This window comes from Lissotriton vulgaris, unplaced genomic scaffold, assembly GCF_964263255.1.
Source record: "Lissotriton vulgaris unplaced genomic scaffold, aLisVul1.2 SCAFFOLD_911, whole genome shotgun sequence".
In the NCBI taxonomy this organism is placed as follows: domain Eukaryota; kingdom Metazoa; phylum Chordata; class Amphibia; order Caudata; family Salamandridae; genus Lissotriton; species Lissotriton vulgaris.
In genome coordinates, this window is record NW_028247209.1 from 1 (window position 1) to 853,762 (window position 853,762).

An 853,762-nucleotide genomic window follows, 5' to 3' on the forward strand; every position below is an offset into this window, starting at 1 on the left:
TCCTCGTGGTCATCCTCTAGGGTCGGATGTGTTCTGTTTCACTACATCTGTTTTTAGAGGGGAAAGGCCAGTCTTTTCTTTATTTCCCACAGTGGACTGTTGTTCTTTCTGTGTTTCCTTCTTACTGGATGGCACAGTTCACACATGGCACTATCAGTCTATTTCTGTCGGTTTTAATGTTCTTCTCTTGTACACGGGAAAGGGCCTCCGCTTGGGCCTGCGGGGCTATTTCTCACAGCCTCCACTTATATGTATGGGCGGTGTCTATTCTGTCTTTAGGATGGTGTCTTCCACCATCCCCCTTCTTTATTCACAGAATTTTCCATTCCTCGCACACTGTTCCCATACTTTCACAGTTTTAGTTGGTGGCTCCGCGTTGTGCCGCGGAAAGGTTTCTCCGAAGAAAACTGACCTCAGCGCGCCGGGTGGGACTTATATACCCTTGCTGACGTCACATACGAGGACGACATTAGGGCGGGGTCGTGTGGCGCCGTCCCCCGGCACGCAGAGTTTCTGCTGCACAAAGTTTCCGGATCCAGTCTCACGCCTGGGGATATTCTAAGTTAAGGAATCTGCGGCTGGACGTCTCTACCAGATACATAGTTACCGAACGTAAGTAACTCATACATTAGCATTATTGTAAGTGTACGTGTTTAATGCATCAACGTTATTAATATTGTTCACTATTATTATAACCAATATTTATATTATTATATTACCTACTATGACATAATATTAGTAATATTAATATAATCATCATACATATATAACCTCAAAAGTAAAATAGTAATAATTCAGAGTATCAATATTGATAATAGTGGTGCTATTTCTACAACAAATATTCAAGCGGATTTGTTAGCACAGTAAATGTTCTTATTGATCTCTTACCAAATTGCTTCTAATAATAATTTTCATATTTTTACAATATTATTACATGTAACTTCTGAATAGGAAGCATGCTTGCATAACACAGGCTCACAATCCTTTAGCTCATCTCCACTCATCCCCCTCAACTCTCCATTCAGACTTTCATCATAGCTGCAAATGTGATTCCCATTATGTATCACTTCTGTCTCCGAAGTCATTTCATTTTGCCTGCCTCTTTAAGACTGGTTACTCCATTTATTTTGAATGCCATTTATTTTTCAGTGTTACCAGTTGGCTGATTGCGTACGGGAAATATTCTTCACTCCATATTTGTGGCATTTGGAGGATATACTGCTGCTATTCACTTACAGATTCTGATCCCTATACAAGTGTTTTTTGCAGTCAGTATCAATCATTGGCTTATTTGAGGCAGTTTCTTGTATTAGTCGCAAAAGCAAGCATTCCATTCCTTTTGCTTTGGTGCTTTATTCAATAGTTTTCTGTTCCAGCACGCTTCAAGTCATCTTGCAGGTGCACAATATTTAAATCCGATTGGGAGTACTGACAAATTCTGTACATCTCCCACATCAAGCTAAGAAATTGTTTGTGAAAGTACTCTTAAATTCTTCCATCAGGAGAATTTTTCCAGTTTTGATGTTTTCACTTTGTTTTCCAACATGTACGAAGGGACCCCCTCAAAAGGTAAATTTGGCCCAGGAACAGAGGGGAGCATAAACACTGCAATGTGAGGACGTTCCTGCAATGGCCTTATATTTTAATTTGTACAATTACTTCTATACATTTTCTATTTGGGTGATAAATACAAACATACTAAATAGGTTCAAAACATTACAAAATTTTATTTTTTAAGTTTTTCAATTCATTTAAATACTAATTTTCATCACAAAAATCACAAAGGAAAAAATTACAATTCATATCAAAACCCTGACAAAAAACAGAGGAATCATCAATATATACAACACAATTAATATATAAAAATTATAACCCCTTGGTAACAAACATATCTCTCAACATCCTCACATGCTAACAATCATACCACACTCAACCTCATATTCAAATGGAGAAGGAACTGAATAGATAATAGGCAGAATAACAATGCTAAAATATTGGCCCCCAGATGTACTATTGGGCCATCGCAGCAGGTCTACGCGCGTTTCGGCAGCACTCGGCCGCCTTCATCAGGACCTTTTCCTCGTGATACAATCAATACCAAGGGATCTGAAAAATATATATACAACAAATCACCATTTTGTTACCACCCAAGAAAGTAAGATCTTATAACAGGATTAATTAATTCACTGTGTTACATGAACCAGAAGCTCATCAACTCGACCACAAACTAAGACATCATATAATGAAACATATAGTACATATGATCAATAAGAAAGGACAAATTTAATCTAAGTTATCTAAGCAAGGGGCTACACGGGTGCATAAGTCAGACTTACATAATCGTGTGGCAATAAAACATGTACCCAATGGTTACGAATTAAGTTAGGGCCATACCCGGGTAATCCCGTTTTTCAGATACCTCTGTCAGTGAGCTTACCAATTAGCACCAACGGCAGTAGAGTCAGGGAGGACCGGCTCTCACAATATTCATAGGGCAGGATGTCCTGTTTGTCCTTGAAGTGGCTATAAGCAGAGAATTACATATTTTAGCCAAACAGACCTCTTAGTGTGCAGCTAATTCGAGAAAAGACCAAGAGAGAGGCCCGTATTTATTGGACATCCATTACGTCCTTAAAGGAGTATACCTTTAATGGTAGTTGGAGACCCGGTGTGGCAGATGGTTCCTAGATTTTCGAATTCATGGAGTGGTTTAAGACAAAGACGGTCAGCGGGATGTCAGTTAAAATTCCTACCGTAATCTATAATGAACAAAAAAAAGGGATGAAGAATCCGATTAAGTTAGCGAGCACGTGCTACTAGGGTGTGCGTTTGAAAAGGGGCTGCCGGGTGAGTTCTTACTTCAATTTATTATAAAGGACACATATGGTAGAAAGGCACATTCGTGAGTGTGCTCGCCGTCATCTGTGATGATAAAAGAATAAAAAAACCGAATAAATGAACATCCACATGTTGCTAAAGTCAATGTTTGAAGCAAGGCATACACAATAAGTCCTTACTTCAATTTGATTAGAGAAACTTATTCATGAAGACAGCACCCTCGTGGGTAAAGTTGCTCCGTAGTCTGCGTCCCTAGAGTGTGGGGTAGGAATATGGTATATTATATGCGGATGGCTAGCATAAAACAACTCATAATCCACTCGACATGTCAAGATCATTCAGTAATGCTCCCGAGTTTAATGCGGTCGAGAAACCCCCCGAAAAAAGAAAGGGGGTGCTTTGAAATGGATAATTCTCACACCTTGCGTTCTTATAATAAAAAAAGGAAAGGCGATAGGGTTCATTAACACGCTATCGTGAACAGGGTGTCTATATTCTCTTACGAGTAAAGTTAATGGCAAGTGTGAAAGCCAGCCGTAAACAAACAATTCGGTGCATTGCAGGGTCGGCACTCGGTATTAGCGAGCTCGCACTACTCTAGTCCGCTTACCTTGCAACTATACTTGTAGCATCGTGTCTCCGCACCGTCTGTCTCAACTGTCAACAAACGACTAAACTGGGAAGTCTTCCCTGTTTTAAATGCGGTCGGCGAATCCCAGTGTCACATGGCGAGTCGCTTTCAGATAATGTCAGACCGGCGTCCTACATCATAAGCATAGAAAGTGGACTACCTTTCCAGACGCCATCATGCTGTAAGGCGCAAGCATCCCCACGCTTAGACATCAATAAGGGACTCAACTCCGTTTGTAAACACCAACAAGGGACTATGACATACCTCCGTCTGCCCATGCTCGTGCCAGATATAATCTCTAATAAGCCTAAACTTGGTGATGATAAAAACGGGCATACTAAGATTGCCGCGTCTAACAAGAAACAGGTATCTGAAAATTATTATCTAAAATAATGTTAACTAACCGGGAGGTCAAAACTTTTTTATGAAGGGTTTTGTCAACCAACTGCACAATAAAAGTTAAAGACGCCCATATTATTTGAACAAGCATCTTACAGATGTCAGATACACCTAAAGGGACAGTATTGGTGGCGGGAAGGCATCAGCGACAAGCCGCCTGATGTGAGTTCAGAAACAAATATTATCTGATGGATAATATGTCGCAAGTGGGGTTTTAGAATTCTGTTCACTTGGTTACATACCAGGATAACTCTTCATTCAGACCACGTTTCACGGTGTCCAAATGGAAAATCCAAAAGGTCTCTCGTTTCTTCCGTGTAATCTCATTTACTTGGCCCGGTTTAGGTGTCACTTTTTCCAAAATGCACCATTTGATCTCATTTTCTTTGTGAGATTTCTCCAAGCAATGCTGAACCAGTGGGGCTGTCAGCTTTTTAGTCCTGATGGCAGACTTGTGTTCACTGAAGCGGACACGAAACTCACGGCCTGTCTCACCAACATAAGCCAATCCACAGTCACAGAACATGATATACACAATGTTACTACTGCGACAGTTAGTCAAAAATCGCAGTTTGATGTGTCTTTCATTATAAGTAATTGTATCCGAAGTAATGGCTGAGTCACAGGCGTGGCAAGAACCACACCTGTGATTGCCTGTCACTGCTGGAAGGCCTGTAATGGAAGGCTGATTGGAAAACGGGCTCTTTGCCAGTGATCTCGAGTGGACTAGCATGTCTCGTAAATTCTTGTTCCTCCTGTATGCGAGCATAGGTAGTGGGAGCACAGGAACATTGTCATCTATGTTAAGAATTCTCCAATTTTTATTTATGATGTTCCGGATCTTAAAGTTCAGAGTTGAATGATCGATCACACATGTGATCCGCTCTTGTTTGACCCGTTTGTTACCCTGAAGGAGTGCCGACCTGTCGTAATATTTGGCTCGTTTGTAAGCATGTCGCACAAGGCGACGTGGATAGCCTCTCTTGAGTAGTCTTTCCCTGAGTGCGTCTCCATGTAAATGAAAGGAGGAAATATCTGTACAATTTCTGCGAATTCGTAAGAATTCCCCGAAAGGTACAGAGTCCTTCTGACAGTTCGGGTGGTAGCTGTTATATTCTAGGATAGTATTTTTAGCTGTACTTTTCCTGTATAGACTTACTGTCAGGCATCCATTGGTCCCTTCAATGCTAATGTCAAGGAAGTCTACTTTACTTGTGCTAAAGTTCATGGTAAACTTCAGGTTGGTATCACTTGCATTGAGCCAAAGAAAAAATGTTTGCAAAAGTTCTTCCGGTCCACTCCAAATAAAAAAAATGTCATCAATAAAACGCTTCCAAACAAAGATATTTTCAAAAAACGGGGCCAGTTCGTTATGAATGTTCCTGAGCTCCCACTCTCCCATGAATGCATTGGCCACAGATGGAGCACAGGAAGCCCCCATTGATGTACCCTTAATTTGTTTGAAGAGTTTACCGTCGTATTCAAAGAAATTATTCATCAGTACAATCTCCAGACATTGAAGAATGAAGGCATCAGGGCGATCCGATGGGTATCTCTTGAGGAGATCGGACACTGATCGTAACGCCCGACATTGAGGGATGTTGGTGTACAATGCCTCAATGTCGAGCGTCACAAGAATGTCCGTCTCTGGGTTGAAAGGGAGGCCCTCTATTTTATTAATAATGTCCCCTGTGTCACGAATGTAGGATTTGTACTTTTGGATTAAGGGGCTCAAGAACTTATCTACATACTTCGACAACGGCTCTGTATTAGAGCCAATGGTTGAAATGATAGGACGCATAGGAGGATCACTTTCCGACTTATGTGTCTTCGGGAGACCATATAGCACAGAGGTGACAGGGGTTGTTTTGTTGAGGAAATCGTATTCATCCTCACAAATGAAACCCTCTGTGAATGCCCCCTGAGTCAATTCCTGGATGTGTCTGTTCAGTCTTTCCAGTTCCCTACGTTGTGCTGGTCTATAATGTTCAGTCACAGCCAGCATCTCCAACATTTTGGCGTCATAGTTTCCTTTGTCAAAGACAGCAATGCCCCCACCCTTATCGCAGGGTTTAATGACAATTGATGAATTAGTTTTTAATTCATTCAAGGAGGTATTTTCTATGGCAGAGAGATTGGTTGTTGGTTTGTAGGGATTTCTTATAACTCGTGCTATGTCTTGGAGGACATTCTTTTCAAAAATCCCAACTTCAGTTCCCACCATGTCTAGTGTGGGTGTGAAGGTCGATGGAGGTTTACATCCTGACAAGTTGTTATCATCCTCTATCCGGGGACGGTTAGTGAAGAATTTGTTAAGTCTAATTTTGCGAAAAAAGGCAAAGAGGTCCTGGTGTAATTTAAATTTATTCAGGTGGATACTCGGTACAAATGAAAGTCCCCTACTTAATACTTTCACATCCTCCGGTTTGAGATCCACACTGGACAAATTATAAATAGGTAAGTCATGGGTCAGTCTGGGGTTACACTCTCCCGGTACCTCTACCACCAATACTGTTGATTGCGAGTTCGCATGTATTGCTGTGGAGGTTGAGGGCTCATCTGGGCATGGGTTGCCTGGTCTTGCCACCGAACATTCCTCCCCCTGAATTGGCCCCGGGGTAAAAAACCCCTTCCATGAAATGGGCGTTGGTTGGATCTGCCTCTAAATGGGCCAGGGTTTGGGTGACTGTAATTGGTGTCCTGATAGTTTTCCCCTTCCGAGCCGGAGGACCCCGAGTCGGAGAAGTTGGTATATCTTCTTCCCGAGTACCCATTAGAATTGGTGTTAGGATTACTTTGTGGTGTCTCCTGGTAGTAATTAGACGTTAAGTAGGGGTAAACTTTCTCTCTCGTGAACCATCTGATATCCTTCTTTAACTTCTCCATCTTTTTGTTGGTAAGGTAGGTTTCAAAGTCTGTCATTTCAGTTTTTATTTTTTCAAGACAGTCTTTGCCTTCCTCCACCGCCGTTGATGCACTAAGTTTTGCCTCAAGATCATTGATCTCCTGTAAAAGAGTGGATGCCACATCTTTTGCTGTTTCAATAATCAACATCATCCAGTCCCTGGAGCAGCGGTTGGAAATTAATGACCACCGCTCCAGGAACTTTTTGACGTCGATAAAGAGAGCGGGGGCGTTTCGGACTCTCAGGCCTGAAGGAATGACACCTGCTTTAAGATATTCAAACATATAGAATGCGTGTGATTCTATACGTTTTAATCTTTTGCGCATGTTAAGGAGATTATGCCATTCACTATTACCTATTTGGTGGGAAGGTACTGGGCCACTGTCTCCTGCTAGTTTTCCCATAAGTGTATTGAAGTCCTCATCGGTAAACCCAAAGGTCTGGAAGTTATCCATGATGGATTCTGACTCCCCTCTCCTTCCTCCCAAGTGCAGTCCTGTCGAGACAAGAACTGCCTAAAATACCCGGTAAGTCAAATGTAAGGAAGAAACTTAGAAGTTTAATTAACTGTCCTAAAAAGTGGTCACGTGAGAACAAACTGAAACCTGCAGCACAGTGAAACAATACAAAAAAGCAATAAATGACAAAGATTTAATATAAGAAATCCCACGGTTCAAAAACCGCGAAAGTAACCAACATGTACGAAGGGACCCCCTCAAAAGGTAAATTTGGCCCAGGAACAGAGGGGAGCATAAACACTGCAATGTGAGGACGTTCCTGCAATGGCCTTATATTTTAATTTGTACAATTACTTCTATACATTTTCTATTTGGGTGATAAATACAAACATACTAAATAGGTTCAAAACATTACAAAATTTTATTTTTTAAGTTTTTCAATTCATTTAAATACTAATTTTCATCACAAAAATCACAAAGGAAAAAATTACAATTCATATCAAAACCCTGACAAAAAACAGAGGAATCATCAATATATACAACACAATTAATATATAAAAATTATAACCCCTTGGTAACAAACATATCTCTCAACATCCTCACATGCTAACAATCATACCACACTCAACCTCATATTCAAATGGAGAAGGAACTGAATAGATAATAGGCAGAATAACAATGCTAAAATATTGGCCCCCAGATGTACTATTGGGCCATCGCAGCAGGTCTACGCGCGTTTCGGCAGCACTCGGCCGCCTTCATCAGGACCTTTTCCTCGTGATACAATCAATACCAAGGGATCTGAAAAATATATATACAACAAATCACCATTTTGTTACCACCCAAGAAAGTAAGATCTTATAACAGGATTAATTAATTCACTGTGTTACATGAACCAGAAGCTCATCAACTCGACCACAAACTAAGACATCATATAATGAAACATATAGTACATATGATCAATAAGAAAGGACAAATTTAATCTAAGTTATCTAAGCAAGGGGCTACACGGGTGCATAAGTCAGACTTACATAATCGTGTGGCAATAAAACATGTACCCAATGGTTACGAATTAAGTTAGGGCCATACCCGGGTAATCCCGTTTTTCAGATACCTCTGTCAGTGAGCTTACCAATTAGCACCAACGGCAGTAGAGTCAGGGAGGACCGGCTCTCACAATATTCATAGGGCAGGATGTCCTGTTTGTCCTTGAAGTGGCTATAAGCAGAGAATTACATATTTTAGCCAAACAGACCTCTTAGTGTGCAGCTAATTCGAGAAAAGACCAAGAGAGAGGCCCGTATTTATTGGACATCCATTACGTCCTTAAAGGAGTATACCTTTAATGGTAGTTGGAGACCCGGTGTGGCAGATGGTTCCTAGATTTTCGAATTCATGGAGTGGTTTAAGACAAAGACGGTCAGCGGGATGTCAGTTAAAATTCCTACCGTAATCTATAATGAACAAAAAAAAGGGATGAAGAATCCGATTAAGTTAGCGAGCACGTGCTACTAGGGTGTGCGTTTGAAAAGGGGCTGCCGGGTGAGTTCTTACTTCAATTTATTATAAAGGACACATATGGTAGAAAGGCACATTCGTGAGTGTGCTCGCCGTCATCTGTGATGATAAAAGAATAAAAAAACCGAATAAATGAACATCCACATGTTGCTAAAGTCAATGTTTGAAGCAAGGCATACACAATAAGTCCTTACTTCAATTTGATTAGAGAAACTTATTCATGAAGACAGCACCCTCGTGGGTAAAGTTGCTCCGTAGTCTGCGTCCCTAGAGTGTGGGGTAGGAATATGGTATATTATATGCGGATGGCTAGCATAAAACAACTCATAATCCACTCGACATGTCAAGATCATTCAGTAATGCTCCCGAGTTTAATGCGGTCGAGAAACCCCCCGAAAAAAGAAAGGGGGTGCTTTGAAATGGATAATTCTCACACCTTGCGTTCTTATAATAAAAAAAGGAAAGGCGATAGGGTTCATTAACACGCTATCGTGAACAGGGTGTCTATATTCTCTTACGAGTAAAGTTAATGGCAAGTGTGAAAGCCAGCCGTAAACAAACAATTCGGTGCATTGCAGGGTCGGCACTCGGTATTAGCGAGCTCGCACTACTCTAGTCCGCTTACCTTGCAACTATACTTGTAGCATCGTGTCTCCGCACCGTCTGTCTCAACTGTCAACAAACGACTAAACTGGGAAGTCTTCCCTGTTTTAAATGCGGTCGGCGAATCCCAGTGTCACATGGCGAGTCGCTTTCAGATAATGTCAGACCGGCGTCCTACATCATAAGCATAGAAAGTGGACTACCTTTCCAGACGCCATCATGCTGTAAGGCGCAAGCATCCCCACGCTTAGACATCAATAAGGGACTCAACTCCGTTTGTAAACACCAACAAGGGACTATGACATACCTCCGTCTGCCCATGCTCGTGCCAGATATAATCTCTAATAAGCCTAAACTTGGTGATGATAAAAACGGGCATACTAAGATTGCCGCGTCTAACAAGAAACAGGTATCTGAAAATTATTATCTAAAATAATGTTAACTAACCGGGAGGTCAAAACTTTTTTATGAAGGGTTTTGTCAACCAACTGCACAATAAAAGTTAAAGACGCCCATATTATTTGAACAAGCATCTTACAGATGTCAGATACACCTAAAGGGACAGTATTGGTGGCGGGAAGGCATCAGCGACAAGCCGCCTGATGTGAGTTCAGAAACAAATATTATCTGATGGATAATATGTCGCAAGTGGGGTTTTAGAATTCTGTTCACTTGGTTACATACCAGGATAACTCTTCATTCAGACCACGTTTCACGGTGTCCAAATGGAAAATCCAAAAGGTCTCTCGTTTCTTCCGTGTAATCTCATTTACTTGGCCCGGTTTAGGTGTCACTTTTTCCAAAATGCACCATTTGATCTCATTTTCTTTGTGAGATTTCTCCAAGCAATGCTGAACCAGTGGGGCTGTCAGCTTTTTAGTCCTGATGGCAGACTTGTGTTCACTGAAGCGGACACGAAACTCACGGCCTGTCTCACCAACATAAGCCAATCCACAGTCACAGAACATGATATACACAATGTTACTACTGCGACAGTTAGTCAAAAATCGCAGTTTGATGTGTCTTTCATTATAAGTAATTGTATCCGAAGTAATGGCTGAGTCACAGGCGTGGCAAGAACCACACCTGTGATTGCCTGTCACTGCTGGAAGGCCTGTAATGGAAGGCTGATTGGAAAACGGGCTCTTTGCCAGTGATCTCGAGTGGACTAGCATGTCTCGTAAATTCTTGTTCCTCCTGTATGCGAGCATAGGTAGTGGGAGCACAGGAACATTGTCATCTATGTTAAGAATTCTCCAATTTTTATTTATGATGTTCCGGATCTTAAAGTTCAGAGTTGAATGATCGATCACACATGTGATCCGCTCTTGTTTGACCCGTTTGTTACCCTGAAGGAGTGCCGACCTGTCGTAATATTTGGCTCGTTTGTAAGCATGTCGCACAAGGCGACGTGGATAGCCTCTCTTGAGTAGTCTTTCCCTGAGTGCGTCTCCATGTAAATGAAAGGAGGAAATATCTGTACAATTTCTGCGAATTCGTAAGAATTCCCCGAAAGGTACAGAGTCCTTCTGACAGTTCGGGTGGTAGCTGTTATATTCTAGGATAGTATTTTTAGCTGTACTTTTCCTGTATAGACTTACTGTCAGGCATCCATTGGTCCCTTCAATGCTAATGTCAAGGAAGTCTACTTTACTTGTGCTAAAGTTCATGGTAAACTTCAGGTTGGTATCACTTGCATTGAGCCAAAGAAAAAATGTTTGCAAAAGTTCTTCCGGTCCACTCCAAATAAAAAAAATGTCATCAATAAAACGCTTCCAAACAAAGATATTTTCAAAAAACGGGGCCAGTTCGTTATGAATGTTCCTGAGCTCCCACTCTCCCATGAATGCATTGGCCACAGATGGAGCACAGGAAGCCCCCATTGATGTACCCTTAATTTGTTTGAAGAGTTTACCGTCGTATTCAAAGAAATTATTCATCAGTACAATCTCCAGACATTGAAGAATGAAGGCATCAGGGCGATCCGATGGGTATCTCTTGAGGAGATCGGACACTGATCGTAACGCCCGACATTGAGGGATGTTGGTGTACAATGCCTCAATGTCGAGCGTCACAAGAATGTCCGTCTCTGGGTTGAAAGGGAGGCCCTCTATTTTATTAATAATGTCCCCTGTGTCACGAATGTAGGATTTGTACTTTTGGATTAAGGGGCTCAAGAACTTATCTACATACTTCGACAACGGCTCTGTATTAGAGCCAATGGTTGAAATGATAGGACGCATAGGAGGATCACTTTCCGATTTATGTGTCTTCGGGAGACCATATAGCACAGAGGTGACAGGGGTTGTTTTGTTGAGGAAATCGTATTCATCCTCACAAATGAAACCCTCTGTGAATGCCCCCTGAGTCAATTCCTGGATGTGTCTGTTCAGTCTTTCCAGTTCCCTACGTTGTGCTGGTCTATAATGTTCAGTCACAGCCAGCATCTCCAACATTTTGGCGTCATAGTTTCCTTTGTCAAAGACAGCAATGCCCCCACCCTTATCGCAGGGTTTAATGACAATTGATGAATTAGTTTTTAATTCATTCAAGGAGGTAGTTTCTATGGCAGAGAGATTGGTTGTTGGTTTGTAGGGATTTCTTATAACTCGTGCTATGTCTTGGAGGACATTCTTTTCAAAAATCCCAACTTCAGTTCCCACCATGTCTAGTGTGGGTGTGAAGGTCGATGGAGGTTTACATCCTGACAAGTTGTTATCATCCTCTATCCGGGGACGGTTAGTGAAGAATTTGTTAAGTCTAATTTTGCGAAAAAAGGCAAAGAGGTCCTGGTGTAATTTAAATTTATTCAGGTGGATACTCGGTACAAATGAAAGTCCCCTACTTAATACTTTCACATCCTCCGGTTTGAGATCCACACTGGACAAATTATAAATAGGTAAGTCATGGGTCAGTCTGGGGTTACACTCTCCCGGTACCTCTACCACCAATACTGTTGATTGCGAGTTCGCATGTATTGCTGTGGAGGTTGAGGGCTCATCTGGGCATGGGTTGCCTGGTCTTGCCACCGAACATTCCTCCCCCTGAATTGGCCCCGGGGTAAAAAACCCCTTCCATGAAATGGGCGTTGGTTGGATCTGCCTCTAAATGGGCCAGGGTTTGGGTGACTGTAATTGGTGTCCTGATAGTTTTCCCCTTCCGAGCCGGAGGACCCCGAGTCGGAGAAGTTGGTATATCTTCTTCCCGAGTACCCATTAGAATTGGTGTTAGGATTACTTTGTGGTGTCTCCTGGTAGTAATTAGACGTTAAGTAGGGGTAAACTTTCTCTCTCGTGAACCATCTGATATCCTTCTTTAACTTCTCCATCTTTTTGTTGGTAAGGTAGGTTTCAAAGTCTGTCATTTCAGTTTTTATTTTTTCAAGACAGTCTTTGCCTTCCTCCACCGCCGTTGATGCACTAAGTTTTGCCTCAAGATCATTGATCTCCTGTAAAAGAGTGGATGCCACATCTTTTGCTGTTTCAATAATCAACATCATCCAGTCCCTGGAGCAGCGGTTGGAAATTAATGACCACCGCTCCAGGAACTTTTTGACGTCGATAAAGAGAGCGGGGGCGTTTCGGACTCTCAGGCCTGAAGGAATGACACCTGCTTTAAGATATTCAAACATATAGAATGCGTGTGATTCTATACGTTTTAATCTTTTGCGCATGTTAAGGAGATTATGCCATTCACTATTACCTATTTGGTGGGAAGGTACTGGGCCACTGTCTCCTGCTAGTTTTCCCATAAGTGTATTGAAGTCCTCATCGGTAAACCCAAAGGTCTGGAAGTTATCCATGATGGATTCTGACTCCCCTCTCCTTCCTCCCAAGTGCAGTCCTGTCGAGACAAGAACTGCCTAAAATACCCGGTAAGTCAAATGTAAGGAAGAAACTTAGACGTTTAATTAACTGTCCTAAAAAGTGGTCACGTGAGAACAAACTGAAACCTGCAGCACAGTGAAACAATACAAAAAAGCAATAAATGACAAAGATTTAATATAAGAAATCCCACGGTTCAAAAACCGCGAAAGTAACCAACATGTACGAAGGGACCCCCTCAAAAGGTAAATTTGGCCCAGGAACAGAGGGGAGCATAAACACTGCAATGTGAGGACGTTCCTGCAATGGCCTTATATTTTAATTTGTACAATTACTTCTATACATTTTCTATTTGGGTGATAAATACAAACATACTAAATAGGTTCAAAACATTACAAAATTTTATTTTTTAAGTTTTTCAATTCATTTAAATACTAATTTTCATCACAAAAATCACAAAGGAAAAAATTACAATTCATATCAAAACCCTGACAAAAAACAGAGGAATCATCAATATATACAACACAATTAATATATAAAAATTATAACCCCTTGGTAACAAACATATCTCTCAACATCCTCACATGCTAACAATCATACCACACTCAACCTCATATTCAAATGGAGAAGGAACTGAATAGATAATAGGCAGAATAACAATGCTAAAATATTGGCCCCCAGATGTACTATTGGGCCATCGCAGCAGGTCTACGCGCGTTTCGGCAGCACTCGGCCGCCTTCATCAGGACCTTTTCCTCGTGATACAATCAATACCAAGGGATCTGAAAAATATATATACAACAAATCACCATTTTGTTACCACCCAAGAAAGTAAGATCTTATAACAGGATTAATTAATTCACTGTGTTACATGAACCAGAAGCTCATCAACTCGACCACAAACTAAGACATCATATAATGAAACATATAGTACATATGATCAATAAGAAAGGACAAATTTAATCTAAGTTATCTAAGCAAGGGGCTACACGGGTGCATAAGTCAGACTTACATAATCGTGTGGCAATAAAACATGTACCCAATGGTTACGAATTAAGTTAGGGCCATACCCGGGTAATCCCGTTTTTCAGATACCTCTGTCAGTGAGCTTACCAATTAGCACCAACGGCAGTAGAGTCAGGGAGGACCGGCTCTCACAATATTCATAGGGCAGGATGTCCTGTTTGTCCTTGAAGTGGCTATAAGCAGAGAATTACATATTTTAGCCAAACAGACCTCTTAGTGTGCAGCTAATTCGAGAAAAGACCAAGAGAGAGGCCCGTATTTATTGGACATCCATTACGTCCTTAAAGGAGTATACCTTTAATGGTAGTTGGAGACCCGGTGTGGCAGATGGTTCCTAGATTTTCGAATTCATGGAGTGGTTTAAGACAAAGACGGTCAGCGGGATGTCAGTTAAAATTCCTACCGTAATCTATAATGAACAAAAAAAAGGGATGAAGAATCCGATTAAGTTAGCGAGCACGTGCTACTAGGGTGTGCGTTTGAAAAGGGGCTGCCGGGTGAGTTCTTACTTCAATTTATTATAAAGGACACATATGGTAGAAAGGCACATTCGTGAGTGTGCTCGCCGTCATCTGTGATGATAAAAGAATAAAAAAACCGAATAAATGAACATCCACATGTTGCTAAAGTCAATGTTTGAAGCAAGGCATACTTTGTTTTCCTCCATACCCCTCCTCCCCCCAACTGACTAGAGTAATATTTTTGGGAATATTTTTGGTTATTATACTGATTATTAAACTTGATCATTCCTAAAATCCAAGCCTTTAAACCATTGTCCCGTATGGCAAGGCTTCTATATGCATTTTTCGCATTGTACAGTATACAAGCCTGGTTTAATGTGAACATGATTATCTGAAAGAGACTATTAGTTATAGATTCCTTACCTTAGAAATCCCCCTAGGCATCAGACTGGACCCGGAGAATTTTTCTTAAGCAGTACCCCTGCACGTCGGTAGGGGTGGCATCGGTCGACTCTGTGTTTGTTATTGGTGTCGGGCTCGCCGGAATGACATTGCGGTATCTACTTAGACGCCGCCCCTGCACGCTGACGTCACTTCTTTCTTTTTCCACGCCAGCCAGCGCAGATCCGGAGAGAGCGGTACCTTTAGTCACTTTTTGACTAGCACTTTTTTGACTTTTGTTGACCTCTTTTTCGAGTTGTTCGACTCCTGGTGCACGTAGGTATGTCCCATCGTCGGACCGGCTTCAAACCCTGTGACTCCGGTCACAAGTTAATGTCGGTCACAGACTCACACTTCTTGTGCCTCTGGTGCCTGGCGTGCGACCACGACCCGAAGTCCTGCGCCGACTGTCGGTCTATGAACCCAAAGTCTTTGAGGGAGCGGTCCTAAAAGCTTCTGTAGGCCCGGCAGTCAGCTCCGTTCCGATCGAGGTCCCGGTCAAGATGGAGGTCGCGGGACCGGTCACCGAGTCACCATCATCACTCCTCATTGAAGTCTTCGTGTAAGTCAAAGCACAAGAAGAAGGCTAAGCAGCACCGTTGCTCTTCGCCTTCTCCCTGTCTGTTGGCTGACAGGACACAGAAGGTAGTTGTTCTTCAACTTCACCGGTGGAACCTGATGGGACGGCTCCGACCTTCCCGGGAGCCGGAGCGTCCCCTGCACTGCTTCTTGCATTTCATGAAGCTCTCCACTCCATCTTTGGGCAGCCCGATTCGGGCCCCGCAGACTCGGCTGGGGGTTCTAGACCTCCGATGCAGGCGGCTCTGGCACCGCAGGGTCCCCAGGGATCTAGGTCTGGATCCGAATCGATGCCGGTCAACCTCTTGACACCTTCTCGGGCACCGAGACCTCTGATGACTCCTCCGCCACCTCTGATGCCGGTTGTGTCCCTGCCGGCATCAACCCCGGCCTCCCCCTTGGGGACCGAGTGGCAGCCAGAGGAGGGTGAGGAGGACTGGGAGTGGTCTGTTGACTCTTTGGCAGACCAGCTTCAGGAGCCGGACTGGAGAGAGGAGTTGTGTGAGGCCAGTGGTCTGGATACCTCCCCAGAACTTGGCATGCTATCTCCCCCTACGGTGGACACAGAGGAAGGAGCCTCCTACGCTGTGGTTTTGTGTAGGGCAGCTGAGGCATTGGGCCTTGAGCTTTCTACGCTGGCAGTCAGGACTAAACTCCTGACTGAGGTGCTTCATCGGACAGCAGCCTCTTCAGAGCCCCTGCTGCCGTTCAAGGAGGCCCTTACAGACTTCTTCTGGGCACTTCGTCCAGGCCCAGCACAGGGGCTCCTGTGGATAGGATAATTGCCAGATGCCACCGCCTGGCCCCGGGTGACCCAATTTTCCTCTCCCAACACCCTTTCTCCGAGAGCTTGGTGGTCCAAGCCTCAACGTCTAAAAGCGTGTTCCCTTCTGCCCCCCATATAGGGAGATCAAGGAGTTAGACCATATTGGGAAGAAGATGTTTTCTTCCGCCAGCTTAGGACTGCGGTCGGTGAACACCGCATGTCTTTTGGGCCATTACACCCACTCTATGTGGGACACGGTTGCGCAGGTGCTGCCACAGTGCCCGGAGGAGGCCCGGGACACACACTCTGTGCTGTCGCAGAGGGGAGAGACTCCATCCGATGTGGGCTGGACGCCACTGACTCGCTGGGTAGAACGATTTCTATGTTAGCAGTCCGAAGGTGCCACGCCTGGTTGAGATCCACTCGCTTTTCTGGGGATGTCCAATCGACTCTTTCATGCCTTTTGATGGGCGTCGCCTGTTTGGCAACAAGGCAGACAGTGCGCTAGAGCGCTTTAAGGATTTCAGAGCTACAGCTCGATCCTTGGGCCACCTCTCATCCTGTGCAGTCTGCCTTTCACCCCTTTTGTGGCTATGGAAGGGGTGCCCCACCACGTGCCACAGGTCGTTGCAAGCTACCCAGCCGGGGATGTGGGATCCAACGCCATGGGTCTGGGGGCCAGTGGGTGGGCCAGTCCACCAGTGCCTCCTCTGCAGCAGCCTTTAAGCCTTCCTTGTCTGAAGTTTCAGGGCCACCAGTTGCCAGTGGGTGGTAGGTTCTGCCATCACCTCCCCCACTGGCACAATATCCCGTTGGACAGGTGGGGTTTGCAGATAGTCCAAAGGGGCTACTCCATCCCCTTCGAGACTACCCCTCCCTCCATGCCACCTACACTCCATCGCATGTCAGAGGATCTCATTTCTCTTCTCCGTCAGGAAGTTACAGCTCTCTTGGCCAGGGGAGCTTTTGAGCGAGTCCCCGTACCAGAAGTAAGTTGTGGTTGTTACCCTCACTACTTCCTGGTGCCCAAAAAAGACAAAAGCTGAGTCCTATCTTGGAACCCAGGGACGTCAACTGCTTCCTCCGGAAGGAGAAGGTCAAAATGTTGATATTGGCTCAGGTCCTGTCTGCCCTCGACCATGGAGACTGGATGGTAGCGTGGGACTTGCAATACGCTTATTTCCACATTCTCGTCCTGCCAGCCCACAGGCGTTGCCTATGGTTCACAGGAGGCAACAAACATTTTCAGTTCACTGTGCAACCCTCGGGTGTTCATGAAACTGATGGTGGTGGTCACAGCTCACCTGTGCAGATCAGAGGTTCCAGTATTCCCCCTATCTCAACGACTGGCTGTTGAAGGCAGGTTCGGCCCAGGCTGTCGTCTCCCACCTCCAGACTACAGCGGACCTCCTTCATTTGCTGGGGTTCACTATCAACAAGCCGAAGTCGCATCTGATTCCCTCTCAGAAGCTCATATTTATCCCAAGCAGCGAGTCTGGGATATTTGTGCTATGAGACTGATGTTCAGCCTCTATCCCGGGTTTCAGTGAGTTTGAACGCGAGGCTGCTGGGCCTGATGGCCTCCTGCATCTTGCTGGTGGATCAAGCCAGGTGGCATATGTGGGCTCTGCAGTGGGACCTGAAGTTCCAGTGGGCACAGCATTAGGGGAATCTTTCCGATGTTGTCCAGATCGCAGAGGACACTGCACACCTATTGCAGTGGCGGCTAACTAACCAGGATTGGGTCATCAGCAGATCCCTCTCCCTTCCCCAACCAGACTTCACAGTGGTGACAGATATGTCACTTCTGGCATGGGGCGACCATATGGGAGAGGCGGAGATCTGAGGCCTCTAGTCTCCGGCGGAGTCCGGTCTCCACATCAACCTGTTGGAGCTCCAGGTGATTCTTCTTGCACTGAAAACATTCCTTTCTTCTGTCAAAGGAAGAGTAGTGCCGGTGTTCACAGACAACACCATCGCCATGTGGTACTGCAACAACAGGGCGGGTGGGGTCATGGACCCTATGTCAAGAGGCTCTCCGCCTCTGGATGTGGCTGGAATATCAGGGCATGTTGATACACAAATGCCGAGTTACTAAAAATAGAAGTCCATACTGTTTAAAAGGCAATAACCATATTAGTAATCACAAAAAGGCCATTCCACTCTTTTCTTTTTCTTTACTGATTTCCTTCTTCTTGACAAACAAAATATCTGGAAGACAGACCTGCAGGTCTCGACATAATAGGCCGGTGCTTTCAACGAATAACGGGCTCCGTATGCAAAGAGCTCACAAAGAATCTGTCTGCGTTCATCAGAATGTCAGGTCATGTCCCAGGTGGTTCATCACCTGCCAGGTTCCCTGAACGTCCGGGTGGACAAATTCAGCTGCCGGTGCATGATGGATCATCAATGGTGCCTTCACTCAAAGGTGGTGCAAGGTCTCTTTCAGCAGTGGGGAGAGCCATGGTTAGATCTCTTCACCACCGAAGAGAATGCGCAGTGTCAGAAGTTCTGCGCGTTGAAATTTCCAAGGCGGCACTAGCTCGGCGACATTTTTCATCGCAAGTGGAATTGCGGTCTTCTATGCGCCTTTCCGCCTATACGACTTCTGCCCAGAGTGCTGAAGAAGATCAACCGCGACTGGGCCCAACTCATTCTTGTGCGCTCTGGACTGGGCACGAAGAGTCTGGTATCCCGAGCCCCTGAAAATGGCCAACGATCCTCCGATCAGACTGCCTCTTCGGGAGGATCTTCTGTCACAGGAACCGGGGACTGTCCACTACCCAAACCTGTCCAGCCTCCACCTCCTTGCGTGGAATTTGATTTGGCGACAGTTGAAAGCTTTTGACCTTCCTCCCGAAGTTTGTGATGTCATCTTGGCAGCCAGGCGCCCCTCCACTAAAACGGTGTACGCCTGTAGGTGGAACACATTTGTGGCATGGTGTGCAGCAAAGGCTATAGAGCCCCTTTCTGGCTCTATTTCAGAGGTTCTTCTCTTCAGTCTTTCTTTGGCCCAGCAGGGCTTCTCTCTGGGCAGCCTTAAAGGCCATCTGTCGGCCATTTCGGCCTTTCTTCGCCCTTCCGATCAGCCTTCTCTATTCATGTCCCCTATTGTAAATATATTTCTTAAGGGCATTACTTTCCTCCTTCCTCCTGTTCCTTTCTTAATTCCCCAGTGGGACTTGAATCTGGTATTAACTTACCTTTGGTGTCCTCCTTTCGAGCCGTTACATAATTGTCCTCTCAGACTCTGGACTTTAAAGACTGCTTTTCTGGTTTCCATCACATCCGCTCGCAGGGTGAGTGAGCTTCAGGCTCTTTCATCTAAACCTCCTTTCCTTTCTGTTCATCTGGGCAAGGTTGTCCTTCGAACTAGCCCTTCTTTTCTTCCCATAGTGGTTACCTCTTTTCACACAGGACAGACCATCACTGACCCCACCTTCTTTCCACGCCGCATCCTTCTAAGGAGGAGGAGAGACTACTGTCTGGATCCAAAACGGGTTTATCATTTGATCTGAATCGCACAAATCAATTCTGGGTGGATGATAAACTCTTTGATGGCTATGTGAGTGCCAAGGGTAGGTCGGGCCGTGCAAAAACTTACCATCTCTCGATGGGTCGCCCTTTGCATCAAGATCTATTACTCCTTAGCGAAAAAGGAGCCTCCGCTAGGACTGCACGCCCATTCTACCAGGGAGATGGCGGCCACTACTGCTTTTGAGACATGGAGTCCCTCTCGGCGACATCTGCCAGGCAGCCATGTGGGCCACTTTGGACATGTGGGTTTTGCAGGTATCTGCACGCGTTCATTAAGCATTACTGCCTGGATAGTCAAGTCAGGAGAGACGGCTTCTTTGGCCGCTCAGTTCTCCAGGACTTTCTGGTGTGAACTTGGTTGGTATTGATGGGGTATCTATTCTAGGGTAAGGAATCTGTAACTAATAGTCTTTTAGATTAACAAGTTACTTATCTTTGGTAACAATATATCTGTAAGAGACATATTAGTTATAGATTTCTTACTCCCTTTCAGGGCCCTAGTTTTGTGCACCAGTGGTCCGTATCTTGCATGTCTGTGCTTCTGACGTGGAATGTCGTGTAAAGAACTGACATCACCGCGCAGGGGGGGCGTCTAAATAGATACCACAACGTCATTCCAGCGTCATACCAGCGACATTCCAGCGATCGCGATGCCAGTGACGAACGTGGAGGTGACCGACACCACATATTGACGCGCAGGGTACTGCTGAAGAGAAATTCTCTGGATCCAGTCTGACGCCCGGGGTAATTCTAAGGTAAGGAATCTGTAACTAGTATGTCTCTTACAGTGATATCATTACCGAAGGTAAGTAACTTGTTCGTTTTTGTGTATAAAATGGATCAAGTGTGTAGTGCAAATACGTGACCTAGAACACAGACTAACTTCTTTTCGTGCATATTTTCAAATTCACACTAACAAAAATAGAGTTTGAAAATGTCCACTCTATAATGTACACACTGCTCATAAGTGTGGCAAGTGAAATATGGGTACTAAAGGAGATGATTTGATATGCTCTGTCTCATAGGGAGTAGTAGCAGTGAGCTTTCACATATGTTCATTTTTTTAAAGAAGCATTGTTCAAATATCCTGTGTAATGATACAGGATCTGAACATGAGACAGTCAAAGCAGTGCTCCTGCGCACTGGTCGGTAGCGCAATGCAACTCCTCATTAAAGCCGGTCCACTCTGGAAGTGACCAACCTAGCCACAAAAAAGTGCCACCCATGTTAGCTGAAGGCATTTCTTTCCTTCTGTGCCTTCAGATGCAAATCAGGAGCTCCGTTCCTTCTGTCTTCACTCCATGTAGAGATTTCTTGAAAAAATCTTCTGTGTGCAAGAGACGAGTCTCCACCTAAAATGGCAGGGTTTAAACCTCGTAAGAACTATTGCTAGTTGATGTCTGTGACCGACTTCACTTGGTGTGCCTCTGGTTCTTGGGTTAGACGCCCAACTCCAAGGCCTGCACTTACTGCACCCAAAGTAATCCAAAAGCCACCTGTGAATGTAAAGCGAAGCTCTATATCGATAGAGAGTTACCATCTTGGAAGTGGGGATAAGTAGTTATTCCCACTACTTCCTTGTGCCGAAGAAGGACTGAGGCCTCTGCCCTGTCCTAGATCTTCATCCTATCAACACCTTCAAATTCAAAATACTCACCCTGGTCCAAGTTTTTTATTAACTGGATCTTGGAGATTTGATGGTGGCACTGGGCCTGCAAGATAGGTATGTGAAAAGAAGCACCCTAGAAAAAACCTGTTGTTCAAGTTGGGCTACGAGCACTTTCAGTTTACCATGCTCCCCTTCTGCCTCACTAATGCCCCTTGGATGTGTACAAAGACAAGGGTGATTGCTGCCCATCCTTCGGAGGTTGAGAGATACCTGCCTTCCCCATCTTCCATGACTGGCTGTTAAAGATGAGTTCACCACAGTCTGTGGCAGATCACCTCCAGACAACGGCGAACCTCTTGACATCGTTGGGAATTTCAATGAACCGAAGTGACACCTAAATTCTTCGTGTAGGTTTCCCTTTACTGGAACCACCCTGGATAGAGTGTTCGTCTGAGCCTTTACTCCAGGCCAACAAGTCCAGGACATTCAGGCTATGATCCTAATGTTTCATCATCTGTCTTGGGTCTCAGTGAGGATGGTTCTGAGACTTCTTGGTCTGCTAGCTTCCAGCATCCTCCCCAACGACAATATCAAATGGCCTATGCGGCTCTGCAGTGGGATCTGAAGTCTCAGTAGGCCCAACACAAGATGAACCTGCCAGATTCCATCCAGGTGGCTGAGGAGGTTGCATACGATCTGCACTGGTGGCTGACCCCTCTCCCTACCCAACGCAGATATGACTGTGTTAACATTCTTCACTACTTGGTAGGGTATGTCATTCTGGGAGGGATTGGGTCATTGGTCATTGGTCCTGTGCCAATAGTTCTTGCACCTCCAGAGTTAGCTGAATTTTCAAGGTAATTCCCTGATGGTACATCACCTGGTGGGATCTTTAGTCGCCACAGTGGACAAACTCAGCTGGCAGCATCTAGTGGATGATGAATGGTACCAACACCCAGAGATGGCACCGGGCATCTTCCAACAAAGTGGAGAACCCTAACTCAGTCTCTTAGCCACCTTCAAGAACTTTCAGTGTCAACACTTTTGCACACTGGAGTTTCCACAAAGGCTTTCCCTCGAGGGCCATTCAACCTTGAGTGGAGACTTTCTCTCAGAGACGCTATCTTCCCTGCCATGAGTTCTGATGAAGATCAGGAATGACTGGTCGCATATAATCTTAGTAGCTGTGGGCTGGACCAGATTGGTGTGGTATCTGGAACTTATGGGCTTGAGCAACTGTCCTCTGATCAGGCTGCCTCATTCTGCAGCAGCAGGGCATGCGCCGAGCCATGAAAACCTGCACCTATGTGCCTGGAGATTGAGTAGTAACGGTTGATCTCCTTACATCTTCCTCTTGAGGTTGTTAATGTCATCTTGGCAGCCAAGCACCCTTCCACGAAATCTGTGCATGCAGGTTGCTAGGACAAGTCTGAGGCTTGGGTGCAGTACCTGCAATTTGGACCCATGGCTAGTAGAACTGTTCTGTTTTTTGTGCCTGTCTGCACTCTCTTACTTTCTGTTTTTGAGATAACTTGAGCTTGAGGCTCTTTTGGTCAGGCCTCCCTATACCACCTTTTTTGTGGGGAACCTGATGTGACTTGAGCTGCATTCCTATCTGAAAATTGGCATGCTTTGTCATGTTGGATAAATCGTCTCCCTCCTGACCTTCTTTGCTATGCCATATTCCTCAAAAGAATAAGAGAGACTCCATCGTTTGGACCCCCACAATTGAACTCTGCATTTAAATCAATTGTACCAAAGAATATTGGGTGGATGATCAGCTGTTTGTGGGTTTCATTGGGTGAAGGGCAAGGCGGTACGAAATGGACTATCTGTCGATGGATAGCCTCAGCAGTAAGATCTGCTGAGCATTGGCTTAGACTCTGCTCCATGAAGGTCTAAAGGCTCTTCCACTAGAGGTAAAGCTGCTACCACTGTGTGGGCACACATAGTGTCTGTCTTAGTGATATGTCAGGCAGCTGTGCATGCATCAATGTACACATTCATTAAGCACTAGTGTCTCAACAGTAAAGTCTGTTGATATTGGCATATTGCCCGCTCAGTCCTGTAGGACTTTTAAGTTGGAGCCATTCCACTGACCTGCCAACTTGGGAGGTACTGCTTTGGTATGTACCTTCTGTAATGTATTTTTGGTGGATATGCTAAACGCATGTTTCCTTACTGTCCCCATGCATCCTCTTTCTGTGGTATGGTTTCTTCCATCTAAAAAGATCCCAACTCTGGAATCTGCACAGTGTTTTTCCAATTTTCCTATGAGCATCGTGCCTGAATCTTATGTCAGCGCATATGGGTGACGCTTATATGTGGCTTTGTTAGTCACTGCTGATGCGGAACAGCATTGACGCAGAGTCACTTGGCACTTACTACCAGCATGCTGGAGCACTGCTTTAGAGTTTTCTGGATCCAGTCTGGCACCTGAAGATGGTCACTAGGTAAGTAGTCTACTGTTGAATAAGAGGATCCAGCGTAAGTTGCATTACTATGATAAGTAACTTGTTCTGTGAGATACGAAACAGCGATCTGTATATATCACCTGGCTAAGTGATAGTCTCTGACAATACAATTTTGTCTGACACCTAATACTTCCACTAACCGAGCAGAACTCTGCAAGAGAGGAGAAAAGTTGGTTACCTTTTTGGCTTTACGGATATCTACTGGTTGTGACCTCAGTAATTTGGTGGTAAAACAAAATTGGAATTGGAAGTCCAGCTCTGTGATGACTATAAACCTGCTGGGTAGAAAAGAAAACACCACCTTAACCTCGGTTAATCTTGCATCATTGCCAATAAACTATTCAGATATTAGACACTGTGAAGTTCCAGCTATTGTGTCAGTACCGTAAACCTCCTAGGTAGCACTTGACATTGTTGACTTTAAAATTCAGGAATTGCACCACACTTATTCTGAGTGTACCCCTTACTCAAGTAGTTGTTATGTTCAGCACTTACCAAATTAATTAGAATTGAATCCAAGGCCTCTAGAATTAGAATTTAGAAAAAGGGCCACCAGTGAATACCTGGGGATTTAAGCCTTGTGTTCAGATTATAAATTCAGTCAAAGCTAAAAGCACCACCTGCCCACAATTGATGAAACAAGGTACGCATGCTGCTAAGTAAAAGGGCAGCCATCTGGATAAAATCTCATTTTTTTTAACTCTTAGCGCTATTCATTTAATACCTCATTGCTCACATATAAAACTATTATTGTGTCCTTTATCTCAGTCTGAGACCCCTTTGCTCATAGAACCACAACTTTAAAGCATGCATTCTTATGCAAAAGCTCTATGCCTAGGATCAGCAGTTGCTATTGCCCCAGGTGCATGTGAACTAAACCTTTGATACCCTTGTAGAAGAATTTGTGAAATGTAGCCTCTTTATACAATACGTAGCATATCATGAGACACTAAAATACAGATATTCATCACACAGTAAAAAGTTAACACATGGCTCCTTGCCTGTATATTTCTTCTTAACTCTGTAGCAAATGTATGCCTTCCAAAAGTAGAAGTTCTGACAATTCTCGAGATTGTTGAGACAAAAGCATATGGCACTACAGTATCCAAAACAATTACAAGCCCTCTGAAAGTATGGGTGAGCATTCACACCAAAACAAAATGGCTTTTCTTTGTAAGCTGGTCATCATACCACAAACAACTCTCCATGGCTCACAGCTTAAATTTACTGTATCCATAGAAATGAATGCTAGCCATAAATCGAATTCCTCACCACAGTAGTGCACACTATATCCATTGATTCCATCTCTTATTCCTCATACTAAATGGGGAGTATGTTTATTATTATACAGTGCTGTACATGTATATTTTTGGTCAGAAACGTACCAGATAGAAATCTTAGGACTCATCAACTCATCATTTACAATCATAGGCCAACTAGTGAAACACAAGTGTGCTCAAAACCCATTTTATATAATACACGTTTCTAAATCACTAAAACAGTGTCCTTAAGTCTATCCCATCCAGAGCATTTGGAATGCAGTGTAGGCAGAACTGTCGAGACATAGACCCATCTCGTGCCATGGAAGAGTTTCGAAATGTATTGACCTTAAACTAGTAGGGGGAAACGTGCTATGCATTGATTGGCTGTAGAGGTTTCCATATTCCCAAAATAGGTGAAAAATGTTTGACTTGAAAAGAAGGAAGTGGAGCATGTGCAAAAAATCACTTCTTCTGCTATGGATAAACTGTTTTACCAGTAGATTTTAGGTGTTGATAGTTTTTTTGTCTTTTCCGGTCCTGAAGAATCGCGAGTAAATTCATGTTACTCGAGAAACATGTAGACCTATATTTTCTAATGAAAGACACTCTTGACACGAGACATTACACTCGGCTGAATGCCCTGCTCACTGTTTTTAAACTTGGATAGGAGACCCCCAGAAGAAATTGATCTTTGCCAGGTACTCCCAATCCTATTTTTAACTCGCCACTGCACATCTACACTATTCTGGCCCCACAGCCGCACTTCACCATACGGATGTTGGATAAAAGATCTCTGATAATGTGCCCCTTTTTACGGAGCCCGTTGGACAATGCACCCCCGGTCCAACGAGGAGCAGCCCATATGATGAAGCATGACACCCGAGAGGGTGTGTGAGGGCATTACAATCCAACAAATGGATTTCCAACTGTAGACCCTAAGTGGGCGTTGCTGGATCCAACCTTTCGTTGTCTCTTTGACTCTGCCACTAGAGGAACAGCATAATACCACTTTTTTGATAGGACCAATGTCTGCCTCTTAAATATAAAAAGGGAATGTTAAATTGATTAACAGCCGTCCTCCTTGATTGATAATGTACTTAGTTAGTGTCTCGCGTGTATTATCACACCAACATATAGGCTTTGTAGAGTGTAACAAGAGGGTTACCAGCAGGTACACCTATTAAACATAGGAATAGGGTATTAGGACAAAAGTACATTGAAACTCCTACATTAGCAAACAATAAGAGAGAGAGGGATTCCATCAACACAATCATTAACATTTTGACACATTGAATTATCATAGATTTCACATTGTAATTACAAACAGGCGCAGCAACCTCATCATCATCAGCAAGTCCGTTATATGCAATCCAGCTCCCCGATTCTTTTAACGAAATTTACATAGGCACCTTCTGCTTTTATACATTATTCTTTCTGCTCTGCCATAAATAAATCTATGCCCTTCTTCCATTCAGCTATGTTGAGTACTTCAGGAGCTCCCCAGCGCCTGACCAGGTCCCATTTGGCCACCACCAAACCCAGATTACTAGGCAGCAGTTTCTCCCATGGTCATCCATGTGTTTGGGTTTCCCTGGGGGTCATAGTTAGGGTCTTAAGGCAATTGCACCCCTAGTATAGTGTTGAGTTCCGACAATACTCGGCGCCAGTATAGTTGTAGGGCCGAACAGGTCCATAATGTGTGTATGAATTGCCCTGATTCCTTCCATAGTGCAGACAGTCTGGTGAAGGTACTCTGCCTATTTTATTGAGGTGAGCTCTCTCATAATATATTCTATGTAGGCATTTGAATTGGATGAGTGGTAACCGGGCTCTAATTGCTACTTGTCTTGGGAACATCAATGCTTCCTCCAATCTAGGTCTTCAAATGCGTCAATATCGGGGTCCCACCCAGCCCTCAATTTTAGGAGGGTGTCAGGCATGTAATTAGTATTCAGGGAGGTCCGAAAGGATATTTTCAGCTTTCCATGCATGTGAGAGCTGTAGGTATTTATCGCACTGTCATACATGTTTTTGAAATTCCCTCTGGAGGGAAAAAAAGGGCATCAAGTTTCCCTCTTCGACCAATTCACCACCTTCAGAAAGGCCTATCCTGCATTCCAATTTGTGATCAATTTATATATCCAAAACCAAATTGTTTTGTAGAAATAAAGACCCACAGAGCTTTTTTAAGTTTTGTTACACATTAAGATATTGTTCACATTAACTGTGTACTATATAAAATATTGAGATAATCTAAAATTTCACTCAGAAAGCAGTTACCTTAAATCTTGTTGTTTTCAAATGTTTAGTTACATGAGAGACAAAAGCATATTGTCTATAACCTATTGAGAGGCACACTTTTGTTAAGTCTCTTACCACATGGAGTTGGTTTACCAGTGATGTGAGAATTGGCTGCCATTTTAAACCCCTTAGGCAGGGTACTATTTAGATCATTCTTCACCTAAGGCACTTGCACTTCTAGCTCAAATTCTGATATAGACTTCTACCTTCATGCTTCTCCTCACTTGGTAAAGTTCCCTAGGTGCGAGACTCGAGCCAAACATTTTGAAGCAATTTTCTTACTCTTCGACAGGTGGCATCATGCAGCCCTGAGTTGGATCTTTCTACTCCGAGTATGATATTTGGCCCCCATATGTGCACAAGCTTTGTGTGCTGACATCTGTTCCTTTCTTTCTGTGCCTTCCGACGAGGGTCTAAAATTGGAGTGCTGTCTTCGGAGTTACTTTACCCTCCGGAAAACTTTTTCCTTCTAAACGTTTCACAGTGTGTAGGATATGGGCCTTAAAATGACCGGTATAAGCCATGACTGCCACCGACAAATGTCTGCCTCTGGTGCCTCGGCACCTTACATGACTCAGAGTGGTATCCTTGGTTGGTGAAGATAAATCACTAAGCCTGCTGTGGAGCCTAGTTAGCCATCCCCAAATTCTCTAAGAAGCAGTCTGAGTCGAGGGCACCGATGCATATCATTCCCGAAACCATTTGCATGAAGATTCCAAATCGAAGTCACTGAACTCGGGTAATTCGGAGAGATCCCATTAACAGCCTCAGAAGTCAAAACCTGGGTCTCTGATGTCCACCACTCACACCATTCAAAGTTGTGCTGCAACCCAGGTACCTCCAGGGCTGCTGAGCTGTTCCACGGAATGCACTCCAGCAGTGTTCCCGCCCCCATTTCTCTTTGAGCAGTTTGCTACAGTGAATGAACTCTGCCAGCTCACAGAGACTGCAAAGACATTCTTTGGTAATCCACCGGATCTTGTTGGAACGCCATTAGCTCCAAGGATATGAAGTGGCTGCTTGTAGGGACCACGTTGGTGCATCTGTTCTTGACGCCGACCGTGCCACTGTACCGCCACCCTTAGTCAGCCTCAGCCTTGGTGCAACATTGGACGACACTGCCCATGTCACTGGACCAAGCCTCTATGCCTTTACTGAAAGTCAATGATGCCGGACATGTATCAAATAGTTTTTGGGGATTCCAAAACTCTTCCTCTACCCGCTGGACCACAACAGTATGCTCGTTCAAACCCAGACATGATGACAGTGATGGTAATTATGGGGATGATGTTTTAGAAGGGAAACATATTTGAGGACCTTCAGGATGCTAGTAGTTTGGACACCTCACCAGACATTGGATTATCCTCCCCAAATCCAGCCAAGGTCACAGAATACCCCGATTTAATTGCCACGGTGATCGAGAATGTTAAGTCCTCAACCTCAATCTACCCATGCCAGAAGTAAAAAACAAATGTCCTCACTCTGGTTCGTACTTAAGCTAGGATCAACTTAAAACTCTATTGCAGGGGTCTCCAAACCGGTCCTGGAGGGCCGGATCCATGACAGATTTTTTGGATATCCCCATTGAGATACATGTAGTTATTTTAAAAATCTGGCATGGATCCGGCCCTCAAGGACCAGTTTGGAGACCCCTGCTCTATTGCCTTTACATGAGGCACACATTGACATCCAAGTGAGCCCTGGGCAAAATATGGATCTACTCCCCTCTGATTCCACCCCAACCCCCCACCCCCCCAACCCCTCCACCCCCTTCAGAATAGTCAAGTGGCAAGATGACACAGACCTGCTTCCGGAGACACCAGATTTTCTCCTCCAGCACCCCACCCTGTAGAACTTAGTGGTACAGGCACCATCAGCCTCAGCCCCTTCCATGCTCATGACGGAACGGTTCCGTCATGAGCGTCGGTTGGCCTGTGCTTATGACGGAACCGTTCCGCCATGGTTCTATTGGTTCTTTAGAACCTTCAGCACCGCAGCGGAATTCGCGCAGCTCTAAAGGGGTTAAAGATAATCTAAACAAATAGTAAACATTCGCGAAACACCTGTTTTCAGGTGCCATTATTGACCTTGCGTCTGTCAACACCTCAAACCACCTAGGTAGGTACTTGCGCATGTTGTGGAACAGTGTAGCGGACATCTTGCTAGCTGTCTTAGAAGACATCAGACCAACCTTAAACAGTCTTATTTCTGGTGGACAAGATTCAGCGAAGTACACAATTCATTCAGGACTGGACTCTACTGAGAGTAGGACAGTTGGAGCCAGTGTTGTGCTGCAGAGCCAATCATGGATTCTCTGCACAGTATTTTCTTCTGACGTCCACAGTCCCTAATTGACCTGGCCTTTGATGCCTTCAGACTAGTTCGAGTGAAGGCTTACACAACCTTGAAAAGATTTAAAGAGAGTAAGGCCACCACCCGCATTCTAGGCCTAGCTCATCATGCTTGGCAGTTGACAGCACCCCTTTCGAGGCTTTAGTAAGGGTTTACAGCAGAGGCAACCTCAATGTATGCCTCACTCCCTTCGGGGACAAGGCCTTGAAGCAAGTGTCTGCCCCCAGGGGCACTAACCATCCAGCTGGCATAAAACCACTTTAATTTGTCCTTTGGGGCACACGATCTCCTGGTGGGAGGTTGACTCATCTTTTACCTCCCAGATTGGGATGCATTATGTTGGACCAATGGGTGATCCAGATCATCGAACAGGGATGCTAGCTACCCTTCGTAGCCAATCCTCCGGACATACTACCCACACTGCAACAACTCCCAGAGGCCTACCTGTCCATTGTCTGTGGGACATTTGGGCTCTGTTGGCCAAGGGAGCAATAGAGATGGTGCTGGCTTCAGAGATCGGGACTGGTTGCTCCTCCCTTTTCTAGTGATGAAAATAGAGGCCTTTGCCCTATCCTGGAACTTCACCTGCTGAACTTCTTCCTCCAGTAGGAAAGGCTTAAAATGCTTCCCTTGGCCCAAATTCTGCCTGCCCTCTATCTAGGAGACTGGATGTTAATGCTGGACTTCATTTTCACACCCCCATCCTACAGTCCCACAGGCAATACCTGCAGTTTCAGGTAGGCCACAAGCACTTTCAGTTTTCTGTGTTACCCTTTGGCCTTACTAGTGCACCGTGAGTGCTCTCCAAAGTGGCTGAGGCAGCAGCCCATCTGAGGAAGTTGGTAATTCCAGTCTTCCCATACCTTGACGACTGACTGCTGAAGGGGGGCTCGCTACAAGCAGTCGTAGGCCACCACCAGGCGCCAGCCAGCTTATTAACATTGTTGGGCTTTTCTATCAATGTGCTGAAATCATACCTAGATCCTTCACAATGGCTTCCTTTCATCAGAGCCATCCTGGATACAAGTCTCTTTTGAGCCATCTCTCCTCAATGAGTCTAGGACGTTCAGTCTGTGATCACTATGTTTCAACCCTTGATCGATCTATCAGAGAGAGCTACTCTGAGCTCCTGGTCCTCTTGACCTCCTGCATCCTGCTCTTGGACCACACCAGCTGGCACATGTGGTCTCTGCAGTGGGATCTGAAGCCTCAATGGGCTAGCATCAAGGCAGTCTATCAAATGCCTTTCAGGTGTCGGAGGAGAATGCAAAAGATGTATAGTGTTGGCTGCTTAACTGCGATTACACCGGCGGGAGACCCCTCTCCCTACCCCACACAGAGCTTACAGTCATGATGGATACATCATTGCTGTGTTGTGGAGGTCATCTGATAGAGGTGTAGATAAGAGCACTCTGGTTTCTGGGAAGAACTTACCTCCATATTAACTTGCTGGTGTTGCGATCAATTCACATGGCACAGAAGGAGTTCCTAATGTCAATCACAAAGATACTGTTTTGTAAAAAAAGACTTATAAGAAGAAGAAAGGACAAATCTGAAGCTGTTCCTCCTGACTTTCAAGTGGGAGGTGGTGTAGATTCTCAAGCACTACAAGACTGCCATGTGGTATTGCAACAAACGGGGGTGTATGGGGTCATGGGTTCTATGCCAGAAGGCGTTAGATCTCTGGAAGTGGCTGAATGTTCAGGCCATCTCCCTGACTATACAGATCCTGGCAGGATCTTTAAACTCTAGAGCGGATTAACTCAGCCTATGTTGTTCAGGATGAATGTCTAGAATGAATGCCGGCCACACTCGGAGGTGGCACATGGCACCTTCTGGCAATGGGCAGATCCCTGGTTCGAGCTATTCAGCACCACAGACAATGTGCAGTGTTAGAAAGTTTGAGCATTGGAGTTTCCAAGGCAGTCCTCCCTCAAAGATGCCTTCCACCTATACGGGGTTCAGGACTCTTGGACACCTTTCTGCTTCATCTTTCCTGGCCAGCATACTGAAAAAGATCAATATAGACTAGGCCCAAGTCATCCCCATGGATCAAGACTGGGCAAGGAGAGTATGGTATCCAAAACTTCTGTCCGTAAGCACATGTTCACCAATCTAGCTGCTCCGTCGAGAGAACCTCCTGTTGCAGCAGCAGGACTGAGTTTTGCACCCAAGCCTGCACAACTTTGGCCTATGTGCATGGAGTTTTAGTTCTAACACCTGATGGCTTTCAGTCTTTCTCACTAGGTAGTTGGTGTGATCTTGGCAGCTCAGCATCTAGCCAGTAAATCTGTTTATGGAGGACGCTGGGAGAAGTTTGTTCCTTGGTGTTCTTCCAAACCCATCCAACCTCTTAAATACAGTTATCGGATGTTCTCTTGTTTTGTTTGTTTCTAGTCCCGCATGCCCTTGATGTGGTAACAGTTAATGTATACCTTTCGACCCACCATTTTATTTACTGAATCAGCCGTCCGTTTTCAAATCACCTGTTGTGATGCATTTTTAGGGGAAAAACTGGCCCATATGTTTCCACCAACAGCATGTGTGAAGCTGCAGTGGGACCCTAATTTGGTTCTCACTTATCTTAAGTGCACTTCAGTCGAACCGATGCGCACTTGTCTTTGCGTTTTAACTAAGACAGCATTTCTCATCAGCATAACAACGGCCGGGCGAGTGAGCGAACTCCAGACTTCGTCTGAAGTTCCACTGTATACATCTTTCTTCCTGAACAAACTAGTCCTCCTAACAAAAGCATATTTCCTTCCTGTGTTAATTACGCCTTTCCACATAGGGCTATCCACCACATAGCCAGCTTTGTATGCACTGCCTCACCTGTCCAAAGGACTCCACCAGAGTGAAGGCTACTACTACTTCCCTGAAGAGCAGTGTCCTAGTTGTGGACATTTTTGAGGCTGTGTTATGGACATCTCTCCACATGTTAACAAAGCATCTGGCCTGAATAGCCAGGTCCGACAGGACATGCACTTTATCCTCCAAGGCTTCATGGTCTGAGCAATTCCACAGACTCACCACCAATAAAGGCGTACTGCTTTGGAATCTATTCAGAAGATGAGGAATATGCAGTTAGAAGTCGATGCCAGAACAGTTTACTTACTTTTAGTAATGCCTTTTCTGGTAGAGATTCTAACTGCAGATTTCTGTTCGACCCTCCCTCCTCCCAGGTCTGTGGAATAGACTCGTCCTGTCCATTAATAAGATGAAAAATCTGAACCTCGGCACTACCTGATTTCCACGGTTCCACGTCCGACGATGCAGACAGAGACTAGAAAGAAAAATTGACGTTCACATGCATGATAGTGAATATATGCAGGGCTTTGAGTGGGATGAAAAAACTGGGGGGGTCTCTCAAAGGGGAGTGGCCATTGTAATTAAGGGCGTGGCTTAAAAACACATAAGCTAAAAATCTGTGCTTAGCATAGTGTGCAGCCCGAATTGTATTTTGCGGTTTGTCATTGCATCCAGATATGATACAATAAGTAACATCATAACTACAACAAGGCAGGACTATTGGCTTTGTCAATGGTTGTTAGTTGCTTAAGACAAATAAGCAGCAACTATGGCTTGTTGTATATAATATTGAAAAAGCTCCAACTTAAAGCCCTGGTGACAACACAACAATCTTGCGGCTCCTGAGTTTCAAAAAGAGATGGAAAATCCAGAGAGAAAATGACTTTCTTTCAAGGATTTCCCTTCCCCTACAACTCTCACCTGACAAGACGTCATGCCGTAACTTTTCTACTAGCGAGAAGTGAGTAGTGTGAGCACGCACACATCCATATGCCTGCTGTCAGTGCAGTCTGGAAAAGAACAGACGCCTGTGCCAGGGCACAAAACAGAGCCCAATAGAGACCAGTTTCGAGGCCCCCTTTAAAAAAACTGCCAGTGCTCAGACCCAGTGAGACTGGGCCACTTAAGCCCTGAATATATGGATTCCGATGTCCTATAGAGAGTAGACAGATCTGATGTGGAGCCGCAAGATGCCACTTGTCGACGCACAAGGTAATTGCTGAAAAGATTCTGGATCCAGCCAGTTGAATGGTGAAATTCAGAAGGCAAGGAATCTTTGGTCTAATAGTATACCAGAATATGCGTTACCGAAGGAAAGGTGCATGTTCTTTTTGCACATTTGTTGGGAAGGTTTGCCACAGTGACATTTGTTGCGCAATCTATTTCTGCCTCTACTACTCTGATCTTTGCTCCTCCCGATGACTGGTAATATGAAGTTTGTTCATCGAAGTAATAAATTGTACAATAGTCTACCTTTTGAAAAGTTAGTTCAATAGCTGTATGTAAAATGGTTGTTGAGTAGCGAATAGGAACCATGTTTTAATCGGTCTGGAAGAGGAGATATTCTGAATGGAAAATATGCTGTAATAGAGTCAACACCTGAGACTTAATGTTTTTATGGAATCTTTTGGTATATACCCTAACCAATCCTAGGATTGTACCTTTCCAAGCAGTGTCATTTTGTTTCTGTTTCTGTAGGAGTCTCTTGTATGGAGACTGATTATAAGCTCTGGTCACCTTCAGATGAGCGAGGAAATGATTGTTTGTTGGGACGCAAAACAGTTTTCAAGAGAAGAACTCCCCATGCTACATGTTTTAATGGTGAAGATTTTGATCGACCAATAATGACATCCAACTGCTCTTGCACAAGAGAAGACTATGAATGGTAACTGTAACCTGTTGCATCTCATATCATATCTATCATATTTTAAATTTCTCAATGTATCTTGACTTTGTGTGTACCATATTTTTGTTTTTTATTTTTAGTGACTTTGGATTTAAGCTAAGTAAAGACTTGTTGTCTGAGATTTGTATCCCTGATCCTGAATTTGCTGGAAAACGTTCTGCGCCACCTGTTCCGTGCCCTGTCGGCAGCACTTACAAAAAAACTAGAGGGTGAGGGTGCTCTAAGTGTTTGTTCTGTTAATTTGTTTGTGCGTTGTGTGGGGTTTGTTATAGCATGTAACCATTTTTGAATTCCTGGGTAAAATTAGTTAATTTTAGGTAACTGCTTTCCCTCACTTCCCTTTTTGGACCTTGTCTTCTTAAGGGTAATGTGCTGCTTTTTTGTCTGACGATTAGCACACATTTGATGTGGCTGATGCAATCATCACCTTTGTCCAGTTCTCCATGTCTAAACTGAAGCCTGGCTCACTGATAACTCTGAGAAAATTACAGCTCTCCTTCTATGGCCCTCTGTATTGCATTGTTGGATGTGACTGTGAAGGTAGGCATGGCAGAGGAACTGTAGTTATTCACTCACATTTGATTCAATGCTAAAAACTTCATCAGAATCCCTGGTTTCAGTGCCTGATCCAGGAAATAGCTACAACCAAAGCTCTCACAATCACACTAAATGTCATTTATTATCCCACCCCCACCCATGGACAAATGCTGGAATATTTCACAGAACCGTTTTTGGTCTCAAACTCTGTTTCTGTCTGTGATTTGACTCTCCAATGGGGTGAAAACAAGGGTGCTACAGGTATGTTCTCATCACTCCTTCAGGAAAACCTCCCCAATATTATTCCAAACCCACACACATTACAAAGTGCCATGGTTGACTTTGTTTTCTACATGGACTCCTTAATGAATGCTAATGACCCCATTCAAGTACATTGCTCTGATCATCTATTGAACCTTTAGCAATACAAATGACCCATTGTTTGGTCAGGAAATTTGGTTCTGGGACACTCAAAAAAAAAGAATGCTATTGATTTCATGGCCACTAAGCCAAAGAACACCCTTCCATCCATATGCATTACCAGTATAGCAGGTTTTCAGCAGTCAATTGCATTCACCAAATTAAAGACCTCTGTGATGAATTAGCACCTCTTAAATAGACATAAATAGGAGATTCTCTCAAGACATTTGTGGAAGGAAACTCTCTGAGAGTGATAGAGAATAGATGGTGGCAATCTTAATCTGGCTACAGCGTATTGCAGCATAAATGTAGCAATGCTTCCACACCTTACGTTTTGCTCCACAGCTCTAGCAGTCATTCAAAACTTTTGTTTAGAGTTGTGAAACTTTCCAACAATTTTTCACTAACTCTAACCATCATGAACCAAAATCGAAATATGAAGAGTTCTTCCACTTATTTGATAAAGTTAAAGCTATTGAGTGTTATTTACCTACAAAATCTGATAAAAATGATGCCTGCCAACTGAACGGCAAAGCCAACTTGAGCTGCTGCCAATTTTTCCGAAGTCATTAAAAGTTATGTTCTTGGTATTATAAGAAGCATTGGTCCCAGACATGGGATGAACATTGTCTCCATTGTAACGAGGAAATTGAACACATCTCCCATTTTCTGTTTTGTTGTCCACTGTATTTGGCCCCCAGACGTAAGTGGTTAAAACCGGTGTGCTTAAAGTTGGGAACCCGAAGCCAATCCGAAGCCCTCAGGATACTTGAATCAGACTGTTCAACATTATATGTGGTTGGTGTAGCAAAATATCTGGCATGGTCGTGGTTAATTCGTACCCGATCATTATTGGCTACTGTATCATAATGAAATCATGTATATCCATAAATTGTCTTTTTGCGACAAACAGTATGTTTTTTAACCTATGAAATGTGTTTTTTAAAGTGTAATAATGTGTTGTAATTTTATGACCTTTTACTATGTATTATTCGACATCTAATGTTTAATATGTATTTTTAGAAGTATTTTTATATGTAGTATTTATTGTATAGGGCTAGGTGAATGCTTTTATGACAAAATGTCGAATAAAGCTTATAAATTGATTGGTATTATTGTCAATGTGAAAACTATAAACCCCTTTACTGATAGAGTGCCTGCAACATTGAAAAGGAGTTCTCTTAAGGACATCTTTAGTCCATTCCTCTCTCTTTGCAAGTTCCTGACTTCAAAATTGGCCTTGCACCCTCCGCAAGAGGCCACCCTGTGCCACTTACAACCTTTGGCCATGTGCGGCCTAGGTTAGCATCGGGTCCAACCGCCTGTGCGCAGCCGGCCCACCGAAGACACTAACACCCCACCCCGAAGGGGTGGGAGGGGGGAATTAGGGTCCGTGGCATCAACGTATCTTACCCTTGTACCCTATTTTGCTTTTCTTTTTTTCCATTTTCAGGACACGGGACAGAATCCCTGTATCCAGTAATGGCGGTCTAAACATTTCTCTTCATGTTGTGTGGCTAGCGAATCAGAGCACGAACTCCCTTGGGAGCAAATCCGCTTCTTTTGTTATTTGAAGTTGTGAGTCCGCGGGACTCCTACTAGAGTCCAGAGAACCCAGCTGTCCAGATATCAATACATTTTTCACTTTAATCTCTCAAAAAGTACTGAAAAGTTTACCCAGTAGACAAAAATCACACTTCACTTTCTGGGTAAAGACCTAGTTTTCTGCCTTCCTTAGTTACCGCTTCCAAGCAGTACGGCATACTAATTTCTCGTCTAACAAGAGGGAACTGACTTGGGGGGGTTCCCAGGGTTCCTCCCTCTCTACACTCCTCTTTAATTTGTATCTTCTCCCTCTAATTCGATCTTTGAGAGAAAGAAGGATTGGGACGTTTAACTATGCTGATGATCTCCAATTGGTGTTTGACATCAACTCATCAGCATCCTCAGTTTTCCACTTTCAAACTACTATGATCTTTATAAGTGACTGGATGAATAACAACCAACTCAAGTTGAACCCTGACAAAACTGAGCTGATTCTCACAGGTGGCTCTGCCAATCCTTGGCATTCCAACTCCTGGCCATCCACTTTGGGCAACTCTCCAGTGCCTGCAAGCTTTTTTAACACTGTGTAATATTATATTGCGCTGGGGACCTCTGCTCCCCAGGGTCGGCTCCTGCTTTGTCCCGGGGTGCCCACCCGAGACATTGCTGTTTGCTGTGGCTTGGTGGGAGCTTTACCACTCCCTCAAAGTCACAGCATATACTCAGTTCCAATAAGCGAGAGCTGACAAAATGCTCTTGATTGCTGGAAGAGGGTAGCATTTGTATGTTTCTATTCCCACTGTCAATGAAGCAGGGAAACAGACTAATTGCTTTCAAACACAGGGAGCTGCCTGTGCCTGAAAGCAATGCTGGCTCCCGCAGAAGGCTGGAGCCGGCTAGGACCACAGAGGCATTCAGGCTCCCACCGTAGTCCCCAACGGACGTCACTGGGTGCCCTGCGTGGCACTGCCCATGCTGTGAGTGATGTAATATGTGAGGTGGTAATAAGCAGTATATTGTGGGTGTGTAAGTTAATAGTTAGCTCACGTAACTAAAACTGTAGAATTTCAATATTCTGTATGAGTGAAAATGCCCGCAAACTATAACGTTTCTATAACCTTTGGTTTATACATGAATTGCCACTGATGAAGGGACAAATGGGACTCCTGAAACGCGTTTGGCACACATCATTGCTGCATGTCATTTCGAAGGTTGCCTGCTTGCAAGATTTTCATTAAAAATCATCGTGAACCACGTACCTTCTTGCGGTCTTCTCCTTGGGGCTAACCTGTTCGTCTGTGTATATAAATCGGCTGTTGCCCAGCCGCGGAGTTAAGACCCACTGCCTGAAAGCAGGTTCGAGTTGGCGCCATGCCGGTGTTGCAACTTACGGAAAGAAGGAGTTGGCGCTTTTACAGGACGAGTGCCAGCTGACGTTCACTTGGACTTCTGCAAAGCAGAGCAGGCATACCGGCGAGTGAGTGCACAAACCCACATGGGTAAAACTTTTGTTTGAACTGCATGAGCGATACGAGCATACCCACACGGGATCACCTCAGCGCACTACATTAACCAGCAGGCCTTGAAAAGGCCACGCCCATTAAGGCAGGTGATTTGAAATATAAGGTGCGCAAGAAACATTGCTCCCATTCGCCATGAATTGCCACTGATGAAGGGACAAATGGGACTCCTGAAACGCGTTTGGCACACATCATTGCTGTATGTCATTTGAAGGTTGCCTGCTTGCAAGATTTTCATTAAAAATCATCGTGAACCACGTACCTTCTTGCGGTCTTCTCCTTGGGGCTAACCTGTTTGTATATATATATATATATATATGTATATGTATATGTATATGTATATGTATATGTATGTATATGTATGTATATGTATGTATGGTTTTCTCCCTCGAAAGAAAGAACAGGAACCCAGGGGCCAGTTTGGAGAAACTTTATTGTACAGACTTCAACTTCGGTGGCGGCGAATGCATTTCGGGCCTTCCCTTCTTCAGCGCCCAACACCGGACCCATGTGACACCGCCACAGTTCATCCTGCTGCCTTTTAAGTTGTTAGATTGGGTCCGCTCCTCCCCCATTAACGATCGCGCTCACCTGTTGCAGCCCGTCCATGTCCTTGGACTGCAGCACCCAGAATGCTGTGTGGCAGCAAAGCAGGTTGGTGGAAGATACGGGGATGGACGGTAGCTTGCGGCACCCCTATAGGCTAGCAGGCACAATGACACACTTCGCTGCAGATCTGCACGACAAGTCTCTCCTCGAGTCCCTATACTGCCACAGCCACTGCCGTCAGGATTCAATGTGCAGGGGCGTAACGCGGTCCCAATTAGCCCAGGAGAGGTAAGATACCTCAGCTGCTCAATTCCTCCTTCCATCAGGGTGGATAACAGACAATGTTCGTAGCCGAACCAAAGGATATGCCGTGAGGCGTGCCAGTTGTGGTCTGGATCCAAGAGCGTGGCAGGGAAATCCTGAACTGCGCTGCTGGCCAACGTAGAAATGTCTGTATGGTTTTCTCCCTCGAAAGAAAGAACAGGAACCCAGGGGTCAGTTTGGAGAAACTTTATTGTACAGACTTCAACTTCGGTGGCGGCGAATGAATTTCGGGCCTTCCCTTCTTCATCGCCCAACACCGTACCCATGTGACACCGTCACAGTTCATCCTGCTGCATTTTAAGTTGTTAGAGTGGGTCCGCTCCTCCCCTTTGAAATTCACTGAAAAAAACCATAGGTTTCAGGCCTTATACAGTTAGGAATTTGCATTTAAAAAACCATTGAAATTGCTCCTATATATTAGTTGTACTAACTATATTTCGCGCACCCGCAATCCACTGCTGATGATGTCACATATTACATCATTCATGACATGGTCAGTGACATCACTGATGACATCTCAAATGACATCAATGATGACATCACAATCATGGGGTACGAAGTACGATACTCTGTAGGCCTGCTCAGGGGGTCCCACAAGGACCCCCAGGCCCAAAAATATATTTTTTTTCTGGTTTTCCCCGTGGTACACTCAGGGTACGCGTACCTGTAAGCGTACATGGGAACGCACCCAGCGCTTACCCTGCCGAAATTAAAAAAAATAGTATTTTTGCACCACAGGGTCCTTCTAGGCCCTTCTCAGAAAACCTAGGGGGTCAGGGGGTGTCTACCCTGCCCCCTTATAATCATTCTCCCCTTTTTTATTTTCACCTCTTGTGTCTGGAATTCTACCGAGACACAAGATGGCGGACTCTCCGGACTGTTTAGAATGTTGACAGACACCCGACAGCCAATCAGCTTTCTGCTCGTGCACTCACGTAGCGCGCCGGGTGTGCTCCCCGGTACGCGTACCGGTGAGCGCTCGGAGTGCGCCTATAGATATATATGTGTTTTTTAAGTTAATTTTCGAAAACAACACTGGAGCAATTTTCACCAAATATAGCAAAGGCACATCTGCGTACCAGTCCCTACAATTTTGCAAAGTTTGGTGTAATTCCGTTCATCGGTTCGGGCTGTAGCCTTGTCAATTCGTCCTATGAAAATTTACATGGGGAAAACCCGTTTTGGGACCCCCCTTTTTTCTCGGCCCCGCATGACGAATCCCCCCGAAACTCCCAGGGAAGGAGCGGAGCGGAGCTGGCCTAAATTTTGGAAAATTACACGCAAATTCCTCAACCGGTGCCAAAGTTATTCCCAATAGAATGTTGCGGATTTTCTATGGTAGCTAGGTCCTAACTATATATACCTACTGGCTATCGCCAGTAGGTATTTTATACATATATGTATATATACATATATATGTATGTGTGTGTGTATATATATATATATATATATATATATATATATATATATATATATATATATGTGTGTCTGTATAGAATTGTGAGTCAGTGATCAAAATATCTTGTCAATGTTTCAAGCTGTTTTTCAGAAACAGCAGTGCAAAATTGATCATGTTATGAAACTTAATTGTGTCTGTTTGAAGTGTGCTCACTTGAAAAACTCAGCGCTCTTTTTGACTTTTGTCGATGTTTGAATTCTGTGGACAGAGCAGTTCTTTGGCAGAGCCTGCAGGATCTATGCTCCTGTGAAAAACTCTTAGATGCTGTTAAACCGCTCCATCTCAGCTGTGAGATTTGGCACTAGAGGAGAACGTACCCTAAGCTTTGAGATGAGGGCTTTTATTAGGCAAGTATGCGGCCTAGCTTTGCTGCTATTTTGTCTTTTTATCAATGATGTTGGGTATCAACTCCTATCCTTCAATCTGGATATTCCATCTATAGGAGGGCAAAAGACACTCTAGGTAAAACTACATACTGCGTTTTGCACATTTTAATGTTGTGTCCGTTCAATATAAATTATACTTTAATGTTGGACATGTGGCTGTATCTAGTTTATTTTGCACTTTAATAAAAACTTTATTTCACTCCTCATTAACAAAAAATAGAAATCTGCACTTGAAATGATATCCACTGGGCCTATAGAAGGCTCGGGAGTGGGGCTGCTCACTCCCTCCCACAAAAATAAACATCAGCCCAAGGGAATGGGATCCTCGGGCCTATAGAATGCTTGTGGAGGGGGCCGTAATCTTTTGTTTTAAAAAAGTGAATGTGAAATGAGCAGAGTAGCTGCTCATTCCACTTTCACAGCTCCAGTTTGGGAGCGCCCCATAATGCCCTGCAAGGCTTTTTAAAAAATAAAATATTCTAAGAGTTGGTGGTGTCTCAAAAGGGACAAAGGCACCACCAAGTAGTTTTTAATGTTGGTAAAGACCTGAAGGGAGTGCATCAGCCCCCTAGCAACATTTAAAAAAATACATTGAGTCTCCTAGGTCATTCAAAACAAGACCACAGGAGGGCTTACCATATTGTTTAACCCGTTAACCGCGGCGGTAATTCAGCCGCAGTGCTGCACGTTTGGCCATTGGCCGACGGCAGCAGGGAAAGGGTTAAAAGCACTGGAGCTGGAGCTGTATGCTTTTCAGCCGAAGCATAGGGACCTCTTGTCGCTGGTTCTATGGCTGCATTTTGTGGCTTGAGAATAAAAAAAAAAAACTGCTGTTAATATTTTACAAAAAAGCCTTTATTGAAAATATTTTATGACAACTACTTTCATTAAAAATTGCTATGTGTTTTTACGTTATTATTATGGTTATCGGTGACTATTTCACACAGACAAGTTTTACATAGGTTGATGTGCTGAACCCCTGATAAAGCCAATAGGCCCACTTCCAATATTTTAGTGTTCTACCTTACTTAAAGTGACACCCTTTATATTGGTACATTATATATTTATCTGTGTGCGTGGCCAAGCCCTCCACCCGGCACTTCTCCGCGCATGGCGATGGACACCTTACTTTATAGTAATAAAAACATAGAAATTCGCTGGAAAAAATAGAGGTTAAATGGACTTCATATTTATCTGTAAATGTGAGTTAAAACATACCATTTTGAATTACCAAAACGTCTGAAATTCACCTGATATAATTGTTTCAAGTAACTTGTGCCCTAAATCAACTAAAGTCACATTAACTCACACCCAAGCAATGCACTAATTACCTCACAAATTAACTTACTCATGGTACATTCTATGATATTGATACTATCATTGTAACATCTGAAATTATATTATTGATAACATTGTGCATGGAGGCGGCGGCGCGAGTTATACGTACTTGAGATACCTATAGTACTTGAATTTCAGTGGTTTTGTTTTTTCGCTTAACGTTCAAGGTTTTTTCAAATGTAACTTATTACATTTCCTAACTAGAACATCTTATAAACCATATATATATATATATATATATATATATATATATATATATATATATATATATATATATGCATTTGTATGTATATGTATATATACACACACCTATGTATGTATGTACATATACATATGCATGTGCATATGTTTGTGTGTGTGTATATACGGCCAGACCCTGGTCGGGAGGAGAAGCTCACCGCTTTAAAAAAGCGGGTCAGCGGCGGCCCCACCTGGTGCTGCAGCATATGGAACGAAGGGGAACCGTCGCCTTTGCAGGGAGCTGCCTGTTCCAAAGCTCTACGTGACAGCTACAAAGCGGGGCAGGTCTCGTCTTGAACTTTTGCAATTTTAATGAGAAGCCAATTTTGAGACTGTTTAGCAATGCAACCACAGGGTTTAACAGAATGCACTAAATCACCCTTAACACCACGAGGCTGATAACGCCCACTAGGGCAGGTGTTGGATCATTAATTGTGCACTCTGTGCAGCGCTTCCAGTCGTACTGAAACGCCACTGAAGAAAGGTACAATCCTGAAACGCGTCTGGCGTGCACTGTTGTATGCTGTTTCCTGACGTTAACCTGCTGGCAGGCTGTCATGTGAATAAAGTTGAGCTGAATCATACCTTCGTGGCATCTCTTCAAATTGGGTTTCCTGCTCGTGTGGATATGTGTATATATATATATATATATATATATATATATATATATATATATATATATATATATATATATATATATATATATATATATATATATATATATGTATGTATATGTATATATGTATATATATATGTGTGTATATATGTATATATATGTATGTATATGTATATGTATATATATATATATATATATGTATATATATATATATGTGTATATATATATATATATATATATATATATGTGTGTGTGTGTGTGTGTGTGTATTTTGGTGGCTTTTTTGTACCATGTTTTTTAAATTCATGTTTAGGTAATATAAATCACTTTTCATTCAAATATTAATCGAGAAGAGTTGTGAAATGTCCTAGATGGAATTTCTTCCTGTATTTTATACTAAGGCTATTACATACTTTTATTTCACTGAAGTTACCGTAAGGTCTCTGGAGATACCTGCAGTGGTGGGGATGTGGAGACCAGACTGGATGGGGAGGACGTGCCATGCCCGGTTACTGGTAAGCTTGATTAGCTCTGTAGTTCCTTCATATTTTTTGCTAAGCACAGCACAAAACTCTATATCACATATTAGTCCTAAATCCCTTACATGTGTAGCCTTATTATATTAATATTGCATAAGTCTGATTCAAACTCTAAACGTGGAGAACCTTAGGCAGCGCAGAGGTTAGATCCCAGTACACCAATCTGTGGATGTAGTGGAAAAGAGGAGATGTCTCTCTGGTGTATGAAGTGCAGTGTAACATACAGTGTATTCTCAGGCATGATTCTTCATTGATAGCAATTAGCACTTGGATATCTCCACCAATATGTGGCACTCCAACTCACCTTTTATGAAGAATGTTGCTGTGTCCGGAACGTCGTCTGTCACTCTGAGGCAACATTAACACTTTTAAGTGTTTTATTTATACGCTTTTTTTTTTTTAAAGGAATCCATATTTGAATAAAATGATCCCTAAATGTAAACAAGTAGCTTCTGACACTCCCTGGACAAAAAGAAAACTAGAGTAGAGAGTCAGGCTGCTTATTGTGGACGTAACAGACTACACATTTATACATTGCACTGCAGTGTTAGACAGTCCTTCCTGTCTAGTCTAAACATTTAGATGAGAGTTAGTAAGGAATGGTAGTTATGCACTTAAATTGCACAATTGGCAAGGTCCCTTATATTAGCCCAGAGGATTAAAGAAAACATCAGATGTACATAACTGTCCAATGCACATGCCCTAGTAAGCTCTATTGACCCCGATGTTATCATGTTTTTCAACACTAGTAATGGTAAAATTAGGCTGAGTGTGGTAGAAGAGTACTGGTGTTCTCATTAGACAATAGAATCATCTTAATTGTAACAATTCTCGCAGTAGTTGCTTGAATGGGAGAAGACGTCTTATTTCCTTTTTGTGAATTTTAAGCAGACATTTCTGAGTGAATTATTTTGTATTTAACATCTGATGTTTTAAGTATGGCACACTGTCATGGGTATTGACTCGGCATAACCATTTCAAATTACACCCAACAAGGATATAATATGCAACTCATCCACCCTTTACTAACTTCTTATTGCTGTGTTTTTTTGAGACGTACATAGACAGTCTCAGCTTATTTTCAGAAATGTCACTAAATGTATAAACATGTAATAAGTTTAATTACATTTAAATGGTCTTTTGATAATGTATTTCATTCATATTTAGAATAGTCAATTTTTCCTAAAACTTAAAATTTTGAATGTTCAAGTTTCTTGTCCCTGCCTTTACAACAGAATTTTGATGGGTTTGTTCGGAAGCGTTGATTAAATACATTAAATCACCCTTTCATAAAACTAGTTTGTTTCCTTTTTGATTAGATATTGGTTCTACCTTAGAAAAAAGCCTCTTAAATGAATTGCCATGTATATTGCAAATGTCCACAGTTGACTTTTACTGTTAATGGGTTTCCTTGAGATACTGTAAAGCATTACTTATTACGTCCCTTTACCCAGCTTTGATCAAACGTAACTATTTAATACATTTTTCATGTACAGAGGAGAACGAGTTTATTCTGTATGCCATGAGAGATTCAATCTTCCGCTATGACTTGTCTACTGGGCAAAACGAGAAACTCCCTTTAGCCGGATTGAGAAGAGCTGTGGCACTGGACTTTGACTATGAGCAGAACTGTGTGTACTGGGCCGATGTTTCTCTTGATAGTATCCAGGTAAGACCATATCTTTGTTTTAGTTCTTTTTGTTGTAGACCAAATAAAGGAAACTTGGTTCTAGTTAAGTTTTATGTATCTGTTTATTCCGAAAATCACTTTCTGTAAAACTCTAATATACACATTTACAGTTGATTTCAACATATGAAATATTTGTGAAAAATCACAATATTTCATTATATAAATGACTTAAAATATTCACCTTGTTACAAATTGATATAGCATAATCTTCCTATATTAAGTTAATAGGCAGCAATCCATTTCTTACGTAAGCTCCAGGCATGATGCCATTAGAAATTGATTTTATCAGGATTACTGTAGATGTCCTCTAGATCAAAACTTTAAAATTTACTTTGCGCCGAATCTTCTACTGCCTGCCGTGAGGGGAACGGCCTTCCTTAACCCTCCACACCGCACCCACCTTGCTCTCCCTGGGGTCAACTGCACTGCCGCGCCGCACTGCCGTGAGGGGAACAGCCAGGCGGTGGCAGCCTACGATAATTAGAAGGCCTTGTGTGGCGCAGGGTGAGGACGTCATCAGAGGGCGCCAGAGGCCCTCTTAACCAGCGCGGCCCTCCCGAGTTGCCCGGTCCCGTCTGTGCCCATCGGAGCCTGGAGGAGGCTGGGCTGGGCCACCCCTCATTCAACTGAGACTCAAAATAGACTAAGGTGAGCCTAAATTTGCTATTTTTGTTTAAGATCGAAGGCATTCCTGAATCTAGTCATGAGCAAACGCACTGGGATGGCATGCTCCAACTCACGGACTACGTCAAGTATTGACAGCATGCTGGAAAGGGCAGCCAATATAAATGCAAAGAAATAGAACTAACTGAGAGCCGTTTGTCATCGGGTTTGGTGCCTCCACAATGCTGCTTAACTACTGGGGAAGTTACGGAAGACACTGCTGGTTATGTTTCAGTACTCACCACACAGTCTACAACTTTTTGTACCCAGCCACTAAACAGATCCAATAACCATAGCGAGTATAACAATGAGGCACCAAGTAATGGCATTTCGAACGGGATTGCCTTACCAATTGAATCGCGACCGGGGCAAAAAGGAAAAGGAAAGTAACTAAACCGACCGCCTCAAAGAGGAAATAACCACCCGTGTATCCCACCCCCGTACTGCCATTAGTACATGGGTCCAGGGCTGTGCAAATCCTGCCAGTGACATCGTTAGCGACATTGCCCTTAAAAAAATTATGGAAACAAACAAGGCTATAACTTGTTCTATCTGTACACAAACTCACGCTGCTATGGCTTGCCCTCAGGGCAGTGGATTGGGAAAGACCCTAATCGACTCTATCATGGAAACTGGATATGATCGCTTTAAAGATATTATGGATAAGAACTTCCTTACTCTTTGGCAACGTTTAGATAATCTTGAAATGCTTGTAAATAAATTAAATTCACTGTTACCTGTTCCACAAGTCAGCCCACAGAACAGGGTGAATCTTATTCCTGCTGGGATAACTACCGCTAGTCAGGATCCACAGGTGTCCGTAATCACAGCTAATGTACCATCAGAAACCTGTGAGACATGTTACAAGGTTAAGGAATTGATTTTTAGTTAAACCTATTGTTAGTAATGGAACCCAACACAGTACTGGGCGAATGAATCGCACACCTGCTATTTCACAACATGGTCCTTCGGTTGTAAATAATGTCACATGGAGCACTGTAGTACGAACAAATTTGGGAAGTCTGGGGAGCAGCTCACATAGCGAGCTTAACACACAAAGCGGTGGAGTGCCCAATCCCTTGAGCATGGACACGATAGAGGGCAGTAGGGAGGTCCTTAGTCTCCCCTCAGCTGCTTGCCCATATGTGTTGGTTTTAGCGAGAGCGACCCCCACTTAGAAATGATCAAACAGAATCCTGGTCGCAGCTGCGAAATAAATGCGCTAACTGGCTTGGGAAACACAAAGGGATGCGGGCAGAACATTTCAATGATATAATTATGGTACGGAGGGTTGGCTGGGTGGGTACCTCCCAAAAGAATATCAAGGGCGATTGTATAGTTCTTCATTTAAAAAAAAAACTTTTGGGTAAAAAGATTATCAACCATGGAGGAGAACAATACAGCGCACCCCACTCTCATTTTTTCACTCCCATTGGGGTATTTCTATAAGCCTGCTTTAAATATGCCAAACAGGGCATCCCAGGAGGCAGCCCAAATTACCACACATAATAGGTTTTCTACCCTGTCCGGTCTTGATGACCAGGATTGACTGGATGTTTCCCCTCTACCTGATGCTATCATTTTGCCTCTAGTTGGGCCCATATGTCCAGGCACGGCTTATCAAACTATTGTCGAAACCGCTGAAAGAGATCCCAATTTAAACATCCTGAGCTGGAACATTGCCGGTTTGGCTTCTAAAATTGAATTAGATGAATGGGTAAATACAGCCCAAAGATATGACATCTTAATATTGCAAGAAACCTGGGCAACACAGGTATTATACCAAGAAGGGTTTGAATGTTTTAACAAAATTGTCCCTATTCCCAAGCAAGGTCGCCCGTCAGGTGGGCTTTCAATTTGGATTAATCTTTCTGCAGACGATAGTGCCAAAGTGCTACCAACTGATAATGACAATTTTCAGGCGTTGATTTATACTAGGGGTGTATCCATTTGTTTTATTAATTTTTATAATAATGATTTTCTCACTGTCCTGAATGCAAATTTTATTAATTTGTTTAATTTTATCTCGAATTTACAAAGACAAAAGCTGTTCGATAAATTAGCTGGCATATGTTTAGGTGGTGATTTTAACATTAAGATTTCAAATAATGACATGTTAGACAAGGATCTGCAGATAAATATCCGTGCAATAGGGGGGGCCGAATTGTTGGCCCACCTGTGTAATTTCAATCTAACAAATATAATGGAAATTGCGGCGTTACCCCACAAAGACCAACACATTGTACCAACATATAGATGGCAGGATGGGCCTCCACAATCGATTATCTGTTTATTTCCCCTTTATTGGTAGACTGCCTGGTGAAAGCTGAGGTTATACAAACGTTTTTATGTGACCATAACCCCATTGCTACCATCTTAAAAGTTTCTCCCAGGCCAAACTTTGTAAAAGAATGTGGGTCTAGTAATTTAGTGCCTACAACTGATAATTTAAGAGTGGTCTGGAGAGGTGTTAATAGCAATGATCTATTTTTCAGAATGATAAAAACACACCTAATACTTATCGATAGATGTCGGACTCCAGGCGATCATAACCCTGAGGTAGTTAACTCATTTGTCTAACTGTGGGGGGGCATCAAACAAATGTTATCAAAATCAACAATCGAGTGCAATCGGGGCCCTCGCTGGTTTGATCCTGCTTGTTCTAGAGCCAATAGAGATCTTCAAAAGGCTCTTGTGATGGAACCAAGGGATCAGACGCTTATAAAATTATTGAGGTACCAATATAAGCTTAACACAAAACAACGGAAATACGTTATTTTGAAAGAGAGATGTGATAACCTTGCATGTGCTGCCAAACTCAACAATGGAAATGGCTTTTGGCTAGCAGTGAAGGACATGAGATCAGCGGGTCTCACATTAACTTCTATAAGCTGTACAATATCTAGTGAAGCATGGGCATCCCATTTCTCCAAGCTACAACAGGGAATGAGGATCCACATGACTATCAAAGACCATCTAAGATTGAGATAACTGTATCTGAAGTTGAGAAAGCAGAGTCTGGGTAATAAAGCACTCGGTCCCGACGGGCTACCAATAGACCTTCTAAAACATGAACCAAAATTCTGGGCAACCCTTTTACTTAACGTTTTTAATAACCTAACTGCTGCTTCAATTCCTTGCACATGGTCTACTAGTATTATAGTCCCTATTTTTATAAAAAGGTGACCATACCAACCCGAGTTGTTATAGACCAATCTCTCTGATTTATTATGCACTAAAAACCCTTGGGAGAATCCTGTTTAATAGGATTAGGACCTGGGCTGAGGACGAACATATCCTAAATTCCTGCCAACTAGGTTTCAGAAGTAAATTAGGCACTGTTGAACAGTGCCTAAACCTCAATTTAATTATTGGTCAATATAGTGTGGCATGGAAACTTCCAATTTATTTGGTGTTCATGTATTTAACATCTGCCTTTGATTTTGTAAACAGGTCACATCTTTGGTCTATTCTTTTAAAATACGGGTTGGATGAAGTTTTAGTTCACTTTTTAGCGTATCTACACAGGGACTTAAAGGCCCGGGTGCGGATTGGTAAAAACGGGAAGGTGTCAGATGACATTATTATTGGCAGAGGGGTCAGACAGGGGTGCGTATTGGCCCCATTGTTATTTATTCTACACATCAATGATTTGCACAATTCCCTGTCCAAGCTCGCCAATGATGTCCCTATTATTATTGGTAGCATTCTCTCCGCTCTATCATATGCAGATGACACGGTCCTAATGGGCCGCACCCCAAATGCATTACGCACTTTAAGCTCAGCTCGTCATCAGCCACGGTGGTCGTGTGCGGATGACGAGCTGAGCTGTAACGCGGCTTTTAGAAAAAAGCCGCACAGCGCAAAAATAACCGCCGCACGCATGTGGTTAAATCATTTGCCATAGGAAATGAACGTTTACAAAGCACCTGCACTTTTCCATACTTGGGTTTGGTATTTGCACCTAACGGTCTGTGGACGAGCAGAGGTAAATTCGCTAAAGCTATTAACTAAGTATTGTCACTACCCCAACCTAAAAAAGTCGAGGCAGTGCTACCCATCACAACATTTTTTAAACTACAATGCATCCCGGTTGCAACCTATGGGGCAGAGGTTTGGGGTTATTCAGGCTCCAAGGGTATCCAAAGTGAGGAAAATAGATTCTACAGGAAATTGCTGGGCGCCCTGATCAAGTACATCTGTCATGGGGAGCTAAATTTGACATATATTGAGGATTTTATCAGAGCCCAGCCAGGCATTTTTTGGATTAAAGTATGGCAGAACCCAGCCGCAACACTAACAAAGTATAATTTCTGATTGCCTCAATTGCGATAAGGGGATAGATATGCCATGGGTTCGAGGCATGTGGGCTGCTGAATTCATATCTGTGCATAGATCGCCGCCTAGTGTTGGGTCCGGATGATTGCACATTGTTGTCCTGGAAGAGTCTTCGAAGTATCACGAGATAGGTGGCTCCTCCCCTGGTTACAGTGCGCATGGGCATCGACTCCATCATTGTTTTTTTCTGCCATTGGGTTCGGATGTCTTTAATTTCCTCTTGTCGGAATCGATAGAAAAAACTTCTTGAGACCAAAAGGTCTTTAGTCTATACGTCGGTATTGTATTGCGTTCAGCTTTACTTCTTCGAGCTGGGCTCCGTGCCGGTTTCTGTACTTCCGCGTGTTCTCGGCGCGGAAGGCCTAGTCGACGCTCCTAACTTAACGACCATCCATCATGGACCGAAGTCCATTCAAGAGATGTCCGGTCTGTAACTCGAAGTACCCACACATCGACGTCCACCCGGTGTGCAACAAGTGTCTGTCGCCGGACCACGATGAGGCCAAGTGTATGGCCTGTTCACGATTCAGGTCCAAGAAGACACTCAAGCTCCGAAGAGCTGCGCGCCTGGAGGCCCAGCAATCTGCTCCGGCGCCTATGGACATTTTCGATGCTGGGGATGTCGAGGAAGAATAGATCCAGGACGTTTCGGAATCAAACCCCGCGTCGGACGTCGAAGAAGACTACGACGCTGATGCGGAGGTGTTCGAAAGCGAAGAAGTCGTCGAGGAGGTAGGAGACGACGACGGTGCCCTCGGGGCCATGGAGGATAGCTCGGATGAGGAGCTCCCTCAAACTGACTCTGGGGCCGTGCCTATCTATAAGGCCCAGGTCGAGGGATCGCCTTCGGGCCTTACCCAAGACCTCGATATGGGTTCCACGGCCCCGCCTTCGGGCCCGGCCACGGACATTGTTACAGAGCCGCTCCCGGGCAAAACGAAACCAAAAGTAAAACCTACAGTCTCGACTCCAGATACTGCGCAGGTGCTGGTATCGAAACCGAAAGTGCGCATCGCATTAGTCGGATCGAAAACTTCTGAGGCCTCGGCGCCGAAGAAGCCGAAGATGGCGGTCGAGCCGAAAGGCCAAGTCAAGGGCGTTGAGACGAAGTCCGCCGCGCCGAAGACTAAGGTGAAGGTGGTCGATGCCGGCGCGTCTGCGCCGAGGACGGCTGATGCCGGCAAGGGCCTTGTCGACCCGAAGAAGGCTGTCGACGACCCGAAGAAAACTCTCGGTGACCTGAAGAAGCGACTCGACGACCCGAAGGTCCTCTCTGTCCCGCGTCCACACGACAAGGCCAGGGGCGCTGCGCCCCGTGAGTCGACTCCGAAAGTGGCCTCGAAGGACTCGACTCCAAAGGTGGCCTCAAAGGACTCCCTGCAGCGCATCAGGGAGGGCACCGCGGCTGCCGAACCGAAGGACCCTCTGCCTGCGAAGCCTGTGGAGAAACCAGTTAAGGCGTCCACGCCGATCCTCTTTACCTTGCCGCCTAAAACGGCGCCGAAGGCTTTCGCTCCTAAGGCAGTGGCTGGCGTACCCGAAAAGGTCTCCTCGGCGCCAAAGGCGTCGCCGGTGGTCCACGGCCCGCGACCTCGACAACATGCGGAAGATGAGCGTCTGGAGCACTTCATCGACGCCGAAACGGGCAGGCTTTCCCTTCTGAAGCGGAAAATCACCCCAGAACCCCATCTGGAGTCTTACAAGATCCCTCTCAAAAAGAAGACGGACTCTGCTTGCTCTCCTGTCATGGTGGAACCCCTTTCACCACAGACTCATGATGTGTCGCCCACTTACTCATATGTGGACGCTGGTGAGGGTGATGAAGAGGATGAATTCAGTTATCCAGTCTATACAGACCCTGAGGATACAAATGAGCCCTAGGCAGCTGGTGGTGACCATGGCGATCCACATTCAGGTACAAGACCCTCAACTCTTTTCTGCAAAGACGTCACCTACAGAAGACTCTGCTGCCTTCAATGCCCTCATTGAACGGGCTGCTAACAATCACAATGTCCAGCTGCATGCTGACCCTGTGGATGTGGATTTCCTCTTTGACACTTTTTCAGTATCGGAAAAGACTGTAAAGACTCTGCCTATGCTAAAAGGTGTTTTAAAGCATGCTCCTGAGATCTTTAAATAACCTACCAGGGCGAGGGTGATAAACCCTAGGATTGACAAGAAATACAAGGCGGCACCTACTGATCCTACATACATTAAAGGACAGTTGCCTCTAGACTCCCTTGTCGTCTCGAATGCCCGGAAGAGGGCCAATTCTCAGACTACGGGTGATGCTGCGCCTCCCCCAGACAAAGAATCCAAGGTCTTTGAGGCTTCGGAGAAGAGGGTAGCAGCACAGGCAGCCAACATATGGCGCATCTCTAACACACAGGCGCTTCTAGCGCGCTATGACAGGGCGCACTACGATACACTAGAGACCCTGTTGCAACACCTGCCTGATCAATATAAAGAAGGGGCTGAGATGCTGATTCAAGAGGAGAAGCTAATCTCCAACGCTTCCATCAAGTGTGCTCTGGACGCAGCCGATACCGCTGCCAGAGCTATAAACACCAGTGTTATGCTTCGGAGACATGCCTGGCTGAGAATCTCAGGATTTAAGCCAGACATCCAAACCACCATCCTCAACCAAACGGTTAACCCAGATCACCTGTTTGGCCCAGACGTTGACACCACCCTAGAAAAAATGAAAAAGGACACTGACACTGCAAAATCCATGGGTGCCTTACAGCCCCAGCAGTTTCGGGGTGGGTCCTTTCGTCGCTCCAACACTAGAGGCGTCTCCAGGGGTCAGCTTTCCCAATCCATTCAATACTACAAGGGCAACACCCAGACTACTTATACCAACAAGAGTCGAGGTGGATATCGCGGCAACAGCGCCAAGGGCAGAGGACGTGGCAACAACAACTCCAGGTCCTCTACCACCAGTAAACAGTGACGCCTTGTCACTGCCCCCCGACCACACAACATCGGTCGGGGGAGACTCCAGCAGTTCCTGCCCGTCTGGAAGTCCATCACCACGGACAGGTGGGTCAGAAAACTTATCCAATACGGTTACTGTCTGGAGTTAACATCCACTCCGCCCAACATGCCCCCAAGACACCGTCCCATGTCGGACGAGCACTTGCACTTATTGCAGCAGGAGGTCGCAGTCATGCTGCAAAAAGGGGCAATAGAGCTCGTGCCTATGCAAGAAAGAGGCACAGGGGTCTACTTCCTAATACCAAAGAAGGACGGGTCCCTCAGACCCATCCTGGACCTCAGGCCACTCAACTTCTACATCCTGTCGGAGCACTTCCATATGCTGACCCTGCAGCAAGTGCTCCCGTTGCTCAGGCAGGTGGATTTTCTCGCAACGTTAGACTTAAAGTATGCGTACTTTCACATTCCACTGCACCCTTCACACAGGAAATATCTCAGGTTCACCATCCAAAACCAGCACTACCAATTCAAGGTTTTGCCATTTGGTGTCACCACGGCACCCAGAGTGTTCACGAAGTGCCTGGCGACAGTGGCGGCACATCTCAGGAGACGAAACATCCACGTCTACCCCTATCTGGACGACTGGCTCATCCAAGTGAAGTCAGCCCAGCAGTGTGCCGCCCACATGTCCCACACCATTCAACTCCTGCACGATCTGGGATTCTCACTGAATTACCCAAAATCCCACCTCCAGCCCGCCCACATACGGCAGTATCTGGGTGCGACCATAGATACTCTGGCGGCCACAGCACAGCCGAATTCACTGAGAGTCAGCAGCATTCAATCGCTGATCCAAAAATTCAGACCTCAACACTCGTTTCCAGCAAGAGTGTTCATGCAGTTGATAGGCATGATGGCCTCCTGCATCTCCATAGTCCCACACGCGAGACTACATATGCGCCCGCTTCAGGAGTGCTTAGCACGTCAGTGGACTCAGGCTCACGGGCAGTTGAAAGACCTAGTGTTGGTGAGTGGTCGGGCATACAACTCTCTGCATTGGTGGAATCCACGAAACCTTTGCAAGGGCCAACCGTTCCAAGAGCCTGTGCCACAGATCATCCTGACGACGGACGCTTCTCTTCAGGGATGGGGAGCGCATGTACTCCATTACACTGTGCAGGGACTATGGACGCAACAGCAGAGGAAGATGCACATCAATGTTCTGGAACTGATGGCGATCTTCATGGCACTGAAAGCCTTCAAAGTACATCTGTGCAACAAGGTCGTGTTGATCCGGACGGACAACATGACGGCAATGTGCTACATTCAAAAGCATGGAGGAACACACTCTCCGCAGCTGTCTCATCTGGCTCAGAGCATGTGGAAGTGGGCCATTCAGAGGAACATCTTCCTCATGGCAGAGCACCTCCCGGGCAAGGACAACCAGATGGCGGACCTGCTAAGCAGGCACAGCCACCAAATGCACGAGTGGGAGATACATCCATCAGTTCTCCAACCGTACTTCCGAAGGTGGGGTCATCCAAAGATCGACCTCTTCGCCACAAGGGAGAATGCAAAATGCCAATGCTTCGCCGCCAGGTTCCCACACTCACAGTCGCAGGGCAATGCGATATGGATGAACTGGTGAGGCAAATTTGCGTACGCTTTTCCCCCAGCACCTCTGATACTGCTGGTGGCACGCAAACTCAGGCAGCCCTCGATGACTCTCATCCTGGTTGCTCCAACGTGGGCTCGCCAACCATGGTACACCACGTTTGTACAACTGTCCGTGGTACCGCATCAGAGGCTACTTCTCACACCCAGCCTTCTGACGCAGAGCCATGGCGACATTCAGCATCCAGATCCGCAACAGCTCAACCTGGCGATCTGGCTCCTGAAGTCCTAGAGTTTGGCTACCTACACTTACCTTCTGACTGTATGGACATCATTTGGGAGGCAAGGAAGCCCACCACTAGAGCATGCTATGCGGCAAAATGGAAGCGGTTTGTCATTTATTGTGCAGACCACAATATTAACCCGCTAGATGCTTCTATTCAGAATATCATATGTTACCTTTTCCATCTGTACAAATGTTATCTGGCTTATGCTTCCATTCGCATTCATCTATCTGCAATGGCCGCTTATCTACAGAATAGACAGCACCTCTCCCTCTTCAGGGTGCCTGCCATTAAGGCTTTTCTGGAAGGACTCAAACGAGTCATTCCTCTGCGGACTCCACCAGCTCCGGAATGGAACCTCAATGTGGTCCTCACCAGGCTGATGGGTCCTCCCTTTGAACCACTGCATTCCTGCGAGATTCAGTTCTTGACGTGGAAAGTGGCTTTCCTCATAGCAAATACATCGCTACGGAGGGTTAGTGAATTACAAGCCCTAACTATCCAAGAGCCGTTTATTCAAATTCATTCCAACAGGGTATTGCTTCGCACTAACCCTAAATTTCTTCCCAAGGTTGTGTCTCAATTCCATATCAACCAGACTATTGAATTACCTGTTTTCTTTCAAAATCCCGAGTCATTGGCGGAGCGGATGCTCCACACCCTTGACGTCAAAAGGGCCCTGATGTATTACATCGATAGGACCAAGGATTTTAGGAAAACTAAGCAACTCTTTGTCGCCTTTGCACCACACCACAAAGGTAACCCTATTTCCAAGGCTGGTATTGCTAGGTGGATCGTTAAATGTATCCAGATCTGCTATCTGAAAGCAAAACGTACTCTTATCATTCCACCAAGAGCCCACTCCACCAGAAAGTTGGGGGCCTCTATGGCATTCCTTGGAAACATTCCTTTGGAAGACATATGTAGAGCAGCCACATGGTCTACCACACACACATTTACAAAGCATTACTGTGTTTATGTGCACTCCAAACAGCAGGCAGCTGTAGGGCAGGCTGTTCTCAAAACACTTTTCCAAACTGCTGCAGCTGGCACGGGCGGCCGCCGCTAATGGAGGGACTGCTATGTATTCTATGCACAGATATGAATTCAGCAGCCCACATGCCTCAAACCGAATATGCTACTTACCAGTATGCATCTGTTCTTGGCATGTAGGGCTGCTGACATTCATATCGCCCGCCCTCCTCCCCGGCGCCTGTAGCAGCTGCAGAATTCACATATACTGATAGCATGGTCATCATTCACTGAGTTTCACTCCATCTTGGCCTCAATGGCTAAAAACAATCTGAGGATGGAGTCGATGCCCATGCGCACTGTAGTCCAGGGGAGGAGCCACCTATCTCGTGATACTTCGAAGACTCTTCCAGGACAACAATGTGCAATCATCCGGACCCAACACTAGGCGGCGATCTATGCACAGATATGAATGTCAGCAGCCCTACATGCCAAGAACAGATGCATACTGGTAAGTAGCATATTCGCTTATGCTGTACGAGAAAGTCTGTCTAGTGTAAATCTCGAACACCTCTTTTTAAAGCCAAGTGATTTGGGTAGTGTAACTAAAAAATCGCTTCAGGGGATGTAGTATGAAATGTATAATACATTAAGACATGATGAAGAGTTGTCTACATCGTCAGTAGCAAGGTATATGTCAATAGAGAATATGCCATTCAACTTGCTATCAGGTTATCTCTTGAAGAATATTGATCAATAGGAAAGAGGATTATTGTTTCGCCTAAGAGCAGACACTATGAAATATATGAATCATTCAAAAAGGGATGGAAGGGGGAAGAAAGGCTATATAGGGCATCCCCCCACTCAGCAAACATGAAACAAAGAGCCCTATTCAGCCTGCATGGTTAAATTCTCAAACTCTGTAACTAATGGGGCCACACCTCATATTGGCTCACCAGAAAAAAAAAAAAAAAAAAAAAAAAAAAAAAAAAAAAAAAAAATTAATTAAATTCTGACCGCTGCTGTGTTACAGGTCGGACATGCCATGAAATATGAAAGTAGATGTGTACAGACTCACCCACATAGAGAAAATATGTGAGAAGGCAAGGAAAGTACCTCACGGACGTAACAAACCGGGAACCCCCTCGGGTGTTACGTCCGTGAGGTACTTTCCTTGCCTTCTCACATATTTTCTCTATGTGGGTGAGTCTGTACACATCTACTTTCATATTTCATGGCATGTCCGACCTGTAACACAGCAGCGGTCAGAATTTAATTAATTTTTTTTTTTTTTTTTTCTGGTGAGCCAATATGAGGTGTGGCCCCATTAGTTACAGAGTTTGAGAATTTAACCATGCAGGCTGAATAGGGCTCTTTGTACTATGAAATATATGCTCTGTTTTCCGTTAGGTTATAATACTAAACTTGATCAAATGACGTGCCCATGTGAGGACCATAGTAAACAAACTATGGCACACTTTTTATTCTTTTGTAATTTTTACCAAATGTACACGAAACAGTTTTTAATTCTGTTTTTTAAGGAAACTGCCAATCTTGACCATAAAATAGTTAAAACTAAAATTCTTAGATTAGAAGAAGATGCTTTGGTCATTCGAGTAAGTTCCTTTTTGAAAGCAGCTGTTCGCGCACGCATTTCCATGGGCGAAGAATGATGGTTGAATTTTAGCAAATTTCCACAAACATGGTTATAATTGAGTGGCAATAATTAATTTATGTGCATATTCCACATGTAATTTTCCTTCCTTTTTTATACGTATTGTATTTTTATGTATTTTATAGACACTAAAGCATTTTGTACAATTGATTTACTTGACCTGTGCTTTTATGGATACAATGTATGAATCCGAATAAAGATCAATTGAATTGAATTGAAAATTTACTTCAAATATTTTTTTGATAACCAGTATTTGAGCTGCCTTTGCGTGGAAGGACATCTTTTTTAGGCTTCCCTATAGGAAATGTCATCAACATTGTTCTATGCTCCCACCCAATTAAGTCTTTAGACAACGTGAATATTTAGCACCAACCCAGAAGCGTCTTGGAAAGGGTTGACCCATGTAAAAAGTACATGCCGAGTCTAAGATAAAACGGACAACACCCCCTCTCAAAAAATCGCTGCTTGATTTTCGGCCTCCAGATAAAACATGCCGAATACCAGAGTCTGGTCCTGCGATTGCTTTATTCCATGTAAGAGCTAAAACTGACGCAAGGCACAGGTTTTGTATTATAGTCAATGGCTTCCTTGAATAACAAGTAAACTAAACTGTCAGTATTGCCAGCCTGTATTACCCCCGTACTGTGCCCACTCCCAACTGACATGCACCATTACTTTTAAATACATACAATGAATTGCCAACACACAATGTCTCTTCTTATTTTGTGTTCATTGTTGGCCGCAATTTTTTATTAGCATGACTTGTTTAAAGCAACTCTTATAGTACAGTGCCCTTGTCATCATGCTATGACCCTGGCCATAAATCTCGCTCACGGACTGTCCCCAATTCTGCCATAAATCATTTTGCTCATCTTACAGGTCCATAAATCATCCTGTGACAGTTCGCTACTTTGCTGATTTTGTAGTCCTAAATCATCCCTCCCTGGTTTTGGGGTCATACATTGTTCTGTTGATTTTCACGCTGATTGCATGTGGGGGGTAGCCTTTCTCTGGAGTTGGGCCCCAACTCACTACCTTCTTCATTCGATTTTGTGCCCTACAATCTGGCGGGTCTGGGCTGCGAGTGCCGTCTCAGATTGTTACCCCCTTTTCCGGCCTACACACCCCGCCGTAAGGCATCCCCAAAAGAGTGCCCCTCCTCCTACACACTGCCCTGCCGGTGTGACTCCATAACCAACCAATGTACCCCTTCTTATCCGCCACTCCGTAAGGGAGGCTTCTGTTGCCCAGTGGTTCCCCCCTGCTCTTTGCCCCACTTTTATTTTTTTATGTGCAACCTGCTAACACCATCGCTCGCCACAGGTTGGCCCAAAACACCTGCATCCCTCCTTCAGACAGATGCACCTCAACGTGTGCATAGAGCTCTGGTCGCCACAGGTTGATCAGACCGTGCCTGATGCTCCCTAGTCCATTAATCCTGCAAAATGTGCTCACTGCTATGTTCAGTTTCCTCCTTGAGTTCTCCACTGCTTTGTTCGACTCAGCTCCTTGCCAAGCCTGCCTGGTGATCAACTCGGTGTCACAAACAAAGTGGGTTGACTAACCTTGAAAAGCCGGGTACAGCAGAAGCGATGCTAGTTCTCTCCTTCCCTATATGTGGTACCTCCTGTGAGCTATATATATATATAAACTCTGCAGATAGGACCTCACAAGGGGAAGGGGAAAAATGGATAAATAAAATATAACGGACTGGCATCCAGAAACCATCTACCGCCTGTGTTCAGAGAGAGTAGAGGAAGACACTCTAGGTCTGCATTCAGTTTCCTGCAGCAAAGACACAAGGACATGTATGAGAATTCCCCCTACCCCTAGAGGCAAAGTGTATTATATAATGCATATAAATACCCACTCAATGTTATGGCTGTCACAATCATCCTGAATTTCAAAGGCACAAAAGTAAAAAAGAAATCAAAGAAAAAAGAAAAAGAAAGAATAGTTCTGGTAATGCGGGTCTGGATAGCTCTTGCTTTGACTATCAGACATTCAGAAAGGTTTATGGCAGGAAGCTACTTATCTGCTGATGTCTTCTCATCGCATCCGAGAAGCATATTTTGCCGGATATCCAACAGAAAAATACTGTCTCCAAATTAGTCTTGCCAATACTCCTACAAAAGTAATCCGAGCCTCTCAACGGCTCCTTAACAAATGACCAAAAAATCCACGGGTGCTCCTCTTCCGAATCTGTACAGGCGAGCACGCCGAAAATGCTTAAACGATAATGCGCACACTAGTTGAAGTCACCAGTGTGCCATAAACAGTGAATGCAGAGTTCGGTAAAAAATAATAAACGAACACGGAATGAACCGCGTCCACTCACACAGTGCTCCGCGTGTTTCACGCTGTTCTGTCTCAAGGAAAGGAGACGGAAACACTCCTGCGCGTGTCGAGTAATTCCAGAAGCGGCAGCAACATCGGAAGTTTACCGCGGTCTCTGCCAAGGCCAGCGATCATAAGTTTCACTCCAGGAAGTAAAAAACAGGGGGGGTGCAGGAAAAGGCTGAAATACAGCTTCTCCTCTCATCCACTGGGGCTGCATCAATTCACAGGTGACAATCACCGAACTACTCTAAGGGAGGAGCATAAGTAGGAAGTGAAAAACAGCAAGTGGAGAGCGAGATAGAAGACAGACCATTCTGCAGGCATTCTGGGGTACGTAGTCATGTATCCTTGCCTGTTTGGATGGCAGAGGTCTCTCCTCCCTAGTGGCGCAAGGTTGTTTCCTCCCAGATGAATTATCACGACGTTTGGGTTCCATGCGGCAGCCGCCTGTAGTTTCTTTAGGGCAACCCCACCACCGGACGCACGTGTTGACTGGCCTGCCATTTTATTTATGCCTGCCGTGCCACCATCATATGTGCATCTGGGAGACCTACAAATGGCCAACCACCCATACCAAGAGGAGCGCAACCCTGCTGAGATAACAATAACCATGTCAGATGTCCCAGTCCTGCGACATCTTCTCCTCCCCCCTTTTCATTGTATTCTTTTACAATATCTGTGGCTGCACGTATGTCTTATAGGCGTTAGACCTCACCTGCCCACCGACACGATCCCGGCTTCACACAACCCTTGTTGCACCGCTGTGGTGGCCGCCCCAATCCTAAATGTGTGATTCAAATTCCAACATTGGAGCCCTGCCTTCGCTAAGGCCTGGCGCAAAACCGCTGTGAGCTGAAATGTACTCAGGAGCTCCCCGTTTCTGTGCTTGAATAGCGGGCCTTCTCCTGTGGGGCATATCGACATGTAGACCAAAAAGCAGCAGACCAGACAATATCTGGGATCCTCCATGTAGTCCAGCTGTACCCGTGTCCCTCTACCTGCCTGATCTGTTATTGACCATCTCAAATGCAGGTCTATCTTTGCTATTCCAGGTTTGACGCCGGCTGCCTGCAAGCATCCTACTGCCGGGCCATTTTTTGTTGGGGCCATGATTTCTCTGACCCTGAATGCCTCAAAGAATGCCGTTGTGAAGGCTGCTTTGGACAGTGTCACCTCAAATTTGTCTCTAGCCACCTCCCCCAAGACTGTCCATGATCAGGGTATTTCTTAAAGTCTATGGGTCACCGAGGGTCAGGTTTCTTTTATTCTGTGCGCTTCCATCCTTTCATTGCTGCCCTGATGTAATGGGTGGCCGTGGGGTCTTGCCCTATGTTTATCTTAGAAAAAAGCACTATTGCAGACAGGTGGGCCTGCGCCCATGATTTGGACCTTTTGCCTGTGTATGCCCACTGTGTAAACCCCTCCACCTCCCTGATTTTCTCCCAGCGGCTTAAGCGCCCCCAACCTGCATCACAGTTCCTGCATATGTTTTTGTACTGTTTAGCCGCTTCTGGGGTGAGAGCCTGGTTGACTAGCCCTGACAAGTCTGTCCTGCCAGGGCCCACAAGTATTCTGGGAAGGGAGTCATTTTTCTGTCTGCCCCCAGGGCCAATACCCTGAATTTGCCCATCTGTGCACATTTGAGCACATTTAATGATGTGTTATGTCGTGGAGCGAGTAAATTCAACATCAAGATGGCAGTTCCCCAAGTAGCAACGTCAGTCATCTTTGAAACCCTGCATCACAAGACGACTGGCAGGCCTCTTCTGCCGTTAGTGCCCGGGTTGATAGAACCAGCAATGAGAACATTCCTAACTCCGGCCACGGTGGGTTCAGGTCCTTCTAGGATTGCGAAGAAGTACAAGGCTCCAGAAGAAGATCCAATGTTTTTGCGTTCTGACCCACCACCAGACTCTCTGATTGTAGCAGCAGTCAGAAAGGCACATTCTGCAGCATCTACCTCTTCTGCTCCACCTGAAAAGGATAGTAAGAGTATGGATTCCTTGGGGCGAAGAATGTGCAATACCTCAGGGTCGTTCATGCGAGTGGCCAGTGCGGCAGCCCTATTGGGCCGCTATGACCGTCTGTTCTGGGACTCAGTGGCTCGTTTTGCAGATAAACTCCCTAAGGAGGATCAGAAAGAAGGAGGATTGGTGGCTAACCAGAGCATTAGCGCGGCTGCTGATAGGCGGACTTGTCAGCTCATGGTTATGCACACGGTGTTTGCGCAAGACGTACAGATTGGCTTCGCCTTACGGGGCTAAAGCCGGAGGCTCAGAGGAAAATGGTAAATTTACCGTTTAATGGGTCGACTCTGTTTGGATCTCACGCAGACGACGAGATGCCTAAAATGTAGGTGGAGTTGGACACTCTTAAGGCTGTAGGCCTTGAGAAGAAGAAAGAATTTAAACGTCGGGGTAATTTTCGTCCCTATGACAAGAGATCTTTTCAGCAGAGGAGCCAACAGACGAATTGGTCTTCGCAAAATCAAGGCCAGAATCAACAGAGGTCGCAATTTTAACAGCGATGGCCTGGACGAGGCAGAGGCAATGGGAATAGGCAGCAATCATCTATTACCAAGCAGCCTCAAAAACAATGAACGGAGGCTTCCTCTACAACCGTGCCCCACTCTGGTTGGAGGAAGTATTGTGTGTTATCTGGACGAGTGGAAACAGATCACAAAGGACAGATGGGTGCTGGGTATCATTCAGAGCGGGTACCTTTTGAGATTCAAGAAGCCACCCCCTGTCATGCGTCCTCTAAAGATGGTACAGTGGAATATAAAGCGCTTACAACAGGAAGCGAACATCCTTCTGAAGAAGAAGGCCATAGAACCATTTCCTTTTCAGCAGAGAGGTCAAGACCTGTACTCTCGATTCTTTCTCGTAAACAAAAAAGGTCCAGTTACAGAGTTCAGACCCATTCTGGATCTGAGACGGTTGAACAAATTCATTTGGAAGGAAAGGTTTTGAATGCTGGCTCTTCACCAGATCTTCCCTCAATTACACTAGGGGGATTGGATGTGCTCCATCGATCTGAAAGACGCTTATTTTCATATTCCGGTATCCAGAAAACCTCGCAAATTTCTCAGGTTTCAAGTAGCGGCTCGTCATTATCAGTACGCAGTGCTTCCTTTTGGCCCGAGATCAGCTCCTAGAACATTTTCAAAATGTATGGCGGTAGTGGCGGCTTGTCTTCGAAAGAGGCGGATTTTCATATATCCGTACTTAGACGACTGGCTTCTGAAGAGTTCCTCCCCATCGCTTCTAGAAGAACATCTGTCGATGTGCCTCCAACTCATGTGCAAGTTGGGTCTGCAAGTCAATAATGAACCCCACCCAGAAGATCCACTACCTGGGTGCTCAGTTGGACACGGAAGAAGAAAACGTGTGCCCTTCGGAGGAGAGGTGGTTATCCATCAAGGCGAAGTGTTTGCTTCTCCTTCAGTCTGCACGTCCGACAGTTCGGCAAGTGTCCTCTCTCCTGGGGTCCATGGCGTCGTGCATTTTCATCGTGCCAAATGCACGTTTGCAGATGCGTCCTCTACAACAGTGTCTGGAAGATCAGTGGAAACAGAGGACGGGATGGTGGGAAGACCAAATTCATCTCCAACAGTCTGCAAGAGATTCCATCCGGTGGTGGATGAAGAAGGTGAACGTGATGAAGGGAGTTCCTTTTCATCAGGACCCACCAACGCAGACTCTGATAACAGATGCTTCTCTCCAAGGCTGGGGGGCGCATATGGGCCCTCTTCAGGTACAAGGGCTATGGTCAGACTTCGAGAAAGGATATCACATCAATCTACTCGAACTCAGAGCGGTCCATCTTGCTCTCAAGTCCCTGGCGCCATCGCTACAAGCTCGGTCCCTCCTGGTGCAAACAGACAATACAACTACAATGTATTACTTAAACAAGCAGGGGGGTACCAGATCCAGGACTCTTTCCATAGAAGCCCAGACCATCTGGCATTGGTTACTTGCACGAGACCTGTCCATAACAGCAACTCACCTACCGGGGAGTCTCAACTCACAGGCGGACGACCTCAGCAGAGACTTTGTCGAAGCGCACAACTGGGTTCTCAACGAAGACATCGCACACAGCATTTTCCAGGATTGGGGAACACCAGACATCGATCTGTTCGCAGACGCGGCAAATGCAAAATGCCCAGTCTTCGCGTCCAGGTTCTACCAGAAAGGGTCTCAAGGGAATACCCTTTTGATAGACTGGTGTCAAAACTTGCTGTACGCTTTTCCACCGACACCGTTGATACCAGCAGTGATCAATCGGCTGTACCAGAATGGCCACGCCAGTGGTGGTTCCCAGATCTCCTCCAGTTGTCAATAATACCACACAGGAGATTGCCATGTCGCCCGGATCTTCTGTTCAAACAGGAGGGGCGTGTGTTTCATCCCAATCTGCCCTCCCTGCGCTTGGCAGCATGGCTCCTGAAGTCAACCAGTACGGACACTTACAGCTGAATCCGGAGTGTATGAACATCCTTAAGGAGGCAAAGCGGCCTTTTACAAGACAATCCTACGGATTTAAGTGGAAACACTTTTACCTTTGGTGTCAGAGTAAGGGTCTTGACCCTATTCATGGTCAAGAACAGGTGGTCTTGCCTTATCTTCTTTACCTTGCTGAATCTGGTTTGCAGTTTAGTTCCATCAAAGTCCATCTTGCTGCAATAACTGCTTATAGAAAATCGCCAACACAGATATCTTTCTTTCGGATGCCTGTGGTGAAGGATTTTCTGGAAGGGTTAAGGAAGGTGTATCCTCCAGTCAGGTCTCCTTCTCCACCTTGGGAGCTTAATGTGGTGTTGACTAAGTTAATGGGTCCCCCATTTGAGCCCATACATAAAGCGTCTTTGCAACACCTATCTTGGAAAGTAGCGTTCCTGGTGGCCATCACTTCTGCTCCTAGGGTGAGCGAAATCCAGGCTTTGTGTTGCAATGAACCGTACACAGTTTTTCATGGAAACAGAGTGGTGCTCAGGACTCATCCTGCTTTCCTACCTAAGGTGGTGTCGGATTTTCATATTAACCAATCCATAACATTGCCTACTTTCTTTCCGAACCCTTAGAGTCCGGCAGAACGGACTTTACATTCATTAGATCTGAAAAGGGTTTTGAAATTTTACTTCGATAAAACAAAGTCTTTGAGACACACGGACCGTCTGTTTGTGAACTATGGTCCTACAAATACTGGTTTGGCAGCATCCAAGAGATCCATTTCTAAATGGATAGTGTCATGTATCTTACTGGCCTATCAGCTAGCCCACAAGTCTTTATCAGGTAGACCTAGGGCTCATTCTACGAAGGGAAAAGCTTCTACCACAGCTCTCCTTAGGAATGTGGCTATGTCAGAGATATGTAAAGCAGCTACTTGGGGTTCAGTGCTCAGTTCAAAGTAACTTTATTCGATTGAATTTACAATCATAAAAGTAAATCGTACAATACATATACAGTTATTTACAACATTTTGGTTTTCATATAGTAGTTAGCTGCTATGTACAATAATATGTCAGTTTTGGCATAAAATCAATTTTCTTTATATTAATATAAAAAGTAACAACAGTATAAAAATAATATTTACTGTGCAGACGCCGCAAGGTTAGACCGAATTTTGATACAAGCTTTTAAATAATAGGCAACTGTTTTTGCAACGTAAGGAGAGTCTAAGCATTGTAGTGCCAGGAGGGCAGGTCTGCATCTTCTCTGTCCTAGTGATCTAAGCAAAGGGACCAACCAACGTTTGCGGGGAATTTCATAAAAAGAACAAAATAGAGTTGCATGTAACATAGACTGAGGGGTACAGTCATCGCAAGGACATTTGACCAATTCGCGTGACCTGGGGTTCAGTGCATACGTTTACACGCCATTACTGTTTGGATTCTGATGCACAGACTGATGCACAAGTGGGACAAGCATCACTCAGAAATTTGTTTGCTAATTCTAGTTAAACACTGTGATTTTAAAGTGTGGCTATGCTTTTATCTGTTCGCCCGCTTCTGGTGGGTATGAGCTTGCTATTCTATTCAGTGCTTATGACTATAAATGAGTATCCCCTTGAAGAGAAGGATTAGTTACTTACCTGTAATCCTAGTTCTCTTCCAGGGGTATACTCATTAAAGTCATAAGCACCCTCCCGCCTCCCCGGGTGAGCAGTAGCATTGAGGTTTATCGTTTTCAATATGTGTTATGAAGGTTTTAAGTGCAGATTCCTGCTAAAGTTTACTGTACCGTACAAAAGAACTGACTTAACTGTCACCTGTGGTGCATGATCGGAACAGAGTTCTCCTGGAGGCCTTAAAGGCAAAGTGTGCAGATTCTCTGGGGCCTTAAAGGCAGGGTGCCAGTCTGATTTTCTGTACACAGACATTTTTTCATATGCAGCCTTTTTAGGCTAATAACTGTTTACAACAGGTTCTTTGAAAATAAAAGGTTTTTCATGGTTATGAAATGCATTTTAGGCTCATGCCTGTTTATTGCATTTATATACAGCATATTTTCATGTTTCAGAACGTGTGTAAGGTTTGGTTTGATTAGCCTATGTATTAATGTTAGGCTGCATATTATGGTTATTATACATGTATATGTGTATAATTACTTAGTACCATGTACTTTTGGTTATATTTACACATATATATGTATATTGTTTATGTGTTCCGGGTCCCCGCTCATGGGCGGAGATAATTCAGTGCTTATGACTTTAATGAGTATACCCCTGGAAGAGAACTAGGATTACAGGTAAGTAACTAATCCTTCTCTACCCTAGCCTGTGTGTAAAACAGGCCCAGGCTCCCATTCCCTGTCTGAGCGCCAAACCACAGTGCTCAGACCAATCACAATGCTGCATTTTTAGCGTTGTGATTGGCTTAGGGGAGCCTGGGTTCTTCCTGCTTTCAGAGAAGCCAGGAAGAGGATGAAGGAGAGGTGGCGGCCAGTCGCATCCAGGTAAGTGTTTTTTGAAAATGTATTTTAAATTCTTTCCCACCACCGCTCACCCTGCACCCCCAACACGCCTGTTTGGTAGCAGCCGCTACTGCATAAATAGTTGACTGTACTGTGTACGATTCTAGCATTCAAATGTTTGTATGTCTTTTAAAAAGAAGCTATAAAGTAATATAAAAGAAACCATTCACGTATCAATTAACTATCAGCTTTCGAACTAAGCATTTGACTTGAAAGTCACAGGACGCAATGTATGTTTTCCTCATGTAATTAGTGACCGCTCTGTGGCAAAAGTACCCACCCACTTCCTCTCTGCAATTAGTTTTAGCACCAAGGGAGGGCTAGACATAGGAGGAGGAAGGAAAGCCTTTGAGTTAAAAGCGGAAAAATAAAATGATAACCGAACATTATCATTTTATTTAAATGTACTGGCTTAGATGGGGGTGGGGTGAAGTGGCGCGGGCTGGGCTGGGCTGTTTAGAGGCTGGGGGAGGAGTGATAGGCACCTCCTAAGTGTGCATGCCATTTTGGCCGGCCTTCTAGGGCCAAGCAGAATGTAATGCACACTTTGCCTGTTCTCTACCCCAGCCTGTGTGTAAAACAGGCCCAGGCTCCCATTCCCTGTCTGAGCACCAAACCACGGCGCTCAGACCAATCACAATACTGCATTTTTAGCGTTGTGATTTGCTTAGGGGAGCCTGGGTTCTTCCTGCTTCCAGAGAAGCCAGGCAGAGGATGAAGGAGAGGTGGCGGACAGTCGCATCAAGGTAAGTGTTTTTTAAAAATGTATTTTAAATTCTTTCCCTCCACCTCTCACCCTGCGCCCCCCCCCCACGCCTGTTTGGTAGCAGCCGCTACTGCATAAATAGTTGGCTGTACTGTGTACGATTGTAGCATTCAAATGTTTGTATGCCTATTAAAAAATAAGCTATAAAGTAATATAAAAGAAGCCTTTCACGTATCAATTAACTATCCGCTTTCTAACTAAGCATTTGACTTGAAAGTCACAGGACGTAATGTATGTTTTCCTCATGTAATTAGTGACCCCTCTGTGGCAAAAGTTCCCACCCACTCCCTCTCTGCAATTAGTTTTACCACCAAGGGAGGGCTAGACATAGGAGGAGGATGGAAAGCCATTGTGTTCAAAGCAAGAAAATGAGTGTGGGCTCTAAGTCCACTGTACATTTTTGGTAAAGTCCACAACAATAGGTTTTTGCGAACCAGACAATTAAGAGATGTCTGGATGGCGAGACCTAAAAATGGGCAGTGGTGAGTTCAGTGGATTTATGCGTTTCTTTGGATGCATAATTTACTGCATAATTATGGATTTACCGTATTTGCTAAAAAATTGTAAATGTTGCCACTTTTCACCAAACATATTGTCTAGCTTAAATGGATGAAAATAATACTGGCAGAGAATGTGCCTCATAACTTAATTTTTTTTTGCAGAATAATTCATATAATTTGTCACATCATTTGTTCCTCCATACCACATAATCTGGGTAGATGCAAACATGCTGAAGCTCTGCAGAGTGGTTTGGGGGCGGTCCATATAAAAATGAAATCCGTATTTCACAGGCAATCAAGAATTATTTTCCATATTTAATGGCTCTCTGTGATGAGTTTAATAATACACGTAAAAAAGGAAATTATACTTATTTGTTTGTAATATAAGAAATGTTTACATTAAATAGATACGTTTTAAACCTGTTTAATTCTAGTTAAATAATGTTATTCTAAGTTGTTGGTTTATTTTTTTATGGTTAAACATGTAATATTTGCAAATTGAATATATTTAAAAATATATATGGTTTAATACACCTTTAATTTGAGGAGGTAATATGTGGTAATTTTTTCAGTTTTAGTTCCAAGATAAGTCATTATTTTACATTAATTACATGTATATTTTCAGATATCAAATTTAAATATTCTTTTACATAAATACACTTTATTAGTTTCCTTTGACTTCCATTAGGGATAGCGCCACTCATAAATTAATTACATTTGTGTATTTTAACTGATTTATTTCTTGTCTCTCAGATGTTGATGCTACTGAAATACTTTCAGCAGCTTTTTGTGAGAGAAGACAGTCACTTGAAAAACAACTAACCAGGATAATCTCACTATTGCACATTTAACTTTTTAAGTTCTTAGTAACCCACATCTCATTCTGAAGACTGGTGGCACTTATCTCCTTAGCTAGCAATATAGTTTCTTCCAAGCATTAATCTAGCAATATGGTGTAATATGCAAGGCCTTCTAGTACAATTCCCCTGTGACCGGTTTAGCTGTTGCTAAATTTATTTACCTTTTTAGGCAATTTATTTGCGTCAAAGATATATATATATATATATATATATATATATATATATATATATATATATATATATATATATATATATATATATATATATATATATATATATATATATATATATATATATATATATATATATATATATATATATATATATATATATATATATATATATATATATATATATATATATATATATATATATATATATATATATATATATATATATATATATATATATATATATATATATATATATATTCAGCTCCAAAGGTGTCCCTCAGTTTAAGCAGCACTCAAGACACCACTCAGCTTGAAAGCTTCTTTATTGGTACGGAAAGGAACGTCAGTTGGTTAATTAAACAGCTGAATTCTCGGTAGCCTGACGCGTTTCAAAGTTTCCTTCTTCCTCAGAGGCTGGCGATTTCAGGTGAGTGCAGGGCGGGCTCCGCTCCCGTATTTTATGCATATGGCACGCCCATAAATTGGGGCACTCGTATGAGACAGTGCATAGCATGCTGGGAGTTAGAGTCCGAGTTTCAGTCCACAGATGGCTGTACTCACAATGTCTGTGCAAAAGCCCACAACGGGCCCCAGCCGACGTTTCCTTCCTCAATCCATGTGGTGTGCTCCACATATGAAACTCGTGTTTGCCAAGTTCCGTGTATGGGCGTGCCATATGCATAAAATACGGGAGCGGAGCCCGCCCTGCACTCACCTGAAATCGCCAGCCTCTGAGGAAGAAGGAAACTTTGAAACGCGTCAGGCTACCGAGAATTCAGCTCTTTAATTAACCAACTGACGTTCCTTTCCGTACCAATAAAGAAGCTTTTTGCAAGGTGACTCTTAATCCCTGTTATTGAACAGCTACCCTGGTGCTAACAGGACTTTGTTTTACTTTCATATTAAGAAACTAGATTAAAACACTTTCTAAAAAATATATATATTGCATGCATAATTGCAGTTAGATATATATCTTTGATTAGTTGTCAAAAATATGCCCAATGTATGATTGCTTTCACTACGCAAGTAGATTTGCAAAATGTAATGTTTCACTGGGTAAATGGCATCTTTTGACTCGTTTTGTAATTTGCATAGCTATTGCAAAACCCTATATTTCCACTGAGAAAATGCAAAAATATATCTACTGGGCATGATGATAGCAAAGTCATGTTGTTGATGGACTGGGGGAACAGCAGCCTCAATGACTGCTCAGTGATGGTTATACCATTTCCCATCAGGTTTGCATCATCCCTTAGTTGGGCTCCAGATACTGATTTGTACCCACAGGGCTCTGCATTGGGGATCACTAGGCATGTGAAGATAACAGATTGGCTCCTTTATTAGGATCTAATCTTATCTAAGATATTTAAATCTGAATAGATTGTGGATTTTGATCCTTTATCCTTTAAACCTCTGTTGTCTTGTCTACTTATAGCGTCTGTGTCTCAATGGAAGCTCAGGCCAAGAAGTGATCATTGGAAGTGGCCTGCTAACTGTTGAAGCTTTGGCTTTTGAGCCAATAAGCAAGCTACTTTACTGGGTGGATGCTGGCTTGAGACAAATTGAGGTATGTTACAAATCTCTTTACGTGGACTGAAAATATCTTAATATTGAGACTTATCTAAGATGTCTTTCCTGTCTCCTATTTAATTTGAAGTCTAAGTTACACTACTCTGCTTTCACAACCCCATATGTTTTCTATAACCCCCCCAATCTGCAGGTGAACTGTTAGCACACAAATCCACTCCTGAAGTTCCTTCACAGGTGGAAATTGTTCCAAACCCAGTTCTCAGTGCCCTGTATCCTCTATCAAAGCTTTATAATGCGTTAAAACAGTCCTTTTCATAACTACATTACCATTCTCCTTCACCTGCGGTAATATGATATTCTGCTGTGTGAAGCAAATTTCCTGTAAACCTGAATAGCTTGAGGTGATGTATCTGTCCTGCGGTTCTATGGAATAAATAGAAGGAAAACAACATAGCTATAATCTTAGGGAAACCCTGACAGGCATGCTATCCAATTTAACTTTCAGGCATTCTTTAGGCCCATGACTCTGTCTCTTCATCCCATCTATTGTATAACAAGCATGTTCCTCTTCTTCTATCATTTCAATGTCTCTGGGAGTGCTTTTCTAGAGCAAGTCAGTGATTGAATGCATACCTTGTTGTGGAACTACTACTTGCCAACATACAAAGTGGTATTAATGTGTATTGGGGAGATAGTCACTGTAATGTTATCAGCTCTTCGCCACCTGCCAACCACATAAAATCCCCAATAGTTGCTCAATCTCTAGCCTCTAGGAAACACTGTGTGTAACTGCTTACCACTCCCAACATTTCAGTACCTTCTGAAGGAGTTTACTAACCAACTTTGCAATCTTTTTCACTGGTTCACTCGTAACTAAACACTGCACAGGCGGCACAAATCCCAGAATTGATCTAAACTACCTCTGAAACCTTTTGGTTCACTAATTTCCAGCTCCACCACAGTTAGACTGGTCATCCTTAAGTTGGTATTTCCTCAGATGTTTTAACTCTTCTTTTTGCTGATTCTTTTTGTTGTCCTTAGGACTCTAGTACTGGTTAGCAGTGTTATAATGCTCAAAGTGCATGTGCTTCTACCCTAAACATGATGACATTGATATATACTTAAATGGGATATTTGCTGTACTGATACGTCCCTTATAAAGTGGTATACTATATACCTAGAGCCTATCCTTCATATGCTACTAGTGGGCCTTCAGCACTAATTGTACCACCCACCCAAGTACCCTTTCAAACCTGTCTCTGGCCTGCCACTGCAGTGCCTGTGCATGCAGCTTACTGCCACTAGACTTGGCATTTAAAACTACTTGCCAAGCCTTAAACTCCTCTTTTATTACATACAAGCCACTCCTGAGGTAATCCATAAGTACCCCTGTTTCCAAGGCACTGTGTTCAGCGGGCCCAAGTGAATCCCTGTAGCGGTCCCACGCTCCATCGTGGTCAGCCTGAACTTGGGACTTTGTCCTGGTGTGGAGTGACCAGATAAGCCCCATTGGCGCCTATTGCTTCTTCTTTATTTAATATTTTTTTATTTTATAGCAACAAGCATAAACACGTTACATCCAGAAAGAAGAAAACATTTAAAAACAAAATGTCTATGATCATTAGCTGAGCACATAAGAGCACAAGGAACAAAACAAAGTTATGGACATATCCATTTACAAGCACCACAACTATAAAATAAAAGAAGACCGTTATGAAAGTACAAATTGTATGATATTTAATGTTTTTTATCCTGTTTTTTAACATATTAGAGTAGTATTTATTCTGTTTAGCTTAGGGATACATGCTTTTATGACAATGTTGTCGAATAAAGTATTTAAACTTGACTTGAAAGTAATACCGTAAATTCTTAATCCCATTAAAGACTAGGCCATTCCCTTTTAAATTTTAACCAGGACTGGGGACTTCTAGCTTTGGCTAACGCTATCTCCATTTCATAAATTTCCCTTAGTAAGACCCAAAAAATTCATTAATATTTGGGCTCACACTTTGAATCCAAGATTGAGCGATACATAAGCGGACGCAGGCCCAAATGATTGATGCAAAAGGTTTCGTGAGACAGCCCAGCTCTGAAAATACTCCCAATACCATCTCGTTCTCTGAAACCGGATAGTCATAGCCAACCCATATTGCAAGGGCAAGTGTTATATTGGACCAAAATGCTTTCAGCATTGTACAGGTAATAAACATATGGCGTAAATCTGCAGCATATTCTTTCCACTTTATTTGGCAGCTGTTTGATTATTGGTCCATTTAGAAATTCGCTCTGGGGTGTAATAAAGCATGAATATAGTTCTATATTGCTGAAGTTTCAAGTTACCTGAAGTTAAAGCAGAGTCTATAATTTCCAGAGATTCCTGTACCTACTCTTTAGTTGTTACAATTGAAAATCCGACTTAGTTTAGCCGCTATTTGTATACAGTCATCACTGACAGCTGCTATAAGTTTTGCCTATAGTTCCTCGACCTGTAGTTCGAAAAAAATACAGACAAACCCTCAGAGGGATTAGATAAGTCTAATAGACCCCGGCCACAAATGAAGTAATCCCTTACTTGCAAATACTTATAAAAATGAGTCCCTAACAGCCCAAATTCTTCTTTCAGAGATAAAAAAATCAGAATTCCTGTCCATCATATAAATGACCGAGCTGTGCCACACCCTTACATTGCCATTCTTTCCCAACGCGGTTGTGAAATATATTAGGCAGCATGGGAGTTCCCCATAATGCAGTATAAACATGTAAGTCTTGTAGTGTGTATACCTTACAGATTTTATGCCATATCCTGGTGATGTCCCTGACTACCTTGAATCGAACCCGCTTATAATAATTGGGCTCTGATGTTTTATACAATAAAAACCCGGTGCTAGGTCCATAAGCCTACTGGTATGAAAGCCAATTAGTGCTAGTTTCAGGTCCTTTAAGTAAGCTCTGTATTCTACCAGTAAATGCAGCCCAAAAATGCAGTTTAAAATCTGGGAGTTTAAAACCGCCTTGCTTGTAAGATAATTTTATACCCCGAATAGCTCTCCTTGCACGCCGGTAACCCCAGATAAAGCTGCCAATAGCACCATCTAAACGCCTTTAAAAAGTCGGAGGTACCCTTAATGGAATCGTACAAAAAAAATACAAAAACTTCGGGAGAACATTAATTTCAACAACATTACACCTCCCATATATACTGAGAGGAAGCCGGTGCCAACAGCACAGTTTTGCCACCACCTTCTTCAGCAGTGGTTTATAGTTTAGTGTGAGAACATAGTCAACTTGGTTACAGAGGCAGACTCCCAAATAAATTGCCATTCTTGTAACCCCTAATGATGCTGGAGGCATTTCAAGTTGAAAATTCAAAATCGTCTGGGTCTTGTTTAGGTTTAATTGATAGCCGGAAAAAGAACCAGATCGCTGAGCCTCTTGTGTAATTGCAATTAAAGCTGTTGATGGATTAATGGAAAAAATAGCGATATCGTCTCCGTATGCGGTTAGTTTTGAATCCAGCCCATTAAAGATATCTGCATTAAACAGCAATTGCTTAATAAAAGGCTCAATATAAAGAGAAAACAATAAAGGGGATAGCGGACAACCCTTTGTCCCGTTCTGGATTGACCGGATAACCCCCATTGGCGCTTATTGCTTCTAAGTGCTAGAACTTTTTATTATTTATAAATTCATATCTTGACTTCTACTCATTGGATTTTTGTAATGTTGGTCTTGTTTTGTTCAGAATATAATAATATACTTTTCTAATCCAGCTTGGAGTTTTGTAGTGTATTCATTGTGTTACTGTGTGTGTTGTACAGATACTTAATACATTGCCACTTTAGATAAGCCTGACTGCTCTTTGCCAAGCTACCAGAGGGTGAGCACAGATATCTCCTAGTGTGTAACCAGCTAACCCTGACTAGAGTGGTGGCTCCTGCTTGTACAGGGTGCATACTCTTGACAGCTAAAAATGCAATTTTGATCAACAGCTGACCACTATGGCATATAAGATGTCACTTTAAAAATTCATTTGCTGTAAAATGGCATTATAAATAGAGGCCAGTGCACACCTGAATTTTAAAACTGTCCAATATAAAGCTTATTCACATTTTTATTGGAGAAATGAACATATTCGATAATGAATGTGTTGAATGGAAAGTTGTAATTTCATTCATATTCAGCATTTTTGGCTTCCCCTATAAATGGGCAAGTGGTCCAGTCAGAATGCCCAATTGAGACACTTGAGAAAGCAAATGAAAACATCTCCCAACGAGTTACTGGATTTTTTTTAGAATCTGTATATTGAAGTCCAAATACTTTCAACACCGGTCTTCTTCCTTTACCTGAAACTCTGCGAGATGTCAAATTTATGATTGGATCTGAACACAAAAAAATGAATCTTGATTCTCCTCTTTGGATGGTGATTTAGGAAAAGTTATGTTAACAATTATAACAATGATTTGTTAGTAAGCTAAATCACTACTAAAACACTTGAAAAACCTTAAGATGTCAGTTAATTGACTGCTTGACCATGTTACAGATGTTGATTATTTTACTAAACCCTATTCTTTTTTCACTTTTGCGGTACTTCTTTTTGAATAGCCTTTGCCATGGCTGACATTTCTCTGTGCCTTTTCCAGTTTTGTAATCATCTTTGTTTGGAATTTCTGTGCTTTTCTGATTTGTCACTTTTAGCAAGCCTGACTTTAAGTGGCAAGTAGTTTTAAATTGCTATGGTGTGTGTTCTCTACTGCCTGTTACAGGGACACTTTTTTGAGTTAGAACCCAAGAAATGGCCATCATCAAACATAAAAAAAAATGCTTAAAAGAGGGACGCTACCCCAAATAGTATGTAGGTAATAAATTATTTTCTAATAGCCACTTTTTAAAAATAAAATAGCAAAGATTATATTTTGCTCAAATGCAACAGGTTGAGTGTAAAATAGCAGCTGTCCTCTCTAAGTAACCCCCACTTAATCTTCCCTTATTATGGGTATCTTGGGGAATGTGCTTGATTGGGAAAAAAAAAGTATCCAAGTGAAATACAAAAAGACGAGGCTATAAAGAACATCCCACTCTTAAAGTTGTATTGGCTTTAACATATTTGTTCTATAATAAATGAATGAGGCATATTTCTTTTTTTTTAACTTTTATAAAACTGATGGAAAGATAGGTATCTGCCATAATTTTTCTCAGTGATCCAGTCAGTCCTTCAGCCTTTTAGACATATTGTTGTGGGCATTAACTTTCCCACAAGGCAACCATGGGATAAACAATAATATAATTGCAAATATATTCAAACTTAGATGCAAAAACCATTTTAGAAAATCCTCCTAAAAGGGCCTACTAAGTATTACCACATTGTAAATCTTCTGTCCCCATGATTGTTTGAGTAGGTCACAAGCACCAAAACCCTTGTCTCCTATGATAATCTGAGTCCTTTTAACAAAATGCCTGCTTACAGGTTTTAACCACAGTGTAATAACAATGCATTGTAAAAAGCCTATTCTGGCTTTCTCTCAAATTTTCATAATAAATCAAACCTATGAAATCTGGCATATTCGCAATGAACCAATAAGGCCCATATTCTTTACTATTGGCTTGACACCATAACCATCAGACATACCGTTAAAAAATTTGAAAGTATGTACAGAATTACATTTGGCAAAACAATATATAACACCTCTCTATCAAAAGAACCTGCTAAGGATTATCAAAATGAAACTCTATACTCCCAGGGTTTGTCACAGGGGATGATGAACACCAAAACCCTTGCTTACTATGGTAACTTGTAAGATTTCTTGTATGAAAATACACTCTTTCTGCTGATAACCCAGGATGATAACCGTATTGGCTATAAAAAAGTACTTTTCAAAATAAATATGCTATGCCTACTGCCTTTGTTATAAAGTGTCCTAGCCAAGAGATCATTCATATTGCTTCAGACAAAATTATTACATGTGACCCAGTCAGACCTGTACTCTTTATGACTAGCTTGTCACCATAACCAACGCATGCCCCATTGGGTATGACCAACATTAAAATCCTTGCCTACAATAGGAAACTGAGAGGTTACTTCTGTTAAAATACCTTTTCTGCAGACTTAGAGTAATAACAATCCACCCTTAAATGCCTATTGACTTTAACGTATCATTTTTTACAATAAATGCGTTAGGCCCACTGACTGTATTATAAAGTTTCATAATAAACTGATGTAGCTCATTGACTTGGTCATTGTCTTGCTACCACAACCAGGAAAGCCCTGCTGTATTGTACGTACACTTTCACACATGGCAGCCAGAGAAGAATAGACAAAAATTACCTACCTGTTCAGGAAAGGTTGCTTAATACTACCACAGTGGCATTTGTTTGCCCTTAAAGCAGCAGCTCCATCCATTACAGTGGCATGTGTGTGACCGAAAGGTCGAACACAATAGGTTTGCTTGAAAAAGTGCCTGGTTCAAGCAGCTGGATCAACAGATGATCACAACTGTTTGGAGGATAAGGACTCATTCTTTAGAGTCTCACAGCTTTAAATAAATCAAACTGTACTCCAATGAACCAGCATCAGGACAAAACCACGGTCGCTCTATGTAGTACTCCTGAAAGCTCTTTTGTTTGATCACAATACGTTTGACGACAGACAGCTGCACTGTCAAGCCCAATATAAAACATTGTTAATGCACCAAAAGATGCACAGAGGATACGGCATCCAAACTGAGGAAAATGCAAATTATATAACTAATACCTCTGTATTGCCCAAGGGACATGAATGAGAGCAAAAAATGTATTTTTATAAATCCTTAAATAACATACTTAGCTTAGCACTTGAATTATCAGTGTGGTGTGAACTGAATTAGAGAACACATGCTTCATCTAACATTAAACTGGATGGAAGAAAAATAATTCAGCAAGTACAAACATATAAAAGAGTAAAGCAGTTAGTTTGCTTTCAAAATGGCCCCTTGGTGCGATAACGGTGAGAAAGAGGCTGGTTGGAGGATAGACTAGAGAGGAAAGCAATTGAGGGCATGTAAGCGTTGATGTAGATCGTAAGAATGGGGAAGGAATGGTTAGGGAGGTCAGGATAATTTGTAAGGCATAAAGTAAAGAAGTAGGCACAGCAATTTTAGTAGAGGTAACTGAAAAGTGGAAAGACTGAAGGCATGTGAAAGCAAAAGTCACTCAAAGGAAAAACATTTTGTGGAGATTCTATTATGTTTTGGCAAATGAGGATGATTGGTTTAGGTGTTTTTCAAAGAGGAAAGCTTTTAAACGTTTACATAAAAATTGGTAGATATTCAGAATAATAAAGTTTCACTGGTGTGGTGGGCCAAGGTCGCTGGATGCTACTGCAAAGTTGTGAGAGGAGCACGGACCACGGCCACACTGGCCCCACTTAACCAGACGCCCTTATCCTAGTAGGTGACCACCACAGAGAAGCCTTGCGTCTGGGGCCTGACGAAAGCATCCCAGCAGCCCCATGGGATCACTGCAGACGGCAAAGCGAAAACCCACATCAGATCCATCTTAGGCCTGCCAAATGATGCCTGCTTCCCCCTGTTCAGACTTCATTTGCCCAGACTGGAGCAGGCCAGAGTTGGTGGAGGTGAAAGAGGGACAGGGGGGGGTTAGTTATGCGGCGAGCACCAAGATCCCAGGGATCGCCATTGGGTGCGAAGGGATTAGCCGTAAGCCAATAAGGTTAGCCTGAACCCCTTCTGCTGAGACAGTACTGGAATGTCCACGTGAGAATAGGTGATAGAGAGCCACAGGGCTTGCAGAGGACCCTGGAAATTACTGTGGAAAGTCTGCTTGGCGACATTGGGCCCCTGCATAGCTGATAGACTTGCGGCGCTAGACTGAAGCTCTCCCCCTCCTCCTTGCCCGCCTTCCTGGGGACCCTGAGGTTGGGGGTCCACACCTGCAGAAGGAGACACCCTGCCTGGGAAAAAATCCAGATCAGGAGTGCACCTTTGAGTGGCAAAGGGGGGACTACGCTGCTTGGTGAATTGTAATTGCATTTATTTAGAGCTTACAACCCCTGACGATAGTGGAGCTCCTGAAAAGGGATCACGTGCTACACAAGAGGCAGTCTCTGACGACTCCGAAGACAGCAATTTCCAAGATCCTATCACGATTGACTGGGTGGAATGGGGCCCTGGTTGTCTTTAGGTGTCCTGCGGTCCCGCTACGGTGCTTTAAGCATATTGTCTCCTACAGAAGCCTGAGTGCAGCAAACATCCCTGATGGACGGGGCCACATAAGGAGAGATCTCTTATGAAGATACTGACCAAACTGATGAGGGGCCCGTTCGGGAAGCAGCCTCTACCCTTGCAGCCGGTGCAGCCGACAGACAGAGAAGACCATGTGAGACCAGTGAGTTGTTTGTTTCCGGATGCCCTGTTTGCCTTCCTCCGAGAAGATCTCCAGACAGTTAAGAGACCTGTCCCAGGACTTAATGGCGGTATGTCACGACCTGACGGAGGTGGGGGGACCGAATCTCCACCCTTGAGGACCAGGAGTCCAGCCAAGAAGATGAAATTGAGCAACTCCATCAGGAAGTAATCTGCCTCGGAGACCAACAGATGAATTTGCAGGCAGAGGATCTGAGAAGTGTTCAAGACTGAATTGCATCCACCCCAGGAGGGCGCCAACCAAAGCATAAGGCGCAGGCATTGGGGCTTATGTGAGGGCCTTTTTCCAACAGATTCTGGAAGCTCAACCGGGCAGGGAGATACACCTCAACAGGGTCCACAGGGTGGCTCCCATGAGACCAGAGAATGCCCGCCGGGCCAACATCTTGGCATGTGTCCATGATTTCCAACTCAAATAAACCATACTGCGCAAAACCAGGGACCTTCATTATTGGCGATTCCGGGGGCAATTCCGAGGGCATATGCTGGCACTCTGTCAAGATCTACTGGCACTCACCCTGCAGAAATGAAGAGACTTTTGCCAGGTGGCCACCTTTCTCCGGGATAAATGCAACGCCTATGCCTGAGGCCACACATTTTGCATAGTTTTTTGCTGGAAAGGGAAGCTACATCAACTCCGATCCCTGTCTGAGGCCTATCCGATGCTGAGCAAAGACTGCAGGCCTGCCCCTGGGGTTGGAGGGCCAAGTAATGCCTTTGGTGGTACCGGGGCTTGGCCTCCCCTAAGGGACTGCACCCGAATCCAGTAACCAAAGCCATGGAGCGACGAGCAGTGTTTGATTCACTGCCTGGCAAGCCCGACCAGCTGGAGACGACCTGTGCAAGTCAAGGCCTCCAGTTCTGATTCATTAGTAATGGGGGCTAGCGGGGTTGAGGCGTGGGTGCGGAGGGACTAGACTTCTCTGAGAGATGTTTGAGATTCCCTAAAGGATCCCTACATCTGGGATCCCTTTGGGACATTCCTGGCCGCTGTCAGTGCCTCATGTTCTAATGGGACTGTTTGTGAATCAGATACAGTTTGTGTTTTTGTTGGGAGAGTACTCACATTACACAGGGTTGCACTACACTCTAGATCGCCATATGCATGAGGACTGCCTGGGTTCGTGCCAGCTAAACGAGGGGGGGGGGGAGAACGCTTACTACCTTGGATGACAGCTGGCACACTTTCTTCCCTTCCCCTCCACACACTATAAACTAAATGTTGTCACCCTCGGTGTGAAGGGGCTCAACAACCTGACCAAGTGCAGAACAGTGCTCCCTTATTTGGAACAGACTGTGGGTGACTTGTGTCTTCTGCAGGAGATCCATCTGGTCTTTGGAGACTTGCACAGGCTTAGGTCACGCGCCTTCCTGCAACAGTTCTTCTCTTCTTTCAACTCAACAGGAGTGGCCATTTTGTTCTCCTACCCTTTTTGAGGCTGGGTTGGCTCTAAACTAGCAGACATTAAAGGGAGGCTGCTGACCTATAATGTGAGCATGGGTGACTGCCCCATCACATTGGCTTCCTCTACGCCCCTAATGATGGCCAGGAACAATTTGCCTAACAGTTTGTGGTGGAGATGATGTCCTACTAAGTTAGGATGGCGCTGTTAGGGGGGGATTTCTATCTAGTCTTCAATAACGACTTGGACCAGTCGGTGCCCCGCTATGGTCACACTGGAGCCCTCTTCCAGGAGGGAGCCCTCTGGCTGCTGGCGATGGGCTTGAGTGTCATTTGGCTGGACCGGCATCCCCAAGTGTCGGACTACCCATCTTTTACTCACATGTACATAAGACATATGTGTGCCATGACTACTTCCTGGGAATGAAAGAGATCCAAACCTTGGTTATGACAATAGAGATAGAGCTGCAATCCTTATCACATCACTCTGCTGTATCTCTTACCCTGGCCATGCCCCCAGTGCAGCACGTTCCCCAACCTTGGAGAATGAGGGAGAGCCTACTCCATAGGCCTGACTTGGTGAAGAGGGTTACCCAAGCAATAGCAATCTTTCTCGCCATTACTGATACCACTGACATTTCCATCAATATCCTCTGGGAGAACCTTATGGTTGTTGTCCGGGGGTGGAACTTATTGCTATATCGGCGGCGGATAACAAAATCCACTGCAACAAGAGGGAACACTTCCACAAGAAAATACAGGAGCTGGAACGTATCCAGAAACGCACTGGAGCTCTGAGGGTCTGGCAGCGCTCATGCAGTTTATTAGGACTGGATAAACTTGGTTGCTTATGGACGGGGCAGTAGCTAGGTCACATTTGTGGAAAGTCCTGTTTCTGCAACAAACACAGAGAGCTTGGGGACTTTACTCCTCTCTTGTCACTAAAGCCACTCTTGTGGTAAGGGACCGGGCATCGATGCTTAAAACCCTGTCATCGTTTCCTTCCCCGCTCACTCCGATTGTGGACAATGCAGATTTTACACTGGGGCTTAACCAAGCTGCGTTCCAGCCGTTGCAACTAGCAGGGTGCTGCTCTATAAGCTACCTCTTTAATGAGGAGGGCCCTTTTCCCTTTGAGCACCTATGTAAAGATTATACACTGCCAGAATTGGATAGAATGCACTACATTCAAGTCCATAATTGGCTCACCCACCGAATGTCTAAGCTGGGGCACAGCAACCCCCCCCCCCCCACACTCCCTTTGAGAAGTGGCTGGTGACGAAGACTAATGATAGCCGCCTTACCACGGAACTACATGATATTCTCCAACATGCTACCCAATAACCAAGACTTTAGGGCAGAAGTGGTTGGATCTTTAATTAAGGATGACGCTGACGCACAAATAATGGGACGAAATTTACTATAGGGCGCAACACACTGCCAGCATTTAGACCACTACTAACATGGTTACATATTGGTATCTTACCTCAGTGCGCCTATATAGGGGGCAATCCTGCACATATCTCGGATTGCTGGAGGGGATCAGAGGCTCCTAGGATGCTGCTCCACTTGCTCTGGATCTGTCCCAAACTTGCATAGTATTGGGACATGATATTAACTGACGTAGATACCCACTTCAACACACAGCTGCCCACTTCCCTGCTTACACCATTTTAGGGTTCCCGAACTCTCTCACTTTTCCACTTTGATCTTGCATTGGGGGCAGCCCTCCAAAACACCTCTTCCATTGGGTCACTGATAAGTTCCTGACACTCAACGGATGGTAGCATCGCTTATGGCTCATATGAGGTAAGGAGAAACTAACCCTTACGCTAACCAATCAGAGCGACTCATACGGAGAGGTCTGGCGACCTTACATTGCTCTCCTATCCACGGAATTTCGGGAGTTGACTTACCCTAGATACCTGCTTTTGCTGTGCCTGGCAGGCGCTGAGACACTTGCACAGACTGGGGAGGCTGCCTAGGGGGAAATCCATGGACGGCGAATAGTGCGTTACTAAGATGATGTTAGGTTGGTCTTATATAGCGCACGGCTACTCCGGAGGAGTGTCCCAGCGCTTTGATATGTGACCGGAAAAGAAATACATCAACAATAAACAGCAAAGTACCTGCGAAGAGTGAAAAGCTCTAACACTAGGGGGAAAACCCCTGTCGGGCAAAGAGCCATGTTTTAAGGCCCTTCCTGAAGGCCAAAAGATTAGGTGTGCTACGCAGTGACAGTGGAAGCGAATTCCAGAGCTGCGGAGCCCTCAGCCCGAAAGAACGGCCACCCATGCGCACCTTTTTTACTCGGGGAACCTCAGCTAAAAACAGAGACTCAGACCTCAGAGAGCGGGCCGGATGGTAAAAGGCAAGTCTCCTTTGGAGATACTGAGCTCTCTTAGCGTGCAGGGCCTTATGGGCCAAAGTCAAGGCCTTAAACTCTATCCGCTTCCGGATAGGCAGCCAGTGGAGCGACTGCAATAGACTGGATACTCTAGCACGTCTATGGAGGCCAAAAATAGCCCGTGCGGCCGCGTTCTGCACCACCTGCAGGAGTTGCAGGAGATACTCCGGCAGGCCAAGATAAAGAATGTTGGAATAATCCAATCTAGAGCCAATTAATGCCTGGACCGTAGTCTTCCTATGCTCTTCCGAAAGCAGGGGGAAGAACTTCCTGAGCATTTTGAGGAGACCAAAGCAGGTTCCCGAGAGAGCCAGAACCTGGGACTTTAATGTCAGCCCATTATCGATCTTCACTCCCAGATTCTTAGCTAACTGAGATGAGTGTGCTGGAGGGAACATATCCGCAGGCCACCATTCATGCCATTCTGGGTCAGAGATACAACCGAAGAAGAGTATCTCCGATTTATCTGAGTTGCACTTGAGGCTGTTTAGCTGGAACCATTTAAAAACAGCCCCAAGGCACTCACGGATACTCTCTCCGTCGAAATCTTCTCCTTTCTGACATGAAAAGAGGAGCTGGGTATCGTCGGCGTAAGACACGATCTGGGCCCCAAAAGACTCCACCAATGTCGCCAAAGGGGTCATAAAGATGTTAGAGAGTCGGACTCCGCACGGAGCCCTGAGGGACTCCGACTCCCAATGGCGGCATCTGGGCGGAGCTCGAAGAGGCCCAGACCGTTTGTCGGCGGTCAGCTAAGAAAGATCTAAACCAGCTGAGCACCGTCCCCCTCAGACCGATATCGTAAAGTCAGGCGAGGAGACCCTCATGGGGGACGGTGTCAAAAGCCACCGACAGATCAAGCATGACAAGCATGACTTTGCCTCCCGAATCCACCGACTCCTTAATAACCTCGGACACCTCCAGCAACGCTGTCTCAGTGCTTAAATTAGGGCGAAAGCCAGATTGGGAGGGATGTAGAAGATCTTGGGACTCCAAGTAATTGGAGAGCACACAATGGACATGTTTCTCCAGGATCTTGGCCAGTGCGGGAAAAAGGGAAATAGGCCTATAATTGGCCAGCTCCGCTAGAGGGAGGCCGGGCTTTTTGAGAAGAGGAATGACCATTGCCTGCTTCCACACCTGAGGGGACCACCCCTTGACTCAAAGATAGATTCAGGAGCGGATTTGCCAAAGGTTTTATAATCTCCGACATTTTCGCCAGGAATTTAGCAGGGCAGGGGTCCCGAGGTGATCCGGATTTGAGATTGGCCATGAGCGCCAAAGACGCAGGAAGCGAAAGTGACAGGAACACCATCAAGACTGGACCGGTGGGGATCGGTAGAGCTGACCTATCCATCGGGCTAAGAGGCGCATCAATCTGCCTCAAGGGGAAGGAGTCCTGAATCAACTTTATCTTGCTAGTGAAAAAGTTGGCAAGGGCAGACACCCATGACTGAGAGGGGTCGATCTGAGTCGAGTTGGACCTAGAGGTCGTAAATTCTCTAACAATAGAGAAGATCTCTTTGCAGGAGTTGGCTGCTGCCTCTATTCTCCTGGCAAAATAGCCCTTTTTTTCCTGGAGGATTTCCCGATGGTAGGCTTTAACCGTTGTTCTGTAGATAAGTCTAGCATCGGCGTCATACTGAGAACGCCAAGCCCTTTCGGCCACTTTGCACTGCCTACAGGAGTGCGACAGTGCTTCAGTGAACCAAGGGGCAGAGGCCCGTTTAGATGTTAATCGGGAGGGGAGTAACAGGGGCTAGATCGTTAAGCCTATCCATCAGCCACTGCTGCAACAAGTCTAAATCCTTTTCCAGACTGCCCGTAACAGGGAAAGGATGATCCAGAGAGGCCTGAGCCAGCATCTCTGGAGTCACCCGATGATATGCCCTGGATACTGGTCCCTGGTGTTTCAGGACAGTGCTAGGAGATTTTTTAATGCACTGAACATAAAATTTGGCCAGATAATGATCTGACCACAGTACCGGCAGCAGGGCCGACACTTCGATGGAAGACGTAGAGATCTGATCCAGAGTATGGCCCCTGTCGTGGGTCGGTCCAGAAAGAAAAGGGGTAACTAACAAGGCCACATTGGATGTGAGGACACTGGGGGAAGGGGTGGGGAGTGGAGTCTTTGTTGGGTTTTATTTTGTATTCCATTTGTTTTCATTTTGAAACAATGTCTCGTCCACTGTTCGCTGGTTTGTCTTTAATGAAATGCAATAAAAAGATTTGAACCATGAATAATTTTTTCGCTAGTATATCAGATATTCCTCTCTAGCTTCCAGTCTTCCAATTTCAGATTTATGTTACTGCCGTATCGAAGTATGATATCTTTTTGGCCAGCAGGAAGACTAGATAAATCAGGAGTTTCTTGTAGGAAGTTGCATCGGCTTCTCTCCAGATTCCTAGCAATACCAGGGGTGCCTGTGTCACTATATGTATTCCTTTGGCACCTTCCAACATTTTTGTGACTCTTTTCCAGAATGTTTGGAGTTTGTGGCATTCCCATAGTCTATGGAAGAAATTACCCCTCTGTCCACATGTGCAAGGGCACTTTTCCTTGTTCTACCCTTTTTACACAGTTGGACTCTGGTATAATATACTTTGTGCAGTATTTTCAGTTGGATCAGGCTGGATTGTGCTTTTATCGCCACTTCTCTGGGGCATTGCAGTGCATCACTACAGTTGTCCTCATATAAAGTTCTCATCCCTATAGATCCAGAGTCCCAGAGATGTAACGTGTTGATTTGCTACCATTAATGGCATGGGGAGATTGCCATTTGCTGCTCATCAGAAATATCAGGGCCTTCACCCCTGAATACTTTCCATATATTGCAAAGATTTCACCTGTTCTGGCTAATGATTCCTCATGCTCAGCTAGATAAAGCAGGATATCCTCTGCATACAGGGATAACCGTTCTTCCCTAGTGTTTTCCCATCACCATCTCCAAACTGGGTATCTACTCATACCAACTCTGCAGTGACCTCCATCGCCAGCGCAAATAGCATGGGCGACATTGGGCATTCCTGTTTTGCTCTTCTCTGTATCAGGAATTCCCTTGAGAGAATCCCGTTGGCTTAGAGTTGCGCCCTATGGTTCGTGCATAGTAATTTGATCCATGACAGGACTTTAGGCCCAAATGCCATTTTACCAAGAATTGCAAATAAAAATGGATATTCCACCTAATCTAATGCTAGGGATTCTACTGCTGGTGGTACGGTCGCTCTCTTAGCTGCTGCTATATTACTATACAATCAGCTGACATTAATTTAGTTGATCTGCGAGGCATAAACTCTTTGTGGTCTGGGTAGACTAGGTCCTGGATCACACTCCCCCAGCAGTCAGTTTGTCAAAGCCTTGTCTAGAATTTAGGTGTCCAAGTCAAGTAGTGAGATTGGTCAGTGAGAGTTCCGTCGATCTACTAGTTTCCCTCCCTTGGGTATAGCGATCACTGTCGCATTCCAGTGGTCTCTGGGGAACTCATCTTTTTGGTGTTACACAAGGTATAGCCATTGTAAGGGCCTGACTCTCTTGCATGACAATTTTCTTCATTAATTCTATTGTATGGCGTTTGGGCCCGAGGTTTCGCAGATTGTAACTGTGGGAGTGTGCGTTGTATTTCTCCGCTGTCACGTCTGCTTCTAATTCCAGAGCCATGTGTCTCTCTAATCTTTAGCAGGGGCATTCTCGAACAAAGTTTTGTAGGTCTGGCTCATGAATAAGTGGTCTCCCTGTATAGAATTCTTGCATGTAGTCTGCCATACTGCGGCGATTGCCTCACTCCCTGGAATGTTTCCTCCAGTTGGGCCTAAAACTTCCCTTATGTGGTTCCTGCCTGATTTCCTATTACTGAGCCTTGCCAGAAGTTTGCCCACCTTATCTCCTACTTCACATAGTCTCCTTTGTTGGACTCAGTGCATCGGTTTAACTTCATTAGTCACTAAAGAATGATATTTTCACATCTTTAGGATTATATGTGCTTTACTAGCCTCAATCGGTGTTTGAGTATATGCTGTCTCTACTTTAAGGAATTTCCTTTCTACTTCTGAGCAAGTTTGCTCCCTTTTTTGTTTGTTCTCCATCTCTCCCAAGATGATGTCCCCCTCCCACAAACGGTGGATTTTTAGACCTCCAATAGGGTAGTCACTTCTTATACAGTGTCTGTATTTTTTGCAAAGTAATGGTCTGTGGCTTTATTATGTAAATGTTCCACTTCCAAATAGTTTGTTAATCACCTTACAGCCATTCTCCTTTCCCCCTTGGGTGTGGGGTTTCTGGTGTCCTACTTGGTGGGGAGTGATCAGAGATTCCCTTGCTGTATAGTCTTCCTCTGTAAATCTAGGGAGTGTGTTTCATGGAGTGAAACCGTAATCTATACGGCAGTGTATGTTGTGTGCTGCGGGGTATAAGGAATATCCTCTACATGTACCATGTATTGTTCTCCTGATGTCTCCACTCCCCTCTTCATGGATGAAGCAGTCTAGTTTCCCAGTGTATGATTGGTGTGTCTGTTTGATCTGGGCTCTATCTAATTGCGTGTTTCGTGCCATATTGCAGTTTCCTCCCAGTATAGTTGTGGCCTGTGGAAGTTCCGTTAGGACTCGTTCCAGGCATTGCAATGTATCTGTTTGTAAGGGGCATAAGCATTGATAAGTGCCAACTTCTCCCCCTCTTCCAGCACTGCTGTTTATCTTCCCATGGTGTCGGTCCATAATTTGGCGAGATGAAATGTCAGAGTCTAATTTACTCGAATTGCTACTCCTCTGGAGACTGTAGTGTGCCCTGAATGACCGACTACCATGTATTTCCCCCTACCCAGTAACGTTCTATTGGTACCTTGCATTTTCATGTGTGTTTCTTGTAGATACACCTCTTCTGCATACCTACCAACTTGAAGACATCACACCATGTGAGGAGGGGCAGAGGCCTGGAGGCCTGGAAGTGGCTGGCCTCATGCCTAGAAGTATCTACGAGGCATTTTTGGACCCCACCCCACCCCCCAAGCCCTCTCCTCTCTGAACAAAACCCAAAAAGCTGGCGGATGCTGGTTCCGATGTACTGGGGGTATTCACACCCCTTGTGATGTCGGCAGTTCAAAATCTCGGAAAACGTGCTGGAAAACCACTATTTACAGTGGTTTTCTGCTCGTTTTCCCTGCCACAATATGATATCTGCTCCTCATCTTGACACTGTATGATGGGAGCCGATTTTCTTTGTCCCATGGTGGCACCATGTGAGTTGGTAGGTATGCATCTGCCTAGTATCTCACCATGGCCTTAGCCAGTAGTCCATTTGTGTCCTCCAGCCCATCGATGTTCCATGGTATTAACTTAAGCATGTGAACTGCTATTGTTGGTTATGTCTGACCGCGTTCCCATGTACGCCATCCTCTTCAGTGTAACTTTATAACATTAGTAGTTGAAAACTGCTCCCCAGCTCCCATTCCACCCTACCTTACAGTGCCCACAGTCTTTGAACTGACTGCCACCTCAATTCACGGTATGTCAGTCGCCCAGTTATTTTGAATTGCGCATATACAACCATCTTTATACAATGTTGTAGTCTGCCTGCTATCTAAGTCGGACCCGCAGAGAGTGTAACAGACTTTCTGCAGTTCGCATTTGTGGCCATCTTTTCAGACAGCTTGGTATTTCCTGGGACGTACTGCAATGTTCCTTGATGACATACTGGTATCTCAAATAATTTCCTCTAAAGCCTTTGGTGTGAATATCGGCAGGGTTACCCCGTCTCCATTATGTCCCAAATCCGAGGTCTCCTCACCTCATTGTTCAGTGCCCCTCAATAGGATTTCCCATCTGTTAATCGTCTCCAGGGATTGATCTCTTTGAATTGCTGCAACTACCCTCACCATTTCAGATTCTGCCTGGCTTTTCGAAGGAGCAACTTGTGCACGTCTCTGGGATGTGCAGCATCTTTTATGTTCGTGCCATCTCAGTGCTTGAACTGTTTCCCTATCTTTGAGTGGAGGGTATCTGTGTAATTCTAGCCCTTCCAACAAATCTCCAACCTCTGTGAACAAGTGTGATTCACCCTGCAAAGTTAATTTCAGTTTGGCAGGGAGAAATGGGATGTATCTGATGATCACCATCTCAACTAGCGGTACATCCACCGCCCCCAAGTCCCATTCCCCTCCACTGCCATTTCTCTTCCTAACTTGTGTTTATACTCTGATATTTTTTTTTTATTCAATTGAGCTATACTGATTTTATGAGTAATCTGTTACGAAAATGTACTAATGTAAAGTACTCTGATACCCTTGGGTCTTGCCAACACTATCTAAAACACTTAAGTAATAGGAACTGAGGTGGGGGAACAGCCTTCTGCGTCCTCTATTTTCCCTTTGAGTGCGGCCACCTCTTGTTCCACTATCTGTAGGCAGGCGGAGTATCAAGCACTGTTGGTCTGATGTGTGCGAGGCTGGATCCTGTTTCTGTTACTCTATCCACCATTTTTCTGTGGTCGACCCAAAGTAGGATCATCCCATGCGTGGTGCGATAAATATCTTACACTCCTCTGTGTTAAGCCTAAGGCTCCTCAACCACACTACCACAAATAGAGGACTTTGGGTTTGCATTGAACCCTGTACACTTTTGGGAACCTCCTGGACTATGTGCATGATATTGCCACCTAGTGGTAATATCATATACAGAGCCAGCTTCCTACAGGAGGCGCCATGACTGATACACCTAGAGGCGCTCTTGCATTAACTGTACAGTGGTGTAAGCCAATGAATTGCTTATGAGAAGTCGGCCACATGAGCTTGTGCGTCACTTGCAACTTGCTTTTTTATTTCTGTGACCCTTTGCTATTACAATAGGCTTTATTTTCTGCATGCAAAGCACACGTAGCAGCTTTTGGTATCTGTCCCGATTGTGAGCAATCGTACAGCGGGTCCATTGGCAAACAAACTTGAGGGTACCTTTTTTATGTAGAGGTTGATTAAAGGGTCCAACTCTGGATTACTCATATTCCTCGTGGGGCCTCTTGCTTGCCCTTTACATAAGTGCCTCTGGTGAACATCAACACGTGTGTGCTGATAATCTGCCTGAGCACTGACGTTCTGAAATATGTTAAACGGGCTAGTTACATGGTAACAGAAGTAAAGGAAAAGCACAGGTGTCCTGCACCACCTATCTTTGAGGAATAGCTTCATATTACACATGGTAGACAAACATGTAAAAATAGGATAGCTGCCATGTGTGGCCTAGTTTTCTATACGTATGTTGCTTGAACATGAAATAACTTGAAAAAACTGGAGGCGAGGTTTTTGGCAAAACAGGAACAATTTGTTTAATTAAACAGTTCAACCATGAAAGCAGTTACAGACATACAGCCACTAACTGGAAGTTAATGTGCAGCATATGGAAGTCGGGGCAACATCAGTGCGTACGGTAAGTAAGCTACTTAGGTTCTGTATCTCTTACACAAGTAACTACAACTGTGCGAGCCACATTGTTAAACGGACGTTGCTAAATTTCAGTCCTTGCCCTTGATTCTACTACAAAGTGCCAGCACATTATCACACCCCTCAAATTAATTTCATATTTCTCTATACTAATTCCCCACTAATCCTGTTTGGGTTTCCGAGTAGTGTGCTACCTGCCAAAAAAGCACTTGAACACCTCATCAGAGGTAGCAAGCACTATATAAATGCATACCCTTCCCTCTTCTATCCCTCCACTATCCTTTTCAATCTAAATAACATACTAACATGTCCACAGCTCAAATTAAGCTCAAATTAAATTCATATATCCTTAGACTAATTCACTGGTAATCCTTTCGGTTCCGGAGTAGTGTACTGCTTACCGAAAAGCACTTCCAACACCTAATCCGGGGTAGAAAGCACTATATAAATGCAAATCTTTCCCTCTTCTATCCCTCCACTATCCTTCCTAATCCAAATACCAGACTAAGATATCCACCATTAAAATTAATTTCATATTTCACTATACTAATTCACTTGTAATCCTATTGGTTCCGGAGTAGTATGCTACTTACCAAAAAAACGCTTTGACACCTTGTCGGGGGTAGTAAGCGCTATATGGCGCTATAAAAAACTTTATAAATTAAATAAATAAATGCAATTACAATACAAATCAATGTTTCAATGTCATGTTTGAAAACTGTCACTGCTAATAAATGCCTCTCAATGCAGTGGTCTCACCTACTAAGGTAAAACGCTCATTCAGGTTAATAAAATACACTTTTTTGAAGCATGCAGAGAATTTATCATGTTTTTACATGTTTAGTGCAAAGTGCATTTAAAACTAAATGTATTCCTAAAGATATGTTCAACTGTTTTTTACCATTTCTATAGTTAATTTGCAAATAAAGTATACCTGTTTGTTTGATAGCTTTCTGAAAGTTCTTACCCTGTCAGGCAAACAGCAGCCCAGTACTGCTGTTGAACAGGGGGCCTCAATTAAAGGTCACAAGGGCCGCATCTCGCGCCGGGCCGTACTTAGAGTATCCCTGCCCTAGAGTCTTGTTCCGCTTCTCCAGCTGTTATACGGTTCCTTCGAATTTAGTGGGACTGCATATATTAGGTCAGCAAAACTTCATAATACAGAAACGTAGTCTTCTCATGTCATCAGTAAGTGTTGGTCCGGCTAGCTCACAGTAATGCGTCTAAACTCCTAAACTTTCAGAGTTGTAGATAGTATCGGCAACATCGCACACAACTTCCCAAGGAATTTGTGGAAACAACTCTATCCCTTTTGTTTGTCACTTTAGCATGCCCAAAATTTTACAGACAGAAGAGACAATAATACATTTCTAAATGTTTATTAAAAAGATCTAATCCTTGCAAGTTAAACATAAAGTGATAATTAGACAGGTGAGACACATCATTGTTCTAAGCATTGTTGGAATGGTGAAAAACACAAACAATTCAACAATGTTAATTGTTTCTCATATTACTCCTACACTAGTGAGAGCGTTGTAGATGAATCCTTCTGCCAGACCCTGTTGGAATGATCTAGCCCCATATCTTAGTGTAATGTCTCAGGAAGCCAGCCTCCGTGCATTAACAAATGCACCCTGTCTCAGTGTGCGAGCCTGCACATCTCTCTGCTTGTGCAGCTATCTTCCTTCTTCAGGATGAATGCCAGGGCCTCCAAAGCTGTCTTTCATTCACAGATCTCTGTATGATTTTTCCAGTTTGAAGTGCCTGTCACCAAATTCAAAATGGATGTTGTTTAAATAATAAAACACCTGCCTTATCCTGTTCTGCTAGAGCCGAAGATAACAACCTTTACTTAGCCTGGAGAAAGCCTCTTCTCCTATGAGCACATAACAAAGGAAAGTTATCGAGTTTTCATATATATGTCTTCCTGGAACTAACAGTGCACACTGCAGAACAACAAGGTCTAGCAAAAATAGCTGTGTGCATGGCATGTTCTTGTGTTAGTGAAAAACACGTTTAATCACCATCTTAAAAAGATGCTAAGTTAAAAGGAAATCTGAAATGAAGACTAAATACAACCTTCATAACACAACTCCTGCGGACTTGGGAGTGAAGGGGACACAATTACCCTTTCACGGGTCTTGGGTGCCAGACCTCGGCGATTACACAACTGGCTTCATGCTTCCTTGTCCACACCCCAAATTGTGTATTTCTGAGAGAAGATCTCATCTAAAAATAAATTACATAACATTGCAGCCTGCAAACATTTACTGAAGAAATCTCAAGCTGAGATCCTCACGGACAATAAGACAGCATTGTTCTACCTTAAAACAAGCGCTTCCTGTGCTGCTCAGAGCCGGACACCATGGCGGCCACCGAGATCGCGCGGCAGATGGTTCTTTCTTGTGGAAGCCACTCGTGGAGCTGACTTTTCTGCCACAGATTACCAGAAGCCCTGTACCTGCTGTCCCTGCTACAGGAGTAGCTTAGAACATCGTCCAAGTGCTGTTGGGAGACTCTGACCACCGCGAGGCCGCAGAGGAGGACGAGGCGCCGGCCCCGGGACTGCGAGGACCAGCATACACCATCTCCAGCTGGTCCTCTTCCCGTGAGAGCCGCGCCCCCTTCCAGTGCCCCGCCCCCAGCGAAGCGCTACAACTTCTCGCGGCACTCGCTTCGCGGGTGCCACTCGTGGAGCTGACTTTTCTGCCACAGATTACCAGAAGCCCTGTACCTGCTGTCCCTGCTACAGGAGTAGCTTAGAACATCGTCCAAGTGATGTTGGGAGACTCTGACCACCGCGAGGCCGCAGAGGAGGACGAGGCGCCGGCCCCGGGACTGCGAGGACCAGCATACACCATCTCCAGCTGGTCCTCTTCCCGTGAGAGCCGCGCCCCCTTCCAGTGCCCCGCCCCCAGCGAAGCGCTACAACTTCTCGCGGCACCCGCTTCGCGGGTGCCACTCGTGGAGCTGACTTTTCTGCCACAGATTACCAGAAGCCCTGTACCTGCTGTCCCTGCTACAGGAGTAGCTTAGAACATCGTCCAAGTGCTGTTGGGAGACTCTGACCACCGCGAGGCCGCAGAGGAGGACGAGGCGCCGGCCCCGGGACTGCGAGGACCAGCATACACCATCTCCAGCTGGTCCTCTTCCCGTGAGAGCCGCGCCCCCTTCCAGTGCCCCGCCCCTACAACTTCTCACTCCCTAAAAGCGCTACCTGGACCGCGCATCGCGGGACGCGCGCGGGACGAAGCCCGGGGCGAAGACCGGGCAAAGAGCGGGCCGTTTGAGGCCGTTCGAGAACGTGAGAGTCCGGTCCGGCCCACCCCCCTAAGAACTACACCCTGGTCAACTCAATTCAGGTATTCGTCATCTTCCTGACCTCTTCCATAACCGGACAGGTAATATAGAAAGCTCTCAACGTAAATATCCATTGCAAAATGAACACGAGATCCACCAAGCAGAAAAAATCAAAAAAGAATGGAATAGGAGAAAAATTATTAGGTCCAATGGATGACTTCTTGGCCAAAGCAAATACATTCATTGATCAGAGCATAAGTCTAATCGAGGGCAGAGTTTCTACCGAACTTGCAATTGCACGTCGATCCTCAATGGGATTACTTGCAACTGCAAGAACTCCTGAACTACAGTCAGCCCCAACCCAAACGGCAGTGATCGCAAATAGACTTAGCCTGCCAAATAATGTCGACCTCTCAGCATCCCAACTATCCGTAACCTTCACAGAAAGTGACCTTGAAAAAACCCCTGATATCTTTCCTGATCCCACACCCGAAGAAATAAGGCAAATGAGAGGGAGGCGGGAGGGAGCTATAAAGAAACGGAATGCAAAGAAAAACCCAGACCATACTGCAAATTCCACAGCGACCGAGCACCCAATTTTGGTAAGCGACACAAACTCGGCAGCGCTATCCAACCACCCTGTTCCCCTAACTAATAATGTGGTAACAATACATCACCCACCACACGACCTTCAAGAATTCTCAATCCCAGACCCCCCAAGCCCACAACACTCAGGTAGACAAAGAGAATCAGCAAGGCTAGTTAAGGAGATAGCCTCCCTTTTAAATTCCTACATTCGACCGCTAGAATCCAGACTCAGTAACATAGAGAATCAACTAACAAAAATTACTGGCTCTCTCAAACCTATACCCCCACAACCCCATACCAAACCACCTTCAAATTCATCAACCACCCTTCCAGTACTTAAGAAACCTGTAATCTTACCTCCTTCGCAGCCTAAAAAACAAACTACAGTAACACTCCCAACAAATCCTCCTACTGCACAAAAGCCAACTCCTAAATCCCTGGTTATTCCCCCGCAAACCAGCTCCCAATCGACATCAACAGTAAATACTCCAACCATAAATACACCTGCTACTAAAACCCCTCTCACAACAAACACAAATCCACCAAAAACAAAAGGTGCCCCAAGAGGGACAACTGAACAAAGACCTACCTTAAATTTGCCACCCGAGGCTTCTCCTTACGTGGTAGTTATGACGGGGGTCCCCGAACTTACAGGCGAGGGGACGGAACCCAACTGGTCATTAAAGAACAAAGTCCAGTATTGGCTGAATACAAACCGCCCCGTCCCGCCACCCTGGAAAAGCAAAATAGCATCAGTATCCCGGACCCCGTGGGTAGGCTATAAGAAAAAATCCATCCGGGGAGACTGCATAGTAATTACGTTTGAGGACCCCAGCATAGCTGAATATATCTGCTCCTGGGAATATAACAACTCCTCAGGGGGGATTGCAACAAGACCTCTGTCTTACTTCTACCCAAAGAGGTATAATAACAACAATTATACACGCAACACCGATAACATCTGGCGGAAACCAATTCCGCAGCCGTGGGAGTTAGATGTTGCTGGCCCAAATCTATCAATGCGATACAGTGACCCCGACAATTCCTGGTGGCCAGCAAATCAGAAACACCAGCAGAGAGAAGTACCATGGCAGATTATGGGCCCACAAAATAGATTCAGAAACTGGGAGCAGTGGGAGAGACCATCCCACCAACCATTCGGACCCAACTATGGAGATACCATCAATGGGCAAAACTGGTTAGGCATCCCGACCATGAACCGGTTTAGCGGCCTGGAAACGGTCGATTGACCAATAATTAAATCACCGGAACCCTCACCAATAACCTCGGCACCTTTCTTTTCTACTTCACCCCCCTCACAAACGAACAATATAGTTTTAGAACACGCATCCATCCAGCTTTCCGTGATCTTTTGGAATGTGGCCGGCCTCCGAAACAAAATTGAGGATGGCTCTGCAGCCGCATTCTTGAAGGACTTTCAAATCATCTGCCTACAAGAAACCTGGGCAACAACACCCCTTCACCTTGTGGGGTACAGGATATTCACATCTCCCGCCCTCCCCAGTATTTCAGGTAGACCTAAAGGGGGTTTGGCAATTTACCTGGCCAACACAATTGCTGACATAAAGATCTTCAAGGTAGACCTTTCATCGAACTTTCAGATCCTTACTCTCATAATAGGAAAAAAACTCTTTATTACAATAGTTAACATATACAACAATCTGGAGGTTGACAACTTTGTGAGTGTTCTTTCTCTAATTCAGGATAAAATAACTGAACACTCTCACTCCAAACAGAAAACGGCTAATGCCCATGTAATTTGGGGAGGTGATTTTAATCTACATCCTTGCCCCAACAATGATACCTGTGGAATGGTGGACGAACATGACAACTCCTTAATCCACTTTACCCACTCAGGAGTGGGGCCAGTTATGAACAAAATACTCTCCGATCTGGACTTGCAAATTATAAACCCCATCCAACAGTCAACCAATAAATTAGAACCTACTTACAGAGGTAGGGGCCACGAGACCACTGTGGATTATGTAATAGTTACAGAAGGCTTGAAACCTCAAATCAGCAGTATCAAAATCTTGGAAAATCATCTCACTGATCACTCTGCATTAAGTCTAACTCTCCAAACAAACCAACCAAAATCTCTGATGGCAAACATAGCAAACACGCTAACACAGAACAGGCTTGAACTGGGTAAAAGTAACGGATTTACAATCAAATGGGAAAAAGTAGATCCCAATATCCTTACAAAAAGGTTAGTTACTTCTGCATACAAGAACATATTGATTTGCCTTGATCCTCATGCGGAGCCGAACCAAATTTTGGAAAATTTTAACGTAATAATAGAACAGGTTAAAAACCTCCTAACCAGAACTTCTAACCAAAATAAGAAAAATACCACAGGCTGGTTTAACCGAGATTGTACTAAAGCACAGACAAATCTGAGGAAAGCTCTCGGAAAACCAAACAGAGACGAAACAAATATCCAAGATCTTCGACGGGAGTACAACACTGCTAGAAAAACAAGGAAAAAAGAATTAAAATTATCCTTGTGGAACGCCTTGCACGAGAGCGCTCTCTTGAAAGACAGCCAGACATTCTGGAAAATAGTTAAATCCTCTTTGCTAATTGACTCCAGCGGTCCAAAAATAGACGTGGCTATTGATGAGACTACATGGGTGAACCATTTTTCGAAAATCTTCCAACTGACACCCAACAGTGAACCACATCAGTCTAATAATAATCCAGTCGTCTTTCCCATATCTCTGGAAGTTTATCTACAGGACTTTGAAATGGCGCTATCTTCAAGTAAGTCTGGGAAAGCCCCCGGCCCTGACGGGGTCCCAGTCGACCTTATCAAATTTCTTCCTGACCTTTGGGTTCCAATAATCACAAGAGTTTGTATAGCAACAATGAAACTCGGTCTGTTAGATTCATGGTCATCATCTATAATGGTCCCAATTTTCAAGAAGGGGGATCGGCAAGACGTCAAGTGCTACCGACCAATCTCGCTTCTCGACTCCCTGGGCAAAGTGGTTGGCAGAGTCCTCCTTGGAAAGCTGCAACAATGGGTAGCAGACAAAAACATCCTTTCGGACCTACAGTTCGGCTTCAGGGAGGGCTTTGGAACCATCGAACAGGCACTAAATCTAAGTCTGCTAACATCTAAATATACCCACGCTAAAACTGGCACCATTTATATGACATACGTGGATTTGTCCTCCGCATTCGACTGTGTCTCTCATGCCAAGCTTTGGTCGCTGCTGAGTGTAATGGGGGTAGATCCTCCTCTTTTGGACTTCCTAAGGGAGCTCTACAGTGAAGCCACGGCGAGAGTGAGGTATGGGACAAGAGGAGAATTAACGGCACCATTTAGAGTAGAGCGGGGAGTGAGGCAAGGCTGTGTCCTGGCCCCCTTTCTCTTCTCACTCTATACCAACGGTCTTGAAGAGTATATGCTGAGAGGGGGGAGGGACCTCCCAAGAGTAAAGGACCGCCTGATCCCCGCACTGCTCTATGCGGACGACACAGTCATTTTAGCTCGAACCCCGATTGAACTGCAGAAATCACTATCTAAATATGCAGATTTTATGGCTGCCTTGGACTTGCATATAAATGTTAAAAAAACTTTTGTCATGGTGGTCGGCGGAACAAGAAAAGCTATTAAGTCCATCTTTCTGAAAGACCAAAAAATCGAAAAAACCTCACAATACCCCTATTTAGGTATTATGATAGACGACGCCCTAAACTGGAAAGTGGCGGTAGAGGCTAGGAGACATCTTTTTAAACGAGCGATCATGGCGCTGATGAAATTTTCAAATAAACTTGGAAAAAAACCTCCAGTGGAACTGCTACAGATTTATGCTGCGAAATGCCAAACAATCGCACTATACGGCGCAGGGATCTGGGGACATACATCTACTGGCTCCATACAAAAAGAGGAAAATATCTTCATGAGATTCCTCCTATCAACCCCACGAGGCACTTCCACCTACGCCTCACACATAGAACTGGGAATCTCATATATTGAAGATCTAATTAAAATCCAATCTCTCATGCTTTGGAGGAGAGTCTGGCTGTCGGAAAAAAATAGCCTGACAAAAAGCATCTTACAGGATACCATGGAGTTGGACCATGCCAATAAAATAGCTTGGCTCTCCTATGTAAGACATTTCTTTTGTGATCTGGGTCTTCAACAATATTACTACAAACCAGAAAAACTAAAAGAAATATCCAAAAAAGAACTAAAGCAAACTGCATTGAGCCACTTGGAATCCCTGAGACTATCTTCGTCGATTGCAAAAATATCTGCTATGCACGCAATCATCATACAGCAGTTTCCGAAAATTCAGCTATATCTGACCCTAGAGATCACCACCTATGAAAAGATGCTCCTAACAAGGTTCAGAATGAACCTATTTTTCAGACTAGTGACTTTTCCGGAAAAAAATAACTGGAACACTCGGATGGACCTGTGTCCTTGTGACGATCACTCTTAACAGTCCACCATGCATACAATACTTTTTTGTAAGTTTTTTCACACCCATCGAAAGATATGGCTTATCCCTTTATTAAAAAAAATGGGGCTATAGACAATGTCGTCCAGCTATGTTGGCACTCCAATCTTTGGACTCGGAATCCACTGTGTACCATGTACTAAATTTTCTAAAGTGTATTATAAGGCACAGAAACAATTTGTAAATCAAAGTACTAACTCATATCCTGTGTAAATTGCTGGCAACTTGACTTTTTAATTGTATACTCAATTGTATCTTTTTAATGAATGTTTATATAACTATGTCATCTTTTATGGTTTTGCAAATGCTAAAAAACTGAATAAAGATTATTATTATTATTATTACCTGAAAACAAGCACTGCAGCTTAGGTCTGAATCAGCTAGAAAATGCAAAAGTTGATTTTCTTATCAGGATGATCTCATCCGTCCATGCGTGTAAAGTGCTGCTGTTGTCCCAGTTGTTATGCCTTTGATAGGTACTGACTTTAGACCTCTTTGCAAGGGAGGAGAACACAAAAGTTCAATCTGTTTAGTTTGAGGACTTTCTCCATTCTGCAATGGCCATTCTGGTTATGTAAATTTCCTTTCGCCCCTGTCTGGACAAGAGATGTCTCGGTCCGTCCCTTCCTCTGGCGGATTGTGGTGCCTTTGCTTCCCCTTGTTAATGCTCCCTTCCAGAGCTTAACAGGTATGGTGCCAGCCACACTGGCATGGCTGTTCCAACCGTGTTTTGGTCAATGTTATTAATGGATGAGTTCTCTTTGGAACTTGGTAGTTTTAGTCACAGACCCTCCTCCAATGGGGTATAGCTTTGGTATCTATTCTAAGTTCAGGAATCTGCGGCTAGATGTCTCTATCAGATGAACGAGTAATGATGTATCTGGTAGAGACACTGTCTAGCCGCAGATTCCTTAACGCCCACTCATCTTCCCCGCTATGCGAGGGCTTTTTTCTGGGTGGGTTCTACCCACTGGCAATCCTTACAGGTAGCCTTTGTCTTCCTGCAGGATGGTATGCTTCACCTCCTTCCGGGGTAGGGTGTCTCAAGCTGTTTTAACTGTTGCTTCTCCACTAATTCCTGTCATTGGGTGGTGGGTTCAATGTCCTTCAATGTTTCTCCTCCCTGGTTCCTCCAGTGTGGGGTTTGATCATGTTCTTATACCCTCCCTTTCACCCTCTTCTATTTTTTTACCACTACTTGGGGTTCATTGACTGTGTTGCAGTCACTTGCTTTAGGATCTATTTCACTGTGCTACAGTGAATAGGTCATTTATGGGGTGTATGATTGTTCATTCCCTGTTGTTGCAGAACTTTGGTCAATGACCATGAGTTATGTTGTTCCAGTGTTGTTGCCCGTTCCAGTTACATTCTTTGTTGCAGGCTGCCTATCGTTTGCCATGTCATTCATCTCCAATGCTGCTTTGCCTCATATAAGGGCATGGCTCTTCGCTTCTGAAACACTGTTTCTAGGGACGAGTGCTCTGCTCCCCCCATTCTGTCCTGTACAGTATAAAGTACTCTTTCATTGATATACATGGTGATGTTTCTCATCATTCTATGATTTTTTGTCATTGTTGTTTCAAAGACTTTCGATGTTTTTTAGCACACTGATCTCACACTCTAACGGTTTTGGTAGCGGCTCCGCATTGTAGCGCGGAAAAGCTTCTCAGTAGAAAACTAACGTCTGCGGGCCGGGAGGGATTATATGGCTCCATTGATGTCATATCCGTGGATGACGTCAGGACGGAGCCATGCAGTGTCGTCCCCCGGTGCACAGAGGAACTGCTGAAGATTCTCCGGATCAAGTCTGATGCCTGGGGATATTCTAAGTTAAGGAATCTGCGAGTAGACTGCGTCTCTACCAGATACATCGTTACCAAAGGTAAGTAACTTGTTCGTTAAGGTGGGTATTCCCCATTAGTCGTCCTCGTAATTAGCAAGATCAGATTGCAAACCACGAAGTTCAAAACAATAAAGTTTCCAGCAGCTATTGCATAATTAGTGAGGAAAAAGTCAAAAATATTACCTAAAAGGCGAAGAATGGGAGCTTCCTATTTCTAGCTGTTTCCTGATAATTTATCAAAACAAGAGATCAATCACGCGAAGGGTCAATTAGCAAACCTAATATGTCAGACGAGCCTTTAATATTCTATTTGTATGTTTAAATGTGTTTATTAGCAGTGTAAAAAAAATAGAAACAATACCAAGGCATAGAGCACACAATGCGATAGAGGGCGCCAGTCGCGCACAGTCCGCACACAGAAATAAACATTTTGTCTGCACTGGAAGTGCACTGATAAGTCTATCATACAGCAGGAAACGCGTGGCACCCACAATAGTTCTGCCTTCATAACAAACCAAATTCTCAAACCTCCTTCCGGCAGTCTCCATTGCACCTTAATCAGGTCCCACTCCTGCGTGTGATGCAGCACTTGCAAACAATAAGAAATTATGCATGGTCTGTCCATAAGTTTGAGAGACGCAACACTCAGGTATTTGGGCTGGGTGATTTAATTAAATTCCGACGAAAGCAGTGTTAGAAATGGACTCCAAACCTTCTGGAATGAATAGTATTGTTCAGGGTTAGCCGAGATCCGTTCCATTCTCAGGATATGCCAGAGTCTATGCAGCCAGCCCATGTGTGTAGGCGAAGTGGTGGTGCCCCAGTGAGACAGTATATTTTGCAACGCTGCGCCCAGTGCTAACCCCATTTGGTGGTCTCTCCTGCTTGTAAGTGGGTACATGATTGGATTGGGTAGGCCTAGGATAACATAGTGAGGAAGTCTAGGAATCCGTGTGTATAATAGCTCGTCTATCTCGTCTAGGATTCTGGTCCAGTATTGAGACAGCCGTGGACAATCCCACAAAATATGAAGCAATGGCCCTTCATTGTCGCAACCCAGCCAGCATTAGGGACTTCGCTGTGGATTACCCCTATGGAGACGCGCTGGTGTGAGATACCAATAAGTAGCTATTTTCATAGCAGTTTCTATACTGGCGACATTGCGAGCTGTAAGTTTTGCCCTATAATAAATGCCCCCCAGTCCTTCTGCATAAGCTCCCCACCCAGTTCTCTCCTCCACCTCCGTTGGCTTGGTGTGGCCTGTGTTTGTGGGGTATGTCAAATCATGTCATACATGTCAGATATGAGTCTTTTATCTGTGAGTTTGGTAATTAGCCATTTTTCATATGTGGTCAGCTGACGGGACCCCTGTTTTCTCACCCCCTTCTGAAGTACCCAGTGTTGTAGTTGCATATATCTCAACCGCTCGGACTCGGGGATACCGTACTCAAGCTTCATTTGTGAACTCCAGAGAGGTCAAACAGGTGGCCTATCGATCCTCAAGAGGTGTCCCGCTCTGCCGGAAAAGCTTTATCTGACAAGCCAGTTGTAAATTCACTATTACCGAACAGGGGAGTTAATGCAGAAGAGAAGGTAGTGAGATTCTTTGTTGTCTCCACCCCCTGCCAGACCTTCACAATGGATTTGGTGATGGGCATACCCATCAATCCGCTGTGGCATTGAGCCTTCTTTAAAGGGGACCTTCCAGAGCGGGATCCCTGCCAACGCTCTATTCTGAAAGAGCCATTGTTTTTCCGATTCCGGCCGTGCCCATTCAACTAAATACCACAGTTGTGCCGCTTTGTAGTAGCTAAGGAGGTCCGGTGTCCCCAAACCGCCAGCTTCATCCTTCATATAAATCGCCTTAGGTAAAAGGGCATTTTAACCCCTGCGATTCTCCCCAGTAGCGACAGGTGTGGTTTACTCCAAGCACCCATATCTTTCTTCCCGTGCCTGGCTAGCCTGGCATAGTTCAGATGGGTCGTCTGGCACACTGTCGCCACTAGTTCTAATCCCAAGTATAGGATACGATCCACCACTTGAATACCAGACAACCAGCTCTCCCCAGCGCTAATAGTGGCAGCTGCTAGGCCTAAAGTCAAGATTTGCGGTTTCCCGACGGGAAATCGCAAATCTTGACTTTAGGCATGTTTACCCGGAAGCCAGAGACTCGTCAGAATTGGTCCAATTCTTCGAGAAAGGTGGGAAGTGACACCTTCGGGTCTTTCAACGCCGCAATCACATCATCCGCATAAAGGCTAATCGGATGTGGTTCCCACCTCGAATAGAATCCCCCGTATGCTAGGATTCTCTGATTTTTTGTGCCAGAGGCTCAATATAGAGGGCAAACAGCAGGGGGGAATGAATCTATTTTTAGTACGATCAATTGATGTCCTAACCCAAACGATTAGGACACTTGAGGCCCTTCCAGATTTAGAATTGTGAGCCTCATCAAAGTAAGTCTTGAACCCCATCCAGTGACTGTTGAAGTATGCAGAGTTTCCTGAAATAGGCAGAAGATACGTTTTTCCAAGGAAAAGTGGATATACCGTATTTCACAGGGGCACTAGTATAGATCATTGCATTAGTTGTGCTAGAGGTGTACCAGTGTTAAGGATTTGTCAGGTATCTATCTGTTACTCTATGCACTCTTCTTTGTTTTTGTTTGTAGTTCACTATAGCACGAAGGTATTGGAGTGCTTTACATGAGCACCAGTTACATTAATTAACCACACATTAATTATTATGACATTGACTTAACTGCACATCGTGGCCAGACAATTATGTGAGCATCACTGCAGAGGGGCTTTGGCTCCGTCCACATATTGGGAGCCAGGAATACATGTTTTGATTTGGCTGATTTTGTGTATTTCCAAAAACATTGTGCTGGCCCTCCATGCAGTTTGCGATCATTTTGTTTATTTAACCAGCTGCCTAAGCTTGAACTTTCGGGGCAGACACATTACACTGGGATGAGATGGGAGGAGGGCAGTCAATATTCAACCTAGATATTTAGCTCTGGCTTTACAGTGCAGCCCTCACCTTGACCTTTTATTTAGACCAATGTTATTCTATAGTTCTTTGGTTTTAGAAAATGCATGTCTATTCCTATGCCATTTAATTGTAGTGCTTCACGTTATAATACAGCATTCCTTTAAAGTCAGACCTATTGGGATTGCCAGCGCTTGTTTGATTTTTCTGCACAGGATATTAAGAGATTTGGCCAGAATCGCCGAGAGTTAAGCCAACGCCGAGATTCGAATCTGGAACCTCAGTTCCAAGTAGGCCCTCTGGCCGTTATGCCACTCCTCTCCCTAGTTCCTTAAGCTCTATTGCTCGAAGATAGATTAGTCTGAGCAAGCTTACTTTTCTCTGATCTGTCCTTGTGTCTTTAATGTTTTAGAATACTGTAAAACCTATTCTCAACCCTCCCTTTCTGGCAGTGGTTCACTGAAGAAATCTGTGGTAGCAAGCATCAATTATAGGAGCAAGTTTACCCCTCTGGTAATATTGTTTTTGTCCTCCTCTCCTGCCTTTAATTTTGAGGATCAGCAGTTTGGAGTTTGTTCTAAAAAATTATACGTTTTATACTTCCACTCATTGTTTCCTAGCTTCGGAGGGCATTGAATGAAAGGATGTAACTGATGTCGCTGGCACCATGATGTCTTGAATGCCTAGACGAATGTGAGTTCGTGTCCTCCTGGCATCACGTTGAACCATGTTTTTAGTTGAATGGTTGTGCCTTTAACAAATGAAAGTGTAATTGATGTACTTTAATGGCTAGATTCACATATTTGGTTGTAATTGCATAATTTGCAGGGATGGAAAGGCCCAGTGTGCCAACGTGTGTAGATTGTGTCAAAGTAGTGAACTGAACTCACAGATTAACAGTGCTCCGTATGAGTGGTATAATCTGGTTCTTGCACGTATGGGCCACGACTCATTGTAATATGCTGTAGAAAACGTCATTAATACAATCTATCTTGTGTTGCTAACATTAATATAACTCCAGTTTACTAATATCTGAAGCACCCATTCTTTTCATTATCAAGTACTTATAACATCACCTAAAAGCTAAAGTTTCCATACATCCTTCATTAAACCAATGTAGTTCCATCCCTGCATTTTGTGTTTACAAATTTAGGTCGCCAAACCTGATGGAGACTTTCGACTTACTGTATTAAATTCCAGTGTGCTGGACCGTCCAAGAGCTTTGGCTTTAGTTCCTAATGATGGGTAAGTAGTGGCAGTTGAAAACAAATGCAATTTTTCCAATAGTTTTTATTTTGTTTCTCACAAAAAGGGTGTTGTTAAAAGCAACTTAATTATGGGATGTTTGCATTGCTGACTGTGTAGAAATGTTTAAAATACATTTAATGTGGGCTATTACATGAAAAGTTCTCATTTAGAAATGTTCTTATGTGTCGGACTGGATGCCTGAGCGCTTCCAACTATTTAGTGCTAGGTGGCGATAGTAGGGTGCGAATCACAGATGTTCTGTGGTGAGCCAAACATCACTTAGCTTGTTCTTAAAGGCGTCAGCTTTAATAATAGCCATTTCACACACCATGGATGAGATCTGAAGTGCTGCTTGGAGTGTTCTCATCCCATGATGCTTCGTCATTGGGTCGCATCCTGGTCATTATAAAGCATGGGTTAATCCTTGGTGGATGGAGCACTTTGAATATTTATGTATATGAGTGGGAAGGAAGACATATAAAAAACACTGTCGGCCACAAACCAGGATGCCAAAAACAAGGTAGTATAATGACAAGACACACTTAATAAATGTGAGACTAAAGGGGCATGTCACAGTTGTTTTCCGATGAGTATGATAAGAGAACAGGCCACTACTAAGTGGTTCAAATCCTCATGGCTAGTACTAATATGTGCTGCAAATCCTCAAAGCTAGTACTAATAGGTGCTGCAAATAATAATAATAATAATTACGCACTTGTATAGCGCACGACTACCCGGAGGCATCTCGGCGCTTGTACGAATACCACCGAGGAACCCTTCCTGGCCTTTCCCTGTGAGGAGCCCACTCCTGGGCACCCCCAAGGTGAAGTCAGGCATCCTCAGCGTTGTTGGGGCCGTTGTAGAGATTAAGCAAGCTATTGCCCAGTAGTGCAGATTGGGGCTCATGATCAGAATAGGTACCCAGGCGAGAATTATCAGGTCCGAGGAAATTGAGCCCAAGACCCGCCGAGGCGGGAATTGAACCCTGGTCCCGGCCAGACTACTGTATCAGTGTCTGCCGTTCTAACCATTGAGCCACACTTCTCTCATGGCTAGTGCTAATAGGTTTCTGAAAATCCTCATGGCTAGTACTAATAGGTGCTGAAAATCCTCATGGCTAGTACTAATAGGTTTCTGCAAATCCTCATGGCTAGTACTAATAGGTGCTGCAATTCCTCATGGCTTATAAGCATGTATGTGTGAGTATATGTATTCTGACTGAATATACTAGACTGGTAGAGATAGGAAATGACTTTTCCAGTACTAAGTGTTACCTCTTGTCCTGACGAAAGCAAGGACTCTTAAAGGCCAGATGTAAGGCTGGGACATGTTGATGAATATCCGGATGCATGGACAATAGTATCTAAATGCATTCAGCTAGATTTCTTTGATCATGCCTGGGGCACCCAACATAAAGGAAAACCGGGGTTGCCCTCAGGAATTTTTATTTTTTGATCATGCCCTAAAAATAAATATTCAAAGTGCTCCCTTCATCAAGGTTGAACACAACCTGGATATTTGGAACCAGTCTGAGACCCAATGATAAATCATGCCACAAATAGTGGGTGAGGGCCTTTGAAAACCAAAAATAAATTTACACCGGAGAATAATTTTGCCAAATCAGTTTTTATTTCCTGATACTGAAGCTGCAAATAGCAGTTTTGCTCTAGTTTGAATGAGTAGTGCTTTGCACTCTTAGAAAAACTAATTAGCAAGACTCAGATGCTCTTGGATTCCCTAAGCTGTAAGTTGAAAGGACAAGGATGAAGATGGCTGGATGGACCACGTCTTACTGACATCTCATTTGGACACGTTTCCTACTGAATATTCAGAATGCCTATTGAATCAACACTTCCCCATGGTGGTAATTCTAGTTCATATGGTTCTTCCTTTGGAGAGAGCAATCTTCTTAAAGAGTATTAAGGAGTAACAAGAACTACAGCAGATGCCCTCAATATGATGAATTTGTATTAACCGTTGAATGGAAAAGAAACATACAATTATTTTTAGATCTTCTATGCAGGCTATCTAACCACGGGCCCACTTCTTTCAACAAAACCCTTAAGGATTCAATCAGAGCCAAGTAGCAGACCCTTTCCTCAACTACCACACTGAACAGATTGCCAATCCACAAAATTAGTGTTGACCTTTGTTCTCCGAGTATCCTTTCAGCTCATCCTGTGGTTGAAAATCTGGTAGTTCATGGCAATGCTGTTCAATAAATCCTGGAGGCTTTCCCAAACTTTCCCATGGACAATGAATTTGACTGTATTGGTATGCTCAGTACTAATGCTGGATTGATGGCAAAACAATAATGATGAAATGCCTTGCATTCATATCATCCACTTATAATCGCTCAGGGTCAGATTCCATTCCATCAATTCTCAAACCTTTTGCAATTTCAGATCGGGATCACTGATCTGCAAGTTGGTCTTGGCTCCATCCAGCGAGGGATGATCCAGATCAAACTTCGGCCAGAACCCCTTTGACTAGTAACACAAGTAACCTGAGGCCTGTTTCAACCTTCTTGCGTTTGTGTAGGTTTGTGCAACCGTACCATGAAAAAAAATTGGTATGAGGACCGCCAGGATACCAGTGGTATTAACACCTCTCCAGACAGTAGCCTACTCTCACCCCCTGGCCCTACAACTGTGGAAAGTGCTTCCTTCATGATGGTAATGCTGAGGACAGGCAAAGTTCTCAACCGCCAGCTCCCCACCTTGGAGGTAAAACCCAATGTATTGACCAAACCTTTCCAACCACGGCAAACCAATAGTGGGCCCCTGTTGCGTTTTAATGACACCCTTACCAACACCCTCTCAGGGGCCTGGCCCAAATCCTGCCCTTGGTCCACTGTAAAACATCAAATTGTACTGCACCATTACCCTGCCGACCCTGCTTTATTTACTCTGCACACCTGAGACCTTGGTGGTGCAAGCCCCCACCAGTCAGACAAACCAGAGTGCCATCTTAAACGCTCCCCTTTGTAGCGAACCTCAAAGATTGGAGACCTTTGGTAAGCAGGTCTTTTGTTTCACAAGTTTGACTTTTCTATCAGTCATTGCAAGTTTCCTTTTGGGCTGTTATTCTCACACTCTCTACGATTCTGTGGCTGAAGATCTCTCAGGTGGGCCAGAATACCTTTCTCCTGTAGTAACACAGGCATACAAAATTGCTGAGATGCTCCTAAATTTACCATCCATTGTGTCCTGGCTAGTTCTGATTCCATTGGGTGAGTCATGGCACTAGCGTTGCTATCCATTGTCCTGCCTGGCTGATATGGAGGGGCTTTTCAGGGGTGTCCCGTTGTCCCTTATGGATTTGCCCTTTGTTGGAGCTCGCCATTTTGGTAATAAAGCACTCTGCCCTTGAGCGCTTCAAAGACAGTAGGACCACAGCGCTTTCCCTGGGCTTGACTGCTATGCATTGGCAGCCGCATCAGCCCTTTCAATGCTTCTGGGGTTCTGGCAGGGTTACCCCATACAGACCGCTACCTCAGCAGGGCGTGGCACACACCGACCCTGCAGTCAGTGCCAGTGTGTCAGTCAGTCCACCACCCCTCCTGCAGCTCCACCTGCCAAAACCCATTTAGTGTGTATTTATTGGAGCACAGCCACCCCGATGGAGGCAGAATTCAACAATTTCTACCAGGTTGGAAGGCCAGAACATTGGACAGGTGCATCTGAAAGAAACAGGTTAGTATTAGATTCCTTACCTTAGAATATCCCCAGGCGTCAGACTGGATCTGGAAACTTTTGCGTAGCAGTACGCCTGCGCGTCGGTAGGCATTGTCTGCGGCTTCGTGTCCGTCGTCGGCATCGTTTGCGCCGGGATGACGTCGCCGGAGTACTTAGACGCTGCCCTCGTGCGCTGACGTCAGTTCTTCTTTTTTCTGCGCCAGCTAAGGGCAGATCCGGAGAAGTAGTACCCTTTTAGTCATTTTTTGACTAAAACTTTGATCTTTTTGATCTGTTTTTCGAGTCGATTGACTCCGACGGTGCCGGTAGGGATGCCCGGGTTCAAACCCTGCTCCAAGTGCAGCCGACTGATGTCGGTTACCGACCCCCATTGCCGGTGTCTTCAGTATCTAGGCCTTGACCACCACGACCAATCCTGCTCCGGCTGCTGGGCCCTGACGTCTAAGGCTAGGCGGGAGCGGTTGGCAACGACGGTGGCAATTCGTCGCCACGCCTGGTTGAGGTCAGCCAACTTTTCGGCCGATGTCCAGAACACTCTTATGGACATGCCGTTCGATGACCGTCGCCTTTTCGGCGACAAGGCAGACCATGCGCTTGAGCGCTTTAAGGACTCCAGGGCAACGGCCAAGTCCTTGGGCCTCTTTGCCCACGCCAGCAAACGGGTGCCTTTCGCTCCTTACGTGGCCAAGGAAGGGGCCCTCCCACACGTGCTGCCAGCCTGGCACAGCAGACTTACATCCAACGCGGTGGTGGCCGTGGAAACCGCTGTGGCGGCAGTCAGGGACAACGGCGAGGCCAGTCCACACCTTCCCCCGTAGCACCCGCCTCTAAAGCCTCCTAGTTCGTGCTTTCAGGCCCATGTGACGCCAGTGGGGGCAGGGTTCGCCATCACCACTTCCACTGGCGCACTGTCACTTCGGACAGGTGGGTGTTGCAAATCATCCGAAGGGGCTACTCCCTCCCCTTCGAGACAAACCCTCCAGCCATTCCACCACAATACACCGCGTATAGGGGGACCACTTGCAACTTAAGTTACGGCCCTCTTGGCCAAGGGGGCCATCAAGCGCGTCCCTGAGCCGGAAGTAGGGTGTGGTTGTTACTCCCACTACTTTCTGGTACCTAAGATGCACAAAGGGGGCCTACGCCCTATCTTCGACCTACGGAACGTCAACGGCTTCCTCCGGAAAGAGAAGTTCAAGATGCTGACACTGGCTCAGGTCTTAACTGCCCTGGACCCAGGGTACTGGAAGGTAGCGTTGGACTTGCAGGACGCTTATTTCCACATTCCCGTCCTGCCGGCCCACCGACGCTACCTGCGGTTCACGGTAGGCCACGAGCACTTTCAGTTTACCGTGCTCCCCTTCGGCCTTACCAGCGCCCCACGGGTGTTCACGAAGGTGATGGCGGTGGTCGCACCTCATCTGCGCAGGTTAGGCGTTTCAGTCTTCCCCTACCTTGACGACTGGTTGTTGAAGGCGGGCTCGCCCCAGACAGTCGTCAGCCACCTCCAGACTCCTGCACCAGCTGGGGTTTTCCATCAATGTTCCGAAGTCACACCTGTGCCCCTCTCAGAAGCTCCTCTTAATCGGAGCGGTTCTCGACTCGGCGCAGTTTCGGGTTTATCCTCCCGAACAGCGGGTTCGGGATATTCAGGCTCTGATTCCAATCTTTCAGCCTTTATCCCGGGTCTCAGTCAGGTTGACGCTGCGGCTTATGGGGCTGATGGCCTCCTGCATCCTTCTGGTGCATCACGCCAGGTGGCGGATGCGGGCTCTGCAGTGGGACCTTAAGTTTCAGTGGGCCCAGCATCAGGGCAACCTGTCCGACCATGTCCTGATCTCGGAGGGCACTGCGAGACAGCTGCAGTGGTGGCTCACGGACCGCGATTGGGTCAGCGGCAGGTCCCTCTCCTTACCTCAACCGGAGCACGTAGTTGTGACGGACGCGTCCCTCCTAGGTTGGGGAGGCCACATGGTAGAGGCAGAGATCAGAGGCCTCTGGTCTCCGGCGGAGACCCGGCTCCATATCAACCTTCTGGAGCTGAGGGCGATTCATCTAGTACTGAAGGCATTCCTCCCCTGTGTCCGGGGGAGCATAGTGCAGGTGTTCACGGACAACGCCATGTGGTACTCCAACAAACAGGGCCGGGTGGGGTCATGGACCCTCTGCCAGGAGGCTCTGCGCCTCTGGCAGTGGCTGGAACATCAGGGCGTGACCCTGGTGGTTCAACACCTGGCAGGTTCTCTGAACGACAGGGCGGACGAACTCAGCCGGCGGTGCATGATGGATCACGAATGGCGTCCGATCTCTGATGTTGCGCAAGGCCTCTTTCTGCAGTGGGGAGAGCCTTGGTTAGATCTATTCGCCACAGAAGAGAACGCGCAATGTCATCAGTTCTGCGCGTTGGAATTTCCCAGGCGGCACTCGCTCGGAGACGCTTTTCGTCGCAAGTGGAGTTGCGGTCTGTTGTACGCCTTTCCGCCTATACCACTTCTGCCCAGAGTGCTGAAGAAGATCAAGCGCTACCGGGCCCAAGTTATCCTTGTGGCTCCGGACTGGGCACGAAGGTACTGGTATCCCGAGCTACTCAGTATGTCTGTCGGTCCCCCGGTTCGTCTGCCTCTTCAGGAGGACCTTCTGTCGCAGCAGCAAGGGACGGTCCTCCACCCAAACCTGTCCAGTCTCCACCTACATGCTTGGAGATTAAGCAGCGACAGTTGAGGCCATTTGACTTGCCTCCTGAAGTCTGTACTGTGATTCTGGCAGCCAGGCGTCCCTCCACAAAGTCGGTATACGCCTGCAGGTGGAACAGATTTGTGGCATGGTGCACAGCAAAGGCTGTGGATCCTCTCTTTGCCCCTCTTCCTGAGGTTCTTCTCTTCCTTCTTTCTCCTGCCCAGCAGGGCTCTGCTCTGGGCACTCTCAAGGGCTACCTTTCTGCCCTTTCAGCCTTTTTAAGGCTACCTGATCAGCCATCTTTGTTCAAGTCCCCGATTGTAAATAGGTTTTTGAAGGGCATCACACACGTTTCCCCCTGGTCCATTTGTGATGCCCCAGTGGGACTTGAACCTTGTTTTTACCTATCTGATGTGCGCTCCCTTTGAGCCACTTCATAACTGTCCTCTTTGCCTTCTTACTCTGAAGACTGCTTTCCTGGTTGCCATCACCTCTGCCAGGAGAGTGAGTGAGCTCCAGGCTCTTTCTTCCAAACCTCCTTTCCTTTCTGTCCATCCAGACAAGGTTGTGTTGCGGACAAGACCCTCTTTCCTGCCCAAGGTTGTCACAGCCTTCCACATCGGGCAGTCCATCACCTTGCCCACCTTCTTTCTGCCTCCGCATCCCTCAAAGGAGGAAGAGCGGCTCCACCGTCTGGACCCAAAACGTGCGCTCTCGTTTTATCTGGATCGCACACGCCAGTTCCGGGTGGATGACCAACTCTTTGTTGGTTACGTGGCGGCTAAGAAGGGACGGGCGGTACACAAGCGGACCATCTCTCGGCGGGTCATGTTGTGTATCAAGGCATGCTACTCCTTGGCTAAGAAGCAACCTCCTGTTGGGCTGAAGGCCCATTCCATTCGGGCCACGGCGGCTACTACTGCCCTGGGTCGGGGAGTCCCCTTGCGGGACATTTGTCAGGCAGCTACGTGGGCCTTGCTGCACACGTTTGCAAGACACTACTTCCTGGACAGTCAAGTCCGGAGTGGTGGCTTCTTTGGCCATTCCGTCCTCCAAGACTTTCTGGTGTGATTATTGGTTCGCAGACCCACCACTGGGATTGGTATTACTGGGGTATCTATTCTAAGGTAAGGAATCTAATACTAACCTGTTTCTTTCAGATGAACAAGTTACTTACCTTCGGTAACGATATATCTGGAAGAAACAGTAGTTAGTATTAGATTCCTTACCGACCCACCCATCCTCCCCGTTCTGCAAACAGATAGCTAGGGTTAAGGTCATCCCCTTTCAGGGCCCTGGTTTCATGGCACCAGTGTTGGTTTTTATCATGGCTCTTCGTTTCTGGTGTGGAAAAGCTGTGTATAAGAACTGACGTCAGCGCGCGAGGGCGGCGTCTAAGTACTCCGGCAACGTCATCCCGGCGCAAACGATGCCGACAACGGACGCAGAGCTGCAGACGACGCCTACCGACGCGCAGGGGTACTGCTACGCAAAAGTTTCCGGATCCAGTCTGACGCCTGGGGATATTCTAAGGTAAGGAATCTAATACTAACTACTGTCTCTTCCAGATATATTGTTACCGAAGGTAAGTAACTTGTTCGTCCTGCAAATAGTCCAGAAGGGGTAGGCCTTACGGTACTGGCCGCCCAGGTACTCCTTCCACCATCTTCGGAATGCCTGACTGAAGATCATCTATCCATCATATGGCAGGAAGTACAAGCCCTTTTGGCCAAAAATGCAATAGAGAGGGTGCCTGCACTGGAACTAGGTTGTAGTTGTTACTCTTGCTACTTCCTGGTGCCCAACATGGACGGAGGCCTCCATCCTATTATATATAGACATGTGCCCTCACAATGCCTTCCTCCAGAAGGAAAATTCAAGATGCTCACCCTGGCCCAGGCCTTGTCGGCCCTCGACCCTGGAGACAGGGTTGTTGCGTTTAACCTGCATGATTCTTATTTTTACATCCCTGTCCTGGGGGCCCACTTGCGCTATCTGCGGTTCATGATGGGACAAAAGCAGTTTCAGTTCACTGTGCTCTCCTTTAGTCTCACCAGCGCTATGCGGTTGTTCACGAAAGTGATGACGGAAGCACATCTTTAGAGGTCAGGGGTCCCAGTCTTTCCTGACCTCGACGGCTGGCTGCTGAAGGCAGGCTTGCCAAAAGCAGTTGTGACCCACCTCCAGGCTTCAGAGAGCATCCTAACATCTTTGAGGCTCAGAGTCACCGTGCCACAGTCATACCAGACTCTTTCTGAGAGGCTCCCTTTTATCTGAGCCATTCTGGACATGGTCCACTGGTTTGTGCTTTCTCTCTGTAAAGGAAAATCCAGAACATTCAGGCTGTGATCCAGATATTTCAGCCTTTATTATCCTGCTGGACTGATGGCCTCCTGTATACTGATGAAGAATATCAGGTAGCCTATGCTGGTTCTGCAGTTGGATCTGAAGTCTGTGGGCCAACATCAAGGGGACCTCTCCTATTGTGTCCAAATTTTGAAAGAAAATGCATAAGCCTTGCAGTGGAAGTTGCTTGATCGTGAGTCGATCAGCGGCAGACCCCTCTCCCTACCTCACCCAAAGCTGACAGTGGTGACCTATGGCTAACTTATGGGTTGATGTTACATATAAAGGGGTCCCAGTTGAGACAATGTTAAGAGAACAAAAGCACAATTCACATAAGATAGATAGATATATAAAGAACTTTCTGGAAAAATTACTCTGAGAGAGATGTTATTTTAATACACATCCTCAATTGCAGATCAGTTGCATGTACATTTATCAAACAAAGTAATTAACTTTTTCTTATTGCCCAAAGAGGGAAGGGCGTGGGAAAGAAAGACAGGTGAGGGAAGGGGAGTGTAATCAGGGTAGTGCAAAATATAGAAAAGTTTCAAAAGAAATCACACGTGGTCTTATGTACATTTAGAACTTGGTACCACAAAGACATATTTGCATTGCCATTCAAGTATTTCATACAATTGAATATTCCTATCCCATTACAATCTAACACAGCCAAAAATGATCTGTTGTTGGTGTGTAGGAATGGAAGAGGGCGTGTTGACGTTTCGACCCCAGAGGCGTAGGCTGATTCATGCCCTACTGCGGGCTCTTCATCACGACAAGTGGGGGCAGGATGCCAGGGAGGTGAAGGAGGGCACCTATCAGTAAAAGCATACTATTCAGGATGGGGAATATTACATACAATTACTTAAATAGGCTATAACATTTGCAAAATATTACCTAAAAAGCCACACCGAGTCACGTGGCACCGTCTAGGACATGTAGTGGGCCAGGAGGCTCCGGATGTGAGAGAGAGCGTGAACCTAAAAGAATTAGGATTTGATCAGAGTTGTGGGCAGTAATGAACTGAGTCCCACACCAACGAAATGTACTTTTTATCAAAATGTGCTTTAGTGAAAAAGCATCAAAGATTACCCAGCCGGGTTAAAAACAGGGGAATTATCATACATTAGAAGACACAACCAGGGCACATCAGGATAAACCCAAATCGTCATGTCCTATTAACGATCTGCATTATTATAAGATCTCTGTCGTTTTTTTAAGATCAAAAATGAAGGCAAGCTATCAGCTTGTTAACGAGAGTGAAATCCACCTCCTGAGTTACTTAAGCACTGAAACAAGCAAATAAAACGGCTTGCAATACTCAAATATATAGTTACCCAAAAGTCACAGAATAAAGCAGAACTTCATATGTCGAAATTAACGGACATTCATTTCCGTAGCGTATTTCAGTTTTGGTTAGCGATCTGAATAGGAAGGAAAACAGGGGGGAATTGGTTTTAGTTTAATGGCTCTGAGACCTAACCGTATGTCCAGCTTGTCTTCTGTCTTTGCTGGAGCACTCTAATCGTATGGTCATGACTCACCGCAAACGTGGCGATGATATTTCCTGCCAGATCCGAGCTTCAATCTAGAATAAATCACAAGTCGGATACATGGCCATATGGTACTGCAACAAACAGGGTAGCGTGGGGTCGTGGACTCTGTGCAGGGAGGTGTTGTACCTCTTGAAATGACTGGATCATTAAGGAATCTTTCTGGTTGTTAACCACCTGGTGGGATCTTTGAAAGCCAGTGGCCTAACTAGGCCGTCAATGCTTAGTGAATCATGAGTGTCAGTTAAACCCGCTGGTGATGCAAGGCCTCTTCCACGCATGAGGAGAGCCTTCGTAGGATATCTACGCCACAGTCGAAAATACACAATGTCAGCAGTTCTGCCTGTTGGAGTTTCCAAGGCATCTCTTGGAGAAGCGCTCTGCCTATGTGGGACTTTGGGACTTCTGTGTGCCTTCTTGTTGATACCACTTCTTCCCAGTGTTCTGCAGATCAGGAATGATCGGGCCCAAGTCATCCTAGTGGGCCTGGATTGGTCACGGAGAGTATGGTATCCAAAGCTCCGGGGCAAAAGCATTTGTCGTCAGATCAGGCTGCCTCTTCGGAAGGATCTGTTGTCACAGCAGCAGGGCAGGATCTTGCACCTGGGCCTCCGTATCTCCACCTTCATGCTTGTAGATTGTACGTTGCCACCTGAACACCTTTGACCTTCCTCTGGAGATGATTGATGTCATCTTTGCAGTCAAGGATTTGGTCATCCTTACTTCCAAATGAAGTGATGCCGCTCCATGTCTGCCAACCATCAACTTAACCTGCATTTTATGCTCCGCCTCACCCCTCTAAGGAGAAGAAGAGACTCCATCCCCTCAATTTTAAGAATGCTGAGCTTTTATATTGATTGTACCAGAGAACATGGAGTGGTAAATCAGCTCTTTGTGGGGTTTGCAGGAACAAGAAAGGGTAAAGCCATTGTCTTGCTCCGCCTTTCAGAGTTTGCATCGATTATGTATGCATAATTGAGTGGATAGTTTACGGGTAGTGCTGCACAGTCGCCTTTTACGGTCGTTTTTACTGCCAGCATGGTTTCCCCGTCTATATACTTATCTGTACGCTTTTTTGTGGCTACGGAAGCCGGGTTAGTTGCTTCCGTGGTGGCTGTATTAGCCAATGAATTCCCTGCAACGTGAACGCCATCACGTTGAAGACTCTGTGCGTGAATCACGTGAGTCTTTTGTAGTTCTTTGTGTAAAAGAGCTACCTCGTTCCAGAGCTTTTTATGCTTTATTGTGGCACCTGTGTCATCTTTGTAGTCGTTTTCGATCCAACTCTGCAGTTTGTTATTGAAAGAATTGACGCAAAAATGAGAATCGCACACTATAAGTGTGGGGAATTCGCGTTCTGCATTTTCGAGCGCCATCTTTAAACATCTGATTTCAGTTCTTTGAGCCGAACAGTACTTAACTGATTCAGTTTTTGTTATTTTCGGTTTGATTTTACCGCACAGCCAACGACATTTAATGATCGCACATGCTGCATCGTAGGATTTTCTCTCTACGTTGAAATGCTGTACAAAGCTATCTGTATAGATTATACAGGCATATAATGGGAGAGGCAGAATTTCGATTGGCAGAGGATATTCTTCTTCATACTCTAAATCATTCAGTTCTTCGTATTGAGGGGCAAAATAGTATTTCACGTCTTCCGCTCCTAGAGAATCTATGCACTGTATCCATTTTGGATCCAGTGACACTGTAGGCAGGTTTACTGGGCTGAATAGCGCCTCGAAGGCGGATTCCGCTGTGAGGATATTAATCCGTTTGCCGTGTGCTAGTTCTCTTTCATTTGCTAATGCGATTTGCACTGCGTTCACAGTTCTTTCTGTGCGACTGAATGTTTTTTCTGCTTGTGTGTACAAGTGAGATTTAATTGAAATTGGTACCTTTTCTTCCTCATTAGAGGTTAGGTACGTGAATCCGCATCTTCCTGGGATGACTCGGATTACAAGATCACGTGTGTTGTCACGTGTATCTAATTTTGTTTTTGCTAACATGTCTGTTTGCAGTGATCTCAAAATTTCTGTGTGTTTTTGAGTCCAATTGATTTGTTTTAAATCAGGTTTTATTAGTTGGTAGAGAGGTTTAACCCTCTCTGCGTAATTTAGGATGTAAGTTCTTCCGAAATTCAGAAAACCTAGTATAGATTGTAAATTCTTCAGCGTTTTTGGAGCTTGGAGTACAGCGCACTTCTCTAAGAAGTTGTCCGCTAGGCTTTTCCCTTCACTTGATAATTCGTACCCTAAAAACAGTACTGTCAGATGGGCAATTCGGGACTTTTTAAAGTTGAATTTGTAACCCTCTGCTGCGAACCCAAGTATAATGGTGTTCACTCTTTTCAAGTGAGTATCCAAGTCGTTGTCTGTGAGATAGATATCATCTACGTAAGATAATGCTTCATCATCATAGATTTGTAGTAACTCTGTTACCCTAGCTGAGAATAGTCCTGGGCTGTTCTTGAACCCCTGTGGGAGTCGACAGAATTTTTTCTGCGACCCAAATGCGGAGAAAGCGGTCAAGTATCTGCTTTCTGGTGCAATGTTTTGACAAAAGAAACCATTAGAAATGTCTAATGTCGTTTTGTATTTTTTCCTAACTATGTTATTCATTAGGGCTGCACTATGCGAGTTTTGTACTGCAAAGGTTTTGCAACATGTATTAAGATGTCTGTAGTCCAAAACTAGACGATATGAATTATCTGGCTTGGAGACAGGAAACAAAGGATTGTTCATTTGAGAGGTGCATGTTTCAATCACCCCCTGGTACTCAAGTTGATCTAAGATCTCCCTGACCTGTTTTTTAGCTTCTTGCTTTATGGGATACTGCCGTTGGGCAGTTGGTTCACTTTTTAGTTGGATTTTGTGAGGCGGTGAATCCTCATCCCATCCTACATGATTTTTATACAATGCAGGTGCCTGGGCTACTGCCCATTTCCTTGCATATGTGTATTTTTTATGAATCTGTATGTGATTCGAGAAGGCAGGCATAATCACTTCTTCGCCACGAGGGCACTCCCTGACAAACTCTGGGGGCCAATCTTTTTCAGCTAACAGAATATCATAGCCTTTTGAGAGTTTATCCCAAAACAGACCCTTAATTTTCCTAGTCTTATCACCCTCCATACGCAATGTTATTTCGTATATTTTATGGGGCTCGCTAAGTCTGGCGTCGGCAGTTTCAACCTGAATGTATTCATTCGTGTCCACTGTCTCCAGATGACTCATCAAGTTCTTGCGCGCTATACTGATTTCTGCTGCACTGTCCAACATTGTCAATGCCCACTCCCCGTTTTTCAACTGTGTCCTCAGTATTCTCGGCATGGTTGATTACTCTAATACTGGCTACCTTCTTTTTAGGAAATTGAGATTTCTTATTTTGAGCAGGTTCCTTGTCTTTGGACTTGGTGTGCTCTCCTGGGTCTGACCGTCCTCTTCTTTCCGAATTCTGTGGAAAAGATCGAGAGGGACGTGTATCAATACTTTGATATCTATCAGGTTTTTTTATATTATCCCTATTTCTAAGGTTATATCTTTTCTCAGAGGACTCCCTCTGGGGAGACTGGCGTTCTCGAGTCGGAGTTCTTTCCCTCCGTCGAGGAGACCTTCCTCTGGACTGGAAAACTTTTTCCTTGGGAGTGGATTGTTTATTTCCATCCCAGCTCTTTTTAGGAGTGTTTAAATTATTTTTAATAAATAATTTTTCAGGATTTTCGAGCAGTTGGGGCTTAACTGGTTTTCCACCCAAGCTGTCTCTACCTAATTCTTCATAGCATTTTTCTATGATTTTTGCAAGCTCAACAGGATCTTTTATATCTGTTTCCCTCAACTTCTGGCGAATCGCCACAGATGCTGCTTCTCCCTTTACATTAGCTAATAATATAGCTGTGACCTGCTTGAAATCTTTCAGTAATTTCATACCCAGATTTAAAGCGGGCTCTGGACCGAATTCATTTTGAATCTGTTTTAGCACTTCTGGTATTACCGCCATAGACGGAACACCGTGTGTTTTTGTGTAAATGGAAGCAAAGACTGTACCCCAAGTGTCGCAGTCCTCCACGTGTGGTGCGATTCCCATAGGAAGGCAGATGGTCAAGATTCTGTGTTTCTCAATAGGGGTAGTATCAGGAAATACTGCCTCTATTTGAGTGATTTTCTGGGCTAACCAGAAAGGAATTTGTTCCCGTTTTACGGGTGTTTTACCAAGACATGACTGTATGTTCTGTGGTGTAATTTTATTTGTGTTCCCCTGATGAGGGGTCAGCTGGTGTGTATTAACAGCTGGCTGGACTGTTGCAGTCCGTATTACATATTGGACTAATTGCCTATGTATTTTTATTAATGTGTTTAGCTGTGCTAACAGCTCTTCCTGGGACATTTTTGCAATGTCAGGATGTGGTGTGTAGCTGGCTAGAACCGGCCACGTGGCTCCTGGTCTACCTAGTGGACCGAGCCTGGTAATGTGATCATTGTGTTTTAGGGCGCCATTAAACCAGAGCAGGTGCTCTTGAAATTTAAGTGGAATTTCAACCTCCTCGAAAGGGGCGTACTCATCCGGAGGTTCCTCTATTTTGTAATAGTGAAACTCTTGTGTTATAGCGTTTACCGCTGGAAAGTTTATCCATGAATAGAATACCTCTGTCTGCCGATACTCGTGAGCCTCTATCACGAAAATTACTGTACCACCTTGAGGTGGCAGTCCGTTATCTATAAGTTTTAAAGTTATAGATCTTCTTAAGTGAACCGGGATGATAATAGCATCCGGGTCTGTCTGTAGGAGACTTGTGTCTTCCTCTATTAGTATGGAAGCCAGCCTAGCTGCTTCTTCATTGTATGACATTTTAAAAATGCAGTTTTTGCAGAGTAGGTCTCCAAGGAGACAAAGATTAGATGCACAATATTTTGGAACACTGTATCCTTCAACGTTGAATAAACCGGAGCTTTACATAGGAATCTCTTCCTACTAAGGTCGGGCGGATTTTAACCTTTCACCCACTCCAGACGTCTATTGGAGTATTTACGGGAGAAAGGGGTGTGAAATATGCACGACTGAGTTACTCTACAAGTCTTACGTTAGTTTATCGCCTTACCAAACGTTAGGGCGCCATGTAGTGTAGTTCCTAGTTCCCCACTAGGCCCTGCGCATTGGAATAACATAAACAGTAGTATCGACGTGGAACTGCGGATATTCCAGGCCTCCACTGACTATGCTAAACTTAATTGGGTTGTGTTACCAACTAGCTCAGAGGTCACTGGAAACTTTCTTCTCTGCATAGGAAGTGATCAGCTTCCTTGGCACAGACAAGAAGGGATTCAGTTTTCCAACAACCGTGCAACATGACAACTTTGCTCCTCAGATCAAGAGTCGATCTCTAGGGTCGTGTGAAACAATAGACATAGATTTCACTCAGTCAGTCTAGTGCAGTTTACTTTCACGGTATGTAGAGAATAGAGAGACGGGCGTTTATCAATAAAGGGTTAACATTTATTGAACAGTCTTTCTTCTCGTACAAGAGAAATGAATTGCCACAATTGCAATAACTGTTATTATAAAAAGTACGTACAGTAAGATAAGAATTGCGAAATAGAACTGTAAAAGCATTGATATGGTTTCTTAGCCATACAATGGTTTAAAAGTAATAAAACATATATACAGTCATATATACATTAGGCTAACATACTCAACTGGTGCTTCTAACTAAGCCTACCCCGGTGTGCCTGACCTAAGCCTAACACGTGAAAAGGGGAGTAAGTAAGTAGCTTAAGTTAAGTTGGTTTTGCCAAGGTTTGTTTCAAGAATTCTCTTCTAAGGGTTTAGTCAACACCATACCTCTGAATAGAATGATGGAGGATTGGTATCTCCTTCAGGGGTCTCTCTCGATATCCCAGTCACCTGCGAGGGTAAACCGGAAGCGCCGGGACTGGATTTCTCTGCACGAGAAAGGCAGCGGCTTCTCTCAGCGCGTCGAGGAAGGAGGGGTGACAGCGTCCGCGGGCAGCTGGGCTGGATGTCTTCGCAGAGGACGGCTGCACGGCTCCTCAAGCGTACTGAACCACAGTTCGCGCTGTAGCGGCGATAATGGTAATCAGTAGCTTCACCACCACAGGATAGCAGGCTGCAGCGACAGAGTGCTAGTTGTTACCAATACGGGGTCATGCAGGCAGCTGGCATCAGCAACAGTAGCTCGCTCAACAGCAGCTAGCTTCCCCTTGCTTAAGGCAACGTTGGTAATATTTATACCTGACAGGTGCCGGGTTTGACGCAAGTTTGCTGGACATAAGACGTCAATTAAAGATGTCACTAGGAAGTGACAGTTATCAGTTGCTCATTAGAGTTCCATTACTAATCAAAACATAGCAAGCGGGGATTTCCAGGTTTGCTAAGTTTTTATCTTGTTGAAGAACTCGGAGTGTTATCTAGGAATATCAGATAGTGACTGCTGCTCTGTCATTGCACTAATTGGTCGCAAAGGAAGTAGCAGAGAGTCATGCTGGAATGTGGCTCTGTGGCTCTGCTCGTGTGAGGCCAGAGATGACTTTTCAGAAAATCGCACTTGAACGGTTATGCCAATATAGGGAATAAATGGCTTTATAGCCGAATAGGGGCATAAGGTCATAGTATCGATCAGGAACCTAGATAAACACATGACACAAGCTCACAATAGGTGACGCGCGACCTATTGTGAGCTTGTGTCAAGTACCCATGATTATGGTCAAATTCTTTTCATGCGGAGTGTAGTGTATATTAGATTCTATATTTTACACTGTCGAAATAATCTAATTGCTACAAATATTCTCGGTAGCAATATTTAATAAATTTCAAACATGACGCCCAACCAATCGTGAGCATGTATCCGGTACCCATGATTATGGCCACAATGCTTAAAACTTTTTTCAAGTGGAATTATTATATTTCACATTGTCATCTAATAATCCTTTGAGTTACTAGTAACCATAAAGCTTTGACCTAATACTTATGATTATGGCCGCAATGGTTTTAATTCTTTTCATGCGGAGTGTAAATTAATCATTTTTATATTCTACAACGTCATCGAACACAACTCTTTGAGTTACCAGTAATCCCAAAGTTGTGAATTGCGTTTTTATTTCCTTATATATTGCTGTGGGCTTAATTTCAGCCGGTTCTAAACCGTATCGGAGTAGTCTTTCTTCCAAACTAAGCCTTGATCGCCATTGGCCAAGTAAACAGCAGTCATCGAGCTGCTGCAAGCACACGCGAACGCTATCTTCCGCCTTTAAATAACAATGGTTGTTTGCACTCGCTGTCACTCGAGTTGAGATGTGTGCGAGAGGGAACAGACACGTCTTCCGTAGTAAGTGTAATACGGCGTTTAGAATCAGTGCGGTCATTTTCTGTGAACAGATGAAAGTTATGGACATTACACTAAGTATCCGACTTGTGATTTATTCTAGATTGAAACTCGGATCTGGCAGGAAATATCACTGCCACGTTTGCGGTGAGTCATGACTATACGATTAGAGTGCTTCAGCAAAGACAGTAGACAAGCTGGACATACGGTTAGGTCTCAGGGCCATTAAACTAAAACCAATTCCCCCCTGTTTTCCTTCCTATTCAGATCGCTAACCAAAACTGAAATACGCTACGGAAATGAATGTCCGTTAATTTCGACATATGAAGTTCTGCTTTATTCTGTGACTTTTGGGTAACTATATATTTGAGTATTGCAAGCCGTTTTATTTGCTTGTTTCAGTGCTTAAGTAACTCATGAGGTGGATTTCACTCTCGTTAACAAGCTGATACCTTGCCTTCATTTTTGATCTTAAAAAAACGACCGAGATCTTATAATAATGCAGATTGTTAATAGGACATGAAGATTTGGGTTTATCCTGATGTGCCCTGGTTGTTTTGTCCTCTAGTGTATGATAATTCCCATGTTTTTAACCCGGCTGGGTAATCTTTGATGCTTTTTCATTAAAGCACATTTTGATAAAAAGTAAATTTCGTTGGTGTGGGACTCACTTTATTACTGCCCACAACTCTGATCAAAGCCTAATTCTTTTAGGTTCACGCTCTCTCACATCCGGAGCCTCCTGGCCCACTACGTGTCCTAGACCTTGCCCCGTGACTCGGTGTGGCTTTTTAGGTAATATTTTGCGAATGTTATAGCCTCTTTAAGTAATTGTATGTCATATTCCCCATCCTGAATAGTATGCTTTTACTCATAGATGCCCTCCTTCACCTCCCTGGCATCCTGCCTCCACTTGTCCTGATGAAGACCCCGCAGTAGGGCATGAATCAGCCTACGCATCTGGGGTCGAAACGTCGACACGCCCTCTTCCATTCCTACCCACCAACAACAGATCATTTTTGGCTGTGTTAGATTGTAATGGGATAGGAATATTCAATTGTATAAAATACTTAAATGGCAATGTGAATATGTCCTTGTGGTACCAAATTCTAAATGTACATGAGACCACGTGTGATTTCTTTTGAAACTTTTCTATATTTTGCACTACCCTGATTACACTCCCCTTCCCTCACCTGTCCTTCTTTCCCACGCCCTCCCTCTTTGGGCAATAAGAAAAAGTTTATTACTTTGTTTGATAAATGTACATGCAACTGATCTGCAATTGAGGATGTGTATTAAAATAACACCTCTCTGAGTCATTTTTCCAGAAAGTTCTTTATATATCTATCTATCTTATGTGAATTGTGCTTTTGTTCTCTTATCATTGTCTCAACTGGGACCCCTTTATATGTAACATTGACTACCCAGGTCCCAGTACCGTTGGGTCAACCCTTACTCTATAACATAGCTTTTGGGTTGAGGCGGCCATCTGGAAAAGTTGGAAATCAGAGGCCTCTGGTCTACGGCAAAGTCCCAGCTCCACATCAACCTTTTGGAGTCGTGAGCCATCCTCTTGGCGTTGAAAGCCTTCCTACCATCTATTAAAGGAAGGCTGGTGCAACTGCTTTAGGCAAGACCATGGCCATATGGTACTGCAACAAACAGGGTAGCGTGGGGTCGTGGACTCTGTGCAGGGAGGTGTTGTACCTCTTGAAATGACTGGATCATTAAGGAATCTTTCTGGTTGTTAACCACCTGGTGGGATCTTTGAAAGCCAGAGTGGCCTAACTAGGCCGTCAATGCTTAGTGAATCATGAGTGTCAGTTAAACCCGCTGGTGATGCAAGGCCTCTTCCACGCATGAGGAGAGCCTTCGTAGGATATCTACGCCACAGTCGAAAATACACAATGTCAGCAGTTCTGCCTGTTGGAGTTTCCAAGGCATCTCTTGGAGAAGCGCTCTGCCTATGTGGGACTTTGGGACTTCTGTGTGCCTTCTTGCCGATACCACTTCTTCCCAGTGTTCTGCAGATCAGGAATGATCGGGCCCAAGTCATCCTAGTGGGCCTGGATTGGTCACGGAGAGTATGGTATCCAAAGCTCCGGGGCAAAAGCATTTGTCGTCAGATCAGGCTGCCTCTTCGGAAGGATCTGTTGTCACAGCAGCAGGGCAGGATCTTGCACCTGGGCCTCCGTATCTCCACCTTCATGCTTGTAGATTGTACGTTGCCACCTGAACACCTTTGACCTTCCTCTGGAGATGATTGATGTCATCTTTGCAGTCAAGGATTTGGTCATCCTTACTTCCAAATGAAGTGATGCCGCTCCATGTCTGCCAACCATCAACTTAACCTGCATTTTATGCTCCGCCTCACCCCTCTAAGGAGAAGAAGAGACTCCATCCCCTCAATTTTAAGAATGCTGAGCTTTTATATTGATTGTACCAGAGAACATGGAGTGGTAAATCAGCTCTTTGTGGGGTTTGCAGGAACAAGAAAGGGTAAAGCCATTGTCTTGCTCCGCCTTTCAGATAATACTGAATCTCCCACATAGTGGCTCAAAACGGCGAAGCAAAACATAAAACACAACATCATCTAAAAAGGGGTTTACTTTACAAAATGCAAGGACTCTCTTTTTAGAATAAAGCTTGGGGTTTCATTTATGCAATGCTCTCTAACAAAAAGGCCTTCCCAGATGTCAAAGGAACCATATTCAAATGTATATAGAGATATATTTATATGCAAGCAATAATAAAACAATTGGTAAATGCAACTGTTAAATGCATGGATAATAAAATGAAACGCAAGCAGCAAATAATATGAGATAAAACTCAAGCAACTATTACTGGATGTCCTGCAAGAGATCAGAAAGATGCATATACACTAAATACATCAAATGATTACTTTGGATGTGCACTCTGAGTCACTCACACATCACAAAGAAAACACCTCAAATGAGCACAGCCACTGGAACCATGCATCACAATGGCACTGGTCAGAAACAAATCACCTCACCCGATCGTTCACTCAACATCCTTGCCAACTCAAGCTGGAGGAGCGCGTTACAGCCAGGCAATGGACTCTCGATCAGGACTCCAATCCAGATTCTTGTGACAATACGTCTATTCCACAAGTGACCTCCCAAGCTGACTGTTAACAACCCTCAGCTTTATAGGCCCAAAACACACTAGAAGGTTGGAGAGTCTTCCCCTCTGCGCCAAGGAAACTTACTTGACCTGGCCGGCTTCCAGGCAAGCATTCCATTGCAAGAAGGAGTTCCCACGTTCCCTCTACATATTCATGTGCCAGCCTTTATCTTGACGAAGCTGATGAATGCCTTCCATGGTACATTAAACAATCTCTCACAAAACAATCCTTGAACGTGATTAACCCAAGCAAATTGTAAAAACTCTGGGGGCCTGTCTGTGCACGCAGAAAAGCTCAAGCAAGGCAGAGTCAGAATTCAGGATGACATGAGGCCATGTCAGATCCAATAGTCAGAAATTCATAATGCTAGCCAGTGTACAACACAATGCACATTTGTGCAGCACTGCCTATAGCATCACATACTTGATCGCTCAATGTACAACATAATGCACATTTGTGCACCACTGCTTACAGCATCACATACTTCATCTCTTAATGTACAACACTGTTCACATTTGTGCACCACTGCTTATAACACTGCACTTCAAGACCAAAAAGTACATTCCACACTCCATTCTCTCATGCTTTCAAATGTTCATCCCCCACGTTCTTGGCAAGCTGTTCTACTCTGTGACAGCTCCTACTGTAAGACTGCAAGATTACAAGAATGAAACCTTCAAGAGAAACAAGGCATATGCAGGACGTCATACATTCAGGCTAGGGTCAAAAACACACCAAAACCAATTAAAATGATGGTAGTCAAAGGTCATCACGTGGTGTCAGACCGCAAGAGTGCCTCTAGCACTACAGGCATTCAGAAACAAACCACCACTCACTGGATCATGCTCTGTATTAAGATATGTTACACATTGGCCAAGCAGCAGCCCCCAGAAGGGTTAAGGCTCTTCCATCAAGACCAGGCTGCTACCTCTGCGTTGGCATGCAGAGTTCTTGAGTTGGACATTTGTCAGGCTGCTGCTACTGTGCGGATGACCAAATCGCTGAGAGGGGTATTTCGCCTGCTCAGTCCTACAGGACTTTTGGGTTTGAGCCAATTCCACAGACCCACCTCCAAATTGGTATTGCTTTGGTATAGATTTAAAAGGTGAATAATTGCAATTTGAAGAAGTCTTTCTCATAAGAACAAGTTACTCTCTTTTTGGTAGACATGCTATCTAACTGCAGACTCCTCGCCTACTTTCCCATCCTCCCCATTCTGTGAATTGGACTCTGTCCATTAAAAAGATCCCAAGTCTAGGAAGTTGCACGCAGATCAACCCAATTTGCTATTGTGGCTCGGGACTTGAGGGCACTGACACCTTCGAAAGCGATTGATGTCAGTGTGCAGGAGTAGTGCCTAGACTGGCCCTGCACGTCATTCCTGGAGTGGAACAGCGTCTGTTGGAGATGCGCAGTGCCACCTGGTGGCATGCAGAGTTACTCAAAGGTTTTCGGATCTAGTTCGAAGCCTGAGGAATTAACAAAAAGGTGAGGAACTTGCAATGAGAGAGCCTCTACCAGAAAGAGTATAATTGAAGACTAGTAACTTGATGTTGAAAATGAAGTTAGACCACTGACATTTTGAGACACATCCGATGGCCTACAGACTTAAACATAAGCCTCTTGGGTGATTTAGCTTCAGGTCTTTTAAAAAAGGTAGTGTTCTTGTTGTTTGGTAATATGCTGCAGATCACTTATGTCCAGGCTGATATTCTAGTTAGTGGGTTGTCTAAAGCTGGGGGTGACGAACACTATGGATTAAGAAAGAAACTGAAGAGTGGAGGGGCTGGCAACTAGAAAATAAAATCCAGAACGGACTATTATATATCTTATGGGCAGATTATTGCAAAGGAATGTTATATTGTGAAAACTGATATAAAAAAGTAAAGTATTTGCCAATCGGGTTGGTATCCTTAAGAAAGATGCAAGTGTTTCACTGTTTATTCAGGCTTTGATATTGAGACGAAAAGTAACCATGGATGCCAGTTATCTGGCTAGTGTGTAGTTCATGCGACAAGTTCATCATTATGAACCGCTAGTTTTGTTTGTCATCAGTGGCACTTCTGGCTTCAGAAAGCAAGTCCTGTATTATAGAGAGAGGGTTGCCTGACAGAAATGACAATGCCAAAAATCTGACATACTTTTGGGGCTTTGAGTGTAAAATAATTAAATTAGTTATAAATCAGGGATACCTTTACCATGGAGTCCAGGTTGGCATCATAGCCTAATGCAGATTTTCGGGTGGAGGTGCACAGTACAATGTTAGTGTGGAATTTATGTGATGCATATGGAACAATGGGGAAGATTTTCTTTATGGGTAAGAGCTGATTAAGTAAATGTAGGCAAAAATTTGTGTTGCTAAACTGCATTAGTTGCTATGAAAAAATAGACTAATTTGACTGGAACCACAGAGGGGAAGAATGGTTGAGAGTCATGGCTAGGATAAAAGATGTTAGATGTTTGAAACGTCCTTTAAGAATAGGCTTGCCAAGGTAAGAAAGGCGGTTTCCAGACTAAATTATAGTTTACCATGAGGTGTAGGTTAGCAGGCTGTGAGGAATGAAGAGATTAATTTGGTCCATCCCTGGTTGTGGCACATGATCAAAGTTTGAAAAAAAGGGCCATAGGGAGATATTTTCACAACCACTGTTTTTTGTTTGAGTATGAAGTAGTCATGAATGATCTACAGCTTTTTTGTAAGTAACAAATTGAGACACATCTACAACTGAGCAGTGTTGGATTATTTTGCATTGTATGTAATGGGTGCAGTTGGGAGTATTGGAAACAGTGTTGTATGCTATGTTTTGGTGAAGTGATACTTTTAGTGGTTTTGATAACCCTAATTTAGAAGACAGTTCCTTGATTTTTGTTGGGGGTGGATATTTTTCCAGGGTGGAGATCTTTTTGAGTGGTCCTAAAACATTATTTGCCTTTTATTGGGCCTACCAATGCTTGTAAGTACTGTTTTGTTGGGTGTTTTATGTTCTAGAGACGACTGAAGAAGGTCCAATTCAAGATAATAGAAAATCACTGGTATGGTAGTCTTTCTCCATTTTACAGTCTGCAAATCTTTGTCACACTTTTTATAGATCTCATTGTGTGCATGGTATATACAATTGAAAAGTGATTTCTTTTACTTTTGGTATTTGTTAAACTGCAGCTTAGCATCCTATCTCACGTCAACAGTTTACAGTACTTCACAGTTGCTAAGCGAAACTAAACCATAGAAATCTGTGCTAGATAAGTATGTATATTCTTAATTGTTATCATAATCTCCAATTTCATTCTAATACCTTGTTAATTGACACAATTAGCATTATGTTCTGGACTGATTGGGGAGATTCCAAGCGTGGCATTTACCGAAGTGACATGGATGGTTCATCTGTGAATCGAATTGTATCAGAAGGAGTCACATGGCCCAATGGAATTTCTGTGGACGACAAATGGATTTATTGGACAGAAGCACACATGGACAGAATTGAACGTACTGACTACAGCGGCCAGCAGAGATCGGTCATTCTTGACAGTCTTCCTCACCCATATGCTATAGCCGTGTTTAAGGTAGGTTCTGAAGGTGTTGTCATTGTATGTTTTTTTTCATTCACCTGCCGGTACAATTTACCTGAAAAAATGTGGTGAGGCATTATTGAAAACATACTTCTTGCAGATCCATTGTTTCTTTGCTGCCTGAGGAATAGAAAATCTGTGCCCAACTAGTTAATCAAGGGAGAGTGGGGGAATACTACATCTCTCAGGCTATACCTAAGCCTCTTGTCAAGTTGACTGTTCAAGAGATGGGCATGGGAAGTGGAAGAGAGTGGGGTGGGGGACATGTTGAGGGATCAAGACCACACTGATTCATGTTAGAACGTGGTTCTCTTGGTTTTAGCCAGTCGAAGTAGAAACAAGGCCATAGGCAGAGGTAGAGGAAAGCGAGGTTGTCGTGAGGCTTCCTCGAGCAATGGCAGGGAAGAGTTAGACATACATAATGGGTGAGAGAAAATGCACCGTGCTGATGTGGAACGTAAACGGATTGGGGAACTAAGTTAAGAGGGGACTGGTCACCAGATATTTCAAGAGACTCAAGCCTAACATCATTCTTCTCCAGGAAACCCATCTGATAGTTACACACTGCGCTTTCCTAGGAAGAGGGCCTACACCACACTAGCACATGCAGGATTCTCCTCAAGAGCTAGGGGGAGCCCTCATATTAATTGAAAAGACTCCTCCCTTACACGTAACCAAGACATGGACAGACCCAAATGGTACGTTTGTCGTGTTCCAAGGAAATTGGGGCCAGAGAGAATTTACCTTGATTAGCGTCTATGCTCTGCCACGGCTTCAAAGCCAAACATTAGACGCTGTGGCTGAAGTACTTTTGGAGTCTGGCCCCTCCATACACATAATTGGCATCAATTTCAACAATGTGATAGACCCACAAATTGACCGAACACACCCAAATACAGGGACATGCATACCCACTCCATTGGCCTTCTTCATAAACTCTCTTGGTCTGTTGGACCTCTGGCGCTGACATCACCCAACCAACCGCACATACTCATACTTCTCAGGGGCTCATAGGGTCTTCTCCAGGCTTGACTATCTCTTTACCCCGGCTAGAGATACAGACAGTGGAGAAGGTGGAATACCTGGTGCAGGGGATATCTGACCACTCACCTCTCTGGTTGGCGGTGGGAAGGGGAGAGTGCAGATCACGGCAGGACTGTAGACTGAACGCCTGGGACTTACAGGACAAAACGATTACTAGCGAGATCCGAATAGATACCGAATATACGTCTGAGAAAACGGGCTCAGTATCCTCAGCAACCACTTCATGGGAGGCATATATGATGGTACTACAGGACAGAGCACAAAACATAATAGCTCGTAAGAGACACAGGAGACCCGCCAAGCTTTAATCTTAGGCATCAGGCCTATTGGTTAGATACCATGAAAAATAGGATCCCTACATGTGCTTCTTTCCCTGGACGCAGAGAAAGCTTTTAACGCTGTCCAATGGGCGTACATGCAGCAGGTCTTAAGAATGCTTGAGTTCAGCCCTGTCTTCATGACATGGGTAGAACTGTTGTACACTAAGCTGAGAGTTAGAATTCGAGTAAACCGGGCGATGTCAGTGGACTTCTCAGTTTGAAGAGGTACTGGACATGGCTGCCCCATGTCCCCTTTATTATTTGCCCTGGTACTAGAGCCCTTGGCATGCTTAGTGAGAATGCATCCCGCACTGAGTGGCTTTAGGGACGAAATAGGACTCCTGAGAGATGAACGGATCTCGTTATACGCTGACGACATCCTACTGTATATCACTAACCCTGACACAACAAATCAAGTCTTTACTCAGTGGGGGGAACCATAGATGCACATGAACTACCCGGACATCTTCATATAGTCCAAGAAGGATTCTGCTACCTAGGACTCTACATCTCCTCCAATGAAGTGGCATGACTAAACTGCAACTTCAAGCGGGCCCTTGCGGACTTCAGCGAAGATGTGGGACGGTGGAAGAGGCTTCCTCTCAAACTGTTGGGTAGAGCCGCCATGTATACAATTATTTCACTACCCAACTACTCTAGATATTGCAAAACACATACTGCAAGATTCCGGAGGCAATTTTCCAAAATTATAAGTGAGGAACTACGCTCACTCCTATGGAATGGGGGTCACTCGAGAGTAGCACTACAGACGCTACCAAGTAATCCATATAATGGGGGCATTGCTCTGCCCGATATACTGTCCTATTACATGGCAGCACACCTGGTAATCATCAACAAATAGGGTCAAGCACCAGGAGATCACCCTGCTTATGCCTGATGAGAGGCTCCAATTTCAGAAACACACCTATCTCCATTACATCTATGGAGGAAGGTGAACCCGTAATTTGCTGCCCGCCACAGAGAGGACAATTGAAGCCTGGAAGGGGCAGAAAGACAAATGAAATGGGACAATAGACTGACGAGGGAAACCCCTCTAGGGGAAGGCATGAAACAGCCAGAAATGAATGGGCTTCAGGGTTACCGTCACTGGGATATGGTTGGGATCTCCAGACTGAGAAATATTCTAAAAGAAAGCGACCTGATCTCCTTTACCACACTTGAAACCGATTTATCGACTAAACAATACTGAAAGATACAAATATCTACAACTGGAACACGCCTGGAGAGAGCAGACAATAGACACCTCTGACATCCCCGAGTATGCACCATTAGAAGGGAGACTATTGCAAGAAGAGATACCCAATAAAGCGGTCTCATGGACGTACAAAACCCTAAACAATAATATTCCAGATAAACTGAAATCCTTAGGTCCAAATGTGAAGACCCCACAGGACAGTTAGAAGACATTGACTGGGAAGCAGCCTTGATGCACCCAAGGGAGGTGGCAATTAAGGTGAGACTAAGCCTTATATAGTTTAAAATCCTTCACAGGGTATATTATGATGGGGCACGATTACATGCCATGGGGAGAGCGGAGACACCGACCTGTCTACACTGCAAAATAGAATGTGTACATATATGCACACACTTTGGGAATGCCAGCATGTTAAAATCTACTGGTCCCGGATACTAAGATAACTGAACGGGGCACAGCTCTCCATGGATCCTAACTACATACTACTAGGAATCCCCACGAAAATAGATCTGCCCTATCACAAACTCATACTATGCAACCTAGGATTAATAGTCGCCAAAAGGGAAATAGCCAAATACTGGGGAGCACCCACCATACCCACGCTAGCAGAATAGAGAGCAAGCATGGACATATATATGATTGTAGAAAAGGTGACCTATAAAGCAAGAGGATGCTCCAAAAGTTTGTTAAAATCTGGAATCTCTGGTTGAATTACTACAATCTCGAAGTAGAAGAGGAGGCGATGGGTTAAACCCACCCCATATACAAGTTTAGAAAGCAGAAGTCTCTAAGGATCGCTGACACTCCCGTTATTTCATGTTATCGTTGACCGGGGGTCTGGCGTTGAACGCCAACGAGAGAGGGAGGTTGGGATTGTGATGCGTCTTCACATTACTCTTTCCCTGTAAAATTGTCTTTGGATTTCACAATGTAAACCATTTTGAGTGTAAGGCTAACCTGCTACAGCACTAGCTAATTTAATGTTAACAAAAACAGTTTAAAAAGGAAAAAAAGAAACTCTGTACCTAGGTCAGTGGTTCTTAACCTTTTGACTTCTGTGGATCCCCGAATTATTACTGGAATCTAAGAATCCCTACATAGTCATTACTGGAAGCCAGGGACTCCCACCTAAGCATTTTTTTATGCTTTGAACCTCTAAATAATGCACAAAAATACACACACAAGTATACACGAAGCAAGTGCTCAAATATTGAAACATTTTGTATAATTATCAATCCGATATGGAAAATGTTCTCACATTTTCAGGTTTACTTTCTTTATTAGTATATACCTTATTAATTTTAATGTATTCATTTTAATATTATTACATTTTGTAAACCAGTCACGGACCCTCTGAGCATGTCTTGTGCCTCCTCAAGGGTCCTCGGACCACAGATTAAGAACCTCTGCCTAGGTAATTCATCATTTTACATATCCTTTTCTGGTGAAATGTCAGTGTGATGAGTTAGAAGGCATAGTGGAATTGAGAGAACTGTGTATTTCATAATGTTTTGGAAATTAAACTTAATTACAAACTTGTGTGATCTTTTTCTGATCAGAATCAATTGTTGTACTAAATAAGTGATGCACTTTATTTTATAGAACTACTAGGCAGAACTGCATCCTTTCATGATTGAAGAACATTGAACTTCTCTGCTTATGCTTGACAGGATTCTAGAGCAGTTTTGTAAATTATTGTTTCACTTTTTTGTTAAGTTGTCTTGTTTTGTTTTAGATGTTCAAGTATTTTAACAATGTTTATCGGTTGCATTTGGATTGGTCATAGTCTGGATCAGAATGATGTTATTCGTCTCCATTTCTGATGTAATTTGATGTTACAATTTTTCTGTTACAGAATGAAATCTATTGGGATGACTGGTCACAGCTTAGCATTTTCAGAGCTTCAAAGTACACTGGGGCACAAAAAGAGGTTTTAGTGAGTCAATTAACTGGAGTTATGGATATGAAGATTTTTTTTAGAGGAAAAACAACAGGTATTGATATTTGTTTTCCAATGACAAAACTGAAACTCTGTCCTAATACTAATTATGTGCATTTTAAGTTACTTTAGAAGCTACTCAAGACAAATTATAACATGTTTGTTATTTAGAAGTCAGTCAAGTTAGTATGGTTGAATTAGTAGGTGTGCATTCATTAGTTTGTGAGGTTGCTCAGTGGACTATTGGTCTTAGTTCTCACATGTAAAGGTAGGCAGATTAAGTGTATCATCTTTCTGAAGGTGATGAAATAACAACCACTGACCACCTACATAACAACAATTAAAAGCATAGAGTGCAAAACTGCATTTGTGGTCTAAGGTATATGTATTAACTTGCACCTAGACATTCATGAACGTTTTTGCTAATGTTGCTGTCAAAACATTAGGAAATTCACTTCACATCCAGTGCAATGTTCACTTCCATTTATATTTTTCTGTTAGTTGTGTTGACCTCACGTTACGCCTCGAACCATGATCTGACCAAAGCCACTGTAGTTGTGCTTTTGGTGGACCACCCAAGTAATACAGTTAGGGGTATCCACCACTGAAGATCCGTGGAGTTTATGGGCCCCACTCCATCAACAGAAGTTGCCAACATCTCTCCAGTACAATTGGAAGCTCATATTAAGAACTTATTTAATAATCCAGCACAATCATCTTTGACCACAAACGTCCGCAAGGAAGCAAGTGAGCAAACGCTAAAAGGAACCACAACTCAAGTAGAAAAGGTGATTGGCTCCTTCAGTCAGTCAATCGGGCGTTTGTAAAGCACAGCTACTCACCCGCGAGGCTCTCAAGGCGCTGGGGGGAGTGGGACCTCTCTGAGTGCTGGAGTCATCCGAAGAGCCAGGTCTTGAGGTTCTTCCTGAACTGGAGCAGTGTAGGGACTTGTCGAAAGTGGAGGGGAGGTCGTTCCAGGCCTTATCTGCGAGGTAGGAGAAGGACTTTCCTCCCGTTCTGGTCTTGTAGATGCATGGAATGGTGGCCAGAGAGAGGTCAGCTGATTGAAGGGGTCTCTTGGATGCGCTGAAGGAGAGCTGGATTAGTTATGCTAGTCCGATGTTGTGGAAGGCCTAGTGTATGTGAGTGAGGAGCTTGAAGGTTATTATTCTTTCGATGGTGAGCCAGTGGAGATCGCAGAGGTGTTAGGTGATGTGGTTGTGATGGAGTTTGCGGTGTACTTTCTTGCTGACTCTGTCATAGAGGACATTGCTGTAGTCCAGTCTGCTACTAATGAGGGCGTGCATGAATGTTTTTATGGATTTCGATGGGATCCATTTGAATGTTTTACGGAGTTTGCGGAGGGTGTTGAAGCAGGCCGAGGATATGGCGTTGATCTGGTGGTTCATCGTGAGCAATGAGTCAAATATGATGCAGAGGTTTCGTGCGTGCTCTATTGGGGTGGAGGTGTTTGCGAGGGGCCACAAGGTGTCATCCCATGCGGAGGGGGTGGAGCCGAGAAGGAGGACTTCTGTTTGCTCATAGTTAAGTTTAAGGCAGCTCTTCATCCAGGTTTCAACAGCTTTCATCCCGTCTTGGAAGTTGTCTGGTGATGTTGGGTTCTTTGGTGAGGGAGAGGATGAGCTGGGTGTCTTCGGTGTAGGAGACTATGTTGAGCCTGTGGTTTTTCACAATGGTTGCGAGAGGAGCCATGCAGATGTTGAAGAGGGTAGGTCTGAGGGAGGATCCCTGGGGCACTCCACATCTGGTCTCCGTTGGTTCCGAGATCAAGGGCGGGAAGCTGACTCGCTGAGTTCTGCCTGAAAGATATGATGGATAACCAGTCATGGGCCTTTCCGCGGATATCGGCTTTGGGGAGTTTGGTAGCTAGTGTGCAGTGGGAGACTGTGTCAAAGGCAGCTGAAAGGTCCAGGAGAATGAGGGCTGCTGTTTGGCCCTGGTCCTGGAGGGAGCAGATGTTTTCGGTGGAGGAGGGTAGGGCAGTCTTGGTGCTTTTGGTTGCTGCAGAATACGGAGTGGGAGATGTCAAGGACGTTGTTGGCTTCAGTGAAGTTTGCTAGCTGGATGTTGACTGCCTTTTTGATGACCTTGGCTGCGAATGGAAGCAGGAAAATGGGCTAGAAGTTCTTGAGGTCCCTCAGGTTTGTGGAGGGTTTCTTCAGGAGGGAGTTTACTTCGGTGTGTTTCTAGTCATCGGGGAATATGGCTGTTTTGAGGGAGCAGTTGATCGTTTGGTGTAGTTCGTGTGCTATGGCCGTAGCGGCTCTGTTGAAGATGCGGGGTTGGCAGGAGTCTGAGGGTGCTCCGTAGTGGATGTGCTTCATGGTCTTTAGGGTGTCTTCTGTCGTGAGCAGGGTCTGTTGGGTGGCATTGCTGGGGGTGGGATCTGGAGCACTGCGCAGGGCTTGATTGTCGAGGTTTTCGTAGATCATCTTAATCTTGAGGTGAAAAAAGGTGCTCAGTCTGTTGCAGAGGTCCTGGGAGGGTGGGACGTCTGTTTCGCTGGTGGGTTTGGCAAATTCTTTGATGATGGAGAAGAGTTCTTTGGTGTTCTGGGCATTGGTGAGGATTCTGTCTTGGGGAAATTCTTCTTTGTGGATTTGATCAGTTTGTGGTGTGCTGTGGTGGCTGCTTTGTAGGTGTGTGTGTTTCTGGGATTCTGTTCATGTCTTTTAGAGTCGATGGCAGGAGCTCTTGGATTCTTTGAGTGCTGGGGTGAACCAGCTTACTTTCTTGATGTAGCGTCCTATGTCTTTTAAAGGAGAGCAAGTCTGTCTGCGCAGTTAGTGATCCACCGGTGGAGGTTGTGTGCCACGGTGTTAGTGTCTTGTGTTGGTGGGGTGCTGATCAGGACAGAGGTGAGCTGGTCTTCGGTGACTTTATTGCAGCTACTGCTGGGGAGGCTGTGGGCGTGCTTGTGTATGGTGGGTTTTCTGAAGGAGAAGTGGATGCTGTGGTGGTCTGTCCAGAGAAGTTCTGTGGTGTGATTGTACAAGACGCTGTTTCCTTCTGCAAAGACTGGTTTAAGTGGGTGTCCCGCTGTGGGTGTGGAGGCGGTGACCAGTTGCACCTGGCCCCAATGGCATTCCAGCAGCCATAATAAAATGGGCCCCCAAACACTGAGCAGAGATAATATCTCCTATCTTCTAAAATTACCTCCTCAGAGTATCAAACGCAGAAAATTGAAGAGGTTCAATTTTAGTGCTAATGTACAGAAAAGGAGATGGTATAAACCCAGAGAACTATAGGTCAATTGCACTACTGGACATAGTGGGAAAATGCTACACAAATATTCTAAACGGGGACCTGGAAAAATGGGCTGAAGAAATAAAAGCTGATTTCCCCCACTCCAAAAACAGTTTTTAGAAAAGGCTGCCATATCGAGGACGACCTGGTCTGGATTTCCCATCTGCTAGAAGAAGCCATGTGGGGGAAAAAATAACCTTTCTACCTCAACTTAGTTGACTTCGCTGAAGCCTTCAACAGCGTCTCACAGGGCAAGCTCTGGGCCAATCAGAATAAATGGGGTATTCTATCTCCTTTACTTATTTCATTATGTACAGGCACATGGGCAAAAGTGAAAATTTCCCCCGGCTGGGCTACATCCACAAAGGTGGAAACATACACTAGCACCTTGTACTGTTCATTCTGTAGTTGGCCTGCCTTAAAGATTAACTAGAAGAAGGTAGAGCATTTCCCAAGAAAATACCTCCTCACAAAATACAGCTGTTGCAGTACGCTGACGACATTGTGCAGTTAGATCAGACACAAATTGGGCTTCAGAGACTGTTTGACATCATGGCCAAATACTGTGAAGACAACAAACTGCAGATTGATACAGCATAACAGAAGTTATGATTGCTAGATGCAAGTTAATCACGAGTGGAGCATGGTTCTTCCAAGGGGCCAGTGAGAAGGTGGTCTCATATAAATACTTTGTCGTACTGCTGGAAAGTTGGAGTGACGCAGAACACACATACTTTCCCAGCAAGCAGCCGCCAACTCCTTAACCTGGGTTTTTGTAAACTAAAATAGTTAATCCAGAGCCGACATTCACAAGTGCTCCTAAAGGTAGTGGCTAGCAAACTGCTCCCCACTATCTGTTATGATGCCATTACGTTCTGAGGTATATTAGCCAAATGGCTACACCGAGCTAAAGTCATCAGTTATAGTAAACGTTATGCCCTTCCAAATTGCACAATTGATGCCCAAGTACTCTTAGAATTCAATTTAACCTGCCAACAACTAGCACTAAATGCAAGGTTTCCGCTTGTTGTATGAAAGCAGAGCAAGACCCCTCATTAAAATGTGTTCTGTGGCCAGTGATAAGCTGGACAGAATCAAATTGGAGTCTGTACAATCAATCAATCAATCATAACACTTGTATAGCGCACTACTCACCCGGAAGGGTCTCAAGGCGCTTGGGGGAAGGGGTCCGCTACTGCTCGAACAGCCAGGTCTTGAGTTGTCTCCTGAAGGCGAGATGGTCCTCGGTCAGCCGAAGGTGGATGGGGAGGGAGTTCCATGTCTTGGCCGCCAGGTAGGAGAAGGATCTGCCTACGGCGGTGGCTCTTCGGATGCGTGGTACGGCGGCGAGGGCGAGGCTAGTAGACCGTAGCTGGCGAGTGGGCGTGCAGAAGGTCAGGCGGTCGTTGAGGTACTTGGGGCCCAGGTCGTGGAGAGTACATGACTAGTTTGCTGATAGATTTAGAAGCACACAATATATGGGCTCCAGACCACCCTGCAAAACCAATAGTAAAACTGCTGTTGAAGCAAGCAAAGCTAATATCTCTGGACTAAGGCATGAAAGCACTGAAAGAAGAGGCCCACTGTAGGGCGGGCGGTGGGAAGCTTACTGATATTGATTGAAACTGAATATGCATGTACCCATTAATTGTTGAACATCAATTGTCCTGATTTCAAGGGGCTACTGCTTACATTTCCAACCGGGCTTAATCTGGTATTATTGAATGTTTATGCCAGTTCCATGGCCAACAGTAGTGATTCACTGATTAGATCTCTACTGGATGACCTAATCGCTCAGTATCAACCGAAGGCAAAAGTAGTCGTAGCTGTTGATTTTAAACTCCTCGTTTGAACCCTCACAATATGCTCGTATGATAACAGAGAAGGAGGATGAGCAATAGGGTGATGCAAAGCTGCAGCACTATTTCCCAATGTGACCTTACAAATTGCATCTGTGGTGGTAGGGCGGAGCTTGCGAGTATGTAATTTAGAACTTGATCTGACTCAAAGAGAGCAGCCACGTTTAAGGGGGAGAGTGGAGGTTAGACTTTGCCTGCAGCTTAATGAGATGTTGTTTCAGATACGGACATGCAGTGACCACAACCCCTGATTATCGCACTCTTTCGGGATAACTTCAGGAGATAATCTTCCACTTACTGCACTGTGGTCCCCGAGCCCACTGTGGGCAATAACAGCAGAACAGTCTCTTGGTCCAAGGTTAAGACTAATGTGAATCGCCATGCTGAGATATACTAGAGGCGTATACATTTTTTTATCTAATTATGAGAATTCCCAGCTTGAGGCTATACCAATTTTAGATACTCATGGTTGTCTTTTTAACAGATTACAGAGTATTTTTTTTATAAATAGTCCCGCTGTAAATTATCATCCCTTTCTGATATCCAAAATGGTATTCTCTTGAATGCGAACTTGCCAAACAAACACTAAAAAGTGCTATTATGGGCTGCAATCGATCTGAAATTTGCGTGGCACGCCAGAAATACAAGTCTACAATTGACCTGGCTAAGTGAGTATGGCAGGATACTAATTGGCAAGATATGTTCCAGGCCCTTGAAGCAAATGATGGCCGGTCATCTTGGCATATCATTGCACATAGTTCAATTGGAAGTATTAACCCTAGAAGAAATAACATCCCACCAGAAAGATAGGAAGAACATGTCACCAAATTATACGCACAGGACTGCTTTATAAAACAGTCACTTAATGTGGTAATGAGTGACCTAAGGCGATACTCTAAAATTGGGAGACGGGCAGACTGATGAGATCTTTTTAGTTTAGACGACACCCATTCTGCATTAATAGTTTAAAGGCGATAAAGACCCCCGGTCCTGATCGCATAAGGGGAGATTTATATAAATCAGAACCCTGGTTGTGGGCTATTTATGTGAATCTTCTATCCAATGCAATAGCTAAGAAGGAGAGATCCTGGATACCTGGGGGGGGGGAAATAATTCTGATCTTTAAAGAAGGCAATGCTGAATGCCTGTCAAACTACAGGCCTATAAGTTTATTAGATTATCTTCAAAAGATATTTTGTAGGCAGGTTTTAAACAAATTGCAAGACTGGATGGATGAAAATAAGATATTATCCCGCTTCCAGGCAGGATTATGTGCTAAAATTAGAACATTAGATCAAGGTTTTATTTTCTACCTCCTTTTTTTGTGGAAATATTCCCAATTGAGTAGTCAAAAACTTTGTGACATTTGTCAATTTTGCGTGCCATATTCAATCTGATTCCTTGGGAGAACCTCTGTAGAGTACTAGCAAGTATGGGGATTTCCAGGGGTTTCATTCAGTTATTAGCCAGACTGCATGAAAAAAATTATGCGCAGGTTAGGTGGGGTGATAGAGGGAACTTAACAAAGCACATCCCTATTGCAAGTGGGGTTCGACAGGGGTGCATTTTGGCGCCCACCCTATGAACCCTATATATCAACTATGTGGTCAGGAAATTAACAAAGTGTGCTAATGACTCTCCCATTCTGAACAGGTAAAAAACACAGATACTTTTGTTGCAGGTGATTCCTTATTCATTTCTAAAACTCCGAGGGGTCTACAAAATCTGCTAAATACATTTCTAGAATTCTGCAGTGACAGGGGTCTGGAATTAAATGCTGCAAAAAGTTTATGATCCTCAGTAAGAGAATTAACAATAGCTGCTATGTAATGGCACCTCAGTGCGGCCTTCGACACTGTGGACCATCCCACCCTAATCCAACGACTGGGAGAAATCGGAGTAAGGGGTACGGCCTTGAAGTGGCTTAAATCCTTTCTAACAGACCGTTCCTTCCAAGTTTGGGAGAACGACAGCCACTCACCCGTCATCCCCCTCCGTTGTGGAGTACCGCAGGGCTCATCCTTGAGCCCTACGTTATTCAACGTATACATGGCCCCACTAGAGAAAAGGGTCAGTCCGTTCGGCGTCTCAATTATCAACTACGCCGACGACACCCAGCTGGTGGTAACCCTCTCACACCCCCATCACTCCCCCTCCGATCTCCACAGTTGTCTCACCGAAGTCCACCGATGGATGAACCTCTCCTCACTGAAGCTAAACGGTTCAAAGACCGAGATACTCATGCTTGGTCACAAAGGGCCCTCCCTACCGCCTCACCTCTGGCCTAGCTGCTTGGGTGATCCCCCCGCTCCCAAGGACGAGGTAAAAAGCCTGGGCGTTTGGATTGAAAACGACCTGAGCTTTAGAACACAGGCCAAAAAGATGGCAGGAACATGCTTCGGTCTCCTCAGAGCCTGCAGAAAGATCTTCCCCGCGAACGCCAAGAAACTCCTGATCCAGGGCCTCATCCTGTCGAGATTGGACTACTGCAATGCAATCTACCTGGGAGCCCCCGAAGCTACCCTCAACTCATTGCAGAAAGTTCAAAATGCCGCCGCCCGCCTACTGACTGGCACATTCTATTCTATTCTATTCTATAGTTTTGGTAGAGCGCGAACAGCTGCCCCAGCAATGAGGCGTCCCGGCGCTAAGAACCAAGAACCTGGCCTAAGCGGAAGAAGGATAAAAAGGGACATTACGGGAGAGGGAATAGATAGTTTTTTACTGCTTTCCGGAACGCCGGTAGGCTTTCTATGGAGCGGATGTGTTGCGGCAGATCATTCCAAAGTTTGGCTCCAAGAAACCTGAAGGAGCGGCCGCCCATGCGGCAAAGTTTTATGCGCGGGACGCATAGAAGGTTTTGATTAGAAGATCTTAGGTTCCGTGACAGCGCATAGGGGGTAAGAAGTGGTCGAAGCAGAGGGGGGGTATTGAGTTTGAGGATTTTGAAGGTCATGATGAGTCTTGAATTTGATTCTGGAATCAACGGGTAGCCAGTGTAGTTTTTTGATGGTCGCTCTGGCTGAGCACCTACGGGGGAGGCCGACCAGAGTTCATCTGCAAGATCTTCTGCCAAGCCAGCCCTCAAGTCCCTACACTGGCTCCCAGTCAGAGAAAGGGTCGCCTTCAAGGCTCTTTGTCTGGCCCACAAAACCCTTAACAACAACGGCCCCCCGCTTCTCAGGGAATCCATCATCCCCTACAAAGCGGAAAGGGACCTCCGATCCAGCGGAGAAAATCTCATTCAAGTCCCCAGAGTTAAAAAAGCCAGGACAGGTGGCCGCCGCTTCTCAGTCAACACTGCCAAACTCTGGAACAACCTCCCACGAAGACTGAGGACAGAACCTAATCTCCTCCATTTTAGGAAATCACTAAAGACCTTCCTCTTCCCTCACCCATAATTCCCTCCAATGCCGAAACCCTCGGAGACTCTGGTTTAGCGCTGGGATGCTCTAGGGTTACTACGCGCTCTACAAAACCTTTAAATTAAATTAAATTAATGGCTGGAACAGACCGATTGGAACGGGTGTTTAGTTTTGACTATTTGGGTGTGACCTTGTCTGACAAATTCAAGTGGGGGACAAAATTATTAAATGATCGCTTTTAATATCGCTCAGATCAAAAGCTATCATCGTTACAGAAGAACACATGTACGCATTCCATTTCTCCTGCCCTGGAATCCTACTGTGCAAAGGCCCACAGTGCTGCTTTGGTGCAGAAGTATGAAGCTACACGGATACTTACTTATAAGCTCGCAGTAGCTGAGAAGAACAACTTTATTAGATCATTGATTTGTGTTCCAGCAAACACTCCCCTTTTACCACTCCCCTTTTACCACTCTATTTTGATATTGGTATGAAACGAGCATCTGACCTGGGAAACTGAAACAGTAATTTTTTTTGTTTCAAATCTTCAAGATCACTCAGTTAGCTGAATACAGACACTCCCTTAGAGATGTTTAGGAATTGGAACATGCCTTGAAGGTTCCTTGGCTAAGAAGTATTTACATATGGTGCAAAAAATTTAGCTTACTTAAGCTATGGAACTCGCCTGAGCTCATTGTAAGGTGGATAAAGTGGTTTTAAAATCGACTTATTGGTCTTCTGTGAGCGAAGAGCAAATTTACAGGGGTACCTTGGGGCAATTGTCTGAGCAGTGTCTGGGATTCAAGCCCACCCCATCTTTTGAAAGTTATATGGATATCATAACACCACCTCTGGCTAATATTTTATAGATAAGATTTAGAATAGGCTGCTTGCCCTTCCGATCATTCAGCAGGAACTGCAGCAATGACCATGCCTCTGATATATGCCCAGCTTGTGACATGAATCCTGAGACTACAAACCATATTATGTTTGTGTGCCCTGAATAACGTGGCACGCTCAAAAGGTGGCTCATGCTGGTCTGTTTGTCTGTAGGGTAATTCTGAAACAATCTTAATTTGCACTAGTACGATATAAAGTGCGCTTATCCCATATTGATATAATCACAAACACTAGTGCACTATGTATTTTGTTTTTTCTACCTCTATTTATTACTGAGGGATATAATCATAAGTGTTAGTGTATTGCAGGGAGAAGTGTATGTATGCAAGTTAAATAACTATCGGGCCACTTTTTATGATAACTTTTTTTGCACTCTGCACAATTTTATGCTATGGTATAGATGTTTACGTAGCAACTTGGCCATCCACAAATTGCTCAGGTTTTTAAAATTTTGCATCTTGGGATTTTCTTAATGATTTAACTTATGGACTGTGTATAGAAAAATGTTTTTGACTTGTGGGATTACCCGTATATTTATTGACCCATAACAATTGCAAGGAAACTTAAGTTGCTTTTATCCATGTAGTCTGTAGCAGGAAAGTTTTATGATTTTCAAGGCTTTTAACATATTTAAGATGAAAGGACGTGGATTGATGTTATATGTTTTATTATATCATATGCATGTTTTATACCTTTGATGGTCAAGTAAGTGAATACGTTTTTCTTGATGGTGACGAACCTAAGGATCCAATATCTCTGTTAAATTCTGAGCACTAATGGGCTTAGGGCTAATAAAAGCGATCCAGCAGAACAAGGCACTTTTTTCTAGCAAGGAGAGGATTACACCTGATTTGCAGTTACACCGCTCATAATAGGCTAACAGAAATACAAACAAATAAAAGGCTCTTTACAGTTATCCCCTGAGATCTAAGACCAGCAGGTTTCATGGCTATAGATTCGGGATCAGCAGCACAAAGCACTTTGTTGTATGGCGAGGACAATAGCACACTATGGCTCCTTACGGGGATCACCCAAGGGTACTTGTACAAGGGTAGGCTCTGCTCAATATCAAGGCATAGAGGGGGGACATTGCAGGTATCTTAGCCAACTATAAACGTTTGCCACATACCTCTGCCGAATGCTTATTAACTACATCGATTGAATAAATTTGTAATTATTTAAAATAATTGGACAACAAATTCTTTGAATATGAATGTGTCTCAGCACCAAGATCTGACTAAAGCCGCTATGGTTGGGCCTCAGTTTCATGGAAATTGTGAAAGTTTAGGGAAAGATAGCCCATCTGAGGTTAGTTTCAAGATTTGTGTCCAGTGTAAGAGAGTATAAAGACTGGAAAAATTACAAGTTTGGGAAATAGTTAGGTGTGTCACTTTGGAACAATTTTGTAATCCATGCTTTTATATTTTTTAATGTCTTTTATGCAATTGTATCTTCCAAAGTCTGGTTTTATTTCTTTTTGGAAGTTTAATTGAGTTGATAAACTAAACAAACATGAGATGCTACCATTGAACAGATAATGATGTTGATTACGGTTTAATTTTATTACCTTATGGTGCCGACCAAATTTGTAAGTTTGAACTGTTATTTTTTTTTTGCAGTTGTTTTGTTACTGTATTTTTTAATAATATTAAAGAAGTTGAAGGATTGAACTAAAGTGTTTTTTTTAATTTTTCGATGCTTATATGCATTTATTGGCACACCATGTTATGTTTTTCAGTGAAACTAGTTTTGGGGGGTGTCGATAAGAGGTGTGCACATATTTATCAAAGCATTCGACATCTGGATATTTATCAGTGGTGGATGTATGGTTTTATTCAAAACAGGACAGAATGCATGCGTTTCAACGCCTTGCAGCTTATTGTGTTTGCCAAAATCCAACAACAGCAGGACTTGCAGATGTCCAGATGACGTGCCCAGTAAGATTTTGCAGTCTGGGGAGCTACAGTGTGATTGCCCACCAGGGTATCAAATGAAGAACAACAGTTGTGCAAAAGAAGGTAGGTGTTTTACCAAATACTTCACATGAATCACAATAGTATGTTTGTGATATGGATAAAGTAGAAAATAAAAAATCAAAGCTACTCCTGATCCTTCGCTATAGACCTATTTAGAGCACCTGTATCTTAAAATAGCCTATTTCTAATTATGTTTACACTGGCATAAAGTAACTTACTGGGGCTTGCACCCTTTTATATAGTGGATGGGAGAGTTAGAACGTGTCTCTTCCTTTAAAATTAAAGAACGTGATATACAACTCCTTTGTATGGGGTGGAGGAGATCCCGTTTGTTCAAGCACACTACACTGCAGGGTTGTCTGGGTTGCCAGATTTACACTGATAATAAGAGGTGTCCCAGGTTAGTTACATCATAAAATGGGTCCTAGAGGACACTGACAAACAGTTGGCTGGCTGCGCTAGTACTCGGAGTCCTTTAAACATTGGTGCCAGAAATTATATCTCACCAGTGACCAGGGTAGCACCTGACACTAGGGATGGCTTAACACAGTGGCATAAGATAAAACCTACCCTTCCCCTCTCAGCCCCCCATCATTGGGAGCACAGGCTACACACCAAGGTTAAATAAAAGTAATTTCAACTGCCGTAGAGCCCAGGGATGCTTTGGATTGCAAGATGTTTATTTCAAAGGGGAGCCTTGCACATTTTCAATATCAAGTCAATAGACGGCATCCAATAAGGAGTAAAACTATGCTTTTTTAATATTAGGCATGGGGTTTTGTAGGCTTCTGTATGGAAGGTTCTACGATCTTTGAGAGGATCCTCCAAAGCCTAGTATCTCATATTTATGTATTACTGAGTTCAAAACTGCCCCAAATGAACTTTGCATACCAAGAACAATGGGGAAAGAGCTAAAACCGCCTCTCACCTTCAAACAGTGGGATGATATCTTTACACACCCAAACAGTTTTGCCCATCAAGCCCAAGGGCGAGAGACTTTATACCAAACGTGTACCGATGGCACTACACAGAGGCACGCATGCACATGATAGGAAATACACAATTGATACATTGCTGGTGGAATTGTTGGGAGGAGGAGACAATTCTCTATTTACTTTGGGCATGCCCGAAACACGAAGAGTTTAGGGGTGATGTATTATGCATCATGTTGAAAATTAAGGGGGAATCAAACTAACATCTATTATCTTAGGTACCACACCCACCTACCCTTTACACTCTACCATAGGGAAACTTATTTTCCAGTTGCTTCTGGCAGCTAAAAAAACATTACTGGGCCATTGAGGTAACCAAATAGCAGCAATAGCAGAACTATGGATCCTGCACATATTGGCACATGAGAACGTGGCATATGAACTCAAAGGCTAGGCGCTCAGATTTAAAGTGTGGGACCTAGTGCTGGAGTACCTCAATGAAGACAACAGAGGCCTCTACAGCCCAATCGTATTACGAGCATTGGACTTTTAGATAATCAGAAATATGCTCTAGCTAAGCTATAACCATAAGCAGCATGGGGAAGGGAACCAAATAGACTTGTGCAATAAAGACAGTCACTGCAGAAAATATGGGGGGTTGGGAATTCTAGGGGAGGGCTCTGGTTGTACTTTGGGGGAAATTGTTGAGTAAATTGTTGGGGAAATTGTTGAGTAAGTGTTTAGGTTTAAATGCTTGTCTGAAGCTATCTAAATAAATATGTGATTTGTATTTTGATTTCGTAATAAATACATATTCCTAGCATGTGTTGGCCGTAGATACATATGCTTAGCATACCCCTGACACCTAGTGCTGGGCTCCGATGTTTGCAACTTTTTCGAGTCCCAAGATATGGTGACTCCTCCTATAGTCTGTATTGCGCATGGTCATCAGTTCCTTTGTTAGATTGTTTATTTTTGCCATCGGGTTCGGACGTCCACCTCAGAACTCTGTGACCGAATCTTCGATTCCTGCTTTGAGGCCTTACCAGCAACCCCGTTCATCAACCTTCAATGGAAGATTTAGCAGCAACAAATACCTACTTGTTTCCTTTAACTCTTTTGAACTGCCCGCCTGAGCACCGGCCCTGTTCGACTTCAGTTTCCATTTCTGCCACCGCCTTCTTCCACTCGATGACTCAGAAGGATGGGAAAAGGCGGCTTTCAGTATCTGCCCCATGTGCCACGCCAAGTAGTCCAGGCCTAATCAGCACTCGTTCTGCAATCTCTGCTTATCCCCGGAGCATGCCTGGCCTTTCAATCCAAGAAGACGCTTCAGCAACAGAGCAAATACACTGGACCTACTCCACCATAAAGGCGCACTAAACCTGGAAGCAGTCCATAGAGCTGGATGATAAATTTGAGGATGCAGAGGCAAAGGATCTGTGCCTATGGACATACCCTTACTGCCTGCCAGTAGCAGCGACTGCTCTGAATCTAACCCTGATCCTTCGACCTCAGAAGGGCATGTCAGCTGGCCGGCGAAAACCGTACAGACCCCTACTGGCTTACGGAACCCCACTGCCCTGGTCATAGTTGTTTCTGAAAGCAAGCAAAGGAGCAGACTTGCGTTCCTCACTTAGAAAACCTTCCACATGTGTTAAAAAAAGGCAAATGTATCAAAAGTTGCCTTGGTGCCGGTGTCACGAAAGCCAGCTTCCACACCGGGAATGCACCACAAGGCATCAAAACCTAAAATATCCTCATCCGATGACACCCACTGTGCCCAAACTCAATCTGATGCAGAAAAACCTATTGAAAATCTTGCCTGCGACGAAAACGGCAACATCCTCAGAGCCCAAACATTGGCATGTGGAGCAGATTCTTGAGAACCTCCAAGACAGGCTTGATAGGAAACAAAAGACTTTGTTATCAATCCAGACACGAGCAGGGTAGTGACAAAATCACTCCTCCCATCAAAGGACTCACTTCCTGAAAAGAAGAAAACTTTTGATGAAGAGATCATGGGGCCAAATCCACCCAAGGCTCCAAATAAAAAGTGTAAAGACAGGGACACTAGCCCTATTCTTTTTCCTCCAACTCCACCACCTACTTCAATACATATATCTTCTACTCCTCCACCTGTCCTTCCTATATTACCACCGCCTGCAATATCACCAGTTAATATGCAATCACCTGAACACCTTCCTTCAGAACAACCACACACATCACCCGCACGATCATCAGCTGGTGACAGTGACACAGGGGATGATATTCAACTATATCATACTCCGTTCTTTCCAGACCTACAGGGGGACCCATAGTCTATCCACGTCCCATGGGATCAATATGACATAGAACCTGTGGATGACACTGAACCCGACCTGTACATCTTTAAACCCTCACCGCCAGATGATACAACAACCTACCATGAGGTCCTTAGTAGGGCTGCACATTATGTTAAGGTATCATAAGGTGGATCACCACGCGTTACAGATTGAAGATGACTTTTCACTGGAAACGGTAAATAAGTCTCATAGACAAGTGCAATTCTTTCCCATGCTAAAAGGAATGCTTAAGTCCACAGGGGAAATATTTAAGCAACCAGTCAAGTACATAGTAATAAAACGAAGGCTGGACAATAAATACAAGCCATGTCTCTCTGATCCTATCTACACCTAAGGTCACGTTCCCCCTGATTCTTTGGTGGTTTACACTTTAAGAAAAAGGGCCAATCTCATGCACTAGAGATGCTTCTCCAATGGATAAAGAGAGCAAAAATAATTATGCAGCAGGAAAACGTGTTGCCGCACAAGCAGCCAACCACCTCCCTATAGCCAATTCTGTAGGCTTACTTTTCCGCTATTTTAGAGCGCTACTCCAGCATTCCCCAGAACAATATCAGCAGAAAGGGGCTCAGCTATTGGAGGAAGTTAAAATTATTTCTAGTGCCACAATATAATGCGCACTACGTTCAGCTGATACAAGTGCTGGGTAGGTGAATACAAGCATCATTATTAGGCACTAATCATGGCTTAGAGTCTAGTGTTTAAGCATGATGTCAAACAACATTTTCTTAATCTACCTTTCGATGGTGAGCATTTATTTAGACCACACATTTAGATGAAATGTTGGAAAAATTCAAAAAGGACACGGACACCGCCAAAGCCATGGGTGCACTACAGATTTTTCAACAAAGGGGCTCCTTTCGGGGAGGATAATATTGAGGTGAATCAGAACCCGGCACACCTACAGACACAGGCAATGTTTAAAAGCAGCAAGCAGTCCCAATGCACCAGAGGGACGTACTATAGGTCACCAAACATAATAGACCGGAATCATCGATCTGCCTCTAAAAGCATGACTTCAACTAAATAGTGACACACTGAGCCTCCTCCCTCAACATTTAACACCAGTAGGGGGACAGCTGCTACAATTCCACCAACACTGTCCACAAATTACTACAGATCAGTGGGTCTGTTCCATCAAAAGGATTGTTACTGCCTAGAACTTATAGCTACTCCATCCACAATACCACCACAATCACAAATTATGACACACTAGAACACCTTACACTCCTCCAAGAGGAAATCCAAGCTCCGCTTCAAAAAGTGGCTTTAGAACTCTTCTCAAAACAACACCAGTAACATGGGTTGCACTCCCGATACCCCTGATTCTCAAAAAGGATGTGAGTTTGATGTCTATTCTAGACATCAAACCACTCAACAAATACATCCTATTCGAACAATTTCATATGGTGACGATACAGAAAGTGATAGCATTGCTACAACAAGGAGATTTTACGATAGCCATAGACTTCAAGGACACCTTCTTCCACATTCCAATACACCCAGTACACCGCCACTAACTCAGTTTCCAAGTAAATGGACTGAACTATCAGTTCAAGGTGTTACCATTCAGACTAACTACTTCACCAAGAGTATTCAATCAATCAATCAATACTTTATTTCACATTTAAAAACAAATGCATAAAAAGTTCAGATAAAAATATACAAACATATCAATAAGTGATTATAAAAAGGCTAAAAATGTATCCTAAAACCCTTAAAAACAGCATATACATCACCTCACTAGTTCATCTGCATCTTAATACATTTAGATTTGTTCGAGCTGTGCATATTATACAGGTTTTAACATTTGATCACGTTTGCTAATCTGCAAGTTTTTAGTGCTGTACATAAAAACGAGGCCACCGTCGGGCAACCATATGGAGTTTCTAATTGTAACAGAACAGACAGTGCTATAATTTACGCAAACAAAAATTCTTCTGAATTGGGATGATAAATCTTTTCCTTTCTGTTACATAAAAAATGGCAGAAAAACAGTATGTGTATAGTTGATTGTTTTGATTGGGAGTCACACGGACATCATCCCAGGTGTGTCTCAGAGAAAAACATTTGCTGGGAAACCCAGAATTAAAGTTACATACCCCAACCGAAACCTTATTAAAATGAAACGATGGCAATTATTGGTCACACAAGCAAGGTACAAGGATAGACCATACAGCATAGGGGATCTCTTAATATATGCAATTACTGTGGCTTTATCTTTATTTCTCTCCTCTCTTTCTTGTGCACCTTTCTCTTAAAAAAATAATTTATTAGTTTTGCCTTTGAAAAGGATTTACATTGCACGGGGTCGTCATAAAGGGCCACCAACCCCAGAAAGTCCAGAATGCACCTTGTATAATTTAGCCTTGTTGTTTTATACCCATAAGCCAATTTCATGACATCCTTTATAATACATCGATTTATCTGTACTGCCTCCGGTTTCCAAATTGCCAACCAAAGTAGCAACGGAGCCAGTTCGATTGTATCGGAAATATAGGGTAAGCCTAGTTTTTAGGTCGAGCTGGTGTAGCAATGCGAAGCATTGCGTCCAGCGAAGTATCTACTGTTGGCCACTTCCTGGGAATCTGAGACAGGAGATGTGCACGCGCAGGAGATTCATCGCTCTCTGCAGTGGTGGAAAAGTAACAATCTGTTGCAGAGTTGGCCCTTCAAAGCCCCAATTCTACACATCCCCATTAACACAGATCCATCCCTACAGGGTTGGGGGGCAAATATGCAGGACTCCACAGTATCTGGCCTCCAGTCACCAGCTCAGAAATGCTTTCACATCAGTCGTCTAAAAAACCTTGCCATTTAATTACATCTAAAAGCTTTTGGAACATCTTCACAACAAAGTAGTTCTGATCCGTACTGACAACATGACCGCAATGTATCACATAAATTAACGGGGCACGCGCGCTATACAGCTCTCCCACGTTGCAGAGCAAATATGGCACTGGGCCATCCATCAAATTGTCCTCCTCCTAGCAGAATACCTACCAGTGGTGGACAACGTCTTTGCAGATATGCTCTGCAGAATGCATCAGCAAGTTCACAAGTAAGAAAGTGACACAGCACTTCTCCACTCATGGCTCCAACTGTGGTGAACCTCCGAGATCGACCTCTTACCAACCCAGCAGAATGCAAAATGCCAAAACTTTGCCTTCAGGTTTCTTCACCCACAACCCAAAGGCAATGCCCTATGGATCAGCTGGACATGGATATTTGCTTGCGGTTTTCCCCCTCTTCCACTCGCTCCTTATGGGGTTCAAAAGTTAACACAAACATCCCTCACACTAATCCTAATTGCCCCAACAAGGGCACGACAGGCATGGTTCACAACCCTCTACAACTATCGGTAGTGCCACATGAGAAGCTGCCTCTCTGGCCACATCTTGTAACTGAGGATCCTCGGAAGGTAATACAGCCAAATCCCATACAGCTCAATTTGATGATTTAGCAACTGAGGTCTTAGAATTTGGACACCTCAATCCGCCACAGGAATGCATAGACATCCTAAAACAAGCATGTAGATCATTTACTCAAGCATGCTATGCGACTAAATGGAAAAGATTTGTACGTTACTGTTTAGCCAAATAAATCCAACCACTTTCGCCGACAGTGGAAGACCTCATTTGTTATCTTTCTCATTTGCATCAAGCAGGCCTTGCATATACCTCAGTTAGATTACACTTAAAGCATGTATGGAAGGACTAAAAAGAGTCATTCCACCTTCCACCCCCTAGAATCAGTCTGGAACCTGACTTTTCTTCTCACTAGGCTCATTGGATCACCCTTTGAACCACTTCATTTCTGTGATATACAGTTCCTCACATGGAACGTAACTTTTTTTGTTGCTATCACATCTCATAGGTGAATAAGTCAACTTTTATGTAGCATTTTAATGAAGCGCGACAGCTACCCCAGCAGAGAGGCATCTCGGAGCTAACAGCAGTAAAATGGACGAGGCAGAGGGCAACAGGCCTACGGCTGTGGGAAGAGGTGTGTCTTGATGGCCTTCCTGAATTCTAGCATGTTGTTGAGGCTACAGATCTGTACAGGCAGATAGTTCCAGAGTGTTGCCGCCATGGTACGAAAAGAACGTCCCTACGTACGCACCCTCCTACCCCAGGGCACCACAACTAGGTGTTGCCCCAAGGAGTGGAGATGGCGCATAGGTTCATAAGGCAGCAGCAAGTTAGCCAGGATTCCTGGGGAGGCATATTTCAGGATCTTGAAGGCTATACAGAGAACCTTAAACTCTATCCACCTGGCCAATGGCAACTAATGGAATTGGTGAATGGCATCTGTTACAGGGCAGGCTCTGCGGGGACCCTGGAGGGTTCTAGCAGCCGCAATTTGGACCCTCTGCAGTCTCAGAATTTCTGCTTTGTAGGTCCCCAGATACAAGGTCTGGATGATGACCTACCTAGTAGATGCATCAAAAAAGCCCAGCAAAGGTCTAAACCCCTGCAGCAGCCCCAAACAGGTCCCTGCCACCTTTTTAGTTTGAACTTGGAAGATGAGTGGTGAATCCACCCATACCCCCAGATTCTTCACCACCTGCTTGGGCGAGGTTGGGGAGGAAGGGGCGTTTCGGGCCTTTAGTGCTCACTCCACAGCCCATGGCCTCTTTCCACCAATAACACCTCAGACTTGGTGGCATTAAGTTAGAGACAGTTAGTAGTCATCCACTTGTGATGGCCGCAGGATCGTTCCGGAACTTTGGGGCGTCTCGCGCGGGGTTGTCCGAGAGTGCCACCACAAGCTGAGTGTTGTCATTGTAGGAGACCATAGTCAATCCTCTGTTTTTTGGCTACAATCGCTAGAGGTTGGACGTACAGGTTGAACAGCAACAGGCTCAAAGAAGAGCCCTGTGCCACCCCTTGATGGATAGTATGAATACCAGAAGTGAAGGGGGGGGGGGCAGTTACCTGGAATGCCCTTCCTGCGAGAAAGGAAGAAAGCCAACCAAGGGCAACTTCAAGCTCTTACCTTGGAAGGACCTTTTTTTCCAAATCTATCCATCTAAATTGGTAGTTTGTATTAATCTAAAGTTTCTTCCTAAAGTAGTTTCCGCATTCCCTTGCAAATCAAACAAGAGAGCTACCAGTATTCTTCACTAAACCAGATTCAGTTGCAGAAAGAGCTCTACTCACGTTCAGTGTTAAAAGAGCCTTAATGTATTACATCGAGAGAACTAAACCTTTTCGTAAAACACAACAACTTAATATTGCATTTTCAAATTCCTAAAAAGGTTCTCCTATTTCCAAAGCTGAAATAGCAAGATGGATAGTCTGATGTATTCAAACTTGCTACCGCAAAACAATCACTACCTTCTGTTGGAATGGGTGAATACGATGTCAACGAATGTCATGATACGTGCAGGCCCAACAAACGGCAATGTCAGTAAATGCAATGTGAACGTATGCCACCGAGTGTACCCGCACAATGCCCATCAATGCAATGTCAATGTATACTCTAACTTGTGCCCGCACAGCAGCGCAGACATAATCAATAATTATACCAATGTATTCCATGATTTATGCTCATACGATATTATAGTTGCGAATAAGAACAATGCCAACGTACGCTCAGACCAGAGCAAGCATAACCTTGTTAACACCAGTACAAACTATATCAATGTACAAAATGACAACTTTATGCGTAATAATGATCAACTGTATGTGTAATGATGATCATGTTGATAAAAACGATACCAGTGGCTGCCATATTATTTTTAGGAGTTCCGATGAACTCACATCATTGCTGTTTGATTCACCAAAGGTGACCTTTCTGTCAACCCCGAGTCAGAGATACGTGGTCAGGCAGGTCCTGCGACCCATGTCCATGCCTATCGAGTAACAGGTCGAGTCCCCTATAAACCAAAGACAAATACGCATCCTGGAAAAACCATGATCGATTCCACAGGTAGATAGTTGCACCACAAACAAGCCCAAGAAAATTTGCCTCAATAAAACCCATTTGGCCAAAGGCTAGCGTTCTCCATAAATGCCACAAAACTAAATACCACATATAGATAGGCACTCTCGACCAATCGGGACACGACAGGCAAACAGCACGTAGTCATCACAAGCTCCTCATTCCAGACATAAGAACACGTACACACTGGCCCACGCTAGCTCTCCCTGAGGTCGAGAGCCATCTATGTCCTTATCAGATGCCCGCCTTTGTTGATTTACAACTGAGATGCTTTTTTGGAATGTAGAAAAGTGTTTCATTGTACCTCATTAACTGTACAAATGGACAGCCAAACTATGTACATCAAGATATTTTGATCAGAATCGTTATGTCCAGGCTCTCTCGGTTTGCAGCATTTAATTAAAGAACTTCTTCCTGTTTTGCCAAACTCCTCTTGTCTTTTTATTTATTTACGGTAAATACCTATCTTAGCAACACCTGTAACGCCAGTAGCTCACTCCACTCGCAAAAAAGGAGCTTCTAGGAAATATCCCATTAGCTTAAATCTGTACAGCAGCTACATGGAATAACCCACATACATTCACAGAACACTATTGTGTTGATGTCCTAGCTAATCAATCAAGCTGTATTACAAACACTTTTTCTAACATCTACATCACCAACTAGCTAACCACTGCTTTTGGGGAGCACTTTACATTATATGCTAAGCATATGTATCCACGGCCAATACATGCTACTAATGGAATATATTACTTACCCTGTAAGCATTTATTCATAGCTTGTTGTGTGGCAGAATCATATGGCTGGTGTATTTGCTTCTTTACAAAAACACTTTACTTTATCTTTACTTGCATGTTAATCTTTTCTGTACTATACTGCTCCTATCCTAACCTCACCCAATGTGCTAAAAACTAGCAAAGTAACTGATGTCCATGTGCAATACAGACTATAGGAGGAGTCACCATACCTTGTGAGTCAAAAGACTTCTTTGATGAAAAGCAATTTGCAACCATCCGAGCCCAACACTAGATGGCAGTAGTATGCTAGGCATATAATCTTCTGCACTACTCGCTACGAATAGATGCTTACAGTTTAGGTAACGTATTCCATATGCCACATTCTTCACAAAGCCATTCATTTGTTTGCCAAACTGTTAATGCAATGTTTCTTTTATCAGAGAATGCCTGTATGCCCAACCAATATAGATGTCCAAATGGAAAATGCATTACCAGTATGTGGCAGTGCGACTCAGACAATGACTGTGGAGATGGAAGTGATGAAGAGAACTGTCGTACGTATCTGTAAAGTATTCCAAGTGTATGATATCTTATATGCATTTAGAACAACCAATGAAATACTTTCACTTATCACCTGCACTTAACAAATAACAATACTGAATTCAGGTTGTATCTGAACATATACAGTTTAAGAACCTATGAAATATACAGCTCTGCAATTCTTTTTAGATGAAGTAGACTCCCAAATCAATCAAAAGAAATAAACTCCTTCCTTAAATAGTAGGCACATAAAAGTCTTGCTACTTAGCACACACTAGTATATGTGTTTGCTGTTTCCCATCAGTACACTTCTAATAGATACTTCTTTGCAGTGCTCCCTGATTTCAAAGTCTAACCAGACATCCTGCTGGATGGAGCACATTTCCAGCAATTTTCGCATCTCTTGTGTATGATAGTAAAGGCCACAACAGAGGGAATTTCCTTTATGGGGAACATTCTGCTTTGTTTTGATTGTTTGTGACTCCTATTATCTGGGTTTGTCATTGCCCTGAATAGAATCCTTTTTTAATCATCCTTTTTATTTTCATTTTTTAATTTCACATCATAAGGTACAGTGCACCAATGTGGTAGTTGAAACAGTTCAGTACAGTAGGTAACGTTCTGGTCGATATAATGCAGAATATGCAATCTTTACAGAAGATAACAAATACTACCTACCATACATAAATACTAAGTGGTCATAAAAATCAGAGCAGGTTACATTGATAGTGTACTTACAAAGTAGCAAAACTATTCCTAGCCTTTAATAGTTCCTTAACAAATTCCAGTGTTGTGTCCCTTATACAGGGCTGTATAACTATTTGAGATGAATTAGAACGGGAAATAAAAGAAAGAACATGGAACAATAATGAAAAGGCCCCAAAGGGGGAAAAGGGAATTCCTTGTCATAGGATGTGCCAGTATCATTGGAATGGCCAGGGTTGTCTGCTAGTGATCAGGAAAACTACCACTCAGTTTTCTAAATGAAGGCTGTTCGGAAACAAGGAAAGCAGTAAGTGGTCCGTGTATTGAGGTTAGAGTTAATAAAGCGATATATCCATATGCTTAAAGGGGGGAGGGGTTGATCTAGAGGGCCATTTAAGGAAGAGGCAGGAGGTAAATCAGCGTTAGGTTCTCCACTCGGTCGTAGGCATTTTGAGGGGCAGCCATAATGCCTCCCATTTACCTGCAATGGGTTTTTTCTTAGGTCCCAGTTTTCTTCTTTGCAGAGGTCTGTGCCCTCCACTTTGGCCCAGTGTAGCAAGTCCTGACATAAGTGGTCTAGGGAAGGGGACTGAGTTGACCTCCATCTGCTAATGATGGCTCTCTTTGCTAAGATAAGCACCAAATCAAGGAAGCACTGCACTACTTTTGCTTTTTTATGTCACCTGAAAAGGCCAAGCATGCAGGACTCTCATGACTCAAGCTTCAGAAGCCCAGTTAGGCCAGCAAGTTGAAGTGAGACCCATGACCAAAAGGACATTAGTGTAGAGCAGCTCCATAGCATGTGATAAAAATCTGTCTTGTCAGTCTTGCAGTGATTGCAAGACGTACTGACTGCAAGAAATAGTTGATTAAGTTTAGGTGGGGAAAGATAGGCTCCATGGAGAATGTAGAACACAATCAATCAATCAATCAATCAAAGCATTTGTATAGCGCACTACTCACCCGGAGGGTCTCAAGGCGCTAGGGGAGGGGGGGTCCGCTACTGCTCAAACAGCCAGGTCTTGAGCTGCTTCCTGAAGGCGAGGTGGTCCTGGGTCAGGCGGAGGTGGGTCGGGACGGCGTTCCAAGTCTTGGCGGCGAGGTAGGAGAAGGATCTTCCCCCTGTGGTTGCTCTTCGGACGCGGGGGACGGTGGCGAGGGCGTGGCCGGTCGATCGAAGCTGGCGTTTGGGAGCGTAGAAGTTGAGGCGGCTGTTGAGGTATCCTGGGCCTTGGTTGTGCAGGGCTTTGTGTGCGTGGGTGAGGAGACGGAAGGTGATTCTCTTGTTGACCGGGAGCCAGTGCAGGTCTCTCAGGTGTCCGCAGATGTGGTTGCGACGGGGGATGTCCAGGATGAGTCGTTCTGAGGCGTTCTGGATCCGCTGGAGTCTCTTCTGGAGTTTGGCGGTGGTTCCGGCGTAGAGGGAGTTGCCGTAGTCCAGTCGGCTGGTGACGAGGGCCTGGGTCACCGTCTTCCTGGTCTCGGTGGGGATCCACCGGAAGATCTTGCGTAGCATGCGTAGGATGTTGAAGCACGACGAGGAGACGGCGTTGACTTGTCTGGTCATGGAGAGGGAGGAGTCCAGGATGAAGCCCAGGTTGCGTGCGTGGTCTGCTGGTTTGGGTGCGCTGCCTAGGGCGGGGGGCCACCAGGAGTCGTCCCAGGCGGAGGGTGAGGATCCCAGGATGAGGACTTCCGTCTTGTCCGAGTTCAGTTTCAGGCGGCTGTTCTTCATCCATTCGGCTACCTCTTTCATCCCTTCGTGTAGGTTGGCTCTGGCGGTGGCGGGGTCGTTGGTGAGGGAGAGGATCAGCTGGGTGTCGTCGGCGTAGGAGATGATGTTGAGGTGAGCTTACAGCGAGCATTGTTAAACACTTTGTGTACTCTAGGGCTCTTCCCTATTCTTGTGCAGGTGTCTGAGAAATTCAAGTTCCCAGGTGTACTGCAAAAGTAGTAGCAATGTTAGTGTGTCAGCCAATATAGCGTAATATAGCCAGCTGCCTGTACTGTGCCCATTTCCCAAAGTACATAAAGACTGGATAATAGAATGGGTCTCCGGTTTGAAGTTTGTGATCGTACAGGTAACCTGAAGGGTATGAGCTAAAGAGCTGTATGTCGGAAGTTGATCATTTTTGCAACTCATACTGCTTGCTGAGGGAAGGGGAGAGGTTGTTGATCAGAAGATAGGTCACGCAAACCAGTGGTACTCGCCTTTTCCCAGTATCAATTCTCCAGATTTATAGGCCGCTTCTGGAATGGCAGGAGATCCTGCAATGGTATCATGGGGGCATATGAGCTAACCTAATTAGTGAGATGAAAGCTTCCTATACAACACAATAAGAACCAAGTCCTGTGCACACATTCGTATAGTAATAGGTCCTGATGTCAGAACTCAACAATAAAGCCAGTGTTCAATCAAATGAATGGATCTCAAAATCCAGTTTCGTGTGTAGAAAAGATTTATAGGTCAATCTTGATCAGTACATTTAAACAATAGCCAGCCGACACGTGTTTCGTCACACCGTGCGGAAGATGTGACTCATCAGGGCTGGGAAGGATGTAAAGGGAAAGAGAGAAAAAATAAAACTGGGGCAAACTAAGAGAATCATTCTGTAAACAAATAAGTGAAAAGGTGAGATGGCAGATCACCTATTAGCAAATGGAGACCCTATGGTGTGTAAAGACATTTAAATGTGACAACCAAATCATGTCAGAAGAGACCAGGCTGTAATGGTGGGTGAAATAGTGGTATCGAAAGAAGTTTAAAATCTCCAGGCAAAGGAAGCTTACGATATTGAGTAACTGATATGTTAGTAGTTGAGTGGTATCCGTCCTAAGAGAAGACAAAAAATTCTATGCACATAACTTGTGACTAGAGTGTCAATGGTGGATTGGTTGTGAGGTACTTCATGCAAAAATGTTCACACATTAATAGATTATCAGAAACAATCTGCACAGGTGAGAAGATGCAACATTACTGTGGCGAAAGCATCAAGTGCAACGTGACACGTTACAGAGAAAAACTTATTACGAGTAAAATTGAATTGGTCCACATGATAGCTAGCGATAGAAAATTAAAAGCATCTTCTACCGGTGAGTATATAAAAAGTGTGAGCCATTACTGCTGAACAATAGGGAAAGAGATATCACGTCACAGGTACATTATTATATAGCGACATCCAGATATTTTGCATATCATGTCAAACGTATGGCATATTGCTGGATAACAGTGGAACATAAGTAGTGAAAGGATTAAAGTCGGAAACAAAAGGAAGAACCTACTCATGCTTAGTTTGACTTGGTGACATATTATAGAAACTTGTGCAATTCTGGTATTGACGATTGATAGGATCCAGGCAGTTTAACTGGCTGCATGGTCGGAGAACACGGCCTGTACATTATTATCCATAGGGAAAGAAACATCAAGTCTAAGGTACAAAATAATATAGCCGCATCAAGGATTGTTGGATATTATGTCTAACGTTTGGCATATTATCGGATAACAGTTGAACATCAGTGGTGAGAGAATGACTTAAATTAAAAAGGTGGAAAGCATAATCATGCTTAATGGTGCTAGGTGACATAGTACAGACACTTGTGCATTACTAGATTTAAAGATCTATACGATTCAGGCAGGTAAAAACGGGTTCAAGGCTTGAGAGAGCGGCCTGAAAGCCCTTTATAGCGTTATTCATAAGGTTCTTCCTTGCAGTGTGAATGTTTAAAAGGCACAACAAGTTTCAAAATGGAACGACAGTGCGTATACATGGTGGTACATGTTAAAGATGATAATGAGCAGTATTCAGGATTAGTATTTAGAGTGTAGGAAATAGCGAAGAGAGGGGAAGCGAGAGTAGTAAAGAAGCCGAAAGTACCTAGTACCTGCGATTGTATGTTGTATTGGTGATCTGTGAAAAAGAAAGGAAAAGGGGGCCTGGGTCAGGAAGGCATACGGTATTGAAGGCGGGTGCCAAACAAACGAAGGGGGTGGCCATGGGCTCCAAATTCTCCCCATCGTTCACAAACCTGTACATGGGCGCCCTAGAAACCGAATGCCTATGGGTCTCCAAAGGAGCGGAATGGACAGAGTACATCATCTACTGTGGAAGATATATCGACGACTGCCTTCTACTCTGGTCTGGTTCCCAAGACAAACTCGAAGCCTTTTGCTTATATCTCAACGACATGGACATGCAATTCACCTGCCATTCCAGTCCCTCACGCATCTCATTCCTAGACGTCGAATTATACGTCACAAACAACATCCTTCATAGCAGACTATTCCGTAAGGAAACGTCATGCAACGCATTACTCCATGCCGACAGCTCGCATCCTCTCCACCAGATACAGACGATCCCTTATGGTGAATTCACCCGGGGCGAGACGCAATTGCAGCGAAGACACCGAATTCCGCAAATGCCTTACAGACATGAAGAAAAGATTTGTTAAACGTGGTTACAAACCGGCCACGATAGAAAAAGCAGCAGTAAGAATTGGAGGAGTCAAAAGGGAGAACACGCTCATTTTCGGGACCAAAGCCACCTCCAACAAACAACAAGTGAGGTTGATCACGGACTACAACGAGACAAATGTGATCATGAGACAAAGTTTCATTAAACATTGGATAACACTGATAACACACTCAAGAAACACATCGGCACAAAACCACAGTTCACGTTCAGAAGAGGAAGACCCTTGAGAAACAGACTCGGTCCCACTGTTCCGCACAATACCACTACTCCCTCCTGGCTCAATACCCATTCTATCGGATTCCATAAATGCGGATGCTGTGGAGCATGTAAGTGGGCACGCAATGGCATCAAAGAGTTCACAGATTGGATGAACCGTGAGTTCCGAATCACCAGAAACATTAACTGTAACACCAAGTATGTCATCTACATAGTAAAATGCACATGTAAGAAATACTATGTGGGCAGCACCATCAGAGCCCTGAAAGAACGAATCATTGAGCATGTGCGGGCAATGCTAAATGGAGACGCCAGATACCCAATGGCCTCACACATTAACACCTTTGCCTCACAAGGTCCTAACAAAAGTCTAAGCTACTACAGGATTGATGTCATGGAACCTAGTGCAAGAGGGGGCAACCGTGAACTCAAACTAAGAAGATTGGAAGCCACTTGGATAATGCGCCTACAAGCAGTGAAGCACAGGCTCAACATTGACCACGAGCTACAATACTTTCTAGGCTCTTAATATCTCTCTCAAATCCTCTACTGTCTGTACTCTGTTCAAATCCTTGTTAACATACAATGCTGTATATATATTCAACGTTACTAACCTTGTATGATAATGCATAACACATGTACCAATTGCCACCCTCTACCTGCCTCCCTGACACTCTCCTGTATCACACCTATTCTGTCACCACCACTTCACAATCTGCATCTCCTCTTTTACGAGATTTTGCTATCTAGATCTTTGATCTATTCACCTTTCACTCCATCTCTGCTCACATTCTTAACTATACCATCCCTTCTTTATCCTTTCCGCTATGTCCCTTTGCACATCTGACACGTTCCGATTATCCCCTGGAACATGGGCTTTGTGGGAGGACACATCTTGAGTCAGCCGCCAACAATCTTACCAGTTCTCTTTTGGACCGACCGTCAGACACTTTTCTCCATGAGATGTGCTGTCCGACCCAGACATATACACAGATTAGCATTTCTTGTGGTATGGCCAAACCCTTTGTAATCATGCATTCGGTTTTTATACCCACACCCTGTTATTTATTTCTTAGTTCAACTTTGCAAATTGTGCATCTATGATCATCCATTTTAGCGTGGCCCGTTATTTGCTTTTTTACGCAATCTGCCATACTGGCGGTCCTATGTGCCAAACCACTACACTAGGTTGTCGTTCTAGCATTTATGGCGCTGCCGGGTTATAGACTCCGCCCACGACTCCACGCTCTGCGCTACGGAGTTCTTAACACACGAGCACGCCAGGACACAGTGTTCCGCTACCTGGAGCCTCACCTGGACACTCGCCGCACAGATCCGTGCGGTCCTCAGTTCAGACCTAAGGTAAGCCCTGGCCCCTTTCTCCCCACAGCCGGACCACATCGCATCATGACGAGCTCTTTACTCATCCTCGTGTGCATTTCCCGTTTTAGATCCCTGCCTCCGATTTCGGACATACCCGTCCTGATCATCCCATGTGTGATTTCCCGCCGAGCAAGGTACGGTCATTCCATCGTTTCGACCACACTTGCAACCGGTTTTCTGAAAACACGGTCTCTGCAGTAAGCCTTGCGTCCCTTTAGCTCCCTTTGACACCCACCTTCAGTACAGTATTCCTTCCTGACCCAGGACCCCTTTTCCTTTCTTTTTCACCAATACAACAGACAATCGCAGGTACTGGGTACTTTTGGCTACTTTACTAATCTCGCCTCCCCTCTCTTCGCTATTTCCTACACTCTAAATACTAATCCTGAATACTGCTCATTATCATTTTTAGGTCGAGTTTACTCGAACCTAATGTTGTCAACCCAAAAAATTCCTTTCCTAACAGGCTTCGGCGGATTTTGGACAGTGCACGAGAGAGTCACGTGACTCCTTGTGGACGAGCATGCACAGCCCTCCCACTGCCAGCAGCATTTCTCCACGGCAGCCAGGCCACATCAAAGGCTTCCCCAGCACTGCCCCGCCCATCAATCACCCTCCCACTGCCAGCAGCTTTTCTCCACGGCCGCCAGGCCACATCAAAGGCTTCCCCAGCACTGCCCCGCCCATCAATCACCCTCCCACGCCAGCAGCTCTTCCCGCTCCGACCCCTGCTCTCCGCCCCCTGTTTTTTTTTTTACTTTCTGCCGAGCGCAAGCCTCTCTACAGTTCGTCTCGGTCCCTCATGTTTTCCCTCCGTCCACGCACCACTTAAAATGACAACCATCACCCACCCCGACAATTCCCAGCCCATGGCCCTTGTTTTATCTGTCTCAGTGTGACTGTGTGTGCGCTAGGGCCTGGCCAGTGATTTATGCCATCGTTAGAGAAATTACATTTGTTGGCATTCTGTTTGCCCTATTTTCTCCATACTAGCACAGTAGCAATATTTGTGGCTTGTTTTTTATGTCTCTCCCCAACCTCCCTCCGAGATCGCTGTTTATTTTGTATTAATTATTTAATGCAGCCCACACCGAGGCTCGAACCCTGTTGTCCAAAGTCAGCAGCTCCAGCAGCGCGCACAGCGGCCATCTGTTGTGGGTCAGGTTACAAGGCTGTGTACCTTGTTTGCTGTGAACAATGACGTACTTCGTGCATACCTTCACTCCTCATCTCATTTTCATTCGAACCATTTCCGACACCCCCCTTAAAGCACACTACTCCGTCTGTCCTCACCCATGTCCAAATCGAGACCAGTTTGCACACCTTGCTGGAAAACTGACTTTAAGTGTTTGCTATGGAGAGGTACAGCTTAGCGCCCCCCAAAACTAATTTCATAGAAAGCCACCGGAAGTCAGTGCCTATTACGACACCACGGGCACTTCAGCCCCTGTGATCAATTAGAGGCCTTACTTCATCTAAAATGTGCGCAGTTGCTGATTTTAAACCCGCTCTTACGCTCCTTCACAGCGAGGAACTATCCACTTTCGCTGACCCAGGGCGGAGGCAGACGGACGGCCTGCCTGCGCGTGTTGCTCCCCGGGGCCCAAGCTCTTGGGCTGTATCTATTTCTAACACTCTGAGGTGTTTCGTGTCAGTGACAGCAGGTTTTCGTTTCTTCGTATTTCACCCCAGCCTCCGGTTGCCCCTTTTGACTGCATGCAAGTTCTCACTTTTCCTTGTAAATTAGTAAAGCGTTCTCCACTTGTGAAGAGATCAGGTCTGTGACTAACGCCTCAAGGGTAGGCCTCAGAACGTGGCGCTAATTGGTACAAACCTGTTTTTTTGGCTTTTGAACTTGCGTGCCTTTTCTTCCTAAGGCTTATGCAGCTCAGCAAGTCTTACGAACTACATACGTTGTCTCAATTATAGGGTGGCTCAACGGTAGTGTTACATTACAGCTTCACCGCATGAATCACAAGACTTTTATTTTGTCTGACAGAAGGTGATCGGGTACAAGTCGGACATGCACCCTATTCAATAAGGCCGCAGCTGAACCCAAAGTTTTAAAAACGGTTCTTTGTATCTAGCCGCAGGAAAAAGCAGTCACACAAAGTGGTGAAATCGCTAACGTTGTCCATAAAATGGCTATTCATTGTTATGTTTAAAATCAGCAACTGTGCCTACAAAAATCCATCAGGAATTAAAAGTTTATTTGGTTTTTACTGAGAGGTTTCTTTCTTTTTTTCCTTTCTTAAACTCTGAGTTGATTTATGCTGTTTTTTGTGTATTAGTGTTCTGCTACCATCCCAGGCCTTGCTCATGCTGTATAACACTGTAAAAGCAATGGGCCCAAAGGTGCATGTTATTTACGTTCATAGATTGCATTAGACCATTCAATGGTGAACAGGGAATATAATTCCTACCAGCCTGTACTCGGCCCACCCCCCTCCCTCTCCATATGGTGCGCTCTGCCTCAGGCAGCATCTCTCCTCCCATAATTATTCACTCTCGTCAGTCACCCTTCCTCCCAGTCCGTGGGCATTTCTCCTTCCCCCTCCCCACAGCAATGCCAAGACGAGCTTGCCCGAGCCTTCCAGCAGCATTTCTCCTCCCCTTACCATTTGCTCTTGCCTCCGAGAGCTTCAAAGGGATCTGCTTCACACTTCACGGCGTTTATAGGACACTTTCGGTGAATCTTATAAACATACTCTGCCTTTGCCTTTCCTTTGTTGTTGCGCCTCTCACAACAGTCTCCTCTCCTTGTATTGATAGGAAACATAACCGTATACTTGGAAGGTATTTCTACTCAAATGAGTTTGGAATTCGCAGGCTTTTGTGTGACAACACGTGGAGGGCGCAACTGTAAACTCGAAGACTCAATTCGAGGTTAAAGTCGAATATGAAGTGCCGGCGCGCTGTGAAGTCAGCTCGCCCAAGGCTTCTCGGCGGTGCACTGATGCTGACCTAGTCATGGGTATATTTTACGTGCCTCAGACATATTGGGAGCTAGATGGGGGCATCATACACGTGAAGCACACGTCATACCCGGATACCGAATGCGCTTCGATGCCTTGCCAGGCGCTACTTACGGGTAATACATATAGAAATAACAGCCAGATGCCCACTCTGTCGTCAGTCCACTCTGTGCTGACGGTGTCCAGTTGCGCCCTCTGCCGGTGTCCCAGCGACAAGCCGGGCATCGGTTCTCGGAGCGACCCCGCAGCTACCCGTGTTGCCCACTGGCATGCTCCTCTTCCTCTCGGACAGACCCCTCTCCCGTGGTTTACAAACTATGCGCCCGGTCGCCGTGGGTTCACTTATGGATGCGGTGGCAAAGTTAAAGCTGGGCTCGCGCTTCCTTTAAGCTTTTATTTTTTTATCTGTTTAGGATCACAGCTTCCCAAAGACTAATGAAACGATATTTACATTGCACTTTCACAAACGCTCTTCATAAAAAGTTAAAAATAATTCCAATAGCAACAAAAACCAGCGTGTTAAAGTGTGCGCACAATTTACCATAAAGCAAAGGAACATAATACATCATTTTGTATTTACCCGATTCGTCTTCTCATCTGCCCCTGCTGGCCTCGTGCGTGGCTTAAGATGGCCTTGTTTGCCATCCCAGTCGTGTATAACTCAATATAGCCTCGTAATGCCATATTTACTTATTTATGGTACATACATTCGCGATACTTCCATCGGACACGTTAGCCCCCTCCCTAGGTAGGAGTGGTTCACGCGTTCGGCGTTCCCTACCTACAAGCCTATTATTACATGGCTTTTAATTATGCTCGCGTCTTCCCCCTCTGGCCTTCTTGGGTGTGACGTAATATGGCCTTGTCATACCATATTTGCACATTTACGTGGAACATGCATTCGTGGCCGCTCTAGCCGCCATGCTCGCCTCCTCCATTGGTAGGAGGGGTTCACTACTTACATGCGTATTTTTAGTTGCAATCCTATTGATTATGCTTTCTGCTGCCTCCTTTCAGCAACTCTTATATTGGGCGGTGTGCATATAAACTTCTAATTATTGCATTCTGCGCACTGTCCTTTCCCTTGCTCCCGTCGTTCACTCCCCTCCAGGGATATGGGTATATACTGTGGAAATACCACGCGGGTTAGATCGTGAACGTATTTACATTTCCTTGCACCTTCCCCTCTCTGATTGCTTCATACTTTTGTGTTAGGGTTATGTATATGTGGTCAATAGCTTCACGCGACCCAGACTTTTTTGCAATAGCGCGACAGGCACAAAAACACCAAAGCGCCTTACATGAGCACCAAACTACATTACAACAGGTCAGGTTATTTTTTTTAGGTTTTCTCCTATCCCAGTGTATGTATTGTTTAATATTGTTTGCTAAACATTTAATTAGCATGCAACGTTTTTCCATGAAACAAAGCTTAGCATAGCATAACAAAACATAGCATAACAAAACATAGCATAACAGAGCATAGCATAACAAAGCATAGCATAACAAAGCATAGGATAGCAAAACTAAACATAGCATAGCATAACAAAACAAAGCATAGGATAACAAAACATAGCATAGCATAACAAAACATAGCATAACATAACAAAACATAGCATAACATAACAAAACATAGCATAACAAAACACAACAAAACAGCATAGCTTAACAAAACAAAACATAGCATGGCTGAACAAAACATAACAGCATAGCAAAACACAGCATAGCATACCAACACAACAAAACATAGCATAGCATAGCTAAACAAAGCAAAGCATAATAAAACACAACAAAACATAGCATAGCATGACAAAGCAGAGCAAAACATAGCATAGCATAACATAGCATAGCAAAACATAGCATAGCGTAGCAAAACATAGCATAGCATAACAAAACAGCATAGCATATCATAACAAAACATAGAATAGCATACAGCATCACTCAGCACCACCACAGCATCACTCAGTGGCACCACAACATCACTGAGCTCCACCACAGCATCAATCTGTGCAACCATTCAACAACTGGTTCAAATATGTTATCTCAATGTTTCAAGCTTTATTGCAAATTTAACAAAAAGATGTTAATATTTGACATATGTTCTTGGATTTTCGTCACAATAAAATACACTGAACATAATCTTCACAAATGTTATTTACAAAAGTTTAAGCTATTGCCATTATAAATTACAATAACTTTTATTTAAGTATTAATTATTAAAAAAAAATAAAAAACATTGTTATTTGTAATATCAATACATGTAAGTCACGTAAATACAACACATATAGCATTACAAATGCTATAGGTGTCACATTTGCGAGAGTTATAACTATTGGCATTGTAAATGACAAAGCTATTAATTTCGCTGTTTTAAAAAAAAAAACCTAAATAAAAAATGTGTCATTAACAATACCAATAGCTCTAACTTTCCTAATACGAGACCTATTGCATTGCAAATGCTTGTTTACATGTACCACCATGTATACGGACTGTCCTTCCATTTTGAAACTTGTTGTGCCTTTTAAACATTCACGTTGCAAGGAAGAACCTTATGAATAACGCTAAACAGGGCTTTCAGGCCGCTCTCTCAGGCCTTGAACCCGTTTTTACCTGCCTGAATCGTATAGATCTTTAAATCTAGTAATGCACAAGTGTCTGTACTATGTCACCTAGCACCACTAAGCATGATTATGCTTTCCTCCTTTTGAATTTGTCATTCTCTCACCACTGATGTTCTACTGTTATCCGATAATATGCCAAATGTTAGACATAATATCCAACAATCCTTGATGCGGCTATATTATTTTGTACCTTAGACTTGATGTTTCTTTCCCTATGGATAATAATGTACAGGCCGTGTTCTCCGACCATGTAGCCAGTTAAACTGCCTGGATCCTATCAATCGTCAATACCAGAATTGCACAAGTTTCTATAATATGTCACCAAGTCAAACTAAGCATGAGTAGGTTCTTCCTTTTGTTTCCGATTTTAATCCTTTCACTACTTATGTTCCACTGTTATCCCGCAATATGCCATACGTTTGACATGATATCCAAAATATCTGGAAGTCGCCATATAATAATGTGCCTGTGACGTGATATCTCTTTCCCTCTTGTTCAGCAGTAATGGCTCACTTTTTTTATATGCTCACCGGTAGAGGATGCCTTTAATTTTCTATCGCTAGCTATCATGTGGACCATTTCAATTTTGCTCGTAACAAGTTTTCTCTGTAACTTGTCTCGTTCGCCACAGTAATGTCGCATCGTCTCACGTGTGCAGATTGTTTCTGATAATCTATTAATGTGTGAACATTTTTGCATGAAGTACCTCACAACTGGTCCACCATCGACACTCTAGTCACAAGTTATGTGCGTAAAATTTTTTGTCTTCTCTTAGGACGGATACCACTCTCAACTACCAACATATCAGTTACTCAATACCATACGCTTCCTTTGCCTGGAGATTTTAAACTTCTTTCGATACCACTATTTCACCCACCAATACAGCCTGGTCTCTTCTGACATGTTTTGGTTATCACATTTAAATGTCTTTACACACCATAGGGTCTCCACTTGCTAATAGGTGATCTCCCATCTCACTCTTTCACTTTTTTGTTTACAGATTTATTCTCTGTTTGCCCCCGTTTTATTTTTTTGTCTCTTCTTTTTATGTCCTTCCCAGCCCTGATGAGTCACATCTTCCACACGGTGTGATGAAACACGTGTCGGCTGGCTATTGTTTAAATGTACTGAACAAGATTGACCTATAAATCTTTTCTACGCACAAAATTGTATTTTGAGATTCATTCATTTGATTGAACACTGGCTTTAATGTTGAGTTCTGACATCAGGACCTATTACTGTACGAACGTGTGCACAGGACTTGGTTCTTACCTATTTGGTATAGGCCTCCCCATACCAGTGCAGGGGTTGTTTGTTGTCTCGGTTCGTTTCCCCTGACCTGTTTGCACTGCGAACTATAAAATCAAAATACTCATTCAAAATCAGACGCACATGAGCTCCACATTTTCCTGTCCATTAATCTAAACCCATTCTCCCTCTCCACAAAATTCCTATACAACACTATGAATTGAATTATGGTGATATTCAATATAATGCAGAGAGACACGAAGGTAGATGAACCCCTGTTTCCTTCCGATGTGGACATAGACCTGTTAGTGGACTTGAAGAAAGTGTGCACACATGACCCTCGCCCACAGGGGCAGTTCCACTTGTACCAGACTTTCAGGGGCATACATCTTTCATTTTCTTAGTGAAGTAAGCTGCAGAAACCTTGAAACTTACTATTTCTAATATGGATACTATATGTAACCTCTTCAAAAAAAAATCTTTTGACAAGAAACCAAAATTCTAAGCCCCAATTACCATTTAACAAGGCACTCATGGATTCTTCCCATGGTCTGGGAATAGTCCATTCAGAGCCTCTAGGTAACTAGCATTATTGCTCCATTCAACCTTGCTATTATGCACTCTGTCCTCTCAAAAGCAAAACCTTTGCCACAGCCTGGACTCAGTACATGGAGGGCCCAAATTCATGGAGGAGACGTGACTGAATTATTTTTTTACTGGTGATTTGCAGGCCTGGCATACTGACATGCCATTTAAGTGAGTGACATATAAGGATTAAAAATGGACCGCTCACTAGAGATGTTCAAGCAAAACAGGACCTCAGACTGCTTGCTGGGGTCCGAGCTAAACATCATCTCCAAAATTACAAATGTTTGTTTGTTTGGATGCTGATTTTACAACAGAACTAGGTAATCTCTGCATCCACAACAGCAGTGCTTTAGGTTTTCTATGAACAGTAGCCAGTTAGAAGTTGACAGCAGAGTCGGTTCTCAGAACTGGCAAATCAATAAGCATTTTCGCTGAATTGATCAGCAAGGCACATTATCCACATATGGCACCTATTGGTGTCAGATTTCTTGTTGAGATTGAGGAAGACTACCTCACGCAAGTGGATCCTTCAACATACACCTTTGAGGTGCATGTATTAATTTACCAGAGTGCTTCCACTAGTACACCTCCCATCCCACACATCAACAAGATAATGCTATTTCCGAGGAATGTGACATGTACCCTGTCTTTATTCTATTCCAAGAATCCCAAAAATCATCAACCAGTTTCAACACTCAGATTTCTCAACATGTTTCTCAAGTTGGTGCAGGTTTTTCGAACAGTGAAGCCTTTGGATTAGCTGATGCATTTTTCCAAATAGGCAATTCCATCCACCCATTCACAAACGCCATATCTGTGCGATACCACGATTAGTGATAAGGCAGTCCAGGCTAATCAATGTGCAAGCATTCCTCAGTGAAGGTTAGCAGCTCATATCCCAACATCAAATACTGATAATGCACATTTAGAGAAGGATTTCATGGGCTGTTGTCTACCCCACAGAAGGCCCCTCTCTTCCGATTTGAACTTGTTGAACTAGAATTTTGTTTGACGTGAGTCATTTTGCAGGACATTCAGCTACATGAGCAAAATCATCAGTTTAAATGGGGCATTACTTCCCACTATTCAAAGGGATAACTGGGCCAATTTTTTAAGGTTTGCTCAAATCCTAGTGAGCACAGGAACCTTGTTGAGACCCCAGCGCTTCAGGGAATAGGGATAATGTGTATACCCAAGTATGTAAAGTGCCCAGAGAGCACAGGGAGTCTGAATACTGATGTCTGCCTGTCCGCGCCTTCCACGAGTGGGACCAGTGCCTATTTATGCTGATTAACAACCAGACATGATGCTTCAAGAAACACCCAAAAGATGTACAGTAACCTGTTATAAGTGTTGACGGCGTCTTGCATGAAGATAAGATCATCACCTGCATATAAAGATATGTGGGCATCAATATATCTACGCCATTGAAATTCTCTCAGGAGTGCCAGTTCAACCTGCAGCTCTATCACCAAGGCAAGGATAACAATGGGCATTCCCTTGTATCCTGCTCAGTATTGAAGCACCTAGACAGCATTTAGTCAATCCTAACCTGTGCCCATTTGACATTGTAAGGCATTCTGATGCATGTGATAAAGTAGGGCCCAAAGTTCTTGCCTATTACTTGGAACAAGATCCTTCAACTCACAGAATCACTTGCCTTTCTGATATCTTTAGAAGCCAATGCTTGTCACCTCAATAGATCTCCACTTCAAGTACCATTGACAAGTGCAGGTGTCTAAGACTATGTCTTGTCCCCAACCAGGCATAAAGCCACTTCCGTCAGAATGTAGTAAATGTGCAATGACCATAATATCGCGATTTGTCCGTATTTTGCCCAAACTGTTTGCCTCCGAATTAATGAGGGAGATCGGCCAGTAAGACAGTGGGAGCTCAGGAGGGTTGCCTTGTTTGGGGATGACCCTTGTGTATAGCATCATTTTTTAACATTGACTGAAGAAAAGGGTGGGTGAGAGAAGCAAATTATTTAAAGAATTCCATTTGATTCCATTTCGCCTAGGAGTTTTGACTGACTGTATTGACTGTTATGGATTCTGATCGATCTTCAACTGTATTCAGGGGTCCAGCTCCTCTCGAGCAACAGTACCAAGGGCCTAGACTAATAGACGCTCGATTGAGGGTCTGAGATGCTCAGCCTTCGACATGTGGCAAAAAGCGTATGAAGAGCTATATCAGCAAATGCATTAGCGATGTTCCTGGCCTTTTACACAAGGGCCCCTTGCTCGGTGCAGAGATTTGGAATTATTCTCTTGATTTACCAACGAGTACATAAACCTTCCAGACTTCTCCCCTGAGTCGCATATTCAGCTGCGAGTGGCCATTCAGAGGTATTTAGCTGTGTTCAGTGACAAGTCTCTTTTCTGCCATTGGGTGGAAATTTACTGCGTTTGAAGTGCCTCACTGAAGTCGCAGCTGTTTCTTCACTGTAGTCTTCACAGTGAAATATTGTGCTGGCCGTCAATTGTTGCTAGAGTGATATGGTTTAAGGCCCTGCTTTTGATCACTGCTTTGAACGCTTGCCGTAGGGTCTTGGGTGATGCTGCTGAGGGCTGCGGTGATATGTCATATCTGATTAAGGATGCAAAATTGTCTTTCAGGAGCCACCAAGGGCTATGGTGCCAATATCCACCTCTGGAACCGCCCAGCCAGGTGTAATACAACAAGTCAATGATCTGTTATTCCCAGCGGGAGCCTCACTACAAGGACATCGGTTGTTGGTATACAAAATAGTTAAATTTTAACAGTGGTATGGGCTTTTGAGAGGAAGAAACATCCCTGAATCGTAGGGTGCCAGACATGCCACATGTCCATGAAACCCAATGATGTTTGCCAGTGTGACTGCTTCTGTGTATGGTCAGTGTCTAGTCACCCAGAGTGCCACGTGTCTAGGTGTTTATGCAATTCTGCATTAAAGTCCCTGCCAATGAGAAGTGTGCCAGCAGTCGTCAAAGTCTTAGCGTTTCAGTCAGGAGGGTATAGGGAACTTCAATGTTAGCTGGAATCCAATTCAGCTGGCCAGACATTATGTCCCAGTGTTTCTCTGCTGCTGTTCACACAATTTAAGGGGAAGGACTTTTTTGAATGGAAAACTTAGGCGTAACCATACCATCCTGAGCGGCAGCAGTTAGTGCCCAAGAGGTGAGTGTCCTACGGTAGGAGCGTGTGTAGTGACTGGAGTTACATGTATTGCATTACTGCTCTGCATTTGTTCCTATTGTTTAGCCTATTTAAGTTCCATGTCCGTGTCCTATATGTGTGAGCTATGCCGTGATCGCTATCAAGGTCTATGTCTTGCCATGGATGAAGTCGCCTCTGGGGCCTAGTCGGACAGTATCAAATTGAACAAAAGAAAAGAAAGGAAACAGAAACAGAACTAGAACAGAGTCCCAACCCCACCCCCAGCCTGCCATCACCCCTCCTCCCCCATACTTCAATTCTTGGAGCACCTGTCGCCCATTTCAAGAAGATTGAAAGAAAAAATGAACAAATCAAAGTTGGGCAAAAGCAAACTAGTTTATGATCACACTTCCCCCATGCCGGACATCTGGACATGTTATCTACTTGTCGCATTGTGTCCATGCAGGGTCGAGGCCCACCTGGATGTTTCATTTAACATTATATATGGCCCCAAAGACAGCAGTCTGCATTCCTTTCCAAAACAAAAGACTGGTGGAACCAATTCATTACACCCACTGAAATGTATAAAATTATATGTTAGAAAGATTGTAAATTGAGACAGTCCTTAATCCCATGCTCTTGTTTTTCCCAAGGTATTTCATGTTCAAGCAGCACTATGACTCCCTGGATAGGATTGAGGTGTTCAGGAAAAACCATGTACTCTTTCACTAGCCTGACATTTAGGCCAGTCATTGCAGTTTGTTTATTGAGCTTGTATACACGTGCTCTCTGGAGCAAGGTCAGTAATATCTAGCTGGCGGTCCTAGAAGCCTTTGGATTTTAATGGTTCAACAGTATAAAAAACTCCGGATGAGGCCAAACACATGGTTCATGCTGGCCATGTTACTGCGGATTGACTATGATGGGCTGTTGGCACTCGTGTAGTGTTTTGTCGCCATGTGTGGATGCATTCCACAAGCGTATCTGGAGACATGCATGCTTCTCCTATGGATACGCCTTTTGGTGGCTCAGACCTGTTCGATGAGAAAGCTGATTCTACCTTGAAACGGTTCAAGGTAAGCACAGATTTGAAATGCTTTCTTTGCCTTTTGACTCTTGCCAGTTTCTTCACCTGTATAGGAAATTTCGAGGCTACTCAATTGGTCAGCACATGGGCAACGCCAATCTGTCCAGCCCATGTCACTGTCAGCCGAGTCCTTTTGAGGCTAGAGACTTGAATCTGGTAGGCAAAGTGCAGGCTGCCAATGGCACCAGTCCTCCCTGTCCCCTTTGCCTGATGGAACAGCCTCCAAGCTGATTTACCTTGCTGTTCTCAATGCAAAAGTATCCCATGGGAGGCAGCATCCAAAACTTTCTTCCAGGGTGGTGATCCATCACATCCAACAGAGGGTCCCTCTAAATCTCTCCGCATCAATATGCCCTACCCTTTCTTTCTGCCCTGCCACACTTTTCTCCCACACCAGAGCGACTCTTGAAGGAGTACCTGTCCATTCTAATTCAAGAGGAGTGAGCCACTGAGAGGGTGCTAGACTCCTAAATAGTGATGGGGTGTTATTCTCACTATTTCCTTGCCCTTGCAGAAGGATAGAGGCCTTCTGCCAATATTAGATGTTTGCCCTCGAAATGCCTTCCTGCGCAAGGACAAGTTCAGAATACTCGTGCTAGCTCAGATTCTGTTTGCCCTTGACCCGGGTAACTGGATGATATCCTTGCACCTGCAGGATACCTATTTTCATACACCCATCCTACAGTCCCACAGATGTTACCTGCCGTTCAAGGTAAGTCAGGAGGATTTTCAATTTACCATGACCCTTTTCATCCTCACCAGTGTCCCTCGGATGGTCACGAAAGTGATATTGGTGGTCACTGCCCATGTTCAGGTGTTGGAGATTCCAGTCTTTCTCTACATTTATGACTGACTGCTAAAGGCAGGCTTGCCACTGTCAGTGTAGTCCACCTCCAAACAACTGTGAAGCTCCTGACATTGTTGGGCTTGTCGATCAATGAGCCAAAACCACATCTGACTCCTTCACAGAGGCTTAACTTCATAGGCTCTTTCTTGCATACAGTTCAGTTCAGGCCCTTCCTCTGTTAAAAGTTCAGGACATTTGTACTATGATCATGATGTTTCAGCCTTGATCTTGCATCATGGTGAGAGCAGCTCTGAAGCATGTTGGTCCTTTAGCCCCCTGCATCATCCTTTTCAACTATGTCGGGTGGTATATACGGGTTCTGCAATGTATACTCAAGTTCCAGTGGGGCCCAACACTAATGAAACTTGCATATGATATTAAGATTTTGGAGGAAATGGTACACGATCTGCTGTGGTGGCTTATCGACCGCAATTGGACCAGCCGCAGGCCGCACTCAGTTTCCCTTCCAAAGCTGAAGTTAAATATGGATGCTTCGCTGCTGGGTTGGGGGGGCCATTTGGGAGAGGTGGCGGTTAAAGGGATCAGAGATCCAGCAGAAATCTGCCTCCATATCAGTCTGTTGGGGTTGCGGGCTATTTGTCCAGCATTCAAGGCCTTCCTGGGGTGTATCAAAGGGACGCTGGTGCAGGTTTTTGTGGATAACACCACCGCCTTGTGTTATTGCACCAAGTGGGGCTAAAGGGGTGCGGTGCGAGGAGGCTTTGCTCTTCCAGTGTTGGCTGCAACATCTGGACATTTCCTTGGTTGCAAATCACCTGGCAGGATTCTTGAATGCCTCTGTGTACACGCTCAGCCATCGGCATCTGGCAGATGCCAAATGGTGTCTGCATCCCAAGGTGACACAGGGCATCTCCTAGCGGTAGGGCAAACCATGGCTAGATCTTTTTACCACCGTCAAGAATATGCAGTGTCAAAAACGTTTTTACTGTGGAATTTCCACAGAGGTGCATTTCAACTGGAATAGAGCATCGGGTCTCATGTATGCCTTCCCACACTTGCCTCTCCTGCCACAAGTTCTGACAAAAAATTAACAATGGCTGGGCCGAAGTCATCTTAGCTGTATGGATCAGGAGAGTATGGAGCTTCTGAACATAAGCACCTGCCCTCTTTTTAGTTTACCAGTACAGAAGAATCGTCTTTCGCAGCAGCAGGGCAGGGTTCTTGACCCGAACCTGTGGAATTTACACCTCCGTGTGTGAAAGTTGAGCACCAGCCGTTGACTTTAATTGATCTGCCACCTGAAGATGTGGATGTCATCCTTGCTGCTAAGCAACCTTCCATGAAGTTCATTTATGCTGAGCACTGGGACAGATTTATGGCCTGGTTTGGAGTACGCAAGAGAGACCCTTCACAAGCCAAACTATTGAATGCATTATTTTTGTTGTCTTTGGCCCAGGAAAGCGGTGTCTATTAAAGTTTGTCAGCCCTTTCCGCCATTTTGTCTGACCAGATCAACCATTCGTGTTGAAAGACCAGTTGGAATGCATTTATTAAGGGTTTGACCCACATAGTCCCTCTCAATCCGTTTGGTATTCCACAGTGGGACCTTAACTTGGCCTTTTCATTCCTCATGTGTATGTTCTTTTCAAGCTGATGCACAGCTTATCTTTGCATCTTCTGACTGTAAAGACTTTGTTCTTTATTCTAATCACTTCAGTTTATTGTGTGAGTGAACTTCAGGCACTGCTAGAACAACCACCCATGCCACTTTTTTTCCTGGAAAGACTGGTGCTCAGGTCTCGGCAGCCTTCTTGCCAAAAGGTGTGACTCCTTTCCAAATTGGGCAATCCATCACTCTCCCAGTGTTCTTTGACCCTCCCTACCCCTTGAAAAACTGACAAAATCCATCAGCTGGACTCCAAATGAGCTTTAAGCTTTTACATTGATTGGACCAAGGACAGTCCGATAGATGATTAGCTTTTTGTGGGGTTCTTCAGGTCGAAGAAAGGGAAAGCTGTGCAGAAGAGACCTCCGTAGAGGGGGCTAGCCCTCTGCATTAAGATTTGCTATGCATTCGCCAGCAAGTAGCCTCCAGAAGAAACGAGAAACTATTCCATCAAGGCTAAGGCTGCAACTGCGTTGGCATGTGGGTTGCGTGTTCTTGACATCTGCCAATCTAGGACGCAGGTGTTGGTGGACGCTACTGCCATGACGCCCAGCTTTGGTAGGAAGGACATTTTGCCTTTTCAATCCTGCAAGACTTTTTGTTCTAATTCCAATCCACAGACCCCCACCTTTAGGATGTACTGCTTTATTATCTACTTTAAAGGTGAAGAATCTGTGGTTAGAAATATCTATCAGAAGAACAGGTTACTTAACTTTAGTAACACTCTTTCTGGTAGATACTCTAACTTCAGATTCCTCACTGCCCTCCAGCCTCCCTGTTTCGTGCCTCTTTTTGACATTTAAAAAGATCCTAAGTTAGAGATCCGAACACTGGAGCTGACAATTGAGTTCTAATCTGCATGTTAACGTGCAGAAAGAGTGCAGCAAGAAAGTGACCTGGGGTGCACAGGTCGCACATTTGAGGTGGTACAGAACCAGAGTGGAGCTGTGTGGCATGCTGGTTATTGTCCTGAAAAGCTTCCGGATTCTGCAGGTGAGGAATCTGCAGTTAGAGTAGCATTCAGAAAATGTGTTTCCTTAGGTAAGTAATTTGTTCATTTGACTATGTAGAGAAAAAAGCCCCTCTTATTTTTGTGTATTTTAAATCTATTATTCCCGATAATATCTTTTTGAATTTTTGAAGCTAAATAGTAATTTTTGGGTGGAACTTTCTTTCCTGTTCTTTAGCAACAACAACCTGTAATGGTGATAGTCTGTTCAGGTGTGTGGATTCGGGGGCATGTGTCCCAATGTCGTACCGATGTGATCTTGAAGATGATTGTGGCGACGGTAGCGATGAACATCAGTGCGGTAAGTTCATTGAGTATGAAATTGAATCAGTTTGCATTTTTTCTTTGTTTCTGACACTGCAGTCTTGACTCGTAAATGGGGTTTTGGATTTTTATGTGAGCAAGAGCTGTACTACATGCTTTTTAGATACAGACCGAAATTACACCATTTCCAGACATTCAAAGTCTTTATGGTTCCATTTTACACTTTATAGCACCAGGTGGAGCATGTGTATCATGACTATCCCCAGCGATAAAGCATTGAGTCATATATTATTATACAGTGTAGAGCTGTATAATTTTGGCTGCTCAAAACAAATAACAAAATTACACCTGATCTATACATTAACAGCCCTCCCAGCAACAACGTTCACATTTTTCTGTACCTGGGTTCATTTAATAAAGTCCTGTGACTTTTCTAAGTACTCGGGCATACTCTAGTTCCAAGCTTTGCAGAGTTGATTCTAACCACACAGTGAACTGCAGAGCGAAAGGAGTTGCCCAAGTGCGATTTTAAGTTGAGTGCTTACTATGTAAACACTTTCACTCAAACCCTCTACACCTTGCTCAGTTTGCAGCAGCACTCTGTTCAAAATTAGGAACCTCAAATATTTTAGAGTGAGAGACATTTTTCTGACAGTTGTTGTCTATAGAGGCCCCACCGAGAAGGTTCATCTTAGAATTGATGTCTTTTACTTATGGTGATTGTGGTAGGCTCAATTTTTGGGTCCTAAAATTTAGAATGACCTGCCACTGGCTATACATAGCTTTCCAAGCCACCTCTCATTCAAAAAGTTCTTTAAAACTTCTAATCAATCAAATTGTGAGTCTTGTTTCATTACATTATACATGTCTCCTTTTTCACATCTATTTTTGACGTACAACTGCAATGACAATGGATAAAATATTGCTGTAGGGTGTGGCTTGGGTAGCGATGGAGTTAGACACATTTTTCCGTGTCTCTGAACCCCCACTAGTCTTTCAAGCTGAAATACAGCACTGGAGTGAATCTACTCAGCTCCTAAGGGAGTCTCTATTCCCCAGCACCTTCTGGCATTAGGAGGAAGAGATCGACTCTTGCTACTGGGCCCCCGGGCAGAGGCTGCACCTCTATGCCGGACCTCGCGGTGCCAGATTCGTCACAACACTCCCTTTCCCGCTGATATGGTGCCCTGGCTCCCATGTTGCCTGGAGGCCTCAGAATTGATTGTGCAGCACACAGACAAATAGAACGCTGCCCAGCTAATGACGCTGTACAAACCTGTGAGCCACCATAGCGCCTCTATGCCGGACCTCGCGGTGCCAGATCCGTCACAACACTCCCTTCCCCTCTGATATGGTGCCCTGGCTCCCATGTTGCCTGGAGGCCTCAGAATTGATTGTGCAGCACACAGACAAATAGAACGCTGCCCAGCTAATGACGCTGTACAAACCTGTGAGCCACCATACATTGCACTGTGGGGCCCTTGATGCTCAGCTGCATAACCTTGTGGATCGGGGTGGGTCATTGGATAGAAGATGGTCCTCTGACTCCGGCCCTTCTACCTCTTCCTTCCCACCACATTGTCCGGTGCTGACTGGATCTATTCGTGTGACGCCTCTCTCGCCTGGAGTTGATCCTCCGGCAGCGGCTTCCCACACCATAGTGCTCCTTCCCCAGCTGCAGTGCCCCAACCCACCCTGTCATGCCATTGGTTAAATCTGTGAAAGACCCATCCAGTGGGCAACCCAGGGACAACCCGATAATCTCCTTGTGGCAGCAAACTTCTGAGACAACAATGGACTCCTCTTATACCCCCAGGGATACTTCTGGGGACGCTTCTTCTACGCCTATCACTCAGGCTTACATGGACAACTTTCTACAGGAGCTTAGGTCTGAAACTGGCTCCCTTAAATCTGAGGTTAAGACCTGCGTTCATGAGCTTAAGCATGAAGTTGGTGAACTGGACGGGCGAGTGGATGATTTGGAGAATACTGTTGACGCTCGCTCAGACTATCAAGAAGCTCTATTACTCTGGGTTACAACTCTGGAGGAGCAACAGATGGCATTGCAACTGAAACAGGAGGACTTTGAAAACAGGAACAGCAGGAATAACTTCCCCATCATATAGAGACCTCGAGTGACGGAGGGCATGGATATTATAGCCTTCACTACCGACCTCCTGTCGCTGGAAGGATAGGCTGGTGTGAAGGAGCGTGCTTACTGAGTGAAGAGCCATGTTTTGAGTCCTCTTCTGAATTATACACCTCCCCAATCTGGAGAGAGCCTCCTCACCAGCCCCTTCGACCTCTGGCTCAGTTTAGACACAGTAACCAGGAGGGAGGCGGAGTGCGGCACCCTCTGAGACTTATTTGAGGAAAAATTATTAAGACCTTTGCCCAATGCAAATAGGATTTTCATGTTCCCTAATCGGCCAGACTACAATACTACAAATGGCAACACTGATTGACTGACAGGATACTGACTTGCTAACTCGGGACCAGATCGAGCGAGAGCAGAGAGCGGAGCGTGCAGTGTGAGCAGAGCTGCGTCGTAGTGCTTAGGGGTGGTGCCTCAGACAGCAGCACCAGCAGCAGCGGTCCGGCCGGTTGCAGCTGATGGTGGTGCAGGTGGTGATCACAGTCTGCAGCGGCTGTGGCGCTACAAGATGTGAAGGAGTAGAGGTGGAATAATGCGAAGTAGAGACGCGGCGGGAGCATCACGGGGCCCCTGTTGATTCCTGTGGGCGAAGCCTGCCGAGGTTAGTCTTGACCCTCGGATCATCTAGTAACTCCCTCTTCCGCAGGCATAGTCCCCCGCCGCTCCCCTGTTGGTCTATGGTGTTTCCAACTCCTACTCCCTAGCTCAACACCACCCTCCTCCTTTCACCCTCACCCGTTTGTGCTATAGTGCTACAGTGCTATAGTGCATGTTGTTCCTGTTTCCTCTTGACTGTGTTGCTCACACTGAATGGTCTGAGGTTAGTCTTGGCTGCACTAGCTTGTATTGAATTACCGAATTGCTGAACTGCAGCTGCTGTACTTGCTAGCCTAGTTGGCTCCAGCACTAGTTACCCTAGTTCAGCTCTGCTCTGCTGTAATGTCGACCTGCCCTGCCCGGTTTTGTTCCCTCCAGCACCATCACCCCACCGTTATCCCTGCAAACACTTTTACACTGACCATACTGACCTCTTGTTGAGGCCCTTGCATATACCTCACGCAGTATACCATACTCTGCCCCTGCTCCACTGTAGACCTGGTTAAGGTGGCAGGGTCACAAGGTTCATAAGGCAGGTTATTGTGGGCAGGGAGGAAAAGGGGGAAAGAACAGGGGGTGTCCAAGCCTGTAGTTAACAGTGTGAATCCAGTGTGAATCAAGGATTCAGCAGAAGCAGAACAGTTCCTTATTTGCAACGCAGCCTAACATGCAGAGTGATGAGATATGGGAGAACAAGAAAGGCGTTTGCGTCACTGAAGCAAAAAAAAACTAAAGCGCCTGGCACTAGTGGTATAAGGAGCTGCAGCGAATATTACCAAACAATTGGTTCCTGCATCCCTGCCGCACTCAGTCCTCCTCTCCATGGACCAGACCCTGACAGTAACAGGGATCGCCCTCTTTTGTCGAGCCTTAACCTTTTTGATGCTCATGACGAGCTGAGCTCGTAATAACTGCTGTGGAACGCCCACACTGGGCTAATTCCCCTCCTGTGCGGGGCGTTCCATTGAGTGGGCGGAGTCATGATGAGCTCAGCTCGCCACGCGCATCGAGCGCTGTGCGCGGCCCCTCTCTCTCCCCCCCCCCCCCCCCACACCGGGGGGGAATTAGCCCCGCAGCACAGGGGTTATGACTTCGCAATCACTCTCTATCTTGAACTACTTCAAGAAAGTACCTTGAAGGGTTAAGCACTCCCCTCTTATTCAAGTTTTGGAGGCGCCTACGGCCAGCAATTTCCAACAAATAATAGAGGCAACTGTCCACATGCCGCCAATTAATTAAACTATATCACCATTGGTCATCCCCAGTGTAAGATCATCTGTGGACGATCAGAAAATGCCTCTGTTGCACCCCTCGGGGGCCCTCTCGTCTATCCAGCATTCTCTATTTTGTTAGCCATCTCCCCCCCCCCTCCCCCAGGAATGTCACATACTGCGCTTCTCAAACAATCACTCTTGGACCCAAACCATCTGGCCAAAACTTAATGTTTTGTCACAACAAACCGACATCCCTATGACCACATTACCACAACATTCGTCTCCAAGTGCTTTACTTACACAAAAAAATCAAACACCAAGCTTTGACGTGTTTAGCCCTCTTGCAGCTCAATGGTATAGACCACTGAAGGGGAACATTAAACCGCTTCTGCCTCAAATGCCTTACAGTAACAGCTACCGCTCTCACAAAGCACCAAAAAGAAACTGACCTAAATGACCAATCTTTACTGGATCTATCTTTCTTTTCAAAGACTCAGACAAACTACCTAATCTGAAATCAGAACCCGACTCACTGGTCGACCCCCCCACCTTTATGTTGAATATTTGGCCACAACTGCTGCAAACCTTTCAAACTACAGTCACGCATTAAACTACCATTCAGACAAAGTGGACATGCAAGTCGACCTTTTGAACACCTTAGCTCGGTTTACAGCAGGTATCGACAACAAGTTAGGGAATCTAAATAACCTAATAAGGGCTCAATCATCTTCAAACCTGGTCCAGTCAGTTTGCTGTTGTTTACCCATCATTGACAGCCTCTCCGCACTTCCAGCTTTCTTAAACTGTGTCTTAGATGAAGACAAACAACTGTCAGGAGGTAGTGTCATCAAGCGCCAGGGCCACTTAAAGTGTACAGATTCAAGTCCCGTCAAAATAACCGACAACACTCCAACGTAGTGGTCGACGGGTTTCCAGAGAGAATAGAGGCAAAACCTTCTGTAGCATCAAATTTGCATCATAAGGATCAAGGGTTGACACCGCCAGCCAAGCCTATACCACCCCTGCCGTTGAGCCTCCAAATTGTGGCTCAACCACTTCAGTCGACCGTGCTTATGAAGAGTTGGAACCTAAGCCACCCACACCGGCCCTACCTTACTCAAAGACAAACCCTCAACCACTCCATCCTCTCAGTAAGAGAGGGAGAAAACGCCAACGTAAACAAAGAAACAAGCTAACAATAAAATGTACAGCTGAACCCCTTAAATTGTTCCCATTGTCTAAAACCTTGGATAATAAACACGTTTCAAGTTTTACTATGCTAAAACAGGATCAACAGACCATCACTGCTCTCCCAATATCAAATGTGCAGCAGCCTACTCCTGTACAGCACCAGGTTCAATATGCTTTTCCCTCTTGTTTAAGAGGGCCCCAACTAAATCGTCACGAAGTCGCGGCTGCTGAAAAAGCAATAGTCTTTAATTGGCATGGACAAAGCAACTGGTCAATTACAAGTAGGGAAAACAAACTTGGCAACAGAAATGACTACTCACACTGGATCTGAACTTTAAAAGGACAGATTATTACACCACTCTGAGGCCCTTAATGTTCTGAGTAAGATTGTGGCAGACACCAGAATTGGATGATTATAGGAAAGGGTTACAAGAAATAATGGGCTTAGACTCAGTGAATTCTATTCCCTGGCTTAAACATATTAAAACATGATTTTCTATCTTAGGCCTCCAACAGTTATGGGAGTATCCCGAAAGGCTACCACATAATATAAAAATCATGGTGAAAAATGTTTTTTGGTCCTTCATAAATAACCAATTAGTCAATGGGAACAGATGTGGGACTCTAGTGAACAACTTTTTAACTTTTAAGGACGAACCCCTTTTTGAGGTCTTCCTCGACGAAGTTGAGCCCCCCCCTAGCAAAAACCCTATTTTTGAAGTTTAGGTATGGTAACCTTATGACCAACTACATTAAGGAATATTGGTCTAGGAAAAAAATGATGAAACCCCTGTAGCAAGTAGAAATTGCTTAATGTGTGAAGGAAATTACAAGGAGGATGAGGTTCACATATTGTTTTTTTGTCAAGCATATTCCAAAGCCAGGAAAAAATTGATCAAACCCTTATGTAACATTCTGGGAATTAGGTCATGTAATCTGGCATATAGAATAATTAAGTCCGATACTTCTCAGATCATTGTTTTTAGTGTCAGCAGATTCCTTCATTCTGTTTATTTTGCCAGGATCAAAATAGGTCTAAAACTGTAATTACAAATGCATTACCACCTACTCGCACGATCCAATGGTAGCATATCCAACCATGCAGGCATGTGTTATTTATCCTATTCACTGTGTCAAATTTTAAATCATTGTACTTTAGTAAAACTGGCATGTTTTCTTTTTTATTATGTATATATTTGTGCAATCTTTTATGGCAATTGCCGAAATAAAGAAATAATGAAATGAAATGACTACTCACACTCAATCTTATCCTCATTCTTACCTTCAGACTGTTCCATCAAGCCCCAGAGATAACCACTCAAAATTAACCTTCAAGCACACACAAAAGCCACCTGAGGACTCCTTGATAAGTCTGCAAGAGTTCCGAGATGATCCTTTGCCTAAATTAGGAATAGTTCCTGGCTTCTTAACCAAAATTTTTTTTTTACCTGACTCGGGTCCTCATCAACAAAGTGCCGCCAGTGATCTCAAGTACTCCAAAATTCTTCTTGCTCCTGAATATAAATCAAAAGGCCATCATGACGTCCTTAACAGAGCAAATATCATCAAACTACTGAAAGGAGTAAAGGGACTTGATACACAGGCATCTGAAGACATCGAAGACATCGAATACATCGAATTTCTCCCGCCAAGAGGGTCGCAACCCTCTGAAGAAACTTTGATGGCATTTAAATCTACTACCTGGGCTCGAGCCTTCCTAGCCTGTAAAGATATTTTTCTGTCATGGGGAATCAAATTCTACCCACACCTTAATCCAGGCTACCCTACAGCACTAGCCAAGCAATCAGCTACTCATACAAGTGTTCGTCGGACCCTGAATGGTGATAGAAACAAACCATACTTAATCTTAAAAAATGCAGTAGGTGACGCATCTTTAACAGAAAGCTCATGGACTACACCTTCGAATCTCCATGAAGTTCAAAACTGGGGGTGGCTGCCAGCCGGTTTGTCCCGTAAAAACTCAGTCTGACCACCTGGCCAACACCCCCCAAAATGTAATCCACTGGAGGCTGTCAAACCTAGCGTTCCTCAGCTCCAACCTACAAACCTCCAGCTGCAGTTTATCGTCTATCTCTGTGTTTGTGGAACATTAGTGGTCTTCATCATAAAATGATCTCATTGGAGACCCGACATTTTATTTTTAGTCATGACCTAATCGCCCTCCAGGAAACATGGGCCACCCACAGCTGCCCCATTGTAGGATTAATCGAATATTGGAAACCTGCTGTTAGAGATTGTAATTATGGACGCCCCAAGGGGGGCTTGTCCATCTACATCTCATGCAGTCTAAATGGCCCAACAGAGTTATTAAACTTCGAGGAGCACTGGTTGCTTGGAGTTAAAATCAGCTTGTGGAGACAACAGTGATCCCTTCTGCTTCTTAATGTTTATAATAATCCAAGTGCACGAATAAAAAGGGCTCACTTAAACCGTCTGCTTAAAACTCTGTGTGACTTGGCTGTGGACATTCCTCTTGCTGACTGCCTGCTCACCGGGGACTTCAACACCAATCTTTTTCAGGGAAATCCATCAGATTTTGGAGGTCTTCTACCACGGCCATCGCTGGCATTGAGGTTTAGTTTAAACTCCCAAATCAGTCACATTGCGACTTAGGAGAGCTCTGTGTGTTGCAACATTACAGCGCTAGTTTCTTCGTAATGAACGGTAGTTTCACACAGGACATTCCCCCATTTGTGGACAAATGGTCGAAAGTCCTCTTACTTAGACTATATCATCTGCAACTTAGCCCTATTCTCATACTTGGAAGTATATAGTATCATAGCTCAATCAGAGAGCGACCACCGCCCACAAGTCGTCACTGTCAACATAATCCCAGCTTATCACAATTCTGCTCCAATAACCTACAAGGGAGTTCACTCTGAAAACTTGAAACATTTAAGATGGAATGACGACATCAGCATTAACATCATGAAGGAATGTTTGTCCCTTACACTAGGTGGCCCCCCTTTGACAGCCTCTCCCATTGTTGATTAGTCAAATTTCTGTTCTCATTTGTTAAATCTTTTTCCAACTCACTCGCCCTCTCATACGGTTTCTCGCAGCACCCAGTTTCCCATTTCAAGACAAACCATGGTACTAAAGAAGATCAGAAATACCGCCCTACAGGCAATTAGGAAGCACCCAGGTTCTAATAATCGACTGAATGACTATAAAATTGCTCAGGCACACCAAAAGGATAAACAATCTCACCTTGACCAATTTTGGTGTAAACTTCTCTGGGAAAAGTAAAAATCGTGACTCAAGAAAATTTTGGGCATTAATGAATAGACAAATCAACGGACCAACTAGTCAGGGGAGTGCAAACATTGCAGAGGCAGATTGGGTCACATTTCTGACTGACCATTTTAGGGCCAATGGAGGAGCAGATCCTACAGCAATAAACAACCCTACACTGATCAAAGATGGTCCTACGGAGTGCCAGGACTGTTCTCACGAGCTGACGAAACCTCACTGCGAGACATTCGCCATTACTCAAGCAAGGCTGACTAAAATATTATCAAAAGCAAGACCAGAAGGAGCGTCAGGTCCAAACGGCCTGCCACAAGTCCTGTTTAAAACAAATATCCCCCTCTGGTCTCAACAACTAGCAACCCTCTTCAATGTCACACTGAGTAGTTCAATTATACTGGACTCCTGGCGAGGTGCAATAATCCACCCAATCTACAAGTCTGGCTCCCACTCGTCCCCAAATAACTACAGGTTGATAGCCCTACTGGAAAATGAGGCAAAGTACTTTGCGAGTATCTTACTCAAAGAACTGCGCTCCTGGGCAGACCAGAAAGGCCTGATCCCCAAAAAAATCAAACCGACTTCACTGCAAACTCGGGCACTATGTCTAACTTAATGGCATTATCAATACTTATCGATAAAGCACTTATCTCATCCAAGGTGTTTTTGTGTTGCTTTGTTGATTTTAAAGCTGCTTTTGACCGGGTCCCTAGGACAGCACTGTGGGCGAAGCTAATGAAATGGGGAATCCCGGTCAGACTAGGGGCCATTGTCCAATTTCATACTAACACCTGGATACAAGTTAAGCTTGGCACCGGCTGACATCTGTCTCAAAAAATCACAACGACAAGAGGAGTGAAACAGGGGTGTGTGCTAGCTCTTTTGCTCTTTAACTTGTTCATCCCCGACCTTTCAGCAGAATTAGATACGATAAACAGCCATCCACCTAAGATTGGTGGTGTCCAGTTAAGCAACCTTCTGTACGCCGATGATCTTATCCTTTTCATTCTCACTTGAGTAGGGCTGCAAGGACTGTTAACTAAACTACATAGTTATACTGTTACGAACAACCAACAGGTTAACTTGACCCCTTGCAGGCTCATGACGGCCGGGGGTCATCATGAGTCACTGTGGGCGTGTGCTCACGACGGCTGGGGGCCGTCTGAATCCCTCCCACTATGTAAATCCCCTGCACAGCCCGTAAATTTGCCACGCATGCAAGGGGTTAAAGAAAACCCAAGTAGTCATATTTGGCAGAAAACACTACGAAGGTGGTGGCTGGACGTATAACCACTCTGGACTGGTAGTAGGAAAATTCTGCAAATACCTGGGAATTCATTTTGATTCCAGGGGCACCCATGCCAAACATCGCAGCAACATATCAATAAAAGCCATGGCTCTCCAAGTGAATCTTTCAAAACTATCTAAAAAATTGACGGACCGAGCCTAACTCCAATGTTGAAAGTCATTAAAGCCAAAATTGGCCCCACATTGTCATATGCATTGAAATTTCTCGGAGTAAACTGAGTACAACATTAAATCAACAAGTGACTAGGATCTATAAAAGAGTTTTTCATATGCCAAAATCCGCTTCTGCCGCACAGATACGATTAGAATTTGGCCTTTTATACTTCGAAATCTTAAGCGCAGGTGCTTATTGAAATCTGTGCCATAAGTTAAGGCAGGCTGGAGCTGGGTCCCTTGAATCACTGTTGTGGTCAGACATTAGCCTTAATAACCCAGGTGGGTCCTATAGTCAGTTCTTCCATGAATGCGTTCAGCAACTATCAGCAAGCGATCTCTGGAATCTTAACCCTAGTAACATAGTTTTTAAAACGAGTATCAAGAAGTGCATCCGTATGTGGATTCATAATACCGACAAAGCTCTTTTTGCCAAACGCAAGCATACATGGGCAGTAAGCAACTGTTACCAGCTGGCTTCTCTTCCGTCATACCTGCCCTGCACATATCCCCTGCACTTAAAATTGTGGTTTATGACACTTAGATTGGGGGAATGGCATTTTCTGAAACATTTACCTCTTTGGCGTCGTACATCAGTGTAGGGGCTGTGAGGACCTGGTGGAGTCCCTGGAGCATGTTGTATGCCTCTGCCCTGCATTGCTGACCCAGCGCAGACTAAAACCGAGGCCAGAGTGGAACAGATTGGGAGTCCGGTCCTGTAGGCAGGCAGTTATCATGGCATTGAACCCAGAGAACACAGCTTTAAACATAAACCTCACAATCTTTATTCACCGTGCATACCGCAAACTCAACCAGCAAACTGCAGGCCCGGCAACAATCTCGAGGAAGTGCACAGGTGACTAAAACAATAGCACACCCATGAAGCTCTATTTTCTTATAACCTGTGTTCACTGCCCCTGTAATACTATGGAACGCGATCCCGAATACTCGATACTGACTATCTACAGCTGTCAGCTGCTTCACTGAACTGTTCTTATCTTTTGGGTCTCTCTGCAACTCAGTGTCTTACTTGTAGTTTTTAGCAGCAACATTCACTCTTTTTAGGGCTCGCCTGGCGTTGCAGCGCGAAGCGCTGCTGCCAGCGAGCCTTATTGTCGTTGTCTTCCCTGCCGAAGTGGCGCAGACCGGTGCACGTGCAGACACCGGTCTGTGAGCGTGCGAGCCGCAGGGAACGCCAACGTGCAAGTTCATGGCATCACGCTCCTGCCCTCCCGCGTCTCTTCCAAGGCGCGCTCCAGGCCGACTTGTTTGGGTTGTAGTCGTCAGAGAAGGATGAAAGCACGGGCGCGAAGCGGGCCGTCAGACGCCGCACGTCCCGCACCGTGGTCATGGAGAGTAAGGGCGGGCTCCACTGCAGGCTCCAGAGCGACGTCAGTTAGGTTGTATTTCACCCTTGTTAGTCGTGCAGTGCTTTTATATGATGGTTCTTTTTGTTTTTGTTAGGCATGGGGAGATTAAGTGATTTGCTCAGAATCACAGGACGTTGAGCGTTGGTGCCGAGACTGGAACCTGGTTCCCCCAGATTTAAAGTCAACTGCCTTCCAACATTTCGACACACCGACTACATCTTTGTTCCCGTGACGTAGGAGGGTGTGGTTCTACTTGTTTAGTTAGGAACGTTTATGTGTAGCGGTTAGGTACATCAGCATTGCGTAGTGATCTGCACGAAAGGTACACAGGTGAAAACTTGACAGTCATGGATGGCATCGTTGTACATGGCATGTCTTCAGTGTGCTGTTGTCAACTGCATTAACGTTGGCGCAGATGAAGCAATTTAAAACTGATTTTGGCCGTGTTTTAGAAGCTGCAATACTTCTGAAATCACTGTTTGATGAGTGCTCGAATGTGGTTGTTTTAGCCAAAGGGATCAAATGCTAAAGTTCGTCTTTTGAAGGGTTCATCCTAATAGTTAACTAATGACGTGCTTTCAGATAGATGAATGCGTTACATCTACGACACAGGCCACTGTCTGGACTGTGGTGGAGCGAGCTTCTGCGTGCCATCTCCTGAACTGCTTGCATTGTCTGTGCGCCCCCATGGCCCTCCCGGCCAGGCACGTTCTACTTCTTGTCCTCAGAGGGGCCACTGCCCCCTCCACCTCCAGAGACGGGGAGGCTGCCCGGTATCTGAGTCGGGCTCCGGGGACAATTTCCTCCTGCTCGTCACCCCGGCCTTTCCTTTCATCCTGCCAGGGACTTCACACCTCAGTCTGGGGCATTGTCCGGGCGTAAGCAGGAACTGACGGGGGCCGAGACAAAGCGCCTGCCATAAAATGCTAAAGGCAGCTCTTCCTGCGTCTCTTTCTTCCTGTCTGTCACCATCCTGTTCTTTCTTCTATCTTCACTTTTCCTAAGTTTGCTTTTCAATCTTTATTTTTCGTCCTTTCTTATACATGTACTTTATCTTTATATATTTCTGTGGTTCTTTCTTTCCAATATTCTTTATGTATTTATCTTTCTTTGTTGTTACTTTTCTCTCTTATGCCATATTTCCCTACATTGTTCCTCTTCACCCCTTCCTTGTTCCATTTCTTTCTTGCTATATCCACTCCCACCCTTCCCCTTTTCCTCTTTCTCACCTCTTCTCTCTTTGTTCGCCTCTTTCGTCATTCTTCCTATAATCCTCAGGTTTACTACCTTCTCATTTCATCTTCTTTTTCCCTGTTTGCTCTCTGTTTCGTTGTGATCTTTAAAAAAAAATACCACTCTCATACACACTTCCTTGCATCTCTTTTGTGTCTCAGACTCGAAGTTGAAAGCATCATTCATCTTGTTGCCATTGGCTTGTGTCAGTCCGTCTGAAATAGTCTCCCTAGTAAAGCCGCATCTTCATTTATCACCTCCCAATGCGACTGGCCCCTATACTTTGTTTGTTAAAGGCTGCGTGTTATTTAGACTGTGAGCACTATTTTCTTCACTTTCTTTTCCTGCATGCAGGTCGTGCTTTGGTGCCTGGTGCCCCTCCTCCCGTTGTCCATGCCTTTAGCCAACCCCAGCCCGCTGGCGTCAGTGCCTTGCATTTGCAATGCAATAGGTCTCACATCTAAGCCAGTTTGAGCTAATGGCATTGTAAATGACAATGCCTTTTATTGAAGTTTTGGCTTTTAAAATATAAATAAATTGCATTGTCATATCCAATGCCAATAGCTTAAACTCGCGTTAAGGCGAGACCTATTGCATTGCAAATGCTTGTTTTTACATTATTAATTGTTCTAATGATATTCTGCTGCTATCTGTCATTAAAACACGTAGTCTTATTACATTTTGGTAATTTTAATTTCTCAGTTTTGTATATGTATGGTATGCATGTCTTGCTTTTATGATTATACTTTTAATCAAATAAAGGACTCTCTTTGGGAACTTCAAATGGCAACACCTCGTTCCCTTTTCTGAGAGGGCTGATCTCTCACACCTATCAGACAATCCAGCATCCAATGAACCCCTGTCTGCCCGCACGCATACCAATTGATGTGGCATTCTGACACCGCAGAGGGAATTTCCCAGAAGCAATTGGAACAGCTGTAGCGTGAGATCCCCAAGCAGTATAGAAGAATTCCACAGTGCAAGCAGGCCTATAAACTGATGACAAGGTGGTACTATATCCCGCTTACATAATATTTACCCCTCTGCATCACCTTAGTGATGGCGCTGCAGTTCATCACCCTGTGACTTCCTCCATATCTGGTGGTCTTGTCATCTAATAGCCACGTACTGGAAGGAAGTCCTGAATCACAATAAGGGTGTTTTGTGCTTCCCTCTCCTGAACGTTTATATCACAGTGATACATAGCAATCACCCCCTGGGATTGGCAGCAATGGCACATGCTAATTGTTGCTTAATAGCGCATATGTTAAGTGTAGTCAAACAACTTATTGCACTACACTGGAAGAAGTCAACTATCCTGCTGCTTGCCAAATGGTTTACATGACTTTGGCAAATCGTTGCCATGGAACTTTTGTCCCATAGGGTGGCCCACACGGATAATAGGTTTACCCACATCTGGTAACCCTTCATAAACTACTTTAGCCGATTGGAACATACCAGCTTCACACCACCCAGACTCAAGGCTCTCCATTTATTTGATTAATGTTTCCCCTAGATGTGGAGTTTGCATCTGCAGGGGAGGGGCGCTCTTTGCATATAACAAAATCACTCACATCACACACCTTTGAGCTTATCCATGCCCATACAAGTCCCCGGAATGATATTACCTTCCATAGCCTTAACTTCGACCTTTGCTATTTTGCCGTTTGATGTTTGTTATATATAAACTATTATGTGGAATCAGCATTTGCGAAACTTCAATACAGGGCTCTACTCCCAGTTTGGACTGAGTTAACCCTGTGCCTTTGATCCCACTTGATTTCTTTGCCCAGATACTATGCCAGACTGCAAAAGTTGGATAGCCTTATATGTTGTCTGAGGCTATGTTAAATGTCATGTTGTTTAGAAAACCAGTCAATAAAAATATTTCTAGAGAGAAAAAAAAGAAAGAAGCCTGAAATATTGCTGTAATGCATAAAATGTAGGTTGTCCGACTGATGGAATTGAAACTACATTTTAAACTTGTATTCCCTTTGCAAGTCATACCAGTTTTATCCTCCATGACATGGTGAGACTATGGTCCCAGCTGACCTGGAGAATCTGAGTTTACTCTATTCTCTTATTTTATTCTTTCCTCCCACTTTTACATCACAATAGAAATGCTGCTGTTTCCTGGAACACTGTTTGCATATTCCTGCAAATCTTTGTCCTGACTCGCTGAGACACTGCTTGACTTTGTGAAAGACAATCATGTTTTCCATGCAGTTCACATGGTCAGCCATTGATTAGCATTCACAATTGCTCATTTGTTTGGTGTACTGCTACCCCTATTCTTTCCATCTACAGGCTCAGGATACAACCACTTGCCTGCAATGAACTTGGCATAATATTTAAATTAAATATTTTAATTTTCTCTAATAATGAAAATGTTTGACATTCTACTCTTGTGAAATAAAATTGAGCATATAATACTGTTATTGGGCATCCTGGTAAAACTCCTGCTTGTGAATAATCACAGTTCTTGCTTTGGATCCTGACTTGGGGGAGGAGCCAGTATTGCAACTATGGTACAGGTAGTGTGCCAACTCTATTCCCGCACTATCACACTATTAGCATTATAGCCTTGTGTAAACGCTCCATACAATTTTTGAGAAATCTGTTTTTGATGATAAATGTGCGTAAAAAGTTTTTGACCTTTAAGTCCCTCTGTGGGTGGCTTTTTGGTATCAAAATTAAGACACTTTCGCCATACCTATCATGCTAATGTCTTTCTTGACGTTAACGGTAAGGTGTGATGAGGCTAGATGATGGTGTCTTCACATTTGAGGTGGATTCTCTTAAAGAATAGATTGGATTCCAGGGTCATGCTTAGGTCCTGTCAGGAGGAGTGCTGCTCTGCCAATATGAATGCCTGCGTTGAAATGTCTTTTTCCTCCTGGCAAGCTTTCTCAACTCCCAGTATCTTAAGTATCCTAGCTTTGCAGAGATGGTCTTCGTTAAGAGTGTTTTACTTTCTATGAAATGATTGACTCATTTTGGGTACAACACTGTGCTCAAAGCGTACATCCTTGATGTGAACTCTGGAATTCTACGGTCCAATTGTGACTTTTAGGAGCTGTTGGTGAAAATGGTATTGCCGCTTGAACTTTACTAGAAGTTTCACTGTGCCCTTTTGCACCGGCTGATACCAATCTGGTGTATATTTGGACAGCACCTGAAGGAGGTATTTGTGTAGTCCTTCTCTGATTCAGTGAAAACTGACCCTTCCAATGCTTTGATCAGGAACAAAGGATAGTCTTGGTCAATGAACTCCCAAAAACTCAAGCCATTACTTATGGATATTTAGAGTTTGTTGCATTCAGACCGATTATGGTAGACGCATTTTCAGTTGAACCACTAAACATTCAGAGTCTGCCGATCCCCTTGTGTGGGCAGACACTCCTCCTGTATGCTATCCAATAGTGTGTAATGAAATGCCATGGATTTCAAATATGCAAATAGAATTCATGGAGTTTTTAAAATCCATAGAAACGCCTGTTAAAGATATGTAAAATCGTTGTTCTGCTTCAACTTCTCTGATTACAGCACTTTATAAATCAGTGGCATTGATTAGTTATTTCGTACTTCAAAGGGGGTGTGCTGTAAAGAGCAAACCCACTAGCAAATCACAGAAAATGTATGCTAAAGGGTCCCACACAACATGCTTGTCAAGTACATACAATTCACACCCTAATTGAAACCTTAAATGGATGAAAGAAATAATACTCTACATTGATTATCCTCCAACTGAACAAACCATGTTCAGTTCTTAACTACAATCCCACAGAAACTCATATACAGGATTCCATGACTGGGAGCTGCATGGGTGTGACTGGGAGTGGTAGACCCGCTGAATTATGATGTACTCATTCTTTTCACAGCAAAGTGTGTAATTGGCATCTCAAAATTCCAATAATGGCAATAATCTAAAATACGGGTGAAATAATCAGAGCCTTCATAATGGGAAAACGTGTTTTATACACGCTGCACAATTAATCGCTGATTGTCTAGATATACATATTTAAAATGTATAGAATTATAGATGGTTAATTGTGAATAACCGGGATATTTTTTGTGACTGCCTCCCAGTGACATCAAATAGATAAGAAGAGTTACGATTGAGTTGTCTACGATGGTATGGAGAACCCCCTACTTATATTTTTATGTGAAATATGGGCTCTCTATTTCAACCCACCCCTACTCATTAGCTGTGCACGTGGGAGATCAATGGATGCATGGAGATGCTATACACGTCATGGCCTCACCTGTTTCTATCCATTACCCCACGTAAAACCTGGTGTCCTGTCATCCTTCCTTATTACCACCCAATATTTAAAAAGCATACCTGGCAACCTGTCATACTCACACACCAACCTCCACGTCTTGAACATTTAACGAAAAAAAGTGCCTGATGTCCCGCCACCCTCCCCCACAACTTTCTATATTTGCCCACAAAGAAAATAAAAAATCCTGCTGTCCTGATAACTGTACTTTGTCTGAAGTCCGGAGAGAGGATGGAGAAGGTGGAAAAGAACGCCAGCTGTCTGTACCTGGAGACAAGCGAGGCGGGGTGACCCAGGGGAGGTGAGCAGTTCCCTAATGAGATAGCAGCAATTGTTTTTGCTATGTCATAGGAACGAATAACTGTTTTCAGAGTTCAGTATTAACGCTTTCGGCTCTGATAACATTACATAACATACATGTTAAAAGCACTCTCTCACTTGACTGATATTCACTACATATCAAGTTTTCGCCAAAATTACTGCAAGATGGTATCGAATTGAATTGATAAGAGTAGCACGTCAAATGAAAGGGTAACCTCCCCCTGTAGTGGAGACATTTTTACACAATCTCAGACAAATTAAACATTCACATACTTGAACATCTGTTAACAGTGCTCAGAAGCGGCAGCAAATGAAATAACTCTTAAAAAAACAACAAAAAACCTGTTACTACTATTTCTTAAGCATTATGGTTGCTTTAACTTTAGAAACCTTTACTTTCTGGATTGCAAGCAATGCTGAACTAATGGACCTAATTAGGCGGCATTTGAAAAGACATGGAAAAACCTAGAATACAAAAACATAGACTCGAAAATGTGAGACAATCAAAAATGTGACCACACAAAAAGAGCTTCCATACAAAACGGCAGACTTGCATCTAGCCACAGTATCCAAAACTTGCCCTCCAAAACTTGCCCTCAACCATGCTAGGACTGCTTAGAAGAACAAATCAATCCAGCTGTATTGTAGGCGGGAAGTGAATTAGGCTGGATTTAGGAATGTACAGTTTACTGAAATGTTTGTAGGTAGATATTTTGGCGACTATTTTTTTTTCAAAGAAACGTTTTGTATTGTGTGTTTCAGATAGAAGCCCGAGTTTATCATGACTGCTGTAATTTGGTGGGTTTAAAGATTCGTATCAGGAGAGTAACATTTTTAAAGGTGTCTTCAAAACCTGCATTAGCTGTAGTCAGTGAACTCAGTGGTAAAGCTGGAGACCATATGTGTTTAGTTTGTGGTGAATATAAAACCACATCTTGAATCCTAACATTGCTTTGCTTTGCATGCAGAAACTCACCGGTGTGGAAAAGATGAATTTAACTGCACCTCAGGAATGTGCATCCGTTCATCCTGGGTATGCGATGGAGACAACGACTGCCGAGACTGGTCTGACGAGGCGAACTGCACAGGTATGAAGCTCATTGAATCAATAGGCTTGCGCTGCCTTTTTAACTGGTGGGAAGTAACAATTCTTAGTGCAACTCCCATGGGCTTAGGATGTGTGGGGGACCCGGGATATACCCCCCCCCCCCCCGGTTTTAGAATTACGGTCGAGGGGGGTAAAACAAATCTTCCAAGCACCTCCTGTTTTTTAATTGCTCTTTATTCACATTTTATAATCTTTCCATTATCCAGCACAATTTATACACATTTCATCAGTTTTTATTTCATTAACAGTCAAAGGCACCTATTTGTAGGCCAGCATCCTTTCTGCCAGCTAAGGCACACCTTGCATTACTCCCATCCACTGCTTGGGGGTGAATTGTAGATTTCCTCAAGTAGTCTGGTGATGATCCAAACAATATTCCTAATCATCCAAGCGCATAACTTATTTAGTAATCAAGTCGAACATGACAGAGCTGCCCACTTCCCCTTCACCAGTCATCACTTGTAACCATTGTGTAACACATTCCTTCTGATTCTAAGTGTGGATGAAGCACATAACAGGAAAATCATCTAATGTCTCATACTGCCCTACCCAGTGTGAACTACCATTGTACTCTGTCCGCCCACTTCGGTCCAGACAGTGTCCATTCAGATAGTTTGTTGAGTTGCTCTCAAGAGCTGCTGCTGTTGCTGGTACGCAGTTAGCCATTGAGGAGTGGAGTGAGCTGGGAGCCAGGAGCAGTCCTTGAGTCACTGAGTCTTACAGAGTTTTACCGCACTGCACCGAAGCTCTTCTGCAGTGCAAGCTTTGAGGTCACGGGGCCTGCCGTGACCCGCAGAATTACAGCCACCTCACCTCGTCCTCGTTCCACTGCTCAGCTTTTTAGCCGTCAAGACACCGAACCAAGGCAGGATATCAGAGGAGCATGGAAACCATGAACGGGTGAGCGTGGTCTCGCCAGAAGACGCTATCGGAGGAGCCGGCCCCACCTTAAAATAGCAGTGGAGAGTTAGTAGCCAGCCTGCTCTAGCCCACTCCACCGCCAGTCACCCTGCCTGGTTTACTGCACACTGCTGAACCAGCCCACCACACCGTCCTTGAGACTCATCCTGAAAGTCCAGGCGTTGGGAAAACGTAGAGCACTAGGAAAAGACTGGACAACAAGGCTAATCTACACAGCAGGAAAGCCCGTTGGAGGTGGCCGGTGACAGCGGAGGCGGCCTAGCCAGGACTTGGTCCTGCCTGCAGCCCCTGCACCCTCCAGGACAGACCGTCAAAATTCTCTTGGTCTCACCCTTACTGACAGGGCTTGCGTGCTCGTGCCCCCTGGGCTACAGGCCAGCAATAAAGGGTGAGGCAGCGCACACATATTCAGCAGGGCTATCAAAATCGCCACAGAGGTTCAACAGTCAAGAGCGTAACAGGTACAAGATGTGCGTGCATGCATGCTTGTGTTCCCCAAGGCTACAGGTCAGCCACAAGGTGTGAGGCGGTGCACAAAGGGAGTCATCCGGACAATTGACAACGCCTGACTGCAGAGAGCACAGAGGTGCAGCAGTCAAGAACAAAACAGGCCTAGCCATCACATAATTGACCTGTGGATAGCCGAGAGACGCACGCGCACCAGTCATCAGATGCCAGGCAGTTCACCCGTCAGCTGTTGGGGACCCGCTAGCCAGTGGATGGCTTGCTGTCTTCACTTCTGCGCCTTCTCTGATTGACTGAATCAAACAGTACAGCCGCACTATAGTCACATCTTTCCATTACCAAGTAGGGCACAGGATCTTATAGAGCCCAGAACTCAGTCATACTCCGGTCATGAAGTCAGGAAAGGAGAGAGTGCTAACCTCCATTGCAACCAGTAAAAAGAAAGGAAGTCGAGAGAGAACTAATGCTTCTAACGAATAAAAGCCCATAAGGGCGCTGATCCATCCCCTAGTGGAGACTATTCAGGAGCCGGAGGCACAAAGAAGAATAGGCGCAACTAGTGCAGAAGGGGGTACGTCAAGGGCAATGACATATAGTCATCAACCAAAAATATACACAAAGTTTACTTTCTTAAAGGATGCTTGCACAGTGTTCTATTCCAGTAAAGATGGGATCATAGGGCTCCCATCTCCACTGCAGCCTTAGGTGATAGATTTAAAGCTGGAGGGGAACTCAGGCTGCTCACCCCGCTCTACACCAGCGGGTCTTCTGAATTTATAGAGGTCAGCGAAACAGTGGAAACCAAGTTAGCAATGGAACACACCATAGCCCACAATAAGTGAATGGCAGAAGTATCAGTTGAGGCAGTAGGAACAAGAGTGTGGGGGCATCGAGGCTCTTCCAACGCAGCTCTCTTCCACAACACTGAGTGGCATTGAAGACATGGGGGCAACAGCTCTTGGCCGAAACCCCTCTTGGGCAAGCAGTCTGGAAAGCCCTAAAGGCCAAGCAACAGCTATGGGGAACCCCCAGACATAGCAAGCTAACAGCACCAGGAGGGAGGACCTATCCACGTTGCTTTCAGGGGCTGCCAATCACATTGCCAGTCAAATCGAACCTCCAGAGTCCAGTCCTGCAGGCAGAATTTGTAACCTTCAATGAACGGAAGAGCCTCAAGATTACATCTATGACATCTCATACTTGGCGACTTCAGAATGGGAAGAACTAGCAGCATCCTACATACAGAACCCCTGTGCAAATAATAGGGCCTCTCAAAATTGATCTCAAAAACAATCTTAAACTGATCTCAAACTGGAAAAAGAACAACAGACCAACACTATCTAGTCATCACTCTTAAACACCATGCAGCTCTCAGTGAATACCCTTCAGTACCAGTACGATAGGATGGACAACCAGTTATCACTCCTCAACTCTAGCAGTTTTAGTTTCTGGTATAGATGGAAAGCTTGATGAGCTTGAATATCTTGATTAAGCGATCCGAAACTGACACTCAGCAGATGCAAGTAGGCTGCTCTATCGTCTGTGGCCGAGTACTGGAAATACTCACTACACTACCCACCATGATGGGCAAATTAATAATGAATCTAAAACAGTCTACAAGCTTTGAAAAGGTCACTAGCATTGGTCAGCAAAGCCCACCTCGTGGTCCTTCAGACCCAGGCTCTGCTCCAGATTAACCGGAGGTCCATGGGACAAAGAGCAGGACCAATTTAATCCAAGATATAACTGAGTCAAACAAATCTATCAGTGAACAAACTTGTATTTAACAGTCTCTTTGGCAGTCAAGCAGGTGATATCAAAAAGCAACCCTGAGCTCAACCAGGAAAGGGAGACACCGCAAAAATGAGCAGCGGAACAATTCTCTCTGCAGTTGCAAGCAAAGAAGGAAAGGCACAAATAAAAACAGTGGAATTACAGAGTATTTTTGAGCCCATTCTACATCCAGGACCTCCCTAAGGGAGCCGCAAGAAGACATTGTAATAGACATGTGCACAGGGTCCGCAGGAGAGGGGCCAATCAACAGAATTTCCATCGGGAAATGTAAATGTAAATCCGTATTTGTAAAGCGCGAACTACTCACCCTTACGGGTCTCAAGGCGCTGGGGGCCGTTGTGAAATTTAAGTGAGCTATTGCCCAGCCAACGGTGCTGAGCTGAGCTTCCGCCAGAGCCGAGAATCAAACAGTGAACCCTGTGCTCTGAAGTCAGCTGCCCTGTCCGCTGCACCACACCTCTTCACCCGAGAGGTATGAGGAGGCAACTAAGCCACATGGGCAACTGCAGAGATAGCCAAAAAGATTTTGAAAGAGCAGGCACAATGTAAAAACTGGAGGATAACCCTGGCCCCTGGCTATCTGCAAAATCTGCTAGTCATGAAGCAGCCCATGCAGGGCCCGCAAATACCTAAAACTACCTTTTTGGTTCTTAAAGGGGCGAGGAGGGCTTCCCCCGCAGGCAGAGCAAAGCAAAATTCTCAACATAGTTCCAACATAAAAATGTCACCTCTGCGCAAGGCTGAAGCCGGTTATCATATACAGTAAACGTTGTAAACAACACCTCATAACAAAGCTCACAGGCAATGAAACGTCTGTTGATCAAATCAAGCTCACCACATACTTGTTGCTAGAACATTAATGACCTAAGAAACAAACATAACAACAGATGGACATGTATTACTCCATTTATAAGCATTTGATGTTATCCTATTGCAGGAAACGTGGCTTGAAAAGCCGTTTTTACATGGAGGGCTTTGCGAGATACCATGTCCTGGCCCGCAAAGGTGCCAGATTTGGCCATTTGAAGGGAGACATCTACACTTCAATAACAAGCATCAGTACAGTCAAGGAACTGAAGGAGAAGTCGTGGCAAAAATCGAACTAAAGACAATCAGATTAATGGTTGACTGTGAAGAACCAGAACTAAAGATACTGATTATAAACGCATATTTGCATCCCATAGCCAGGGCAAATGGTTCTGTGCTATTAGTTCGGGAAATCAAAAGGCTGCTGGGAGAAGAAAAAACTCCTAATTTTATCCTTTCAGGAGATTTCAATGTACATCTACTGGGCACACCAGGGGATGAAGAACTCATAGTTGCCCAATCGTCTCAATGGGATATTCCACAGCAGGGAACGAATATAACTTGAAAGCAAAACAAAATAGGCAAGCAATTACTAAGAGAGCTAGAGTATCTCAGCTTTTCGGGCAGTAAATGTTCGCTTCCCGGAGAATATTTCTCCCCCCCCCCCGCAGAATGGCTTAATACACATCAGACAACCACTAAATGGGGAGATTCCGATCAGATATGTACAGGAGGAAACTCAAAATTACATAAGTATTACTGTTGAAGTTAAGCAGAATGATATCAAAGACCAGTAACAATAAAGACTCAAGTCTATGAAATATAGGTGCAAAGTTAACTGAGAGACCACCCAAGTCGCCCACAGAAAAGACTGTGAAAACTTATGTAATTTTGAGTTTCCTCCTGTACATATCTGATCAGAATCTCCCCATTTAGTGGTTGTCTGATGTGTATTAAGCCATATCGCATTTCATTAGATGTGAGTTGTACTTTCTTTTCTTTTTAGATTGCCCCTGAGGAAGGGACGACACTGTCCCGAAATGCATCGGCTGTTGGCAAGAATTTGATCATTGTCTTACCTTAATGTTTCATCATCTGCAATGTTCATGATGTAATGATCATACATTGTAATATTCTAGCTAATTATATGACGTTATTGCAATCATTCCATATATTACTATGATGGTTGATATAATGCATTATTGATGAATACCATAATTTTGCAATTCACGAAGTATTTTTTTATGAGCTGTTATTGACTGCTGAATACTGTTTTATAACCCTTGTAAGTCCCTAGGGACATCAGTGCACAGTGTTTGCTACCGCTTCTGGCAGCATGTTCTTTATTTGTCTAACCCACACTTGTAAGACAGCAAGTGTTACACTGTAGCACCATTGTAATACATATTTCTATAGATTTAGATCACGTGATAATTTTTTTACTAGAGGTGTTCTCTCCCACCCCCCCCTTTTTTTTGCATCTATTGTTCTGTCTATGAGGAAGTAGCAACCCACCTTGACGATGTCGTTTGATTCAATCACTAATATAACCGAAAACAGAGCCAGTATAAAGTCGTATGCATCTGATGAGACTAGTGACATCTATGCCCTTATACAAGAGGTTAAAACCTCAGACACCCATGGGGGATCCATAACGCAGCAATTGCGCCAATTAGAATTTCTAACAAGACGTCAACTAAACCAGAAACTTCATGCGTCAACCCTAGTACAGTATCATAGGGCCAAACGTATACCTAGGGGCCTTCGTGTAGCAATTAAACCACTCTTGTTTCGTTTATATTTAAATTCTGCTTTTATGGACAAATGGTATTTTATTTTGAATAAATGTTCTTTGGATTTAATTTTACTTATTATTGAGGAACTGTCCAAAACTATTAAAGATCTAGAGGAAGAGATCTACTCACTCAAAAGTGAACTTGAAATTCGTCTCGAGTCCAATGCTTGGCAACTTCAATTAGAGGTCCTTAACCAAAAATTTGAAAAATATGTCTAACCCACACTTGTAAGACAGCAAGTGTTACACTGTAGCACCATTGTATTACATATTTCTATAGATTTAGATCACGTGATAATTTTTTTACTAGAGGTGTGCTCTCCCACCCCTCCTTTTTCTGGTGCTAATAAACCACACCCTGGTCGGTCTGCAGCGTCTTCTTGATGCCATCCATGTCTTTTTCGATGGCTTATAATGAACTTCGATAAAGCAAAAGCCTTGTCAGTGAACAGTACTAAAGGATAAATATGAAACTGGTGCATTGACTCTCAACGTTTAGAGTTTGTGTCTGAATATAAATATTTAGGAATCATTATTGATAAAAAGGGGTCATTCAAACCGCAGAATGCCCCTAGCCTTGTCAATAAAGAATCTACAGAGGTAAGAATCCGGCCCTAATCTAACTCCACGACTCCGGGTAATTCAAGCAAAATTGATCCCTACAGTAACTTACAGGAGTGAGCCGCTACGTGGAAGGGATGCATCAACGTTGGATGGGATTATGTCCAGGATCCACAGAATGATCTTTGGCCTGCCCAAATACACTTTCCCAGCTCAGATATGGCTAGAGTGTGGTCTTCAGAAATAATCCCTCACCAGGAGAGGTGCTTATATCAACTGCTGGCACCAAATTAAGAACACTTAAGCAAATAAACATAATTCACACTCATAGCGGGAACTGACAACTAGAAGCAAGTCGCCTGTCCAGGCCTACCTTTATGAATCTATAACTCAACTTGGACTACAAGATCTCTGGGTGTCATCTCAAGCCCACGCTAGCTTCAAAAAGGTAGTAAACAAAGCCATCAAACTTGTCTCTCCAATGAACAATGCAGCGGTAGAGGGTAGAGCCCACGGTTGGCTTGTGTTGCATAGCTATGACCATGCTATCCCACAACACTACTTCCATACAGGTTTTCCAAACTTAATAAAAGAAAAAATCCTGAGATATTGACTGGACATTGTACCTTCACTCCTACACCAACCTCCTTGGAAATACAACTCAACCACGACTTACTGCTGGTTATGTGGTAAAGGGAAAGACGATCTGGGGCCCTTGGTATGCCCTTGCAAGCAGTTATTGATAGAGAGAAAAGTAATGTTATGCCCACTTTTCAACAAAAGAGGAATTAGATCATGTAAGCGGCAACACATGGCAGTGATATACAGGACAAGGAAGAAATTGCTGCATACCAGTAGAAATAAAACTTGAAATGATGAAAAGCCTGCCTATAAGGAACAGGGAGAAAAAACAAAAGCCTAATTACACTTGCATAAATCAACTCAAGTGTCTTTCCATTCCCTTAATCCATTCTATCTTGTCTGGAAAATCTACTATTTTGCACACAAGTAATTTTAATCCATTCTGTAATGCCATTGTCATTTTGTGTTTGTTCGGATCACTAAACTGTGGATCTGTGATTAGTTTGTACATACGAATCCTTTTTTAATCTATTTTTTAATGACATACTTAAATTGTATCACTTGTCAATTGAACTGCAGAATTTTTATATGTTGGTGTAATGCTGTAATGCTGTGGTTTAATGTGTTTTTTTTTTAAACAAATTTTATTCATTTGCAATAGTACAGTGAAAACAGCCACCAGGGCTTTGCGGAAGGCATGATGACCATCTCAATATTCAACATGTTGGGATACAAAAGTGCAAGAGAATCCTTCAGTGTCAAGTGCCAGTCCACCTGTAGAGAAAATATAGAAAGCATATCTCAGGCCAATGCCCTCCCTCAGCTCGGGATCCTGTAGTGCTTGTTAGTGCACTCTATGCGCCCTAAATTCCACTTAGTGTTGCTATGCAAATAACATCCTATATACCCCCCTCCCATCCTCCCAACTCCCTCCAAACCTCTCCCTCCCCACTCCCTCCAAACCCCTCCCTCCCCACCCCCCAAGCATGTCGCTGATATTTCAAAGTATCTGTACTCAGGCAGTGATCAATGCAGTCCGGTATTAGGGGCGCTAATTCCTAACCCTTTGGCAAGTGGCACTACCGGAAGGGATGGGCACCACGCCAATCCAACCCAGAGATGCCCGCAAGACAACAAGATAATCTCTGGATCATTCCCCCACTATAAGACCCACCTCCCTGGATCGTCTGCAGCATCGTCAGTCGGGTTTTTCAACAGGTCCACCAATGCCACCCATCCCGTGCCATCTCCAGGGCTCTCTCATTCCCAGTGTGGTTGGCCATCTGCAGTCTGAAGGTTTCCTCGCAGTCCGCCCACTTCACCATCTCCCTGCACCAGTGTGTCACACTTGGGCCTTTTTTAGTTTTTCCAGTGACAAGTGAGTTCCCTTTTAGCCAACACCAACCCCAGGTCTATGAACTTACTGGTAACTTTATTCCTAGCATTGTGGGGGAACCAGTGCAGCAAGCAACAACCTGGTGTTAATGCTACATCTCTCTCTGTCACGGCCCTCAGTCCAGTTGTCACCACCCTCCAGAACTCACCCAGATGTGGACAATCCCAGAACATATGGAGGAACCCATACCCTCTAAATTACATCCCGGGCACACAGCCCGGGCCCCGAAGTATTCATTAATCTTGCCCAGAGTGAGGTACGCCCTGTGCAGGACATAGAAGCAAATTAACTGGAAGCGTGCATTTCTAGAGCTCGTCCAGGCCCTTTCCACGAGTTCCCCCCATGGTTTCTCATCAATAGCCTCACCTAGGTCCTTCTTCATATTTGAATGCAGTGCCTTTAGTGGCCAATCCATTCCCTGTGTGATATGCCTGTAGAGGCAAGTGTCCGCCTTGATAGCACCAGCCGCCATCACCACATATTGCAGGCCAGGGAGGTCTGGGGTTTCGCCATTCCCTCCCGCCAGTGTTTCCGGATAGCTGTCGTCAGAGAGGCATGGAGGAGGAAATCTCTGGGGGGGTCATGCCACTCCAGTAGATCATTAAAAGGGTCAAGGTTTTGTCTTCAAATAAATCTCGTCCATGGAGATTCCGGCCTCACTCCATAATCACAACTTGCTCTAGTCTCCTCCATGGGGCAATGCCTCACAAACAACCAACAGAATCTCAGGTGCATACGGGGTCCGCACCTGTGCTCTCCTAGCTGGTCGGTTCCAACACTGGTGCACCGTTTGTAAGTCCGGGGGAACCACCCCCATCCCCAAGTGCAGATGCGGCAGCACCCGGGATAGAAGGTTCAGGCTTGGGTCCAGACCACCAAGGTCACCTGTATTTTTTAGGCATCCTGCCACCCATTTCATGTACCACTGTAGCTGTGCGGCATGGTAATAGGCCTAAAAATGAGCAGCGCAAAACCCGCCTCCACCCTGGGCCTCATCATAGTGGTGAGATCCACTCTCCGCCTCCCAGTGCCCCAAAGGAAACCTGTGAGCATTGTGTTGAGTTGAGAAAGATCTTAGGTAGGATCCAGATTGGAAGCGTCCTGAAGAAATAGAGAAGCCTGGGTAACATATCCATTTTCACCAATGCCACCCTTCCCGCCACAGATAGCGGGAGGGTCCCCCAGAAGTCAAAGTTGCCTTTTGTGCTACGTACCACACGCCCTATGTTACCCTCTAGAAGATCTACAGGTTTGTGGTAAATTCGATTGCCCAGGTAAGGGAGACATCTAGTTTCCCAAGGTACTCCCTTTGCTTCCGTCAATCCATCCCTACCCAACGTGGTGGGAAAAAGACACGACTTGGCCCAGTTCACCCTAAGCCCAGCAACTCTCCCCAGGACACCCAGCAGCTCCTTGGCTCCTCGTAGGGCCTCTCCCGAGTTGGCCGGAAACAGTAGGAGGTACCCGCATATAACGCAATGTGCTGTAACTGTCCCTCTACTTCCAACCCCTGATAATAAAGGCCTGACCTGGCGTACACAGCCATGGGTTTCATCTCCAGGGCGAACAATAAGGGTAACAACGGACAGCCCTGTCTCGTACTCTGTCCACCACACAGGCCTCCAAAATCGACCCCCCGCCCGTCTGTACTCAGGCAGTGGAATTTTTGTACAAGAGCGCCGTCCATTCCACAAAGCGGTCTCCCAGGACAAATGCTCTCAGAACCCTAAAGAGATACGGCCACTCTAGGCTGTCAAAAGCCTTCTTGATGTCGACCATAAAAAATGCATGCTTCCTCCTTGCAATAGGTGTCTGCCCCCAGTATGCGCAGCAGTCTGCGGACATTCATCACCGTATTTCTGGATGGGATAAAACCTGCCTGATCCACATGGATAAGCGTTGGCATATGGGCTAAGAGCCGGCTTGCCAATATGCAGCTTAATATTTTATAGTTCAAGTCAAGCATGGCGAGAGGCCGATACGACGTTCAGTCCTCAGGCGGTTTACCAGGTTTTAAGAGTGGGACAATTACTGCTTCCCTCGTTGAAGCAGAAGGCAACCTTCCTGTTTCGCCTTGTTATACAGTGCCGCTGGCCGCGGGGCCAATACATCTATGTATGCAGAGTAAAACTCCACCGGGAGCCCATCCGTCCCCGGGGTTTTATTCCGAGCCATATGTTTGATGGCACTACGAACTTCCTCCAACTCTCTGCCAAGACCCTCCGCCACCTCAGCATCAACCTTAGGAAGCGCCACACCAGCCAAGAAATATATCTCGTCTTCAGCCCATAATCACGCCTACTCTGGTAGAGGGAAGCGTAATACTCCAAAAAATTTGCATTGATATCTCGTTGACTGTAGAATTCCTCGTCCCCCTGTCCCCTCAATTTCAAGATCAACCTTCCTCTATGTGCTGGATTGGCCAGCCAAGCCAACAGTGCCCAAGATTTATCCTGTTCCGTATGGGCCAGAGTAATGTATGTCTTATAATCAAAGCAGCGCAGCTTTTCTACTTGCGTAGCTAGGACCTCTCGGGCTGCGGAAGATCAGCCTCCCTATCTATTCGCTCCGGTCTCTCCTTCTCCAGCTCCCGGAGCCTACGCTCCACAGTTTGCACTTCCCTTAGCAGCACCCTCTGCACTCCAACCACCTCTCCAATGCAACATCCCTAATGACTGTTTTAAAGGCGTCCCATTCAATAAGTGTTTTGTGAACGTATCTAGGACCCTAATTAAATATTCCAGATTCATGCCCTTATGTGGTTATAACAAATCATATCCTTATAAAGGCATAAGAATCATATCCATATTTAGTCACAGCCAATGCAGTCCAAATACGGCAAGGCTACTTCCCTAGATTCCTAGAAAGTACCACGTGTTCTTTAAACAAACCAAGCCTCCAGCAGCCCGGGAATTCCCCCTGCTTCTGTTTTGATTTGTCCTAGAACTCCTGAGAGTCCTGAAAGAACTGAAAGTTCTTAGTGACGTCTTATGTCCAACCTTACGTCAAACTCTGCACCTTCCAGGTAGAAATATACCAGCAATTTGCCTTAAGCAAACACACAGTGGTTTGGAGCAGAGCGGCTATCTACTTACCCAAAGCCCAGCTGATGCGAGTGCCGAAGGAAGCCGACCCTCCTATTTGACGCACTGAGAGAGACGCTGTCTTTTTTCCTGCTGAGAAGTCCAGCTCCAGTGTTTCCAGTCACTCTTGCGGGTTGCTGGGAGATAGAGTCCTGAGAAAGAGATACAAGACCTCCTTCATTCTAAAACCAAGGTACGGAGCTGATTAAATCCTTAGAGAATTCTTTATTCAGATTCTTGGCAAAACTAACTTAACCTAAACTACAGCTCACTTACTCCTTCCCACGTACTAGGCTTAGGTTAGGTACACCGGGGTAGGCGCATTTTTGAAGCACCAGTTGAGTACGTTTAGTCAACTTTTATCATTGTATGTATTGTATATATTTTATCTGTTTTAAGTATCATATGGCTCAGAAACCATATAAATGCTTTTACAGTTTTATTTCATAATACTCTTTTTACTGTACGCACTTTACTTTATGACAAGTATTGCAATTGTGGCAATTCACTTCTCTTGCATGAGAAAGAAGACTGCTCAATAAATAACTACTTTTATTGAAAACGCCCGTCTCTCTATTTCTCTGCACTCTGGTGAAACTAAGCATTCATGATTGACTGAGTGAAATAGCTATCTATTGTTTTCACACGACTCTGGAGATATACTCCTTATTCTGGAGGGAGCAAAGTTGTCATGTTTATGCAGTTGTCAGAAACTAATCCCTTCTTGTCTATTCAGGAAAGTTAACTCCTTCCTGTTCACTCAAGAAAGTTTCTAGTGACCTCTGAGCTAGCTGGCATTCATAATTAAGTCTAACATATTCAATAGAGACCTAGTCGACCTCAGTCCTACGTCTAAACTATCGTTTATGTTATTCCAATGCGCAGAGCCTATTGGAAATATAGGAACTACACTACATGGCGTTTGGTAAGGCGATAATCTAACGCAAGATACTAGAGTAACTCATTCGTGCTTTTCACACAGACCCCTTTTCCCGTAAAAACTCCAATAGACGTCTGGAGTGGGTAAAAGGTTAATATCCGCCAAAACTTAGTAGGAAGAGATTCCTATGTATTAGTTTTTGGTTTAGTCAACGTTAAAGGATACAGTGTTCCAAAATATTGTGCACCTAATCTTTGTTTGAAACTTGCTCTGCAAACTTTCATTAAACAATGTCAACTAACGGCGACAACGAAACCGGTGGAGCTGCAGTAGATGCGAATCCACCGGGTTCAGACGTTACAGGGTTTAATGAAGACTACCAGAATGCGATAATCAGCCCGGTCAAAATAAGAAAAACAATAACTATGAAACTTATAAAAAATGGAGTATCATCAAGAGGTGGTACGGTCATATTTGTGGTAGAGGCCGATGAATATCGGCAGACAGAGGTATTCTATTCCTGGATACATTTTCCAGCAGCACACGCTGTGACACGCGAGTTCCACTACTACAAAATAGAGGAATCTCCAGAGGAATACGCCCCTTTCGAGGACATTGAAATTCCACTAACATACCAAGAGCACCAGCTCTGGTTTAATGGCGCCCTAAAACATCAAAATCACAATACCAGGCTCGGTCCACTAGGTAGACTAGGAGCCACATGGCCGGTTCTAGCCAGCTATACACCACATCCCGACATTCAAAAAATGTCAAGCAAAGAACTCTTAGTTAAAATAAAAGAATTAACAAAAGCATATAGAGATTTAGTTCAATTAACAGTTGACGGTTCAACCTACTGCCTAAATACACTAACTGAAAATCCTGAAAAGACTTTCATTAAAAATAATTTAATTACTCAAAAGAAGAAGTAGTAGGGTAATAAACAAACCTCTCCCAGAGAAAAACAGTTTCAGTCCAGAGGAAGGTCTCCTCAACAAAGGGATAGATCTCCAGAAGGAGGAGGTAAGTCACCCCAAAGGGAGCCCTCTGAAAAAAGATACAACCTTAGAAATAGGGACAACTTGAGAAAACTTGACAGATATCAATATATTGATACACGTCCCTCTCGATCTTTTCAGACTTCCTCACAGAAATTGGAAAGAAGAGGACTCTCAGAACATAAAGAAGAGCACGTCAAGTCCAAAGACAAGGAACCTGCTCAGCAAAGTAAAAAATTTCAATTTCCCAGAAAGAAGGTAGCCAGTATTAAAGTAAAACATGCCGAGAATTCTGAGGACACAACTGAAAAACGGAGAGTGGGCCCAGACAATGCTAGACAGCGCAGCAGAAGTGACCATAGCTCGCAAGATCCTGATGAATCCTCTGGAGACAGTGGATACAAATGAATATATTCAAGTGGAAACTGCAGACACCAGAGTTAGCGTGCCCCATAAACTATATGAAATTACATTGCGTATAGAGGGGGACAAAACTAGGAAAATAAGAGGTCTCTTTTGGGAGAATCTATCTAAAGGCTATGATATCCTTCTAGCCGAGAAAGACTGGCCACCAGTGTTTGTGAGGGAGTGCCCACATGGCGAAGAAATGATTATGCCAGCCTTCTCAAATCACATTCCAATTCATAAAAAATACACATTTGCTAGGAAATGGGCAGTGGCCCAAGGATCTGCATTATATAAAAATCATGTAGGATGGGATGAGGATTCTTCTCACCATAAAATCCAGTTAAAAAATCAAACTACTGCACAGAGTCCGTATCCTGTTAAACAAGAAGCTAAAAAACAAGTCAGAGAAATCTTAGATCAACTTGAATATCAGGGGGTGATTGAAACATGCACCTCACAAATGAACAATCCTTTGTTTCCGGTCTCCAAGCCAGACGATTCATATCGTCTAGTATTGGACTACAGTCACCTAAACTCTTGTTGCAAAACATTTGCAGTTCAAAACTCACATAGTGCAGCACTAATGAATAACATTGTGCGCAAGAAATATAAAACAACATTAAATATTTCAAATGGTTTCTTCTGTCAAAACATAGCACCTGAAAGCAGATATTTGACCGCTTTCTCCAGCATGGAGACCCAAAAACAATTTTGTCGTCTCCCACAGGGATTCAAGAATAGCCCAGGATTATTTTCAGCCAGGGTAACAAAGTTACTACAGATATATGATGATGAGGCATTATCTTATGTCAACGACCTCTATCTTACAGACGATGACCTGAAGATACACTTGAAAAGAATGAACACCATCATACTTGGGTTCGCATCTGAAGGGTACAAATTTAACTTTAAAAAGTCACGAATTGCTCACCACACTGTCCTATTTTTAGGATATGAATTATCAAGTGAGGGCAAAAGCCTAGCAGACAGCTTCTTAGAAAAGTGTGCAGTACTCCAAGCTCCAAAAACGCTGAAAAACTTGCAATCAATTCTAGGTTTTCAGAATTTCGGTAGAACATACATTCTAAATTATGCAGAGAGGGTTAAACCTCTCTACGAACTAATAAAACCTGATTTTAAACCAATTAATTGGACTCAGAAACACACAGAAATTTTACGATCGTTACAAACAGACATGTTAACTAAAACAAAACTGCAAACACGCGCAAACGAACGCAACCTTGTAATCCGAGTCATCCCAGGAAGATGCGGATTCACATACCTGACCTCTAATGAGGGAGAAACGGTACCAATAGCTTATAAATCACACTTGTACAAGCTGAAATGAAATTCAGTTCTTCTGAAAAAATTCTGACTGCGGTTCAAACTGCTGTAGCAAAAGAAGAAGCCCTAGCCCAAGGGAAGAGCATATCTGTACTAACAGCATTATCAGCCCTTGAGGCAGTAACAAGATCAGGCGTTCTAAATGCTAAAGCTCTAGATCCAAAATGGATACAATGGGAAAATTCTCTTGCAACAGAAGACGTGAAACACGAATTTGAACCAAAAATGAAAAAACTAGAATATCTGAATATGAAAATGAATGTCCTCTGTCAATCGAAATTCTGCCTCTCGAACAGTACACCTGTGTTATCTACACGGACAGATTTGCACAACACTACAGTGTAGAAAAACAAATTTACAAGGCTGCGTGCGTGATTGTTTCATTGGCTAACAAAGCCTCGGTGGCAGCTGTTCAATTGGCTTCCGTAGCTACAAAAAAGCGTACGAAAAAAGAAATAGGCGGTGAAACGCTGCTAGCAGTAAAAGCCTCATTGAAAGGCCACTATGCAACATTACCTCTAAATTATCCACTCGGAAATACATACATAATTGATGCGAACTCCGTTCCTTTTGCTCAAATCCCTGGAGTGGGGGATAGAGTAATTCCAAACACGAACCGGAGAGTCTTCTTGATTCAAGAAGCACACATGGGATTGGGTCTGAGGCATCAAGAGATCCTGAAATCTCTGATAGAATTACAATCACGATACTGGGGGCCGGGAATGAGCGTGGAAGTTTATAACTTTGCAATGGAGTGTCAGGACTGCAATAGAGATCGCAGTTATGAACCGGACCAGATATCTGACTCTAACACAGTAAGACCAGCCCAGACACCTTTATTAGACAGCATTAGACTATCTACACGCAGGCGTCCGACCGGACAAATGCGGTCCCATAAGTATTAAGACGAGATTCATTTGGATGTGGCCCCAGCGCTCGGCTGACGCCAGAACTGTTATAAAAGATTTGCGAGTCTTTATCGGCACATACGCAATTGGCATGCTACATTCTGACCAGGGTCCTGCGTTTAGCTCTCAGGCTTACAAGGAGGCAATGGCCAGCATGGGCATTGCATTGCGGTATTCTAGTCCATTCCATCCCGAGGGAAATGCGGTAGTGGAGAGAAAAAACCGTGACATAAAGCAATCTATAACAGCCAGGGTATTAGGTTCGGGTGACGGGTGGGTCAAACATCTAATAAGTGTCCAACGTAGTCTTAATAATCTGCCAAAAATTCTCTAGGAGGTATCACTCCGTACAAACTTTTGTTTGGTACAAGAATGATCATTCATGATCTCGATTGTCACACTTCAGTGGTGAAACAAAAAACCTTTGATATCAAAGATCGTTTGGCTGTTTTACAGGACTTGAATGAAACAAGAAGGAGCCTAAGTAACACAAATCTAGAGCCAAAGACCACTGAAGAAAAATCACCTGTCCCAGCAAGACCTGTCTGGATTCCAAAGATTGGGGATCTGGTCAGAGAAAAGATCGCGGTGAAGAAGGAATATGGGCCTTCTTACAGAAAAGCAGTACCTGTCTTAGCTGTCAAAGGAACAAGATCAGTAGTACTACCGGCCCTTGCTGGAAAAAGGAGAACCGAGTTGTATTAATCGACCTGGTGAAACCACAATCATGTGGCCAATCATAAGTAGTAGGCCCAGTGGACTCCCAATAAATAGCAGAAGACCAAATCCTTCTACAATCCAAGAGGTTCAAACTGAAAGACTAATCACTTTTGATAAACCTGCAGTGAATAAAAAAGGACTATGCAACAAAGCCATGGAACTTGTACCTCTTGAAACCCAAATTGCAACAGTTCATCAAGACACACCTGTCTACAATGATGTAGCCTCGGACTATGCTAATATGAAAAGGAAGAAGCAACTACAAAGATTAATAACAATCCTGATGCCATCCAAACAATTGACAGAACTGCATCTGGCTACTTCATCAATTTAGATGACTTTTCTGATGATCCAAGTGAACATGGAGACAAGCCAGCAAACAAAACTTTCAAAAAGAAAATTACAGAGCTCTTTCATCAACTCAGAGAAACAGATCTGATTTCACCATGGATTGAATTATGGATTGTGTTAGGCGTACTTTTCCTCCTTCTATGGCTCATCTTGGTTTTAGGTTTGGGTAGATTTATGGACAGAAAATATAGTACAATGGACACAGCAAGTCAGAACATCAACTTGGTCCTGAAACCACACAGATCTTCTCACATCGAAAAAAGAGAACTATCATCAGTGAACATCACAGCAAATCCTATACCTGGTGGTATAGCATGGAACAAAACTGATTACGAAATCTATGCCCGGTTTAACTCTTGAAATATCCACATCAATTCAAGATCTCTTTAAGTGACTTTGTATCACCTAGTACTTTCTCTGATGATTGGGACTTTGAAAATATTAATAATATGATGTCAGCTTTAGAAATGTCAGCACAATGTACAGAACATGATTATTTACAGGGTTCTTCGAATTATGAAGAAATGTATTGCTTCAATCACTTTGGGCATCATTACCTGCATAAATCTGCTAATCCTAGAAATGTTTTCAGTTATAATCAGTGGGAACATTGTCCAACTCCGCCAAAAGGCAGTTCAAAAAATTTTATGAAAAATTCCCATACTTCTCAGGGTTTAATTTCACTAATCCAGAAACGTTTTATTTCAAAATGTTAAATAAGACAGGAATGAAAAACATGTTGACAAATACTAAACTGATTTATTCTGAAAAATTTTATGAAAAAATGTCTACATTTGGTTTTGAATTTTGGAAAAATAACATTGAGACAAAAACCATCTGGGGTACAAAAGAGTGGCAGGTACAAGGTTTAGAATCATTATTTAGAGCCTGCATGATCCCAGAACAAATAATGTTCCTGAATGACACCATTCAACAGACAATCTGTCTTGGCCTAGCCAAGGTAAAAGATTTAAACAACCCGTCTATACCAAAGCCTATGCCTGATAAAAATAAAACTACAGATGAGGGGTTAGACGTGTCCAATATTGTACAACAAAACAGAACTATTCCTGATTGGAACAAATGGTTGATCTGCCCCTCAGACACTGATAACTGTCAAGATAGACTCCTGAACAGAACACATGGGTTCAAACAGAACAGGCCAGACCCAAGATATTCCCAGAGACAACATCCATGGATAATTACAACATATAGTGTAGGAAAACTATGCTTCGAATGGCTACAGAAATCCACACTACCCGAAATTAAGCAACACTTAACTTTACTTAAAGAAGGTGCTGACTTGCGAGATTTCATAATGGGACCTCGCAAACAGCGTCAAAAACGTTTCATATACGCCGGTATATACGCAGCTTACAATGAAGCTTGGAAAATAACACAAATTGAAACTGCAGAAAAAATATGAGAAATTGATCGTATACATTTGGAAAAATCACTTTCTGTAGTGGACAATGGGTTAACGACTCTGTCCTCCAGAATTTATTCACTGGACAGCATTGTATCATCTGCTATTGATATAATAGAACAGGATATGCTAATGTTACAACATGGTCAATCCCAATTGCGTTCTATTGTACAGCTAGGCTGGACGTTACAAAACCTCCGTTCAGGCTACGTGCCATGGCGTCCAATCAACACAACGTCATTATTTTCTATCTTTAACCTTAATGATAGACAAATCTCGTTGGCACAAAAAGGAGCAGACTATACGGTGCTGAGCATTGAAAAACTAGAAAAATTACCATTGACAATGTCAGAACGACCGGTCATTGAATGGATAATACATGGCACCATTACAATCCCGATAACAACTTTTCAGTTTCGTGGATCCGGATCAGAAGGGCTTCATCCGGATCAGAAGGGCTTCATAAAAGTACGACAAATACATGAGATAACTCACGAATTGTTTGCAGCAGTGGATGTTGCCACTAGCGAAAAACTACCCCTAACTATAATTACCTATGACGCGGCCAAGGCGTTTGATCGAGTCAACTGGCATTCCTAAACAAAATTATTGAGAAAAACAAACTAGGGGAAAGCTTTGGCATATGGTTAGGGAAGTATATAACAACCCAAGAGCAAAAATAATAGTCAATGGGAATTTGACTGGCAACATCAAAATACAAAGGGGCACCAGGCAAGGCTGCCCACTGTCGCCACTACTTTTCAACCTGTATATTGAGCCACTGGCCTGCTCGATCAGAAACCATCCTTTAATAACACCCTTCACACATCAAAACTGGTCAAAAAAAGTGGCACTATACGCAGATGACCTAATGGTGTTTACAGATAACTATGAAAACTCCAACCAACCAATAGAAGATATGATGAACAAGTTTGGTAAAGTCTCAGGATATTTAACAAATAAGGATAAAACCGAGTCGATGAGCTGGAACATGAGCCCTAACGCCCCATTCAGTAAGGATAAAATAAAATATCTGGGAATTACACTGGTAAAAGATCTCGAAAACATCCCTCAATGAATCTCAATATAGTAGCTAAAGAAATGAGAAGACTTCTTAAAGTCTGGTCAGGAATTCCACTAAGTTTTTCGGGAAGATCCAATGCAGTAAAAATGACCGTTGTTCCTAAATTTACGTACCTTTTTAACACTATCCCGTTAGAATTTAGAAAAGAAACCCTGAAAAAGATCCAAGGAGAAATATCTAGCTTCATCTGGGCATCAAAAAGTACAAGGATAGCTTGGAATAAACTCAGAAGAAGGAAAGAGCAAGGCGGAATAGCAAGCCCTGATATACATGAGTATTACAGATCGTTTCAATTTAAGAATTTCAGATCCCTTCTAAGAAAACATCAATTATACCCAAATTTCTTACAGATTATGACAAATGGAATAGACCATTATCAATTCAAGTTTGGACACCCAAAATATTTTTAAAAAGTAAAGCTAAAGATCCTACATGATGCCGCAAAACTCTGGAGCCAAATCAGAAACATAGTAAACATACCGTATTATAGCAACATAGCCCCAATATGCGACTCTCCTGGAACTCCAGACTGCCTGAAAGACTCTTTGGCGATACCGCTCAAAAAAGCAGGAGTTGAAAGATGGGGACAACTGCTGGTAGCAAATGCTCTAATTTCGTGGAATGATTTATTCACGATTACCGAAGGCAAACTATCAAAATTCAAATTCTACCAACTGAGTAGCTGGGCTAACTCCCTACCAAAAGGAAAAAACGACAACGAAGACCTTGAACTTGAAATGACAAAAATAACACCAATAAAGAAAGAAATATCAAAATGGTACTGGACCTTTATCGAATCAGGAGAAAAAAACTTCTTAATACCGGAATCAATATGGAGAAGATATATGCCTGATCAAGATCTAGACTTACAATTTATCTGGAGGAAATCTACGGAAAAATGTTGGTCCTGTGTAAAACCAGCCTTTCTAAAAAGGAATCACTTATTTTCACTACAGCATATTGGACCCCAAAAAGACTGTCTAAATGTAAAGATACAAATATAAAATCATGTCCCAATTGTGGAGAGGCAAAATCAGATGACATCCACATGTTCCAGAAATGCCCAGCACTCTTTCCCTACTGGATGGAGATTGGTAAGACACTAACCATGCTAATGGGAACCCGTATAACTGTAAGTACCCCTCTTATTATTTTTGCGATATATAACAACAGTGAAACTGTCATGGGTAATTTAAGCAAAAATCAGGAAAATTTGATGTTTGTTAATTTTGCTAGCACGAAGGGAGATCTGCATTAACTGGGTTAAACCAGCACCGCCTACACATAATAATTGGTTAAACTCGATAATAAAATTTCACAAACTTGACAGGAAAGGGAAAAACTCCAAGAAAACAAGATTCTGGGAAATTTGGGAACAGCATTTCCAGACAAATCATTAACTCCTTTTAAGACATCGGAATAAAAAATCCAATGATTAATGCGGAGACAATACTTTCTAGGCAGGAATGATTCTTGCTGAGTAGCCTATCAGGCTAGCTCCTCCCCCAAACTCCGAAATTATTGAGTACGATAAAGGGTAAGAGGAGTAACTGATTGGTCATAACAAACAAGGGTATACTCCCCAAGTACAACCGATAACAGCGGGGCAGTGAAGGTCTAGAACGAAGAACCATCAGACTCCCGAAACCTCCTTATCTAATAATCCGCAAAATGAGGAATAAAAGAAAACAAAAAAACTTTTCAGTTTCAATACTGCCAAAAGTATATACCGATGGTATGAACAAACAATTTTTCCGAGACCTATATCTTTCTGAAAGAACAATGAATCAGAACTTATCCAGTTAGAGAGCATATATTATTTAAAGCAGCTCTACTCAATTAATGATCAACCTAAAGAACGGCAACAGCAACAAGGTCCAAGTTATATGCAATATTTTAATCTATTGTCATATTCAAAATTTGAAACACAAATCACAATTTTTATATATATTTTTTCATATATGTTTTAAATTTTATATTTTATTGCCCCGTATAGAGCGTGCAGTATAGCAAAGGGTGTAAAAGATAGTGAAAATGATAAGGATGAAAGGAAAAGGAATCACACAAAATTTGTAAAAACAATTTCAATAGCTTCGAACAAAACCAGCCAATGAATGCTGGACCGAGAACCTGACCACTTCAAATAGTCCAAGGGGACTCTCTAATATTGTTTTCAGACATAGAATGTAATAATTGTCTGCACTATATCACAAGGAGAGGGATATAGATGGTGGTCCAGGTATTAGATAAGTGTCGACGTTTCGACTCGTCTTGCGGCCTTGCGGTCGATTATGCCTGGGCCATGCGAGTCTTCTTCAGGACATATTAGACGGGTCAACACAGGGCTTTTTGGTGACCCCTTCTCGGGGAGTGGTGGGCGTTATTTCATTCCAACTAGGCTCAGTTCATGTAATTCAAGGAGTCCTATTCTATAAACTGATACAATGACCAGGTTTCTCCACTATGAATCGGGTAGTTATGTGCTTGCAGGTTGATGTCTTGTCAACAGGAAGCGTTTGTCAGAATCCAGAGCCCAATCTTGAATTTAAATTATACAGCTACACGATTTGTGGGATAAATCCTCACACTTGCTCCATGAATTCTCTGCTCATTAACTATATTCCAAAACAAAATGATGGTCGGAAGCCAGTAGTGATCACAATGTTGAATGACGTTTTGGTAACGGGGACTCCATATCTAATCACGCGTCTCCAAAGGTTAATGAGGCAACTGCTCTCACGGGAGGTGGCGTCTGCCGAGGCGCCACGGAAATACACACGCCGGTAAAGTTCCCAGTCATGTATATACCAGCAGGCCTGTATGAAAGGTTGGGTAAAGGATACATCAAGTCAACCTGGAATTTGCCTTATACACATAGATGTTATAGTGAGGGGAAAAAAGAGGTATTTCTTAGTGGTAACAATTATAAAAAATCACTAAGCTGTACACTTCTGTGTCGAGGAATTAACGTGCATGGAGCCTGCGAAGCTTCATCAAACAACCTTTCATCTCATCTGCACGGCACCCCTGCTACACAGATAGAGCCCTTTTTCAGACAACTTTCCAACGGTAGCTACGTTATAATAAGTGATCACAGCTGTTGTGGCATGATGCCACGAAAAGCCTATCTTGTGAGCGTTACTTCCAGGGTCATTTGTTGTATGCAAGTATTGTATCCAAACAGTAATCCAGACATGGAGGCAGCAATATGGCCTTCTGTGAATATCTCTTCTATTCGAATTGATACTTTAAGCAGAATGAAGTCTATTCTTTTACAGACAACTGTGCCTTTAACCTCGTCCAGAGAGACGTATGATCTGCAAGTTGCAAGGACAGCTGCAGAGATACATACCCTATTATCGACAAATTGTCCCATGCATTTCGTAGAAATGTTAAGCCAAATCTTAAACATGTCAGATATCAGTGGCATCGCACATGTATTTAAGACAATTTTTTCGGGACTGTTAGCACCCTTTGAAACAGTTCTGGGCATCTGGGCATCTTAAATTTTGTGCATTCTTTATTTGGTGGCCTGCCTCTTATTTTGGGACTCGTAGCAGGTATTTTATTTTTGTTCCTCCTGCTCCTGCTCCGATATGGCAAGCTAAGTCACAGACAAAACTCAGGCTACGATTGAAGAAACGATCCTAGCAATACGATACCGAGAACGGATCACTAAAGTCCTCGGATTGGCCTGGCTAAGAGATCTGAATACTACCTGGTTTCTTTCGTTCAGAACAATCTGGCAAGATTGCATCTTACCTGTGCTTCGATGTCTGCTATGCGTAGATGAATGCGTGTTGGACGTCTGTCTTACACTACCATCAGAAGTACCAATGGATATCGATGCTTTGCTTGGTTCGGTAACGGCTCATGCAACGGGTTGTCCCCAGCGGCTACCTATTCTGATGACGGCATTCATTGAGACTTCACCATTACGATTAGGTGACGGTGAAGTACGATATGAAAACGGCACCACACTGGTACAACCTTCTGTGACCATTGCTGATCTAAACACAGATGATGGCAATGCATCGCATGTATGCACTATTTCCACTTTTTCGGAGTTGGCCCAACTTTCACCTACTGTTGTAGACAAATTTTTTGCCGGCCTATCTGATGTAATGTTCTCTCCTAACAATGGGAATAATATTTGAAATAGCGAGCGCACAGCGTCCCCTGAACTTGAATTCTGCCTTCAGTTTTGATAAACAGAACTTCTAAAAAACATTGGGACTATTTTCTTCCCGAAAGCGAAATTATTTTTCTCCAGTTCCCAAAATATTTACCTTTTTTTTGGCACATGATACTCTGCTTAAAGTAGAACTATTCTTAGAGAACAGAACTTCTATTTTTAGAGACTCTAGAGACAATATTTTGAATCAGCCTCTAGCACATGTACAATCTTTTATAAATATGTGATGAAATGGTCTTGACCTTCTCTTCTGTATTAAGAGCCATTTCATAAATGTAACTTTCGTGATTCATTCAATGAAGATTATAATGCACTACAAAAAATATTATCTGAATGATACCACTGCTTGAAAAACGTACAGTATAATTTTTCGTGTATCTATACCATTTCAAATGCATTTTATGTATTTTGGGGTGGGCTGGAAAACACATGCATACTTATATGTTTATATATTGCTTAGTATTTAGTAATGATGGACATTATACGTGGAGTGGGTGTTGTGAACGTATCTAGGACCCTAATTAAATATTCCCGATTTATGCCCTTATGTGGTTATAACAAATCATATCCTTATAAATGCATGAGAATCATATCCATATTTAGTCATAGCCAATGCAGTCCAAATACGGCAAGGCTACTTCCCTAAACTCCTAGAAAGTACAACGCGTTCTTTAAACAAACCAAGCCTCCAGCAGCCTGGGAATTCCCCCAGCTTCTGTTTTGATTTGTCCTAGAACTCCTGAGAGTCCTGAAAGAACTGAAAGTTCTTAGTGATATCTTATGTCCAACCTTACGTCAAACTCAGCACCTTCCAGGTATAAATATACCAGCATTTGCCTTAAGCAAACACACTGTGGTTTGGAGCAGAGCGGCTATCTACTTACCCAAAGCCCAGCTGATGCAAGTGCCGAAGGAAGCCGACCCTCCCATTTGACGCACTGAGAGAGACGCTGTCTTTTCTCCTGCCGAGAAATCCAGCTCCAGTGTTTCCAGTCACCCTTGCGGGTTGCTGGGAGATAGAGTCCTGAGAAAGAGATACAAGACCTCCTTCATTCTAAAACCAAGGTACGGAGCTGATTAAATCCTTAGAGAATTCTTGATTCAGATTCTTGGCAAAACTAACTTAACCTAAACTACAGCTCACTTACTCCTTCCCACGTACTATGCTTAGGTACACCAGGGTAGGCGTATTTTTGAAGCACCAGTTGAGTACTTTTAGTCCACTTTTATCATTGTATGCATTGTATATATTTTATCTGTTTTAAGTATCATATGGCTCAGAAACCATATAAATGCTTTTACAATATTATTTCATAATACTCCTTTTACTGTATGCACTTTACTTTATGACAAGTATTGCAATTGTGGCAATTCACTTCTCTTGCATGAGAAAGAAGACTGCTCAATAATTAACAACTTTTATTGAAAACGCATGTCTATCTATTTCTCTGCACTCTGGTGAAACTAAGCATGCAAGATTGACTGAGTGAAATAGCTATCTATTGTTTTCACACAACTCTGGAGATATACTCCTTATTCTGGAGGGAGCAAAGTTGTCATGTTTATGCAGTTGTCAGAAACTAATCCCTTCTTGTCTATTCAGGAAAATTAACTCATTCCTGTTCACTCGAGAAAGTTTCTAGTGACATCTTAGCTAGCTGGCATTCATAATTAAGTCTAACGTATTCAATAGAGACCTAGTCGACCTCAGTCCTACGTCTAAACTATTGTTTGTTATTCCAATGCGCAGAGCCTATTGGGAATATAGGAACTACACTACAAGTGAACTCTTTTCTGTTCTGGCATTATCTAAAAAATAGTCAACAATAATTGAACCTATTGTGGCCCAAAACACTGAGTCTTCCAGTGTCTCCGGACGCAGGCCTCAACTAGGTGTAGTAGGACAGAGCCGCAGCCAGTTTAAGGAAAACAACAACTGGTTATGATCAGAGATCGTTCTAGCCAAATATTCACTGAGTGTGACCCCACCATGCACGTCTGGGGAACATAGGATCGAGTCCAACCGAATATGTAGTTTGTGCAATGCAGAATAGTAGGAATACTCCCTTTTGTATGGGTGATGAGCCCTCCAGGTGTCCGTCAACCCCCAGTGGCGCTGCCAGTCATGTCTGATCGCTGCAAGTCTATGTATGGAAGCATCCAGGAGTGGAGGGTGAGAGCGATCCAGGTCAACGTCAGTAATACTGTTAATGTCCCCCCCCCCCCCCGACAGTACTGACCCTGTCAGCATGGTCGCCAGTGTCCCCGAGAGGTGTGCAAAGAATGTAGGTTGGTCCACATTGGCGGCATAAAGGCTGCCTATCCACTATATCCCCTTCCTCTCGCTCCGGGATCCCCACAATATGCAGATTGTTCTGGCGGGAGCGCCCTTCGCTGTCCTCTGCTCTCACTTAGAGCACTTTGATATTGGCTTCCACTATTTTCAGTGAATGCTGTAGTGCAGTGACTGCTTCTAGGACCTCCTCCAAGGCCGTCTCGTTAAGCTTCACACGCTCCTTATGCTTACGATGGTTTCCTTCAACAGATTGAGGTCCGCCCCTATAGAATCCATCTTTGACTCCAGAGCTTCTCTCAAAGAAGTGATGGCCTGCATGATGTCTACCAGAGTGGGGCCCTGCGGGGCGGCATCCTTCTTCCTCACCGCCCCCTCGTCCTCTTCATCTGTGTGCGGTCCTGTGTCCTCCACTTGCAACACAGCGAACCCCTTCTTTCTGGAGACCCTCCCCGTTGTTAGAGGTTATGTAGGTTCGCAGGGGTCTCCAGAGCAGCAACAGCAGGACACTCCAAGCGCAGGCACCACGTTTGGCAGCAGGGTGGGCCATTCTGCACCGTCTGACCACAGGACTTCTGGTCGGAGCTCTCGACCATTCTCGCAGACTGCCAGCGTTGAGTTCTGCTCCCGGGGGCCCCTCAGTGCACACCGGCCGCCGCTGCGGCACACCAGTGCTGGGAGTCACAACGATGCAGCACCTTCCTGCTGGGCTGGAGTTCCCTCGCACCTCTCAGTCAGCTCCCAAGTAGGCCCAATGAGCTCACACCTTCCCGGTGTCAGCTGCTCTTCATCGAGCTAAGTTCCGAGCAGGGGCCTCTTCGGCACAGCGCTGCCCACTTCTTCCACAGCACTTCAGCTCAGTGCCCATGGTTGCCCCCCCCGGCTCTTCTTAGGCTGGGAAATGCAGGCGGGTCGCCCTCAGATGCCACCACCACGCCGCAGCCCCACAGGTCACCTCTCAATGTTGCAGTCACCAGGGCTTGGCATTGCCGTCTTCTGCTGCCATTTTCTGGGGTGTCTCTTCTTCCCTGTCCAGGGTGCACTCTCGGCTCTCCGCAGGCAGCGGGGTACCACTCTCCCCAATTACCCAATTGTGTCCCAATTACCGAGGTGCGCTATAACTTAATCAGTACTCACTGCGAGCCTGGAATCACTCCGTCCATGCACAGTGAAAGCTGCCGAATCGGCCCCCAGCCGCAATCTTGATTCCTTGGCCCCGAGCTCTCTGGAAGAAAATCTGCGTTTTCGCCACCAGCAAATCACTGCCGCCTCTCTGCAGCTGTTCACCGCCGGCAACGGTGTGTCCGCCACAGGTTCCGCGGCAAGGGGCACCTCTATATCGTCAGGACAGTACGAGCAAGGGGAAGCTACGGACGGAGCTCCGGAGTCCGCTTCCCCTCACTTCAGCGCCTAGCTACGCCTCTGCTGTTGTTTAATTGACCATATAAATAAAAGTGAAAAAATCCATTGGTTCAGTCAACCTCCTTCATATGTGTGGGTTGATAATAATGCATCCTATGGTGGTACTAGCCGCACTGCACTGCTCAAGGCAGCCTTGTGTTGTCTGTAGACGGCTTTGGAAGGACAGTTCTAAGCATGTTGCTCATATAGCCTGATAAATGTCCCAGGCGGTTAACATCTTTGGACTTGGCCTCCAGGGCCAATAAGTATATGTCCCATATACCTCCCTCTGATCAATCCCCTTTACTTCTTTGTAACTGCGCCAAGGTGTCCCCTTCACCAGTCGCTCTTTGTCTCAAATCTCTGGCCATGTTTGTACATCCATGGGGGGTGGAGGTGGTAGCTTCCACAACATGTATGCTCCCCTTTGAAGAAACACCAGTGCCTGAACAAAAAAAAAGTTAGAAATTTGGTCTGCTTAGACTTAGGCATTATAACTAGGAGACATACCATGGGATCTGGTTTCTGCATCCTTATGATGATGTCCACAAGATCATATAGTGCTGCCTTCCAGACTTGCCCAATTGTAGGGCATTTCCACACCATGCAGTAAAAACCTGCTTCATCCACATGAGATCGCGGGCACATAGATGCCACCTGCAAACATGAGTGCTATGCACATTTCTATCAAATAAGTCAGGTGGGGGTTATTACTTTTTGTATATTTTAATCTGCCATTATGAGACGCCTGTTTCACTGGCTCCAAGGCTGTTGACTAGTGTTTATTTATTATTAGACTACCAGTGCATCCTTTCCACTTTTCTTGAGTACCAATGTGTACAGTAGAATATTGAGCTTGCACTGCAGCATTTAGTGCTGTTACTGCTTTTCTCCCCACACCATGAGTTGGTAGCCGCCATGACATGTCCACAGTATCCAGTCAGTTCAATCTGTTGGCTTTAACATCTCAAAGAAATAGGTTAGTGTTAGATTCCTTACCTTAGAATATCCCCAGGCGTCAGGCTGGATCCTGCAAGTTTTCGTCAGCAGTACCCTGGCGCGTCGGTAGGCGTCGTCTGCGGCTCCGCGTCAGTCGTCAGTGTCGTGATCGCTGAGATGACGTCTTCGGAGTACTTAAACGCCACCCTCGTGCGCTGACGTCCGTTCTTCTTTTTTCCGCGCCAGCAAGCGCAGATCCGGGAAGAACAGTACTCTAGTCATTTTATGACTAACTTTTTTGATCTCTTTTGATAACTTTTCGAGTCGATTTTGACTCACGGTGCCATTAGGGATGCCTGGTTTTGAACCTTGCGACGCCTGTCGCCGCCTGATGTCGGTGACCGATCCCAATCATCGGTGCCTTTACTGCCTCAGGGACGGCAAAGATGACAAGTCGTGCCCCGACTGCCGGGCCTTGACCTCGAAGGCTAGACGGGAGTGGTCCTGTAAGCTGCTCGAGCTCCGGCAGTCGGCTCCGCGCCGCTCGAGGTACCGGTCAAGGAGGAAGTCGAGGGACCGGTCGCGGAGCCGCAGTCATCGCCGCTCGTCGAGTCACCACTACTCATCGGGCTCCAAGTCCTCCGGTAAGTCGAGGCATTCGAAAAAGAAGTTAAAGAGGCCTCATCGCTCTTCCGACTCCCCCTGACGCTCGCGCGACGCGGCTGAGGGTTCGGGCGACACCCCCCTCGCGCCGCGTCCAACTCCATACCCGCCGGTCCCTGGACTGCACGCGACACCAGAGGAGATTAGTGCTTTCCTCGTGGCCATGAGGACTCACCTCCGTCAGAACCTGTCGAGGTGCCTTCGGGCCCCGCGGGTCCTACTGGGAGCCGCAGCGGGCCGGCGACTCCGGTCCCGACGCCTCAGGGCCCCGCAGGGTCCAGGCCTGGATCCGGTTTGTCGCCAGTCAACCTCAAAACTCATCTGCTGGCGCCGACCCCGAGGGTGTCGCTCCCGGTTCCGTCTCCGGATGACACCGTCCCCGGTTTCAGCCCCGGTCTGGGTGCGACGCCAGAGCGGCGCCGCTCGTTGCCGTCTCCGACGCCGATGGGTGAAGCATTTCACCTACGACCCGGCTTCATCATTTTTGCCTAGTTTCCAGGGCATGGATGACCAGGAGGACTGGGAGGGGTCTGAGGACCCTCTGGCACAGCAATGCCAGTGGATCCAGGACTGGGCAGATGAGCTGGGGGAGACCAGTGGTCTAGACACTTCGCCTGACACTGGATTCATCTCTCCTCCCTCCGTGGCTTCGGAGGAGGGGGCTACTTATAGCGTGGTGTTGAACAGGGCGGCCAAGGCCTTGGCTCTTGAGCTCCTTGTTGCGGCCTTGAGGACTAACCTCCTCACTGAGGTGCTCAACCCGCAGGCAAGCTCCTCGGAGCCTCTACTGCCATTTAACGAAGCCCTCACCAACGTTCTGATGGGCACCTGGTCCGAGCCCTCTACAGGCCTCCCTGTGGATCGGAACATGGCCCGACGCCACCGCCCGGCTCCAGGCGACCCCTGCTTTCTGTCCATTCACCCCACCCCGAGAGCCTGGTGATTCAGGCCTCTACGTCCCAGACCGCATTCCCGCCCGCTCCGCCGGATCAGGAATCCAAAAGGTATGATCAGTTGGGGAAGAAACTGTTCTCCTCTCTGAGTTTGGGGTTGCGGTCTGTCAACACCGCCTGCGTTTTGGGCCGGTACACCCACTCTCTGTGGTATACAGTTGCGGCGGTGCTGCCACAGTGTCCGGAGGAGGCCCGGACACGGCTCGCTCAAGCCCTGGCGGAGGGGCGGGTTGCAGCACTGTACTCGATTAGATGTGGACTTGACACCACTGACTCGCTGGGCAGAGCAAATTCAACAACGGTGGCGATTCATCGCCACGCCTGGCTGCAGTCTGCCAACTTCTCGGGGGATGTCCAGGCCACGCTCATGGACATGACCTCCGATGGCCGTCGCCTCTTTGCCGACAAAGCGCATAGTGCGCTAGAGCGTTTTAAGGACTCCAGGGCTACAGCCAAGTCCTTGTGCCTGGGCCAGCGCCAGCAAACTTCCGCTTTTCGCCCCTTTCTTGGCCAAGGAAGGGGCGCGCCCCCACACATCCAGCCAGCCACAGGTCCCAGAACCAGTCTCAACGTGGACGTGGTTACCGCTGTGGCAGTGCCGGGGGACAACGGCAGGGTCAGTCCACATCCGCCACCACAGCACCTGCCTCTAAGCCTTCCTAGTCTGGCATTTCAGGCTCATTCAACGCCAGTGGGGGGCAGGGTTCGCCATCACCTCCCCCTTGCGTACCATCAAGTCGGACAGGTGGGTGCTGCAAATCGTCCGAAGGGGCTACTCCCTCCCCTTCGAGGCAACACCTCCAGCCATGCCACCGCAATACCACTGCATGTCGGGGGATCACTTGCAACTTCTTCAAGAGGAAGTTACGGCCCTCTTGGCCAAGGGGGCCATCAAGCGCGCTCCTGGGCCAGAAGTAGGGTGTGGTTGTTATTCCCACTACTTTCTGGTTCCCACGGAGGGAAAAGGAGGCCTACGCCCTATCTTGGACCTCGGGAATTTCAACGCAACGGCTTCCTCCGGAAGGAGAAGTTCAAGATGCTAACATTGGCTCAGGTCTAAGCTACCCTGGAGACTGGATGGTGGTGTTGGACTTGCAGGACGATTATTTCCACATCCCCGTCCTGCCGGCCCACCGGCGCTACCTGCGGTACACGGTAAGCCTCGAGCACTTTCAGTTTACTGTGCTCCCCTTCAGCCTTACCAGCACCTACCCCAACCGGAGCATGTCCTAGTGACGGATGCATCCCTCCTGGGATGGGTGGGGGCCACATGGGAGAGGGGGAGATCAGATGCCTCTGGTCTCCGGCAGAGTCCCGGCTCCATATCAACCTTCTGGAGCTGCGGGCGATCCGGCTTGCACTGAAGGCATTCCTTCCCTCTGTCCGGGGAAGTGTAGTGTAAGTGTTCACGGACAACACCACCGCCATGTGGTACTGCAACAAACAGGGCGGGGTGGGGTCGTGGACCCTTTGTCAGGAGGCTCTGCACCTCTGGATATGGCTGGAATGCCAGAGCATCACCCTGGTGGTTCAACACCTGGCATGTTCTCTGAACGCCAGGGCGGAGGAACTCCGCCGTCGGTGCATGATGGATCATGAATGACGTCTGAACTCTGACATGGCGTAAAGTCTCTTTCAGCAGTGGGGAGAGCCTTGGTTAGATCTATTTGCCACCGAAGAGATTGCGCAATGTCATCCGTTCTGCGCATTGGAATTTCCAAGGCAACACTCGCTCAGAGACGCTTTTCGTTGCGAGTGGAGCTGCGGTCTGTTGTACGCCTTTCCGCCTATACCACTTCTGCCCAGAGTGCTGAAGAAGATCAGGCGAGACCGGGCCCAAGTCATCCCTGTGGCTCCGGACTGGGCACGAATATAATGGTATCCCGAGCTACTCAGCATGTCAGTCGATCCCCCGATTCGTCTGCACTTCAGGAGGACCTTCTGTCGCAGAAGCAGGGGACGGTCCTGAACCCGAACCTGTCCAGTCTCCCCCTACATGCGTGGAGATTGAGCGGCGACAGTTGAGGCCATTTGACTTGCCTCCTGAAGTCTGTGATGTGATTCTGGCAGCCAGGCGTCCCTCCACAAAATCGGTATACGCTTTCAGAGGTCTCTTATTTCTTCTTTCTCTTGCCCAGCAGGGCTCTGCTCTGGGCACTATCAAGGGCTACCTCTCGGCCATTTCAGCCTTCTTGAGGCTTTCTGATCAGCCTTCTCTTTTCAAGTCCCCTTTTGTAAATAGATTCTTGAAAGGCATCACACACCTGTTTCCTCCTGTTCCTTTCGTGATGCCTCAGTGGGACTTAAAACTTGTACTGACTTATCTGATGTACGCTCCCTTTTAGCCACTTCATAACTGTCCAATAAGGCGTCTGACTCTTAAAACTGCATTCCTGGTTGCCATCACCTCTGCCAGGAGAGTGAGTGAGCTCCAGGCTCTATCTTCTAAACCTCCTTTCCTCTCTGTCCATCGGGACAAGGTTGTTTTGAGGACTCGTCCTTCTTTCCTGCCTAAGGTGGTTACAGCCTTTCACATCGGGCACTCCATCACCTTGCCAACCTTCTTTCCGCCTCTGCATCCCTCGAAAGAGGAAGAGAGTCTCCACCGTCTGGACCCAAAACGTGCGCTCTCTTTCTATTTAGACCGCACACGCCAGTTCCGGATGAATGGCCAGCTTTTTGTTGGTTACGTGGGCGCTAAGAAGGGAAGGGCGGTGCGGTGCACAAGTGGACCATCTCTCGTGGATCGTTTTGTGCATCAAGGTTTGCTACTCCTTGGCAAAAAAGGAGCCTCCTGTGGGGCTAAGCGCACATTCCACTCGGGCCACGGCGGCTACTACTGCCCTGGGTCGGGGAGTCCCCTTTCAGGACATCTGTCAGGCAGCTACGAGGGCCTCGCTGCACACGTTTGCAAAGCATAACTGCCTGGACAGCCAAGTCCGGAGAGGTGGCTTTTTCGGCTGTTCCGTTCTCCGGGACTTTCTGGGGTGATCTTGGTTCGTAGATCCACCACCGGGGCTGGTATTGCTGGGGTATCTATTCTAAGGTAAGGAATCTAACACTAACCTGTTTCTTTCAGATGCACAAGCTACTTACCTTCTGTAACAATATATCTGTAAGAAACAGTAGTTAGTGTTAGATTCCCTACCGCCCCACACATCGTCCCCGTTCTGCAAACCGATATCTAGGGTTAAGGACATCCATTTCAGGGCCCTAGTTTTATGGCACCAGTGTTGGTTTCTATCATGGCTCTGCATTCCTGGCGCTGATAGCTATGTACAGAACTGACGTCACTCGCTTTAGGGATCAGTGGTGTTAGGGGTCAATCAGGTCACACAACACTCCCATGCTAGTGCCACTGCGCGCGTACCAGGCACTAGGGGTTGGTGTTTCCTGTTCCTTGGGTCTCACCAAATCTTCTGATCCTTGAAAATCCTAATGCTCCACCCTCAAGTCTGAGAAGACACTCAACTGATGCCAAGCTCAGGATATTTCTCTTTAGCTTAAATACAAACTTTCTAAAACGAGAAGGGTTATTTAATGCAAACACGTTTGCACTATTTTCATTTGAATTATAACAGAATTTGGTAAAACGTTGAGGCTATATCAAATTGAAAAAAAGGCCATATGTTATTTATTTTTTTAGTTCCATATTGTCAAAGGCACTTTTTATGTATCCTCGTGCCTCTCTCCACCACCTTCCATTCTGTCTTGTAGGCCCATAAGTCCTAGTTTTATAATGTGCTCTTAGTTCTGTTTTCTGCATTCATAGATGCACAACTACAAGTCCCACAGTTCAACCAGACTTAATGTAGAGGTTGGCAAGCCACTGAAAGCTTGAGCAAGGCTCAAGCAAGGTGACTTGCTCTGGCTCAGCTTGAGGTCCTCATGCAACCTAGAGTCCAAAATGCGCCAAACATGTGCAGGAGGCAATGTGACCTCACAGCTACAACTGACGTCCATGTAACATGGGGAAATTGGTTTGAATCCTGGCCTTGGCTCTGCAACTTGTGAATTCCGGCAAATCTCCCTTTGCCGAAAAAAAGTGTTATGTAGGCAGTCTCTTGTGAAGAGCTCTTATCTCTTTGTCAGAAGTAAATACCCATCTAGTGGCTGAATTCCACAGTAACCTGGAAAATCTGGCATCAAACCCACCTTCTATGCTTGTGATCCCATGCCTTTTATGGCTGCAGAACTCAAATTCTAATTGGCATTGGAAAGTTGCCTGACATTGCGCAAAGTAGTCTACTTTGGGGCAAGGGGATATTCCATGGGTTGTACATGGGCATTCCCATGTAACCACACACGGTTTTCAATGCAGTGCACTTACTGAAAAAAGTAGACCAGATTTCGTGCCAAAAACCTACACCTCCTCGAGGCAGATATAAAGTTTGAGAAATATTTCTTTTCTATCAACTTTTCAAACTTTGCATGTGACCACTTTACAGCATACCCACCAAGCAGTAATTGTATACATCACATCACACGTCCACCCATGTATTATTGCAGAATATAAATAAAAGTAAAGCTTACTTACTGTAACTGCTTGTCTTCCTTTCCATTTCACTTCAGAACTATGCAATGTATATGTTTATCAGAGCCTGCGGCTCGCTGACCATAGGTACTTTGTATAGTGTCATAAGTTGGCGCCAGACTATTTTGAGGCATTGGCATCAGAATGCTTTCATGATTCCATGATCATGAAGACTATTTCCAAAATATTCTCGTTGTGCATCACGCCACTTTTTGACCACTTAAAAGCATCCTGCGTACAAAGAGTTAGAATTAAATAATGTTTTTAGTTGGATTATAATGTGTTACTGTTGGTATAGCCCAGATATTGTACTGGCTGTGATTGATGTTCATCCAACAGTTGTTTGTAGCCTGGTCTACTGTTGTATTGATGTTCGTTAGTAATGGAGGTATGTTGTCTGTGTATATGTGTTTGTCTGTTGAGGGGACTTCAGTATTCTGTGATTTTTGGCTGCATGCGACAGTGCTAAGGGCGCATCTAATGTTATCTTTGCTGTTTCATAGGCGTTTTGTACCTCACTCTTGCAAAATTCTTACATAGTTAGTAGCTCAGCTGTACATTATCCGTGATGGCAAAGTCTCAGATTACCTAAAATCACTCTAATAAAATGAATATTTTTGAACCACTAATTAAACTAGATTTCATGAGTCAATTTTTATGTATTTTTTTTGTTTACTGTCACACACTGATCAATTTGTTGTTAATTCGTTGGTAGTGGCCAGTAAAAACACTTCTAGTTTAGATCATATTTTGTTTTTTTACTACACGTATCATCTTGATTTCCAGATTGATGGAACGTTTTGGTAGCACTGTGTCCTTCACCTAGTCTTTATTTTTAATAAACCTCTGTTTTTGTGCTCTCAGTTTTAGGGACTAGCTGCCTCCTTATATTTAGTTAATTACATTGGCTAATATGTTCCATCTAAAAAAGCCAAAAGCTAAAGAGTCAGCGATGAGAGTGGCTGTAGAGTTAAAAACTGTTTTCTTTCTTTTAGCACACTATCATACATGTGATGAATTTAGCTTCCGTTGCCATGACAACCACTGTGTTCCACAAAGATGGGTGTGTGATGGCGACTCAGACTGTCAGGATGGGTCAGACGAGGATCACATTTTGTGTGGTGAGATACCCTTTGATCACAATTAAAGTCATAATCTGTTGTAGTATAAGTTGTGTGTTCTCTTAAATCACTTTTTGGCTTCACAGTGTCAACAGTTGCTGGTAGATTATTTTGACAAATGTTAATTCTAATCCATTTGCTTTGAAAATGTATTTTGAATGCAGTTGATTAATATTTTATGTGCTGGTTTTAAAAATACTGTCTTTAGTAAGGCCTAAAAGTAATAGGTTTTCCCCATTGCGACACCTTCCGGAGGAAGGAGATTGGATTATTAGTCCCACCTTACTCTAGAATGAGGAGTCCTCTCAAAATCTAGAAATCCTAAATTGGAATATCCATTGGTTTGAACGCTTGAGGAACAGCGGCGAATTGGAAGAAAGTTTGAAACCCTTTCATCTGGTATTCCTTCAGGAGTCTTGGCTAAAAGAGGACCAGTCAGTTGAAGGCTTTATGACCCTGAATAGCAAAGGTCATTTCCGGGCTACGGGGAGAGCATCTGCTGCTCTACTATCATTAATATCGACCAAGGTGATTAAGAGGCCATTGGAGGTCATAAACGTTTCAAGTGGTCTGCAGTTATCTGTTGTGGAAATGGTTGTGGGTAAAAATGTCCAAAGTTATTTTTTGCTTATAAATGTTTATATTCATAAAGAAGACCATCGCCAAATGAATCACTGGCTGGAATTATTTGAATCCCCTTTCCAGCATTTGGTGGCAAAATATCCGGAAGCAGTGATAATAATGGCGGGGGATGTAAATGCTCGTTTATTTCTTGTACAGCTAGACCAACATTGGAGAAAGTGTTGGATTCCTACAACATTCCCTTAGCACACTTTCCTGCATGTACGTTCAAAAAAGAAGCCAAAGTGCTGAGTGGAAGGTTGGCAAGTCATGGTCTGATTTACTTAAATGGACGTTTTAAAAAGGATTCACCAGCAATAGCAACATTTTGGCAGGGCCATTCTCTCTGCCCTATTAATTATATATTTGCGTCCCTTTGGAACTTTGGCCACTTTGAGAGCTTTGAGGTGGCAAAATATGAGGGCAGTGACCACTGGGCAACCACAGCAGTTCTTGATTTGTGTGAGCCCCTATCCCCTGAAAGAGTGTTTCCCTTAGAGAGGACCTACCCGCGCAGGCTCACAACACGTTTAGACACTATGCATCTTCAACAATTAGCAACCCTTCAGTTAGAGGAGACGGTTCCTATCCTCCCTACTCATGCTGATGATGTAATTGTGTGGTATAATAATATTGTGCAACAAGTTTTGGGCTGCATTTTAGTGAAAATAAGTGGAAAGGGTGGCCAGACAAAATCCCGCCCAAAGGGTGTCCTGGGCTGGTTCGATCAGGACTGCCAAAAGTTGAAACAACTGGTGAGACGGAAAGCAAGGAGTGCTAGGTGTCGTTTCATTCCCCTAGCCACCCAAGAGCTGGTCAAACTTAAACGCCAATATAAATCCCTTGTGCAGTCAAAAAAGGTAGCTTTTTATCATAGGAAGTGGGAGGAGATGCAGACGATTATAGTATTAAATGATCAGCAAACATTCTGGACAAAGGTCAAAGAGTTTAATGGCCAAAGTAGAGAGATTCTGACCTTATGATACCGGAAGCACAGTGGGCCACTCACCTGACGGAGTTATACAGGGGACCTTTAGGTTTAGGTGGCCCTCAGCACATCTACCGGCAAACCCTCCCAGCCAACTGGTTCTCAGTGAAGGAAGTTAAAGCAGTTATTGAGAGAATAAAACTCACTTGGGCCGCTGGTCCTGAAAATGTCCCAGTGGTAATAATTAAAACAAACGGTGTTTGGTGGGCTACAATAACTCTACCTTGTTTAGTTGGGTTGCAGGGTCTGGTCTTTACCCCTTTACCGGAAGGGGTCTATTGTGCAAACCAATTTAAAAAAAAGGGAGCGGTACAGACCCAATGCATTATAGGCTTATAAGCCTCTTTGATACTTCTTTAAAGATATTCTCCAAGATTATTTTAGCCAAACTGGAAGAATGGGCAACTGAAATTAAGATAATCCCTTTAGAACAGTGGGGCTTTCGGGAGGGTCATTCAACCATAGACCACTGCTTTGCTTTGTGGGCTATTACTCGAAAGGCAGTGGAGGAAAATCAAAGACTGTGCAGTTGTTTTGTAGATTTCCAGACAGCCTTTGATTCTGTTGACGGGGATATTTTATGGGGAAAACTTGCAGCTTGGAAATTACCACTATCCCTTCTTGGGGCTATTCAATCCCTGCACTCTGGCAATTGGGCTCAGGTGGAGTTAGACAAGTCAGGACGGTTGTCCCAAAGAATATCTATCGACAATGGGCTGCGTCATGGGTGCGTTTTAGCACCCCTTCTTTTTTGTCTATTTTTGGCCGACCTCCCAACAGCTATTTCCCAGTCAAAGTCTTTTTCACCTAATATTGGGGATCAGCATATTGCTTGTCTGCGCTATGCAGATGATTTAGTATTAATGGACTACACTCCAATTGGTCTGCAGACAAAAATTATGATTTTTGGGAAAAAAGTGAAGAATTTTTCCTGGTATCTTGATTCTCAGGTGACGGAACAAGTGGATCAGTATAAATACCTGGGTTTAACTTTTAGGAAAAATCTGAATTGGGGCGCGCATTGGGATGCCACTAGGCAGAAGGCCCTTTTGCAGGCAAGCTGTTTATCTGGATTCAATGGTAGATTTGGGGGCCTATCCCATATCCCATTGTTAAAGGCCTATGAAGGGAAGATTCCACCGATAGGCCTGTATGGAGGAGAAATATTTTGTCTTGATCCAACCTATGAATGGGACAGACTGGAAGGGGTAGTGCTTAAAAGACTTCTATCACTCCCACAAGGTACCATGGTCCAGGCCATAAGGAGAGAGTTCAGTCTGGTATCTTGGAACATGGCGGCCGCCACTCGGGCTCCAAGATACTTTAACACCCTGCTGGAGAATGATGAGGTGGCTAAAGTATCTAGATTGTGCTGGGAAGAGAGCCAAAGCAGTGAAAGGATATGGGCAAAGGCTGTTAGAACCAGAATGACTGCAATGAAGAATCTCCATTTAAATAGTGGAACAGTCACATCTTGGCTAACTTTTCCAGGCAAACGAGAATTGAGAGAATCTGCTGCTATGGTGTCACAACAATGTGATCTATTATATTTAAAGAAGAGATCATCTATTAGCTTCTCGTTAGCTTCACTTGGCCAGGATTGTGTTTCCCCTTACTTATCACAGTTACCAGATCCAGGTTTGAGAAAAGAAATCCTAAGGGTTCGGTGGGATGTAATCCAATCTATTCATCCCACCCATATAAGACAGGGGTGCAAAATAATAGTGGTCTTAGTCCCTGCCCTTTGAAAGCCAAATGCACTACTACGCATATTCTTATGAACTGCGCTTTTTATCTTGCAAATCGGATCAAGTTTTTAAGACCTTTGTTTTTTAAATATGATGCTCTTCATAGGAACAAGGCGGTGGAGTTACTGTCTAAGATGCGATATTTAGATGTGGCAGTTGGGATTGCTCGGTTCTTACGATCTGTTAAACAATTTTAAAAAATGAAATGTAATGGGGATAGGGCGGTGAGGAGGGGGGTTCACTTAAACGTTTTAATTAATGTGTTCTTTTTTTTAGATGGTTTTATGGACAATTGTCTAAATAAACTTGTTTTTGAACCTTAACCTGTCTTTAAAAAAATAGTTTAGACTTATTGACCATTTGTTGATTGTCAAGCTAACTGCATGATTCTTCCATCGCTAACATTGCAGTCCTCTTCATCCATCCACTTTGAAATACATCTTGTGAGATGCATTTACTTGTTTTTTTATTTAATCATACAAATGGGGACACCAATCTATTGAACCTACGGAGGCGGCGCAGCACAGGCGAACTCACAGGCGTACCTGCACAAGGCAACTTACTCCACTTCTTGCCGCACCCGCTCCGCGGGTGCCGCTTCGCCCAGGAGTGTGTGGGTTATCGCTTCTTCATTCAAGGAGGAGGATCAGCAAGGCAGTCAGGGCGAGGGGCTCGGCGGGGCTGCGAGCGTGCGGGGACTTCATCAACCAGGAGTCCCTGCGAGACCAGGGATACCAGCATCCGGTCCGCTCTCCCTGCTGGCCCGCCCCCTGCCCAGCTGAAGCTTGTTAAGGCTTCCACCACCTTTCCTCACTGGGACACCAATCTATTGAACCTACGGAGGCGGCGCAGCACAGTCGAACTCACAGGCGTACCTGCACAAGGCAACTTACTCCACTTCTTGCGGCACCCGCTCCGCGGGTGCCGCTTCGCCCAGGAGTGTGCGGGGTATCGCTTCTTCATTCAAGGAGGGGGATCAGCAAGGCAGTCAGGGCGAGGGGCTCGGCAGGGCTGCGAGCGTGCGGGGACTCCATCAACCAGGAGTCCCTGCGAGACCAGGGATACCAGCATCGGGTCCGCTCTCCCTGCTGGCCCGCCCCCTGCCCAGCTGAAGCTTGTTATGGCTTCCACCACCTTTCCTCACTGGGAAACCAATCTATTGAACCTACGGAGGCGGCGCAGCACAGGCGAACTCACATGCGTACCTGCACAAGGCAACTTACTCCACTTCTTGCCGCACCCGCTCCGCAGGTGCCGCTTCGCCCAGGAGTGTGTGGGGTATCGCTTCTTCATTCAAGGAGGAGGATCAGCAAGGCAGTCAGGGCGAGGGGTTCGGCGGGGCTGCGAGCGTGCGTGGACTCCATCAACCAGGAGTCCCTGCGAGACCAGGGATACCAGCATCCGGTCCGCTCTCCCTGCTGGCCCGCCCCCTGCCCATCACGGCCCTATAATATAGCCTCTAACTCCCGCAGCGCGGGACACAGCTCGGGGCGAAGACCGGGCTAAGAGCGGGCCGTTTGAGGCCGTTCGGGGACTGAGCGGACTGGACTGGGCCACCCTCTTTCGCCATTTTTTCTCGATTACCCTCTACTGAGCCTAAATAGGTAAACTTTTCTTATTATCCCATTTCCACTGCTAGATTGGCGATTGCCCTCTTGTACTAAAGTTATGTGTACCAGGTTAACCCGGAGTAAGGCTGCCAATGGTGGCCCACCAATCAGTGGCCCCATGGATGACTTCATTACCCGTACCAATCTAGCTATAGACCAAGAAATTCTAAACTCCAAACTCGGGTCTCCCTAGAATTGGTAGCTGCTAGAAGACTGTCCCAGGTCATTGCAATTTCTAAAAAATCCTCCCTAGGCCACATAGCCATTGCGGTTACCCCGGAGCGTCCTGCCATTCCCCATTGTGTAGTCACGCAGGTTGATGTTCACCAGACCCCGATTCACTCCCTCCTTTCCCCGCCCTTAGAGCAACTATCCAAAACAGATGAAGCGAACCTACTAGCCACTTCTCGCATTCAGGATGCTAGTTTTAACCCACCCACCCCGGCATTTTCTAACGCGACTAGTGGCAAACAACCTAAAAGAAAACGCCATTCCCGCTCTGCCTTCTCTCGCAAGAAGGCAAAAATTGCGGTCTCACAACATCTGGCATTGACTAGTGTCCCGGTATCTAACGCAAAAGGAGAGCGTACCCCTAGGAAACAGCCACTAAGGGAGGGAGGGGGAGAGGGGACAGCCACTGCTCCATCCACCACCACTCTAGAGGATGAGGGCTTACAGGTAGAGGGGTTGGGAAAGAATGAAGGGGAATTTATAGGGTTAGTTTGGGAAACCCTCAAAAAACTTCTTTCCCCCCTCGACCTTAGACTCTCACGGATTGAAAACAACTTGCTTGAGATGGAAAAGAGCATTATTGCTCTGGCCACTCTCGGCCTGAGAAGTCTTGAAAATCAGGGTCTCCCTGTAGCTGATCCAACACCATTAGCTCCTACATCTCAAGCTCAGCAACCTCCCCCCCCCCAGTACCAGCCTCTGTACGGCCGGTTCCCAAACCGAGGACCGTGGCTGTGGAACAAACTTCTGCTGTCACCAAACCTAAGGCTCCCAAGCGTGCTTTCCCGCACCAATCAGTAAACCCTAATCCCGGAGTCCCTTCTAGACCCCCTCCTAGTGAAGTGGCTTATCAGCCTGTTCAGGGCCCTCCTGTTAAGAACAATTTTAGAGGGGGCTACATTGATCTTCCTCCAGAGGCCAATGATTATGTGGTTGTGTTGACAGGCGTCCCCCAGATTGGTAATGGTCAACACGAGAACCACTGGTCTCTGAAGAATAAGATAATGCATTGGCTTAATGTGAACAGACCAATCCCCAATGGCCGGAGAAGTAGAGTCCTGATGGTTCGTAGAACTCCCTGGGTGGGCCCCTCAAAGAAAACCAGTCCTGGGGACTGTATAGTGGTGACTTTTGAGGATCCACACACGGTACAGCACATCTGTTCTTGGCCCAGCAGTGAAGGGTCTTTTGTCATACCTAGGCCGCTGTCCTTCTTTTATCCACCACGCCCCAGACATATCCAGGTGGATGACTGGTCAGTGGTACATCACCACTCATGGAAGAGTCATCCTAACAACCAAAAGGATTTCCTCTCACATTGGAACGGCCTCCCAACCTCAAATAGGTTTGGTGGCCTGGAGGAGGTAGATTGACTCGCTAGGCAACCTGTTCATCAATTAATGGGAAAAGCACCTCCACCACAGGTCCTAGGGCTCGTAGAATCTCCCCGTTTGTTAATTGAACCTTTAGTTCTTGACCCTCCAGTAGGTCTAGTAGGAACACCACATAGTTTGTTTATTGAGGGGGGGTTGATTGCTCCAAGCATTTTAGATCTTCATGTCATGGAAGAACGGCTGGATTCACCCTGTATGATTCCCCTGTCACCCATTCAGACTGCATTAATAGATAGTAAGCTGTCCGGTGTAGTTATGGCTCCTAATTACCACCAGATTGACCCACCACCAAGGCCATCTAGAGCGGCTGTGACCAATCCGCCTACACCTATCTATCTTCCTAAGCAGACTACCCCAGGTGAATCTTTGCTAAAGGTTCTAAGCTGGAATGTGGCAGGGCTTGCCCGTAACTTTGAAATCCCTGAATGGAACGCTTTCTTAGAACCCTATAACATCTGCCTCCTACAGGAAACCTGGTGCCAAGAACCCAGGCACAGAGTAGGCTTTTTAACCTACTTTGTCCCAGCTTCTCAACAACATGGATGCAAAGGTCGCCCGTCTGGCGGCCTTCTTATATGGGTCAGCATTGGACTAGGTTTAAGTGTAAGTCAAAGGACCACTCAATCTCCTGACCTCCATTGGATAACTATACACTCCCAAGGGGGAAGGAAGTTAGAAGTCTTTAATCTTTATTTGAGGGGCGCCAGGGGCGGGGCATCATGTCTAACCTCAACACGACTAAGCAGCGATCTAGCTGCTTGCAACATCGATTCTTATGTTCTTCTTGCTGGCGACTTCAACTGCTGTTTTGAGCCATTGGCTAGGGAAGACATTTTGGACACCTTTGAAGAGGATACAAGGAGAGGTATCCCTATACTATCCCTAGACCCGATTCCCAAATGGACGCAAAGTGCGATAGACATCAATGCTCTTTGCATGGAACACAACCTGAGACCAACAAATGGTCGATCCAAATCGGATTCTATGGGTGCGCATACGTATAACAGGACGGGTCACACCTCCAAAATTGACTACATCATGCTGAATTATAATCTTTGGTCATTCCATCAAGACATGGAGGTCATTGTGTCTTGTGATAGTGACCACAATCCTCTTTCCTTAACCCTTACTCCTCCTTGGCAGGTTGGGAACCAAGACAAGACTGCCCACAAGTGGAAATCATCCCATGAACTTGTTCCCTCAAACTGTGGCAGGCGCTTAAAGTGGGCAAAAGCAGCAGCGGACGAAGCAAGGATGGCGCAAGCCGGGACCATCTTGTCAGTGGTGGAGCCACGGCTTGACGCCTTAAGTCCCAGTAAAAAGGTCTTACCAATATTCACAGAGACTATAGTGGCACTGAGCGAATTGTTTATCATACCCCAATCCAGTGTGAGGGTTGTACCGAAAGGTGTTTCTAAGGCTAGGGACAAGTGGTATTCCTCTAAATGTCGAGCTGCTAAGGGGGAACTTATCTCTGCAGTAAAAAACAAGGTCCCAGTTAATATTAGAATCGCGAGGAAACTCTATAAAAAAACTGTGGCCGAGGCAAAGGAGGCTCACGAATTCAAATTTTGGTGGGAGCTAGTAGAGGCAAGTACTAGGAAAGATTCCAAGGGGTTTTGGGATTTGCTGAGAGCTAGGGACAAGCCTCTTGATCAACAGATAACTTGTAATATCCCCGGTGACGTCTGGTTTGCCTACTTCTCCAAGCTATATTCTGCTCCACTGGGGGCACCTGATCTAAGTCTAAGTCTGGGTCCTTTGCCCAGTCCCACAGTTGACTTTCCAATTATCGACGGCCCCTTCACCAGTCAGGAAGTAGAAAGGGCAATCAGGTGTATCGTACCCAATAAGGCTGCAGGCCCTGATGGGATTCCGGGTGACTTGCTGAAGAACTACCCTTTATTGTGGAGCAGATTAATTGCTTCACTCTTAAATGAGGCCTTGCTGGGAGGTCCTCTCCCTGACTCATGGAGGGGCGCTGAAGTCGTCCCTATTTTTAAGAAAGGCTGTAGGGACGACCCAGCCAACTATCGCCCTATCAGTCTGCTGGACTCAACTCAAAAGGTTGCGGGCAAAGTGGTACTAGGTAGGATTTTGCAGTGGGCTGAAGAAAACCAGATCCTGTCAGATTTTCAAGTAGGTTTTAGAACAGGGACAGGCACCATCGAGCAGACATTTCGCCTTCTAATGATATATTGGAAAGTGGTGGTGCTGGGAGGGGGCAGTTTGTATCTAGTCTTTATAGACTTGCGAACATCCTTCGACCTGGTCCCACGAGCCCTATTGTGGAATGTCCTCGATGGGATAGGTTTACCCCCTTACTTGCTGGCTTTGCTTATAAAATTCCATGAAAGCAATTTTGCCCAGATTAGATGGGGTGTCCAGGGGGAAAAAACATCTCGTATCCCTGTAGACAGGGGCGTCCGCCAGGGGTGTGTGCTCGCCCCCACTCTGTTCTCTCTTTACGTTAACGGAGTGGTGGAGCATCTCCTTCAACATCCATCAGATGCACCTTCCCTGGCTGGAAGGAAAGTTCCGACTCTCCTATTTGCGGACGACACCCTTCTAATCTCAAAATCACCAGCAGGCATCCAAAAGTTGCTTTCTAGTTTCAAGGCTTTTTGTGAGACTAAGGGCCTGGCTATAAATATAGGCAAGACCAAATTCCTTGTCCTTAACCCCCCCAAGAAATCTGTTGCCCCTCCTGCTCTAGACTCTGTTCCACTTGAAAGAGTCAAAGAATTCGACTACCTGGGCATACGTCTCTGCGACACTATGAGTTGGAAGGCACACCACCAAAAGGTGTTTCTGACTCATAAGAGGGTTGCAGGTGCCCTGCTCAAAGAACAACGTGCCTCATCTATAAAACCTATTGGGGCACTATTAGACATTTACAGGGCAAGGGTCGTGAGTGCAGCACTGTACGGCGCAGAACTGTGGGGTATTCAGAGAGTTGACACCTTGGCCCACCTCGAAAATAACTTTCACAAAGATCTTATGAGGCTACCCCACAGCACCCCTACAATCCCCCTCTTGCTAGATGCAGACACTCGCCCAAAATGTGAGCAAGCAAAACTACGTCCCCTTTTATTATGGGCCAGGATATGGAATGTCCCTGAACTGTGTAGTTACGCAGATGCCCTAAGTGAACTTTTGTCCCTCTCGGGCTGTTATAAGGTAACCTGGCTCAGGGAGGTTAAGCGGCTTCTCTATGAGTTGGGGTTAGGAGACGCTTGGGTCAATAAATCATCACCGTCAAAACAACTGCTAAAGAAGGCTTATTGGTCATGGGTGGACAACGAGAGAATGTGCAATCCAAAGCATTGTAAATCTGTTGCCCAGTTTCTGTTAGTTAAGGAGCTCACCTATAGGGAACCCTATCTGGATTTAATCCATAACTCGGGCGACAGATCACTGTACTTCAAATTCAGGGTGGGGGTACTCCCCTTAGCGCTGCTAACTTCCACCTGGAAACCACCACTACAAACTGTACCATATTGTCCCTTCTGTGACTCAAGGGTTGAGTCCGTTGCCCATCTGTTGTTTGAGTGCACAGCTTATGCGGTGCCTAGATCGAGATGGTTAAAGCCTTTATGTAGGAGCTTGGGAACGAGATCACATTTGGAAGCCTTACGCATATTGCGTACAGATGCCCGACCCTTTTTTGCCTGCTGTATGGCAAAATACCTAGGCTGGGCTTGGCGAATAAGATCTGCAAAGAAGTTGTTGATCCAGTAATGTGCTCTCTGCCTGTATTGTCTTTTATAAAATTGCCAAATAATGCATTCTTTTAAATCTCATTGTTGATCCTCTAGGACATTTTATATTGTGTATTATTAAATTGTTTTTTACTGATGTAATGTACTGCTTTTATGATATGTTTTATATCGAAATAAAGCTTCAATACAATACAAATGGTTCTCCACATTGGATCTTTCAAAGATTCACATGACTAATAATTCTCTCTTTTGAAGGTAGGAGTGCTGATAGTTTTAAACAGCACTGAACACGATTTGCATGCCAGGAGATAAACTGTGATTGTTCATTGGTCACTAATCATTTAATCTTATTGTAAAGGGCTCACACTTAAGCCAGTGAGGTGAGTATCCTATGGATGCCAGTCCCCACATCTTAGATTTCCAGCACTGTTGAGTGTGTGAGTGTGTAAGGAGTCCGATCAAAGCTATGCTGTTTGTTGTATTTTCCATTTCATTTCATTTGCTTTATTCGATTTTGATTTAAAAATCATAAAAGCTTACAGTTAAAAACAATCATAAAAACATACATGCATTAGCACCATATCTATAAGTTAAAAAACATACACCAAGCCTGTGTGGGTAATTTCCTTCTTAGTTACACGTATTTCAAAAGATTAGCATTCATAGTTCTATCGTTACAAAAATTGTCCCATAATATAAGCAAATTAATAGCACTTTCCACGCTTGTAACTGTTGTACAGTGGTTCTGGCCTATTGAAAGTGGAAGGGCTACTACCATTCCATACACAGGCGCTTCTACCCATCAGATAGTTGTACCTTGCATTTGGTCTTGAAGGGGAGATGTATTGCGCACTAGGGTAAAAGTCATGTAAGTCCCAGGTGGATATGGGACCGTCTCCTTCTTGGGGCTGCCAAGTTTGTAAGTATGGGACAATGTGTCTGTTCCTAATTTTACTAACACTAGGTCACCGGGAATATCTTTTGGGGAGGAGCCTAACCAGCCCACCCTTCTAGCACTCAATATTCGACCATCAAGGTCGGGTGGCAGGGGTCTATTATTTGCTAGCCAAAATGTAGCCTTGTTAAGTAAGTCTTGCTGTCTTTCGGGTTTACCATATGGGAGTACTGGTACTCCCGCCAGGACAGACACAAATGGGGCAGCCTCCGGGGGTAGGTGTATATGGGGTACCTTTGTAATCTCTGTTCTAGCAAGGTTGTGCTGCGTTGATACGGGTTTGGAAGCGACCCTTGGAGCTTTTGAGACTATTGTATCAGAGGCTTAGCAACTGAATTTGAGCACTTTTGCTTAATGTAGGAGGCGTAGTCTCTTTAAAGGCAGCAGATGGCTGAGAGCGGTTAGATGTTTTGATAATTTTGGTGGGTGGGAAGCTATCCTTAATCCTTTCTTCTATTCCCGTCAGCCTATCCCCTAGAGTGTTAATTTTTTCCAACAAAGGTGATAAGAGGGATTTGACCAGTAGTTCAATCTGGGACAGTAAAGCCTGCTGGGAAGGAGGTACTGTCTGGTCAAACTTTGCTGCTGTTTCTGTGGTTAAAGGGGAGTTATTAGAAGACAATGATGACAAAGAGGGGCTTAGGCACAGTTTTTGTAGCTTTGGGTGGTTCTCATTTTGTTTAATCCCATCGTGCTTCCTTTTAACACAAGAGATCTGTGGGAGTACTGTGTTTTGAGTGTTAACTTTTTTAGGTGAGAGGGGGGGTTCCTGCGGGCAGTCATTAATAGGTAATGTACAGCCACTAATTAAGGTGCAGGATGGTGCATTGTTTTGTTCGTTTAACGGTTCCAATAGAACGTACCTGGATTTACACAGATTATTTAATTCCTCCGACAGTGTGAGGCATTGTGCAGAGCCAGCTGTTTGCGAAGAAGATTGTATGCTGGGAGTGGTGGGTGTGCTAACTATGGACTGGCGGGAATCATTTTCTTCTGTTTCCTCAGGAGTAAGCACTGTTGAACTATTAAAGTGATAGTCTAGTGTCCCTTTGCACGATCCCCTCTGTGAGGTAGCTTTAGTGGTGACCCCTTTCTGAGTCATATTGTAATTTAGTAATGACTTAGATGTATATAGGGAATACGGCGTAATAACACAGTCTGAGTATTTATACAAGGAAGTTCAGGTCCGTTGATAAGATCAATGGGTGGGTATAGAAAATATAAGTGTATAAAACAATCTACCTCCTCAATGTTGCGAGCAAAGGGGGGTGGCCCGTCCCGGCCTCCTCGGCCTCTGAGGGCCTGAGAGGGCCCGCCCTTATCCCGGGCTTCGCCCGGGCGCGCGTCCGCGCGCGTTCCGTGCTGCGGATACAACAATCACAGAAATAGGGCCAGTGGGCGTGACTCCGGCACAGGTGTGTTGCAGCACCGGCTCCTGGGAGTTGGAGTCCTGTGCTGGCGTGCTCCTCCTGCCCTCAGTGACGAAAAAAGAAATGCGCTGATCCCCGGTCCGCTCTCGTCTTCAGAGCCCCTCTGGTCAAACAAACGGCCTCAGCAGACCCTCCACTGCGGGGCTGTTTGTTGTAAAGAATCCAGGTTCTCAATATCAGGTTCCAGTTGTAGATTTATTTCCAATGAAGATAAGACAGCTTAACAACCACTTAGGACTGGCAACAAGCGCAGTCAGACTTCAACTGATTCCCCACAGAACCTAAGACATGGAACTATATAACATTCTAAGTTCTACAGCTTACTTCTACAGCTTACATAAATAAATAGGAATACCACACACCTCCCCCCATTTGAGAGAAAAAAAACAACAAAAAAAACTAACATAATCTTTCATTTTTACAGGTGGATGCGTAACACGTGAACTTCTTCTTGCAATACTTTCTAAAATTCTTTGTTCAGAATTTTCTCTTCTACCTTCATCATTATTGACATTTCCTGTAACAACACATGAATCATTTACCTCTTCAGTATTAACACTTGTGTTAACTACAACATTTTGAGTGTCTTGCAAAGCATCAAAGTTATCCATAACATTTTGAACATCCTCCTCATCATACACATGAGAATCCAATCTCTTTGTATTAAAAATTGACTTGTCAGATCTAACAATGGATACTCGTCTAAAATTCCAAATTTTCCCTCCTTCAACTCTCACAGCTTTGCTAAAAACTTCTGTTACTCTTACAGGATCAGACCATTTTGCTCATCTTTTTGAAGAAGAATCTCCAAATTTAACACGTACAAAATCACCAATACTAACTTTATGATCAAGTATCTTCCTGTTGGAATTTTTACACATTTTCTCTTGATACCTTTTAACACGTTCTCTCACCTTGTTAATATCCAAACCAGAGGAAGTCCTAATTTGTCAATTAAATTATAGTGGCAAATGAATATATAGAACACTTTTCATACTGTATACCCAAATGTTATGAAATAAACAAATCCACCAAAGATATAAGAAATATATATAAAAAACACAGTTTATTATAATACCTCCCTTAAGGGTTACAATCTAAATTATTAAAATGCATTAAAATAAGTTTTCCACATAGTGAAAAATATGTGATTAAAAAAGTCAAAAGAAAGAGTCAACGCGGCGTTTCGGTGTTCGTTTACAATAGTCACACCTTCATCAGGACATTTTGAGATTTCCCCGGAGGACTCGAACACGGAGGAGCAGGGAGGCCGAATCTAATTACAAAGGATTAAGAAAAACACGAAGCGTTTTTTAAAATTCAAGGCACCAGACAAGTGATCAATTAATCACATCGGCCGCATAAAAACGAATACATAAACTCGTGATTCCGAATTGACGAAGGGATCCTGAGCCCTTTTGAAACTGACCCGAGAGTAAATTACGGTGGCTCCTCCGTGTCTAACTACTTTACGTAGTTGCCTTATCACAGGTACCACATGATCATAAGAAACAGATGTATACAAATTTCCAGTTGTTCTAGAAGTCTTTTAAATTTAAATAAAAGCTTCAAAAATTCAGATTACAAATCAAATGTCAAAATGTCCTGATGAAGGTGTGACTATTGTAAACGAACACCAAAACGCTGCGCCGACTCTTTCTTTGGACTTTTTTTATCACAGATTTTTCACTATGTGGAAAACTTATTTTAATGCATTTTAATAATTTAGATTGTAACCCTTAAGGGAGGTATTGTAATAAACTGTGTTTTTTCTATATATTTCTTATATCTTTGGTGGATTTGTTTATTTTATAACATTTGGGTATACAGTATGAAAAGTGTTCTATGTATTCATTTGCCACTATAATTTAATTGACAAATTAGGACTTCCTACAGACCAACTCGCCCCCACACGTCTTGTTTTAGTTAGTATTTCTGACCTCATTTAGTAATAACAAACCACAGGGTCTCTTATTTGGCACTGTTCTCCCCCTCCCTGTGAAAACAACCAGGGGAACCTTCCAATAAATTTGTTGTAATAACCACGATGGCAATAACTTAGAACCGGCTTTCCTCCCTCTTAATAACTGAAATGGAGAACATCCAGTCACAGAATTTGGTGAAATGCGATAAGTGAGCAATGTGGCACGTAATGCTTTCCTCCAGTCCAAACTACTCTTTATTGCTAATTAAATCGATTCTTTGACAACTCTATTGAAGCGCTCAACTTGGCCGTTTGCTTGTGGAATATAATTAGAAACTCTCTTGTGAATAATGCCTTGTTCTATGAAAAACAGTTCAATTTCTTTACTTATAATTTGTGTACCATTGTCAGAAATTATTTCAGAAGGTAAACCCTCACGACTGAACACATTATTCAGAAAATCTATAACTTGATTAGAAGTGATCTTTTCTACAATTTTAATCCCAGGCCATTTTGAGAAATAGTCAATTAAAACCAAACCATAAACTTCTTTACTAACAGAAATGCTTAAAGTCCCAATTATGTTGATTCCCTATCTTCTCCACGGACCTTGTGAATATTCAATAGGAGCATGGTTTGACAGTTTTATCACTACTTGAACATGGAACACATTCCCTGACCCATCTATCAACAATAGCATCCATTGAAGGCCACCAATAATGTTCCCGTAAACGCCCCTTAGTAGTTGACATCCCCATATGACCTTCATGAGCAATTTTAATTAGATCTTCCCTGACATAGAATGGAGGAACAATTTTGTCAACTCTAGTAATTATGTTATGTGAACACATAAGTTCATCCTTGACTTTAAAAAATGAACTTATAATACCTGACAATTTCCTTTCCTCTGGCCAGACATTTTTTAAATAGTTTTCAAGAGAACATTGAATATTATCTTCTGACATAGCTTTTATCCACAGATCTTCTAAAACCACGTCAACATCATTTCCATTTATAGCTTTCATGGTATATGCTACATCACATTCCTCAAAGTGCTCATTATCCTGGTGAGGTAAAGCTAACCTAGACATACAATCTGCATGTACATTAAGTCTACCTGGAATATACTCCACAGTGCACTGATACTCTTGTAATTTAGTTGCCAATGTAGCCAATCGAGCAGTTAGAACTTTGCCACCTCCAGCAGCTAACATATTCACTAGAGGTTTATGGTCAGTTCTGAGCAAGAATTTAGTGCCCCACAAAAACTGACGAAAATGTTGAGCAGCACAAGTACATGCCAATAATTCTTTTTCTATCGTCGAATAATTATATTCAGCACCTTTTAAAGTTCTTGATGCATAAGACAATGTTTTCTTCACCAGCACTTTTTGTAAGAGAACAGCCCCTAAACCAGTGTTACTGGCATCAACAGCTACAATACATTCTTTACCGATAGTAAAAGGTTTAAAAAAATGGAACGTTCTACAGCTTACTTCGACAGCTTACATACATAAATAGGAATACCACACTTTTCTACTACAAATGAGTTATGTTTACACATCAACTAAATAAAAAATGGTTTTTCTCTGGGGGTGTCTTACCTACACAATTAAAGTTTCTCTTCTTGAGTGCTCTTTCACACAATCTTTTGGCTAGGAAAATGTGTTTCAGTTGCTCAGTCCACCAAAGATAAGGCAGCTGTGGCATTGTGCTCTGTGGCCCGAAAAATATATATTTAGATCATCATCATACAGAGTGTTTGTTCTGCCTCTAGCTGCATCATAAGATTAAGAACTGCAAAATCTGAAGGGTGTCCTCTTTGAAAGAACTGGATGACAGGAAGAGATGACTAATGTACTCTTTAGGGATGTCCCATCAAAGTATGCCACTTCTTTGGGGAAGAATCTATGGAAAGTATCCATTCCTTATCCCACAAAATGCACTGAAATAATGAATCCTGAATTGGTTTTCTCTAAATCTACTAGGCCTGAAATAGCTGCCTCATCAGAGGAACTGTCCTCCTGTGCTAAGAATTCATCCCAGGAAGTGACAAAACAATTCCTATTCAGACAAAAGGCTTACGTTTCCACCAAAATTGTAATCAATAACATGATCTTTAACCACCAAGGCTAAATCATCCTTTATATTGCAGATGACAATGACTTTAGTGTTGCAAGCTTCAGTGACCCTCCTCATGCTTCTCCTTCTATAACTGTGTGTATTTCTGCTCCGTTTGTCGACACTTTCTGTCGTTGTCCTTTTGATGTGCCTGACCCATGAGGACTGTCCTGTCAAGTATTGGGATACTGTCTTAAACCTGTTGGTTGCCCAGCTGCCTCCTCCATCCTTTTTGTTTATCTAGCATTTGATGACTACTCCGTTGAGGCAAACCTTTTCATTGGCAGCCCTTTCTAAAACCTCCACAAAAAAACCTGCAAGTGACTTCCTTAGCTCTTACCACTACTACTGGAGTGTCTGTCACTAAACATGTGTAGACTAGTAATGTGAGCATTGAGCTACCTCCCCAGATTCCAAAAGTGGAGAAAGGCACTAGTTGTACTTTGTATATGAAGATACTGGTAGCCAGGTTGTAAGTTTCTTGATGTCTTCTTTATTAATCCATGTCTAGTAATATCAAACAGGGATCAGCCATGTACAGCTCTTAATCCAGCTCTAATAACTCCTATGCCAGCCTCACCAGGAGCAGCCTGCCTAGCTGATTTACATATGAATGCAAACCTTAGAATATAACAGTACTCCTATAGCACTGCAGATTGTGATGTCACAGCACTGACAACTCTAGATCTTCTTCCATAGGCCAAGGATGAAGGCATCCAATAATATAATGATGGTGAAGTGCTGTTTCCAGTCTTACATAGCGGCAAGAGTTTAAATGTCACGTAAACACATAGCTGAAATGTACTTATGATGACGGGAAAGCATATTAACGATAGCAGTCAATTGTTTAGGTCTGGGTGGAGTGTTTTGCCTAGCTATGGCGTTTAAAGCAAGTTTCTGTAATCTGCCCCAGCCACTACAGTGTCAATGACATACCCTCTCCTCTTTGCCATCCCATCCGTCCCCTCAGTGGTCATCTTTTAAAGCAGGGGCAGATGCTTTTGAGGAGGAAGTAGAATGAGAGGAGGGAGGAAGGTGAAATCACCTACACTGTTTATGATGAATTTCATGAGGTGAGTTAACACCTTCATATTTCAGTTTGAATCCAAGTTATAGAGCTATTCTCTGTTTTACTAAAGTGGGGCGTGGAAGAAAGGACTGTTTCATACACTGTTTCAGTGTACAATCAACAAGTTAATCAATGCCTTACTCATCATGTACCAGATCTGGGAAAAGGGTAAGAAGAGTATACAAGCTCTGACCACTTTAGGAGTGGTTCTCTCTCAACTGGAGCAAAAAAATGTGAAACAGCTGAAAATATTCCAGCCTCTCAACAGGATACTTTAAAGCTGTCATATGTCAACCACAAGGATATAAGATGTACACATTTGGATAGCGAGTGAGTGGTATGGCTGCAACCTCTGGCTGTACTACTTGCTATGGTAGGCAGATGCATCCTGACATTGCTTCTTTTAAGGACATCCTGCCTGTAGAAAAAAATAAGCACAAGAAGAGTTATTCTTAGCATTTGAAATATCTGTTTTGAGCAGGAGCAGCATTGTTGAGACAGCAAGGACATCTCAGGAGCAACTCTTTCTGGTAAAAGGTGAGGATCAGAGTACTTGACATGACTTTCACTGGCAAGTCGTTATTTGGCCAGCAAGTCACTGTTGCTCTATGGCAAATAAAGGTAGAGATGGAGTATGCTAGGTCACTGTGAACTCTTATTTTTTGGAGACCGCAACCTTTTTGTGGTGCCACTTGGCAAGAGTATTCGGCCATTCATTTGGGCAGTTTTCCATTTTCATCTGTTCCTGTTTCATAAACACCATGGGCGGTATTACAGAACTCGCTGCAGGACCGCAACAGGCGTTTGGGCCCGCTTTGCAAGCCCCTGCATCACTTTGGTATTATAGAAGGGGAAGCAGACACTTGTGGGTCCCCTTCTATAATACCAATAGCGCTGGCACACTTAAGCACCAGCGCTTAGGGCGTTCCCTCATTTGCATAGGGGCGTGCCCTATGAAAATGAGGAAATTCCTTTGGCTCTGCGCCCGCGCCATATTGCAGACGTGGGTGCAGAGTCAAAGCATCCCTTAGGAGGCGCAGTGACAGTGCTTCATTTAAAAGGTGGTGCACAGTCAGTGCGCCTCCTGACAGCTGCCCTCTGCAGTGGGTAAAGGGGGTCGCATGGACCCACAGATATCCCCTTGCAGGCGGGTGCTGTCAATGACTGCACCCGCCTGCAAATGGGGTCTCTAATCCCCTTTGAAAGTGAAGGCGAATGCCGCCTGCACTGTGAAAACACAAAGCTGCTGCTTGGTGTTTTTACATAAATACGCTCCCCTGGGGGCAGCGCAGTCACCATAATGGGGGGGCATTGGCATTGTTTGCGCACATTTTCAAAGGTGCGTCGGGCACAAACAATGCCAATATGCAATATGGCCCCAGTAGTGCTAAGGATAGCCATATCCTCAACAGGTATCAACAGTACTGTCTCCGACGTAAAACCTTCTTTTCCTTGGGGGACTTCCTCCATGTCTATTTTGACAGAGCATTACCGTTGCAGAAGTGAGTTTAAACAATCTTTGCACAGTTATAAACACCTTTAATGGATTAGCACAATATGGTACACTAGTACAAGTCTCTTCTCTCGATCATATATCTCAGTGATTCTGTTTTGTGAACTTAAGAAGTTGACCCCTCAAGAAGACCAAGAGGCAATGTAGATTCAAGTTGGAGTTTCCTAGGACAACACATACAGCACAGCGCAGTTTCTGAAAAAAGCTCTTGTGTGGTAGAAGGATCAAAACATCACCTCCGATTGCCTCATATTCAAGGATTTCCCCCCAGCCCCCATAGTCATCATGACCACCAAAGTGGAGGCTTACATGCATATTTTATTTTTGGTCAGCAACATACAGAGGTTGTCACTTCAAAACTTTCTTGCTCCAAACTGATATATCTACGGCTCAAGCCATTTCTGCAAAGAGTCAGAAACTCGTGCTTGCGAAACAAAACTAGCAGTTCCATCTTTGTTAACTTTATTAATGAGAAGTGGGGCACAAGATAAACCATCCTGTTGGAGGATGTGTAAACACAGTTTTGTTAGGCAATATACTATGTTACATATATAACTATAACCTTTACTAGACGTGAGCAAATCCATGGCGGGATGCTATCTTTACAACACCAGCCTAACTATAACTTGGGCCCCAGCCGTGCACTTCTTATTACCGCACATATTACATCACTCATAACATGTTCTATGACATCATTTATGGCATCACCAGTGACATCTCAAATGATTTCACTGATGACATCACTGAGGTTCTAAGGTTTTTTTAAACAAATGCAGATCATTTATCGCATCCAACTGTAATGTCACTATATAAGCTTTAGTTTTTCCAGTGAATTTCTACTTTTTTTAACGTAAAGCAATATTTTATACATAAGCCAACCGCCCGCTCTCTGCTGCCCTTGGCCATGCGCGGGGGATTAGTGTATTATTTAAACTCATATTTTTGGAATGAGTTTCCAGAAAAATTGTCTTCAAAGCATATTGTCTGCTTTCCCGGTGAAACCAGGTGTCACAATGACAATGGTTGTCACAAAGAGCACGTGTTAATTACAAAGTGTAAAACATATATATAGACAGATTCTAAAGTATGTTTGACAGTAGAGGTGCGTTTGTGGCAAGTAGAAACACAAACTGACTTTTGACATGTCTCTGAAAGCAGAGCAAATGTGACAAGATAGCAAGACTTATAGACCTCTTTATTGCTCCCAAAGTGAGCGAGAAATAAAATTGCCTTTAAATCTTGTAGAGTTTTTAAGTTACTAGAACTGCAGGTCTAGTAACAATTTTATGATTTTTCGAGCCCTACGTACTTATTTAGCTTAAAACTAGAGTAATCAATTTTCCTAATTTTGCGGCAACTCTTCATAATCGTGACAATCGCATGTTTTTGAAAAGTGTAAAAATGTATATGCACATATTTTAGAGTAAGTGTGACAGTAGGTACTTATAAACCAGAGCTTTAAAGTTATGCTCTTGTATTTACGTTACTCAAACCTAGATTTATAATCCATTTCCGGTGTTCTTGATTACGTACGTAGTCGTGAAGATCATGTGACCTGAAAAGAAAGTGATATGATGGGATTAAACAGCTTTAAACTATATTAATAGGAAGTCCCCACACAAATCTTTTTTCTTGAATGTTCCATTCATTGTGGAATCATTCTAAGCAGGTGTGTCTGCACTGCAGCACTCTGATTCGAGCTTGGCTGTTTTTTGAATTTTCAAATATAAAATGGCAACAGGAGGTGCAGAGGATAACCAGCTGCAACAGGAGGCAGAGCAGGACATTGAGGAGGTGGAGGGAGAAGATCTAATAGATGAAGAACCTCAACAGAAGAAAGCCAGAATTGCACTAGAGTTCTTCAGTATACCGTCTGGAGAGTCTAATTCGGTTGTGAGGTTTGTAAAGTACTCTCTGTGCAAGAAAACATTAACAAGAAAAACTCCTGTGGTACAACTTCTATGTTGTATGATCTTAAAACGTACCATAATAATGCTCTGAAAAGGGCAAAGTAAGACAGAGAAGCTGAGGACCATCATCATCTTCAGCTGCAGCACCTGTAACGGGGGAAAAAAGTCCCATCTGAAATTGAGAACTGTCATGTAGACCTGGTTCCAGAATTCCATCGTATGGCATTGTACTGCATGGACTGTATCACCATAGTCACTGCAGGAGAGCAGGCAATTGTAGCTTTGACAGATTCAGCAAAGCAGCACAAATGTAATTTTTTTATTTTTCAATCCTTACTTTGTGCAGCTTGTTTCTGCTGCTTCCTTTAATTTTTCCTACCTTGTTTGCGGTTTTTTTCTACAAAGAACACCCCAAAAAATAAAAAATCTGCAAAAAACACAAAAAAATAAAAAAAATATACAAAAAAGGTTCTTATTAGAACTGCCTTGTATGGTTAAAAGAAGTTAAAGTATGCTGTATGGTTGAATGATGGGAGTAGCTGTGTGAATATATAAATAAATGAGTTTTTGAGAGGTGCATGGATGTTGGAATGAGTGCATGAGTAGCACATGGATAAGTAAATGAATGAGTGCTTGAGTGATGCATGTATGATTAAATGACTGCAGGAACAATGTATGGGTGATTGAACGACTACGTGAGCACTGCATATGTGATTGAATTAGGGCATGAGTGGTGCATGGATGATTAAATGAGTGAATGAATGTTGCATGGATGGTTGAATGACTGCATGAATGGTCAATGGTTGATTGAATGCGTGCATGAGTGGTTTATGGATGATTGAATGAGTTCATCATTTGCATTTGTATTTGATATTTATTAAGCGCCTATATCACTCATAGGTCTCATAGCGCTAACTAATACTCAGACAGAGAAATCAAGCAGAACATGTGGACTGTGCTAAAATAGCCAAGTTTTGAGGGATCTGTGAAATTTCTTGTGATCGGTTTCTAAGTGGAGAAGTAGAGGCAGTTTGTTCCAGGTTTCCGGTGCAATTTTGGAAAAGGAACTGCCAGTGTTTCTAATAGTGCGGACTTTAGGTACTGTTAGGAGGTGTTTGCTAGAGGATCAAAGGGTTCTTACGGGTAAGTGCATTGTTTGATTTTTGGCTAGGTATTGCGGTCCTTATGTACCAGACAGCAGAGTTTGAACTGTATCCTCTTTTTGACTGGGAGCCAATGTAGGGCCTTTAGACTGGGCACTGAGGGAGATCGCGAGGGCAGGTTCAAGACCAGTCTGGCTGCAGTCTTCTGCAGGACCTGGAGCTTGGATTAGTGCATGAGAGGTGCATGGATGATTGAATTTGTGATTGAGTGCTACCTGGAGGTTAGAATAAGTGCATCACCAGTGCATGGGTAATTAAATGAGTGCATCAAAGGTGTATGAATGTTGGAATAAATGCATGAGTGGTGCATGGGTTATTGAATGAGTGCATGAGTGCTACATGGATGTTGGAATGAGTGCACGAGTGGTACATCGATGATTAAGTCTCGAATGAATGTTAGAATGCGTGCATCAGAGTTGCATGGATGATTGAATGAGTGCATCATTCATCAGAGGTGCATGGATGATTGAATGAGTGCATCAGAGGTGCATGGATGATTGAATGAGTGCATGAGTGGTGCATGGATGATAGTAGTGCATGAGTGGTGCATGGATGTTAGTATGAGTGCTATATGGATGTTAGAATGACTGCATGAGTGGTACATAATGATTTAAGAAGTGCATGAGATGTGCATGGGTGTTAGAATGAGTGCATCAGAGGCAGCTGAATGTTTGAAAGAGTGGTGCATGGATGATTGAATGTGTGCTACTTGGATATTAGTATGAGTGCATGCGTTGTGCATAGATGTTAGAATGAATGCATTACAGGTGCATGGATGTTAAAATGGGTGCATGAAAGGGGCATGGAGGATTGAATGAGTGCATCAGAAGTGCATGAATATTTGAATATTAGTATGAGTGCATGATTGGTGCAGAGATGTTAGAATGAGTGCATGAGAAACGATAACCGCATATACAATTTTAACTGCCTTTTAATTCTACCAACTGCCTCATTCTGCTGCAGCTTCTTCTCCTGTCTGCTACTGCTGCTTTCATTTTAAAAAGCTTAATGTGCGGATTGTGGGCCACAGCTATGTCTATTCGGCTGCTGAGGCTGCAAGAAAGAAGTATTAACAGTGACTTGAGTTTGGCTAATGTGGACATTACTTGGATTGGGCACAGAAGATTAAAGTTTTATCAATTACTACCTTTGGTTAAAACCCTTGTGGACTCATCAGCCCCGGACCTCTTGATTGTGCACTGTGGTGGCAAGGACCTAGGCACATTAACTGGAGTAGGGCTGGAAATCCTAATGAAGGATACCTTTGCTAAATTGATGTTTTTCCCTCACACTGTCTTGGTGTACTCCTAACATATGCCAAAGACAGAAATGGAAGTGACCTAATCAATTTTATCCAGAGATTGACAAAGCCAGGAAACATGTTTATAAAATTGTTTCTGCTTTCCTCAGAGACCATAACATGGGCTCTAGCTACAACAACAATACCTGTGTTTTAACGTGCATGGAATCTATAGAAGTGATGGAGTTTAATTTACAGAATACAGGGTGTTTCTAAGCAACCTGAAACTCTGAGTACAGTCTTATCTGTAGCTGTCTTATGCACACTCTCAACACAAAGGCTCATGTCAGAGCCATCCAAAAGCCCAAAATGTTTTTCATTTTCTTATTAAATATATATTTTTAGAATGTTTGAAATGCACAGTAACATTGTGGTCACGTTGCGAAATCGCAAAACAAAAGCAGACATTCAACTACCAACACCACATTAAAAAATGTTAACTTAAAGCATTCATTCCAAGTATTACAATACAGACATTACTAACTACATCACTGCTTAAAAAACCTATTCAGTAAGCTTTTTAAGAAACTGCGTTTCAACCCTACTTTCCATTGTTGCTATTACTCTGAGAGTCGCGATGACTTCAGTAACCGCGACGATCGCGCCTTTTTTTTATAAAGCGCAAAACACATATATACATACATTTAACAGTATTTTAGACACTAATGGTTTATTACTGCTCTGTTTATAATATTTTTTTCTTGGTAGTTTTGCATGAAATTCATCTTTAAAATGATTTTCCGTTTTCGCAGTGGTTGAGAATGCATACATGTGTGACAGTGACCAGTGAGTATGTAAAAAAAAATATATTTTTTGTATTTCCACCAATATTCACGGTGTCGCCTGGATATTCGCGACGACCCTGCGACAGTAAACAGGTAGGCACGTTGGCGGTTGTGGCATTGTCACGAATATCGCGGGTGTTCAAAAACAAAATTAATTTTGGACACATAACTTGTGTCACTAACACCCCCATTTTACAAACATGGGGTCAGAGTACCTCCACCCTGACCACTTATGTTCGCTTTCACTAAAATTTGCTGCTGCGGTAACCATTCCTGATCAGTAAAATGGTGGCTGCAACTTTCTGTAAAGGTTGCTTCCAGCCAATCAGAGCATTCCCTATGGTAATTAACATTACAAATGCACCCTTATTTTGCCCCCCTATTTCTCGGTCCCACTGCGCAGATAACCCCAAACTTTCCATGACACACAGAACCTACTTTGACACTTTTTGTGGAACATTTCATGAAGATTGGTCAAACGATGCCCAAGTCATAGCCTATTAAAAAAATACTATTGATACTAGGTCTTTAACTACCTACGTGCGACCGGCAGATGGATATATATCTATCTATATATATATATCTTGTGAACAAGCTCCCTTGTGGAGCGAAACGCGTCATGGACGACACCATGTCTTTTTATTTCATCTTTGTGAAATAAATATTCACTTCTATGGATGATATCGTTGCTGCCTCTTCTTTGATTAAATAAAGAACTAGCACTTCAAGAGGTCCTAACCTGGTTTGTTTTTCACCACGGATTGGTGAAACAGGAACATTGTTATATATATATATATATATATTCCAAGGAAAATCCGTCTGCAAGGCAGGCTCAGCTCGTCCTGAAAACACGGACACAGACCCAAGTTTTGTGCAGGTTGGTTTATTCGGTGTTAGTGCTCCCAGCCATCATGACGCGTTTCGCGCTACACAGAGCGCTTGATCACATGACACAGGTAAGTTTTTGGCATTGGTTTAAATACATTGCTGACGTTACAGGTATTGGCCTACAGGTTACATGAACATAGAAGAAATCCTGGTTTGTGAACTACAAAATCTTTTTCTTTTATCAGTTCATTTTAAATACCAAAGATGCTGTGTACGTAAGTTTTGCCACTAAAAATAAATGCAAACCTGTGTACTAGTATAAAAACATACAATGCCTCATTTTCGTGAAGGTGAGAAAGTAAATAAAAGTGAATAAAATAAATAAATTCATTATTGTTAAATCTCAGTGCGGCTTGAATCCTGATGTTTGTACTAAATCAATAGACTTAGAATATAGCAGCATGTTTTCCTTAAATCCCTGGGTGTATTTTTGGGTGGATCAGTATGGAGCCCCATACGCTTGAAATGTCCAATAATTACAGGTCCCAAAGGGATGGAGATAAAGTGCAAATGGGCATAAGAGTTAATCGCCGAAAGAGCCACTTGTATTGGGAAAGGATGTAGTGCCATTGAAATACCATAGTGGTAAAAGACTGGCCACAATTTATGTGCAAAACAACGCATATCATATATGGATCTAGAAATTCATATCTATAAATGAATTTCAATCTGTACATTGTCAACCATCAACAGCAAAATATACACAAGCAAATCAATTAATTATTACACCTATAAAAACCTTAAATGGTATATAAAGGCTAAAATTGATTTATAATTTAAGTATATCTAAAATGACTATCACAGTAAATTTCATTGCTAAAAGATGGCATTACAAAACAGATTTAAAAAATCTTCATCAGAATAAATATGTATCTAAAATCCATAAAATATGCTAATTGATAGTGCAAATGAAGTAAATCCTATGCCATTAGTGCCTCAGGTTTACCCACTATAAACATGTGTAAAGATCTTCGGTAATGTTAAGACCTGAAGGATGCTTAGTATTAAGCGCAAGTATATAATGAGTCTCAAGGCGGCGAAGTTTGGCCTCTCGGTTGCCACCTCGTCTACTTGCTGGTACGCAGTCTATTGCATAGTACCTGAGTTTGTTGCTCTTAGAGTCATGCTTGGCTTTAAAATGTCTCGCGACAGGATAGGTATTGTCTTGATTGTCAATTGCTCTTAGATGTTGAAGGATTCTTTTATGTACGGGATGTTTGGTACTCCCGACATAGAGCAGTTCACAAGGACATATCAAGACATAGACGGCGTATTCGGTTTTACAAGTCAACACCTTGTCTATTTTGTGTTCCCTCCTGTCAAATGGCGAGAGGTAGCAGGATTTGTTGACTGCTTGTTGGCAAGCCTTGCATACCTTACAATTAAAAAAGCCTGTATGTGTTTGATACCATACTGTTGACTCTAAGACTTCTGGGCTGGTTTTTACTAGCTCGTCCCTCATAGACTGCCCCCTGCTGTAAGTAATAGAAGGTCTTTTTGGGAGATCACTCCCTATCACTGGGTCACTGACGACTAGTGGCCAATTCTTGCTGATGATAGATTGGATTTGTTTAAATTGTGCGCTGTACTGCACAATTATCCTGAATTCAGGTGGCCTGGTGACTATGGCTTCCCCTTCAAGCGGTAACTTGGTGTGTCCTGACAACAGTTCGGATCTGTCTCTTTGTGCAGTTTTTTGTATAACTGCATCTATGATTTTATTAGAATACCCTCTCTGTAAAAATCTGTTTTTGCTCTCTCTTTGGGCGTCTTTCAGGTCACTCTCCCTACTATGGATCCTCTTAAGCCTTAGCATCTCCCCATATGGGATGCTGTTCACTAGGTGTTTGATATGTGAACTACTGGCGTGTAAGGTAGAGTTCCCGGCGGTGGATTTGCGGTGCAATCTGGTCTCTAGTTTGTTGTGTTCAACAAAGACTTCTGTGTCTAAAAATGTAATGGATGTATCGCTTATAGTGGCAGTAAATTGGAGGTTCAAGTTGTTGTTATTGATATTTGTTATAAATGTTTCTGCTGATATTGTATCACCCCTCCACACAATAAACAGGTCATCAATAAAGCGCAACCAGGTTACCACCCTGTTTTGCACTGTCTCTGCGTGTTCCACCATGAGGACTAGCTCCTCCCAATAGCCCATGTGCAAGCACGCGTAGCTAGGAGAGAAGCTGGCCCCCATGGCAACACCCTGTAGCTGCCTATACATCATATTGTTGAACATAAAAACATTGCTGTTTAGAAAAAACTTCGCCATGTCCACCAACATATTGTTGTGCTCTGTCATGTTTGGTTGTGCTCTCTGCAGGTAGAAGTTCATTGCATTTAGGCCGTCTGAATGTATGATACTTGTGTATAATGAACACACATCCAGTGCAATTAATAGGTAGTCTTGTTTCCATGTTAGGTTTTGGATTTTTAACAAAAAATCACTAGTATCACTTATGTATGACGGCAGCTTCTTTACTTCCTCCTTCAGGAAAAAATCCACATATTGTGACATGTGCTCAGTGCAACTGTTTCTGGCTGAAATAATCGGACGCCCAGGAGGGTTTAGAGGGTCCTTATGTAGTTTGGGCAAAAAGTACATTGTTGGCACAATGGGATGGTCATTTTTAAGGAATTTATGCTCAGATTTGGTGATTAGGCCTTTCAATTTCCATTTGGACAATTTTTTATGACAGTCCGTGTATACAGCTTTCAGCTCTAATCCTGTGAATTTAGTATAACAGGTTCTGTCATTAAGCTGCAATAGGGCTTCCTTTAGATACATTTCTCTGTGCATCAGCACAATGTTTCCTCCTTTGTCAGAAGCGCGGATTATAAGATTATGATTCTTTTGCAGCTTGACCATCAAAGCTCTATACTCCGCCATCTGTTTGTTATATTTGTGCTTGCCCCTGTGGATTTTAATGTTTAGATCCTTCAACTGATTGGTTACTTTGTCATGAAACAAGTCTATTGAGTCTTTGAGCATGACTGGATTGAAAGTTGACTTGGCTTTGAATTTGGTAGGAGGTTTTCTGAGCCCTGCCGGGTAGACGGTGAGCCCCGAGGTTCCTGCTACAGATTGTATATTCACTTCCCCACTCTCGTTGTATGAGCCCGATTGCCACATTTCATCAAGCTCCTCCATTAAGTCAGCTGTTATTTGCGAACAAGCTGTATTTCCAACAGTGGTGTCACTGGGTAGTGTAGTTCGTGTGTCTTCCTGTTTATTGAGAACAACGTATTTTTTCAACTTCAGTTTTCTTGTGCTCTTGAAGACATCCAGTCTGGTGTTGACGTAGTTAAAATCCCTTCTCGGGCAAAATGATAGACCCAGGCTCAGTATTTCCTTTTCCCTCTGACTCAACTCAATATTTGCCAGGTTTACCACAGTCTTATCCAGGTCGATGGGAATTATTTGTTCTTGTTCCAGCCTCCTCTCTTTTTGCGAGTTCCCCCTATGTTTGTTGGCCTTCCTCCGCTCTCTGCGCTTCCGGTTCTTTGAGCGGTGTAGTTCTGTTGTTTTGTCCGAGGCCTTAGCGTTTGCCTTCTGTCCTCGCAAAAAATCTCCAGCTCCTCATCCAGTGTGTTCTTTGGGCCTGTCGCTCTTGCGTTGTCTGCCCTTTCTTGATCGCTGTCTGGTTCAGAGCTGTTCTCGGAGTTGGTTGAAACAGTTTCCTCATTTATCGGTCTGGTTGTTGTTAGTTTCACTATGGGCTGTTTTTTGGCCTGCCTGGATTTCCTTATCGCTTCATATTTCCTAGAAAAGGTAAAAATCTGCCCAGTTTCAAAATCGGTTTTGTCACGAAAGAATTTGTATGTTTTTCTATTTTTAATGATTTCCTCCTCCTTTTTAAGCCTCATACACATTTCTTTCCGGAGTTTATTTGCTTCATCTTCTTCCTTTAATGCATCTATTTCCTCATTGATTTTATTTATTTCTTCAAGTAATTCAGTTCTGTCAAGTTCGGCATGTTTTATGAGTATGTGCATTAGCTTCTTGGAAGACTCTAGATTACAGTCAGCCCATTCACGCATTAGAGCAGGGTTTGGTTTCTCATAGCTGGGCGCCAGGAGAATGCGGAGTCCACGAGGGACCCTATCCACGTCTAAATACATTTTTAAAGACCTGGCCTCCCACCATTTGCTCTGCTCGGCGCGACTCTTCTTCTCTAAGATTTTAAATTTATCCTTCAATGTAGTGTTAGGTTCATTTATTTTGCCGGTTGCACTGGTCTCCTTAATTGGTGCTGTTTTCTTTTCGTCAAACATCAGCAGCGCCGCACTCTCCCTTTCCTGAACTGTGTCCGATGACATTTTTAAGGGATACACAAATAATTACACCATGCCATGGTCAGTGACATCAATGATGTCATCAGTGTTGTCACTAACCATGTCATGAGTGATTTAATGCCCCAGCCCCCCGTAATCATTTCAGAATAAGTCCCGGGAAGGTGGTGGTCCCCATGGCTGGGAGGGTCAGATAGAACCTCCCATGTAAAAGAATAGACCCCAGGGAGGTGATGGTTCTCCGGAAAAATACCCCCGGGACCAAGCCCACCCAGGGGCCGATAATGAATGAGGTGATGGACCCACACTTTGTTTTTTAATTTTTTAATTTTTACCTCCAATTTGCGAATTTGTCACAACCTTACTGGAAAAAAACAACCATAAAATGTTTGTTTTTCTACCCTTCCCTCTTTTATAAATTTTCACTTTTTATTTCGGAACTTGGTGAAGCCGAGTCCCAAGATGGCTGCCAGCACTTCCTGGTTGAAGTGTTGGAACCCAGTAAGAGCTGTGCATTTCCATGCACGAGCTAATCTTTTTACACAAAGGCTTCGCGGCCAGAGATATCATTAACTTTTTCTTCTTAAATTTTACAAAAACTTCTGAATGGATTTGCACCAAGTAACAATAAGCAAAATCTGCGTAACATCTACCTTTCTGCCAAACTTGTTATAATTTGGATTGTAGGTTCGACCCTTGTCCTATGGGAATATAAATAGGAAAATACCCTTTTTTTGGTCCTCCTTTTTCTCGGCCGCCGCTTAACTGATCACCCAGAAGCTTCCAATGCACAACAAGATGTACTCTTTGACACTTTTCTTTAATCGCACATGTTTAGGGAAATTTTGCGAAGGTTCGCCAAGCGGCGCCAAAGATATAGGCAAGTCAAAAAACGCTTGTCCTATGGAAACTAGGACCTAACTATAGCTACCTACTGGCGCCCGCCAGTAAGATATATATCATTCTAGTCATAGTTCAATGAGTTAACTATAATTTGAGCCCCGTCATGTGCTTCTTACAACCTCATATATGACTCATGACATGGTAGATGACAACGTACAAACATGTTGATATTTTCCGTTAGGGTTTGTGGACTTGCAATAGTTCAACATGCTACACCCGAGGACAATTTTCTATTCACCTTAGTGGGATTATCCTCCTAAAGACATCAGCTGACCCCCAATTTTAAGAAAAGAGGTTGAGAGGTATCCATTTGTCACTGTAGAGGGCATCTGCTCTCAGGCCGTATGGACAACACTCCACTGTTTAGTAAAATACACTAAACACATTCCTCAGACAGACATAATGGCATTCAACTTAGATCCATGCTTACTACACCAACATGAGATAATCCGCCTTTAAGTGGGACACCTTCCTTTTTTCATGCACCCAGTTGACAGATCACCTCAAAGTTTACAGGAAAGTCCTGAAGTGGATAAACTTTTCTTGGTAAGTTTCTTGAAAATTTCTTGAAGATTCACCAAACGGCACCGAAGTTAATAGTAAAGCAAAAAATCAATTTCTTATGGTAACATGATTAACTATAACTGACACACACATACACACACGTCCATAGTAAAGACAGTTCGGACCTAAAGACCTGTGATGTAACGACTGACGTTCACCCTCCGCATATCCAACAGCAACCTTCATAAATGGTAGAGCCTCTCCAATCACCTCTATAGTTGATTCCAAATATGGAGAAATCTGCAGTCTCATTTATTCGCAGCCAGAGACAACTAAAAAGTACAGGTTCTTTGTTTGCGCACATTGACAACCAGGGAAGCGTTGATCCGTTTTTGAGGAACAAGACACTTGTGTAACCCTGCTATTAGCCTTCATCCTTAAGATGTTCCTTATTGGTTTTTCAGAACTGTGCAAGCTTATCTTGATAACTCAAGCGTGGCTCGGGCAGTACTGGTTCAGGAATCTCTTTCACCTGTTTGAATAACAGCCCTCACAACTCCCAGTTTGGGAATGTTCTGTCCAGGTAAGGAGGGACAAAAGTTAGATTCCAACTCCGCAACCCTCAGTGTGTTGCATGAGCATTTGCAACAACTAGCAAAGAAATGTCTGCCCTATGTTCTTTAATTAAAGGCTCATAGAGAGTCCAAGGATTTCACTCGACACAACTTTGAGCATACCACAATTCAAGGCCGCATCACATGATTCATCAGTCAGGAGATGGAAAAATATATCATTTTCTTTTCTTTTTTAGGATATATATATTTCAGAAGATATACAAAAGCATCAATACATGAACAAATAACAATAGTTCAATCGCATAGACATAAATAAATCGCCCAACAACACCCATTCATCTTTCATTCATCTTCACAAAATCGCTCCTCTTGCATAGCCTCACACATTCCATCAATCACATCCAGCTAAGACCAATTCATACAACAACCTCAGTACTCATCGTACACTAATACACTGAGGGTGTCCTCTCAGCAAATTGCCGGGGAGCTAAGATGATAGTAGCAGGACGAGAAATAACCACGCCAACGCGCGTTTCGGTGCCAGGCCCGATCTACGGCCGCAACGTCATCAGGGCAGGTATACGAAGGGAAACAAGGGGGCAACACAGTATCAGGACAGCGGCCACTCTGTGATAGACAGAAAACATATCTTTAGAATCCTTCATTTCTAGTAGTTCTTACAGATTAAAAAATGTTAATGGGTGGTAGTACATTCTATACATAATTACATTCAAACAGTGTCCACAATGTGGGGTTCATAAATTCGTCTTTTTATAGTCAACATAGTTCAATATATGATTCAGAGAATATGCAGTGAGCTCAAAGAAGGTAAAAACAGGATAGCACTAATCTTTACAACAACAAAAATACTAACCCAGCAGAGCTGGTGCACAAAGGAATCCCTTGCGATCAAATGCTTGATTCATTCATCCACGCATCCGTTAGGTCAAAGAACACACATACAGCATTCGGAGGGAAGAGTTAGGTTCTAGGGTACATCTAGTATGCTGTGACTGCAGTTTTAATCTAGGCAAGTGTACCATTAGTACTCAAAACGTAGAGATACTAGGCTCACCGCTAAAACAACCCACTAGATATTTACCTAATATAAGGGAGGCACGTGTGTCTATCTGACGCACTTCTTAAATCGATATTATATGAGTCGCGTTTTTTCAACGGGGACACACCTATTAGCAGAAACACACCCGGTCATCTCCAAGTGTGTAAGAATCCTGCAGTAGAGAAAAGTATGTATGTCAAAGGGCCACCGTCCCAGCAGTGTTAAAGTCAAAGGGTCAAACAAGAAGAAAGCATACACCACTCATCAACGGGGACTTACTTCATGAACGGTGAATGTAAGCTAACTCTTCACTTCGAATTTGGGCTGGAACCAGCTTCCTTAGTACAAGCTCGGAGCAAGGACTGGATTCCGAGATCGGCCTGAAAGCAAGAACACATAGTGGGCGAGCGCTAAACCTGAATTCTGGGTTCAATTACCCGTTCGTTTCAAGGAGTCTAGGTTTTTGGCGGGTACAGCTGTGATCGCTCACTAATTACCTACTGTATCGGCAGCAAGCGGTAAACGCCGCTCCGAATAAGCTCATTCATGGCTTCGAGCGGATTAAACCGATATCCGCAGACATCATAGGTTCGGGCGCTAGAAGGCTCTGAGGAACACAGAGAAAACAACGTACTTAAAGATGACTAGCACTGGCTAAATTGATAATTACTACACAGGGGCTCCAATTTCGTACTACTTCTAGGGCCACCCCCACTAGGCTATTATCTAGGGCATGGCGGCGATCACAAATAGGTCATGATCCAATCCCATAGCTCAGGTTCGCTACAAAGCCCAGAGCTGCATTTACCAGGCTCATGGGGGGCCGATCTCAGCTACTGATAAAGTATCCCCGAAATGCGGGTGTTAACCCAGGGCGGCATTCCGCTTACCTCGAAACCCAAGGGGCTCCTATCAGGGCTTCTCTGCTATACGTCCGGGCGCGAACACGGGTGTGCAGCTGCTAGCAGAACTAGGGCTCGAGCTCCCGCGATTTAAAAAGGGGTAGGACAAACCCACTCGCCCAATAGGAACTGGGCCGGATTCACGGCCGGCAGAAGAAAAAGCTGGTATGGACACACCCGCTCGCCCAATAGGACCGAGAACGGACTCACATCCGGCAAAGGTAAAGCCCGGCATGGCCAAAAACACACCGGGAAGGAAGGGCGAAAAAACACCAGATGTCTTATCTAAGAGGAGAAGCACAGGGTCGACTCTAATAAAACGTGAGCCTAGATAATTTCTGCCGGGGATACTCACCCCTAGAACAAGGATCTCTTTTAGCAGTGTGCACAACGGGTGCTAAAAACGGGGAGGAAGAGATAAGGGACATGTACAGTATAATGCAATCAGTCTCTTTAGGCAGGACGATTTACACTATGGATACAAAGATCTAAAAAGTGTAATCGAGCAGAGTGGATGGGCGCAACACGGGTCATATAGCGGAAATGCACCTACAGGCTTATAATCAGTTCTCAATCCTGGTCAAGCCGAGGTATCTTTATAGGATCGCATTCTCCCATGGGCATATGCCATTCAGTCCTGAGTTCACAGCTTCCAAGAGGAAAATCCAATAGACCTCCCTCTTTTTCCTCATAGAGGTAGCATCCTTGCCTGGGACACTGCGGACCTTTTCCAGGATAGACCACTTCACATCCGTCTCAGATTGCTTGGCCATCATCCAATGTGACACAAGTGGGGCCCCACTTTTTTGGTTGCGGGTGTTCGATTTGTGTTCGCCGATTCGAATTCGTCACTCTCGCCCCGTTTCACCAACGTAGGGTAGCCCACAAGGGCATATGATGACATAAACTATGTTGGTGGTGCAGCAGTTACTCATGTTCTTCAGTTGGACATTGTGATTACCGATAGTCAGGGTGTTGCCCGTAAGGGCATGCGGACATGCTTGGCATGTGCCACAGCGATGATTGCCTTCTATAGGGGGCAGTCCAAATACTCCAATCTGCTTGGGTTCTCCTAAGTTCTGCACAATCCCCTGCACCAAATGGTTGCGGAGATTTTTGTTATGGCGAAAGGCAAAGATAGGTTTGGTTATTTGGTTTCCAGAGTCGTTGGTGTTCAGGATGTGCCAGTGGGAATTGAACAATTGTCGCAGCTTGTTATCAATCATAGAGTGCTTGGTAATACAAACCAAACGCTCCTGTTTATCATTGTTTTGCTCCTGAAACATGCTGTCTCTATTGAAGTACCTCGCACGTTTGAAAGAGTCTCGAATGAGACGCTGCGGGTATCCTCGTTGGGCCAGTTTCTCTTTCAGAATGTCTGCTTGTAAGAGAAAGTCTCTCGTTTGAGAGCAGTTTCTCCTTAATCTAAGGAATTGGCTGAAGGGGATCGAGTCACGCTGACTCAGCGGATGAAAGCTCCCGTATTCCAGCAGTGTGTTCTTGGTGGTGGGCTTGGTATAGAGAGACACATATAGTTGTCTCTCAAAGTGTCTAACCCACACGTCCAGGAACTCAACTTTTACATTGCTGGAATTAGCGGTAAAGCGGATGTTCACATCGGCTGAGTTGATCCAACTAATGAATTCGTCCAGCGATGCCTGGTCGCCGCACCAGATGAAGAAAATATCATCAATGAAACCAGGCTCGCACGTTCTCGTAAAATCGGGCCATCTCATTATGGAAATTCCTCTCCTCAAAATGGCCCATGTACAGACAGGCCACGCTGGGGGCACAAGAGGCCCCCATGCTTACACCCTTGACCTGATGAAAATACTGGTTTAAATTCAAAGTAGTTCTCACCCAACACGATTTTAAGAAAGTCAAGGATCACAGAAGCATTGGGGAGGTTCGCCTGTGGGGTCAAGATTTTCTCAAGGACAAGTAGAGCCCCTTCCTAAGGGATATTGGAATACAAAGATTCCACTTCCATAGTGACCAGGAGTTCAGAATTAGAGTCAAATGGCAACTTTTCGATCTTTGAGATAAAGTCGCCCGTGTCCCTGACGTAGTACCTGAGCTTGCATACCAGAGGTTTCAAAAATTGGTCGATTTACTTCGATACAGGTTCCGTAGCTGACCCAATGGTGGAAACAATAGGGCGCATGGGCGGGTCAGCTCGGTCTTAATGGACTTTGGGAAGACCATATATAATGGGCATCCTAGTAAAGGTGGGGGTGAGATATTCTGCTTCTTTAGCACAAATGAAGCCACCCTCTACCGCCTCTGTCACTTGAAGGAGGATACGTCTTTTCAGGGCTTTCTCTGGGCATCTCATGATGCGATTGTAATGAGTGTCCGAGGACAGGAGATTATTCATCTTTTCTACATACGTGGTAGTTTTGAATACAACAATTCCCCCGCCTTTATCGCAAGGCTTAATGGTAAGTTCGGGGTTGTCGCGCGGTTGTTTAAGGGCCAGATTCTCTTCCATAGGCAGATTATAACCTGGGGAGGGAACAAACTTCAGTAATTTATCTAATTTGTTTATCACTGCCTTCTCAAACACCCCAACCTCGGGTCCGAGGACATCAAGGCTCGGGGTGAAATCAGAGGGAGGTTTCAGGCCGAGGCATTTTCAGAATCAGCCAAGGCTGGTCTGGAGAGAAAAAACTTCTTCAGGCAAATCTTCCTGAAGAAAGCATGAATATCTTTGACAAATTCAAACCGATCTAATCTAGTGGAGGGAACAAACGAGAGGCCATGGGATAAAAGGGCCAAGGACTCGTTGAGGATACTAGAGTCAGATAGGTTAAACACTGGAATAATCTTTACCTCCTCCAATATTGCGTGCTCCGAGTCTGAATATATCTCTGAGGACGGCCTGGGCCTTGCAGGAACTGCGGCACTTGAGGTGTCAGATTTCTTGGTCTGGGATTGCCTCTGCGGTTGGATAAAAAATGATCTTGGCCATTAGGTCTATCGAATGACTCTAGACGCTGTGGGAAACCAGTGTTATAGTTAGGATCATGGTTAGGGCCATTATCCCCATCTGAATCAGTTGTGTCAGAAAAGGTTTGCACTCTTCTGTTGCCACCTCTCAGATTTCCTTGGTAGCGGCTTCCTCCCTCCACATTAGTGTAAAATTGGGGGGTCAGGTAGGGATATGCCTTTTCCTGCGAGAAGAGTCTTACATCCTTCCTGAATTTCTCCATTTTCCTTTTTATGAGATTTTCAGCAAAGGAGTCGACCTCTAAGCTAATCTCCTCTAGTTTCTTTAGGCCAAGATCAACCGGGTTTTCTTTCTTAAGTTTATCCTCCAGCTCCTCAATTTCCTTAGCCAGGGTAGCCAGGACTTGAAGTGCCGTTTCTACAATGAGCATCATGTAGTCTCTTGAATACCTATTAGATATAAGTGCCCATTTTTCTAGAAAATGGCGCAGTTCAATAAATAACCCAGGTATGTTCCTAAATCTAAGACCGATAGGAATTGTTCCAGCCTTTAAATAGTCCAGCATAAATTTGGCCTGAGCCTCTGAGATTTATTTCTTAGGTTAGGCAGCTTATCCCACTCCTCTTCGATCCTTTTGGACAGGGTAAAGGAACTGCCTGTTCCCTCAGTCGCGCCAATCATCCGTGCAAAATCTTCATCCGTAAAACCGAAGGTTGTAATACTCTCCATGTTCACAGAGTCCCTCACAAATGATCAATCAGTCAAATCTCCAAGGAAGAAGATAAATATTCAAGGTTCCAAAATCCAAGATCAATCCGCTCATGCAGTGTAGATATCCAAGACCCAACGTCACACACACTTCAACAATTTAGCTCAGGTGCACAATCAAGGGTTCCTAACACACTCGGACATGCACACCCCGCAGCACAGGGCTGGGAAAGGTAACTAATACAAGTAGGGGCCCCGTGAGACGAATACAGGGCAGACCAGCAGGGCAGAGAGACCAACAACTAGCAAAGAAATGTCTGCCCTATGTACTTTAATTAAAGGCTCATAGAGATTCCAAGGATTTCACTCAACACAACTTTGAGCTCACCACATTTCAAGGCCACATCACATGATTCATCAGTCAGGAGATGGAAAAATATATAATTTTCTTTTCTTTTTTAGGATATATATTTCAGAAGATATACAAAAGCATCACTACATGAACAAATAACAATAGTTCAATCACATAGACATAGATAAAACGCCCCACAACACCCATTTATCTTTTATTCATCATCACAAAATCGCTCCTCTTGCATATCCTCACACATTACATCAATCGCATCCAGCTAAGACCAATTCATACAACAACCTCAGTACACATCGTACACTAATACACTGAGGGCGTCCTGCGGTGTCCTCTCAGCAAATTGCCGGGGAGCTAAGATGATAGTAGCAGGACGGGAAGTAACCACGCCAACATGCGTTTCGGTGCCAGGCCCGATCTACGGCAGCACCTTCATCAGGGCAGGTATACGATGGGAAACAAGGGGGCAACACAGTATCAGGACAGCGGCCACTCTGTGATAGACCGAAAACATAACTTTAGAATCATACATTTCTAGTAGTTCTTACAGATTAAAAAATGTTAATGGGTGGTAGTACATTCTATACATAATTACATTCAAACAGTGTCCACAATGTGGGGTTCATAAATTCGAATTTTTATAGTCAACATAGTTCAATATATGATTCAGAGAATATGCAGTGAGCTCAAAGAAGGTAAAAACAGGATAGCACTAATCTTTACAACAACAAAAATACTAACCCAGCAGAGCTGTTGCTGGAGCACTCTTGAACAAAGAGAAACAAGGGAACATAAAAGAGCCTCAGAATGTGCAGCTACCACACGGGTTAACATTTGCTTTCATTACAACCCTTTCAATGTTCACCATATATTTTGTATCTCCAAGAATGGGGCTTATATTGCACTTTAAGGAAACAACTTCCCTGGTATATCACACTTAAGGTGACCTTCAGACAATTGCTTTCTGTTTTTCTGGAGCATAATGAAAGTATTTAAGTGAGGTCTATTTAGATTGTTTCCCTGGTGCGACACACTGCTGTAGCCTGGGAATGCAACATTCACAGCTAATGAACCCTCTGTTAGAGCCAATTCATGGAGCCAACACCATGTTCTTATATTGCAAAGTGGCCGTTCAGTTAATACTGACATCATATAAGCGAGTTAGTGAAATCCAAGCTTTTGCACTAATAGAGCATACATGTATTTCGGCAAGGACAACGCTATTGTTCACATAAATTCTAGGTGTATTTTGAAGGTCCTTCTGTAGGTCCATATCAATCAACTTGTGTTCCTTCCATCTTTTGTTCAGAATCTGAACACATCAGCTGAAATTTTTAATTTTAGATGTTCATTGTCGCTTTACGGTGTACTTCAAAAACATTCAGAATTTCAGGTTGGCTCTTTATCACTTGTAAAAGCCAGGAAAAATGTATCTGAAAGAGATACATTAGTGATAGATTCCTTATCTTAGAATATCCCCAGGCGTCAGACTGGATCCGGAATTTTTTGCGTAGCAGTACCCATGCACGTCATCCGCGGCTCCGCGTCCGTCGTGGGCGCTGTGATGACTTCGTCGGAGTACTTGGACGCCGCCTCCGCGAGCTGACATCAGTTCTTCTTTTTTCCGCGCCAGCAAGCGCAGATCCGTAAAAAGTTGTAACCTAGTCAGTTTTTAACTAACTTTTTACGATCCTTTTGATCGGCTTTCGAAGTCTCGACTCCGGCGGTGCCGGTAGGGATGCCCGGGTTCAAGCCCTGCGCCGACTGCAACCGACTGATGTCGGTTACCGACCCCCATCGCCGGTGCCTGCACTGTCTAGGCCCGGACCACGACGACAAATCCTGCTCCGACTGTCAGGCCCTGAAGTCTAAAGCTAGATTGGAGCGGTCCCGTAAGCGACTCGAGCTTCGGCAGTCCGCCCCGTGCCGCTCGAGGTCCCGGTCCGAAAGGAGATCGAGGGACCGGTCGCGGGGCCGGAGTCACCACAGTTCCGAGAGTCATCATCGGTCTTTGGGCTCGAATTCCTCAGGTAAGAGGCACAAGAAGTCGAAGAGGCACCATCGCTCTGAGGTCCGCCAACTTCTCGGCTGATGTCCAAAACACACTTATGGACATGGCATTAGATGGCCGTCGCCTCTTTGGCAACAAGGCAGACCATGCACTTGAGCGCTTTAAGGACTCCAGGGCTACGGCCAAGTCCTTGGGCCTCTCGGCCCCGCGCCAGCAAACGGCTGCCTTTCGCTCCTTTCGTGGCCAAGGAAGGGGCGCCCCCACATGCCCTGCCAGCCACGGGCCGCAGACTACCGTCCAGCGCGGTGGTGGACGTGGAAATCGCCGTGGCAGCGGTCGGGGAAAACGGCGAGGCCAGTCCACACCTGCCCCTGCAGCATCTGCCTAAAAACCTTCCTAGTCAGAGCTTTCAGGCCCATGTGACGCCAGTGGGGGCCAGGGTTCGCCATCACCACTTCCACTGGAGGACTGTCACATCGGACAGGTGGGTGCTGCAAATCGTCCGAAGGGGCTACTCCCTCCCCTTCGAGGCGACCCCTCCAGCCATGCCACCACAGTGCCACCGCGTGTCGGGGATCACTTGAAACTACTACAAGAGGAAGTTACAGCCCTCTTGGCCAAGGGGACAATCGAGCGCAATCCTAGGCCAGATGTAGGGTGTGGTTGCTACTCCCACTACTTTCTGGTACCCAAGAAGGGCAAAGGGGGCCTACGCCCTATCTTGGACCTCCGGAACATCAACGGCTTCCTCCGGAAGGAGAAGTTCAAGATGCTGACATTGGCTCAGGTCTTAGCTGCCCTAGACCCTGGAGACTGGATGGTAGCGTTGGACTTGCAGGACGCTTATTTTCACATCCCCGACCTGCCGGCCCACCGGCGTTACCTGTGGTTCACGGTAGGCCACAAGCACTTTCAGTTTACCGTGCTCCCCTTCGGCCTTACCAGCGCCCCACGGGTGTTCACGAAAGTGATGGCGGTGGTCGCAGCTCATCTGCGCAGGCTAGGGGTTTCAGTCTTCTCCTACCTCGACTACTCGTTGTTGAAGGCAGGCTCGTCCCAGACAGTCATCAGCCACCTCCAGACTACGGCCGACCTCCTGCACCTGCTGGGGTTCTCCATCATCCACCATAGCGTATGACCTCGGACGTGGCGCAAGGCCTCTTTCAACAATGGGGAGAGCCTTGGCTAGATCTATTCGCCACAGAAGAGAACGTGCAATGTCATCAGTTCTGCATGTTGGAATTTTCAAGGCAGCACTCGCTCGTAGACCATTTCGTCACGAGTGGAGTTGCGGTCTGTTGTACGCCTTTCCGCCTATACCACTTCTACCCAGAGTGCTGAAGAAGATCAGGCGCGACCGGGCCCAGGTTATCCTTGTGGCTCCGGACTGGGCACGAAGATATTGGTATCCAGAGCTACTCAGCATGTCTGTCGATCCCCCGATTCGTCTGCCTCTTCAGGAGGATCTTCTGTCGCAGCAGCAGGGGACGGTCCTCCACCCGAACCTGTCCACCCTCCACCTCTATGCGTGGAGATTGAGCGGCGACAGTTGACAGCTTTCGATCTTCCTCCCGAAGTCTATATCATTCTGGCTGCCAGGCGTCCCTCCACTAAGACGGTATATGCCTGCAGGTGGAACAAATTTGTGGCATGGTGCACAGCAAAGGCTGTGGATCCCTTCTCTGCACCTCTTTCTGAGGATTCTCTGTTCTTTCCATCCTTGGCCCAGCAGGGCTCTGCTCTGGGCACTATCAAAGGTTAGCTTTCGGCCATCTCCGCCTTTCTACAGCTTCCAGATCAACCTTCTCTTTTTAAGTCCCCAGTTATTAACCGTTCTCTCAAAGGCATTACACAGACGTTTCCTCCCATGCCTTTCATAATGCCTCAGTGGGACTTAAAACTGGTCTTGACTTATCTGATGTGCGCTCCCTTTGAGCCCCTTCATAATTGTCCTTTACGACTTCTCGCCCTTAAGATGGCTTTCCTGGTAGCTATCACCTCTGCCAGAAGAGTGTGTGAGCTCCAGGCTCTTTCTGCTAAACCTCCTTTCCTTTCTGTTCATCTGGAGAAGGTGTTTTTGAGGACCTGTCCTTCTTTTCTGCCAAAGGTTGTCACGCCCTTCCACATCGGGCAGACCATCACTTTGCCCACTTTCTTTCCACCTCCGCACCCTTCAAAAGAGGAAGAGAGGCTCCACCACCTGTACCCAAAACGTGCGCTCTCGTTCTATCTGAAGCCCACACAACAGATCCGCGGGGAATGATCAACTCTTTGTTGGCTACGTGGGCGCCAAGAAAGGTCGGGCTGTGCACAAGCGAACCATCCCTCGGCGGGTCGTTCTGTGTATTAAAGCCTGTTAATCGTTGGCTAAAAAGGAGCCTCCTGTGGGGCTGCGTGCCCATTCTACTCTGGCAACAGCAGCCTCTACTGCTCTGGGACGAGGAGTCCCTTTGCAGGATATCTGTCAGGCAGCTACGTGGTCCACGCTGCATACCTTTACCAAGCATTATTGCCTTGACAGCCAAGTCCGGAGCGATGGTTTCTTTGGCCGTTCTGTTCGCCGTGATTTTATGGTGTGATCTTAGTTTGCAGACCCACCACCGGGGTTGATATTGCTTGAGTATCTATTCTAAGGTAAGGAATCTAACACTAACGTGTTTCTTTCAGATGAACAAGTTACTTACCTTCAGTAACAATATATCTGTAAGAAATATTAGTCAGCGTTAAATTCCTTACCGCCCCACCCATCCTCCCTGTTCTGCGAACTGATTTCTAGGGTTAAGGCCATCCCTTTTAGGGCCCTAGTTTTATGCACCAGTGGTCAGTGTCTTGCATGGCTCTGCGTTCCTGGTGCGGAAAGTCGTGTACAGAACTGATGTCAGCGCTCATGGGTGGTGCCTAAGTAGGTAGTCTCCGTAATGTCAACTCAGCGCATACGACGCCAGCGACGGACACGGAGCCGCACAACGACACCTACTGACGCTCAGAGGTACTGCTAGTGAAAACTTTCTGGATCCAGACTGACCCCTGGGGATATTCTAAGGTAAGGAATCTAACACGAACTAATGTTTCTTACAGATACATTGTTACGTAAGGTAAGTAACTTGTTCATTTAGTTTTATCTGACTTGTATAGCTGTGACTGCAATTATAATGTAATTATTGCTTTCCAGAAACCCAGTGCAATGGATTCCAGTGTTCCAATAAAACCTGCATCCCTTCTTTGAAGCATTGTGATGGTATAAAGGATTGTCTTGATGGAACTGATGAGCAGAATTGCGGTAAGTCTAATTAGCAAAAAGACTATCTTCTCTGATGGGGACATTGAATTCCTCGATATATAAAGACAACTCACAGTTTTTGATTTGTGATTGAATGTTATATATATTAGTAAGTTGTACATAATAGAACTTTAAAATTTACTTTAAAGATTACGGTGCCAAATTCTAAAAGCACCCCAACTATATAGGTATTAAAGTCTCTTTATTAGTACGAGATTGCAACTTTGTTCATTGTGATGCCAGTATTGAGGCTTTGTGATGCCAGCATTGAGGCTAGAAAATATTGCTGCAGTTCCACCTCTTCTGTATTCATGTAAGCCTTTCAAAATGATTGTGGAAAATGAGAGAAACTTACTACATACAGAGATTGAAAGCAAGGGAATTCAAGGAGATGTTGGTTGACCATGCATTAATTTAAATTAGTGGAGCTGACAAGATGGGAGGGGAAGAAGAGGGTAATGGTTCAATCTCCAAGCTTACAGAATTCTATTGTGTCTGTGGAGAGGTAAACAGATGTGGGGGGAAAAAACAAAGCAAGGAGATAACTTATTCTCTGAAATTTTTGGACACATGTGCAAGTATGATTGAAAAATTTGTTTCCCCTCCGCGTTCATATGTTATGTACCATTTTATAAATCATGCCTTCTCGCTGGTTACTTTCACCTTGTTATGTGCCTCACATGCTCTGTTCACTTTTTTTATCCCGAGCACTATGTGTGCTGTTTGTTGCTGATTACGCTTACATAGAAAGAATATTGCTATTGCTGTCTGAAATTTATTTTTGTACCCATGATTGTATATAGACCTCAATAGTCCGCTTTGGTGTGTCTTGCATTTCTCTTTGTTCATTTGTATTTTATTTTACTGTGTTACAATTTGCCTTCAGAATATTACCTGTTGAGACTTTGTTGTATGTTATTATTATTCATATGACATGCCTGAGAAGGTTGTTGATTGAGAGGGTTCTGTGGACCCTTATGGATACCAGCCCTTAGAAGATCCAGAAGACAACTGGTGTGAGGATCTGACGGTTTCCAATGTACTGGACCCTCCCCAGACATTGGACTGGTCTCTCCCCCGACATTGGACTGGTCTCTCCCCCTACTGTGGCTACAGAAGAGTGTGTCTCATTCACTGTGGTTGTGCGGAGGGCTGCTGAGACCCTGGACCTTAAGCTATCCCCTGTGGCAGTCAAGACGAACATCTTGACCGGAGGTGTTTAAGCTTTAAGTTGCTGCATCGAGCTCTTACTTCCATTCAGTAAAGCCCCTACCGATTTGCTGTTTATGGCCCGGTCGAAGCCCTGCACGGGGTTCCTGTGCATAGCACAATTGCCCACCGCCATTGCCCCACCCCAGAAAATGACAGTTTCCTCACCCAGCACCCCAACCCAGAGAGCTTAGTGTTCCAGGCCTCCACCTCCCAAGTTAACATGGTGCATTCCCTACCAGTCCAATGGGTAGGGAATCCAAAAGGCTGGCTACATTGAGAAGAGGATGTTCTGAAAGACACTGCGCTCTGGGAACACCTAGTGTCTTGTAAGCTTATTCTTCCATAAGATTCAGTTGCGTAAGTATTGCCTATGGTCTTGGTGGTGACCTGAGCTATACTCTCAAGCAATTGTTGATGAAAAGGATTCAGCCAGGTTCACCATACTATGTGGACTGGACATGACAGACTCTCTGGGCAGAGCAATTTAATCGTCAATTGAGAACCACTGGCTTTTCGATGGATGTCCAATCGTCACTCATCAACATGCCCTTTGAGGGCTCTCGAATGTTTGCAGAGAAGGCGGACTCCGGGCTAGAGCACTTTAAGGACAATAGAGCTAGGGCCAGGTCCATGGGTCTTTCCATGGCCCCTCGGAAACCCCAGCCCTCCTACAGCACCTTTCGGGTCCAACTCTTGACATGCCGGGACAAAAAAAACGCATACTTTTTTCGGGGGGCCAAGAATTTGGTTCCAACTGACCAGGTGTAACTTGCAGCCAGAGGTCGAGCCAGTCCACTAGCCCCACAGGAGCCACTATCGCCAAACCCTTTTAGCGTGCCCTTTGACCATCATGGACATCCAGTGATGGGTAGGATACAGTGCATTATGCTCCATTGGAGGTCAAAAACATCCAATCATTGGGTTTTGCAATTCGTTCATTGGAGATAATGCCTACCCTTTGTGGCTACCCCCACTCATGCCACTTAACTATGACAAGCTAACAGAGGAGTGCCTCTCCGAACCCTGTCAGGTGGTGTTAGCTCTTTTTGCCAACGAAGCTATAGAGTAGGTGCTGGCATCAGAAGTAAGTCATGGTTGCTCTTCCTGCTACTTTCTGGTGCCCGAGAAGGACGGAGGCCTCCGTCCTATTGTAGACCTTCATCTTCTAAATCAATTCCTGAAATAGGGGAAATTCAGAATGCTCACTCTCTTGCAAGTCCTGTCTGCAGTAGACGCAAGAGACTGGATGATATCGCTGGACTTAGACACACATTTTCACATCCCCGTCCTGCCTACCTATAGGTGTTTTCTGCAGTTCACAGTCGGGTCAAGAACACTTTCAGCTTGCCGTTCTCTCCTTTGGCCTTACCAGTGCCCCTCAGCTGTTCCTTGAAGTGATGGCAGTGGTCACAGTTAATGTGCAAAGGTTAGGGTTTCCAGTCTTTTCCTACCTCGATGATTGGCTGTTGGCAGGCTTAACCCAGTCAGTTGTCTCCCAACTTCAGACTACTGTGAGCCTTCTGCACTTGCCAAGGGTTCACTATCAACGTGCCGAAGTCACACCTAACTCTACTCAGATGCTCCCTTTCTTAGGAGCTGTTCTGGACACAGTGCAGTTTCAGGCCTATCCTCCAGCAGGAGAGTCAAAGATATTCAGGCTATGATACCGCTATTTTGGCCTCTATCCTTGATTTCGGTGAGACTGACTCTGAGGCTGCTGGGTCTCATGGCCTCCTGCATCCTTCTTGTGACACATGCCTATTGTCATATGCAGGCTGGGCAGTGGGACCTGAAGTTCCAGTGGGCACAGCATCAGGAGAATCTCTCTGACAAGGTCCAGATCTCAGCGGGACCTGCAGGGGTGGCAAACGAAACACGATTGGGTCAGTGACAGAACCCTCTCCCTTCCCCAACCAGAGCTGACTGTGGTGATAACTGCATCACTTCTGGGCTAGGGCGCCTGTTCTAGGAGAGGTGGAGGTCAGAGGACTCTAGTCTCTGGCGGAATCTGTACTCCACATCAACCTGGTGAAGCTTTGAGCAATCCGGTTAGCATTGAAGGCCTTTCTTCCTTCATTCAGGGATAGGCTGGTACAGGTGTTCAGACACACCACTAGTATGTGGTATTGCGGCAAACATGGTAGGGTGTGGTTGTTAACTCTTTGTCAAAAGGTACTCTGCCTCTAGACATAGCTGGAACACCAAGGCATATTTCTGTTGGTTCTCAACACCTGGAGGGATCTCTGAATGCCATAGCAGACTAACTCAGCCATCGATGCTTAGCAAATCGTGAACTGCTTCTCCATCCAAAGGTGGATCAAGGTCTTTTCCAAGAATGGGGAGAACCTTGGTTAGATATGTTTGCCTCTGTCGAGAATGAGCAATTTCAACTATTTTGTGTGCTGGAGTTTCCAAGGTTTCTCTCACTTGGAGACGCTTTTCATCTTGACTTGAGCTCAAGCCTCTTGTACGCCATTCTGCTAATACCACTCCTGGCCTGAGTTCTCAAGAAGATCAAGAATGACCGGGCCCAAGTCATTTGTGTGGCTCTGGATTGGGCATGGAGAGTCTGGTATCCCAAGCTGCCCAGCATAAGAATGGGTCCTCCGATCAGGCTTCCACTTCCAGACGATCTTTTGTCGCAGAAGCAGGGCAGTGTTCTGCACCCAAACCTGAAAAGGCTTTGCATTCCTGCGTGTAGATTGAGCGGCAACAGTTGACAGCTTTCGACCTTTCGCGCCAAGTCTGCAATGCTTTCTTAGTAATACAGGCAGCCCTCTACCAAAATGGTATATGCCTGCTGTTGGTGCAAGTTGGTGGCACAGTGTAAAGACAGACACGTTGACCCTCTTTCTACACCCCTTACCCAGGTTCTACTGCTCATTCTTACCGTAGCCCAGCAGGGCTTTGCTTTGAGCACATTAAAAGGTTATCTCTCTGCAATTTTTGCGGCTGACAGATCAGCCATCCCTGTTCAAATCTCCTAGTATACAAAGGTTTATGAAAGGTCTTCAACTCATGTTCCCATCTGCACCCTTCATTATGCCACAGTGGGACCTTAATTTGGTTCTTATACCTTTACATTTTTGATGTGTGGTCCTTCTGAGCCTTTGCATAACTGCCCACTCAGGCTTCTCACAATATAAACAGACGTGCTAGTAGTAATAACATTTTCCCGGAGGGTCAGTGAGCTACAGGCACTGTCAGCACATCCTCCGTACATTACCATCTAACCAGACAAACTGGTCCTTGTCTCTAGAGCATCTGAAGGTTGTAACTCGCTTTCACGTAGGCCAGTCAATCACTTTGGCTACATTTTACACTCTGCCTCGCTCCTCTAAAGAAGATGAGAGACTCCACCCGCCTGACCCAAAAAGAGCGCTGTCAATCTACCTTGACCACACAAAAGAGTTCCAGGTGGATGATTAAGTCTTTGTGGGGTAAGTCAGAGCCAAGAAAGGAATGGTGGTCCAGAAATGGACTGTTCCACAATAGATAGTTCCCTGCATCAAGATCTGCTATGCAATAGCCAAATAGCAACCTTCTGAAGGTGACGAGCTCATTGTACAAGAGCCAAGGCAGCGACCACAGCATTAGTTTGCGGAGATTGTGTCCTGGGTCTCAGTCAGGCAGCAATATGGGCTCCTCTGAACATTTTTACAGAGCACTAATGCCTGGACAGTCGGGTCCAGCGAGACGGTCACTATGCCTGTTCAGGCCTACAGGATTTCTAGTCTAATCCGTATCGCAGCCCCACCTCCGGGGAGGTACTGCTAGGGTATTTACTCCAAGGTAAGGATCTACAGCTAGAAATCTCGATCAGATAAGCAAGATATTTACCTTTGGTAACGCCTTTTCTGGTAGAACTCTTGCTGCAGATTCCTTATCGATCTACCTATCCTCCCAGCCAAGCAAATGGATTTCAGAGCAAAGGGTTGTTTCCCTTCTAAGGGTCCTAGTTTATCACACCAGTAATCCCTGTTCTACATGGCTCCACCCTTCAGGGGTGGAAAGTCGCGAAAAGAAACTGATGTCCGCACGCTGGGCTGGTGCCTATATAGGCACTGCCACCTGTTGGCACGCAGGGGTACTGCTCACCAAAAATTTCAGAGTCCAGTCTAATGCCCAAGGAATATTCTAAAGTAAGGTTTTTACAAATTAGTCAACAGTTGACTAGTAAACTGGTTTTAATCTTTTGTTTCAACAAGAACGCATTTTGTAATTTGGACTCATTCAGTTACTCTTTTTACCTCTTAAGTTGCAATATTTATAAGGTGGTATTACCCCACCTGTACAGCCTTTGCATGGAAATTCTGAGTATGATAGTACAAAAAAAGTTCTCTGTATGCTGATGACACTATGCTATATCTCAAACTATCCAACTCCTCAGACATCCCAGCTCTGAAAATCTTCCAAAACTAATGAAATGGATGTCCGCTTCTCCCCTAAACTGAAAGCCGAAAAGTTTGTTTCTATTTTCAAACAGCTTCTACCGAACATTTCAAAGATGGCTTGACTCATTACAGTTCACCAAATCCCTTTGATTTCTCATCAACTCCAACCTAAACCTGATATAGATTACACCAATAAAATTCCTCAAACAGCTTCATTTTTACAGGGCCTCTTAAAAAAAATCCAAACCATAGTCCCTCCAGAAGGCTTTAGGGTTGCTATCCAGTTGCTATTATTCTACCATCTGGATGTAGGAAATGCCATCTTAGCCAGTCTGCCCAAAATTACTTTTGTGCCTCTTAAGGCAGCACTGCGTGCAGTTGCCCATCTAGTCTTCAATGCAAGAAAGAGTCAGACCACATCACTGCAATCCAACTGCACTGTCTTCTTTAAGAAGCTCACATCAACTTCCAAGATAACTTCATAACCCACCAGGCCATCCATACCAGTCTTCCTTCCCATCTGAAAGATAAACTTCATAATACTAGAAGTGAAAAGATGACTTGGAAAAATCAACCTTCTCCCTGAAATCCCTTAATCCAAGAAGAGCAAAACAACAAATGAAGTTTCCTCCTGCCGGGCTCCACACTCTGGATCTTTCTCCTTGAAGCTATCGGATTAAAACATTCTGTCCTTTGGGAAAAGCTTCACAAATTGTCTATTCAAACTTAATTTCCTGGATGACTATACTACCTCCATCTTTCCATCTCAGTCATTAAGATGTTTGCTTTCTCAGACATATCATGCACCCGGCCCCCATTCCACCCCCCCTTGAAAAATAATAGTCTGCTTACCATGGTCTCTTTGCTATTTCTTCCTTTTACCTCATGTTGGTTTGTTGCACGTTATTTGCTTCTTGGCCTTGTTTTATGTAAAGCAGTCAATAGCCGCTCAGTCAGTTCCCTACTATATAAACTCCCTTATAAATAAATACAACTATGTAAATGGTAACAACCCAGACAAGTATTCGACTCAGCTTTAACCCAGTCTGGTTTTCACTATGCTTCAAATATTCAAAAAAGAATCATTAACACTGATGTCACACAGAAGGTCAATTTTAAAGAGTGATCTTGGAATCTATCTTTTTTCATTCTATGGGCCTAATTACGATGGCGGTTAGACGAGTATCACCATCGCAACGGATTGAAAACAGATCAACATGTAGTCGGCCGTTCCACACGCCTAATTAAGATTCGAATGCCATGTAGGCGGTCTGAAACATCCCCTTTTCCATTGCAGCTTGTGCTGTGGCCCGGAAAAGGTGTATAAAGCAACCAGAACCTGGGCCTATACATTATAAACAACAATTGGTTCTGTAGGGTCAAACAATTACTTTGTAGTATTAAACATTTGAATACACATAACCATTCAACACACACAAAAGAAAAACCAAATAGGTTTATCATGAAAAAGGTAATACTTTACTTTGTATTTTCAGTTTGTTTAAGAAAAGGTCAAGAATTACCAAGGCAAACAAGAAAGGTTGTCCGATAATTGAATTGATAAAGTGGCACATGTGAGCGTGATTAAAGTGACATGGTGAGCGTGGTGACAAAGTGACAAAATGTGTGTATTAAACACAAAGGTGACACAATACTGCACAGGTATTTACAATAAAAACTTTTTTGAGAAACCGCTCCAATTTCAAATTTTGGAAAACCATGATGCTAGCTCGATAATTGAATTATATGGATTTGCGTGCTAGTGGGCCTGTTGGATCATGAAGGGAAAAAACAACCGTCGACGTTTCGACCCTGACAAACCGCTTAAGTTAAGGATGTCAAAGACGGTTCTTCAGGACAGGATAGTGGGGTGGACATCCTGGAGAAGAAATGCTGGGTAAGTGTGTTCATAACGTAAGTGGAAACATGTTGTTGTATGGACATTGTATGGTTCACTCACCGAGTCTTCGAAAATTGGTGAAAGCAAATAGGCCAAACCCATGGGGCCTTGGGGTGGCCACGTCCGGGATGTGATCCAACTAAACGCCAACAGTAGCCTGTATCTGGTATCTAAAATGGTGGAGGGGGGATGGTGTTAATAGTTTCAAATCCCCATTGATTGCACTTCAACAGAGTTGGATCGGCGGATCAAACATACCTGAAACTGAGATTGATCCAGTCATTCAGCGTGATTATGGTAATTTCAAATAGTGAAACTGGACAGTTCTGGAGCATCAGACTATACAGGGCATAAAACTGCAAGATGACAAAATGAATCCTGAGTTTGCGCTTTTTTTTTCTCTAAAAGGGGACAATATTTGCCAAACATAAATTCGAACTATGGTCAAAGATTACCTGGAGGGCCATTCTTGATTTGATGAGACACGTTGGAAGGGGCAATTAATGCCATCTGGGGTGTGTCTACAGGGATTTCAGGGCATCATTTTAGCTCTGCAGCGTGAGACAAGAAAAAGAGAGAGGACCCCAATCAAAGTTCAGGAGTCGGAAAAGACATGGGAATGCAGCCGAGTAAGCTTACTCGTATGCTCATACGCTCATACAGGGATTTCAGGGCATCATTTTAGCTCTGCAGCGTTAGACAAGAAAAAGAGAGAGGACCCCAATCAAAGTTTAGGAGTCAGAAAAGACATGGGAATGCAGCTGAGTAAGCTTACTCGTACGCTCATACATGTTGAAATCTCGTCCACCGACAGTATTCAGTGCTTAGTGCCTGAAAACGCGGAGCCGCTTGTGACTAAATAGAGCGCTGCACAGTCAAACACTGCCCGGCGTGCAGCGGCTCAAACCGGCAGTCGACCGGATGAGAAAAGGAAAAATGACTTACCTGTTTTGGGATGAAAATTAAAACGGAATGTGTGATGTCATGGTGTAGTAGTTATATCCTATGGGGATGTAAATTCCAATGTTGGATAAACAATTTTTGTAATTGCTACGCGTGCAAATGGCAAATGTATCTGAATTATTTAACGGGCATTAATGACTGCATCCGCGGATTGTTGGTAAATACAAATACATATTGGTACAGTTTATGGAGACAATATTAAGACTATATACGGGTATAAAATTGTACAAACAAATAAATAAAAACTGTTTCAAACAATGGTTGATGTTTTAGAATTAATCACGCTAATTTGTCTATCAAGACCCATTTGCTGGCATAAAGAAGTCACATAAATTACACAAGTAACATCAAAAGTGACTATTTACAATAGAAGGAAGGCATTTCATGCATAAAGTAAACTAACCAGCCTAGGTTCATGTACGTCAGAGTACAGACCATCAGTGAAGGAGTTACATACCTCTCAAGAATGTTTCTATGTGCGATGAAGCTCTGGATGATGAACTGCAGGAACCTGTCTGTGTAGGGGACTGACTCGTGTTATGTTATGTTATGTTATGTTATTTATTCTTTTATATAGCGCTCGGCTACTCAAAAAGAGTGTCCCGGCGCTTTATTGGAGAAAGGAAAAACTGCGACAGAATAACATAACACCAAATAAAAGAATAAACGGAGTGCCAAACAAAAACTCACAGTAAAAGGCTACTGAGTAAACAGCCAAGTTTTAAGGCCTTTTCTAAAAGCCAGCAGGCTAGTGGCTCCCCGCAGAGCAAGCGGCAAAGAGTTCCACAACTGTGGTGCCAGCAATCCAAAAGAGCGGCCTCCGAGGCGCGCTTTCTTTACACGTGGAACCACTGCCAAGTACAGGGATTCCGACCTCAGAGACCTGGTCGGTTGATAAAAGACCAATCTCTTTTGGAGGTACTTAGCTCCGCCTTTGTGAAGAGCTTTATAGGCCAGAGTCAGAGCCTTAAAGGCGATCCGCTTGCGGATGGGAAGCCAGTGCAAAGTTTTCAACAGGCCCGAGGCACTGGAACGCCTATTAAGACCATAAATTGCCCTTGCAGCGGCGTTCTGCACCACTTGAAGCCGCTGCAGCAAGTACTCTGGGAGGCCCAGGTAAAGAATGTTGGAATAATCCAACCTGGACCCAATCAGAGCCTGGACTGTCAGTGTCCTGTGTTCCTCGGAAAGCAGGGGAAGAAACCTCCGCAGCATCCTAAGGATGCCGAAGCAAGTGCCCGACACCCCCAGGATCTGGGATTTCAAGGTTAGCCTGTTATCCATCTTGACCCCCAGATTCTTGGCAACCTGGGAGGAACAAGACGGAGGGAACATATTCATTGGCCACCAGGCCTGCCAGTCTGGCTCTGTGTCACACCCAAAGAAAAGTACCTCGGACTTATCGGAATTGCACTTGAGGCTGTTCAGATGGAACCATTGAAAAACAGCCCCAAGGCAATCCCGAATACTCTCCCCATCAAAGTCACCTCCTCTCTTACAAGAGAAGAGGAGCTGGGTGTCATCCGCGTAGGATACGATCTGGGCGCCATGCGACTCCACCAACGCCGCCAACGGGGTCATAATGATGTTGAAGAGGGTCGGGCTCAAGATAGAGCCCTGTGGGACCCCGACTCCCAGAGGCGGCATCACGGCGGAATCAGGCGGAGCCCAGATCGTTTGCCGGCGGCCGGCTAGAAAGGAGGAAAACCAGTCGAACACCGTCCCCCGCAGACCTATCTCAGAGAGTCTGGCAAGAAGACCATCATGGGGAACGGTGTCGAACGCCGCCGACAAATCTAACATCACCAGCATGACTTTGCCCCCAGAGTCCAGAACCCCTTTAATGGTTTCTGAGACCTCAAGGAGCGCAGTCTCTGTGCTAAGATGGGGACGAAAGCCCGATTGGGTGGCATGCAGGATCTCGTTGGTTTCAAGAAAATTGGAAAGCACACCTTGAACGTGTTTTTCCAAAATCTTCGTGAGAGCCGGCAACAGAGAGATGGGCCTATAATTAACTGGGGCCTTCGGATCTAGGCCTGGCTTTTTAAGCAAGGGAATCACCATCGCCTGTTTCCAAGCTTGTGGGACCACTCCATGCCTCAGCGAAAGATTTAACAGCGGGTTAGCCAGTGGGTTAATCACCTCCGCAACTTTCGCTAGAAATTTAGCAGGGCATGGGTCAAGGGGTGAACCCGATTTTAAATTGCCCATTAGAGCTAAGGAGTCAGGATCAGAAATCGGTGGAAACACACTCAGCGTCACACCTGGCCAGGCCTGCGGCGATATGGTGATGTCAGGTTCAGTCTGGACCGTGGACACTGGTGCCCGGAATGACTCCTGAATGCGTTGGATCTTGCTCGTAAAGAAATCAGCAAGGTCCGTAGCCCAGGTACCTAATGACTTTTCGTCCGAGGTGTTAGACCGTGGGGAAGTGAATTCTCTCACAATGGAGAAAATCTCCTTGCAGGAGTTCGAAGCAGCTTCTATTCTCCTGGCTAGATATGCTTTTTTTTCCAGGCGAATGTCCCGGTGATAAGCCTTAACCACCGTTTTGTAGGTCAGCTTGGCAACAGTATCATATTGTGCCCGCCAGGCTCTTTCGGGTACCTTGCACTGCTGCCGCGTAGCCGACAGTGCAGCGGTGAACCAAGGCGCAGAGACCCGTTTCGGTGTCTATGTAATATACCCCATTTTGCTGAATTATTTGGGTAGTTGGAGGTTTAGACTCAATTGAACTGCAGTTGAGGCCTCTCTTCCTTGTAAACCCATGTCAAGGGGACGATAGTTGACCCATCTGTTTGTTCGTCTCCTCAATTTCGTTTAAGCCAAGGGACACAGTGTTCAATAGATGGATTCACTTGCATTCTTTGAGATTTTGAGAAGATCTCAGATCACCTCCCCATGGATGAATTTGTAGTTTCTCAAGGACAGTCCATCTAAGGCTTTTGGGGTGATGTGCGAAATTGACAAAGTGGTCGACTAGGGGCGCCCCTGAGGTACGACATCTGATCCTGCTGATGTGTTGTAGGATCCTGCATTTTATCTTTGATCTCATTTGTCCCACGTATAATTTATCGCAGGGACATTTGATGACATAAATCAAGCTGTTGCTGTTACAGTTGGTAAAATGTAGCTTGGTGTATGTGTGGTTGTCATGCGAAAAACTGTTCCCTTAAATGGTAAGAAAGCAAGACTTACAATGGCCACATTTGTAATGGCCTGTCACTCAGGGTAAGTTGAGTTACGTACATAGGTCAGGTCTAGATATGCATAGACAGTAAAAGAAAAGCGAGGGACCCCTTAACACCTTCCATGCTCATGACGAGCTCAGCTCGTCATGATGCACGGTTGAGCTGTGCTGATGACTAGCTGAGCTCGTCATAAAAAAATACTGTGTCTTGATAAAGATGGTGTGTATTGATTGGAACCATCGAAACGCGTCAACGCCGTTGATAAAGCATAATTTAAGGACTGGCACGAATAAGCATAATATTGATTGTATCAATTTAGCAATTGTGTGTCCTTGAGTCCAATTAAATGTGCAACTGTAATTGACAAGGGCTAGGTCTTACATTTGTCTGTCTCTTTTATGCAGGTCATAATGCATACATACGATTTTTGTGAACTGTTATGTATGTGTTGTTTTTTAACATGAAGTAAAGATTGATTTTAATGTCTATTCGTTTTCATGTAATTTTATATTTTGTACAATGGATTGTGAACTTAAATCTTTTTTAATAATAAAAAAAACTGTAACAAAGTTTTGGATATATTATTCAATAGTTGTCATCTATAATCAGTGTATTTTGAAAAATTGGGTCAAGGAAATCCTTCCTTTTGTTAGATATGCATAGACTACAGAGTTTCTGATATTTCTTCCATGTTTAAAGGCAAATAGTGAATCTTCTGTGATACCAATTTCTGTTGCCACCAAATTCCAATATTTTTTGATTATTCGTTTGATTTTGTGGCTCTTGGGATTGTAAGGTGTGACACAGACTATCTTGTCTATTTGGTTGTTTTGGGGTTTGACTTCCAGCAATGCCTCGTGGGCAATACCAAGCCCTTTTCTTGGCACATTTCAGGAGGCCCAGCGGGTAACTCATGTCCTAGAGCTGTTGTGTCAATATCTCCGATACTTTGAAATTATCCCATCTGAGAGAGCAGTTCCGGCGCAGATGTAAAAATTGTCCGTAAGGTAGATTATCTCGGAGACTCAGGGATGGTTGAAATTATATTTGAGCAAGGTATTTCTCTCTGTGGGCTTTCTGTATAAATTGGTGAAAACCAAACTATTTTCAACTGGTAAGGTAAGATCTAGGAAGTCGATACTGTCCCTGCTGGATGACATAGTGAACTGAATGTCTCCGGATCTGTCATTAAGCCAAATGCAAAAGTTGTTCAATGTGGCTTCATTGCCTGCCCAAATCATAAAAACGTTTTCGATATACCTCTTCCACATACTACCTGCAGCTATGGGGGCGGGCTTTGCTCCAAGCCTAGCCAACATGTTTATGGAAGCCTATGAGGTGAAGCATCTTCACAGTATTGATAACCCCTACATAGATAACATCAGTATGTGGAAGAGGTATATCGACAACGTTTTTATGATTTGGGCAGGCAATGAACCCACATTGAACAACTTTTGCATTTGACTTAATAACAATCCCAAGAGCCACAAAATTGGAATTTGATGGCAACAGAAATTAGGATCACAGAAGATCCACTATTTGCCTATGTAGTCAGTGCATATCTAGACACTTCCAAGCAACCTGACCTACGTATGCAACTCAACTTACCCCGAGTGACAGGCCATCACAAATGCAGCCATTTTAAATCTTGCTCTCTTACCATCGAAGGGAACAGTTTCTCACATGAGAACGACATATACACCAAGCTACATTTTAGCAACTGTAACAGCAGCAACTTGATTTATGGCATCAAATGTCCCGGCAATAAATTATATGTGGGACAAACGGCAGAAAAGATAAAATGCAGGATCCTAAAACACATCAGCAGGTTTAGAAGTCATACCTCAGGGGCGCCCCTAGTCGACCACTTTGTCAATTTCGCACATCACCCAGAAAGCCTTCGATGGACTGTCCTTGAGAAAGTACAAATGCATCCCAGGGAAGGTGATCTGACACCTTCTCTGAATCTCAAAGAATGCAAGTGGATCCATCTATTGACAACTGTGTCCCTAGGCTTAAACGAAATTGAGGAGATGCACAAACAGATGGGCCAACTCACGACCCCTTGACATGGGTTTACAAGGTAGACAGGCCTGAACTGCAGTTCAATTGGGTCTAAACCTCCAACTACCAAAATAATTCTGCACAATGGGGTATATTAAATCGACACAAGTCAGTCCCCTACACAGACAGGTTCCTGCAGGTCATCATCCAGAGCTTATCCCGCACATAGAAACATTCTTGAGAGGCATATAACTCATTCACTGATGGTTTGTAATCTTACGTACATGAACCTAGACTGGTTAGTTTACTTCATACATGAAATACATTCCTTGTATTGCAAATAGTCGCTTTTGATGTTACTTGTGTTATTTATGTGACTTCTTTATGCCCTCAAATGTGTGCCTTGACAGACGAATTAGCGTGATTAATTCTAAAACATCAACCATTGTTTGACACTGTTTTTATTTATTTGTTTGTACAATTTTATACCCGTATAATGTCTTAATATTATCCCCATAAACTGTACCTATATGTATTTGTATTTACCAACAATGCGCGCATGCAGTCATTAATGCCCGTTAAATAATTCAGATAAAATTGCCAATTGCACACGTTGCAATTACAAAAATTGTTTATCCAACATTGGAATTTACATCCACATAGGATATCACCACTACACCATGACATCACATATTCCGATTGCATTTTCATCCCAAAACCGGGAAGCCTTTTTTTCCTTTTCTCATCCGGTCGACTGCCGGTTTGAGCTGCTGCACGCCACGCGTGCATGTCTGTTTGCCTGCTCAGCGCTCGGTTTAGTCATGAGCATCTCCGCGTTCTCTGGCACATATCACCAAATCCTTTCGGCGGACGAGATTTCAGCAGGTATGTGCGTACGAGTACGCTTATTCTGCTGCATTCCAATGTCTTTGCTGACTCCTGATCTTTGATTTGGGTCCTCTCTCAAAATGCATGTGTTTTTAGAGTTTTTCCAAAAATTGTGTTTACTTTGTTGCCGCTATGATATGATCCTGAGCAATCATGCGTATTGTGGTCATTTTGGTTTTTGATTTATGTGGTTTGTCAAATCAAGAAAGGGTGTCCGCTTTCGTATTTGCAGTATCATGTTGGAATGTTATAGTAAAATCGAATTTGGCAAAAAAGAGTCCAGCGCAATTCATGCGGAGTGAGAGGTTTAGCACATCGCAAGAATTGTAAATTTTGATGGTCAGTATACACAGTTATTGGGAATTTCGCGCCCCAGTAGGTAGTGACGCCACTTCTTAATGGCTGAACGGATATCTAATAGTTCTTTCTCTGCCACTGTATAATTAAGTTCTGTTGGGAGAATTTTTGAGAGGTATGCTACAGGTGGTAGTTCTTGTGAATGCGAATCTCTTTGAGAAAAAACTGCTCCTATTCCAGTTTCAGAGGCATCCGCTTCTACGATGAATGGCTGCTCAGTATTTGGATGTTGTAAAACTGGAGCTGTTGTGAACGCTTTTTTGAGTTCAGAAAATGCTTGTTGCGCCTCGGTTGTCCAATGAACAATAACTTTAAAAAAAAACATTTTATTAATGGACTTGCCTTGGTAGAGAAGTGATTAATGAATCATCTATAGAAATTGGCGAATCCTAAAATAGTTGGACATCTTTCACTGATGTTGGAGTAGGCCAATCTTGTATTACTTATACTTTACGCTCAGCCATTATTATACCACGTTGTGATAGAAGGAAACTCAGAAACTCCACTTTTGAAGTGTGATATTCACATTTCGACAATTTGCTAAATAAGTCGTTGGTACGTAATGTCTGCAGGATTGTTTTTACATCATCTTCATGTTTTGTTTGTGTGTTTGAATAAATCAAAATATGATCAATATATACGATCGTGAATCGGTCTAAGTAATCCTTGAGGGCATAATTTACAGAGAATTCAAATGCTGCAGGGGTGTTGTAAAGCCCAAATGGCATAACACAATGCTCATACAATCCATAACGAGTGCGAAATGCTGTTTTCCACTCATTGCCAACTCTAATACCCACCAGATGTTATGCCCCTCAGGTCTAATTTAGTTTATATGGTGGCGGTACGCACTTGATCGAAAAGGACTGATATAAGTGGTTAGGGGTAACTATTTTTTACTATGATGTTATTCAGTGCTTGATAGTCCATGCAAGAACGTAACTCACCATTACTTTTGGGTACGAAGAAGAGGGGAGATGCAGCTTGCGACTTGGTGGGTCAGATGATGCAGTTTTTAGGTCTCTCCTACGCAGCGGCAAAAAGACCTTTGGCTATCGCTTCGGCTTTTCATCCATAAATGTGCACACGTTCCATTGCCTTCAATGGCAACGCGTCCACATCTGGGGATTCCCTTGTGGTAGCGAGCTATGGCAACATATGTTTGCTAGCTACCACTTGCAACATATGTTTTCTCGCTCCCGCAAGGGAAGCGCATGCCCCCTGCTTCCTCCTTTCAGTGCGAGGCGCCAGCGCTTGTTTTCCGTGTCACGCGCATTGTGCTTCATTTCACTCCTCTACTGCCCCACCCCTTTCGCTCCTGACACACCTGTGTGATCCTAGAAAGGGTGCGTGTTGCCTGGAGGATGGTCTCCTTGGGAGTCGATAATGTTTGAGCTCACTGAAACGCCGTTGCTGGGGGCCGTCTTCCGCTTGGTAAATGTTGCTCAATCTCCTGCTTCTTTACCAATGTGGCAGGTGGGCTGCTGGAAGCAAGGGGTTTACTGGTTGCAAAGGAGCGGAGGTCGGGTATTTTATCAGATAATGACTCATGGAAATGGTGAGACGTTGAGTAGAAAATCTCAAGCTCGCGCCATGATTAGTTTGCTTGACATTTGCAGTACGGGGCACCCACTGACTTGGTGCCCTTTGATATTTGCAGAGATTATCTGTTTATCAGTCTTTCATTCTTGTTGCAGCAAGGCAGCTTTAACTGGTTCCCTATTTTGACGAAACCGTGTGCCTGCTAAAAATGGTGGTTGTACGCCTAGGCACCACACCAACCCTAGTGACCGTTGACACCTTACCCATATGGCTTGCTTGTCACAGCTCTCTGGCCTTCCACTCCACACGCAGACGTTCATCATATCCCATATAACCAATGCGGTTAACGATGCAGTTAACGATGCGGTTAATGATGCGGTTAAAGAACCGAGGGCCTCTTAAATACAATAACGGCGTCAATAATTGAGAGCAAAAAATATTTTGTTAAAAATAATTCATAATAGCGAGCATGTTAATTTAAAGATATTTTCAGGAAGTTATAACTAATTTTCGTAAAACGAGTCTGTTTGAAAATCTTTCCAAATTAATGTTTCTTTGAATTTATGGGCTTGCAAGTATACATAACGTGCAATGCCTTTTGACCACACAGCTGGTGGGATTTTTTAAGAGTTGACATTTGCTTAGGTGGAAATTTATCCAGTCAGTTGTGAATGTGGTTTCAGCTGTGATTGTTTACCAGATAAAATCTGTCGTGGTAGCGTCTTACGTGGAAGAGATATGGATTTAAGGTCATAAGACCATAACATTGTAAAGGCACTGCTTTAACGTGGCTGCTACTCCTTTAATCCCCTCATAATTGGAGTTTGTCCTAAACTTGAGAGCGCCCTGCCAGCCACCCTTGTTAGGTCGAAGCCTGCTAGACAGCACAGCTGTCTGGTTTGCTAACAAGATCTTGGAGACATTCAGAAAGCTTCCTTGGGAATGCAGGGCCCACTGTGTGCCTTTTGACTACCACCACCTATTCCCAGCCAGGACACTCAGAACAAGCATTGGCATAGCCAATAGGTCTTGCCTTTGGGACCTGCTGCATAACTAAATACTTATAAGGTCCTAAAGGCGAGACCTTTTGGCTATGCCAATGCTTGTTTAAATAGTTATCTAAATATTCACGTAAATGTTGATTCTCGTGCTCAGTGAGAGCATATATCCGATTGCAAGGTGTTTTAGCCCCCGGGACTAAGTCTATTTCACAGTCGTACGTGTGATGTGGGGTAGATGTTCAGCCTGACTTTTGCTGAACACATCTCGAAATGATTCGTACAAAGGTGGTAATTCAGTGTCTTGTTCGGCAGCAGCAGCTATGATCTGCGTGGTACCTACAGATTTCTGATCTCCTAACATGTCCAGACACTGAGATCCAGAGACTTGTTGTGATGGTTTATCAGATAAACATTCTTGTTGACACCAATCAGAGTTAAACATGACGTTCTTTTAGCCCAATCAATGTAGGGGTTATGCAGTAGTAGTGTCAAGGTGATTAATTCTTCACAGGACTTAAGTTGTGGGTCAATAGGTGCTATTAAATCCTTATCCTTAAGCTTATCCCGCAGACCTTGATAATAAATTGCAGCCCTTTTTTCCTCAGGTCAATTGGTCTCTGCAATAAGGCGATTGAATTGTGTTAAATAGTGTATCAAATCTTTGTTGCTCTGCCGTAATTCAAGCAATTCACGGTCAGCCGACCCTATGATTATTCTTCTATCAAATATTCGTTAAACTCTGCTTTGAAGGTGCGCCAATCATATAAGAGAGTATCATCAGTGTTTACTAATGGAACAGCCCATATAGTAACGTCCCCATTTAAGTAGCAAATTAGAAAGGCAATACGAAATTGGGTATCTGGAAAAGCATTTGGTCTGACCATAAAGTGCAACTCTACCTGTGTTAAAAATGTCTGGAATTTAGTAGGGTCCCCAGCGAACCGTTCTGGAGACGCCAATGGAACTGTCTGAGGGACTGTCACGGAAACTGAAGGGGTGGGATTCTGAACACTGATGGTTTGAGACAGTGGTGGTAGAGTACGCTGTCCATGTGTTTGTAATTGAGCTACCTGACTTGCCAAGGCTGCAGTTTCTAATCGTGTAGCGGCAACCTCTTTTTGCATGTCTCCTAACATTCTACTAAGGTATTCCAAGGTTGCCATCTTTGCTGCACTGCTCAGGAGGAACTAATCCGTGGGTGGATTATTCTGTCAGGAGTATCGTAGGTTCCTCAGGAGCAGTACCCTTAAGAGGCCAACAATTTGGCAGCTCTGACTCTGATTTAAATGAACAGAGGTTCAGAATGGCCAGACGAGGAGAAGGGAACTTAGGGATGGTACTGCGGGAAGGGAGACCTGGAAAAGAGAACCCAGCACATTTAAATGGTAATTCAATAACTCGAGATAAACATCATCATACAGTATAAATACTCAAGTATGGATTTTCTAATTTACCTGTAAAATAAAGTTTGCTGAAAACCCAATTCTTGGTTGTATGAATGATCAATGAATTATATCGTGAAGTTTAACATAGATTAATGTCAGCTGGTCACCTGTGTTGTTGACACAAATTCCAGAATTTATGGCCAATTCACACTGGTGGAATTTTGCGCCACTCTTGCGTAGTTCTGATCAATACAATTGTTTCATTACACACTTAGTCAGTTTTGAATTCCCAAATGTCATCTCATATTGGAATAGTCTTGTTGTTCATCATTTGTAAGAGTTCTCTAGTAATACTAAGTGATATGCCCTCTGAAGTTCGCATTCCTTAAACAATTGTTTGTCAATATGATAAAAGTAAAAAAGGAGCGACACAATGCAAAGGAACCTCCCATTGTGAGCACCTGGAGACAACTTTGTATTGCCCGCAAATGTAGCTGGATGGGCATGGCCTCTTTAATAGCCGCGAGACGTCTGTACGGTGGCCATGTAGGCACATGTTTAAAACATTGTATGCTAAAACCAAACGGACTTAAAAGAAACCATTACGAAGGGGTTTAAAATAAACAGAAGGCTGAAGAAACACAGAACGGAATACACAGCATGCAAAATACAACAGACAGTCGTGAGTCCTAATTTCCTCAATCAGTACTTAAGACTAATTGCTCATGTGTGTATGAAATACAGTGTGTTCTTTTTCTTGACTTTGATGAACCTGACACGGATCATAATACAGGTGACTACCAGGAACCCATGATCATATATTTAAACTAATATAGTACTAATAGGAATCCATGACATGGTGTTGGAATTAAAATCCACCAACTTACCTACTGATGCGCAGACTGTAGTTGGAATAGTAAATTAAACTATTCCAATATCTGCCCCCCCCCCACCTCCCAAAATGACTTCGTGCAGAACAAATGCGTGCTAAAGACTCATTTGTTCAAATGACAGAGTTCCTTAGGCATGCGTGAAAAAGGCATGAGTAATTCCGTCATACATTCATCCATGTGATCTATTCTGCTTGATTTACACTGTAGCTTTCAAATGGGTGAGAACTATTAAATTAAACTGACGGTTATTGTAGCATACACCTTTACTAATTAGTAATTATTTTCAGGTCCCGTTATTAACAGCAGAACCCCTCAAGAACAGATTTCAGAGTCAAAAATCCACAGTGACCCTCAGCAAATTATTTTACAATAATGCATTCATTGCAGTTTAGAGAGAGGGGCCTGGAACTTGCACTCCTGGTGAGACAGACCGTAGCTACTGTAATTGGACTGCATAGGATTCTGTCTTGAGCGCACTCAATCAAACAAGAGACTGTTCATCACAAAGTAAAATGTCTGTGTATAAGAGAAAATGAGCCAAAAAAGAAACGAGGGACAGAAAATGAGTGAGGCGGAAAGAGAAAATACAGTTTTGTAAATGAGGGAGAGTAGAGAAAATGAATGAAGGACCGATTGAATTTTAATGGTTTAAAAAATGAATAAGGCTGAGAGGAAGTAAGTGGGGGAGACACACTGTAAATTACAGAACAATAGAAAGAAAATGACAGGGAAAATTAGAGTGATGAGAGAACATTGGAGAATGGACCAAGTTCGTAAGATACTCAAAATCAGGCATGGAGCTTGAAAAAAATGAGAGGCAGAGTGAGGAACTGGGAGCCAGAAAATGAGAGGACATATAAGATGAAAGTGGAAGAGAATGTTTATTTTTGAAGTGCTTTTGTTTCAGATGTTGTGCAGAATAAAATCTGTGGTTTATTAGAGCAGAAAGTAGATTTTTCAGGAGCCGGGAGTTTGCCTGGCATAAACTAGTTTTGTTAACTATCATAACCACCAAAGAACAAGCAATTTATATGTGTTTATGGATTTAAGTGCAAACTTATTTATTTGTCTTTCTGAATGTTTTCTTTACTGATGGATGCCAAACATCACATTCTTATGTGTGAAGACCCTTTGTGTGCCCGCTATATGGACTTTATGTGCAAGAACCGTCAGCAGTGTCTATTCCGCTCCATGGTGTGTGACGGCGTGAAACAATGTCGCGATGGCTCGGATGAAGACCCAACCTATGCAGGATGCTGTAAGTCTGCAAATGTACAAATTATCCCAGTGTGTTAATTTAAAAAAAGGGTTGGAGATTATGGTTGTGAATGTGTGTTGGCAAGTAGGTCACTTCTCATTTTGCTTGCCGCATGTATTGGGAATCAGTTATGAGCTGTAGTCCATACATGTCATTATCTAACAAAATCCCTTTATGGACCACAGGAGTAAACGATTTAATGGACATTGCACAATAGTCCTGTTTTGAGGCTGCATTTTTTGCATCATTTAATCTTGTGATGAAGAAAGGTATATACATTCTCCCAATTGCCTTCAATGTGCACTGGTGAATTAAAACATGGCATTAAATCCTTTTGCTTTAAAATAAATCCCTTTTGTTATCTGTTACAAATCTGCAAGTAAATACCACTACTGTGCATTCTAGTGCAATCGAACAAAATCGTCTGTTAAGCTTGGATCCAAGAAAACCAGGCTATTAAAACATACATCAGTGAACTGCACTTAGACTCTAACCAATATGAATATCAGTAAGAAAATGGAAGTTAATTCGCAATTTTTAGTCATTAAGTGGGTACTTCGTTATTGGTGTTGGAGTGTCTATGGTTTTGAGAATGGCAGCCTGTAATTTAGGGTGGGTGTATCAAAGGTTATATTAGGGTGTGAGAAAATGCATTAAATGGATGATGTCATCGGTGATGTCATTTGAGATGTCATCAGTGATGTCACTGACCATGTCAAGAGTGATGTAATATGCTGGTAAACATGCAGATCGAGAGTTTGGTAACCACCAAGCCTTGGAGCTGAGGAGGCCGCATGGTGGAACGCGACAATGGGACAGCGGTGGCGTTTTTGTTCCCCTTCCAAACCACTTGGATTTAAATACAGAATACTTGGGATAAACGCCGGCACCCACTTGGGAAATACTACCAAGACCAGCATGCTTCGGGGCATGAGCCCTCAGAGGCGGGACTTGCGAACAGTAAAATAAAGCATGCCGGGTTTTAACTCACCTGTTTTACCCGTGAACAAGAGCAGCGAGATGCTCGAAACGCGTTGGGAATTGGACTGATGTGAAGAGGTTGCATCACTGCCACGCTGTTGTTCGCCATTAAAGGCTGTTAAACTCCTCAACGTGCGGCGTCTCCTTATGGGCAACCATGATGTGTGTGATGTGTATATATATATGTGTATATATATGTATATATATATATATATGTGTGTGTATATATATATGTGTGTGTGTATATATATATGTGTGTGTATATATATATATGTGTGTGTATATATATATGTGTGTATATATATATATGTGTGTATATGTATATATATGTGTGTATATGTATATATATGTGTGTATATGTATATATATGTGTGTATATGTATATATATGTGTGTATATGTATATATATGTGTGTATATGTATATATATGTGTGTATATGTATATATATATGTGTATATGTATGTGTATATGTATATATATATGTGTATATGTATGTGTATATGTATATATATGTGTATATGTATGTGTATATGTGTATATGTATGTGTATATGTATATATATATGTGTATATGTATATATATATGTGTATATGTGTATATGTATATGTATATGTATATATATATGTGTATATGTGTATATGTATGTGTATATGTGTATATGTATGTGTATATGTATATATATGTGTATATGTATATATATATATGTGTAGATGTGTATATATATATATATGTGTAGATGTATATATATATATATGTGTAGATGTGTATATATATATGTGTATATATATATTCACTGAAAAAACCATAGGTTATAGACCATATATAGTTAGGGATTAGCATTTAAAAAACCTTATTTTATTTGCACAAAACCATTGAAATTCCATATATAGTTAGTTGCACTAACTATATATCGCGGACCCGCAATCCACTGCTAATGATGTCACATATTACATCATTCATGACATGGTCAGTGACATCACTGATGACATCACTGATGACATCTCAAATGACATCACTGATGACATCACTGATGACATCTCAAATGACATCACTGATGACATCACTGATGACATCACTGATGACATCTCAAATGACATCACTGATGACATCACTGATGACATCTCAAATGACATCACTGATGACATCACTGACATCTCATTTGACATTACTGATTACATCACTGATGATATCATTTATGTGATAATACATCTTCAGACTCTAATATAACCTTAGATACACTCAGTGTAAACAGGCACTCACAGACTGTCACACATCTATGGAGTTACTCACACACCTAGTCAGTCATGCAAAGAATCAATCACACCTCCATTTCCTCAACTATACAGTTATACACACCTTACTTATTCAAACATATACTAACACATATTTACTCTCTTATACAATCCTTGATACAAGTTCACAATGATTCATACAGCCACTCTCACATTCACTGGCTCTTATGTTCAGTTTTTTATATATGTCAACTCTCACATGGAGTGTGTTTTACATATGTACTTACTTTGACATGTAGAACTGAGATATCCATTCACTCACCAATACACTCATGCACACAGTCAACTGTCCATACAGCTGTTTCTACATGCACTTTTGAACCCATACACCTAGGGAATCAACTGCTCACACATCTATGCACAGAGTTATACACCTCCCAGCCACCCACACACATACTCAGTCTCCCATACAAATACTTGGGCAACCATTCAATAACCCATATAGTTACTGATATAGCTACTGATTTAAACATGCAGCAGTTTACAGAAGAACATAAATAATGATTGCCAAATTAAGACACTTTAATCACTAACCCATGCACTCAGTGAGACACATTTAATCATTCTCTCATACAGTCAGTCATGCACCTACTAAATCCTTCATCCAGACACTTATACATCCACTCATTCTTCAATATGTAAGACATATTTTAACTTTACAGAAACATACAGTCACTGGGTGTTGTCATCAGTGATGTCATCAGTGATGTCACTGACCATGTCATGAATGATGTAATATGTGACATCATTAGCAGTGGATTGCGGGTCCGCGATATACAGTTAGTGCAACTAACTATATATGGAATTTCAATGGTTTTGTGCAAATAAAATAAGGTTTTTTAAATGCTAATCCCTAACTATATATGGTCTATAACCTATGGTTTTTTCAGTGAATTTTCAAGGTTTTGTAAATGCAAATTCCTAACTATATATGGTCTATAACCTATGGTTTTTTCTGTGAATTTCATTGGTTTTTTAAAAGCTAATATCTATAGCTGTAAAATATATTCTTTATTAAGTGACGTATCACGTAGCCCGTGAGACGCCTCATGATGCATCGCATAACCGTGACGTATCGTCTCTGCAGCGCAAACCAAACCCAAAACGTAAGCGCGCCAGAACACGCTTAAAGATATATATATATTTTTTTAACCTTAATGAGACAAAATCCACACGTGCACATATCACAAACGTTACATAATGTAACTAAAGTCCTAAAACCCTCTATTAACTACAATGCTTTTTAATGAGGTGCTATCATGTATATTGGTCCCAAGATGGCTGCCAACACTTCTTGGATGAAGTGCTGACAGCCAATCAGATCAGATGTGTGGTTAGGCTCCGCCCAGATATATATCTTTTTTTGAACCTAAATTACTCAAAATCCACGGGAGCACATATATTGAGACCTAGCAAAGGCACATCGGGCTAACAGTCCCTACAATTTTGCCAAGTTTCGTGCAAATCCATTCAGCCGTTTGAGCTAAAAGTGAGGCCAACCGCCCTATGGAAAAATGAATGGGAAAAACGCGTTTTGGGACCCTCCTTTTTTCTCGGCCCCCCCTTGACGACCCCCCCCCCAAATTTTCAGGGGCTGCTCAGAAACAAAATGTGCCATTTTCCTGAAAATTTCAGCCAATTCCGTCCACAAACGCCAAAGTTATTAGACATAGAATTTTCAAAAGTTCCATAGAGAAAAAATCCTAACTATATAGAGACAAGATGGCGGCCGCTCCGGACTGTTTACAATGTTGACAGCCAATCAGCTACTCCTCAGACTCCCGTTACACTGCCGGTTAGCTTCCCGGTTAGCTGCCCGGTTAGCTGCCCGGTTCGCGTACCGGGACGCGTCTCTACGGCGAAAAAATCGGAATTTTTTTTTTTTTTTTTTTGGGCCCCGCGTGACCCTATAATATCCCCCTCATCAATCCTAGGGGGTCAGAAGGGGTCTACCTCGCCCCCTTTCCTTCATTTCCCCCTTTGTTTTGGCCTCCTCTTGTCTCTCGATCCTACCGAGAGACAAGATGGCGGCCGCTCCGGACTGTTTAGAATGTTGACAGACACCGGAGAGCCAATCAGCTTCGCTTCGCAAAGTTCCGATACGCGAAAAGTACGCGAACCGGAGCGCTGCCCGGAGCGCTGTTACAGATATATATCTTGTTTTAAACGTTAATTTCTCAAAATCCACTGAAGCACATATATTGAGACCTAGCAAAGGCACATCGGGCTAACAGTCCCTACAATTTTGCCAAGTTTCGTGGAAATCCATTCAGCCGTTCGGGCTAAAAGTGAGTCCAACCGCCCTATGGAAATTAACATGGGAAAAACGCGTTTTGGGACCCCCCTTTTTTCTCGGCCCCCCCTTGACGAACTCCCCCCAAATTTCCAGGAGCTGCTCAGAAACAAAATGTGCCATTTTCCTGAAAATTTCAGCCGATTCCGTCCACAAACGCCAAAGTTATTAGACATAGAATTTTCAGAAATCCCATAGGGAAAAAATCCTAACTATATATACCTACTGGCTATCGCCAGTAGGTAATATGTGTGTATGTATATATATATATATGTGTGTATATGTATTAGTGTATATATGTATATATATATATATATATATATATATATATATATGTGTATATATGTGAATATATATATATATATATATATATATATATGTGTATATATGTATGTGTATATATGTATATATATGTGTATATGTGTATATATGTATATGTGTATATATATATATGTGTATATGTATATATAGGTGTATGTGTATATATATATATATATATATATATATGTATATTACCTACTGGCGATAGCCAGTAGGTATATATAGTTAGGATTTTTTTCCTATGGGATTTTTGAAAATTCTATGTCGAATAACTTTGGCGTTTAAGGACAGAATTGGCTGAAATTTTCAGGAAAATGGAACATTTTGTTTCTGAGCAGCCCCTGAAAATTTGGGGGGGTTTCGTCAAGGGGGGGCCGAGAAAAAAGGGGGGTCCCAAAACGTGTTTTTCCCATGCAATTTTCCATAGGGCGGTTGGCCTCACTTTTAGCCTGAACGGCTGAATGGATTTACACCAAACTTGGCAAAATTGTAGGGACTGGTAGCCCGATGTGCCTTTGCTATGTCTCAAGATATAGGCTCCAGTGGTTTTTACAAAAATTAACTTTGAAAAATATATATTGGGCTACATTGGGCTATATATATGTTGGAGCCCAAATGTAGCCCAATGTAGCCCAATGTAGCCCAATGTAGCCCAAAGATGGCCACCAGAGACAAAAAAAACAAATGTAGCCCAAATATCAGCCAGATGTAGCCCAACTATAGCCCAATGACAGAATGTCCCAGAGTGTTCTAAAGAACAACTAGAGTGCTAACAGTCCTACTTATTACAAAGGTATGGCACACCTGAAGCCATCTTGATTGGAATAAAGTGGTAACTCTTAAAACATTTAATTTAAAAAGGAACAAAATGAGGGGGTTCATTTTGCCATAGAAAGTATGATTAGCGAATATATGACGAAATCCTGCATGTACTATTAGGCCGCAAATTAAAATGACGAAAACTTTTAGAACGAATATGCCTTTAGCATACACTAAACAACTAAACTACCCTAAACCCTAAAACACTACCCCCAGCATGACCCTACACTACACAAACAGTACAACACTACCCTAAACCCTAAAACACTACCCCCAGCATGACCCTACACTACACAAACACTACAACACTACCCTAAACCCTAAAACACTACCCCCAGCATGACCCTACACTACGCAAACACTACAACACTACCCAAAACCCTAAAACACTACACCCCAGCATGACCCTACACTACGCAAACACTACAACACTACCCTAAACCCTAAAACCCTACCCCCAGCATGACCCTACACTACACAAACACTACAACACAACCCTAAACCCTAAAACACTACCCCCAGCATGACCCTACACTACGCAAACACTACAACACAACCCTAAACCCTAAAACACTACCCCCAGCATGACCCTACACTACGCAAACACTACAACACTACCGTAAACCCTAAAACACTACCCCCAGCATGACCCTACGCTACGCAAACACTACAACACTACCCAAAACCCTAAAACACTACACCCCAGCATGACCCTACACTACGCAAACACTACAACACTACCCTAAACCCTAAAACACTACCCCCAGCATGACCCTACGCTACGCAAACACTACAACACTACCCTAAACCCTAAAACACTACCCCCAGCATGACCCTACACTACGCAAACACTACAACACTACCCTAAACCCTAAAACACTACCCCCAGCATGACCCTACACTACGCAAACACTACAACACTACCCAAAACCCTAAAACACTACCCCCAGCATGACCCTACACTACGCAAACACTACAACACTACCCAAAACCCTAAAACACTACCCCCAGCATGACCCTACACTACGCAAACACTACAACACTACCCAAAACCCTAAAACACTACCCCCCAGCATGACCCTACACTACGCAAACACTACAACACTACCCAAAACCCTGAAACACTACCCCCAGCATGACCCTACACTACGCAAACACTACAACACTACCCAAAACCCTAAAACACTACCCCCAGCATGACCCTACACTACGCAAACACTACAACACTACCCAAAACCCTAAAACACTACACCCCAGCATGACCCTACACTATGCAAACACTACAACACTACCCAAAACCCTAAAACACTACCCCCAGCATGACCCTACACTACGCAAACACTACAACACTACCCAAAACCCTAAAACACTACCCCCAGCATGACCCTACACTACGCAAACACTACAACACTACCCTAAACCCTAAAATACTACACTCCAGCATGACCCTACACTACGCAAACACTACAACACTACCCAAAACCCTAAAACACTACCCCCAGCATGACCCTACACTACGCAAACACTACAACACTATCCTAAACCCTAAAACACTACGCCCAGCATGACCCTACACTACGCAAACACTACAACACTACCCTAAACCCTAAAACACTAGCCCCAGCATGACCCTACACTACGCAAACACTACAACACAACCCTAAACCCTAAAACACTACCCCCAGCATGACCCTACACTACGCAAACACTACAACACTACCCTAAACCCTAAAACACTACCCCCAGCATGACCCTACACTACGCAAACACTACAACACTACCCTAAACCCTAAAACACTACCCCCAGCATGACCCTACACTACGCAAACACTACAACACAACCCTAAACCCTAAAACACTACCCCCAGCATGACCCTACACTAAACAACCACCACAACTCTACACTACACTAACACAACACTACACTACACAACACTACACTACACTACACAATCACTAACCCACGAAAAAATTAACACAAACCCACTTACCTCTCTCGTCATCGTGGTTTTCACAACGCAAATGCATTTACCATACATGCCTTTAAAACATAATTCTTTGTAAAGGCATGCGCGATAAATGCACATGCGTTTTGAAACAATGCGGGATAATGGTATGCGAGGTCAATGACCTTGCGGGATAATGGTATGCGGACTGAAAGTCTGCGGGATAAAAAATGCGAGAAAATGGCTGGAAACCATGATTAGCAGCAGACTTCCCTGGTGAGCACTAGCTTTACTACAGTGATCTAATGAGCAACTAGAGTGCTAACATTCAGAATGTATGGCAAATGTGTGACACATCTGAATGCCTTCTTGGTAGACCAAAGTAAACAAGCATTGAAAATGCAATAGATCTCGCCCTCGTTTAAGTTAAAGCCATTCTGTTTGTAATGAGGTGGCTTTTTAGCTTTGCTTTTATTAGTGTTTTTAAAACTTTCATGTAAATAACATGCATATGTATGCATATATGTATATGTATGCATGCATTTATATTTATATAGATATGCAGATTATATATGTTTATATATGTATATTACCTACTGGCGATAGCCAGTGGGTATATATAGTTAGGATTTTTTCTCTATGGGATTTCTGAAAATTCTATGTCTAATAACTTTGGCGTTTGTGGACGGAATTGGCTGAAATTTTCAGGAAAATGGCACATTTTGTTTCTGAGCAGCCCCTGAAAATTTGGGGGGGGTTCGTCAAGGGGGGCCGAGAAAAAAGGGGGGTCCCAAAACGCGTTTTTCCCATTCATTTTTCCATAGGGCGGTTGGACTCACTTTTAGCTCGAACGGCTGAATAGATTTACATGAAACTTGGCAAAATTGTAGATATGGTTTGCCCGACGTGCCTTTGCTATGTCTCAATATATGTGCTCCAGTGGATTTTGAGAAATGAACGTTTAAAAAAATATATATATCTGTGACAGCGGTCCGGTTAGCGCCCCGGTTCGCGTACCTGACGCGTAACGGAACTTCGCGAAGCGAAGCTGATTGGCTCTCCGGTGTCTGTCAACATTCTAAACAGTCCGGAGCGGCCGCCATCTTGTCTCTCGGTACGATCGAGAGACAAGATGTGGTGAAAAACGAAGGGGGAAATGAAGGAAAGGGGGCAAGGTAGACCACTCCTGACCCGCGGGGCAAAAAATATATATATTTTTTTTTTTGCGATTTTACGCCGTAGAGGCGCGTCCCGGTACGCGAACCGGGCAGCTCACCGGGCAGCTCACCGGGCAGCTCACCGGGCAGCTAACCGGGCAGCTAACCGGCAGCGTAGCTGTCAACATTGTAAACAGTCCGGAGCGGCCGCCATTTTGTCTCTCGGTAGGTTCGAGAGACAAGATGTGGTGAAAAAAGAAGGGGGAGATGAAGGAAAGGGGGCAAGGTAAACCCCTCCTGACCCCCTAGGATTGATGAGGGGGATATTAAAGTCCCCCGCGATTTTTCGCGGTAGAGGCGCTTCCCGGTACGCGAACCGGGCAGCTAACCGGCAGCGTAACGGGAGTCCGCCATCTTGTGTTTTTGGAGCGTCCGGTTCGCGTACCGGGTAGCGTCCCGGTAAGCGTAACAAGGGGAAAACCAAGAGAAACAGTAAAAAAAAAATTAAGGGAATAGATTTCCAGCAAACTTGGCAAAATTGTAGGGACTGTTTGTTTGATGTGCCTTTGCAAGGCCTCAAGATATGTGCACGTGTGGATTTTGTCTAATTAAGGTTAAAAAATATATATATATCTGTAAGCGTGCTCCGGCACGCTTACGTTACGGGTTTTGTTTGCGCTGCAGAGCCGATACGTCACGGTTATGCGACGCGCCATGAGGCGTCTCACGTGGCTACGTGATACGTCACGTAATAAAGAATATATTTTACAGCTATAGATATTAGCTTTTAAAAAACCAATGAAATTCACTGAAAAAACCATAGGTTATAGACCATATATAGTTAGGAATTTGCATTTACAAAACCTTGAAAATTCACTGAAAAAACCATAGGTTAGAGACCATATATAGTTAGCTGGACATTTTATTGACATAAAACCAATGAAATTCCATATATAGTTAGTTGCACTAACTATATATCGCGCACCCGCAATCCACTGCTGATGATGTCACATATTACATCATTCATGACATGGTCAGTGACATCACTGATGACATCACTGATGACATCTCAAATGACATCACTGATGACATCACTGATGACATCTCAAATGACATCACTGATGACATCATGACACACCAATACCAGTTACTACATACGCACTCACTGATTCCTACGTCTACACACACATTCACTCATTCACCCATACAATCACTCATACATACAGTCACTCATTATTACAACACTATCATATGCACTCATACACCTATGCAGACACTCACACACTGCCACTCATCCATGGAGTTACTCACACACCTAGTCAGTCCTGTAAAGAATCAATCACACTTCCATTTCCTCATCTATACAGTTAAACACAGAACACCATACTTCAGTGACATCACTGATGACATCACTGATGACATCTCAAATGACATCACTGATGACATCTCAAATGACATCACTGATGACATCATGACACACCAATACCAGTTACTACATACGCACTCACTGATTCCTACGTCTACACACACATTCACTCATTCACCCATACAATCACTCATACATACAGTCACTCATTATTACAACACTATCATATGCACTCATACACCTAGTCAGTCCTGTGAAGAATCAATCACACTTCGATTTCCTCATCTATACAGTTAAACACAGAACACCATACTTTTCACACATATACTAACACATACTTACTCTCTTATACAATCACTGATACAAGTACACATTGATATGCACAGAGTCACACACCTCCCAGCCAGCCACACACACACTCAGTCTTCCATACATCCACTCATTCTTCAATATGTAAAACATATTTAAACTTTACAAAAACACACAGACACTAGATGATGTCATTTGAGATGTCATCAGTGATGTCATCAGTGATGTCATTTGAGATGTCATCAGTGATGTCATCAGTGATGTCACTGACCATGTCATGAATGATGTAATATGTGACATCATCAGCAGTGGATTGCGGGTGCGCGATATATAGTTAGTGCAACTAACTATATATGGAATTTCATTGGTTTTATGTCAATAAAATGTCCAGCTAACTATATATGGTCTCTAACCTATGGTTTTTTCAGTGAATTTTCAAGGTTTTGTAAATGCAAATTCCTAACTATATATGGTCTATAACCTATGGTTTTTTCAGTGAATATATATATATATATATTTGTGTATGTATATATATATGTGTGTATATGTATTAGTGTATATATGTATATATATATATATGTGTATATATATGTATATGTGTATATATGTGTATATGTATATATATAGGTATATGTGTATATATGTATATGTGTGTATGTGTATATATGTATGTATATATATGTGTATATATATATATATATATGTATGTATATATATGTGTATATATATATATATATATGTATGTATATATGCAAAAAAGGAGAGAACTCTGGGTAGTTCTCAAGTTTAGGTGAAAAACAGCTCCTGTTAGAGCACTCTCAACACCAGCGACACTCTAGATCTGCTCACCTCAAATGTCTGTTTTTCTATCAAAGTTTTTAAGCATAGGATTAGCACAGTGCTATCCACGCCGAGATAGAAAATGACAAAAGCCATTGATCACTCCAGGCACAATATTACAGCTGAATTGAATTGGTAAATTACCAACTCAAGCCAACCTGAAATGAGTAAAAGCAACACCTGACACAGTGTTTAGCTCTAATTAGAGCTCTTCAGAGAGGTATAGCTTTGTCCAGACACAAGGGTCCCCAGTTTAGGTGGAAAGCAGCTCCTGTTAGAGCACTCTCAGCACCAGCGACACTCTAGATCTGCTCACCTCAAATGTCTGTTTTTCTATCAAAGTTTTTAAGCATAGGATTAGCACAGTGCTATCCACGCCGAGGTTGATTTGCGTGGCAATTTGGATGGATTTACTTGAAGTTGAACCTGACCTGCTTGCCCCTGTGTTTATGGAGTGTGGCGAGTTTGGGAGCAGAAGGATGTATATCCAAGATTGCAGGCTGGTGCTGCTTTAAATCAAGTGAGTGGAACATTATTATTACGAACTGTGCAATGAAGCTGACATTATTTTTGCGCATTGGAAAAGGCATGAAAAAAAGAAAGTTTGGAGCGCACAATGCTCTTTTCATTTAAAGTCCCAAAAAGGAAAATTTGGAGCGCACAATGCTCTTTCTATTTAAAGCCTCAAAAGTTTTCCTTTGCGCACTCTGAGAGAGAATAAGGTCCGCGCTGTTAAAAGCAAACCACGTGGGTGAAATTCAAAATACAGAGACTGCCTCCCGTGATCAAGGCTCTCACGAGCAGAAACGTTGGGACAAGGAAGCCTCTTGCCTTCGTGTTGTTTTTACCAAATAAATGATTTATTGCAACCCAGCCAGTGCCGGTGTGCCTCTTTGAAAGGAAAGGAGGATTGGACTTTATATATGTGTGTATATATATATAGACACATATATATATAGACACATATATATATATATATATATATATATATATATATATATATATATATATATATATATATATATATATATATATATATATATATATATATATATATATATATATATATATATATATATATATATATATATATATATATATATATATATATATATATATTACCTACTGGCGATAGCCAGTAGGTATATATAGTTAGGATTTTTTTCCTATGGGATTTTTGAAAATTCTATGTCGAATAACTTTGGCTTATGAGGACAGAATTGGCTGAAATTTTCAGGAAAATGGAACATTTTGTTTCTGAGCAGCCCCTGAAAATTTGGGGGGTTTTCGTCAAGGGGGGGCCGAGAAAAAAGGGGGGTCCCAAAACGTGTTTTTCCCATGCAATTTTCCATAGGGCGGTTGGCCTCACTTTTAGCCTGAACGGCTGAATGGATTTACACCAAACTTGGCAAAATTGTAGGGACTGGTAGCCCGATGTGCCTTTGCTATGTCTCAAGATATAGGCTCCAGTGGTTTTTACGAAAATTAACTTTGAAAAATATAAATTGGGCTACATTGGGCTATATATATGTTGGAGCCCAAATGTAGCCCAATGTAGCCCAATGTAGCCCAATGTAGCCCAAAGATGGCCACCAGAGACAAAAAACCAAATGTAGCCCAAATATCAGCCAGATGTAGCCCAACTATAGCCCAATGACAGATTGTCCCAGAGTGTTCTAAAGAACAACTAGAGTGCTAACAGTCCTACTTATTACGAAGGTATGGCACACCTGAAGCCATCTTGATTGGAATAAAGTGGTAACTCTTAAAACATTTAATTTAAAAAGGAACAAAATGAGGGGGTTCATTTTGCCATAGAAAGTATGATTAGCGAATATATGACGAAATCCCGCATACCATCAGTCCGCAAAAAAAATCCTGCATGTACTATTAGGCCGCAAATTAAAATAACGAAAACTTTTAGAACGAATATGCCTTTAGCATACACTAAACAACTAAACTACCCTAAACCCTAAAACACTACCCCCAGCATGACCCTACACTACACAAACAGTACAACACTACCCTAAACCCTAAAACACTACCCCCAGCATGACCCTACACTACACAAACACTACAACACTACCCTAAACCCTAAAACACTACCCCCAGCATGACCCTACACTACACAAACACTACAACACTACCCTAAACCCTAAAACACTACCCCCAGCATGACCCTACACTACACAAACACTACAACACTACCCTAAACCCTAAAACACTACCCCCAGCATGACCCTACACTACGCAAACACTACAACACTACCCAAAACCCTAAAACACTACACCCCAGCATGACCCTACACTACGCAAACACTACAACACTACCCTAAACCCTAAAACACTACCCCCAGCATGACCCTACACTACACAAACACTACAACACAACCCTAAACCCTAAAACACTACCCCCAGCATGACCCTACACTACACAAACACTACAACACAACCCTAAACCCTAAAACACTACCCCCAGCATGACCCTACACTACGCAAACACTACAACACTAACCTAAATCCTAAAACACTACCCCCAGCATGACCCTACACTACGCAAACACTACAACACTAACCTAAATCCTAAAACACTACCCCCAGCATGACCCTACACTACGCAAACACTACAACACTACCCAAAACCCTACAACACTACACCCCAGCATGACCCTACACTACGCAAACACTACAACACTACCCAAAACCCTAAAACACTACCCCCAGCATGACCCTACACTACGCAAACACTACAACACTACCCTAAACCCTAAAACACTACCCCCAGCATGATCCTACACTACGCAAACACTACAACACTACCCTAAACCCTAAAACACTACCCCCAGCATGACCCTACACTACGCAAACACTACAACACTACCCTAAACCCTAAAACACTACCCCCAGCATGACCCTACACTACGCAAACACTACAACACTACCCTAAACCCTAAAACACTACCCCCAGCATGACCCTACACTACGCAAACACTACAACACTACCCTAAACCCTAAAACACTACCCTCAGCATGACCCTACACTACGCAAACACTACAACACTACCCAAAACCCTAAAACACTACCCCCCAGCATGACCCTACACTACGCAAACACTACAACACTACCCAAAACCCTAAAACACTACCCCCAGCATGACCCTACACTACGCAAACACTACAACACTACCCTAAATCCTAAAACACTACCCCCAGCATGACCCTACACTACGCAAACACTACAACACTACCCAAAACCCTAAAACACTACACCCCAGCATGACCCTACACTACGCAAACACTACAACACTACCCTAAACCCTAAAACACTACCCCCAGCATGACCCTACACTACGCAAACACTACAACACTACCCAAAACCCTAAAACACTACACCCCAGCATGACCCTACACTACGCAAACACTACAACACTACCCTAAACCCTAAAACACTACCCCCAGCATGACCCTACACTACGCAAACACTACAACACTACCCTAAACCCTAAAACACTACCCCCAGCATGACCCTACACTACGCAAACACTACAACACTACCCTAAACCCTAAAACACTACCCCCAGCATGACCCTACACTACGCAAACACTACAACACTACCCTAAACCCTAAAACACTACCCCCAGCATGACCCCACACTACGCAAACACTACAACACTACCCTAAACCCTAAAACACTACCCTCAGCATGACCCCACACTACGCAAACACTACAACACTACCCAAAACCCTAAAACACTACCCCCAGCATGACCCTACACTACGCAAACACTACAACACTACCCTAAACCCTAAAACACTACCCCCAGCATGACCCCACACTACGCAAACACTACAACACTACCCTAAACCCTAAAACACTACCCTCAGCATGACCCCACACTACGCAAACACTACAACACTACCCAAAACCCTAAAACACTACCCCCAGCATGACCCTACACTACGCAAACACTACAACACTACCCAAAACCCTAAAACACTACACCCCAGCATGACCCTACACTACGCAAACACTACAACACTACCCAAAACCCTAAAACACTACACCCCAGCATGACCCTACACTACGCAAACACTACAACACTACCCAAAACCCTAAAACACTACCCCCAGCATGACCCTACACTACGCAAACACTACAACACTACCCAAAACCCTAAAACACTACACCCAGCATGACCCTACACTACGCAAACACTACAACACTACCCTAAACCTTAAAATACTACACCCCAGCATGAGCCTACACTACGCAAACACTACAACACTACCCAAAACCCTAAAACACTACACCCCAGCATGAGCCTACACTACGCAAACACTACAACACTACCCAAAACCCTAAAACACTACCCCCAGCATGACCCTACACTACGCAAACACTACAACACTACCCAAAACCCTAAAACACTACCCCCAGCATGACCCTACACTACGCAAACACTACAACACTACCCTAAACCCTAAAACACTACCCCCAGCATGACCCTACACTACGCAAACACTACAACACTATCCTAAACCCTAAAACACTACGCCCAGCATGACCCTACACTAAACAACCACCACAACTCTACACTACACTAACACAACACTACACTACACAACACTACACTACACTACACAATCACTAACCCACGAAAAAATTAACACAAACCCACTTACCTCTCTCGTCATCGTGGTTTTCACAACGCAAATGCATTTACCATACATGCCTTTAAAACGTAATTCTTTGTAAAGGCATGCGCGATAAATGCACATGCGTTTTGAAAAAATGCGGGATAATGGTATGCGAGCTCAATGACCTTGCGGGATAATGGTATGCGGACTGAAAGTCTGCGGGATAAAAAATGCGGGAAAATGGCTGCAAACCATGATTAGCAGCAGACTTCCCTGGTGAGCACTAGCTTTACTACAGTGATCTAATGAGCAACTAGAGTGCTAACATTCAGAATTTATGGCAAATGTGTGACACATCTGAATGCCTTCTTGATAGAACCAAAGTAAACAAGCATTGAAAATGCAATAGATCTCGCCCTCGTTTAAGTTAAAGCCATTCTGTTTGTAATGAGGTGGCTTTTTAGCTTTGCTTTTATTAGTGTTTTTAAAACTTTCATGTAAATAACATGCATATGTATGCATATATGTATATGTATGCATGCATTTATATTTATATAGATATGCAGATTACATATGTTTATAAATGTATATTACCTACTGGCGATAGCCAGTGGGTATATATAGTTAGGATTTTTTCTCTATGGGATTTCTGAAAATTCTATGTCTAATAACTTTGGCGTTTGTGGACAGAATTGGCTGAAATTTTCAGGAAAATGGCACATTTTTTTTCTGAGCAGCCCCTGAAAATTTGGTGGGGTTTCGTCAAGGTGGGGCCGAGAACAAAGGGGGGTCCCAAAACGCGTTTTTCCCATTCATTTTTCCATAGGGCGGTTGGACTCACTTTTAGCTCGAACGGCTGAATAGATTTACATGAAACTTGGCAAAATTGTAGATATGGTTTGCCCGACGTGCCTTTGCTATGTCTCAATATATGTGCTCCAGTGGATTTTGAGAAATTAACGTTTAAAAAAATATATATATCTGTGACAGCGCTCCGGTTAGCGCTCCGGTTAGCGCCCCGGTTCGCGTACCTGACGCGTAACGGAACTTCGCGAAGCGAATCTGATTGGCTCTCCGGTGTCTGTCAACATTCTAAACAAACCGGAGCGGCCGCCATCTTGTCTCTCGGTACGATCGAGAGACAAGATGTGGTGAAAAACGAAGGGGGAAATGAAGGAAAGGGGTCAAGGTAGACCACTCCTGACCCCCTAGGATTGATGAGGGGGATATTAAAGTGCCCCGCGGGGCAAAACATTTTGCGATTTTACGCCGTAGAGGCACGTCCCGGTACGCGAACCGGGCAGCTCACCGGGCAGCTAACCGGGCAGCTAACCGGGCAGCTAACCGGCAGCGTAGCTGTCAACATTGTAAACAGTCCGGAGCGGCCGCCATCTTGTCTCTCGGTAGGTTCGAGAGACAAGATGTGGTGAAAAAAGAAGGGGGAAATGAAGGAAAGGGGGCAAGGTAAACCCCTCCTGACCCCCTAGGATTTATGAGGGGGATATTAAAGTCCCCGCGATTTTTCGCGGTAGAGGCGCTTCCCGGTACGCGAACCGGGCAGCTAACCGGCAGCGTAACGGGAGTCCGCCATCTTGTGTTTTTGGAGCGTCCGGTTCGCGTACCGGGTAGCGTCCCGGTAAGCGTAACAAGGGGAAAACCAAGAGAAACAGTAAAAAAAAAATTAAGGGAATAGATTTCCAGCAAACTTGGCAAAATTGTAGGGACTGTTTGTTTGATGTGCCTTTGCAAGGCCTCAAGATATGTGCACGTGTGGATTTTGTCTAATTAAGGTTAAAAAAAATATATATATCTGTAAGCGTGCTCCGGCACGCTTAAGTTACGGGTTTTGTTTGCGCTGCAGAACCGATACGTCACGGTTATGCGACGCGTCATGAGGCGTCTCACGTGGCTACGTGATACGTCACGTAATAAAGAATATATTTTACAGCTATAGATATTAGCTTTTAAAAAACCAATGAAATTCACTGAAAAAACCATAGGTTATAGACCATATATAGTTAGGAATTTGCATTTACAAAACCTTGAAAATTCACTGAAAAAACCATAGGTTAGAGACCATATATAGTTAGCTGGACATTTTATTGACAAAAAACCAATGAAATTCCATATATAGTTAGTTGCACTAACTATATATCGCGCACCCGCAATCCACTGCTGATGATGTCACATATTACATCATTCATGACATGGTCAGTGACATCACTGATGACATCACTGATGACATCTCAAATGACATCACTGATGACATCACTGATGACATCTCAAATGACATCAGTGATGACATCATGACACACCAATACCAGTTACTACATACGCACTCACTGATTCCTACGTCTACACACACATTCACTCATTCACCCATACAATCACTCATACATACAGTCACTCATTATTACACTATCATATGCACTCATACACCTATGCAGACACTCACACACTGCCACTCATCCATGGAGTTACTCACACACCTAGTCAGTCCTGTAAAGAATCAATCACACTTCCATTTCCTCATCTATACAGTTAAACACAGAACACCATACTTCAGTGACATCACTGATGACATCACTGATGACATCTCAAATGACATCACTGATGACATCTCAAATGACATCACTGATGACATCATGACACACCAATACCAGTTACTACATACGCACTCACTGATTCCTACGTCTACACACACATTCACTCATTCACCCATACAATCACTCATACATACAGTCACTCATTATTACAACACTATCATATGCACTCATACACCTAGTCAGTCCTGTGAAGAATCAATCACACTTCGATTTCCTCATCTATACAGTTAAACACAGAACACCATACTTTTCACACATATACTAACACATACTTACTCTCTTATACAATCACTGATACAAGTACACATTGATATGCACAGAGTCACACACCTCCCAGCCAGCCACACACACACTCAGTCTTCCATACATCCACTCATTCTTCAATATGTAAAACATATTTAAACTTTACAAAAACACACAGACACTAGATGATGTCATCAGTGATGTCATTTGAGATGTCATCAGTGATGTCATCAGTGATGTCATTTGAGATGTCATCAGTGATGTCATCAGTGATGTCACTGACCATGTCATGAATGATGTAATATGTGACATCATCAGCAGTGGATTGCGGGTGCGCGATATATAGTTAGTGCAACTAACTATATATGGAATTTCATTGGTTTTTTGTCAATAAAATGTCCAGCTAACTATATATGGTCTCTAACCTATGGTTTTTTCAGTGAATTTTCAAGGTTTTGTAAATGCAAATTCCTAACTATATATGGTCTATAACCTATGGTTTTTTCAGTGAATATATATATATATATATATACCCTCTCAAAAGCACCACTGCCCCGAACTTCAAACACCATCATGCAGCATTCCAAATGTACCTATCAGAAGGTCAACCCACTGAAGAAAAGGAAGTAGAAAGCGGAGCAGGGACTCAATCTGCAGCGCACCTTTGAGAAAGTTGGATGTTCCAACGAAACGCGTCAGGTCTGCAAAAGAAGAAAATCAAATTAAAACGCACGTGAGCAAATGTGTTGTGCGACTCCAAATTTCTTCATTGTTTGGAGAGTTGGCTACATATTGAAACGGCGTGGTTCTGCCGGAGGAGTAACGCACAGTTAACAAGAGCGCCATACCTTCCCGAAAGGAACCAAAGTGTTGTCTCGCCAAAACGAAGATGGGAAGCAGTTGCCACCGGAGACCGGCTCCGGTATAACTCTTGTATCAGCCTCGAAAATGGGCTGAAACATGGCACTTGAACTCAAAAGCACCCCTGCACCGAACTTCTAAAACCATCATGCAGCATTCCAAATGTACCTATCAGAAGGTCAACCCACTGAAGAAAAGGAAGTAGAAAGCGAAGCAGGGACTCAATCTGCAACGCACCTTTGAGAAAGTTGGATGTTCCAACGAAACGCATCAGGTCTGCAAAAGAAGAAAATTAAATTAAAACGCACGAGAGCAAATGTGTTTTGCGACTCCAAATTTCTTCATTGTTTGGAGAGTTGGATATATATATATATATATATATATGTGTTCTCACCAAACGCCCTTGCGCTCAAGAGGGGCACTCGACGCTGCCCTCACAGTGTTCGCCTCTTGCAGCCTGCTTTCTGTCAGCCCAGAATTCCATCCATGCTCGACGCGTTTCGAGGCATCACGCCTCATAGTCATGAGCTTGTAACATCACCTGTTTCATACTTAATTTATTTTCAAGAACTGCCTTTAGTGGGTGTGTGCTTCTTTGCAATAAACTTTTGCTGGGATGATCTGTGAGACGGTCCGAGGTTAAAGACCAAGTTCATTGGGAAACAAAAGTTTCCAGGCATACCTCGGACTCTTGCGAGCGGGTCCTTCCACGCGTGACTGGCTTGCGCGTTAAAGCTACTTCCAATAGGTAACTCCTCTTCAAGAAACCCAGAAGGACACAGCGGGGATTGAAGGGAAAATCGCTTTATTGCTGATTAAATGCGGCATAATGCATTTCGACGTGAGTCTTCATCAGATGCCTTCGCAGATGGAAACGAGGCAGCACCTTAATTTAAACCTTCATGGCTCCTCCCAAAGCATTGGAGTACAGCTGGCCCCAATTAACAACACAGAGTTTCTGTTGCGTAGTCCGATGTCAGAGACTACCAATCCCAGAAGACATCAGATTGAGAACTGTCTTCTGTGGAGCTCTTTAGCATGTTCGCGCTGTCAGTGCCATTTTAGAGGTAAAATGTGCTGCCAAATTAATGTCCTTGTTTAAAAAGTCGGTCTCCCTTGTGTCCTCTGACGCTCAGCCTCAAAGTGCTTTCACCAGCAGGGTCACGGAACAGCAGATCAGTGTCCGTGCTCCCCCGACAAATCCGGGTTGCTTCTTTGCAATAACCTTTTGCTGGGATGATCTGTGAGACGGTCCGAGGTTAAAGACCAAGTTCATTGGGAAACAAAAGTTGCCAGGCATACCTCGGACTCTTGCGAGCGGGTCCTTCCACTCGTGACTGGCTTGCGCGTTAAAGCTACTTCCAATAGGTAACTCCTCTTCAAGAAACCCAGAAGGACACATCTCTATATATATATATAAATATATATATATATATATACCTCACCGCCGGTAACACGGAGCAAGAGGGGGTTCAACAAACGGAAGTGACGGAGGAAGAGAGTCACACCATTGTTAACCTGACTAACAAAATCTTGTCTGAAACTGAGGAATCAGTTTTGAAGTTAGGTTTGAACTTTTGCCCGCGCAGACATATGGAATTTGCACAGACCGGATTGACCTTTATAAGTTCACCCGCAAGCTCAAATTGCACAAGTTCTTCAAAACGAAGGTGCAATTCACGACACAAAAGAGAAAAATAAGGAGACCTTTAGAGACCGATAACCTCATCATCATAGACCTTGGTGCGATTATGGTACTGGAGGACCTGTATGATGGGAGAGAGATGGAGAACCACACTGCTCTGAGTGGGTCACAACAAGTTTCCATTACAGGAGTGGTACAAGAAGGTGAAACCACTCCATTTAAACCTGTTTCCACCTTTAACCCACAATTGGCATATTGATGTGTTTTCAGATGCCGTTATAAAAGACTTGACAGCATTTCGTAAGAAACAACATTTCACAAAGAGAGAGCAGGATGGTAATTTCTCTAATGCACAGAACCTGGCCCTCAAATCCCTGTGTAAAGATAAGAACACAGTGTACAAACCTGCGGACAAAGGCGGGAATATTGTGCTACAAACAAAGGAGAATTACAACAAGGAGGCAGAAAGACAACTGGGCTGCAAATCTACGTACCTGACGATCACAGAGAGAGAATATCAGAAAAGTGTCAATGACTATCATGTACTTATCACTAAATGGCATAACGAAGGTCTCCTTGAAATGGATGAATATATGTTCCTGAGACGCCTTAATCCCATCATCCCCACATTTTATCATCTCCCGAAGGTGCATAAGAACCCCACTTCACCCCCAGGGAGACCAATTGTTGCGTCGCAGGGGAGTCTTACAGAACACCTATCTATGTTTGTGGATCACTTTTTGTTACCTTTTGTTCTGACTTTGAAGTCACATATCCGTGACACAACAGATTTTCTAGAAAAACTGAGTAAGATCGAGTGGAAGGAAGGCTATACCTTGATGGTGTTGGACATCACCATCCTCTACACCGCTATTGATCATGGTGATGGTCTGTTGGCCATAAAGTACTATCTAGACCAGAGGCCTTTGAAATTTATGAGGCATAGTCAAATGTTGATGGAATTTGTCCAATTCTGTCTGACCAATAACATTTTCCTTTTCCAGACAGAACTGTTTCGTCAGTTGTCAGGGACTGCGATGGGCACCTGCTTCGCCCCCAGCTACGTGAACTTGTTCGTAGGCTGGTGGGAGGAGCAGGTGGCCTGGGGGGCAGACAACGCATCATGGACCCGCGATCTTATTAGTTGGTATCCTTTCATAGACTATTTATTTATCGCCTGGAACGGCACAACTGAGAGTGCTAAACAGTACATGGGGAGACTGAATGAGAATAGTGTGAACCTGGAATTCTCAGGTTAGGTGAGTCAAACCACTGGTTATTACCTCGATGTGACGATCTATGTAGAGGGAGGAACACTCAAAAGTAAACTTTTCGGCAAACCAACAGTGGGAAATAGTGTCCTGAGAGCTACCAGCAGTCACCCTGTCAGTCTTGTCAAGAGTATCCCCTATGGGGAATTACTCCGGATAAAGCGTAATTGCACGGATGATGATGAATTCCAAATGGCAGCCAGCCAATGCATAGAACTCTTCAAGACTAGAGGGTATGGGGGGGGAACTCCTCAATGATGCTTACAAAAGAGCCAACTCCACACACAGGGAAGATCTGTTTAAAAGCAAAGGCAAGAAAACATCAGCTAATAGTGGGGGCAAATTCAGGCTTATAACCACCTTCTCCCAGGATGCCGCTTTTTTGAATAAAACTTTGAAGAAAAGCTGGCATATTTTACAGACAGATCACCTACTTAAGGATGATTTACCAACCAATCCCCAGATCATGTATCGGAAGGCACGTTCTATTAAGAATGATTTGGTGCAGAGCCATTTGATCGAGTCCCCAAAGACTAACGCTTTTGGTGAAATCTGTGGTTTTTCCCCCTGTGGGAAGTGTAAGGCGTGCAAGTTTAGCTAAAGAATACGATCTTACACAATCCCTAATACGGGGATACAACGTAGGATCAACACATTTATAACTTGCTCTACCCCTTATTGCGTGTACTGCCTCACATGCCCTTGCGGGTTGCGGTATATCGGCAGCACAGTTACTCCACTGAAGATGCGAGTTTTAGAGCACATGCGCGCCATTGCCAATTTCGATGAGGCGTACCCGGTGGCACGCCACTTCGATCAAGCGCATAAGCGTAACAGGGATCTGTTAAGCTTCTTTGGCCTGGACCATGTACCACTGAACCCGAGAGGAGGAGACAGGCTTGTCCGACTCCGTAGACTCGAGTCCAGGTACATAATTGATCTGCAAACCAAAATGCCATTGGGTATGAATATACATGAAGAATTGTCATCTCATCTGGGGGAGTAGATTCCATCAGTTCACCTGTAGATATGCATTTCATAGGTACCAATGCTGATTATGAACTTGTAGCTGTATGTGTATCTGACCTGGTATCCCTTCAGGTATATTTTGGTGATGACCTGGATTGTTGTTCTATTATGTTTCTAACTATATATTTTGCTTTTGCTACATATTATCTATAATTTTATTTTTGTTCTACGTTCACTATTTATGAATTTAGGCACATGAACTTGAAGTCTTTTAGCTTCATGTATAGGAGCTCTACTTGGATATGACATTCTTCTTGCTGCATATACTATTGATTATGATGTCAGGTTTTGCGATTGTTGCTTTTGTCTTTGTTTTGATTTATTTAATTAATTGATCAGAATGCATAGGTCCTCCGTTTTGGGGCACTATATGCATAGGAGTGAGGGTCCTCCTTGGTTCACGAGTTGAATCATTCGTTACTTAGCCCATCCAGGGCTTGATTGCAACACGAGTATTTTTACTTGGTTTTTCAGGGGGGAAAGGTAAAAGCACGTGAACTTTCAGTTTTATTGTACATTTGTACCTTGACCATATTAATTGTTTTGGGGGTGCGCAGGACATTTGTGTTTCATTATATTGATTATGCTTTGTCTGATTGAATTGCCCATCCAGGGCGTAATCATGATGTTGAAGTTTAGGCACTGACTGTGATATTCAGACACTCCAATATGGCGCTCATGCTCCTTTCCCTTCCCAGAAGGCATGTCCTATGTTGATTTCTATGACCCTGATGCTTTAAAATGTCGACGCCTCTGCCGGTTCTGTAAACTTAGAGAAAGGTTCCAACCGAAACGCGCCTGTTTGCTGTGATAAAATATACTTGTGAAACATACCTCAGAGAGTGCCTCCTTTCTTCCTGCGGGAGATTTTCGCTACTGGGAGGTGGAGCAGAATTGGGTTTGCGAGTGCACCCTCGCAACGGAGGCACCCGTCTGGGAGTGCGGCGCTCTGGTGCTTCTTGAGCTTATATATATATATATATATATATATCCCTGAACGAACGTTCTCCTTGTGGTCTCCCTCAATCTGAGTGCCTGTATTTGTGTGGATTTTTAGCGTCTGGCTTCGGTCGCGAGGTGAGGCCCGCCGCAAAAGAGCGGATCCTGTCCTTGTGCCGTTAGGTGTTTGGAGACACAGGAAAGGAGAGTAAGCTGGTGGTTGTTGCAGGACGACAACGCTCACCAGGATGGCAACTATAAGCGGGGCACAGGGTGTCAGTAAGCTTCCCCCTCTACCCACTGGGCAATAAACTTTGATTGACTTTAAACTGTTTGCACACCCATCGGGGTGAAGTAAATGCGCACTACACTATCCAGGATGCTTTGCGATCCAGCCACGCCAGGGAGGCAGGCGTTATAAGAGGTGCGCAGAGACATTACGTGTAAGCAGTTGCTTTCATTATACGCCGCAGATGAAGGGAAAGGTCCCGAAGCGCGTCCGGCATTCACGATATTGGAGAGGTGCTTCTGAATTACCGTGTGCTTGCAAGCTGCCATTAAACCCCTGAACGAACGTTCTCCTTGTGGTCTACCTCAATCTGAGTGCCTTCATTTGTGTGGATATATATATATATATGTACGTATATGTATATTTGTGGCATTTGTCACTGTAGATGCACATGCTTTGGATACTCATGCAGTCTAGTTTTGGGCTTGGATGTGTGCAAGTTTTTTGTCTTGCTGGGAGTCTTTCGAGTTACCAGGACTTCTACTATGACAGATAATGCACATGGGCATTGACTCCATTGTTAGATTGCTTTATTTCCTCCGTCTGGTGTGCATGTGCCCCTAATCGAGCACTAGATCAATGCCTTGTGCTGTGTGCCATCTAGAATTCTTTGGTTTATCCTCTTCTGCTGGTACATAAAACACCTTCTATGTTCAGTTTTTTCTGATCTCGCTGCCTGGTTACTGACTACTGAGTTTCTCTCAGTGTCCCTCACGGGGGCCCTGCCTCTCATAGGGTTTTACCCCTCTTTGTCAGTTCTTCTTGTCGTCAATGATCAGACAGTGGTGGAAACGCCTCCTTTCCAATTCGGCCATCAGTGTAACTCTAAGTGTCCTCTGACTCACCAATACCAGGTCTGCAACCTTTGTCTCTCGAACACGATGAGGGTACCTGACCAGCCTTCCTCGCCTTCTGTTCGAAAAGGCTCTCCGGTATCAATATGATTGGAGACTTGCATGCAAAAAATGCCTCACTAGGAGGATGGCATCCTTGACATCTTCATGGAGCAGGACATTGAGGAACAGTCGAAGAGCGACCAATACACAGCCAACCCTATGTAGCCTAACGGCTAGAGCAGTCGACTTTGAACCTGGGGAACCGGGGTCGAATCTCGCCAGCGACTCTCAACATAATGGTATTCTGGGCAAATCACTTAATCTCCCCAGCCTAACAAAAATGATTATGTTCACCTGTAACAAAACTGGTGCTCATGTAAAGTGCTCTGATATCCGATTTCTTGGGTCTAGTTCGCACTATATAAAACTCTTTTAAAAACAAAAAGAAAAACCTCAGCAGGTTAGCCTCAAACAAAGCTCCCAGTCATAGTCAGAGGAACAGTGCATCCGGAGCCACAGCAAGCCTCAAAGTCTTCAACTGTGAGTGCTGCTTCTCAATCTCATAAGTGCACATTGACACCATGCACAGGCCAAGCACCCCCACAAAGGGAGTTGGGCGACCAGCCTACTGACCCCCCTCCGCAGGTCTCCCTTCCACCATTGCCTGCTGGGCCATGGTCAGCACAGATAAACTCTTGGAGTCAATACCAGTTCCGCTATCGGTAACAACCTTGCCTCACAAGCCACAACCGCCCTCAGCGCCGACAACTTTGCAGACACCAGCACTGAAAACCGCTTTGGCTACAAAGCATCATCTAGCTCTAAAACAAAACACTGTGCCAAAAAGCCTGTAAAGTCCTTCAACGTCGAGTCATTCAATGCCAAATCTGTCATCGACGACAAGCTCTGAGGATTCAAAGCAGCCCCTACTTCAGCATCTTCAAGAGGAGCTTGACACATGGCAAAAGAGGCTGTCCATTCACCCACAGACTGGGAAAATCCTGACAAAGTTGCCAAATGGCCACACCCGCAGAGCAGTGACTTTCCCGTTCTTTCGCCCACAACGATCACACTACACCTGTCGGGGGAAGATTCCCTGTGGCCAGTGGGTCCTCTCCATCATACAGCAGGGATACTGTCTAGAGCTCACTGCATCTCCACTAAATGTCTCACTCCACAGACATACACTCTCCACAGAACATCAGCGCCTCCTTCAAGAAGAGGTACAGACACTCCTCTCCTTCAAATGAGTGATAGAGCCTGTGCCGCTTCACCACTGTGGCAAATGGGTGTTTTTTTTCTATGCTTCATTATACCCAAGAAAGAGGGGACATGCATGCCTCTACTCCACCTCAGACCTTTGAACAAGTACATTCTCAACCAGCAGGGCAGCCTTTAGGGCACAAAGTCGGGCTTCTGGCAGAAGGGCAGGCATCTTGGTGCTCTCGGGCACTCCTCTGAAGTACTCAGCAGGCCACAGGCAGCAGGGCAGTCCTCTGAGAGTCCTTCAGCAGGCCCAGAAGTGAACTGAAGAGTGGGCCTGAGAGCCCTATTTTTATACGTGGTGCCCCCTTTGATGTGAGAGACGCTTCTGGAGTTTTTCCTCCACAGACACAATAGGCTTGTGTCAAGTTCTGTGTGTGTGAGCTGAGGCGGTGTCTTTGAGGTGCAGGCAGAGCTGTGCACAGTTCTTCCCCCCATCCTGCCTTAGATGACCCTGTCTGCCAACACCTAGTCTCTATTGTGTGGTTGTCTGGAAGGAATACACAAAGGCCAACCAAACCTTGTCATGTGACTCAGGAAACAGGCTGCTGGCACCAAATGGTTAGGCAACGAAATGCCAACTGTCTAAAAGTGGCATTCCCAAAACTGTGACTTAAATCCGACTTTACCATTAAAGAGGGTTTTAAATGACAATTCCTTCGATGCCAAACATGACATTTTTACCTTCTCCCAAACAAAAATGATCACTTATTAAATAGTAATAAGGTAACCCAATGCTATTCTATGGGAGAGGTAGGCCCAACAGTAGTAATAAAACAAATTTGTGAATGTTAACCTACCAGGACTTTTAAAACCTAAAAGTACATGGCCAATTTTATAATTATAGTGCACCCTGGTCTATGGTCTGTCTAGAGTCTACCTTAGGGTTAACTTATAGGTAACAAAAATGGAGATTTAGGCACGCCCAAAAACAATTTTTCCGAATTGAATTTGCAGTTTAAAATTGCATACAAGGTGAAATGCCAGGCATGAGACACATTTTAAGGGGGCTACTTAAGTGAGTGCCACAATAAGTGTTTCAAGCCAACTAGTAGCATTTATTTACATGCCTTGGGTATATGCAGTACCACTCTGCTAGAAACGTACAAGTAAATTAAATGTGTCAATTGGGTGTAAGCCAATTTTAATATGTTTTAGGGAGTGAGCGGTAGCACTTTAGCACTGGTAACGTTCACAGAGTCTTAAGGCCAACAAAAAACAATTTCAACAAAACAGGAGGGGAGATTTCAAAACGTTTTGGGGAGACCCTGCAGAGAGGTCCAAGTCCAACAACCTGTATCCAACTGACCTTAGAAAGTGAACAAGATACTTTGAGAACTGTTTTTCCTCTTGTTCAATCCCACAACAGCAAAAATAAAGCTGTTGATGAAATACAACTACGACACAGATCACCATTGTTATTATTTCAGAGAGGGTTGTGGAAGGGTGCTCGTTGTCACTTTTAATACCCTGGGCATTCTGTTGTAAAGATGTCCATCGTTAGCACAAATGCTGTGAATGTAACTTAGATGGAGAGTCCTTCAACCAAGGCAGTTACAGGGGACAGGACTCCATAGAAGGATTTACAATCCATCTGTCCTCAATAAATATGTATCACCTATTCTTGCTGCTTGCAGTGATCTGGTATTGCGTTTAGAAAAGAGATGCATTTGACCTAGACTGTATAAATCCATCCAGTTAGAAAAAGTGGGCCACTTTACTTATTGAAACACAAAGCGGCATGCTGGTGATGAGGAATTGGAGCCAGGGATTGCCCAGTTTAAACCCTGAGAGATAGATGTATTTTCGGTTGCCTTGCTTTTCCAAGTCTCAAGCTAGAAGAGCTAAATAGGAGAGCGAGTTTCGCTGCAGCACAAGACTTGAATTCCTCCTTTTATCATTGATGTGAATGGCTTGACTATGGGTTTCATCACGATACTGTTATATGGGCTTTAGATCTAAGGCGATAGAGGCCATCACAACAAAGAATTGTCATATTTCCTTTAATGTAATGAGTTTGTTTGCGCATGAGAGTTCTTCACAGAAACCTGATTACAACTAAAGCGATCAAGACATGTATTGGTTACATTCCACTAGTTTGAGTGAATGTGGCACCTTTTTGTCATTAATGTGCACTCACTTTCATGTATAATACTATGTCTAGAATGGCTATAACAGCCTGCAGATTTTGTTATTTCTTCCAAAATACTGTTGAGTGATATTCTATGCCAGTATATGCAGCATTTTGATCACAAATGAAATATTATGAATTATGTTGGTGTTTAGCCGATGGCAAGGAGTTCCAAAGAACCTGTGATGCGCTGAGCTTTCAGTGCCAGAATGGAGTTTGCATCAGCTTGGTCTGGAAATGCGATGGCACAGATGATTGTGGAGATTATTCTGATGAAGCAAATTGCGGTGAGTTTTATTGGAACTGAAAAACCTGGGTCAGTCACATATCATGTTCTATGTTTCTCGTGCATAAGCCTGTAATACGTTTTGGATGAAAATGCATTCTGTAAAAAATGTATCTAATTCTATAGATGTTGGTTTTAGACCTTGCAAATGCATTTTTATTTCTTAGAGCTAATACTAATACGATTATCTAACCTTAGTTTTGCTTCTCCACACCCTGAATCTTCTCATATCGTTGTTGGGAAGAATATTGTCTTGCAGAGATATCTAAAGTGCATAGCTGGCATTGTTATGATCCCATAATGCAGTGGGCCTTTTAAAATATACACATCTACAGGGTTTGGGAATTTTCTCATAGAGCAGTCTCTCTATTGCAGTATATTGTTGTGTGTTGTGAATGTTACTTTGTATGTTGGTTATGTGGCTAAGGACTGGCTTGTGTTCCCATGCATGCAGTTCATTAAACGTGAAGACTCGTGATTTGATGGAAGACCTATACGTGAATTTGTTAAGTCTTGGCTCAGTTTGCTCTATTTTGTGACACAGACGTATGTTTCACTTAATGACAGTTAATACTTTTTTAGTTGACTTCTTGAGTCATAATGGAGGCTTCAGTCTGAGCATCTTCCGTTGTCAAACGTGGCTGATGGCCTCCTATGCTCTTCTTGTAAACTAAATCCTTAACTCTTTATAGAGAGCTGGAGAGACTGGAAATGGTTACCTCTGTACATGTTCTCCCAGGTTTTCGTGCACAATTTAGTCCACCTTTCCCTTTTGAACCTAAAACTGTGCAGGGACATTGTTTGGAGCCAATTATTCATAATTAAATATAGTACGATCCACCCTTTGACCAGCTACCCCTTCCATTTTCAGATACAAGCAGTAGCTTTTAAGGGAAGCAGCTCTAAGACTGGGCAGTGTAGCTGTGTTGAATGGTTTTCTAGAAAGAGGTGCCTAAACAAGAAGAGCTTAAAAGGATATAATTTGCACACAAAGAAAGTATGCCAGCAAAACAACCACATAATAACGCAAAGAGGCCTTTCCATTGGATAAAATAAACAACTAAAAAGCCATAGTATGAAGGGATGGGAATGGTTCTGCAGAAATAAATAATCAGGTTAGCATACTGTAGTAGCCCATGACTTCTCCTTGGTAGAAGTAAATTCAACTTTGTGTTTTTTAAATTTTATTATATTTTAATTGAGAGTTCCTGAAAATTACAAAACTACAGAACTGTCAAGTAAAGTGCATATTGCGAAATAATCAGAATACTCTAGTTGCTTTACCAGTAGACAATATACAAAGAAAAAATACAGCATGTATATCAGAAATAAATACCATATAAAGTGTGAAGTGCTAAACATTAAGGCGTAAACATATCTCATCAATCTTTCACATTGCCCTGTTGCAGAAAAATAGATACCGTATAAACTGAAAAGTACTAAACGTTTAGGCGTAGACATAACCCAACAATCTTTCCAATCGCCCTGTTGCAGAAAAAGACAGATCAGTCATGTAAAATATTTACAGATCACATTTGGATAAAGTGCAGAGTGCAAAGTGCTAAGTATTCGGAATGAATATACGTTCTTTCAATAACCCTATTGTAACCAAGAAAAAAAAGGGGGCCGTCATATAGTATAAGATAGAGGATGTATAAAGTGCCTGGGAACGTACGCTAGGGTAAGAGTAAGTTTGGGAGCTGACCTTGTGGACTAGGATTAGCTATTCGAATTGCAACCTTGCCTTCTCCTCACTGATAATGAACATTCAGATAAAAGGCAGTTTTCCTTATCTCTAACCTATATCCCCAGTAAACTCCAACGTTTCTCGTACTTTTTTATTGAGTCTGATCTTATTCTTTGATTTTGCTTAATTTCGCTCTCCATGCTTAAAAAGAAGGTACCTTATCGGATCGCCCGTATTGTAGAATTAGGGATCTTGCTACCAATGCTGCGATGTATAAGCATTCTTCTTGTGTAGTAATATCGGGGTAGCAACCCAGAACTGCAATAGATGCATCAATAGAAATGGAAGGGTCTAAGGTGGATCTGAGATAAATTTCCAATTACCTCCCACAAACTACTAATTTTTGGACATTCCCAAACAATGTGTGACCAGGTGTCACCACCCTCTTTTGTGCAGCGGAAACACCTGTCCTCGATATGTGGGTATATCTTATGAAGAAAAGCAGGGGTCCTATAGATCAACCATTTTGAGTAGAATTGCATACGCTTATAATTTGCGCCTCTGAGTGTTGATGCATTCATTTTGTTGATTATATTCCAGGTTGATTTTGAGACCTGCATCCCTTCCCTTTTTCACCATCTATCACCGATTTTTTTATACTGCAAGAGTTTTGTTTTCGTCAAACATTTTAACCAAGGCACTGATCCTCCGTTGTGTCGGGGAATCAAAGGCTTCACTGATACTTGCTCTAGCGGATACATTTTTTATATCGAACTTTTCCAACAGGGGTTTTATTCTAATAAATGACCATTTTAGGTTGTTTTAGAGTGTGAGAACCCCATTTCGATCTCTGGCCATGACCTCCAACAATTGCCTATAATAAAATCCCGAATCTGTACATACCCATTTTGTTCCCTTTTTTTTTTATACTAGTCTCTAAAAAACATCTTTCCCCCATATAAAAATAGGACAGCCTAGTTGAGCTATTAAATCTTGGAATACTATAAAATGTTAAAAATTGAGACTTTTGCTTAAGTACCCATTGGAGAGTCTTATAACGCACTTTCTTAGGGTACTTAGTTATTCTTGTGGGGTCAACAATATTATATTCCTTTAAGATCTTTTCCATAAATAAGTTGTCTGCCTTCTGATGGTCCAAAAAGAAAAATCTGAAGCTATAGTGTGCAAAGGTCGCATGATAGTGTTATTGGAAGGGACAGCCCCCCTTCTGCAACAGGGTAGCTATGAATGCTAAGTGCCAGTCTCAGTATCTTATTAGACCATAAAAAAAGAATAAAACATGCTATCTATCTCTGTAAAAAAGATGCTTGTAGTGCTCACGGAGCGGGGCTAAAAAGGAAATTAAAGAGTGTAAGAAAAGACATACAAATTTGTGCCACTCGACCAAATAATAGTGGGAGCTGGTTCATCGTGCTAACAGGCGTTTCACTTTTTTCAGCAACAGGGTTTAGTTTAAGTCGAATAGATCTTCTACTTTCTCCATCACAAAGATCCCTCAGTATCTCTTTGGGTGAGTGTTATATACAGACCTGAATTCTAACAATAGAGAGTCGATAGAACAATTGAACAATATGATCTCTGTTTTGGACTTGTTTATTTTATAGCTCCATATTGCTTGGAAATTGAGAAAATCCTAATGATTTCCTCCTGGGTGTCTGTATTTGAATTTAAAAAAAGGACAACGTCGTCGGCATAAAGTTTTACATTTGTCATCCCTTGAACAGGGACCCTGTTCACTTTTTTCTGTCTAATTGCTTTTGCTAGGGGCTCTATAAATAGCGCAAATAAAATCCAAGAGAGAGGGCACCGTTGTCTAGTGCCTCTGTTTATTTGGCATGTGCCTATATTCACAAAATCGATTACAATTTGTGCCTGCGAGTTTGTATAGAGCTGTCTTATTAAATGTATAAACTTGTTTGGGAAGCCAAATTTTTCCAAAATCAAAAACAGACAGTCCCATGAGACTAGGTCGAACGCTTTTTCGGCGTCTAAAAACCAGACCTGAGCCTCAGTCTTTTTTATGTAAAAAAAATCTAGTGTTTCTAATAAAAAAATGTGTATTTGTATGGAGCGGTCTCCCAGCTACAAAGCCACACTGATCCATCCCAATAAGTGAAGCTACCTTTTTATTTAGCCAATTAGTGAGGAGCTTTGGATAAAAGAAACAACTAAAAAGCCATAGTACGAAGGAATGGAAATGGTTCTGCAGAAATAATAATCAGGTTAGCATACTGTAGTAGCCCATACCTTCTCCTTGGTAGAAGTAAATTCAACCTTGTGTTGTTCCTTAACTTGGTTTGCACGTTATGAATAACAACTCTAAAATATATTGTAATGCAACTGAACATGCAAAGGGTAGTACCGTACCTAAATGTTGTCATAACCATATTTGAGAGGCGCTCGAATGGAGGAAGCACCTAGGAACCAAGTAGTATACACCTTGTGTTACAATTAAGGTTTTATTTCCTGAAACTAAATTTTTTTCTATTGGACCCTATGTAATATTGATGTTGCCCTCTTCTCCTAGGGACAGGTGTAATCTCTCCTCAAAGCAGCACACTGTAATGCATCATCCCTGCTGACATGGAATCTTGAATATTCAACGCCGGAACAGCTTATCCCTGTACTTATATTCAAGCTGCCAGAAAGTTTTCTGCACCACTCTGTCCCTATCCTTACAGAAACCTTTTGTAAGGCCATAATACAAATCTTTATTCATGGACTTTTATTATATGACATCAATTACACTTTTGGCAGATGTTGTGGCTTCTGGCGTTATCTGCAGAACCAAGACCTAATAAGATAAAGTCTGTGGTAGAACCAGATTCTGCTGTGGTCTAACCGAGCTACTTGCTTCTGAGACGCATTAAGTGTTTGTGGTGCCTGAATTTGCTGTCACCAGCTGAGTTTATGATAAAGTGAGGAGCTTTCTTTAAAACGTCTCCTTAAAGCAGAGAAGGAGAACCTATGCTTTCTATTAAGAGTATCCTTCCACAAAGATCATTGATGGTGAACAGTGCCTTGAGGGAGGTAATGCGCATTTCAGGGACATTCGTTTCTCTAATCATTGTCTTTTTCAGTTAAACATGTGTAATCAGACTACTTTATGTAGCTGTTCTAACCTAGGTTATTTTTTACCCTTTACCAGTTTACCTAACTGCTCTTGCCCAAGATTGTTGAATGGTGAATTATTCAATGTTTTTATTGGCGTTAAGTACCTCCATATAGAAGGTGCATGCGATCAAATTCTTGAATATGCCCATTTATACATTGTCAGATACTCCAACTGAAGCCCCAAGCTGCAGTCGCCACTACCAATACCTGTGCGGGAACGGACGTTGCATCCCTGCAAGATGGAAATGTGATGGAGAAGATGACTGTGGTGATTGGTCTGATGAAAAGGATTGTGGGGGTAAGAAATGCAGTTCATTATTTGTAAATGTAAGTTATTCTCATCAAGAACAAGATATGGCCCAATGGCCTAAATTCTGACTTTTGGAACTAGGGAACCTGGTTTGAGTACCAGCATCAGTTGAACAGCCATTGATTCTCAGCAAATGATTTAATCTCCCAGTCCTTAAAAAAAAAGAATCTGACATAGTGTAATTTGATGCTCATGTAAAGTACATCAACTCCCTTAGGCTGAGTTCATGCCATATAAAAGTACGAACAATATATATATTTTTTGTGATGCGGTTGTCTTTTTCTGTGCCCATTTATTTAACCTGTTTATTTTTAAATTATACTTATACCTTTGTGTCTAGTATAACCTTAGATCTTTAATAGATTTACATGCTTAAGCTCTCTACTCACACTTGAGGGGACCATAAATCAGATTTCCACTATATGTTGTGAGTGTGGGACGGAGCTTTGCCCTTTGCTTCTAAAAAAAACTTTTTGACTAGTTTCTGAACATCTACATCTTCCCTGAACTACAGCTAGCCCTAGCTTCAGTTTGACTGAACTGAGTTTTTGTTTCTGGGAATTTCCTATGTCTATTGTGGTCCAAGGGCAGGCACTTTAACAACTACCATTGAAGACCAGGAGAACCAGTCTCTCTTTTAAATCTGTTTTGCTGCTGTGGCCAAAGATATTTATTTTCAGATGACTTGTGAACAGTAGATGTATTGCCTTTATCCATACCATAATGCTTTACACTGCAACATTTGTAAGACATTTCCTTTCAGGACATTGAAATAGGAAAAGGTGACTGGCCTCATAATTTCTGGAGAAAAGGAGGATTTACCCTTCATATTGCAATGCTCCTTCATCAGGGGACTGTTCTTTGGACAGGGTCTACCAGGTCAGCATGACTGGAAGAATCAAATGAATTGCGTATGTTTAAATAGGAGTGCTTTGGGAAAGCAAATTGAGGGCCCAACCAGTTTCCAACAGAAAACCATTGTAGATGGCCGCATCCAACCATTGTGTAAGTTGTCATTGCCAACTGAACAGACAGTGACAGCATCATTGATAGTGAAACCACCGATCCCAAACATCCCATCTGCAGTGAACCTATAAATGGCACCACAGCTATACACAGATCCAGCAAAGGTACTGTTGATGATCCCATCTACTAGAGTGGATGTCTTTTTTTTTGCTGCATTGGAAGCCCTCAATGTCTTCTGCACACTCGTTGCTGAAGGTGTCAACACACACACAAATCTATATCCTAGATTAGGAGGTGATTGGGGACTTCATTGATCAATAAAAGTTTCTAACACTTCTTAGAGCCCTCCCCAACTGGACATCTAATACATTTCAGAGGATGATCAGAATCTGGAAGATCACCATGCAACAAAGACATTGGAGATCATTTCCACAACCCAAAAGGTTAGGACGATTACACCCAGATGGCTTTCTGCTAGGAGGTCATAGAAAAGAATGTGATCTCCCTTATAAACATAGGTATCATACAGAGGTCCACTCATGATGCAACCCTCTCTCACTTTCTTAATTACCCTGCAATGGATACTGGAGACATTCCAGAAAATAGTTCTGTGGTCAATGCTGCTTCTGCCCCCAACAAGCGCTACAGCAGCAGCCTAAACATCCACTTCTACCTCCTCAACAGCCACCTGTATCACCACAGGCACTGTGCACTTTCTCTCCTATTCTAGAGGACATGGGAGAGGATGACCATCAGGATATTGAAATTTAAACTGATCCAGAAGAGGAGGAAGATGGCAAAGCTGAGGACAATGAATCTTAGGTAGACAAAGGTGTAGTTCTGCTCCTTTTAATGGGGATAGTAGACACATTCTTAATCTGTACAGTAGGGTCAGCACCATGGCATCACCCTCATTAAAAGCAGCTTGTGTGGCCTTCAAATAGGACATGTTATCTTGCCACTGCTTTACTTGATTGGTGTGGCCAGGTGAGATAACGCTGAAGTCTTGGACAAGAAAAGCCACAGCACATCTTCAATCTTCCTTGACGCTGCCTTGGATAGCAGTCATTCGGTGAATGGCAGGACCTGCAGTGCTTAGGAGACAGGGATGGCTTAATTTCATCCCCTTCCTTCATGAGGTATATGTCAAGATCTTTAACATGTCCTTTGATGGGCGAATCAGTATTTGGAAAGCATGTGGATGATGCTTTGCAGACCATCAAGATTGATGTCTATGCTCCCTAGACACCCCTAGGAATAGATAAGCCCCTCTGACCTCATTTCACGGTTCAAGGCAAACACAGACATACCGAGGTTCCTACAACCAATATGGAGGACAAAACTGTCAGTACTATCTATACCAGGAGTCTCCAACCAGTTGCTCAGGAGCTACTGGTAGCTCACCAGCACCCTCAAAGTAGCTCTCAGAGGTGAAGTCAAGTCACGCCAATCTCAGAGATTCTGTGTATATTAAAGAAGGCAGCACTGCTCGTTTCATTACCCATAAGAGTTACAGACTGCCAAACCAATGGCAGGGCCTCTTGATAACACTCAAACCCACATTGTGTTGGCCTATCAATCGGGGATTTATAGATCACTCTACTCACCCGTGAGGATCTCAAGGTGCTGTGGGGGTGGAGGATTTGGGCAGCTCCGGTCATTCGAAAAGCCAGGTCTTGAGGCTCCTACTGAATGCTTGCAGTGTGGGGCTTCATCTGATGCTGAGGGGAAGTTTGTTCTAGGTCTTTGCCGCAAAGTAGGAGAGGAATCTGGCTCCTGTTCTGGCTCTGTGGATGCGGGGGATTTTGGCCAAGGCCTGGTCAGCGGAGCGGAAGGTTTCTTTTGGGGACGTAGAAGTAGATTCTTTTGTTGAGGTTTTGGGGTCCGGTGTTGTGGAGGGCTTTGTAGGTGTGTGTGAGCAGCTTGAAGTTAACTCTTTTTTCGACGGGAGCCATAGGTGCTGGGGATGTGGTCTTGTCGTGGAATGCTGAGGACGAGTCTGACTGCAGTGTTCTGGACGGTCTGGAGTTTGTGGAGTAGAGATTTGTAGATTCCAGGGTAGAGGGCGTTCCCATAGTCCAGCCTGCTGGTGATGAATGTGTGGGTGACGGCCTTCCTGAATACTGGGGGGGGGGGTCCATTTGAAGGTTTTGCGGAGGGTGTTGAAGCATGTGGAGGCTACGGCGTCACATGAACCATCTTTATCCACCTTGAATCTACCTAAGAAGTAGATTGTCCATGTTATACGCCCTGCTCTATCAGTCGCACTGTGTGCGACATCAAAGAATAGTAGCAGCAGTAACCAGGGCTTACCCAGCAAAGTGTGTGACTGCAAGAACTAGTGTGAAAATGTGTTAGTTGGGAGCATGATCAACCAAAGAGCTGAGGAGGAGAGAGTATGCATCCAGGGCAGAGAAAGTTAGAAGCCTCACATTAAATTTTGTGTGGGTGTGTGACATTGTGTCCTTCCCTAATAAACAGTGTTGGTTCCTTAACCCCTTCACTGCGGCGGCTATTCCGCCGCAGTGCTAAGGGGGCGGGGCGGCCGCATGCTGGTGACGGAACCGCTCCGTCACCAGCGTCGATTGACCTGTGCTTGTGACGGAGCGGTTCCGTCATGGCCCGCCCCGCTCAATAGAACGTCAGCGCAGGTGCGAAATTCGCGCCGCGCAGGCGTGCCGAGCGGGCCGTGACGGAACCGCTCAGTCATCAGCACAGCTCACCCGTAGCTGATGACGGAGCGGTTCCGTCATCAGCATTTAAGGGGTTAAAGCTATTCCTAGTGTCAAGGACTGCCAAATATGTATGCTGGTCCCCATCATAAGAGTATTATCTATGACCCAATTGAGCCCGATCATTGTATAATTGTGCCATAGCCATAAAATGTTCATCCTTGACTATTTTGTGCATACAAGTCTGGTAATTGCATACCTGAGGCCATCACTGACATATAAAGAGCTTGACTGGCCTGCTTTTAGCCCTTCCTGACAGAGTGGCAACCGCTTCTCTCATAATAATGGCCATAACTAATATATGTTGGGCATCCAGCTGTGGCACAGTAGTAGCCCTGGTTTAATGATGGGCATTACTAGCATAACAGAGGCATTTGTAGTGTTATGGTGAGCAGGCATGACCTATGATTCCAATACCTGGGTATTTGAAGCAGAATTTGGGCGAGGGGCATTTTTACATGGCGGTAGTCGATGAAAACGAAAAGCTGATGTTTAGCAACTGTTTATTTTCTGACAAGAAAAACTGATTTGATTTTTAAAGGAAAAAATTGTTTTTTCAGAAAGGTTTTTCTTCTGGAAAATTGAGTTTGATTGCTCAAAGTGGAAAGTGATTTTGATAAAAAAATATGTGTATTTTCAGAAATTAATATACTAATGAAAACAAAATATTGCAATTCTAAAGCACATTTAAAGTTGTTAGCTGAATGATAATTCAATTTGAGTTGGGGAGACTTACTACTGTGGTAATAACCTTTGTGGCACACAGCATGTGATGATTTGAATTTTACTTGATTACAAGCATTTAATATTGATAAACGTTTCCCTAGCATTCTGCTGATAACTTCACCTGAAATGTTTGGGTGGTTACTACGGATAATCGGGCTTAGGGTGGTCACAGTGTAATGGTAATACAAATCATCAGCATTTTACAGTGAAAAATATGCTAGTAGATCGGCAGGACTTTCCTTGAGCAGAATTAGCTCTCACTACAGAAAAGGTTGGAGACCCCTGATCTATACAATCAGGATTTGACTAAAGTTGTTCCAGGAGCAAGAACCAAGGCTTCCAAAATTAACTTAGACCGGCAAGCAAAAAATGGGGTGCATCTTGGCTCTGCTCCTGTGATAACAAGTGTACAGGACTTCCTCCTGCTGCCCTCCTTACTAACCCTCCCCACCCCCCTTATAGGCTTTTGGTAGCGGTGATTATCTGCCTTTGCTCACAAGCAATACCAACCATTGGGCACTCCACATTCTGCAGTCGGGCACACTATCTAATGCCTAATCAAACCTCCCCATCTTTTAACCAGAAAGGAATGCCACCGACTTCTAAGGCAACTCCAGCAGGAGAAATGGAGAAGGTGCCGAGGCCCAACAACACATCCGCTTCTGCTCAAGATGTTTCCTAATGCAAAGTAAGATCAAAAGTTGGAGCCTGATCTTGGATTTTCAAGACTTAAAACGTTTTTTAAAGAAGCAATTCTTTCAGATGTCACCCTGCAGGAGTTCTTTCTGTTTCAGGAAGGTGAGTTCCTCACCACCCTGGATCTACAGAATGCCTTCTTCTGCCTCCGCATGCACCCATATTACAGGCGGTACCTGCTGTATTTTATGGTCTTTTCTCCCTCCCCCTCTTCCTCACTTCGCTTCCTAACCTCACTCAGACCATACGGCCAGATTCATCAACGTAAAATCGGCTCGCAAAGGGCCGGATTCTGAGAATCTGGCCCTTTGCAAGCGCAATTTTTGCATTTGGGATTCATCATCCCAAATGCAAAAATCTCTATTATAGAATTCGCAATTTTGCGAGGAATTGCATTTAAGGAATCTCTATTTGATATTCCTTAAATGCAATTCATGAAACATTTAAAAATTGCTAATTTGCAATTTTGGGCCACTATTTACCGCGAAGTCAAACCTCGTGGTAAATAGCGAAAACTTAGAAAAATGCACTTAAGTGCATTTTTCTAAGTTGTATGTTACACACACACATGTCCTTGGGACATGTGTGTGCGTAACACCAGCGTCCAATATAATTTCAGGGGTGCAACAGGGTGTCCTTTGGACACCCCTGCACCCTTGAAATCGCAAACTCAAAATGCGAATCGCTAATAGCGATTCGCACATTGATATGTCTTCCCATTCATTCCTATGGGCCCATAGGAATGAATGGGGAGTTATTACTTATTTGCGATTAGCAATTAGCTAATCGCAAATAAGGAAGCAGTAGGAATCGCTAAGCAAATTGCGATGTGTGCATGAATCCCGTTTTGCGAGTCTGTAATAGGGATTCCTTAATAATCGCTATTACTGACTCGCAAAACAGGACTTTGATGAATCTAGGGGTGAGTCCCTTCTAGGCCTGACCTCCAACCATAGGATTAATTTATTTCCACTGACAACAAATGAGACTGATTAAACAGGAACTAAAACTGGAGTTGATGCCGTTGACTAGGTCAGGGGACAACACAGTGGCAGTACCATGGTGCCTCAGGCAAACTCTGCTATGTTGGAGCTCTCTGGTCCTCCCCTTCCAGCCTGCAATGAACAGTCTCATCTTGGCAACAGCTTCCATACAAGAGTGTGGAACTCACAAGCAGCTCAGGTCTCCCATTGGTGCAGAAGAAATCCCTTTCCATATATATCTTTGAGCTGTGGGCCATCAGACTGAGCTTCCAGGCATTGGCACCGTGCCTAGCATGCCAAAGTGACCTGATCAGAACAGGTAGTGCTACCTCAATGTATTTTATTGCCAAACAAGGAGATACAAGGTTACACTGCCTGTCAGACAAGTCACCCCAACCATGGATTTGGGCCTTCGCGAAACAAGCAGCCATCTTCCTGGCACATCTACCATGGGGCCAGAACAAGCAAGCAGAAGCTGTTACCAGCTCTGTCAATCAGCCATGAGTGGGTGCTCCATCGGGATCAACTGTGTCAAAGCTTCTGAAAATTGGACCATCTCAAATCAAACCTTTTTGCCACTGTGCAGATCAAAAATGGCTCTACTATGCAAGCAGGTATTGCCAATCCAATCCACTTCCAGGGGGAGTCTCTTCTGGATCACTTGGTCAAATGTCTTTGCCTACACCAAGGTACCCTTGGATGTTCCTCTAACATGTCATTCTTTACATTTTCGTTATATAACCTACCTACATCGTCAAAAAGAGCTTTACAACTGTTGGCTGTCCAAGGTTGCATCAGGTTTCGCTAAAATAGAACAAAAGACATACCATCTGCAGACCAGATATTTATCACTTTTGGTTATTCAGGTAGTGGCCACCCCATTTCTAAGCAGGGCATGGTCTACTGGCAGTCAGCCTGTAGTACTCTGCAACAGCAAAGCAAAGTGCCCATTACTGGACAGGGTGAAGGTGCATTCCACAGGAAGCATGTTAGTGACAGCTGCGCTTTATACATGAGTGTCACTCCTGAATATCTGTTGTACAGCTACTTGGAAAAGCAGAAACACTTTCACCAATCAGTTGTGCACTGATTTGAATGCAGAAGCCAACTCTAAAGTTGGACTAGCAGTTCTAACCACTCTTTTTTCAGTGAAGGTGAACCCATTTCCTGACTATTTGGAATTTGATGTACGGCTTGTTATTCTGATTCAGGCTTGTGAATCTATGAAAGCTCCAGCGCTGAAGAAGAAATTAGTTACTTAACTGTAACTAAGGTTCTTCAGCGCTAGTATCTTAAAACGCAACTCACTTTTCTTCCCTATCAGAGACTCACTGAAACACACTTGTGCTTTGAAATCCGATTGCTGCGAGGGGCAGTAGAGAGCTGAAGCATATTATGAATCTATGAAATATGCCAGCGCTGAACAACTGGAATTACAGGCAGTTAACTCATTTCTTGGTGGAAATAATGTTTATAACATGATACAATTCCAATTTCTTGGTCTTTCATGTAGCTCCAATTTTTTTTGGGCACGTGCAGTCCTGGTATATAACTTTTGAGGTCCTATTAATGAATCCAGCAAAGTAGAAACTTTTTTGTTCATCGCTAGGTCACTCATTCTAAAGTATTACCTCAATATTTGTTTATCAGGGCGCCGACTCGCTGTCATTATCTCATCTGCTAGATCCTATACCGAGTTCTATGGGGTAACATAGTTTTCCAAAACATATATTGTTTTTGTTTTTTTTACAAAAGTCACTTCTGAAAAGACATGTTTTACTGTTACGTTATTTTTCTGTGATGTATTTTGACTAAAGCATATTTTCATAGTTTTCAACTTTCCCCTTAGTATCTTTTTATTTAAGTTTTCTTTTTCTATTTACATACCACATATATACCTAAATTGTATTGCTATTACCCAGTGCAGTTGCCACTGAATAGTTATAGTTAGGATTGTGTTTCAATAGGAAATTGTTTTTTTGTGTTGTTAATAACTTCGACTGCAAAACAACAGTTGATCGACAGAATGCAGAACAATGTCATACATTCACCCCAGTGCAGAGATCTGGGCCTAAATCCATCGTTTTTTTGCACTCCACACCACCCCAGTTCAGACATGGCCATATGCAAATCAGCCTTGACCCTGTGCCTCATGGGCACAGTCCAGCCCGAACTGCCAAGCCATGTCTTTCCTGGACCGGAATCAAGCATCCTAGGTCCGGTTTCTGGCTATCAGCCGTCTTCAGCCAGGATAGCTTGACTCCAGTGGAGGTGGAGATATGTAACTTACACAGTTTACACTCGGAATTTGTGAATGCCAAGAGTTTTAAACTTACTGCAAAGTGTAAACTTACTAAAAAGTGTAACTTATCTTTATGAGTTTGTTCCTATAGCTTTTAGGCAGTGTGTCAGTAATGTACCCCCGTGTGCCTCTAACTTTCTTTCTATATGTTTGAGTTTAGGCTGCGTGTTCTTTGTGCCTGTCATATTCATGGTATGAGACAGTCGTGTTGTGCAATGGTTTTTGTAGGTAGGACTCTGAATATAATAATGTAATTCTGCCATAGCGTATCTGTATTTAAGTAAGTGTTGCACTGCTACTTTGTGTTCCCGTGTGTGTCTCTGAGGAAGTGTCTAAGCTCACGTGTCTCTGAGACAGTGTCACTCTGCAAATGCTATTTATTTGTTTTAGATCCGTTTTTTGCTAATGTATATGTGTATATGCTTTTTTGTTTAAACACAGCGATATCACTAGTTAAGTCATGAGTGATGCTGTTAGACTTAGCATCTTTTGGCGAGTTTCCCCTGAGTTTTTGCTTTCTGCCCTCCCAGTTTTACTCTGTTTTTGCTGGCGTATGGTTTCTGTGCAGTTTCCACATTTCTGATTAGTGGTAAAGTGCAAGTGCTCCTGTGGTAAAGTATATTCTGGATTAGTGTTTCCCCGATTGGCTCTTTGGTTTTCCTGCCAGCCCCTAGTAAAGTGCACTAAGTGTGCCAGGGCCTGGGAATCAAATGCTATGCGTGGACCTGCAGCACGGATTGTGCCACCCTCGTGAGTGCCCAGAAAATGTACCTCAGACCTGCCATTTCACAGTTTGTAACTGTCATGTCGACTTGGCCTGTGCACACACTGCCAGTCCCTAACCGCCCCTTTTCTTACATGTCGGGCACCCCTAAGGTAGGCCCAAAGCACCCCTGTGGGCAGGGTGCAGTGTATGTGAAAGGTAGGACATGCCCTGGTGTGTGTGTGGCATGTCCTGATGGTGAACTATAGCCCATTTCGTTTTTCACTATTGCAAGGCTACCTGTTCCTCCCTCATTGAACAGAATGGGAAGTTTGTATATAACATCTTATAAACATAACTGGCCCTGGGAACTAGATGGGAAAATAAAATTTAGTATGCCTGAACTCAGAATCTAATGATGCATCTTTTAGTAAAGGTGATTTTTACACTCGGTTTTTGAAAATACCACTTTTAGGAAGTACGTATTTTCTTGCTCAGTCATCCTGTGTGCCTCTGCTGGAATGTGGATTGTCTGTCTGGGTTTTGGACAACAGATGGCTAGGAAGTAAGGATGGCTCCCGATAGTCTAGGTAGGTCAGGAAAGGGCTGAATAAACCTGGGCTGCGATGGGGGAAGAGGAAGGAGATTTCCTTGCACCTCAAAGGGCTTGGTCTGTCTCGGACAATGCTGGCTCCACCCCCTGCTGGGAAATCACACTAGAGAAGGCAGAATTGGTTCTGGCTGGGCACAGACACCCTCTGCCTAGAGGATCAAAGGATTTTTGGATTCAAATACTGGTGCCCAGACCCCTGAACTTTAGAACTCATCTGGATCAAGAAGACTGACAAGAAAAAGACCAGGCAAAGCTGTAAGGAGGAACTACCGCTTTGCTGAGTGCTTTGCTGGTCTGACCTGCAGTTTCTGCTTCTGTCTTGGGCAGTGAAAGGCCTGGACTGGACTTTCTGCAACCTAGTTTGTGAGTCTCTCCAAGGGCTTGAGTTAGAGCTTGCCCTCTGTTCACGAAGTCTCAGGAACCGAAAAGACTTCAAGCTCTTCTGCCCGCAGCACTGGGGTCTGTGTGTTTTGTGTTGCAACAGAGGAAAAGTAACTCAACAACATCTATGGCACCGCTGGCGGCTCCATGCCCTGATGGCACCACAGAGGGCACCTCCACACCGCGACCCTGGTCTCATCGACTACGCCTGCTGTCGCCGCCACTGAGCCGCTGCTTGCTCCGCGACCCGTGGACACTGCACTCTGCGCCGCTTAATTTCACGCAGAAACCTGGGCACCGCAGAGAGCACCGCCGCACCGCAACCCTGGTCTCACCGACGCCGCCTGCTGATGCCGCCACCAAGCCGTTGCTCGCACCGCAACCTATGGGCACTGCACTCTGCACCACCCGCTTCACAACGACGCCTTGGCCTCCCGGACGACGCTGCTCCATGCCGAAATCGATGCCCCTGCTTGCACCGTGGTTCGAGTACACCGCTCGTAAAGTTACACGATGCACCACCCTCATCCCGCACCGCAACCTTGGCCTACCGACGCCGGCACCATCGACACCCGTTCGTCGGTTGATGACAGCGCTTCAGCAACGACGCTGCTTGCACCATTACTAGCTTGGCCTTCGCCTCGAACTGTAACCCTGGTCTCACCGTTGACGCCATCTGACGCCGCCACCGAGCCACTGCTTGTACCGCAACCTGAGGGCACCGCACCACACTGCTTCACTTTGCACCGCAGCACCCGACGCCAGCGCTCCTGATCCCAACAGAAAGGAGCTCGACCTGCATCGCAAGTGACTTCAAGGGCCTTGGTGCCCTGCAGGTACTGTTTGCAGGACTTTCTGACACCGTAGCTGGTCCGCGACACTGCGACCAGCCTGAAATGTTTAGATTTGTTTGTTCACGACGCCGTGATAGCCCCGAACATAGCTATCGATATCAAGGAACTGTTTTTTTTTTTTAAAAACTTTATTTTTGTCGCAGACAATGATAGTATATAACAGTTGCGCCGACAGTTACAAAAAATCAACGACATTATGGCCAATAACATACTGCTGTGTACACGGCCCTTCAGCCCACAACCCGAAGGCCGGGCGGCGATAGGTGGTAACAAGGGAGCCAGGTCTTGGACCTAGCCATGTAACTGCGCGGCAGGATATTCTAATCCGCTTTTATTTTTTCTTTTATACAGATTAGCCCCCAACTCCCCAATGGAACCCTCCCCCCAAAACTTCGGCATTCGTGACTAAAACATGTGTACACAGGTCGTTCACTAGGAACTGTTTTTAAAGTGTATTTTGATAACTGTATATTTTTATGTACTGTACTGTGGATTCTTATCGTTTTTAGTCTTGTACATAAAAATATTGGCAATTTTTTTTTAAACTGGCGTGGTGTCCTTTTGTAGTGCTGACACTGTATTACTGTCTGTTATGTGCAAGTGCAAATGCTTTACACACTGCTTCTAAGATAAGCCGGACTGCTCGTGCCAAGCAACCATAGGGGTGAGCAGGGGTTATTTTAGGAGTGTAACTCCCTCATCCTGACTAGGAAGAAGGGTCCCTACTTGGACAAAGGTGCTAGCCCTTGCCAACAAGAGACCCCCATTTCTAACAGATGCCATTTATGATGTCATGTGTCATAAGCAGGTCAAGGGGGTTACACAGGTTATGGTTCAAGCAAACATTCAATAGTGATGTCATAACTGATATAATGAACATAATTTAATGATGTGTGTGATGACATTCGTTACTCAAGTAGGAGATCATATTTAAGGTTTGCACTATGAACCACAACTGGCGACTTACAGAGATTTAACAATTTTGAGCTTGAACCAGAACTCGGATTTTAAACTCCGCCCCCCCCCCAGTAAATTTCAGTCATTTTTTAAAGAGTTTTGGCTTCAAAATAAGGATTAGCTTTTTATTTTTCACTTGTGATAGATAACACATATTTCAAAATCGGCAGTTTCTTACCTGCTTGAAAATCAGTTGATCTTATTTTCTTATTGTAACCTTCAACCACAATGTAACTGTACCTGCTAGTTGGAAAAAGAGGTAACCTGCTAGCTTTTTTTGAATTTCTTGGTATCTCAGTGAGTGTCAGTATTTGTGGTCTTGAATCTATTTTGGGCACTCACTGGCCCTTATTTCCAATCTGAGTCCTCAATTATCTGTGATTACTCCTGAGTGTGTACCCTGAGTGAGTGATGTTGTTTGTACTCTTGATTCTTTGTTTGACAACCAATGACTGGCAATGCCATTTCTTCCTTCTGAGTGGTAATTTTCCAGGCAGTATTCCTGAGTGTGTATCAGCCTGAATGCAAGTGTTTGTGGCCCTTAGTGCTGATGTCAGTGAGAGCGATGCATATGTAGAGCTGCATTGAATACCCTCTGCCTCACGCTACTTTTGTTGACACTGAAACTCTCCCGCAAATCCCTCTTTTGTGGGCGCTGAGTGCTAACATTGGTGAGTAGTGCACGTTCTGACAGCTGGATCTGATTGGACACCATCCTACACACTTGATGTAGCTCCTCCGAGTATGTGTGTGTGTTTATTTTCTTAACAGCAGCTTAGAAAATGCTATGCGGAGGTATTTGGGGCTCTAGCATCGGGGCTCTGGGGACAGTCTTCCCTAATTGTGTGAAGCCAGTAACCAAAGAGATTATAGCATCCTTCAATAATGGTATAAAAGTGTGCGCCTGTAGTTAGTGAGGGTTGTGGGACTACTGAGATACGCTCCATTTTTACTATGCTTGGATTAAACTGTTCATTTGCTCACCACCCTACATTTGAAATATTTACTTTCTATACTAGTGCTGATTTTACACTGGCAGAAAAACTCCATCTAGAATGTTTCAGTGATGTGCACTTACCCTTATCCATCACAAAACCCAATAATTATTTAATCTTTGCATGTAAATCTAGCACTTCTTACTAGTACACTGTACATGATCTTTTTAACCAGCTCATGCCTTGTGTGGTACCATAGAAGTCCATACTTCTGGTGGCAGTCTTGCAGATCTGTGGCCTGAGTTCTGTTGTGACTGTAATATACTCAAAGAGGCTAACTCATTGTTTTTGTTTTAGAGTCCCAGCCGAACCCTACTACAGCAGCTGCTCCATGTCTTCCTAATCACTTTCGTTGTAATAATGGTGCTTGTATCATGAACATGTGGGTTTGCGATGGCTATAAGGATTGCATTTATGGCTCTGATGAGGAAGGATGTCCTACATCAAGTAAGTTGTTCTAATTATTTTGCATTAAGTTTGCATTAGTGTACAGTCTACAACCATTTCCTCAGAAAAATTTCTGTTTTGTGGATATTTTGACAATGCGCACTGGTTCAGTTGTTTGTTGATTTTTGTTGAATAATGAGTATGTTGCAAAAAAGAAACCTCATTACCCAATTTTTGTGACTGAAGGTACATTGTGCAGACAGTGCAAGCACGTTTGTTTGTTTTTGTGTGCATATCCCAGTACTTGTGTTTTGTGGTTAAAACATAGTACAATATCACATGAGTGTCATCTGGAAGACTGCAGTTTTTTAGGTCTCGCGACCTATCGATGCGCGCAAGCGCATCGAGCGTAGCGAGAATTCATGTCGGCGAAAACATCTTCAAACCAAAGGGCTTTCAGCCCCGCGGTTTTCATGCAGTGCCCGTGTACATGCACGCGCACTCCTCCCACACCAGCAACTCCCCCTCCCACACCAGCACCTCCCCTCTCTTTCCACGCAATCACAGCCTCCCCCTCCCACACCAGCACCTCCCCCCTCCCACACCAGCACCTCCCCTCTCTCTCCATGCAATCACAGCCTCCCCCTCCCACACCAGCACCTCCCCTCTCTCTCCACGCAATCACAGCCTCCCCCTCCCACACCAGCACCTCCCCTCTCTCTCCACGCAATCACAGCCATGCACTTCAGTTCCGCCTCCCCCTCCCACACCAGCACCTCCCCTCTCTCTCCACGCAATCACAGCCATGCACTTCAGTTCCGCCCTGAGAGCATGGTATGGCAACATTCGTCGTAGCAGAAGGGCAGTGACAGAGACCTCGCAGCTTGTGGCGGTCCGTCCCTGGTTCAATTTTTCCTCAGTCTTCCCCACTTTTTCTTCTCTCGTGATGTCTGTTGTTTTCTTCGTCGTGCTCTCCTCCCTCCTTTTCTCCAATCATGTATTTGTTCTTCCGGTATCTCTCAGCCTCCCCGCGCGCCCTCCCTCCCTACCTCCGAACAGCAGGCTTCAGTCACAGAGGGCAGACCTCACTTTCTCACCCATGCACGTTCACAGAACATTCAATTATGGCTTTTTCCCCACAGCCTCACACCTCTTCCCACATACCTAACCCGGGCATCGCCGTCTCCTTCCCTCCCAGCGACTGCAAGAGGCTGGGCGGCCCCACAGCTTCCGGGCGGGAAACCTCAGCGGGGGATCTCGAGGGTGCGAGGGTGGAGGACTGGGACATCATCACCTCCACCTCGCGATCACAGGCACCATCACAACACAAACCGCCAACCCAGTCACCATCAGCCCAACCCAGCCACCATAACCACCCAAATCCCAGCAATTCATCCCATCAGTCACCATCATCACTTCCCCATACCACCACAGCCACCGTTCTCCAGCAAATCCACCAACCGTCACCATCATCAACCCAGCCCAGCCACCATCAACCCAACCACCATAACCACCCAAATCCTAACAATTCATCCCATCAGTCACCATAATCACGTCCACATACCACAACAGCCATAGTTCTCCTGCAAATCCACCAACCGTCACCATCATCAACCCAGCCCAGCCACCATCAACCCAACCCAACCACCATAACCACCCCAATCCTAACAATTCATCCCATCAGTCACCATCATCACTTCCCCATACCACAACAGCCATCGTTCTCCTGCAAATCCACCAACCGTCACCATCATCAACCCAGCCCAGCCCAGCCACCATCAACCCAACCACCCCAATCCTAACAATTCATCCCATCAGTCACCATAATCACTTCCACATACCACTACAGCCATAATTCTCCTGCAAATCCACCAACCGTCACCATCATCAACCCAGCCCAGCCACCATCAACCCAACCACCATAACCACCCCAATCCTAACAATTCATCCCATCAGTCACCATCATCACTTCCCCATACCTCATGTGGCATATGTTGCAAATCCTTAAATATGCAAACAAGCACTGGCGTTGCCAATAGGTCTCGCAGCAGGAAAGTTGGAGCTATTACAATTGCAAATAACAATGCCTTTTATTTTTGTTTTCATTTTAAAAACATAAAGGGCTTTGTCATTTACAAAACCAATAGCTCCAACTTTCCTACTGCGAGACCTATTGGCAACGCCAGTGCTTGTTTTGTAGTGGGGGGTATACTATGCTGTCTAGTGCTTGCAGTGTTTGGTAGTAGAACATGTGGCAAACTTCTTTCATGTTCCCTTACTATCCTGTTTTTCTTCAAGTGCACAACTCCACTGTTACAACAAACGTCCGTGGTCGATGCCAGGTGCACGAATTTGAATGTCAGCAAAAGACAGAATGTATTCCAAACTGGAAGAAGTGTGATGGGCACAGAGACTGTCTTGATGGAACAGATGAAATCCACTGCTGTGAGTGCTTCATTCCTCTTAAGGGGTTGTGGAGATTTCTATGATTTGGTGTGAAAAATAGTCATGCTGTTTTAAGACCACAGATTAAGGTATGTAATTTACATTTGGTACTCAAACCTAAATCTGCCATAATTTCAAATTCTCAATAGGTGTTGTCACATACAATATCATGGTATATTATTCATGTATTCTTTACATGTCTCCAGCAACAGTTCAGCCCGATGCCTTTCTTCTGACTTGTGCTCCCTCCTTAAAGATGTGGTTTGGCAGTGAGAAGGAAATGTTAAGACGCTACCCCTGGAGCCCATGGCTGAAAACATTGATTATTCATAGGTATCAAGGACCCCCTGAGAATTAAATATAATAATTCCTAGGTCAGGGATAAAAGCAACACATGAGATTTAACAACTTAGGCAATTAATTCCTAATAATCATAAAATAAGTGACATAAGAGAGGAATTCTTTAAACAGAGGTTCAGTAGCTAGGGTTTTATTAACTCAGTAAATAAAAAAACTATAAAAACTGGTTCTCAAGTACAAATAATCAAATCACATCAGTAATAATTAAATCAGCATTACAAAATATAATAGCCAAAAATACATATTAAAATTTCAAAAGTGGCACAAAATAATTCTCGACGCACGTTTCGGCGACCAGCGCCTTCTTCTGGAGTAGCCACGTACTACCTACGAAGAAAGATAATAACATAAAATAGATACTATTTGCCAAAACTATTGATTAGGTGGTTCTGTCTTAGCTAGAACATGTTAATAATGTAATCAATAATTTTGTCAAATAGTATCTATTTTGTTATTATTTTTCATTGTTTTTATTGTTTTTTATTTACTGTGTTGATAAAACCCTAGCTACTGAACCTTTGTTTAAAGAATTCCTCTCTTATGTCACTTATTTTATGATTATTAGGAATTAATTGCCTATGTTGTTAAATCTCATGTGTGAACAACATTGATAGCAGTAGAGAATGATATTTGCCAGATTGTCAAACTCCCCATCCACCTTAGCCCTGATGACCATCGCAGGCAAATCAAAGCAACCTTGTTAAATGGCTGTGGCAATTAATATAGGCAGGATTCTGTGTGAAAGGATCAGAGCTTACCTGGTTTGAATATGGATAAGGGCACAGAACAACGGAAGGAGTGCAACAAAGAGTGATGATGATAGGGTATTCCATGAGTAAATAAAGATGGGGGAATGATTGGGGCAAAGGCAGTGCTGGTACCTCATGAACTCTAAATTTGCTCAGCTACATTATCTATGGAATGGGACTTCTACTCGATCCTTCTTACCACAGATTCATCATTTTTGAATATCCTACAGCTGCCAGACGGCATCCAGAAACCTTTTCCCCGCAGCTGCACCCCATCACTACCAGATGATGCATCAGTAGCTCCAGTCAATGCTCTGCTGCATCAATTGACAAGAATGACAGAGCCCCCAAATAAGGTGTCATCCTCTGTTCTGACATTTGTTCTTTTTTCACCCTACACCCTTCAGATATATACCCATAGCTCACTCAATGGGAATGTTTTCGTCTTTTCTAAATTATTAAAGCTAAATATATTGCATTGTATCTGTGTCAGATATTTCCATGATCCATTGTCAAAAACGGTTGCTCTCCAAGCGTTGCTAATCATGTAAAAAGCATATGTTGACTCTGGTTCCCCTAGCCAGCGTAAATGATGCATATGGCTCCGGGACAAAGCAAATGTTAATAATAATCCCAATTTTACACGGAGATAATGAGGCAGAGAGACCTAACTGTGTCTTGCCAAGGCCTGTTGTGCTTAACCTTCTCACTTCCAGCTCATAATTCTAAAAAGCGAGTATAATCACATCCTTAAAACATAAAGAAATACAAAGAAAGGTAGGCTCTTCCTCCTCCTTCCAGGTAGAAATCTCCTTCTATGGACCATTACAAAAGATGGGGAGCCATTTCAGGCTCTGTTAAGCCAGCCATGCTTGTGGTATTTTAGACTGTATTGCATCACATTCTGCCAAGTCAACACCTGCAAGCTTTGACTATGGCTCCTAATTTGGGGTCAGTCAGCCTCCTATGGAACCAAACCTATAAGTATTTAATTGGCTTAAGTGAAGTGCAAGTCTGTTTTCCTTCTTAACTGATGTCTTTTTGTCGGTTCCCATGCTGGTGCCATTGTGTGCAAATCTGAAGCTGTCACCTTTGGAGATTCTGCAGTGCCCTTTCCTGACCAAACCGAGCATAGCCAGGCAGCATGATTTTGCAAAAGGCACATAAACATGTTTACTTGCCTGCTTTTCTCATGCCTGGTAGGACGTGTATTATCTGTCGACTGTCTGCTTGCTGGATCATGAGAAGGCCTTGTTCTTGCACCTGGTAAAGGATGAGACCAAACAGATGTGCTGCAGGATGCTAGAAGGTCCGTTACATGGAAATAGATGTCATTATCAGAAGACATATGCGTTCTACTGACTTTGCTGCTCATGATAAGTTCAACTTGATGGACTTGCACCATAACTGTACAACACAAATGCGCCATACCAGATTTGGTTTTGGTTTACTTTGAAGAAAACAGGGCCTCTATGCTTTTATCTACTGGATAGTCAGTTTCACCAATAGTTCTTCATGTTTTGCATATATCCCATGGCCTAGAGCCCATTTCCCAGTTAGGTGCCATTGAGGTTCTATAACCTCCTTCCAATATATTCACAAGGTGTATCATCCATTTTACTGGATTGCCCACTGCCCCACCCATTCTGTTGTTCCTGGTCGATAATGTTCAGATTCTGAGACTAAGGATTCTTGCTCTCTGTTGGGGTTTCTGTACATTCTCTGGGCATCTGGAGGTTCCATGCGTCGAGAGAATGCATAGGTTGTGCATAGCAGGGTTTGAGATCGGGGACATTTACGTTTGGAGGGCGTTTGTGAAGAGTTGTTTTAGTGTTGGGGTCGTCCTCCTAAATACTAATAAAGCTTAAACTCACTGGAATCCGTGCTTCCTTACACTGGTGACGAGTTGCCAGTCATCAGGACTTCGATGCGTGCAAAGATTACTGCATTCAGCCACACTGCGACTAATCCGCTTTCCGGTCTTCACAGCAGATTCTGAATCCTCTTGTGACCGCCGCCTCCAGGGTAACAGTGCGGCCATGGGCACCACCAAAAGGTACTGTACATAATTAATTGATTTTTCGGGAATTGTTGTGGCTCTTGCTTGAGTGAGCCATTCCCAACGTTGCTGCTCATGTCATCATCCTTGACGACGCTTAGTTACTGCAAGTGTCCCAATGTCTACTCTTCTGTACGGCTTACGGTGATGCACACACCAGCACCGTGTTATGTCACCACGCATGCGTGGAAAGCGTGGCGGCTGTTGTGTCAGGTGCAAGGGCAGCACCGACACTTCGGAGTTACACTTCAGGGCAGCTACAGGTAAGTTAATTTATAATAACGACAGGAGCCAGGGATATAGGTTAACTGGTGAGCTTCCTCTCCATCGCCTGACTGGCGTGGCGTACGGTTACGTGCCCTTTACTTTTATTGAACCCTAGGCACGTGACCAGCACGTCTATCGCACAGTCGTGACGTCACCCCGTCACTACATTACATTCCTCCCCAACAATAAGCAAAACAACAAAGTAACAAAACTGTCACACAATGATGGAATGAAAAATCAGCAGTGTCTAACTTAGAATCACCCTAGCATTCTCAATTAGCCATAAAGGTATCTGGAACAGTCTTACGTGCAATACTTCTTCAGCCGGCACGATGGCTCAGGGTTTCTCCGCAGTAGATACTGGGACTGGCTTCGCCCCGAGGGGAAGCCCGCTCCATCCCCAGAGGTGTCTTCACAGGAACTTCTTCCACCGGAGAAGGAGACACTTCCAGTTCCGCATGGCAGGGGTTGACAGGCCAGGAGTCATCCGAGCCGCTGCAGTCACCATCACAACTCAGGGGGACCCCTTCCATGGAACCACCGCGACTGTCCTCATTCTCCGGTTGAGTAGAAGGTGATGCAGCAGACTCAGGGTGATATTTCCAGCAGTCCTCGGGTGGCAATGTCCCGCTCCCGGCGCATGTGTGGCCTGCACTCCGGTGCGCTTGTCTCCCGACGAGAGTGCTGCCACGTGGGGGCGAGGTGTGTGCCGCAGTGAAGAGCTCGAGGTCAGCCGGGTGTTAAGCCACGCCCACCGGGACGCCAATGACGGCAGGAGAAGGCCACGCTGCAAGTTGCCCTGGCATCTCACCGAGAAGGGGATGCCCGTTTATGTATTCCAAAAGAATGTGTCATCATAGTCGACGGTGAAGGCGATAGTGTAAAAGACCAGTATGCTACAGCCATCAAGGCTCTCAATACTTGTTTCAAGGCTTGCAAAAATATAACAAGGTCCCCTTCACAGCAGCATCTTTACCCTGAAGAAAACGATCTTGTTGGTGTGGAAATGTTTGCATTTTTCCCCACTGACTGGACTGGACACATATGGTCCGGACTCCAGCAATGGGAAAGTACTCATAGTAGGTATTTTTTCAGGTGTCATACATATGTGTACATTTAATCCCAAATGTACAAATACATCTGTAAGATTCATGTATTTCTCTCATTTCAAAATAACATTCGCATATTGTTTTCATTTTTACTGTCAATAAATACACTTATCTTTTCACTGATGGTTCATTTTTAGATGCCTGGCTCTAATATTCAGTATATTTTACAGCTACTCAGAGCCCGTTATCATGTGTCAATGGATCCATGTGCGAAGATGGAGAGATGTGCATTTCGTTGCCAGACCGATGTGATGGGTTCCTGGATTGCTCTGATGGCAGCGATGAACGGAATTGCACAGGTGAGTATCAGAGTTGTGCTTTTACTTCCACGTGGATTTAAGGGGATTTACATGTCCTCTGCGAATCACAAGGGCAATGTCTAGGACCGTAATAGAGCATCATAATGGGCGTAGGCACATTTTGCAACGCTCAAATGCTTAAAAAGGATTTGGCATAGGCCTAGGTCCAGGTAAACTTGTAAAGGTGAACTCAAGTTAGATAGTCCCAATGAACTTAACCCCAGCTCACATGTTTTTTTCCAAGCTTTGTGGGGGAGGAAACTCATGTAGAGTACAATTTGCTTTTTTGTACATCGGGCGCTTGCTGCAGTTCCCATTCCCATCCCCCTCCTCCCAATGCCACAAGCAACATCCCTACTTTATATTATTATTTATTTTGTAGCTTCACAAGCTGCACTGTGTCCCTTTTGATTCCTTTATGGCATAACACTGCATACCTTTTCAGTACTATATTTGTCTCCTAGTTTAATTCCAAAGTAACTAAGCATTTCTATCTGCCTAGATGATATTGTTTTTTACAAAGTTCAGAATCTCCAGTGGACCGCAGATTTCTCAGGAAATATAACATTGTCATGGACTCGTCCTAAAAGAATCCCTTTGGCGTCATGTGTGTATCTACTGTATTACAGGTAATTTGTTACATATCTGCTTCTGGTTTTTTTACTTATTCACTTGTCAATTATATGCAACCCCACAGTTATATAGGGAGTAATTTTGAATTGCGCATTAAATAGACGTTTACTTTACCTGAAATGAACATTTTCTATGTTTTACTTGTCATTTTCTGTTATTATTGTCCGTGACAAGTGTTTTTTTTTTTATTTTGGAGCTTGATATGGAAATGCTAGTTATATCAACCTTGTGAGAATAGCTAGCAGTCCCACTTTTAGAGGCCTATTTATGAGCTGGTTTGCTTCGCTCTTGCACCATGCAACTTGGTGCAAGTGTGACGCAAACCTTACATGCGATTTATGAAATGACGCAAGGCCACTTTGCATGGCCCTGAGTGGCTCCATAAATCTGGAGTACGGCAACACAGCCAAATTGCTGTGTTGCCTTACGCTCTCCATGGAAGGCATTCCATGGACATTGCGTGGGTGTTCCCATATAACTCTAATGGTTTTTGATGCAATCTCAAATGCAAACTGGTAGTCCTGGGAATGCACCAAAAGATGCGTCTTCTCAGGTGAGGCGAAGCGAGGAAAAATATCTTTATTCCGCCATGTTACTTCTGCTCTCTATGTCTGTTGCGTTCTGCAGAATGAGGCCTGCATTGCGTTGAGGAGTATGCCTCTCAGGATTGTTTTTTATGCATGAAGGCATCCCTTCTTGCACAAAAACAATCTTGCATGCAACGCAGGACTCATTGTGCAAAGGTTCCTGCATTGGCGCTAAGCTGCCAAAAGAGTGACCGCGTAGGGCAAAAGGCAGGAATACACTGTATTGCTTTAAGTACGGATCATTCCTGCCCTTTCCTTGTCAGGCAGTGCAGCAAGATTACTTGACGCACTGCATGACATTCTCGTAAATGGGTCCCTTAATTTTATTTTGTGCGGACATAATATGAATAGTATTGAAGAATTAAATATTGAATAATGATTATCTACTGCTAAAATCAAGTACATGATAGTTAATTGTAGAGTTTATTTGTTTGCAATGAATGTTTTATGCTGACATCATTACCTGCAATTGCTTGGTTACGCTGTCTAGATATCATGCAAGAGAAAGCGTCTATTAGCTGAAAAAAATTATGATAACAGTGCTAAGAGAGAGTTTGAGACTCTCTTCCTTTCTGCCAAAGAGATGGGTAATCTGTGTTCATTTTATGTCTTTCTTACAGAAAACTTTAGTTGTGATGCGACCTAATGTCTGACATTTATTCTCGCGCTCTTCTATCCCCACCTCACATATGATTCAGCTTGGGTTCTGTCCTGCGGGACACGTTCTAGTGGTCCGATAATTGCACTATGTCACCAGCCACTCCCAGAGGGCTGGCCTCAACACTCACCCCACAACCATCAAACAGAGGCGTTACCGGTCAGGTGACCCTGTCAATCAAAGGGGCTGAGCGCATGTGCCCTGGGCCAGCTATAGATACCATAACTATGCCTCTGTGTTGTTCTTCGAGGTACACACGGGCCTAGGGGCCAAGTCTCCACAATGGCGATGAGCGGGTCTGCCCTGCGTCCTCGGGGGGAGAGTAGCATAAGCTTATGGCGCTAGTGCTGCCAGCATGATGGCCACCCGCTAGGTCAGCATCCATCCAGCTTCTATGCCATGCAGTCACCTGCCTGCCTTGAGTCTTCTGCGACCCCTGTGAAGCAGTAGCAAACCTAGAACATTGTTCAATGACCCGCCGGGCATTAGGTGAGACAGGTATGCAGCAGGCGAAGAAGAGAAATCCGCGTATGTATCACGGTCAGCACCATGTCTGAGACGCTTGCATGCTGCCGACTGGCACCATGAGAGAGGGCCACGTCCACTAAAGACGAACCTATCAGCAGTGCATGCCCCCTCGCATCTGTATGAAAAGCTCCCACAAGGAAGGTCACGCCCGCAGCAATAAGAAGGCTGCTGTGGCCCGTTTTTGAAGTAGCAGCACCAAGCCGCATCGACCGGGAGAACAACAGATGAAAGACAAGCCGCCCTGCCACATCAGCACTGACGGAAGCCAGCACTGATATTGCAGTCCTCCCCCCCCCCCCCTGAGAATTCAGGGAGGACTGTCACTGCCTCATGCAGCAGCACCACATAGTGGTTGCTTGTGACACCATAACTGGCCAAGTAAGTGACTTGAGGCTTTGCAATAATAAAGCTGCCCTGCTGCCCGACGTGATAAAGAAATAGCCTGCATTGCCCCTACTTAACTCCTCGGAATGCCAGCAGCAGCGAGGGTAGCCTCCCCTCCCTGCAAGTGAGACTGACCACTCAGAGACCATCCGTTAGACCCTGCGTGAACGTTAGTCCTTTCTAAAGAAAGCACACTTGACCATTATATCATCCGCCCTTGGGGTTGCCCAAGCAATTTGAACATGGGCCTGTTGGGAGTTCTGCAGCGACCCCTTTGCATGGCCTAAGTGAGGACCATGCTGATGTAAATAATTAATTTACTCTCTTAATTTCTATGCAGGTAAGTACTTCATCAATAATAACTCAATCGGAATGAAGGAAAACAGAGTCCGTGGTGCAAGAGTTTCTAAGGGTTTTATTCCTCATAAAGGAATCAGGATATCATGTTCTGACCACCACACAGGGTGTCAGAAGGGATAGATGAGCGCGCCGGCGTTTATTGACAATACATAGCTTATATACTTGATTTACATCATAATGTTCAATGGAAGAGGCGTAACAGCTGAGAGAGGACAAGATAACAGTATACACGTGGTGCTAGTACATCATCAAGAGGCGTAAACTAGGCGTGAACTAGGGTGTGTGCTAGAAAACGTCACTGATAGGTGACGCAAGTGGGTGGCACCAAGGGGTGGTGCTAACAGAATGTTGCAATGTCAGCAGAAATCGGAAGCTTGGATGCGCGCGCAGCTGCATGACGTGTGATAGACGGGGTGCAGGGGACTTGACATTTACACTGACGGAAAGAGACAGAAGTCTGGCATGTCAGATCAACTTGTGCTTCTATCATATCTGATATCTGATGTTTAGGAACTAAGTTATCTGGGCAGAAAGGTCTCTAGAGCAGAAGCTATTCTATACTTGCTGTGAGTGCGTGTATAAGCGCCTGAGTGTCTACATGAGATGCGTGGGGCATGGGGCCTTCCATGGAGGCATGGCAACAGAGGCTATGAATTACTTGCATAAAGACAGGTCGGCCCTTTAGCCCTGTAGCTGAGGAAGGATGTTTACTGAAGCTAGCAGGCTGGAATGTATCTTCGGGGAGGAAAACAGATAACTCGAAGGTTATAGTCAATCTTGGCAGGCAGCAGGCTGAGCTGAGCACGGAGGGCCGCGCTAGAAGTAAGTCAGAGTTCACGGGAACGGGGGCTGCTTGGGCAGAGGCCCTCGCAGTCAGAAGCCAGAAAAGAGGCTCGGTGGCAGAGATTCAGGGCCTACTTTCAGCCAGGCTGAAAAACGTAGGAGTACACTCGAAAAAGACGTTGGCATAGCATACTTAGGAACGGATCATCAAACCCATTCATGGTGGGTCTGAAAGAGGACAAGTTAACGTTGGACGCAAATGTATTTGCGTCTTCATAGCTGGTACAGGAGGGAAGTTACATGCACTTTTAACTCGTACATGGAGTCGGTGGGGTACTCGCTAGGGAACAAAACATGACCATAAAATTTATATTACCTCATTCCCTCCTTGTTCCCTACGGACCCTTCATGATATATCGATCCTCATAAATCGATCGGTTTGTTCTTGTAACATTATATGTTCGTCTTTCTTTCTTTGACTGTTTGAGAGGCAACTGGAATGCTCAATGCAGGATGTGGCACACAGTCCACATATCGCTGGCCCACACTGCAGGCATAGGCAACAACTGAATACTATAACGAGACCAATGCCTAGGAAGGATAAGATCTTCCATCCCCAAGCTGTTAACGTAGTCCAGAACCAACCGGACCAAGTCCAGGTGCCTGGATTCTGATGTATCTGATTTGCAATTTTATGTAAACGGGTAATAGCTTGATAGACAGATGGTGCATTTTGTGGAATGAAAACACAGCAACTTGACCCGATGACCTTACAAGCTCCACCTCTATCTGCCAAGATGACGTCAATCACAAGACGATTTTGAAGGACAACAGTCCGTATAGCAGACTGCTCCTCTGTTAAGTTACCTAGAGCGGAGGCAGTTTCGTTCACTACCGCTTCGAGTGTTCTTGTTAATCTGCGTATTAATTTACTGTTTTGGACAGGTCCTAGGAAGAAAAAGAATCCTTTATTGAAATCAGTGTACTGTTCCCATGCCGTTTCTGTGTAGTCGACAAGGGGAATATCTCTTTTGGGTCTATTCGGTGCTAGATTCGTATTTCTATGGTAATCAGGGGGAGCTAGAAAAACAGGTGGCAGAAGGAAAGCAATGTAACAGGTACCATCCCAGTCTGGAGGCAAACGTATGTATGCGGTATGACCACAAACAAAATAGGAATGACTGGTAGCTTTAAAGGACGATTTACCATGGTCACTGAACTCGACCACAGTAGTGCATTTACTATGACCTACGTGTACTGAACCTTTCTTGCTAACACATAATTCACCTGTGACTGGTAACACTAACATATGGGGCAGAACTGGAGCAGTTTCAGATTCAACAGTGAGGATCATAAGGCTAATTGTGTAATTACCTAATCCATATACTTCATTTTCTAGATCAGTTCCTATTCGAGTGGGAAGTCCCTCTTTATCAGGATAACAGACGTTGAGCAGGACTAAGTTCAAGTTTCCCCAAACCCAGCCCCCATCGAAAACAGCAATATCAGGATCTAAAGAATTAATTATTTTAAACCATGCTCCACAGGAGCCATTGTGAGTGAATGGGTACGGAAAGAGAGGCAGAGCTCCCTTGTAATTCTGGTAGGGGGGGAGTCGGCCACATATCCAACAGTCTGTAGCATTATTTGTCTGATGGGAATGGTGTAACATACTAATGAATGTATTGTTGCGCAGCGCAAGTCTGTAAGAGAGTTCATGTGCAGGAAGTTCACTAAAAGTGTGCTCAGCAGAAACATTGTAAGCAGATTGTTCACGCCTGAAAATAGGCCAGTACATAGGAAGCAAAATGCTGGCAATAATAATTAGAATACTCAGAATAAACATGATTATTAGTGTCACTATGCAGTGACTACGAAGTGATTTGCAATATGTTCTTCTCTTTTCCTCTCTCTCTCTAACTCGATCTAGGGGATACATGTCAGAAACTATTTAACCGATTCACCTAGGGGAGGACTTAAACAATTAAACTGTCTGACTTGCTAGATCGAAGCTTCATACGGAAAAGTTCTTGAGGAGTCTTTTCTCTTTTAGGCACAGTAACGTCTTGTGCTTCAACACAGTCTTTGGTGGGGGTGGACGAGTCAGAGTCCTGTTTCAGTCCGTTTTTTTTAGTTCATTGCATAGCTTGATGTGACTCGTGTGGACCCACCCCTTTCTCCCCTCGATTTTCACTGCAGTCCTGGTGGTAAGCAGAACGGTCTTCGGAGACTTCCAGCGGGGCTCCAGCGGACTTTTCCGATCGAAGTTCCTGACGAGTACCAGGTCCCCCGGACGGACCTCATGCGCCCTCACGTCGGTGTTGTCAGGGAAGGCTGCGGCAACCTGTGAACGACATGATTGGAGTGCAGACATCAAGGAGGCAAGGTAATCTGTCAACATGTTACAGTCAATATCAGTGATCTTTTTCGGAACGGGCGTCCCCCACATATTCGGTGGTCTGCCAAAGACCACTTCGTACGGGGATAGCCCTGATCTTGAGTGGGCGACCATTCTCATATAGAATAGTGCCACGGGCAGGGCGACTATCCAGTCGACCCCTTTTTCCTGACAGATCTTGGCAAGACGGATTTTTAGTGTCTGATTATGCCTTTCTACAAGGCCAGCTGCTTCGGGATGTCGGACACAGTGGAACCTCCACTGATATCCTAGCAAGAGGGAAACTTGTTTCATCAACTCGGATGAGAACGGTTGTCCGTTATCTGAATACACGACACGGGGCAAACCGTACCGTGGGAAGAATTCACGAACCAACCGTCTGGCAGTGGTCGGAGCAGTGTAGTCTGGGACTGGGTATGCTTCGGTCCAGCGGGACAGAGCACAAACAATTACAAGGACATACTTAAATCCTCTACAGCTATTCATCTGGATATAATCCATCTGGAGGACTTCAAAAGGGTGATCGGGAGGATGGAATCCACCTTGCTCAACAGGGACGCTTTTACCTGGATTGAACTGACAACAGATCATGCAAGTACGCACTTTCTGTTTTGCTGCTGCTCGTAAGTGTTTGTTGTACCAGAGATTCTGTAAACTGTCTAACATGGCTTTCTCTCCAAGATGGGCAGGACTATGTGCTGTATTTATCATGACTTGAACCATTGAGTCGGGGAGAAACCATATGGATTTTCCCTTCGTCACCCAACCTTGATCTGTCTGAATCCCTCCTAGTTCAGTCCATTTCTTTATTTCCTCTGGGGTAGCATGTGTCTGGATATCAATTACATCTAGGGTGGGATCTCTAACTGCCATACACTGGGTCTGGACTATTGTCTTTGTCACATCAGTAGTCTGGGTGTGAGTCAGTGCTGTATGTTTTGCTGTCTGGTCTGCCAGGTCGTTACCCTGGGAAACAGAATCTGTGACTTTAGTATGTGCCTTACACTTCATGACTGATATGCCCGAGGGCAAATGTATTGCTTCTAACAGTGCTTGAATGAGGGGGCCATGTTGGATCTTGGCCCCGTGGGAAGTCAGAAAACCTCGTTCTTGCCAGAGGACTCCGAAGTCGTGCACAACTCCGAAGGCATAGCGGGAATCTGTGTATATGTTAACGTTCCTGTTCTTGGCTAGAATACAGGCTCGAGTCAGAGCGATGAGCTCTGCTGCTTGAGCAGACAGTGTGTCAATACGATGTGTTTCTTTAATTTCAGTTTCAGTGGTCACGGCGTACGCGGCCACTAATTCTCCTGTACTTGTTCTCATGCATGAACCATCCACATAAAGTGTCAGGTCTGGATTTGTCAATGGGACATCTGTTAAGTCTCGTCTAGGCTTAGTTACTGCATTAATTATTTCTATACAATCATGCGGAGCTGGATCTGTCATAACTGTAGGTAACAGTGTTGCTGGGTTCAGGATGCTGCAACGTCTGATTTCTATGTGTGGCTGGAATAGTGTTAATTCATAACCTGTCAGTCGTGCTATAGTTAAGTGTTGAGTCTGGGTTCTGTTTAACAAAACCTCTACAGAATGTGGTACTTGAACTGTTAACTGATGACCTAAAACAATTGAATCACTTTGTCTTATTGCTAACGCTGTTGCTGCTACTGACTTTAAGCACGCAGGGAGTGCCTGAGCTACTGAATCCAATGTACTAGAAAAATAAGCACAAGGCTTATGTGAACCTGCTTGGTCTTGAGTGAGGACAGACAACGCTGTGCCATCACGTTCTGTAACAAAAAGTGTAAACGGTTTGCTGTAACATGGTGTCGCTAAAACTGGTGCTTGGCATAAAACTTTCTTTAATTCTTCAAAAGCTTGTGTGTGTTCCTGAGTCCAAGGGAGGACAGTCGAAGTCGCTGCCTCCTGTGTCGTTAACTGGATGAGTGGTTTAGCTAGGAATGCGTACTGGGGAATCCATTGTCTGCAGTACGAGGTGAGGCCTATGAAGGCCCGCACTTCCTTTTGTGTCTTGGGTTGCGGCATGTTCACAATTAACTGAATGCGATCGGGAGTGAGCTGTCTCCCCACTTTGGACAGTAAGTGACCCAAGTACACAACTTGCTGAGCACAGAATTGTAGCTTCGAAGGAGACACCTTGTGTCCCTTGTCAGCCAGGAAATGTAAAACTGTCAGTGATGCTTTTTCACATTCGGGCTCACTTCGTGCGGTGATCAGCAGATCATCGACGTATTGTAGTAAAGCGGTGTTAACTGGCATTTGAATACAATCTAGTTGTCTTTTCAGTGCTTGACTATAGATGCTGGGGCTTTCTGTGAATCCTTGAGGTGCGCGCGAAAATTTGAAACTGCGTCCATTTAAACAGAATCCGAAGAGATATTGGCTCTCTGGATCAATAGGCACGCTGAAGAAGGCGTTCTTGAGATCAATTACAGTAAAGAACGTTGCTTCTGAATCAATAGCAGTCAATAGAGATGATATATCGGGGACCACAGGATACTGTGGGATAATGCATTTATTCAATTCTCGAAGATCAATCACCAGCCGATATACTGGCGGTGCATTGGGATCAGTACGTTTAAGAATCGGAATTATGGGTGAATTACAGATATTGGAGTCGGTTTCGACGACCACTCCTTGGGCAATGAGCTCTTCAATGATTTTCAGTAAAGCCGCTACAGCATCGGGTGGTAACTTGTATTGTCTGATTCTGGGTAATACAACACCTGCCTTGAGGGTAACGCGGTATGGTGTAATGTGCATACATCCTACATCAGTTGGGCCTTTTGCCCACAAGTAATCAGGTACATTTTTCAATCTGACGTCAAACTCACGAAGAACGTAATGACCCTTGAAATCCCGTAGAAAGAGTCTAACCCCCTCCGGGGAGCAACATATTATAGCTCCTAGAGCCTTCAGTGTTTTAATTCCTAACAGATTTTCCGGACATGATTTTGTTAGTAATAGGTCTGTAACGCGTGATAATGGACCCACAGCCAGGGGAACTGGTTCTGATACTTCATTTACAATAGGCTGTCCTGAAAACCCAAGGGAAACATTTTGTGAGCCTGAGAGGGGTGCCCCTGGAACTTCGTCATGACTTATTGTAGTGCGACTTGCCCCTGTGTCAATTAAAAACTTTCTATCTTTCCCCAATACTTGACTGTGTACATAAGGACCTTCTTGATCTACAGGAATCTCGATAAGAGGCAAGCCACCTTCCCTCTCTAGGCTGTTTCATGTATATCGGGAATATTCGGGGTAAGCAGACTGGGCATACTGGTACATCTGTTGTGAGACTTGTTGAGTTGCAGCAATGGGCTGTGGCTGTGGTACTGCTACGGTCTGTGCTGTCTGTGCAGATGCATGCATGGGCTGTGTATTCTGTGTAGACTGATGCTGGTTATGGTCTTGTCTAGGCGGATGCGGTCTCTCTTTAGTTTTACCTGTCGCTATGTTATGTTTCAAAACTGCACATTCGTGTACGTAGTGACCTGGCTGCTTGCAATAATTGCATGTCCCTTTAACAGGAGCTGCAGCGTGACTTGTCTGGTTCGTACCTTTCCTGTGATTGTCGGATGGGACCGTCTGGGCTACTAACATTTTCATTTTCGTGTCTTTCATGCGCTTCTGTTCCTGATCTTGTTCTTCCCTAATTCTATTCTGGTGATATTGTAACATTTGTAACATCTGGGATGGCGTATTTGCTTGCCATGTACTCTCGACTTTATACACTCTATTTTTAACTAACGGTAGGGAATTCTCGACCAATTTTGATACAAAAAGATGTGGGTACGACTCGCTACTTGGCTGGAGGCCACTATTGATAATAAAACATTTCTCGAATCTTGAATAAAAGTCGCTAGTATCTTCATCGTGTTTCTGTTTACAGGACGAGATTGCGTCCCAATCCTCCTTTCTAGTTGTCAATAATCTGGGCAGGACCTGTACTATTAAACCTGGTAATGCTTTAGTTTTGTCCCCAAGGCCTAACCCTGGAACCCGTTTCTTCTCTTCGTCTTCTATTTCTGCCCAGGCAATCTTTGCGTCTCCCACCTCCCAGTCCTTTTCCTTTAATTTCTCGAATATACCCGTAGGCAATAATACTTTCAACATTTTCATGATATCATCATATGTGTAGTCCCCCATCAGTAACATGTCTTTGAGCTCTCTATGAAAACCTGCAGGGTCTTTATCATGGCACGGTACTAATTTCTTCATTTCTAACAGTTCTAATTTAGTCAGAGGCGTGTGTACATACACGCGTTTCAATGTTTTATCCTCACCCATAACAGGGTGCACTTCTCGCAAGGGGTTCTGACTTTCAATACCACTCCCGCACTGCATATGGTACATTTTCCTTTCTGGAGGTGGGGCGGGGACATATTCAGGACTTACAAAAGTATCATATCTGCGTCGTTGTTCTAGAATTATTTGAACTAATTTAGTGCTTAGGCCTCTCCATCTATCCATCAGTAGTGCTTCTAGTGTCTCATGTAAGGGACCTGGATCGGAATAATCTTTTCTGTATTTGATGAGAAGGTGCTGAATCATATATACCCCTGCTAATTTCTGTTCGTCGGGGGAGAGGTTCAGAAATGTCTGTGCTACGGTGTCATCATTATATATGTCTGCATTTTCGGCCCATGATACCGCTGATCGGGCTAATTCTTGTTCATCCATAGAATTGAGTACATGGTACCCAACTCGATCTCGAAGCCGTTTATCAGTTTCCTGGAACTGATGCTCAGCAGAATTCGGATTCGTTAAGGCAGAGAAGAAAACTCTCTTGCTTTCCGGACGGACACCCTTCCTAAGGTAGTTTCCCCTACCTACATATGCTATAGTACTTGTAGTTGGTTCTGGTTCTTCAGATTCTTCTTCCTCCTCGGAGGGAGCCTTTTCTTTCTCTTTCTCGTGTACTGCTATCACTGCTTTCTTAATCTTTTTATACATGGCCTCTATGCAATTTTGTCTGTCATGTTTTCCATCGGCTATATTTTGACCCCACTTGTTCAATGCATCTAATTCACTCTGCTCTGTTCCGGGCCTGTCTCGTTCTCTTATTAGACAATTTATGCAAAATCGTAGTATCAGTCCTTGTATGGTAACTTTCTGTTTCTCCAGGGCATCCTTAATACTGTCGGGGTCCTTTCCCGTTTGAACGAACTCATATATTCTATCTAGACGCTCCTTCATTCCTGCATAACATAACAAACTATCAGTAGCAGATCTTAACCGTAGAGACGCTAATACCATTAAGTCGTCCTGTCCAGGTTCTGGATCGTATCTACAAACTGACATATTTTCTTTTAGTGCATCAAGACGGGATGAATTAGAAGAACGGGGGGATCTGTACGTAAGAGGACTCTGCATACCTCTGAGATTTAATCTGTGAGTCGGTGGCGGGGTTTGGAGACCCGCGGTCGCACCTTCTGCAGCGGAAGCTTGGGCATTATCTCTGTGTGTAGTCAGTATCTGAATTTGTCCTTTAGTAGGATCTGATTGAAGTGGTTTCGGTAACTCAGTTTTAGGTGAGGGAAGTGGCGGAGCTGGCGGAACAGAACTAGTCTTTTTCGGTGTCGGCTGAGAGTGATCTTGGGGGGCAGTACCACCCCCGGCCCCGTCAGTAGGCAGGGCACGAACAGGCAGATTGGTGTAGGCTGGCGCTACATCTTCGAGGTATGAATTTAGGAATATGTCTTTAGTAGTCTTATGCATTACTTTAGTTGGAACTAATGGTGACGGCAAATTTTTCGGTATTTCTGAAATGGCGTCAGGGGTACCATCGGCCAAAAGATACATGTTGTTCACTTTGCCATGTTGGATACGATCTATTTGCTCTACTTTTACTCGAATTCCCTCAGTAACTAGTTCGTTTTCTTGGGCTTTTTCTGATTCTTTTAACCTGTCTTCTCTACGGAGTACTCTATCAGCACGCTTACGTGATTCCTTACGCCAAAATTCTATGGCGTCTTTCTGAGATTGTCTAGCTTTCTTTTTCCGTAATATTTCCTCTACCTTTATGATGCATTCGGCATCCCATGTTCCGTTAACTGGCCATCGGTATCTTTCCTCTAAGTGCTTGGTATAATCGGTCCATAACTCTAGATACAGGATGGCGTCTATGCCATGTTTATTGTACATAAAATTTCCTGGAGTGTCCCTAGGGGGGATTGGAATCTCTTCCTCTAACATCCCTTTCCTAGTTCCTATCTGCTTTAATTTGTTGAAAAACGGCATTGTGCCTACTTGATACTGGAATGCTTGATCCTTGATACTTAATGTCAACTGTAACTATTTATACAAAAACACAATAATGCACAAAAACAATCACATTCATACCACGACATTAATCACATGAAACATTTAAAGACATAGCTAACTTCCCCCCTACTCTGAATGTACCGCTCAACGATACAGATACACTGCTGTAACAGTGCAGAAATTCGGAATACTATATATACTGCTAAACAGTACAGATACACTGCCTAAAAACAGTGCAGACCGGACTTGCGTACCCAAACCCGTCTAGATACGACCCAGCAATGGTACTCACCGGGAAGCACGGAAAACAGAAGGCCTCGGAAACTCGACTGGACTCGACTCGGAACTTCGGAAAACTTCGAAAAACTTCGGAAAACTTCGGAAAACTTCGGAAAACTTCGGAAAACTGGTGGGCCTCTTCACACCTCGGACCTTGCTTCCTTCGGCTGGGCTCTGGTCGGGATCCTCCGCACTCCTCACCGCCTCGTCTGGGCACTGATCGCAGTCTTCGTCACCTCCGTGTGTCAGAGGGGGATGCAGGAAATCCTGCCAGTACACGTGTTGTCCGTCTAACTGATGGCAGGGGACACGGACTGCAACGCACCTTCCGGCGCGTGAGGTGGGGGAGGGGTCCCTGTTCGGGCGCCAAAATGATGTAAATAATTAATTTACTCTCTTAATTTCTATGCAGGTAAGTACTTCATCAATAATAACTCAATCGGAATGAAGGAAAACAGAGTCCGTGGTGCAAGAGTTTCTAAGGGTTTTATTCCTCATAAAGGAATCAGGATATCATGTTCTGACCACCACACAGGGTGTCAGAAGGGATAGATGAGCGCGCCGGCGTTTATTGACAATACATAGCTTATATACTTGATTTACATCATAATGTTCAATGGAAGAGGCGTAACAGCTGAGAGAGGACAAGATAACAGTATACACGTGGTGCTAGTACATCATCAAGAGGCGTAAACTAGGCGTGAACTAGGGTGTGTGCTAGAAAACGTCACTGATAGGTGACGCAAGTGGGTGGCACCAAGGGGTGGTGCTAACAGAATGTTGCAATGTCAGCAGAAATCGGAAGCTTGGATGCGCGCGCAGCTGCATGACGTGTGATAGACGGGGTGCAGGGGACTTGACATTTACACTGACGGAAAGAGACAGAAGTCTGGCATGTCAGATCAACTTGTGCTTCTATCATATCTGATATCTGATGTTTAGGAACTAAGTTATCTGGGCAGAAAGGTCTCTAGAGCAGAAGCTATTCTATACTTGCTGTGAGTGCGTGTATAAGCGCCTGAGTGTCTACATGAGATGCGTGGGGCATGGGGCCTTCCATGGAGGCATGGCAACAGAGGCTATGAATTACTTGCATAAAGACAGGTCGGCCCTTTAGCCCTGTAGCTGAGGAAGGATGTTTACTGAAGCTAGCAGGCTGGAATGTATCTTCGGGGAGGAAAACAGATAACTCGAAGGTTATAGTCAATCTTGGCAGGCAGCAGGCTGAGCTGAGCACGGAGGGCCGCGCTAGAAGTAAGTCAGAGTTCACGGGAACGGGGGCTGCTTGGGCAGAGGCCCTCGCAGTCAGAAGCCAGAAAAGAGGCTCGGTGGCAGAGATTCAGGGCCTACTTTCAGCCAGGCTGAAAAACGTAGGAGTACACTCGAAAAAGACGTTGGCATAGCATACTTAGGAACGGATCATCAAACCCATTCATGGTGGGTCTGAAAGAGGACAAGTTAACGTTGGACGCAAATGTATTTGCGTCTTCATAGCTGGTACAGGAGGGAAGTTACATGCACTTTTAACTCGTACATGGAGTCGGTGGGGTACTCGCTAGGGAACAAAACATGACCATAAAATTTATATTACCTCAATGCAGTCCCGTGGCAACCCAGGGACAAGGGCCTCAAGGGTCACCCAAAGACTATCTGTTGGACCCCATGCACCTGAATCCTGCTGTCAAGAGCACACAGACAATGAGGCAACCACTCTTTGCGGCTCAACAATAGGCTTGGACTTGGCCCTGTTGACTGTTCCTCTGCGACCCCTTCGTGCGGCTTATAAGAGGCCCTGCACAGTCAAGGCAGTCCAGCGAAAAGAGCCTCAAGGAAATTCCTGTGTGTGGGAATTCAGGTAAGAAAGAGAAGTGAGAAAACCAAACTCCATCCACGTCTCATTTGTGCCCAGAGTCACCTTGTGAAACCCTGGGTGCATGCCATGATGCTGGGTGCTCCCAGCTGCACTTATTTGCCGATCCTGTACTTTCCCGAGGACTGCCTGAAAAGACTCAGTGGTGTTTTGTTGTTTATTCACTCCCACAGGTTGGACTTGTTTGTTTCTTTTGAATACATTTTGGAGCGGTGTAGTGTCCGGCACAGCGCACAAGTCCTGTAAAAACAAAGATGGGGGACTAACCTAGTAGGCAGTATGCAAGTGTGATCAGGATGCGTACCATCACAGCGTGTGACATTACACGTGGCATCACAGGAAGTGACATCACAAGAAGTGACATCAGATATTAAGACCTCACACATGTTTATCAGGCATATCATGAGTGAGCGCATAAGGAAATTTAACAAATGAGCTCTGGCATTGCGGCTGTGCCAAAAAAGTGGCGCAATCCAAATGCAAACTCTGGGCCTCAACTATTACATTGGTTTTTTTTTTAACCCTGCCACAAAGAAACTGGCAACAAGGAGAAGCATGGTAGTAGATCTGTTCTGCTTAATTGTTTGCAAAGTCTGGATTTTAAAATATTTTATGGGGTTAAGGCATCTGCTGCAGAGGTGCCCAATAAATCTCACGGAATAATAATAATGCATTTGTTAGAGGAATCTGTGTTTTGTGTAGTTCCATTTTAGAATCAAAGTAGTAGAGAAGGTTAAGGCGTCTTCTGCAAAACACATAATGTTACAAAAAAAAGAAAAAAACTGTGCTATTTAAATTATTAGTGTAAATACTTGGGCAGACCAACATAGACGATAAGATATTATGACTGTGCTTGCATGTATATACACGGACTGAACATAGTCAAAAGTGTGCCTATCAGATACTTGTGAAGAGACAAGCTTTGTGCATTTGTGTCAGTTGTATTTGCATTTAAGTGTGAGGGTCCAGGACGCCTTCTGTCAGGATACGTGATCCAAAGGCGTCTGATGGCCACTTAAATTCTGTCTTTATCTTTGGCTCAGCTGGACGTGAAAGAAAGCCCCCATCGCTGCCTGCGTGTGTTGCTGCTGGGAATGGATAGCAGACACGTACATGCACTGCTGAACATGTCCCGGTCTCTGAAAATTACACTGGGACAAGTTCTATATATCTCTGTGCGGCCCAAACTCTTGGAAGAGTGGATGGCGTCCACCCTGGCTCCAACCTGTGAAAATAGTGGGTGGACAGGATTTACCTGCGTGTACCACCAACTCGTGCCCTGGTCCTGCGGGACACGTTCTAGTGTTCCAATAAATGCACTATGTCACCAGCCACTCCTCAAGGGTTGGCATCTACATTCACCCTACACCAGAGGTCTTCAAACATTTTGATGCCGAGACCCCCCCCCTGTCAAAACATTTTTAGCGTAAGGACCTCCTCCTGACAAAAATTTCTAGAACTTGGTCCTCCTCCTCATCATTGCCAGCTATCGACAACCATAAACACCCCCAATCCCCACAGCAAATCTTTTTACATTGGGGATATAAATTAAACCGTGTTTAGCAAACCAAAGGTCAGTGAGCGTTGGGGCGTGGTCATGTGGCTAAAAGAAAAGGCCTCATTTATGGGAATTGATGTAGGGCAGCACCGCAAGTCTTCTTGCTGCGCTGCCCCAGGCCAATTTGAAAGGGCAGGAATGCACCTTATTTACGAAATATAGAGCATTCTTGTCCTTTCCCCCTGTATTGGTGCACAAATTGCTGCCTAACGCCAACATAGGCAGGATTGTTTTTATGCAGGAAGGGGCACCTTCCTGCAAAAAAAGAACCCTGAGAGGAGTTTTATTCTTTCTATGTGTGTTGCAAAATGCAGCCCACTATGCAAGAGGAACACAAATTGAAAGAGGAAAAACAAGGAGAAATTAAAACATCTCTCCTTGTTACACTTGCTGTGGGGAGACATATTGTTTTGGCGCTGCCCCAGGTTTACATGGTTTTACAAATCTGGGGCAACGTCAAAATCCATGGGTGTTGCGTGGGAACACCCACTGCAATGCCTATGGAATGCCTACTTGACATAGTGTAAGGCAACGCAGCGACCTGCGCTGCTTTGTCATACTCCATATCTATGAGGCCATGCAAGGTAACTTTGCGTCTCCTCATAGATATGATTGTGATGCTTGTGCCGCCAAAGCTTCAAAAAAAGTGTTGCTCCGGCAGCACAAGCCTCTCATAAATCAACCCCAAAATATTTTGTTCGTTTTTTAGGTCTTTCACCATCAGGTAACTACATATAAAAATAATGGGTAGCTTAAAGGAAAAATAAATGTACTCAATGGGCAATGCACTGTAGTACATTATGAAACCTCTATTATTTAATGCCCTGCAGAGGGCTGTGTGTAACCAAATAGACACAGAATTAAATTTGATTGGCACAGTGGAGAGTCAGGATTTGTGTATTTTTAGAGCTATAAGGTCACAGCCTGTGACAGAAAGCACAGTTAATGTGTAAGTCATTATTTTATACTTGCATTACTCACATTATAATATAGACTGCTGCAAACAGTGAAAATAGTTTTAGGATAAAATTAAGCTTCCAAAATGTAGATTTGAGTACTATAAGACCATAAGTAATGCTTTTTTTTGTACACCTGTCCCTTCAACACCTTCCCAGGGTTACTAAGCACTGTGTAAATACAGATCTGAAAGAGACACGTTAGTGATAGATTCCTTACCTTAGAATATCCCCAGGCGTCAGACTGGATCCGGAAAGTTTTGCGTAGCAGTACCCTTGCGCGTCGGCAGGCGTCGTCTGCGGCTCCGCGTCCGTCGTGGGCGCCGTGATGACGTCGTCGGAGTACTTAGACGCCGCCTCCGCGTGCTGACGTCAGTTCTTCTTTTTTCCGCGCCAGCCAGCGCAGATCTAGAAAAAGAAGTTCCCTAGTCATTTTTTGACTAACTTTTTGGATCTTTTGATCTATTTCGAAGTCTTCACGACTCCGACTGTGCCGTTAGGGATGCCCGGCTTCAAGCACTGCGGCGAGTGCGAACGCCTCATGTCGGTTACAGACCCGCACCGCCTGTGCCTGACGTGTTTGGGCGTCGACCATGACGACGAGGCCTGCCCCGACTGTCGGGCCCTCTCGAGGAAGGCCAGGCGGGAGCGGTCCCGCAGGCAACTCGAGATCCGCCAGTCGGCCCCGCGCCGTGTGAGGTCCCGGTCCCGGTCCCACGGGAGGTCGAGGGACAGGTCGCGGGGGCGGAGCCGTCACAGCTCCGGGAGTCGGCGCCACTCCTCCGGGTCCAAGTCGTCAGGTAAGAAGCATAAGAAGTCGAAGAGACATCATCGCTCTTCCGACTCCCCCCGACACTCGTGCGATGCGGCCGGGGGTTCGGGTGACACCGCCCACGCGGCTCCTCAGGAGTCGCGGGTGCCACGTTCGGCTCCATACCCCCCGGTCCCTGGGCTGAACGCGACGCCGGAGGAGATAGAGCGCTTCCTTATGGCCATGAGGTCCCTTTCTTCTCCGACGGGTTCCGCGGCGCCTTCGGGCCCAGCGAACCCGTCTGGGGGCCCTAGTGGGTCGGGGGCTGCGACCCCGACGCCGTCGGGTGCTTCGGCCTCGACGCCGCCGGTGTCTTCGGCGCCGCAGGGCCTCACGATCCCGACGCCGCCGCTGCCCTCGGGCTCGGCGCCGCAGGGTTCAGCGGTCCCGGCGTCGTCGGTGCCTTCGGGCCCGACGCCGCAGGGTGCCGTTCGGCCCTCGTCGGGCGCTGGAACGTCCCCGGTGGACCTTACGACCCCCCCGGGGTCGGTCCGTGTGGTGTCCCCTCTGGCCTCGGCCGACGCCGTCCCCAATGCCTCCTCTCTATGGGTTCCGGCGTCGGGACGGCGCCTGTTGGCGCCGATCTCGACGCCGTTCGGGGATTTCCATCCCTATGAACCATCCTCATTCACTTACGACCCTGAGTCTCAGGAGATGGGGGAAGAGGAGGATTGGGAGGGGTCTGAGGACCCTCTGACAAGGGAATGTCAGTCTAACATGGACTGGACAGGAGACCTTGGGGAGGCCAGTGGCCTGGACACCTCTCCAGACACTGGATTCGTCTCTCCTCCTTCCGTGGCTTCGGAGGAGGGCGCGACATATAGTGTGGTGTTAATGAGGGCTGCTAAGGCATTGGGCCTTGAGCTCCCTGTCGCGGCCGTGAGGACTAACCTCCTCACTGAGGTCCTTAAGCCGCAGTCATGCTCCATGGAGCCTATGCTGCCGTTTAATGAGGCCTTGTTGGACGTTCTTTTGGGCACTTGGTCCAGGCCCGCTACAGGTTCGCCTGTAGATAGGAACGTGGCCAGACGCCACCGCCCGGCCCCGGGCGACCCATGTTTCCTGTCCACCCACCCCACCCCCGAGAGTCTGGTTATCCAGGCCTCTAACTCCCAGACCGCCTTCCCGTCGGCTCCCCCTGATCGGGAATCCAAGAGGTACGAGGCCTTTGGCAAAAAGGTATTCTCGTCCCTTAGCTTAGGACTGCGGTCTTCCAACACAGCATGCCTCTTGGGCCGTTACACCCATTCTATATGGGAAACGGTGGCGGAATTGCTGCCAGCGTGTCCGTTGGAGGTACGGGCCAAACTCGGCCAAACCCTAGTGGAGGGCCGGGACGCAGCAAAGTATTCGATCAGGTGCGGACTGGATACAACTGACTCGCTGGGCAGAGCGATGGCTACGACGGTGGCGATTCGACGCCACGCCTGGCTCAGATCCGCCAACTTCTCGGCTGATGTCCAGAATACCCTCATGGACATGCCGTTCGATGGCCGTCGCCTCTTTGGCGACAAGGCAGACCACGCGCTTGAGCGCTTTAAGGACTCCAGGGCTACGGCCAAGTCCTTGGGCCTCTCGGCCCCGCGCCAGCATGTGGGTGCCTTTCGCTCCTTTCGTGGCCAAGGAAGGGGCGTCCCCACGCGTGACGCCAGCCACTCGCCGCAAACTGTCGTCCAGCGCGGCGGCGGCCGTGGAAACCGCCGTGGAGGCGGTCGGGGAGGCAAGCGGAGCCAGTCCACACCTGCCCCCGCAGCATCCGCCTCTAAACCCTCCTAGTCCGTGCTTTTCGGCCCATGTGACGCCAGTGGGGGGCAGGGTTCGCCATCACCACTCTCACTGGCGCACAGTCACTTCGGACAGGTGGGTGCTGCAGATCGTCCGAAGGGGCTACTCCCTCCCCTTCGAGACGACCCCTCAAGCCATGCCACCGCAACACCACCGCGTATCGGGGGATCATTTGCGGCTCCTGCAGGAGGAAGTTTCGGCCCTCTTGGCCAAGGGGGCCATCGAGCGCGTTCCTGGGCCAGAAGTAGGTCGTGGTTGCTACTCCCACTACTTCCTGGTACCCAAGAAGGGCAAAGGGGGCCTACGCCCTATCTTGGATCTGAGGAACGTCAACGGCTTCCTCCGGAAGGAGAAGTTCAAAATGCTGACCTTGGCTCAGGTCTTGGCTGCCCTAGACCCAGGAGACTGGATGGTAGCGTTGGACTTGCAGGACGCATATTTCCACATCCCCGTCCTGCCGGCCCACCGGCGTTACCTGCGGTTCACGGTAGGCCACGAGCACTTTCAGTTTACCGTGCTCCCCTTCTGCCTTACCAGCGCCCCACGGGTGTTCACGAAAGTGATGGCGGTGGTCGCAGCTCACCTGCGCAGGTTAGGGGTGTCAGTCTTCCCCTACCTAGACGACTGGTTGTTGAAGGCAGGCTCGCCCCAGGCAGTCGTCAGCCACCTCCAGACTGCGGCGGATCTCCTGCACCAGCTAGGATTTTCCATCAATGTGCCGAAGTCACACCTGTGCCCCTCTCAGAAGCTCCTTTTCATCGGAGCGGTTCTCGACTCGGCGCAGTTTCGGGTTTACCCGCCCGAACAGCGGGTCCGGGATATACAGGCTCTGATTCCGGTCTTTCGGCCGTTATCCCGGGTTTCGGTCAGGTTGACGCTGCGGCTTCTGGGGCTGATGGCCTCCTGCATCCTTCTGGTGCATCACGCACGGTGGCGGATGCGGGCTCTGCAGTGGGACCTGAAGTTTCAGTGGGCCCAGCACCGGGGCAACCTGTCCGATCATGTCCTGATCTCGGAGGGCACTGCGAGACAGCTGCAGTGGTGGCTCACGGACCGCGATTGGGTCAACGGCAGATCCCTCTCCCTTCCCCAACCGGAGCACGTAGTTGTGACGGACGCGTCCCTCCAAGGCTGGGGAGGCCACTTGGGAGAGGCAGAGATCAGAGGACTCTGGTCTCCGGCGGAGTCCCGGCTCCATATCAACCTGTTGGAGCTGCGGGCGATTCGTCTGGCACTGAGAGCATTCCTCCCGTCTGTTCGAGGGAGCGCAGTGCAAGTGTTCACCGACAACACTACCGCCATGTGGTACTGCAACCAACAGGGCGGAGTGGGGTCGTGGACCCTTTGCCAGGAGGCTCTGCGTCTCTGGCAATGGCTGGAACATCAGGGCGTGACTCTGGTGGTTCAACACCTGGCCGGTTCTCTGAACGCCAGGGCGGACGAACTCAGCCGTCGGTGCTCGATGGATCACGAATGGCGTCTGAACTCGGACGTGGCGCAAGGCCTCTTTCGGCAATGGGGAGAGCCTTGGTTAGATCTATTCGCCACCGAAGAGAACGCGCAATGTCATCAGTTCTGTGCGTTGGAGTTTCCAAGGCGGCACTCGCTCGGAGACGCTTTTCGTCGCGAGTGGAGCTGCGGTCTGTTGTACGCCTTTCCGCCTATACCACTTCTGCCCAGAGTGCTGAAGATCAAGCGCGACTGGGCACAAGTCATCCTTGTGGCTCCGGACTGGGCTCGAAGGTACTGGTATCCCGAGCTACTCAGCATGTCAGTCGATCCCCCGATTCGTCTGCCTCTTCAGGAGGACCTTCTGTCGCAGCAGCAGGGGACGGTCCTTCACCCGAACCTGTCCAGTCTCCACCTCCATGCTTGGAGATTGAGCGGCGACAGTTGAGGCCATTTGACTTGCCTCCTGAAGTTTGCAACATCATTCTGGCAGCCAGGCGTCCCTCCACAAAGACGGTATACGCCTGTAGGTGGAACAGATTTGTGGCATGGTGCACAGCAAAGGCTGTGGATCCCCTCAATGCCCCTCTCTCCGAGGTTCTTCTCTTCCTTCTTTCTCTTGCCCAGCAGGGCTCTGCTCTGGGCACTCTCAAGGGCTATCTTTCGGCTCTTTCAGCCTTTCTGAGGCTGCCTGACCAACCTTCTTTGTTCAAGTCCCCTATTGTTAACAGGTTCCTGAAAGGCATCACTCATACCTTTCCTCCTGTTCCTTTCGTGATGCCTCAGTGGGACTTGAACCTGGTTCTCACCTTTCTGATGTGCGCTCCCTTTGAGCCACTTCATAATGTAATGTAAGCATTTATTTGTACCGCGCAACTATCGCTCCAAAGAGCATCTTGGCGCCCACTTGTGTAGCTGATAAGATAGAAATCTTACACTAGGGATCTGGCAGTAGTGTCCGGAAGGGTAAAGATCCAGGTTTTTAGTTGTTTCCTGAATTCAGTTTCTCTGTCCAGCGCTCTTATGCGGGGAGGAAGGGTGTTCCATGCTTTTGCACCTAATACCGCAAAGGACTTGCCTCCACGAGTCTTAAGCCTGAATGGTTGAACTGCCAGAAGATTGGCATTGGACGAGCGTAGAATTCGAGTTGGATGATATCTGGTGAATTTTTTCCGCAGATACAGTGGTCCACGTTGATGAAATGCTCTGAAGGTGATGAGCAATATTTTGAATAGAATTCTTTTAATAATAGGTAGCCAGTGTAGAGTTTTAAGGGCTTCTGTCGCTGATGATCTTCTGGGCCACTTTAATATGAGTTTAGCCGCCGAATTCTGGACCATTTGGAGCCTGTGGGTGACCTCCTTATTGGTGCCTGCATATAGTCCGTTACAGTAATCTAGATGAGATGTAACCAGTGCGACCACCACTGTTTTCCTGGCTTCCAAGGGAAGGAGATCGAAGAACTTTCTCAGACTCTTTATAACACCAAAGCAAGTACCTGCCACTTTCAGTGCCTGCTGTTTAAAGGACAGATTTCTATCAAAAGTCACTCCCAGGTTGCGGGCCGTGATGGCAGTATTGGGTGGAATTTCTGCTTTCTCAGGCCACCACAGTCTGGGTATGAATTCATTGTTTGGGCCCATCGGTATTATCTCCGTCTTCCCGGTGTTACATTTCAAATGATTAGTTCGCATCCAGTCAAAGGTCGCCGTAAGGCAGCCTTTGAGCTTCTCTTCCCAGTCTTGGTTGTCTTTGTCCATGGTCAGGATCAGTTGCGTGTCGTCGGCATAGGCTATGGCTTCTATGCCAAACGAAGCAATCAGGCTAATTAGGGGTGCGGTGTAGACATTAAACAATGTCGGGCTAAGGCTAGAGCCCTGAGGTACTCCTGTCGTGAGTCTTCTCTCCCCAGATTGAAATTCTCCTAGCGTCACTACTTGTCTCCTTCCACTCAGGAAGTTCTTGAGCCATTCAAGCGCCACGCCAGTGATGCCAAAGGATTTCAGACGGTCTATCAGAATGATATGTGAGACCGTATCGAAGGCCGCCGATAGGTCTAGTAAAATCAGGACGGCCTTCTTCCCTTGGTCTAGGGCTGTGCGGATGGTATCTGCAGTATACAAGAGGGCAGACTCCGTTGAATGCTGTGCTCTAAAACCTGCCTGGTTAGGATGCCATGCTTCACTCTCTTCTAAGAATCTGGTCAGTTGTTGATTGACCATGGATTCAGTGATTTTGCAAAGAGCAGGAAGTAAAGAAATGGGACGCAAATTAGATAATGTGGTAGGGTCAGGGAGCTGTTTCTTTTGAAGGGGTCTCACTGCCGCTATTTTCCACTCTGAGGGGACATTGGCTGTGGCCAGGGAACTGTTTACAATGTCGTTAATGACAGGGTTGGCAACCTCCACAATAAGGTGCAGAAGTTTAATAGGGCAGGGATCAAATGGAGAACCAGATTTGGTGCGGAGAATAGTCTGTAGAGATTCCTCTAAGCTGACAGGTTGGAAGCTCGTCAATTGTTTCTCTACCAATCTCTTCTTTCCATTAGCTTCATCACTAGTCAGGTTAGGGATTACGAAATCCCTGGTCAGGCCCTGTACTTTAGCTTCGAAGTAGTCGGCGATGGCCTCGCACAGAGTCTCTGAAGGCGGGATTTCTTGTCTTGTGTTCCACGTGGGGCTATCAGTTGCCATGCCCACATGCTATGCTACTCTACACCCTTCTAAAGAGGAGGTGTGACTCCCCCATCTGGATCCAAAAAGAGCGTTGTCGTTCTACCTTGACCATACTAGAGTTCTGGATCGATGACCAACTGTTCATTGGGGTACGTTGGATCAAAGAAAGGTTATGTGGTCCAGAAGAGGACTATTACGCGATGGGTCGACCTCTTCATCAAAATTTGCTACTACTCTCTGGCCAAGAAACAGCCTCCTGAGGGCTTAAGAGCTCATTCCACCAGAGCTAAGGCTGCGACCACAGCTTTGCAACGTGGTGTTCCAGTCCTTGACATTTTTCAGGTGTCAACATGGGCATCACTGCACACGTTCACTAAGCACTGCTGCCTGGACAGTTGAGTCAGCAGGGAGGACCTTTTTGGCTGCTCTGTCTTGGAGGACTTCCTGGTCTAAACTTGCCTGCAGTCCCTCCTCCGGGGATGGTATTGCTAGGGTATCTATTTTAAGGTTCGGAATATGCGGATAGATATCTATATAAATTACTTACCTTTGGTAACGCCTGTTCTAGTAGAGGCATAATCTAGCCACAGATTCCCTACCGACCTACCCATCCTCACCGCACTACAGACCGGTTTTTAGGGCCAGGGCTGTTCCCATTGAGGGCCTTAGTTTTTCTAAATACACCACTGTCAGTGCACTTCATGGCTCTGTGCTCTGGGTGTGGAAATAAAAAATAACAATTCCCAACAGGTTTAAATTTGAGACAGTTAAGTAATGTATGCAGTCTGCATTACATAAACAAGAAACAAGGAGGCTCGTGTGGTTTAAAAGCTTGTTATTCACCAAATCAAAGGAGGGTGTTTCACATGGAAATACAGTTAAGCAGCACTGTACAGAGATAATCATGTGACAACCCGAGGGCACATGGTGAGTGAAGAATTCATACAATTAGTGAAAAGTGAAGACGCAAGTGCTGAAAGTGAACAGCGTGAACGGCGCAAGGTGACAAGAAAGTAATGCAGTGAGGGCTCTGCCAGATTAAGTTAAAATCACTTAAATCATGGAACAAACAGTTTTACAGGAGCACAAAACGTAAAATGCGCCCTAGAATTGCGCTGTGAAGTCGACGGCGTTTCGATCCCCGTGAGTCGGGATCGTCATCAGGACAGGGTTGTCGATGTCAGGCAGTGTAGATCACGTCGTGTAGATCCCGTGATTGACTGGACGCCCAGGCAATGTCTGTAAATGCGGCGTCTGGATATGATGTGCGCAGTCGAGAGCAGGGCCGACTGGGCCGACTGTATTTCCATGTGAAACACCCTCCTTTGATTTGGTGAATAACAAGCTTTTAAACCACACGAGCCTCCTTGTTTCTTGTTTATGTAATGCAGACTGCATACATTACTTAACTGTCTCAAATTTAAACCTGTTGGGAATTGTTATTTTTCATACTCCACACCCATCCCGACGTGGTCTATGGGTTTACTCCTGTTGCTCTTACACACACTGGGTGTGGAAAGCCATGAAAAGTAAATGACGTCAGCGTGCCAAAATGGCGCATATATTTGTGAACCACACAACACTTGCTGACCGATGCCACCTACCGGCGTGCACAAGGGTATTGCTTGAGTCAAAGTCTTCCGTATCCAGCCTGGGAAATTCTAAGGTAAGGAAGCTGCAGCTAAATTATGTCTCTACCTGATAAGTGTTACCAAAGGTAAGTAACTTGTCCGGGTGACCGAGTGACACTGAGTTACAAAACACAGAGGAGCTTTTAAAGAATGATATTAACGGAGACCCTCACATTCTGAGATATAGTTTGACACACATAGATGCCCCAGTAGGGTCATAAGCGCAGACTGCCACTAGTATATAGGCCATACGTAGACAGCACACAAATTAACGCCGTAGTATACACGCACACACAGAGTGCACACACATTTAGAGTGCGCACATGCACAACTCCTTAATATTCAAGCAGAGTAGAGATCAGAATCATGCATAGAGCGCGTGCAGACAGCTATGACAGCGAGCGATCTGTGTGACGGAGAAGGGTGGGGTTGAGAGAGGAGAGAGCAGAGCAAGGACACTGGTCAAACCCGGGATACTGAGCATACAGGCTGGCAGGGACAAAGGTCCTTTGTCTGCCTACTGCCAGGAGCAGTAAACCTAGGATGCAACTTCTACAGCCCTCTAAGAGAGCACCATGGACCGCCAAGGTGCCCACCATGGAGGTGTTTCAAATCTGCTCCATATCACATCACTATGGGCATGGAGAGGAGCTATTGTTTCGGGAAGAATTGCTAAGAGCTTCAAGGAGAGATCTGGTCCTCCTGTTTAAAATTCCCAGCGGGGCTCACCACAGAAAATGCTGACCCTCTACCACAAAGAGCGAGATTCCTCACACGGGTGCTCGGAAAATGGGAGTGCTCGCACCTCACAACAAAGGTAGACTCATTGTTGTAGCACGGGGATCCAACGCTGCGCTCATTCTGCTCGTGTCGAGATGGTTGTGACTGAAATGGTGTTGGATTGGGAGCAACATGAGGGATGGAGATGAACTGTACAGAGCCATGCACTTGACAGAAAGTAAAAAGCAAGCACAGGGCAAGCGCTGTGCAGGCAAAAGCTTAAATAAAACAAAGTCCTACAAAGCATATTAAAACAGTATTTGGGCTATGAGAGACTGGTAAGACAAAGACACAAGTAAGAACAGGAAATAGTATGCTATAGCCAATGGACACAGATAAAAAGTAGCAATCACATGACCCAATGAAAACAAAGGGGGCAGGATGTAAGCCCCTTTTAAGATTTATATTAACAGTTTTCACAAGCACAGCGCAAGCGAAACCTAAAAATCATGTCCTTTTTAGATACTGGGCTGGTAGCTGAGCAAGGGGCTAGGTGTAAGGCTGGTGGTTGGATTACATTATCCGTTCAGTTTGCGCCTGACTTTCACCATAAACATGCAATACCTTTTTCTCACATCTTCTGAACACCCCAGCCTCCAATACAGCTTCTGTTTTATCGTTGCTGGAAAGAGTAAAGTGACAGAGGTGTTCTTTGAGAACTGCAATAGTTGCTAATTGCCATCAGCGACTAGCAACCGGAGGGTAGAGTTGAAAGGCATCAGCAATAAAATGAATAAAGACAGGTCCTATGTTGTCTCACTGTGGGTTCAACAATATGTAACCTCGTTGAAGTTTGTTAGAGATTAACCCTGCACCTCAACAAGTGTTACACCACATGATTTCCTCTGAGTAAAAGTGATGCCCAATCATGCAGCCAATTAACACATAAATCAGGTTTAAACGTACAATGATGTTATAATTTCACACTTGTTAATCACAGCAACCACCCTTGCTGCATGTTGTGGGTGAACAATTTCTGTCTCTAATTTGTGGCCGAGGGATAATGAAAACCTATAAGGGCAGGTGTTTTTAGCTTCACTCTCTGTGTGGCTAGCAGGTGTACACTAGGATGGTCTGCCTGTGATGTGATTCATGCCCCATAATGCTTTTGTCTCGATTATCCGTCCGTCCCCAATGCGGGACTGGACTTGGAAACAGCTGTGACCTTACTCATACTCCTTTCCCCTTCCTGTGAGCTGCCACCCAAATTGGGTCCCTGCTAGAGATGGCTGAAAGCCATCTTTTAGCTGGAAGTTGTCAAAGACACATTGATTTGAGATAGAAATGGTATTTTTGAGGCTGCCCTCTGCTTATCATTGCTTAGCTTTATTTTCAATTTAATGTACTTCCTACTTCTTTCGTAGCTTTCTTTCTTATTTTTGTCCCTCCCCTGGAGCGTAGCAGCATTTGACTAGATGTGTTTTTTCCCTTCCTATACTTATAACCAGAGAACTACTTTTTTCTTTTTCTCGAAGTGCTCCAAATGAGTGCATGTTTTTTCTTTAACTTTTTGTGCACACTTTGTTCCACATTTTTACCCTGGACATCTTTCTACTGTACCTGTTGCTCCACCCACATCTCTTCTGTTGTTCTCCCTTCCCTGCTTTGTTTTTTCTTCAATTTATTTCTATTTTTTCCTTGTGACACATACTGATGCTTGGCCGCTCTCTTTCTGTCCTTCACTCTGTTCCTCCTTCACACGCTATATAAAATAATTGTATTTTACATGTTTTGCAAGGTTCTTGCAGCTGCATGCTGCTACTGGTCTACTTGGCTTGTTATATGTAGCTCCCCATGTCGCTTTTAAATATTTTTTTCTGCAGTGATCTGGCAGCTGCAAACTGCTCCCTGGCCAAGAGCTTCTTAGTTTTCATTCATGCATGCACACCCATAGGTGGCCATCTTGAATTGTATTTACTTCATATGAAAGCCCATTCCACAGTGGTTGTCTAATCAGCCATTTCTGTTGTTATGCACTAATGTCCTTTTTTTGGCTTTGCCAGTGCTTATTTTTGTTTCTAATGTATTGATTTCCACAAATCCATCACAAAAAACTTGGAACCTAGTGTGCATAAAGGTCCAGTATACATGCTCCACTGTTAGTTGTCAAAAGAAAAAGGTATACTATTCCTTAAAGGGACAAAAGACAAAGGAGAGTGGGTCAGGGAAAAGGATCCACTACAAGTGGAGGAGTTCCTTATTGGAAATGGGGTCCACACACACCCCTGCGGGTGTCCTGCTTCATCATCGGGTTTGCTTCTCATTGGGCCAGCGCTGCAGTGCCTGATGGGCATCCTCAAGGGGACTCTTTATCCAAGATCTTACTCCAAAGGTGTGATGTGAAGTGGAAGTTAAGGGCCCTTTTTAGATGTCGATGTAGTGATTAGTGACTTAAAAAATGCTAGGCAAGTCTGAAATCAAATTTTACTCCATGAGTATGCCTGACAATAAAAACGTAATGTCACCAGTGGGGACAATGATCCTAGTAACTTATAAGGTCAACAATTTTCAGGACCGTAACATTTATAACTAATCTACACAGTGTCTGGGACCAAGGATGCAACAAGTAGTGTCCAAACACTAAGTACGCTATAAGTGTAACTGCAGAATGTAAAATCAATATAAGGGTGATGTTATCACTACCCCTAGAGAAACACTGAGATAAACTCTAAAAATGCTAGCGTGGTCCTCCATTAGAGAACTTCACCAACGACATACCCCTTCTCGTGTGCCTCACTTTCTCATTGGAATAGTGATTTTACATTCTGCAGGTACACTTATAGGGTGCTTTATGTTTGGACACTACTTATTGCATCCTTGGTCCCAGACACTGTGTAAATTAGTTATAAAGGTTGCTGTCCTGAAGAAATGCCCTAGATCACACCTTGACTAAGTGACGGCATGAAACATGTTGACCTTATAAGTCACCAGGGATCATTTTCCCCACTGGCGACATCATCTTTTTAACAAGTCAGGCATACTCATGGATTAACATTGGATATGAGACGTTCCTATGCTTTTTTAAGTCACTAATCACTACATCGACACTTATGTTTCCTCAATCTACACAGAGGGCCCTTAACTTGCACTTCACAGCACGGATTCGAAAAAAGATCTCCGATAAAGTGCCCCCTTGAGGCTGCCCATCAGGCATTGCTGTATAACAATAACGAGCCTGACTCTGATCAGTAAGGCTGAGTCAACTAAACTAAAAAACAACCAAGATGCCAGTACTGATGAAAATTTCAAACAGTTAAATGAATGGTGCAAGGATATCCAAACCAAGCAGCCATAAGCTCATTAGTAGCCTTTATTTTCAAATATTCAAAAATTTCTTCAATAGAGAAACACATACAGGGAACATATTCATACATATAATACAAAAACTATGTAATAAATACCTTCCACACACTACAATTTTCAATCGCTACCATCACTATTACAAACACACTGTCACATTCATTCTATCTACAATCAAACACTTACCGCACACCACAAAGTCCTTTTTGGGCCAATATGACTTATTCAACTTAAACGAAGGCCCTTACACCCACCAAACAAAGCAATAATAGGTTCTGATTTGACTGCATACAAAGCATCATGACATATAATAGTCACCAAACAGTTTCTAAGTTACTAAATATCTACAATTTATCTTCAGTGTGCACCAAACCCTAATCACAAAATGCTAAATACAATTGTTTGGTAGTGTAAATAAGGAGGTCTACGCGTTTCAAACCCCGATCAATACTGGGGTTCTCATCAGGACCAAGAAACACTGTGGAGGCAGAAAACAAAAAAGACAAAAATGTCAAAACCTTGCTTTCACTAAATTTGCCCAACGCTGCTCAACAAAGACCACCAACAGCCACTACTTACCAAATTTAAAGAAAAGCCACAGCCGTGGACTTCCTTCGTTTTCTAACTAGCTGAAAGATTCTAAGAAAGAAACAAATAAAACTTCCTTTTGTCAAGCTTGTCAAGAAGTGTATGCCCAATTGGACCAAAATTGACACTTTCACTTACTTCGTATAAAAATGCCCAGTAGATAATGTTAGATGCAGCGTTTTCAAAACTCCCTACGTGCCAAATGCGTGGGCACCTATTTTGAAAGGAAGGAGTATATTAATTGATGCCTGATTCCCTCATTTTGTGTTTGTACAATGGTCAAAAGTTACACTTTTCAATCAATACGAGGCATACCTTCTCAGTACGGTGCCTCCGCGTGGGATCGCATTAGGTTACACTTCCCCTTGCCGTAATCACTTGCAAAAGCTTGTTCGCTGTAAATAAGAGACTGTAATTACTGCCCGCTCCTTCGCTTAAAACGGCATTTCATTGAGCCGATTACCGAATTGTCATGGCTTACCGTCTTAACGGCTGCTGTCTCAATCTGCCATCTGTGCAGACAGTTGTTCTCTGGTGGAGCAGGTATTTTGCCCGCCGGAAGATAATTCCTTCTGTGGCATGTCGGGAACTGTAGTTCATTGCCGGTGGAGCACGTGATAATTGCACGATATATCAGGAAATGTAGTCTCTCCACAAATACGGCCGGGGCTACAGTCACCAGTGCCGGAGAGTTACGTGGCAAACCGGGAGAAGCAGTTTGAATCCGGACTGCGTTCATATTTGCACAATTGCTCAGAACGTGTAAAGTTTTTATGTGGAAAGCATTAAATTAAACAAGTAGGACTATGTTGCATATTGAATAATAAAGTGTAACTAGAATGGTCACATGGACTATTATATGGCTGATATTAACCCAAAGGGAGGGAGTGTGACAAACGTATGGCTGCTTAGTGTTATCTTTGATGAGATACCTACATGCTGATTGGGCTTGGAGAAGAAAGATGATGCCTGCAAGGATGTATATTACAATTTATATAATTTGGAAGTTTCATTAAAACCTGACACGGCCGTGTCCAATTTTAGTATCAGCATGGCTTCTTTTTGCGATAGCTTCAAATCAATGTCTCCACCTCTAGGATCACGTTTTACTTTAAAAATTACAGTCCACCGAACATCACCTTCCATGTGGGACTTTTTTATCCAATGGTTAACCAAAGGAGCTGTTAAAACAGCGTTCCTAATGCGGGATTTGTGCTGAGAGATTCGTTGGCGTATCTCTTGATTAGTTTTACCAATGTATAGCAATCCACATGGGCATACAATCTCGTAAACCACGTATCTCGTTTTACAATTGGTGAATGAGTTGTGTTTCCAGTGGACATTTCTGTGTAAAAATAGATATCCCTCTATAGTTTGGTCACAACAGACACAGGTACCAAATCTATGGTGTCCTGTTATTGGTTGGAGACCCATTAGGTCCCTTAGCGTTTGTTTAGGCTGTTTTTTCATTGCTGCTCTCACAATGTAGTTGGAAATGCTCCTTTCTTTCTTGAAGGCAAACAAAGGGACAGACGAGAAGTCTTGATCCAGGTTTCTTATTAGATGCCAATTTTGAAGGATTACCTTTTTCAGATTATTAGAATTCGGACAAAAAGGTGATACGCAAACTTCACGTTCCAAGGATGATTTTCCACGTCTTTCGAGCAGTGTTTCCCTCAGGGTACACCATGCGCGTTTCATAGTTGTTTTGACTAATTTGTTGGGGTACCCACGGTCCCATAGGTTCCCTGCTAAAATTTTTGCATTTGTAGTGTAGTCATCTCTGTAAAAACAATTCCTACGAATTCTTAAAAATTGCCCGTAGGGCAAGTTTTCCTTCAAACTCATCGGATGGTTGCTGGAAAAAAGGAGTGCATTATTCCTGTCTGTTTTCTTCTTAAATAAAGTTGTTATCAAACCGCCTCCTGCTGGATGTACTTCCACATCAAGAAATGATATTTTATGTACAGAATGAGAGATGCTGAATTTGATATCCCTTGTCCTCTGGTTAAGCCAATCAAAAAATGCCATAAGATGTATCTCATTCCCAGTCCAGACAAAAAAAAACGTCATCAATAAAACATAGCCAGGTGGTTATGTTGGGAGAGAAAGGATTATTATTGTAAACAAAAGTGTCTTCATACATTGACATGAATAAAACTGCCAACTCAGGAGCAAAAGGACAACCCATCGCGACTCCCTTAGTTTGAAAAAAGAAGTCGTCGCCAAAGGTACAGTAATTTTTCTTTAATGCAAATGAAGCCAATTTGGTTATGAATTCAGTGGGGACTCTAACCGGTTTTTCACGTTTTTCCAAGAAGTGGAAGAGCACTTCTACAGCTTTATCTTGTGGTATTTGCGTATACAATGAAGTCACGTCTAGGGTTGCTAATATATCAGTCTCACTGTTAAATGGTATGGTCTCCAATTTATTAATGAAATCTGTGGTGTCTTTCAGATAATATTTTACATGTCCCATAAATTCCTTCAAAAAGTAGTCAAAATATTTGGATACCATTTCTATCAGAGAACTGCAACCAGAAACAATTGGCCTTCCAGGAGGGTTTTTTCACTGTGATGGATTTTTGGTAAAACATAGAACACTGGGGTTCTTGGATGTTTATTTTATAAAAAATTATACTCTTTTGGGCCTAATAATCCCTGCTCAAGACCATTCTTCAAGATAGACAAGAGTTCTCCTTGTAATGCAGGAGTTGGATCTTTTGAGACTCTTCTATAGCATTCTCGGACATTCAATTGTTTTGAAACCTCAGTCACGTAATTATCAGTTTCCCAAACAACAATTGCACCTCCTTTGTCCGCCTGTTTAATAGTGACGGCGGGATAATTTTTTTAAGAGAATAATGCTTTGCGTTGTTCCTTCGAAATATTATGTTTTACATAATTTGTTTTTTTCTCCTTCTCTGATATACCTGATAATACCGTTTTTTAAAAATTAGTATTTCTTTTGGTATTTTATTACCAGGAGGACAAAACGATGACTTTTTTGCGGAGGCCAGTAACTTCTGTGGTGTCTGGTGTATAATTACCTAGGAAGAACATTTTAAGTCGTAGTTTACGACAGAATTCAATGAATTCTGTTTTCATTTTTAGAAAGTCATCCTTTGCGTTAGAACGAACATGAGGCCTTTGGTCAAAATGCATTTCTCTGCTTCCGTTAGCTTTTTTATTGATAAAAATGGAGGAACCATCTCATTTTTGTCGTTGTCATCTCCCATGGCTGGTTGTTGTATCTGGTTAGTCCCCTTGGTCTCTGTTGACCTTGCCCTAAAAAAGACGAAGAACCCTGTTGTTGCCGTCCATTCCATTTATTATTTCTATTGGGGTGACCTTCCCCACTATCCGTATCCCCTCCCGATGAACATGAAGTATCCGAGAAGGAGATACATTGTTTCTTTGATCTTCCCTGGTTATCTGTTAGAAACCTTCGTGAGTCCACTTTAGAGTAAAAATCAGCTTGTAAGTATGGATACACGATGTCTAAAGAGAAGTTCCTTTTATCTTTTTCAAACTGATTTGTTTTTTGATTGATAGTATAATCTTTGAACTCTAAAATATCCTTATCAACTTTATCTAGTAAGGCCTTCTAATCTGTAATTGTCTGATTATTTTTTATATCTGAAAGAGACACGTTAGTGATAGATTCCTTACCTTAGAATATCCCCAGGCGTCAGACTGGATCCGTAAATTTTTGCGTAGCAATACCCCTGCGCGTTGGTAGGCATCATCTGCGGCTCTGCGGCCGTCGTCGGCAGCGCCAGAATGACGTCGTCGGAGTACTTAGACGCCGCCCATGCGGGCTGACGTCAGTTCTTCTTCTTTTTTCCGCGCCAGCTATCGCAGATCCGGAGAAGCTCTACCCCTAGTCATTCTTTGACTGAACTTTGATCTTTTTGATCATTTCTTTCTTCGAGTCTTCGAATCTATCGATGCCGGTAGGGATGCCCGGGTTAAAACCCTGCTCGAAGTGCGACCGACTGATGTCGGTTACGGACCCCCATCGTCGGTGCCTGAAGTGCTTAGGCCTCGACCACGACAACCGCACCTGCTCCGACTGCCGGGCCCCGACGTCGAAGGCTAGGCGGGAGCGGTCCCGCAAGCGGCTCGAGCTCCAGCAGTCGGCCCCGCGCCACTCCAGGTCCCGGTCCCACGGGAGGTCGAGGGACAGGTCGCGGGGTCGGAGTCATCGCAGCTCCGGGAGTGGACACCGGTCGTCAGGCTCCAAGTCCTTAGGTAAGAGGCATGAGAGGTCGGAGAGAAGTCATCGTTCCTCCAACCCACCCCGACACTTGCACGATGCGGCCGGGGGCTCGGGCGACACCGCCCACGCTGCTCCGCGGGAGTCGCAAGTGTCGCTGCCTGCCCCACACCTTCGGGTCCTTGGGCACGGCGCGATGCCGGAGGAGATCGAGCGGTACCTCATGGCCATGAGGACCCTCCCTCCTCAGTCGGGTTCCGTGGCGCCTCCGGGCCCAACTATCCTGACTGGAGGCCCTAGCGGGTCGGGTGCTTCAGCCCGGACACCATTGGGTGCTTCAGCCCAGACGCCGCCAGCGACTTCGGTCCCGGCGCCGCAGGACCTCACTGGATCCGCTTCCGGATCTGGGTCATCGCCGGTCGACCTCACGACCTCACCAGCGCCGGCCCCACGGGTGTCGCCCCCGGCGCCCACTGTGGACGCCATCCCCAATGTTCCCTACGGTCCGACTCAGGTGCCGGAATGGCGCCGCTGGGCGCCGCTTCAGACGGCCTTTGGAGATTTTAATTTCCATGAGGAGGCCCCGTCTACTAATCCTGTTTTACAGGAAACGGGTGACGAGGAAGATTGGGAGGGGTCTGAGGACCCTCTGGCACTGAAGTGCCAGTCTCAACAGGACTGGACATATGTGCTTGGGGAGGCCAGTGGTATTGACACTTCGCCAGACACTGGATGTGTCTTTCCTCCGACCGTGGCTTCGGAGGAGGGGTCTACATATAGTGTAGTGTTGACGAGGGCGGCCAAGGCCTTAAACCTTGAGCTCTCCGTCGCGGTCGTGAGGACTAACCTCCTCACTGAGGTCCTCAAACCGCAGTCAAGCTCCAGCGAGCCTCTGCTGCCGTTCAATGAGGCCTTGTGTGACGTTCTTGTGGGCACTTGGTCCAAGCACGCCACAGGTCCGTCCGCCTGTGGATAGGAACGTGGCCAGACGCTACCGCCCAGCCCCGGGCGACCCTTGCTTTTTGTCCACCCATCCCACCCCGAGAGCCTGGTGATCCAGGCCTCCAATTCCCAGACCGCGTTCCCGTCGGCCCCGCCCGACCGGGAATCCAAGAGATATGAACAGTTCGGGAAGAAGGTGTTCTCGTCCCTAAGCTTAGGGCTGCGGTCTGTCAATACCGCCTGTCTCTTGGGCCGCTACACCCACACTCTGTGGGACGCGATTGCGGACGTGCTGCCACAGTGTCCGGAGGAGGTCCGAGCTAAACTCGCCCAAACCCTTGCGGAGGGCCGAGATGCAGTGCGATATTCCATCCGGTGTGGGCTGGATACCACGGACTCACTGGGCAGGGAAATGGAAACGACGGTGGCGGTTCGACGCCACGCCTGGTTGAGGTCTGCCAACTTTTCGGCCGATGTCCAGGCCACACTTCTGGACATGCCGTTCGATGGCCGTCGCCTCTTCGGCGACAAGGCAGACCATGCGCTGGAACGATTTAAGGACTCCAGGGCTACAGCCAAGTCATTGGGCCTCTCGGCCCCACACCAGCAATCGGGTGCCTTTCGCTCCTTTCGTGGCCACGGAAGGGGCGCCCCCACACGTGCTGCCAGCCACGCGCCGCAGAATGTTCAACAGCACGGTGGCGGCCGTGGAAACCACCGTGGCGGCGGTCGGGGACAACGGCGAGGCCAGTCCACACCTCCCTCCACAGCACCCGCCTCAAAACCTTCCTCCGAGTTTTCAGGCCCATTTGACGCCTGTGGGAGGCAGGGTTCGCCATCACCTCTCCCACTGGCGCACTATCACGTCGGACAGGTGGGTGCTGCAGATCGCGCAAAGGGGCCACTCCCTCCCCTTTGAGGTGACCCCTCCATCCATACCACCGCAATGCCACCGCGTGTCGAGGGATCACTTGCAACTTCTGCAAGAGGAAGTCACAGCCCTCTTGGCCAAGGGGGCCATTGAGCTTGTTCCTGGGCCAGAAGTAGGGTTTGGATGTTACTCCCACTACTTTCTGGTACCCAAGAAGGGCAAAGGGGGCCTACGCCCTATCTTGGACCTGCGGAACGTCAACGGCTTCCTCCGGAAGGAGAAGTTCAAGATGCTGACTTTGGCTCAGGTCCTAGCTGCCCTCGACCCAGAAGACTGGCTGGTAGCGTTGGACTTGCAGGACGCTTATTTCCACATCCCCGTCCTGCCGGCCCACCGGCGTTACCTGCGGTTCACGGTAGGCCAAGAGCTCTTTCAGTTTACCGTACTCCCCTTCGGCCTTACCAGCGCCCCACGGGTGTTCACGAAGGTGATGGCGGTGGTCGCAGCTCATCTGAGCAGGTTGGGGGTGTCAGTCTTCCCCTACCTAGACGACTGGTTGTTGAAGGCGGGCTCGCCCCAGACAGTCGTCAGCCACCTCCAGACTTCGGCCGACCTCCTGCATTTGCTGGGGTTCCCCATCAATGTGCCTAAGTCGCACCTGTGTCCCTCTCATTAGCTCCTCTTCATCGGAGCGGTTCTTGACTCGGCGCAGTTTCGGGTTTACCCTTCCGAACAGCGGGTTCGGGATATACAGGCTCTGATTCCCATCTTTCAGCCTTTATCCCGAGTCTCGGTCAGGTTGACTCTGCGGCTTCTGGGGCTGATGGCCTCCTCCATCCTTCTGGTGCATCACGCCCGGTGGCGGATCCGGGCTCTGCAGTGGGACCTGAAGTTTCAGTGGGCCCAGCATCAAGGCAACCTGTCCGATCATGTCTTGATCTCGGAGGGCACTGCGAGACAACTGCAGTGGTGGCTCACGGACCGCAATTGGGTCAGTGGCAGATCCCTCTCCCTACCCCACCCAGAGCACGTGGTTTTGACAGACGCGTCCCTCCAGAGCTGGGGAGGCCACATGGGCGAGGCAGAGATCAGAGGCCTCTGGTCTTCCGCGGAGTCCCGGCTCCATATCAACCTTTCGGAGCTGCAGGCGATTCGTCTAGCACTGAAGGCATTCCTCCCCTCTGTCCGGGGGAGTGTAGTGCAGTTGTTCACGGTCAACACCACCACCATGTGGTACTGCAACAAACAAGGCGGGGTGGGGTCGTGGACCCCATGCCAGGAGGCTCTGCGCCTCTGGCAGTGGCTGGAATATCAGGGCGTGACCCTGGTGGTTCAACACCTGGCAGGCTCTCTGAATGCCAGGGCGGACAAACTCAGCCGTCGGTGCATGATGGATCACGAATGGCGTCTGAACTCGGACGTGGCGCAAGGCCTCTTTCAGCAATGGGGAGAGCCTTGGTTAGATCTTTTCGCCTCAGAAGAGAACGCGCAATGTCATCAGTTCTGCACGTTGGAATTTCCAAGGCGGCACTCGCTCGGAGACGCTTTTCGTTGCGAGTGTAGTTGCGGTCTATTGTACGCCTGGCCGCCTATACCACTTTTGCACAGAGTGCTGAAGATCAGGCGCGACCGGGCCCAGGTTTTCCTTGTGGCTCCGGACTGGGCACGAAGATACTGGTATCCCGAGCTACTCAGCATGTCAGTCGATCCCCCGATTCGTCTGCCTCTTCGGGAGGACCTTCTGTCGCAGCAGCAGGGGACGGTCCTGCACCCGAACCTGTCCAGTCTCCACCTACAAGCTTGGAGATTGAGCGGTGGCAATTGAGCTCATTTGACTTGCCTCCCGAAGTCTGTGATATCATTCTGGCAGCCAGGCTTCCCTCCACAAAGTCGGTATACGCCTGCAGGTGGAACAGATTTGTGGCATGGTGCACAGCAAAGGCTGTGGACCCTCTCTCTGCACCCCTTTCTGAAGTTCTACTCTTCCTTCTTTCCCTTGCCCAGCAGGGCTCTGCTCTGGGCACTCTTAAGGGGTACCTTTCTGCTCTTTCCGCCTTCTTACGGCTACCTGATCAGCCTTCCTTATTCAAGACCCCATTGTAAATAGATTTCTGAAGGGCATCACACACATGTTCCCTCCTGTTCCCTTCGTGATGCCCCAGTGGGACTTGAATCTTGTACTCACTTATCTAATGTCTTCTCCCTTTGAGCCGCTCCATAAATGTCCTCTCCGTCTTCTTACCCTGAAGACTGCTTTCCTGGTTGCCATCACCTCTGCTAGGAGAGTGAGTGAGCTCCAGGCTCTTTCTTTTACTCCACCTTTCCTCTCTGTTCATCCGGACAAGGTTGTGTTGCGGACAAGACCTTCCTTTCTGCCCAAGGTTGTCACGGCCTTCCACATCGGGCAGTCCATTACCTTGCCCACCTTCTTTCCGCCTCCGCATACCTCGAAAGAGGAAGAGAGGCTCCACCGTCTGGACCCAAAACGTGCGCTCTCTTATTACCTAGATCGCACACGCCAGTTCCGGGTGGATGACCAACTCTTTGTTGGTTATGTGGGCGCGAAGAAGGGAAAGGCGGTATACAAGAGGACCATTTCGCGGTGGATCATCATGTGTATTCAGGCATGTTACTCCATGGCCAAAAAGGAGCCCCCTGCTGGATTGCGGGCTCATTCCACTCGAGCCACGGCAACAACAACTGCCTTGGGCCGAGGAGTCCCCTTACAGGACATTTGCCAGGCAGCTACGTGGGCCTCGTTGCACACGTTCGCAAGACACTACTGCCTGGACAGTCAAGTCCACAGGGTTGGCTTCTTTGGTCGTTACGTCCCCAAGGACTTTCTGGTGTGATTATTGGTTCGCAGACCCACCACTGGGGTTGGTATTGCTGGGGTATCTATTCTAAGGTAAGGAATCTATCACTAACGTGTCTCTTTCAGATGCACAAGTTACTACTTGTGTAACGATATATCTGTAAGAGACATTAGTTAGTGATAGATTCCTTACTGACCCACCCATCCTCCCCGTTCTGCGAACCGATATCTAGGGTTAAGGTCATCCCCTTTCAGGGCCCTAGTTTCATGGCACCAGTGTTGGTTCTGTCATGGGTCTCCGTATCTGGCGCAGAAAAGCTGTGTATCAGAACTGACGTCAGCGCGCATGGGCGGTGTCTAAGTACTCCGACGACGTCATTCCGGCGCTAACGACGCTGACGACGGACGCGGAGCCGCAGACGACGTATTGCTACGCAAAAATTTCCGGATCCAGTCTGACGCCTGGGGATATTCTAAGGTAAGGAATCTATCACTAACTAATGTCTCTTACAGATATATTGTTACACAAGTAATAACTTGTGCTTCCGTTTCCAATAGAAATATTTCATCCAATTCCTTTTGAAAGTTTCTGAGAACTGTTTCTACAGTAAGGACCATAAGGTCCCTACTGCATTTTATTTTCTATCAGACTAAACTTCTTCTAATAGATAGGGTCATCTGTAAACACCACTGGAATATTCCGAATTTGCAGGCCTGCAGGTATTGTACCTTCCCTTAGATGTTATAATAAGAAGTGTCCGTGTAAGTCTGTTCTTATTTGCTTCTTTTTAAGATGTAGCAATTTGTCCGATTCGTTCTGAGTTTTTGCTGTCAAACTTAGAGTAGCCGAGGCGAACAAAGGTGGAGCGCTCAAATGTTTTTTGATATGGTCTTCACTATAAGCAAATGTGTCGGCTTCAGTCATAGTCACAGAAAAAAAAAAAAACTAAGTAAAGTGCACCCTTGTCACCTACACTCTATCAAACATAAATTGCAAACTGTTCCACACTTGTGATTAAACACACTAAGCCTCACTGTATAACAATAACGGGCCTGACTCTGATCAGTAAGGCTGAGTCAACTAAACCAAAAAACAACCAAGATGCCAGTACTGATGAAAATTTCAAACAGTTAAATGAATAGTGCAAGGATATCCAAACCAAGCAGCCATAAGCTCAATAGTAGCCTTTATTTTCAAATATTCAAAAATGTCTTCAATAGAGAAACACATACAGGGAACATATTCGTACATATAATCCAAAAAAATGTAATAAATACCTTCTACACACTACAATTTTCAATCGCTACCATCACTATTACAAACACACTGTCACATTCATTCTATCTACAATCAAACACTTACCACACTCACCGTACACCACAAAGTCCTTTTTGGGCCAATATGACTTATTCAACTTAAATGAAGGCCCTTATACCCACCAAACAAAGCAATAATAAGTTCTGATTAGACTGCATACAAAGCATCATGACATATAATAGTCACCAAACAGTTTCTAAGTTACTAAAGATCTACAATTTATCTTCAGTGTGCACCAAACCCTAATCACAAAATGCTAAATGCTATTGTTTGGTAGTGTAAATAAAGAGGTCTACGCATTTCAAACCCTGATCAATACTGGGGTTCTCATCAGGATCAAGAAACACTGTGGAGACAGAAAATAGAAAAGACAAAAATGTCAAAACCTTGCTTTCACTAAATTTGCCCAACGCTCCTCAACCAAGACCACCAACAGCCGCTACTTACCAAACTTAAAGAAAAGCCACAGCCGTGGACTTCCTTCGTTTTTAACTTGCTGAAAGATTCTAAGAAAGAAACAAATAAAACGTCTTTTTGTCAAGCTTGTCAAGAAGCGTATGCCCAATTGGACCAAAGTTGGCACTTCCACTTACTTCGTATAAAAATGCCCAGTAGATAATGTTAGATGCCGCGTTTTCAAAACTCCCTGCGTGCCAAATGCGTGGGCACCTAATTTGAAAGGAAGGAGTATATTAAGGCATTGCATTGCAGCACCGGCCCGATGAGCAGCAAGCCCGATGATAAAGCATGACACCTGCGAGGGTGTGTGAGGGCCCTATTTCCAAAAATGAAATATTCTTTTTGTAGTGGCTCCTTTTCTCTGACCTACTCCCCTTTGTCATTTGTCCCATTTAGGTACAGCATACCTTTTTCTTTTGTTGATTTCCACAGAGACAAGGTGGTAAAATCCTTCTCTATTACCCCCCTATCAATTCAGTTTTCATTAAATTGGAGTACTACCACTTTCTGGATTCTCCTATGCTACTCACTTAAGATTCAAACACAATTAGAATGTAAGAGATATACTGAAATATTACATTCACAAAAACACAGTGCTGCACTAATATTTGTGTTTATTTAATTTTCTTGCAGGTTAATTGGGGAAAGTGCTTGGAAAGTCTTAGAAACGCACAGCAACAAAACAAGTACTACTGTCAAACTTCTTCAGCCCGACACAACATATCAAGTCAAAGTGCAAGTTCAGTGCCTAAGAAAGGTTTACAATACCAATGATATTATTACTCTGAGAACCCCAGAAGGATGTAAGTGAAAAATATATAAACATATATAGAATACATACACAATTCTTTTTTCATTTTAAAAATTGTTGAGATCATAGGTATTTATTTCTACTACATTTCTGATGCATTACCAATGTTTCTCCGGTATTTTAATTTTGATAGATATACATGCTTGAATCTTCCCTGTTGTTGAGTCACCACATCCTATGAAGGGAGTCTCCCTGAGCTCTGCTCAGTTCTTTGTGAAGCTTTTACTTTAAACTTTTCCTGACCGCCAACTACCAAGTTACATTGGAGCTGTGATTGCCCTGACAATTTTACAACCTTGCAGATGGGTCTATAAAGGAATTATTCAAACCATGTAAGACGTGGTTAACTGAGGCTTTTATCAAAGGATCTTAAAAAAGTATGTCTGTATTGCCTACACCCTACTCACATGGATAAGGACTGCAAGTGTTGCAGAACATTTTCAGCAAAATCCATAAAGGGGTCTTCTGTGGCTACAGAAGAAGAAATTGGCAAGGACTCAAGGCTCTAGAGGAGGAGGAGCCAGAAACACCAACACCAACAGCAACCAAGAAAAAGAGAGAAAGGTATGAAGCAGAATCCTATGAGCAGCCACCTAAAAAGGTGGGTAAATTGAAAGAAAAATAGACAACAGTAGAAATCCACAACACATATCTAGCCATCTATCATCATTTCTGGGTCTTCCAAAATGAGGAAAACAACATTGTGTTAACGTCGTCAACGGCCGCTTTGTCTATGAGACAGTCCACAACTACTACGTCATCGACTCCATCTAAGACCACTTTCTAATGAAACTGTTGACAGCTGTGATATCTGACATTTCATCATTGGTCACACGATGGTGGTCCCAGTGACCTTGATGAAGGCTATGCAGCAGAAGTCGACACCAGTTCATACAAGGCAAGCACCGTCGATGGGCACGTAGACAATCATGTCTGAAACCCTAAAACCATGCCAGACGTCACCAAGCATAGTTTCTTCTTTGCCGACTGTCTGTCTTGTTGAGTTAGGAGGTTGAGATGAAGATAACAATGAAGATACAGCATTTGGGGCTGTGAGTAGCCCGTCACAATTGCATGTTAAATGCTAATATCAGGACAGAACAAGCTCTATTAAAGAATTTTAAGAACAATCTCATGATACCTTCAAAGAGCAGTCATATCAAGAGCCAATGATGTAGGTTCCTGTGGCTCTGGTATCAGATCTTTTCCAGATGCTTAATGACTGTTACAAAGGATTTCTGGTATTCTGAAATCCGAAACAGTAACAGCAGTATGCACCAAAACCTTCTGCTGGTATTTCTGCATAGTCTCCTAGGCTTCTATGGCAAGAGAGAATCCCAGCTATGCTGCTACTTGTTGTGCCTCACTCACAGCCACAGGACCCCATTACTATCATGATGATTATAATTAATAAGGAGATGACGATGATTGTGGTGACGAGCCTGAGGAGGGCAAAATACTGAATGATCCTGATACTACCACTGTTTCTGAATGGGACGAATATATTGCACCTCTGTCCGGGCCTCCAACACCTCCAGCTCCCAATTCCCCACCTGATGACATTGGGGTTTCCCAGGCACTGTTAAAGAGCAGCAAAAGGTTTTGGCTTACCGGTGCAAGTGAGACGAATGGATTGCTTTTGCTATGATTTCAGGGAAACTGCAAGTAAGCAAAGTCTATACCCATAAAAGATGATGAAGAAAAAAAATTAATAAAGCGCACTCTTACCAGAAGGCATCTGGTGCAAGAGCCATTAGATCCAACTAAGCTAGGGACTGAGACATCACCTTGAAGGACCTAAGGAGCCCTAGATCGATATGAAATGAAAAGCCAGGTTTTACGAAACTTTCTGAAGCTCATGTGATTTTCACAGCTTAGCTGTGGCCACTGAGAATGTATCTGCCTCCCCATCTCACCTTTTGGAATTTCAGGTCACCACCAGATTGTTTGGCAGAACGATGATGCCTGGCCGTTAAGTACCAATTGACCTTAGATTTAATAGCCTGGGGCCCTCACATGTGTAAGGCCTTTTGCGAAATGCAAAGGGCTTTTAAAATTATTCACTTCTTAACAAGAAGCCAGTGAAGCTTAACAAGCTCAGCTGAAATTGAGTGATAATTAGGAATATCTAAGATAAACCTCGCTACTGCATTCTGGACAGGTTGATTTTTTAATTTATTTTAGAATAAACGTATTGATGTTTAAGTGCAAGGCATTACAGTAATCGGTGCCTGAGGAGATCGAGGCCAGAACCACTGACTTTCGTGATGTTAAAGAGATGAAAGAAAAAGCTTTCTAAAGTATCCTAATAATATTAAAACAGGTTCATACCGTTCAATTCACCTGTGCAACAAAGGAGAGATGTTGGTCCAAAATGACACCAAGATATTTTGCCGGTTTAGTCTGTAAGGGCAGGTTTTCCAGTGCATCTGGTCACCAATTGCTGTTCCAAGATGAATGCTGACCTCCAAAGGTAATAACCTCTGTTTTGTCTGCATTCAATGTCAGACAGATACCCTTCATCCAGACAAAAATTGCCTTCATGCAGTCATTGAAATTGACGGCCATGGAATGTTTGTCATCTGTAATGGATACAATCATCTGTGTGTCATCAGCATAGGAGAGGCACAGCAATTGTGCTAGCCACTAGATGAATAGTTTTAGACAAACTGGGTGTGGAAGGGTTCCCTGGCTTTTAACTAAGAAGATAAGTCTCAGTCTACTCCTTTGAAATTTGCAAAAAAAGAGAACAGCATGAGATTGCATACTGACTCCTCTTCGCTCACCCTCATGTCTGGATTCTCCTGGGAAACTTGTCATGTAGAGTTGTATTTCCTCATTAGTTGTATCAAATTCCGAATAAATGGTCAGGATTTTGGACTGAAAATTGTGTGCCAGGTTATCACAGAACTCCTGAGTCACCTCCAAATTGTTCGAGCTCTTATGAGAAAACCTAAGATCTATAATCTTAAACAATTCCCTAGAATAATTTGGAGCATTACCAATTTAGCCCATGTAGAATTTAGTTTTTTCTCAGCAGTTGCTACTTTGTAGTCCCTGATCAGAGCTCAAGATTTTTTTTTCTGGGGTTCATATTTTTAGTGCTAGACCTGTTATTGCCTACAACAGGCTTGTCTTAGATTTCTAAACCAGTCCGAGAACCACAGAGCTGTGAGTTATTCCTTATGGCACTGAGTTGCCTTAAAAGGGGCAACCGTGTCCCAAGCTGAGTACCCCTGCAGAGGCTTCCGAGCCAGAGACCAACCAACTTCATGGTGATCTTTTTTTTTTCTTTTTTTTTTTTTGTCCTCATATATGCCACCAGAATTTGTATGCTCTAGATGGGTCTCACTGTTGCCTCTTATACTGTTGTTTTCGAGTCCGCCCTGGAGACAGTATCATAGCAGACAGAGATGTCCCAGAGGTAGGCTGCTTTCCTTATCCTACTCCTCCAAGCCTATTTTGGGCACCCTAGGCCTGGTGGAGGACAGGACCGACACAACCTCTGGCATAATCACAGGACCGCTCACCTATTTATCCAGACCACCAATTTAGACCAGACATTCTCAGTATTCTCATTACGACCAACCAAGTCCATTTTACATACTTCCATTATATACTTCAGACATACTGCGAATCTAGGAGGAGATGCTGACTTCCACTCCATCCAAATTTGTCTCCTCGCAATGACTACTATATAAAAAATTAACTGAGTATCCAAACTGTTAATATTATAATCTTTCAATAAACCAAAGAAGACAAGTCTGCGTGAACAAGTAATAGTTATTGAAAGTACATCACCCAAAAAGTCCATTATCGCTTTCCAGTAGTCTTGAATAGCTGGACAGTCCAAGAAGATGTGAATATCATCAGCTGCATAATGGTTACATCGGGGACAATAATAGTTATTTCGTGTAATCTTGTACAATTTGGCTGGAGTCCAATAAACTCTATAGGGCGTAAACAGATGGTTGCGTCTTAAGTTGGCTGGTTTAATTAGCCTCTGAGAAAGAAAAAAGGAGTCTAACCATACTTTGCTGACTTCATGGTGATCTGACCTAAGCGAAGTAAAAAAAGTATGAAGCCTGAGCTTGTAGATGTTCAGAATGCCTGTGCGTGTGAATTAACTGGTTGCGTAATAATTTTTCAATTGCAAAGTCATTGCAACAAGTAAAAAGATCATGCCTATTGTAAAATGCATTCCAGAGTATTAAGCAAGAAACCACCTTTTTTGTATTTTGCAGTTTTATACTGCACAAACTCGACCCGAGTGTATCGGAGCGCTGTACATGAGCACCAGTTGCATTTATTCATTTTTAGGAACAGAGAAGGTGATTAGCCCAGAATCACAGGATGTTGAGACGATGCCGAGACTCGAACATAGTTCCCCAGCCACAGAAGTAGTTATGCCGGTGTTTATAAAAGTAACAGTAAAGATGTAGGCTTTTAACAAATTAGAAGGCAATAGCTTTTCCATTTCACACGTAGAGTGAAAATAAATACTGGCGGTGACATGCAGCAAACATTGCAGGTATAAAATAAGCCAGGATTTGCCCAGAGTCGCAGGATGTTGACTGGAACCCGCTTCCTCGGCTATCAAGCAGGTACGCCACATCCTCCCCCAGTGCTTATAAAAAGAAGCATAGAGAAACAATAAAGAGGAAAGCTTTTAACAAACTAGGAGGCAAGCTTTTCCACTGCACACACTTATAAAAAAAATCCTATCAACAAAACATGTCGTTTTGTAATCTTTGGTGGAAGTTTAAATTGTTGATGCGATCGTGCCTTGCCCATGAATCACACTTAAAGAGCATTTATTGAAATCTGATTTGTGTGGCAGAGTTGCAGTGCCATCATGGTCCTTTCACATGTGCAGCTCTTATCAAGGTGGACAAGCAAGTCAATGAAGTAGTAAAGCACGCTGTATAGTTAGAACGGTAAAGGCAGCAACTGGATATCACGGAACCAACATTCCAGTGGCGTGCTCAATCATAAATAAAACGAGCAAGTCAAGCGAGCAGTAAAGCATGGCGTTCAGTTGGAACAGTATTTGGGGGCGTGAGGTCGGGTGGGAGGAGGCAGAGCTGTGTACAGTGCTGAAAAACAAAGAAAGAAGTAGGTCCTAATAACGAAAGCGGTGGACACACAAGTACTTGGTTCATGATCTGGGGGAAGGGCTTAACACAAGAATAGGCATAACCATGCATGCCATGGACAAATGGTGACAAAGAATATGAGACGGATGATGAAGCGAACACATGGGAATCCTGTGGGCGGGGTGAAGCCCATAGATTAAACACAAGTCTCTTCGAGACTGTATATGTGCTGTCGAGCCTAGACCTAAACAGGCTGTCTATCATAAGCAAAACATGGTGGGAGGCCAGTAATGGCAAGCGTTGTGTGTGGCCCATTATAGGTGCCACTGTTGGTTTTATCTGTGTCTCCGTCCCAGAAAAATACTTTATGAATACACCACCAGCATCAGATTTTTTTAATTCAGTGGCAGAGGTAAATTAATATGTGAAGCCTTTTCAGTGTTTACTATAATCTTCAGAGTTAATTATCTAAACTTAATACTGCTAGAAAACCAGACACAGTCCCTAGTAGAAATGATGTTAACAAGGTAGTGTTTAAAAAGTATTCTCTTATGTACATACTGCTCCAACACGCTTCTAAAATAAGCAGTGATAGTTTTTAAAATTATTAAAAACTTGCTGGTGATTTATATAATCAGGAGTATTAATTGGTGGATAGCAGTACTATTGAGATGACTTGGTAAAACGGAGGACATTTTTTCAAGATAGGCTGAATTTTAGTTTGAGTATCAGTAAGCAGACATTATTGAAATGTATGCCTTTGTAATTTACATCTTTGACCAGAAAGTAATGATTGTATGTTAATGCCTAGCTTTGCAACATATAAGTGCCATATCCACTAACTTAATTATATTCTTATTTCTTTAGTGCCCGATGCCCCTCAGAAACTCCTCCTGTCCCTAAATAAAGAAGCGGATGTGTCTGTTACTGCTAGATGGGTTGCTCCGTCAAGAGCTCATGGTTCGATACGGGAGTACATTGCAAGTATTTTTTGTACAAATACCTAAATAATCAACCACTGTCAAACTTCTGTGATCTTTGTTTCGCAGAGTGATCTAGATATTAAGCATTTGTAATTAGTCTTTCGACATTGGTTCAGTGAAAAACCTTTTCTCATTCGATCAAGTATATTTTTTCATGCAAAGGTCTACTTAGTACAAATAAAAGCATCCTAAAAGTTCAACAATACAGAAATAATTATATAGCAAGTGTAACCAACTATAAGAGTTGATGAGAAAGCCCAGAGTTCCACAAATCCTTCTGCTTTCTTAACCTGAAAACTCCTTCACCCTCTTAATACCCCAGAAGCGCGTACCTACCATGGCTAAAAAATAGTGAGGTGAAAAATGTACGTTGACCACTCTCATTTACAGTATACCCTTGATTTCCATTTTCACTGCTCACGACGATATAATGAAGCTTTTTGTCATAGATCGGTTGTTTCTTTTTGAGGAAGGGTACACTGCGATCATACCCTGTAGTGGACTGTGCGAGAGGAAAAATAGCAAAGCCAAACACGTGGCAGTAAGCAAATGCATAAGCTCGCAACTCACTAATGTTTCATGTTGAGAAAAAATCAAGTTAAGAAAAAAGTAGGGAAAGAAAAGGTAGGTAAAAGCAAGTACCTGCCTTCAGATAAGTGAGTAGCTGCACCAATGCTAAACCTAGTCTACAACTCCCCCCTTCTTTCATAAGTAATGTATAATGTCTTATGACCATGGTGTCATTCATCTCTGCTGGTTAATCAGGTCCGACTCAGCCCTGAAGTGCACTTAAATACAAATGATGCTCTTTTCAGGAGGTAGAGTACAGTCAAGATCAAACTGTGTACATTGTAGGGATGTTTAGAAGTTAACACCAAAGATTCAAGAAAAAACTGGCTCCCATTAACTGAATTATTTACACATGCGTAATGCCTGAGACAGTTCTGTTTTTAGAGAGGCTCTCAGAAGTTCTAATGTCTGTATTTTTTTTTTTTAAGTATGTACAGGAAGGGAAAAAGTATTTTTAATCTGTATTTGTGTAAAGATCAACAAAATGAGATAGCTGGGATCCCTATTTATAATGTAATTAGTCTATTTTTTTTATGAACAGATTTTATTGAATTTTGATGTAGTAGCACAAAGCAACAACAGCACCCTCATTCCTAAGCAGGACCCTAGATTAATTGACCAAACCTTTCCCCCCCATTCTCTACCATGCTTTAGGGGACAACCCCGGGCTTCATAGACCTGTCTATCCTGTTGTGCACACCAGTCATCTCCCCGCCACTGCAAGTGTGTAGAGGGGGAGGGATTTTTCCTGAAGGATGCTGCAGCAATGCGGACCGCTCGTTGCTGGGTCTACTAGATAAAGGACATAATCCTCAAATAATGCTATGTAGTCTCTGTGACAATCACTCCATTTCCATCCACGCAATTGAGCATAACTACGAATGAGGTTCGCCAGCAGTTTGATCGACATCATGTAGAGAAGTGGGGACAGAGGGCATCCCTGTCTAGTACCTCATGAAATGGGCACTGGAGCGAACACCAGTGATCTGGACATGTGCTGTGAGGTTGGAATACAAGGCCTTGACCAGTCTACAAAAACTGGGCCCCTTCTGAGCACACAGCAGTACTAGTGTCAGGTATCCCCAGTCCACTGTATCAAGTGCCTTTTCAAAGTCGATAAGAAATAAGGCTAAGGTGGGTGGAATGAGATGACGCTGGGCCAGGGCCACATGGAGGCGCCGGAGGCAATGTCTCGCACTACAGGCCGTCATAAATCTGCATTGTTCTGGATGTATTCAGGTATGGATGACCTAGTGAGATTGTTCGCCAGCAGTGTTGCAAAGATCTTGACCTTACCATTGATGAGGGATATGGGATGGTAATCGGCGCATGCCGTTGAGAGCGGCTGTATTTTCGGGATCACCACAATCCTAGCAGTGTCGATCACCAGGGGAAAGGTGCCTCTCTGTGCTACGTCCTTATAAAGAGCCAGAAGTTAGGGGCTTAGAATGTCACAAAACGCTGCAAAGCACTCTGCTGGGAGTCTTATCGAGCTGGTAGTTTTCTCAGAGGCCACCACGGACCGGGCCGCACTGATCTCCTTAGCTGTGAAAGGATCATCTAACATCAGGGCTTCGGCCTGTGGTAAGCGAAGAAGGAGCTTGTCATTAAGGAACTGGGAGGGAGAGTCAGGGTCCTCTTGGAAGGAAGTTGTATATAGGCAATGGTGGTAGTGGGCAAAGGTTTATGCAGGAAGTGTTACCATGCTCATCAGTGATTTCTGGCACAATTTGGTTCACCTGCTGATGTGAGGCTAACCAGTACAGCAGCCTACCATTTTGATCCCCCTACCCATACACTCTGGTTATTGTGGCATGCCATAGATGTTTGGAGCCTTCAAGGGATTGGAGACATATTTCCTCATGCAAGAGGCCCAGCCGTTGGGAGAGGTCACCATGTGGGTCTGCCGCAAGGTTTCCCCTGTAGGCGGAGGGTGCGGGCTTTTAGTCGAGTGATGTGGAGAAAGTGGGCGCACTTCTGTGCACAAATTCGCCCCTAGGCAAACCCCCTCATGGTCGCCTTACTGGATTCAAGCAAGTCGTCTCTGTACTGGGGTGAATGTATGACATTGTTCTGCATTCTGTCCATCATCTGTGGTTTTTGCATTCGCCTTACTGGCGCGACAGAGGGTTCCAACAGCAGCAACTGATCCTTTGTTACTGTAGAAATATGCCTGCAGTTCGGTGCCAAGGGCCTGAACATAGGATGTGTCCAGAAGGTACCTTTGTCACCACATGGAACATGGGCCATCCCTAGGCGAGCCAAATGGAGGAGGAAAGGAGCGTGGTCAGATATCGGGGGAGAATCTGGGCATGAGATGGCGCAGTAGTCCAGGACAGGCACAAAGAAAAGGTCCATGTGCGAGAAGGAGTGATGCGCGGCTGAAGTATGTGTGAATTAACGGTGCTGTGAGTTCCAAAACCTCCATGCATCACAGAGGCCAAGTGTGGTGACCCAATCGAAGAGATGACGAGCCCCAGTGCGTCTAGATACAGAAAGGGATCAGTGGTATTGGCCTTCAGGACAGGAGCTGCATTAAAGTCACTGCCTATTAAGGTTAACCCCTGTAGGAAGTCTAGGAGGATCTTGGAAAGTTCACGGAGAAAGGTTCTGAGAGCCACTGGGGCAGCATAAATTCTTATTATGTTGATTGTTTGGCCCTCAAGCATTCCAGTGATTGCAAGAAGGCGGCCCTGGGGGGGGGGGGGCTCTAGCGCAGCAGGAGGCAGTCATAGAGAACAAGTGACGCAATAAGATTGTCCCCCTACAGGGCCCACGAGTGTAACCGGAGTGAAAGTCTCTGTCATAGCCTTTGCATGCCAAAAAGCGCCTGTGGTTACCCACGAGGTGGGTCTCCGGGAGCAGTAGGACCCCAGGAAGGTGTCCGTGTGTAAATCGGAGGACTGCTTTGCACTTCATGTTCCAGGACAGAACTCTTAAAGACGCCATAACTGGGGTAAATGAGTTTGTATGTAGGCGTGACGTGGGAGAGCAGTTCACTCCGTCGCGCCAGGGGGCCAAAGTGTGTACCTGTAATGCATGATAGGGAGCCGTGCCTTGGGTCATGCTGCATGAAGTAAATTGTAGATGTGTGTCTGAGTGCAGGTAAACAGAAACAAGCCTACAAACAAATCAGAATTATCAACACAATTAACATCTCATGAATCCCCCCCACAACTCCCCCACCCCATACTTCCACCAAAGAAACATCTCACCCTGAAAAGAAAACTGAGGTACAAATCAATTTGTAAAACGGGAATGGAGTGATGAACCCCTCGTTCATCAAGGATAACTGACAGCCATCGCAACATAATTGTCAAGTTTCAAGTAAGGATGCCTTGGTGCCCCAAAAACTGAATAGCGAAGGAGTCAAAGGACGGGACTCTGAGAATGGTCAGTGTCTGCATGGTGATCAGTATGAAGCGCCAACTCTATGTCCAGGGAGTTTCCCAATCCATCTTACGCTCCGCTGCTTTGGAGATCTAAAGAGATTGTGCTGGGGATCAAGCTTAACTCCGTGCTTGGGAAGACCGTGAGGGGGATTTGAAGTGATTGTTGTGGTGCCTTTTTGTGAGCAAGTACGGTATTGCCTTGGTTTGGGTGTTAATGTTGTCCCAGCTTGCTTGATAGGTCTTCTCCCCATCGGTAGGGTAATTAGTCCCATTATCCCTGTATAGCTTTCAGGTTTTTTACATTTATACCCCATAAAATAAACCGAGTTCAACTCCTGCAGTGTACAGCAGTAGGCCCACATGCCCAGAAATTCTCTTCAGAGCCCATTGGCAGCTTGCATGCAGAAACACAAGTTTGGCACCAGTATTTTGCTCTCTACTTTTTTGGGAAATATCCCCTATGAGACATTAACTACTCTTTAAAAGAAAATTGATTGTGCAAATAAACATTTAGCTTTATTTTTGCCAACACAAGGTCTATGTCATGTGGCTGGAACATATTACACACAATCCAATTAACATCTTTCCAGTTAAGTCATGCACGTCTGTGGGCAAAGTAGACTTTTACCTTTAAATGTTGAATGCTCAGTGTTGCTTTTCTTAATGAGAATCCCTTTAATTCTAGGTGGAATACAGTACAAATGGCAATAAGGAGTGGTCCTCATTGCGTGCAGCTGACAACTCTATAGTTCTAAAGAATCTTCAAGCAGATACATTATACACTGTTAGGGTGAGTAAAAAAGGCCTCTTGTTTAGTCCAGTATTATTATTTGATTTGGATATTCTTCACCAAAACTGATGTATATAAGCAGGTGTTGCAGCAAAATTCTTCAGTGTGTCCAGAACTAAAGCTGACATTTGCTATTGGTTATTTTTGGTGAGTGGTGCAAATGTAGCCCTGCTTTCTTGAAATCACAAACAGGAAATTTCCACCTGCGTGCGGGCATCCCTCAACATTTCTTTTCCAATTATAGCATATGCATTTAAATGAATTTAAATGTAGTTAAAAGCTGTAAAACCTTCATAGCAGTATAACAAGCATTTTTTAAATGTTTGTTCCAAATAATATAAAACAAAATTGCAGCATGAAACCTCCATTATCCACTTCCAGATCAGCACACCACTAGTCAGCTCACCCATCACCATACCGAGCCACAGCTGAGGCAAAATCTCAGAAGCAGACTGGCTTCACGCCCTCAGCAGGAATCAACTTAATCCGACAGACAACCTCAATGAGGACATCACAAACTTCAACAACCGGATCAGACAGTGAGGACTCCCTCGCACCCATGAAATCCAACAAGTAGGCCAGCTCGGACACAGAGGGCCTTCAGGACACCGAACAGCGTAGAAAGAAAATGGAGAGCTAATGCCGAAACCACAGATAGAACCATCTGCAAGCTGCTCTCAGGCTCCCCCACCAGCAACTTAGAGACGCTAAGAAAAGAGCACTAGCTGAATGCATGAAGGGAGCTGAATGCATGAAGGGAGCTGAATGCATGAAGGGAGCTCCAACAGCTGCATGGAGATCTTCTCAATCATCAAGGACATTACTACACCCCCAACCAACATCATCACCCCCTCCCAAGAACTCTGCGACAACCTACCAAACTTATTCCACAGCAAAGTCACAAACATCTACAGCAATTTTGCACACCAACCTGACCCTAGCGTCCTTGTCTGCCTACCGATCACCAACCAAGACAGCCACCTGGTCAAATTAAAAACCCTCACCAAAGAAGACACAGCGGCAATCAAGCTAACTATCATCCACACAGGAGCCCCAACGGATCCTTGATTCCACCCCTTCCACAACCGGGGAACATCACTTATCAGCACCAACCTCACCTGCATCCTCAACACATCCATGACATCCGCCTAATTTCCGGACTTTTGCAAACCTGGAGAGATCAATGCCCCCCTCAAGAAACCATGACGTGAACCAACTGAGCAACGTCCGCCCTATTGCCACGCTCCCTCACCCAGGCAAAAGTGATTAAGAAGGCCATTAACAAGCAACTCACATCCCACCTTGAGTTACACCACCTGCTGGACAGCACTCAGTCAAGTTCAGAAAGAACCACAGCACCGAAATTGCAATAATCGTAGCCACCAACAATATCCAGACCATCCTGGACCAAGGAGAAACAGCGGCCTTCATCCTGCTCGACCTCTCCATGACCTTCGATACAGTCTCCCACAACACTCGCATCGTAAGACTCCAAGACATTGACATTCAAGGACCTTCACTCAACTGGTTTGGCTCCTGCCTCACAGGAAGAAACCAGAGTCAGACTGCCTCTTTTTGCATCGGAGACCAAGAAACTAATCTGCTGAGCCCCCTCGGGATCATCCCTCAATCCCACTCAATGTCTACATGAGACGTCTCGTCAACATCATCCAATCCCAAGGCATCACCATAGTATCCTACTCCGACGATTTCCAACTCATCCTGTCACTGATATACAAGGCATTCACCACTAGAATCAACTACACCAACTGCATGACCATGGTAGGAGATTGAATGAGAACCAACTGCTTGAAGCTCAACTCTGGCAAGGCAGAAGTACTGATCTTTGGAAGTAAAACCTCCCCATTGGACAGCACCTGGTGGCTGTCGGAGCTTGGACCAACACCCACGACCATGTAAGAAATCTGGGGATCATCGTAGTCTAGAAGCTCAACATGACAACACATCGATACAGTGAACACTTCCTGCTTCTACATCCTATGAATGCTACAAAAGATCTTCACATGACTGCTACATAACTCCTGATGGACTGTCACCCAAGCATTCATCGCAAGCAGGCCCAACTGCGGCTAAACACTCTACGCTGGAATCGCCAAGCAATACCTATAGAGACTTGAGACCATCAACCATCAAGAACACCACCGCAAGACTCGCACTTGACTGCCCACGCAACACTGACATCCGACATCACACCCCACCTCAGGGAGCACCCGTGACTCCTTCATCCTTAAGCACAGCTAGTTCAGGATCCTCACCCACACATACAAAGCCTTACACAACACTAGACCAGCATACCTGAACAGCTGCATACACTTTCACCAGCCTGCAAGACACCTACGCTCAGCCTCACTCACTCTCCCCGTATTCACAAAAGCAGAGCAGGTTGTCACTCATTCTCCTACATCACACCCAAAACATTGTACGATCTCCCACAACACATCAGAGCCTTCTCCTCCTCACTGCTTGAGTTCTGCAAGTGGCTTAATATGTGGCTCTTCCAATTACTCTGCGGGGAGAACACGCCTACACACCTGCTGAAGCATCTGGATTCCCTTGCAGGTCAGTAGTGTGCTCTACAAATCTACATAGCAAACCTCAAACATGCTGCTAAAAAGAAAAGAAAAAACTTTAACAAAATTGTAAGGGGAAGATACCATGAAGGAAAAGGTAACTTAATAGGCTAACTACACAGAGAAGTGAAAATATCCACTGTTCCTTCAAAGACACAGCAGTTTTAATATCCCAGCATGCCTTGTGTTAACAGTTGCTTCATAGGCTCAGTTAATCTTTTTCAGACTTATGTTGAGAGCATCTTCCAAGGATGTGCTCCCTCTTATGACATCGCCTCATGAGCTCCTGATACCAAAATCATCTTAAATAATCTTTGGTTATACCATCCCAAGTATGGTAACCCATTGTTGTGCTATATATATCTTCTCCAGTCTTTTAAACCTCATTTCGTACCATAAAAACTCAGTCAAATAATACTCCTGACATCATAGTTCACCAGAGTTCTGCCTGGAGGCGTCAGTTTTTTCACATTCTTTGTCCCTTTTAATAATTCTGAGTAATCATCTTCATCCATGCCCTTGAATCCACTAATAAATATATAATTTTACCCTCAATCTCAAGTATTCACAAATGGGCCTATAAAATGTATAGTTTCATCCATGTCATCCAGCTCCGTTCCCTGATTCCATTAAGTTGTTTTTTCACTTCGGAGTCTTTCACCCCACTTTAATTTGTCTACTGTGCAACTTGGCAGAGTGACCTACCTTACCTCAAATCCTATAAGGAACACTTTTTGCTGAACAAGGTCACCCTCTCCCACAATTAGTTTGCTTTGAAACAAAATCTGATGCAGGTATCCTCTGTTTGAAAAATACATTTTACTACACTTCTCTCCAGGTACACCCCCTTTAGTCTCTGGTAATCTAGACTCTCCCTTGTACCCAATATTTTTCTAAAGTATTTTTTTTATCCTAACGAACCTTCACTGTCTGATCTCTAGTCAGTTGTTGAGTACGTTTTCAACTGACACTTGCATGTCTCATAGATTTTCTTGTTTGCTTGTTGGATTCTAAATAAATGTTCAGAGATTGCTCTCACTTCAACTTCAGTGCAGTGTATTAAACTTGTTCTCTTAACACTGTATCTGAAATCCCTTTGTTTCCTGAGAATACGTTTTTAAAGCTGAAAATATGGCCTCAATTTGACAAGTTGTACTTCAGGTCCAACAAGAAAAGTAGTGGCAAATTCACTCTCTGCATTTAAAACAAGTTTAAAAGAAGTTGAGAAAAACATAGAAAAAAGAAATAGCTACTTAATAGATCGTCTTTTGTGTTCATGGAGAGAGCAGAAACTCCTGGACTTTTTACAAACTGAATTCTGATCCACTGGTTACCCAAATTTAGCAAGGTTAAATGTGTGTGTGCTGTACTTATCATTAGGCTCACATATAAAACTGTTCCAATACTTCTTGATTAAAAAAATGCTTGTTTATGTTGTTAGGAGCTGGTGAGAGTGTGAAATAAATGACAGTTGAATTCTCTGATCAAATTACAATCTTAAAATAATAAATATGCTTTCTGCCCAAGATGTATTCTTGCCCCAAATGCCTTGGGAGCAACAAAGACGGCAATGTGGCACCTAAAATCCTTAAATATGGACACGTAATTCTACTTTGAGGATGTATGAACATTCTGAGGGAGACAAAGAGACCATCAATGAGGCTGTCATTCTAATATTCATGACTCTGTGTCCTGCTAAGAGTATGTGAACATTTAAAAGATTCTGCTTCTGGCCCAGTCATATACCTCCCCACCCCTCCGCCACGTACATTTGTTGGCTACTATAGCCTGCTGGAAAGGTCCTGTTTCTGGATTGTTCCTTATGATCCCTGTCATAGAGGAGATTTTGGAGGATTATACATCACTTACCCTCATAAATAGCAGCACATTAAGAGAGCTAACTTAAGTCTGCCTGCAATGGTTCCTTACACTGTTTTCACTAAAACTGGGTTCTTATGAGAATACATCCTTCTTCCTTACTGTGAGTAGACCCCGATGTCCACTTAAATTATAATATATCTTAGCGAGTTTTCTTTAATAATCCCACCACTCCTACAGAATGGTCTCTTCAGTCATCACATTTTGGCGAGTCTTGAGATTTTGTTTAGACAGAACAAAATTTATAAATAATTCCAACCACCTCATTAATGTCTACAGGGCACTTAAAACTGGTTTGGCTACTTCCAGGTCATCCATTTCCTGATGGATAGGTTATTGTATTTTTTTGTGCCATCCTTTAGCTAACAAGCGTCTTCCTGATTAAATGAAAGATCTGAAAGAAACACGTAGTATCTGAAAGAGACACGTTAGTGATCGATTCCTTACCTTAGAATATCCCCAGGCGTCAGACTGGATCTGGAAATTTTTGCATAGCAATACCCCTGCGCGTCGGTAGGCGTCCTCTGCGGCTCCGCGTCCGTCGTCGGCAGCGCCGGAATGACGTCGTCGGAGTACTTAGACGCCGCCCATGCGCGCTGACGTCAGTTCTTCTTTTTTCCGCGGTCCGCGCCAGCTAGCACAGATCCGGAGAAGCTCTACCCCTAGTCATTGTTTGACTAAACTTTTGATCTTTTTGATCATTCTTTTTCTTCGAGACTTCGACTCTATCAGTGCCGGTAGGGATACCCGGGTTCAAACCCTGCTCGAAGTGCGACCGACTAATGTCGGTCACGGACCCCCATCGCCGGTGCCTGAAGTGCCTAGGCCTCGATCACGACGACCGTACCTGCTCCGACTGCCGGGCCCTGACGTCGAAGGCTAGGCGGGAGCGGTCCCGCAAGCGGCTCGAGCTCCGGCAGTCGCCCCCCCGCCACTCCAGGTCCCGGTCCCGGTCCCACAGGAGGTCGAGGGACAGGTCGCGAGGTCGGAGTCATCGCAGCTCCGGGAGTGGAAACCGGTCGTCAGTCTCAAAGTCCTCAGGTAAGAGGCATGAAAGGTCGGAGAGACGTCATTGTTCCTCCGACCCACCACGACGCGGCCGGGGGCTCGGGCGACACCACCCATGCGGCTCCGCGGGAGTCGCAAGCATCGCCGCCTGCCCCACACCTTCGGGTCCCTGGGCACGGCGCGACGCCGGAGGAGATCGAGCAGTACCTCATGGCCATGAGGTCCCTCCCGCCTCAGTCGGGTTCCATGGCGCCTTCGGGCCCAACGGTCCCGACTGGAGGCCCTAGCGGGTGCTTCGGCCCCGGCACCGCCGGCGACTTCGGTCCCGGCGCCGCAGGACCTCACTGGATCCGCTTCCGGATCCGGGTCGTCGCCGGTGGACCTCACCGGCGCCGGCCCCACAGGTGTCGCCCCCGGCGCCCGCTGTGGACGCCGTCCCCAATGTTCCCTACGGTCCGACTCTGGCGCCGGAACGGCGCCGCTTCTGACGGCCTATGGAGATTTTTATTTCCACAAGGAGTGCCCTGTCTACTAATCCTGTTTTACAGGTAACAGGTGACAAGGAGGATTGGGAGGGGTCTGAGGACCCTCTGGCACTGGAGTGCCAGTCTCAACAGGACTGGACATATGAGCTTGGGGAGGCCAGTGGTCTTGACACATCGCCAGACACTGGATTTTCCTCCCTTCCGACTGTGGCTTCGGGGGAGGGGTCTACATATAGTGAAGTGTTGACGAAGGCAGCCAAGGCCTTACACCTTGAGCTCCCCATCGCGGCCGTGAGGACTAACCTCCTCACTGAGGTCCTCAAACTGCAGTCAAGCTCCAGTGAGCCTGTGCTGCCGTTCAATGAGGCCTTATGTGACGTTCTTGTGGGCACTTGGTCCAAGCCCGCCACAGGTCCGCCTGTGGATAGGAACGTGGCCAGACGCTACCGCCCGGCCCCGGGGGACCCATGGTTTTTGTCCACCCATCCCACCCCCGAGAGCCTGGTCATCCAGGCCTCCAATTCCCAGACCGCATTCCCGTCGGCCCCGCCCGACCGGGAATCCAAGAGATACGAACAGTTCGGGAAGAAGGTGTTCTCGTCTGTAAGCTTAGGGCTGCAGTATGTAAATACCGCCTGTCTCTTGGGCCGCTACACCCACACTCTGTGGGACACGGTTGCGGAGGTGCTGCCACAATGCCCGGAGGAGGTCCGGGCTAAACTCGCCCAAACCCTTGCGGAGGGCCAAGATGCAGCGCGTTATTTCATCCGGTGTGGGCTGGATACAACAGACTCACTGGGCAGGGCAATGGCAACGACGGTGGCAGTTCGACGCCACGCCTAGTTGAGGTCCGCCAACTTCTCGGCCGATGTCCAGGCCACACTTCTGGACATGCCGTTCAATGGCCGTCGCCTATTCGGCGACAAGGCAGACCATGCGCTGGAACGTTTTAAGGACTCCAGGGCTATGGCCAAGACCTTTGGCCTCTTGGCCCCACGCCAGCAAACGGGTGCCTTTCGTGGCAACGGAAGGGGCGCCCCACACGTGCTGCCAGCCACGCGCCGCAAAATGTTCAACAGCGCGGTGGCGGCCATGGAAACCGCCGTGGCGGCGGTCGGGGACAACGGTGAGGCCAGTACACACCTCCCTCCACAGCACCCGCCTCAAAACCTTCCTAGTCCGAGTTTTCAGGGCCATGTGACGCCTGTGGGAGGCAGAGTTTGCCATCACCTCTCCCACTGGCGCACTATCACGTCGGACAGGTGGGTGCTGCAGATCGTCCGAAGGGGCTACTCGCTCCCCTTCGAGGCGACCCCTCCATCCATGCCACTTCAATGCCACCGCGTGTCGGGGGATCACTTGCAACTTCTGCAAGAGGAAGTCACGGCCCTCTTGGCAAGGGGCCATCGAGCGCGTTCCTGGGCCAGAAGTAGGGTGTGGATGTTACTCCCACTACTTTCTGGTACCCAAGAAGGGCAAAGGGGGCCTACGCCCTATCTTGGACCTGCGGAACGTCAACGGCTTCCTCCGGAAGGAGAAGTTCAAGATGCTGACTTTGGCTCAGGTCCTAGCTGCCCTGGACCCGGAAGACTGGCTGGTAGCGTTGGACTTGCAGGACGCTTATTTCCACATCCCCGTCCTGCAAGCCCACCGGCGTTACCTGCTTTTCACGGTAGGCCAAGAGCACTTTCAGTTTACCGTGCTCCCCTTCGGTCTTACCAGCGCCCCACGGGTGTTCACAAAGGTGATGGCGGTGGTCGCAGCTCATCTGCGCAGGTTAGGGGTGTCAGTCTTCCCCTACCTAGACGACTGGTTGTTGAAGGCGGGCTCGCCCCAGACAGTCGTCAGCCACCTCCAGACTACGGCCGACCTCCTGCATTTGCTGGGGTTCTCCATCAATGTGCCGAAGTCGCACCTGTGTCCCTCTCAGAAGCTCCTCTTCATCGGAGCGGTTCTCGATTCGGCGCAATTTCGGGTTTACCCTCCCGAACAGCGGGTTTGGGATATTCAGGCTTTGATTCCCATCTTTCAGCCGTTATCCCAGATCCCTCTCCCTACCGCACCCGGAGCATGTGGTTGTGAAGGACGCGTCCCTCCAGGGCTGGGGAGGCCACATAGGAGAGGCGGAGATCAGAGGCCTCTGGTCTCCGGCGGAGGATCGGCTCCATATCAACCTGTTGGAGCTGCGGGCGATTCGTCTAGCACTGAAGGCATTCCTCTCCTCTGTCTGGGGGAGTGTAGTGCAGGTGTTCACGGACAACACCACCGCCGTGTGGGACTGCAACAAACAAGGTGGGGTGGGGTCGTAGACCCTTTGCCAGGAGGCTCTGCGCCTCTGGCAGTGGCTGGAACATCAGGGCGTGACCCTGATGGTTCAACACCTGGCAGGCTCTCTGAATGCCAGGGCGGACGAACTCAGCCGTCGGTGCATAATGGATCACGAATGGCGTCTGAACTCGGACGTGGCGCAAGGCCTCTTTCAGCAACGGGGAGAGCCTTGGTTAGATCTATTCGCCACAGAAGAGAACGCGCAATGTCATCAGTTCTGCGCGATGGAATTTCCAAGGCGGCACTCGCTCGGCGACGCTTTTCGTCGCGACTGGAGTTGCGGTCTATTGTACGCCTTTCTGCCTATACATCTTCTGCCCAGAGTGCTGAAGAAGATCAGGCGCGACCGGGCCCAGGTTATCCTAGTGGCTCCTGACTGGGCACGAAGATAATGGTATCCCGAGCTACTCAGCATGTCAGTTGATCCCCCAATTCGTCTGCCTCTTCGGGAGGACCTTCTGTCGCAGCAGCAGGGGACAGTCCTGCACCCGAACCTGTCTAGTCTCCACCTACAAGCTTGGAGATTGAGTGGCGGCAGTTGAGGCCATTTGACTTGCCTCCCGAAGTCTGTGATATCATTCTGGCAGCCAGGCTTCCCTCCACAAAGTCGGTATACGCCTGCAGGTGGAACAGATTTGTAGCATGGTGCACAGCAAAGGCTGTGGACCCTCTCTCTGCACCCCTTTCTGAAGTACTACTCTTCCTTCTTTCCCTTGCCCAGCAGGGCTCTGCTCTGGGCACTCTTAAGGGGTACCTTTCTGCTCTTTCCGCCTTCTTACGGTTACCTGATCAGCCTTCCTTATTCAAGTCCCTCATTGTAAATAGATTTCTGAAGGGCATCACACACACATGTTCCCTCCTGTTCCCTTCGTGATGCCCCAGTGTGACTTGAATTTTGTACTCACTTATCTAATGTGTGCTCCCTTTGAGCTGCTCCATAACTGTCCTCTCCGTCTTCTTACTCTGAAGACTGCTTTCCTGGTTGCCATCACCTCTGCCAGGAGAGTGAGTAAGCTCCAGGCTCTTTCTTCTACTCCACCTTTCCTCTCTGTTCATCCGGACAAGGTTGTGTGGCGGACAAGACCTTCCTTTCTGCCCAAGGTTGTCACGACCTTCCACATTGGGCAGTCCATTACCTTGCCCACCTTCTTTCCGCCTCCGCATCCCTCGAAAGAGGAAGAGAGGCTCCACCGTCTGGACCCAAAACGTGTGCTCTCTTATTACCTAGATCGCACACGCCAGTTCCGGGTGGATGACCAACTCTTTGTTGGTTACGTGGGCGCGAAGAAGGAAAAGGCGGTACACAAGAAGACCATTTCGCGGTGGATCATCTTGTGTATTCAGGCATGTTACTTCATGCCAAAAAGGAGCCCCCTGCTGGATTGCGGGCTCATTCCACTCGAGCCACGGCAACAACAACTGCCTTGGGCAGAGGAATCCCCTTACAGGACATTTGCCAGACAGCTACGTGGGTCTCGCTGCACACGTTCGCAAGACACTACTGCCTGGACAGTCAAGTCCGGAGGGATGGCTTCTTTGGCCGTTCCGTCCTCCAGGACTTTCTGGTGTGAATATTGGTTCGCAGACCCACCACCGGGGTTGGTATTGCTGGGGTATCTATTCTAAGGTAAGGAATCTATCTCTAACGTGTCTCTTTCAGATGCACAAGTTACTACTTGTGTAACGATATATCTGTAAGAGACATTAGTTAGTGATAGATTCCTTACCGACCCACCCATCCTCCCCGTTCTGCGAACCGATATCTAGGGTTAAGGTCATCCCCTTTCCGGGCCCTAGTTTCATGGCACCAGTGTTGGTTTTATCATGGCTCTGCGTATCTGGCGCGGAAAAGCTGTGTATCAGAACTGAAGTCAGCGCGCATGGGCGGCGTCTAAGTACTCCGACGACGTCATTCCGGCGGTAACGACGCCGACGACGGACGCGGAGCTACAGACGACGCCTACCGACGCGCAGGGGTATTGCTACGCAAAAATTTCCGGATCCAGTCTGACGCCTGGGGATATTCGAAGGTAAGGAATCTATCATTAACTAATGTCTCTTACAGATATATCGTTACACAAGTAGTAACTTGTGCGATAGATTCCTTGCCTTAGAGGAAATGGGGTGGTAGACTGGAGGCGACATCGCAGGCTCTGACGGAGCCGCGGGAGTGGTACCGCCCGCACCCTCAGCTGCGTCGCGCAACGGGAAGTCGAAGAGCGACGATGCTTGTTCGACTTCTTCTTGGAATGTTTCCACTTACCTGACCCCGAGTGCGAAGACTTAAATGCAGAAGAATGGTGATGACGACTCAACCTCCCACGGGACTGGGACCTCGAGCAGCGCGGAGCCAACTGCCAGACTTCAAGCAACTTTCGGGACCGCTCCTGCAAAGTCTTCGGCACCATGGCCCGGCAGTCGATGCACGACTTGGGGTCGTGGTCACGCGCCAGGCAGAAGAGACACACGCGGTGGGGGTCTGTCACCAACATCATGCAATGACAGTCCCCACAGTTCTTGAAACCAGGCATCCCTACGATACCTGGAGGCAAAAAGATGAGGTAAAAGGCCTCGAAAAACTCAGTCAAAAAGTGACTGGGGGTACTAACTCTTCCCAGATCTGTACTTGCTGGCGCAGAAAAAGAAAGAACTGACGTCAGTGCGCGTGTCTAAGTAGCTCCGACGACGTCCCCTCGGCGCCAACGATGCACACAGAGCTGCACCGCGCCGCCTACTTACGCGCAGGGGTACTGCTGACGATAAAACTTGCCAGATCTAGTCTGACGCCTGGGGGTAATTCTAAGGTAAAGAATCTATCACTGCTAATGTTTCTGACAGATATATCGTTACCAAAGGTAAGTAACTTGTGCTTCACTCCACAGTGGCTATGAGGGTTGGTTAAGAAATTTCCCAGTGATAGGTATTTATAGAGCAACTAGTTGGAAGCCTGCTCGTACTTGTACCTTAACTACCATCTAGATGCAGACTCTAGAGCAGGTAAAGCGTTTGGGCCAGAGCTCTAAGTAATTTCTTTCTTTGAGGTCCTTCTTATTAAGTAAAGTTTTCTTGATTTCCTTGCCCTTTGGAACTGGTGTTAAGATTGTTCACGTGTGGTTGATAGTCTGTTCTATGTTCATGACTTTCAAAGAAGATCAAACGATGCAGTATGAAATGTTACTTGTAGTGTCTGTTCTTCATCGCTGGTATCTTCACTTAAGTCCTAAACAACCCCAGGCTTCCTGGCTTTCTCTAAAATAACTAAACTTGTGAAGCAACCGTCAGTACGAGGCTTCCTGGCTTGTGAAAGCTGCTGCTGCCGCCTTTATGGCTCATGGTGGAGAAGTGTGGCTCACTGGTTAGAGGCGGCAGACCCGTACGCAGAGGACGGCCCGGGACCAGGTTTCGATTCCCGACGCGGCAGGGTCGTGGACCAGGGTCAGCGGACTCGATAATTCTCGCCTCGGTGCCTACTCTAGTCAGAGACCACACTCGGCAACTCTGGGCATCAGCTTGCCTCATCTTCACAACGGCCCCCCCAGACCGCCGGGGATGCTTGGTCGCACCTTAGAGATACCCATCAGGGACCATCTCTCAGGGTGAGCCAGGACAGGTTCCCCAGCGGTCGAAGCGTGGAGATACTCCTCTGGGAGTCGATTCCTAGCGCTATATAAACCCGCAATTAATTAATTAATTAATTAATTAATTACTGGTATGTTTTCACATCTCCATATTTAGCCTATCGGGCTAATATTTCTTTTATGTGCTTTCTTTTGTGAATTTAGAGAGTTTTCTGCGTGCCAGCGTGTTTGAAGTTTCATTTTGCAATGTTGCCTTATGTTTATTTAGAAAGAAATAAGAGTTCAGAACAAAGTTTGCCTTTTAAGGCTTAGAGGATTTTGCTGTGTTTGGTAAATTACAGATGCACACAATTACCTATGCTAAATTAGGAAATTAAGTGCTCTGCAATCCCTTTACATAGGTGAGCACAGTCTACTTTTATGACCTGTGATGCAGAACTAGGATTATAGGTATTGACTACTCAGGCAGCTATGTTTAAAAAACAAAACAAAAATGTTGGGAGGGTAGCACTTTCTGACAGTTAGGTCCTCATGTCCCGCCACCCTCCTTTGCCTTGTTCTGCATCAGAGAAACATGAAAGCATATTTTATGGTTCTAAAGCACTGTCAGTGTTGTGTTTTTATTTTTTACTATTAATTTTTTTAATCATGTCTCCCCTGAGACTATCCAAGTTTGCCATAGGTAACTCAGTTGCATGTGCTAGGTGTGGGATGGTGGCAGCATCCAACACTCACATGTTTTATGAATGTCCCTGGTTAGGCACTTTCTGGGAAGCAATTGGTATCACCCTTTCAACATCATTGGGTTTCACAGTTACAATTGACCTGTCTCTTGTGATTTTTGGGATCCTAGCAGGAACACAGAACGCAGCCAGAAGCCTAGTGTTTTATACTATTCTTTTAGCAATGAGGGAGATTTGTAGGAAGTGGAAGGATCCCTTACCTCCTTCCCTTGGTGACTGGCTGGCATCTATTCTGCATACGTCTCGAATGGACATCGCTAGGCCGGGGAATCAGAGCAAAAGAGCTTTTTGGCATATGTTTGTATGGACATAATAAAACATCCAGGTTTTTTTTTTCCCCCGGGTCCAATGATTACACTACTATGGTGCCCTTCTGGTGTGCACCATGGGCACAGCAATTATCCGGTTGTAGCCCGGTCCATACTTGGCTGTCATTATCCCCAATGGTTGCCAAGTATGAGGCTAAGCCCGAAACAGCTGAGGGATGGTTGGTCCCCCCACTATGTTTGCTCCCTCCCAGTTTTATTACTGAGACAGCTGATTTAAGGCGTGTTCTATACAGCATTTTTATACCATGGTGGAAATGAGGACAAAAAATAATCATGGTGATCCCCTGTTGTCAGGCTGCTCAGAAATTAAAACTCTGTATGCTTGGCAGCTCCCGTCATACTGCCCACTTAAAGCCCTGCTGCTGCTGGATTTCAGTGCACTGCCACCTCCTGTCATCCTTCTGCTGAGCCTGCTATGCTTCCGTGTGCTTGGTGACTTTGTCATATACCACTGGGTTATGGATGATTTCATAGCTTCCTGCTGTTTGTGTGGGTTTGTCTTCAGGCTGCTTCTATCTTTCAACAAATCTGGTAGCTTCCATTCATCTTTTACCAGGATGCTACTTGCATTGGCAAAGATTATAAGTTTGGAGTATGACTTAATATTCAAGCCAAACCTATTGGCCGTGCCAAGTCATTGTTTTTTAGAGGTGGGCTGGAGGTGCACAGAAAATAAACATCTTTGTGGTCACAATGGTGCATTGTTTACTATTGTATGTTTATCATGTCAATAATTAATTCTGTGTTTTATAAATACATTTTCAGTAAGACCAGATTTAACCAACAAAAATAGCCACAATCAATGGACACTTGCTCTGGGACTTTTTCAGGGTTGTGGAATTATGAAAGTGAATGTCACTTCTTAAAGGTTTACTGCATAAAGAATCGTGATTTTATAAAAAATAAGACTCTTCTCTTAAACTTTACTTCAAAGAAACAATTTAAACTGCCAGCCACACTTATAAATTATCTTCCCTTCCCCTCCGCTCAATTTTATATACGGGAAGGGAGGGTGGGATAATATAGCCTCCTTTTCTTATATAGAATTGTGATTCTTTACGTAGTAAAATGTTAAGAATCAACATTTTATGGCAAGACAGGAGGCTAGTATTGTAAATGTTTAAAGTCTTTTAAAACACAGCTTGAAACATATTCTGTAGGTCTAAAATAAAACCTAGACATATCCGCATTAGACCAATCTGTGCTTTCAATATCTCCTCCTAACATAAAACTTTACTTGCCATAGCACCCCTGACAGAATGTGCCTTACATAAAGATACATATACGCCTGCTTCCCTGATTTCAGACTGCACCCATTTTGCAGTGGTAGAATTAGAGACTCCATTAAATGACTTTACATAAGAAATCAACAGCTTAATCACTTCAGCACACCTTTTCTCCATCATCCTAGCCTCATATTTCCTTATACATCTCAGCACGAACAATTTTGGATAATTATCAAACGTAGGGTAAATCACAGAACCAGACATAGCCTTAGTCATTCTCCAAATTGCAAATATAACCCCATTAGGTTGGACAAATGTTTTGGTCACTTCCAGTGCTCTTACATCTGACTTGCATGTTAATTCTCTTACTCCGAAAAATTGATTACTTGGTCATGTTTCAAACAACTTCAAATTCAAACCACTTCCCAAAGCGACTCATACTTGGCGGTCTCTTTAAGCGAATTCTATTCATTAATCTACAAATCACTGTACTCCTACCAATTGCCATGCCCTGTATTAAAGAATGTCCTGCTTCAACAGCCAGTCTAGAGCAATTTACTGTTCTTTAGGACAATCCTTTCTTAAATATTTCTGCTAAAAATGTTGCCACCTCTAATGAATCGGCCTCCACGGGATCCAAGTCCCTTGCCTTGCACCAATGTAACCATACTCCCCATTCGCATCTATATCTTTTCCTAGTGCTGAAGCCCATGTTTCATTGAGCAACTATGAAACTGTTCCCGAAATTTCTGAGAATCTTTCTGAGTGCCTTAATTTTTCCAAACTAGAAGGTTGAGCAAACCGACTCTCTCAAAGGATGCTCTTCCTTTTCCACTCCTCTTGATAGACCCTTGCATGACTTGATCAAATAAGGAATTTGCCTAACCATCTCCATAACTGTTGGAAACCAAGCTTGAGTTCCCCAAAACTAAATAATCAACACTATTTGACACTTCTGTCTCCTCACCTGAATTAGTACCCTCTGAATCATAAAACAAGGTGGAAATCCATAGCTATTCATCACTCTCCAATACTGCATGAATGCATCTACCGCTATATCACCTGGATCTGGTCTCCACTGGATGTAATGGTCAACTTGGTTGTCAACCGGTATGCAATGAGATCCACCCCAAGATGTGCCTTACATTCCTGAATGTTCTGGAAATATTCCTCCTTTAATTTCCATTTGCTGAAATCCGTAACATTCTTTAAATTTCAATCCGCTACCACATTGTGAAACCCAGGTGAATATTCAGCCTGCAAACCAATTTTGTGCTTCAAGCAAATTCCCACATTTCCTTCACTAATCCTTGACCTGCTTCCTCCCAACTCCTTTATATATTTCACTGCTGTTACATTGTTCTTGTTCAACAAAACTGAATTTCCTTGAAACTGACATTGAAACCTCTCAGGGCAAACGATCCTGCTTTCATCTCTAGACAATATATATGCTCCTCTCTTTTCAAGACATCTTAAACTCATCCTGTCTCCTACCCTGAACACATTGCACCCCATCCTGATTTGCATGCATCTGTTTGCAGAACATTCTTTTTTTTGTCGTAATTTTTTTTATTGACAGAATTATACAACAATTGCAATGCATGGTACAGAAGTCTAAAGGCACATCATCTGGTTTTAATCCAAATATTGCCAGACTGTTCCATGCGTCCTAATTCTCCATCCACCTTTTCCACTCTTTCCCTTGTCTCGGTATGACAAATATTTTGAAAGCCCGATGTTCAAGATGTTGTAAGGCCCTGTAGTGGAAGCGTCCTGGAAATAGAGCCTGTATTGAAGAGAATATCAGACTGATCACATGCGCCAACTCCCTCAATTTCACTTCCTCCTTTCTCAACCTATTCCTTACCTTACCTTTTTTTTCCGGTATCTGAAATTGACTCTTCAGAGTCCACCACAAATCCTAGAAACTCCAACCTCTGAGACGAAACCAGAACTGATGTTTCCAAATTGATTATAAAACCCAGTGATTCCAGATAAACAATCCGTTGTATACCCTTTTCTTTAGAAAATCCCACTACTGGTCTTAAAACCTATGTAAAACACCAGGGAGCTGCAAACAAGCTGAAAAGGAGAAATGGAAACTGGTATTAATGACCCTTCCATCTGAATTGTAAGTAGCACTGACTTGCTAAAGCTATTGGAATAGTGAAATGAACTTCTTAGAGATCCATTTACACCATCCAATCCAATTCTTGTAGCATGTCCCTGAAGAGATGAATCTCTCCCATCTTAAAATGTCTGTAGGTCACAAACTTATTTAAGATCCTCAAATTTATCATTGGTCTCCAACACTTGTCCTTTTTTTCCCCACTAAAAACAGGATACTTCAATATCGGACCAGGTCTTCATCCACCTTCACTATGGCATCTTTTGCGTCTGATCCACCTCCTCTATTACAATAACCTCCACATAAAAAAAACACTCTTTGGTTTTTTTGTTTGACGAGGCTCTGTGTCAAATTCTATTTGAACCCTTTACCGTTGCCAGTACCCTTGGAACTTTTGTTATCTTTCTCCATTGCTCTGATGCATTTCCAATATGCCTTCACTTGCCACCTGGACCTGTATTAACTCTATCTTCTCCTGAAATTGTGAAATATTCTTTCTCATCCACGTTTATCAAATTTCTTTAATTTCTGAGTACTTTTTTAACTCGCTCTTAACCTGCCTCATGCAGTTCTTGAAATAGAAATGTTCTTGGCCTGTCTCACCAGACTCCTGCTCTGCCATCGGTAAAAAAAAATTGTACCCAAACTTTGTATTTAATGTTATGTACATTTCTTCAGCTTTCCACTGATTATAGTTTTTTTTTTTTTGTCCACCTCAAATTTCCTCTAACTGCCTTGTCTCAGGTTCCTGCAACCATCGCAGACAAAATGCGTGTTGCTGGGATACCTGCCTCATATGCCAAATTCTTTCAGAAACAAGCCTGCTTGTTTGAAAGAAAGGTCTAATTCCTTCAAAACAACACGTTCTGACTTGAAACGTCAGATGCGAAACATGCTCTCAATAATATTGCAGTATCTGATAGAGACTACTAGCCGCAGATTCCTTAACGTAGAATTATCCCAGGCGTGAGACTGGATCCGGAAACTTTTTTTGCCCAGCCTCTCCCCTTTCGGGGGGACGGCACCACGCGGCTACGCCCAGGTGTCGCCCGCTTATGTGACATCCGCGAGGTCACATAAGTCCCACCCCGGCGCACCTACGTCAGTTTTTTCCTTATCCACGTGTAACGCGGATCCGATTCATGCTCCAGGCCTGTTTATGCCTTTCCCTTCTATTCTAGTGTTGTGGGAGCAGTGTGCGGATGCCTTCGGGCTTCAAGACTTGTTCGTCTTGTGGGCGCTTGATGTCGGCGACGGACCCTCACCTAATTTCCATGTGGTGCTTGGGGGAAGATCACGGCTCCACTGATTGCAAGGCGTGCCAGCGGTTGAAGCCAAGTCGCGGCGGGAACGCCGAATGAAACTTCTTTCGGCTCGCATGTCCAGGTCGGCTTCGTCGCCTCGCTCAGCCTCTGCGGAAGGTTTTTGGAGCGACCGCCATAGTCATCATCCTCATCCCTCACCTGTGCCTCAAGAGCGTCGCTCTCCTGTGGGTAAGTGTTGCAGTTTGTCCCAGAGGACTGGTTTCCAGCCTGTTGGGGCGTGGGCTTTCCGCGGGTGATGGGGCCCCGCATAACGTCTCCCTATCGACCGTTTCCCGGGGAGGGGCGTCGAGAGCCCAGATGGAGGGATATGCGGCAGCTTTGCAGGCTTCGCTGGTTCCTCCTCTTCCCCTCCTGGGACGTCAGCGGATTCCTTGTGCAGTGCGAGGCCTTCCTCAGCATCGCCGGCAGCCCCAGCGTCGACTGGTTCGGATCCAGGCTTGGAGGATGTGGTGCCATTGGGGTGCAGCCCTTCGGGGGTCCCTCCCTCGGACCACGGCGCCCCGGCTTCGCCGCAAACTCCTACTGGAGTCCCTGTGGTGTCACGGAAGGTCGCAGGGCTCCGGTCACATCCCCGAGCCTCTCTCGGCCCTTTGACAAGGTGATCCTGTCTACGGTCGAGGTGACGCCGCTACAGCGCCGGCAGCTGCTGGCCCTGGCGACGCCACAGTGGTCGGTGCACCCCCCTCATCCTGTCATGGGTCGAGGCTGGCGAGGGACCCCTCGTCCCTCCCCCGGGCCCTTCTCGTTCCTCCACACGAGTCGAGGCCGGCGGCGCCACAGGGTCGGAGGGCCCCTCTCGTCCCCTTGTGGGTCGAGGCTGGCGGGGGACTCCTGGTTGGTCCCGGGTACCTCCGCGCAGGTGGATGTCTCGCCGGAGGTCGAGTCAGCCTTGGCGCCGCTGTGGGGCTCGGTCCTCTCTCGTTCTCTCATGGGTTGAGGTTGGCGGGGAATCGCTTGTCGCTTCCCGGTAGCTTCTCGTTCCTCCACGCAGGTGGCTGCCTCGTTGGAGGTCGAGCAGGCGCCGCCCCTTGGCCACCTCGGCTCCATCCCAGCCCACGCGCCGTGTGAAGAGGTGAAGGCCTGTCCGGCGTCTCCTGTGGTGTTGGGTGACGACGCACTGCTCCAGGTGGCCTATTCTACAGCACCGGACGGGCGTCAGATCGCGGATTCTTTCTCGGACGTCCCCTCTTCTCCAGAGGTTACGCACCTGCTGGGGTCCTCCTCACCGGAGACGGGCTGCCGGGTCGAGACTTTCTCCCCGGAGTCATCGAAGGACAGCTCCTTGCGGCGGTTTTTACCAGTGGAACCACAAGTCCCCCACTCTTCAGCGCCTCTTTCTCCCTGTCAGGCCTGCCCCCTGCCCACTCCAGCTGGCTTCGGGGACGGCTGCCTTAGTTTGCAGCCGTCGCCCACGGAGGAGCTTCTTTTTCCACCGCGGGCCCTACGGAAGCGGGTGCGATCTTCACACTTGCTGTTTCCACGGCTGTGAGAATTCTGCGTATGGGAGATCTGGCAGCCCATTTCCTCGCTGATCATCTTTTGGAGATTTGTGGGAAGTTGGCCTGGTATATGATGCTCACTAGTTCTAGTGATCACCTTGTATCAGTCCAAAAAACCCTTATGGTGATTGGTTGTAAGTCAACCTTGTAGACCATCTAGCCTAATGGTAGCATGGACAAAGCAGTCTTAGGCTAAACTCTTTTGGCATGTGAAGCCAGCTGTTTTACCACATATAACCCCTTGAATACCAGATGATAGGACACCACACAGGTTGTTATGAAAATAAACAATATATGTATTACTAACAAACACCTCTGAACTCTTTATGAGATCAGAGGGCTAAGCACATGACAATACTCTTCAGAAAAATACAATAAGTCGCACGAATTACAATGGTGCCCTAGGGGCACGGCAAACCATATACTAAGTAAATAGTATAAGTAGAACGATAGAAGAAATGAGGATGCCCAGAGGCTGTAGAATCGCTGGGGCTACACTACCCTCAGGTAAGGAGCAGGAGGCCCACGGGACGCGTGTGCAGTGTTAGAACACACACGCGGATTTCAATGCAAAGTCAATGGGCATGAACAAATTACAAAATAGGTAAGTAAAGACAGTTCCGACTGGTTGAGACTGTACTACAGGATACCTGGACACTAGGAGAGTCAATCTACCTATGAGCACCAAAATGCTCTTGTTACCTCACCCACGGGCTGCGGGTGCATAGGTGTGAAAGTGTGTCGGGTTTCCGCGTTGAAATCAATGGAGCCTTGGAGAAAGATGCTACAGGCGACCAGGAGGAAGAATGTCCGGAGAGATCAACGGGCGGATTGATAAAGATGGAGACCTGAAAGCAGAGGGGACAATGTTCACAGTCACTAGCCAGTGACCGGAGTGGAACCAGGAAGGAACCAGATGATACCGTCGCGATCAGGTGAAGAAGTGACGCTTGACTCTGCAGCCACGTGAACCAGGAGGTGTCTTCGACGACCAGGTTGGAGGCACGAGCTGTCCCACGCAGGCTCTCGCTGTCGGAGGTGTCTGTTCCGAGATCGGAGTAAACAGGCCTTGGCAAAAGTGAGTGAAGATGGCGTCTGGTGCGGACCAGGAGGGTCCGGGGTACTTCTCTTTTGGAAGGAAGCAAGGGCCAGTCTGGAGCAACTAGACCGGCAGTGTAGTTTTCAAAGTTCGTCGTCTAGGAAGCCACAAGCCAGCCGGCAAGTGACCAGACAACGCGTCGAGCAGCAACCAGACAGAAGGGCCCCACGCAGATCTCGTGGAGGCTGGAGGGCTGGTCTTCGGTGCAGGAGCTGCTCGGGGCTGGGGCTTCTCAATCCCCAAAGCACTTTCTCGAGGGTGCCTCAGAGGTCGTGCTGGAAGCGAAGTGCAGTTTCTTCAAGATGGCCGGTCCCACGTGTCTCGTCGCACCCACGGATCTCAGCTGTGCTGCAGATGTGAGTTGAGGTCGGAGAGGTCTGGAAGTCCGGATCTCGTCGGGCTCTGAAATCTGGTTCCACCAGGAAGGACAACAAAGTGAACCGCTAGGACGCTTGATGGTGCCTGTAGATGCAGGGTGGTCACTCCTTGGCCACAAGGGAGATTTCTTCAGTCTTCTGTGGAGCAGAACGTCGAAGTCCAGAGTTTCTTCTTTGTAGAGTTGTTCAGGATAATCTAATTTGGAATGGGAACAGCTCCTACCTTTATTCTACCAAAGGGCGCTGTACTTGTGACTAAGTCCTTCCCATGGGTGGTTACAACCCTGTCCAGGGGTGAGAGAGGTCTCGGGGACAGGGGTGGCGTCTTCTACCCTAACCGATACTCTTGTAGGCTGTTCAACGGAAGGAGAGGCAGAGAACTTGAATATACTTTTTAAGGATGGTTTTATTTTCGTGTAAGTCTTTCTCTGTCTGCTGGTTAGGCGTTCTCTGGCGAACGCGGCTGGATCGTAGGCCGGGGGACGGGGAGGATCCAGGATGCCTCGGTCTCGGGTCCGGTCTTCCAGGGAACCAGGGATCGCCGTATGCAACAAGAGACAAAGGAAGTATTAGGACCACGCAGGTACTATAGTTTGAAGGACCGGGGGTGAGGGAAACCAGTGCTCTGGTGTATTTACAAAAGGGCGGTCGTGAGGGGGTTGAGTGCACGTGAACCAGGGTATCAGGGGTAGCTGTACACGGGTCTATACAGTTACTCTACGGGAGGTGGATTCCGGTGTCCCATCCAACCCGCCACATGACCCCGTACCTGTTGGAGCCACACTCCTCCCGTGGGAGCGTGGCGGGGCGGCTTGTTGTTCCGTTGGCCTCCTGGCTTCTCCGAATCCTCTCCGGGTATCGAGATGTTCTCCTCGGCTTCGCGGCAACTGCTCACTCGCTCCTCGAATTCGCTCCTCTCCTCCTCCTGGGAAACGCTGTCCGTAGCTTCCTGTTTCCTGTCCACATTTGACGCTGGCGCGTCCTTCCATAGGGGCGGGGCTGTCAGTGCGGGCTCCAAGTTCTTAAAGGTACAGGGTTTTATCCCTTCCTTAACTGTCGGCCACCGGTACTCCGGGTATCCGGATTTCCAGTCCTCCTCCTCGGGGTTGTCAGGCTGCTGCAGGGAGGGAACGGAGGTACGTGAAACATTGGTGGCGGACCACCAGTCCATAGGCTGATCCCCCTCTAGGGGTGCAAGGGAACCCACCCCGTCACAACCCCCTATCCTTTGTCCGGTTTCGCTCCAGAGCTGGGGCTGGAGTGCCCCAGCAACTGGTTTGAACCAGGGTATGCACAGGGACACCTTGTGTGCCCCAGGCATGGCTCATTCCTTTCAGCCCTGCCTATCTGGATACACAAAGTCCTGTCTGGGGTGGTGCTAGCACCTCCCCAGGCAGGAAATCCTTTGTCCAGGCCTCCGTTGCTGGAAGGACTCCCAGCAGCAGGAGGTCAGACTTGTGTCTGTGGCAGCAGCATCCATTTTGTGATGCTGAGGCTTGGGTTAACTTTAACCAGGGTTACAGTTACATACATGTCTTATCCCTCTAGAAGGGTGGAATGCTACCCCCGTCGCCAGAACTGGCGCGGGGGTAGTATTCCAAAGCGTATGACACCTTACACGACATGTTTTGATAATGCTATGCCAAAGTTAGCAATAACCGCGAGGAGTATAATGCACTTAAGAGTATATGGTATAGCGTTATCATGGAACAGCTATAAGGACTTGGTTCCGAAAGCTGCAGACAGGCTCAGCTCATGCTAGAGCACCATCTCACATAATTCCAAGCACTCTGCCTTCAGGATTGATAAGGCCTGCCATAGGAGTGACTTATAAGAGTATATGTGTCAATCAATCAATCAATCAAAGACATTTATAGAGCGCACTACCTACCTGTAGGGTCTCAAGGCGCTTAGGGGGGGGGGGGGGGTGCCGTTACTGCTCGAACAGCCAGGTCTTGAGCTTCTTCCTGAAGGCGAGGTGGTCTTGGGTCAGGCGCAGGTCGGCCGGGAGGGAGTTCCAGGTCTTGGCGGCCAGGTAGGAGAAGGACCTTCCTCCTGTTGTCACTCTACAGATGCGTGGGACGGCGGCGAGGGCGTGGCTGGCTGATCGGAGGTGGCGTTTGGGAGCGAAGAAGTTGATTCGATTGTTGAGGTAGCTCGGGCCTTGATCGTGTAGGGCTTTGTGTGCGTGGGTGAGGAGCCGGAAGGTGATTCTTTTGTTGACGGGGAGCCAGTGCAGGTCTCTCAGGTGTCCGGAGATGTGGCTGTTTCGTGGGATGTCGAGGATGAGTCTGGCTGAGGTGTTCTGGATCCGCTGGAGTCTCTTCTGGAGCTTGGCGGTGGTTCCGGCGTAGAGGGCGTTGCCGTAGTCCAGTCGGCTGGTGACGAGGGCCTGGGTGACGGTCTTCCTGGTCTCCGTGGGGATCCACCAGAAGATCTTCCGAAGCATGCGCAGGATGTTGAAGCACGACGAGGAGACGGCGTTGACTTGCCTGGTCATGGAGAGGGAGGAGTCCAGGATGAAGCCCAGGTTGCGTGCGTGGTTCGTCGGTTTAGGTGCGGTGCCCAGGGCGGGGGGCCACCAGGAGTCGTCCCAGGCGGAGGGCGAGGAGCCCAGGATGAGGACCTCCGTCTTGTCTGAGTTCAGTTTCAGGCGGCTGGTCGTCATCCACTTGGCTACCTCTTTCATCCCTTCGTGCAGGTTGGCTCTGGTGGCGGCGGGGTCGTTGGTCAGGGAGAGGATCAGCTGGGTGTCGTCGGAGATTATGTTGAGGTTGTGTTGGCGTGCGATGGCCGCGAGGGGGCTCATGTAGACGTTGAAGAGGGTAGGGCTCCGCGAGGATCCTTGAGGGACGCCACAGATGACTTCGGTGGCCTCTGACTTGTACGGTGGTAGGCGGACTCTCTGCGTTCTTCCGTCGAGGAAGGAGACGATCCATTCCAGTGCCTTCTCCTGGATTCCGACGTTGCTGAGGCGCTGCACTAGGGTGCGGTGGCAGACCGTGTCGAAAGCTGCGGAGAGGTCTAGGAGGATGAGGGCCGCTGTTTCTCCGTTGTCCATCAGGGCTCGGATGTCGTCGGTGGCGGCGATGAGGGCGGTCTCGATGCTGTGGTTGGCTCGGAAGCCGGACTGTGAGGGGTCGAGTGATCCGTTCGTCTCGAGGAAGGCGGCCAGCTGTTTGTTGACGGTCTTCTCGATGACTTTGGCTGGAAACGAGAGTAGCGAGATGGGGCGGTAATTCTTGAGTTCGGTGGGGTCTGCTGTGGGTTTCTTGAGTAGAGCGCTGAGTTCGGCGTGCTTCCAGCTCTCGGGGAAGGTGGCGGTGTCGAAGGAGGTGTTGATAATGTCCCGCAGGTGGGGTGCGATGATAGCGTCGGCTTTGTTGAAGACGTGGTGAGGGCAGGGGTCGGTCGGAGATCCGGAGTGGACGGAGTTCATCATGTGGACGGTGTCTTCTGTGCTGATCGGAGTCCAGGCTCGGAGGTTGGTGGTGGGCGGCGTTGCTGTGGTTGTGGCGTGGGTCGGTTGAGTGCTGAAGCTGTTGTGTATGTCCGCGATCTTGTTGTGGAAGTAGGAGGCGAGGGAGTTGCAGAGGTCTTGCGATGGGGTGATGTCGTTGTTTCCGGCGTTGGGGTTGGAGAGCTCTTTCACGATGTTGAAGAGTTCCTTGCAGTTGTGTGCGTTGTTGTCCAGTCGGTTCTTGAAAGCCGTTTTCTTGGCGGCGCGGATCAGTTGGTGGTGCTTCCGGGTGGCGAGCTTGAGGGTGGTCCTGTTGTCCGGTGTGGGCTCCTTTCTCCAGACTTTCTCGAGGGCTCTGCAGTTCTTCTTGGAGCTCTTGAGTTCGTCAGTAAACCATGGGGCTTTCTTGCTGCCGGGTCTGCTGGGCGGGGTCTTCATAGGGGCGAGTTCGTCCGCGCAGTTGCTGATCCACTTCGCGAGGTTGTCGGCGGCCTGGCTGGGGTTCGCTGAGCTGGCCGGAGGGTGCTGGCTCAGGGAGGCGGCGAGCTGGTCGGCTGTGATCTTGTTCCAGCTTCTACGGGCAACCTGTTGCTGGTGGTGGTGGGTCGTCGTTCTTTCGAAGGTGAAGTGGACACAGCTGTGGTCCGTCCAGTGGAGTTCTGTGGCATGGCTGAAGGCGATGTCTTTGCTGGATGAGAAGACGGCGTCGAGTGTGTGTCAGGCGAGGTGGGTGGGGGTGCTCACCAGTTGCTTGAGTCCAAGGTTGGCGAGGTTGTCGAGCAGGGTGCTGGTATTGCGGTCGTTGTTGTTCTCCAGGTGGAAGTTGAGGTCCCCCAGGAGGATGTAGTCAGCGGAGGGGAGGGGGTGCGGGCTGATGAATTCGGCGATGTCCTTGCTGAATTGAGTGCGTGGCCCCGGGGGTCCGTAGATCAGGGTGCCTCTGAGGGTGGTCTTCGGGTCGGTGTGGATCTGGAAATGCAGGTGTTCGGCGGTGGTTAGGGTGTTGTCGGTGCTGGTCGTGATACGGATGGTGTTCCTGTGGATGATGGCGATGCCTCCTCCCACCTGGTTGGCGGTGCGGTCCCTCCGGGTGATCTTGTAGCCCTCTGGGATGGCGATGGCGATGTCGGGTGCTGAAGAGGCGTTCATCCAGGTCTCCGTGAGGAAGGCGACGTCAGGGGCTGTGGTGTCTAGGAGGTTCCAGAGTTCGATGGCGTGTCTGTGAACGGAGCGGGTGTTGAGCAGGATGCACTTGAGGTGGTTGCTGCTGGTGTTCGGCTTGGCAGGTGCTGGTGCAGGGCAGGTCCGGATGCAGGTGAACTTGCAGGCGTGACAGCTGAAGGGTCCGTGGGAGCGACGTGGGGTGGCTCGGTAGCATCCTGGGATTCGGCCGGTGTTGAGTGCATTGAGGGTGGCGGCGGTGTACGTCAGGCGGGTGGGCGGGGGTCCTCGTGGGCCAGGGGTCCTGGCACTGGGCGCGGTCCAGGCGCGGACGGGCGCAGACGGGCTTACCTTTGGCGCGCCTTCGGCGCACAATCGGCGCGCCCGCTGCGCGTGACCGCTGCGCGTTCGCACGGTCGCCATATATGGCGAAGTGCGCGGGTGGGCGGAGCAGCTGGGAGGCGGGAGCGGGGAGGGTACAGAAAGAAAAGGGGCGGGGTTAGCGGTGATGGCGGGAAGCGGGGAGCGGGGAGGGATGCGACGGGGGCGGCAGAAAGGAAGGCAAAAAATGCACAAATGGGGCAAAAAATACAATTCAACAGAAAAACCTACAAATCAAATTGACATAAACAGAGACAGGGACACAGGGCAGGAAGCTAGCACAGACCACGCCGCTCGATGGCAGGGGGCGTGGTCACGCGGCGGAGCCGGGGCAGCGAGGCAGAAGGAGAGGAGGCACACGCAGCAGCTGGTGGCCGTGCGGCGCGGGGGTGTCCTAGAACTAGGTCACACTCACCTGCGTCGCACAGTCGCCATATATGGCCAAGTGCGCGGGTGGGCGGAGCAGCTGGGAGGCGGGAGCGGGGAGGGTACAGAAAGAAAAGGGGCGGGGTTAGCGGTGATGGCGGGAAGCGGGGAGCGGGGAGGGATGCGACGGGGCGGCAGAAAGGAAGGCAAAAAAGGCACAAATGGGGCAAAAAATACAATTCAACAGAAAAACTTACAAATCAAATTGACATAAACAGAGACAGGGACACAGGGCAGGAAGCTAGCACAGACCACGCCGCTCGATGGCAGGGGGCGTGGTCACGCGGCGGAGCCGGGGCAGCGAGGCAGAAGGAGAGGAGGCACACGCAGCAGCTGGTGGCCGTGCGGCGCGGGGGTGTCCTAGAACTAGGTCACCATTTTGGGGTTAGATATAGGTATACTATAACAGCAAACAGTGATTACACCACCTTGCCCCAGCTGTGTTACCAGCCAGTTGTGTCTGTTTAGATGGCCAGCCAGGGGTGGCATAATACACGCTGCAGCCCCTGGTAGGCCTTGGGTACACTTATGCCCTGGGTACCTATGGTACACTGTACAAGGACTTGCAAGAGTGACCCAATACCAATTGGTAAATGCACCTAAAGTACATGTGTGTCAATTTAGAGAGAGAACAGCTAGGCTGTGGGTCTGATTAGCAGGCCCACAGCCAGGGAAAGTCGTAAACCAGTGAAAATCTGGGGTAACTGTAGGGGAGTGGGGTCTGCAATCCTATGGTCACCCCAGATTTTTGCTTTTTGCTTCACTGGTTTACGACTTTCCCTGGCTGTGGGCCTGCTAGTCAGACCCACAGCCTAGCTGTTCTCTCTCTAAATTGGCAAGCATGTACCTTAGGTGCATTTACCAATTGGTACTGGGTCACCTTATCAGTCCCTGTACAGCATACCTTAGGTATCCAGGGCATAGGTGTACCCAGGGCCTACCAGGGGCTGAAGCATGTATTATGCCACCCCTGGCTGGCCAGCTAAACAGACACAACTGGCTGCACGACAGCTCGGGCAAGGTGGTGTAATCACCCTTTGCTTTAGATATAGTATCCCTATATCTAACCCTAAAATGGACACATATATTCCCATCAGTCACTCCTATGGCAGGTCTTATCAATCCTGAAGGCAGAGTGCTTGGAATTATGTGAGATGGTGCTCTGGCATGAGCTGAGCCCGGTTGCAGCTTGCGGAACCAAGTCCTAATAGCTGTTCCATGATAACGCTATACGATATACTCTTAAGTGCATTATGAACCTCGCAGTCAAATGCTAACTTTGGTATAGCATTATCAAAACATGTCGAGTAAGGTGTCATACGAATTGGAATACTACCCCCTCGCCAATTCTGGCGACGGGGGTAGCATTTCACCCTTCTAGAGGGACACAACATGTATGTAACTGTGAACCCCGGTAAAAGTTAACTCGAGCCTCAGCATCACAAAATGGATGCTGCCACCACAGACACCAGTCTGACCTCCTGCTGCTGGGAGTCCTTCCAGCGAGGGAGGCTCGGACAAAGGGTTTCCTGCCTTGGGAGGTGCTAGTACTACCCCAGACAGGATTTTGTGTATTAGGTAGGCCAGGGCTGAAAGGAATGAGACATGCCTGGGGCACACAAGGTGTCCCTGTGCATATGCCGGTCTAAACCAGTTCCTGGGGCACTCCAGCCCCAGAGCTGGCGCAAGACCGGACGAAGGAAAGGGGGTGTAACCACCCCCCTTCCTGGTCCCACCCAGAGGAGGGACCTAGTCGTAGTGCAGCCCCCTTTAGCTGAATAAAGGTAGGAGCTGGTCCCATTCAAAATTAATTATCCTGATCAACTTCACAAGAAGAAACTCTGGACTTCGACGTTCTGCTCCACAGAAGACGGAAGAAATCTCCCTTGTGGGCAAGGAGTGTCCACCCTGCACCAGCAGGCACCATCAGCGTCCAGCGGCTTCCCTTTGTCGTCTTCCTGCAAGGATCCAGACTTCAGAGCCCGACGAGACCCGGATTCCCAGACCTCTCCGACCTCAACCCACATCTGCAGCAGAGCTGAGACCCGTGGGTGCGACGAGACACGTGGGACCGGCCATCTTGAAAGAAGCAGCACTTCGTTCCAGCACGACTTTAGAGGCATCCTCGTCCAAGTGCTTTGGGGACTGAGAAGCCTCGACCCCAAGCAGCTCCTGCACCGAAGACCAGCCCTCCAGCATCCACGAGATCTGCGTGGGGACCTTCTGCCTGTTTGCTGCTCGACGCGTTGTCTGGTCACTTGCCGGCTGGCTAGTGACCTCCTAGACGACGAACTCTGACAACTTTGCTGCTGGTCTGGTTGCTCCAGACTGGCCCTTGCTCCCTTCCAAAGAGGAGCACCCCGGACCCTCCTGGTCCACTCCAGACGCCGTTTCCACTCTCCGCGTGGGTTGCCTTTGCCAAGGCCTGTTGAACCCGAATCCAGAGACAACACCCCGACAGCGAGAGCCTGCGTGGGACAGCTCGTGCCTCCATCCTGGTCGTCGAAGACACCGCCTGGTCCACGTGGCTGCAGAGACAAGCGTCCACCTTCATCTGATCGCGACGACGACATCTGGTCCCACTCCTGGTTCCACTCCAGTCACTGGCTAGTGACTTTGAACATTGTCCCCTCTGCTTTCAGGTTCCTCACTTCACCAATCCACCCTTGGATTGCACCGGACATCTTCCTCCTGGTCGCCTGCAGCATCTTTCTTCAAGGCTCCATAGACTTCGACGCGGAAATCCGGCACGACTTCGCACCTATGCACCCGCGGCCTGTGGGTGAGGTAACACGAGCATTTCGGTGCTCAAGGGTAGCTTGACTCTCCTAGTGTCCAGTTCCATTGTCGTTTTCGTCCTATCTAGTCAGGAACGTCCGTACTCACCTTTTCTTTAAACTGTACTGTCCATAGACGTTTGTACGCATCTCACGTGTGAGTTCACACTCTGCACACGCGCTCCGTGGGCCTCCTATTACCTACCTCAAGTTAGTATAGCGTGGTCCCAGCGATCCTACAACCTCTGGACAGCTCAATTCCTTTACTTGACTTTCACATTCCACTTACTTAGTATATGGTCTGTCGTGCCCCTAGGGCACCATTGTAATTCGTGCAACTTAAAAGCATTTTTCCTAAGAGTTTGTCATGTGCTTAGCCCTCTGACCTCATAAAGAGTTCAGAGGTGTATGTTAGTTAATAAATAACTGTTTATTTTCATAACAACCTGTGTGGTGTCCTTTTCATTTGGTATCCAAAGGTTATATGTGGTAAAACAGCTGGCTTCACATGCCATTCAGAGTTTAGCCTAAAGACTGCTTTTGTCCACGCTACTAGGATAGCTGGTCTATAAGGTTGACATACAACCAATCACCATAAGGGTTGTTTGGACTGATACAAGGTGATCACTAGAACTAGTGAGTATCATATATCAGGCCAACTTCTCACAGTAACCATAGGATTGCAGACCCTACTCTCCTACATAACCCCCCCCCCCCCAAAAAAAACTAAGGGACATTAAACTAACCTTGACCAGGTGAGTCTTCCTGTTCTAAGTGGAAATACCTGGAAGGCCCATCTGCATTGCCATGGTCAGTACCAGGTCTGTGTTCCACTGTAAAGTCCTTCCCCTGTAGGGAAATGGACCACCTAAGAAGTTTGGGGTTTTCACCCTTCATGTGATTTAGCCACAAGAGGGGCTTATGGTCTGTCTGGATCTTGAAGTGAGTTCCAAACAAGTATGGCCTCAACGTCTTCAGGACCCAAACCACAGCAAAGGCCTCCCTCTCAATAGCTGACCAACGTTTCTCTCTAGGGGTCAGCCTTCTACTTATAAAAGCAATGGGCTGGTCATGACCATCATTATTCAGCTGAGATAGAACAGCTCCCAAACCCAACTCTCTGTTTGGACAATGAAGGTTTTGGAGTAGTCTGGACTCTTGAGAATAGGTGCAGTACACATGGCCTGCTTCAGGTCATCAAATGCCTTTTGACAGCTAACTGTCCACTGAAATTTCTTTGGCATTTTCTTGCTTGTCAGGTCATTGAGTGGGGTCCCAATGGTCCCATAATTTCTGACAAATTTCCTATAGTACCCAGGCGGGCCCAAGAAAGCTCTGACCTGTGTCTTGGTGGTTGGAGGAGCCCAGTCCTTTATGGCCTGTATCTTCCTCTCCAATGGTTGAACCTGGCCTCCACCTACAAGGCGACCCAGGTACAAGACCTGACTCTGCCCTATCTGGCACTTGGTGGCCTTGATAGTGAGGCCTGCCTTCTGCAGGGCCTCTCAAAACGTTCCTCCGGTGGATCAGGTGATCCTCCCAGGTGGAGCTGAAGACAGCAATATCATCTAGATATGCTGCACAAAAGTCATCCAAACCAGTGAGAACTTGGTTCACCAACCTTTGAAAAGTGGCAGGTGCATTTTTCAAACCAAAGGGCATCACCACAAATTGGTAATGACCTCCTGGGGTAGAAAATGGTGCTTTGGCCTTGGCTTCCTCAGCTAACCTGATTTGCCAATAACCAGCTGTCAGGTCAAATGTACTCAAGAATTTGCCAGAAGCCAATTTATCTATGAGTTCATCTGCCCTAGGTATTGGATGGGCATCTGTTTTAGTAACAGCATTGAGACCCCTGTAGTCTACGCAAAACCTCATCTCTCTCTTACCATCCTGGGTGTGAGGCTTTAGCACTAGAACTACAGGACTAGCCCAAGGGCTTTCTGAGGGTTCAATGACTCCCAATTCCAACATCTTCTGTACTTCTTTCTTTATGCAGTCCCTGACGTGGTCAGGTTGCCTGTAGATTTTACTCTTTATAGGCAGACTGTCACCAGTGTCCACCTCATGGGTGCACCAGTTTGTCTGACTTGGGGACATAGAAAACATATGTCTGAAGGATTGAAGAACCTGTTTGCAATCCTTCTGTTGATGTTCAGAGAGGCTGTCAGAAAAGACTACACCATCTACTGACCCATCATCAGCGTTCTGAGTGAGCAGGTCTGGGAGAGGGTCCCTCTCTTCCTCCTGTCCCTCATCTGTGGCCATGAGCAAGCCCATGTCCGCCCTGTTAACATATGCCTTGAGCCTGTTAACATGAAGCACCATGTGGGGGCTCCTGGGAGTTCCAAGGTCCACCAGGTAGGTGACCTCTCTCTTTTGCTCAATGATGGTGTGGGGTCCAGACCATTTGTCTTGGAGAGCTGCTGGGACCACTGGCTCCAACACCCACACCAAGCTTTTTGAAGTTCTTGGCTGGCCTCAAGGTTTTTGGTTGCCTTCTCCATGTACTCTGCCATCCTGGAGCGGAGACCAAGTACATAGTCCACTATGTCAAGCTTAGGCTTTTTGAGAGGTAACTCCCATCCTTCCTTCACAAGACATAGAGGTCCTCTTACAGGATGCCCAAATAGATGCTCAAAAGGGCTGTAGCCAACCCCCTTCTGTGGGACCTCTCTGTAAGCAAACAGAAGGCAGGGTAAAAGGATGTCCCATCTTCGCCTAAGCTTTTCAGGTAACCCTTTTATCATCCCTCTTAGGGTCTTGTTGAATCTCCCCACCAGCCCATTGTACTGTGGGTGATAGGGTGGGGTAAATTAGTAATTTACACCACACTCCTTCCACATTGCAGTCAAGTATCCTGACATGAGGTTTGCACCTCTGTCCGAGACAACCTCCTTAGGAAACTCCACTCTGGAGAAAACTCCAAGTAGGGCCCTGGACACAACAGGAGCTGTAGTGGTCCTAAGGGGAATAGCTTCTGGATACCTGGTGGCATGGTCCACTACCACCAGTATACATCTGTGCCCAGATGCTGTTTGGGGGGTCCATTGGTCCAACAATGTCAATCCCCACTCTTTCAAAGGGTACCCCCACCACAGGTAGTGGTATAAGGGGGGCCTTTGTTGTGCCACCTGATTTGCCACTGGCTTGACAGGTGACACATGAGCGACAACACTCTTTTGTGTCCTCAGACATGTGTGGCCTGTGAAAGTGAGGGACAAGCCTGTCCCAAGTCTTCTTCTGGCATAAGTGTCCTGCAAGGGTAATCTCATGGGCTAAGGTAAGAAGGAAACCTCTAAGAGACAAGGGGATGACCAGCCTCCTGGTAGCACCAGGCTTGGGGTCTCTTGCATCAGAGTATAGCAGTCCTTCATCCCAGTACACCTTGTGGGTACCTGTAGCATTCCCTGCAGCCTCAGCAGCAGCTTGCTGTCTGAGGGGTTCAAGGGAGGAGCAGTCTAACTGTGCCTGCCTCAAGTCTGCCCTGGAAGGCCCCCCTGTCCCAAGAAACTCAACCTGTTCAGGTTCAAGTTCTTCTAGGACAGTTCCTTCTGGGGTCTTTGGGTCAGCCTCCTGAGAGGGCTGATCCTCAACCGGAGGCATGGGGGAAGGCACTGCCTTAACCCTACTGCTCTTCCTCTTGGGTAGTGTCTGATCCATTGTTCCAGGATCCCGCACTGGTTCAGCTGGGCATTTTCTGGCCTATGACCTGGTCACAGCAAGGACATGTGCTGACAAACCTAACATTTCCACATGAGTCCTATACTCCACTTCTGACCATAAAGAGGATTCCAAATCATTACCCAAAAGACATTCCACTTGGAGGTCTGAACTAACTACATCCTTTTTGAGGCCAGTTACCCCTCCCCAGGAGAAGTTAACAACTGCCATACTGTGATTGGTAGTAACGTTGCTAGCATTGGTCACTAGGTAGTCTGAACCTAGTATGATCTGATCAGGGTCCACAAAGGCTGGTGTCACCATAGTGACTGGGTGTCTCTGAACATCAACCTGTACTGTTCAGTTGTTAGGCCAAACCCATCAATCAGTGCATTTTTCAGGACTTGGTAGTCATTAGCATCCTCATCTCTAACAGTGAGGAGCTTATCTCTGCCTTTACCTTTAAAGGGGAGCCACAATATAGCTGCCCACTGACCCTGGGGTAACTGCTGTACTTTGCAGGCCCTCTCCAGAGCAGTCATCCATTTGTGGATGTCATCCACCGCCTTATAGGGGGGCACTATTCTACTCAGGTGTCTATTATCAAAACTCCTGTCTTTATCCCTAGGGATACTGCTGCCACCAGTGGGTTCTATCCCACTCAATTTCTGTTCTCTGGCAAAAGCACGTTTCTCCTTGGCAAGGGCAAGTTCTTCCCTTTGGATCCTCAGATTAATGTCCTTCATCTTTGCCTCGTGTTCTCTCCTCTGAGGGGAAGTCATCCCCCTCTGAGCAGATACATGAGAGACATGGGAGTGAATAGATTTGTTACAGTCTCTGGACTGAGACCTACTTCTTCTATTCCCAAGGTTAGGCCTTCTTGTGGCTAGGTCTGGGGCTCCCCCAAACCCATCCCCATGTAGGCTTAAGTTGGCCCTTGTAAGTCTGCTAACTAAAGCTTGGCCATTGTCTACCTCTCCATCAGAGGAGTTCCCATCTTTCCTACCATCTACATCTTCTGTTTCAGGGAGGTTAGAGTCAGGGTCACTTCTAAGAGGGGCATGCTTCCATCTGCTGGGTCTGACGGGCCTGGGTTAGAGGCCCTTCTGGCATCATAGGTCTCTAAGAGTCCTAACAGAAAAAGAAGGATCGGGTTGGAACCCTGTTTCAGTTTCCTGGAGGTACACAATTGTCTCATCTCCTGGAAGCTGGGTGCTGCATATCTGGAAAGGAACTGTGGAGGATCACTAATCACAAGGGGAGTCACTGTGGCATCTCCCATGATAGACATGCTTTCTAGTTTAGGGGTGGTGTGTGCACCTACCTACACTATGGGTTTTCCTACTGATCCCTTGCTAAGAGTTGTAGTCTGGGTGTGCTAGGCCCTTTCTACTACAACAGCTGGTTCAGTAGAACTCAGAGTATTTCTAAGCTTGTTATATGTACCTATGGTACCTTATGTGATATTTCAAATGATATCTCAAGATTATATTTGGTAAAAACAACAGCAAGCTCAAATCCCAACTGCTGCACACCAATGTGAGAAGTTGGCCTGATATATGATGCTCACTAGTTCTAGTGATCACTTTGTATCAGTCCAAACAACCCTTATGGGGATTGGTTGTAAGTCAACCTTCTAGACCAGCTATTCTAATGGTTAATGGTAGCATGGACAAAGCAGTCTTAGGCTAAACTCTTTTGCCATGTGAAGCCAGCTGTTTTACCACATATAACCCCTTGAATACCAGATGAAAGGACACCACACAGGTTGTTATGAAAATAAACAATATATTTATTACTAACAAACACCTCTGAACTCTTTATGAGATCAGAGGGCTAAGCACATGACAATGCTCTTCAGAAAAATACAATAAGTTGCACAAATTACAATGGTGTCCTAGGGGCTCGGCAAACCATATACTAAGTAAATGGTATAAGTAGAATGATAGAAGAAATGAGGATGCCCAGAGGCTGTAGAATCGCTGGGGCTACACTACCCTAACCTCAGGTAAGGAGCAAGAGGCCCACGGGACGCATGTGCAGTGTTAGAACACACACGCGGATTTCAATGCAAAGTCAATGGGCATGAACAAATTACGAAATAGGTAAGTAAAGACAGTTCCGACTGGTTGAGACAAACTGCAGGATACCTGGAAACTAGGAGAGTCAATCTACCTATGAGCACCGAAATGCTCTCGTTACCTCACCCATGGGCTGCGGGTGCATAGGTGTGAAAGTGTGTTGGGTTTCCGCGTTGAAGTCAATGGAGCCTTGGAGAAAGATGCTGCAGGCGACCAGGAGGAAGATGTCCGGAGTGATCCAAGGGCGGATTGAGGAAGATGGAGACCTGAAAGCAGAGGGGACAATGTTCACAGTCACTAGCCAGTGACCGGAGTGGAACCAGGAAGGATCCAGATGATGTTGTCGCGATCAGGTGAAGAGGTGACGCTTGACTCTGCAGCCGCGTGAACCAGGAGGTGTCTTCGACGACCAGAATGGAGGCACGAGCTGTCCCACGCAGGCTCTCGCTGTCGGTGGTGTCTGTTCCGAGATCGGAGTCAACAGGCCTTGGCAAAGGCAACCCACGCGGTGAGTGAAGATGGCGTCTGGGGCGGACCAGGAGGGTCCGTGGTACTTCTCTTTTGGAAGAAAGCAAGGGCCAGTCTGGAGCAACCAGACCAGCGGTGTAGTTTTCAAAGTTCGTCGTCTAGGAGGCCACAAGCCAGCCGGCAAGTGACCAGACAACACGTCGAGCAGCAACCAGGCAGAAGGGCCCCACGCAGATCTCGTGGAGGCTGGAGGGCTGGTCTTTGGTGCAGGAGCTGCTCGGGGCTGGGGCTTCTCAATCCCCAAGCACTTTCTCGAGGGTGCCTCAGAGGTCGTGCTGGAAGCGAAGTGCAGTTTCTTCAAGATGGCCCGTCCCACGTGTCTCGTCGCACCCACGGATCTCAGCTGTGCTGCAGATGTGAGTTGAGGTCGGAGAGGTCTGGAAGTCCGTGTCTCGTCGGGCTCTCAAGTCTGGTTCCACCAGGAAGGACAACAAAGTGAACCGCTAGGACGCTTGATGGTGCCTCCAGATGCAGGGTGGTCACTCCTTGGCCACAAGGGAGATTTCTTCAGTCTTCTGTGGAGAAGAACGTCGAAGTCCAGAGTTTCTTCTTTGTAGAGTTGTTCAGGATAATCTAATTTGGAATGGGACCAGCTCCTAACTTTATTCTGCTAAAGGGGGCTGTACTAGTGACTAGGTCTCTCCCATGGGTGGGACCAGGAAGGGGGGTGGTTACACCCCCTATCCTTTGTCCGGTTTCGTGCCAGAGCTGGGGCTGGAGTGCCCCAGCAACTGGTTTGAACCGGGATATGCACAGGGACACCTTGTGTGCCCCAGGCATGTCTCATTCCTTTCAGCCCTGCCTATCTGGATACACAAAGTCCTGTCTGGGGTGGTGCTAGCACCTCCCCAGGCAGGAAATCCATTGTCCAGGCCTCCGTTGCTGGAAGGACTCCCAGCAGCAGGAGGTCAGACTTGTCTGTGGCAGCAGCATCCATTTTGTGATGCTGAGGCTCAAGTTAACTTTAACCGGGGTTACAGTTACATACATGTCTTATCCCTCTAGAAGGGTGGAATGTTACCCCCGTCACCAGAACTGGCAAGGGGGTAGTATTCCAAAGCGTATGACACCTTACACGACATGTTTTGATAATGCTATGCCAAAGTTAGCAATAACCGCGAGAATTATAATGCACTTAAGAGTATATGGTATAGCGTTATCATGGAACAGCTATAAGGACTTGGTTCTGAAAGCTGCAGACAGGCTCAGCTCATGCTGGAGCACCATCTCACATAATTCCAAGCACTCTGCCTTCTGGATTGATCAGGCCTGCCATAGGAGTGACTTAAAGAGTATATGTGTCCATTTTGGGGTTAGATATAGGTATACTATATCTACAGCAAAGGGTGATTACACCACCTTGCCCCAGCTGTGTTACCAGCCAGTTGTGTCTGTTTAGATGGCCAGCCAGGCCAGCTAGGCTGTGAGTCTGATTAGCAGGACTACACAGCCAGGGAAAGTCGTAAACCAGTGAAGCAAAAAGCTAAAATCTGGGGTGACCATAGGATTGCAGACCCTACTCTCCACCAGGGCTCTGGTGGAAGGGAGCTGCTGCTCCCCTTTGAAGGTCCACTCTATTCTTCTCTGACTGGGACTTGGGGTCACCCTGCCACGGGGGATCCGGTGCCCCAACACCTTCTCCATCGACACCTTCTGGCGCCACGTGACCCGGCGTGTCTTTTCCACCATCCCTCTGCCATTGCGCCCCTGTTGCGGACCGCCTTACCTTCCCTACTGTTGCTGTTGGCTCCACTATCCCGGGAGGCCCGCTGGCTAGACTCTTGCAGCCGCAATATGTTTGCTTCGACCAGTGCGACTCTGCGGACCCTTAACACTTTGTGTGTTGGCTAGGGCCACCTCTTGTTTGTGGGACTCTGCGGATTCCCTTGGATCTGCAGCTTCTAATGAGGGTGCTGGTGTGGATTTGCGGCACCATGCGTTAGATGGCTGGGAGCTGGCGGCTTTCATTTTGTGCTCTGCTCTAGACATCTCGCAGGGCTGGTGGATCTTCCCTTTGATGGCACCATTCTGTTCCACACCCCGGAGGACTCAGCCATCCGGATGTTCTTGGCGGGCCATCGGCCTCCTCCTCCTCCTCCTCCTCCTCCTCCTCCTCCTCCTCCTCTTCCTGCTCTTCCTCCTCTTCCTCTTCCTCATCTTCCTTCTCCCCCCTTCCCCCCCCCCCCTCAGTGACCGGTGAGTTGGGCTAGCTCTTGATGATGCTCTCCTTCTTTTTGGGCGAGTCGCCCTCGTTGTTGTAGTTCTGTGTGTATTATGGCCACTCACCCCTCCTTGTTGCGGCTGTAGTTCTGTTGGCTGCTGGATGGCCCTTCTTTGCTGTGTGTGTTTTTGCTTTACCTGCCCCAGATTGGCCCTGAGATTAGGCCTTCTGTTTTTTCTCTTGGGCTGCTTGTTAAGCCTTCTGCGGGGGTCTTTTTACATGCGATTTTTTTTCTGTTGTCCTCTGCTGTGGATGTTCTTCCAAAGAGGGTTTCCATGTCTTGGGACTTAACTTACCCTCTGTGGGGTAGTGGTAGCTGTTATTTAGCTTATGCTGTGCTGGCGGGGTTGTGGTCGCCTTCGGGCTTCTGCTCTCCATGGCGTTAATGTATTTTGCAGGTGCAATTTCCCCTTGCTGGATTATACTGTCTTGGTGGTGACCCGGGCTGTCTTCCTCGGGGTCGCTGCACTGTGTGCTAGGCCTGACCTGCCGTTCTGCGACCTAGCATCGTGGCTCTGTTTCTGCTTCTTGCATCGTGTGCTCGGACTCCTCGCTGCGGTGTGTCCAGACCTTTTTTCAACTTTATGTTCTCTATCTTGGAGGCTGAGATGTTGTGTTCCTCCTCCTTCTTCTTCTTACTGGTTTAGCCTGGCCAGTCTTCCGGAAGGGGGGCAGGGGGGGGGGGGGGCGCGGGCTGTTCTTTCTGCTTCCGACTGTGCTCTTGCTGTCGGCGCTGTTCTGTCTGGTCCGTTCCCTTCCAACTGTGGTGGGCTCGCCTTCTTTTCCCTCATTTGCTTGGGCACTCTAGGTTATTCTTTTCCTCGTTCTAGCCCTGGTATTGGTTGGAAGTTCTGTGGCCTTGTAGGGGCTTAGGGTGCTTCGGCCTCCCCTGGCTTGTCCTTGGTTCCTCTATTGAGGTGAACGGGCTTCCTTTCTTCTTTTTCTTTCTTCTTCCCACGCCCCCCTTGGGGTCGGTAGTGTTCTGCTTGTGGGGGCTCTTCCTTGCCTGGGTGGGGGCGAGGCTCTTCGCCTGTCTGTTTGACTAGTCCCATGTGGGACACTCTGTTCTGTACAGGCTGGTGAGGTCCTTTCGCAGACCCTCCTTCCCCGGGGGTATGGCTAGGGTATCTATTCTACGTTAAGTAATCTGCGGCTAGTAGTCTCTATCAGATGTACGAGTTATTTACCTTCAGTAATGATGTATCTGGTAGAGATGATTCTAGCTGCAGATTCCTTCACGGCCTGCCCTTCCTCCCCGTTCTCCGAGGACCTTTTGCGCTCTCCTCCCGGAGGTTGGCTATGTCTCTGGTGGGTGTATTCCTTGTTCTTTTGACAGGCTGTTTTGTCCTGTTTCTTTTTCCTTCCACCTCTATTGGCGCCTAGGAGGATGGATCTGGGGGTACTCATGTGCCCTTCTGTTCTGGCTGTTCCAGGTTAGAGGCTTGCCTCTCTCATTCCCTCCCTTCCTCCCTCTTTGTTACTAAGGGTCCCCGGGCCTCTGCTAACCTCTGAGTTGGGGTCCCAATCGTGCCTTGCACTTTGCCCTTTGGGGGTCTGTCCCACTCTGTGCTGAGGTTGCCTTGGAGGTTGTTGTTCCCTGTTTGTCTTGGAACTGGTGCTCCATCGTTATTCTTGGTTGGGGTTGTGGCCCTGCTACATGTTGGTATGACATTTAGCTTATGTTCCTTGTCTCAAGGGGGGTGGGGCTGTCTGCATGCTGGCAGGGTGGCTTCTCAGGGCTGTGCTCTGCTCTTTCTTCTTTCCCTGCCTTTGGGTACAGCACTGTTGACACTGCTCCTTATGGTGTTGTTTGTCACCATTCCTTTTTCTGCTCTTTCGCACACTTTTCCTATACTCCCACAGTTTTTGTCTGATTGTTCCTCGTTGGTGCACAGACAAGTTCTCAGAAGAAAAGGGACGTAGGCGCAACGGGGTGGGACTTATGTGACCTTGCTGACGTCATGTATGCGGGCGACGCCTGGGCTTAGCCGCGTGGTGCCGTCCCCCCGGCGCGCAGAGATGCTGGGCAAAAAAAGTGTCCGGATCCAGTCTCACGCCTGGTGATAATTCTACGTTAAGGAATCTGCGGCTAGAATCGTCTCTACCAGATACATCATTACTGAAGGTAAGTAACTTGTACTATATGTCTATTTCCCAAATGAAACCAAATCCATATATACGTCATTTAAAGAATGACCGGGCATCCGCAAGGCGTCTCTCTGTATCAATCTTAAGTTTTGGGGGGAAAATATTAGATCTGTTGAAACTATTGGTTTGCACCGTTACGCTACCTCTAAACTGACATCACCCATTATTCTGAAATGTGCTCTCCTTTTAATTTCAGACTTTATTTTATATTTTATTATTATGCGATATAATTCAAACTTATCAAATTCTATTTGTTTGTTAAAACTTGATTCCACCCAAAAATGTGGTAATCCATACACACTAAATGCATGTAAACAACCATAATATATACAATACTAAACCAAATCTGCTAAGAGACAGCAAAAAAAGGGGAAGCTAATGGAAGACAAGGACATTTTATTGGATTGCAGGACTCTGTTTGTTGGTGAAGTGGTTCTGTGCTCTGATTCCTGGAACTTTTAAGGGTTGCTGCTCAGAAGAGTGAATAAAAGATTAATGCTAGCCTCATGTCCTGGCATAAAATGGTGTAATTTTGTGATAACCTTTTAAGTGTTTGTTATACTAATGTGCATTTCTCTTTTTTGAAGGTTGCTGCGGTCACTAGTCGAGGAGTAGGAGAATGGAGTGACTTAATGTCCATTACCACCACAAAAGAGAAAGGTATGTTTTTTAAAATTCTTCAGCATTGATATTGCTTAAATTTCCTAATTTCTCCTCACAAGGAATACCCTTTTCCCCATGTATTTTAATCTTAACTTCTAAAGAAACCTTGTTATATAGTAGCTCTCTACAGTTCAATATTTTAGTATTTTTAACTGTGCCGCTAGCCTTCTTTGGACAATGTCTTAGTTTTGGCAAAGCAGATTTCAGTTAAACAATCATCCCTTTAGTTAAACAGCTTAGATTTCAAATTGCAATTGTTCCTCACTAATAGTTAAGATATGAGCTATTGGTGGTGTTTACGTATTTTCTACCTGCACACTGCAAAAGTTGTATTTTAGGAATGGATCCACAAAGGGTGTTTTAGTACCCCTGCACTTAGCATTTCTGTCTTTCCAACCACTAGGAACTGATCATGTGTTGGGGCCATCAAATATTCTGTTCTGAAAGATGTGTAATCGACCAGCATACTAGTTACACTGTCTTTATGCCCAAAGGTATTGACTGTGTTTCGACCCATAGAACAAACTTATAGAGTCATCATCAGGACGAACATCATTTGCAAATTCAGAGCATACAGGTAGATCCCAAGTAAATAAAACATATATTTGGATGTTTATTAACCAAAAAATGGGTGCTATTAAAAAAATTAGATCTGTTGTCTCCTGAAATATATATATAGTTATCCAATTGAATTGAGGAAAGATGTCCCTGTAGAGCAAAAAAATGAAAAAAATATAATATCTGGTAAAACGGGCCAAAATCCAATCGGAGAGGGAAAACCAAAACGTAAAGAGTCCAGTTACACATTGTTGACAGAAGTGTCTTAAATACCCAAAGCAAATGAAGAAGTGACCCACATCAGTGTTCAGCATTAATTAGTATTGTCTCTCACTAGGTGGCTACAAAGAAAATTAGCAAAATAAAGTGCAACAGGTCATCTGGAGATGGAAGGGTCTAAATATCCAGAAAGAGGCAATACAATATATGGGCTCAATTGAGCATGTATGTCACTCACTAGAGGGGAAAAGTACAGTTCCTTAGGCTGCCTTGAATTCCAAGTCCCACTTATGGCCATCACGCATTTGCAGCAGTGGAACGCAGAAACCTGCTTGTTCAAATGGATTAAACGGGAGCTGTGTGTGCTTCAATTCGGAAGTGATTGAAGGAACACCAAAAAAGGACCAACTAAATGAGAAATGTGGCGCGATCTTGGAGAAAATTACTTGTATTATAACTAAAGGTATGAAACATGAGGAAGCAACACCCTCATGTTGACATCACCCAAAAGCCACTTGTTCTTTTGCTAATCAATGTGGCACAAGTATTTGCTCCCACAAACAAGTCCAAGAAGAGCTAACAATTTAAGAAAAAAACTCTGCCATCTTGAAAGGACCAAAAAGTCCCCAAGGTTTGAGGAAGTGCACACAATAGAAATTTTAAAAAGTAATGTCCAAATTTGTTTGGAACAAAAAGTCCCAGCGTCCACAGAAATAGATTGTTCCAATCAATATGAAGTAGACTATAAAAGATTGTGTAAATAGCTGTATCTGAATAAAACAGTAATTGACTAACAAAAATAATATTTTGTACGAGTAACTTTCATAAATATAACAACAATTAAAAATGTTCATTTAAAACCTTTGTATAAATGCTGTAAGACAGAGGTGCCTTTAAATACTAAGGATGGCAAGAGTAACATAAAATGTGTCAAAAAGCTAAGGATACATGTACAATCAAATTAACAAATGCCATCCTTCCAATGTATTGAGGCCAGAAATAGTTGCTGCGCATTTAATGATCCATTTTTCATTCCCACCTGTGAAAGGATGGCTGCTTATCGCTTCTACTTGGTGGGAGCTTTACTTGGTCAATAACTTGCTAGGTGAATGAGTTTTCTGAATGGGACATAGTCATGAAATGTGTTACCATGGGTACATTGTGAACTTGACATTTGATTCTGCTTTTATGTTGGAAGATGCCATCTTTAACTTTCTGTGTAGTTGGTCTGATGTAAACCCTATTACAAGGACATATGATAGCATAAACTAAATTTGTAGGGTTACATCTTTAGAATTCTGGACGTGTGTGTTATGTTGCCATGTTTAACACTTTTTGTGTCAAGGGTTTGGGTACAAACTGAACAGATAAGCTATTTTGAAGAACCCATAACACATGGTAGGCATATTAGGCGAGCAGTGGTGTATTGTGTGGGTTACCAAGACATTGCTTGTAGCAGATTGAATCTTCTAATTTTATAACAATTAAAATACAAGAGTGATGGTTCCTCAAATAAAACTGTTTCCATCAGAACATTCCAATGTTTTTTTCATGACTGTGGTCATTTTGTTATATACTGGGCTATAGGTGCTATCAAGGACTGTGTGGTTAGGAGAGTGTCTGGTATCCGGTGTAAGTAATGTTTCTCTAGGCCAATACCATGCCTGTTTGAGGGCACATGATAATAAGCGTCTAGGATAGCCTCTTTCTTCTATTTTTTTCAGATAGTATGACAGCTTCCCTAAAATTTTCATAGGTCCATTTACAGTTTCTTGAGGTGCAAATAAATTGGATGTATGCAAGATTATGTTGGAGGCCCCTGGGATGAAAACTGTCGTAGGGAAGAAGAGTACTTCTTTCTGTAGATTTTCTGTAGAGATCTGTACAGGTTTTTCATAAGAGTCCCTCATGACACGGTGTGGGCTCAGTTTTTGTTCCCAATGGATAGTCAAAATGTTCGGGCCTTCGTTTTGAGGGATATTAGTATACAATGATTTGATATCTAACACAACCAGAAGATCCTGTTAAGGATCAGATTCCAGGTCTTCGGTCTGATTGATCAAATCCATACTGTCTCAGATATAGGTCTGTGTGAGAGGGACAAAGTCTTTTATAAAAAAAGATCCAGGTATTTTCCTAAAAGGCCTAAAAAAGAGCCACAAACGGAGACAATAGGTCTCCCTGGAAGGTTAGTAGAGGTCATGTATTTTGGGAAGGATATAAAATACTGGTACCCCGGGAGCATTATTGTTTAGAAAAAGAAACTCATTATGGCTTAGAAATTTTTTCTTCACCAGTTTTGTTGAGTGATAGTACGGTATTTTGGATTTGTTTGATTAGGTTACCTCTCAGTAATACATAATGTTCTGTATTAGACAATTGGCATAAGATTTCTTTCCTGTATTTGTCGAAGTCCATAATGACAATGCCGCTGCCTTCATCAGCGTTCTTGATGATTATGTTGTCATTATTTTTGAGGGAGTTCAGGGTCAGACGTTCCTCCTTTGTGATATTATAAGATACATACTCAATTGAGTTTCATAATGTCTGTTGGTACCCTTTTCTCAAATATCAAAACTTTTTTAGGCATTGAGATACTGGGAGGACTAAAGATGGATTTAGGGTGTAAAGCTGTGCTGTCTCTCTAGGTATTTGCTGGGTTGTCTTGGACGAAGACCTTAAGTCTAATTGCATGTCAAAACAATCTTACTAGGTCTTAATGTAATTGTAAGGAGTCACTTTTTCAGTGCCAAAAAAGGTCAAGCCACTACGCAAGAGGCTCCTTTCTTCAGCAGTTAGTGTATATCTTGAAATATAAATAATTTGGATGGTTTACTTGTAGTCTTATATCCCATTGGATTCCCCTACTGCATTTATTTTGAAAGTCCCTATTGGTAATATTTCCGTTTTGTTCTTCGTTCCCCTGGGTACTCTTAGTATTGATGACCTTGGCTACCTCCCCTCTCCTGACCACTGCAGCAGCTGTTCTAATAAAAAAAAGAAATCTGTTTGTTGCTTGTGTTGGCTCAATGAAGGCCTTCTAGGGCATCCTCTGAAGAGCTGTTATAGGAGACTGAAAAGGCAACTGATTTCTGGTTCTTCCTTCTCCCCCATGGTCTTTGCTGGGTGCTGAGAGGTGGTTGTTTGTAAAATGTGTCAGATTAATATAGGTAGACATTTTCTCTGCTGTACCTTTCTATATTTTGTTATTTTTGTGGTGTTTAAATAAAGTTCCTGATTTATTTTTCTCTTAATTTATCCATTGCTCGTTTTGCATCACCTAGGGCATCTGTTTCTCTGATAAGCTTTTCTAATTCCACTATTTCTTCAAGTTCTTTCTTGTTTTGCTCTAAAGTTGTGTCAATGCCTAGCACCATCTTGTGGCCTGAACACTTTGCAGCCAGATTTCTAAAACCAGTGCGATCTATGAGGTCATTTACAAAAATTGCCGGTGGGTTCCGGATTTGCAGACCAAGTGCAAGTACTCCTGCTTTGAGATGATCCGTTAACATGCATGCATGCAATAAAGTTCTCGAAAGGTCCTTCAGTTTCTGTAATTTTTCAAGATTTGTGTAGTGGTAAGTGGTATGGATTGGGTTGGGTTTTTGGCCAACCCCAACAGGTATGGCCCAGCATGTATTTTGTTAACATGCTCTTCTTTATAAGTAAGAGTTTAATCAGAACTCCTGTCTACCTCCACTGTTTGTAAATATGAACCCATTAGTTAATTTGGATTAACCTATACATTACAAAAAGTTTTCTCTGTCACAGAACTAAACTGACTTTTTGTAAAAAACCTCAGAAGTGACCCATAAGCCTAAAGAAGGACGGGGTGCTTAGGGACAAACGTTCTTCTAGGTTTTATTTGATGCCAAATCATTTTTCAATTGAGAATAGTTCAACAATACCAATCATAAATCCACAAGTAAATATAAACATAAATGTAAGGAGACTTCAGCTTATTTCATTCCTTTATATATATATATATATATATATATATATATATATATATATATATATATATATTCAATGAAAAAACCATAGGTTATAGACCATATATAGTTAGGAATTCGCATTTACAAAACCTTATTTTACTCGCATAAAACCATTGAAATTCCATATATAGTTAGTTGCGCTAACTATATATCGCGCACCCGCAATCCACTGCTGATGATGTCACATATTACATCATTCATGACATGGTCAGTGACATCACTGATGACATCACTGATGACATCTCAAATGACATCACTGATGACATCACTGATGACATCTCAAATGACATCACTGATGACATCACTGATGACATTTCATTTGACATTAATGATCACATCACTGATGATATCATTTATGTGATAAAACAATGAACCTCTTCAGACTCTAATATAACCTTAGATACAATCAGTGTAAACAGACACTTACAGACTGTCACTCATCCATGGAGTTACTCACACACCTAGTCAGTCATGCCAAGAATCAATCACACCTCCATTTCCTCAACTATACAGTTATACAAACTTTACTTATTCAAACATATACTAACACATATTTACTCTCTTATACAATCCCTGATACAAGTTCACAATGATCCATACAGCCACTCACACATTCACTGGCTCTTATGCACAGTTATTTATATATGTCAACTCTCACATGTACTGTGTTTTACATATGTACTTACTTTGACATGTAGCACTGAGATATCCATTCACTCACCAATACACTCATGCACACAGTCAACCGCCCATACAGCTGTTTCCACATGCACTTTTGAAACCATACATCTAGTGAATCAACTGCTCACACATCTATGCACAGAGTCATACACATCCCAGCCACCCACACACACACTCAGTCTCCCATACAAATACTTGGGCAACCAATCAATAACCCATATAGTTACTCATATAGCTACTTATCAACACATGCAACAGTTTACAGAACAACAGACATAATGATGCACAAATTAAGACAGTTTAGTCACTAACCCATGCACTCAGTGAGACACATTTAATCACTCACTCATACAGTCAGTCATGCACCTACTAAATCCTTCATCCAGACACTTATACATCCACTCATTCTTCAATATGTAAGACATATTTTAACTTCACAGAAACATACAGTCACTGGATGTTGTCATCAGTGATGTCATTTGAGATGTCATCAGTGATGTCATCAGTGATGTCACTGACCATGTCATGAATGATGTAATATGTGACATCATCAGCAGTGGATTGCGGGTGCGCGATATATAGTTAGCGCAACTAACTATATATGGAATTTCAATGGTTTTATGCGAGTAAAATAAGGTTTTGTAAATGCGAATTCCTAACTATATATGGTCTATAACCTATGGTTTTTTCATTGAATTTCAATGGTTTTTTAAATGCAAATTTCTAACTATATATGGTCTATAACCTATGGTTTTTTCAGTGAATTTCATTGGTTTTTTAAAAGCTAACATCTGTAGCTGTAAAATGTATTATTCTTTAAATCCCAAAATATATTTAGATGTTTATTGATAATTTTTTTTTTAATATTTTTTTTCTTCGCTTCTAGTTCGCGAACCGGGAAGCTTTCCGTTAGCTCATCTTGATGCCGCGATCTAGTCCGCGAACCGGTCAACGTTACGTTAGCGGAACAGTGACGCGCCGCGGAAGCGCGACGTATCACGTTATCGCGTAATGCGTCTAATGACGCGCCGCGTTAGCGCTCCCGGAAGTGCTCCGGACCGCGAACCGGAAGCGATCTGGGACGCGGCGCGCGCCGCGTAACGTAAGCGGAACAGGTCATGTGACTTGTTTATCAAACTTCTCATTGGTTCATTTCACTTTTGGTTTCCAAATGATGTATGACTAGGTCATGTGACCTAAAAATAACACTTTTCATTGGCTCAGAACTTTTGTTTTCCCCAAATCAAGTAAACCCCTCCTTATTTCCTCACTCTGACTTTCATCTTGGTGAGAGAAAGACCATTTATCTGAAGATCCACAATGGCTTCCATTGTTGCTGCAGCTGGTGCACCCCCACCACCACCTCCACCTCCCCATAAGAAGAGAGGACCACCCAGTCAAATTATGACTAACAGAGAGGAGGAAGATGAGGAAGAAGAAGAAGAGGAAAGAGAGGGACAACAATTTGTTGATGAGTTGCCCCGGGTTTCTAAACGAAAAACCAGTTTCATCTGGCAGTTTTTCACCATCCCTCCTGGAACCAAGAAAGTGAATGCAAAATATGCCACCTGCCTCATCTGTGACCACAGATTGTCGAGAGGCACAGAAAAGAAGTACAGTATGGGGAACTATACAATGCACCGTCACATGAGCAGGTGGCATCCCTTGAACTACAGCCGGGCTGAGTTGAGGGATCTTGTAGACAATCCGACGGCAACTCCTGTGGCAAGATCTACATCCACATTGTCTTTGACGGGAAGAGAGGCACAAGAGACTGTGCCAAACATCCAACGTAACTTCCAGCACATGAAGGTGTCTTGTATTTACTGTGGTGCTATGTTGTCATATGGCAACATGAGTGTCAACCTCATGAACATTGCATATGAAAATCATAAGTGCCCTAATGCACCCAAAAAGTAATTTTCTTTTTTTTTGCTCCAGTTGAGCCGTTTTGAAAGCCTGTTTTTTGTTGTCTCCCCTCCTTAAAAAACACAAAAAAAACATAAAACAGTTCTAAAAATACAAAAAAATCAAAAAATGTTCAAAAAATTACAAAAAAAACATAAAACAACAAAAACAAAAAAAAACAGTTCTTTTCAGAACTACCTCCCCTTTCAAACAAAATTGCTAGAATGTTTATCACTCTGGCAAGCTCTATTTCTTTTGGTTCGCTTCAAGTTCGCTGACCGGTTCGCGAACTTTAAGCGAACTAAAAAAAATATTTTTTTAAAAAAAAAGAAGAGTTAGTATAAGGGAAGTAAACAGAGAATAATGTAAAAAGAAAGACAGCTAGAGAGAGTAAATGAGAGATACTGTCAATGACATCATCAGCAGTGCATTGCGGGTAAAAAGAGTGGAAAACATTTACCTTATAATTCTTGTTACCTTTTTTAAATATTTTTTCATACTTTCAATCTGTAAAACAAAGAACAAACATTTCAAAAAATATTAAAACATGTATTTAAAAATTAGAAAAGACAAGGGAAAAGGTTCAAAAACAAACAGTTTTTCAACAACTTTGACATTTACAGAAGTCTCTGCTTCTCTACGTTCCCTACACAATCCTAAAGATATATATTCGAAAGAAACTGTATCTTGATATTGCTGAACTGAGGCCTATTTTGAAACATGATGTTTTTCTTGCACTGCTAATGTCTCACAATAGTGATGCAATAGCAGCGCAAAAAAGATGTAAAGTCATAATAAAATTGTGTCTAACATTGTAAATGATTGTTTTAGGATGCAAATAAGATGTGTGCTTTCAAGAGCTTTCTTTGAGGTGAGGCCTCTTTTTTTTATAAAAAAAAAACACTACCCAGAAGTACAGCACTCTAAGCATTAAAATTGATATTTACAGAACTCACCTTACCCATATGTACCACACATTTCTAAATGTATATCATAAGGACAAAAAGCATAACATTAATTATACATGTTAAATGGTTTATTTTTGCTGTTCTCAGAATGTATCAAATTTCACTTAAATCAGTGACTTGAAGGTATTCATCATGTAACAGCGGGGAAAAAAAAACACAATCAAAATGACTGTGTTTAAAAAACCCATACAACCTAAGAAATCTGATTTCAAAACTTCTTAAAATTAACTTACTTTCAATGACGTCGAAGGATCTCCTATAAACAGCATGCACTCTGTTGTGCTTTAAATATTTTCAGCCCGCCACTTTCTGAAAGAAAACCTCCATCGATACGTGAAATATGTTACATAGAAAAAAAACTTCTCTCATTATATCACATGTTTCCACTAGGCCAAATCATGTTGCCGCGATTCGCAAATCTTGTAATTCTTCCAATCAAATCCCGACATTTTCTATTTTCGCAACTTTCAAAAATAAAATATTTGAGATTATTTTCACAATCCTGGACTACTAATATCTTACTCTTCTTTGTCAGTCATGTTCTCCTTTTCCTATGACACTGATACTGCTTACTATGAAGCAGACTTACTTGCATTAGGTTTATATAGTTGAATTTTTAATCGAGACAGCATTGCAGACTTACATTCCCTCTACTTAAAATTTTGGTTTTAAAAACACCAGGTAAGAATTTTTAAGGTCAAACGGCAATTTTTTTTTGAACGTTACAACAGAATCATTACAGAATGACCAGCCGTTTCCAGACTTTAAGTAAGCTGTATAATGTCCTGATGTTGTTGATGGACCATCGTGATAGATAATTGCTACAGTAACAAAAGTCCTCCCTGATATTGACAGCTGAGAAGCCACAAAATTTTTTATTAAAGTTGACAATTTTGTTCCATCAGGCCTACATCGTTGCATCATTAAAATGACATACTGGCCATATCTACGTATAAATAATGTTGACATCATATCACATTTACATTGGCTACACTCCATGTTGTGATCCGCTGCATTTACTAGCTTATTAAAGGAGACTGATTTACTGTCTGGCAAAGTTAAATATATAAATCTTTCTGAGTCTACACTAGTAGTACTTGATACCATACAGTTCTCGCAGTCATGCTGCCATTGATAAGAAAGCCCAAACAGGTGATCTACATCTACACCCTCAACTTGCAATATATCAAGCATATACATTAAAAACTCCTGACAATCTTGCTGATTATTTTCAGAGAAGTCTGTTTGACCTGAACATTCATCTAACAGATAACGAACTTCAGACACACTTTCTACTTTTGTTCGATCACTGCTACATTTCTCGAAAACAGAATTCAACAAACAGCATAAAATTTGTTCAGAATTCAACAGAATCTGTTCTTTTAAACTCTCTAGTGAAAAGAGAACATTAACCACTACATTTGCATAGCAGTTGACACCAGAACTGTTTTCAAATTGAAAACCGACAACATCTTCAACAGAATCCACTTTCTTTCTGCTAACAATTTTCGGTTCATTGACTTTTAGTCTTTTTGCAACAACCTCCCTACTATTACTGCTATTTCTACGTTTGCGGCCTACCACACGTTTCTCAAACAAAGGATATTGAGGCAAATGTGGCGCATACTCTCTTCTTAACCTATTGTATTCCTTAACACAATCTAGATCCGCACAAATGTTTGTGACATCACAGTCAATCAAGTACAATCCCGATAAAGTTCTAACTCGTGACAATGCCACATATGCCATACCCTCCTTGAACACAGAACTGCCAATATTCACCAATGCACAGTCTACACTTAAACCTTGCGATTTATGGATTGTCACCGCATATGCCAAGCAAACAGGAAACTGTTTACGGCGAACATATAAATCTTTAACAAGCAAAAACCTAGCAGAACAACGACCAATTTGCTGTACTTCCTCAATGCCATCAAATTTAATTTTTAAAAATTCTATTCCATCTCTATTTCTGTATTTCTCAAAATCAACAACATTACCCATTGATCCATTTACCAGACCTCTTTCTACATGTAAATTCCTTCTCAAAATAATTCGGCAATTTAAACACACATTCAAAGTCTTTTCAAAACCCGCTGTTTTAGATATAGTCTTCTCTAATGAATCCAATTTTGATTTCAAATTGTCTGACAAAATAATTGTTGATCCCATATGCTCTAATTTGTCGATAGCTTCAAGTTTCACAATCTCTTGCTTTTCTAAATTCAACATTTTGTTGTTGAAGATGGCACATTCTGCAAGAGTTGGCATGAGACATATCCCGGATTTCTTCTCAGTAATTTTATGAAAAATATTCTCAGGCACAATATCTTGTTTGGGATACAAATTTGACAGTAACCGTGCATTTAAAGCTTCTTTCCCATGCTCGGTCACTTTTCCAATTCTAATATCTTGTAGAATATTCTTGTAATCTTCATCCTTTGCCTGACGCATATTTTGATGCAGTTCTGCATAATTGAAGTTTAACCATATATTGACGTTGCCAATGCTCCCTAGGCACTTCCTGGTATCTTCATGCGTGAGTATTTTGAACACAGGTTGACCTTTTACTGGTGTCAGCTGTAGAAGATCTCCGAAAACAATAATGTGTTTCCCACCAAATAAGACATCATATTCAGTTTTAAGTACTTCTTGCATTCTCAAATGCACAAAGGCAAGCATGACATTGGAAACCATGCTTACTTCGTCAATGATAAGTAGTTTCATTTTCCTCAAAACTCTTGAAACTTCACAGCAAGCATCTCCAGATAACTTGTTGTATTGTAATTTGTTGTCATGCTCCACCGGCAGCATCAATAGACGATGCAAAGTAATACCTTTAATATTATGTGCTGCCAGTCCAGTAGGAGCGGTGACAACACAAGACAGCGATGACTCAGTCCTTTCCTGCAAATAACAAGAGATTGCTTTAATGAGGAAACTTTTTCCAGTTCCCGCTTCTCCACTCACGTACAGTCGGACAGGCTTCAACGACGTACACGAGCACTCTTTCTTCTCATGACTTAATCCGTGCTCAATTTCCTTGGTAACTTCATCATATATTTTCCTCTGCTCAACGTTGAGTTGTTTTTCCAAGTCTTGTAAGTTAACTGAATCCTCCTGAGCATGTGCCATGGCTCTTTCTACTTCATTCATAGCAGTGGCAGCTTCATTTTCGATAATAGGTCCTCCAAGTGGATCTTGACTCAATGAAACAGAACTCTGACTGTCCTGAGAACTGTCTCTGGCAATCTCGGCTGCAATCGTTGCTTCCTGCTCAATTTCCAAAGTTAGCATTTCTTGATATTTAGAAAAAGCAGGACATTCTATGGACTCCTTGGCTGCATTGAAAGAGTCTTCGTAACAGAGGAAATCTCCAAGCAGTTCCTCTTCTGCACGCCAAGGCTTGAAAAGTTGCAAAAGTGCTAAATAGAAAAACTCCTTTTTTTCTGGAGATTCGCCACTTAATTTTCGATGGTTTACTAATTGGCATTTTCTTTGCTTGACCAGGCATCCCTCACTTCCAATTACAGCATACACTCCTTTCTCAATATCTTCTTTGATGTTCCTCTTGAATATATAATTTTGGAGAACCTCATATAGACAAATATTCTCAAGGTGACTGCTTCGATTTGGATAATATGTATCCAACATGTTGGTCTTCAAAATGTCGGTACTGTTTGGTTCCTTTTCTGCCAAATACTCAATTTCCCGAACAGGTTTTAGAACTCGATTTCGCGTTGCAGCAAGACCAAGACTCGCCCAAACGAGACTCCTGGATTTGGCATAGAGACTTGCTGAAGACAATCGATCAGAACATTCGTAAGCTCCGATTTCTCGATGCGACAACATCTTCAGACTGAAACTGTACAACTTCTTGCTGAGGCTCTTTTCATGGGAAATGTCCTCCCACATATCCTTCAGTTCGGTCTTTTCTTTTTTGGTGATGTAAGATGTCACATACCGAGCCACAGCCATACAGTTGTCAGCCACAAACTGTATATCCATGTTGGCATTCCACATGGACAAAATCACTGGGTTGTAGTCATTGATGTACTTGGACTCTTCGTTCCTTTTCAAATTGTATGTATTCTTGGGTGATTTCCTCGTCACATTATGTCGCAGCGAAGACATCAAACTGTTCACTCTTCCTTTAGAAATCACCGGTCGTGGAAAGTTGAAACGACATTTGGTGTAGAACTTGTCCTTGTTTCTGAATTTACGACGACAGTACTTTCCACAACGATGGCTTTGGAAACGTAGAACTTGTTCTCTTAGACTTTTCTTCTCCGTTGCGTTTGGAACAGCACACGTAGAATACTGTTCGATGAAATTCATCACTAAGTCATCCGGATCTGTTCCAAATTTAGGTGCATCCTTGATCCACAGCAACATATGTATATGAGGGGCACCTCTTGCTTGGTACTCCTTTCTCCAGAAGAAATCCAACACCTCTCCAAGAGGTGGATTCTTTTTATTTGTGATGAAAGACATCATAGCTTCAAATCTATGATTGAAGTACCTGCATACATTCACAGGATCCAAAGAACACAGTTCTCCAGGTGTCTTGAATTCAATGTTTTCAATATTTCCATTTGCCTCTCGTAGAAATTCAAGTAAGTCATCCCAGCCATACTCGGCACAGCTCAGAGTGAGGAACCATGTCGGAGTTCCTAAGTTCCTCAGCATACATTTTAAGTCACCATGACGACGGTACCAGTACTCATTAGTACCACGCTGACACGCCATGAGATTAATTAAGTGAGAATCCAAAATACTGTCTTGGACATTGACTTTATGCATAAAGTCACTTGCCGAGATGTTTCGCATCTGTATACCACTTTTTAAGATGTGGTTCACTGCATATGACAGTCCAGACAGATCGCTTTCAAACAGGAGATGAAACAAATAGGGAATGCATTGCCGAAACCTAGGATCTTCTGCATACAATCGTAAAGTCCGGTATTCAGACGCAGGAATTTCACGAGGTCGCTCATCATATCTTCCTCCTTGACCTGTGGGAAATAGCTGTGGGAAACACCGAGCTTCCAAACTTTCCTCCCAAACACTAATGGGACTCCCTTTGGCTTGTTTCATTTGAAACAACTCAATAGCATTCCCCATCACTTCCTTGGAATGCAAAGGATGAACACTATAATGTTCATATATTTCTTCACTTTTAGAGGCCTCTACTTTCTCAATTTGGCCAGCACACAAATCGCTATCCTCTTCATCACTTACTTCCTCTTCTGCAACATATACATTCTTATAGTACTTATTATTTTTCTTCAAATACACTGTTGCCTTTTTGACTTTCCTAACATCCACTAAATCTTGCCATATTTTCTTATTCTTTGTCGGAACCCCATTAACCAAGATAACCAGAGGTTCCTCTTCCACTTTTTCTATTCCAATTGTGTTAATGTTTTTGTTCAAATCTAGAGGCAAATAAACAACTCTTCCCTTTAATCCTCTCTGTAAATCTGCTGGAGGCAATTTCCCTGTCTTTGGCTCCATTCTTACAATAGCCTGAAAGGGATGGATACTTTGAATCAAAATAGATTCATAAGTATTTAAATCCTTCAATTCAGAAGGAATCTCAACCAATTCCAGATTATTATGAACTGCCCTAGCAGGCATCTGGTTTTGGTTTAATTTATTACAACAATAAGTACACACACGTTGATCCGATCCCAAATCAAAATAATTTTCTACCATCAAGTATGTGGCTAAATCCTTCCATTCACTATTATTTTCCCTTTCACTTTTTGCATATAAATCCACTACCTTAGTCTGATTCTTATAATAAGTGCGTCGACAACATACACAAGTGAAATTAGGCCTCTCACTTGATTTCATCTGAAACGTGGCAATTTCCTTCTGAAAATTATCTGTACTGGAAACCTGTACATTATCTTCCACATTACCCTCTACTTCAGGGTCAATTTGAACATTCTCATCTTTACTACCAAAGTAACAAAACTCAATTTCTTCACAAAGATTCTTCACATCTATTTCAGAACCATGCAAAAGAGCAGCACATAACTGTTTAAGCATAATTGCTGGACTCTTAGCATAATACAACATTCTCACTAATTTTCTCACTTTATTATGATGCACTGCTAGCATCCTGAAATGATGAAAAACACTCTGGCATACTCTCCTGGAAAGACAAGCCAGTGAATGACCACGCAAACCTGTCATTTGTCTCACTCTGCAAGGATCTAAATCTTGCAACAACTTCATTTTCTGCTTCAAACTTTTCTTATTAAATGTCCGTATAAAATCACATAGCAAATTGATGGAAACCTGTCGCACACTGCAAATAGAACTACACTTCCAAATGTACACAGGACCCTTAGGACGTCTTCCTAAAACCTCATCACTTAGCGCCTCTTCTGTCTCTGTTGTCACAAGTAGTTCTTTTTCAACTGGACAACCATCCTTCACTTCATAAGCTCGACCACTGATGTCAACTGCATGCACCAAATCATTATCCTGAAAATAAGTCTCCTCATTAAAAAATGCCTCAGAACTTGAACTATGCATCCATTCTCCAGAAAAAACTTCACAAAAGTTAGTACGATTTACTACTCTCTTCCATCTACTTTTTGTTTTGAAATCAGAAATTACCTTGCTTAGTTTCCTAATTCTATTGATTACCAAAATAAACAACTTTCGCTTGATTTCAAAAGCATGATCAATAATTTTCTCTACATTTTTCTTCTTCCTATAAAATGCCGCTTTCTGTTGGCCTTTCTTTTTAATATTTTTCAATAAATTAACTAATATCCTATTACGGAACATTCGTTGTCGAATGTCCCTAAACTGTTGTTTCCTTCTACTATCATGCACAGAGTTATCTCTTCCTCTACCAGTAACATTTGTGATGGGTCTCTCCTTTCCATTTAAATTACTTCTCTTTTTGTTAAGAGACACATTTTTTTGAGCAAAATTTTTTTTACTACAAATATTTCTTAAGAATGATTTCGTGCTCTTACCCGGACCTTTCTTGGTGTTTTGACAAGTATTTGGGGAAGAGGACTGCTGCAATAAAACATCATCCTGCTGTCTTTGACGTTTTCTAGCCTTTCGTATTCGACTTCTGGAAGGCATTTTCCAAACTATGAAAGAATCTGCAGTTGAATCTGTGAAAAAATATAATATAAAATGTTATTAACCACTATTACCAAACAGTAAATAAATAACAGTCATCTAAAACTTAATGCTGTACTAATTATTTAACATAGCAAATATTTTCCACCAGCACTGCATCACAAAAATGACACTCAATGGTACAAAACAGGCATACAACACTCATAAATCACTCCCTAATATTTTAAATCATTAATTCAGGATGACGATAAGATGTAGCCTATCTAAAGGTTTGTTTAGGCCCAGATCTTTGGACTGGGGTGAATGTGTGTCATTGATCCACATTCAGTCCATCACCTGTTTTGTTTATTTGAGGTGAGGCCAACACATGGTTGCAGATAAGATTTTCACTGAAAAAAAACCAAGGTAAAAAAACATGTGAAGGCCTACCAATGAAGTAAATCATTAAATGAAAACCAATACATTTCTGGAAATATGCACTACTAGTGCTTCATAAGATGTTTTGGATCATATTTATAAGTTATTTGAGTATCTAGTATGCTATTTTACATTCTTCATGGTGCAAATTTATTGTAAATACGCTCCCACCTGCGGTTGGCAAATTTAGATTTTGATTATGGGAGTTAGATAGGCATGTTAATAATTTCCCAAAAATGGTATATAACCCCAAACAACCTTTGAAGCAAATGCTCTTAGCCATGTTATCCACCTCCCATTGGATAACATGGCTAAGAAATGCTTGCAAATGTGATAAAAAAAGGCCTGCAATGCATGAATAACGCAGAAAAATCAGCGATATTCATGCATTTTCCAACAAATGCTCTTAGCCATGTTATCCACTTCCTATTAAATAACATGGCTAAGAACTGCTCAGGGCACCATGAGGAACGCTTTCCATTTAAAAAGGGAAAAATAACATCAAAGACACTAAAATGCCTTCTAAATATGAACCCAAACAACCTATGAAGCAATGTGAAAAAAAACTGCCGCAATGCATGAATATAGCAGAAAAATCAGCGATATTCATGCATTTTCCAGCAAATGCTCTTAGCCATGTTATCCACTTCCTATTAAATAACATGGCTAAGAACTGCTCAGGGCACCATGAGGAACGCTTTCCATTTAAAAAGGGAAAAATAACATCAAAGACACTAAAATACCTTCTAAATATGAACCCAAACAACCTATGAAGCAATGTGAAAAAAACGGCCACAATGCATGAATATAGCAGAAAAATCAGCGATATTCATGCATTTTCCAACAAATGCTCTTAGCCATGTTATCCACTTCCTATTAAATAACATGGCTAAGAACTGCTCAGGGCACCATGAGGAACGCTTTCCATTTAAAAAGGGAAAAATAACATCAAAGACACTAAAATGCCTTCTAAATATGAACCCAAACAACCTATGAAGCAATGTGAAAAAAAACTGCCGCAATGCATGAATATAGCAGAAAAATCAGCAATATTCATGCATTTTCCAGCAAATGCTCTTAGCCATGTTATCCACTTCCAATTAAATAACATGGCTAAGAACTGCTCAGGGCCCCATGAGGAACGCTTTCCATTTAAAAAGGGAAAAATAACATCAAAGACACTAAAATACCTTCTAAATATGAACCCAAACAACCTATGAAGCAATGTGAAAAAAACGGCCACAATGCATGAATATAGCAGAAAAATCAGCGATATTCATGCATTTTCCAGCAAATGCTCTTAGCCATGTGATCCACTTCCTATTAAATAACATGGCTAAGAACTGCTCAGGGCCCCATGAGGAACGCTTTCCATTTAAAAAGGGAAAAATAACATCAAAGACACTAAAATGCCTTCTAAATATGAACCCAAACAACCTATGAAGCAATGTGAAAAAAACGGCCACAATGCATGAATATAGCAGAAAAATCAGCGATATTCATGCATTTTCCAGCAAATGCTCTTAGCCATGTGATCCACTTCCTATTAAATAACATGGCTAAGAACTGCTCAGGGCCCCATGAGGAACGCTTTCCATTTAAAAAGGGAAAAATAACATCAAAGACACTAAAATGCCTTCTAAATATGACCCCAAACAACCTATGAAGCTCTAACAGTACATATCCTGAAATTTAATTCATTTCAAAATTCGTTTTTAAACACAGCATATAAATCAATTGTATACCTGCATTCATGAAGAAATGACTAAAAATGTCCTTGAGACACATGAAAGTGTTTTCTGGAATGCCCTAGCACCATTTTTGGGACACTATTAACATGGCTAGGTAACTCCCATAATCAAAATCTAAATTTGCCAAGCACAAGTGGGAGCGTATTTACAAGACACTTGTCCCATGAGGAACACTTTACATTTTAAAAGGCGAACACAACATCTTAGACACTCAAATACCTTATAAATATGGCCCAAAACAACCTATGAAGCTCTAGCAGTACATATCTAGAAATGTAATTGATTTCTTAAATCGTTTTTAAAAGCAACATATCTGTTTCAGCTTACATAACAGACCATGAAATGGCCTCCATGTATTACAATATCTTGTGTAACTGCATGCCAGAATGTTACACCAAATATGCAATTATAATTTCTCTTTGAAACTAATTCTATTAGTATATCACTAGAGACAAAACCACATTTTAAAAACACAGCTTTCTTCATCATTTTCTCCTTAAATCATACTATTCTCTATCTAAATTAAATAAATCTTTTCTCACCTTAGCAAATATTTTTTGAGTTTTGAAAACAGTCTCAGAAATACACCAAATTGTCTTCAGCAGAAGAAAAAGGATGCACTCCAAAGGCTGCAGCTATTGAAAGCACAGAAATACAGATATTCTTTTCACATATCTCTCATATTAGCCAATCATACCTCTTCCCTCACTTTTTTCAAATCAAAACCCTTCCCCCCTCTGCCCTGTCTGCCTTGTTTCCATAGCAACCACCTCCTGGAAGACCTCTCATGTTTGCAAATTCACACAACAATGTTTCAATTGAACTCTGAACTCTCAGTGCACCTGCGTATCCAGTGCAATCTTTCATTAAATGTTTCTTCCTTGACCATTCAAATTACATCTTTCAAAGAACACATCCATGCACCCTAACTTTCTGTTTTCAGAAATGGAAATGCACCAATCACTGCTAATGAATCATTAGCATTGTAAATCCACAGTTTTTTTTCTTTAGAAACTCCTACTGTTTCAACTGCCCTTTCATTACCACACTTCATCTGACTGCAGAACAACCTTCTTCCACCATGTTTAACGTCTGGATTGTTGGACATAGTTACATCCACTGGGCTCAAAGGTATGCTGAGAGCAGAAATTTACACAACCTCAATTTACAAGATGTGGAAATTAAGTGGTTGGGCCAAAGAGGATTAAAATGTCACCAATTGATACCATTGGTGAAAACCTTTATGCATTTGCCAAAACCTGACCTGTTAATAGTGCACTGTGGAGGTAATGATTTGGGCACTTTGACAGGGGTAGGTCTGGAAATGCTTTTAAAGGACACCTTGGAGCAATTAATGGCACTTTTTCCTCAAACTGCCTTGGTATATTCCAATATATGCCAAAGACAGAAATGGAGGTGGTCCAACCAATTTTGTCCACAAATTGAGAAAGCGAGGAAGCATGTAAACAAATCTGTTTCAGCTTACATGAGAGACCATGGAATGGGCTCTCTGTACAACAATAACTTGCGTTACTACATGCAAGATATCTACAGAGGAGATGGAGTTCACTTCTCAGATGAGGGCAACAGAATTTTCATTCTGAATTTAAGACTCTGCATTGGTACCTACTTATAAGTACCTAAATGTACCATAAACCCAAAAGCTCTTCTCAGAGCTACCCTACATCTGATCACTCACAATTATTATTTTTCTCTAACTTTTTTCACTAATTTTCCACAAAATTCGCTCCCCGGAGCGCTACCCGGTTCGCTAACCGAAAGCTAACCTCGCGGAATTTTTTTAAAAAAAAATTTTTTTCCGCACATATAAGCCTCCTCAGCCACGCTCAGAAAACCTAGGGGGTCAAGATAAGTCTACCATGACCCCTTCTACCCATTCTAAACATTATTTGCCCTCCATCTTGTATCTTAATGCGAACGAAACACAAAATGGTGGACTCCCGTGACGCTTAAGGTTCGCTAACCGGACAGCTTCCCGGAAAGCGGTCCTAAAAAAAGGCGGGAAAGTAATTTACAGAATAACGACTAGAAACACTCTCACCAAATATAGATTAGCTCATACTACATAACAATCCCTTCCATTCTCACAAATTTCATTGAAATTCCATTTAGCCATTTAGCCTGTAGACCTCTCCAAGTACCGTGAGGTAAATTACTTCACAAAACACATCTGAATTGTTGGAATTGACAACCAATGAAAATGTTACTTTCATTTTCTACTTTTATTACCTGACATTTGATTGGTTATATACCTGTATATATATAAAGGGAGAGAAGGAAACACAGCCATTTTGACTACTACTTCTTGTTGTACCTCCTATTTCAAAAGCTTCAAAAAACTTCAACTTCTTTGTGAAGGTAAGTTATAATTTAATATATTGTGCACTATGACTTAATATAGTAGACTTTTTCTGCTACATATACACTATCCCTCTGTAGTAGTAGTGTCTTGGTTAAATCACATACACTTTTTTTTAGTCCTATTTCCACTCTCATACTATACACTGCCAAAAGATAAATTCACTGATAAAAACTGCCTATCTAAAATTAATCCCAACAGTGCCCTATCTCTACTAATATATATTTTTTTAATCCAAATTTCAGGCAAAATGGAAGGCGAGCAGCAAGTTTCATTTTCGATTGAACTGAAGGAGAGCAGCCAAGACAAACTTGATGACTTTATGGATGACAGTAGAGACCACGAACTTCTACAATGTGTTGAAGCAGTAGACAACTTGCTTCAAAATGAAAAACAATTACACCCTATAATAAATTATGACATTTCTGACAATGAAATGTTAGAAAATTTAATAAAGTATGAAACACAATCATAATAAAAAAAATAAATAAATAAAGAAAACAAAAAAAAACAAGAAAAACAACAAACAATTAACATACAGTATTAGAAAAGTCTTTCATTCTTTTATCCATAAAGTTCGCTGCCCAGAAAGCTATCCGGTTCGCGAACTTGGCGCTTACCACGCAAAAAAAAATTTTTTTTTTTGGACCCTCCTAGGCCCTTTTAAAACCTCCACATAAAACCTAGGGGGTCAACGAGGATCTACTATGCCCCCTTATGGTAATTTCCCCCTTTGTTTTGGCCTCCTCTTGTCTCTCGATCCTACCGAGAGACAAGATGGCGGCCGCTCCGGACTGTTTAGAATGTTGACAGACACCGGAGGGCCAATCAGCTTCTCATCGCAAAGTTCCGATACGCGAAAGGTTCGCTAACCGGATCGCTGCCCGGAGCGCTGTTACAGATATATATCTTGATTTAAACGTTAATTTCTCAAAATCCACTGAAGCACATATATTGAGACCTAGCAAAGGCACATCGGGCTAACAGTCCCTACAATTTTGCCAAGTTTCGTGAAAATCCATTCAGCCGTTCGGGCTAAAAGTGAGTCCAACCGCCCTATGGAAATTAACATGGGAAAAAGGCGTTTTGGGACCCCCCTTTTTTCTCGGCCCCCCCTCCACAAACCCCCCCCAAATTTTCAAGGGCTGCTCAGAAACAAAATGTGCCATTTTCCTGAAAATTTCAGCCAATTCCGTCCACAAACGCAAAAGTTATTAGGCATAGAATTTTCAGAAATCCCATAGGGAAAAAATCCTAACTATATATACCTACTGGCGACCGCCAGTAGGTAATATATATATATATATATATATATATATATATATATATATATATGAAAATTATGCATAAAGATTTGCATTAGATGGTGCTCTGTGAACTGGTGATCAGAGTGCAAGTGGATGCAAAAGTACAGAAACAGTGACCTTATCTTAAAAAAGGATAGACAATGAGGAGGTCAGTTATAGAGCATATACATAAATATGTTTGGCATATGCATATATAAGTTTGTTCCATGGGACAAAACTCAGTCGACACCTTTGGACATAAAGACAGTGCAACTAGGATGTTGGTCGATTGGAAGCTAAAAAATTAATTGAAAAGTAACTTATCATTCAGTAATTCTCATATGTATATATCATTAAGGGAACCGCACTACATATGTTTTTTAGTGTCTTTGCTCTGAGCACAGCTCCAGGTTTGGCATTGAGTGTGCCCTCTGGCACTCACAACCGATCCAGGACAGGGAAGCAAAGCTGTACTTCGTTAAACATCAAAAGTCGTCAGACTTTGCATAAGTGGTGCTCTGAGTTGAGGTTGCTTGTCCACTTTCACTCTCTAGGTTTGTCCAGGAACAGGCCTCCTTCACATTGAAAACTCCTCGGGTAAGTCGAAGCTCAAGTCAAAGAGGAAACTAAGCTAGACTAACCCCAATTCGCCACTCTAGTGAATGAGAAGTCGCAAGGGTGTCAAGGTGTCATTCGGTCTTGCTCTAGATGAGCCCCGAGTTTCACATGGCATTGGTGACACAGCAGCAAGTCAAGGTTGTTAGTAGGCCATGCTGCATATTTTTGGCACTCTTATGGCTCCCTTAGGTGCACCTTCTGACTCCAAGGATCTGCAGGTACCTCCAGTTGAATTCATCTGAGCCCCTAGAATCCACATCTGGTACCATACCTATTCTGGTGCCGACTTCATTCTGGCTCCGAGACCTACACTGGTCCCCATTTCATTGACGCTGATACAGATATCACCAACACCAGAGGGGGATCTGATGTTTGATTCCAAATCGAAACCATCTCGACCCCAACTGAAGCCGTGCTCCAACTCCACTCCAGGAAGCACTTGGGCTTGATACTTTCCCTGATACATGGTTGTTGTTCAGCATTGGACCCTCAACAGAAGAGAGTGCTTCCTTTCCTTTGATAATTCCACCTGCTGCTGAGGTCTAGGACCTACAACTGCCTTCTGTTGAGGTTAAAAATGAATGTCCTTGGGGGCACGGCTTGGACGGCAGGGGAAATGGCCGCCTGAACCAGGAGCTCCGTGGATCGGGAGAGCGACTCCGTTGGTTATCCCTATTTCCCCGCTGTAACACGAACCAAACTCAAGGACCCTGCGCCTGAACTCAGGAGGAGCCCTCCGGCGGGTTGACAGCCGCCTGATACTACCGCTTTCAGTATTTCTCGGACTTAGGTTACGAGCGCGCTCCGACCCAGGCTGTATCCAAAATGGCGGCGCCCGGTCGTGTCTCCACTGCCTGACGCCGAGCAATAAAAAGACTCTTCTACAGCCTTCAGCCGCCCACCACACGCTGGGAAAGTGAAACGGTCAATGGACAGCGATCCTTAAAGACACCACGGGGGAAAAGATGCCCTGCAGACGACTCGACAGCTGAAAATCGGCACATCATGCCTGAACCCAAAATGGCGGCGCTGATTCTATCATAAACACACTGTCTGGCCATAAGGTGAACTTCTGCTTCATTTTCAATGCCAATCCTTCCGATCTAGAGGGTCTCTACTGCACCAGAACGGCTCCACCTTGCCTTGTCATGCATAGAAACGACTGCTCTTGTCCAGTGTTGCCTGCCACGTGGCCTTTCATGTTTCTGCCTCACTACTGAGTGTCTCCTCATGGTCGATGACACACAGACCACAGCCTAATGTACCACGGAGTCCGCCTTCGCTGTAGCGTTCGCAGGTTATACGGACCACTCTCGAAGCCAAACTCAGCAGAGGGTCAGCAACCCTGCCCTACTGGCGTAGGTGACCAGCATCAGCACTACACGGGGTCTTCTTACCGACTTTACAGGAGCACACCCTGCTTCCTACAGCAGTTAACCTACTATAAACTGCGATGGCTAACAGAGAGGACAGAAACACCTCCAAAAAGGTGAAGCCAGACCCACTTATCTCGGACTCCCCCATTAAAAGCGAATCAGACATGGCTGCCACGATGGAAATGATTCTCAGGAAACTGGCTGACCTCCACGAACTTTCTAAATCTACCAAATCTAATACCGACTCTATGCAGCTAGAACTCACAGCGATCAGAGCCGATATGAATACAATAAACACAGGTTTGGGGGCAGCCAAACAACGTATAAGCGATGTGGAGGACCTGGCTCGACAATCCGCTTCCAAAATCCAACGCCTAGAAATCACCACGGACGAACTCAAACGCCACAACGCGGAGTTGGAAGATAGGAACAGGAGAGGAAACATCAGAATTTTTGGCGTTCCGGAGAACTCCGAAAAAGATGCGGATTCCTGCGTGACCTTCCTCGAATCGTGGATTCCTATGATCACCAACATTGAATTCCCACACGGCCTTGAACTAGATAGGGCACACAGGATCCCTACCTTCGCTACCAGGAACTCCAAAGGCTCCAGACCATTGATATGCAAACCACTCAAATTTCAACATGTAGAGATGATCCTCCAATTCGCAAGGAAAAATCATTCCGTCACATGGGAAGGTCATAGAATCATCGTTACGCAGGACTTCTCAAAAGACACGGTGGCGATCCGTAAAGGTTTCCTGGAACTCAGAGACAAGCTTAGATCCAAAAACATTGCATTCTCCTTTGCCGGCCCGGCGAAATTCAGAATTGTAGTGAATGGACACCCAAGATTCTTCACGGACCCCAGAGCCCTTGCAGACCTACTAGAAGATCGCCGCGAACAAGAAATGGATCTATCGTCCGGCCTCTCGAACAAAAGGAAAACATGAACTCATCCACCTCATAAGTCACCATATTGTTTGCTGATACTCTATGCCAACAAGCCCCTGCCTGGTCCTTAACAGGCTTGTTATGGTTCTAGCGCCATGCTCTGTATTCGTATAACATCCGCTTCAACACTGAAGTCCTTCATCTCACATGTTCACTCTCCTGTATCGTGAGTTACTGTTCTTATAGTTGTCATTTGTTTCCTATACAGTTTGCAACTCTGCGATTGCAGGTCTATACCACTTTTTTACATGCAGGCCTTGTGCTTCAGCACAATGTCACACTATTGTTATTCACCAATGTTATTCAATACTGTTAGTCACTAATGCTATTCGTTAACTCATTATTGCCTTAGCGTGAACTGCTTATGCTCTCACGCCACTACCAATGTTTACTGCTATATTTAATGGTACTTTTTCAGCCGCAAAATCTGCTTGACGGGTAAGACAAGTTTCAGGTTGATTGATAATATGCTAAATTCGATGTTTAGGGAATTTACAAGCTACCAGTTTAGTACTCCTGCTTCCACCTAGCACGGTACTGCCGTCGTACTCCCTATGTACGTATTTTTGGGGGAGGGGAAGGAGGGAGGGGTGGGGGGGGTTGGAGGGTAGTTCTGACAGGGGGGGGGGAGAAAATGGAGCTAAAAGAGTTCAAAGAATTTCAGTTTTTCTTTCTGTATTGTACTGTCTCTTGCTTATGTTCACTTATTATAGGTATGGCACACGTCTCTCACTGCATTCCAAAACCCTATTTCAATGCTGTATCTTATGCCCTGTCCTTAGAGTTGTATCTCCACACACTGACCCACACTGTGTCCAGCACACGGCACTATACACAGGTATCTTTCGATTACCACGCAGCTTCTCAGCGATGATACCTCACTCCAATGTCTAATACAAAATCATTAGTCGATGACCTCACGAAAAGTTTTTGAATATCTCACCAAATCAAGGGGGGACATTATATTACTCCAGGAAACCGAATTATCTGAGGATGACCTACGGTTCCTGAACATCCATTGGGCGTTATACATATTGAACTCACCAGCGACTCATAAAAAAGGAGGGGTAATCACCTTACTAGCGAAAAAAGCTAATCTAACACTAGTCTCGCACTCTCATGATGAAGAAGGAAGACTTTCCGTTACACACTTTCTAAGGGAGGATGACCCCATTCATGTAATAAATATCTACGGCCCAAATGCTGACGACCCGGAATTCTGGGACTCGGTTTCTCGCTCATTAGAACCCATCCCTCCAGACGACCTGATGATAGTGGGAGGCGACTTCAATCTCCCCCTTGACCCGATTCTAGACAGACAATCCAAATGTTCCTTCCACCCATCCCGCTCGCACAACGCCCTCCTACGCCTCTGCGATAGATATTGTCTGAAAGATTCCTGGCGCCTCCAAAATCCAGACAGTAGGGACTATACTGTTTACTCCGCCCCACACAAGTCATATTCACGCATCGACTTCATCCTGATCTCAAGCCCCTTCACACACCTGATAGAGGAAACTGAAATAGCCCCTAAATTGGTCTCTGACCACGCCTGTATTCGCACCAAGCTGGCTAGCTCCAAATCGATTCTTCCACCCAAGAGATGGCGCTTCAATGATGAAACCCTATCAGATCCCGCAAAGAAACCCTATCAGATCCCGCAAACAAATTAATAATAGCTAATGCCATTGATGAATACCTAACCTTAAAAGACACCGACGACACTACACTTAACACCTTGTGGGATGCTCTGAAAGCCACAATCCGAGGGGTCATCATCAACATCAGAGCCAAGACGAACAAGACGCTAAATAAAGAGCTAGAATCTTTAGAACAACAGATTGGAGCACTAGAATCCCAACATAAGTCCAACCCTCTGGACACTAAATCACTAGAAACACTAACCAAAACAAAATACGAATACAACACCATTACCAGCAAACGAGCGGGGGTATGGATCAACCGTTTCAAGGCCCTAAAACTCTGACTCTGCGAGGGCAACAAAGCAGGGAAACTGCTAGCCTCCTATCTCAAACATAAACAGAAATTGTCCACCATAACGTCCATTAAAGACTCTAGACACAACACTCATAATAAACAATCTAATATCCTCGACACGTTCAAATCATTTTACGAAGACTTATACAAAAACGACAAATCACTAGATGAATCAGCCTGCACTGACTACCTTGAATCACTTCACCTCCCCAAACTCTCAGAAACGGAAATGACTCACCTAGGTTCCCCAGTCACTAGCGCAGAGATAAGGGCAGCAAATACCACACTAAAGAATAATAAGGCCCCGGACCAGACGGCTTCACGGCGTCATTCTATAAGGCCTTCACAGATCAACTTAGCCCTCCGCTCCTTAACCTTTTTAACTCTACAGCGTCCAGTGGCAGTGTTTCCCCATCAATGAGTGAAGCGACGATCATAGTAATACCCAAAGAAGGGAAAGACCCCCTCCTCACTAAAAATTACCGCCCCATCTCTCTGATAAACCTTGATTGTAAAATATATGCAAAAATATTGGCGACCAGACTAAATTCCGTCCTCCACAAACTAATTAGCCCCTCGCAGGTTGGCTTCCTAAAACACCGGATGTCAAACGACAACACAAGACTGCTGTGCCACCTTCTGGAGAAAGCAAAGTCCTCTTCCTCCCCAACGGTAGCGATAACCTTGGACGCGGAAAAGGCCTTTGACAAGGTCTCATGGTCCTTCCTCCGGCATTGCATGCACTCATTCAACCTCGGCGACTCCTTTTCCAAAATGGTGATGGCCCTATACTCTGCCCCATCTGCCAGGATAGCTATAAACGGCACCCTATCCGACCCGTTCCGACTTCACCAGGGAACCAGACAAGGCTGCCCTCTCTCCCCAGCTCTTTTCCTCCTAGCCCTTGAACCCCTCCTTACAGACATCAAAAATAATAAAGACATTGAGGGTGTTTCCTTCGGGGACACACGAGTTAAGTTAGCAGCGTATGCAGATGACATCCTAATTACAACGGAAGACCCTACTAACTCCATCGCTGGGCTTATGTCCTTGATTGACAAATACTCCTCCCTATCCGGCTACAAATTAAATAGAGATAAATCCAAGGTAAAACCTCTAAATGTCCACACCTCTAGAGAAGTGTTAGGCGACTCTGGCCTAACTTGGCAAACTAACATGATTAAATACTTGGGGATAGAATTTACCGATGACCTTCTAAGTACCCTTAAACATAATGAGACCACGACCCTGGCCAAAATCAAACGACTGCTTGACGGTTGGTCCCCCCGGTTCATCACTTGGTGGGGTCGTATAGAAACCATAAAAATGATGATATCCCCCTTAGTCAACTACCTTATCACAATGCTTCCACTTATGCTTTCCAAAGAATTCCACAGTAAATTAGACAAACTGATCTCTTCCTTTCTATGGCAGTGCAAGAAAGCCAGAATTAGTTTAAAGAAATTACGATTAGATAAAAGCTTAGGGGGAGTCAACTTGGCGGACTTCAAGCTATATCAAATTGCCTTTTTGGCAAAACAAGGATCGTACTGGCTACCCTCACAGACTGAGTATACCCCGGTGTGGCTCTCTGTAGAAAGGTCCATATTACAAGGTCTCAACCCCTGCGCCCTGCTCACCATTAAACTCATATCAAAAGCCCTACATAGCACCCTCCCAAGGGAATTCTCAGCGCTCGTCTTCGGATTCGCCAAAGCCGCCACACTCCATGATAATGACAAAGCCCTACTCGACCTATTGCTGACGGCTGCGGTTAAAATCATACTCAATAATTGGAAAAGCACAAATAAAGCTTCATTCCCCCCATTGGCTTAACTGGGTCACCAACTTAAGAGGAGCTGACAACATAGCACTCGCCTCAACCCAGTGGCGTCCGCCACTCCGAAAACTCTGGGCCTCGCTAGATGAATACTTTGATCTACACAAGCCTCCTTGATACATGTCAGTCTTGCGACCATCCCGTACTTCCACCTTCCTAATTAGCATGCTGTAGTGGTAATATTATCACTCTGACTCTGTATGCCTACCGTCATGTAACAATAGATGCAACTCTCCCTATGTATACTTGTACGTTCAATGTAATGTATAACTTATGATTTTCTTAATTTACTGTAAAAATCCGGACACAACTCATGTGTATTTTCCATATACCAGCTTTTATTATTGTTTTGTTTACCCTATATGTGTGTATCCTTTATTCTGTTAATATCTTTTGTTCAGCTGTATATCTTCTATGCTCCGAATAAAAACTTTTGAACACAAAATAAAAAATGAATGTCCTTAAGTAAGTCAGTAGCCTCAGCTGTCTGCCTCTGAGTCCTTACTCCCATTCAAAGAAGCCCTTACTGATACTCTGATGGGCACCTTGTCTTACCCACTGGTGGACAGGCAGTTGGCCAAACTCCACAGACCAGCGCCAGGTGACTACTTTTCTGATGCAGCATCCTACTCTAGTGTGTCCTGTGGTTCAGGCTTCCACCAGTCAGGTGAACCCCAATTCTTTCCCAGTGACCCTGCCAGAGAGGGTGTCACAGAAAATTGAGGCATTCAGGAAACAAATGTACTATTCGGCCAGCCTCGCTTTAAGGTTGGTCAACGCAGTTTGCCTAATAAGGCAATATATGCTGGGTAATCAACTTTCTTTAGGTCTTTTCACCAGTTCCAGATCGTTTTTTCACTAGTTTCAGTGTTACCAAGGTTACTAAAAGGGGTTGGTAAGCACCACGCATCTCCCCAAGGGCACCAGTCCTCCCAGTTCCTTTCCCCTGTGGTATCATATGCCAAGTTACCTTAGTTTGTGCTTAGCAGCCCATAATCATCCTACAGGAGGCAAGATACTTACAGGGTGGAAATCCATCACATCCGATGGACGGGTCCTCCAGATAATTCAATTGGGCTGTGCCTTTTCATTCCTTTTTGACCCACTGCAGATTCTTCCCATGTCTTGGTGGCTCTCAGCGGAGCACCTTTCCATCTTGCTGCAAGAGGTTTGAACTCTACTTTTCAAGCAGGTCATCGAGAGAGTTACGGACTCAGAGATAGAAATGAGCTGTTACTCCTGCTGTATCCTCATGCCAAAGAAGGTTGGGTGCCTCCGCCTTATTGTAGATATTTGCCCTCTGAAAACCTCCCTGCAGAAGGAAATATTATAGTTGTTCTGAATCTGGGTGACTGGATGGTGGCCTTGGACCTACAGGACGCATATTTTCATAATCCTCTACTGCAGTTCCACAGACATTACCTGTGTTTCAAAGTAGCCCAGGAGCAATATTAATTTGCTGTTCTCCTATTCGGCTTTACTAGTGCACTTTGAGTGTTTACAGAAGTGATGAAGCCCACCTTTGGATGTTTTAGGTACTAGTTTTCCCCTAACTTCACGACTGATTGTTGAAGGCAGGTTCTCCGTACTCAGTTTGTACCCACACCTAGGATGACTGAGAACCTCCCAACATTGTTGGGGTTCTTGATAAACATGATCAGATTGCACGTTACTCTGTTGCAAGCACTTCCTTTCATAGGAGCAGCATTAGGTACCATGCAGTTCAGGGCCTTCCCTCTGTCCCAACAAGTCCAGGACATTTGGGCTATGATCCAGATATTTCAGCCTCGTACCTGGGTCTTGGTGAGAGTGGTTCTGAGGCCTCCTGGCCTATTACCCTCCTGAATCCCGATTGTCAACTACGCAAGTGGCATATGTGGCTTTGCATTGGAATCTGATGTCTAAGTGGGCCCAGTACTATCTAATTCCATTCAGTTTTCGAGGGAGACTGCATTAGATCTGCAGTGGTGGCTGCTTAACTGCTATCGCACTAGGGTCAGACCCCTCTCCCTGCACCTCCGGGGCAGACAGTGGTAAGAAATGTGTCACTCCTGGGTTCGGGAGGTCATCTGGGGGCGATAGCGATTAGAGGTCTCTAGTCTCGAGCAGAATCCTGGCTCCATATAAATCTGTTGGAGTTGCAGGCCATGTGCCTGCATCTGAAGGCCGTTCTGCCGTACATCAAAGGGAGGCTGGTTCATGGTCTCACAGACAGCAAAACCACTGTATGATACTGCAACAAGCAGAGCAGAGCAGAGAGGGGACCTGAGTCCTCTGTCAACAAGCTCTGCACCTCTAGAGTTGGCTGAGACATCACAACATCTCCCTGAAAACTAACTTCCATTGATTTGAACATTTCAATTGTATTTCTAATTTCTTTCTGTTATTAACAAACCACATAATGTTATTGTTAATTGGCATTTGTATTACTGTGTAGCCAGAGCAGATTGCTTTACTAGATTGGCGATTCAGTGTTTGGTGATATTTTTACAATAATATATTTTTTTCTTAGTGGTACCAGCCCCCAATATTCATATAGATGGCTGCTCTGAAGATTCCATAAACCTTACTCTGACCATGGATTCAGACATAATGGTAACTTTCTTGATGTGCCTTTTTCTCTTCATGAAATGTTAAAATGTTTTCATAGTTGTTGCTTTTTGTTTCCAATAGATTTGGGTCATCTGCACCAATTTGAAAGATCTGGCCAAGGTAGAAATGTTTCATTCATGGATTGTGATTGCCAGTCAAATCATACCTGGCCAATGACAGTGATCCAGTACTTCCTGCAAATTATTCTAAAAGGCTGGCTAGTCAAAAGACAATACAAAACAGTGTTTAAATTTCCTCTTCATACCTGAAAGCTGTATGCCACTCAGATGTCCTTCCTTTTCTCATGGAAAAGTAGTCAACACATCCTTAAAGCTTGTTTCTTGGTGTAGAGGAAACAGGTTTTTGTTTGTGTCGTTGAAACTGGCGTGGAAGATTACCATAGCCTGCCTGGCTTTTTCCTTACGCTGATCACTAATATTCCTTCAGCCATTACGAAGAGGAGTTTATTTTTTACAAGCCCGTGAGCAGGCACATGGGTTGACCTGAATTGTGCTCTTGTGATTTGTGAACATTTACTTGCAATACTTCGTGGCATATATTGAAAATACATCATTCATGCTGCTAAAAGCTATAGTTAACATTTTTTAAATGTTACTTTTTAATAATTAAACATGATATTTTCTTTTACGTTTTTATTCCACACAAATTGCAATCCTCCTTTGAAAAATTGCAAAATGAAAATACTTTTCACCTTTAATTCATCTCGGGGTGATGGGATGTTGATAACATTTAATAGCAACAGGCGCTGAAACAAGTAAAAGGTGGAAGGCGCATTTTAGAAATTGCTCGCTGAAAGAGGAAATTGAGAAAATGGAGAATGGAAATAGTAGTTTAGTGATCACAGGGGCCATGCAAGGTTTTTGATGCAAATTGCAGTTTTTAGAGTTTTTTCACTACCAAACTGGTCTTGAATGGCCTCACCAACATCAAGTTGTAATGGTCCATGCCTCACTCTACCTCTGCATTTTCATATTTGACCTGTCTATCCATATTGACGGATGTTACTCCATTTTTTTGTCAGATCCTTGCGTATGTTCACTGTGTCCTTTATATTCCAGCACATTCCGTTTTTGTGTAGAACTGACAAACCTTATAAGAACACTTTATGCTCAGCTCATAATCTCACTTTCAATCCTCCTTTCCCACCATCACACTAGTAACCTGTTCAGCAGGCTCTGCTCACTCTTTGAAGAGAAATCTTGAAGTAAATAGGAGCTTGAATGATAAATCCTGATAGACATACCCACTATCCAGATGTCTTTTTGGTGTGATTATCTTCACAGGTTGACAGTTACGTTGTGAATATAGTCTGGGAATTTGACACACATGTCCAAGAGAAGAGAACACTACTTCTCGGTGGAGGAAAATCATCACAGACCGGTAAATATGCTTTTATGATTTTCCTTATTTTTTTGTCATCCAGCTGTTGCTGAATTGAGAGCCTTATCTGGCCTTTAAAAAACATTTTAGAAGTGAGAAACATAAAAGACCCAATCTTCTAACAATTGAGATGCATGGTCAGGAATGGAATAAAGAAAATTTAGTCTGCCATTATTTCACGTTTTCTCATTTGACTGAAACTGTTTCCATCCTTTAAAGGTGAAGTACTCAAACGTAGCTTTCTCCAAAAATACTGTAACATTTTTCTTCGATACTTCTAAATTAGACAGACTTCTCAGACAAGTAACATATTTTACAGTACCTAATGATTGTTTTGCCACGTTCCATCGTTATTCTGAAGTGCGCCTACAATAGAATGTAAATGTCTGTATTGCTGTCGTATAATATGTGAAATGTAAATACATTGTGCTATTTAGCAATGCAAAGCTCTACTTGATGTATCGTCTCCCACCACCCCCATAGTGTTAGTGTACACTTCTCCATTGCTCCCCATCTACTTTTGTGTTGTATGAATGCCAGTCTGCTTCCTGAGTTATTGCGGATCACATGCTCTGCACTTTCATGCCATCTACTATTTGGTCTGGAATATTACACTTTGTTTTTCTTCGGAGACTGTCTTTCGATTTTGAATTTGCCTCAGCTTGCTCCTAATCAGGCTCTCAAAACCCAAAATGCACTGACACACATAGTTCTCCTTGGGTTTCTTTTTTCTCCTTAGTGCTCAGTGTTTTGAAAAGCCTCATCTTTATATTGTGGGCTATGAGAACATTTGTCACCAACAAACGATACTGACACAGCAGTAATCATTCAACATATACAGGAAACGCAACTCGGCATCAAACTGATAGTAAAAATCAAGAGGAGACAGGTCATGTGAAAAAGACTAATTTTGAGGGTGCTCATGGAAAAAAATCCAAAATATTCTGCGGCAATTGCAGTGCACACTTACCTTCCTGAGATCCATGTTGCACCTGTAACTTACACTTGCTGACACACCATGCTGAATGTAAATGCTCATCTTGTAGAAGTTTATGGTTCAAAATAACTGTTCGGCATCTCATAAATTTTTAGCACACTATTTTGATTTTCTTTTTTTTAATTCAAGTCAACGGAGACCAGTGAAGAGAATAAAATGAAAAAGAAAATTAAAAAACAATATAAATGGGTCCGACTCAAAATAATACATAGAAGTTGGTTGATACATACAAGTTTGAATACTCAAGTAGCTGTTGGTAACATCCAGTGTCAACATGATAGTAGCAAATGCGGATACAGCAGTGTACAAAGCTAATTATTACAAACGGCCATGCTTACAAGTAGTGTGGTTAAATTCGGAACAGTGAAGTTACCATGGAGTTACATACATTACTGTAAGAGGAGTTCACGGGGATCAAATGAGAATGAAGAGGCGTCTAAGGACTTCCAAAGTTTCTTGTGAGATATACGCCATGGAGAAGTGTGCAGAGCCGGATTGCCTGCTCGTCTTAGGAAAGATAGCCACTCCTGGCAAATACTAAAGAACACATCTTTAGCATTATTCCACTTACACAATATGACTTTGCAAGCGAAGGTGAGCAAGAGGTCCTACAGCCGACGGTCATTATCGTTAGCTAGTATTGGGTCTAGGACGCCTAAGATGATGTATGAGAATTCTCTAGGGGGTTTGAAATAAAAAATGTGTTCTATACATTTATACATTTTTTCCCAATATAGCTGCAAGGAGGAGCAAGGGAAAAGCATGTGAGCAAGATCTCAGATAGCTGAGTTACAGTTCCAGCATGTCGGATTCTCTCGTAAACGAAGTTTAAAAAGTTTTTCCGGAGTCCAGTATGATCTATTGAGTAACATATATTTGGTTTGAGACAGGATAGGTGAAATTTTATTCGAGAAGGCTGTGTTATATATTCTGTCCCAGTCGAACATGAGGTTGGTAGAGTTGGGTTCCGCTGCCCACTTGTACTCATTTTGTTTGTGCGATATTCTAGGAAGGGGTAGAAGAAGTTTATATATTTTTGAAACAATGTGGCCTGCTTTCAAGATTCCTGATATCTGAAGCGTGAGCCATGGTCCATAGGGTTTAATGGTGCGTGCTGAGAGGAGAGCTTTCAACTTCAGGAAATCGTAAAAATCCATAGGCGTTAAATTGTATTGGGCCTGAAGCGTTGAGAAAGGTAAAGGATGGGGACCTTCATAGAGGTCTTTTACTAAGTTTATGCCTTTACGAGACCAGAGTTCCCAGTAGAGCATGTTTCCTTCCAATTTCAGTGAGGTATTCCGCCACAAAGAGACTATATTAGACTTATTGAGTCTTAATTTCGATTTCTGTATCTGCTCTAGTCTCCCGAGGGCACGTCTAGCGTTGAGGAGAATGTATCGAGAGTGAGGCAGATGGGAAAGATCCATAGTGAGCAGGGCAGGACAAGGAACGTTGTTGATGAGGGATTTCTCTATGTCTAACCAGACCGTTGTCTAATCCGGATTTACAGTCGGCCAGCTCGCTCCTTGTTTGCATAAAAATGCTGTCTGATTATTCCTGAAGGTAGGGAGACCCAGACCGCCTTTTTCCTTAGATAGCTGCAGCTTAGTCAGAGATATTCTGGGCTTCTTCCCCTGCCAAAGGAAAGTATTAAAGAGCTTATCAATCTTGTTCAGGAAGTCAGGGGAGAAAGTCATCAGCAACATGCTCACAAGGTAATTCACTAGGGAGTCACCATCATTTTCACTATTTCCGCCCTACCCCTCCATGAGAGATATTTAGGTGACTACCCCTCCAGTAGATTGGAGATTTTTTTAAAGATTAGATTTTCGTTAGTGTGAAGGGTAGAGATTAAATCTTTGTCAAAATCCAGCCCCAGATATTTAAAGTATTTTGGTTGCCAAGTCAGACCGGAGTCACCCAAGACCTCCTTGTTGCCTAAATTATTCAGGAGTTTTACTTCAGTTTTATCTTTGTTTAGTATGTACCCTGACACATTGGAAAAGTTTTCAATTGAGGACATGAGAGCAGGGATGGCCTCCTCAGCCTCTTCAGAGACTACTATAACGTTGTCCGCATAAACAGTAATTTTCACTGTGCATTAGTTGAAGAGGACTCCTGAGATACGGTCATTGTTCCTTATGTGGAATAAGAATGGTTCAAAAGCGAGTAAAAATAATGAGGGGGAGAGGGGACACCCCTGCCTAGTTCCTTGTTGTAGCTGGAAGGATGAAGAGAACGAACCTCCCACTCTGACCCTAGCCAAAGGACTGAAATATAGCAACATTACCTTCTTTGTGAAGTTTCTTCCCAGCCCAAACCCATTCAGCACTGCTTCTAGGTACATCCAATCGACGTTATCAAAGGCCTTTTCAGCATCAAGCGTTATCGCTACCGTGGGAGATCTGGTAAGTTTAGCCTTTTCCAACACACGAGCTAAGATCCTGGTGTTGTCGCTGGAAAGTCTGTTCTTTAAGAAACCAACCTGAGAGGGATGAATCAGTTTGGGCAGGACCTTTTGAAGACGATTAGCCAGGATCATTGCAAAGAGCTTACAATCTATATTAATAAGGGAAATTGGCCTGTAATTTTTGGGGAGTGTTGGGTTTTTCCCTTCCTTAGGCAGCACTGCAATGATGGCTGCAGACAGTGTACCTGTGATTTTACGTCTCATTGAATTCGTTAAACTGGTGTAATAGTGGTGAAGATAAGAGAGGGGGGAAACATTTATAGAATTTTGCGCTGAACCCATCAGGCCCAGGAGCCTTTCCACATTTTAGAGATTTGATTGACTTTTCAATTTCCAGGGTGCTTATTGGGCTATTAAGTTGTATTTGTTCCGTGATTGAGTGGGTCGGTAAGTCACATTTGTTAAGATAGTCCTGAATTTTAGCGTTATCTACGTCCTTGTTTTTGGAGTATAAGGTGTTATCTGGGTCAGACAATGTCACGCCAGTGTGGTCTTTTATACTATTAATCGTGTTCTTTTGCACTTTAAATTTTAAGTATGCAGCTAGACTCTTACCCGCCTTGTTCGATTCACATAGCTTGAACCTCTTTTGTCTGTTTAACCAAACCCCTGCTCTATTGCTTATTATTTTATTATATTCATATTTTTTATTAGCCAGTTTATTCAGTGTTAAATCATCTCTAGATGCCAGGTGCTTGCTTTCTAGGGCTGAGATCTCCTTTTCTAATTCGTCAAGGACTGTTATGCTCCTTGTTTACAGCTGATCTGATTTTAATGATTACACCCCTAATAGTACTCTTCAGAGCTTCCCAGCCAGTTAGGTCAGAAGTGTAATCCCTCTTATTATGCTCTAGGTAAGATTGGATTGCATTCTCTATGATATCCCTATGCTGTTCCTTATCCAACACCTCATCATTTAGTCACCATATGGACTGATGGCTGGTCGGTTTTACGTTGGAGATGCAGGAATGGTCCGATATTACCCTGGGCTCTATTGATGTCTCTTCGATTCTAGAGATGTCGTTACTTGTGTGTGACGAGGAGGACCCGGACTCGGGCCCTCCTGGCTTACCTTTACCTGTGTCCCCTCTTTTTGCACAGCACACCGATACATGGAAAACGGCTGGCGACTGGTTCAACCCCTCACAGGACCCGGAGGAGCTGTGTTACTTTAACTGGGCGGAGTTGGACTATGACCCCGCCCACCAGCTGGAGGTAAAGGAATGCCCGAAACGGACTCAGGTGTGTATTACACCCAGAGGTAGTGGAGAGTGGTGGCGTGAGAAAGGAGCTGAGTGGAGGAGGACGGAGGACGGAGGACGGAGAAAGGAAGATCGCGATCGAGGAGGAGGCGGGAGAGCAGTGGAGGAGGTCGGGAGAGGAGACGAGCGTGGAACATCGGAAAGCGGAGGCGGGAGAGGAACAGCGGAGGACGGAGGCAGGATTCGAGGGAGGCAGCGGATCACGGACCTACGAAGCTGAGGGGCGAAAGAACAGAGACGACTGCGACAAGCCGGGAGGCCAACGGGAAGGCGCAGCGCCCAGCCACACTTCACACGAAGTGTGGCTAGAGCAGGTACGGTCACGGTTCACGGGGTGGGCGGGCCGTAAGTGGGGTAAACCTCCGTGACACCATCAAAGCGACCCTCTGTGCACAGATTCCCCACCCTTCACCTAATCGGCACCCTAAACTTTGAGAGCACGTGTGGTCCCTCACTTCCCTACCCTAATCAAGCAACACAACCGTTGCCTAATATTGGTTTCTTTCTTTCTCGGCGGCATTCCTGACGGGAGTCGAAAACGGCGGAAGCAAGGCCTACAACATTCAGGAGGCACCGGGAGTTTTGGCGGCTGGTAACGGCGAAACAAGCGGCAGAGGACGCCGAAAACCCGTTACCATTCTATAGAGTGCCAGTACAGAAGAGAAGGCAATACAAAACAATAAAACCATCGTTGCCTAGAACTCCTTTGTCAGTGAGTTTATTTGATAACCCGGCCAGAAGCCCACATTGTGATAAGTAGATAGTCAATGCGAGTGTGCGAGTCGTGGGGTGGTGAATAAAATGTGTACTCCCTACCCGTGGGGTTTTTTAACCTCCAGGAGTCTACCAAATTGAAGCGAGCGCAGAGGTTAGTAAAGGCTTTGTGGGATTTGTTACTACGATAAGCGCACCTTGAATCACTGTCAAGAATCGGGTCTAAGGGTAGATTAAAGTCTCCTGCCAGGATATGCACGGCCGAATCAGGAATAGTTTCAATCTGTTTAGTAAGGTTGTTCCAGAAGTTTAGCTCGCTTGTGTTAGGAGCATGGACATTCGTGATATAAATCCTGTGTTGTGTAGTCGTGACCTACCTCCCATTAGTGTCGTCTGTGTATGATTCCAATTCAATGTTTGATTATTTTGCTAGCAGCGTCGGGACACCGTTTTTCTTGCCAACTGCTTCAGAACCTACCACCTCACTGTAAAATCTATTCCTAATTGTATTGAATTGTTTTGTGTCGATCTTTGTTTCTTGTAAAAGAACGACATCCCCTTTTTGCCTTCGGAGATAGTCCAGGATCTTTTGCCGCTTAACCAGTTGGTTAAGACCTTTGACATTAAGCGAAATAATTTTCTGGTAGTCCACCCTAGAGGTTCCTAGTGGTGTGTTAATTGTAGTGTGTGACATCATGAAAACATTAGAAGATTAAACCAAGCTAGATCAACGACACTACCGTTGATGACGACCGTGGATGGTCGTCTCCTACTGGGTGACAGTACGAACAGGATGCATGTAGATGTATAAAGTTGTAAGGTATGAGATGCAGAGTTGTATTGAGCCATATCAGATAACTTTGAGTATCCTATTAACCCTGTTTGCCACATGGACTGCATGTACCAAAGGAGCCATATCCTTCGGGCCGACCAGGTGTGTTTCGGAGTATATTGAAACGTCTTAGAAGGCAAATGAAAGTCAGGGCAACCTTTCGACATAAGACAAGTGCTACTGGTTATACAGTGCATATCGGAACTTGAGCAGTGAAAATAATGACATACGGACCAAAGTAAGCAAAAAGTAATGATGACACACAAGAAAAACCAAATTAAAGTCGGACCCATACCCCCCCCCCCCCCCCCCAAACCAACCCTCCTCCCATCCCTTCCCTTCCCACCCTGATAGAAAGTAGTAGGCATGGTGACAAGGGGAAACAGCTTCCCTCCCATGGCGATGAACAAAAACCATGGTGAAGTATGAAAACTAGACCAACATTTAGAACAATGGGTGCTTAATGTGTAAACAGCCATAGCAATAAACTAGTATAGCCTAAATGGGAATTAGATCGTAACATAGATAAGGCGATGGCCAGTGCATCCTTCTCAGATCACATGTTGTTAAACATACCAAATATAAAGTATATAGCACTGACAGTCGCCAAAACGCAGGAACTTTGAGACATTCAAGTGTACAAAGAGAACATTATCTGCAGAAATACTACAAGCAGTATTGTGACAGCTTCAACCCACCATAACATAGCAGAAAGCCTCACCCCTATAACAAAATAGATTCACATAAAGAGGCACACTGGGTAGCAAGACGCATCTGAAAAATGTGAGGTGGGTCAAGCAACAGTGACTAGTAGCAGTGATACTGCCGTACCAAACATGTAGCTGTGAGACAGCCATAACAAACAGTGTTAAGAGTACAAAAGTGAAGAAGTAAAATCACATTCTTTTAAACCATGAACCAGAACAATTGAAAGGATACTCATGTACTAGCTGCGGAAGGGCCCGGTGTTGTCGTGTCCATAAAGAGTTCATCCGGACCATCAAGGAATCTTTTGAGTTTGTGAGGGTCCATGAAAACTTGGGGAGTTCCTTGGATGACCACTCGGAACCTTGCTGTGCCCGCAAACCCAAATTGGTAGCCTAGTCAGCCCAGCCTTGGTCGTAGAGCAAGGAAGCCTTTTCTTATATCAACCATCTCCTTTCTGTAGTCCTGGGAAATAAAGATCTTACTGGATTTCCATAGGATGTGGTAGTTTTTAGGCATAAAGGATAAGATCTGTTCGACGTGTTGGTAATGCAGGGGCTTGCATACGATTGGTCATGGGCCTTTTTGGGTCGGAGTGACTTTAGTGGGAACTCTGTGAGCCCTGTCAAATTCAAGTGGTTGATGAAAGGTTAGATTAGTTGCTTGTGGGAACCACTCCGCTAAGGAGGACATACATGAGCTGAAGGCTTCCTCCGAACCTTCCGGTATGCCAAAGATGCGTAAGTTCCCTTCTTTGATTTCTGTCCTCAAGCTCAGACAGCCTCCTTGTCATGGAATCTGAAGCGAGTGATACATTCTTGAGGGATTTGCAGACTTTCGTCTCAGAGTCTTCTAGACAGCTTATCCTTGCTTTTGTCTCAGTTAGCCTGGAGTTGGTATCTCTGATGTCCTGTCTAATTGCTGTAATTTCTTCTTTCGTGGATTTCGCCAAGTCGTGTACTTCCGCTAATTCATTCAGTATTGTGTCCATTGTAGCATTGATGTCTTTTTTACCCTTTGTAGGTGAATCAGCGCCCATGATGCTCCAGCTGTGTGATCCGGATATTTTGCACTCACGTTGTTACCAGAATAGTATTTTGTTGGTAATTGAGAGATGAGCAGCAACTCAGTAAGGACAGATTTTGAAATTGATGATCGGCAAGGGGAACACCACCAGGAGGAGCACAATGCTAGCAAGAGATCTTTCATCCAGAAAGCCATCTTAGGATCAGGCAAGGACAATGATAATGTTAGATAAATTTAGATGGCGGCCATTTTAGGATCCGGCATCATAAGAGAGAGGTGTAAATAACATCAGATACCATGCAAGGCAAGAAAGGGCATCAGTAATTAACGTAGCACAACCTGCACTAAATTGCTTTTTAGCAAATCTACTTGGCCGGATCCCAGGATTACAGACCAAAGTCACAAACATGTATTAATATACTCATGATCAGCATTAACTTTGATATGGTCTCACAAAATGTGGCAGATGGCATGAGAAGCGCACGGATGGCATGAGAAGCTCCTGTATGGTCTAATAATCTAGTGCCAGAGCTCCCAGAACTCCCACAAGGCCACTTGCTGTATTGAGAACCAGACCTCCATATCAGACCTCTGTGTCTAGTACGTGCGCCATTTTGTCTTCCTCTGTAGTCTCGTGGAGCTCAGAACATCATGAAGAGCCACTATGCACTATCTCAAACTTGCCGCAACACACATAAGGTAAACATCATTCAGTGTTGGATAGCACGAGTAGCGCTTCTATAGGTGCTTCTGTAGCGCTTCTTATGGTAGCCTTAGTGTGGTAACCTCTGCTGCACAAAATATAAAATATATCGTGAACAGGGAGGCCTCACTATTATTGGAGCAAGGAGCTTACATATTTTACTGTCTCCGGGGTATGTTTGTTTACTGACTTTAGGGAGTGCTTGAGAGTGCTTGTATTAAAGTCTGAAATTTTTGTGTGTTTGCACAGCCCCCGTGAACCAATACCACAGAATGTCAGCGTTATGCTGTGGGCGCCGATGTGTGAATATAGGCCATTTTGTGTTTGTATAAAGCTATAAACATTGCCTCCGGGGAACCTCCGTTAAGCGCCGACTGCGCCCGCCATTTTCTCTCAGCGCCCTCGTCCAAACTATATCCAGCGTTTCAAATGAACATGAGGTGCCGGGGTTCAGGTGCAAAGTATTTAGTTGGTGAAATCTTTGTTTAGTGCCACTGATATTCACACAGGTGACGGCAGACCACAGCGGACTGCCTCTCCATTAGGCGCCGATTGCGCCCGCCATTTTACAAAAGTTCTCGCGTTGCTTGGTATGGTCGTTAGACCTGGTTATCTGCGCACTGTGAGCCCACTTACCGCTTGAAGGCTCCGCAGGTTCTCTATACTTCAAGTTGCCTCTGAGTGTTTCAAGCTGCCTCGAAGCTGCAGCCGCAACGTTACCCCCAATGTCCTTTCTTGTGGATGGCAGACTCTGGAGCTCAGCAGGGTATCGGGTTGTGTCGCGTCTGAGTCCGTCGTGGTCTCGGGACTCACTGGAACATCACCAAAAACAGGTATGAGGCAGTCCTCACATTCCAACTGTGAGATTTGGTGCCAGCATCGATTTTGCCACGGGTTATACTACCAAAATATAAAAAGAAAGTGGCGCCACGGGAGGAGGTAAAGACTTACGCCACCATTTTGTCCGGCGTCCAAACCACGCTCCGTTGAGCACACTATTTTAATTGAACAGCAGGACTCCATTGAGTAACCTCAGATGCTTTTGAGGATTTGATGTCGACAAAGTTGAAAACACTGACCCGCTTGGCATCATGGCTGTCAACAAATAGGAGCACAGCAAAGTCTCTTCCCAAAAAGAGATAATACTTAAGATAAGGTAAATCTTCAGGGCACCTGCTAAGATCTACAGGACTGATGCTGCATAGAGAGCGTAAAGGAACGCACTTAAAGAAAAAGCTATTCGTTTGCTTCACAAGTTGGAGTTCACAACCAATATGAATTAGTCTCATAACAAAAGAAAATAGAACAATTCACCGGGACACACTAAATTTTGTGGAAGGAAATGTGTATGAGAAAATGGAAAAGAGTTGTTGTTCCAGGAGTTGTTCCTCTTTAACAAGACATTGCATCTTCTAACAAGAAGGTGATGAAGTCCCTGGGAATGATGGCCTTACATGTTGTGTGGTTTCCAAATCCACATCTCCAAAAGCATCTGTTAGATGATTGCCTGGCTCATCAACATTGAAAGTAAATGGTGTAATGGAAGATTTAGCAATATTGGATAGTGTTATCAGAGCCCATGAGTACAGAACAATTTTCAGTGGTGGAACAAAATAAATCTGCTCCCAGGCAGATAATTTCTAGTTACAGCGCCTTGAATTCTGATAGAGATTTCTAGCTGCATGTTCCTCTTTTTATATATATATACATATATATATTTCCCAAGCATCAGACTGGATCCAGAAACCTTTCAGCAGTACCTCTGCATTTCGGTAGGTGGCACGATGCAGCTCCCCACTGATGAAGTTCTGCTCCCTAAATGACGTGCAGAGCCTATATATGTGCCACTTCTGTACACTGACATCAGTTCCGTCCCTTTTTTTCCGCGCCACCAGACGTGGTTCTGGAGCTACCTCTGAGCCCACTTTTTAGCTACACAAATTGTGAAAACAGTGTGCAAGGAATATGTCACCTTTCAAAATGACAAGTTTTAAACCATTTAGGAACTGTTGCAAACCAAATCTCTGTGACAGACATTCATCATATTTACCTTTGGTGCCTTGGGTCAAGGCATGACTCAAAGTCCTGCAGTGATTGTGCCTCGATAAACCCAAAGATTATTTGAGACCTAGAGCCAAAACTCTACATCGCCAAGCACCTGCAGACTCCAGGACAGAGATACTCCAGGCCAAAATTTCAATCCCGGTCCAGTTCCACGCTATATGAATTATTCCTGGGGTAGATCTTAGTCTCGATCAAAGTCCTCGGGTATGTCAAAGAAAAAACACAAATCTAAGTGTGACTCAGCCCTTTCCTGACACTATCGCACTTCTGAGATGGGGCAGGGTTTGCGCCATATCTTTCGATCTCTCTCTAGAAGTCAATCAACATTAGTGCTTATCCTGCAACTTTTTCCTGCACAACCTGACTTTCCTAAACATTCCTAAACTGATCAAAGAGTCCCATGAGGCAGTGTTACGACTCTTCGTAACTTAGCCAACTCCCTCTGGTATGCCTTTAGACCCCATTGAACAGAGATGTACTCCATCTAGAATTCTACCAGAGGTTTGATCTCAGTGCCGGTTGGCCCCACTGAGCCCACCAATGGGCCTCTTCTGGCTTCAGTCCTGACTCCACGTCTTGATCCAAAGTTCACACCAGTTCTCAGAACTTTGATGCCGATGCTGACTACATTGATGCCAGAACAATGAGTTACATCTTGTCTTCTCTGACTCTGAGCTGGCTTCACCTCGACCGAAGCCACATCTGGCAGCTGTTGAGGCGTCACTTCCACCACCCGAACCTGTGGCACAGATTCAGACAGTGATTACAATGTCGGTGGGAAGATTGGCGGGCCATACCACAAAGACATTGATATCTTCCCTGAGTCAGGGCTCATCTAACACCCTGGCCCTGTAGAGTGCTTCCTATGCCATGGCAATGCCTAGGGCAGCTGAAGTACTTGACCTTCAGCTCCCCACCTTGGAGATCAAGACCACTGTTCTTACGAAAGTCCTTTAGCCACGGAAAACATTTTAATGATGTCCTTACGGATATTTTTTTGGAGGCTTAGATAAGCCCTGATCTGTACCCCCGGTCAATAGCCTGATTATACAATGCCATCACCCGGCCCTGAGCAACCCTGCATTTTAATCTCTTGCTTGAAAGCTTGGTTGTGCAGTCTTCTGCAAGTAAGACTAACTGCAGCTCATTCCCAAGTACTATCTACGATCTGGAGTGAAAATAGGTGGAGAATTTGGAAAGTTTGTCTTCTTGTCCACCATCTCGGCACTTCAATATGTAAACTCCAGCTGCCTGCTGGGGCGCTGTCCCTCTGCTTTTTGGATTTGGTTGCTCAATTCCTACCCGGCGTTCCTGAAGATCTCAGACCTGTTCTTACCCAGGCTATACAGGATGGTCGTGATACTACCAAATTCATAATTCCTTGTGGCTTGGACATCACTGATTCCACCAGGTAGGCCATTGGCACCAGTGTCGCCATGTTTTTAGGAGACCAATCCTGAAAATGTCATTTAACGAGACTTGCCAATTTGGGGAGAAGGCCAATTCCGCTCTTGATTGGTTCAAGGAGAGCAGGGTCACTGCATGTTCCCTGGGCTTGTATGCCCCTCCTCCTCAGCTGAATCAGCACTACTACTTCTTTCGAGGCTTCAGCAGGGGGGCCGCCTACCGCCAGCCAGTCCAACCTCCAAAAGCTTCCACCAGTTTTGCGGTCATAATCAAGGCCAACAGCCTGCCCAGTCCACTACTAACCCTGCAGCCCCACCTGCCAAACTCCTTTAGCATGCACTTAACAGATCACAGCCGCCTGGTGGGAGGCAGGCTCCCACTATTCTTACTGGATCATGAGACCATAACATGGAACAAGTGAGTCGTGCAAATTATTCTACAGTGATATGGAATATGCCCTACCTTACATTCTCGCGCCATTGCACCTTCTACCTTCTCCTCCCCCCTCCCAGCGACTGACTGAGGACCATCAGCCCATTTTGTGGCAGGAAGTGCAAGCCCTTTAGACCAATGGGGCTATTGAGAGGATACATGTGCCAGAAGTAGGACATGGTTGTTTTTTCTTCTATTTTATGGTGCACATGAAGACTGAAGGCCTTCATCCCATTTTAGACCTGCGCCCTCTCAATGCCTTCCTCCGGAAGGAGAAAAACAAAATGCTCACACTGGCCCAGGTTTTGTCTGCCGTTGACCCTGGAGACTGGATGGTGGTCTTGGACCTGAAGGACCATCGCGCTACCTGCGGTTCATGGTGGGGCAGGAGCATTTTTAGTTTGCATTGCTTCCCATTGGTCTCACCAGTGCTGAGTGTTCACAAAAGTGATGGTAGTGGTGGTAGCACACCTTCAGAGTTTTCCTCTATCTCAGCGACTGGCTGGTAAAGACAGGCTCACCCCAGGCAGTCATCAACCATCTCAAAACTATGGCAAATTTACTGTAATCTTTGGAATTCACTTTCAATATACCAAAGTCACGTCTGACTCCTTTTCAGATGTGCACAGTCATCGCAGCCATGCTAGACACAATTTGGTTTTATGCCGGTCTCCTTGTAAAGGGAGTCCAGGACATTCAAGCTGTGGTTAAAATCTTTTGGCCTGAATTTTAGTGAGGTCGACTCTGAGGCAGCTGGGATTGATGGTCTCCTTCATTCTGCAGGATACGCAACCCAGGTGGTATATTGCCGGGTCTGCTGTGGGATCTGAAGTCTCAGTGGACCCAACATAAAGGACTCCTCTTTGACCATGTTCAGATTTCGAAGGAGACTGTTAAAGATCAGCAGTGGTGGTTGCTGGTCCACAATGGGGTCAGTGTTAGTTCACTCTCCCTTCCCTGTCCAAAGCTGACAGTGGTAACCGATGCACTGCTTCTGGGATGGGATGGTTGTGTGGATGAGGTAGGGATCAGAGGCCTCTGGTCACCGGCGGAGTCCCAGATCCACATTGTCTTTCCATCCACTTGGTGTTGAAAGCCTTCCATCTATCCTTAAAGTGGAGGCTGGTACAGGGGCTCACGGACAACACCACCGCCCTTTGGTATGGTGAATGTAACTAAGGCTGTACCAACTGTCTGAATTATTGAATGCCAGGCCAACAAGCTCAGCAATTGTGCCTAGGGGATCACGAGTGGCAATTGCACCTGGAAGTGGCTCAAGGTCTCTTTCGCGAATGGGGAGAACCGTGGCTCGATCTTTTTACCCCTACAGTGAAAAGGCAATGTCCGTGCATTAGAGTTTCCAAGCGTCTCTTGCTCAGAGATGCGTTCCTCATCAAGTGGAACTTGGGACTCCTGTGTGCCTTTCAGCCAATACCACTCCTGCCCAAGTTCTCAAGAAGATCAGGACCAACTGGCCTGAAGTCATCCTAGTGGCCCCAGATTGGGCACCTAGAGTATGATATCCAGATCTCCTGTGCTTGAGCATCCATCCTCCGATCAGGCTCAGGAACGATCTGCTGTCACAGCAGCAGGGCAGGATTCTCCCCCTGGGCCTTCGCAATCTCCACCTCAGGCTTGGAGACTGAGCGGTGACAGCTGTACTTCTTCAATCTCAATCCGGAGGTAGTTGATGTAATCTCGGCAGCCAGGTGTCCCTAGACAATTACTTTATACTACTGTCATGGGGACAAATTTGTGGCTTGAGGTAGTACTCTGCAGATAGGCCCTGTCCTGGTAAAGTTGTCTGACATTTTATTATTTGTTTTACCTCTGGTCTTGCAAGCTTTTGTTCTTGGCACAGTTAAAGGGTAGTGGAGAAGTGTGGCTCAATGGTTAGAGCGGCAGACTCTGAAGCAGAGATCAGGCCCGGGACCAGGTTTCAAGTCCCAACGCGGCAGAGTCTTGGGCTCAATGTCCGCCGACTCGATAATTCTCGCCTCGGCGCCTACTCTAATCATGTGTCCCACGCTGCAACTCTGGGCAATAGCTTGCTTAATCTCCACATCGGCCCCAACAACACTGGGATGCCTGACTTCACCTTGGGGGTGCCCAGGAGGGGCATCTCACAGCGTTATACAGCGCCGGGACGCCCCGTTGCTGGGGCAGCTGTGCGCTTTACAAGTATACTACATTTACATTTACCTTTTGGCTATTTCAGCTTTTTGGACAGTTAAAAGATCAGCCCTCAGTGTTTAAGTCCATAGTTGCTTTTTGAAAGGTTTACATTTACTTAACTCAGTCCTTATGTTTCTGATGTGCACTTAGTTCGAGACAGCCACTTCACAGCTGCTCCTTACTGCTTTTCACCCTCATGACCGTGTTTTTCTATGCCATGGCATCAACCCTGCATGTGAGTGAGCTTCAAGCTTTTGGTATCAACCTGATGTATACGACTTTCTTCCCTTACAAGCTTCTTTTTGGCGGACACTGGCAACCTTCCAGCCTAAGTTTGTGATGCCATTCCATGCTCTTTCTCACTCCTCTAAGGAAGAGGAGAGACTCATTACTTAGTTCCCTAGAGAGCGCTGAGCTTTTACTTAGATCATACTAGAGCACATTGTGTGGACAATCAGCTCTTTGTCGTGTTCTCTGGAGCAAAAAAAAAGGCAAAGCTGTGCAGAAAAGAACGCTCCCCTGCTGGATCGTGCTCTGCATTAAAATCTTCCATGCATTGGCAATAACCTCTACCCCGAGTGTCAGTGAGCTTTAATTTCTAATTTCTAATTTAAAACATTTATAAAGCGCAGCGTGCACCGAACGGTTTCTTGGCGCTAGTGGAGGGGATTGGCTACAGAGACGAAGGGGAGCCCGGGATTGGGCCGGGGAAGGAGGTTTACACAGGGAATGTCTGATTAAAAAGAAACGTTTTTAGATCCTTACGGAAGGATACATAGTGGATAGACGCACGGAGGTGGTCTGAAAGGGAGTTCCAGAAAGTGGGGGCCAAGGTGGAAAAGTTGGACCCACCCCACTTTTTGCGTCTGAAGCGTGGGATTTGGAGGAGGAGCGAAGTTGTCTAGAGGGAACGTATTCTTTTATTAGTGAGGAGATGAAAGCAGGTGCGGTGCCTTGACGAGCCTGAAAAACCATGCAGGCGGTTTTGAACAGAGAACGTTCCTTGATCGGGAGCCAATGAAGCTCCCTGAGGAGGGGTGTGGAGTGGTGGTAGCGTGGGAGACCAAAAACCAGCCGGGCGGCTTGGTTTTGGACCACCTGTAGCCTCCTTAGACTGTATGCTGGTATGCCGTTGTAGAGGGCGTTGGCGTAATCCAGTCGTGATATGACTAAAGCGGCCATGATCATTTTGAGTGCCTGGGGGGAGAAGAAGCGAGCGACAGTGCGGATAGTTCGGAGGGTGAGGAAGCAGGAGGAGACTACGGAGCTGATTTGAGAGTGGAGGGTGAGCTGATTATTCATTTTAACCCCCAGAGTTTTGACCGTAGTAGAAGGAGTGGGGGCGGGACCAAGGGTGGGGGGCCAGAAGAGAGAGTTCCAGGGACTGGAGGGACCTCCGGTAAGAACCAACTCGGTTTTGTCCGGATTCGACTTGAGATGGTTGTGGTTCATCCAGTCCCTGATAAATGTCATGGTGTGCTGGAAGCTGGAAACAGAGAGGGGAGAAGAGGATAGATCGAATATGAGCTGGAGGTCGTCTGCGTAGTTAAACACGGTGACCTCCAGCTGTTGAAGAGCGAAGATGAGGGGGAAGATGTAAAGATTGAATAGTAGGGGGGACAAGGAAGAACCCTGGGGGACACCACACGTGACGGGGAGTGGGATGGTTGTAAAATCTCCGAACCGGACCGCCTGAGTGCGGTCCCTCAGGAAGGAGGAAAGCCACACCAGGGCTGATCCCTCAATTCCAGCCGCCTTGACACGGGACAGTAAGATGGTATGGTCTACCGTGTCAAATGCGGCCGAGAGATCGAGGAGTACCAGGGCCTGGTGTTTGTTATGATCCATGCCCTTCCTGAGGTTGTCCAGGACTGATACCACGACTGATTCCGTCGAGTGCCTAGGTCGAAAGCCAGCCTGGCGGGAAGCCAATCCCCCATTGGCCTCTACATGGGTGCTGAGTACCGTGGTGACATAGCGTTCCAGCACCCTGCCCAAGTAGGGCAGCAGGGAGATGGGGCGGTAGTTGGCTGAGATGGATGGGTCAGCGCCAGGCTTTTTTAGGATGGGCACTATGGTGGCTGATTTAAGCGTAGGGGTCACTACTCCCTGCGCTAGGGAGCTGTTAAGAAAGGTAATGGGGGGTTCAGGACAAGAGGAGTAGATTCGTTGGAGAATTCGCGCCGGACAGATGTCTGCCGGAGAATCTGACTTTACTTTGGGGAGTAAGTCCAGGAATACCTCTTCAGTGATGGGGGGGATGGAGGTGAGAAGGTTTTGAACAGTAGGAGGAGAAGGGTCGACATAGGCTGATGAGGGGGGGGGGATGTTGGCTTTAATGGTAGCGATCTTATCGAGGAAGTAAGTGTTTAGTTGATTACAAAGAGGCTGGGATGGGGGGATTTGAGGTGAAGCCCTGTCGGAGTAAGCCAAGTCCTGCACTATGCCGAAGATCTCCCTAGGTTTGTTTTCGGCAGACATTATTTTTGTTGAGAAATAAGAAGTTTTGGCGGCAAGGATTGCGATCTTGTAGTCGGCGAGTGATTTCAGATAAAGGGATTTGAGTGAGGGACAGTAATTTTTCCTCCAGTGCCTTTCTGCCTGTCGAGCGGACAGCTTTAGTTCTTTTAGGTGGTCATTAAACCACCTGTTAGATTCCTTTGGTCGCCGAACAGAGATGCGACGCAGGGGGGCCACTGAGTCACAGCCTCTAGCCAACCAGGTGTTGATAGTGTTGGCTTGGGAGTCGGACGAGAGACCAGAGAGAGACGGGGTAGAATTCTGAAGGTGAGACATGAGAGTGGGAAAGTCAACTCTATTCCAGTTCCGCGCCCAGGTGTTTTTAGCGTGGGGGACTTTGGATATCGGGTTGAGAGAGACGGAGAAAGAAATAAGGACATGGTCGGACCAGGGACAGGGGGAGACCGTCACCGGGGAAACTGGAAGATTAAGAGACCAAACCTGGTCAAGAGTGTGACCACGAGAGTGAGTGGGGACAGAGATGTGTGGTATGAAATTTAAAGATGTGAGAGTCTCTGTGAATTCTTTCGAGGCTGTACACTCAGAAGGGTCCGAGGGCCAGTAGTTGAAATCCCCTAATACCAAGACCGAGGCATAATTGACCACCATGTTGTCCAATAGGTCTTGAAAAGCCGGCAAGAACAGAGGCAAAGACTGGGGAGGACGGTACATTAGGAGACAGGTGATAGGAGGGGAGAGGGCGAGGGAGAGAACAGTGAGGAATTCAGTGGAGGGGATGGGGGGAGAGGGGATGGGTTGAAAATTTAGTTCCGACCGAACAATAATCGCCACTCCACCGCCAACCCTACCTGCTGGACGGTCAGCGCGTAAGGCCACATAGGAGGGGGGGAGGGTAGCCAAGAGAACGGGCAGGGAAGAGTCACAGAACCAGGTTTCGGTCAAGAGCAGTAAGTCAGGCTTCTCAGAATCAAGCAAGACAAAGAGCTCATGATGGTGCTTGACCGCAGACCTGGTGTTAAGCAAGAGGATGGATAGTGACGGAGTAGGAGGGGAAGGGCCGGGTGGGAGAGGGCATTGCGGGGAACAGACGGGCAGAGAGAGCGGCAGAGTAGGAGTGGGAGAGGGTGCAATCCCTAGTGTCATCAAAGCCTTCTTCTCTTAACATCTACCCAGACAAACTCGTACTTCGTACAAGAGCTTAATTTCTTCAGAAGGGCGTCACTCCGTTTCACTTAGGGCAAACCATTACTCTGCCTACTTTGTACGCTCCGCCTCATCCCTCCACTGAAGAATAGCTACTTCACTATCTGAAAGAAACACATAGTGATAGATTCCTTACTTTAGAATTACCCCCAGACGTCAGACTGGATCCGGAAAGTTTTCGTCAACAGTACCCCTGCGCGTCGGAATGTGGCGTTGTGCGGCTCTGCGTCCATCGTGGTCGCCGAGATGACGTCGCATCAGCTACTTAGACGCCGCCCTCGTGTGCTGACGTAATTTCTTTCTTTTTTCGCGCCAACAAGCGCAGATCCGGAGAGAGCGGTACCCCCAGTCACTTTTTGACTGAGTTTTTGAGGCCTTTTTGTCTTTGTTTCTCGAGTCGATCGACTCCACATGCCAGAGGGATGCCCGGTTTCAAGTCCTGCGGGGAGTGTCATCCCATGATGTCGGTGCCTTTACTGCCTGGGGCGCGACCACAACCTCAAGTAGTGCCCCGACTGCCTAGCCATGGCGCTTAAGACTTTGCGGGAGCGGTCCTGAAAGTTGCTTGAAGTACGGCAGTCGGCTCTGTACCGTTCATGATCCCGGTCCCGTAGGAGGTCGAGGGACCGGTCCCGGTGCCATCACCATCATTCGTCGATATCAAAGTTTTCGCACTGGGGGTCAGGTAAGACAAAGCATCACAAAAAGTCGAAGAAGCACCATCGCTCTCCGGCTTCCCCTCACCCGTCACGTGATGCGACTGAGGGTGCTGTGGTGCCCCCCTGTGGCTCCGGCGTAGCCTAGGCAGTCGATCTTGGCCTACCCGCCCTTCCCCTGTCCGTTGACGACTCCGGCCCAGCTGCAGGATTTTCTGTCAGCCATTGCTCGCCTCTTTGGGCCATCAGGCCCCGCCAGCGCACCTTTGGGCCCCACGGTCCTGACTGGAGGTCCTCGCTCTGCATTGTCGGCAGCTTCGGTATCGTTGGCGGCTCTGGCCCTGGGGTCGCAGGGCCCCAGAGGATCCAAGCCTGGATCCCGGTCGACGCCAGTTGACCTCGGGACACCTCCACCGACGTCGACCCCACCGGCACCACTTCCGACGTCACCCGTGTCCCTGGACGACATCGCCCCCGGTTTCAGCCCTGATGTGGACACACCGCCGGAACGGCGTCGCTCGACTCCGATTCCGACACCAATGGGGCCTTTCTACCCCTTTGTCCAGCCTCCTTATTTTTGGCCTGTACAACAGCCTTCGGAGGAAGGGGAGGACTAGGAGGGGTCTGAGGACCCTCTCACAACGCAGTGTGAGTTTGACCCAGACTGGGCAGAGGAATTGGGGAATGCCAGTGGTTTTGACACATCTCCTGACCTTGGCATGCTATCTCCTTCTACTGTGGCTACGGAGGAGGGTACAAGCTACGCTGTGGTGTTGCGACGGGCGGCAGAGGCTCTCCACCGCCAACTCCCTACAGTGGCCATCAGGACTAATCTCCTGACAGCAGTGCTTCAGCAGGCAGCTTCCTCTGCGGAGCCAAGGCTGCCTTTTAATGATGCACTTTCAGGCGTTCTTTTGGGCACCTGGTCCAGGCCCAACACAGTGCTCCTGTGGATAGGAACGTGGCCCGACGCCATCGGCCGACTCTGGGGGACCCCATTTTCCTCTCTCAACACCCCACCCCTGAGAGCTAGGTTGTCCAAACCTCTACCTCCGAGAGCGCATTCCCTACCGCACTCCCAAACAGGGAATCCCAGAACCTGGAGAAGTTCGGTAAGATGATATTTTATTCCGCCACTTCAGGGCTGCAGGCTGTGAACACTGCATGCCTCTTGGGCCGCTATTCCCACTCTGTGTGGGATACTGTTATTCTCTGGCTAAAAAGGAGCCGATGGTGGGGCTGTGCGCCCATTCCACCAGGGCACTACATCATTGGGGAGTAGTGTCCCCCTGCAAGACATCTGTCAAGCAGCTACGTGGGCCTCGCTGCACACTTTTACTAAACATTACTACCTGGACAGCCAAGTCCGGAGAGACGGCTTCTTTGGCCGATCTATTCTCCAAGACTTCCTGGTGTGATCTCGGTTCGCAGACCCACCACCGGGGTTGGTATTGCTGAGGTATCTATTCTAAGGTAAGAAATCTATCACTAGGTGTTTCTTTCAGATAAACAAGTTACTTACCTTCGGTAACGAAATATGTGTAAGAAATATTAGTTGGTGATAGATTTCTTACCGCCCCACCCATCCTCCCCTTTCTGCGAACTGATTTCTAGGGTTAAGGCCATCCCTTTCAGGGCCCTAGTTTCAATGCACCAGTGGTCAGTATCTTGCATGGCTCTGCGTTCCTGGCGCGGAAAGACGTGTACAGATCTGACGTCAGCGCATGAGGGTCACGTCCAAGTAGCTGCTGTGATGTCATCTGGGCGACCACTGCGCCAACGTCGGACGCAGAGCTGTACGACACCACCTTCCGATGCGCTGGGGTACTGCTGACGAAAACTTCCCGGATCCAGTCTGATGCCTGGGGGTAATTCTAAGGAAAGGAATCTATCGCTGACTAATGTTTCTTACAGATAAATCATTACCGAAGGTAAGTAACTTGTTCGTCTGGACCCAAAAAGAACGTTGTCGTTCTACCTTGATCGCACACGAGAGTTCAGGATGGGCAACAAACTCTTTGTAGGGTATGTTGGAGTGAAGAAAGTACTGTTTGTACGTAAGAGGACCATTTCACAATGAATCATTCTCTGTATCAAAATCTGATGAGCACTGGCTAAGAAGCAACTTCCTGATGGTTTGTGTGTTCATTTCATCATAGATAAAACTGCCACAACTGTTTTAGCTAGCGGAGTTCCGGTTCTGTACATCTGCCAGACGGCAATATGGGCTTCCCTACCTACATTTATGAAATAATACTGTCTAGACAGTTAGGTCTGTAAGAATGGGCACTTTACCGTTCAGTTCTGCAGGACTTCCTCGTGTGAAATTGGTCCGTAGTAGTGCCTTCGGGAGGTATTTCTTGGGTATCTATTCTAAGGTAAGGAATCTCCAGCTAGAAGTCTCTATCAGATGAACAAGTTACTTTCTTCCCGTAATGCCTTATCTGATAGACTCTGTCTAGCTGCGGATTACTGACCGACCTATCCAACCTCCACAGCTCTGGGAACTGATTTCTAGGGAGAAGGCTTTTCTCTTTCAGAGCCCTACTTTTCCCCGTAACGGTCCGTGTACTTCTTGGCTCCAGGCTTCTACTGTAAAAAGTAACTGACGTCAGCGCACCGAAGGGGCACCTACATTGGCACCGAAAACGTGACTTCTGGTGCAGATGACACCAGCGACTCCACGCAGAGCTGAATGACACCACCTACCTGTGAGCAATGGTACCAAAAAAATCCGGATCCAGTCTGACGGCTGGGGATTATTCTAAGGTATGGAATCTGCAGCTAGTTAGTTTCTACCAGAAAAGTTGTTACCGAAAGTAGGAAACTTGTACATTACGTAAACTAGTTTCTGCAAGCCACTGCTTTAAAAGAGGAGGGTACTGCTTTACAGTCTAGGTACAGCATGTGAGCTTCAACAACAAATGCTGCAAACAAAAACATAACTTAGCTGTAACAATCATTTTTCAGCTTTTTATTCAGATGTTTGTAAGACTATTAACAGTAGAGCAAAAGCAGCAGACCCTGTAGACTGCACCAGAACTGTATTCCAAAAATGTAAGTCAAAACAAGTGTATACCAATGTGTGCACAAGCTACAAGCACCTGCTCCTGTGGTGCATAAATCAAGATAGGTTCCAAATGACAATATGGTGGGTAGAACTCACCACAACAACAACCCAAACAACAAGGCTTATTGGCCTCTCCCCCTTTTTGTTGCAACGTGCATCTGATTTTAGACCAGGACGACAAAGACACACATTTCCTGCATGTCACGAAACGGAATGATTGATGAAGGATATTATCATGGGGTTTCTCACTTTGAACCCACACCTTGACACCTCGAATTGGCTGAATACCTCCTATAATTATATTTGCCCTGAATAAGTCCATTGTTATGGACAAAAAACGTTGCCTGTCTTCACTGCATATATGTGATGCTTTTTACAGAAAAGAAAATAAAGACAATAATTACATTCCTGTTTTGGATATTGTTGTGGTGCACCTCTACGCTTCATATTGTCATCTAAGACTATCTTGCCACAGGAAAGTAGTTGTGTTGTTTAACTAATGCTTCAGTGCTACTTGTAAAGCACTTCTACACATATTTCTAATTAGAGCATACATTGTGATCTAGTTACAAACAATGTTTAAACAAAGAGTTAAATCAGGAAAAGTTTATACTGGATAAACAGAAACACACTAACTCAGGGTGGAACTCTGAGACCAACGTTCTAACTCATGGTCCATAAAGAGGCTAGAACTCAATAGCCTGAAGGTTCAGTTTGTAGGAAGAGAACTAGACTAAGAGCTCAACAGAGCACATGTTCAACGCATAATATTACAAAAAATAAACTTGGAAACTTAAGACCTAATGAACATAAAAGAATAAACAAATAGAAAACATATGAAGGAACACAAAAATGGGTACAGTACATGAAGAACTGCAAAAGGATTGAGAGAAACTTTCCAGCACACCAGTGGCCTCAGTGTGAAGTACTAGGAGGATTTACTCTGTCACACTTCAGGACTCTATTTTTGAACAAAAGCCATTATTCTTGCTTTTGCCAGTGCTCATTTACCCCTTCACTTCTTATCCTTTGTTGCGGCTGTCCATTTACAAAGAGCTACTTGATCTTCCTCAAAACATCCTCCTCCTCGTTTGCTACTTTCCATTCTTCATCTGACTCCTCTTTCACCCAACTTACTAGAACCACTTCTGACTCCATTGACTTTGGATTCAGTATCCATCTGCAATGGAGGAACCTGAAAATCATACTCCATCAATCCTGTCATCTCTCCTAGTCTTGGTTGTTGCCTTTAGAGAATAGTTTTTTGAACACCTGTATGAGTCGTTTATGGTCACCTCTGACAATAAAAAGCAAACCCCATGAAAACAAATATATAAAATGCAAAATTGCACAGTCATGGGTGTATTCTTCTCCCTTCATTGCTCAATAGTTGGCCTGCTGCTGCCTTCTAGGCCTGTGATGCAAAGCCAAAAGCAATCTCTTGTCCAGCTGCTGCCCCAAATGCATTCTCGCTCTCATCCGTGGTGAGAATTGTTTTCCTCTTATTTTTAAAAAGGTCCAAGAAAGTGTATTTTCCCTATATTTTCATGATCTTTTTAAGTGCACTGTTGCATTAATCTGTCCATGCAAAATTGTCATTGTGCACCACCACATATTAAAAAAAAGTTTCAGTTTTTCCTTGTTCTTGAGTGTGGCTTTTCTCTTCTGCTTCCATCAGTTTAATCTTGGGCTTGGTTCCCTCAACCAATATAATGTGACTGAGATCATTTGCATTGCTCACTCCAAAACTGAAATTCTCTTTTAACTGCCACCCCATTCTTTAATCTATCCAAAACCCTCACCAATATTCCATCATGTTCTTCTATAACCTTTGCTCACACCCCTCAAAACATTCCGAATAACTAACTGAAAAATTGTAGCCAAACCAGAGGAGAGGGCATAGTCTTAAGCGTAAAGGCCCCTAACAGCATCACAAATGAGGGTAAATGGTTAGAGCTTTAGTGCAGCTGCACCCAATGATACATCAGTAAGGGGTCTATCACACTAACAACGTTGGCATCTTGTAGCAGGTTAAGGTTGTCTGAAATATTTGGCATCAAATTCCGGTCTACCAGATCTTCTTTTTGAAGGAGCTAAGATCTACAACATTCTAACTACAACATTCTAAACCCATTTCCACTTCTTTGGCCACCAAAAACACAGGCTCCAACCATTGCAAGTATTACGTATTTTCTGTGACACAGCTGTCAACCAAATTCTGCACCTTAGCTCTTAATGCTTACTTCCCCAGATTTGCCACAGACCTAGACTTGAATGTCCTTGTCACCGCCCCAGCTTCTTTATAAGATAATGTGTAAGATATGATGTTTAAAACCCTTTTAAAGGGTGAGTTTGTCTTTGAGCAGCTCACGAAATTTCCACTGCATTCCCATCATTGATGGATCAACAAGCATGCATGACCTATTTACTTGCATTACGGGCCTGGGTATTTTTCAAAACACGCTTGAGATATCCTGTTCAGTGTACTGAAGATGGTATGTGGGATGGGGGTTGGAATGTAGAACATGGAATGTTGCGCACAGCCAAGGAGCTAGGCAGTTGTTCCGGCAGGTGCTCCTAGATCCTGACTGGTGAGGTGGCTTAATAAGTACCTGTTATCTTCACTAACCTTATAACCAGAAGCTCTGTGAGGTTATTATCTCGTTACACTGGCGACGAGCGAGGGATGTCATGGAGTGACGGAACCTGTGGGAAACGAAGTGAAGGCACTTCAATGTGTGGAAGTTCTGATTGAGAATGTTTGCTGGAGACCGGTGATGCTGGTAGTGAAAACCCAGTGGCATGTAGAGGAACGCGCATCAGAGGTGTGAATAGGAGCAGGCCATTGTAGTGAGACGGGTGCACTGTGGTGATTAGTCTGTGTAAATTGACAGTAGTGCGTTGGATCTGCGAGGTCCGTGCAGTTTGACTGGAAGTTAGGAACTGATGAAATAATCAGAAGGCAGGAAAACAAGGGTAATTGTTATAACAGTGCGGAAGCTGACTGAGTGACTCAATTTTGATTTGTGGGTCTGTGACCGCTGCAAAGGAAACATGGTGATATGGTAGTCTTCGGAGGCAAAACACAGGAGATTTCATATAGAGAGCACATAAGTTGTAATACGTGCTGCCATTTTCCGTGTTTGGGCTTTCTCACATTGTCAGTAAGTGAAATCAATGGTACTGTATGAACATAACTGGAGTGCGTGCCACAATCTTAGGTTGAGTGTTGACCTAGCTTCAGAGGTGGACTGCATGGTAGATATCACAGCATTAAATTGGAGAAGTGGGTGTGTTACTCAACACAGTTACAAGCATGCCTCATTTTAGTACGAGGAGCACACTTGAGCAACTTAGTGCTTAGCTTGTTGCGGTGAAAGGCACACCTCCAGGAGTGAAAGAGGTTGGAATAGGTATTTGGTGGCAAAAATAGCATATGGAGAAAAAAGCGTGCATAACCTGTTGCGGTGACAGGCACACCATTATATGACCAGTGTATGTTGTTTCTGTCTAATAATAGAAAAGAGGAAAGGAAAAAGTGTGTGTGACACATAGATTTGCTTTGCCTTTTGTGGTGACAAGCACATCAGTTGAAAACCAGGAACTAATTTGAATGACAGTAAAAATACCGGGTGAAGGAAAGGTTACATTAAAAGATTTATAAGGGGCTTCGTAATTAGGCAAGTTAGCGAGTTGTAAAAAAAAAAGTGTTGAGCAGGTTAGGCTACAAAAGTTTTCTAAGCCCTTAGTTCAAGGGGTTAGTTGCTATTTAGACATATAGTGCATTTTAGGAGAAAGACATCAACATGTAAATTTGGGCGGTCCACAGAAGAAAGAATTAAGGACCAGCTCGTCTTAAGGTTACAGAAGTGACAAAATCAGAGAAGATCTTTGGTTCAAGGATGAACCATCTCTAGAAAAAGGCTTATTGAAGGTTAAGAGCATTAAGCACATTATAAGATGTGTTGCAGAACTAAAGGTTGAAAATGGCAAAGTTGCAGAATTAGTAGAATCAGAGAAGGAAAAAAGGGCAAAGTTGCAGAATCATTGCAACCAGAGAAGATTAATGAAATAGTATGCGAGGTGAAAAACAAATTAGGGGTAAAAGATCGTAAGGCTAGAGTGAAATTTGCGGGGGAATATTAGCATTGTGGCAGGAGTGGCCACAAAGCATATGCTAGGAGTTGTCCAGTGACAAATGTGGTATGCCATAGCTGTGGGAAAAGAGGTAATTTAAATAAATCTTGTAGGTCAAAGTTCAAGAAAGACCTAGGAAAAGAAGTAAAGACTACCACACCAGCGGTGGTATTCCAGATTAAAGTTGATGCTGAGAAGGAACATCCGTGTGGAATTGTGAAAAATGGTGGTGTTAATGTGAATATGAAGTGAGATTCTTGTTCACACTTAACCATTATTTCTAACAGAATATGCAAACAATGGTTTGAAGGGAAAAGCGAGTTACAGTCCATGGATATGAGACCAGGTGGATATGGTGGGCAACCTATTAGTATGTGTGGCTATTTTAATGCTTGCATCGAACTGAAGGACAGGTATGTTTTGGGGAAAGTATATGTATCAAAGAAAGAGAATACTTTAATTGGGTGGTCATCAGCGACTGCTTAAGGTGACACTCAATCCCAATTCAGAGCCACAAATGCAGGAAGTGGAATTAAATTCTGATGATTTTGTTTCAGAGTTTGCGCAACTGTTTAGAGAAGATCTAGGATGTTAAAAGGGATACAAACATCAATTAAGGGTGATAGAAGAGGATGTGCTGACTGTAGCTAAGGTGAGACGCATTTCTGTAACATAACAAGTAAAGGTTAATAGGTACTTAAGCATTTGATTGACCTGGGAATAATTACACCAGTTGAGGTAAAAGAATGGTTGGCACCAATTGTGATAGCAAAGAAGAGTAACGGGGACATCAGACTTTGAGAGCACTAAACAAGGAGGTCATAGTTGACAAATATCCTTTACCAAATATTGACGAGATTGTGTCTATATTAGCTGGGGCAAGATACTTTACAACACTGTATCTTACCTCAGTGTATCATCAGGTGGAATTGGTGGTGGAATCACAGGTACTTCGGTCCTCACACATATGGGTGCATTTAAAGCTGAATGCATGCATTTTAGACTGGTGTCCGCAGCTTCTGTTTTTCAGAGTGTGATGGCAACCCAGTCCTTATAGAAATAAAGGATGTGAAGTGTTACCAGGATGACCCGTTGGTGTATGGTAACTCTGTTCCTGAAAACAATACCAGGGTGAGACAGGTGTTACAGAGACTTCTTCAGGCTTTGTTAATTTTACAACCAGAAAAGTGCAGGTTTTGGATGAAAGAAGTAAATTTTTTGGGACATCTGATCTCAGGGGACAGAGTAGCACCTACAAATTAGTTGGTGGACACAATTGTTGATTTGGCACGTCCTATTTCAAGAGAAGATGTTGTATCTTTTCGTGGAATGGTTGAGCACCATAGAAAATTCACACAGAAAATGGCTCAGAACTTGTCTCATTTAAGAGGTCTGGTTGTGAAGAATAAGCAATTTGTTTGGAAACCTGAATGCCAAAATTAATTTGACAATTTGAAGGATGAATTGAAGACCAAATCCAGTTCACAAGCATTTACTCCAGGAGAGGAAACATAGTCACTAATCTGAGCTCCAAGCTTCTGGGTGCAATTTTGAAACAAACGAAAGATGGGAAGGAATGGCTGATTGCATGAGCATCGAAATTTTTACATGGCGCAGAATTTAACAATTCTGTAATAGAGAGGAAGACATTGGTCATTTTCTGTGCATTAAACAAGTTTCAGAATTTTGTTTTGGGCACGAGATTGAGTTTGCACAGATCATAAGCCATTAAGGACATTTTTCAGAAGAAAGGTTTAGATTTCATATCATCTCGTATAAGACGTTTGATGATCGTGTTGCATGATTTTGAGTTTAACCTAGAACACATACCTGGGTTTAATAATTTATCCGCTGATTGCTTATCAAGGCTGGTGTCCACACAGGAACAACATGATCAAAAAGAGTGTTAATATATGTGAAATGACACTAGGGGTATTGGCTGAGGAGACGTGGAGAGAGGAACTAGGAAAAGATAGTGAGCACACGGAAATAATAATGGCAGTTCACTCGGGGAAGTGTAGAGGTTTAGTTAAACATTGTTCATCCATAAAGGATGAGTTGACAGTAGATAGAGGGTTACTTTTGAGGGGAAGCAGACTGGATCCTCTGTTGAACCTAAGAAAAAGTATTATTATAAGCACACCATGGTCATTTAGGTCTTGTGAAAACCAGAGAGAGATTAAAGGCAAATTTTTAGTGGCCAGGTCTGGATCTGTGTTGAACGAACAGTAAGAGATTGTGTGGATTGTAAGTATAGTGACAAACTACTTGAATCATGACAGATGCCATTGGTGTGTCATGAATTACCCACTTATTCATTGCAGGAAGTGGCAATTGATATTGTAGGTCCATTGAAGGGAGAACAGGGTACACCTTACCTTATTGTGTTAATGAGTTTGTACTCCTGCTGGGTGGAGGTCATGGGGATGCGAGAAGTAACCTCCAGTGTAGATATTCGATTTCTAAGAGAAATATTCAAAAGGGAAAGTTATCCTGTTTAATTTCTCTCTGATAAAGGCCGTCAGTTCGTTTAAAAAAACATGGAGGAGTTTAGGCAGACATGTGGTATTGCACGTAAGAAATACTTATTATCCTGAGGCAACTAGTGCTTTGGAAAGGTTCAACAAAGTTATCAAGGAAAATATTAAATTGTCATAGTAAGTAGTCTTAATTGGAAGGAGGAGTTACAGAAGTGTATAACAGCACATAGAATGACACCACATACCACTACAGGGAAGTCGCACTTTGAGTTATTTAAGGGTAGGGCTCCTAATACTGCTCTGTATCCAGGGGGGTGGATTGGAACACATGGATAAAAAGTAATGAAGTAGGTGATTGGAGAGAATAAGAATTGAGATTGCAGAATAAATTAAAACTGTATTTTGATAAGAAAGCTGTTAAAAAAGAATACGGTACAAGTAGGAGACTGGGTAAGAATAAAGAGCGCCTGTGGGTTGTATGCTTTGAAAAAAAAATACCAGACCAGTTTGTGTGATTAAATGTTTTAATAAAGCGATTAAAACAGAAGATGGCAGGGTGTGGAACAAAAGTTGGGGGGTGGCATTTGGAAATAGTGTGAACTTGGAGGAAGAGAAAAGGACGGTAGACAATGAATTAAAACAAAAAGAGAATATAGAGCAAGGCAGTAAAACCTTTTCAGGAGGGAAAGATAATGAACAAAAGGAAAAGTGTTTGTTAATGCCAAGTTATCTGAGAGAGTATGTTCAGTAATGCGTTACTGTCTTTGTTTTCAGGTAGTCTGCTGTTTATGTTGTTTTAGGGCATAGCTGATCTGAGAATATAATCTACTATGTGGTTTTATTCTGTGCTTTAAATATGTTCATCATAGGTGTTGTTGCAATCATAATTTGTCATCTGTTATATAAGGTAATGGTTATTGTTAGAAATGGGATTTCTGGTTGGCTAAGGCGTGCACCAAAGCCAGGCAGAAACCACCACTCTAGTCAGGGCTTGGCAGTTATACGCCAAAGATAACCCCTGCTCACCCCCTTGGTAGCTTGGCACGAGCAGTCAGGCTTATCCCAGAGGCAATGTGTAAAGCATTTGCGCACGTACACAACAGCAACAACATCCCAGGCAGCCTACAAAAGGAACTCCACACAAGGTTATATCAAAAATAGCCTTTGTATTCTCAAAACACATTAGAACCGTAAACACATAATGTACACTGTGCCAACTGGCACTGGGCAATATTTACAAGGGATTATGTACACTTGACAGGGCCACATGGACCACTGTCAGAACCATCACAAAGCGAACTTGGTAAAAGTAAAATAGATCATAAACGGACAACCAGTAAACACTGGTAATCACTGTACTTAGCATCAGTCTGTGACATAAACTACATTATGCAGAGTCCCATCAGGCGTAAATTACATTCTGCGCCAACCTCACCAGCATAAACACATTATGCAATCATCTCTCAAGTCTAAACACATTAGATCTTAACCTCCTAAGTATACCTCACATTAGGGGCGTACATCACACTGTGAAACATAATCTCACTAGCATAAACACATTCTATGCAAAACAACCTCATAATCATAAATCATAAACCATATTTAGAGGTATCAAACAGGGTGCGTAAAACATACTAAATGCATTACCTTTCCTAGCACCACATCACATTAGCACATAAATCACATTAGGGCCTGGCGCCCTATAACTCTACCAGTCCCCCTGGCCATCTCCAAAAAAGGGGGTCTCAAATGCCCTGTGTCCAGAATGTCTGGGTTGCTGCCTAGGCAGCAAAAAGTCAAGGATGCGCCACTGCGCAAACCTAAACGTAGCAGCTGCCCACTACTTGCTGGGCAGCTGGGAAAGTGTGGGGCAAAGGAGTGCATCTCACTCCTGACTTCGCAAGATTTGCCCCCAAAAGAACTGTGCGCCTAAACTGTGCAGCTGGTACTAATTGCTGCACAGCTGGGAACAATGGGGAAAGCCTGGCACCTCTTTGCCCCTTCTGTCCCTCTCAGGGACTTTCTCAAGATTGGCGCCACACATTGAGGCTGCCCACGCTGGTGCAGCGCAACTGCGGAGAGAACAAATGGGCCCTGGCACAACTGTGCCCTCTGTGCCTGGCTGGGGCTCTTTAAAACAACATTTCCCCTGCTGGAGCCATGTACGGGCTCTAGAATTAGATATGCGGGACGTTGGAGCCATCTAGGCTCTAAAAACAATCATGTGCCCCCTCAGAAAATGGCCACCAAACGTTGCAAGAGTGGCCCTGCGAAAGTGGGACAACTGGAGAAAAATGCCCAATATGGGCGGCACGGACCCACGGGGGCCCCCTAAGCACACATGGCCACGTTGGCGCCCTCTAGGCTCTCGAGATAATGGGGCAAAACGTTAGACCGGCCCGGTTCCAGACGGGGCCACTCTGAGTCTGCCTCTCCCCCCCGGACTCCCTTGTAAACTCACCGGCTGGGGGCGGAGGCAGGACTCTAGTCCTTTTCAGCGCGGCACCTGCGGGGCTCTCCCTTCACCTCGGGGGCCCCACCAATCAGGCACAGCACTTCTCTCTTCCTGCTGGCGGCCCCTGGGCTCTCTACCGCTCACAGGAGCCCCGGGCAGCCGGAGGCCATCACTCTGCCTGCTTCTCTTCTGTGTGGGTGTGCGCGGGCTTCCTCCAATAACAGCGTGGCGCCGCCTGTGACGTCTCGGGGGTGTCCCTGAGGTTCCCAGGCCAGTGGCGAGACGCGGGTGGGGACTCGCTCTACTTTTAAATGAAAACACAGGCAAAGTCGCGGGGTGGGCACTCGCACACCTTTAAATAACACAAGCTGTCATAATGCAGGGTGGGCACCTGCTCTCAAACTACAAACAAATCAGCGGGGTGGGCACCCACTCGATCACGGCATCCCGGGGGAATCCCCAAGGTGGGAGCCTCTCTCCAGGGCAAAGTGCAGCATTGCATGGCGCAGCCCACGCTCCTCCTCAGCTGGGCCATTAAAAGATAGCGCTTCCAGCAGCGCTGGATGAAGCCAAAGTCTTGGGACAAAGGGAATAAAGCCCGTTTTCCCCGAAATCCTTAGATAAGGAAATAAAGCAAAAAGGGTCCCGGGCATAGCTGGGCCCAGGGGAGGCAGCTCTCCTGGCAAGTCCTCCCGGGTCCCAGCAGCAGCACGCCCTGCAGCAATCAGGATCACAAAGCAGAACATCTACATGGGGTCACAGCCCCTTCTTTTATACAGTATGTTCCCTTTGTGCTAACAGTGTAGGGCATGGGAGAACCAGATACAACTGGTTCAGGGGAGCTCCTGAGCACTTTGTTTTGCTCAGCTCCTCTCTCCCTTTCACAGGACAGACCAGGGACATCAGACGCACCACAGGGGGTGGAGCCAGCATTGTGGAGGGAAGGCACCACCCTATTCAGGTCCCAGGGGCAACTCCTCCCTCCCATCTACATGCAGAGCTTCCTATTCACCACCGGGCAGACCCATCCTGGCTCCTGGAGCCAGCCACTCCATCCAGCACCTGTCACTCACAAGCCAGACAGGCAATTCACATCAGGCAGGCAGACACACTGCACACAGAAATGCCAACTTCTAAAAGTGGCACTTCTCCACTAGTCACAATAAATCTGTGCACACCATTGTGCAGTATTTATTCTCACAAGTTCGCACTTACTAAACTCGCCCCTGCATACCTCTCATACCAGGAACTACCAGGGACACACATCTCCCCCATGCAATCCTATGGGAGAGCAGGCCAGTCTCACCACACATACACATAGAGCGCACACACTTTACACTGGACCACAGTGCTAAAGTGAGCAGAGGCCTAAAATCGCCATTACCAGGTTACAGAAACAGGCTAGGAGAACGCAAAAAGTTTTGGGGTGAACCTGCCAAAAGGGCCAAGTCCAACAGTTATTAGTTGCATTTTCCTATTTTTCATCTTTTAATATGTTTTTGGTAATGAGGGAACAAGTGTGATACTCTGTTCAATGTACTTAAGATGGTATGTGGAATGCGGGTTGGAATGTAGAACATGGAATGTGCACAGCCAGGGAGCTTTGCGACAGTTGCTCCTGCAATTGCTCCTAGAATCCTGATGGATGAGGTTCCTTAATAAATACCTCTTACTGTCACTCGCCTTATAGCCAGTAGCTCTGTGTGGTTATTACATTGTTACAATGCTGATACCCCCATCCCATTTCGCACCTTACCCCTTTGCTATAGTGTTCCTGTCCCGAAGCCAATCTACATGCACAGCATCACTATGTCAGTCTACTTCCCATACTCTACCGCGTAATTCCAACTTATCAAGTTACATCTGTGAAATTGCCTGTGAAGTGAATCCTCTTAACAGGGTGTATAATGACCATGAGTCTGCAAAACTGTTACGTCTTCTCCTTCTATCTACAGACTCAACATTGTGTCATAGGCAGACGACACCCAACTCATCCTCTCCCTATCCAACAAACCCAACACCGCCAGACACAATTTTCGAGAAGACATGGAAGCTGTCGCCAAATGGATGAAAAACAGCTGCCTTCAACCAAACACCAACAAAACAGAAGTACTCATCATGGGCCTACACCCCGACGCCTGGAACGACACCTGGTGGCCCCCTCCGCCCTCGGAGTTCCGCCCACCCCCACGGACCACGCACCCAACCTGGGAATCATCCTATACTCCGAACTCAAAATGGACCGCCAGATCAATGCCGTTTCATCCTCCTGCTTCCACACCCTCCGCCTCCTAAGGAAGACCTTCAAATGGATCCCCCTCGAACACAGAAAGACCGTCACTCATGCCCTGGTCACCAGCAGACTTGACTACGGCAAAGCACTCTACGCCAGAATAAACAAAAACCTCACACGCAAGCTACAGAACATTCAGAACGCCGCCGCAAGACTGATCCTCAACCTGCCAAGACACTGCCACATCTCCCAGCATCTGTGCACACTCCACTGGCTCGCCATCGAAGCTAGAGTCACCTTCAAGATGCTCACCCACGCTCACAAGGCCCTGGACGACACCCGACCAGCATACCTGAACAGCCGACTCAAATTCCACGCACCCCAAAGGACCCTACGATCAGCCCAGCTCTCCTACGCGATGGCCCCGCGCACCAGAAAGACCAGATCAAGCGGCTGCTCCTTCTCTTTCCTTGCGGCCAGAGCCTGGCACTACCTCTCCACCTCAGACAGACAACATCTCTCCCCATCTTCACAAGAAACCTCAAAACCTGGCTCTTCGACAGACCCCCTCCTTGATGGACTGGAACCTGCGAAACCCCCCTCCCCCAGCGCCTTGAGACCCTCACGGGTGAGTAGTAGCGCTTAACAAACACGTGATTGATTGGTTGATTATCTCTATTTGGTACTCTTGCATAATCAAGTTATCTTCCAACTTATCAACCTACCCTACTTGCAACTCTGCTTTGTTAGTCTCTAGAGTCTCCTCCGATCTCTTTTCCCCCATGAGCATCTTAACTCCTATCACACTCATGCTTATTTACTATGCGCAGCACACTTTGGCCTTAGAACATCCCTTGCATAACATTTTTGACTGTTTGCTAAATGATTAGACCTTCCACATTTAAAGCATTTCGATCTATACTCAGCATTCCATTTCTTTTTGTCTCCCACACTAATTCGTTGATCCCTTTCAGTTTTCTTGACTTTCAACACACAAACCTCTTTGGTATGTTTACTCTCTCCCTCCTGATCTCTTTAAAACAAAATGCAGCATATTCACATTTCCACAGCTGCTTTGTGGTCTAAACACGAGGTCAAGTCACTTTTAGATTGTTTGTGCAGTGTACAATTTGAGTTTGTGTAAATGAGTCCGCTAGTTCCCTAAATTCACCTTAATAAAATTCTCAAACTTGCCACAATTCCAATTATGTTCCATCTGCTCTTGACCTCCAGAGCATAAATTGTTGCTCTAGAAAATGATTTATTTTTTGTTCCAAAATGTTGCGGCCGCATTCATAGCGACATCTCATACACTCCTCTGGCCTTACCATCACACCTTTTCCTGAACTCTGTCATATATGTTCTTCCTTTCCATCCCAGGTTCATGTAACAACACAATTTGTTTCCACAGAAGTGAACTTCTCTCTCCGCCTGTTAAAAATGGCTGTCCTATATGTTCTTCCTCTGTCTCCATGGCAGTATGGGCTCTCTGGCTTCAGACAAAAACAGTTGAGGATTACCTATACTAATAAACCCTTAACACACAAACTAATATACCAATATACCAAACAAATGTGATAGACCAAAATAAGTAGCTAAAAAACTAACCAAAATTGCTTCCATATCTTGTCCAATCAACTTTTTATAAAGTAAGATTTGATTTCCTTCCTTTTCCCCCTTCTGAAGAAAACACAGTCTTGTCAATTCATTTTCACAAACATATTCCCGGAAGGCACCTCTGCTTGTCCCCAAAATAGCTGTCACTATAGAGGGACTCAAAGCTTGTGTTGCTTCTGATGAATACTTCTATCCCTAGATTCTTCACCATAGACTACTCCCCAGCTAACAGTCTGGATCTGATGCTTTTTTTCAGCGGTGCTCCCACGATCTGCTAGGTGGTGCCATGCGGCTCCATGCAGCTCCACACCCTACTAGAAGTGAAGTGGACTTGAAAATAAGCACCACATCTTATAGAGGCATCTAGCTGTACATTCCTTACCTTTAAATGTCCAGGCGTCCGGGTGGATCTGGAAGATTTATGATTGCAGTACTCCTGCATGCCGATAGATGGCATCAGGCGACTCTGAGTGACATTGTAGGATTCATCGTGACGTTTGTGTCATCTATATAGGCGCCACACCGGCGCCTGACATCCGTACCTTTCACGACTTTCCACGCTGGAAGCACGGAGCCATGAAGTGACTGACCATGGTTTGTCAAAAACAACTAGGGCCATGAAGGAAAACAGCCTTGACACCAACACTAATCCGCAGTGCGGCCTTCCCTGCGAACCGGCGAGTACAGACAGTAGTGTCTGTTGAACTTGTGCAGAGATGCCCCTGTGGCCTCTTGTCAGATGTCCTAAGTCCTTCAGGAGGTTGTTTCTTTACCAAGGCGTAACAGTTTTATGCAGAGAATGACCCAGTGTGAGCGCGCCCATTCATCGCTCCCACGTACCATACAAAGAGTTGGTCATCCACCCGGAACTCTTTTGTACAATCAAGGTGGAATGATAATGCTCTTATTTTGGGTCCAGACTGTGAAGATGCTCCTCTTCCTTGGAAGGGTGCTGTGGTACATAGAAGGTGGGCAGGGTAACGGACTGTCCCAGATTGAAAGGTGTTACCACCTTAGGCAGAAACCATGCCCTAGTGCGAAGCATTACTTTAGACAGAAAGATGGTCGGGTAAGGAGGCTGAGATGACCGTGCCTACAGTTTGTTCACCTACTGGCAAAAGTTATTGCCACTAAAAGGCTGTTTTGATAGTGAGCACCTGAAGAGGACAGTTTTGCTGCGGCTCAAACGGTGCACACATCAAAAAAGTAAGGTCCAAATTAAGGTTCCACTGGGGCATAATAAATGGAGAAGAAGGAAACAGATGGGTTAACCCCTTCAAAAATCTCTGTACAAGACAAAAATCTCTGTACAAGAGGAGATTTTAAAAAAGTGGCTGATCTGTTAGACAAAGAAAAGCAGACCCAAAAAGAAGCACTTCAGAGTGCCCAGAGCAGAGGACTGCTGGGCCAAAGAGAGAATAAACAGAAGAACATCTGATAGAGAGGCAGACAAGGGATCAAATGGACATTCTTTACAGTATTGGCAAAATGTTTGCCATCGGCATGAGGAAACCGACTTTGTGGAGGGACGCCTGGCTGAAGGTAAATAGCTTGTCCTATAAAACCATGCCACAACTGCAGAAAACAGATGTTTGTCATGGACCTGCACAAGGTGTGTCTCTGGTGTCTGGGCTTGGGCTTTAAGTCTAAGTCATTTGGTAAATGTGTTATCATGCACTCAAAGCTGATCTAGAAACGGGAGGAGCAGCTGCATGTCCCCTCACACAAGAAGTGCTCATGACCTTCAAGTAAGTCCCACTTCTGCTCCAGTCACCGGCACTGTCTTAATCTCGCTCTTGGTGCCATTTCGGCGAGCAGTCAACTATGTGCTGGAAGTTCTATGATAATTCAAAATGTACTTTTAGGCATAAAGATAAAAGCGAAGCAGAATTTGACCCCCATAACACCACTCTAATCCTAAAGAGAAGGTGGGAGGAGTCACCATGTCAGTAGTTCACCTTTGAGATCTTCTGTCGCAGAGCTGATTCCTCAACGGATCCCTGTGTGCCAGTGGTTCTTCTCCCATCAACGACACTGCAGCATGATATTCCAGAGAGCTGGAGTATATGCAGAGCCACTGTCCCCAACCAGTACAGTGCAGGGTCCAGCAGGGGCAACAGTACCCTGTTCCTTTCCCCCTGCTGCAACAGCTACCAAAATACGTTAGTTTGCGCTTAGTGACACATGCCCATAAACTGGGGGTGGGAGAGCAGAGTCCATCATTTCCTCCCAGGGCTGCGATCAATCATGTCCGACAGACGAATCTTGTAAATTGTACAACATGGCTATGCTCAGCACTTTCTTTTTGCCCCTCCAAAAATTTCCCCCACTTCACTTTTCCATTCTCCAAGAGGTGCAGGCGTTAAACTCCAAGGATGCCATTTAGAGGGTGCCAGTCTTAGAAAAAGGACAGGGTTGCTATTTTTACACTTTCCTGGTTCCTAAGTAAGACAGGGACTCGGGTCTAGTTTGTACCTTCAGCACCTGCATGCCTTCAAAATGCTCATGCCGGCACAAATCCTGTCTGCCCTGGACTCTGCTGACTGTATGGTTTGCTTGAGCCTGCAGGACACTTAGTTTCATATCCGGCAGTCCCACAGACTGTATCTGCGGTTCAAGGTAGAGCAGGAGCATTTTCCGTTCACAGTACTCCATTTCAGCCTCGCCAGTGCCTCTCTGGTATGCCGAGTGTATGCAACTCTGCTCCGTCACTTCTAGGACTTTACAAAGCCAGTGGAGAGCTGCATGGTGCAAGCTAGCGGTGCGTTGCAGCACTGCTGAAAAAAAGTTTTTGGATCAACTCTGGTTCCTGAGGAGTTTTCTAAGAGGAGCAATCTGCAATTATAATATCCACCAGAAAAGCATTACTTGTTCTTCTCATGGCTATGCTCACCATATTCCTTTTATAAGATGATTCAAAGAAACCGCACACACTGATGAGCTTGGCCAGCCTGCCGCTGTTTATTCATTCAGTGCTAGGCAACTGATTACATAAAATGACTCCCACACAGCGCAGATACCTTTCATACCGTCCATTGCCTGTCCCAACAAGCTTTGTGTTTACTTCCACTCCAAGTTCTTGCAGTTCTACTGCTTTTATGGTGATAGTTTTGCAGTGGCTCGCAATGACTGCTGGTCTCTGGCACACAAATGACTTTGGACTTTGGCAAACATGCTATTAGCCAGACTTAGGCAAAGGTTATAGAATGCCTTTTCCACTTCCTTGGGTGCTAACAGTAAGCATGCAACATTTAACATTAGTCAGCAATTGTATGACTATCTCCCATAATAGTAAAACTAGTACCCCTCCAATAATCATATGTCCTGCAGCTAAAGCACCAATGTGCTTTCTGACCTCCTTTCACTGCATCCTCCCATACCGGGTATACAATTCAAGGGTTAGTAACTACTGGGTGCTGTCCCCTGTATCGAATAAAAACATTTTGCCAAATTCCTTGGTTGTGACCAAGCTCCAGAAAGATGACTCTACACAAATAACTGTGCCTGGCAAGGGTTATTCCAGATGAACAGAATCCCAACTGTTTGGTCTCATGGATGTCTGTAATTTTGTGTTGGGGAACATTGAGATGGTGACGATACCTGGTGCTGCAGTTGCTTTCCAGGGACGTTGGTGTTAATAGCTGAATAAAGGTCTCTCTAACCTACCTGATGCTTGGCTTTTTTCAGTGGCGACTAGGCTGGGAAAAGTACTTCGAGCCTCCGTGCTGGAGGTTGAACAAAGAATGGATGGTTAGGAAAGTGTTGGATGTTGCCAAAGTTGAGCATGTAATAGGTGTACGTTTGGTGGTGCAAGGAAAGTACAGCACTGTAGGTAAATCATGCAGAGTATTTCCAGTTGAGGTTAGAGGCTGGGTTTGGATAAAAGGCCTTGTTATGTGATAAAAGGTTCTCCAAGATTGTCTGCACTGATGAGGGTAAAAGAAGTCAGGGATCATGTAGTGGTATTGGAGAATGACAGAGCGTGGAATGAAAGCATGGTGGTGATAGTTCCGAACTCCAAGTCTGGTCGGGTGCAAAAGAGCTTGAACGTGGAGGAAGTCCCTGTGCCTGAAGGTGAAAAACCTGTGCAATCGAAGTCACTTCCTGTTTAAATGTAAGCATTATACTATGTAGTATGTAATATATTCCAAGATTTGTGGTGTTAGGTTTTAGTGCTAAATTTGATGATAAATGTTAATTTTCCACCATTGATGTTTGTCCAGCGAAACTGGACTGTAATATTATTTTCTTCATTTGGTACAGATTTCATTTCCATTGTGACATTGTGGTGTTTTGTTTTTTCTTTTAAAGAAGGGAGGCATATCTGATATAGACTACTAGCCGCAGATTCCTTCACGTAGACTTATCCCCAGGCGTGAGACTGGATCCGGAAAATTTTTGCCACAGCATCCCTGCGCGCCGGGGGAGGGACAGCACCACGCGACTCCGCCCCTGCGTCGTCCGCGCATGTGACGTCAGCGAGGTCTAACAAGTCCCGCCCCAGCGCGCCTACGTCAGTTTTTTCCTTTTCCGCGTGCAACGCGGATCCGGATCGTGATCTGGACCTGTTTAGGCCTTTTTTCCCTTTACGCTATTGTGTGTGTGTGTGGGGACAGTGTGCGAATGGCTGCGGGCTTTAAGACGATCTCGTCTTGTGGACGCCTGATGTCGGCGACGGACCCTCACCCCATCTTCATGTGGTGTTTGGGGGAACACCACAACTCCACCGATTGTGAGGCGTGACAGCAGATGAAACCGAAGTCCCGGCGGGAGCGCTGGATAAAACTTCTTTCGACTGCATGTCCAGGTTGGCGTCATCACCCCACTTGACCCCTGCGGAGGGTTCCTGAACCCGCTACTTCCCTCGTCGACATCGTCCCTCTCCGAAGTCATAGGAGAGTCGCTCACCTGTCGGTAAGTGTCGCAGTTTGTCCCCAAGGGTCGGTTCCAGCCCTGTTGGGGGCACAGGTTCTCTGCGGGTGGTGCGGCCTGGCATGTCGTCCCCCTATCTACCGTTTCCCATGTGGGGGCGACTAGAGCCCAGATGGAGACATATGCTGCAGCTTTGCGGGCCTCTCTGGCTTCTCCACCTCCTCCTTCCCATCCTGGGACGTCAGCGGATCCCTTGCAGTTAGCGGGGCCCTCCGTGGCGTCGCCGGCAGCTCCGGTGCCGACTGGCTCGGATCCAGGTTCGGATGATGTGGTGCCGTCGGGATGCGGCCCTTCGGGGGTCCCTCCTTCGGACCACGGCGCTTCTGCTACGACGTAAAACTCTGGCTGGAGTCCCTGTGGTGTCGCGGGAGGTCACCGGGGCTCGTGTCGCACCCCGAGCCCTTCTCAGTCCTCTTGACAGGCGGCAATCTTGTCTGACGCTGAGGTGATGCCGCTTCGGCACCGGCGGCTCCTGGTCCTGGCACGCGCTAAAGGGGTCGGCGGAGGGCCCCTCTCGTCCTGTGTTGAGGCTGGCTGGGGACTCCTCGTCCCTCCCCGGGTCCCTCTCATTCCTCCACGCAGGTGGCTGCCTCGACGGAGGTCAGACCGGTACCTGTCCTGTGCCGCTCCTTTGTCGCCCTGGCTCCAGCCCAGCCCCGGTCTCCTGCACCGTGAGCTGTGGCGGAGGTCATTCCGGCATCTCCACTGGCGTCGGATAACGAACTCCTGCCTCAGATTGCGGACTCTACGGCGCCAGGACGGCGTTGGGTCATTGATTCGTCCCCGGAAGCCTCTGCTCCAGAGGTTCGACGCTTGTTGGTGTTATCCTCCCCGGAAACAGGCCGACGCGTCGTGGCTTTTTCCCCGGCGTCTTCTAAAGGCGGCTCCTAACGCCCTCCCGTCTCCCACTTGCCAAATGAGCCGCAGGTCCCCGCCCTCTTCCTTCTTTCCGACCATGCCCTCTTCCTACTCCTGCCCTGCTTCCTACCTCGGTTGGCTTGGGGTATGGCCGCCTTGGCTTGCTGCCGTCGCCTACAGAGGAGCTGCTTTCCCCTCCGCGGAGCCCTACGAAGGCGGCTGCGGCCCTTCGCCCGTGCTGTTCCACGTTGTGGGAGTTTTGCGCATGGGTGAGATCCAGCTTCCCATTTCCCCCTGATTATCTTTTGGAGGTTCTCCATCAGGGCTCTGGTGGTAGGGAGCTGCTGCTCCCTCGCTACGAGGTTCTTCTCTTGACTGGGGGACCATCCCGCCACGGGGGACCCGGGCCAACACCTCTGCACCCAACACTTCTGCCAACTGGCGCCGCATGTCTTTCCCCTCCACCCCTCTACCAGAGGCCCCCTTTTGCAGAATGCACTTCCCTCTGTCGTGTTGTCCCCTCCCCCCCGTCACGGGATGCCCGCTGGCTGGACTCCTGGGGGCGCAATATGTTCGCCTCAACCAGTGCTGCTCTGAGGGCGTTTAACACGCTGTGTGTTTTGGCTAGGGCCACTTCTTGTTTGTGGGACTCGGCGGAGTCCCTTATGTCTGCCGCTTCTCAGCAGGGTGCTTGTGTTGATTTGAGGCACCATGTGTTGAATGGCCGGGAGCTGGCGGCGTTTATTCTTCGCTCCGCTCTGGACATCTCGGAGGTGCTGGGTCTTGCCATGGCTTCTTCGGTTGCCCTTCGTCGCCATGCCTGGCTTCAAGACAGTGTTCCTGGAGAACATTCGGGAACGGCTGGTGAACCTTCCTTTCGATGGTGCTCTTTTGTTCCATGCCCCTGCGGACTCGGCCATTCAGAGATTCTTAGCGGGGCTTCTCCCTCCTCCTCCTCCTCCTTCCCCCCCTTAGTGACCTGTGGGTTGATCTGGTTCTTGGAGGTGTTCGTCCATTGGGGCAGGTCGCCCTAGTTGTGTGTTCTGTGTGCTTCATGGCCAGTCGGTCCTCCTTGTTGGGACTGTGGTTCTGTTGGCTGCTGGCCGGCCCTTCTTCTCCACTGTTTGTTTTTGCTTTGGGTTTTATACACCATGCTGGCCCTGAGACTAGGCCTGCTGTTTTTTCTCTTTGGCTGCTTGACAAGCCTTCTTTGGGTTTTTCTTCAGGTATTTTCTGTTGTCCTCTGCTGCAGACGTTTGTTCCCAAGAGGTTCCCATGTTTTGGGATGTAACATGCCCTATGTGGGGCAATGGTAGCTGTTATATAGCTCTGTGATGCGCTGGGGAGTTGTGATCACCTTCGGGCCTCTGTTCTCCGTGGCGTTAAGGTATGTTGCAGGTGCAATCCTCTTGCTGATGGCTGGGCTGGCTTGACTTGTGGTTGTCCTTCTCCAGGGTCACTGCGCTGTTGTCTGGTCTGGCCTGCTGTCTGCGACCCGGCGTTTTGGCCCTGCCTGGTTCCACTTCTTTTTGAGCTGTGGGTGCGGACACCTCCCTGGAGCGTGTCCGGACCCTTCTCTCCTTCTTGCTCTCGGTCTTCGGCTGACGTTTGGCTTGCCCTGAGCGCATCCTTCTGCCGTGCTTTCGGCGTCTGGCTGCACTTGCTGGTGCTGACCTGCTGTTTTTCTGCACAATTGTGCCTTTTTGGCGATTTGGTGGGACAGTCATCCTTGCCTTGTCTGCTCCTTCCAGTGGGCCTTGCACTCAGTTCTACCTCTCCTCCCTGTGGGTTGAGATGGTCCCTGAGTTCCTGTACCCTTTCGGGTGCAGTCTGTCCCTGTGGGGTGCTGGGCGGTTCTTCCTGGGTGACCTTGGGCTGCCCCTTTTCGGCTTCCGCCTGCTTATTGCGGACGGCGCCGTTCTGTCTTGTCTTTGCCTTCTGGCTGAGTTAGGCTTGGTGGCCCTCTTCACTGGGTGTGTGTCTGGTGGGAGGAGGCTTGCCTTCGCTCTGCCTCTTCTCCTTGGAGTCTCTAGGTTGCACTTCTCCTTTGGTGCTCCTCTTCCTTGCCTTGCCCTTGGGCGGAGGTTTTGTTGCCTTGGGTGGCCGTTGGGTGCTTTGGCCTCCTTTCGCCTTGCCTTGCGGGGGTTCCCCTTGTCTGGGGTCGGGGCTCCTCGTCCTGTCTTTGGGACTCGGCCCCTGTGGGACCCTCTGTTGTGACCTGGCTAGGGTATCTATTCTATGTGAAGAAATCTGCGGCTAGTAGTCTCTATCAGATGTACGAGTTACTTACCTTCGGTAACGATGTATCTGGTGGAGACGATTCTAGCCGCAGATTCCTTTACGGCCTGCTCTTCCTCCCTGTTCTGCGAGGACCCTTTGGTTCGGTCTTCTGCATCCGCCTCCCTGTGGGTGGCTATGTCTTCAGTGCGGGCATTCTGTCGCTCTTTGCTGGCAGGATGTTCGTCCTGTTTATTTGTTTCTTCCTCCCCTTTTGGCACTTGAGAGGGTCGGTTTGTAGGTACTTCTGTGCCTTTGTGTTCTAGTTGCCCCAGGTTGGGGCCTATTCCTCCTTCTCTTGCCCCTGCCCCCTTTCATTGCTAGGAGTCCTGCCCCCTCTGCTATTCTCTAGGTGGGGTGGTCTTTTGGTTGGGCCTTTTCCCTTGTTCCATACAAGGGTTGTTGCATTCTGTGTTGGGGGCTGTCTGGGAGTCTTGTCGTGCCTTGTTTGTCCCACACTGGTTCCCCTTCATTGTAATTGGTTGGGGTTGTGGTCCTATCATATGTTTTCATGACAATTTTAATGTGTTCTTGACTTTGTGGGGGGGAGGGAAGGGGCGGCGGCTACCTTTGTGCTGGCAGGGTTGCTGTTCAGTTCTATGCCTGCTTGAGGTACTGCAGTGTTGTTCCCCATCATTCCTTTTTGCACACTGTTGCTATACTCTCACAGTTTTGTCTGATGGCTCCACATTGTGGAGCGGAAAAGTTCCCCAGAAGAAAACTGACGTAGGCGCGCCGGGGCGGGACTTGTGTGACCTCCCTGACGTCACTTGCACAGACGACGCAGGGGCGGAGTCACGTGGTGCCCTTCCCCCCCAGCGCGCAGGGATGCTGTGGCAAAAAATTTCCGGATCCAGTCTCACGCCTGGTATAATTCTACGTGAAGGAATCTGCGGCTAGAATCATCTCTACCAGATACATCGTTACCGAAGGTAAGTAACTCGGTACGTTGGGTCTCGTTGGTGTCTAGAATGTTGGGTTGGGGAACGTGAGATGGTGAAGTCTCGTGGTGCGGCATGTCATGCCCGGGAATGTTGACGTTGACAGCTAAATAAAGGTCTCTTCAACCTACATGGTGTCTGGCCTTTTCACCCCCCCCCCCCCCCCCCCTCAATTCGTTCTAGCACGGGAGGGGGGATGAAGCACTAGGAAAGCAACATTTAATACATGGTTTAAATGAGAATAGAACCCAAATCCTCATGGTTCTACTCTGGAGGACGATTAGTAGACTTGGGTTCTCATGATAGCATACTAACACACAGAATACCTTTGTTAGGGGGAAAGATAGCAACATCTAATGTGGCGTCTGTTATTTGAACTGTGAGTTTCGGAGATACGATCAGGGTTCATTCAGTGATTGCCCGATACTGTAATGTTTGGATCTCGAAATTAGATGTATGCACTGGAAATGCTGACAGCACTACAAACTGCAAACTAATTGTAAGTAAAGTTTTCCATGCGTTTCCTTTTCTGCCATGAAACTCCGGTGTGGTGGGTGCTTAGTCCGACGTTTTCCCATTGTTTTGACCAGAATATATTGGCCAGAGGAATTAGTCATCTACAGATCTTCTTTCACTGTTGTAAGGCTCTATTGATTGTTTTGTATCTCTTAGTAAAATATCCAACAGCAGCCCTAATACCTAAACATAGTGAGTAAACGAAAATGCATCCTTTTTTCTCTTCGATTTACCATTTTAGTCCACTGTTGAGGGCTGTAGCAGTCGTGAAATGGTCACTCCCTGGAAGTGGACAGCCACGTGACCAGCAGTGGAGAAGGGATAAAATGCAAGGATGCCATCATACTTCTTTTATGCAAAGGTGTACATCTTGCAAAATGAGTAGCTATTGCGTTCTATTCCCCACATAACGCATCATACAGAGCAATCTAATAAGGAAAACCTGCAATGTTAAAGAGACACATGTAAAACACAACAGAATCTCGATGTATCAGTGCAAAGCTGTTATATTGTTCAATACCCTGCTTTGATCACTGTTTCCTATTAGCTGGTGTACATTTTGTTAAATGACTGGCTCATTTTGTCTTCTATAGTGCGTAATCTAACAGCGCAAACAGCGTATGAAATTTCTGCCTGGGCCAAAACTGCTTTTGGTGACAGTCCTATATCTTTTGAACATGTTGTGACCTTGGGTACAAGACCAGCAGTTCCGAGCCTGAAAGTTAAAGCGGTTAACCAGACAGTGGTGGAGTGTATCTGGACAGGACCAAGCAACGTGGTACGCCTCTTCATCATTTCTCAGTATTTTGTGCACTATGTCTGCTAAAACTGCAATAATCATTTTATAAATCTGTTTGTGAAATGTATAACTAGAACAAATTGCATGAAGTATCTGGAACCACGGAAAGGCCTTGCACCTAACTACAAGGTAAAGAAAGTGCACTCAATTGTGTCATTGCTCATCAGAGGACATCATGTATTGCCATAATAACGAAACAAGAACAGATATAAGGAGCTATTTGGAGAACTAATGGAAAACATGGTTTACACAAGCTAACTTTCCAGATTTCGTCACAGGAAGTTAGACGCTTAATTAAAGCAGAATTACACGACTAGTGTTTATAACTGGAGGTAATGCTGATGAGCTGGGGCATGCTAGTTAAAAAGCTCCGAAGCATGTCAGCTCTTTGAATTACTGAGAGACAGAGACCCACTCATTCTATTAATTTGGAAGTTTAGCGAGTGAAACTTACGCTTCCTGATGAAGGGCTTTTGGATCTACAAAATGTAAAGAGCTCAAGTGTTGACTTTGTTTGCACAAGTTCACTTTAAAGTGAAATCCATATGATTGCACAATCTGACCCTTAGGAAACAAAAACATCTAATTCACTTTGTATATTTAATTTAATTGGTCAGGGAAGGCAGCTGTTGGACACATTGTCTTGATAACAGAAACTGGGAGATGATCTGTAATAGCAGTGGCACATGAGGCATGCCAAGGGTTATTTCAACCTATTGGGTGCTATTGTGGTGTTCTGTTGTCATTTTGTGAATTGTAGTCTGTACCCTTTTGTAATATAACTTTTTATGTAAAGTTTATCTTTTTGAAGTATACACCCTTGTATCATTTTTTTCTTAACTGAATACATTTCATCTTGATGAGTGACTCGTAGAATAATGGACTAATTCACTTCTAACATTTGTTTGTATTAAGTCACCATTGGGGGTTAAAGTTTTTTATTTTGTTAAATTTTGTCCTGACATTGATTCCAAAAAAGAATCCCTTCCTTTGAAGGCCTCATTACGTGAACTTTTAGAAAGTGGGCATTTCTCAGTGCTTTTAACTCTTTGGTCTTTGCAGCCTGTCTCCAATACACATCTGGGCTAGGTGACAGCTACATTGTGTGCATTCTGTCTAGCCACAATATTGGAAGGGCTGGGTGCGACAAGAGATACAAATGCATTAACCCCTTGCATGCTGATGACGAGCTGGGCTCGTCATGGCGTAGCCCGCTCGCACGCTGATGACGAGCCCAGCTCGTCACGTAACATGCGATTTAGAAAATCTCAGCGTGCGAGCGGAATTCCGCCCGCACGCATGCGGTTAATCTAAATATGGATAGTCTTCCTGGAGAGGGAGAGGTGGTCCACACTATATCTGAATAGGTTGAGTCCTGCCCTCACACAAAGGGCTAATTTACACCGTACTGGTTGTCTGGAGCCAGGGCTGTGCTGAAGGGATCTTTGTGAGGGTTCTTTTGAAGTCTCCCCTTCATCAAAGGCACTTGTGAGTATAAGTATTTGGTCTCTGAGCCCATGTTTTTAGCACTGCATGGGACTTGTAACCAGACGTTGCTAGCTCTACATCTGCACATTGTTAGGAGTACAGCTGTGCTGCCTGGAGAAACAGCCATTCTTGTTAACTCCTTTGCTGTTTGCTTGGCTGCAGGAGGTACTGCCGCGTTGCAGCTTATTTGGATGAGCTGGCCTGTTACCTGCTTTTGTGCTCCCAAGAGTTCACCATGGACTTGTTGGCTTGCCCTCTGTTCAAGAGGTCTCAGGATCAGCACAGACCGCCATCTCTTTGTGGCCATGAAACTCTTGTTGTTCATGAGTCCAGCAGTTAAGGTGTTAAGGATCAGAACAGCCTCTGATCATTGGTGCTAAGAGAACATGCACTTTGCTTCAGTCTAAAGTGCTGTGTTAGGGCAAATAGCTGCACCAACTGAGAGAAATGATGGAATGCTGAGGTGGTGTCCTGAATCAGCGCTTCCCCTTTTGCCTCAAGCTGCATGTGTGGATTTGAAAGTCAGCTGTGATAGAGAGACGCTGGGACACCTCTCAGCACGGCCCTACCATAACGCATTGCCCAGCAACCAGGGGCGGGCCAGGCACACAAGCTCCGCTATCAGAGCAGTGTTGTGTGTGAATAGCCAGGGAAGGCTGGAATTTGAAGATGCTGGTTCTCTACCCGACGGCCCACTGACATTCGTGCAGGTATCATCCCCCCAGCGTCGTTCAGAGGGTTTCCTGTAACCTGTTATTCCCCCAAGTCGGACACGTCCCCACAATGGGTACAGTGGGTGATAGGGTCCCAGGGAGCCATGAAGGTAACCTGCACTATTTAGCTTGCTGTTCTGCTCACAGGAAGTATTGGCAGTTCGGGAGCCCCAGATGGTTGTAGATACGCAGCAGGATGGCCAGAAAATGTAGGTCCGTTGACCTGCGTGGCCCCACAGCCGACTTGCGTGAACCTAAAATGTACCTAGACCTGTTTCCCCTGCGGATTTTGGCCACGAGACTGGAACGAGGGTCGTACCCTCTTAGTTGAGTGTGACCTACTGTAGGAACTCAAGCAAGGGGGAATTAGAACACTCAGTCTATGGTGCATGAGTAACATAGGAATATTTTTGCGATTCTTATGGTAATGATAAAGTGTTCTTCCAAACAAAGAGTATCATGGTTATATTACTGCAAAACCCTTGATTGTCTTTAAAAGTCTGCATTACTTGCAAAGTATTTATCTGATTCATGTCGTTTTGGTCATCTTATGCTGTTATGACTAAGGTAGTAATCTACTTTCATGTAATACTGTATGGAGTCTCTTTTGTGGTGTATTCATTGTGTTGCTGTGTGCATTGCACTACATTTTAACACATTGCCTTTGTAGATAAGTCTGCCTGCTCTGCGCCAATTTACTAGAGGGTGAGCACATGTTATCTTCGGTGTGTAGCAGATTTACCCTAAATGGTGTGGTGGGTTTTGCATGGGTGGTGTGCATACCGTAGCCAACCAGAAACCCTATTACTAGCAGAGAATATATGCCAGACTCTAACATAAATTAAAGAAAGGCAAGATGAGATTCAGGTCGAGTTCCTAGATAGTTTGTGGGACATTATCTGGCAAAGAACTTTACTGCCCTCAATCTGCATGAGATAGAAAAAGAATGCATATAAATTGATATTATATCACCATAGCACCCAGTAAGCCTAAAGGTAGTGTTCAGTGAGTCTGACCAATGCTGGAGGGTATGTGATGAGATGGGGATCATACTTACACGTGTTATTGTAAGGAAGTCCTGGCTTTTATGAAAGATTTACACATATTCAATGACCTCAAAATCAAATCCTAGTTATACTAGTGGATATTGACGAGGTTGATCTATACATTATATCCTCAATGAGAATTAGACTGGTCTTGCAAGCACTCTATTAATGGTTTATTAATGGAGAATTCCTGACCTCTCAACAATGGGTTTGTCATGGACTAACATTTGGCAGATCAGTGTAATGGAAAAAATTACAATAACTATGAGATTGGCTGGGCCAATGTGATCAATTATGGACTTGGTCCCCTACAACTGTCAAAAGATAATACTGAACGTTGTGCTTGCACCCTCCTCTGCAATGTAGCAGTATATCCTTCTCTTTAATTATGAAGTAGATCTGAAGCCAAGAGTCGAAGTAAAACCAGGATGCTACTTACGTGACTGTGTGACTTCATTTTCCATGGGAACCTAGGGACCTTTCAAGTACGTAGACAAGAATACTTACTTTCGTGTGTATGTCATTTTTCACATGATGGTCAATCACATAACTGTTATGAGGACATTTGTGAAATGTTAATCCTTATGGTATGAAAATATTGAAGTTGTTAAAAATAATAGATAATTTCTGTAAGGTTTTTAGGCCCCCCCCAGCAGTTTACCAAGCATTTGTACTACGGAACAGTGAAGTCAGAACCATGGTATTACATTGCAGGAGCACCGAATAGTATATGCACCTTTGTTGCTTAGGACTCAAACCAATGGGATAAAAGGTGGCCACCCTCTGGAATTGTTTTGTGCATTATGCTAAATATCTATGAAGCATTAACATGTATGGAGTATGTCTTCCAAATGTTTTATGCCTTCAGTTCTCGAGCTGAAAATAATTAAGGAGCTTGTTTTATCTTATTACTTTATTGGTTAGTACAACTTACTGTAGATACTTATTTGAACCCTAGTCACAAGGGTGTAATTAGGCCCCAAATTCTGAAATCCCACAATGAGAGATACGATGTTGAAACATGCTCTCTTTGAAGGATAAAACAGAACGCTGAAAGGTCAAATAGCAAACAATTGATAGTTAGGATCCACATTCGCCGCAGATTGAGTAACTGTTCTTGGATTTCAAAGCATCTGTGTGGAAAAAAACTAGGAAACAGGAGTTAGACAATAAAAAAGACGCCACCAGTCAATACAGCTATAGTCATTGAGAGAAAGTGCACATATCTCAGAGCATCTAGAGGTTTGCTCCTATTTGCTTAACTAGTCAGGAAACTTTGTCTTGAGACCTTCTAAATTTTGAGGCAGGCAGGCCCTCTAGATTCAACGACCGAGAAAGAAAGAAGGGAATATATTAAGATGAGAATCAGTACAGCCTGTGTTGAAATAAAACATTTTTATTAGACCAAAGCAATCTTTAAAAAGGTGCTATGATGAAGTAATTAAAATTGCCAATGATTATTTTTGTGAACCCAGTTGAGACTGATATCTTATCTGGGATTCCTCTCTATCTTGGACGTTGCTGCCACATTCTCCAGAGCGTTTCCTTTTATTTCAACTCAACCCACATCTTGCGGTACCCGCTCCGCGGGTCCCGCTGCGAGGAAGGCGGACTGAAAGCTCTAACGAGGGAAAGTGAGAGAAGCAGGGCTGCGAGCTGTTGCTGGCGCAGGACTACCTGTCCCAGGAGCGCCAGCAACCTCCCCAAATTGCAATCAGCTGGGGCGCTCTCCCTGCCGGCTCCTCCCTCGCTCCAGCAGTGCAGATAAGCCTCTTTCCTTCTGCTCTCCAGTGGATTCCTCTCTATCTTGGACGTTGCTGCCACATTCTCCAGAGCGTTTCCTTTTATTTCAACTCAACCCACATCTTGCGGTACCCGCTCCGCGGGTCCCGCTGCGAGGAAGGCGGACTGAAAGCTCTAACGAGGGAAAGTGAGAGAAGCAGGGCTGCGAGCTGTTGCTGGCGCAGGACTACCTGTCCCAGGAGCGCCAGCAACCTCCCCAAATTGCAATCAGCTGGGGCGCTCTCCCTGCCGGCTCCTCCCTCGCTCCAGCAGTGCAGATAAGCCTCTTTCCTTCTGCTCTCCAGTGGATTCCTCTCTATCTTGGACGTTGCTGCCACATTCTCCAGAGCGTTTCCTTTTATTTCAACTCAACCCACATCTTGCGGTACCCGCTCCGCGGGTCCCGCTGCGAGGAAGGCGGACTGAAAGCTCTAACGAGGGAAAGTGAGAGAAGCAGGGCTGCGAGCTGTTGCTGGCGCAGGACTACCTGTCCCAGGAGCGCCAGCAACCTCCCCAAATTGCAATCAGCTGGGGCGCTCTCCCTGCCGGCTCCTCCCTCGCTCCAGCAGTGCAGATAAGCCTCTTTCCTTCTGCTCTCCAGTGGATTCCTCTCTATCTTGGACGTTGCTGCCACATTCTCCAGAGCGTTTCCTTTTATTTCAACTCAACCCACATCTTGCGGTACCCGCTCCGCGGGTCCCGCTGCGAGGAAGGCGGACTGAAAGCTCTAACGAGGGAAAGTGAGAGAAGCAGGGCTGCGAGCTGTTGCTGGCGCAGGACTACCTGTCCCAGGAGCGCCAGCAACCTCCCCAAATTGCAATCAGCTGGGGCGCTCTCCCTGCCGGCTCCTCCCCCCATAGCTCTAATAGTTCATTAGCAGTCGAAGAGACCCGCTGCGCGGGAGCGCGCGGGAGGGCGCCGGGAGAAGCCCGGGAGAAGGGCGGGACCGACTGTGACCGACAGAGACTGATAGAGGCTGGGCTGGGACACATCCCTTTTATCCTTCATTTAGGTTAATACTGGTAACATTTTCAACCATTTTTTTCCATCTTCACTGTTCAATTTTATATTATTGATATTTATAGGATTGTATTGTGTCCCACATTTGCCCTCGTCTTTTATATACAAGATGACTACCAAGAAACTAAGATCCGGGCGAGTGCTAGTTGGTAGAGCTTGTTCTAAAACCAAATCTAATCCTTTGCGAAATAGAAACGGGCCAGCGGTACAAGTAAAAAGCACATGCCAGCTATATTCATTATGGGATAAGGGTAAAGACAAAGCGGATCGAGAAGAAGTCAACTCTGATAATACTATCATTAGTGCTAAAGATCAGGTACAAGACTTCTGCATGAATAAGATAGTTAGTAATTCGCCAGATATTACAGCCCCATCCCACACTGAAGTGTTAACCTATAAGAATCAAGAACAAGATATAGTTCCCCCTCCAGAAACCCAAAACTTGGTAACTAAAGAGGTAAATCAAGGTTCCCCATTATTAATTATAGCTCATAATCCTTCTCCCTTTTTAAATAATGATCAAAATATATGCCCTGGTTCATCATCCCCGCTGCATATTCCTCCAGAGGACTACACCCTTCCTGATATTAATCTTGAGTCCCAGAAAGTTCTAATTCAGAATCTTACCCCAAGACAGGATATTATGGCTACTCCTATGTTGCATCTATACAGCAGCACACCCTCTCATAAATCAGATTTTTCTACCCCAGAAATGAATCTATTTGTTAGTCCCTCTCACGACCAAAATCAAGATAATGATCGGCATAATTCATATGTACGAGAAAATAATGTAATCTCCGATTCCTTATCTACTCTAGAGCGACTAATTTCTTCTATCTTAATACTCTTGGAAAAATTAGTAAATGGATCAGATAATGTCTTTGACACAGTAACTCTGATCCTAAAGGCACTATTGAGTAATCATACAGGACTGGAAGATATCATCTACCCAAAAATATCAAATTCCCCTCAAAATTTAGGTGAGGAACAACAATATGAAACAAAGGATAAAATAGTAACTGACCTGCCTACTGCGTCTGATTTTCCGGGTAAGACTAATACAGATCTTATAGTTCCGATCCACTCTCCCATCCAAAGGAATGGGAATTTAATTAAAAATAATTGTGCCGCTCTTATTGGACAAGAGATTAAGACATCTCCGCTTTTGGAGATTAAAGAGAGTAATACCTTACCTCCTATCTTTCCTATTTTTGTCCCCCAAACAAATAAAGAAACCCTAAATTCATTGGCCATAGTGGATAAAGTGCCTCCCTCAGATGAGAATAAATTCGAAATAAAGGTATCTAAAAAACAAAAAGGGAAAAAAAGAAAACTAAATCGTAGATTCTATAAAAAGAGACAACGGAAAATTATTTTCGAAAATGTTAAAGATTCTCTAATAAACAACTCCAATCTGGTCGATTCGGATCCTAATTCATCAAATGAACTAGTGTCAAGTCCAAAGGTAACTCTTTCAGTAGTACAACAAGAACCAATAAGCCACACAAATCAGCAATACGCTGATGTTCAACGTACTATTGTAAATGATTTAAATCTAACTCCTGCTTCTGATTCAGTTTCAAGAGCAATTCTAAATCCTTTGGCTATTCCTTTCTCACAAGTTGTTGTACCTGAAATTACATGTAAGACAGCCCCTAAGACTAGAGAATACGTAGATACTCTCTTTCTTGATTTTATTCCCATCTTTGATCCAGACCTGATTTTAAATAGATCCGTATTAGTTAATTGTTTTCAGGAAATAGAGAGCCTAAAATTAATCCACTCGGCAGATATAGATGTTGTAAATCTAATAACTTCGAATAATGGAAAGATAGCTCGTGTGAAATTTTACTCCAAACTGGTATTAAACCACATTCTCCAGTGGGCAGAAGAATTTCAAATAAGAGGAATTGATGTTGATACTCACATACCGGCCAAATTAGTCGGCCAAAACTGTAAAGGATTGTTAACCTATCAGGGGTTGAAAGCCTGTTCTTCGGATAACCTTCCTGTAAAGAATGAAGAGTTGAAAATACGGATACAAAAAAATAAGCGACAAGTGATAGTTAATAATCCACTCTCGTTAAAACAGACTAGGGTAAAAGATGCTGATTTTGAGTGGAGTTGGTTACCCTCTATCCTGTCGAATAAATCGGGTCCTTCATTCGGAGTCAATCCTAATCTTTAGCGATAACTCAAAAATAATTTCATGGAACGTTGCTGGTTTAACCCAGAGTTCCGATAAATTGTTATTTTTAAACTCTTTAGATGCAGATATAATCTGCTTGCAGGAAACCTGGCTAATAGGGCACTTTCCAGTCATGAAAGATTATTATGTGCTAGAGAGCAGCGCCACTCCCTCTATCAGAGGCCGAGCCAAAGGTGGGCTAGCTTGTTTGCTATCTAACAAAATAACATGGAATTATACCCACTTTGTAGATTCGAATAAATTATTCCAGGCGATCACATTAATAAATTTCCTGAATGATGGCTCGAACAAATCGGTCATAATAATAAATGCTTACTTACCTCCTGATTTAAAATATAACTGTGGTATTAAGACGATTTCCTCCTTCATCCTTAACCTACAGGAATCCTGTCCCCCTCCACACATTATACTGGTGGGTGATTTAAATGCAAAAATATCAAATGGAGCTTTAGGGTTATTTAGAAACAAAACAAAGGAGGAAATGTTCCAGATACCAAAAGCCATATTCCCAAAGAATATTAAAACAAATAAAAGAGGGAAATTAATCTTAGAGAGCTTAACCGAAGCAGACTGTATTATAGCCAATGGGAGGTTTCCCTCTGACAGTCCTGCTCATTTAACACATAAATCAGGAAATGGTGGTTCAATTTTGGATTATGTGATTGTCGATAGCACATTTTTTAATTTTTTGAAGGACCTGGTAGTGTTAGCCACCGATCTTAGTGATCATAATGTCTTGATGCTGAAGTTGAATGTATCATCTCCCAAAAATCACTGGAAAATTGGGGATGATTTATTGAACTTTAATACTAAAAGCAGGAAGTGCTATTGGAACCCCGGGACTATTAAAAATCTGTCCAACTTACTGGAATATACAGTAGATAATTTAGCTTTATGGGAAGGCAGAGAACTAGACTGCTTTACGTCATTTTTACAAATTTTAAAATTAAAAGCTCAAAAGCAACTAACAGCTAAGGTAATGCATAAAATTCCCTCTGATCTCCTTAATTTAAATAAGGAAATAAATAAGCTGGTAAGGGCCCAATACCTTTCTCCCTCTCCAGACCGTAGACAAAGAATTTCACTCTTGAAGAGGAGAAGAAACAGGCTGAAGGTCAGATTAAAACGTCAGAAGGAAGACGCTCTTTGGTGTAAATTACGGGAAGCCGCCAAGAATGGTCGGACTAAGACCTTTTGGTCACTAATTGGGGAGGGTTGTGGGGTGAGAGCCAGACCCTCTCCGATATCAATAAATGAGCAGACTTGGGTACATTTTGTTCAGGGTCTATATAGTAGTAATGGCGAGGAGTTTGATCGCAATAAATTGCAGGAAGATTTATGTCCTTATGATCCTCCTTCCGAATTAGAAATTGAAACTGCAATTAAAGCTCTCCGCTCGTCCGGTGCCCTCGGCCCAGATGAAATTCCAATTTCTGTATTGAAAACTCATAGTGCCTTATGGGGAAAAATTCTATACCCCGTCTTTAAAGCCTGTTATAATAATGGCATTGTTCCACATTCTTGGAAAGGGAGCTTGCTAATTCCTATCTACAAAAAGGGCGCCAGGGATTCTCCTGAAAATTATAGACAAATAGCTCTCCTAGACGCTATAGGCAAGGTTTTCACCAAGTGTCTATTGAATTCTATAAATGACTGGGTGACCATGTCTGCAATTCTTCCACTAGAGCAGACCGGATTTAGAAAACACCACGGTACCTTAGATAACTCTACTGCTCTTCAAATTTTAATTGAAAAATATGTCACAGTCCGTAGAGGAGGTCTTTATGGAGCATTTATTGACTTCTCTACGGCCTTTGACAAGGTGGAAAGAGCTCTGCTTTGGAGTAAGCTAATAAAATTAGGAATGCCCCCGAGCCTATTGAAACTAGTTATTGAACTCCATACAGACACCTGGTGCAGAGTTTTAATGGGTGGTGATAGAGGACTCTCCAGGATAATATCTACCAATAATGGGCTTAAACAGGGCTGCCTCCTGGCCCCACTGTTATTTTCCTTATACATTGCGGATTTACCTAAAGCCATGTTAGCCACGAGTAATGGTATTGCCCCTGTATTAGGGGGATTATCCATCGCATGCTTAATGTATGCTGACGATATTATAATTCTAGACCTCACCCCAAAGGGTCTGAATAATCGTTTAAAAAGTCTGTACTCCTACTCCGTGGCCCACTTTTTAAAAATTAACACCTCAAAAAGTAAAATAATGTGCTTCTGTGGAAGGAGAAAACCTAAATACAGCGATTATTTCTGGTCTGTCGGGGGGGAAAGATTAGAAGTAGTTAAATCCTACCCCTTCCTTGGGAAGATCGTCACGAGTAATCTCTCAGAAAAAACCCATACAGAGAAGAATGGTAGGAAAGCTCTCGCTCAAGGGAGGAGTCTTATCTCCTTATACAAAGCGACAGGTCGGAGGCATTTTTCTATATTGCTCGAAGTCTATCAGGCAAAAATCCCCGCATCTCTAATCTTCGGACTAGAAATAGTGGACATGGCATGCTGGAAATTCCTGGATTCTATTGAGGGAAGAATTCTTCGTAATCTAGCCTCTGTAAATACTGCAAGCTCTACGTCATCGTTGCGACAAGAGTTTGGTCTACGTAGTGCACGGTCCCAGGCAGTGGCGAGTGTTGTGAGATGGGTTTTTTATATTGCTGAAGGAAAACCTGGCACCCTGAGGTTTCAAATAAAAAAAGAACTGCTGGGTTCCTATAATGTTTACTCCTCTATAGTAAAAAACTTCAGACAGGCAATTTCTCTATTACAGATTGATGAACAAAGTCTTTTTACACTATCAACTCCCCAATTAAAATTATCTTTAAAAACCTCATCTTGGGAGTTGAGTTTTAGAGCTGATAGTACGATCCGAAAGTTTAAGAGAGGAATGTTCACCCTCGGTAACTCTTGTGAAATTAAAAAATGTCAACCATATTTAGGTTGGAATCTTCCTCATGCAGTTAGGCGATTTATCTTACTGTTAAGATATGATTTACTCCCATTGAATTGTTTATTGTCTAAATGGCATGGTGGTACAGATATCTGTGACCTCTGTAAACTCTATCCCCAGGATTTATACCATGTAGTTTTTGTTTGCCCAGCCCTTATGGTACACAGACGAAAATGGGTAAAACCTCTGTGTTTTCAGCTGGGTATTTTTACTGCTTATGATTTCATTGTAGCTATGTTTAATCCTCCTAACGAAATGTTTTGCTTTAAATTGTTTTCCTTCTTTAAATGTTTTTTAACACTGTATTGACATTTCTATTTAAATATGTATTGAAAATTGTTTCTTTTCTTTTTTTACTTTATTGCTAAACTGTTATGTGGATCTCGACAGAGTTCCGTTATCATAAAAATAAAAAACTTGAAACTTGAAACTTGAAACTTATCTGCAAATCCAAGTACATTTACTGCTGCTCAGAAATATTCTCATTGCTGACATAGAGTGGGGAGTTACACTACTCCAAGGTTGTGGGTGATAGCAAGCCAGGCTTCATGATAAGGAGAAGCATGGAAGTACCTATCGTAAATGAATAAATGAGGTCAAAAGCAATGCAAAGTGAGTGAAATCCTCCTCATAGCATATTCAGCCACTTCTATGATTCTGAGTGGCAACTTAACTTTGGAATCAGAAAGAGACACGTTAGTGATAGATTCCTTACCTTAGAATATCCCCAGGCGTCAGACTGGAATTCCGAAAGTTTTACTAGAAGTACCCCTGCGCGTCAGTAGGTGGCGTCCTGTGGCTCCGCGTCCTTCGCTGGCGTCGTATGCGCAGAGCTGATGTCGCAGAGACTACTTAGGCGCCACCCATGCGCGCTGACGTCAGTTCTGTTATTTATTTTTCCGCGCCAGTCAGTGCAGATCCGGTTAGAGCACGTACCTCAGTCATTTTATTACCATCTTTTTGAGACTTTTGTCTCGTGTTGGTTTCTCTGGTGCGAGTAGGGATGCCTGGTTTCAAGTCCTGCAGGACCTGCCGTCGCAATATGTCGGTGGAGCACCCTCACGATGTCAGTCTCTACCGCCTGGAGCGCGACCATGACTACCGGTCCTGTCTGGACTGTAGGGCTATGGTCCCGAAAGCCTTGAGGGAGCACCGCCGGAAGTTGTTTGAGGTTTGGCATTCGTCCCCGCACCGTTCGGTTTTGGAGCCTGGGTTTTGGAGCCTGGGAGTCCTGCGACCTACCCACCTTACCCGGATCCGTCGGCGACTCCCGAACAAATGCAAGAATTTCTTGCTGGATTGGACCGCCTGTTTAGGCCTTGGGCTCCTGCCGGTGCGCCTTCGGGCCCAGCGGTCCCGTGTCAGGATCCTGCTGATCCGTCAGCTCCTCTGGCGGATCCAGCCCCGGCGCGGACAGTGGCTCCAGCCCCGGCGCCGCAGGATCCTGCGCCCCTGGCTCCGGCGCCAAGAGGTCCCATGCTGCCGGCGCTGCAGTGGATACCGCTGGTGGAGGATGATTGGGACGGGTCCGAGGACCCTCTTGCTTGTCAGTGTGATTCTGAGCAGGACTAGGTGGACGATTTGGAGGAGGCCGCCGGCCTTGACGTCTCCTCTGATCCGGGGTTAGCCTCTCCCCCGCCCGCCCACTATGGAGGATGGTGTCTCTTATACGGTGGTGCTCCGTTGGACAGCTGAGGCCCTTAACCTCGAGCTCCCCACGGTGACCTTTAAGACTAATCTCCTCACTTAGGTGCTTCAGTCGGTGTCCACTTCATCGGTGCCACTGCTGCCCTTTAATGAAGCCCTTAGTTGTTGGGCACTTGGTCGTGGCCAGCCACAGGGGCCCCTGTTGATAAGAACGTCGCCAGGCGCCATCGCCCGGCGCCGGGTGACCGCAGTATTTCTTACCACCCATTCCACACCTGCGAGTCTGGTCATTCAAGCTTCGACGTCCCAGAGTGCTTTTCCCAAGGCTCTGCCGGATAAGGAACACCGTCAGTGAACACCCTGTGCCTTTTGGGCCTTATTTCCAACGCGCTGTGGGATACCGTTGCTGAGGTGTTGCTTGGAGGAAGTCCAGACTGTGCTGTCTTAGGCTGTGGCTGAGGCTGAGGGTAAGGACGCGGCTAGGTTCGCCATTCGTTGTGGCTTGGATAACGAGGACTCTCTCGGTAGGGCAGTTTTCACGACCGTGGCCATCCGTCTCCACGCCTGGTTGAGGTCCACCGGATTTTCCCTGGACGTCCAGAGCTCGCTCATGGACATGCCTTTTGACGGCAATTGCCTGTTTGGCGATAAAGCCGACACTGCACTGGAGCGTTTTAAGGACTCTCGAGCTATGGCCAAGTTCTTGGGACTTTCTGCCACGCACCCGGCCACGTCTGCTTTTCATTCCTTTCATGGCCACAGCAGAGGCACCCCTGCCTGTTCGTTCAGTCAAAAGTCTGCGCAGAACCAAACTCAGCGTACCCAAGGGCATGGAGGCCGCCGGGCTGGCTCCGAGGGCTGGCGTGAGGGTCAGTCCACCTTCGCCCCCGCGACGTCAACCTCGAAGCCTTCCTAGTCTGAGCTTCAGGTCGTACCCCAAGCCGGTGGGTGGCAGGATTCGTCATCACCTTCTCCATTGGCATTCTGTCACTTCCAACAAGTGAGTGCTGCAACTCATCAGGAGGTGCTATTCCCGCCCCTTCGAGTCTACTTCCCCGGCCTTGCCACCTCTGTTCCACCGCATGTTGGGGGATCAATTTGCACTTCTTCAGCAGGAAGTTATGGCCCTCTTGGCCAAGGGAAAAGACACACAATTGATGGACAGAATGCAGAACAAATCAAAACATTCACCCCTAGTCAAGCTATCTGGGTTAAATCCATCATTTTTTTGCTCACTATTCCACCCCAGTTTAGACCTGGCCATATGCAAATCAGTCTTGACCCTGTGCCTCATGGGAACAGTCCAGCCGAACTACCAAGCCAGGTCCTCCCTGGACCGGAAACAAGCATCCTGGGACTGGTTTCGGGGTTTGCAGAACAAATCAAAACAGTCAAGAGATCTGGGTTAAATGCATCATTCTTTTGCTCACCATGCCCAAGGAGGACCTGGCTTGGCAGTTCGGGCTGGACTGTTCCCTTGAGCCACAGGGTCAAGACTGATTTGCATATGGCCATGCCTAAACTGGGGTGGCATGGTGAGCAAAAGAATTATGGATTTGACGCGGCTTCAGGTTTATCCTCCCGAGCGGCGGTTTGAGGTTTAACCTCCCGAGCAGCGAGTCCGGATATTCAGGCTATGATTCCGATCTTTCAGCCTCTATCCCAGCTACAGTCAGGATGATCATCCGGCTCCTGGGCCTGATGGCCTTCTAGGGCAACATGCCAGATGGCATATGAGGGCTCTGTAGTGGGACCTGAAGTTCCAGTGGGCGCAGCATCAGGGCAGCCTGTCCTATCACGTCCAGATCTCGGAGGGCACTGTACAACACTTGCAGTGGTGGCTCACGAATCGCGATTGGGTCAATGGCAGATCCCTCTCCCCTCCCCAACCGGAGCACACAGTGGTGACGGATGCGTCCCTCCTGGGATGGGGAGGCCACTTGGGAGAGGCGGAGATCAGAGGTCTCTGGTCTCCGGCGGAGTCCTGGCTCCATATCAAACTTTTGGAACTTCGTGCGATCCGGCTTGCACTGAAGGCATTCCTTCCCTCTGTCCGGGGAAGTGTGGTGCAGGTGTTCACGGACAACACAACCGCTATGTGGTATTGCAACAAGCAGGGCGGGGTGGGGTCCTGGACCCTTTGTCAGGAGGCTCTGTGTCTCTTTCTGCAGTGGGGAGATCCTTGGTTAGATCTATTCGCCACTGAAGAGAAATCGCAATGTCATCAATTCTGCACGTTGGAATTTCCAAGGCGGCACTCACTCGGGGACGCCTTTCATCGAGAGTGGAGCTGCGGTCTGTTGTACGCCTTTCTGCCTATACCACTTCTGCCCAGGGTGCTGAATGAGATCAAGCGCGACCGGGCCCAAGTCATCCCTGTGGCTCCGAATTGGGCACGAAGATACTGGTATCTCGAGCTACTCAACATGGCGATCGATCCCCTGATCCTACTGCCTCTTCGGGAGGATCTTCTGTCACAGCAGCAGGGGACCATTCTCCACCCGAACCTGTCCAGCCTCCACCTCCATGCGTGGAGATTGAACAGCAACAGTTGACAGCTTTCGATCTTCCTCCTGAAGTCAGTGATGTCATTCTGGCAGCCAGGCATCCCTCCACTAAGACGGTATACGCCTGCAGGTGGAACAAATTTGTGGCATGGTGCACAGCAAAGGCTGTGGATCCCCTTTGTGCCCCTTGTTCTGAGGTCCTGCTGTTCCTTCTATCCATGTCCCAGCAGGGCTCTGCTCTGGGCACTATCAAAGGTTATCTTTCGGCCATCTCCACCTTTCTACGGCTTCCAGATCAGCCTTCTCTTTGTAAGTTCCCGGTTGTTAAAGGTTTTCTTTAAGGCATTACACAGATGTTTCCTTCTGTGCCGTTCATAATGCCTCAATGGGATTTAAACCTTGTCTTGACATATCTGATGCGCGCTCCCTTCAAGCCCCTTAATAACTGTCCTTTGCGTCTTCTCACTTTCAAGATGGCTTTCCTGGTAGCTATCACCTCTGCCAGAAGAGTGAGTGAGCTCCAGACTCTTTTTTCCAAATCTCCTTTCCTTTCTGTTCATCCGGACAAGGTGGTTTTAAGGACCCGTCCTGTCTTGTCAAAGGTTGTCACGCCCTTCCACATCGGACAGACCATCACTTTGCCCACCTTCTTTCCGCCTCCGCATCTTTCAAAAGAAGAAGAAAGGCTCCACCGTCTGGACCCAAAACATGCGCTCTCGTTCTATCTGAAGCACACACAACAGTTCCCGGTGGATGACCAGCTCTTTGTTGGCTACGTGGGCTCAAAAAAAGGTTGGGCCGTTTACAAACGGACCATCTCTCGGTGGGTCGTTCTGTGAATCAAAGCTTGTTACTTATTGGCTAAGAAGGAGCCTACTGTGGGGCTGCATGCCCATACTACCAGGGCGACTGCAGCCACTACTGCCTTGGGACGCCACATTCCCTTGCAGGACATTTGTCAGGCAGCTATGTGAGCCTCGCTGCACACGTTTACCAAGCATTACTGCCTTGACCGTCAAGTCCGGAGAGACGGCTTCTTTAGCCATTCTGTTCTCCGTGACTTCCTGGTGTAATCTTGTTGGCAGATCCACCACCTGGGTTGGTATTGCGGGGGTATCTATTCTAAGGTAAGGAATGCATCACTAACATGTCTCTTTCAGATGCACAAGTTACTACTTGTGTAACGATATATCTGTAAGAGACATTAGTTAGTGATAGATTCCTTACCGCCCCTCCCATCCTCCCCGTTCTGCGAACTGATTACTAGGGTTAAGGTCATCCCTTTCAAGGCCCTAGTTTCAATGCACCAGTGGTCAGTGTCTTGCATGGCTCTGCATTCCTGATGCGGAAAGTCGTGTACAGAACTGACGTCAGCTCGCATGGGTGGAGCCTAAGTAGACTTTGTGATGTCATCTCGACACATACGACGCAAGCGACAGACGCGGAGCCGCAGGACGCCACCTGACACGCAGAGGTACTGCTAGTAAAACTTTCCGAATCCAGTCTGACGCCTGGGGATATTCTAAGTTAAGGAATCTATCATTAACCAATCTCTCTTAAAGATATATCGTTACACAAGTAGTAACTTGTGCATTGTGCGCAAACTGTGTGTGAGCCCGATCACAAATCGCCAGTTTCATGCAGATTGCTTTCCGTTGTGGAGTAACTGCTCCAAATTCTACTTTAAAACCTAGAGCAATTTGCATGGGGAGAACAATGTGGAATGGTTTACAGTGTCGTAAAAACTATCGCAAAACGAAGAAAATTTTCAGGAGTCCTAGGCGGTGGTTCCTGGGCTCAGATTTGAACAGTCATAGCCTTATAGCACTTGACCCTCCGTGTAGCGTAAATGAGTTTGCCTCAAAAATTGAAAGGAGAGGAGAATTATCCTCTAGTTGACAAATATTTTGTTTGCGTCACCAGTAGATGGGGTTAAAAAGCAAAAGGTCCTGTAAATATTTTCACTTTGCTAGGAGGTTGACCAATTAACCCACATTAGGGGCTAGGTACTAATAAATCAGATGATAATTGGATGACACGAAAAATAAAGATCAGTTTTGTTTCTGTAGCTTCGGTTTCTCAGGTGTTTGTATTAACCTTTTAATACAATCACCTTGATGTTTGTAAGGAGTGTGCATGCCCAATCTGTGCACCATATGAACACCAGTTCTTTTGGCTTTATCAGTTTTTGTGTTTTTTACCGTTCTGAGAAAATGTACAGTAGGTCGGGCTTGAAATGTCAACTGAGCGTCAAAATAATTTGTTTTTGTTATTAACACATTTAATTTGGCCTGGGCAGAATTCCGGTATGCAGAACTCCGCGAAGTGACCGAAAAACTCAGTGCGATGCGGAGTTCCGCAAGCAGTGGAGTGCGTTAACTCGCACGATTCGCACTGATTTTTTAGCACTCGGTATTTGTCCCACACTGGAAAATCAACACGAATGACACCAGTCGCACCACAAGAGGACGCTTCTTCTTTTTGCACTGTAAGTGGATTTTCTCAACGTGAGCGGTCACGACCATCCGTGACAACCCATGTTGCGAAATCTCCCTGGGAGGTGTGGAGTGAGGAAAAACCGCTGCTCCCCTTTGCAGAACTCCATGTGCTTGGCGTAGTACGGAAAACTCCACGAACGGACCGGAGTTCACCTCCCAGGCCTACATTTTATAGGCTAGGGTTCTGGATGTTATTCTTGGCTCGTAACCAAGTAAATAAAGAAAAATATATATTCATCCTATTAACTGCTTATAAATGATGTTTTTAGTGTATGATATGCTAATATATTTGTATTTCGTATAGATTCTAATATTGGAAAAACTAGCTTTAATAAAATGAATGTGCTTTTTTGTAGGTTTATGCAGTTTGCTATGCCACCTCATTTCTGGATCTACACAGAAACCCAAGCAACGTAACCACAAATCTTCATAATATTACAATCAACGTGAACAGGGATGAACAGTATTTATTTTTGGTGAGGAGATTGCAATAATAAAGCAGTGTTTGATGGAGCATTATTTTTTTGGGCAAGCCTTTTCACAAGAATACTGGTGCTGCGTTCTTTTAAAAAGTTGGTGTTATTATTGGATATAAACTGGTAGCAATTATAAGCCGAATAGCAGACGTCCATGAGCTGTATTACGCTGTGTTCCCCGGTCCCACAACCACCATGTGAACCTGCTGGCTGCACCCCTAGGGCATTTTGGTATTACAGAACAGGATGCAAATTTTTGTGTAGTCCCTCTGTTTTAAAGATGGTGTCTGTGCTACATTTGTGCCAGTGCAACTAAAGGGGGCAATCCTGCATTTGCATGGAGCACAGCCTATTGCAAATGAGGAAACACTTTGCTGCTGCTTCTGTGCTATTCTACAGAAAATGCCACACACAGAAAAGAGCAGTGAGGAGGTGCATTGGGTGTCTTGCATAAAAGAGTGTTGTCAATTAGTGTGCCTTCTGAAAGCACCCCTTAAAAGGGGGTAGTGTGCGGCAGGGCCCCGCAAGACATTCTTCAGCAGGCAGGTGTTGTTACTTGCAGCACCCAACTGCAGTAGATCTCTGCTTACCTTTCAAATGCAAGCAGATTGACAGTTGGACTAGTGGCATCAAACAGCAAATCGGCCTTTCACTATTGCACAGGTGCCAGGGCAGGTACGTGTTTACAGCTGCACTGGGGACAGCGCATATACCATAAGACACATCACTATCTCGGTATATGGCTGGCACACCCAGGTAAAGGTGCACCATGGTGCAAAGTGGGACAATGCACCTGCTACATAATCCAGCCCTTGGATCTCTCCATATTGAAGCGTGAAACTATATGTATGTTTTCTATAATGTAGGGCAAACATGAATGTACTCTGTTTGCCCTCTCCTACTAAGTGGTCACAAAACTGTGAGCCCTGTAGCCAAAGTCGTTGCAGGTTGTTAAAGTCTGATAAAGTTACCCTAATGTAAAATTGCTTTATTTGCTTCAGAGAGCAGGGGGTGGGGAGTCTCTTCACATTGTCTCATAGACATGCTTCCAAACTTAGCCTGTTCCCATAGAGCACAAGCATAAACGACACACAGGCACACACACACACCACCACCCACCGTCCTACTAGCAGTCATCAGTGGTAGTTATAGTTTTACCTAATTTCCATAGAAAATCTTTTTTTGACTTCCTTATAACTTTGGTGCCGTTTGACGAATCTTCATGACATGTTCCAAACAAAGTGGCACAGTATGTCTAGTTCTACATGGAACGTTTTGGAGTAATCTGTCCATGCTAGGACCGAGGGAAAAAGGGGGAGGGGGTCCAAAAGTGTGATTTTCCTGTGCAATTTCCCATAGGGATTTTGAACACGACTATAGGCCGAACTACTCAACGGAATTACACCAAATTTGGCGGAGAGGTAGCTCTTTGTCCAGAAAGAGCCCTTTTTGTGATTTGGTGTAAATCATTAAGTAGATGCAGAGTTACTAAAGGAGTAACACAATTGTATATTTAGGAACACCAATCCTCTGCGGTTCTGCGGCAGTGGATCTGCAACATCACGCGCCACCAGCAACGCCATGATTAGCTGACCACAACTTGAACGGAAGGTTGTAGCCACCATTTTAAGTATTAGGGAGCAGCCATGGGGACTAATAACGTTTCTGTAAAATGATTAACTACTTCGATGCTGATGACGGAACCGCTCCGTCATCAGCTGCGGTTGGGCTGTGCTGATGACGGAACGGTTCCATCGTGGCCCGGCCGCCGCTCCTGCGCGGCGCTGATTTCGCGCCTGCGCGGCGCGTTCTCTTAGGCGGGCGGGGCCATGACGGAACCGCTCCGTCACGAGCACAGCCCAACCGCGGCTGGTGACGGAGCGGTTCTGTCACCAGCATGCGACGGCCGTGCGGCCGCCCCGCCCTTTTAGCGCTGCGGCGGAATAGCCGCAGCATCGATGTGGTTAAAGGGGTCATGGGTCACCCCATTGGTAGGTCAGAGGAGTGAAGGAGGGACCTATGTTGGGTGCGAAATTGAGGTATAGCGGGTTTTTCCTACTTTGTGAATCTGCGGCTCCCCAACGAGGCTCAGCACGGCCCTTCATGTAAATATGCGTACTTGATGCACTTTGAAAGAAAAAAACACTTTCAGACACCCACACAGGTGTTCACACACCCATTTACAGACTCGCCCAGACAGACACACACCCAATTACATAGCCATGCAGGCACTCTCACACCCACTCACAGGCCTACAAAGGCACTAACACACATGTGCAGGCACTCTTACACCCATGCAGGCACTCTTACACCCATGCAGGCACTCTTACACCCATGCAGGCACTCTTACACCCATGCAGGCACTCTTACACACATGCAGGCACTCTTACACCCATGCAGGCACTCTTACACCCATGCAGACACTCTTACACCCATGCAGGCACTCTTACACCCATGCAGACACTCATACACCCATCATACACCCACTCACAGAGCCACACACTCACACACCCAGTCACAGACACACCTACTCACAGACCTAAGCAGGCATTGACACACCTACTCACAGACCTATGCAGGCATTGACACACCCACGTACAGACCATGCATGCACTCACATCCCCATGCAGGCACTCAGAAAGCCAATCAAAGATCAACATAGGTACTCACACACCCAGCCACAGACCCACACACATATTCACACACCTACTCACAGACCCACGCAGACACTCACATACCTATGTCATGAGTGATGTAGTATGTGAGATCATAAACAGTGCATTGCAGGGGCATAGGTTATAGTTAGCTCAGGTAACTATAACTACTGAATTTCTATGTTGTTGTACATGTAAATATGAGCCTAACTATAACATCTCTCTAACCTTTGTTTTTTTCACTGAATTTCGATTTTCAAAAAAATTCTATTTCCTATCTAAACCTTCCTTTTAACCTTATTTTTTTTCAGTGAATTTATACACATATTCATTTTTCTGTCCCATGAACCCCATCCTTCTGGCCAAGTCACATTTTTAGGGGAGTAGGCACAGTGTCCTCCTCCCTGGGCCATGTTAGGCCTTGAGGACCCCATCAATATTAATTAATTCCTTTTTGTAAAGCGCAAACATATTACCCCCCTTAAGGGTTTCAAGGCGCTAGGTCCATTGGGGAGATTAAGTGAGCTGTTGCCCAGAGTCACATGATGCTGAGCTGAGCTACTGCCGAGGATCGAGCCGTGAACCCCTTAACTCCAAAGTCAGCCTATCTAGCCGCTGCATCACACCTCTCCCTCTCACTTGTGAGGCACACGCTTTTTAAAATGTTGTTATTTTTCCACGGATTTATGTATGCTCCATTTGCTATGAACATTTTTTCTAAAAAGTTACGCCCCAGTTGGGATCCCTGTGAGACCCCGCCCCTAGGCATAAGGGGTCAGGGTATTCCTACTCTAGCCCTAGTCTTATTTATTTTTTTTAATGTTTTTTCTTGGGACTTGGCCGAGCCAAATTCCCAAAATGGCTGCCAACACTCTCTATTCGAAATATTGAAGTTCTAGCAGCCAATCGGATCTCATTTTGTCCCTAGATATACATAAATCTTTTTGATTTAATAACTGCAAAACTACTGAATGGATTTGCTCCAAATTAGAAAACGTATTCTTTCTGGACCAAGATCTGGCTTTCTGCCAAATTTGGTGTAATTTGGTTCATCTGTTCAGGCTGTAGTTGTGTGTAAAATTCCTATGGAAAATTGCATTGGGAAAACGCAAACTGGGAATCCCTCCTTTTTCTCGGCCCCCACTTGACGAATCACCCCAAAAATGGCCATATTGCAGCTGAATTGAGAGGCATAATAGGTTTTAAAATGTTGTGAAGGTTCGTCAAATGGTGCCAAAGTAGATAGCAAAAGAAAAAGACACTTTTCCAATGGAAAGTAGGTTCTAACTATAACTACCTACTGGCGAAATCTGCACTGTTGCAAACCATCTGGATTATAGAATAAGCCATAAACGTGCCTCTTGTAAAGCAAGGTATAATATTCCCTACCACGGGCCTTTAGTTTGCTTGTATTGGCATGTTGTATGAGATCTTGCTACATAATAAATTAATATTTAATTTGTCCCCAAATACATTATCTGTATTTATCCATTTTTTTACATGAATCGAAAGGTGTACAGTTCCTATGGAGATGATTAAGATGGTCAAAGGGGAACGGGGTTCCAGGTAAGAGAAGGAAGAAGGGGAAGGGGGAGCCCCAATAAGGAGCAAGGTCCCTCACACACCCGAGAGGTGTCATTCTTCATCATAGGGCAGCTCCTCGTTGACCCGGGGCTGCAATGCCCGACGGACTCCGCAGGGGGGCTCTTTGCCGGAGGTCTTCTGTGCTGTTAGCCAGGAGGCCCTTGACAATGAGGTAGTGGGGCAAGCGTAGAGTGGGTGCCAAAAGTGTGTTAAAAAAAGCTATGGGTGTCCTAAGAACCTTTATTTGCTGGGCACTGATAGTATGGTGAAAAGCTAACTCAGTGAGTCGTGGCTGGCAAGGGAAATTAAACCTGCAGCAGACCTATATGTGGGGTGAGAAGTGAAAGTGGGTCAATAAGTCGACATGTTTCATGCCTTGATTCTCCTAATGGATGAGCAGCATTTCATCAGGACAGGAAGAACAAGAATCCTAATCTACTCTGAAGTGTCAGAGACGGTCAAAAAGAGTGTCCTAAGGAGTCCCATCCCTATGTCATGGATAGAAAAGTCATCCAGAAAGGGAGAAAAGGGTGCAGGTAAAATCTTCCTTCCGGCAAAAACCTAGAAGGGAATGAGGACAGGCCTCACCCTGGACGTCCGGATTCACCCGTGCACTGGCGGGAGTGAACCACTGCAAGGTATGGATTCCTACTCGTGGGTCCTGTCCACGTCCGGACGCCTGGGAATATTTAATTTGTGTCCTAATGCATTATCTGTATTTATCCATGTTTTACAAGGATTTAACTTGTTTTGTTTAAATGTTCCTTAAGGTCCGGGTGGTTGCTCCATATGAAGGCCCACCTTCCGAATATGTTGGATTGAAGATGATTCCTGATAATCGGTTACCACCTCGTCACTTGCATTCAGTGCAGGTTTCCAAAACTTCAGCAGTCATCAAATGGGAATCTCCTTATGACTTTCCAAATGAAGACTTGGTGAGCAGTGTTTAAGTTCCATGAATTTTATCTACAAAGAGGAATGTCTGCTTTGACCATCTCAACAATTTTCACTGGGTTTTGAATTTCTTTTATTGCTGTAAATCTGTGCATAACGAAACGTAATTGTAAGTGGCAGTGTGGAATAATTTGGGTGCTCCCAATGTGTTTTAAATTCTAGGTTCGAAAAAATTAGAGCTTTCCCATGTCCTTTTACTCTTTCTGAATATGTTTCAGTTCAGTTTGCATTCCTATTCCAACAACAGACGTAGGCTAACTCATTTTAATAATCAAAGCTTCTGCTCCCAGCTAGGAGATAAAGATCTCAGCAAATGGGTTACTCCGTCAAAACAGTGACGGAAATCCCATCCGCTGAAATATAAATCCCATAGGATAGCATCAGATTTATATTTCAGCAAATGGAATACATGTCACTGTTGTGATGGAGTAACGTGTCCTCCAAGATCTAAATCAGGCCCTTTGTCCATCAATGTCTTACTCATAGTGCACAGGCCCTCTCTTGAGCAGCGCAGATGCTTAATATTTAATAATTTAACATCTATCAGTATCAATATTACAGTTGTTACCAGTGTTACTAAAAAAAAGCATTTACAATGCAATAGGTCTCACATTTACGCGAGTTTAAGCTATTGGCATTGTAAATGACAATGCGTTTTATTTATGTTTTAAAAACAGAAATCTAAATAAAAGGCATTGTCATTTACAATGCTTTTAGCTCAAACGCACGTAAATGCGAGGCCTATTTCATTGCAAATGGTAGGCATCACGGACAACCGGAGGTGAGAGTGGGCGGGGGGGGGCGGGGAGATAAGGCACGGACTGGAGAGAGGGCTGGGGGTAGAGAAGGCACGGACCGCTGGAGGGAGGGTGGCATTGTAAAGAAGGCTCCAAAGCACGTCGTACCTGCAGCAAGAGAAACTGGATAGAGAAAATTGTGCTTAAAGACTAAATAACAGGTACTGTGTAACAACTGAAGTAAAAGGGCCAGTCCCCATGGGAGGTGACATATGAAGAGGAGGCGGTACTAAGGAGAAACCAACAAGCCAGCATTTAAGACCGACAATGGCACAAGGCAATGGCAAATATGGGCAGAGTGTGGGCGTGGCTTCTTTTCCCTACTCCACTACAAGTCTTGCAAAGCAGTGCATGAGCGTTGGCTCTAGACTCGACCTAAAAACCTACCAGAATCCTATAAACAAAGCGATATCATTTGTATTAATGTTGGAGGGATTGTGCTGCTTGTGTCATAATTAACACGCACATAAATTAAAGTTGGTTCCTTTATGTTGAAACTACTTTTAAGGGTTTAAAGAGGCTTCTTTCCCTAAAGTTTACCTTACATAGGCTCGCTTTCCTAAATGTAACCTTAGATCAAATTACATTTCTATTGGGCAACAGCAGTTACTTAATCGTTTCCAGACCTCGGTTTGGAAGGGATGGGAGGCTTCGGGCCTCTGTCTTTTTAGGACAGCAAATGCGTCCAATAGTGTCTGTGAGTCGTAATCCGATTCTTCATAGGAATCCTAAAATTGGTAGATTTCAGGCCTTGTTTTATTCAGGTAAATTTTTCACACTGGCGCTGGCTGCTATGGTCTTTTGGCAGGTGCATCATACAGGTCCTTGACAGGGTGTTATTGTTTAGCTTTCTTCCTGCATTGTATTTTTCCTGAGAATTTTACTGTTTGCCGGGTCCCCTTTTAAATATATTAACCCCTTCGCTGTTGATGACGAGCTCAGCTCGTCATCAGCCACGGTGGTCGTGTGCGGATGACGAGCTGAGCTCGTCATCTAACGCGGCTTTTCGAAAAAAGCCGCACAGCGGAAAAATAACCGCCGCCGCGATGCGGTTAAAGTCATTATTTAGGAAAAACGCCACCTCACAAGGTGTAATATGCTAATGTGTCACCAAGACCACTTTAAAGGGGGATCTGGACAGTCTACTTAGGGGGTCACTGGCTTCTTTGCACAGCTGTGCCTTCAGTGCCTCTTTGAGGGCTCATTGGAGAATGGTAAGGTATTCTAAAAAAAAAAAGTGACTGAACTTTCACAGTTTTCTTCCTGTTCTTCTTTCTCCTTCATTTTGGAATTCTGGTCAGACTGAAGTTTGAGTCAATTTACGAAGGATTTGTATACAGCTCACAGCACTTTAGCACGTTGAATTGAATTATTTTTTCATTTGGGAGCCAGCGAGCACTTTCAGGAGAAGCTGTTAGTTTATTTCTTCATGGTTATGACATTACCCATTAGTTGATATTGGATTTACCCAAGCCGCTCCCAGTGCCCTTTGAAACCCTTTTTTCGGTTTGAGGACTTTTTACTGTGTGACAAGTATATGTTGTACGGTTGCTTCCACGTATCACCACCACTACTTGTTTGTTTACATGGGAGGTGCCACTTCTTTTGCCCAGCATTGTTTACCCCACCTACTGCTTGCTGTTTTACAGCAGTGTAGTGTAGTGTAGGCAGGGAACTGTCTCCCTTTCCCCTACATTGCTGTGAATCATAATATACAACATAGTATGCTTGACAACATAGCATGCTTGAAATGGATAGCAACATGACAAGCTACACTGTTAGCAGATGCTATTCAGTCTCCGTGTCCACTATTTTCTGAAAATTATTAGTGAGGGTTTGCTTCTTCAAGTGCTTTTTAAAAAATATTTTTTAATCCGCACCCAGATCAAAATGTCTGAAAACTTGACCTTTGATAGTAGATACCACCAACAACCAGAAGGAAGAGCCATAATTGAAGAGGTATTTTGAGTCCAAGTATATGCTTATGAAATCCAGAAAGTAATCAAACAGTGATGCGAGTTCCTTTCTAGCAAAAAAGTTCATATTCCAAGCCCTCTTAGGGAAGGAATACCTTGGAACTAGGTCTGGGAAAAATGTGAGTTGCGCCTGATTAATTTGTGTAATATTGGAAATTTCACTTATTTTGCTTTATGAAATTAACGAAATTGCATTCAATGAAAATAATGGTGGAGAGATGCACACCTTATTTCTCTCATGTTTGTCCAACATTCCTTTTTGCTACCATTTGGCTCGTTGTCGGCGTGCTCGCTCTCCGTGCTCCGCCCACCTGCACTGCAAATGAATGAAAGAACGTAAAGGAGACACAGCTTTGTCTCCATCTAGCTGCACAACCTATTTTAATGAATTTAATTAATTAAATTCGTAATCCATAAGTTTATACATTCCAAATTTTCACCATTTTATTCATCTATTTCTTTACTCTGTTTTATCTTCAATCCATTATATCCATCTCTTCAATCCTTAAGCTTTTGCAAAAAACACAGGAGAATCCTTGTTTCCTTATGCCACGTTTTATTTTCAGTCACCCAATGCATTTCGGGAAAATTCCCTTCTTTGAGGGTTTCGTGGCACTGTTTATTTCAATCGTGTGACTACATCTAGGCTGTGTATTAGTCCCACAGCTACACTGTCTTCAGGCCCCTGTGAAAAGCTTTCACTGGGAACTGAAGACGTCACCGCCTGCCCCACACCTTCGGGTCCCTGGGCACGGCGCGAAGTCGGAGAAGATCGAGCGGCCATGAGGTCCCTTCCTCCTCAGTCGGGTTCCGTGGCGCCTCCGGTCCTAGCGGGTCGGGTGCGTCGGCACCAACGCCATCGGGTGCTTCGGCCCCGGCGCCGCAGGACCACACTGGATCCGGTTCCGGGTCGTCGCCGGTCGACCTCACGACCACACCGGCGCCGGCCCCACGGGTGTCGCCCACTGTGGACGCCGTCCCCAATGTTTCCTGCGGTCCGACTCTGGCGCCGATTCCGTCGGCCTTTGGGGATTTTTATCTCCATGAGGAGGCCCTGTCTACTAACCCTGTTTTACAGGACACAGGTGACGAGGAAGATTGAGAGGGGTCCGAGGACCCTCTGGCACGGGAGTGCCAGTCTCAACAGGACTGGACATACGAGCTTGGGGAGGCCAGTGGTCTTGACACATCGCCAGACACTGGATTTGTCTCCCCTCCGACTGTGGCTTCGGAGGAGGGGTCTAGATATAGCGTAGTGTTGACGAAGGCAGCCAATGCCTTAAACCTTGAGCTCCACGTCGCAGCCGTGAGGACTAACCTCCTCACCGAGGTCCTCAAACCGCAGGCAAGCTCCAGCGAGCCTCTGCCAATGAGGCCTTGTGTGACGTTCTTGTGGGCACTTGGTCCAAGCCCGCCACAGGTCTGCCTGTGGATAGGAACGTGGCCAGATGCTACCGCCCGGCCCCGGGCGACCCATGCTTTTTGTCCACCCACCCCACCCCCGAGAGCCTGGTCATCCAGGCCTCAAATTCCCAGACCGCATTCCCATCGGCCCCGCCCGACAGGGAATCCAAGAGATACGAACAGTTCGGGAAGAAGGTGTTCTCGTCTGTGAGCTTAGGGCTGCGGTCTGCTAATACCGCCTGTCTCTTAGGCCGCTACACCCACACTCTGTGGGACGCGGTTGCGGACGTGCTGCCACAATGTCCGGAGGAGGTCCGGGCTAAACTCGCCCAAACCCTTTCGGAGGGGCGAGATGCTGCGCGTTATTCTATCCGGTGTGGGCTGCATACAACAGACTCACTGGGCAGGGCGATAGCGACGACGGTGGCGGTTCGCCGCCACGCCTGGTTGAGGTCCGCCAACTTCTCGGCTGATGTCCAGGCTACACTCCTGGACATGCCGTTCGATGGCAGTCGCCTCTTCGGCGACAAGGCAGACCATGCGCTGGAACGTTTTAAGGACTCCAGGGCAACGGCCAAGTCCTTGGGCCTCTCAGCCCCACGCCAGCAATCGGGTGCCTTTCGCTCTTTTCGTGGCCACGGAAGGGGCGCCCCACACGTGCTGCCAGCCACGCGCCGCAGAATGTACAACAGCGCGGTGGCGGCCGTGGAAACCGCCGTAGCGGCGGTCTGGGACAACTGCGAGGCCAGTCCACACCTCCCTCCACAGCACCCGCCTCAAAACCTTCCGAGTTTTCAGACCCATGTGACGCCAGTGGGGACAGGGTTCGCCATCACCACTCCCACTGGCGCACTATCACATCGGACAGGTGGGTGCTGCAGATCGTCCGAAGGGGCTACTCCCTCCCCTTCGAGGCGACCCCTCCATCCATGCCACCGCAATGCCACCGCGTGTCGGGGGATCACTTGCAACTTCTGCAAGAGGAAGTCACGGCCCTCTTGGCCAAGGGGGCCATCGAGCGCGTTCCTGGGCCAGAAGTAGGGTGTGGATGTTACTCCCACTACTTTTTGGTACCAAAGAAGGGCAACGGGGGCCTACGCCCTATCTTGGACCTGCGGAACGTCAATGGCTTCCTCCGGAAGGAGAAGTTCAAGATGCTGACTTTGGCTCAGGTCCTAGCTGGCCTGGACCCAGAAGACTGGCTGGTAGTGTTGGACTTGCAGGACGCTTATTTTCACATCCCCGTCCTGCCGGCCCACCATCGTTACCTGCGGTTCACGGTAGGCCAAGAGCACTTTCAGTTTACCGTGCTCCCCTTCGACCTTACCAGCGCCCCAGGGGTGTTCACGAAGGTGATGGCGGTGGTCGCAGCTCATCTGCGCAGGTTAGGGGTATCAGTCTTCCCCTACCTAGACGACTGGTTGTTGAAGGTGGGCTCGCCCCATACAGTCATCCGCCACCTCCAGACTACGGCCGACCTCCTGCATTTGCTGGGGTTCTCCATCAATGTGCAGAAGTCGCACCTGCGTCCCTCTCAGAAGCTCCTCTTCATCGGAGCAGTTCTCGACTTGGCGCAGTTTCGGGTTTTCCCACCCGAACAGCGGGTTTGGGATATACAGGCTCTGATTCCCATCTTTCAGCCTTTATCCCGAGTCTCGGTCAGGTTGACGCTGCGGCTTTTGGGGCTGATGGCCTCCTGCATCCTTCTGGTGCATCACGCCCGGTGGTGGATGCGGGCTCTGCAGTGGGACCTGAAGTTTCAGTGGGCCCAGCATCAGGGCAACCTGTCCGACCACGTCTTGATCTCGGAGGGCACTGCGAGACAACTGCAGTGGTGGCTCAGGGACCGCGATTGGGTCAATGGCAGATCCCTCTCCCTACCCCACCCGGAGCACGTGGTTGTGACGGACGCGTCCCTCCAGGGCTGGGGAGGCCACATGGGAGAGGCAGAGATCAGAGGCCTCTGGTCTCCGGCGGAGTCCCGGCTCCACATCAACCTTTTGGAGCTGCAGGTGATTCGTCTAGCACTGAAGGCATTCCTCCCCTCTGTCCGGGGGAGTGTAGTGCAGGTGTTCACGGACAACACCACCGCCATGTGGTACTGCAACAAACAGGGCGGGGTGGGGTCGTGGACCCTTTGCCAGGAGGCTCTGCGCCTCTGGCAGTGGCTGGAACGTCAGGGCGTGACCCTGGTGGTTCAACACCTGGCAGGCTCTCTGAATGCCAGGGCGGACGAACTCAGCCGTCGGTGCATGATGGATCACGAATGGCGTCTGAACTCAGACGTGGCGCAAGGCCTCTTTCAGCAATGGGGAGAGCCTTCGTTAGATCTATTCGCCACAGAAGAGAACGCGCAATGTCATCTGTTCTGCACGTTGGAATTTCCAAGGCGGCACTCGCTCGGAGACGCTTTTCGTCGCGAGTGGAGTTGCGGTCTATTGTACGCCTTTGCGCCTATACCACTTCTGCCCAGAGTGCTGAAGTAGATCAGGCGCGACCGGGCCCAGGTTATCCTTGTGGCTCCGGACTGGGCAAGAAGATACTGGTATCCCGAGCTACTCAGCATGTCAGTCGATCCCCTGATTCGTCTGCCTCTTCGGGAGGACCTTCTGTCGCAGCAGCAGCAGCAGGGGACGGTCCTGCACCCGAACCTGTCCAGTCTCCACCTACAAGCTTGGAGATTGAGCGGCGGCAGTTGAGGCCATTTCACTTGCCTCCCGAAGTCTGCGATATCATTCTGGCAGCCAGGCGTCCCTCCACAAAGTCGGTATACGCCTGCAGGTGGAACAGATTTGTGGCATGATGCACAGCAAAGGCTGTGGACCCTCTCTCTGCACCCCTTTCTGAAGTTCTACTCTTCCTTCTTTCCCTTGCCCGGCAGGGCTCTGCTCTAGGCACTCTTAAGGGGTACCTTTCTGCTCTTTCCGCCTTCTTAAGGCTTTCTGATCAGCTTTCCTTATTCAAGTCCCCTATTGTAAATAGATTTCTGAAGGGCATCACACACATGTCCCCTCCTGTTCCCTTTGTGATGCCCCAGTGGGACTTGAATCTTGTACTCACTTATCTAATGTGTGCTCCCTTTGAGCTGCTCCATAACTGTCCTCTCCGTCTTCCCACCCTGAAAACTGCTTTCCTGGTTGCCATCACCTTTGCCAGGAGCGTGAGTGAGCTCCAGGCTCTTTCTTCTACTCCACCTTTCCTCTCTGTTCATCCGCACAAGGTGGTGTTGCGTACATGACCTTCCTTTCTGCCCAAGGTTGTCACGGCCTTCCACATCGGGCAATCCATTACCTTGCCCACCTTTTTTCCGCTTTCGCATCCCTCGAAAGAAGTAGAGAGGCTCCACCGTCTGGACCCAAAACGTGCGCTCTCCTATTACCTAGACCGCACACGCCAGTTCCGGGTGGATGACCAACTCTTTGTTGGTTACATGGGCGCGAAGAAGGGAAAGGCAGTACACAAGAGGACCATTTCACGGTGGATCATCTTGTGTATTCAGGCATGTTACTCCATGGCCAAAAAGGAGTCCCTTGCTGGATTACTTGCTCATTCCACTCGAGCCACGGCAACAACAACTGCCTTGGGCTGAGGAGTCCCCTTACAGGACATTTGCCAGGCAGCTATGTGGGCCTCGCTGCACACGTTCGCAAGAAACTACTGCCTGGACAGTCAAGTCCGGAGGGAGGGCTTCTTTGGCCGTTCCGTCCTCCAGGACTTTCTGGTGTGATATTGGTTCGCAGACCCACCACCGGGGTTGGTATTGCTGGGGTATCTATTCTAAGGTAAGGAATCTATCACTAACGTGTCTCTTTCAGATGCACAAGTTACTACTTGTGTAACGATATAGCTGTAAGAAACATTAGTTAGTGATAGATTCCTTACCGACCCACCCATCCTCCCCGTTCTGCGAACCGATATCTAGGGTTAAGGTCATCCCCTTTAAGGCCCTAGTTTCATGGCACCATTGTTGGTTCTATTATGGCTCTGCGTATCTGGCGCGGAATAGCTGTGTTTCAGAACTGACGTCAGCGCGCATGGGCGGCGTCTAAGTACTCCGACGTCATTCCGGCGCTAACGACGCCGACGACTGACACGGAGCCGCAGATGACGCCTACTGACGCGCAGGGGTATTGCTACGCAAAAATTTGCGGATCCAGTCTGACGCCTGGGGATATTCTAAGGTAAGGAATCTATCACTAACTAATGTCTCTTACAGATATATCGTTACACAAGTAGTAACTTGTGCATTAGTGCAGGTTTGTCTGTTAGGATTGTTTTTTCTATCCAGTGCTAATGTTCCCCGTTGTCCACGAAACGCTGCTGTCCATCTAGCCCGCTTTACTGTTGTTCACCTATACCTTCGTGCCAGTGCCAAATTTAGGACAAGTTCAAAATGGAGCTGTGCTATGCCTTTTTCTACAGCCCGTGGGCTACATTCTACAGCCTTTCAAACTCTGCATTGCACCTAGCCAGGCACAATGGATGGTCTTTAAGACCACGTCCTTTAGATAGACGTTTGACTTTGCAGCACTTTTGTATTAGTTTAAATGGTGGATTATTCCTAATTGCAGATCTTCCTGTCAGCCAAGAAACTATTCCTGACAAGTCTTAATGCTTTCAACATAATTTTGGAAACTGGTACTGCCTAATTGGATCTTGAATCTATCATGTTTTAGGCTCTTCCAAGAGCAAACTCCTGCAGCTTAATTTACAGAAAGTCTTATATGCACTGCAGCTTCTGAACACATTGATTTCCTCGCTATTTCATGTTTTTTATTTCTTTTTCTGTACCTCAGTGAGGCTTGTTGTCACTATACTATTTTCCACAAACTGTTATTGTTTTTGACTTTCTAAGCCAGCAAATTTCAGATTTGCCGCCTTATTTGTAAGTCAATAAGCAAACGTTGCTGTTCTAACACAGTTACAGACGTTTCTCAAGAGGCGTAATGATGGATACTTTTTTCGAGTGAAAATAATGCGTATTAACATATATTAACCTATTAATATTTTAAATGATTTCAGATCTACATTCTTACAGTAAAAGATTTGATAAGAAAGACTGATAAAAATTTCAAGGTGATCACGCGCAATGGTACTGTGGAATATGCCATTGGAAAGCTTGAACCTGGCGGAAAATATAGTGTAACTGTCCAACTAAAGAACATGAGCAAGGAATCCTCTATAAAGATCACCACTGGTAAGGGTAAAATTGGACAGTCAAATTCCAAATTTGATGAGAACTTATTTTGTCTGTTTTTTGTTTTGTTTTATTTACAGTAGATAAATACAGCACTTTGATTCCATTTGGCTTTATCAGAAGGACTAAATATATGGAGCTAAAAGTGAGCATGGGTAGAGAAAATACAAAGTGGGACAATGCATAGGTATCAAAAGATAAAGTACAGAAAGGAACAGTGAAACTGGCCACAGTCCAACTATTAATTTGAAGGAACAAAACACATTCATAATAAATTATTGCAAGACAACACAAAAAATGATTGGGAAATGTTGAAGCAGTCTCAGCTACTGGTAGGCACAATGGGTCACTTTCCAGTCACTAGATGTTAGTTTGCCTGCACCATATTTTTGACCCTGTCCCTCCTGGTAATGGTATGGCCATGCACACTACATAATTCAGCCATTGCAGCCCAGGCACCCTTACTAAAATACTGCACCATGAACTCTTCTTTGGAGACGCCAGCAACTATCCGTTTGCTCATAGTGGATGAATGGTATATGCCTGAACAGCAGAGATCAGTTTGCACTATTGAACTGTGAGTTCGAGTCTTGCTGGAAATGCGATTTAGAATTTGTTTTTGTCGAGAGGTGTACATAATTGCCTTTTGCCATCCAGGTCAAATTGCAAGATAGATATGTATACAGATTTTCTCCACAATTAGATTTTTATAGCCATTTTTCTTAATAACGTGGTGTTTCTTGATTCAGTATTATTGTGATTAATGTCAATTAGTGTTTTTCTTTCTGTGAAAAGCCTCCATCAGATTATATGAATCTGATAGAGGCTTCTAGCTACAGATTTCTTACCTTTGAATTTACCAGTCATCAGACTGGATCCGTAAACATTTTGCGTGAGCAGTATACCTGTTCATCATCAGGTGGCTGTCGGGCTCCATGTGATGTTGCAGGCATTGTTGGCGTTGGTTGTGACATTGCAGTCACCTAAATTGGCGCCACCCAGACAGGCAGCATCAGTTTTTTCTTTCCGCACCAGTTACCCCTCTGTCTTTTTTTGACAGGCTTTTTTCGAAGTTTTGGTAAGAGATTTTTTTCTTGTGTGTCGAGGGATGAACAGAGACAGGTAGGTTTCAAGCCATGTGCGCCTGTCACTGTGCCATGTCAGTAACCAACTCCTATGTGGTCTGTTTGTGGGGTCTTAAGCTCAACCACATCTCAGCGTTGTGCTCGACTGTCGTGCCATGGCTCCGAATGCCTTGCGGGAGCAATCCATGAAGCTCCTTGTGGCCCGGCAGTCAACATCCAGCTTAACTCCTCAGAGGTCCTGGTCCCGTTTGAAGAAGAAAGGGTCGCGGGACTGCTCCAGCTGCCACAAGTCCAGTTCTTCGCACTTGAGGTCCGCTGGACACTCAGAATTGGCATACGAATAAATCCAAATGGGCTGTTGTCAGTTGACAAGATAGGTAAGGAGCATCAACGCTCTAAGCAAAGTTCTGCAGAATGTTTGCTGGGTACGACTCTGAGCCTCCTCCCATTTCCGGGAGCCTGACCGACCCCCGCTCAGATGAAAGAATTCTATAAGGCCATGCGCCACATATTTGAGTGCGCCCACCCCTCTGGTGTGCCTTCAGTACCCCCGGGGTTGGAAGAGGTCCCACCAGGCTCCCCGGCGCCGGCTCCGGCCCCAGCACTGGTGGAGGTCTCATCGATCAGATTTCGGGTCAGCGCCGGCTGTGCCAACGCAACCTTCCCCGGCGCCAGCCCCATCGTTGATGCCATCGGCTCCAAATCGATTCTGATACCTGACAACTCGAATCAACGTCAGTGGACGTTGGGTCTGGCACCAACGGAGCCCAGAGGTTCTACGTTGTTGCCTGCTCATTTTGAAGAGGTTTCAGGCATTGGAGAAGAATGGGAGGGGGGTCTCTGGACCCTTTGGAACACAAGTTGGGTGCTCCTTGTGAGCAATTGGACTAGTATGAGGAGCTTAGAGAGGCTAGTGGACTGGACACATCTCCAATACTGGTTGCTCTCTCCACCTAGTGTGGGTAAAGAGGAAGGGGTGTCTTATGCTATGGTGGTGAGGAGGGCAGCAGAGATCCTGGACCTGGAGTGCCCACAGTGCAGGTCAAGACTAATATCTTGACTAAAGTGCTTTAACCTGGGTCTTCCTTGTCCGAACCCCTTTTGCCCCAAATGAAGCACTGACAGATGTCCTTCTAAGCATGCGGTCCAACCCTAGCACAGGGGCTCCTATGAACAGGACAATAGCTTACCGCCGTCGCCCTGAGCTGGGTGATCGAAGTTTCCTCAGCCTGCACCTCACCTCTGAGAGCTTGGTGGTTCAGGCTACAACATCCCATAATACGTTCCTTTCCGCACTTACGGATAGGGAATCCAGGAGACTAGAGGCACTTGAGAAAAATATGTTTTCTTCCACCTGCTTTGTATTTCAGTTGGTCAACACTGCATGCTTATTGGGCCATTTCTCACGCACCTTATGGGAAATGGTTGCGCAATTGCTGCCACAAGTCCTGGAGGAAGCCCCGGCCGTGCTCTCACATGCAGTGGAAGGTGAGAGAGATGTAGCAAAGTTCACCATTAGGTGTGGCTTAGTTACGACTGACTCGCTGGATAGAGCTGTTTCGTCAACGGCGGCCTTACAGCTCTACGCCTGGCTGTGAACATCTGGCTTCTCGGGTGATGACCAGGCTAGCCTCTTGGACGTGCCCTTTGACAGGACTCTTCTCTTTGATGAGAAAGCAAACTCTGGTTTGGAGTGCTTCAAGGAATCTCGTGCTATGGTCAGATTCATGGGCCTCTCTGTTACACCTAGTGACCAGTCTACCTTTTGCGCCTTTTGTGGCAACGGAAGGGGTGATCACCCACGTCAGCCATATCCCAGCCAGGGTCCTGTACAGACTCCCCAAGTTAAGTGAGGACGTGTACAAGGTACATTTTGACTTTGTGGGAATGGTAGCCAAAAGACGTCTGCCACTTAGCCCCCGGCAGATGCAGCCTCCAAACATTCCTAGTTTGGATCTACAAGACCATGTCACTCCAGTTGGAGGGAGAATTCAACATCATCTCCTGTGCTAGAGGTCCATTTACTTGGACAAAGGGGTCTAGCTGACCATTCGGGCTGGCTTTTCCATTTCTTTCTTTTCCTTCTCCTTTACCGCCAACTCAAGAATGGGTGGCGGAGGATCATCTGTTATTACTCAGTGAAGAAGTTGCAACTCTCCTGGCCAAGGGAGCTATAGAAAAGGTTACATTTTCAGAAGTAGGCAGTGATTGTTACTCCCGCTACTTTTTGATACCGAAAAAGATCAAAGGTCTACGGGCTATTTTGGACCCCCGGACCATCAATCTCTTCCTCAAAACGGAAAAATTGAGATACTCATGTTAGTGAAGGTCTTGTCTGCCCTAGACCAGGCAGACTGGTTGGTCGTATTGGACTTGCAGGATGCGTATTTTCACATTTCCATCCGGCCAGCCCACAGGTGTTAACTGCGGTTCAAGGTAGACAATGAGCACTTTCAGTTAACTATGCTGCCTTTTGGCATTACCAGCACCCTTCGGGGTTTTTTTCCAAGGTGATAGCGGAGGTCACAGCTCATCTATGCAGGTTAGGGGTGTCGGTCTTCCCCCTACCTCAATGATTGGTTGTTGAAGGCGTCCTCGCCCCAGGCTGTCTTCTCCCACCTCAAGACAACTGCAGACCTTCTGCTTTTCCTGGGGTTCTCTATAAACATGCTGAAGCTGTACCAGACTCCTTCTCAGATGCTCCCTTTCATTGGAGCTGTTCTGGACACAGTGTAGTTTAGGGTTTAACCTCCCAAGCAGCTAATCCAGGATATTCAGGTTATGATACTAATGTTTCGGGCTCTATCCTGGATTTTGGTGTGAATGACTCTGACGCTGCTGGGATTCATGGCTTCCTGCATGCAGTTGGTAAATCACTCCAGATGGCGTATGTGGGCTCTGCAGTGAGACCTGAAGTTCCAGTGCGCGGCATCAGGGGAATCTCTCTGATGCGGTCCAGATCTCTGCTGGAACTGCAAAAGACCTGCAGTGGTGGTTAACGAACTGCGATTATGTTAGAGGCAGACCCTCTTTGTTCAGCAACCAGATCTCACAGTAGTGACAAATGCATCATTCCTGGGATGGGGCGATTATCTGGGAGAGGTGCAGATCAGGGGATACAGGTCTCCGGTGGAGTCGGGGCTCCACATTAACTTGTTGGAGCTTCGGGCGATCTGGCTAGCATTGAAAGAATTTCTTCCCCCTTTGAAGGGGAAGTTGCTGCATGTGATCACAGACATGATCGCCATGTAGTACTGCACCAAGCAGGGCGTGGTGGAGTCCTGGAGTCTTTGTCAAAAGGCCTTAAACCTCTGCACGTGGCTGAAATAGCAGGTCATGACCCTGGTGGTTCAACGCCTGACAGGGTCTCTAAACGCCAGAGCAGGCGAACTCAGCCGTCGATGCTTGGCAAATCACAAATGGCGTCTCCAGTCTGAGGTGGCGTAAGGTCTCTTTCAGCAGTGGGAAGAGCCTTGTTTAGATCTGTTCGCCTCTGAAGAGAACAGCCAATGTGAGCAGTTTTGTGCGCAGGAGTTTTCAAGCTGGCTATCGCTCACCAATGCTTTTCGTCACAAGTGCAGCTCATGCCTCCTGTATGCCTTCCGACCTATACCACTTCTGCCCAGAATTCTAAAGAAGATCAAGAACAACAGGTACCAATTCATTCTTGTCGCTCCCGACTGGATATAGAGAGTCTGGTATCAAGAGCTTCTTCGAATGAGCCTCAATACTTAGATTTGGCTGCCTCTTCAGGAGGATCTTCAGTCGCAGCAGCAGGGGAGTGTCCTCCACCCGAACCTTTCGACTCTCTGCCTCTTTGCGTGAAGATTTAATGGTGACAGTTGATAGCTTTCGTATGTCATGTAATCTTGGCAGCCTGGCGGCTCTTCACTAAGACTGTACACGCCTGCCGTTAGCAAACAATTGACAATTATTGTACAGAAAGGTTTATTGATCCTTTTTCTGCTTCTTTGTCTGATATGTTTCTTTCTATTCTTACCCTTGCCCAGCAGTGCACTGCTTTGGGTACTCTTAAGGGTTATCTTTCTGCTCTGAATGCTTTCTCACAGCTGCTGGACCAACCCTCTTTCTTGAAATCCCCTATGGTAAATAGGTTCTTAAAAGGGCTTTTACATATGTTTCCACCTACGCCCTTTATGATGCCACAGTAGGATCTCAATCTGTTTCTCACATATCTCATATGTGCTCTCTTTGAGCCTTTACACAAATGACCCCTCCTGCTGCTTACTATCAAGACAGCCTTTCTAGTGGTGATAACATCTGCCTGAAAGGTGAATGAAATGCAGGCTTTGTCATCCAAACCTCATTACCATATGACATTCTTCGATAAGGTGGTGCTTCGCACCTGTGCCATATTTCTTCCAAAAGTGGTGACTCCATTCCACCTGGGTCAATCGGTCACGCTGGCTGTTGGACTTGGCCTTTTTGGCAGGTTCACCCCAAAACTTTTTTCATTTTCCTAGCCTGATTCTGTAACCTGGTGTTGGTGATTTTAGGCCTCTGCGCACTATTTCACTGAAAGTGAAAAGTGCATGCGCTCTCTGTGTATGTGTGGTGAGAGCGGCCTGCTCTCCCATAGGAATGCAGGGGGATATGTGTGTCCATAGTAGTTCCTAATGTGTGGGGAGTGCAGGGTCGAGTTTGGTATGTGCGAACTCGGGCAATTAATTGCTGCGCGATTATGTGTCCAGATTGATTGTGTCCAGTTGAGAAGTGCCACTTGTAGAAGTTGGCATGTCTGGGCAGTAAATGTAAATTGACTGTCTGGCTTGTGATTGGCTGGAGCTGGCTAGTGTGCCTGGCTCCAGTAGTCCGGATGGGTCTGCCCGGTGGTGAATGTGGAGATCTCCATGTTGATGGCAGGGAGGAGTTGCACCTGGGACCTGAATATGGCTAGGCCTTCCCTCCACAATGCTGGCTCCACACCCTGTGGTGTGTCTGATGTCCCTGGCATGTCCTGTGAATAGGGAGAGGGTCTGAGCAAAACAAAGTGCTCCAGAACAAGTTGCATCTGGTTCACCCCTTGCCTGCAACTTTGGAGACAAATTATTTCTATGTATAAAAAGGGGCTGTGACCCCATGAAAAAATGTTCTTGTTCCTGACTCGAATCTACCAGGGGCGTGCTTGCCTCCCTGGACCCTGCCCAGCCCCTGGATGCCTTGGAGATCTTGTTCCTCTGGGACCCCTCTGCCTTGCCTGGGGGACTGGAGGACTTCCCTGTGCTGAGGAGCTGGTTGCTCCATTTCTTTGCCAATGACCTTGCTGCATCTTTTAGCACCCTGGGAGCCTTCTGCTAGTCCTGTTTTTTGATCCTTGAAGAGGGAATCCCCTGTGATATCTGCCTGGCGGGTGCCACCCGCATATTTTGATATTACCTTGCAGGTGCGCACCCTGCATCATGGCCACTTGCCTTTTATTCAAAGGAGCAAGTGCCCACCCTGCGTTCGCATTTTTTTCATCTAGTGCGCGGGTGACCACCCCGCGACTTTGGCCTTAATCACAGTGGGTGCCCACCCTGCTGTTTATTTTTCGTCTCGAGGGAGCCTACCCCTCTCATTGCCCGGGAAAAAGATCACCGCCGCGGCCCGTCCCCAAAACAGGAAGTCAGGCAATATGGCGCCTGACGCTGAGTGGGACTTCCACCTTGGCGAGGAAGCCCAGCCCAGCATCCCAGGAAGTTGGAAGGAGGAGGCAGCGCAGAGCCTTGCTGGCTCGTTCCCGAAGTCCTGGTCCCGGTCCCTGAGACGAGGGACCGGGTGAAGACTGGTGCAGGGAGGGAGCGGGGCTCGCATCAGGAGTGAGAGCCCCGCAAGTGCCGCCGCACTCGAGGCAGAGCAGAGTTCCCCTCTGAGAAGAGCCGTGAGTAAAAGCCTGCTTGGGGGAGGGACATCGAGGCACCCTGCCAGTGCCTCTACCCAGAGCTGCCACGCGTCTACCGAGGGCTCATCCGACATTTGGCCCCAAGTGTTTGCTCGAGCCCAGAGGGGCCCATACTTAGAATATCCCCAGGCGTCAGACTGGATCCGGAAAATTTTGCGTAGCAGTACCCTTGCGCGTTGGTAGGCGTCATCTGCGGCTCCGCGTCCGTCGTGGGCGCCGTGATGACGTCGTCGGAGTACTTAGACGCCGCCTCCACGTGCTGATGTCAGTTCTTCTTCTTTCTGCGACAAAACTTTTTACGATCCCTTTTGATAATTTTTCGAGTCTTCGACTCCGAACGGTGCCGGTAGGGATGCCAGGTTTTAAACCCTGTGAGGACTGCGACCGACTTGTGTCGGTCACCGACCCTCACCACCGGTGCCTCCACTGTTTCGGCGTCGTTCACGACGACAAGGCCCGCTCCGACTGCCGGGCCCTGACTTCGAAAGCTAGGCGGGAGCGGTCCAGCAAGCGGCTCAAACTCCGGCAGTCGGCACCACGCCGCGAGTGGTCCCGGTACGGACGGAGGTTGAGGGACAGGTCGTGGGGTCGGAGCCATCATAGCTCCGGGAGTCGCCATCACTCCTCTGGCTCGAAGTCGTCATTTAAGCACAAGAAGTCGAAGAGACGTCATTGCTTTTCAGACTCCCCCCGACGCTCGCGCGACGTGGCCGGGGGTTCGGGTGACACCGACAACGCGGCTCCGTCGGAGTTGCGGGCGTCGCAACCTGCCCCATACCCTCCGGTCGCTGGGCAGCAAGCAACGCCGGAGGAGATCGAACGCTTCCTCATGGCCATGAGGTCCTTCACTCCTCTGGCGGGCTCCGCGGCGCCTTCAGGCTCAGCGGACCCGTCTGGGGGCCCTAGCGGGTCGGTTGCTTCAGCCCCGACGCCGGCGGCGCCTTCGGGCCCTGCACTGCAGGGCCCTACTGGATCCGGTTCTGGATCCGGATTGTCGCCGGTTGACCTGACGACCTCACCAGCCCCGGTCCCTCGGGTGTCACCTCCGGCGCCGTCCTCGGGCGGCGCCGTCTCCGATACCTCCTTCGACCCGGTTCCGGCGCCGCTGGGCGCCGCCACTTAAGGAGTTTTACTTCGATGAACCGGCCCCATCATTTGACAACCCTGATTATCAGGAGATGGGTGAAGAGGAGTATTGTGAGGGGTCTGAGGACCCTCTGACACGTGAGTGTCAGTCCCAGGAGGACTGGACAGGTGGACTTTGGGATGCCAATGGTCTAGACACTTCGCCAGACACTGGTTTTGTCTCACCTCCTACCGTGGCTACGGAGGAGGGGGCAACCTTCAGTGTGGTGTTGACCCGGGCGGCCAAGGCCTTGTGCTCTCCGTCGCGGCCGTGACGACTAACCTCCTCACTGAGGTCCTTAAACCGCAGTCCAGCTCGGCTGAGCCTCTGCTGCCGTTTAATGAGGCCTTAACTGACGTTCTTTTGGGCACTTAGTCCAGGCCCACAACAGGTCAGCCTGTAGATAGGAACGTGGCCAGATGCCACCGACCCCGGGCGACCCTTGTTTCATGTCCACCCAGCCCACCCGAGAGCCTGGTAATGCAGGCCTCAAACTCCCAGACCGGATTCCCGTCTGCTCTGCCTGATGGGGAATTCAAGAGGTATGAGAATTACGGAAAGAAGATATTCTCCTCCCTTAGTCTGGGACTGAGGTCTTCCAACACCGCATGCCTCTTGGGCCGCTACACCCACTCCCAGTGGGACACGGTCGCGGACGTGCTGCCACAATGCCCAGCGGAGGTCAAGGCTAAACTCGCCCAAGCCCTTGCGGAGGGTCAAGATGCGGCACGTTCTTCCATCCAGTGTGGGCTGGATACCACAGACTCACTGGGCAGAGCGATGGCAACGACGGTGGCAATTCGTCGCCATGCCTGGTTGAGGTCTGCCAACTTTTCAGCGGATGTCCAGAATACCCTCATGAACATGCCGTTTGATGGCCGTCGCCTTTTTGGCGACAAGGTAGGCCATGCGCTTGAGCGCTTTAAGGACTCCAGTGCTACGGCCAAGTCCTTGGGCCTCTCGACCCCGTGCCAGCAAAGGGGTGCCTTTCGCTCCTTTCGTGGCCAAAGAAGGGGCACCCCACACGTGCTGCCAGCCACGCACCGCAGACTAACACAACGCGGTGGCGGCCGTGGAAACCGCTGTGGAGGCGGTCGGGGACAACGGCGAGGCCAGTCCACACCTTCCCCCGCAGCAACCGCCACAAAACCTTCCTAGTCCGTGCCTTCAGTCCCATGTGATGCCATGGGGGGCAGGGTTTCGCCATCACCACTCCCACTGGCGCACTGTCACATCGAACAGGTGGGTGCTGTAAATCGTCCGAAGGGGCTACTCCCTCCCCTTCGAGACGACCCCTCCAGCCATGCCACCGCAATACCACCGCGTATCGGGGGATCATTTGCGGCTTCTGCAGGAGGAAGTTACGGCCCTCTTGGCCAAGGGGGCCATTGAGCGCGTTTCTGGGCCCGAAGTAGGGTGTGGTTGCTACTCCCACTACTTTCTGGTGCCAAAGAAGGGCAAAGGGGGCCTACGCCCTATCTTGGACCTACGGAACGTCAGCGGCTTCCTCCGGAAGGAGAAGTTCAAAATACTGACACTGGCTCAGGTCTTATCTGCCCTGGACCCAGGAGACTGGATGGTAGCGTTGGACTTGCTGGACGCTTATTTCCACATCCCCGTCCTGCCGGCCCACCGGCGCTACCTGCGGTTCACGGTAGGCCACGAGCACTTTCAGTTTACCGTGCTCCCCTTGGGTCTTACCAGCGCCCCACGGGTGTTCACAAAAGGGATATGGCGGTAGTCGTAGCTCATCTGCGCAGGTTAAGGGTTTCAGTTTTCCCCTACCTCGACGACTGGTTGTTGAAAGCGGGCTCGCCCCAGACAGTCGTCGTCCACCTCCAGATGACAGCGGACCACCTGCACCTGCTGGGGTTCTCCATCAATGTGCCGAAGTCACACCTGTGTCCCTCTCAAAAGCTCCTCTTCATCGGAGCGGTTCTCGACTCTCCGCAGTTTCGGGTTTATCCCCCAGAGCAGCGGGTTCGGGATATTCAGGCTCTGATTCCGATCTTTCAGCCTTTATCCCGAGTCTCGGTCAGGTTGACGCTGCAGCTTCTGGGGCTGATGGCTTCCTGCATCCTTCTGGTGCATCACGCCCGATGGCGGATGCGGGCTCTGCAGTGGGTCCAGCATCAGGGCAACCTGTCCGACCATGTCCTGATCTCGGAGGGCACTGCAAGACAGCTGCAGTGGTGGCTCACGGACCGCGATTGGGTCAGCGGCAGATCCCACTCCCTTCCCCAACCGGAGCACGTAGTTGTGACGGACGTGTCCCTCCAGGGCAGGGGAGGCCACATGAGAGAGGCGGAGATCAGAGGCCTCTGGTCTCCGGCGGAGTTCCGGCTCCATATCAACCTTTTGGAGCTGTGGGCGATTCGTCTTGCACTGATGGCATTCCTCCCTTCTGTCCAGGGGAGTGTAGTGCAGGTGTTCACGGACAACGCCACCGCCATGTGGTACTGCAACAAACAGGGTGGGGTGGGGTCGTGGACCCTCTGCCAGGAGGCTCTGCGCCTCTGGCAGTGGCTGGAACATCAGGGCGTGACCCTGGTGGTTCAACACCTGGCAGGTTCTCTGAACACCAGGGCGGATGAACTCAGCCGCCGGTGCATGATGGATCACGAATGGCTTCTGAACTCTGACGTGGCGCAAGGTCTCTTTCTGCAGTGGGGAGAGCCGTGGTTAGATCTATTCGCCACCGAAGAGAACGCGCAATGTCATCAGTTCTGCGCGTTGGAATTTCTAAGGCAGCACTCACTCGGAGACGCTTTTCGTCGCGAGCGGAGTTGCGGTCTGTTGTACGCCTTTCCGCCTATACCACTTCTGCCCTGCTGAAGAAGATCAAACGCGACTGGGCCCAAGTCATCCTTGTGGCTCCTTGTGGCTCCGGACTGGGCACAAAGGTACTGGTATCCCGAGCTACTCAGTATGTCAGTCGATCCCCTGGTTCGTCTGCCTCTTCAGGAGGACCTTCTGTCGCAGCAGGGGACGGTCCTCCACCCGAGCCTGTCCAGTCTCCACCTCCATGCTTAGAAATTGAACGACGACAGTTGAGGCCATTTGACTTGCTTCCTGAAGTCTGTAATATCATTCTGGCAGCCAGGCGTCCCTCCACAAAATCGGTATACAGCTGCAGGTGGAACAGATTTGTGGCATGGTGCACAGTAAAGGCTGTGGATCCTCTCTCTGCCCCTCTTTCTGAGGTTCTTCTCTTCCTTCTTTCTCTTGCCCAGTCAGGCTATGCTCTGGGCACTATCAAGGGCTACCTTTCCGCCCTTTCGGCCTTTCTAAGGCTGCCTGATCAACCATCTTTGTTCAGGTCCCCTCTTGTAACTCGTTTTCTGAAAGGCATCACACACACGTTTCCACCTGTTCCATTCGTGATGCCTCAGTGGGACTTGAACCTGATTCTTACTTATCTGATGTGTCCTCCGTTTGAGCCACTTCATAACTGTCCTCTTTGCCTTCTTACTCTGAAGACTGCTTTCCTGGTTGCCATCACCTCTGCCAGGAGAGTGAGTGAGCTCCAGGCTCTTTCATCCAAACCTCCTTTCCTTTCTGTCCATCCGGACAAGGTTGTGTTGCGGACTAGACCCTCTTTCCTGCCCAAGGTTGTCACGGCCTTCCACATCGGGCAGTTTATCACCTTGCCCTCCTTCTTTCCGCCTCCGCATACCTCGAAAGAGGAAGAGCGGCTCCACCGTCTGGACCCAAAACGTGCGCTCTCATTCTATCTGGATCGTACACGCCAGTTCCGGGTGGATGACCAACTCTTTGTTGGTTACGTGGGCGCTAAGAAGGGACGGGCGGTACACAAGCGGACCATCTCTCGGTGGGTCGTCTTGTGTATCAAGGCTTGTTACTCCTTGGCAAAGAAGGAGCCTCCTGTTGGGCTGAGGGCCCATTCCACTCGGGCCACGGCGGCTACCACTGCCCTGGGCAGGGGTGTCCCCTTACTGGAAATCTGTCAGGCAGCTACTTGGTCATCGTTGAACACATTTGCGAGACACTACTGCCTGGACAGCCAAGTCCGGAGGGATGGCTTCTTTGCTGTTCCGTCCTCCAGGACTTTCTGGTGTGATTGTTGGTTCGCAGACCCACCACCGGGGTTGGTATTGCTGGGGTATCTATTCTAAGGTGAGTAATCTAATACTAACCTGTTTCTTTCAGATGAACAAGTTACTTACCTTTGGTAACGATATATCCGTAAGAAACAGTAGTTCGTATTAGATTCCTTACCGCCCCACCCATCCTCCCCGTTCTGCGAACCGATATCTAGGGTTAAGGTCATCCCCTTTCAGGGCCCTAGTTTCAATGGCACCAGTGTTGTTTTTTTTTTTCTTTTTAAAAAACCTTTATTGTACCTTCAAAGTTACACAGCCGAAGGCCTACAACCCGTTGGGCTGGCCGCTATATCAATCTATTAGCATCTTGCAGCAACACGAAGCCATTGTTAAAATATCAGTCCTTGTAAACATTAATATAACTGCATCGATGGAAAGGTACATTATAGTCAGCATAATTCAAGACAGTAGTGGTTTTTGATTTTCTATTTTTACAAAAACAACAACAAAACAAAAGAAATTCTAGGAATCACAATGTGGTCGTATGTTGATCGGTATCGGTTGTATGTGACTATTTTGTGAAATAGTCCCCCGCAGTGCTCCCCCCGTTTCATCTAGCACTACCTGAAATGTACGTTAGAGCATGTGCGTATGTCCCGCTGAACTATATTCCCTTGTGGCCTCACCCATTTGATCCTGTGTAATATCATAGAAAACCGGTAATTCCCGTGGCCCATGGCGGTCACCCCATCTCATTCTATAAGTACTATTAGTCCTCCTCCCCTACCTCATCCGATACATCCTGGTCTTCTTCCGGTAAGGGATCACAAATCTCCCCTCTGTACACATTCCATTTCGTCCAGATTTTGTTCCACTTCCCCGGACAGGCCTCGGTTAGAGTACACCGCCCTTTCCGTTACCATCACCCTGTCCTTGTTCAGGCACCATTGTGTCTTGGTTGGCACTTCTGCCACTCCCCAGCGTTGTGCGATGTCACGTTTTGCTACCATCAATCCCACCGTGACCCAAAGTTGACCATATCTAGAGAGATCTGTAGGTTCCCATACATTTAAGAAGCACCTCTTTGGTTCAGGCAGTAATGAAATCTCCCGTGTTTGCGAGATTGTTCGTAGTTTTTGCCTCCAGAACTCCTGCACCCGGGGAAACTCCCATATGGTGTGAAAAAATGTGCCCTCCTCCCCGCACCCACGAAGGCAATAAGGGTGTTGTGCTCTGTGAATGCGGTGTAGCATGGTCCTCGTGTAGTACACCCTACGTAACACTTTCAACTGTACGAGTCTAAGGCGTGCGGAGATGCCGACTTCCTTAGGCGACGCTATCGCCTCATTCCATTCATGTTCGTCCATTTCACAGGTGTCTCCCTCCCATTTCACCTATAAGGAGGTTGTCGGGTCCGCCAAGTTGTTAAGCAGTTTGCGGTATGTGAGTGATGTTGCGCGTTCAATCATAAAGTCAGTGAGGAGGCGGTCTTCTAGTGGAGACGACTCTGGCAGATCTGTGTCCGGGGGTAGTGCAGTGAGCAATGCATGTTTTATCTGAATGTATCTGTACAGCTCTTTCACTCATGTCGTATAGCTCTCTCAATCTATCGAAAGGTATTACCCCTCCCCTCTCCCAGAGATCTCCCACTGTGGATATCCCTATGGCGTCCCAGTGTGAGAACCCCCTGCTGTTCCTCATGTTACCCAGGGCTCGAGAGTCCCATAGTGGGGTAAGCTTGGTTATTTTCCCTTTCCATCCCAGAGCTGCTGTCGCCGTATGCCATAGCGTCACCGTTAGTCTGGTGGGCCCCACCAATTTGCGCATTTTACGTAAGTCATATAATGGAGCCAGTAGATTGTTAGTACCCAATTGTGCCCTGTCGGCCTGAAATGCTGGCTCGGTTTGTGGAGTGTGTAGCCATTGCTTGATGGGTTTAAGATGTGCCTCCCAATAATACAGTTTTAGATTAGGCAACGCAATTCCACCATCATACCACCCTCTATTTAATTTAGGTTGAGCGATGCGCGCCGGGAGGTTCCCCCACAGGAGATTGGACACTAGTGGCGCAACTTTCTGAAAAAATCTCTGGGCCACCGGATATGGTGTGTTTTCAAGTACGTACCGAAATCGGGGCAGGGCCATCATTTTGTACAGTGCTGCCCTTCCTAATAGCGTTAGTGGTAGCCCTGACCAGAATTTAACGTCCTGCTTGAGCCGTTCTAAGTGGGGCCCCAGATTTTTGTCCATAAACTCCGAGGGGTCACTAGTAACCTGGATACCTAAGTACTTAAATGACGACCCTGCTATCTGCAGCGGGCACTCTGCACTCAGAGCCGGGATCTGTCCCTTCAGAACATACAGTTCCGATTTGTTCCAGTTTAACTTCTATCCAGATACCCTCCCGTGACTATCGCAGAGATGCAACCGAGCCGGTACCCCGCTTTCAGGATTTGTTAAATATACGAGCATGTCATCAGCATAGAGTGACAGCCGGTCCTCCCAGCCCTCCGTCCAGCATATGCCCTTCAAGAGGGGCGAGGTCCGTATTAAAGTGACAAGGGGTTCCAATGAGATCGCAAACAGTAATGGCGAGAGGGGGCATCCTTGTCTCGTGCCCCTCCCCAGTGGGAACGGTCGTGAAATATGTCCATTTGCCACTACCTGAGCTACTGGGTCAGTGTACAACAGTCTTACCCACGCGATAAAGCGGGGGCCAAATCCCAAACGCGACAGTACCTCAAATAAGTAGTTCCATTCTACAAGGTCAAATGCCATCTTGGCAACAAGGGCCAATATCACTGCTGGTGTTGTGATCGATCCTGCCCTAGCCAGTACTCCGTGCAGCCTACGCAAGTTCAACGCCGTATTTCTGTGAGGCATAAATCCGGGCTGGTCCGGGTGTATGAGGGACGGCAGATGTGGCAAGATCCTGGTCGCCAGGAGTTTGGCGAGAATTTTAGCTTCTGCATTAAGCAGCGAAATGGGGCGGTATGAGGAGCAGTCTTCAGGCGGCTTCCCTGGCTTGGAGATGGCCACTATAGTCGCCAGTCTCTGGTCCTGCGGAAGTATGCCTTTTTCTAAACATTCCTTAAACATCCCTAGTAGATGTTTGCTGAGGCTCTCAGGCGTCGCTTGATACCATTTTATAGGTATGCCATTAGGGCCCATCGCCTTACCCGGGTTCAATGCATTAATGGCCATTTGGATTTCGTCAGCGGTGATGTCCGCTTCCAACTCACTCGCCACCTCCGACGACAACGTTCGGACCTCTATCGGCTCCAATGCTTCTCTGACCATCTCAGGTGTAATTACGTGTTCAGGGGTGTAGACCCCTTCGAAGTGGGTCGCGAGCTGTTCAACTATCTGTTCTGGGTTCGTGTGCACCCTCCCCAAATTATCCTTGACTCGTTGGATTCCCCTGGTGCTTCCTCCCCGTTTGTCAAGCCATGCCAGCATTCTTCCTGCCTTGTCGCCCACTTCGTAAATCCTATTCTGAGTGTCGGTTAGTTGCCCCTTTACTTGGAAGCGTAAGTGATCACTGTATAACTGCTGTTGGATGTTGAGTGCGTGTAGGGTGTCCGGAGTGGGGGGGTGTTCATGTGTCGTTGTCAATTCCCTCAATGTTAATTCCAATTTGACTAGTTCCTGAGTCTGTTCCCTTTTGTAGCCCGTGATTGTGTTTATGGCTTGTCCCCTTAAGACCGTCTTGTATGCCTCCCATTCTACTTCGGAGGAGCGCACCGAATTCACATTCTCATTGAAATACTGTATCGTTGCTTTTTTGAGAGCCTTGCGAACCTGGGGAATCTTAAGATATGTAGCGTGTATGGGGTAGATGCATTTGCGTGACTTCTCCTGAGTGGAGATCGTAAGGGTGAGTGGGGAGTGGTCCGAGATACCTCGAGGATACATTTCTACTTTGTCTATATGCTGGAGACCATCACTCAGGGTCAGGAAGTGGTCGATCCTTGACATGCTTCGTGCACAGCGGAGTGGAAGGTGTATTGCCTCGCATTGGGGTGGGTGTACCTCCAAACATAAGTGAGACCCATGGCTGTCAGGAACCGTAGAAGGTGGGGGGGGTCTTACCGTGGGAACCGGTGTTGGAAACCTGTCTAGTTGTGCATCTAATATAGCGTTGAAGTCCCCCCCCAAGAATCACCTCCCCCTCGGGAAGAGTCAGTATAAAGTCTCCCAGTTTCAGGAGTTGCACCGAGTGAAGTGCCGGTGGGATATACACGGAGACTACGTTGAGAAGCCTACCCTCCCACTGACCCTGTAGGGCTGCGAAGCAACCTTGATCATCAGTCTTAGTTTGTAGTGGGATAAACCGTGAGGCTTTCTGGATCAGTATACCAGTCCCCCTGGAACCCGACGTGAAGTCCGAGTGGACCATCATCTTGTAGCCTCTTCTATCCATGGCCTTGGTTGCTCCCCCCGTCAAATGTGTCTCCTGTAGTAGTGCTATGGTGGGTTTCTGTCTCTTAAGTGCGGTTAATACCAGTCCTCGTTTTACCTTGTCCCCCAGCCCTCTCACATTCCAAGTCAGTAATCGTAGGGACGAGCCCTGTGACTCTGTGTCTACTCTCCCCATTCTGGGAACTGGGTCATCAGCCATTTGGAATTATGGGGTCCATGGTGTATCCGACATGGGTTGTGTCGTGAGTGTTGGCTGCGTATCTGTTTAGTAAATTGCTGAAGGTCCCCATGGAAGAGCTAGACATGTGGTGCCCATACCAACCTTTCGTCAAATCGTGTGGAAACATAGCATGTGCCGTTGACCTTACACGTGTATTCCCAACTGTGTTAGAACAAACCCCCCCCCTTCCCCCCCCCCCTCCCTGCCTGACGGACTTTCAACTGCCCGCCCCCTCAACTGAGCAGAGTGCTTAAACCATCCCCCAACCAGAGTACTTGCGTGTAAGGGGGAGAGCGTCTCCCCGTGCAGGTGGCATCCCTGCGTACGTCCGGGGTTAACCATGCCAGCGTCCATATGCAGCTTTAAACCAGTATGTCAAAGATCAAAGACAGCAGTCCTCATAGTTTTACGGTTCAGGTCATTCTTCTCCGCCGGCACCTGCAAATCCTCGAGATGGGGAGCTTTCCGCTCCTCCAAGACCTGACGTTTGCGATCCTGCCCGGCTATCTTCCCTGCGTCCGTGGTTTGACCTATGCGTTCTCCGCGGCTGGTCCGTGGTGCGCCAACCCTCAAGCCAGTCCCTGGCCGCATCTGGGGAGTCGAAAAACCATACCTTTTTGTCCGCAACCACTCGCAGCCGGGCTGAAAGAGCATCGAGTAGGGCAATTCTTTTTCTCTCAATGTATTTTTCACCTAGAGAAACGTTCTTCTCTTCCTTGAGACCTCCGCCGTATAATCTGGGGAAAAAGGCTATCCTCGAGTTCTGAATTTGGATGGAAGGCGCTACTCTTGCCGCTTGTAAGATGGCGTTGCGATCCCTGAAGTTGAAGAGCCTTGCTAGTATTGGCCTTGGCGGACCTCCTGTCTTAGGTTTACCCCCCGGCACCCTGTGTGCCCTTTTCACCGAAAAGAAATTTGAGAGTCCTTTAGTCTGGAGCCTGGTTTTGATCATTTCCTCCACATAGAGGTCCATTGCTCCCGTATCTTCCGATTCCGGCACGCCTAAAATTCGGACGTTGTTGCGTCGGGAGCGCCCTGCCTGATCATCTAGCTTTTCTCTGAGTATCTTGTTGTCTGTTTGCAGTTTCTCCATTTCCGTTTGCAGTTCGGACACATCCTCGATTAAGGATTTGGTCACCACCTCAACCTGTTTAACCCTCTCATTCATCTTCTGGAGGTCTGCACGTATCAAGGTGACCTCAGTAGCTGTAGCTCCCACCGTCGCCTGCACCTGTGCTAGTGCCGCCAAAACGTCCTCCAGCGTGGCCTTCTTTGTCCCTTCGGTGTCCGTCATTTTCCCTGTGGGCTTGCGTTGTTCTTGGGGGGAGTCTGCCTCTCATAGGCGAATTTGTCAAGCTTAGCCTGCGTGATGCTGTGTTTGGGGCCTCTGTTTGCCATGGTCCGCCCCCGAAAAGCGTTTTAGTCTCCCACAGTGGCTCGGTATTCGGGCAAAGAGAGGACTGATCACGTACCCCCCGGTTGCTGTCTGCATGGTGGGTGCGATGTTTTTCTCCGCAGTGCGTGAAGCCAGCTTCACCCAGTGGGTCCTCGTTCCTAGAATCTTTCTTTTAGTGGCGATGCGGGTTCGGGCAGTGTCCCGCGCGAGTGAGAAGCAATTTGGGGTGGCCCCCCGTCTCCCCTCAGGTGCTAAGGATTCCACACTTTCTGTTCATGCCACCGAACAGCGTCTCAGCTCAGGCAACTGACTGTGCCTGCAAGAATGCACTGTGCTGTGATCAGTTCCTCCGGGGTTTGGTGTGTGTGATTGTGCTCTGCCCCGTGTTCCTTTGAGTCACTAACCCGGAGTCCCCTCTCCCTAATGCAGGCGCTCTGCCTTTATTACGCCTGGTGTCATTCGTGGCCCTACACCAGTGTTGGTTTTTAACATGGCTCTGCGTTTCTGGTGCGGAAAAGCTGTGTCTAAGAACTGACGTCAGCACGCGGAGGCGGCGTCTAAGTACTCCGATGTCATCACGACGCCGGCGACGGAAGCGAAGCCGCAGACGACACCTACCGACGCGCAATGGTCCTGCGGCGCAAAAATTTCCGGATCCAGTCTGACGCCTGGGGATATAATCTAAGGTGAGGAATCTAATACTAACTACTGTTTCTTACAGATATATCGTTACCGAAGGTAAGTAACTTGTTTGTTAATGCTGGTGAGGTTGGCGCAGAATGTTATTCGCGCCTGAGGTGACTGTGCATAATGTAGTTTGTTACAGGTTGAGGTGGAGTACAGTGATTACCAGTGGGGTACTGCTTGGATGTTTATGACCTATGTTACTTTTACCAATTTCTTCTAAGTGCTGATCCTGACAGTGGCCCACGTGGCCCTGTCATGTGTAAATAATCCCTTGTGAATATTGCCCGTGCCAGTTGGCATAGTATGTTATGTATTTACTATTCTAATGTGTTATAAGAATACAAAGGCTATTTTTATATAACCTTGGGTGGAGTTCTTTTTGTAGTGTGCCTGGGATGTTGTTGCTGTGAGCATGCGCATATGCTTTAAACATTGCCTCCGGGATAAGCCTGACTGCTTTTGCCAAGCTACCAAGGGGGTGAGCAGGGCTTATCTTTGGCGTGTAACTCCCTTGCCCTGACTAGAGTGGTGGTTTCTGCCTGGCTTTAGCACAAGCCTTAGCCAACCAGAAGTCCCATTTCTAACACTGGCCATCTTTTTTGCTCCCCTACATCCCTCTAAGGAAGAGGAGCATCTCCATCGCCTGGACCCAAAAAGAGCATTGCGCTCTTCCTTGACCGCACTAAAGAGTCCTAGGTGTACAAAAAACTATTTGTGGTTTATATGGGAGCTAAAAAAGGTCAGGCAGTGCAGAAGCAAACCTTTTTACGCTGGGTTGTTATCTGCATTTAAATCTGCTACACCCTGGCTTAGAAGCAAGCCCATTCTACCAGGGGGAAGGCTGTGACCACATTGTTGTATCGTGGAGTACCAGTCCTGGACATCTGCCAGGCGGCAACATGGGCTTCATTGTACACAATTGCGAAACACTAATGCCTGGACAGTTCGGTCTGTAGGGACGGGCATTTCACCCGTTCGGTCCTGCAGGACTTTTTAGTCTAGAAAATCTGTCTGCAGCACACCACCAGGTTGTATGGCTCAGGTATTTTTTCAAAGGTAAGGAATGTGCAGCTTTAAGTCTCTCTCAGATGAACAAGTTACTTAGCTTCAATAATGCATTATCTGATGGAGACAATATCTAGCTGCAGATTTCTTACAGACCCACCCATGCCTGCCCACTCTGCGGACTCATTTATAGGGCAAGGATTGCTCCCTTTGCAGAGCCCTAGTTATGACAACCAATAGTCAGTTCACTGCATGGCTCTGCGCTTCTGTCGTGGAAAAATTGAAAAGAAGAAACTGACGCAGCAAGCCTGGGTGTTGCCTATGTATGTGACCACAGCGTCATACCTGATGTCAATGGCGATGTCAAGCGGAGCCGCACAAAGCCACCCAACGGCACGCAGTGGTACTGCTCTCGCAAAAAGTTTCCAGATTTAGTCCGGCACCTGGGAAATTAAAAGGAATGCAATCTGCAGCTAGATATTGTCTCTACCAGATAATGCATTACCGAAGGTAATTAACTTGTTATTTATTTAGGGTGAATATGCTGCCTCAATTACTGGTTATTACACTTCAGTTTTAAAGTGCTGAATACTGGCATTCAGGGAAAGCAATTCACTAACATTGGCAGTGAGTGTTGATTTGAAGAGTTGTACACCATTGTGCGAACAGTAGTGTTTTTCTGCAGCACCCAATGACAACTGAATTGTGACCTAGCAGAAGTGGACAAAAAAAGTCAATATTAGAAATTGAGTTTGAAAAACAGAAAATGTGTAAAAAGCCTAGGAAGCCATCAAAATCAGAAATTGAGTTTGCTAAAACAAAGTGTAACAAGCAGACTGACTTAGCTCAGAGGCGGTCTTTAAGCTTCACAGAGTAAGTTTATGTCAAAAAGTAAAAGAGAAAAGTCTCATTGAGGACAATCATGAGTGAAGGAGCAGAAGTATATGCAGGAACACTATTGTTATTTGACATATCACACAGCATTTAGTGCAAATAGTAAGCCCTGTTACCTACATCCAAAACACCTTGGCAATTGAAAAACAGACTACAATCCAATCTAGTTTTAATAATGTGCACGTTGAAATATAAGAAGTCCAATAGCTGTCTTTCCCTCAGTTTGGGACGGGAAATGCTCAGTAAACTGAACATGCATTTAAAAAAAATTACTCTGTTTATCTTTTCTTTAAAACATGTAGTAGATGTGCATAATTCAGACAAAGCGAAAAACCAAAACTCAAATGTTTCTCAAGAATATTTGCTTAATGGGTGAATTGGGGGGGGAATGTGGCAACAATAGGTAAATACTTTATGTAGATGTTTAAGTCCATTAAAATGCATATCAACATAGTGTTCAAACTTTTTTAGTTAAAAAGTTATTACAATTAGATCATGATAAAAACACATGGTGTAAAACGCTTAAACACAAGAGCTGCAGATTAAATTCTGCACATACAATCTTAAATACAAACTTCAATAGAAATCAATCTGAGCTGCTCCTAACATACCAGATAAAGGGCAAGTAACATTTAGCTTGAGAGTGCCTCATGGGTGCAACCCGAGGTGTAACTCTAAATGTGTTATTCCAGAGTGGTGGTGAAGTAAACTTATTGCAAACAGAGTTTCTGTTTAGAACCCGATAGTGCAACCCAAAAAGATGTACATTACAAACGTACATGTGAAACAAACATTGATAGCTACTGTTTCTAAAGCCTCATTTTTAATAAAACAATATAAAGAGGCTGCAATTCTCACGATTCTAGTTTAACTGACGCTAGTTTTAAACTTTTTGTGAGATTAGTATTTAAGGCAGAGTCTATTATCTTGAGATAAGCAATTACTGCTTGCCTACATGTACGTAGGTCACATTGGTTGAAAAGAGTTCTGCTACTTCTTTCAAGTAGCAGACCAGGACACAGGCACGTTAGGTGAAGGATGTCCTCCTCCCGGTCTTACACAATCTGCATCTAATGTTGTTGATGGTATCATGCAAAGGCACATTGTGGATAAGATCTGGGAGAGAACCATAGCGGTGTCTGATAAAAGCTCTAACTGATAGAAGCATCCAGATGCAGTTTCCTTAACTTTTTAATTCTCTCCAGCTGCAGGTCTGGATCTGGAAATTTTTCAACAGTACCTCTGCACGCTGGGGACGGTGTCGTACGGCTCAGGATGACATAAACTCTGGCCATGATATCAGTGGAGCCATATAAGTCCCCTCTGGTGCGCGGATTGTGGGTCCTGCCAGAAACGAAAACCCAGGTTGTTAAAGGAGCGGCGTTTGAAGTTGATGGCGTGTGTATCATGATCTTCGGAAGCTTCCTAGCTTCGCTCTTCATCGTCTCGGGAAGAGCAATTGCAGGGTCGACCTAGGAGCCAAAGCTGTTCTGGAGGAGGCCGTTCTCCGGGAAGTCAAAAGGTAAGCAGGTGAAGATGGAGCATTCTCGGACTTCACCTCGTGAGCACTCCCTCTCCCATGGCTCCTCCTGTTCTATGGATGAGGAGGCTGTACTGCAACTTCGCACCGCGTCTTCCCATGTTTCTGGGAGCCGGGGCATTGATGGCTCAGATGAAGGAATATTATAATTCCTTGCACCTCATCTTTGCTAGCCCATCTCCCTCTGAAGCACCTTTAGGCCCTCAGTGACGGTTGAACGGTTGGAGTCAAGGGGTCGGAGCCAGTCGGCACCGGTTGACATTGGCTGGTGCAGCTTTGGCGCAGGTCTACAGTCCTTCAGGATCTCGACCTATGACGCCGGACTTCGATCATCCGATACCGACACTGACCGCGGCGGCGGTCTAAGTTGCTTCTCCTCCTCCATGTAGCATTGTACGTCGTCAGATGCAGAGTCAACTATTCAGATTGAAGGGAATATGCAGTTTTTTATACCATCTCAGAGAGAGGTTGTGGAAAGACTGCCTGTGTCGATTGAGGCAGGGCCTTTCAACCCATTTCCGACATTAATGTGCTTCAGAAGGTGAAGATCTGGTTGTCTGCTCTAGGAGAGGTTACTGGCCTGGATTCTTCACCAGTTTTAGGGTTGCTTTCTCCCTATGGCCTTGCTCTGGAGGCAAGTTCCTCCTTTACAAACATGCTAAGGAAAGTGGCTACTGTTTTAAACTGGTCACTTCCTACGGTGCAAAGGTCCACAGACTCTTTGATTGAGGTCCTTTTTCAGGAACAGGCAGGAGACAAACCGGTTCTATTTTGGGAGGTCCCTTTTGATATTTAATTAGGTACTTGGGCCAAGCCTGAGTCGGGGCATCAGTGGATCGGGATACTGCACGTAGACACATGCCTGTGCCTGGGGACCTGGTTTATCTTCATAGACATCCTTCCAGACATAGCTTTTTGGCTCAGGTTTTGACTTCTTCACAGCATGTAGATTCTACACCTAAGACTCCAGTTTGTGTTAAGGAGACTAGTAGTTGTGATGTATGTGGTAAGCACATCTTTGTTTCTGCAAGCTCAACCTTGAGATCCAGAAATACAGCTTGTGTGCTGGGGCGATATTCCCATGCTTTATGGGATTCATATTATGTTGACATCTCTTCCGCATAACCTCCGCTTGGAGATTGGTGATTTGATTAGGGTTGGTCAGGCTGCTAGGCTTACCATAAGGTGCGGTATGGACAGTACAGACTCAGTAGGTCGCGCTATGGCATCAGCAGTGGCATTAAGGCGTTGTGCTTGTTTGGCAACTTTGAGTTTCTCTGAGGCTGTCCAGTCAACTTTGGTCGACATGTCATTTGATGGTGCCCATCTTTTTGAGATTCAAGCTGATGCAGCATTAAGATGCTTCCATGAAAGACAGTGGTCTTCAGAGTCTTAGCTTTTCAGTTTTTGCTACTGGTGTAACTTGTCTTAATTCTTGAGGTGCAGGGTATTTCTTTATAAGCTAGTAAGCTTTGTTTAGGGCATTTTACATGTCTGTTGTTCATTTGATCACTTGGTGCCCTGCAAGAGCAGATGTTTTCTTCTCAGTGCAATATTTCCCTTTTCTATGTTGGTATTGATTTAGATGACCGCGCGAGGTTTCCCTTTTTCCCTTGGCTCTGAGGATGACCTTTGTGCACAAGACGTTTTTGTCAAGAGACGCGTCTTCTTGTATAAAAGAATTTTTGACGCAAGTTTCTTTGAAGCAGTTCAGTATGCTAAAATGTGCATGGTTTCGACCTTTCGTTGTCTCTCATAGGGATATGTTGAAATGCCAGTGGTAAGTCTAGTATATAGGGACACTCTGGTCTTTTCTTCTCAGAGTAATCAGTGTTGTATGTCCTCACTACTCTTCATCCTTCATTAAAGTCCTCTTGGACTTATTTTTTTTTTGGTGCAGGTTGTTTTCTCTTTCTGAGTTGACAGCATAGCTACATTTTTATATGAGCTTGAAAATTGTTAAGAGTGAACTCAGAGTGTATGGGGTTTTCTTTGGCAGACAGGAGTTAGTGGCCTTCTCCTCTGTAGGAGTGTAGGAGGGGATTGGTAATTCATTTGTTCATTACTAGAGCATGATGAGCTGAACTCAAACGCTGAGTGATAGGTAGTGCTGGAAACAATATGATGGAGACTTCTAGCTGCAGTTTCCTTACCTGTTTTCGGTCATACAGTTTATGGCTTTATAGTAAGCTCTTCGTGTTATTCTTCCACAATGCTTTTTGCATCTGTCTGGAGGTTATATATTTTCTATTTTTTGGGTATGTATCTATTTTCTCTCTGTTTCACAAGTCGTTGGGAAATCATGGCTGTTACTTTTTGAGGCGGACTTGTGATCAAATTGTGGTTCGTATAACAAGTCTTGCTGCATGCACTTGTTGCTTACAAGGATTCGTTTTATATATTATTTCCTATTAATGTTTCATTTCTTCCTTAGTTGATGTTTTGATACTGCACTAATAGGTGTGTTCCCTTTTCTTCTTTCACTTGCTTTGGTATTCTAAGCGTGCCCACGGCTCAGAATCATGCTAAGACGTGAGGACCATGACAGTAAAAGTCATGCAAGCGCAGGCTTTGTAGATAGTGAGGTCCTGCAGTAAATGTGGGCCAACGAATCTTTGAGCTATCAGACCTCTTGGAGTCTATTGTGACACAAATATATATATATATATATATATATCCAACGAGAAGTTTTGCTTGCAAATGAGGGAGCCCACACAGGTGAGTGGTTCTTGCCTTCGTTTTATTGAAGAAATGCAATTCGAACAGCTTGGTGCTTCAGCACAAATTAAAGTCTTGCCTGCCTGACGCGTTTCGTGTCATGGACACTTTCTCAAAGGCTCCTGGCTCCACCAGCATACTGTCACGGGCTGAATTCCGGCATTACATTTAAGTGTCAATAGTCCCCGCCCATGTGGGCGTAGCCACCCCTGTGGCCTGATGGATACTGTAGTGCCCGTCTTCTCCAATGAGTAATTCGCCCCGCAGTTGTCTTTGCCAATGACTCCCAAGTGGGTTGCTGTAAACACAGTCGCTGTTTAAATTGCCGTTTATCTTCCCTCAATGGCATCACGCTGTTCCAAACTCCTCCGCCCGGTGGCAAAGCAGTCGGACTGCACCGACGTGCAGCAGGGCTCCTCTCGCGACCCAAGCACGGCCGCCAAACATCCAACGAGAAGTTTTGCTTGCAAATGAGGGAGCCCACACAGGTGAGTGGTTCTTGCCTTCGTTTTATTGAAGAAATGCAATTCGAACAGCTTGGTGCTTCAGCACAAATTAAAGTCTTGCCTGCCTGACGCGTTTCGTGTCATGGACACTTTCTCAAAGGCTCCTGGCTCCACCAGCATACTGTCACGGGCTGAATTCCGGCATTACATTTAAGTGTCAATAGTCCCCGCCCATGTGGGCGTAGCCACCCCTGTGGCCTGATGGATACTGTAGTGCCCGTCTTCTCCAATGAGTAATTCGCCCCGCAGTTGTCTTTGCCAATGACTCCCAAGTGGGTTGCTGTAAACACAGTCGCTGTTTAAATTGCCGTTTATCTTCCCTCAATGGCATCACGCTGTTCCAAACTCCTCCGCCCGGTGGCAAAGCAGTCGGACTGCACCGACGTGCAGCAGGGCTCCTCTCGCGACCCAAGCACGGCCGCCAAACATCCAACGAGAAGTTTTGCTTGCAAATGAGGGAGCCCACACAGGTGAGTGGTTCTTGCCTTCGTTTTATTGAAGAAATGCAATTCGAACAGCTTGGTGCTTCAGCACAAATTAAAGTCTTGCCTGCCTGACGCGTTTCGTGTCATGGACACTTTCTCAAAGGCTCCTGGCTCCACCAGCATACTGTCACGGGCTGAATTCCGGCATTACATTTAAGTGTCAATAGTCCCCGCCCATGTGGGCGTAGCCACCCCTGTGGCCTGATGGATACTGTAGTGCCCGTCTTCTCCAATGAGTAATTCGCCCCGCAGTTGTCTTTGCCAATGACTCCCAAGTGGGTTGCTGTAAACACAGTCGCTGTTTAAATTGCCGTTTATCTTCCCTCAATGGCATCACGCTGTTCCAAACTCCTCCGCCCGGTGGCAAAGCAGTCGGACTGCACCGACGTGCAGCAGGGCTCCTCTCGCGACCCAAGCACGGCCGCCAAACATCCAACGAGAAGTTTTGCTTGCAAATGAGGGAGCCCACACAGGTGAGTGGTTCTTGCCTTCGTTTTATTGAAGAAATGCAATTCGAACAGCTTGGTGCTTCAGCACAAATTAAAGTCTTGCCTGCCTGACGCGTTTCGTGTCATGGACACTTTCTCAAAGGCTCCTGGCTCCACCAGCATACTGTCACGGGCTGAATTCCGGCATTACATTTAAGTGTCAATAGTCCCCGCCCATGTGGGCGTAGCCACCCCTGTGGCCTGATGGATACTGTAGTGCCCGTCTTCTCCAATGAGTAATTCGCCCCGCAGTTGTCTTTGCCAATGACTCCCAAGTGGGTTGCTGTAAACACAGTCGCTGTTTAAATTGCCGTTTATCTTCCCTCAATGGCATCACGCTGTTCCAAACTCCTCCGCCCGGTGGCAAAGCAGTCGGACTGCACCGACGTGCAGCAGGGCTCCTCTCGCGACCCAAGCACGGCCGCCAAACATCCAACGAGAAGTTTTGCTTGCAAATGAGGGAGCCCACACAGGTGAGTGGTTCTTGCCTTCGTTTTATTGAAGAAATGCAATTCGAACAGCTTGGTGCTTCAGCACAAATTAAAGTCTTGCCTGCCTGACGCGTTTCGTGTCATGGACACTTTCTCAAAGGCTCCTGGCTCCACCAGCATACTGTCACGGGCTGAATTCCGGCATTACATTTAAGTGTCAATAGTCCCCGCCCATGTGGGCGTAGCCACCCCTGTGGCCTGATGGATACTGTAGTGCCCGTCTTCTCCAATGAGTAATTCGCCCCGCAGTTGTCTTTGCCAATGACTCCCAAGTGGGTTGCTGTAAACACAGTCGCTGTTTAAATTGCCGTTTATCTTCCCTCAATGGCATCACGCTGTTCCAAACTCCTCCGCCCGGTGGCAAAGCAGTCGGACTGCACCGACGTGCAGCAGGGCTCCTCTCGCGACCCAAGCACGGCCGCCAAACATCCAACGAGAAGTTTTGCTTGCAAATGAGGGAGCCCACACAGGTGAGTGGTTCTTGCCTTCGTTTTATTGAAGAAATGCAATTCGAACAGCTTGGTGCTTCAGCACAAATTAAAGTCTTGCCTGCCTGACGCGTTTCGTGTCATGGACACTTTCTCAAAGGCTCCTGGCTCCACCAGCATACTGTCACGGGCTGAATTCCGGCATTACATTTAAGTGTCAATAGTCCCCGCCCATGTGGGCGTAGCCACCCCTGTGGCCTGATGGATACTGTAGTGCCCGTCTTCTCCAATGAGTAATTCGCCCCGCAGTTGTCTTTGCCAATGACTCCCAAGTGGGTTGCTGTAAACACAGTCGCTGTTTAAATTGCCGTTTATCTTCCCTCAATGGCATCACGCTGTTCCAAACTCCTCCGCCCGGTGGCAAAGCAGTCGGACTGCACCGACGTGCAGCAGGGCTCCTCTCGCGACCCAAGCACGGCCGCCAAACATCCAACGAGAAGTTTTGCTTGCAAATGAGGGAGCCCACACAGGTGAGTGGTTCTTGCCTTCGTTTTATTGAAGAAATGCAATTCGAACAGCTTGGTGCTTCAGCACAAATTAAAGTCTTGCCTGCCTGACGCGTTTCGTGTCATGGACACTTTCTCAAAGGCTCCTGGCTCCACCAGCATACTGTCACGGGCTGAATTCCGGCATTACATTTAAGTGTCAATAGTCCCCGCCCATGTGGGCGTAGCCACCCCTGTGGCCTGATGGATACTGTAGTGCCCGTCTTCTCCAATGAGTAATTCGCCCCGCAGTTGTCTTTGCCAATGACTCCCAAGTGGGTTGCTGTAAACACAGTCGCTGTTTAAATTGCCGTTTATCTTCCCTCAATGGCATCACGCTGTTCCAAACTCCTCCGCCCGGTGGCAAAGCAGTCGGACTGCACCGACGTGCAGCAGGGCTCCTCTCGCGACCCAAGCACGGCCGCCAAACATCCAACGAGAAGTTTTGCTTGCAAATGAGGGAGCCCACACAGGTGAGTGGTTCTTGCCTTCGTTTTATTGAAGAAATGCAATTCGAACAGCTTGGTGCTTCAGCACAAATTAAAGTCTTGCCTGCCTGACGCGTTTCGTGTCATGGACACTTTCTCAAAGGCTCCTGGCTCCACCAGCATACTGTCACGGGCTGAATTCCGGCATTACATTTAAGTGTCAATAGTCCCCGCCCATGTGGGCGTAGCCACCCCTGTGGCCTGATGGATACTGTAGTGCCCGTCTTCTCCAATGAGTAATTCGCCCCGCAGTTGTCTTTGCCAATGACTCCCAAGTGGGTTGCTGTAAACACAGTCGCTGTTTAAATTGCCGTTTATCTTCCCTCAATGGCATCACGCTGTTCCAAACTCCTCCGCCCGGTGGCAAAGCAGTCGGACTGCACCGACGTGCAGCAGGGCTCCTCTCGCGACCCACGAAGGCAAGAACCACTCACCTGTGTGGGCTCCCTCATTTGCAAGCAAAACTTTTCGTTGGATGTTTGGCGGCCGTGCTTGGGTCGCGAGAGGAGCCCTGCTGCACGTCGGTGCAGTCCGACTGCTTTGCCACCGGGCGGAGGAGTTTGGAACAGCGTGATGCCATTGAGGGAAGATAAACGGCAATTTAAACAGCGACTGTGTTTACAGCAACCCACTTGGGAGTCATTGGCAAAGACAACTGCGGGGCGAATTACTCATTTGAGAAGACGGGCACTACAGTATCCATCAGGCCACAGGGGTGGCTACGCCCACATGGGCGGGGACTATTGACACTTAAATGTAATGCCGGAATTCAGCCCGTGACAGTATGCTGGTGGAGCCAGGAGCCTTTGAGAAAGTGTCCATGACACGAAACGCGTCAGGCAGGCAAGACTTTAATTTGTGCTGAAGCACCAAGCTGTTCGAATTGCATTTCTTCAATAAAACGAAGGCAAGAACCACTCACCTGTGTGGGCTCCCTCATTTGCAAGCAAAACTTTTCGTTGGATGTTTGGCGGCCGTGCTTGGGTCGCGAGAGGAGCCCTGCTGCACGTCGGTGCAGTCCGACTGCTTTGCCACCGGGCGGAGGAGTTTGGAACAGCGTGATGCCATTGAGGGAAGATAAACGGCAATTTAAACAGCGACTGTGTTTACAGCAACCCACTTGGGAGTCATTGGCAAAGACAACTGCGGGGCGAATTACTCATTTGAGAAGACGGGCACTACAGTATCCATCAGGCCACAGGGGTGGCTACGCCCACATGGGCGGGGACTATTGACACTTAAATGTAATGCCGGAATTCAGCCCGTGACAGTATGCTGGTGGAGCCAGGAGCCTTTGAGAAAGTGTCCATGACACGAAACGCGTCAGGCAGGCAAGACTTTAATTTGTGCTGAAGCACCAAGCTGTTCGAATTGCATTTCTTCAATAAAACGAAGGCAAGAACCACTCACCTGTGTGGGCTCCCTCATTTGCAAGCAAAACTTTTCGTTGGATGTTTGGCGGCCGTGCTTGGGTCGCGAGAGGAGCCCTGCTGCACGTCGGTGCAGTCCGACTGCTTTGCCACCGGGCGGAGGAGTTTGGAACAGCGTGATGCCATTGAGGGAAGATAAACGGCAATTTAAACAGCGACTGTGTTTACAGCAACCCACTTGGGAGTCATTGGCAAAGACAACTGCGGGGCGAATTACTCATTTGAGAAGACGGGCACTACAGTATCCATCAGGCCACAGGGGTGGCTACGCCCACATGGGCGGGGACTATTGACACTTAAATGTAATGCCGGAATTCAGCCCGTGACAGTATGCTGGTGGAGCCAGGAGCCTTTGAGAAAGTGTCCATGACACGAAACGCGTCAGGCAGGCAAGACTTTAATTTGTGCTGAAGCACCAAGCTGTTCGAATTGCATTTCTTCAATAAAACGAAGGCAAGAACCACTCACCTGTGTGGGCTCCCTCATTTGCAAGCAAAACTTTTCGTTGGATGTTTGGCGGCCGTGCTTGGGTCGCGAGAGGAGCCCTGCTGCACGTCGGTGCAGTCCGACTGCTTTGCCACCGGGCGGAGGAGTTTGGAACAGCGTGATGCCATTGAGGGAAGATAAACGGCAATTTAAACAGCGACTGTGTTTACAGCAACCCACTTGGGAGTCATTGGCAAAGACAACTGCGGGGCGAATTACTCATTTGAGAAGACGGGCACTACAGTATCCATCAGGCCACAGGGGTGGCTACGCCCACATGGGCGGGGACTATTGACACTTAAATGTAATGCCGGAATTCAGCCCGTGACAGTATGCTGGTGGAGCCAGGAGCCTTTGAGAAAGTGTCCATGACACGAAACGCGTCAGGCAGGCAAGACTTTAATTTGTGCTGAAGCACCAAGCTGTTCGAATTGCATTTCTTCAATAAAACGAAGGCAAGAACCACTCACCTGTGTGGGCTCCCTCATTTGCAAGCAAAACTTTTCGTTGGATGTTTGGCGGCCGTGCTTGGGTCGCGAGAGGAGCCCTGCTGCACGTCGGTGCAGTCCGACTGCTTTGCCACCGGGCGGAGGAGTTTGGAACAGCGTGATGCCATTGAGGGAAGATAAACGGCAATTTAAACAGCGACTGTGTTTACAGCAACCCACTTGGGAGTCATTGGCAAAGACAACTGCGGGGCGAATTACTCATTTGAGAAGACGGGCACTACAGTATCCATCAGGCCACAGGGGTGGCTACGCCCACATGGGCGGGGACTATTGACACTTAAATGTAATGCCGGAATTCAGCCCGTGACAGTATGCTGGTGGAGCCAGGAGCCTTTGAGAAAGTGTCCATGACACGAAACGCGTCAGGCAGGCAAGACTTTAATTTGTGCTGAAGCACCAAGCTGTTCGAATTGCATTTCTTCAATAAAACGAAGGCAAGAACCACTCACCTGTGTGGGCTCCCTCATTTGCAAGCAAAACTTTTCGTTGGATGTTTGGCGGCCGTGCTTGGGTCGCGAGAGGAGCCCTGCTGCACGTCGGTGCAGTCCGACTGCTTTGCCACCGGGCGGAGGAGTTTGGAACAGCGTGATGCCATTGAGGGAAGATAAACGGCAATTTAAACAGCGACTGTGTTTACAGCAACCCACTTGGGAGTCATTGGCAAAGACAACTGCGGGGCGAATTACTCATTTGAGAAGACGGGCACTACAGTATCCATCAGGCCACAGGGGTGGCTACGCCCACATGGGCGGGGACTATTGACACTTAAATGTAATGCCGGAATTCAGCCCGTGACAGTATGCTGGTGGAGCCAGGAGCCTTTGAGAAAGTGTCCATGACACGAAACGCGTCAGGCAGGCAAGACTTTAATTTGTGCTGAAGCACCAAGCTGTTCGAATTGCATTTCTTCAATAAAACGAAGGCAAGAACCACTCACCTGTGTGGGCTCCCTCATTTGCAAGCAAAACTTTTCGTTGGATGTTTGGCGGCCGTGCTTGGGTCGCGAGAGGAGCCCTGCTGCACGTCGGTGCAGTCCGACTGCTTTGCCACCGGGCGGAGGAGTTTGGAACAGCGTGATGCCATTGAGGGAAGATAAACGGCAATTTAAACAGCGACTGTGTTTACAGCAACCCACTTGGGAGTCATTGGCAAAGACAACTGCGGGGCGAATTACTCATTTGAGAAGACGGGCACTACAGTATCCATCAGGCCACAGGGGTGGCTACGCCCACATGGGCGGGGACTATTGACACTTAAATGTAATGCCGGAATTCAGCCCGTGACAGTATGCTGGTGGAGCCAGGAGCCTTTGAGAAAGTGTCCATGACACGAAACGCGTCAGGCAGGCAAGACTTTAATTTGTGCTGAAGCACCAAGCTGTTCGAATTGCATTTCTTCAATAAAACGAAGGCAAGAACCACTCACCTGTGTGGGCTCCCTCATTTGCAAGCAAAACTTTTCGTTGGATGTTTGGCGGCCGTGCTTGGGTCGCGAGAGGAGCCCTGCTGCACGTCGGTGCAGTCCGACTGCTTTGCCACCGGGCGGAGGAGTTTGGAACAGCGTGATGCCATTGAGGGAAGATAAACGGCAATTTAAACAGCGACTGTGTTTACAGCAACCCACTTGGGAGTCATTGGCAAAGACAACTGCGGGGCGAATTACTCATTTGAGAAGACGGGCACTACAGTATCCATCAGGCCACAGGGGTGGCTACGCCCACATGGGCGGGGACTATTGACACTTAAATGTAATGCCGGAATTCAGCCCGTGACAGTATGCTGGTGGAGCCAGGAGCCTTTGAGAAAGTGTCCATGACACGAAACGCGTCAGGCAGGCAAGACTTTAATTTGTGCTGAAGCACCAAGCTGTTCGAATTGCATTTCTTCAATAAAACGAAGGCAAGAACCACTCACCTGTGTGGGCTCCCTCATTTGCAAGCAAAACTTTTCGTTGGATGTTTGGCGGCCGTGCTTGGGTCGCGAGAGGAGCCCTGCTGCACGTCGGTGCAGTCCGACTGCTTTGCCACCGGGCGGAGGAGTTTGGAACAGCGTGATGCCATTGAGGGAAGATAAACGGCAATTTAAACAGCGACTGTGTTTACAGCAACCCACTTGGGAGTCATTGGCAAAGACAACTGCGGGGCGAATTACTCATTTGAGAAGACGGGCACTACAGTATCCATCAGGCCACAGGGGTGGCTACGCCCACATGGGCGGGGACTATTGACACTTAAATGTAATGCCGGAATTCAGCCCGTGACAGTATGCTGGTGGAGCCAGGAGCCTTTGAGAAAGTGTCCATGACACGAAACGCGTCAGGCAGGCAAGACTTTAATTTGTGCTGAAGCACCAAGCTGTTCGAATTGCATTTCTTCAATAAAACGAAGGCAAGAACCACTCACCTGTGTGGGCTCCCTCATTTGCAAGCAAAACTTTTCGTTGGATATATATATATATATATATATATATATATATATATATATATATATATATATATATATATGTATATATATATGCTACAAATATCCAAGCATTTACTGCCTCCGCCTTAACGAGAGTTGCGTCGTCACCATGGAACTCCTTGGACTGAGTTCCGCTCGCAATCCATGACAAAACGACCACGCCGTGTGAGATTGTTCAGGTTATGTTTATTCTGCCGCTGCCATACGCGTTTCGACTACACAGTAGCCTTGGTCACTGGTTACGGTTTGAAAGCGCGCGGCATTTACTTAAAGAAAAAACAATTCATGCAACGTCATCAACACTGCCTGCCAATCGACAGGGAAGACAGACTTTCTGATTCATTTACTCGTAAAATGTCATTCTACACATTTTGACTCAACATAAATAAATACATTTTAACCAAATGCATAAAATCGGTCACTTCATTATTCGCAGCATAACTGTGTGTTTGTTAAATTCTTTGGTGTATATGTTAAAGCTGTCAACTCGAAATGTCAACAAAACTTTATCGACATGGACAAGCAACTGTAAAGCTGCAAAGTGAACACCCTTCTGTTAAACTTTCTATTCAGCCATGACAAAAAACAACAACAAATTTCGCCCTAGTGGGCTTGCCAACTGAGGTCATTACTCCATCCTAGTACGGACCATGATATTTCCAACAATTAGGGTCTAATAATCCCTGTTAACAGATAACTATATTGGCATGCACAAAAGGAATTTGTCGTTGATGTTGTGCACTGAATTGTTGTAAACATATAACACCAATTCCACTTTTCAAGTGAATGCAATAAAGCTCCAGTGAGCAAATACACCAGTTATGACTTATATAAATAATCTTAACATTATACACATTTTTGGACCATCGTTGACTGCCAAGTGTAATACACATTTCCGGAAGTACTGCCCACAAAATTTTTTCTTAATCCAGATAAATACCAATTATATTTTCAGCAACTGCTACTCGTTATTACCGACTGACTAATTTCATAGATGTCTGTGTAAATCTTCTTCAACATTCAGACCGTTAGGTTGCTTGGTGTTTAACTTGATTATATAACGTGATTCAAGTTTCCTTAACTTATTGAGTCTATTGCCCCCTCTTTGACTAGCTGGAATCGAGTCAATTACACAGTATGTCAGGCCTTTTGCGTCTTTATTGTGTACTGTTTCAAAATGCCTGGCTACAGGATAAGCTCTGTCTGCATTTTTTATTGCTCGCAGGTGTTGTAATATCCTTTTGTATGCTTCGTTGATTGTGCTGCCCACATATCGGAGCCCACAAGGGCACTCCAATATGTAGATGGCATAGTCGGTTTTGCATGTATATTTATTCTTTATCTTTCCATTCTGTTGGAAAGGCCTAATCTGTAGTTACTGCAGTTTATGCCATGAGTACATGCCTTGCACTTAGTGCATTTTACGAAGCCGTTTTTATCAAGCCAAGTCTTTTTCGGTTGGGGTTTCTTTAAGGTGTTGCTCACTAAACAGTCTTTGAAGGATTTCGCTTTTTTGAAAGTGATTTGAGGTCTCTTGGGGACTTCTTTCCCCAGCACAGGGTCATTCTTAATGATGTGCCAATGCTTGTTGAGTATTCTCCTCACCTCAACATGTTGGTTATTAAAACCTGTTATAAATCTGCATTGGTTTTCATCATTATTAACTTTTGTCTTGCCGAAGAGGATTTGTTCTCTCTTCAGTTTTGAGGCTTTGTTGATTCCATCAGTTATCCAAGTTGCGGGGTAACCCCGTTCTTTAAATCTCGTACTAAGTATTTCTAGTTCTTTTTTAGTTTCCTCTGTAGTGCTACAATTTCTCATGACTCTGAGACTCTCCCCATAGGGTATACTGCTCTTGAGGGCCTTAGGATGAAAACTCTTAGCATGCAACAAAGTGTTGCCACTTGTGGGCTTTCTGTACAATTTAGTTTGGATCCTCCCATTTTCAACGTACACTGTTAGATCTAGGAAGTTGACACTGTGTTTGCTAATGGTACTAGTAAAGGATAAGTTTAGCTCATTCTTTTGAAGATTAGAAATAAATGTGCTAGCTTCAAGTTCAGTACCCCTCCAGACCAAAAATAAATCGTCAATAAAACGACTCCAGTGGACAATATTCTCTTCCCACTCTTTTTGGTACTGCGTCCGGACCACCTGCTCCTCCCACCAGCCCATATGCAAATTAGCATAACTGGGGGCGAAGCAGGTGCCCATAGCAGTGCCACAAATTTGATGGAATAACTGACCATAGAATAGGAAGAAATTGCTAGTTAAACATTTGTCCACCATATTCAATAGCATTTGCGTGTGTGACCACAAGCTGATAGCTCTCGTACCCAAAAAATGTTTGACAGCACGAATTCCATCTGCGTGTCTAATACTGGTGTACAAACTGGCCACATCGATAGTAACCAACAGATAGTCATCTTCCCATGGTGTATCATAAATTTTTTTCAGAAAGTCTCCAGTGTCCAGCAAAAACGAAGGAAGTGTTTTTGCCAAAGGATTCAAAAACGAGTCAACAAATTTGGAAGTGTGTTCTAGTGCGCTGCCTATTGCTGAAATTATTGGGCGTCCTGGGGGGTTTAATGGATCTTTATGCACCTTTGGGATTAAATAAAATACAGGGGTAGTGGGGAAATCAATCTTGAGATACATGTACTCATCGTGTGTCAAGAGTGAAGAATCATACCATTGCTTAAGCTGTACATTATATTTATCATGACTCTTAATCATCATTTTCTCTTCAATACGCATGTAGAATTTTTTGTTGTTCAATTGCTGGTATGCTTCAGATAAGTATTTCTCTCTATCCCAAAGGACTACATTGCCCCCCTTGTCAGCATTGCGCACTATGCAGTTGTTACACTCAGACAATTTTCTAATTAAAGCATAATACTCTTGTTGCTGCTTAGTATTTGCTTTATTAGGATTCGTGTCCTTTCCCAACTTTTTTAGTTCATTAAGGACCAATTCGTTGTAAACATCAACAGTGTCTTTGGCTGGTGATGGTGTAAAACGCGATTTTGGTCTGAACGGTGTTGGGGCATCTTGGTAGATATTAATGTCTTCTTCTTGGGCAATCCTACCCGCAATGTCTTCAGGTTCCACGTTTAGAACTTCCATGTTTGTTGCTCTTAACTCCCTCATTAAATCCATATCATCCTCCACCAGGTTATCCTCAACAGCAGTCATAGCTACGGGGGTCACAGTTGACTTGCGGCTTGGATTGACAAGGAAATGCTTTTTAAGTTTAAGAAGTCGTATAAAATTAAAAAATTCAATACGAGTTTGCACAAAGTCCATGTCCGCCTCAGGACAAAAGGATAAGCCTAGTTCCAAAATCCTCTGTTCCCCATGTGACAGTTGAATATCTGTTAAATTTATGATGGTCATTTGGTTGGTGGAGTTCTCTATTGTTTCGTCGTTTTTTTCTTCTGCTTCTGATATCCGCTCCCGGCGTTTCGCCCCCTTGCGCCGGTTGCCCTCTGCCTCTTCCTCCTGGTGGATCTGGGTTTGCATTCTGTATTGGTGGCCTTTGACGCAGATTGTAGAGTCGCTCCACGTTTAAATAACCCAGTTCATCTACTACAGAAGGTATTGCGCCTGGTACTGGTCTATTGGTTTCTCCTTCTGTGTCGTAATCAGAACTCACAACACTGCTTGAATCAGATGCAGGCTCGGTCCCCGTTTTAGATAGATTTGCCGATTGTACTTGCTTTTGTTGTCTTATAGCGTCGAACTTTTTTGCAAAGGTGTATATTTGGCCACGATCGTAATCTTGCTTGTCCCGCTGGAATTTGTGGGTTTTACGATCTTTGATTGACAATTCCAATTTTTTTATCCTTTCTTTGCTTTCAGCTTTAAACTTGGAGATAGTAGTTTGATCTTCTTCTTTACTTAAATCGTTCATGATTTTTTCTATTTCCTCCAAGATCTTCTTCCTATCAATGTCGGCATATTTGATCAAAATGCCCAACATTCTTCGTGAAGAATCATTGTTGTTCGCTGCCCATTCCTTCAGCATTTCAGGGTTTGGGTCTTCATAGCTCGGCGCTACCATTACACGGAGACCTCGGGGTATGCGCTGTACTTCTAGGTACCTTTGCAGAGACTTGGACTCCCACCATTTTGAAACTTCGGATCTTTGGAGCTTCTCAAGCCTCCTTAACTTTGTCATAAGTTCATTTTGAACATTCCCACTTGTGCCCGGTACTCCGCCGTCACCCAAGGGACAGCTCTCGTCGGTAAACACTTGTAGCGCTGCTTGCTCGCGCTCGTTGACCTCAGCGGCATCCATATTCAAAATCAATAATGCACAGCGATGTGTGTATATATATATATATATATATCTATATATATATATCCACAGCCTTGGCTTCAAAGTCGTAGTCCAATGGCGCTCTTGTCACCGGTGCCGACTACAAAGCAGAGCCCCGCTTTCATGTAATCTCCAAAAGCTATCTGCCGATATGCCGATAGCGCCAGTCAGCACTCAACAAAGGATATGTTTCCCAATTTGTCACGATTTATTTTCAGAAAGCAGCATTCATCGCACAACACCAACGCGTTTCGCAACCCACTGTTGCTTGATATATATATATCCAAAAATCACAGTTGCCTGCTGAAGAAGATAACGGCATCACTGGTAGAAATCTGCCACACTTGGTTTATTTCAAAGAAACAGCAGCAAAAAACCATGAGGCAGTCCACTTGAAATCGAGGTCCATCCCGACGCGTTTCGTTCTCACTTCATCAGGGGAGTAGGACTTGAAAGAATCACAGCTCGGCAATGTTGGGCGGCACAATTTAAGTTCCAGAAACCCGCCCCAGTGGGAGTGGCCCACACCGTGGCCCCTTGGTTAATGTAGTCCCTTGCCAGTACTCTTGAGTGAGTTTCCTTCTGTGTGCTTCAAAATAAAATACAAAATAACATCCCAGTGGATCGTGGCTCAAGCTGTCATGTCCTGCCACTGTCTGTGTACCTCTGAAAAAATGGCACCAGCGCCAAACGTGATCCCGGGTTTGCGGAATCACTGGAATGCAGAGAGCATCGGGTTATCTTCAGCGGCTCAGGCGGGCCGCTAGAAATCCAAAAATCACAGTTGCCTGCTGAAGAAGATAACGGCACCACTGGTAGAAATCTGCCACAATTGGTTTATTTCAAAGAAACAGCAGCAAAAACCATGAGGCAGTCCACTTGAAATCGAGGTCCATCCCGACGCGTTTCGTTCTCACTTCATCAGGGGAGTAGGACTTGAAAGCATCACAGCTGGGCAATGTTGGGCGGCACAATTTAAGTTCCAGAAACCCGCCCCAGTGGGCGTCGCCCACACCGTGGCCCCTTGGTTAATGTAGTCTCTTGCCAGTACTCTCGAGTGAGTTGCCTTCTGTGTGCCTCAAAATAAAATACAAAATAACATCCCAGTGGATCGTGGCTCAGGCTGTCATGTCCTGCCACTGTCTGTGTACCTCTGGAAAAACGGCACCTGCGCCAAACGTGATCCCGGGTTTGCGGAATCACTGGAATGCAGAGAGCATCGGGTTATCTTCAGCGGCTCAGGCGGGCCGCTAGAAATCCAAAAATCACAGTTGCCTGCTGAAGAAGATAACGGCACCACTGGTAGAAATCTGCCACACTTGGTTTATTTCAAAGAAACAGCAGCAAAAACCATGAGGCAGTCCACTTGAAATCGAGGTCCATCCCGACGCGTTTCGTTCTCACTTCATCAGGGGAGTAGGACTTGAAAGCATCACAGCTGGGCAATGTTGGGCGGCACAATTTAAGTTCCAGAAACCCGCCCCAGTGGGCGTGGCCCACACCGTGGCCCCTTGGTTAATGTAGTCCCTTGCCAGTACTCTCGAGTGAGTTGCCTTCTGTGTGCTTCAAAATAATGCCGTTATCTTCTTCAGCAGGCAACTGTGATTTTTGTATATATATATATATATATATATATATATATATATAATGTATATGTCCAGGTGATGCGCCTTTGTGGCCAAAATGTTTACTACTTGCTTAATTGATGAATATCAATATTAAATTCAAAACTATTAGTGTTATTTCAGTCTCTTTATAGTGCATCATATAAACTATGCCATGGCGGTATTATCGTTTATCTTTCTTTTGATTTTGATTGATATTGGTTTAATGGAATGAGTTCTGAGAGTCTTTCTTTGAATTTTATCTGGAAATGATATTTCTTTATTTTTTTTAAAGATGGCAGATTTCATGACTTTTGTTTGACACACTGGCCTTTTAGCCATCGAGTTCTCTATCCTTTTTGGGATACAGGATCATGTCTGATAACTGGCAAATAGTTCTTTAAGAGGTTTTTTCCCACTTCTCCTTCAAGGGCTGATTCTCTGGGGCCTGTAGAGTTGCTTTTCATGTATATGTTCTGTGACCGTGATCATGGATTCTATCAAACGCCAAACTCGAGTTCTGCTATTCCTACGTACATTTGGTTGGTTGTTAGTTATGAACGGCTGGTTCCCTTTGAGAGCTTTTGCAGGATTAGTTCGTAGACCCTCCTCCAGGGGTGTATAGCTATGGTAATTAATTCAAAAGTTAAGAGATCTACAGCTAGATGTCTCTATCAGATGTAAAAGTTACTTACCATTGGTAATGTAATATCTGGTAGAGACACAGTCTAGCCGCACATTCATTAACTTGCTGCCCATCCTCCCCACTCTGTGACTGACCTATGAAGTAAGGGTTATACCCTTTTTCAGTACTGGTTTTATATACCGGTAATCACTATTTCAACTTATGTTGGGACTCAACAAACCACTTAGCCTTGCCACATAGGTTTTGTTTCGAAGTTGGTATACCATCCATTTTCAAGTGTGTGTGGTTGGTGTGGGGGGTGTCCTCAGTCACACTGGATTTTACAACAGTGATCTAGATTGATCTATTTGTTCTTTCTTTGAAAGTATCTGCTTGGTATCTTCATACACTGTAATGGGCCTTTGAATACGTCACATATTGTTGTGATTCAACAAACAACTTGGTTGTGTTATGATAGGTTTTGATTTGCTATTACCATGCCATTCAGTACCTTTGATAAATGGACTATACAGTGTAAAGTTTTCTTCCCTTACATGAGGGTTATTCACCATGGCACATGGTTTCACGTTATTGGGTATTAACATACCTTTTAATGTTTCTTCTTTATTAATGTTTCTAACTTTTTGATCTTTCTGGCACACTGCTTCCACAATGTTTCGTAGAAGAAACTGACATCAGTGTGCCAGAGGGGACTTATATGGCTCCACTGACGTCATGACCGGAGTCAACGTCATCTCTGAGCCGTACGACTCCATTCCCCAGCGCGCAGAGGTACTGCTGAATAATTTCTGTATCCAGACTGGCATCTGGGGAGAATTCAAAAGTTCATGAATCAGCGGCTCGACTGTGTATCTACCAAATATTACGTTACCGAAGGTAAGTAACTTTTACTTTACTTGCAGTGGCCGTCCATCTACTAAGTAAGGCTGAGGTTTAAGGGACTTGTAGGATCATCCATGAGTGTGATCTAGCTGCATGGGCCTCTTTATCTTTTAGCATAGATGTTTTTTCCAGGACAGCATTAACTACTTTTTTTAATGATTCTGGAGGCAAAGTGCTTTCCCACAACAAACGAACTGCCAGTTCATTGAACGCCTGGTCCAAGTACTGCCAGGAAGGTGAGTTTTTTTATTTGTTAGTACTTCATGCTAGAGATCCTGGCATAGTTGGTTATCCGACAGTGAATTAATTCTCTTCCATACTTTGAAGTAGGCTCCTTTTCTTGCAGTTGTTTGGGTAAATAGACCAAACACTAGTCTTATATTGCGCAAGAGTCGAAAGAGGGATCAGAATATTTTTGAGATGATTGAGTTTGAAGTAGCCGCGTCTCTGCCTCATAGGGCCTCTCACCCGTAGGAGATGCACGGTTGAAGTTTTGCTGCTGTTACTTTAGCAGCTGCAAGTTATTAAGGCCTCCTAAGGCTCTCTGTAAAATGTAGAATGCAAGGAGTAGGTTGTTGTCCTTCCTCTGCTGGTCCTACCTGTGTTGAAGGAAGGAGGCCCGTCATCAAATAATACCCTCTGGTATCTGTAGGTTTTAACCAACTCCAATTGACGTCCTTGCAGGCAGGTACCAGTTGTGAGGTTTTCGCTTTCTTGTGCTCACTTCCATCATCCTGTTTTTTTCTCATTTACGGACAGCCCATTGGCAGATGAGTAATGGGATAGCTTATTGATAAGTCGATGAAGGCTAATTTTTGCTTAACGTAATAATATCACGTCGTCTGCATATAGAAGGTTCGAGATGTGCATGGCTCCTGGTCTTGGGGGGTGTGTGTTTACTTCATTCAGAACTACGGTCAGGTCGGCGAGGAAGAGATTAACCAGGTACAGGTTGCCAACATACATCTTAGTTTTAAGCCCTAGGTGGTGTCAATTTTCCTGGACAGGAAGGAACCATCACCTATTCTCACTCTTGCCTAGATTCCAGAGTATAGCAATTGTATTGCTTTCAAGAGGCGTGCGGGGATATCCCAGAGGGGCAGTTGTGCCAGACAACATTGTGCTGCACACAGTCAAATGCCGATTTAAGATCTACAAAGCAAAGATAAGTTGGTTGTTTAGCTTCTGTTTGTCTATAATGACTGATGATAAGAGTTTGGTTGCTGTGACTGCTTCTTCTACAAACCTGGATTGATTAGGCGGAATAATGTGGTGGTGTTGGGGGCAAAAAATTGGACCATGCTACAAAAGTATGTATATTTTAAGCATGATTGTAATCAAAATCCATTTGTTGCAATTATATAATCTCAGATTTTAATTGTGTTTGTAGTTCCTTTGTCTGCACCTGATGCCTTGAAAGTCATAAGTGAAAACAACCACATCCTCCTGTTTTGGAAGAGCTTAGCTCTGAAAGAAAGGAATTTTAATGAAAGTCGGGTAGGTAATATTGTAACTTCAACTAATTTTATTTCTTATAATTGTCTAGTAATGGTGTGAAACCTAGGGGAGGAATTGAATATGACTGAGTGCTGTGATTAAGAAAACTATCACCTTTTCTCAAGAAATTAGAGTGTGGGGGTGTTTAGCTGGACCCTGAGAAAGGCTGGTGGTGGGGAATCATTCTTTCCTGGAGGGAAAAATAGATCGAGGACTCTGCGTAAACATACTGCAAGCCCGCCTAGTGATGACGAGAAAAACATGAATGAGTTGATGACTGAAGTCAGTAGGGCAGATAGCTTTATCATCAAATTATGCTTGGAGTAATCTGCTCAAAGCATGGCAGGGGGAGACGTGTGAATTTCAGAATCGTAAACTGCAGCCCGGCCTGTGTAAATTTAATCGGGTATATAAAGCTCTATGTAGGTGCAATGGCGATCAATGAGATGTAAATGTATAAGTTCGAGGCATGTGGGCTGCTGAATTCATATCTGTGCATAGATCGCCGCCTAGTGTTGGGTCCGGATGATTGCACATTGTTGTCCTGGAAGAGTCATCGAAGTATCACGAGATAGGTGGCTCCTCCCCTGGACTACAGTGCGCATGGGCATCGCCTCCATCCCCAGATTGTTTTTTTTCCGCCATTGGGTTCGGATGTGTTTCGGTTCCCTCTGTCGGAATCGATAGTTGTTTAACTTTTCTAACTTGAGACCAAAAGGTCTTTAGGACTTGCGTCGGTATTGTCCATCGTTCGGGTTTGTTATTTCATCAGCTCCGAACTCTTGCTGCCCCTCCGCGTGCTGTCGGCGCGGACGGGCCTACACGACGCTCCAGACTACTACCATGGAACGAACTCCGTTTAAGAGGTGCCCGGTGTGCACCTCAAAGTATTCACACCTCGACGTACACCCAGTGTGCAACAAATGTCTGTCGCCGGACCATGACGAGGCCAGGTGTATGGCCTGCTCAAAGTTCCGGTGCAAGAAGACTCTCAAGCTTCGTCGGGCCGCTAGACTCCAGGCCCACTTATCAGCGCCCCCGCCGGACGACATCTTCGAGGAAGACGTTGGCGACGACACCTTCCTACAAGTTTCGGACTCCAGCCCAGCGTCGGAAGATGAAAACTACGACGCGGGGGACGAGGAGTTTGATGAAGGCGTCGGAGAGGTAGGGGACGACGACGGGGCCATTGCCACCGTGGGGGATAGCTCAGAGGAGGAGCACCCTCAGACTGACTCCGGGGTCAATCCCCATGATACGGCCCAGGTCGAGGGATCGCCTTCAGGCCTTACCCAAGACCTTACTACTCGTCCCACGGCTCCGCCTACGGGCCCGGCCACGGACATTGGTGAGGCGCCACTCCCGGTAAAGAAACTGAAAGTGAAACCACCGGGGACCACGCCAACGGTATCGAAACCGAAAGTGAAAGTATCCCTGTCGGGACTTGAGGCTCCAAAAAAGCCCAAAATGGCCGCCAACATCAAAAGCCAAGCCAAGATGGCCGACCCAAAGTCCCTGGTGTCGAAGCCGAAGGCAGACGACCGACGCGGCCGCGTCGGCGCCGAAGATGGTCGAGGTCGACGACCCGAAAAGACCCTCGAAGAAGCGTCAAGACGACCCCAAGGCTCTGGCTGCGCCGATTCCGGCCGTCAAGGGAAAGGGTGGTGACGTGTCGGCTCCGAAGACCGTGCCTTCACTCGCCGACCCGACTCCGGCCTCGGAGGAATCGCTCGAGCCGGTCCAGCCCTCACCGTCCTTAACGAAGAAGGTCACGGAGTCCCTTCAACGGATTCGGAAAGATGCAGCGGCCCCGGAACCGAAGAGTGTGGTGCCGAAGCCTGCACAGCAAACGGCCAAGGCGCAGACGCCGATCCGCTTCATGCCGAAGAAGACGCCGAAGGCCTTCGCTCCAAAGCATGGGGACCAGGTGCCTTTGAAGCCGGTGTCGATGCCCAAAGCGTCATTGGTAGTGTTGAAGCTTCGGCTACAGCCACTCGCAGAAGATGAGCGTCGAGAGGTTGTCATCGACGCCGACACAGGCAAACTCTCTCTCCTTAAGAGGAAAATCACCACGGAGCCGGTGTTGGAACCTTTTCGTATTCCACTCAAAAAGAAGTTGGACTCAGCGGGTACTTCTGCCCCTAGGGAGCCTGCATCTCCACAAAATCTAGAACTCTCACCAACCCATTCTAACACTGGGGAAGGTGACGGAGATGAGGAGGACGAGTACAATTATCCAGCGTACTCGGATCCGGAGGAGGTCAACGAACCTTGGTCTGCTGGAGGCGACCCGGTGGACCCTCAGTCGGGTCACGAACCGCTGCTTTTTGCAGCAAAAACTTCTCCAACAGAGGACTCTGCAGCCTTCAATGCTCTGATTGAGAGGGCTGCAGCAAACCATGATGTCGAACTCCATGCGGACCCTGTGGATGAAGATTTTCTGTTAGACACTTTCTCAGTGGCTGAAAAGTCGGTCAAAACATTGCCTATACTCAAGGGAGTGCTGAAGCACGCGCCAGAGGTCTTCAAGGAGCCCACTCGGGCGCGAGTCATCAATCCTCGTATTGACAAAAAATACAAGGCAGCGCCCACTGATCCAACATACATCAAGGGACACTTGCCACTGGATTCGTTGGTGGTATCCAATGCACGCAAACGGGCGAACTCGCAGACCACGGGTGATGCTCCTCTCCCAGACAAAGAATCCAAGATCTTTGAAGCCTCAGGCAAACGTATTGCTGCGCAGGCAGCTAATATTTGGCGCATTTCAAACACGCAGGCCCTACTTGCACGCTACGATAGGGCGCACTATGACACCCTTGAAACACTTCTGCAACACTTACCTGACCAGTACAAAGAGGCAGCTGAAATGTTGATTCAGGAGGGGAAGCTCATCACCAATGCTTCCATTAAATGTGCATTGGATGTGGCTGATACCGCCTCCAGGGCTGTAAACACCAGCGTGTTACTGCGTAGGCATGCCTGGCTTAGAATATCAGGCTTCAAACCAGACATACAGACAACCATCTTAAATCAAACAGTTAATCCAGACCACCTGTTTGGCCCTGAAGTGGACGCAACCCTTGAGGAAATGAAGAAAGATACGGACACTGCTAAGTCTATGGGAGCCCTCCAGTCACAGCAGTTTCGGGGTGGTTCTTTTCGCCGCTCCAGTAACAGAGGCACCTCAAGGGGTCAGGCATCGCAATCCACGCAGTATTACAAAAGCAACACCCAGACCTCATACACCAACAAGGGTAGAGGCGGTTACAGGGGCAACAACGTCAAAGGCAGGGGACGTGGAAACAACAGCTCCAGGTCCTCCACCACCAACAAACAGTGACGCCTTGTCACTGCCCCCCGACCACACAACACCGGTCGGGGGGAGACTCCAGCAGTTCCTGCCCGTGTGGAAATCCATCACCACGGACAGGTGGGTCAGATCTCTTATTCAGTACGGTTACTGTCTAGAACTCACGTCCACACCACCAAACATACCTCCAAGAAGCCGTCCTATGTCCGGCGAGCACTTGCTCTTGTTGCAGCAGGAGGTCACAGTCATGCTGCAAAAAGGAGCGATAGAGCTCGTGCCACTGCAAGAAAGGGGAGCAGGAGTTTACTCTCTGTACTTTCTAATCCCCAAAAAGGACGGATCCCTCAGGCCCATTCTGGACCTCAGGCCCCTCAACCGGTACATTCTGTCGGAGCATTTCCATATGCTCATGTTGCAGCAGGTTCTCCCTCTGCTTCAGCAGGGGGACTTCCTGGCAACGTTAGATCTCAAGGATGCATACTTTCACATTCCCCTGCATCCTTCACACAGGAAGTACCTCAGGTTCACAATCCAAGACCAGCACTATCAGTTCAGGGTTCTGCCTTTCGGAGTCACCACAGCGCCAAGAGTTTTTACAAAGTGCCTGGCGACTGTGGCGGCGCACCTACGACGCCAGAACGTCCACGTCTATCCGTATCTGGACGACTGGCTCATTCAGGCACGTTCGGAACAGCAGTGCGCAAACCACGTGTCCCGCACCATTCATCTCCTGCACGATCTGGGATTCTCACTGAATTACCCAAAATCACATCTCCAACCCGCCCATGTACGGCAGTATCTGGGCGCGACAATAGACACTCTGGCAGCCACTGCGCAGCCAAACTCAGTGAGAATCGCCAGTATCCAGACGCTGATCCAACGATTCAGACCACAGCACTCGCTTCCAGCGAGGGTGTTCATGCAGTTGATAGGCATGATGGCCTCCTGCATCTCCATCGTCCCGCACGCGAGGTTACATTTGCGTCCGCTCCAGGAGTGCCTAGCACGTCAGTGGACTCAGGCTCATGGGCAACTAACAGACCTAGTGTTGGTGAGCGGTCGGGCATACAACTCTCTGCATTGGTGGAATCCACAAAACCTTTGCAAAGGCCGACCGTTTCAAGAGCCAGTGCCACAGATTATCCTGACAACGGACGCCTCTCTCCAGGGTTGGGGAGCGCATGTACTCCACTACACAGTGCAGGGACTATGGACATCACAGCAGAAGAAGATGCACATCAATGTGTTGGAACTGATGGCAATCTTCATGGCCCTGAAGGCGTTCAAAGTACACCTGTGCAACAAGGTCGTGTTGATCCGGACGGACAACATGACGGCCATGTACTACGTTCAGAAGCAGGGAGGAACACACTCTCCGCAGCTGTCTCATCTGGCTCAGAGCATGTGGAAGTGGGCCATTCAGAGGAACATCTTCCTCATGGCGGAGCACCTCCCAGGCAAGGACAATCAGATGGCGGACCTGCTCAGCAGGCACAGCCATCAAATGCACGAGTGGGAGATACATCCATCAGTACTCCAACCGTACTTCCAAAAGTGGGGTCATCCAGAGATAGACCTGTTCGCCACAAGGGAGAACGCAAAATGCCAAAGCTTCGCCGCCAGGTTCCCACATCCGCAATCGCAGGGCAATGCGATGTGGATGAACTGGTCAGGCAGATTTGCGTACGCTTTTCCCCCAGCACCTCTGATTCCGCTGGTGGCACGCAAGCTCAGGCAACACTCGATGACTCTCATCCTGGTTGCTCCAACGTGGGCTCGCCAACCATGGTACACCACGTTTCTGGAACTTTCCGTGGTACAGCATCAAAGGCTTCACCTCACTCCCAGCCTTCTGACGCAGAGCCATGGCGACATTCAGCACCCAGATCCGCAACAGCTCAACCTGGCGATCTGGCTCCTGAAGTCCTAGAGTTTGGCTACCTCAATCTTCCCCCCGATTGCATGGACATCATTCGGGAGGCAAGGAAGCCCACTACTAGAGCATGTTATGCGGCTAAATGGAAGCGGTTCGTCATTTATTGTGCGAACCACAACATTGACCCGCTGGATGCTTCCATTCAGAACATCATTTGTTACCTGTTCCATCTATACCAATGCAATTTAGCGTATTCTTCCATCCGCATTCACCTGTCTGCAATGGCCGCATACCTCCAGAATAGGCGGCACCTATCACTTTTCAAGGTTCCTGCTATTAAGGCTTTTCTGGAAGGGCTCAAAAGGGTCATTCCACCACAGACGCCACCAGCTCCAGAATGGAACCTCAACGTGGTTCTTACAAGGCTGATGGGTCCTCCTTTTGAGCCGCTGCACTCTTGTGAGCTTCAGTTTCTAACTTGGAAGGTGGCTTTCTTGGTAGCAATTACATCGCTACGGAGGGTTAGTGAGTTGCAGGCCCTCACCATCCAAGAGCCCTTTTTCCAAGTCCATGCCAACAGGGTGGTGCTCCGCACTAACCCTAAATTTTTGCCTAAGGTGGTATCTCAATTCCACTTAAACCAGACAATCGAGTTGCCAGTGTTTTTTCAAAACCCCGAGTCACTGGCGGAGCGGATGCTCCACACTCTTGACGTTAAAAGAGCCTTAATGTACTACGTTGACAGGACAAAGGATTTTCGAAAGACCAAGCAACTTTTCGTTGCATTTGCCTCACACCACAAGGGTAACGCTATTTCCAAAGCTGGTATTGCTAGGTGGATCGTGAAATGCATTCAGATCTGTTACGCTAAAGCTAAACGTACTCTCACAATTCCACCAAGAGCCCACTCCACCAGAAAGTTGGGGGCCTCTATGGCCTTCCTTGGGAACATTCCTTTGGAAGATATTTGTAGGGCAGCCACGTGGTCTACCACACATACTTTTACTAAACATTACTGCGTAGACGTACACTCCAAACAGCAGGCAGCTGTTGGACAGGCTGTTCTCAAGACACTTTTTCAAACTGCTGCAGCTGGCACGGGCGGCCGCCAATGAGGGGAGCACTGCTATGTATTCTATGCACAGATATGAATTCAGCAGCCCACATGCCTCGAACTGCAAATGCTACTTACCAGTATGCATCTGTTCTTGGCATGTAGGGCTGCTGACATTCATATCGCCCGCCCTCCTCCCCGGCGCCTGTAGCAGCTGCAGTATTTTCTTATATACGCGCATTGCATGGTCATCACTCACATAGTTCACTCCATCTCTGCCAATGGCTAAAAACAATCTGGGGATGGAGGCGATGCCCATGCGCACTGTAGTCCAGGGGAGGAGCCACCTATCTCGTGATACTTCGAAGACTCTTCCAGGACAACAATGTGCAATCATCCGGACCCAACACTAGGCGGCGATCTATGCACAGATAGGAATGTCAGCAGCCCTACATGCCAAGAACAGATGCATACTGGTAAGTAGCATTTGCAACATCAATGTAAGGACTAATCTACTGTTAGCACATTCCACCTTTTGAGAGCAGTGTACTCTAAGTTAAAAGAGAAAGTGTGATATGTTAAGGAATGAAAGTGTTGTATACTTGTAGACTGCCAGGTTCCTGTGTAACCCATATGAGCCCTCTTTCAAAGTATGGGCATCTTGAGTTGCTGATTGTTTCTCTCCTGCTGCAGGGCTATGAGATATATATGTATGACAGTGTGACCAACACTTCCCTGTTTCTTGGAAACACAACCGAAAACGTCTTCAAAATTTCCAATCTCAAGATGGGTCACAACTACACCTTCACTGTGAAGGCTAGGTGCCTGGTCAATGGACAGATCTGCGGTGAGGCGGCAGCGCTGCTGTATGATGATCTAGGAAATGGTATGTACCCTCAGAGCATGGTAGAGGAATTTAAAACATAATTCTTATTTATGCCTGAAAAGTTTATCTGTTGGAATATTTGTACGTAATACACTGTAGAGCTACAGGTGATATCATATAATACCTATGGCTTTCGACAAACTTTCCAGTCCTAAAATGGTCCTGGATTTTTTAAAGACTTAATACTGAATCAACTTTTTTAAAATTTATTTTACACTTATTTTAGGACTTTTTTCCAACTAATTCTATTTAGTTTTGAACATTTAAATCATGAGCGAATTACAAGACATGTACATTTTCATACAGCACCATAGGGATTAAGAAACACAGTGTATTTCTTTTTTTTAGATGGTTTTAAAAGTGTGCCCTTCAGATGGCTGCACCCTCTTATGCCAACAGTTCACAACCCACCCTATGGGGTCCAACTTTTCCTCTGTCTCCTACAACTCCTGTGTAGGTCTGGGCCTCATGGCCAAATCTATTAATTGTCGGAATCCTGGCGCCCAGGAGTCTCAATATGCCCATAGTAGAATCCATACAATTCTTTCCATTGTCACCATACTTTCTCAAATTTGGAGAATGGCTCTGTTTTACAGGTGAGAGGATTCTTAAGCTCTTTCCCCATTGTTCTTAGTACGCAAATTCCTTTGGGGCAGTTTTGAAATGAATAATGCATAAATACGAGTTACTAGGTGTTTTGTGGATGTGGGGCTTTGTAGGAATCTCTTGAAGATCGTAAGTGATCTCATGTCTTCTTCCCTTAAATGCGGCTGCAGAACCCAATGCTTTATTTGAAAGTAGTGAAATATTTCCCCTCCTGGGAATGCTGTGTGTTGACGTTATGTTTTCAGATTTGCAGGGCTCACCTTCGTGATAAGTCTTGCAACCTAAAGCAGCATTGGGTTCTCCTGCACCTGCAGTGGTTTCTATGTAACCCAAGTGTGTAGTCAATGTTCTAGATGATGGGGTTAGAGAGGAAGGGTATGTGGCTAGCTTGTGAGACTTTTCCCAGGTGTCCAGTGTTATCCGAGTCACCACAAGGCATATAAATTCCAGGAGCACAGTTTTTTAGGAACCCAGATTACCTTCCTCTGTGGTGGGTAAGCTCTTAGTTTCTGGTCTAAAAAGTTCAAAATGTTTTCAGTTTCCCTGCGTAGTCATTTTATGGTGTCACCCTCTTGGGCTGCTTCATGGTATCAGCGTAAATCTGGTAATCCCAGGTCACCCTGGTGAGGTGTAATTTGCTTGTGACATCAGGGTTTCCTCCCTACCCATACACAGACGTGTTGCATAGCTCCTGTAGTTAAGCGAGTCCCCATTTAGAGATAAGGATAGGAATAGCGGAAATATATAACAAATTCTGGATAGAAAGGACATTTTGAGCGCAGCAATTATTCTCAGCCAAGTCTGGGCATGGGTACTTTCAGGAGCCTAAGAATGCTTTTAATCCTTTCGTCTTTTTGCTTCATATTGCTTCTAGCTCCCTCATGTAGACCTAGCGTCAAGTAGATGACCATATACATCAATACTTGCTGTGTCTTTCTAAAAGGAGTCTCACTTTGTAATGTTTGGACAAAGGCCTGGCCTCCTGCCAGAATCAGCCGTTCTGACTTCTGTAAGTTAAATTGGAGACCTGCAAAATCTCTGTACTCCTCAAGCAGTAGCACTACCTCCTACAGAGATTACCGTGACCCAGTGAGGGATAGCAGAATGTCATTCACAAAAGCTGAAACCATGAAGAAATCTTGGTGTAAGTATCTTCAAGTAATGCGTGGGTGCTCTCTTATTCTTTTTAAAAGAGGTTCTAAGTATAGGGCATCAGAGAGAGTTGGCAGTCCTGCCACCTGCCTCTATATTTTGCCTCCAGTTGAGAAGTCGTACCATTCCTGCCCTGCGCAGTGCCACCACCATCCTACTTGAGACTTCCCTGTCAAATGCTTTCTCCTTCGTCTATCAATAGTAGTACCGCTTATTGTGCTGCTTTCGGGTAAGGTCTAGTAGGTGTAGTGCTTTTTTGTGCTGTTGCTAATTGACCTTGAGGGGATAACTCCCATCTGGTCGGAGTGTATGAACTTGGGCAGTACTGCCTCTAGGCAATTTGCTAGTACACGCACAAACATTTTGGCATCTACGTTCAACAGGGAAATTAAACAATACGATGAGCGCTGAGCAGAGTCCCTCGGGGGTTTAACTAAGAGCGAGATAGTTATATCACCCATTGAGTGTGTGAGGTCACTCCTATGGTCCAAGGTGTTATCGCTCCGTTAGCATCAGTGTTGGTTGGAGTCTCTGCATAGAGCTTTTACAAAATGTATGAAAGGCCTGTAGTTTACTTTCATCTAACTCTTACATTTCCTGTATCTAATTTCTGACTTTAGTGATGTAAGTCTATGCCCTCTTCGCTCAGAGTTTGTTAGCTGGGAGGGGGCTTGCCTTATTACTTCTCTCATAAAAGCGCACACCTACCCGTGCTAAGATGTAGTTGGCCTTATTGCATTCTACTGTGCGACTATGCCCCCGACCAAGGTTCCGAGACCTGTTTTGCAGTCAAGTTGGCATTGAGGGAATTGGACCCCTCTTGTACAGAGGAACACGGACCCTGTGTCGTCTTTAAACAATATCCTGCTGCCTTCATTCACCACTGTCCCGAAGCCGTATATTTCTATACAGACGGAATTCAGTGCAAGCACGTAATTAAATGGAATAGCGAGTGCCTCCTTTTTGGCCTTGTAATTGTTGATTAGTGATAAGAAGCAACAGTAAGCCTTGGAGTAGAGCGCCAAAAACTTTTTCGTCAACTATTAGCTGCCGGTCCTGATGAGGCCTTTAATGCAACAAATCTTATATGGTGGGGAAGTGCATAATTTGGCACTAAAAAGAAGCTACCTGTTGACTACTCAGGCTACCTCGCAGTGGATTATAAACTCTTTTGTAGGACTATTATCATCACCAAATATTTTTTCAAAAAGGTGTGTTCAAGATAGGCCAAGATTGACCACAAGCTGTGTTTTTGTTGTGAAATTTTGTATGTACATATTTGTGATGTTTGTCAATGTGTATATTTTGTAAAAAAGTATTTTTTCTGTACTTAATTTTGATGCACATGAATGCATTAATATACAAAAAACAAAAGTGAAAATAAATAACACCAACGATCAGCCATAAAGATAATTGGTTGAATTTATTTTTTATTCAGCTTGTCATAATTAAATTAGTTGGCTTACCAAACAAGTTTTATTTCTTTGGTCCATTTTGAGAATTTCGTTTATTGCGTTCCCTGCACTCACCCATCCTTTATGGTTACCCCGACCAAGCTTGGCTGCTTCACAAACTTCTAGGAGGAATTTGCTTTGTGGCTGCATTCAAGGGTTTGTAGCTCCTATTGCATTCATCCTTATTCCACTTTCCTCATATGTTTTAGGCAGGATGCTTCTTGAATGAGCACATGCCTCAGTACTGTCTTTAGTGCATCCCGCACCACCCACTAGTGAAAATCCCCTGTGTTTGAAAGATATTTCTGAATTGCTTCAATGAGCTCATGCTGGGTAACATCATCCTGCTCAAGAAAATCATTCATGTGCCAAGTGTCTCCCTGTGTTTGGCCCCGTCTAGCAAGTCTAGCACCAAGAGGATCACCGAGAAATGCGAATAATCTATCAGGAGTGGGTGCCTATAGCACCATCGGTCAATTAAGCCCAAGTCGCTGAGTGTGATTTTGCCCGCCGCTGATAGAGTTGATATCCCTCCTGTGCGTTGTTGTGATTTGTCTTACATTGGCACATCACACAGTTAAAATCCCCTCTGTTGACGACGGAATTGGCAGATGTTGGCATGATGTAAGTTTTGGGTACTAGAATCTTTACCAATCCCACACTTGTAACATACAGAGTGGCTACCATGAGTGGATGGACCTCCCACTGAAGTTAACCAACAATCCACCTTGTCCGCTTTGATGTCCCTCAATCAGAAACTATGCTTGTTTCGAATAAGTATGGCTACTCCTGTTCACTTTGTAAAAGCGGAGGTGTGAAACTGTATAGGAAAGTACCTAAAGCATAAGCTGTGTTGATCTGATTTGAGAATGTGTTTCTTGTAACAGACTATGTTAGTATTCGTAACTGTGGTGGTACTCATTGGGGAGAGTGGGGGGGTCCTATGAGGGTGACCTATGCTGACGCCTGGATGTCATCCTTAGGGTCCTTTTTGTCACTGCTTGTCCCTCATTGCTTTGCCTGGGCCAGCAAGTCTTTAAGGGAAGTTTGTTTTTTATTCCTTATGCCATGGCTGGGCCGAGTTCCTCCGATGAGTGGGTTTGTAACCTTGCATGGCTTGGGAAAATACATTGTGGTGGAGGTTTTCCTTGTTATAGCCATGCAAGCCACTGTCAACTAGGACAAAGGTGATGGCATCAGGTGTCCTGTGCATGGCCTTTTCCCTTTTTGTTCGCCACCCTGCCATGGTAGTTCTCCTTACGGTATAGGGCTGCCTCCTGGCTTTTCTTCGTTGCCTGCTAGAGCATTCTGGTTGGTGAGGTTCCAGGTCTGTGGTAGGGTGGCTGCTCCGCTCAGGCTTCTCAGAATAAACAGGGGATATTGCTTCCGCTCTGTCAACTCTTAGCTCGCTTGTTAGTTGAATCATCGTTGGTAGGCCCTGTTTTGGAGTCCTAGCACCTCGTGATTTCCCCAGGAGGGGCCTGTCTCAATACTTCCTTCTGTTTGCTTGCACCTGAACGGCACCTTCAGTGTTTTTGTGTTCTAATAGCATGGCCGTTGAATGCCTGAGCAAATGAGGTTGTCTGAGTATCCAGCCCTCTCACCACGTGGCCTCTGCTACTCCAGAGCTTCCAAATTCCTAGGGTGCTTCCATGGGGATCTCTACAGGCGACGGTTTTGATGCTCACTGGAAGCTGACAGGACCTCCTGATGTTGAGTCCTAGGGGTCTGAGCCGTGTCTCCTCTCCCAGTAGATGTCAAGAGGACCCCGTTTGTTAGGTGAACTGGAAGGCAATCGGGCCCATAACAAAAGTCTTGCAGCCATGCGTCTGCCATCTTTGGCGCCTGGCCACGCCCCAAAAAGTTATTTTTATAGGTCACACTGCAGCATTCAGGCTACACAATGTAATGTTTGTACTGCCACTATACGGGGTAGCACAGTAGGTGTTGCAATCCACAAGTGGTGTTTAACTTCCTGGTCTAGTGTGCACATTCTGCACCATATACTAAGGACTTACAGACAAGGTAAAACGCGCCAGTTGGGAATTAGCTAATTTGAACATGATTAAAAGGGAGAGCCTGCACTCTACTGTTGGTTGGCAGGTGTAAAGTAACCCTGGGCGTAGTTCGCGCAGTAGCGCTACACGTAGCTACGCGAAGTGCACTTCGCAATAGGCGAACTACGCGTAGAACTACGCGAACTGCGTAGTACCCTGTTCGCACTGTGCAAGATGCGTTTTCAATGATCGCACAGTTCGGACAAGCATCCGGCACTGTGCAATTCTTGAAAACGACATCTTGCACAGTGCAAGCTGTAGTTTTCTGCCGCTCGAGGAGATTTTTACTCGAACAGCAGCTTTCTCAACGCGGACTGGTAGTTTCTCATTACGAGCGGTCGCGAACATACGCGACCACTCACAATGAGAAACCTGACCTCCAGCGTTGAGAATCTCGCCAGGAGGTTTATTTTCCACACTCGCGATCGGCATCTTGATGTTGCTGATCGCGAACGAGGAAAAAGTCTCGCCTGGATGTCATTTTGCTTGCTCGCGTTCGCCATCTTAACGTTGAGGACCACGGGCAAGCAAAAAATGACCGCTACGCTACGTGTGTTCGCACTGTGCTACGTGCAGTTCGCATAGTGTGAAGTTGCGCAAACTTCTCAAAATACGCGAGCGTAGCGTAATTGATTTGCCCAGGCCTAGTGTAAAGTGCCCAGATTTCTAAAGTCAGCAAAAATTAGGGTTCAGCAGAAGGCGAAAAATCGAGCGTGACCATGAAGGAACATATCTTTGTTGAGAAGCCCACGTTAATAGAAGCCTAAATCCTGGGCCCTTACACTTTTGCCGTACACACTGATTGATTCAGTGCACGAACAGCATGCCAGTTGTGCAGATCCGTGCCTGGAGAAAAAAGTTAAGGGTGGGGTTGTGGAAAAAGATGGTTTCCCATTTTAGCTCCCATAGGAATTTTGCTTATGCCTTTAGCCAAAACTGCTCAACAGATTTATACTAAACATGGCATGAAAGTAACACTTAATTCAGAGCATGCTTTTGTTCGTTCAGATAGAAAAAAGCTTAAAAATAGTTTCCGGGTAGTCTTGAAAGGGTTAACACTTTGTATAGTTGTGCTGCTTACAATCATGAATCATAACACCTATTAGTCGCATTTTTGGTCAAATGTGATTGCCTGATGAAGAACTCTCAAAATGCTTTATTTTTCCGCTATCGCAAAAATGTGGAAATAATTTCCACAGCCATCGGGTGCCAGCCTCACATGTGTCCAACTTGAGGAGAGTGGTGATGGCTGTCCAGAGGCTCTAGTCTCAAAGATACAAAAACATAAAAAACAAAGAAAGACTCACAAATCAAAAAGTGATTGTGATCCCTCAAGTAGTCAGATAACCTGCCTCCAAGGCCAATAAACAGATGCTGTTGGATGACAGCAGGGTGTTGGGAGGGCCTGTGCAAAACCACCAAGCTGAACTCATGCTGCTCACGGCTAAATGCTGTGTGGAGGCGATTTTACTTCCAGCAGTGGGGTGGGTGCAGGGCCTGACGTGGCCCGCGTCCAACCCCAGCTGCTGACTGCTTACTCTCGCCCGGTTTACCTCTTGCTTCAATACCTTTTTTCGAGTGCCATTTGCAAATGGGTGTTTTTTGCATGGCAGGCATCGTTTTTGGTGGTGTGCATAGTGTGTCACATCCTGTAACTGGGAATTTCAGTGTGCTTTTGAGCCAGAACAATACATTTGTTTTGAACTGTTTATTTTTTCCTCTTTGCCATTGTAGTTAGGTCAGAGATTTCCTAGCTGGTGCCTTTTGTCGAACCTTCACAGAAACCTTTCCCAATAAAGTTTATCCACTTCAGCCAGCTCCTTCTGGAAAGTTTTGGAGGGGTCCGTTAATCATGGATCAAGAAACGGGGGTTCCCACAACATTGATTTCCCAGGTTAATTCCCATAGGAAATTCTTTGAAGCGATACAGAAAAAAGGGCTGAACGGAATTGCACCCAATTTGTCAAAATAAGAGCTTTACTGAGAACGGGTGCTTTTTGTATTTTTGTGTAAATCAGTTCAGCCGTTTAAAAAAACTTTTGTTTACAGAAGTACTCTCGAATGTCAACAAGGGATTAAAAAATAGGTACATCTTAACTGTTGCTGTCCAGATATGCTCTGGTTAGCCAGTTTAAAAGTGATTAGTCAATTCTGACTCCCCTCAGTGCCTTGGGACCCTCACGGGTAAGAACGCGCTTAGGGTAACCAACTGGCATGGGTGCAAATTCAGGACGGTCAGCTTAAAAATTCAGGCCAAAGGGTCAAAATTCAGGACAAAAATTCAGGACAGAAGGTCAAAATTCAGGACAAAAATTTGGTACAAAACATACGTTTTACAGACATATCAGAGGAGGTGGCACAATCATATATATAAGTAAATAGACAACCAAAATAAATACAAGTCAAAATAAGTTTATATAAGGTTGCGCCAATCGTGCACTTATCAGTTTTTCAGTATGCGTGCAGTTTTGCAAAGCGACATCGGGCCCTTTCTGCAATCAAGATTTGTGCTAGTAACAATAAACATTAATAAATAGTATTTTTGTATTTGTATAGTTGAAATCTGTCTTTTAAATGTACAGTGATAACGCTGTTAGTTTTTCTATTTGTATTTTCTCCAGCAAAGGGGCCAAAACAAAAGCAGAATGCTTTGCACTAGTCCCATGCAGGAGAAGGCACCCCACATGCTGTCACTACAATTGGGCCCATTGTCATTCTAATCAGCTGCAGTCTCAGAATGACAATGGGCAGTCCACAGTCTGCGCCAGGTCCAGGAGGGCGGCTGCAGGCTGCCTCTAGTCTACAGATTAAAACATAAGAGCGAGAGGCCCGAGTGAAATCTTTTAAACTCACGGGGCTTCTCGCACTTGAAACCGCATTCCTTACTGAAATTTCGTATTTCGATTTTAGTATGATGCCTGTAAGGCGTCCGTAATTTGAGATCGCCAAATTACGGACGCCTTACAGACCTCATACTAAAATGACGGACGGTCCGTGAAATTTACGGACGGTTGGTCACCCTAAGGCCTAAGCGTGCTGTACAAGTACTCGGATTGATTGATTGAGTGGGTGGCCCCAACCTGAATATAATGTGGCACTGTTACCGGGCTCAGTGACCTGATCCATGAGTTCTGCAAATAATAATATATTTTTTTAAATGATATAATGGGGCAGCGTGGGCACACCCTGGCCCTAAGAGGAATGGGGGCGGGGGGGTCACAAAGGGACCCCTGCCCTTAATTGAATGGCCACACTTGGACAGCATGTTGTGGCAGCCATTACAGAACTCGTTGTAGTGAATGCCAGATTTTGAGGGTTACAAAAAGAGCACAAATAGATTGTGATAACAGAATTTAGTTACAACATAAATTTTACCCAGTGAAAGTTGCTGATCCTCTGCTGAGATTTGATGAACCATGTTACTTTCATGATTTTCTCATGAAGGTTATGGAAGCTGCTCCAGAAACTAAAATGAGCCCACATTTTCTATAAATTCATACTACCTTACTCAGCCATGTAATAAAACGTCTGATAATGTCAGTGAAATATGTATTTTCAATATCAGAAGCAGCCCGTTAACTTCCTAGTATGCTATTACGGCTTCCCACAGTGCTCTAATAAAACATTTGAGCGCTAACATTTGTATTTATGACAAAAGTGTGGCACACCTGACGCCATCTTGATGGAATCAAAGCTGTAAAGCTTGAATCATTTGCTTTAGAAATTAACTTCACAAGGGGCTTTGTCTTGTATAAAGGGGTGTTAGAATATTATACAGCTTAAATGAGGATACACATGTGGAAGGGATAGTGGCAGCACAATGGACTACAATGGGCATGAGGGAGAGAGCAGGGGTAAGCACTGAGGGCAGGGGGCAGTGGGGCAGTAGATGCACGCTGGCCAGGGAAAACATTGACAGCGGAAGCACAATGTATGACTGAGGGAAAGGTACAAGGACATGCACATGGACAACAGTGGGGAAGAGGGCAGAGGTAAGGACAGCAAGCAGGTCAGGCAGCAGAAGCAGCACAACAGACCGCACAAAGCAGGAAAGCTGGGCATGGGCAGCAAGCTGACTAGGCTGGGAAGGGGCAGTGGCAACATAACGAACTGCAGAGGGGTGGTGGGATGGGGTGAGGGCACACACACGGGCAGAGGCAGACCAGACCCAGCACAACTGACTGCATAGAGCAGGAGGTATGGGGCAGGGTGATGCACATGGACAACAGAGAGCTCAGGGAGGGGCAAGGGCAGCAAACGACCCAGACCAGGCTGTCGGCATGGGCAGCAGAACGGAGAGCAAATGGCAGGAAGGCAGGGGCACATGCATGGACAATGGAGGGCATTTGGCATCAAATCACAAAAATCATATAATTTTTGAACTTCTGCATCAAATAATCTGTAAACGCTATTGGGCCCCAGGACCTCATGCAGGTGTGAGGAAAAAGTCTGTTCTTCCCCCCCCCCCCCAACCCAATAAATGAACTATTGGCACGGTGGACTGTTTATCACGGTCCTCAAGTAGGCTCAAGGTAGAAACACATGCACCTCTCCCCTATAAAATTGATTGTGCTGCTCCCCCAAGGTTTTCTGTCAAGCGGGAGCTGATAGTTTCATTTTTGCAAATTGCATAATGACTGTAAAAAGTAATTAAACCAGCAGAACGTGTGGAGTGAATGTGCCTGTTAAATGTGAATACAATTCTTATCAATTAGCACGTTCCGTTTGACTGATTACTATTTTTATGGGACTTTCAGCTCATCTTGTACTTCAGAGACTGAATCTCTTCTCAGTGGTTAAAGATTGGCTACAAGTGATTACATTTTGCCCTAAAAGGAAAATGTGCTATTGTGGTTTGTAAATGCCTCTGAATGCAACCTTTCCGATAAATTCTAAAGGCCACAGTCCCATATTTAAAGCGTATTTCTAATACATTTTTGGCTATGTCAAACGCTTTGCCTAACTTGAATTTCCATCTGCTCAGATTAAGAGGTACTGCTTATAGGTATTATCTGTGTGCCAAACTCCCTAGAATGCTTTGAGTTTGGTGGGCTCCACCTCTGACCTGTTCTTTAGGGGTCTTCTTATAAACCTGTTTGGGACTGCAAGACTTGATTAACCATGTGATCGCCATCAACATGTGTTTTGGTCCTTTAATCATTGGTACTTGGAATTTAACACCCTCTTTCACCCATTTTATTATTACCTTGACAGCCAAGCAGTGCTGCCTCTTCCGGGTGATCTTTTTTTAACAATAACTATTTTCTGAAAATTGATTTTTTCACTTTAAAATTGTAAAAACCTTTTGAGTAAAGCATTGTTTTGAAATTCTTACTATGTCCACGGTATAACAGTTGCTATCTTTATTGTTGGTTGTTTATGATTTTTCAGACATCCCTGACCCCTACTTTTCTTGGCTTTGGTACGGTTTGAACTATATATTCTTAGTGTGTTCTAGTACAGTTCATACATGGCTTATGGTATATTAGCTCCAGGGCCATTCTGTGACATCAGTGTTATCAAAATCCTAATATTACTTTCAGGGCCATATTTGGGGAACTTTGTGACCAGCCTGTCTTTTTGTACATAATCCATTGATTTAAAGCCTGTTGACATGCAGCATGTCATTTCCTTTTGTCCTCTGTATTTGACCCTATGCATCCAGAATTGTGAGAAGCTTAATGCAATTCTGTGATATGATCTGATGGACCATGTAGCATTTTGCTTCTCTGTAAGAACAACCCATTTTATATTCAGTATTTGTCACCTGCAAGAACCACTAGTATAACTGTAATATATTATACTGAGTGTGCTTCTTTATTTAACTTTGGTAACTCTCAGGCCTTTCTTTTTTTGTTTTTGTTTCAGATGCCGAGTCTTCGATGTCCACATCCGAGAAATCCACTGACATAGCATCAGTAGTAGTACCAGTGCTTTTCTTTTTACTTATGGCGACTGGTTTGGGCTTCGCAATCTTGTATATGCGACACAGAAGATTGCAGACCAGTTTCACTGCCTTCGCAAACAGTCATTACAGCTCTCGACTTGGATCTGCCATCTTTTCGTCAGGAGAAGATTTAGGTAACTATTTTCAACCTCATAAGCTTTATTTAATAAAACAAGTTGTATATTACTACAGTTTAATTCACATATTCTTACAGATTCTAACAAGGTATTCTGCTCTGGAAAAATCCAAAAAAGGGATCGAAACATTATCCACAATAAGATCCATGTTTATGCTAGTGCTTAGTATTAGTTAACTTCACAAAGCTTCAATGTAGGCATGCTCTGTCTGAGATGGTTGATTTTCAAACATATTATCGAGGATGTATTTTTGTTCCTCATGCACTAATGTTGGATTTTCTGCAGATCAGGGCATAATGCATATAGCTACTGGTGGTTTCTGTGTGACCAAAGGAATGGACATAAGGAGGAGTGTAGGACTGGTTGTGAATGACACAAAGTCTTTTCTTGTGCCTTGCTCTGTCCCACCGAGAATGTTTGAGCTTATTTCTGCTTATACGTACCCATGGTTATGTATTTTAGACATTCAAAGAGATCAGCTAGCATTTGCATTGCATGATTGGCATTTCAGCATACTGTACTACTTGCTCTTTTGTTTGAAATAATAATAGTGTCATACCGTTGGGGCTATGGCCATTTATTACTGACAGTATATTTATTCATCAAATAAATTGTCCTTATTTAAAATCCCTTTTGACCAACCGAATTGTCACATACAACTATCTGCTGTTTGGTATTTGATAGTGGGAAAATGAAAAATACTCTTGAAGTTTCAGGGTATGTGTAGTGAATGCAAGAGAATTATGAATAAATTACAATTTTGCCTTAATGTTGCATGGTGTGGAAAAAATAAGAAAATACTGAAAAGTAATGATGATTTTTATTTTGTTTTTTTAGGTGATGATGATGACGATCCTTTGATAACCGGGTTCTCTGATGATGTCCCAATGGTCATAGCATGAAGAACAATTCTCATTGTTAACCAAATGGTGTAAATATTTTATTTGATAAAAATAGTGGATTGTTTTTATTTTTAAAATGCACTTTGAGTTGCAAGACATTATTTTTATATGGGCCAAAAATACCCTTTGTAGTACTCAACTGTGAATTACAAAACATTTGGATGATTGCTACATGATTAGGAAACCTTTTAATTTACATTTTAGTTTAGTCTTGCAAAGCTTTGCTTGCTGGGCATGCTTTTAAGCTTGTAAGAGATCACCATCAACAAAAACACAAAAACATGCTTTGTAGTTTTCAAAGACTGTGTACTTGGATTTGTAAAAAGGAATAATGTAATTTAGTTCCCAAACCTGTGTTTTTATTTTGAAATTGATGTGTCAAGCACGTCAAGCACTTTTAAAGGTTACTTGCGAATAAATGTTTTCTTTGCCTTGTTTTCACAAAGTGGGACCTTGCCTGTTTTGTTTGCATCATATCATTTTAATTGCTTGACCTTCTAATCATTCCATGGCTTAAGTCTTTGATACAACCCTGTTTCTGTTCAGCTTTGTTGTACATCTTATCTCTTAATTTTCAGTTTTGTGTATCTGGTACAGACTCTTTTCATATAGGTTTATGTGTGTACAGACTTGTGCTTTAAGAAATTTGGAAATGAAAAATGGACTATGTTTTTCTGTTCTTCATGGAGACATGCAAGTGTAGTCATGATTGTCCAACACCTATGTGTGTCTGTATTGTACAAAACTGCATTTTTTATGGATAGGAAATGTATGTAATTCACCTTAATGTACCATATAATGCATGTTTGATTGGCACAATGATGTTCATTTGTCCAAGGCACTTTTTCTTTATAATAGCATAAACTAATGCAAAGTACCATCTATAGAATGGGTTTGTGGACTGTGAATTTGTACTGTAAAAAATATAAATACATTTAGTTTGTACATTTTATTAAATATCATTTTTTTGTATTTGCTAAATTTCAGGCTAGACTGCCATCAAACACATGCGCAATTAGTTTACTACGTGCCACATTATTTTTTATCAAGCAGTACCTTTATTTTGAAAAAATATTTCTTCAGGAACTGCTGGATTCATTACAAATGCAGCACTTTTTTAAATTAGAAAACCGCTGCATCATACTAATTTGTTGTTCTATTTTAGTGATACGCAAAGCTATCACTATAAAATATGTTGTCTAGAAATATTATTAATTGATTGACACTGTTCAGTAACTTATTGTGACTTGACCATAAACTGTTGTCCTGGTTGTAAAATTTGTCCTGAAACATTTGGAGAGTCAATTTCTGCGTTGTAGAAATACACTTTTTAAAGGCTTCCAGGAACAGCTACCATATACTATTAAAACAATCTCATTGTGCCTATTATGTGCATTTCAGTTCACCCTTGGATCTCTGTTTTCTTTGACCGGCAGAGTTTTAGGCAATCTAGATCAAAAATACAAACCAATAAAAAAAATTACGCAGTTTTGTTTTAGTTCATTACATTCACTTTTTAATTCAAATAGTGTGTGTATAATATATATATATACACAAACACACACATATATTTACAACCTAAGGCATTTGGTTATGTTCACGCCAGTGGTTGGAGCACACGTTGTTACTGCCAATTAGCTAATCTAAAGTTTCACACCAGTTTCTGTGATTGCGCCGGATATTCTAAAAAATAACATATGGTCATCTTTCATTAATAAATACACATATATGCAATGATTATTACATTTCTTCTCCAGGAAATTCAGTATTGCTATGCAATGCATTGACATCCATAGATTTTACAACACTTGCATTTTTTATGGAGGGAAAACATAAATGTATATTTCACAAGTAGTTACATTATAAAATGTATATGACAACCATTTTTTTTTCAACTTTCATCCAACTGAGTTGCAGTGAACTTATCTGTCCAGGTTAAAAAAGAGGTAGACTATGATTTTAATGCATATATACTTTTAGATTAACCTGGGACTTGAGACTTTTGGGTTGATGAGAGAAGATAATGTATGCTGTATTGTTTGTCAAGCATCCAATTCACATTATTTGCATAGCAGTCAGAATGAGTTAGATATTCTTCGAAAAATTAAGTGGCAGGAAAGGTTTTTGCATTGTGTGTAATGTGTTTTTGCACAGGGAAATGTAAATAGCCAGACATCTGGACATATAAGAAAAGGAAAATCTGGTGTTGGCCAAAGTATGAATGATCTAGCAAAGTAATCATTTATTTGCTTTTTTTAAATTTTGGGAAGAAAATCTGGTCTGGCTTTATCTGAGATTCTTTTCAAGTTTTTAATAACTTTATGGTTTCTCCATTCCCTAAGTTTACAGTTTCTCTCAAAATGAGTTTACAGGAGAATGTTGTGTGACTGATTTTGTGCGTTTTTTTCTTCAAAAACCATTTTATTGAATATGACCATTGTCTAGTAAATATGATCTCCTCTTTTGTGCCAAATAAGATAAACAGTGAGAGAACAGCGTACATTTGTAAACTTTTGGCTGCCCATGTTCTAATTAAAAAGATATTGAAACTCGGGCTAGAATGCATGTCATGAATGCAAAAGTGAAAATGTAAAATAGATTTTAGTTATGTGTAATAGCATAGAATACCTAATTTCAAGTTAAACTTCAGTGCCATTCTATTAGAGCCATTATGGAATGAGTGTAAAATGATGTTGTCACTTACATGCATTCTGCAGTTTACACCAATTTTCCTCTCTGACACCTTGCCACTTAATAATTTTCTTTAAGAAGTGAAGTGCCGTCTTGCTGTTTATAAAGATTGACAGATCTTTTTATATGAATTGAGAAAATAATGCTATAACATGAACGGTATGATGCCTTTGTCAGTCAAAAGTATATATTTTTATGAAGTTTTAAAGCACAGAATATGTTAACATAAATAACTGTGGGATTTTGTTGTATGTACAGTATGTGTTTTGTTTATAGTTGTGCTACTCTTAAATGTACAATTAATTATTGCCAGTACTTGACCTTGAGGGGTCACATGATATGTTTCTCATCTTGAGCCAAAGGAATTTTCTTCTTACTTAGAGATTTTTGTTTCATGTATATATTGTCATAATTGCAGTTAATTATTCTGGATCCAGCAGACTTGCCACCACCATATAATAAGCAAAATTTGCACATTGCAAGTTAATGTAAACTTACAATTACCAATGACTGTTAGCCCAGACTCGCTCATATGCAGTACACATCATGCAACATTCACAATCACTTTGCTTCAGCCATTACCACTTTTGGAAATTCCACTATACTGCAATAAATTGTGGGAATCTGTAGCTATATATTTTGTAAATCAGCATTACCGGTTGCTACAGATGTTATGTTCACTGGTCAGGCAAAGCTGCTTTTACAACAGTCACAAAAGCTAAATATTATTGTAAATATTGAGGAAGCTTAGGATTCACCTTTTACGGCATCCTATTCTGTTAGAACTGGCATTGTGATCGTTCAATCTCATCTGATATTATAGGGTTATTTTGAAAAATCAAAAGCTGGTGTTCACAAAAGAGCAGACTATCCAATTAAATTCTTCCCATGTACGTAATTCCAATTCATTAAGGTGCTTTTAGTTCATTTCCTTTGTGGATTCATACATTTTTTTTAAAGCAAATGGTAATGTTATACTTTTTCAGCTTCTTCAAAAAGGATATGCTTTTTGCTTAATTGTTCTTTTAACTTTTAGTTTTTGTTCAACATGTTACATGACCTCGAACATCTTGGTTTTGTTTCTGTAATTGTGTAACACAATAGAATGTAATGTCTTTTTCTGTAGAAGAAATACAAAAAAAACAGTTTAATTAGTTTCCTATTTTTATCCACACTGTGAGTGCTATTATGAAGTTCTCTCATTTTTTAGGGTGTATTGAGCAACTGCAAATAGGTTAATTGTTTAAGGAGTTCATGTTATATAAAACTCAGAACAATGTATGTACAATTATTTAACCACAACGTCCGAACAATTTTACATGGTATCATTATTCTTATAATTACTTTAGCATATGACACTTAAAAACTGGAGTTGTCTGCGGCTTTTAAAGATTGTAGCTATAAGTTCTAATCACACTCTTGTTGATGCAGTACCAGGTACATTACAAGAATTATTAATAATAATGCATATGTAAATATTTGGCCTTTGAAGATTTAGGTACAGGGAGAAAGAAGAATTCATGAATGCTCTTGTAGAAGTGACTCTGAGACAGATCACATTAGTTTCCGTGATGGCCAAAAAAAAGAGTGAAGAAGCATAATAATTTTATAAAAATGTGAGTGCACTGGAGCGAGGCACGAGGAGGAATGAGCATTTAAGAGTGTAGTTGGTATTGTAAACTGCAACTTGATTTATTTTCTTTGTCACATTACTGTGTACCTTTATCATGGCCAGAACAAAAGTACTGCTGAACAGATTTCACATTCGTTTTTTCACCTTTGAGTAAAATATTGAACACCCATATCACACATATTGGCTCTTTAATGTCATTGTAAAGTTAATTTCTCATTGTTTATCACTTCTAAAAGCAACATGTAAAATATTTTTTCAATTAAAATAAATCAAACTATTTATTTACTTGTATAAGACGACTGTAACTAGATTTAACTTTCTCATTATAAATGGGTCTGTTTGGGGAGCCTTTCAAAACATTTGTCGAAGATTTACCATTGATTGCTTCTGTGTTTTAAATTACACAAGTTTGTTGATAATTTTAAGGTGTTGCGCATCCTTAACAATGTGTCCGTATTTCACTGTCAATGTTTTTCACTGAATAAAATGTAATTTAATTGATAAAATGTTTCATTTTGTTTTATGAACGTAATTTTTATCTGTGTTTAGTTTATTTAGAAGATGGTATTTGAGTATGTGTTTTATTTCTCTGCTATTTATTTGGCTTAATCATTCCTGTCAGTTCAAACTGCAATTTTATTCTTCTTCTATTTATTTCTTACCCTTACTTTCCAAACTTGGATGAAATGATATAGTGGATAAAATGTGAAAGTATTAGAATGAACATCCCAGGCTGATGAACAAATTACTTATCTTCAGAATTCCTTTTCTGTAGAGATTGTATCTAACCGGAGTTTCCTCAACTTATGTATTTCCCCAGGTGCCAAGCTGAATCCCAATACTTTTCAGCAATTCCCTCACTGACTGACGTCAGTCAAAACAAAAAACGTTACTTTGGTTACACGAGAAACCATAAAATGCATCAAAATCACATAATTGATATACTCCTAACAATCCATTGTACAAAATATGACATATAAAAATACCGGAAGCAAATATATAGTAAGGGCTCAGTAACCGACAAGATATAAAAAACCTCTTGGGTCAGTTGTCATATCTGGCTTAAATCAAGGCCAATCCTTCTCAAATCCTTCCTTCTTCCAAATAGTGTAATAAGAAATAAAGTACAAGGAACGAGAGCCAATGACTTTAGATGTGAGTGAGTTAAGCTGTATTGTTCAATTACTTAAAATCGTTACAATATACTATTATTATAATAATCTAAATGAGAAAAGAGTTAAAATCCCACACAACTTGCTACGAACTATGGGAGAGTTTAAACCATTAAAAACTGTTTATCCAAACTGGCAGTAAAGTGTAAGTGCATAAAAGTATTGTCAGAGTCTCGCTTGCTTGATGGCCAGCTGGTTTCTTTTTTGTGAATCAGTTTTCTGTGACAGGGCTGCCCGGATTGATTCTGTAATTGTCCCTAGCCGCGCAGCTGTTTGAGCTTTTTTGGCAGAGAAACACAGGTCTGAGGCTTCTCTGCATCGTACAAGGCTGTGGGACCTGCAAATGGGAAGAACCAGCCGGTGCCTCTTGCTGGCCAGCTTTGGGCAGCAGCACTGCAGTTGGAGCCAGGATTCACAATGATAACTTCGAAGACGACATGCAGCTGAATTATCCTTCCTGTCCCAGGCTTCGTTAAAATCCGCAATAGGCAGTGAGAGAAGTCTCATATAGGTGATTTTTTTCCGGGCCGGGACTGTCAGTGCTTACTCAAAATATGGCTGTGGTTTGCCCACTGTGAAGGAAGTGTCCAGTGCTGAGAGATTGGGATGATGGTGTAAGCTTTCCAGATCTCTTTCGTAGGATATTTTCTTAACCTGTGTGTTCACTGTTCTTTTCCATGCGGTTACTGGAATATTTAAACTGTGCAAATTTTGAGCATCTATTTCTAGCAATTCTATGGCTTCTACCAGCTGAACCTGCCATGGAGATCGACCTTCTACAAAGATTGTTTTAATTGCCTTTTCAGGGAGGTTACTGGAGCACGCAGTGTGCTGATGTAGTGTTTTTGAATATCCCCTAAGCAGTTGATATCTGGACGGGTGAGACTCCGCTCCAACCTTACTCTTGCATTCCTGGCCTGTCGTGGAAGTTCTAGATCCGTCTTATAGGCAGAAATGTGGTGGTTTATGAGAAACTTGGTGAAGGCTCCTTGGAAGGCTAGGTGGCCGTAGTTAAGAGGGGACTCATTTTGCTTTTCAAACTATCAAGATGGGTTCGGCCGTCGGACTCTGTAGATGTCTATTGAGATTTCTCAGGCTATATATGATGCTGGCATCCTTGCTCCTTAGTAGTTTCAGAGGGGCTGTGGGTTTGGCCCCGTCCGATAACCTGAGACCCAAATACTTATAACTTCTGCATGTTCTAATTTGCAGGTCTCCTTTGCGCCATTGTGCTGTTTTCTTTCGGTGGTTCACCAAGAGATTGTTCTTTTGGTTAAACCTATGCAAAGCTTCTAAGGCTTTCTGTAGGCCTGTCCTGGTGTGATCCATTATGACAATATCGTCTGCGTATTGGAGGATTTGGAGTCGCTCATTCCCCAACCTCGGTGTTAGTAGGTTTGCCCCCTCCAGGGCTTTGCAGAGGTCGGCTGTATAAAGATTAAAAAGTAGAGGGGCGAGAACACATCCTTGTTTGAGACCATTATTATTTGGAACCTTAGTTGTTACAGACGATTAACTGTTTTTGATACAAACCCAGGTCCCCTCATGAAGGGCGATTTATTGCTCTTAACAGTTTTTGAGAAACGCCTTAGGAGTCCAGTTTTTCCCACAGCTTCCCGCGGTCAACTTGGTCGAAGGCTGCACTGTAATCGACAAAATAGGGGTAATTGTGATGGCTGGATCGTACAGAGTAACAGGTGTCCCAGTGCTAAGATGTTAGCTATAGTAGAGCTTTGAGGCCTGAAACCGGATTGTAAAAAGGGGAGGATGTTGTTATCCTTTACCCAGGTTTCTAGCTCTTTCAACAGAATTCTGGCATATGCCTTCGCTTCTATGTCCAATAGGGCAACAAGCCGGTAGTTTTCAGGTTTCGTGCGGTCCCCTTTTTTATGAATGGGAACAAGTATTGAGCCTTTCCATGACAAAGGAACGATGAAAGTGGCAAGTGCATACTTGAAAAATGATGTTAATTGTTCTTCCCAGAATCTTTAAGCGGCTTTGAACACTACTACAGGGACTCCGTTGGGGCCTGGGGCACCATCTGGTCTAATTTCTTTAATTAGGTTGATTATCTCGACCTTAGTGATGACAAGAGTCTTCACGCCTTTTTGTGTTTCTAAGGTAGTTTGTTGTGTTTGGGTATAAGACCTGTTCTGATGTGTTGTGTATAGTTGCTTTGCATATTTGACTCACTCCGAGGCTGCCACCCCATTTTCCTTGATCTGACCGCTATGGCTGTGTTGCTGAATGTATCTCCAAAGTTGGATGTGTTCCTTTTCTTTGAGAAGATTAAATATTTTCAGCCACTCAGCCTCGATTTTCTTTAGTCGTATTTCCCATACTTTCTTTCTGTGCTCCCTGCGAACCGCTGTTATTACTGATGTTTGTGAATTTGGGACTCATTTTCTTCCTGCCTTCAAGGCCTTTGAGAGATTGTGCTTGATCTGAAGTAAGACCCTTGGTTTTATTTTTGCTCGTAGGCATTGGGGATAGGAGGCTTGTGCTTTAGGGGTTCCAGTATGTTCCGCAAGAATGGATTTTAATTCATCTAAGAGTGTTTTCCAACTCTCCAAGGGGGATTCGATAGTGTAGTTCCTATATGCCCAATAGGCTCTGCGCATTGGAATTATATATCCTATAGGTTATACGTAGGACTGAGGTCTACTAGGTCTCTATCGGATATATTAGAATTAAATTGTGAATGCCAGCTAGCTCCGAGGTCACTAGAAACTTTCTCGAATAAACAAGAAGGGATTAGTTTCTGACAACCGCATAAACATGACAACTTTGTTTCCCCAAGATAAAACTGATCTTCAGAGTCGTGGAAACAATAGATAGATATTTCACTCTGTCAATCGTGCATGCTTCGTTTCACCAGAGGTGCAGAGAAATAGACGGGCATTTTCAATAAAAGTGTTTTATTGAACAGTCTTCTTTCTCATGCGGAAGAAATGCACTGCTACAATCGTAAAACTGGTTGCAAAATATAATGCATACAGTAGAAAGAGTCGAATAAAATAATACTGTAAGAGCATTGTATGGTTCCTAAACCATAGATAAATACATACATCAATAACAGAGGCTAAAAGTACTCAACTGGTGCTTCTAAAATACGCCTACCCCGATGTACCTAACCTAAGCTTAGTACGAGGGGAGAAGTAAGTGAGATGTAGCATAAATGTAGTATTCTTTTGCCAAGAATCTGTCCAAGATTTCTCTTATGGTCTAATCAGCTCCGTACCTTGATCTGGAATGAAGGTCAGGCTCAGGACTCGATTTCCCAACACCCCATAAGGGGAGCTTGGAAACACTGGAGCTGAATTTCTCGGCAGGAGAAAAGTGTCTCTCTCAGTGCGTCTGCTGGAGGGTCGGCTTCCTTCGGCACTTGCTGTAGCAGGATGTGTCGGGCAAGTAGATAGTCGAACTGCTCCAACCCACCATGTGTTTGCTAAGGCAAGTGTTGGAATATTTATACCTTGAAGTTTTCAGAGTTTGACGTAAAGGTGGACATAATAACGTCATTAAAGAGTCTTTTTGAAAACTCCTTGTGTTCTTGGACAAGTCAGTCCTCGAGCAAGGGAAAATCCCTAGCTGCTGAAGCAGTTTTCCAAGAAATCGTTGCAGATTTTCTAAACTAATGGAAGTAGCCCTGCTCTATTTGGACTGCATGAGCTATTACTAAATATGGTTATGATTCTTATGCCTATATAAGGAAATAGTGATTTATACCTATATAAGGGTATGAATCGGAAAATTTACAATAGTTTCCTAAAATGGTTCACATCACCCACTCCACGTTATCATGTTCATCTAAGATTAAGTACTAAACATAAAAGCTAGAGCATGTGTTTTTACAATCCCACCCTAAAAATACATGTAATGTATTAAATAAATGGTCGTACACAAAATGAGCATTTGTACAATATGCCTCTAAGGGCAATGATTTCATTGTAAGCATATGATATGATATTAGCAATGCTAACCAAATGAATCACGAAATTTACATTTATGAAATGGCTCTGGATACAGAAAAAAGGTCGAGACCATCCCATAGCAGAACATACAAGCTAGTTCGATTTGTGCATTAGGTCAATATTGTTTCTAGGAAGTAGTCAAAGAATTCTTGTTCTCTAAGAATAGTTCTACTTTAAGCAGATTGGTTTGTGCCAAAGTACAGTCTGTTTTGGAAAAGCCAAATTAAATTGTAGTGAAATAGAGTTCCAAACTTGGAAGCTTTTGTTTTGAAAAAAAGTGAAGGTCGAATTTCAGAGTTCGAAAGAACGCTGTGTGCTGGTAAGGCCGAAGAGGAGCACGGTTAACTGAAAGTGCTCGTGGCCTACAGATAGCGCCGGTGGGCCGGCAGGACGGGAATGTGGAAATAAACGTCCTGCAAGTCCAAGGCTACCATCCAGTCTTCTGGGTCCAGGGCAGCTAAGACCTGAGCCAGTGTCAGCATCCTGAACTTCTCTTTCCGGAGGAAGCCGTTGACGTTCTGTAGGTCCAAGATAGGGCGTAGGCCCCCTTTGCCCTTCTTGGGTACAAGAAAGTAGTGGGAGTAACAACTGCACCCTACTTCCGGCCCAGGAATGCGCTCGATGGCCCCGTTGGCCAAGAGGGCCGTAACTTCCTCTTGCAGTAGTTGCAAGGGGTCCCCGACACTCTTTCCTGCCCAAGGTTGTCAAAGCCTTCCACATCGGGCAGTCCATCACCTTGCCCACCTTCTTTCCGCCTCCGCATCCATCAAAGGAGGAAGAGCGGCTCCACCGGCTGGACCCAAAACGTGCGCTCTCGTTTTATCTGGATCGCACACGCCAGTTCCGGGTGGATGACCATCTCTTTGTTGGTTACGTGGGCGCTAAGAAGGGACGGGCGGTACACAAGCGTACCATCTCTCGGTGTGTCGAGTTGTGTATCAAGGCATGCTACTCCTTGACTAAGAAGGAACCTCCTGTTGGGCTGAGGGCCCATTCCACTCGGGCCACGGCGGCTACTGCTGCCCTGGGTCAGGGAGTCCCCTTGCAGGACATCTGTCAGGCAGCTATGTGGGCCTCGCTGCACATGTTTGCAAGACACTACTGCCTGGACAGTCAAGTCCGGAAGGATGGCTTCTTTGGCCGTTCCGTCCTCCAGGACTTTCTGGTGTGATTATTGGTTCGCAGACCCTCCACCGGGGTTGGTATTGCTGGGGTATCTATTCTAAGGTAAGGAATCTAATACTAACCTGTTTCTTTCAGATGAACAAGTTACTTACCTTCGGTAACGATATATCTGGAAGAAACAACAGTTAGTATTAGATTCCTTACCGCCCCGCCCATCCTCCCCGTTCTGCGAGCCGATATCTAGGGTTAAGGTTTTTCCCCCTTTCAGGGCCTAGTTTCTTGGCACCAGTGTTGGTTTTTATCATGGTTCTGCGTTTCTGGCGCGGAGAAGCTGTGTTTAAGACCTGACGTCAGCGTGCGAGGGCGGCGTCTAAGTACTCCGGCGATGTCATCCCGGAGCCAACGACCCCGACGACGGACAAGGAGCCAGACTACGCCTACCGACGCGCAAGTGTACTGCTACGCAAAAGTTTCCGGATCCAGTCTGACGCCTGGGGATATTCTAAGGTAAGGAATGTAATACTAACTACTGTTTCTTACAGATATATCGTTACCGAAGGTAAGTAACTTGTGCATTAGTCCTAACCTGTGTCCCATGTTTGGGATTGCTCTATCCCCCACTCCAGGGATTCGAGCAAACGGAACATTATTTGCATCAGTTATATATGAGTACTTGAGTGGATAGCTTTTTGGTAGTGTTTTACCACTGTCTTTTATTGAAGCAGTGACTGCTTCATTATTTCGCTGTCTATTTTTGTTTTCGAACGAGTAGTTGCAGCTACGGAAGCCGTTTGCACAGCTGCCTTCGCGGCTTCATCAGCCAATGAATTCCCTTCAACGTGAACACCATCACTCTGATGACTCAGTATATGGATCACGCAAGTCTTTTGTAGTTCTTTCTGCAAAAGAACTACTTGTTCCCAAAGCACCTTATGCTTGATTGTGCCACCTTTTGCGTCTTTAAAACCATTTTGGGGGGCTTGGCTAGCGGCCGGACAAGATGGCCGCACATCAGCAGAGCTCTGTGACAATAGAGCCCATCCCTTCAAAATCTGTCTACTAATCCGGTACAAAATTGGAGCTGTGCCTACGTATCAGAAGAGGACGAACCTCCGATCCATGCTGCACTAATTTGCTCGTCTCTACCCCTGGGTTCCGCGAAGTTAGACGGCGACGAAGACTGAGGCCTAATCACCACGCCGGAGCTAGGGACTAAATTGCACCAGCTGCCAGACGGTGTGGAGCCCCGAACGGGGGGGGCGAACACTGGGTGCCGAGTTGGGGTGCCGAGACCTACCCTACGAAGCACCGACGGGGGACTGACAGGAAAACCCCCCATCGGCGGCATAGCTAGGAATACTGCATACTACAACTGTGCACTGGGACGCGGCCGGAGCCCTGCGGCGGGAATCTTCGTGCCAAGGTAACCGAGAGGCGGCCTTCACTCCGCAGAGGCAGCGCCGTCAGGTACGGGTTGGGGGCCCCGTTCTACAGACATAAAGGACACCTAAAGAGTGTGTGAACCCCCAGAGGGCCACAGACACTATAGCCACAACCGGACATACCCGCAGGGGAGGCAGTGTATCGCAACGCTCACCGTGGGACAGTGAATGCTGGTGAGTGCTCCGTAACTGAAATAAACCGGCCATCGCGACGTGTCCGTGCCGAGCACTAAGAGCCGTGGGGTAGGGCCTAGTATTACGTGGTCCTCTGCAGCAACTGCCTATCCAATCCACAACAGGAAGGCTTAGACATCCCAGAAAGGGCCCCGGAACAACCGTAAGTCATTTGTGAGCCAGACAAGAACGCCCTACAGGGTAACAACCAGAGCCCTAGACAATGAGCGGCAGAGGGTCCAGCGGGCAACCCCCGAGGTTAGAGAAATACGCATACACCAAAGGCAACCCAGACCTGTCGCGGGAGGACACACCGCGCACCTCGCCCCAGAAGCCCTGGCCCGACACCCAGGCTGCGGGCACAACGGGCACAGATCAGATCACCCTCCACGATGTCATGGCTGCATTGAAAACAATGCAAACTTCAATGGGCTCCATCTCCACAGATGTCTCCCTAATCAGTGCGGACTTCGCTTAATTGATGTAGAAAAGACGACGTCATGACTTACGGGTGACACTGCCGAACTTAAACAAAGAATGCAGCAGTTGGAGGATGACAACGTCTCCTGAAAGCCAAACTCGATGACAAAGAAGGCCATTCCCAGCTCAACAACATGCGCCTAGTAGGTGTGCCGGAATCCTCTGGCGGCCCAGCACTAGACCTTTACGTGGAAGGCCTCATCCAAAACCAACTTCAACCGAAAGGACTGTCCAATTACTTCTCGGTGGAGCGTGCCCACCGAGTGCCTGGAGGAAAACCACGCCCGGGAGCACCGCCGCGTCTGATATTGGCGAGGATATTTAATTTCCGAGACCGTGACACCATTTTGCAGGCCGCACGAGTTGCCCCACCGCTGAAAATTGATAATTCAGAAGTTACTTTCTATCCCAATTACACAGCGGCAGTGGCGCAGCAACGGCGCAGTTTCACAGAAATCAGAAAGGAACTCAGAGCCCGGGAGCTGAAATATTTGATGATCTTCCCAGCGAAGCTATGCATCGAATCGGAGGGGAAAGTATCGTTCTTCGAATCCCCCGGGGACGCACAAGACTGGCTGTAAGGATGGAGACCAGCGGGAGGACCCAAGAATCGCGACGCGAAGCGACACAACCGATGAAGGGGCGACCAGTGGCCAAAACAGACGGACTTCACGACAGAACCTTGCACCGAGATCACAGACAGTTTTAAGTTTGGAACTGACCGGCATGTAATGTGTAATCACGCTAAGACGCTACTATCTGGACATGGCCCGGGGATTATTGTTGACAGGCGGGAGGCGGTCTTGATTGCACTGCGGGTGTGTCGCCCTGAGGCGAGATGTTGGACTCAAACCGAAGACTGCAGCACTACCGCAGGTAGGACCTACGATATTGGCACAGCACCACATGAACACTGTAAGGGGACAAGGGTCTCTTTAAAGTCTCAGAAGTCTCACCCTCCAGAATGTTGCAGTTGTCTCGGGGTAGCAAGCACTCTGCTCAGTTGGGTTGGTGGACAGTTTGGGGTCAGCCGGGCAGGGAGGCAGGGTGGGGGGTTGGGGGTTTAGTTGTTGGTGGCTTAATTTAGCATTACTATAGGTTATTTACTCTACAATCACTCCATGAATGCTTACAAATATGTACGTGGACATTGAGCACACACACAGATATCTGGTGCATAAAATCGAACTATATGAGCACGTACATCCAACACTTTGGCCACGCAGTTCAGAGAAATATTTGTCACATTAGGGCTTTAAATAATACACGCGATGTCACACTCTGATGAAGGGGTCTCTGGCTCCCAGGCTACGAAAATGTCATACCCGACACTGTCATTGCTATCCTGGAACATGAATGGTCTGGGGCACATGATAAAACGGGGTCTAGTTCTACAATACCTGAAGCGGAAGGGCCCCACAGTTGCACTGCTTCAGGAAACACACTTAACTGGAGGGGCCTGCAATGCCCTAGACCGGTGGGGATTCAAAATGGTCACCCACGCTGAATGTACATCAGGATCTCGCGGGGTTGGTATACTAGTCCACAAAAGTTTCCCACTAGTGATACGAAACACCTGCTCTGATGACCAGGGACGCTTCACCGCCATGGCATGTCAATGGGAAGGACGTAGGTACAATATGGTCTCGGTGTACATACCCCCGGCGCTGCACCAAACCGCCTTCAGAGACCTGGGTAAATTCCTGTTAGACCTGCTGGAGAGAGGACTGATCATAGGGGGCGATTTTAACGCTGTGGTAGACGCCTCCGTAGATCGCAAGCCTCCAAATGTAAATGTAAATTGATACTTGTATAGCGCACTACTCACCCACAAGGGTCTCAAGGCGCTTGTACGAATACCGCTGTGGAACCCATCCTGGCTTTCCCTGTGAGGCGTCCACTCCTGGGCACCCCCAAGGTGGAGGCCAGGCATCCTTAGCATTGTGGGGGCCGTTGTGGAGATTAAGCAAGCTATTGCCCAGAGTTGCAGAGTGGAACTCCATGATTGGAATGGGCACCGAGGCGAGAATTATCAGGTCCGTGGAATTTTGAGCCCAAGACCCGCCGAGGCGGGGAATTGAACCCTGGTCCCGGGCTAGACCTCTGCATCAGGGTCTGCCGCTCTAATCATTGAGCCACATTTCTCCAAGAGACACTCACGGACACAACCATACCCTAAGGGACTTCTTGGGACTGACTGATATATGGCGACTTAAGCACCCTACAGATTGCCAATATTCCTTCCACTCAGGGGCACACAATAGTCTGTCGCGGATAGATTATCTCCTGACCCTAGCAGCCCCCTCCCTCCCCCCCCCGAAAAAGTGAGTGTAGTAGAGCATCTGTCACATGGCATCTCAGACCACTCCCCGATACACCTCACCTACACAACGCATGTGCCTGGTCGGCGACGGATCTACCCACTATACCCAGGATATCTCCAAACCCCCAGCATAGCTAAGGCCCTAAAGAAATCCACTGAACAGTACTTTGTAGAAAACACACACTCTGTAGAATCGTCAACCATATTATGGGAGGCCTACAAGACAGTGATCCGAGGACACGCCATTTCCACCATTACCCGACACACTCGAGAACGTAGGGAACACTTAGATAAACTGGAAACGGTGTTACAGAGGGCGGAAGTGGCGCACGTAGAAACACTCACTGACGCAACAGCACAAACCCTAGCACTGGCAACCCAGGAATATAGGGCTTGCACATGGGAACAAGCAAAAACTAGGCACATAAACACGTTACACAGAGTATACAAGCTAGGGGACAAGACTGGGAAGATGCTGGCTTGGTTGGAGAAAATGGAGAAAGCAAATAGATGCATCGCACAGCTGTCACTAAGAGACGGCACCGTCTACACTGACCCCCAGCTTATTGTAGAGGAGTTAGCGACTCATTATGAACGGGTATATACGCCAAAAGCCATGGCCACAGTGGACGGCATCATAAACTTTTTACAACATATAGACTTACCGTCGCTGCCACTGGAAGATACGCAGACGTTGGAAGCAGACCTCAAGGCGGAGGAATTGGGATTAGCACTGGCGGCCCGCCACACGGGAAAGGCCATGGGACCCAATGGTTTGCCAGTAGAACTTTACAAAAAGATGGCAGGCACAGTCACCCCTCACTTGCTCGCCATGTATAATGATTGCCGGGAGCAGGGAATCCTGCCCAAAGACCAGAGACTAGCGACGATTGTGGCAATTCATAAACCAGGCAAACCTGCGACACGGCCGTCATCCTACCGCCCGATCTCACTGCTAAATGCAGTGGCTAAAACATTGGCGAAGGCGCTTGCGCTTCGGCTGCAGCCATACCTTACCACCCTGGTCCACCCGGACCAGTCTGGTTTCATGCCCGGCTGCAACACCGCCCTCAAATTACGGCGCCTGAATGGTGTGATGGCCCGCATACCCCTGATAAAAGAAGAGGCAGCCATCCTCTCACTAGACGCACAATGGCACTCGACTTGGTCGAATGGCCGTTTCTGTTTGCAGTACTTCGGAAATTGGGATTTGGTCCCAAGTTCTGTGGATGGATTGAATTGCTATATACGGCACCGCTGGCACAGGTGGTGGCGAATGGACATATTTCGCGGGAATTCCAGTTGGGGAGAAGAACGCGGCAAGGTTGCCCGCTATCCCCTCTCCTCTTTGCCCTCGTGCTGGAACCTCTGGTCGCATGGTTGAGACAGGAGCCTCGAATTCGAGGGATACGATGGGAGGCAGATTGGGAAGACCGTATCTCCCTATATGCTGACAATGCACTAATATACCTAACATCCCCGGCAGAATCCCTGAGGGCCCTAATGGTCATTCTCACGCAATACGGGACTGTGTCCGGGTATACCATCAATTGGTCGAAATCACTACTGTATGTGCTACATGGGCCTACACCCGAACTACCTCCGGGATGTACACTCCAAATCGCGAGTAACGGGTTTAAGTATCTGGGGATATATGTCACCCCGCAGGACGATGTGTTTATGACAGAAAACCTAATAAAACCCCTTACTCGGCTCAAGGCAGACGTCGGACATTGGCGGACCCTGCCGTTGACACTGCTGGGGAGGGCGGCATTATTTAAAATGTTGGCTCTGCCCAGGTTCCTCAACGCCCTCTAAAACACCCCTTTCCTGGTCCCTCTTTCTTATTTTAAGGCCATTGAAGCGAAAGTCACTTCGCTGTTGTGGGACGGTCGATACCCCCGTATTGCGCAACGAAAACTAGTACAAAGCTGGTGTGACGGTGGCATTGCCCTACCAGATGTGAAACTTTACTACTGGGCCTCGCAATTGGCGATCATAAATCAGTGGCTGCATGTCTCCATGAAGAACCAGCATTCCGGCTGGACAGGGCCATCCTTCCTGCACAAAACCTGATGAAAGCTCTATACACTAATAAAAGAAAACATACTCACAGGTCCCACCGCACATACAATTAAAATATGGCACACTGCACAGAGGGCGCTGGGGTGGGAAGGAGTATTAACACTCGCCACGCCCCTTTGGGAGACTCAACGTCTCGGCACCCTAGTGAACACCAAGGGGTTCAGACAACGGGACCTCATCGGTATTTCAAAGATAGGCGACCTCTAGGTGTGAGGAGAAATCCTCACTTTCGCGACACTACAAGCCAAGTATAACATGGGTGACACAGAACATTATCGATACTTACAAATTAGGCACGCCCTTCAGGGCGCAATCTCCCAGGGTACCACACTGGCTGATTCCTCACCCCTTGAGGATAGAATTCTAACAGAATACATGGACAAAAAAAGCTATTTCGCAAATTTATAGGAAATTGGTTAATAATCAACCAAACCACACACTGATTCAACTGGCCAAAGGGGAAGCAGACCTGGGAGAGATTGACGACACCGACCGGTTGGGTGCATTGGCATCGGCCCGTGAGGCAGCAATCCCGTCACGACTCAAGCTGATACAGCTCAAGGTACTACACCGGGTGTACTACTCCCGTACCCTCTTACATAGGCTAGGGCACGCGCAAGACTCTTTCTGCCTTAGAGGTTGTGGGTAAGTTGGGACGTTCTATCATGTCATATGGGACTGCCCCCAAGTATAATCATACTGGGACCAAGTTACGACAGAAATATCGGAGATGGGGGGCTGAGGTCCGGCGGGAACCCCGGTGTTGCCTCTTAAACATCTGGCTGCCCACTGACCTAAACCTAGCGCTACAGAATTGGGTAACACTAGGCATGACCATCGCCAAACGGAACAGTGCCATGCACAGGGGCTCAGGGTCACCGCTAACCTGTCTTCGTAACTGCCTCTAAGGCAGGTACAGGTGTAACGACTTTAATGCGTTTACCCTGTGCCAGGGCTCTCCTTTGCTACCGCAGTTTGAACCGCTGACAGAATTTTTTCTGTTGAAGTGAATTTTATTTCAGCTTGTGTGTACAAGTGTGACTTGTAAGCTATTGGTACCTTTTCACCTTCATTTTAAAGGTTGGGTATGTGAATCCGCATCTCCCTGGGATGTTTCGGATTACAAGGTTGCGTACATTGTCGCGTGTTTATAAGTGTGTTGTTGCCAACATGTCTGTCTGTACTGAGCGCAACATTTCTGTGTGTTTTTGAGACCAATTAGGCTTTTTGAAATCAGGTTTAATTAGTTCGTAGAGAGGTTTAACCCTTTCTGCGTAATTCAGAATGTAAGTTCTTCCGAAGTTTAGGAATTCTAGAATTGACTAAGTTTTTCAGCGTTTTTAGAGGTTGGAGCAGCGCACATTTTTCGAAAAAGTTGGCTGCTAGGCTTTTGCCTTCACTTGAAAGGTTGTATCCCAAGAATAGGACATTGAGGTGGGCAATTCTTGATTTTTTTAAAGTTGAATTTATACACTTCAGATGCGAATCCAAGTATTATGGTGTTCACCCTGTTCAAGTGCCTGTCCAAATCATCATCTGTAAGATAGATGTCATCGACATAAGATAATGTCTCATCATCATACGTTTATAGTAACTCTGTTATTCTGGCTGAAAATAACCCTAAACTATACTTGAATCCTGACGGCAAAATTGACGCTGTGTCCCCATTATTGAGAAAGCGGTCAAATACCTGCTTTCTGGTGCGATATTTTGACAGAAGAAACAGTTTGAAATGTCTAATGTCGTTTTGTATTTTTTGCGCACAATGTTATTCATCAGTGCTGCACTGTGCATTTTGTACTGCAAAGGTTTTGCTACAATAGTTTAAATGTCTGTAATCCAAAACTAGACGATATGATTAGTCTGGTTTGGAGACAGGAAACAAAGGATTGTTCATGGACGAGGTGCATGTTTGAATCACCCCCTGGTATTCAAGTTGATCTAAGATCTCCCTGACTTGTTTTTAGCTTCCTTCTTTACTGGGTACTGCCTCTGAGCAGTAGGTTGATTTTTTTAACTGTATTTTATGGTGAGGAGATTCCTCATCCCATCCCACTTGATTTTTATATAATGCTGGAGCCTGGGCCACAGCCCATTTTCTGGCATAGGTGTATTTTTTATGAATAGGAATATGGTTTTAGAAGGCTAACATAATTATTTCTTCGACATGCGCGCACTCCCTGACAAATTCAGGTGGTCGGTCTTTTTCAGCCAGAAGGATGTCATAACCTTTAGATCATTTTTCCCAAAAGAGTGCTTTTATTTTCTAGTTATGTCCCCCTCCATCCGGAGTGTTACTTCATATAACTTATGGGGTACACTAACCCTGGTGTCTGCAGTTTCAACCTGAATACATTCATTCAGATCCACTGTCTCCAGATGATCTTTCAGGATCCTGCGAGCTATGGTGGCCTCTGCTGCGCTGTCCAGCATTGTCTGGGCCCACTCCCCGTTCTTGAGTGGTGTCCTCAAGTTCCTCGGCATGTCTGATTTTAATACTTGCTACCTTCTTTTTGGAGAATTTAGTTTTCTTATTTTTTTAGAACGTGTTGATCGTCTTTGGACTTCACGCGTTATTTTTGTGTTCTGATCGTCCTCTTCTTTCGTATTTCTGCGAGGAAGTCTGAAAGGTACGAGAGGATTGTGTATCAGTATCTTGATATCTATCAGGTTGTCCTAAATTATCCCTATTTCTGAGGTTATACCTCTTCATAGTGCTCCTTTGGAGGAGATCTACCTCTGGACTAAGAGCGCTTCTCTTTAGGAAGTGACTGTCTACTATTATCCCATTTCTTTTTAGGAGTATGATTGTTTTTGATAAACTTTTTCAGGATTTTTTGTTAATTCGGTCTTTACAGGTTTCCCTCCCAAACTATCTCTTCCTAGTTCTTCATAGGATTTTTCAATAGTTCTGAAAAGTTCATACGGTTGCTCAGTAATATCGAGTTCTTTTAATTTTTGGCGGTCTGCCACGGATGCTGCTTCAACTTTAATGTTAGCTAATAAAATAGCTGAGACTTGTTTGAAATCTTTCAGTAATTTCATACCAAGATTCAAAGCTGGTTCTGGACCGTATTCATTTTGAATCTGTCTCAGAACGTCAGGTATCACCGTCATAGACGGGACACCATGTGTTTTTGTGTAAATTGAAGCAAAGACTGTACCCCAAGTGTCACAGTCCTCCACGTGTGGTGCAATCCCCATTGGTAAACAGATTGTTAGAATCCTGCGTTTCTCATGAGGTGTACTATTGGGAAATACTGCCTCTATTTGAGTAATTTTCTGGGCTAACCAGAGTTGAATTTGTTCCCTTTTTGCGGGCAACTTACCGATGACTGACTGTATAGTCTGAGGTGTGATTTTGTTTGTGTTCCCCTGATGAGAGGTGTGCTGTGGAATTCTTATAGCAGGTTGGACTGTTAAAGTCCGCATGACATATTTTACCAATTGTCTATGTATTTTAATTGTTTTAGCTGAGCTAACAGTTCTGGACCTGTCATTTGTTCTATGGCAGGATGTGGTGTATAGCTGGCTAGTACCAGGCATGTTGCTCCTGGTCTTCCTAGTGGAACGAGCCTGGTAATGTGATTTTGATGTTGTAGGGTACCTTTAAACCAGAGCTGATGCTCTTGGTAAGTTAGTGGAATTCCAATGTCCTCGAAAGGAACGTATTCCGCTGGATGTTCCTCTATCTCTTAGAAGTGGAACACATGTGTTGGTCGGTTTTGCTTGTAGAAAGATAATCCATGAATAGAATACCTCTGTCTGCCGATATTCATGTGCCTCTATGACAAATATGACTCTGCCACCTCTTGCTGATAGGCCATTTTCTATAAGCTTTATAGCTATGGTTTTCCTTACGTTTTCCAGGATGTTTATAGCATCTGCATTGTCATGTCGGAAACCTGTAGTGTCAAACCCTGGTTGGTTTGCATTTACTGCAGTTCCACTGCCCCCAGGATTGTCTTCGTCTGACCGTCCTGACACTTGCAGAAGGAGGTCGCTCCCTTCGCCCTCAGCTCCTGCTTGGTATCGTTATCTGCGCTCTTGCACAATTTGTAATCGCATTACTGCTGCCTCCTACACAGCATAGCGCTGTAGTGCGTGTGCCTTTGTAAAACATCTAAGACATTTGTAGCGCTTTTGGGGTAATTTAACACGGCGCTTTAAGTCGCGCTTTCATAGCTGTAGCGCTATTTGTACCGCTTGGTTGACTGTGCATTGCCTGCTTTAGACTAGATTAATGCCACGCTAGCAAGACACATTGGAGCAGCCATTGTTGATTGTCTGTGCCCCAGCCTACCTCCAGTTTCGTTTTATTTCGCTGCCGCCATTTTACTTATTGTTGTGGTGCCTCAGAGCCCGTCCCCCACAGCCCGCCCCGCCTCCCAGATGACCCTCCCTCCCACGGACTGCATAGCCCGCTCCCACACCCGTAAGCGCTGTGACCGTGCTGACGCTTGCAGAAGGCGGTCGCTCCCTTCGGCCCCAGCTCCTGCTTGGTATCGTTATCTGCGCTCTTGCTCAATTTGTAATCGCATTACTGCTGCCTCCTACACAGCATAGCGCTATAGTGCGAGTGCCTTTGTAAAACATCTAAGACATTTGTAGCGCTTTTGGGGTAATTTAACACGGCGCTTTAAGTCGCGCTTTCATAGCTGTAGCGCTATTTGTACCGCTTGGTTGACTGTGCATTGCCTGCTTTAGACTAGATTAATGCCACGCTAGCAAGAGACATTGGAGCAGCCATTGTTGATTGTCTGTGCCCCAGCCTACCTCCAGTTTCGTTTTATTCCGCTGCTGCCATTTTACTTATTGTTGTGGTGCCTCAGAGCCCGTCGCCCGCCCCGCCTCCCAGCTGACCCTCCCTCCAACGGACTGCATAGCCCGCTCCCACACCCGTAAGCGCTGTGACCGTCCTGACGCTTGCAGAAGGCGGTCGCTCCCTTCGCTCCCAGCTCCTGCTTGGTATCGTTATCTGCGCTCTTGCACAATTTGTAATCGCATTACTGCTGCCTCCTACACAGCAAAGCGCTGTAGTGCGAGTGCCTTTGTAAAACATCTAAGACATTTGTAGCGCTTTTGGGGTAATTTAACACGGCGCTTTAAGTCGCGCTTTCATAGCTGTAGCGCTATTTGTGCCGCTTGGTTGACTGTGCATTGCCTGCTTTAGACTAGATTAATGCTACGCTAGCAAGACACATTGTCTGTGCACCAGCCTACCTCCAGTTCCGTTTTATTTCGCTGCTGCCATTTTACTTATTGTTGTGGTGCCTCAGAGCCCAACCCCCACAGCCCGCCCGCCTCCCAGCTGACGCTCCCTCGCCCCTCCCCTTCCACTATCCATATATGACAGATGCTTTTGCGCGCAGCGTTCACGCGCAGCGGTCGCGCCCCATGCGCGCCGAAGGTGCGCCAAAGGTAAGCCCGTTTGCGCCCGTCCGTGCCTGGACCGCGCCCAGCGCCAGACCCCCTGGCCCCCGCAACCCGCACATCATATGACGCACCCACCCTCTTAGCCCTTAACCCCGGACGCACACCACAATGCTACGAAGCTGCCCCAGGACGTACCCACGGCCCATTCGCCTGCCACTCCTGCAAGTTCGCCTGCATCAAGACCCACACCAAATCCTCCTCCTCCAATCACAGCTCCGACTCTAACCACCTGAAATGCATCCTGCTGAACACCCGCTCGGTCCACAGACACGCCACTGAACTCTGGGACCTACTCGACACTGCGTCACCGGACATCGCCTTCCGTTCAGAAACCTGGATGAACGCATCATCAGCACCCGACATCGCCATAGCCATCCCGGACGCTTACAAGATCATCCGGAAAGATCGCACCAATCAAACAGGAGGAGGCTTCGCCATCGTCCATAAGAACACCATCAAAATCACGACCAGCTCAGACGACAACCTTGCAACCGCCGAACACCTCCACTTCCAGATCCACACCGACCCTAGGACCACACTTAGAGGCACCCTCATCTACAGGCCTCCAGGAACCAGTAAACAATTCAGAGATGACATCACTGACTTCATCAGCCCACATGCCCTCGCCTCTGAGAACTACATTCTACTAGGAGACCTCAACTTCCACCTGGAAAACAAAAACAACAGCAACACCACCACCCTTCTGGACAACCTGGCCAATCTCGGACTCAAACAACTAGTTGACTCCCCCACCCATGTAGCCGGACACACGCTTGACCCTATCTTCACCTCCAGAAAACACATTTCCTTCGATCGCACCACAGCTCTCCACTGGACGGACCACAGTTGTGTTCACTTCAGCTACAAAACCACCTCTACCTACAACCCCCCACAACCTATTCCTCGAAGAAACTGGAACAAAATCACCACCGACCAACTCCTCACATCACTCAACCAAAACCCTCCCACCCTCTCATTGGACCCAAACCAAGCTGCGACCAAACTCAAGCAATGGATCACTCACAGCGCTGAAGACTTAGCACCCCTGAAAAACCACCAGATCAAATCAGGTAACAAAAAGGCTCCCTGGTTCAATGATGACCTCAAGAAATCCAAGAAGCTATGCCGTACCCTAGAGAAAACATGGAGAAAAAACCCAACCACCGACATGACCACCCTCAAGGCAGCCACCCGCAAACACCACCAACTGATTCGATCCACCAAGAAATCAGCATTCAAGGATCGACTCAACAACAACGCCCACAACAGCAAGGAACTTTTCAACATCGTCAAAGAATTCACCAACCCCACCGCAGCCTCTAACGACATTACTCCCTCCCAAGACCTCTGCGATGCGTTATCTTCCTTCTTCCACAACAAAATCGCCGACATTCACAACAGCTTCGAGAACATTCCCTACGAGCAATCCTCCCTACCCCCCTCAGAACCTACACCGCCATCTAACAACCTCAGCGCCTGGAACCCAATAAACACTGAAGACACCATCCACCTAATGAACTCAATCCACTCTGGCTCGCCAACCGACCCCTGTCCCCACCACATCTTCAACAAAGCAGACTCCATCATCGCACCCCATCTCCGTGATGTCATCAACTGCTCATTCAACTCTGCCACCTTCCCAGAAAGCTGGAAACACGCAGAACTCAGCGCCCTCCTGAAGAAACCCACAGCAGAACCCTCTGAACTCAAAAACTACCGCCCCATATCCCTCCTCCCATTCCCTGCCAAAGTCATTGAGAAAGCCGTCAACAGCCAGCTCGCCGCCTTCCTTGAATCCAACAACTCCCTCGATCCCTCTCAGTCCGGATTTCGAGCCAAACACAGCACCGAAACCGCCCTCATTGCAGCGACAGACGACATCCGAACACTACTGGATAACGAAGAAACAGTGGCCCTCATTCTACTCGACCTCTCTGCCGCCCTCGACACAGTCTGTCACGGCACCCTTATACAACGCCTCAGCAACATCGGCATTCAAGGAAAAGCCTTGGACTGGATCATCTCGTTCCTCGCTGGGAGAACTCAAACAGTCCGACTTCCCCCTTTCAAATCAGAGGCCACTGAAGTCATCTGCGGCGTACCACAAGGTTCATCACTCAGTCCCACCCTCTTCAACGTTTACATGAGCCCACTCGCATCCATCGCGCGCCAACACAACCTTAACATCATCTCCTACGCTGACGACACCCAGTTAATCCTTTCCCTCACCAAAGACCCTAACACCGCCAAAACCAATCTTCACGAAGGCATGAAAGAAGTAGCCGAATGGATGAAACACAGCCGCCTAAAACTTAACTCGGACAAAACGGAGGTGCTCATCCTAGGATCTTCCCCCTCGGCCTGGGACTACTCTTGGTGGCCTTCTGCTCTGGGCACAGCACCCATACCCACAGACCACGCACGTAACCTTGGCTTCATCCTAGACTCCTCACTCTCGATGTCCAGACAAGTCAACACAGTCTCATCCTCCTGCTTCAACGTACTTCGTATGCTCAAAAAAATCTTCCGCTGGATCCCCCCGAGACAAGAAAGACGGTCACCCACGCTCTGGTCACGAGTCGACTGGACTATGGAAACACACTATACGCCGGAATCACAGCCAAATTACAGAAAAAACTCCCAACGCATCCAAAACGCATCAGCGAGACTCATTTTAGACATCCCTCGCCAAGATCACATTACCGGACACCTAAAAGACCTCCACTGGCTTCCTGTCAACAAGAGAATAACGTTCCGTCTCCTCACCCACGCACACAAAGCCCTTTACAAACTAGGACCCGAATGCCTCAACACTCGACTGTCCTTCTACACACCCACCCGCCAACTAAGATCCTCCAACCAAGCCCTCGCCGCTGTCCCGCGGATCCGAAGATCCACCATGGGTGGCAGATCCTTCTCCTTCCGGGCGGCCAAGAACTGGAACTCACTCCCCACTCACCTCCGCCTTACACAGAACCACATCTCCTTCAGAAAAGAACTTAAAACCTGGCTATTCAACAAAAAATGAACCCCCCCGCCCCAAGCGCCTTGAGACCCTCTGGGTGAGTAGTGCGCTATATAAATCCTCGAACTTGAACTTGAACATTTTGTTTAGGAAGTTTGCAGAGCAAGTTTCAATGAAATAAAGATAAGGTGCACAATATTTTGGAACACTGTATACTTCAACGTTGAAAAAACCAAAACTAATACATAGGATTTTTCGTCCTACTCAGTTTATGGCAGATATTTTATCCTTTAACCCACTCCAGACGTCTATTGGAGTTTTAACGGGATAAAGGGGTCTTTGTGAAAAGCACGACTGAGTTAATCTAGTATCTAGCGTTAAATTAGTGCCTTACCAAACGTTGGGCGCCATGTAGTGTAGTTCCTATATTCCCAATAGGCTCTGCGCATTGGAATAATATATCCTATAGGTTAGACGTAGGACTGAGGTTTACTAGGTTTCTATTGAATATATTAGACTTAAAGTGTGAGTGCCAGCTAGCTCAGAGAGAAAATTACAAAAAACAATTTGATGGACAGAATGTAGATCAATGTCTTACATTCACCCCAGTACAAGGATCTGGGCCTAAATCCATCGTTTTTTGCACTCCACACCACCCTGGGTCAGATAATGGCTTTATGCAAATCAGCTCTGACCCTGTGCCCCATGGGAACAGTCCAGTCCGAACTACAACAGCCATATCTTTCCCAGACCGGAATCAAGCATCCGAGGACCGGACCGGTTTCGAGGTAACACCTCTCATCAGCCCGGCTAGCTTGACTCCAGTGGTGTGGAGGCTCTGGGACCCACGTCTGAGCTACCCCAGTACAATCAGGGAGAAAATTACAAAAAACAATTTGATGGACAGAATGTAGATCAATGTCTTACATTCACCCCAGTACAAGGATCTGGGCCTAAATCCATCGTTTTTTGCACTCCACACCACCCTGGGTCAGATAATGGCTTTATGCAAATCAGCTCTGACCCTGTGCCCCATGGGAACAGTCCAGTCCGAACTACAACAGCCATATCTTTCCCAGACCGGAATCAAGCATCCGAGGACCGGACCGGTTTCGAGGTAACACCTCTCATCAGCCCGGCTAGCTTGACTCCAGTGGTGTGGAGGCTCTGGGACCCACGTCTGAGCTACCCCAGTACAATCAGGGAGAAAATTACAAAAAACAATTTGATGGACAGAATGTAGATCAATGTCTTACATTCACCCCAGTACAAGGATCTTGGCCTAAATCCATCGTTTTTTGCACTCCACACCACCCTGGGTCAGATAATGGCTTTATGCAAATCAGCTCTGACCCTGTGCCCCATGGGAACAGTCCAGTCCGAACTACAACAGCCATATCTTTCCCAGACCGGAATCAAGCATCCGAGGACCGGACCGGTTTCGAGGTAACACCTCTCATCAGCCCGGCTAGCTTGACTCCAGTGGTGTGGAGGCTCTGGGACCCACGTCTGAGCTACCCCAGTACAATCAGGGAGAAAATTACAAAAAACAATTTGATGGACAGAATGTAGATCAATGTCTTACATTCACCCCAGTACAAGGATCTGGGCCTAAATCCATCGTTTTTTGCACTCCACACCACCCTGGGTCAGATAATGGCTTTATGCAAATCAGCTCTGACCCTGTGCCCCATGGGAACAGTCCAGTCCGAACTACAACAGCCATATCTTTCCCAGACCGGAATCAAGCATCCGAGGACCGGACCGGTTTCGAGGTAACACCTCTCATCAGCCCGGCTAGCTTGACTCCAGTGGTGTGGAGGCTCTGGGACCCACGTCTGAGCTACCCCAGTACAATCAGGGAGAAAATTACAAAAAACAATTTGATGGACAGAATGTAGATCAATGTCTTACATTCACCCCAGTACAAGGATCTGGGCCTAAATCCATCGTTTTTTGCACTCCACACCACCCTGGGTCAGATAATGGCTTTATGCAAATCAGCTCTGACCCTGTGCCCCATGGGAACAGTCCAGTCCGAACTACAACAGCCATATCTTTCCCAGACCGGAATCAAGCATCCGAGGACCGGACCGGTTTCGAGGTAACACCTCTCATCAGCCCGGCTAGCTTGACTCCAGTGGTGTGGAGGCTCTGGGACCCACGTCTGAGCTACCCCAGTACAATCAGGGAGAAAATTACAAAAAACAATTTGATGGACAGAATGTAGATCAATGTCTTACATTCACCCCAGTACAAGGATCTGGGCCTAAATCCATCGTTTTTTGCACTCCACACCACCCTGGGTCAGATAATGGCTTTATGCAAATCAGCTCTGACCCTGTGCCCCATGGGAACAGTCCAGTCCGAACTACAACAGCCATATCTTTCCCAGACCGGAATCAAGCATCCGAGGACCGGACCGGTTTCGAGGTAACACCTCTCATCAGCCCGGCTAGCTTGACTCCAGTGGTGTGGAGGCTCTGGGACCCACGTCTGAGCTACCCCAGTACAATCAGGGAGAAAATTACAAAAAACAATTTGATGGACAGAATGTAGATCAATGTCTTACATTCACCCCAGTACAAGGATCTGGGCCTAAATCCATCGTTTTTTGCACTCCACACCACCCTGGGTCAGATAATGGCTTTATGCAAATCAGCTCTGACCCTGTGCCCCATGGGAACAGTCCAGTCCGAACTACAACAGCCATATCTTTCCCAGACCGGAATCAAGCATCCGAGGACCGGACCGGTTTCGAGGTAACACCTCATCAGCCCGGCTAGCTTGACTCCAGTGGTGTGGAGGCTCTGGGACCCACGTCTGAGCTACCCCAGTACAATCAGGGAGAAAATTACAAAAAACAATTTGATGGACAGAATGTAGATCAATGTCTTACATTCACCCCAGTACAAGGATCTGGGCCTAAATCCATCGTTTTTTGCACTCCACACCACCCTGGGTCAGATAATGGCTTTATGCAAATCAGCTCTGACCCTGTGCCCCATGGGAACAGTCCAGTCCGAACTACAACAGCCATATCTTTCCCAGACCGGAATCAAGCATCCGAGGACCAGACGGGTTTCGAGGTAACACCTCTCATCAGCCCGGCTAGCTTGACTCCAGTGGTGTGGAGGCTCTGGGACCCACGTCTGAGCTACCCCAGTACAATCAGGGAGAAAATTACAAAAAACAATTTGATGGACAGAATGTAGATCAATGTCTTACATTCACCCCAGTACAAGGATCTGGGCCTAAATCCATCGCCAGTCGGACTGGACTGTTCCCATGGGGCACAGGGTCAGAGCTGATTTGCATATCGCCATTGTCTAACCCAGGGTGGTGTGGAGTGCAAAAAAACGATGGATTTGGGCCCAGATCCTTGGACTGGGTTGAGTGTGTGACATTGATCCACATTCGGTCCATCACCTGTTGTGTTTGCATATTCCGCCCTAAGTGCGCTGGGGATGCCCAGACGTGGGTCCCAGGCACTCCACACCACTGGAGTTAAGCTAGCCGGGCTGATGAGAGGTGTTACCTCGAAACCGGTCCGGTCCTCGGATGCTTGATTCCGTTCTGGGAAGGACATGGCTTTTGTAGTTCGGACTGGACTGTTCCCATGGGGCACAGGGTCAGAGCTGATTTGCATATCGCCATTGTCTAACCCAGGGTGGTGTGGAGTGCAAAAAAACGATGGATTTGGGCCCAGATCCTTGGACTGGGTTGAGTGTGTGACATTGATCCACATTCGGTCCATCACCTGTTGTGTTTGCATATTCCGCCCTAAGTGCGCTGGGGATGCCCAGACGTGGGTCCCAGGCACTCCACACCACTGGAGTTAAGCTAGCCGGGCTGATGAGAGGTGTTACCTCGAAACCGGTCCGGTCCTCGGATGCTTGATTCCGTTCTGGGAAGGACATGGCTTTTGTAGTTCGGACTGGACTGTTCCCATGGGGCACAGGGTCAGAGCTGATTTGCATATCGCTATTGTCTAACCCAGGGTGGTGTGGAGTGCAAAAAAACGATGGATTTGGGCCCAGATCCTTGGACTGGGTTGAGTGTGTGACATTGATCCACATTCGGTCCATCACCTGTTGTGTTTGCAGCTAGCTCAGAGGTCACTAGAAACTTTCTCGAATAAACAAGAAGGGATTTGTTTCTGACAACCGCATAAACATGACAACTTTGTTTCCCCAAGATAAAAGTGATCTTCAGTGTCGTGGAAACATTAGATAGATATTTCACTCAGTCAATCGTGCATACTTCGTTTCATCAGAGGAGCAGATAAATAGAGATAAAATAAAAGTATTTTATTGAACAGGCTTCTTTCTCATGCATAAGAAATTAACTGCTACAATCGTTAAACTGGTTGCAAAATATAATGCATACGGTAGAAAGAGTAGAATAAAATAATACTGTAAGAGCATTGTATGGTTGTTGCAATTAAAAAAACACAATAAACTGTTAACAATCACAATGAGATCAAATTCATATACCATAAAATCTTATACTACATACAGATGAAAAAAAACATGTTTCCCTGAAGGGGTGATTACAAGAGTGTGTGTACCTGTTTTAAATACAATTTGAATTAAAAACCATATATCTAAATTGTATGTACCAACAAACATTTAACAGAGAGACAAATACAGACAGTACATTTTGTCATTTAGTAACACATCCGGATTTAACAATTTAATTGCTAATCCTAGATACAATCTATTGTTCTTATCTATAGGATAAGCTATTTCCCCGGATTGTGCTGGGTGCAGCGTTGATGCGTTTTCGATGGTTCTATTAATGTTCCATCTTTATATAATGTAAGATTTTATGGTATATGAATTTGATCTCATTGTGATTGTAAACCGTTTTATTGTGTTTTAATATCAACAATTGTCTATTTAAATACAAATATTTTTCAATATATACTTCACATTTTGCATGGTTGTATTTAGAATTGCGTATGATCTAACATATGGACTATAACTTCTTTTGCTGGGAACCTTGAGACCCAGTATCAGCATAACTTTCCACCTAGGGAAATGTACTTCTATCTGTCAGTAGCACACTGTTCCCCTGGTCTGGCATAAGGGGTCCCTCTCATTTTTTAAAACATTTTAAAAAAGGAGCAAATGTTTACACAGATGAAGAGTTAAGTTTATGCAAATAAACCAGGCCTGCACCACAGCTTTTGACTCCCCATTCCCTAATGATTAAAATTAAAAACCTTTCAGTAAAAACAGAATACAATTGACAGAAGGTAAAATGAAGCAGACTCTGTGGAGAGGTCAAATGGAAAATCAAGGTACCATCTCAGAAACCCTAGCCTGAATCAGGTTAAAAGCATTTTATCCCAGGTGCTATCTACCCACTCTAGATATGGCACCAGGGCTTGAGTGATTTGGAGCACAGCATGCTTCCTTACAGAAATTTTTGGGGTTTCAATTTCCTCCCTTTGACAACACATTATCGCCTTAAAAGTGTTTTCACCCAAACTATATCAGATTTTGTCACTGCAGTGGGATTAGAAAAGAGGGTCGGTTTCCCCAGGTTTGTCAATTCCGTATAGATATATATGAACCCAGAGATTCGCATGATAGACAATCAATAATGTTCTCCCTGTTAAATAAGGCATGTGGGTTCTCCCAGGTTGAGCACCACAAGATCAGGGGGGACCATTTTAATAATGTCATCCACATATTCGACCCCAAGCCCTTGGTGCGTGATAAAGGCTGAACATACAGGTGGAACCTCAGGAGCAACCTGAGCATCCTTTTTTGTTCTCCCTTGAGGGACTTGATATTGGAGGCACCCCACATACCAGACCCATGGGTGAGAATGGGGAGACACTTTCTTCGGTACACCCAATAAAGGAGCCACTGTTTTTGTCCCTGTGCAGGAGGATAAATAAAAAAATGTACCGTGCCAAATTCACAAATGTCAGGAGTACAAATTTCGTGAGTAAACGAGACCGGGTCACCTTGTAAATGTACTCCTCACTTCTTGTGGTTCTTAAGAACACAATCCATAATAAAAGTTTTGGTCTGGTTGGTGACCAGGCCAAGTGATCCCAGTAAGATGACAAAATCCTGGAACAACATATTTAGAGGTTCTGGAAAGTATTATCGCGTCTTCCGCATATAATAAGACTGGAACCTCTTTATTTCCAATTAAGGAGGCATCCAAAACTTTATCAGACAAGGCTTTGCCTAAATTACTGATAAGCAGAACAGACAGCCCTGTTTCACTCCTCTCCCTAGCTTCAAACTAGCTGAACACTCAACTAATAGGCTGTACCTTACAGAGGCTGATAATTCCTGGTTAAGTGCCTGCACAAACTCTACTTGGCCTCCATCAACTCCTAGGTTAATTAGGATCTACCACAATTTTCATCTTACCATGCTGTTAAGGCGCAGGACAGGTCCATGAACGCCGGGCAGATGGACCCCTCCTTAGCGATGGTATATTTGCTAATCAACAAATACAAATTCATGCATTGCTCCACTGTGCCAAGCCCCTCGCTAAACCAGTACCGCACTTCCGACAGCGTGTCTGTATCCCTGACTCAAGTTAAGAGGTGCTCCAAAACAACTCCCCATGCCAGCTTTACTGCTGAATCCAACTGGGCTATCTATTTATAACACCTGGAGAATGAAGGTTTCCCTTTTTAAAGATTGGTACAGTGGTGGCAGTGTGCTAAGACTCTGAGAGTCCCAATTTAGAGACGCCATTGAAACAATTACACAACAAAGGTACCCACAGTTCCAAGAGGGCTTTATATAAGTCCATGAGTGCCTTGTTTGATTGGCCCTTAACGACAGCCTCCATGATTTCATCAATGGTGATTCCAATTAGAGGGGAAATGGCACCTACTCCTCATCGTGCTGATTGGAAGTTGACTAACCTATAGACTTTAAAATGACTGACCCAGCCTTCAAGGCTAATAGTGGTGATAACATAATTCGCTTTTACACTCACACATTTGATATTATAGGCCACTGCCCAGAAAGCCCTGGAGTCTTTCATTCTGCATGTCATACCCTGCTTCCCCCAAGATATATTTTGTATTTCTTTACCCCTATTCCGTTGGCCTGCCTTAAGCTGCACTCGTCAACATTGGATTTTCCTAATATCCCTAGGTTTTTCCTTCAGCACCTCATGTAGATTCACCAACGCCTTCTTGCAGGGTTGATCAAAACATTTAACCTCACTGCTAAGCTCAACTGGGCAAAGTAGTCGCCCACAACCCAATGGTCATCGTTAGAAGTAAGGCAACACTATGGGGAGATGCTTCAAAAATAGTTTTGATGTTATGGCTTTTGGGACAGCGTTTCTCCATGCTAGGCGGAGACCTTGAATCTTTGCAATTAAAGATTGTAAATGCGCTCCCTCTCCTTAAAATATGTAATGTAACACTTAAAGTATTATGCTTTGCGGTATATAATTTCTATAATTCCCCCGAGGAAATCCTAGCCAACAAGTCTCTGGTGACAAAAATGTAATCAATGACTAAGCAGCACTCTCCCTTTTCAAAGGTGACCTAAATAGAACTGGTCAAAGAGTTCAGACATTGGTAAGACCAAATGGTTTAGTAAGTTTAAAAAGAGCATTGCTCCTCTGGTCACTGAGCTGGCTTTCGCACACTATACTGATGCTATCAAACATAGTGCATTCACTTTCCAACTGTCTTGACTCAAGTTTAGCATTACATTTCCCACCTAAAATAATTTGGTACCCTTTGTGCAAGGAAGCAAGTTTGATTTCAAGACCTAAGATAAAATCAAGTAACGTATTCAAATTAGCATTAAAATTGTATTCAAAATACCTGTTGTAGAAATAGTTTAGTACAATATTTAGGCCATTAGACCACATAGATAAAAATGCTTGAATTCAATCTCTACTTGTAGGGACTGAGCTTATTTTGCACTCCAAGGTTACTTCGAACCAGGCCACCAGTCCCACCCTTTCTCTACCAGACGGAGATGAGACCACTGGGATCATATGGGAGATGTAGCCGTTCAGGCTGATCACTTTTAGGTAGCCAGATCTCTTGGATAAAGATGATATATTTGCGTATAAAATCAGATTAATTCTCGCTAAACCCTTTACTTGCAAGGCCTGCGATATTGCAAAAGAATATGTTAACCTCTTGGACAGCGTAAACTGGATTGGCTACATTTGCAGCACCTTTTACTAAAGTACATTCTTTAGATTTAGCAGTGGTTAGGCACCTGCTGTTTTGCTGAATCATGAGGTGGGTTGGGCCAGACAGCAGTGTAGCCTACTCTGCAACTGACATCCTGGACAAGTGTCCCCTAAGTCATCTGGCAAACTCTGACCTAAAAGAATAAAGTGATTCTGGGTGGAAATATTGTAAGGGAGTGACTGAGCAGACATTGACAATTGGAAAACAAATCTCTATAGAAATATCCAAGGGCCAGTATCTTTATGTTACCAAGCTTCTTCTGACCTTGGTAGAAGGCCTGAAAAAGGTCACTTGCAATCCAGATGCTTCTAAAGGGGACAGTAACACAATCCCCTATAAATTATTTGTGCGTATTCTCAAACCACTCTTCTCACCATAAAGACTTTAGTGAATATTTTGTCCTAACACTTTATGTTTCCATAATTCTATTGAGTAGCTTTATTAATTAACTCCACTGTAGTTTGTTACTCTGGGGCATAGGTTTAGGACTTTTGCCATTACTGTTACATAAGGGCAGGCTCCCATCGGGAGGTCACATATGGAGCCGTGCCAGCCAATTCCACCTTCTTAAAGGGTATTTAGCAGAGGCTGCCCCCGAATGGGATCTCAAGGGCCGGTGCCTTAACGGCCGCCTGAGCCACAAGGAACAAATCTGGTTAGCTCCACAAGGAATTGCCGCGGCGCGAAAAGCTCCCAAGGCCCTCTCCCCTCCCCAAAAACAAAGGGAAGAAGGAAGGGGGAGGGGGATATAAGGCGACGTTCCCTCTGGGCAGCTCACCTTTTTCATCAGGGAGCTGGCTCCACCCTCATGCGATGAGACCGTAAAGAGAGCGCAAATCCAACCAAAAGGGGCGGAAACAAAAGGTGTATTGGTTTGGTTATGGAAACACAACAACAGGGTGGTGTGTAGAAGGAGGGCCACTCACTCTAGGATGCCTCAAGACTGGGTGAGTACGCCTGACGAAAAATCAGGGTAGCAAACGGAGACGGCACTCGCAGCCCAGCCCCCGCCAGGCGGCAGGGTGCAGGAGAGACTAGCAAGGTAGCGAGTTGGGCCTGGCTCCGGGAAAAGGCTACCCCACATGCAAAGGGGCGTGGAAAATAACAAAGAACCATCTACAAGCTGTCAGGGTGATTTACGACCCTAGGATATGCAAATGAGCGAAAGACAAACCAGTGATTTATGGTCAGCCGATGATTTATGGCTGATGATTTATGATGCCCATGCAGAATGATTTGTGATAACATCATGATGACAGATTTGTGGCCAAATGATTTAGGACTGCCCGATGATTTATGACCATGATTTATGGTGGCTGATTTATGATGATCAGGCAGAGCGATTTATGACAACAAGATGATGACCGATTTGTGACAGAATGATTTATGATACCCGATGATTTATGACCCACGAGTTATGATGTCTAAATAACACTGAGCGATAACCAATAGGGATAATGTATGATAATGATTTATGACCCCGGTCTGAGAAGGTACCCAGGGGAGTTGTACAAATACGATTTATGTCATGAGTAATAAAACTGCGGCCAACAACCACCACAAAAAACAATGTTGGTTGGCTGTGTGTAGTAATACATGTACACAGGTATGGTCCGGTTCCGGGAATGGGCGCAGTGCGGCCATTATGGGTGTTTTCGTAGGGCACCCAGCTAGTAATCTGGGCTCCTCAGAATCCCTCAGAAAGCTGAACGTGGTTGAACTAGCCATGGGGACTCAACCTAATGCACAAACTGGCAGCTACCTTCTCCTCCCCCACCCAGGGGATGTGGCTCCTGGACGCACCTTTGTCCTATTGTGGTGCCTCTACTTCATGCTATCGCTTGAGCCAACCTTAGGTCCAGTTCACTTACTTTCTCCTCAATGCACCCCAAATGTTCACACAACCCCTATAGCCTGGAATCCGGAAGATACGCAACATCTTTGTTAAACTGAGCGAGCATATCCCCAATGGTTTCTTAATTAGAACTGTGAGCATCAGACTTTAGGTTCCCTGGGAATTTGGGCTTGCTTAAATTGACTGTTTGTTGGAGGTTTGCCCCCGTGTCTGTTTGGTGCTAGTTGACATAACTGACTTAATGACCTGCACACTAGTGGTAGAGACGAGTTTGTCATGGGATGGGTGGGCTTACCTGTTCATTCCTGACCGAGCATATAGTAACTCATGGTTCTCCTCTCACATATTAGAGTTATCAGCCTTCTCGCTCATGGGTATCGGCTGTGAAATAAGGGAAGCTCCACTATCATTGGGCAAAGTGATGATTGATAACCACCTTTCTTCAATAAGATTTCTTTATTGATGGGACCCTCAGCCTTTTAAATATACCCATCTAGCGTACTGATTATTTTTTTATGCAGCTACCCCCTCAATTTTAGGACCTTGCTTTCACTTAACCATCCTACTATACTTTTAGGCAAACAGGGAGGTCGGTTGTACGCAACAAAATGGGATTTAGCAGACCTTACAGTCACAGGTGACACTTAAAAAATATCTTACATTTGAAGTTAACAGTACCTGTAGGAGCAAAATCAGGGGGGTGGCCCAGCCTCCGACGGGCGTGGACAGGCCGGCGCTGTGGGAGTGTGATGCACGTTTTGAAGCATGAGGCTGTGAGGGCATGCCCTTCTGCCCATTAGGCATCTGGGGCTTGAAGAGCCCCAATACACTGCCAGGTGCTGCCAAGATGCTGGTGAGTCCTGCGCTGTTGAAATATGAGGCATGTTATGAATCTCGAGGCATTAGAAGCATGTCCTCGAACCCTGAAGTGGGAGCTTGGACTGTCCCTAAATACACTCTACGGGAATATTTGGCACGTTTTAAATCGTGAGGCAGTGGGGGCATGTCCTCGAGCTCCTAAGTACCCTGTGGTTTGGTTTGCCTTTAAATATACTCCCAGGTGCTGGGCAGCCCCCTTTCTAGTTGGCGGATGGCGTTGTGCGGCTCTGTATCTGATCAGTCCACTCCTGATAACATGACAGGACTCCCACATATGTGCCTCCTCCATGTGCTGACGTCAGTTTGTTTCAAATCTCTCTCCACACTGGCAGGCAGGGAGCTATGGGAATCAGATGCTTCAATATGCGAATGTATGATGTTACTTAGCATACCGTTACTCCGCAGGTATTTACTTCGAAGTTTTTACTTCGCAAATACCATTACTGTACATGATTTTAGTGAGCATACTTTTACTTCGTAAATATATACAAATACATTAAAAATGCTTTTACTTCGCAGTTAATTACGCATACCGTTACAACGCATCATTGGTACTTTAAAACAAAAAATTACTTGTAATAGTAACCTATCCACTGGCACACACCCTGAACCCTACAAATACCCCCTACACCCCAAAACCCTCTCACCCCAACCCCTAAAAAATATCCCAGTACCCCATAACCTAAGCACACCCGAACCCTAAAATTACTCCTACACCCCAAAACCCTAACCCATCCTGACCCCTTAAATTACCCCAGGCCCCCAAACCATAAATGCACCCTGAACCCTAAAATTACCCCATGCACCCCAAAACCCTAATCCACCCTGACCCCTAAAAGTACCCCAAAAGCTATACACACCCTGAACCCTCAAATTACCCCCTACACCACAAACCCTAACAACCCTGACCCCTAAAATTACCCCAGCACCCCAAAACCTAAACTCACCCTGAACCCCAAAAATACCCCAGCACCCCAAAACCTTAAATGCACCTGAACCCTAAAAATACCACTTACCCCCTACACCCCAAAACTCTCACTCCTAAAAATATCCAAGTACCCCAAACCTAAACGCACCCTGATCCCTAAAATTGCCTCCTACACCCCAAAACCCTAACCCACCCTGACCACTAAAAATACCCCAGTACCCCAAAACCTACATGCACCCTGAACACTAAAATTACTCCCTACACCCCAAAGCCCTAACCAACCCTGACCCCTAACATGATCCCAGCCCCCAAACCTAAACGCACCCTGAATCCCAAAAATACCCCAGCACCCCAAAACCATAAACACACCCTAAACCCTAAAAATACCCGCTACACCCTAAACCCACTCTCACCCCTAAAAATACCCCTGTACCACAAAACCTAAAAGCACCCTGAACCCCAAAAATACCCCAGTATCCTAAAACCTTAAACTCACCCTGAACCCTCAAAATACCCCATGCATCCCAAAATCCTAACCCACCTGACACCTAAAAATATCCCAGTACCTCAAAACCTAAATGCGCCCTGAACTCTAAAATTACCCCAACACCTAAATGCACCCTGAACCCCAAAAATAACCCAGCACCCTAAAACCTTAAATGCACCCTGAACCCTAAAAATACCTCCTACACCCCAAAACCCTAACCCACCCTGTCCCCTAAAAATACCCCTGGAACCCAAAACTTTAATTTGCACAGTAACTTCATTATACGTAATAAGTGCATGCTAGCTAATGGAACATACCTAGTGAATGCATGCTAAGTAATGGCATCTCCGAACTAAAATATGCATAGTAATGGTAATACGAAGTAATGACCGCGTAGTAAAGGTGGAATACCCAATATGCAGATCTTTAGATTTGGCATCTTGTTTTTTGGAGAGTATGAGTTCATTCCACAGAACGGGGAGGCAGGAGGGTAGGTGAGGAATATGTGGTTAGATAGATTTACCAGAACGGGCATTACCGAATGTAAGGAACTTGTTCTTCTGAAAGCGACTTCTAAGAGCAGAATCCTCGCCTTAGGAATAGTTACTAAAGCAGTTCACCTCCTCTGGTGGGGAGTATGTGAAATGGCTCAGATCAGGAAATCTTGTAGGGCAGATCGTATGAGGTCCCACCAGAGCTGGCTATCCAGGCAGTAATGCTGTGCAACCTTGTGGAGAGATGCCAATGTTGCAGCCTTTTCAAATGTTCAAAACTACCACCACTCGCCTGCGTAGTGGTAGCAGCCTTAACTCTGGTGAAATTAGACTTCTGGGGCTGCTTCTTGGCTAGCGCATAGCAGATCTTGATGCATGACACAATCCATCTAGATATGAGCTTCTTTTGCACCGCTTTGTCTTTCTTAGCCCCAGAGAAACTGAGGAAAAGTTGGTCATCCAGTCGGAAGTCTCTGGTTCAGTCTACATAGAATCAATCAATCAATCATTTGTAAAGCACACCACATACCCGCGAGGGTCTCAAGGCGCTGAGGGAGGGGGCGCTTCTGATCGAACAGCCAGGTCTTGAGTATCCTCCTGAAGGTCAGCAGGTCTTGGGTCTGTCGTAGGCTCAGTGGGAGGGTGTTCCATGTCTTGGTGGCAAGGTGAGAGAAGGATCTCCCACCAGTGGTTGTTCTTCGGATGCGTGGGACGGTGGCAAGTGAGAGGTCGACGGAGTGGAGCTGGCGGTTGAGGATGTAGAAGGAGAGCCGTCTGTTGAGGTGGGCTGGGCCGGTCTTGTGGAGTTCCTTGTGTGCGTGGGTGAGGAGCTTGAAGGATATCCTCTTGTTGATGGGGAGCCAGTGCAGGTTTCTCAGGTGGGGGTGATGTGGACGAGGCGTGGTACGTCGATGATCAGTTGTGCCGAGGCGTTTTGGATGCGTTGTAGTCATTTGATGAGCTTGGTTGGGGCTCCCGCATAGAGGGTGTTTCCGTAGTCGAGTCTGCTGCTAACGAGGGCCTGGGTGACTGTCTTTCTTGTATCTGTCGGGATCCATCTGTAGATCTTTCGGAGCATGCGGAGGGTGTTGAAGCAGGAAGAGGAGACAGCGATACCTTGTTTGGTCATTGAGAGCATTGAGTCGAGGATGATTCCCAGGTTGCGTGCGTGGTCGGTGGGTGTCTGAGCTTCCCCCAGTGCCGTCGGCCACCGGGAGTCATCCCAGGCTGCTGAAGGGTTGGAGCCGAGGATGAGGACCTCCGTCTTGTCAGAGTTCAGCTTCAGACGGCTGGTCTTTATCCAGTTGGCGATGGCATTCATTCCTTTGTGGAGGTTTGCTTTGGCTGTGATGGGATCAGCTGAGTGTCGTCTGCTTAGGAGATTATGTTGAGGTAGTGCTGTCGGGTTACATGTGCGAGCGGGGCCATGTAAATATTGAACAGCGTCGGGTTGAGGAGGATCCCTGGGGTACGCCGCAGATGATCTTGGAGGCTTTAAAATCGAATGGGGGAGGCGGACGCTCTGGGTTCTGCCGGAGAGGAAGGAGGTGGTCCAATCCAGAGCCTTGTCTCGGATCCCTGCGGCGTGGAGGTGTGCGCGTAGTGTGTGGTGGCAGACGGTGTTGAAGGCGGCAGAGAGGTCTAGGAGGATGAGTGCTGCGGTCTCGCCGTTGTCCAGCAGGGTCTTGATGTCGTCAGTGGTGATGATGAGGGTAGTCTCGGTGCCTGGGTTGCTGCAGAACCCTGACTGGGAAGGGTCCAGGATTCTGTTTTCTTCGAGGTATCAGGTTAGCTGTCTGACGGTTTTCTCGATGACCTTGGCCGAGAAGGGGAGCAGAGAGACGGCCCGGAAGTTCTTGAGGTCTCTTGGGTCTGCCTTAGGTTTTTTGAGTAGGGCGTTGATCTCAGCGTGTTTCCAGATCTCTGGGAAGGTCGCGGTCTTGAGGGAGAGATTGATGACGTTGCGCAGGTGGGGTGCGATGGACCTGCTTGCTCTGTTGAAGACGTGGTGCAGGAAGGGGTCTGACGGATAGCCGGAGTGGATTTTGTGCGTGTTCTTGATGGTGTCATCGATGCTCACGCTGGCCCAGGCTTACAAGGGGTCATGGTCGATGGTGTGCGTAGGGTCTGTTGGGGCTGTCTGGGTGTTGATGCTGTCGTGGATGTCTGCTATCTTGCGGTGGAAGAAGGTGGCGAGGGAGTCACACAGGGCTTGCGACGGCGGGATGTTGTTGTTGTAGCTGGGGTTAGAGAGTTCCTTCACGATGTTGAAGAGCTCCTTGCTATTGTGTGCATTGTTGTCGAGGCTGTCTTTGAAGGAGGTCCTCTTGGCCACCCTGATGAGGTGGTGGTGGTTGTGGATGGCGTGGCTGTCCAGAGTTTGATCACTGTGCCATTTCTTCTCTGGTTTCCGTCAGGCTTGCTTGGAGGCTATTAGTTCTGGGGTGAACCAGCTGGCCCACTTATTGGTGTCTCTGTGGGAGGGTTTCTTCAGCGGGGCAAGGGTGTTGGCGCAGTCCTCGATCCAGCATCGTCAGTGTTGGAGGGTTCGATGGGTGGGCTGAGAGCGAGGTTTGCGAGTAGTTGGTTTCGGTGATTTTGCTCCAGCAGCAGTGGGGGATCTGTTGGGTGCGGTGGGGTGTGGTGGTCGGTCTATAGGAGTTCGGTGGTGTGGCTAACTGAGACGTGCAGGCTTGAGGAGAAGACGGGGTCAAGCGTGTGGCCGGCGGAGTGGGTGGGCTTTGTGACGAGTTGCTTTAGTCCGAGGTTGGCAAGGTTATCGATCAGGGTTGCGGAGTTGTTGTTCTCAAGGTGAAAGTTCAGGTCTCCGAGGCAGATGTAGTCAGTGGAGGTCAGGGCGTGAATGCTGATCAAGTTGGAGATGAAGTCGCTGAACTGGGGGCTGGGTCCAGGGTAGACGAGGGTGCCTCTGAGGGTGGAGTTAGGGTCTGTGTGGACTTGCAAATTCATGTGTTCAGCAGTGCTGAGCGCGTATGTGCTAGTCGAGACCCTGATGCTGTTCTTGTGGACGATGGCGATCCCTCCTCCGACTCCAATGGTGCAGTCTCTGCGGGGGATCTTGTAGCTGTCTGGGATGGCTATGGTGATGTCGGGTGCGGAGGAGTAGTTAAACCAGGTCTCTGATAGGAAGGCGACTTCCGGGGATGTTGTCGAGCAGGTCCCAGAGCTCGACAGCATGCTTGTGTGCGGAGCGGGTGTTCAGTAGTATGCATCGGAGGTGGTTGCGGTCTTTCTTGGCAGGTGGTTCGTCGGCTCTGAGGCTAGTGTAGCTGCAGTTCCGGCAGGTGAAGGGGCCGTGTGTCCGTTTCGGGCGGCCATGAAGCAGGTGTGGCTCCGTCCGGAGTTGAGAGCGTGCAGAGTGCTGGCGTCGTAGTGGCGACAGTCATCGTGGCGGGGCCAGGGGTTCTGGCGCTGGGAGCGGTCCAAGCGCGGACGGTCGCAGACGGGCTTGCCTTAGGCGCACCTACGGCAAGCGGACGCTGCGTGGGCATGCAGCAGCTGGCATATATGAGGAGGTGGGATAGAGGAGAAGCTAGGAGGCGGAAGGCAGGGGCAGCGAATGGGCAGTGGGCAGTCAGGGGGACGGGGCCGCAGGGGACGCAGCGGTGAGGGACAACGAAGGTAACAGAAGGAAAAAGGGGCACAGAAACGAGAGAAAACGAGTGGCACAGAGGGCAGAAGGGCACAAAAAACGAGTGAAACAGAGGGCAGAATGGCACAAAAACCGAGTGGAACAGAGGGCAGAAGGGCACAAAAACGAGTGGAACAGGGGACAGAGGGCACAAAAAAAGAGGGAACAGAAGGCAAAAGTGGCACAAAAACAAGGGGAAAACGAGTGGAACAGGGCAAAGGGCACAAGAAACGAGTGGAACATAAGGGCACAAAAAACAAGGGGAAAAACGAGTGACACAGAGGGCAGAAGGGGACAAAAAAACGAGTGGAACAGGGCAGAAGGGCACAAAAAATGAGTGGAACAGAAGGCGAAAAGGGCACAGAAATACCGGAAAAACGTGTGGTACAGAGGCAGAATACAGAAATACAGGGGCAGCTAAGAACCGAAGGTAGAACGGGCAGATAGGCACTGTGGCAGCGAGGGGTACAGAAGGAAAGACCGGGCAGAGTCACGGGGGCAGCGAGGGGTACAGAAGGAAAGACCGGGCAGAGAGAGGACGGTGACAGCGAGGGGAACAGAGGGAAGAAAAAGGAGCACGGACCACTGTCAGGCAGCGGGGGAAGACAGACAACAGCAGTCACAGACACACAATGAAAATACAGGCAATAAAATAAAAGCAATAAAACGGAGGATGAACGAATCTACCTTCGGCCTATCACTGGCCACCAGGGATGAGGCACAGGTGGTAGAGGGTCTCGAACTTCCTCAGCAACAGCAGCTGGGGCAGGAAGACACAGGCGGTGCTGTGCGAAGGGGGAGCGACCTACCTGGTGGGCTCAAGGGTCGCTCCCTGTTAGGATGGGGCTGTTCTTCCTCCACGGAGTCGTTAGGCAGTGCACAGAAATGTAATGGATCGCCCTATATAGAGGGTGTGACTACTTTGGATAGGAAATTTTTTGTCAGAAGGTCAAATTTTTCCTGAAATATGTGGAAGGAAGCACCACAGACAGAGCATGGAGTTTGCTTACTTGCTTAGCCAATGTTATGACAATGAGAACTGACGTCTTAATAATTAGAAGGCAAAGAGGTCAACTGTGCATGGGTTTGAATAGAGTGCATATCAAACAAGTGAGAACCAAATAACAGTCCCCTAAAGCTTTACAGTGTTGGCAGGAATATATGGGTCAGCTCCTTTAATAAAACGCATCACAATAGGTCATTTGAAAGGGAATGGCTGATTCTGTAAACATAGGAAGGCTGAAAGGTTAACCCTTAACTGTTGCCACAACAAGGCCTTGCTGAGCTCGGGAGTAACGAAACAGGAGAAGATCAGGAAACTGAATGTTTATTGGTTAGATATGTCAGGAGGAACTTCTCCCACCATCCTGGAAAGACTGATTTATTGGATGGGTGCGTGGCTGCCAAGATGACATCAACCACCTTGGTAGGAAAATTGAAAGCCATCAGTTGTCACTGTTCAAGCACAAAGGTGTAGGTTGCGCATACTCTGATGCGAAACTCAGACCTACTTCCGCAACAGGGTGTCCTCCCAAAGGGGCAGCCAGATTAGGGAACATATGCTAATGGCTAGAAGTTCCAAATACCACACTCTCCTCACAGAGCTAGGGTCACTAGAATGACTTGAGCCCAGTCTTTCTTGATCTTTTTTAGTACTCTGAGAAGGAGAGGTAGGAGCGGAGAGGAGTACAACAGTCGCCAACTCCAGTGCAGGTTGAAGGCATCTCCAAGAGAGGACAGCCTTGGAAACTCCAACACGCAAACGTTTGGACACTGTGTTCTCTACTGCAGTGAATGTATAAAGCCAGGGTTCTCCTTTTTGGTGGAAGATCTCCAGTGCTACCTCAGATAGTAACTGCCATTTGTGATCCACTAGTCAACGCCTGCTAAGTTCATCCATCCTGGCTTTTAACGACCCTGCTAGGGGTTGTGCAGGCACGGCGATGCCTTGAGCAGTCAGCCACGTGAGGAGATGGGGGCCCTGGTGGCACAGAACTCATGACTCCTTGCCACCCTGTTTTTTGCAATGCCACATGGTAGTCATTTTATTCGTGAGAATCTGCATCCGTTCTCCCTTTATGTTTGTTAGAATCTTCTTCAGTGCCAAGCAAATTACTTTCCTCAAAAACAATTGGATATGGAGGTGAATTTCCATTAAAGACTAGAGAACCTTATCTCCCCCTCTTCCAGATGACCTCCCTACCCAGCAACGATACATCAGTTGTGACCATTGGCTCTGAATGGGGAAGGGAGAGCCCCCTCACAGTCTAACAGCTACCACTGCAGATCTTTCACATTCTCCTCCGACACCTTGTAGACTTTGATAGGTCGCCTTGGTGCTGAGACTTCAGATCCCATGGCAGAGCTCGCATGTGCCAGGTGGTGTTGTCCACAAGCAGAATGCATAAGGCCCAGAAACCTCAGAGTAGCTCTCACTGAGACCTAGTTCAGGAGGTGAAAACATCTTGCTCATAGCCGAATGTCCTAGACACTTTGAAGCTGAGGAATGTCTCAAAAGCGACTGCATCCAGTCAGTTGAGATGGAGCTGTTTTGATGGAGTCCGGTGTGATTTCGGCTCCTTGATGGAAAAGCTCAAGGGCGTAAATACGTTTTTCTGTTGTCTGGAGGTGGCCTATGACTACTTGAGGTTAGCCCTTCTTCAGTTGCCAATCATCGAGGTTATGGTAGACTGGAATTTCCAACCTCCCCAGATGAGTTGCAACTACCATTGTTGCTTATGTGAACAACCGAGGTGCACTGGTAAGACCAAAGGGAAGTACAGAGAACTGAAAGTGCCAGGCCTCCCTGGAACCGCAAGCAATGCATATGGGATTGTAGGATGGGGATGTGAAAATGTGTCCTGCAAGTCCAGCTCTATGAGTCGTCCAGGACAGAGAGGGCCCTGTTCTGCAGGCTGCCTTTCCATCTTTGCCCTTGGTGTTGCTCCCCCTGTCACGAGAAGCCTGTTGGTTAGATTCTTGGGGGCGCAATGTTTTTGCATCCTCGAGTGCCGCTCTGCGTGCGCTCAACACGCTCTGTGTTTTGGCAAGGACTTTCAGTGGACGGCGCTGTGGTGGGCTTGCAGAGCCATGTGCTCGATGGTCGGGAATTGGCATTGTTTATTCTGGCCTCCGCTCTGGATGTCGCGGACTCCCTCGCCCGTGCTATGGCGTGTTCAGTTGCCCTCCGCCGCCATGCCAGGTTGCGGGATGGTGTCTTCCCAGAAAATATACGGGAACGCTTGGTTGTTTTGCCCTTTGACGGAGTCCTGCTCTTAACACTCATGCGGATTCTGCGATTCAGCGGTTCCTTGCGGGACTCCGTCCTCCTCCCCCGTGAGTTTCGTGGTCAGTTCTTGTGTGTTTTTAGGGTGGCATTTTTCCTGTTGCTCCGTTGGAGCTCTGTCTTTCGTTGTCATCTGGTTTTGGTTGAAATCTGCCTTGGTGGCCTTTTATTGGCCCTTCTGCGCTTTGGTTGCTGGTACGGCCCTTCAGCCTTGTGGTTTTATTTTTGCCTCCTGAGGTTCTTGTGGCTCCTCTGGGTCACTGTTGTGTATGGGTTTTGGTTGGAGTGTGCCCTCGAGGTCTTGCTGTTGCTCTCGTTTTGCCTTTGGCTGCTGGTTTAGCCCTTCACCTTCTTGGCACATCTTCCTTTGGCTGCTTGGTAAACCGCCTGTGGTGCTGTCTATGGGCCCCTCCCCCTTTTTTTCGTTCTTCCTCTGCTGCTGGGTTTTTCCCCTAAGAGGTGTCTTCCCTGGTTTTATTGGGGCTGTGTCATACCCCAGGTGGGGTACTGGTTGACTATTGTGTAGTCCGGTTTTTAGTCAGACGGCTGCAATAGCCTTCTGGGGTTCCATTCGTTCCCTGGTGACCCTGTATGCCGCCTGGGGAGGCCCCTTTCTTCTTTTTCTCTCTCAGTTTCATGCTCTTGGGCGGCCTTCGGCCTTCTTTGTTGGAGTTGTGTCTGTGGTTCCGCCTCGATTCTTAATGTGTTGGGTTGCTCTCTGCTTGCGTTGGCGCAGCTGGCCCTCCTTCTGGTGCTCGATTCTGGGTTGTTCCCCTTGGGTTGTTGCCCCGGTTCCTCCGGGGTTCTGCCGCTGGGGTCGGTTCTTCCCATGACCTCTTCTCGAGTTCTCTTACTTCGGCTTTTGCCTTGCTCTCCGTTGGTCTGTGCCCCCTTCCGGTTAGGACTGGTTCTGCGTCACTGGGGGTTGTGTCCCTTCTCAGTAGGCCGTGCTGTGTCTCAGTTGACTCTTCTTCTTTTCTGCTGGGGTCTTGCACGCCTGTGCCTCCTTCGCACATCTCTGTCTCATGGCTCTGTGCCGTTCCTGTCTTGTCTTCTGCCATGCGGCGCCTCTCTGCCCTGCCGTCCTTTCGCTGGAGGTGGGGGTGACGTTCTCCTTTGGGGGACTTTCCCCTTCTTTTACTTCTGCCTCTTCGTTTTTTGCTGGGGAGGGTGCCTTTGCCCTCTTGGGTGCCCTGTTTGCTTCTTCCTGGTGGAGGTGCACTCTGGTTGGTCTTTTGGGGTGGATTCTTGTATCCTTCAGTGTCCCCTGCTTCTGGGGCATTCTCCTCCCTCGCCGTCTTCTTGGTTGGAGTTCTGCGGTCTGTGGCTCGGTCCCTGGCCCTTGCGGGGTCGGGGTGTGCCTTGAAGGGATTGTCTAGGGTTGTTGTGGTACCTCTTCTGCTTTAGGTATCTTCCCCTTTATTGTTTCTGGATATGGCTGCAGTCTTCCTTCATCTGCTTGCCCTTCCTGTAGATCTTTTGGGTTTATCTGTCCCCTGGGTGGGTGTCTCCCTCTCCTTGTAGGGCTGTCCTTTCAGGCTGCTGTTGAAGTCTTTTCTGTCATGGTGTCCTGCTCTGCAGTGCAGGCACTGACTTTGTGGTACTGTTTGGTCACCGTGGATTGCTTTCTGTGCTTTTCTTTTTACTACTTTATTGCACACTGTTCTCATACTCTTACAGTTTTGTTTGCACTGGCTCCTCGTGGTGGCACGGAAAAGTTCTCCGAAGCAAACTGATGCCAGCACTCCGGGTGGGGCTTATGTGGCCTCGCTGACGTCACGCCCACCGACGACGTCAGGGTGGGGTCCTGTAGTGCCACCCCCGGCGCGCAGAGTTGCTCGGGCAAGAAAAAGGTTTTCCGGATCCAGTCTCACGCCTGGGGATAATTCTACGTTAAGGAATCTGCGGTTAGAATCGTCTCTATCAGATACACCACTATCGAAGGTAAGTAACTGGTACGTCTTGTGAGGTGTCCAGACTACTAGCATCTTGAAGGTCCTCAAATTTGTTTAACTCCTCATTTGTCATCCCTATAATCATATTGGTGAAATATGGCGGAGTTTGAATGGGCATACTGTAGTGATTGGGAGGTTAAGGTCAGACCTTCGGAATACAATAAAATTACTCTACCAGTGTCGGTGGCATCTGTACCGATGTAGAGGCTGGGGCCAGTGGCATCGGTCACGGCTCCAAGAGCAGCATCAAACACTATGCCAAGTCTGAAGCTGGTGGGGAGGTGGCTGAGGATGGGGCTGACCTCGGGCAGAGTAAGAGTGGCGCAGTCAGGGACAGATCTGGCAAAACTGTCCCCACACGCAGCCACCTAGGATCCTTGGAGCCAGCAGTCAGGGACAGATCTGGCAAAACTGTCCCCACACACAGCCACCTAGGATCCTTGGAGCCAGAAGGCACTCTAGCAGAATCCTGTGTGGTACCAGATATTTTGTCTGCACCCTCTCTGTGCTAGAAAACTTTGTCCACTGTCAATTCAAGGGGAAGTGAGAGGGGAAATATTGCTAGAGTCTGTTCCACAGAACCGCTCTGCGGCATGACGGTACCTGGATTGTTTTGGTTTTTTTTTTCCGGAGTTTTATATAGCGCAAACTTGACTCGAGCGTATCAGAGCGCTTTACATTAGCACCATTTGCTTTACACAAGGACACATTATTATTTTTTTGGGTTAGGCAAAGGGAGATTAAGTGATTTGCCCAGAATCACAGGATGTTGAGCATCATTGCCGTGACTCGAGCCCGGTTCCCCAGATTTGAGGTCGACCGCCCTAGCCGTTAGACCACATCCTCTCCCCAGAGAGGGAGAGGATTGTTGCTCATTTCCAAATGGTGCAAGTATTCATGTCTTGTGCAGCTGAGGCTGCGGGTCCTCATCATTATAATTGCATTACCCTTAAGTGGGGTGCTAAGATTGGAGAGTATTAAAGTCTATACATTCCTCACGCGTCCACGTGGTGCGCCCGTCTAGTACCCACAGTGTACCTTTATTGTTGTAATGGTCACCAATCTTGGACTGGCTTCTGATGAAGCCGAGATACAGTCCATTTTGATGGACAATCCCAGCATCTTAGATATGATGCCGACAACATCTGTGGGCAATGATGATGGGTGGGCTAAGATCTTGATACTCAAGAAAAGCCATTCCGGAACATGCATACATGGTATCACGATGGCTGAGTACCTACGGGGTAATTGTGCTCCAAGTGGTCTTATTGTCACCAATGCCCCAAGATTGTTTCTTGATGATAAGGACTTTTTGAAGGATTGGTCGTTGATTGCTTGGAGATGCACTCGAGATTGGCTCGTGCTCATAATCAAAACAGTGAAGAAAGTGGCCGATAAGATCATGGTCGAAATTCAAGTACTGGAGGGCCAGATTAAAGCCACCATGTCAGGCAAGCTTTTTTCCAAAGGTCAGGATGAAAACAACAAAAACAATAAAGATTTTAAAGACTCGCTCCTCTTCTCAAAATTGGAGAAATTTAAAAAATATCTGGCTAAGTTTGCATCTGAGAAAGTATACCCATATACTAGTGACACCTATGTTCCGGTAGCATTCAACAGAAACAGACGAAAGGGTGGGTCTACTTATGGCACATCAAGCTCTGAGTATGGGTCAAGTGACTCAGACACTTCTATTCCTGACGCCCCAAGCACGACATAATGAGGGAGGGGTTATCGGAGAAACTGGAGAGGAACAAATTACAACTACAACCATCAACAGTTTCCTCCTTAGTGGCAGCCTAATCCTTGGGCGCAAGGGCCACCACCATTCTCTCAACATGCAGGTCCTTTTGGCCCACAACAATTATACCCCGATAGACAGCCTTTTTTAGGGTTTGGCAGGGGGAGACCAAGGGGCAAACGGCGCACACAGCAACAGGGTCAGGTTCTTTGGAACTTACCAGAGCCCTCAATGGACTTGAGGAGCGGGAGGAAAATCCCTCAAGAACAGGCAGGGTCGTCATCAGGGATAGCCTCGTGATGAACCTAAGTAGCCGCACATTAACCGACATCAAAGAGAAAGTATTGAATAGGGGTCTGGGGTTTGTGGCTTCAAATACCGGTGATCCTTTTTTCACTCGGGTCGAGATGGGTAAATTCTTTAGGAAGGTTCGTCGGCACTTCCTTTTCAAAAGAACCAATGAAGACGATCTGGATCTGACTTCTTTTGATAACAACACGGGACTCAAGAGACCATCTTCCTTTAATCCATCGTTGATTGGCCTTCCGGCTAAGGTTCAAGCTTTTGAGGAAGCTGTGGAGAGTGACATTCAGAAACTTTACAGACTGAATCATAAACCGTTTGGCAATTTTCCTAAAAAAGAGCAAGATGTGCTTAAAGGATTAACAAGGGATGACTCTCTAACAATAAAACCTGTTGACACGGGTGGGGCCATCGTTGTGATGGACACTGGCACCTATCGAGAAGAATGCCTGAGACAATTGAACGACACTAGATCGTATGTACCACTCACTGCAGATCCCACAGAGGGCCTTTCCACCATCATAGGCCATATTGTGGAGGAAGCCCTATCGGAGGGTTGGATTACTACCAACGAGGCCCAATACCTATGTGCCGTATTTTTATGTCCTCCCTAAAGTGCACAAGGCTCTTCGACCACCACCAGGACGCCCCATAATATCAGGCATAGGCTCACTCTTAGTACCGTTGTCCACCTTTGTGGATTTCTTTTTGAGACCAATGGTCGCAGAGATGCCTACGTTCTTGCACGACACGAGGGATGTCCTCAGACTCTTGCCTGACATTGAATTCGACACGGATTGGCTGGTGTCTTTTGATGCAGAATCCCTATACACATCGATCCCTCAAGATGAGACCCTGGAGGTGATAGAGAATCTCCTTCTTGCTCGAGATCTGAATTCCATCACACCTGTATCGTTGATCATGAACCTTGCAGCCTTAGCGATGAAAGAAATTTTTTTTCGTTTTGAAGATAAGATTTTTTTGCAGACGTCCGGTACCAGTATGGGCAGCGTTTTTGCACCAAGCTTGGCGAACTTATATGTCCATAAATTCGAACAAGACCACGTCCTGACTGCAACCAACCCATACTACAACTGTCTACATCTCTGGAAACGTTATATCAATGACGTTATAGTAGTATGGCGAGGGACGGAAGAAGCACTTTTGGAGTTTCATGAGTGGCTTAATGGCAGGAACTCCTTTCTACGATTTACGGTGGAATATGACAAGCACCAGCTAGCTTTCTTAGACCTTTTAATCTCAGCTACACCTTCAAGTCTGCAATCGGAGCTGTACCGCAAACCCATGGTCCGCAACTCATTACTGAGTTATGAGAGTTGCCATCCAAAGGCGCTAAGAGACAATTTACCCTACGGACAGTTTCTTAGGATACAACGGAATTGTTCTACTAAGGAAGCTTTTCAAGATCATGTCAAAGCCCTAAAGAAACAGCTGTTAGTCAGAAAATTTCCCAAGCGACTAAAACGTCAGTCCATGAAAAGAGCATCTAACAGCAACCGTGAAGGGCTTTTGGAGCCCTCTTATCCGAAAGAGAAACAGAACCGGATCACATGCGTCAACACCTTCTGTACCCTCTCTAATAACATACAGAAGATTATCAGAAAGCACTGGGCCATCCTTAACACTGGCTTGGACACTTTACCAATGCCTTTATTTGCCTTTAAAAGGGGCCACAATCTTAAAGACCATGTGGTACATACGAGACCGAAGGCTACCATCCCACGATCAGTAGGCACCCTGTGGGAGATGCCCGCGGTAGCGGGACATCATCCTTGTGGAAATTGCGCAGCCTGTCCACAAACTTTTAAATCCATCACCATTGATATAGGCAGCGGTCGACCTTGGCAGCAAAAACGTTTCACAAACTGCAACAGCCACAATCTGATTTATTTAATAACCTGTCCTTGTCAGCTCAGATATGTGGGCATGACGACCAGAAAAATTAAAACCCGCATTTCTGAGCACAAGAGCACTATCAGATGTTGCAAACAAGCAACGCGTTTGTCAAATCATTTTTTGGAAGTAGGTCATGCTCCGACTGACTTTGTCTGGACTGTGATTGAGCAGCCGCACATTCCAACACAAGTGACGGATGTGAGCAAGTTTTTGTTAAAAAAAGAACAAAAATGGGTCTATAGACTAAATCCAGACAAAGGGGGTCTTAACGAAGATATCCTGTGGATGTCCTTGTAAATAACACCCGTGTATATTCCACACATTGGAGAGAGACACTACACTAATTGTGGGATAGGGTATTACCACGAAATAGCTGCATTCGCCATCTCCAGTCAATGAATGACCACTCTGGGCTAAAGTGATCACCATGCTGTTGGCACCGCCTGGGTAGTAGGTTCTGAGATGTATGTGTATAATCATGAGAATTATTATCCTCATGTAAGCTCTGTACCCAAGTGCTCTGTGGATTTTTTAAAGGTACTACCACTCCCAGGACAGGCAGCAGTATTGTGTATCCACTAATTGGTTGTGAAATAACACCACATGCGCTAGCCATATGATAAAGATTTATACATCCACGTTAATGTTGACCATTAACGATGACTGAGGCCAACGAGGCGTCCCCATTCAGTATTAAACAGACTAGATGTCCGGAGATCTCGTGTTGTCCTCCTAAGGAGGGCACGGCAATCTCCATCACATTGAGCAGGATCTTGTATTAACTGAGAGGCTTTGTTAACACTCCTGCCCTGCTCGCTGGATACGATTCTGATGAGAATCATATCCTCATAAATATATGATATCGATTTGGGCTGCACATATTATGAGAATCAAGCACGGGCGCCTTTCGAGCACTTGGGACTACATCCCCCATGATTCCCGGGATGGCGCGATGACGTTTCTCTTCAGCGCCTTACCCGGAACATAACAGACGTCCACTCGATGCCCCGTTACCTCCCCGAGACGGCCCAGAGTGATGCCCGGAGTACCGACTGGACCATAAGCAGAAAGCCCTTGGTTTCCAAGTGTAGGTCCGCTGTAAATGAATCTGAATCAGTGCGCGAAGGTACGCATAGTACAAGCAGTGAGATCGTGATTTTTGGGTAAACCTCAAATAATCATGGAGTTGTTTACGCTAGGATTAGCAAACGTGCTTTAGTTATTTCTACAAGATTACCACATGTTGGGAATTGGTATTTTCAAAGAATGGGCTGTGAGTCCGAGGTTGCGGCCACTCCCTGATGCCCGCATAACTGATTAAATAACCCCGCAAGTAGCGTGACAAGAGGTGCACAAGGCGATACTTCCGCATCCTTAGACGAGGGGTCTCTTTTCAAAAACATTGTGAGCGAGACTATGGTAGTCAGCGCCAAGTTGGATACAGCAGCGTTTAAATCCGCTTATGGACGCACACATTGGGCAACTGAGTCTGTGAAGTTGGTCTATGATCGACATGTCTTTTAAACACTCCATTTCTTATTTATTTTCCCTACTAGAGCGGTGCTCTATTTACCTGAGCCGCGGACAGGTGAGGTGGAGGTTTTCTCTCCTGCAAAAATAGGTAAGCAGGAATGATACACCCTCAGGTGGGGTGAGTGTAAATATTATTGACACTGAGAGGAATACAATAATGGTTTTTGTGTCTCAACTCTGGCTAAAAAGAAGGAAACCTTTGCCTATAAACTAATATATATGTTTTTGTGTTTTGTTCGTCTCTCTATGTACCTGCATATGACTCTTTCTGTATTTCCCGGTTCATCGATGATCAACCAGAAGAATGAATACACCTAGGAAACCCAGGTGAAATTCGTCTTTTTATTGTTTTTCTTTATCACTTCTCAAGCAGTTGCGAAAATCGGTCCTGAAGAATGCAGCATATACCTACTGGGATCATTAGACTGCAGAAACATGTTGACCTATTTAGAGTTATAGTAGCTATTTGGTAAAACTACTATTCTCACTGGTTTTTTATTGACTTAGAAGTAGAGAGGTAACGATTAAAATTATTTTCCTCTGTGCTCTCTAATTTTATCTTATGTCTTATCACACTATCACTTCACTATTTTCACGCACTGCTTTATAGTTGTCACCACTGTGAGAAGTTGGCCTGGTATATAATGCGCACTAATTCTAGTGATCACTTTGTACCATGCCAAGCAACCCTTATGATGATTGGTTGTAAGTCAACCTTATAAACCAGTTATCCTAGTGGTAACGTGGACAAAGCAGTCTTAGGCTAAACTCTGAAAGGCATGTGAAGCCAGCTGTATTACCATACACAACCCCCTTGAATACCAAATAAAAGGACACCACACAGATATATATTGAAAATATATATGGATTTATTAACTAAAAGTATCCCCTGGACTCTTTATGAGCACAGAAGCACAAGCGTTAAACACAAGACAGTTTAAATTACACAAAAGATGCACAATATGGATGAGCCCTAGGGGCCACCTAAACCATATACTAAGAAAGTGGTATAAGAGATACCAATCTGAAAGGAAACAGGCCTAGAGCCTTGGGAATCGCTGGAGCTGTTCGGGACTAGCAGTGACTAAGTCGGGAAAGGCCCGCGGGACTCGGGTGCAGTGTTTAAAGTGCATGCACTCACCAATGCAAAGTCTATGGTGCGTAACAAGTACAAAGTTAGTTACTTCGGAACCTTCCGAGTGACCTAGAAAGCTGAAACTTGAGACACAGGCCCTAGAGATGTGTACCAGTGTAGGAACACTGGCGGAGCTGAGTTACCTCACCCACAGGAAGCGGGTGCATAGGGTCGAAGTAGTGTCGGGTTTCGTCACGCTGGTCGATGGTGCTTGGAGCTGAAGATGCTGCAGGCGGCTCGATGTGAAGAGTTACAGTGGATCCAAGGGTGGATCTGAAGTTGTGAAGACCTGAAAGCAGAGGGGACAATGTTCAAAGTCACTAGCCAGTGACTAACGTGGAACCAGATTGGAACCAGGCGATGTCGGGTGCAAACAGGCTTTGAGGTGTTGCTTCTCTCTGCAGCCACGTGGACACCGGGGGATGAGGACGTCCAGGAGTCGGTCACGAGCTGTCCCACATAGGCTTCTCGCTGTTGGCGGTGTCGGCAACTTTATCAGAGCAAACAGGCCTTGGCTAATGCAAGCCACGCAGGAGTCAAAAAAGGCTTAGCACTCGGACCAGCAAGGTCAGAGCGGGTGCTCCTTTTCACAGGAGCTAGGGCAAGTCTGAAGCAACCAGACCCGCAGTGTAGTTCTTCGGTTTCGTTGCCAAGATGGCCGCTGACCACGTGGCTAGTGGCCGGGATGGCGCGTATAGTGGCACAATGCAAAAGAGCCTCACGCAGATCGTGGAGATGCTGGGGGGCTGATCTTCGGTGCAAGGGCTGCTCGGTGGTGGGGGTTCTCAGTCCCCAAAGCACAACATTGAGGATGCCTCTGATGCTGCGCAGTCAACTCTTCGGGTGTCTTCCAAGATGTCCGGTCCCACGTCTCTCGGTGCCTCCACGGGTCCCTTCTTTGCAGGGACTGTGGATCATGCTGTGAGAAGTCTGGGAGTCTGGGTCTTGTCAGGCTCTGGGCTCCGGCTCCGGCGGGAGGCGGCGGCAAAGCAGACGTCGATTCGCTGGTTGGTACCTGTGTTCACACACACGGTGGCCACTCCTAGGCCACAAGGGAGATTCTCTTCAGTTTTCTGTGCAGCAGAATGTCGAAGTCCAGTCTTCTTCTTTGTTTAAAGTTGATTTCAGGATGATCTGCTGTGCAATGGCACTGCTCCCACTCTTATTCCCAATCTGAGGGGTGGATCACCTACTAGGTCCCTCCTCTGGGTGGGACCAGGAAGGGGGGCGGTTACACCCCCTTTCCTTTGTCCAGCTCCTCGCCAGGCCTGGGTCTGGAAAGTCCCAGGACCGGTTTGGACTGGCTTATGCACGGGGGCACCTTGTGTGCCCCGGGCATGTCTCAATCTATTCAGCCCTGTCCTACCCAATACACATAACCCTGTCTGGGGTGGTGCTCGCACCTCCCAAGGCAGGAAACCCTTTGTACAAGCCTCCCTCGCTGGAAGGACTCCCAGCAGCAGGAGGTCAGACTTGTGTCTGTGGTGGCAGCATCCATTTTGTGATGCTGAGGCTCTGGTTAACTTTAACCGGGGTTAAGGCTACACACATGTCGTGTCCCTCTAGAAGAGTGGAATGCTATCCCCGTCGACAGAACTGTCGAGGGGATAGTATTCCAATTCGTATGACACCTTACTCGACATGTTTTGATAAAGCCAAACCAAAGTTAGCAAATAACCGCGAGGATTATAATGCACTTAAGAGTATATGGTATGGCAATATCCCGGAACAGCTTAGGGAGTGGTTCCGGACAGCTGCAGACAGGCTCAGCTCATGCTAGAGCACCATCTCACATATTTCCAAGCACTCTGCCTCCAGGATTGATGAGGCCTTCCATAGGAGTGGCTGATAGGAACATATGTGTCCAGTTTAAGGTTAGATATAGGGATACTATACCTAAGTAAGAGGTGATTACACCAACTTACCCCAGCTGAGTGATCAGCCAGTTGTGTCAAATATGGAGGCCAGGCCAGGGGTGGCACAATACATGCTGCAGCCCCTGGTAGGCCTTGGAAACACCTATGCCCTGGGTACCTAGGGTACACTGTTACAGGGGCCAATAAGGTGAACCAGTTCCAATTGTGTTATGCACCTAAGGTGCATGGAGTCCATTTTAAGGAGAGAGCAATCAGCCTGGGGCCCTGAATAGCAGGATCCCAGGCCAACTAAGTCAAAAACCAGCTAAACACCAGGCAAAAAGTTTGGGGGTAACCTTAGTCAGATATCCACCTTCCTACATAATCCCCCCCCCGCCCCCCAAACTAAAGGAGATAAGGCTATCCTTGACCAGGTAAGCCTATATTGCCTAAGTGGCCATATAAGGACGTACCAGCTCTGGCTTGGTAACCCCCTATCTCATGGTCCACTAAGCAATCCCTCACCCTAAGGGTACCTGAGGGTCTCCACCATAGGGAATCTCTACCTGTGGTGTGTCTTTGCAAAGTCAAAGGCTGGTGTTGAGTTGGAGTACTGAAATGAGATTCCTCTGTAGGACTCAGCTTCCTCCAACCCCTCTCCACCATGTGTGCCTTTCTTTCTTTGACTGAGTTGCACTGTGCTCTCAGGGTCAACTCTGGCTACCTAAAGCTGGAGGCTGAGTCCCTCTGTTTGGCTTACTGGAGGGACAGTTCAGGTTTGGGCCCTTCGGGTCCCAGGTTTGGCTGTGCCCAACAATATCCATCTGGGGGAGGTCCCTAACTACTTTTAAGGGGGATCCCTCAGGAGTTTTTAAAGTTTGCACCTCACTAGGGCTACTAGTTCTGGTGCCCCTAATCTGTTGATGGGGGTACTTTATTTGACAGGGGGCCCTTTGGGTCTCACTGTCCTTCTTGTCCTCTGCAGCCCTTGGCTGAGTAAGGCAAGGTAGAGAGGGGCAGGTTACCTGCTCCAGACTGGGTCCCACCTGAGAAGGGTCCACTGCCATCAGAGGCTCTGTCAGGCCAGGCCTAACAACCTCTGGGAAAGTTCCTTCATCATGGGTAAGATCAGTTCCCTGAGGAGGCTGATCCTTTCCTAATGTCTGGTGAGGGGGAGATTTCTCTTCCTCCTCCATGCTCTCAGTTTGGGTGGAGTGATCCATCATTTCAGGCTTCACTATTCATGTATCAGTTTGAGTTTGGGCTGTGGCCATCACGGCCCCACCAACCTTTTCAGGAGGAAACTCAGTTTGGGCATGGGCTGTTACTAGTACAGCCCTGCTACTCTTTTCAGGAGGGAAGTTATCTAAAGATGGGCCTGAGGTTTGCTCAGCCCTACCAACCTTTTCAGGAAGGACATCTTGGATTGGGGCTGTAGCCATCACAGCCCCACTAACCTTTCCATGGAGATTTACCATTCTAGAATGGGTTTGCTGTTCAACCTCAGCCCAGGCTGAGATTTCCAAATCATTACCCAGTAGGCAATCTACAGGCAAGTTTGCTGACACAGCCACTCTCTTTGGGCCAGTGACACCTCCCCAGCTAAGATTGACTACTGCCATGGGATGATTGGTTTCTATGCCATCAATGTTTGTCACCTGATATCTGGCATCAGGTAAAAGTTGCCTTGAGGGGACTAGACATTCAGCCACCATGGTGATGCTAGCCCCTGTGTCTCTGAAGGCCTCAATTTTCAAGCCATTGATGAGGGGCTCCTGTCTATACTTGCTCAAAGTGTTTGGGCAAGCAGTGAAATTGGCAAACCCCATGCCAGTCTCATAGACAAGAGAATCTGAGTTAGGGGGACCTGGATAGGCCAGAATCCACATGTCCTCCAAAGGTCAACCCACCCAAATTCTTGAGGGTGCTCCCACCACCTGGGGGACCACTGCTAACAGTGACAGGAGGTGTTGGAGCCTTACCTGGAGGTATATTCTCCTTATTGCCATTCTTGGGACAACAGCTGTCTGTTTTGTAATGCCCAACCTGTTTACAGGTATAACAATAAGGCTTTTTCTGGGTTGAAGAAGTGTCTTGGGACCCACCCCCATTCTTGGAGTTTTGGGCCCTGGGGAAGTCTTTTCCTTACTTTTATCCCCACCCTTCTCTTGAGGCTTGGTAGTCTTTTTCTTTTGGTCACCACCCTGGTTCTTAGGCCTGATCCTGGTTCTGACCCATTTGTCTGCCCTCCTACCCAATTCTTGTGGGGAGGTCAGATCAGAGTCAACCAGGTGCTGATGTAGAAGCTGATTTTGACAATTACTTAAGATTTGCTCTCTCATAATTAAATTATACAATCCTGTATAGTCAGTACCCTTACTTCCCAGCAACCAGCCCTCCGGAGCCTTAGTGGCACATTCAACAAATTCAGACAAGTCCTGAGTCTGTGTCTTCTGGGTGACTCTGAACATTAACCTGTACTGTTCAGTGGTTAAGCCTAACCCATCAATCAGAGCACTCTTCAGGACCATGTAGTTTCTAGAATCCCCATCACTAACTGTGAGGAGTCTGTCTCTGCCTCTACCTTCAAAGGAGAGCCACAAGATTGCTGCCCACTGCTCCTGAGGGATCTGCTGTACCATGCAGGCTCTCTCAAGTGCAGTCATCCATTTGTGGATGTCATCCCCAGCTTTGTAGGGGGGCACAATCTTACTCAGGTTTCTTGTATCAAAAGACCTGTCTTTATCCTTAGGGATAGTGCTGCCACCAGTGGATCCTAATCCACTCTCTCTAGGCTGTCTTGCTCTAGCAAGTTTCTCTTGGGCCAGGGCAACCTCTAACTCTTGTCTCTGGATCCTCAATTCTGCCTCTCTCATTTTGGCCTCATGTTCCCTTCTCTGAGGGCTAGTCATCTCCCTTCTGGAGTGACCATGAGAACCTCTAGAAGCATGGGAGTTGTTAGAGTCACCTGAGTGAGTCCTTCTCCTCCTAGGCTTCTGGTTAAGTCCACCTGGGGGTCTGAATGGGTTGTTTCCAGATTCAGTCCCAAATAGGCTTAAGTTAGCCTGGTTCAGTCTACTGACCAGCACCTGACTATCTCTGTCATCATCAGACTCACTGCTCCCCCCTTCTGTCTCTTCTTCCTCTTCCTCCTCCTCATCTACCTGAGGAGCTCCAGTGATGGGGGCTTTCTCATCTATCAGGACTATAGGGACAGGGGCTTCTGCAGTGTCATCCTCAGAAGGAGAGCCTCCTTCAGCATTCTCTGTGGGGTCTGCCTTAGAGGTCTTTAGAGTCTCAGACTGGTCTAAGATCTCTCTAAGGTGGTCTGTAGTAGGGGAAGGCCCTGTCTTCAGACCCCTTAAGACACAAAGCTGTCATAATTCCTTAAAGGAAAAAATAGCAAATTTGGATGGTTCCCTTGGAGGGTCACTCTCAACAGAGACATTCCCAGTGGAACCCTCTGCTCCAGACATTGCTCTAGTGTGGGTGTATATGTTGCAATCTACCTACACTGGTGTTTACCTACTAAACCTATCTAGTAGTTGTAGTTAGGGTGTGCTACTCCCTTTCCTCTACAACACTAAGTTCAGTAGAACTTAAGTATACTAGTCTTGTTTTATATGTACCTAGCAGGTACCTGTATGATCTTTCAAATGATAATCTCAAAGATTGTAATGGTAAAAACAATAGCAAGCTCATATCCCAATCCGCTTTGCCACCAATGTGAGAAGTTGGCCTGGTATATAATGCTCACTAATTCTAGTGATCACTTTGTACCATGCCAAGCAACGCTTATGATGATTGGTTGTAAGTCAACCTTATAGACCAGTTATCCTAGTGGTAACGTGGACAAAGCAGTCTTAGGCTAAACTCTGAAAGGCATGTGAAGCCAGCTGTATTACCATACACATCCCCCTTGAATACCAAATGAAAGGACACCACACAGATATATATTGAAAATATATATGGATTTATTAACTAAAAGTATCCCCTGGACTCTTTACGAGCACATAAGCACAAGCGTTAAACACAAGACAGTTTAAAATACACAAAAGTTGCACAATATGGATGAGCCCTAGGGGCCACCTAAACCATATACTAAGAAAGTGGTATAAGAGATACCAATCTGAAAGGAAACAGGCCTAGGGCCTTGGGAATCGCTGGAACTGTTCGGGACTAGCAGTGACTAAGTCGGGAAAGGCCCGCGGGACTCGGGTGCAGTGTTTAAAGTGCACGCACTCACCAATGCAAAGTCTATGGTGCGTAAAAAGTACAAAGTTAGTTAGTTCGGAACCTTCCCAGTGACCTAGAAAGCTGAAACTTGAGACACAGGCCCTAGAGATGTGTACCAGTGTAGGAACACCGGCGGAGCTGAGTTACCTCACCCACAGGAAGCGGGTGCATAGGGTCGAAGTAGTGTAGGGTTTCATCACGCTGGTCGATGGTGCTTGGAGCTGAAGATGCTGCAGGCGGCTCGATGTGAAGAGTTCCGGTGGATCCAAGGGTGGATCTGAAGTTGTGAAGACCTGAAAGCAGAGGGGACAATGTTCAAAGTCACTAGCCAGTGACTACCATGGAACCAGATTGGAACCAGGCGATGTCGGGTGCAAACAGGCGTTGAGGTGTAGCTTCTCTCTGCAGCCACGTGGACACCGGGGGTCGAGGACGTCCAGGAGTCGGTCATGAGCTGTCCCACGTAGGCTTCTCGCTGTTGGCGGTGTCGGCAACTTGATCGAAGCAAACAGGCCTTGGCTAATGCAAGCCACGCAGGAGTCAAGGCTTATCACTTGGACCAGCAAGGTCAGAGCGGGTGCTCCTTTTCACAGAAGCTAGGGCAAGTCTGGAGCAACCAGACCCGCAGTGTAGTTTTTCGGTTTTGTCCCCAAGATGGCCGCTGACCACGTGGCTAGTGGCCGGGATGGCGCGTCGAGTGGCACAATGCAAAAGAGCCCCACGCAGATCGTGGAGAGGCTGTGGGGCTGATCTTCGGTGCAAGGGCTGCTCGGTGGTGGGGGTTCTCAGTCCCCAAAGCACAACATTGAGGATACCTCTGATGCTGCGCAGTCAGCTCTTCGGGTGTCTTCCAAGATGTCCGGTCCCACGTCTCTCGGTGCCTCCACGGGTCCCTCCTTTGCAGGGACTGTGGATCGGGATGTGAGAAGTCTGGGAGTCTGGGTCTTGTCAGGGTCTAGGCTCGGGCTCCGGTGGGAGGCGGCGGCAAAGCAGACGTCTATTCGCTGGTTGGTACCTGTGTTCACAGGGTGGCCACTCCTAGGCCACAAGGGAGATTCTCTTCAGTCTTCTGTGCAGCAGAATGTCGAAGTCCAGTCTTCTTCTTTGTTTAAAGTTGATTTCAGGATGATCTGCTGTGCAATGGCACTGCTCCCACTCTTATTCCCAATCTGAGGGGTGGATCACCTACTAGGTCCCTCCTCTGGGTGGGACCAGGAAGGGGGGCGGTTACACCCCCTTTCCTTTGTCCAGCTCCTCGCCAGGCCTGGGTCTGGAAAGTCCCAGGACCGGGTTGGACTGGCTTATGCACGGGGACACCTTGTGTGCCCCAGGCATGTCTCAATCTATTCAGCCCTGTCCTACCCAATACACAAAACCCTGTCTGGGGTGGTGCTCGCACCTCCCAAGGCAGGAAACCCTTTGTCCAAGCCTCCCTCGCTGGAAGGACTCCCAGCACCAGGAGGTCAGACTTGTGTCTGTGGTGTCAGCATCCATTTTGTGATGCTGAGGCTCTGGTTAACTTTAACCGGGGTTAAGGCTACACACATGTCGTGTCCCTCTAGAAGGGTGGAATGCTATCCCCGTCGACAGAACTGTCGAGGGGATAGTATTAGAATTCGTATGACACCTTACTCGACATGTTTTGATAAAGCCAAACCAAAGTTAGCAAATAACCGCGAGGATTATAATGCACTTAAGAGTATATGGTATGGCAATATCCCGGAACAGCTTAGGGAGTGGTTCCGGACAGCTGCAGACAGGCTCAGCTCATGCTAGAGCACCATCTCACATATTTCCAAGCACTCTGCCTCCAGGATTGATGAGGCCTTCCATAGGAGTGGCTGATAGGAACATATGTGTCCAGTTTAAGGTTAGATATAGGGATACTATACCTAAGTAAGAGGTGATTACACCAACTTACCCCAGCTGAGTGATCAGCCAGTTGTGTCAAATATGGAGGCCAGGCCAGGGGTGGCACAATACATGCTGCAGCCCCTGGTAGGCCTTGGAAACACCTATGCCCTGGGTACCTAGGGTACACTGTTACAGGGGCCAATAAGGTGAACCAGTTCCAATTGTGTTATGCACCTAAGGTGCATGGAGTCCATTTTAAGGAGAGAGCAATCAGCCTGGGGCCCTGAATAGCAGGATCCCAGACCAACTAAGTCAAAAACCAGCTAAACACCAGGCAAAAAGTTTGGGGGTAACCATAGTCAGATATCCACCTTCCTACAACCACAGTCCACATCCTTCTAGGATACACCGCTTACAAACATTGTCCAACCCGTAGTTAAATCACTTCAGTTACCGGTGTAACATCTCTCTTCCGGTGTGAAGGATCCCAAATGATGACAAGGGCGGTATCGGTCGACAACTGATGGGTATTTTTTCAGCATCTGAAGATACCTTTTTGTACAGGAGTTAGATTGTATTTCACAAATCATCTTCACATTTCTGTGTATGATTTTTTCACTTGAGTTGTCAGTCAGGTACTTAGTTAGCATTAATTTCCCATGTGTCTTGACCCACAGCTATTTTTTGTTTTTGTAGACTGTCTTCTCTGGGTGTTATAGCTGTGTAAGGTCGATAAACATCCCCTTGGACCCTCCCACCACCGTATTGTTCATGTGCAAGTGGCAGCACACCAGAAACCCATGCTATGACTACATATGAGATGTCTTTGAGTTTTTTTTTTCCAATACATTTTATTGATTTTTATAATGAAAAGCAGTACAGAGAAAGTGAGGAGGGAGAAGAAAAAGATTCAATCTCCGACATCCACATTTGCTTAAGGTATACAATAATATGGCACTTACGGATACAGATGATAAAGGCATGAAATAGCAATAGACATGAATCCAGCAGCTAAGAAGGTGCAGAAGCAGTTGGTACCTGGTTATGTGGATCAAATAGGCCTGGGTGAAATGAACTAGGTGGAACTGTCAGATGTATGCCTTCCACGAATGTACCAATGATGCAATAAACGAAAAAGATAGAAAGAAGGAAAGAGAGGTGAGTGGGGCAGTAGGAGGGCAGGAAGTAGAGGGGGAGTCATGTGAAACTATGTGCATGGAAGCTCCGAAAGTCAGATATGTTAAGAAGAGTAAGAATTACTGGGCAGTATGTGATTGCAAGATTTCCCTTTCGGTGGAGGGGTCACAAATAAAAAGGTCAAGTGTATTCCAAATGCCCTGAGAGGGAGCTGGGCAAACTCTTGTATGAGATTGATATGTGTACTGCACAGATATGTTACCCAAGCTCGCCAGGTATGATGGGATACATTTTTAGAGGATGTCCAGTCAATTAGTATAACTTTAATAAAGTTGGTGAGGAAAAGATCACAGAGTGATAGGACCTTGGCAGGAAGATCAATTGGTGGATCTGACATCTTGGGTACTTGGAGGATGATCGGAAGGAATAGTGGGATAGGTATTTTAAAAGTTTTATGAAGCTGTGAAGACACCACCCACCAGTAAGATTGTAGAGGAGTGCAGTGGAAGAACATTTGTTCCTCATCGCCGGGGGACGAGTCGGTGGCCCATCATATATTGGCGTCCTTCAACTTTAACCGAACGGTTTTGCCGGGGTCTAATACATGCAGTGCCCTGTAAAGAGTCTGGTCTGGGTTAGTGATGGGATCAGTTTATGTTAGAGTAGTTGTGAGTCTACCCTGGGCCACGCTTCCACATCTTGCGGAACATTGATGTTGGAGAAAAAATAAGAGGACCATTTCTGTTCTAGAGGTGGATCCTGAGTAAATCAGTCGCATATAGAAATTTGAGGTGGTGTGTAATTTTCGAATAAGTTGAGAGTTAGAGAGAGGAACCATTTTAGTGATCTTTGCTTTAATTTAGAGAAAGTCATAAAAGTCTAGTTTAGACAGGTTATATTTGTTGTAACAACGAGAAAGGTAACGGACCAGAGTTATCGTAGAAGTTGGAAATCGTTGTAATCTCTTCAGCTGCCCAAAAATGAGTAAGCTCACGAGAGTTGGGAATTAATAGTTTCTTATTATGCCATAGGGATGCCATAGTTGAGGTACAGATGCTAGCTTTTAATATCGAGTCTGTGGAGAGCCATGCGTGTTCAAACTACGCAAGCATAACAATGCTTGCCTTAACCACGCATATGCCTTAACCATGCATATGCGTGGTAAAGGCAGTGCGCAGACTAAATGCTGCAGCTGCTGGGCGGACCTCGTAAGCAGGAAGACCTTGGACCTTGGCAGATGATGTGGTGAGGTAAGGGGTGCTGGGTTTGGGGGGTAGTTTGTATGGTTTTGGGGGGTAGTTATAGGGCTGGGATAGGCAGGTTAGTTTTCAGTGCTGGGAAGAGGGTTGTTTTAAGGGCTAGGGAGGAGGTTGTTTTCAGGGCTGGTGAGGGGGTCATTTTCAGGGCTGGGGTGTCAGGGTAGTAGTCAGGGCTGGGGAGGGGGAGCGGGGTGGAAGTGGGTCAGTGTAGTGTTAGCTAAGGGTCAGAGTTTTGGGCCTTGTGGCAGGGGGATGGGAAGTTTTTTTAATTAGGAGTTAGGGTGTTAGGCTTAAGGGCAGTGGTAGGAGTTGGGGTAGTCTTAGTGACAGCGCGGGTGGGAGCGGGTCGGTGTAGTGTTAGCTGAGGGTCAGGGTTTTAGGCCTTAGGGCAGGGGGAATACGTAGAGTGGGCAGTTTTTAGGGCATATGGGATGGCAGGATAGTTTTTGGGGTTCAGGAGGGTTGAGTAGTTTTCAAAAATAGGGCTTATGGTTTCAGGCTTCAGGGCAGTTGAAGGGGTTGGGGTAGTTTTGGGGACAGCGCAGGGTGTGAGGGGGTCGGTAGTGTAAGTTGAGGGTTAGGGACAGCATGAGGGGTGTGGGACCAAGTAAGCCATTTGATAAGTGGCCCAATCTGGGAACATGCAACCTCCAGCTTTCTTGGGCATTCTAAAATTCTTGAGGCTAATGAGATCCATGAGATCTCTGACTTATCAGAGCTCCACTGCTTCTCACATCAAGTGCGCAACTCTGAGTCGTGTACAGAGCACTGACACCAGAGGCAAAAATTGTGGGTGTCCATCACCAACATCAGTTAGGGGTAAGCCTGGGCGGAGTGCAAAAAAACCTCTGCCACACTATACGGAGCTCCGCGAGCGGTGAAGTTTCTTTAGATAAATGCAGTTCGCTGTGATTTTCAGTACCAGGTGCTTGTCTGCACCGTGCAGTCATAGCGACCGGCATCATGCACAGCACAAGCAGACGCTGCTTTCTTTCTGCCGCTCGAGTAGAGGTTTCTCGATGCGAGCGCACAGTTTCTCATTGCGATGAGAAATCTGACCACCTGCGTTTAGAAATCTCGCAGGGAGCTTGGTTTTCTGCGCTCGCCAACTTGATGTTCACGATCGCGAATGAGGAAAAATCTCGCCCGGACGTGGATTTTCCTTACTCACGCTCGCCAACTTGACATTGATGAACGGGAGCGAGGAAGGAGTGCAGAAAACTCAGCGAGCAGAGCGGAGTTCACTGCCCAGACTTAGGCAGTGGCAGTCACAGCACAGATTAAAATTTGTTGTTTTAGGCCCCCATATTTTGCACACTATGAAGTGTTTAGAAAGGAAAGAATTTCCTGAGGGGAAAAAAAGTCTATCGGGATCCGCGTTGAAAGGGGTGGAAGAAAGGAACGGCAATCGGCGTGTGGAGGCGGCACATAATGGGAGCCGTAACACCATATCTGGAGTTGACGCGGAAACACACAAGGCTTCCTGCAAACGTGAGAGAAATGTTGAAAGGTTTCCATATCCAGTCTGGCCCCTGTTGAAAATTCACATGGTGAGGAATGTATTTAGAAGTCTCTACCAGAAAAGAAAATACTTATTATTATTACTGTTATGACCTCCCTTAAGAGCTCGATGACTGCTCGCTAGTCCTGCCCCGCATAGGTTCCTGCCTCTCATATTGGAGAGTGATTTCTTGTTGTTGACAGGAAGATTCAGATTCTATTATAGGACCGGAGGCTTCGTATTATGCTTCTCTTTCATTTTAATGCCACACACAGCAGCCAATAAAATCTTTGTAAATCAAAACAAAACAACATTTCCCATTATGCAAACACTACATCACTTCCTGCAACAGTACATAAGAACCAGGCAATACCGGATATCCTTCTCTTTCTTTGCTGCTCACGCAGCCAGTTAAGTGCCTTTTGCTTACTTGTTATATGCTAATGCATTTCATGTGTCACGCTTGAGCGCTAACTCGCGCATTGCCACGCTGTTCATTTAATGTGCTTGCACTGTGTTTCCTATTGTTGTCACTGTTTTCTACTTGCAAGTTTATTGGCACTTTCGGCCGAACGCGCCACTCCGCTGTCATCGGGGGTTTGCCCGCGTCTTGCCAGTGCGTCCCTGTGCAGCCCGAAGTGTGTCCACAGCGCGAGCCTCGCACGGAGATTCCCGACGCGTCTCCCTCGTTAGACGGGAGGGGACCGTCTTGATCTATAGGCGGCAGGGATGTTGGTTTTACCCGCGCGGCGGGCTCCTTAGTTGCAACGATCGCTGCTGGGCTGATTTAGGCAACATTCTCACCAGTACCGACCCGACTAAGGTGGGTACATATATAATTGAATTTTAAAGCTTGAAGGCCCCCCTCATTGGCCGGATGACGCTCGGAGCTTGCACTTTCCAGTAAGTTTCTATGTGCGTAGCCCAATTGGGCTTGTTTTTGGTAGGATTGGGCTATGCACATCTCTACTGCCCGATTTTCATAGGGTTTTCTGCCATTTCACTCCGGATTCCTTGCTGAGCAGATCCCTTATGCTTGGCAAGCTGCAAAAACGCTGGGCCTGGAGGGTGCACACCTCTTGTGTATTCTTTTTCTGCTCTTTGCTCCAGTTTACGCCCTGAGGGCTGCAAGAACCTGACTACAGCCTTTGGCTGAGGAGCTCGGTACCTGGTGATTGTTTTTTGTGCTGTGGGTTAGCTCCCCCCTGACTCCTCTCAAGCTTTACTATACTTACCTTTATGAGCAAGTCCATCTATAAATTTGGCATCACCATGGATGATTGGGTTACCTATGAGGGGGATGATGTTTATGTAGCGAAGTGGCTAATCCTTCCATTGAAGATATTATTGTTGAGGCCCTGGACGCCTCGGTCCAGGATTCCGTCAACAAGGCCCTGGAGAAGGCAGTTCCAGGAACTGTTCAACCGCCTTGGCAACTGCGTTAAAGCCTATCACTAAGCAGTTGGACAAATTTGCCAAGTGCCATGAGTTTACTTCCCCTACAAATCCCAAGAAAGATGGTGCGTCTTCTGGTTCGCAAACTCAATCCTGGCCACATTCCTATTCCTTGCCCTCGCTGCCTGTCCCTGATCCCAGTGGGTCCAAGCTTCCGGACACGGATACTGACACTGACACTACAGCCACTGACACCCCTGACGTGTCCCCTCACAGGAAAAAAGCTAAGAAATCCAATAATGTGGAAACCTATCAGCCGGTGTCCACCCCCTTAACCTTCAACCCTGCAGACCTTGTTCATCCCAGGTCATCCGAATGGCTTCCGGCGCCGGAGGTACCTGTCTACATTTATGACAATCTACGAAAGAGTTTTGACAAGGAGGCCAGGAATAGACTCAGGTCTGAGTGCTCTAGGCCGGACATTGCTGATAAAGTCGCGTAAACTCCTGACATAGACTCTAGCATGTTAACCTTTTTGAAAAAGTTAGCGAAGGACCCTAAGTAGGGCATTGATCACGCATGGAGGGGATGCCAGGATAAGATCCTGGATGTTGTGGGGCCCCTGGCCAAAATATTGGAGATGGCCTTGAATGCAACAGAATCAGGTACAGCAATAGACCCATACGTTCTGGCTGGCTGGACCCAGAGGGCGATATGCCTCTTGGGCAACGCTAATTGCGTTATATCAACGGAGCGCCGTAAGTCCCTCCTCATGAGGATGATCTCCAATCTCACCGAGCTTGCAGCGGCGGAACCAGGGCCCCTGGCGGATGGCAATTTATTCGGTGAGCGTTTTGTGAAGGATGTGGCTAAAAATGTGGGTACCTTCACGACCCTCGATAAAGCCTAGTCAGGAATAAAGAGAGCCCTTCAGGCTGGTGTTTTTAACAGGGCCGGACGAGGCCGGGTCGCTCGTTTGATTCAGAAAAGGGGGTGGTGATGAACAGAGTGTCTGAATTAAGCAGACCACTCTTACCGAGTCCAAAGATCAGGGCTTGATCCAACACCGTTTTTTTAGCTCACTGCACCATTCCAGCTCAGAACTCGGCTATATGCAAATTAGTCTGACCCTGGCCCAGTGCATCATGGGAACAGGGCAGACCAAACTACCAAGCCAATTCTTATACTGGGAAGGAAACAAGCTACCGGGGACCGGTTTCTGGCATTTCATCCGTCTTCGGCCCGGCTTGCTTGAATCCTGATGGTGCAATGAGCAAGGGACTCACATCTGAGTATACCCTTCCATGCTTATGGTGGACAAAAATGATTCAGAAAAGGGGGTGGTGATGAAAAGAGTGTCTGAATTAAGCAGACCACTCTTACCCAGTCCAAAGATCAGGGCTTGATCCATCACCTTTTTTTAGCTCACTGCACCATCCCAGCTCAGAACTCGGCTATATGCAAATTAGTCTGGCCCTGGCCCAGTGCATCATGGGAACAGGGCAGACCAAACTACCAAGCCAATTCTCGAGGGTCGCTCGTTTGGCCGCCAGTCTTTCCAAGGCCCCCAGAGAGGTGAGTTTGGCCGAGGTAGAGGCGATTGGGATTCCATCTGTAAGGGAAAGTTCTACCCTACCAGGCAGCACTTCAATAAGCGGCGGTTCAACACAGGAGCCTACCGTGGTGACTTCCAGGCTACAGAATCTTCAGGTGAGTGCTCCAGATACTTCCCCACTCCCTCTGGGGGTCGTATTAGTTATTTCTTTCAAAATTGGGTTCAATTGTCTCAGGATGCTTGGATTTTAGAAACTTTTCAGGGTTTTCCTCTAGATTTTTTCAGATCCCTGTTCAGGACAGGCGTCCCAGGCAGCTGTCTTTTTCCCAAACAGAATGCGTTTTTATAGATTCAGAAATAGGAGATTTGCTGCAGAAACATGCGATAGCACGCTGCGACGAGGGCCCTCACTGTTTCTGCAGCAACATTTTTCTGGTTCAGAAGAAAGGTGGCGGTTACAGGTTGGTACTCAATTAGAAGGATTTCAATAGTTACATGGTTTACAAACATTTCAAGATGGAGGGCATCCATCTTTTGGCGGATCTTCTGAAGCAAGGGAACTGGATGGTCAATCTGGATCTGAAGGACGCCTATCTATCTGTGCCGATTTTTCCTCCACATCGGAGGTTTTTGCAATTCCAGTGGAGAGACCGGTGGTATGAATATTTGATCCTTCCTTTCGGTCTCTCATCTGCTCCATGGTGCTTCACTAAGGTGTTGAAACCGGTGGTAGCCTATCTCAGAGAGCAAGGGCTTCGCATGATTGTGTATCTAGATGATCTACTGATCATGGCACAGACGCAGGACATGGCGATGCATCATCTGCGCATGACCATTGCTATGCTGCAAAATCTCGGGTTTGTGGTCAACGAGACCAAATCAGTTCTGTGTCCAACCCAAAAGATAGATTTTCTATGTTTTGTGATAGACTCTCACGCGGCTCAGTTGAGCCTTCTCCGGTCAGAAGGAACTACGCGCTCTGTTGTCCAAACATGCAGTCTCATTGAGGGCTGTGGCCAGGATAGTGGGTCTCCTGGCGTCATCTATTCAGGCAATCTTCCTGGGCCCCCTTCATTATCAGGCCCTTCAGAGATTGAAGATTCAGCACCTACAGAAGGGTCTCTCCTACACGGACCTGGTTCCTCTGTCCTTGGAGGTTCGCCAGGAGCTTCAGTGGTGGCTAGGCCACGTGGAGGCATGGAACGGTTGGGCCAATTTTGGCTCCGTTCCAGAGGCCGTCATAGAGTCCAACGCCAGCTGTTGGAGCTGGGGTACGCATTGCGGAAATATTTCCACGGGAGGGTGGTGATCCCTACAGGAATTAGATCTCCAAATAAATTGCCTAGAGCGGCTCGACGGCTCATTCACGATCAAGACTCTGTCACCCAAGAAAGTGTCATGTTGCATCCTATTAAGGATGGACAACTTCTCAGCAGTTCGCTACATCAACAAACTGGGAGGCACAAGATCCTCCATGTTAGTAGAGATAGCGAAGGACTTCTGGCACTACTGCCTAAGTCATCAGATATCTGTTATAGCCGAGTAAATTCCAGGTCAGTCGAATGTGGTGGCAGACTGGCACTCACTCCACCTCAAGGACTACAGCAATTGGCAGCTTCAGCTGCAGGTAGTTTATTGGTTACAAATGATTTAGGGGTCTTGCCAGATCGACCTTTTTGCTTCCAGGTTGATTCGGCAGATGTCTCTGTTCTTCTGTTGGAGACCAGATCCATTAGCACTGGCGACGGATGCCTTCACTCAGGACTGGTCCAAGTCCCTGAATTACGCGTTTCCCCCCGTTCATTTTGATCCCTCGAGTGTATTCACGGATAGTGCGACAGAGGGCGGAGGTGATCTTAGTGACTCCCCTCTGGAAGTCGCAACCTTGGTTTCCGAGTCTCCTGGAGGGGAGTTGCGATCTTCCCAGGAGGATTCCAGAGTCCCCGATGATGCTCTAGGGCCCTTATGGAGAAATGCACCCGATGGTAGTGTCAGGGCATCTGTCTCTGATGGCCTGGAGACTTTCCGGCAACATTGGCAAATGCCAGAATTTTCGGAGCATGCTTCAATCTTTATCGACCAAGCTTGGGCTCCTTCCACTTGAAAGAGATACACTTCAGCCTGGAAGGACTGGGTTCATTGGTGCGTGGAACAACACGTGGATCCCGTGGGGGCAGGATTACCCTGCATTGTGAACTTCCTTTCCCTGAAAGCGTTGGAAGGTTTAGCATATTGTTCAGTTAACAATTTCCATTCCGCGATCTCGGTGGGTCACTCTCAGCTTGACGGTAAACCTGTGGGTATGCATCCGCTTGTTTACAAACTTCTGAAAGGTATTAGGGGCGCGAATCCGCCCAAACCCAAATATACAATCAATAGTTGGTCCGAAAATGATTTCAGCCAAGTTGGCTATGCTGTTATGTCTTACGGCATGTAGACGGTCATCTGACGTCAAGGCCTTGGACATTACAGGTAGAGTATTCACTCCAGAGGGAGTCTCTTTTAATATTACTGCCAGGATTAAGACAATGTCTAGAAGTGTTGATTCTCATGCTTTTCCAAGTAATGTTAAACTTTGTGTGGTGCAAAGCCTTAAAGCCTTTGAGAAGTGTACGAGGTCTATTCGGCCTACAGATGTAACGCAATTATGGATTGCTTTGCAGAAACCTTTCAAACCTGTTACTGCGGCTACTATAGACAGGTGGTTGAAATATGTTATGCAAGAGGCGGGTATTGATAACCATGTTTTTGGGCCGCATTCTGTTCGTGGCGCCATGGCCTCTAAGAGTTTTATGTTAGGATCTACTGTTCAGGACATTATGCATTCAGCTGATTGGTCCTCAGAATCTACTTTTAAGCAGGTTTATTATAAACCGGTGGGTGATATTTCCTCTGTAGTGTTTCAAGAGCGTTAAGCTAGCATAATACGAAGCCTCCGGTCCTGTAATAGAATAAAGAATTAGCTAGCTATCGCGCCAAGAATGTTCAATTCTATTAAGGACACGGAGGCGAGGATTATCCCACCCGGTTGTATTACATGTATTGTACTATTTTGCCCACCCATGATTTATACTCTGTTTTCGCAGATTTTACGGGCACTCTTTCTCATTCTTCCAGGTTCTGAGAAGAAGATGGACTGAATATGTTTCCGGTTAAAGGAACTTTTTCCAGTTGGCTGTTCTTCCACGTTGGAGGATGTCTATGTTGGACTTCAGTTTTTTATGGACTTATGTTCGAAGCAAAGAAAGAGGAGGATATCCGGTATTGCCTGGTTCTTATGGACTGTTGCAGGAAGTGATGTAGTTTTTGCATCATGGGAAATGTAGTTTTGTTTTGATTTACAAAGATTTCATTGGCTGCTGTGTGTGGCATTAAAATAAAAGAGAAGCATGATCCTCGCCTCCGTGTTCTTAATAGAATTGAAAATTCTTGGCGCGATAGCTAGCTAATTTTTTTATTCTATTGGCTAATTTACCCGCGAGTGACTCAATGCAGCAATGGAAAACACTTCCCACATTTGATCAAAACAAAGACAACATCCTTCAAACCACAAACCCTACACGATTTAGCGAACTTCCCACGTAGGCAAGCGCTTTAACGCCCCAGATATGGGTAGACAGCGCTGTATTGTTACTGCAATACAATACAAAAGAGATGAATAACAACCAGTGAGCCCCAACTGCCAGTATTTTATTATTTGTTTACCCTTTTTATATGTGACCGTTTACGTTCTGTCTCTACAGTGTAGCGTTTTCTCCCACCTCTTCTTTCCGATGACGGAAATACATTTGACTCTGGAAAATGGCAGCCTTTGCTCTCGTGGCTTCCCTAGCAAACAACCTGCAAGGAAAGGTTTCTTGTAAAAATGGCAACGCAGACAATTCATGTTCGAGCAGAGGAAATGCCTTGTCATTGCCTCTTTGTACGCTAGATGACAGCAAAGGCTATGTTGTACCTCCCAAGAATTAACTGTGGAAAGGTTTCTGTAAAACTATTTTCTTGAGCTCAGCACATACTGATTGGTTCAAGGTGACTGCTGCAGTCTCAATATTATATTTAACCCCCGGCATCTTCATTTGAGACCCTTTCATCATGTAAACATGACACTTCTATTTTAGTGTCACCTCTATAATAAACAAATTATTGTACGCAACCTTACTAAATTTGCAGGAAAATGACTGCCATTTGAATTATTTCTGGCAAAAAAATAAATGCTTTTCTAGACAATTGTTTCATTGTATTAGCAGGGACTATTCTTGAAAGGAAGTTGTAGAGAAGTCACAAACTACTGAGGTCAGCCTCTGGTAGATCATTTATCTCCAACACTGGAGGTTAAAATGGAAACGTATTAAATCATTGGCAACCTGATTTCAATGGAAAGCAATTTTACCAGTCGCATGTAAACAGATTGCCTGTGGTTTGAGCTATGGTAAAAGCATTTAGCTTTATTAAATAGGAGAACGCCATTTCATTGCAGTGTTTTTTTACGCTGAATTCTGTGGGGGCATGTGTTATATGCAATACGCTCTTCTATGGCTCCCCGTGGAGAAAAGAGTCACCTTCAAAATCCTCACCCACGCTATCAAATGCCTACATAACACCGGACCTGAATACCTCAACAACAGCATAAACTTCCACGTACCCAAAAGGAACCGCCGATCTTTAAAACTCTCACTGGCACAAACCCTGTGCATCCACAGAGCCAGATGAGGTGGAAGATCCTTCTCCCACATCGCGGCCAAAACTTGAAACGAGCTCCCGGCAGACATCAGACACGCCCTCTCCCTGAACACCTTCAGGAAGACTCTCAAGACCTGGCTCTTTGGCTAATCAGATCTGCTACCCCCCCCCCCCCCCGCGCCCTGAGACCCTCACTGGTGAGTATCGTGCTCTTACAATACCCTGATTGATTGAATAATTTTCTGTCGGTGGAGGGTTTTCCGATGAAGACTACCCCCGCCTCACAACCAAAGAGCAAGCGCGATAAACCAAATGTTAACATGCTGCTAGTGCTTAATGAAGATGCCGGCCCCTCATTGAGCGATCCACTGGTCAGATGCTGTTAGAAATAGGGGTCTCTAGTTGGCTGTGGCTTGCACCCTGTCCAAGTAGGGCCCCTTCTCTCTAGTAGGGATAAGGGAGTTACACACACAGATAACTCATGCTCACCCCCTTGGTAGCTCGGCCGAGCAGTCAAGCTTATCTAAGAGGCAATGTGTAACGTATTTGTACATAACAGACACAGTAACACAGTGAAAACACTACAGTTGGACACCACACTAGTTTAGAAAAATAAAGTATCTTTATCTAAACCAAACAAGACCAAACTACAAACATCCAATGTACATAACTCAAGATATCACTTTCAAAAATGTACAGTAAAAATATAGCTCTTAGAAGACTATAGCTCCAACTGGGGCTATCTCAAAGTTGTGACCGGTACAAATCTAAACTACGGTGCCGACCGTGAGGTGCGCGGGCCGGCCACGGAGACACCTGACCCCCAAAACAGTATCCTGGAAAATGAACTTGTCAAAAGACATTGCACAGTGTCACAGAGGTGAGGTGTAGATGTCCCGAGGCTGCGTCAGTTTATTGCTGCCACAGGGGAAGCAGGCGTTGAGTCGTGGCTGTGCAGGGGAGGTAGGCAGTGTTACGATGAGTCGTCTGTTACATACAACAGTGTGGTGGCGATGAGTTCGGAAGTCACCCATGCTGGTTATCGGCTCTGAGATGTTGCGAGGAAGGTGCTGGTGTCAATAGGTGGTGCTTTGTGCACTCCACAAGCAGTGCCCTTGGTCCGGTGTCAGCAGCAGCCTCGGTGATGATATCAGAGTCGTTACAGGGCCGTTGTCGTCGAGGTTGGTGCTGTGCTCACCTAGTGAGCATGGACCACAGCATCTGTGCAGGCAGCATCAATGGTGATGGTTGAGGTTCGCAGCCCAGCAAACCCCTCCAGTGGCCCTGAACAGGCGTTGACACCACTTGGCAGGTCAGAAGTCTCAGCAGTGGAGTTCAGGAATGCTGCAGGTAAAGTCTTTGACTGCCTGAGACTTCTAACAGGAGGCAAGCACATACAAACCCTTGGAGAAACTTCACATGCAGGATACAAAGCAAGGTCCAGTCATTTTCCTCTCCAAAGCAGAAGCAGCACCTGTAGGCCAACTCAGCAACGCAACACACAGCAAAGGAGCAGCACTCCTCCTCACAGCTCTACACTTCTCCTTGGTAGAGGTTTCTTCTTGATACTGAAGTGTTCTAAAAATCTGGGGTTTTAGGTCCAATACTTATACCCCTTTTGGCCTTTGAAGTAGGGATGCTTCAAAGGATTTTCTTTGTAGTGCACCAGTCGTTGTCCTGCATGTTCATGGCTCCAGACAAACTCCAGGGGAGTGGAGACAGTATTGTGAAAGGCCAGACACAGCCCTGTTCAGGTGCAGGTGACAGCTCCTCCCACCACTCTAGGCCAGGAAAGCCGATCAGCTTGGTGATGGGCCTTCAAGATGGGCACACCTCAACTCCCTTTGAGTGACTGTCTAGAGTGAATCCACAAACAAGTCCTTGACAGTCTAAACCAGACATAGATTCCAAAGGCAGGCACAGGATGCTTAAACACGAAATGCCCACTCTCTAAAAGTGGCATATTCAACCACACAAGTTAAAAACCACCTTCCCTCAAAGGTGTGTTTTAAATTCTGAGCTCAGAGAGCACAAACCTCAAATCTCTAGCTGTTCCCAATTGAAAGTTACACTAGTAAAATGTTACTAGACAGCTCCAATGATAGCCTATGGGAGAGCTAGTCCTTGCAATAGTGAAAAACTAAATTGGCAGTATTTCACTATCCGGACATGTAAAACACACCAGTATATGTCCTACCCTTCACATTTCTGCACCCTGTCCATGGGGGAACCTTGGGCCTACCTTAGGGATGCCTTACATGTAGTAAAAGGGAAGGTTTGGACCCGGCATGTGGTTGCCCTTGCCTGACGACATGGCAGTTTAAAACTGCCATGTTTACTGCGTTTACAGGGCTACTCATGTGGGTGGCACAATCAGTGCCGCAGTCCCATTAGTGATTAAAGAAAAAATGGTTCTGTCGGGTGGTTTAGCGAATTACTTTAAGTAAAGGCTATGTTAGCTCTTAAGATATTGACAAGAATGATAATCAATTACATTCAATTACACCTCTCTGAGAACAGATTTAGTTCAAGGTTTTTATGTATGAAAAAGTCACAATAGTAATACACTGGAATTTCTTCATTCCATTTCCAATTCAATAACTGTTAAAACATGTGAAGAGTGACTGTTGGTGAACACAGTGAATAGTGAAATAAATTCAGTGACACTTATTTACAAATTTATACATTATTGTACATGGGGGGGGATGCAAAGTTTTTTGGTTTTGGCGGTCAGAGTTCTGAATGAATATTCCAAGGACACAGATGGTTATTGCGCCTGTTCCCGGAGGTTTCTTGACCAATGTTGTGCGTCCCATTAGTAGCATTTGATTTACAGGCCTTTGGCACACACAGTAAACTTTACTAGGGACTTACCAGTCAATCAAATATGCCAATCATGGAGAACCAATCATAATCGCAATTGACACAGAGAGCAGTGGTAAAGTGTCTGTAGTCCTAAAGCCAAAAATGAGGGTCAGAAAAATAGGCGACAAAAGGCAAAAACTTGGGATAAAACTGCAAAAAGGGCCAGGTCCAACAGATGCCATGGGCAACACCCATAGTGGTGGTGCCTATGAAGGATAGTGGAAGAGCTGTGCGAATCTGCATTGTAATGCGCTAAGCTAAGAAGGCGATTGACAGAGAACGACATCCAGGACTGAATATTGCTGACATGATTACGCAGCTGAATGGAGCCTTGATTTGAACACTGGGTATCACAAACTCAAACTGGAAGAAAATTACAGGTACATTACTACCTTTTCGACTCTTGTTGGTTGATTTTGATATGAAAGACTACGCTCAGAGGCACCCTCCTCTACAGGCCACCAGGACCCCGTGCACAATTCAGTGAAGACATCACAGACTTTATCACCCCACACGCCCTCCCCTCCGAGGACTACATTCTATTGGGAGACCTCAATTTTCACCTGAAAAAGAGCATCAACTGCAACACCACCACCCTTCTGGACAATCTCGCCAACCTCGGACTCAAACAACTTGTTAACACCCCCACCCACGTTGCAGGGCACACACTCGACCCCATCTTCACCTCCAGCAAACATATCTCCTTCAGTCACCCCACTGCTCTCCATTGGACGGACCACAGCTGCATTCACTTTGTCTACAAAAAGACCACAACCTACAACCACCCCCAAACCACTCTGCGAAGAAACTGGAACAAAATCACCATCGGCCAGATCTCATCGCTTCTTCAAAACCCCCCTGCCCACTCTTCGAACGCCAACCAAGCTGCCATTAACCTCACTCAATGGCTAACCAACAGCGCCGACATCCTAGCACCCCTGAAAAAACGTCAAATCAAACTTTGCTACAAAAACGCCCCTTGGTTCAACGAGGATCTTAAGAAATCCAAGAAACTCTGTCGCTCCCTTGAGAAGGCCTGGAAAAAAGACCCAAACACCAGCACCAGGGATGCCTTCAAAAACGCCACCCGCATACACCACCAACTGATCCGGAATGCCAAGAAAGCCGCCTTCAAAGACCGACTTGACAACAACGCACACAACAGCAAGGAATTATTCAACATCGTCAAAGAGTTTACCAACCCCACTGCCAACTCCAACAACATCACTCCCTCTCAAGCCCTTTGCGACTCCCTAGCTTCGTTCTTCCACGACAAAATCGCAGACATCCACAACAGCTTCGACAACCAACCCGGAGACCAACCCACCCAACCCTCTGCTGTACCCTCACCCCCCTTGAACATCCTTAATGACTGGAACCCAATCTCCACTGAGGACGCCATCCGCCTGATGAACTCCATCCACTCAGGATCCCCCACAGATCCATGCCCTCACCACATCTTCAACAAAGCAGACTCCATCATAGCACCACACCTCCGAGACGTCATCAACTGCTCCCTCAACTCCGCCACCTTCCCGGAAAGCTGGAAACACGCCGAACTCAGCACCCTTCTGAAAAAACCCACAGCGGACCCCACCGAACTCAAAAACTACCGCCCCATCTCGCTCCTTCCATTCCCGGCCAAAGTCATCGAGAAAGCTGTCAACAACCAGCTCGCCGCCTTCCTCAAAACCAACAAATCCTCGACTCATCACAGTCCGGCTTCCGAGCTAAACACAGCACTGAGACTGCACTCATCGCAGCAACAGACGACATTCAAACTCTACTGGACAATGGAGACACAGTCGCCCTCATCCTCCTAGACCTCTCCGCAGCCTTCGACACAGTCTGTCATAACACCCTGTTACAACGCCTCAGAAACATCGGAATCCAAGGAAAAGCACTGGAATGGATCACCTTGTTTCTTGCCGGAAGAACCCAGAGAGTCCGCCTCCCACCATTCAAGTCAGAGGCCACTGAAGACATTTGCGGCGTGCCACAAGGATCCTCACTCAGTCCCACCCTCTTTAACGTATACATGAGCCCCCTCGCGGCCATCGCACGCCAACACAACCTCAACATCATCTCCTATGCTGATGATACCCAACTGATCCTCTCACTCACCAAAGACCCTAACACCGCCAAAACCAACCTGCATGAAGGAATGAAAGCAGTAGCCGAGTGGATGAAGCAAAGCCGTCTGAAACTGAATTCCGACAAAACAGAAGTCCTTATCTTAGGCACCTCCCCCTCTGCCTGGACGACTCTTGGTGGCCAGAGTCCCTCGGAAAAGCACCCATCCCAACGGACCACGCACGGACCTGGGCGTCATTCTGGACTCCTCACTCTCGATGACCTGACAAGTCAATGCCGTTTCATCTTCTTGCTTCAACATTCTTCGCATGCTCAAAAAAACATTTCGCTGGATCCCCACCGAAACCAGAAAAACGGTCACCCACGCACTGGTCACAAGCCGACTGGACTACGGAAACACCCTATACGCCGGTACCACCGCAAAACTTCAGAAAAAACTCCAACACATCCAGAACGCTTAAGCCAGACTCATACTAGACACCCCGCGCAATGACCACATTTCTGGTCACCTGAAACACCTCCACTGGCTCCCCGTCAATAAGAGGATAACATTCCGCCTCCTATCCCACGCACAAAAAGCACTTTACGAACTTGGACCTGAATGCCTCAACACACGACTTTCCTTCTACACCCCCCTTCCGCCAGCTACGCTCCTCCAACCAAGCCCTGGCTGCTGTACCTCGCAGCAACAAAACCACCATGGGAGGAAGATCCTTCTCCTACCTGGCGGCTAAAACCTGGAACTCACTTCCCATCCACCTTCGCCTTACTCAAAACCATCTAGCATTCAGAAAGCAACTTAAAACCTGGATATTCGACAAATAACTCCCCACCCCTACCTAAGCGCCTTGAGACCCTCTGGGTATGTAGCGCGCTATATACATTTCTGAATTGAATCATCAGCAACAGAACTCTTTCAGGATGTAATTTGTCATGTAAAACAACCCGTCACAAATGCTTTCAATTACAGTGATGACATACTGGGTTGTGGGACCACACGAAAGGAAATTGATAAAGCTCTTACACAAGTTGATGCAGGTCTCACTTTATTTATGTATTTATTTATTTATTTTTAAATTCTATCAATCACTTGCATAGAAAGATACATCACAAGGGCCACACGCAGGAGGCGTGTCGGGTGCCTTGCCGAATTGAGAATGCGGGGCATACCCACCCATTAACACAGACCTGTGCCGCCTGGAGCCTCATATAAGAGATGTATCCACATATAAGAGATGTATCCACTTCAAGAAAAAAGGGGTAGCCCCATTCTGAGTATCACAGTGAACATAAACTCCCATTGCAGGGAGTCAAATGAATTTGCTGCATCAAGTAACACAGCAACTGCCTGAAAATCGGCCTCAAAGTAATGCAGGGTGGAGAAGACCGTGCGCAAATTGTGTGCCGTAGAGCGGGCTGGGACAAACCCTGACTGATCCGGGAAGACCAGGTTAGGATTGAGGGGCTAAAGCCGAGTGACAATCATTTTTGCCAAGATTTTGGTGTCAATATTAATGATTGATAGCTGGCAGTAGGAATCGCACGGATTAGTGGGCTTGTCCGGCTTAAGGAGCATGACCAGAAGAGCCTCCTTGAGTGAAGGAGGGAGGGTGCCACTATCGTATGCTTTTGCAAAACCATCCAAGAGCCTGGGTGCCAGATCGTCTGCATAGGCCTTGTAGAATTCGCTGGGGAGCCCATCGAGGCCAGCAGCCTTACTTGTGGGCAGCGACTTAATAGCGTGATGTATTTGCGTTGGTTAATGGAAAGCCAGCCTAACGTGACATCATCCAAGTAATAGTGGATGTCAGCAGCAGGCATATGCCTCCGCTCCCCATAAAGGTTAGAATAGAAATCCAGCATCACCTCACTGACTTCAGAGGAGGTGTGGTGCGCAGTTCCCTCAATGTCCAGCATTTCCTTGATGTGATCCGGAGTCCGTGGCGCAGCCAGCTTTTGAGCTAGTGAGCTTCTGGGGCATCCCCCCTTGCAATAATAACATGCATTAAAGCACTGTGACCTATGCGCTAGCTCCTGATCCGCTGTGTCATATTCTGTAACCAGTTCTCGTATGTTAGCTGGTATAGATGAAGCTAGGTTTTGAATATATTAACGCTCCAAAGTAAAAATATTGTCTGCTATTTTTCGCATTCGATGCCGCAGGTCTTTCCGAACCCTGGCCTGTGCACTTATGCAGACACCCCTGATAGTAACTTTGAATGCCTCCCACAGAGTCCAGGACAGTCCACTGAGCCAGAGTTTTCTTTAAAAATATTGCTGAAGGCTGTGCCCACTGTACATCTGAACACATGGTCCATAGGGAAGAGGGCTGCAGACGCCATTGAAACTGTGTGAGCTCATAGTTCTAGGAGCACAGGAGAGTGGTCCACAGTGTTTTGGCTAGGTGGCGAACATCTACAACCCATGTGCATGCAGGCTCAGGAAGGATCCAATAGTCCAGGCGGGACCAAGTGCAATATCCGTAGAAGTGAAATTACTTTCGCATATACCCGGGTGCCTAATGCGCCAAACGTCCTGCAGAGCCCCGCATCCAAGAAACCTCGCAACGCCTCAGAGGCCTGGTTGTGCCTCGGTACCCCCACGCCCTGCCTATCCAACTGTCCGCCCAAGCAGACATTAAAGTCTCTGCCCCAAAACTATTTAGCTGAAGAGTACTTGGAGATGCTGTGCCAAACATCTGCGAAAATGGAGGGATCCTCAATGTTTGGGCCGTAGATATTCACTAAGCGGACCCCCACATCTCCAAGCAACCCATGTGCCAGCGCCATCCTGCCCTGTGTATCTGTTTTGGCATGGAGCAGTGTGAAGCGGACCCCTTTTTTTTACCAGGATCATTACTCCCCGAGCATAGGAGTAGTAAGACGAGGCAACCCTTTGCCCGGCCCAACTAGTGCCAACAGTCTTTTCCGATTGCTGTGTGAGATGGGTTCCCTGCAAAAATGCCACCTGAATATCCCGTCTATGTAACTGCGCTAACACTGACAGTATCTTCTTGGGGTTATTTAGGCTGCGCAAATTCCAGGTAAGGAACTTTGTTACTAACCATGGCATGTCTGATTCGGATGTACATGGTGTTGTGAGAGAACCTGCTGGGATCTGACCACTGAGGTAAGTAGCAGTATAAGAGAAGAGTGTCCATAAAAACCCCTTAGACCACCCCCCACCCCAGCCCTCCCCTCAAATCCCCCCACCCACTTCAGCGATCCAAACTTGCCAAAGCCATCCCTTCCCGAAATAACTAATTCCAGTATGGAGAACAAGTTGAGAATAACTTTTGATGGAGAACACCCATGGGGGTAACACCAGAGTTCTACTATCCTCCCACTAAGTAGGGGGTGGCTGATCTAGGATGGAGACATGTGTGAGGCTATACCAACAGCGACTTAAGGCACTGCAGCCAAGCTATTTAGAGCAGTAGTGGCCACAGTACCTACAGATCAGTAATTTAGAGGAGGGGGGATTGCAGTGAGCCCCCACAATGTATACCCCGGAGAGGAAAGCGATCATGTAGCGTGCTTCATTCCTGCATCAAGTACCTATCACCTGAGTGCCGGCAGCTGGTGAGCCTCCAGAAGACAGCAGTAGCCGCCCAACCACCCCGCCATGATCTGCATCAAATAGGAAGGGCAACGACACATTGCAGTAAGTGTGGACTAGGCACATCCAGAAACTTGAAGTCCAGGGCATGACCTGGATCCCCCAACACATTCAGAGCCTGCAATAAAGTTGGATAAACATAAAAATACTAACTGAGTAGCAAAAATCAGCAGACAGTAATTAGTGGGAATACACCAGACAGCAATATTGGCTCCAGGGCTCCGCTAGAAGTCAGAGCGCAGCATGATGGCCCCAGGGGTGCCCACAGTCTCACAGCAAGTACAGGCACCCCGTCACAGCTCCCCTTCGTCCTGTTCCGCAGACGCCTCGGATCTTCTCCGCTTCAGCTTCTCAACATGATCCATTACCGCCTTAAGGGAGTTGAAGATTTTGCAATCCCCGTCTGGGCCAATCTGTAGACGGGGTGGGTACAGCATGGCGTATGGAATGGGTTCTGTCTGCAGGAATTTTTTAACTGCGCCAATTTCCCATCTTGCTGACTGGACTGCCACTGTGAAGTCCGGGAAAAAAGCCAGAGTGTTTCCCTGGTGATTACATGTGCCCGTTTCTCTTGCGCGCTCAGGATGACGTCACTGTCTCGGTAGTTCAGTAGACGGGCAATTATCGGGCGAGGCGGGGCACCAGGGGCAGATCACCAGGGGCAGGTCAAGCAGCCAGCGACCGATGAGCACGCTCCAGTATAAACCTTGGAGAGAGATTTTCAGGGCCGAAGACGTCTTTAACCTGTGTCTCAATGAAAAACTCCATCCTGCCATTGTTGGTGGATTCTGGTAGGCCCGTGATGCGGATGTTTTTGCAACTGGACCTGGCCTCCAAATCTTCGTTTTTTTCTTGGATATGCGCTACGACCTTTTCCATATGGAGCGCCTTGTCTGTCACCTCTCCAAGGTCATCTTTGTTAGCGGAGACGCACTGCTCTAATTCCCCCATCCTCGTGTTTTTTTTCTCCTGCTCAGAAGACATGTGATCCAGCATATGATTCACCGCAGCCATGGACCCCTCGATGGATTGGAGACTCTTTTGCATGGCGAACAGCGTTTCCTCCAATGTGGGGGGGCCCTCTCCCTGGACATCCGCCTCCGAGGCCGCCCTGTGCTGTGATTTAGTTGATTTTCGTGCCTCAATCATTAGGTGGGGCTGTGTCTTGTCTGTTCTGCCCATTGCCGACGCCAAGTACAAGTCCCCTGGTGCCGCAACCAGGCCCCCGAAACGTAAGCAACACAGCTTCCAGTCTCAGTCGTAGCGTACAGCCGATCTCCTCACCACAAGTGGCACAACTACCCCCTGGACTCCGCAGTCATTTCTGGTACTAGTGAAATCAGCAGCCACAAGGTTCAGAGGTTGCCAGACACCATAGGTGAGACACTGAGGTCAATCTGCCACTAATCCACAATGCCACTGACAGGGTGCAGTCACTGTATAATCACACCAAATGTTGCCATAGCAGAAACAATGCGGCACACCAATGGCGCATGGGACCGTCCGGCATTTATGATGAAGGGGGGCATTGTCAAGAGAACCTTCATGCGCTCATGAAGGCTAGGCCTGTGAGGGGATTGCTGCTGATGGGCTGCACTAGTCACCAGTTTGAGCTTCACAGTGGCGGGAAACATGGGACGGCGACCGCCGATGCAAATAATATTGTGTGGATTAAGTCCAGAGTCTGGAGCCGGGGAGGTCACGGTGGCAGTTAGCTGCAGATCACGCACTGTCCCTGGCTTAGTCCGCTCATATTAACAAGGCGATAGTGGATCAATCTTTCCCAGAGCGAAGACCCTGGGATCTCTGTGCCCCGGCTGAGCGCGCAGGGGCATGCAGTCACAAAAAGCTCATCAGCCACTCTCACCAGCCGCTGTGAGCAGAGCCCAGCCACCCACTCCCGCTCCCACCCACCATCGCAGCTGAAGGCTAGGAGCCAGGCTGCATCCTTCACACCACCACCAGCCGTCGGTGACGTCCGCTTCCTGCTCCTCAGGTGCGAATTCAGCAGGCTCGCCTCTTCCTCTGCAATCGACCAGTCGAGCTTGTACCAATATGTACAGCGAGGTGGGTCCCAGCGTTCCAGACCCCTTGGAACACCGCCACCGGGCCTCCACGTGGAAAGACTATGTCGCCCCGACTCCGTTAGTAGTCCCCACCGTCGCAGCGCTCACATGGGGCGAGCGCTGCCAGCCCTTGCGTCTCGTTACAGGCCCAAGTTCAGCCGCACAATGCAGGAAAGTGAGTGGACTCCTCCTACGCTCTCAAAACTACCCAGCGGATGGTCCAGTGCCCTCGAATCAGCAGGATTATCACCGGTGGGTCCACACATGCCGGCAGCCTGCCGCTCCAGCGGGAAGGGTCCTGGTCAGATCACGGCAGTCGCCATCTTGCCGCCCGCCTGGGAATATTCAACTGGCAAAATAAAGTCCCCGCTCTGCCAGTATACGGCCACAGATTCCCTCAGCTGCTGCAGGGTGCGAACGCGATGCCGGTCAGCCGTTTGCAGGCGTCGATGCATAGATATTAGGCAGATTAATGACGAATTGGAAGATCAGCCAGGTCAAAGAAGCCAAGAAAGGAGCCATCACCACCAGCATCGACTCCACTGCCAGCCACACAAAGGAACTGTTCAAAATAGTCAAAGAATTCTCCAACCTGACATCCAAAGAGAAACCATCCATCCATCCATCCATCCATCCATCCATCCATCCATCCATCCATCCATCCATCCATCCATCATATTTTAAACTCAAACTCAAACTCAAACTCATCCAACCTTCCATCCCAAGAACTATGCAACCCCCTCTCAGACTACTTCCACAGCAAGATCACCAACATTTAAAACAATTTCAACCTCCAACCCACATCCCTCAATCCCAACGTCCTCAATCAGCCAGCAAACATCAGGCAAATCATTACCACCTGGTCTCCGCTCACCTACTTAACGCCCCACTGGAACAAAACCGGCTACTGGACGACTACCAAATCAGGATTCCGTGCCAACCACAGCACTGAGACCCGGCTGATCATCACCACAGATGACATCTGAACACCCCTCGACCATTGAGAAACAGTGGCCCTGATCCTCGTTGACCTCTCTGCACCGTTCAACACCATCTCCCACAGCTCCCTCATCAACAGAATCTACACTATAGACATACAGCAAGACTCCTTCAAGTGGATTGCCGCCTTCCTTACAGGATGCACTCTGTCCAACTGCCTCCCTTCACCTCCACACCCAAAGAAATCATATGATGCGTACCACAAGGATGATCCCTCAGCCTCACCATCTACATGACCCCCATCACAGACTTTGTCAGATCCCACAGACTCAACATAATCTCCTATGCAGATGACACTCAACTGATCTTCTCGCTCACTGAGGACCCCATCAACACCAAAACCAACTTCCATGATGCCATGATCAACATAGTCAAATGAATGAGATACAACTGCCTCCAACTCAACTCCTACAAAACTGAAGTACTGCTCTTCAGGAAGAACACTTCCTCATTGGACCACTGCTAGTGGCCAGCAGAACTTGGACCTACACCGACTGCCCATGCATGCAAACTCAGCATCATCCTCAACCTTAAACTGATCATGAAATGATACTTCAATGCAGTCACCTCTCCTGCTTCTACACACTTTGCATGCTTGGCAGAATCTTCAGATGGATCCCACCCAACACCTGAAAGACTGTCACTCAGGCCCTCATCACCAGCTGCATTGACTATGGCAATGTCCTTTACGCCAGCATCTCCACTCAGCTCCTCAGTAGACTGCAGCCACACTCACCCTGGACCTCACCAAATGAACCCACATCCCCCACCTGAGAGACCTCCACTGGCTCCCCATCCAGAAGAGATGCCAGTTCCTGGCATCACACACGCCTACAAAGCCTTCCATGACCTTCGACCTGCCTACATCAACCATCGACTCAACTTTCACCAACCCTCTAGACACCTGCACTCCTCTTCCCTCACCCTCGCTCATACCCCCTGCAACCAGCAGATCGCAGCAGTGGCCACTCCTTCTACATCGCAGCAAATACCTGAGCGACCTATCCCTCCAGCTTTGTACAGCCCCCTTGCGGGCAGACTTCAGGAAGAGACTCAAGACCTGGCTCTTCAACGGAGACACAGCGCCCAGATAACCACTAGGGTTGACAGTGTTGTGCTTTACAAATGCTGTCTGATTGCTTTATTGGTCATATCTTTTCTAAGGGGAGAATGACTCCCGATCCAAATAAATTACAAGCTTGGTCATCCGCTTCTCTCCCACAAGATGTAACTATGCTGTGATCCTTTCTTGGTATGGCCAGTTTCTGTTCAAGGCACATAAGTGACTTTGGCACTGTAAGTGCCCCATTGAGGCACTTAAAAAAATGAAATGTTCCATTTCTTTGGTCATGTGAATGTGAACAAAGCTTCAAGAAAATCAATCAATCAATTAATCAGTATACTTATAAAGTGCACTACTCACCTGTTAGGGTCTCAAGGCGCTGGGGAGAGGGGATGCTACTGGTCGAAGAGCCATGTTTTGAGGCGTTTCCTGAAAGTTAGGAGGTCCTGGGTCTGGTGTAGCTGGAGTGGTAGAGAGTTCCAGGTTTTGGCGGTGAGGTGTGAGAAGGATCTTTCTCCGGCGGTGATGCGGCAGATGCGGGGGATGGTGGCAAGAGCATGGTTGGCGGAGCGGAGAGGGCGTGTGGGAGCGTGGAAGGAAAGTCTGTCGTTGAGGAAGGCTGGACCGGTGTTGTAGAGAGCCTTGTGTGCGTGGGTCAGGAGCTTGAAGGTGATCCTTTTCGGTACGGGTAGCAAGTTAAAGTCTCTGAGGTGGGGGAAGATGTGGTTGCGGCATGGGACGTCAAGGATGAGGCAGGCAGATGCGTTCTGGATACGTTGTAGCTTGGCCGTTGTTCCTGCATATAGGGCAGTGCCGTAATCCAATCTGCTGCTGACCAGGGCGTGGGTGACGGTTTTCCTGGTCTCGACGGGATCCACTTGAAGATCTTGCGGAGCATGCGGAGAATATTGTAGCAGGAGGAGGAGATTGCGTTGACCTGCTGAGTCATGCTAAGAGTGGAGTCCAAGATGAAGCCTAGGTTGCGAGCGTGGGTGGTGGGTGAGGGTGCGGTGCCTAGGGAGTTGGGCCACCAGGAGTCGTTCCATGCTGAGGGGTTAAAGCCAAAGATGACGATCTCTGTTTTATCGGTGTTTAGCTTGAGGCGGCTTGATTCCATCCAGTTGGAGATGGCGTGTAGTCCGTTGTGTAGGTTGTTTTTGGCAGTAGTGGGGTCTTTCGTGAGGGGGAGGATTAGCTGGGTGTAGTCTGCGTATGATACTATGTTGATGTGGTGTGTCCGAGCGATGTTGGCGAGAGGAGCCATGTAGACATTGAAGAGCGTTGGGCTGAGGGAGGTTCCTTCAGGGAAGCCACAGATGATCTTGGAGGCCTCAGACAGGAATGGCGGAAGGCGAACTCTCTGAGTTCTGCCGGTGAGAAATGATGAGATCCAGTTGAGAGCCTTTTTGCGGATTCCGGCGTTGTGGAGTCTTCTGCGGAGGGTGTGATGGCATACCGTGTTGAATGCGGCAGAGAGGTCCAGCAGGATGAGTGCTGCGGTTTCTACTTTGTCGAGCATGATCCTTATGTCATCTGTGGCAGCGGTGAGTGCGGTCTCGGTGCTGTGATTTTTTCAGAATCCGGATTGGGAGGTGTCGAGCACCTTTCTGTCTTCTAGGAAGGGGAAGAGCTGGGTGTTGGCGACTTTTTCAATGACCTTGGCCGGGAAGGGGTGGAGGGAGATCGGCCAGTAGTTCTTTGGGTCGTCTGTCTGGGTCCGCCATGGGCTTCTTCAGTAGTGCGTTGACTTCTGCGTGTTTCCAGATTTCCAGGAAGGTGGCTGACTCGAAGGAGCTGTTGATGGTGTTGCAGAGGTGGGGAGCGATGATGTTGCTAGCTTTATTGAAAATGTGGTGAGGGCAGGGGTCCGATGGGGATTCGGAGTGGATGGAGGCCATGGTGTGAGTGACGTCTTTTTCGTGGACGAGGGCCATGTGTGGAGGAGGTTGGTGTTCCTCAGGGTGTCGGGTTCGTGGGTGTCTGCGGTCTGTTTGGGGCTGAAGCTGTTGTGAATTTCTTCTATCTTGCGGTAGAAGTGGGTGGCGATGGAGTTGCAGAGTTCTTGTGACGGAGGGGGTTCGTTGGAGCAGGTCCTGGGGTTTGAGAGTTCTTTGACGTTGCCGAAGAGTTCTTTACTGTTGTGGGCGTTGTTGTCTAGGCGGTTTTTGAAGTGGGTTCTTTAGGGGGTGTGGATCAGTTGGTGATGCTTGCGGATGGACTCTTTGAGTGAGATGTGGTTGGGTTCGGTAGGATCCATGCGCCAGGCCTTCTCTCTTTTGCGGTGTTCTCATTTGGAGTTCTGTAGATCAGGGGTGAACCAGCTGGCCTTGGTGCTGTGTAGTGTTTGAGGACTTTTTGAGCGGCGCAAGGTTGTTGGTGCAGTCTGCTAACTAGCGTTGCAGGTCGGTGGCGCCTGTGTCAGAGTCCGAGGTTCCTGGCGGTGAGGTTTGGGAGAGGGTGAAGATCAGTTGTTCTGTTGAGACTTTGCTCCAGTTGCGTTGGGGGGGTTGTGTGCGGTGGTGCTGAGCAGGTGGTTTCCGGTAGGAGGAGTGGATGCAGTGATGGTCTGTCCAGTCGAGTTCGGTGGTGTGGCTGAAGGAGATGTGGCTGTTGGCAGCGAAGATGGGGTTGAGTGTGTGGTCTGCGGTGTGAGTGGGCGAAGTGACGAGTTGTTTGAAACCGAGGTTAGCGAGGTTGTCCAGCAGGTGGTTGGTGTTGACGTCGTTGTTGTTTTCTAGGTGGAAGTTCAGATCGCCGAGGAGGATGTAATCCGCTGAGGCAAGGGCCTGGGCGCTGACGATGTCGGCGATGGTGTCGCAGAATTGTGCTCAGGGGCCTGGGGGTCTGTAGATCAGTGTTCCTTTGATCTGAAACTACAAACTGTGATCATTGTTGATCTCAGCCCAGTTGGATTAGGTGCCATACTTGACCACCAGTACAATGAACATCCTAATGTATCAAGATTCAATGTGGCTTATACTAGCAGGAGTTTGTCACTGATGGAATATGCTTATTCGCAACCAGAAAAAGAAAACATCACTGTGGTGTGGGCTTGTGAGCATTTCATGTGTTCCAGTATGGAAATCACTTCACGGTTGACACAGAGCACCAAGCATTGCTCACCATTTTCATCAATCCTAAAGCCAAGATACCCCCTCGCATTGAGAGGTAGGGGTTGCAAAGGCAAGAGTATGATTATATGATTATGCATTGTCTACTGAAAGATCAAAACCCTGCTGGCTACTTCTCACACATACCAATACTGTGTCATGGTGCTGATGATTATGTTAACTTAATCTTAAAATCCAGTACCCCAGATACCATAGCAATTAAACAAATCATTGCTGCCACAAACACTGACAGAGATTTGATAATACTTAAAGACATTATTACACATCAATCTTGGAGAAAACATACTTGACCTTGATTACCAGAAATTCAAAGGTGTACAGGAAGAACTTTCAGTTACTCCAGAAGGCATTATATTACGAGGGTTGAGAATTGTTATACCCGAGAGCCAAAGACAACTAGTTATTGAACTGGTACACGAGTGACACTGTGGAGTTGTTGCTACTAAACGAGACCTATCGGACCAAGTGTGTCTTCCTTGTCTTGATAAAAGAGTTGAAAAGGGATTAAGGGCATGATTTTTTTGGACCACTTGACAATGGATATTATTTACTAGTAATTGTTGATGAACTCTCCTGTTTTCCCCTTGTGGAAGATCTGTTTTCAATAAATTATGACAGAGTCATACAGAGATTAGAAAGTACTTTTGCAACATGGGGTGTTTCTTTGATTTTGAATTCAAATAGTGAAGAATTTAAAAATGTTCTCACTCACCTAAATTTCAAGCATCAGAAAAGGGCATCTCTCTGGCTCCAGGCAAATGGTGTTGAGTGATTTATGAGCACCTTCAAGAAGGCCGTTCAGCATGCTGCACTGGAAATACTTGAACTCTAACCAGTTCTTCACTCTACTCTTCGTGCATATAGGTCGACTCCCTATTCTACCACAAATGAAAGCCCTGCCACCTTAATGTTTGGGAGAGACATTGGAACCAACTTGCCACAATGGACCACTGAAAGAACTATTAACATTGATAAACTTCACTCTACTGATTCTTCCAACAAACGCAAAATGAAGGCCTATGTGGATAGTCACTGCTGTACTCAGAGTACTATGTTCAAAAGAAACCAAGCCATTGTCCGGCTGAAATGGAAACACAAGTCTGATGTTCCTTTTGATGCTGACTCACTGAGGGTTGTGGTTAGCAAAGGACACATGATGACTGCTTATCATCCTAGTAAGTCCATCACAAGAGATGTTTCTTATTTCAAACTCCTTCCTTGAGGTTCGTTGATTCCAGACGTTCAGAGTGAGACCCTTCCATGTGGGAGTCAGGAGAGCCCAAAGACTGCACCTGTATCTGTGTCACCTGTGCCTGCCACGGATGCCTCTTCTATGTCCCCTCAACCTCATGCAATGAGATCTGGAAGATAGATTCGAGCCCCTCGATGACTCCTTGAGGAATTGTGATGTATATATGCATTTTTGTGTTATTTTAATTTAACAAGGGGGAGATTGAGTTTTTTGTGTGTTTGAGATAGAAGGGACCACTTTGGTTCCTGACAGGCTCCATAGAATAGTGACGTAAATGATTGGGCGTGGTTAAGAAAATTCATGACGTAGCATCGGTAGTTAATGGTTACCGTGACGAATATAGATGTGTAATACCAAGCTCCCTGTGTGGTGTGATCATTTACATGTTCCTGGGCTGGGAAGAGTGCTACAGCTGTGTCCAGTGATGAGCCTGAGTGCAATGATTGCTCAGTTATTCTGAGGTGACGGTTAGAGATCATCTCTGTGATTTGAGTTTAGAGAGACATTTCTTAAGGAAAATTGTCAGGGCAAGCAGGAACCACCCCAGAATTGATTGGTTAACACCCCTAGTTGCCGGTTCAATTTCCCTGAGGGTGTTTCTTGAAAAGCTGGGCGTACAAGTACTGCATGTACATTTTAATCTATAGTGGAAATAGGGTCCTAGCTTCAGAGCTTCTGGTGACTGAGCTAGACTAGATTTATGGTGATCGTGTCGTAACAAGGTAACAAGGCTTCTCGGGTGAGCCTTCCATTGCCGTGGCATCCAATGCATAGTGTCTTAAGGACGATGGGTGCCTGTGAGTGTGACTTGGGTCAGGTACTTTAGGTGCCTTTTTGCATGGGTCTACACAGTTGGTCTTTCCTGTTAGGGATTGACATTGTGTCACGCCTTAGTCAGGCAGTGCCGTAGTCCATGGATCTGCTAGGAGCTCAGCTACGATCATCTAATTGCCGGGCCTAGGGGTAGGTTGGTAGCTACATATCAGAATTTTATCCCACAACCGTTGGGAGGTACGAAGGCACGTGGGTATGTTTTTTTTTGTGGTTCCCTCAGAACCTGCAAAAGGTCGGTCAACTGAAAATTGGGTGTTGTTTATCCAGAGAAATTTTGAGGAGGAGTGCATGGTTTAACCCAGATCTGACCAGTGTACTGAGCGTTTCATTGAGATAACTCATGAGTATGTTAGGGATGCTGGGGTCTGTACTACATGATGCGAGTCCATCCTGTGCATAATACAACTCGGCCATCTTAATTGTGGGAAAGACACAGTTGTAACGTTTATCACATCTTCTTAGTTTTGTATATTTTATTGACCATTTTGGGAACTTCTGGTGCAGCAGGTCCGATGCTTCAGAGTGTGCATGTCGAAGCGAGAAAAGGAATGAAGTGAGACCAATAAAAACGTGCTTACTAGGAGTTAACGTTAAGAAGAAGGGGTCCCAGTGGGAAATGCTATTAGTAAAGAACAATCTGAACAAACTCAATGAAACCAAAATTACCAGCTATAATGTTTAATTCACATTATAGGGGAAAGTAATCAATAACACAAATTACAGTTGTAACAGTGCCCCTAGGGGTAAGGGGGACGTGCAGTCGTGAGGGTAGTGTAGGAAGGGATAGTGACAGTAAAAACGCGTATTATTCACACATATATATGAATTCACATGTCAAAAGATAGACAATAGGGAGAAAATAAATCAACTCAAAGTTCATAATACACATGCCCCATTTCGTCCTGATGAAGACCCACTTGCAAGGACTTCACTAATTCCTGCTCTACCTGGGTCGAAACGTCGACTACCCCACATCAATACACAGCTCCGATCTACCTATATTCTTCCATTGTATAGACTATGGGGCATGTGTATTATGAACTTTGAGTTGATTTATTTTCTCCCTATTGTCTATCTTTTGACGTGTGAATTCATATATATGCCCCATAGTCTATACAATGGAAGAATATAGGTAGATCGGAGCTGTGTATTGATGTGGGGTAGTCGACGTTTCGACCCAGGTAGAGCAGGAATTAGTGAAGTCCTTGCAAGTGGGTCTTCATCAGGACGAAATGGGGCATGTGTATTATGAACTTTGAGTTGATTTATTTTCTCCCTATTGTCTATCTTTTGACATGTGAATTCATATATATGTGTGAATAATACGCGTTTTTACTGTCACTATCCCTTCCTACACTACCCTCACGACTGCACGTCCCCCTTACCCCCAGGGGCACTGTTACAACTGTAATTTGTGTTATTGATTACTTTCCCCTATAATGTGAATTAAACATTATAGCTGGTAATTTTGGTTTCATTGAGTTTGTTCAGATTGTTCTTTACTAATAGCATTTCCCACTGGGACCCCTTCTTCTTAACGCTATACACCCAGGTCCCAGTGACTTTATTGGGTTAACCCTCTCCTTTTGTACCATACTTCGTGCAGACGCTGTTTGCGAGGTTTTCTTTATTGAATTTAATTCCACATCTTAGGGTATTTTATATCATGGTCGACCGTGAACTATTGTCCTACTCTGAGGATTATATTGATAAGCTCCTCGAGAATCCAGACCATAACTTTCTAGCGAATGATTTACCTACTATTGACTTTAGTTTGAAGGACAAAATTCAACGACTTGAACGTCTAGAAAAGAAACTGATCCGCACCCGCTGGCACGGACACCTACTCACGAAATACCTTAAAGAGAACATTATTCCTAAAGGCTTACAGATAAAGATTGAACCAGCGATATTTGTGGAAGTCCCTAAGTTCAGGGAAGGGTTTAGCCATATATCCAACAACTGCTCCCGCCACTGGATGGTGCTTGGGATAGAGACAGCTGCCCAACAAATCCAGATACTGACCAGCGAAATCAAATCCCTGAGAGCTGAGATTGCTGCGGATGCCAACCTAGCAGGCGCTAAAGAAACCCTCAATAACTTGGAAGCCACCCTTAAAGACTTCGACCTCACCACTCAAAAACGGAAATTAGAAAAACTTGCGAGGGATATCAGACTTTATGACAAGAAGAAAACCTACCCATATCTCCAGGAAGATTATTACAAACAAGATCAGCAAGGCAGATTCACCAACAGAGGCAGAGGAAATTTTCGGGGCAGAAGAAACTATACTACTTTTTCGGATTCCTCCTACAGCTCCGAAGGGGAACAGGAATTTGCCGGTCCAAGTCGCCCATACAACTACCCGGACTACGGTTACCAATCACCTCAATACGTACCTTTTTTAGGACCACGACCCGCACCATGGCGCCCCCGAGAGGGAGAGGGAACTATTCCAACAGAGGCCAGACACGGGGACAGAACCAGAACAACACCAACTGGGACACCGGGCGTGGCCAAGCACCCAAACAGGTTCACTTCCAACAGGAACAACATGGAGAACGAACCACACGGAACAAGACCTACCATTGGTAAGGGATTCCCCCACCGCCAATCCTATTGTGAATATCTCACAGTATACATTGAATGAACATGAAGTACGTGCACTGAGTAGAGGACTATCATATGTCCCGACCAGTACACCTGACCCTTTCACAGTCCGTACGGAATTGTTTAAATTCTTCAGAAAGGTCAGACTAAAATATTTCTTTAGAAATACGGGACCGTATAAGAATCCTTCACACACCGGCTTGAGGATCCCTTCTACGTTTGTGCCCCCATCCTGCACAATGACTAGTAAAATCTTAGCATATGAGGCAGTTGTATGGAGAGACGTCAACTCAACTCTACTCAATCGTACCTTCACCAAATACAACACCAGTAGAACTGAAAAAAACGCCCTTCAATCACTGGCAAACAACAACGAGGTTGTGATCAAACCTGCCGATAAGGGCGGAGCTATTGTGATCCAGGACGTCAAAAAGTACGAGTCTGAAATCCAACGACAATTAACAGATGGGATGAGCTATCAGAAATTGCGTTCTGACCCCTCTCAAGCAATAGTCCGTGAAATACTGGAAATAACCCAGTTAGGATTTGACCTAGGCTTTCTTTCCAAAACCGAATTTGAATTTCTTAATCAGCAACATCCCCGTTTGGCAACCATCTACACTCTGCCCAAAATCCATAAGGATATGACTGATCCACCTGGACGTCCTATTGTTTCAGGATGCGGCTCTATATTAGAACCACTTGGACGATATATCGACTTTTTCATAAAACCTCTGGCAGAGTCCACACGAACATACTTAAGGGATACTCTCCAAACTATCAATCTGGTTGAAAATCTTCCTTTTAATCCATCTACACAACTGCTGGCCACCTGTGATGTGGTATCTCTGTATACTTGCATACCCCAAGAAGAAGCACTAGCAGTCATCACCAGATACCTGGACTCAAGACCGGCACCCATGCAAGTCCCCACGGAATTTCTTATAGCATTACTCCGAATTGCTATGACAAAAAATTTCTTCATATTTAACAATGAATTTTACCTACAAACCAAAGGGGTGGCAATGGGGGCTCCATTTGCCCCGGATGTAGCCATTCTGTACATGGCTGCCTTCGAAGTCAATAACGTACTGAATATTCAGAACCCCTTTCAAGACCATCTCAACATTTGGGTCCGATATATAGACGACATCCTGATAATCTGGAATGGCGATCTGACTACACTCACTGAGTTTTATGACTGGTTAAACCTTCAATCGCCTCATCTGAAATTTACGATTCAATCGGACAATCATCATATTGACTTCCTTGATATTACCATTTATCATCAACAAGGCCAACTCCTAACTACTCTCTACAGAAAACCATCCGAGAGGAACTCCCTACTACAGTACAGCAGTCACCATCCCCGGGCATTGAAGGATAATCTGCCCTTCGGGCAGTTCCTGCGTATTCGCAGAAATTGTTCCACTAAGGAGCACTACTTCCTACAATCGGAAGATCTATCGGACCGCCTGAAAGCACGTGGATACCCCAAGAGATTGGTTACCAGGGCCCGTAAAAGAGCCTGGTTTTACCCCAGAGAAGAACTTCTGAAAGGGAAGGACTCTACTGATAACTCTATGGATCGCATTGTATGCGTCACCACCTTCTCCACTAAGAGTAATCAAATTAAGAAAATTATTAACCGTCATTGGCAACTGGTCGCAGATGACATTGATCAACCAGACAACCCCCTTCATGCTTTCAAAAAATCCAAAAGTGTCAAAGACTATGTTGTAAGATCTCTCCTCCCTATGAAGACGGAACCTACTGTGAGGACACTTTGGAATCTTCAACCAGTGATAGGCCACTTCAAATGCGGCCAATGCAAAGCATGCAGCAGCACAATGCAAACCAAAGAGTTCCAACATGAACAAAAAAAGATCCAACTAAAGACTCTAACAAACTGTAACACCTCAATGGTGATATATGCTATTGTTTGCCCATGCAACCTTATTTATGTCGGACAAACTCAACAGAAGATCAAACAACGTATCCTACAGCATATGAGCAGAATAAGATGTGAAGTGGCGGGAGCCCCCCTTGTAGACCACTTCAGATCAGCCGCACATCCACCAGACAGCTTCAAATGGATTGTGATTGAGAAAGCCAACTTGGGCCCCAGGGGTGGCAATATTTCTACCATATTAAATGTCAGAGAACTTAAATGGATGTTCTTTTTTAACTCCATCCAGTCGGGGTTAAATGAACATGATAGCTCATTCTCCCAGCTTGCTACCTTACCCTGAATGCTGATGATCTATCTCTGCATCGATAATCCACTACTTTCCTAGGTTTGTTTGTCAGCTATTGAACCAATACTGCCTTTACCATCATGCGATAGGTACGCAGTTGTACTCAACAACTATCGTATGTATATATATACAGGACTGGAACGTTTGAATGTAAGATTACATTTCACCTGTTTTGATATACTATGTTTTTATGCTCATACAATGTTGTTGCTAATACTTTTGTGCGATATCTTACACACGTTATTATTAGTATGATGACTCCTTGGACACTGCCTTAACCATCATGGGATAGGTTCGCAGTGGTTTTTGCTTCTATCTCTGCCCATGTTACCATTGCCGAGCACCTATTGGTTATTTAGCCAACTCAAACGCATATCCGATTCTTCATACTGACCATGTTAATCATCTGGATACAATCACACCTCTAGCCATGAAATAATAAGACCTTAATTCTCTGTCGAGAGGTTGTTCCACTTTTTTATCATTTTCCAAGCCCTATTTGAATAATGATGTTGGTCCGTTTCGATCGATGCACTTTTGCATCACCACCTTATCGATGAATTATAATAAGGCCCCTATTTCCCATCTCGAGGCTACTCCACTTTTTAACTATTCCCAAGCATGATTATGCATTTGCTCAATTCTGATTTGGATGCATAGCGCACAAGAGTCTTTCTTCATTCTTCATCGCCATGTGACCTCCTGTTGCCATATCAACCGCAACAACAGGAAGCTCGGCGTTCTCCTCGAGGATGCCGAGAGAGACGCCGAGCATGCACTAAGCCGCAGTTTACCGGTAAGCCTGACCGCCCCGCACTGCAGCCCCTGACATTACTAATTTTTCAATCCTTTTACTGGACCACGAGCCAATTATGACGCCCTCTCGTGTCCTCTTCCCTAACAGGATACGGATCCTGAATAATACGGACGGTATTCCTTTCCTGACACTGGGGACGAGACACATTTTACCAAAGAATCGGTAAGCTCTACCCACCATTGCCGTTTCGTGTTTTATCCTTAGCTATCTGTAATTCTGCCGAATTCCATCCTAATAATGTTCCCTTTATTCGTAATCACAGAGTGGTCCCCCCCCAGTCCAGCACCCGGATCGTTTCGCCATACCCCCCTCGGGGATATTGGACTTTATTTTCCAAGTAAGTCATGAATTCTCTTGTCCCTCATCTCGTGACATGAAAAATAGTTTAATATTCATATTTTATTAGGCTTCTTATTGATTTTCCCGCAGAATTAACAATCCCTTTATCTTTGATATGAGCACTATCCAACACTGATACATATCAGGTATGTTTCTATAAAGTACAGTATACCCTTATACGAATTGTGATTCGGTCAGTCTTGAACATGACAAACTGACTGATTATATTTATCTAATTCAGGTTGTCCGCCCCTTATCCCCACTTTCGTCCTGATGAAGACCCACTTGCAAGGACTTCACTAATTCCTGCTCTACCTGGGTCGAAACGTCGACTACCCCACATCAATACACAGCTCCGATCTACCTATATTCTTCCATTGTATGGACTATGGGGCATGTGTATTATGAACTTTGAGTTGATTTATTTTCTCCCTATTGTCTATCTTTTGACATGTGAATTCATATATATGTGTGAATAATACGCGTTTTTACTGTCACTATCCCTTCCTACACTACCCTCACGACTGCACGTCCCCCTTACCCCCAGGGGCACTGTTACAACTGTAATTTGTGTTATTGATTACTTTCCCCTATAATGTGAATTAAACATTATAGCTGGTAATTTTGGTTTCATTGAGCTTGTTCAGATTGTTCTTTACTAATAGCTTTTCCCACTGGGACCCCTTCTTCTTAACGCTATACACCCAGGTCCCAGTGACTTTATTGGGTTAACCCTCTCCTTTTGTACCATACTAGGAGTTAAGTCCACCTGCTTTGCATAAGAGGTGCTTCTTCAAGCTTTTGAAGTACTGCCTGAAGTCTGCTTGAGGTCAAGAAGCGAAAGTAAGCAGTCTAGAAGTGCAGAACTCCTCCCTGATGCGACACCATTCTAACCTGGAAGAGGTTCGATTGGGACAGTTCAGGGAAGCCAGCAGTGGGCATGTGGGCAAGTGTTGCAGGAACACCAGCTTGGGCGGGAAGAGTTTCTTGAGTTCAACTTTCATGTGAACAAGTAGCCAACAGAGCAACGTTCTGAGCAGATGTGATGTGGTCAGCTTTTGTAGACCCAAAAGGTGCTACTAAAAATAAAAAGCACTATATTATCCCCACTATACCTTGTTTTAATAAACCGGTGTTTGTTATTATTGGTGAATACCCATTAACCAGAGGTGGTGGTAATGGGGGTGATGAACTCTTACTTTACATGGGACTTGCCATTGAGTGTAAAAGGGAAACATGGCCAACATAAACACAGGGCAGTAATTCCCAACTCTGTTATAGGCCCCCAGTTAACTCACTTGATGTAACGAGCGGAAATGAGAAAAGTACTCTGGTGACCTGTGAAGAAACCTCTGTGAGCTGGGCGCAGCTGGTAGATCTTAGTTTTAACAGTGGTAACAGGTGCTATATCTGAAAGGAAGGGCCAGTGGGCGTTCGCAGACATTTTTCCAGGGGGGGGGGGCAAAATGTTAACGTCATCACCATCCTCCGACATGATGTGTGCCAGGTGGGGCACAAGAAACACTGGGGCACAGAACTAGGATAGACTCAATTAAATGCCAGGAATCCAGGACATGTGACTGACCCTGCCACAGGCCAACAAACACCACCTGTAGGGAAAACGCTAAACTTTCTGTTTCTGACAAGGTGCTTTATCTCTGTCTGCAAGGTGTGTAGACTTCCGGGTCCTCGATCCAACACCAATCAAGGCTGTCTTCAGCACGATTCTATTTTTATCAGAATACTTTAAAACAGCCTATGATTAAAGCACCAGATTAAATATACTGTATGCACAGTGTATGTTAGGGGTTATTTGTAGCGCACATATTTACCAATATTGCTTCTTGGTGCTAGAATTCATGATAACTTTTATCCAAAGTTAAAGCACAACTTCAAAGTTAGTAATAAATAATGCAGCAATCACACACGCTAGTGGTTTACCAATGGGTGCTCCCTTTACTAGAATTCCCCAGGCATTGCTAAATTTTACACACATTCAATTAATTTATACAAAATAAAATGTATAGGTCCAAATGTTAGCTATATTTTTTAAAAGAAACTTAGAGTCCCTCTACGTGTAGTCAATGTCAAACTGACAACGTGCGCACGCTTAGGGATACAATAATGGCCAGCTCCTTTATGCGGAAGCCCGGAACAGTGGGCGGAGAATCAGAGGGCGGGAATAACCCACAAATTGGATCTGTGGGTGGAGCCAGAGGTGTGGCCAGAATGCGCAGACATCCCAATTTTTAGTATATGTTTGGCATTTCACTGCCCAGTTTAATCAACCAATGGATACACATGATTATTTAAGGTTATAATGAGTTATTGACATTAAAATATATTCACAAAGTGGGATATGCTTCTAATCACAGAATGTACCAAATACAATAAAATGTGGAAACACAAGCCATTTGTCTCCGAGGCATTGAGTTTCTGTCATCAGCACTTCTCCCTTTTTCCACAACAGCAGTTCAAACATGAATGGCAACGGGGGACATAACGCTCTAATTTATACCTTGCAGTTTGTGTGCAGCTCTTAGATGACAGTTAATAGCTCACTGTTCTAAGTTAGGATTTTAACTTATAAACTGCAAGTAACAAAAGGATCTCTCTGACAAATGCAGTAGCACACTGACCTGTTTATATTATGTGCACTTAGTGATCTGCATGGCGCATGTTCTTTGCAGCCGGTACATTAACCCTCTAAGCTACCTTTCCATGAGTCAACACTTCCACTAGACAAAATTCTGATCTCTCTTTAGGAAGAACATTAATCACCAGAGTCATCATGACATTTGTATTGTTGCCGAAAATTGCTGGAGGCCAGTAAGGAGGAAGCAAGCATTTTTTAAACCATAATATACTTGCAAACATGATGCCTCCTCCTAAAGTCGGCACCCGGTGCGGTCACACTGGTTGCACCGCCCTAGCTGGCCCTTCTCAAGGGTCATGTGACCTCAGTGACTGTTGTTCTAGGGTGTGCTGCTTCATAGGCCTGCCCGCAAGACTGGAAGTGAACTTCAGTATGGATAGTGGTGGACAAGCCTTGAAGGTTAACCTACACTTGTCATGCTAGGGTCTACCTGCTGGTGCGAACACACCAGGACTTCTAAGGTGTTGCGAAGCCTTCTAAGGTCTAGCATGTGATTCTTCTATCTCAAGAGAGTGGTCTCGTGGACTGGTTATTAAGGCTGAACCAGGTTCCCAGTTCGAAATTCAGCAGCTCCGACTATAGTGCCACATCCTCTCCCCCACCGAACACTGTACTCCCCCACTCAGAAAAACTCCCACTGTCTTCAACTACAACCCAATTGTTACCCGCTATAAAAACCTGGATGCGGCTCAATTTAAATTACACACTAGACAAGAGCAATATGAGGCCTACAAAAAAAAAAGTAACAACATCCTGGAAAAAGCAAACACTTATAGGGAATGCAAAATTTAGGAAACCATGGGAAATGTAAGCAGGAACAACAAGGTTGCCTTAATGCTTTTACACTCACTATTCAGAAATCAGTGAGTGCTTTTGCCTGAAAAGTTAAGGACACGACTACAGGGCCCTGAATGGACTCATTTCAATGGCCATTGTTATATCCTTACAAAACGTAAGCAGTATGGTAAAAAGACCACATCCTTGGACGCAGAGCCGCAGCACACATTTTGTTTTCCAATCCACACATTGCAGTACCTCCAAGATTGGTACACTAGTTCCATGTCCAGGGAAAATAAAGACAAGAAAACAAAAATAGCGCTTCACTGGCAAACTCTGTAAAAGTGGCGCTAATGTGTTTTGGTATTAATAAAATCAGTTTGGCCAGTTTGCTACCACTCTGTCTTACTTTATTTAGTTATTTATCTATTTTTCATATTTTTAGCCTTTTATTCCCAATGCTGCACTTTGGAATTAAAATGTCAGAAAATACGACATTTCCAGCAAAAGAGTCTTTCTTTTTTGGATCCATTTCACAGGGAAGCAAATAAAAGAAAGGAGAGGAAAGAGAGTGAGAACCCCGTCTTGAAGTCACGGTTTTCATGGGCATCCGCAGGGGGGGCAAGGAGGGTCGCTACAGGGGGGGGGGGGGGGAAGCGCCCCGCCTCCCCCCCCCCGCGACGCCCATGAGGGCCACGCGCCCATTGTGTACCAAATAGACCATTCTGACCAGGCACGGAAAACCTAGTCTCCCCGCGAGCATTATTACATGGAGCAGAGTTTGCAACTCATTGAACTCAAACCTCGGGGTAGAACCAAACGACATCCTTTTCAGAAAAGTAAAATGGGTGACAATATTTACAATGAGAGTTTACTCCAAACAAAGCAGCAACATGAATGAACTCCTCTGCGTGACCCAATGTGCGATCCTCATTTTTCTGCCTTTGTACCAGATGTTGCTTGACCACGATCAATAGCAACCAGGTTACTTTGCTTAACCTCCCTCTAAGCTCACATTTCTTCTTTGTATGTGCAATGTGTTTGCACCTCGTCAAAATACATGTACTGCAGTTTTCCGAGATGTTTATTTTTGACAGTACAGTTTGCTTTATTTACTTTATTTTTTATTTTATTTAATGCGATTTTATATAGCGCGAACTTTGCCCAAAGGTGTCGGAACGCTTTACAAAAGAACCAGTTACATTACATAAGGACTTCGGAGAACACGAGTTACATAAAAGTTACAAACAGAAAAACTCTAAATTCCCCTAAAAATGGTAGTAAGTACAAAAGTCTACTACTGATACTAGTGGTCATAGTTACATATTTACAAGTTGCAAATTCACTCAAGGAAAAGATACATACAGAGAAACTCTAAATTTACATAGGAATGGTAGTAAGTACATACATCTACTACAGATACTAGTGGTTAGAGTTACATATGTACAAGTTGCAGATTCACTCATGATTACATTATAAAATCTATTAGGGTTGGATAATTATATATTAAGTATTTACGGAGCATGACATTCTTGCGCGCGTTCAGCCAGGTGTTCAGGTGGTGTTGCACTTACAGGCGGTGGTCTTGGGTCTGTAGGGATCCCCGAGCTGGAGATGGCCGTAGAGGTAGAAGGGCGAGGTGGTTGTGGGCGGAAGAAGCATGCTGGATCCCCGGGCTGATCTTGAGCTCGCACTGGGCCCCATCTTGTGGAAGGAGGAGGACGCTTAGGGCAGGCGGATCTGTGCCACAAAGTCAGGTCTCCCGCTATTTCCAATGAAGTGCATCATATCCACTATCAAGAAGAAGAGAGAGGGTTTTTGGGGTAGTGGCACAACCTCCGCGGTTATTGATCAGAGTAGGTAAAATCAAACTATAGAGTTTAGATATTAACACTAAATAGGGTGTACCAGTGAGCAATTTTGTTTAATCTGCTCAAGAGACTCACCTAGGAGGTGGCATGCTTCATCGCTGCGTCAGCTCCTCACCTGTGCAAAAAGGCACATTTTTACAGTTAGGTGAACTACTATATAAGTGCGTTTTGCAACAGATGGTTTCCTTTTTGTTAATACATACAATACTATCCCAATTACAGCGTCATTTATTGAGAGAAAGAATGAAACCCCAATACAGCTAAAATGACAAAATGGTAAACACCAAATCATTTTATTATTATCTCCTATGCTATAAATGAAATGGGTTGAGGATAAAGATGGTATCAATTTTATGACAAGACCGGAGGCTCCTATTATGCATTCTAATCTTGCATTTATTACAATAGCAGCCAAATAAGTGAATAAACTACAGTTCCCAGAGGGCCAGGCGACAACTGGGCCATGGGAACGAGAAAAAACGATAATACAGTAACCAATCAGTACCAAGTAAATAGATAAGAGGCCATACTGACTGCGCAGCTTCCTCTTTTCTTGCTGCTCGCAGTCAGATAAGTGCTCTTATCCTTTGCTCTCAGTATTTTATATTGTTTATATTATTGCTTCATTATTATATTGTTGTTACTAGTATTTATTGTATTTGGTTCCCCGACTTCGCGCTGTGGCGCGCTCGTATTTCGCGCTTCACGCGCTTCTATTTTCAGCTCCATACAGCCTGTCAGCTGTTCTTCCCCCCCCCCACCCCTCTGCATGCCGGTGGTTTCGCCCGGCTTTGCCCGTCGCGCGCTCGCGCTCCTTCTCACCCTGTTACCTGAATCTTCTCAGCGCTTCTCGAAGCCTCTGTCTTCACCGTTTTCTTTCAGAGCTGCACCGGACTGCCTCTCTCTCTCTTCAGTCCCGCCCTTTACACGCCCACAGAGCTGCTTGGCTCATTAACCCTTTCCTGCCACACTTTGCTGTTTGTAGATTTTCAATGGAACGTGACAGTTCTTCTGATGATGTGCCCTCCAAGGAGGACAGTGGCTCTTTCAAACAAGATTTGAGCAAGTTTATAAATAATTCTGTGGAACATGCAGTGGACTTATCCATGAAACGCATGTCTAAGACAATGGAAAACTCGATGCTCAGCATTATGTCCAAGGTTTTGGCCCATTCTGCGGGGGAAAGCAGAAAGCGTAAGGTGGACCACTCTGCTCCTGTGCTTACTTCCAAAAAATCGTCATTGTTGATGGGCGAGTCTTTCTCGTATTTGACTGAGGACTTAGTGCCTCCCAGGCCTCCTGCTAAGGAGGGGTTTGTCGGTACCGAGGGCAAGAAGAAACAAAAGTCAAAGCACGCAGAGTCACCAGTCAAAAAACTGGTAATTTCCACCGTCTTGGACACTGACGATGATATGGCTGATGCAGACAATTTATTTGATGTTTTTGATGTGGCTGACCCTCCTTTACCCCCTGAAAAAATTCCCAAATCTGATTATTTCACATTTGAACCGGTCTTTGACTCTGATGGTCTCCCCATGTTTGACCCTGCTTCCATCCGTCACCCGAATTCCACGGAATGGCTCCCCTCCCACCATGTGGGCGAATATATTTCGGCCCGTCTACGCCTTCCTCTGGAGACCGCAGTGCGGTCGAGACTCAAATCCGAATGCCCAAAACCCTCTTTACCTGAAAAAATTGCTCAAGTTCCCACAATTGATCAGCCCCTTCTCACATTTTTCTCCAAATTTGGCAAAGACCCACGCAAGGGAGTTGATAAGGTATGGTCCTCATGTCAGGACAAGGTTTTGGATGTGGTTGCTCCTCTGGCCCGTATTCTTGACATGGCAGAATATGCCCGGCTTGAGGGTGCTGACCTCTCTGCCAAGGACATTTCTATGTGGGCTCAACGTGCTTTTTGTCTATTAGGCAACGCCAACTCTGCCATTACCCACCAACGTCGCAAAGGACTTTTAATTAAGTTGGATCCCAAACTTGCCAATCTCGCCCCCATGGATCCTGGTCCCAAGGCCAATGGCATTATTTTTGGCGACAACTTGGTCCGTGACCTCAGCAGGTTTGTCTCTACCTTTGCCTCCTTGGACAAGGCACAACAATCCATTAAAAAAGTTTTTGCTCCACGTGTTTTTGGACGGGCCGGACGAGGCAGGGGTCGCTCTTCCGGCCGTCCCTACAACCAAGGCTCCAGAGGCTCCTACAATACCTCCCAGGACTACAAGCCCCAATTCTACCCACAACGGGGACGTGGCTTCTGTGGTAGAGGACAGAAAACCTATTGCAATTCCAACTCCAACCAACAAGGTAAGCCCTTCTTTTTCCCCTCCTGTCGGAGGCTGTCTAAAATTTTTTCTGTCAAAATGGCACACCATACGCTCAGACCCCAGGGTTCTCAACACTGTTCAGGGCTACCTCATAGAGTTCTCCTCTCCTCCTCTCCAAACTTCTTTTCCCCCTCCTCTAGTTTTCTCCACCCTTATGGCCAATCTAATCTCGAACGAGATTCAATCTCTTCTCCAGAAACAGGCCATTCAGATTTTTCCCTTCGACTCTTCAGGCATTCTAAGCTCCATTTTTCTACTTCAAAAGAAAAACAAAAAACTGCGTCCTGTCATCAACCTCAAATGGTTCAACCAGTTTGTGATTTATTGTCACTTCAAAATGGAGACTATCCTCCATTTGTGAGACACTCTTCTCCCAAAAGATTGGATGGTGCGTCTAGATCTTCAAGACGCTTACCTCTCTGTGCCTTTCCATCAGTCTCACTGGAAGTTTCTTCAATTCCAATGATCAGGTGTGACCTATTGTTTTACCTCTCTCCCCTTTGGTCTCTCTTCCGCTCCATGGTGCTTCACAAAGCTCCTGAAGCCAGTGGTCGCCTTCCTCCATTCTCTCGGAATACGTCTTATCATTTACCTGGACGATGTTCTGATTCTCAATTCCGACAGACTCTCTCTTCTGTCCGATCTTCAGACCTCTCAGTCTTTTCTACTGGACTTGGGTTTCCATATCAACCCGGAGAAGTCCTCTTTGATTCCATCTCAGAATACAGAGTTCTTGGGGTTCCTCGTGGACTCAGTGGCCGCTTCTCTCCGCCTACCCCTCTCCAAAGTTTCCAGAATCAAAGCGGAGATTGCCTCTGTCCTTCAGTCTTCCCTTCTGTCCCTCCGGTCCTTGGCCAGGATCGTCGGCCTCCTTTCCTCCTCTATCCAAGCCATCTTCCCAGGCCCTCTCCACTATTGCGCTCTTCAGCGCCTAAAAATCAGACATCTTCGTCAAGGCCTTGCCTACGCAGACCTCGTCGCCTTAGACTCAGAGTCCCGCACAGAGCTTCAATGGTGGATAGATCATTTAGATGCGTGGAACGGGCGTACAATCTTCGCCACTGCCCTAGATCTTGTATTAGAATCCGATGCAAGCCTGACGGGTTGGGGCGCCCGCTGTGGACCAATCTCGACTGGAGGTACATGGTCGTCCGAGGAGTCCAAGTTGCACATCAACTGTTTAGAGATGCTTGCAGGTTCCTTTGCGATTCAAAGCCTTTCCAAAGACAGATTCAAATGTTCCATCCTTCTCCGCATGGACAATGTTTCTGCGGTTCGCTATATCAATCATCTTGGCGGGACCAGGTCCAAGCCTCTGGCGGATCTAGCGAAAAGCCTGTGGGAATTTTGCCTCTCTCATCATCATTCCTTGACAGCGGAATACCTTCCCGGAAATCTCAACTCCGTGGCGGACTGGCACTTCAGGTTTCTTCACGATTCCAGCGATTGGAAGCTTTGTCCCTCCGTTTTCAGTTCTCTTTCTCTCATTTGGGGTCCCTTCTCCATAGATCTCTTTGCTTCCCGCCTCAATTGTCAATTGCCCCAGTTCTTCAGTTGGCGGCCGGATCCTCTGGCCCTAGCTACGGATGCATTCCTCCAGGATTGGTCTCTTCACCTCAACTATGCTTTTCCCCCTTTTCTTATGATCAACAGAGTTTTGTCTCCAGTTCGTCGCCAGTCCACTTCTCTGGTACTGATCGCTCCTTTCTCGCAAGCTCAAATTTGGTTCCCCTCCTTGTTGGAGATGGCAATAGACTTCCCAATCCTTCTCCCATCTTTCAACGACCTTCTCATCAATCCCCAGGGCCTTCGTCACAGCCTCATTCTGGACAACTCCTTGACTCTGTCGGCCTGGAAAGTTTCCGGCCTTCCCCTTCTGACATCCTCATTTCGCAAGAGGCTGCTCTCTTCATTAACCAGGCCTGGGCCCCAGGGACGTCTAAAGCATACAAATCCGCCTTGTCTCTTTGGGCAAGCTGGTGTTGGGAAAGGTCTATCGATCCCCTTTCAGCCCCTCTGAATTTTTTAATAAATGTTCTGGCCTCTGAGGCCAGCTCAGGTAAAGCCTATCGTACCATCAACCTTTATCGCTCTGTGATTTCCCTCAACTATTCTCAGATCGATGGCAAACCGGTTGGCGCTCATCCTCTGATCTGTCGCCTCCTCAAGGGTGTTCGATGTGCTAAACCTCCGTTGGCTAAGTATAACTTTTTATGGGATGTTTCAGTGGTTCTTAAACTGTTCATGAATTGGCCTGCTAACTCTGCCTTATATCTCAAAATGTTATCTGCCAAGTTGACAATGTTACTTTGTTTGATCTCTATCAAAAGAATTTCTGATGTTAGAGCTTTAGATGTTTCTTCTCGTCAATTTTCCCCCACAGGTGTTCTGTTTCAGATTCGCAGAAAAACTAAAACTAATTTGGATTCAGTGTTTTACCCTTATTTTCCTGACCAACCACAACTTTGTGTGGGACAATGCTTGAAAGTGTATGAGCAAAAGACCGCTAATCTCAGAGAGTCCTCTTGTTCCCAACTTTTTATTTCCTTCCGCAAACCCCACCTTCCCGTTTCTTCCCCTACCCTCGCCAGGTGGGTTCGTTGGGTCATGTCTCTTGCCGGTATTGACGTCTCCGTCTTCGGAGCGCATTCGGCCAGGGGAGCCATGGCCTCTAAGGCCTTTTGGCCTGGCTCCCGTCTGGAGGACATTCTGAGATCAGCTGATTGGTCCAATGGCAGTGTTTTTCGCATGTTCTATTGTAAACCTATTCATTCTTTTGCCTCTGATGTTGTTAATATGCTTTGAACAAGCATAATAGGAGCCTCCGGTCTGGTCATAAAATGTAGATTTTCCTAGTTATTATGACGGAAAGTCTTAATTTTATTAAAGACACGGAGGCGAGTATTATCCCGCCTCTACACTGCTAACTTGTGTTCTCCCTCCCTACAGCGAATCCGGCCTTGCCACCTGCTTCATCCTAAGAGGTCTTCCCTCCATCGTCTTCGTGCTTCACCCTTGTGGTCTCCTTCAGCTCTCTCAGTTCCTCCTCCGGATGCTCAAGTTGGACTTTGGCCTTTACTCTCCGTGGTTCAAGATGTCTGCTCATGGATTTTGGCTGTTTCTATTGTTATGACTATTTTTCCTTTGTTCAATTTTATCTGATCTGCTCGTCAGCGAAAAGAGGAAGCTGCGCAATCAGTATGGCCTCTTATCTATATACTTGGTACTAATTGGTTACTGTATTATCGTTTTTTCTCGTTCCCATGGCCCAGTTGTCGCCTGGCCCTCTGGGAACTGTAGTTTATTCACTTATTTGGCTGCTATTGTAATAAATGCAAGATTAGAATGCATAATACTCGCCTCCGTGTCTTTAATAAAATTAAGACTTTCCGTCATAATAACTAGGAAAATCTACATTATCCTTCGTATCCAGGTAAGAAGGTTTCAGGCAATATTTTTTAAAGCTAACCTGGACAGCGAAAGGCTTAGTTGGCACTGACAGGACCCATACAGACCTAAGTGCAGCTCTAATCGGGTAGTGGAGTTTGGTGAAGTACACCCCTACTCAGTTTTACAAACAATATAACAAATCTCAGTTAAATCCTAAAGTCAGGTAGCAGGTATTTCTTCACGCACCCCACCCACAGCTGTCAATAAAGCAGGTTCGTCCAGTTATATTAGACTACTTCTCATTTGAACCGATTCACAAGAACTCAGGAAGGCTCCATGCCCCTGAGATAAATACTGTAGACTTCACTCACAAATAGTCCACACTAAACAAAAGCTCTCATCCGAGCCTAGGCTGGCCTCAGTGAAGCTTCTCCGCGAATGGATCATTGTGACCTCTCAACCATTCTTCTTCATGATGCATATTTATTTATTTATTTTATTTAATGCGATTTTCTATAGCGAGAACATTACCCGAAGGTATCAGCGCTTTACAAAAGAATTAGTTGCGATACATAAGGACTTAGGATTACATGAGTTACATAAAAGATATAAACAGGAAAAAAAATGCAAATATATAAGTTGTAAAGTCACACAGGGAAGAGATATAAATAGAAAAAATTGCAAATGTACAAGTTATAAGTTGCATAGCCACGAGTGAGCCTGAATACCTGGACCTGGAGAAGGCACCAAGATGGCATCTGTCAGAGAGCGAAGCATGGTGGCCAGAACTGGCCGCCCTCTTGTGTCTCCCCAACCCAGGCTCCAATGAGCTCCAAAGACCAGGCACAGCCAGGTTCTTAGACAACTACACCCAGGTGGCACAGTGTGGTGACTTAGAAACCACACCCAAGACATAGTGGAACCTTAATGTCCAGACCCAAGAGCCACCTCCCCACAAGATCTCCTTAAAGAGGGGAGTGTGTCATAGTGTGTGCATTGGTAGTATGCTTTGTTTGGTCCAGTGGCGGCTGGTATGGCTTATGGGTGGTGAAGTGAGGGGGCGCACAATATAAAAATAAATAAAAGCACTTACCTTGCTGCTGGATCTTGCCTCTCTGCTCCTGCTCTCCTTATCGAACCCGAGGAACAGGAAGCAAAGCCAGGCCCCACTAACTAATCACAATACTACAATTCAGCGTTGTGATTGGTCTGAGGGGCTCAGCCTGGGAATGGGGGCCTGGGTATGTTCTCCACGAAGGCTGTTAGGTAGCCTGCATGGAGAACAGGAAAAGTGTACATAACTGTTTTGGGCGGCCTGAGAGTGTTGGCCAAACAGTCATGTGCACTTAGGAGTGGGCAAACCACTCCTCCCCTGCCCTGCTCCGGTAGCAGGACAGCATCGCCCGCAGAGCACCACGAAGCATAACATGATAATAACTCAAAGTAATTATCATTTTATGTTTCTACTTCGCACTGCTAAAAAGCTGTGGGGCGACCACTAGTTTGGTCTGAATATTTGAGGAGGCGGGTACATTTTGTAGTTTGGTTTGGAGAGAGTTTTGAAAACCTCTTTTTTAGGCTTTCTTTTTCAGTGAGTCGATGCTTGAGACTTATGCTGGTGCCTTGATACACTAGGGTTTGGACACCTTCCAGATGGTTTGACCCACACAGCTTCCTCCTAGAACACATAATAATAGACAAGATGGCTTCCCTCCTTCAACCCAAAGGCAACCAAACAGGAGCACACTCAGAGACCCAAAGGCAGAAGAGAGTGATACTAGAAACCTACTGAACAAAATTCTAGAAACATCCAACGAATTTTGAAGATCCCCCCATATCACGCCACCCTCTCTTCAGCAATCCGTCATGCTATAGAGTCCTCATGAAAAGTCGTCCAAACTCATAACCTTATTTGTTATATACACTTTCAGTCCCTCATAAGATATGTTAAAGTGTTGAAGCAGCTATTAGCAAAGCTAGTTTGAGATGCTGAGATCACTTGTGTGGTATACTAGACCTTGGTCTCTTCGACCCAAATTTTCAGTGGCACTACTGAGCCAAAAAATTGTAGCTAATCACCATCCATTCACACCCCCTCCCACATGCACTATGTTGCTTTGCAGTCTGACCGTCTCGATTTTAGGATACAGACCGCGCCCAAGATGGCAGGTGCAGCTACTCCCGTTCAACACCTCATGCTTATGCGCATTGACATTTACCAAAGCATGTTTGTCGTATCTCTTTGAAATTCACACAAATCAATGAACACCAAGCATATAAATAACCCCCATCCTATATTATATCAACCATGCAGGAATCTAATGCAAACGAGAGTGGTCCGTGGCTCTGTCAGTGTTTTATAGTAGATCATTAATATAATATATAATGCACTAGTATAATATTACTGCTATGTAATGGATGCTGAAGTGCCTACCTACAGGGGCAATACGACACACCATGTGGAGTTTGTGTCCCACAATACATTATGGTACAGTTGAATAAACCATTAACTGCAGAATATAGAAGTTGGAAAGCTATTCCAGGAGTATAAATGATTATTAATATTCCTGACGATTCCATTACTTTTTTTTGTGGTGATCTGCTTCTCTACATGATGTCAGCCAGCCATGGACGTCAACACGCCCAGAGTTTTAACCCCTTCAGTGCTGATGACAAAGCCAGCTCATCATGGGCGTTACCTGAGCTACGTGCATGACGAGCTGGCTTTGTCACGTAACGCGCAATTTTTGAATCTTCAGCGCGCAGCGGGAAAACCCGCTAGCGCGCATGCGGTTAAAGCATGAAAAGGAGAGTTTGGCATCTCAACATCACACCTGCAGGACACAAACTAGATTTTATCAGTAGGGAATATGTATTCTATGCATGGTCAATGTAGGTTTTTTTTTTACCTTACCTTTTTATGGACCGTAATTTTTTGCTGATATTACTGTTATTAATCTGTGCACAGTGACACTGCGATTTGCTATCAGGAGTTTGGGGTGTGTGTGTTTTGGGGGAGGGGGATCAGAAATAGTACCACAGAGGTGGAAGTTAAATGTCAAATGTGGTCTACCATGCGTATGCACAGAACCCACATCAATGATTTAAAAAAATGTATGGCTCTAGTGAGTACTGAAGTGACACGTGGCAAGGAAAAATGTATTTGGCATGCAGGAAAACCAATTTTTATAAATTAGTTAAGTCACCCCCATAGTGTCCCCTGAACGCTCAGAGGGCTGGATGCTTCATGTATAAAAGAAGGCATTATAGATATTGGGAAAAGTATTCACTCAGAATTACAAAAAGTTGTTTACACTGTGCAGGTAAAGCTGGATTTTCCGCAGTTTGAATAGTCACTCTGAGTAAAACTAGGTTAGGAATGGTCGGAAAGCAATACAGCATATTTTAATGAGTATCAGAATCGCCTCGATAAATGTCTGCGGCCTCAATGATGGCAGTAAAAGGCAGCGAGTGGCAGAGCGCTTCTAAGATCAATGGGTTTAGACATAGTATGTAACACAACTGGATGAGAAAGGGTCCTAGGGGTAGTAATATTTATAGACCACTAACAGCCTAAACCCCCAGTTCAAACCGTTATCAATAAGAAAGGCTGTATAGGGTCAGTGTAGCGGACTGAACTTCTCAGAATGGTGAGAATGAAGAAAATGAGAGAAGGTGGAATAAGAGTTAGACATGAAGGTGCAGAAAAGTGGAAATGAATCCCATAGTATGTCTGCAAGAAACCCACATTGAGGGGAATAAAAGCCACCTTTTGGAGCAACTAGGGTTTTCAGTACTGGCATCCACAAAGCAGGGAACTAAAACCCAGGGGTGGCTGTACTCGCCAAAAGGGGGGGGCCACTGACGTTAAGAGGAAGAAGGAGGATTTGTGGGGGAGGTGGATGCTTCTTGACTGTAGTACTAAGGGCGAGACATTTACACTAGTATCAGTCTACGGGTCCACGGAGGACGATCCTGACATATTTGAGTTTTTGGACACTGAGCTTCCCCTATGGCCAGAACCAATTATTTGTTGTGGCGATTCCAATATCAATGGGCTGTCTGGTTTAGGCATAGAACCCGGGCAGGTCTACACTGGCCGCAAGAAGAGGACATGCTAAGCAATAGTCAACTTGTCATATCATAACTCATTAGCAGATTTATGGGCTCAGGTTAATCCTGGGGGCTCTGGCAGTACGTTTTATTCAGCGCCCCACAGGATTTCTATAAGATTGGATTACTTCTTGATCTCAAACGCATTAGTCACAAGAGCACGGATAGAAAAACAACCTAGGATAATATCTGACCACAATCCTTTAGTACTCACGCTCAAACTGGGGAAAGTCATGACTAAAGAAAATAACTGGACTTTTGAGAGGGCTCTACTGAAAGACAAGGAATACATTAAATGTATGCACACATGGATTAGTATCTTCTGGGAAGCAAATAGAGGGAGTGCCTCCCCGGGGGTTGTCTGGGATGCTTTTAAAGCCGGCATCAGAGGGGAGACATTAAGCTACACATTACACAAAAAAGCTAGACAAGGACAGAATAGAAAGAATCACAGGGAAGTTATCGGAAATAGAGGAGGAGTTGAATGTAGCTATTGAAAGGAAGGCGCCCCTGGAGGATATCCTCCTTAGGATGACACTAAGCAAGGCAGAGGCAAGTGAGCGTATTTCAAGTAATGCGGCTGCTAGCTATTTGATTAAAAGAGAGTGTTGTTATGAACTTAGCGAGAGAGTAGGGCATATCCTTGCGATCCGGACAAGGTAGAAATTGGCGGCTGGGGAAATTAAGGAGATCACGGATGGCAAAAGAGGGGTAGCTACAGATTCCGAAAAAATAAGGGAGGTCTTTAGACTTTTTTACGCGATTCTCCACGACCAGAATCAGACAACAGAACCAGCTAATATTCAGGAGTATCTTGAGGGTATTCCGCATCCGGCTCTCTTTGAAACGGAAAAAGTGGTGCTGAACCTCCCAATAACGCTACAGGAGACAGTCACAGCATTAGAAAATCTCCCCTGAGGGAAAGCGGCAGGCTCGGACTAGATCCCTGACGAATTTTATAAAGCCTTCAGTGGGTCGCTTAGTAAATATACACACTCCACTATGGTACAAGCAAAACACGGGATATCGGTTGCCATCATTACGCCAGCCCCAAACGATGCTATTAAGGAGGTTGAGATAGAGGCCAGCGGCTTAGTGGTAGTTTCAGGGTACGCGATCAATAGGGTTAAAACCCAGATAATTTAGAATGTCTTCACAGATTGCGAGGACAACAGAGTGGTCCCAGCAGCTGTATACTTAGGGATTAGGATTTCTTCTGATTTAAGCAGCTGAGTAGAGCAGAACATGGAGCCCCTAACAAATAAAGTCCTAACCGCACTCAATGTCCAACCCACCATCGTGGAATCAGCAAAATCTTTAGGCATAACACTCAACACCAATCTCAACATGCAGCAACATATCAGCAAGGCAACAAAGGGAGCGAACTTCCAAATCAACACTCTGAGGAAACTTAAACCCTTCCTCCCAGCCAAAGACTTCCAAACCGCAGTACAAGCACTAGTCATCTCTCGAATAGAATACGGCAGCACCGCCCTCTGCGGACTTCCCATAACTACAACCGCACCCCTAAGAGCTTCTCTAAACGCTGCAGCGAGACTCATCACTGGGTCAAAAAAGCACTCCCATATTACCCCTGACTTGAAATCCCTGAACTGGCTGCCCTTTGAAGCCAGAATACATCTGAAAATCGCCTGCATGACACACAAGGCGGTTCACCTAAACTCACCCGGCTACCTCGCTCAGAAGCTGACAATCTCTGGCGGAGCTAGAAACACCAGAGGCACAAACAATCTTCTGCTGAAACCTCGAAGATTCCGGAAGGAAAAAACATATAAGCGCTCCTTCTCAGGAATGGCGCCTAGGTTCTGGAATTCACTCCCTCCCGAAACCAGGCTTATCTCTTCCACTACTCTCTTTAAAAATGAAGTAAAAGCTATCCTCATGGCTAAATACACTTGAACTATTATCTTGAACTCTGTTAATACTCTGCATCGACCTATACTAGATGTTGGTCCCCTCTGATTATTTGTATTATTGTTTTTGTTACTCACATGACTGGCTTTGCAGCCACTTATTTGTACTGTTTGATCTATGGATTTATCTGTCTGACTACACTACCTCATGTACCCATTCTATGTAAAGCGCTCTGATATCTGCAAAGATCTTGTTCGCGCTATGTAAAACTTTCAAATAAATAAATAAATAAATAAAAGGGATCTTGAAAGGTTACACAATCTACATCTAACACTAGTGGGCCGCACAAACGTCATAAAAATGATAATTCTGCCTAAGTTTCTTTACTTGTTCAGGGCGATCCCGTTCTTCTTTGAGCCCAAACGGTTTCTCATGCTAGAAAACTTATTGAATAGGTTTATCTGGGAAAATGGAAAGACAAGGAGAGCCTACCTTACATCACCCTGCCTAGGGAGAGAGGGGGCTGGAGGGCCCCTGATTTCAGAATGTACTATTGGGCTTCGGTACTTCAATACATGCAGGGGTTAATAGGAGGTGCAGGGATAGGAGCAGGGGGTCCGGGTGGTAGGCACAGGAACACCAATTTATACTCTATTTTATTGGAGAGTGACCCCAGGGAATTGCTTTTTAAACTGCATTGACTTCAGTTACTATAAGCACACTAAGTTTAAGACACTACAAGTGGCGTATAAAGTCTGGATAGCTTTCTCTAAGAAGTTTGGCCTTTGGAGGTTCAATAGTTATACTTGTATGTTAAACAATGCCTCTTTGCCAGAAGAAATATTCAGGGACCCAGTGATGCTGGACTCGGGGGAGCACGGTATTCAGAAAATAGGAGATCTTCTGGGCCCTAGTGGAGTACTTCAGTTTTCAGAATTACAATCTAAGTATGGTATTGATAGCAGGAGTTTCTTTAAGTATCTGCAGGTTCAGAGATTTATCTCGAGTAAGCACGGAGGACCTCTAGGGTTCAGCCACAATAGTATTTTAGATGCAATTGAAGGCAAAGCGAACTGCACGATACGTTGGTTCTATGCAGAACTTATTGCAGGTAAACCGGACGATCTTGAGAAATATGCTACAAAATGGGCAGAGAAATTAGGCATCTCTCAAGAGGGGGTTCAGGTTTCCTTGGATCTGGGACGAACCATACTTTGCTCGGTCTCATTACAAGCACAACACTGCAAGACAGTGTATTCCTTGTATTATACACCTGCAAGGATAGCCCAGTGAGGGTGCACTTCTGGCATTACCTGCCCACGTTGCGACTCCACTGAGGTGGACATAATCCACATCTTCGCTACTTGTCCACAGTTACATACACTTCTTAGGGCAATTGAGAACTTTATGGACTCTACATTGGGGCTGAAGGTTACCCTTTCAGCGGAGTTAATTATCCTGGGGTTATGGCAGAAGCAGGGGGCCTACACGTAGATTTCCTTTTCATGGCTATGGCAGTGCTGCGCATATGCATAGCCAAGTCTTGGCTAGATAAAGTGCCTCCTACGCTGCATCTTTGGATAGGCAGGTTGTTGGCAGCCTATAATTTAGAAAACGCAATTTACGCAAGGAAAGGTCGAAGGGGCAGAAAACGTGGGGAAAAAATCTGGTACCCCATTGCGTACTGGAAAAGGGGCATGGGCAATATTTCGGAGTTGGGATGGTTTTGTACCAGGTGGATATTCTGTGTGAGCTATTTTGTTTGCTTTTGCTCTCCCCATATCCTATGCGGGGACATTTTGTGTTATTTTAGCTTACTTTATTCTACTTTATTTTCCCTCTTCAGTTGTACTCGGTAAGAAACTGTAATGATTTGTTGTAATTATGGGTAAATTATGTAAATGATGGTGATACCATGTATGCATTCTAAAGTATTTTGCTGTGTGGTGTGTTGTTACTCCGGGTACAATAATTATTTAAATTGTTTTTTTTTTTAAAAAGCTGGATTTTCCATGAACTGACCTAGTTTGGAAAGAGTAACAGTATTCCTATCTTAGTTTCAGAAAATGGTAGACCGGCCAATACAAGTCCTTTTTCACTTGGTTATAAAATCTATTTCAATGGCCAGACTAATAACTTTAGAGAAAAAATAACTTTATAAAAGTGTACTTAGTGCTGCCTTAGAGGAAACTGGCTTAGACATGGTTTATCTCATATTTAATTTTCATAAGACTGAATGCACATCCCTGACTGTTAACAACTCTTCTCTTGCCCTGGTCTCTGACAGCTGGAAGATATGATAGGATGTGGCCCAACGGCAAGAGCGGTCAACCTCCAAGCTGGGTAACCAGGTTTGAGTCTCGGCAGCGATACTCAACATCCTCTGATTCTGGGTAAATCACTTAAATGCCCTGTGCCTACCAAAAAATGAATATGTCCGTCTGTAACGCAACTTGTGCTCATCTAAAGCGCTCTGCTACCTTCGGGTCAAGTTTGCGCTGTGTAAAACTCTGGGGGAAAAAAAAGCAATAATGAGCGTTGTTACAACAGTAGCCCCTTTACAGGCATTTATCCATCTGAGAGGGGGACAAGACCAGCTACCAACATAAAGAGATGCTTTAGTTTCGCAGCTCTTTCTTTGAAATGGAATTCCGAAATGGGGTTGTCAAGCACCTCAACCATTGATTTCAACAGCCACCCTAGATTTTGTGTTGCCAAAATGAGGGAAAACCAGTTCTACCACTGACCAACCGGAGGGAACCCCTTTTCCATAAAGAAGTGGCTAGAAGGAGGTACTAAGCTCCTGGAGCTGGAAGAAGGCAAGAGCCCTTTTGGTTGAGGGTTTCTCAGAAGGTTTGCATTAAACTGAGAAAGAAAGTCCTGAAAAGGTGTTGCAATAAAATGAGAAAGTAGTCTGATTTGGGTTTTAGGAATTCTCTAATCTCTGACTAGTGTCCAAAACAAAAGTAAGACCTCATCACTACATATTTAAAACGTTCTTGGACCTGGGAAGAAAGATGTTAAAGACCGAAGACTTTATGAAAGTTGGTAGTGAAAAAAATCCTAAAACTCTGGATTCCTTGCTGGCACCAAGGGACCAAACCTGCTCTTTAAGAGTCGAGTGGTTGGCCTTTTGTACTTGCTACGGCGACACAAGTTGAAAGACTTTGACTCTAAGAAGGACCAGTTGACTACTGAGGGCTGGACCCTGCAGGTGCCCTGGCTGTAGAGAGACGTAATGCCTAGAAATATGCCCTCAGGACGTCAGGGCGGCAACAGTGTATTTTCCAGAAGCAAGAACAGAAAGTGACTTTTTCCACCTCTTGACGACCACGCGCCAAGTTTTCACCAGCTAGGCACACCCTAGGTGGGCAGGATATCAAAATGTGCCATACTTTGAGATTTTGATTAAGAAGATAACGGTGTCATTGGAATTATCACCCTTGTGGAGTGCTTTCTGGCTATAGCTTCCATCCTTACCTTACAGGCAGACTTCAAGCACCAAAAATGTGTCTAAGCCCCAAAGGTTTAAACTTTGGATCAGAGTGAGGCTGCAAATCTACCTGAGAAGCAAAGCAAATTCTGTGACCACGGAATCCTGGTTTGTGTGTTCTGAGCTTTTGCTCTCAAAACCAAAGTCATTGAGGGAAGGTCTGTAATAATCTACCAAACTTTGATGGACACTTGCCGGCTTCAGCTTTCTTTTCTTTTATGTTTTTTACTTTTGCCTGGCTGGAGGATAAGTAGACCTAATTAATAGGTACAAATTTTGACAGGTGTGACCCATGTAAACTACCTGGTTCTGCTCCATCATGGTTGGCCTAAAATTGTGTCGAGGTCATGGTCAACCATCAATAGACTTCTAATTGGCACACTCTGTTTTTTTTTGTTACTTTTTGTCTCAAATTTTAAAAATACATAACTACGGTTCTCCTTATGCGATTTTAATGATGCGTTTCTTTGCTCATTACATTTTTCCTATTTTGTCTACAAGTGACTTGCACTTTTTCGGTTCTTTTATTGGCTTTACCAATGTTTGGTACTGCTTGAAATTAATGTACTTTCTCTGGAGAATTGTCTACTTCTCCTTCCATTGCAACTTGTGGTCGAACAGAGAACCTCCTAGACTATGTTTGGACCTAGCCAGTGTATGTTTATTAAACTAGTAGGGCACCCTCTTCTCAAATTAATAAGCTATTTTCTGACATTACATTTCCTGAAGCTGGAACATAAATTGAGCGTGCTATTAGCACCACCTGATTGGTCTCGTCAGACGTTCCACCAGAGATCACAAATAATTCCAGTAGGCCAAGCAAGGTACAGGGCCTAAGCATGGCCTACCAGAGAAAGCTTTCATAGTATTGCCTAGATGTATCAAGCCTTTTGCGATTCGTTAAGGCCGAAATTCGCAGAATTTCGGCCTTAACGAATCGCAAACGGACATTTTGCATCTTTTGGGATGTATGAGAAATTAGCAAAATAAGGAATCGCAAAAAATTGCGATTCCTTATTTTGCTTAAGCATTTAAAGAATCGCAATTTTGCGATTCCTTAAATGCCATGTATGAAGCAATTTCAATTTGCGAATTCAGGTTAAGAAATCGCAAATTAACACCAATTTGAGGTTGGTGTTAATTTGCGAATTCCTTTCAAAATTCACAATTAAGCAATTTTGAAGGTGGCATGTGACACACATACATGCCCGTAGGGCATGTATGTGCGCCATATGCACACACATGTAAGTTTCAGGGGTGCAGCAGGGTGTCCATGAGACACCCCTGCACCCTTGCAATAATTCTCAAATTGCGATTAGCAAATTGCGAATTCGCAATTTGAGAATTATTTCGCAATCATTCCTATGGGCCCCCTGGCCCATAGGAATGAATGGGAAATTATTCCTTATTTGCGAATTCGCAACTTGCAAATTCGCAAATTAGGAATAATAAGGAATCGCAAAAAAATACGATTTTAAACATACATCCCACTATGCGATTTCTTAATAGCGATTCAGTAAAAATCGCTATTAAGAAATCGCAAATAGGAACGATGATACATCTAGGCCATATAACTAAATTTGACATTTGCAGCACTGTACCTGGTAGGGATTAAAACAAGTGGTAGAGAGATCTAGGCTAGGACGTAGCAGACATAGCAGGCATGATAAAGAAATACTTTCCAATCCAGGCCTCATAGGATACTACATTATTATTTTCAACATCTTCAGTACCTTATTCAGTGTTGCATAAACTGATACAATTATTTAAACCGACCATCCTTCTATTTCCTATTAGCTGCTACTTTCTTCCACTGGGGCATTGCAGCAGAAGTGGGCGGTGCAGGCAAGCTTTATGGAGGGGCCGGGGAAGGGGGAGTGGGGGGGGGGGAGTCGATAGACGACGGAGTAGGTTTTATTTATTTATTTAATTTTACCTATTCTGTGTTTTGTCTAACTGGCTCGTCCCACCGGTCTTACGTGCGCTAGCCGCAGCTGGATTTTACGGTCCCAAAGATACAAACCACTGATTCAGGTCCACTTGACACTTGAATTCAGCAAAATTCATGCAATAGCTCCTCTTTAATCCTGACCCTGTATCTACAAATACCTGAGTATTCTGCCATCAAGGGGCATTTTTACTGCTAATTCTAAACCTGTTAGTTAACAGTACCATGCATGCATGTGTAGGTATGTGTGACCATTCTAGTTCTCTCTTTTTCTACCAAACAGGGATGATAGAAACCTGCTTCTGTGCCAACGCTTGTTTGTTATAAGACTGCTGATGCTTACGTATGAGTGTACTGTGAGCAGAAGGAGACATTTCAATTAAGTTCATTATGATCGATAAACTTTGTTTTACGCAGGTTTCACGTTCTTCTCTAATATCAATTTAAAACTCTTTATTTTCAATGGCATACTGATACCCAAAAGTAATCCCCTCTGCTAATAATAAATCCCGCTTGAGATTCATCACCTGCTAATATTTATTTATTTTATTTGATGCGTTTTTATATAGTGCTGACTTTATCCGAAGGTGTCAGAGCTCTTCACAATAGGAACAGTATTGATACATGAGGATAAGATTACAAGTGAATTAATTACAAAAGCAAACGTTAAGTTACATGAAGCAAAAGTGACAATTGTGGGCAAACAAAATACCAGAGGCAGCAAACTGTACATTACAGGAGGAAAAGGTGACATGTGTGCAGGTTACAAAAGCGTACAAAGTACAAGTAGAGGTATAGTACTGCAATAAATGGCAGACACTCAAACACAAGAACAAACGTTACATAGGCAATGGTGGCACTTGTGCAAGTATCTAAAGCAAACAAAAAATATAAGAGGTAGCAAACAATGTGTTACAAGAGAAAAGTGACGTGTGCATGTTACAATAGAGTACCAAACACAGGTAGAAGGATAATACTGCAATAAATGGCAGACACTCAAACCACAAGAACATACTGGGAAGGCACTTCCATAGTCATTGAGAATAGAATTTTCTATATTGGAAGGTCTTTCTTCAGATAATAGAGAGGGCGTGAATTAAATTAGGAAGTGTCTTTGAAGGAGTAGAACTTCGAGGTCAGTTTTAAAGGCCTGGGAGGAGGTGGTGGTCCTGAGCTGAGGCAGAAGTGAGTTCCAGATTCTCACCGCGTTGCCTGAAAAGGATTGGGCCATCGATTTTCTCTTCTTGAAAGTGGGAGGTTCAAGCAGTACATTTTCGGCATTACGTGATGGTCTAGAACCTCCAGAGGGTTTGTTTATTCACCAGGTAGCGAGGAGATGAGGAGTGCAAGGTTTTGTGGGTGATACAGGCAGTCTTGTAGATAGATCTTGCCTCGATGGGAAGCCAGCGGAGGGTGGATAACATGGGTGTGATGTGGTCGCTTCTTTTGGTCCCATAAATGAAACGAGCTGCTGAATGGAGAACAGATTTAAGGGGGGACAGGTGGAATTTGTGGAGGCCAGTAAGAAGAGAATTGCAGTAGTCCAGTCTGGAGAGGACCAGCGATTGGATCAGGGTTTTAAAGTCTTGCTCCATGAAGAAACGTCAAATTCTCCAAAGAAGGCGCAGTTGGTATCGAGCAGACTTTGCAATGTAATTGATGTGGGAGATTAGGTTGAGCTTTTTGTCGAGTATGACACCAAGGGATTTTGCGCTGTCGACAATGATGGGTTTATTGTTAAGTAGATTCATCTGATCCATCCATGATTGAACCGGGGGAGGAGAGGAGGAGGGATTCAGTTTTGGAGGGATATATGTCGGTACCACACGTACTTTTACAACGTGTACCGTTACAACGCTACTTTTACCACGCAAGTCGTTACAACAACTTGCGTGGAGGGGCGCTGGATAGTAAATTTTTTAATTTACTATTCCAACTCCAGTCCCCGTGGACTCTAGGGAAGGAGTTGGATAGTAAATTAAACTATTTACTACCCTGGAGCGCCCTCCAGCGCAAGTCGTTGTAACGACTTGCCTGGTAAAAGTAGCGTGGTGACAGCACCGCGTTGTAAAAAATGCGTGCTAACCGATGTGTACCGTTTTGGAGGGATTCAGAATTAGTTGATGAGTTGACATCCAGTTTTGAATGGAGTCAAGAGTAGAGCTTAGGATGGAGAGATCGTGAGTGGAGGCAATCTTGAGGTAGATTTGAGTGTCGTCTACATAGAGATGATAGTGGATCCCGGATTTACTTAGTAGATTTCCTAGTGGTTCTAAATAGATATTGAACAATGTGGGTGCAAGTATAGAGACTTGAGGAACACCTTGACCTACAGCCAAAATAGATGAAAGACTGTTAGCTATTTTGATCATTTGGGATCTATCAGAGAGGAAGAAAGCAAACCATTTAAGCACAGTGCCCTCCATGCCCATTCTCTGTTGAAGAGTGTTGCAGGGAGTGTTGTGATTGACAGTGTCATAGGCTGCAGAAAGGTCAAGGAGAATTAGAAGACAAGACCCCCCCCGAATTGAGTATCCGCAGCGCGCCGTCAATCACCTGCAGCAGGGCTGTTTCAGTGCTGCAGTTTTGGATGAAGCCGGACTGAAAATTGTCAAGAAGATCATTGTCCTTGATATGACGAGAGAGTTGTTTCGCTACACATCTTTCTGTGATCTTCGCAAGAAAGGGTAGGTTAGTGATGGGGCAGAAGTTGTTGAGGACATTCACATCAGCAGTGGGTTTTTTAAGCAGCGGGGTGACCTGCCCAGTTTTGAAGGAGACAGGAAGGGAGCCTTGACAGAGGGAGAGGTTGATCAGAGTGGTCCAATAGGAAAGAGAATGGGTATAGAAGTCAGTGGCAATGGCACTAGGGATGGAGTCAAGAGAATGTTTGGAGGACTTTGTTTCGAGGATGCAATTGAGGAGGGCATCTTCAGAGATGGGGTCAAAGTTCTGCCAAATGGGAGCACCAGGACAGTATGATATCGGGGAAGCTGAAGAAAGCAAAGTCAAAAGCACCGGTGTGGGCCATCTTGTGATACTAAACACAGGGACAACACAATGTGTAAGTGTGTGATATGCCATGATTCCATATTAAATATGAGATCATGGGTTAAATTGCTTTACCATACGTTTTTCTTGAATTTGCCATGTTACCACGTATGCTTTTCCCCCGCATGCAATTACAACGCGTCATTACAATGACCGTGTTGTAACAATGCATGCCATTACTTCGTAAGTCCGAACAACAACTTGCTCTGGGGGGGCGCTGGATGTTGGAATAGTATAATTTATTATTCCAACTCCAGTCTGTGCAACAGTAGGGAAGGTGTTGGATTTTAAATCCAACACCTTCTGACCCCTAGAGCAAGACGTTGTTCTGACTTGCGGAGTAATGGCATGCGTTGTAACAACACAGTTGTTGTAACAATTGCGTTGTAATTGCACATGGTGTTCTGGATTCGGGGTAAACGATGTTTACAATTTTTCTTCCTACGTGGGTCTGAATTTAAAGACAAACATGGGAACTCCATTCCCAGTTGTTCTTCTTTCTGAACAAATGAAGTCAAAGCCATGGAAAACTCTTCTATGGGTGTTAAAAAAATAAACCACTTTTGAAAAGAAACATAACCTGAGAAGGGAAAATAACAAAGAATGACCAAGCTGCAAAAGAAGAGATGATAACGAGTAATGGACTCCCTGGAGCTATGAGTAATCCACACGCTCAAGGAGATTTGTAAAAAAAACGTTTTCATGTTATGTGTTTTTTTTGTAAAGTTGTGCTCCTCACACTGCCGTAATCATAGAGGACTTTGGGTGGGAACATAAACGGAAGATTGTGATAAGCAAAGTTGAACTTATGACAGAACCAGTGTTAGAGGGCCAATTTGGTCATCTAACAGAGATGGGCAATTCTTAGCGATAACTAGCCATTGTCGCATATACCTGCAGCATGAAAACAAAGTAGAAGAGGAGAAAGTCCTGAAAGCCTGGGTGAGGAAGACAAAGCCAGTTTTTGGCATCTTACCAGCTAATTCTTTGGGATCTAACAGGGAAGGGTGTTGCAAGGGAAACATGATTAACCAAATGCCAGATTGAAGGTTGAGCCTTTAATGATCTTCTGAATCTGAAATAGTCATTTCCCATTCCAAGTGGTCAAGATGGTAAGCTCCTCTGGGAGGAGTCCAGGATGCGGTGAGATAAGTCCCATAACAGTTCATATCTTAACAGACTGGTCAATAGTAGGCACCGATTGGCTGGCCAGAGGTTTCTTGTTGATTAGTAGGGGAGAAATCCTTTTTCAGTAAAGTTATGTGAGTGCCTAAGTGTTAGCCAATATAGGGTTTTCAGGGCAGGTGTGATGTAATTATGATGTTTTAGATCAAACAACAAGTGAACTTGAATAGTTCTTAAGTTTCCAGAGTTTTGAGAAAGGGATTCTAGTGAGTGTACTCAGTTACAACAGTACACACGTGGCATGACCATGGTGAGGATTAGGACGGTTCCTGACAGCAGTGAAATAGTAGTTGTAAAGAACATAGATGAGAGGAATTATTGCTGGTTAAATGCAAGCTGGGTCTGCAATCAAGTTAGCTGAAACTTCAAAAATGCTGAGACTTCAGAAAATAAAATTAGCTTGATTAGAGATAGTGGATTTGGACTTTAGGATTTTCAGATTTATATAATTCTAGAGAGCAGACCCATTGTCACACCTGAGGACACCCAAAGTTTTTCAATCAAATAAACAGGTTATTTAACCCCTTCCATGCTGATGACAGAACGGTTCCGTCATCAGCTACGGGGGAGCTGTGCTGATGACGGAACCGTTCCATCATGACCACACCCAATTCTGAAAATGCAGCACAAGAGGAAAATATCCTTAGCAGCGATGAGGTTAAGAACAATGCAAACACAATAAGATGATGAACGGAGTGCTGAAACGTTTCAGACAATCACCTCCAGTATTAGATCTGGATTGAATCCATCATCGTTCTTTTGCTCACTTTGCCACCCCAGTTCAAACCCAGCCAAATGCAAATCAGTCTTGACCATGTTCCTCATGAGAACAGTCTGCCTGAACTGCAAGTCAGGTCTTTCATGGACCGTAAACAAACATAATGGGAACCGTTGCAGGGTAACACTCCTCATCAGCCAGTCTACCTTGAATCCAGTAGCAAAGTGAGCAAGGGACCCAGGTCTGGGCATATCCTGCCAGCTTAGGGCAAAATAAGCAAACACAACAAGATGATGGTCAGAGTGCTGACATTTTCAGACACTCGCCCCCAGTCACTATTAGATCTGGTTTTAATCCATTGTTATTTTGCTCACTTCGACAACCCAGTTCAGACCCAGCCAAATGCAAATCAGTCTTGAGCACCACCAGATTCAAGTTAGACTGACTGATGAGGGGTAACACCCCGAAACTGGTCCCAGGGTGCTTGTTTCTGGTCCAAGGAGGACCTGGCCTGGCAGTTCGGGCTGGACTGTTCCCATATGGAGCAGGGTTTAGACAGATTTGCATATGGTTGGGTCTAAATTGGAATGGCGTGGCATGCATAAAAAAACTATGAATTTAAACCAGATCTGTGACTGAGGGTGAATGTTCAATTGGTTCAACATTCCATCCATCATCTGTTCTTTTTGCATTTATTTAAGAACAATGACTGCTTAAAGCAGTGAAGGGCTGTCCAGTGAAAATCAAAAAACTGTGGGTGGTCGTATTTGAATTTCTATGTTAGCAGAGTAATGACTGCACAATGTTTGTCTTAGATTCACCCCTTCACTGTCACTGCTCTGTCAAGCTGAACTAGTAAATTTATATTTCAAAAGGCACTGACTGGAACCATATCGCTTTGAGAGACATGTGTTCCACAAGGTCTTCTGAAAAATCAAGGACTGCTGCATTCATCCAAGGACCATACATTTTGTTTATGCCTCCAGCTGCATCTGAGTTTTCATCTTCAAGATTTTCCCTGCAAAACCCAGTTGAGCAGATCCCAAGACATGATTACTTTCTCAGGGGGCCTCAATGCCAAGATTGGATGTGACAACACTGGGTACGAATAATTCATGGGCAGCCATGGTCTTGGCGGCATGAACGAGAATGGTGAAAAACTTGCAAATCTCTGCATCCTTAACAGTCTTGTGGTAGGCAGTAGTGTATTCCCACACAAAAGAATACACAAGGCAATGTGGGTTTCACCCGTCCATGCCACAGAGAATCCGATCAATAATCTCTGATTTGGTAAGTTGTTCCAGAGGTCCCTGAGGGATATGAGAGTGATGAGAGGGGTGTATGTGGCATCAGACTATCACCTTGTCATGGTAAGCTTAAGAATACTCAGTCACCCTCAGTAACATGTTTCAAGTTCTGCAGGAACTAGAGGACAACAGAGACCCATTAGGAAGCCAGGAGGTACTGGGTCCCAAGAAACACCAGCATAAAGAATCAATATCCACCTAGACTCCAAAATCCAAGAGAGAAAGAAGAAGAAAGCTGTAGTCAACACCAGCCAAACAAGAGCAGAAAAAGCAACGCCTCAAGGTGAATACACCAAAACCAACGAGGAAGCAAACAGAAACTTAAGAGCAGACAGAAGAAGATTAATCAATGTATCAATGGTCTTGCCACAGAAGCCCAGGAAGAAGCAAGCCATGGAAACTTGAAAGAACTCCATGATATACCTAGGAAACTCTCTGGCAAATACAGCAAGCCAGAAATACCTGGTAAAGACAAAGTTGGGAAGGCAATCATGGGTAATGAAGGCCAACAACGAAGATGGGTGGATCACTTTGAAGAACTACTGAACTAACCCATGCCGTAGTCTCAAGCAGACATATAGCCAGCTGATAAGGACTTGCCAATTGACTGCAGCAGACCAACCAAGGAATAAATACAGCAATCCACCAAACATCTGAGAAATTAGATGGCAGTAGGACCTGCCAACATTCCTGTAGCGGCACTGAAGGCAGACATTGACACATCGTAGACATCCTGTAATGTGGTCACATTAGGTTTGGGCATGAACACCACCATTTTACATGCTCACGTTTTAAAGCTGACATCTTTATACAGGCCAATTTGAATATCACCAGGATCTGCTTTGGAGGGGGGAGGAATGCACCGTTAGCCTTTATGCTGATGATGTAATAGTGGCACTAGACAACCCTGTTGAGGCCTAGGAGAGATCAAGGCTTTTAACAGCGCTGCCAGATTTAGTATTAATGTCCAGAAGTCGCAGGCTCTCAACCTCTTAGCTCCTCCCGTGACACAGACAAAGAGAGAAAGCCTTTATTCCTCTCCGGTCACTAAAGTCACTCTTGAGGTATGGGATCAGATGGCGACACGTAAGGGCCTATCTTCGTTTTGCTTCCTGCTAACCCCGATGGTTGGCAACAGCAGCTTTCTACCAGGACTTGACAATGCCACGTTCCAGCCGTTGCAACTAGCAGGGTGCCAATCCATCTGCCACTTTTCCAATGAGGAGGGCCCTCTCCCCTTTGAGTAGCTGCATAAAGATTATGCGCTGTCAGAATCACAGAGAATGCCCTACCTCCAGGTGCAATATTGGATTACACACCTGACTGTATAAACTGGGCCAAAGCACCAACTTACTTCCTTTTAGAGGTGGTTAGTGACTAATACCTCAGATAGCCTTCTTATCACAGAACTACATGATGTTATGCAACAAGCTGCCCTGACAACTAAGTCTTCGGGGCAGAAGCAATGGGAGCTAACTGGGAAGGATGCTGACGCAGAAAGAATTGAATGATGTTTACTATAGAGTGCACCACACAGCACATAACACAGCCAGCATCAGAACCATTACTAAAATAGTTACATATTGGTATTTTACTCCAGTGCGCCTTCATAGGCGTAACCTTGCACATAGTGTGGACTGCTGGAGAAGCTACGCGTCTCCTGGGACAATGCTCCACCTGCTATGGGACTGCCCCAAACTTATCCAGTACTGGGACACAATACTAACTGACATAGATACCCATTTTGACACACACATACTGTGTTTCCCCACAAACATTATCCAGGGGCTCCCTAATGCTCTCACCTTTCTGCTTAAACCCCGCAGTGGGCGGCACATTGGTCTGGCATTAGGATCAGCCCTACAGAACATCCTCACACATAGGGACACTGACAAACTCCTGATGCACCTCGGATGGTTACATCGCTTATGGCACATATTGGGGTTGGAGAAACAAACCCTTGCATTCACCACCCACAGCAACTCCTGCAGAGAGCTCTGGCGACCACACATTTCTCTCTTCGCCACGGAATTTCAAGATTTGACTTGCCCTAGATATTTGCGCTTACTGCACCTGGCAGATGCTGAAACCCTAGCACGGACAGGAAAGGGTCAACAAGGGGGAACCCACAATGGCGTACCCGGTGGGGGAGGGTCCGCCCCGGACGACACAAGTTTTTTTAACTGCGTTTGTCTCGGAGCGGCTGCCGATGAAATCGCCAATCCCCTGCTCTTATACTAGGCTGAGGGGGGGCAAATTCAGAGGCTGCCACTGGATGCCATAGGTCTAGCTACGCCACTGAACCCACAGACAGTAAATAGTGTGTTAGTAATCTGAAGACATTGGCTGAGATTACTACAGGGGAGGGCAAGGGTGGGGGGTTGCGGATTTCTTGGAACTTGTTTTGGAATTTGATTTGATTGTTTTGACCTATGGAGCGATGCCTTGCTCGCTGTTGATTGGTTGTCTTTACTGAAATGCAATAAAAAGATTTGACCCATGACATCTTTCTTGAATGTTGACATTTGGCACACATTTGCTTGCATGCCTGTATTGAATAGTATTCTCCAAAATGACTTTGCTTAGATTTACACTTCTTCGAAGGCACATTATCAGCGCCTTGAACATTCTGTAGGAGAGCTAAGTTCACTTTGCAAAATGTTGTTGTTATTGTCCGCTCTGCGACAGTTTTGCAAGGATAGAATCAATAATGGGTGCCCCACAGGGTTCTTCTGGGCAATAGTGAAAAACAGCACTTCAGTAAGGTGGTGAGTTTTGGTGCACATTTCGGTTTGAACTAGGGGTTGGTGAATGAAATTCACCAACGTAAGCGACGCACTGGGAACTAACTCCTGTTCCCCTTCAGGAGAGATTTGTTTTTGAATATACAAACTTGTTTCGGAAACTTGTAATGAACCTTGAACAGATCAGTTACAGCTTTTGATTCAGGAATATCAAGCACTTTGTGTTATTTAACATAAGGAATTCTAATTCTGGACTTTCTTCTTTTAATGGAAACAACTAACATTTTCTTGTGAGAATCGTAAATCCAATTCTTTGTGAATGTACTACTAAGAATTGTTGATTGACCTTTTCCTTTCCAGGTCCCATTCCCTGCAGTGCCAACCCTAATCCCTGTGTTTAGCCACATCGATACTCTGGTGAAATATAAAACTCAGGGGCATATTATCAAGGGGGTTTATCTCCGCTTTTTTGGCTTTAAAAGCCAAGAAAGCGGAGATAAAATTATCTCCCTATCACCAAGCTGTCGCTAACACCAGTTAGTGACAACTAATAGGAGATAGCGACCATCTTGGGCCCCGCTTTGCATGTCAGTGATATTTATCACTAATGACATGCAAAGTGGGCGTGCCAAGATGTTAGCGACTGGAAACAGTCCCTAACATCGCTATCTCCTATTACCAACTTTTGGAGATATTCGCGCTAAGCGCGAATATCTCCAAAAGCTAACACCTGCCCTGAGCAGTTCTTAGCCATGTTATCCAATGGGAGGTGGATAACATGGCTAAGAGCATTTGCTCGATAATGCATGAATATCGCTGACTTTTCAGCGATATTCATGCATTGCGGCGGTTTTTTATCGCATTTGCGATAAACCTTGCTAATAGCAAGGTTTATCTGCGATAAAAATCGCCGATGTGCGGCGATAATTTTTGTCTCTAAACAAGTTAGAGACAAAAATTATCGCTAGTTGTTGGTAATATGCCCCTCAGAGTCTGTACTGCCAAAGGCAGGGCATCTTGAGAGCATCATTTCCAAGGAACCGGGCCTGACAAGTTAGTGGCATTAAGTTGAGCCGCTTGTTGTCGCAATTAGGACAGGTGCAGACAACACAGGGCTCAGGCACTGAGTCCGAAGGGTTGGGGGTCTTGCTCGGGGGAGCCTTGGCACATGGAGCACATGGTAATAATGCGGAGGTCAGGTGTGAAAGGATGATGAATGAAAGGAAGGGGGTAGTGCTGAATGTTTTTTGTTTCTGTGGGGGTGAGGGGTTCATGCTGGGTGGGGTGTTAGCATACTTGCCAATGGACCCGATTCAGGTGGGAGACTTCTGATTTTTAAGTCAAAAATGGCTTTATATTAGGTGCTTCCCACCTAAAATTGCTTCCGTTACAATATAAGCCTACGAGGAAAATGCATTCCCATTATATTTTTACCCTCAAAATCTCTCTCTTACCAGTTTGCAAATGTTGTTATATATGGGGAAAGATCGCTCAATGTATTAGTGAGGTGAAATTTTTCTTGAGGTAATGTTAAAAAGGTTCCACTCCATGCCTGGCCTAATAAAGCAGCCTTATACTCTATTTCAGGCAGCAGCGGCTGCTATGGGACGATGGTGGTTGGTCGGAGGGAGTGTGTAAAAAAATTAAAAAGAAAGAAAATTGCAGTGGTTCGCTGCTCAGATGGGGATGGGCCTCCTGTGCATGTTCTCCACCCAGGCTGTAACACAGTCTGGGTGAAGAACATGCAAAGTGCGCATGACGACTGGCCAAATCGTCATGCACACTTAAGTGCACATACTACTACTCTCCCTGGTGGATGACAGCCCAGTCCTGCCCCTTAAACAAAACTGGGCCAGTGCCATAAAAATAAATGATTATATATTGCTATCTTTTTATTTTCGAATGCGGCAACGCTTCTCCGCCGTAGCGGACGAGCCGCCGCTGATTACAGGTCGTGATATCATGTTCCATCTTGGCCAAATCACCTAAGGTGGGGCAATTAATGTAAACCACTATTGGAATTAAAAGGCAACTGGTGCTGTGAGATGATTTCACATATCCATCTCGCAAAATACTCAAATTAAGCTTTCTAATTGGTTTTGCCAGAAATTGAAACTGGAGATGTCTGAATCCACATTTTGCTGGTAGATTACAATGCTTTGTTCCAAACCTGCTTACCCTACTCTGTACGTCAACAATGCAGGCCCTATATAAATGGTTTTACTACTATTGCATATTTTGTAGTAGTTCTGCATCAGGGAATCCCCCTAGATCCGCTATAGCGAGACTGAGACAAAAGTGTTTTCCAGCTCACACAGGCTTGACACTGCGAACACTTTAACTGTCTCAGTTGGCCAGTTCCTGCTCCTCGCACCAGATTGGAGAACACTGCGTGCCTGGAGAGCCAATTAGAGAAGCCTTTGCTTTTCATGTCCTAGCAACAAGCTCTGCGCCAGTGTCTTTCTTGCAAACTGACACCTGAAACATGACATCAGGAATAACGGCAGCTCCACCAGGGCCAGGGAGTTTTTTTCCTTTGCTCTGTAGCTGGTTCATTTAAGGTGTACGAGTCCAGCGCCTTAAAGCTGCAGCTGTACACTTCTCAGTTTACTTGACAAATGTGATAGTGTTTTGGTGCTTCTTCTTATGCAGGCGCAGCAGCCACCATGCGAGGGGGAGCAGCGCCATTTGCAATGCAGTTGCTAACAAAAAAACTTGAGTTTATATCGCGAGTGCTTAAAGGAGGAAGGCATTTTTCTTTCTTTATGCTTTGCTTAAGGATATTCGTGGACATCTTATATCATGGGGGAAGGACTATAGTTTAGCTGCTTCTAACAATGAATTTGTAAATTATGTAATATAACCCTGTAAAAGGGGGTTTAAATATTAAAGCATAAGGAACTTTACTTAATAAAGCAAACCATAGCCCTAGTGGGTTGTGCATATGACAGGATTTATAGTCACCTACATGTACTTTCTCAACTTGTGTGTTTTACAGGTTAATCCTTTGTTATTGGAACAAATACTGAAACCGTCATTTTTAGGATCTGGTTACAGACACCGTCCCATTTTAACGTGATTTTGGTCAGGGGCGCAACACGCCACTTCCCATGTGATGCATCAATCAATCAATCAATGACACTTGTAAAGCGCGCTACATACCCGTAGGGTCTCAAGGCGCATGGGGGAGGGGATCCCGATGGTCCCTTCATCCACCTGTCATCTTTACTCAAGCCAATTTGGGTGTGAAGAGGCCTCTTCACCTAAACCTATAAAGTCACCTGGAATTTGCGGCTGTCATCTACATTCAATGCTAAACACACCCAGATGTGCACTCTCACTCGCATTCTGATGGAGTTGCACTTGAAGGGCCCCAGTCTGAAAAATGTATTTGTTTTAGAAAATCATTGGGCCCATTGTGTTAATCCACGAAGTGGTATTAGTGACAGTCCGCCACTAGATGGCACCAACACCCGGTTTATGTATGTACAGGGCGTGTGACTCTTTCCTTGACCTGTTCTCTGCTTAAAAAGATGCTTGGCACCTTGGCACACAAGAGTGTGCAGCAGCAGGTAGTGCCCAAAGAAGGGGAAGAGCATCATCCCTCCCTGCTGGAGCTGGGCCCTCTGAGTCCCTGTAGTACTTGGGCCTGCAGAGCAAGCTAAAGAGCAGCCACACCACAGTATTCCACTTCACCACGTTTCATGTGACGTATCTATGCATGTTTGAATGTCGGGGAAGTGCGTTAGAGACAAAAAGCTTTGTACTAGTGCCTCATACGTTTTTATCAGTGCTGTACTTTTTTGTATTTTAAAGCAGCCTGATACTGCCTTTGCCACATTTGTTATCTATTCATCAGAGGTGTGTGCGCTTTTTTTAACGTCCTATTTATGTAAGCGTGTGTTACTTTTGAACGTGCTGCGCCACTCCTGTGTGTGAGAGAAGCTTGCCCAGCTTCTACCCTGCCAGTACAAATGCGTTTGTCTGACGGAAGGATGCAATAATGATGGGCGAGCTACATGCCCACGATCATCGGAATAATGTGGCAGGAGAGCACCAAATTATGTGGCGGTGTTGGCTAAATTATGCAGTAGCAAAAGTCAAATTATGCGGTATAATGCGGCACATTTTCTGATCGTAATACTTCATTATTTTGACATTTTTGTTCATGTTAATACTAACTGGGCAAAAGTTTCTCCTCCTAGGTACTTGTTTAGCACCCAAATAAAGCAATACGCAATAGAAAGGTGACCTGCCAGCCTTTGTGAAGGTCCTTCCACTGATCTACAACACACGAACACAAACTGCCTTTTTTTAGAAACCTTTAATCCACTTGAGGTAGAACCACATTATTGTGTGGAAGTATGCAGATTTTGCAGCAGATGATGGATTATGTGGCAAATGCGGAAAACCCATAATTCTATAGAAAACTCAGCTGCAGCATAATCACATCATCCCAATGACCCTGTATATGCGTCATGTATTTATAAAGAATGATGGCATTACTAGTAACGTATACTCCTTCTGCTTGGATGCATCTTTTTGGCATGTGAGGGAGGCTTGCACTGCCGGCAAATGACGTATTGCTCCAAGCAAAGGATCTGCTGTTACTGCCTGTATTCTGTTTTGTGTTTATGTTTTTTGAATGTGTGTGGAAGGGTAGGGAAGCTTGCACTGCCCCTGCATTGCAGGGTCTCTTGATGTAAGGAACGTTAGCACTACTGCCAAGTATGCTATGGTTTCTATGCATGCGGGAAGCTTGCTGTGCATTTGCCTATGCTACATGGTATCAATTGCTTGTGTAAGAGATAGTTGGCCTGTACTCCCCTTCCCAGTGTCTTCTGTGTGTGTGAACGAGGCCAGTACTGCTGCTTCATTTTTGTGCCTTTAAATCTCGACTACCTTGGCTGCTTCGAGTATCTCTTACTGTCTAAGGAGATCTCTGATAAAAAAAGAAGCAGTAGCAGTAGATTGAATTTGATCAGATATATTTACTATCGGAAATTCGACTTTATTTTCCATGGACTTATTTGCTCATGGACATATCTATACTATCTGCTAGGCCCTTCACTATGTGAGGCGTTGTAGTTATTTAGATTTGATCAAAGTCGGTGTGGCATGCTCCACAGGTTCACAGAATGTATCCCTACTTGCAAAGTTATCGAAAAGATAACACCTGTAGGATGGGAGTTTTGGGATAGTGTGGTGTCAACTAGAATACATTATTGTTACATTAAAAATGGCATTCCTGCTTTAGTTCAAATTGTGAGGGTCATGGATTGCTTCAGCCGCCACTGTACCTATTAGTGTAAGGGGAGCTTGCACCTCTGCTCCGAGCGGGTTTGTATGCGTGCATGTCTGTGGTCCTGTGTACATGTTAGTGGGATTTTTGTGTAATCTGAGGGTGTGCTTACTGAGGCATTGTGCACACTATCAGTGTGGGTATACTGGGCATTGTGGAATGTGGAAGAGTGTTTTTAGTCCTTTGTAATGCCCTAGTCTCCCATAAATGGGTATTATTATAGCTAGAGGTGCATTTTTTACAGGGGCATTGAGGAAAGTCTCAATGTGTGTTTCAAGGATGTGGTTCAAAATAAAATGGGCGACATGCATTATATGACCATCATGTGTTCACTATGTCACTGTTTGAAACTGGGAAAAGCATGCAAGTTTTGTTTGGGCTATGTGGAATTTGACAGTGCCTGCATAATGAAAGATTTGGGGCACCTAGCAATGTGCACTGGCTAGCATAATGTGGGTCAGGCACTACTGTGCTGATATTTGGCAGTTGTCCTGTGATATAATATGGCATTGGAGCTTTATGCTGCTTGCCGGATACACTGACCCTAAATATGAAGAACCCTGATTGTTTCCTGGAGGTGGACCACCGGTACATATGTGTGTTAGTCTTTCACGTGTCCCTCGTTACATCATGCCGTCCTCTGCGTCTGATACACTGGTTGATGGTTTTAAAATAAGTCTTTAGAGAACAAATTCCAATATTTAAGGTGTATTCTACTTTCATTGTGCAATTTTGCCTATGATGCATTTACAGTATATCAATATATCTGAATGCCCATAATAGATATTCCTTTCTCTGTTTATTTTTCATTGGGCAGGATTTGAGAAAACATAGAGATATCAGTCAATAAAAATTAATCATAAATTGATAATCAAACAATATTAGCAAATGCAATTGACATCAGCAGCAAATTTGTCATTGCTCCTTCATATTAGTTAGACAGTAAAGACTATACGATATTTAAGTGCAATGTCGCTTTGTTACAAACAGAGAGACTAAGGGGCTTATTTACAATCCCCTTGCGCTACCAGTACATCACTGTTTCCCATATTAAAAATGATGCACTGGAGGCGCAGGGGGTTTGTAAATAACTCCCTAAATTCTGAGAGTTACAAAAAAAGCATAATCAAATGCACATTTGTGACATTAAATGACTTGTGATGCTTCTTCAAAAAAATATATAAAATCATCACTTCCCATCAAAATCCCCCCCCCCCCATACGAAATTAACTAGCAGTGGATAAACAAATACTTAAAACATATTACTTGGAGCAATAAACCTGAATTGACTATATCCTGAGCAGAAGTGCATACGTGCCAAGTGCATATAATTTTAATGCTTATTATAGACACGTGTAATATCAAATCCCAGGTACCCACCATTATAAATTTCAATACCCAAAGGTCAAATTAGCTAGTAGCCTGCAAACTAATATTAATCATGGTTGAATTGCGGGACATCATAAATTGGCAGAATAAAAAAAAAAGGCTAAATGAAATGCACTAATGGTATGTTGCATCATCAGTACCTTCGATTCTGCTATCTTAAAAAATCATAATTTAACGGGTCTAATCTTATAAACTCTTCATACAAGTTTAACATACAACGAATACATTAATACAATGTGCAATATAGCTAACCAAATACACAAAAATGAATTAGCTCCAGACTAAAGTGCATACATGCCTAGTGCAAATTATTCTACTACTGATTGAGAACTTGCATAGAATCAGACTTATTATCAGGCTGTCCCTTTGGATAATATAGTATGACTGTTTAGCGGCAGAAGCATTTGATAGCTTTTTATTAATCCATATGGTCAATGAGTCTGCCATTGACTTACCAGTCTTCCTAAAGACAGCAAAGCTCGCCAAAAAGACTAGGTGTAACTTTCTCAAGGCATTCACATTTCGCATAAAGACATTTTATAATGCCTGGCGGGTCCCAGCATGTCACACGTTCACCACACTGTAGGATTGTCAGCTCATAGGTATTGCTTTATCCAAATCAGGCATTTGAGTTGTGTTGAAAAGAGCAATATAAATTAGGATGTATTTATTAAGTGCAAACATAGCACATTGTCATAGAATCCCAAATCTCCCATAGGTGAAAATGAGTCTAATCCTATGTAGGTTTCACTAGTACCGGACAAATGCACAATAAAACACAACATTTTTCTGGACTGCAGGGCACAGCCTTCTGTACTGTAATGTCAAAGTTTGTAACAATCTTAGATTTTTAACATACCAACGTTGTTTGTGTCAGACTTGTTAACATAAACTGCCCTCTTATCCACCCTTGCTGGTGCATATACATGATGAGTAGCCTATATTTCCATACACCAATATATTCAGCAAATGTGTTTCAAAATTCATCATTTGATTCCGTTTTAAAAACCACTGCTTTAAAATAAAGTTGCTTGTGAAGCTATAGATAGTGATACTGACCTGGTGTGCTTTAAAAGGTACTGTTTACCACTGCATTTACTATACGTTTCTGCAGAGGGAGGGAGAATCCACTAAACCCCTGCTCAGTGGTATTTAGCCCATGACAATTCAGACTAGCTTGTCCAAAGTACTTCAACATGGCACATTTCTCAGAAAAAGAGAGTTCTTGATGGAGGTCTTCAAGCTCCTCTTCTAAACTCATCTGAGTGACTAAATGTAAATGTAGTATACTTGTGAAGCGCACAGCTGCCCCAGCAACGGGCGTCCCAGCGCTGTATAACGCTGTGGAACCCTTCCTGGCTCTTCCCGTGAGATGCCCCTACTGGACACCCCCAAGGTGAAGCCAGGCATCCCAGTGTTGTGGGGCTGTTGTGGAGATTAAGCAAGCTATTGCCCAGAGTTACATCGTGGGACCCATGATTAGAATAGGCTTCGAGAATTATCGAGTCCGCGGACATTGAGCCCAAGACCCTGCCGCGTCGGGACTTGAACCCTGGTCCCGGGCCTGATCTCTGCTTCAGAGTCTGCCGCTCTAACCAGTGAGCCACACTTCTCCACTAAAGTCATCGTCATTCTGCTTTAGATTGCACATGTTCTCAATAGAAATTATCCCTGGGACGAGCACTCCTGTCTACCTTGTAAAGTGGTCTATAATCAATTCTCACCAATATTATTGGTCAGTTGTGACTCAAACGGCACCAATGATGTCTGCCTTTGGAACAACTAATAATCATTGAAACATCCACCAGCACCTCCATAACCTGCACAAGGAGTTAGCAACAGTGCACAAATATCACCCTCCTTTTTGTCTTGACAAGTTGACAGGTGCTTCGTTAAACACTGGCATTTTGGTACGCTTGCACATTCACATGACACCGTACACTATGCACAAATATCACCCCTTTGAAGGTTTTTGTATACACTGATATCAGTGGTCAAAGTGGCGAAGATCTGAGGGGCACCATGTGCCCATACTTTTTTAAAATATAAGAATAACTTCTTCCATACTTTTTGTGAAAAGACAACCTTCCCAGGATGGTTAATTGTGATAGTTGAAATACTCCAGCTGAAGTGTAAGGCAGGGAGACTCCTGTGGTGTAAAACCGAGGGTGGGGCAGACAGCTAAACAAGCTTTCAGGGGGCCTGCTGCCTGAAAGAAATGTAAATGTGCTTAACTGTTTAATCTGCAAATGTAAAAGGTGTCCCGAAACCAGTATTGGCTTTAAATGATGGAAGCATGTGAAGCTTCCTGGTGACACAGATGCATTCTTTTTGAGTGGTGTTGCAAGGGAGTTAACAGCTGAGCTGTGAAGTGTGCTTTTAAAGGACAGTTATGACAAAATTGCACTATGTACAGCCTGGGTATCGCTAAAATCAATATTATTTGAAGAAATATGTATCTTCAAACATTTTACCTCATTTTGCAGCAGCCTATCTTATATTGTGTGTAATGCAAGTTTAAACTGATGACTTTTTATTCACAGTGCTTTTGGTCACAGGCTGGGACCTCTTACCACTAAACATACTCCAACCACTATTCTCCACGGCACCAACCAGGATTCAATACTGTTGTCCTCTGGTTACAGACACTGACCTCTGCACTGCATCAACTAATACAGGTTTCATAATGTACACTGGTGCATTTCCAAATGATTAATTTAACTTGCATTTATTTTCCATTTAAGCTCTGCGTTATTTTATATGTAGTTACCTGAAGGCGAAAGACTGAAAGAAGTTACAGAATATTTTGTGTTTTTAGCCATGCCTTTGATCCTGGTTCAACACTCACTGTCCCCACCCCCATGTCCACAGCAACACAGATCCCATACTTCTTAGGTCTTGGCTAGACAGCGCATGCACTCTCTCTTCAACACATGTTATTTATTGTTAGGGAGCTATATCCCACTCTCAGTCTCACCATTTGTTCGCTTACACATCGCTCTCATATCCTTCGTTCCAGTTTGTCATGGCATGCGTGCGTAATGCCCCTCCTTGAGTTTGGCCCTCCTCCAGAGATTGGGCCAAGTACTTGTGTCCATCCACTGCTCCTGTTTTTCAGAGTTATTTTTGTAGCTGTGTTTAAACAATCGATATGTGTGCTTATAGTTTCACTCGCTCCATAAACCGTTCCTGCTGCTTCTTTCACTTTCCCACCAGCCCCCATCCCTGTTATTTTTTGCCCCCTTCCACCCACCCCCATTCCTGTTGCATCGTGGACAAACTTAGAGTAAACTTCTGTAACTGCAGACCCTTACCCTGCCAACCCTACACCTCCAAATTCCTTGAAACCGAGTCCAAACGATCCTTTCTACCTCCCGCTATTCAGTGGGAGCCGCCATGTTAGATGATGGAGCCGCCATGTTAGATGATGGGTCCCCATAGCACATGCGCAACAGCCCACTGCCACATGTAGTCATCATCTTGGGAGGAGAGAATTTTAGAGACATATGAACATTAAAAATATGCTCCACTTCTCTGAAAATAAATGTCACAGCCTTATTACGGATAGAGATTTTTTGAATTGAGTACACTTTTTATATGAGAATTGAATATGTAGATTTGAAATAAAAAGTGTAAATCACCCTTTTAAAATAAACAGTACCCACAGACCACACAGCATTTGAAAAATGTTTGTATTTGTGCTGGTTAGAATCCTTTGTTGGCAGTCACACCTTCTTTCAGATGAATGGAAAATCCTGCCAGTCAGTTACGTTCAGTAATAGCTCTGGGAACTTCTGTGAAGTGCCTTCCAAGCCCACATCTAAGCTTGCCTCACAAACCTTACAGACTTCTACAGGAAACCACCTAAAAGACATTCACAGTGACAACTCCAATAGCTCGGGCATTGCCGCGACATAGTCTCTTTGCCAATGCTTGTTTTAATGCGCTTCGACCACCGACTGACATAAATCATCACCGACTTTTCCACGAATGTGTGGCGAGATGTTCTTTTATTTATTTATTTATTTATTTATTTGTGCAATTTTATATAGCGCAAACTTTACCCGAAGGTGTCAGAGCGCTTTACATAGGATCCAGTTGAAAACATAAGGACTGACGGATACATGCGTAAAAAGATTGCAAATTTTTGCATTACATGAGAACCAGTTGAAAGCATACAGACTTAGGATTACATGTGTTTCAAAAAAGGTACAAACAAAAAAAAATTGCAAATGTACAAGAGATAAAATCACACAAGGAGGAGATACAAATGGATATACTCTAGGCCTATACTAGTGATATCTCTATCAACATAGGGAGGGGATACACATGGATATACTCTAAAAGTCACATAGGAGGCTAGACGTTAGAGTTATCTCTATATACATAGGGAAGGGATACACATGGATATACTCTAAGAGTCACATAGGAGACTAGTCGTAGGAGTTATCTCTATAAACATAGGGAAGGGATACACATGGATATACTCTAAGAGTCACCTAGGAGACTAGTCGTTAGAGTTTTCTCTATATACATAGGGAAGGGATACACATGGATATACTCTAACAGTCACATAGGAGACTAGTCGTTCGAGTTATCTCTATATCCATAGGGAAGGGATATGACTGGCTATACTCTAAGATTCACATAGGAATGGTGGAGAGCACAACGGTCTACAGCATATACTAGTGATTAGAGTTATCTCTATATACATAGGGTGAGGATACACATGGATATACTCTAAGAGTCACATAGGAATGGTAGAGAGTAGAAAGGTCTACTGCATATACCAGTGATTAGAGTTATCTCTATATACATAGGGAAGGGATATGACTGGATATACTCTAAGAGTCACATAGGAATGGTGGAGAGCACAACGGTCTACAGCATATACTAGTGATTAGAGTTATCTCTATATACATAGGGAAGGGATAAACATGGATATACTCTAAGAGTCACATAGGCTACAGCATATACTAGTGATTAGAGTTATCTCTATATACATAGGGTGAGGATACACATGGATATACTCTAAGAGTCACATAGGAATGGTAGAGAGTAGAAAGGTCTAATGCATATACCAGTGATTAGAGTTATCTCTATATACATAGGGAAGGGATAGGACTGGATATACTCTAAGAGTCACAGAGAAGGGCAGGCACGTGAGATAAACGAGAGAGGGAAGCATATAGTGGTGAATAAGACAGTGAGGAGTGTGTCAGAGGCAACAGGAGAGACAGTAGGAAAGTCGAAAGGACAGAGGGGGAGGTGAGAGATCGCTAAAATGGCGGAGGAGAAAGGTAGAAGAAGAGGCGAGTCATACAGAGAAAATGGCGGGGAGCACAAAGGTCCAAGTCCGAAAGTCCAGGAAGAGGGCTGACATAGCCAGCAGGTCCAGAGGGAGAAGGGCAGTCCGCAGCAAAGTCGCATCCTCATCGTTCAAGAGGAGCTGGGGCAGAGGAGATCAATCCGGAGACCAGAAGGTCAGGGGAGAAAGACCACAGGCGCCCATTCTCTTATATCGGGTCCTCTCCTTCATGGTTGTTTGCCAGGTATAAACTGTTAAGGTCTCAAATGCACCAAGATATCTGTTGGTGCGTAAACCCACCGAGTTATCTTTCCATGCTAGCTCCAGGCACGAAACAACCGTTCATACCTACAAGAGAGACGAACATGACTCTTGGACAATTACATTATTTTTTCCGAAAGCTTCGAACTGGTGCTTAAAAATGAGTCGAATGAAAAACCACACCAAAACAGGACGACGAATGGCAGACAACCTGGCGTACTTTAGAGAAGAAAAATGTTTTCTTTTAATTGAAAGCTCTAATTTCCGTCAAAATGCTGGAAAATGTGAAAAGTGCTTGACTGTATGATTCAAACCCCGACTAACATATACAAAGTATCCAGAACGTGATTTCGACATCTCCACTCATCAACAATCCGTTAAGCCGAGAAAAAAAAGGGAATGAAAGTGAATGCGGTCAACACAAAAGAACGAATAAAAAGACCCCGCCGCCGCATGATGTAATCGTCGTGATCGCCACAAAGAAATCTATAGTGAGGCCTGCAGTAGACAAGGCTGCAGTCCCGCGACTGACCTGCTGGGGGACTCGTGTCTTACCGAGAACAGTTTTGTGCCTTCCGCATTCTCTTTCGTTCCCCTTCCAAGGACAAAGGTTATGTCGGATAACTGACATGTAATTCCAGTTAGCTAGTAACAATTGGTTTGTACTGGACTCACCTGAAGCCTATCGAGTCTTTGGGCTTCTAGTCAAAGGCTAAGGAGAATGCGTTATTTGCCTGGTTAATGACGTCAGGCACGTTTCTGTAGTGGGCAGAGAGCATGAAAAAGACGTTACAATACTAATAAGAACGGTGAACATTTTAGGAAGAAGGTATTTTAAATCAATGGGAAGTTACACTTTTAGGGTCTAAAAATAAATGTAATAGGTACTTTTAGAGTTAATGCGTTCATGTAATGTTAAGGGTAGACATTTGCTATTTTTCAATTTTACAAAATAGTAGGAGGAACGTTGCACTGGAAAAGGGTGCCCTGATACTCGGACAGAAAAATAGACACTGCGCTGTCCTAATCTCTACGGATTTTGTCGGAAGCCTGCTTGAACCGACCCTAAACGTGCTTCCAATTTAGGACTAAATACACAATTCTACTGTGTTTATTTCTTCTTTTAAAAGCAGCTGACCAATTGAAATGTCCGCAGACTTTCACTGTGGTGCTCGTGGAACAATTCTGTTTTTCTGCAATGAATGTTCTGCAAACCCTCTTGAAACCGCTGTAACTACTGCACTAAGAAGGAGGTCACCCCAGGTAAGTACCGAGCTACATCACAAAAGGAGTTTGGATGTGAGTTGGTTAGACACTGGGGTAGAGAGGCGAGATACAGGGTAGATACTTGGGCAGGGAGGTTCGTAAATGACAGAGGGGAACGCAAACCTCAAAGAAACACAGACTGATAACCACACATGCCGTGAATGATCCCTTTGTACACATGTTCCTCGGATATGAATTTACCTTGAAAAATGAAAAGATGAGGCGTTTAGTAAAATAGGGACAAGGTGGTTTAATTAAATGTAGCGTCCGGGAGCATATCGACCGAGTAGCGTCTGAAGAAAATCTCTCACTGTACAGAAGTTTTGGCTTACCATTTATACCATTTGTGAGGCACAATAAACCGATCAGGCATTCTTGGCCTGGTCATAAAGAGCAAGAACAATAATCTGATGAGGGGGGACACAGGTGACTGTCGGCCTCAGAAGAGCTGGTGTGGGCCAGTGTGTTTGTGTCCAGATGACCGCCGTGATCAACACGTAATCACTACGTGTGGTGTGTATGCTGTGTCCTGATTGGCGGAGTGTTCCCAACTTTATGTGCCATCTATCTTTGTGGTATTTTGGGAACGCTTGCCTTTGGCCAAACGTTTTTTTATTGAGGCCAATTTCCTTGGACCTGTTTGTGGTGTAAATGCCTATCTGTGGGATCAATCAGGGTTTCTCCTGGGTGCGCGTTTGTCTATGGGCTAAGTGAAACACCACCTGTCACCTGTGAATCGGTAGGCTCGGGTTTGAGTCACAGGGCATGTCTGACCACGTATCGCTGACTCGGGGTTAATGGGAAGGTCAGCTTGGGCGAATCTGACAGCAATGATATGAGTTTGTTGAAATGTTTACAATTAACATGCCGGTCATTGATATATTTCTTACTGACATCCTCAGTATTGCGCTTGCAGTTGTCATAGGGTACATCAATATTGTCTTTACTGATATTGACATTGTTATGCATGCATAGATTGCGGCATACATTGACATTGTTTCTACTGGTATCAACATTGCTGACCCCAGGACACCCCCCATGCCGCACGGCTCGCCAGCTGTAGCGCGTCTCTGCCCCGGCGCCACAGGCTCGTCCCTGGCATCGGTGCCCCTCGCTGCCCACCGCTGCTCCCTTGTGGCCCGCCCTCTTTTTTCTTCTGGAACTCCATTGGCCGCCCCGCTCCCGCCTCCCAGCTGCTCCTCCCTCCCACTTCACCTCATATGGAGCACGCGCATACGCGCAGCTTTCACGCGCAGCGGGCGCGCCGATTGTGCGTCGAAGGCGCCCCAAAGGCAAGCCCGTCTATGCCCGTCCGCGCCTGGGCCGCGCCCATTGCCGGAACCCCTGGTCCTTGACGCTGCCAGCGCACCCGACGAACTTACGACAACGCCACCCTCCACGAACTCAACACCGGCCGGAACCCCGCCTGCCACCGAGCCACCCCGAAATGCACCCACGGACCCTTCACCTGCCAAGCCTGCCCATTCACCTGCCTCCGAACCAGCATCGCACCCGCAAAGCCGAGCACTAGCAACAACTACCTCAAGTGCATCCTGCTCAACACCCGCTCCGTCCACAGGTACGCCATCGAACTCTGGAACCTCCTCCACACAACATCACCAGATGTCGCCTTCCTCACAGAAACCTGGATGAACGCCTCCTCAGCCCCCGACATCTCCATAGCCTTCCTGGACAGCTACAAGATCACCCGGAGGGACCGCGTCAACCAAACCGGAGGAGGCATCGCCATCGTCCACAGAAACACCATCCGCATCACAACCAACTCCAACGACACCCTCACCGCCGCTGAGCACCTTCACTTCCAGATACACACCGACCCCAAGACCACCCTCAGAGGCACTCTCATCTACAGACCCCCCCGGACCACGCACACAATTCAGCGAAGCCATTGCAGACTTTGTCAGTCCGCACGCCCTCACCTCCACAGACTACATCCTCCTAGGGGACCTCAAATCCACCTGGAGAACAACAAGGACTGCAACACGCCACCCTGCTGGACAACCTCGCCAACCTCAGACTCAAGCAGCTGGTAAACACCCCCACCCACTACGCCGGCCACACGCTTGACCCCATCTTCTCCTCCAGCAAGCACATCGCCTTCAGCCACTCCACCGGACTTCACTGGACAGATCACAGCTGCGTCCACTTCAACTTCAGAAGAACCACGACCCACCACCACCCGCAACAGGTTCCCCGCAGAAGCTGGAGCAAGATCACCGCTGACCAACTCACCACCACCCTCAGCCAGAACCCGCCCACCAACACAACGGACCCCAGCGAAGCAGCCCACAACCTCACACAGTGGCTCACCAACTGCGCCGACAAACTCGCACCACTGAAGAATCCTCCCAGCAGACCCGGAGGCAGGAAAGCCTCGTGGTTTACCAACGACCTCAAAAATTCCAAGAAAACCTACCGCACCTTCGAGAAAGCCTGGCGCCACGACGAGACAGCAGAACACACTCGCACCACTGAAGAATCCTCCCAGCAGACCCGGTGGCAGGAAAGCCTTGTGGTTTACCAACAACCTCAAAAATTCCAAGAAAACCTGCCGCACCTTCGAGAAAGCCTGGCACCACGACGAGACAGCAGAACATATGACAGCCCTCCAGAACGCCACCCGCAAACACCACCGGCTGATCCGCAACACCAAGAAGACAACATTAAAAGAACGACTGGACAACAACACCCACAACAGCAAGGAACTCTTCAGCACCGTTAAAGAGCTCTCCAACCCCAGTGCCTGCAACAACGACATCACACCCTCGCAATACCTCTGCGACTCACTCGCCTCGTTCTTTCACTGCAAGATCGCCGACATACACAACAGCTTCGGCACACAAACCACACTCCCAACCACCGAACCAGTGCCCCCCACCACCACCCTTTGCACCTGGACCCCTGTCAGCATCGAAGACACCACCCGCCTAATGAACACCATCCACTCCGGCTCCCCTACCGACCCCTGCCCACACCACATCTTAAACAAAGCCGACTCCATCATCGCACCCCAGCTCCGGAACATCATCAACAGCTCCTTCGCATCCGCCACCTTCCCGGAGAGCTGGAAACATGCCGAGCTGAGCTCCCTCCTGAAGAAACCCACCGTGGACCCCACGGACCTCAAGAACTTCTGCCCCATCTCGCTCCTCCCCTTTCCAACCAAAGTCATCGAGAAGAGCGTCAACAGACAACTCTCTGCCTTCCTCGAGACTAAGTATGGGCGGAAAATCCGTTACGCTCGCGGATTTTGCGGATTTTCGGTAAATTTGCAATCCGCGAGATTTGCGAATTTCCCGCAACATCCGCAAATTCGCACGCAGCGGATTTTTTTTTCTTGGTGATACAATTTTGCGGCGCGCGGCGTTGGTGATACAATTTGGCGGCGCGCGGCGTTTATCATCGTTTGCCGAGTTGTTTTTCTCGATATTTTGCGAGTGCCATTTTGGATCTTGCTGCGGAATCCCGCGGGAATTTGGCGAGCGCGATTACGTCATCGCGGCTTGCCAACTTGCACAGCGAGAGTTTGTCAACGCGAGTACGGCGAGATCACGTCTCGCGGTACTTCGCAATTGCGAGATTTGAGATGCGGCGAGCAGCAACAATCTCGCACAAGCGAAAATATAAAATTTGCAATTCTGCACAAGAAATCCACCAGCAAGCAGCATAAACCTTCTTGAAATGATGATTTTTATCTGAATAACTCCTTAGGTTGATATTTTCCTGCACTTTTTTAGCGAGGAGCCCATTTTGGGGAGGGGGAGAGGGGGTGGGAGGAAGGAAGTGCCCCACAGTCTTCAACTTCCTGTTCCTGTCCAGCAGGCTCCTCCCAGTGCTTTGTCCATCTCATGGTCACTTTTCATTTGGATCTGGAGCTGGAAGGATTACTTTTTGTGGATGCTGCTGGATATTTGGATTTGAGGCCTTTTTGACTTTCTTTGGATCACTGTTGGATTAGAAATTTTACAAGTACGTTTGTCTGGGGCATTACAGTTGCTGCAACTACAATTTTGGAATTTTCGATTTTTGGGCTGTTTTGGGGCCTTTTGCCCAGGGGTACTCAGTGGTGGGTGGACTGAGTCTTTCTGTGGGGTGTCTTGAACTTAAACATCATGGAGGGCATGGATGGATTGGGATTGTGCTGATTTTTCAGTGATTTTCGTTTTTGGGGCTGTACTTGTGGCCTTTTCACCAGGGGTATTTGAGTCTAGCATGGGCCTAGTCTTTCTGGGGGGTGTCTTGAACTTAAACATCATGGAGGGCATGGATGGAATGGGATTGTGCTGATTTTTCAGTTATTTTCGTTTTTTGTGGCTGTACTCGTGACCTTTTCACTAGGGGTATTTGAGTCTAGCATGGGCCTAGTCTTTTTGTGGGGTGTCTTGAACTTAAACATCATGGAGGGCATGGATGGAATGGGATTGTGCTGATTTTTCAGTGTTTTTCGATTTTTGGGGGTGTTCATGGGGAGGGACAGGCCATGTGGCTGGGGGCCATTTTGAGTGCTGCTACAGGCCCTGGCCATGTGCTGGGAGGCAAGTGGCCATTTTGAATGCAGGCATTGTTGTTAGGCCTGCAACCATTTTGCCTACTTTTCAACCTTTATGCCCAGGGGTAGTGAGTCTTGCATGGGCCTAGTCTTTCTGTGGGGTGTCTTGAATTTAAACATCATGGAGGGCATGGATGGTATGGGATTGTGTAGATTTTTCAGTGATTTTCGTTTTTGGGGCTCTACTTGTGGCCTTTTCACTAGGGGTATTTGAGTCTAGCATGGGCCTAGTCTTTCTGTGGGGTGTCTTGAACTTAAACATCATGGAGGGCATGGATGGAATGGGATTGTGCTGATTTTTCAGTGATTTTCGTTTTTGGGGCTGTACTTGTGGCCTTTTCACCGGGGGTATTGAGTCTTGCATGGGCCTAGTCTTTCTGTGGGGTGTCTTGAACTTAAACACCATGGAGGGCATGGATGGAATGGGATTGTGCTGATTTTTCAGTGATTTTCGATTTTTGGGGGTGTTCATGGGGAGGGACAGGCCATGTGGCTGGGGGCCATTTTGAGTGCTGCTACAGGGCCTGGCCATGTGCTGGGAGGCAAGTGGCCATTTTGAATGCAGGCATTGTTGTTAGGCCTGCAACCATTTTGCCTACTTTTCAACCTTTATGCCCAGGGGTAGTGAGTCTTGCATGGGCCTAGTCTTTCTGTGGGGTGTCTTGAATTTAAACATCATGGAGGGCATGGATGGAATGGGATTGTGTAGATTTTTCAGTGATTTTCGTTTTTGGGGGCTGTACTTGTGGCCTTTTCACTAGGGGTATTTGAGTCTAGCATGGGCCTAGTCTTTCTGTGGGGTGTCTTGAACTTAAACATCATGGAGGGCATGGATGGAATGGGATTGTGCTGATTTTTCAGTGATTTTCGTTTTTTGGGGCTGTACTTGTGGCCTTTTCACCAGGGGTATTGAGTCTTGCATGGGCCTAGTCTTTCTGTGGGGTGTCTTGAACTTAAACATCATGGAGGGCATGGATGGAATGGGATTGTGCTGATTTTTCAGTGTTTTTCGATTTTTGGGGGTGTTCATGGGGAGGGACAGGCCATGTGGCTGGGGGCCATTTTGAGTGCTGCTACAGGCCCTGGCCATGTGCTGGGAGGCAAGTGGCCATTTTGAATGCAGGCATTGTTGTTAGGCCTGCAACCATTTTGCCTACTTTTCAACCTTTATGCCCAGGGGTAGTGAGTCTTGCATGGGCCTAGTCTTTCTGTGGGGTGTCTTGAATTTAAACATCATGGAGGGCATGGATGGAATGGGATTGTGTAGATTTTTCAGTGATTTTCGTTTTGGGGGCTGTACTTGTGGCCTTTTCACTAGGGGTATTTGAGTCTAGCATGGGCCTAGTCTTTCTGTGGGGTGTCTTGAACTTAAACATCATGGAGGGCATGGATGGAATGGGATTGTGCTGATTTTTTAGTTATTTTCGTTTTTTGGGGCTGTACTTGTGGCCTTTTCACCAGGGGTATTTGAGTCTAGCATGGGCCTAGTCTTTTTGTGGGGTGTCTTGAACTTAAACATCATGGAGGGCATGGATGGAATGGGATTGTGCTGATTTTTCAGTGTTTTTCGATTTTTGGGGGTGTTCATGGGGAGGGACAGGCCATGTGGCTGGGGGCCATTTTGAGTGCTGCTACAGGGCCTGGCCATGTGCTGGGAGGCAAGTGGCCATTTTGAATGCAGGCATTGTTGTTAGGCCTGCAACCATTTTGCCTACTTTTCAACCTTTATGCCCAGGGGTAGTGAGTCTTGCATGGGCCTAGTCTTTCTGTGGGGTGTCTTGAATTTAAACATCATGGAGGGCATGGATGGAATGGGATTGTGCAGATTTTTCTGTGATTTTCGTTTTTGGGGGCTGTACTTGTGGCCTTTTCACTAGGGGTATTTGAGTCTAGCATGGGCCTAGTCTTTCTGTGGGTTGTCTTGAATTTAAACATCATGGAGGGCATGGATGGAATGGGATTGTGCTGATTTTTCAGTGATTTTCGTTTTTGGGGGCTGTACTTGTGGCCTTTTCACTAGGGATATTTGAGTCTAGCATGGGCCTAGTCTTTCTGTGGGGTGTCTTGAACTTAAACATCATGGAGGGCATGGATGGAATGGGATTGTGCTGATTTTTCTGGGTTTTTTTCTCGATTTTTTTGGGGTGTATAACTGAACTGATGTTCCTCTGTCTTCCATTGTTTTTAGGTGCACAAGACTCAAGAGAACCACCAGTGCCAGGAAGAAGTCTTGCAGCGGTGTGTGTGTGCAGCATAACGTCACGCGACGTCACGTCTGGCCTCAGACAACTCTACAATTCGTGCAACTGCGGCCTGCTGTCTGACCTGCTCTGAAGAAGATGGCCCCAAAAAAAGGTCTCCGTAGCTCCTCTAGCAAGAAAGTTGCTAGTAAGGAGCAGAAGAAGCAAGCTACCAAGGAGGCTGGTGTGCCAACCGCCACGTTTTTTGGGAGCAAAAAAAAAAGTACGCCTGCAGCAGCAGGATCTGCTGGGGACCAAGCTGGGAGCAGCACCCCCGCTCCATTGGGTTCAGTGCCTCCACCACCACGCCAACTTAAGTCAAAGCCCTTGAGTGCTTCAGAGGCAGTCAGTGTACTTCTCCAATCACCATCGACCAGTGATGTTGGCTCATCGCAAGAAAGTAGCAGCAATGTCCCTGAATCAACACAGGTTGTTGTAACTCATCCGACAAGTGTTGAACAACCACAGCCGCAACAACATGTGCAAGTAGTACAAGCCCAAGTACATGTGCAAGGAGAGGCAGCGCAAGGAGATGCGCAAGCAGAGGTGCATGGAGGGTCACAAGTGCCCACAATAGTTGTTCCTCCCGAAGTAGGGGCACATCAGGAAATTGACAATCAGACCGAGGTATCATTTGAGGAAGCCACACCTCCTGATGATCATTCATTGTCTTCCACATCCCTAGCAAGGAAAAGATCAAGGGGGGTGTCTACATCTTCTTCAAGCTCACCTCCTACTGATGATCTGGATGACGAATGGGTACCACCACGGCAGCCTGAGAGTGAGGCACACCATGATCTGACAAAGATACCTAAGCGTAAAAGGAGGTCGTCGAAAAACTCATAGCTATGGAGTGTGATGAGGCTCAACAAGAAGTGACGCATACTACTGCTGATGAAGCCTCTCACGACGACGAGCCAGTCATCATAAAGGTCACTGCAGCCCCAGCGGGCATGCAGCAAAGAGACATTTTGACCCTATCCCGAGAAGCTGCTGAGCATGATGATGATGTCGACGAGGAGTCAATGGAAACACAACAATCATTGGATTTGGAGTTAACTAGTACACCAACACCTACCGCTTCCATATTTCTTCCTCGCAAGAAGGGACTTCCATCCACCTCGACCTCAATTAGTGGTGGTGAAAGTACAAAACGTACTGAAGTTCGGCAATCCACATCCTCCACTTCATCTGGCATTAGCAGCAGGACCACCACCACCAGTATCGCCGCCTCCTCCGGCCCCCAAAGACATTTCAAGTCTCCAGTTTGGGACTTCTTTAGTGTTTGCCCAAGAATGGAAAACATAGCCATTTGTAGCATGTGTAAGTTTCGAGTTAGTCGTGGTAAGTTTGGTACCAACTATGGTACCGGAGGCCAGAGAGGTCATCTTAGGAGAGCGCACCCTGTCCAATGGTTTGCGCACCTAGAGGCGGTCAAGGAAGCCCGAATTGCACGTAATGAAAACGTTGATTTTTCATCTGATGATGACGAGGAGGAAGAAGACAATTCAAACACTTCACTTACACCCAGTACCCCTGTCAGCAGCACACCCCATGTGAGCCACACTAAGAGTGTGGGAGAGAGTGAGACATCAAGGCGGAAAAGTTCATCAGCGAGCGTAACTGGGTCGAAGATATCATCATCATCCCGTAAATCCTTGGTCCAGGGCAACATTAAAAAGATGTTCTTTACAGAAGCGCAATATGAACGCAACCACCCACTGACGCGTCTGTATAGCACTAAGCTGGCTAAAATGCTAGCTCTGGACCTTCTCCCTTTTTCTTTTGTAGAAGGGGTTGGTTTTCTAGAATTAGTGGCAGCGCTCTGCCCTAAATGGAAGGTTCCTAGCCGGTTCTATTTTGCCCGAGTTGCGGTTCCAGCACTACATGAAGATGTTCTGGAGGTGATTGGGGCAGCTTTGCAGAAGAGTGCTGTTCACACTATACATCTGACAACAGACATGTGGACCAGTGGCGCAGGCGCTGATTACATGTGCATCACTGCACACTGGGTCTCTTTTTCAGGGGCTAAAGCAAAGCTAAACACAGGTGTTGACCCGGACATTGTTTTTAAAGCTGCTCGGAAACATGCAACACTAGCCATGTTTGGTTTGGAGAAACGTCACACAGCAGAAAACATTTTGGATGTCTTTAACACAAAGGTCCTTAACTGGCTGTCCCCAAAAAAACGCCAGGTTGGTTATGTTTCCACGGACAATGGCGCCAATATAGTTAAGGCCATGAAGCTGGGTCACTATTTCAGAGTGCCGTGTTTGGCGCACTGTATAAACCTGGTTGTCCAAAAATTCTTGGGTAATAAAGGCAGTGCAGCGAGTATTGGACACCTGCCGAAAAATGTGCAACCATTTCAGCCATTCTTTTAAGGCCCGGAAGCATCTGAGGAGCCTGCTATATCAACGTCAAATGCCAGTGAAAGCACTCATCCAGGAGGTGGTAACACGTTGGAACTCAACCTTCTACATGCTTGAGCGTCTGTATGAGCAGTATACGGTACTCGATCAATATTTCTTAACAGAGGGTACAGCTCAGGAGGACCTGAGGATGGGTGCGGCGCAATGGAACATAGTTCAAAGCCTGACACGCATGCTTCGTCCTTTTGAGTTCTTCACGCGTGCAGTCAGCAAGGAGGACTGTAATTTGGGAAAAGCTATCCCATTGTTGTACATGCTGGAGCACCAACTGAAGGAGGTGTGTTCTGTGTTTGAAAATGATGTAAAAAACCAAGACTCATTTGTTCTGGCTGAGAAATTATTAGAGCTCCTACAAGGTGATGAACGTCTTAAAATGATCCACTCAGAAGAGCATTACATTTGTGCTACTATTCTGGATCCACGCTACAAAAAGGCGCTGGCAGGCCAAGCATTCTTTCCTTTTGATGATGAACATGTTCCAAAGTACAAACGTTGGCTAGCCTTGTCAGCCAAGAGGTTTGAAAGAGAACGGCAGAAAATTTAAGGAAATGGCAGTACATCAGCAGGCCATCCCCAGTCAAAACAATCCACTTCTGCACCTGTGGCTGTGGCACAAGTGACCTCTCAGCCGTTAAAGACACCGGCAACCGGATCATCTGCACCATACACAACAGAAACATTGGAGGCTGAAGAGGATTGGCTAGCTCTGCGTGGGTTTGGTTCTCAAAAGGTCAGAGGCACAGCAACAGCTAAGCAAAGTGGAGGAACCTTGGATGAGGACCTTGAGTCGATGGTGAAGGACTATCTGAATGACTCAACAGAGGTCTATGTTTATTCTGACCCATTGGCGTATTGGCATGGGAAAAAAGAATTGTGGCCACAGCTCACCAACCTGGCTTTAAACTACTTGTCTTGCCCACTCGTAAGCGTGTCTTCTGAACGTGTTTTCAGTGCTGCTGGTGGCATTGTAACTCCCAAACGGAGCCGCCTCTCGCCCAAAAATGTGGAGAGGTTAACAATGATCAAGATGAATCAGCACCTCATACCACCAGATTTCAGAGTACGAGAAAGCGCGCCGGATGAAGACGAGGTGGCCAGAAACATAGATGAGGGAATTTCTACTCTGTCAGGTGACACTGAGATCACCCTGCCTGAATTCGCAGAGTATGATGACGAAGCCTTATTCTCATTCCTGGACCGTGATACCGAGCCCTGAAAATGAGACAACGAATCAATACTTTCTTTTTCGTCCTTATTCACTTTTATTCCTGTGTGTCTGTCTTTCTTTGTTGTGCACAGTTAATATATTTCAAACTTTAATCAGATAATCACAAAAACAAGCCCATCAGCAGAACTGTCTTCACTGGTTTGCTAATTGATTTGAAGTTGCCGCAGTCTGCATTCCTCAGGTTCACAAGTTCAGAAGAACATGCTCCTCTATCCTCCTCCTCCAGACTCCTATTTCCATCAAACCAGAGGGCTGGTTTACGCCCAATGAAGAAAGACTCAGCACTTGTGGGGGTGTTGTTCTACCTCTTTGCAGGTGAGTTGACGGCTCTGGGACCATTGTTGGGAAGCTCTAATACCGGATAAAAGTGGTTTGGACCAAATCCGAGGCGCAAATTTTTTAGTGTTTTTGCTGACTTGCTTGCCTTTGAGGTGCTCTTAGGGGGGGTTCCGTCTGTTTGTGGGTGAGTTTCGGGGTCTGGGAGCACTGCTGGGACACTCTAATCTTGATTGCATTTGCTTTTCAGGAAATCCGTGGTGGCAACCCCGACTTATGGCCTAGCTACGCAGCGCGTTTGGACCGAAGGCCGAGAAATATTGCAAGTATGAGATTTTGCTTTTGGCCTGTTTGGGGGTGTTATGCTTCTTGGCGGGTGGGTTGGCGGGTCTTGGGGCATTCCTGGGAAGGTCTAATACCGGGTAGAAGTGGTTGGGACAAAATCCAGGCCGATTTTTTTTGTTGCTATTTCTGACATTTTGCTCAATGTAGCGTTTTCGGGGGCCTGTTTGGGGGGCTTCCTGGTGTTTGTGGGTGAGTTTTGGGGTCTGGGAGCACTTCTGGGACACTCTAATCTTGATTGCATTTGCTTTTCAGGAAATCCGTGGTGGCAACCCCGACTTATGGCCTAGCTACGCAGCGCGTTTGGACCGAAGGCCGAGAAATATTGCAAGTATGAGATTTTGCTTTTGGCCTGTTTGGGGGTGTTATGCTTCTTGGCAGGTGGGTTGGCGGGTCTTGGGGCATTCCTGGGAAGGTCTAATACCGGGTAGAAGTGGTTGGGACAAAATCCAGGCCGATTTTTTTTGTTGCTATTTCTGACATTTTGCTCAATGTAGCGTTTTTGGGGGCCTGTTTGGGGGGCTTCCTGGTGTTTGTGGGTGAGTTTCGGGGTCTGGGAGCACTGCCGGGACACTCTAATCTTGATTGCATTTGCTTTTCAGGAAATCCGTGGTGGCAACCCCAACTTATGGCCTAGCTACGCAGCGCGTTTGGACCGAAGGCCGAGAAATATTGCAAGTATGAGATTTTGCTTTTGGCCTGTTTGGGGGTGTTATGCTTCTTGGCGGGTGGGTTGGCGGGTCTTGGGGCATTCCTGGGAAGGTCTAATACCGGGTAGAAATGGTTGGGACAAAATCCAGGCCGATTTTTTTTGTTGCTATTTCTGACATTTTGCTCAATGTAGCGTTTTCGGGGGCCTGTTTGGGGGGCTTCCTGGTGTTTGTGGGTGGGTTTCGGGGTCTGGGCGCACTGCTGGCTATATATACTTTACTTTGCAAGAGGTTTGAAGCAAATCCATGGTGGCAGAGGGGAGTTAGGGCCTAGCTGCAAAGTGCGCGCTGAGTGATTTGGGAAATTTGGAAAAAAATGACAAAGTCCCCATTTTTGTACTTTTGCTCTTTGGCTGTTTGGGGGTCTTCTACTCGTTTTCTCCTGGGTTGACGGCTCTGGGGCCATGGCTGGGAAGCTCTAATACCGGATAAAAGTGGTTGGGACAAAATCCACGTCTATTTTTTTTGTTGCTATTTCTGACATTTTGCTCAATGTAGCGTTTTCGGGGGCCTGTTTGGGGGGCTTCCTGGTGTTTGTGGGTGAGTTTTGGGGTCTGGGAGCACTGCTGGGACACTCTAATCTTGATTGCATTTGCTTTTCAGGAAATCCGTGGTGGCAACCCCGACTTATGGCCTAGCTACGCAGCGCGTTTGGACCGAAGGCCGAGAAATATTGCAAGTATGAGATTTTGCTTTTGGCCTGTTTGGGGGTGTTATGCTTCTTGGCGGGTGGGTTGGCGGGTCTTGGGGCATTCCTGGGAAGGTCTAATACCGGGTAGAAGTGGTTGGGACAAAATCCTCGCGGAAAAGCCTTTTGGCACTTTTTGTAACTTAGGGTTCGTTAGGGTTAGCCCTAGCAGCAGGATTGCATGTGTTTCGGGGTGTTCTAGATTTTTGCAACTGAGTTCTGGGGTCTTAGAGCACTCGTGAGAATGTGTAATTTTGGTTGCAAGTCATTTGAAGAAAATCCATGGTGGGAAAGGGGGGATTTGGCATAGTTAAAGAAAGCCTTTGCCACTATTCTTAACTTAGGGTTCGTTAGGGTTAGCAGTGTTTCTATTGCATGTGTTTGGGTGGGGGGGTTTTCGAGTCTTGGAGCGATGCTGGCTATGGATACTTTTGCTTGGTTGCTTGCAAGTGGTTTGAATGCAATCCACGGTGGGTAAGGGGGTACTTGGGCCTACTTTTACTTTCAAAGTACGTTTTGTCACCAGTTTTCTGCTAGGCCTAGTTTTCTGAGATTTGATTGGGGGTCTTCTACATTTTTGCGACTGGCTTTAGTAAGGGTCTGGGTGGGAGCACTGCTGGGAAGATCTAATTTTGTTCTAAAACACAGTTTACAGGACACCTAGCTTGAGGGGAAAGATCCGCTACATTAATTTGCCCATACTTATTTATCCTTCAAAAGGTGACTCTGACAGAGTACGCACTTTCAAAAATATTGTACTGTCTACTAGGAAAATCAAAGTGTGACTTTTTGCACTCCACAGCCTACATACCTTATATTTATTTATCAGTGGTGTTGTAATATTATATCACTTCCTGTTTTTCGTTGAATAATTACAGGCCGGGTTTCAGTCTGTGCAATGGGGAAAAAAGGATGGAGTTAGGCTTCACATTAGCGAGCCACAATTCAGCATCAGAGGGGTCCCCAACAGGTGTGGAGTAAGTGAAGAGCATGGAAATTCAAGAAATTTTTGGAAAAATCAAAAAAAGAATCAAAACTGTTCTAGAAATGCAGTGTTTTATTCACCATGCATTCATGTCATCATAGTTAAGTTGTTTTTAAAAACATCAAAATATACAGATGATTATCATTTGTTCGTGTGCCCAAAGAAGGAAGGAGAAGGAAGGGGGGAACGAAGTAAAGTTTAACAAAAAGATTGTGACTCACTTTACATTCAATTACGACATAGAACATACATTGAAATTCATGTATAAATTCTAAATGATCCCCATCAATCGGGGTCACATACAGTGTACAAAAGTTTTGGAATTTTATTGGGTAGTCAAACTCCTATGAAGCCGTATAAATCACGCTGGTGGTAGGAGTTGAAAAGGGTAGATAACAGTCTACGTTTCGACCCAAGGTGTTGTAGGATAGTTGATCCTTACAGTGCGGGTCTTCTTCAGGACATATGGGGGTGGGGGGTGGGCAAACCTCGTAGGGTTGAAGAAAAATTAAAAGTCAAAACTACTTATTCATCGAGGGCTGCGAGTCCCTATCAAAACCGTAGCGGAAAGTGCCGCCCTGGAACAACGTTAAAAACACTGAGGGCTGACCATGACAACATAATATCTGCAAAGGTGCAACATATTTACCTGCTGTAAATTACAGGTCGGAGGGTGACAGGAGTGATCAAAAATGACTGCGGATTATAATCTGAGGGGATCAAAAGATCGTGAGGGAAAGGTCAGAATCGTTATGTGGAAACAATTCAATGGCTACCAGAGGGTCGGAAAAGGAAAAGATACGGATTTTACCTTATTTTCAAAGAACGGCTGGGCTAGTTCAACAGTCCGTATCTAAGAAAGGGAATGAAGGACCAATGAGTTGTCCGTCCCCTATTCATTAATGGACAAGTGAAAATTGGATAAAGAGTTCGCAGACAAGCTTACCCGTAGGCACAAGTCTTGCCGTGTCGACAGGGAAGTCTCGAGGTTGATGGCGTCTCCCGTAACCAGGAAGTAAGACGGGAGGGGGCGTGGTAATCCTTAAGTATGCTACTAATCGAGATGGAAAAAAGACTACACAGCGGTTGCCAGGTTACCATCCTGGTGTAAGGAGTCATCGAGTTGTTGTGTTTATGCATGTCAGCAAAAGGCCACCCTATATCCTGGTGCTTGGCCGCATGAACCTACCGACATGGTGGTTAAATGCATCCAAACTGGAATGAAGTGAAAAAGATTCTATGGAATGATTTTGGGACGGAGTGGGACCTTTCCGGGTAATACATTGCATTTTGACAAAGATACTTTCTTGCATGAACCAGCCGGACATGGCGGTTTAGATGCGTAACCCATTCCGAATATGAAACAGTCAAAGATATATCTCTAGATTGCCTATCTGCATTAGTCTACCAACAATGTGATTGAAAATGCACGTTATACTGTAATCCAAATGTTAAAGTCAAAAATAGAATAGAGATAAAAAGTTTCACTTGTCCGCATGAACCTGCCAACAGGGCGGTTAGATGCATGACAGCTACACAGAATAAAGTCAAGGCTCGAAGACAGATTTCTGATGATAGATTGAAAGTTAGAGATTAGCCAGTTGAGCAAAGGTGTTTTCAGATTCATTTAACCCATTTTTTAGAGAGTCGAAAAAATTGATCCATTTCAGTTCCCTGACATTCAGAACAAGGGCTATATTACCACCCCTTGGGCCGAGTTTCACCTGCTCTAGTATGACCCACCTCAGGCTTTCCGGTAAGTGGTTTTCTTTGATACAATGTTCTACCATGGGAGCTCCTTGTACCTTACACTTGACCCTGCTGCAGTGTTGAAGAAACCTCCCTTTGGCACGTTGCTGTGTCTGTCCAACATAGGGTAAATCACATGGACATATAATGCAGTATACCACGTTGGTGGTGTTGCAGTTAGTGTGTGACTTGAGTGTTACTCGTAGCTGTTTGTGAATAAATTCCTTAGTCTGTATGGTCGCAGGGCATGCCTTGCAGCATCCACATCTAAAGTGACCAACAATGGGTGGGAGATTCCACATTGAGGTGATAGTGGGTTCATTCACGGTATCAAGGAGTGAGCAGACTACGTGGTCACGAATGTTTTTAGCCTTTTTGAAGGAGTGTAGTGGTAGGTCTTTGCTATCAAGGTCCTCTGAAATTAGATTCCAATGTTTATTGATGGCTTTCTTTATTGAGTTGCTCTGAGTCGAGAAAGTTGTTACACAGATCAGGCACTTTTCAATATTTCGTTTTTGCTCATTAGGCTGTAGCAAGACTTCCCGGGGATTGAACCATGCTCTCTTCATGGCTTTTCTGATCAGGCGCTCCGGATAGCCACGTTCTATCAGTCGTGCCATAAGGTTTTCAGATTGTTCCATATAGTCCTCTTTCTTGCTGATATTGCGATGGATTCGCAGGAATTGCCCAAAAGGCAGATTATCCCTCAGACCTCGTGGATGATGGCTGGAGTATTGGAGTAATGAATTTCTCTCTGTCGGCTTCCTGAATAGGGTTGTATGTAATACATCCTCCTCGGCGATGATGGAGATATCCAAAAAATTGATAGATTTTTTATCAAATTGAATGGTAAATTGGATATCTTGTGACCTCCTATTAAGCCAGATGAAGAAATCATTAATTTCCGTCTCTGTTCCCGTCCAGATTAAGAGAATATCATCTATATTGGGTCTAAAGGGATTGATATCATTCAACACGAATGTTTCTTCATAGGTTGACATGAAAATTATGGCTAGGTCCGGCGCAAATGCTGCCCCCATAGCCACCCCCTTGGTCTGAAGGTAGAAAAAATTCTGAAACATGAAAAAAATTTTCATCATGGCAATTTTAAGGAGTGAAATGATGAATGAAGTAGGAACCTGGACAGGTGCCACTCTTTTGTTCAGCGCGAGTGTGGCCACAACAAGTGCTTCTTCTTGGGGTATGCTAGTATAGAGCGACACAATGTCACATGTCGCAAGTAGTTCTTGTTTTGAGTCAAAAGGGCATCCGTCTATTAAGTTGATAGTATGTGTTGTATCCCGGATGTAGGTTGCAGTGTCTTCGGCCAGTGGTTTAAGAAAAAAGTCTATATATTTACATAGGGGTTCCAGTATAAAGCCGCAGCCGGAGACGATTGGTCGTCCCGGTGGTTGGTTTAGATCTTTGTGCACCTTCGGCAAGGTGTAAATTGTTGGTATCCGTGGGTCTTTTTGGTTTAGAAATCGAAACTCTTGGTCGGATAGAAAACCTTGATCCAAGCCCTCTAGTGTTGTTCTAAGTATCTCCCCTGCCAATTCTTTCGACGGATCACCGGGCAGTCTCCTATAGCTGATTCCATCTCCTAGTTGCCTCAGGATCTCGTTTTTGTAGTTATCCACGTCCTGAACCACAATTGCACCGCCTTTGTCGGCGGGTTTCACGACCACAGTCTTGTTATCTTTCAAGGTTATTAGAGCAAGTTTTTCTGCTTTGCTGATATTGTATTTGATGAATTTCCTTTCATCTAGGATCCTCTTTACATCACGTAAAACAAGGCTTTCATAGGCCAGGATGCGTTGGGTCATGGCGTAGGTAGGGGAACAAAGGTTGATAGAATTCTAAGGCCAGTAGTGGAGGAGAGTCGTTGGATTGGTCTATCTTTGAAAAAGTATCTGAGTCTAATTTTTCTGAAAAAATTGTGAAGTTCAGCCAAGGTGGTAAAGACGTTCGGTATGGCGGTAGGTACAAATGATAAACCGCGCTGAGCACTCTCATTTCTTCCTCCTTAGGAGTATATTTAGAGATGTTAATCACAGGAGACGAAGTAGGCCTCACCATCTGTAATTCTTTCTGCGGGTCGATCTCTCCCCGTGTTCTTCCTGGGGGGGGGAAATTCACCTGTTTCGTGCCTCTTCCCCTGCCGGAATCCCATTCTTCTCTCAGATTCTGTTGTCCCCTGCCAGAGCCTCTGTTCCAGTTGTTGCCTCTGCCCCGGGGGGGTCTCCATCCACCCTGTCCTAAAAAAGAATTAGGTTGGTAGGAAGGGCCGTATGCTTCCTGGTATCTGTAGGATCCACTGGGGCCGGCTTTTTCGGAGTCCTCTCCGGAACTGTAGGACGAGTCCGAGAAGGTGGTGAAGTTCTTTATGGTAGTTGTTTCGAAGTCTTGGAGTGTCTCCACACTCCAAGACTTCGAAGCAACTACCATAAAGAAAAAGTTGGAGAAACTTGCCCGAGATCTGAAACTGTACGATAAGAAAAAGACGTACCCCTACCTCCAGGAGGAATACTACCGGCAAGATCCGCAAGGTAGATTCACTAACCGGGGACGAGGTGCCTATAGAGGTGCCTATAGAGGGAGAAGAAACTTCACCACCTAATTCTTTTTTAGGACAGGGTGGATGGAGACCCCCCCGGGGCAGAGGCAACAACTGGAACAGAGGCTCTGGCAGGGGACAACAGAATCTGAGAGAAGAATGGGATTCCGGCAGGGGAAGAGGCACGAAACAGGTGAATTTCCCCCCCCAGGAAGAACACGGGGAGAGATCGACCCGCAGAAAGAATTACAGATGGTGAGGCCTACTTCGTCTCCTGTGATTAACATCTCTAAATATACTCTTAAGGAGAAAGAAATGAGAGTGCTCAGTCGCGGTTTATCATTTGTACCTACCGCCATACCCAACGTCTTTACCACCTTGGCTGAACTTCACAATTTTTTCAGAAAAATTAGACTCAGATACTTTTTCAAAGATAGACCAATCCAACGACTCTCCTCCACTACTGGCCTTAGAATTCCATCAACCTTTGTTCCCCCCACCTACGCCATGACCCAACGCATCCTGGCCTATGAAAGCCTTGTTTTATGTGATGTAAAGAGGATCCTAGATGAAAGGAAATTCATCAAATACAATATCAGCAAAGCAGAAAAACTTGCTCTAATAACCTTGAAAGATAACAAGACTGTGGTCGTGAAACCCGCCGACAAAGGCGGTGCAATTGTGGTTCAGGACGTGGATAACTACAAAAACGAGATCCTGAGGCAACTAGGAGATGGAATCAGCTATAGGAGACTGCCCGGTGATCCGTCGAAAGAATTGGCAGGGGAGATACTTAGAACAACACTAGAGGGCTTGGATCAAGGTTTTCTATCCGACAAAGAGTTTCGATTTCTAAACCAAAAAGACCCACGGATACCAACAATTTACACCTTGCCGAAGGTGCACAAAGATCTAAACCAACCACCGGGACGACCAATCGTCTCCGGCTGCGGCTCCATACTGGAACCCCTATGTAAATATATAGACTTTTTTCTTAAACCACTGGCCGAAGACACTGCAACCTACATCCGGGATACAACACATACAATCAACTTAATAGACGGATGCCCTTTTGACTCAAGACAAGAACTACTTGCGACATGTGACATTGTGTCGCTCTATACTAGCATACCCCAAGAAGAAGCACTTGTTGTGGCCACACTTGCGCTGAACAAAAGAGTGGCACCTGTCCAGGTTCCTACTTCATTCATCATTTCACTCCTTAAAATTGCCATGATGAAATTTTTTTTCATGTTTCAGAATTTTTTCTACCTTCAGACCAAAGGGGTGGCTATGGGGGCAGCATTTGCGCCGGACCTAGCCATAATTTTCATGTCAACCTATGAAGAAACATTCGTGTTGAATGATATCAATCCCTTTAGACCCAACATACGTATGTGGATGAGATATATAGATGATATTCTCTTAATCTGGACGGGAACAGAGACGGAAATTAATGATTTCTTCATCTGGCTTAATAGGAGGTCACAAGATATCCAATTGACCATTCAATTTGATAAAAAATCTATCAATTTTTTGGATATCTCCATCATCGCCGAGGAGGATGTATTACATACAACCCTATTCAGGAAGCCGACAGAGAGAAATTCATTACTCCAATACTCCAGCCATCATCCACGAGGTCTGAGGGATAATCTGCCTTTTGGGCAATTCCTGCGAATCCATCGCAATTGCAGCAAGAAAGAGGACTATATGGAACAATCTGAAAACCTTATGGCACGATTGATAGAACGTGGCTATCCGGAGCGCCTGATCAGAAAAGCCAGGAAGAGAGCATGGTTCAATCCCCGGGAAGTCTTGCTACAGCCTAATGAGCAAAAACGAAATATTGAAAAGCGCCTGATCTGTGTAACAACTTTCTCGACTCAGAGCAACTCAATAAAGAAAGCCATCAATAAACATTGGAATCTAATTTCAGAGGACCTTGATAGCAAAGACCTACCACTACACTCCTTCAAAAAGGCTAAAAACATTCGTGACCACGTAGTCTGCTCACTCCTTGATACCGTGAATGAACCCACTATCACCTCAATGTGGAATCTCCCACCCATTGTTGGTCACTTTAGATGTGGATGCTGCAAGGCATGCCCTGCGACCATACAGACTAAGGAATTTATTCACAAACAGCTACGAGTAACACTCAAGTCACACACTAACTGCAACACCACCAACGTGGTATACTGCATTATATGTCCATGTGATTTACCCTATGTTGGACAGACACAGCAACGTGCCAAAGTGAGGTTTCTCCAACACTGCAGCAGGGTCAAGTGTAAGGTACAAGGAGCTCCCATGGTAGAACATTATATCAAAGAAAACCACTTACCGGAAAGCCTGAGGTGGGTCATACTAGAGCAGGTGAAACTCGGCCCAAGGGGTGGTAATATAGCCCTTGTTCTGAATGTCAGGGAACTGAAATGGATCAATTTTTTCGACTCTGTAAAAAATGGGTTAAATGAATCTGAAAACACCTTTGCTCAACTGGCTAATCTCTAACTTTCAATCTATCATCAGAAATCTGTCTTCGAGCCTTGACTTTATTCTGTGTAGCTGTCATGCATCTAACCGCCCTGTTGGCAGGTTCATGCGGACAAGTGAAACTTTTTATCTCTATTCTATTTTTGACTTTAACATTTGGATTACAGTAAAACGTGCATTTTCAATCACATTGTTGGTAGACTAATGCAGATAGGCGATCTAGAGATATATCTTTGACTGTTTCATATTCGGAATGGGTTACGCATCTAAACCGCCATGTCCGGCTGGTTCATGCAAGAAAGTATCTTTGTCAAAATGCAATGTATTACCCGGAAAGGTCCCACTCCATCCCAAAATCATTCCATAGAATCTTTTTCACTTCATTCCAGTTTGGATGCATTTAACCACCATGTCGGTAGGTTCATGCGGCCAAGCACCAGGATATAGGGTGGCCTTTTGCTGACATGCATAAACACAACAACTCGATGACTCCTTATACCAGGATGGTAACCTGGCAACCGCTGTGTAGTCTTTTTTCCATCTCCATTAGTAGCATACTTAAGGATTACCACGCCCCCTCCCGTCTTACTTCCTGGTTACGGGAGACGCCATCGACCTCGAGACTTCCCTGTCGACACGGCAAGACTTGTGCCTACGGGTAAGTTTGTCTGCGAACTCTTTATCCAATTTTCACTTGTCCATTAATGAATACGGGACGGACAACTCATTGGTCCTTCATTCCCTTTCTTAGATACGGACTGTTGAACTAGCCCAGCCGTTCTTTGAAAATAAGGTAAAATCCGTATCTTTTCCCTTTCCGACCCTCTGGTAGCCATTGAATTGTTTCCACATAACGATTCTGACCTTTCCCTCACGATCTTTTGATCCCCTCAGATTATAATCCGCAGTCATTTTTGATCACTCCTGTCACCCTCCGACCTGTAATTTACAGCAGGTAAATATGTTGCACCTTTGCAGATACTATGTTGTCATGGTCAGCCCTCAGTGTTTTTAACGTTGGTCCCGGGCGGCACTTTCCGCTATGGTTTTGATAGGGACTCGCAGCCCTCGATGAATAAGTAGTTTTGACTTTTAATTTTTCTTCAACCCTACGAGGTTTGCCCACCCCCCACCCCCATATGTCCTGAAGAAGACCCGCACTGTAAGGATCAACTATCCTACAACACCTTGGGTCGAAACGTAGACTGCTATCTACCCTTTTCAACTCCTACCACTAGCATGATTTATACGGCTTTATAGGAGTTTGACTATACGATAAAATTCCAAAACTTTTGTACACTGTATGTGACCCCGATTGATGGGGATCATTTAGAATTTATACATGAATTTCAATGTATGTTCTATGTCGTAATTGAATGTAAAGTGAGTCACAATCTTTTTGTTAAACTTTACTTCGTTCCCCCCTTCCTTCTCCTTCCTTCTTTGGGCACACGAACAAATGATAATCATCTGTATATTTTGATGTTTTTAAAAACAACTTAACTATGATGACATGAATGCATGGTGAATAAAACACTGCATTTCTAGAACAGTTTTGATTCTTTTTTTTGATTTTTCCAAAATTTCTTGAATTTCCATGCTCTTCACCTACTCCACACCTGTTGGGGACCCCTCTGTCTATAACAATTGAATGCCCAGGTCCCTTTGACTATTTGGGTTCAACCCTGTTGTTTGCAATATACAATTCAGCATCAGGCAGGCAGTGGACAGGGTGTCTTCTGGTCACCAACATCGATGGACGAAGCGTCAGCTGCAATGGAGGAGTGCCGCTAATAAGAGGATTTTTTTTTCTGCAGGCAACTTACTTACCAAATTCAACAGGACAACTACAACAACATACAGATACAGTATCCTTTGTCTTTTTCTCTGACTGTGACTGCATTTCTTGGATCTCTCTCTGCTTCTAAATTGATCCCTTAACACATCACTTAGTCCACTCCACTATCACATCTGCACCACACATAGTCATTTGTAAGTGCTCCTACGTAATTCGCAAGTCGCAGCACGCCCCAGCCCGTAGAGGACTGGGATGGCCCCAATGATGAAGCATGTCACCAAGGGGCAACCCTGGTGAGTGAGGGGACACCTAGAAAAAGAGCAATTTCTCCTTTTCTATCTACTATACCTTCCAGACCAACCCCATTGAGTGTTGTGAATGGATTTATAGTGACCAGCAAGGCTCTCAGGTATCTGGCAACAGAGACCTTATGTTGAATATAGTTATCAATAATTCCACACACGCCCTGTACTGTTGCATTCTTTCTTCCACAGTTGTCGAAAGTACTACTTACTTTTCACTGACATGCATGCAGTAGTGCATGCACTTTCAAAGATTGATGGATAGGTTTGTACCCAAAGATTTGTTTATGTTCACAATTGTTTGTCCATGCTGTGCTATTTTTTCTTGTCTCCCAAAACCTTTCCCAAAAACCCCCATACCCATCCATTTTTCAAACCCTAACCCTCTTCCCCCGGGCTGTGTGGTTTTCATTGATGTGTGACTAAATTACAGCAATAAATCCCCACACTTGCTGGGGAGGATAAGGTGATAGCAACAGGCTGGTGAAGAAATCCGAGGATATATTCTTACTCTGCTTGACAAATACCCATGGCTAATGTCAAAGAACTTCAACCGAATTAGTTATACTTTAACATTTGTTAGGCTACAATGTGGCACTGTTCTAGTGTACTTCTGTCACCTGCTATATTCTCTATTGTACCGTTGTATTGCTCAGGAGGACAAACCAGATTTCATTTTCTTTTTTTTCATAGGCATGCAACTGCCACTGTGTCACACCACTAGTACCACCGCTATGAGGAAATTTTATCCGCCCAGGATTGCCAACCTTATTCGCTGTTTCCCGTGGAGCCAGCCCTGGGCCTAGCCCTACTTGCAAACAGAAATTACAGGTAAGATAGGCGTTTGGTTGGAGGTAGTATAATGGAGTATTAGGAGAGACGAGAGATTGGATTGACGGTAGTACTACTAAAGTTCTAGGACTATTCAGGAAAACAAACTTACTGTTAAACCCCCACCCACCAGACTCAAAAGCAGTAAAAAACAGGTATGGTCAGATAAAGTTTCAAAAAGTATATTTTTATAGCCCTAACAAAAGAATCTCCCGCAAGACCCTCCCTAACCCCAACGATTGTCCTTCAAAAGTCCCCAAAAATCCCAACTCCCAATTCCCACCCCCCAAAAGTCTCTAAGAAAGGGGCAAGGGACACTATGGCAGGGTGCTGTTGGAATTAGCAGCCAGGGCATCATGCTCCTTGCGGAGGGTGGCAAGTTCGAAGCGGAGGCCCTCCACCAAGTTCTTATAGTTATGGACCTCCTGTTCCAGGTAGGACAGTCTGAGGGAAAAGCGGCGCTGGTGTGCCTTGCAAATCCTGTGAGGGGCAGCTGCTTTCTTTGCTGCTTGGCGGTGGGGTTTGGCTTTGGTAGCCCGGCTCCGTACCGCTGGAGCACTGCGCTGGCTGGCAGCCCGCACGGAGGAGGATGCAGCTGTCCCAGTGGACATTGTTGTTGTACCAGACTGCGTCTCCTCCTCCTCCAGGGCCACCAGCCGCCGATATTCAGCGACAGTGGCATCCAGCCTCCGTTGCCGGGCCATTCGAGCCAGCTCCTTCCTCCTTGATGGTGTCTTGGATTTGGAAGGAGCAACTGCATGAAAAAAGAAAGACATAGTCTGTAACCAATGCTCCTTAAGATTAACACAAAATGATTGAGCAGAAAGTTGTCACAGTACAAGTAGCAAATTGAAAGCACAGTACATAACTATTGAGGACAGTATCTATGTAACCTCCGACTTCTTCATCCTTGCTCTAACATTAGTGGGAGTTTCAGGAACAAATTCTACGAGCACTATGGACTTCCATTACAGTCGACTATGACAGTACACCACTCTTATTCTTCTTCTTCTCTCTTGTTTAGGAAAATTGGTACGTTATCTTATGCAAGCCGGCATAATGCCAGCGCAGTGAACTTGCACCCGAGAAAAACAGACGCACACCATGGTGAGTGAGACAGACTTGCGTTACTGTACCGGTCCAGTACATGCAGGTGGTGAAGCTCTTACTTTTCTATTACGGGTGGCACTGAGAATACTCTGTTAAAAGGGCTACTGCTTAATTAATTTAGCTTTCACCCTACAGTGCAAATGAGTATTAGAAAAGGAAAATGAAGAAGCTAAATTATCTGATTATCTATCACTTCACATGGGATGTATTTGATGACATATGGGATGACTTTAGGTGCTTTGCTTATTATTGAGTGAACAGTGATACCCCCACACATGAATGACGTACTACTACTAAACTAAAGTTATTAAGAGAGGTAGGGAGTGTCCACCGTAATAACCGGATATATGCTGTGCTTGCAGTTGCAATACAAACTACTGCTACTATTCATGGTAGTATTTGGACAACGTTACAACTTCTTTTCCTTGCCTTTCCTACACTGGAACGGACGTGCGGGTGCGGGTGCGGTGTTACATGCTCTTCAAAGTAACACTTAGTTCATCCAGTGACCGTCTACTCTCTCTAGATACACATATGCTATCTAAGAGTCAGATAGTACCATGAATGATCCAGGCATCCATCCATTCAAAGTATATGCACACATACAGTTTCTGTCTCACCCACCCAGGCTGTTCTCCTTCCACCCATCCTTGCTTCATCATTCACCCAGCCATGCACCATACCATTTTCTTTCATTCCCAGCCACCTCGGGGACCAAGCAAACACATATCATTCTTCTTTGCCAGTCATCATTACATTTCTCGTGCTTCCACACTTACTTACACCCTTCTTTCGCTTTTCGTTCATCCCATCCATCAAGTTCACCTCAGATCTGATTGGGATTCTTCTCGCCAAAAACTTCACAGCTAAGTCGAAGTACATTTAGAGGAGGCTACTACCTGGTTTTTTTTATAATACACCCGTGCAGAAAGCACACTCTGCAGTATTCAATCTCAATGACTAAGGAATGTATAGCTTACCTCTGCCCTCCACCACCGTGTGAACCCTCACAGGCATGTCCTTGTCCGGCACTTGCACCGCCTCCTCCCCAGAGTTGTCCTCCTCGTCCAATGCCACCACCACCTCCGCGCTGGCCCCGTCTCCAGATGTTCCACCTTCAAAGTACATTTAATAATGTTAGAATACACCACTCACTACTATATAATATTTGGTATAGGAGGAAGAAAGAAATGTGAAAAAAACAGTATACAATTTAATAATTTATGACTGTGTACTCTAGAGTAAAAATGTCCCTTTTTCCAGGGAAGGCTGTTGTCTTGCTGCACTTTTTGGCACAACTGATGAATGTTTGCTTTTTACTTTTTAACACGCACCACTTTTTCTCCTTACAGACAGAAGCTTGACTTCTAAGAACACGAGCAGGATCAAGTTCAAACCAGGTGAGAGCTCGGCTCGACCACAAGAAATGTGTCCAATTAATAGTCAGCACTAAGCACTTTTCCATTTTCAGTTACACGTTCACTTTTATGACAAACTTGATTTTAATAAATGTGTTTACTTTTAATAAAGCTTTTAAACTTAAATAGACTCTGTGGTTTTTGGTCCTCCAGACTAGAGTGGATGAGCTAAAGGTTTTGGAATTTTTGCAAGCATGAGTCCGTGCCTCTGCCATCGGTGACTTTGGGAGCTAAATGACTCTGCCACACTATCTACTCAGTAAGGAGATTGGGGGTTCAACTACAAAGTCTGTTATCACTGAGGTATGTGGAAAGTCTAACAGCACCTATTATAATTGATAAGCTAAGCAATGCATTATTTAGTGTCCATAGTTCTGTTTGTGCAGATTTGTCCCTGCAACAGTAGTAGAATAGATTGTCCTCCTATCCAAACCAAAAGTAAAGTAGTATCTTATTCTTTCTTGGTGGTCATTCACCTTTTTATTGTTGGCAATGGTCATAGCATAAACATTTAGAATACTTGAAAAGACATTATGGACAATCCCAGAGGACTGCACTCAGTGCATAGAGCTATTGCTGACTAGAATGGTCGTCCAATGGAAATGCCAAATGTGCAATCTTAGTTAGCTACACAGACAGACTAATAAGAATAATCTAGTAATACCACACGGAGTCATAGTCGAGGCAGGATAAGAATTTAGATCCTGTCTACAAGAAGATCAAAGACGATTTAGAAAAAATCGAATGAGGAACGCTAGGAAAAAATAAGTACTCTATATTAAAATTAAAACTTACTGGGGCCAGCAAAGGAGCCCTCGCCTGCCCGGTCCTGGCCTGCATCGTCAACAGCACCCTCCTCCTCCTCCTCCTGTGTCCTCCTCTTGCCCCTGGGGGAAGCTGATGTACAACATGAAAGAAAGAAAAACAGAAAACATGGATGATATTTCTCAACCAAATCAAACATTTCAAAAGAACTGACAAAATATTTTTGCGAAATAGCAAATAGGGAACGACTCCACGGGATATATTATTGACCAATCTCATGTGGTCGACTACGTCATTACTTTAGTATTGCTTGATTTGCGGACCGTCGAATTGGAAACTACCCTATGTAACTCACTAAACAAAGTACTAAAAAGGTTTGCCTAGGATTGGCAGGCAGCAGTCCGCAGCACGCAAAGTGACAGCCAAAGTCCATCGTGATTGAAGATCAGCGACAACACTAAAGTTTCCTACTACATTAACCAGTCATTAAAATACTCAAACTATTAACCCACCACCACTATTTCTTCTTATCGCCATGTGTACAAAGGAAGGACTGGACTTGAGTCTGTAGAGGCTGATTTAGAAGCCCCTTGCGGCTCTTTTGCTCCATTGTTGCGTGACTTTTGTGACGCAGCGACAGCACAAAAGAGGCGCAATGGTGCGGCGTATATTAACAACGTGACGCATATGGGAGATGCATCACGTTGTAAAGCCCTGCGCCAATAGGGGGCGTTCCGGCGCAAGGGAGGGCGTTCCTGCGCAGGAACGCATCCTAAAAGTGGCTGAGGGAAATCTACAAGATTTCAATCAGTCACTTTGAGACAATGATGCGTGACTCAAACCCTGCGCCTGCTTGAAGCAGACGTACGGCTTGACGCAGCATTGGGGAGATAGGGCACCCCACAGCATTGATGGAGCTGCACCATCGTTGCGACGCAACTCCAGCAATGCGCCGCCTTTACGGCACAGATGCGTAACGCTTTGGTGACGTTTTGGGCCCATGGTGCGCCGCATTGTAAATACGGCACACCATGAGTGATGGTGGCGTGACGCACAATTACTGGCGCATCCCTGCTACTTTGCAGGGATGCGCCAGTAATTAAAAATCAGAACCTTAGTGTGTAGCATTACGCAGGTCTTTAAACTACACTCATACATAATTTCACAGGCCAATGAAATGAACACAAAATCTAAAACAAATAAGCATAGTAGCAACACTACTGAGAAGAAGGAGAGCAGTGTACCTGAAATGCACAGAAGATTTTGAAATATAATTTACCTACAATGTAATGAGCAGCATTATTGCTCTTGGTAAAAAACAAAAATTTGCAATATAATAACACAGCAGGAGAAAACATAGTAGTAAAGAAATAGCTACTACTACTCACCAAGCCCCGGGATCTCAAGGCCAAGGAGGTCGAGCAGATCTCGCTCATGGGTCAGGACATCCGTCCAGCGGTGGGTGGCCTGGTTGTAGGTGCGCCAGACCCGAGAGTGGTGGTAAATGGCCTGGCACACCTTCTCCCACCGCTTCCGGCGCTCCCGGACCCCGTACCGGGCACTGATCTTGCCGCCTCCCATGATGGTCCTGGGGAGGCGGCGCTGAACATAAAAAATGAGTTGGCCCACCTCCTCCGGGGTAAAGATCTCCCTGGGTACGACCTCCTCCCCCCTCAAACGCCCGCACGGGAGCCGGACACGGGGTGCGGGACCCTTCCCCTTCTCGGGATGCTTCCCGGCTCCCTTCACCATGGTCTGGGCGGAAAGGAATAAAGAAAATAGAATAGGGAAGAGAAGAAAAGAAAAGAGTTTACAAAAGTAGTTTAAAATTAACCAAAAGTAGCAGTAAACACAAAAATATAGGGCTAGAAAAATAGAGGGATAGATAATAAGTAAAATAGATCAAAAAAAACTTTAAACAAGCAAAGGATGGCAGAGATTGACAGAGGATACAAAGACCATGCCCAGAACCATATCAATGAATGAGAAACAAGATGGCCACGCCCGTTCACGACCGCGCGGGTAAGTTTGTGCGAGATTTTCCTTGCAAACACGCGCAAAACTGTACTGGCAAGCCGCAGACTTTGCGAGATTACACTCCGCGCCCGGAAATGGAAATACGTCAGGCAAACAAGATGGCTGCGCCCTTGAACAACCGCGAAGGTAACTTCGCGCCTTGCGCTACGAGCGGCTCGCAAAAACGCACAAAACCTTGCTAACTAACACGCCGCAAAAAAAACAAATTGCATATTCGCACGAATTTGCGGCTTCCGAATCCGATCTCCCTGTAGTGCTTCCTGACTGGGGCCCCTCCAGAATTCATTTGCTAGTTGCAACAATTGTATGACCCTGCTCTGACCCTCACAGCAGGCTCATAGAATAGCTACAAGTAGGCCACAAAGGTCCTGGGGAAAAAAAATGCACTGCAACAGAAAGCAAAATTACAGATAAGGAAGCAGGTGCCAGACTGGAATTTTAAAACAGTGACACATTAATAAACTAACCCCAAATTAATTCATCTCAGTTGAAGCAGGGCTGGTGTGCTTGCTTCCCCCCCCCCCCCATGATCTACAGTAATGATGAACCAGAGGGTGGCATTGATGTAACAGAGGGTTGCAGTGGTGAAACAGAGGGTGCTGGGAACCTGTGATGATGAACCAGACGTAGAAACAACATAATCGCGACCGTTGCGCGCCGAAATGTAAGTCCGCAATTGCGAACTGGTACGAAACCCTCACGAACTGGCAGAAATCCTTGCGAACACAAAAAAAAATCCACAAATTCGCAAGAATTCACGGATTTTGCGGATTGCGAGTTCGCAAATCTGCAAAATTCGCGAACGCGAGATTCGCAAAATTCGCCCATGCCTACTCGAGACCAACGAATTCCTCGACCCCTCACAGTCCGGTTTCCGAGCAAACCACAGCACCGAGACCGCCCTCACCGCAGCCACCGACGACATCAGGTCCCTGCTCCACAACGGGGAAACTGCTGCCCTCATCCTCCTGGACTTCTCAGCAGCCTTCGACACCGTGTGCCACCGCACCCTGATACAAAAAACACAGTTGATGGACAGAATGTAGAACAATGTCATACATTCACCCCAGTACAAGGATCTGGGCCTAAATCCATCGTTTTTTTGCACTCCACACCACCCTGGGTTAGACACTGGCTATATGCAAATCAGCTCTGACCCTGTGCCTTATGGGAACAGTCCAGTCCGAACTACCAAGCCATGTCTTTCCCAGACCGGAATCAAGCATCCAAGGACCGGTTTCTGGCTATCAGCCTTCATCATCCTGGATAACTTGACTCCAGTGGTGTGGAGAGCCTGGGACTCACGTCTGAGTATACCCAGCACACTCGGGGTGAAAATTGCAAAAAACACAGTTGATGGACAGAATGTAGAACAATGTCATACATTCACCCCAGTACAAGGATATGGGCCAAAATCCATCGTTTTTTTGCACTCCACACCACCCTGGGTTAGACACTGGCTATATGCAAATCAGCTCTGACCCTGTGCCTTATGGGAACAGTCCAGTCCGAACTACCAAGCCATGTCTTTCCCAGACCGGAATCAAGCATCCAAGGACCGGTTTCTGGCTATCAGCCTTCATCAGCCTGGATAGCTTGACTCCAGTGGTGTGGAGAGCCTGGGACTCACGTCTGAGTATACCCAGCACACTCGAGGTAAAAATTGCAAAAAACACAGTTGATGGGCAGAATGTAGAACAATGTCATACATTCACCCCAGTACAAGGATCTGGGCCTAAATCCATCGCTTTTTTGCACTCCACACCACCCTGGGTTAGACACTGGCTATATGCAAATCAGCTCTGACCCCGTGCCTTATGGGAACAGTCCAGTCCGAACTACCAAGCCATGTCTTTCCCAGACCGGAATCAAGCATCCAAGGACCGGTTTCTGGCTATCAGCCTTCATCAGCCTGGATAGCTTGACTCCAGTGGTGTGGAGAGCCTGGGACTCTCGTCTGAGTATACCCAGCACACTCGGGGTGAAAATTGCAAAAAACACAGTTGATGGACAGAATGTAGAACAATGTCATACATTCACCCCAGTACAAGGATCTGGGCCTAAATCCATCGTTTTTTTGCACTCCACACCACCCTGGGTTAGACACTGGCTATATGCAAATCAGCTCTGACCCTGTGCCTTATGGGAACAGTCCAGTCCGAACTACCAAGCCATGTCTTTCCCAGACCGGAATCAAGCATCCAAGGACCGGTTTCTGGCTATCAGCCTTCATCAGCCTGGATAGCTTGACTCCAGTGGTGTGGAGAGCCTGGGACTCACGTCTGAGTATACCCAGCACCCTCGGGGTGAAAATTGCAAAAAACACAGTTGATGGACAGAATGTAGAACAATGTCATACATTCACCCCAGTACAAGGATCTGGGCCTAAATCCATCTTTTTTTTGCACTCCACACCACCCTGGGTTAGACACTGGCTATATGCAAATCAGCTCTGACCCTGTGCCTTATGGGAACAGTCCAGTCCGAACTACCAAGCCATGTCTTTCCCAGTCTTTCTTTGGACTGGGGTGAATGTGTGACATTGATCCACATTCGGTCCATCACCTGTTTTGTTTGCAATTGCCGCCATAAGTGCGCTGGGGATGCTCAGACGTGGGTCCCAGGCACTCCACACCACTTGGAGTCAAGCTAGCCGGGCTGATGAGAGGTGTTACCTCGAAACCGGTCCGGTCCTCGGATGCCTGATTCCGTTCTGGGAAGGACATGGCTTTTGTAGTTCGGACTGGACTGTTCCCATGGGGCACAGGGTCAGAGCTGATTTGCATATCGCCATTGTCTAACCCAGGTTGGTGTGGAGTGCAAAAAAACAATGGATGTGGGCCCAGATCTTTGGACTGGGGTGAATGTGTGACATTGATCCACATTCGGTCCATCACCTGTTTTGTTTGCAATTGCCGCCATAAGTGCGCTGGGGATGCTCAGACGTGGGTCCCAGGCACTCCACACCACTTGGAGTCAAGCTAGCCGGGCTGATGAGAGGTGTTACCTCGGAACCGGTCCGGTCCTCGGATGCTTGATCCCGTTCTGGGAAGGACATGGCTTTTGTAGTTCGGACTGGACTGTTTCCATTGGGCACAGGGTCAGAGCTGATTTGCAGATCGCCATTGTCTAACCCAGGGTGGTGTGGAGTACAAAAAAACGATGGATTTGGGCCCAGATCTTTGGACTGGGGTGAATGTGTGACATTGATTCACATTCGGCCCATCACCTGTTTTGTTTGCAATTGCCGCCATAAGTGCGCTGGGGATGCTCAGACGTGGGTCCCAAGCACTCCACACCACTTGGAGTCAAGCTAGCCGGGCTGATCAGAGGTGTTACCTCGAAACCGGTCCGGTCCTCGGATGCTTGATTCCGTTCTGGGAAGGACATGGCTTTTGTAGTTCGGACTGGACTGTTCCCATGGGGCACAGGGTCAGAGCTGATTTGCATATCGCCATTGTCTAACCCAGGGTGGTGTGGAGTGCAAAAAAACGATGGATTTGGGCCCAGATCTTTGGACTGGGGTGAATGTGTGACATTGATCCACATTCGGTCCATCACCTGTTTTGTTTGCAATTGCCGCCATAAGTGCGCTGGGGATGCTCAGACGTGGGTCCCAGGCACTCCACACCACTTGGAGTCAAGCTAGCAGGGCTGATGAGACGTGTTACCTCGAAACCGGTCCGGTCCTCGGATGCTTGATTCCGTTCTGGGAAGGACATGGCTTTTGTAGTTCGGACTGGACTGTTCCCATGGGGCACAGGGTCAGAGCTGATTTGCATATCGCCATTGTCTAACCCAGGGTGGTGTGGAGTGCAAAAAAACGATGGATTTGGGCCCAGATCTTTGGACTGGGGTGAATGTGTGACATTGATCCACATTCGGTCCATCACCTGTTTTGTTTGCAATTGCCAACATAAGTGCGCTGGGGATGCTCAGACGTGGGTCCCAGGCACTCCACACCACTTGGAGTCAAGCTAGCCGGGCTGATGAGAGGTGTTACCTCGAAACCGGTCCGGTCCTCGGATGCTTGATTCCGTTCTGGGAAGGACATGGCTTTTGTAGTTCGGACTGGACTGTTCCCATGGGGCACAGGGTCAGAGCTGATTTGCATATCGCCATTGTCTAACCCAGGGTGGTGTGGAGTGCAAAAAAACGATGGATTTGGGCCCAGATCTTTGGACTGGGGTGAATGTGTGACATTGATCCACATTCGGTCCATCACCTGTTTTGTTTGCAATTGCCGCCATAAGTGCACTGGGGATGCTCAGACGTGGGTCCCAGGCACTCCACGCCACCTGGAGTCAAGCTAGCCAGGCTGATGAGAGGTGTTACCTCGACACCGGTCCGGTCCTCAGATGCTTGATTCCGTTCTGGGAAGGACATGGCTTTTGTAGTTCGGACTGGACTGTTCCCATGGGGCACAGGGTCAGAGCTGATTTGCATATCGCCATTGTCTAACCCAGGGTGGTGTGGAGTGCAAAAAAACGATGGATTTGGGCCCAGATCTTTGGACTGGGGTGAATGTGTGACATTGATCCACATTCGGTCCATCACCTGTTTTGTTTGCAATTGCCGCCATAAGTGCGCTGGGGATGCTCAGACGTGGGCCCCAGGCACTCCACACCACTTGGAGTCAAGCTAGCCGGGCTGATGAGAGGTGTTACCTCGAAACTGGTCCGGTCCTCGGATGCTTGATTCCGTTCTGGGAAGGACATGGCTTTTGTAGTTCGGACTGGACTGTTCCAATGGGGCCCAGGGTCAGAGCTGATTTGCATATCGCCATTGTCTAACCCAGGGTGGTGTGGAGTGCAAAAAAACGATGGATTTGGGTCCAGATCTTTGGACTGGGATGAATGTGTGACATTGATCCACATTCGGTCCATCACCTGTTTTGTTTGCAATTGCCGCCATAAGTGCGCTGGGGATGCTCAGACATGGGTCCCAGGCACTCTACACCACTTGGAGTCAAGCTAGCCGGGCTGATGAGAGGTGTTACATCGAAACCGGTCCGGTCCTCGGATGCTTGATTCCGTTCTGGGAAGGACATGGCTTTTGTAGTTCGGACTGGACTGTTCCCATGGGGCACAGGGTCAGAGCTGATTTGCATATCGCCATTGTCTAACCCAGGGTGGTATGGAGTGCAAAAAAACGATGGATTTGGGCCCAGATCTTTGGACTGGGGTGAATGTGTGACATTGATCCACATTCGGTCCATCACCTGTTTTGTTTGCATTTTCCGCCATAAGTGCGCTGGGGATGCTCAGACGTGGGTCCCAGGCACTCCACACCACTTGGAGTCAAGCTAGCCGGGCTGATGAGAGGTGTTACCTCGAAACCGGTCCGGTCCTCAGATGCTTGATTCCGTTCTGGGAAGGACATGGCTTTTGTAGTTCGGACTGGACTGTTCCCATGGGGCACAGGGTCAGAGCTGATTTGCATATTGCCATTGTCTAACCCAGGGTGGTGTGGAGTGCAAAAAAACGATGGATTTGGGCCCAGATCTTTGGACTGGGGTAAATGTGTGACATTGATCCACATTCGGTCCATCACCTGTTTTGTTTGCAATTGCCGCCATAAGTGCGCTGGGGATACTCAGACGTGGGTCCCAGGCACTCCACACCACTTGGAGTCAAGCTAGCCGGGCTGATGAGAGGTGTTACCTCGAAACCGGTCCGGTCCTCGGATGCTTGATTCCGTTCTGGGAAGGACATGGCTTTTGTAGTTCGGACTGGACTGTTCCCATGGGGCACAGGGTCAGAGCTGATTTGCATATCGCCATTGTCTAACCCAGGGTGGTGTGGAGTGCAAAAAAACGATGGATTTGGGCCCAGATCTTTGGACTGGGGTGAATGTGTGACATTGATCCACATTCGGTCCATCACCTGTTTTGTTTGCAATTGCCGCCATAAGTGCGCTGGGGATGCTCAGACGTGGGTCCCAGGCACTCCACACCACTTGGAGTCAAGCTAGCCGGGCTGATGAGAGGTGTTACCTCGAAACCGGTCCGGTCCTCGGATGCTTGATTCCCATCTGGGAAGGACATGGCTTTTGTAGTTCGGACTGGACTGTTCCCATGGGGCACAGGGTCAGAGCTGATTTGCATATCGCCATTGTCTAACCCAGGGTGGTGTGGAGTGCAAAAAAACGATGGATTTGGGCCCAGATCTTTGGACTGGGGTGAATGTGTGACATTGATCCACATTCGGTCCATCACCTGTTTTGTTTGCAATTGCCGCCATAAGTGCGCTGGGGATGCTCAGACGTGGGTCCCAGGCACTCCACACCACTTGGAGTCAAGCTAGCCGGGCTGATGAGAGGTGTTACCTCGAAACCGGTCCGGTCCTCGGATGCTTGATTCCGTTCTGGGAAGGACATGGCTTTTGTAGTTCGGACTGGACTGTTCCCATGGGGCACAGGGTCAGAGCTGATTTGCATATCGCCATTGTCTAACCCAGGGTGGTGTGGAGTGCAAAAAAACGATGGATTTGGGCCCAGATCTTTGGACTGGGGTGAATGTGTGACATTGATCCACATTCGGTCCATCACCTGTTTTGTTTGCAATTGCCGCCATAAGTGCGCTGGGGATGCTCAGACGTGGGTCCCAGGCACTACACACCACTTGGAGTCAAGCTAGCCGGGCTGATGAGAGGTGTTACCTCGAAACCGGTCCGGTCCTCGGATGCTTGATTCCGTTCTGGGAAGGACATGGCTTTTGTAGTTCGGACTGGACTGTTCCCATGGGGCACAGGGTCAGAGCTGATTTGCATATCGCCATTGTCTAATCCAGGGTGGTGTGGAATGCAAAAAAACGATGGATTTGGGCCCAGATCTTTGGACTGGGGTGAATGTGTGACATTGATCCACATTCGGTCCATCACCTGTTTTGTTTGCAATTGCCGCTATAAGTGCGCTGGGGATGCTCAGACGTGGGTCCCAGGCACTCCACACCACTTGGAGTCAAGCTAGCCGGGCTGATGAGAGGTGTTACCTCGAAACCGGTCCGGTCCTCGGTTGCTTGATTCCGTTCTGGGAAGGACATGGCTTTTGTAGTTCGGACTGGACTGTTCCCATGGGGCACAGGGTCAGAGCTGATTTGCATATCGCCATTGTCTAACCCAGGGTGGTGTGGAGTGCAAAAAAACAATGGATTTGGGCCCAGATCTTTGGACTGGGGTGAATGTGTGACATTGATCCACATTCGGTCCATCACCTGTTTTGTTTGCAATTTCCGCCATAAGTGCGCTGGGGATGCTCAGACGTGGGTCCCAGGCACTCCACACCACTTGGAGTCAAGCTAGCCGGGCTGATGAGAGGTGTTACCTCGAAACCGGTCCGGTCCTCGGATGCTTGATTCCGTTCTGGGAAGGACATGGCTTTTGTAGTTCGGACTGGACTGTTCCCATGGGGCACAGGGTCAGAGCTGATTTGCATATCGCCATTGTCTAACCCAGGGTGGTGTGGAGTGCAAAAAAACGATGGATTTGGGCCCAGATCTTTGGACTGGGGTGAATGTGTGACATTGATCCACATTCGGTCCATCACCTGTTTTGTTTGCAATTGCCGCCATAAGTGCGCTGGGGATGCTCAGACGTGGGTCCCAGGCACTCCACACCACTTGGAGTCAAGCTAGCCGGGCTGATGAGAGGTGTTACCTCGAAACCGGTCCGGTCCTCGGATGCTTGATCCCGTTCTGGGAAGGACATGGCTTTTGAAGTTCGGACTGGACTGTTCCCATTGGGCACAGGGTCAGAGCTGATTTGCATATCGCCATTGTCTAACCCAGGGTGGTGTGGAGTGCAAAAAAACTATGGATTTGGGCCCAGATCTTTGGATTGGGGTGAATGTGTGACATTGATCCACATTCGGTCCATCACCTGTTTTGTTTGCAATTGCCGCCATAAGTGCACTGGGGATGCTCAGACGTGGGTCCCAGGCACTCCACACCACTTGGAGTCAAGCTAGCCGGGCTGATGAGAGGTGTTACCTCGAAACCGGTCCGGTCCTAGGATGCTTGATTCCGTTCTGGGAAGGACATGGCTTTTGTAGTTCGGACTGGACTGTTTCCATGGGGCACAGGGTCAGAGCTGATTTGCATATCGCCATTGTCTAACCCAGGGTGGTGTGGAGTGCAAACAAACGATGGATTTGGGCCCAGATCTTTGGACTGGGGTGAATGTGTGACATTGATCCACATTCGGTCCATCACCTGTTTTGTTTGCAATTGCCGCCATAAGTGCGCTGGGGATGCTCAGACGTGGGTGCAGGCACTCCACACCACTTGGAGTCAAGCTAGCCGGGCTGATGAGAGGTGTTACCTCGAGTCGAAACCGGTCCGGTCCTCGGATGCTTGATTCCGTTCTGGGAAGGACATGGCTTTTGTAGTTCGGACTGGACTGTTCCCATGGGGCACAGGGTCAGAGCTGATTTGCATATCGCCATTGTCTAACCCAGGGTGGTGTGGAGTGCAAAAAAACGATGGATTTGGGCCCAGATCTTTGGACTGGGGTGAATGTGTGACATTGATCCACATTCGGTCCATCACCTGTTTTGTTTGCAATTGCCGCCATAAGTGCGCTGGGGATGCTCAGACGTGGGTCCCAGGCAATCCACACCACTTGGAGTCAAGCTAGCCGGGCTGATGAGAGGTGTTACCTTGAAACCGGTCCGGTCCTCGGATGCTTGATTCTGTTCTGGGAAGGACATGGCTTTTGTAGTTCGGACTGGACTGTTCCCATGGGGCACAGGGTCAGAGCTGATTTGCATATCGCCATTGTCTAACCCAGGGTGGTGTGGAGTGCAAAAAAACGATGGATTTGGGCCCAGATCTTTGGACTGGGGTGAATGTGTGACATTGATCCACATTCGGTCCATCACCTGTTTTGTTTGCAATTGCCGCCATAAGTGCGCTGGGGATGCTCAGACGTGGGTCCCAGGCACTCCACACCACTTGGAGTCAAGCTAGCCGGGCTGATGAGAGGTGTTACCTCGAAACCGGTCCGGTCCTCGGATGCTTGATTCCGTTCTGGGAAGGACATGGCTTTTGTAGTTCAGACTGGACTGTTCCCATGGGGCACAGGGTCAGAGCTGATTTGCATATCGCCATTGTCTAACCCAGGGTGGTGTGGAGTGCAAAAAAACTATGGATTTGGGCCCAGATCTTTGGACTGGGGTGAATGTGTGACATTGATCCACATTCGGTCCATCACCTGTTTTGTTTGCAATTGCCGCCATAAGTGCGCTGGGGATGCTCAGACGTGGGTCCCAGGCACACTCCACACCACTTGGAGTCAAGCTAGCCGGGCTGATGAGAGGTGTTACCTCGATACCGGTCCGGTCCTCAGATGTTTGATTCCGTTCTGGGAAGGACATGGCTTTTGTAGTTCGGACTGGACTGTTCCCATGGGGCACAGGGTCAGAGCTGATTTGCATATTGCCATTGTCTAACCCAGGGTGGTGTGGAGTGCAAAAAAACGATGGATTTGGGCCCAGATCTTTGGACTGGGGTGAATGTGTGACATTGATCCACATTCGGTCCATCACCTGTTTTGTTTGCAATTGCCGCCATAAGTGCGCTGGGGATGCTCAGACGTGGGTCCCAGGCACTCCACACCACTTGGAGTCAAGCTAGCCGGGCTGATGAGAGGTGTTACCTCGAAACCGGTCCGGTCCTCGGATGCTTGATTCCGGTCTGGGAAGGACATGGCTTTTGTAGTTCGGACTGGACTGTTCCCATGGGGCACAGGGTCAGAGCTGATTTGCATATCGCCATTGTCTAACCCAGGGTGGTGTGGAGTGCAAAAAAACGATGGATTTGGGCCCAGATCTTTGGACTGGGGTGAATGTGTGACATTGATCCACATTCGGTCCATCACCTGTTTTGTTTGCAATTTCCGCCATAAGTGCGCTGGGGATGCTCAGACGTGGGTCCCAGGCACTCCACACCACTTGGAGTCAAGCTAGCAGGGCTGATGAGAGGTGTTACCTCGAAACCGGTCCGGTCATCGGATGCTTGATTCCGTTCTGGGAAGGACATGGCTTTTGTAGTTCGGACTGGACTGTTCCCATGGGGCACAGGGTCAGAGCTGATTTGCATATCGCCATTGTCTAACCCAGGGTGGTGTGGAGTGCAAAAAAACGATGGATTTGGGCCCAGATCTTTGGACTGGGGTGAATGTGTGACATTGATCCACATTCGGTCCATCACCTGTTTTGTTTGCAATTGCCGCCATAAGTGCACTGGGGATGCTCAGACGTGGGTCCCAGGCACTCCACACCACCTGGAGTCAAGCTAGCAGGGCTGATGAGAGGTGTTACCTCGAAACCGGTCCGGTCCTCGGATGCTTGATTCCGTTCTGGGAAGGACATGGCTTTTGTAGTTCGGACTGGACTGTTCCCATGGGGCACAGGGTCAGAGCTGATTTGCATATCGCCATTGTCTAACCCAGGGTGGTGTGGAGTGCAAAAAAACGATGGATTTGGGCCCAGATCTTTGGACTGGGGTGAATGTGTGACATTGATCCACATTCGGTCCATCACCTGTTTTGTTTGCAATTGCCGCCATAAGTGCGCTGGGGATGCTCAGACGTGGGCCCCAGGCACTCCACACCACTTGGAGTCAAGCTAGCCGGGCTGATGAGAGGTGTTACCTCGAAACCGGTCCGGTCCTCGGATGCTTGATTCCGTTCTGGGAAGGACATGGCTTTTGTAGTTCGGACTGGACTGTTCCAATGGGGCCCAGGGTCAGAGCTGATTTGCATATCGCCATTGTCTAACCCAGGGTGGTGTGGAGTGCAAAAAAACGATGGATTTGGGTCCAGATCTTTGGACTGGGATGAATGTGTGACATTGATCCACATTCGGTCCATCACCTGTTTTGTTTGCAATTGCCGCCATAAGTGCGCTGGGGATGCTCAGACATGGGTCCCAGGCACTCCACACCACTTGGAGTCAAGCTAGCCGGGCTGATGAGAGGTGTTACCTCGAAACCGGTCCGGTCCTTGGATGCTTGATTCCGTTCTGGGAAGGACATGGCTTTTGTAGTTCGGACTGGACTGTTCCCATGGGGCACAGGGTCAGAGCTGATTTGCATATCGCCATTGTCTCACCCAGGGTGGTGTGGAGTGCAAAAAAACGATGGATTTGGGCCCAGATCTTTGGACTGGGGTGAATGTGTGACATTGATCCACATTCGGTCCATCACCTGTTTTGTTTGCAATTGCCGCCATAAGTGCGCTGGGGATGCTCAGACGTGGGTCCCAGGCACTCCACACCACTTGGAGTCAAGCTAGCCGGGCTGATGAGAGGTGTTACCTCGAAACCGGTCCGGTCCTCGGATGCTTGATTCCGTTCTGGGAAGGACATGGCTTTTGTAGTTCGGACTGGACTGTTCCCATGGGGCACAGGGTCAGAGCTGATTTGCATATCGCCATTGTCTAACCCAGGGTGGTGTGGAGTGCAAAAAAACGATGGATTTGGGTCCAGATCTTTGGACTGGGATGAATGTGTGACATTGATCCACATTCGGTCCATCACCTGTTTTGTTTGCAATTGCCGCCATAAGTGCGCTGGGGATGCGCTGGGGATGCTCAGACATGGGTCCCAGGCACTCTACACCACTTGGAGTCAAGCTAGCCAGGCTGATGAGAGGTGTTACATTGAAACCGGTCCGGTCCTCGGATGCTTGATTCCGTTCTGGGAAGGACATGGCTTTTGTAGTTCGGACTGGACTGTTCCCATGGGGCACAGGGTCAGAGCTGATTTGCATATCGCCATTGTCTAACCCAGGGTGGTGTGGAGTGCAAAAAAACGATGGATTTGGGCCCAGATCTTTGGACTGGGGTGAATGTCTGACATTGATCCACATTCGGTCCATCACCTGTTTTGTTTGCAATTGCCACCATAAGTGCGCTGGGGATGCTCAGATGTGGGTCCCAGGCACTCCACACCACTTGGAGTCAAGCTAGCCGGGCTGATGAGAGGTGTTACCTCGAAACCGGTCCGGTCCTCGGATGGTTGATTCCGTTCTGGGAAGGACATGGCTTTTGTAGTTCGGACTGGACTGTTCCCATGGGGCACAGGGTCAGAGCTGATTTGCATATCGCCATTGTCTAACCCAGGGTGGTGTGGAGTGCAAAAAAACGATGGATTTGGGCCCAGATCTTTGGACTGGGGTGAATGTGTGACATTGATCCACATTCGGTCCATCACCTGTTTTGTTTGCAATTGCCGCCATAAGTGCACTGGGGATGCTCAGACGTGGGTCCCAGGCACTCCACACCACCTGGAGTCAAGCTAGCCGGGCTGATGAGAGGTGTTACCTCGAAACCGGTCCGGTCCTCGGATGCTTGATTACGTTCTGGGAAGGACATGGCTTTTGTAGTTCGGACTGGACTGTTCTCATGGGGCACAGGGTCAGAGCTGATTTGCATATCGCCATTGTCTAACCCAGGGTGGTGTGGAGTGCAAAAAAACGATGGATTTGGGCCCAGATCTTTGGACTGGGGTGAATGTGTGACATTGATCCACATTCGGTCCATCACCTGTTTTGTTTGCAATTGCCGCCAAAAGTGCGCTGGGGATGCTCAGACGTGGGCCCCAGGCACTCCACACCACTTGGAGTCAAGCTAGCCGGGCTGATGAGAGGTGTTACCTCGAAACCGGTCCGGTCCTCGGATGCTTGATTCCGTTCTGGGAAGGACATGGCTTTTGTAGTTCAGACTGGACTGTTCCAATGGGGCCCAGGGTCAGAGCTGATTTGCATATCGCCATTGTCTAACCCAGGGTGGTGTGGAGTGCAAAAAAACGATGGATTTGGGTCCAGATCTTTGGACTGGGATGAATGTGTGACATTGATCCACATTCGGTCCATCACCTGTTTTGTTTGCAATTGCCGCCATAAGTGCGCTGGGGATGCTCAGACATGGGTCCCAGGCACTCTACACCACTTGGAGTCAAGCTAGCCGGGCTGATGAGAGGTGTTACATCGACACCGGTCCGGTCCTCGGATGCTTGATTCCGTTCTGGGAAGGACATGGCTTTTGTAGTTCGGACTGGACTGTTCCCATGGGGCACAGGGTCAGAGCTGATTTGCATATCGCCATTGTCTAACCCAGAGTGGTGTGGAGGGCAAAAAAACGATGGATTTGGGCCCAGATCTTTGGACTGGGGTGAATGTGTGACATTGATCCACATTCGGTCCATCACCTGTTTTGTTTGCAATTGCCGCCATAAGTGCGCTGGGGATGCTCAGACGTGGGTCCCAGGCAATCCACACCACTTGGAGTCAAGCTAGCCGGGCTGATGAGAGGTGTTACCTTGAAACCGGTCCGGTCCTCGGATGCTTGATTCCGTTCTGGGAAGGACATGGCTTTTGTAGTTCGGACTGGACTGTTCCCATGGGGCACAGGGTCAGAGCTGATTTGCATATCGCCATTGTCTAACCCAGGGTGGTGTGGAGTGCAAAAAAACGATGGATTTGGGCCCAGATCTTTGGACTGGGGTGAATGTGTGACATTGATCCACATTCGGTCCATCACCTGTTTTGTTTGCAATTGCCGCCATAAGTGCGCTGGGGATGCTCAGACGTGGGTCCCAGGCACTCCACACCACTTGGAGTCAAGCTAGCCGGGCTGATGAGAGGTGTTACCTCGAAACCGGTCCGGTCCTCGGATGCTTGATTCCGTTCTGGGAAGGACATGGCTTTTGTAGTTCGGACTGGACTGTTCCCATGGGGCAGAGGGTCAGAGCTGATTTGCATATCGCCATTGTCTAACCCGGGGTGGTGTGGAGTGCAAAAAAATGATGGATTTGGGCCCAGATCTTTGGACTGGGGTGAATGTGTGACATTGATCCACATTCGGTCCATCACCTGTTTTGTTTGCAATTGCCGCCATAAGTGCGCTGGGGATGCTCAGACGTGGGTCCCAGGCACTCCACACCACTTGGAGTCAAGCTAGCCGGGCTGATGAGAGGTGTTACCTCGAAACCGGTCCGGTCCTCGGATGCTTGATTCCGTTCTGGGAAGGACATGGCTTTTGTAGTTCGGACTGGACTGTTCCCATGGGGCACAGGGTCAGAGCTGATTTGCATATCGCCATTGTCTAACCCAGGGTGGTGTGGAGTGCAAAAAAACTATGGATTTGGGCCCAGATCTTTGGACTGGGGTGAATGTGTGACATTGATCCACATTCGGTCCATCACCTGTTTTGTTTGCAATTGCCGCCATAAGTGCGCTGGGGATGCTCAGACGTGGGTCCCAGGCACACTCCACACCACTTGGAGTCAAGCTAGCCGGGCTGATGAGAGGTGTTACCTCGATACCGGTCCGGTCCTCAGATGCTTGATTCAGTTCTGGGAAGGACATAGCTTTTGTAGTTCGGACTGGACTGTTCCCATGGGGCACAGGATCAGAGCTGATTTGCATATCGCCATTGTCTAACCCAGGGTGGTGTGGAGTGCAAAAAAACGATGGATTTGGGCCCAGATCTTTGGACTGGGGTGAATGTGTGACATTGATCCACATTCGGTCCATCACCTGTTTTGTTTGCAATTGCCGCCATAAGTGCGCTGGGGATGCTCAGACGTGGGTCCCAGGCACTCCACACCACTTGGAGTCAAGCTAGCCGGGCTGATGAGAGGTGTTACCTCGAAACCAGTCCGGTCCTCGGATGCTTGATTCCGTTCTGGGAAGGACATGGCTTTTGTAGTTCGGACTGGACTGTTCCCATGGGGCACAGGGTCAGAGCTGATTTGCATATCGCCATTGTCTAACCCAGGGTGGTGTGGAGTGCAAAAAAATGATGGATTTGGGCCCAGATCTTTGGACTGGGGTGAATGTGTGACATTGATCCACATTCGGTCCATCACCTGTTTTGTTTGCAATTTCCGCCATAAGTGCGCTGGGGATGCTCAGACGTGGGTCCCAGGCACTCCACACCACTTTGAGTCAAGCTAGCCGGGCTGATGAGAGGTGTTACCTCGAAACCGGTCCGGTCCTCGGATGCTTGATTCCGTTCTGGGAAGGACATGGCTTTTGTAGTTCTGACTGGACTGTTCCCATGGGGCACAGGGTCAGAGCTGATTTGCATATCGCCATTGTCTAACCCAGGGTGGTGTGGAGTGCAAAAAAACGATGGATGTGGGCCCAGATCTTTGGACTGGGGTGAATGTGTGACATTGATCCACATTCGGTCCATCACCTGTTTTGTTTGCAATTGCCGCCATAAGTGCGCTGGGGATGCTCAGACGTGGGTCCCAGGCACTCCACACCACTTGGAGTCAAGCTAGCCGGGCTGATGAGAGGTGTTACCTCGAAACCGGTCCGGTCCTCGGATGCTTGATTCCGTTCTGGGAAGGACATGGCTTTTGTAGTTCGGACTGGACTGTTCCAATGGGGCCCAGGGTCAGAGCTGATTTGCATATCGCCATTGTCTAACCCAGGGTGGTGTGGAGTGCAAAAAAACGATGGATTTGGGTCCAGATCTTTGGACTGGGATGAATGTGTGACATTGATCCACATTCAGTCCATCACCTGTTTTGTTTGCAATTGCCGCCATAAGTGCGCTGGGGATGCTCAGACGTGGGTCCCAGGCACTCCACACCACTTGGAGTCAAGCTAGCCGGGCTGATGAGAGGTGTTACCTCGAAACCGGTCCGGTCCTTGGATGCTTGATTCCGTTCTGGGAAGGACATGGCTTTTGTAGTTCGGACTGGACTGTTCCCATGGGGCACAGGGTCAGAGCTGATTTGCATATCGCCATTGTCTAACCCAGGGTGGTGTGGAGTGCAAAAAAACGATGGATTTGGGCCCAGATCTTTGGACTGGGGTGAATGTGTGACATTGATCCACATTCGGTCCATCACCTGTTTTGTTTGCAATTGCCGCCATAAGTGCGCTGGGGATGCTCAGACGTGGGTCCCAGGCACTCCACACCACTTGGAGTCAAGCTAGCCGGGCTGATGAGAGGTGTTACCTCGAAACCGGTCCGGTCCTCGGATGCTTGATTCCGTTCTGGGAAGGACATGGCTTTTGTAGTTCGGACTGGACTGTTCCCATGGGGCAGAGGGTCAGAGCTGATTTGCATATCGCCATTGTCTAACCCAGGGTGGTGTGGAGTGCAAAAAAACGATGGATTTGGGTCCAGATCTTTGGACTGGGATGAATGTGTGACATTGATCCACATTCGGTCCATCACCTGTTTTGTTTGCAATTGCCGCCATAAGTGCGCTGGGGATGCTCAGACATGGGTCCCAGGCACTCTACACCACTTGGAGTCAAGCTAGCCAGGCTGATGAGAGGTGTTACATCGAAACCGGTCCGGTCCTCGGATGCTTGATTCCGTTCTGGGAAGGACATGGCTTTTGTAGTTCGGACTGGACTGTTCCCATGGGGCACAGGGTCAGAGCTGATTTGCATATCGCCATTGTCTAACCCAGGGTGGTGTGGAGTGCAAAAAAACGATGGATTTGGGCCCAGATCTTTGGACTGGGGTGAATGTGTGACATTGATCCACATTCGGTCCATCACCTGTTTTGTTTGCAATTGCCACCATAAGTGCGCTGGGGATGCTCAGACGTGGGTCCCAGGCACTCCACACCACTTGGAGTCAAGCTAGCCGGGCTGATGAGAGGTGTTACCTCGAAACCGGTCCGGTCCTCGGATGCTTGATTCCGTTCTGGGAAGGACATGGCTTTTGTAGTTCGGACTGGACTGTTCCCATGGGGCACAGGGTCAGAGCTGATTTGCATATCGCCATTGTCTAACCCAGGGTGGTGTGGAGTGCAAAAAAACGATGGATTTGGGCCCAGATCTTTGGACTGGGGTGAATGTGTGACATTGATCCACATTCGGTCCATCACCTGTTTTGTTTGCAATTGCCGCCATAAGTGCACTGGGGATGCTCAGACGTGGGTCCCAGGCACTCCACACCACCTGGAGTCAAGCTAGCCGTGCTGATGAGAGGTGTTACCTCGAAACCGGTCCGGTCCTCGGATGCCTGATTACGTTCTGGGAAGGACATGGCTTTTGTAGTTCGGACTGGACTGTTCCCATGGGGCACAGGGTCAGAGCTGATTTGCACATCGCCATTGTCTAACCCAGGGTGGTGTGGAGTGCAAACAAACGATGGATTTGGGCCCAGATCTTTGGACTGGGGTGAATGTGTGACATTGATCCACATTCGGTCCATCACCTGTTTTGTTTGCAATTGCCGCCATAAGTGCGCTGGGGATGCTCAGACGTGGGCCCCAGGCACTCCACACCACTTGGAGTCAAGCTAGCCGGGCTGATGAGAGGTGTTACCTCGAAACCGGTCCGGTCCTCGGATGCTTGATTCCGTTCTGGGAAGGACATGGCTTTTGTAGTTCGGACTGGACTGTTCCAATGGGGCCCAGGGTCAGAGCTGATTTGCATATCGCCATTGTCTAACCCAGGGTGGTGTGGAGTGCAAAAAAACGATGGATTTGGGTCCAGATCTTTGGACTGGGATGAATGTGTGACATTGATCCACATTCGGTCCATCACCTGTTTTGTTTGCAATTGCCGCCATAAGTGCGCTGGGGATGCTCAGACATGGGTCCCAGGCACTCTACACCACTTGGAGTCAAGCTAGCCGGGCTGATGAGAGGTGTTACATCGAAACCGGTCCGGTCCTCGGATGCTTGATTCCGTTCTGGGAAGGACATGGCTTTTGTAGTTCGGACTGGACTGTTCCCATGGGGCACAGGGTCAGAGCTGATTTGCATATCGCCATTGTCTAACCCAGGGTGGTATGGAGTGCAAAAAAACGATGGATTTGGGCCCAGATCTTTGGACTGGGGTGAATGTGTGACATTGATCCACATTCGGTCCATCACCTGTTTTGTTTGCAATTTCCCCCATAAGTGCGCTGGGGATGCTCAGACGTGGGTCCCAGGCACTCCACACCACTTGGAGTCAAGCTAGCCGGGCTGATGAGAGGTGTTACCTCGAAACCGGTCCGGTCCTCGGATGCTTGATTCCGTTCTGGGAAGGACATGGCTTTTGTAGTTCGGACTGGACTGTTCCCATGGGGCACAGGGTCAGAGCTGATTTGCATATCGCCATTGTCTAACCCAGAGTGGTGTGGAGGGCAAAAAAACGATGGATTTGGGCCCAGATCTTTGGACTGGGGTGAATGTGTGACATTGATCCACATTCGGTCCATCACCTGTTTTGTTTGCAATTGCCGCCATAAGTGCGCTGGGGATGCTCAGACGTGGGTCCCAGGCAATCCACACCACTTGGAGTCAAGCTAGCCGGGCTGATGAGAGGTGTTACCTTGAAACCGGTCCGGTCCTCGGATGCTTGATTCCGTTCTGGGAAGGACATGGCTTTTGTAGTTCGGACTGGACTGTTCCCATGGGGCACAGGGTCAGAGCTGATTTGCATATCGCCATTGTCTAACCCAGGGTGGTGTGGAGTGCAAAAAAACGATGGATTTGGGCCCAGATCTTTGGACTGGGGTGAATGTGTGACATTGATCCACATTCGGTCCTTCACCTGTTTTGTTTGCAATTGCCGCCATAAGTGCGCTGGGGATGCTCAGACGTGGGTCCCAGGCACTCCACACCACTTGGAGTCAAGCTAGCCGGGCTGATGAGAGGTGTTACCTCGAAACCGTTCCGGTCCTCGGATGCTTGATTCCGTTCTGGGAAGGACATGGCTTTTGTAGTTCGGACTGGACTGTTCCCATGGGGCACAGGGTCAGAGCTGATTTGCATATCGCCATTGTCTAACCCAGGGTGGTGTGGAGTGCAAAAAAACGATGGATTTGGGCCCAGATCTTTGGACTGGGGTGAATGTGTGACATTGATCCACATTCGGTCCATCACCTGTTTTGTTTGCAATTGCCGCCATAAGTGCGCTGGGGATGCTCAGACGTGGGTCCCAGGCACTCCACACCACTTGGAGTCAAGCTAGCCGGGCTGATGAGAGGTGTTACCTCGAAACCGGTCCGCTCCTCGGATGCTTGATTCCGTTCTGGGAAGGACATGGCTTTTGTAGTTCGGACTGGACTGTTCCCATGGGGCACAGGGTCAGAGCTGATTTGCATATCGCCATTGTCTAACCCAGGGTGGTGTGGAGTGCAAAAAAACGATGGATTTGGGCCCAGATCTTTGGACTGGGGTGAATGTGTGACATTGATCCACATTCGGTCCATCACCTGTTTTGTTTGCAATTGCCGCCATAAGTGCGCTGGGGATGCTCAGACGTGGGTCCCAGGCACTCCACACCACTTGGAGTCAAGCTAGCCGGGCTGATGAGAGGTGTTACCTCGAAACCGGTCCGGTCCTCGGATGCTTGATTCCGTTCTGGGAAGGACATGGCTTTTGTAGTTTGGACTGGACTGTTCCCATGGGGCACAGGGTCAGAGCTGATTTGCATATCGCCATTGTCTAATCCAGGGTGGTGTGGAATGCAAAAAAACGATGGATTTGGGCCCAGATCTTTGGACTGGGGTGAATGTGTGACATTGATCCACATTCGGTCCATCACCTGTTTTGTTTGCAATTGCCGCTATAAGTGCGCTGGGGATGCTCAGACGTGGGTCCCAGGCACTCCACACCACTTGGAGTCAAGCTAGCCGGGCTGATGAGAGGTGTTACCTCGAAACCGGTCCGGTCCTCGGATGCTTGATTCCGTTCTGGGAAGGACATGGCTTTTGTTGTTCGGACTGGACTGTTCCCATGGGGTACAGGGTCAGAGCTGATTTGCATATCGCCATTGTCTAACCCAGGGTGGTGTGGAGTGCAAAAAAACGATGGATTTGGGCCCAGATCTTTGGACTGGGGTGAATGTGTGACATTGATCCACATTCGGTCCATCACCTGTTTTGTTTGCAATTGCCGCCATAAGTGCGCTGGGGATGCTCAGACGTGGGTCCCAGGCACTCCACACCACTTGGAGTCAAGCTAGCCGGGCTGATGAGAGGTGTTACCTCGAAACCGGTCCGGTCCTCGGATGCTTGATCCCGTTCTGGGAAGGACATGGCTTTTGAAGTTCGGACTGGACTGTTCCCATTGGGCACAGGGTCAGAGCTGATTTGCATATCGCCATTGTCTAACCCAGGGTGGTGTGGAGTGCAAAAAAACTATGGATTTGGGCCCAGATCTTTGGACTGGGGTGAATGTGTGACATTGATCCACATTCGGTCCATCACCTGTTTTGTTTGCAATTGCCGCCATAAGTGCACTGGGGATGCTCAGACGTGGGTCCCAGGCACTCCACACCACTTGGAGTCAAGCTAGCCGGGCTGATGAGAGGTGTTACCTCGAAACCGGTCCGGTCCTCGGATGCTTGATTCCGTTCTGGGAAGGACATGGCTTTTGTAGTTCGGAGTGGACTGTTTCCATGGGGCACAGGGTCAGAGCTGATTTGCATATCGCCATTGTCTAACCCAGGGTGGTGTGGAGTGCAAAAAAACGATGGATTTGGGCCCAGATCTTTGGACTGGGGTGAATGTGTGACATTGATCCACATTCGGTCCATCACCTGTTTTGTTTGCAATTGCCGCCATAAGTGCGCTGGGGATGCTCAGACGTGGGTGCAGGCACTCCACACCACTTGGAGTCAAGCTAGCCGGGCTGATGAGAGGTGTTACCTCGAAACCGGTCCGGTCCTCAGATGCTTGATTCCGTTCTGGGAAGGACATGGCTTTTGTAGTTCGGACTGGACTGTTCCCATGGGGCACAGGGTCAGAGCTGATTTGCATATCGCCATTGTCTAACCCAGGGTGGTGTGGAGTGCAAAAAAACGATGGATTTGGGCCCAGATCTTTGGACTGGGGTGAATGTGTGACATTGATCCACATTCGGTCCATCACCTGTTTTGTTTGCAATTGCCGCCATAAGTGCGCTGGGGATGCTCAGACGTGGGTCCCAGGCAATCCACACCACTTGGAGTCAAGCTAGCCGGGCTGATGAGAGGTGTTACCTTGAAACCGGTCCGGTCCTCGGATGCTTGATTCTGTTCTGGGAAGGACATGGCTTTTGTAGTTCGGACTGGACTGTTCCCATGGGGCACAGGGTCAGAGCTGATTTGTATATCGCCATTGTCTAACCCAGGGTGGTGTGGAGTGCAAAAAAACGATGGATTTGGGCCCAGATCTTTGGACTGGGGTGAATGTGTGACATTGATCCACATTCGGTCCATCACCTGTTTTGTTTGCAATTGCCGCCATAAGTGCGCTGGGGATGCTCAGACGTGGGTCCCAGGCACTCCACACCACTTGGAGTCAAGCTAGCCGGGCTGATGAGAGGTGTTACCTCGAAACCGGTCCGGTCCACGGATGCTTGATCCCGTTCTGGGAAGGACATGGCTTTTGAAGTTCGGACTGGACTGTTCCCATTGGGCACAGGGTCAGAGCTGATTTGCATATCGCCATTGTCTAACCCAGGGTGGTGTGGAGTGCAAAAAAACTATGGATTTGGGCCCAGATCTTTGGACTGGGGTGAATGTGTGACATTGATCCACATTCGGTCCATCACCTGTTTTGTTTGCAATTGCCGCCATAAGTGCACTGGGGATGCTCAGACGTGGGTCCCAGGCACTCCACACCACTTGGAGTCAAGCTAGCCGGGCTGATGAGAGGTGTTACCTCGAAACCGGTCCGGTCCTCGGATGCTTGATTCCGTTCTGGGAAGGACATGGCTTTTGTAGTTCGGAGTGGACTGTTTCCATGGGGCACAGGGTCAGAGCTGATTTGCATATCGCCATTGTCTAACCCAGGGTGGTGTGGAGTGCAAAAAAACGATGGATTTGGGCCCAGATCTTTGGACTGGGGTGAATGTGTGACATTGATCCACATTCGGTCCATCACCTGTTTTGTTTGCAATTGCCGCCATAAGTGCGCTGGGGATGCTCAGACGTGGGTGCAGGCACTCCACACCACTTGGAGTCAAGCTAGCCGGGCTGATGAGAGGTGTTACCTCGAAACCGGTCCGGTCCTCAGATGCTTGATTCCGTTCTGGGAAGGACATGGCTTTTGTAGTTCGGACTGGACTGTTCCCATGGGGCACAGGGTCAGAGCTGATTTGCATATCGCCATTGTCTAACCCAGGGTGGTGTGGAGTGCAAAAAAACGATGGATTTGGGCCCAGATCTTTGGACTGGGGTGAATGTGTGACATTGATCCACATTCGGTCCATCACCTGTTTTGTTTGCAATTGCCGCCATAAGTGCGCTGGGGATGCTCAGACGTGGGTCCCAGGCAATCCACACCACTTGGAGTCAAGCTAGCCGGGCTGATGAGAGGTGTTACCTTGAAACCGGTCGGGTCCTCGTATGCTTGATTCTGTTCTGGGAAGGACATGGCTTTTGTAGTTTGGACTGGACTGTTCCCATGGGGCACAGGGTCAGAGCTGATTTGTATATCGCCATTGTCTAACCCAGGGTGGTGTGGAGTGCAAAAAAACGATGGATTTGGGCCCAGATCTTTGGACTGGGGTGAATGTGTGACATTGATCCACATTCGGTCCATCACCTGTTTTGTTTGCAATTGCCGCCATAAGTGCGCTGGGGATGCTCAGACGTGGGTCCCAGACACTCCACACCACTTGGAGTCAAGCTAGCCGGGCTGATGAGAGGTGTTACCTCGAAACCGGTCCGGTCCTCGGATGCTTGATTCCGTTCTGGGAAGGACATGGCTTTTGTAGTTCGGACTGGACTGTTCCCATGGGGCACAGGGTCAGAGCTGATTTGCATATCGCCATTGTCTAACCCAGGGTGGTGTGGAGTGCAAAAAAACTATGGATTTGGGCCCAGATCTTTGAACTGGGGTGAATGTGTGACATTGATCCACATTCGGTCCATCACCTGTTTTGTTTGCAATTGCCGCCATAAGTGCGCTGGGGATGCTCAGACGTGGGTCCCAGGCACACTCCACACCACTTGGAGTCAAGCTAGCCGGGCTGATGAGAGGTGTTACCTCGATACCGGTCCGGTCCTCAGATGCTTGATTCAGTTCTGGGAAGGACATGGCTTTTGTAGTTCGGACTGGACTGTTCCCATGGGGCACAGGATCAGAGCTGATTTGCATATCGCCATTGTCTAACCCAGGGTGGTGTGGAGTGCAAAAAAACGATGGATTTGGGCCCAGATCTTTGGACTGGGGTGAATGTGTGACATTGATCCACATTCGGTCCATCACCTGTTTTGTTTGCAATTGCCGCCATAAGTGCGCTGGGGATGCTCAGACGTGGGTCCCAGGCACTCCACACCACTTGGAGTCAAGCTAGCCGGGCTGATGAGAGGTGTTACCTCGAAACCGGTCCGGTCCTCGGATGCTTGATTCCGTTCTGGGAAGGACATGGCTTTTGTAGTTCGGACTGGACTGTTCCCATGGGGCACAGGGTCAGAGCTGATTTGCATATCGCCATTGTCTAACCCAGGGTGGTGTGGAGTGCAAAAAAACGATGGATTTGGGCCCAGATCTTTGGACTGGGGTGAATGTGTGACATTGATCCACATTCGGTCCATCACCTGTTTTGTTTGCAATTTCCGCCATAAGTGCGCTGGGGATGCTCAGACGTGGGTCCCAGGCACTCCACACCACTTGGAGTCAAGCTAGCCGGGCTGATGAGAGGTGTTACCTCGAAACCGGTCCGGTCCTCGGATGCTTGATTCCGTTCTGGGAAGGACATGGCTTTTGTAGTTCTGACTGGACTGTTCCCATGGGGCACAGGGTCAGAGCTGATTTGCATATCGCCATTGTCTAACCCAGGGTGGTGTGGAGTGCAAAAAAACGATGGATGTGGGCCCAGATCTTTGGACTGGGGTGAATGTGTGACATTGATCCACATTCGGTCCATCACCTGTTTTGTTTGCAATTGCCGCCATAAGTGCGCTGGGGATGCTCAGACGTGGGTCCCAGGCACTCCACACCACTTGGAGTCAAGCTAGCCGGGCTGATGAGAGGTGTTACCTCGAAACCGGTCCGGTCCTCAGATGCTTGATTCCGTTCTGGGAAGGACATGGCTTTTGTAGTTCGGACTGGACTGTTCCCATGGGGCACAGGGTCAGAGCTGATTTACATATCGCCATTGTCTAACCCAGGGTGGTGTGGAGTGCAAAAAAATGATGGATTTGGGCCCAGATCTTTGGACTGGGGTGAATGTGTGACATTAATCCACATTCGGTCCATCACCTGTTTTGTTTGCAATTGCTGCCATAAGTGCGCTGGGGATGCTCAGACGTGGGTCCCAGGCACTCCACACCACTTGGAGTCAAGCTAGCCGGGCTGATGAGAGTTGTTACCTCGAAACCGGTCCGGTCCTCGGATGCTTGATCCCGTTCTAGGAAGGACATGGCTTTTGTAGTTCGGACTGGACTGTTCCCATTGGGCACAGGGTCAGAGCTGATTTGCATATCGCCATTGTCTAACCCAGGGTGGTGTGGAGTGCAAAGAAACGATGGATTTGGGCCCAGATCTTTGGACTGGGGTGAATGTGTGACATTGATCCACATTTGGCCCATCACCTGTTTTGTTTGCAATTGCCGCCATAAGTGCGCTGGGGATGCTCAGACGTGGGTCCCAGGCACTCCACACCACTTGGAGTCAAGCTAGCCGGGCTGATGAGAGGTGTTACCTCGAAACCGGTCCGGTCCTCGGATGCTTGATTCCGTTCTGGGAAGGACATGGCTTTTGTAGTTCGGACTGGACTGTTCCCATGGGGCACAGGGTCAGAGCTGATTTGCATATCGCCATTGTCTAACCCAGGGTGGTGTGGAGTGCAAAAAAACGATGGATTTGGGCCCAGATCTTTGGACTGGGGTGAATGTGTGACATTGATCCACATTCGGTCCTTCACCTGTTTTGTTTGCAATTGCCGCCATAAGTGCGCTGGGGATGCTCAGACGTGGGTCCCAGGCACTCCACATCACTTGGAGTCAAGCTAGCCGGGCTGATGAGAGGTGTTACCTCGAAACCGGTCCGGTCCTCGGATGCTTGATTCCGTTCTGGGAAGGACATGGCTTTTGTAGTTCGGACTGGACTGTTCCCATGGGGCACAGGGTCAGAGCTGATTTGCATATCGCCATTGTCTAACCCAGGGTGGTGTGGAGTGCAAAAAAACGATGGATTTGGGCCCAGATCTTTGGACTGGGGTGAATGTGTGACATTGATCCACATTCGGTCCATCACCTGTTTTGTTTGCAATTGCCGCCATAAGTGCGCTGGGGATGCTCAGACGTGGGTCCCAGGCACTCCACACCACTTGGAGTCAAGCTAGCCGGGCTGATGAGAGGTGTTACCTCGAAACCGGTCCGCTCCTCGGATGCTTGATTCCGTTCTGGGAAGGACATGGCTTTTGTAGTTCGGACTGGACTGTTCCCATGGGGCACAGGGTCAGAGCTGATTTGCATATCGCCATTGTCTAACCCAGGGTGGTGTGGAGTGCAAAAAAACGATGGATTTGGGCCCAGATCTTTGGACTGGGGTGAATGTGTGACATTGATCCACATTCGGTCCATCACCTGTTTTGTTTGCAATTGCCGCCATAAGTGCGCTGGGGATGCTCAGACGTGGGTCCCAGGCACTCCACACCACTTGGAGTCAAGCTAGCCGGGCTGATGAGAGGTGTTACCTCGAAACCGGTCCGGTCCTCGGATGCTTGATTCCGTTCTGGGAAGGACATGGCTTTTGTAGTTTGGACTGGACTGTTCCCATGGGGCACAGGGTCAGAGCTGATTTGCATATCGCCATTGTCTAATCCAGGGTGGTGTGGAATGCAGAAAAACGATGGATTTGGGCCCAGATCTTTGGACTGGGGTGAATGTGTGACATTGATCCACATTCGGTCCATCACCTGTTTTGTTTGCAATTGCCGCTATAAGTGCGCTGGGGATGCTCAGACGTGGGTCCCAGGCACTCCACACCACTTGGAGTCAAGCTAGCCGGGCTGATGAGAGGTGTTACCTCGAAACCGGTCCGGTCCTCGGATGCTTGATTCCGTTCTGGGAAGGACATGGCTTTTGTAGTTCGGACTGGACTGTTCCCATGGGGCACAGGGTCAGAGCTGATTTGCATATCGCCATTGTCTAACCCAGGGTGGTGTGGAGTGCAAAAAAACGATGGATTTGGGCCCAGATCTTTGGACTGGGGTGAATGTGTGACATTGATCCACATTCGGTCCATCACCTGTTTTGTTTGCAATTGCCGCCATAAGTGCGCTGGGGATGCTCAGACGTGGGTCCCAGGCACTCCACACCACTTGGAGTCAAGCTAGCCGGGCTGATGAGAGGTGTTACCTCGAAACCGGTCCGGTCCTCGGATGCTTGATCCCGTTCTGGGAAGGACATGGCTTTTGAAGTTCGGACTGGACTGTTCCCATTGGGCACAGGGTCAGAGCTGATTTGCATATCGCCATTGTCTAACCCAGGGTGGTGTGGAGTGCAAAAAAACTATGGATTTGGGCCCAGATCTTTGGATTGGGGTGAATGTGTGACATTGATCCACATTCGGTCCATCACCTGTTTTGTTTGCAATTGCCGCCATAAGTGCACTGGGGATGCTCAGACGTGGGTCCCAGGCACTCCACACCACTTGGAGTCAAGCTAGCTGGGCTGATGAGAGGTGTTACCTCGAAACCGGTCCGGTCCTCGGATGCTTGATTCCGTTCTGGGAAGGACATGGCTTTTGTAGTTCGGAGTGGACTGTTTCCATGGGGCACAGGGTCAGAGCTGATTTGCATATCGCCATTGTCTAACCCAGGGTGGTGTGGAGTGCAAAAAAACGATGGATTTGGGCCCAGATCTTTGGACTGGGGTGAATGTGTGACATTGATCCACATTCGGTCCATCACCTGTTTTGTTTGCAATTGCCGCCATAAGTGCGCTGGGGATGCTCAGACGTGGGTGCAGGCACTCCACACCACTTGGAGTCAAGCTAGCCGGGCTGATGAGAGGTGTTACCTCGAAACCGGTCCGGTCCTCAGATGCTTGATTCCGTTCTGGGAAGGACATGGCTTTTGTAGTTCGGACTGGACTGTTCCCATGGGGCACAGGGTCAGAGCTGATTTGCATATCGCCATTGTCTAACCCAGGGTGGTGTGGAGTGCAAAAAAACGATGGATTTGGGCCCAGATCTTTGGACTGGGGTGAATGTGTGACATTGATCCACATTCGGTCCATCACCTGTTTTGTTTGCAATTGCCGCCATAAGTGCGCTGGGGATGCTCAGACGTGGGTCCCAGGCAATCCACACCACTTGGAGTCAAGCTAGCCGGGCTGATGAGAGGTGTTACCTTGAAACCGGTCCGGTCCTCGGATGCTTGATTCTGTTCTGGGAAGGACATGGCTTTTGTAGTTCGGACTGGACTGTTCCCATGGGGCACAGGGTCAGAGCTGATTTGTATATCGCCATTGTCTAACCCAGGGTGGTGTGGAGTGCAAAAAAACGATGGATTTGGGCCCAGATCTTTGGACTGGGGTGAATGTGTGACATTGATCCACATTCGGTCCATCACCTGTTTTGTTTGCAATTGCCGCCATAAGTGCGCTGGGGATGCTCAGACGTGGGTCCCAGACACTCCACACCACTTGGAGTCAAGCTAGCCGGGCTGATGAGAGGTGTTACCTCGAAACCGGTCCGGTCCTCGGATGCTTGATTCCGTTCTGGGAAGGACATGGCTTTTGTAGTTCGGACTGGACTGTTCCCATGGGGCACAGGGTCAGAGCTGATTTGCATATCGCCATTGTCTAACCCAGGGTGGTGTGGAGTGCAAAAAAACTATGGATTTGGGCCCAGATCTTTGAACTGGGGTGAATGTGTGACATTGATCCACATTCGGTCCATCACCTGTTTTGTTTGCAATTGCCGCCATAAGTGCGCTGGGGATGCTCAGACGTGGGTCCCAGGCACACTCCACACCACTTGGAGTCAAGCTAGCCGGGCTGATGAGAGGTGTTACCTCGATACCGGTCCGGTCCTCAGATGCTTGATTCAGTTCTGGGAAGGACATGGCTTTTGTAGTTCGGACTGGACTGTTCCCATGGGGCACAGGATCAGAGCTGATTTGCATATCGCCATTGTCTAACCCAGGGTGGTGTGGAGTGCAAAAAAACGATGGATTTGGGCCCAGATCTTTGGACTGGGGTGAATGTGTGACATTGATCCACATTCGGTCCATCACCTGTTTTGTTTGCAATTGCCGCCATAAGTGCGCTGGGGATGCTCAGACGTGGGTCCCAGGCACTCCACACCACTTGGAGTCAAGCTAGCCGGGCTGATGAGAGGTGTTACCTCGAAACCGGTCCGGTCCTCGGATGCTTGATTCCGTTCTGGGAAGGACATGGCTTTTGTAGTTCGGACTGGACTGTTCCCATGGGGCACAGGGTCAGAGCTGATTTGCATATCGCCATTGTCTAACCCAGGGTGGTGTGGAGTGCAAAAAAACGATGGATTTGGGCCCAGATCTTTGGACTGGGGTGAATGTGTGACATTGATCCACATTCGGTCCATCACCTGTTTTGTTTGCAATTTCCGCCATAAGTGCGCTGGGGATGCTCAGACGTGGGTCCCAGGCACTCCACACCACTTGGAGTCAAGCTAGCCGGGCTGATGAGAGGTGTTACCTCGAAACCGGTCCGGTCCTCGGATGCTTGATTCCGTTCTGGGAAGGACATGGCTTTTGTAGTTCTGACTGGACTGTTCCCATGGGGCACAGGGTCAGAGCTGATTTGCATATCGCCATTGTCTAACCCAGGGTGGTGTGGAGTGCAAAAAAACGATGGATGTGGGCCCAGATCTTTGGACTGGGGTGAATGTGTGACATTGATCCACATTCGGTCCATCACCTGTTTTGTTTGCAATTGCCGCCATAAGTGTGCTGGGGATGCTCAGACGTGGGTCCCAGGCACTCCACACCACTTGGAGTCAAGCTAGCCGGGCTGATGAGAGGTGTTACCTCGAAACCGGTCCGGTCCTCAGATGCTTGATTCCGTTCTGGGAAGGACATGGCTTTTGTAGTTCGGACTGGACTGTTCCCATGGGGCACAGGGTCAGAGCTGATTTACATATCGCCATTGTCTAACCCAGGGTGGTGTGGAGTGCAAAAAAATGATGGATTTGGGCCCAGATCTTTGGACTGGGGTGAATGTGTGACATTGATCCACATTCGGTCCATCACCTGTTTTGTTTGCAATTGCCGCCATAAGTGCGCTGGGGATGCTCAGACGTGGGTCCCAGGCACTCCACACCACTTGGAGTCAAGCTAGCCGGGCTGATGAGAGTTGTTACCTCGAAACCGGTCCGGTCCTCGGATGCTTGATCCCGTTCTAGGAAGGACATGGCTTTTGTAGTTCGGACTGGACTGTTCCCATTGGGCACAGGGTCAGAGCTGATTTGCATATCGCCATTGTCTGACCCAGGGTGGTGTGGAGTGCAAAGAAACGATGGATTTGGGCCCAGATCTTTGGACTGGGGTGAATGTGTGACATTGATCCACATTTGGCCCATCACCTGTTTTGTTTGCAATTGCCGCCATAAGTGCGCTGGGGATGCTCAGACGTGGGTCCCAGGCACTCCACACCACTTGGAGTCAAGCTAGCCGGGCTGATGAGAGGTGTTACCTCGAAACCGGTCCGGTCCTCGGATGCTTGATTCCGTTCTGGGAAGGACATGGCTTTTGTAGTTCGGACTGGACTGTTCCCATGGGGCACAGGGTCAGAGCTGATTTGCATATCGCCATTGTCTAACCCAGGGTGGTGTGGAGTGCAAAAAAACGATGGATTTGGGCCCAGATCTTTGGACTGGGGTGAATGTGTGACATTGATCCACATTCGGTCCATCACCTGTTTTGTTTGCAATTGCCGCCATAAGTGCACTGGGGATGCTCAGACGTGGGTCCCAGGCACTCCACACCACTTGGAGTCAAGCTAGCCGGGCTGATGAGAGGTGTTACCTCGAAACCGGTCCGGTCCTCGGATGCTTGATTCCGTTCTGGGAAGGACATGGCTTTTGTAGTTCGGACTGGACTGTTCCCATGGGGCACAGGGTCAGAGCTGATTTGCATATCGCCATTGTCTAACCCAGGGTGGTGTGGAGTGCAAAAAAACGATGGATTTGGGCCCAGATCTTTGGACTGGGGTGAATGTGTGACATTGATCCACATTCGGTCCATCACCTGTTTTGTTTGCAATTGCCGCCATAAGTGTGCTGGGGATGCTCAGACGTGGGCCCCAGGCACTCAACACCACTTGGAGTCAAGCTAGCCGGGCTGATGAGAGGTGTTACCTCGAAACCGGTCCGGTCCTCAGATGCTTGATTCCGTTCTGGGAAGGACATGGCTTTTGTAGTTCGGACTGGACTGTTCCCATGGGGCACAGGGTCAGAGCTGATTTACATATCGCCATTGTCTAACCCAGGGTGGTGTGGAGTGCAAAAAAATGATGGATTTGGGCCCAGATCTTTGGACTGGGGTGAATGTGTGACATTAATCCACATTCGGTCCATCACCTGTTTTGTTTGCAATTGCTGCCATAAGTGCGCTGGGGATGCTCAGACGTGGGTCCCAGGCACTCCACACCACTTGGAGTCAAGCTAGCCGGGCTGATGAGAGTTGTTACCTCGAAACCGGTCCGGTCCTCGGATGCTTGATCCCGTTCTAGGAAGGACATGGCTTTTGTAGTTCGGACTGGACTGTTCCCATTGGGCACAGGGTCAGAGCTGATTTGCATATCGCCATTGTCTAACCCAGGGTGGTGTGGAGTGCAAAGAAACGATGGATTTGGGCCCAGATCTTTGGACTGGGGTGAATGTGTGACATTGATCCACATTTGGCCCATCACCTGTTTTGTTTGCAATTGCCGCCATAAGTGCGCTGGGGATGCTCAGACGTGGGTCCCAGGCACTCCACACCACTTGGAGTCAAGCTAGCCGGGCTGATGAGAGGTGTTACCTCGAAACCGGTCCGGTCCTCGGATGCTTGATTCCGTTCTGGGAAGGACATGGCTTTTGTAGTTCGGACTGGACTGTTCCCATGGGGCACAGGGTCAGAGCTGATTTGCATATCGCCATTGTCTAACCCAGGGTGGTGTGGAGTGCAAAAAAACGATGGATTTGGGCCCAGATCTTTGGACTGGGGTGAATGTGTGACATTGATCCACATTCGGTCCTTCACCTGTTTTGTTTGCAATTGCCGCCATAAGTGCGCTGGGGATGCTCAGACGTGGGTCCCAGGCACTCCACATCACTTGGAGTCAAGCTAGCCGGGCTGATGAGAGGTGTTACCTCGAAACCGGTCCGGTCCTCGGATGCTTGATTCCGTTCTGGGAAGGACATGGCTTTTGTAGTTCGGACTGGACTGTTCCCATGGGGCACAGGGTCAGAGCTGATTTGCATATCGCCATTGTCTAACCCAGGGTGGTGTGGAGTGCAAAAAAACGATGGATTTGGGCCCAGATCTTTGGACTGGGGTGAATGTGTGACATTGATCCACATTCGGTCCATCACCTGTTTTGTTTGCAATTGCCGCCATAAGTGCGCTGGGGATGCTCAGACGTGGGTCCCAGGCACTCCACACCACTTGGAGTCAAGCTAGCCGGGCTGACGAGAGGTGTTACCTCGAAACCGGTCCGCTCCTCGGATGCTTGATTCCGTTCTGGGAAGGACATGGCTTTTGTAGTTCGGACTGGACTGTTCCCATGGGGCACAGGGTCAGAGCTGATTTGCATATCGCCATTGTCTAACCCAGGGTGGTGTGGAGTGCAAAAAAACGATGGATTTGGGCCCAGATCTTTGGACTGGGGTGAATGTGTGACATTGATCCACATTCGGTCCATCACCTGTTTTGTTTGCAATTGCCGCCATAAGTGCGCTGGGGATGCTCAGACGTGGGTCCCAGGCACTCCACACCACTTGGAGTCAAGCTAGCCGGGCTGATGAGAGGTGTTACCTCGAAACCGGTCCGGTCCTCGGATGCTTGATTCCGTTCTGGGAAGGACATGGCTTTTGTAGTTTGGACTGGACTGTTCCCATGGGGCACAGGGTCAGAGCTGATTTGCATATCGCCATTGTCTAATCCAGGGTGGTGTGGAATGCAGAAAAACGATGGATTTGGGCCCAGATCTTTGGACTGGGGTGAATGTGTGACATTGATCCACATTCGGTCCATCACCTGTTTTGTTTGCAATTGCCGCTATAAGTGCGCTGGGGATGCTCAGACGTGGGTCCCAGGCACTCCACACCACTTGGAGTCAAGCTAGCCGGGCTGATGAGAGGTGTTACCTCGAAACCGGTCCGGTCCTCGGATGCTTGATTCCGTTCTGGGAAGGACATGGCTTTTGTAGTTCGGACTGGACTGTTCCCATGGGGCACAGGGTCAGAGCTGATTTGCATATCGCCATTGTCTAACCCAGGGTGGTGTGGAGTGCAAAAAAACGATGGATTTGGGCCCAGATCTTTGGACTGGGGTGAATGTGTGACATTGATCCACATTCGGTCCATCACCTGTTTTGTTTGCAATTGCCGCCATAAGTGCGCTGGGGATGCTCAGACGTGGGTCCCAGGCACTCCACACCACTTGGAGTCAAGCTAGCCGGGCTGATGAGAGGTGTTACCTCGAAACCGGTCCGGTCCTCGGATGCTTGATCCCGTTCTGGGAAGGACATGGCTTTTGAAGTTCGGACTGGACTGTTCCCATTGGGCACAGGGTCAGAGCTGATTTGCATATCGCCATTGTCTAACCCAGGGTGGTGTGGAGTGCAAAAAAACTATGGATTTGGGCCCAGATCTTTGGATTGGGGTGAATGTGTGACATTGATCCACATTCGGTCCATCACCTGTTTTGTTTGCAATTGCCGCCATAAGTGCACTGGGGATGCTCAGACGTGGGTCCCAGGCACTCCACACCACTTGGAGTCAAGCTAGCTGGGCTGATGAGAGGTGTTACCTCGAAACCGGTCCGGTCCTCGGATGCTTGATTCCGTTCTGGGAAGGACATGGCTTTTGTAGTTCGGAGTGGACTGTTTCCATGGGGCACAGGGTCAGAGCTGATTTGCATATCGCCATTGTCTAACCCAGGGTGGTGTGGAGTGCAAAAAAACGATGGATTTGGGCCCAGATCTTTGGACTGGGGTGAATGTGTGACATTGATCCACATTCGGTCCATCACCTGTTTTGTTTGCAATTGCCGCCATAAGTGCGCTGGGGATGCTCAGACGTGGGTGCAGGCACTCCACACCACTTGGAGTCAAGCTAGCCGGGCTGATGAGAGGTGTTACCTCGAAACCGGTCCGGTCCTCAGATGCTTGATTCCGTTCTGGGAAGGACATGGCTTTTGTAGTTCGGACTGGACTGTTCCCATGGGGCACAGGGTCAGAGCTGATTTGCATATCGCCATTGTCTAACCCAGGGTGGTGTGGAGTGCAAAAAAACGATGGATTTGGGCCCAGATCTTTGGACTGGGGTGAATGTGTGACATTGATCCACATTCGGTCCATCACCTGTTTTGTTTGCAATTGCCGCCATAAGTGCGCTGGGGATGCTCAGACGTGGGTCCCAGGCAATCCACACCACTTGGAGTCAAGCTAGCCGGGCTGATGAGAGGTGTTACCTTGAAACCGGTCCGGTCCTCGGATGCTTGATTCTGTTCTGGGAAGGACATGGCTTTTGTAGTTCGGACTGGACTGTTCCCATGGGGCACAGGGTCAGAGCTGATTTGTATATCGCCATTGTCTAACCCAGGGTGGTGTGGAGTGCAAAAAAACGATGGATTTGGGCCCAGATCTTTGGACTGGGGTGAATGTGTGACATTGATCCACATTCGGTCCATCACCTGTTTTGTTTGCAATTGCCGCCATAAGTGCGCTGGGGATGCTCAGACGTGGGTCCCAGACACTCCACACCACTTGGAGTCAAGCTAGCCGGGCTGATGAGAGGTGTTACCTCGAAACCGGTCCGGTCCTCGGATGCTTGATTCCGTTCTGGGAAGGACATGGCTTTTGTAGTTCGGACTGGACTGTTCCCATGGGGCACAGGGTCAGAGCTGATTTGCATATCGCCATTGTCTAACCCAGGGTGGTGTGGAGTGCAAAAAAACTATGGATTTGGGCCCAGATCTTTGAACTGGGGTGAATGTGTGACATTGATCCACATTCGGTCCATCACCTGTTTTGTTTGCAATTGCCGCCATAAGTGCGCTGGGGATGCTCAGACGTGGGTCCCAGGCACACTCCACACCACTTGGAGTCAAGCTAGCCGGGCTGATGAGAGGTGTTACCTCGATACCGGTCCGGTCCTCAGATGCTTGATTCAGTTCTGGGAAGGACATGGCTTTTGTAGTTCGGACTGGACTGTTCCCATGGGGCACAGGATCAGAGCTGATTTGCATATCGCCATTGTCTAACCCAGGGTGGTGTGGAGTGCAAAAAAACGATGGATTTGGGCCCAGATCTTTGGACTGGGGTGAATGTGTGACATTGATCCACATTCGGTCCATCACCTGTTTTGTTTGCAATTGCCGCCATAAGTGCGCTGGGGATGCTCAGACGTGGGTCCCAGGCACTCCACACCACTTGGAGTCAAGCTAGCCGGGCTGATGAGAGGTGTTACCTCGAAACCGGTCCGGTCCTCGGATGCTTGATTCCGTTCTGGGAAGGACATGGCTTTTGTAGTTCGGACTGGACTGTTCCCATGGGGCACAGGGTCAGAGCTGATTTGCATATCGCCATTGTCTAACCCAGGGTGGTGTGGAGTGCAAAAAAACGATGGATTTGGGCCCAGATCTTTGGACTGGGGTGAATGTGTGACATTGATCCACATTCGGTCCATCACCTGTTTTGTTTGCAATTTCCGCCATAAGTGCGCTGGGGATGCTCAGACGTGGGTCCCAGGCACTCCACACCACTTGGAGTCAAGCTAGCCGGGCTGATGAGAGGTGTTACCTCGAAACCGGTCCGGTCCTCGGATGCTTGATTCCGTTCTGGGAAGGACATGGCTTTTGTAGTTCTGACTGGACTGTTCCCATGGGGCACAGGGTCAGAGCTGATTTGCATATCGCCATTGTCTAACCCAGGGTGGTGTGGAGTGCAAAAAAACGATGGATGTGGGCCCAGATCTTTGGACTGGGGTGAATGTGTGACATTGATCCACATTCGGTCCATCACCTGTTTTGTTTGCAATTGCCGCCATAAGTGCGCTGGGGATGCTCAGACGTGGGTCCCAGGCACTCCACACCACTTGGAGTCAAGCTAGCCGGGCTGATGAGAGGTGTTACCTCGAAACCGGTCCGGTCCTCAGATGCTTGATTCCGTTCTGGGAAGGACATGGCTTTTGTAGTTCGGACTGGACTGTTCCCATGGGGCACAGGGTCAGAGCTGATTTACATATCGCCATTGTCTAACCCAGGGTGGTGTGGAGTGCAAAAAAATGATGGATTTGGGCCCAGATCTTTGGACTGGGGTGAATGTGTGACATTGATCCACATTCGGTCCATCACCTGTTTTGTTTGCAATTGCCGCCATAAGTGCGCTGGGGATGCTCAGACGTGGGTCCCAGGCACTCCACACCACTTGGAGTCAAGCTAGCCGGGCTGATGAGAGTTGTTACCTCGAAACCGGTCCGGTCCTCGGATGCTTGATCCCGTTCTAGGAAGGACATGGCTTTTGTAGTTCGGACTGGACTGTTCCCATTGGGCACAGGGTCAGAGCTGATTTGCATATCGCCATTGTCTAACCCAGGGTGGTGTGGAGTGCAAAGAAACGATGGATTTGGGCCCAGATCTTTGGACTGGGGTGAATGTGTGACATTGATCCACATTTGGCCCATCACCTGTTTTGTTTGCAATTGCCGCCATAAGTGCGCTGGGGATGCTCAGACGTGGGTCCCAGGCACTCCACACCACTTGGAGTCAAGCTAGCCGGGCTGATGAGAGGTGTTACCTCGAAACCGGTCCGGTCCTCGGATGCTTGATTCCGTTCTGGGAAGGACATGGCTTTTGTAGTTCGGACTGGACTGTTCCCATGGGGCACAGGGTCAGAGCTGATTTGCATATCGCCATTGTCTAACCCAGGGTGGTGTGGAGTGCAAAAAAACGATGGATTTGGGCCCAGATCTTTGGACTGGGGTGAATGTGTGACATTGATCCACATTCGGTCCATCACCTGTTTTGTTTGCAATTGCCGCCATAAGTGCACTGGGGATGCTCAGACGTGGGTCCCAGGCACTCCACACCACTTGGAGTCAAGCTAGCCGGGCTGATGAGAGGTGTTACCTCGAAACCGGTCCGGTCCTCGGATGCTTGATTCCGTTCTGGGAAGGACATGGCTTTTGTAGTTCGGACTGGACTGTTCCCATGGGGCACAGGGTCAGAGCTGATTTGCATATCGCCATTGTCTAACCCAGGGTGGTGTGGAGTGCAAAAAAACGATGGATTTGGGCCCAGATCTTTGGACTGGGGTGAATGTGTGACATTGATCCACATTCGGTCCATCACCTGTTTTGTTTGCAATTGCCGCCATAAGTGTGCTGGGGATGCTCAGACGTGGGCCCCAGGCACTCAACACCACTTGGAGTCAAGCTAGCCGGGCTGATGAGAGGTGTTACCTCGAAACCGGTCCGGTCCTCGGATGCTTGATTCCGTTCTGGGAAGGACATGGCTTTTGTAGTTCGGACTGGACTGTTCCAATGGGGCACAGGGTCAGAGCTGATTTGCATATCGCCATTGTCTAACCCAGGGTGGTGTGGAGTGCAAAAAAACGATGGATTTTGGTCCAGATCTTTGGACTGGGGTGAATGTGTGACATTGATCCACATTCAGTCCATCACCTGTTTTGTTTGCAATTGCCACCATAAGTGCGCTGGGGATGCTCAGACGTGGGTCCCAGGCACTCCACACCACTTGGAGTCAAGCTAGCCGGGCTGATGAGAGGTGTTACCTCGAAACCGGTCCGGTCCTCGGATGCTTGATTCCGTTCTGGGAAGGACATGGCTTTTGTAGTTCGTACTGGACTGTTCCCATGGGGCACAGGGTCAGAGCTGATTTGCATATCGCCATTGTCTAACCCAGGGTGGTGTGGAGTGCAAAAAAACGATGGATTTGGGCCCAGATCTTTGGACTGGGGTGAATGTGTGACATTGATCCACATTCGGTCCATCACCTGTTTTGTTTGCAATTGCCGCCATAAGTGCGCTGGGGATGCTCAGACGTGGGTCCCAGGCACTCCACACCACTTGGAGTCAAGCTAGCCGGGCTGATGAGAGGTGTTACCTCGAAACCGGTCCGGTCCTCGGATGCTTGATTCCGTTCTGGGAAGGACATGGCTTTTGTAGTTCGGACTGGACTGTTCCCATGGGGCACAGGGTCAGAGCTGATTTGCATATCGCCATTGTCTAACCCAGGGTGGTGTGGAGTGCAAAAAAACCATGGATTTGGGCCCAGATCTTTGGACTGGGGTGAATGTGTAACATTGATCCACATTCGGTCCATCACCTGTTTTGTTTGCAATTGCCGCCATAAGTGCGCTGGGGATGCTCAGACGTGGGCCCCAGGCACTCCACACCACTTGGAGTCAAGCTAGCCGGGCTGATGAGAGGTGTTACCTCGAAACCGGTCCGGTCCTCGGATGCTTGATTCCGTTCTGGGAAGGACATGGCTTTTGTAGTTCAGACTGGACTGTTTCCATGGGGCACAGGGTCAGAGCTGATTTGCATATCGCCATTGTCTAACCCAGGGTGGTGTGGAGTGCAAAAAAACTATGGATTTGGGCCCAGATCTTTGGACTGGGGTGAATGTGTGACATTGATCCACATTCGGTCCATCACCTGTTTTGTTTGCAATTGCCGCCATAAGTGCGCTGGGGATGCTCAGACGTGGGTCCCAGGCACTCCACTCCACTTGGAGTCAAGCTAGCCGGGCTGATGAGAGGTGTTACCTCGAAACCGGTCCGGTCCTCGGATGCTTGATTCCGTTCTGGGAAGGACATGGCTTTTGTAGTTCGGACTGGACTGTTCCCATGGGGCACAGGGTCAGAGCTGATTTGCATATCGCTATTGTCTAACCCAGGGTGGTGTGGAGTGCAAAAAAACGATGGATTTGGGCCCAGATCTTTGGACTGGGGTGAATGTGTGACATTGATCCACATTCGGTCCATCACCTGTTTTGTTTGCAATTGCCGCCATAAGTGCGCTGGGGATGCTCAGACGTGGGTCCCAGGCACTCCACACCACTTGGAGTCAAGCTAGCCGGGCTGATGAGAGGTGTTACCTCGAAACCGGTCCGGTCCTCGGATGCTTGATTCCGTTCTGGGAAGGACATGGCTTTTGTAGTTCGGACTGGACTGTTCCCATGGGGCACAGGGTCAGAGCTGATTTGCATATCGCCATTGTCTAACCCAGGGTGGTGTGGAGTGCAAAAAAACGATGGATTTGGGCCCAGATCTTTGGACTGGGGTTAATGTGTGACATTGATCCACATTCGGTCCATCACCTGTTTTGTTTGCAATTGCCGCCATAAGTGCGCTGGGGATGCTCAGACGTGGGTCCCAGGCACTCCACACCACTTGGAGTCAAGCTAGCCGGGCTGATGAGAGGTGTTACCTCGAAACCGGTCCGGTCCTCGGATGCTTGATTCCGTTCTGGGAAGGACATGGCTTTTGTAGTTCAGACTGGACTGTTCCCATGGGGCACAGGGTCAGAGCTGATTTGCATATCGCCATTGTCTAACCCAGGGTGGTGTGGAGTGCAAAAAAACGATGGATTTGGGCCCAGATCTTTGGACTGGGGTGAATGTGTGACATTGATCCACATTCGGTCCATCACCTGTTTTGTTTGCAATTGCCGCCATAAGTGCGCTGGGGATGCTCAGACGTGGGTCCCAGGCACTCCACACCACTTGGAGTCAAGCTAGCCGGGCTGATGAGAGGTGTTACCTCGAAACCGGTCCGGTCCTCGGATGCTTGATTCCGTTCTGGGAAGGACATGGCTTTTGTAGTTCTGACTGGACTGTTCCCATGGGGCACAGGGTCAGAGCTGATTTGCATATCGCCATTGTCTAACCCCGGGTGGTGGGGAGTGCAAAAGAACGATGGATGTGGGCCCAGATCTTTGGACTGGGGTGAATGTGTGACATTGATCCACATTCGGTCCATCACCTGTTTTGTTTGCAATTGCCGCCATAAGTGCGCTGGGGATGCTCAGACGTGGGTCCCAGGCACTCCACACCACTTGGAGTCAAGCTAGCCGGGCTGATGAGAGGTGTTACCTCGAAACCGGTCCGGTCCTCGGATGCTTGATTCCGTTCTGGGAAGGACATGGCTTTTGTAGTTCGGACTGGACTGTTCCCATGGGGCACAGGGTCAGAGCTCATTTACATATCGCCATTGTCTAACCCAGGGTGGTGTGGAGTGCAAAAAAACGATGGATTTGGGCCCAGATCTTTGGACTGGGGTGAATGTGTGACATTGATCCACATTCGGTCCATCACCTGTTTTGTTTGCAATTGCCGCCATAAGTGCGCTGGGGATGCTCAGACGTGGGTCCCAGGCACTCCACACCACTTGGAGTCAAGCTAGCCGGGCTGATGAGAGGTGTTACCTCGAAACCGGTCCGGTCCTCGGATGCTTGATCCCGTTCTGGGAAGGACATGGCTTTTGTAGTTCGGACTGGACTGTTCCCATTGGGCACAGGGTCAGAGCTGATTTGCATATCGCCATTGTCTAACCCAGGGTGGTGTGGAGTGGAAAGAAACGATGGATTTGGGCCCAGATCTTTGGACTGGGGTGAATGTGTGACATTGATCCACATTTGGCCCATCACCTGTTTTGTTTGCAATTGCCGCCATAAGTGTGCTGGGGATGCTCAGACGTGGGTCCCAGGCACTCCACACCACTTGGAGTCAAGCTAGCCGGGCTGATGAGAGGTGTTACCTCGAAACCGGTCCGGTCCTCGGATGCTTGATTCCGTTCTGGGAAGGACATGGCTTTTGTAGTTCGGACTGGACTGTTCCCATGGGGCACAGGGTCACAGCTGATTTGCATATCGCCATTGTCTAACCCAGGGTGGTGTGGAGTGCAAAAAAACGATGGATTTGGGCCCAGATCTTTGGACTGGGGTGAATGTGTGACATTGATCCACATTCGGTCCATCACCTGTTTTGTTTGCAATTGCCGCCATAAGTGCGCTGGGGATGCTCAGACGTGGGTCTCAGGCACTCCACACCACTTGGAGTCAAGCTAGCCGGGCTGATGAGAGGTGTTACCTCGAAACCGGTCCGGTCCTCGGATGCTTGATTCCGTTCTGGGAAGGACATGGCTTTTGTAGTTCGGACTGGACTGTTCCCATGGGGCACAGGGTCAGAGCTGATTTGCATATCGCCATTGTCTAACCCAGGGTGGTGTGGAGTGCAAAAAAACGATGGATTTGGGACCAGATCTTTGGACTGGGGTGAATGTGTGACATTGATCCACATTCGGTCCATCACCTGTTTTGTTTGCAATTGCCGCCATAAGTGCGCTGGGGATGCTCAGACGTGGGTCCCAGGCACTCCACACCACTTGGAGTCAAGCTACCTGGGCTGATGAGAGGTGTTACCTCGAAACCGGTCCGGTCCTCGGATGCTTGATTCCGTTCTGGGAAGGACATGGCTTTTGTAGTTCGGACTGGACTGTTCCCATGGGGCACAGGGTCAGAGCTGATTTGCATATCGCCATTGTCTAACCCAGGGTGGTGTGGAGTGCAAAAAAACGATGGATTTGGGCCCAGATCTTTGGACTGGGGTGAATGTGTGACATTGATCCACATTCGGTCCATCACCTGTTTTGTTTGCAATTGCCGCCATAAGTGCGCTGGGGATGCTCAGACGTGGGTCCCAGGCACTCCACACCACTTGGAGTCAAGCTAGCCGGGCTGATGAGAGGTGTTACCTCGAAACCGGTCCGGTCCTCGGATGCTTGATTCCGTTCTGGGAAGGACATGGCTTTTGTAGTTCGGACTGGACTGTTCCCATGGGGCACAGGGTCAGAGCTGATTTGCATATCGCCATTGTCTAACCCAGGGTGGTGTGGAGTGCAAAAAAACGATGGATTTGGGCCCAGATCTTTGGACTGGGGTGAATGTGTGACAGTGATCCACATTCGGTCCATCACCTGTTTTGTTTGCAATTGCCGCCATAAGTGCGCTGGGGATGCTCAGACGTGGGCCCCAGGCACTCCACACCACTTGGAGTCAAGCTAGCCGGGCTGATGAGAGGTGTTACCTCGAAACCGGTCCGGTCCTCGGATGCTTGATTCCGTTCTGGGAAGGACATGGCTTTTGTAGTTCGGACTGAACTGTTCCAATGGGGCACAGGGTCAGAGCTGATTTGCATATCGCCATTGTCTAACCCAGGGTGGTGTGGAGTGCAAAAAAACGATGGATTTGGGTCCAGATCTTTGGACTGGGGTGAATGTGTGACATTGATCCACATTCGGTCCATCACCTGTTTTGTTTGCAATTGCCGCCATAAGTGCGCTGGGGATGCTCAGACGTGGGTCCCAGGCACTCCACACCACTTGGAGTCAAGCTAGCCAGGCTGATGAGAGGTGTTACCTCGAAACCGGTCCGGTCCTCGGATGCTTGATTCCGTTCTGGGAAGGACATGGCTTTTGTAGTTCGGACTGGACTGTTCCCATGGGGCACAGGGTCAGAGCTGATTTGCATATCGCCATTGTCTAACCCAGGGTGGTGTGGAGTGCAAAAAAACGATGGATTTGGGCCCAGATCTCTGGACTGGGGTGAATGTGTGACATTGATCCACATTCGGTCCATCACCTGTTTTGTTTGCAATTGCCGCCATAAGTGCGCTGGGGATACTCAGACGTGGGTCCCAGGCACTCCACACCACTTGGAGTCAAGCTAGCCGGGCTGATGAGAGGTGTTACCTCGAAACCGGTCCGGTCCTCGGATGCTTGATTCCCTTCTGGGAAGGAGATGGCTTTTGTAGTTCGGACTGGACTGTTCCCATGGGGCACAGGGTCAGAGCTGATTTGCATATCGCCATTGTCTAACCCAGGGTGGTGTGGAGTGCAAAAAAACGATGGATTTGGGCCCAGATCTTTGGACTGGGGTGAATGTGTGACATTGATCCACATTCGGTCCATCACCTGTTTTGTTTGCAATTGCCGCCATAAGTGCGCTGGGGATGCTCAGACGTGGGTCCCAGGCACTCCACACCACTTGGAGTCAAGCTAGCCGGGCTGATGAGAGGTGTTACCTCGAAACCGGTCCGGTCCTCGGATGCTTGATTCCGTTCTGGGAAGGACATGGCTTTTGTAGTTCGGACTGGACTGTTCCCATGGGGCACAGGGTCAGAGTTGATTTGCATATCGCCATTGTCTAACCCAGGGTGGTGTGGAGTGCAAAAAAACGATGGATTTGGGCCCAGATCTTTGGACTGGGGTGAATGTGTGACATTGATCCACATTCGGTCCATCACCTGTTTTGTTTGCAATTGCCGCCATAAGTGCGCTGGGGATGCTCAGACGTGGGTCCCAGGCAATCCACACCACTTGGAGTCAAGCTAGCCGGGCTGATGAGAGGTGTTACCTCGAAACCGGTCCGGTCCTCGGATGCTTGATTCCGTTCTGGGAAGGACATGGCTTTTGTAGTTCGGACTGGACTGTTCCCATGGGGCACAGGGTCAGAGCTGATTTGCATATCGCCATTGTCTAACCCAGGGTGGTGTGGAGTGCAAAAAAACGATGGATTTGGGCCCAGATCTTTGGACTGGGGTGAATGTGTGACATTGATCCACATTCGGTCCATCACCTGTTTTGTTTGCAATTGCCGCCATAAGTGCGCTGGGGATGCTCAGACGTGGGTCCCAGGCACTCCACACCACTTGGAGTCAAGCTAGCCGGGCTGATGAGAGGTGTTACCTCGAAACCTGTCCGGTCCTCGGATGCTTGATTCCGTTCTGGGAAGGACATGGCTTTTGTAGTTCGGACTGGACTGTTCCCATGGGGCACAGGGTCAGAGCTGATTTGCATATCGCCATTGTCTAACCCAGGGTGGTGTGGAGTGCAAAAAAACGATGGATTTGGGCCCAGATCTTTGGACTGGGGTGAATGTGTGACATTGATCCACATTCGGTCCATCACCTGTTTTGTTTGCAATTGCCGCCATAAGTGCGCTGGGGATGCTCAGACGTGGGTCCCAGGCACTCCACACCACTTGGAGTCAAGCTAGCCGGGCTGATGAGAGGTGTTACCTCGAAACCGGTCCGGTCCTCGGATGCTTGATTCCGTCCTGAGAAGAACATGGCTTTTGTAGTTCGGACTGGACTGTTCCCATGGGCACAGGGTCAGAGCTGATTTGCATATCGCCATTGTCTAACCCAGGGTGGTGTGGAGTGCAAAAAAACGATGGATTTGGGCCCAGATCTTTGGACTGGGGTGAATGTGTGACATTGATCCACATTCGGTCCATCACCTGTTTTGTTTGCAATTGCCGCCATAAGTGCGCTGGGGATGCTCAGACGTGGGTCCCAGGCACTCCACACCACTTGGAGTCAAGCTAGCCGGGCTGATGAGAGGTGTTACCTCGAAACCGGTCCGGTCCTCGGATGCTTGATTCCGTTCTGGGAAGGACATGGCTTTTGTAGTTCGGACTGGACTGTTACCATGGGGCACAGGGTCAGAGCTGATTTGCATATCGCCATTGTCTAACCCAGGGTGTTGTGGAGTGCAAAAAAACGATGGATTTTGGCCCACATCTTTGGACTGGGGTGAATGTGTGACATTGATCCACATTCGGTCCATCACCTGTTTTGTTTGCAATTGCCGCCATAAGTGCGCTGGGGATGCTCAGACGTGGGTCCCAGGCACTCCACACCACTTGGAGTCAAGCTAGCCGGCCTGATGAGAGGTGTTACCTCGAAACCGGTCCGGTCCTCGGATGCTTGATTCCGTTCTGGGAAGGACATGACTTTTGTAGTTCGGACTGGACTGTTCCCATGGGGCACAGGGTCAGAGCTGATTTGCATATCGCCATTGTCTAACCCAGGGTGGTGTGGAGTGCAAAAAAACGATGGATTTGGGCCCAGATCTTTGGACTGGGGTGAATGTGTGACATTGATCCACATTCGGTCCATCACCTGTTTTGTTTGCAATTGCCGCCATAAGTGCGCTGGGGATGCTCAGACGTGGGTCCCAGGCACTCCACACCACTTGGAGTCAAGCTAGCCGGGCTGATGAGAGGTGTTACCTCGAAACCGGTCCGGTCCTCGGATGCTTGATTCCGTTCTGGGAAGGACATGGCTTTTGTAGTTCGGACTGGACTGTTCCCATGGGGCACAGGGTCAGAGCTGATTTGCATATCGCCATTGTCTAACCCAGGGTGGTGTGGAGTGCAAAAAAACGATGGATTTGGGCCCAGATCTTTGGACTGGGGTGAATGTGTGACATTGATCCACATTTGGTCCATCACCTGTTTTGTTTGCAATTGCCGCCATAAGTGCGCTGGGGATGCTCAGACTTGGGTCCCAGGCACTCCACACCACTTGGAGTCAAGCTAGCCGGGCTGATGAGAGGTGTTACCTCGAAACCGGTCCGGTCCTCGGATGCTTGATTCCGTTCTGGGAAGGACATGGCTTTTGTAGTTCGGACTGGACTGTTCCCATGGGGCACAGGGTCAGAGCTGATTTGCATATCGCCATTGTCTAACCCAGGGTGGTGTGGAGTGCAAAAAAACTATGGATTTGGGCCCAGATCTTTGGACTGGGGTGAATGTGTGACATTGATCCACATTCGGTCCATCACCTGTTTTGTTTGCAATTGCCGCCATAAGTGCGCTGGGGATGCTCAGACGTGGGTCCCAGGCACTCCACACCACTTGGAGTCAAGCTAGCCGGGCTGATGAGAGGTGTTACCTCAAAACCGGTCCGGTCCTCGGATGCTTGATTCCGTTCTGGGAAGGACATGGCTTTTGTAGTTCGGACTGGACTGTTCCCATGGGGCACAGGGTCAGAGCTGATTTGCATATCGCCATTGTCTAACCCAGGGTGGTGTGGAGTGCAAAAAAATGATGGATTTGGGCCCAGATCTTTGGACTGGGGTGAATGTGTGACATTGATCCACATTCGGTCCATCACCTGTTTTGTTTGCAATTGCCGCCATAAGTGCGCTGGGGATGCTCAGACGTGGGTCCCAGGCACTCCACACCACTTGGAGTCAAGCTAGCCGGCCTGATGAGAGGTGTTACCTCGAAACCGGTCCGGTCCTCGGATGCTTGATTCCGTTCTGGGAAGGACATGGCTTTTGTAGTTCGGACTGGACTGTTCCCATGGGGCACAGGGTCAGAGCTGATTTGCATATCGCCATTGTCTAACCCAGGGTGGTGTGGAGTGCAAAAAAACGATGGATTTGGGCCCAGATCTTTGGACTGGGGTGAATGTGTGACATTGATCCACATTCGGTCCATCACCTGTTTTGTTTGCAATTGCCGCCATAAGTGCGCTGGGGATGCTCAGACGTGGGTCCCAGGCACTCCACACCACTTGGAGTCAAGCTAGCCGGGCTGATGAGAGGTGTTACCTCGAAACCGGTCCGGTCCTCGGATGCTTGATTCCGTTCTGGGAAGGACATGGCTTTTGTAGTTCGGACTGGACTGTTCCCATGGGGCACAGGGTCAGAGCTGATTTGCATATCGCCATTGTCTAACCCAGGGTGGTGTGGAGTGCAAAAAAACGATGGATTTGGGCCCAGATCTTTGGACTGGGGTGAATGTGTGACATTGATCCACATTCGGTCCATCACCTGTTTTGTTTGCAATTGCCGCCATAAGTGCGCTGGGGATGCTCAGACGTGGGTCCCAGGCACTCCACACCACTTGGAGTCAAGCTAGCCGGGCTGATGAGAGGTGTTACCTCGAAACCGGTCCGGTCCTCGGATGCTTGATTCCGTTCTGGGAAGGACATGGCTTTTGTAGTTCGGACTGGACTGTTCCCATGGGGCACAGGGTCAGAGCTGATTTGCATATCGCCATTGTCTAACCCAGGGTGGTGTGGAGTGCAAAAAAACGATGGATTTGGGCCCAGATCTTTGGACTGGGGTGAATGTGTGACATTGATCCACATTCGGTCCATCACCTGTTTTGTTTGCAATTGCCGCCATAAGTGCGCTGGGGATGCTCAGACGTGGGTCCCAGGCACTCCACACCACTTGGAGTCAAGCTAGCCGGGCTGATGAGAGGTGTTACCTCGAAACCGGTCCGGTCCTCGGATGCTTGATTCCGTTCTGGGAAGGACATGGCTTTTGTAGTTCGGACTGGACTGTTCCCATGGGGCACAGGGTCAGAGCTGATTTGCATATCGCCATTGTCTAACCCAGGGTGGTGTGGAGTGCAAAAAAACGATGGATTTGGGCCCAGATCTTTGGACTGGGGTGAATGTGTGACATTGATCCACATTCGGTCCATCACCTGTTTTGTTTGCAATTGCCGCCATAAGTGCGCTGGGGATGCTCAGACGTGGGTCCCAGGCACTCCACACCACTTGGAGTCAAGCTAGCCGGGCTGATGAGAGGTGTTACCTCGAAACCGGTCCGGTCCTCGGATGCTTGATTCCGTTCTGGGATGGACATGGCTTTTGTAGTTCGGACTGGACTGTTCCCATGGGGCACAGGGTCAGAGCTGATTTGCATATCGCCATTGTCTAACCCAGGGTGGTGTGGAGTGCAAAAAAACGATGGATTTGGGCCCAGATCTTTGGACTGGGGTGAATGTGTGACATTGATCCACATTCGGTCCATCACCTGTTTTGTTTGCAATTGCCGCCATAAGTGCGCTGGGGATGCTCAGACGTGGGTCCCAGGCACTCCACACCACTTGGAGTCAAGCTAGCAGGGCTGATGAGAGGTGTTACCTCGAAACCGGTCCGGTCCTCGGATGCTTGATTCCGTTCTGGGAAGGACATGGCTTTTGTAGTTCAGACTGGACTGTTCCCATGGGGCACAGGGTCAGAGCTGATTTGCATATCGCCATTGTCTAACCCAGGGTGGTGTGGAGTGCAAAAAAACGATGGATTTGGGCCCAGATCTTTGGACTGGGGTGAATGTGTGACATTGATCCACATTCGGTCCATCACCTGTTTTGTTTGCAATTGCCGCCATAAGTGCGCTGGGGATGCTCAGACGTGGGTCCCAGGCACTCCACACCACTTGGAGTCAAGCTAGCCGGGCTGATGAGAGGTGTTACCTCGAAACCGGTCCGGTCCTCGGATGCTTGATTCCGTTCTGGGAAGGACATGGCTTTTGTAGTTCTGACTGGACTGTTCCCATGGGGCACAGGGTCAGAGCTGATTTGCATATCGCCATTGTCTAACCCCGGGTGGTGGGGAGTGCAAAAGAACGATGGATGTGGGCCCAGATCTTTGGACTGGGGTGAATGTGTGACATTGATCCACATTCGGTCCATCACCTGTTTTGTTTGCAATTGCCGCCATAAGTGCGCTGGGGATGCTCAGACGTGGGTCCCAGGCACTCCACACCACTTGGAGTCAAGCTAGCCGGGCTGATGAGAGGTGTTACCTCGAAACCGGTCCGGTCCTCGGATGCTTGATTCCGTTCTGGGAAGGACATGGCTTTTGTAGTTCGGACTGGACTGTTCCCATGGGGCACAGGGTCAGAGCTCATTTACATATCGCCATTGTCTAACCCAGGGTGGTGTGGAGTGCAAAAAAACGATGGATTTGGGCCCAGATCTTTGGACTGGGGTGAATGTGTGACATTGATCCACATTCGGTCCATCACCTGTTTTGTTTGCAATTGCCGCCATAAGTGCGCTGGGGATGCTCAGACGTGGGTCCCAGGCACTCCACACCACTTGGAGTCAAGCTAGCCGGGCTGATGAGAGGTGTTACCTCGAAACCGGTCCGGTCCTCGGATGCTTGATCCCGTTCTGGGAAGGACATGGCTTTTGTAGTTCGGACTGGACTGTTCCCATTGGGCACAGGGTCAGAGCTGATTTGCATATCGCCATTGTCTAACCCAGGGTGGTGTGGAGTGGAAAGAAACGATGGATTTGGGCCCAGATCTTTGGACTGGGGTGAATGTGTGACATTGATCCACATTTGGCCCATCACCTGTTTTGTTTGCAATTGCCGCCATAAGTGTGCTGGGGATGCTCAGACGTGGGTCCCAGGCACTCCACACCACTTGGAGTCAAGCTAGCCGGGCTGATGAGAGGTGTTACCTCGAAACCGGTCCGGTCCTCGGATGCTTGATTCCGTTCTGGGAAGGACATGGCTTTTGTAGTTCGGACTGGACTGTTCCCATGGGGCACAGGGTCACAGCTGATTTGCATATCGCCATTGTCTAACCCAGGGTGGTGTGGAGTGCAAAAAAACGATGGATTTGGGCCCAGATCTTTGGACTGGGGTGAATGTGTGACATTGATCCACATTCGGTCCATCACCTGTTTTGTTTGCAATTGCCGCCATAAGTGCGCTGGGGATGCTCAGACGTGGGTCTCAGGCACTCCACACCACTTGGAGTCAAGCTAGCCGGGCTGATGAGAGGTGTTACCTCGAAACCGGTCCGGTCCTCGGATGCTTGATTCCGTTCTGGGAAGGACATGGCTTTTGTAGTTCGGACTGGACTGTTCCCATGGGGCACAGGGTCAGAGCTGATTTGCATATCGCCATTGTCTAACCCAGGGTGGTGTGGAGTGCAAAAAAACGATGGATTTGGGACCAGATCTTTGGACTGGGGTGAATGTGTGACATTGATCCACATTCGGTCCATCACCTGTTTTGTTTGCAATTGCCGCCATAAGTGCGCTGGGGATGCTCAGACGTGGGTCCCAGGCACTCCACACCACTTGGAGTCAAGCTACCTGGGCTGATGAGAGGTGTTACCTCGAAACCGGTCCGGTCCTCGGATGCTTGATTCCGTTCTGGGAAGGACATGGCTTTTGTAGTTCGGACTGGACTGTTCCCATGGGGCACAGGGTCAGAGCTGATTTGCATATCGCCATTGTCTAACCCAGGGTGGTGTGGAGTGCAAAAAAACGATGGATTTGGGCCCAGATCTTTGGACTGGGGTGAATGTGTGACATTGATCCACATTCGGTCCATCACCTGTTTTGTTTGCAATTGCCGCCATAAGTGCGCTGGGGATGCTCAGACGTGGGTCCCAGGCACTCCACACCACTTGGAGTCAAGCTAGCCGGGCTGATGAGAGGTGTTACCTCGAAACCGGTCCGGTCCTCGGATGCTTGATTCCGTTCTGGGAAGGACATGGCTTTTGTAGTTCGGACTGGACTGTTCCCATGGGGCACAGGGTCAGAGCTGATTTGCATATCGCCATTGTCTAACCCAGGGTGGTGTGGAGTGCAAAAAAACGATGGATTTGGGCCCAGATCTTTGGACTGGGGTGAATGTGTGACAGTGATCCACATTCGGTCCATCACCTGTTTTGTTTGCAATTGCCGCCATAAGTGCGCTGGGGATGCTCAGACGTGGGCCCCAGGCACTCCACACCACTTGGAGTCAAGCTAGCCGGGCTGATGAGAGGTGTTACCTCGAAACCGGTCCGGTCCTCGGATGCTTGATTCCGTTCTGGGAAGGACATGGCTTTTGTAGTTCGGACTGAACTGTTCCAATGGGGCACAGGGTCAGAGCTGATTTGCATATCGCCATTGTCTAACCCAGGGTGGTGTGGAGTGCAAAAAAACGATGGATTTGGGTCCAGATCTTTGGACTGGGGTGAATGTGTGACATTGATCCACATTCGGTCCATCACCTGTTTTGTTTGCAATTGCCGCCATAAGTGCGCTGGGGATGCTCAGACGTGGGTCCCAGGCACTCCACACCACTTGGAGTCAAGCTAGCCGGGCTGATGAGAGGTGTTACCTCGAAACCGGTCCGGTCCTCGGATGCTTGATTCCGTTCTGGGAAGGACATGGCTTTTGTAGTTCGGACTGGACTGTTCCCATGGGGCACAGGGTCAGAGCTGATTTGCATATCGCCATTGTCTAACCCAGGGTGGTGTGGAGTGCAAAAAAACGATGGATTTGGGCCCAGATCTCTGGACTGGGGTGAATGTGTGACATTGATCCACATTCGGTCCATCACCTGTTTTGTTTGCAATTGCCGCCATAAGTGCGCTGGGGATACTCAGACGTGGGTCCCAGGCACTCCACACCACTTGGAGTCAAGCTAGCCGGGCTGATGAGAGGTGTTACCTCGAAACCGGTCCGGTCCTCGGATGCTTGATTCCCTTCTGGGAAGGAGATGGCTTTTGTAGTTCGGACTGGACTGTTCCCATGGGGCACAGGGTCAGAGCTGATTTGCATATCGCCATTGTCTAACCCAGGGTGGTGTGGAGTGCAAAAAAACGATGGATTTGGGCCCAGATCTTTGGACTGGGGTGAATGTGTGACATTGATCCACATTCGGTCCATCACCTGTTTTGTTTGCAATTGCCGCCATAAGTGCGCTGGGGATGCTCAGACGTGGGTCCCAGGCACTCCACACCACTTGGAGTCAAGCTAGCCGGGCTGATGAGAGGTGTTACCTCGAAACCGGTCCGGTCCTCGGATGCTTGATTCCGTTCTGGGAAGGACATGGCTTTTGTAGTTCGGACTGGACTGTTCCCATGGGGCACAGGGTCAGAGTTGATTTGCATATCGCCATTGTCTAACCCAGGGTGGTGTGGAGTGCAAAAAAACGATGGATTTGGGCCCAGATCTTTGGACTGGGGTGAATGTGTGACATTGATCCACATTCGGTCCATCACCTGTTTTGTTTGCAATTGCCGCCATAAGTGCGCTGGGGATGCTCAGACGTGGGTCCCAGGCAATCCACACCACTTGGAGTCAAGCTAGCCGGGCTGATGAGAGGTGTTACCTCGAAACCGGTCCGGTCCTCGGATGCTTGATTCCGTTCTGGGAAGGACATGGCTTTTGTAGTTCGGACTGGACTGTTCCCATGGGGCACAGGGTCAGAGCTGATTTGCATATCGCCATTGTCTAACCCAGGGTGGTGTGGAGTGCAAAAAAACGATGGATTTGGGCCCAGATCTTTGGACTGGGGTGAATGTGTGACATTGATCCACATTCGGTCCATCACCTGTTTTGTTTGCAATTGCCGCCATAAGTGCGCTGGGGATGCTCAGACGTGGGTCCCAGGCACTCCACACCACTTGGAGTCAAGCTAGCCGGGCTGATGAGAGGTGTTACCTCGAAACCTGTCCGGTCCTCGGATGCTTGATTCCGTTCTGGGAAGGACATGGCTTTTGTAGTTCGGACTGGACTGTTCCCATGGGGCACAGGGTCAGAGCTGATTTGCATATCGCCATTGTCTAACCCAGGGTGGTGTGGAGTGCAAAAAAACGATGGATTTGGGCCCAGATCTTTGGACTGGGGTGAATGTGTGACATTGATCCACATTCGGTCCATCACCTGTTTTGTTTGCAATTGCCGCCATAAGTGCGCTGGGGATGCTCAGACGTGGGTCCCAGGCACTCCACACCACTTGGAGTCAAGCTAGCCGGGCTGATGAGAGGTGTTACCTCGAAACCGGTCCGGTCCTCGGATGCTTGATTCCGTCCTGAGAAGAACATGGCTTTTGTAGTTCGGACTGGACTGTTCCCATGGGCACAGGGTCAGAGCTGATTTGCATATCGCCATTGTCTAACCCAGGGTGGTGTGGAGTGCAAAAAAACGATGGATTTGGGCCCAGATCTTTGGACTGGGGTGAATGTGTGACATTGATCCACATTCGGTCCATCACCTGTTTTGTTTGCAATTGCCGCCATAAGTGCGCTGGGGATGCTCAGACGTGGGTCCCAGGCACTCCACACCACTTGGAGTCAAGCTAGCCGGGCTGATGAGAGGTGTTACCTCGAAACCGGTCCGGTCCTCGGATGCTTGATTCCGTTCTGGGAAGGACATGGCTTTTGTAGTTCGGACTGGACTGTTACCATGGGGCACAGGGTCAGAGCTGATTTGCATATCGCCATTGTCTAACCCAGGGTGTTGTGGAGTGCAAAAAAACGATGGATTTTGGCCCACATCTTTGGACTGGGGTGAATGTGTGACATTGATCCACATTCGGTCCATCACCTGTTTTGTTTGCAATTGCCGCCATAAGTGCGCTGGGGATGCTCAGACGTGGGTCCCAGGCACTCCACACCACTTGGAGTCAAGCTAGCCGGCCTGATGAGAGGTGTTACCTCGAAACCGGTCCGGTCCTCGGATGCTTGATTCCGTTCTGGGAAGGACATGACTTTTGTAGTTCGGACTGGACTGTTCCCATGGGGCACAGGGTCAGAGCTGATTTGCATATCGCCATTGTCTAACCCAGGGTGGTGTGGAGTGCAAAAAAACGATGGATTTGGGCCCAGATCTTTGGACTGGGGTGAATGTGTGACATTGATCCACATTCGGTCCATCACCTGTTTTGTTTGCAATTGCCGCCATAAGTGCGCTGGGGATGCTCAGACGTGGGTCCCAGGCACTCCACACCACTTGGAGTCAAGCTAGCCGGGCTGATGAGAGGTGTTACCTCGAAACCGGTCCGGTCCTCGGATGCTTGATTCCGTTCTGGGAAGGACATGGCTTTTGTAGTTCGGACTGGACTGTTCCCATGGGGCACAGGGTCAGAGCTGATTTGCATATCGCCATTGTCTAACCCAGGGTGGTGTGGAGTGCAAAAAAACGATGGATTTGGGCCCAGATCTTTGGACTGGGGTGAATGTGTGACATTGATCCACATTTGGTCCATCACCTGTTTTGTTTGCAATTGCCGCCATAAGTGCGCTGGGGATGCTCAGACTTGGGTCCCAGGCACTCCACACCACTTGGAGTCAAGCTAGCCGGGCTGATGAGAGGTGTTACCTCGAAACCGGTCCGGTCCTCGGATGCTTGATTCCGTTCTGGGAAGGACATGGCTTTTGTAGTTCGGACTGGACTGTTCCCATGGGGCACAGGGTCAGAGCTGATTTGCATATCGCCATTGTCTAACCCAGGGTGGTGTGGAGTGCAAAAAAACTATGGATTTGGGCCCAGATCTTTGGACTGGGGTGAATGTGTGACATTGATCCACATTCGGTCCATCACCTGTTTTGTTTGCAATTGCCGCCATAAGTGCGCTGGGGATGCTCAGACGTGGGTCCCAGGCACTCCACACCACTTGGAGTCAAGCTAGCCGGGCTGATGAGAGGTGTTACCTCAAAACCGGTCCGGTCCTCGGATGCTTGATTCCGTTCTGGGAAGGACATGGCTTTTGTAGTTCGGACTGGACTGTTCCCATGGGGCACAGGGTCAGAGCTGATTTGCATATCGCCATTGTCTAACCCAGGGTGGTGTGGAGTGCAAAAAAATGATGGATTTGGGCCCAGATCTTTGGACTGGGGTGAATGTGTGACATTGATCCACATTCGGTCCATCACCTGTTTTGTTTGCAATTGCCGCCATAAGTGCGCTGGGGATGCTCAGACGTGGGTCCCAGGCACTCCACACCACTTGGAGTCAAGCTAGCCGGCCTGATGAGAGGTGTTACCTCGAAACCGGTCCGGTCCTCGGATGCTTGATTCCGTTCTGGGAAGGACATGGCTTTTGTAGTTCGGACTGGACTGTTCCCATGGGGCACAGGGTCAGAGCTGATTTGCATATCGCCATTGTCTAACCCAGGGTGGTGTGGAGTGCAAAAAAACGATGGATTTGGGCCCAGATCTTTGGACTGGGGTGAATGTGTGACATTGATCCACATTCGGTCCATCACCTGTTTTGTTTGCAATTGCCGCCATAAGTGCGCTGGGGATGCTCAGACGTGGGTCCCAGGCACTCCACACCACTTGGAGTCAAGCTAGCCGGGCTGATGAGAGGTGTTACCTCGAAACCGGTCCGGTCCTCGGATGCTTGATTCCGTTCTGGGAAGGACATGGCTTTTGTAGTTCGGACTGGACTGTTCCCATGGGGCACAGGGTCAGAGCTGATTTGCATATCGCCATTGTCTAACCCAGGGTGGTGTGGAGTGCAAAAAAACGATGGATTTGGGCCCAGATCTTTGGACTGGGGTGAATGTGTGACATTGATCCACATTCGGTCCATCACCTGTTTTGTTTGCAATTGCCGCCATAAGTGCGCTGGGGATGCTCAGACGTGGGTCCCAGGCACTCCACACCACTTGGAGTCAAGCTAGCCGGGCTGATGAGAGGTGTTACCTCGAAACCGGTCCGGTCCTCGGATGCTTGATTCCGTTCTGGGAAGGACATGGCTTTTGTAGTTCGGACTGGACTGTTCCCATGGGGCACAGGGTCAGAGCTGATTTGCATATCGCCATTGTCTAACCCAGGGTGGTGTGGAGTGCAAAAAAACGATGGATTTGGGCCCAGATCTTTGGACTGGGGCGAATGTGTGACATTGATCCACATTCGGTCCATCACCTGTTTTGTTTGCAATTGCCGCCATAAGTGCGCTGGGGATGCTCAGACGTGGGTCCCAGGCACTCCACACCACTTGGAGTCAAGCTAGCCGGGCTGATGAGAGGTGTTACCTCGAAACCGGTCCGGTCCTCGGATGCTTGATTCCGTTCTGGGAAGGACATGGCTTTTGTAGTTCGGACTGGACTGTTCCCATGGGGCACAGGGTCAGAGCTGATTTGCATATCGCCATTGTCTAACCCAGGGTGGTGTGGAGTGCAAAAAAACAATGGATTTGGGCCCAGATCTTTGGACTGGGGTGAATGTGTGACATTGATCCACATTCGGTCCATCACCTGTTTTGTTTGCAATTGCCGCCATAAGTGCGCTGGGGATGCTCAGACGTGGGTCCCAGGCACTCCACACCACTTGGAGTCAAGCTAGCCGGGCTGATGAGAGGTGTTACCTCGAAACCGGTCCGGTCCTCGGATGCTTGATTCCGTTCTGGGAAGGACATGGCTTTTGTAGTTCGGACTGGACTGTTCCCATGGGGCACAGGGTCAGAGCTGATTTGCATATCGCCATTGTCTAACCCAGGGTGGTGTGGAGTGCAAAAAAACGATGGATTTGGGCCCAGATCTTTGGACTGGGGTGAATGTGTGACATTGATCCACATTTGGTCCATCACCTGTTTTGTTTGCAATTGCCGCCATAAGTGCGCTGGGGATGCTCAGACTTGGGTCCCAGGCACTCCACACCACTTGGAGTCAAGCTAGCCGGGCTGATGAGAGGTGTTACCTCGAAACCGGTCCGGTCCTCGGATGCTTGATTCCGTTCTGGGAAGGACATGGCTTTTGTAGTTCGGACTGGACTGTTACCATGGGGCACAGGGTCAGAGCTGATTTGCATATCGCCATTGTCTAACCCAGGGTGGTGTGGAGTGCAAAAAAACTATGGATTTGGGCCCAGATCTTTGGACTGGGGTGAATGTGTGACATTGATCCACATTCGGTCCATCACCTGTTTTGTTTGCAATTGCCGCCATAAGTGCGCTGGGGATGCTCAGACGTGGGTCCCAGGCACTCCACACCACTTGGAGTCAAGCTAGCCGGGCTGATGAGAGGTGTTACCTCAAAACCGGTCCGGTCCTCGGATGCTTGATTCCGTTCTGGGAAGGACATGGCTTTTGTAGTTCGGACTGGACTGTTCCCATGGGGCACAGGGTCAGAGCTGATTTGCATATCGCCATTGTCTAACCCAGGGTGGTGTGGAGTGCAAAAAAATGATGGATTTGGGCCCAGATCTTTGGACTGGGGTGAATGTGTGACATTGATCCACATTCGGTCCATCACCTGTTTTGTTTGCAACCGCACCCTGATACAGCGCCTCAGCAACACCGGAATCCAAGGAGCGGCACTGGAGTGGATCATCTCGTTCCTCGCCGGAAGAACCTAGAGAGTCCGCCTCCCCCCGTTCCGATCCACGGCCACCGAAGTCATCTGTGGCGTTCCGCAAGGATCCTCACTCAGCCCCACCCTCTTCAATGTCTACATGAGCCCTCTCGCAGCCATCGCTCGCCAACACAACCTCAACATCATCTCCAACGCCGACGACACCCAGCTTATCCTCTCTCTCACCAACGACCCCGCCACCGCCAAAGCCAACGTCCAGGAAGGAATGAAAGACGTCGCCGAATGGATGAAGATCAGCCGTCTGAAACTGAACTTAGACAAGACGGAAGTCCTCATCCTCGGACCATCTCCTTCTGCCTGGGATGACTCCTGGTGGCTCCCTCACGATGACCAAGCAAGTCAACGCCGTCTCGTCCACCTGCTTCAACACCCTGCGCATGCTCCAAAAGATCTTCCGATGGATCCCCACCGAAACCAGGAAGACGGTCACCCAGGCCCTCGTCGCCAGCCGTCTGGACTACGGGAACACCCTCTACGCTGGAACCACAGCCAAACTCCAGAAAAGACTCCAGCGCATTCAGAACACCTCAGCACGACTCATCCTGGACATCCCTCGCCACAGCCACATCTCTGCCCACCTGAAAGACCTGCACTGGCTCCCCGTTAGCAAGAGGATCACGTTCAGACTCCTCACCCACGCACACAAGGCTCTCCAGGACGCGGACCCAAAGTACCTCAACAGCCGCCTCACTTTCTACACACCCACCCGCCAGCGCCGATCCGCCAGCCTCGCCCTCGCCTCCGTCCCACGATTTCGGAACTCCACCGTCGGAGGAAGAGCCTTCTCCTACCTGGCAGCCAAGACATGTAACTCCCTCCCCACTCGCCTACGGCTGACCCCGGACCATCTCTCCTTCAGGAAACAACTCAAGACCTGGCTGTTCGAGCAATAGCGACCCCCCCCCCCCCTTAAGCGCCTTGAGACCCTCATGGGTGAGTAGCGCGCTATACAAATTTTGTGATTGATTGATTGATTGTTATGCATGCATAGATTATGGCATGCATTGACATTGATTCTATTGGCCTCAACATTGTTATGCAAGCACATTTTATGGCGCCAATCAGCATTGCATTTATTTGTATTGCCGTGGGCAGGCCTGCTTATATCATGGTGTGCAATGACATCGTATTCATGGATATCAACACACATACAATCAGGTGTTTAGAAGGGGTGCGTGAACTGGTAAATCCACAACAAGCAGTGAGAACTATCGCATGAGATAACGGCCAGTGCCTCAGACTGTGTAAATACATCTGATGATTTGCTCCATAAAAGCCTCTAACATAAGTAAGGTACTCAATTGAAATGGCACTGGGTCAAGGTCTGGTCACAGAATTCTTTTGTGCGATGTTTTTATTATCGAAATAGGAAGGTCATAAAAAGAAAGTCATGTAATACACACTTCAATGGACATGCCATATTTTCCTGTTAGATACCATCTGAGACAAGAAGGACGTCGCCTCTGTCACTCACTCCTGTTTTCGCCCAGCATGTATCTCCTCCCCACAGGCTCCACAGAGCACAGTCAATCTGATGTGTAGTAGTTTATTTAGACTGTTTTGATTACGTAGCGTTCGATGTACTTTTCCTGTTCCCTGTGACTTAAAACCGTGTCAAGGTCTCTTCCCCTGTCTTCCGTCGGAAATACTAGTTCATACATTCACTGAAAGTTTCATTGTCTACATGTTTCACATTAGTTAGAAGATCTCTGGATGGTATAAGCTTTGAGCGTGCTTCATTTGTTTTTTAGAAATGGGATGGTGCTTATGTGTTAAGGTAATGATGTGTAATTTTATTTTGTTCTGATCTGCTAAAGAAATGATACTTTTGCAAACACCATGATGATTCCGCAGTTTGTCTAATTTGTTATGCAAGAATCGTGAATACGACCCGCTTCATTTTGAGGATAAGCCAGAAGTCTTTCGTGTTTACTAGGGATGCCGTCTGACTTCCTTTTGATTTTGCCGCCCATTTGGGACTTAGAATAGTTTCTGATTTTGCATACTCTATATAAACTTGCACCTGAGAGCCTTTATGGCAGTCACTGGACTGCTTATTTTTTAATTTTGTACTAACACCATCTACATTTTTATTGATCTAGAACTCAATTATTGTGTCGGCCCCATTACTTATTTGAACTGTCTTTCTCTACTAATGGATCTTTGTGGGTGCCTCAACATTTAATTAATCATTGGGAGTACTGGATGAGGTAACATTTTGGGGTGTCCAATTATTTGGGGTTTGGTTTTGCTTATACACTTGTCGATGGATTTCTACAGGGCCTGTGCCAGTCAATGCGTTATTCATGTGTCTAGATCTGGTGTCTTGCTGTCTCTTTTCAAAGTGCCCCCAGCCCTACCTCGTCCTTTGCCAGGATGCAACACTGTCTTCATTAGATGGGGGCAATGCCTCATACACATTATTGCCTTTAATCCACTATGATCTGAAGTCCATAATGACTGTATGTCCATCATTGTGTCAGGCGAGTTGCTGATGGATCAATATATATTTTGGAGACTTCTTTGTCCTCGTGTTCTTCCATCAGTGTTCTAGTTTCTATTTGAGTCTAAATCTCCACCAATGCATCCTGTATATGTCTATGACACAGTAATGCCCTTGTCAAAACTGTAATTGACTAATTTCAAGATGGCAGTACAAAGATGTTTTGAGATCCCTGGCACTGTTCTTAGTGTGCTCTCATACATACAAAAACATTGAATAGATTATTTTGCATGGCATACAGAAATGTGGGCAGCACAATCATTTCAAATTATGCTGTCATGCTCAGCAATGACCATGAGAGTGTACCCACTCTATTCCTTCCTGAAACAACGTAGTAAGATGACAGTTGTACAAAACTATTCGGCCTCTGGTCATTTTAATAGCCAGGTATTGGAACCTTATTTTTCTGCACATTAATACTGTATCGTTCTTGTGATTCTCTTGTCCTTTGCTGTAAAGGAAGCTGAGAGGGTTTTTTCCAGTTTATAGGGAAATCCGAGTTTCTACCATATTCTGCGATTATATCTCCTATTTCATTGGTTGGTAGGAAGTAGTTTAGCTATTAAAAGCAGAATTTAATACGAATAAAAAGACTTGCATTTTTTGTACCATTGTTTGACAGCGATCCCCAAAGTCTAAGGGGCATATTATCAAGGGGGTTTATCTCCGCTTTTTTGGCTTTAAAAGCCAAGAAAGCGGAGATAAAATTATCTCCCTATTACCAAGCTGTCGCTAACACCAGTTAGTGACAGCTAAAAGGAGATAGCGACCATCTTGGGCCCCGCTTTGCATGTCAGTGATATTTATCACTAATGACATGCAAAGTGGGCGTGCCAAGATGTTAGCGACTGGAAACAGTCCCTAACATCGCTATCTCCTATTACCAACTTTTGGAGATATTCGCGCTAAGCGCGAATATCTCCAAAAGCTAACACCTGCCCTGAGCAGTTCTTAGCCATGTTATCCAATGGGAGGTGGATAACATGGCTAAGAGCATTTGCTCGATAATGCATGAATATCGCTGACTTTTCAGCGATATTCATGCATTGCGGCCGTTTTTTACCGCATTTGCGATAAACCTTGCTAATAGCAAGGTTTATCTGCGATAAAAATCGCCGATGTGCGGCGATAATTTTTGTCTCTAAACAAGTTAGAGACAAAAATTATCGCTAGTTGTTGGTAATATGCCCCTCAGTTCCTGCCAAAGCAAAGAAGCCAGGGTCTCCACTGCACTGCCAAAGAACAAATATAAGGGCAAGGGGACAGCCTTGCATATTTTATTCTTCCAGAGAGAACTCATTGTAGACAGTGCCGTTCACCCAAACCTATTGTAGTTGTGTTCTCATAAAGCTGAACATTTCAGAACATAAACGTGGAGCCCATGCTCATCACAGGTAAGACTTCAGATAAAAAGTGGCACTCATTGAGTCAAATACTTTTACAGCTTTAAGAGACCCTATTGCTAGTAGGCCCTCTAGCTTTCCTTCACTGTCCGAGTAGTTGTGAAGGTGACGTATGTTCATTCTGGTAGCCCTGTGCGGTTGATAGCCCAATTGATCTGGATGTACTAGGAATTATAGCATGGACAATAACTTGTTTGCCAAACTCTAGCAGTAACTTTTCTCTCCACATTGAGAAGTGATGTGGGACAATAAAGTTGACAGTGATCTTTGGATTTGACATTTTTATTTATCAACACAAAAATTGTATATCTCATGTCTGCCAACATATATCAGCCTTTTCTGGCCTTGGCAAAAAGTGACAGCAATCAAGGACTGAGTTCACTGGATACAAGCTTTTAAATGTGAATGGGGGAGGCCATTAAGGCTGGAGATCATCCCTTACTGTAGTTAGCTAACAGCCATCAACTTTCCAAATGTGTTTTGTCAGCGTCTGATACCCATGGCACTTTGAGTTTTCCCTGAAAGTGCTTTAATTCTAAATGTATAGTTGTTTTGCTGATGACATACAGAATCTAGTAGCAGTTCCTAAATGTGCCAACCTTTGTGTCCGCAGTAGTTAATCTGAGATCCCACACATTGCTCTAGTACAGACCTCTCTTTTGCTAAACCACACCACAGATCCTCCTTCTAACACATTGGCAGCCCTCATGACCATTTCTATCCATTTGTTCTTAAGGCATTCCAAAATCCACCTTCAGCTAGAGGATGTGGGTAGTACATATCCATTTCAGTGGCAAGGATCTTATGCTCTTGATCTCTAATGATTTGTATCCATTGTTTTTTCTTGTAGGAGATCTGCAACATGGCCTGATCCCACATAACTGTTTTCTAAGCTTCCATCTAAGGGACATATATCTCAAAGTAATGGTGTTTTCTGTAAAAGAATGGGCAGTTGTCCTTCCAGATGCCTAGCAAGTGAATGGTCCGTGGGTTCCCAGGCATCTGACCTCCATTTCTCACCAATTCCTTTGCGGTCTCCGAGTTATCAAGCATTTAAACTCTGCATCGTATTCAGAGTCTTGTGGCTTCCTCCTACTGTTAATAGTGGTGATGAATGATCTGAGATCCTCCTAGGTAAAAAGAAACTGATCCGATTAGAACAAAGTCCTCGTAGGGCACAAATAAATATATTCTAGTTTAGAAAGGGTGACATGAAACACAGATTCAAAAAAATACAGCTTATTGGTGCCATGGTGGGGTCTCCGATGGTGAATAATGCAAAGTGAATTGGGAGCTTCACTGACAGGATTGAACTTCTAATTCTATGCTGTGCAGGGTCCATGACGCCATTTTAGATTCCACTCATCAGGTAAAAAGTCTCCAGAGACATCAACTAGTAGTGCACTTAGTGTGGGAAGAACCCCACTCTGGACACTTAGTGGAGAGTATAAACACAGAATTGTGGTCTCAAGGTGGTCCCTTGCCTTTACCTATTGCATAGCAGCCCTCTGGATTTTGTACACTAAAAATGGCAATGACCTATAGATGTAAATGTCAACTTGTGTACCTGCGGGTGCTGATAAAATAAATCTATTCCTACTGATAAATTGGCATTCACTAACCACAAGACCGGTCTTTTATTTCAGAACTACAGTCGGTTGGTGGCTCTGGCGGAACTGATTAACAATTTCCCATTTACTGATATCCCTTCAACTACTGAGGTTCAATGAGGTTGGCACTAGGATACACGGGCGATCTCTGCCACATTAGCCTCTGTCACCCCAGTGCATGTTGTTTGCCATGGATGTAGCTCCACCAAAAGAATCTGAGACGTGCAGGCAGGAACGTAGCTTCAGGGGGTTGGGGGTGTGTGTTTGGGGCGTTACAACACCCTAATAAATGCATTTTATAGTAAGTAGTTAGATACAGATGCTTTCAGTCGGGTATGGTGAGGTGTTTGTCAGTTTTCAACATGGATTTTTACATGCCACATGCAAAAATGCACTTGCAATTTCTCCCTCTCTCTTTTGAAAATCATCATAAATGTTGGTTATTTTACAAAATGTTGTGTTTTCTCTCACTTGGTACCTCTATCAATTCACACTTGTCTCCCTTTCCACTGCCTCTTTAGCCTCTCTCATTCTCCCTGGTTGTCCTATAATGTATTTTAACATTATGTGCCCGCCTGATTGTTGGAAAACCTGGAGCTCACCCCTGCCCCCAATCTTACTGTCCACGCTACACCCCTGCGTGCAGGAAGTTCCCCAATCATTCCAATCCACTAAATTGTATAACAACACCCTCCCACCTAACACTCCCAAACAGCAGATTCAGAACTGCCTGTCTTTCCAGTGCACAACATACTCATGTCAAAAACAAGACAGTACTTGCAATGTGTAACTCAGTTTGTTACTTGGTGCGTGGGTGAAAGAGAACACAATGTGGGCACAACTCTCCTTTTGGCCTTAACTTGTGACTGTATCATCATAAGTCACGCATGGCTACACCAACCTGATATATCAATAAAGTTTAAGGCCAGAAGTGTTAATGCCCTCTGCACGGGCAGTACCAGTATTACTCCTTAAAACACCTGGCGAGAGAGGACCACGCCATTAGTGAAGCACAATGTGCATCATCTGTTCCTCACCCCATCAGGATTTGGTACTCACTAAACTGTGTACCCAAAGGGAAACAATGTAATGGACTAGTGTAATTTTCTGACATAATTGTGGCTTGTCAATCACCAGACCAGGGGGGGGGGGGGGTTGGAGGGGGGCAATTCCCCTGTCCCAATCCTGGTTGCGATGAATCATTTGCCCACTGTCTCACAGGTTCACATTCTTGTCAAGTGTCTGGGCCTGTTGGAGGCTAGCCTGGTCCTTCAATCTTCCGAAGGGGGGAGGGGTGTGTGTGGCCTGGCAACATGGCAGATAAGATGTGTTAGACTTCGGCTCCGAGCCCAAGTCAAGCCAGCCATAAGAATCCTGATGAAATAGGTGTAATCGAACAATGAAAAGTGACATCTGCGGCAGCGGTCACATCTAGATTGTGACACTGAGCTGTAATTTTGCAGGAAAGTGCTCAATATGCGTCTGAGGGGACTAAGGCCTCGACTTCTGTGGCCACTTAAAGATGCATGGCACTACTCTGAATCAGACACACTGTGACAGACTGAGGCTACGCCATAGTGAACCACCGAGACCCAAGCCGCGATGGGAGTAGGGGTCCGGAACCACACGAAGCATGGTGTTGTCTGGGTGCAATTGTCAGGAGGCATCCTCGAGCCTTGCTGGGCTTGGTGCTTGGAGGTGAGGCCAAAGTCCCACCCTCCACCCCGCCAGACCCTTGGAGACACCATCTTTAGCCTCATAACTAATGCTGAGGTAGAACGACCACACAAGAGCACCCTGCACCCCTGATCCTGGAGGTGGATGAGGTGAGCGTGGACTTTGCTCCTGGCAGGAGTGAGCCTGGAGAACGGCCATCCTGATCCAGACACCGCAGGGGGCTGCCACCTTGCCATACCCAGGGCCACCAAAGGGGCAGCGCCATCCATCGGGGACTGTTGTGAGCTGATGGCAATCAGTGATTAGCCTGTAGTGAGAATATTACCCAAATCTGTACATACTGACATGAGGAAAGACAAAGCATCAAGGGCATCCAAGCAAACTAAAATCAACCCATATGCGAGAATGCCCAGATCTTTGGCAGAGGTATTGTAGGGGATGATTTGATGGATCCTGCCCCAGCCCCGGAGCCCTCCCGAGCTTAGATTTTGCTCGTAATAACCCAAACTCGTCAGATCCTGGACCCAAAAATAGAAATGATCTCCATAGAGGTCAATCTATTAAGGGCTGATCTCTGCAGCAGCAAGAGGGCAACAGAGTTGGAAACTGTGGTGACCATGCTCAAATCAGATATGACAGAGGGATCACTGAAATAATATAGACTGTCAAAATATCGATTTTTTAATGTCTTTAAAATAAGTTAAAACTATTATAATATTACATATATTTAATATAAGCATTGTTAAAATTATTAAATAAATGTAACATAATTACATAATTAATGTAAATTTAAAAATTAATAATAATAATACATATATATATAAATACATGTTATTAATAAAACATATAGAATATATTTACCGTGGCATAGCAAAAGGTTTAAATTTAATGTAACCACTCCAGTGGGTGCTACAGTAGAGAAAGCGTACGCCTGTACCCCAAAAACCCAAAACTGACCCTGAACCCTAAAAATATCCCTGTACCCCAAAAACCCAAAACTGACCCTGAACCCTAAAAATACCCCTTTCCCCAAAAACTGAAAACTGACCCTGAACCCTAAAAATACCCCTTTACCCAAAAACTGAAAACTGACCCTAAACCCTAAAAATACCCCTTTACCCAAAAACTGAAAACTGACCCTGAACCCTAAAAATACCCCTTTACCCAAAAACTGAAAACTGACCCTGAACCCTAAAAATACCCCTTTACCCAAGAACTGAAAACTGACCCTGAACCCTAAAAATACCCCTTTACCCAAAAACTGAAAACTGACCCTGAACCCTAAAAATACCCCTTTACCCAAAAACTGAAAACTGACCCTGAACCCTAAAAATACCCCTTTACCCAAAAACGTATTATTTATTTTAAATTATTTACCAATTATATTTTAATTATTTACCAATTATTATTTAATTAACAATTAGATTAAATTTACATAATTAATTAATTATAATAAAATTACTTCCCACCCAATTCCCCTATAAACACACAACCCGCTACAGAAAATAAATTACAAAATATTATTTATTTATCAATTATTTATTTTAAATTAATTACCAATTATATTTTAATTATTTTCAAATTATTATTTAATTAACAATTAGATTAAATTTACATAATTAATTAATTATAATTAAATTACTTCCCACCCTATTCCCCTATAAACCCACAACCCGCTACAGATTTATATTACTCAAATATTATTAAATATTAATAACTTACCTTATTTTCGATATTTTTGTAGTCTATATTTTTTCTAGTCTATATTATGTCTAGTCTATATTTTTGATTCGATATTTTTGCTATTCTAGTCGATATTAGTCGATATTTTTGTTGTCTATATTTTGTCTAGTCGATATTTTGTCCAGTCTATATTTTTTCATCGATATTTTGTCCAATCGATATTTTGGAATCGATATTATGTCTGTTTACCATGACAGAGATCTGCTCACTAACAGATACAGTTCAGTGACTAAAATCCCAACTGGAAAATGCAGAAGGAAGATCTCGCAGAAACAACCTTCAATTTTTCAGGTTCCCTGAACGCGCAGATAGGGGAAATGCCAGAAGAGTTCCTTGAGGAACAGATTAAAAACGCTCTCTGCCCCTTTGATCTGTCTTCTATGTTTCTAATATAGCAGGCACATAGGATGCAGGTGCCTCTTCCCCCACCTGAGGCACCTCATAGAGCTGGGGCACCCCATAGAGTAATGATTGCCAGAATTCTAAATTACCATGACAGGGACTGTATCCTGCACCGTGTTAGCCAACTAGGAGAACTGGCCTACGACAACTGTACATCATGATCTTCCCAGAATACTCACAGGCTGTAGAAAACAAAAGGTAAATCCTATGAAAAGGTAAAACAAAAACGTAGGGCCAGTATATGTTTCTATATCCGTCTGGTAAAATTCCAGGTCCTTCATGACGGGAGAGCTCACTTTTTACTGATCCTGTAGATGTGTGGGACTGTCTGGAGGTGGTTGGCCAACCTCGATCGTGCACTGACCCTAGTGCATTTTCCAAGACATCATGGAGGAAGAAAGGAACCTGACAGGAGGGATGGATGACTTTTGGATCCCCCGAAATGGCCCCTATTTACAGAGTGGTCGTCACTGAAGATGGTACGCTCAACATGGAGACCCAGGAGCTTACCCCAGCAACTGGCTAGAAAGCGGCCAGTGTTTTTGCAGATAAAGCAGAAACACTCTCAACTGTGGCAGACACAGAACCAATGCCCTGAGCGGTGGCAAACGGTGAGATACTTGTGACCCCCTTGGTTATGGGAAGACAAGCTGAGTATCTGGCGACACTGATACTTGCCAGATGGGCCCAGGTGCCTAAGCCTACAGGGCAGTGCATTATAAGCAGAACAATGACTTTTAAAAATCATGACGCACCTTCGAGTTACAACCGCACTTAAACACATCAAAACATATGACAGTTGACTGCTCGGTGGGGGCCCGCGGGTCTGGACCCATGGGGAGTAGGAGGGCACTCCTTCAAAATGGACAGGATAACTTCTTGATCAACCAAGTTTCCTTTTATCTAATTTTTTTGTTGCATTGTTGGGGAGGTGGGGGCAGATTGTGCAGTGCTGCTCACGTTGGTGGGCAGATGCCCGCCTGTCGCTCCCCTCACCCGCCTAAAAAGACTCATTTGTGATAGTGTCACTGTTCCTAGTAAAGGTAACAATCACATCGTATGCCTATACCATGCCTACTTCGAGGGCAAATAGAGCAATATGAGTTGTTAAGTTGTGTTGGTGTGTTCCTGGGGGTAGGCGGATGGGACTATTGTTGACACAGTTATGGTATGTTCTATGTGCAATATCACAGTGTGACAAGACCACTATAAGATATATACACAAACAGAAACACACACAGGAGTGACACTCTCCTCTAGGTTTCTCCCACACACTGGGGCAGAGACTGCAGGGCCATACCAGGCATCCAGCATCACAATGGGAGGCACCAAGAAAAAGTTGCTCATATGGAATGTATGTGGCTTAAAAAGCTACATTCACATCCACTAATTTCCAATAGCTATTAAAAATGGTGTAGAGTCCATAAATTCCTACGATGGTACTCCATTGATAAAGCATTTCTTCAAGAGATGCATTAAATGTAGCCCTAAGTTCAGAACCTACACAAGAAATGGTGGGGGGAGGTCAAGTTTTCATAGCCACATGCGTCCTATACCTGAGGTATTGTCATATGGATGACCCTGGTGTACCCTTCAAACTCCAGTACGCACATGAGTACGACATAGAGGGATGATATGTTATGAGCCTGGGACTACTTGACAGGGCGG

General features: G+C 45.9%; 2 protein-coding genes across 2 annotated transcripts; both read left to right on the top strand.

The window, feature by feature from the left end:
- The first annotated feature begins 13,396 nt into the window (after positions 1–13,396).
- SORL1 (sortilin related receptor 1) lies at positions 13,397–620,942 on the top strand. Its single transcript, XM_086949665.1, has 36 exons — positions 13,397–13,421; positions 34,491–34,677; positions 34,779–34,907; positions 44,062–44,147; positions 45,668–45,840; positions 71,393–71,524; positions 105,512–105,603; positions 129,678–129,924; positions 134,366–134,504; positions 145,685–145,858; positions 156,217–156,330; positions 178,411–178,533; positions 196,560–196,679; positions 232,196–232,321; positions 275,139–275,246; positions 296,103–296,234; positions 325,467–325,598; positions 330,583–330,717; positions 343,935–344,084; positions 346,323–346,469; positions 351,184–351,312; positions 351,815–351,941; positions 392,874–393,043; positions 399,015–399,127; positions 403,778–403,882; positions 443,910–443,982; positions 474,563–474,645; positions 475,947–476,043; positions 521,280–521,464; positions 539,717–539,836; positions 544,845–545,009; positions 554,228–554,402; positions 596,622–596,728; positions 603,665–603,857; positions 614,995–615,207; positions 616,048–620,942. The coding sequence occupies exons 1-36, from the start codon at positions 13,397–13,399 to the stop codon at positions 616,110–616,112; spliced, it is 4,791 nt and encodes a 1,596-aa protein (XP_086805791.1). The 3' UTR covers positions 616,113–620,942.
- A 154,542-nt stretch (positions 620,943–775,484) lies between these two features.
- On the top strand, positions 775,485–778,689 carry LOC147665597 (uncharacterized). The gene is made up of 2 exons (XM_086949666.1): positions 775,485–775,661; positions 776,610–778,689. The coding sequence occupies exon 2, from the start codon at positions 776,680–776,682 to the stop codon at positions 778,687–778,689; it is 2,010 nt and encodes a 669-aa protein (XP_086805792.1). The 5' UTR covers positions 775,485–775,661; positions 776,610–776,679.
- The last annotated feature ends 75,073 nt before the right edge of the window (positions 778,690–853,762 follow it).

Coding starts and splice junctions, on each gene's coding strand:
- LOC147665597 (XM_086949666.1), top strand. CDS start 776,680: ATGACCCAACGCATCCTGGCCTATGAAAGCCTTGTTTTATGTGATGTA.
- SORL1 (XM_086949665.1), top strand. CDS start 13,397: ATGTACGAAGGGACCCCCTCAAAAG. Junction 134,505..145,684: donor TTTTAGAGGAAAAACAACAG/GTATTGATATTT, acceptor TATTCAAAACAG/GACAGAATGCATGCGTTTCA. Junction 539,837..544,844: donor ATGAACAGTATTTATTTTTG/GTGAGGAGATTG, acceptor ATGTTCCTTAAG/GTCCGGGTGGTTGCTCCATA.